Source organism: Dendropsophus ebraccatus, chromosome 14, assembly GCF_027789765.1.
Source record: "Dendropsophus ebraccatus isolate aDenEbr1 chromosome 14, aDenEbr1.pat, whole genome shotgun sequence".
Classification (NCBI taxonomy): Eukaryota; Metazoa; Chordata; class Amphibia; order Anura; family Hylidae; genus Dendropsophus; species Dendropsophus ebraccatus.
In genome coordinates, this window is record NC_091467.1 from 50826449 (window position 1) to 51925852 (window position 1099404).

At 44.0% G+C, this 1099404-nt stretch overlaps 3 protein-coding genes across 10 annotated transcripts; 2 read left to right on the forward strand and 1 right to left on the reverse strand.

Annotated features, from left to right (window-relative positions):
• The first annotated feature begins 352431 nt into the window (after nt 1-352431).
• Nucleotides 352432-909689, forward strand: CDH4 (cadherin 4). 4 transcript variants are annotated; one of them, XM_069952222.1, is made up of 16 exons: nt 352432-352653; nt 363463-363574; nt 782872-783092; nt 823762-823959; nt 849535-849690; nt 858099-858243; nt 865540-865712; nt 887659-887796; nt 892746-892931; nt 894287-894540; nt 901301-901443; nt 901875-902108; nt 902871-903104; nt 905993-906132; nt 906255-906419; nt 909161-909689. In XM_069952222.1, the coding sequence occupies exons 1-16, from the start codon at nt 352606-352608 to the stop codon at nt 909365-909367; spliced, it is 2754 nt and encodes a 917-aa protein (XP_069808323.1). In that variant the 5' UTR covers nt 352432-352605; the 3' UTR covers nt 909368-909689. The 4 variants fall into 4 exon arrangements, with proteins under 4 accessions (XP_069808323.1, XP_069808324.1, XP_069808325.1 ...); XM_069952223.1 differs by lacking the exons at nt 352432-352653; nt 363463-363574 and adding an exon at nt 747992-748043; XM_069952224.1 differs by lacking the exons at nt 352432-352653; nt 363463-363574 and adding an exon at nt 766672-766736 and having other exon boundaries at nt 909161-909688.
• A 43562-nt stretch (nt 909690-953251) lies between these two features.
• Nucleotides 953252-1003852, reverse strand: TAF4 (TATA-box binding protein associated factor 4). 3 transcript variants are annotated; one of them, XM_069952819.1, is made up of 16 exons: nt 1003712-1003852; nt 999109-1000041; nt 973982-974154; nt 973092-973211; nt 971490-971609; nt 965568-965690; nt 963646-963735; nt 963316-963549; nt 962489-962636; nt 962261-962375; nt 962002-962171; nt 960131-960261; nt 958267-958392; nt 958015-958071; nt 957802-957921; nt 953252-955072 (listed from the first exon to the last, which is right to left on the reverse strand). In XM_069952819.1, the coding sequence occupies exons 1-16, from the start codon at nt 1003815-1003817 to the stop codon at nt 954905-954907; spliced, it is 2934 nt and encodes a 977-aa protein (XP_069808920.1). In that variant the 5' UTR covers nt 1003818-1003852; the 3' UTR covers nt 953252-954904. The 3 variants fall into 3 exon arrangements, with proteins under 3 accessions (XP_069808920.1, XP_069808918.1, XP_069808919.1); XM_069952817.1 differs by lacking the exon at nt 1003712-1003852 and adding an exon at nt 1000796-1001679; XM_069952818.1 differs by lacking the exons at nt 971490-971609; nt 1003712-1003852 and adding an exon at nt 1000796-1001576.
• Nucleotides 1003853-1071390: 67538 nt separating this feature from the next.
• On the forward strand, nt 1071391-1087878 carry LSM14B (LSM family member 14B). Of its 3 annotated transcripts, XM_069951724.1 has the most exons (9): nt 1071391-1071677; nt 1074762-1074925; nt 1079681-1079816; nt 1081824-1081940; nt 1083813-1083983; nt 1084198-1084266; nt 1085648-1085809; nt 1085878-1086034; nt 1086694-1087878. In XM_069951724.1, the coding sequence occupies exons 1-9, from the start codon at nt 1071557-1071559 to the stop codon at nt 1086857-1086859; spliced, it is 1263 nt and encodes a 420-aa protein (XP_069807825.1). In that variant the 5' UTR covers nt 1071391-1071556; the 3' UTR covers nt 1086860-1087878. The 3 variants fall into 3 exon arrangements, with proteins under 3 accessions (XP_069807825.1, XP_069807827.1, XP_069807826.1); XM_069951726.1 differs by lacking the exon at nt 1081824-1081940 and having other exon boundaries at nt 1071392-1071677; XM_069951725.1 differs by lacking the exon at nt 1084198-1084266 and having other exon boundaries at nt 1071393-1071677.
• The last annotated feature ends 11526 nt before the right edge of the window (nt 1087879-1099404 follow it).

Here is a 1099404-nt window from a genome sequence, read left to right on the forward strand (position 1 = left end):
CCTCTGACCTCTGGCATCAACAAGGCATTTCCACCCACAGAACTGCCGCTCACTGGATGTTTTTTCTTTTTCGGACCATTCTCTGTAAACCCTAGAGATAGTTGTGCGTGAAAATCCCAGTAGATCAGCAGTTTCTGAAATACTCAGACCAGCCCTTCTGGCACCAACAACCATGCCAAGTTCAAAGGCACTCAAATCACCTTTCTTCCCCATACTGATGCTCGGTTTGAACTGCAGGAGATTGTCTTGACCATGTCTACATGCCTAAATGCACTGAGTTGCCGCCATGTGATTGGCTGATTAGAAATTAAGTGGTAACATGAAGTTGGACAGGTGTACCTAATAAAGTGGCCGGTGAGTGTATAACCTGTAATGTATTTATATATTTAAATAAGCGCTGCGGAATCTGTTAGCACTGTACAAATAAATATTTATTATTATTATTATTATTATTATTATTATTATTATTATTATTATTATTATTATTATTATATACGTATCCCTCTCCTGAGTGTGTATATATCTCCATTCAGTGTATACAGCAGTGTATTATATACTTATCCTCCTCCTGAGTGTGTATATATCTCCATTCAGTGTATACAGCAGTGTATTATATACTTATCCTCCTCCTGAGTGTGTGTATATCTCCATTCAGTGTATACAGCAGTGTATTATATACTTATCTTCCTCCTGAGTGTGTATATATGTCTCCATTCAGTGTATACAGCAGTGTATTATATACTTATATACACACTCATACAGGAGGAAGATAAGTATATAATACACTGCTGTATACACTGAATGGAGACATATATACACACTCAGGAGGAAGATAAGTATATAATACACTGCTGTATACCTACACAGAGGGGAGAGAGATATACACACTCATACAGGAGGAAGATATCTCTCCCCTCTGTGTAGGTATACAGCAGTGTATTATATACTTATCCTCCTCCTAAGTGTGTATATCTCTCCATTAAGTTTATACAGCAGTGTATTATATACTTATCTTCCTCCTGAGTGTGTATATAATCTCCATTCAGTGTATACAGCAGTGTATTATATTCTTATCTTCCTCCTGAGTGTGTATATATCTCTCCATTCAGTGTATACAGCAGTGTATTATATACTTATCTTCCTCCTGAGTATATATATATCTCTCTATTCAGTGTATACATCAGTGTATTATATACTTATCCTCCTCCTGAGTGTGTATATATCTCTCCATTCAGTGTATACAGCAGTGTATTATATACTTATCTTCCTCCTGAGTGTGTATATATGTCTCCATTTAGTGTATACAGCAGTGTATTATATACTTATCCTCCTCCTGAGTGTGTATATATCTCCATTCTGTGTATACAGCAGTGTATTATATACTTATCTTCCTTCTGAGTGTGTATATATGTCTCCATTCAGTGTATACAGCAGTGTATTATATACTTATCTTCCTCCTGTATAAGTGTATATATCTCTCCCCTCTGTGTAGGTATACAGCAGTGTATTATATACTTATCCTCCTCCTGAGTGTGTATATCTCTCCATTCAGTGTATACAGCAGTGTATTATATACTTATCTTCCTCCTGAGTGTGTATATAATCTCCATTCAGTGTATACAGCAGTGTATTATATACTTATCTTCCTCCTGAGTGTGTATATATCTCTCCATTCAGTGCATTATATACTTATCTTCCTCCTGAGTGTGTATATATCTCTCCATTCAGTGTATACAGCAGTGTATTATATACTTCTACTCCTCCTGAGTGTGTATATATCTCCATTCAGTGTATACAGCAGTGTATTATATACTTATCCTTCTCCTGAGTGTGTATATATCATTTCATTGTTGTCTCCCTGTATACTGTATAATACAATATACAGGGAAACAACACGGCTTATATATAGAGAAAGGCAAAACAACATGTCTCATATATACAGAGGGGCAACAACATGACTATTATATATGAACCATGTTGTTTTGCCCTTCTCTATATATGAACCATGTTGTTTCCCTGTATATTGTATTATACAGTATACATACAGGGAAACAACATGGTTCTCATATATAATAGTCATGTTGTTGCCCCTCTGCATATATGAGACATGTTGTTTTGCCCTTCTCTATATATAAGCCGTGTTGTTTCCCTGTATACTGTATAATACAGTATACACAGACTCCCTGTATTATACAGTATACAGGGAGACAACAAGGCGTATATGCAGAGGGACAGCAACATGTCTCATATATAGAGAGGGGCACCAATATATATTAATTAGGCTTTTACCCACCACCTGTATACCCCACATATACCTGTACCCCCCATATATATATAGTTGTACACATATATCACTATTGTAGGCTATATAACCACCTACCTACTGTTCCACCCTTATACCTGTATCTATATGGTAGATAAATAGGTGGTAAGGTATATTGCCTGTAATAGTGATATACTGTATGTGTGCAACATATATGACAATCACTATTATAGGCAATATACCTTACCAGATAAGAGGGGCGGCGGCCGCTGGGGGGGGGTTAATTTGCACCTCTGCCCAGGGGCCCATAATGCTGTTAAGACAGCCCTGGATGGAGGCGCTGTGTATCAGCCGCAGGTTAGCTGAGGGAAGACTGGCAGCTGCTTGGGAGAAGGAGCGCTCATCCAGCGGGCGGCAGGTGAGCGCTCCAGCAAAGGACCGGGCGACAGAGGGGATAGGTGCAGAGGGGGACAGACTTAGATGTGGGGCAGGTGCAGGAGCTCTCACCCTGCCGGGACCGAGCGGCGGGTAAGCGCTCCTCCATGGGACCGGGCAGCAGGAAACTATGGTGCAAAGTGTCCCACTCAAAGATGTGAAGCAGGGGGGAGGTGCAGGAGCGCTCACCCCGCCGGGACCGGGCGGCGGGGTAAGCGCTGATGCGCACAAGGGAGACAGGCTCACAGGACGGGAGGTGCAGGAGGGTCCTCCGCAGCGGTGTGAGTGTCAGATAAGGAGCGCTCACACAGCTGCCTGGAACCGGCCAGCAGGTGTAATAGGACCGGGGAGGGAGACAGGCAGTGGATGGGAGGGAGAAGACGTCTATTCTAATTCTATACTTCTTCATGCGTCCCCTGCCGGAAGCTACACTTGAGACGTGACATCACAAGTTTTTTAAGGAAGTTGTAATAACATATTAAAAAATACATTTTGCCCGGAGTACCCCATAAGGAGTGTGTGTGTGTATATATATATAATATATATATATATATATATATATATATATATATATATATATATACCAACAAAACACAACAATCACTGAACTCAGGGAGAACAGTGAAAAATTCCAATGGAGTACTCATTTACGAGTCTCCATTGATTGTCCCATACAAAATTTGAATATGCAAAAAAGGGGTCCGTGGAGCCTCAGTTACGAGTCTCAAAACACAGGAATAGCCAGATATCCCTCTCTCCAGAGAAGGAAGCCCATTGCCAAGGGGTGCCTCCTAGTGGGGAGAGCACCAAACCACCCTGATACATAGTCCCTCAGGTCCTCACTCTGTTGCGAGCTTTAGGACCCAAATAGGGAAACACCAGGGTGGCCCCTGTGAGTCAAAGTCTAGATCTGTGGCGAGTATAACGACATAAGACAAGGGTAACCAAGGCTAGGCATCCATCCACAGACTGCAGTTTCGGGGTATTTGCCCCTCATCAGTGTGGAGCAGGATTCTGGCTACTGGGGCAATGATAAATAGACCAACAAAACACAACAATCACTGAACTCAGGGAGAACAGTGAAAAATTCCAATGGAGTACTCATTTACAAGTCTCCATTGATTGTCCCATACAAAATTTGAATATGCAAAAAAGGGGTCCGTGGAGCCTCAGTTACGAGTCTCAAAACACGGGAATAGCCAGATATCCCTCTCTCCAGAGAAGGAAGCCCATTGCCAAGGGGTGCCTCCTAGTGGGGAGAGCACCAAACCACCCTGATACGTAGTCCCTCAGGTCCTCACTCTGTTGCGAGCTTTAGGACCCAAATAGGGAAACACCAGGGTATATATATGTGTGTGTGTGTGTGTGTGTGTGTGAGTGTGTCTGGGTGGTTGGGGCTGCTGGCTTACACAGAGCAGTGATTGTGTAAGCTCTAAAGAGGTTTTAATTCTACAGGAGCTGTGACAATGTGGGACTACAACTCCCAGCATGGTCTGGCTGCTGTCTGTGTGCCCCCTTTCCCCCGAAGACTCAGAGTTGAATGGGGCGAAGGCTGCATAGACAGACAGAGCACACTGGGAGTTGTAGTCCCACAGTGTACACAGTGTACACAGTTGTAGTCTGTGTACACCTGAGACTCTGCAGCTCCTCTAGGACTAAAATATAATAATTGCCTCATAGGGAAAAACTGCAGAAATAAATTAATGTGTGACGTGTGGTTAGATGCAGAAGCCAATGTAACCTAGTTATGTAGTACAGCTGAAAGAAGACACAACAAAGGGGTTCTCATAGTTACCCAGGTCAGGAGAAAAAAAGGGGGATGTAATCCGTAATATGTTTTATCACTTATTGCCAGCTACAGTCTTTAGAAATTACAAAGATTTTTTTGCAGAGGAAATGAGCCAAAGCCAAGAGTTAGCTCAGAGGGAATAGAGATATAAAGAAAAGCGCCATACTTGCCATCCTGGTCAATCCATTTTCTTCTGCAAGAAAACCAGTGTGGCACTACCCTATGATTGTGTGAAAAACAGTGGAAGACGTGATATGGGGTTTAGGGGCGTGTCTTAGGGGGGGTTGTTTAGGGGGCGTACCTTGGGGGTTTAGGGGAGTGTCTTTGGGTGGGGTTAGGGGCGTGTCTATGTCCCTCTTTCCTCTCAGCCAAAGTTGGGAGGTATGTAGTTCCGCCATTCTCCTTACCAGACCTGGGACCTCCTCTGCCATCTGCAGCTCAGGTGCTCTCTCTGGCTCCTTCTCTGCTGGTCTCTCTGGCTCCTTCTCTGCTGGTGCTGGTCTCTCTGGCTCCTTCTCTGCTGGTGCTGGTCTCTCTGGCTCCTTCTCTGCTGGTACTGGTTTCTGCAGTCTCTCTGGCTCCTTCTCCTCAGGTGCTGGTCTCTGTGGTCTCTCAGGCTGTTTGCAATCACCTGGTTCCAGCTTTGCTGCAGATCTGGTCTTGCCTTGACCCACCATCTTGGAGACCATCACCTGATGTTCTCCTGCAGGGTCTTTCTCTCCAGAGATGTCCTCTTCTGTCTGGGTGCAGGAGTGGGGGGCTGTGCACCTGCTGCTTGTCCTGTATATCTCACCATTTGCTCTCTCTTCTGGCTTGGCTTAGCGCTTGCTGCTGTTTCTTTAGCTTTCTCACTGACTTCCATCTTCATATCTTTAATTTTACTTGTGCCGCTTACTTTCTCTTCATTACTGGAAACTTTGGGATTTTTATCCACTTTAGAGTTTGGGAGTTGTCTCCCAGTGTAGGCCTTGGAGCCTGGGCCTCGCTTGGGGAGCTTCCCCACCCAGGGTAGCCCCACCCTGGACTTTCTCCAGGCATCAGTGCTATGCAGGTGAGCTACTGTACCAACACACGTCCTCACAGGTAAGAGGCAGTATTATTGTAGTTATATTCTTGTACATAGAGGGCAGTACTACAGTAGTTATAATCTTACATAGGAGCAGTATTATAGTAGTTATATACTTGTATATAGGAGGCAGTATTATAGTAGTTATATTCTTGTATATAGAAGTATTATAGCAGTTATATTCTTGTACATAGGAGACAGTATTATAGTAGTTTTATTCTTGTATATAGGAGCAGTATTATAGTAGTTATATTCTTGTACATAAGAGGCAGTATTATAGTAGTTATACTAGTAGCAAGTACCTCCTATTCTTCCCAAGCGGTCACTGACTGATACAGTGTTGAGTTAGTGTAGGGACTTATTTGAACCAGGGTACCTGTACGTGGTACATGAGGCAATATGTTTGAATCAAATTATTTACCAACATCCTGGTGTTGGTTTTTAAATGTAGCATAGAGGCATAAGTGTCAGCCATAGGTGTGAGGTGCAGCGGCTCCTTTCTATTTTTGTCCGTATTTTACGTTTTTCTCTCTTCTGAGTGCTAGCACTCCTCCTGGTAAGACCCATGTGACCCCAATCAGCAGGAAGCACCTGTGCACACATGGCAAGTACCTCCGTTTCTTCCCATTGTACCTGCAGGAGCAACGGTGAGTAGTAAGACCATGTTCACACTTTTGTTGCTTGGTGGCCTCTTTCTCCGCCGGCTGTGCCTGCTGGGTTTGGGGGGCCCTTGGGGTTTGGTTCTGTGACAGTGGGGTTGCAGGGCCATTCCGTGGCCTCCCTTGCCTATTTGCGCTCGCTTTGTGGGGTTAGCGGTTGCTAACTGACACAGTGTTGAGTTAATGTAGGGACTTATGTGGACAAGGGGACCTGCATGTGATAGATGAGGCAATACGGTTTGATCAAATTATATACCAACATCCTGGCATTGGTTTTTAAATGTAGCCGAGAGGCAGCCATAGGTGTTCAGCGGCTTCTTTTTTGTCTGTATTATAGTAGTTATATTCTTGTATATGGGGACATAATTATAGCAGTAATATTTTTGAACATTTGGAAAGAACTACAGTACTTATATTTGTTATTTATTAGGCAGTTATATTTTTGCACATTGGAGGCAGGTGTACAGTACTTATCTATATTTAACTCTTATTGCTGCCAAAGTTCAGTGGCTTTTTCATTAGACAGCCATTTTTCTACAGAACTTCTGACACTTCAGTCGTTGCCCATGAACTGAACACAAATCCTGGCATGGAGGCTGACAGCCCTTGCATACATTTCCTTTACATCACATCTCTTGTGATATTATGACTGCTGTGACTACTGTGTAGTGCAGGTTCTGGACTTCTTCTGCCAATCGACTGTCTAAATATTACTTTCCCAAAAGTCATAATTTTATAAATGTTAATTCCATACAGAGAGAATGGCCAAGAAACATGTCGGGGGAGAAGAAAGCCGAGTTTCAATGCAGATGATTGCTGGGGTCATCATCAATGTTCTAATTAGCTTCAAAGCATTGTTATTTTTTCACAATGATAAGGAAATTATTCTCTCTTCCTCCTCACAGAACACATGCAGCATTTTCCCCCTAATTGTAAAGCACTTGTTAAGGAACCGCACCATCACACCGCATCCTCCCCATGGAATGACCTCTCTGTACTTTTATAATGATAACAAGTATTACCGGAGAATTTCTACCTGTCGTTATAGCAACACCGCTATCTGGCCCTTTTCAAACTACTTTCGAAAGTTTTGAAGCAGAGACTATGGACTGTAGACATATAAGTTAGGGTAGTAGTAAAGTACAACCCCCAGCATGCCCTTTCAAGAGTGATGTATAAAGACAACCCCTGGCCAGATGCCTTGTTATACTATACGGATGTCATCAAGGGGGTCTTAAACTTGGCAGCTCTTGCAGACTTGCCCCATCTATGTCATGTCATGGTCAGGCTTTCATATCAATGGCTGGTATGTAATACTATAAGTTTTTTTGTTGTTGTTCTTTTTGGCTTCTTCCACTGTGCCTTGTACATCAATCATGTACATCAGTAACCCCTTCTCCACATGGCAGTTATAGTATTGTACTGTGTTAATCATACCCAAGCAAAACCTAACCAGTTGAGTGCTTGCTGCTGTTTACATCATGTCTATTCAAAATGTCAAGGTATAGCAAAGAGGAGTATGTGATGTGTTGTGATTGGCTACAGAAGTAAGGGAGGAGTAAGAGAATGAAATATCAGTGCTCCATAGATGGGGCCCTCAAGGGCTCAATAACAAGTGACCTAACTAACACCCTCTTGTCACCACTTTAAAGGGTTAATCTGATATAACAAGACAGTAAAGGTTTGCTACAGTCCTAAGATACGCCAGATAAACCATCAGCATGGTACACCGTAATAAATGTAGTGTGTTTGTCAACTATTTGGCACCATTTAATAATTAGCCATATTAATAAATGTGTCCCATGTGTCGTAGTCTGTGCTGCCATTACACATATCTAATCGCTAACACTCACTAATATAGTTATGTCTTCCAGGACTGAGAAGGAGTCGTAGTTGGGTGATACCAGAGGTGATACTGTGTGATATTCTTCAATTGCAGGAACCACACTCCCCACCATGAGTGTAAGAAGTTCCCTTCTAATGTTGCTATGTGTTAAAGACATAGCCGTATTAACAGTTGCTGCTGCCCTAGGCACTAAACCTGAAGGCACCCCATCTTCTCTCACCAATTAGCTTCACGATTTTCTAGTTTCTGAACATCATATTGATATCTGATCAGTCTTAGGCCGCATTCCCACATTTACTGTACGTCACCACATGCAGCCGAAACCAGGCCCTCATGTGGTAACTAATAGGTATATGGCCAATAATTCTGGTAACAGCACATGACTACTGGGAAAGAAATGGGAGCGTGGTGTCGGTCACATGCATTTCTCAACAAGTAGAAACATTGTCTTAATCGCGTTTTTCATGTATTTTAACGGCTTAAAACATTAACAAATTTTCACATTGAATCAGTGATTAGAGCCGTCTGAGTATTGTCTGAAGGAATTCTCACCACAGGATTGGTAGGTAATGGCTCCAGGCGTCACATTTCCCACTGCCACACCAGACCTGACCAATACCGCCAGACCTGAACAATACCACCATAACAACCCCCTGGAAAATACACAATATTTACTAGCTAGTCATAACAGGAGGTGGGAGACTAGAAAAAAATAAAAATAAAACAAAACTTGTTTTCTTCCCCATGTTCCCTGGTGCTGCCCCCTGCAAGGTGCTGACCTAGGCACCGGACAACGGGTACCTAGTGGTAAACACAGCCTTGGTTAAAGTGATGGTCCAGAATTAGCATCCATGCATTGTATCTAGTACTGCAGCTCATCTCTGTTATGGTGAAAGGAGCAGAACTGCATTTATATAGGCAACATGTTCACAGAAGCCATTTTCTTTCTTCTCAAGGTGGAACGACAACACGCAACAACTGGGATTATAGCATAGAGCAGTTTATCCAGCATCTGGATATTTGATATTACTCCACTAACCACACTACCCATAGTTACTGACACTGTGCCCATCAAATATGCTCAGTGGGCTATACTATATGCATTACCACTCACTCACTACATTAACTAGACTGACACTCTGGAAGACTTTGGAAGCATGCTGAAACCTTTATGTACAACTCTAAGGGCCCTTTTACACGGAAAGATTATCTGACAGATTATCTGCCAAAGATTTGAAGCCAAAGCCAAGAATGGACTATAAACAAAGATCAGGTAATAAAGGAAAGCCTGAGATTTCTCCTCTTTTCAAATCCATTCCTGGTTTTGGCTTCAAATCTTTGGCAGATAATCTGTCAGATAATCTTTCCGTGTAAAAGGGCTCTAACCAATGGATTACATTGGTTTGTATTAAAGACTGCATGCCAGTATATACAATCAACCAGTGGTGTAGTACATCTCTTGTAAGCAATACTTCATTTGGCTTTTTCAATTGCAAATTTGCAGTACCAGTTTTGTCCACTAGGATCATTCTTATTCTGAATGTGTTTATTTTGTACCCTGTAATTTTTACACTATACAGGTTAGGATGTATTTGTTACTAAGGAGATAGAATATCTTGTATTTAGCTATAAATAGGGATGTCCTCTTTCATATCAAGCTTTGTTTGGTATATATTTTCTAAAAGCATTGAGCCACAGAGTTGCATGCATCACACAGTCATATCAGAGAAGATTACAACGTAAAGTAACATGTCTATGATAAAGCTGGGGGAATATAATACTAGAAACAAAAATGACAGCATTGGATGTGGAGAGCTCAGCTCCTCTGCACAGATTACAGAGCATGCTCACTATACTTTCCCATACAAGTCAATGAGTAATTTTGCAACTAATTTGTAATGTAATGTTACTCCATCAAGCTACAGAACTTCCGTAACCATATAAGAAAATGAAACAAAAATAAACAATATAATTATAAAAGAAAAAAAAGTAAAGTGATGGATTCCTATACACTCAGGGTAAGCAATAGGAATGACCTTCTATTTAGCCTTGCTTTTTTCTATATAGACATATTTCCTGCTAATAAACATTTCTCCATCCAGACCATTTTTCATTTTGGGATGGTTCCAATCCCAGTCATTTATCTCCGCCATAATAAAGTAGGCAAGAATCTGTCCCCAGTAGCCGTCGTGACCCCCTCCCCTCGTCCTCCAGGTGATTTACAGGATCCAAAGTGCCTTTGTATAGACCCATAGCTCTCTTCTTTGGATAATTGGCCAAATGTTGTAAAAGTTTGAGTTATTCAGCAGGTCAGAGGTGATTTTTCTCCTCAAAAGATGCCGGATTGCAGTGCTAGCTGTATACAATATAAATCAAAAAGAGCCTGTATTATTAATATATACACCACTGGACGGAGAGAGTGCCAGGAAAAACCTTTTAAGGTTCCAGCCCGTCTTCTGAGCCTTCGGGAAAGTATAATTGGCTTTGAAGGGTTGTAACACAATAAACAGAACTTGCTCTTGTCTTTGCACTAAAATGTACAGTAAGCATGTGATCTTTATAGGAAAAATGCTTATTTTATATATGGGCATCTTCATAAAGGGTTATTTCCAACATATCCCCGGGTTATCCATCTTTTGTACCCACAACTATCAGAAGATTGAAGGCATCTAAGCCCTCTTCTGCCCGGCTTTAGGCAGAACACCAAAAACTGCTGAATAGATGTTTTACTTAGGTAATGTAATACCTGTAGAGGTTAATGGGACGTGTTTGAACGGTACAGCCCCAGCAGTTACACTGTAACTCACAGCTTATTGTAACAGTACAGTACATAGGCTGTATCCATGTTTTCCAGGACTCCCTAGTAGAGATGAGAAAGTACGGCTCAATCGAGTAGGTATTCGATCGAGCATTCGACCAAAAATGCAGTCTCCTTCTACCTTCCCTGTTTTTTTTAACCCTTTGAGGACCAGGCCCAAAATGACCCAGTGGACCGCGCAAATTTTGATCTTAGTGTTTTCGTTTTTCCCTCCCCCTCCCCTTCTAAGAGCTTTAGCACTTTCAGTTTTCTATCTACAGGGCCATGTAAGTGCTTGTTTTTTACAGGAATACTTGTACTTTGTAATGTCGTCTTTCATTTTACCATAACATGTATGATGGAATTCCAAATATATTATTTATGAAGATATAAATTGGTGAAATCGTAAAAAAGAATGCAATATGGTAAGGTTTGGGGGTTCCTGTGTCTACGTAATGCACTATATGGTAAAAGCGACATGATACCATTATTCTATAGGTCAGTCCGAACACAACCATATGCAGGTTTACACAGATTCTCTAATGTTATATATTTTTTTTAAATGAAATCCTTTTTTTGGGCAATTAATTATAAATAAAATGGGACTATTGTGACGCATATAACAGTTTTATTTTTTCACCTATGGGGCTGTATGGGGTGTCATACAGCCGCCATGATCTCTAGTTTTCATTAATACCATATTTGTCAAGATCGGACGTTTTGATCACTTTTTATAATTTTTTTTTATATATAATGTAACATTAAATCGGTAATCTGCGCATTTTTTTCCCTCTTTTAGTCTACGCCGTTCTCCGTTCACAATGACTCTTGTAATATTTTAAAAAATCGGACAATTACGGACGCTACGATATATTATATGTTTATTTGTTTATTTTTATATGTTTTATTTATATAATGGGAAAGGGGGTGATTTCAACTTTTATTGGGGGAGGGGTTTTGGGGTTGTGTGTTAGTGTTTTTAACTTTTTTTTTTTACACATTTGAAGTCCCTTTGGGGGACTTTTACATACACTAGTGTGATTACACACACTGATCATTGCTATGCCATAGGCATAGCATTGATCAGTGTTATCGGCGATCTGCTCATTGAGCCTGCCTGTGCAGGCTCAGTACAGCAGATCGCCGATCGGACCGCACAGAGGAAGGTGAGAGACCTCCGGCGGTCCGTTTTACTGATTGGGACCCCCGCAGTCACACTGCGGGGGTCCCCATCGGTAAGTGACAGGGGACTCCCCCTTTCACTTACACTTAAACGCCGTGATCGCGGTGTTTAAGGGGTTAATGACACGCGGCAGCGCGATCGCTGCAGCGTGTCATTACCGGTGAGGTCCCGGCTGCTGATTGCAGCCGGCCCCCACCTGCTATGAAGCGCGCTCTGCTCCGGAGCACGCTTCATAGCCGGAGAACCACCCAGGACGTACAGTTACGCCCTAGCTCGTCTGGGGACAGACTTCCATGGCGTAACTATACGCCGTGGGTCGTCTAAGGGTTAAACACCAAAAACCAATCGGGGGGGTGGGGGGGGCGGGGTAGGGATCAGGCACTAAGAGTACACAGGAAGTGAAAAAAAAGCATCTGCATTGGCTGGCCAAACCATGTGACCTTCACAGTACAAGAATAGGGGTTTTCAGATTCAGTTTCAAATGCTACTTGGAGCTAGAGAGGAAGACAGGGAGCAGGTGATTTTAGGCACTATTAGGTACTATTGTTTTGCGTTCTGTGCTTGGAACGCCTGTTGCCTTAAGGCATTTCTAAAAAATCCTATACAGTATATTGGGTAGTATACTGAGAGAGTTTGGAGTGTATAGTAGACAGGCTGTGATAGTGGCATAATGCTGCGACTTTGGCATGTTAGATGCACCCAGGCATGCTTCCCCCGCTGTCCCAGTTCCAAAGGTGTTTTCATCATTTTCTGAGTTACCATGGTGGACTTGGAAACCTAAATTCAACCATTCAAGCATTTTTTCCCTTAGACTTTAATGGGATTCGATGTCAGATCGAATAGTCGAGCATCGCGGTCTACTCAAATCGAATTTCGAACTTTCAATTATTTCACTACTCGCTCATCTCTACTCCCAACATCTTCAGCCAGCAATAATCAAATGCAGAGCGTCCAGGTTTGAGGTTCATTCATCTCTAATGATCTTCTAAACGTAGAAGATCTCATACATGACTTTTCAGGGCAATAAGGGCACTTCCATTCCATACTTTAATTTGGACTGAATCAAGTTTAACAACCAATCCTAAAAAAACAGACCTGAGACAATTTCATTCATATGTCCTTTCTGACTTGAGATGTTGCTTGAGATCGGTCATGGAGGTCAATGGGGATAAAAGTTGACCTTCCATCTCCTCAATGACCATAGTTGATCTATCATCATAAGGTCTATAAGTTATCCACACCTACCACCAAGGATGGAACCCCTCCACTTCCTCCAAAAAAAGAAGAAACTTGTTAGCGCTCTGCATTACTTAATCCCAAATTCTCGTCTAGCGTCACAGCGAAACAATGTTAGTTTAGCAGATGATGAACCAATATGTCAGGCCTGCAGCTACATCCACGATACAAAATGCGTTCAGCGGGGTGCCCTTGTGTTCGCTATCTCATCTTAAAAACACGAGACTGTTAGAATTATCATTTTCAAACTCTTTACATCCCCGCAGCCAAGCATAAAAATTAATTCAAGCAAAACCTAATTTAGAATAATAATAACATGCTTTCCTAATGCGTTCTGCATTAATCGAACTTAAGACAGTTACTATAGCAGCGCTTCAAGAATTTATTAGGATGGGGGGAAAAATAAACCGCCGAGTCCTCTACTTGTTAGCAAGGATTATAGTTTGTTTAAAAAATTCCACCTCCTGGCATCTTCTGACCTAATATCTGTCTTATTAACATGTTTATGCAAAAAAAAAAAAAAAACACGAAAACTTCAAGAAAACATTAGCTTAAGGGAAGCCATTATGGGCGAAACTATTTATCAGAAATAGTACAAATATTTGCATTAGAATTTCCAGGCCCCCAAGAAGACTACTGGGAAAATATCCAACTAACTGTACTATAAGTAATGGGTAGACGTAAAGATGTAGAAGAGGTGAATTTGTCTTTATCTTCTTCTATGCGCACCTTTATGGTTCAGTTAGGTAAGTTAGACAAACCCAGTTTGCCTACATTCAAATGTTACTTTTCATATGCCCTGTGGGGGTGCTGCAAGAAAAAGGGCTACCCCACAGATTACAGCCAGAGGACATGCTGCAATCAATGAATCATTTGGGGTGGGGAGGGGCTTCTATCTTATTGCATACCATGTTTAGAAGCTTAGAGGGGTGTGCTATTGGACTAGAAGATCGCGGGGAATAGTCATAGGGAATATAGAGGTAGCAGTCACATCTAAAATCTGGGGCTCAAAAGGCTCTGTCATATAGCAAAATACCAGTATTAAAATTGGCATATGGCAGGTGGGGGCACTGCTACAAATTTTCCATGGAGGTATAGAGCTTTCTACTTGCTGACAGAATGCTTATTCAGATAAACTGTTGTTGGTGCAATCCAGCTCAGTTATGTGTCTGCGTAGCTCTCTGCATTGGTTAAACATGGGGGCAGATATATTGCATGTGCCGCCACCACTTGCTTAGTTAACACCAGGGTCAGATTATCATGGAAATCCAGCTCCAGACCCAGTGCTCCTCCAAGTGAAATAAGGGGGACTAGCGCTGGCATATAACAGAAGGCAGCAAAGTCTCCTTCCTAAATTTCCTACAACTGCAATGTTGGGTCAGAGAGGAGGTGGGGGGCTACAGCACAGAAGCCTTCAGAGGTGAGACAATTTGTGATAAGTAGCTGTATCTGCAGAACTGTGTGTGCTGTGTCCCCTTCTGTACACCAAAATTTACTCCATTTCTATCTGTGGTCTTCCTGACCCCTCCACGGCTGTCCTGATTGAATGTAACCCCTCTACTGCTGTCCTAGTTTGATGTAATTTGTCCACTGCTGTCCTGGTTGAATATAACTTCTCCACTTGTGTCATGGATGGATGTACCCTCTCCACTGCTGTCCTAATTGAATGTAACTGCTCCACTGCTGTCCTGAATGAAAGTAACCCCTTCACTGCTGTCCTGGCTGGATGTAATCCCTCCATTGTTGTCCCCACTGGATGTTAGATATGTCAAGTATGGAGAATGACACAGGAGTAGAGATGATCAAATTGCTCATCTAAACGAAACAAAGCATTTAGTTTAATCTGCACTCCTCTCATCAAGCCTCCGGCCTTTCAGCACTGCTCTGCTCCCTGCCGTTCCACTCACTGTGCTTCTACCTGGGCTGCTTCTATGAAAATGTCTTTCAGACCTGAGCAATATTTTCATTGGGTTTCATTGGGTTTCATCAGGGGGTGTTTCCAGGTTTCTCAGGTTTCTCTGCTGGTTTCTGTACAAATTATATCTCCTTAACCCCTTGCCTCTAAAGCCTGTTTTGGCCTTAATGACCAGGCTCATTTTTCAAAATCTGACCTGTCTCACTTTATGCGCTTATAGCTCAGTGATGCTTTAATGTATGCTAGCGATTCTGAGATTGTTTTTTCGTCACATATGACACTTTATATTAGTAGCAAAATTTGGTCACTACTTTGTGTATTTTTTGTGAAAAACATCAAAATATCATGAAAAATTTGTAAATTTTGCATTTTATGAACTTCTGAAATTCTCTGCTTCTAAAAAAGGAAGTCATAGCACATAAATTAGTTACTAAATCACATTACTAATATGTCCTCTTTATTCTGGCATAATTTGGGAAACATATTTTACTTTTTTAGGGTGTTACGGGGCTTAGAAATTTATTAGCAAATTATCACATTTTGTGAAAATTTCCAAAACTGATTTTCTTTAGGGACCAGTTCTTTTTTTAAATGGATTTAGAAGGCTTGTATACTGGAAACCCCCATAAGTGACCCCATTTTGGAAACTAGACAGAACTTAAAGAATTAATCTAGGGGTATAATGAGCATTTTAACCCTACAGGGGCTGGAGGAAAGTATTCACAATTAGGCTGGGTTCACACTACGTATATTTCAGGCTGTATTTGGTCCTCAAGTCAGGTCCTCATAGCAACCAAAACCAGGAGTGGATTGAAAACACAGAAAGGCTCTGTTCACACAATGTTGTAATTGAGTGGATGGCCGTCATATAACGGTAAATAACTGCCATTATTTCAATATAACAGCCGTTGTTTTAAAATAACAGCAAAAATTTGCCATTAAATGACGGCCATCCACTCAATTACAACATTATGTGAACAGAGCCTTTCTGTGTTTTCAATCCACTCCTGGTTTTGGTTGCTATACAGCCTCACAAATACAGCCTCAAATATACATAGTGTGAACCCAGCCTAGGGCCGTAAAAAAATCTAAAATTTAAATTTTCAAATAATATATACGTTTAGATTAAAGTTTCTCATTTTCAAAAGGAACATGAGGAAAAAAAGCATGGCAAAATTTGTAACGCAGGTTCTCCTGAATACAACGGTACCCTATATGTGGGCGTAAACCACTGTATGGGCACACAGCCGGGCTCAGAAGGGAAGGAGTGCCAATTAGCTTTTTTAATGCAGATTTTGCTGAAGACGTTTCTGAGCGCCAGGTGCGTTTGCAGAGCCCCTGTAGTGTCCGCAGAATAGAATCCCCCCAAAAGTCACCCCATTTTCGAAAGTACACCCCTCAAAGAATTCATCTTTGGGTAGGATGAGCATTTTGACCCCACATGCATTAGAGGAAAGTATTCAAAATTAGACAGTAAAAATGAAAAACACGAATTTTTCCAATAATATGTTTGTTTAGTTTGAAATTTCTCAATTTAACGAGGAACAAGAGAAAAAAGTACCCCAAAATTTGTAATGCAGGTTCTCCTGAATACAACGGTACCCCATATGTGGGCATAAACCACTGTATGGGCACACAGCCGGGCTCAGAAGAAAAGGAGCGCCAATTAGCTTTTTCAATGCAGATTTTGCTGAAGAAGTTTCTGAGCGCCAGGTGCGTTTGCAGTGCCCCTGTAGTGTCCGCAGAAGAGAAACCCCCCAAAAGTCACCCCATTTTGGAAAGTACACCCCTCAAAGAATTCATCTTGGGGTGTAGTGACCATTTTGACCCCACAGGTATTAGAGGAAAGTATTTAAAATTAGACAGTAAAAATTAAAAACTTAAATTTTTCCAATAATATGTTTGTTTAGTTTTAAAGTTCTTAATTTCACAAGGAACATGAGAGAATCTGCACCCCAAAATTTGTAACGCAGGTTCTCCTGAGTACAAAGGTACCCCAAATGTGGGCATAAACCACTGTATGGGCACACAGGAGGGCTCAGAAGGAAGGGAGCGCCATTAGCATTTTCAGTTCAGATTTTGCTGAAGTAGTTTCTGAGCGCCAGGTGCGTTTGTAGTGCCCCTGTAGTGTCCGCAGAGGAGAACCCCCCCCCCAAAAGTCACCCCATTTTGGAAAGTACACCCCTCAAAGAATTCATCTTGGGGTGTGGTGACCATTTTGACCCCACAGGTATTAGAGGAAAGTATTCAAAATAAGACAGTAAAATTGAAAAACTAGAATTTTTCCATTAATAATGTTCGTTTAGTTTGAAATTTCTCAATTTCACTAGGAACAGGGGAGAAGCTGCATGCTAAAATCTGTAACGCAGGTTCTCCTGAGTAGAAGGTACCTCATATGTGGGCATAAACCACTGTATGGGCATCCAGCCGGGCTCAGAAGGGAAGGAGCGCCAATTAGCATTTTCAGTGCAGATTTTTCCGAGGAAGTTTCTGAGCGACAGGCGCATTTGCAGCGCCCCTGTAGTGTCAGCAGAATAGAACCCCACCAAAAGTCACCCTATTTAGGAAAGTGCACCCCTCAAAGAACTCATCTTGGGGTGCAGTGAGCGGTTTGACCCCACAGGTATTAGAGGAAAGTATTCAAAATAAGACAGTAAAAATGAAAAACTCATTTAGTTTAAAATTTCTTAATTTCACGAGGAATGGGAGAAAAAACGTACCCCAAAATCTGTAACGCAGCTTCTTCTGAGTAAAACGGTACCCCATATGTGGGCATAAACCACTGTATGGGCACACAGCAGGGCTCAGAAGGAAGGGAGCGCCAATTTGCTGGAGCAAAACCGCAGCTAGTAATAGTTATTAGAATAGCACAGTTACTAAAATACAATAAAAAATGAGGTTAAAGGTAATGTTGGGTGGTCACGGGCAACCTGGGGTGGTCACGGGCAACCTGGTGTGGTTATGGGCAACCTGGGGTGGTTATGGGCAATCTGGGGTGGTTACGAGCAACGTGGGGTGGTTACGGGCAATGCGGGGTGGTTATGGGCAACGTGGGGTGGTAACGGGCAACGTGGGGTGGTTACGGGCAACGTGGGGTGGTTACGGATAAACTGAAGTGCTTATAGGTAATCTGGGATGGGTACCTGTAATTTGGGGTCATTACAGGCAATCTGGCGTGGTTACGGGCAATCTGGTGAGGGTCACTGGCAACGTGCGGTGGTCAGTGGCAACGTGCGGTGGTAATAGGCAATGTGCGGTGGTTATAGGCAACGTGCGGTTGTCAGAGGCAACGTGCGGTGGTAAGAGGCAACGTGCTGTGGTCAGAGGCAATGTGCGGTGGTTAGAGGCAACGTGCGGTGGTCAGAGGCAACGTGCGGTGGTTAGAGGCAACGTGCGGTGGTTAGGGGCAACGTGCGGTGGTTAGGGGCAACGTGCGGTGGTTAGGGGCAACGTGCGTTGGTTAGAGGCAACGTGCGGTGGTCAGCGGCAACGTGCGGTGGTTACGTGCAATCTGGGGGGTTACAGGCAATCGGCAACGTGCAGTGGTTATGGGTAATGTGCGGTGGTTATGGGCAATGTGCGGTGGTTAGGGGCAACGTGCGGTGGTTAGGGGCAACGTGCGGTGGTTAGGGGCAACGTGCGGTGATTATGTGCAATCTGGCGTGATTACGGGCAACCTGGGGCGGATACGGGCAACCTGTGGCGGATATGGGCAACCTGCGGTGGTTACGGGTAATCTGGGGGGGTTAGGGGTAATTTGGGAGTAAAAGGCAATTATTACTATAATAAAAAGTGTGTGTTTTATTTTTTTGTATGTTTGTCACTTTTTGTACTTTATACATTCATTTTCACTGTATTACTATGATTACTGTGATATTTTCTATCACAGTAATCATAGTTCAGTGACAGAGACCAAATTGGTCTCTGTCACGTTAAATTTTCAGAGCTGGCTGGTTGTGGAGCGCATGCGCACTTCATAACCAGCCAGGACGTCGAGGAGGAAGGAGCTCCAGGATCACGTAACGTATATGGGGAAGGGGGGGTGACTGGGGGACGGGGGTGACAGGGGGGGTGGGGGGCGACTTCGGGGGCGACACACTGACACTTTTAATCCCCTGTCACCAATGATTTATGGTGACAGGGGATAAAAAGTGCTTCCCTGCACTGGGAACAGGCGATCAGCGGTATATAGTATATACCGCCGATCGCCTGCTCAGGGACCACACGGGGGGGGTCCCTGATCACTGCCCCATGCTCTCCGCTACCTCCGGTGTCGGAGAGCATGGGGCTTTGATCATTTATTCATTTCCATCCCAAACGATGTTTGTTCGCAGGGATGGGGGCGGCCATCTTGGATGTGATGGCCGCCCGGGGAGGGGAGGGTTAGTGAACGCCCACTAGGGGGGCTGATATGGGGTCTGAATTATACATTTTCATCTCCCCCCACCGTGGGGAGATGAAAGTGATTGGCGGCGCCGGTAATACCCGTTACTAGCGGATCGCCGCTATTACGGTAATAGCAGCGATCCGCCGGTATCGGGGGACGAGGGGGGGGGGCGGGGGACACATTAGAAGTGGCGGCGGGAGGAGGCAACGTTCTGCAGCCTCCTCCCGCCGCCCGATCGGCGGGAGGACATTGAATGTTGCGGGAACTACTTGTTTTACATGACGTTCCCCAAACGTCATTTTGCGGCAAGGGGTTAACCCCTTAACGACCATAGACATACATTTACGCCCCACTGCCTGTGCCTTAACGTAGGAGGGTGTAAATGTATGCCCTGGCGCGGTCCCGGGCTAACAAGCTGAGCTTGCTCCATACCCGGTAACGACCAGCTGCTATCTGCAGCCAGGCCCTCACCCTCAATGGTAGCACAGCCGCTGGTCATCAAGCCCTTAAACGCCGCGATCACACCGCGACCTCTGCGTTTAAGTATAAGTGACTGGAGCATCTCCGGTCACTTAGCGATTGGGACCCTGCAGCCTGTCTGCGGGGGTCCCGATCGCATTTCCTGACTGATGGAGGTATACAGCTTACCTCCGTGCAGTCTTCTGTTCAGTCTTCTGAACAGACAGGCAGGTTCTGCAATGTTATCTATGTATGTGATAGTTTCCTAAGGGGGACTATAAAAGTAAAAATAAATAAATAAATAATAATACAAAATGCCCCAAAGCCCCTCCCCCAATAAAAGTGAAAATCACCCCCCTTCCCATTTTATTCATAAAACACATAAACATAATAAAATTTATTAACATATAATATACCGTAGCATGCGTAATCGTCCGATCTTATAAAATAAAACAATACTATTTCCCCATGGTAAACGTCGTGAACAAAATGCCGTAAAAAACCCTGCAGAGATTGCTTTTTTTTAAATGACATTTTATGTATAAAAAATTATTAAAAAGCAATCAATATGTTTGATCTAGAAAAAAATGTTACTAATAAAAACTAGAGATCATGACGCAAAAAAATGACACCCCATACGACCCCGTAGGTAAAAAAATAAATGTGCTATAGGAGTTACAATAGGCCCATTTTAAATACACCTATTTGCCAAAAAAAAGTTTTACTGCTAATAAAAATAGTAAAATGTTACAAAAAACCTAGTAACCATGCATATTGCTGTGTTCAGACTGATCTATAGAATAAAGGAAAAATGTCAGTTTTACCGCAAAAAGCATTAGGTAAACATGGAAACCCCCCAAAATTTGAGGAGTCGCATTTTTTGACCCAAGTTCACCCCATAAATAATATTTTGGGGGTTCTGTTATTCATTTTATGGCAGATTGAAAGATGCCATTACAAAGTACACCTGCTCCTGAAAAAACAAGCCCTCACATGGCCCTGTAGGTGGAAAAATCAAAGAGTTATGAGTCTTAGAAGGCGAGGAGGAAAAAACAAAAACGCAAAAGTGACAATTGGCCCGGTCCATAAGGCTATTTTAGGCCTGGTCCTTAAGGGGTTAATTATTACACTGGGGGTGATGATTTCAGAACCGAAATGATTGACCCTTCCTGTGTTTTGAAGTCCATCAGGATACTGTATGTGAAGAGAAGCCACTATATTATACCCACAGGGCATACCGCTGTGTTGGTATTCTGTAGCATTTTTCACCCTTAGACTTTCGTTGCAAAAAAAAAAAAAAAAAAAAAAAAAAATATATATATATATATATATATATATATATATATATATATATATATATATATACACATATACCTACCTTACAATATACTTTTTATGGTATAGCAGTTTGCTGTATTTTTTCATACAGGGGGAAATATACTAACATATACTGGTCTAACGGAGGCCAAAAGGACTGTCATGGTCTCCAGCCTGACCTGTTGTTGGTCTCCCATTCTTCAAGAAATAAGCCAGTTCCTGCCTGAATGACTACACCTCTGCTCCATGCTCTCTAGTACCATGCTATATCAACACTCTTTGGCCTTGATCAGGTGAATGGGGGCCTAGGTATACCCTTGATATATATTTAAAGCTTTTCCTGTAAAGGTAGACCACACAAACATAGCGTACGCATAGCCTTAGATTTTACTTGGCCTTTGTTGTTTATCAGAAGATTCAGTTTTAAAGAATATCTTGCAAAAAAAGTTGGTGTCTTTAAATGTCATCTCCTACAAATACATTATTCTGTTATTACACGAGCCTTGGGTAAGGACCCCGAAGATCTGAAACAGACAAACGGTTTGGTTTAATACTATCTTTTTTTTTTTTTTTTTTTCAAAAGGTCTGACTATAGGGATTTTATGTTCAATGTCAAAAATGCCTTGAGTGCTGCTTTTGTCACAAAATACTGTTAAGACTTTAACCTGAGTGATCTCTACTGAAAATACATTTTGGTTCATGTGGTTCCTAAAGGTTTATGTCTTATAGTTAAATAATTCTACTTTACCGAATACTACTGCTCTGGTATTGATTTTAATGTTCAGTTTGTATGCGGTAGGCTTGTAAGCTCCCCCTGGTGGAGGCTGTGGGCTGACCGTATGTTGTCATTTAACTCTATGCTTATATGAGATATTAGGACTCTGAATAAGGAAAATGGTGCTCATGTGACTGTTTTTTTTTTCTAATCCTGGAAAACCCTGGAAACTGGAGCCATAAGCCACAATTCCTCAAAAAGATGTCTCAATTTCTAGTGTGGCCAATCTCATGAAAACTACAGGTTAGATAATTAAAACAAATCATATTGCTTTTTTAAGCATCTATACAGAACAATGTGCCTCTACTTTTTGTAGTTTTTTCTGTCTTCCATTTGTAAAGGAGGAGAGGGTCTGGAACAGAGATTCCTAAACATATGTTAGGATTCTGGAAACACATAGTTTTGCACAGGAGACGTATACAGAAAACGGAGTATGAAATTTAAACAGGACTATTGGAGTACTGATGGTGAGTCAAGGTCATGTGTAAAAGCCAAGAAGTGTGTGACTTGAAACGCATAGACCTGTATGGGCTTCATGGCTTTCAGGGCTGTGTTGGTTTTAGTGAAACATTTTCACAGACTACTTAAGGAGTTGAGAACGGACTTTGTGAGTAGCCATCTATTGGCCACCTATGCTTATCAGGGCCATAACAGCATAACTATACTCCATAAGTACGCGTCCACACCTAACTTTATCCCTTCCCGCTGTCTAAGATACAATAAAGTCGCTAAGCTGATACTTCAAGGGTGAGTGCATCTTCTTTTTCTATCTTCATACATAACTATACTCCATACCTTAGTGATTCTACCTGTTTACCATAAATTGCTGTTACTAATTAAGAGACCATGGTGGTCTATGTTTAACAGTGGCATGCCCTGGTTAGGTCATTATTCTAATGGTCATCTATTATCTGCCGTAAGTTTATCCCTGATGACATCATGTTATTGTGACAGAAACAAGTTGGGAGGCCTATGCTGAAGGTGTTCATATATCCAGGGCCGGCGTTAGGGGGGGGCAAAGTAGGCACTTGCCCAGGGCCCCCATCCCCCAGGGGCCCCCTAGCTCCTTCCTTCATTAGTGGAGCAGGAAGCAGAGCAGCACAAGCAGCTCCCCTGCTCCACTAATGAACGAAGGAGCTGAGCTGTAAAGACGGAGCGCCCCTCCTGCAGAGCTGCCTGTGCCCTACAGAAGAGGAGGAACGGCAAGCCCAGGTAAAGAAATAGAGGGGGGGGGGGTTAGAGGGTCACGGAGACTGGGGGCGGGACTTGCGGCCAGGGGGCGGTGCTTACGGCCGCGGGTGGGCGGAGCCTCGGGTGTCTTTATAAAACAGTAACCCCCTCCCCATATACTAGCCTAGCGAACAGTATACAGGAAGGGGGCAGGGGATCTTGTATGATGCAGTTCCCCCTTCCACCATATACTGTTCAGGGCCCTCCTCCCTCTGTATCTATGGCCACCAGGCCCTGAGCAGTACATGATGGAGGTGGGTGCTGAATCACACAGTATCCTGTATGATAAAGTACCCCCATATCTCTCCTCTGCTCTACTACTACTACCCCCAATACTACTCCTAATACTGCTCTACTATTACCCCCAATACTACTCCTAATACTGCTCTACTACTAACCCCTAATACTACTCCTAATACTGCCCTACTATTACCCCCAATAGTGCCCTACTACTACCCCCAATACTACTCCTAATACTGCCCTACTACTACCCCCAATACTACTCCTAATATTGCTCTACTATTACCCCCAATAGTGCCCTACTACTACCCCAATACTACTCCTAATACTGCCCTACTACTACCCCCAATACTACTCCTAATACTGCTCTACTACTACCCCCAATAGTGCCCTACTACTACCACCATCAATACTACTCCTAATACTGCCCTACTACTACCCCCAATACTACTCCTAATACTGCTCTACTACTACCCCCAATAGTGCCCTACTACTACCACCATCAATACTACTCCTAATACTGCTCTACTACTACCCCCAATAGTGCCTTACTACTACCCCAATACTACTCCTAATACTGCCCTACTACTACCCCCAGTAGTGCCCTACTACTACCCCCAATACTACTCCTAATATTGCTCTACTACTACCCCCAATAGTGCCCTACTATTACCCCCAATACTACTCCTAATACTGCCCTACTACTACCCCCAATAGTGCCCTACTATTACCCCCAATACTACTCCTAATACTGCTCTACTACTACCCTCAATACTACTCCTAATACTGCCCTACTACTACCCCCAATAGTGCCCTACTACTACCACCATCAATACTACTCCTAATACTGCTCTACTACTACCCCCAATAGTGCCCTACTATTACCCCCAATACTACTCCAAATACTGCTCTACTACCCCCAATACTACTCCCAATACTGCTCTACTACTACCACAAATACTGCCCTACTACTACCCCAATACTACTCCTAATACTGCTCTACTACTACTCCCAATACTGCCCTACTACTACTCCTAATACTGCTCTACTACTACCCCCAATACTGCTCTACTACTACCCCCATACTGCCCTACTACTACCCCCAATACTACTCCTAATACTGCTCTACTACTACCCCCAATACTGCTCTACTACTACCCCCAATACTGCTATACTACTACCCCCATACTGCTCTACTACTACCCCCAATACTACTCCTAATACTGCTCTACTACTACCCCAATACTGCTCTACTACTACCCCCAATACTGCTCTACTACTACTACTCCCAATACTACTCTACTACTACCCCTAATACTGCTCTACTACTACCCCCAATACTGCTCTACTACTACCCCCAATACTGCTCTACTACTACCCCCAATACTGCTCTACTACCATTGCTATTATTACCTCCACTCCTGATACTACTACTACTCCCAAAACTGCTACTCCCCTTATCTACTACTACACCCCTCATCTTATATGCTTCTACTATTGCTACACCCCTTATCCACTATGCCTATACTACTACACCCATCAAAAAATAAATAAAAAAAATCGAGAAAAGAAAAAACGAGATTTTATTTTTTGCCCACATCACCCCAGCCCTAGGAGATGCTATGTGCTGGGGGCGGGGGGGAACAGGGGAGATGCTATGTGCTGGGGGGGGGTAACTATCAGGGGAGCTGCTATCTGCTGAGGGGGCAACTATCAGGGGGCTAGCTAACAGGTGTAAAACCTACAGTGAGATGCCTCCTATATTGGTGGATACTACATACTGGGTGGTGGAGGTAACTACCAGAAGAATTACCTACAGAGGGATACCGACTATATGTACTATGGAGGCACAGAGGGACCTATCTACTATATAGGGCACAGAGGGGTCTTATTTAAGGTCACAGAAGATCACCCCACCTCGAGCAGCGCGCCAACCGCTGACAAAAAAGTATCGGGACCTTAAATTGCTGCTACAATGTTTTAGCATTTGGGGCCCCACCTTCAACTTTGCCCAGGGCCACATTTTGTCTAAAACCGGCCCTGCATATATCACTGACATTGTTACACTATTGCTTAATAGTAGTAACACTAGTACTTTGTATTTGTTACCTTGATATGGTACAAATACTAGTACTCTGAACTCAATACATTGTTATACAATATAGCTCGGGCATAGTTATTTTACAGTAGCTCTACATATGGGTAAAAGGTTCACATTTTTAATAGGCACAAATAAAAGTTTTAGGTCATTCCCACATCTTTTGCACAATCTTATACTAAAGTTACCCACATCCATTTACTTCATCCACATCTTCTTAACTCCTTTGGTTGATCTCAATGGCTGTGTCTTTTTTTTTCAACTATACTAGGCAATTTTATGCACAAAGATATAGACTTTGAAGTCAAGTCTAGTTGTAAAGTGTTTTTTTATTTTTCATTGCTGTATAGTTTTATTTTTTTACAAAATAAGATTGGTTACAACAATATGCATCCTTTTAAATAAATTGATGCAGCCCATCTCCGCAGCCCTTCGCTGTCAGCATCCATGTGTCCTCATTTGCCTTGCTCTTCAGTTTCAGCACCACAAACAGCTCCCCGCATTGTGCAGACCGGGATTACGGCTCTTGAGGACATAATAACCTAGCCATATCTGGGAAGCCTTAGGACAGCACTACATTTGGCACAGACTCCCAGATAAAGATCAGGTAATCACTCTGTGCATCTGAGCATCATTAAAAGGAGAGCAGGTGAGATTAGGATAAACGACTTGTTCATATTTATTCTTTTCCGACGTAATCCACCAGAAAAATATATTTGTTTAGAAGTTGCCGGAGATAGTAAATCACAGACATAATGTTATGTAAACCACTGCCCGGGAAAAAGAAATTAATGCAATTCAATAATACAAGCAAATGTCCTTGCTAATGGAAGAAGGATTCTGGCTGAGCACCAGCCAGGCATATGATAATGCTAATATACATAAATGCATAATTACCGTGAGCCCGGCTCCGGTGCTCCAGACTTAAGGCTATGCAGGATTATTGATTCCCTAAAACTGTTGCATTTTAAGTAGGAGATCTAAAGTACAGATTTACATGAAAAATTGTGAATACAAGCGGAGACAGGGACTCTTTTGTTACGGCCATGTAACGGAGATGTAGCATCTTTAAGCAATATTCTTTTGGTACTGGATAGACTGGGTGGCACAGTCTTTAACCCAAACCCCCATCAGAAAGGACAGTCTTGTTGCAGAAAGATCCCAAGAAGAGTCATAGATAAGCAGCAGTAGCACCAATGCTGTAGTAGATTAGTTAAGAACAAGCCCAAAGGTAGTCACCAGAGGAGTCAAGATGCAATAAGCTAGAAAATAAAACATGAGCATAGTCCGAAATGGAGCCAAGGGTCAAAACCAGGAATAGGACCAAACATGGATGAGCTAGAGGTGACGTCTAGGACAAGACCAAGGGTAAAAAACAGGAACATTAGCAAGAGGTATAGGGACAGTAGAGGAAGCACTATAGGCAGTTACAGTATAACTTGGTATTTCCCCTTTAAATAGGCCGCTGCTGTAGAGTGAGAGCCACAGCCTAAAGCAACAGGATTGTTGTAGAACACAGTACAATAAAGGGCATGGTTATGTAATTAGATACTATGGTAGGGTACTGTATACAGATGTGTCCATCCTTACCCTTCCTTTAGATAAGTTAAGGAAAGTGATTTTTCACTGCGGATTTTCACCACAATATCCTGACATGTTAAGGACTCATTTTGATAATATTTTCAGTGTCTCACATTATAGGCTTAGTGAGAAAAGATTGTCACCTCAAGTTACATGATGACAGTGGACACATATGAACTCCTTACAGGAATAGATACAAGTTTTACACGGGTGGTCAATGACATTCAGATATAGCAGCTGCCGTCTAGATTGCAATAGTACACTATGCTGCCAGCTCAGCACATCCTGCCTGGCAGCTCTGTACAATGTGGCACACTTGTAGTGGATGGCAGGCAGAATTCATAGTTCCATCATTAGAAGTTAACTAAGCAGGTTAGACAAACCTATGTCTCTTACCTTTATCCGCGGCACAGTTTCTGTACAATTTTAGGCTAAGTTCACACACCGCATAAATTCATTAAACAGCCTTATTTAATGAATTTGCTGTTTGCTTTTATTGCTATGGAATCCTGGCCAGAGTGTGTACACACTGTATACACTCCAGCCAGGATTCCATGTGGCTGCACAAAAAACTGACGTCAGTTTTGGTGGCTGCTATTCATTGAATAGCGGCAGCACAAAACTGACAGTGCAGACAATGCAAAGTGCGGCTCCGAACGCACTTTACATTGTCTGCTATGGGTAATTGGAATGCGGGCACACCTGAATGTGCGTGCTTTCCAATTAAAAAGAAATGAAAGTGTCAGGACTGTATCTTTGCGGAGCTTGATGCATCCCTCGGCTCATGCTGTGCATCCAAGAAGGCACTGATTTTCTTGTATTTGTTCTGTGTTTTGTTTTGCATTAGTCTAAACATTGGTTTCTTTTGTCTGCTCACTTGATTTCATGGGCACACCCAAATTTACCTGCGGAGTTCTGTCTGGCCATGTCATGGTTAATCTTTGTTTTGGTTCTTTCTGTGACTGGCAGGTCTTACCGCCAGTTGATTTGTTTTGTTGTCAGGTGCCTGTGGTTGGAGATCAGGGGAATAGTCCAATTGTGTTCTGGACCAGACCCATGACCTCCTATATAACACCCCCAGTCTGTATACTCCTTGCTGTTATTGAGCTTGTCTCTGCCTGCTTCTGGCTCTGCTATTCTGTGTTTGTTGACTTCTGCTTTGTATTTTCTGACCATCCCCGCTTGCTGCCTACCCCCGACCATATTGCCTGTTTTTTGACTACACCTATTGGATCCTGATTTTTTACTTTTGCTGCAAAACCGTTGTGACCTGGATTGCTGACTATTCTTATTGTGTTTGTTCGTCTTGTCTTGTTTTTTGTCTTCTTTTTGTTTCACGTATCCAGGCCAGGGACCGCCACCCAGTTGCCTGCTACCACTTTAGGGCAGTTAGTGGTGAGTAGTCAGGGACAGGGCGGGGATGAACTTAGGGTACACTGTCTGTGTCTCTCCTGCATCCCTCTGTGACCTGAGTCGTAACAGAAGGTTATCCAGCTGGTAACTCACAGACAGCGGCCATTCTGTGCCACAGAATGACCGCTGTCATACAGTGTGTGAACCCAGCCCTAATGAAATCCTGTGTCCAGTACGACCATTTGGAGCATTGTCTTTCCCACAGAGAGCCAATTCAGCCCACTCCAAATGGCCTTACCGGACACAGGTTTACACTTATAGCTGCTGCAGAACATTTCAGTACACAACAGTCAGTAAAAGTGCAGCAGTAAATGTGCAACACCTGCTGTGGTGATATCCTGTTGGCTCCTTTGCCCATGGCATACTCTCAGCACAAAGCAGCCTTTTGTAAACACAACTTATTCTTCCCTAAATGTCTCAATAAATATAACACTATATTACTTATATATCATGAGATGATAGAGGCCCTTAGTGGTAATATGTGAGTACAGTCTCTGATATTGTAATACCCCTCCATGGCCCAGCCCCAAATGGCCTAAATGACCAGGCCAATTTTCATTTTTGCATTTTCGTTTTTCCCTCCGTACCCTCTAAAAGCTATAGCGTTTTTATTTTTATTTTTTCAGGATCAACTGTACTTTGTAATGGCGCCTTTAAGTTGTGTGGGGTTTAAAGCAAGTTTCTTGTTAAACAAACCTTTTGTTCTGGCAGACCTAGCATGTCTAGTCATAACACAGACACTAGACAGTGCACTAATCTCAATTGTGTAATACTTCATTTTTCCTGTGGGGGCTCTGCAGAGGAATCAAACACTTCTAAACAGAACCTTCTACAGCTCACATCAGAAAAGTTGGTTTATTAACCACAAAATTGAATTGTAAAAAGGGGACAAACCTCTTTAAAGGGGTTGTCCAGTGAAAATATTTTTCTCTTAAATCAACTGGTGTCAGAAAGTTATATAGATTTGTAATTTACTTCTATTAAAAAATGTCAAGCGTTCCAAAGCTTATTAGCTACTATATGTCCTGCAGGAAATGTTGTTTTATTTTCAGTCTGACACAGTGCTCTCTGCTGACATCTCTGGCCGAGACAGGAACTCAGTCTCGGTTTTCTATGAAACCCCATAGGAAACCTCTGCTGCTCTGGACAGTTCCTGTCTCGGCCAGAGATGTCAGCAGAGAGCACTGTGTCAGACTGAAAATAAAACATTTCCTGCATGACATACAGCAGCTGATAAGTATGGGAAGACTTGAGATTTTTTTATAGAAATATATTACAAATCTATATAACTTTTTGACACCAGTTGATTTGAAAGAAAAAGATTTTCGCTGGATAACCCCTTTAAGTGTAGATAGCACTACTATAGACTCAGTTTATTGTATATCTGCATTGCAAGTGCATCATTTGTAGTAGGTTTTGCGGTATTGGATTGTCCTTCCCGTTGATGATTAGTATTCTATGGAGACGTCCACAGTCCCGATGATTAGTCACGTGCATAGACACATTATTATGCAAAGCTGACTGTGATGGTGGAGCTAAGCACAGGTCAGTCTTCTCATCTGTTCCCATAAGCAGCCCCACACTTTCTGCCTCACTGATCGAGCCTCCCTGTTAGCCATAAGCCATTATGTTTATTGAAGTTCTCATAAAACCTGTTAGGAAATGAAAAATACAAGATTATAATCCCATTTATGTGTGATTTTACAGTTGTTTTACAATTACGGCCACATCACATAGAATGGGAGGCCATTAGTCTCTCCTATTTACTGTTCTTTGGCTTTTATGATGCATTTCATGAACTTGTTTGCTGTATTTAATGTTTTTTGATCAAATCCTGTAGGTTCTGTATAGGTAAATTTACATTCTATGGACTGTAGGTAATATACTGGAAAGGAAAGGTAAGGCTCTAGTGACAAGATGGTGCTAAAGGACTGTCTAACTCTCCCACCTTACATACTGTTAATGCCTTCTTACACCAGCTTTCACCAGAGTCCATTTCCATTGCTATGATATCCAGATTGGTTAAATAGTAAAGACAGAAACAGAAAGCTGTCACCAGCTGTTCAATATCCTTGCAGCACCACCACAGGAACAGTAAAGCATTACACATTGTCCATTTATATGAATGGTCTGTCTGTGTTATGCAGGAGAGAACAGGTCCTCCAGAGTGAGAAACATTCTTTGCATAGCTGCCAACAGTCCCAGTTTTGCCGGGACTGTCCTGATTTTTAAGGGACAGTCCCAGCAAAATAATGTCCAGGGAAGTCTCGCCTCCTGGTCACCCCAGGAAAGCCCCGCCCCATATGTTTAACCATAAGAACTCCTAATGAATATTTATGGTTAAATACACTTACATAGGAAGAATGCAGGCATTCCGCCTCCAGCCACAAAAGGGTGCTCTCTCCTCCTGGTTCCCCGCGCATTGTTTTTTTTTTTTTTTAAATTACACATGGTGGGGAGGGTTAACTATTATGGGTCATGTGTAACCTGATTGGAGGGGGGTCAACAGGATGTCTAAAGTGGAGTCACAACTACATTATATATTAGGGAAGCTAAGTGTCAGGGGGTTTACCTTCAGGGGCTGCCTACCGGGGAGGAAAGGCTAACTACCAGGGAGGATTACCTTAAGGGAATGCTCACATGGGGCAAACTACATACTGGGGGATACCTACAGGAGGGTGACTACCTACCAGGGAGGCTACTTACATGGGGAAAGAGAAAACTACTGTATGGGAGGCACAGATGGGCCTTAAATCTTCATGGGAGCAAAAAATTATTGGGACCTGATACATGGGAGCTCGTGGAGCAATACAGATGGGGGATTTGTAGTATGCTCTGTAATAAGTAGTAGTAGGTCTGTAATATGCTGGAAGTCTGATACTGGGGTCAATAATATGCTGGGGGCCTGATACGGGGGTCTGTAATATGATGGGGGCCTCATACTGGGGTCTGTAATATGATGGGGTCCTGATTCTACTGTCCTAATATGCTAGGGGCCTGATACTGGGATGTGTAATATACTGAGCTTGATACTGGGGTCTGTAATATGCAGGAGGTCAGATACTAGGGTGTGTAATATGCTGGGGGCCTCATACTGGTGTCTATGGGTCTACATTATATAATACATAAAGTTTGAAACAGCAACATTGCAGACAACAACAGCAACAGGTCACATTATACATCAGAAAAAAAATTATGAGAATGGATTAAAAAAAAGCCTAAGATATAAACCAAAATGGTACAAAAAAAATTACAAAAATTACATGTAGAAAAATAGAAGAGTTATTGGTTTTTAAAAGGTGGAGAGGAAAAATGACAACTTGATCCAAAATACTGGTGTAAATATATGTCCAGTATGTTTTATATTTGAAAAATTAAAATGTCTAGCAAATATACTATGCAAATTTTATGCTCTTTATTTGCTCAAAAGGGTTTTCTGGCACCACCAAATTTTTCAGATGAGTCCCTACTATAGCCAATGCTTGACTGAGTGGGCGTTTTCTGAGTAGCGAGAGGAAAGTAGAAATTGCTGTTTTGTGGGGAACTGCCTTCATTGGGACAGATGTGGTGAAGTCTGGGCTGGTGAGTATTGTAACGCCTGGAGTCGTGGATCCACTGGACCGTCACTAGCGATGGTATTAACCGCACCAGGGAGCGGAGTCTAAGGGGCCGCTGTTTTTCACCAGAGCCCGCCACAAGGCGGGACGGACTTGCTGCGGCAGACGACCCCCAGGTTGCTACCCCTGGCTTGGTTGCTAGTGACAGCAGGTGAGGCATGGCTGAAGCAGTAGGCAGATGGTAATGCAGGCAGAGGTCTGTAGGCTTAACCGCAGGTGGCAGGCAGTGCTCAGGAACAATGGGTAAGCTGCGGACAGGGACTAGGGACCGGGACAGCGGACAGGGACTAGGAACAGGGACTGAGGTCAGGAACGACAGGGAGCTGGGCCAAACGCTATGTGAAGCATGTAGAGGCTCCAACACGAGGGACAGGGCATGCTGGGATTTATAGGGAGTGATTGTGTGCATACACCAATTAGGGGCGGACTGGCCCTTTAAATCTGAGACAGACGGCGTGCGCGCGCACTAGGAGGCAGGGACGCGCGCGCCGGCTGGCACAGACTGAGACAGGAGTGGGGCGAGGTAAGGCGCCCCCCGAGGCCAAACAGGCAGCAGCGCCGGGTCCCTGCGTGGACATGGACCCCGGCGGCTGCATGGGGAAGAGAGAGGTCGCGGCGGCGGCCCGGAGCACGGGACGCCGCCGCGGCCGTGACAAGTATCAGGCTATGCTCTCACAGTTTTTCAAGCCTTAAAAGGTAAAAAAATTTAGGTAAAAAATTGAAATCCTTTTTAACTTTTTTCTTTTTTTAACACTTTTTTGTAGATTTTTTTTTAGATTGTTTTCAGCTGTTTTTACTACAGCAAAAGCAGTTATGCAATTTACAGACCTTAGAAGAAGAAAAAAAAATGGACTTACTTTTCTTTATCCATAATGTTGCATATTATGACAGTAAAATTTACTTAGGTTCACTAAATCCCAATATTAGATTTTTGGTGACACATTGATCTAGGGATTATTCTGATTGCCATTGGAGTCAGAAAGGAATTTTTCCTCTGTGAGGAGGCAAATGTCATCTACCGCATAGGTTTTTTTTGCCTTCCTCTGGATCAACACAGTATGATTTCTCTAGGTTTAACCTGATGGACTCATGTCTTTCAACCTTATTAACTATGTTACTATGTGTATTCGACACATTTTAGATGATACTTAACATGGGGAAATGGGCGTGGCTTTAATGTGACATCATGGACAACCGTAAGACTCATTTCAACAGACTAACACTAAATATTAGGCAGTATAAGTATATTTTCCCCATTGTGTGTCAGTCTCTGCCATGGTCCCATGTTGGGCTCTAAGGTTCTCAACAGCATTAGAACAACATGGCTGCGCTCTTTCAAAAACAGAACCTGACTTGGCTACTAATGCCAAACACAACCTCTATACAGGGGTGGCACTGTTTTGTTTTGTTTTTTTTTTGAAGGGGGGGGGTCTTTTTTTTTTTTTTTTTACCTTTAAACCCCCCTTAATTCACCCTCATTCTACAATGTCAACCTGTCCCTATTTTCCATTATTTTAGCAGAAACCTTGTGCCCACCATGGGCTCATTCTATGCCATCCGCACAGATTGTGCACGCCTCTTGCCACTCCTGCCAGGTTCTCCTTTTAATTACCCTTCACTTCTTTATTTTGTAAACATTTAATGAGGTATTTGATGGCGATAAATTATTTATGGACAGAGACTAACGCCTCCTGAATAATTCTTTATGTTTATACAGCAAGGTGGTATTTCCAGATCCTGGAGCTTTTTACTAAACTCTCATCAATATTCAGGATCTACTAGAAAATATCAGGAAACAAGAAGGATTCCTATCTTAAGAAGGTTTTGTCTCACTTAATCAATGCCCCAGTGACGCCATGTGCTAATTTACCATCAAAGGAAGAATATACAAACTTGTCTTGTCTTATCCCAGATACTAAAAGCTTTCAAGAGAATGGGAGGTAAAGACCTAGAGGAGCCCATCCACCATTGGACAGGTAGTCTGCCAACTATGCATTTTATTGAATGCCTGGCATGTAATATCACATTTCTCCTGTGGAGGCCACTGCAGAGAAATTGTACAATCAGCTTCAGGATGACTTTAATTTTAAAGGAAGGTTGCCTTAATGCTAACCAGAGGATTGGAGATAACCAGCTGACTGCTGTGACCCCACTGATCAGGGCCGGTGTCGGCACAGGACTCACCCGGGTGAGTGCCGGGGCCCACAGTGCCGCTAGGGGCCCAGAGAGGGTGAGGGGCTCAGTGTTCTAATGTTCAGCCCGCTCACTGTAGTGCAGGGTGAGCAGGTTGAACATCAGAAGAGACAGGAGGCAGAGCAGGACTTGCATAGATAGAGTGAAAAGGTTAAAGGACCTGATCACATGACCTACAGGCCCTCAACCTTACAATATGGAGAGCAGCTCGACAGAGAGGAAGAGGGAGAAGACTGAGCTGTAAGTGCTGTGTGTTAATGTCTGAGTGTGTCAGTGAGTTAGTCAGTCAGTAATGTGTGTCAGTCATTCAGTCAGTAATGTGTCTGTCAGTCAGTCAGTCAGTGATGTTTGTCAGTAAATCAGTCAGTAAAGTGTGTAAGTAATGTCTGTGTCAGTAAGCGTGTGTGTCACTAAGTGTGTGTGTGTGTCAGTAATGTGTGTTTGTGTATGTTAGTCGTGTGCATGGAAGATTGATGAGGGGCCCGCTGAGGCTTTGTCACTCAAGGGCCTGCCACTGATTACAAACATGTAGATCAAATGTCCCCCAAATGAATGAAACAGCAGGATACCCACAGCTCATTAAGTTAAACTGTACCTGAAGTTTTAAAGGATTTAAAGAAAAAAAAAAACAGCATAGTTCAGTCTTGAAACTACCAAAAATCCATTTGCTTTGGGGTTTTTTTATTCTGTATTGTGTGGTTGTACTTCCTGTTTGAGCAGTTGTACATAGTACTACAGGTGCCAGAATGCAATGCTTTCCTTCAGCTGTTCATCACAGTCCTCCACCCTGCCCACTCCCCGCCCAAAGCTGTTGCAGAACATCTAGGCTGTGTTAAGGCATTGCAGTTTCATTATGTTACTGAATTATTTGCAGTACTTTATCATTTCATTGTGTTCCTAACCACACAGCACACAATTACTACCTGTAACACCACACAGCACTGTATTCTCTACCTGTAACACCACACAACACACTGTATTCTCTACCTGTAACACCACACACCACACTGTATTCTCTACCTGTAACACCACACAGCACGCTGTATTCTCTATCTGTAACACCACACAGCACGCTGTATTCTCTACCTGTAACACCACACAGCACGCTGTATCCTCTACCTGTAACACCACACAGCACGCTGTATTCTCTACCTGTAACACCTCACAGCATTGTATTCTCTACCTGTAACACCACACAGCACACTGTATTCTCTACCTGTAACACCACACAGCACACTGTATTCTCTACCTGTAAAACCACACAGCACGCTGTATTCTCTACCTGTAACACCACACAGCATTGTATTCTCTACCTGTAACACCACACAGCACGCTGTATTCTCTACCTGTAACACCACACAGCACACTTTATTCTCTACCTGTAACACCACACAGCACACTGTATTCTCTACCTGTAACACCACACAGCACACTGTATTCTCTACCTGTAACACCACACTGTATTCTCTACCTGTAACACCACACAGCACGCTGTATTTTCTACCTGTAACACCACACAGCACGCTGTATTCTCTACCTGTAATACCACACAGCACACTGTATTCTCTACCTGTAACACCACACAGCACGCTGTATTCTCTACCTGTAACACCACACAGCACGCTGTATTCTCTACCTGTAACACCACACAGCACGCTGTATTCTCTACCTGTAACACCACACAGCACGCTGTATTCTCTACCTGTAACACCACACAGTATTGTATTCTCTACCTTTTACACCACACAGCACACTGTATTCTCTACCTGTAACACCACACAGCATGCTGTATTCTCTACCTGTAACATCACATAGCACGCTGTATTCTCTACCTGTAACACTACACAGCACACTGCATTCTCTACCTGTAACACTACACAGCACACTGTATTATCTACCTGTAACACCACACAGCACACTGTATTCTCTACCTGTAACACCACATAGCACGCTGTATTCTCTACCTGTAACATCACATAGCACGCTGTATTCTCTACCTGTAACACCACACAGCACGCTGTATTCTCTACCTGTAACACCACACAGCACGCTGTATTCTCTACCTGTAACACCACACAGCACGCTGTATTCTCTACCTGTAACACCACACAGCACGCTGTATTCTCTACCTGTAACACCACACAGCACGCTGTATTCTCTACCTGTAACACCACACAGCACGCTGTATTCTCTACATGTAACACCACACAGCACACTGTATTCTCTACCTGTAACACCACAAAGCACACTGTATTCTCTACCTGTAACACCACAAAGCACACTGTATTCTCTACCTGTACCGCTGATATTGGAATAAAGTAAAGAACTTTTTAAATTTATTTCTCTTTTTATCTCCCCATATTATGATCAAGCATCTTTTATCTTTGAGGTTGAGCCCCAAAATAAGGACTTTATCCAATATTATCTTACATGGGATATACTGTTTATGCCTGTTTTTTTGTCCAGGTGGGATTTGCAGTGCCGGCTATGATCCTCTGTGATGTTTAGCATCATTTAATTGTGTTACTGCACCATTTTTGTGAAGACGCCGCAGTACTGCAATGAAACTCCATCATGTGTGAACATAACCCGAATTTCCCTGCAGAGTTTTGCACAGTTAGGTTGCTGCACCTGCTTCTGGCCGGTCAGAGATGGTAAATCACTCAGGGGATTGGGGGATCCAGCCAAGCCTCCTGTGACATCACACCCTGCCCCCTCTCTGCATCGTCATTCTCTGCTCAGCAAACACACACAATGTGAGACAGAGGCATGGAGTATTTGTCTCCTAAGGGGGGAGAGCAGTGGGAGCAGGAGACAATGTGGATTGGCACAGAGGCCATTTTTTTTTTCACTTCCTGGATTTCAATCAGCTACCAGTGTGGTAGAACCGCACATACAGGTCCTTCTAAAAAAATTAGCATATAGTGCTAAAGTTCATTATTTTCCATAATGTAATGATAAAAATTAAAGTTACATATAAATTAGAATCATTGCACACCAACTGAAATATTTTATTGTTTTTATACTGATGATTTTGGCATACAGCTCAAGAAAACTCAAAAATCCTATCTCAAAAAATTAGCATATTTCATCCGACCAATAAAAGAAAAGTGTTTTTAATAATAAAAAAGTCAACCTTCAAATAATTATGTTCAGTTATGCACTCAATACTTGGTCGGGAATCCTTTTGCAGAAATGACTGCTTCAATGTGGCATGGAGGCAATCAGCCTGTGGCACTGCTCAGGTGTTATGGAGGCCCAGGATGCTTTGATAGTGGCCTTAAGCTCATCCAGAGTGTTGGGTCTTGCGTCTCTCAACTTTCTCTTCACAATATCCCACAGATTCTCTATGGGGTTCAGGTCAGGAGAGTTGGCAGGCCAATTGAGCAGACTAACACCATGGTCAGTAAACCATTTACCAGTGGTTTTGGCACTGTGAGCAAGGTGCCAGGTCATGCTGAAAAATGAAATCTTCATCTCCATAAAGTTTTTCAGCCGATGGAAGCATGAAGTGCTCCACAATCTCCTGATAGCTAGCTGCATTGACCCTGCCCTTGATAAAACACAGTGGACCAACACCTGCAGCTGACATGGCACCCCAGACCATCACTGACTGTGGGTACTTGACACTGGACTTCAGGCATTTTGGCATTTTCTTCTCCCCAGTCTTCCTCCAGACTCTGGCACCTTGATTTCCGAATGACATGCAAAATTTGCTTTCATCAGAAAAAAGTACGTGGGACCACTGAGCAACAGTCCAGTGCTGCTTCTCTGTAGCCCAGGTCAGGCGCTTCTGCCGCTGTTTCTGGTTCAAAAGTGGCTTGACCTGGGGAATGCGGCACCTGTAGCCCATTTCCTGCACACGCCTGTGCACAGTGGCTCTGGATGTTTCTACTCCAGACTCAGTCCACTGCTTCTGCAGGTCCATCAAGGTCTGGAATCGGTCCTTCTCCACAATCTTCCTCAGGGTACGGTCACCTCTTCTCGTTGTGCAGCGTTTTCTGCCACATTTTTTCCTTCCCACAGACTTCCCATTGAGGTGCCTTGATACAGCACTCTGGGAACAGCCTATTTGTTCAGAAATTTCTTTCTGGGTCTTACCCTCTTGCTTGAGGGTGTCAATGATGGCCTTCTGGACAGCAGTCAGGTCGGCAGTCTTACCCATGATGGCTGTTTGGAGTAATGAACCAGGCTGGTAGTTTTTAAAAGCCTCAGGTATCTTTTGCAGGTGTTTAGAGTTAATTAGTTGATTCAGATGATTAGGTTAATAGCTCGTTTAGGGAACCTTTTCATGATATGCTAATTTTTTGAGATAGGATTTTTGGGTTTTCATGAGCTGAAATATTTCAGTTGGTGTGCAATGATTCTAAAATATATGAAAGTTTAATATTTATCATTACATTATGGAAAATAATGAACTTTAGCACTATATGCTAATTTTTTGAGAAGGACCTGTATGTGGTAATACATTATATATATATATATATATATATATATATATATATATATATATATATATATATATATATATATTATAACTTTTAATTTACTTTTAATAGAAAACAAGTTTTCCTTATGTGGAGTTCCCCTTTAACTTCTCTGTTCCTGACATACGGCAGTAGATACACTACTATTACACAAGAGACAACTTTCCTGAGCTTCATAGGTTGTGAAAGGTGAGAGGGAAGACTTGATTTACCTTTCTGGAACATTAAGGATCTTGTTCAGCAGGCAGATAGGCTCAGAGATTGTAGGTACACAGCCCAGACTTTCTTTCCACTTCCTTTGTACATAGCACATCATTCCCTTTGTCCTGATGTAGCTCTTAATGATGACAGGTCTCCCCTAGCAACACAGACTGGACAGAAGATTGTAGTGAAGGGAGAGATCTAGTGGCCAAAATTTTAGAGCTATTGTTTTATCTTATCTATCTATATCATAAAAATCAAAGTCTGTCTGTCTGTCCTTCTGTCTGTCTGTCCTCTATAGACTTCCAAGCGCCTGAACCATTTGACCCCAAATTTGGCACACAGATACATTGGGTGCCCGGGAAGGTTATTGCGAAGGTCCCGTCCCTGCCAGATGTACAGGAGGGGAGGGGGATGGGGAAGAGCGGCGCCCCATAGAGATGAATGGGAAAATCTCCTCACTGCAAACACAGGTGATATAATTAGCTGCAGCAGACACGGCAGTTGGAGCCTTAGCAACCAATAGGATTACTGCTTTCATTTTCACAGGGAGCAATGGTTGCTAGGGAAGCTGCCTCACAACATCCACAGTAATAACTGTTAGACCCCCTACTCCAACTATACAGTACATGTATACAGGACCCCCTACTCCATCTATACAGTACATGTATATACAGGACCCCCTACTCCATCTATACAGGACATGTATACAGGACCCCCTACTCCATCTATACAGTACATGTATATACAGGACCGCCTACTCCATCTATACAGTACATGTATATACAGGACCTCCTACTCCATCTATACAGTACATGTATATACAGGACCTCCTACTCCATCTATACAGTACATGTATATACAGGGCCCCCTACTCCATCTATACAGTACATGTATATACAGGGCCCACTACTCCATCTATACAGTACATGTATATACAGGACCCCTACTCCAACTATACATTACATGTATATACAGGGCAACCTACTCCATCTATACAGTACATGTATATACAGGGCACAACAGGTATACCAAACTGTGACTGGGTAACACTGCCACACCAGACCTGACCAATACCGCCATACTGTGACTGGATAACACCTCCATACCAGACCTGACCAATACCGCCATACTGTGACTGGATAACACCTCCATACCAGACCTGACCAATACCGCCATACTGTGACTGGGTAACACCGCCAGACCAGACCTGACCAATACTGCCATACTGTGACTGGATAACACTGCCACACCAGACCTGACCAATACCGCCATACTGTGACTGGATAACACTGCCACACCAGACCTGACCAATACCGCCATACTGTGACTGGATAACACTGTCATACCAGACCTGACCAATACCGCCATACTGTGACTGGATAACACTGTCATATAAGACCTGACCAATACCGCCATACTGTGACTGGATAACACTGCCATACCAGACCTGACCAATACTGCCATACTGTGACTGGATAACACCGCTATACCAGACCTGACCAATACCACCATACCGTGACTGGATAACACCACCACACCAGACCTGAACAATACCGCCATACTGTGACTGGATAACACCGCCATACCAGACATGACCAATACCGACACACTGTGACTGAATAACACTGCCATACGGGTAAATACAACCCTGCAGGTATACAGTACACTACAGGTATACAGGACCCCAAAACTATACACTACAGGTATACAGGACCTCCACCAACTATATATTTCAGGTATACAGGACCTCCACCAACTATATACTACAGGTATACAGGACCCCAAACTATACACTACAGGTATACAGGACCCCAAAACTATACACTACAGGTATACAGGAACTCCACCAACTATATACTACAGGTATATAGGACCCCAAACTATACACTACAGGTATACAGGACCTCAAAACTATACACTACAGGTATACAGGACCTACACCAACTCTATAATACAGGTATACAGCACCTTCACCAACTGTATACTACAAGTATACAGGACCCCAAATATACTACAGGTATACAGGAACTCTACCAGCTATATACTACAGGTATATAGGACCCCAAACTATACACTACAGGTATACAGGACCTCCACCAACTCTATACTATAGTTATACAGGACCCTCAAACTATTTACTACAGGTATACAGGACCCCCGAACTATATACTACAGGTATAGAAAACCTCCACCAATTATACACTACAGGTATCCAGGACCCTTAAACTATAAACTACAGGTATACAAGACCTCCACCAACTATACATTACAGGTATACAGCACCAACTATATACTACAGGTATACAGGACCCCCGAACTATACAGTACAGTTATACAGGACCTTCACCAACTGTACACTGCAGGTATACAGGACCTCCCTCAACTATACACTACAGGTATACAGCCCCCCCCCAAATACACAATACAGGTATACAGGACCCCCCCCCAACTATACACTATAGGTATACAGCCCCCCCAACTATGCACTACAGATATGCGAGACCCCTAAAAACTATACATTGTGGGTATACAGAACCCCTCCAACTATGCACTACAGGTATACACTAATTCCACTGATTAACTCAGATGAAACAATACCTTTAGCTTGGCCTCCTGGGCACCTTAGAACAAATCTAATTGCCACACTGACACTTTATACCCGGGCAGCGCCGGGTACATTTTCTAGTATGTCATATTGTTCATACTCTGTATACCAATTTAAATGACATATTTGCTTAAAAACACTGATGATTGATTTAAAAAAGATAATCAGAACTAAGCAGTTATGTTTTTAGTGCAGGGTGTAACATGGAAGCAGTGATCTCATTAGCTGTACTTGGCTAGCTAGTAGGAGGAAATTATTAGGCTGATTTATTGCTGCATTGGAACATGGTTTCAAGATTTAGCAAATTTATTAGAATATTAGGCAAACCAATCCTCCCAGATATTTTATGAATCACTGAATAAGGTAAAATATGGAGATGGACAATACACTGCTAGCCACATTTCATGCCTGAAACTGACTATGGTTTATGTATTCTTAGCAGTCAGTAACATGGACAAAAGCTTACATTTAAAGGGGTTGTCAAGTAATGCAGATAACAAGGCATAGCTCTCTCAGGAATGACAAGCATGCTAGGAGACCTAGTCTATTAGCCAGCGAAGGGTTAACAGACTGTAGATGTTATATAGCAAGTCAGGGGTCTGGTCCAGAATGTGATGGGACCAGATACTCAGAATCCAGGCTGACATGGTGAAGAATTTTCAATCAAAAGCAAAACAAAGGTTAACTGTTAAGTGGCCAAAGAGATCTATGCAGGGAAGAGATGGGTGTGGTGAGAAACTCAATTACTGAGGTAAAAGGAATAGGACAGTGTTCAGACAGAGCTCAGACAAATGCAAAAACATATGATACAAACACAAAACATGACTACATGCACAGTCTTGGCTGCATATAATAAGCCAAGGGCCACACCAAGATCATATCACACACAGGCATGACATTAATACTTAACAATGCAAGTGGTAAATATTCATGTGCAACCAATTCATTCGAAAAAAAAAGTTTGATGACCCGGACTTCTACCTGAAATTTCGCACAAACCCAAAGCCCATTGAAGTCAATGGGGATCAGAACTTTGGGCCACAAAAATGGCTGTAAAATGGGCGTAGATTGGGGTAGAAAGCTGCAAATGCAATCAAAATGTAGGTTAACAACTACAGTAGCTAATTGTAATTAAATTTTAATTTGAAACTAAAATTTTTATAATTTTTTTTAAGCAGTTGCTGATGGTAATCATAATCATAATGAGGGTCTACGCCACACCCTTAGAAAAATTAAAGTGATTTTCTTATTTAAGTTTTAATTTAAAGAAGAATATAGGTCTGAACCTAAGGATATTTTTCACCCCCTCCTTATGTCCCAGTGAGGTTCTGAGCTCCCAGCCCCTCAGTACAGATGACCCCACTGTTGTGCCGTGAACAGTGGGCAGTTATTAAAGTTTAGTGGCCTACCTAGCTCTCCCTGTCTGCAGCGCTGACCTCTCCTTACACTAACCAGCAGCAGAATGGCGGTGTTACTGCCCCAGGATGGGTGCGTTACTGTTCTTGTATCAATTCATGTGCACAAGCATGTGGGTTTGTGCATGAACATGGCGAGTTTGCTCATTCTAGTGGTGATGCAAGGAAATTGAATGCTTTGTGAAATATTTATTTAATGACCTTTCTAACAAGTAAGAATTATCCAAAGCAGAGAACCCCTGTCACTTAGTTTTTTTCAGTCGCAGTCAAGATCCCCCCTCCACAGATTGTTACATAGAGTTGGCAGAAGTGCTAGACTACACACATTCACACATTCAGGACCGTCATTTTAGTCTGCTAGCTAGTCCGCGATCTGTCGAGAAATAATCCATGATTACATCCGTGCCGTTTTTTTTTTTCACTTAAGAGCACCACACCATATCATCCACATTCAGGTTCCTAATGTTCCTTAAACTAAAGAATGCATTAAAAAGTCTCGAGCTCTTTTCTCTTTTCCATCATTTCAGTTTGAGCAAGTCTCCTTCCAGATGGAGAGAAGCATTTGTGCTGTCGGGTAAATCACCCAGAACAGTGGTAATAACATCAGCCCACCGCTCCTTGGCATTGGGTTAAAGACCTAAAGATTCAGCTCAATCATTCCTTCATCTCTGGTGTCAAAGGTAAAACTAAGATAGAGCAGTTAGCTCACCGCCGCTTCTAGCGCACCCCACGCCGAGCACATTAAATGCAATATCGACTTATTTCTCCAAGCCACATTGATAAATTGCTGCCATGTGAGAGGAAAGATCCTGACTAGTGATGAGTGAACATGCTCGTTCGAGTATTAGGGTACTCGATGGTACTCGTTACTCGGATGAGTATCTCATGATACTCGAGAAAATTATCATCCGTTTCCTGTAAGTTTCTGCGCTTTTTCTCAGCCAATAAACATGCAGTGCAGCTACCACGATATCAGCAGCACACTGTGGTGATCGGCTGCTGGCAGAAAGGGGACATAAGGTGTTGCATACAGACCCCTAAAACGTTCTCAGTACTATTTTATTGGGACCTCTACTATATTTTCTGATTTCTGTATTTCTTACACATGGCATATCTAAGTTCACTACTGCTTCCACAGTGTACAGGGGGTGTCACAGAGTGTGTATAGGTGCAGCCACCAACAGATTGTATCCCACAGCCCCCTAAAAACTAGTGGGCCCTCTACTATATTTCCTGATTTCTGTATTTCTTACGCAAGGCATATCTAAGTTCACTACTGCTAGCACAGTGTAAAGGGGTGTCACAGAGTGTATAGGTGCAGCCACCAACAGATTGTATCCCACGGCCCCCCAAAAACAAGTGGGACAACAAGTATATTTTCAGATTTCTCTATTTCTTATGCAAGGCATATCTAAGTTCACTACTGCTTGTTCAGTGTAAAGGGCGTGTCACAGAGGGTGTATAGGTGCAGCCACCAATAGATTGTATCCTACAGACCCCTAAAAACTAGTGCTCACTCACTTTTAATGGTTCTCTGTGTCCTCACTGCCATGCTGTGTCTGGCCTAATTTTTGGGAGGCTCACTTGCTTTCTCACCCACTTTTAGTGGTTGTCTGTGTCCTCACTGCCATGCTGTGTCTGGCCTAATTTTTGGGAGGCTCACTTGCTTGCTCACTCACTTGTAATGGTTCTCTGTGTCCTCACTGCCATGCTGTGTCTGGCCTAATTTTTGGGAGGCTCACTTGCTTCCTCACTCACTTTTAATGGTTCTGTGTGCTCACTGCCATGCTGTGTCTGGCCTAATTTTTGGGAGGCTCACTTGCTACCTCACTTACTTGTAATGGTTCTCTGTGTCCTCACTGCCATGCTGTGTCTGGCCTAATTTTTGGGAGGCTCACTTGCTTCCTCACTCACTTTTAATGGTTCTGTGTCCTCACTGCCATGCTGTCTCTGGCCTAATTTTTGGGAGGCTCACTTGCTACCTCACTCACTTTTAATCGTTCTCTGTGTCCTCACTGCCATGCTGTGTCTGGCCTAATTTTTGGGAGGCTCATTCCCAAAGTTCACTACTGCTTGCACAGTGTAAAGGGGGTGTCACAGAATGTGTATAGGTGCAGCCATCACCAGTATATTCCAAATTTTTGGGAGGCTAACTTGCTTGCTCACTCACTTTTAATGGTTCTCTGAGTCCTCACTGCCATGCTGTGTCAGGCAAAGTTTTTGGGTGGTTTATCATATGCTACCTCTGTTTTAATGGTTCCCTGTGTTCTCACTGCCATGCTTTGTCAGGCTGAGTTTTTGGGTGGTTCATATGCCTACCTCTGTTTTAACCAGAATTTGGCATAATGGCGCAATTAGGCAGCCTCAGAGGCATCAATACATGCTGCCCCTTCTGTTTCCTGTCCAATTCCATGGTTTTTCCATAATATTCTGAGGTTGAAAGGTTTTTACACAACCTTCCCTCTACCGAACTTTGGTCCCCTGCAAAAATGCTTGAGTTTCCCATTGACTTCAATGGGGTTCGTTACTCGAAACGAGCACTCAAGTATCCGGAGATATTTGTCTCCAGTAACGAGCACCTGAGCATTTTAGTACTCGCTCATCACTAATCCTGACATAAAAACTTTGGTGTTGCTGGATATCAAAATACCTTATGATGAAACGGCGGTAAAAGAAACAAAAATATCTCTGTGAAACAAATTCATGGACCAGAAAAGATCCCACTGACTCAGTTCCCCAGTGGTCCTCCTCCTCCCACTGGTGGTCTCGGAAGTGTACCTTCTGAGACGATAGGGGTGGATGTTGCCTGTGGAGAACAGTGGAAACTATGCTTGCACAAATGTCCAATAACTTCCCGATGCTGTCCAACATGCACCCGTATATCTTCTAGAGGGCCAGATGGTGAAAGAAGAGCAGCAGGAAATGGAAAAGTTAGGACCTTTTCTGATTCCCAGATAACGCCTTTAAAGGGTTTTCCCGAATCAGGGCACCCTCTCCAATCCGCTGATTGGCACCTGTAATATACAATAATGGAGGCCAGATGCAGTTGACTTCAATCACTGTGCAGTGTAACTGCAGCTCAGCTCCTATTCAAGTAAACCGCATCAAAGCTGCAAGGCTACCCTTTAAACTTGTTACAAATGAGCAGGTGCTTTTGAGAGTCCAATCTACTGATGACTTCTGCCTTTCACAGTATGTCCTAAACACTGGGCACATATAACATGTAACTGGGCCGTGATATTTACACAACATACATGTGCTGCAGTTAGAGGGAAACCTGGCCAGAGTGCATACACATAGTAAATGCCCCGGCTGGGATCGCTAGCGGCCGTACAAAAAACTGACATGTCAGTTTTGTGCGTCCGCCATTCATAGAATATGGGCTGTGCAAGCCTGACAGGGCACACAATAGAGAGTGCGGCTCCAGCCGCACTCTCCATTGTGTTTAATGGTGAATTGGGATGCGGGCGCACACGGATGCACCCGTGTCCCAATTTAGCACAAATGAAGATCATCCACCCGGTACCGCAGTACCAGCCGGTGTCAGTGAAGATCATCCCAGCGGGTACTGCAGTACCAAACGGATAATCTTCATTTGTGCAGGGTCACAGAATGGCCGGTGTAATACGCCGTGTGAACATGGCCTAAAATAAAATAAGTCTCAACACCCCTGTAGGCCAACATTTTTCAGGACCAAGTCAAAGTCATAGAATGTCAAACCTCAGGGTTATGGTACTCAAAGGTCACTTCCAGAATGACAGAGTGCAAAGTGTGGGAACTAGAATTAATAAAAATATTCCAGTCATCAACATTTGGACTAAACCTGACACCCGAATTTATGATATGGACACGCTCCACAGATAAAACCAAACTGACCAAGAATCTTGGACTTCTAAATAACCTTTCATTTACAAGACATTCGTTTGTAAACTTGTCTGATGAAGGGATCTTTTTATCCCTATAAGCTCACAATTATAACAATTATTTGTTGTCCAATAAAGGTATCCCTCCTAAAATACTTTGATGGAAGGTATTTACCACCACATGAAGAGTAAGAGAAAGTCAGAGTATAGTATGCAAAGGAAGCCCTTACCAACACCAGAAGATCAGACAGACTCCAAGCAGTTTCCCCTGATGGGATTTGAAACCCAGCCCTACAAGGCAACAGGGCTAACCACTATGCGAGAAGGGAACACTCCTCACTAAAGCTTAGTGATACCCCACTGTGCTCTAGTCTCTGGCCTTTTAAGCATTCTCCGGGGCTTAATGTGTAGGTGGTTTGGAACGTGATGTTCATACAAAAATGGCTGCAACTACAGAAATGCAAAATAAATAAAAAAAATCATTGTAGAAAATTAATAAAGCCACCAACCGGAGCTTTAGGGACCTGCAACCAGCGGGAAATTCAAATGCAGACAGACTCCAGAGTGATGGTAAATGTAAAAACTATTTGTGTTTGTGATTGTGTTTGTGATTGATTGATCGATTGTTTTTTTTTTTTGTTTATCAGTGCCGGCGTACCCCTTTTTTAAAATTCAAATCTTTATTTTTACAATTTTATAAAAAAGAAACAAAAATATTTTACAAAAGAAATTCAAATACAAATGCAAACTTGAACAGTGTGTACATTCCAAATACAAGAACCAATAACGGTTATGGCCCAAAAATTTATCAAACCCACAACAGTTTCGGTATCCAGATCCCTTGGCACAAGCATAGTTATATAGCAAAAACAAATACTTTATTTAGAACTTAAAGGGCAATCGCCCTAATCATTTTCACAGAAAAAATGTACACATTGTATACCTTCTCTTATCCCCAACCCCGTCCTCCCCATCCCTACCCCCCAACCCCAGGCATGGCTGCCCTTCCGAGAGGAGAGAGAGAAAAAAATAAATATAAATAAAATAAAAAAATTATCCTTCCCATCATTTTATTTTTCTTCAAAATAATTAAATAAATAAACAATGTTTATATATCAGGTGTCACTTGCCAATTTTTCCAAAGACGTTGGAACCTCCCCCTCCCTCTAGGTCCCTTTCCAGAATACCAAATCCTTTCATATTGATAAACTTGGTTTATCAGGTTTTCCCATTCAGTAGACGTTGGGGCCCTAGGGGTTATCCAGTTCCTTAGAATAACTAGTCTAGCGTAAAACAAACATTTAATAATCAGACCTCTTATAATATCATCTCTCACATTAGGTGAATTTCCTAATACTGCTATCTCTGGGGAACGAAAGATAGTACAGTTAATCCCCTCCCAGTATTTGCCTAGAGCACGACACCCCCAAAACATATGACCCAGGCCCGCACATTCCTTTCTGGCATCTCGGACAAGAGGAATAATTTCTTCCTCCCATACGAGTATTGGAACATAGACAGGGAAACAACAGGGTGGCCCCTTTTGTCAATGTCTAACTCAAGGTGCGAGTATTGCGATCATGACAAGGGCTTGCAAAGGCAGGCTTCCACCCACAGACAGCCATTTCAGGGTTTTTGCCCCTCGTCAGTGTGGGGTAGGATTCTGGCTAGTTGGGGCAATGAAAAATCAACCAACAAAACACAGTAATCACTGAACTCAAGGAGAACAGCGAAAAAAATTCCAATGAAGTACTCAATCAAGAGTCTCCACTGATGCCCCCAAAAATTTAAATATGCAAAACAAGAGTCCGTGGAGCCTCAGTTACGAGTCTCAAAACACGGGATAGCCAGATATCTCTAGCCTGTTGCCAACGGGGTGCCTCCATGATGGGGAGAGCACCACACCACCCTGATAAATAACCCCTTAAGTCCCACTCGGTTGCGAGTATTGGAACATAGACAGGGAAACAACAGGGTGGCCCCTTTTGTCAATGTCTAACTCAAGGTGCGAGTATTGCGATCATGACAAGGGCTTGCAAAGGCAGGCTTCCACCCACAGACAGCCGTTTCAGGGTTTTTGCCCCTCGTCAGTGTGGGGTAGGATTCTGGCTAGTTGGGGCAATGAAAAATCAACCAACAAAACACAGTAATCACTGAACTCAAGGAGAACAGCGAAAAAAATTCCAATGAAGTACTCAATCAAGTGTCTCCACTGATGCCCCCAAAAATTTAAAAACAAGAGTCCGTGGAGCCTCAGTTACGAGTCTCAAAACACGGGATAGCCAGATATCTCTAGCCTGTTGCCTCCCATACGAGAAAGCAGTAATGGGGAATAGTACGATGCATGCAAAATCCTAAATTGAACCAACCTGTGACCCTCTGAAAGTGAATCCTTTTGTACATTACTCATTATATTGGTCCAGGTGTCCTCACTCAGAGGGCCTAGCTCCATTTCCCATCTAGATTGGTAAGCAAATCTCTGCCCATGTTCATATTGTGAATTTAGTGTTATATACCTATAAATAAAAGATAAACTTTCTTGGTATTAGATCCCATACCTTGCAACATTAATAGTACCTTACTCTTAGTGGGCCTAAAAAATTCCTTAGTTAACGTGCAGCCAGCCGCGTGAGAGAGCTGAACATAAAAAAACATGTGTTTCCCTTCAGGAGTACCCCTTTAAATGCATAACTGCTTGCACACCTTTGAAGCAAAATGGGCCAGTGGTTCCAGGTGGCCACCAGCCCGCAACGTAAAGCGCATGGTGGACTATCATAGCTCCCTATGTAGACAAAGTAGCAGTGTATCTGTTGTATCTGTAATTCTTAGGTTGAATACATTTGCCGATACAGCTTATATGTAGGTATGGGACATGCTGGTCTTAGTATCTATCGGAAGTCAATTTCCTAAAGTAAGCAAGAACTGAACTTATTTTTTTACTTTTTTTTTTTTGCATTTCTTAATTTCTATTGTTGCTGTGTCGTTCCTGCATCATCCTAAACACTTGACACTGTCAATTATTTAAACTCATATGCAAATAACAAGCGAGGAGCTAATGGTTCCCCTCTAAGTTGTAGATGTGATAAGGAGAATGATGTGCACATATTTATTTTATGTCGTGTAATGACAAACGACAATGTTGGCTATGTGAGCGGGCGTTCCAGCCTGGCAGATGTTCACTTTTCCTAGATAGATTAGAAAGTCTTCACATTTCGCTCTAGTGTTTAATTAATTAAATGTTTCATACAAACAGTCATAAAAAAAGGCACAACGCGGAGCTCGATTTGGCAGCCAATAAATTTTGACCGCCGCGGAAGTTTCCAGAAGCATTTGTTATTGGAATATTGAGAAGCTGCTCACTTATTTAGCCATTAAAATAATGCATTTATTTGCTGGATATAATCAGGCTCATTGTTGACTTCCTGAGGTTACTGACAAGTTTTACAGTCCTTCCGACTCCATCAGCAATATTTTTTGTTGATGTTTATATGTGAGAAAACTACTGATGGCTGATGGTAATGTCCTTTTACCGATACCAAGGGCATATGCTCCATAAAGGTTGGCCATACAGCTGCTATGGAGACCCTGGTGGAGGGTCTAAACCAGGTTGGGAAAATTCACAGGCCCTAAGATATTAGGAAACTATAGTATACTACAGTGATGGGAAACCTAAATGGAATGCTGGCATGTCTGCCTAACTAACTATTATATTCTAATGGGAGTCTCAAAAATAATCTCCTATGGACAGAGGATAACTTTGTCAGATGTGAATATTCCTTTAACCTCTTTTCACCCCATGATGTACGTCAAACATCATGGCGGCGCTAGGGGGGGATCAGAGAGGGGTTATGTGGGGACCCAGCTCTGAACGGCTTCACTCTTGGCTGCTATCAGCCAGGAGCTGCCCCGGCTAATTAAAGGACAACTCCAGCCAAAATGTATTTTTTATTATGTTATTACTTAAGGAAAGTTAGACAAATTCCTAATGTACATTAATTATGGGAAATGCACAAACAGTGCTATTTCCCTTAAAGGGGTACTCCGGGGGGGGACTTTTTCGCTGGTCCCGCATCGCGGCGCTCCGGTGCCCAATTCCCGGACGCTTCCTGGTGTCTGACGCGGGCCCTAGACGTGACGTCTCAAGTCCGCTCAGCCAGTCAGTGAAGGAGGAGGGATCTGAGCAGACTGGAAACGGATCCCGCCTCCTTCACTGACTGGCTGAGTGGACCTAAGATGTCACGTCTCGGGCCCGCGTCAGACACCAGGAAGCGGCCGGGAACCGGGCACCGGAGCACCGCAATGGGGGACCCGCTGCTGGAACCGGGAAGGTGAGTGGACGTCTTTTCCCTCAGCCACCTCGTCCTCGATCCCAGCAAAAAAGTGCCCCCCCCCGCTGGAGTACCCCTTTAATTTACTAGATCAGGGAGGCTTCAATTTCTCTAAAAAAAAAAAAAACGTCAGGTGTAATTCGTATGGAGTGTCCAGCAGGGGGCACACTATATGTAGAAGTCTATGGCACTGTTTTGTCTATGGAAGTGTATGTAAACTAATGTAATGTCTGTAGTGTTTAATGTAGTGTAATGTAAACTACCCTTTATTGGTGGAATATGTTTATGAAATAATTTGGGGATCTGGTGCATCTAACTACCTCCCCCCCTCCCTCACTGCTCGGTGCAGTGGGACAGATACACACTACTACTACTCCCTACTCCTACTACTCCTGAGGAGCACTCATAGTATGAGCAGATGATGGGGGAGCAGTACCAGGGAGATCCCCATCACCAAGCCCCCCCCAGCCGACATTCTACCCCCCCATGTCACTGCCCTACCGTTCACCTCCGCGCATAGTACCACAAATTTGTCTAACTTTCCTTAAAGGGAACCTGTCACCCCCCGTGCCGGGGTGGCAGGCTCCCGGCCCCCTGCTACAGCCCCCTATACTCACCTGATCCTGCCGGGTCCCGCTTCTGGATCCGGTCGGGTCACGGAGATATCAGCCGCTGCAGCCCAGCGCGCGCGCTGAGAGATGAGTCCAACGCTCATAGATAATGACAGGAGAGTCCAGCGCTCTGTCATTCTCTATGAGCGTTGGACTCATCTCTGCAGCGGCTGATATCTCCGTGACCCGACCGGATCCAGAAGCGGGACCTGGCGGGATCAGGTGAGTATAGGGGGCTGTAGCGGGGGGTCGGGAGCCTGTCACCCCGGCTCGGGGGTGACAGGTTCCCTTTAAGTAATAACATATAAAAAATTTGTTTTGGATGGAGTTGTCCTTTAAGCATTTAAATGCATCTGTCAAACCTGACAGCTGCATTTAAATGCTGTGAATGGCGCATCCCTAGTGTCTAGTGGGTCGGATCTGTTCATCTTCCCGGGCTGTGCCTCAGCGTCACACTAACGCTGATCCTGGCTCGGCAATACATTGCTCTGGGCTGCATCAGCCCAAAGCAATGTATGTATGATTTCATTGATGAGTGCTGTGTATAAAAAAATTAAATAAAAATGTTTTTCTTTTTTTGTTAAAAAAATCCCCTACCTTAATAAAAGTCCAAATCACCCCCCTTTTTCCCATTTTATAATAAAAAATAAATAAATAAACACACACATTTGGTATCGCCACATGCTTAATCGCATGAACTATTAAATGATCACATTCCTGATGATCCTGATCAGACCGCGCAAAAAAAAAAAAAAAAGCCAAAGTGTAAAATTGAGGTCACATCACATCCAGAAAAACTGTAATGAAAATTTTCAAAAAGTTGCTTATGCGCAAGCAAGGTACCAATAGAAAGTAAAAATCATGGTGCAAAAAAATAACCTTTTACATAGCTCCATAGACCAAAAAATAAAAGCGTTATAAGGATGGTAATAGAGCACATTTAGTTTAAAAAAAAAAAAAAAAGTTACCAAATAAAATAAAAGTTATACAAGTTACATATCGTTGTAATCGTACTAACAGGAGGAACATAGAGAACATGTCAGTTTTACCATGGGGAACAATGGAAACATGTGACTCTCTGAAATGTAAACAGATTACTTTTTTTTAGGGCTTATGCTGGTCTGCGTGTGAAAAAATTCAAGCACTATAGCCTTTAAAACATAAAGAGGTAAAAGCAAAACTGCAAAAAGGAAAATTGGCTTTGTCCTTAAGGGGTAAAAGGGTTACCAATTATGAATCATGTCTATCTTGGACAGCAAAGGGTGTGGTTGTGTCTTTAATTATCAGAATTTTTTACTCCTATATATTCAGACTTTAGGAATATGCCATAAATGTCTAGTAGATGCAGATCCCACCCCAAACCACAAGTTACACTTGTCTTTAACTCCCATATTCTTGTTATCTTAAAGGGATTATCCCAAGGTTAAACGTTTTCGCTCAAAGAATAGGTGATAACTAACTAATCAGTGGGGGTTTGACCACTGTGGCCAACAGTGATCGCGTGTTGGCTTGCTTGAATAGATGTAACGATTTGATTACATTTTATTCACATTTTTCTGGATTTTTTTGCATTTACAATGTTTACCGTGCAAGGTCAGGAATGTGATAATTTAATGGTTCTGACGATTCCGCATGGGGCGATACCAAATATATTTAATTATTGCTTAAAGCTTAATACTGCCAGTGGCCTAGAAGATTATAATATGATCAGTCCGGGCAGGCATCTGGATCGACCATACTAAATTCTGCTGCAACGCCTTGTGGGCCAGTTTAAAGAAATCAATTGATTTCTTCAGCAGGCCAACAATCCTGGCATGGGCCAGAGTTTGACATGAGGTCCCGAGCTACCCCTGTACAAAGTTGACAGCATCAGGATGAGCATGCTATCAATTTTAAAGCGGTTATCCAGTGCTAAAAAAAACATGGCCACTTTTTCTCCTACTGTTGTCTCCAGTTCAGGAGTGGTTTGCAATTAAGCTCCATTTACTTCAGTGGAAATGAGTTTCAAAACCTCACCCAAACTGGAGACAAGAATGGTGCAAAAGTGGCCATGTTTTTGTAGCACTGGATAATCCTTTTAACATTTTCCCTCCACCCCTTCTTGAAGCCTCCAGAAAGAACCTTCACCTCCCTCCTTTATATTTGAGCAGGCACAGAAATGTTTAATGCTGTCTGGTAGAAAATGTGGATCCTCAACCCCCAACAAGTACATGTCACTCTATGACATTGTTGTTCTATGAAGAGAAAAAAAACAAACGTAGTTGCACAAATTGTGAACTTACCTGATGTTACCTGATGTTAGCATTGACTGTACTGAGAAGCGCAGGATCAGTGTTTAGCATTTGGATGTGCAGCCATGTCTGTTTTTTTTTTTCTCTACATAGAAGTTGTAGTTCTAGTTCCTAGTTATTCCAGTTCGTAGTTATTTCTAGTTTTGAGTTCTAAACCATCCAATAGACCCTTCCCAATGAAACAAGTAAAAGAAACATTAGACTAAGGGCCCTATTCTGTGTAATATGGTGGGAACAATTTCAGGTTACCAATAAACAACCTCATTTGTGACCATTTATCGTTATTTGTCGTTAATTGATAAAAATCGTGAGGGAGGGAGAACAATAGACCCTTGAATGTCTAGAAACTAACTAGTAAGAGCAACATAAGAACACCCTTTCATATAAATTCCATTTGCGTTTCCTGTACCATATAATTTAAACAAAACCATCTGATTTTAGTCTTCTTTACAGGGACCACTAACCTCCATGATTGCTGGGGCTTCCAGTATTCAGACCACAACTGTGCAGCTAGTTATCAACTATTCTGTAGAAATGGGATAGCGTTTACGCCTTTATTCCTTAGATGCTGCACTCAAATGTGGCCATGGCCATTGATTTCTTGGGGTGCTCTTCTTATTACCCCTCCAGTCCTGTCATGTCCATCAGGCCTTGAACAGCCAGAGCTGGATGGTGACCATATCTATTAACCTAGTGTATCGTACCTTTTTTTCATAGATGCAAAATACTATATAATTTTTAAAGAAGTAAAGAAATATAACACTAACTACAAGATTTATTGTTATAGACAACTTTGTTTGTTTGTTTTCTCATCTTCTTCATGTAAATGTGTACTTTCCCGACACATCAATGAACAAGCGTTAAAAAAATGGGTCATTGTGACAGCTTAGACATTGAAATCTTTGGTAATCGGAGGCCTGGAGGCTTTATTGATTAGCTGAGGAAGGATCAAGGCCTATAAGCAGCATTAAATGGCCACCGCATTGTAAAAGATTTGATACCTTCTGGCAGGCCCTAAACTGGGAAATTTCAAAGCAGATGTTCATGTCATTGCCGTACATCGGAGAATAACCTCAATTAAAAATTTACCAGTCCAATCTTCCATCCTCTGCATCATTTAGTAACCGAACGCTGCAAATAGCACCAGCAACAGCTGTCTCTGACCCACAACAGCATATTAGACCTAAAATCATATACGACATGACTTATATACAGATATAACGTAAGGTCACTCATAAAAAGAGGCAGTAGAGGGAAATAGCGTTAAATGTAACGCTTATGGGGTTTTTCAATATTATGTACTGTATTAAACCTAAGGTTGGGGTTGTAAATTTTCCCCTTTTGTTAGAATGGCTCCCTGAAAATAATCGGATAATGGGGAATTCATGTGCTGAGACATCAGTATTAAAGTAAATCGGACAATTGACTCAACACAGTAAAAAACAAGTATATAAACATGCCCAATAAAAAAAGAAATTCTAATCTCTTCTTTTTTTCACTTTTCAATTAAAGAATTCTAAAAAAAAAAATCTAATGCCTTAACTAATATATGCCATAAACATAAAACAAATCCTAATGTATGCCATAATTGCTTTTTTGGTCACTTTGTCCGCAAACAAATATGGAATAAAAACAAAAACTATTATAAAGTCACATTTGACTTTGAACTCAAATTTGAATGTGGCTGGGATAGAGCATACACACTACTGATCTGTTTAAAGACTATGGGATTGATGGTAATACCATATTAGAGAGTTCTTTATCTATGGTGCATGCCTGACTGCAATGCCATCAGAAACAGAATCCCCTGTTCAAGAGATGGGTGGGGGTCAAAGTGGTTGGAACATCACCAATCTAGCATGTACTGTATAACCTTTTTAATGGATAAATGATAGAAAATTGTGGGAAAATCCTATAAGTTACCTAGCAATAATTTGACTTCCAATATGGACGGCCACCAGTTCTTTCCATGCAGCTAGATGTAAGAAATTAGTCACAAGAAGTGGGGTCTTTATACTGGATATTAGGCTTGGAGTATGTCCACCTCAGTAAGCAGGACAAAATCATCTTCTGGTTAAGACCATAAGCCTGACGGCAAAGGTTTCACATCGGCCAGTGGGCCATGTGGGCTTTTCATGGTACAGTGTTTAATGTTCATCAGTAGAGATGAGCGAACCGGGTTTGGGTTCAAGTCCATCCAAACCTGAACGATCGGCATTTGATTATCAGGGGCTGCTGAACTTGGATAAAGCTCTAAGGTTGTCTGGAAAACATGGATACAGCTAATGACTATATCCACGTATTCCACATAGCCTTAGGGCTTTATCCAACTTCAGCAGCCACCGCTAATCAAATGCCGAACGTTCGGGTTCAGATGGTCTCGAGCATGCTCGAGGATCGCTCATCTCTATTCATAGTATTATATACAGTATGACACATGGAAGGTTGGGGGCTCTGTTACTGAGTTAGCATTGGGGTCCAAAAGCATTAATTTACTAGGGCAACATTACCCAATCATACAATAGACAATAGGTCTCTGACCACAACATGGAGCCAAGCACACCGGCCATACATGTAATAGCAGTAACTTTCCACACTAATGGAAAAAAGCCAATTAAATCAAATGGCAGCCGGAAATGAGAACAATGAGAGATAAGTAACACTTAAGAATTACTGACATCCACTTTACAAGTAAATAACTCTTTTATTCGGGGGAAAAAACACAAGTATAATAAAGATACATTAGGCGGGAGCTCAGCCATTACAAGGTAATTACAAAAACAATTTAGGGGATTTAATTTCCTCTTAAGTTCATAGGATTTTTTCTAAACTTTCACAATCCTGCCCCTTGCTTGGTAACTACTGTGGCAGAAAATGATTAACCAAGGACAATGGAGTATGGCTCTAGTTAAGGAGGAAGACAGGAAAATGATGTCCATATGCAGTAACCCAGGATAGCCAGGCGATATGTAGCTGGGGCAAGATGATGGTGTACCTCTGAGGTACTTGTCACTGTGGCCAGGAGTGGTATGCGCCCACCCCTGGATGTACTAACACATAGCCTTTTAATGGTTAGAACACGTGCATGTGTGGTGTACTGTAGGTGTAGAAGAACCACAAAGTCCAGCAATTAACTTAACCAGGAACAGGTTTTCTGAAATCTTCAAAGGTGCAGTCCACACTATGCAGTTCTACCTCCAATACAAGTGCAAACGATACAGTAAACGATACAGTTTGGTAGGAAATACTTCACAGCTTGTCACTGGTAAATATATAGAGGTACTTTACACAGCCTCTTGATACTTTATACTTGACTTTAGTAGGCTGGGAATACATTGACTTGTTACTTTAGGGCCAGGTTCAGACTATGTAACTGTGCGGCTGTATTTGCGGCTGTAATTGTGCGGCGGTATTTTTGGTGGTTCATGCGTACGCTGTAAAGTATTGGATATACGGCTGCACAGTGCACACTATGTCTGAATCTACGGCCCGATCGTAAACAGACCCGTAAAAAATGAACAAGACCATTGTTTGCGGCTGGAAATGCGGCCGAGGATTGACAGGCGGTCCGTACGGAGTACTTCAAAAATAGCCGGCAATGATGCCGAATGCCGATGCCTCTAATAGTTAATATATTAAATTAATAAAACACATTTTCTTTGTAATAAAGTCCCTTTCGTTGGTCAATAATTTAATTCTAACGAATCCATCATTTGGCAATTAAATATACTGTTAAAATAAATAGATATATAAATAAATGTATATTTATATATATATTTATTTTTTGACAGTATATTTAATTGCACAATGATGGATTCGTTAGAATTAAATTATTGACCAACGAAACTGAATTTATTTCATCGAAAATGTGTTTTATTAATTAAATATTAATTAGTACAGGAAGCTCCATAAGCCGTTAATTCATATGCCGGCAATAGAGCTTTCTGTACTAATCATCACTTTACTTTAATGAAAACATCAAATGTTTTTTCTAATTATGTTATCACAATAGCATTATTAGAAGAAACATTTAGAATTATATGTGCGCTCAGCTGATTGGCTGATCGGCTCAGCGCACATATAATGAGCCAGTCCGCAGTACAGTCACTTCATTGTGCTGCGAACCAGCAAAGAGGACACATCGGGGTGAGTATAAAGCTCTCCCCACCCCCTCCCCAGCACTGCACCCCTCCCAGCAAGGAAGGGGGGTTCAGTTAACCCCTTCCTTGCTGGGATGGGTGCAGTCTGACATCAGTCTGGCCCCCAAGGGGTTAAGGGGGATGCAATACATCCTCCCTTAACCCCTTGGGGGCCAGACTGTAAGCAGCGATCTGTAAAGATGCTGCATACTGTAAGGTGCACAACACCGCTCACAATGATGGGTGTTGTGCTCCTGTTTGTGTGTTTTTTGTGTGTTTCTCCCTTTTTGTTTTTCAGATATCGGTATCCTGTGGATTACGTCGGATTCCGTGGACTACGTCGATGACCAGCGTTTTTTTAATGTTTTTTTTTAAAATGGTCAATGAGGGGTGTGGTGGTGTTTTTTTTTGAATAAAAAATTTTTTTAACTTGTGTCTTGTCTTTATTTCTTTACTTTATCGACTTAGTAGTGGAAGCCGTCTAATAGATGGAATCCATTACTAAGTTGGGGCCTAGTGTTAGCCGGTATAAAATGGCTAACACTAACCCCCTATTATTACCCCAGTACCCAATGCCACCAGGGGTACTGGGAAGAGCCGGGTGCCAGTGGTCCCGGAGCGTCAAAATTGGCGCTCCTGGACCGGGCGGCAGCAGGCTGGTAAGATTTAGGCTGGGGAGGGCCTAAACCAATGGCTCTTCCCACCCTGGTGTTACCAGGCTGCTGTTGTTTGGTTTTTAACCCGGCTGGTTATAAAAATAGGGGGGACCTTATGCGTTTTTTTTAATTATTTATTTATTTAAAAAAAACGCATAATGTCCCCCCTATTTTAAAACCAGCCGGGTTAAAAACCAAACGACAGCAGCCTGGTAACACCAGGGTGGGAAGAGCCATTGGTTTAGGCCCTCCCCAGCCTAAATCTTACCAGCCTGCTGCCGCCCGGTCCAGGAGCGCCAATTTTGACGCTCCGGGACCACTGGCACCCGGCTTTTCCCAGTACCCCTGGTGGCATTGGGTACTGGGGTAATAATAGGGGGTTAGTGTTAGCCATTTTATACCGGCTAACACTAGGCCCCAACTTAGTAATGGATTCCGTCTATTAGACGGCTTCCACTACTAAGTCTATAAAGTAAAGAAATAAAGACAAGACACAAGTTAAACATTTTTTTTATTCAAATAAAAACACCCCCACACCCCTCATTGACCATTTTATTAAAAAAAAACATTAAAAAAAACGCTGGTCATCGACGTAGTCCACGTAATCCGACGTAATCCACAGGATACCGATATCTGAAAAACAAAAAGGGAGAAACACACAAAAAACACACAAACAGGAGCACAACACCCATCATTGTGAGCGGTGTTGTGCACCTTACAGTATGCAGCATCTTTACAGATCGCTGCTTACAGTCTGGCCCCCAAGGGGTTAAGGGAGCATGTATTGCATTGCATCCCCTTAACCCCTTGGGGGCCAGACTGATGTCAGACTGCACCCATCCCAGCAAGGAAGGGGTTAACTGACCCCCCCCTTCCTTGCTGGGAGGGGTGCAGTGCTGGGGAGGGGGTGGGGAGAGCTCTATACTCACCCCGATGTGTCTTCTTCGCTGGTCCGCAGCACAATGAAGTCACTGTGCTGCGGACCCGCTAATTATACGTGCGCTGAGCCGATCAGCCAATCAGCTGAGCGCACATATAATTCTAAATGTTTCTTCTAATAATGCTATTGTGATAACATAATTAGAAGAAACATTTGATGTTTTAATTCAAGTAAAGTGATGATTAGTACAGAAAGCTCTTTTGCCGGCAATATGAATTAACGGCTTATGGAGCTTCCTGTACTAATTAATATTTAATTAATAAAACACATTTTCGATGAAATAAATTCAGTTTCGTTGGTCAATAATTTAATTCTAACGAATCCATCATTGTGCAATTAAATATACTGTCAAAAAATAAATATATATATAAATATACATTTATTTATATATCTATTTATTTTAACAGTATATTTAATTGCAAAATGATGGATTAGTTTAAATTTAATTATTGAACAACGAAAGGCACATTTTTACAACGAAAATGTGTTTTATTATTTTAATAGATTAACCATGAGAGACATCGGCATTAGTGCAGAGGATCGCAAACCCCGGTAATAGCAATTCATGTAAACTGTGTTCCCTGCTTTCCCAGATGCATCCAGAGGTGTTTGCATCACTTTCTTAAGATTTTATTTGTTATTTTTAGTTGAACCAGATTTCCAAGTAAATGACCGTATGTTTTGAGCTGCATGTCTATTTTTTCCCACGGCCGGAGTTTCATCCGCACATTTACAGCCGCATAAAAAATACAGCCGCACAGTTACATAGTGTGAACCTAGCCTTAATCTGCGGTAGTGACAGTGGACTGCTGGTGAGAGGTTAGGGGCCATATCCAGACCCTAAGGTACTCAGCTGTGGTGGCTTAGAATATGAGTAACTACATTCACAGGAATTACTATCCACCTAACACTGTCTTGTGTGCACCAAGTGACACTAGACCAAGAACGTAGGCTCACCTACTGGGAGAAGCTAGCCATCAGGGTCACCTGTAAGAAATCCTAGCAGCATGCAATGGAGTTTTTCGCTATAGGCGCTTACATAGCCACTAACTTTGATTCTGGAGTGACCTTTAGAAATGGAAAAGAGAATGCCGCCCAGCGTGGATAGGGGTGTCTTGTGTCTCTACCACACCCTCACCATGTGGTGCTCTAACCTTACATGGCTAGGATAGTTGCTGGACTTTGGTACTTTGGTTACGAATGGACTAAATAAACAGCGCGGGTTCTCTGCTTTCTATTGATTTCTGGTTATCAGTTTTTATGATCAGTTTTTAATGTGTCTTTTTTTGTCTGCTTTTTATAGTTTTTAATTATTACATACCTATGCTGGAAAATGATGTCCGGGACGGAAATATGGAGAAGGGGATGACCAACTGACAGGAGTGAGATCAAGATCGGAGCGGATGCTTAAGAGATAATATAATATAGAAATATGGACTTTATGCAACGGCCAAAATGAATCATCATTTATATTATATGGCACTTTTTTGATTTTTTGTGGTGTTGTGTGTTTTTGCACTTTTGCACATAATTGCCTTTGTGGCAACTTTCACCTTCATATATAATGATTTTGATTATAAGTGTTTTTCACTGAATGTGGTTTAGATATTATTAACTATATATTTTTTAGGGATGGATGGTCGGCACCTTTATGCATTTGCACTTTAGTAATAGAGCTGTGTACTAGATATTTATATGTTATTGTTAGCTGCAATGCTGCTAATTTGCACGGTCACTTTATGCATTGTATTGCATTCATGCACTTATTTATATATTTTGGTTTTTTATCCTGATAATAGAGCACAGTAACTTTTTGGAATACTGTAATTCATGCTATTGCACTTTTCACTATATATATACATATTTGGTTGTTTTTGCTTTAAAGTATTTGGCTTAGTACCAAGGAAGGGTTAAATTCAAGTCCATTAATTTAGTATAGGAGAGGTGGGTCACAAGCCTGAACTCCGGTTTTGCCCAAGTCGGTCATGTATTGGCAGAATATTCTTCCAGTCCGGTTACATGGAGCGATGTGCGCATGTCCGCCTGCGGTTCACACGGCGGATATGCGTTCCACCGCTGTCTGCCGGAACAGGAAGATATTTACATCTCTGCCGTTCTTTCCTGACATGCGCCGTTTCCCCCGGAAATGATGTCCCACACCTCAGCAAATTTAAATGGCATATGACAGCTCTTAGACACGCCCCCTGAGGAAGCAAGAAACGTGAAACATACATGGGTGAGTGGTGAATCGTTTACTGGCTTGCAGGGTTTATGGTTCTTGTGGGGGGTAGTTAGTCAGGTTTATATTCTCCATTGTGGGAAGCTTGGACTTGGACTTAAACCTCCCTGTGGTATATTTGATGTTACTACACTGACTACTAGTGGTGTAGTTGCCTGCTGTAGCCCATGTTACTTACCCCACCATGTCAGTTTATCTGGAATGCCATATAACATCATGTTATGTAATTTTAAATTTTTGATTATGAGTTTGGTGATTTATTAATAAAGATATTGGTATTATATTTAGTCCTCTTTTTTGTATACTAGGATAGTTGCTGGTAGAGAAGTATAGCTAAAGTCTCCCATAAAGGGCCATAAATGAGTACTGGCCTCCAGGCCAGGCCCTGGAAGACTCTCCTCAACAGACGCTCTCTTTCTCCTATATCACTCTGACTGATCTCCAATCAGAATCCCAAAATTACTGTTACTTAAGAACTTATATTCCCAAGGGCTAACCTGTTTGGGCAGGGAAGACCAGGAAAGTCACTTACAATAGGTTGCAGGCAGACTGGAAAGTATCCAGCTCAAAGATTGGTGCATATCACTAACATCATACCGTGGCATAGAAAAGTTCACAGTTAAACCTTACTATCTCACTCCTTCAGCCATGCTAGATAAGACATACATCTAGTGGTGGGAGCAGCATACTACAGGCTTCAGCCCCAGAGCATATTAACACACAAAGCACCAACCTATACGTGGTATACCAAAGCAGTGGACACTGCACATAGACTAAGATCAAAAGTGCCATTTTCCCTCTATCAAGCTATCTATGCCACCCAGGAATGGCTTTAAACCATCATAAATACCAATTTTATACAAACTGGCATAAATGCCTCCCATTTTGTGACCCAGTAACAGGAGAGACTGATATACACTTAACCCATTTTATGACCCAGTAAAGGGAAAGTCTGGTTTATAAACTCCACCTATTTTGTGACTCAGTAATGAAAGAGTCTGATATAAACTCCATTCATTTTGTGATCCAGTAAAGGGATGTTTCACCATTTTGTGGTCCAAAAAATTAGGCCTGTTGGCAGCTATGCTTTATTTAGTTCTATAATGCTAGCTATCTGGCTCACTGATTTTGTTGGGGCTCCATACATTGTTTTTGGCCAGCCATTGTCTACTATTGACTACATTCTGCCTATTTCCTAAACATATACTTGGAGGGACTAAAAAGCAAATCAGATCACACTTCTAGTCAGTACAATGCACACACTGCCCTGTTGGAAGGGACAGGAAATTCTACAAAGTCAGTAGTTTCCTGGAACCACTTGAAGAATTGATCACAGAAGCATTGTTACTTTGTTTTTATTGTGTTTTGTGTGAAGTTATAGGTATAGGTATAATCTTCTCTGCACAAACTTAAATAAATAAAAATGTTAAAGAAAATATGTCTTGTCCTCAATTCAGGTGTGTGGAGTTTAATTATAATACCCAACATAACAGTCAATTTTACAGAAATAGAATGGGTGACATGGGCACTGCCTTACTCTTTTGATAAAACTCCTCCTTTTCATTCAAAAGGTGACGGTTCATTTAAGGCTATTTCCCTATTTATTGCCCATGGCCCAGAAATGGCCATTATACATCTCAATAAATACCACACCTAATTTTTTCCCCCAAACTGATATCAAGCGAAAAAAAGGCTCACAAAGTTCAATTTTACATCTGTAATTGTAAAATCCCTACATATCTATTTTGGGAAGTATATATCTCATTTACAAAAACCTTAGTTGGGCATATTATAAGCTTCAAGGACAACTCAGTTGATTTCCCCCCCATCCTCCCCCCAGTAATTTAAACGAATTACAAAGTTATATAACTTTTTAATGTTCTTTTATTACCATTCTGCCTCCCTTCCCTATCACCCCCCCCCCCCCCAAGCCCCCCTTCCCCCCGTCCGGCACCATCTTATGTCAATAATGTCTTCACAGTGGGCTGGCCCTACTGTGAGACATCAGCATTTAAAGAGAACCAATCACGGAAGAAATGTAAAAAAAATGTATTTCCTAATTCAATGTAATTATTTATTTAATTAACATTTGTAAATACCTTTATTTATTTTTTTGGCCGCGTTTTTGTTTTATTCACTTTCCAATTCACTGTCTCGCGCCGGCTCTTTTCAAAAGAGCCGGCTCGAGACAGGAAGCTCCCGTCATCCACAGCGGCAGCAAGGCCGTCCGCCGCCATCTTGATTACGTCATTAGCGTTCCAGTGGTGGAACGCAAGTAACGTAATCAAGATGGCGGCGGCCGGGCCGAAGAAGAGGAACAGGTATAGTATAAGATACAGACTGCAACAGCAGTCTGTATCTTCATTTTGTCTATTTATGAAGATACAGATTGCCTTTGCAGTCTGTATCTTATACTTTACCTGATCCTCTTGTCCGTTGCAGTCCGATGCCGGGCGCCGCCATCTTGATTACGTCGCTTGCGCTCCAGCGGTGGAACGCAAGCGACGTAATCAAGATGGCGGCGCCGGCCTTGCTGCAGCAAACTAGAGGAACAGGTAAAGTATAAGATACAGACTGCAAAGGCAGTCTGTATCTTCATAAATAGACTGCCTTTACAGTCTGTAGCTTATACTTTACCTGATCCTCTTGTTCGGTGCTGGAAGGTCGGGCGACGCCATCTTGAATACGTCACTTGCGTTCCAGCGGTGAAACGCAAAGTGACGTCATCAAGATGGCGGCGCCCGGCCTTCGTTCAGCAATCAGGAGAATTGGGTAAAGGGATAAGATACAGACTGCACAGGCAGTCTGTATCTTCATAGATAGACTTAGGGAGAGATTTCCTTTTATAATAGGGACAGTGATTTTTAGGTGATTGGTTCTCTTTAACGCTCTCCAGCCCCCCTGGCAGATGTCAGGATATGACTCACAGCTTGCTCAGTTCCGATTGGCTGAGCAAGCTGTAAGTCATCTGACGCTATCGACCGAAGAAGGAGGAAGTGCTGGGGAGAAGACTATGGGAATTCCAATGGGAGCTCCAGGGACCTGCAATCCGAAATTCGAATGGAGACTGACCCAGGAGGGAAGGTGAGTTTTTTCCCACACCAAAGTTGTCCTTTCAATACAATGCCCAACCTTGGCAGTTACCAATCTTTAGAGTGTGCCCATAAGTGCCAGCCTTTTTTTAAGGTTGGGGTTACCCATAGACTAAAGACCCGTTATCCAAGTACCAATCCTGTCCATCGTCTCTTTTTCCTAGTGCACAAATCCCCATCTATCATGGCTTAATAAATCTCTCTCCGTCTGCAGTGAGCACGTCCTTAGAAATAAATCCCCCCAAATACATCTAATTAGCAGGAAATATGTTACATGCTCCTAGTAGCATATGGATAAACATTAAACCCCAAAATGTAACATTTAACTTAATTTCCTTCCTTGCAAAACCCATTTTAGTTTTTATCTCGCTGCTTGTGTGAAGGCATTACAGGATGCCAATGGCTTAATGCATAAGCAAGCAAAAGAATATTAAGCAGAATATTATGCCAGTGTTTACCAACAGATCTATAATTACAAAGTAAATTAGCCGTGAAATGAAACGCTTGTGATTCTTCGCAACGCTGTTAGGAACAAATGGCTGATTATTTTAAAGTAACTGTGCAAAGGGTTCAGACCTAGCAATATAGTAGTTCAGCATGCGGCGCCTTCCGTAAAGGGAGACTTGACACCGCAGAAAGTTAATGTAGAGTTTTGCGGACTGGAAATAAAAGCTGCAATATATAGCAATATGAAGTGCTTGTCCTGAAGGGAGGGGATGAAAAACAACAGATGAGAACCGAGACAGCAGGTTTCTATGCAGATGCCAATGCGTTTCTCTTCCTTTTTTGGTCTACAGGAAACTAATAGAAGAGCAGACATGGTAGCAGCGGTGGCATCCAGCACTGCCCAATGACTAGAACTAGACCTGCTGTTCATTAATACTATTTACTTCCACAGTATTTCATAATAAACTGACGGGGGTTAATTGTCGAACAGCTTACAAGTGCTCCAGATCGCTCGCTCCGTAATGAACGGGCTTAATTGCATTAAAAATGAGTCCAATATATGATATTATTAAGGGAACATAAAAAAAAAAAAAAGAAACGGATGAATTTCCAGCTATTACCGAAATCTGTTCTCAAAGATGCAAAATAAAATATAATTCGGTTTAATCATTTATTTCATTATGAAAATGCCAGGCCTGGGCGCCCACTAGGGGGTCATTTCACACTAAATGATGAATGGACAATTAGCGCTCACAATCAGCCGCTGCCAGGGTTTTGCACACAGATTTTGTTGTTCTATGGAGAAGGAAGGTTTTGATGTATTATACTTTTCCAATAGAGAAACGGTGGGGTCCACTTTTAAAATACTTTACTGTAATAAAAAAAATTTCTGTTACAGTCTCACTTTTGGACACCTCCATTGTTATGGCCTTTTTCTTTTTACCCACCTTTTTTTTTACGCTCTAAATTCTCTTTCCTTTCTTCTCACAATTTATAAAATGTTCCTAGCTTTCTGCTTCTCCATCTCTTTACCGTTCTCTTTCCAATGGTTGTTTAGCAATAGAAATACGTGGCTACTTTCTTTAAGAAACAGCTCCACTCTTGTCCTTAGGTTATCTTTACCATTCCCCACTGTTAATCACATTTCATTCGACTCACTTTCCATCTCCTTTCCTTTCTACTCTTTCCATCCACCATTATTTTCCTTGTTACATATCTCCTTTTTTCCTCTTCTTCTCTTATCCTTTCCTTTCTAGTTTTCTTTATCTTTTCCAATACTTAACTTTCCCTTTCCTTTCCTTCTTTCCCCTATTGTATATGATTCCAACCGACAGGCAATTTACTTGCATTTCTTCTTCTCTTAGACTTATAATACAAGATTTTGGGAAATGTTATCAACAATGTGAAAATATAACAATTTTTTTTTTTCACTTCCCCATAACTATTGTTTATATAACCCAAATGACTAGCTACTTATTGTACAGTAATTTCCCTGAAGGTGGCCATACACTTTCAATCACGGTCAGCTGGATAATCATTTTGCTGCTAGTTATGTCTCCCGTCCTAACCATAAACATGAATATTTAGCACCGCCAAGCATTTTTGTGTTGTGTATGGAGGAGGGGTAAGCCTTGTCCAGACTGCTCTGGCACTGGCTTCTCTCTCTCAGAACAAGGTCAGGCTCGGAAATCCATTACGCCCGGCCCCTGTTTCCCCTGACATCAGTGGAAGGTTTGCCTAACTTTTTATACAGCACATTAGCACTGCAATCTCCATGAACTACTGGCAAATGGTCTCCACTAACTAAAGTGTGTCAAAGTGTGTGCATTGTTGCATTGTAACAGCCAAGTCACAGTTCAGAGGGGAACCAGGAAGTGATTAGTTCCATCGGAAATACTCTACAGGGATGTACATTACGTTATAAAAACTGCACATTTGTTCTCCTTTTTATGTATGTTTCACTTTGCTTCGTGCATTTGAGTTTCCTCAGCCACACAACAACTTTAGATTTTTAGTAGCTGGGATACGGGTACCAGGACACTGCATATACTTTCTTGAACCAGGTTGAAAATCTAAACATTCAATAGCATTTCATTTCAATATCTTTCATTTCCTGATGCTGAGATATGGGATGCTGTTTGATAGGACCCTCAAAATCTTTCCTTATGGCTGCCTATGCCACAGAGTGAATGCTGGGTTCTCTGGAAAAATTAGCTAAGAAAATGGTGGCTCTGTAGGATCAAAAATGGTTTCACTACACTTTTTACTATTCTGCAGAGACATTTTTACTATTCTTCAGAGACAAAGGACTCTCTATCGCCAAAGGACTGTCTACATTGTTTACTGTACTGTTATCTCCGTCTACATATTTGGAACAATCTGAATTCTTATTCTTCTTCTTATCACATGTATATAATGTGAACATGATATTGATTTACTCTCCTAGTTCACTCCAGTGTTGCCAAAGAAAATTCTATCATGTCACCTCGGCAGTCTAAAATTACAGAGACTAAAAATAATAGTTGGGAAAAGTGACACAAAACTAAGAGCTTGGGAGAAGAAGGTAATAAATAAAACAAAAATGAAGTATTTTTAATATCAGATGGAGTGCACTTGGTGAGATGTTTCTGCAGATGACACTTATCCCCCCTCTCTGAGATTCTGCACCTTACGTCCTTAATAAGACACGACAGCAGATGGAGGTTGGAGAATTTCTGATGAGGACCGGGCCCTCTGAGAGGCTCGAATGAAACTCTGGCATGTGCAGGGCTGACCTGTTACAACTTTTCAATTCCCTGGTACCAATGCTAGAGCTAAGGGATCAGACTTCCAAATTATTTGACATATTTCCTAAGCCCTCTTCTGCCAGGGGGCTCCCTCCAGTCCTGGAAGCCATTCGACATCTAATTCAATTCTATATACGGTTTCAAGAGCCAATGTCACAATAATAGACCAGTTTGTAAACTCGAACAGATAAAGTTGGACCAGTAATCTTACTTAGTTGGCAAAAGGTTTTGTTTTCAGACTACACACAAACTTTTGTTACCAACCAGTGGGCAACTTGTATGCAACTTTTTTCACTCTTTGTATTTCTGCTTTGTGTTTTGTTGTTTATTCTGCCACCATATAGTCTATGTATTACCCTCAACTCCAGTTTGTACATGGGAATAACCCATATAGGTAACCCATTAATTACATACGTTCAAGATTGAAGTGGGAATCACAAAGTTGTGATTCAAGTATTATGGTTATACTGTAGCTAAAAGACAAAACAAAGGCAGAAGGGGGACAAGAACCAAGCCAAGTAACATAATTGGAACACAAAAAGCTGCTGTATGAGACACAAGAATCCACATTATTGTAACATTTGGTTAATATAGGCCAAGGACTAAAGCAAGAAACTGACCACAAACATTGACACTCTTGAAGGCCCTCTCATTGACATCTCCTGTCACTTATTGGTCAGGTACCCAACAATCATCCTGACGGAGGTATTCTCCTTACCTCCATGCAGTCTGATCTTCGGTCTTCTCATAGAGTCTGACTTTGTCAGGCTCTATGAGAAGATCTCGGATTACGCTGATCAATGCTATGCTATAGATTGCATGTAAAAGTGGGGGGAAAAATGTAAAAATGTTTTTAAAAACATGACAGACCCTCCCCCAATAAATGTTCAAATCACCCGCCCTTTTCCATTAAATAAATAAAATATGTAAAAATAATGAAATAAATAGAAATGTTATATACCGTAGCATGTGTAATTGTTAAAATATAACAATAGTGTTCTTGTACAGTAAACGGTGTAAACGAAAAGAGGGGGGGGGGAAATGACCGGATTGCATTTTTTTTAACAATATATATATAGAAAAAAATTTTAATTAATAAAAAGTAATTATAACGTTCTATCTACACAAAAATGATGCTTAAAAGTTTTAGAGATCATGGTGCAAAAAATGATGCCCCACACAGCCCCATAGGTAAAAAAAAAACAAAAAACGGTTATAAGAGTCACAGTAGGGCCATTTGGGTAAAGATAATTATTTGCCACTCCGCTCCCCCCCCCCCCCCCAAAAAAAAAACAATGAAAACATGCATATTGTTGTGTTTGGACTGACGTATAAAATAAAGATATCAAGTTTTGCCATGCAGTGCATTAGGTAAATACTTATAGTAAGATGTGTCTAATGTGCGAGAAATACCTTAAGGCTGGGTTCACACTACGTATATTTGAGGCTGTATGTTTGAGGCTGTATAGCAACCAAAACCAGGAGTGGATTAAAAACACAGAAAGGCTATGTTCACATAATGTTGTAATTGAGTGGATGGCCGTCATTTAATTGCAAATATTTGCTGTTATTTTAAAACAACGGCTGTTATATTGAAATAATGGAAGTTATTTACCGTTATATGGCGGCCATCCACTCAATTTCAACATTGTGTGAACATATCCTTTCTGGGTTTTCAATCCACTCCTGGTTTTGGTTGCTATGAGGACCTGACATGAGGACCAAATACAGCCTGAAATATACATAGTGTGAACCCAGCCTAAAGTTGCAGCTTTTCAGTGTTCACTCCACGAGATCAAGGAGAATACTCACACAGATGCGAACTTTTGCGTAAATTTATTTTTCATTACACCGGTATCTCGTACAGGACTAAATCCAATGCTCACAGGCTGGCGTGAGCATTGGACGTGACGTGAGAAAACAGAGGAAGAAGGAAAACAGGATGGAGAATAGGCTATTATTTAGCTCGACATATGACAGACATGCAAATTTGATTAAAAGTTCCATATTGAAATACTGGGGCTTGCTGGCTAGCGACCCCCAGTATGGTAAAATTTTTAAAGAACGTCCCATTTTTGGGTACAAGAAGAATACGGCAATAGGGAATTTATTGGTCAAAAGTGACATACAGAAAAAGAAACAAAATAGACAGACCTTTTTGGCATCCAGCAGAAAAGGCACGTTTGCCTGCATGAATTGCCAGCACTGTCACAATATAATTAAAGGAGACACGATTTATCACCCCAGCAAGGGGACAAAAATAGATGTAAGAGGATTTTTCACATGCAATGATAGAAATTTAATTTACCTGCTGAAATGCCCATGTGGGCTTGGCTATGTTGGCCAAACAAGCAGACAAATTAAAGTTCGCTTGAATGAGCACAAGTCAGCGATTAGGAAGTTCAGTGACAATAAGGATAAAAAGGATACTAAGGAATTCGGAGAAACCACAGTGGCACGTCATTTTTTTGAAAATCGCCACAATGTATGTGATCTTAGATGGCAAATATTGGAACAACTTGAGTTATGTAGCGATGTGGAGGAGAATCGTAAGCGATTGCTCCGGAGGGAAACATGGTGGATTCTGAAGCTGGAGACTCTCAGTCCTATTGGACTGAATGAAGTATGCAGCTTCAGAGCATTTCTTTAATATGCATGCGTATATCTAACTAACTTCAGCATTCTCTTCCATTATGCATCATGCGTCTTTACTATGTGCATTATTATAAGCTTGTATATAGATATAGGGTATTTCACCAGTAATGATCCAGGCAATGTTGGATCACATGATCTTTGTTCAAGTTTTAAGGCGTTCCTCACCTGTACGTCCTCGCGCATGAGGAAGGAGGAGCCTGTCCTCCGAAACGTCCGCCGCGAGGTTGGATGGTTTGGACTGAGAGTGGAACACGCCAGCCTGTGAGCATTGGATTTAGTCCTGTACGAGATACCGGTGTAATGAAAAATAAATTTACGCAAAAGTTCGCATCTGTGTGAGTATTCTCCTTGATCTCGTGGAGTGAACACTGAAAAGCTGCAACTTTAAGGTATTTCTCGCACATTAGACACATCTTACTATAAGTATTGCTGTTGTATATCGGATTTAGTGGAATCCGCTGGATGTGCATGGACTGATATACTACTCTAGTAGTGCGGTGTTGGTTATTTATTGTCAGGTGCATTAGGTAAACACATTTTCTCCCCAATTTCACCGCATAAATCTTTTTGGTAGATTAAAAGGCGCCATTACAAAGTACACTTGTTCCTGGAAAAAACAAGCCCTTAAATGGCCCTGTAGACGGAGAAATAAAAGTTCAATAGCTCTTTGAAGGTGAGGAGAAAAAAAATGAAACCGCAAAGAAGAAATTCCGGGTCATTTACACCATTTTGGGTTGGGTCTTGAAAGGGTTAAAACAATAATATTTATTTGTATAGCTCCAATAGATTCCACACAAAAAGTGAATTTACAGTATTAACAAAGCAAAGAGCTTTGGTAGCTCGGCAGTCAGCTTATCAGCTGCCTGCCTTTGAACTCCATGCCGCTCCCCTCCAGGTGCCTGGAAAAGCTGGATCTAGTTTTGGGAAACTTCTCCAAGTTTTTAGTGTAATCCTGTGTCCGTTAAGGCCATGTGGAACACTGGGGGCGGTGCTACCACCCCCCAGAGCATGGATCTGGCCAACCACTGGCCAGAAGCGGATCAGCAGATGCAAGATTACACTACAAAATGCATGGGAATGATGCCGAGGATGAAGATAAGGGACATACCTTCATCCTCAGCATCCTGTGCCCTATAGGGGGATTTCAGTAGGTTAGATTTATCTAACTTTATGATAGTTTGCCTTTCTTAAATGCAAAAGTACAATTTGTCCCCCAAAAAATCAAGCCCTCGTATAGTTATGCTGATTTAAAAAAAAAAAAAAAAAGTTTGGTTTTTGGAAGGCATCAGTGAAAGAAAATTATTTGTCCACTAAAGAGTTTAAGTACTTACCAGGGAACTGAAAACCATCTAGTCCTAAAGCTTTGTGTGGAAACTCCCGATATACTGTATTTTGCTTCCCGCACATTACCCTTGTTACTTTCCAGAATCGGCACGTGACTTTATAAATGCTTATCTAATGTCAAAATAAACTAGAACTATTATGACACATCTTTTCATTCTGTCACTGTACAGACACATCTCTTCTTCATAAACAAGGCTGTGACTGTATCCTGTTTTCTTTTCTGCCTTTTGTCTTTTTTACAGTTCTACGGAAGACGTTCTACTTGAGTTGGGTTTCGACCCAATGAATGACATTGCATCTGTCTGATTTTCTAGGGGAGAGTCCATCATCACTAATTATGAAGCCTTTATACTAGCTGAACATATCCTGTAGAACGGCCTCAACCTACACTACACATAAGTGTCCCCCAGAGAGGGAGATGAGGATGATGATGCACTCATATGTCCAACATCCAGAACATTGTAGCTAATAGTCACCATAGTCTACGTGGTCACTGATGATGAGTAACACATTAGTTGTATGTTATCGGATGAACCCAATAGTCTTCTAATTCATACAATAAAAAGTTGCATCTAAGGTGTATTGGCGGTGGCTGTAATAGTCCATTTAACCTGATTGCTGAGCACCAAAGTCCTCCAGAGTTATTTTCTTTGTTTGGACTAATAGCGCTGTTTTCAGGACAAGCTTTGGAGAGATCTCTCCCCGTCATATCAGGCAGGGGAACCATGACAACTGGATGACGTTAAAGGACAATCAAGTGAATCAAGAAAATATCCAGTACAAACTTTTTTTTTATTTTTCGTTCAGTCTCTAGAAGCAATAAAGAGACAGTAAATTTCACACAGACAACTCACATTGACTAAGTTTCCTCCGTTCTCCAGGCTCCAAGTTATTATTTGCCTCATTGGCACAATTATTTCATCTTCCTCTCTATCATACTGGAGCTTTAGGGGTCTGTCGATCAGTTCTTGATATCACAGAAAATAGCATGTTCTGTGTTCCGTGCATATGTTCCGTGCACATGCAGTGGACTAGTGATTATACACAGGAGCCAATCAGAACACACAGAGCTATAGTGAAGAGCAGGAAACCAATGAGGAGAAAAGGGGGATGTCTTACATTACCTCAGATCACTGCTTACTCAGTCACAGATCACAGTTTTTTTAGTTTTTTTTTTGCTTTTTTTGAAGCCAAGCAGCAAGACCTAAGGCAAATAAAGAGTAGGGATGTGTAGATTTTAGACATAATATTTTAGGATTATGACTGGCACTTAAAAAACTTTTAATATGTCATAAAGGCAAGACATTTTTTGATTGGTCAAAGTCCGGATGTTCAGCCTCGAACTAGAAGGAGAAGTGTGCACTAGGCGGGGTTTCCCCCCACTCTATGCATGAGACTAAAAGGGAGTTCTAATATAAGTCTATAGGACCATCCCAGTCACATGCTTATTCTAGTGTTCAATCTGGTTCTGACGACCCAGACCCTGACCAATAAAATGTATCAAAAGTTTTTTTTTTTTTTTTAAGTGAGTATATTTTAAAGGAGTTCTCCTGTGAAAACACTTATCCCCTATCTGAAGGTCTGTTCTTATGATCCGTGGAGGACTTCCACCGAGTAGCTTGTTATCCTTTATCCTGTGGAGATGGGAATACCATATAAATTCTATTCAAAGTGTTCCTCTAAATCTAGCAGGGTCTACTTTAGTTGGTATAGGGAATGTAAAGGAATCTGGCCAAAGGTGAAGCAGTTCTTGCTAGTGGAAACCATACTGCAATGAGGACTGCAGATACATAAAAACATTGTACTATTATACTGTCAGTGGGTAGAATTTGCCGCCTACTGGACGTAGTTTGCCTACAATCAAGATCCAACCCTTAAAAGGGTTTTCCAGGATTATAGAAAACATAGCTATTTTTTTCCAGAAGCCACTCTTTTCCTCAGTTTGTGTATGGTATTGCACCTCAGTTCTATTAAAGGGGTTATCCAGCGCTACAAAAAAATGGCTTGACAATATACTTTGGACTTGACTAACAAGGCTTGTGCTGAGAGCTTGAGAAGTAGTATAGCCGTGCTGGCTCTGCAAGATACAGTACATAGGCTTCTAGCCACTTTGCTCTATTTAGATCAGTTCCTCTTGCTTCAGGATACTGTCCTGCACCTTTAGATATGTTCACGGCGTGGGCTGGGATGATCTCTGACTTTGTCCCCTCTGTGAGCATTTAGCACTTCATAGTGAGTAGATGTGCTGCTTTCAAGAAAAGAGTGTCCGTACTTCCCATGTGTGTCTTTCCACTATCACACTCCAGACTAGACTGTACTGGACTCATCTTCTCACAAGGGACCTGGCATAAGCCAAGGCCCAACTTGGCTGCTGTAGGGACCGTTCTGGCTTGTGTCCTCTCTGTACAGGAACCAGACTAAGAGTGAGACTACACTTTCTCTCCCCATGTGACAACTTCCTACAGGGTATGTTATACCTGCTGTGAGTGGGTGAGAAGAGAGTGCAAAACAAGAAAGAGAACAGAGATAGGTGGAGAAGAGAAATCACAAAGAACAATAACCCCTTGAGTACTACAGCTGTGCAATACTTAGATATAAGACATACATACTAGCATCATCTAGTGGCAAAACTTAGGTACTACTTCACTACCCCTTTTACGTAGAGTACAGGCTTTTGTGAGGGGTGTATAAACTAGAAACTAGGGACACCACATATCTGTGACTGGAGCGGCGTCCCGTCCCAGTCACTGACTGGCTGAGTGGTCAGTCCACCAGCGAAAAACCAAGGAACCATGCTGAGACAGTGGGTTCTTCTTTAATAAGTGTAAATATTCACTTTTCTGTGTTTCCTGTGTGGTCCCTTTAAGAAATTAGAACTGTGGTAGGAACTGAAGCGGAGCAAGCTAGGAATCCATGGGTTTTGTCAGACACCTAAATGTTTTCAATAAACATTTATTCAATTTAGAGGGATTCAATCCCTCGTTTTCCGCAGTCATGAAAGTATTGAGCTAAATCATTTTAAAGTTGATTGTAAGGAGCCGGAGATATGGGTTGTTTCTCTAATGAATACATGAACATCTCTATCGCTATGATTGAAACAAGGATGTGACTTGAATTATAGCACAAAGCGCCTTAACTTCCTAGCACCTCAGGCCTTATTACATTCTAATGTGGTCCTGATTGAAGCTTAAAATGGCATTTCATGTTCAAGAAAATAGGAAATAGACATCCCCTTGAATATGAGCGTTCCTATAATGAGATGGAACATTGTGGACCCCTCCCCTCCTACTGCCGCACTGCTTCCGTTAATCTGAACATCCACTGCCGGTAATGACTATTATCATTGATAGAGGAGTTAAAGGAAAACTCTGCTTACAAATAGAGGATTCATTTACAGGAATGGAATCATTTGTCAGCGGAAAATTAATTGGACAGTCTATCGATCAGTACCTATTTACTGAACAGAGTGAGAGAGTGCCCCCATAAATAGCACCCCTATAAACAGTGCACCAATAAGAGAGTCCTTACAAAGAAGGTACCAGTCAGTCTACACCCATGAACAAAAATCCTGCCGCAGAGTTTCATCATAATCAATACCTCAATAAGAGAGTGCTCAGGGAGAACCGCATAAATCAACACCCCATAGAGGTTCCCCATTAACACCACCAAATAGTGCCTCTATAAGTCCTTATAAAGAATCCCCCAATGAACAGTAATTTTGGTAGAGAATATTTCAGAGACAGGGATAGTCTCAAAATCAACACCCTAAGACATAACTAAAATCACAAAGTCCTCATAAAGGTTGTCACAAGGAAGAAGACTAGAGTAAGAAAGGGCCCCAAGCCCCAGTATCTATCTAAGGCTGTGTTCACACTACGTACACTCACCGGCCACTTTATTAGGTACACCTGTCCAACTGCACGCTACCACTTAATTTCTAATCAGCCAATCACATGGCGGCATGTAGACATGGTCAAGACAATCTCCTGCAGTTCAAACCGAGCATCAGTATGGGGAAGAAAGGTGATTTGAGTGCCTTTGAACGTGGCATGGTTGGACATGGTCAAGACAATCTCCTGCAGTTCAAACCGAGCATCAGTATGGGGAAGAAAGGTGATTTGAGTGCCTTTGAACGTGGCATGGTTGTTGGTGCCAGAAGGGCTGGTCTGAGTATTTCAGAAACTGCTGATCTACTGGGATTTTCACGCACAACCATCTCTAGGGTTTACAGAGAATGATCCGAAAAAGAAAAAACATCCAGTGAGCGGCAGTTCTGTGGGCGGAAATGCCTTGTTGATGCCAGAGGTCAGAGGAGAATGGGCAGACTGGTTCGAGCTGATAGAAAGGCAACAGTGACTCAAATAGCCAACCGTTACAACCAAGGTAGGCAGAAGAGCATCTCTGAACGCACAGTACGTCGAACTTTGAGGCAGATGGGCTATAGCAGCAGAAGACCACCCGTTACTAGCATGGTGTACCTAATAAAGTGGCCGGTGAGTGTATATTTCAGTCAGTATATGTATATTTCAGTCAGTATTGCAACCAAAACCAGGAGTGGATTAAAAACACAGAAAGGATCTGTTCACACAATGTTGAAATTGAGTGGATGGCTGCCATTTAATGGCAAATTTTTTGCTGTTATTTTAGAACAACAGCTGTTATATTGAAATAATGGCAGTTATTTACTGTTATATGGCGGCCATCCACTCAATTTCAACATTGTGTGAACAGATCCTTTCTGTGTTTTTAATCCACTCCTGGTTTTGGTTGCAATACTGACTGAAATATACTGACTGAAATATATGTAGTGTGAACGCAGCCCAAAGGTGCACAGAGAACTGTATGCTAAGCAGTGGCATAGCTACCATGGAGGCAGACCACGCAACTGCTATGGGGCCCCTACTTTCAAAGCATGGACTGTCTCCATGGTGCTAATGCACTAACTGTCTTTGAGTGATCTGCCTGCATCTTGCCCCTACCCCCCCTCCTTCAGAAAACAGCAACTTGGAGCCGGAGGTCCACAATACCTTCCCCTGAAGCACAGTGCCTTCATTTAGCTGCCTATATTCACCTCCTGCACATTCTGCTATCCATTCTTTACTCCCCTATCTCCTAGCCCATGTTATGTGCACTCTGCTGTCTTGCATAGCATAGATGAGATGGTGCATGTGCACAGCTGCAGCTCTTGGCTCTCATATATACAATACAGTTCCCAGGGTTCGATGGTGGCAAACGTTTTGTGCTCCGTGGTTGGGGGACGAGGGCCTGTACAGCTTTTTGCTATCCTAGTTACACCCCTGATGCTAGTTGCACAGAGGACAACTGAAAACTGGTCCCACTTTTTTACAGCCATTCCACAAAAATTATAGGAAAGGTCCATCAGGCATTTTCCCTATCCCTAGCTCAATATCTGACAGTGCCCCCACAAAAAACTATGAGTATTCCATACACCAGTATCACGCAGGAGCTCTTCAGGCATTAGCAAAATTTGCCATTTCTTATATGACTGCCATGACATTGTACCATAAAGCTGATATCATGTGAAGTGACGTGATAGCCGGGTCCAGTCACTCAATGTCATCTCCCAGATCCTCACCAGGAAGCCAGTAATGTGAACAGACACCTGTATATACAATGTGCGAGTGGCTGTCAGCTGCAGTGGAGCTGAAGACTTTCTCTATAGATATAGGAATATGCAGAAGATACGCATCAGGCCAGGGATCCCAAATGAGGAGCAACAGAGGGAGATGGAAATATAGATGAGGGTTCATTTATACAGAATATGTGCTGTATAGTATATCTATGGCAGCAGAGGAGGAGAAGAAGATAGAAAAATAGTGATAGGAGAGGGATCTATGTTTCTCCTATCTATCTTTTTATCTATCTATCTATCTATCTCCTATCTATCTATCTATCTATCTATCTATCTATCTATCTATCTATCTAGAAACCGGCAAGAGTCTGCAGCACACCAAAGTAAAGGTGAAAAGTGTTTATTCCATCATCAAGGTACATACAACGTTTCGATTCAATCCAGAATCATTATCAAGCATGCTTGATAATGATTCTGGATTGAATCGAAACGTTGTATATACCTTGATGATGGAATAAACACTTTTCACCTTTATTTCGGTGTGCTGAAGACTCTTGCTGTTTTCTACATTGGGGATCCTATGCCAAAGGACTTTAACTGCACAGCACCCATTGCTTTGGATTTGGATGTGCGGCTGCTACCTTGCTCTATCTATCTATCTATCTATCTATCTATCTATCTATCTATCTATCTATCTATCTATCTATCTATCTATCTATCTATCTTTCTATCTATCTATCTCTATCCATCCCTTCCAGTGGTATCATGCTGTTAGTCTGTTCTGCCATCTCACATCCCTAATATCTATCTCACACATCAAGCTGTTCCTCTGGACGCAACTACCTTTTACACAGAGTGCAAGCAGGAAAAATGATCCAGCACCACAGACTTGAAACATGATGATGCAGGGAAAATGTAGGAAATCTAGATAGTTTTACCCCTCCAGCTTCTATACTACACAGACAAAATTAAAGATGAGAAGGTAAAGCAGCAGCTGGGAGGGATTGAGTGAGGATGGGGCTGCGGCTCTGGACAGCTGGGAGATATGATTTTATCTATCTTCTTGTTTCCAGTGATTCATTTAAAGTTGAGTTAGGAAATCTGTGAATTTGTTGTATTCAGCTCATTGCTTACTCCTGGGGAATCGCTGGCTGTAATGCTTAGTGCTAGAGATAAAACAAGCTCCTGTGGTGATGCTCATTGGGCCATTCGCTAAATTCAACCAGTAGTTACATTTACAGTAAATGAATAGAAGTCAGTGCAGTGGGGAGCAGAGCGCTACATAATGGTAACCAGTTCTTAGTCTTCTGAAAGTGACTTTTCCCCCACCTCCCTACAGACCGCCATTTGCTTCCCATAAGTAGGGATGAGCGGACTGTCTGACTTTTGGTCCGGCGGCATCAGCGCTCTATTATCATGCATAGTTGCGATCCTGCAAATATGCGGCCAGAATATTCCAGTGAATTCAACAGCGACTCCCTGGAATATCCTGGCCGCATATTCCCGTGAGCGCAACTATGCGGCCGGGATCAAAGAAATGATGAGAGAGGGAACTGCTTTCGGACCAAAAGGCCGAGCAGTTTGCTCATCTCTACCCATAAGGGGTCTTTAAAATAACATAAAAAAATATAGGTAATGTGAAATGGGAAGATGCAGCTGCAGAATCTCTCCTTCAGTGTGTGAAAATCATTATGTAAGGGGGAGATTCTGCTGGTGTATCTCTCCGTCAGTGTGTATATGAAACTCATCATGTAAGGGGAAGGAGGGAGATGCAGCTGCAGTATCTCTCTTTCAGTGTGTATATGAGACTAACGATGTGAGTAGAGATAAGCGAACTTTTCAAAAGTTCGGTCCGACCGAATTTCGGATTTCTTCGGATTTCATAGTTTAAAGCATCTATATGATACGGGGGTAGTGTATTTGATTGAATTTAGGGCTCTACGTGTCAGTAACATCGTTATATTTTCGATATCTCAAAGTCATTTTTTTTTAGACTTCAATATTCACCATTACAGGGTCTATGCAGGAAATTTACCATTACAGGGTCTATGCAGGAAAAAGGTCACAAATGCAGTGAAGGAGCAGCAGTAGTCATTGGAGGCCAGTGGAGGTCCAGCAATAGTCATTTGAGGCCAGTACAGGAGCAGCAGTAGTCAACATGGAGGAGCAGCGGTAGCCAACATGGAGGCCAGGCAGGATCAGTAGTAGCCAACATGGAGGGCAGGCATGATCAGCAGTAGCCAACGTGGAGGGCAGGCAGGATCAGCAGTAGCCAACATGGAGGGCAGGCAGGATCAGCAGTAGCCAACATGGAGGCCAGGCAGGAGAAACAGTAGCCAACATGGAGGGCAGGCAGGAGCAACAGTAGCCAACATGGAGGCCACGCAGGGGCAACAGTAGCCAACATGGTGGGCAGGCAGGATTAGCAGTAGCTAACAGGGAGGCCAGGCAGGAGCAACAGTAGCCAACATGGAGGCCAGGCAGGAGCAACAGTAGTCAACATGGAGGCCAGGCAGGATCAGCAGTAGCCAATATGGAGGCCAGGCAGGAGCAGCAGTAGCCAACATGGAGGGCAGGCAGGATCAGCAGTAGCCAACATGGAGGCCAAGCAGGATCAGCAGTAGCCAACATGGAGGGCAGGCAGGAGAAACAGTAGTCAACATGGAGGGCAGGCAGGATCAGCAGTAGCCAACATGAAGGCCAGGCAGGAGCAACAGTAGTAAACATGGAGGGCAGGCAGGATCAGCAGTAGTCAACATGGATGCCAGTTAAGTCCCAGCAGTAGTCAACATGGAGGCCAATTATGGCCCAGCAGTAGCCAACGAGGAGGCAAGGGCAGGCACACCAGTAGTCATCAGTAAAGAAAAGGGTGGCTCCCAGCTCCGTAAAAAATGTATATAACTTTATTGAACGTGCATCTTAAAATAACAAACAAGCTAAAAACATCAGCGCCGACGCGTTGCAAGGTTAAACCTCTGAATCATGGCCATGATTAAGAGGTGTAACCTCGCAACGCGTCGGCGCTGATGTTTTTAGCTTGTTTGTTATTTTAAGATGCACGTTCAATAAAGTTATATACATTTTTTACGGAGCTGGGAGCCACCCTTTTCTTTACTGAAGTCTATATACAGGAGACGGCCCGCAATATTGCTCCACGCGCTCCAGACCTGGGGAATTACAGCGGCACACGTATACTGCACTTTGGTGAGCTGACTTTCCTTTTGCTCATTTGTACACCAGTAGTCAACCTAGATGCCAGTTAAGCCCCAGCAGTAGCCAACAAGGAGGCAAGGGCAGGAACACAAGTAGTCAACCTAGATGCCAGTTAAGGCCTAGCAGTAGCCAACATAGAGGCAAGGGCAGGCACACCAGTAGTCAACCTAGATACCAGTTAAGGCCCAGCAGTATCAACAAGGAGGCAAGGGCAGGCACACCAGTAGTCATCCTAGATGCCAGTTAAGGCCCAACAGTAGCCAACATAGAGGCAAGAGCAGGCACACCAGTAGTCAACCTAGATGCCAGTTAAGGCCCAGCAGTAGCCAACATGGAGGCAAGGGCAGGCACACCAGTAGTCCACCTAGATGCCAGTTAAGGCCCAGCAGTAGCCAACATGGAGGCAAGGGCAGGCACACCAGCAGTCAACTTGGATGCCAGTTAAGGCCCAGCAATAGCCAACATGGAGGCAAGGGCAGGCACAGCAGTAGTCATTATTGAGGCAAGGGCAGGCACAGCAGTAGTGAACATGGATGCCAGTTAACGCCCAGCAGTAGTCAACATGGATCCCAGTTAAAGGAGAAGTCCGGCAAAAATTAATTTTTGATATGTTGTTACTTATGAAAAGTTATACAAATTTCTAATGTACATTAATTATGGGAAATGCACATATAGGGCTATTTCCCTTAATTTAGCAGATCAGGAAGTGTTAGAATTCTCTCAGATCCAGTGACGTCATGACGAAAGGTGTAATTCCTATGGAGTGTCCAGCAGGGGGCACTCTCTATATAGAAGTCTATGAGACTTCATGTTTCTATGGATTTCTATGTAATGTAATGTAATGTAGTGTAGTGTACAGTGTTTTATTGAATGAATACATCTATGAAATACTTTGGGGAGCAAGTGTCCTTGCTCCCCAAAGTATTGCATAAATGTATTCACTCAATACATTAGGATATCACAGTAAGCCCGCCGATCCGCCGCATTCCCGCCGCACTCCCGCCGATCCGCTGCATATACACTGAACTACAGCTCCCATCATCTGCTTATAGTATGAGCAGGTGATGGGAGCTGTAGCTGGGTTATGGCTGACTTGCCTGCCGCCGCTGATGCCACTGCTTATGCTGCAGGGGGGAGCTGCTCAGTACATAGGAGCGCTCCCCCCTCCTCTTCCTTCCGGGATCCTTCCCCCTATAGCACTGCCGACTCCCCGCCTGGCCGCCGCTCTCATATACCGGCTCCCGATGCTTCCTGGTGTCCGCGCTGATGCATCGGGAGCCGGTATATGAGAGCGGAGAGCGGCGGCCAGGCGGGGAGTCAGCAGTGCTATAGGGAGAAGGTATCCCGGAAGAAGGAGGAGGAAGGGAGAGCGCTCCTGTGTACTGAGCGGCTCCTCCCCTGCGGCGGGCGGCATAAGCAGTGGCATCGCAGTGGCATCGCAGGCAAGTGATATCCATTACCCAGCTACAGCTCCCATCACCTGTTCATACTATAAGCAGATGATGGGAGCTGTAGCTCAGTGTATATGCGGCGGATCGGCAGGAGTGCGGCGGGAATGCGGCGGATCGGCGTGCAGCGGGAATGCGGCGGATCGGCGGGCTTACTGTGATATCCTAATGTATTGAAGGAATACATTTATGCAATACTTTGGGGAGCAAGGACACTTGCTCCCCAAAGTATTCCATAGATGTATTCATTCAATAAAGCATACTGTACACTACACTACATTACATTACATAGAAATCCATAGAAACAATAAAGTCCCATAGACTTCTATATAGAGAGTGCCCCCTGCTGGACACTCCTTAGGAATTACACCTTTGGTCGTGACGTCACTGGATCTGAGAGAATTCTAACACTTCCTGATCTACTAAATTAAGGGAAATAGCTCTATATGTGCATTTCCCATAATTAATGTACATTAGAAATTTGTATAACTTTTCATAAGTAACAGCATATCAAAAATTTATTTTGGACGGACTTCTCCTTTAAGGCCCAGCAGTAGCCAACATGGAGGAAAGGGCAGGCACACCCGTAGTCAACCTAGATGCAGTTAAGGCCCAGCAGTAGTCAACATGGATGCCAGTTAAGGCCCAGCAGTAGCCAACATGGAGGCAAGGGCAGGCACACCAGTAGTCAACCTAGATGCCAGTTAAGGCACAGCAGTAGTCAACATGGAGGCAAGGGTAGGCACAGCAGTAGGCAACATGGATGCCAGTTAAGGCACAGCAGTAGCCAACATTGAGGCCAGTACAGGAGCAGCAGTAGTCAACATGGATGCCAGTTATGGCCCAGCAGTAGTCAACATGGATGCCAGGTAAGGCCCAGCAATAGCCAATCATGAGGCCAGTGAAGGCACAGCAGTAGTCAACCTAGATGCCAGTTAAGGCCCAGCAGTAGCCAATATGGAGGCCAGTGAAGGCACAGCAGTAGTCATCATGGATGCCAGTTAAGGCACAGCGGTAGCCAACATGGAGGCCAGTGAAGGCCCAGCAGTAGCCAATATGGAGGCCAATGAAGTCCCAGCAGTAGCCAATATGGAGGCCAGTGAAGGCCCAGCAGTAGCCAAGATGAAGGCCAGTGAAGGCCCAGCAGTAGCCAAGATGGAGACCAGGGCAGGAGTAGCATTTTTAATGGGTTGACATGAGCAGCAGAAGCAGAATAATGAGGTCCATGGACAGGCGAGAGGTAGCAGGGCAGCAGGAATGGTGGAATGACCAGTAAGGTCTAGTTCCCATATAGGCCATAATAGATGCAGAAAAGGTCCTACATATTGGGGACAACAGGACCAAATCCTACTCTGTGGAATCAGGAGCAGGTGTCACAAAGTCCTTATCTATCCATGTGACGTTCATTTTGATGAAAGTCAGACGTTCCACACTATCACAGGACAATCTGGTTCTCCTGGGACTGACAATATGACCTGCTGCGCTGAAAACTCGCTCGGATGACACACTGCTGGCCGCACAGGAGAGTATGTCCAAAGCAAATTCAGCGAGTTGTGGCCAGACATCTAATTTTTCCACCCAGTAGTCCAGGGGTTCTGGCACGTTAGGTGGCAACGTAGAGTCCAAAAACACCTGGACTTGCTGTTTGAGGTGTGCCGCCATATCCTGCTGCTGTGCGCATGCTCCTGTTACCCCGGCCTGTGGCTGCATGAAAGCGTGCATCATGGACATCAGGCTCAGACTGGTGCCGCTGCTCATGCCACCCAAGCTGCTAGAGGAGGATGTGGAGGAGGCAGCGCTGCTGGTGTGGCCCTGGTAAGAATGGTGTGAATAAGAGCGCCGTGTTCCAAAGGCTGCCACTAACTGTGCACCCAGCTCCTCTCTATATTAATTCATTTTTTCCTCCCGTTGGGAAGGGTGAATGAATTCACACAGCTTGCTCCAATACCATGAGTCCAGTAGTGTGGTCAGCCAGAACTTATCCCGTTGACGAATCCTTTGCAAGCGTGGGTCAGCCCAAAAGCATATCAACATGCGCTTAGCCATTTCCACCAGGGAGTAGGAAGGACTCCCTGCCTTTGTCTCCACAGCATACTGCCAATGGGTACTGCCTCCATCCTCCTCATCGTCCTCATAGCCCTGCATATCCTCCTCTAGCCCCCCTCTGGTCTGGTAGGAAGGCTCATCTCCTTCTCCTCCTCCCGTCTCCCCTAAGAGTTCCTGTGCGTTCAGGTCCTCCTCCTCCTCAACTTCCTCTCCCTCCTCTTACGCCAAGCCTTCCTCCAGCGACCCAGGCTTTGACAGTGGCAAGACCTCTTCCCCCTCGCCACTGAGTCACATCAGCATCAGCTCCAGTACATGAAGCATAGGTATGATGGTGCTCAGTCCTGTGTCTTGCCCACTGACCAGAAAGGTGGCCTCCTCAAAGGGTCAAAGCAAGCGGCAGGTGTCACGCATGAGCTGCCACTGGCCAAACTCCAGGTTACACAGGGGAGCCGTGTCCGCCTGCATCAAGAGGAAATCAGTCAAGGCCTTCCTCTGCTCATAGAGCCGGTCCAGCATGTGGAGGGTGGAGTTCCACTGAGTGGTTACATCGCAAATGAGACGATGGTTGGGAAGACCATTCCTCCGCTGCAGGTCGAGGAGGATGTGGTGAGAGCGACTTGAATGGCTGAAATGGTTACACAGCTTTCAAGCCATTGACATCACAGTCTGTAAATGGGATGAAGACTTTAGAAAGTGTGTAACTATTAGGTTTAAAACATGTTCCATACACGGGGCTTGCCTTATACCTCCTCGACGCAGCACGGAGAGAATGTTGTTCCCATTGTCACTCACCACCGTCCCAACTTTAAGATGGCATGGAGTCAGCCACGAGAGGATTTCCGTCTCGAGTAGGCTGTGCAGCTCTTCCCCTGTGTGTCTCCTTTCATCCAGGCAGGCTAGATGCAGCACAGCGTGACACCTCCGTGCTACACCCAAGTGGTACAAGGGAGGAACACTGGCGGTTGAGGAGGTTTTGGACCTACTGGAGTAAGTGAAGGAGGACCGCGAGCCAGGAACCCTGCTGTGACAATGGGGTGGTGTCATCACCTTTCCCTGGCCAAGTTGCTGGGGGTCCGCCGGCCATATTACATTTACCCACTGAGCAGTAATGGACATATACTGCCCTTGCCCGTAATTACAGCTCCAGATGTCTGTGGTTAAATGTACATGTCTGCTCACTGAATGGCTCAGCGAGTCAGCAACCTTTTCGCGAACATAGCTACACATGGCCAGGATAGCTGTGTTGGAAAAGTAGTGTCGACTCGGCACCTTCCACCGTGACTCCGCCGAGTTGACAACTTTAAACGGCAGAGCCTGGAGCACCAGCAACTTGGCCAGGTGGGCATTCAGCTTGACTGCTGCGGGATTTTTGGGTGCATATGTCTGCCTCTGGTATAGGGACTCCATGATGCCAGGCTGCCTACTGCTAGAAACACAGGGGCCACCAGCCAAAGAAGGGAGTAAAGCCACACTCCCTTCCACAGAGGAGGTCTGACTCTGAAAGGCCCCCCTGACTACTACTGCTTCCTGCTGCTGTTGACCGCGGCTCTGCCTGGGCCTGCTGTGACCCACTATGACCCTGTTTCTCCCAGGCGGAAAGGTGGTGGCGCTTCACATGGCTCTGGTGCCAGGATGGCAACTCTTGCCTCTTTTAATGCGCCTGTCGCACAGGTGACAGATGACCACATAGGTATCCTCCGGGCACTTTTTAAAAAACTGCCACACAGGTGAGGTGTAGAGTCTAGTACCGACAGGCTGCGAGGATGGGCTAGCGCTGCCGATACTAGGACCTGCAGTGGAGGAGGTTTCCCCAGTGGTCATCTGCTTTTCCCCGCTACGCTTCCGACTTGTTAGTTGACTTCTGCTGCCTGTCTGCTTTTTAGTTGTGGCAGGCCTGCCAGCGGACGAATTCCCGGTTGACGAATCCGTCGAATAAGCCAAATCCTGCCGTGGATCCCATGTAACATCCGATGTAGCATCATCCTGTTCCAGAATGATGCTATCATCCTCATCAGGCTCCTGCCCAGCCCTCTCTTGTCTACTGCCTACTGCTCTCCTGCCAGGCCTAACATGGGCCTGCTCTGATATCGCCTCCGACACAGCTATGCCCTGCACTTGATTGTCCCCTGTCTCTTCCTCCACATGCTCATCGTCATCAAAGAGCAGTTCACTGCTCATAGATGCGAACAGTTCCCTTGCAGGCGGCGGGTCAAAAGTTAGCGGAGAAAGGAGAGAGGGATATCTGGCTATTCCCGTGTTTTGAGACTCGTAACTGAGGCTCCACTGACCCCTTTTTTGCATATTCAAATTTTGTGTGGGACAATCAATGGAGACTCGTAAATGAGTACTCCATTGGAATTTTTCACTGTTCTCCCTGAGTTCAGTGATTGTTGTGTTTTGTTGGTCTATTTATCATTGCCCCAGTAGCCAGAATCCTGCTCCACACTGACGAGGGGCAAATACCCCGAAACTGCAGTCTGTGGATGGATGCCTAACCTTGGTAAACCTTGTCTTATGTCATTATACTCGCCACAGAGTTAGACTTTGACTAACATGGGCCACCCTGGTGTTTCCCTATGTAGGTCCCAAAGCTAGCAACAGAGTGAGGACCTGAGGGACTATGTATCAGGGTGGTTTGGTGCTCTCCCCACTAGGAGGCACCCCTTGGCAATGGGCTTCCTTCTCTGGAGAGAGGGATATCTGGCTATTCCCGTGTTTTGAGACTCGTAACTGAGGCTCCACTGACCCCTTATTTTCATATTCAAATTTTGTATGGGACAATCAATGGAGACTCGTAAATGGGATAAGACGGATGTGATATACACACTATCAGAAGTATAGGACTTGTATATCTGCACAGCACGTTTTGGTTCCATGCACCCTTTGCTGTCCTATGCCTAATCTATCTATCTTTTGCCCTCTCTATATTTCTCTCTCAATCACTAGATGTTTCTCCTCTCCGCTTTCCTAATCTTTCCTTTACCACAATATCTTCTCAGTAGTCTGTAGTACACAATAGCAGCAGCACCAGCAGCTTGCTTCCTCTCTCTCTCTCTCTACACACTGCGTGGTGCGGTCATGTGACCGCTCCTCTTAAAGCAATACCGATGTCACCCAGGGGGTGGGCTATTGCAAGATCTTTGCTGATTGGATGTGTTTCGGGCATCATGGGAAAGCACTTTTCCCGCCCGAAACACTTCTTGCTTTCTAGAATGGCAGCTGCCATTTTAGAAAGCAAGAAAAAAAACATAAGAGCGGATTTCCAAAAATCCGAATCCGATCGGACTCGGATTTTTGGAAAAATCCGAACCGGATCACATACCGGCCGAACCAGTTCACTCATCTCTAGATGTGAGTGTTTTGTCCGACCACTGGTGCAGTCCAATGTCGTAAGTCGTTCTCTCAGGTTATCACAGTGTAGTACCTTTTTTCCCACACTAGGTGTCACCACTGTTTTATGTCTCATATGCACAGCTGAAGAGTTAGAGGGGTTGTCCAGCGAAAATTATTTTCTTTTAAATCAACTGGTGTCAGAAACTTAGATAGATTTGTAATTTACTTCTGTTTAAAAATCTCAAGTTTCCTATACTTATAAGCTACTATATATCCTGCAGGAAGTGTTGTTAATTTTTCATTTAGACACAGTTCTATCTGCTGACAAATTTGGCTGAGTCAGGAACTATCCAGAGCAGGTGAGGTTTCCTATGGGAATTTGCTACTGCTCTAAACAGTTCCTGACTCGGACAGAGATGTCAGCAGAGAGCACTGTTTCTGAATGTAAATAAACAACATTTCCTGCATGACATACAGCAGCTGATAAGTATGGGAAAACTTTTTTAAATAGAAGTAAATAACAAATCTATATAACTTTCTGACACCAGTGGATTTGAAAGAAAATATTTTTTGTTGGACAACCCCTTTAAAGGGGTATTCCCCCCAAGAGCTAAAAAAATGAAATGCCTCCAACCTTAGCTGGCTTTACTCACCAAGTCCTCTTGAGTATTTTTAGCCGTCTCCCATCTTTCTAGCTGCTGCAGTTCCCGAATTACAAGTTTTTCTAAAAGATGGTCTATATTCAAGATAGGAAACTACATTTCCCATCATGCAATGCTTATGCCTGATGATGGTGGTGATGCTGATAGGGATGTGGCAGAGCTGAGATGGTGATGTAGCAGAGCTGAGATGGTGATGAGAATGTAGCAGTGCTGAGATGGTGATGGGGATGTGGAAGAGCTCAGATGGTCATGTAGCAGAGCTAAGATGGTGATGGGGATGTAGCAGAGATGGTGATGATGATGCAGCAGAGGACCACTGTGGGCGTATAGGGATGAGGGGGTTGCGGGCGGCTGCAGGTGAGTTCGCAAAGGGGGGGTGGGACTGGGGGGCAGGACACACAGCGAGCGGCCACCGGGTGAGCTGGGGGGCACACAGAGTGTGGGGGAGATACATGGTGTGGGTGAGTTTGCTCGGGGGGGGGGGGCGATGTTACCCAGTTGGGGCCTGAGGCTACATGCACAGGAGTGCCGTGGGCTGCGGGCGGCCACCAGGTGAGCTGGGGGGGGGGTGCACGCAGGGAGTGTGTGGGGAGATACACGATGTGGGTGAGCTTGGTCCGGGAGGGGGGGGGGGCGCGATGTTACACAGTTGGGGCTGCGGGGCCTGGGGCAGCATGCACAGGAGTGCTGTGGGCTGGCCACTGGGTGACCTGGGTGGGGGATGACTGAAGAGGTTGTGCACGGAGTGTGAAGGGAGATACATGGTGTGGGTGAGCTTCGTGGGGCTGCAGGCAGCAACCAGGAGACCTGGGTGGCTGCACTGAAAGGAGCGCCGGATGGCCACCGGGTGAGCTGCAGGAGGGGGGCACAAACTGTGGGTACGTTCTGCAGCTGTCAGCGTCTCACTGTCCTCCCTCACTTCAGTGGACTGGGTTAGAAGCTCCAACCCAGCCCATTGAGGAGGCGGAGGACACGTGATCCCAACACGGAGGGTAGGGGCCAGGAGCAGGGAGTGGTGTCAGGTTGGATTGAGATTTGATGGTTTTATGCATTTGGTGGGGGTGAATGCATCTAGATAACAGCAAAACTGTGCAGAATCCATAATAAATTAATATTGAAAAGATGGAAAGCTATGGGTGGGCAACATATTAATGCAAAAATAATTTTGGGGGGAATACCCCTTTAGAGGGGAACTACGGGTAGAGGTAAAAAAATTTTAACCTTCTGCAGAAGCATAACGCTTTACTTACCTGTCTATCCTAGTTTTGAAACTACCAAAAGTCCATTTATTTGAGTTTTTTCTTTTGTTCTATATTGTGTGGTTGCACTTCCTGGTAAAGCAGTTGTTCACAGTACTACAGATTCCAAAATGCAATGCTTTCCCTCAGCTGTTCATCACAGTCCTCCACCCTGCCTATTTCCCGCCCAAAGCTGTTGCAGAACATCTAGGCTGTTTCATTGTGTTACTGAATTATTTGCAGTACTTTATCATTTCATTGTAGTCCCGCCCACACAGCACACTGTATTTTCTACCTGTAACACCACACAGCACACTGTATCCTCTACCTGTAACACCACACAGCACACTGTATTTTCTACCTGTAACACCACACAGCACACTGTATTCTCTACCTGTAACACCACACAGCACTCTGTATTCTCTACCTGTAACACCACACAGCACACTGTATTCTCTACCTGTAACACCACACAGCACACTGTATCCTCTACCTGTAACTCCACACAGCACACTGTATCCTCTACCTGTAACACCACACAGCATGCTGTATTCTCTACCTGTAACACCACACAGTGCTGTATTCTCTACCTGTAACACCACACAGCACGCTGTATTCTCTACCTGTAACACCACACAGGGCACTGTATTCTCTACCTGTAACACCACACAGCACACTGTATTCTCTACCTGTAACACCACACAGCACGCTGTATCCTCTACCTGTAACACCACACAGCAGGCTGTATTCTCTACCTGTAACACTGATAATGGAATAAAGTAAAGAACTTTTTGAATTTAATTTAAATTTTTTTACTTTTTATCTCCACGCACATATTATGGTCAAGCATCTTTTATCATTGAAGTTGAGCCCCACAATAAGGACTTTATCCGATATAATTTTACATGAGATATACTGTTTATGTCTAATTTTTGTGTGCGGGTGGGATTGGCAGTGCCGGCTCTGATGCCGTTTAGCATCATTTAATTGTGTTACTGCATCATTTTTGTGAAGATTCTGCAGTACTGCAATGAAACTCCAACATGTGTGAACATAGCCCTAATTTCACTGCAGAGTTTTGCAGTGAGGTTGCAGCACCTGCTTCTGGCCGGTCAGAGATGGTAAATAACTCAGGGGATTTGGGAATCCAGCCAAGCCTCCTTTGACATCACGCCCTGCCCCCTGTCTGCATCATCAGCCTGTGTTCAGCAAACACACACAATGTGAGACAGAGGCAAAGAATCCTTGTCTCCTAAGGTGGGAGAGCAGTGGGAGCAGGAGAAAATGTGGATTGGAACAAAGGCCATTTTTCTTAACTTCCTGGATTTCAATCAGCTACCAGTGTGGCAGAACCGCACAGATATTGTAATACATAGTATAGACACGTCTATATAACTTTTAATGTACTTAATAGAAAACAAGTTTTCCTTATCTGGAGTTCCCCTTTAAAGGTTAACTTTTTTATACCATGTGTTTCTATGCTGACCAGTCACAGGTGCTCTTTCTTTCTAACCTATCCTATCTTTCTTCTCTCTCTCTCTCACCCATACTCAGTTCCACCACTCAGAGGAGGATTTAGATTTTCCCCTGAAGGAGGATTTAGTTCCGTGTGGGAGGAAGATAGTTGGTGTTTTGACACCCAAGCGGAAAGACATGAGAGACACTAGCTCATACAAAGCTATCCTACGATAGACTACGTTCACTATGCAGTGATAAGTGACCTTAGGGGAGAGAAGCAACCTAGGATAACCCTAGCCCACGCCAGGAACCCTTCTAAAATGTGCAGGGCAGTCTCCTGATACTAGAGGAACTGACCCCAGTAGGACAAAGTTACTAGAGTAAAGGTCTACGTATACTACTGCGCAGCGCTGGATGATTGGGTAAACTTGGGAACCTCCTAGACCCAGATAGCCGAGGACTGGGGCTTGTGCTACCCATCTAGGATGGGTTCTACGCAACTAGGGGACAGAAGGCGGTCAGACGATATATATGTGAGTACAAGTATCACATTTCTTCGTATTTACCCTCCAGTACCGGCAGAGTACATATTCTACATTGGGCAGGGCTTCTCTTGCAACTCCTCTCCTCTTACTTCTCTTCTACAAAGCACTTACTGCTATAAATCACCTATTTCTATAAAGCACTGGTTCTACTCTACTGTCAGAAGCTACGTTTCAGTGTCAAGATTTACACTAACTATATAAAGTGTACTGTTAACCTCAAGCCTTGTTCAGTAAATTGTTCTATTTTTCTACTAAACGCACAGGACTCTGTCTCATCTATCTGCACCTGCACCTACGCACACCATTGTTTACTTTGGGTTATTTTTCCCCTTTCTGTGGGTGGTGGTACCGGTGGGTCTACTACCACTTCAGGTTGCCGTGACAAGTGCCCAAGGGACCTTCAACAATCCTGGCGGTTACCAACCATTTGGGGACAGCAAACCGGCCAAACAGGTATCAACATCTTACCTATATAACACCACAGAACTGGTCATGAGTAACATCACAAAATTGGCCAAGGCCACCACATAAAGGGGAGGAGGTAGATGCAGCCAGTGTACCTCTCCTTCAGGTCTGCATGTGACAAGGCAATGTCATACAACGATGACGATCTAGAAGACATAGAAAGGCATCTATTCTGTCTGCAGCGCAGAGTATTTCAGGACAGGACAATGTGCTCACTTTGTAGGTTGTACAGTAGTAACATGTATTCAGGACAGTGTCACACAACATTTATCTAAAAGCGTGTAGGCACCCCATCCACAATGATTTGAAGACGATCAAACAATCAGGGAACAATCAGTTGCCCTCCTGTGGGCGAGCAGATTACATGGCGCTCTATGGTGCTGCAGATCCCTTCCCTGTGACACTAAGTGACTTGTAATTAATACTGAAGAGCGTCTGACCTGTGGGGGTTAAGCGAGACAGTGCTTTATCATCATTGATTTTTAATGAAAACTATCCTTCTCTGCTACATCTACCAAGAGAGAGATTTATTAAAGGGACCCGACGCATGTTCATATCTCCACATTTATTGTTACAGCTGATTTTATGTCTCTACCTCTGGTGGTGGAGTATGACGTGTGGAAACTCACATTTGTATCACCCCTTTAGGTGCTTAGATTTAAGGTGTCGGTTGCATCTCCACCCCTCCTTCCCTCTATGCAAAGGGATTGCAGGATTCAGTGCTTCTGAGATGTTGGTCAGTACAGAATAAAGATCTCTATACCTGCTGCCATCGTAATGCTAGTACAGCAGTCAGATTGCAATACATTAGTAAATAATATGAAATAATGAGAACCTCTAATATGTGTGTGTGTGTGGGGGGGGGGGGCTTAGAAATCTAGTAATCAATATGAAAGCAATACATGTGGGGATATTGGTCCTACGCATATTGCTGTCCCTCACACAGCTTCATCAGCGATCTGACTTAACTTTGTAATAACACCCATTGCTTTACCATAAGCAGATGAGAGAGGTTGTTTTTTTTATTTCCCCTGCGGTAAAACTGATGTGATATCCTTATTCTGCAGGTCAGTATGATTACAGTAACACCCACTTTATATAGTTTTTGTTATGCCTCTTTATACTCTTGTTTTTATCATTTACAGCTCCTTTCCTCTATCTTTTCTATTGGTCTTATGTCACCCTGTTTCCTATGTACCTCTTACTCTTCATACCTTCATACATCTTCAATTTCTTTCCCATTTTTATCTATAAAATACCCATATCTCCATCTTCTATCTCTCTCCAACGTCCCCGGACATTTTCTTCTCTCTATAATACCCTTCTTTCTTTCTTTGCTAAGGTGTACATTACTTTTTATTATATATTTTTTATATTCTTTAGTCTAAAATCTTCAGTAACTCTCCCTCCAATATCCATCTAAAGTGAATCTGTCAGCTGTAATTCACATTTCACACTGCTGTTTTATAGCTATGAGGTCAGGGAGACACATGGTACCTTTTACATATCTGTCTGTGCCTTCAGAACATAGAAAAATACCTTTATTCTCTATTAGAAAGAGTCAGAGGCTTTCCTGAGCTCCTGATATGCAGCAAGCTGTAACACCTCCTCTCCCCCCTCTCTCTGCTTGATTGACACCTGTAAGTTAATTCCCAAGCAGGGTCAGGTATGGGAGAGGGGAGAGGAGGTGTTACAGCTTGCTGCACTTCAGGAGCTCAGGAAAGCCATCAATCCATCCATCCATCCATCCATCCATCCATACATACCCTATCTATCTATCTATCTATCTATCTATCTATCTATCTATCTATCTATCTATCTCCTATCTATCTATCTATCTATCTATCTATCTATCTATCTCCTATCTATCTATCTATCTATCTATCTATCTATCTATCTATCCATCTATCACATTATTATCTGTCTGTCTATCTATTTCATAACAAACTCTCTCTCTCTCTCTCTCTCTCTCTCTCTCTCTCTCTCTCTCTCTCTCTCTCTCTCTCTCCATGTCTTTGTCTTTTTCGATATTACTATCTACAGATCCCTCGGAATATTACTGCCGCGGCTCTTGTCTTGTAGTCTGTCAATAATGGGAATCTCAAAATAAAAAGGTATAATTTTCAGAACTCAGGATCCGTAATTTCAATAGGTAAATATCCACTTGTTCTTTACTCTTCTGTCTATTCATGTAAAGAGTCTATAAATTCTTTTAAGGGAAGAAATATAATAGAATCACATGGCAATTATAGAGGAACGAGTGACAGGATTATACCAGAAAGAGGAAAATGTATTCACATTATTACCACAGACAATTCTTATATTGAGTCAAACAGATACAGCTCTCTTCTACTACCTATTCCATATCTATCTATCTATCTATCTATCTATCTATCTATCTATCTATCTCCTATCTATCTATCTATCTATCTCCTATCTATCTATCTATCTATCTATCTATCTATCTATCTATCTATCTAAGTCCACAAAAAGTAGCGGCACTCCGTAATTTGAAGAAAAAAAGTGAAGGTTTATTCACATCCAAGTACACGTAGCAGACTTGCACTTGCACTTGGATGTGAATAAGCCTTCACTTTTTGTCTTCGAATTACGGAGTGCCGCTACTTCTTGTGGACTTAGTTAGTTTAGCCTGGTGAATCCCAGTGCGGGACTGCGGGCACCCGCTTCTCTATTTTCCAAGAGTTCTGCAAGCTTTGTTTTTGCTTATCTATCTATCTATCTATCTATGTACAAATCTATTAGAGATGAGCGAACCGGGTTCGGGTTCGAGTCGATCCGAACCCGAACGTTCGGCATTTGATTAGCTGGGGCTGCTGAACTTGGATAAAGCTCTAAGGTTGTCTGGAAAACATGGATGCAGCCAATGACTATATCCATGTTTTCCACATAGCCTTAGGGCTTTATCCAACTTCAGCAGCCACTGCTAATCAAATGGAACAAACGTTCGAGTTCGGATCGACTCGAGCATGCTCGAGGTTTGCTCATCTCTAAAATCTATCTATCTACATATCTATCTATCTATCTATCTATCTATCTATCTATCTATCTATCTCCTATCTATCTATCAATCTATCTGCCTATCTATCTATCTATCTATCTATCTATCTATCTATCTCCTATCTATCTATCAATCTATCTGCCTATCTATCTGCCTATCTGTTATCTATCTATCTATCTATCTATCTATCTATCTATCTATGGGTCCATTTACACAGAAAGATTATCTGACAGATTATGTGCCAAAGATTTGAAGCCAAAGCCAGAAACAGACTATAAGCAGAGATCAGGTCATAAGGATAGACTGAGATTTTTCCTCTTTTCAAATCCATTCTGGGCTTTGGCTTCAAATCTTGGGCAGATAATCTGTCAGATAATCTTTCTGTGTAAATAGACACTATGTTCTATCTATTTATCTATCTATCTATCTATCTATCTATCTATCTATCTATCTATCTATCTATCTATCCCAAAACTATCGATCATTTGAGCTTAAATGCCCTTAGAGCTGCTGTCCATAGGGTTAATCCAATACTAAACTAATTGAACATAAGGATCAGCGACCTCTCGAATCTTTCTGCCTATAGATAAATAGATAGCTGCATATGTTTGATGCTGAATGTTGAGTCGTTTTGCAGCACAGACACAAGCAGGAGTAAAGCCAATAAGCCATGTGACTATCCCCTGTATGAATATAAGTATCAAGAGAATAACAAGAGTGATCAATGTCCACATATATAACACAGGTGTATATTGTACTGGAAGTCTATGCGGAATTCCTGCACGTTTCCTGGGTCGTATTTGTTACTGCACCTTGAGGGAAGCCACTCCAGCTCAGTATTGATTTCTATAACAGTGGAGGAAGTGGAGGGAGTTCGGCATATAGTGGATATATAGCGGCTTATCTAGAGTGCAGAGCTTTTCTTTTATCACGGAGATCTAAGACGACAGGAGTCACTTTGAGCAAGACGTCTTAGAGCTGCGACTTCATTCTCATTCCAGTATTCTTCTACCTTCCCGAAGCTACAGCGAGTGCCCGCGCCGCAGTATAACTCTCCATAATACACACATTATTTTCTATACAGTCGCTGCAGTCAAACACAAAAGGCTATGCAGCAACACAGCCGGGAGGCAGCCGCAGCTCTGGTGGGGGCTTCAAAGACACCTGGCCTGCTTTTAAGGTGGTGCTGAATAATTACAACTATATATATATATATATATATATATATATATATGTATTTGACCAACTTTTATGAGCGAACCTCGAGCATGCTTGAGTCGATCCGAACCCGAACTTTCGGCATTTGATTAGCGGTGGCTGCTAAAGTTGGATAAAGCCCTATGGCTATGTGGAAAACATGGATATAGTCATTGGCTGTATCCATGTTTTCCAGACAACCTCAGAGCTTTATCCAACTTAAGCAGCCCCAGCTAATCAAATACTGAACGTTCGAGTTCGGATCGACTCGAACCCGAACCCGGTTCGCTCATCTCTAATCTTTAACCATGAGGGATCAGGGAGGTGATAATTTATTAGTTAAGTGTTATAACTGTGCATGTTCAATCAGAAGACCTCAGCGCAGTCCTCTGTATAGCCGAGTTTGTGCTTTTGCCCATGATTTTGTGTCGGAATTGTTTGTTTCCCTTGCACCAGTCTGAACTGTGTGTTATTCCAGCACTTGCTGTGTGGTGATTGAAAGGTTCCACCACACCTATCTGGTTTCTTCTGCTAGCCTAGTGCTGGGCTGCAGAAAGTTTAGACTGAGTAAAGATGGACAGATGCCTTTGCCACTCATTTCCATTCCCTGACATTCTGTGTTCTGTGTAGTGTGGATGTCAAAGGGCTTGTCCCATGATGCTCTGGACTGGGATTCGGACATCTCATAAGTCCACTTGCTTGCAATAGTCTCTTCTAGCTTAAGCTAGCGTTTCATATTGAATTGGATTGCTTGATATTCTTTGCCTGTGTTTCTTACCTCAGTTTTTGTACTGTTCTGCTATCTTCAGTTTGACCTGTATCCACTGACTATTCTTGGTTGTGTTTGTGTGTCTGGTCTAGTCCTGTGTAACAACCAGCATAGGGACAGTCTTGGGAGGCCTAGTGCTAGGGCTCCCACTGTCTATCTGTCCCTGTATTCCATCCAGGTCCTGGGTTCCCTTACATTAAGAGAATTCTACATGCAGCTATAGCAAATATGTTTTCTCTTTGTTTGTTTTTTTAATGGGAAAAGGGGTGTGACTTGAATTTTTACTATGGGAGGGATTTAATTATATTAAAAAAAACAAAAAAAACCTCTAGGTACATTTTTTTTAACTGTGTAAAACAGATGCGCATGTAACCGCCCATAGTAGCCAATCACAGCTCAGCTTTCAGCTCTGATAGAATGAACGCTGAACTGTGATTGGTTGCTATGGGCAGTTGATACCAGTGTCTATTTTTCAGTCCCTCTAAAGGACATCTATGAACAATCATTCGATAAAAATCATTAACAATACATTATTATTATTAATGGCAGCCTTGGAGGCCCAATATGAGACACGCTTTGAAATCACTTTGCACTTAGATGATGATTTATTAGCCCAGAATTTCCTGATAGGGTGTATGAAAATTTAGCAAAATTACAACACACCTTTAACAGGGCTATCCCAAGATCAATTGCTATCCCCAATCCACAGTATAGGGAATAACTAGCTGATCAACGAGGAGCAAGCACTTACATACCATAGTGATAGACCATGCAGCTGCTATGGGGCCCTTAGAGAGAACCCTACATGGCCCTGTCCCCATTCTACCGGGTGGTGACAATCTGTGCAGAACACTGCATTGTTACCAAACAAAGGTTTAGAGCAGTAAACTCTCAAAGACTATCCAAAGGGAACCAAAACCCTTACACCACAATGGGGGCCCATTGTAATCTTTGCCATAGAGTCCTCTCTTCTCTTTGGTAAGGGATCCATATGCTGGGATCCCAGTGATTCCAAGAGTGAAAGATAATTATCCCATGAATCAATGGAGCACAGCAGCATTTTCTGTGTGGCTTTTGAACATTGATGAGCACATGAGGATGGGTGGAGGTACCAGCTCTAGGATCCCCAACAGTCAGCTAGTTAACACCTATTTTACGGGTAGGAGGTTACTTTTGATCTCAGGATAACTCTTTTAAGCGGTTTCCCAATGGCTTGGATACAGATCCTTAAATAACATTGTTTCTCCAGACAAAATAGGGTAGTTCACCAGGGCTATAATTGCGGAATACTACATAAGTTGGCCATGAATAATCACAAAAGGCAATGAGAAGGAGAGGTCTACGTCCAGGCCAGGTCTGTTCTTCTTCATTACTTCTCCCAGTAATGCCACAATTATGATGTGAACTGGATGCCGTATTTTCCGGGGCTGATGTTATTGAAAAAATTCATCATGCATCGAAATCATTTTCTACTTTGCTTCAGGCGAAACGCTGCACACTGGATTTCTGAAATGGAGCATTCCGCCTGCCTTTCTGCTCACTTACCCCAAGACTAATGATGAAAGGCATGAGATTGGATGGGAAGAGGGGTTTAATGTCAACATCAGCACCAGCCGGATAAGGCGACTTGGAGATTTATCATCTGATTTCCCTATAAGAAAACTAAAACTCTTTGCCCGTAAGATAATGGAACCAATTTAAAATGGAGGAACTTATGAAAAATACTGCGCCATAGCAAAGCCCTGCATTTAAATGGCGATCTGGCCCTATTATCTCTATGGTAATGTCATAAATAGAACTTGTATCTATCTCTTAAAATAATGCCACTTCTCAGCGCTACTAAATTATTCTGCTCATTGGCAAATAAAAAAAAATATTCTCCTTCTCGCTTCTCCACCATTTTCGAGCCCTGGGGCTTAACTGAAATAAATCCCTTTGCTATTTTTTAATGCGCTAATAAATTGTGTTACTTTTATAATATTTGTGCTGTATAATGGAATCGCTTTCTCTACACCTGTCTCCGCTCTGTAGTATATTTCATCGTTATCATCCTGACGCACTGAGCAGAACACAATAAAGGTATAAAGACGTCTTCCATGTATCCATCTACTGGAATATATCATCTAATTAAAAGAAGTGTATATTTACATTAGGCGGCTTCTAAAGATGGCTGGGGGGATGTGGCGATGCATTAGTCACAGTATTAGGCGGACTATGTCTGTGCTAGTTGTAGGTGTAACTTTCTTACTTTAGCTTGACATGCTCAACTTGACCCAATGTGATTCGACCTCCCCAATAAATCTTGGATTTCCCACTGCACCACATGCCAATGCTACTTGACCTCCATGACTCAACCCGATCATGCTTCTGTCTGTTCTAATCCCGATTCTACCTGAACTCTGTTAGTCATTAGGACTACACTCTCTTCCACAATACTGTATACCCAATTCTGTCTGACCTGCATTATTGACCACTGGCTTGTTTGACTATGCTTCCATTGGTTTCCACTCCGATAGATGGATAATAGAATGGGGTTCCTCTAGATGAATTTTGCGTCAGATAAAAACCTAGTTCTATCTGACCTCCATTAATGACTACTGGTTGACTTTATTATGCTCCCGTTGGTTATTCCCACGGTATCAAATTCAATTTAGACATTTGTAGAAGGGGGACTACTATAGATGAATTTTACTACAAGATAATGCCCAGTTCTATCTGACCTCTATTACTGATGACTGGCTTTCTTTATTATGATTCTATGGGGGAGATTTATTAAACTGGTGTAAAGTAGAATTGTCTTAGGCTGGGTTCACACTGCGTTTTTGCAATCCGTTAACATCTTAAACACAGTGCAGGACAGTATCCTAAAAGTAGAGGAACTGATCTGGATAGAGCAAAGCAGCTAAGAGCCTACATACTCTTTCTCGCAACACAGGTGTCACCGGGACACTCTCGCACACTTCGCTCAACTCAGGTAAAAAAAAAAAGAATGGAAATTTGTATTTTTTATTTTTTGGGGTCTGAGTGTCCAGACCCAGGCTAATCACTAAAACCAGTATATGGCTGAGCGCCTTTCTCTCCACAACCGCAATGGTCACAGAGATTTTCATTGGGAGTCTATCTTGGTGACATAGCATACCGTGACATTCTACCATTTGGAGGGGATCTGAATACCCAGATCATGACCAATCAAAACTTTTTACATCTCTACAGCAAGTCAAAAGTTTTTGAAAGTAAAACTGTTTAATAGAAGGGACCCTCAATAATAACTTAATCAGAGACGCAAATCAAACCAACTACAATCAGTGCAGGAATGTTGCAGCTAGAATTCGCTTTCCCTGCAGCACTCCCGCAGGAGAAATTAAGTACTACACACTTGCTACAGAAATCAATGAACTATGCGTGTAATGCACTGACATGCCAAGTCCTCCAGAGGGAAAAATACTCTTTAAAAGTATTCTGCACTCTAATAGGTCAAGGTCTTGAACAGCAGACTCCATTCTGATACTTTCTAAATAGGGTTTATGAAAATAAGGTTTACTAAACCATCTCAGAGTTCTTTGCTATAAATTGGATTGTCTTGTACAATAGAATAGCACTTTCAGCAGTTCTCCTTCTAAGTTGTGATTTGCATAGCTTTAATTGGGCCGACGTATTTTCGTATATAGAACTGGAGGTTACAAGCATTGATAGAGACATTTGTTTAATTATCTCTTACGGGCCATAGGGCATAAAAGACCAAATTTGAGTTGGAATGGAGCAATTACATAATAGAATGTGCCCTGTTTTCTGCCATCATGTGTAATTGGCAAGCATGTTATAGCCTCAAATGTGGAAAAAAATAATTGGGCAGGTGAACGTTGTGCTTCAGATAATTACTCCGCCACCCGCATCTCCTCTAACAATATCAAGGCAAGTTGGGTTTGTAGATCTTTTTATTCTTTTCATGTAAAACAATATAACATATCATCTCGTATCCCTGTCAGGAATGTACAGTAAAAATAGCTCTCGCTGATATGCCTCCTAATTGGCACTTGCAAATCTGTGGTGACACTGCCTCAGCCATGGAAAACAAGGCAGCAATCCTACACATGCCATAAGTCTCGAAAATGCATTGTTGTTTCTGAAGAACGTTAAGTAATCGGGAGGCCTGTTTCCATGGTAACCCAAAATCCTTTAGGGTCCACCCCTTCTGCTTGGTACCACCTCCTCAATGATGTCACAAGACCAAAACTGCTAAGAATAGTATAATTTCTCAGAAATATTTTTGCATTTTGCATTCAGTCCCGCAGTGCAGTACCCTAGATTTTACTAGTTTAGTGCCATTTCCCAATAAAATAATGCTCCATTACTTTAGATATAAAAGTTTAGTGCTCAAGTTCAATGATCACTGATTTAAAGGGGTTTCCCAATAATGAAACCTATTTTCAACGGTCTAATAAACATATCTTCATAAATAAAGATATTTTGCTACCTTTCCATGATATTTTTTATATAATTATTTTTTTTGCTCTTTTTTTCATCTTCCTGTTTTAAAAATTCATTAATATATGGCCCCAGATAGGAGACGTATCAGATATTAAACTGATAAGAACAGATTTTTTGATTGAAAATACCTTTATTACAATCAGGCGTCATTAAACATACATACATGTACTGCGACGCAAAACAGGCCAAGAAGCACTTAACGTGACAGTACAACATACAGCACAGGTTCCTTACGCTATACATCATACCACACGCTACACTTACATTCCTGCACACCTTATTGATCCTAGCCAAAAGCAAAGAAGTGATAAAACTGTGAGGTTTCCCGATAAACTTCCTTCTCTTACACCCAGGGCTACTTAAAAAAGCAGTTCTGGAATACCCAGTTCTGGAATACCCAATGGAGCATGAATGGGCTTTAACTCTCCATACGTCTTCATGACTGTCTCCTTATGGAGAAACTTCATTCCTTTAGTTCTTCTAAGTAGGCAATCAAGTGCTATGCACTGGCATACACAGTAAGACTCCATATATTGTTTAGTAGCAGTTCTAGCTTTCTGCAGCATTGAAGTGAATGAGATCTGAGCTCCAATAACCAAAAATGTCCACTATGCGGTGTTTGGAGCTGTCTGCTCCCTGCTCAGTTTCTTTCTGTTTGGTGGTACCAAAACTCTGGCAGAACAGCAATCTAAAGGAGACCTCAGAAATCTATTAATTGATAAACTAAGTTCAGAATATCTTGGAAAACCCTTTCAGTTGTGAACTGCTCTGGCCAGTTGGTGCGACCTCCACCATACCACGCACCTGTCCCTCTAGCCGCTCAATAACTTTGCTTTTCCATTGCCCTATAATTCAGTGTTTAGTATCTGTTCACCAGTTATTGTTCATGTTGCCCAGTAAGAAGTTACCTCCATAGGCCGTTACATGATATTGTAAGAGTATCTGCTATAGGTGCTGAAGTATGGTTCTGTCCAAGGCAAAGCCATGATATGGTCTTGTGCATGACCTCTAAGGTATATATGCAAACACCTTGGTGGAAATTGTTCAAAAGTTTGTGAAAAGAGATAGTCCTGGGTCTGAGTAGGAAGACCCAGGACCATAATTGTGGGCCGATTTTGATTTTTGCAATCAGGCCCCTTCTATATACAACAATACTAAACACTAGTCCTGAATTTCTAAAGTAAAAAGAATGAGATATAAGACTTGCATTACAAAAAGCTTTAGCACAAAAACTATAGGAATGAGTCATGTGAGGTACCGACATGGGGTTAAGCGCTTTCTTTTCTGTATTGTTCTGCAGCTTCCCTCGGAATTGATCAGGATACAATTTATTACTCCCCATGATTTCTACAACCTGCACCCTCCTCAGATGTCTCCTCAGACGGCTCTATGGTGTGCAACTTATGAGCAAGCAATGTGATCATTCCTCCACTCTACTTTCAGGGGCCACAGGGCCCTCTGATGGTGCACAGTCATTGTATAGCTTCAGTGCTATTAAGGGAAACAGACAATTTTCAATGGGAATGTATGCTGTGTCAGTATTGATCAAACCCTTCCTATACAGCCCACAAATGAAGCTTTCGCTTATCCTAAGGCTTCATTGCTTATTGTCTAGAGAGTGACAATCAATAGCTTATTTTTTATTGACTGACTGTTTCAGTGGCCGTTGAATAATGAGTGGATGAGATCTTCTTCCAATATCATATCTATTTAGCAACCAGGGGCCTTCAATAGTCTCTGCTACCGTAATTGGGAGGAGAGGATTTGTTCACCAGCCCAGAACTTCAGGTACAAACATAGGGATTGTATTGAAGCCTTTACTTATAAAAACACAACGAACATATATAACTACTTAGAAGAAAGGACAAGAAACTAAGTAATAGTAAATTATGACTATGGCACAGGGTAAGGCAATTCAGCATTGGTAATGGGTGATAGGGTTCTCTGCTTTGGATATTTGGTACATGATATCACAACTGCTTATCATAAACTGTCTTCCTGCTGGGACACCTGGCGATCAAGTGTAATTTTAGGGAAAAATAGTAGTAAGTTCTCGATTTCTCTGCAGCACCACCAATGGGAGGATAACCTTTCAGATTAGTTTGATGTTTGTGTAACGTAGGACAGGACAGGTCCTCCCAGGAGTGAGAGATACCCTGAGTAACCATTCTACACTTAGGGCCCGTTAACACTACGGAATCGGCGCAGAAATTCCAATCAGAACCCCCGCCCGTGGACTGAATCCCGCCCGTGGACTGAATCTCGTCTGCTATCTCTTTCAATGGGAGGGCTCGTGCGCCTCCGCTCTCCATGCCTTTCCGCTCAAACAATTGACATGTGTGAGACATCCCTTTGAAAGAGATAGCAGGCGGAATTCAGCACGGAGTCAGAGGGCGGGGGTTCAGAGTGGAATCTCTGCACCGATTCTGTAGTGTGAAGAGATAAGGGAGAAAGATTCTTTTGTTTGATTTACCTTTTTGCCCACATAACACACGGTCACCACCATCACTATTAATGCTGTGCTATCTGTTTCATTCCAGCTCTGCTGGATCCATACATTTGATTACTGTAGCTGGTCACGTGATAAAAGTACACAGGTTTATGTCTCTCAGTGGTCTGTCCCAGGTCAGGTGACGTCCTGTGAAATACAGGATGACACCATCAGTTAACAGGTCCCTCCCACCTTTGTATGCTGTATAGTAGAGGCTGTGCAACATATAGTATATATGTTGCAGTGAAATGATAGAATCAGGGATTTGATCAAATCCCAGTAAATGATGGAATGACCGCGCCGTTCCATCATTTCCCTAGGGAATTCATCAAATCACTGAGCCCTTTTAGGAAAATGATGGAATGAACTCTTTCGTTTCCCCCTGCGACATAAAATTTGCTTACCATATCACCTCTCTGCTCCCCCAGTCTGTCTGCTCTGCTTCCCGTCCACCTCCGCCACCCTTCTGCTCCCCGTTTCGCTTGTTTACCCTGCTATGCGCCTCCTGCTCTTCAGGCCTGTCCGCTCTGCTCGGCTCCCCGTCCACCCCCGCCACCGTATGCCTGCCAGGAGGTGTGCCGCTCTGCTCCCCGTCTGCCCCCCACCCTGCGACATGCCTCCTGCTCCCCCGTCTGCCCTGACACCATACACCTGCCGGGAGGTGTGCCGCTCTGCTCCCTGTCTGCCCCCCACCCTGCGACATGCCTCCTGCTCCCCCGGCCCGTCCACTCTGCTCCCCAGTCTGCCCCGCCACCATATGCCTGCCGGGAGGCGTGCCGCTGTGCTCCCCCGTCCGCTGCCAAACATAGAGCCGGGTTACTCCTCGATCGTTTATTCCATCATTTCCCTGAAAGGGGTCAGGCATTTGATCAAATCCCTAGGGAAATGATGCAATGGCGTGTTCATTCCATCATTTCCTGGGATTTGATAAAATCCCTAGTGATTTTATCAAATCCCTGGATTTTATCATATCACTGCAACATATATAACATATAGTAGTGGCAACATATTGCAAAAACAGAAATGTTTATCCGCAATTGAGATCTAAGGCTGGTCATTGTATACCCTAATATTTAAAGAAATTTGCTTTTTTTTTAACCATATGATCAGTTTCTTGAAGCAGACTATAGTAAATGGCTCCTGACTTAATGTCCTTTACTCAAGCAACTTTCCATCTGAACCTTATTGCAGCCAATGATGGATGATTGATCGCCTTCCAACTCCGCATAGAACAGAATTGCATTTTTGTCCCTGTTCTGTCTCCTCCGCCTGCCACAGATGCTGCTGGAACTTGAGTTAACTTAAGAGCCATTTTGCTTCCTTATTTGTAACCATATTGGCAACAATTACTGTTATAGATTTTTCTTTGCAAGATCCATGTTCATGTAATCACCCAGTAAAATCACCTGTGAGTGTAGAAAGCCATATAATATGCAATGAAATCTCCGTTAGCAGTGAGAAATCTCAGCTTAAAAGGAAGCACTCCGGAGACCATGTTGTTCCTCACAAAAAGATGGGGAATCTGCCAAGTTTTCTACATTTCATATCTAGAGACGTGTACTTCCCGCAAAGCTTTAATTTGTCCTTTATCTTATATGACAGAGACAAACTTGTATCCTATATAAATGCTAAGTAATATATATATATATATATATATATATTAAATTTAAAGGGACTTCCCAAAATTGTACGCCAGGCCTCCACAGATCGGTGCACTGGGGGGCAGTAGTCCTCCTCCCAGTGTACCAAAACACCTCATTACTATAGAAAATAAACTGGCAATATCACTGTCAGGACAGGGAGGTACAGACAGGACAAGACAGTGGGCCCTAGGTCTCAACCCACCCACTGTCCCTACCTACTTGCCTCAGTCGGCCCTAGGCGGCCGTGGACAACCACAAAGGCGTTCCCTATGCTGCATATGTGGAACACAAAACAAGAACGACAGACAAAGACAATATAAAATAGTAAAAAAGCCAAATCAGAACCAAATGGGAAATGCAGTACAAAATGAGCAAACCAATCGGATAGTCTAAGGTCAGGCAGGAGGTCAGATAAGTCGAGCAGTCAGAGGGAATTAGGAAGGGAATCACAGGAGTAGACACAGGGGAGCTAGAATCAAGGTATGGACCGAAATAGCCAGCAGAGAAGTGAGCAGCTAGCTGTTATTTTACCAGGATCAGAGGCTAGGTCCAGCAGCTGATTGGACCAGCCCTGATCCCAGCACCAAGTTCAGCTGAAGTATTCAAAGCTCCTGCAGAGCTTTGATTAACTCCTGCATTGCTGGATGTAAAAGCAATCGGGTGTGTCACAAAAAAACAGGCCCAGTTCACACCAGGCTACTGCACATTCCTGACAATCCCATCACAAAAATGGTGCCAAGGATGAAAGTAAAAAAACGTACCTTCATTCTCAGCACCTCGTGCAATATAGGGATATATCAGCAGGTTAGATATTTGTAACCTGCTGATAGTTTCCCTTTGACGGGGTTATCCAGTGCCCCAATTTTTTAACATGTTGCTGCCATATTAGTAAACATAACAAACATGTGATTACCTCTCCGCGCTCTCCAGATATGGTCCAGATATGGTCGCCAGTGTCTGCCGCTGTATTAAGCCATCATTGCTTAGCCAAACACTGACTGAGGCAGGACAGTGCCGCAGCCAGTGATTGACTGAGCGGGCTGTTCTTCCTTAGACTAACTTATCTCAGAAGTAACGCAGCTACAGACAGCGGGGGACACCGGGGGAGTGTGAAGAGGTAAGCATAACATGTTTGTTATGTTTACTAATATGGTAGCAACATATCAAACATTTTGGAGTGCTGGGTAACCCCTTTAAGTAGTAAGTACTCTAACTAACCAATGGGTTGTGGGCCCCCTCCAGCCATAGGCCCTGGATCATTGCCAAATGGTCAGTCATCTTATGCCCTCTTAGAAACTTTTGCACTCTGCAAATACCCTGCTGTGACAAAATCAATGGCTTTCTGTGTTTATCTGCTGATGGAGTTCCAGCTTCTAGAGCCCTTCCATAACCACTATGTAACATGCCTAAGTGGGATGATTGATAATGACGATGAATTAGTTGTACTAATTCCACTGGGAATGTAAGCCGAATCAGACAGCTTTCCAGAAGGAGAGATTACACCTCTGTGCAGAGGGCTGTTTCTGGGTGTTGTCCCTCATCAGTACAGAGAGGTTTTGGCTGACTGACAATGAGAGGTCTGTGTCTTTTTCCTTGAAAATAGGGCTGCTTTCAAAAATTCCCATTGGATAATGAATGCCTCCACATGTCTTTATGATGTTCTTCCCCCAAGACAAATATTGCACCTACAGCCCCCAGGTACGGGTCCCTCTGTAACTAGCCAGCACCATGCTCTGTACTGATGAAAGGAATTATCCCCGAAACAGCTGTCTACAGATAGGTAAATTTTCACTCTGAATAGCCATCCAGCTTGGCATCCATTGCCAGCCATGTCCTTAGGTTTCTAAATCAGAATCAGACACTGACTTAAATGGAAAGCTACCTCTAAAGGTGTCATCAGAGACGGGCTTTGCATATTCTTATTTCTGTGAGCCACTTCTAGCATTGGACACATTTTGCTCTCTATGATCAATCACTGTTTTTGCCTCCAGTATCTCTCTGGTCTTTAAGGCGTACAGCTTACAGTCTAAAGAGCTTAGTAAAGTAAATGCAAATGAAACAATAGAGGTCAACACTTAAGAAAAAAAACCCTGAAGTGTGAACAGTCATACATCGCAGCCATTAGCCGAATTTCTCCGTGGATAATATAACTGCATTACTTGATACAATGTATCTTTATATCTCTGCCCTGGATACAATATTGATTTCCGGCAATACATACTAGCTGTACAAGGCTATGAATTTATGATTGGAGATTCATCTTCCATTGTTCTCACAGCTCACAATTGACACATTAATACATAGACCGAATTCAATGAACAGGGGAACCGGAGGGATTATTGGTAAAATAGATGTTGTGTTTGTTCTTGCCCAATCAGCACATTGAGCATAATACCATCATATTGATCAGCAAATTTACTAGTGCCGAGCCGGCTGCATTAAATTGGAGTAAAAGACCTGGGCTGGTTTCTCTGCAGGAAAATGATATTTAAGACGCCTGACATGCATTCTTTTATTCATGGCTGTGAAATGCCTGTAAACTGAATTACTGATGTAATGTAGCAGAGATAGGAGAAGGACAACATCAAGCTATTTACTAAGGAACGCCTTGACATCAATTAAAAAAATTACTTAATCTTTCTTTAGACAGTCCCTCTCCCTGGGTGGGTGCCCTAAAGTAAATCTGAAACTCCTGGTGATATGTTGGTATCTGGCGAACCTGAACATAGCCTATGGCTATGGCTGTATCCCAGTTTTCCAGGCGGTCCTCCCGCTGGATCCGCCCGCTCCACGGAGCAGGCAGACAGCGGGAATCATTACCAAGGGTTCGGGTTCGTACGAACCCGAACCGAACTCGGTTCGGACCATCCCTACTCTTGACCATGCAGCCCAGCTCTCAGATACCATTTGTAGCACTGTCATTCTTGTATGACAGGTTACTGGACCCCTTTGGCACCTCTATATTCCCCTTAGTTACAGTGATGATAGTATGTCTTGTGACCTTGATGGCTTTCATTCATAGCTATTATATACATAGCTGAGAAAATTACTGTATATTATTCACAATAGAAGAAAATCTCCAGTAGTGAGCATTGTCTATAGATGATAAATGAAGTGCCTATAGAAATGCATCCGAGACGTCAGGTAACACATAACATCTTTTCACATTATAGGAGCTAAAGTTTTATTTGCTGACTGACGGCAGATTCATTGTGAGATCACCGAACCTCCGCTGTATGGAAAAGCTATTTTCTTAAGTGACAAAAGAACATGATTTGAGAACAGATTCAATTGTTTTATATGCAATAACATAATTGAAAATTCAGGTTCATTCATGCACAGGATGCAATGAATTTCCTCTTACGTGGGAAGCAAGCTTTTCTTTATTATCACCTGTCTAAACAAGCAAAATAACCCAAATAAGTGTTAAATTCATGCAGAGAAGGACTAGCAGGGGTTAATTGGCAATCACTAATATGGTAGACAACAGGGGCGGGGGGCATATTTTACCTAAGTATAAATCCTGTCCTGTGAAACAATGGTCATTACTTCTAAAAAGCAACTATTAAGGAAAGAGTTATAGGGTATGTTGACTTTGCAAATAGTTTTAATTGAAAACCGTTTTGCTTATACAGTACCTATGCAGAATTATGTGTTTTCTTGGGTACAGATAAAAACAGTGTATAATCTGATCCCACAGCCATGTGTTACTCCTGTTATTCTAGTTAATCTATTGTGAGGAGGCTGATGGGTCACTAGATTGCAGTGCCAGGCTATACCTCTACCAGTCACCTTTCTTGGGTCCTAACTCAGGACTTACGGTAGGGCAAAATAGAGGAACCATATAGCAGTCAAGCAGGAACTTTATTCATTGAAGATAATGGAGCTGAAATGTAATACCACACAAACTGAGGACAGGGGTGGTGCTGTTTTTGCAAGAAAGAGGTTGTGTTTCCTCTAATCCTGAATAAGCCTCTTTAAGGCTAGTAGCGGGATCCTTCAGGTACATTCGCTTTAACATTAACATGACCCATGGATAGATCGGTGCCGATCAGTAACGATCAATGGTGCCGCGTCATAGAGGGGCAGGGGATTCCTTCAGCCCTGGCCCTATACCCGTGGATAGAACGGCGCCTTACACGGGAACCAGACCGCGGTTCAAAAAAATGGATTGCGACACCGGCTTCCCTGCGCCAGCGCCGACCTATCCGTGGGTCATGTTAAAGCAAAGGTACCTAATGGTACATTCGCTTTAAATAGACTGAGGTATTAGGTAAACCAGGCACCATAAAGATCCAGCATGGACCATACCACAATAAACAGACTCTACTGCCAGCATCTCAATAGTAAAAGACAGTTGGAGATAACATGATAGTCCTCCCATGTATAACATCAGTGTATAACTGAAGTAGGGCACATCAGGTCCACAGAATCATATTATAGGTACTGTAAGGTGTTTTCATAGTAATGGGCCTGTAAAGGAGTTGTGTACACAAAGAGAGAATTTTTTTTAAATAACACTATTTGCCTTGCTTAGATACATTAGAGCAGTGCTCTTCCACAGCCATAGGCTGTCAGAGAATGCTAGGCGTGCCATAGCTTGGGGAACATTGCATCAGAGCAATACCATTCCCATTAATCAGTTGATTGTGCCCGATGCAGTCACAGCCAGCATGAGATGTTTTCCTGCAGTGGCCACTAGAGGTGACATGTAGAATTACGCTGCAGAATTCACATGATGCATTTCAACAGTTCAAATTTCACAGAACTTGCGAAGTTTACCTAAACATAGCTTTTATTTAAACATTTATAGATTTTTTTTTTTGTCCCTAGTAGTATCAGCCCTGCTAAACCAGAAGGCAAGGAAATCTATACCCTTAAGTCACATTTGACTGAACAATATGGATTCTAATAATACTTGATGATTTTAAACATGAGAGATGTGCGCTTCATTAGACCAACACATTTTACAGTCAATTTATCAACCACAAATTCAATTATACTGTACTGCAGAGTGAACAACTGCCTGTCGGATGATCATGGCAGGAATTCCCTCAGACAGGTCCATTGACCTCATGTCCCAGGCACCTCATGGATCTTACACCTTTGCCATCTACCATTGAATTATTTATTCTACAGCTAAATTGTCTGGATTAGTAGGCGTTTCATCTCATAATTGGCAGATCAGGCAGTTGCTTTGAGGCTAATGGAAAAGAGGGCCCCAAACTCTACAAAAAAACAAAGAGGCATACCTTTAATTTTTTCATTTACATATTTGGCGGTTTGTATTTTGCAGTGTGTGTGAAGGTTGTTTTTTGCGGGGGGGGGGGGGGGGTCTGTAATTTTTAATTCCATTTTTTGCGGATACATTTTTTTTAATTCATGTTTTTATAGGAGGCGCGACGACCAAGCAAGGAACAGCAATTGTTTATTTTTTCTCTTAAATGTTCATGCATGCTAAATGAGCTAGATGAGCGAACTCTTGAAAAGTTTGGTTTGTTTGGTTCGCAAAACTTCATTGCAAAGTTCGAAGTTTGTCCACTGATGTCCTGTCTCAGGACGTTGGTGGATCAACGATGTACAATTACGTTTTATCCCTGGGCAGCAGTGGACGATGGTGGATCAGCAGTTTGAAATTACATTGCAATTGTTGCAAAACCACAATTCTTATCATGCCAGAACAGCTAAGGCTTTGGATTTGGCTGTTCAGGCATGATGGGAAATGTAGTATTGCATCAAATGGAGGGCCACAGTTTGGAGACCCATGGACTAGCAGCATAAAATTATACTTTTTTCCAGGAAAGCAGTGGACACACTGAGCGACAGCTCCTACTCTGAAGCAGTTCTGCCTCACTTTCTATCTGCAAGTTGAACTGCTAGAACCCATAATCTCTCTCTCTCTCCCTCACTACTACTAGAGATGAGCAAACCTGCCGTATATCTGGTTCGTACGAGCCAGAAATCTCGGCATCTGACTCCCGCTGTCTGCCGGCTCGGTGCAGCGGGTGGATACAGCGTAAGGAACGCCTAGAAAACTGGGATACAGCCTGAAAAACACCCAAAAACATTTTACACCACCATTTTGTTAAAGGTTCTATCAAAAGTTTCTTAAGTTTAAGAAACAAATTTTTTGGAAAGTTTGAAACAAACTCAGGTTTGATGGGTTTGGTTCGCTCATCTGTATACACTGTCCATATGACATGTCACAGTGATATGGAATGCAAAGATTTTATCAGAGGAGGGTTCTGAGTGTTCAGATGAGTTAGTGTGTTGTCTCCCAACTCCATGTCACGTTAAGGCCGTCTTGCCTCTATAGACATAGGGGAATATTTATCAAGACTGGCGTAGAGCAAGTTTACATTTGTGCCTTGATTTACGCCTACAAGGGGGTGTAAATAATGATAAAACAGGCACTCACCTTACCGCTTACCCCCCTCCCGCCCTCTCATCAGGCGAGCTGGGGATACGGTTGGCATACACCACGGAAAAGAGACAAATCTGTGCCCTTCCAATGGCGTGTGCCTGGGGTGCATTTTGACAAATGTCTCTCAAAGAGAGTACATCACTTGTTTGTTTTTTAATGACAACTACACTTGGCTTTATTTTTTTTTAGATATTTCCAGACATGGCAATACCAATTTATTTTTCTGTTTTAAATAGGAAAAAAGTTATTTCTCTTTTTTCATACTTTGATTTTTTTATTTTTTTAACCTTTTTTTTAACTATTCTTTGACCATTTGTATAATACACTGCACTACTTTTTTATTGGGATCTGGTGCCAAGATTAGTATGCCTTGCCTTCATTAGGTCCCTGACTGCCATCTTAAAGGGAACTTGCCACCAATACAATGCTCTCTATTTTATCTAGGATAGGATCACCCACTACCATAGAAAGATTAGAGATTTTAATGAATAAACTACTACTAGATATTTATGCCAAGACTCCCTAGGGTTGCATCCATCTTCAGTAGCCACCACTAATCAAATGCCCCAAGCTTGGGTACAGACGAATCTAAGTGTGCTTGAATGTTTGCTTAAAGGGGTTATCCAATGCTACAAAAACATGGCCACTTTTGCCTCACTCTAGTCTCCAGTTCAGGTGTGGCTTGCAATTAAGCTCCATTAACTTCAATAGAACTGAGTTTCAAACCACACCCAATCTGGAGACAAGAGTGGTGCAAAAGTGACCATGTTTTTGTAGCACTTGATAACCCCTTTAACTCTAATTCAGATCTCTGGGCCTTATGCTGATGGGTCAAAATTTAGTTCAGGCAGCATTTATTGATGAACCTGTCTTGTCTGTTGTGAACAGCTCAGGCTGGTGGAGTTGTAATTTGGGGACAATGTTTTCTTGGTGCACCTTGGCTCCTACGATGCCTGTAGATAGACATTAGGGCAGTAGAACTTATGTAAGAATTGTGTTCTGGCAAATTTTTTCCTCCATGGCGGCTGTTTCCCCAGGGCAGAAGGACAGTGAAACAAGGTTCATATATATTCTTTGATTGGTTGCTCTTGTCCTTAGGTGTGTATTTTTCAGCTCTGTTCTATTGAAGTGAATGGAGCTGAATTACATATCACACACAATCCATGGACAGTGATGGTGTTGGTTTTAAAAGAAAGTAGCTCAATGCCAAATCTGTGCCACATATTTCATTGGTGTCTTCTTAGGTAGCAGGGAGGACATTGGGCTCTATCAAGCAATAGGGCTTTGGAGCAACTGCTACCTCCATACCACTTTATATACAGGGTTGAGGGTCTGCAGCAGCTGGAAGTTAGATCACGAGGGACTGTATAGCAGCCAGTAAAATATTTTATAATATGCACTGCAGCTGCTGCAAAAGCTCTTTGTGAAAATCAATCAGCTAAACTAGAAAATCAAATATCAGAAGTAAGTGGAGGGGCTTCCTATTCATTGAGGGGGTAGTAATAATTTTGAAAGGGGAAATCTGTCAGTTTCGAGAATGTAGAATGTATTCTTCCATTGAAATGCATGACGTGTTTAGTTGTTCTCTACATGTGCCATGTCCACAGCGTGCAATGAAGTGCCGCGCTCTGGAGCCCACTGTAACACTTTAATAATAGCCCCCAAAGTCCTTGAGGTCTTTAAGCTAATAACAAGAATTAAGATGCAACTGTCTCACAGCAGGATCCCTGATGGATGACATTGACCACGAGTGTCCATCTCGCAAACAAATTCATCAGTATCACCATTTCATTTATTGGCCATCTGTCTGAACCTCCCACCCCCCTGTGCAGGCTACATAACTAAATGAAGCGGCAATTAACCCCGTATAATTTTATTCCTAGATTTATAGCCAGACACAGATATTGGTCTGGTATCCAGACAGCAGATGTTTTGGAGCATTGGATCAGGAACACTCATGTCGGTCTGAAATGTCACAAAACTTTCTCCTCATTTCTGTTTCTTTTCCATTGCTTCTTCAAAGATCTTGTAATTTAGCTGTGATTTCCATCCTTTAGCTGTTGTGCAACTACAACTCCCAGCATGTGCTTACAGCTGAGATAGGTAATCGTCAATTGATTTGATCAGTAGTAACAACTTGATGACATTCCAGTTGTCCTAAGCTGTTATGCCCATCATGTCGGCCAGGAGGTTCAAACCCTGGGGATCAAGGCATGCTAGGTCAAATGTGTGGCATTCCAGTGAAGTGGCGTGAAGCTATGCCCAGCAGCCAGGAGGGCCAAAAGCTGGGGCCATTGATGTTTCAGATCTTGCATGTGACTGACTTTTCTGAAACTGCTACTCTCAGCTTGTCAGCCATTGGGGAATTCTGGAAGAGTCAAAGGTTGGGGATCTTGGATCAGCCTCATGAACATTTCCTCCATCCCCTCCCCCATGTTGGTCGTGTACACTGTGTAGTGGGGGCCCACAGAAAAATTAACAGGCTCCCATTCTTCCCTTTCTCCAGTAAACACCCATTCCCTCAAGATAGATAACATTGCACCATAGTGCCCTCATGCGTCATGGCCTAGTGTGCCGTGGATTTCATCAAGTCCTTGGTACTGGATCATCTAGATTTATGTGTATCTATGTATATGTCCTCTATCGATCTACAGTATTTTTATATGTACTGTATGTGCGTCTACCTGAAAGTAGTTGGAGAGTTGCCAACCTACCCCTAAGTTTTCTCTGGCCAGCAAGGTGTGGCCATTCCCCCAGTCAGGCCCTCAACATGATGCCTTTGAATCACAAAGACACTAAAATTACCGAGGTTATCCTCAACTCTCATCGGTCACATCCTGCATGTTCAGACCAGCAACCAGGGACCACTCACAGGGGCACTACTCGCTTCTAAAAGGTTTCTTAGGAGTAATTTTCATAGTAAGGAGGTTTATCTTCTACTGGCTAAGAGATAAGAAACATCTGTTATGGTGCATTTACACAGAGAGAGAGAGAGAAAGAAGCCAAAGCCAGGAACAGACTATAAACAGGGAACAGTTCATAAAGGAAAGACTTGGATTTCTCCTCTTTTCAAATCCATTCCTGGATTTGGCTTAAAAAATCTGTCAGATAAATATCTCTATGTAAACGCATCATTAGAGTTCTTTCTGTGTGTGTGAATTCGTCTGGAAGAATCAGCCGACGTCTGATTTCTCTCTGACCTATTCACACTTCATACTCTGCTGCCAGGGAGCCAACACACAGTGTCATGCCTTCTCCGGATTCCTCTAATCTGGTGCTTTTGGCATTAAAGGGGTTGTCGAGTGAAAATCTTTTTGTTTTAAATCAATTGATTTCAAAAAGTTATATAGATTTGTAATTTCCTTCTATTATCAGCTGCTGCAATTTGTTGGTTTTTGTTTGTCAACCCGTCTCTTGATGATTGACCACAAGTTCTCAATGGGATTAAGATCTGGGGAGTTTCCAGGCCATGGACCCAAAATCTCTATGTTTTGTTCCCTGAGCCATTTAGTTATCACCTTTGCTTTATGGCAAGGTGCTCCATCATGCTGGAAAAGGCATTGTTGGTCGCCAAACTGCACTTAGACGGTTGGGAGAAGTTGCTCTTGGAGGACATTCTGGTACCATTCTTTATTCATGGCTGTGTTTTTAGGCAAGACTGTGAGAGAGCCAAGTCCCTTGGCTGAGAAGCAACCTCACACATGAATGTTTTCAGGATGCTTTACAGTTGGCATGAGACAAGACTGGTGGTAGCGCTCACTTCGTCTTCTCCGAAGAAGCTGTTTTCCAGATGTCCCAAACAATCGGAAAGTGGATTCATCAGAGAAAATGATCTCACCCCAGTCCTTAGCAGTCCACTCCCTGTACCTTTTGCAGAATATCAGTCTGTCCCTGAGTTTTTTTCTGGAGAGAAGTGGCTTCTTTGCTGCCCTCCTTGAGACCAGGCCTTGCTCCAAGAGTCTCCGCCTCACAGTGCGTGCAAATGCACTCACACCTGCCTGCTGCCATTCCTGAGCAAGCTCTGCACTGCTGGTAGCCCGATCCCGCAGCTGAAACACTTTTAAGAGACGGTCCTGGCGCTTGCTGGTCTTTCTTGGGCGCCCTGGAGCCTTTTTGGCAACAATGGAACCTCTCTCCTTGAAGTTCTTGATGATGTGATAGATTGTTGACTAAGGTGCAATCTTTCTAGCTGCAATACTCTTCCCTGTTAGGCCATTTTTGTGCAGTGCAATGATGACTGCACATGTTTCTTTAGAGATAACCATGGTTAACAGAAGAGAAACAATGATGCCAAGCACCAGCCCCCTTTTAAAGTGTCCAGTGGTGTCATTATTACTTAATCATGACAGATTGATCTCCAGCCCTGTCCTCATCAACACCCACACCTGTGTTAATGGAGCAATCACTGAAACAATGTTAGCTGGTCCTTTTAAGGCAGGGCTGCAATGATGTTGAAATGTGTTTTGGGGGATAAAGTTCATTTTGTAGGCAAATATTGACTTTGCAAGTAATTGCTGTTAAGCTCATCACTCTTTGTAACATTCTGGAGTATATGCAAATTGCCATTTTAAAAACTGAAGCAGTAGACTTTGTAAAAATTAATATTTGTATCATTCTCAAAACTTTTGGCCATGACTGTACAGGCTATCACTACTTGGCTGCTTGGTGTCTGCTGACTCTATCCACATGTAACAATGGAGAAGACATGGCAACTCATCACATGGCAAAAGGAATCCTTATTTTGCCGACTATCCATGAACAGTGTAATACTTTATTTCTCCACTGGTGGCACTGCAGGAAAATTAAACACTTGCTCACAGATTTTAACAGATCACAGCTGATCACTGGGGTCATGGCAATTGATCCATATGGTTAGATCCATATAGTAATTCAGGTAAATGATATTGCCTCCGGCGTATTAAATATTAAAATTAGTTTAAGATTCCGCTCGGATTCCTATGCAGCGCTGGGTAATTTACTGTGTGCGCAATGTCTTCTGGAGAAGGAAATTTAGTGTTCTGGATTAATAATGGAATGGCTATCATTATCGCCTTGATTGTTGTAGAATGGTTCCTGTTCAACTTGTAATTTCTGCTGCTAAGAAATGGATCTTCCTGCAAATTTTACTTATTTATTATTCTTTTTTGGTTTGCCGCTTTGTTTCAAGTGATTTCATTCGAGAAAATTTGTCTCTTCTATCAAGTTGTAAGATATTGTTGGTACCATCTGCTGTCTGTAGTTGTACAGTTACTCTACTTAGGATACGTGCACACTATGGTATCCTGACAGAAAACCCGTCCTGGATTGCGCAGCTCGCACCTGCTCGTGGACTCTGTCAGCCGCATGCGTTTCCACCCGTGCCAAAGACTCCATTCTTTGCATAGGTGGATTCCATTGTCCATCTAAAAAATGGACCTGGACAGAGGACAGAGTTCGTGATTTAGGAGAACTAGATTGCTATGTTTGGAAACTGATCGGTTTTGTACTGTATCTCAGTGGTTGGGAGATCAGCGATGAACTGGAGAACCTGAGAATCACTGCACAGACGCATCATGACATGAGAAAAATGGCGCCTAGTGATCCATTCTGTACTGTGAGGGACATTGGATGTCACACACCAATCCTAGAACATAACACAGTGTCTCTACCTCCCCACAAACAGTTTGAGGAATTTGGCTCCTTAAGTAATTACAAAGTCAATGCTCACAAATCTGAACTTCTGAACGTCTCCCTACCTGCAGGAGAGTTCGACTGGATAGCTACACAGTTCCCTTTTAAGGTCCAGTCCAGGCAATTAAGGTATCTTGGGATTAATATTACAAGTGATTTGAATGACTTATTTGGAGCCAACTTCCCCCCCACTTCTGAAGTCTATTGAGGCAGACCTGAGAACTTGGTCCTCCCTCACCTTGTCATGGTTTGGTAAGATGGCAGCCCTAAAAATGGACATATTGCCTAAAATTCTCTATCTGATGCAGGCCTTGCCATGTTCCATTCCGGGGACATACTTATCTAAACTTAGAACCCTGACTTCCCGTTTTCTAAGGCACCCTGGTAATCCGCGCATCTCCCACAAAATCCTTATTAGGTCTAGGGAGGGAAGAGGGGTGTGCCTACCGGACTTTAATTTTATTACCGGGCGGCTGTCTGCACTCGGATCTTGGACTTATGCCATCATGGAACCACCAAAAGATGGGTGGCCTTTGAGACGGCGCTTTTCCGGGCCCACCCCTCTGCCCTCCCGTGGCTTCCACCTTCTGACCGCCCGGTAGCTACCTCTGTTCCTTATGTGATGAGAGTGATCCTCCCGATCTGGGATAGTTTCTTTCAAAAGACAGGCCTTTCCTCTAGAACGGGGCCCCTTACTCCCTTACTTAGCAACCCCCAGTTCCCTATAGACTCAGATACACATTTCATTTTGGATATACCACTTCATAGCAGACCACGCTTACGACAGGTAGTCTCGGGTGGACGGGTGCACTCTCTCCCCGGGGATCCACCGCCTCATTCTGGGGCCTGGCTTCTCTGGGGCCGCTTGGTTCACTATCTGAATTCTCTTTCACCTCAAACCCAAATACATAGGGATCCCACCTTCTTTGAATCGTTATACACACAATCTGACCCCCCTACTCACACGATTTCCTCAGTCTACGTCGCTCACAGAGGCACAGTCTAAGAGGAGGATGCTAAACCTGGGTTTATTCTTTCCTGGGAACGGGACCTTAACTGCTCTTTTACAGAGGAGGAGCTGGCCAAGATTTTCATGTTGACCCATAAGGCCTCCATTTCCTCTAGGATCCAGGAAAGGAATTACAAATTGCTCAGTAGATGGTATAGATGTCCGGACCGGTTGCACTCCATATTCCCTTCTGTGCCTTCTACATGCTGGAGGTGTGGGGGAGCGGTGGGAACCTACCTCCACATTTGGTGGAGTTGCCCTAAGATTGCTCCGTTCTGGGCCGCAATATTCCAGTTGTTTAATGAGGTCAGCTCCTTCTCTGTGATACCGAGCCCTAAAATAGCACTCCTTTCCTTACTACCTGGGCCTTCTCACCTGGCAAAGAAGGGACTGCTCCGACACTTCATGGGCGCTGCCAGAGCTGTCATCCCACGCCTTTGGAGGCAAACTCGCTCACCCTCTAGGGTGGAATTTGTAGAAACCCTGAATAATGTTCGTAGAATGGAGGAGATGGTTTCTGATGACACTGATAAACAGGTTCCATTCAAGCGGACCTGGCTGCAATGGGATATGTACAGGGACACAGTGGCACCTGGGGCATGGCTTCAACAGTAGTTTGGATATTATTACCTAATCTCTCTTTCTGTTCTCTTCCATAGGAGGTCATTTTTCCACTACACCCGACCCCTTCTCCTCTTCTCGCCCTTGCCCTTTCTTCCCATCCTTACCCTCCATTCTCTCCTTCTCAGTCTTTTTTCTTTCTTTCTTTTTCTTTCTCTCTCTTTTCCTTCTTCTTTCTTTATGTTCATTGACCTTTATATTTTCTCTTTTGGACATCTTTGTTATTTAAACCAGATGTACTTCCTGTTTATGGCAAATTTTAATTGTTTTCCCACCAAGTCGTGGTGACAAGGACACCGATAGTTCAGGCTATCTTATCCTGGGACTCCCTTATGTTTCCTGGAACTGCAGTAACTTGGTTGTTGGACATTTTTATCATTTTGTCAGCCTTATACTAATCCACGGCCTACTGTTTTATTCTACATTTCTATACGCTGATCTAAGTATTCCTGTTACTTTCTTGGCTCCTTGTTATCCGAAAGTGCCTTTATGTAAATGCCATTTGTATTGAATATTTTGTCTTTGATACCTGGTTCAATAAATAAGATTTAACCATAACACAGTGTCTAAACAACCATCAGAAGGGGCCGTCATCACACTGGGCTATGAGCCACACTTCCGGCTACAGGTGACCCACTCACCTCACCCTACCACTGGTGGTCTGTCTTCCTCAGTAATGAGTCACGCATGCAGGGCCGATTCTAGCTTTTGTGCTGCCTGAGGCGAAAATTTAAATGCCCCCCCCCCAATCCTAGAATCAATTGTTTATCAACTATTCCCATGTGAATACCGCAGCTATCAGTAAACTTATTATTTTTTCAATGTGTATTATGATGTTATGCTGGACCTCATAACACACCTCAGCTGCTGCAGAACCTCATAAGACTCTTACTTTATACCAGGCATAATATTTAAGCTGAAATTGTTGTACTACAAGTTCCAGCACAGAGAGGCTGAGGGCTGGATCCAGACAAGCTGTGCGCTTCACTACTAACTAGTCTGCACAGCATGGCAGCCTGCCACTCCACACTATTTAACAGTATAGTGTGGTATAGGGCAGTGTAGTGTATAGAGTATATATTGCAGCACATGTGGATGCATATGTACATTGTAGTATATTAGTGGAGGGGGTGGTAAATAGTAACACATGTGGATATATATGTACACTGGGGGCAATAGATAGATAGATAGATAGGAGATAGATAGATAGATAGATAGATAGATAGATAGGAGATAGATAGATAGATAGATAGATAGATAGATAGATAGATAGATAGATAGATAGATAGATAGAATAAAAGAGGTGATAGAGATATGAATACAGACAGACAGTGAGCACAAGTTTTCTTACTCAAAAGCCAGGAGTAGACATGGAGGGAGACAGAAGGTCCTGGAGGCTGCCCAGGGAGGTTGAAGAGGTAGGAGGAGGCACACAGGCCGTGCACAGGTCACAGGTCCTCCACCACAGGGAAGCACCTCTTGTGAAGATTAACCCTAAAGCTGCCTCACACATACAGACTTCCCAGCAGAAAGTTTAGCAGCAGCAGGGTAACCTCATCTCCTTCTCCTCCACCTACACTGGGACACGGGCCTGACAGTGACAGGAGGAGAAAGCACCCCCCTCCCCCTACTCACACAACGGGACTCTTCTATCCACTGCTCTCTTCCCCTATACTGTAAGCCAGCACAGGGCTAAGGCCCCTCTCCCAGGCCAAGTGACAACAGAGCCATACAGCAGACAGGTAAAGATCAGACTGGGGGTTTTATCTTGGCTGGGGGAGGGGTCTCGAGCCTGTGAGTGCCTGCTTACAGTACAGGGCAAGTCCGACACTGTATGGGGCCGGACAGGGACTGAGCAATGTTAGGGGGCCGGGGCTGCTGTCATTTCAGTGAAGTTAAACTTCACTAAAATGACAGTGGCAGAGAAGATTCTGCCGCCCCCTGCAGGATGACAGGAGCTGCCGCCTGAGGCAGAAGCCTCAGTCTGCCTCATGGCAGAAGCGGGCCTGCACGCATGGCAATACCATGAAGATGCTTCACAGGGGAACGTCACACCAGTCCTACGCCTTATGGCGTAGAATAGTATAATGTACAGTAGCCGGACCCCTCCTGGTACATCGTCAGCTCAGTATTACATTGATTTAGTCGTGGAACCAGAGGTGCAGTCATTTCTCCAGAGTGTCCTAGGAACAGTTTGCCAGGTCCCATGTTACTCACACTACTGTGAATAGCTACATGTGCTACCATGTCCGGCAGCATCTCTTCTTCCCTCAAGCACATCTGGAGTGTCATTGGTCAGCATTCAGCATAGCAAAACATTCCTCAGACAATCATTAACCCTTTAAGGACGGTGCCAATTTCCATTTTTGAGCTTTAGTTTTTTCCTCCTTGTGCTTAAAAGGCCATAGCACTTGCATTTTTTCACCTAGAGACCCACATGAGTCCTTATATTTTGCGCCAATAATTGTACTTTGCAATCACAGGCTGAATTTTTGCATAAAATATGCTGAGAAACCAGGAAAAAATGAAATGTGTGGTGAAATTGAAAAACAAAACGCATTTTCTAGGGTAAAACTGACTTGTTATGCATGTTACTCAAGTTGTTACGATTACAACGATATGTAACATGTATAACTTCTATTTTATCTGATGGCTTTTGAAAAATTTAAACCTTTTTTAAAAAATATGTTTCTTGAGTGTGAAACCCTTAAGGAGAAGAGCACGGTTAAATTTTTTAAGAAATGGAGACGTTTTATCGAGCTCTTTTATACAGATGGGGAAATTAAGGATCTGATGAGGTTGTTTAGGGGGACCAAATGGTACCTGACTTCTGATATTGCTGAAACATTAGGTCGTTTGAAAATGTAGTAGTCTGATACCCGATTGTGCGCAATACCTACCGTAAAACATTTGTTTTCGTCTTTTTGTTTTAGGTACCTGCATCTGTGATAGGGGGGGTGGGGGGGGTTTGGGGGGAGGGGTTATATTGTTTTCATAGAAGCATAGTTGGAGCATATGACTATAGTGCCTTATATTTTGTAAGCTGAATACAGTGTCCTTACTCACTACCATACTGATTTATGTAGGGCATCTATGTGATTCTTTTCTGTACGGACACGAAATGTGATTTGATGTGGTGTGATTTACTATATGTGGAAAAATAATAAAACAGTTTGAAAAAAAAAATATATATGTTTCTTAAAATCGCTCTATTACCATGCTCATATCTCTTTTGTTCTTTGGTCTATGGGGCTGATTGAGGTGTCGTTTTTTGCGCCATGATCCGTACTATTGGTACCTTGATTGCGCATATGTGACTTTTTGATCACTTTTTATTAAGATTTTTCTGGATTCGATGCGACCAAAAATGCGCAATTTTGCACTTTGGATTTTTTAGGAATTAGGAATTAAATAAATTTATAGTTTGGGTAATTACGCATGTGGCGATACCAAATATGTTTGTTTATTTATTTATTTTTATTTATTAAATGGGGAAAGGGGGGGTGATTCAAACTTTTATTAGGGGAGGGGATTTTTGTTAATAAAAAAACATTTTTATTTTTATTTACACACTAAATAAACTTCTAGTCTAACTACACTGATCTCTCATAGAGATCTATGCAGTATAGATATACTGCATAGATCGATGAGATCTATGTTCTATTGCTTTGGGCTCCTGCAGCCGAAAGCAATAGAATGGCTAGCCGGGATCAGCGCCATTACAGCGCAGACCCTGTCCAGGACCTAATGCGGAGTTCGCTCCTCAACGATCATGTCGCGGGGGGGGGGGGGTCGATCCCCCCCACTAGACCACCAGGGACCATAAAAGAAGCTTTTTAAATGAAGCTGTCAACTTTCGATTACGATTGGACCGTGCCCGCTAATTGCCGCGGTCCCGGGCTGCAGATAGCACCGGGGATCGTGGTGGTTCAGAGCGGGTCGCCGCGCGCCCCCTCTCTGTACGCTCTTAACGACGCCAGGGCGTACATTTACGCCCTGTGTCATTAGGGGTTAATAGCCTCACAATTTATTTCATATCTATCTATTATATAAAACATGTCACTAATAGAGACCATAATCGCCCCAGTTAGAGGTGACTGGCTTCTGACTGCCTGATCCCGGATTATTTCTTCTATGAAACCTTCATACAATATTAATGTACTTGTGATGAGCCCCCGCACTTTGCTGAAAACTTATTAGCCAGACAAATGCTGGCGATGTTCCTGTGATGGTCTCGGGGGGCTGCATTTAAGAAGAGGTTTAATCACAGTTTTAGTTACCGCCGGGCTGGTTCAGAGGGTCAGCCATGATTTAAACCTCTCCTCCGACCACGTAGCACCAAAAGCCTCATCGATAAATCTCAGCCAGCCTCCCTAGCACATCTCCTCTAATGTCTATACTGGGGCCAGAGTGTATGAAAGTTATTATATAATCATCGTTCCTCATTTATCTCCCGGCAATGAATACACAGAGCACAAGATAGAAAGATCCAAGAAGTCACAGAATGAATTGCAGAGTAATTATATTAAATGTTGGAATTTGATATTGCAAACTCGGTTTAGAAGGAAAAAAAAAATCGATGCTAGTTGGAGATTAGACGTCTAATGGACGGCGCTGTGATCGACGCGAGGACAGAGCAGGTCACAGCCCAGCATTCATTTCCATAGCCTCTTTTTAGACTAAGGATTGTGCATAAATCTTAGAGGGTTCAGCTCCTCTGGTCACAGCCGTCTGATCTCACAGACATTGAAAGATACAGCCTCTAATTCTTATTTGCAATCTCCAGAATATACTTGTCTTCATTTCACATTGCCACTTTAGAAAAATGAGACTTTAATGGGGTTTTAATAACGTTTCTTAATATTCCCTGAGCATCTATCACTCTATTACACAAGTCAGGCCCATCCTCTCCTGATGCCAGTGACTGACTTGCTTCTATCTTCCTTTTGTCATAAGATATGATTAGAGTAGCTCACTGGCAGAGGTGTATAGATGCAGTGCCTGGCAACTTCTTCTAAGTGGCGCTATATCTTGTGAGGACAGTGCACCAGTGGCAGGGTGCGATACAGACTCTTTCCAGGCGACTCATTTCAAAGAAAAAAAGGACACATGACAACCTCCTGCCCGAAGAGAGGCGATGCACACATTACTGTATGTATTTTGCAGTTATGCATACGGTACTACATGTATTATATAGTAAAGTGAGCAGCGATGCATACAGTACTGCATCTATTGTAAAGTTTGGTGAACGGTGATGCATACAGTACTACATGTATTGTATTATATAGTGAGATAAGCAGTGATGCATACGGTACTGCATGTATTGTATAGTAGGGTGAGTGGCAATGCATACGGTACTACATGTATTGTATTATATAGTGAGGTGAGCGGCGATGCATACAGTACTGCATGTATTGTATAGTAATGTGAGTGGTGATGCATACAGTACTACATGTATTGTATTATATAGTAAGGTAAGCGGCAATGCATACTGCATGTATTGTAAAGTTTGGTGAACGGAGATGCACACAGTACTGTATGTATTGTAAAGTACTGTATGGTGAGCGGCAATGCATACAGTACTACATGTATTGTATTATATAATAAGGGGAGCAGCGATGCATACAGTACTGCATGTTTTGTAAAGTATGGTGAGCGGCAATGCTTGCAGTACTGTATGCATTGTATAGTAAAGTGAGGGGTGATGCATATGCTGTATCCCAGAGTGGGTGTGCCACTGCAGTGTCCTTATATATGTAGTTCGGTATTATTCTGTGTAGATGCTCTGGGCTAAAGGTCACATTTTGGACTCCCAACACTAGATATCACTTTGTATTCTATGCACTACATGGCACACCTGAAGAGAAGTGTAACAAGAGTTAACTGTGGATGTGAATTATGTCATGTACTTTTCTGTGTAAGCCATTGTTCTGTGAGACTGAGTGCCAATGCTTGAGCTGGGTACCTCACAGTAATACAACCCCCCCCGCCCCCCCCGATCAGACTGTGATATATATAGTGAGATAGAGCAGGTCTGGGCAGATTTGTCTTGATAGGAGTAGTAAGTAGAGTGCAGTCTACAGAGGCTCCAGTAGATGGGAGAGAAAACATATTCACGCTGAGGGGCTATTGTTTCGTTTCAACTGAAAGAATCCTGATAACTGATAACAGGAGCCAAACAGTCAGCAGCAAGATAAGTGCAAGTTAAGTCAAGAACATACTAGGTTTCCTAAGGGGTCACCCGACAGCTAGCTTTACCCACAAGGTGTGGTCTGTGTTCCCGGATTCATGTCACTCGATGCCCACAGACAACAAAGGGCGGATTGCTGTGGATGCAGGTCACCAATTTGTCAAGGTGGTTGGAGCCCATTCAGCTGAGAGCCATAAGGGTCTAGAAAGCCCCCTCCCTGCAAGTAGCTCACTGTTACCCAATTCATGTCTCAACACCAAGTAAAGTAAACAGAGACTGTACCTAAACTTTTCCAGTATTATTCTCCAGCATACTGTACCTGCATTAAGCATTGATCCAAGAGTCTCAAGTATTCCAAGCACCCAGCTAACTACAAGGTATCTCAGTCAGTAACCTCAAACTTCTGTATTGCTGCACCTTATTGGAAAGGACTGTGTGATATTGTAAACTGTTCCTTTAAGAAGTTTACAAGTAAAAGTTGCGTCTGGTTAAGTCTATTCTGACCTCCATAGCTCCTTGCACAACACCTTCACTAAACAACTTTATCGGCATGTGTTCTGGGCTCGGAAAGGGCAGATACCACTAAGGCTCTGTGATGAAGAGCTGAAAAGGTACACTTACACCACCACCTGCCCTAGCTAACACCACCTGGCTACCCTGGGTAACTACACATACAGTACTACATGCATCGCCAATAACTTTATATTTACTTGACCATGTGCAAACCCCCCCCCCTGCCTAGTGAATGTATTATACAGTAAAGAAATCAGTAATGCAAACAGTACTGCACTCTCCTGGCCAGGTGTGAGAATCCTCTGAATGATTAATGTATTGTACAATAAAGAGGCCAAAAATGCAGACAGTACAGTATGCGTCAGTGCTCACCTCACATTTTTCTGTCCATGTGCAAGAACCCCCTGCCCAGTGAATGTATTATACCGTAATGTTAGTGGTGATGCATACAGTACAATATACATTCCAACTAACCAAGCTTAGAAGTGTAGTGATGGTTCTTTAGACCTGCCAGCTCACAGTACAGTAATGTGGTGTTCAATGTCAATTGTGTAACTCTCACACTTAGGTGGGCGAATGTAAGGTGAGCTTTAATGCATGTAGTACTGTAAGCATCATCACATACTTTACTGTACAGCAGATATGATGGGCTGGGGACTTTCAATCCTAGCCTGGCAACTGTATTCATTATTCCTCATGCATCTTGGTAGTGCATTAAACTGCAGTTTCACATCACAATAATTGTTATGCACTATGCCAATAGCACTGCTCTTGTACCCAGCCTGTGTGAGCTGCAATCCATGCAGTGCACTGAAAAAGCACATTGGCAGCCATGTTGGCATCTGTAATTACATGCTTAATTTTTTCATAAAATATGCTGTAAAACCGAAAAAAATAATATTTGTGCTGTGAAATTGAAAAACCAAGTCTTTTTTTTTTTTTTTTTAATTTCGGGGTTACAGTGATACCCAATGTATATAACTTTTATTTTATTTTTTAACTTTTAAGAAATTCAAACATTTTAATAATTCATAACTGTGCTTACAAGTGCTCTATTCTGATCCCTACAACGTTCTTATTTTTTGGTCTATGTGGCTATAATCTGTACTTTTTATCACTTGCGCATATCTGACCTTTTGATTACTTTTTATTACTTTTTTTCTGGATGTGATGTAACTAAAGCTGCAATTTTGCACTTTGGCATTTTTTTTTGCATTTACACTATGGGATTACCACAGAGATTACCACTCGATTACCACAGAGTCCACATCCTGTGGTCGCATCGCATCGAGTCGATCCCCCCCATAGGACCCTCACTAAAGCCATTGTATATAAATGGTTAAATAGCCTGCATGGAGGATCGGCTATAAGCCAAGGATAGCCAGAAGCAGCACAGTACAGAAAGAGGTCATGACTCCTCTCTGTACCCCCTTAGGGACACCATGACATACCAGGAGATGTAAGGGCTTTTATTTGTTGTTTTATATAAATAGGTGATATTACATGTTATTCTGTTTACTTGGCTTCACAAAGGTGGTCGCTATGCCACTGAAACGCGTTGCCTAAATTACCTTTCCTGCTTGGGACGGAGTGTGGTCTGTTGTTAGGACTTCCTGGAGGGGGATAAGGTACTGGTTATCTATCCCCCATGTGAAGTAAGTGCATATTATTTTGGCTGCAATACTAAAGTTGTCACTTGAGCGCTGAATACTATTTTTCTCTTTACACTTTCATTATGCTGCACCGGTGTGGATTCTCTACATTCGGGTTGTGACTTCTGCGCTCTCCTTTATCGGATGTCCAGGTGGATGAGTGACACATACATGATCGTAGCTTTGTGTGATGTGGGTATTCATTGAATGTCCACCATCACAGGCAGGGGCAGACACAGACTGCAAAGGGCCCCTGTGCCAAAAATGTGTTTCGGCCCCGATAACCTATTCATATCTCCACCTTTCCGCCTTTAAGCTGCACACATATGTACACCCAGGTATCCGGCACATGTGTCCTGGTTTCTCGCCAGGGCCCTACAGTGCAGCACAGATGCCAGGGCCAACTATAGGACTGTAATGCAGTCTGTGCAGGCCCCAGTGTGGGACTGGGGTACCTGTGGCCCACCAATAGAACTGACCATGGGGGGCACCCAAATAAAGAACCTGTCAGAATCGACATGCTGACCTTGTCCCATCCTGTACTGATGTATCTGTGACCACAACTCCCAGAATAACAATAACTACAACTCTCAGAATGCCTTACACTTATGAAGCTCTCACAGAATGCTGGGAGTTGTAGTTTCAGAGGGGACAACCCCTTGAGTTTCCTGCTCATTTGTACTTCAAATCCTAGCACATCCTGAGGGCTGCAGACTGCACCCTCAGTCCACCCTCTATCCTACAACTTCCAGCAGCCTGACAGACACACTGACAATAATCACTCACTGTCACAGCGGCTGCTGCTGCTTCTCCTCACAGTCCCGTCCCTGGCAGCCATAACCCTGCAGGATCCTTCCAGACCCGGTCACCACATGCTCTCTTTCTTCTACTCCTAACACAAGGTATGCCGGACAGTGGAGTAAAGGAGGGGGAGGGTCTGTCAGCAGCAGCGTGCAGGAGGAGAAAAGGAGAGAGGAGAACCATCCCCAACCGGGCACAGCATCCAGTCACTAAGTGGGCCCCGCAGGAGCAGGGGGCCTGCACTTGTCAGGTGCTGATGCCACCTGGGGGGCCCACTACAAAGATTTGCCATGCTGAACTGACACTTTAGAGTTTGAGCCTGGCAGGCCCCTCTATTGGCCTGGGCCCTTGTGCAGATGAACAGGCTGGTAAAGTATTATTTCCACCTATGATCACCGGGTGAGTCGGCTTTTTTATTTAATTTGATGAGTGCTGCTCCATTTCTTTTTTCCTAATAGGCACAGTAATGGCATTTATGAGACAACCAGAACAATCCCATTGAAGTCTATGGTAGGATATATGCCACAATTTGACAAAAAAGCCACACCCTCAGCATATTGCATTTTGGAAAAGCTGTATGATAGAGATATTATCACCATACATATTACCATCATAATGTTACTGACCACATCCAGTAAACAGAGACCAATATTACCATCTATACCAGTATACAATGGACAAATATTACTGCCACACAATGACCCCTACTATTACCACTATACTCTTACTGACCAAATCCAGTATACTAAGACCAATAATACCAAAGGCATGGGACATATACATGAGATAAATAATACCACTATATACTGGCTAATGCCACCACTGCTACTTAAAAAATCTACTGTGAATAAAGACCCCCTATAGCAGTAGTTAAGATAAAAATAAAAATTAATTATTAAAAAAAGACACTCTCTCATTGGTGCTGCTCCTCTCTTGGACAGCCATGGGCCCCCAGGAGCCTCAGACCCTGAGCAGCTGCCCAAACTTTAAAAACATAAAACATTAACATAAAAGAGACATACACATATACATAAGGTTGCATACATTTGTCTACACTCGTGAATACATTTCTATATACAGTTATACATTTAAGGGGATATCGAGAATTATAAAAAACATAGTTGGTTTCATCCAGAAACTACAAAAGACTTTGGTATAATAAGAGGATGCTCAAAGACTGAAGACTCATGATAAGATGCTTTAATCTATATATGGATCATAATGTATTTAAGAAATGAGCCATAAAAACAAAGCAGTAGCACGGTACAGCATCCTATAAACCGACCTTATCATCTGGGCCATACAAGCGTTGGATCATAAGGTCAGTTAACAGGATGCACTACCATGTTATAATTGTTTTTTATGGCCGTTTATAAATCAATTATATATATATATATAGATTAAGGCATCTTATGATGCGTCATTGGCCTTTGAGTGTCCTACTATTATAATGAAGACATATTGATGCATAATAGCACACAGATGCTTTGATGTATATATGTGAGCGGGTGTCTTGCACAGACTAGCTATTATGGCAGTAATGCAATATTAAAGCTCTATTATTGGAAGACACCCCCCTTGGTATTCTATCACGTTTACATGATCCATCATTGATGCAGTTGATTCCATTTGTGCCTGATGTAGAGTGAGGGACTTTTTGTCTGGTTGAATCCAGTGGCCCATAGAGCTGTGAAGCTGCCAGACTCTTCATTACATTTCTAAAGACTGACTAGCAAGTTCTTGTTCTCTAGTGAGAGACAGTTGGATGTAGCTTTGGATTGATTGGTTCTATTCTGGTAGGAGATACTTCAAGATAAATGTTGTCTGTGAGAAGGTCATGTGACCAAACTGTATACATCCTTGACATGTGGCTACTGGGTGTGGCAAATACAAGGCAATTTTAACTCTTTTACTTCAATAATACGACAGTGTATGCAATTGTAACAATGTATAGTAGTGTATACAAGTGAACTTATGATATTCAGTTTAAGGCACTGTGCACTGTCTGTCAGCTGTAATTCACGTTCCAAACTGCTGACACTGTTAGATAGGTCAAGGAGATGTATAGTACCTTTCATATATCTGTCTGTACTTCCTTAACATAGAGAAATGCTATTATTATAGAGTCAAAAAGGCATTCCCAAGCTTCTGAAATGCTGAAAGCTTAAATGTCTCTTTGCTTCCCCTCCCATCCCTGTCCCAGCTTGTTTGACAGTTGAAAGCTTAGACACAAGGAGAATTAGGGAAGAAGAGCTTGGTAACCTCAAGAGCTTGGTAACATCTTTTGTTACTATGCTAGGAGAATAAAAGCATTTTTCTTCTGTATGGAAGTACAGATGTTTCCAATTGTCCCCTCAGCAGCACAGCAGAGGGTTAAATCACTTTCTCTTTCCCTACTAAGGGTAGGTTCATACTACGGAATCCACGTGGATAAGTTCCGGTGGATTCCGTCGCTAGTACCAGTTTGTGGTGGCGCGCCTCTCTGCCCGTGCCATAGACACCTTTCTATGGCCGGGCCTATTCCACATTCCGCCGAAAAAATTTACTTGTCAGTTCTCTCGGCGGAACATGCAATCGACCACGCCATAGAATGGTGTCTATGGCACGCGCGGATATGCGCGCTGCTGCGAACGGGTACGAGCAACGGAATCCCCTGGAACTTATCCACGCGGATTCCATAGAGTGAACCTTCCCTAACAGAAGACCCAGCATGATAGTAAACAGCAATAATTAACAATAAAGACAATTAACCAGGCACCGCCCTTATGGTCTACATTAAATACCAAAAAAGTATAAAGAAAGTATGTGATCCCTGAAGATAGGGTATATATGATTGCGGTGTCCCCACTTATGTATGTAAAACAGGAAAAAACTATATCAAAGGCTCATAAGTGGTAGACGGGACACTAGATTATATAATGCAATTCAAATTTTATTGGATAGACAAAAAACAACAGTGCTTCATATGTACAGTGAATGGATTTCTTTAGAAGGCAAGATAGCATCCGTATTGGATAGATGAACAGTACATGGATTAATAGGTAGGTGTCTGTCCACGGTAGTGGTGGCTAATGCATCCTACCTCACTCTAGGAGACCGCTGGGACTTAAGCAACCTTAGTACCCAGCGGAAAATGTCCCTATTCTTTTGATAGGTGCAAAGATCCGTCTAGGAGTGGTAGTGTTGTCACCTCCTATCAGTTGGTAACGGTCATACGTCTGTATAGTATATGTGAATACAGGGCTGTACAGTGTCAGTTCAGCGTAGATTATGATAGATACTGAGATCTAAAACAGCAGTTTGAATTATTCCACAGGTCATCCGACGCGTTTCCCCTTAGGTAGGGATAATAAGGTTCATCAGGGATGTTTAGTATGTGGATGGTCAGCCGTGTAGCAGATCTCTCACGCCTGTCAGCTCCATGTAGTAGTTGTTGCACGGGGATCCAATAGCATTAGTATAGATGATGAAAAGAATGATTAATTGTGTCATCAGGCCACTGATAATAGATGCCGGTATGGGGTAGCAGGATATTCCCCCCAGACCAGTATAGATGAGGGTGCCTGAGACGTGGGTATGTCAATATCCCTCCAAAATGATTGAGAGATGAGCAGCCCGGGCAGGTGGAAATCCTCGTTTTGATGCAGAGGGGAGTGCCGCTGTGGTGCTTCTGACAGCCAATGTGCGTCTCAGATCTCAGTATCTATCATAATCTACGCTGAACTGACACTGTACAGCCCTGTATTCACATATACTATACAGACGTATGACCGTTACCAACTGATAGGAGGTGACAACACTACCACTCCTAGACGGATCTTTGCACCTATCAAAAGAATAGGGACATTTTCCACTGGGTACTAAGGTTGCTTAAGCCACCACTACCGTGGACAGACACCTACCTACTAATCCATGTACTGTTCATCTATCCAATATGGATGCTATCTTGCCTTCTAAAGAAATCCATTCACTGTACATATGAAGCACTGTTGTTTTTTGTCTATCCAATAAAATTTGTATTGCACTATATAATCTAGTGTCCCGTCTACCACTTATGAGCCTTTGATATAGTTTTTTCCTACATTAAATACCCACACAGAGTCTCGGCTTGCTCATCATACCTTGTGGCCGGTGTCAGCTGGGCAGGGTGAACTCCCCCCTGCTGTGTCTGCATTGGGATGTTACTGCCCCATCAGCCTGGTAAGTGCTTCCCCAGGAGGCGGGAGTACCATGCGTGTAATATCAGCAAGTGTGGGACTTAGCCTTTCCTGGGGATTGTGGCTGATGTCAGCTTCTTGTTTAAACTTAAACCGTCTCCCTGGCAGCTTTGGGGGAGCTCAGCTTGCAGCGTTGTGGCTTGTGCAGGTGGCTCCTCCCCTTGGTGTCTCCGACATTCTCTGAGAGGGAATCCCTCGCCTTGGATCCCGATGCAGCGTCACTTTTGGTTCCACTGGCATCCGGGGTGTGTAGTCATCGGCATCTCTGGATCAGAGGCCATGGTGATTCCAGCTCATTCCTTATGGCAGGTGCTTTTATTTATTGTGCTGGCTGGCTGTGCAGACTTCCCAGCACTCTACCAAGAGCACCTACTTTGTGTGTAATAGGTATGTGGTTCCAAAGGCCCCCAGGCTGGTGTGTCCCTTGTATTCTTCCCTCTTATGTGCTGTGTGTATGCTTATACTTACCTGCTTGTTTCAGGATGGATAGACAGCAGGTAGCCACTCTATCATCGGGAAAGAGGATGGTTTAAAGCTCAATTGTCTGATGCTTTCAGGGAAGTGAAGAGCTGTCAGCAATCAGATCTGCCTGCGCAACCTTTTGCTTCAGTGTTAATTCCTTCTTCCCCATGCCAGTCAACATCTGCTGAAGATGACTCACAATCGGGTGCATCATTGGCTAAAGGTTATCCGGACTATTACTATTTGTTGCATCAGGATCATGTTCAGTCCCTCATAAGGGCTGTTAAAAAGATGGTCGAAGGTGAACCAAGTCCATCCAAAGTGCCTAAAAAGGAAGCTTTGTTCTATTTTTCTGAGGGCTCCAATTTCTGATGTTATTCATCAGTGGGAGCCAGACTGGCTCAGTATGCTGCAGTCTGGTGTCACACATCATCAGACTCTTGGGTCAAATCTGTGGTCACCAAGGGCTACTCTTTGGAGCTAGCCAGTATTCACCCACACACCTTTTCCCACAATCACTCAGGTTCTCAATCTCATTCAGGAGTTTTGGTTAAAAAAAAAACCTTAAAGGAAGTCCCTCGCCGTCAAAGAGGGTTTAACGTGTACTCTCGGGTATTGGCTGTTCCAAAAAAAAGGAGGTTGTTGGTCATAGACCTCACCTTCTTAAACACCTTTCTTGTAAAATAAAAATAAAGGCTTCAAGATGGAGTCCTTCAGGTCCATCATCTCATCCTGCATCAAGGAGACTATATGGATAACCTAGACCCCAAGGATGACTATCTGCATATACCCATCCTTAGAAGCAATGCAGGTTCCATAGGGTTGCAGTGTTGTCATTACCAGTTTACGTGCCTCCCTTTTGTCCTTTTGGTCCTGCCATCTGCTTCGGGGACCAGAGGTGACATTCTATTCTGCTATAAGCATTCTGGATGCTGTTACCTGGGCCAGGGCTCACCTCAGGTCCTTGCAGCACAACATTCTTGCCCAGTGGAACAAGAAGCCTTGAGGTCTTGACAGGAACATGAGGTTGTCTCCTGCCATGATGTCAGACCTCAATTGGTGACTCCAGCCAAACAAAGTCTCATCAGGGAAATCCTTGTCCAGTGCCCCTTGTCTGGTTCTGACCACAGATGCGTCAGCCGATGGTTGGGGTGCCCACTTAGGGAGCAAGTGAGTACAGAGAAGGTGGTACAGTCCAGAATGTTCATTTTCATCCAATCGCAGAGACCTGTGAGCGATATGCCTAGCCCTATGTCGTTTTCTCCCTCTGGTCCGTCACCAAGATGTTCTAGTCCTGTCAGACAATCTACCGGCAGTGTTCTATGTGAACAAGGGGGGAGGGACTAGGTCCCCACAGTTTATGGAGGAATACAGACTCCTGATGGCATGGGTAGAGAAGAATCTTCTGGACCTGCATGTGGTTACATTAGAGGATCTCTTAACATTCGGGACGATCTCCTGAGCAGAGAGCAGTTTAATCCTGCAGAATTAGGATATATTCACTCAGTTGTTTTCCAGATTCGGAACCCCTCAAATGGATGTGATAACAACAATATAGATCGCAAGCTCAGATCCTTCTACTTGATTTACAGTGGGATCAGCCCGACTAAGATGGCCTAATAATCCCCTAGAGTCACAGGTTCATGTACGTGTTTCCTCCGCTCCCTCTGATCATTAGTGTCTTGGTCAAGATGAAAGAGGAAAGTGCCTTGCTGCTTGTGGTTCTTCCTTACTGGCCAGGGAGAGCTTGGTTCCCATTAGCCTTGTCCCTGGCCAAGGGCAGGGTATGTGATATTCCGGTCAGGCTGGACATTTTACTTCAGAAGGAGCTATTCCATCCATGCCTAGAAAGATTGAGATTGAGAGCTTGGCTGTTGACAGGTTAGCTCTTTTAGATGTTTGATCTTCCTGTGGTCCGGGAAGGCCTGTTGCTGCCTCCATTTAAGACTTTGTGTTCTGCCGACATCAGGACTGTCTCATGGAAAATATTGTTTCTGGTGGCCATCACCTTGGCCAAAAGGGTGGGAGAGATTCAGGCTTACTCCGCCGGCCATCTCTTCCTGAGGATCTTGCAAGATTGTTTTGTTCTACGTATAAGACCCTTTTTTTGTGCCTAAGGTTGTCTCATCGTCCAACATCAACTAAGAAGTGTTTCTTCTAGTTTTCTACCCGGATCCACAAGACGAGTTGCAAGCCAAGCTGCAGACGCATGATGTTAAACAAAGTGTCCTCTGTTACTTGGAAAAATTCAAGGACTTTAGAATTTTGGTCTCTCTGTTTCTCCAGTACGTAGGCCCCAACAAAGGGAAGCCTGCTTCAAAAAGCTACCATATCTAGGTGGATCAAATGTACCATCAGTCAGTACCATTCCTCCTCTGGTCTCACTTCCCTGAAGGGATCAGAGCCCTTTCTACAAGATCAACATCCACTTCATGGACAGAGTTGGCCCAGGTCTCTCTCAAGCAGATATGCAGAGCAGCCTACTGGTCATCTCCGGTTACTTTAATCAAGCACTACAGATAGGATGTTCCTCTCTTGTGAGGGACAATTGAAAAGTTCATATTTTCTTACTTAAATCTCTTCTTTCCATAAGTCCTAAGGCAGCACTCATTAAATGTTATTGCTGCATATTTCCTGTCTCTGTGTGGTCTTTGGGGGTTTTATGTAGCCCATGGGGGTGGTGCCTGGTTAATTGTCTTTACTGTTAATTATTGCCGTTTACTATCATGTTGGATCTTCTGTTAGTAGGGAAAGAGAAAGGGATTTAACCTTCAGTTGTGCTGCCTTGGGACTTATGGAAAGTAGAGATTTTGGTAAAAAAAATCTGAACTATATATGAAAGGTACCAATATCTTTGATGATTGGAGTACTTCCACCTGAACCTCAATCTGAATCCTAGGAACATAGTGGCATGTCTATTACAACCAGCTGACAGATGAGAATTTTACTCTATTAACTGTGTGTAATGTGGTTCTTGTGCTACATTCAGCAAGTCATCACGATAATTCGGTTCATTTTGTGAGCTGCTCTCTGATCTTTGTATAACTCATACTGCTGATAGCTCATTTTTCTTAAAACCGTGAGAAGGCTCATTTATCTTTTGTTTGGCTATGAACTTAACACTCGTACATTCTCAAAAATTTTCCAGCTTGTTCTCTTAGCTGATTCTACACAGACACCTAATATATGAAGTGACACATGGAGTGGGATAAGATAAACACTTCATCAGATCTTTTAAGACTTGGCAGCCTCAGAAGACACATTTTACTATCCTCAACACCAAAGAATAGCTCAGAGTCTCAAAGAGTGAAAGAATTCTTATTGTGAATGGCGTATAATACACGTTCATGAGGTCCTCCATGGAGATCCTAAATTAGAAGTGATTACAGGAGTTTATAAAAGGAAACCTTCCCTTCCCCCATTATCTTCCATATTCCTTTAAGAAGCAGTTTCACGCTCTATAGTATAGTACAGTAAGCTTTCCTAAGTTCAGTGGGGTGGACTTGCTTTGCATTAGGCAACAGAATAGAGAATTTTCTAGCCCCTTGTAGGAGCCTTTCCCTATGCTCATAGCAGCCCCTACTGAAGGAAGAGGTTTATGTGAATTCCTAAGAGTAGTTAGATGAGAAAGAAAGGAATTATTACTCCACCCCCCACCCCACCCCATCACACACACACACACACCCTCTCCTCAGTACTATAACTACTTTAACACTACTTTCAATATAGGAAACAAAAATATTATAAAATTGCTCCTGTGTACAATAATATAATTAACTACTATAATACTGTCCTCTATGTATAAGATTATAACTACTATAATACTGCCCCTATATAGAAGAATATAACTAGGATAAAACTGCCCATATGTAGAAGAATGTAACTACTATCATGCTGCCTTCTATGTACAAGAATATAACAACTATAATACTGCCCCCTATGTACAAGAATATAACAACTATAATACTGTCTGCATCAATGCCGGAATAAATCCACCTTGGTTGCATGAAAATGTTGAGTGCCAGGCTTTTTTCTACCTTGGAATATATGGCTTCTTATCTCAGAATCCACACACCCCATCACCTAGCCGTATATGATTAGCTCCGGAGCTCACCCCTCACTCTCCTATTACTCAGTGACTTGGACAGCTGTGCTAGCTTGTTGTTTCTTCAACTAGCTTATAATCACTATAATACTACACCTATGTAGAAGACTATAACAACTATAATACTGCTCCTATGTACAAGAATATAACAACTATAATACTGCTCCTATGTACAAGAATATAACTGTTATAATACTGGCTCCTATGTACAAGAAGATAACTACTTTAATGCAGTAGTAAAGAGCAGAGACTGGGGAACTCACCAATGGTTCCAAGCTAAAAGTCCTTTATTTCATCCGACTTCAACCCATAGGTGAGGGAGGACAGATGGACTGGCGGGCGCTTACACCCCCGGAACGACGTTTCACACCCACTCGGCGCTTCTTCCTGCCGGGAAGTCACCTGACGTCAGGGAAGGGTGTGTTTAAATACCGTCACCAAAATAAACAAGGTACACCGGTAACAAAAACATAAATAAAAAACACACTATCACAGGCAGTTGTTGTAATCATTGCGCTCGTTGAGTCCAAGCGGTTCAACCGCATTTAACTTAGAGATCCAATATACCTCTCTGGACAACAAGCGTCTATGACAGTCGCTACTGTCTATAGGGGCTTTAACCCTTTCCAGGCCTATATACTTAACGCAGCTAGTGTCTCCGGCCGTCCGAAGATTACTTCAATAACTGAAGATCGGAGACAAGTCGGCACGTGACAGGTATGTATAGCGCACCACACTTCCGGGTACACGGGTGGGGGTGGTGGGACACGGGGAAGAGGGCCATTCACAGACATAACATACATTACAAAGTTGTATAACTTTGTAATGTGTGTTATTCTGTGAATAATTCTTTACCGCCGCACTACCCCTTTAATACTTCTGAGCCTGGTCATCTAGCCGAACGGGATAGCATCACGTACTGTGGCTGGGTGTGAACTGTGGTAATGTAGTAGTGAATTGCTGGAGGTAGGCTTACGGTAAACTGAGGTGTGTAGTGCACCTTCTCTGGCTTATATCCAGACATCAAGGAATTCTATGCTGTGCCCTCCAAATTTATGTATGAAAAACATGTTGGAGCCATTTGATTCGTTAAGATAGCAGACAAAATCTTGAAACAATGTTTCAGAACCCTCCCATATAATGAAGGTCATCTATGTACCTCAATAGGAGTTTGATGTAAATAATGAAGGGATTATTAACAGAAAAGATGACTCTATTATCTACTTTGGTTAAAAATAAATTAGCGTACGTGCAGGAGACCGGCGTACCCATAGCCGTCCGGATCCTCTGCACGTACCACTGGCAGTTGAAAATGAAGGCGGTGTTAGACAATATAAATAAAGGGCTTTCTTGACAAAGTTACGAAAGGCTGGACGCTTGTCAGTACGACTGAGGACGTGATCCACCGCCTCCACACCCGCATCATGTGGGATGCGGGTGTAGAGTCTCTCCATGTCCACAGTCGCTAGGGAGAAAGAGTCGCTCTAATTAAACTCAGCTAGTGCTTTCAAAAAATCTGTGGTATCCTTGAGGTATGTGGAGGCGCTATTAAGCAGGGGGCGGAGAGACCAATCTAAAAAATTGTGACAAGCCCTCAGTCACTGAGCCGACCGCCGAGACAATGGGGCGCCCCGGTGGTCGGCTCAGTGACTTATGAATTTTGGGCAACAAGTACCACTTAGGTTTATGGAGGTTAACCGGGAACAGCTTATCTGCGAGTGCAACATCGATGGCCCCTGTAGCTGTGTGTTTGTTAAGCAATGTGCGTAACGACTCACTAATTTTGCTGGTGGGGTCTTTGGTAAGTTTAGTGTAAACAGAACTGTTACCTAGCTGTCTCTTTGCCTCGTCATTATACTGTTTAGTGGATAAAACCACGGTAGCTCCGCCTTTATCGGCTCAGCACACTGTGAGGTCGGGGCGACCTTTTAACCAAGCCAATGCTCTTTTCTCTTTGAATGTCAGGTTGGGTATAGCTTTTGGATAGGATAATGCTTTGACGTCAGCAATGACTGCTTTGTGGAATTGATCGATTGCACCGTCTAAGGTTACCTGGGGAGAGAAGGAGGATTTATTCCCCCCTGTGAACCTTTCAGTCTCTCCCTCATCTTGCACCCCACCAGGCTCATCCACACAGTCAAGTTCTGCCAGCATTCTAACAACTTCACTTTCACTAGGGCTAAAATCATAACCTACTTGAAAACCTAATCTGCCAATGGTACATCTAGAAGGTAATAAAGATTTGCAGCTAGGGAGGTTTTTATTTACAGAAGAGAATTTTTTTAGATTAATTTTACAGATCACTTTGTGCAGCTCAAGTTCAAATTGGGGAGGAGAGAAATCCTCAGTCAGAGCAGTTAAGTTAACTTAACTTAAGTTATGGCCCTTACTGAGTAGGGAAACGCAGTCCTCATGAAGCACCACCCCAGCAATATTCACCACATTTGGGGTCTCATCTTCTATCACCACGAAACCTGCTTCTGCTTCCATCCTCTTGCCTTTCTGCCCCTTCCTCTTTCCACCTCTCCTGATTCTTCTCCTAAAGGGACACTCTGGCCTTGTGGTTGATAGGAGCGTTGCTTGCGAGGGTGGTTGCAGGGAGGGGTGGTTCATCAGATTTACTTGAATCTTAATCTGTTGTCCAGTGTTCAGACCTTCTTTGTCTCACTTTCACTACGCCTCTTTTTCTAGGGTTCCAATCGAATATGCGACCGGAGTCATAGTCGCCCTTACCACGGATGAATTTGTCTTGCTTTTGAGACTTGATTTCGGCTTGTAAGGAAGAAAGTTTTTTATCCAATTTATTGAAGAAAACAGTGGCTTGTTCATCAGACAGCCGCGTACGGAGTTCAATCTTTGCACGGCATAGCTCTGTGGTTAGTTTCTCATATTCTTTTTGGTTCTGAGACAAAAACAGGGACAAAAGGTTTTTGGCGTGGGTAAGGTGTGCCTCATGCCAGGACTTCAAGAAGTCTTCAGTGTCAACAAATTGCGCTGGGGCTTTATATTACCTTAGTCCTCTAGGGACTCGATCACTGTCTTGGTAGGACTGTAGCAAGCTTATTGTCCAGAATGAACGTATCTCGTTCTGCCAGGTGCTGGACTCTACACTCAAGCCCTTTTGTGCCTAAAACCTGCACCTCTTCCTTGAGATTACAAGCAGTGAAGTAAGCGCCCGCGTCCTCCCTACCTTGTAGGATAGTCTGGTTGGCATCAGGTCTTTCTGAATCCATGTAAATGTCCATGCTGTAAGCCGGCGTGCTCAGACCGGGAAAAACAGGTGAAAGCAATGGAGTAGTAGAGTGCAGTCGGCACTGATGGCACCACTGACAATACGGGACATATAATCAGAATACAGACCTGCACTTGCTTGTACTTGGGGTGCTCCCAGACAAAAGAAAGACAGCGTATGCAATGCAGTAGCAGAAAGCAGAGACTAGGGCACTCACTGATGGTTCCAAGCTAAAAGTCCTTTATTTCATCCGGCTTCAATGCATAGGTGAGGGAGGACAGATGGACTAGCGGGCGCTTACACCCCCGAAAAGACGTTTCACACCCACTCGGCGCTTCTTCCTGACGGGAAGTCACCTGACCTCAGGGAAGGGTGTGTTTAAATACCATCACCAAAATAAACAAGGTACACCGGTAACAAAAACATAAATAAAAAACACACTATCACAGGCAGTTCAAGTGGTCCAACCACATTAAGGCTGCTTTCACACTACGTATATTTCAGTCAGTATTGCAACCAAAACCAGGAGTGGATTAAAAACACAGAAAGGCTCTGTTCACACAATGTTGAAATTGAGTGGATGGCCGTCATTTAATGGCAAAAATTTTGCTGTTATTTTAGAACAACGGCTGTTGTATTGAAATAATGGCAGTTATTTACTGTTATATGGCGGCCATCCACTCAATTTCACCATTGTGTGAACAGATCATTTCTGTGTTTTTAATCCACTCCTGGTTTTGGTTGCAATACTGACTGAAATATACTGACTGAAATATACGTAGTGTGAACCCAGCCTTAAAGCGTAACTGTCATTTCAGGGCCATTTTTTGAAAACAGTAAATATCAACAGTTCAAGCGATTTTAAGAAACTCTGTAATAGGTTTTATAAACCAAAAGAGTTTCCTATAATACTGCTCCTATATATAAGAATATAACTACTATAATACTGCTCCTATATACAAGAATATAACTACTATAATACTGCTCCTATATACAAGAATATACCTACTATAATACTGCCCCCTATGTACAAGAATATAACTAATATAATACTGCCCCCATGTACAACAATATAACTACTATAATACTGCTCCTATATACAAGAATATAACTACTATAATGCTTCAGGAAGATACAGGTGCCGGCACTGTCTGAACACTGCTCAATCAGTAGCTGTGCGCTGGAGTCGGATAAAGGGCTAATAAACTGCACTGGTGAGTAGCCGTGGTGCTCGAACAGAGACAAGGGCAGTACGGTGTATAAAATAGAAAATAAGTCCAAGCTCTCACCAAATGAAGTGATCTCTTTGTGCGTTTATTCAGACATCACAGGGAGGGAGCGGTGGCCAGGGTGTCCCTGTGATGTCTGAATAAACGCACAAAGAGATCACGTCATCCGGTGAGTGCTTGGACTTATTTTCTATTTTATACACCATAACTACTATAATACTGCTCCTATATACAAGAATATAACTACTATAATACTGCCTCCTACAGTGTATGTACAAGAATATAACTACTATAATACTGCCCCCAATATACAAGAATATAACTATTATACTACTGTTCCTTATGTACAAGAATATAACTACTATAATGATGTGAACCGCACCATACCACACAATGAACCACTATAATACGAACTCAGCGGATCCTGCTAGCAGGAACCTTCCCGTGGACTGTGGGTTGCTGTACGGGGGTGCAGACAACAGAACAAAGATATACTTTTGTGTAGCAGAAAAAGCATGAAGTAGCATTAACCTCAGCTTAGCATCTTTATTGTTTCCACGAGGAGCGGAGAGGGAGAAGGCGTCCTGGGACGGCCGTTTCGGGGAAGGCTGACGGCTCCGATAGACATCAAGTCCTCTTAAAAAGGGAGTCAGTATGGATTTCTCGCTTGAATGCAGTCGGCCCGCTCGGATTAAGCGAGCGCAACAATTTAAGTGTTTTTGTTTGATACCTAGTTATTGTTTTTATGATAGTGTGTTATTTTGTCACGTGCACATACCTGTGTGTATATAACACCCTCCCTTTCATCTTGACGTATACACCTGGTCAACAAAGGGGTGGTCCCCGAAACAGCAGTTCCAGGACGCGTCTGCACCTAGTCTTCTCCCGCTTCTCGTGGAAACAATAAAGACGCTAAGCTGATCACTGCGGGTGAGTGCTACTTCATGCTTCTTCTGCTACACATAACTACTATAATACTGCTCCCTATATACAAGAATATAACTACTATAATACTGCTCCTATGTACAAGAATATAACTACTATAATACTGCTCCTATGTACAAGAATATAACTACTATAATTCAAGGTCAAGAAACAGAGTCTCGCACTCACCGGACTGAAGCTGCAAGTGGTTTATTTCCGATTCATCAGAATAGGCTTGGCGGGGAGAGGGGAGATGGCAAAGCAGGTGTGTTCAGCAGGAGCAACAAATGTTTCACGCCTTCAGTTGGCGCTTCGTCGGGCTAGGAACACCATGTACGTGCAGGGGAGGTGCTTAAGTAACAATGCAGTTAACAATAAAGTTGTTGAAAGACAAACAATAAAGTTGTTACAAAGGACAAAAATAAAAAATAGAAAACTAAACCAAGTAGACACGGACCTCAGTTATAGCAAAGTATTTAGATCGTTCCTCTCATTAAGGCCGCTTGGCCCGGTAGCATCTAAGCGTAGAATCCATCGGGTTTCTCGCTTGAGGAGAAGTTTTAATCTATCTTCCCCATTGTTGGGGGGATCCACTCGTTCTAAACCAATGAACCTTAGCGACTTTATGTCGCCATCGTGGGCGGTGCGAATATGATCAATTAGCCTAGGGACACCCTTACCCGTGCGGACAGAGTACTGATGCTCCTTAAAACGTGTCCACAACGGACGTTTAGTTTTACCAACGTAGTACCTGCCGCACGGGCAAAGGATGGCATAAACGACGTGAGTCGTTCTACAAGTTATAAAGTCACGGACGTAACATTCACTGCCCCCAAGGTTGACATATGCTTTGTTCAACATTTGGGGGCAGTAGTGACAAGTGCCACATCGCTTGTTGCCTTCCGGCAAGTTGCGATCAAGCCAGCTCCTATTCTGGGTGGCCCTACTCTCGGTCAGAGAGTCATCAATAGTGGTACTTTTTTTGAAGGTGATCAGGGGCTTACGATCAACATTTTTTATTTTTTATTTTTGTCCTTTGTAACAACTTTATTGTTTGTCTTTCAACAACTTTATTGTTAACTGCATTGTTACTTAAGCACCTCCCCTGCACGTACATGGCGTTCCTAGCCCGACAAAGCGCCAACTGAAGGCGTGAAACATTTGTTGCTCCTGCTGAACACACCTGCTTTGCCATCTCCCCTCTCCCCGCCAAGCCTATTCTGATGTATCGGAAATAAACCACTTGCAGCTTCAGTCCGGTGAGTGCGAGACTCTGTTTCTTGACCTTGAATTATATATCCTGCTTTATTTTGCCTCTGCACCGCCGCTCTACGGTTCGGATACAGTTTGCTTGCCCTAGATCCTAGTCCCGGGTTTCCTACATTGGGTGTACCTCACAGTTAGTGCCGGCCGGAGCTCTCACCACGCCAATAACTACTATAATACTGCTCCTATGTACAAGAATATAACTACTATAATACTGCTCCTATGTACAAGAATATAACTACTATAATACTGCTCCTATATACAAGAATATAACTACTATAATAGTGCTCCCTATATACAAGAATATAACTACTATAATACTGCCTCCTATGTACAAGAATATAACTACTATAATACTGCTCCTATGTACAAGAATAGAACTTCTATGATACTGCCTCCTACCTGTGAGGACGTGTGTTGGTAGCTCTCCTGCATTGCTCTGATGCTTGGAGAAAGCCCAGGGCGGGGCCACCCTGGGTGGGGAAGCTCCCCAAGCGAGGCCCAGGCTCCAAGGCCTACACTGGGAGACAACTCCCATCATTCTAAAGAGGATGAAAATCCCAAAGTTTCCAGCATGAAAAGTAGTAATGATAATGTAAGCCACTCAAGTACAAAGAAAGGAGATATGAAGATGGAAGTCAGTAAGACTAAAGACAAAACAGCAGCAGCAGCAAGCCCAAGGCAAAGCCAGCAAGGTGAATGCATGGTGAGACAAGCAGCAGGTGCACAGCCCCCCACTCCTGCACCCAGACAGAAGAGGACATCTCTGGAGAGACAGACCCTGCAGGAGAACATCAGGCAGCAGGTGATGGTCTCCAGGATGGTGAGTCAAGGCAAGACCAGATCTGCAGCAAAGCTGGAACCAGGTGATTGCAAACAGCCGGAGAGACCACAGAGACCAACACCAGCAGAGAAGGAGCCAGAGAGACCAGCAGCAGCAGAGAAGGAGCCAGAGAGAGCACCTGAGCTGCAGATGGCCGAGGAGATCCCAGGTCTGGTAAGGAGAATGGGGGAACTTAAGCATCATAAACAAATTCTGCAAATACAGATTGACTGTATTTACAACCTAAAACCTGTGCAACCAGAGAGTAACACCTTGTATGATGCTAAGCTGCACTCCCTGAGCATTGAGCTGGCTGATGTGGTGAGGGAGATGGACTGTGTCCTGGAGAGGATGGGATCTCTGGCTGAGACTTACCATAACCAGGAACGCTTTGCTAAACAAGCACAGACTGTATCATCCCAGTCCAGACCCTCAGATGCTGTGTCTATGTCCCAGTGAGGGCCACGTGTCATCCTGCAGGCCCCGAGCTTTGTGTTCGAGGAGAGCAAAAAATACCAGCAGGGACAGAAGCCAAAAACATCTCTGGCTGTCCCTGAGCAACAAACTATCCCTCAGACTTCACATGCACTACAAGTCCCAGACAACACTGCACAGCAGCAGGACGGTGGAGTGTCATCTGTGTGTGAGACTGTGGACAGTAATAATGATCATGGTGTGTCTGACCCTCAGGCAGCAACACATAGGGGGACATTTATTAAGTCCGGCATTTTTACGCCGGACTTATAAATGTCCCTGCATCTCCGGCGCTAAGGAGATTTATGTAGAGGCGGACTGCCTCTACATAAATTCCGTGCGCGTCGGTGCGCACAGCCGAAAACCTACGCCACCTGAAAAGTGGAGTAGGTTTTTGGCGTATCTTTTAGTGTGAAAAATGATGAATCCAGTGGACTCTGGGTCCGCGCGCCCCGTTCCGCCCCCTAGACACCAGGGGTTGGAGGAGATACGCAGTCTGTGTGGGAGATGGAACCATCTGATGATGCCATTATTGTAGGGGTGGAGGAGGTTAAAAAAAATGTTGCATGTAATTTTCCCCCATTACCCAGACACCCACAGGTTGAGGCTGCCCCCTCTAGTACAGATCATCACCCTAAACCCCCTGAGAGTGCTCCCCTCTCAGGAACCCCCCAGAAACGCCTGGAGTCAGGGTGCTCCATCATTCATCCCCAGTGCCCATTACACTGGTCAGTCGTTTAAGAGGAGGAACGTGGTGAGGTTCAAGCATAAGGGCAACAAGGAAGACCTCCCTGCCAGGAGGCTGGTGATCCGAGAGCTCCTGTGCCACCAGATGGGGTTTACACCAGCAGACATCCTGGCACTAATAAACCTACCAGACGGACAGGGCTATGATGTCAGCTTTAAGATCATGTCCAGTCTTGATAGGTTTTGGGCGCAGTTTCCCAGGTTTAGGGACACAGACAGCTGCAATAAGTTAATACTCATTCCCATTTCTAAGCCCGATATGGCCACTGTAAATATCATATTCTGGAATGAGGCTGTTCCCCCCCAGGATATAGTGGTATGGCTCAGACGACACTGTGACCTCATGTCTGACCTCACCAAAGCCCGTGACAATGATGGGATCTGGACTGGAGGGTGGCAGACACTGGTGAAACTGCGCCAGCACAATAATATCATGCTGCATCTCCCCAATTCTTTCTTTATTGGGAGAGAGAAGGGGGTATGTTTCTATCCTTGGCAGCCTAGGAAATGCTTCAAGTGTGGTAAACTTCATGTCATGTGGCGAGTGTGTGCATGGTGCTGAGGTGCAACCTGTGTGGGGAGTTCGGCCATCCCAGTTCCATCTGCAAGAACATCCGCTGTAACCTTTGTGGTAGGATTGGCCACCCGCACAGGGAATGCCCAGATGCTTGGCACAATATATGTGGAAACCTCCCTGACCAAGACTTGCTGGCAGCGACAGATGTCTTAGAGGAGGAGGCTCTAATGTCAGGGACAATACTGACCAGACAGGAGGTCCAGCAGGGGTCAGACAATGCACAACCAGGTCCATTATCAGAGGGGGTGCAAGCACACAGAGCACCTTAGACCAGCAGCAGACACAGTCTCCTCTATTTCACCATCTGTTTTTGAGGAAATAAAAAGTAATAAGAGAAAGAAAAAAGACCCGTCCTCCCGCAAACCTGAGGAGAGTCCCAGCGCAGGCCAGAGGGCCAAAAAACAGTCACTAACAGTGATTGAGTCATGGTCTTGTCTAACAGATATGATGTCCTCTCAGAATCAGATGGTGACTATGAGGAAGAACTAGAAAGGATTGACAAAGAGTGTGAAGAGGACACAGGGCTCCCCCGCACAAAAAAGAAACCCCCCACTATAGAAACTCAGACACAGTCAGATATGGAGACTGGAGGTAGAGACAGCGACTCTGACATGTGATGATGACAGTCACAAATATGGTCTTTCTCTATTGTCTTCTCATGGCTGGGTTCTCATTAAACATAATCTCCAGTAATGCCAACAGCATAAAAGTAAGAAGGACGAGACATGCGGTATATGACCATCTGAGACACCTTAACGCTGATGTCATTTTCTTACAAGAGACACGTCTAACATCATCAGGACTGTTGTCTGAGGCCCAGAGAGTTTGGACATCTGGTCCGTCCTTTTGGTCTCTGGCTGTAGAGCCTTATGCTGGAGTAGCCATATTGTTTAACACCAATGATGTGACTGTGCATAGGATGACAGAGGTTGTTATGGGGAGGTGTCTAGTCTTTGAGGTCACTGTCCTCAGCAGACGGCTCAGGTTTATAAACTTCTATGGCCCACAGACAGTGACTGAAAGGATCCGTGTCTTTAATGAGGTGAAGCCATACCTATTCACTTCTATTCCTGTAGTAATGGCTGGAGACTTTAATGTTGCCTGGTCATCAGGTGATAGGTCCTCCAGCAGAGCTGTGGCCAGGGACTCTACAGTGCGTAATAATATCATTTTGCAGGCTGGTTTGAGTGATGTCTTTACACAGGGTGGGAGGAAGCCAAAATTCACATACTGCTGTGGTGACAGGAGGTGTAGAATAGATTTGGCGTTTGTGAATCCTACAGAAACTGTTAACGGGATGAGTGAGAAAGCCGTCCCATACTCCGATCACCTGGCCTTGTGTTTCTGTCTGGGAGTTGCTAAACGTCCAGATCTTGGTAGGGGGTTATGGAAACTTAATTCCAGCCTCCTAGATTATGTTTATGTCCAGAATTGTGTTCACTCCCTCCTCCACAACCAACTTGATAGAGTGCATTTTTATGACAGTATGGCTGACTGGTGGGAGGATGTCAAGGAGGACATCCGCTCCCTCTTGAGTAAACTGTCTATTAAGAAAGGAAAGAGTAAGTATGGCCAGTATCTAAGACTGCGTAAATAATTGGAGTCACTCTATTCGGCGGGTGGAGATGACCAACGAAGGATTGACCGGCTGAAATCTGAGATGAGGCAGTATCAGTATAGCAGGTATACCTCCCTGGTGGTTGAACGGGATTATGGGTCCTTAGGGTCTCCTGTAAAAGGGCGGAACATCTCTGGAGCGGTGCTCTCCCTCAGGGAGATGTTTGAGAGATGTAAAGCCCTTGGGTGTGGGAGATATGTTGTAGGTCTTGACCAGGCTAAAGCTTTTGACAGAGTAGATCATGCGTATCTATGGGCTACTTTATTGGTATTCTGGGACAATTCATAGATTGGCTGAGAACTTTGTATTGTGAGGCTGAAAGCTTTCCTCTGATCAATGGTTGGCAGGGTGGCATGTTCAGGGTTGAGGCAGGGGTGCGGCAGGGTTGCCCTCTGAGTTCGCTGCTGTATGTGTTTGCTATCAGTCCGTTCCTGAGATTACTGCAGTGGTGAGGTTTTCAGGGGGTACCGGTCCCCCATTGCTTGTCCCTGGATGTTGTTGCCTACGCCGATGATGTGACTATAGTGATATCTGAGCCTCGTGAGGTGGAGATGTTGTCTGCAGCCATCAGAAGCTACTCGGAGGCCTCAGGGTCTATGGTCAACCTTGAGAAGAGTCAAGCTTTCTGGATATTGAGTACAGACCCAGATTTTGATCTGCCGCAGTTTGCCAAGGCCTCCACCCATATTAAGATCCTTGGGGTTAATTTCGGGAGGGACGATAATGCCAGGTTAAATTGGGAAGAGAAGTTGGAAGCCGGAAATGTAAAGGTTAGAGCGGGTCACAATGTTGAAGACTTACCTGGTCCCCATCTTCTTGTACGTCTCTGTCGTCTTTCCTTTGCCAGAATCTTTCTCGGCTAGGCTCTTTAGTCTGTTCTTCCAGCTCTTATGCGGGAACAGGTTGAACCCAGTAAAAAGAGGGATAACCTGCCTGCAGAGGAGAGAGAGGGGGCTAGATATGTTAAATGCAAGGGTGTTCTTTGACTCCTTGTTTCTTTAAGTCAATTTTGGTTGCGGGGATTTAAACAACAGTCCTCTGTGGGTAAATAGTACCAGAGACTGGATATTGCCTTTTGCAGAATCTTTGATGCGAGGTAGCAGTCTCAAGAGGGGGAGATTGACTCCTGGCCACCTTCCCCAGTATCTGGAGTATGGAATACGATGTTTGAAGAAATGGGGTATTGATAAGTGTTTCATTGAGAGTAAAACCAGGAAAGATTTATTCTCCAGAGTGTGTAAAGCTTTCTACTGTATACAAACTGCACTTAGAGAGTCCAACCACAACTCTACAGGACAGTCTGAGGTTGCTGAATGGTCCGAGGTTCCCCCCTAAGGTCTGGGATTTTGCTTGGCTGTCCTTACAGGGCAAACTTTTTGTCAGGGGAAATCTAAAGTTCCTTAGTGTGTCAGCCCGCATGTGTCCCTTAGGTTGTCAGCAGGAGGAGACTATAGTTCACTTCATCTCAGAGTGTTGGGGTGGACGGAAAATCTGACATGACATATCCACCAAGCTAAAAGTCCCCACATTACAGTCCCTGAAATACCCGGAAATCCTGTATAGTGTCACATCTAATGGGTATAACATCCACCGGGGGACCCTGTATCTGATCATCTCTGTGATAAAGTATTACCACTGGCAAACAAGAACAAGATTCTCGGTCCATAGCGAGCCATTTAATCATAGCAAAGCCATATCCCTCATTATGTCAGAGCTCAGGTGGATCCAAGCATTAGAGGTCAGGAAAAAAGGGGAGAACATCAAATTATGGAGGAACGTCCATTTGGACTAATGTATTATATTGTATATAGTGACCGAGGCTATTATTTACTTCTTTTTCTTTTCCCCTTTAGTTAAAATGGACTTAAGTTACAATTAGTATAATTTATTTTCCTTTGCACAAGTATAAGTTATACTGTATGATCATTTATTTTATTTATTTGTTCTAATGGAAAAGTATTTATATATCAATAAAAATTGCCTCCTATGTACAAGAATATAACTACTATAATACTGCCTCCTATATACAGGAATATAACTACTATAATACTGCCTCCTATATACAAAAATATAACTACTATAATACTACCTCCTATGTACAAAAATATAACTACTGTAATACTGCCTCCTATATACAAGAATATAACTACTATAATACTGCCTCCTATATACAAAAATATAACTACTATAATACTACCTCCTATGTACAAAAATATAACTACTGTAATACTGCTCCTATATACAAAAATATAACTACTATAATACCGCAGTTAGTTTATGTACAATAATAATAATATTAGTACTAGTCTAGGTTTGCTCACCAGAAGACCTTGAATCTTTGGCGATAGTTCAAAAAGTTCCCAAACAAGGTTAATTAAAAAATAGAATATAAAGGCAAATACTTAATAGCCATGTGCTGCGCTCCGTGAAGGGATCATTACTCACAAAATGGCTTGTATTTCAATGATAAGCAGAGTGCCGGCTGAGTCTACTTCTCTGTTGTTGAATGTGATATTTCTCCTGAGGGTTGGAACCTGCCTTCTCTTTCACTGATAATTTCTTCTGTTCTTCCTAGCCTCGTCACAGAAGGACAAAGGTGGGGAAGGAGTAGTTTTATATTAATCTCCACACCGACCTCATGCATTTAGTTTCTTATCAGGAATTTACACCTCGCCTCCGGTAAGGAACGATCTGTTAAATTCAGTTTTATTTTATTTCACACATGGAATACCTGCCTTGGGGTCACAGTGAGTCTCTCTGCCACGGCTGAGAACACAACCGGAGAATTTTTTCCATTGTCAATCTCGTCTCTCTCGCTCACTTTTATTTCCTTTAATATCGAGCTTTACAGGTTATGGGTTTTCCTCCTGACTGCTGATCATTTTGCATTAAGAAAAAAAGCCAAGACCAGTGACAGCCTCAGAATACTATTTTATTCTAATTCGTGGTGTCAAAGTGACCCTGCTGTGCCCGGAAGCTTATTGTGCTCTTCTTCTTCCAAACAAAAACATGGAGAGAGAGGGAACAGGGTTGAACCATGGAGAAAATAACAAGAACACCCCCATTTGGTCAAGTTGACCTCCCATGTAACAGCTGCCATCATGGTTGGCACCAACTTTTTTTTTAATCACTTAGCTTATGTCACTGCTTTTAAACTTAATAACTTTGAAGGATGTATTCACACCATGATTGTGCCTTCTGAGACACAAATATGTCTGCCCCCTTTACAAATGCAGTGCCTATGTATCTGCGCATGGACCTCTTTTACTCATATGGCTCAAACATAGTCATCTAGTCAACTATGTCCAGGTAATTTCCTCTAATTATATTAGTTTCCATTCAGACTCAAAAGTTGCGCAAACCACGCTTGTAAATCCAAGTGAAAACTCTTGGCAAATGATCCAAATGTAGTCACTAGCTGACTCATTGGGCTGACTCATTGAGAATTTGGTCCTGCCCGTGGTATGGCAGTTCGGTATAACTGAAGTAAATTGCAATACCACAAGCAACCTAAGGACAGGGGTGATGCTTCTGAACTGGATCCCCCCCCCCCCCCCCCCGACTTATTCTCCGCATTCTCCAATAGGGTATAAAGCTACAGCAGCTGGAGTTCATCAGAGTACTATCAATGTCAAGCAGACAGCGATCCCGAGACCTCATACCCTATTTGTTTCATAAGCGAGACGGCTGAACAAGGACAGTCCTAAATCAGTCTAGGGAATCAACAGACGAGGAGTTCAACCAAGTTTTTCCAGAAATCAGACAGATGTAAAGAATAATTTAGGAAATCTATAGACACAAATTTTACTCTCCCAAGAAAGAAAAATTATCCATTACTAACCAATCCACAGTCTCCTGCCTCTTGGTTTCCTGCCTCTTATTAGTTCAGAGCAAATGGGTATTTAGAGAGATGGCTTAAGGTGCCTTCACATGTATAGGATAGGATCCACAGCGAATTTCACAATGTGTGTTGTGCAGGCAAATCCGCTGCGATTCCCGGGACTGTCATTTTCTATGTGCTTTTCCACTCTGCTGTATGTAAAGCCCCTTCTCACTTAACCACTAATACGTTACCTGGCCGCGCTCCTGCTTGCCTCTTACTGATTGGCTGAGCTCCCCATCAGAGAATGGGGAGCCGGAGAAGCAGGCAGGAGAGTGGCTAGGTAATGTATTAGCTGGGCAGCGCTGGGTTAAGTGGGATGGGGCTTTACATACTCACAGCATAATAAAAATTCCTCTGCGAGTATGTACACCCATAGAAAATGACAGTACATAGGATTGCAGCGGATTTCTCTGCGCAACACTCAGCATGAAATCCGGTGCGGATTTCACATTCACAATCCACATTCTAGAATTAAGAGTCTTGCAAAAGGGAGGTGGTGGTTGTGTATCCCAATCATCGTGTGTGCAATATTCGCCACTATTGGACATTGTGTGCAAGGGAAACCATGCTCCCTCCATGTCTTGGAAGGCCTCGGAGCAGAAAGGAGTTTCAGCCATCTGGACAACCACTTCAAACACATGATGGAAAGGAAGTATTGATTGTCATTGAAGAGACCCAGTGGTACAGCCTTGCAATCATATAAGTTTGCTTTCTATTAGAGTCTCCTTCCAATGGAAGAGATTTGGTTATCCCACCCCCTAATAAGTACAAAAAGGGAGTAGGTTGGCTAGAATGAAGCCTTAGATACCGCCCCTGGGGTAGAATAACGATTTTTATTGAGGATTCCCAGTGTTACAGGAAGACATATTTTTTTTTTAGGAATTGCTCCATGGGGAAAAATGCCAATAAGCTCTACCCGGGAAGAAAGAAAGACATTTCATACTAGCCAAGCCAATAGAAAAGAGAATTTTTAAACTGTTGTAGAAAATAATATCACTTTTTCTTTGGGAGAAGAGTAGAGTAAATATCTCTCTATTTAAACAGGTATTTCCAAAAGGTTATTCACAGGATAGAGGATAATAAGCAAATCAGTGGGGTTCCAACAGCCGGGTCCCTGATGGAGAAATGTGTCCGCTGAATGAAGGGAATGCACACAGATGCTCCATTGTTTTGGTAGACCATCAATCAGCTTGTTATCCTGTTAATAGGGGATAACTTTTGGAGTTATAAATACTTCTTCAACCCCTTAACGTCCATAGTACGTATATATAGATTCCTACTGCACATGCCCTGTGCAGTAGGAACGTATATATACATTTCTAGACCGAAGGGGCTTTAAATGTGTGCGGGACTGCTCCAATGTGGGCGGTCCCGCACACATCAGCGTGGCCAGCTCCAGAGCTAATGACAGGCAGCCACAGTCCCACAGCTGCCTGTCATTAACCCCCTTAAATGCCATGATGCACAGCAATTGCAGTGTTTAAGGTATTCAGTGGCAGGACAAGGACCTGTCACTGACTAACCGAGACCGCCACAGCATGGCCGGGATAACAGGGCGGGAATAAGCCACTTACTTCCGTCCTGTCGGAATTTCGATCTGTTTATAGGGTCTGCTCTCAGGCTCCCTGAGGAACTTATATATGCAATATCAAATGTGTGGGGGGAAAAAAGTAAAAAGGAAAAAAATAAAAATTTTATGTTTTAAAAAAATAAAATTCCCTAATAGACATGTATTACCCCCTTTCCCATTATACAATAAAAATATTTTAAAAATATGAAAAATAAACTTATATTATAAAAAAATGTATTTAAAAAAAATCAAATTTTTTCTGTTACACCAATATGATATCAATAAAAACAAGCAATCATGGCGCAAAAAATTACACCCAAACCAGCCCTATAAGTGGAAAAATAAAAGCGTTCTGGTTCTTAAAAGACCAGGAGGGACATTGCACCAATGAACTCATGAAACGGTTAATAAGGTTATTCAGGGTGGGAAAAAATTGTGTTTTTCTTCTAGAAATCACACCACTCTTGTTCTCAGTTTGGGTGTGGTTTTACAGATTAGCAGGAAATGGAACTGAATTGTAATACCACACACAATTTGAGGACAGAAGTGGCCCTGTTTTTGCAAGAAATTACTTTTTTTTCTAATTCTTAACTAATTTTTCCATAGATTGGAATTGAGAAACATGGACACATACAGCCACCCCGATCAATCTTCATCTGGGATGGCTTTATGATGCAGAAAGTAGTCAGAGGACCTCTTCATTCCAATAGGTAGTCATCTTAGAGGTTAAATCCCCACCTATTCCACATATGTCTGTGAGAGGACAGCCCCTTTAAGGATTCTCTAACCTCTAGCTTTGACCTATTAATCATTGTCATAAATAGAGGTCCCAGCTGCCATACCTAAACTAATTCTAATATCAAGCCATTACAGCCCATTATGGCAAAACCTTCTTTGAATAAAACAAAGTCCCATTATAGCTTAGACATGTGTTTTATGTTACCAATAAAAATCAATTTGTGCTAAGAAAATAAACAAAATGGTAAAATCCATATTCCAGCAAATAGAGAAGTTATGTTTAACCAGTGCATGGGGAAATAAGAAATTTCCTAACAAAACCTGCAAACTAACCCTGCCATAAACCCTTAAAAAGGAATAAAATATTGAAAATGCAATAAAACCTCAGCAGAACTCGAAATTGACTTTAACCCTTGTAGCAACACAATTTTGCATCCTTACAATCTACGTTTCCATGGCAGGAAAGTGTTAATAATTGATTGTGGTGCAGATATTTACTTGCATTATTATTCTGTGGGGTGCTCAATATGAAAGCCTTGCTGTATTATTAGACGCGGCTGGACACCTACTATTATTCACAGCTACACATCATTCCGCACAAGGCAGACAGTACTCAGGAACCCGACGGCATTTTATTGGCAGTGCCACCCATGGCTTCTCAACAGTCCCAGTGTAAAGTCACAGTGTTCTACGGCTGAAGTAAAGGGAACATGTACATGCTTGTATCTTAACGCTGTGATGTATGCTGACTACTGATCTCTGTATGTAGAGAGGAGAGAGCAGCATCTACTTTTCTCAGTAAAGTCATTGTCCGTCCTGGCAAAAGATATGGGAATGTTCTGATGCATGCAAGCTCAATGTTTAGTAACTTGTAGAGAAGGGTTATCAAAAGATCCTTAACTTAAAGGACAACTCCCACAAAAAATTTTCTTAGCTTATTTAACACAAATTACAAAGGTATATAACTTTGTAATGTGGTTAAATACCCGGTCTGGCCCCCTTCCCCCACTCCCCCCCCCCCCGGAAGTTAAAGAATGTATACATTACCTATTACGGTCGTCACGGTCCTCTTCTCCCGGGCAGCATCTGGTGACGACGATGTCAGAGCCGGGGGGTGGTCCGGGTCTTCTTCCTCCTCGGCGTCTTCATAGAAAGTGAATGGGATGGAAAAGGCTGCTGGTGCACATGCGCACCAGCAGCCTTTTCATTGGCTGGAGCGCATCACATGGCTTCCAGCTTGCTCAGCCCTGATTGGCTGAGCTTGCTGGAAGCCATGTGATGCGCTCCAGCCAATGAAAAGGCTGCTTTTTCCATCCCCTGGACCCGGAAGTCAGAGACATCGCTGGACGGCGGACGGCGGCGACGGAGAGGTGGACGGCAGGCGAATCGAGTGGGGATCGTCACCGGAGGGATGGTGAGTATGGTGTCTGTGTGTGTCTGTGTTTTAGTTTTTTTTTGGAGGGGGGGAGGGTCCCGTGGGAGTTGTACTTTAAAGTATCAAAAGTATCCAAATATAAAGTTGTGACATGGTTGAAGAACCTCTAAATGTGTATCTGGGTGAATACTTGGCTTTTTACCACTGGTAGATTGTATGTGTTAAGGATGTATGGAACATTGGTCACATGACCTTTCCTCAGACTGCTTCTGCTAGAAGATGCTAACCATTATAAATCAGCTTGTTGTGTGGCCCTGGCTAGAAAAGTATAAGCATCTAGTCAGGGCTTTATCTGCTAGGCCATGTGAGGAGAAAAGGTTTAGGGGTAGTTGAGTTTTCAGTCTAAGTTAAGTATTAGATATCAGTGTTTAATTTGTTGCAAGCTTGGTGTTGCCTAGCAATTGAAGTAAAACTATATATTGACTACTGACAATTCAAAGAACAGATATCACACATCATTTTATCAGGTCAGGTGTAAATAGTTAGTTTTCAAGTATCAGTAGTCTGGTGTCAGTAGTCAAGTGTCAATAGTCAGTTATCAGATGTCAGTATTCAATTATCAGAAGTCAGTAGTTAGAAGTCTGTTGTCAGTAGTCAGTAGTTAGAAGTCAGTAGCTGGTTGTCAGTAGTCAGCTTACAGTTGTTAATGGTCAGTTGTCAGAAGTCGGTAGTCAGTTGTCAGTAGTCAGTGGTCAGTGGTCATAAGTCAGGGATCAGTCAGTTGTCAATACTCAGGTATCAGAGTCAGATGTGAGACTTCTGTAAAAAATTATGCTTGACTTCGACTTCCCAAACTCCCTACATCAAATGATGGAAAAATCTAAAACAAAACACAGTGCACCTCCCACTTGCTCCCCCGTTCTTCACAGCTCTACTGCGCTCTTCTGTCCTCTGGGACATAATGTTAGATAATGCTATTATTTGAACACTGTATTGCACTTTGATATAGGCATAGTACACTCCAAGAGGCCCTTGAAATCACAGGAGATGACCATGGGTCCCATTTCATCGTTTCATGTCCTATAAGGGGGACCGTTCCCTTTCAGTAATGCAAGGTGGCTCATGGCCGCACACACACCGTCTACGTCAGGACACAATCTTTGCCAGAACTTCTGCTGGCTATGCTCTTTCTAGTTCATAAACCCTACTTACTCCACACCCTGGAGAGGCTGAGAAAACAACACCGCGTCATGCTCCAATGTTTAGGTAAAGAGAAGACAGATGTTGTTCAGGCTTCAGCTAAATGAGAGCTGATTCCTCTCTCTTGCCGCTTACAATGACCATCTGGGTAGTCACGATCAATTACTTACTGGTTCGGTCAGCTCGCTCAACTCGCTTTACTACACTGGGTTTTTGTTTCACCAGAATATTTTAATTCTTGTTTTTATCGCCATCAATCTTCTAATATTCAGTATTATTTTTTGATGAATTATGTATGACCCGCTACATTGTAACAGATGTGCCAGAACATAAGGAAATGAGAAGTAATGTATTAAAATGTAATATTATGAACTAGACAGGCAAATCTACATTTCCCTGTACGATAATCTGGCAATACTATGTATATGAAGCAGAGACCCTACAAGATGATATTACACAGCGATAGAGGAATACCGGGAGTCTTATTTAAGCCTTACTAATTGTATGCCCTGCACTGAGATCCTATACATCCTATGGGAAATAAAGATTATATCAACCTCACAGTCTTGTAAATTTTATTGGATAACTAGTACCAACTCCTGGGATTTAGACCTAATTGCCCAACATAAGGACAATGAAGAAAAGCAACACAATATGCTAGCTAACTATAGGGCTCAGTGTACTATATAGGGAACTACGTGATATACTGTGTTTTCGAGTGTAGTTACAATTCAGACCCAATACTGAAAACCAATGTGTTTCAGGTCTACCTAAGACCTTGTTCATATCGTGTTTTGTCCCTATGTTTAGTGTGTTCACTGGGAGAGGTCCTAAGATATCTAATAAATGTGTCCATAAATGTCCCAACAACGACTCTTGAAGGGAGATCCACCCATTGACTTCCACCCATTGACATCTACCCATTAATGTGCCCTGTAATTGGAGTGCCTGAGTGGCTTCCTAATGTCAATCAGTTCTCATTTACTCTTTTATGTGTCCTATCCCCATTTGTCTCCAGAGATAAGTGTTCCTAGTTACTACAATATAGTTAAAGGGAATCAATCACTATTATATTGCATGTATAACGCTGTCAGCAGCTCCTAATAGTGCTGCTTAAGCATACTTGGTGTGCCATTCTTCTACGGGATATGAGAAGACGCTGTGTTATTCTGGGCCACGCTGCAGGGGATAAGGCTGGAACTAGTCATCTGGGTGTTATCCGGGCTGTGACAGCATTATATGCATTATGATAGTGATTGGTTCCCTTTAAAGCAAATGTATCACTTTGCTTACTCTCCATTCTTCTGCAACCTGTGCAAGTTTCTTAAAGTGCATTTTGGCCTGCTCTATGCACTGGAGGTGTGCCCCCTGCCTCCAGTGTACAGATATTCCCTCCCCTTGGTGACGTTGCCAGACTGGATTCTGATGGAGACGCCTCACCGAGGGGAGGGGATATCGGTACACTGGGGGTGACGGGCCAATCTCTAGTGCATAGAGCAGGCCCAAGTGCACATAAACAAACTTACCTTCTTTCTCTGCCCCGTTCCTTGCTGTTAGCAGTGTCATTCTCTGCCTGGGGCATCATTAGGAGCACTACCCCGTCCTCATTATACAAGCAGGACCATCGGATCCATATCATTAAAAGGAACGTGATTGAGACGTGGCAGTGCTAACAGCACGGGAACAGTGTCTAGAAGGAAGGTAAGAGACATACCATCCTCCTTGGCGCCCCATGCGATATAGGGGGCTATCAGTAGGTTAGATTCTTCTAACCTGCTAAGAGTTCCCCTTTAAGTCTGGATCTGCAGCCATTTTCCTGTTTGCCATTATAATGCTAAACCTACTGTTGCCAATGTGACTGGTTTGATAAAGATGTATTTGGCACATTGGGCATGGACTCTTAAGTATTTATCTGTTACTGTTATTCATGCCCCATACACCTACTTCTTTTTTTGTGAATCTTGTTGGCGGTAGATGGCTACTATTGCTCCACTTTTGTTCTGTTTGGTATTCCACTGGATATACAGTACATATGACTTGTTTTCTGATGTCTATGTACCTCAGGGTGCTAAACCTTATATGTTGGACTTGGTTTTTGTTTTGTACACTAAAAACCTTAAAAAAAAAAAGTGCCCAGGGTGGAAGTATGTAAAAAAATTATAATAATCATGTACTAACCTGCCACTGATACCCCATCTTTGCTATGTCCATGCTGCCCCCTTTTCACTGCTTGGGCCTCAAATTCTCTATACTGACAAATAGAAAATGTCCTTTAAGCCAATTTTGGCCACAGTGATGACCCGCCTTAGCTAGTTATTGGCTGAACAGGATTACGCTGAAATAGAGACTAGGAAGAGCCATCGAGCTCCACTGGAACAATGGCAGCTGGTGGTAGGATCAGGGGAGGTGACTATGGTTTTTTTTTAACCGCCTGAGTACATTTCCATATACAACTAAGCCTCCAGAAAACCCTTTCAATGTTTTTTCTTGTCTCTACATATAAAGACTGGATCCCTATGGTCACATTCCATTTCTAATGACAAGTTCAATCGTCCTGAAAGCTGGGCTGAGAATTTGAACCAAAGTTTAAGGTTGTTTCATTGTCGTGGCACACATATTGTTTACTGAGGTATAATGTAATTTTCAAACCTTTTTTTTCTTACTGGTGGTTTTCTTCCTTTTCATTGCCTTCTATTGTTCAGCTCACACACAAAAACCCATTTTACGGTAGAGATGAATCTAGAAAGTGTAAAATGCATCTAACAGCTTATTATTTGCTCCTTTCCTTAAGTCGAAGTTTTAATTTTCAGAATACTCTCTGGCTTTGTTTCAGAAGCGTCAGAGTGTAAAGTATGACAGCAGCCATTTTCACAATCAGATTTTCACATAGCCGAATCACGGCTGAGGAAGGACATCCTTAGCTCCCGACAAAAAACTTAAAAATCTTTTGTTTCAGTCTCTTTTTAAAGACTACATGTTAAATGCAGAGGAATAATAACTAAAAAAAAATTTCCGTGTGATGAAGAACAACAAAGAATCACTCACATCCCTCACTCTTCTTACCAGTCTTGATGGCTGCCTTCTACTCATCTCCCATCATTGGCATCCATTGCAGAGATAAACATGGGCCCTGATTATGGTGCCAGTGTTTGCCATCCAAGACTGAAGGGTCAGGTGCTTTCTCCCCTTCAGAACCTTTTCCATAAGCATTAGAAAAAAATCTCACCACACTGTTTGCTAACAAAATAGCTCTCTGCACAGCTGTCCTGCACAGATTCTCAGCTCCTCTGAGGAGGAGTCCTGCACAGATACGTAGCTCCTCTGAGGAGGAGTCCTGCACAAATTCTCAGCTCCTCTAGGGATGAGTCCTGCACAGATACTCAGCTCCTCTGAGAAGTCCTGCAAAGTTTCTCAGCTCCTCTAGGGAGGATTCCTGCACTGATTTTAAGCTCCTCTGGGAAGGACTCCTGCACAGATTCTCAGCTCTTCTGGTGAGGATTTCCGCACAGATTCTTAGCTCCTCTGAGGAGAAGTCTTGCATGAATTCTCAGCTCCTCTGGGAAGGACTCCTGCATGAATTCTCAGCTCCTCTATGGAGAACTCCAGCACAGATTCCCAGCTCCTCTGGGGAGGAGTCCTGCACAGATTCTCAGCTTCTCTGGGAAGGGCTCCTGCACAGATTCCCAGCTCCTCTGGGGAGGAGTCCTGCACAGATTCTCAGCTCCTCTGGGGAGGAGTCCTGCAAAGATTTTCAGCTCCTCTAGGGGAAAGTCCTGCACAGATTCTCAGTTCCTCTGGGAAGAAGTCCTGCACAGATTCTCAGCTCCTCTGGGAAGGAGTCCTGCACAGATTCTCAGCTCCTCTGGGGAGAATTCCTGCACAGATTCTCAGATCCTCTTGGAAGGACTCCTGCACAGATACTTAGCTCTTCTAGGTAAGATTGCCGCACAGATTCTCAGCTCCTCTAAGGAGAAGCCCTGTATGAATTTTCAGCTCCTCTATGGAGGACTCCTGCACAGATTCCCAGCTCCTTTGGGGAGAAGTTCTGCACAGATTCCCAGCTCCTTTGAGGAGAAGTTCTGCACAGATTCTCAGCTCCTTTGGGGAGGAGTCATGCCCAGATTTTCAGCTCCTCTGGGGAGGATTCCTGTAAAGATTCTCAGGTCATCTGGGAGGGATTCCTGAAAAGATTCTCAGCTCATCTGGAGAGAATTCCTGCACTGATTGTCAGTTCCTCTGGAATGGAGTCCTGCACAGATTCTCAGTTCTTCTGGGGAGGAGTCATGTATGAGTTCTAAGACCCTCTGGGAGGAGGACTGTACAGATTCTCACCTTCTCTGACGAGGAGTTCTCTGGGAGGGGATAACGAGGTACAGTACCTGAAAAGAACGCACTAACCCAAATGCAAATATTTAAGGATAATGATAAAGATAGCGACCAGCCCTATAGGTATTTCCAACATGTATTACGGTATGCAATAAAGATGGATTAATAATTTAATAATTTAATAGGTTCAAGACTGCATAAAGCAATAAAACAATAATTTACATATAATTAGAAGACCATACCACATGGTCCCTGTGAAAGTACTACAAAAATGTTAGAAACACTGGGGAGGGAAATAAGTTAAAAAAGAAAAAAAAAATTCAAAACATGACACAAGCAAATAGCAGCAAATCATATTACAATTGAAACTAAGATGAAGTCCAAAACCTTTTGTTAATTCATAAATGGCTGTCCTGGTTTTAATTCAGAGTGCTTGTATGTCTGAAGAGTGTTGTTACAGTTCCAGCTGCATTGTGTAATACAATGCAATAATGTCTAGGACAAAGATATTAAGAACAAGTGGCTTCAGTAAGCATGGATTCTTGTGCAGTATTATTGGCAAATCTGTCGGCATGGTTACACGCTACACTTTTTTTGCCCGTGTTTCAAACTTTTTTGCAGTATTTTCAAAAGGGCCCTGTGACATGGTCTTTTAAGTATATGAATTTTATTGTTTTATTGCTTTCTGCAGTCTTGAAACTAATAACTTATTAAGCCATCTTTTATACCATACTGTAGTACATGTTGGAGATACCTAGAGGGCTGGTCCCTATTTTATCTTTTTTTTTTTTTTTTAATCATCTGGTTTAAGAAAGGTTTACAAATTTGAAAATTACTTCTATTTAAAAATCTCATATCTGTGTTCAATAAGACTTTCCAATTGCTTTCATGCAAACAAGGGGGAATTTACTAAATCAGTCTGATCCCTAAGATCAGAAGAGTTAGGCTGCATTCCCACGTTCAGTGATCCTAACGGATCACGGACGTGGAATGCATGTACCGGAGTCCCCCCGCGCCCGGACAGCATCTGTAGTTAGATGCTGGGAGAAGGGGAAACTGTATTCATAAGCGCCGCGCTGTAATGAATCAGCCGCGCGGTGCTGTTACTACAGCGCGGCGCTTATGAATACAGTCTCCCCCGCTCCCAGCATCTAACTACAGATGCTGTCCGGGCGCGGGGGGACTCCGGTACCGGCATTCCACGTCCGTGATCCGTCAGGATCACGGAACGTGGGAATGCAGCCTTATCTGTGAATATGCACTGCTGCTAAATTCAACTCTATGGGCCCAAGAACCCTAAACATTCTAGTAAAGGGGGGTTAGTCAAATATATTTTCAAGGCTTAGAGCCATTCACTGCAAGACTTAAAATAAAAGTTTATAACTATCCAGTTTTTCCTAATATGTTGGTCACAAAGGGTGTTAAATTTTTAAAGTTGGATCTGCAACTGCTAAAAGCTAACTAGGGTCAAACGTACCACTACAGGTTACAGAGCAGAAGATTTTCACATCCAATGTACAGAGTTAAACCTTTTTCAGAAAGGGTCAGGCCTAGAAAAGAGAAGTTTTTGTCTCTTCAGAGCCTCTGAAGCAAACATAAGTCAAGCTTAAGAACTAACAAAAATTAACTCATTTGGTGCCTTTTACCACCTGCCATCATTTACCTAAGGTTCTGTTAAGAGAACCATTTAAGATCTGTGCCTTCACTGTATTCTATGGTTATCGTCTTCTACAGCGACACGAAGATCTCAGAGAGCTAGACAGCGATGGCACAGCCTAGTGCTTCTCTTGGCTTCCCCTCTAGTGATAAGTCTAACTACCAAAACCTTACATGTGTCCTGGTCATGTGAAAGGTTTTTCTTTTTAAAGTAAAAGGGACACTTTAAGCTGGTTCAAACTCAAAACATGTTGTTATGTGTATGATACTTTTGAAAAACAAGTGAAATAATTCCAAGGAAATTCCATCACTGTGAGTGGTGGCAACTGAAGGATCCAACTTTAGCATCATTATATCATATGACAAGGTCCATGGCCTAGTTCATTACCTACACCAGCCTCTTACTCCAACATGATGCTTGCTGCTCACAATTATAGGATTTCAAAAATACATTAAGTGTATCAGCAAGTTCTATATTTTCAGTTTTAAAAAACATCTAAACAACTACTTATGCTCTTTGATAACTCACTCTAATAAAAGAATGGGAATAGGTCACCCACATATTGGCTGTCTATTGTCTGTTCATGAAATCTGTTCAAAAAATCCATTTAACTCGCACCACTTACTCCGACAAACAGCTGATAGAAGAAAAGATTCAACGGAAAACAAAATACCTTTATACATCCCTTCAATAGAATATCCCTGACCCCCTCCACTTGACCCCATAAATGAGAAGAAATAGAACACACACGTAAAGTGAAAGGCATTAAAATCCTCCAAAAGCGAGAAATGAAGATGCCGTGACTCCTAAGATACAGTAATTTTCCACCGTCTGCTTTTATATGTGATATGAGATCCAAAATGTTTTGTATAGGTATAGAATATATGAACCAATACACATGTACAATGTTATGTACAATGCCTAATACTATGTAACTCATGGCTTATACAGCGGAGACACTGATCCATTTTTTCTTTTATAATGGAAGTCAATGGAAAAATGGATCAAAACGGATGCACACAAATGCAAAAACGGATGAAAAAAATGGATTTCAAAAACATAGCGTGAACCCAGCCTAACCTGCTGATATGCTAATGAGGCAGTTTGGTGCACTGGGGGAAAGAAAAGTATACCTTACATAACATAGACAATGATATAGAAAAGACAGGATTAGGAAGTTAAAAAGATAGGAAGCTGGAAGATAGGCACAAAAAAGGGGGAAGTTTTTGCCTCTTCAGAGCCTCTGAACCCAACAAAAAGTCACTCGTGCTGCAACCATCTTTAGTCCTAGTGCCTTTGTTTACATTGCACACACAAGACAACAGTCAACCAACAACCACCAGCTAGGACATGGTTATTAAGGGAGCTTTCCAGGGTCAAAGACTTTCTACCTCATGCAGACCTACAGGAGACTGTAAGGTTACTGGAATCACTCTGCCAGGTAACACAAAACTACTACTTAAAGCTAACCTTCCGGAAAATTACCCCTTGGTTATAACATGAGCGCAAAACTTATTTCGATTTTTCAGGGCCCTAGAGTTCATGCAGGCATGTCGGAATGCTGCTTTAGGCAGGTGGCATGGAATTCCTTTGCTTGTGATTGGTGATAATCCTAGTGTTCAGACCCCTAACCAAGCAGACACTCGTTACCTTTCCTGCTGATAGGTAATTAGTATCATAGGCTGTTCAGTGCCCACAATACAGTAAGAATGGAGTCAGAAACAGATGGCTCTGTTCCCTGTGTAATGGCGGAGATGGAGTACTGCAGCATTGGCGCCTCTTCATTTTAATAGTTGAGTTGAGGCTGTAGTACTGTGGTGCTGCATTTACACAAGGAGTGGCATACAGGGGAGTGAGGTGTCGGCACATGGTTGGTCAACTATTAATAGCCTATCAATGCAATCAATGCCAATGCAAGTTCAACACATGAGTGACATCCATTCTCATCCCATACATGAGATCAGCCGCGTAGACCAGGCAATAATTATTTTGTCATCTCACATTTCAGTCTGTTAATCAGTTATCAAAAAATAAGTAAGAATGAACTCCACACTACTGGGACCAATCCTGGGTGGCTGGAAGATCTTGAATATGTTTCAGTGCTCAAGGCTACGGAGCCTATTAATTAGTATGAGATCAGTAATTAGTCGTCTGCCCAAATAATTAATGAGAAGAAAGACAATTCATTGCTCTAGTTACACTTTTATGATTGCCGCAAGATGAAACGGAGAAATAGTTGCAACACATTAAACAACTATACTGTGCTTATCTAGAAGTCTCTCTCCGAACTAGTAGAGCAATATGAATTTGTATAATCTGGCATGCCAGCTCCCTACATCCTGCAGAAAAAAAAATGCATGTAAGCATAGTCCTTTAGAGTCTGGTTGTTAGAACACTCCAGGTAAATCCGATACAATCAGGGAGACATATTAAAATTACATGCACTACTTGCATGCTAATTTTTGTGCAAGCCTGATTTGCCCCCTTTTTCCCCTCCCTTTGAAAAGGTTAGGAGAGTCATGTGTGGCATCTAGTGAGAGGAACATGGGGCAACAGATCTATTACAATTTGTGCCAAACTCTGAATACTATCTGTAGGAGGGTGAAGCTTTTTGTGTTATGTTTCTCTTGCCAAGAAAGACTATTCTATGGCTGCTACTGGATTTGCACTAGTAATACTGGGGTGTAGAGTGTAGAAGATGTCTGGATTTTAAACTTAAACCCCCCAAAAAGAGGTATTGACCTTAATGAAGGAGGATTGTTAGATCGCCAACCCTAGATTGGTCCCCGGTTGACAGACACGGTAGTAAGTATAAGAAAAGAAACAAGACTAGAAGTGAAACAGGGGTATAAAGATAAGATACTGTATGAAGTTTAAAGCAGGACCAGCAAGACCAGTCATAAAGAATGGAACAGGATCATGAGGACCAGATGTGAAGTGTGGAGCAGGACAAGGTAGACAGGATGTGAAGTATGGCGTAGAACCAGGAAGACTAGATGTGAAGCGTGGAGCAAAAATAAGAAGACCAGATGTGAAGTGTAGAGCAGAACCCGGAAGTCCAGATGTGGTGTGGAGCAGAACCAGGAAGACCAGATGGGAAGTGTAGAACAGAACCAGGAAGTCCAGATGTGGTGTGGAGCAGAACCAGGAAGACCAGATGGGAAGTGTAGAACAGAACCAGGAAGTCCAGATGTGGTGTGGAGCAGAACCAGGAAGACCAGATGTGAAGTGTAAAACAGAACCAGAAAGACCAGATGTGAAGTGTAGAACAGAACCAGGAAGTCCAGATGTGAAGTATGGAACAGAACTAGGAAGTCCATATGTGAAGTGTAGAGCAGAACTAAGAAGACCAGATGTGAAGTGTGGAGCAGGACCAGGAGAACCAGATGCCATCCATGTAGCAGAACTAGAAATACTAGGAGTAAAATTTAAAGCAGGATCAGGAATACGAAACATGAAGAATAGAGCAAGACCATGAAGACCGTACACAAAGGGGAACAGTCACATATAGCTGATATTGTGCTGGTGATGGATCTGATGTAAACCTAGAAGCCTACACACCATGCACACATATCTACCCTATACACAGCTCCAGAGTGTATGGGGTATGGGCTATACTCCATCACTTCCCTGATAATAATCCATTACCTCCTATTAATTGTAGCTGGCATAAAATCTACTTACTATACTGACTATACAGGAAATACAGGAATGAATTGGGTGTCCTAAATATGGTCACTTCCATTTTCAATAGAAAAATAGACCCCTGCTTAGAATATATATAATAAAATTAAAATTAAGTACTCATCATATTTCCTTCACAACAAAAAAAAACTTTAAGGTACTCCAAGCACTCATGCGTATAAGCATCGGAATATTCTGCAATGGCCAAGAAATTAACATGGATTGGATCACATCGGGCTGGTTCACCCTTTGATTTATTTTACATAAATCTAAACAAAATATACGGCTCCTCATTGTCATAAATCCTGAACTTGCTAGCAAAAGAGCACAGCCGCTACAGCTACAAAAATATATGATCCTTAAATTGCAGCATAATGGATATATTTGCCATGCCAAGGAAAGATGGCAGCTATATAATTTACAGAGACATTTAGAGAATACATACAGGAGTAGCAAGTGGGCTTATGCAGTTTGATCAAAATCTGTGCCGAGAACCTTATGTTCACTGTTATACATTTTGCTCAGCACTGTTTGATCAGCAAATACAATGTGAATGTACAAAACATATAGAGAAAATAAGAAATATTAGCAACTGGGGAGGGGGGGGGTCAAAGGATTGCAATTGTTGACCAATTAATACACCACGTAATAGACAGAGAAGTACGGACCTGTTAGTTCTTGGTCCCATAACTGCCCACATTTTGGGGCTGCCACTACCTAAGTCACATTTAGGCCGTTGTTTAACATACTATGGTGGCCATCATTACAATGACGGCCACTGGTACATTATTCTAGGTTAGGTGCGACATGGCCGCTTTTTCGCAACCTTTTGGGTGAGGCTATTTTAAAGTTCCAATTACAATTGTGCAAATTATGGTGAAAGGACAATGGAAAAAAAAATCTATGTGTGAATAGCGCAAAATAAATTACACTGTTTTCTCAATAACGGCTGAGAATTAATGACACGAACATTAATTTGACGTCCGCTGTTCGTTATTTTACATTGTGTGAACCAAAGGCTGTTGTTTTTATAGACTTCTATGAAAATCATTGAAGACTGAAAACAACAGCCATTATTTTAAATTAAAATGGCGGACGTTATTTTACAGTGTGCGAATGCTGTAAAATAATGGGTTTAACATAGGTTTAAGGGGTTGTCCAGGATTTTTCAATAAACTAGCATTGTATCAACTTCTGTGGGTGTTTTATATTCTACACTCTACATATTTAGAGCGTTTATTGTGTTTTCAGATCTGTTTCCGGGTCCAGCCAGTGAGGGAGCAGTGAGTCATCAGGTGGGTGGGGCATGCATCCACATTGATTTAGCCCCACCCTTGTAGGAGGAGCTAACATCTGAGCTCAGTAGAAACTGCAGCCGTAGAGGAGATCAAGAGCCATGTTGTGGGGGCACAGAGGTCAGCCATGTTGCTTTGTAGTGTTGGGGTCCTGGGATAACAGCTGCACGTATGTCCCCCAATGTTTGCACGGATTTTATCACTCTTTTCAAAACATTGTGAGCCCCATTGGGGACAGGGACCAAGATGAATGACTACAATCTCTGTAAATAAAGGAAATATGAGAGTATATGCTATTATCCCATAGGCTGAGGTCCTAAAATGACCTGTGTATTGAGGCATCAATAACCAATGGTCTTGAAAGGGTTAATCAGGTTGCAAGCAAAAAGAAAAACATAGCAGCACAGCCACACAGTGCTGCCGACAGTATCTGCACTATGAGGTAAGGAGTAGTTGTCAAAAGACCCTGTATAGGGTCGAAACGTAGTATTTACGTAAGCTGATTCCTATAATAAGGCATTAAATATTCCTTGTTGATGCTGTTGGACCTCTTCTATACAGCATCTGCACTATGTCACTGCGTGAGATCTGTAGTGTGTTGCAGTGCAACTTTAGACCAGCTTCAAGACTGGGTGCCAAAAATGTGGTTGTCCAATGGAGCGGGCGGGCCGGATGATGTGGCAGTGCTCCTAACAGTGCTCCCGACCAAAGATAACGCCAGCGCAGGACCGGTGCCAAGAAGGAAGGTAAGACTCCTACCTTCCTCCTCATCCTTCCGGGTGTTATAAGGGGCTATCAGCAGGTTAGATTAGTCTAACCTGCAGATAGTTTCCCTTTAATAGAATCCTAATACAAAGTTATTAAACTTTAAAGAAATCTAAAAAAATATATATATATAATTTTTATTTGCGGGAATACCGCTTTAATCTTAGCATAATTCAGGAAAAGTCTGCTGTGGATAAAGAAGGTAACTTGAAAAAGGATTTTTCTCCTCCACATTTCCGAAGGTAGAATATCTTTTCTCATCTGGTCCCCATTCACGCTTCACATTCCTATCTCGGCATTAAATGTATTTGTAAAGCACTGTTGAGAGATAGCAAAAAAATAAACTAATCCCAAGTATTAAATCCCTCTCTGTGGTATTGGAACGATGAACACCAGTCACCTGCTTACGCTTCGTTTAGCAGAGATTTAAATCGCTGTGTTTTCCTGCGAATGTCCCGCGCTGGGAGATGTCATATCAAGTTTGATTAAATGACGAAGGAGAACATGTTACACTTCATTACACAGCGCCATTTCTTCCGGGGGCTCATGGACTGAAATTAAAACTAGCTAGCAGAAAAAGAACAACTCATTCTGAGCTTGTGTTGGGGAATTCTTATACAGACAACAATAGGGGGCAGTATTGAGCAGTATTTAACAATGAATGGGATCTAGGGGAGTACATGGCGTCTGATCAGGAAACTGCTAGAGCTGTCAATCAGAACTGAGGGGAGGGGTCAGAGAAGTGCTCAATTTAATGAACTCTGGACAGTGCACAAAAAGTCTGCCTACTGGGCACTTGCAGTGGCATAACCCAGGGGATATTTTAATTATCATACAATCTATAGGGTTGTCAAGCATAAAACTATTGATAGCCTATCCACAGTATAGGCTATTAATAGAGATGTCAATACCCCTTCCATTGCCAATCAACAGTTCGGTGCCCACAGTACAGTAAGAGCATGGACAGAAGCAGTTGTCTGTTTTTCCTGTACAGTGGTGGTGCCAGTGTGCTGCAGCCTTGATGCCCCCCTTAATAGGAGCTGATGCGGCAGTACTCCTGTGTCGCCACTACACTGAGTACTGAGCTAACATACAAAAACACAAAAAACGCACCAGCCCACCACTAATGGCAAGACACAGACCCAATACAGATATGAAAAATCAGTAATAGCAGCCCCCAACTGCTAAAAAAAATCTCGAGAAAAATAACGAGGCTCTTGGCATACCATTTGCAAGTATTGAGAAGCATCCCACCAATATAAGGTGGCCTCATGCCCGGAATGAGCCAACATATTCTGGCTCTACTCCAAACAGCTGATCAACAGAGGATTCAGATGTCGGCAATCTGCCAATCAACTATTGATAGCCTATCCTGTGAACGTCAATATGTGACGGCCACAGATCACATGTGACTGCAAGAGACCCTCTCAGGGAGCACACCCAGAACACTGTGTAGTGTCCCAGCACAGGTGTGGCACTAAGTTTTTGTACACCTGGGCAAAGTACCTCTCTCAAGTTCACACAGAAGGGGATAAAGGAGAGTGTGTTAAGTGTTTTCCCCTCCGAGTGTCGCTGTCGTATTTATTCTGTGTTTTATGCCAAGCACAGCTAAAGGTCTCATGAGTTAACTGTTTTATGTACCATGTTGTACTTTATCCTATTACAGGTATCTTCCCTCACTTTTACTCATATCCTGCCTCTTCTTTCTTCTCCACACACAGCCCCACCAATCACACACTAGCTAAGGTTTCCCTATAAATAGAAGCCAGTTCCTGATGGTAGTAGAAGTTGAGAAACACAGGCTTTTTGGTGTCAGTACAAGTTGAGAAACACAGAGAGCACAGTTCCTGCTGCAGTGAAGCCAGAGCCTGGCTTAGGCCAGGACTCTTGTCAGGGACCAAAAGAGAGATTTCTTTAATGTTGGAGACTAGAGTCACTATGCAGTTATAGAAACCTTAGGAGGGAGTCACGTCCTCTGAGGAAAACCTTGTCCATGCCAGGGTTACCTTCAACAAGACACAGGGCAATAACCCTGAAGCTAGGTACTGATCCCAGTAGGACAAATAGCATTCTTCAAGGTGAAGTATCCTACTGTAACGCACGGCTACTCTGGGAAGGCTTGGAAAGTCTGCTCAGAGTACAGTATCTTTATGTGAGTATGACTATCTTCTTCTTCTTCTGTTCTCTACTACGCTGTCCTGACAGAGTACACTACTACCTGGCAGGGTCCTCAAAACGTTCTTCTACTCTACCCTGCTTGTACAACTCTTTACTACTACCTCTTGTCTGCACCTGCTTACAAAGTGTTCTTAACTTGTATAGCACTGAAGTTTTTACAAGTAAGCCACACTTGGGTTATCCTCAAACCTTTCAGTGCCTGTTTGTCCGGAGTTGGGTTCCAACACCACTACTGGCCACTGTGACAAGTGCCCAAGTGACCCTACACCCACAGAGCAACCACAACACCACATAGCTACCCCGGCATATGGCAACTGTCCAATAAAAGCCAATAGGTGATGGCAAAAGATAATCTTATTTCTTCCCCTGCAAGAGACACCTTAGAGAGCATGTCCACAACGCTGTCAATTAGAAGCCAATAGGTGATAGTAACACATCGTCTTATCTTCGTCCCTGTACAGAGACTCCTCAGAGAGCAACCAGCCTGAAGGTTGGAAAGATATGACATTCACTGCTGCTTGAATTTGCTCTTGTGCTTTTATTCCATTTACATAGGTGTGTTGTAGAGACACTTGGGCGACGTCTGTTTCCTGAACCAACTGTTGTCCTCCTCATCTATGCCTTCAGAGAGCATGCCCACAATACTCTCCCATAGCAGTCAATAAGTCCTTTTCAGACTGCACATTCCTGTTGTCCATATGGCTGCAGTAACATATCTCTAAATGCCATTAACAGCAGCCCAGGCAAGATGGTCGCCCACATAGTAATATACAGAAAACAGAATTTAAAAAAAAAATCTACAATCAGAAGGAAAGGAAACATGTCAGCATCTGCTTCTAATTAGTAAAAAAAAAAAATCTATATGACATTTCCCTTTAGAAGACCTGTCAGCTTTCCTGATATGTCTGTAAAAACTTGTATTCCCCTGGTGTATCGTTTCTTGGAACTCCACATTTTGTCATTCTTCTGGCTTACCTACTGGGAATATATGAACATATGTTTGAAGCATGTTAGTGGGTGGGTGTAGTTTGTAGATGTGGAGGCTCGTCTGTCACTGCCCCTCACAATGGCCGCACATTCCTGCTCCTTAACAACGTGCTCTGCTCTACAGCGCTGTGTTCGGCTACCGTTGCCATGTTTAAAGTGTAAATAAGTGCCAACACTGTGTCTCAACACTGCAAATGTGTCTTAAAGATCCAACACATGTTCACTGTTCAGACAAGTGATGATTAGGAGAAATCCTGCCCGGGGCATTCCCAATGTTGAAAAGGGCATGGAGAGGGGACAGAGAGGCGTCACAGACCTAGGGCACAGATACTCTAGGCCAGGGCAATTTGACACAGGGCTGCAAGTTTAAAAGTAGTTTTTTTAGGACAATAACTGCATCACCTGCCGAACGGACCCCAGGACAGATCTTGGATTAAAAGCAGCTCTCCGAAGGTACAAGCGGTTTGAAGGAGGCAGATTGTGGGTACAGAGTCACTTTAAATCAGAAGCACAGAATAAGGTATAATAAACACACTAGTTAAAAGGAACCTATCACTTTCATTGTGATTAATCCATGAGTGATTGGGGAGGACTCTCGAAGTTTATCCCCTTCTTACCTTCTCTATGGCATATGCCAGCCATAACCCCCACTCCCCTAATGGGCAGGCAAGAAGGGGTGCACCAAGGCGGGGAGTAAACGTGGCCTCCTCCCATGCCAGATTTACTATGATTTACACCTTTTAGCAGGCGGAAATCATGGCTAGAGAGCAGGTGTAGATTTTTGTGCCCACTGTGCGGCAGGCGCAGGTCCCGCCTAATTCACTAAGAGGCGTGCATGGGGTGAATGGGGGTGGTACCTAAAATAAGATGTACGAGTACACCAGTCTAATAAATGTCGCCCGAAGCAGTGTCGGACTGGGCCACCGGAGGATCCTCCGGTGGGCCCCTCCCCCACTCCCACTGCCTGTCCAGCAGCTGGGGTCCCCAGACAGCCATAGGATGATGCTGCCTGTCCTCATGGGCCCCAGCTGCAGAAGGATAAATACATGGTTTTGTCGGGTCTACCTGACTCTGAGGAGACAGCCCCGGCAAAACCATGTCCTGGGTAGTCCGGGAAAGCCCCGCCCCCTCCGGCGTTCGTTCTCACTCAAGCACAGCGGGGAGAGGAGTCGCTGGGGCACAAGAGGAACCTTACAGGTGAGGTAAGTATATCTGTTTGTTGTTTTAAATACAGATGGAGTGGCTGGAGAATGATGAGGGAGGTACTGGTATGCTGATGAGGGGCAAAAGGATGAGGAGGTACTACTATGATGATGGAAGGGCAGGACGATAAAGGGGTTAGTAGTATGATGGGGTAGGAGGATGATGGATGGGTAGTAATATGATAGAGGAGCAGGAGGATGAGAGGGGTACTACTATGATGATGGAAGGGCAAAAGGATGAGGGGGTACTTCTATGATGATGGAAGGGCAGGAGGGTGATGGGGTATTACTATGATGATGGAGGGGCAGGAGGATGAAGGGGGTAGTAGTATGATGGGGTAGGAGGAGGATGGATGGGTAGTAATATGATGGAGGAGCAGGAGGATGAGAGGGGTACTACTATGATGATGGAAGGGCAGGAGGATGAGGGGGGTACTACTATGATGATGGAAGGGCAGGAGGATAAAGGGGGTAGTAGTATGATGGGGTAGGAGGATGATGGATGGGTAGTAATATGATGGAGGGGCAGGAGGAAGAAGGGGGTAGTAGTATGATGATAAAGGGCGTAGTATGATGAAGGAAGGGCACAAAGATGAATGGGTAGTAGTATGATCTTGGAGGTGCAGGAGGATGATGAAGGAGGTAGTAGTATGATGATGGAGGAGCAGGAGGATGAAAGAGGTAGTAGTATGATGATGGAGGTGCAGGAGGATGAAGGGGGTAGTAGTATAATGATGGATGATTTGGTCAGTAACAGTGTGATGGTATGTTGAGATACAGTATGGTGATAATATATATATTAGTGATGTTCTGGGGTCACTTCCACACACTGAGCCCCCACATAACTCTGTATTCTGATCTCCCACAAAGCCTCCAGTATACAATACACCAAGAATCCCCCAGGTACAACAGCTGCAAGCACTACAACTCCCAGCATTTACTGATAGTCTGCATCCCTCAAGATATACTTGCAGTTGTAGTACATATGAGCTGCCACTGTAGAGACATATAGTGCTGGACCATGAGGGCTGATGGTTGTAACAGATTACGGCCACCAGAAGCTTCTGCACAACACAACTACAACTCCCAACATACCCTTCATTAAAGCTTCATAATTGTAGGGTATTCTGAGAGTTATAGTTCGACTGAAAACATGTCATTTACAAGAGAGTTATCACAGATCCAGATGAATCCAGAAAAGGGCCGGGTCAGTATATCACTTTTTACTGATTCTTGTTTGGTGGGCCCCAATGATCATTTCCTCTGGTGGGCCCCAGGTATCCCAGTCCGACACTGGCCGAAGTGTTGAAATTCTACATGTTTTAGCCCTTTCTTCCCTGACATAAGATGGGGACAGGTGCCTCCATACAAAGTAGACAGTCTGCAAGTTACTTTTCTATAATGTTTATGGGACACTCCCAGTACTGAATGGACAGATTGTTTAGGACTTCACCATTTTATTCATTTTTTAAAAAAATATGAAATAAATATTCTAATGTAGAATTCTATAAAAGAAAGAAAACGTACTGTTTAAATGTAATTTTATGGAGAAGACAAGTATTTATTTGGGTGGATATGTTAAGAGAAGTGACAGCTTCCCTGTATATGTGGAATTTATCGTATAGCGTAGAAAATTCCTGAAGGCAGATGACATACATAAAGCCAATAAACACCCATATAAGTGGCACAGCTTACATCCCGCTCAACTGCGGTACCAGATACAATATCACCATAGATACAGTTATAATTAATGAACCAGGTGCTCTCCTTTGCTCTGCCCTGCCTAAAAACATGGACATTGCAAACCTTCCTTATGTGTCAAGCTCTCAGTCACCGTGCTTGTTCCTCATTAAATCCTGACATCAAGCAGTAATAGGCTGTAACAGGCCTAAAAGGGCAATAAATAGAGACATGGCTGGCTATCTAATAAGGATGACTACAGAGGAAATCATTATTGATGTTCACATTTCTCATCTCACTACGCCTCTCCCAGAATCACAGAAGTTTGACAATTAAAGGAGATCTCTACTACTGGAGCCTATTTGTGTGTGAATATATTCTGAATGGCCACATTATTAGACATGGAGTAGCATGTTGGACCTCCTTTGGACTTCAGAACTGCAGCAAATGACTATTGCAAAAAGTCTGCTAGGTGATGACATTGTTCTGCACTTTAAATTGTGGTCCGCTCTAACTAGGTGTCTAGAAGATTAAGATCTAGAGACTTGAATATCAGCGAAACAAGGGAAACCCACTGTAATGTCCCTGGAGCCCATCCATAACTATATGACCTTTTGCATGGCATATTGTCTTGCTGTCAATATAGGGGAAACAGCGGTATGAAGGAATTAACCTTACCAGGGTATTGACAAGGCCATAAACCGGTTACCAATACCTGCATAACCCCATCTCCCACCTTCCTGAATCCCCACTTCCCTTAAGAAAACACGGACATCAACATCTGGATTTTAATGGCCACGACAGCCTTTTATTAATGAATACCACAGGAATATCACAGGTATATTTAAAGCGAGTCTGTACCACAATCTGCCCACCCAAACCGCTTGTACATTCAGATAGCTGCTTTTAATCCAAGATCTATCCTGGAGTTGTTCAGTGGTGATGCAGTTATTGTCCAAAAGAGCAACTTTTGAATGTGCAGCCCTGTGTCAAACTGGCGTGGCCTAGAGTGTCTGTGCATTAGGCTGGCACAACCTCTCTGTCCCTCCTCCCCACCCTCTCCATCATTAGGAATGCTCTATGCAGGTATTCTCCTATTCATCAATTGTGTGAATACTGCAGATGGGCTGGATCAAGGCACCTGTGCAGTGTGCAGAGGAATAGGAAAAATCCTGCCAGTGCCATTCCTAATGATGAAGAGGGTGGGGAGGAGAGAAAGAGGGGTGGTGCAAGGTTAGGGCACAGATACTCTAGGCAACGGAAGGTTGACACAGGGCTGCAAGTTTAAAAGTTGTTTTTTAGGACAATAACTGCATCCCTTGCCGAACGGACCCCAGGACAGATCTTGGATTAAAAACAGCTATCCGAAGGGTTTGGGGGAGACAGATTGTGGGTACAGAGTGGCTTTAGGATGGGGCAGTCCTCGAAGCCTAAAAACCCAGGCAGCTTTTCCAGTCCTATCTTACCCCCACACAGAATTTGCCTCTAGTCGAAGAGCCACTTAACTCCAAACTAAACACCTGTGAAAAACAACCCCACGTACGAGACCGTGCCAGGGAAGTCCAGAGACACTAATTCTAAACATACCAGTCCACAGTGACGGCTCCCTCCCTCCCACTCATCCAAGTCCATTCTACTGACAGCAACAGGTGGGCGGGAGATTGCTCCAGGACTCAGAACCAAAATGGCTGAAGACCCCCTAGGGTGGGACCCTCTTATAACATAGACTCCCACGCCAAACTACTCCACCCTCTCCTGATCCAATTACCTCCTTTATTTTGGTTCACTTAGCTACCTTCTCAGCACCACTACCCCCTCCCAAACCAACCACTCTAAACTGACCCTCCCCCCAGACGAAACCCTTCATCTCTGTGCCCCTCTCCCTTGTTTCTGGCCTGTCAAATCCCTGTCATTAGGGGCCCCCCTTACTTGATCACTGCAATGATTGCTTAAGCCCTACTGTCCAAGTATTCATCCACAAGCATCAGAGTAGTCAGACTTTGACAAGAAAACATTGCCTGCACTATTATACCTCCTCCACCAGCCTGGACACCTGAATAGGAAGCTTCCTTGATTCATACTGCTTGTGCCAAATTCTGACCCTTTCATATGTAAGGTGGCTCAGAGATCTAGATCTATCTGACCTGACCATGGTTCTCCATAACGATCTGGATCCATCTGACCAGGCCATGTTTCTCCACAGAGATCTGGATCCATCTGGCCGGCCATGTTTCTCCACAGAGATCTGGAGCCATTTGACCATGCATGTTTTTCTGGTAATCAATAGTGACCACAGCAAGTAGTCAGTTAGAAAGAAGGATGAGGGTCCCTCTGTCATCCTACTTTTCCCCTGTAATACGATTAAGGAATGCCATTGGATTGTTTTTATAGCCAAAGGCCTAGTAAAGACCCATTCAAAGATCCTGCCAGAGTGAAATAAAAGGTTGCTGCCCACATTGGCAGAAGGGCTGCAGATCCATTTTCTTTGTTTTGAACTCTGATGCCTTACTGCCTGATGAGCTTACTACCCTGAGGAATGGTGGAGCATAAAAAGTGAGTTGGACATAAGCATCCATTAAATTCTTTTGATCTATGTATCTCTGAGATGAACGGACAATTCAGTGTGTATGTAATACCTATTTTCTTTTGCCCCATACACTAAACTGTTAATGGATCCTGTCCTGCCATGTGTCACATTATAAGTAGTACCGCCATCCTAGAGGCTCATAAAGAAAACATTAAAGTGTACCTGTCGTTATAACTTTTAAAGTCTACCACATTCATACATTCATTATTTTTTTTATTTATTTTTTATCATGCTGTAAAACAAAGCTATACTTACCAGAAATCCAGGTTCAGTCTCCTAAAGGCAGTTTTTTTAGTCTTGTGAGGGCGAAAAAAAAAAAGAAAATAAACACATGGGGGGATATTTATCAAAGGGTGTAAAATATACACTGGTATAAACTGCCCACAGCAACCAATCATAGCTCAGCTTTAAGCTCTGGTAAAATGAAAGAGAAGCTGTGATTGGTTGCTGTGGGCAGTTTATGCCAGTGTATATTTTACACCCTTTGATAAATATCCCCCCATGTGTTTATTTTCTTTTTTATTTTCACCCTCACAAGACTAAAAAAACTATCACATGACTGCCTTCTCTGTGAGCGTGCAGATGACCTGGGAAATATGGGATTTCCTGTGTTTAGACTCTGAAAAAAAACAGAAGACAGGAAGTGCTGTGTTTTCCATGAGAACTAAAAATAATAATAATGAATATAAATTGCAAACTTGCTTTATATTACATCTACTGTTGATTTAGATTTTGAAAGTTATAACGACAGGGACACTTTAACCCCTTCCCTCATGGGCATATTTTTGCGTTTTCATTTTTTCCTCCTCAGGTGTAAAAGGCCATAGCCCTTATTTTTTGTGCAAATAATTGTACTTTGAAATGGCAGACTTATTTTTACATAAAATATATTGCGAAACCAGAAAAAAATTGTATGCACAGTGAAATTGAAAATAAAACTCAATATTTTTTATTTGGGGTGGTTTTGTGTTTACACCATGCGCCATATGGTAAAACTGACTTGTTATATACTGTATGTTCCTCAAATTGTTACAATTACAACAATATGTAACATGTATAACTTTTGTATATGTAAAACCTTTCAAAAAAACTAAATGTTCTTTAAAAATCGCTCTATTCCCATGCTTATAGCCCTTTTATTCTTTGGTCTATGGGGCTGTGTGAGGTGTCATTTTTTGCGCCATGATGTGTACTTTCTATTGGTACCTTATTTGCGTATATGCGACTTTTTATCGCTTTTTATCACAACTTTTCAAAATTTGATGCGACCAAAAATGCACAATTTTGCACTTTGGGAATTTTTTGCGCTTACACAGTTTACTGTGCGAGATCAGGAATATGATAATTTAATATTTCAGGCGATTACACATGCGGCGATGTCAAATATGTTTGTTTGTTTATTTATTAATTTTTATTTATAAAATGGGAAAAGGAGGTGAATTAAACTTTTATTAGGGATGGGGATTATTTATTATTAAAAACACTTTTTTTTAATTTTCACTCACAGTAATTAGAAGCCCCTTGGGGGACTTCTATATACACAGCACTGATCTCCCATTAAGATCAATGCTGTGTATATAATAGAGCACCGATCCACCAGATCGGTGCTCTATTTTAATAGTCTGCTGCAGACCATCTAAATGGATTGCCGAGCCGGGATCAGCGTCATTCCGCTGCTGAGCCCCGGCTGGCTCAGTTCACCGGATCTCCCCCCGGCGATCGCATCGCGGGGGGGGGGGAGATCCAGCCACTAGACACTAGGGACAGGGGGACACAAGACAGTAAGAGGCAGCTGTCATGTTTGACAGCTGCATCTAACTGGCCTAATTAGCGGGCGCGGCTGATCGGCGGCACCCGCTAATAGCCGCAGTCCAGTGCTGCAGTAAGCAGCCGGGATCGTGGTGGTTCAGAGCGGGGCCATGGCGCGGTCCCTCTCTGAACCTCCCCCTTCCCCCCGCAGGACGTACCAGCACGATCAGGAAGGGGTTAAGGGACCTTTTACACACAGATATTTGACAGTTTTTTGAAACCATAGCCAGGAATACACTATAAACAGAGAACATGTCATAAGAAAAGACTGAAATTTTTCCTCGTTTCAAATCCGTTCCTGGCATTGGCTTCAAACATCTATCAGATTATCTGTGTGTGTAAAAGGACCCTAAAACTTTCCAGAAAACATTTGATGATGTAAATGTACCACATTTGGTAACTAGCCATATACAGTATGTACAGTTGTGGTACTCGACCGGTGACATACCTAGTTCAGCACACAGGTGTGATGGGGGTACCTGCTTTATGTTGTGGCTGGCTGTAATCCGCAATTGTCGGTGACCTGCTGGGTTGTGATGGGTTCCTTGGTCTCTTGTCACATTAATCCTGAGTGGCAATTAACCCATCGGTACCGCCACCCACATTTTTCCCACATGGGGCTAACTAACCCCTCCTATTGGATCTAGTGTGTGGAGAGCAGGCATAGGCAGAGAAAAGAAAGCACCTCCTATAGGCCAGCACTGAACACATGGTACAACAGTAACAGTAACCCTTTTTCTAACTTCAGCTGTGCAAACAAGAACAGAGGTACGTATAGAATACTGACATCTAGTGGTGAAACGGTAGAACACCTTCATCACCACTTAACCTGAAGTGAGAACTTTGCAAGCAGTGCATAAGGCACATAATAGTGGGACACCACACAGTAACATCATCATAGTTTTCCCAAAGCTTCCTTCTGGTAGTCCGCACCATCTATTAGTCATATGTTGAAAGTATGCTTCAGGAGTACTCTTGATATATACCCCTCACAGAACGCTGGAAACATGGCGCTACATTGCTACATTGTATATATTGTTTTGTATTATTTTCATGCATCTTTTTAAGGGTCGGCTGCCTACATTGTTACAATGAAAGCTAAAACAAAATGGTCGATTTTACCAACACATTGCATCCATTGTATTCCTGGACCTTCTGTTTTAGACTTAAAAATAAATCCTATCTAGAAATGTAATGACATTTCTATCAAATGTCTGATCATTTTTTCCCCTGGGCTGTCCATTCAAAGTGCTGATTTTATCCCAATATCCATAGATAACTACCCGGTATACTGTTTATTATAAATGCGTCCCGCTACCTACAAACACTTTATACTGGGAGCTATAAACACGGCGGAGTGCGTCCTCTGTTCTGCAAATTGTTCAGTAGATGGTTGTCTTTTATTCTCGGCTCTGTGAGAGGTACAGGCTGGACGGAGAGGCACTTAGCCGTACATGAAGTTGACTTTGGCGTCATTTGATTTTTAAGTGGTTCTAAACATTGTGAGCTCCAGATGTTCGGATGAAAGGAAATAAATGGGTGAGTCAAATGAGCTATTTTCTGCACGCCCGATCCCTAGGATGGGGACAATATTATTTTGAAAAGCTCTTAGAAAATGTGGGTACTATTACATGGTTTTGCCTTAAGTTTAATAAAGAATTTTTTTTTGTTTTTAGATTTTGTGCGATTTTTAACCCCTTAAGGGCATAAGCTATTTTTAACTTCAGCACAGAGCACTGGATAGAATCACAACTTACCTCCAGTGAACGGTGATGCTGTGAAAATGATCTATCCCTACACCTCTATGGAAAAAAGAACCTGTGGAGCCTCAGTTAAGAGTCTCAAAACACAGGGCTAGCCAGATATCCCTCCGGAAAGGCCCCAACCAAGGGTTGGCTTCTGTAGTGAAACCCCCAAAACCACCATATTAAGCGCCCTATAAGTCATGTAATGACAAGGGAAAACCAAGGCCAGGTATCCATCCACAGACAGCTGTTTTGGGGTGTTGCTCCTCATCAGTGTGGAGCAGAATTCTGGCTAGGTGGGAGCAATGCCTGGTAGAGCCATAAGAGAAACAGATCACTGATTTCAGGGAGACCAACCAAAGATAACACTGTTGGCTGCTGGCTAAAGCGATCAATACAGTGAAATCCTGGGTGCATTGCTCCCTGGGAAGCATGAATATGGAACAAAAAAAAATAGCTTGTGGAGCCTCATTTAAGAGTCTCAAAACACAGGACTAGCCAGATATCAGTGATCTATCTCTCTTATAGTCACCTGTGAACAGCACATAGTCAATATCAGCTAAATATAAATCAATTCACAATGAAGCAGATTAATTAAAAATAACTCAGATTTGTGTGAATTAAAATTTATTTTGTAATTCGCTTTACGTTTCGCTGAGTGGAGTTTTGTTTACCATAACAGGCATTATTTGTTGGTAAATGACAGGGCCATTCAAAACACTGATTGGCTGAGCGGGATGTCAGGGAGTCGGGAGTTTGAGAAGCAAGCAGGAGGACAGCCAGGTAACATATTAGCCCGACAGCGGTGAGTTAAGTGGGAAGGGGCTTTACATACTGTACTCACAGCAGAATAAAAAATCTGATGTGAGTACGTAAAGCCATAGAAAAGGAAACGACACAGGATTCCAGCGAATTTTGCTGCACAACTCATAGCGTGAAATCCGCTACGGATCCTTTACGTTTGAAACTGTCCTTAATATGTACTAGAGTATTCAGACCCCTACTGATAGTTAGAACTAGTGGGGAGATGTGTGCAGCTGTGCACATGCCCAAGACACCCAGGAGAAAAGGAATAGAACACACTTGCCATAATCTTGTCTTGACTTGATTGTCTTGACTGTTCTAGTAATCAGCAAAGATCTAAAGACCCAGACCCCATCAAAACTTTAGACATGTCCCAATCATGTATCAAAAGTTTTTGGAAAACTCAGTGACCCTAAATAATCTAGTCCAAACAACTAAATGTAATTCTGAAAACTCATTTTTCTTTACCCATTTTCTTTGTTTCCTTTCCTTACTAAACAATTTCTTTTTGTTAGGAAAACGTTTCCTTCTGCCACAAAAAGCCGTAATTGGGCCCCAAGGATTTAGCTTGCTATACGGAGGCCATGTTGCATTGTTCTTTAGATTTCAGCAAAATTGAACTTAAATAATAAATAGGCTTTCAACCTGAGAATTTCTACCCCGAACGTCAAACAGATAATCATCATGAGGCCTGGCATAGAGAGAAGCCCCTTTGTTCCACATATCCATGCCCTGTGCTTTTCAATGACCACTCTTCTTCCTCAATCAGCTCCGAGTCTTCCCTGTATCTCTTCCCTTGTCCCCCTCCCGTGTGGGTTTCTTCTAGTAAATCAGAATATTACGACGCCAGTAAATTTAGAGGTGAAAACCAGAAGGCATCACTTAAAAATTCACGACAGCAAATCAAATAGAATATGTGGAATAGAATTTCCCAGACAGTTGTACTTGGGCGGCTATTTCTACACTTGTATCATAATTTCAGATGAGTTTTATGGCAAGACACATGTATATGAGCTTTGTGTGGGAATGATGAGGTGACAAGAAAGATGATATAATGATAGACAGAGGCTTCAGGAGAGAAAAAAAACAACACAAAAAAAATTGACACCATGTTTCAGAAATACACAATATCTTACAATAGTTCAAAGAAAGTAGGTTTAAGAGAGCTTACAGGACAATTGGGGTAACATGCTCTCAGGTCACCATAGTTGTAGCTATAGGTGGAGCTATAGGTATACCTGGGCCCAGTGGACTGCCACAGTTTATTAATTTCCTATAATGGGTTTGTAGCCTTCTCATAGCAATAAGCATCAAATTATTTTATTTATTAGTTCATTACCGGTAGCAGATCAACCTATAGAGGGAACTACAACAGTGTCTAACATCTGCTAGAGACATTTATAGGTTTAGTTGCTATGGTTTCTGGGCCTTAGGAGAAATACACTCTTTGATATGTATTGGGAATGAAGGCTAGTCCATCTGGTCCGATCCCACTGAAGAGCTGCTGTAGAGCCAGTCACTTATTGACGTCGGAATCCGGAAAATGGACAAGGGTAAGGATGTTGTGGAGCTATTCTTGTGTAGGTAGTGGTTAGTACTTACCAAGGAAGTTAGTTGTCCGGGGAAAGACAACTGGTCACCAGGGACAGGGTCATCGGGGCCCAAGGCTCATTGATGTGTAATAGGCTGAAGGCTAGCCCATTCGATCCGATTCCACAGAGTAGCTGCTGTCAAGGTGGTGTCTTGGCCTCCAGATTTGTGGGATCCATGAAGCCACACCTCACAGTTTACAGGATGACAGGACTCCTTCAGACACCTCAACAGTGACCCTCAGAAGGAGCTATTCTGGTCTACCTAAGTAGCTTCATAGATTATTAATCCTTAGTATATAAAGATTCCATCCCATCCACAACAATTTCAGATATTTCAGAAATTTTTTGAATTTCATCTTTTAAAATGAATAGTTGGTGATTAAAATGAACATCTCCATCACATAGCGGGCATCAGATCTTCTCCCTTCCTCCGAGACTTAAATATCCCCATATATTGATGCGTGGATTGGCTATATATGGATCAGGGAACTGCTTTGCCGTAGATTGTAATGTTCTTCAGAAATCAGTAATCCGCTGGTGTAAAAATAGACCGGACCTTCCCGTAATGAGCTCATAATGATTTCTAAATGTAAATTCACAGAACTCAAAGAAACAGCTTCACAGAATATTAAACAGAATATTAAAGGAAATTGATCCATTAGTGCAGACCATCTGTACAGCCCACCTTACTGATCTCTAATCAATGGCCTATTATATAGAGAGATACACAGCGGCTAATGTCAGGCCCATGAGCTTAGTGGAACATCACTCAAAGGTAAACTGAAAGAAAAAAGGAAATACAATGGGAGGATTTGATTAAAATAAATTATTCAATGTGGTTTTACATACAACAGTCTTTTAACCAAAGTCAGATGAAGCAAGACACATACATAGAAAGTACATAGGACTACAAAAAAAAAGAGAAACACAACAAAGGGCGCTACTGGAGTAGTATTTCCAATTGCTAAATAGAAGAGTGGACCCATTCAGTTTGGTTCAGTGCAGAAAATAAATAATGTCCTGAATGTTATGTAGAGCATTTAAAAATGGACGTTCTACATGACATTCTACATGACATTCTGGTCATTATGCATTTCCTGCACCAAAACAAATTGGACCTGTCCACATGATAATCTTTGGACATTGCATATATAGGAAAGTTTGATACATTTTCTTTCTGTCAGATCCACATCTGGCTTTGGCCCATAAATGCAAACTGAAATGATAGCAAAGCTTTTAAAAAAAAAAGAAAACTGCATGGTATAGAGCTATGTTCACTTTTTTCTAATCTACTATCTGTACTTTTTGCCTCAGAAATGGCAGGGTTTTTTTATTTAAAAAAAAACAAAAACTGTTAAAATAACAGCTGTTTTTTCAGACAATTCTTTTGCTTTTAGGTCATTTGAGGTTAGTTTTTTCCCAACACTTTTTTGTTATTTATTTGGTCATATTTTTAGATATTAATGTACTGTAGCAAATGGCCATACAAAGGCTAGGTTCACACCAGAGTTCTTATTTCTGTCTTTATGCTCAGAATAATAAAATTTAACATAGAGAGTGGATCCATTTCACATTGCAAATTGATCAGCAATACTTTCCAATAGTCCAATGGGGTCCATTGGGTTTCTGGTAAATGCTGTGTTATTTGGATGATATTTTTGACAATACTTGAGGCACAGATCTAAACCTAATTGAAGAATAATAATGTAGGGATTTGCACCAATTTATATATTAAAAAAAGAATGCTTCTTTGCTGTCAAATTGTCAAAAAATTTAATCTATTAAAAAAAATCCATGGTCATAGATTTGCAAATAATAGCATTTTCTGAAATGTATATTAAATTAACACCTGTTCTCTGCTGACAACCCCCCCAACTCCCATTTAAAAGCTTAGAAGCAAAACCTGCTGGCTCAGCCAATCCCCTCCTTGGTTGAACTTGATGGACATGTGTCTTTTTTTTATTAACTATGTAACTATGTAACTAAATGACCAAGGTGGGTTCTAAGTGCTAGAAAGAAAAGCTTACTTTTTTGCACTAAATTTGCCACCTGCCATGATTTTGTAACACATGGTTGGGGAGATCCTGCCATGTCATCTTCACCTTCTTTTTAAGTTGCTGGTAGCAATCTTCGCCTATGGATCCATGCTCACTTTTTGCTTTGGTCTGACTCCTCCCCCTTAGGCTTATATGTTGTTCTCTATTCTGTATAGTTTGCACTCCATTTGAGCCGTCATACAGACTACTCATCCATCAGTTACTATCTAATGATAATTTGTAATAATTGCTTCTGAAATTGATACAACGTCCTTGCGTGATTATTGCCCTACCATAAGTCCTGGGGGCAGCTGAGCACTAGGAGTTATTGCTAGGACCCAGGAAAGTCGACTAGTAAAAGTGAAGCCTGGTTCTGCCATCTAGTGACCCATCAATGTTGCCTAAAGAATAATACAGTTCAGGGATTTTGAAAAGCATGAAGTATGTTGGACAACTACAAGACTTTTCTTTATAAAAATAACAACATTTTATTTATATAAAACCACACAAATCCATTAAAAGTTGAGTATGCTTTTGCAAAGAATGTGCTCCATTGAGCTTAACATCCTTTGCTAACTAAAGCCAATCCACTCGCTATATGACACATCTGGACCGGCGCACAATACATTTGAGGTTAGATCTATTTATAGTCTATGTACTTCACCTGCAACTTGTATCCACCACCTCCTCATGTCTCCAAAAAAATCATCCGTCTACGTGATAAAGACCCCATGACACGTACTGATCTTGCAGAGAGCAAGATGTGACTGAAAGACGTATCTTCTCATTTTCCGCTCCGTCTCTCGTCTGAGATGATATGTTGAGAGCCGGCGTCTCCGCAGACCGCTATATCACAGGCTGCTGATAAGCCGCACATAGGTAAAAGAGCCATTGATCAGGGGGTTTTAAGTAAAGTTATTTGAAGGGAGATGTAATACTTCCCATACCGCTCAGAAAGTATGGTTAATAGTCTATCTCTGCTACCTCAGCTCCCCCGTGCTTCACACTAATCTCACTTCACTTATGTTCTTTTTCAATTAATTACAGTCATTTACAAGATGAACATATCCTCTCTCCGGGGGAAATCGAGGTAGAATCATTTGCAAATCGGAACAGCAAAAATCCTCTAAATAAGGTTTAGGTATAGAAAGGCAATTCATTTATTGATCATCTATCAGGCATTTGGCCTATTAACTCAGTTTACATTAGAGGAGAGGGAGGAAGAACACTGGGCAGGTCTGCAGGTTATGATGCTTTCTAGTGCATGTATGTTAGCAGGCCCAGACTGACAACCTGCTCGCCCGGGCCTCAGACTTATACGCAAATCCTTTGAATTACATAGGAAGCACCACCCCTGTTTCACACAGGAGCACCCCTAAAACTGACATGGAACACCCATTTTCCAAATGGGATTTGTATGGCAGAAAATAGACAGCATACATGATGGAGTTCTTTCATGGGGGTCCACTATCCTGGTACAGCTTCAGTTTCCAGAAATATCTTAATTGTTGTATATACACAAGCCAAAAAGACAGAAATGGCTGCACATCGCACCCATGGTTGACACGAAAGCTTATTCAGCTACATTTAAAACCAACATCAGAAGTTAGTATATAATTTGGCCAAACCATATTGCCTCATGTACCACGTGCAGGTTTTCTGATACAAATGAGTCCCTAACCAAAGAACATCACTGTGCCGGTCAGCGACCACAATCCCCGCAAAACGTGCGCAAGCACTGTATGCCTGCAGTGCTGTTTATACGTTCCATTATGTTTGTTTTTTCCGTTATTTCCTATGTTTTTTGCCATTTGCTGGCCATATGTGAGTATACTGTGGACTGAAATCAGAGATCATTAACCAACATAGCCACATATACCTTGCTTTGTTGAACATGCTGGAGTGTGTGGATGGATCCTCCCTCGTCCAGCCTCAATGACACTGGAGAACAGAAATCTAGACTAGACTAGTAAATCTCATGGAGAGTGGTGTAAGGTAAGGAGGTGTGAGGAGTGCTTTGTTCCCTTTCCTACATAGTAAGGATTCAACCTTTGGGCTATGTTCACACTACATAAAAGTACATCCGTTGTTGCCATCAGCAACAACGGCCGTACTTTGTATGGTGTGGAACACTGCCTTATCTGCTATGGGATCCCGGAAGGTGTGCTATGTGGAGTTCTGATGCGGGCTCTAACTGCTGTAATTCCTAAAGAATTCATGGTTACTAAAAACCTGCCTAGTTTCTTACAAAACAGCTCCACATCTGCCCACAGGTTGTATCTGGTATTGCAAGTCAGCTATATTATTAAAGTGAAGGGGGCTGTGTTGTAATACCACACTTGACCTGTGGAAAGGTCTGGTGCTGTTTCATAATCCTGGATAATCGCTTTAAACTGTTCTCTTTGCAGATGCCAGGGTGACTGGTGCAGTGCATGCTGGGACGGCAATTACAACCTTATGCCATAATAACTTAATCCCGTGTCTAGAAGTGTTGTCCTATGTGACTGTATTGTGAAATAACTCAGGGAGGGGCGTGAGCAGCGTCTGGCGGCGAGGACGCTCTTGTTTGTGATATTACGTTGCCCAATAATATGTCAAGTTTCTGAAATGTCAATAAGCGGAAGATGATTTAATTAAAGAGAAAATACATGTAGGTTTAGCATCGGTCGTCTGCCATGTTTTAGCCAATTAGAGTGACGAGCGCTGTGGGATAACAGCTTTAAGTGACCCAATTTACCAGCTCGATATGACATCTCCATAACCGGCGCAGTGTTAATTGCTCACAGATATTGTGATGATTTGTTGTCTTATGATTAAAAAGTGATGAGAACCCGTCCAAGACTTGATGTGCGCATCTCAGAAGGATCAAAGGGAAGAGGCACCAAAATAGAATCTCCTTATTTTACGCGAGACAAAAGCAAATATTATGTTAACGCGTCTTTAAGGCGTATTCCATCTTATGCACGAATGGTCTAGAGATGCGAGTAATGAGCAAATCAGTGGGGAGAAATGGCCGCAGACTGGGCACTATGGAATAATCCTATCTGAAATGGCCTTGAGAAAGCTGTGAATTCCTAAACAGACGTTGGCCTGTGCATCTGTTAACCTGCCATAAGTATATCTCACAAGATTCGGTGAGCGCTGCAGATTCTTCTTTATGGTTATTCCTAGAAAGTTATTTCTGGTTCAGCGAAAGCTGTGTGATATGGATATTATATTTCCTATAGGCATACGACCCAGCTTTACCATACTACTGACTGGCCATCCTATTCTAGAGTCCATATCAGTATTGATTCCGAAATAAATTTGAAGGGCTGAGTTTACAAAAAAAACTCTTAAAATGAATCTTGGAAGGTTCTTTTTTCTTTAACTACTATCATACAGCGTTTACACCAGTAATACCATACAGCTCTCATATAGTACCACATACAGTGCTGACATAATACCACTATACATCACTCACATAATACCACCATACAGGGCTCAGATAGAACTACTACATATTGCTCACATAATACCACCATAAGGCACTCACATAATACCACCATACAGCGCTCGCATAAAAACACCATACAGTGCTCACATAATACCACCATACAGCGCTCACATATTATCACTATACAGTGCTTACAAATTACTACAGTACAGCACTCACATACCACCATACAGTGCTCACATAATAACAACATACAGCGCTCACATAATAACATCAGACAGCGATTACATAGTACAACCATAAAGTGTTACATAATAACACCATATAGTGCTTACAAAGAGCTACCATGCAGCACTCACATAATATAACCACACAGCACTCACACAATGCCACCATACAGAGGTCACATAATACCACCATACAGCGCTTACATATTATCACCATACAGTGCTCACAAATTACTACAGTACAGCACTCACATAATACCACCATACAGTGCTCACATAATAACAACATACAGCGCTCACATAATAACATCAGACAGCGATTACATAGTACAACCATAAAGTGTTACATAATAACACCATATAGTGCTTACAAAGAGCTACCATGCAGCACTCACATAATATAACCACACAGCACTCACACAATGCCACCATACAGAGGTCACATAATACCACCATACAGCGCTTACATATTATCACCATACAGTGCTCACAAATTACTACAGTACAGCACTCACATACCACCATACAGTGCTCACATAATAACAACATACAGCGCTCACATAATAACATCAGACAGCGATTACATAGTACAACCATAAAGTGTTACATAATAACACCATATAGTGCTTACAAAGAGCTACCATGCAGCACTCACATAATATAACCACACAGCACTCACACAATGCCACCATACAGAGGTCACATAATACCGCCATACAGCGCTTACATAAAACCAACATACAGTAATCAGCAGTAGGTTTTGTTTATTTTTGAAGTTTCAGACTCTTTGCTGGTCTAGAACATTGAATTGGAAAGTTGGAAGTGGATAATTTTTACCCTCTATAATAAATTCAGGAGGCTTTTGGGGACCCCTAAGCCCAGTTTACCCATTGCAAAAAGTCTATCCCTTTATGTGTAATGAAGAATTATGGGATTCCCTATTTCCTTTTAATTGTTGTCAACCCCTTGCACTTGGTACATTGGCTTGATGAGTCTACGAGTCCTTCCTTTAAAATTTAAACAGGATGGGTCTGGCCATGTCACACACACGCATGGACAGTTACCAGTGGGTGTAGTTGGAGTTCCCCCTTGTCTATGGCATATATGGTTGTCAGAGATGGCGGGAATTAAGGGGAGGGATAGGCGAGCTTTAAAGGGATGTTGGAGAATTATTTTTTTCCTTTTTGGTTTGGTTTGGAGTCTTTAATGTACCATGTGTGCTCCCTCTGCTATGCCAGTTCCATTTTCATGGTGTTTTCATCATTTTCTGAGGTTTTCGGGTTTACAAGACACCCTCCCCTCTGCCGAATAGGAGGCCGCTGAAAAAATGCTTTTGTCTCCTATTGAGTTTAATAGGGTCGGAAAATACTCAACTTGAGTAACCAGCATTGAAGCATTTTGGTTCTCACTCATCTCTAGTGATATCCCTTTAAGAACTGAATACATCTTGAATGCAGATCCTTCCTATTGTGCCGATTTCTATCTCTTAAATGTTTTAGTTACCGTCTCCTTATTTCAGACCAGACAGGGTATAATTATAATTAGATCTATTTTCTGTTTTTTTAATGTTCCCGAGACAATGAGAAGTATATGAGTGTAAGACAATGATCGTGCGAATTGCTGTCAGTTCGTGTGAAAAGTGTCAATTCTGAATTGCAGATAAACTTGTCAACTAGGAGCGGCCATGTTCTAGTCTGAACAGAGTCAGATTAGGTTATGGGGTTAATATACCCTTACTAGAGATGAGCACAACTGTGTTCCAGGACTCTCTAGGGCTGCATCCAACTTTATTAGACACCGGTATCTGTGCCGGTATCTGTAACCTAATCTGATTCTGTTCAGATTAGAACATGGCCACTCCTAGTTGATAAGTTTATCTTCAGAACTGATACTTGAATGGATTCTGTCAGGCAGTAATTAACGATTATTGTCAAATACTTCTCATTGTCTTGGGTACATTACCAATCTCACAAAAAATGAGGTTGGGTGGAGGAGAAAAAAACGTACCTCTTAAGGTCCTATTCCACGGGCTAAGCAGGGCCTGATCAATAATGTAAACAAGCGCCGATCTGCTAGATCGTCACTCGTTTACTGAGCCTATTACATGGACCGATAATAGTTTAGCGAGGGCTGCAGGGACATTGTTACTGATGTCCCTGCACCCCTTGGTAAACAACATACTTTACCTAAACATGTTGCAGGGCTCCTCCTGCGCTCCTTCTTCCTCCCGATCCCACGCGCAGCAGCAGCAGCTTCGGTGCAGCCTGTCTGAGCTGACTACCGCTTAGCCAATCACTGGCCACAGCTGTCCTGGCCAGTGGTTGGCTGAGCGGTCTGTCAGCTAAGACAAGCCGCACCTAGGTAAAGTATGGTGCTTGTGAAATCGTCGGTCCCCCGCCGCGCATCGCTGTTCCTCGCAACGATGCACGGTTAGTGCCTGATTATTTTAGGTTTGAACCTAAATAAGTGATCAGCCGATGACACGATCATTGGCTCATCATTGTCTCTATTCCACGGAGCGGCTGAATCAGGGTGATTTGGCCGATTATCGCTCTGTGGAATAGGACCCTTACTCTTCACTCCCACAAAATTCCTTCACTCCCCCAATCCTTCCTCCCCCCCCCCCATATCTCTCCTGCGGTTTACAGTAAAGCCGTAATCTTCACAGAGAGTCAATCCATGTTCATACAACCAGTTTCCTTCTTTAGCCCTATGTACCTTGAGTTATCTGCTCCATAAATGTAACCAGTTGCTCCTCCGGATTGGATTTTGTGCTTGGGTGGACCGGACCACCTGTGATCTGGTGAGTAAAGAGATAATAAATTTCTCCAGTCTTGATGTAGAGTCTGTGGTTTTAATATTATTGTAATGAATATTCTAATACATTCTAGGCCGTGGCAGAAGAACCCATGCATTGGGCCCAGACAAGGGAGAGGAAAATCCACCATAGCTGGGCCATTCACTATTACCTGAGAGATCCTCAGGAATTTACCAACCATGGCCCATCGAGTATCCCTCCATCTTGCTCCTTGTGTGAGACACTCCAGCTCTGTCCGTGCAAGGGGAGAAACTGCCAGACAGACACAAGGGAGGATTCCGGTGATGAAGAGAGAAGAGCATCAAGGAGAAGAGCATCCAAAAGCCAATCAGGAAGATCAGGAAGAGGGTCCAAAAGCCAAGCCTAGAAGATCAGGAAGATCAGGAAGAGGGTCCAAAAGCCAAGCCTAGAAGATCAGGAAGATCAGCAAGAGGATCCAAAAGCCAAGCCTAGAAGATCAGGAAGATCAGGAAGAGGGTCCAAAAGCCAAGCCTAGAAGATCAGTAATGAAGTACACCTTTTTTTTTTCTCTTCGTTACACACAAATACACTAACATAAACTTTCACACACATCCAAAATTTCTTAGTGCTACCTCCCTTAGTATGCCAGTGGAAGGGTAATACAGTGGCTATGGCTTCCCTGCAGGTTCACGCACCCGAGGTTTTTTTCTGTCCTGAGTGTCACTAAGCGCTCTTCGTGAGTGATGGAAGGTGACAACAACATACAAATACATATACAGTTAGGGCCAGATATATTTGGACAGTGACACAAGTTTTGTTATTTTAGCAGTTTACAAAAACATGTTCAGAAATACAATTATATATATAATATGGGCTGAAAGTGCACACTCCTAGCTGCAATATGAGAGTTTCCACATCCAAATCAGAGAAAGTGTTTAGGAATCATAGCTCTGTAATGCATAGCCTCATCTTTTTCAAGGGACCAAAAGTAATTGGACAATGGACTCTAAGGGCTGCAATTAACTCTGAAGGCGTCTCCCTCGTTAACTTGTAATTAATGAAGTAGTTAAAAGGTCTGGGGTTGATTCCAGGTGTGTGGTTTTGCATTTGGAAGCTGTTGCTGTGACCAGACAACATGCGGTCAAAGGAACTCTCAATTGAGGTGAAGCAGAACATCCTGAGGCTGAAAAAAAGAAAAAATCCATCAGAGACATAGCAGATATGCTTGGAGTAGCAAAATCAACAGTCGGTTACATTCTGAGAAAAAAGGAATTGACTGGTGAGCTTGGGAACTCAAAAAGGCCTGGGCGTCCACGGAAGACAACAGTGGTGGATGATCGCCGCATACTTTCTTTGGTGAAGAAGAACCCATTCACAACATCAACTAAAGTCCAGAACACTCTCAGGGAAGTAGGTGTATCTGTCTCTAAGTCAACAGTAAAGAGAAGACTCCATGAAAGTAAATACAAAGGGTTCACATCTAGATGCAAGCCATTCATCAATTCCAAAAATAGACAGGCCAGAGATAAATTTGCCGAAAATCACCTCAAGAAGCCAGCTCAGTTCTGGAAAAGTATTCTATGGACAGATGAGACAAAGATCAACCTGTACCAGAATGATGGGAAGAAAAAAGTTTGGAGAAGAAAGGGAACGGCACATGATCCAAGGCACACCACATCCTCTGTAAAACATGGTGGAGGCAACGTGATGGCATGGGAATGCGTGGTTTTCAATGGCACTGGGTCACTTGTGTTTATTGATGACATAACAGCAGACGAATAGCCGGATGAATTCTGAAGTGTACCGGGACATACTTTCAGCCCAGATTAAGCCAAATGCTGCAAAGTTGATCGGACAGCGCTTTATAGTACAGATGGACAATGACCCCAAGCATACAGCCAAAGTTACCCAGGAGTTCATGAGTGCAAAAAAGTGGAACATTCTGCAATGGCCAAGTCAATCACCAGATCTTAACCCAATTGAGCATGCATTTCACTTGCTCAAATCCAGACTTAAGACGGAAAGACCCACAAACAAGCAAGACCTGTAGGCTGAGGCTGTAAAGGCTTGGCAAAGCATTAAGAAGGAGGAAACCCAGCGTTTGGTGATGTCCATGGGTTCCAGACTTAAGGCAGTGATTGCCTCCAAAGGATTCGCAACAAAATATTGAAAAAAAATATATTTTGTTTGGGTTATGTTTATTTGTCCAATTACTTTTGAGCTTCTAAAATGTGGAGTGTTTGTAAAGAAATGTGTACAATTTCTACATTTTCTATCAGATATTTTTGTTCAACCCTTCAAATTAAACATTACAATCTGCACTTGAATTCTGTTGTAGAGGTTTCATTTCAAATCCAATGCGGTGGCATGCAGAGCCCAAATCGCGAAAATTGTGTCACTGTCCAAATATTTCTGGCCCTAACTGTACAATAAACACATAATTTTACATTTATTACAGTGTCTGAGTCATTTCTTCCATTTTTTTGTGTATACTTAAAGGGATTGTCTCACCATAGGTAATCTTGCTGAGAGAATCCTTGGCCAGTCAGGCCTTTCTTGTGTACTGAATACTAAATACTAATGTCATCTCATCTCTAGTACAGTACTGGCTTGTAGTATTATATAGCAGCCATTCAGATGAAAGGTTATTCATATAATATAAGTAAAGCTGAAGCCCACCTGAGGGGAGGATAGCACATAATGTATACATTATTACTAATGAAGGATTGGTTTACTTGCTCTGTGAGAGAGTGGAAAAGGTTCATTACAGCTCTGGCCCTTAGAGGGGTTCCAAACAAGGGACCCCCATGGTGACATCCATATGCCTACAGATAGAACATATGGAACCCCCCTTAAAAACTTTTTATTGATTTTCCACTATAGCTGAAAAAAGTTATTGACGTTCCGGTGCAAGGCTGTAATAAAGAAGACTAAATGTCCTTATTTCTACCCCAGAAGCTCACAATATGTAATCAGACACAATTTTGATTTTAGAAATCCTGTGCAGCTCTAGAAGATGAAGACTACGCCGGAAAATCTGTTTTGCTGTGAAATAATGTTCAATATACACTCCCAGCATCTTGGCTTCAGTTCTTTAAATTACAGGTATGAAATAAAAGATCATTTAACTTCCAGCGATACAAGTAAAAAGTTCTGGTGATGGATGCTCATCCCTGAGAAGCTGGAAACTTACAAGTAGAAAAGATACATCAGTCCAGGGAAATATTAACCCTGTAGCTGCCCAACTCTTTGGATGGGCTCATAGCAAACGTCATATAGATATTGTTTTATAATCACAACTTAGTTGTGTCCACAATTTCCAGAAAAGGTTAAATTGAAGCTTTTTATATAAAATATCTTTGCAGAAATCAATACTACAAGCGATTATAAGAAACTGTGTAATAGGTTTATTTAGGCAAAAGAGACTCCTTCTGTACTCATAAAGCTGTTTTCCTTCCTCCCCTCTCACTTCTTATCTATTCATTATGAAGGCAAAGGTTGTCTACATCACAGAGAGGCAGATTGAAGATGGGTTTGCTGCGTCCATTATAACCTATGGAGGGGGGGAGGGGCTGAGGGGGCATGAGTGAGGAGGAAGAGGAGTCAAACAGCATGTGTAATTTGTAGTCTTTGTGGCCACAGAAAACACTGGATTCACATGTTAGACTGCATAGGTGGGCAGGCAGGGGCGTAACTAATGTCTCTTGGGCAATGGTGCAAGAGGTCAATATATATATATATATATATATATATATATATATATATATATCGCTCCCTATGGCCCCTTGTCTCATGTAATGTTTTCATTGTACAGCCCCTTTTGTTTCCCCTGTACTGTGTCACCATAGTAATAATGCCCCCTGTGCTGTCTCCCCTGCTGTGACCCATAGTAATAATGCTCCTTACGTTGTGCCTACATGGTAATAATGTCCCCTATGCAGTGCCCCCATAGTAATAATGCCACTGTGCTCTGTCCTCATAGTAATAATGCCACCTGTGCTGTGCCCACATAGTAATAATGTCCCTTGTGCTGTGCCCCATAGTAATTATGTCGCCTGCTGTGCCCTCATAGTAATAATGCCCCGTGCTGTGTCCCCATAGTAATAATGCCACTGTGCTCTGTCCCCATAGTAATAATGTCCCCTGTGCTGTGCCCACATAGTAATAATGTCCCTTGTGCTGTGCTTCATAGTAATAATGTCCTGTGCTGTGCTTCATAGTAATAATGTCCTGTGCTGTGCCCCTTAGTAATAATGCCCCCTGTGCTGTGCCCCCATAGTAATTATGTCGCCTGCTGTGCCCTCATAGTAATAATATCCATTGTTCTGTGCCCTCACAGTAAAACTACCCCCCTGTGATGTTCCCTATAGTAATAATGGCCCCTGTGCTGTTCCCTATAGTAATAATGTCCACTGCTGTGCCCCCATATTAATAATGCCCCCTGTGCCCCATAGAAATAATGCACGCTGTGCTGTGTCACCATAGTAACAATGCCTCCTGTGCTGTGCCCCATATAGAAATAATGCCCCCTGTGCTGTGCCCCCATAGTAATAATGCCCCCTGTGCTGTGTCTCCATAGTAATAAAGGGCAGCGGCGCAGCGCTGAACAAGGCCTTGGGGGAGGTGATAAGGGGCAAGGGGCAGTTAGATGGCAAAGCTGATGGGCCGAGTTGCATGTGCCGTTCTCCATACCATCCACAAGCTTAGATGCTGCACATTCAACGTATTCCAGTATAACACTTGGCAGGGCTTCACGACAGTTAGTGACTCTACTAACCCCAAAGATGGAGCCCAACTGCCATGAAGCCTCTCCCAGAAGACACTGTCCAATATATATTGAATGGGCAGCTTCACGGGGGGCCACCGGACCCCCGCTACCTCTTCAGCCCTGCAGGGAGTCTCATGTGTCTGCACTCCTTCTTCTTCTCCTTGGCAGCCCCTCTGTTGGCTTGCCCGCCCCTGCCCCCTGGGGTGTGTGTGCGATGTCTCAGTTTGATTTAAAGAGGCTGTGTGCCTCTAATTGGTTGATGCATCAAAACACCTCCCGATAAATTTTTGCCTCACCCTAACCCTAGTATTGGAACCTCTACATGCTTCCTTAGTGTGTGGTTGCAGCTCTCCCGTGATTCCTGCCTTCTTGCCCGTGATTCCTGCTCATGGTTCCTGCCTTTTGCCTGTGGTTCCAGCCTCTTACTGGTGTCCGGGTACCAGCCGTGAGTCCTGCTGTGTCCCAGCCTACTTGCCTGCGCCTCTAGCAAGCCAAGCCAGGGGTAAGGACCCGAGGGTCAGCTGTTGCAGCAAGTCCATCCCACCTTGCGGTAGGCGCTGGTGAAGACCACCACTGTCCACTCTGAGAGAAGTGGCCGGGCTGTGATGTTCTTAGAAGGCCGGGACCTTGGGGAGTGGTAAGCATACTTTTTCCCCCTCTATGTCTTCCAATGAGCCTACACATGCCTCAAGGGCTCGCTAAATGCAATTCTGGTGTAGATTACTCAGCTTTTCTAATGACTAGGCCTGGCCAGAAGCCTTGTAGGTCCTAGATAAGTAAAAGGTCCTAGATGAGTTGCCTACTTCTCTTCTCACAAGCTTGTAGAAGATGAAGTCTTCTTGACAATTGGCATTCTTGAGGCAATCCCCCTCCCATCGCCCTCATCCCACCTCAATAGAATTGCACAGGACTGAGTAGATGGCGGCTTAACGGGCAGAGGAGGATGATAGGATAGATATGCTTGATAACAGGAAGCATTTTTGTCTGATAACATATATTATAAAGTTTCTTATATTCACTTGTACTATTGATCTATTCAAAGTTACAAAACTATACAACAGGGACTATTTAACTTACGGCCAAGGTTTGGTCCCTGCCTCTCCCTCTCTTGTGCTCATTGCTCAGAGGGATTTCTTTTGGAGGCTCCATACAAGAACATATCATTCATTTTGATTTCCTTAAGCAGCAATTTTTCAATGTTGTAAAATAGATCTTAAGATAGAATAATTCTGTGTGATGATAAATCAGTCAATAGAGCAGCAGGCGAGTAATGGTCCTGGCACGGCCACGTATGTAGACGTCTTGCTGGAGTCCTCTGAAAGCCGTTCCCAACGTCTACAGCAGAACAGAAGAAGAATTATTTATTCCGAGTCTGAATGAATAGTAAACATCACAATAGAATGAAAGAGGCAGATCTGAGAAGTAAAGCAGGAGCTAGTACCGCTGTGGCAACCTTAAAACAGAGATTGGATCAGCCTTTGTGTTGAGCTATAAAATACCACTGAAGCCCAGCTCTGGGAGGCTTAAATTGCAGAGGCTTGTACTTTTGAAAAATATTTTATTATATAGGATACATGTGAATGATTTACCTTCGGGGGAGGCCTGGGGTGGCCAATTATTAGGGTCAACACATAAACCATCAGACATTTTTAGGTCGTGAGCCACAAACCAGTGGAATGGGAGTCCTTTAAGAGTATCTGGGCTGAGCCGTAAGCTACAACCTTTCTGTTCCCAGAATATACTAAGGGTATGTCGAGGAATTTGCCCCTTAGTGTGTATACCTTAATGAGTAAGTAGATCAGGCTTGCTTTCTTGGCAAATGAATCTGTAAAATAAGCTCCTTGGCTCAACAACTCCCATAGATCACACTATCTTATTTAGTTGTGGTGCTGATTCCAATAAATCTCCTCACATGCTGTAGTCCCCTCAGTGGACGTTACTCTTGCTACAGCTGCTCTCAACTACTCAGAAACTCCCTGTGCCAACTGCCTCTTGAGGGAAACTCATTATAATAGCTCCGCCTCTGAACCTTTTTCCTAGCTAGTGTAGGACACTCCCTGATATTGATGTGTGTGAATAATAAAGATGACCCATCTCAAACATGTCTATATTACAATAAAGAATAAGCAATACATTAATAAATCTATATCAATATAATATAGGGTCCATTCTCTGCCCAACCTTAGGAAGACCTCAACTCCTGTATACCGCAAGTTCCCCCTCTTTAAACAAGCCGCCCTTGGCGATTGGTTGGGTGGAGAAAGGATCGAGAAATAATATTTAAACAACAACATATGTACAGCAAAACATATAACTATAGCATTTTAAATACCATAGATAAGACCAATAATAGAAGAGAATAGAATTTCACGCAGACATTTCATTCAATACAATATAAAGGGGTTTCTTATCTGCATGGGGATACTCTTTAGAGATCATCATGCATCACCATACATTATGGTTCTGAATACCCTTAAAGACCTTAATAGTCACTTCACTTAGCGTCCATATTAAGAGAACTCACTTAAATGTTTAAGATAAACTTTTAATAGTCACTTCACACGGCGTCCATTGAAGAAAATGATCCCTTAATGGATGGTATAGTGGAGAATCTGTCGTAAACTAGAGTTATTAAAAATGGCCTTGATGGAGCAGAATTACTCTGGTACTTATTTCCACCAGTGTCCATAGAGTTACTGCCAATAAAAGTAGTCATCAAATAACATTTTACCCCCTTCAGGACTGGGCTATTTTTCGTCTTTGCATTTTTGTTTTTTCTTCCTCGTGTTTAAAAGGCCATAGTGCTTGCATTTTTGGTGGATTTCTGGTCCGGCACTTGTAGGGCGTTGCAGGATGTGCTATCAGTGGTAAAACACTCTAGGTGGTGCTCAGCCTGATAAGACAGTCCAACAAGTAGTAAGAAGTAACGAAGAGGCGGTCACTCACCATTTAAGTGCTGTGTTTATTGTAGCATCACCATACTAGGTTACAGGCAGACATGCAATGTACATCCCACTATGTCTTACTATTTATAGTAAAATTTACATTTAATATATGTTCCTCAAGTCGGTACGATTACAACGATATGTAATTTATGTGACTTTTATTTTATCTGACAGCTTTTAAAACCTAAAATCTTTAAAAAAAACTAAGCTTTTGTTTTAAAATTGCTCTATTCCCAGCCGGTGTCCTTTTTTGTGCCATGATGTGCACTTTCTATCGGTACCTTACTTGCATATATGCGACTTTTTAATCCCTTTTCACTACAATTTTTTCTGAATTTGATGTGATGCACAAAATGCACAATTTAGCACTTTGGCGGGGTTTTGCACTTACGCAGTATACCGTGTGAGATACGGAATGTAATCATTTAATAGTTCTGGCGATTACACATGCGGCAATAACAAACATGTTTGTTTATTTATTTAATTTTATTTATAAAATGGGAAAAGGGGGTTGATTCGAACTTTTATTAGGGGAGGGGATTTTTTATTAATGAAAACATTTTTTTTTTACAGTTTACATTAACTTTTAATCCCCCTGGGGGACTTTCAGTATTATTAGTTCACCGTAGTTCACTGCAATATACTTAATACAGCAATGATCGATCACATAATTGCTGTTTTACTCTTGTCTGCAGCAGACCAGATACATCGATTGCCATGCCGGGATCAGCGTGAGTGTGATGCTGAGTCCCGGCTCGGTAAGGAGAAAGAGATTCCCCCACTAGATACCAGGGATAGGGGGAAACAATACATTTAAATGCAGCTGTCAGTTCTGACAGCTGCATTTAAATGTATAATTAGCGGGCGTGGCGATTGGACTGTGCCCGCTAATAGCCACAGTCACAGGCTACATACACATAGCACCCAAAATTGCGGCAGTACAGAGCAGGGTCGCCGTGCGACCCTTCTCTAAAGCCGCCCCTCCAGCATCAGGACACAAATGTACTGACTGATGTGGGAAGGGGTTAAAGAACAGCATGGACCAGTTTAGACCACTAGGACTATGTTCACACTACGTAAGTCTCCAGACGTAGCGCGTTCCGTGAATAAGCGGACTTACATAGTTTGCGTACAATGGAAAGTATACGACGTACGGCTGCACAGTTCACACTACGTACGAAGTTACGCCCGGATCGTATGCGGCGCTGTAAAAATGAACCAGACCATTGTTTGAGGACAAAAATGCCGTAACTTACGCCCGTAGCGTAACATGCGGTCCCGTACGGAGTGGTGATTTCTTCATTTTGCAAGCTTTTTGTGCCGATCCAAAAGGTTTTGTGGGGTGTCCGGGGCTAGGCGAAGATTTCCAAGTAAAAGACCGCTGTCAGATCACTACGTAGGGCGCTCGGGAAGCGTAAGTAGACTACGGGCGTAAATTCGCGGTCCGTACGTAGCCGGCCGCAACTTGCGTAAATTCCCGGACGGAGTTTAACACGTATACGTATATTTTCGCGGCCGGACATTTACGTAGTGTGAACATAGCCTAAAAGTGTAAGTTAACGCACTTAACACAAAAAAAATTAACCTTCCTCCCAGACAATAGACAGTAAATGTGTTGCATACTTATTCTAAAAAATTAGGCTTTTTCTCTTGAACATTATATTTATACCTATAAAACTTACACTAAAACTTGCTGCAACAATACACAAACTAATTGTGGTCCATAGACCAGGCACATACTTAAACATTGTATTTTGGGGAGGAGGTGAACGTTTCATAGGAGAGAGATGGTGGGTCTCCTGTAGTCGCTGCAGCCTTGGTCATCGGGCTCTGCATGTTAGGAGTGGTGGGAGCACTGTCTGTGTACTGCTCTCTGCTCGACATGCTTACTGTAACTGTACACTCTCCTCTTCTGAATAACACAATATCTCCCCCCTGGGTCAGGGCCGCAATCTCCTATTGGAGCAACAGGCTAACCAAACATTAACTCCTTGGGCTCCAGAAGTTTCACCAGTAATGCTTCAGCCCCAGTGGACAGTTGGCAATGCATTTTAGTTCCTTTGAGGTTGAACTTTGGTTCCCTTGGGGGGAGGTAGGTCCATTTTGGTGCCACCCTTTGCTGGCGAGCTGACTGTTGTGATGCAGTTGTAAATTCCTCGAGAACAGTTAGAAAAGTTTTTCCAATAACTATTTTGTGGGTCTTTAGACTCCATTTTCTTTCTTGTTAAAAAAATATTTTTGTACAATAATTTTTCACACTAGGTTTAAATATATACATCCAGATGGCTGCTTGTTCCCTCTCTCTTACTTTTAGTACTCTTTTTAGAGGGCAGTCTTTCTCACATCTGAAGTTTTGTTACTGTGTGTAAGGCACGCAGCCGATCCTTTTGGTCAGTTCATCTCCTTGGCTTAATTCCCATAGGTCTCGCTAACTTCTTTAGTTGTGGGGCTGACTTCAATAAATCTCCTCACTGAAACCTCCTCACAGGCTGTAGTCCTCTCAGTGGATGTTACTTCTGCTACAGCTGCGGTCAACTAATAAACAGCTCCCAGCACCTCCCTGAGATGCCCATCAACTTGTAGAATCCCCCAATGTCTCTGCAAGATCTTTTTAACCACCAGAGCATTAACATCAAAAGTGCCAATACACCTAATGGTTTTATTGATGTTCATTTGTCTATTTGCAGGGTCCGCTAGTAACCTCGCTTGGTCACTGGAGTAGGCTCTGTGAAAGGCCTTTCTTGAGGGGCTTCTTAGGATACCCCCTTTGTGTAAACCATGTGTAAAGTTTATTACACTCTCGCTGAAAATCCTGCATGTTCGAACAACGTTTAGCCCGAAGGTAGTGACCTGCCAGTATACCTTTTTACAGGGAAAATGGTGCCAGCTATGTCAATGTAATTATTAGACTATTAGCCACTGTGGGTTTGCGAAAATGTGAAAAAACTCCCACCACCTCAAAAATAAATTTGCATAGGTGGGTGCACAAGTGCTCCTCATGTCTGAAAATAATAAGTGCCCTAAAAAAGAAAATAATTGTGTGTTAAAGGAGAAGTCCGGTGAAATTACCAATATACACCTATTACGGGAAATGATTATAAAGTGCTATTTTCCCTGCACTTACTACTGCATCAAGGCTTCACTTCCTGGATAAAAATGGTGATGTCACGACCCGACTCCCAGAGCTGTGCGGGCTGTGACTGCTGGAGAAGATGATGGCAGAGGGATGCTCAGTATCCCTCCAGTGCCCTGTGTCCCTCAGTGTCCCCCTGCCATCATCCTCTCCAGCAGCCACAGCCAGCACAGCTCTGTGAGTTGGGTCGTGACATCACCATTTTATCCAGGAAGTGAAGCCTTGATGCATAGTAAGTGCAGGGGAAAAAAAGCACTTTATAAGCATTTCCCATAATAAGTGTATATAGGTGATTTGTATAACTTTTGGGGGGCTATACAATACTTTAATAAAAATTTTCGCTGGTGCTTCCAAGTGTCGACTCCTAGTGCTGAGAAAATGTGATACCGCCTCTAACCCCAAATTTTGCGGAATAGTCGTATATACTTTAAGTGTAAAGCGATTCTACATCAAGGCTAGCAAGAAAATAAGTATCAGAGACTGTGAGATTGGTAATTTTAATAACTGCGTCCTTAGTGACATGCAAGCACAAATTACCAACTGCATGAGGACCTTGTTGACATATAGTGTATGTGTAAGGCAATCCTTGCCCGATACAATTATGCAACCGTGAATAGGTGTGACATTTTTGTGCACTTTTGGTGGTGCATAGAATATCACAATAGTAGGATGAGGGTTGTAAATATATTTGTATTCATCATTAGAGATAAACTTAGACTCATTTTCTTCTTCCAACAGTAATATAAGATCCTGTAAAAATGTTTCAGTGGGGTCAGTGCTCAAAATGGAAAATCTATTGGTATCATCCAGCAAGGTCTTAACCATCCAGACATATTAATATCTGTCCATTGTTACAATGTTTGCCCCCTTGTCGGAGGCCTTAAAGAGGTTGTCCAAGAAAAAAGAACTTTTTGCCTATACAAAGGATAGGGGAACAGTAAGAGTCCTTTGTTTTTTTCTCAAAAAACAGCAAACTGAAAACAGGAATGGCTGTGTATCCCAGGCCATCTGAGCGCTCACAGAGAGAAGGCAGTCATGTGACTGATGGACATATTAACCCGTGACTCTGTACCTGCCGGAATTTCTGTGTTTGGTCTGTTTTTTCCCTGCCTTCAGGAGACTGGACCTGAATTTATGATGAGTTTGGCTTTGTTTTACAGCTAGAGATGAGCGAACCTGGAGCATGCTCGAGTCCATCCGAACCCGAACTTTCGGCATTTGATTAGCGGTGGCTGCTGAAGTTGGATAAAGCCCTAAGGCTATGTGGAAAACATGGGTATAGTCATTGGCTGTATCCATGTTTTCCAGACAACCTTAGAGCTTTATCCAAGTTCAGCAGCCCCAGCTAATCAAATACCGAACGTTCGCATTCGGATCGACTCGAACCCGAACCCAGTTCGCTCATCTCTTTTTACAGCATGACAACAACAAAAAAAATAATAAATGCAGATTGCAAACTTGCTTTATATCACATCTACTGTTGATTTAGATTTTGAAAGTTATAATGACAGTGACACTTTAAATATAAGTTCTGAAATCTTTCTTTCCTTACAGGAAGTTTTTTTAGATCCTCCGTGGCTAAGGACAAATACTGGATAAAAAATACACCACTGAACTGCACTGGAAAAAAAATCAGGGCAGCAGAGCATCGCAGGCTCCTCAGTGTTAGAAGTAGACATAGCGGACACCACTTGTGTGCTCATGCATTGCCAATTGTGGGTATCAGGTGCATTTCACAATTGAAAGTTGACACAGTTGACACCACTGGGGTGGTAATACATTATCTATTGGATGTATCAGGAGCTTCTTCCTTACTGTTAGTGGTGGACATAGTAGAGATCTTTAAAGAATGAGGAATTGAAACACAAATTATATAAGAAATTTAATTTTTTTTTTATAATACAGTAATTTTTATAGATGCAGATTTAACTGTAGGCCCAAGAAGGAGGTGTTGCCACTATTAACCTGCAATTATATGGGCTCCATTTAGGTAACATGGGCCACGCTTCACTTCTATGCTAAAGCTTTTATATTTCAATCAGCCATTTCCTAAGTCAGCTGTGCGTCAATTTTACATGCTGGATCCGAGCGGATAGATTGCCCGCTTTTAGGCATATTAGAATAGCCAGGTCTCCCCGGGGAATAGGTTTTGGTATTCATTTAAAACACTTCTCATGCTACTTTCAAAACACCCGAGGCAAAGTGTAATGGGCCCGTCCTTATGTCAGGGCTGAACTGTTCCTGGGCGTAGAATCCAGGCTCCGCCGGCTGCTAGTTCCGATACTGGGAACTGTATTTTGCAGGGTTTGCATTAACAGAGCTTAGCACAGATCGAGATAACTGAAACCTAGCCAACCGTGTTACCGGCTCAACAAAATCCCCGAACAGCTCACAGCAGTCTTCTGAAGTTTGGTATCTGCAATAAGAAAAAAAAAATACAAGACGGCAGGTAGGTTTTCTTTTTTTAGTTTTTTTCCGTTTTACTTTGTGTGGAATTTATTTCTTTATAAAATAGGGGTGCATGGAAAAGTTTGGGACCCAATGATGGTCATAAGCTGACATTAAAGGACAACTCCGGGCAAAATGTATTTTTTTATATGTTATTACATAAGGAAAGTTAGACAAATTTCTACCATACACTAATTATGGGAAATGCACATAAAGTGCTATTTCCCTCAATTTAGTAGCTCAGGCAGGATTCAATTCTCCTAAAAAAAATGTGATGTCACGAATCAGTTGTAATTCCTATCCAGCAGGGGGTGCAGTGTATGGAGAAATTACATTGTAAGAATAACTATATCACAAGTGCACGTAGTGGCACATTGTGGTGCAGCTGCCTCCCCCCGCGCCAGCAGCCCCCAGTGAACACCCCCACCCCCTAAAGACCCCCAAACAACTCCCATCACAAGTGTTAGCAGCCCCATCCACGGCACATAGGACGGGGCTGCTGGCACTTGTAGTGACTAGTCATTATGATGTCTCCATACACTGCACACACAGAAGAAGAGGTCATGCTCCCTTATATCTCTATGGCACATCCTCGTAAGCAGGAGACTGGCTGCTATGAAGTCTCTCATACATTGAACATCCCTTACTTACAGCACACATAAAGAACAGGGGATCTTATCTATATTTTCATAGGACTTTCTCCAAAGCAGCAGCTGCATTGGGGACATTATAAAGCAATACTAAGTAGTGTAAGCTATTAACCCAGAACTGGGGTGAGATGAAAATTGTCTACCGCTTTTTTTTTTTATCTCTTTCTGCCTTTAGTCTCCACTTTTGTGACTTTTTGAGACTTTTTTGAGCAACATGTAACCTGATTCCCAAGTTTGATGATCTATCTTGAAAAGAAGTTTGTGAATGGTGAGTTTAGGAGGGAGTGGGGAGCAAGAATAGAGCCTTCTTGTATGTTTTAGGTTGGCTACAACCCCTGTTCCTTGGAAATAATGAATCCCTGGCATGCCTTCAAGCTTATTTTCGACAGCAATGGGAGCAGAGGACGTTATATTCAGCAGAGGACATAACGTGGGCAATACTTCCAAATTTGACATAATCAGCTCTGCTACAACTGTATATTAAACGTTCTAGGGAGATACTGTTGAGCTCCATAATAAGTAGTAGTGTTTCACAGCCGAGTAATGATCCAACCCGCGACTGTTTCTCCAATAACACCATCCACTCCAGCCATCATACATCTTACTTTTAAGAGGACAAGCGTGCCTAACTTGTACAATGTAAAGCGCGGCGCTTCCAGCCTGGGTAAACACATTACATTCCCTGTGACAACTGAATTTAAAGTTTTAATGAAAAACAATCTCAGTTGAGTAATTACACAATATTACCTTTCTTTAGTTTGCAAACCTTGCAAACCACCAGAGCACTAAATTAAATGCAGCTTCTGCGGATCGCTCCCAAATGACTTACCCCACAAAATTAAAAATAACACATTATTGCTCCCTGCCTGTTCCAGAAATGTAGTTTTTTTTTTTCTTCCTTCTTCATTACATTGTATTTCTCGGAGGAAAATTAGTTGTGTGATAAGATTTGATGAATGCATAGCTAATTCAATCCGCCGGCCCCTCACCTCCCTCATTATGACACCCGGTAAAAGTTACATTTTTTATCCTGCTTACTGATATTCATTAAGACGCTTACTGTATGAGGATAACAAGGGCCGCATTAGAAAAATAGTCCAGAGAAACCAATCCAAGTCCAGATTTCACTTTGCTAGTATAATTGCTATAGACATTAGCCTTTTTTTTACTTTTTGGCTTATAAATGTAGTTTAGAGAATTGACACTCCTTCCATCATGCAACTTTGAAAAACTTATGTGACAGAAATAGGGGTAGATGAAATTGCCAAATTCGTCGAAGTTGGGACACCACTGCAGCCGCTCAATGGCTGAGCGGAGAGACAGGACAACAGGGAGACAGTTTTTGTTTTCAGGTGAGCCAGGTTCCTTCCCCTCTGAAGAGCAGGGGGAACTGTATTAAATGCTTAAATCTCCCATTGATTTCATTAGGGTTCATTATTAATTCAAGCACTTGTATTTTAGTGCTCACTAAACATTAGAAGGAATGAATCACCAGAAAGTCGTTCTGACCAAGCTGCTAGTAGATGGGTGGAGTAGTCGTTATGTGGTGACAGGCACCTAAACCTTTATTGCACCTGAGTAACTCCCTAGGGTTCACACAAGTGGGATTAGGCATCCACTGCAGTTAGTGTTTTTTCCCACTAGGTGTCACTACTGTGTTTGTAACTTACTTATTCTATGCACAGCTAAAATAAGCCAATGGTTAACTATTGTATGCCACATGATGTTCTTCAACCATTCACAGGTGCAGGTGCTTTCCATCCTTTCTCAACCCTATCTTCTGTTCTCTATTTGCACACAGCCCCACCAATCACAGGCAGGTTCAGTTAGACCCCTGTAGGAAGGACTTAGTTCCTAGTGGGAGGAGTTACTTATTATGTACTCAGTGTGAGAGGGAGCAACAAAGACAAGTCTCTGCTGAAACCAAGCCAGGGCAACTAAGACACAACTAAGCAACCCCAGTTTTTTCCGATGAACAACAGAACCACTATGCAGTGCCAGAACTCCACAAAGGGATCACCTTGTCCCCTCCAGGAACCTCTGTACAAAGTGCAGGGCAGTTAACTCAGGAGTCATAGGAACTGACCACAGTGGAACAAAGGAACGGAAGGTCTACGTATTCCACTGCGCAGTGGAACCGGGAAGTCTTGGAAGGCTGCTTAGCCCACATAACAAGGCCTGTGGCTCATACTACCCACCTAGGATGGGAAGCCTGCAACTAGGGGGCAAAAGGCGGTCAGACTATAGATCATCCAAGAGTACGAGTATTCTCTGTTTCTCTTCTATACACCTACTACTGCTCCAGGCAGAGTACACTTCTACAATGGAAAAGGCCCCTCTGGCAACGCCTCTCCTCTGTCTACTGCAAAGCTCTTTCTTCTCCAAAGCACCTTACCTCTACCTCAACTAGGAGGACCTGAGTGACTTGCAAGATTGTATTGTATTTTTGTATTGCACTGGACTGTGTTCCTAATAAAGTACCTTCCTTGTATTGCACTATGTTTCTTCTAAGTAAAGCATTCTATTCTACTAAAGCATTGGACTCTGTCCTATCCTTATGCACCCGCACCCACACACACACACACACCTGAATACTTGGGTTAATTTTTCTGACAGTGCTGCTGTGGAGCCAAACTGTCCGAGGTGGGTCCTACACCACTCCAGGCTACCATGACAATTGCCCAAGTGACTCTAGATCCACTCAGCTACCACAGCACTGTACCAGCTGACCTGGCAGGGGGACTAAGAAAAATATCTTCCCAACTGCACCACCACCACAGTTACATGAGGGGATACATGGTGAACAGGCCCAGACAGAAGTCGCCAGTAGAGGATTGTTTGATCCACCGACAAGTACAAGCAGCAACCACAGTTTCCTTGTCCACCATCCAGACACAGGCATTTTCCAGCCAGATTATCTGTAGTCTCCAATAAGGGGATTGTGATGATGATGTATGGTTTGGCTTTTGGTTGATGCCGTAGTACCTTCTCCTAATGAACAGGTCTTAATGTTAGCAAAGTTGGAGCTGATCTTTGTAACTCGGTGACTCAAAAACAGAACATTTCATGATTCATGCAAACACTTTACCGAATGTTTCTATGAGGAGAAGGTGCTACATCAATATGAATTAAATAATGTGAGCTTTGTGGTGGTGACCTGCAAGGGTCTCTGGGAACACCTTAATGGTGGTGTGGGCTCTATGGACCCTCCAGAAGCTGTAGGATACAGTCAGTATGGCTCCTGATACCTATGACACCTACCAGGACCTTGTGGACCCATCTAGCTGCGCTGCCGTCCCTACTGCCCATGGCTGAATATTAGCTGCTGGTCACAATAGCATCACTTAAGTATGTATATATATATATATATATATATATATATATATTTATTTTATTATTATTATTATTGTTTTTATTTATATTTTTCCCCCCATTATAAAATACATTTATAGATCAGCACCCCTTGTCTGGACAATAACATTTTCTAAGTGATAAACTCCATTGTCTGATTACTTGTCTGACCAACAATTTGCTGGAAATGTCAAAGTCCTTTCCATTTACTGTGTACAGTTTCCAGGAGAATGTTCTTTGTGCGAGAGACACAAACCTTTGTCTTTGTTGAAGTTCATTCTTTTTTTCCCTTGTTAATACTCTCAAGGCATTTAACTCTGTGACTGCTGTGATACTAGATACCGTGCTACATTGTAACTTGGTCTACATCATATTATTGCTAGAAGTAGATATGAGGATGGGATAAGCTTCTGTTCACTATAACAGTTACATTGATGTGTTTAATAGTGATGAGCGAATACTGTTCGATCAAATAGCTATTCGACCGAATAGTAAGGTATTCGATCTATCGAATATTATCGAATAGTTCGCCGAATATTCGATAAATATTCGATAAGCGTTCAAATCCCCCAGCTTCCGGTTTTTACCTCCAAGTGGTCGAATAGATGTTTTTCAATAATCGAATACTTGTTCCCATAGACTTTAATGGGATCGAATATTTGAATAGTCGGGAGATATTCGTACGAATATCGAATAATCGAATATTTCACTATTCGCTTATCACTAGTGTTTAATATTTGGGTATTGTGGAGGTCCTAAAGTCTGTGTACACCTGGACGGTGCCTCATAGTATAGAGATAGTGTGCCATCCATACAGATGGTGCTTTCTACACTTTGATGGCTATAAATACTATATGGATGCAGGCACATTATGTGGGTGCTCCACTTTCAAATGGTCTACTCCTATACATTTTACATGTAACCATACTGTACCAACCCATTGTGCTGCTTGTGAGGGCCATAGTGATCGGGGTGCTAATCCAACCTCTAGTAATAGGGTACTCTCTACCCTTGAGTACTTTTTTTAGTTCTGACCAGAAACATGTCAGACCACCACTGCCTCCCAAACAAAATGAACCTTATTTACCTCAGCTTTGGTTACTTCCCCAGTTAGAGACAGCATTTACATTGACATTGCGGCACCCCCTCCCACCCAACCAGAGTGCAGGAAGAAACAGCATTGTGACTGTAAACACAGTTGTGGCTATTAAAAAAAGCCAAAGCTGCAGCGAATAGAGTGAGTTGATTTACATTAGAGGAAGGGTGTGGATCATGTTCAGCACGTAGAGGAGGCACCTATCCAGTTAGTACTGTGCTCTGCTGTAGTGGATGTCAGTGGCAATATACTTGAAGACAACCTGTACTCATGGCTATGATGGTTTGTCCATTGCTGGTGAGGGCACAGAGTGACACGACCAGTAGTTCAGGCCCCAGTTAACCCCTTAATGACAAGGGATCTGTGACTGTGGGGGTCCCGATCATTTTAACTGCATGCCGGAAGTATAACACTTACCTCCATGCAGTCAGCTTGGCGATCTTCACATATGGGGGAGATTTATCCTGCAAAAAAAGTTGTATTTTGTGGCATAAAATGGCCTAGTGCAAATATATTTATTCGCAAAGACCTGTTTTGCTAAAAAATTTTCACATCGGGCCATTTTATGCCCGTTGCACCTGGGGGGTGGGGGTGGGGGTGGGGGCGTAATGGGGTTGGGGACTTTGGGTCCCCTGAATGTATCATTTTTCCAACAGAGGAATGTTAAGGAAACCTAGGTTTTCCTCCGTGTGCACACTGGTGTGCACAGGATTTATGTAGAGGCAGTGCGAGAACCTGCGAACTATCTGGGACGGGGACATTTTTAAAGTGATTCTGTTCCCACAATCTGCCCACCCCATACCTTCAGATAGCTGCTTTTAAAGGGAACGTGTCGCCAAGTAGAAAAAAAAATTGAAAGTGTTAAAACTGAATTTGTTATTTTTTTTATTAATTTATATGTGTTTTTCATTTATTTTACATGTAAGGAAATATGAAAAATTAACGATCTAATTTTTCATATTTCCCAGTGATGGCCACCAGGGGGAGCTCCAGCAGGAAACTGCTGGTAAAAGCAGCCTGAAATAGAGATGCTGAAAAAAAAAGAGGCTGTCCCTACTCAGCTGCTGTGACATCATCACCTCCCCCCTCTTTTCACAAAAGAACAAAGAGGGGAAAGGTGATATTATGTGTACTGTTGGGCAGCGCCATTTTGTTGTTGTCTGCACAGCAGTACAGCTAGAAGAAGCATGTGACACTGCGGACACCAGAGAACAATAGCCTGTACTCTCCTGTGTGTATATCTATCTATCTATCCCGCCTACCTGTGCAATGTGTGACACAGCGGACACCAGCGAACACTAGCCTGTACATATATATATATATATATATGTACAGGCTAGTGTTCGCTGGTGTCCGCTGTGTCGCACATTGCACAGGTAGGCGGGATATATATATATATATATATATATACACATACATACATACACACACAGGAGAGTACAGGCTAGTGTTCGCTGGTGTCCGCTGTGTCACACATTGCACAGGTAGGGTAGGGGGAGCGGCTGGGGTGACAGGGGGTAGAGGCTGGGGTGATGGGAGGGAGAGGCTGGGGTGACGGGGCAGAGGGAGGCTGGAGAGACGGGGGGGAGGGAGGCTGGGGTGACAGGGGGGAAAGAGGCTGATGTGACAGGGGGGAGACAGGCTGGGGTGACGGGGGGAGAGAGGCTGATGTGACAGGGGGGAGACAGGCTGGGGTGACGGGGGGAGAGAGGCTGGGGTCACAGGGGGCAGAGAGGCTGGGGTGACAGGGGGAAAGAGGCTGATGTGACAGGGGGGAGACAGGCTGGGGTGACAGGGGGGGGGAAGCTGATATGGCAGAAGGAGCAACTGGGGGGGGCACGGGGAAAAGGGGGGGCACGGTAGAGGCAGGCTGGTTCCCCCCAGAACAGTTACAGGAAGTGGTGGGGGTGAGAGGAGGTGAAGGGGAGAGAGGAGAAGATGATGGGGGTGACAGAGGAGGGGATGATGGGGGTGACAGAGGAGGGGATGATGGGGGTGACAGAGGAGGTGAGGGGATCATGGGGGGTGACAGAGGAGGTAAGGGGATGATGGGGGGTGACAGAGGAGGTGAGGGGATGATGGGGGTGACAGAGGAGGGGATGATGGGGTGACAGAGGAGGTGAGGGGATGATGGGGGTGACAGAGGAGGGGATGATGGGGGTGATAGAGCAGGTGAGGGGATGATGGGGGTGACAGAGCAGGTGAGGGGATGATGGGGGTGACAGAGGAGGTGAGGGGATGATGGGGGTGACAGAGGAGGGGATGATGGGGGTGACAGAGGAGGTGAGGGGATGATGGGGGTGACAGAGGAGGTGAGGGGATGATGGGGGTGACAGAGGAGGGGATGATGGGGTGACAGAGGAGGGGCAGAGAGGCTGGGGTGACAGGGGGAAAGAGGCTGATGTGACAGGGGGGAGACAGGCTGGGGTGACAGGGGGGGGGGAAGCTGATATGGCAGAAGGAGCAACTGGGGGGGGCACGGGGAAAAGGGGGGGCACGGTAGAGGCAGGCTGGTTCCCCCCAGAACAGTTACAGGAAGTGGTGGGGGTGAGAGGAGGTGAAGGGGAGAGAGGAGAAGATGATGGGGGTGACAGAGGAGGGGATGATGGGGGTGACAGAGGAGGGGATGATGGGGGTGACAGAGGAGGTGAGGGGATCATGGGGGGTGACAGAGGAGGTAAGAGGATGATGGGGGGTGACAGAGGAGGTGAGGGGATGATGGGGGTGACAGAGGAGGGGATGATGGGGTGACAGAGGAGGTGAGGGGATGATGGGGGTGACAGAGGAGGGGATGATGGGGGCGATAGAGCAGGTGAGGGGATGATGGGGGTGACAGAGCAGGTGAGGGGATGATGGGGGTGACAGAGGAGGTGAGGGGATGATGGGGGTGACAGAGGAGGGGATGATGGGGGTGACAGAGGAGGTGAGGGGATGATGGGGGTGACAGAGGAGGTGAGGGGATGATGGGGGTGACAGAGGAGGTGAGGGGATGATGGGGGTGACAGAGGAGGGGATGATGGGGGTGACAGAGCAGGTGAGGGGATGATGGGGGTGACAGAGGAGGTGAGGGGATGATGGGGTGACAGAGGAGGTGAGGGGATGATGGGGGTGACAGAGGAGGGGATGATGGGGGTGACAGAGGAGGTGAGGGGATGATGGGGGTGACAGAGGAGGGGATGATGGGGGTGACAGAGGAGGTGAGGGGATGATGGGGGTGACAGAGGAGGTGAGGGGATGATGGGGGTGACAGAGGAGGTGAGGGGATGATGGAGGTGACAGAGGAGGTGAGGGGATGATGGGGGTGACAGAGGAGGTGAGGGGATGATGGGGGTGATAGAGGAGGTGAGGGGATGATGGGGGTGATAGAGGAGGTGAGGGGATGATGGGGGTGATAGAGGAGGGGATGATGGAGGTGACAGAGGAGGTGAGGGGATGATGGGGGTGACAGAGGAGGTGAGGGGATCATGGGGGTGATAGAGGTGGGGATAAGGGGATTTGACAGAGAAGGTGAGGAGATGAGGGGGTGGATTTAGCATCGGGGGTCTAATCGGCGCAGAATAATCCTACTCAGACCTGAGAGGGATCCGGGCAGCTGTCAGAGAAGGGGGCCGGCGAGGAGTCAGGGTGCGCGGGGCTCCCCCGCTCCGGCCTGTAACAGGAGTGGAATGCAAACCGGAAGATGGGGCAGCCCCGACATCCACCGGCCGCCGCCAACGCTGTTTCCACCTGGTGGCCCTGGACGCCGGGGCTGCCCCATCTCCCAGTCTGCATTCTGTTACAGCCCGGAGCGCGCACCCCGACTCCTCGCCGGCCCGGTTCTCTGACAGCTACCCGGATCCCTCTCAGGTCTGAATAGGATTATTCTGTGCCGATTAGACCCCCGATGTTAAATCCACCCCCTCGTCTCCTCACCTCCTCTGTCACCCCATCATCATTGTAATGCTGCCGCTCCCGGGTCCGGCAGCCGCAGGGGGGACAGCATGCAGCAGACGCTGCTGTGCCCTGCTCCCCCAGCGATCAGCCTGACTGTCTCCATCCTCCCCCCCGCAGCATCTTCAAGCCTGTTCCCCCACAGAACGCTGCTGAGCTGCTGCTGGGGGAAAGGAGAGAGCTGCGGTGACTGGTGCCGGGACATTGCTGGGTGATAGCAGTATCCCGGCACCCAAAGCAAAAGTTTATTCAGTTTCTCCCACTCCGGCAGGGGGGGTGGGGGGGTGGAGAGAGAGCGCTGCACACACAGTTCTCCTGTCTCTCTCTCCTCCCTGGTTCCCGTGCCGAGACTTCAAGAAAATGGCGCCGCCACCCACCCCATGTACTTCAGCTGTGTACTGCGCATGTCTATGCACATGCACAGTACACAGCGACGGAATCTCAATGTAAGTGAACCAGACGGACTCCGTCGGTTCACTCTAATGATCTGGAGGTGCCGTATAGCGTCTGTGTGTGTGCCGTGAAATGACGTCACACACAGACACTATAAACATGGCAGCCCCCTGTGCAGGAGTAAATTTTATTAAAAATAATCTAACACTAAGTTAAAAAAAAAAAAAATCCAACACACTTATTTGATCTTATTACTTTTCATTAAAAAATTTCCAAAAATGTGACACTGTCCCTTTAATCCAAGATCTGTCCTGGGGTCCGTTCGGCAGGTCATGCAGTTAAACTTGCAGCCCTGTGTCAAGAGTGACATAGAGTAAATATGCATTAGGCTGGCACAATCTCACTGTCCCTCCTCCCCTCCCTCCTCATCATTAGGAATGCTCCAGGCAGATTGTCTCCTATTCATCAGGTGTGTGAACACTGCACATGGGCTGAATTGTTAAGGCAACTGTGCAGTTTTCACTGCAGAGTAATAGGAAAAATCCTGCCAGTGGCCTTCCTAATGATGAAGAGGGTGGGGAGGAGGGACGGAGGGGTGGTGCAAGGTTAGGGCACAGATACTTTAGTTAAATATACCTATATATGATCCAATAGATGTATATCCTAGGGTCCTTATGCACACTAAAATACCAAAACCAAAAAAGAAGAAGAGGGGGAAAAAACCACCCCACTAGCAAAACATGCAGGACCAAAAATCACAAAATATGTATATGTTATTTATCTTTATTTGCATATATAGAAAAATGTATTTACAAAGCAAAAATTTAAAACAGTAAAGGAACTGACACATAAACAGATCCCCAGAACAATGGTGGTGGTAAATTGTACAAAACAGTATGTATACAAAGTGCAGAGGTAATAAATTAATTTACACAAACGAAGCACTGGGCATTGGGCATGTAATTAGCCAAATTTATGCATAGTGCTATATACGGTGCATACAAGTCCATAAAGTGCATATTTAGATACTACCCATACGTCCTTAGTGCAACGACCACCATACCACTCACCCGACGCGCGTTTCGCGTACTTGCTTTATCGAGGGTGATGTCACAAGTGGTAGGCTTTCCTCATTTATATCATGGTCAACCAATCCATGACTTACCCCACATTTGTTGTGTATAATCAATTCTAGCCCGGAAAACCGGAAGTGATATCACTTCCGGAAACGATGTCACCAAGTCATATGATAACACATCGTTGGGGGGAAAAAAAGGAAAAAGAAAAATATCCATCGATTCATGTATTGTATAAATCCCTCGCATCGCTCAGGCATCTCATATGCTACCATGTGTAATGAACTCACACAACTCACATACCCATTGTCTATAACAAACGCCGGACCGGAAGTGACGACGTATCACATGGACGCTGAGACTCGTCATCTGATCATAGTAAGCGCTGGACCGGAAGTGTCCGCATGTCACATGGACCTGTCACCTGATCCCAAAATGGCGCCCTAAACCGGAAATATCACGAATCACATGTGTTGTCAGGTGAACATAACATGTCACATGACCGCATGTACGGGGATAAGCATATATAATATAAATATAGTTGCGGTATTTTTACTACAGGGTTAGGGCTAGGGCTAATATCTGCTAATATCGGCACATAAAGAAATTAATAAATAAATTTTAACCATAAACTAAAAGGTTAAATTATGGATCAGTTCGTCCCCGAGATCATGTGTCCACCAGGTCACATGACCGCAGCATCGCGCCGATACATCAAAAAGGTGTAACCTCCACGTCTTTAAAGTGGCAGTGCGCATAAAACGAGTGAAATAAATGGACAAAGTGCTCGGTGCAAGTGAAGAAGTGCCATGCAAAACCGTGACGTGATAATTAAATACTTACATATGAACCTATATATAATATAATAATAAATCTGGAATACTGAAATTTCACAGATACTTTAGGCCACGGCAGGTTGACACAGGGCTGCAAGTTTAAAAGTTGTTTTTTTTAGGACAATAACTGCATTACCTGCCAAAGGGACCCCTGGACAGATCTTGGATTAAAAGCAGCAATCCGAAGGTACAAGTGGTTTGGGGGGTTAGATTGTGGGTACAGAGTCACTTTAAGCCCAGTGCAAAAACCACCAGACTCAATAAATGTCCCCCATAGAGTCTGCTCTGGGAGATTCTATGTGAAGATCACTAATAATACTGGAGAAACACTGTATATGTAAAGGAGAGCAAATGGGATACTTTTTCTGTAAATTGCTAATATCCGTGTACTGTTTTTGTCCCCCACACATCTGATCACTTTCTCGTTTAGGGCCCTATTACACAGGACGATTATTGTGCAAAAACTCGTTATAACGTTCAAATTTAAACGATAATCTTTTTGTGTGTCGTTAATGTGTCGTTGGGTCGAGCCTAAAATCGGTAATCATTTGGTATTTGTTCGATAAATGCTAGGGATAGATGGGAACTTGCAGCTGAACTGAGCATGTGCGACCTTTCTTAGTAGATACTCAAAAGTGGGTCGTCACCAGGGGCAACAGGTTATCAAAACAATAGGAGCATTTGAAATCTGTTTCATCTTACATTTTGCATTTAGCGGGGCATCCTACACTAACATTTGTGGTTGACTACAGGTTAATTCTATACCTTTCAAGATGAAAGGGAGCTGGTGTAAGTGTATTGTTATCATGTTATTGTACAGGTGTGTAAAAGAAGGATTTTTTTTTGAGTAATTAGAATGTAATTGTATATGGAATAAAAAATAAATGAATAAAAAGTGCAAGGGAAGTTTTCTGCTCCCCGCGCACCTTTAAGATTCTCATACAATTGAATTCCATTCTTATTGTGGATGGGCAAATGTCACACGAACAGAAATATTATATTAGCAATGGAGTGATCCTAATTTTTTATAACAACATTTTCTTTGTTAATGAACAGTTTATCTTTGGGCGACCTCATATACAAGAGATGGGAGGGAAAAAAATGACAGTAACCTCTCTTCATGTTCCTTGTTACGGTTTTGCTCAATATTATATTTTGACCTGGGTCACTAATTACAGACAATTAGCAGGAAAAAATGCTCAATTTGTTAATAATTATTCATATTACTATAGAAACTAGGGCCAAAACAAACAGATCACCTGCAATTTCCCATACCTACAAAATCTTTCGGCCTGTATTATGCCATCAGTGAAAATTCATAGCAATTACCGGACTAGTTATTATTATTTTTTTAATTGCATATAAACTATGCATTTGCATCATCAAATAACACTATTTACCTTGCAATCGAACAAAACATCAGTGTGAACAATGACCAGCACCGGAGGGTAATTGCTGTCATTTTATATTGCAGGATCATATTCTGCGCAAATTTAATGCCACTTAAATAAAGTAACATCAGGAATTACGGCATGGGGAATAATAGGAGAAATTGGAACAAGTCGGAGAGATATGGTTTTCTGATTGAAATAAAAAGAGATGGATATTTGCTCCATGCTAGGACGAAACATTGAATGGAAGCCTGCAGTTGCCATAGAAGCCATTATTGGCTTTATTGATAACAGCGGCATCGATGAGAGGGTACGCCATGTGGTTGTGCTAGCTTTGAGATTCCGAGAACACATCTGAGGTCGCTCGCTCTTAGGTTGTGGCTTTTTTGACGTGTTCTGTCCATATACTTTGGGTAAATCCATGCCGATCAATCTAACCCCAAAACACATTACAGTCTCCAGGAAGGGTTGATTCCATCATTTTGTTCACCAAGATTAACATTCCTGGTCAAGTAAGCCACCCTCAGCTAGCCAACGCCCATGTATGCCAATTGTTGACCTTGCCTAGGTAGAGCATGTTTTCTACATTTCTCTAGCTTAGGGCAACAAATGAGACATAATGTCTGATCATATATAAACAGTTATAATAAGTGGGGTTCCATGTTTTCCAATCAGGCCCTATGGTTACTTACAGGGCAGCAGTATTAGCCACTGGGTCTTAATGTTTTTCCATCTTCTTTACAGTCACTCTCCCGCTCCTTCCTACTAACTGCGGTGGCCACAAATGCTCATTTTAACACTGATCGCTGCTCCCCACCAGGGCCCTTCTGTGTTCTTCCTTCTGTTGTCCTTGTCCCCCTTGGCTATCCTGACTAGAGATGAGCGAAGCAACCAGAAATTCGTTTCGCGAGCTTTGTGAATTTTGGGTCAAATTTGTTAATATTCGTGAATTGAATCTTAACGAATTTCAGTAAAACAGCTAAACTATAGTAGCTACAGTACTGGGACTATAACAGAAGGACGAAATTGATAACATATGTTCTCGTAAAAGTGTCAAAAATCAAAAAATCACAATTTAACAAAAATGTCAATCAGACAGTCAATCATCCAATCTAATGAAACCCAACTTGTAAAACACAGTGGGAGTAGGGTGCGAGGACTGATTATCTAAGGCACACGCTCCATTCACTGATCCCAATAGGATCCCAACTGAATAGGAGTGCCCAATGAGTGAATTATATGGATTGTATCTGCACTAGTCTCAGTGAGTTCCTATAGGCACCCAGTTAGTTGGTAAACTGGACACTTGGTTGGCCGCTACAACAAATAATCACCCACAATCAGCCCTCCTATTTTATCCTCTTATCTCTGTCCCTAAATCGCTCTGTTAGTGTCTCCCTGCTCTGCTGTAACTAACTGCTGCGATCCTGCTCTCTCCTCCACACACAGCCGACTGGCCGCCTCCGTAAACGAACCGCCTTATATAGAGTGGGAGGTGCTGACATCACAGAGGGGCCTGCAGCTGACTGGACAGGCACTAGGGATTATGGTTAATCCCTTTCCCCCACTCAGTGATGCTGCAGACACCATATGTAGCTGGCGTTTTTTGTTTGTTTGTTTGTATGTATGTGTTTTGCGAATTTCCTTAGTTGGCGAGAATTCGCCCGATTTGAAGCAAATATTGATTTATCAGATTCGCTTTACACATCTCTAATCCTGACCATTCTCATCACTGCTGCCTGGAAGGCACCTGACTGGATATGGAGGGTGCCCACTGACTGCACATGCACTCTCCTCTATTTCCTCCTAAAACCTGATCGTTAGCAGCTGCCAGGAAAGGGTTAACAGTTACTGTGAGGCTGTAACTCCTCCCCACACCCCTCTCAGACACAGCTCCTGTATGTTTCCTATGAGCTCTGTGGCCAATAGGCTGGATTCCCTCCTTGCTCTAACCCCTCCCTATTCCTTTAGGAACCTAAACTTCCTCTTCCTGCCCTCAGTCTCCACAGGCAGCCGGTTTGCCCACCCGCTCTCCCTTTTGATCTTGGTTTGTCATGGTGTTTTGTTTCTTTTTGTGCTTTCTTTTTGTAATTATACATAAGTCACAGCTGGGGGAAATTACCTGCTAAGCAGGCGTGTTGGGTTAGTAAGGCGGACTTGCACGGCAGGAGTCTGTCATCCGGAATACCCCTTTACACCCCTCGGTCTAAGAGTTCGGCACTACGTGCCCGGTTATTGGTTTGGTTTGAGAAATAATTAAAAGCTGTGGCCGATCACCACCCAGCAAAAGTTATATCGGTGTCTGTGTCTTTATTCCTGGCAGCTATGTTTATTAATTATGGTTGCTCTTTGCTTTGGGTCTATGTGCAGTCTGCCCGCACCTACTGCTTATTACCAATCATGACCCAGTTCTGCCTGCCCTGACCTACTGCCTGTTACTCGCCATGGTGGGGAGGATGAAAAATAAACCTGGAGTTTGGAGCTTAATCTTGGGGAAAAAATATGAATATATTAAGCACTTGGAAATCAGATGGATATTATAAGGTTATCAAGATTTATTTAAAAAAATATATGTAAACATGAATTTTAAAAACTGTTTACAATACCTTGATGATGATTGTTCTTTGCCTGTTGCCCAAGATAACCAGACTCTTTCTGCCCTGACCTCTGCCTGTTAAGCCCCTATTACACTGGGCGACTAGGGGAGCAAACAAGCGATGTCAGTGATCGTTTGCTCCTCGTTCCCTGCTCGCTGCCACCGCATGCAATACACGTAAATGCAGGGGAGGCCGCGGTGAGCTGCGTGGGGTGGGGTGGGGGGCTGCCCGGGTGATTGCTAGATCGGCCAGGCATTCTGCGTTATGACTACCTGTGGCAATCAAATTCTGCCTGCCCTGACCTTTGCCTTTTGCTCCTGATGAGCAAACTCTGCCTGCCCTGACCTACTGCCAACATGCTAACCATTTATTTCAGGAATTAAACTATGGATAGCGACCTTGTAGCTCCCTGAACCGATTTCCAAATCCCTGGTACAAACATTACTAGGTTAAAACCAAATTCGAAGTGAGGTTTAATGCAACCCAATGGTTTTACTACTACTGCCAGGCAGGCCTTGTGATAGTACCCCATAAAAAGATGAAGTACGTCCTACTCTCTGATGTAGCAATTCACTAAACAAGCCCTTTAGCAATGTCCTGGTCTATTATAAATGGTTCCCAGTGACCTCGTTGTATGAACTAAATTGCACATTTCCAATATTAGAAACCTTAAGATGCATTTAAAGTGCTAAGTATATGAAAGCTTCTACAGAGAATCTCAGCGCAGGGCCAGCTCTGCTGAATTCCATGCACTTGAGTCAGTTCTGTTCCTTTCTGCGGCTCTATGAATAAATTTGATCGATTGTGTGTTAATTGATATTTGCTACAATGCATCTCACAGTATGACTCCGGGCTCAGATGTGAGAAGCCATTACAGACATCTTAAGCTGGGAGATAATTGGTCACAGTGGTGCGGTGTGGGTTAGTTAAACATACAGCCGCCTACACGTTCTTACTCTGGTAAACAAAGTGAGTTTAATCCCTGCAAAGAAAACTCTGAGGATCTGAGCTGTATATTATACTGGAAGTTCGCCGGCAGCAGTCAAGAGCCCTGCATATTGTTGGAGGGGCTGTCCGACATTGAAACACATTTTTGTCCACAGTAAAATTGGCAATCACTAGAGATGAGCGAATACGATTCGATCAAGTAGGTATTCGATCGAATATTGTGAATACAAAGATTCAAATACAATCGAGTAGCGTGTCGAATACGCGGCAAACATTCGAAAGCCCTCCCATCGCACGTGGCGCTTTTTCAATCCAATCACCATGCAGGGAGGCCTCGAGGGACCCCGGGAGTACGCACGCATCGTGAAAACGGCATCTACCCTCATTAGATGGCTGAACCACATGACCTCGAATATTTAAGACTTGACTTCTGCCTCTCGACCGCAGATGAGCTTTCAACCTAGCCAGGGAGAGTTCTTCGAGCAGGGAGAGATAGGTTTTAATAGCGCTTTGGTTAGGCAGGATTACTACAGAACCCAAAAGGCTAAGATCCAGCAAAAAAGTCATCTCTGAAGTCTGCATCCAAAGTAGCCCACAAAAAGGCACGTCATACATACTGTTCCAGTAACGTTCGTACAGCATGATGCGTGATATGCGCGAATAACATGACGCTCTACTGACGCACATTGGAATCATGTATGTAACGCTGCCCAAGAAATACGAACGAAATGTGTGAACATTGCCGCAAAGGGTTCACAAATAATTTTCCTTCGCAACTGCGGAGAGTGGCACTATACTGTGGTTTTGGGGTGTTGGGTGCACCCAGGCATGCTCCCCCTGATGTCACAGTGTCATTTCGGAGGTGTTTGCATCGTTTAGGGAGGTTTCATGGGGGACTTGGTGACCTCCAAGTGGTCGAATTTTGATTTCCAATTGCCGAGAATTTTTTTCCCATAGACTATAATGGGATTGAATATTCGTTCGAATAGTCGAATTTCGGTGCCTATTCGATTTGAATTCTCGAAAGTCGAATATTTCACTACTCGCTCATCTCTAGCAATCACTAAATATGTTACTTTAATGCAATTTTCTTCAACCTGAGGCTCCTCAGCCGTTGCAAAACTACAACTCCCATTATTCCTGGACAGCCAATTGCTAGGACTTGTAGTTTTGCATCAGATGGGCGGCCACAGATTGGAAGCCTCTCTAGTTTTTAAGAAAAATTAATAGGGTAGTGTTATTCATTTATATAGCACCAACATATACCATAGAACTGTACAGTGTCATCATCCCTCACTCATTGGTCCCTGTGCCAACTGGGGTTCATGGTCTAAATTTCAGATTAACCTGTTTTGGAGTATATTAAGAAACCAGAATACCAGGGGAAAGCAATGCAATTTTATGGAGAAGATATAAACTCCACTGAGCTACCATAATAACAGCACATAAAACCTAAAACATAACATATAATGTATAACAATATAAGCAACAATAAAAAGCACAATATTAACATACTTATTTACATACTAGTATAACTGTGCACTCATAATAGTAATAACACGATTACATAACAGTACTAGCACTAAGTATACATGTGTAACAATAATAGTAGTAATAAGAATAATATAATAATAAATGTGTGTACATAATGGTAATAACATAATAGTAAATAACAAAAATATTGCCAATATTAAAAGTAGAAGTAGTAAGGTAACACAAATACATAACCAGACCAGCAATATTAACTATTCAATGACCGCTGATATGCCTTCTTACAGAGGTAGTCAAGGGTACCTATTCTAACCTAATGTTTTTACAGCAGAGCTAGACTAAGACGGTCTTTAATGCAGGTATCGGGGGACTCTGATGTGAGTAAAATAGTTGGACTCCTGCTGTAACTGCCAGGAATTCTATCCCTGGTGGATTAACCCCTTACATGCCGCAGTCAGATCATGACTCTGGCATATAAGGAATCTGTGAGCGTTGTTTTACCTATTGGCTTCCTAAAAACATGGTGCCAATTGTTTTTTTTTCTTGTGAAGGTCCCCAGGCTTGCCATGGGTGTCTGAGTACCTAGCGGTGCTAACTGCAGTGTATTATAGCAACAATCTGCTTCTCCCTGTCAAAGTTCCCTTGTGGGACTAGTAAAAAGTTAAAAAAAATGTACATAAAATAGACAAATACATTTTGCTTTTACATTTATATTTTTGCAAAATCTTCACTTTAAATAATATGTAAATTAGGCGGTTTTGTGCACTAGGGGTGGAGCTACCATCCTCAATGCACCAATCCGCCCTGCCTGCCCCTCCTGAATATTAATCCGGTGCTCTGTGGTGACATCACATCACTGCGCACTACCACAGATGAATATTCACAAGGAGAGGGAGTCTGTGTACTGTAGCTTCTTTTTTTTATGCTGCCTATTTTATATTATTATTATTATTATTTCTTGTAACTTGTATGATTTCATAAACTTTTACACTTTTTTTTCTTGAAGCTTATTATTGTTTTTTACTTTTTTTTACGTTTTTGTTTTTTTTCCTTATTTTTTTTTTTCTTGAAGCTTTTTTTGTATTATACTTTTTTATAGTTTTTGAACCATATTTATTTTCCTTCATTTTATTTATTTTTTAATCACTTTTTGTTTGCCATATTCCTTAAAACTTAACAATGTATGACCCACTGGGCCCATGTTTCATATACTTGATTGTCTACGGTTACCAAAATGGCGCTGACTGATTAATTGTTGTCATTCAGAAAGGGCTCAATCTATAGTTCACAGCCTTTTTTTCTAAACAAGCCAACAGTCGGAGGTAAAAGTTTCTATTTCAAATCTTTCCTTTCTTTTTTTTTTTTTATCTTGGGATGTGCAGAGCAATACAATGTCTGACACCCACACCGCAGAGTTAGTCAGTGTCTTTTCCTCATGTGATCTTCTCATCCAGCCGAGTGAGTTTTATTTCACTTGAATTGTCCATCTGGTAAAAAGAAAGACAAAGAAGCCGATTTCTTTGTGAAAAGAAAAAAAAATCCTCTTTGACATTTGTGTGGTAAGTGAAAAATGAAGTGCTGTCCTTCCATTGTATCCAGGACTTAGACGGATAAGTTATAAAGTGGAGAAATTCCTGGAAAGGACTCTGCACTGGTACCATACAATATAAGTCATGGCTCTTCCTATTTATGTTACTGGATGAAGCAGAGCCAAGCTCATTGGATGCTATGACCTGGGTTTATTATATGGTACATCTCGTAACATCACAATATGTTGACTGAAATTTTACATGAAACCAAAGGTACAACTTTTCTCCTATGTGAATTCAGAGAGTTCTTATAATACACTAACAGTCATTTCCTACCAACATTCATTATCTATACTGAAGTGTCTGATCTCTGGGTGCCCCACCTCTGAGGCTCCTACTGAGTCCAATGTCCACCATTTAAATGGAGAGATAGTCATGCATGTGTGCTGAAGGACATAGCCAAGTTCTGTACTTTGCCATTTGTGCCTATTCAAAAAATAATTTCTGGACAATTCTTAAAGGGATACTCCGGCCAAGCTTACTTTGTGTGCAGCTCTGCCGCCGGAAGTGGGATGTCAAGCTGCGGCTTCAGGAGGGGATCCTGCTCCTCTATATCTCTATAGCACATCCTCAGAAGCAGGAGACTAGCTGCTATCATGTCTCCATACACTTCACACACAGAAGAGAGGATCCTGCTCCCCTATATCTCTATAGCACATCCTCAGAAGCAGGAGACTAGCTGCTATGATGTCTCCATACACTGCACATACACAGAAGACGAGATCCTGCCCCTCTATATCTCTATAGCACATCCTCAGAAGCAGGAGACTAGCTGCTACCATGTCTCCATATGCTGCGCACACAGAAGAGAGGATCCTGCTCCCCTATATCACTATAGCACATCCTTAGAAGCAGAAAACTAGTTACTATGATGTCTCCATACACTGAGGGCATGCTGTTCCCCTATATCACTATATTACACCCACAAAAGCAGGGGATTGCCTAAATGAGGATATTTAGCTGAAGGTATGAAATAATACATGTAATGTTCCATTGAAAAATAAAGACATGTATATTGGCTGTCCTCCAGAAGAATGGAACTTGTATGACTTATAGCTTGGCTTACCTACCGCATATGTCAATGTACAACCCTGAAACAGCTTTAAAACATGATTAGGCTCAAAACAGACTTTTTAAAATTGAAATCACTGACTGCCACTGCCCATCCCTCTGCTTTTGTTGCCCCATGTGGCATTCTTGCAGGGTCCACAACCATAATTGCCCATGGCCATGCGCCACCCCAACCCCAACCACTTCAGCTGCCTGTCTATCTCATACATATAAAACCATGTGATTGACCATCTCCAGAAAGCAGGAAAGCTCTGACCCTGTTCATCACAGTAAACTTTATTAACATCAGTATAACCATGTGGCAATACATACATGTGCTCACAGAGCACAGGTACAACTTTAAAGAAGACAACAAAGAAAAATGATTATACAAAGTTATACAGTATAGTAAAATCCTACCTGCAGTCTAGACAATGATATCACAGAAAAATAGATCAGAGGAACAATGACTAATAATGCAGCATCTAGACCTCCTGGAATTATCAAAAAATCTGCAAAAAAAGAAAACTCATGCATGTATACAAAACTATGAAAGGCAAATGAAAGCAGGGCAGCTTCTGGATTGGGGGTGTAAAAGAGGTCTTACATGTATTGCTGCCTCCGCCTGTGGCTTCCTCAGGGGTAAAAGAATAGGTCTATGGTATATTTATATAATAGTGTAACAATACAATTCCGATTCATTAGTAGTATGAAAAATCCTTGTACCTGGCAGTGTAATGTCCGGTAGCATACAGCCGCGCAGAGAACTAAAGTATTTCAGTCTGTGTAACACCAGGGGTCGGCTCCTACCAGGGTGTACCAACCATTGTTGCTGGATTACTTTTGGCCCAGTGCTACAGTCCGGGCTCTTCTTCAGTGCCGTCCATGTGGGCTGACTACTGTTCCTGGCTCTGGCCCTAGGGACAAGTAGTCACTATAAAACCACGCACAATAGGTCTACATCTCTGTATTGGCCGGTAATCCAGGTATATGTCCAAAATACGGTCTTTATTGAAAGTTTACATACAAAAATAGCAAACTCAGCGACAGAAGCTGACGTGTTTCGGTCTCTAGACCTTACTCATAACTATAAGTAAGGTCGAGAGACAGAAACGCATCAGCTTGTGCCACTGAGTTTGTTAATTTTGGAAATAAAGTTTCAATAAAGAACAAATTTTGGACGTATCCCAGGATTGTGTAACGCCTGGAGTAGTGGATCCACTGGACCGTCACCAGCGATGGCACTAACCTCACCAGGGAGCGGAGTCTAAGGGGCCGCTGGTTTTCACCAGAGCCCGCCGCAAGGCGGGATGGACTTGCTGCGGCAGGCGACCCCCAGGTCGCTACCCCTGGCTTGGTTGCTAGTGACGGCAGGCGAGGCGTGGCAGGAGCAGTAGGCAGGAGATAGTGCAGGCAGAGGATAGTAGACGTGCTCGCAGGTGGCGGACAGGACTCAGGAACAATGGGAAGGCAGCGGGCAAGGACTAGGGACAAGGACTGAAGACAGGAACAAGGAACAGGGACTAAGGTCAGGAACAACAGGGGGCTGGGCCAAACGCTATGGGAAGCATGTAGAGGCTCCAACCCCTGTAGTGGGGCAGGGCTGGAATATATAGGGAGTGATTGGTGCAACTAACCAATTAGGGGCGGACTGGCCCTTTAAATCTGAGACAGCCGGCGCACGCGCGCCCTAGGAGGCGGGGACGCGCGCGCCGGCCGGCACAGACGGAGACAGGAGCGGAGGAGAGGTGAGGCGCCCCCAGGGGCCGAACTAGCAGCAGCGCCGGGTCCCTGCACAAGGACCCCGGCGGCTGCATGGGGCAGGAGGAGGTCGCGGCGGCGGCCCGGAACACGGGACGCCGCCGCGGCCGTGACAGTACCCCCCCCCCTTTGGCCTCCCCCTCTTTCTTGCCTGCAGATGGAGGCATCAGGCAAGTCTTGGTATTCCGCCGGTAGGCCGGACAAAGGCTTGGCGGGCTCGGGTGACAACATAGAGCACTTGGGCTGAGGTGACCTCAGACACTGGTTGGAACAGTCCTGACCCCAACTGAGAATCTTCCCGGTTCTCCAGTCCAGCTTAGGGGCATGTAATTGCAGCCAAGGGAGTCCCAGGAGGATGGTGGAAGAAGAATGGGGCAGGACGTAGAAGGAGATCTTTTCCAGATGTGAAGTGCCCACCTGGAGGACTAGAGGTGCGGTCTGGTAGTGCACATGGTCGGTAAGAATCTCGCCCGTGACCGAGGAGATAGTCAGGGGTCTGGCTAGTGGGGTCACGGGTAGCCGCCATCTCTGGACCAATGTAGCTGCAATAAAATTGCCTGCTGACCCATAATCGAGAAAGGCAGTAGTCTGGAGAGTTTGTCCTGAGGGTGTCTGGATGGAGACTGGCACAGACAACTTTGGAGAGGTGGCATTCACACTCAGGGGGACCTCTCCCACCGGACCTAGGTGCTGGCGTTTCCCGGACGCTTGGGGACGTTGGGGACATCTCAGCCGAAAGTGATCCGAACCACCGCAGTAGAGGCAGAGATTCAGCTCCAGACGACGAATTCTTTCATCAGGCGTCAGGTGAGCCCGTTCCACCTGCATAGGAATCTCAGGAGTCGGCTGGGACACCGGAACGTCAGGATTCTGGAAGACCGGCGCCAGCTGGTGATGGCGACGGGACAGGCTTAGTCGCCGTTCATGCCAGACCTCCTCCTCTCTCTCAGAAAAACGAGTATCGACCCTGGTGGCCAGTAGGATGAGTTCGTTCAGGGAGGTAGGTAGGTCTCGTGCGGAAAGCACGTCTCTCACCCGACTGGACAGGCCCCTCTTGAAGGTGGCTATTAGAGCGGCCTCATTCCAGTCTAATTCTGCCGCCAGGGTGCGGAACTGGATGGCGTAGTCACCAACAGAGGAGCTCCCTTGAGAGAGGTTGAGGAGAGCAGTTTCAGCTGAAGAGGCACGGGCAGGTTCCTCAAAGACGGAGCGAAACTCGACTAGGAAGGTTCGGAGATTGGCAGCAACAGGATCATCTCGGTCCCACAGCGGCGTGGCCCAGGCCAGAGCTCTACCCTCCAATAGGCTGATGATGAAAGCCACTTTAGAGCGCTCGGTGGGAAACTGACTACTTAAAAGTTCAATATGCATGGTGCACTGAGTCAGGAATCCTCTGCACAACTTGGAGTCACCAGAGTATTTGCTTGGGAGAGCCAGTCGAAGTGTAGAAAAAGCAGCAGGAGGTGGTGTGCGCTGGGCTGTAGTATGCTGCTGTAAGGCGGCAGTGAGTTGCTGGATCTGCTGCGACTGTTTCTGGATTTGTTGCGCCTGTAGGGCGACCACTCTTTGCGGGATATCAGGCACCTCGCCGGGATCCATGGTTGGAGCCTACTGTAACGCCTGGAGTAGTGGATCCACTGGACTGTCACCAGCGATGGCACTGACCTCACCAGGGAGCGGAGTCTAAGGGGCCGCTGGTTTTCACCAGAGCCCGCCGCAAGGCGGGATGGACTTGCTGCGGCAGGCGACCCCCAGGTCGCTACCCCTGGCTTGGTTGCTAGTGACAGCAGGCGAGGCATGTAGGAGCAGTAGGCAGGAGATAGTGCAGGCAGAGGATAGTAGACGTGCTCGCAGGTGGCGGACAGGACTCAGGAACAATGGGAAGGCAGCGGGCAAGGACTAGGGACAAGGACTGAAGACAGGAACAAGGAACAGGGACTAAGGTCAGGAACAACAGGGGGCTGGGCCAAACGCTATGGGAAGCATGTAGAGGCTCCAACCCCTGTAGTGGGGCAGGGCTGGAATATATAGGGAGTGATTGGTGCAACTAACCAATTAGGGGCGGACTGGCCCTTTAAATCTGAGACAGCCGGCGCACGCGCGCCCTAGGAGGCGGGGACGCGCGCGCCGGCCGGCACAGACGGAGACAGGAGCGGAGGAGAGGTGAGGCGCCCCCAGGGGCCGAACTAGCAGCAGCGCCGGGTCCCTGCACAAGGACCCCGGCGGCTGCATGGGGCAAGAGGAGGTCGCGGCGGCGGCCCGGAACACGGGACGCCGCCGCAGCCGTGACAGATTGCCGGCTTTTATCCTATTGTTCATTGGTGATGCTTGCACTGCCGTGCTTCGGGCGGGTGGACTGCGGATGGGTGGACTGCTGTGGGTGTGGTGAGCTGAATAATCCTTCACTTTCTATACATCTTTGTATTGTTACAGTCTAACTTGTATCCTCCACTTGTGGCCATGGTTTCCAATAAGAAGACGGTGGCTAATTCTATACAAAACTCTATTATGGATTTTGAATCCCAGAGTTCATGTCACCCGACCTCTTGTAAATGAACTTTAGTCTGTGTTTTCACCTTCTCTTTCTTTGTGGCCCAAACTTCCAGTCTTTACACCCAGATGCCATGTTTACCCAAGTCATCCATTACTTTGAAGACCACCAACCTGTCACAGTCCATGGATCCCTTATATCAGTTAATGCCATAAGACCAGGCTGGATCTCAGTCAGCTGTAGGCTAGTCTTTGCAGCTTACCCTTCTCTTCCTTATCCCCTGAAGAATAAATGTTGGCAAAAAATGTTCTTAATTTATTTTATACTATTATTATTGATCATGACGGACAATTCATCCTATTATTTCTTAGAAATAAATTCTTTTTCGTCAGGATTTTTCCTTCAGAGTCTTTTCCTGACAGTTTTTGGTATCTGACCCAGGCAGTCAGTCGCTCCTGGTAAAGGGCACGCCTCATTTTCTAATGAAATCTTATTACTTCTGGTGTCGCTCTCAGGCACATACGCTATGAATAACGTTGTAGACAAATACATGAATAATGCAATAATGCCCGCGGTTCTGATGATCGCCCCATACATCAATCCCTTGTTATTGAAGGAATCCAGAACTTTAAGTTACTCTTTGTTTATCTGCCTGAATGTTCCATAGAGGGGACTTATCTCTCTGTTCTTGCCCATAGCAAGGTTTGCTCGTACGCTTTTGAAGTAAAACTATAATAAGCTTCTGAGCCAAAACCTAGAATACCTCTGAGGTAGAGAGAAATCATGTTACGATATAATCAGAACTCATCCTCTTCCTCGGGGAGTTGAAGGGTAGAAGGTCGACATTGGGTCACTTCATAAAAGTTTTGCACAAAGTCCCATAAAGCTTTGTTTACTCAATTATTCAAAAATTGGTAAAAAAAAAAAAAAAAAAAATATATATATATATATATATATATATATATATATATATATATTCTTATAAACATATTACAATGAAAGTTCATTTGGGATCATTACAGTTTTTAAGTTTTTAGAAATAGGAATTTATGGAAAGTCTTTTTTTTTTTTTTTTTTTTTTTCGCTTTGCGCAGAGACAGTTTGTTTCAGGATATTCTTGGGGATTCATATATCAAAGGTAGTCTAGGCTTGTGTTCCTAATATAAATCTTAGCTGGATATATGACATGGGATACTTATCATTTGTACACTTCTACAGAGAAAGAACAGAAACAAACACACTGGGCTCTAATAGAAGTCATGCCGACCAGGAATTAAATGACAATTTGCACCCTAAGATGTATACCATGTATACACCACCAATTCAGTTACATGGGAGCAGATGCCCTGGTGCAGACCCAACGCGTATCGTCACACACAGTGACTTCATCAGGGTCATAGTTAACCACCAGTGACATGTCACTTCTTTCGGCGGATAGCGGAATACGCCGGCCCATAGAATGGTGTCTATGGAGCCGGCGGAAAGGCGCACGAACATACTGCGGAATTCTGCGGAGTTTATCCGCGAGAATTCCTAAGTATGAACCCACCCTAAAAGAGGAATTTCAAGCAGAAATCTTCAAGCAGAAAATTCCTCGTCTCTTGCTAAGTGTGCATGAGCCCTTCCAGTACTTATCAGCTGCTGTATGTACTGCAGGAAGTGGTGTTTTCTTTCCAGTCTGACACAGTGATCTCTGCTGATATTGCTGGCCGAGACAGGAACTGTCCAGAGCAGGAGAGATTTCCTATGGGGATTTGCAACTGCTCTGGACAGAGGTGGCAGAAGAGAGCACTGTGTCAGGCTGAAAATAAAACATTTCCTGTAGGACATACAGCAACTGATAAGTACTTGAAGACTAGAGATTTTTAAATAGAAGTAAATTTCAAATCTAAATAACTTTCTGAAACCAGTTAATTTGAAAGAAAAATATTTTTTCCGGAGTACCCCTTTAAGCCCAACCGTTTTTATTAAAGTCTGCCCCCACTGACCTTACAGCTAAATATGGATAAATACACAGGGGGCAAAAGTTCTTTAGGGGCAAGTGTAGCTGACATATAATCTGGAGCCAAAATTTGGGCCAAATTTTAGCACAATGCACATTGTCTCATGTTAGTCCAGGATTACCAGAAGGTCCATGGTTAGGAAAACATAGCTGCTTTCTTCCAAAAACAGCGCCACACTTGTTCACAGGTTATATGTGCAGCAAACTCCGCTCTATTTTCCATAGAGTATGTTAAAAAAAATTGTATAGGCACAAACCAATCGATCTGAATACAACAATATGAGATAAAGTGTCTACATCAAATCTTTACACTTTACCATATCTCTGCTTACATAGTCTGCTTACATTTATAGCTGACTTACTGTCGCCTAAACGCTCTGATCATGAGATGGACACCCAGGTACTGTAACAGGCCATACACCTGTGTATCACAAAGACAGATTCTGATTCCCTATACATAAACAGTGAAGATTCCCATTCAATTACAGCAAGTAGAGCTCTTGAAATCTATGATAAATTGATTCAGAAATTATATTAGTAAATGGTAAAGGCACAAGCCAAACAACCTGGAGAAAATACCTCTGCTTGCAGTCATTTATGGTAAACTTGATTTTTTTCTTCTTTCCTGGCCAAGCGATGGACAGCCAGAGGCTCTGACTGTGACAAGCTTATACACACATGTCGATCATAGGACACAAGACACATGTAATCAATGGATGACAGCAAGCAGAGATCTTACTTTATACTTCTTTTTTCTTTTTTGCCAAATAATTACATTTAGAAAATCTAAAATAAAAAGAAGGCTACAAAAAAAAAAAAAAAAAAAAATATCAGATCACCTGACCGTGAAATTGGCGCAGTTGTGCCACTCTCCTCATTACAGTGGGCTCCCCCATACATGCTGGCTCTTTCATTCATTGCTATTCAGCCATGCAGCTGTTATTAAAATGAAAGTTTATGCAGCTTGGTAACAGTGGGGTGTAATAAGGGGTCCCGCTGTAATGATGGGAGCTCTGCATCCGCCACCGACTTTCCCTGCTCAGCACTTTCAGGATTGATCTGTCCGGGATTATTCTGGATACTTGGCAGTTTTATTGCTCCGCGTTCTTCTTGTAAAGTTGCCGGCGAGGCTGAAATCATTAAAGAAACAGCTGTTTATTAACCTGCCATTGGGAATGATTGATGCCTATTCGCTTCCATGGCATCTGTTAATGGCATTGAGAAGAGGGAAAGGGGGCGCCGTTGAGACAACACAGGATCTGACAAGGAAAATCCAGTGGCCGTCGCTAGAGACTAAGTGGAAAGATGTAAAGAGCCTCAGAGCCTGGTGCTGAAAGTGGGGATTGATTTATGGCATCTCCAGTTGAATGGACTGTGAAGAGCAGAGAGACAACATCTGTCATGATAGGAATGAATGGGACATCTGACACCGGCAATCAATGGATTGGTAGCTGATGTATGGACAAAAACAAGTGGAAGGACAGGGGAAAGGATAAAACCTTCCACTATGGAGGTACAGAGTATGGGTCTATCATTGGTGAACTGGCACCCCCATGGCTGTAGGGGGCGCTTGCCTCCTGCTATGGCTTTACTGATACAGGCCGCTTCCCAAGTGTAATGTCTATATAATGCATATTATTATTGGAATAGACATCAGAGGAGGCTCAGTATCTGCATGCAACAGCAGTAGAAATGTGTACTTGTGATGGAGCGGGGCTTGTGCAGCCCTGCATCTCCTAACATAGCTTGATAAAGGCGACAGAATGCCGCCGAAACGCGTTGCTCATAATAAAGAAGTGTTTTCACAAGAATTGGAGACTAATTCCAACGTCCAGCGCCGAGGCCATCTCAGTTTTTTCTGAGTCTCTTTCCTAACATAGCCATGGAGTGCAGCACAGGGACTGTGTCACTTCTTACTGCTGCCTATTAATTTAAAATAATAATAATTTTCTTTAAAAAAAAAGTTATGTTACCATGATATATATATATATATATATATATATATATATATATATAACTTTAACTAATGTTATATTTAAAAAATATATATGTCTGGCATGTGAAGCCACGGGAAGACACAGAATCGAAATTGACAAGAATTGACAGAACTTAAAGGGAACCTGTCACACCCCGTGCCGGGGTGACAGGTTCCCGACCCCCCGTTAGAGACCCCTATACTTACCTAATCCCGCCAGGTCCCGCTTCTGAAGATGGTCGGGTCCCGGAGATCTCAGCCGCCGCAGCCCGGCGCGCGCGCTGAGAGATGAGTCCAACACCCATAGAGAATGACGGGAGAGTCCAGCGCTCTGTCATTCTCTATGAGCGTTGGACTCATCTCTCAGCGCGCGCGCCGGGCTGCGGCGGCTGAGATCTCCGGGACCCGACCATCTTCAGAAGCGGGACCTGGCGGGATTAGGTAAGTATAGGGGTCTCTAACGGGGTGTCTGGAACCTGTCACCCCGGCACGGGGGGTGACAGGTTCCCTTTAATGCACATGTGACATGACACAAAATCAAAAAGTTTGCATAGATGTGAGCTACAATTTATGAAAAATTACATTATATTAAGGCTGCTAACCCCACAACCACCACCATCTCTGGGGTCCCTGTGAAAAGCAGATGCAACAAGCCATAGTTTCTATACAATGTTGCCCTATAAGATAACATGGGGCTTGGCACCAGACCCGTGGAGAGTCTGGCATAGTTGCTTTCTTGTGAGTTTTTTCTGAAGGAAAGAAAACACATTTTTGTCATCCAATACCCAAATGTCAGATGGCAACTGGACCAGATTTATGGGGCAAGTACTTTTTGCAAAAAATAGTTGTGAAAAAGTTGCCGGACTGGGACATAAATTTGCTGCCATTCAGCTAATGACATTCTCACTCCCACTAATGTCTGTAGGGGGCGCTCACAGTGTACTCGTGGCCTTGAAGTTATTTTATTGGGAGAAACAGTAGTACGGTAGTAGTTATAGTAGAAGGTCCTTGGCCTTAAGCACAGTGAGTTGAAATGTTTGTAGTTTCAGAGGGATTGTCTCAAGAAGATGACCCCTACCCATGGCACCATAGTGGAAGATTCCCTTGTAGGCAGGATACCCTCTTTTAGGGTACAAACCCACTTGACGTATTTGCTGCCTGAATCAGTCTTAAAAATAAGCAGGCAAAACGCAGGTTGGCTTTATACAATTGTTCTGCGTTAAAATACGCAATTGCGTATTTTTGAAGCGTGAAGCTACATGCCTTTTTCGCACAGGTTGTTAACAACTGATGCTTTGCTAACAACAAGCTTCACGCTTCAAAAATACGCAATTGCGTATTTTAACGCAGAACAATCGTATAAAGCCAACCTCCGTTTTGCCTGCTTATTTTTAAGACTGATTCACGCAGCAAATACGTCAAGTGGGTTTGTACCCTTAGGGTGCGTTCACACGTACAGGATCCGCAGCAGATCCGCAGCAGATTTGATGGTGCAGATTTGATGCTGTGTTCAGTTATTTAGATGAAATCTGCTGCGGATCTGCAGCAGAAGATCCGCTGCGGATCCGGTACGTGTGAACGTACCCTTAGAAAGAATTGAGAGAGTTGGGCAGTTGTTTCTTCGTAAGATCCATTCTTAGTAAGACAAACATCACAGATATCCCTCTGCAATAAAACTTTTGTTATAAATTAGCTTCTGAGACTTTTTCGCCCAGCCGTTCTATGACTTGTCTTCAGGCGGACTGAGCCATGTTCTTCAAAATTAACCTTCTCCTTATCTCGGCCATTCGCTGTGGATTTCATATGGATTTTTCCATATAAACTTCAGGGTTATGTAGACTGAGGGAGAGAAAAAAAATATATGCCATTAAATGAAATATTTGCCGGTCATCCTGTTCTTCTCATTGTGTTTCCTCAAGTTCATTGTGACTGCAGTAGAATGGCTGACAACTCCCCTGTCTCGTCTTCCTTACATTTAGCGGGTTTGAAGCTGACAGCTCTGTACAGCGCTCTGTGCTATGGAAAAAAAAATATATAAAATTCAAGAAGTTGGAATAGAATTATGATTTCTTCTAGTAAAGATAGCAAAGAAGTGAGGGTCCTTGTAAGCTCATCTCTTATAAGCATGTAGGACTTCTCCTTCCTACTCCTATTGCTAATTTTTATAGATCTAAGAAGATTAACTTAAAGGGACATTCCATTATCAATAACTTAGTAATATAGTGTTATCACTGTTTGTATTCAATTTACCACTTACAGGAAGTTGTGTAGTCCTTTAATTTCGAATGTGGTATTGTCTCTAGCTTTTCCCTCTTTCCTGAGACAACACATCATCCTCTGGCATCATCATCCTTAGCTGGATCTCCAGCCACCAGCCCCTACAGCCTACATTATCATCTCCTTGTCATTTTATAGATATCTTTATTTGGACACTTAGAGAGAATGAAGTGACTTTACAGGATACTAACATATATTGAACAATGCCACAGGCAGAGGGGAAGACAATAAATAAGCAGCTTTTCCAGACTTCTATGAAGAGCAATGATCTGCAGCAGCTCTGAGCAGGGATGTGGCTAAGCAGGGTGGGAGGACTGTGATGAGCAGCTGAGGGAAAACAATGTCTTCTGGGAATTATACTACTGAGCAAATGCTCAACCAGGAAGTAGTGAGGGGACTTGGTAGGGGAGAGCAAGTGGTGATTTCAGACAGGTAAGCCATGCTATATGCTTATGCGATAATTTTTACCTGACAAGTTGTTTACCTGACTAACCTTAATAGAACTAATGTTCCCAGAGGGTGATGGAATATGTAGTAGGGTAGCAGGGTGCAGGTGTTATGGAGAAGTGATGTGGCACACAGGAGAACTAGTCCCAGCTTAAAGCCCTTGTGATGCTCTCTATGCTTATCCTATGCATATTTAGGCTATGTTCACACTACATAAAAGTACGGCCGTTGTTGTCATTGGCAAGAACGGCTGTATTTTATGCGCCTGTGAACACTGCCTTTACTTCAAAGGGATCCCGGCCGGAGCGTATGCACATCGTATACGCTCCGGCCGGGATCCCATGTGGACCCTCAAATAACTGACGTGAGTTTTCTGCGGCCACAACTCAGGGAATTGCGGCCATAGAAACCCATGTCAGTTTAAACGATGAAGCGAGCGGCTCCGTCCGCTTGCTTCATTGTGTGCAGAAGCAAGTCCTGATGCGGGCGCGCGTTGATGCGCCCGCATCAGAACACTACAGTCAGAAAGATCATCCGGTCGGGATGATCCAGGCAGAGACCGACTGTTCAGTGACCCGGCCGGGTCATGGAACGGCCGTTCTCATACGTTGTGTGAACATAGCCTTACTTTGCAGGGGTTAGTGACTGTCACTTTTCTATTTTTACCATGCATAGACTGGCGCCGGCACGGGGATGCCAGAGCAGCGGCACCTTTTTGTTTGAACCGTGGCCTGGTTCCTGTACACGGTGCCGGACTATTACCGAGCACCATTAGAATCAGTCGAGCCGCGTCATAGTAGGCAGGGGGTTTCCTCCCACTGGGGTGGCCTGGTTCGCCTCCAGTGCTTCAGGCCGGGCAGGTGCTTAGCAATGGACCAGCGCCGTGTGCGGGAACCCGGGTCGCAGTTCAAAAAAGGACTGTGACACTGGCATCCCCGAAAAGAAAAAGAAAAACTATGTACTGCTGGTTCATTCGCTTTAACCCAATGTTATCTGCAAGAGGGTCTGAGGCAGACTTAGCTAGGCAACAGCCGGGCAGCCTGTTTGGGAGGCAGGTTATGGTTCTACAGGTCTAAAGCAGGCAGGGCTGAGCAGACTCCAATCATTGGCTCTAGCAATTTCTACATGTTGGATGCATGCATGTACCTGTTTGTGTAGGTTCATTTTCAAATGAACCTCTAGAGGTCTTACAATAGATGTCAGCAAAGTAGTGGTTTTACAATACACGCTTTTAATGTTAGGTCACATGGAGATAACACTGCTTCCAATACCGCTTTGTTAGCAGGAGCTGTACTGGGACACTGCAGTGGGACAAGTAATAGGCGGGTTAGGCAACTGCCTGGGGCACCACCTCATATTTGGTAGGAATTGTGCAACTTTTGGTGGCCATTAGCACCAGGAAGTTACAGCTTTCTGTGTCCCTAAGTAGTCACATTATGGGCTGCACTTCCCCTTTAAAGTGGTTGACATGCTAGCCTTTCCACCATTTTTAAAAACCAAGGTGCTGATATTATCTTACTATTCTGTAAGTAATGATGTGCCAGCTGCATCACTACCATCCAAGGGACAGTTTGTGTCAAGCAGCAGGAGCTTTAGAGGTGAACTTGGGGGATAGTGAGAGAGCGCAACATCACTTGCTTCCTTTCTTCTCCCATCACATTACATGGCCTTCACCTTATCTGCCTTATTTATATCTGTAAGAGAAACAGATCGCTGATCTCAGGGAGACCAGCCAAAAATGACAACACTGCCGGCTGCTAATGAAAGCGCTCAGTGCAGTGAAGTCCTAGGTGCATTGCCCCCTGGGAAACATGAATATGCAAAAGCCTCATCAAAGAGTCTCAAAACACAGGACTAGCCAGGTATCCCTCCGGGAAGGACCCAGCCAAGGGGTGACTGCTGTAAGGATACTACCAAAACCACCATATTAAGTGGCCCTATAAGTCAATGTAATGACAAGGGAAAAACCATGACCAGGTTCCATCCACATACAGCTGTTTCAGGGTGTTGCCCCTCATCAGTGTGGAGCAGGATTCTGGCTAGGTGGGAGCAATGCCTAGTAAAGCCATAAGAGAAACAGAACAGTGATCTCAGGGCCAGAGACCAGCCAAAAACGACAACACTGGCGGCTGCTAATGAAAGTGCTTAGTGCAGTGAAGTCCTAGGTGCATTGCCCCCTGGGAAACACCTTCCCGGAGGGATATCTGGCTAGTTCTGTGTTTTGAGACTCTTTGATGAGGCTCCACAGGCTCTTCTTTTGCTTATTTATATATGTGTCTTGGGGGGCACACAGTTCTCAGGGACCTACTAGGCAGCAGCACCAGGTGTGCCAGGTTTCCTTTGCTCCTCCTCAAGTTACAGCCATCCTCCCAGGTAACCAATCACGGTTGGCCATACTGGTTAAATAAATTAATTTTGGATGTTCCCCTAAGGTACTTAATATGGGGGCGTCCTGACATTCACCACTTGGCAGATATCAGAGGAAACAAGGATCGGGCTCTTGGAGGTCTACATGCTTGATGATCCAGTAGAATCTTACCCCCATCTCCCCTTTTTAATCGAGGCTCTAAAGCAGGGATGGGAAACCTTCAGCTGCGCTTTGGCTGTCCAGGCATGATGGGAATTGTAATTTTGCAACAGCTGGAGGGCTGAAGGTTCCCCATCACTGGTCTAAAGTGTACAAAGTATTCAGAGGCACCGGTCGCCCTCAGTCCTGGTGCCTGAAAGGGGACAAAAGCCTTTCCGCCTCTTAGGAGATGGTAGGTGTGTGCTGGGGGGAGCACCATCACAGCTTTTGCACTAGAGACCAGAAGATAATAATAAAAGACAAAGCCAAACAGCACAAGCTAGGCGCCAGAAAAGAAACCTATTTGATCCTTTAACTATTGCAATTCAAAACAAAAGCGTGTGTGAATGAGGTCTCAACCAACGCTAGTGGCAGTAACCAGGCAATGAATGCTTTGTGAGAATACACTGATTGTACATAGCAGCTCATAAATAAATACACCTTTTCTCAGTAATTCTCCTCTCAAAGCCTGTCCTATATCCTTTTATTCCAGGCAACAATCCCAGCTTTACGCAATTCGTAAGCACGACATTTTTCCACCCTTTGTATGTTATATTACCACTTATTGGCTAATTGAAAGCAATGTGTCCATTATAAGTCCTGAATAAAAGGACTAATAATAATGGCGAGAGGCCTAATTCAATTCGCACTTACTATGGATCTCCCGAAAGACAAAGCCTGCACGTTGGCTGCATACTGAAAACGACCGATGCTAAAAGATGAAGATGAAAGTTTTAAGTGGCCTTCTACCCGCCATCCCTATTTTGGGCGATTTTCTAAAAATCTAAGTACTTTTGGTGAAACAAGCTGTGCTGATTAATTATATAATATAACTTAATAGCAGCAGTCGCTCCATAGTCCCGGCATAGAGAGAAATTGAATCCATTAATGACCAGCCTGTTTTCGACCTCAATGACAAGCAATTGTTCTAATTTTTTTCATTGTCACTCTCCAAGAGACGTAACTTTTTTATTTTTTCCATCTATGTAAATGATTGGCAGCTTTTTTTTTTTTTTTTTTTTTGCAACACCATTATAGGCCTGTAGAACTTTATATTCCCCTTCATTACATAGACCTTTTAGAGGGCAGGATGAAAACAGCAATTCTAGTTCTAGTGTGGATAGATAAGTGTTAAAGGGGCTATTCAGAATAAGAAAAAAAATGTTCCTTTGTTGCAAAAACAGCACCATCCCTGTCTTTAGGTTGTGTGTGGTATTACAGTTCAGCTTCCTTCTCTTCACTTTAACTAAGGAAAAAACTCCTTTAACTGTGTAGCTCCAACTATGGATGTGGCAATGCCAATTATGTGTACCGGTAATGGCAACCAATTGACCCCTCCCCCCGCTATTCCCCCAGTGGTCTTATTGAGAAACTCCTTTCTGCCTATAAACCGCCTAGGTTCCATGGTTGCTATTGACTGTGGCATCTAAGGTGTTAAGCAGCCAGGATGAGCTATTTCTCCAAAAATATTTTTCTTTCAAATGAACTGGAGGCAGAAAGTGCCAAAGATTTGTAATTTGCTTCTATTAATAAATCTCAAGTTTTCCAGTACTTATAGGTTGCTGTGTGTCCTGCAGAAAGTGGTGTATTCTTTCAAGTCTGACACAGTGCTCTTTGCTGACACAACTGTCTGTGACAGCGCCAGACTGGGAAGAATACACCACTTCCTGAAGGACATACAGCAGCTGATAAGTACTGCAAGACTTGAGATTTTTTTTTAAATAGAAGTAAATTACAAATCTCTGGCACTTTTTGGTACCAGATGACTCGAAAGTTGTTGTTGTTTTTTTTCACTGAACTAAACCTTTAAGACACTTAGCTAGTTAGTTAATTAGATAGCCAATCACCCACTACCAATTAAGAACATACTGCTCTACTGCTTATTTCATTAAGCCGGTGCGTGCGCACCCCAGGAGGCGTTGACACATGCGCCGCCATCGGGAATGAAGAGCAGGAGCTTGGTCGGGTAAGAGACAGTGCGGGAGGGCCAAGGTGCATACGGACCCACAGAGAAAGACAGGAGCAGCGGGGACGGCCGCGTCCATGACAGAGATGAGCACGACTCAAGCAAGTTCTAGTCCGACGTTTAGCATATGAGTGCCGGTGGCTGAAGAAGTTGGATGCAGCCCCAGGAAAACATTGATACAGCCTATGTCCATACACTACAGCCTATGGCTATACACTAGAGATGAGCGCAACTCAGGCATGCTCTAGTCTGATCGTTCAGCATTTGAATACCAGTGGCTGAAGAAGTTGGATGCAGTCCTTAGGAGTCTGCGAAAACATGCATACAGACATAGGTATTCCAGTGCCAAATGTTCAGAGCATGCTTTAGTTGTGCTCATCTCTACCTTCCACACAGGGCTGTCTGCTCTCCCCTGTCCTCTTTTCCTGCACAGGCAAACGCTGCCTGCTTTGGAATAGAAAATAGAATAGGAGTCAGGAGACCTGCAGCTATGGGGAACCATGCGGGGGTGAAGTGTTTCTTTTGTTTTTAATCCGCCAATCGGGGATGGTGGGGGGGGGATGATTGAGAATGAAGGTGGTGATGCTAAGGGAGGTGACCCAGCAGGAAGGGCCGCCTCAGCCAATCAGTGACTGCAGCAGTGTCCCGCCCCAGTCACTTACTGGCTGAGTGGGCACTCCCGAGCTGAGCTGAGTTGTGATGTTGCAATCACCCCCAATGATAAGCTGAATATTGGTGTTCCTCAGCAATCAGCTATACTCTATGGGGGAAATTGCAAGTGTTCAATTTCCCTGCAGTGCCACCACAGGAGAAATTGAGTATTACATGGTGTCCTTAGAAATAAATGGCAAGTTGATGTAGTGAATGGATGTGCTGCCTGCTACCACTCCAGAGAGACACATGCACTTTCTGGACTTCCCTCTGTTCACATGGGTATTGGACAATAGGTTTGCAACACTAGAAACTACTTTAAGTAGCAGATGAATATTAAGATGGTTTCTTTGCCCAAGCTATATGCTTTACTATGCTTTTTCAATGGCATAGAATCTTCTTGCTGCATCTTTTGGTCCCCAGATACTTTATAATTGTCCTAAATCCTGAGCGTGCAGCAGAACCGGCCATCGCTATGTTCGTTCAGTACCAATAGACATTGTTTAGCTTTCACTTTGCATCGTATCTTTTTTCCCTGGAGGTCCCAGATCACTCAACAAAGACATGTCAGCCTCTTCCAGTGAAATTATTGACACTCCCCGGGGTCTCAACATTCACAGATTGCCGCTGGTAAACCTGGTGCCGTTCAGCTCCATTGGATAAACTCATTCTTGCTGAGCTCGCTCTGTCCAGGCAGGTGAACACTGCTCTCTATATAATTGGAAAGCCTCTGTTTAGGAATGCATTATTCACATCCACGGACCTGGTTAGCCCCGACGTTCTCCACACTGCATAGCCCCTGCTTCTCAGACATGGATTAAACAATGAAATATCCCACAATTAGAAAAGAAAAGAACTTGGATGGATGAACTTTGTGTCAATCAATAGACATCTTGTCACATACAACTTACAGGAGCAGCACGGTGTGAACTTGCCATTTCCTCTATCCTCTAGACATTGGGCCCCAGGCAGCTCCTTTAAGTGTCTAACATCCTCCATCTAGCTCCTGATGGTTTATATTTGGTGAGCACCTGGAATAGAATTGTGAGATGAATAGTAGGATAAGGAGTGTGGGTCCCTTTGGTAGGCCTAAACGCAAGGTAAAGGAGTACCAGGGGGTCCTGGAGGAGATGGCGTAACAAGAGATGAATGCAGAACTCTCATAGTCTGCAAGATATATATATATATATATATATATATATATATATATATATATATCTTGCAGACTATGGGGGAGATTTATCAAACATGGTGAAACAGGCTCAGTTGCCCCTAGCAACCAATCAGATTCCACCTTTCATTTTCCAAAGAGTCTGTGAGGGATGAAAGGGGGAATCTGATTGGTTGCTAGGGGCAACTGAGCCAGTTTCACTTTGCACCAGGTTTGATAAATCTCTCTCTCTCTCTCTCTCTCTCTCTCGAATGTCTGGTAGTTATCACAAAGAGGCACAGTAACATGGCTGTCTTGTAAAGTATCGGACTCTGTTCTACACTTCTGCTCTTTATACTTTATCACTCTTAGGCTCACCGAAGCTGTCACCATAGTCTCTGGCCCATAGTGCAATTGACTTGCTGGAGCTCTTTGCTCTCTTTTATAGTCTCTTACTCTGTCTCTCTGCTACTCATTGTCAATTCCAGGATAGGCAGCCATCTTTATCCGCCAGTGCACTGCCCGTCACACACTGGTCCCTGCTGCAGAGGTCTGCTGCACTCTTGGCAGGAATCACTTGGGTTCTCTGCATTGCATGGCCCATTTTGCAAGGCCAGAATTCCCCTGTGCCATAATATCACAGAAACTACAGCCCATACATACAACATAAATTGAACAATGCAACAGCCAAATTCTGCAAATCGGCGGAGATTTATCAAACATGGTGTAAAGTAGAAACTGGCTCAGTTGCCCCTAGCAACCAATCAGATTCCACCTTTCATTTTCAAAAGAATCTGTGAGGAATGAAAGGTGGAATCTGATTGGTTGCTAGGGGCAACAAAGCCAATTCTACTTTACACCATCTCCCCCGTCATCTTTATATTTTTTGTATAATTATATTTTTGGTGACAAATATTTGTATGAAATCCAAGTCCAGCCATGAGAACACTTCAGCTATATATTACGACTTCATAAAGCGGCTTGACGAGTCTATGATATGGCACCCATACATGTCTATGCTCCATTTTCCATCCCCGTATGTCTCGATTTTTTTTCTTTTATGTTGTGTTTTATACCTTTTTGTCATGCACCATTGGGGTTTTTGAGCTTAAAAGTGGAAATTCCCTTTTAAATCTTTTTTTCCTCAGTAATAAACATAAGAAAACTATAATGCCACATTTGAAGATAGGATTTTTGGCATTATCAATTTAGTCAGCCGCCTCGGAAAGCATTAGATAGTTCCTCATGCTTTATTAAAACATCTCTCCTTCTGCTGGTTAACTAAAATGATATATGATCGTCTATAGAAAACGTACTGAGCTGTTTCTAGGAAACAACGAGGAGGAGGAAAAAAAAAATCCCCATATCTGCCAGGGTGAAGTCAGAAGTTACTTCCTAAAGCCCTGAACGTTTCACAAATCTGCTTAGAAGATATGAAATCTCCTCTATTAATGCGGGTAAATTATTTTTATAGAGAAGCATTGAGGGAGGCAGTGGTGGAGTTTTAGCCTAATTAAACATTACAAGATTCTCTCTATTACCTGTATGGTGATTACGCTAAATATTTAATGCCGTAAAAGATTATCTGCCGCATTTTCTACGTAACCCACAATCTGTTCTCTCTCTGGAGTTTATAAGCGCGTGTTCAGGTAGAAATATGTGTCAGAATAGCGCTAAAGATGGCCACATACATTACAAATCCTTGAACAGTTTTGTTGAACCACCCATACCCCAGAATCTCCCACTGGGAGGGAACAGGTTAGATCTGATTATTACCATGAATTGGTTTCATTCCAAATTACCCCAAAAAATTTAAATTTCATATTACAAACCAAAACTTTTGAGATGTGTTTCAAATTAATCTCTCGAAATTGCCACTGCAACCTAATCCCAACCAAATCTTCTGCAATGCTTGTTATGCCCCATACTATACTACCACTACTATGCACAACTCCTGCCTGCTATACCCACACAGCCGCACATCATCTGCCTTTTCCATCATGTTCTATACTGTTCTACTACAGGCTCTACACAGTCTTCCTAGTGTAAATCAATGCATGAAAGACAGAAAAGAGGAGAGGGATGTAGCTGCAGTATCTGGCTTTGTTCACACAGCATACTTTTTCGTTTTTCCGATTGCAACAACGGCCATAGTTAATAGAAGAAAATACGTTGGCCGGGTGTCTATGGGATCCCGGCCGGAGCGTATACACATAGCATAGGCTCCAGCCGGGACCCCTAGCGGCGGCCAGGTCACGGAACGGCTGGTCTCTTACGCCGTGTGAACATAGCCTCTCACTGTAAGTTGTAGCAAAAGGGTCTGGGGGATTAACAGGTACTAGGGATGAGCGAACCGAACCGTAACGAACCAGATTCGTTACGAACTTCGCAAAAAGTTCGGTTAGTCACTGAACCGAACTTTGAGAAAGTTCGTAACGAATCTGGAATATTCGATATTCGTACGCATATCTCCTGATATTCGAATATTCGATAAGCGTACGCATATCTCCTGATATTCGAATATTCGATCCCATTAAAGTCTATGGGAACAAGTATTCGATTATTGAAAAACATCTATTTGTCCACATGGAGGTTCACCAAGTCCACAATGTCACCTCCGGAAATGATGCCAACACCACTGGAATGCAACTGGGACAGCAGGGGAAGCATCTAGCACCCCAAAATCGCAGGTAATAAAGTCACAAGTCGATGTTATACAGGTGAATTACCTGGTTATTAAAGGGTGTATGAATATTTTATAGGTACAGCTAGTCGCCTGTATTATGTAGCACATAGCACTTGCTAAACAGAGTGCCTTATAGTAGCACAGCAGCTTGTACCACCCGGTGTATTTATGTATGACATAGCAGCACGTAGCACTGGATGAACACACGTACTACTCTTTTTTTTTTTAGATCGAGACGTCTAGCATGTATCAGCAGCACAAAGCACTTGGTCAGCAGAGTGCTTGCACTACCATTTGTAGATTTGCTACTACATATTTGAATGGAAACACCCAGTAGCCTTGTTTGCTGTCACTGAATGGAAACACCCAGTAACCTTGTTTGATGTTAAAGAATGGGAACAGCCAGTACTCTTGTTTGCTGTCAATGAATGGAAACACCCAGTGTCCTTGTTTGCTGCAATAAATGGAAACACCAAGTACTCTTGTTTACTTTCAATGAATGAAAACACCCAGTAGCCTTGTTTGCTGTCAATAAATGGAAACACCCAGCGACCTTGTAGGCTGTCACTGAGCGGAAACACCCAGCGACCTTGTTTGCTGTCACTGATTGAAAACACCCAGTAGCTTTGTTTGCTGTCACTGAATGGAAACACCCAGTAACCTTGTTTGTTGTCAATGAATGGAAACACCCAGTAACCTAGTTTGCTGTCACTGAATGGAAACACCCAGTAACCTAGTTTGCTGTCACTGAATGGAAAAACCCAGTTCTCTTGTTTGCTGTCAATGAATGGAAAAACCCAGTTCTCTTGTTTGCTGTCACTGAATGCAAACACCCACTAACCTAGTTTGCTGTCACTGAATGCAAACACCCACTAACCTAGTTTGCTGTCACTCACTCGCTCATCACTAGGTGTGAACTTAGGCGAAATGTCCCTCTTTGACCATGCAGAAAGTTGTGAGGTATGCAGTCAAATTACTCACCGCGACGTATCTCTCTTCGAAGCTCGGTCAGGATATCAGGGCTTTTTCATTTTAAATCCGTCCATTTTCGCTGGATTTGCCCTCTGGTCTTCTGGACATTTAGCTGTCTCTGAAGGGCACGCAGAACTTTTGTATAATTTTTAACTTATGTTGGTTAGGGTTTTTCACACATCCCTGTCTTAAATCATAGTCCCTGTCATCAAAGAACTGGACCATGATCTTTAATTCGGGCCTGGTGAATGGAGCAGCTCTCTCTGCCATGTTTCCTGTCTTCTGCTGTGCACACTGCAATGGTCGCATGAATGTCATGTATGCGTCGCACGAACTTCGTACGCATCGCTAGACGTACACATATCGTACGTATATACGCACGCGTAACTAACTGTTAATAGCTGGTTTATACTGCGATTTTGTGGTGTTAGATGCTTCTCCCTGCTGTCCCAGTTGCATTCCAGTGGTGTTGGCATCATCTCCTGAAGTGTCATTGTGGACTTGGTGACCTCTAAATGGTCGAATACATGTTTTTCAATAATCGAATGCTTGTTCCCATAGACTTTAATGGGATTGAATATTCAAATATCAGGAGATATGCGTACGCTTATCGAATATTCGAATATTTCACTTAGCAAGATTCGTTTTAGGTTTGGTTCGTACGAATCCGAACTTCACGAAAGTTCGCCAAATCGAACCGAACCAAACTTTTCAAAAGATCGCTCATCCCTACCAGGTACATGTAACAAGCAGAGGAGAAGATGCCTAATGGGGGATGCTTTCTACTAGCCCTGGCTAACTAACAGGGGGATTACCCTCAGGAGGTGCCTAATTTAGGACATACAGTCTACTGGGGCTGGGGGGAAAGGAGTTGCTAATTACTAGAGAGATACCTACATGGGAGATTCTACCTACGGGGGGGGGGGGGGGGCTACCTGCGCAGAGAGGCAAAAAATACTACATAAATGCACAGAGGGGGGCTAACTGAAATATAGAGACACAGAGTGGCCTAACTGCTATATAGAAACAGAAGGGAAAACTACTATATTGGGGTTATTACGGGGCCTTACTATTATATGAGGGCACAGGGTGGGACCTAACTACTTTTTGAGGGCACAGAGAGTGTATTTATATACTGTTCCCCGGCCGAATTTTCTAAGAGGCACATGCCTCTTAGTACAGTTGGCTGGCCCTGCACCGGATGCAGGCATTGCGCAAAAATTTACGCCTGTTTCCTGGTGTAAACCTTGATAAATTAGATGTGGGAGTGTGGTGCGTGCACCAGTTTGTGTGGTACCCAACCGCCAGGATGATGTTATGTCGGTGGTTGGAATACAGCTAAGCCAATGGGGGTATAGTCGTGACACCAGTGCTAACTCAGCACACAGTCATGGTGTTGTACCTGCTTTTAGTTTATGTGGCTGGCCATATTGACCCCCAATGGTCGGTGACCTGCCAGGTTGTGATGGGTCCCTTGGGCTCTTACCACGGTGGTCCGGAGTGGAGAGATGACCCACCTGGACTGTCGGTACCGCCACCCACAGAAAGGGGAAAATGACCCAAGGAAGGTGTAGCCGGTGTGTGTAGGTGCTGGTGCAATGATCACTGAGTCCCAGTAGAATAAATAAAGTGGTTTTACTGAAAATCTATTGCAATACAGAGTAATAGGGTGACGAGGCACAAACTTGAGTTCACTGAATCTGTGCTGAGAGATACTGGAGTGCTGAGTAAAAGTAGCAGTACTGGTTCAGTTGAGGGGAGAGGAGTTTGTCGGGAGAGCCCCAACTCAGTTTAGTAATGTACTCTGCCAGAAAATGTGAGAAGAAATACTTGAAGAAGAAATACTTGAGAGAAGAAGAATACTTGTGCCCGTGTGTTGACCTGAGTGTCGCTTAACCACCTTCTGCCCTGCAGTGTCAGGTTACCCATCCTACAAGGGTGACACAAGCCCCAGCCTTGGTTACCGGAGTTGAGCTAAGTGTCCGAGCGTGTCCCGGTGTCACCTGTGCTGCAAGATAGAGTACGTAGGCCTTGGATAAGGCTGCTTTGGTCTATCCGGGTCAGTTTCTCTGCTTTAGGATACCACCCTGCACTGTCTTGAGAGGTTCACTGCGTGGGCTGGAGTGATCTCTGACTTGTCCTCCCTTAGCTGTTAAGCACTGCTTAGTGTCTATAAGTGTAGCTTTTAGAAAGAAAGTCTCTGCGTTCTCCATACGTGTCTGTTCACTATCACAGCTGGTCTGTCCCGGACATGGAACCTGGCAGAGCCAGGCCCTGGCTAAGTTCAGCAAGGATGCCTGATCTGTGTGTGTCCTACTCCACAGAGAATCAGAGAGGAACTAACTAACTAGAGAATGCTACACTTCCTCTCCCCATGTGACTACTTCCTACAGGGTGTGTAACAGTCCGTGTGAGTGGTAGAGAAGAAAGTGTGCAAAAAGAAAAGAACAGAGATAGGTAGGAAGAAAAGAATATCTCTCATTGGTTGGCACAGACCATGTGGTACAAAAAACAGTAACCCTCTAGTGAATACAGCTGTGCAACATGTAACAGAACCCGAACATAACAGTGACACCTTGTGGTAAAACTAGAGAATGCACCTTTATTACCACTGAAGGGATAGCTTTGCGACAATTGCCTAAAGCACTCAACCGTGGGACACCACAGGAGGAGGCCACACTTCTTTCCCTGCCTAGCTGGAGTCAAGAGCCTAAAATGTTTGTCTGACTGATTCTGCTGAGACAAGGCATCACAAGGAAAAGTCTTCATGATAGCCAAGCCAGATAGAAAAGAAAAAGGAAAGTAACTCCAATCAAAGAAAATCCCTGGTGAGTCACTCAATATAACTGCACTGCAATCACTTAAAGGGGTTATTCAGGACTACCAAAGCATAGCCACTTTCTTCCCAAAACAGCACCACACTGGTTGCGTGCGGTTTTAAAACTTTACTCCATTGAACACCAAACAGAAACCCCAGAGGACAGGAGTGGTGCTATTTCTGAAAATGGGGAACCATATTTTTTCTAATCCTAGATAACCCCTTATATTTTTGAAATGTAGAAAGCCTTTTATGCTGCTCTAGGCCCTTATTCAATATGAGTAATAGAGCAGAATATAAGCATTGTCATCTGCTAAGGTTCCCCATGGGTAACATAATCAGTTGGGGGCCAACTCAGACTCACTCGCCCCTCTAGGCTGAATCCCTAGCTATTACGCCTCTGGTAATAACATGTACCTGGAGATAGAAATATCCTCTGCTTGTGTCGTTGTCCATGCACCATAAGGTTAAGTAAACAGAAGGAAATATTGGTATAAGTCATTATGTCTGTGTTCTCATATCATCTGTTCAATAACTAGAGGTGGCATGAGTCACAGGAGAACGTAATGAGAGGAAGAAAAAACAGGTCTCCACTCCAGATCCATCCTCTCCAGATCCAACCTCTCTATGCTCCCTCCATTAGTTAATTGCTTAATTAATATCCAAGATGACATGAAAGGACGAGGAGCATGTTTCTGTAATCGCTCATTCAGCCTGGATACGCATGTTCTCTGCTGAATATCCCCACACAACATACATGCAAACCAAAGCAACACTGATCTCTGTATCATCATTCAATCTTGACAGATTGAATCCAGGTACTTCAATCCCAAGTTATGTTAAATGAAAGATGCGGTTTAGTTTCCCCAAAATTATAATACTGTCTCCCATGTACAAGAATATAAGTACTATAATACTTCTCCTATATACAAGAATATAACTACTTTAATACTTCTCCTATATACAAGAATATAACTACTATAATACTGCTCCTATGTACAAGAATATAACTACTATAATACACGGAAACTGGACAGAAAGCAACGGCTGCACATCCCATCTATGGCTGATACTAATGCCGTTTGGCCTATATTAAAAATCAACACCAGAGTGTCTGTATATGATTTGATCAAGCCATAATAGACCCGTGTACCAACGTGCAGGTCCTCTGGGTTGCAGGACCATTCCATGGCCTCCCTTTCCTGCATGTGCACGCTTTGCGGGGGTGGCGGTCACTGACCGACACGTTGTGGAGTTAGCGTAGGGACCCGTGTGGCGATATGGCTTGATCAATTCATATTCCAAAACCTTGAAGTTAGTTTTTTAAAATAGGCTTAGCAGCATTAGTATCAGCCATAGGTGTGATGTGCAGCCGTTCCTCTCTTCATGTCGGATTTTGTATTTTTCTCCCCTTTCTGGGCAGCTGGCACTCCCCTTTAAAAGACCCACGTGACCTAAGTCAGCAGAGCATATACCTGTGCTCACACGACAGTACCTTCATGTTTTTCCCATTCTGTCTGCAGCAGGTTTTGGTGAGTGTAAAACCATATCCATACTTGTGTTGTTTGGGGGCAGCTTTCCTTGCCGGTGGTGCTGGCTTGGACTTTTTTGGGGGGCGCTCTGGGTCTGTTCCTGTGACATGGGGGTTGCATGTGCATGCTTTGCGGGGGTGGCGGTCACTGACCGACACGGTGTGGAGTTAGCGTAGGGACCAGTGTGAACCAGGACACCTGCACGTTGGTACACGGGGCGATATGGCTTGATCAATTCATATTCCGACATCCTGAAGTTGTTTTTTTTAAAAAGGCTTAGCAGCATTAGTATCAGCCATAGGTGTGATGTGCAGCCGCTCCTCTATCTCCATGTCGGATAACTACTATAATACTGCTCCTATATACAAGACTATAACTACTATAATACTGCTCCCTATGTACAAGAATTTGAACTACTATAATAGCGAATCCAATAGAAACTAGAGCAAGCTCTGTACTTGGCAGTTAAACACTCATAGGCTAGGACAATCCAAATGAGGGCATATCGGCAAAAACGCAGACGGGTGGTGCATATAGCCAGTGCAAGACAACGTAATTTCATCCATTAGAAAAAAGAGCTAGCACTAACCATTTACTGCACAATGGGCCTGACGAAATGTGCCATACGCATGTGAAACAGCTGTCGCCTAGATGCACCTGCCTCTATCTCCCTCCCCCGTATACATGCTGAAATGAACTCCGAATAAAATGGACTATATTTTGCAGTAAATGGTGAGTGCTAGCTCTTTTTTCTATTGGATGAAATAACTACTATAATACTGCTCCCATGTACAAGAATATAACTACTATAATACTGCTCCTATATACAAGCATATAACTACTATAATACTGCTCCTATGTACAGGAATATAACTACTATTATACTGCTCCTATATACAAGAATATAGCTATAATACTGCTCCTATGTACACAAATATAATTATAATACTGCTCCTATATACAAGAATATAACTACTATAATACTGCTCCTATGTACAAGAATATAACTACTATAATACTGCCCCTATATACAAGAATATAACTACTATAATACTCAGTGGCGGTCTTCGGCACCAAGCACCCCAAGCGATCGCTTGGGGCCCCCAACATCCAGGGGGGCCCCCACACCCCGCTCTTGTGCTCAAGACCGCTGGACAGGGCCGCTGCCCCGCTCGCTGCTGCCATCTGGCGGTAGCGCACAAGAGGTATATACTACTGGGGGCAACACACAACGGTCTATTGTTTTGGAACGCATATTGAGGGGGGCCCCAGACATAACTTCGCTTGGGGCCCCAGAAATGCCAAGACCGCCCCTGATAATACTGCTCCCTATATACAAGAATATAACTACTATAATACTGCTCCTATATACAAGAATATAACTACTATAATACTGCTCCTATGTACAAGAATATAACTACTATAATCCAAGGAGGGAGACAAAGAAGCTTGCACTCACCAAAAACCGCTGCGGTATAAGTCCGTTTATTTCGTCTAGATAGACCGAAGTGGGGAGGGGAAGTGGAAGCAGGGGCGTCCGATGGCTACAGCCGTTTCACGTGACTGATCACGCCTCTTCTGGCCTGGGGACGTCACTGCTATGGGGGAGGGTGCTTAAATAGGTAAACAACCAACCATTTAGACACCTAAAGAAAAGGACCAAAGTCGTTTCTTTCGTTCAGACCTGCAGGCCCTACGGCGTTCAGCCGACTAATCCAAATAGTCTCTCTTTGCAAAAGTCTTTGGTGCCGATCTCCTCCTTCTTTCAGTGGGTGTACTCTTTCTAAGCCCATGTAATGGAGGACTTTAGTATCGCCTCCATGCATCTCCTTTACATGGGCAATAAGTCTAGGGACACCCTTCCCCGACCTCACAGAATAACAGTGCTCTTTATATCTAATGCACATTGCCCGTTTTGTCTTGCCGACATAAAACCGTCCACATTGACATACTATTGCATAAATAACGAAGTGCTTTTACATGTAATTAATTATCGGACGTGCTTTTACATGTAATTAATTACTTACATGTAAGTAGCCATCGGACTCCCCTGCTTCCACTTCCCCTCCCCACTTCGGTCTATCTAGACGAAATAAACGGACTTATACCGCAGCGGTTTTTGGTGAGTGCAAGCTTCTTTGTCTCCCTCGTTGGATTACCTATACTCTTGTTACAGCTTTGCACCCCTATGCTGCATACCGTAAGCCTACTATCCTTTATATACATGTCCTAGCTCACGGGTGTACATGATACAACATTAGACTCTGGTGCTAACTCAGACCTTCTTCCCTTGTTGGATATAACTACTATAATACTGCCCCTATATACAAGAATATAACTACTATAATACTGCTCCCTATATACAAGAATATAACTACTATAATACTGCTCCCTATATACAAGAATATAACTACTATAATACTGCTCCTATATATAAGAATATAACTACTATAATACTGCTCCCTATATATAAGAATATAACTACTATAATACTGCTCCTATGTACAAGAATATAACCACTAATTGTCACCATAAACTTTGCAGTACATACTAACACTTCTGATTATTGGATATTTTCCTGTATCCTGTGAGTGGGTTATGTACCTTCTCTGTAGGATTGCACTGTAATAACACTATTCCTCCAGCAATCACCAGAACAAGGTGAACAAGGTGGTCATGCCCGATCCAGAGACCCCCGCTCGCTCCTTTTTATCCTTCTGTATCTAATACTTCCTCTGATCTCTTTGTGACCTTGAAGGATATTTGATTTATCTCTTTACGTTTTACCTGCCGCAAAGCGATTACCAGTTCTTGAGAATAAACGGTCGGTTATTACAGTATAAGAATGAATCCCATCTCCATTGGGGAAATAAGACAAGGTACAGAATGGCTGCCAGCCAGCGCTCCTGGCACAATGCATCACAAGGAACGTGCAATAAAGGAAGTTTGTGCTCTCTTCTTTCCACCTGATAGACTTGAACGCAGCAATAAGAATATCCATGCCTCGCACCCGCCACAAATGATAGGTTTAGGAGATGCCATAGAGGAGTCTCATTACCAACAATGTCCAGTGGAGCAGACAGCTGCCTTCTCCTCTGTGTCGGGGATTAATGGGGCCACTTCAGCCTCTCGCACAGGCCCTGCTATTGCTTTTTATTTTGTTAAACAAGTGCTCCAGTGTTCGCTCGCCTGGTTCACTTTTCAGAGGAGCCCAATGTTCTTTTCTTCCCCTATGACAAGGAAATTAAACTGTGAGGATTCTCTGTCCACCTTGTGCAATTTCAACAAAATTAGGTTTAACTGAGGATAGGGAATATTAAGGGGTTGCCTCACATACAGTTTTCTACCAGATTTACATTGGCTTAAAGGATTAATCCCTACCGACAGAATAGGTGATAAGTATCTGGTCAAGATCTGACTATTAAGTTCAACACCAATCAGAAGAAAATGAGTCCTTTGCCCCCTTGAGTGGAGCAATTGCAGTAGGACCGTCAAAGATAACTTTCCAGTACAACACTTTACTGTCTTCAACAGTCCTATAGCAAGTGAAATGAGCAGCTATCGATCATGCTTACTGTTGTTCCATTCACTTGGATAGCAATGGACCAACATTCCCAAGATCAGTGGTCACACCGCCCATCGATCAGATACGGTGCAATATAAGCCAGGGGGATGGGTTCGCTTTAAGGTGACTTATGCAGGCGTGACAGGGCAGACTACTAAGAAGGGAGACTGTCCATACAGTACAGAACTGTCTTGACAATTTTGCAATGACTTGAAAGCTTATTTAGCCAGAGAGACAACCAGTAATCATTGGTAGGAGTTGACCTTTGACTAGACTTGACTCACTGCAGAATGCAGAATGTAGAACTAGAACACTGAAGACTGTGGTGGTGACCCTCTCAGTACAGCAGCTCAGGTGATGACCCTCTCAGTACAGCAGCTCAGGTGATGACCCTCTCAGTACAGCAACTCAGGTGTGACCCTCTCAGTACAGCAGGAACAGGCACTGAAATACAACTCTGGCTCTGGATACAGCTGGACAGAGTAACAACTGGAAACCGGTACAGAGAAACAACTAAGAACCAACAGGCCTACACCAACCACCTTACTTATAGTTTAGGGAGAACTTCCCATTGGTAGAGGTCACCTGAAGTAGCTTGGTCTGTAATTGCACAGGAGACATGGGGAGACATAAGCTAGGGAAAATACACTTTCAGCCTAATTGTTAAGCTGTAATAGGCTGATCTTAGAATAACCTTTGGCAGACTGGCTCCTCAAGCAGGTGGCAGACAGACTACATGCTGAAAATAATGTACACAGTTAACCCTTTAGAGGCCAGCAGCCTATGTTTGTGCAGTGTCCCAGAGCGGGTGTCCACTTCTATTGTAGCAGCACATATGGGTCGGTACTATGTGTTATAGGCTCTGAGGCTGAAGCCCTCCCGCCACCAGGTGTCACTGTACTGTTTGTACAGCTGAAGAAGAAACGATGCTAAGGAAAAACTGATTTCTTGTATTGATTATGTGTATTTTATACCACTGTCTTCTGATTTGTTTGGCCAATCCCTGAGCTAGCTACCTCAGAGGTCACTACCTTATCACAAAGGGTAATCTTAGTTCTTTTGTCCAATCATAATTCCCTGTGAGTACAATTTTCTTCTATTCTCAGCGAGCCAAACTGCTTGGGCAGAATCAAATTCTGCTTGAACTGAATACTCCTTATGTAGTCGCCCACATCTTCGCTCAAATCTCACCTCTCAAAACTACAAAAAACTTTCCCAACCTAAACTTTCCAAAACTAAAAGTGTCCTTTAACTCTGTAATAGGTTTTCTGTACTCCAAAAAGCAGTTTCCCAGCCCCCTCCCCCCTCACTTCCTATCTGTGCATTATCAGGCAAAGCCGTCTTCATTACAGAGAAGCAAAGTGAAGAAGGATTTTCCGAGTCCATTATAACTTGAGAAGAAGGGAGGGGCCGAAAGGGATAAGTATGCAGGAAGAAGAGACAAGCAGCTGTACAGTTTAGAGTTTGGATTCACAGGTCAGAAAGGTCAGTGCTTATCTGGAAACTTGATAATATAAGTTTGCAGGTTGTAGTGTTTTGCAGGGCTGTCTTTTCTTCTCTCTGTTCTCACTCATCCCCCTTGATCCCTCCCCCTCCATAGACCATAATATACACAGAAATTCTTCTTCTTCTAAAGTGGGTGTGTGAGGGGGGGGGGGGGGGGTGCAAAACTGCTTTTTGAGTATAGTAGAAAACTCTTTTGTTTAATAAAACATGTTACAGAGTTTTTTAACCTCGTCTAGACGACCCAGCGTGTACCTGTACGCCCTTTTGCCACTAGGGAAAAAAAGAGAGATTTTATTTATAAAAATCCCCTAATAAAAATTTGAATCACCTCCAATAAATAAATAAATGAACATATTTGGTATCGCCGCATGCGTATGAACTCTAAGTATTAATTTATCACATTCCTGATCTCTCACGGTAAACGGTGTAAGCACTAACAAGTTCCAAAGTGAAAAATTGCGCATTTTTGGTCGCATCAAATCCAGAAAAATTGTAATAAAAAGTGATCAAAAAATCGCATATACGCAAACAAGGGACCTAAAGAAAGAACAGATTATGTTGCAAAAAATGACACCTCATACAGCCCTATAGACCAAAGGATAAAAGCGTTATAAGGATGGTCATTAAGCTATTTTAAGGAACATTTAGCTTTTTAATTTTTCAAAAGCTGTCACCACACATATAATTTTTGGCAAAAGGCAAAAATGGCAAAAATTTAATTTGGCCTGGTCTTCAAAGGGTTAAAATCGCTTTTACTATTGATATTTATTGATTTCTGAAAAGTGACATTTACACTCAGGGGCATAGCTAGGATTTATGGGGCCCCATAGCAAAAAACTGTACGCCCCCCCCCCCCCCCCCTCCCTTATGCACAACATAAAGCACTGCATATATATAGGCTGGATGATGTTGCCAAAAGCTAAAATCTCTTTTGACCAGAGGCAGAATCCTGGCTGCAGTTACAAGAGTGACTGGCAGAGCAGACATCCTCTGTATTTAACTATAGAGGCCCATTAGGAGCCCTTATGGTTAAATACATAGGTGCAGGAGCAGACTACCTTCTGCTTTACCCCTTATGTACTGCTGTGTGTAAGTGACCCAAAGTTCACTAACATGCTGCAGAACAAAAAAAGGTTAAAAAGCACAAGACAAGGAGATCTGTGCTTCACTGCTCATGCACTGATAACCCCTGACCTCTGGCACATTGATTGCAGCAGCCCAGTGGTCAGGGGTTATCAGAGCAGTGGAGCACAGATATTCTTGTCTTTTGCATTTTAACTCTTTTTTATGTTGCAGCATGTAAGAGAACACTGCGTCACTTACACACTACAGTACATAAGGGGTTAAGCAGAAGGACACAGGAGACTCTTATCTTCCCTGTGCATCCCCGGGCCCTCCCCCACGGGCCCCATAGCAGCAGCCTACCCTGCCTCTATGGTAGCTATGCCATTGGTTACACTTAAAGTCTTCAGTGCACCTGCTAGCAGAAGAAGTACTATTTAAAGAGAAAGTGACAGCTTACTCACTCTTGGGCTGACAAGCTTTTCTGCACCTTGTAAATCATATTGCATTGTATTTCAAAGACTGTTCAGACTGTTCACCAAAGAAGGACAGTTACTTTTTTGAATAAAGAGCAAGGACCACAATGAAGACTGACACTCACACATCATATGGCAGCCAGTGATGGCTGGAGGCTGGGTGTCTGTAGGTTGTGGCTGCCATTGTTATCTATAACTTGAGTAAAAGTGAATACAAATAATTTTTTACCTTTTTTATTAAAATAATTTCCTTTGTATTTTGTTATGAAGAGCATCACCATTGTTCATACCCCCTGCGCGGCATGAAACGCCTATAGTGGCGGCAATTGATGTCGCAGATTTGGGCTGTTAATGAGATCTCCACATTGACTTTGTACATAGGACTCCAGAGTAAGGAAATAAAACAAGGTTAGTCTGCTCCTGGTCAGGAGGACGGCTATTAATGTAAGCACTGGTGGCTAATATACCCATTTAGGTGACATGATTTATGAGCTGGCCGGCTGCGGGGCATAGTCGCAGTAGGAAATTGTTTGCCACTTGAAAATTCCAGCTGTTTTCGCTTTCATCCGACAAGCAACCTTACAGCGAGCAGCAGAAGTCATGGATCTCTGCTGGAAGTTGTAGAGTCTGAAAGAAAAACTACATAGAAAAAGCTGCAAGCTCTGCAGAAAAGGCGCAATATGGTCCCAGAGGAAGCCGAGCGGAGAAGAGCGTACGAGGAATACAGAAGATGAACGATCGCAAGGAGACTCTGCCCTCAGCAGCAGGTTTGTTGTTGGTTTTTGCAAGACTAACTTTTTGATAGCTAGATGTATAGGACAATTAAGTTAGCTGGAAACTTTAAGAAACAGCGCCACTCCTCTTAATGTCGAGGTCTGGTATTGCAGCTCAAGTGGTTATATAGAACTTATACTTTATATAGAGTGGAAAAAGGCAGGCTCTTTTTCTAGTCTGTAATTATATTATAAAAATGTGTTGTGAATTTATTAGCTAGTGGAGGATGTTCATGCATTGATTTCTATTGGAATTATTTATTGCCAGTAGTGGATAAGAGGTAGAGGGGACTAAAACTGATTGTCACTCCCTTACAATAATACACTCACTCCTGCTGGTGGGACCCTTAGGGATCAGCTATGATCTGTAGGAGCGCCTATCATCAAATATTTGATTTCCCTACAGAGCCACAACGGGGGAGATAAAACATTACACAGTGTCCATTGAAAACAATAAGTTGCTTATGTAATGTACAGACATGCGAGGCCCTGTATGTCTAATAGTTAAGGGTTAAGAATAAGTCACCCCAAACTCAAAATATCCTTATGGACTTAATTTTTTTTTCTATTTTTTTATTTTTTTAACCAGACAGCCCCTTTAAGGCTGTGTCCTTAATGGTGAGTTCACACCTACAGGATCTGCAGCAGATTTTCTGCAGCAGATTTCATTTAAATAACTGAACACAGCATCAAATCTGCTGCAGATCTGCTGCAGATCCTGTAGGTGTGAACGCACCCTTAGAAATTAAATTCAATACCTCTTATTAAAATAATATAATTACGCCATAGTTTCCATACAAATTACCCTCTGTCACTTCTACAGTATGTTACTTATAACTCCTGGTGGTAGATGTGGTTGCACTACGAACTTTAGGTTAGGTAACTTTTTTTCTCATGATACATTTTGCATGTTTGGTCTAGATGACTATATCTAATAATAACGTGGCATTATTCCTACTCCCAGACAATAGATTTCCACATAAGGGAGTTTTTTTTTAAATCACATATGTACTGTATGACATGTCAAGTTTATCAAAGGCAGGGTCTGAAAAGAGCAGGGGTTAAGTAAGCTTGAAATGGTGCAGTGGTTGGGCATGCACTTAAAGGAGAAGTCCGGCCAAATCTATTTTTTTTTATAAGTTATTACTTATGGAAAGTTAGACAAATTTCTAATGTACATTAATTATGGGAAATGCACATATAGGGCTATTTCTCTTAATTTAGTAGATCAGGGAGACTTCAGGTTCTCTAAAAAAACGTGGCGTCAAGGACCGGGGGTGTAATTACAATGGAGTGTCCAGCAGGTGCGCACTATATATAAAAGTCAATGAGTACCATTGACTTCTATATATAGTGCGCCCCTGCTGGACACTCCATTGGAATTACAATAGATGTGTATGGGAATGTACTATACAGTATGTTTTTGATTCAATACATTTATGGAATACTTTGGGGAGCAAGTGTCCTTGCTCCCCAAAGTAATCCATAAATGTATTTAACCAGTACGTTTGGAGGGCACCGAGCAGGGAGGGAGAGAGGTGCATCTAGCTCCCCCTCCCTCCCTGCTCGGTGCTGCTGCTGCTGCCACATATGCACAGTACTACTCCCCCATTATCTGTTCATAGTATGAACAGATAATGGGGGAGTAGTACCTGTGCTATTCCAATAACGAACGCCGCCGCCGCCGCACAGCTGCTTGTCCCAGCACTTCAGCATGCCCCCTCTGCCGCTCCCCCTCCTCCTCCCAGCTAACAAGTTGTAACTATAGCACCGATCATCGCCACCTCTCTCCGCTGCCGCTTACTGCTTCTATCCTCTGCTGCTCTCTCCGCCGCCTCTCACGATGCACCACTGCTCTATTTAGAGCATGTGCGACCATTGCTCAATTCAGTGAATGCTTGACTTCTTTTTCATTCAGACTATTTTGGACCACTGCTCTGTTCAGAGCATGTGCGACCTCTACTCCATTCAAATATGGGAACACACGATGCCTGTTCTCATGGTCAATGTGTGATGACCTCATCAATCAATATAACACCTGTGCATGAGTTATATATTCTTATCAAAGGAGTTTTCTGGGCTAATATGAATTAATGGGAGCTGAGCTGCAGTAACCAGGCCTGGCCACTATGCGGCGAGCAGAGCCAACTGCTGTCAGCCCTGTTCACTGTGTAGTGCCAAATAGACCCCCACCAACCAGCAATTGATGGCCCTTCCTGAGGCCATCAGTCATATTGGTTGGGCAAACCCCTTGAAGGATTAAAAGAAAAGCTGATTCCTTGTATCATGATCTTTATTCAGCTTTCCAAGAAATAGATTTAAGTAACAAAAATGGCTGAATAAGGTGAACATAGGTGCTTATAATTCTTGTTATGGGGATGGGGGGTATTATAGAAGACAGCAAGAATCATGAGCTTAGTCTTAACCCTTTCATGCACTGACAGAGGGAAGAAGAAGATCAAATAGCAAGAAAACAATAAGCTCCTCTATTCGGTCTGCTGGCGATGCCCCCATAGTGCCCCCCTGTGTATTCTTGCAGGGAGGGGATCCAAGTAACAGGATGTGTGAGCTCCTTTGCCCCAGGTGGACACTTTATTATGAGAACCATTATGAAGTGTGAGACATTGTGCAGTCCAAGGGCACATCTTGTCCCGGATCTCCTCGGGGGTAACATTATCTAGATGTAATGCTCTCTTACACTTCTTATTTGATGCCTTATTCTGGCAGCTTCTGGAATGCTAGAAACATTTATCAAAAGTTTTACCTTGGGCAAAAAAAAAAAAAAAATCTGACATATTTATCAATAATAATACTATCCAACTTTTTTCCAGGAAAAAAAATATGTTTTATTTTTTAGACCAAAGCAAAGTTAAATGTATTGTTTCCAATGCTTGTAGATTGGAGACACCAAATATTTGCACAGACGTAGACTTTTGGAGACCTCAGAGGGAAGGGTGAGTGTGGAAAAACTGAGTAAATCTGCATAAGATGTAAATGATCCGCTCATTCATTCCTGCATTTGAAATGGTCAATGTAGTCCCAGACATCAGTTTACCCTATTATTTGACCAATGGGGTGATGTTAATCCTTAAAGGGGTTGTCCAGTGAAAATCTTTTTCTTTAAAATCAACTGGTGCCAGAAAGTTATATAGATTTGTAATCTCAAGTCTCCCCATACTTATTAGCTTCTATATGTCATGCGGTAAATGTTGTTTTATTTTCAGTCTGACACAGTGCTCTCTGCTGACATCTCTGGCCGAGACAGGAACTGTCCAGAGCAGGAGAGCTTTTCTATGGGGATTTATAGAAAACCGAGACAAGAGTTCCTGTCTCAGCCAGAGATGTCAGCAGTGTGTGAGTCTGAAAATAAAACAACATTTCCTGCAGGACATACAGCAGCTGATAAGTATAGGAAGACTTAAGGTTTTTTTAATAGAAGTAAATTACAAATATATATAACTTTTGATACCAGTTGATTTGAAAGAAAAAGTTTTTCGCTGGACAAACCCTTTAAAGTGATCCTGTCACCTCATTACTCTATGTGCAGTTCTTCACACCATCCACAGGCTTAGATGGTGCACATTTGATATATACCTGCATAAAACTTGTCTGTGTCTGGGGAAAAGGGACATGAAAAGTAGCTCTCTGGTACCAACATTTAGAGGTAGCCTTTCCTCTTAAGTTATTATTTATGTTCCTTTAAGAAACTTTAGAACAAGACCAGAAATAAGCCAAGCCAGAGCTTCCCCAAACAAAGAATTGACCCATCTGTAGATGGTTGTTTTACAGTTCTTGCCCCGTCTTGGCCTATTCCTAGTCATTGAAGCATAAACATCACCAGAGAGCTGCTTTGCATATCCATCTTCCTGGGATTCTGAGTGGAGCATAAAAGGCCTGTAAGTCTCCACACACCTATATGGTTCATGACACACATTGCCTCTTTGGTGCCCAAACATAGACCTCTCAGCTCTGTACTGACAAGGGGCAAGAACTCTATAACAGCTACAGATGGGTCCCTTTTCCTTTTGGGAATGTTCCCAGTAGTTTCCCAGTACGGGTGGTCCAATAAGTCTCGTGTCATCTAGTTAAAAGGTAACTCTGTCAGGTGTCACACAAAGAGGATGAAGCTGCTGTTAGCATTTTCACCACTAGGTGTCTCACATTCTCTAAAATGTTTGTAGGAGCACAACTGCAGTATGAAGGGTTAACTGTTTCACTGTTTGTCTACTGTTTTGACCAATCACATATGCAGGTGCAACACACAGCTCTCAACCAACTACACTTCTTCCTTTCGCTCTCTCCACACACAGCCCAGCCAATAAGATGTTAGACTCAGTTATCCCTATATAAGCTTTGCTAGTTCCTCGTGGGAGGTCTTTTTTTTTGTTTAGTTGGTTAGTAGATGGTGAGAAGAGACACAAACAGAGAGAATTCCTGCTGCAGTAGGAGCCGGGCCTGGCCCAGGCTAAAGCCCTTGTTGGGGACTAAAGACACAGAGAAGGGGTAAACCACGCAAGGGATATAGTAAAGAAGCTCATCCGCATTTAGACAAAGTGCGGGAAAGCCGAAATTTCAGATTTTGCCATCCTATCCTGGGAAGTCTTCTACACCCAGTTGTAAAGGCCTGGGGCTCAAATTACCCAACCTGGCACTGTCTCATCTGGTTGAGCAGAAGGCGGTCAGATACCTAGATATGCAGTTTCCCAGAACAGAGTATTTATTTGTTACTTTGTCTCTGCACCTTTATTATAGCCAGTTCTGTTTTGGAAAGCTATGGTCCACTGCAAACTGTGTGTATTGTGTCACCCCTCTCAGTATTTAGGTCTGCTATTCCATTCATTTCTTGTATGCATGTTCAGTTATCAGTGCCTAAGGGTATTATGTCGCCCCCCAGTGTTCAGGTATGGTACTTCTCATGTATATTTAGTCCTATATGCCTAATGGTGTGATGATGCAATGGCTGGATGTCACGTGACTGCCCCTGCTTCCATGGTAACTCCAATGGCCATCAAGCTTTGGCTGGGGAATACCATGTGACTTCCTCTCTGCCTGGGCTCTTGTCTCCCACCTTCAGGGGGATAGGTTGTGTGTTGCTGCTGCTCCTGTGTCACAAGGCCGCAACCCTGCGTTATCTGCTGCAGCATTACCAGAAGTATTCCTGGCTGTGTTCTATTCTCAAGTTCTTAAGATTCTCATCTATTCTCAAGATCTGGGTGCCGTTCTTCAGTCCTTCCTCTCATCATCTTCTCTAATCATCAACAGCAAGTATTCATCTCTGTTCCATTCCGCCCAGCATCTTATCCTCAGTATCACTACTACCCCCATCATTCAGTACGCTATCATCACAGCCTATTGCAGCATAACCCATTACTCTGCCTTATCCAAGTGTGCCTTATACCCGGTTGCATCCGGAGAGACTGTTGCTACTAGTTACCACCGTTTCAATAAATACACAACTACCGTTGTTTCTGAACCTTGGCATTGGTGTAATTATTGGTGCCCTGACTAAGGACAACGAAGAATCGCATGCCTAGTCTCCGTTCGGTCAGGAGCCTGGTTTCCAGCTGTGATCCTTCGTGCCTAAACCGTGACAACCCTCTAGCTAGCAGCTGCCCCGGTTCCTGCCTGCAACAACACCTCTCAGTGGATTGGCCCCTAGGGGCCCGGGCATCGCAGATATATCTATACGTGGGTACAGGTATTTTTCTTCACTATTCTCCTCTAAACCAATCCCGGCAGATAACCCTACTACATTGGACAAGGCCTCCATTCTCACCTCCAACACAAGTCGCACCACTATCTTTTCCCTGCTACCTCATGCACTTCTGTCACCTGCACCTGTCAGGTTTGAGATTTTTTCACCAGCATTACCCTAAAGTCTTTCAAGTAAAAGTCACCTTTGGTTAAGTGCTGGACTCTGTGTTGTTTTTGCTGCTGCACCGGCAACTACATCTACTGTTCACCCTTTTCCAAGTACAGTGCCCGTGTGTCCGGGGGTGGGTAACGCCACTCCCCATTATGACAAATGTTCCAGCTACCAAACACCAGAGTCCACCTGCTGCATAACATCCTCAGCACCCGTCCACGGCACAAGCACTAAATCTTTTTAAGGGTAGCTTCACACGTACCAGATCCGCAGCGGATTTCACCCTGCGAGTTTGCAGTGAAATCCGCAGTGGATCCTGTACTGTGAAGCTGAATGGGTCCCATACACGCAGCGGGCAGGCAGCCGGCGGCGGGCAGGGTTAAAGGGGCCGGGTCCCATACACGCAGTTGTTCCGCTGCGTGTATGGGACCCATTCAGCTTCACAGTACAGGACCCGCAGCCAATTTCATTGCAAACTCACACCGTGAAATCCGCTGCGGAGCCGGTACGTGTGAAGCTACCCTGGATCATGAACATTGACTTAAAGGGAAAACTATTGTACCTTTAAATGGTGCCACCAGAGAGCTGATTTACATTTCGCACATCTGTTAGGGTTGCCTCCATTAGGACCAGATGCCTACATTTATGGCTGATGTGTCTGACTTTTGTCTCAGAGGGCAATCAATCCCATATTTTAATTTTTTAAGTAAGCCCCCCCCCCCCCCCCCCACACACACACAAAAAAAAAAATAGTGCTTTGCATCGCCATATGCCAACTCTCACAATTTATTTTTGTAGATATGGAGCTGCTTGGGGACTTGTTTTTTTAAGAGGTGAGCTGCATTTTCATCAATTATCAAAACTATTCATTTCATCATGTCCTGACAGCCCTGAGGACCCTCTATTGCAGAATTTTTTATCATGCAACTAAATAGCTGTTGTCAAACGACTCACATCATATCGAAAGTCAAAGGTCAGGGCATGATGGGAATTGTAGTTTTATAACAGCTGTACAGCCACAGGGTGGAGAACACTGATGCACATGAATGTTAGGAATTCCCAATAAGGATTCCCCAGTGAATAATTACAATGGGAAGGGGTAACATTTTTGGGAAATGCTCATTGTCTAATACACAGTCTGGCCAATTACAATTGAAATCTTAATCCAGGCAAATCCATTACATAGTGAATGTCAATAGGATGACTCCGCTGTGTCTCCAACCATGGAACAATTCCTAGACACAAAGCTGTCTATGGCATTAGATGTTTTACTGGATATTTCTTCATCTACCTGTCGGGCAGTAGCGCTAACACACCTATTACTAAACACATTACTCACATTTTCCAGATTTCAATTGATTTACAATAGAACTTTTCCTACTTCTTGTTAAATTATGACAAAGAAATACTGAAAGTAGAACTTAAGATAACTAGACTATATTACAGGTTATTCTGGGGTGTTCTCTAAGTCCCTGAGCCAATATAGTAGGAGGGAATTAGTTTTGTAGAAGAAATTAATTTGCTTCTTGATACAATTTACTTGCATATTGGGACTTACTATTTATGAGTTTCCATAGGACTGCAGGTAAATCTTCAGCACTAGCCCACCCTATAGAATATAACACATTCTGGTGGGGCTTTTTGGGTCTGGTCCTGTGACATGGGGGTTGCAGGGCCGTTCCATGGCCCCCCTTCCCTGCACGTGTATGCTTTGCGGGGGTGGCGGTCACTGAGCGACACAGTGTTGAGTTAGCCTAGGGACCACCTGCATGTTGGTACACGGGGCTATTATGGCTTGATCAAATCATATACAGACACTCTGGTGTTGATTTTTAATATAGGCCTAGCAGCATTAGTATCAGCCATAGATGGGATGTGCAACTGTTCCTTTCTCTCCAGTCCGTATAACACATTCTATGGTGTCACAATCACTTATAGTCACTTAACATTGGTCCTTTAGGTTGGTATTACATCTCTGTAAGTATTCAGAAACAATCCATCCAGACCAAGGGCCTTATTACACACCGCAATAATTTACCGAATCAGCCCGATTATCGCTCTGTGTAATAGATACAACGATTAGCCGATGACAATGATCATCAGCTGATCGTGTCTTTTGGTCCTGACCTTAAATCATCGTCCGCCGGGCGTGCATTACTACGTGTAATAGTGATGCACGGCTAATGGCTGACGATTGAGAAAAAAGTAATAAACCCCATACATTGCCTGTCCATGGTCCTGGTGTCCTTCTGCCTTCTGCTTGCTTCCTGGAGCTGCTGCTGTAGCTTCAGGGCTGGTCTCTGAACTGACAGACTGTTCAGCTAAACACTGGCTGGGACCACCGCAGCCAGTGATCGGCTGAGTGGACTGTCAGTTCAGAGACCAGCTCTGAAGCCTCAGTGGTGGCTCTGGGAAGAGAGCAGAGGGCAAAAGAACACCAGGACCATGGACAGGTAATGTATACAATTTAAGGGCAAGGGCTGCACGGACATCGCTAATGAAGTCCGTGCAGCCTTATCGAGAGGGAGAGTAGATATGAGATAGGAAGATAGATGATAAATAGATAGCTTGATAATAGATAGGAAATAGATAGATAGATAGATAGATAGATAGACTTTAAATACTACATTGTTTCACCCGCCTGTCCCCAGGAGCTTACAGTCATCACATTCATCACATTGTCTTGCGCTCAGCTCTGTGTTACTTCAGCAATGATGAGATCACATAGACTGCTAGAAGCTTAGAGAGAGAAGCAGCTTTCTAGGAGAAAAGAAATAAAGAAGTCCGTGAATCAGCCTTAATACTTCTACAGAACACAATGGCAAGCATGTCTCCCCATCCAAGTCACTCAAGGCCTGGTGATGACATCATTGTGCTCCTGCATAGTGATATACTCAGTGTCTGTATAGGAGGTGCAGAATAGAAAGCATTAACCATGAATGTGATTCACAGCGGCCACAGCTTCCCTGGCTGTCAGATCTCATCACACATGGCTTCTCGTACGCTCGCACAGGAGGAGTGGCAGCCCTTATGCTGGGGTTTGATGCCCTCTAGTGAGATGGGTCAGTGTACTGCACACAGTGCCAGACACCAGGCACATTACAATGCACTGCAATGATCTGTCAGTGAGTCTGTCTGCCCCCCCCATGTGAGTGTGTGCGCCTGTGAGATAATTCTCTCTGGGATGTACCACGTGGCCCCAGGCAGGGGTGGTGGGGGGAGGGCTTGTACTTAATTAAAGTGTCACAAAACAATTAATTTTTAAAATCGATTACAAATGAGGCTTCGTTCGATGTGACATAACCCATACAGGTTCGCCAAAAGTTAAAAGCAAAAGATGCCTCCCGCTGCTTGCTGGAGATGAAACGCGGCTAATTGGCTTTTATGGAAAACAAAACAGCCACATTCTCTTGGAAAGTTAAAGGAGAAGTCCGGTGGGGAAGTAAAAAATGATTTCGGGCTGGGGATGGGGGGAAAATAAAGAACAAGTTATAGTCACCTGCACCCATGCAAAGCCGCACCCTGCTCCTGGACCCTGCCGGCTGTCCACAGAGCTCCCTACTGGCTATGTCATGACTCGGCTGACAGATGACCCGCTTAGGCAGTCAGTGACTGGGGCGGGACACCACTGCAGTCACTGATTAGCTTAGCGAGCTAAATCCCACTAGTCTGTGATGTGGAACCTGGGTTGTGATGTACCCGGAACCCAGGGAGAAGATGACAGCTGACGGGATCCTGGATGCGGTACACCGCGGGCACTGGGAGCTGTAAGTATAGTGTCTTTTTTTTATTTTCCCTTCACTCCCTGCCGTGATGATTGTTTACCACCTAACCCCCGCCGGACTTCTCCTTTAATGACTCGGTGGAAGATTTTAGGTCTGTTTCCCATAATTCCTTTTTGTAAAGGAAGGACCTCTTATTAACAGACTATCCCCATCTGGATCTTCTTCTATGGAAGGGTTAACAGGTTAAAGATAACCCATTACACTGAAAATGCAGTAAAACCTACCACCATTGTGTTGTACAGCTGGAGATGCTGAGCACATTGAACTTGTGATTTATTCCTGTAAATCTCTGCTCGTTCTGGACTAAGTAGTCAGGTGGGCGATCCTACTTGGTGACTGACAGCTCTCTATATGCACACCTATAACTTAAGGCACTTTAGGACTTCCCATCTGACCAAAGTGAGCAGAGATTTCCATGACTAAATCACAAGTCCTCTTAAATCTGCTCTGTATCTGTTTATTTTTCTGTACATGACCTCCCCCAAGCAGCAATACAGCTGCTGAAAGAGGCGCTGAGTATCAGGACCAGTGGTCCTACGCTCTGTGGTCCTCATCCCTTCCTAAACAACAGCTCTGGGAAGCAAAGACCGGAGCTGCAGCCAATGGACCTCCAATGGGTCCTCAGCCCAGAACCTGCAGCATGGGCAGCCTGGGCAGCCATCCAAGCAGCTCCCGGGCGGCCCATGGTCCGTACCGCCCATATTCACTGTGGTTCCCGATCTGACATCCAGGGGCCCCTCCACCGCTCCAGGTCCTGTGCACTAAGCCTTTTAACAGTGAGCGCTCCTGATGAGTTACACAGTTAAAGGGGTTAGCCACTTTATGGTAAAACTGTTAAGTGTATAGTATAAGTAAGTACTCAGTACTGACTGTATATACTGACAGCAGTTCCCTCTATACCTCATAAAGCTAAATTTAGACTCCCCTCCTCCAGGCTGTGCTGCCCTGCTCTGTGGTGAGTCTGTCCATAAGATGGCCGACATGGAGGAGTGTGAGACTGTGCCCTGCCTCCAGTGTCCTGCATAGGCATATAAAGGCTCAGTGGTGGAGGTAGACACAGAGGGTGGGGCATGGTCACATGCTCCTCCATGTGGCCATCTTATGGACAGACTCATCACAGAGCAGGGCAGCCCAGCCTGGAGGAGGGGAGTCTGATTTAAGCTCTATGAGGTACACAGGGAGCTGCTGTCAGTATATACAGTGGTTACACTTACTAATACTGTACTCTGTACAATTGTACTGTAAAGTAGCCAACCCCTTTAAAAATGGTGCCGGTGGTCTTCATTTAGTAGATTTTATTTTAGCAATGGTATGGGGGTGGTAAGGGCGGTAGTTACGGTGTGATGATATTCGTTACCTGTACGGTTTTGTTGCTGGTAATATTGGTCTTGGTATACTAAATTTAGTAATGGTATGGTGGTATTAGTTACTATGTGGTGGTAATAGTAGTGGTCATGGTGTGATGACAATATATGTTTCTTATATTGTGGTGTTATTGGTAATGGTCTTGATTGATTGGATTTGGTCAGTGGAAAAGTGATACATATGGTGAGAATATGTTAAAAGGGTTTTCCAAGATTATAAAAACATGGCGGCTTTCTTCCAAAAACAGCGCCACTCTTTTCCTCAGTTTGGGTCTGGTTTTACAGGTCAGTTCCATTAGCATAAATTGAGCTGAATTGCAATATTACACACAACCTGAGAGGGGTGGTGCTTTTTTTTGGCATGAAAGTAATTGTGTTATTTCTAATCCTGGATAACCCCTTTAACATTACATACATGTGTGTTTTTTGGTTCTATCCCCTATTAGTGCTGCTCTGGGGTCACTTCAACACACTCAGCCTCCACAGAACTTTTTATTCTGATCTCCCACAAAGCACCTAGGACCCACCAACTACAATTACTACAAATACTACAACTCCCAGCATTTACTTACAGTCTGCAGACCCCAAGATATGTTGGGATATAGTGCATATAAACAGATAATTCTCTGGTACTGTAGAAAAGTTTATTGACAGACCTTCTGGGCTGATGATAGTTACCCACAGATTGCAGCCACTAGAAGCCTCTACACAACTAGGTCAATCTCCTAGAAACTACAACTCCCAGCATACCTACCCATCATCCCTTCACATTATGTAACTATGTAACGCTGAGAATTTCCTAAGTATAGAGCATTCTGAGAGTTGTAGACAGAAACACCTCAATCTGGGAGAGAGTTAGGTCAGCATGTCTCTTCTCACTGGTACTTCTGTACTGCCCCACTAAGTGTTTTCTCTTCTTACACCCTTGTAAAACCATATCACTCTTGTGTCACAGGTTAGGACAGGTTGGCCGCTGTTCCTTACTCCAACCACTAGATGTCACTTTCACACAGCACGGCTGCAGATAACACTAGGTTTTAGCTGCACACACCCTGTGGTCTCTGTCTAGTTTTAGGTCTAGTTCCAGACAGAGAGGAAAGCAGACCTGTTTTACACTAAGGTTGGGTAGCTCAACCTTCATGGGTTGCTAGACCAGACCCCTAGGGAAACAGGAGACAAGGGAGCTTCAACTCTTGCCTATGCCGAGGATCAGACTGGCAAATAGGACAGTCAATCACCTTAGATAAGACAAGTTCAAGACTGAACCTACAGTAGAGCACAGTGCACGTTCAGCCATTGTCTACTGATAAGACGCTCAGCCTCCTAGGAAGGTTCTTTCAAGCCAGCTCCACCCAGTGCAGAGACCTGGAACTTGTACTACCCCAATGGGACGGAAACCTGACACTGTGTGGCAGAAGGTGGTCAGATGAGATAACTAGACTATCAATACGTGAGTACGAGGATTTCTTCAAACACTCTCAAGACACTTCACCATATCCCGACAGAGTACTTAGTACACTAGGCAAGGGCCCTCCTATCCGGTCTCTATCACCTGTTACAGTTTCTTGTACCCGAGCACTGTTTTAACTGTTTGCACTAGAATACCTTTTTCAAGTAAAGTTTACAAGTTGTTTAAAGTGGGACTCACCGCACCTCACACCTGTCCTAACCAAGGTCTGGTTGCCGTGTGTCTGGGGGTGGGTGTTAACGCTCCTGGTCACCGGGACAAGTAGTCTCCAAAACATCAGAACCCACCAGCAGGGCCCAACATCAGCACCAGCAACCCAGTGGTGCAGGATCATTTGCTCTGGTGGGCCCTAGGTACCCCAGTCCAAAATTGGCTTTAGATTATTCAGACAGCACAGAAACAGAAAAAGGTAAGTATCTAATACTGCTCAGGGGTACAGTGTACCTGCAGACAATGGCAGGAGGGACATAAGGCTTGTCTGCCTGCAGGGGGGCATACCTGGCTGTGTGTGTGTGTGGGGGGGGGGCATACCCAACTGCAAGGAGCATATATGGCTGCAGGGGAGGGGGGGAATACCTGACTACAAAGGCGATATATATAAGGCTGCAGGAGGGGGGGCATATCTGACTACAAGGAGCATACAAGGGGCATATCTGGCTATAAGGGAAATGCCTGGCCACAAGAATACCCAGCTACATGGGGTATACCCAGATGCAGGGGCGGGGGAATATTTTACATATATGACTACAAGGGGCAAATCTGACTGCAGTAGGCATACCTGACTACAGAGGGCATTATATCTGACTGAGGACACAATTGGCTGCATGGGACATTAATGTCTACAGGAGGCATATCTGGATACAGGAAGCAATTCTAGCTACAAGGGGCATTATTATTGTAGAAGGGGCATCATTAATGGATACAGGGGATGTTGGTTCAGGCTACAGAGGGCACTATATCTGACCACAGGTGGCAATAATACTGGCTACAGGGGGCATTCTTATTTTACATTACTTGAGTGTTATTACTGGGACTTACAGATCAGTCACATTCTCATGCAGTGATCGGATCTGGGAATAAACCATTCACACTTTATATGTAGCCTATGGCTGCAGAGTGATCTTGGCCGCATTTAGTGAATGTTTATAACCGATCGCATCCTTAGGGGTTCCCGACTGGAACATCTCATCATATGGGGGTACTTGGCTTGAAAAGTTTTAGAAACACTGACATACTGTACTGTATTGACAGATAGATATGATCCTAAACCTTTACAGACTGAACACCCACAGCCTGCTCATTGAATCTGGATGGCACTGGCAGAGGTACAAGCCCGGGAGAGCAGATTCTGCCAGCAGTGCGACCAGGAGGCCATAGAGGATGAGGCCTACTTCCTGCTACACTGATTCAAATACTCAGCAGTGAGGGACACTCAGTTCAGGAGACTGATCTCCTAGACTTCACTTCCATAGAGGAGAAGGAAAAACTGCCTATCCTGCTTGGGGAAGAAGAGAACATGTAGTATACCAGAGCGCTATTCCTGTGGCTGGGCTTAGGATGGCACCTGTTTACCAAGTGGTATTGTATATATGTTATGTCATAGGATTTACTAATGTAAACTGTTTTATGTATTTCCCTGTACCAGTGTAAGTGGCAGGCAGAGAATGGGTTACATGCCTTGCACTAAGGTCTGAAGCAGATCATCTCTCCACAAAGCACAGTAACCCATTCAAGGCCGTCAGTATTAACAACTGTAAGCAACTGGACTGTAGAGGCTCCAAGGTTATCGGTAAAGGAGTTATTGTTACACTGCCTACCTTTGTCTCCCTGTTGTCTGGTCCACCTGCACCACACCATCATCAAGGGCCATATTACTGGACAGCAGTATTTGGAGTTGGCCACAGGTCCACACCACCGACCACCTTACACACAGGTGCAGCCCCCTACAAAAACCTCTGTAGCAGCCCACAGAAGAGAGAGAGAGATCACAGGGAAGCGTCAGAGAGTAACCTGTTCCTATGGAAGCCCTCGTGCCCACCTGAGACCGTGACAACTCAGTGCCTTAGGCTGAGGTGCACCACAAGACCCAGCCATCCTGCAAGTAACAGCACACTCTCACTCTGCAGCCCTCAGTGTATCCCCTCACTCAGGAGCTCAGTGCTACACACAGGAGAGGCATAGCCACCTACCAGTTCACAACCACCATCACCCTTCCTCACCTTCTCACTCTCTTCCACACCATGGCACGCTGCAAACTCAGTGGCACCAGAAAGCCTGATATGCCATGGACTTCTATCCCACCCTGCGTCCCCATTCCCTATCACTAACCGATAATTGCCTACTTGCTTAGGCAATGTTAATATACATTTAATCCTGCCAATAAAGCTTATTTGAATAGAATTGATATGGGATAGATAGATAGATAGATAGATATGAGATAGATAGATGGATAGATAGATAGATAGATAGATAGATAGAGTCAGTATTTTTTATATACCCAGATATGAGCTAGTAGTGTCCTTTGCTATATTGTCATTTCTAGCGGCAATGATACTTTGGAATCATGTCTGTAAGAGACCACAAAGCAAAGGATCTTCTCAGGTCACACATGATGAGACGTTGGCTCAGCTCTTATGATAACCACTCTCATGTCAGTCAGCACGTCTGTTCCCATTTACTGACTGGTAAATAAGAGTGAAATCGCAGGGTTGGTGGCCGAGAGAAAGGAGCTGTCCCTCCCCGGCTGTTACCAGAGCCGACGCCTGATGTAACACTGTGCATTTTATAGTCCTTTTATTCTCTTGCCTTTGTTGCTTTCTTTTTTACATTCTCCATCCGTCTAGATTCCTGTCAGCTGCCTCTGCCTCTCCAGCATTGTGCAGCATTGTCCTATGTCCTATCATTTCCACCTTTCTCATTCCTACAGTCTGGCTTTCCTCTCTGTGTACTTATTGCTGCCTGCCTGGTATTACCCTGGGGACTGGACCGATTCCTTGCTGAAGACTTTCCATTTATCCTCTATGTCCTTCCCTATTTGATTCTGAGAGTCAACGCGCTCTGCGCTCCCCGGGCAAAGCCTGTAAGAGAAGCATTTAATAGGAGTCCCAGGCAGAGTACTGGAGCTATATGGAGGATTTACTAAGCAAAATGCACCAGAATGTTCTCACAAATTGTCCCAAATAGGGTACACAACAAATATTGGATGTATACAAGGCCCCAAATTTATTAAAGATGTATATTGTTACAGCATACAGCCCAAATATTCCTTTTTATCCCCCTTTTTTTTTTACTTCTCTGCAGCTCTGGTGTCTTCACTTTCTGTGGGTGGGCCCCAGTGTAATCATGTGATCAGGAAGTCGCTGTATTTCCCAGAATGCATTACAGTCTGGCCCATGGTAACTCCCTAGTTACCACAGCTCATTTCTCCTGTATCCTACCAATTGCCTATATAGAAAGTACTTCCTCACACACAACCCGAGAGATATACCTAATACATAAACACTGCAATCTTTTTGCCATGCTCTCAAAAGAAATGTGTATTGCTATGAATTTCTCTATCTTTACATATGCAGGCTTATGGAAATGCTTGAAAGAAGTTACATTAAAAACCAACATCAGAAGTTAGTATATAATTTGATCAAACCATATTGCCTCATGTACCAAGTGCAGGTCTTCTGATACACGAGTCCCTACTCTAACAATGGTGCAGTGTCAGTTGGCAACCACCACTACCACAAAGCCAGTGCCCACAGGGGGAGCAGCCCAGGGGTCCAGCAACCCCAATGTTGCAGGCCCATTCCCTCAGGGCCAGGGCCGCGCCAATCCGCAGACACAGCAAGCAGAGGCAATAGCCACCAACCAACACAGTATATGATATGCTACTGTACACAGGTATCAATGCACCAGGAGAGAAGGCCATTGATAAAACATGTGAGTGCACCAGAGGAATTTATCTTGGGTCATGGTTATGGCAATTTGAGGGCCACAATGTCACCCCATTCACCTACCTAAATGGCACTTCAACATAATCCCTGCAGTGCAAGATGCAATCTTTGCCTGCATGTGACTGTACAACAATAGCCTTAAAGTGATATTGTCACCCCCCTCTTTTCTCTATGTGCAGTTTTCCACACCATCCACAAGCTTATATGCTGCACATCCAATATAAGGCTATGTTCACACTATGTAAAACTACGGCCGTAGTTCTTGCTGCAGAACTACGGCCGTAGTTTTGAGGGGTGGAACATAGCCTTATTTTCAATGGGATCCCGGACGGAGCGTATACACATCATACACGCTCCGGCCGGAATCCCATGCGGCGCTGGAAATAACTGACAGGTCAGTTTTCTGCGGCCGGAATTCAGTGAATTCCGGCCGCAGAAAGACCTGTCAGCCGCTTGCTGTCGGCCGCTTGCTTCACTGTGGGCTATGGGAAGTTTTGATGCGGGTGCGCGCTGATGCGCCCGCATCAGAGCTCTGCGACTGGAAAGATCACCCGGAATGATCCGGGCTGAGACCGGCCATTCCGTGATCCGTCCGGGGTCACGGAACGGCCGGATGTTCACAGCGTGTGAACATAGCCTAAACATGTATAACACTTGTCTGTGTCTTCTTTATGCTCTAAAATTGCTTCATTTTATCTATGGACGGCAGTACCTAAGCGGAGCTTCATGGCAGTTTGACTTTCTCTCTTAGGCCCCCGTTCCCACTGAGCAAAACTAGCGCGCTCCTGCCCTGTCCGTGCTGAAGAATCAACATGTTCATTCTTCAGCACGGACAGGGCAGGAGCGCGCGCCTGCCATAGACTCCCATTATGAGCGGGAGGCTAACGGCATTCCGCGGCGGACAATTCCGCTGCGGAATTCCGCTAGTTTTGCTCAGTGGGAACGGGGCCTTATATGGACAGTTGCAGTTAGGGTCGATCTCCCGAGTGGGTAGATTGCCTAACTGCTATGAAGCTCCACCTAAGTGCCACAGTCCACCAATAAAGCGATTTTAGAGCAGAAAGAAGACAGACAAGTGTTTTACAGGTATATATTGAAACTTCTAAGCTTGTGGATGGTGTGGAGAACAGCACATAGAATAAGGGGGTGAAAATATCACTTTAAGGTGTTGAATGCTTGCCTACTAGGTCAGCAGATAGGAGAGTCCTTCACCACCCCCTGCACTATGTAAAATTACTTTGTGCTGGAGTGTTCCTTTAAATAACGGATCCTATCTTACTTGGTCACTACATGAGTGTCTAGGAAGTGATTTGCAGCCAATGAGAGCAAATAACAGAGGGAACTGGGAGTGTCAGGACTGTGCAGTAGCCTGGTGTGAACTGTTTTGCTCCAGCAATGCAGGAGTTACTGAGAGCTATGCAAGACTTGATTGCTGCAGCTGAGCAAGGCTTTTGATTGACTTTTTCCCCTGCCTGTGCGGAACCTTGAGGATCAGAGCATTGGTCCTATGTGGATCCGGAACGGGCTCTTGATCCTTATAAAAGAAAGCTGAGCCAGTCTCTCATCGCTGGCTATTAAGGTTCATACTCGGATCCCAGCTCGCCCTGTCTATTCCTGTGTTCCCCGTACTTAATTCCTCTGCTCGATTTACCTGTTACCTGACCTTTGACTATCCGATTGTTTACTGATTTTGTACTGCGTTGCCTGTTTGGTTTTGACTTTGGCTTATTGATTCTCCTTTGTGTTTGTTTGTCTGTCTCGTTCTGTGTTACACTTACACCAGAGCAGGGACCATCTTCGTGGTTGTCTAGGGTCGTTTGAGGCTAGTAGGTAGGGACAGTGGGTAGTTTCAAGCCTAGACCACTATTTCCCTAATGTGCCTAAAAGAAACCCATTCTGATGGATACTAATGCATACACCCAAGGAAGGGCCAAAAGCCCATAACACATCAGCATGGGTTCCCACTGGATAAAATGTAACTTTTATTGGCTCACAATAAAATAAAAATGGTGTGGTTAAAAATTACACACTCATCGTGTCCTCAATAGTACATGAAACCCTACATGGGGCACATATCTCAGTCGCTGCAGACTAATATCTAACTTGTATCTCAGTCAGACTAACTGTTTATCTCAGGACAACAGAACGTGTTATTATAATGAATCACATAGCCCCTCAACTAGTTTCACCCTGGCTCGGGCGTCATCAGGAGGAGGACTTATCCCTACCTCCCCGTCCTGATAGAAAGAGAGCGGGATAGAAAAACATGGCTGCTTTCTTCAAAACGTTTAGATTGTCTATGGCATTGCAGTTTAGCCCCATTTATCATAAATAGGCTGGGCTGCCTTTTTTGTTTTCAATGCCGTACAACTCCTTTAAGAAAAACTTTCTTCACTGCTTGTGCATTGAACATATTATGTGTGACAGCCATAGGATATGCTATACCAACAATCCATAGGTAAAATTGCCAACAAAACAGCTGCATCCTCCACCCTTGCTGCACACAAGCTCCTTCGAGGGACAGGCCTGTGTGTTTGTAGATAGGCTGGATAAGGAATATTAAGACCTAGACACATGGGAATCCTATCCCCGGTCCTTTGTATAGTGTTTTCATTCAGTGCTGTCAGCAGTGTTTGAGCTTTCGGGCCTCATAACAGTGAAAGCTGTCATTGTACGTCAGGGAGGATTTGATCAGCAGCCTACGAGAGGCTCAAGCCTGCTAGTGCCGATCACAATGGGTTTCGGCATATTGCCACATTCAGCTCCTGACAGGATTGGGGCCCAGGAGAGACGTCAGCCTTTGTCTGTAGCCCTCCTTTCCAGCGTTTGAGTACGTCCCTGCAGGAGGCGATGCAATCCCTACTGACTGTAGTTAAAGCGAAGCCTCTGTGCCATATTTCACAAGTGACAATCTTGTGCTAATGCGAAAGAAAAGCTGGAACAAACCTCCGCTAAATGGCATTTGAAAATCAGCAAGTCTGCAGTGAGTTATAGCGAATACAATTCTCCTCTGCTGAGAGTGCAACACTGGGAATACCAGGCCTGGGCTTGGAAAATACATTACAGCGGGAAATGTCGACCTCTACCGAAGCCCTGGGGCTCCTACGAAACCACCATGCAAGGCTTCTGGGACCACAGTGCAGGGTTCAACTTTACAGAAATCTCAATTACTGGATTATCTTAGCCTAAATAGCATCCATTGATGTCCATGAGAGCTTTTCAGGCTTTGAAAGTCTGTTTGCATTATAACTACCCTGTTCTCTTGGCTCATACTGTATTGGTTTGCTTGAGTGTCAGTTTTGCCATTCTGTTCATGGATTAGAATGAGCACTGTTTTAGGTTTCCGGAAGGTAGAAGAGAGCAGCCTGACATTGCGAGTTGTCATGACAAAAAATTATAGGTCATATCTAAGCACTGAGATCCCTCTAAATCTCCCTCCAAATGTGTATTGATCCTTGATCTAGTGATGGGGAGGAGGGCACTGAATTCTAAATTATGACATCACATCATGTGTTTCCATAAACTAGTTGATGTCATTGTTCTGCAGCTCTACATACCCTAAATACAATAGATACAAAGCAACAACTAAGGGCATAAAGTCTGAATAATCACAATGGGGGAGATTTATCAAACATGGTATAAAGTGAAACTGGCTCAGTTGCCCCTAGCAACCAATCAGATTCCACCTTTTATTCCTCACAAACTCTTTGGAAAATGAAAGGTGGAATCTGATTGGTTGCTAGGGGCAACTGAGCCAGTTTCACTTTACACCATGTTTGATAAATCTCCCCCAATATCTTTATTTACCATGGTAAGCTTACATGATATAATTTGTTGTTTTTTTTTGCATTAAAATATAAAAAGAATTTTTTATTTAAAAACAACCACACACACGTAAAATTACCTATAGTTAAAAAAAAGACCACATAGAAAAAATGATAGGTGCTAGGAAGTGTCTAATAAAGTGCCCAATCAATATGTAAACATAGCCCCAATATGGTAAACGATGTCTAGGCAATATTAAATACAGACAAAAACCTCAGTAACGTTGACACTCACTCATTTTACTATGTGGGTCACAGCTGTCCCTACGTACATTTCGCCAACACAGGCTTCTTCAGTGAGTTTCCTGAAGAAGCCTGTGTTGGCGAAACGTACGTAGGGACAAAAGACAGGACAAAATAAACTTAATTTCTCAGGGTCAATAAAGGGTCACATTCAAAGAAGCTTTATCTCAGGCAAGGAAACATGATGGGACTGGTAGTTAAAAGTAGGCGTGATTGGGGCAGAAACTCCAGCTCCCAGGACACACAATGAAGCTGAGTGGCAGTGCCAGCCGCCAGTCAGCAGGCCAATACATAAAAAACATAAGCCGATCGTCAGGGGGTGGTGAAGCCATGGCAACAGCAGAAAGATGCTTAGCCGACGTGTTCCTAGCAAACTGCCAAGCCAGTCATCAGAGATGGTGGCGGCACACTCCCTGCAACCGGCCAGGTCAGAGGCCAAGGATGCCAGTGGCGTTTGTAGGAGGCCGGCTCCTCCGGCCAGCTCCTGACAATGGTTTAAATTGAAACAGAAAATGCAGCTGTATCCCCCTCCTACTGCTTTACTATTTGTATTTACTTTATGTTGGAGGGGCAAGGGGAACTACAGTCTGCTAGAGGTTGAAGAAGATAATACTTCTATCTAGTAAGATATATTACAATAGACAGTCATTTCACCAATCATTAAATGGTTGGCATGTTTGTTGTACATAAGCCAACAGTTTAATGTACGTACCTTGCCACGCTCAAGTACTGAGCACCACGTCTACCGCTCTTTAATGCCTTCAACACTGTAAGATTTGAGGTTTGCATTTTATGAGGTTACCCTTTGTATTCATTGGATCAGTTTACTTTACATTCATTTAAAGAATAAGTTCCAGAAAATGGAAAAATAGGAAAAATAATAAACAAGCAAATTCACCAGTCCCTCTGCATCCGTTGCACAGCTTCCTTGACCCGTTGATGGCCACCAGATGTCATCTTTGGCTAAAAAAACGGGTACCCCGCTCTACCAGCTGCAATGCCATGGCCCGGCTGAGCAATTGCTTGCTCAGCCAGTCAGCGACTGGGAAGGTGTTCCCTCCCAGTCACTGATTGGCTGAGCAGGCAATTACTCAGCCAGGCATATGACATTGTAGCTGGAAGAGCTGCAGGACACAGGCGTCTGTTAACGGGACGGGGAAAGTGGATAGGTAAGTTCACGTTGTTTATTATTTTCCAGCACCCCCTGCCTGTCTGCCTCTTTTTAAAATTTGGTAGGACTTCTTCTTTAAATTTCAATTTTGGAATAAATCTTAACTTCAATTTTAAACCATCAGAAATTCATTACACGTATTCCATATATTTTAATGATGCAGAAAAGATATAAGAAAAATCACCAGTATCACCTTCCTAATACATCACATTGGTACACCCTGTGTCACATTCACACCAATCCTGTGGGAATTTCTGCTGACGTCTTCCATTTTAAGCACATTCCTTACCAAGGAGTCCTTTCCCTTCATCACATGTGCCTCCTTTCCCCTCCAGGGTCCCACCAGAAAGGTCTCATTTACATTGGTTACTCCACCATGTCTCCACGGTATGTCCCATAGGATAAAGAGTAAATAGCCCAGATGCAGTGATATTGTCCGCAGGATAGGGAAGGACACATGTTCTAGTGATGACTTGAGATGTATTACATTGACTCAGAGAAGGAAGGGGTCACTAAATTATGTGATTCTGTCTCTCTGGATCTGTGAGCCATGCTTCCATTTAAAGATTCACTGATAGGAAATGTTATTTCTTGTTACAAGTAAAGCACTTTCAGAATGAGTGCATAAGGCTTTGTTCACACATTGTTTTTTGAGTTATAACTTTATGTAATGTGGCATGATTAAAATGAATAACCCATGTAATACACAAGTGCATAGGAACAGGTCCACCAGACCATCAGGCCTCTAGTCATGATTATAGATGAGCGAATTGTCTGTCTAAATGAAGCCAAGTGCTTCGTTTGATCAACAAGCGACTCTATTCCGCTCCCTGCCGCTCCTCCCAGGGTGTTTGGAAAAGTTGGATCCAGTCCTGGAAAACTTCTCCCAGTTTCCTAGGACTGGATCCAGTTTTTCTCGAAATCCGGGGAGGAGCAGAATACAGTTGAAAGGCAGACAGGTAATAAGTCGCTTGCCGGTCAAACAAAGCGCTTCACTTTGTTTAGACGGGCGATTCGCTCATCTCTAGTCATGATTACATTAGTCTTGTGTCATGACGGAGAGGTAGGGACAAGACGAGACAGTGGGCCCTAAGCCTGAACCCACCTACTGTCCCTACCTACTTGCTTCAATCGTCCCTAGGCAGCTGCAGACAACCACAAAGACGTTCCCTATACTGAATAAGTGAAACACAGAAAAAGACGGACAGACAAACCCAGTAAAGGTGAGTAAACAAGCCAAGTCAGAACCAAACGGGTAACGCAGTACAAAATCATGGAACAATCGGAAGTCAAAGGTCAGACGGGAGGTCAGGTAACAAGTTGAGCAAGCAGAGGGATTGGGAACGGGGATCGCAGGAATAGACAGGGGGAGCTGGGATCAGGGTATGAACCTTAATAGCCAGCCGGGAAAGACTGGTTCTGCTTTCATTTATGAGGATCAAGAGCTCGGTCCGGATCCCCATTGGACCGGCGCTCTGCTCCTTAAGGTTCTGGATCTGCTCAGCTCATCTGCAGCAATCAAGGCTAGCAGTGAGTAGTGTAACTCCTGCATTGCCAGGAAGCTGAAAAGCAAGCGGGTGTGTCACACAAAAAATAAAAACAAGCCCAGTTCACACCAGGCTTACTGCACATTTCTGACACTTTGCTTGTGTTTTTGGGCCTTAGTGCCTTCTTCCTGTTATTGCAAGGTATAGTTTATATTCTAGGTCAACCACTGGAATATTTCAGGGGCTCTGGGGTTTAGTGGAGTCTGGTGTTAATTTAGAGAAGGTCTACTGTGCAGCCATTGTGGATGTTTTGCCAACCCTTTGCCCTTCTTCCCCATCTCGTTTTGCTAATATACTGAAAGACCTTCACTGGTTCTTCCACAGTGGATGGGACCACCAGGAATGGGCCATTTCTCCAGGATCTGGACTCTATCCGCATTAACTTAACTTATGGTATGTACGTCCTTGAGTCTGACCTAACCCAACAACACTTTTAGGAATGTTTATACTTATACTACTTAGCCAGAAACCTACTCCACACTGATGAGGGGCAAAACCACGAAACAGCTGTCTGTGGATGGATACCTTGCTTAGGTGGTTTCCTTAATTGGAGACATTCCTTGGCTTGGTTGTTCGTTCCCGGAGAAGGTCTGGCTAGTTCACTGACGTCGAGACATGTGATGGTGTCTCTGCAGTGTTCTTTTGCATATACTTATACTACTGTCCATGTGATTTGCTTCGATTGTCCCACTTTATGCTAATTGGAGACAAATGTTTGGACTTTCTAGGGTACACCAACGAATATAAAACAAAGAGGTTACAAAAGAGGTTAGAAAATAATAGGACCATATATCACACTTTGGCCAGTTTGCTGCATTCCTCCTAACTTTTATTTACCTTCATTTGTATTATTTACTTCAACGACTGTAATATTTTACTTTAAATAATAATTGGCAAAAATCCACATGTCTACTTAAAGAGCCTGAATAGATGTGCATCGGGCCGAGAAAGGGAGGAAGAAATGTGCAAAAAGTTTTCTGAGATAAAAGCAAGTAAAGCACAAGCGTACAGACTTGGTGACCTTGTCTAGCGTTCTTTTACATGATTCCTCTCATTTGCCTCATGTCATCTCATATAAATAAAGTTACTTAAAGGGGCTTTGTTTTAAAAATAGCATGCCCAATTTCGTTGCAGTGCTGCCCAATGCACTTCATTTTAGCTGAGGTGCAATACCAAAAATGCAGACATGGAGATTTTTTTCAGAGGAAAGCAGCCATTGTGTTTTTCTATTTCCACACAATCCCTTAAAGGCACAATATATTGAAACTTGATATTAAATTCAGAGAGACACCTAGTGGCCAAGACTTAAGAAATTTTTTTCTGTTTTATTTAGGGATTTACAAACGTTATGAATCACATAGGTTATTTAGCATATCCCTTATATAAACAGGGATGCCGGGGTAGCTATGAGTTGTTGTGGCTGCTACGTGGGTGTAGGGTCACTTGGGCACTTGTCACTGTGGCCAGGAGTGGTATTGGAACCCACCCCTGGACAAATAGACACTGCACTTGAGGTTTGAGGATGACCTAAGTTTGAACAGGTGTATAGGTGCATGTGTGACAATAATAGACTAGAGTCCTGTATCTTACCTGGATAACTTAGTTTACTTGTAAGAACTTCAGTGCAATACACGTTATGAACACTTTGGCAAGCAGGTGCAAGTAAGAGGTAGTATTAAAGAGTTGTACAAGCAGGGTAGAGTAGAGGAATGTCTGGAGGGCCCTGTCCAAGTAAAAGTGTAGATAGCATAGTGGAGAATAGAAGAAGAAGGTATTCACACTCATGTACAGATACTCTCATTTGACCGCCTTTTGCCCTATAGTGTTGGATTCCCGACCTAGTAGTTCAGTTGTGTTTTTGTTGGTTTGGATTCCCGTCCTAGTAGGGTAGTACGAGGCCCTAAGACTTTGAATTGGGTTAAGCAGAATTTCCGAGACTTCTCAGAATAGCCATTCGTTTCAGTAGCATACTTCAGTTTAAAGAATGCTATTTGTCCTACTGGGGTCAGTACCTAGCTTCAGGGTTACTGCCCTGTGTCTTGTTGAAGGTATCCCTGGCGTGGGCAAGGTTTCCTCAGAGGACGTTACTCCCTCCTAAAGATTCTAGCACTGCCTGCTAGCTGTAGTCACTGACATTAAAGAAATCTCTCTTGCTCTGTAATGTCTGTCTCCACCTCCACTGACTCAACGAGAAGACCCTCCGACCAGGAACTTGCTCCTTTTTATAGGGAAACCCTAGCTAGTGTTTAAATGTGGGGCTGCGTGTGGAGAAGAAAGAAGAGGCAGGATAGGAGGAAAAGTGAGGGAAGAGAACCTGTACCTGTAATAGGATGAAGTACAACAAGTGACATAAAACAGATAACCCATGAGGCCTTCAACTGTGCTTGGCATAATACACAGGATAAATACTACAGCGACACCTAGAGGGGAAAACACTTAACACACTCTCCTTCATCCCCTTCTGTGTGAACCTGAGAGAGTTACTTTGCCCAGGTGTATAAAAATTTAGTGGCACACCTGTGCTGGGACGCTACACTATATGAAACCAGGGTATAGAGACTGTATAGATATCAGTGCGGCTGCAATGCACACTATGCGGTCAGTGCAGTGCAGCAGCCGCTCACATCCCAGGCGAAGCACAGAAGACATTAGCTGATTAGACAGTTAATATTTCCAAGTGCAGATATTTGCAAAATGAAATAAGGACCATTTGGGGCAGAATTTCCTTTAAAAACACACACACAATAATAGAGCCGAGCTATTGATTCGATAAAGTCAAACAATATCAACATCAAGCTGACAGTTATTAAATCAAACAAACCGTGGAAAAAGTTCTCTCCTGGAATATTAGCATTTGTTCAGTAAATTTGCCATTTATATCAATAGGGACAGTCTGGAGCCGGAGATTCATGGTCAAAATGAATTGCTTTCTGCTACAAAGGAGTGCATTTATAAGGCAGCTACCAAGCTGATAGAAAGACAGTGAGACAGAGACAGAAAGAGAGAGCAAAAGAGAGAGAGAGAGAGAGAGAACATAAAACCACTGACAAGTAAATTGAATAAAATGGATGATCTGGTGACAATGGCATCTGTTGGGGGGACGGGACATAATAGGGGATGTGACTGGTCAGTAGATGTTAGAAACAGGAAAAACAAGCAAATGTAATGATCTGACAAAGGACGGATAATGATATAATGATGTGTTGACACTAGGGTCAGATCATCTCTAGAGAGGACGGTATTGTGGGGTGTTCTGGGTATTTAGTTGTTAGTACCAATCAAAAGTGTCCAAGGAAGGATAACCAGTGATCAGGAACACGGACATGGGGACCCAAATCTCATTCATGTGTGTGTAGGGGTGTATGCTAGCCCATTTGGTCCGATCCCACACAAGCCATAGAGCAAGCTACTTAAGAACTTCATGCTGGCTGCAATACAAAGGAGTCAAATTGCAGTGGTGGACTGGATTACCCTGGGCCCACCAGAGGAAATCATTCTTGCGGCCCTCCTTTAAGCAACTGCACTTATTTATATTAAAATTGGCAATTCCCCATGCAAGATAACACTGTATACTTAGATACAAAAGTCATCCAACTACCAAATAACACCAGTATATAAAGAGAAATATCATTATCATACATATTACCACCATACTGTTACTGACCAAATCCTGTATTACCAATAATACCAGTATACAAGGAGCAAATGTTACTGCTATACCATGACCACCACTATTACCACCACAGTGTTAGTATTAGTATTCAGTATACTAAGAAGAATATTGCCAACTGTACCTGTTTACAAGGGACACATATTACCACCACATTGTTACTATTACTATCATATACTGACTAATGCCACCTCTCTGCTACTGAATGAAATACACTGTACAAAGACCAAAATACCCCCATACAGTGATCATATAGAGATAGATCCAGCTTTTCACAGGGTCTGTACACCATATAAGTGATAACAGTGCAGTTACATTCACTGACTCACAGGGGGCATCTTTTCTAAAGGAATCATAGGGAGTAAATCATAAAGGGTGTGTTCTCTTTTCGGAGTCACTCACTTTTCCTTTTCTTCTCCATCTGGCCTGAGCTACTATAAGGACATCTTAAAGCCACGACTTGTTATCGCAGAATCTGTCAGACAAACATTTTAGGCTCGTTTCTCTCTACCATCCTCATCTCTTTACAAACTCCACATCTGTATTGCCCCCTCTGTGCCTCCATAAAATGGGTAGCCCCCTTTATGCCCCATACAGTATTAGGCGCCTCTGTGCAGTCCTTTAATAGTATTAGGGCCCTCTGTGCAGCTCCAATATAGTATTCGGCCCCTCTGTGCAACCCGTATACAGTATATTGTCCCCGTATAGTTGATGGCCCTCTTTGGCAGGTCCCATAATAAAAACAATATTTGTTTGAATAGGATGGACTCCCTCTGCGCTGCTTTCATATAGTAGATGAGCCCCTCTGTGCAGGTTCTATATAGTAGATGGCTTCCCATCAGCAGCTCATATACAGTAGATAAATACAATATGCAGTCTATTTATAGTAGATGGCCCCCATATGCAGCCTTCATACAGTAGATGGCCTCCCTCTGTGCAGTCTATATATAGTGGATGGCCATAGCCATGGATGTTCTGCATACATCCCTCTGGGTATTAACTTAGTAAACCATACACCATGTGCCTTAGAGACTTTCTATCTAGTGTCAGTGTATCCTGACATGACCAAAATGGTCCATCTTGTTAGTTACACCACCCTGCCTCTTGGCATATTTGAGGGACTACTACTTTTCTCTAGCCCAGCGCTTCTCAAACTTTTTCTACTGGAGCCACACCCAACAGACCAAGGCAATGCCTGGGCCTCACCAGACTGACCAAGGGGAAGCCTGGGCCTCACTATCTGTGGTGAAAGTCCATTTAAAAGCTGAAAATAATGCTAGGGCTACCTTTCACCCATCTCCCAAGCTCTATATACAAATAATGCAAGTACAAAATAAATTAATAAAATAGAGATCTTTGCAAACAGCAAAAGGACTGTGCAGATCAGTTACCTTTTTAAAAACTAGCTCTCCAGCTGGGCCTCACCAACAACTAGGGGGCGCCTCACTGGTGAGGCCCGCCTCACAGTTTGAGAAGCACTGCTCTAGCCTATACTCCTGTGAGCTACAATACCACTGGACACATTGCTGATCTATGGAGCCCAGGCCTTGACAACGAATCAGGTACTTTGTCGTCACACGCGCAGCCTACATGATATACACTCACCGGCCACTTTATTAGGTACACCTGTCCAACTGCACGTTACCACTTAATTTCTAATCAGCCAATCACATGGCGGCAACTCAGTGCATTAAGGCATGTAGACACGGTCAAGACAATCTCCTGCAGTTCAAACCGAGCATCAGTATGGGGAAGAAAGGTGATTTGAGTGCCTTTGAACGTGGCATGGTTGTTGGTGCCAGAAGGGCTGGTCTGAGTATTTCAGAAACTGCTGATCTACTGGGATTTTCACGCACAACCATCTCTAGGGTTTACAGAAAATGGTCCGAAAAAGAAAAAACATCCAGTGAGCGGCAGTTCTGTGGGCGGAAATGCCTTGTTGATGCCAGAGGTCAGAGGAGAATGGGCAGACTGGTTCGAGCTGATAGAAAGGCAACAGTGACTCAAATAGCCAACCGTTACAACCAAGGTAGGCAGAAGAGCATCTCTGAACGCACAGTACGTTGAACTTTGAGGCAGATGGGCTACAGCAGCAGAAGACCACCCGTTACTAGCATGGTGTACCTAATAAAGTGGCCGGTGAGTGTATATACAGTATATTTTCATTCCTGAACTGCATTTGCCATAGTATACAATATAATTTTCTGGAGAGAAAACCTGGCAAAGGGCAATTTTTGGTTTGCAATGGGTAGGGCTATTTGTCTCAGTATGAATACCCAAATATCTGGCAGAAGCTACAATAACATAGTATATTACACTGAGGTAGAAATCTACAGGACATCACAACACATTGCTGCCTTGGCTTAGTCTTCCACCATGTAGCTGATGCCAGGATCACACTTAGAACCTGGCACCATCTACTGTATGTAGGATTGTATTCCAGGTTGTGGCAAGAAGGTAGTAATTGAAAATCAATATATTTTGGACTTAAATGTATTGGCATCACGTATGAGGTAAGTGCAGACAAGTGGAGCCAGGCAAATGGAAGCCAATATTAATGTTTCTACAGCAAATCATCTCAGTGGTTGTGGTTGGAAAATTCTCAATATTTTGTTTGCATCTGTTTTTAGATCCAGATTTACATTCTACAATGTTTGGTGTCTACAAAGAGAATAGACGTAGTAGTTCTATTGCGGTCTGGCTGAATCCTGTATGTGATCCTGCACCTTATTGTATCTTGGGGTTACAGGGTACACAGAGCACCTTACGGTATGCCGTTGTCTGTATGCTGGTGTATCCGTGATAGGATGTGCGAGTAACTTGATTCGGACATGAATGTAAACCTGGAACCAGGAGCAGTCTTTACTAAAGATCCATTATGCATGCCAATACAATGCAAACTTCTTACAGAACAGGCTAGAAAGAAGATGACATAAATGTTAGCTTAAGTGTGTAAAAATTGGACATAATTCCCTTGGTTCCTTTGGTAGCAAAATAGTATTGGAAAAGTCTCTAATAACTAGTACTTTTAGTGCTGCTATGGGAGGTACGCAGTCTATGTAAGATATACTTTACAGAGGAGGGTTTTTCAAGCTTAGCTTACTGTGGAATCTATCGATGTAAATATGGTACATCAAACCATCTATTGCAACAACCACCTTCACAACAATTAGAAAAAACTTTTAGGGAGAAGGATGCACTTAAAATATAACTTTTAATTAGTATACATCAATAAATATTCACACCGTGTCGTGTATATACAAAATCATTAGAAAAAATATATAAATCCAGTCTTTTAATGTCAGTCTGCTTACTAGAGTATGTTAAGATGTCAGTGGTGATTAGCACAGTGGTGTCAAAGTTATAGGTCCACCCTGAATCTACCAGTAGACAACACATGTACCACAATTCTTATAAGCAGACAAAAAGACTATAGCACCTGAAATGACCAACTTCCCCGGATGCAACCCACTGTTAGGCAAATGTCGCTAATTGCACAGAATTGGGAGGCCAGGTAAGTGTAACGTCAGTCAAAATCACCAGATATTGTACCAAGTAACCACGCCCAACGCGTTTCAAAGACCTATGTCAGTCTTCTCATCAGGGGCCAAACGGTCGCAAAAGTCTGGTACAGTAGAAAACCTTCAGCCAGGGGAGGTGACCTAGACAGAGCTCTCTTGCAAAAAGAGAGCAGATGGACTTATACCCTGCAGACAATATCCCCAAAGGGTTTAAATGAAACCATGAATTTTGCCTGTTTCATCTAACTACTCGACCTTATAGACTTAACTGGCTTGGCAAGGTAGTTAGGGACAGTTCTAGTGGACTGGAACCGAGATAGATAAGCCAGTTTGTCCTTGAGTGTAGGGTACATCAGGGGACATTAGGGTAGGTTCCTGAGTGGGACCGTCCTTATTAGGACGGCCACCCCACCTAGGCTTAGGGCCTTAGTGTTGGGCATTCTAGGATCAAATAGGCCTAAATCTAGACTGTCTCTACCAAATTTGGCCATCCTCCCTCTCCCTAGACTTGTAACCCTACTCATCTAATGACCAGACTACACTGTCCTCCCTATATGAATGCCTGCCCTATGGTTCACAACTAAATTACTATGTGTGTCTAGGAAGCCCCCCTACATAAAGCGCCCTGATAGAAGAGTATAGGGTTAATTCATAAAGCTAAAACATACCCTATATTAATCCCACAGTATTTTGACACATCGCTAAACCAGTATCTAAAACTTCTCCTGAAGCCTGACTTTTACTTGCAGCGCCGATGGTGACAATGTACCGAGTGTCTGCCTGCCATCACCATCTCCGTAGCGCACATCACGCTGTCAAATCACTCTGTTTACTATGCAGGGTGGGCCACTCCCACAGTGGGCGGAAGGTGGGAGGGGAAATCTGTTCGTCGCGCTCCGGAGCTTGCTGGTGACGTCACACACACGCCCGAACGTGGGCCCGCACATGCTATTTAGCAGGGCCGCAACCAGCGCTCCTGACATTCTGCCACTGCAGGATGCAGGGATGCTTTCCCCGTGGTGGAGGACTACTAAGTAAGTAGCTTTTATGTCTGGGTCATCTCCCCTGAACTGAGCATTATGACTGGGCTAATACACTATAACTTTACTTATAGGTAAGCTTTGACACGGTCGGTTAAACTCACGCTACAGTGAACTGACATAGCGGGTATAGTAAGTATCACAAATTGTACTTACACTGTTAGACTATTTAATGCTACTACATATACATGGCTTTGTTCACAAACCGATTATTCGTGGTACTTATATTACCCTCCTCATTCTCTCACTCAGTGTCCAGTACCAGCCACTGCAAGTATCTGGACACATCACCTGCAAGTCTTTGCGGTCTTTTGGGATAGTGAGTATAAAAGCTGCACCTGGTCCCCACTGGAAGCACCATCCCTAGTGCCATATGTTCTTTGATGTTATTATCTAGATATGTTCACTCTGATTGTTTCTAATTCTACTGTACCAGACTTTTGCGACCGTTTGGCCCCTGATGAGAAGACTGACATAGGTCTTTGAAACGCGTTGGGCGTGGTTACTTGGTACAATATCTGGTGATTTTGACTGACGTTACACTTACCTGGCCTCCCAATTCTGTGCAATTAGCGACATTTGCCTAACAGTGGGTTGCATCCGGAGAAGTTGGTCATTTCAGGTGCTATAGTCTTTTTGTCTGCTTATAAGAATTGTGGTACATGTGTTGTCTACTGGTAGATTCAGGGTGGACCTATAACTTTGACACCACTGTGCTAATCACCACTGACATCTTAACATACTCTAGTAAGCAGACTGACATTAAAAGACTGGATTTATATATTTTTTCTAATGATTTTGTATATACACGACACGGTGTGAATATTTATTGATGTATACTAATTAAAAGTTATATTTTAAGTGCATCCTTCTCCCTAAAAGTTTTAGCTTACTGTGGTAAATATGTTGTAGAGTTTTTCTGTGCTATGATACCCTATTGCAGGGTGTAAGGCGACAAAGTTTGCAATGTGTGAGCCATGTAGCCCTGACTCCTTTCAAATGGCTGCGAAGAGTCCAATGGTTGCAGAAGGGCACGTGTACAGCTCCTCTCTTTTCTGGTTTAAAGACTATTGCCATTATTATAGTGGGAACACGAATTGTGGAACATAGACCCCCCTTAGCAGGAACTGGAAGTTCTTGGATAATACACCTACTCATATTACCTGATGAGCTGTTCCAGGATGGAAGTAGCACACTTCTCTGTCCAGGGCCAGACTCATACTTGTGTTTTCCAACCCCTTTGGGAGAGAGGATTGAAGTCTGGAAGACGTCTCCCACAGATGTCTGTTTGAGGGAAGGTCATGTGACCTAAACTTCATACACTCTTCAAACATTAACCTTAGTATACATCAGTGTATCTCAGTGGAGCAGTGCACAAGCATTTAAATCAAAAGCATTTAAAGTTTAACTCATGAGATTTAAACAGATTATCCAGTGCTACAAAAACATTGCCACTTTCTTCCAGAGACAGTCCCACATCTTCAACTTAGGCAGGGTTTTGCTGCTCAGTTCCATTGAAGTGAATGGAAATTAATTGCAAACCACATCTGAACTGGAGACAAGAGTCGTGTTGTCTTTAAAAGAAAGTGGCCATGTTTTTGTAGCACTGGATAATCCCTTTAAACATGATTTGATTGACAGGGTCCATTCTACAACAGCACTACAACCTCTCTTCTACAGTAGATGGCACCAGTGGTGGAATAAAAAAAAAAAAAAGTTAACAATGATAGAGAATAGATCAATCACCTCCAATATTTCTTCCTTCTTGTGGGACAGAAGGGAAAAGCTTCAAGCCAAAGAGGCAGGTATAATTCTTGCTTGCTCTTCTCTGTTGCAACCAGAACAGTGGGGAGCTTGCTGTTAGTGAGACACACTTCTTGCTGGTTGACCCAGTTTTGAGGAAGTTGTTTACCATTTTGTCCATGCTCAGACTCACATAATAAGAGGGAAAAAAAGTGTAACTTATCTGCCCTGTCCTTCACGACTGCAATCCATATGGCGCCTGGTCAACAGCACTTCCTGTTGATGTCATAAAATACAGGAAATGCCCACTCAGCGAATGACTGGCCGGAGCTGTGAGCCACCACAGCCAGTGATTGGTGAAGGGGTATTGCCTGTGCATAATATAAAAGCAGGAAGTGGAGATCAGCGGGAACTGGGCAATAGTAGGAAGTGGGGCAAGTGAGTATAACTTTTGTTGTTTTTATGCCCCTTGTATATATATATATATCTGACGGGGGCTACGTTCACACTGCGTATGTTTCCGTCCGTAGTGTGAACCGCGAATATACGCACGTAGTTTTGAGGTTGATGCGTTCGCTGGGAAGTATACGATATATGCCCGCACAATGCACACTACGTATGAGCTTACGGCCGGATCGTATACGGCGCCGTGAAAAATGAACAAGACCATTGTTTGAGGACGGAAATGTTGAAACTCACGGCCGTGGATTTCAGTGCGGTCCTGTACTTATTCCAGACAAATTGAACTTGATTTTTCGATCAAAAAGGTTCTGTGTGTTTTATTGGGCTGGGCGAAGATTTCCAAGTAAATGACATGTTTCAGATCGCTACGAAACAAGCTAGGGAGGCATAACTGTACTACAGGTGTAAGTTCGCGGTTCGTACGCATCCGGCTGCATGTCGCTTATTCCCACGCCCGTAGTTTCAGCCGCACATGTACAGAGGTGTACAAACTACGACCGGACTCATACGCAGTGTGAACATAGCCTATGAGTTTTTAAAGTTGACCACTCCTATTATAACTTAAATGTTTTATTAAAAGAAAAACAACACCTAAAGTAACATAATATATCATAACTTGTTACATATACCATTTCTGCCATATAAAACAACTCTACCAGGTCACGGACAAGTGTCTTCTGTGTAAGTAATAACTAGAAGAAAAGCCAGGATACATAGTATCTTCTGCATGTGAAGCAAGAGTAATGTAACCTCCAAGTGATATTGTGCATAATTCAGAACCTGTGAATATTAAAGTAAAAACAATAGAGGACAGCAGAGAAATACTTAAGATGTCTTTCTTGTTTAGAAGCCATTCCTAGCGGAGCTCATACAGGTTATTTGTCCCTTTCAAACAAAGCAGAGACAGAACTCTCAGTGATGCCTACAACAAAATGCACTTAAAGGATCTGACATCCTGCGCCTCTGCTATACTGAGAACAATGGGGCTAATTTGCATCCGACAATCTCTGACTATCTCAAGCGAGATTCATTAAAGTTATATAAACAGATAATTTAGAAGGGCTAAGTCCCAGTGGATGGCGACGAGTGCTACGTGTGTACACCGGGGGGATGTGAGGTCCTACAGTCTGCTATATTATTACATTTACATGTGATATAGAATCTAAGACCTGAAAATCTAGATAGATAAATAGATAATAGATAGATAGATAGATAGATAGATAGAAGATAGATAGACAGATAGATAGATAGATAGATAGATAGATAGATAGATAGATAGATAGATAGATAGGAGATAGATAGAAGATAGATAAACAGATACCGTGTTTCCCCGAAAATAAGACGCCCTCCTAAAATAAGCCACCCCACCTACTCCACCCTCTAATCTAAAGGCATCCGCCCTAAAGTAAGGCACCCCGTACTCTAAACTAGGGTACCCCCCAATAGTAAGGCACCCCCCCAAAGTAAGGCCATCCATTGCCACCCCCGCCGCTACCCAGGACTCACCTGACCCCCTTGTGGACCTCCGAAACCGTCCAGACCCAACACTGATCCGATGCATGCAGGACTCGACGCTGACTCGACACATGCCAGACCTGGCACACCCGACTCTGTTGGTGAGTATTCTGGGAGGATGTCTTATTTCTCTCCCCCTGCAAAACACCACCCCCACGTTCTAGGCCTGGGGGAGAGAAAAAAGACATCCCCTGAAAATAAGACATAGTGCCTGTTTTTTTGGGGAAAAAATATAAGGCACTTTCTTTTTTTCGGGGAAACACAGTAGATAAGAAACAGATACATTGATAGATGTAGAACATAAACCATAGATGCATTCAGCTCTGCTATATTGGTGTAGTCTATGCGCTTCTCTGTCTTCTCCATCTTTAGCTAAACCCAAATTGTATAATCTGCAGGAAGATAAAGAAAAGCATCAGTGAGAAAAGCCAGCGATGGCGATAAGAGGAGAGAAAAGCTTTGGCGCCTGCAGCAAATATTTCGGAAGGCCCAGCAGCCCTTGTATATGGTGTATATCAGACAATCCCTGTAATGTGGACAATACATTTAGGAAGACAGCGTGTGGGCACGGCTCTCCCTGCTTCCTCATTGTCTTCTGCTCTCTGTAATTCCGAACGCTCTTGAGCGCAATGGGGGATATTGAAAGGAAAGAGGAAAATGCAAAATTGCTTGAAATGTTTATGATGATTCTGCTTTACAACAGCTCAATAGCCACTGCCGCCACTGGAATGTGAACAAAGAGTCTTTCCAGTCTGACGATATAGAGAAATGGCTGGAGCACTGGTCACAGATATTACACATTACACATCATCTCAGAAATGGCAGCAGAAACTATGGTATAATGTGGATTATGATGTGGACCCCCTGGGTCTATGTCTAAGGCCTCATTCACACGCACATAGAGCTGTCCACAGCCGCAGGCAGCACTATGCTTGTGCGGCCGTGTTCTTCTGTTCAATTTCTTCCCTACTGAACCTTATTTAGCCTAACACATATTAAAATGGTTCCTACAGGGTGTATATATTTAGTTCCTGGTGTTATCCAGGCTTAGAAAAACATGGCTACTTCCTTCAGGTATCAGCTTAGGTGTGGGTTTTGCAGCTCAGTTGCAATGAAGTGAATGGAGCTGAATTGCAATACCACACACAACCTGATGATGGAAGTGGCGCTATTTATACAAGATACTAGCTATCTTTTTCTAAACCTGGCTGGAGTTGGCTGAATTCCCAGCTAAAGTGTCCAACAGAAAGAGGACAGAACAGACATTTGGCATCAGGAGCAGAAAGCTATTAAAATAACTTTATTTATCAATATATTGCTCTCACAAGAGGAAAGAACTCGGCACTACTGTTATTGTGTAACCCACTATCGTTGCTCACACTAGACACGTATAAAACATCCTGTATGGGGGTGCTCTATTATGAAAACATCCAAGTCCAACTCAGTCTGTAAGAGATAAAGGAATAGGCACTCACCCCAGTATGTAAACTCTTCTTTACTTCAGATAATCTTTATTTAAAACCGCAGGGAGAGGGAGCATGGCAATCAGGTCACAGCGACGCACGTTTTGTGTTTAGCTGAACACTTCCTCTAGCTGGTGATTGACCCTGACCCTGATGTGACATGATTGCCATGCTCCCTCTCCGTGCGGTTTTTAATGAAGATTATCTGAAGTAAAGAAGAGTTTACATTCTGGGGTGAGTGCCTATTCCTTTATCTCTTACAGACTGAATTTATCAATATATGTTTATGTATTAGATGGCTGAAAATAGGTTTTATCATCAAAAAAACCTTTCAAAGGCCAGGTTCACACTAAGTATGACACTTAGTCACAGTGTCAGTGAAGTTTATCCTGGGCGGTACTGCAGTACCGTCCGGATTAACTTTAATTCTATTGAATTGGGATGCAGGCACATCCATGTGCGCCCACATCCCAATTCACCATTGAACACAATGGAAAGTGCGTCCGGAGCCACACTCTCCATTGTGTGCACTGTCAGGGTTATGCAGCCACTATTCAATGAGTAGCGGCCGCACAAAACTGAAATGTCAGTATTTTGCGCTGCAGATGCCAGGGATCCTGGCCGGAGCGTATACTATGGCCATGATTAATACAAAACTTAGGTTGTGTGAACAAAGCCAAACAGTGTAAGCAACATCTATAAGTTTCAGGACTGTACTGGGTCCTTCTTAAGGATATTAAACACCATATGACATGATGGGTAGAAGTATAGTTTAACACAAAAATGGCACTAAAAGCGATCAGAATAAAACTTAACTAAAATACTATAAAACCAACCATATACGGGATAGGGAGGGGACAAGGAAAGGCACACTACAATAGAAAATAAACCAATGTACAAATAAAATGATGTATTTGATATGAAAGACCCTATTCCTGTTCGGAAGGAAGCTGAAATAATTCCAATGTCAGTGTTAGGGAACTGGACGACAAAGGACAGGTGCCTAATGCTAAATTCCCCAACTGCCCTAGGCAGCAGCGGACAACTGGTCAACAGTCCCTGACCTGTATAAGTGAACACTGAATGAAGACAAGACAGACAAAAACACAATAAATCAAGGTCAGGGGTCCGGGTCAGTAACTAAGGAGCAGCGCAGCACAATTACGTGATCCAAAAGAAGTCAAAGCCAGAAAGTCAAGATACCAGTAACACAATGCAGGAACAAATGCTAGGTCAAGAGGGTACTCAGAGCATGAGGCTCTATCGCAGGCAAGGAACAGGGGCATGGGGAGGATACTTATGAGGCGAAGCCTGGAGTCCCAGCCCCTGGAGTGTTCTGACGGCCGCGGAGACGTGGAGCGAGCTGGTTCCTGACATCCAAATTGTATTGGTATGATGGTTTAAAGGGATTACACTGGAAAGAATCATGTTGCGATGAGGCTGGAAAGAACAGACCCTATCCATTTTAGGGTCTATTGATATAAAACAGGATGGCTCAATAGTAAAAATAAATAAATAGAAGCCAAAAAGAGGAAAAAGACTGGGAAAGGAGGATGGGTATTGGCTACATGAAAAACTTGTCAGACATGGGGCTATAAAAGGATATTAAAGGGGTTGGCTACTCTATAGTAAAATAGTTCATTGTACAGTATTAGTAAGTGTACTCGCTGTGCTGTCCTGCTCTGTGGTAAATCTGTCCATAAGATGGCCGACATGGAGGAGCATGTGACCATACCCTGCCCAGGGAGCATTGCACCTAGGAAATCAATGCATTGAGAGCTAAAACTAGCAGCTGGCAGTGTTATCTTTGTTTGGTCTCCCTAAGATCAGTGATTTGTTTCTCTTATGGTTCTACTAGGCATTGCTCCCACCTAGCCAGAATCCTGCTCCACACTGATGAGGGGCAACACCCCGAAACAGCTGTCTGTGGATGGATACCCTTGTCATTACATTGAATTATAGGGCTACTTAATATGGTGGTTTTGGTGGTTTCGCTACAGCAGCCACCCCTTGACTGAGTCCTTCCCAAAGGGATATCTGGCTTGTCCTGTGTTTCAATACTCTTAAATGAGGCTCCACAGGCTCTTTTTTTGAATATTCATGTTTTCCAGGGAGCAATGCACCTAGGATTTCACTGCATTGAGCGCTATAACTAGCAAATGGCAGTGTTATCTTTGGCTGGTCTCTCTGTGATCAGTGATCTGTTTCTCAGTCTTTCACTGTAATATGAAATGTAGGATTTTTCAAGTGAGCATCAAGCTGTCATGTCTAATGTCCTATCCCCATTCTACCAAGAAATTTGCTCATTGGGAATCCAGAAAATGCTATTTTCACTAGACAGACCTTTATCTAAATATATAAGCGTAGAGATGAGCCAATTGGTTCTGAAAAAAATCTAAATCTTTCAGAATCTTTAAAGAAAGTCAAAATGGCAGACATCATGTTCCTTAGCAACACATTACTATTCCCGCATATTGCGTTATGCTGTTAAAGAAACGTGCTGGGCATATCACGTTGAGGAGCTGGAACTCCTGCCTGGATGATGAATACATCATCTCTCCTTTCCTCTGGGCCACCATATACATTCAGGTCAGCCCAGCAAATGCATAGTAGCTTAATTACTTCAGCAGACAATGATGTTGTCAAAGAGAGCAATGAAAATACGTGCAGGAACAGGGACTCCTGTCAAAGACAAGACTCCCTGCTCAGACAGAACTTCTCAGAATCCAAGTTTTAAATATTTTCTCCTCCACATTTTTTAAGTTCACTCCTAGCCCTGCTCATTGACTAACTGCAGTGTCCTCGAACCCAGGTGCCCCTGCTACGTTCCTATTTCTGTGAGTCAGCACATTGAGGGTATCAGAGGTTTATTTGTTCTTTATATGTTGTTGCACTCTAAGTGCGAGAGAACGATTGCCAACAACTTCCCACTCTCTCAGACACTGTTTCCAGAAGGTCCCAACTTATGAAGTACAGTACCAAGTTACCACAGTCTGCACTCCTCCAATGGAAGACTAGCCCTAGCTTCTCTAATAGCACTCTAGATCATGGGTCTCCAAACTGCGGCCCTCCAGCTGTTGTAAAACCACAACTCCCATTATACCTGGACAGCTAAAGCTTTGGATTTGGCTGTCCAGGCATGATTAGAAATGTAGCTTTACAACAGCTGGAGGGCCGCAGTTTGGAGACCTATGCTCTAGATAGTTCCTGGTTAGGTGTAGTGTGTAGCCTATTAGCTAAACTAGCCCCCTTTACAAGTTTCGTAACTAAAACCTAACTTGAAGACTGGGCAAGTCAAGAAAAAACATACTGCAATTTACATACTGCAGCACTTCAACTTAAAAGTTTCATCTTTATTGTATCTAAAAACATATAACAGGATGTAGAGGAACGCACACTCCTTGCCGACTGTTTCACGCTAGCAAGCGCTTTCTCATGCCATGTTTTTGCATGTGGAACTGTGAAGATATAAATTGCCCACGTTCGCAATAGTGTAAATGCGCAAGGGAATAAGATGGTAATGATAGGCTATATGCCTGCTCAACTGGGTGGTCGTGCCCGACACCGCCAGTCACTTTATCCCTGCAGTGATTATAATGCTGTCTGCTGCCAAGCCTCGGGTGTGGGTAAGACCCTGATCGTAGATACTGTAGAGAATTAGCCTGCAGGAGGTCCAGTGAAGATATCCCAGGTATCGCTGATATCGCATTTCAAGGTGGCCCTCTTATTCAGATGTATCAATGAATCAATACAGATCTGAAGAAGAGGGCCACCTCGAAACATGTTATCCTTTAATTAAAGTTTGCTTTTTATAATAAACTACTAGTCCCATCATTGCTGATGCAGTAACTTCCATCTAGGTGATCCCTGCCTGTTACCGGGGATATTTGCTTCACTGGGCCTCTAGGGGGCTAATTCTCTACAATGTTTTTGCATGTGGCAATACCAATTTTGTTATTTTTATTGTAGTCTAGATTTTTTTTTATTTATGAAAGGAACATCATGATTTCAGTTTTTATTAGGGTTTATATATATATAATTTTTTTTTTAAATCACTCTTGTTTTTAGTCCCCCTAAGGGACATGTTTTATTGCTTCCAAAGTACATGGTAATGCTAATGTATTGTAGTATACTCTTCTGTTTGTTTTTTTTAACAATAATTTTTATAGATTTTTTAAGAATAGCACAGTCATGGCAGTTACAGAAGTCTTTAGAAGACCCAGTGATTGTGATGCTTGAGCAGTCAGATGACATAAGTGGCTAGTATGCAGATTCCAAACATCCAGATGCTACAACATGAACTGACTATGGCATGTAGGTGTATGAATGGCTATGGCAGTTATCCCCAGGGGATCGGAACCCCATCCATTGGCTTGTTATCTCCCATCCTATGAATAGGGAATAATTCTCGGAGATGAGATTACCTCTTTAAGTCACATCTGATTATATTTTTTATCTCTACATCTTTAATTACAAAATATGAATCCGATTTTTCGGCGTAAACATACAAGCGTTGTTAGACCTGACCTAATGCTCCGCTAATGAAGTCGGTGGAGTTAGCCTTTTTTCAGAACACTCCAGTGATTAAATTATTGAATGTCTCCTATTTGCTGTTAATTGTAGAATCCTTACTTCATTCCATCAGCCTGGTGAGATTGTAATCGAAAACAGTAACCCCCGATGTGCCTGGGTGCTGCCGAACACTCCGTTTAAGGAGACTACGGTGGCCTTCTTGGGCACGGAAAGGGTTAAGGTAGTGTAATAATTTTTTGTGCTCCTACTGTCATTTGTAATTGACTCATTTTAGCATAATATTGCTCCCGCTTCATATGTTTCCAGTCTCGAAATTCCCCCCTGGAGCTTTTTACGGAATAATGTTTTGTCTTTGGAAACAAGAGTAATGCCTTGGATTGTTTTTAATAGAGCCGGAGTTATGTCATCAAAAATTAATTTAATTGAACTTGAGGTTATTTGTTTCCTTCAAGCTTTTTTTTATCTCATTATCTTTTTTTTTTTTTTTGTGTTTTGTTTTTTCTCTTTGCTAGGTGGAATGTTGCAGAGAGAAGTTTCCGAGCTGGCGTGACTTTCATGTACAGTTCATGAAATCTGTCTCCTGGAGAGATCTGACGATGTTGTTTTTCATTATTTAAAGAATCTGTGGAAAGTTTAAAGTTTCTCGGTATAAATTAGACCTCCGAGATGCACTCATTTCGCTTTCAGGTCTTCTAAGAACGGTTCACTGGTTACGTCTCCCCCCCCTCCACCCTTCCTGTATAGACAGATATTTATTTTTTATTCTTTTATTTTTTTTTTTACTTTCTCTGGCGGTGGAATGTGACCCAGAAACTTCTGTTTGAAAAAGAAACCTTTCCTCCACTACAAGATCGTCTCATTGTAAATATTAATGCTTCATAGATAAAGGAAGATGGTGTTACCTGCCAAGATTAAGACACGGGTATGTTGATTATTGTATCCTAAGAAAGAGAACATGTATATTATTGTCTATGGGAATGTTGCTCAGACTGTCAAAGGTGACATGGATTCCACAAAACCAACATGCAAAACCATGTATTGATGGATGAATAATAAATTAACTCCTGAGGAACACTGCTACAACAATGCATTGAGTGTGTATGGACTTCTTTCCTACTCACCAGGTAAACGCAACCAGGAAGGATGCACAGTACATCTTATCCACTCTTATTCTTATTCCCTTTCTCAGGTAATGCTTCGATAGCAAGAGAACCCATTCACTGGTCATCAGTCATGACCCACTTCTCATCTACAAGGGTTGGAAGGGAAGAAAAACAAACTCTGGTCAACCTATCTTGGCTTGGTGGGATAATCCAAAAAAATAAAATAAGGCACAAAGGAATTTGCTTAGGTAATAGATATTTTGGCAAACATAATACACAGTGGCTCTGCTGAAATTTAGGCTCTGTTTGATTTAGGCAGATTCCGCTGTTTGCCCAAAAAATAACTGACAAGTCAATTCTTTGGACAGATGGCAGAATCTGACTAACCATAGAATGGAGCCTATGGGATGGCCACATGTTCAAGTGGGAGCGCACATGGAATCCGCTGGAGCTTCTATGTGTGGATTCCGTTATGTGACCAGGCCCTAATAAATACTGTGCCCCTTGATATGTATTAGGATACATACCATGCCACCTGAAATTAATTATAATATTCACTTGCACACACTTTATTTTTTTAGTTAAGTGGATACATAACTAAGGTCAGGTCAGGGGTAGGTGACCCACTAGGTAGGTAGGTTGCATAGATAGAGGAGCTTCTAGTAAGGGCATCTCTGATGGCACGCATTCCCCTGGCATCCCCTACAACATAAATGTGGTTGGTGTTGGTGCTAGAAATGGCCCTGGTTTAAAATAAAGCCATGGACGGATTTACTGCAGAGCAGGTGTAGATTTCTGACATGATTTACACCTGCCACACCAATCCTGCCCACTTATCAGGTGAGGCGGGGTTTATGGCTGGCATACGCCATAAAAAAGGTAAAAATCTTTTCCGTGGCATATGCCAGGGGTGCATTTTTGATAAATGTGCCCAGTCAAGGCCGCTTCTGCCATGAGGCAGAATGAGTATTCAGCCTCAGGTGGCAGATTCTGTGCCCCTGCAGGGGGCGGCAAGATCTTCACTGCTGTCATTTTAGTTAAGTTTAACTTAGCTAAAATGACTGCAGGAGTCACAGCCTCGCCACACATCTTGCTGCCTGCGCTCCCCGGCATCTCCACGTACTGCTGGGTTCCCTGTCCGACGTCACCCGGCAGCCTTGTCCTGTTGCGTGCACCACAGCCGTCCACCACGGTGCTACGCAGCTGTGGTCACCAGGATGAAGTGATGCCCTGAGCTCTGGTAAGTTCCCAGGGGGTGGAATCATGGGCCTTCGGGGTGGCGCTCAGGTTTGCCTCAGGCGGCAAAAAGCCTGGAAACAGCCCAGTGCCCCTAAAACTTTTGGAATTTATTTCACCCATATCGTACATGTTAGTGGCTACCACTATTGGATCTACACAGCCGCACATCTCCTGCCCTGCCCATCATGTTCTGTACTGTTCTACAACTGGACATGAACCCCTAACTCCCCATGCCTGTTCTAAAGACTTAGGGTCCATTTACACAGAAAGATTATCTGACAGATTGATTATCTGCCAAAGATTTAAAGCCAAAGCCAGAAACAGACAATAAACAGAGATTAGGTCATAAAGGAAAACCTGAGATTTCTCCTGTTTTCAAATCCATTTCTTTGGCTTCAAATCTTTGGCAGATAATCTGTCAGATAATCTTTCTGTGTAAATGGACCCTTAAAGTGACTGTACCACCAGGCCCAGGCTGAAGCACTGGAGGCGGGCCGACCCACCCCTAGTGGGAAGAAACCCCAGCCCCTCCATGACGTGACTCTATTAGAATCAATGGAACCCTATCATAGAGGGTCGGGGGTTTCCTCCCACTAAGGGTGGGTCGGCCGCCTCCAGTGCTTCAGCCTGGGCCTGGTGGTACAGTCACTTTAACCACTCTGCTGCTTGATGTTTCTAGCTTTGTGTCAGTCATGTGTTTTTTGCACCTGGAGATTACTTTATTGCTTGCACTTGTTTTAATAACCAACAAGGCAGATTAACCCACACCCTGTGCCTGAATATTGTGGCTTGTCTTTTATTCAGCTTCCCTGAGCACCCCTATACTTTAACAGACTTAAGTCCTCTGTCTTGAATTCTGTGCCCGAAAACCTCAGCAAGTGCAATGTCCCAGAACAAATGTGCCATTGCTGTTCGGTTGTCCCATGTAGGTCGGTACTAACAAGTATGTTTTCTGGACTGAAGGTGTAGTATTGCACCCCCACCACTAGATGACTGATAGTATGTTCTACTATTGTTGCCTAGCACAGCTGAAGGAAAAGTGCTAAGGGTTAAATGTATATGTGACCAACGTTATGTGCTGTATTATGTTTTGCTACTAGCTGAGAGGTGGCTGAGATCAACTCCCTGTGACAGGTACCTCACAGTTATACCCCCTTTTTTTTAGTCAATCACAAATCAGGCTCACAGTTTTCCAATGCCCTCTCCACCTATCAGTAAGCTCCCTATAGTAGTCTATAGATACATGTGACAGGGGCGGATTAACTTTACCATAGGCCCCAGGCTGTTCACCAAGCCTGGGCCCCCCCACCCCACTGTAACTATGGCAGCACTAGCCTGGCGTTCATAGTACAGGACAGATAATGTCATGATGTCCTGATTTGTGCAAAATTGCCATTAAAAAACCTTTGATTTTTGCAAATCATGGCAGAAGTGTAGCCAGGAGACAATACAGCACTGAAAGTATAAGTCTTTTTGGGTGGTCATGGGCCCCCCAGGAGCTCAGGGCCCTGGGCTGCCGCCCAAAACGCCTCATTATAATCCACTACTGCATGTGAAGCAGGCCATATGCTAGTGTGGGTTCCAGTCAGTGACTTAGTGGATGCTGATTTCAGATTCATATTCCAGTTTTTTCTGCTAGCCATGCTAGGCTAATTTTTTTGGGGGAAAAAAAACGGATTGCAAAAACGCAATGTGAGCTCAGCCTAAATTACTGCTGGACTCTGGTTTGTTTTCACTACACCTCTGGTACTCAGACAGTTTTAAAGATGTCTTTTGTTGTGACACCAGTGCTGTTGGTACCTGTTTTGTATATAGCTGGTTTATGTTCCCAAATGGTCGGTAACCTCCAGGTTGTGGGTCCCTTGGGCTCTTGTCAGGGCACCGCCACACACAGAAAAGGGGAAAAAATAACCCAAGGTGTACAGTGGTTACTGGATAACGTTGCAGGTGAACAGTACATGCTTTGTAAATAGTGCAACTCTTGAAACAGACTCAAGTCCTGACTTAATGCGGTAGATAAATGAAATAGCGGCACTCACCCGATCTTTTCTTCACTCTTTATTGTAGTCAAATATGCATAAAAGTCCACTCGGACACTCAACAGGTGAGGGAGGAGAAACAAAGGTGCACAGAGCGACGGTCGTTTCGTGTGCAGGTGCCCTTTTTCACGGCTAACACTTAAGTGCAGAGTTTTCCCAGTCTATCTGCACTGCGCAGTAGGATACGTCGATTCCTCTGTTAACAGGATATCGCCCTGCATATTTTTTGTGGGCTAGGGTAATCCCAATAGGCTGCTCTCCCCATAGAGGAAATCTCTAACTGAGCTGGTCTCTCACACATCTGTCCTCCAGTTGGTGTGTCCTCTCTCACTAGAAACTAAGACTAGACTAAACTCACTTCATCCACCTCCTCCTACCCTTTTGTGTACCCTCCTGTGAGTGGTGGGGCTGAGTGTGGAAGAGGAGGAAGAAGACAGGACAGAAAAGAAATAGCACCTCCTAGTGGTTAGCACAAAATAATATATATATATATATATATATATATATATATATATATATATATATATATATAGTAGCGACACCTAGTGGGGAAACTGGAGTACTAGAGGTACTGGGGCACTAGAGAACTGTATTGTCTTCTAATCTTGGTGGATTCCAGATCTGAAAACCAACATCATTACATTAACTAATTTGAGCCGGCAAGAAATTTGGCTTTATTTCTCAGCCCATAGAGATATGTTGCTTTCTTCTGGGTCCACACTAGAAAAGAGGTTGGGTAGATGACCAGGTCTTATTCCCAAGTTTACTATCTTTACAAGGATATTCCGGGGAAAAATATAAATGAACTGGTGTCAGAAAGGTAAACAGATTTGTAATTTACTTCTATCTAAAAATCTTAAGTCAGCTGCTGTATGTCCTGCAGGAAATTGAGTTTTCTTTCCAGTCTGACACAGTGCTCTCTGCTGCCACCTCTGTCCATGCCAGGAACTTTCCAGAGCAGCAGCAAATGGCCATAGAAAACCGTTTCTTCTTTGGATAGTTCCTTTCATGGACAGAGGTGGCAGCAGAGAGCACTGTGTCAGACTGGTAAAATAAAAATAAAAAAACTCAATTTCCTGCAGGACATACAGCAGCTGATAAGTACTGGGAGATATTTTTAGATAGAAGTAAATTTCATATCTGTATAACTTTCTGACACTAGTTGATTTAAAAACAAGTTTTTTTTCTCCGATGTACCCCTTTAACTATGCCGAACTCTGTATGAATTAGCAGTACCATTGGTTGTTTGCTGTTTTTGCTGGAGAAGCCCTAGGGTGGCATCCAAGTTCTCTAGATGCTGAGCTTTCACATTCAGAGAACGTTTCCGAACCTGAACAGTTGGGCAAGTCTGCTCAGCACTTAACCTGTTATATGAGTAACCCAGTGGTCACTTAAGAGGACACTAGTTTTGGGGGTCCTGTTTGACATTTCACACAAGGGTCCAGTTAAACCTCTGCAACTTTTTACCATAAAAAAGCTAAAATAAATCAAAAAGGAATGTGTGTCAGGCAGATGAGTACACAAACCGCCAAACAGTTACACAGATTAATAGAAGTGCATAGAGAGGGGTAGGGAAATGGATGGAAAGGAAATTCTAATATCCTGGCAGAATCTCAGTCCGTACCCCGAGGCTCCTGTGTGTTGCATTTCTCATACACTTCATTAGACAGGTATCTGCCAAATGTCTTCTGATGTCATGTGACAAATGAGTAATGCCGAGCTCCTCCATCCAAAGAAGACAAGGAACGAACTTCTGATTTTTGTCATGGCTAATAATACTCCTCATTGTTTCTCCCAAAAGGAGGAGGGATAGGCTACAAATGAGCTTCAAGAATCTTTTCTTCTTCTTTTTTTTCCAACATTCGCGGATATTATTAAGAGTTTATCCAAAGGACACATGTAAGCAGCCAGACTGCAGAAACCAATGGAACAGAAGCTATTATGCAACATAGCCGTGGGAAAAAGGGATTCCACTAAATTCAGTCCAAAAAATAATCCAAAAACATCCGCATTTCTACTGAGTAAGATGTTGCACTTTTTAGATACATGCTATAGAATGTATGTGACCCTTGGAAGCTTTATGCATGAGGGGGGCCCTATGCTGATGTAGCAGACGATGGTTCTCATAATAACTAGTATTAAACTAAGGCCTCATTCACACATTCACATACTGTGCCCGTGATTGCAGATCTGCAATTATGGACAAATTCAGGACCCATAGGTTTCGATGTGGCTGTTCACACATGTGCACTTTTTGCGGATTCGTGAATAGGCTGTGATAATAATGTAGTGGTCCGCAGATCACTACGGATGCAGAAAGTACTGTCTGCAAGTGTGGGTTCATGAATATAGCCCAAGGCCTCATACACACAATACGTGCCACGATCCGTGCCGCGATGACCGGAGGAGGATGACGGCACAGATCCTCCAGCCTGTCACCCGGCAGCAGAGATGACAGGAGTGCAGAAGACAGGAGCGCAGAAGACAACTACCTACCAATTCCCCCCATTCCGGCCGGCCGGCTCACATGTTCACCGACATGGGGGGAGTAGGCAAGTAGTAGTCTTCTGCGCTCCTGTTGTCTCTGCTACCGGGTGGCGGGGGAATCCATGCCGACCTGTCCCCAGTGGGAGGACACCCCTGCCCCTCTACGATGTGGCTCCATTGATTCTAAAGGAGCCACGTCATAGAGAGGCAGGGGTTTCCTTCCACTGGGGGCAGGCGAGCCTGCCTCCAGTGCTTCACCCCCGGCCTGGTCCCCGTGCCGGCACCATTTTACACATGGGCAAAGCTTAAAGCAAATGTACCTGATGAGACATTTGCTTTAAAGGATAGGTCACTAATAGAAGAATCACGTGATCATCCTTGGTTATAGGAATGGCACCGCTGTGTCGCAGCGCACTGCACAATATTACCGCATTTCATATTTTAGTTTTCTACTTCTAAAAAGAACTCATTGCACCAAAAAATGTTTATCTCTGTGTGCTTGGATTTAGTGTATTTTTTATGGCATAGTCGGGGCATTATTCAACCGTACTCAACGTCCCTGGGTGAACCGAGCTTAGTGCAGGTTTTATAATGAAGTTTGCAAGTATTATTACAGTAATCTCATTGTCAGATGGAGGGTAAACGGGGAGTTATTGAAACGGAGAAGCAAAAATATAAACTTTCCACAGGAGAGAGAAGCGCTGGCACCGTCATTCATTACCGCTTCCTCCATATGAGTTAAACAAGGCGTCTTGCAGAGATTACGGCTGTTTTAATTGTTGTTTGAAAAATCATTGCCATTTTCGTCTCTTTTATAATCATGGTGACACAGCAAACTCGGGAGAGAGGGAGAGACGCGTCGGCTATAGATTTTGCTGATATACGTAATTGATCTAGCTATTGCTGAGCTTAGAATTACACCGTATGGGGGGTACGTAAGACAGACGAGTAGCATATAGCTTCCCGCTGGGTTTTTTAAGTATTGTTCCACCTTAAATGGCGTAATGCTGTGTTAAAGCAGAAATATCATTATGATCTCGAGATGCATGCGTGTGAAGGAAGCCCTGGCAAGGCTCATAAAATCCTATGAGATCCAGGGAAGCTTTGCTTATTCACATATGAGAAACATAGACTTATCTACTGTACATCAGCATGTGATGGAGCTGTTGTAGAAGCTTATGCAAGGTAACTGGCTAAGCAGAACCAATGCCAGAATGCCCACACAAGCAGGGCTGGCAGCAATATCAGGCACACTTGGACTGATGCCTGGGCATCCTAGGCTTGGGGAATCACCGACTATCTGGCAAATAGTGTATGTTCTGCATATATTTACCCAGCAGACCCACTGTGACTCTTTCACCCTTACTGATGCCAGCAGCTGGCCCCAGAGACTCTCAATTGAAGATGATAGGGGGTACATAGATGGCAACCATAAATAAGAGGAAGCTGTACATGAGGTAGTCATCCAGTCCCTGGGGGTAAACTGACCGCAATCTGTATGTCCATTCTGCTTCCTTTCTGACTGGCGGATTCTCCCAGTTAGGCTGCATTCGCACGTTCTGTAAAACTGTCAATGATCATGGATTGGGCTATTCACACATTACTTTTTTTTGCCGGATCACGGAAGTAGATCCAATTAGAGGCCGAATTAGAGGTCGAACACTAGTGACATTTAGCCGTTCATTTAGCCACTATTAGCAATTATCCTTTATTACGATAAGAGATATGTGTATTATTGCAGGCGTGTCTGACCACTAGGAAAGCATTGACAAGAAGGGGCATCCTAAATCTGCTGAAGAGAGCACTTCTTCCAGCACTCCCATAGACAATAAATGGGACAGCAATACTGACCTACTGCAGAGAGCCCCAGTGCTCAGACTGTAAGTGTCAGTGCAGGGACAACTACTTTTTAGCTGGGTTCACACTCAGTATATTTCAGGCAGTATTTGGTCCTCATGTCAGGTCCTCATAGCAACCAAAACCAGGAGTGGATTAAAAACACAGAAAGGCTATGATCACATAATGTTGTAATTGAGTGGATGGCCGTCATTTAATGGCAAAAATTTGCTGTTATTTTAAAACAACGGCCGTTGTATTGAAATAATGGCAGTTTTTTACTGTTATATGGCGGCCATCGACTCAATTTCAACATTGTGTGAACAGAGCCTTTCTGTGTTTTCAATCCACTCCTGGTTTTGGTTGCCATGAGGACCTGACATGAGGACCAAATACTGACTGAAATATACGTAGTGTGAACGCAGCCTTAAAGAGTACTTCAATATACAAACATACTACAGAATAGCATTGCTTACCTTTCTGTCCCCCTTCTGAAACAACCAAAAATCCATTGGTTTTGGAGGTCTTAGTTCTGTACTGCCTGGTTGAGCAGCTGCTCCATAATGTAATGCCCGCAATGCATTGCTTTCTCTTAGCTTTCAGTCAGTCCTTCCAACTTGCCTACGCCCCCCTACAGTACTCCGGCCAGTTCTCCACCCAGAACATTTCATTTTACAGCAGACTATGGCACTATTGAAATAAATGAGGTTGCAGCACCTGCTGTATTCGTTCCCTGTCTGATCCTCTGGTTAAGCCATCATTCATAACAAAGCAGCATGCTGTAATAATGCTTAATTCTTCTCCAAATGTCCCAATAAAGATATATACTGTGTGGGAGATTTATGAAACATGGTGTAAAGAGAAACTGCCTCAGTTGCCCCTAGCAACCAATCAGATTCCACACAGACTTTTTGGAAAATGAAAGGTGGAATCTGATTGATTGGTTGCTAGGGGCAACTGATCCAGTTTCACTTTATACCATGTTTAATAAATCTCCCCCTGTATGTATACAGTATACGACAGGGAGATTGTGATGTTGACTGTTCAGGGGTAATGACATCACTGGGGAGGAGGGGGGTAGAGCTCGGAGACAAGATTCAGCTGAGCCTCCTGAGACATCAGAGCATAATGTGTTGTCTTTGGACTGAATAGGGAGTCGGGGAGCTGAAGACAACACCACATTGTGTAGTTCTATTTCTAACAGATTTCTACAAATTGTCATTCTTGCAGGAGAGCTGACAGGTCATCTTTTCATCTGTACTCTTCAGGACTCTAGGAAAGTTGAGTAAGCAGGAATTTCCTTTTATTAGTATCTCTAATGTGTAGAGCGTTAATTTGCTGTACGCTGTAGTTTGGATTGGCTTCCATGCAGCGCACACAGAGACTTGTGCCCAGGAATTAAATAAACTGTGCAATCACCGAGCGGCGTGCCAGCTCCTGGCTCCAGGAAGAAGCAGACGTGAAGAGGCCACAAGGTGCATTTAGTCGCTGGGAGCTGCCTTGGAGCATAAGGCTCAGTTACTACGGAAGGCTGTGTTTGGATGCTGAGTCTTGTTCTTGCTGTAACTGAGCTTCACACTATGAGAAGTCATACAGAGTTCAGATATAGGTATGAGAACATATGATATCTCATACTGCGGCAACAGAACAAATCTACAAGGATGCCCCATCAAGATGAAAATGGGAAAAGATACAGACGCATGGGCTTGGAGAAGTGTCTGGACAACTCCCGCAAATACTGTGAGATCATGGTTTACGCAAACGGCAATGTTAATAATAGTCATCATCCATTTTCTATCAGAACTTGTCACCACGTACAGTATGCATCTGCGGATCTCTATGCCATGTATAACACACAATTGCCTTGTTACCCTTCCCAGAATGAAGGCCACTTATTTAACCCTTTAAGGACAGAGCCCAAAATGGCCTTAGGGACCGCGCCAATTTTTATTTTTACGTTTTCATTTTTTCCTTCTCACCTTCTAAGAGCTATAACTCTTATTTTTCCATCTACAGGGCCATGTGAGGGCTTGTTTTTTTCAGGAACAGGTGTACTTTGTAATGGCTTCTTTCAATCTACCATAAAATGAATGACGTGACCCCCAAAATACCATTTGGGGACAACAAACTTTTGGGGGGGGTTTCCATGATAACATTATTCTATTGGTCAGTCTGAGTACAGCGATATGCATGTTTATATAGATTTTCTAATGTTTTACTGTTTTTATTGCTAGTAAAACTATTTTTTGCAAATAGGTATATTTAAAATGGCCCTTTTGTTACTCTTACAGCGCATGGGTTGTCATCAGAAGACTGAAGATCTGACCACATGGAGGTAAGCAGAATACCTCCAGCAGTTAGGCAGTGTGATCGGGACCCCACAGACACACTACAGGGGTCCCAATTGGTAAGTGACAGGACTTTCACATTTAAACGCCCCGCCACCTGTACACCCGTTTGCATTAAGGCCCAGGCGGCGGTGGCGTACATGTATTTCTGCCATTGTTAAGCGGTTAAAGAGGCATTATAGGTTCACTGTGAAATATCATAACATGTGAGTGGGAACCTTCTTTGTTTTAAGTGTCGTTTTCCTAAAAACCTTTGACACATCAATAGAAACGTAAAAAAAATGTCATCAGTTAGGGTCTGGGTGTTTAAAACCCCATTGATTATTTAGCTAATCGCTTCTTTTCCCACCCTGCTGCTTACTGCATAAGATGGATTCTGATTCAATTCCTGCAAAACAGGGTTCATGCGTTTCACCTCTGTAACTGGGTCATGTGATCACCAGCCTGACCCACAGAAAGTCACAGTGTTTAACGTGTCAGAGAGAATGGTCTGTCCTGGGTCAGCTGACTTCCTGTGTCTGGTGTCCTGGAGGATGTCATCACCAGATCCCTCCCTTACCCCCCAGCTCTATCTCTATGCTGCTGTTGCTATCTCTATGGAATTGTGATATATAACAGTCATGCAGCTCCCCTGAGGATATGTTCACACGTCGGCTTTTTGCTACATTTTATCTATATTTTTGCAGTGATTTTCCCCAAATCAAAGAAAAATAGAACAATTTTACTGCAATTTCACAAATTGCTGTTTAAACGCTTCATTTTTATTTTGGAAAATCACAGCCAAAACTCAGTGAAAATGCTATAAAAATGCAGAAAAAAACACAGCCGAAAGACTTCAATTCTTCATTGAAATGTCTTTTTAAAATTACAGCTCATATTACTTTCTCTTTACGGCACTATTACTCTAAAAAACCGACACCAACTTAGTGATAAGTCTCAGCAGGTGATTAGATCACTATCAGCAGATCACTAAATCAGCAGGTGATGAGACTCCGCCTCCTCTCTCTACAAAGCAAGGGGATTCATGGGAAATGTAGACGGCATTAGAACATTATTTTAGTAGCATGAGACACCACCTTCATTGCAGTAAAATGATGTCTTCACCATGAACAAGCGTTCTAGATGCTATGTTTACTCAATGGAAATGATTAGGAAAACTTTATTGGTTTCAACAGAAGAATGGCTGTTGTTGTGCACACTATGTAGCACACAACGGCTGTTATTCTATAACGCTATATTAATAAATGCCATGTCAAAAAATATAGTAAAATTATAATCCAAAAAATACAAAATAATATGTTAAATAATAAATATAATAAGAAACAGGACAGTCATAGACTGGGAGCGGCTGCTGTCACATACTGATACTGATAATAAATGGGAAATCTTCAAATCCACATTAAATAACTGTACTGCCAAATATATTCCTAACGGTAACAAATATAAACAAAGTTAAAATCAAATCCCACATGGCTTACAACCGAGGTAAGAAGGGCTATGAATGACAAAAAAGGGGCATTCAAAAAATACAAATCAGAGGGGTTAGCTGTAGCAAAAAATATATATATATCAAATATATTAATGCCAAAAAAACAAAACAAGGTCAGAGCATGTAGGACCCCTAAATAATGGTGATGGGGAGGTAATAACTGAGGATCAGGAGAAAGCTGAGTTACTTAATGGCTTCTTCAGTTCTGTATATACAAAAGAAGAGGATGGAGCTGTGGTGGGTGGGGCCAGTACTGAGGTGGGTGGGGCCAGTGCTGCAAACACATGTAATGTACTGAACTGGTTTACTATATATATGGTCCAAGATAAATTAAATAAACTCAATGTAACCAAATCTCCAGGGCCTGATGGATTACACCCCAGAGTTCTTAGGGAACTTAGTTCTGTAATTTCTCTACCCTTGTATGAAATATTCAGTGATTCTTTGGTGACTGGTATTGTGCCGAGGGACTGGCGTAAGGCAAATGTAGTGCCGATCTTCAAAAAGGGCTCTCGAACTTCCCCAGGTAACTATAGACCCGTAAGCTTAAGGTCCATTGTGGGGAAACTACTTGAGGGGCTTAAAAGGGACTACATCCAGGAATATGTAGTGGCTAATAGTATTATAAGTGATAACCAGCATGCATCATATGTCCTAGGGGGAGTTACTCTGGGAGAGTCGCTTATGGAGAAGGATCTGGGTGTACTTGTAGATAATAGACTACAGAACAGCACACAATGTCAGTCAGCTGCTTCTAAGGCCAGCAGGATATTGTCATGTATATAACAGGCATGGACTCTCGGGACAGGGATATAATATTACCGCTTTATAAAGCTTTGGTGCGGCCTCATCTGGAGTATGCCGTCCAGTTTTGGAATCCGATTCATAAAAAGGATGTTCTAGAGCTGGAGAGGGTACAAAGACGGGCAACTAAACTAATAAAGGGAATGGAGCATCTTAAGGCCCTATTCCACCAACAGATCTGACGACAGATTATCTGCCAAAGATTTGAGGCCAAACCCAGAAGTGGATTTAAAAAGAGGAGAAATCCAGTCTTTCCTTTATGACCTGTTCTCTGTTTATAGTCTGTTCCTGGGTTTGGCTTCAAATCTTTGGCAGATAATCTGTCGTCAGATCTACTGGTGGAATAGGGCCTTTAGTTATGAGGAGAGATTAAAAGAATTACATTTGTTTAGTCTGGAGAAGAGACGTTTAAGGGGAGATATGATTAACTTATTTAAATATATAAATGGCCACTACAAGAAATATGGGGAAAAGATGTTCCAGGTAAAACCCCCTCAAAGGACAAGGGGGCACTGCCTCCGCCTGGAGAAAAAAAAGGTTCAATCTCCGGAGGCGACAAGCCTTGTTTACCATGAGAACTGTGAATCTGTGGAACAGTCTACCACAGGATCTGGTCACAGCAACAACAGTAGAGGGCTTCAAAACAGGGCTAGACAAGTTCTTAGACCAAAATAATATAAATGCATATGTATAGAACCCATCACCCCTCCCCCTTCCCTGTATCCATCCCCTCCTTGGTTGAACTTGATGGACGTGTGTTTTTTCAATGTCACGGCCGCAGCGGCGTCCCGCGTTCCGGGCCGCCGCCGCGACCGCCTCCTGCCCCATGCAGCAGCCGGTGTCCATAGTCAGGGACCCGGCGCTGCTATTACTTCGGCCCCGGGGGGCGCCTCACCTCTCCACGCTCCTGTCTCTCGCTGTGCCGGACGGCGCGCGCGTCCCCGCCTCCTAGGGCGCGCGCGTGCCGGCTGTCTCAGATTTAAAGGGGCAGTGCGCTCCTAATTGGTAGTTGCACCCAATCACTCCCCTATAAATCCCAGCATGCCCTGTCCCTTGTGTTGGAGCCTCTACATGCTTCCCATAGCGTTGGCCCAGCCCCTGTTGTTCCTGTTTCCTATCTGCCACCTGGTCCCAAGTCCTTGTTCCTGATTCCTTCCCGCTACCTGGTCCCTAGTCCTTGTTCCTGGTTCCTATCCGTTACCTGGTCCCTAGTCTGTGTTCCTGGTTCCTGTTCCCCTGTGTCACCGTGGCTCCTGAGTTCAGCCTGTCACCTGCGGACACGCCTACTGCTCCTGCCACGCCTCGCCTGCCGTCACCAGCAACCAAGCCAGGGGTAGCGACCTGGGGGTCGCCTGCCGCAGCAAGTCCATCCCGCCTTGCGGCGGGCTCTGGTGAAAACCAGCGGCCCCTTAGACTCCGCTCCCTGGTGAGGTTAGTGCCATCGCTGGTGCCGGTCCAGTGGATCCACTACTCCAGGCGTTACAGTAGGCTCCAACCATGGATCCCGGCGAGGTGCCTGATCTCCGTGACGTCGCCAGAGTGGTCGCTCAACAGGCGCAACAAATCCAGAAACAGTCGCAGCAGATCCAGCAACTCACTGCCGCCTTACAGCGCACACCACCTCCTGACGCTGTTTCTACACTCCGACTTGCTCTCCCAAGCAAATACTCTGGTGACTCTAAGTTGTGCAGAGGATTCCTGTGCCATCTGCAGGCAAGAAAGAGGGGGAGGCCAAAGGGGGGGGGGTACTGTCACGGCCGCAGCGGCGTCCCGCGTTCCGGGCCGCCGCCGCCGCGACCGCCTACTGCCCCATGCAGCAGCCGGTGTCCATAGTCAGGGACCCGGCGCTGCTATTACTTCGGCCCCGGGGGGCGCCTCACCTCTCCACGCTCCTGTCTCTCGCTGTGCCGGCCGGCGCGCGCGTCCCCGCCTCCTAGGGCGCGCGCGCGCCGGCTGTCTCAGATTTAAAGGGGCAGTGCGCTCCTAATTGGTAGTTGCACCCAATCACTCCCCTATAAATCCCAGCATGCCCTGTCCCTTGTGTTGGAGCCTCTACATGCTTCCCATAGCGTTGGCCCAGCCCCTGTTGTTCCTGTTTCCTATCTGCCACCTGGTCCCAAGTCCTTGTTCCTGATTCCTTCCCGCTACCTGGTCCCTAGTCCTTGTTCCTGGTTCCTATCCGTTACCTGGTCCCTAGTCTGTGTTCCTGGCTCCTGTTCCCCTGTGTCACCGTGGCTCCTGAGTTCAGCCTGTCACCTGCGGACACGCCTACTGCTCCTGCCACGCCTCGCCTGCCGTCACCAGCAACCAAGCCAGGGGTAGCGACCTGGGGGTCGCCTGCCGCAGCAAGTCCATCCCGCCTTGCGGCGGGCTCTGGTGAAAACCAGCGGCCCCTTAGACTCCGCTCCCTGGTGAGGTTAGTGCCATCGCTGGTGCCGGTCCAGTGGATCCACTACTCCAGGCGTTACATTCAACCGTATTAACTATGTAACTATGTTTAATGTTCCCAAGCCAAGAATAAGTACCCCAAAGACAATGATCATACTATGTTCTTCTAATAAAAAGCATGACATCAGCACAGTACAAGTACCCCCTAGCTACATGTCATGTATCTTCTGTAATACACATACCCCGGACTGAGAACCCTATTGTGTTCCGGTGTTCCCATTCCTTGCTATGAGGTTAAGTATCATTCCAGACTTCTCCAAGGAACATTAGAAAGGCAGAAAAACAAGGCTAAACCTATCAACGGCTGATTAATTTAATTTGGTTTTGACAAATCTCAACGCAGATTTGTGTAACCCATAAAGGTAATAAAGAACATAAAAACTTTAAAGGGAATGTACCATCAGGCCTGGGCTGAAGCACTGGAGGCGGGCTGATCTACCCCCATTGATTCTAATGGAGCAGTGTCATAGAGGGGCAGAGGTTTCCTCCCACTGGGGGGTGGATCAGCCCGCCTCCAGTGCTCCAGCCCCGGCCTGATGGTACAGGCCCTTTAAAGTAAATGTAGACATTATTCAGCTGATTGACACTATTTCTCTTCTCTTTAGCCTTGACAATGATGAGAAGAAAGCAACATAGGTCAATGAGGTCTCCACATAGAAGCACAAGGAGCAAAGGTGTAATAGAGGTGGGTGCAGCGGGCTACCGGCAAGTGCGGTGAAATGTCATAACCCGGCTCCAGCTGTCTTTAACGTCGTCCTTAGGAGCTGACAAATTGCTAACTTGTTACATGGGTTTTCTTTCTTATTTCATAAATGCAAATTAAAAAATGCCTATCTGCTCCATAAAGACTTCGCATGTTTAAATAACTATTATCCTTTAAATATATTCCAGTGATGTAGGGAATCATTATTCTAACAGATAGAATAGGCATTAAATCCACAGGGGAGTCATTAAAAGATGGCTATTTCTCTCTGTTTGACCGAAGCCGCCAATGTAATGTATTTATTCAGGATTTAGCAAATGGAATTCAATTAGACCTGAAATGGTGTTAAATTGAGTAATTCCTATTGTACTTTGTCTGACAGACAGGAGTGGCATGGCCCGAAAAATTATAAGAAGTGTTATTAATAAGGATGGCATCCCACAATCCTTAGCTCATACCTTATTTTGATCTTCAAGCTTTGTAAGTCCGTCACCTTAAAGAAGTATAATCCCTTTTATTCTAAATAGCCAAACTTTATCAAGTTTGCTATGCAAACCCCAAAAACTCAAGGCTTAGTAAAAATGTTTTTTTCTAGACCGGTTTCATGAGTGACCATGTTGGACAGGCTTTCGTTACAAGGGTCCCTAGCTGTAAGATGGTAACAGATTGTCTGGATTTTGTGACCTGCAGCTGTAATTTCCATAGAAAACAAGAAAGAAGTGTTACATATCCCTGCAGCACTTCCGCAGGAGAAAAGAAGAATTACAGGGTTTTCAATTAAGTCAATGAGTCGCCTGTGTAATGCATGGGCTTGCCAGAGAGATGGACTATCATTGTATACACTAAGGGCACGTTTACATGTACCACTGCGAGTTTCGCCGTGTGAAATCCGCTCCAATATTGATTTCAATTAAAGTCTATGGCACTCTGTTCCTGCAATAGATTTAAATTCCTCTATCAGACTGTATCACGCTAAAGACTTGTAAAAATTAACTACTTCGCTCCTGACACAATGCTTACCTGTCCAGGTTCCACCAGCACGCTCCTGTCAATCACTGGCTGTGGCAGGACGGCGTAGGAGTGAGCTGTCACTGAGCAGGGACCCAGAGAAGCACGTGGGAGTGCGCTGGTGGAACGTGGGCAAGTAAGCATGGTGTCGGGAGCTCATTTTTACAAGTCTATGGCTTGATACAATCTCACAAATAATAAGCTGGTCTCAACTTGCCTGGATTTTGTGATTCCCAGTAATTTTGATAGAATTCAGGTGGGAAGTGTTACTGTACGTTTCCATGCATCACCCCCACAGGAGATAACAAGAATTACAGAGTTCTCAATTATTTCAATGGGTTACTTGTGGAATGAACTGACCTGCCAGAGAGGGGGACTACCTTTGTAGTCAAGGGCCCCAATACATGAGGTGATTATTGGCTAGTGATCAGCCAGTAAATCATCATCCTTCAGGCAAACATCTTCTATGTAATAGAGGATGTGTGGCCAATGGCTAGTTGACAAGGGCTGCACATACGATCCAGTGATTGTTTGTGTGGCATGGCCATACAACTGATCAAGCCTTGCTATGGTTCTATAAACAAGCACCAATCACTGACATTGACGCTCGTTTACAGGCCGCCTCAGCTGTCCGATAGGCCCCTTAGCTTCCTCTGAGGCAAAGAAGGGGTGCTTCGCGGAATTTAAGGCTGTGGTGCCCTTCAGCATCCGGCAGACAATGGTCTTGATGCCTGGGGCTATAAATAACACATATTATAAATTGGTTCTGTGGTGGTACAGAGTCCTCCCCCGTGTTTTTGTGATTTTTTATTAGGTGTCAACGAGATAAGGAACATAATAATGTGAATGTTAACTTTTTACTGTTTACCTTTTGTGGAGAGAAAATGTTTTATGTACTGTTCATGTTAAATGGGAAATATCAAGGATTTGCAATATTTGTCAAACCTGACACATTGAAAACCGTAACAGCCCCATTGTTTCCAACTTGGTTGGATGATCATAAATCACATGGAGCTCTGGGTCTCGTATTTTATGTTTTATAGGAAGTGCGATGGAGATTCCATTATCCCGGCTTCCTCTGTTCCCTGAACCCTTGATCTGCCTTCCCCATCTTCTACGTTATTCCTTTATTCCTTTATTGATATATAGTAGATGAAACTCCTGAAACGCAAAAAAAAAAAAAAACCTCTTATACATACAATTTTTTCTTTCCTCTTCTATAAAATGACTTTGAATTCGATGTGTAACATTAGTCATTTTTAAGCTACTGTAAAATACTCCGCCGCTGCTACTTCTTCAAGGATAAGCGTCCTGCTGCAGAATAGTGTGTAAACCTGCCAGATACACCAGTAAGTCAGAGCCAGTCCAAAAATTCAATCTACAAGGCAAATAGTATTTATTCAAATTTTTGAATGTAGTCATTTTGAAGCATCTAAAGCATTTTATTTTATTTTACGTTTTTTAGGTTAGATGAGACTTTTATCGATTTTCATATAATGTAATAAAAGAACACAGATACGGAATGAAGATATAGCACATAGAGGCACAGAAGGAAACCATGTTAGTAAGGAAACAGCTATCGGAGTACAGCTATATTCACAGCTGACAGCTATCTCTCCCGAACCCCCCTATATAGATGGATGCTTGTACTGTATTCTGAATAGGGAAAGAGGAGAAAACCTGGCAAATACCTTCGGCAACATAGGAACAAAAGGATTAGTTAGAGACCAGCATACATGTACAGGGCGTCGAGGAGGACGGCATGTCTGTTGCCTTCCTCCTCGTCGCTGTTCCCATGCAGTAAGCAGTGTAATCCTCAGTCCGGAGCACTGTTAGGAGAATTGCCCCACCCCCCTGAGAGGCACCCCACTCAGGGGGCGGGGTATTGCTCCTAACAGTGCTCCGGACCGAGAATTACCGTTTACTGCACGTGAACAGCGACAAGGAGGAAGGTAAGAGACACACCATCCTCCTTGATGCCTTGTGCGCAAAAGGGGGGAATCAGCAGGTTACATTCGTCTAACCTGCTGATAGTTCCCTATTAAAGGGTTTGTCCAGGGAGCATAAAAAAAGCCTTCTGCACCTCAACACTAAGTAAGTCTTTAGAAGTAAGGTGTGGGCAGAGGCAGTGAGATAACATTCTATTAAGTCTCCTTGCCAGGATTTAAGTTTGTTATTTTAAAAATGCAAACGCTGATATATACTTTGCAAATGGGAGCCAAAATGCTACACTTTTTGCCCCCAATCCGGTATGTGGGGTCTATTGATCCATTTAATGCATGTACCCGGACCTATAATAAAAAGAGACCCAACACATGGATGACACCCCTCCCCCTTCAATCTATGGCTGATGATGGTTCTTCATATAAGGTCATAATGGTTAGTTTGGTTACCTGGGGAAGAAAAATATTCTTCCGCGTAATAACTCTTTCACAATGGCTCTTTCTAACGCACATGAGAAAGATGATTCTTTTCTTCATAAAACAATATATATGCTGAATCTCTTTACATAACACTCACCGTTTGTGGAGTATGTAATGTTTCAGTATAACATTCCCTTAAATTACACACCTATCATGACTTTAAAGCAAACACATTGGAATGAATATTCATTGCCGGCTCCTTCTCGGCACGTTGTTACCTGAGATGCCGAATGGAGCTAGCATCTAAGTTACATTAACCTCCTTAATTCTGGAGATGACTGCAATATGTTATAACAATATATTGGATAATGAGTACCCTTAATGGGAGCTGGGTGGTTAAGAATGAGAAAGAGGGGGATAGGAAGACAAGAGACTGTACAAATCTTGCTGGAAACAGCTGGGCTGGGATGCTGGATTAGCATTCGCAATGTGCCCCGTGGCTCCGAGCGAGCGGTCTGCCCTGGAAGAGATCTGCATCAAAACCACTAAAAGAGTTTCTCAGACACATAGCATATGTCAGTGTACATTCCTGACTTCACAATAATGCATGGCTCTAGTCAGCCAGAAGCTCCCACAACCATGCACTTTAATGGATCTTTTACAACCTTGTAACCAACCTACCATCCCCCCAACTTGAAGCTCGTAGATCCATCATAAACCTGCTCCATAGCTTCACCGCTGATCAGAGCAGATTGCAGAGGAGATATGTCCAAAGTATGAGGGTTGGTTATATATGGTAGTACAGTGAGATCTAGCATATGACTAGTACTTTACGGTTACATTTGTTGCATCAGTGCAACTTTATTTATTAGAGATGAGCAATTCTCGAGGACGCTTGGGTTTGTTGAACGCTCTGCATACCAATGGCTGGAAAATATGGATACAGCCTTAGGGCTGTATCCAACTTCTTTAGCCATCTAACATACAGCAAGTGTGGACCTGCTGTGCTATTCAACTGGTTTGGCTTTAGGCCACACCAGGGAGCAGGGTCTAAGTGCCCTCTAGGAGGTCCTAGTGTGATCCTGGTGTGGTCCTGGTGTGAGCAGCAGCTGGTTCTATAGAGTCAGTCAGGAGGAGAGTCAGAGTAATATCAAGGATAAGACATTATAGTAGTCGGGCAAAGGATCATAGTCGGGCAAGGGGCAAGACAGACAGCTTTAGAGGAAAGTGAGACAATCTGAGTTAGCAACAAGAGAGACACACAGTACAGACAGAAGTCAGGCAGTAAGTCTGATCCACAGAACAGCCTCAGGCAGAATTCACAGACAGTCAGCAGAATAGCCAAAACACACATTTGTTTGGAATGCAACAATACAACAATGCTCAGGCAGGAAGGGCAGGCAGAGTCAGTTGAAATAGGTACAGGTGGCTCTTGATTGGCAAACAGCAGTAGCAAGTGGAAACAAGCTGCCTCTATAAATCCAGAGAGGTGTCATTGCAGCAGAAAGAGGTAGAAGAGTGTGGAAGACACAAACAGGAGGAGCATTGAGCACAGTAGAGGAGCGGCCAGGACAGCGCTGTTGCAGCCTTTAGTATTAAAAGCCACCAGTTATCAAATTCTGCACACTCGGGTTCATACGAACCCAAGTGTGTTTGAAATTTGCTCATCTCTTATAGTTATGATTTAGCTGTAAAGTGGTAAACAGGTCAAAGTCACACGTGACTTGTACTGAGGTGTAGGTGGAGGCTACATGGCAATTTCTGAGTTACACTGCAGTGATTGTGTTGGAGGTGCGGTAACTAAATGGGGACATACTGACAGCAAAGATAGCCATGTTGTTCTGCATAGATTGTGCTGTGTCATGTAAGTAAATTGGGTCAAATTACGACTCACAAGTGGCCAAGCAATAGCTGCAACATTTAGCTGTCAAGTCATGGTCATGGGCACTTTACTTTACTTAGCATAGTACCATAGTATAGCATTCAGCAATAAAGGAAATTGGTGGATCTTAATAGCGCAAGTCCCCTTGGGCCGGACCAGATGGATAACTCTCGGGCTGGTATAGTGGAGATTACCAGGCATGGACAATGATGTTGAAAAACAAGGATTGTCTATTGATGTAACGCATTTTGAAGGCTCACTGCCTGATGAAGAAGACAGCTATCTAACAGTGTCAGCAATTTGGAATGTAAATTGCAGCTGACAGATTTTAAATCTCACCCAGTTTGCTGATTCTGCAAATGATGTGGGTTTCTACACAGAAATTCTGCTATAGGAAATCCAATATGTGTGACCCTATCCTTACAGAAAGATATACTAACTACTATGTATACTGTAGGTATATGTGTAAAAAATACAGGAACACCATAAAATTATATTTTCTAAATGTCCTTAAAAATTTTTCATTATCTTGCATAGGGTCATGAAAACTTCCAAATCCTTTGTATAATCATAGGAATAAATTGTAACAGCATACAGTTTTCCCATCAAGTTGTGCAGATGACCTGTATGCAGGAAGCTCCCTCTGGTGGTAACTGCAAGGAGTAAGTTATTTATCATTCTATCATAATAACAAAGCTGTGACTTATATAAAGATATATAAACCCTATAAAGATAAGGCCCAGAAATTGGTGGAAATTGGTTTTATAATGGCAGCCATAAATAACGATTATTAACATATTATCAAACAATGTCTGGTTTTTTTACCTAAAAAAGATGTTGTGGAAACAAAGCTGCGAAGTTAACAGGATCAACAACAATTAGAAGTCCATTAAAGTCATGGCCACTTGTTAGTCACAATGAGACCCTGGTCACTTTTACTAGTTGTGTAATTTCATTGATATTGCCCATTTTGTTATAGTTGTGAGCATAGATGGATTATAATGAGGGCAATCTGGACTACTGCCTGGGTCCCAGGGGGGGCAAAATGAGATTGCCCCATTATAATAATGCCGTCACTGCTGCCTGACGGACTGCCAAGTGGGTCACCATCTGATGAGTGAAAATGAACTACTTCTCAATGGCGCCCCCGGCTCCTCCGTCATTTTTTACTATTTCGGGGCACTAGAGGCTCCTAATGGCCTCAGCGCACCGAAAACTCCCCTGTCCGCTGATATGCCGTGTTCCTGAATCCAGAGAGACAATCCAGGGGAACAACAGGGCTCATTGAGGGGGATATGTGGAAAACATCAGTAGTCAGAGGGACAATATGAGGAAATGCTGGAGTTTAGACTGAAGATCTGAGAAGGCATCTATATAACAGGGGCGGGGAAGTGGGTCAGGAGTGGTCGTGGTTAGTTGGGGCAAGGTTAGTTGGTTGGGGGTGGGACTAGAGGGGGCATGGTTAGCAGGGGGGCCACAATTCCTGAACAGCCCGGGGCCCATGGTTGTGAGTGGCTGTTGAAAGTAACCATATTTCAGAGAAGTTGATCAAAAATGTATCGTGTTGCAGTAGCATCATGCCAACAATTTGATGCAATGTCGTCTGTCATGTAGCCCTAGTCTATGTCCATTGTACTGTTCAGCCAATAGTCTTCATTCCAGTTAAAGACTTGATGCCTTCAATTCTATAAATGTTTTTCTCACCTTTAGTTCTTGCCATCTAATAGAATATGGTTTATTTTAATGTGCTTGCCGCCCCATGCCCGAGTAATCCTATCTTCCCTCTCCAGCTCCGGAATCAAATGCGTTCTCCGACGCCAACAATTCCTATCAACATAAATAGCTATACGGCTCTTAATCTAAAGCCGAGTAAATTAGAAAAGAAAAACATAAACAAACCATATCTCAATGAAATGAATTTGTCTGTGACATGTTTCCCAAATCGCTATTTTCTTTCTCTTAACACTGTGACATTTAGATATTTTTTTTCCTTCGCTGTTTTATGTTTTATGCCCGAGGCTCTTACCTTCCAGAGAAACAGCAAAGGAAAGCTTTGCCGTCTCCACAATTTGCAATAAACCTTAAATAGACATAATTAGTGTATTATCCCGAGAACAGGAGAATTATTTATGAATATTTGATGATCACCTGCATTCTGCAGTGGAGGATGAGGAGAGACGTCAGAGGGAAACTTCACTGCTCAGTAAATGTTGACATTTAGGAAATAACAGGCAAACCGAACAGAGAAAAACAGCCCGGAAAAAAGTGACAGCGACGGCTTGTGAGTTTTTTTAGTTTTAAACTGTCAGTATGAAGAAGCCCTCAAATTGGTAATGTTTGCAGCTGGGAAACGCGCTGATAAGGACGTTCTCTGGCTAATAGGAAATAATTCATTCCCTATGAAGAACACAAATGTGCTCAGTATCTCTACCCGGGATCTGTCAGAATAAAAAGGAGAACAGGTTTCTGGTGTAATAATTGGTGATAGTGATAGGTAATAAGCCCAGGGGTACAGCCGTGATTTATAATACAAAGGGTCAAGGCTGCTCCGTCATTGACACTGCAGAATCAACATATATATAGTCCGTATTGTAATCCAATATATACCTGCCGGCCATAACCAGAATATGCGGATAGCAGTTAAAATAACTTGTAAATCCAGGGAAACACGTCATAGTAACGTATTTCAAACATTATGTTTTTTCTAAAGCCAAATTTGGCTTGAGAAAGAATTTTACATTTGATTAATGTCTCCATGATGTGTTTTATGAATATACGTGTTGTTATCTGAAATTGTACCTGCTATTTGTGTGGTGTCCTACCACGGGTGTTGCTATTTGTTACACCCTTCGTAAAAGCCTGCACTTATTTTGAGTAAGTGGTGATGAAGGTAGTGACAAAGCTTCGCCACTAGATTTTGCTATTGCAGATATATGTACATAGATGTTGCACGGCTGAAGTATGGAAAGGGCTATTGTTTATTTGTATGTCACATGGATCTGTGAACCTATGGGAGTCTTTTCTTCTATCCTATCATCTCTCACTTTACTTTTTCTTACGCACTGTTCACCCACTCACAGCGCCCCTTAGTTACGCTGGAGATAGGAAGTCACATGGGTAGAGGAAGTGTATGGGTCTTTTGTGTTGGACGTTGTAGAGGAAGGACGCAAGCTAGAAGCTCCCTACAGATGTTCCTTTGGGCCCTGGCCCTTTGCCAGGTCCCCTACCCTCAAGAGTCAGTCTTAGTCAGATCCCTGTTTGGGTAGGAGGAAAGACAAGACACAGCTAACAGTTTCTTCTCAGCTTACTCTTCACAACACTATGCAGTGTTAAACTCCCACAGGAGAGGACAAGTCAGAGATCATCTCAACCCAGGCCGTGGGCTAAGAGAGTCACAGTGCAGGACAGTATCCACAGAAAGCAATAAGCTAGGAACTGTTTCGGATAGAGCAAAGTTGCTAAGAGCCTAGGAATTCTATCTCGCAGCGTGGTTGTCAGCAGGAAATTCTCAGCATTCCGCTCATCCCAGGTAACAGGGTCTGGGGCTTGTGTCACCCTCATAGGACGGGTCACCCGAAACTGGTGGGCATAAGGTGGTGCGAAGACCCAAAGGTCAAAATACAGGCACAAGTATTCTCTTCTTCTTCTAAAGTATTCTTCTACCTCATCCTCCAACATCCCGGTAGAGCACAGTACTACTTGGGTTGGGACTCTCACGACATCCTCCTCTATGCTCCTCTGATTCTTTGTATCTCTCAACACACAACCTAGTCAGCACGACTATACCCTTCACTATACTTCTATCACAGAACTGGATCCTGTATTATTAAGTGTACTACTGAGTGTATTATCAAGTGCTTTTTCAAGAGAAACATATCCTTTCAAAGGAAAGTTGTATTACCTGCTGCACACAAGTACTTTCCAAGTATACAAGAGATTATTTATAATAAAGAGACTTTGTGATTCTTCGCCTCACACCAACACAGTGTACACTAGGTCCTTGGGACATTTTCTCTTTCTGTAGGTGGCGGTACCGATAGTCTGGGAGGGTTACTACACCACTCTTGCCCACTGTGATCACATCCCAAGGGACCCCGTAGCAACCCGACAGGTCACTGACTACAGGGGAACAAGGTCTAATCGGCCCTTTAAAATAAAAGCAGGTGTGCCACCACTGGTGTCACGACTCAACATCTCAGGGACCGGCTACATCTCTGCCAACCACCACAGAAGTGGCGTCACACCTCACTATCTAGAAAGTTCCTCCACTATAGCACCGCTTGGGCTCACATTTGGCTTTATATCTGCTGGGTACCCCTGGAAGGTAGAGGTTGGATTACTTACCAGAGCATCGGCAGCAGAGTCTTCATCCTCGCAATGGGGCTACCTTGTTGGATATAGTGTAAACTTATGGCTAGAGATGAGTGAATCACTTGGAAATTCGTATCGCAAATATTCACAAATCGCAAACAAACTTTTTTATTAAAACTATAGGCAAACTACAGTAGCTACAATAGCGGGACTTACAGAGTAGAGATTTTTTTCAACAGCTGTTGCTGTGACAGTGTTAAAATGGGAAAATGTCAATTGAATAAAAAAAAAAAAACTTGTCAATCAGCCTGTCAATTATTCAATTTCCACCATGGGCAGTAGTGGACGTTGGTCGATCAGCAGCGTAATATAATTTTCTCCCAGGACAGCAGCGGACATTGGTAAATGAGCACCTAGTGAGGTATTAAGATGGACACTGTGTTCCCTGTGACTTCCTATAATGCACACCCAGCACCCAGTGACTTGGTATACTGGACAATGGCTTCACTGCTGTCACAGAAAACCACCCACAATCCACCGAAAAAAAGTCATGTTTGGTCAGCTCTCCTAGAACACCATTCACACTAGGCAGGAGTGCGTTGCTATGGCTGAAATTGTAAACACAAAAACACAGAAAAATGCAACAGCTCACCGCAGTGGAAAGACACAGACCCACTACAGACATAAAAATAGTTAAAAGCAGCCCCCCCAACTGCTAAAAAAAATTTCCGCAAAAATAATGAGTGCACGACCAAGTAGAGGCAGCCCATCTGGAACACAGAAAAAAAGACAAGTTTGGTCAGCTCTCCTAGAACACCATTCACACTAGGCAGGAGCATGTTGCTATGGCTGAATAGTACCTTATCGTGGTAGGGTGGTTTACACTGTTTGCAAATGGTAACCAAGAGCCTCATTATTTTTGTGGGGATTTTTTAGCAGTTGGGGGGGGCTGCTTTTAACTATTTTTATGTCTGTAGTGGGTCTGTATCTTGCGGTGAGCTGTTGAATTTTTCTGTGTTTTTGTACCCACAATCCACCCTCTTCTCTGTCCCTATCTCTCTGTATTTCTCTCCCTGCTCTAACTGCCTGCTGCAACCTACTCTCCACTATACACAGCCGACTGGCCGCCTCCAGGAAGCCAATCACCTTATATAGAGCGTGAAGGGTGTTGCTGACATCACAGGGGGCTTACAGGTGATTGGACGGGTGCTAGGGATTATGGGCAATACCTTGCTCTCACCACAAGAGAGTTCTGTAAGCTAAAATGTGTTTAGTGAATTTGCGAAGGGAATCTGGCGAATTTGTGAATAGATGCAAAAGCTAATTCAATGCCCAATTTGCTGCGAATCAGAATTAGTCAGATTTGCTTCGCTCATCTCTAATCATGGTCCTTTTCAAGCCACATTTAGCTTGAAAAAGAACACTCCAAGAACACTTGAAACATGTTGTCATGAAGTGTTTCCTGGATGTTGTTATCTGGAGTTTTTACTGCTATCTGGCTCCCCATTTGCTGGATATCCCTGGAAGGTATATGTTACATTACTTACCCGAGCATCGACAGCAGAGTCTTCATCCCTGCAATAAAGTGTATAGCAAGGTCCGGCAGCACAGACGAAAATATATACAAAGGAGATGTGCAAAATAAAATAATTTTTGCGATAGTTGCAGGCCTCACCAACCAGAGCCAGGAAGGTATGTGCTCCAGACAAATATGCAAAGAGCCAAAACAATGCACTGGTGTGAATTAAAACTCTGAATTATTTTTGGGAAGTGCTGTCTCTTTGCATCCTTGTAATGGAGCTATGTTGTTAGAATTGTTAAAATATGGACTCATATACAATGTGGTGACAGGCATGTTTTGCAACTCTAATCATGCTTCACAATAGCAAGCCATGCCTCCTATACCATCTGTCACCATACCAGTGGCGAGACTCCAGCCCACAGGCTTCAATACACTTGACATATGACAATATAATAATGCCAGGGAGGGGGTATGGAACCAGTATAGCCCACATCATAAATGGTGACTGCTGGTTATGTACTCCAGCTGACATGTATTGGCAACAGCAAGCATTAGAGCCCCCTCAGTTGTACAATTTCACAGTTTTGGGATGCCAGAAGGTTAGAATTGCATCCAATGGCCTAGAAAAAGTCCCTACACCTACAATGATTTATGATCCAAACATAGTCACATGGGACCTCTGCTGATCTGAGCAGGTATAGGTCGGCATGTCAGGTATAGGTCACGGAACAGCCGGTCTCTGCCCGGATCATCCCGGTCGGTACCTAAGTACCAGCCCGATGATCTTTCCGGCCGCAGGGTTCTGATGCGGGCGGCCAAAGCCGCTCGCTTCATTGTGTAAACTGACAGGGCTTCCTACGCCCGCAATTCATTGAATTGTGGCCGCAGAAAACTGACATGTCAGTTATTTGCAGGGCCGCACAGGATCCCGGCCGGAGCGTATATGATGTGTATACGCTCCGGTCGGGATCCCATAGAAATGTAGGCAATGTTCCACACTGCATAAAGTACAAACAACGGCCGTACTTTTACGTAGTGTGAACATAGCCTTACAGTTTCCCAACATATCCATGGCTCAGAAGCATAAATTGTAATGTGAACAAGCCCTTACAGAGCAGGAGGAGCTGAGAGGAGTGATATATATATTTTTTTGTAAAAAAAATAAAGTGTAACTTATTGTAAGCATGCTGTACTTAGGACTAGTGATGATTGAACATGTTCATAAATGTCCGTATGTTCGTACGAACATGACGCTAATTGTTTGTCAATCGCAATTAATTTGATGATCAGAATGGTTATAATGGTCATTTTCAAACATATTCAAACTTTCAAACGTACGCAACTGTGTAATTTACGCTTTGCACCTCATAATCTGGTGCGTAGACCGAAATGTATGCTTCTACTGTACGTTCGTTATTTGTTCGTGAATGTTCATCAAACACGAACCAATCAGGATAATTTTTTTCATGTTCATGTTCGGGACCCGAACCAAACATCAGGATCATCACTTCACTACATAGGAGTCCAGTGGGCATTCTCACTCAGTGACTGACAGCTGACTGGGACCACCCACTGTGGATTCCAAAGTAGAGCTTTAAATGAATAAAATATAACTTTTACTGAACTTCTTCTCACAAACCAATACTGTATATCATTCTGCCCAGCTCTTCCTGCTCTATAACATGATGCAAGAAGATCAGAAAGCTAGTTTAGTTTACATTTTTACCATGAAAATGCTGTCCATTCTATCATCCTAGTCTTACAGAGAGAAGAAGCCGAGCAGTTTGATATACATATTTGTGCAGAAAGATTCTGTAACATATTGATTGAAACCCTGCTTGGTCTGTGCTTAGAAGTCCAGTAGGTGGTCTCATTTAATTATTGACAGTTGATTAGGACCGCCCACTGGACTCCAAAGCAGAGATTTATATAAATACAAATTATACAGATTTTTTTTTCCACACAAATCTATACAGCATCTATACTGCTGGGCTGTAAAGCGTTTACACACATATATAACAACTAACATTATATCTGTCTTTCTATCTATTCAGATTTCTTTCCCTTTGATTTAAAAAAAAAATATATATTATATATATATATATATATATATATTTATATATATATATCAAGTCTTATTTTCTGACTGCAGTATTTTATTATTTTATAGCGCCTGTGGGTCTTTCTTTCCACTGTGCATTCCCCATCATGGAGCAGAACGTACCCCACCTTCCTTCTCCATAGCAGTCTCGGTACACTTTACAGCAGTAATGTTTGCCCTAAGGAAACAGCCCTGCTAAGATGCCGGCGATATTTGTGCCGAGTAGTTAGAATGAGTTCTTCTCCCACACATTGCTTTGTCTCCACTCACTGTTCACATCTGCTTCCTCCTCATAGCTGCTATGGATGAGGGGGACGGGGGGATGTGCTGATGTGCTCACGGAAGAAGCAGGAGACCCTTTTAAATGCACCTGATATGATATTTAAAAACCATTTGGCTCATTGCGACACAGCGTCATTAGCGCGGTAATAAAATTCACCCTGTAGATGCAGGAAAGACATAATGGACTGTGATTACATTATTTTTCTACTATGTAACAACTAAATGACATGGAAGGAGATGAGATTGCACGGAGCATCGGAGCAATGGTTACAAGCCATTTGGCCTTTACCTTACCATACCTCATTTTACTTACATTTAACCAAATGTTATTCCTTGCAGTAGGGTGTCAGATGTGCGCCCCACACACTGTTTGTGACTGTAGACCTTTTTTGTTAAATAGGTTGTCTAGAGTTTTTATTTTAAGTGGTCAGAATAGGTTAAAAAAAATTACCTGCCCGATCCACTGCCGTTCCTGGACTAGACACATTCTGGCCTAGATACACATGCCTGCTTAGCCAATCAATAATCTAAGCAGTCATCCTCTCAGCCAATCACTGATTGCCGCAGGGATCCACACATCTAATCAACAATCACATCATTGATTCACACAGGCAACCACTGATCACAACAATGATCTACTCAATTACTGATCACATTGATCCTCTCACAGGCAATCCACTTAACAAAACAATTATCATGAGTCGTGATCCCCTTATAATCCCCAATAATCACAGTAGCAGTAATGCTGATCCTACTGTTGATCCTACTGTTGATCCTCTCAGCTAGTCACTGATAGGAGTGATCCTATCAGCCAATCACTGATCACAGTGACCCTCTCAGCCAATCACTGATTGCAGTACTGATCCAAACATCTAATCAACAATCACAGCATTGATTCACACAGGCAACCACTGATCACAACAGTGATCTTGTCAATCACTGATCACATTGATCCTCTCACAGAGGCAATCCACTTAACAAAACAATGATCATAAGTTGTGATCTCCTTATAATTCCTAATAATCACAACAGCAGTAAGTGTTCACACATGGCCTTTATTTTATGTTAATTATGCCTTTTTGCCGCAATTGTCCCAATATTTTGCTAAGGATTGGGCAATCATAGTAGTATAGCGATCTTACAGTGGTGATCCACTCAACCCTTGACTTGCTGAGTGGGTATTTTCTAGTGTGTAGATGGATTAGTAAACAGAGTAAGAGCAGAGTGGTGGTCGGTAGCCTAGACAATCAGCTGTCAAAAATGGGAGGGGAAGGACAGCATATTAGAACGAGGCAAGTTTTCTAAATGAATATATTTGCAACAATATTTAACTCAACAAGTCCTACAATTATAACTATGTTTGTTGAGATGAGAATACCCTTTTAAGGATAGCTTCACACGTATTTCCCGCTGTGATTTGCAGCGAAATCCGCTGCGGATCCTGTACTGTGAAGCTGAATGGGTCCCATACACCCAGCGCATCCGCTGCCTGTATGGGACCCGGCCCCTTTAAGCCCCCCCGTTGCCCGCAGCCCTGGCCTCGAGCATACATTACCTGCTCGGCACGCTGTGTGAGGCTCCTGGTTCCCCTCGCTCCCCATCAGCCGATCGTTGTCTCTATTACATGGCTGATTATCGCTCCGTGTAATAGGGCCCTAAGAATAAAACAGACTTATCAAATAGCCTGATACACTGATTTATTTATTTATTTTTACTAGTTTTTACAGTGTGAGAAATGAACATATGGTATGACAGAAAAAAAAGACATTTAGCTAACTTGTAACCCAGCTTTCCTAGATCCTAAATGGATGATGTCTCTTTATCTGCAGCTCTTCATACTAGACATACCTGCTATGTAGTGGTCTAGGAAACCTGTATGTTGGAGCTTCAGTGGCTCCAATAAGCAGATATCATGGCCAAATACTATCCCTCCCAGATGTGTCATCTGACCCTCTAATACACTGTTTCCTAACGTATAGCAAAACTGTGACTCTTATGGCCTCCTAGGATCTATATTAACATTGCCGGATCACCATACAGTGATCACTTAAGAAGTCGTTTTATTTAAAGTTCATGCAATTATGTTTTAATTCTCCGACGGATGGGCGAAGAAGTGAAATTACAGCCGTCCGCAGCAGGACAGAGGCACGCATCAGTGGAAACGCTGTTAATTTATGAGGCAGGCCGCGCTCGGCATTAACATTCTGTGTGGTAATGAGGAACCGCATCAGACCAGACCCGAGAAATTTTATGATTAAATAATTCCAAATGCCATAAAAAGTTTGCGCGGCTCTTCAGATTTCTCAATGCAGAGTTATTCCGTTTTGTAGGCCTCTATTAATCAAATGAGGGGTATTATGGCTGTATCATATTCCTCTGTAGAGTTTTATGGCCGTCCGTGGTTAAGCAGTTTATTCAGAGCATAATGGCAGCGAACAGGTCAGAGCTCATCGCTAGCACATGGTTCTAAACAATGGCTGGGAACTGTAAGGGAGGGAAAGAATCCACTGCCATAATGCAATTCTACACTGGAGAGTATTTTTTTTTTTTTTTTAAATCATTGTTTTTAAAATTTGTATTACTTTATTTTTAGGGGGCAACATGGGGCCCTCTGCTGCGACCAACATGGCCGCACAACTGTGTCTTGGGATTGGGTGTTGGAACCATGCTCTGTAACATTATCTCTCCCACAGCGCTTGATCAGAGCAGGGGATTAGGACTTATTCGGCCTCTCACTTCCCAATGTTGGTGGCAGCAAACAGGCCTATTTTGACCCTTACGGCGACCACTTAATGGAAGTGTACCACTCAATCAAAGTATACGTTTATTTAATAAAGTTATGTATTGCAAAGAAGTTTTATTTTATTAAAGCTATATAGTAAAAAGAATAACTCACCAGAGTACCCCTTTAAAATCTATAAATAGAACACTACAACCCCCAATATGACTGATCACTAAGCGCAGCCATAATACATTTCTATTACATTCTATGTATATCATCACGGACAGCCCCACTGCTAGTGTTTTCTCCGGTGCACCTGTCGTAAAGCTTTTCTCTCAGGTTAAGTGGTGGATAAGGTATTAAGTTTCCCCACTAGGTGTCAGTATTTCTTATATACTTATTTCTATGTATAGCTGAAGGAAGTAATGGGTTAATGTTTATCTGTGTACCATGTGTTATGTGCTGACCACTAGGAGGTGTTCTTTTCTACTGTCCTATCCTCTTTGTTCTTTCTCCTGCACATGCTCAGCCCCACTACTCACAGGCAGGTACACACTCACCCCCTGTAGGAGGAGTTAGCTCCGTGTGGGAGGAAGTCAGTTCAGTTCAGTCTAGTGTTTAGAGTGAACAGATGCAGCTAGAGAGAGAGTAATTTTAGTCAAACTAATAAATTCACTATGCAGTGCTAAGCACTAACAAGGGAGAGTAGTCACCAAGGAATACACTAGCCCACACCAGGAACTGATCTCAGTAGGACAAAGCAACCAATATATAAATGTCTACGTATCCTACTGCGCAGTGCAGGTAACTGGGAAGACTCGGACACCTAGCTAAACCCAGATAACCACGGCTGGGGCTCGTACTACTCTACAGGCACAGGTTCTATGCTACCAGAGGTCAAAAGGCTGTCAAATAGTGAGTGTAAACGTGAAAACGAGTAACACTTCACTAAAAGATATCTACTAAAGATTCCTGCAGAGTACAAGGCTACACTGGGTTGGGGCTCCTCTGGCAAACTCCTCTCCTCTACTCATTATTCTAAAAGCACTACTACAACTTCTTATTCTACTCTTCTCAAGCACCTACCTCAAGCACTAAGTTCAGCACTAAAGTCTAGGTAAAGATTATTCTCTGTGAAAACATGTTCTGAGAAACTGCAGAACTTCCAGTGAAGTTGTTATATTTTTATACTAATGTACGGTACTCTGCTCATCTCTGTTCGCACCCACACCTGTACACAAACCACCGCACACCTTGGGCTATTTTTCCCCCTTCTCTGGGTGGCGGCACCAACAGTCCTGGTGGGTCAGTTGCCACTTAGGACTGCCGTGACAAGAGTCCAAGGGACCGACAAAAACCCGGCAGGTTACTGACCATTTGGGGAATACAGCCGGTCATACAAAAAAAAGCATGTATCAACATCACACCTATGTGCTGGACTATCCCTGGTGTCACAACAATCACCATTACTGGCTGAGCTGACACAACAGACTGGACATCATGCTTGTGTCAGACAGCCTACCCCCACCCCTGCCCACCCCCTGTGTATTGTATATACAGTACACAGGGGAACGGGATTCTGCTCTGTACAGTGCTGTTCGGTAGTGCTATAACAGAGTATATGTATAACAACTCACTCACACACTTGATAAAGTTTTGTAGTAGATACAGACCACTAATCCAGTAATGGATCTCTGCTAAACCTTTCCAACCCCATCAGAGCTCCCAAACAATCAATGCAATGCAAAGATTTCTCTAGCCAAACCGAGGATGGAGAAGGGAGATACTGAACTCTGGAACATAAGAGTCCGCTCTATTAACTAAACATACGAGCAAATACATGAATGACAAAACCTACAGTGAGGACAGATGTCAGGTCTGTGAGCCTGCGTGTGTGATCCGTGTGCTGAAAATAGAAGGAATCCAGCCATACAACCATCTCAGTAGTGCCGCTCAGTGATGCCACCTAATGGCACCCCATTTCATGAAGGCACAGGGAGGCAGTTCAGAATAAGTTTAGTGCTGGGCTTCAGACTATTGGGATCCTATGAGGATTATTATAGGGGGGCTTCCATTGCATTGATCCAAAGCACAGATGAGGGAATGTCCCCGTCATAGTCATTTTATATCAGAACAGAAAATGAAAAACAAACAAACAAACAAGAAAAGCAGAAGCCCACCACAAGTTCAATGTGCTAAGAGGTGATACAGAGGCAAATGAGCCTCAATATTTGTGGACAATCACCTTAAAGGGGCTATCCAGCCTGATAACACTAATGGTCTATCTTCATAATAGACAATCAATATGAAATCACCCCTGCCGATTATCTGTATTAAGATCTGTAAATGAAATTTTAAACTCTGTAACATGTGGAGCGGTGTCAATGGTATAAAAGATCAAATATACTGTACTTTTTTTTTTCAGCCACACGAAACCTTATAAGTGGATCAGGTCAGGTCAGTTATGGTGCGATCTCTCCTGGTCACTGACCTGCCAGTTATAACACACCGAGGGGGGCAGAGTCCAGTTTTGTGTCCCAGTGGTTGGGAGATCAGCAATGAACTGGAGAACCAGAGAATCACTGCACGGACGCATCATCACATGAGAAGAACGGCGTCTAGTGATCCATTTTCTATTGTGAGGAACATCGGATGAACATTGGTTCACGCAGTGTCTACACAACCATAAGAAGGGGCCAGCACACTGGGCTATGAGCCACACGTACAGCTACAGGTGACCCACTGACCTCACACCACCGCTGTCATGGCTATCATGGTGCAGAGCAATGGAAGTTGGAATGGAGGTCTGTCCTCTTAAAGGGGTATTCCCCCAAAAAGTATTATTTTTTTTATTAATACGTTGCCCACCCATAGCTTTCCATCTTATCAATATCAATTTATTATGGATTCTGCACAGTTTTGCTGTTATCTAGATGCATTCACCCCCCTTGAACGCATAAAATCATCAAATCTCAGTCCAACCTGACACTAGAGATGATCGAACAGCGGAAAATCTTAGGTTCTATAGAACTTGAACCTTGTCGAACCTTCCGCATTTGATTGCTGATGCCTTCCCGGGCCATGGGGAAGGAGGAGACAGCCCGGGTACCACCTGGAATTCCGAGATTCAGTCTAGGCTCACCCTGCGGACCACGGAAGAAGCTATTGTAGCGAATCGTGCGTCTGGTTGTAGACCCGAGACCCTTCATTGATGATTTACAGGTTTGTGGCAGGGGATGTGTGATAGGCATACTGGTGCCTTACTGTCAGCCCCCCCTGTCCTTGTGATGCTGCATACCTTATGTGTATTTTTTCCCTCTCATGTTACTGCCTATTGGTTGTATTAACCATTTGAGCCCTGTTACATGGTTTGAGCACTTGCACTTTGACTGTATATATATATATACTTGATTTTTATTCCATGTGTAGGGGGGGACATTGTATGATGGCAACATCATTATACTAGATATATTCATTTGGGGGTGTCCTGGGATCCCATTTTTTGCATTTGTGTGGTCATTTTTGTAACATTCTTTTCATGTGACATCACACAGACCCCAGTGTTGGTGTCTGTGTCAATGTGTTTTTTATATTTTTTAAAACAGTAAATAAAGAATATTTTTTGTTTGTTTTGTTTGTATGTATTGAATTGTGCGTTGGGATTTTTTTTATTGTGTTAGAGACTTTTTTCTTTGTTAATTAACCCTTTAAGATATAGGCCAATATGGCTGTGTATATGAAAACAACAGCTGCTAAACGATACATATTAATAAACTGCATAGGGCAATATTTATACATATATGCTTATGTATTTCTATGGTATACGGTATTATACTGCTTCTCTTCAGATGGCCGGCATTCACAGACCCCCCTCACTGGCCTCACCAGGTCACACCAGTAAATATAATTGACATTTTGGTATTTTTCCTTTAATGAAATAAGTTACAAAGTTTAATTATATTTCCTCTGGTTCCACTTTATACCGGCAAACAGCAAAACAGCAGAGAAATTGATGCTTTAAAGACAGGTCTGGATTTCCATTAGTATCTATGACATGGGATGCGACTTGGTGAGGTTGTACCCATTTTTAATACATACACCAGGATAAATAATCTGCGTAAAAATTATGGAAAAAGGTTTAAAGAGAAATTCCGGGTATTCATTGTTGATGATTCACTGTGTAGATTGATTTTTTTTTTTACATTGTATAATAAGCAGCAGTCCAAATATGTTTAGGCTCTTGGTCTTAGGGGGTGACGCTATGGGATCTCCATGTTCTTGAAGTGTACCTATCACAAAAATAGAGAGACATGTCAAAAGTTTTTATTGGTCTGGTGTTCAGACCCAGACCAATCAGAGCAATGATCCTGAGTGATTAAAACTTTTAACATAGGCCCGGGGCGGTGCAGGAGTCCGCCAGACTCGAACCCCAGTGGGCCCTGAGCTAAAGTGGGCCTTAATCCGACATTAGGGCCCGCTCAGACTGCAGTTCAGCATGGACATCAGGGCCCATCATAGAATCCTTTGGTGGGCCCTGACATCTGTGCTTTGCTCTTTCTGGGAATCCAGGAAACATGTCCCAGATACCCGGGCGAACATATGATTCAACTGTGTGTGCGCCTTTAATTCAAGTCAAGATACGATTTTCCTATATTGGCTGTAAAATGGTGTTGAAGCAGACAAAATACTTTCTTTTCTTTTACACACACATACTACTGTGGTAACCCGGCGGGTGTCGGTTATTGTTAGCGAGAAAAGATTGTCACGGGGCTCTGTGGTATATGTTTCTCCTGGATCCCAACACACGCCCATTAAAGAAAAATGTAGGTGCAGGTGTAGTAGGAATCACAGAGTAAAGGAGAAACTTGAACAGGTTAACAGTTTACTGAAGTTTCTTAAAGGTGCAGTACAATATAAACAGTTCCTTTTGTTAGCAAGGTGCAATACAGTTAGTTTAACAGTTGTCTGGCTGATATCCTTTTTATATATTATCTCATTCAAGAGTGAGCTAGCTATCACCTAGCGAGTTACAGCAGAGTTACTCGGCTTTAGTTGCTCTTTCCAAACTGCTGGCTTGTGAAGATCCTGAAGACGTCTGTAGGGCTTATAGAAGAGAAGAAGAAATAGCCACTTAGTGTGGATAAGTTCTTGGTCCCTGTTGACAGTAGCCTCATAGACCCAACATGGCTAGGTTACAGGAGTGCGGGGAAATAAAGAACTGCCACACACTCTCAAAGTAGGGCCCCACAGGTGGGTTCTGGCCAGTAGGCCAGGGCCTGGAAAGTCTTCCAATAGGGATCACTTAGTGGCTCTGGCTAGACAGAATCTGATGAAAAGACCCATTGGCCTATTCTACCACTATATAAAGGCCTCAGCGAGTTAGCTGACTGGTGGAGAAAATATCTGAAGTCTGTGATTTTGACCTTTGATAGGTTTGGTTTGGAGAGGAGAGACAACTCTGAAGTACCCTTGATAGGGATTGGTTACTCAGCCAACTCTCAGGTGGTGGTAGAACAAGCAAAATTATCTAGGTCAGTTTTCTCAAACTATGTATTGCAAAATAGACTGTTTTTGTACTTTAAGTTTTTTTTTAAAAAGTTCACAAATAAAGTTATACCTGTTTAAGTCTAAGCTGGAACCTGTAGTTCCTTGCACTACACCTACCACCAAACGGGAGTGTGTCTGGGGTCCAGGGAGGGCACATACCACTCAGGCCCAGGGACAAGAGCTGAAGAGGACACCACCTACCCTGGGTTACAACAAATTAACCCTTTAATACTTTTCCTTTCAGCAGTGCCTGGCAGGAGACATCTAGTGGCGGGAGGGCAGAATACACCTAAATCCACAGAACACATTTAATTCAGAGCCGGACTACACATGCTAAACAGTAATGGCACATTGGGTCTGGGACATTACACTACTACATGGGGGCAAACATATCAAAGTGACAGTGGGACATCATTTCAGTGTTTTATTCCAGGATATGTGTATGCAGCATACTGTGCACTGTCATCTTTTTCTTAATGGAATGTCCTGTCCCTCGTACAAATTACCATGCCCACCCAGAGGAATCCTACATACATGCAAACCTCTGTCACAACGGAGAATCGCGGCCACCATAGCAACTAATTTCTAGCACTGTTTGAACCAACACACATCTATTAGGCCCAGCTGCACCAATTATCAGCGCTATTCATATGCTTATTATGATGTATGTGTCTGGAGGTATTTTGCTTTGTGGTTATGTGTTGCTTCTCGCCAAGCTTTTACACTCTGGTAGTACAGAGGCTTCATTGCATCCTATGTTGACACAAGCCCGTTGGGTTCTGTTCACATTTGCCCCATGGTTCCGTTGTCAGATTGGTAACTTTTATAGTTTTCCATCCATGTATCTGTATGTGACATATTTTTTATGGGATGAGTTTTAAGTGACACCATTTGGGGGTTTATATTTTATATTGATTAGCGTTAATTACTATATATTTGGGATTGGAAATGCAAATAACAACAATCCCACCAGCATTTTATGTGTTTTCTGTTTGTTTTTTTATTTCTTACACTTTGCCATCATGTAAAATTAAAACGTCAACTTTATTTTAGGTGTCCCTAAAATTACGTCAGCACTAAATGTAGATGTTTTAATTGTAAGCTATTTTCTAGCAATAAAGCAAGAAGAATATGTTTTTATTAAACTTGTCTGTCTTGGATGTCTTTTTTGTTGAAGGACCAATCGTTGATCAGGAGGATCTTCATGGTTGACCTGGGGACGCCGATGCGTTAACATAAGAAGCACTCACCATCTGTGAAAAACTTTAGACGATTGACTGTGTTATCTAAGGGTCCATATACACAGAAAGATTATATGACAGATGATCTGCCAAAGATTTAAAGCCAAAGCCAGGAATGGATTTGAAAGGAGGAGAAATCTCAGGCTTTTCTTTATGACCTGTTCTCTGTTTATAGTCTGTTCCTGGCTTTGGCAGATAATTTTTTTGTGTAAATGGACCCAAAAGCTGCCTTTAGGGTGGGTTCAGACTACGGAATTCTCAAGAATAAGTTCAGCGGAATTCCGTCGCCTGTACGCGCGCACAACCGTGCACCTTTCCGCCGGTTCCATAGACACTATTCTACGGGCCGGCTGATTCCACATTGCGCCGAAAGAATTGAAACATCAATTCTTTTCTGAGGATAGCGGAATCAGCCGGCCCATAGAATGGTGTCTGCGAGCGCGTACAGGTGACAGAATTCTGCTGAACTTATCTGCAAGAATTCCGTAGTCTGAACCCGCCCTTCCACAGAGAGATTTATCTGACAGATTTTTAAAGCCAAAGCCAGGCATGGATCTAAAAAGTTGTGGCAAAGAAGTCGCTCACCTGGGGTAGTTGTGCTACGACAGCGACACCGCCAATCGCTTGATCAATAAATACGCCACTTGCAGCCAGTCCACAGAGTAGGGGGAACGCGCTGTAGTATCAAATGCAGAAGATGCAAACTGGAGGCACAGTATTGCAGAGATCCGGGAATTTTTAGGCGCTGTACGGCATCAGTGAAAATACACTACTTGGACTGATGAGAGTCGTAGTAAAAATCTATATTTTTATTGCAGTGATTACGCGTTTTGAGGCTTCGCCTCTTCATCAGATATGATAGACACGGAGGTCGGACCACCCCCAGCAATCTATTACTCCACAGGAAAGGGGACAAGTAAGAAAACCCCTTTACATAAATGTACCTAAACTACTAAAAAATAACATATTTGCTATTGGAGCGTATATTAAAATACAACATTGATATTGCACAGTGAACGTGGAGGGGGGGGATGGGGGGGGAGTTTCATTGGTCTCTGGTTGGTGCCCTGATGCCCACAACTGTTTTACAATCATGGCATTAGGATTTTGCAACATTGCAGTGAAGTGGCCCCACTAATGGCTGCAGTAAAAGCACTACACGGTAGTTGGGTTAATGGTGGCCAATCCACTCTTTAACAAGCTCTGTCAACAAGCAGACTTACAACCAAAACCACGCCATGACCATCAATGGCCATGTGATCTGCATGCATCTGTCTGTCAGGGAACACGGCCATATTGAAGACCAGGTTGCAGATAGCAACAAATCATATCTCATCTATCACTTCTCATATTGCAACAGACAGCATCATAACTAGGTTTAAAGGGATATTCTGGGAAAAATTAAAATTTCACCTATCCACAGCATAAGAGAAAAGTAGGAGACCCCTGAACCCCTGACGATCTCTGTATCAGACCCGCCGCCTCTGTTATGAATAGAGCCCCGGGTCGTCACGTGACCCGCAGCTCTATTTATTCCTATGGAGTGACAGAAACAACTGCGGGTCGTGTGCCAACCCGGGGCTCTATTCATAACAGAGCCGGCAGGGTCCGATATGGAGATTGCCGGGGGTTTCATGGGTCGGACCCCCTGTGATCTCCTACTTTTCCCCTATCCTGTGGAATACCTCTTTAATGTAGGTAATCTTTATAATACTTGTATTGCTTTTACGGCTCCCAGAGCATGGCATAGACTAAGTTAAAATTTAACAAAGCTTCAGCTATAAGAAGTACATATTAAGACTTACATTGAAGGTGTAGTGAGGATTTTGTTCACCAATTTGCCATCTGGTTTGTAAAGTATCTTGTCAGAGCTCCCCATGACACCACCCCTACCAGCTGTACCCTGCTGTGTACTGACCCATATACAGACAACAAGCAGAGATCTTATAGTGAAGAAAGGAAACTAAGTATATTAGAAAGTTAGACTATACATACAATAAGTGAGTTCGTATTAGATAAGAGTATATTAGAAAGTTACACTTTACATACAGTACAGGTGAGCTTGTATTATATAAACCATTGATTCGACAGATATTCAATCTACACGTCACATTATACCGCTGACATGTCTGCAGAGCGACCCCCTATCTGTCACACTGGCACGCTAAGAGCTCCATTCATTGTGGGGCAATTGTGTCCTCATTCTCGAGATTGTGATGTAGTGAGCTGGGGGGTCTGCAGAGTTGTAGTGCAGGGTAAGCTGAAAGTTGTATAGTCACTCCTTTTGTCCCAGGCTAGCAAGGTGGTAACGCTAGCAATTCCCCAGTCCCACAAGCACTTTTACCCATTGGGCAGTGTGTAGACGAAAGACTTCTATCACCCAGTTTCTTGAAATAACTGAAACTTTACTGAACAGTTTGTTAAAGAAACACATCAATGTGGGAGCCGTTCTGTTACGGAAGGCTTGAAGGAAGATGATGGAGCCAGGGGGCCCGTAAGCAAGAATGCAATTCTCTAGCCCTAGTGGGAGACATGAAGGTGATAAGATGATGGTCCTTGTAGTATGGACCAGCAACTGCAGAGATAGTCACACTCTGGTTAATTACAGCTGCATAGCTGGCAGGAGCACAGGAATACACTGACTAATCTCAACGTCTCAAACTGGCAGGGCCGTCATCAAGAATTTTATGTCATAAACCCTCCTCCTGATGATGCTCCTCGTGGAGTGGTTATCCAGAAGAAAAAAGTTTGCTTTCTCCCAAAAACAGCGCCATATTTGTCTTTAGCTTGGGTGTGGTACTGCAACTTAGTTTCAGGGAAGTGATTGGAGCCAAGTTGTAATACCACAGCTTTGCCAAGGAATTGCTCAGCGTGAACGAGGCCATAGAAATGCTTCCCTTGCTGCCCTGTAAAGGGCTCTCAGAGGCTACTTCTGGGTAGTGTACACCTAGGTGAGTGGTCAGTGACTAGTAGACATGACTCTAAAATGTTTAGAGTGTGGGCATTTGTAGTGTGCTTCTTGCTGCTGTGCTTTGCTATATCACTTCTATTAGATGTGCTGACCAATTTTCTGTGTGTGTGTATGTGTGTGTGTGTGTGTGTGTTTTCCAATTATCAAAAATAAAGAAAAGAAAAAATACATTAGTAAGACCTCATCATGTGTGCTGTGAAAAAAATGCATAGAAACAATAGAAACTGTAAAATTACCATGTTACCTTCCTGATTACAGCTTATCATTGGGGGTCCCTGCAGGGGGTCCGATGGGTAAACTATAGTCTGTTCGTTTTAGTATGGGCAGCAGATAGTGTGTATATTATTCTGTGATATAACAATGCACCATCTGTGGTGATAAACGCAGCTCTGCTACATCTGCTTTGACAGTACTCCGTTTGGTACTTAGGATAGATATGTCTCGCGTATCGGCTCTGCTACATCTGCTTTGTGTACGTGCACACGCTGTACATGCACCCTTGATGAACATTCTGTTTGATACTTAGGAAAGATATGAATAATAAATTCAGCTCTGCTACATCTGCTGCATACATGTGCACCTCTGGTATGCTGTTTGTGCTTGGGATACATAAGATTCATATGCCCCTTTAAAAGTCCATCCTTTTCTCCACCTTCTAACAAGCAGGGATTGTCCGCGGCAGATAACCGTGAGATCCTTTAAAGAGAAGAACAAAAAGATCAGCCCATTTATCAACGAAAAATGACCTATTTTATCCCACTGTCTGATATATTGTATCTCCAGTATACATTCTGCCTCACACACTGTATTTCTCCATGTATCATCCTGTATTGCCACCTTACATTTCTCCACTAACCATTTATTCACCACTGCAACATATTTAAAATTTTATTTTTCTTTATAATTCATTGCATTCCTCCTATACATTATCACTCATTGCCCCATACATTATCACCCATACCCAATACCCATACCTCCCATACATTATATTTCTCCAGCATTATCACCCATTACCCAATACATTGTAATCCTCCTATACATTACCACTTATTACCCCATATTACAGATGGGCAAAGTTCCCAGACCGAGATTCTTTACAAATTCTGCAAAAAGTTTGGTTTGCGACAGAACCAACATTTTTGACAGAACCGAAAACTTGAGCCAACACGGTCCAAGATGGCAGCCTTGGGGAGAGCTGTCCACAGCTCTCCTCAGTGAATTTAACCCTGTAAAGAGCCTGTCAGGTTTAATCAGGTAGCTTGTCCTAAAGCAGTGTCTGGCAGCAATGTACGCTAGCGATCCACTGCTCTCCTTGGTGAAGGTAACCCCGTGAAGTACCTGCCAGGTTATGCCAGGTGGCCTGTCCTAAAACCGTGTCTGGCAGCAAAATATCTTTGCACGCCAGTGATCCACCGCTGTCCACAGCTCTCCTGGGTGAAGTTAACCTTGTGAAGCACCCGTCAGGTTTCATTGGGTGGCCTGCCCTAAAACAATGTCTGGCAGCAGAATAAATGTTACTGTACGCTAGAGATCCCCCGCTGTCCACAGCTCTCATTGGTGACATTAACCCTGTTAATAAGAAGATAGATGTTCAAGCAATAATAAAGTCTCGTCACAGGCCAGTTCCTAAAAACTCTCTCTCTCTCTCCTGTGGAGTTGTACCAGTGAGGTTGAAGTGGGACTGCACCTAGGTGGATCTTGTAGTTTACCTTAGGGCTAACACCCATGTTGGTAAGGTGCAGAAGAAATCAGGCAAGAAGGACTTGAGGTATTATGGTTCTGTCAGGACTGCACCTTTGTGGAGCTTGATGCGCCCCTCGGCTTGTGCTGTGTGGCCAAGAAGGTGCTGATTTTCTTGTCTTTGAGTTCACTGTGCAGTGTTCATAGCCGACCCTGCTGTGTTTCTTGGACCTTTCCTGTTTGCTGCCTGCCTTGACCTTTTGGTTTTCTCTTTGAGGGTAGCTTCACACACACCGTATTGCAGTGGATTTTCTGCTGCGGATCCATTGTGTGTGAAGGCACCCTGACTCTGATTTTGCGATTCAGTGCCTCCACTACCTGTCAGTGTATGACCCGGACCGTTGGACTGCTTTATTGTGTTTTGTCTTTCTTGTAGTGTCTTGTGTATTACCTACTCAGTGTAGGGACCAGACCAAGTTACCCGCTTCTATCTAGGGCAGTCTGAGGTAAGCAGGCAGGGACACGGGTGGGGCGCCAGTCAGGGCTCACTTGTCCGTGTTTCTGTTTGTCCTGATGGTTCAAAACAGGTTCACTTTACTTGAACAACAGATACAATGGGTTACAGCCTTTTATCTGTGGAGTAACTTCCACCTGACAGAAATGGGTCACTTCTCTAAATTGGCCCTTCTCTCTTGTATACAAGTTACCCTAATGACCAGGCACATGCAGTACACTTAACTTAGCTACTATAAAATGTTGCACCACACAAAAACTCAAGCATTACCTTTCTTGGTCCGAAAACCAGGCACATTTCTTTAACGTTACATGTTGCTAACAGGGCAAAACTCAAACTTTTGCCAAATGGGCCAACAAAACATTAAGCTAAATCTGTCCAAAGGGTGCATGGGCAGTGATATAAGCTCCAGCATTGGCCCCTAAAATATCTCATCATCCTCTCACTCCTGACAGCACACACTGTTGGGAGCCTGTAAATTCAGAAGGGGAAGCCAATATGGTGGAAGATACCCCCTCTGGTTCCGGGGGTATGGCTGCTACCAATATAGGAGAAGGTGAGATGGTGTCTGCTGACTTGGGGACTCCCTTGGAAGTAGGAGGGACTGACAAGGTAAATTCGTCTGCTGTAGAGATGGCTTCTGACCCTGGCTATGATTTCAGACTCTCTTCAAAACTCCACATCTGGGTCAGCAACTGGGTGATGAAATGAACTCCTGCCACTAAGGGTATTTGGAGGGGGCTCAGGCAAGCGTGACATCACACTGGAAATATTACACCCCAGTGGCATTTGAACATCACTTACTCAAGCGTCCATATCTGATGTTGCTTCCCAGCACGATGCTTGATTGTCTGGAACTGGCTCCTCAACCCAGCCGGACTTGATAGCCACTATTTAGCTGGACGGTGGTGACGAGGGCACCGCTTGCCATGACTCCATATCCTCCTCAGTTCCTGCCAAAAGCATTGGTAGATGGCCTGACTTAGGGCAGCCAGCTCGCTCAGGAGCACCTGCACCATGCTGCCCACCGCTCCCCTCTTGTTTACTTTCACTTTCATACAGGGGCGGAAACACAGGGGCAAAGACGCAGCACCATAGGGGCAAAGATGCAGCTCCCTATCGGTGTTCCAAAGTGTAAGCAGAAATGGTCCGAAAAACCACTTCTCCCATTAAAATCAATGATACATTAAAGAGATACAGTACTCTATTTAAGAAAGATTTAACCCTGTTCAAGCCCCACCCGAAATCTAAGCTTGTTTGCAATAGGTTTCTATTACATTTGTATTACATTAATTGGGCAGTTTGTCTGCCGCACATCTTGACTCACACCCAGAAGCTGCAGAAAATGTTCACTTCCTGGTCCACTCTGTCTCTACTCCTCTCTTCTAAGAGAGAGGTCACATGATCTCTGTCTCTTTTGCTGCCAAGCTTTAACACCTCATCTGTAGCCCCCCACCACTGACATCACACACATCACTACCCCATACATTGCATTCCTCTTATACAATATCACTCATTCCCCCTCTTATACCGCATTTACCGTATACAATATCACCCATTACCCCCATACATTGCATTTACTGTATACAATATTACCCATTACCCCCATACATTGCATTTACTGTATACAATATTACCCATTACCCCCATACATTGCATTTACCTTATACAATATCACCCATTATCCCCATACATTGCATTTACTGTATACAATATTACCCATTACCCCCATACATTGCTTTACCTTATACAATATCACCAATTACCCCCATACATTGTATTTACCTTCTACATTATCACTCATTACCCCCATACATTGCATTTACCCTATACATTGTATTACTCCTACACATTATGTCTCACACCCCCATATATTGCATGTCTATCATACATTCTCCCCATACATTGCCTTTCACTCCTCCATACATTGCCTATCACTCCTCCATACATTACCATATACTGCATATCCCCCATACTTCCCCACACACTGCATATCCCCCATACATTACCACACACTGCATATCCCCCACACAGCGCATATCCCCCATACATTACCACACACTGCATATCCCCCCATACATTACCACACACTGCATATCCCCCATACATTACCACACACTGCATATCCCCCATACACTGCATATCCCCCATACACTGCATATCCCCCATACTTCCCCATACACTGCATATCCCCCATACATTCCTATGCACTGCATATCCCCCATACATTACCACACACTGCATATCCCCCATACATTCCCATACACGGCATATCCCCCATACATTACCACACACTGCATATCCCCCATACACTGCATATCCCCCATACATTACCATACACTGCATATCCCCCATACTTCCCTACACACTGCATATCCCCCATACATTACCACACACTGCATATCCCCCATACACTGCATATCCCCCATACATTCCCATACACTGCATATCCCCCATACTTCCCTACACACTGCATATCCCCCATACACTGCATATCCCCCATACACTGCATATCCCCCATACATTCCCATACACTGCATATCCCCCATACTTCCCTACACACTGCATATCCCCCATACTCTGCATATCCCCCATACAGTAGTGGACTATAATAGGGGCCTTTTGGGCGGCAGCCCGGGGCCCTGAGCTTCTGGGGGGCCCATGACCACCCAAAAAGACTTATACTTTCAGTGGTGTACTGTCTCCTGGCTACACTTCCGCCATGATTTGCAAAAAAATCACTGTTTTTTTATGGCAATTTTGCACAACTCAGGACATCATGACATTATCTATCCTGTACTATGAACGCCAGGCTAGTGCTGCCATAGTTAGTGGGGTGGGGGGGCCCAGGCTTGGTGAACAGCCCGGGGCCTATGGTAAAGTTAATCCGCCCCTGCCCCCATACATTCCTATACACTGCATATCCCCCATACACTGCATATCCCCCATACATTCCCACACACTGCATATCCCCCATACATTACCACACTGCATATCCCCCATACATTCCCACACACTGCATATCCCCCATACATTCCCATACACCGCATATCCCCCATACTTCCCCACACACCGCATATCCCCCATACTTCCCCACACACCGCATAACCCCCATACATTACTACACACTGCATATCTCCCATACATTACCATACACTGCATATCCCCCATACACTGCATATCCCCCATACTTCCCCATACACTGCATATCCCCCATACTTCCCCATACACTGCATATCCCCCATACATTACCATACACTGCATACCCCCATACTTCCCCACACACTGCATACCCCCCATACATCCCCATACACTGCATATCCCCCATACATTACCATACACTGCATATCCCCCATACATTCCCACACACTGCATATCCCCCATACATTCCCACACACTGCATATCCCCCATACATTCCCATACACCGCATATCCCCCATACTTCCCCACACCACATATCCCCCATACTTCCCCATACACCACATAACCCCCATACATTACCACACACTGCATATCTCCCATACATTACCATACTCTGCATATCCCCCATACTTCCCCATACACTGCATATCCCACATACATTACCATACACTGCATATCCCACATACATTACCATACACTGCATACCCCCATACTTCCCCACACACTGCATACCCCCCATACACTGCATATCCCCCATACATTACCATACACTGCATATCCCCCATACATTACCATACACTGCATATACCCCATACACTGCATATCCCCCATACTTCCCCATACACTGCATATCCCCCATACACCACATATCCCCCATACATTACCACACACTGCATATCCCCCATACATCCCCACACACTGCATATCCCCCATACTTCCCCATACACTGCATATCCCCCATACTTCCCCACACACTGCATATCCCCCATACATTACCATACACTGCATATCCTCCATACATAACCATACACTGCATATCCCCCACACACTGCTTATCCCCCATACACTGCTTATCCCCCATACATTCCCATACACCACATAACCCCCATACATTCCCACACACTGCATATCCCCCATACAGTACCACACACTGCATATCCCCCATACACTGCATATCCCCCATACATCCCCACACACTGCATATCCCCCATACTTCCCCATACACTGCATATCCCCCATACTTCCCCACACACTGCATATCCCCCATACATTGCATATCCCCCATACATTACCATACACTGCTTATCCTCCATACATTACCATACACTGCATATCCCCCACACACTGCTTATCCCCCATACACTGCTTATCCCCCATACACTGCTTATCCCCCATACACCACATATCCCCCATACATTCCCACACACTGCATATCCCCCATACATTACCACACACTGCATATCCCCCACACACTGCATATCCCCCACACATTACCACACACTGCATATCCCCCACACACTGCATATCCCCCATACATTACCACACACTGCATATCCCCCACACACTGCATATCCCCCATACATTCACATACACTGCATATCCCCCATACACTGCATATCCCCCATACATTCCCACACACTGCATATCCCCATACACTGCATATCCCCCATACATTCCCACACACTGCATATCCCCCATACATTCCCATACACCGCATATCCCCCATACACCGCATATCCCCCATACTTCCCCATACACCGCATATCCCCCATACATTACCACACACTGCATATCCCCCACACACTGCATATCCCCCATACATTACCACACACTGCATATCCCCCACACACTGCATATCCCCCATACATTCCCATACACTGCATATCCCCCATACACTGCATATCCCCCATACATTCCCACACACTGCATATCCCCATACACTGCATATCCCCCATACATTCCCACACACTGCATATCCCCCATACATTCCCATACACCGCATATCCCCCATACTTCCCCATACACCGCATATCCCCCATACTTCCCCATACACCGCATATCCCCCATACACTGCATATCCCCCATACACTGCATATCCCCCATACATTACCACACACTGCATATCTCCCATACATTACCATACACTGCATATCCCCCATACTTCCCCATACACTGCATATCCCCCATACATCCCCACACACTGCATATCCCCATACTTCCCCATACACTGCATATCCCCCATACACTGCATATCCCCCATACATTGTCATACACTGCATATCCCCCATACTTCCCCATACACTGCATATCCCCCCATACACCTTATATCCCCTATACATCCCCACACACTGCATATCCCCCATACATCCCCACACACTGCATATCCCCCATACTTCCCCATACACTGCATATCCTCCATACATTACCATACACTGCTTATACCCCATACACTGCTTATCCCCCATACATTCCTACACACTGCATATCCCCCATACATTACCACACACTGCATATTCCGTATACATTCCTATACACTGCATATCCCCCATACATTACCTATCACTCCCCCATACATTCCCACACACTGCATATCCCCCATACATTACCTATCACTCCCCCATACATTCCCACACACTGCATATCCTCCATACATTACCATACACTGCATATCCCCCATACTTCCACATACACTGCATATCCCCCATACATCCCCACACTCTGCATATTCCGTATACATTCCTATACACTGCATATCCCCCATACATTACCTATCACTCCCCCATACATCCCCATACACCGCATATCCCCCATACATTCCCACACACTGCATATCCCCCATACATCCCCACACACTGCATATCCCCCATACATCCCCACACACTGCATATCCCCCATACATTGCATATCCCCCATACATCCCCACACACTGCATATCCCCCATACATCCCCACACTGCATATCCCTCATACATTGCATATCCCCCATACATTCCCATAGACTGCATATCCCCCATACATTACCATACACTGCATATCCCCCATACACTGCATATCCCCCATACATCACCATACACTGCATATCCCCCATACTTCCCCATACACTGCATATGCCCCATACACCGCATATCCCCCATACTTCCCCATACACTGCATATGCCCCATACACCGCATATCCCCCATACTTCCCCACACACTGCATATCCCCCATACATCCCCACACTGCATATCCCTCATACATTCCCATACACTGCATATCCCCCATACTTCGCCATACACTGCATATCCCCCATACTTCCCCATACACTGCATATCCCCCATACTTCCCCATACACCGCATATCCCCCATACACCGCATATCCCCCATACTTCCCCATACACTGCATATCCCCCATACTTCCCCATACACTGCATATCCCCCATACACCGCATATCCCCCATACATCCCCACACACTGCATATCCCCCATACATCCCCATACACTGCATATCCCCCATACACCGCATATCCCCCATACATCCCCACACACTGCATATCCCCCATACACTGCATATCCCCCATACACCACATATCCCCCATACACTGCATATCCCCCATACACCGCATATCCCCCATACACTGCATATCCCCCATACACCGCATATCCCCCATACACCGCATATCCCCCATACTTCCCCATACACTGCATATCCCCCATACACCACATATCCCCCATACTTCCTCATACACCGCATATCCCCCATACATTAGCACACACTGCATATCCCCCATACACTGCATATCCCCCATACATCCCCATACACTGCATATCCCCCATACACTGCATATCCCCCATACACCGCATATCCCCCATACTTCCCCATACACTGCATATCCCCCATACTTCCCCATACACTGCATATCCCCCATACACTGCATATCCCCCATACACCGCATATCCCCCATACATCCCCATACACTGCATATCCCCCATACACTGCATATCCCCCATACACCGCATATCCCCCATACATCCCCACACACTGCATATCCCCCATACACCCCATATCCCCCATACACTGCATATCCCCCATACACTGCATATCCCCCATACACTGCATATCCCCCATACACTGCATATCCCCCATACTTCCCCATACACTGCATATCCCCCATACTTCCCCATACACTGCATATCCCCCATACTTCCCCATACACTGCATATCCCCCATACACTGCATATCCCCCATACTTCCCCATACACTGCATATCCCCCATACACTGCATATCCCCCATACTTCCCCATACACCACATATCCCCCATACTTCCTCATACACCGCATATCCCCCATACATTAGCACACACCGCATATCCCCCATACATTAGCACACACTGCATATCCCCCATACATTAGCACACACTGCATATCCCCCATACACTGCATATCCCCCATACATCCCCATACACTGCATATCCCCCATACACTGCATATCCCCCATACTTCCCCATACACCGCATATCCCCCATACTTCCCCATACACCGCATATCCCCCATACTTCCCCATACACCGCATATCCCCCATACTTCCCCATACACCGCATATCCCCCATACTTCCCCATACACTGCTCCCTCCATGGATTCTCCGGCAGTCTTTCCTATGCAGAGTCATGTGTCCGCCCCTCCCGCCGTCCCTGTCACCCTGCAGCCGGCCCCGGTCTCGCACGCTCCGTACACCGCCGCTTCTCTCTATACGATGCGCAGCCTCTTCACTATCACCGTCTCGCCCTCTCCTCTGCAGTATTTCTCATCTCCATTAGAGGCGCTGTTTAGCAGTATCCGCGCGTTCTGTCAATTCACAGTTATCACGGTGGGCGGGGCCGGCTTGTCAATCAGGATCGTTTGTATGGGCGTGGCTTCTTGTCACGCTGCGAACTCTGTGGGGGCGTGGCTGAGTTGACAGTCCCGCCGCGGTGGGCGTGGTTTGGATGTCTGTCGGCCGGGGGAGGCGGGGCTAGCGCTGCGCTCAGCTGGTGCAGCCCGTTCACCTGCAGCTCAGAGCGGGGGAGAGACGGGGCGGCAAGCGGCAGCGCCCGGGGGCAGCGGAGCCTCCACACCGGCATCGGGACGTGTGTAGGACTGAAGGGAGAGGACTGACAAGCCGAGACTAGGGACACGCTGGACACTTGGCTGCTGGGATCAAGAGTCCTGTCTGGGTGCAAGATGCCAGGGGTTCTGCTGCTGCTGTTGGCTCTGCCAGGGGCACTGTGGGTAAGTGGGCACCTTCCTCCTACCATGCAGCCATGTTACCCTTACATGTGTGCATCACCCCTCTGCACCTGACACATTCTGTGCACTGGAAATGTAGGATGAGTTCACCTGCATGAATGGAAGGGGTTAACCAGCCTAAGATCGGAGGAGCCAACCTGACCATGGAAGAGACCAGGACGCGGAGCTGCAATGGTTAACTACCTTAACTACCCATCATCATCGGCGGATAGTGAGGGGGGGGGGGAATAGTGACTGGAAAGGGTTAATTTGAAATGCCTACTTTGGAAGTGTCTACGATCAAGCGAGCGGGGTCCCTCCAGCCCTTCGCAGAACTACAACCCCCATTGTGCAGGATGGGAGTTATAGTTTTGCACCCAGAAGCGCCCGTCCTGTGACTGAAATGGTTAACGTTGTGCTCAGTGGGTATACGGCGAAAGGGTTAAGTCTCCATACGGTATATATTGTGTGTGGATGGATTGTTCCCAGTGATCCATGGGCGCCTTAGGGGAGCGGAAAGAGTTACTGTGTGGTGGTGAGGGTGGCATCCCTTGTGTGAATGGAGGAGTAGTCTGGGCATGTGCCTGTTCTCTGTGGAGGCTGCTGATCTGTATGATGGCGGGTCACTTGGGGTGGAAGTTCAGGGGGTGAAGCCTTCACATCTGTCACTGTAGACCCCTACGCTCCAGCTGTTGCAGAACTACAACACCCAGCAGGCAGCTGTAGTTTTACAACAACTATATTAGAGGGCACTGGTGTAGATGGACGCTGTGACCCCCTAGATGTGATGTCCCCTTTCCTTCACCTGCTGGTTATAGTAACATGTTGGCACTGATGAATCAATCCTGAGCCCTGAGACGTGTGGGTAGTGGTGCCAGACTCCGCACACACATCTCTCCCATCCCTCCTCTCCAAGCTGGAGCAACATACAGCTTCTATATCCTCTGCATTACCCTGCTTTCCCCCAATCCATAATCAATAGGAGTTTATATTATCAGACCCCCTGTTTAACCCCTTCTTCTCTGCACCCCCCTTCCTGCTTCTACAAGTACCCAGGAAGTCATTGCAGAATAGGATCCGAGATAACTATCCCACCGCTTGATTTATCTCTGCACATTGCCGGCTAGAAAATCCCTACACAAGTTCCCAGATTAACCAGTTGCACCAGAAAATGCGCTAAAGATTTTCTGCTTTCACCAAGATTGAATGCAGAAAAAAGGAAAGAAAAAAAAAAAAAAAAGCAAACCCAGAAGCCAGTGGATTGGAATGGTCTGCAGATTCCTCAGCCGGCTGAATGGGATGGCAGTGATAAAGATGCCGCTGTGTTACCACTGACACAAACATTTTCTGTGCTTGGCAAAAAAAAAAGTGTCAGCGGCGCCTCCACGCTTCTCTATAGAGCACACATGTCCTGTGACCTGCGGTGATGCCTGCCAAGAACGTAACCCCATGAGAATCGGCCGCACACAATTGTGTCCTGTCACCCAGGCACAAAGATGTCTGGTGTCTAAGGATTAAACCCCCCATAGATGTATATAGTATTATGTGCCTGAGCGATAACTGGTAAGCGAGGTGTCCCTCTTCGTAAGCTGCACTCATTCCTCCTCATTGGAATTGTAAATGACACTTCTCCTCTTTGCTTTCTGCTGAAATCCTTTGCTTCTCTGGTTCAGTGACCTGAGCCGGCTGAGCTGTGGCTACTACACGGAGAGCAGATAGCCGGCCCGGCCAGTGCCCACATGATCAGGAGAATGCACGCATTGTCAGTCCCCGGCAGGATATTGGCATCTGGATTACAGGCGCCCAACATCTGGGTGAACTCCTGTGACCTGGGTTCATGTTTAGCATGCGTTTTAGGCTTTGCTTGGTGAACTGGTTGTGCCAATCGGTCACCCATAGGGATGCAGAATAAGGCTATATGTGGTACCAAATAGCAGTATGGAAATTAGTACTAGGGTAATATGGCCGCCAATATGGGGTCAATAGTGTTTTGTACTGTTGCGTTGGATCATTGGCAGGAAACAAGGAGTGTTGGTTATTGACTATCTCACGGCCATAAAGGAAAGTTTTTTAAGTGTAATCCAATGGGTCACTACATGCCTTCCAATACTAGGGAGGGGAGGATGTGTGTCGGGGGAATCAAGAAGGGTATTTAGATAAAGGACTAGTGAATCCTTGCTCTTGGGCAATTCTTCAGTTGTTGCAGCATGATGGGAGTTGTACTACTGCAACAACTGGAGGACAACAGGCTGCTCCATCCATGGTTAAAGTTGTAGCTTGGCAAAGAGGGAGAGCCACGGTTTATTGGGAACTGTAATTCTGCAACAGCTAAAGAGATGCGGGTGGGTTGGTGGGAGCATAATGGGAGTTGTAGTCTTGCAACAGATGGAGAGCCACGGTTTTTTGGGAAATGTAATTCTGCAACAGCTAAAGAGATGCGGGTTGGTGGGAGCATAATGGGAGTTGTAGTCTTGCAACAGATGGAGAGCCACGGTTTATTGGGAACTGTAATTCTGCAACAGCTAAAGAGATGCGGGTTGGTGGGAGCATAATGGGAGTTGTAGTCTTGCAACAGATGGAGAGCCACGGTTTATTGGGAACTGTAATTTTGCAACAGCTAAAGAGATGCGGGTTGGTGGGAGCATAATGGGAGTTGTAGTCTTGCAACAGATGGAGAGCCACGGTTTATTGGGAACTGTAATTTTGCAACAGCTAAAGAGATGTGGGTTGGTAGAAGCATGATGGGAGTTGTAGTCTTGCAACAGATGGAGAGACACAGTTTACATAGAGCATGCTGAGAATTGTAGTCTTATAACAGCTACAGGCTACCGAACACTGCTAGAGACAGTGATCCCCAATGGGCGGCTTTCCAGCTGTTAAAACAACTACAACTCCAATTATTCCCTCGCAGCCTTTAGCCTGGGAATTGTAGTTTATCCACAACTTGGTGGAAGCAGGATGGGAGTTGTAGTTTTCCAACTACTGGAGTGGTAGTAGGAGAGCCATGTTAATAGCATGTTTGCTTTGTATACCATCACAGAATTATACAGCTGGAGGGCCACAGCTTATTCCAAACTTGCTGGGAATTGTAGTCTTGCAACAGCTGGAATGCCCAGCCCGAGCCTATGGCTTCCTCCAGTCTTCTTCCCTTGTAATTTTGATCTGGTTCTAATATAGGGACAACACGGTCCCTAATATAATATAGAGACATTGTTGACATACATGCCACTACAGGGTTGTAGTTAGAGGGACACAGAGGCACTCCAACTTGGTAGTGGTAGCAGCCTAAATCCTAAATCCTATTACCTTGCAATGCTAGTAGCAGTGCCATCCACTATGCCCTGGCAGCTTGGTGCCATCAATCTGCATATAGGTGATGGCACCGGTGGTGTTCCTGTAGTTGGTTACTGAGGTGTAATTACTTAGCAGAGGCGCAGTGCAACTCTACCCCGCACTTTATAGTCCCTTTCAGCCTGAGACCTTTATGTTTAGTGATATCTGTTGCCTTATGATAGAGTAGCGCTGTCTGATTTTATTACCAGCTGACAAAATAGCCGGTGTTAGCAATACAATGACGGGCTGCAGACTGCCAGCTTTGCATTGAATAGCAGAGCCTGAATGCAGAGAGTAATAAACAGCCCTTCCTTGTAGCATTGGGCTCTTCTGCACTTAGCCGCTGCGAGATGGACTTTTCATGAGGTGATGGAGACAACTAATATATTAAGTACACTAAGTGTTACCGGCCGCGATTGTAGGGGTGCAGTGTGGGAGGCTGCTTTTATGTAGTAACAGTTTGGGCCCCAGGTTTAACTCCTTATTGTGCTCCTTGCTTTCTGTAACATTCAGCACTGGACAGCTACCTGTCAGCTATGTATGAGCACACATCACTCTGCCAGGGCCCAGCCAAGGCCTTACATGTCATACAGTCCCATATGAGGTCCCAGTACCCCCTCATTTCCCTTTACCACCATGTTCTTCAACCAGTAATTGTTATTTGTAGAATTTTACGTATTCCATATCTATATTATTATACTGATGCCTTATATATAGTATTATTACTGATGGCTTATCTGTAGTATTATACTGATGACTTATCTGTAGTATTATACTGATGACTTATCTATAATATTATAATGATGACTTCTCTATAGTACTAAACTGATGACTTATCTAGAGTATTATACTGATGGCTTATCTGTAGTATTATACTGAACCCTTAACCAAAAGGTCAATACTAATGACTTATCTATAGTGTTATAATGATGACTTATCTATAGTATTATACTGATGGCTTATCTGTTGTATTATACTGATGACTTATCTATAGTAATATACTGATAACTTATTTCTAATATTATACTGATCCCTTACCTATAGTATTATACTGCTGCCTTATCTATAGTATTATACTGATGCCTTCTCTATAGTATTATAATGACACCTTCTCTATAGTATTATAATGATGACTTATCTAGAGTATTATACTGATGTCTTATCTATAGTACTAAACTGATGCTTTATGTATAGTATTACAGTATACTAATGTCTTATCTATAGTATTATACTGATGACTTATCTATAGTATTATACTAATGACTTACTATAGTATTATACTGATGACTTACTATAGTATTATACTAATGACTTACTATAGTATTATACTAAACACTTAGTATAGTATTATACTGATGACTTATCTATAGTATTATACAGTACATATTACTTATCTCTAGTATTACTCTAATGCCCTACCTTTACAGTAGTATTATACTAATGATTTATCGATAGGTTTATACTGATGCTTTATGTATAGTATGACAGTGGTGAGGTGTCTATAGTATTATACTGATGATGTATCTATAGTATTATACTGATGACGTATATATAGGTTTATACTGAAGCCTTAGGTAAAGTATTACACAGTTGGCTTATTCTATAGTATTATACTGATGACATATCTATTGTATTATACTGATGTCTTATCTATAGTATTATATATATTACTTATCTCTAGCATTACACTGATGCCCTACCTTTATAGTAGTTTTATACTGATGACGTGTCTATAGTATTATACTGATGCCTTATGTATAGTATGATACTGATGACTTGTCTATAGTATTATACTGATGACTTATATATAGGTCTATACTGATGCCTTATGTATAGCAATATACTGATGACTTATTCTATAGTATTATACTGATGACGTATGTACAGTACATTATACTGATGACTTATCTACAGTGTACTATACTGATGACTTATATTTAGTATTATACTGATGACTTATCTACAGTGTATTATTCTGATGACTTATATTTAGTATTATACTGATGCCTTATGTATAGTATTATACTGATGACGTGTCTATAGTATTATACTGATGACTTATATATAGGTCTATACTGATGCCTTATGTATAGCAATATACTGATGACTTATTCTATAGTTATTATACTGATGACGTATGTACAGTACATTATACGGATGACGTATCTACAGTGTATTATACTCATGACGTATCTACAGTGTATTATACTGATGACGTATCTACAATGTATTATACTGATGACTTATCTACAGTGTATTATACTCATGACTTATTCTTTAGTATTATACTGATGCCTTACCTACAGGTCTATACTGATGACTTATCCACAATATTATACTGATGCCTTATGTATAGTATTATACCGATGACGTATTTATAGGTCTTTGTTAATGATCTATCTATGATTCATCTACTGTATATTATTATGCTTTTTACTTGTGTATAGTATTGTACTTGCCTATAATGGTATATGTATTCTTAGTCTGTAATGTCATGCATATAACCTAACTGGTTTTATACTAGTGACTTATCTATATTGTTTACTTATGAGTTATTGTTTTTTTATACTTATTACTCATCCATTGTACTATACACACACACATATGGTATTTTACCTATATTACCTATAGTTATGACATACTTATGGCTTGTCTGCTCTGTTGTTCTTTTGACTCATCTATAGTACTATACTTATCTGTAGAGTTATCCTTATGACTTGTCTATAGTATTATACATATTATTTATCTGTAGTGTTATCCTTATGACTAGTCTATAGTATTATACATATTATTTATCTGTAGTGTTATCCTTATGAATAGTCTATAGTATTATATTTATGACCCATCTTTAGTATTGTCTATATTGTCTAAGCTGTAGACATGTGACATGCCTATAGTGTTTTACATTTGTCTTGTCTCTGGTATTATACTTATATTTTGTTTGTAGTATTATACCTATGACTTGCCTAGAATGTTATGACTTTTCTGTAGTTTGATACTTTTGTCTTCTCTCTGGTATTATACCTATGACCTGCCCATAGTATTACACCATATTTATGACTTATCTTTTGCATTATCCTTTTGACACATCTGTTTTATAGTTTTGTGCTTCTTCCTTTTACATGTATCTCCTATGTCAGGGATATCAGATCCCTATGGCTTCTTGGTTTTGTACATGGAGCATTGCTGAAGTTGTCAATTACTGTAGCTCTTTCTGGGTGTCTTGCTAGTTCATTGCGATGAGTTATTACAGCATTCTACATTTACCTGCAGTGTCTTATGCAAAGCTGACAAACATCACTCTCGCCAATGACAGATTTAGCTTTCCTACATCTGTCAATCTTGGCTCTGCTACATCTGCACAGGGCAGCCATTGCAGTGTTGATGACATCAATCTGATCTGTAAATTCTATCTCAATGAATACACAGTCAGCGCACCTAGCCTTTCTGAATCGCAGTATCGTAGTTTTTGTCACTATAATAGCACAAGTGTGTGTACGTGTGTGTGTGTGGGGGGGGTGTATATATTTTTTCCTATTGCAGGATATTTTTCCTTCCAAATAGGAGAGCGGAGGCTGATAGCGCTAATCAGGGTCATTATGCTCTTCACTGTCTGCCACTACATATTCCATCCCCAAAGGCAGATTGAGAACCGCTACCAAGGAGATAGGCTCTGAACAAATACTTCAGGTCTTCAGATAAAATTTGGTGAAATCAAATCTCTGATTCTTCACTGAGAAGGTCTCATGAATTTAACTCTGCTGTTCCTGAAAGCAGCATGTAATACAAGACTGCTGCTCTGCAGCCGTAAAGGTGTTATATTGCATGATCATGACCGATAAATATGATTCTATGGGGTACTATGCATTGAAGGGCGGCTTATATGTACTGATGTAACGGAGATGAGTTTGTCACCTATATTCTTTTTCCCTGGCTCACTAGTCCAAATGCAGTCCTCCTATAACACATTTTGATAGCAGCAGATCATACATTGGCTCACTTAGCTCTGCTGTGTCTGTATATAAGGTTATACAAGTTTGTTGGCCATAGAAATATAAAATCATACGGTGCATTCACAATGACACTGCTACATATATATAGTTATAGACAGTCTAACATACATTTGTTACTTAACATAATTTATCACTTTATCATATAGTACAGTAACATACTCAGCTCTACTTCATCAGTATATAAAGTTATACAAGTTTGTTGGCCTTACACTATAAAATATCATATGGTACAGTCACACTGACATATAGATAGTCTAATACACATTCATGTTAAGCAAAACATTGTAATATCACAATATAATACAGTCCATTGACATACTCGCCTCATCTATACATAAAATTATACACGTTTGATGGCTTAGCAGTATATTATACATTGTGATATTACCATATCATGAACTGACATTGACAAGTTCATCACTGCTACATCTATATGTAAAGTTATACAAGTTTGTTGGCCATAGACCCGGGGTGTGAAGCACACAGGCCTACAGCTATTGCAAAACTACAATTCCCATCATGCCTGGACAACCAAAGCTTTAGTTGCCCAGGCTTGATGGGATTTTTAACACCTGGAAGGACGCAGTTTAACACCTGTGCCATAGACAATCGGATATACATTTGTAGTAAGTAACACATTGCGATATACAGTAATTAAGACTGACAACCTCATCACTGCTACATCTATACTCAAAGCTATACAACTTTGTTGGCCTTAGTCTGTTGTGATATCACCATATTATGCACTGGATAACCCCTTTAAGGCCTTGACTTAGCCCCACTTCCCATGTGCTCCTTGCCATACTTCATGATGGCTGCTATTATTATATAGCATTGTGTCATGTTGTTTGGTGATGTCTGGGAGCTTTGGTGTATGGAGGTTAGAGGAACGGTTTTCATTATTTTTGCTACAATAAACAGTGTCTTGTTTGTATGTATAGATTGATGGATCCCATGCTGTGGTTCCCCAGCTGCTTATGATGGGAGCCATAGGTAGGTAGTTCAGTGTTCTGTGTCTCATGTGGCGCTAAGTATTGATGTATAAGATCACTAGACATATTATTAATTATTGATCTATTTAATGTTCATCAGTATGAATAGACACACCGAAGCTTATTTATTATCACATATGCACCAAATGAACTCTCCTCTACGATACCACTTGTGTTTTAGACACTTTTTGGATGTTTTTGTGACAAGGGGGTGTGGCCTAGTGGGACAGGGGTGTGGCTAGAGTGATATATCACATGTCAAAAATGAAACAAAACTTTGTTTTTTTTGACAGCCTACAGATGGACCAAATACATTTAATACAACTGGTGCTCTCTTTAAGCCTTTTTTTAGACCATTTTTATGTTTTTTAAGTTGCAACAAATGGTACGCTCGGTTTATAGTGCAGTGTTACAGCAACCAATCACAGCTCAGCTTTATCTTACCAGAGCAATGTGAGAAATGAAAGCTGAGCTGTGATTGGTTGCTATGGGCAACAGATAGAATCTTACTATATTTATAACAATTTATAACCTAGAAAAACATCAGTATTTTGGGTCAGTGTTTCCAGCCTTTAAAGAAAATTATGGGGGAGATTCATCAAACATGGTGTAAAGTAAAACTGACTCAGTTGCCCCTAGCAACCAATCAGATTTCACCTTTCATTCCTCACAGACTCTTTGGAAAATGAAAGGTGGAATCTGATTGGTTGCTAGGGGCAACTGAGCCACTTTCACTTTATACCATGTTTGATAAATCTCCCCCTATGTTTTTATTTTTTGCATGAAAAACCGCCTTTTTGAAATGAGGTATCTAGGATTAGAAAAACATGGCCACTTTCTTTCAGAAATACTTGTTATACCTCATAACTTGAATATTTTACCACATGTTTCTAATATTTGTATAAACAATTTCTAATGTTTGTAATATCTTTATATTACTTTAAAAAATGTCAATAAAAATTATCGAACAGTGCCAGTTTTGTCCTCAGTTTGTGTGTGGTGTTGTGCTCAGTTCCACTGAAGTGAATATAGATAAGGCACCCATGATAGTAGAATGATCCCCACGGTTGATGGAACCCCCTGAGAATTGGATGCATTAATCCCCAGAGATAAGCTATATTTAATGGGATTATCCAGGATTAGAAAAAGCACAGCTACTTTCTTGCAATAACAGCACCACCCCTGTCCTCAGGTTGTGTGCGGTATTACAGTTCAGCTCCATTCACTTCAATTGAACTGAGCTGCAAACCACACCCAATCTGAGGACTACATGGCGCTGTTTCTAAAAGAAAGCAGTCATGTTTTTCTAAGCCTGGATAACCCCTTTTAACCAGTAAAAATTCTGTAGTTTAAACAGGCACCTACTTCAGTTTTGGGTATGGCGGACACACTTTTGTTTCCAGAGGAGCAAATCTGGCCTACAATGTCTATTTATTCTGTTTATTCTGGCAAACAAAAGGAGTCCTGTCATGGTGTCTGATCTGTAGGTACCATGTAATAGAGCAGGAGGAGCTGAGCAGAATGATATATAGCTTAATGGGGAAAAAAAATCATATATATATATATATATATATATATATACATATACACTGTATCTATATATATGTATATATATATATATATATATATATATATATATGCTTTTTCTATGCTTCAAAGTCCGGTGGGTGGTCCCAATCAGTGATTGACATCCATCATTATATAAATATGCATACACTATATGCTTTGGAGTCAAGTGGGTGGTCCTAATCCGTGATTGACAGCCATCACTATATACATGTGCATACACTATATGCTTCAGAGTCTGGTGGGTCGTCCCAATCAGTGATTGACAGCCATCACTATATAAATGTGCATACGCTATGCTTTGGAGTCCAGTGGGTGGTCCTAATCCATGATTGGCATAAATACACAACTAGCTGTTAGTCACTGATTAGGACTGCCCGCTTTTCCTATAAAACTATATATATCAATCTGTCCAGCGCCTCCTGCTCTATAACATAGATAACTCATAAGATTGGCAAAACTACAGACAACGCCTTCACATAATAAAGTCAGCTCTGCCGCATACAGTACACACTCCTATATATTGCTTTTCGGTGCCCCTGAATAAGCTAACAATACATCAATACTCTTTATGCTGCTAGTTATAATTCTGTGAACACTTATTATATAGTATGGCGCATATATTGTACACAGTCAGTGCTGCACAGTCCCTATCTAGTAAATGCAATTCTCAGAACGGCAACTTTTCCCATTTCCTATGCATTTATATCCAGTGATTATTCAGAATACAGTATACTATTGTTATGGCTGTTAGCGGTAACGTTTGCTGCTGGCTCAGTGCTCCTCGCTTGCCTGTATTGTAATATGTAAACTGATGGACAGTAACTTTCCTAGAAATCTTATTTTAATATCAAGATGTGCCTTTTTTTGCCCCGTTCACTAATCTTCTGTGCTTTTTCTGTCTGTAGGCACATATTGGGAATGTAACCGCACAACACAGCTGTATACCAGGCTTCTCTGAAGAAGGCTACACGGCTCTTGTATCACCCAGCATCAAAGAGGGACAGAAACTACTAAAAGGTAAGGGATAGACAGACAGGCCTTGTTACCCCCAGGACTGTCTGGTATACTTGTATTTTTGGATTGTATATGTTGTAAGTATATATTGTTTGCCATTTAAATACTAGTGGCCGAACTATTGGACTCAAGCATACTTGAGTCATGTTCATATCAACAATGATTTACACTGCCCGGGCAGAATGGATTTCTTATGGGAGCAAAACATTGCTCTATATAAATGTTCTCTTCTTTCAGCTTGGTTATTGCAGAGGGGAAAGATGCCTTACACATTTCTACAATATGCTTGTCTATATTTTAAGGTGTACCTGTCATCAAAAATAAATCTTTTGACCATTTATAGATTGGTCGGGGTCTTTGCTTACACCGCGACCAATTAGGAGAATGAACAGGGAGGGACATGTGCTAACTTGTACCTCTCTCCCCACTCTGTGTCTATGTGAGTGATATAGTTCAATAGACTTACATTATATGACTGTCCTGGTCACGTGACACAAAGGCAGGTTCTCCTAGCTCGCACTCAGGTTGTGATCTGAGCACCCAGACCCGACCAATAAAAACTTTTCTTGTTTCTTTATGACATATTTAAAGTTTTTCTTTTTTGTCACCTTGCTCATTTACATAAAGGAACTTTAAAGCGAATGTACCATCAGGTACATTGCTTTTTTTTTTTTTTTTACATTCGCAGATTGGCACCAGCGTGGCAATCGCAGTGACCCGATCCTTTTTTTGAAGCGCTGCCCCATTTCCCCCGCTCCGAGCCGTTTTGGAATCATATTTCCTCCCCTCTGTGATGCGGCTCGTTTACAATCAAAGGAACTGCATCATAGAGTTGAGGGGATATTGTCACATTGGGGGGCATCACCAGTGCAAAGAACCAGGACAGTGCATGGCAAAAGAACGGCGGCAACTGTGGGAAACCAGGCAGCGTTTAAAAAAAAAAGGACTGGGCTACCGGGATCTCAATGACGATCTGCTAATGTACCTGATGGTACATTGGCTTTAAACTTTGAAATAAACAGGAGCTAAACTCGTCCACATTGTTTTCAGTCTGTAAAATTTTTAACAACTCTTGCAGTGAACACCTTCATCGGATCTCTTTAGGAAATGCAGTCTTAGAGTTCACCTACAGGTTGTGCCTAACCGAGAAGTGGGGTGTCACAGTCTTTATCTCCTATTGCAGACAGTAATGGGGGGAGGCTCCTGCTGCAGCCATTTACCACTAGACACAAGATTTTGAGGAGGATCTGCTAAGAAATAGCTGGTTTCCTGGCATACAAGGAAATATGTAATGTTTTTCATACATTTTCTTAGTGTTCCTTCATTCGGGTACGTTTACACACATCTTCTGCACGTTTCTGTTTGGCATCACAGTTAAAGAAAATTTTAAATATTAACTGATTTGGATAAATGTTGAAAATTTCCATTCTATCTGGTTTGTGAAAGGAATGAATATGGAATCTTCAGGTCGTAGCACGCAGAGGGGGTCGACCATATGTTGACCCATTATTCCGATGTATATTTCACACTTCAGAGAGTCATCCGTGCTCATTCTATGTAAGTCAGGGTGGCGTGCATTATTCATCTGGGTATCAGTCAGCCACACTCAGCGCAGCGGTGTGATGTCACTGCGTAAAGTACAAGGATCAGCTCCGAGGATTAATGGGATGGAGTTTTTTTATATTTTATTGTTTGTCTACAGAGACAGAGAGACTGAACATATGTTTCAGCAAATGGACTATTTCTCGGAGGACCTGCGTGCTGAGTTCAGTTTTTTTAATACACTAATCTGCAAGCATTATTTTTCTTTCTGCAAAACTCCTGGGCAGATCTGAGGTGTAAATGGAAAGCCATTATGTGCTCACAGAGCACGGAGCAGAGATCGTATCCACACATTGCGGTTATATGGGGCGGTGACACCTCTGAGGCATGTGGTGCGATTACACTCTGCATTGGGGTTTCTAGATTTGTTTAAAATTACTACAGGCTGGAATTAGCATAAAAAAGAAATAAACTTTATTCACCTCTAAATTCACCACTTGTCCGTGTTTTGGACGTGTTTCCCATGTGGTCCCTGTCCCAAGCTACCAATATGTGATATCCTTGCCACAGGACTGGTGGGGGTCACCAGCAAATGTAGTTTATTTTTCTCTATGCCATTCCAGTTTCAGCCTGTGCTCAATACAAATCTATCTATCTATTTATCTATCTATCTATCTATCTATCTATCTATCTATCTATCTATCTATTTACATATCTCATATATACTGCCTATCTATCTATCTATCTATCTATCTATCTATCTATCTATCTATCTATCTATCCATCTCATATATACAGTATCTTTATCTATCTCTTACCACTCTATTATCTAACTTTATATCTTCTTGCATCGATCCCCACAACGCCTCTATCGCCTCCATACTGATTCAGTGGCATAGAGCGGCAGATGGGACGGAGATGCAAAAGTCATTTTCCCATGATGCTCTGCTCGTGGCCGGAGTCCTGAGATACGGCTCATCTATGATTTAGAGGGAACACTTAGATTATTGCAGACTTGCAGATTCTCTCGGCGGCTGGTGTTCCAGTTCACTGCGGTGCTTCTACCTCGAAGGACTTAAAATTAAAGTGTCATATGTACAAGACAAAATTCTGCGAGAGATGACATTGTAATTATTGCCCATAAGTTGTTTTTCCTCGGCTGGAATGAAGACTTGAAGCGGGGGGCTGCGCTCAGGACTAATAGTATTGTAATAAAGCTTTTCTCTTACATTCCCGGTGAGATTTGTCTGCCATGTATTGCCGGCCTGTTGATACGTGATCTTCTATGACAGACGCTTAGCTGCTTTCTCGTCCTTTCTCGCGGAACATTACCTTGTTAATTTTGATTTTTCTGCACTTTAATAAGCGTGATGGAATCATCTCCTCGTCTGGGTCAGACTGCATGCTAGATTCCTATTCCTGCCAACACTTTGAGTTATTTGGATTATTTTTTCTGTTCCTTATCGCTTTGTAATGCTTATGTTCACCTATCCCACATACTATTGATAAAACTTCACATATCGTTTTTCTGTGCATAGTCAGGAGTCCCGATCTCTTGGACCTTCGTTGATTCCTAGATCGAAGTGGTCGACATTGACCTGCCCATTCATGTTCTCGTATGGTAGCTGTAGATACACAAAATGGTGACAAGCTTTTCATGAAACGTGAAATTAGTAAGTGATGAATAAGTAAAGTAAGTGGTGGAATAGATTAAAAAAAAGATGTACTAAAAGAGGGAGAACAAAAACACCTTCTCCTCCAGCTGTAGTAATAACACTTGTACTTACTAAACTATACAGAGTAGTAATTATCTATTGTGTATATATTAGACTACACTAGGGGCACTGTTGTCCTGGAGTCAGTAGCTTACATATGTTCATCTACCTTATATTGCATAGAAGTCTGCTGTATATCTATTTGCCCAAGTGTAAAAATCTATCTATCTATCTATCTATCTATCTATCTATCTATCTATCATTCAGTTCATATCTATGTACCTAGGTCAGTGCATGTGAGAAATACTGCACACACTGAATCCCATAGACAGAGGAGACTGCCTGGTGTCTGGCCCATTTCCCCTCATACGCTGTACAGTATGACTGGCCTTACCTGAGGGAGCCATACTGCCGACAATCCCTGACACAGCACACAGTGACCAGATCTCTACTGCTGTATTTGCCTTCATTAGAGGCTGCGCTCCTCTCTGGAGGACGGCTGAGGACAGCCACAATGTAACCTCCAACATAACAACCATTAATTCAAAGTGAGTTTTATAGGAGTGGGCCAGTGTGTAATACCTAGTGTACATGTACTTGTGTGTCTAATTTATGCGCATTAAGTAGTTTACATGCATTCATGTGTGTGATGTGTATGTATTATCTGCTGTATATGGATTTATGAGTATTGTGTCTGATGTATGTGTATTACCAGGTGTATGTGCATTCATGTGTATTGTGTCTCATGTATGTATATTACCAGGTGCACATGTGTTTATGTGTATTGTGTCTGGTTTATGTGTGTTACAAGGTATACATACAATTGTGTGTATGGTGTCTGATGTATAATGTGTAATTAGTATAATTTGTGTATTACCAGGTAACCATGCGTTCATTACTATTTTGTTTATGTCTAAACGGGTGTACATTCATTCATATGCATGAACATGATGTGTATGTATTACCAAGTGTACATGCATTCATGTGTATGGTATCTGATGTATTTGTATTACCAAGTGTACATGCATTCATGTGTATGGTATCTGATGTATGTGTATTACCAAGTGTACATGCATTCATGTGTATGGTATCTGATGTGTATGTGTTACCAAGTGTACATGCATTCATGTGTATAGTGTCTGATGTATGTGTATTACCAAGTGTACATGCATTCATGTGTATGGTGTCTGATGTATGTGTGTTACCAGCAAAAAGTGCTAAAGGGGCAGTGAGAAGCCGCTTGGTAGTTACTGCCCTGATGACTTGTGGTTCAGGCAGCATAAAAGTGATCACAGGTTCCATTTAAAGGATCATTCTAGGCAAAACTTAAACTGTATGATGCCTTGTACTAGAACCTAGGGGGTGGAGCCTGACACAGGGCTTCAGGGAGTACACCAATGGAGGAATCTCTGTCTCATGCTCCGCCCCCTGGGGGCCATACACAATACACAGTTTATAACTTTGGCCTTAAATGTTCCTTGAATGTTGAACACAAGGATAAAATCTTCACATCTCCACATAGCTTCACACGGATAGGAAACAACTGATCTGTACGACAAGAAGCAATATGTCGAACTTCCAGTTCCAGCGCGCACAGGATGGCAGCACTGTGAAGGAGCTCCCACAGTAGCTCGCTATAGACTCGGCTCCCAGCTGTTACCCGTTACCACGGTAAATACCAGAGCACCTGACATACTCCTCTACCCGTTAGGGACATGGAGAAACAACAGCAGCGCGCTGGGAAGCAACACAGAGCCCCCTCTTCCTCTATACCTCTCCCACAGAGGGAGAAAACAAAATCCAAGATGGCTGTGTCTCCTCACACAGCAGCGCAGTACATCATTACAAGAGACACAAATATAAATCATTCACCTCCTGCTTCTTCTGAAATGGTCACAAATGACCCCAACACTGAATCTTTTATTCCTGGACTGTCTATTTCCTGTAAATCACTAGCCATAGAAGTGGCCAAAATAATAATACCAGACATTACTGCTTCCTTGGAAGCCACTATAATGACCTCACTATCTGCTATACAGGGAGACATTTCTCATCATACCTCCCAAATACATGAATTAGAAGAGCGCCTAGGGTTAGTGGAGGATGAACTAGCCATGACTAAATCTAAGCTACAAACAACTATGAAACTTACAGCAACATTAAGGGACAAGACAGATGATCTAGAAAATAGATCAAGACGGAGTAACCTTCGCATAATAGGTCTGCCTGAAAGCATACCACTGTCACAATTATCCATCATCTGTACCTCAGAATTACCACAGACCCTAGGTTTCAAGGCTCTTGTCAAGTAGAAAGGGCACATCGTATAGGCCCTCCAGCAAACACTTTAACCCCTTCCAAAAAGGCGACTACTAACAAACCGAGACAAGTGATAGTCAAATATCTTAATTATGCAGATAAAGCTGCTATTTTACAGGCGTTTAGGAAAATGAAAACTGAAGTTCTTATAAGAGGTCACAAAATTCTGATATTCAATGACCATTCTGCTACAGTAGTCCAAAAAACGAAAAGCATTTGCCCCAATATGTACGGCTCTAGTACAGCAGCAAATAAGATTTGCACTCCTCTTCCCTGCTATTCTAAAAGTCTTCAAATCAGACGGATCTACCAGTGTATACCAGACCCCTGAAGAAGCTTCGTCTCTCCTAGAGAATTTGAGAGACCCGACTTCTGCTACTCCTCCTGGGGATAAGAACAAGAGACGACGTCTTGATAGTCCTACATCTCCTTCAGCAGATATGGAGTGATGAACTATACTGACTAACATGTCTAACAAGAGTCATCATCTTACTTCAGATATTTATTTATATCTTCTATTCCTTTATATTCCATCATTTTCTCCCTTTACTTATGCTCCTCCTATTCTACTATGACTTCCTAAGGTTTCACCTTAAAGAAAGAGTTTTCCTTTACCAAATTAGTCATGGCATTTGTTTACTTGTACAAATCCTGCCTGAATAGGAAAATGTATAGGAAGAGATATTGCTATGTAGTATTATTGATATTAGCGAGTTACGTTTTCTCGCCATGTTTCTATTTGTTTTCTATTTCTTCTTTTTCTTGTATCTTTCTATTTTCTCACCAGGCTATATGCCCGCTCGGAGTCAGCGAATACTCCGTATGTTTCTGTGAGAAAAAAGTGAAGTCTTATACCAACTTTCTTTCGCTTATTTAGTTGTAAGATTTAGATATATTGCAATATTATTGCTATACTGCTCTCTGTATATATTATGTAAGGTTTTTTTCAGTTTTTATGCTCTCAGGTGTAATTGTAACATGAATCTCTCATCTATATTTTTCTTATCCCTACTACTGCTGTGTGCTCTTGGGGTGCCTGCCTCTTATCACTTCATCCGCTCCTGGCTTTTATGAAAATCGTTTCTTGGAATGTAAAGGTTTGCGCTCTCCTTCCAAAAGAGCGCTCATCCTTAAACACCTTAGAAGACTGGGAGTGGATGTAGCGTTATTACAGGAATCTCATTTGTCTGAATCAGATTATGTTAGAATGAAAAGGTTTTGGGTGGGTGAAGTCTTTGGATCTCCTGCTCAAAATAGGAAGCGTGGTGTGGTAACTCTTATTCATAGAAATTTTGTCCACTCTATTGTTTCTCAAACCTCAGACTCAGAAGGGAGATTTCACCACATGGTTTTGGATACTCCATCTGGACATATAAGCTTATATAATGTTTATGGCTCTAATAACAGACGAGCATTATTTTTCCAACACTTAGAATCGTCCCTTCTTCAAGATGGTGAATCCAAAATAATAGTAGGAGGTGACCTCAATACAGTTTTACACCCGCATGAAGATAGGAAACGTTCCACTCCTCTGACAAGGAATTCTCCTCTTCCTGAATTATTTTTAACAAATTTGTTATCTAGTACTCATCTAGTGGATTCCTGGCGTCATCTTCATCCTGAAGAAAGAGAATTTTCTTTTTTCTCACATTCTCAGATGGCTTGGTCCAGACTTGACTATATGTTAGTCTCACAGGGAGCCTTGAGCCTACTAGATGACTCTGTCATAAATGATATAGTTATATCTGACCATTCTCCGATTACTTTAACCCTACGTGATTCTTACCCTAAAGGAACAGACATTATTTGGAGATTCCCAGCAGTTTTAGCTTCAGATGAAGTCTTCAAAAATCTTCTTAAAAAATGGTGGTCACAGTTTTGCGACACTAATTCGCAACATACCACAACTCCTATACTGTTATGGGAAACTGCCAAAGCTGTACTAAGAGGCAATATAATCTCTTATCTCTCTGCACGTAAAAAAGAAGCGACCACCTCTTACAATACTCTTACTACTAAACTTCGTAATGCATACACTACCTTCTTATCTTTACCTTCTGAACAAAATAAATCCCTTTGGTGTATAGCAAAAAAGGAATTTGAATTAGCTCAAGAAAAACTATTTTTCTCGTCTTTATAAATATGGTAATAAAACAGGAAAATTATTAGCTAACTTGGCAAAGAGTAAACGCCCTATTTCCCATATCAAAAAAATGAGAGATCATAATGGTTTATTAAATTCTGATCCAAAAACTATTTCTCATATTCTTCAAAAATTTTACCGATCCCTTTACTCTTCTGATCTTATAGATCCTTTAGCGGGTCAACAGTTTCTCCAGTCTCTGAATCTTCCCAAATTGGATGAATCTTCTCTGGCATCATTAAATGCCCCCATCTCTCCTGAGGATATCTCTAAAACAATATCTTCCCTTCATAATAATAAAACCCCAGGGCCAGATGGATTTAGTGGAGAATTTTATAAAGTTCTAAATACTGATCTGGTTCCAACTCTCCAAAAAGTATATCAACATATGATAGATAATAAATGCATGTTACCTTCAGGGGAAATGGCCTATATTAGTTTACTCCATAAACAAGGGAAAGACCCACAACTTCCATCCTCATATCGGCCTATTTCTCTTATAAATCAAGATTTAAAAATTCTTACGAAAATTATGGCTGACCGGCTTGCTTTATTTCTCCCTAAGTTGATTAGTAGCCACCAAGTTGGCTTTATAAAGGGCCGCTCAGCGATAACTCATATTAGGACAGTTCTAATTGTACAGGAAGTATTACGACAAAGGGAAAATCCAAACCATTCACCAGGACTGCTTGCCTTAGACGCCGAAAAGGCATTTGATAATCTTAACTGGGAATGGATGGATATGACCCTCTCTCGTTATGGCATTACAGGCCCTTTTAAAGATCTTATCTCTACCATATACAATAACCCAATAGCTCGCATTCATACACCTGGATTCTTGTCTGACACTTTCCCAATCCTTAAAGGAACCAGACAAGGTTGTCCAATGCCCCCCCTTCTTTTTGATTTAGCATTAGAGCCCTTAATTAGATTTCTTCTCCTCACACCTGAATTTAAAGGCATTCAAGTAGGCAATGAAGAAGTACGTATAGCTTGCTTCGCTGATGACACCTTATTATTCCTAGAAAATCCCACATCACACATCCCTGGTGTTTTAAAAATCTTGAAAAACTTTGGCTCATTTTCTGGTTTTAAAAATTAATATTACTAAAAGCCAATTGTTACCCTTAATACCACACTTGGCTCTCCATATTTACCCTGAAGGTATAGGTATAGCAAAACAACACCTTTTATATTTAGGAATTAAAATTGGACATACCCCTTCTTCTCTCTACTCATTAAATTATATCCCAATCTTCCAAAAAATAGAACAAGAACTTGATAGGTGGAAAAATTTACCCCTTTCAATCTTAGGCCGTATTCATCTTATTAAGATGATGTCATTTGCTAAATTATTGTATCCCTTACAAATGATCCCCTTACTACTAAAACATAAGGATATTTCTCGACTCAGATCAGCCTTTACCAAATTTATTTGGAGGTCAAAACGACCAAGAATAGCATATGATACTCTCAGCCTCCCCAAACATAAAGGTGGTGCTCAATTACCTAATATTAGATTCTATAATTTGGCCTCCATCTTCAGACACATCAGAGACTGGATTAACGGTACTTCTTTCTTTTCTAATTATTCCTTGGAGTCTGCTCTTTCTTCTCCTTGGCCTTTGGCTTCGCTTCTTCACTTCTCTATTTCAGAACTACCCTCACATTTAAAACACAATGTTATTATCGCTGATACCGTTGCCACATGGAAAGCTTTAAGAAAATTGTATAAACTCCCATTTAGTCTTTCTAAGTTTTTCCCATTATGGGACAATCCCCTCTTTCTACATGGTAACATCAATCCTGACTATATGGTATGGAAACAAAAACAAATCACTCACTTAAGTAACTTACTGGACTCAGATAAGGGAGAGTTGTTATCTTGGGAAAAATTTAGAGACATGTATGATATCCCTCCCCATCACCAGGTTTTATTTGAACAACTGTGTTCTTTTGCTATTAATAGAGTTAAATCTTGTGCGAAGGCAGAAAAAACTAATGATTTTGATTTTCTATGCTCCAATTCTTCTCCCACCTTATCTCTTTCACAAATATACCGTAGGATATGTGTTGATTCCTTAAACACATCTCCTCCCCCTTTTCTTTGGAAATGGGCTGCAGAAATACAAACAGATAATTTGGAACAAAAATTGCTAAATAGCATCCGATATGTTACTGCAGCCACTCCCAGTGTGAAATTGAGGGAAATCCACTTCCGGCTACTCCATAAGGCAATTCACGCTTTTAACTTTTCTTACTCCACCATGCCAGATGATTTCTTGACATATTGTCCAAAATGTAAAGAACCTAGCGCAGATTTATCACACTGTGTTTGGTCTTGTTCTCAAATTCAGACATACTGGCAATTAGTACAAACCTTTATTCAGAATACATGGAATGAATCCATACCTCTAACTCTAATCAGTTATGTTTTTCATGTTGTGGTGGCCGGGGATGGAGATCCCTCTGAAAAACCTATAGCCTCAAAATGTATTCATCTTACTCTGTTATTGGCCTTAAAAGGCTTACTAAACCACTGGATCTCTGACACACTTCCCACTATTTCTGAGCTAACAACCTCGCTTAAAGAAACTCTTCATTGGGAAATGCTGGATGCAATCCGCAACAAAGATGTTTCCACAAAAAATTTCATAAAAAAATGGAAATTTTTTCTCATAAAGGTTATGTCGCAGGAGGAGAGGGAAGTTGTTATGAAACACTTTTGTAATACTGTTTGGTATCAGACGGCGGAGGCAAGGGGCACCCTAGGAGTACTCAGAGTTCCTTAATTATATTAAAGATAGAGATTCTTTATCTACATTTCTTTCGATCCTGTAGAGCATTAATTTTTGTTCTTTAGATTCTATTGTTTTTTTATAGCAAAATTTTTTTCAAAATTACTATATTGTATCCTACTTATATCTTCCTTTGATATGTAACTGTATTGTTATAGATAAAATTTGAAAAATCTAATAAAAATATTTGGAAAAAAAAATAAAAAAAAAGAAGCAATATGTCTCCACGTTATAAATGACCTTGGCTCATTGTATTTACATGTATGTATAGAGAGATGCAGCCTCATAGCTGGGAAATGTGGTGAGCAAATCCCTTTGTTATGTATGGGGGAAAAATGTATTGTGGGCAGAGAATGGCGGTGTCATGTAGCGGCACAGTCCATCTCTGTATTGTCATTGTGGCGCCAGTCTTCATACTCTTCTGTGTTTTCTGCCAAGTCTTGGGAGCTGCAGTACAGGATGCTAAATTGTAGTCACTTCACTGAAGCCAATCTTATAAATCTGCGGCCTGTCTCTTCAATGCTCCATCTTGGAGCGAGCATATTTCATGGTATGGTGCCGCAAGTATATCACAGAGAGTGATGTGTATCTAGCTGTGTCATATCGCCCGTTTTAGTGCGTTTGGCTCAATATATAATGAACTGTGTAATCTGATGTATTCCCGTGTGCAGATAAGCTATTTTATCCCATGACACAGTCCAGCGGAGGCTTTATTCTCCTGCGTCTGACTGACACAAATTGCAGCTAATAAGGATGGAAACCTGCATCGGTTACAGTGCAGAAGGCTAATCCATCTGTGGGGGAAGGACCCAACGTTATCCCAGATGACATAGAGGGTTGTGGTATTGCCAAGACTGAAGACGTGGACAGGGTCGTGTCCTAGGGTGAGCCAAAAGTAGCTTATAGCGTACCATACGTTTAAACGTTCCTGGTTTTGTTAGATTAACCCTTTAGAGTGGTGATAAGGAGCGGTTATTGAGCCCCTAAGATCCCCCTTCCATGGTTCTATTTCTAATTTCAGGAAACAGGATTGGTAGTTTGCCATCACTATTAACAACTCTTCTTTCTTTCTGTCAGTCACATCACATTGTGGGGCAGTGTAGTAGAGTGATCGGTCATTTACAGTTATCCCAACTCTCTCTGCTACACTGTGCCGTGGCCGCAGCGCTACTGACACGGACAGCTTCCCTATTTCTAGAATTGACACCAGGGGAGGCTTACTATCTGCATGCTATGTAAATGCACTGCTACCAGGGCTTTTGCAGTCTTGCAGTTCTGGTCATGGCCATTGGTGGCAGCAGAGAGGCTGCATCATCTCTTATTGCTGCCTGTCTTCTGTCAATGTAAGGCTCCATGCACACAGAGCAAAGCGGCAGAATTCCGCAACAGAATTGTCCACCGCAGAATGCCTCCAGCCTCCGTGTCATAATGACACTCTAAGGGAGGCTTGCACGCCTTACTCTCGGCGCTGACGAATGAACACGTTCATTCTTCAGCGTGGAGAGAGGAGCCACGCGAGTCTCCCATAGAGTGTCATAATGACACAGAGACTGGCGAACAATTCCGCCGCTTTTGCTCTGTATGTATGGAGCCTAAAAGTGGGGAAAAAAAACATTTTTGTTATAATGTTAAAATACTGATAGATTTCTATGACAGAACTACATTTAAAAAAAAAAAGAAAAAAATATTCCCAGTAATATCCCTTTAAATGCTTGTTGCATTTATGTTGATAGGAGTTTAGGACAGCTTAGAAATGATTATATATTATGTTTTATAAGGCCGCTGTCGCCCACCATCCCTCCATACAGATGCACACTGTTTTAGTTGATCATGCATATTTTCTGAATAACAAGACGAGAGAAGGCAGCTCTGGTAACAACTTATTTCCCTCAAGAACAAAAGACTGGACAGCTAAAATCCAGCAGGCCTGATCCTTCTCTCTTATCACATTAGATTGTTGGCCGATCCCTCTGAAATTGGGGGATTTTGTTGACTTTAAAGTTTTTAGATTACTTTTTGCACGGTAAAGTTATGTTTTCTATATGTGTTATGTTGTACACTTCTATGTCACCATATGCTGCTTTGTGGTTTAATTTATAACCTGTTAATTCAGTCCCATTCAACACTGGTTTATTACAGGTGAGAAAATTCATGAGCAAGTTCAATAAGCGACACGGTGTGTTACCTTGTTGTGTTACCTTGCACAGGTTTTCATAAATGAGCTGTAGATGTTACTTTAGAGAAGGGACAGGAACCTTCCGCCCTCCAGCTGTTGTAGAACTACAAATTCCATCATGCCTGGAGAGCCGAAGCTTTATCCGTCCAGCCATGATGGGAATTGTTTTTCAACAGGGTGGGAGGTTCCTCTTCTCTACTTTACAGCGGTGTTCCCTAACCTTTGGTTCTCCAGCTGTTGCAAAACTAAACCTCCCACCATTTTATTTCCAAGTCAAGTAAGTTGACACAATTAAATCTTGGCTTAAAAAGATCCGGAGATGCCGCTGCATCAGTGCAAAGTGTTTGTCGCCGGCAGTGGTGAAAAGGGAAGCTGCAAGTGCCAGGTGTGACTGTCAATTGCAAGTATTAACTCTTAAAACTTTTTCCTGTTTTATAATGTAATGGGCTACAACAACCATACATTTGTAAATGGAGTCCAGGGATACTGTAGCTTCTCGGCTCACTTTTCCATTGATCCCTTTGGCCTATTCTCTCTGCACATTTTGTAACTCGAAATGTGGATCTGGGAGACAAAACCACTAAAGGGGATCTTTTTTGTGTAAAGGGAATCTGTAGAATAATTGCTGACAGATCTACACAGAGGTTGGGGAGACTTGATGTTTCGCCTATATAATGGGTACCTGGTTTAGGTTAGGGGCACTGAGCTCCTTCCCCCTCCACTCAGTTATTATTGGCAGTTTTAAAGAGAACCAATCACAGTGTGTTTATTTTATTTTATTTTTTTTATGTATATATATATATATATATATATATATTTAATTATTTAATATTATATAATATAATATAATATTATGTGTTTGTGTGTGTATATATATATATATATATATATATATATATATATATATATATATATATTATATATCTGCATTTAGTATTACTATTTTTCTTTATAGCCTTGTGACAACAAAAGAGTGGGTGCGAGCCCGCAACTCCCCAGCACATAGAGTGATAGAGTGGTGGGATGGGATCCCATGATTTTTTGCCCACTGCTCTGTCAATACACAGTGATCTTGCTCTATACAGCTATGTAGCTGTGAGGTGGTGCGTCCCCAATCCTGGGCAGTCAGTGCAGTATTCGCCTCTCCAGGGAGTTCGGCAGTCCCCCTCTTTCCTCTTCGGCAGTAAGCAGCAATTAGCTGGTGGGCGGGTGAACGCGCCCCCCTTTTCTCTCCCCTCTCTTCACCTAATCTCTGTCCTGATGCTGTAATCTGGTGGTGCCGCCATCTTGGGGACGTTACTGTGTACCCGGACAGGAATGCACCACTGGAACGCAGTGACAGCACCAAGATGGCGGTGCCCTGACATTACAGGACAAAGATTAGGTGAAGTATTAGATACAGACTGCAAAGGCAATCTTTATTAATACACTAAATGACCAATACACTTTCTAACAGGGGCCCCTAATATTACATTATAGGTTCTCTTTAAGTTTTATGTCAGGAGAATGCTAGAGCTGTCAATCATAGCTTGGAGGATGGGCTGGCTAAATGTTCACCTCCAGGACATTTGTGGTAATAGCAGCCTAGGCATCATTGTTTTTTTTTCTATTATGCAACTTGCATGACTGAAACAGCAGATACAGCACTGTATCATTGCAGTCTCTTCCCCATTCCTTTGTATTGGGATTGGAGTAGACTGCCTTATGTATGCTGTTGGTCTTGATGGGGCGTGTACAGGGGGCGTGTAAAGGGGGCATGTACGGCCACTGGCCAATCAGCATTCATCATCATTGGGCCAGTCTGTGCAGAGCAGAGGGACAACTGACATCACTTCCTGCATTTGGCCTCTTTTTTTTTACTGTTAATAAAGAACAAATGGCCTTAAAGGGGTTATCCAGCGCTACAAAAACATGGCCACTTTTCCCCCTCTCTTGTCTCCAGATTGGGTGGGGTTTTAAACTCAAATCCATTGAAGTAAATGGAGCTTAATTGCAAGCCACACCTGAACTGGAGACAAAAGACAAAAGAGGGGGGAAGTGGCCATATTTTTGTAGCACTGGATAACCCCTTTAAGGGCCTTTTACACAGTCTAGAAATGTTCCTATGGCCGATAATCGGTCCGTATAAAAGTGTCAGTGATCAGCTGACGGGGAAAATGTCCGATCCCAGCCTCCCAGCCTCCTCCAGAATGGTTTACAGCGGGGCCTGAAAATACAGCTGGCGGCCAGACTGAAGTAGACGTGCCAAATCACAGACAGCGCAGATGTAAGTATACACTGCTGCCTGTGATCTTTAAACTGACAGCACAGATATATACATACATACTGTTTCCCGGGCTGCACAAACGATAAAAGGATAATTCATGAACCAGGGCCCCTCGATTTGTCGTGCCGTGCTTGCTGCCCCCACAGCCCACAAATCGCCGCATGTAAAAGGACCCTTATTGATGGAGCCTTGAGTGCAGTTTTCTAGTAAGAAAGACACCTAGTGGACAAATGTATAGCATTGCATTTCATATAGAAAACAGTGCAAAGATGTAGTACAGTATATCACATTCCCTTATAATGTAACATTAATTATTTATTCGTAGTAACAGTGGCCATTTAAGGCTATAAGCCTGTGTTTCAGCTGATTTTAGTGCCATTTAGTTTACTTTTTGAGCTATTTTTGCATTTTATAAAATATTTTTTTTTAAATCTTTTAAATTTTTTTTGTGTGTGTGCTACAGCAGCAGATTTGCTATTTGCAAGGTAGGAAAAAAACATTCCTAACTAACATTGAATGGCCAAAATGCTCTCTGTTCTACCTGTCTCTTCCAGTGTTGGTCAGCTTGGCCGTCCTTATCACGGTACACAGAAGGATTATCTCCGATACTATGATTCTCACACAGTCTACAGAGTGACCCCATTCACGTTGACAACAATTCTGCTCCTGATCTCTTTTTTTTCCCTCTCTCGCCGTGACTTTTCCAGGAACCAGAAGTTCTGCGCTCTCAGCAGAAAGATTTCACACACTAGAAAATCTCAGTTAAAACACAAGACAGCGAGAGACTTGAAACAGAATTGATGAAGGGGAGTGCGGTGTCTGTGTAAGCAAAACCTTGAGGTTTGGCAGCTAGTCTCAGAACATGCACATCCTGTGGGGCTCCGGGCTTGGCCTTGCTGTGTGTATATCGGACTAATCGCACATTCATATTTAAAGAGTATGATGGCTACTCCATGTTTTTCCTGTATGATACAGGTCTTAAATTCTAACCATAAAAATAATTTAGTTACAGTATATAACTGTTAGTTACAGCATTGAAAGTTCCGTGGAGATGACATTCTGTTATCTTTTTTCAGAGGATAAATGGATTCTCTAAACTTGACCATCCTAGACTACCTACCCAGACTAGTAATCTTTTTATATCTATAGCTACAGTATATACCTTAGTAACAAGATGCATTACACAGTATATTAAAGAGAACACACCACTGGCTTTGTTTTTTTGTATTCCCTATCAAATAATAATTCTGGAACATCTTTTTATAGAATTTAGTGTAGTGCCATTATTTTTTTTGTTTCTACTAAATATTTATAGATCAATTGACAACTGGGTGTTACCATTCCCTCTTGTCAAAGGGGTGTGTCCATGACTGTGTGAACAAACTAATGTGTTTTTGAGAGTCCAAAAGATTTTTTAATTTTTTTTTTTGAGCCTTCTTTTTGTGTCCACTCAGCACTCCCTTAGGAAGGGCAACAGCCCAACAATTTTTTTTTGCGAGCCCTGCCCAGTGCACATCTGTTTCCCAGTCTGTGAACTGCAGGTGCCAGAGCATAAGCACAATCACAGACCAGAAGAAACAGGTTTGGGTGTGTGTGGGAGAAGGCAGGGGAACTTTTACCAATGGGTTGGGAATTACCGGCAGTTAAGGTGTACATGAGGGGGTGGGGCTTAACGACAGGTAGCAAGGTGTACTGCCGGTGGGTGGGGCCTACCGACGGCAGGGCTTGTCGGCAGTAGGGGGTTACCATTATTATTAAATCCCAAGCTGTTTTGTCGTCCTCTCTGCAGTAAAAAAAGCTTCTGCACACAGAGGAGACGACTGCGACGATGGAGCTCATTGGCCCTTGCCATGTGTAGTGGTGAATAGTGAGAGATGTAGCCTAACAGACTACATCATTTGATGAGTACACGACTCCCATGTGTGAGTGAGCGCCAAATAGCTGAGCAGGGAGGGGTGGGAAATATCTGGGCACCGAAGCTGTGGAATGCGGCAAAAATCACCAGTCAGCAGCCAAAGAGATAGCCCTAACTGTATGTGAACTTTTTTTTTTTTTTTTAACATGAAATGACAGGTACACAAGCATGTAAACTTGGTTCATGTCTCATAATAAGGTCCAAAAATATTTGTGTGAACATAGTCGGTTGCTGTCCATTTATTGCTGATGGTGTCATTGTGTGTAGGATACGCCTACTGGGAACACCCATTTGCCAATTTCCAAGGGTTATAAGAGTTCTACGCAAGGACATTTTAGGGAAGCCTTAAAGTGACGCTGTCACCCAATTTTTGCATTTTGACTTCTCTACACAGGTGTAAAGGGCAAATTTAGCAGCCTTTATACTGTATCTTATTTTATATCATATGTCATGGGGATTGTTCCAGTAAAAAGTGATCTTTTATCATCTGAGGATTGTGCTTCACGGCTGCGGCGCCACTTAGCCCCGCCACTGTAGGCCCCGCCCTTCATGACATCATCGACGCATAGGCCTTGCCCCCTCAGCCAGAGAGCCATAGTTTAGGGAACACTGCTTGACACATTTTTATATCTAAGGTATATAGCTGTAAAGAAGTGGATATTGGTGTTGGTAAGATTCTTTAGCTACAGTACTGTAGGATGCAATTAGCCTATATATATATATATGTGCTAGTTATTTATTGATGAGCGATGACAATGGGACCCGGCCTAAATTGATCAGGTGATTAGACACCGGCGCTCTGTCTATATACCTTGTGGTTTCTCCTATTTTCCTGACTCAGCTTTCTAACATCCTAAAAACATAGAGCGCTCCAGGAGGAACCATTTACTACCCGGTAATTAACTTCTGTATGATAAATGAGGATACGGCATCTCATGGCATTCAGCTGAGAAGAAGAAGAGGGACCGCACTAACAAGAATACACAGAGGGCTGGAACAATGCCGGTGTATGGAAATAACTTACAGCCAAGAAGAATACTAATACCTCTCTGCCGTTGTTGGTGATTATAAATGTCGACATGCTGCTCTGCACCTTCCCTCCTGGCCCGCTAAGAACTGTCAATCCGATAACCATTGTAATGTTCCCAAGAATATTTTTTCTTTTTTTTTTTCAAACATATTTAATATATTTCGGGTTTGATGTTTAAACTTGCAGCAATACCCGTCATCTGGAATAATTGTAAATCATTACGTACTGCATAATGGATCCCATATCTGATGGCACTGATGTGAAAAATTGTGGTGGAGTTGATGAGGCAGAATTTCTAGTTTGTATGCTAAAAAGTAGAAAACAGGAGAAATTGTAACTTTATCTCACTAATCTGTTGTTATAGGAGCTGAAGCATCATGTAACCTGTTCTTAAGCAGGTGGGAAAGATCTTGCTGTCTTGTGCCACGTATCGTGGTAGCACCCCTGGCAATGTTCAGCTGAGCCAGAGGTACAACCACCAATAGATGGCGCCAGAGAGTAAACTCTTTCCCTTCTGGGAAAGAGCTACTTTGCATATTCCTTTTCCCAGTGAAGCTTGCATGGCCTAAAAGCCATCACACATCTTTTAGCACCCTCCTTAAGGAGAAACATGTCCATAATGTTCGAAAGGTTTTATCCTGGTTACTGTAGGATAAAATTCTGAAATTTTAGTAGGCACCACAAGGTGGAGAGGCCACATGGCACTTACTTGCGACACAAGCCAAAACTTATACTATGTGTTTTATGTTTCAGCTACATATTTACCCTATTGGACTGGTATTTATCACGGTTTTCCTTCACTACATTCACTGGGCCAGTATACAGTATATCACAGCTACCTCTCGCTACATACACTGGACCAGTATACATCAGTGTCCACTCACTACATACACTGGACCAGTATACATCACAGGGTTTACTCTCTACATACACTGGGCCAATATGCATCAGCGTCCACTCACTACATACACTGGACCAGTATACATCACAGGGTTTACTCTCTACATACACTGGGCCAATATGCATCAGCGTCCATTCACTACATTTACTGGACCAATATACATCACAGCTACCACTCCCTACATACACTGGACCAGTATACATCTCAGCTAACACTCCCTACATACACTGGGCCAGTATACATCTCAGCTACCACTCCCTACATACACTGGACAAGTATACATCACAGCTACCACTCACTACATACATTGGACCAGTATAAATCACAGCTACCACTCAGTACATTTACTGGACCGGTATATATTACAGCTACCACTCCCTACATTTACTGGACCAGTATATATTACAGCTACCACTCCCTACATTTACTGGACCAATATACATCACAGCTACCACTCACTACATACATTGGACCAGTATACATCACAGCTACCACTCCCTACATACACTGAAAAAGTATACATCTCAGCTACCACTCCCTACATACACTGGACCAGTATACATCACAGCTACCACTCCCTACATACACTGGACCAGTATACATCTCAGCTAACACTCCCTACATACACTGGGCCAGTATACATCTCAGCTACCACTCCCTACATACACTGGACCAGTATATATCACAGCTACCACTCCCTACATACACTGGGCCAGTATACATCTCAGCTACCACTCCCTACATACACTGGACCAGTATATATCACAGCTACCACTCACTACATACACTGGACCAGTATACATCACAGCTACCACTCACTACATACATTGGACCAGTATAAATCACAGCTACCACTCAGTACATTTACTGGACCGGTATATATTACAGCTACCACTCCCTACATTTACTGGACCAGTATATATTACAGCTACCACTCCCTACATTTACTGGACCAATATACATCACAGCTACCACTCACTACATACACTGGACAAGTATACATCACAGCTACCACTCACTACATACATTGGACCAGTATACATCACAGCTTCCACTCAGTACATTTACTGGACCGGTATATACCATATCACAGCTTCCACACATTACATATACTGGACCAGTATGCATCACCATTTCCACTGAAGACACTCACTAGGGGCGGCTCCCTGCAACTTGCCCAGATGCTCAGTGTACGGCGTATCTTTGAAGAAGTCCCTGCTCCTGTAAATACTGTGCATGTGTAATCGCAAGGCAGTCCTGAATCAAGATAGAAATCTGTCTTATTCAGATCCAAAACGAATGTCAGGAGATTTGCTTATGTCTAGTCCTGAGCTTAAAACTGGCCAAGAGCAACACCTGCATGGATTGTGCATGTTCTGCCAGTGTTTGCATCAGGGTGCACCATATTCCTCATAATTTAAGTTGGAATTTTAATAGTCAACAATGTGAGTGATCACAAGCTCTGTACTGCGCTGCAGCATATGATGCTGCTACATAAAATCTATAAGCAATGAATGTGTTAGAAATAGGTGGGGCTTAAGTAGCCAAACCCACCCCCATTGCCGGGAGCCACTTACTCCTGGTCGTGCAATGTATCCGAAATCCATGAACGCAGACAATACAGAATCAGAGGCTAAGGGTACGGCGGAAGAAAAGGTTGTAACCCCGTTATTACCAGCTCATAAATGCTTCATGAACATTACAAAAGGATATCATATGCAATGAATAAACTGCGCTATTTTCACGACCCGCAGGATGGAAGCGGTGTCACATTTCAAAGGACTCTTCCTTCCTGCTGGGTCCCCAGGCCATAAACCCCGTGCTTGGCCGGGCCCTGATTAATTACGTTTTATAACTTGCAATTGTGCCAATCAGTCCATCACAGGAGAGCGGAGATAAAAGCCTTCTGCGAGCTGTGAAAGGTAACACGTTATTTTTGGATCTGAGGATCATCCGTCAAGGTTAGTTTTAAAGGCACAGCTGTCAGCCAAGTTCATATCACCTGCTGATTGCCGGGATTAGCGGCAAAGCTATTACCTCTCTTCTCTCCGGTTCACAAGAGTGCCCAGACCTGCACTGGTATTATATTTTTCCTGCACTTTTACATCTTTGAAAAATTTCATTGCAGAAATGCATGTATGCATGTATGTTGTTTCTGTAGTGCACATTGTGTGAACCTTGTGGATGGTGCTTGCAGTTTACTTGTAAGTGACTGGAACCTAGACATGCAGGACACAACAATTGAAGGAGTTGATGTCTAGTCACCAAGATATCTTCATGCTTTTAAAGTCACTTAAAGGGAATGTGTCATCAGAAAATGACTTATTGTTTAAATAATGTTCTTATGTTAAACATATTTATTAAGAATTTTGTTTTTCTAATTTTCCATTTTCAATCTATAGTTTAAAGTAATCCTGAAATGTTGCTGTTTTTATTCTCACCACTGGGGTTAAAACTAAGCTGAAACTTCCTGTTGTGTCTGTGGTGATAAGAGGAGGCTGCTGCAAAGTGATCTGTACAGCATTACAGTGACATGTGACACCAAGAGATAGAGAAGACAATAGCAGCTCCCAGTGGAATGACCTCTTCACAGGTCACATAGTGTGCTCAGTAATGTTTTACAGTCATCTCAAGGGGACAGACTCTGTTTTTTTTCCGTCTATGTCCATGAGTCTTGCTGTAACGCGCCTCACTAAATGCTGTAGAAACAGCCCAGGCAAGATGGAAACCTTCATAACAATGTACAAAGAGTGAAATAAAAAAAATGGTCAGAAAATAGAAACAGATTGGATTAAAAGAACATGTGTAATTACTAATCAGTAAAAGAAAATTAAGGTGACACATGTCCTTTAAAGGGAACCTGTCAGCCCCCGTGCTGGGGCAGAGCCCGGTTGACCTCCCGCTAGTGACCCTTATACTTACCTTGTCCACAAAGTCCCGCTCCTGGACCCACTCCCGTTGCCGAGATATCGCCGTCGGAAGCCCAGCGTGCGCTCATTAGAGATGAGTCCGACGCTCATAGAGAATGACGGCTCCATTCATTCTCCATGAGCGTCGGACTCATCTCTGATGCGTGTGCGCCGGGCTTCAGTTGGTGATATCTTGGCAACTGAATCAGACCCTAAACTATCCAAAATTGATGCTGTAAGTGTCCATTTACACAGAAAGATTATCTGACAGATTATCTGCCAAAGATTTTAAGCCAAAACCAGGAATAGATTTGAGAAGAGGAAAAATCTCAGGCTTTCCTTTATGACCTGATCTCTGTTTTTATAGTCTGTTTCTGGCCTTGGCTTCAAATCTTTGGCAGATAATCTGTCAGATAATCTTTCTGTGTAAATGGACCCTAATGCTGGGTTTACACAGACAGATTTATCTGACAGATCTTTGAAGCCAAAACCAGTAACAGACTATAAACAAGGATCAGGTCATAAAGGAAAGACTGGGATCTATCGTCTTTTCAAATCCATTCCTGGCTTTGGCTTCCAAAATCTATCAGATAAATCATTCTGTGTAAACGCACCCTGAATGCCCTATTCCACCAACAGATCTGATGACAGATTATCTGCCAAAGATTTGAAGCCAAACCCAGGAGTGGATTCGAAAAGCGGAGAAATCCAGTCTTTCCTTTATGACCTGTTCTCTCATTATAGCCTGTTCCTGGGTTTGGCTTCAAATCTTTGGCAGATAATCTGTTGTCAGATCTGTTGGTGGAATGGATAACCCCTTTAAGGCAAAGGTTACTGGAGCAAAATGCACCAAATTGGTTAAAGGGGTTTTCCTGGCAAAATAGACTGATGTGCCTTCTAATGGACATGTGTGAGATGATCCCTGAATGCGAGTGGTATCATCAACATTGGTAATTTGGCATCAGACCATGTAAAGAGAGGAGATTGGGTATCCTATACCATCTAGCAAAATTTGGATAAGTTCTACTAAATCCAAACATTGGGAAAAAAACATAATAAAGCAAAACTCCTCAGGATTGAGGGATATGTCAAACTGCCAAACCTAAGAAATGGGAAAAATAAAGCAAGAAGTTATTCTTCTGCTTCCCAATGGATCCACTTCAGTGTTTTTTTTTTGCCATGCATCCAGAGAGATTTGTAGAGTCTATAGAGTAATAAATGGGAAAGACCAGAGTCTTAAAGGGGTTGTTCGCAGAGCAGATGACAATTGAAACCTTCTGCTCCCTGGTGCTCACTTTCAGCTTTTCCATGTCTCAAACATATGTCCCCACCATGTCCTGGTCATAAGGTGACGTTGTAAAGCTATTGGACATCGCATGCAGGTGTAGTTTGACCCACACATGATAAACGGAATATGTGCCCGCCACTTCTGACAAGTGGAAAAGCAAGAAGTGAGCGCTGGGGAGCAGAAGGCTTCAGCCGTCTTCTTCTCCAAGCCCAACCCCTTCACGTAGTCATTCTAGCCTGTGTAGAGATCTACTGTGAAGGTCCATACGAAAAAAAATCTGCCAATGCCAATTCTACTGTTTTAATGCAAAAAATTTGCGGTATTTGCCCCTGATCCAATGAATGTGTATGGCTGAATCTGAATCTACTCAAAAGTCAGATTCATTCTTCTCCTGGAAAAAAAAAGTCTGAGCTGATTTACAGCCTTATCAAAGGTTGAATTTGCTCATAGATCAGAAGATCGATCAGTAGATGCAAGAGACAGGCTGAAGACCGAACAGTCAGATATCTCTCTGAATGAGAGAGAGCATCCTCTACTACATGTGGAACATGCAGGCTACAGATGAGAAACCTTTTTAATGGACACCCATGGGGGGGGGGGGATCTTTGGACCATAAATACAATGCAATAATTTTAAAAAAATGCCTTCAGAGGTGTCCATAACCTTTATGGTTATTTATACAGCAGCTTACACAATCACAGAGTTAATTCTCCAGCCCCGTTTCCCCATGGACTCAGCCCTTCTCCTGGAAGTGATTTGATTTGTACGATATGGGAGAAGGATTAATGCGTTTGGACTTAGATAAGCGCAGTCATCGGGTGTATGTGCGGTTTATTGTGTAACGTCCTCAGCAGGAAAAATTAAGAAGGAGCGTGTAAGATAAGAGGTAGTTACAGCGGCATCCTAATCCGTACAGTGCGGGTAACTACGCATCCTAGCCCAAGGGATCCTGGGTAATTAATTAACCTGTAAGGTAGAAGTCACTTAGAGATCCCAGGGTTTCAGCAACTTCACAGGAAAATCACATTTTACACCTCCCATGTGCTCTTAATAACAGAGCGGCGACACAGAAAATGAGTTTGTTTCTATTGAGGAGCATCCGTCACTGTTTTATGAGCCAAAATCAATGTTGCCTTATAACAGGACTTGACAGTTCCCAGGAGCCATTGTTCCTAAACAATAGTTGTTGGAACCAACATTTTTGGGTTGATTTTATTTAGACAAAGGGGGAGATTTATCAATCATGGTGTAAAGTGAAACTGGCTCTGTTGCCCCTAGCAACCAATCAGATTCAACTTTTCAATCCTCACAGACTTTATAAAATGAAAGGTGGAATCTGATTGGTTGCTACGGGCAACTGAGCCAGTTTGAATTTACATCATGTTTGATAAATCTCCCCCAAAGTTTTATTCGTGATGACAAAAAAAAAGTCTTTCAATTTCCCTATAGCACCCCCACAGCAGATATGAGGTATTACACATAGGGGGATATTTATCAAACATGGTGTAAAGTGATACTGGCTCAGTTGCCCCTAGCAACCAATCAGATTCCACCTTTCATTTTCCAAAGAGTCTGTGAGGAATGAAAGGTGGAATCTGATTGGTTGCTAGGGGCAACTGAGCCAGTTTTACTTTACACCATGTTTAATAAATCTCCCCCATATTCTTTAAATATAAGTAGGCTCTCTAATAAAAGAAACAAAAACCTAATAAATGGGTTCATGGTTGTGCTGAGTTCTCTAGTGCAGAAAGCAACCTTTATAGTCATTCCCTAGATCAGAGTCCCACATTGGGAAGACCCCCGCTTCATGGCTTGTCTATGGCACTAAGCCTGCCTGGCAGTGGTGGTATACTGAACAGCTGAGCTGAATAGGGAAAAGAAAAGAGAAAAACAGAAAGGCGCAGTCAGTAGTAACAGATTGACACCCTATATCCAAAACAACATGAAGGAGCATGTGACCATGCAGCACTTCAGTGCCCTCCATAGGCATATACAGGCTCAGTGGTGGACACTGGAGGCGGGGCATGGTCACATGCTCTTCCATGCCGGCCATCTTGTTTACACACTCACCACAGAGCAGGGCAGCACAGCCTGGAGGAGGGGAGTCTCATTTTATTTCTATGAGGTACACAGGGAGTTGCTGTCAGTATATACAGTCAGTACACTTACTAATATTGTACACTGACCAATTTTACTATAACGTGGCCAACCCCTTTAAAGGAGTTATCAAGGATTAGAAAAACATAACAGCTTTCTTACAAAAACAGCGCCACACTTGTCCACATGTTGTGTGTAGTATTACAACTCAGCTCCATCTACTTCAATAGAACTAAGCTGTAATATCACACACAAACTGAGATTAGGAGGGATGCTGTTTCTGAAAGAAAGCGGCTCTGTTTTTATAATCCTGGCCAACCATTTAAATCAATCCATTTCCCTCAGCCTGCAACTAAAATAGAGAAATCAAGACATTCTTTTTTTTTTCTTTTCCCTACAACATCATGGTGTTTTATCGCTGTATCCTGAGGGATATCTCCACGTGGTGTTTACAAGAAAACTTGGAGATTTGCTCTGAATAAGACATTGCCTAAAAAATGTATGCGATTGATCTGAAGGTAGCTCACTCCAGAGAGCTCTGTGAACCACCGACGTTGGAAAGGATATGCCAAGCCGCGACTATCCCCTTATGGGAATAACTCTTTGCCCTTTAGAAGACAGCCGTACGCTATAAATCAGCCAGCCTTGATCCCGTAGCAACAATTATTACTTTTTTTGCAGAAGGTTAATAAATAAAATGGGTTTGTATTAGATTAATGAATTTACGGCGTTGTTCTGCCGGAGAATGGATTATGTGAATCTCCTCGGAATAATATTTATTCCTAGAGGTTTGCATTTGGTGAATGAATTAACACTGATCAGCTGGCTGCGGATAGATTAATAGCTGTTTGTATTCGGCGAGCATCATAGGAGTGAATGCCAATGACTTGGTAAGAAATATAGTTTATTTCTATAGATGGATATATAGATATTCATTCAGCCAGGGAAGGAATTACCGCTTTTGCTCATGAGCGAAATTCATTTAAGCTTATATAGATTAAAAATTAATAAGATAACTTGTTGGGCTAAGAGATAAATATTCATTATTTGAGGCTTTTAGATGGATTTCTGCGAAGCAAAATGATGATTGAATGAACTGAGAAATCCGGGATGTTATGTGTTGGTTATACATGATGAGACTTGATGCTCTTTTATGGTGGAAGATTCAGGTATCTCCTATAACAGGCATTGATCTATTTATTTGCTGCATTTCTATAGCACCAACGTAGTCCGCAGCGCTGTACAGATATGTTCATCCTCCACAGGGGCACGCAATCTAAATTCTATGTAAACTATTTCACCAAATCCAAATGTAACAAATTTTTTGCACAATTTGTTCTGTTCAGCCTACCACTGAGCCACTCCATGCCTAGTCTACTGTTTGCCCCATGCCATATTTAAAGCGACTAAAGCATACCCACAGTCTGCCCCCCATCCCCAAACCGCTTTTACTGTCAGATAGCTGCTTCTAATCCAAGATCTGTCCTGGGGTCCGTTCAGCAGGTGATGCAGTTATTGTCCTAAAAACTACTTCTAAACTTGCAGCCCTGTGTCAAATTGGTATGGACTAGAGTACCCGTGCCCTAGGCTGGCACTGCCTCCCCATTCCTCCTCCCCGTCCTCTTCACCATTAGGAATACCCCTTGGCAGGATTGCTCCTATTCATCACCTGTCTGAACACTGCACATGTGTTGGATCGTTAAGGCACCTGTGCAGTGTTCAGACAGGTGATGAATAGGAGAAATCCTGCCTGGGGCATTCCTAATGATAAGGAAGGGCATCGCAAGCCTAGGGCACAGACACTCTAGGCCACTCCAATTTGACACATGGCTGCAAGTTTTAAAAGTTTTTTAGACCCAGGACACAGCATGGATTAAAAGCAGCTATCTAACTGTACAAGCTGTTGGGGGGGGGGGGGGGGGCAGATTTTGGGTACAGAGTCGCTTTAACGCATTATTGCCTATAAATATGTCCCCACTTTTGACCCAACTGTCTCTGTCCCTCTCTTCTCAAAACGCTACTCTTTACATCATCACACATGGCAAACAATATTGATTGCAGTAGGTCTTACTGCTGAGACCCCCTGCAATCCAGAGATACAGTTTTAGAGACAGAGAGCAGAAGCATATATATCTTGACGGTTGTCGAACAAATCAGACTGCTATGAAACGGTCAGATCTGCAGCCGGCCAGAGAATGAAAAGCAATGCCGATCCCTCCCGCTGACTGTATCTCCAGATTACAGGGAGAAAATCTTCAAACTTTTTATTAGGTACCCAAACACATGAGAGCAACGTTTCAACCCACATTAAATAAGAGTATATTTTGTTTGTGATTGTTTATTATTGTTTGTAATTGAACAAAGTTACTGTATGTACCATATAAGAGATGCTGAATGCAGGCGTCATGTGTTTGGATACCAAATAAGAAGCTTGAAGATTTGCACCTTCCCGGATGCTGCTGGAGTTCTTCACTTTCATGGGCACCATCGAATTAAAAAACCTTGAAAAATGTTTTGATCGGTCGGGGTCTAGCTTCCCACCAGTCGCTAGCTATAACCTGGAAAGTATGCGGCTGCGCACTTCACTCCACAACTCACTGCTCAATCTGATGGAGATAGGCCTCATTGACTTACAATGGAGTATGTCTAATCACTGAGAAGAGAGCCGGGAAGTTGCTTACTTCCCCCAGCAGTATGTAGAGATTGTGGGGGTATGAACACCCACAACTTTTGGCATACCAATTTTTTCCTTAAGGGGTACTCCAGAGAATTTTTTTAATTTTAAATCAACAGGTTTCAGAAAGTTTTATATAGATTTGTAATTTATTTCTATTTTAAAATCTCAAGTCTTCCAGTATTTATCAGCTGCTATATGCCCTGCAGGAAGTGGTGTATTCTTTTCAGTCTGACACCTCTGTCTGTGGCAGGAACTATCCAAAGAAGGAAGGGTTTTCTATGGGGATTTTTTAGTGCTTTGAACAGTTCCTGTCACGGACAGAGTTGGCAGTGGAGAGTATTGTGTCAGACTGGAAAGAATACACCACTTCCTGCAGGACATACAAAAGCTGAAAGACTTGAGATTTTTAAATAGAAGTAAATTACATATCTATATAACTTTCTGACACCTGTTGACTTGAAACAAAGAATAATAACTCTCTGGAGTACCCCTTTAAGTGGTTGTAACACTTAAAAGTCACATAATGGCTTAAAATGCTGGCCCAAGGCCAAGGCGTTCATGTTCAGCCCTGTGCACATTTTACGGAAAGGGATCGCATTCACTTTTCTCGTGTTTCCTACACGTGTCTGAATATTTCCATACAATTTAATCATGTTTTTTATTTTAAATGGGAGTTAGACACAAAGTTTGCGTGACATAGATCCGGATCCAGTCCCCGCCCCAGGACACCATTCTGTCTTCTTTTACATTGTGCATGTCAACACATCGACAGGTTTTTGATGTAATGATTTTGTTGTAGTAAATGTATATGGACGTAAGAGTTTCATACTCAGGGGTTTCTGTCATGTATAATACTTTGGGACATTACATCCTCAGACTACAGAATAGGAATCAGAAGAACCAGACTTTGAAGAAAATCATGGACATATTTTCTCCCAGCAGTGATCAGATTGACAAGAAGGTAAAGGCGCTGTGTCCAGATCCGTAGAGGGGGCACAAAGCTTGATGTAATAGTTCTCCTCCGCAAACATCTCCGGCTCGACAGGCAGGTCGGGAGCGAAACCTGCTGTAAAGATGTTGCCAAAACTTTTTTTTTTTTTCAGGCAATTTCAAACAATTTAAAAAACAAGGAAAACATTTTGCAAACAGTTTTATAAAGGTTTCCGAGGCTTTACAAGCAGTGTGCAAACTCCACAGCAGACAGAGGCAGAAATCATTGATAGACAATAGCGTTATACTGTCCATAGGAGACAGCTAGCTGCCTGGAGGGGAGTCAGTGACACAGGGCTGGATAGGCTGGGCAGTGGTTGCTATGCAATGCAACAGTCCAATACTTCTCACCAAAGCATTCAGGTTGCTGGAGAACTATCATATATCCTCTATCCATAATATCCACGTTTTTCAACGTGGCCTTATTCACACGTCAGTATTTTTCATCAGTATTTGCTGATCAGAAAATACGGAACCTTTTGCAATCCATTAATTTGTATGGTGCCATTCAGACATCCTGTAAATTTGCAAGTCCCCACCCACAAGGCAAAAAAAAAAATCTTAAAGATTGTAATGCGGTCCACAATTGTGATACGGACGTCCCAATAGAAGTCTATGGGAAAGTGCAAAACTTGCAGAGTGCACGTTGCAATCCACAAAACGATCAGCAGTTGCGGATCCACTTTTTTGTGACATCACCAAGCTCATTTTTGCCTCTCATTTGCTGATCCGCAAAATACGGAGCACACTATGGATGATCTTTTGCAGATTGTGGATAAACATTTAAGGATCACAAATTTCATCCTTGAAAATATACTGACTTAGTGGCTTTAGTTATTGCATTTGCTTTATTCTTTTCTACAGCGCTCAGCTACATTCTGTCACCTAGGGGACACAATTTCAACACTGAAAATGGAGGGATTAAGTCACAGCACTCACTATCTGAGTAGGTTTCTAACCCACCCACATACATATATGTCGTAAGTACCTTCCATGTGCCAAATATTGACAATACATGCTCCATTACAGACATATATACAGTCACAGTTCCTTTGCATATGTCACTCAGGCTGCATGGAACAGTAGTTTGCAGTTATCCACCCAGTCAAGATGTTGCCACCTGCTGGAGAAGGTTAGCTTTACAGCATTTCATATAACAATGGCGTCCTTGCTTGAACAAGGTTAGATAAAGTACCCCCCCCCCCCCTTTGGCTCTTTCTCTGGCTTTTCCTGTACAGTAATATACTTAAAGGTGTTATCCAGGATTATATAGATTACATAGATGATTTCTTCCAAAAACAGACTGCACCTGTCCTTACAGCTATGCTCCATTCACTTCAGTGGAACTGAGCAGACATCACTCATGCATAGGTGTGGTGAAAGGAGCTAATAATCTCAAAACAGCCAAAATATAGTAGCCAGAATAGACTATTGCAGAGTAATGTTTTGTTCAACAGCTGTCGCTGTGACAGTGTCAAAAATTGTCAATAATTCAGTTTTAGCCCTGGACAGCAGTGGACAGGGTGGACCAGCAGCGTAATATAAGTTTTCTCCCAGCACGGCACTGGACATTGGTAAACGAGCGTCTTAAAATTACGCTTTCTCCCAGGAGAGCAGTGGACATTTGCGGACCAACAACATCAAATCAGACTGGTTGAAATAGACACTGGTTTTACAGCACCCATGCACTAGGATACAATGGGTTAACTTTACCCACAGCACCTACAGACTAGTTGAATTGAACACTGGCTTTACAGCACCCACACACTAGGATACCACTGGATTAACTTCACCCACAGCCTGGATTCAATGGGCACTAACCACTTCTTCCACACACTGGGTTAACTTGACCCACGGCACCCACAGACACCCACTCACAATGGACTCTCCTATTCTCTCTTCTCTCTCTATCTCTCTCAATTTCTATCCCTACCTAGCCCCAAATGATTGCTGCGATCCTTCTCTCCCCCAGGAAGTGGCTTACACTGTATGCAGGGTGAGAGGAAGGAGCGGACATGGCAGTGGGGCTTGCAGGTGATTGGACAGCCTCAAGGGATTATGGGTAATCCCTTGCTCCCACCAAGTGACAGTACTGTAAGCAAACATGTGGCTGCTATGTTTAATGAATTTTGGAACGGATCGCGCTAAAATTGCTTTGCAAAACGAATTGATTCGCATCGAATCTGAATTCACCAGATTTACTTCGCTCATCTCTAACTATTTTAGTATAGCTATATTAACTTCAAATTTTCTCTATTAACTTCAAACTAGCTACACTGCAATACCAGACACAACCAAAGCATTGGTGTGGCGCTGTTACTGGTAGAAAGCAGCTATGTTTTGCCAATCCTCTACCACTCCTTAATTTTTTTTCCAGTTATTCCTTTCTTTGAAAACAGCGTAGTTTAAGAAACCATTGCCAAAACTTGTGAGACCTAGCCGACAACCATCATTGTATATGAATGAATTACCGCGTGACCATCACTTTCAATGATGAATAAGGCTCATGAATGTTTAATGCTTGTTGTGTAGATGGTTATAATGAGTCTTCTCTTGGTTAAACATAGACACAGTAGACCGCTAACTAAGTAGTGGATTAATGGGCATAAACACTCGGTCAATTAGCAGGGTTTTGCTCGGCAGAGTATACAGTATTCTAGAACCTGTATAAGCAGATGAATTTATAGGATTATGTGCGGTAAGTAATGGGATTATGCACTGGATGTATTTAGAGAGGAATTAACGGGATTACACACTGAGCTAATGAGATGATTAATAGCATTATACACTGCACTGACTGGTGAGAGAGATTCTCCACTGGATTAATTAGTGGCCACGTCCACTGGATTAATGAGTGGATTAATTAGTGAGGCCGATTTAACGGATTAATCAGCGATCGTAAATACAATGTATCCATTTTACCAGTTAATGAAAGGATCGACCAAGCAAATGGATAATTAATGAGAATGAAGTGGACAGACGGATAATGAGGGTGAATTCATTAAAATATGAATGGCTGTGTGCACATGGCGAGGGAACGTATGACAGTCTGCATCGGGGTAAATGGCTGGTCTTACAGCTTTTTAGGAGTAAAGGTAAGGCAATGATTTAAAGGGATTCTGTCATGTTAAACATGAAGTTTTATCTGCCAGTGTCATGTTATAGAGCAGGAAGCACTGAGCAGATTGATATATTGTTTTGTGGGAAAAGATTCAGCGCAACTTTTAATTTATTCATTTAATTGTTTCTCATTTTGGGCTTGGGAGTCCAGTAGGCGGTCCTAATTAGTCACTTACATAAGACTACCTTTTGGACTCCTATGTCTAGAATGAGCAGGAATTTCAATTAATAAATGACTAGTTCTAGCCAATTTTATTATTTTCATTGAACTATATAGCAGTTTGCCCAGCAACTCCTGCTCTGTAACGTAATGCCCTCAGGTGAGACAACATGTTCAACATGGTTCCCTTCAGTTTGTATATTTACCTCCTGCACTGGATAAATGTCTGATCTGCTGACATCTTTTTATAGAGCAGAAGGAGTTACTGTTTTACAGGAAAAGTTTCACAGAAACTTGTTAATTGTTTAAACCTCAGCTCCTCCTGGGTTTAGGAGTCCAGTGGGTGGTCCTACTCAGTGACTGACAAAGGACCATCACCAGGACTCCCAAGTCCAGAATAAGCAGGAATTTAAATGAATAAATGACAAGTTCCCATATTACTTTGTATCAATCTGCACAACGTCTTTTGCTCTATAACATGATCAACATGTTCAACATGATGGGCTGTCTTCAGTGGCTATATTTATTTGCAGTGGTTACATTTCTGATCTGCCAGCATTATTTTCTATAGCAGGATAGGCTGAGAAAAATGTTTTGTGGGAAATTAAATGTTTCGATAGCCCATGTCATTTAAGTTCCTGCTCATTTGAGCTTAGAAGTCCAGTGGGCGGTCCTAATTGACTTGTATAAGACCACCCACTGGACTAGTAAACCCAGAATGCTATACATTTAAAATGAAATAAACCTATATATTCGTCTCTATAAGATGATGCCTACAGCGGAGACAGTTTGTTCAGTATGGTTCCCTTCGATATGTATATTTATTTGCTCTGGTTTTTCTCTAATATGATAGTAATTTGCATTTCCCTGGTTGGGAGGAGACTGGCTTATAGTAAAAAACCTAGATTAATACATAATGGGAAGAATATACAGCCTTCACTAAGATTAGAAAAATATCAAAGCTCAGGACATTGAAATTAGCTGTGTCCATCCTTACCTTGTCTCTAATCTGAATATCATTTGTGATGCCTGACATGAGATTGTTAGTGTAAACACTCTGTAAATCTAAAAGAGGAGACACAGAGATTATTATCCTAATGAGACATTTTGACTCCTTTGATAGCATATTGAGATATTGTGGGAAAAGTCATCATATCATGATTTTTTTCCCCCTTTATCTAATGAAAAGATAAGGCGGGACACATCTGTTCCCTCCAGTCTTTAAAGCAGTTAGGATGATAATTAAGAACCCCTTGGGGAAACAGCGCTGGTAGTCTTGTAGCCCATATTTTTCCATAAATTGTGAATGGAGTGGAGGCTAGGCAAGCAGCTAGTGCTGCTTAAAGGCATAGTCTAATCTCCATAACTATATCTAAAACATTATGTAAATAAAAGTTAATAAACTTTGCAATTTGTTCTTATTACCCTTTTAGCCCTGGTTCCCTGCTAGGCCCTTTGATGTGTCTGCTGTGTTAACAGCTGTTGTCTAGGTTCCTGACCCCCTCTGTGTTATCAGCAGTGACTGGGCTAATGACTCCCTGGCCAGGGTGTGCATCAGTGTGTGTACAGGCTTCCTTGCCAGCCGCCTCATCACACTGACAGATCCTAGCTGTCAGGAGTTGGTGTAGCTGAGCTGAGCATAGAATAGCAGAGCTCAGCACAGAACAGCAGAGCCAGGCCAGCAGCCAGTGCTGCTAGTAAAGAGAACCGTACGCAATGAAGGAGCCCACCCACCAAGGAAACAGGAAGTGGAGCAATCTTCAAACAATGTGCAAGGTAAAAAGGGGAGATGGGAGTAACCCTTTAATTCATTTGGAGACAAGAGATTGCCACTCTTATGATAGGTGGTGGTCCCCACCAATCAAATACTTACAACTATCTTTTGGAAAGGTAAATGATATGAATCTTTGGATAACCCCTTAAAGGATTTGTAGAACATGAATCCATAATATGGTAAAGTGCCTAATGTTCATCAACTCACCAACCAACATTTTCGAGCCCAAAGAATATTGTTTGTAAGCCACTTATACTGAAGCCAATGAATACACAACACCTGGCCATGTTATATTGGCTCCAAAGCTCCACTGAGTGGCTAAGGAATCTCTATTCCTCATAGACTTTTTCACGGTCTGGCGTATATAGCAGAAGAACAAATCAGTTTATTAACTGTGTTATGATTTGGGTGAGTGGATTAGTTTCAGCGGCGGTGTGATGTGGATGAATGAATTAATAATGGCCACCGTATGCATGGTATGTACGAATGAATTAACGTATTGATGGCATTCCGCGCTGCCTGAACGCTTTGATTTATGATGAGACATTTGTGCTGGCTGGACAAACTTTTCTATATTCATGAGAACATGGGCCAGAAATAAACGCATTAATTGGAATATTAATTGAAATAAGCACATGGTTATTTCTACAAATTCTCAAATATTCGCCGGGCCGGTGATCGGTTTAGTGACAGGAACCTGCATTGGGCAAGTTAATGGGTTATTAATGGGAAAATGGACGGGGTCAACTAATAGATTTATTAATAGCGTCATGCACTTAGCAAATTTAATTTATCCAATCACGCATGCATCGGATGAATGGAGTCATTGATTTTGCATTTAGTTAAATTAGCTGAATGAGTAAATAAATGCATATATTTGCATTTTCTGTAAATGTTGCAGAATTTCAGAGCATTCTCTATGCTAATGATGTGGTTAGTCCAGGAGAGAAAGGGTAAAGAAAGCAATCTTCACGAACATCATCTATGTGCCTACTACTGGATTTATTTTTTTTTAGTGTTTAAAGGATTTGCAAATGCAAGTTGTAGGGGGTAAATATTTTTCTTTCCCGGGGGTAAACAAAACAGGTGGGGGCAAAGAGAGATCGTCACAGAAGCCTGGATTGCAATCATTATACCATTGAGAGTCAGATAACTGTGTAAAAATGATTCTGACCTAAGGGAATAGAGATGTAGAAGTGGACTCATGTTTAACTGTGCTGGGATCAAACTGCTTTACTGATAACCTTTTATTGATCCGCGGCGTCTCTGCATTACACACCGCCTGGAGCCCCACCAAATGAGCTGGTGATGTTTTCTTAAAACGGATACTACATCACTCGAGGTTATCAAAGTTTAATATATGAGCTGAGAGGGAATGGAATTATTGTGATTTGTAAAGATGGAAATTAGAAATATGGTTCCCTCGGGTTGTAATATTTTTTTTTTCCTTTTTGGGGTATTGCCAGTAAAGAGTTTTTTTTTTCCTATTATTTCTCTCTGATATATCTCTCTTTTTCTGGAATTTAAATAGGTAACGGGCTGCCGGTGGAACTGTGTGGGAATTGTTTAATTTACAGAGCGTCCTGTGAAAGAGACTTGGGAATTCAGCATTTTAATATAGTACGTTTCGTTTTGCGAAAAAGTCTTTTACAATTGTAGAAGCTATTTCAGGATTCTAATTTGGTAAAAGCTTGGGAAGGACGCAGGAAGGAGATGCGTAATCCAAAGTGAAGGAAAGTGGATAGTGTTGTGACTCAGAGGCGGAGGAAACCGTCAGCTGGGGTTAACGCGGTTCTCAAAGGGCGCGGTATATAGACGATCATTTTAATTCAGGTTCATGTGCATTAAGAAGCACCACAAACCTGCTTCCCATTTAAAATCTATAGCAAGAATGATATTGCATCTTAATATACAGTAGTATAATATGCCGGCCACAGCAGGCTTTAGGACCATGTGAATCCCGGCTTGTATAGGGCGCTGGTGTCCAGTAGGCCACAGATTGAAGTGGTTATCTCATAAAAGGGTTTTATTAAAATGCAACAACGCGTTTCGGCCGCCGAATGTAAGGTGGCCTTTCTCAAGTTTACCGGGATTCATATGGTCCTAAAGCCTGCTGTGGCCGGCATATTATACTACTCATCGCACGACTCTCTTGGACGTACCCCGGCAGGAGCTGCGGTGTTCATTCTACTATGCTCGATATAGAGTTGTGCCTATAATCTAGCACAACTCTACTAGGTGAGTGCTACACATTCCCCTCTGTGTTAGATACTCTTGCCATCTTTTATTGCACCAGGAGGCGCCCCCGCTCTCTTTCTTCTCTCTTTTATCTTAATATACAGAGGATGCTTAAAGGCGTTGTCTGGCATTTTACAAAAAGATTTATACTGCAAGGTCCTGTAAAAAATACGAAAAAGAACCTGTACTTACCTATCCCTTCTTTCTGCCTCCAAGATGGGCAGGACCTATCCTCTAAGACAATCACTGAGTGCAGTGGTGTTCTGTCTTGGCTAGTGTAGGTGTAGATTTTTTTTTCCCCTATTTTCAAAGGCCCCAACAGTATATGAATTTTTATAAAATGCTGGGAAATCCCTTTAAGTTTTGTCTCTTATTTAAGTGGTTCTCTGCCTTGAACACCCTGTTCTTTTTCGAATGGTCCCTTGAACAGATCACAAAGTGACCCCACCAATCAGCTGTAAGCCGGTTGGGAAACTTGGCAGTAAATGTCCACCCATATGAGTAAGTTGTGTATGTAATGAAGGACGGGACAGGTCCTCCAGAGCGAGAGACTCTCTTTAAAACCAGTTCTCACTGGGGCTTGGAGATGGCCCTCTGTTAATTTTTATTCTGGATAAACCCTGAAGATACTGTAATTGTGACCTCGGAGTGAGGAGTGTTGTGAGTCTTATAAGCCTTATAATGCTTCTTTGGGGGGAAAAAAACCTAAAGTCACTTATGCATGAGGGCGAAGGGGCTGCCGTAAAAATTGCCAAAAATTGTATCTGAGGGGCTATGTGCTTGTTTGTCTACAATATCCTTGTCCTTCAGGCCCCCTTTTTTTCCAACTTTTTCCTAGGATTGAAGTGCTTTGGTATAGTCCTGTGTCTTATGATAAGGAAAATACATGAGAAGGTTTCCCCCTGCTCATCATGTTTTGTCTATTACCCACCTCTAATAACATGCATTCAACTGTCTAGATTTGGTTTCCCATTGGATTATATTAAACTAATTTTGTTATGCATGTAGATGGTTAAAAAAAATCAGGAAAATCGTATGACATGAGGATGAAAATGGTGCTCTCCCATTGTTAACTTCTGGTTTAAAACACTAGAATGTTAGCTTGGGCAAATATAGAAAGAAAACAGGTCTATGAGAGCTATCGGCACTGTTTTTATATGGGTGTGAATTGTGCTGTTAATTTTGGCTACAATCTCACAGGAACATTGGGAGCAGGTGTCGTCTCTGGATGTGGGCCAGGATTGCAGAATAGCTTTATTACTATATGGTAATACATGGTCAAAAGAAATATGGCCATCCTTGTGGCTCTGCCAATAACTCTAGAAACCTTTGGCAAATCAGATCATCTATAACCGTAAAAATGATCATATGACCTCCAGATTGAGTTTTTTGGTCGAGCCCTCCATACAGGCATCTTGAGCATTGCTGGTAGCATGTAAATTATTCTTACGATGTGAGCACAGAAGTCGGATACCTGAGGGTGCCTGATGCTACGTGCGGGTAGCGGTTTTTCTGCGTTAGAAATGCTGATAATGTTTAAGAAACTCATTTACATTCAGGCTAATGAGCTGTAAAGCTGTTTTTCTCTTATAATATACATACAATGCGCTCAGGGGGAAGTGCTGTACCCTCGGCAGCCGGAGAAGAAAGACTTGTGTTTAATAAAATCTTCTTCGCCATCTGATTCAAGAATGCTTGACTACTTTTCAGAATCTTAAAAAGCTATTATAGATATTAAAACATCCCCAATTCCGCTAATCCATTGTGTTGTTATCTAGGCAACCAGATTTATAGGATGTATTAATGTTACTAAGTACCATGTGCATAGGGGATAACTTTTTATATCGACATTGTTTTGATTGTGACCTTCCAATCTGAAGTGTGAAGTGACCAACATTTTGGTTTTCTAATTTCTTAACCCATTATACAGGTCGGGGCTCATTTTTACTTCTACCGGGCACTGTATTAATTTAAATGATGAAATTCTGATTGCTTGCAGTCACCACTAGGGGGAGCTTGTTGTGTACTGTTGTAACACTTAATTGAAGAGACAGTAGATCAGATTCACTATTGCAGTATTTCCAGATTTCTGGTTGTTTGTACCATATAATTGGCCTATGATGTATATACTAGTATATACTAGTCAACAGTGTAAATCCTGATTATAACTTTACTGAAGATTTAGAGCTATGTATCAGGAAAACAGGGTTGTGTCCATTGATAAGATGTACTGTATTAAATCGACAAAAATTTGTTAAGGAAACAAGCAATAAAATGGATATAAATTCCTTAGCACTTTATTCTTGTTGTAAACACAAATTTTTATTGGGAAAGTTAATAGAAAATCTCTTTGTAATCTCTATGCTATGGAGAAAGTTAGCTAAAAAATCGGCATCTTATAGGCTCTTTCATCAATGAAATTTTGAGCCATTATTGGTTAAGGAATTGCTGAGTTTTAGCTATTTCCTGACTGTGTACACCAGACACATAAAGTGAATTGTAAAGGTTCCCATAGCTATTCCACGCTGTACATATCATAGGGACATGTTAAAAGTTTTGATTGGTTGGGTTCTCACTGCTGAGACCCCCACCAGTCAGAAGAACACATCGATAAAGCCACCTAGATGGAGGTTTCTATGTTCTGAGGTGAGAGAAATGCACTACCATGCATTTCTCCTGGCTTGTTCTTCCGACCTGTGGGGGTCCCTAACTAATCAAAACTTTTGACATGACATGTTTCCAAAGATGATGTTCAACAACAACGTGAACCATAGAAAGCAATAGTCTGGGGTTGACTTATTGGCTTGGGGACCTGTGCAGAGATCACTGTACAGTGAGGGAGAGGAGGTAATCTGTGTCTTATGTTACCTATATGTAGGTGTCACTTTATATTGTAATCCTGCCCATTATCACTTGCTGCCTGAACCATCATGGCTTCTCCTCACTCACCAGCCTTAATTGAAAGATCTGGTCTTGTTTAAGGCTATGGTCACACGCTGTATAAGAGCAGCAGGTCTCAGAAAAGATCATCCTGACCGGTACTGCAGTACCGTCCAGATGATCTTTAGCGCCCCAGAGTTCTGATGAGGGCGCATCCGTGTGCGCCTGCATCAGAACTCCCCACAGCACACAATGGAGCTTGCGGCCGAAGCCGCGCGCTCCATTGTGTGAACTGACTGGGTTTTGTGTGGCCGCTATTCACTGAATAGCGGCCACAGAAAACCGACATGTCAGTTTTCTACTGCGCTGCTAGGGATGTGTATACACTCTGGCTGGGATTCCCTCAGCCTGCAGGTGAGCAGAATGCAGATAGGAGCAAAGCGCTTTGCTTCGTTACTACTGTAAATGTGCTTATCTCTAGTTGCCTGCATACACACATAAAGATTATTGCTTAAATTCAAACAATTTACCCATTTTTGCACAATAATCTTTCGGTGTAATAGGGCCTTTAGTAATTCTTTTACAAAAATTTGTTTAAAATTAAAACATATTTAAAGAGTAGGCCATTTTCTCCTGACTCACGCCCTTTAATAACTTTCATGCATCGTACTCCAGCAGACTTCTTCCCCATAGTGTTTCCTAAAGTTATCTAGCGGGAACATGTAGTGGAAGAGTTCAGCGTTAGGAGTTAGAATACTTTATTCAGGCACATCCATCACCGGTCCACTGGAGCATACAAGCTTATTTTCTTACAATGGGCACACAGGGCCAATTTAGTCAGAAATGAATTAACCTAGCAGTATGGTGCTGGACTATGAGAAAGGGGGGAATTAGACTAAATGGAAGAAAACCACCTATATTGTAGATTAAGAGGACATATAGGCGCCACAAAAATAGCACTTAGGTTTTAATTGAATCCAAGGCCGCAGTCCAGGTCTGTTAATTCTAGCCTTGGTTGTCAGAGTTGTTCTACATAAGCAATATGAGAGTGTGGTATAATAAGTATATTATGCAAGATTTATGCTAATGCACTTTTAGGAACCAGAAAAGCATTAAAGCGACTCTGTACCCACAATCTGACCCCCCCAAACCACTTGTACATTCAGCTGCTTTTAATCCAAGATTTGTCCTGGGGTCCATTTGGCAGGTGATGCAGTTATTGTCCTAAAAAAACAATTTTTAAACTGGCAGCACCGTGCCCAATGGCCAGGGCTTAGATTGTGTATGTATTAGGCTGGCACAACCTCTCTGTCCCTCCTCCCCACTCTCCTCATCATTAGGAATGCTCCAGGCAGATTGTCTTCTATTCATCAGCTGTGTGAATACTGAACATGGGCTGGATCATTAGGGCACCTGTGCAATGTTCAGCAGGGAGAAAATGTTCCAGTGGCATTCCTAATGATGAAGAGGGTGGGGAGGAGAGATGGAGGGGTGGTTGGTTCACAGATATTCTAAGCCCCGGACGTTGGGCAAGGGGCTGCAAGTTTAAAAGTTGTTTTTTAGGACAATAACTGCATCACCAGCCTAACGGACCCCAGGACAGATCTTGGATTAAAAGCAGCTATCCGAAGGTACAAGTGGTTTGGGGGGGGGGGGGGGGCAGATTATGGGTACAAAGTCCCTTTAAAGTTATTGTCCACTTTGAACAATTGTTCCCTTTTGGAAGATCTCCTTGAAAATAAGGTTTTCACTGTTGAGACCCCTAGCGATCAAGTATAATGTGCCAAGACAGTTAGTGTTTAATTCTTCATCAGTGCCCCCACAGGTGAGATGAAGCATTTCACAGTTCCTGTTAAAACCAGTAGATTGCTTCAAAGTGTTGGGTACTCCAGAGACCGATACTCTGTGTAGCTGCTCTCCACCCTGATACATTGATGGTGGTTGTTGTGACTGTCTTAGGACTTACCCCCCTATCAACCCATTCTGAATCTGCCCTAGATGTGGTCCACCTGTCTTGAAATCTGGAGAGTATTTTTCAGTACTGTTGGTTGGGAAGCCAAGAATAGCTAAGCTGGTGGACTTACACGTCTTGTGAGTAGAGCAGAGGTATAGCGTGAACAACTGCGGCTTAATTCACTCAGAGATCAGTGGAGGTCCCAGTGGTCAGACCCACGCGGGTCAGCCAGGGGAATACTTTTTAATCTTGAGATATCCCCTTCAGTGTTTTAGATTATACTCCGTAACAGAGGCATAGAAGCAGAACATAGGAGTAGAGGATGGAAAGTGGGCCTGTCACTCCAGACGAAAGACATAAGTATCAGCCAGCTTTCATTCTGTGTCATAGGGAAATTGCCGTCTTGTCATGCTGAAATAATATTTGCGGTTGGGGAAAGATCTCTGTCGCTTTAATATCGCTGGAGTAGAGAACATGTAGAGAACAGTAAAACAGCATATAATGGTTTGCACTACAAGACTTACAGCACTTTACAAGAGCGAGCTTCATCGAAGGACAAATTTCCCATTACGGAAGGAAGGCCGCTGCCCTGGGGGTGCCCCGGAGTTAGAGACATCTGGCTTCAAGCTGTAAAGAGTAAATGGAAGCGTTTAAGCCTGTTCTTCACTACATTGCTCTACTGCTGTGGATAAACCTGTTCAAGATCGTTTTTAAGACTAATAATGTGACATCACTGTGACCTCAATCTGCCGAAGTGGAGACGCCAATCACTTTCTGGATTCTTATTTCTGCTCCTCTATATAACATTCATCTTGTTAGTTGATCTTGGGCTCTTTTTTATTTCAATTTAGCAGTGCCCCTCTGGACTGGTATTGCTCCTCTATGAGCTATAAGATGAGCAACTGTACAACCACTGACAGGTGAAGGAATCACATGGGTTATCTGGTGACTATAGCTCCTGTTGGGGGGTAATATAAGGTGCAAGTCACCAGTCAGTACCTGAAATTGATACCGGGAAACATATAGGCTGCGTTCACACTACGTATATTTTAGTCAGTATATTTCAGTCAGTATTGCAACCAAAACCAGGAGTGGATTAAAAACACAGAAAGGCTCTGTTCACACAATGTTGAAATTGAGTGGATGGCCGCCATATAACAGTAAATAACTGCCATTATTTCAATATAACAGCCGTTGTTTTAAAATAACAGCAAATATTTGCCATTAAATGGCGGCCATCCACTCAATTTCAACATTGTGTGAACAGATCCTTTCTGTGTTTTCAATCCACTCCTGGTTTTGGTTGCTATACTGACTGAAATATACGTAGTGTGAACGCAGCCATAAAGTGTAAAGCTCTAAGTGACTGTGACCTGATAGTAATGTGTAGACACCGGGGTCAGATCATTTCCAGAGCAGCCAGTCTTATGGGGTGTCCCTGGTATGTAGTGGTTAATACCAACCAAAAGTGTCCAATTAAAGGGGATGTCCGAAGAGCAGGTCCTACCATTTCTGCTCTCCAAAGCTCCACTTCCTCCATCTGCCTATCTGTGCTGATACTTCCGCAGACGAGAGGGGGGAAGAGCATGTTGCGGGCAGAGATCAATAGCTGCCCAATGTTACTGATGTCATGTCGACATAGGGCAGTTATTGGATATTGTCCACAGACGTGGTTTTGCCCACACTATGCTCCCGCCCACCTCTCATCTGTGGAAGTTATCAGCACGGACGGGCAGAAGGAGGAAGTGGAGCTCCGGAAAGCAGAAAAGGTAGGACCTTTCTTGCTCTTCCAATATCCCCTTTAAGGACACCAGTAACCAGGGATAGGATCATGGGGGCCCAAGGCTTATTGATGTGTGGGGTAAAAAGACTAGCCTGTCTGGTCTGATTTCTCAGAAAAGCTGATGTAGAGCAAACTGCGGAAAGCCACCCTACTGGCTATTATAAAAGAAGTCAGATCACACAGGACATGACAGCTTGCTGGGTATAGAGCCCCACAGATGTGTCAAAGCCCATATGTCCCCTGTCCACCACTAAAAGTGTTTACAAGGATGCACTGTGGGAAGATAACAAAATGTTGAGGGCAGTGTGATGGGCAATGGTCTGCTGCTAACCTTGTTCTGGCTTCATGTGGATGTTACTATGACACAAACCACCTACCAAACCATTGTACACACCAAGTCCTTCCCTTGATGGCAACAGGAGCCCATAATGGTAGCGGATAATGTCTCAGGGGCCACACTACAGAAAGGGGAACATAACAAAGAGATCAAGGTGGTGACTTGTGGTCCGCTCCTTGGGGCCAGAGCGTGAGTTGGATGTCACAGGATCAGGCAAATATTGAGTTGTAATGCAGTTTATTTGGTTGCTGTAAACTAACATTGGGCTTGGTAGTCAGAAAGATGTTGGGTAAATGCTGTTTTTGTCCAACCCTTTAAAATCAAGTAACCTAACACAATAATGACAGTGTTTTGTTGTCTGGGTGTGGATACCATATGTGACAATCCATGACACTAATGCGACCAGTGCTGTGGCTCTTTGTAATTGTCATTGAGCTCCCAGAACATAGTGCAGCTGTGGAGGATTAGAAGACATAAGATAACTTATAGTCAGTGTATACATGAAACTATCTACAAAGCTTCTAATGTTTTATATTTATTATTTCTATATATATTGCATTGTTGAGACCTACAAATTTAGTTTAAAGCCTGGATGGATGGCAAATTCAGCCACATCAATGTGCATGTGTTACCATCTGTAGTATGGTACCTACTATCTACCTTTCTATTAAATGTATATATCTAATAGTCAAGCGCACACCCTGGGGGCGGCTCATCCAGCTCCCTCCCGTCTGATCACAATAGATAGCGCATCTTCCTCCAATTATCGGAGAATTAATGATTTTACAGCCACAGCCTCTGCAGCGCGGACACAACTGTTTTCTCACTGTTGTTTCCAGATACGGAAATGAAAGGAAGACTTCACGGGATGGTAATACAAATGTCAATGCCGCAGCTCATTAGAGGCGAGCCCGGTGCTAGGGAACGTCCCTCTCCTGTCTGCCACTGTTGTTACACCTTCTGCTTTACAGATCTCCAGAACTCAGAAAAGGCTGTAATATCTATAAACATGGCAGTAAAAGGGCAAACTACTTTGTGAGCCTAAGTCTATGAGTCAGAAATGCTGTAATGATAGAGTATAAAAATAGTAAAAAAGTATAAAAAGTAAGCCTCCTGGCTTGAAGGGCGCAATGATTGACACTACAAGGGCTCAGTGGAATTTGTTTATATTGTTGTTTATTTATTTATTTATCTTTTTCTGGGTATAGTTCACAAAATATTTTCTGAGTATAGACTTTGCCACTATGCTAGGTGAGCCCAGCAGTGTCATATCCAGGATACCCCCTTCAATAGCCTGCCCATGTACTAGGTTGTTTTCCATGCAGAGTATATTTGGATAATGCACCAAGTGCATCATAGAGATGGAAATTGGTGCATTGGGAGGCAGGTCCTCCTCTGGGATTTGTACCTGGGGGTGGACTATATTGGTTCTCTTTTTTTGAACTGCGGCCCTATTCCCACTCACGATGTCAGACTATTACCAAGCACCGGCCTGGGCTGAAGCACTGGAGGCTGGACCAGGGACAGCTCCAGTTTTTTGTGGACCTTTGGGCGACAGAGCCTCAGTGGGCCCCTGATCCATTCATACACTATGCACAATCTTTAAGACACCACTAACATACACAAACACACATTACTGATACAGACATTGACACACACACGCGCTGACTGACACACACACTACTGCTCACTCGGTCTTCGGATGTTCAGCCTACTCACCCTACACTACAGTGATTGGGCTAAACAGTGCACCAGGCCCCTCTCCCTCTCTGGGCCCTTAGAGGTGCTGTGGGCCCTGGCACTTGCCCAGGTAAGCCCTGGGCTGCACAACCTGTCCGCAGTGGGAGGGAACCCCCGCCCCTCTATGACACAGCTCCATTGGTTCTAATGGAGCTGCGTCACAGAGGGGAGGGGATTTCCTACCACTGGGGGCGTGCTATCCTGCCCCCAGTGCTTCAGCCGGGCAGTTGCTCGGTAATAGGCCAACGTTGTGCGTGGAAACCGGGCCGCAGTTTAAAAAAAAAAAAAAGGACTGTGGCACCAGCTTCCCCATGCCGTAGCTGTTCTGTTCATGTGCATCACTTGAAGCGAATGTTCTTGATGGTACATTTGCCTTAGGATGGTTACAATAGGTCCTGATTTTCCGCTATACATGCATGCTCATCTTGGGTGAGCCGGCATGTAGTCAGAATGAGAAAAGGGAAGAAGACATTTCTGGATGTAGCTTTCTGAAATCAAAATGTAGGTGTTTAGATTTTTATTCACAACCCATACATTACAGCCTTTTCCCTGCATTTTTTTTTACAGCCATTAATATTATAATAGGCCCATAGCACTGAGAACAGACAGATAGGCCCCTGACTTGATTTGTGGATTTAATCTAAAACCAGATCAAAAAAGGTGAGAAGTCATTGGAACTTCTGAGAATAAACTTAAGAACAGCTTTCTTTCTTTTCTCCAGCATTAGTTTTAGTGCAGATATATGTATAGAGTCAAAGGTCTATCTGTGGATCATTTAACTTGTACGGATTGCAGGATTTTTTATTCAGAAGGTTAGAGTTGAGGTTTGAGGAGTATCAAAAGGGAAGACGGCTTCAGAGGCTCCGAATGATGAGAGGGAAAGGATTGAGATAAAAGGTTCAGGTACCAGGGATCTGTGTGCAGAAGTCACCTTCAGGTTGTACACAGCTATAACAATAAAACCTACTATTGTGTCATTCCCCCTGAGACCCCTTAGACCTGGGATGTCTCTTGTAGGATCAGCAGCAGATCCTGTGCGACCTTCATGAATCAGACTTGTTTCTCCAGCAGATTCCACAGTTGAGAGATCTGGAGAATCTGGAGGCCGTGTCATCATCTTGATCTCTTTGTCACATTCCTCATTCCTGAACAATGTCTGCATTGTGGCCCCTGGGGCATTATCTGCTGCCATGAAGTAGGGCACTTGGTGTGTACAATGGTTAGGTAGGTGGTACATGTCACAATAACATCCACGTGATGCCATAACACAGGGTTTCTAGCAGACAATTGCCCATCATACTGCCCCCCTTCCCCGCCATCTTGTCTTCTTCTGGTGCCATCTCTTCCCCTGGGAAGTGACCCACATAAACCAAGTCGTTCACACAATGGACATTATGATCCATCACACCAGGTTCCTTCTTCCTTTGCTCCATGCCCATTGTAGACTCTTTCTATGGTGGACAGGGGTCACATGGGCTCTGACCAGTCTGCAGGGCCCCATACACAGCAAGCTGCCATGACCTGTGTAATTTCACTCCTTTCTATCATAACCAGCGAGAGATTTTTTTGCTTGATTCTTTGTTCATAGAGAGCAAACTTTTTCCATTCAAAGTATGTGCACACTTGGTCATGCCGAGCACACATGCATGGGGGGATTGGCATCATTCTGATTGTGTCACAGCTTGGGCCCCAGGTGGGCCAATTCGGCCCTGGATATCAGCCTTACCATCTTATGTGTACTTCTAGCTTTAGGGTTTGATTTCTTTTTTGCCTTTATCTCCAGCAATGCATTGGTTAACATTTGCAGCCTTTATATTTCAGTCGCTCACATAGCGGTGGGGGAGCGTGGCAGTGTCAGCGTTCCCTGGACTTGGTAGCAGTAGATTTACTACTATAATTGCTCCATTCATTCAATAGTATTGGAATACCTGTGAGCTGTGTATAGCTGCAGGGGATCGGCGCTCTAAACTACAATGTAATTAATGGACCTGAGCGTTCAGGAGCCCAGCACTGCTCGCCGGCCTCCGTACACATCACATCGCTCCTCTGCTGCCTGCCATTCACTCTGGCCATTGTGTCTTCCCCAAACAAGACATCAGACAGGATCACGCTGGGCATTTCCTCTCATCATCACATTATGTTATTATTAGCTAGCGCAGCCCCCTGGGGGTCATTTATAGAGAATACAGCAGTACCTGCTTTATCAATATTCGGCTTGTTATATGATCTGTCACACATGGATTAGTGAGGGCTAGCTGAGCGGAAGATAAAGGAAAGAACGTGGTAGTAAAAAAATCAATAAATAATAGAAAAACAACAATCTTAGCATTTTTGTTGCTTGTTGGTAAACTCCGTGTTCCTGCCTTCCTTCCTTCCCGCCTGACTACCTTCCTATTACCAAGTGCCAGCAATTACCTTCCCGGCTGAAAGCCTCATAGTCATTGGCGCAGTTACCTGTTTAAACTGCTGCAAGGACAGCCATGAATCCTACAGCCGATGCCCAGCAAGAGGCGAGCAATCTATTACCACCTCCCGGAGATGTCTACAAGTTCTGGGCAGGCTAAGATTATCTATGGGGTACCAGGATACAAAGATGGCTGCAGGGTAACCCAAAAACATTCAGAGATGAACACTGATTTATGTCCTCCATAAAAGTGTATGGCTAGCAGGAGCATAGCTAAGGGGTTGCAGCAGTAGTACTTGCACCTGGTCCCTGATGCCTGAGGGGGCCCAAACAAGACACCGCACATGGTACGTAGAAAGCCTGTTGCGCATTTTGCATTGGGTCCCAAGATCTTCTAAATGCACCTGTGACCACGTCCTATAGAGACTTGCTTTTTATTTGGCGCTTTTATGATGGGGGTTTCTTTATAATAAATAGCATTTCCTCTACTTGTTGACTGCCATCATACCCTGTATAATGGACTCTTTCAGATGGGCTCTTTGCCTAAACAGTATAATCCCAAAGTTCCTGTGAGCTGCCGAGGGTTATTTCCATTAAAGGGGTTATCCAGCGCTACAAAAACATGGCCACTTTTCCCCCTACTCTTGTCTCCAGTTCAGGTGCGGTTTGCAATTAAGCTCCATTTACTTTAATGGAACTGAGTTTCAAAACTCCACCCAATCTGGAGACAACAGTAGGGGGGAAGTGGCCATGTTTCTGTAGCGCTGGATCCAGGCCTGTTCTTCAGGACTCTCTAGGGCTGCATCCAGGTAGCCGGAGTCAGATGCCGATTGTTTAAATAAGCCTAAACACTTCACCATTCTCTTTATTGGTATCTGCCCTGACCTTTTGCCAGCTACTGGTGTTGACCAAGCATGCTACTGTCCTGTGCTGACCATCCCCACCTGCCCTGACCTTTCTGCCACCCACATTGACCAAACGCCACCAACCTTAACCTTCTGCCTGTTTCCAGTTTTGGGTATACCCTGCTTACCCTAACCTTTTGCCTATTGCTTAGAATAAACTGTGATTTCCCTGATTTTGTACAGTACCTTATACCCACATGGACTAAACTCCTCCTGCACTGACTAATGCCTGTTACCTGTTTTGACAGTCTCTGCTTTTCCTGGCTTTCTGTCTGTTCTTCCGTTAACTTGTTTAGTGAACCCTCCTTACCCTGACCACCTGTTTAGACTGAATTCAATCTTGTGCCTTATACCTGCATAGACCAAACTACACCTGCCATGACTATATGTCTGTTACTGTACCTGTACTGACAGACTCTGCCTGCCCTGCTCTTCTGCTTGTTACCCATGTTGTCTCAACCCCACCCGCCTTGATCTTTCCCTGTTTGACTTTTTGTCTGCTCCTACCACATACACGGTACAGTAGCAACCTTAGGGTCCTATTCCACTGGCCGTTGGGGGCCCGATCAATAATGTAAACGAGTGCTGATCTGCTAGATCGGCGCTCATTTACTGGGCCTATTCAACGGCCCGATAATCGTTTAGCGAGGGCTGCAGGGACATCAATGCCGATGTCCTGGAACCCCGTGTTTATGCACCATACATTATGTAGCATGTTGCAGGGCTTCTCCTGAGCTCCTTCTTCCTCCTGGTCCTGCGCGCAGCAGCAGCTTCACTACGGACTGTCTGAGCTGACAGACCGCTCAGCCAATCACTGGCCGCGGCAGCCCTAGACAGTGATTGGCTGAGCGATCTGTCAGCTAAGACAGGCCGCACTGAAGTTGCTGCTGCGCGTGGGACCAGGAGGAAGAAGGAGCGCAGGAAAAGACATGCAACGTGTAGGTAATGTATAGTGTTTGTGAGATCGTCGGTCGCCGGCCGCACACCACTATTCCATGCAGCAATGCGCGGTCGGTGCCCGATGATTTTAGGTTTGCACCTAAATAAACAATCAGCCGATGACAAGATCATCGGCTGATCGCTGTCTCCATTCCATGGAGCGGTAATCAGACGATTCGGCCGATTATCGGTCCATGGAATAGGCCCCTTAGGGGTTCCTGCAGCAAAGCTGTGATCTTCATATATGGTAAAGCCAGGGACTCTTTACGCTCCTCAGTTTAACCCAAAGCTAGCTAGATTCACTGGGTTACAGCTCATGACTGCGTGGTGTGGTGCATCAAATATATGACGTATCCATTAGGAATGTAAAGCTTTTTCCAGTCCTGTCTTGGCCAGTCCACATATAAGTCACGTCATAGGCAAGGTCCAGTATCCGCTGCAGATAAGGGCTCTCTGCCTGTGCGGCTTATGAGATCAGTCTATCCTGTGGAAGGAATCCCCCCGCTTAATTATTTTATGGGATTACAGAAGCTGTAAGTGGATTTGGAAATATTGATCATACAATTCATTAGGCGCTCGGTATAATTGGGAGAGTCGGAGATATTACGGTTTAAATGTAATTACCGGTGCCGGTTTTTTTTCCCGCCCCGGAATAAGTATTTTCTATCCCCCGGGCTTGTTTGTATATTAAATCTCCCTTTTCATTCATTTTAAGTTGAAAGCTAAACTCATTTGTGAAGTAAAGTCTCCGATAGACTGTTTACATTTTATTTAGATTAAATCCTTTTTCAAACATGCGCTAAATGATTTTAAAGCGTCGGCTTTGCTTTCCGCAGTCGGAAATAATTTCCTCTGTTGTTTTGCATCGTAAAGTCGCCTCCAGCCCTGGTAACAATGTTTTTTTGTCATTTTTTTTTTGCACAGTGATCTTGATTCCAGCTATTGTTGGAATATTATTGCTCAGCTAGTGCGAATAAAGTTAATTCATCCTTTCTTCCACTCTGTACACTAATGCAGGTGGAGTCATTGTGTTTTATTCATTTATTCTGCTCCGAGCTGATGTTACAATGTTGCTTGTTAGTGTGGGTGGAGCCATTGTTATGCGTTCTACAATGTAGCATTGTGCAGCGTGAAAATGTGCCGACACAGATGGGAAAGAGATGAGATTGTTGCGGGCAGCAGAACCGAGTTTGTTATCTTGTGTGTTAAAAATGTGCATGAAGTGTTGTCTAGAGGACTGTGTTAAGAATCATACTATATATTATAGAAAAATGGGATTGAATCTTGGTTTTCTGTGATGGGATTAGCTCATATGTCAAGAAATTGGTGCTCACACAGACCATGAAGAACAATGCACACGGGGCAAAGATTCACAGTAAGCACAGGGGGGCCCATGTGTGTGTGTGTGTATATATATATATATATATATATATATATATATATATAATTTTTTTTTTTTTATGAAGTGTTTAGGTGAGCGATAGTTTAGATGAGCAATTCAGTCATCTCTACCGGCAGCACTAGTGTGGTGTTCACAATATGGGATACATAATGTCATATTTATTGTGTACCTGGAATGTTCCCATTTAAAATTTGGTCCCTAAGTACCTCAACGTGGGCGCTGATGTCTCCGCTCCATGCTGTCTGTACCTGAGGAGGCGCCATTGTCTCCGTTCCCTGCTGTCTGTACCTGTGAATTAGGAGGCGGCATTGTGTCCCCTCCCTGCTGTCTGTACCTGAGGAGGCACCGTTGTCTCCGCTCCCTGCTGTATGTACCTGTGGAGGTGCTGTTGTGTCCGCTCCCTGCTGTCTGTACCTGAGGAGGCGCCATTGTCTCCGCTCCCTGCTGTCTGTACCTGTGAATTAGGAGGTGATGTTGTCTGCGCTCCCTGCTGTATGTATCTGTGGAGGCGCTGTTGTGTCCGCTCCCTGCTGTCTGTACCTGAGGAGGCGCCATTGTCTCCGCTCCCTGCTGTCTGTACCTGAGGAGGCGCCGTTGTCTCCGCTCCCTGCTGTCTGTACCTGAGGAGGCGCCATTGTCTCTGCTCCCTGCTGTCTGTACCTGAGGAGGCGCCATTGTCTGCGCTCCCTGCTGTCTGTACCTGAGGAGGTGCCGTTGTCTCCGCTCCCTGCTGTCTGTACCTGAGGAGGCGCCATTGTCTCTGCACCCTGCTGTCTGTACCTGTGAATTAGGAGGCAAAGCTTCCTGATCTATCTCCAGTGTGACACCCAGTGTAATGTGATTCTATGGTGCCGTCTCCTAATGCACAGATACGCTTTAGCAGTAGAGTTGATCAAACTTCGGGAAATCCTAGTTTCGATTGAACTCGAACATTCACGAACCTGCCGCATTAGATTGCTGATGCCTTCCCGGTCCATGGGTAAGGAGGAGAGTACCCAGCTATTACAAAGGCTGAATCCCGGAATTCCAGGCGGTACTCGGACTGTCTCCTCCTTCCCCACGGATCGGGAAGGCATCAGCAATCTAGTGCGGCAGGTTCGTGAATGTTCGAGTTCTATAGAACCTAGGATTTCCTGAGGTTTCATCAACTCTACTCAGCAACGGAGACCGCAGCAGTAACACCTCAAGTAAGGTATAACCTCACCAAATTCAAAATAGAAATAATTTAGAAAAATGACAGGTACAGGTGCTTTATAGATTGGCATAGGGAACCTTGCCTCTCCAGCTGTTGCAAATCTACAACTCCCATCATACATAGACAGTCAAAGCTAAAGCTTTTGGCTGTCCAGACATGATGGGAGTTGTAGTTCTGCAACAGCTGGAGGGCCAAGCTTCCCTACCCCTGCAGATACTAGGTGAGGTTTATATAAATTTGATATATATTTGGATAGGGCAGTTATTAAGGTATTAAGTATGGAATAATGTACAGCCAGACCCCTAAATAGACATTGGACCCCAACTCTCTTGTGTGCCCCCCTCAATCCCAGACAAGTGTCACCCTGAACCCCCCTGTCCCTCTCCCCAGACTGTACACCCCTGATTGTCCTCCCCTTCCCACACACCTGTATCTTCTCTCTTCCTCCTCCATAGTGCAGTGTACATACAGGACCTGCGGTGACCTCATAGTCACATGTCAAGGTCCTTCACCATCTCTTTACTGTACTGTCTCCTGGCTGCTGTTTAGCCCTAATTTGCGCAAATTACTGTGTCCACTGTGATCCTTCTCTCTCTGATCCCTGTGATGCCCCCCCCCCCTGGTCTCTGCGCCCGGGGCAGCTGCCCCCCTGCTCCCCCCCTAGCTACGGCCCTGCCCCGGACCATAGAATCAGACCCACTACACAATGCAGACTCCAGAATCTGACCTCCTGCACAACACAGACTCCAGAATCTGACCTCCTGCACAACACAGACCCCATATTCAGAGCCCCCGCACAATACAGACTCCATATTCAGAGCCCCCACACAATACAGACTCCATATTCAGAGCCCCCGCACAATACAGACTCCATATTCAGAGCCCCTGCACAAAACAGACTGCATATTCAGAGCCCCCGCACAATACAGACTCCATATTCAGAGCCCCCGCACAATACAGACTCCGTATTCAGAGCCCCCGCACAATACAGACTCCATATTCAGAGCCCCCGCACAATACAGACTCCATATTCAGAGCCCCCGCACAATACAGACTCCATATTCAGAGCCCCCGCACAATACAGACTCCATAATCAAAACCCACGCACAATACAGGCTCCATATTCAGAGCCCCCGCACAATACAGACTCCATATTCAGAGCCCCCGCACAATACAGACTCCATATTCAGAGCCCCCGCACAATACATACTCCATATTCAGAGCCCTTGCAGACCAGATGCCAGAATCAGACCCCCTGCACAATGCAGACCCTACAAACAGCCCAATGATACAATATAATAAAGATACAACTGCCACCTTCCTCTTTAGTATGTGTAGGGGGCCCGCCAACCCCGCAATCCAAGTCCAATATGTAAAGCGCACACAATTTTTTTTTTTAATGCGATTTGTATTTAACTTGCAATCATACAGCAACAAGGCATTTCACCACAGTGCATCAAAGCATGAACGAAGATCATAGTCCAAGGCTCATGCCGAGCTCATACAGTCCTCCGTATAGGTGACTTGACGGAACGTCCACGTTCACTTGCCGGCGACGTTTCAAGAGCAATCTCTCTTTCTCAAGTTCCAAAAATTAGACCCGCTATCCAATACAGACTTCAGTATCGGACCCCCTGCAAAATAAAGACCCCAAATGTAGCTGAGTTGAGCGATGACCAAAGGCATGTCAGGCTATTGGGCCATATATTGTGCAGGCCTGATTAAGCGTATGTTCACATGGGGCAAATATAATGCAGTGTATAACCCACCTCCAACAGATACCATTGTCATCAGATCATCCATGTTACTCATGTTAGCTGTCAGCAGTGTTAATGCTATGGGTGATGGGTATACAGAATGGACAGCAGATGTATTTCTTACCTTGTATATCTCCGTTATAATTTGTGTTAACATTTTGCATCAAAGCTTGCTACCTAATATTAAAAACGATAATAATAATAATGATCATTGCTCGGTTATAGCCTTGGACATACTGTTTGGTAATTGCTGGTAGATTATAGTCCTCGTGTTCCAGTCATTGTGTACTACTGCTTTGTAAGTACGGATAATATAATGCCCCATCAGTAAGTTACCTTGACAAAAGACGATGCCTCCAAGTTCTCCCGCTCGGTTATTCCAGGGCAAGATAATGTCACATTGTTTTATTAGACGGTTACTGTAGGTGGAGATAGAGTTATAAAGTTTTATTGTGCAGTTAACAAGGCCGGAGATAGCGTTTCAGCAATGTATCGTCAGAGACGAGATACCGTGTCATGAGGTCACATACTCGTAATGCTAAAGTTAAAAGAATCTCAAAATTGTTTGAGCCTAAAAATCCTCTCCACCCAAATAATAAAATGTAAATTATAGTCATAAATATCATCTTATCCTTATGTGCATCATATATCACAGGTTCGAGGAGCAGTAAAGATGAGCACATTTACAGAAGTTTATCAGGTCTCTCAAACTGGCTGCAGGATTAGATTTAAATTTATTCAGAGTTGCCCCAATTGCCCTGAAAAGTTATGTATGACACTCTGAGGTCTCCTAGGAAAAGGGGTTACTGGCGCTAGCAAATTTATAACCTGTTGCTGCCATATAAGAAAACATGTTATACTCACCTCTCTGTGCTCCCCCAGTGTCCTGTTGTGATGTAGCCGGTGTCCCACACTGATTGTAGCCGCCACTACTTCCAAATCATTGACTGAGAGGGGACAGCACCCTGGCAAGTCATTGACTGAGCTCATCTTGGAAGTAGAGGTGGCGACAGTCAGCGGGGGACACCGGCAACACCACAACAGGACACCGGAGGAGCATGGAGAGGTAAGCATTATATGTTTCTTTTCTTATATGGCAGCAACATATTAAAGATTTCCTAGCGCCAGATAACCCTTTGGATTTATACCATAAAGTATGTTTTTTAAACTCCCATGTTGTGTATAAAACAGACATGTTGGAAGCTATGATTACAGATTTGTATAACTCAAAATGCGTCTCAGTTTGTATACAACTGGTGTTTTTGATTTGTTCTGAATCAATTCCTCTTGGAGATTATGGAGATCTGTCTGTGGTCACTCAGTCACTCACCTTCATACCAGGTCCTGTAGACATCTACCCTCTCCGTGTCTGGCAGTGTGTAAGCAAAGTCAAGCTGATCATCGAGTATGTATGGCGGCCTCCCGACGTTGGGTGAAAGTAAGATCAGACATGTTGGATTTTGACTGCCTCATGCTTTTGTTCTTGGGTTAATAAGCTGCAACTAGAGGAGTCTAATGCCAGAGGAGTCCTATGTATGCATGGCTGAGCCGTGTGTGTGTATGTATATCAGGAGAATGTTTAGTCAACAGCTATGTTATGGGCCAGTGCCAACCAGGCAGCGGTTCAAAAAAGGACCGCAGCACTGGCATCCCCACGCAAAAAACAAAATCCCTATGTAAAAAACAAAAAAGTGATGTAGCTAGTGGTACATTTGCTTTAATGAATAAATAAATGAATAAGGTCTGTTATTAGGTTTTATAGCAGGGTATAACCATAGGGGGGCAGAGTGCATCTGGGCTGTAACACACTGGGGTCCAGAAGCCACAGCTTACCCCTTTATACTGAGTGTTTTTTAAAACCTTTTACTTTTCTCGTGAAAACTTAATGCAAGAATGCTGTGAAGGTGTGTGTATATTGTGTACATTGGGCCTAGATGCTTTTGGGTTGAAGATTCACATTAGCGGGGCTGTTTCACAGGCCTAATGCTGTGTGTGTACCTGTGACATGAATAACAAGTGCAATTTATCAGCCCGTGACTGCAAATGTCGTAGCAATTTTAACACTTCATTGGCTTGCATTAGCTTAGTTTGCCAGTCGGGGGAATAGTGCGGATTAGGTTTTTTTGGCGCTAGCACCGCGTGTATGTGAAACACAGAGCCTCTCTTGTCTGCGACCTGCGAGACCCGTACTTTGCGAGTTAGCATCTCGGGTCTGTGAAGCAGGAGATAATAGGATCCCTCAGCAAGTTCTCCCCTCTAAGTGAGAGCTGCAGAGCCAGCCATGTCCGCAGCCATTATTACCGAGAGAGATATCAATTAGGAGCCCTGTGTATCTTGCAAGCGTCGGATTGAAGAACACAAACTTTATTGACTATTTGTCTCAAATCATCAGCATCTCCCCTAGAGATATGGCGTCCGCATAACAACAGAGATGAATTCTGTGTTTCGCTCCTCTTCAGACGGCTTATGTATATCTAGGAATTAGGATATTGTTTCATGGCACGATCTATACACCAGAGACATGGAGACCGGCAGAAGGAATTCATTACAACGAGCCAATTGCTTCCCTGGAATTCTAAGCAGCTTGCACATGGCAATGGTGTCGTCGGCTGCAAAAATTATTTTTCCTTTAGGTTTATGCTCGGTTTTTGGGTCCTACACCTGGGCCTGAAATACCAGAAGGCTTTCTGGTAACCACTGGGAATTATCCTCCCATAATGCTCTCCAGTGCCACCTATCCAAGGTACAGTAGCTTCCTTATACATCAGTGCTCTATCCTTCAAAGCAATGTTCCCCAACCAGTTGCTCCCAGACCCTCATCCAAAAGGAAGAGCCATCCATCTATACACAGCTATTTTAAGGTTTTTGCCCTTTAACGCAGGGTACTGGTTGGTTGGGTGAGAGGCCATTGATGTTGGTCTGAGAAGTTATATGTCTCTTTAGGCAAATTGCCAAACTGGCATAAAAGTCAGATAGGCCAAGCAATGCTTCCTGGGAGATGTAAACTAAGTAGCCGCTCTCCAGAAGGAAGAGATCTTGCTGTCCACCCTTATCTATCTATCTATCTATCTATCTATCTATCTATCTATCTACTATCTATCTTCTGTTTCAGTTCTTCAGATACCTGTGCTCTGTATGTGAGTGTAACAAATAGTTCTTGCTCCTCTTTTGATGCGGACTAAACATTGTCCATATAAAAGAGATTTATAGGTTTTAACCTTTCGAGACCCCCATACTTGGTTCGTCATACATCTTACAGTAGTAGGGAACAAATAGCTGTCATTACCACATCCAGATAGAGAATTAGCAGCAATGCCAGAGCCCTGCAGACTGACATACATGATACATGAGTATTGGATAGGAGTGTAAGCTCTTGAGACCACCAGGGGGGGTGTTAGAAGTGAAGTATCATATGTTGTTTCTGAAATCCGCAGCCTGACAGTCCTCACACAAACACATCTTCTGGCTGCTAAAAGAGAGCGAGGATCCATCTGCGACCCATGCAAGCTGGAGGCGCGCAGCTATCAGACGGCTGGGGGTGGCTGGCTGCCATGGCTGTGTAGTGGTGCGCACTGCTGTTGGGAACAGCTGGCAAAGTTGGTGCAGTAGCATTTATTGTATTTGGAGTCAGAGCAAATAAACACATGCAAATGGTATAGGGTGTGTGGGCAGTGAAGCCGATAGTACAAAAGGTTCCCGATTCCAATTAACTTCTTCGGCTCGAAGAGCGGACTGAAATGGGGCCGGTGCCGTATTCAGATACACAAGATTTGGCATTTGTATTTTTTTCGTGATTGTTTATTGCTTTCTTTTCCATCTGGATTGCTTCACGCTTTTGTTTCTCATTGCTCTATTTTTCTTAAAGGAGAACTTGGCTTAAAATATGCTGTAGAAAGTACAACAAGGTGGACTGTATGCAATGGCTGGAGAGTAGGTGTTCCTGGAGCAGGGCGGTGGTGGGCAATGGTGACCCATGTGTCCTTTGGCTACCCTAGCCCATATCTCTGATTGGTTGGCCACAACTGGACTATGGGCATTTTTTATAGAAACATTGAGGGAGATTTATTAAAGTGAAACTGGCTCAGTTGCCCCTAGCAATCAGTCAGATTCCACTTTTCATTCCTCACAGACTCTTTGGAAAATGGAAGGTGGAAGCTGATTGGTTACTAGAGGCAACTGAGCCAGTTTCACTTTACACCATGTTTGATAAATTTTCCCCATCGTCTATAGAGTCATGATATCAGGTAAGAGGAGATTTTCTTTTATATGTTTTTTATTTAGCAATTAAGGGACATTGTATTAAATAAGGTTTTTAATAAAAAAAATTTTTTAAGACTAACGCTAACCATACTTTTTAGATAACTGCTTTAGTATCTCTGTTGATCCCCCCTATACATATGTACACTAAGCTCAGTTAATCATCCATGTATTCTGAATGGGGATAGGGAACAAAGATAGAACCAGACTTCTCTTGTGGCTGCTTAATTCCATTCCAATGACTTCGAACTATTGCACCAGACATGACTCTTGTACATTGATGCCCATCCTTTGCACTCGACATTGACTCCTGTCTATTAACTCCCATCCATTTCACTTGACATTGACACCTGTCCATTGACTGCCTGAATCAGACATTGGCTCCCATCTATCGCACTTGATCTTGACTGCCATCCATTGAACTCGACATTGACTCCTGTCCATTGACTCCCATCCTTTGGACCAGACATTGACACTTGTACATTAATGCCCATCCATTTCACCCAACATTTATTCCTGTCCATCGACTCCCATTCATTGCACTTGACATTGACTCTTATGCAATGACTCCCATCCATTGCGCCTGACATTGATTCCCATTCATTGCACTTGATATTGACCCTCATCCATTGCACCAGGCATTGACCCCTGTCCATTCACTCTCATCCATTGCACCCAACATTGCATTGACTCCTGTCCGTTGACTCCTATTCGTTTCAGCCAATGTAAAGCCCTCCAAATGTAACAAGCAACACAGACAGGGCTTCATATGCAGCTAAAAACATTTATTGAAGTGAGTTGCACCAAATTTATTAAAATGTCCCACCTCTTATTGCCTTTGGTGTTTTTGGACTGTCCTAAAGTTAAAAAATGATCTACATTTTCTATGAGCAAACGTAGAGAAGCACCAAAATGTGCTCCTTTTTCTGGCATTAGTATAAGGGTAAATTCACACGGGCGAATCCGCAGGAGTTTTAAGCTGCGAGTATTCATACACAAGATTCAGCTGTGATAATGATTCCATTAGGTTTAGTGCGTTTTTTAGCAGCATGTTTGGTTAGTGCGTATTAGCTGCGGATTAGCTGCGAGTTAGCTGCGGATTAGCTGCGGATCCGCCCGTGTGAATTTACCCTAAATAAAAATCCCAAACAATCCAGCCAGAATGTGAGAACATAATAGAATGTGTGTAACACATCTGAAATACTGTATATTGGTCAGTGGAGAGGACTATAAAGGTGGGATTCGTACCATAGAGTGTGAGATTCTGTTACAGGTGGAGAGCTGGAGCTCTTCCCTATATACGTATGTGCACACTATGGAATCTGGACAGATAACCCGCCGCGGATTCCGCTGCTCGCCCCCGTGCGCATCTCCGCCCTATGCCATAAACTCTATTCTATGCACAGGTGGATTTCGCTGTCCACCAAAAGAATGAGCAGGTTAATTTTTTGAGTGGACAGCGGAATCTGCCTGTGCATAAAATGGAGTCTATAGCACGAGTGGTGGGTTATCCGCCTGAATAGTTTTTGTACAAAGATGGCGTGCAACATCATTTGTGACTTTTGACAACTTAGTTTGTGTCAAAAACTGGCGTAGACTGGTTTACCAATAGGGCCTGTGTCTATTACAACTACAACAACAACAAAAAATAAGAAAAACATACATTTTCCTCTACGGACTCCCATCTAGATAATGAAAGAAAATGACAGTATATGAAAGAAACCTACTATAAACCTATCCGTACATAGGCCCTGGCTGCACTCTGCTACGCTGAGCCGCCGCTTCCTGCCGTGCAGCGCCATTCCCAGCTATACTTGGCGTCCCTTTATAGTGCAGATAAATGACTGCACACATGGGTAGAGATTGCAGGGATAGTGACTACTTTGGCAAAATAAAGGACGATTTAGAAAGATGATAAAAGTAGTGATTTAAAGCAGCAGAAGAGGCAGCTGGTGCTACAGCTCCTTAATCTAGATCTTCTTCAATTAAAATCTCAGTGTCAGGGATTTTATTATCAATCAGGGACTCTGGATTGCATGGACTGTTTCATGCATTATTTCTCTTCCTAAGCACAGTAAGTAGCAGGAGTGAATTCTCCGTGCACAGTCCTCGGGAGGCTTTCCTTCATCAAACATTCAGTTTGCCTCCCTACTGTAGCCTTATATCATATTGCCCTGACCATAGCCATATCTGCTGACTGCTATCTCTCCTGGTCATCCCATACACATACATGCTTAGCAATTCATGTGTTCTGAATGGGCCAGACTCCATCTCCTAATATCTAATGTTGGGGAAGAGTCATTAGGACTCAATGTACATTAGACAAATGGACGGTAGGTCAGATGGGCATGTCTAATGTGTATGGAAGGTGTATGACTAATTGACTTGCAGCCCTCTCTGACACCAAGTGCACCTGCCTCACTAGCCCCTCCAAATAAACCTGCCTGGATATTAAATTTGGCTGTGGCTTATCTCCCCTAGATCCAAAGGGATTGTTCAGGTAAAATATAACATGCTGATTCTCACTCTGCAGTTGAGGGAATGTTACAAAGCCCTCCGGGTTTCTAGCTGCTGCCAAACTACTTAGGAACTACAGCTGGAGAGCCACAGGTTGAGGAAAGCACATTAGATGATCGGCTGGTCAAGCCAGAATTGACTATGGGTTTACTTTAATCAGTGTTTTTTGTTGTTTTTTGTTTTTTTTTTTGCATTTAATCTATGTAAAAAAGTTTATAACACAAAATTAATAAAATCCATTAAAATGTGTCTTGAAAGGGTTATTCTGATCTTGACCTTTATGGCATATCCCCATCTCTTGGGACAGATGGGGGTCCTAGAAGAGGAGCTGGCATCTATCTGTAAGTATCCACATGAGAATCCTCTTTCAAGACCTATGAAATGTATTCCATGGATCCATTAAACATTGTCTGTAGTCTGCCATAGGCTAAACTCTCTGTGTGTCCTGGACGTTATATGGAGACACACTGAGGGTTTCTCTCAAGGACTTCAGTGGATTGCAGCATCGAATCACAAATCTGCCCTTGTGTTGCTCTCACCGTATCACAGGCCAGGCGTGGAAAATTCTTTGATTTTCCTCTATAAATTTTCATAGCTTGAATGGTTGGCCTCGTTCATGGAGCACATGTGACATTTTCTGCTACAGTAAACTATGGGCCAGCTGACAGACGGTCAGAGCCGGAGTACACTGGGTATACTCTAGCACACTGACATTGTAAAATGCAACATTTGCTATTGGGTTTATTGTCTTGTCTACACCTAATATAGATAATATTAAAAGCTTTATGTTACTGCTGCCCTTTATTACGATGCACAAGATCTTCAGGGCAGATATATATATATATATATATATATATATATACACACAGTGGTACCTTGGTTTCAGAGTAACTTGGCTTAAGAGTGTTTTGGTTTAAGAACTCCCTGTACTGGGAGGAGGGGCATGGTCTGCTTAGCGGGGTCTACAGCACTGTACTCTGACCCAGGAAGTCTCCATCATCTTCCAAATCATTGCAGATCCACTTCAGGCTGGGGCTTGCATCAGGGGACAGGACGGTGGAGGTAATCTCTCCATAACTGTAACCCCTCTCTCCCCGGACAGAGAGTGCTGCATTATGTGCCCACATCTGCCCTGCTCATTCCTTCCTGCTCCCTGCAGTCTCTGTCAGCCCTTGTGTTTCCCATCCTCTCCATTACTGTACAGTAACTTATAATATCACATATTCTGCTGTTTCTCATTGTTTGTTTCATCTGTGTTACATGTTATTCAGAATAATAAATCATTATTTTTGGTGTGTGAAACCAATTGTCTGCATTTCTATGATTTCTTATGAGAAAATTCGCTTTGGTTTAAGAGTGGATTTGGATTACAATCACAGTCCTGGAACGGATTATGCTCGTTATCCAAGGCACCACTGTATGTATGTATATATATGTATATATATATATATATATATATATATATATAAATCCAAGAATTTTGCGGCACATCCGTATAGTGAAAAAAAGTTGTGGTATTTATTGGTACATCAAAAAGCAAGTGCAACGTTTCAGTCTCATCTCGAGACCTTTCTCGAGACCTTTTGCTTGAGAAAGGTCTCGAGATGAGACTGAAACGTTGCACTTGCTTTTTGATGTACCAATAAATACCACAACTTTTTTTCACTATACGGATGTGCCGCAAAATTCTCCGTTGCTTGGCACTCCAGCACTGGAACTGGGAGTGCGCTCTATTGTGGACATTATATATATATATATATATATATATATATATATATATATAGTGGTTTTCCTCCTATAGACTTTTATAGGAGGGGAAAACATCTATATATGCATATTGCCCTTTTTCTGGTAATTTTTTCCCCCAATTCTTCAGAACAAAACCTGGAATCGTATGATGTAAGATTCATGTGACATGTAATTTAAAAAGAAAACAAAAACAAATGTTCGGAATAAAATACCAGGAATACAATACCTATGCTGATATGCAATTAAATGAAAAATCGACAGAAAAAAAAACACACCAAAAAGCTGGAAAAACTGCTGGTCGGACGTAATAGGAAGGCAGCAGATCAGCTACAGCGATATTTCGAATCATAATGCCACATATCCCGACAGGCTTCACATTTGCTGCACATTTCCCACTCTGAATTTCTATGCTGTAATGTACTGTAATGGAGGAGATTAAAAAACAAACAAAAAAAAAACAAAAAACAGAAAGCATAAAAACTGTGTTTAAAATCTGCAGCATGTCCTTTTTTGCCGTGGATATAATACAAATTTATCACATATTTATCCAATTGATTGAAGTTAATCTTCATCATGTGCGTGTACTTAAGCAAAAACTACACTTACAGATTTTCAAACACAGTGATTTATTTCTTCCCTTAGGTTGGGTTCACGTTTTGGATCGCAGAGGATTTCACGCTGCGAGCTCCGCAATGAAATCCGCTGCGATTCTCGGTACTTTCATTTTGAAGCGCAGTTTTTATTCAAGTATGAAAGCACCGCCCTCTTAACCCGCTGCAGCCTGGTGAATGCTTTACCCATCCGCTCCAGCCTGCTTCTGTGGCTCCCTGATGTCCCGCTCAGCCAATCAGTTGCTGCAGCGGGTCAGTGCCCTGATTGGCTAAATAGGATACCAGGGAGCCGGGAGCCACAGAAGCAGGCCAGAGCGGATGGGTAGGGAGCCGGGAGCCACAGAAGCAGGCCAGAGCGGATGGGTAAAGTATTCACCAGGCCACAGAGGGTTAAGGGGGCGGGGCTTTACATACAGCGAAATGAAAATTGTATGTAAACCTATTCAAAATGAAAGTACCGGGAAACTCGTCGGATTTCACTGTGGAACTCCCAGCGTAAAATCCGCTGCGATAGTACCTGTAAAGCTACCCTTAATTTCCAAAATCAGCATAAATCCCTCACCAAATTGCATGCAATTACAAATTGATGCGTATTCTCTGCTGTGAAATGTGGCTTGACTCCTTTCTCTAGTGGAAAGTCCACAGCACGTGACCCTACAGCAACAGTAAGGCTGCGTTCACGCGACATATATTTCAGTCAGTATATGTATATTTCAGTCAGTATATTTCAGTCAGTATTGCAACCAAAACGAGGAGTGGATTAAAAACACAGAAATATTTGCTGTTATTTTAGAACAACGGCTGTTATACTGAAATAATGGCCGTTATTTACTGTTATATGGCGGCCATCCACTCAATTTCAACATTGTGTGAACAGAGCCTTTCTGTGTTTTTAATCCACTCCTGGTTTTGGTTGCAATACTGACTGAAATATACTGACTGAAATATACATAGTGTGAACGCAGCCTAAAGGTGATGACATTTGAAAACACTCAGCCGCACACAATACTGAATCAAATCCGTGCAGAATTTTATTTTGCACAGTGCAGATTTTAATTGTGGTGTTGGAAATGTGATGGATTAATTGCAGATTTTGCTACAGAATGTGATTCCCCCCCCCCCCCCATTATTTACTGCAGAAATTTTGATACAAATTTTAAATTGAAGGAGATCCGGCATTAAAGAGACATCCGAGATATTAAAGTATTGTATTGCCCCCAAAAGTTATACAAATCCCCAATATACACTTATTACGGGAAATGCTTATAAAGTGCTTTTTTCCCTGCACTTACTACTGCATCAAGGCTTCACTTCCTGGATAACATGGTGATGTCACTTCCTGGATAACATGGTGATGTCACTTCCTAGATAACATGGTGATGTCACTTCCTGGATAACATGGTGACGTCACGACCCGACTCCCAGAGCTGTGCGGGCTGTGGCTGCTGGAGAGGATGATGGCAGGGGGACACTAAGGGACACAGGGCACTGGCATACCTCCCAAGTTTGGCTGAGAGGAAAGAGGGACATGGACACGCCCCTAACCCCCAAGACACTCCCATAACCCCCAAGACACGCCCCTAACCCCCATATCACGTCTTCCACTGTTTTTCACACAATGATAGGGTAGTGCCCTGGTAGTACACTGGTTTTCTTGCAGATGAAAATGGATTGACCAGGATGGCAAGTATGGCACTTTTCTTTATATATCTATTCCTTCTGAGCTAACTCTTGGCTTTGGCTCATTTCCTCTGCAAAAAAATCTTTTTAATTTCTGAAGACTGTAGCTGGCAATAAGTGATAAAACATATTACGGATTACATCGCCCTTTTTCTTCTCCTGACCGGGTAACTATGAGAACCCCTTTGTTGTGTCTTCTTTCAGCTGTACTACATAACTAGGTTACATTGGATTCTGCATCTAACCACACGTCACACATTCATTTATTTCTGCAGTTTTTCCCTATGAGGCAATTATTATATTTTAGTCCTAGAGGAGCTGCAGAGTCTCAGGTGTACACAGACAGTGTGGGACTACAACTCCCAGTGTGCTCTGTCTGTCTATGCAGCCTTCGCCCCATTCAACTCTGAGTCTTGGGGAAAAGGGGGCACACAGACAGCAGCCAGACCATGCTGGGAGTTGTAGTCCTACATTGTCACAGCTCCTGTAGAACTAAATCCCCTTTAGAGCTTACACAATCACTGCTCTGTGTAAGCCAGCAGCCCCAACCACCCAGACACACTCACACACACACATATATATATATATATATATATATATATATATATATATATATACATACACACACACACACACACACTCCTTATTAGTGACAGTGTTATCAGTGTTGTATATACCTACAAAAGGAGCGGTCACTGAGGTCCGGGCAGGAGAGGGTTAAGGGGTCACAGGTCATCATGCACAGCGGGCAGGCAGCTGAAAGACAGGGCGGCCTCTAGCTGTAGAAGCAGAGAGTCTCCTGTCCAATCACTGCTGAGGAGAGAGGGAGGGGGAGCGCAGGTGCCTTATCTCCCGACTCTCTCTCTCTCTCTCTCTCTCTCTACATACTCTTAACCGGCGTCTGTGACCCCCCCCCCTGTAAAGATGTCAGATTGACCGGCATGTCTGAGAGGGAGGTGGAGGGGTGAAAAAAATAAAGAGGTTTTTGCTCCCCTGCCCCCTGGTGCCGCCCCCCCCAAAAGGTGCCACCCTAGGCCCTGCTAATCACTCTACAGTCTGACTGCACCGCCTCCCCCCTCCGACCCCAGCCGAAATGCAAAGCAGTCAGACAGCAGAGTGATGAAGACCCCTCTCCCCCAGTGGTGTCAGAATGAATAAGCACATATACTCACTCTCTTCTGTTCTGTGCTTCAGCCCTCCAGCAGCGTCTCCTTCCTCTCGGCTCTGCCGGTGACGTCACTCTCCTGCTTCGCGCCGGAACGCAGGGGATGAGTGAGACCTCTTGTGACCGGAGGCAGAATGCAGCTTCCGGCCACAAGAGGGAGCAGTGCTCAGCCCCTCATCTGCGAGCGCTCATCAGGAGCACTCGCAATTAAAGAGCCAGGTATGTTTTGGGAAGCGGGACACATAGGGCCCGTCCCGGGACAGCGGGACATGACCCCGAAATCAGGACTGTCCCGCTGGATCTGGGACTGTTGGGAGGTATGGGCACTGGAGGGGCATTGAGCATCCCCTGCCATCATCCTCTCCAGCAGCCACAGCCCGCACAGCTCTGGGAGTCGGGTCGTGACATCACCATGTTATCCAGGAAGTGACATCACCATTTTATCCAGGAAGTGAAGCCTTGATGCAGTAGTAAGTGCAGGGTAAAAAGCACTTTATGTACATTTCCCGTAATAAGTGTATATTGGTAATTTGAATAACTTTTGGGGGGCAATACAATACTTATATAAAAATTTTCACCAGACTTCTTTAAAATCCGCATGATCCTGCAGTAGAATTTTGATGCAATATTTTTTTAACTAAATTATGAGAATCTCAAGATGCCTCTGCTTCTTTCTTACCAAACCAGGGGTTGAAAACATGAGGCTGTTTGTCTTCTTGGCTCCAAAAGTCGGCGCATAAATCGCTGCTATCTTGCCATCAAGGAGTTGGTGGTCCTTGGCAGGTTCACAAGTGGCTCCTTGCATTAGAAAACGTATGCAGTAACAGGGAATGACCCTCTTAGTGCACCGCAGCCGGCCAGCCTGATCCTCCAGCACCTGAGCTGTACCCATCCAGACCCTGCTCCGTCTTACTAACCATAATAGCGTGGAGCAGACACTACCTGCCTGCCTAATGGGTAATTCTCTATAATTAATGCGGCTTTTATTCCTCTGAATTCTTCTCCAGGCGTAATTATGTAATAAAAGCCATTGTTCTCAGCTGTGAGCTTGTTACCTGCCCGAATCCATTGTATCACGCGTGAGTCGGAGAGGATTGTTTAGACTTGTGTACAGATATTGAGCTGAATTTTTCTGATACTTCTTTTGTTCCTATGTCTTGATCAATTATGCATGGCAAGCTATGGTTTTCAGCAAACCCACCAGTTGCAAGTGGGGTTTCAGAAATTACCATACTTATTACTAGAGACATCTGTTTCGATAGTTACCAGAGGACAGGGATGCTGCCAGGTTCAGAGCAAGTACTATTTTTTGCCTTCTGTTATTATGTATGTGCTGAACTGTGCCGGCCCCTATTGGCTCATAGACATGTATATAACGTCATCGCTTCCTAAAGGCATGTATCACCTTTTTTTGTTTTTATAATTATAACCTGGTACATTTACTTATTTTTATCCTTTTTTCAGAATTTAGAAATTTTTACTTTCTGCACATGGTTTTGGGGCAGTCATCATACCTAAGTGGCAATTATTAGCATTTAGCTTTATAGAACATGTAGTCAGGGAGTGATATATTGACTTCTATAGAAAGTGTTGTGGGAATGCTCCGTCATCTGTGCAAGAGGAGAGCTGTGACCACCTATGGACTTCCCTTGGAGAGTGTTATGGGCATGCTTTGTGATCTAAGGAGGGAAGCTGTGATCATCAAATATCGACATCTGTGGGAGAGTATTGTGGGCATGCTCTGTGATCTGAGCGGGCAGGGAGAGGTGAGCTGGAACCATAACCTTTTGACTTCTATAGGAGAGTTTTGCAGGCATGCTCTGTAATCTGTTAAAAATTCATTGTGCATGGAGAGGAATATGGACTCGTACCACCACCTATTGTAAATCCTGCATTTTCAATAGAAACAAGATTGTCAGCAGAAAAAGACTGCTTGGTCCATCTAGTCTGCCCTTCCAGTAATTCCTTTCTTAATATCTTTGGATCGATATAATGTTTATCCCGGGCATGTTTACATTATGTTATTTTAAATTTGCCTACCACATCTGCTGGAAGTTTGTTCCGTGCATCTACTACTCTTTCAGTAAAGTAATATTTTCAAGTAAAGTAATATTTTTGTTTCTTTCCCGCTAGCCTTAAAGGTATTATCCAGTATTAGAAAAAACATTGCATTCTTCCAGAAACAGCACCCTTCTTGCCCTCAGTTTGTATGTGGTATTGCAGCTCAATTCCATTGAAGTAAAAAAAAAAAAAAAAAAAAAGGATGATTTGTAATACCACAAACAACCTGAGGATAGGCTCTGATCCTAGATAAACTCTTTATTTGCTAGATTATTCTACTACTTTCTATGGCTAACACTATACTAACAATATTCTACTTTAACTTTCATTGTAATCCTTATTAGTCTCAGTGACCAGAATGAAAATCACAAGATTGTTACAATTGACATATTGTAGTTCTTCATTTCCCCTCTAGTGGCGCCATAGGGAACAATCAATGCCAATTACTCCACAGATCACAGGTGATCGCTGGGATCACAGCAAAAGGAAACTTTGTGATTTGCTTATTGTCAAGGGAAATGTATTTAGCCCAATGCTGTATATATACTGTATATATATATATATATATATATATATATATATATATATATATATATACACAACATTGCTCTGCGGCAGTTCCCCTTAAATACACACATTGTCCTCTGTGCCGATAACACAGATTACCAGGTAGCGTCTCCCGCTGTAATCCTCCGTACGCCACAATCCTCCACCTCTCTGCTCTCCAGCTGATCTCCCCATTACCCTGTGGATGATGCCGGGAAGGTGACTGCAGTGTTTGCTCAGCCTCTTATAAACTGGCTGCGTTCAGAAAAACAAATGTTTGCCATTTATTCCTCTGTAGATTTTATGAATGCAGTGACCCCTGACCTCCCAGGGACAACATAAAATATCAAAGTGATTTGTGGAAGAGCACTACGACTTCTGAGACCTTGTAGATGTAGGGATGTGTGCGGTGCCAGCGCAGGATTATATCACATTGATAGGACCATGTCAGGTTACTGATACCTGTGATATATTGTCACTGCGACCTCTGCACCCTGTCTGGGGAGATGGAACATAAATAAGGAGAGAAAGACGTCTGAAGAGGAACCAACCTGAAGGAAATGAATGGTTAATAGATATACTCTGGTCCGGGAGTATTTGGCCGCACACAATTTTCATCGTTACGCCTCTTTAGACCCCCACAATGGACGTGACACAAAGTCATCAATATCTGATAGACCTGCAGACGCTATGGAATAATGTATTAACCCTTTAGGAATCCATCTGTCCATTATCACTGTAACTACCAGGAGTATTGGTAGTACCTGGATGCAGATACATTGTCACTAGATGGGGGATTCTTCCCTGACACGTTGCCACTTGTTGCCTGTTTTCTGCTCCGTCAGGTTGAGGTCAGATAATGGACACGGCCATTGAAGAATATTCTATTGCTTTCCTTATAAAGTTCTTGCAATATGTTTTGGCCCATTCCCCAATCTATACTCTTTTAAAGTGTCACTGTCATTTAAATTAGTATTATAATTTTTTTTTTTTTTTTTTGCAGAAATCAATAGTACAGGCGATTTTAAAAAACTTTGTATTTGGATTTATTAACCGAAAAATGCATTTTTATCATGAAAAAGCAGTTTGAAGCTCTCCCCCCTGTCTTCATGGTTCTCTTATGGAGAGGGGAGGAGTTGAGGACAGGACAACATAGAGTTAATTTACAGCTACATCACCGGGCTATCTCCTCTGAAGTAAGCACTGACCTCTCTGACCTCTGAATAGCGGCTTTCACACAGGTTCGCTGTGTAATCCTTTGTTAGCTGCTCTCTGCTGCAGACTAATCTCCCTCCTCCCCCCCTCCCCTCTCCATAGAGAGAGAGACGGGAGGGGGGGACCTGGGGAAAGTCTTTTTGAATGCAGATAATGAAATATTTGCCCAATAAATCCAATTACAACGTTTCTTAAAATCGCCTGTACTATTGATTTCTGCAAAAAAAAGAAAAAGACGTCAGTGACACTTTAAGAACCTTCCCATGACTTTCTTACTGAATTGATCTATACGTTTTGGGATTTTCAGAGCTATACTTCTAAGATGGGACCTGGGAGGAAGTGAAGTGTCAGAAGTAGGGAAAAATATTACCCCTTTAGGGGACGTTCACACATACCGGATCCGCAGCGGATTTCTGGCTACGAATTCGCAGGGAGACCCGCTGCAGATCCTGTACTGTTAAGGTGAATGGGTCCCATACACGCAGCAGATCCGCTGCGTGTATGGGACCCAGCCCCGGCGGCAGGGGGGTTAAAGGAGCCGGGTCCCATACACGCAGCGGATCTGCTGCGTGTATGGGACCCATTCACCTTCACAGTACAGGATTCGCAGCGGGTCTCGCTGCAAATCCGCTGCAGATCCGGTACGTGTGAACGTACCCTTAAGATGTATTCTTTTGGATGTAGTCATGGCCATTTAAATCTTTCTTTTTTATTTTATACCAAATATTTACATAAAAATCATCCAAATTTCCCTCTAACCCCCCTCTCCCTCCTCTACCTTCCTCTCTACTGTCTTTCATTCAAATTCTTAAAGTTTTTTTCCATATTTCCAGAAGTAAATATCCATATAACTCCGTTCCTACCTGAGAAGGGATCCGCCGCAGCCCCAGCCATCTCCTTTCTCTTATGTTATTACTCTACCCCCTGATAAAAAATAAATAAATAAAAGTAAAAATAAGGACACACCAGGAGAATTATTAAATTATGTATTTTATTATTTTTTTTTCTCCCTATTTATTTATTTTATTTTATTCTGGTGGCCACTTAATTAACTATGATGCAGCAGGGTGACCTGGCGATTTGCGGCCACACGACCTAAAGTCACCTTGTATCTCCAGCCGTAATCTCATAGAAGCAGTTTACTAGTCATCTCTAATGTATGCACAATTACCCATAATGTTTCCCAACAATTGAAGTAACGGTGTCCTTTTTGCTGACTAAATGCGTTTTACGGCCAATTTTTATGCAGTTAAATGGTTACACGGCTCTTGGTTAGTTGATGTTTTAGTGTCTGCTAATAACTGGGCTTTATGTAGAGCGATGTGCAGCAGACCAGATAGCCCACGCGGTTTCTGTGCAGGACCTCTGGCGCAAAAGGGTTGAGCCTGTGAATATTTAGCATGTGCTCCTGATAGATAGACACGTTCTTCATATTTATTCATTGCATGATAATTGCTGAAAACTAGAAGGGGGGGCTTTGTCCTTTCCTAACATTTCCTCTCCCCCGGCGCGTTTTACACAGTCTCCCCCCATGGACTGTCTCTGTTTTTCTGCTCTTTTGTATGTCGATTCGTTCCGCACCTTTGCACACATTTTGATCTGTCTGTGATTAAGAACGGGGAACATCTGTTTTATAATAAGTGTGGATGGGGAGCAAGAGAAAAAGAGGCTGCAGATGGAGCCCCTTCCGAGACACCGTGAATGTCACTGATGAGAGGAGGGGAACATCTGTCTGCCGTAACACCTGACACAAGGAACTTCTGAAGACACATCATAAAACACCACAGGCGAAGCTCTGCCATCTGACTGGGTAGAGCCCAGGTCTTGGTGAACTGCACTCTCCATGTAGACGGGCACAATAAATATTCTTCCACTGTGGCATAGGGATCAGGAGTCTCTGCCTGAAAATTAACTTTTTATCATCTGTAATCAATACATAGAATACAAATCATAGGCACCAAGTCTGCATAGGAAAATGATACTGTGGTTCAGATTGGTAGCTGACCACACCGGTTTATCCAGGGGATGACTAGTAAACTCTGCTATTGTAACCTCAGAAGGTCCTCAAAAAAAAACAAAAAAAAAACAAACAGGCAAAACTGATACAGTGTGTCATCCTGCGGCTTCCCCTGGTACTGTGCCCACTTTTCTGCCCAGTACCCCTACTGTACTGCTGAAATATTATAAATACTAGTACCATTCAGATAGTGCCCCCAATAGTAAGTAGTGCCGCACATAGTGCTCCTAGTAATAATTCTGCTCACCAAGTAGTCCTCTTCTCCCTAGCGCACGCCTGCTATCTCCCCAGCTCACCGGATGGACGGACAGGGGGAGTGCAGCAAGGTGGGGAGGAGCTGTGGCCTTCTTTTGCGCCTGATTTATTATAATTTACAAGCCTGGAGAGACAGAATTGGCTGCACATCGCACTCATGGTTGATACGAAAGCCTATCAGCTACATTAAAAACCAACATCCGGCGTTAGTATATCATTTGATCAAACCATATTGCCTCATGTACCAACGTGCAGGCCCCTGCACATGAGTCCCTAACCAAAAAACACTGTGCCGGTCAGGAAAAGCCAACCCTGCAAAGCGTCCGCAAGCAGAGAAGGGAGGCCACGGAATGGCCCTGCAACCCCAATGTCACAGGACCAAACCCCAAGGGCCCCCCAAAACCCTGCAGGGGCCGCCGGCAGAGAAAGTGGCCACAAAGCAAGTGTGAACAAGCTGTCACCATTGCACCAGCAGGTAGAATGGGAGGAAGAGGAGGTACTTACCATATGTACACAGGTGGTTCATGCTAATTTGGATCACATGGGTCTTACAAAGGAGGAGTGCCAGCCACAAAGAAAGGGGACAGAATACATAAAATGCACAAGCCCGTAGAAACAGAAATGGCTGCACATCGCACCCATGGTTGATACGAAAGCTTGTTCAGCTACATTAAAAACCAACATCAGAAGTTAGTATATAATTTGATCAAACCATATTGCCTCATGTACCACGTGCAGGTCTCTGATACACATGAGTCCCTAACCAAACAATATAATTTACACCTGCTCGCAGGCCTAAATCATGATGCAAATCTACACCTGCTGGAAGATGGTGTAGATTTGTGGCTCAGAGCCTGCGCAGGGCCGGCCGGGTTTACTAAGGGGTGTACGCCTCTTAATAAATCTGGCTGGGAAAAAGGGGCTGGGGCTTTATTTAAGAGCGCCATACTCGTACGCTGGTCTTCATATATGTCCCCCATAGTGTCTCCCCAAAAGATAGTTGTACCCCTCACTGTGAAAACATCCAGTAAAAATTGTGCCGAAACAGTACTTATGTAAGGCAGCATGGTAGTGCTCTCCTGCAGTGCCTCAAAAAGGAACTGGGCAACTAGTAAATAAAATGCTGTCCTATAGTGACCCCAAGATAACTAACCCAGAGCCTGAAGAACTCACTACTAAGTATTCACCATACACAAAGAAAAACTGCTAACAATGCCAGTTACCTGTGATATGGAGGTCAGACATAGTGAAATAGGGGTCAGCCATAGGCCCAGATTTATCCGCTCTCTGTCAGTGTCTGCGCTCCTGAATCATTGCAGCTCCACAGGAACTATCCGCTCAGCCAGTCAGTGACTGCAGCTGTGTCCCGCCTCACTCACTGATTGGCTGAGTGGACATTTCTGAGTGGGGCCATTATATAACAGGACCACCCCTGTCCCCCATGGATTTTTTTACTGTTACCCAGAATACCCCTTTAAAGGACAACTCTGGCCAAAATGTATTTTTTAATATGTTATCACTAGAGATGAGCGAACCTGGAGCATGCTCGAGTCCATCCGAACCCGAACTTTCGGCATTTGATTAGCGGTGGCTGCTGAAGTTGGATAATACCCTAAGGCTATGTGGAAAACATGGATATAGTCATTGGCTGTATCCATGTTTTCCAGACAACCTTAGAGCTTTATCCAAGTTCAGCAGCCCCCGCTAATCAAATACCGAATGATCGGGTTCAGATGGACTCCAGCATGCTCAAGGTTCGCTCATCTCTAGTTATTACATAAGGAAAGTTAGACAAATTCCTAATATAAGGAAAATAAGGACAAATCCCTAATATAAGGAAAATAAGGAAGTTAGACAAATTCCTAATAAACACTATATTACGGAAGCCTGTGCGGGATGGATGGGTGCCGGCGAGCCTCTTCCTGCCACCCGGTGAGTGCACAAGCTGCTATGGATAGCTGCAACCCGTGCCGAAATTACAATGTGATTTCTCCATATACTGCGCCCCCTGCTGAACGCTTCATAGGAATTACACCCAGCCCTTCTCTGATTCGTGACGTCACGTTTTTTTAGAGTATTGAAATCTGCTGGATCTATTAAATTGAGGAAAATAGCAGTATATGTGCATTTCCCATAATAAGTGTATATTAGAAATTTGTCTAATTTTACTTATGTAATAACATATTAAAAAATACTTTTGGTCGAGCTTCTCCTTTAATTTCCACCTCTCTCTCTCTCTCTCTCAAACACACACACACACCCTGCTGCAGCCATACCACACTGAAGAAAAACTCTTCTTCCACAGAGAAAACACCACATTAAGAACAGAGGTTACTGCTACACTATATATGTCTTCTCCTCCTCCTTCTCTATATTACACGGGATATCTTCATATTACACTGCTGCTCATATACAATCAACCAGCATCCAGGAAGAGAACGGCACAGATCTCCCCGCACACAATGGACTCTTCCAGCTAGCTCCGACTCCACAGCCCTGGTTACTAGCAATGCTCGCCTTGAAATCCCTTTTAGTAATAGTTTTCCTCTATAGTGTCCCAATAGTAATAAAAATCTCCATTAGTAATTGTACCCCAACAATTATTACATACTACATACTAGGGACTCCGCACAAGACCGGCCACTCTGGACATGATCTGATGCTGACGTTTACACGTCACTATCCGGCATTTGTCACAGTCATCTCGCAGTCATCAAGAAATGACCGGTCACTTCCAGCCCTGACAGGCACCATTGTGACCAAATAATCCGTGTTATTCCTTCACTTGTCACTTGTTATGGCTGATCGGTGTGTTACTGCATATTTCTGTGTCCCAGTATATAGCAGGTGTATGACTGACATTGGCGGTGCCCGGCGGTGCGCTGGCTGGGCACAGATAGGGAATATTAGCGGAGTAATTAATGCAGCACAGTTACTGATTATCCGTTCACGCCACACATCTCCTTGTTCCATCCGTTGCATTGTGCCAGGAGAGACACTGCCTCCATTCACTGGTTCCCTGATCACAGCCGGCCTCGGTGGGCTCAGCTTCTATCACTGATAAAATTCCAATTATTTGTCTGCCTACCCCTCCCTCCATAATCTGCTCTGCAGGCCAATAAGGTGTGTGGCACTGTGGGTAGTCTGCTGGCATTGATACTGAAGCCTGAGGTCTGTGCCATGGAGAGCGAATGAAGATGTTCAACCTAACAGGGTAGCGTGTTATACCGCAGTAGGAGCTGAATGTAGCTCATACATATTAAAAGTGGCCGTATATGCTGTTCATCTTAATCCAGCCCCATACACATGGATGCTCAGCTCAGCTGTGTGTGTTTGTTCTCACAACTTTCACAACGCTCTTAAAGGGGTTATCCAGCGAAAATATTTTTCTTTCAAATCAACTGATATCAGAAAGTTATATAGATTTGTAATTTACTTCTATGAAAAAAATCTCAAGTCTTCCCATACTTATCAGCTGCTGTATGTCCTGCAGGAAATGTTGTTTTATTTTCCAGTCTGACACAGTGATCTCTGCTAACATCTCTGCTGACAACTCTGTCTCGGTTTTCTATGAATCCTCATAGAAAACCTCTCCTGCTTTGGACAGTTCCTGTCTCGGCCAGAGATGTCAGCAGAGAGCACTGTGTCAGACTGAAAATAAAACAATATTTCCTGCAGGACATACAGCAGCTGATAAGTATGGGAAGACTTGAGATTTTTTTAATTGAAATAAATTACGAATGTATATAACTTTCTGATACCAGTTGGTTTGAAATAAAAAGATTTTTGCTGGACAACCCCTTTAAGGACCACTAGTCTGCTTTGTTTTTGGCAGTGCGAGCATTGTGCTGGGCGCTCTCTATGAGGTCAGTGGTTGGTCAGTCCATGGGGCTATAATACAGATATGCATTTCTGAAGCCAGCCAGGGGTGTTCCAATCAAACATAACTTTTGATATGTTGCTACCCATGGTGAGACTAACAATTCCTTCCATACTTGTTATTATCTATTCAGTCTCCTACCCCAGTTCTGAGCTGTTGTTTTCAGGTGAACACACAAAAGTCTGCGTGCTAGCCTTTCTCTCTGTATCCACCTCCTCTCTTCTCAGACAGCTGATGTAAACAAGTCCCTGGCAGGCTTAACTGCAAAATTGTAGCTTCTTTGTAATGCTGGGAGCGTTAATCTGAGGTCAATTTGCCAATAAACTTGCTGTGGCTAACCCTCCTTGTTGCAGATAAAGCTAGTCAGGGACTTGTTTATATCAGCTGTCTCAGAAGGGAGGGGGAGACAGAGATAGAGGCTCACACACAGATATTTGTGTCTTCAGCAGAAAGCAGCAGCTTAGAATGGGGGAAGAAGACTGAATACATAATAACAAGTATGGAATGAACTGTTAGTTTCACTATGGGCAGCAACATATCAAAGGTTATGTTTGAGTGGTATTCCCCTTTAAGAATAGTTCCTTACTATTATATATTATGTTATATATGCAGCCTGTGTCTCTATGTGTTTTTAGCTATCAGGGCATGCTGGGAGTTGTAGTTAGGCAGCAGCTGGGTAGCTGCAGATTGTAGACCGCTCCATAGCGACCAGGGTTGTGGCGACCTTTCATTCTTGATTAACTAAGAAAGCAAAGAGAATGATCTAAACTATTTGTTCTGATGCTTCCGCCAATGCAGTGCCCTTGTCTTGCTACTACCCTCACCACCGTCATCCACAGTGACATTCTGTAGTAAGAGACCTTGTTCATGATTTGATAACTTTTCATGCCGAGAACAAGGTTACCTTAGCTTTGGCACCAGGTGTTATGTCATTCTACAGCGTGCTGATCTAGATTCATGATAACTATTGTGTTCAGTATTCATAGGTGGTTACATAAGAAAAAAGAGCAGGCACGGAGAAAACAACCATAAACACAACTATCTTGTTTGCAGAAACAGCTCCCCCTTTCACTCATGGGATTTGGCTGGTATTGCAGCTTAGCTACATTTACTTTAATAGGACTGAGTTGCCACTCCATACATAGCCAATAGGCAAGGGTGGCGCTGTTATTGCATGCAAACCAGACCCTTTTACTGATCTCAGACCCTTAAAGAACTCCGTCCAAAATGTATTTTTTAATATGTTATTACATAAGGAAAGTTAGCCAAGTTCCTAATGTACACTAATTATGTGAAATGCACATATAGTGCTATTTCCCTCAATTTAGTAGAGCAGGCAGGTTTCACTTTCTCTAAAAAAAAAAAATGTGACGACCTGATCTATACCTGAAGGGTCCAGCAGGGGGCGCAGTATTTGTAGAAATGAAAAAAAATTTAAAGTTATCTTTTTTACATGTAATTTCTACATAGACTGAGCCCCCTGTTGGACCCTTCAGGTACAGAAAGGGGTGAGACGTTACATTTTTTTTTTTTTTTTTTTAGAGAAATTGAATCCTGCCTGATCTACTAAATTGAGGGAAATAGCACTATATGTGCATGTCCCATAATTAGTGTAAATTATCAATTTGCCTAACTTTGCTTATGCATTACATATTAAAAAGTACATTTTGGCTGGAGTTTTCCTTTAAGAACATATTCGCACATGGCAGATTTGTTGCACTGTCCCATTCTAGACACTATCACCACCACTATCACCTTAGACTGCATTCACACGTCCCGTAAAATTGGGAAGACTTGAGATTTATTAATAGAAGTAAATCTATTTAACTTTCTGATACCAGTTGATCTGAAAGAAAAAGATTTTGCTTGACAACCCAAGTGCCCCCTTAGTAATAATCTGCACCATAGTGCCTCAATAATAATATTTCTCCCTCAGAGAGCCCCCCATCAGTACTAGTGCCCCAATAGTAATAATACCTTCCCACAGTGCCCCAATTAGTAATAGTGCCCCCAATAATGGTACTTCCTGCAGAAGACAAAGAACATGGTGCAGAAACATCTCCATCCTTCCAGTGTATGGAACTACTGCATGTGAACATACCCTAAAAGCAGTTGTCTATCATCAGTATTTAGTATGGATGTAGAGTGGTGTTTCTACTGCGAGATCTGACGTGCGTTGCAGCAAGAGTACTTTGCCAGATAAAAAAAAAAAACTTGTTTCCTTTTTCCTTTTTAAATAACGCTCATAAGTAATTGAACTTCGCTTGTATCATCTTGTCAATCACACTGTAGCAAACACTGCGGGTTCAGCGTGCCAATGTGAAGACGAAAGGTGTTGCCAAACTAATGAATAGATGTGTGCAAGTGATACAATGTCTGTGTCTAATGTCAACAGCTAATAATGTGCAGATTTATGGGTAGGGCAGCGAGCAAGGAGAAGAGCACAAAACTAAATGCTAGCAGTGCCACAAGCAGATGTGTCCATAAATACACATTATTATTCTGCTTGGTGAACCAAACCTAGAATCCCCAATCAGTAGGACTTACTGTGATGGCCAAGTACAGTGCTCGGCCATCTAAGGAGGTCCCATAAAGAATTAACAAAATGGTGACTTCCTACGATGACCAAGTACAGTGCTCAGCTATCGGCGAATTCTCATAGAGAGTGAATGGAGTGGTGACTTACTACGATGGCCAAGTACAGTGCTCGGCTATCTGCAGAAGTCCCATAGAGAGTGAATAAAGTGGTGACTTCCTACGATGGCCAAGTACAGTGCTCGGCTATCTACGGAAGATTCATCAAGAGAGAATAGAGTGGTGATTTCCTATGATGGCAAAGTACAGTGCTCGGCTATCTGCGGAAGTCCTATCATGAGATAATAGAGTGGTGATTCTCTATGATGGCCAAGCACAGTGCTCGGCTATCTGCGGAAGTCCCATAGAGAGAGAATAGAGTGGTGACTTCCTACAAGCGCTGTGGACAGCGCTGACCGTGAGTACCTTTAATTTTTTTTTTTTTATTCACTTATTCTCTCCACGGGCCCCATTATTTTGGGAGTATCCTGTGTTTTTGGTACAGTCAGCTCAGCAGTCCCTAGAGGTAGTAGGCCCTTATACAGTGGACTGTCACCAAACAAGACCCTGGATTTGGAGTTGTACCCTGTTGAGGGGTGATATACACAAAGCCCAAGTGGCATCCAGGTGAGCACCTTCTCACATAATCCTTATCCTTGGTGTATTGAGGTATCACACGAGGCGCCGGTGCCCGCTTTCTTCTTTTTCTCTCCCTTGACTTCCTACAATGTCCTTGTACATTGCTCGGCTATCTACGGAAGTCCCGTAAATAACAGAAGACAGTACAGTGCTTGGCTATCTGCAAATGTCCAGTAGAGAGTGAATTGAGCAGTGGTTGAGCATGTGCACTGCAACTCCATGCACCTGAGGAATAGGGACCTCCAGTTTCATAATTGGGGTTGGGCGGGGCATTGGTCTGACCCCCACCAATTGGGAAAACGCTTTAAGGCTGGGTTCACACTATGTATATTTCAGTCAGTGTTGTGGTCCTCATATTGCAACCAAAACCAGGAGTGGATTAAAAACACAGAAAGGATCTGTTCACACAATGTTGAAATTGAGTGGATGGCCGCCATTTAATGGCTAATATTTGCTGTTATTTTAAAACAACGGCTGTTATATTGAAATAATGGCCGTTATTTACTGTTATATGGTGGCCATCCACTCAATTTCAACATTGTGTGAACAGATCCTTTCTGTGTTTTTAATCCACTCCTGGTTTTGGTTGCAATATGAGGACCACAATACTGACTGAAATATACGTAGTGTGAACCCAGCCTAAATTTACTGGGACTAAACCCTACATGTAACAACCAACAAGGGTACATTTTGCAGGTTTTATGGAATCCTCTGATGCATTAGTCTTTTTTTTCTCAGATATTACCTAACATCTGTACATATGTAGTTACATAGTGAGTTCATGTCCATGAAGTTCAACCAAAGGATGAGACAAGGGTGGCGCTTTTCTTAATAGAAAGCAGCCATGTTTTGAAGCCAGATAAAAAGTGGCAGACCTCACGATATAAACACTACTCTACATGCCGACAGCATTCGACTAGCTTTGCATTCAGCCGTGACAGCAGTGCGGCAGCTCATCCGTCCCAAATCTTCTCAAGTCAGAGACGTTGTCACTACTAGTTCGGTGTCCTTCCCTCACAAAGTCACTTCTTCCGAGTGAAAGTAACCTTATAATTTAGAAACAAGCTTTCAGTGTTTAAGAACTCACAAAAAGTAACAGGTCCAATAGAGCCCCCGCACGACACCCTGCACCTGGTTATAAGGAGCAAACAGATGTTGGCGAGAAATGTTTAATTTTAATAATTACGGAGAAGTCTGGATGCTAATGCTTTCAAACATTTCTTTCCGTGTGGATAATTCAAAGTCACAGATGCAAACCAAGTCTAAAAGCCTGTCCCTCTCCTGCTCGGAAAAAGTGGCATTTCAGCATATTCAACTTGTATTCTTCTCTCAAACTGCAGAGGCCATTAGCCGTAATAGCATTTCATGCTACGCTTAAGCATTACAAAGAGGGATTGAAAGGTAGTCCATATGATCATTTGCTTTTAATATACTTTAAATGCAGTGAACTTCGTAGAAGGAAGAAAAAAAAAAGATCCCAAGGTTCCACTATTTGATTCTGAAGAGAACTCTCTGTGGCGTGCCGTTCAGACGGTGGGGGAATATTTTTCAGACAAACATAGTTTTCAACTCCTTATTTCTTCCACAGACAATGGTTCGTAGCATTTCCAGCTGTGAAAATATTCCAGATATTCCAAGAGAAGAAAGCGATATGACAATTATCAAAGTGTAGAATTTGGATAATTTCGGGACAATAGGCGGCAGCTTTTCTGTCAGCGCTTTCAGTGTTACACTTTGAAAGGGAACATGTCACTCACCATGAATATGCTCTCCAATATAGCAGCAGCAGAGCAAGAAGAGTTAAGTAGACTGATATATAACTTTGGTGGAAAAGTTTTAGTAGAACTTGTAACCTATTGATCGTACGGAGGAGTCAATTGGGCGGTCCCACTGGATGATTGATAGCTGATTACGACCAACCACTTGACTCCTAAACAGTTAAACAAATAACATTGCAAGTTAATCTTGCCCTTAGTATTTCCTTGCATATCTGTTGACTGCTCTCCATGGTCGGACCATTCGGATATCCAACATCTTCACTTTGCAGAATGCAGTCACTCCACCCAAAGGCAAGTCAATGTCAGGTTTGCTGTTCCAGCTGTGTTCTAATGCAGCTCCCCCTGGTGACTAGAAGCAACCACAATGCTTGATCCCATGAGTGGAGCGCTGCCAGTGGGTTTATGGTACCCTGATCTGCGTGTGAGAGTCTGACACTAGCCAACCCATATGGTCACCATACGCCTTTAGCAACTGTCAATAAATCCACTGGCATCATCGGTCATGTTGTTTTGGGACCTTTACTTGTGAACTGTAACTAGTGCTTATTTAATGAGTAGGGCTTATATTATGTTTAGAAGGGCTTATAGCGAATGTACCATCAGGTGCATTCGCTATAATATGACCCATGCATAGAACAGCGCTGGTGCAGGAAAGCTGGTTCCGCAGTCCGTTTTTTGAGCCACGGCCCAGTTCACGTGTACGACGCCGTTCTATTGATTCTAATGAGTGGCAGGGGTTTCCTCCCACTGGAGATGGGCCTCCAGTGCTTCAGCCCCGGCCCGGTAACCCTGGATAAAACGGCGCCGTACACGGGAACCATGGCTCAAAGAACAGACCGCGGCACTGGCTTTCTCGCGTTGCCGTTCTATCCGTGGGTCTTATTAAAGCGAATGAACCTGATGGTACATTCGCTTTATATTTCAAGTATACTCCAAAAACCTTCAAAAATCATGCTAGGTCTTATTTTTTGGGAAACACGGTACATCCTTAGTCGTAGCTTCTGTGTCCAAAACCTTTATTTATGGCACCACTTATGGATTTTCTGTCCATTCTAGAATGTTCCCAGCAGCAGAAATCAGTGACTGGGCCCACTTTCGTGGGCAACGGGAGTATCATCTCTAAGCAGGTCTGCATTAGGAAGAAGGGTGGTCCTGATGGGACAACCCCATTACCATCAAAAAATAATAAGAGACTTGGAGTTTTTACTTTTTGGCCCCAACCACCATGCATGGCTATATGTTATTTTCTATAAAACTAGCTGCTCTTACACATTAGTTTTTTCCTGGAACATCCCAACTCATGTTGGAATCTTCCAGTACAACTGGGCCGACAATGTATGTAAACACACTATATATATATATATATATATATATATATATATATATATATCTTGTTGTAAAATGTTATGTAGTGTTAATGTGTCTATTTCATTTCACCTTTGTTGGTGAGAAAGCATAAAAACAATGTATAGGTGATCACTGCCACAGATTCCAATATTGAAGACGCTTTAGTACCTGTGAGCTACTGTGTATTATCTATTATTTCCCTTCCATTATAATGACAGTGTTTGTCATGTACTTTTATAGCCCATGGACAGAGAAAACCTTATTGCACCCAGTGGTGCGTGTAAAGGGGATCTGTGGTGCCCTCTGGCATTTGCATTAATTGTGCACCAGAGCCTTGGGTGGCCGCTATAAACAATATGTTATGGCTGCAAAGAAAGTAAAGGATCCCACTATGGAGTTAATAGGGGGGATATACTAAGCAAAATGTGCCCGGAAACATATACACACACATACAAACAGAAATGGAAAAATATGCCTTTTATATCATTCTTAAAATGAAACTGTCAGGTCTCCTATCCGAAAACAGCCGAGTGTATAGAGCAAGATGCAGAGCTCGGGGATATACAGTGTACACAGTCATCTATGATATTAGTAGCTTCATAAGAAAAGCTGATTAAATACTGCCTGCAAGACCTGCATCCCCCAGTCATAGAGTAAGCCTGTGACTGTGCTTCACTCTCCTCCTCATAGAGGTAGTCTGTGCATCCTGCTCCGTCACCCTAATAGAGGAAATCTGTGCGTCCTGCTCCGCCACCCTAATAGAGGTAGTCTGTGCGTCCTGCTCCGCCACTCTACTAATATTATGTTTATTGTGTTTAGTGCTGCAGAGTAGCGATGGGTGAGATACTGTAGCTTGCTATGGAAGCAGAACAAATTAAGTTCATACTTAATCTACTAGAGGTGAGGCTGGCTGGTAACGCTTCTCCAATCGCTACTAAGTCTGCGAAAGGTGAGGCTGGCTGGTAACGCTTCTCCAATCGGTACTAAGTCTGTGAGAGGTGAGGCTGGCTGGTAACGCTTCTCCAATCAGTACTAAGTCTGTGAGAGGTGAGGCTGGCTGGTAACGCTTCTCCAATCGGTACTAAGTCTGTGAGAGGTGAGGCTGGCTGGTAACGCTTCTCCAATCAGTACTAAGTCTGTGAGAGGTGAGGCTGGCTGGTAACGCTTCTCCAATCAGTACTAAGTCTGCGAGAGGTGAGGCTGGCTGGTAACGCTTCTCCAATCGGTACTAAGTCTGTGAGAGGTGAGGCTGGCTGGTAACGCTTCTCCAATCAGTACTAAGTCTGGGAGAGAGGTGAGACTGGCAACGCTTCTCCAATCAGCAGTAAGGGGGGGGGGGGGGGGGGATTATTTAAGCAAAAAAAGTTCTATTTTGTGGCATTAAATGGCCTGATGCGAATATATGTATTCGCAAAGACCTGTTTTGCGAATAAATGTTCGCATTGGGCCACTTTACGCCTGTTGTGCTGAGAGGGTTTGGGAAACGAGGGGCGTGGACTCCAAGTTTGACGAATGTATCATTATTCCGGTGGAGAAATTACTAGAAAACCTATAGCGTAGGTTTCCCTCCTTGTGCATGGTGATTTATGTAGTGGCAGTGCACCTCCAAATAAATCTGCAAACCGTCGGCGCTGTGGGGACATTTTTATGCCCGGCGCAAAAAACACTGGACCTAGTAAGTGTCCTCCTAAGGGCGGGTTCACACTACGGAATTCTCGCGGACAAGGTCCGCGGAATTCCGTCAGCTGTCCGCCCGCACGGGCACGCGCTTTTCCGCCGCCTCCATAGACACCATTCTATGGGCCGGCGTATTCCGCGATCCGCTAAAAGAAGTGACATGACACTTCTTTCAGCGTATAGTGGAATACGCCGGCCCATAGAATGGTGTCTATGGGGCCGGCGGAAAGGCGCCCAGATGTGCGGGCGGACAGCTGACGGAATTCCGCGAGAATTCCGTAGTGTGAACCCGCCCTAAGTCTGCGAGAGGTGAGATTGGCTGGTAATGCTTCTGCAGTCTGCACTAAGGCGAGGCTGGCTGCTAACACTTCTCCAGTTAGAGCCTAACGTGTAAACCGTATAAAAGCCCAGGAAGTATGATCAGCCAGTGTGAACCAGAGGTAATGACAATAATGACTAGGTTCACACTGAGCTCTCAACCACTGTATAACGTCTTGTCACCCATACACTAATATAGGTTTCATTTAACAGATACATCATACAAAAGCTCCCAATGTAATCAGCTTATATGTACCATAACCTATGTGCGACATGTTCCACATGTAGACTTCCATCACCCCTAGGCCATAGTGCTATGAAAGATGACGTATCTGGATGCCACTGTTCAGCATCCCTTAGAATAATAATGGATATGCTTTTACAGGATCCCAGATATGTTCAGCCTTTTTGCCGTGTAGCAGCCAACTGGTCACCTCCTTGGCCTCCGTGTGACTAATGGACCCTATGGTGATATTTAGTGTGTACATCAGGAGCCAACATACAATACCTGCTAAATGTAGGGGAAAAACACAGCATGAGCCTAGCCCGGGGTGGAGAAATATGTTGTTGTCTCATGCAGCAGAGCCGGTAAAGTGAACTCCAGCAGTGTGTTACTTTCCTGCATGTATTTTTAATGTGGACATTTTCCAGACATTTGTTGCTCCCCCTGATAGAGAGGACTTATCCGGTCGGATAGAGAAGAGATACAGAAGCAGCAAAGGGCATGGGATTTTAGCAAATCTCATCCATGTATGGCAGAAATTTTCCTATGTTGCGGATTTTGAAATCTGTAACATGTCAATCATCCGGTAGATTTACCCAGTGACTTTGGTGTTGCACTAAGAAGATTGCAATGTTGCAGTGCGACCTTACATCTAATGCGATCACATTAGGACTTAAGATGGGGCAGATACAAAAAATCCATCAGGCCGCATGTAACTTGTGTGATTGGCTGTAATATAGTCACACAAAGTATTCTGATCGCATGTAGTTTCCTGTGGCACGACGTGTCACATGACAGTAAATTGCAATTTAGGCTGGGGTCACACTACGTTTTTTTCATCCTTTTTAAAAAAAAAATATGAAAAAAACAGGCATTTGTGCGTATCTGTTTTTCTATTGACTTCAATCATAAAAAAAAAGATCAAAACAGACCCATCTTTTTTAACAGTTAAACGAATCTGTTTTGATCCCTTTTGTAATGGAAGCCAATAGAAAAACGGATGCACATAAATGCATAAGTTTTTACCATCTGTTTTTTTTTTGTTTTTTTTTTGCAAAAAACTGATGAAAAACAAAACAAAACGGATTGCAAAAAACGCAGTGTGAACCCAGAAGTCCTGCATATAAAATATGTGTGCAATTTGTGACTCACTGTAGCATTACTTATGGTCACGATTGGCAGTAAGAATATATCCACATTGCAGACACATGGCAGACATTGCAGCTTTTAGTCGCACAGCACTTACCGTTGTGACCTGCAAACCCAGCAAAGGATTTTAAGTGAATGTTGTCTTGGTCTCATCTTGTCATATGTCACATTGCTACCACATTGATTAGATTAGATGCAGCATTGTGAAAGTTACCATGTAGCCCTAACCTAATTGCAGATTTCCCTATTAGAGTAGCTTTACATGTACCGTATCACAGCGGATTTTCTGCTGCGAATTCACACCTACCGGATCCGCAGCAGATTTGACTAAATGAATGAACACAGCATCAAATTCGCACTGTCAAATCCGTTGCGGATCCGTTGCAGATTTGATGGTGCAGGTTTGATGCTGTGTCCATTCATTTAGTCAAATCCGCTGCGATTCGGTATGTGCGAAGCTATCCTTAAAGGGGACAGAGTCAGTTAGACATCACAGGAGACAAAGTGCATCATGAGAAAGCCCAAACCAGGAAGTGAAGAAAAAATTAGGACACCAACTGGAGCTTCAGGGGCCTGCAAACAGCGGAGTTGTCCTTTAAGAAAAGTGGTCAGGTGTGCTAGTGATGGCAGATGCCCTATTGACAGGTGGTCTATGAATATTCCCTGTGTCCATCTGTGTCAGGAGATATTCTCCATATTCCATTGTAAATCCCAACCTAGATCAATGCATCTTTCTATAAGAGCGGATTATACAGTAAGTGACAATTTATCTCCATCCCCGGCTCCATATAGTCACTGTATTAGTAATTGTACTTGGCTGGTGGATGAGCTCAGATGGATTATTGAGACAATAGTGGAGGTTTAGCCGAAGCGCAGGTAGAATCTGGCATTGGGCGAGGGCGGCTTTTAATGAATACAATTGCTTTTAGGATGGCAGAGAAATGTCTGTCTTCAGGGTGCAGTCCGGGAGTGAGGGGGGACATGTATTCTTCTTCTTGTTACATGGTTATAATATTGATACTGAACCTTTTACAGTGCATAAAATAAACATAGATTTGTACTATATTTTTTATTGTTGGTTTAAAATAAAATTTTTGCAAGTGTGAATTTTACACATTACCGTTTGGCAGTTCTCGCAACATTTTTTTTTTCTGTCCGTTCTTTAAAAGAAAAAATGATGCCCGTCACACAAGGTCACAACGACGTCCACTATTTTTTGGGTTGGCCACCCATCAGTGCAATGACGACTGTTGGTACATTATTGTAGGTCAGGCGGACTGATTGCCTCTTTGGGTTTTTCTTTAATTGAAAAGTCCATTGAATTTAATAGTAAAAACGGTGAAAGGAAGGTGAAAAAAGAAAAACTGCGTGTGAACAAAAACTAAAAGAAAATAATTGTAATGCTCGTTATGTTGACGTCTGTGAAGACAACATCTGCCATTTCATACACTGTGTGCATTGGGCGGCTGTCATTTTATTGAATTTAATGCATTTGATTGAGGTTGGTTAAAATGCTTTAAAAACAGGTGTCATTTTAAAAAGAAAAAGGGGACACCTATTCTCTTTTTTTTTATGCATAGTGTGAACATTCGGAGAAAGTTTACATCTATGTTTTTTCTTTTTTAATTGTATTGTTTCTGCTCTATATTTTATTTGTTTTTAGTGTTTCTGCTATATACTATATTGGTTTCTTATTTTTTCTTCTCTATACTGTATTTGTGTGGTGTCTGCTCTATACTGTATTGGTTTGTATTGTTTCTGCTCTATACTGTATTGGTTTGCATTGTTTCTGCTCTGTACTGTATTTGTATGGTTTCTGCTCTACACTGTGTTGGTTTGTATTGTTTCTTCTCTTTGCTGTATTTGTATAGTTTCTGCTCTATACTGTATTGGTTTGTATTGTTTCTGCTCTATATAGTATTGGTTTGTATGGTTTCTTCTCTTTACTGTATTGGTTTGTATTGTTTCTGCTCTGTACTGTATTTGTATAGTTTCTGCTCTATACTGTATTGGTTTGTATTGTTTCTGCTCTATACTGTATTGGTTTGTATAGTTTCTGCTCTATACTGTATTGGTTTGTATTGTTTCTGCTCTATACTGTATTGGTTTGCATGGTTTCTGCTCTATACTGTATTGGTTTGTATGGTTTCTGCTCTATACTGTATTGGTTTGTATGGTTTCTGCTCTATACTGTATTGGTTTGTATGGTTTCTGCTCTATATAGTATTGGTTTCTATGGTTTCTGCTCTATATAGTATTGGTTTCTATGGTTTCTGCTCTATATAGTATTGGTTTCTATGGTTTCTGCTCTATACTGTATTGGTTTGCATTGTTTCTGCTCTGTACTGTATTTGTATGGTTTCTGCTCTACACTGTGTTGGTTTGTATTGTTTCTTCTCTTTGCTGTATTTGTATAGTTTCTGCTCTATACTGTATTGGTTTGTATTGTTTCTGCTCTATATAGTATTGGTTTGTATGGTTTCTTCTCTTTACTGTATTGGTTTGTATTGTTTCTGCTCTGTACTGTATTTGTATAGTTTCTGCTCTATACTGTATTGGTTTGTATTGTTTCTGCTCTATACTGTATTGGTTTGTATAGTTTCTGCTCTATACTGTATTGGTTTGTATTGTTTCTGCTCTATACTGTATTGGTTTGCATGGTTTCTGCTCTATACTGTATTGGTTTGTATGGTTTCTGCTCTATACTGTATTGGTTTGTATGGTTTCTGCTCTATACTGTATTGGTTTGTATGGTTTCTGCTCTATATAGTATTGGTTTCTATGGTTTCTGCTCTATATAGTATTGGTTTCTATGGTTTCTGCTCTATATAGTATTGGTTTCTATGGTTTCTGCTCTATACTGTATTGGTTTGTATGGTTTCTGCTCTATACTGTATTGGTTTGTATTGTTTCTGCTCTGTACTGTATTTGTATAGTTTCTGCTCTATACTGTATTGGTTTGTATGGTTTCTGCTCTATACTGTATTGGTTTGTATTGTTTCTGCTCTGTACTGTATTGTTTTGTATTGTTTCTGCTCTATACTGTATTGGTTTGTATGGTTTCTGCTCTATACTGTATTGGTTTGTATGGTTTCTGCTCTATATAGTATTGGTTTCTATGGTTTCTGCTCTATATAGTATTGGTTTGTATAGTTTCTGCTCTATACTGTATTGGTTTGTATTGTTTCTGCTCTATACTGTATTGGTTTGTATGGTTTCTGCTCTATATAGTATTGGTTTCTATGGTTTCTGCTCTATACTGTATTGGTTTCTATGGTTTCTGCTCTATACTGTATTTGTTTGTATGGTTTCTGCTCTATATAGTATTGGTTTCTATGGTTTCTGCTCTATACTGTATTGGTTTCTATGGTTTCTGCTCTATATAGTATTGGTTTCTATGGTTTCTGCTCTATACTGTATTGGTTTCTATGGTTTCTGCTCTATACTGTATTGGTTTCTATGGTTTCTGCTCTATACTGTATTGGTTTCTATGGTTTCTGCTCTATATAGTATTGGTTTCTATGGTTTCTGCTCTATACTGTATTGGTTTCTATGGTTTCTGCTCTATACTGTATTGGTTTCTATGGTTTCTGCTCTATACTGTATTGGTTTCTATGGTTTCTGCTCTATACTGTATTGGTTTGTATGATTTCTGCTCTATATAGTATTGGTTTGTATGGTTTCTGCTCTATACTGTATTGGTTTGTATGGTTTCTGCTCTATACTGTATTGGTTTGTATGATTTCTGCTCTATATAGTATTGGTTTGTATAGTTTCTGCTCTATACTGTATTGGTTTGTATGGTTTCTGCTCTATACTGTATTGGTTTGTATGGTTTCTGCTCTATACTGTATTGGTTTGTATGGTTTCTGCTCTGTACTGTATTGGTTTGTATGGTTTCTGCTCTGTACTGTATTTGTATAGTTTCTGCTCTATACTGTATTCCTTTGTATTGTTTCTGCTGTAGGCTATGTTCACACTGCGTATGAATCCGTCCGTAGTGCGAACCGCGAATATACGCACGTAGTTTTGAGGTTGATGCGTTCACTTGAAAGTATACGATATACACCCGCACAATGCACACTACGTTTGAGCTTACGGCCGGATCGTATGCGGCGCCGTGATAAATGAACAAGACCATTATTTGAGGACGGAAATGTTGAAACTCACGGCCGTGGATTTCCATGCGGTCCCGTACAAAGTACTTATTTCAGCCAAATTAAACTTGTTTTTTCGATCCAAAAGGTTCTGTGTGGTTTACGGGGCTGGGCGAAGATTTCCAAGTAAATGACCTGCCTCAGATCGCTTCGAAACAAGCTAGGGAAGCATAACTGTACTACGGGCGTATGTTCGCGGTGCGTACGCATCCGGCGCATGTTGATTTTTCGCACGCCCGTAGTTTCAGCCGCACATGTACGGCAGCGTAAGACCTGCGTACGGATTCGTACGCAGTGTGAACATAGCCTTATACTGTATTGGTTTGTATGGTTCCTGCTCTATACTGTATAGGTTTGTATGGTTTCTGCTCTATACTGTATTTGTATGGTTTCTGTTCTATAAGGTATTGGTTTATATTGTTTTTTCTTTGTACCATATTTGTATGGTTTCTTCTCTATACTGTATTTGTTTTTCAAAATTTTACTACATTTTTGCAGATTTTGCAACATCATTATTTACAGAACCAAGGGGATGGGGGAACTGCCTATATGAACATACCTTGAGGCTAACATGTGACATAAAAACTATCCTGCGAAATCTGCCTGAGTGAAATCTACTGTAACACTATAGGGGGGGATTTATCAAAGGGTGTAAAATATCCACTGGTGTAAACTGCCCACCGCAACCAATCACAGCTCAGCTTCTATCTCTGGTAGAATGAAAGCTGAGCTGTGATTGGTTACTGTGGGCAGTTTACACCCTTTGATAAATCTGGGCCTATGTGTTTTTTCCAAAACCAGCCAATAAAACTAGTCTATGGTGGGTTCTTTGGCTCAAAAATGCCACAGCCACATGTAAGCTGAGAGACGGCGATGAAATATGATATGCCATACCCATATGGTGTTTTTGTGTCCTGCCTTTTTCAGGGCATTCTGGAGTTTTTCTGCTCTTTGTCAGTTTTACTAGATTGCAGCAGGCCTTTTTTTCAAGAATTAGTGGCATTTTATTCTCCTTTAGGTTTCTATTAGGGGGGCGGGCTCAGAAAACAATGCTACACCTTGGCATTGTTTGTTGCGGCCTAAAAATACTAAAAGTGACAGATGACTGCACCGCATTGTTTGCTATTATAGTAAATAAGTATAATTTCAACCTCTTTATACCTTGGCCTTTATATTAAATTATAGACCCTGAAAAGTCAGATGTAAATTCTGGAGGGAGGAGAAGCTATAATGGCGGGCCGTCCTGTTTATTCTAAATACTAACTTGGTTTTTTAATGTAGTAGAAATTGATGTCCTACTGTTTCTTTCTTTGCTCCCTCCCAAATGTTCACCACCATGCAGGGAGGCTTCTCTGCGGACTCCATAGGAAACGTAATATTATATAGCAGTAGTGACCAGGCGCCCGCTAATTCACTGGATGGAAGGTAAAAGCAGTGTCGTATATGGAATAGATGGGGTGGGGATGAATAAGTGCAAACAAGAAACCAGCGTCTGTGGGGGAGCGGAGGGGCAGGGGCTGCACTAAACATTTATCAGTCCTAAACGCAGGCACAAAACAACTCAAGAATTGTGCTGTAGCTAATACTGGAAATGTATTAGGCGGCTTGTACATGTCTGTGATATATGCTCCGCAGGCTGACTGTATAGCACAGACTCAACTCTTGTCTTCTTATGGAACTCTCAGCATCATAATTTTTTATGATACCGGGAGCTTCATAACAGCTAAAGTTCTATGCCGCTGAACTGACACAGCTGTGTTAATACAGGAACAGCCTTAGGCTGGGTTCACACTACGTATATTTCAGTCAGTATTCTGGTCCTCATATTGCAACCAAAACCAGGAGTGGATTAAAAATACAGAAAGGCTCTGTTCACACAATGTTGAAATTTAGTGGATGGCCGCCATATAACAGTAAATAACGGCCATTTTTTCAATATAACAGCCGTTGTTTTAAAATAACAGCAAATATTTGCCATTAAATGGCGGCCATCCACTCAATTTCAACATTGTGTGAACAGATCCTTTCTGTGTTTTTAATCCACTCCTGGTTTTGGTTGCAATACTGATTGAAATATACTGACTGAAATATACGTATTGTAAACGCAGCCTAGGCTGCATTCACACGTTCCATGTTTCACACGGAACACGGATTTGGAGTGCCTGTAACGGAGTCCCACCACCACCACCGCACAGGCAGAATCTCTGGGAGTGGGGAAACTGTATGAATATGTGCGGCGCTGAAATGAAGCAGCCGCGCAGTGCATATTTATACAGTTTCCCTACTCCCAGCATCTTATCACAGATGCTGCCCGAGTGGGGGGAGGCTTCGTTACAGGCATTCCACATCCATGCTCCATGTGCAACACAGAACGTGTGAATGGGGGCTAATAATAACTGCTATATGCCCAATTTGGATCAGAACCAGTAAAACCCAAAGTCCTGACCTTCCTGGAGTTATTTTTGCCCTGTGTATAAGGAAACCATAACCTGAGGCCAGTTTCTGCTCAGCATAATATGGATGCATTTTTGCATCTGTATTACAGCTGCAATTCCCTTCCCAACCCCAAGTCTGGTGACTTAAACTGAAGGCTAATGGATCCTTATGATGCTCTCAGTTCAGGCCATCAGACTCCCAGTAGGGGCTGGGACTTGTATCTGTAATATGGACAATAAATTATGTCCATGGAATGCTTGGACAAAGTTTTGGTTGTCCAAGCATAATAGTTTCCATAGTTTCTTTGCATTTCCGGCAAAAAATTTAAGGTTAACAATGAACAAAAATGCAGCAGTAATTCAGGGCAGTTTTACACGGAGCAATAATCGGCCACATTGGGCCGACTATCGCTCTGTGTAATAGAGACAACAATCAGCCAATCGGCTGATCTTGGGTTTAGGTTTGGACCTAAAATCGTCAGGCTCCGACCGATGGCTGATGATTCCCCAAACACCTGACACCTTACCTCCCCCCACGCCCGGTCTGCTTACCTGTGCTCCGCAGCTTCCCGGTCCGGGCGACTGCAGCGTCTGAGTGACCTGTCAAACTTGCTCATAAGAAGTGTATGTATCTGTTAAGTAGTAATTGGTTATGATGTTCCCATATACAATAGGAGGACAGATCTATTACATACATGCACACAATGAACAGCTTGGCTCAGTTTCACAGTAAATATCAATTGACTATGGCCGAACCTGTAATGTCAGAGTAACTTAAACTTTTTCAGTCTCCATGTTTTTACAGACAGTGTCGGGATAATGTGCGGAGAGTGTCATCTATGAATAATTAAGTGCAGAATAATATTGTATCCGCGGTGGATGAAACCCTCACAGCGTGCTTTACTTTCATAGCTAGGATTGAAAATATCAATGTTGCCGTTTTTTCGATGCTTTAACCTCCTAACACCATGAAGTAACCTGCCGTCCGTAAGCAGTCAGTATACACCATGTCCCAATGCCTTCATTCCTCCGCAGACTGCCAGAAATACAGATCGCTACTAGAGAGCACAAAATGTGATGTCAGCGTTATAATTTATTTGTTGACAACCTGCAGCTAACCTGGCCATTTGTTATATTTAGCCAAGTATATAGTTCTATAACTGGAGCACATTTGTCCGATTGTGCGCTAATCTGTCACTAAGACAGATGGGAGGATGAGGTTTACTTAGAGAGGCAGCTCTGACCTTCTGGGCACAATGCAGACATTGAGGAGAGATAGAACTACTCTCAAGGTGACACGTTGGCTCATGACCGTAATTGATTGCTGCAATGTAGTTGGGTGGGTTAAGGGGGACATGTGCCCACTCCATCTTGTATTTAGTTTTTTTCCTCCCTTCCCTTTGTATATAAAGGTTTCCATTATGTCCCCCTTTCCCTTTTTTTTTCCTTCCTGTAACATATATACAGGTTTCCATCATGCCCCCCTTGTCTCTTCTGTCCATAAGTAACATATATACAGGTTTTCATCGTGTCTCCCCTTTCACCTCTTACCTTCTATAACATATATAAAGGTTTCCATCATGCCCCCTTGTCTCTTCTGTCCATAAGTAACATATATAAAGATTTTCATCATGTCTTCCCTTTCCCATCTTCCTTCTGTAACATACTGTATTTAAAAGATTTCCATCATGTCCTCCCTTTTCCTTGTTCCCTCCTGTAACATATAAATGATTTCATCAGGTGCCCCCTTTCCCATCCTTCTCCTGGAGCATACTGCATATAAGGTTTCCATCATGTCCCCCTTTCCCATCTTCCTCCTGTAACATATATAAGGTTTCCATCGTGTCCCCCTTTCTCATCTTCCTCCTGTAACATATACTGTATAAGGTTTCCATCGTGTCCCCCTTTCCCATCTTCCTCCTGTAACATATATACAGGTTCCCATCATGTCTGCCTTTCCCATCTTTTTCCTATAACATATATAAGGTTCCCATCATGTCTGCCTTTCCCGTCTTCCTCCTGTAACATATATACAGGTTTCCATCATGTCCCCCTTTCCCATCTTCCTCCTGTAACACATATAAAGGTTTCCATCTTTGAACACTGATGTATTACTGTACGTCAAGGCTTGGTGCAGAAAAAGAGTTTGGGAACTGAAGCAAATTTTCCTTGACAATCTTTAGATTGCCCAGTAAGCCCATAGGAGATTGCAGTGGTCTGCTGCTGCTCCGATTGCACTGAGCAATGGCAGCAGATCAATGCTTTCCAAGTTGTTTGCCTTTCAACATGTTGAAAGACAATGAAACACAAAGCGATTATCGGCCGTAATGGCCGATAAGCCGTCAAATACACCCAATAATCGCTTTGTGTAATAGGTCCTTAAAGCGACTCTGTACCCACAATCTGACCCCCCCCCCCCCCCCCAAACCACTGTTACCTTCAGATAGCTGCTTTTAATCCAAGATCTGTCCTGGGGTCCGTTCGGCAGGAGATGCAGTTATTGTCCTATAACAATATATAAACGTGAAGCCCCGTGACAAACGGGAGTATCTGTGCCCTAACTTTGCACCACCCTTCCGTCTCTCGTCCCCACCCTCTTCATCATTAGGAATGCTTCAGGCAGATTGCCTCCTATTCCCCACCTGTGGCAGCCCGGCACATGGGCTGGATCATTAAGGACCTGTACAATGTTTAGCATGGAGAAAAAATTTCAGTGGCATTCCTAATGTTGAAGAGGGTGGGGAGGAGGGACGGCGGGGTGGTGCAAAGTTAGGGCACAGATACTCCCGTTTGGCACGGGCTTCAAATTCAAAAGTATTTTTTTAGGACAATAACTGCATCACCTGCCCAACGGACCCCAGGACAGATCTTGGATTAAAAGCGGCTATCCGAAGGTACAAATATTTTGGGGGGGGTCAGATTGTGGGTACAGAGTCGCTTTAAAGGGGTTATATAGCGCTACAAAAACAAGGCTACTTTTCCCCCTCTTTTTTTCTCCAGGTCAGGTGTGGTTTGCAATTAAGCTCCATTTACTTCAATGAAACAGAGTTCCAAACCCCACCCAATCTGGAGACAAGAGAGGGAAAAAAGTGGCCATGTTTTTGTAGCGCTGGATAACCCCTTTAAGAAATAGTTGTGTGTCGCCTGCCTCAATGTACCTGAAGAGGAAATGAATTTGTCCAAATGGCTATAATGATTAAACAAACAATCGTCTTTTTGTAAGTGGCTATTCAATCCATTTTCTGCTCTCGTTTTATTCCGTCTTGAGATTACATACTTGCTGTTTTGCATTTTAAGGATGCATTTTTTTTCCTCCTTCAAAATATGTATCTAAGCATCTTTCCGAGTCTTTCTTGTGTCTTTGAGAACAGAGGGGGGGCCCTGACGAGTTTTCTTTTCCTCCCTTTCTAATCTGTGGGGGCTTAATTACTTTGGCAAGTTGAGAGTATAATGAATACGGGGCCTCTTAGCTGGGCACCCTCCCAGGGACGGCGTCTTTGGGCGACACGGCCTGCATGGTGAGAGTTGCCACTTCCTGCAGAGAATAGAAAGTGCTTTATCATAAGACGAGGAATAATATGAGCAGTGAGCAATCTGGCTGCTTTTAGTCCACTTTGGATCTTGTGGGATAAGGAATATTATGGTGTGCAACTTAGTGAAGATGCAAGGGACTCTCCAGCCACTCGAAAGAAGAATCCTCTTGCCAAGCCGGATAGGATTTATTTTACTGCAAAGTGTGGACAAATACATGAGAGACAGCTATCTGCCTGGATCATGTTTGTCTTCATTTGTGCTAGCAAATATTCATAGTGAGCCAGATGTATTTAACTAAAAAATTGTGAGAGTTTTCCCGTGTAAATTCGAGGCATTGGGGGAGATTTATAAAACATGGTGTAAAGTGAAACTGGCTAAGTTGCCCCTAGCAACCAATCAGATTCCACTTTTCATTTCCCAAAGAGTCTGTGAGGAATGAAAGGTGGAATCTGATTGGTTGCTAGGGGCAACTGAGCCAGTTTCAATTTATACCATATTTGATAAATCTCCCCCAAAAAGTCTGTATGTGTCTTTTGTGGATTTTGATGCACATTCACCATAGATTTCACCAGCGGCATTGAAAGGTGAAAATCCACAAAAGAAATTGACAAGAGTTGCCAGAGTTGCCAAGTGGAAAATTGTACAACAAGAGGATGAGATTTGTAACAAAACAAAAATAATAATAATAATAAAAAATTTCCACGTGGATTTTACCTGCACAAATCCACAGATTAACATATATTCATGAGCAGCTGAATTTGCAGAGGAATTTGATTTAAAGGACAACTCCGGCGGGACCCCCCCCCCAAAAAAAAACAGACACACACAGACACCATACTCACCATCCCTCCGGTGACGATCGCCACTCCATTTGCCCGCCGTCCGCCTCACCGTCACCTGCGTCCGCCGTCCAGCGATGTCTCTTGCTTCCGGGTCCATGAGAGAGAAAAGGCTGCCAGTGCGCTTGCGCACCGGCAGCCTTTTCATTGGCTGGAGCGCATCACATGGCTTCCAGCAAGCTCAGCCAATCAGGGCTGAGCAAGCTGGAAGCCATGTGATGCGCTCCAGCCAATGAAAAGGCTGCTGGTGAGCATGCGCACCAGCAGCCTTTTCTCTCCCATTCACTCTCAATGAAGACGCCGAAGAGGAAGAAGACCCGGACCGCCCCCCAGCTCTGACGTCACCCGACACCAGAGAAGAGGACCGTGACGACCGTAATAGGTAATGTATACATTCTTTAACTTCCGGGGTGGGGGGTCGGGGGTCGGAAAGTGGGGGAAGGGGGCCAGACCGGGTATTTAACCACATTACAAAGTTATATAACTTTGTAATGTGTGTTAAATAAGCCAAAAAAAATTTTCGCCGGAGTTGTCCTTTAAAGAAATGCATTTAGGGATTGGGAACTTTTGGCTGTCTAGCTGTTGCAAAACTACATCATGCCTGAAAAGCCAAAGCATGATGGGAGTTATAGTTTTGCAATAGCTGGAGAGCTTAAGGTTTGTCATGGGGACACAGTGTAGGAAGAATGTCAGGTCTATAGTTTTAACCTTTTTAGTGAACGTTTTATGTAAATCCACGTTTTATGTAAATCATGATAACCTCTGATCAATGCTTCTCTTCCCATTGGGAAAATCCATAGTCTCCAACATGTGTTATTACAAAAGAATGATCTGTGACATTCGGAGTGTTAAGTCACACATTAAAGACCACTGGTTAACAAGAATATTTGTATCCAGGTCCGGAGCTGGGACCCACCTGGAACGATCTGTAAAATGTCTACAGTAGAAGCTCATCTGGGGTTGTACTTGTGCATTCTCTCCAATTCATTACTAATGAAATTCTCCACTTGAGAGAAAAGTACAGGCTGGGTTCCCAGAAATGCAGATGCAAACTCCAAGTTGGGGAATGACATATGTATCGCACTCTTCTGTAATTAATAATGTGTCACTTGTCATCTTAATTTGCATAAAAAATAACACAATGTTAAAAAAGTAAAATTAAAAAAATATAAGTTAGCACTTATCCATATAGTATAATGACATCCTGCCGTAGAAGAGCTTATAAACAGCTCTGCACAGTGCCTGCATTGTAGGGGTAGCAACTAGTGGACTCTCAGTGATGTCCAACCTGATGGCTCTTCAGCAGTTTAAAAACAGCTCCCAACATGTAGCTTAAAGGGGTTATCCAGTGCTACAAAAACATGGACACTTTCTTTCAGAGACAACACAATTCTTGTCTCCAGTTCAGGTATGGTTTGCAATTAAGCTCCATTCACTTCAATGGAACTGAGCAGCAAAACCACGCCCAAGCTGGAGACAAGAGTAGGGCTGTCTCTGAAAGAAAGTGGCCATGTTTTTGTAGCGCTGGATAACCCCTTTAATAGTAGACTCTCTAAGAAGCCTGTAGACTCTCCCTATACTTGTAGATTCTCTTAGTAAGCTTGTAGGTCCTCCTAATAGCGTGTGGATGCTTATAGATCCTCTCAGAAGCCTGTAGACACTATTAATTTCTCTCTAGACCAGGTATGGGGAACCTTCAGCTGTTGCAAAAGTACAATTTCTATCATGCCTGGACAACAAAAGCCAAAGCTTAATGGAAATTTCACAGAAAGCTTGATGGAAATTTTGCAACAGTTGGAGTGCTCCAGGCTCCCCTGAAGACTCTTGTTATTCTTGTAGACTCTTCCGGTATGCCTCTAGAGTAGACTCTGAATGTTTGTAGACTGTATCTCTCTGAACGCCAGTAGACTTTGTCAGTCTAATTGTAGTCTCTCTCACTATGCCCGTGGACCTTTTTACTGAAGTCTCGCTCAGTATTTCTGTAGACTCTCAGTAACCTCTGGGAGTCTCTCTCGGAGTGCCTTTTGACTGTCTGAATGGATGTAGTCTCTCTGTTATCCAATCTGTGGCTCTCCAGCCATTGCAAAACCACAACTCTCCAAGCATGGCGTTGGAGGAAGCTTGTGGACTCTATAAGTGATTTCCAGGCATGCTGGCAGTTGTAGTTTTGCAGAAGTCTTGCCTTGTCTCTCGTAACGAAAACCTTCCAAGTACAGTAGGATATTTCTTACCCTTAATATCTGGGTTATATGGAGCGCATTGAGAGGGCACCAAGTTCTATGTATTTCTTATGACTCATTACATAATTGGGTTTATAACAACCTGAAGAACAATCCAGATCACAGGGTCACATCCCCTTGTCTGTGGATTTTGATCTGTTCTCAGGACTCGCCTGGTGATGTCTGGAAATGTGCTCCGATAATGAGCAAAAATGGCAGATTTCTGGCTTCTTTATGAGTGCTGATTTTCCCATGGCCGGCGCTTTCCTGGCTTTCAGCTCGTACAGTGGCCTCATTATGCCGCCAGACGGAGAAGGCAACAGAACAGCGTTTACACATTAAGCCAGAGATGCTCCTTTATTTTGTCTGACTTCTTATGACAGGCTTAAGCTCAGAACGTCTCCGCGGCTGTGATGAGAGGACGGACGAGTCGGAACGGCGTTTCAGACAGAAAGCTCTGAGGTTTTAACACTTCAGGTCCTTGAGCTGAAGGATTTCCAGATAAATCCACATAAGGAGATGCTGCGGCGCTCTTCCTTCTTTTTTCCTGATATTTTTTTCTACATTCCGGTTCCATGTCTAGTTCCGTCTAGAAGGATAGCACATACAGCCAACCGCGTATAATCCCTCACACCCGGCTTGATAAAACATTTAAAAAATGCAAAGTCAGCGGTCGGCAAAGACGCGCTGACAGCTGGGATTTACTTTGTGTGAGGATTATGGATTACTGCCACTCATTGCTTTCTTGTGAGTTTGGAATTCGTTACAGTACATGAGATGCCAGAAGATTAGGGCACGGGCGCTGTGAGCGTTCACGGTGACATCGTATATGGCAATCCCAGTATTCAGAGCAGAACTGACGCAATGGGCAGGTTCTCCCAAGGCTAGGGTTATGGGAACAATTTTCGCGGTCTCAGTCATGGTTTCCGCATATTTGCTTGATATAATAGCGCAAATGTCTTGATCAAATAAACAAACAGTATACATTTTTTTCTTTTAACATGGCAGTCCAGGTTTGACAGATACCATAAGATATATGTGAAAAGAGCCCAATATTTAGTCGTTAACTGAAAAGGTAATTATCATCTTGAAGTGGCAGCAACATAAAGCAAGTCTGTAGCCTACAGCTAAAATGAATGGTATACCGAATTGTTGAAAGTCCCATAAACTTGTATTGCAGTAGACTTGTATTTCAAGCCTATGGGACTTCTGGCAATTCTGTACACCACCTGCTTTAGCTGCGGGCTAAGGACTTGCTGGGTCATAAAGAGGTCAATGTAAAAAAAAAGTCAGACCTAGGCTGAAAGTAGCATAGGAAGGCCAGCATGACTCCGGCTATAGGGAGGGAAGATGGGGGTGAAGTTGTCAGGGTGGTGTGATTGAGAGTGGGGGGTCCTTCCTGTGCTTGTTGTTCAGCTGGTGCAGCATGGCAGCAGATAATAATCATGGAAATAAATGGGCACTATTAACAAAATCGCCTAAAAATGAGAACCAAAAAAACTGGTTCATATGACTTGTGCCTTGATTCTAAATTCTTTTGCCAAACGCTAAGCAAGGGACACGACTTACTGTACAATTGATATGGCTTTGGTGAAAGGACCTAATGGCACCAACAAAGCCACTTTTTGGTGCCCATTTTGGCATAAAACTAAGCCAACTAATAGAAGGTGTTAACTTAGACTAGAGAGTCTTAAGATGCCATAGGCGGTCTGGTCTAACTTTACACAATGTAAGAATTGTGCTGTTTTTCATTAGATCCCTCAATAACCTTATTAGCTGTGGTTGACAGAAGTAAATATGCGATGCCATGGCAGTAAATCGATGAGCTGAGGGTCCTTGGAATTGGTGAGGAATTGGTGGGGAGGATTCCTTATGGACACAGCTTACAGAATTAAAGGGGTTATCAGTAACAGAAAAACAGTGCTACATTCTTCTAAAAACAGCACCACCCTTGTGCTCAGGCTATATACGCAATTAAAGCTTTAATAGAAGAGTTGTTATACCACAGACAACCAGATTATAGCTCTGTTTAGCTTATCCTGGATAACCCCTTTGAAATTTTCCAGACATTTATTGATCACCTATTGATGGGTAATCTATATCAGATCAGTAAGGTTTCACCATCTAGCACCCTCAGCAGAGCCTCACAGTGAAACAAAGCAGGAAGCAGACAGCGCCATACATTGTCTAGTGCCCATGATGGGTTACTGCAACTCAGCTCCTATTCATTTTAATGAGATTTAGACTGCAGTAACTCAGCATGGCCACTACACCGAAAATGGAGCTGTTGTGTTTTACTGTGTACTGCCAAACTGCTATTTAGGGTACAAACACACACAGCAGATACGCAGCAGATATGCAGCAGATTTGATACTGTGTTCAGTTATTTAGATCTAGTCTGCTGCGTATCTGCTGCGTATCGCAGCAGTAAATACGCAGCGTATATGCCGTGTGTGTTTGTACCCTTAGAGGGGTTGCTAGGTGTTGGCACCCCACCAATCCGATATTGATGACCTGTCATGGTGTCTCTGAGCTTTGGCATGTGGCTGCAGTGGGTATGTGGAAATAATGCTATTAAGAAGGCTTTCTATTTTACTGTTTTACGTTGTTGTGTGGTTGTGAGTATGCTAGATAATGTGACCCAGGCTAAACCCTACAGTACCATGAACCCTTTCCTATGAAGCCCATGTGCCCGGATGGAGAATAGATAGGAATAGATGAGATGGCCCTTTAAGTCATACCTAAAACTTTTTTTTTTTTTAATATGATATTTGGAGTGTTTGATATACTGTAATTTTATAGAACGCACCTTTCAAAGAGATAGACTGTCATTAAAAAGAAATATGTAGAGCGCTAGAGGCTTTCATTGTAACCCGGCGAATCCATCTGCATGATAATTGTCAAACCGTAGACGGCGTTCATCCATTGGTATAAATGGCGGAAAGAGACACTTGTAATGGTCTAGAATCTGCGAGAAGACATGAATAAAATAGAAGACGTTCTGCGGAGGGCGGCAAAACTAACCGCATAACAAAACTTATTAGGAAGATTTCAGGGGTATAATGAGCGAGCAAATCTTTCATCTGCATTAATAGACATCAAAGGCTTTGTGTGACTGAAGTAAAACTATACCCTAATTGTTCATACTTACTTATCACTTACGTATTACTTATTTAGAGGGGAGGTTCACTTTCCACATCGCACCCAATACATATACAGAAATAGTTCTTTATTGTCATAGGTTTGTTGCATTGTACAGCACAGGCCCCACTCATATTATATGATTGCTGTACGCTTAGTGTATATGTTTGTGTACCCAAAAACACAATGCAAGTGTATAGCCCGGTGTATCTATAAACTCATTGAGCGAACATATGGAAAATGGCAGACATATTGATTTCTGTTTCCTCACTGAAATTTTTTTATTGCGAGTCTGTTGACCCAGAACAGGCCACTTCTTGTGATACACAAAGCCATGTATATTCTATAAGTGCTGATCACATGACCCAGCTACAATACTAAAATGTATGAATGCAGCAGAGCTGGAATGAAACAGGTGGCACTGCAGGAATAGTGGTGGTAAGTGTGCGTAATATGGGGAGAAAAAAACAACTTCTTTTGAGGGTGCGTTCACATGTAGAGGATCTACAGCAGATCCGCAGCATCAGATCTGCTGTGGATCCTGTACGTGTGAACGTACCCTAAGGCCTTGTTCACACGCTGTATAACAACAGCTGTTCTGTGTCACAGAACGGCCGTTGTCTGTGAAGTTCAACCCAGCTGGTACTGCAGTATCGGCAGGATGAGCTTCATTTCTTTGAACTTGGAATGCGGGAGCATTTGGGTGTGCCTATGCTCCAATTAACCATTGCAGACAATGTAAAGTGCCTCCGGAGCCGCACTTTGCATTGTCTGCACTGTCAATTTTGTGCAGCCGCTATTCATTGAATTGCGGCCGCACAAAATTGACATGTCAGGTTTTTTTGTGCGGCCGCAAGGAATCCTGGCTGGAGTGTATAAGTTTGTATACACTCTGGCCGGGATTCCATAGAGTTTAATGCAATCGGCCGCTGTGATTAAATAACGGCCGTTGTTGCAAACCTTCAACAACAGCCGTTGCTTAATGGAAATTCACATTGTGTGAACGTGGCCTAGAAGGGTATTTGCATCTCAGTTTCTTATCCATAGGATAAAGGATAATAAATAATGTGACTGCTGGGGTTCCATCTAAAGTGGCTGGATTTTTTTTATTTTCCGTGGTCCCTCTTCTGCGTTGTGGTAGACAGCTCTAGCAGCCTCTATGTGAACAACATTTCCATTCACTGACAGCAAACGTGGATTTTCATGAAGTTTCATAAATCACTATATAAACTGCATATATATACAAGCTATTTAATATATATTACACTGGGATGGAGGTAAAAATTACCATCCCATTAGTGACATCACGCCGGGTGTATATACCAATGGTTTCCAGTGTACAAAGGCATTGTCAGAGTGGAGGAGCCTATTCATCTTGTATGGTAATTGCGCGGTGTGGCTAAGCGCTCACGTGTGGGTATTTGTGGCTCTAGAACACATTCATCTCCTTCTCTGCAGCTATTAATATCTCGCACCCCTGGGTTTAGTCTCTAGTGCCTGGTGTTTTGCTGCATCTGCAACTTTCTCGGCTTCTTTTCTGTGCTATTTTTTCTCCCTTTATTTTGGTAGTTTCATACGCATAAATCTGCTTGAAATATGTGCACGGTCTAGATGCCCTTGTTTTCACACTGTATGGAGGATGTGACTGTGGAGCCGTTTCCACCTGAAAAACAATGACCATGCTTCTTATTTTGCAGGAGCAATATTTTAGTTATCTTTTCTCGGCTAATTCTTCTAATGTATTGTCTACACTAAACTGGTCTCAGGCAGGGATGGGAACCTTTGGCCCTCCAGCTGTTGCAAAACCACAGTTCCCATCATGCCTGGACAGCCGAAGCTTTAACTTTGGTTGTCCAGGCATGATGGGAATTGTAGTTTTGGAGGGCCAAAGGTTCCCCATCCCTGGTCTAAAGTATGGGTCTCCAAACTGCGGCCCTCCAGCTGTTGCAAAACCACAATTCCCATCATGCCTGGACAGCTACAGCTTTGGATTTGGCTGTCCAGGCATGATCGGATATGTAGTAGTAGTAGTTTTACTGCAGCCCCCACTTAAGGGAAAATACAGTGTTACTCCTGTTAAAAGGGCTTATGCAGCTCTACAAAAACATGGCCACTTTCTTTCAGAGACAGCACTACTCTTGTCTCCAGTTTAAGTGCAGGTTTTGTAACTTAGTTCCATTGAAGTGAATAGAGCTTAATTGCAAACCACAACTGACCTGGAGACAAGAGTGGTGCTGTCTCTGGAAGAAAGTGGCCATGTTTTTGTAGCACTGGATAACCCCTTTAAAATCAATCGACTGTCCATGTTATCCATAGACATGTTGGGTCACTGTATGATCCCACTCTCTACTCTGTTTAAAAGTTGATAATCCAGTATGGGGGGGGGGCTACTGTACCTCTATTATTTGATAATGTAGTAGGAAAATTGGCTTTTCTAAAATGTCCCCTTTATTATTAATACCCAACGTTGTAGCCACTTCAACTATATCATAACAGTTAGGAAACGTCCATGCACTGCACATACACAGAGAGAAGACAAGATCCTGTTCCACTATATCTTTATAGCACAACCTCAGAAGGAGGAGACTAGCTGCTATGATGTCTCCATACACTGTACGTACAGAAAAGAGGATCCTACTCCCCTATATCTCTATAGTGCATCCTCGGAAGCAGGAGACCAACTGCTATAATGTCTCCATACACTGCACACACAGAAGAGGGATCCTGCTCCCCTATATCTCTATAGCACATCCTCAGAAGCAGAAGACTAGCTGCTATGATGTCTTAAGAGAAACAGATTGCTGATCTCAGGGAGACCAGCCAAACGACAACACTGCCGGCTGCTAGTGAAAGCGCTCAATGCAGTAAAATCCTAGGTTCATTGCCCCCTGGGAAACATGAGTATGCAAAAGAAGAGCCCGTGGAGCCTCATTGAAGAGTCTCAAAACACAGGACTAGCCAGATATCCCTCCGGGAAGGACCCAGCCAAGGGGTGGCTCCTGTAAGGAAACCACCAAAACCACCATATTAAATGTCCCTATAAGTCAATGTAATGACTTTCCCTTGTAAGGGAAAAATCAAGGCAGTGTTATTGTTTGGCTGGTCTCCCTGAGATCAGCAATCTGTTTCTCTTATGGCTCTACTAGGCATTGCTCCCACCTAGCCAGAATCCTGCTCCACACTGATGAGGGGCAACACCCCGAAACAGGTGTATGTGGATGGATACCTGGCCTTGGTTTTTCCCTTGTCATTACATTAACTTATAGGGCCACTTAATATGGTGGTTTTGGTGGTTTCCTTACAGGAGCCACCCCTTAGCTGGGTCCTTCCCGGCAGGTTATCTGGCTAGTCCTGTGTTTTGAGACTCTTCAATGAGGCTCCACAGGATCTTCTTTTGCATAGCTATGATGTCTTCATACACTGGGAACAAGGAGAAGGGTATCCTTATAGCTCTGTAGCACACTCTCAGAAGTAATTCCAACATTACTATTATATGTTAGCCCCTATTATGCCATTGACCACATTCCTAGTTACTTATTTAGTGGCTGCCAATTAGAATTGTTCTGGCATGACAAGGTACCGCTAAACTCTACGGCCCCTCTGACAATATTCCATCAGATTGTGACCATCCGCCTCATTCCTTCCCTGCTATCAGGGTATTTGTTTAGCAGACGTATCATGCATGTTCTTGCTGTGCCGATACTGAATCTCTGTCCTGATGACATCATTAGATAGTAAAAGTCTTTAACCACCTGTCGTCGGCAGTAATCTGCTCTTTTCACAGTGTAATTGCACTGGCCGTACCCTGCAGTAATAATGTGAAGAGTCCGCAGACAATGCAAATTCAACATATTTTCAGTGCTGCTTATAGACCTAGCAGGAAAAGGCGAGTTGTGCCAGATCTAATAGGAAGCATGAACAGAGATGTTCCCGGTAATGCAGATCCAGCAGGGCAGTATCACACATGCAGAATAATTCTCATCAAACAGGTTGCAGACGCAATGCTTCTCTTATCTTACAGCCTTTTAGACTGTACTTAAACTAAATGTACAAATGTATAGTAATTGTGCAAAATAATTGGGGAATTTTACAACCTTTGTAGTAATGCAAAACGCATGAAGACTCCTGTCAGCTTAACACCTTTATAGCAACTGGCCCAGAAATTGTTTCTCCCTATATGTTTTCTATTTGTTATTTGCGTGTATATATAGATCTCACCCATATAGATGTAGCCAAATATGTTCCTGCATTGTCCACACCCAAGCCCTGTCTAACTAGATAGGACCACCCCTGCCCCATTATGTTTGGACAGTTTACTTGTTTTCTTCATCTAAAAAAAAAAACAAAAAAAACCTGCAAAATGCAAAATCCACTGCAAGTATGTAAACCCATACAAAATGACAGTACCGGAAATCGCAGTGGATTTCACTGCAGAACTTGCAGCGTGAAATCAGCTGTCATCCGGTACGTCTATGTCACTCCTTTCCTGCAGCTGATTTAAATTCCACAGCTAGAATATTATGCTATAAAAATTCACTACTTAGCTTCTGACACCATGCTTACCTGTCTGTGTTCTTGCATGGTTTTCCGGGTCCCCACACGCTGAAACCTAGAGAAGCATGCAGGAACGCGGACAGATAAGCATGGTGTTAGGAGCTAAGTAGTTAACTTTTACAATTCTGTAGAACAATAAATTCTCGCAGTGGAATTTAAATCCGCTGTGGGAATCGAGTGCCATAGACTTTAATAGAAATCATTATCGTAGAGGTTTTCACTGCGGAACCCGCAGCGTGAAACCCGCTGTCATACGGTATGTGTGAATCCTCCCTTAAGGAGAGATCTTTAGCTGTGACAGGTTCACACTTCCTGTTGTTTTTCTTAGGAATGGTAAAATTTGCAAGTTTCCTTTCAATTGTCTCTATCTCTACACTCCCTCTCCCATCTTCGTGAATATGCAAAAGAAGAGCCCGTGGAGCCTCATTGAAGAGTCTCAAAACACAGGACTAGCCAGATATCCCTCCGGGAAGGACCCAGACAAGGGGTGGCTCCTGTAGGGAAACCACCAAAGCCACCATATTAAGCGGCCCTTTAAGTCAATCTAATGTCAAGGGAAAAACCAAGGTCGGGTAACCATCCTCATACAACTGTTTCGGGGTGTTGCCCCTCATCAGTGTGGAGCAGGTTTCTGGCTAGGTGGGAGCAATGCCTAGTAGAGCCATAAGAGAAACACATTGCTGATATCAGGGAGACCAGACAAACGATAACACCGCCTGCTAGTGAAAGCGCTTAATGTAGTGAAATCCTAAGTGCATTGCCCTCTGGGAAACATCAATATGCAAAAGAAGAGCCAGTGGAGCCTCATTGAAGAGTCTAGAAACACCTAGCCAGAATCCTGCTCCTTGGTTTTTCCCTTGTCATTACATTGACTTATAGGGCCACTTAATATGGTGGTTTTTGTGGTTTCCCTACAGCAGTCAACCCTTGGCTGGGTCCTTCCTGGAGGGATATCTGGCTCTCCTGTTCTCCTGCTTGGTCAAATCCATTCCTCACTGTCATATACCGTCCCATTTACTGAAGTGAAGCATATTATGGGGGGGGGCACATGAATGCCCAGGAGCCTCTTATGATGTGTTATTCAGACCCTTCAAGGTATTTGCTTTTCTCCTTTCTGGTTTTATTCTTTACTTTAAGCAGCAAACTAATGAAATCTAAAAAAAAACGAACCACCACAGAAGTGATCTTAAAGTCATTACATTCCATCTCTGACGTTCCGAGAGAAGAAGAAGAAGCCGCCAAATAAGAATCCTTGTATTTTCTTTGCATATTCAAACATAAGATTTTTTTTTTTTTTTAAGCAAGAAAAATACCAGGATAAAGTAATGCTCTCCTAAATTGGCTTCTGAGCCAGGCGTACGAAGAGATTCACAGCTGGGCGCGAAACCTGATTACACTTGTGCTTTTAGTGAAGAGAAGACAATTTCTTTCCATTCTGCCTCTCTGAAGCCCCACAGCACAAGGTGCGGATATACAGCTGGTATCTTTAAAGAGCTCGCTAGTGGACATTATAGTCTATCATAGGCTATTGTACGGGTGATGGAGCAAACAGCGAAGCGCCACGGTTGCCAAAAGACGGAATACAAAATTCAATCTATTATGTACTATAGACATTTAGCATTTCATTCTCTTTTTCTTTTTTTTTCAACATCCAAGTATCCAGGTGGACAACATTTCTAACATCCCATGGCAATAAGAGGAAGGAGAAGAGACTAAATGCTTCTCTCTTGAGCTGGTCATATACATGATATAGCTATAGATTTAGAATAGTCAAGGAAAGGGAATAGTGTTTTGCTAGAGACTTGGGGCATTGGTATATCTACTAGAGTTAAAGCATTAAAGGGGTACTCCAGCGATTTTTTTTTTCTTTTAAATAAACTGGTTTCAGAAAGTTTTATAGATTTGTAATTTACTTCTGTTTAAAAATCTCAAGTCTTCCCATACTTATCAGCTGCTGTATGTCCTGCAGGAAATGTTGTTTTATTTTCAGTGCTCTTTGCTGACACCTCTGGCCAAGACAGAAACTGTCCAGAGCAGCAGCTAATGCCCATAGAAAACCTCTCCTGCTCTGGACAGAGATGTCAGCAGAGAGCACTGTGTCAGACTGAAAAGAAAACATTTTCTGCAGGCCATACAGCTGCTGATAAGTATGGGAAGACTTGAGATATTTTTACAAATTAAAAATTTATATAACTTTTAGAAACCAGTTGATTTGAAAGAAAAAGATTTTTGCTGGATAATCCCTTTAAATCATCTGCCATGTGGGATAACTGCTGTTGTGTTAAAAATGTTATCCAATCTGCAGACAGCTTGTATAAAGCAGAAGGAGCTGAGCAGATTGATATATAGTAATGTGGGTAAATATTCAGTAGAACTTCATATTAATTGAAACATCTTCTTATTCTGGGCTTAGGAGTCGAGTGGGAGGTCCTGGCGGAAAGAGTGGCACTGCCCACTGGACTAAGCTCAGAAGGAGCAAAGGTTTGAAGAAATAAATTACTTCTAAATATTTTCCCACAAAATGATATATCATTCTGCTCGGCTCATCCTTTTCTATAACATGACTCATGTCAGTTTTACAATTAACAATTTAAAAATGTAAAAATTGCATGAAATGTGCTGAGAGCAGTTATTAATTTCCTTCAGAGAGGGCCATGCCTCCTACTGAAGAGATATAAAGTGTAGAGATTTATTTTTCAGGCAGTGCTACGTGGGGGAAAAAAGTATGCATATTTGCTCTTCTTGTGAAGGAAGAAACCTGTAGTTCTCTTCCTTGTGGAGGAGCACCTATAAGAGATGAAATACTGGTCTCCCATGCTGACCTCCTAAGGCCAAGAGAAGTGTCAGTGTGGCTTATTGGAACATGGTCCAAAACATGAACATACATTTAGGGGATTTTTTTTTTTTTAAGGTGGTTGTCCAGGCATAAAAAACATGGCTGACTATAAAAAGATTTCCCCTCTACCCCCTAACTCTCCCATGTCATCTCCCCCACCCCCACCCCTACTCAGGTACAATCTCCTACTTCCTTTATCTTAGCTTCCTCTTGTTTTTATTTGTTTTTATTGGGGCACTGACAACTTAGACTCTTCCAGGACTCCTTTTAGCGTCCTAGAACTGACAACTGTCTGCTGGAATCCTGATGACGGTGGTGCGGGGGCAGTGATCCTACACTACTAAGGCTTTGGTGGAGCCTCAGGATACACAAACCGAGTTGTCTACCCTACTGAGACTCTTCCAGGACTCCTTCTGGCGTCCTAGAACTGACAACTGTCTGCTGAAATCCTGATGATGGTGGTGCGGGGGCAGTGATCCTACACTACTAAGGCTTTGGTGGAGCCTCAGGATACACAAACCGAGTTGTCTACTCTACTGAGACTCTTCCAGGACTCCTTCTGGCGTCCTAGAACTGACAACTGTCTGCTGAAATCCTGATGATGGTGGTGCGCGCCAAGTGATCCTACACTACTAAGGCTTTGGTGGAGCCTCAGGATACACAAATTAAGTTGTCTACTCTACTGAGACTCTTCCAGGACTCCTTCTAGCGTCCTAGAACTGACAACTGTCTGCTGGAATCCTGATGACGGTGGTGCGGGGGCAGTGATCCTACACTACTAAGGCTTTGGTGGAGCCTCAGGATACACAAACCAAGTTGTCTATCCTCTTCTTCTTGCTCTCTGCTAATATAAGATAGTCCTCAGGTTGGGTGTGGTTTTGCAGCTTGGTTCCGTCGAAGTGAATGGAGCTGAACTGTAATACTAAAGACAACTTGAGGACAGGGTTGATGCTGTTTTTGCAAGAAAGTAGCTGTGCTTTGTCTAATCCCATAGAACCGCTTAAAGAAACCAAAGTGCATGTCCTAAAGCAACTGGAGAACTTATAGAGGGTCAGAGTGTCTGCATGCCTAGATGGTCAAAACCTTTACTGATCTTTATGATAATCTGGGATAAGAAAATCCCTTAGTTGAGAATAGGCAGAAATTAAAAGTAATGATTTGCTCGGTTGTGCACCCTCCTCATATACAGAATTCACAGTTGATCTTCCTGTATATTTCTTAAGGGATCTCGGCCGGCTGAAGAATCTGAGTAGAAAATCTCCGTCACCTTCTTCCATAGATCATCTTGACTTTTAAGGGGTTAGAAAGTATTTTATGAGGAAGGTAAAATACGTCTAGAAGATCTCCATTAATTCAGTTTGGAGCCACTTTCGCCGGCCGACTCTAACCTGTTAATAAACCATTGAGACGTCACTGTGAGAAGGGGGCTTAACGAAATTCAGGTTTGATCCCTTATTCATAACATGCCTCATAAAATGACATAAAGGAGATCAGAATTTACCCGTCTGGCATCGAGACTTATTGCACTCGGTATCTTTGTTTTAAATGGAAGTAATACCTTGTCTCATATTAAAAAAAAAAAATGCTGCTTGTTCACCGCCTCACCGGGGGGAAAAATGACATGTAAAGAAACCAATATCGTATATACCTAGAAATCTACAGTTCAGTTCAGATGATGGGGGGCATCTCTCCTCATTCAGGTTTTGTTAGATTAACCCTTCAGGGTGACAAGATGATTTTAGTGCTCTAACTGCTGTTATTGAGCACCTGAGACTATCCTCCATGGGGCACAATAATTACTTTTTCAGGGGGCAGGACCAGAGCTGGGCTGTTTTCCAGTAATACACACAAGAATTTCTTTTCCCTACTTCTCTGGCCAAGACAGCACATTATCCATTTTGTTGCGCTGGAGTAAACAGAGTGGCACTTGGTCAGGCTGATGATTTACACAGGTATATGGAGGGAGAAGGGGTTACTGATGCACTAGGTTTGCAAGGTGTTATATGAACACAAATAAAAAGAAGCAACAGCAGCATCAAAGCAAAGAAACACTAAGCACTGAGTTGCTACTGTACAAGCGATCACATAGCAGAACTGTGGACATACAGCAGTAGATACAATAGTATTTACACAAGGGACAGCTGCCTTGAGTTATAAGGGTGATAAAAGTTGGAAGAGAAGAGCCTTGATTTACCTTTGAGTAACTGTGGATCATCCTCAGCAGGCAGATTGACTCAGCTTTTAAGTACACAGCCATGACTTTCTCCTCTGCACATAGAACACAGTGTTCTTTTTTTCATCAAAATATTTTTTATTAAGATTTTTTAGTTTTGCAAAAAAAGAAAAAATACAACAACAGGGACAGACAACCAAAAGTCCTATCCCCGTAAAAAGAAAAACAGCACAGAAACTGTAGGCAATATCCTGCACATAATATAATGAGTTAAACATGAACAGTAGAAAGAGATCCACAGTAAAGTGTCCACACAAAAGAGGAAAAGAAGTCCCAATGTCCACCGACCCAGCACATCAGTAGAACTCAGCGAGCAGGCCAACAATAGAACAATAGGGAACCCAGTACCCAACCAAGCTCCCACCACAATAACATACAGATATCTAAGAGGGAGGAGTCCTGTCCCTAGTAAGTGACGAAGGCGCCATGTCCGGTACATCAAGCCATTGGGCCCAAATCTTTAGTACATGGCGTTCTTTAATTTTGTCCTGATGTAGTTGTTACTAGAGACAGATTTCCCTGGACAACAAGCTGTGGACAGCAGTTTCGAGTTGTTTTTCTGGAGTAAGGACTTTTGGTAAATAAAGCAAATTACAAATATGTTAGTATTCACATAGGCTATGACATGGAGGGGAGGGGTTTGAAAATATATTGAACATTTAAGAAACCATTGTGGTGGTATACATCTGGGAATACTCCCACTGTATACCTCTGATGTTACCTAAAGGCAGCTGTGCCCACACACAAATGTGCCCTAGTGTTATCCGTATTATCCAGCCACTATTCCAGATTCTAGAAATGTTACCTTTTTTGTGTATTATATTCATTTTCTACCATCAGTCCCTGTTACTTCTGCTTCCAAAAAAACGGATTATGTAAAATGCCTTGTACAATGTAGCTCAGCACTATTTTATGATGGCGAGAACACGGCTGCACGGTTCAAAGCAACAAAGTGTTCCCAGGAAATGATTTCAAGTGGCTACTAGGTCAGAACACATCCCCTCATGATAGTAATGACGGTGATATCAATGAGATTGAAGCCGGCTGCAAAATAAAAAGTGAACAATGATCCTGTAATAGGACAGGAGATGGGATTCTGCGGCGACGCTTATTCTTTCACATTTACATCCATATCCTCGGTCAGCAGCAGCCTGATTCTACCATGTCAGTATTATAGAGGCGCCTCTCTGTATATGCACAAGCTAGCAAATCACTGCTTTCATGCCTAACCCACCGGCCATTTGTCATCTAACCGGAATGAATTTTACTCCATTTTATAGCGTCCATCTAAAGATTTTTCTATTTGTGTATTGCAAAAACCATCTCAATGTGTGGATTATATAGGAAGGGAAAATGGGGTTAATGCCTGGGGTCTCCATTACCCCCCACCCCCCAGTAAAGTGTAAATGTAAATTGAAATTACTTTGCAGAAATCAATAGTGCAAGCAAATATAAGAAAGTCTGTAAAAGGTTTTATTAAGAGAAAGAGCTTATTTCTGTTTTTTATTAAGCTGTTTTCCTACCTCCCCCCTGACGTCTTATTTGATCACTGTCAAGAAAAAGCCGTCTAGGTCACAGAGAAAAAGAGTGAAGACAGGTTTACACTACCCATCATAACCTATGGAGAGGGAGGGGCTGAGAAGGGTGAGAGTGCTGGAAGAGGAGGGAAGCAGCCTGTGCCCTGTGCAGACTTTGTGGCCACAGAAAACGCTGGATTCACATGTTAGACTGCTCAGTGCTGGGATGGGAACTTTTGAAGGTTTGCTAGTAAGGTAGGATTGCAGGATGTTTTTAGTGTCTATATAGTGTATAGAAAGCAGCAGAGAGACTAGTCTGCATCCACACTGCAATTCAGCATAGGGAAATCAGACAGAGAGGTGGAGCTTACGCAGTGTTGCAAACTTTTGTTCTTCTGGGGAACGCCCCCTGGACTTTTGAGCCTTATTTGCGTGTTACCTAAAAGTCTTATATCCCAGTGCTGGAAAAGACTGTGAGATAATAAAGGTATGTCCAGAATCCTAATGATCAGCCCTATCAAGCCACTAGCTTATTTCCACCACGCTTTCCTTCTCAAGAGCGAAAAAATGAAACTAGCTGGTCTTCTCCTCCCCCCCCCCCCCCACGTTTTTCTAAAATCCAATCTATAACCAAGATTTCCCATCATGCATTTCCCTGATTGGTCCATTAGCGTACATGCCCCCTTAGCTTTTTTCCTACCCACTGCTGTCATTACTATTGCCCAGTAAATATAGGACTGTTTTTTTCACAGATTTAGCATATCAGCATCTGTTTACTTCCATCCAGACTCTAAAAGCATCCATAAAACTTACAATATACAGAGCTGGATAACCCCTGTAAGTCAAAACCTTCTAATACATATACATAGAGAAGAGTCAAGAGTTTTGATCTGTAGCCCTAAAGTGTTCAGAAGATGTACTGCGTGTGAATATACTCTTACCAGCATAGAATCTTCAGCATATTTAGTACAAGTGAACGTACCCTCTATTTGAAATAACGTTACATATGTTTGTCTAGATTCACAGCTAAATCGGCAACTGCAAATTTCAAAATGATTAAATTCTTTCTTTTTTTTTTTTTTTATTAATTTTTATTTTATTTAACTTTTTTGCATAATTCAAAGGAGCAAATCCTTCACTAAAATCCATATGTTTTTGTGCGGATTTGCTTCAGATATCCGTCCAATGTGCATTCACCCTTAAGCCCTGTTCACATTTGCATCGCCGGCTTCTCCGTCTACGTTGAATCTTCAAGTAACTTCAAAAATTCTATAAATCCCATTGATTCTGCACACATAATAGGGTTGATATCACAGCAATATGATGGCGTCCCCCGGGATGAGATTAGATTAGATGATATAGAGCGACAGATTGTATCACACGTGTCAATTTTCCTGATGGATCCGGAGAAGACGTCCCAGCGGGAAGGTTATTGGGGCAAGAAAAATAAAAATAAAAAAAAATAAAAAAACAGAATAGGTTTAGAATTTCCTTTCTGTCTCATGAGCGGGATTGTGCCATGCTTAGAAAGGAACCTACTGGGATTTCGGTTAAGAATTGAATGATTTACCGGCCAGAAAGCTGCAGAAAATTCAATTAATCCCGTTTGCAATTTCAGCAAATTAGGAGTTCATTGGACGGATGAGGCGGCTCCATCAGACATATGTTTTAATATTTCCATGGAGTGTCTGTGCATTCAATCTGTATGTAAAAAGAATAAAACGGGCAAAAAAAAAAATTGCATCTGCTTCCTGCAGGAGCGGAGCCGTTGCCTCACAAGATGGATTTGACAAATCTTGCCGGATTCATCCACTGCCTCCTCTTGCTTGAATTAGTGCATGTAATATTAGTTTGTAGCTGAGCTTATGTCTTTTATGTCCACATTGCTTGTCATCTTGAAGACTGTTATGTTGAGCGATTGCTGCTGGGAGACGCTTTCCTTAAACACAAGAAATTTATTCCCTGCAGTTTGGGCTGCGGAAATGTCCCATTTCGCCCCATCCGTCTTTCTCCCCCTATAGAACAGAATTACGCCGCGTCCCGTTCTTTCCAGATTTTCGCCGTTTCGAATCTTATTTCTCAAGGCGCAAAAAAAAATGCAAGTGGGTAAATGGGAAGAATAATTGGCGAGGAAATACGTGACAAGACGAGCGTCCTGCTGGGACTCGGATTCCGACGCCGTGAATCAAAGGAACTATATCGGCTCTGTGTTCATCACTTATGCAGAATGATATCTGATCTAATGCATTATATCTGGCCGGGATTAATAGGTCACTCTGGCACTTTATTGTAGTCGTAAATTTTGGGTTATTTCTTACCTTCAGGTGGGTTTCAGACAAGCGTAAAGTAAACGAATGTGTACATTTGCATTCTAGCTTCAAGGAATGACAAAACTGTGGGTCTAATGTTATGTATTACATATTTCCTAGGCTGGGGCCACATCAGCGTTGGAGGCTCCGTCCAAATTCACCTGCTGTCCTTAATTGTCTGGTGAAAGGCTGATAACCGAAAGGACCATATTAAAGGGGGTATCAAGGATTTTTTGCTACTTTCTTGCAAAAACAACACCACCCCTGTCCTCAGGTTGTGTATGGTTTCACAATGTGCATAAGAATACTGCAGAGACACCATCACGAGTCTCGACGTCAGTGAACTAGCCAGACCTTCCTCCGGGAAGGAACAACCAAGCCAAGTAATGTCTCCAATCAAGGAAACCACCCAAGCAAGGTATCCATCCACAGACAGCTGTTTCAGGGTATTTGCCCCTCATCAGTGTGGAGTAGGATTCTGGCTAGTGGGAGCAATGCCTAGTAAGTGCAAGCAAAAGGACAGAAGGCAATGTTCTAGACACGTCGAGACACGTAATGATGTCTCTGCGGTGTTTTGGTTGATCTCCCAGCATCCTTTTCCATGCACTTACTAGGCATTGATCCCACTAGCCAGAATCCTACTCCACACTGATGAGGGGCGAATACCCCAAAACAGCTGTCTGTAGATGGATACCTTGCTTGAGTGGTTTCCTTGATTGGAGACATTCCTTGGCTTGGTTATTCCTTCCCGGAGGAAGGTCTGGCTAGTTCACTGATGTCAAGACACGTAATGGTGTCTCTGCAGTGTTTTTTTGCATATTTGTTTTCCCAGGGGGCAATGTTCTAGAAAACACTGGCGTCGAGACAAGTAATGGTGTCTCTGCAGTGTTTTGGTTGATCAACCAGTGTCCTTGAGTATGGTATTACAACTTGCCTCCATTAATTTTTATGGAACTGAACTGCAAAGCCACACCCAATCTGAGAACAAAGGTGGTGCTGTTTCTGGAAGGAATCAGCCATGTTTTTCTAAGCCTGGATAGCCCATTTAAAGTCTTTGGGGTCTTTCCAGTATGCTATGTATCCACTGGTACAGTTTTTCAGTGAATGAGCAGAACAATGGAAGGAACAATTCTGGTGTCATCCCAGCCATAGACCCATATGATGCTGTAAGTTTAGGTGACTAGACCCATGGTGAGCCTGAAATACAGACACAATGGAGGACATTTATCAAACATGGTGTAAAGTGAAAGTGGCTCAGTTGCCCCTAGCAACCAATCAGATTCCACCTGTCATTTTCCAAAGAATCTGTGAGGAATGAAAGGTGCAATCTGATTGGTTGCTAGGGGCAACTGAGCCAGTTTCACTTTAAACCATGTTTAATAAATCTCCCCCAAAATTCTTAAACATTATATTAATTGTACTACTAAGTCTGTAATCTGATGTTTTAATTTGTGGAGCAGCACAGAGGATTTCAGAGGTATGGTATGATCTGCCTTTAGATAGCTTGTGCCACATCTCTATCTCATATTAATGTAAGTGAAATGAAGGAGCAGGTTTGTCCACAGCACAGAGGATTTCAGGAGTGGTGTGCCTTCTTTTTTGGAGGTAGTGTCCTGTCCCTAGTATTATGTTAGCAGGAGTAAGGTTACATTTACAAGTTCATGAATTTTTCAGGACTGTGTATTATGTCTACAATTTTTAGTCCACAACCCACCAAAATGCACAGTTAGGCTGGGTTCACACTACTGTATGTATATTTCAGTCAGTATTGTGGTCCTCATATTGCAACCAAAACCAGGAGTGGATTGAAAACACAGAAAGGCTATGTTCACATAATGTTGTAATTGAGTGGATGGCCGCCATTTAATGGCAAATATTTGCTGTTATTTTAAAACAACGGCTGTTGTATTGAAATAATGGCCGTTATTTACCGTTATATGGCGGCCATCCACTCAATTTCACCATTGTGTGAACAGAGCCTTTCTGTGTTTTTAATCCACTCCTGGTTTTGGTTGCAATATGAGGACCACAATACTGACTGAAATATAGGTAGTGTGAACCCAGCCTTAGGTTGGGTTCACACTACGTAAAAAACACGGCCGTATTTCATAACAGCGTCCGTATTTGCTCAAACAACGGCCGTTATATTGCAAGTAACGGCCGTTGTTTGCGCAAACACAGCCGTTGTTATGAAATACCGCTGTGTTTTTTACGTAGTGTGAACATAGCCTTAATGTGTCCGTATTCCTCTGTATTTTTTGCGGATCCGTAAAAGTGGAAATTACTTGACTAAAATGTAGAATTACGGATTTTATAGACTTCTCTTGGTGTGTCTGTTTACCATGTGGTATCTATAAATGCAGGAGCAGATTTCTCAGCAGCACAGAGTTTTTTAGGAGTGCTATGTGCCTTGGAGAGATAGTGATATAATCAGAAGTGGGTTTCTCAGCAGACCAGAGTATTTCAGGAATTAAGGGTGCCCTCTTGTGGGAGATCCTGTCCTTGGATGGGGTTATGTTTGGAGGGGTAGGGCTGTGCAACATGGTCAGTCTTGTGAATTTCTCAGCAGCACAGAGCGTTTCAGGAGAGGTGATGTTAGTGAGTGCTATGGAGTGTCAGGGTGATAATGTGAGGACGGGAAGGTTTGCAGGTCACGGATGGTGATCATGGAGGGAAGCTGGAGCTGGTGATGTTACGGAGCGGAGAGACCTGATTACTCATCTCAGTGACTCTCTGGTGTCTGATGTGTCAGTCTCCTCGCCTGCCGCTGTAACAATGCACAGTACGTGATCACCACTGCTCCCTAATCCTCTTCCATGGCCGTGTAATCCAATTACGTGTGTAATTTGCGTTAATAATCACAATCTACTGTGAGCCTCATCTTTATTCACCAAAGGGCTGAGCACACGGCCATACTATGAATCTATAGGGCACTAAACCAGATGACAGCGCCCCCTACAATTCTGTATGCTCATACCGTGCTTCCTTACTTACATGGTAGCATGAAAAAGACCTTTTTTTCCTTTATACTTTCTATAAAGCTCTTATCCAGTGAAAAATTTTATCTTTCAAACCATCCAGTTTTAGAAAGTTATATAGATTTGTAATTTGTAAGACTCTAGTCTTCCAATACTTATTGTCTGCGGTATGTCCTGTTCCTGTCACAGACAGAGGTGGCAGCAGAGAGCACTGTGTCAGACTGGAAAGAATACACCATTTTCTGCATGACATACAGCAGCTTATAAGTACTGGAAGACTTGAGATTTTTAAATAAAAGTAAAATACAAATCTATATAACTTTCTGATACCAGTTGATTTTTTTTTTAAGGAGTACCCCTTTAAGGGGAAAACTTTTATGTTCCAATGTATTGATCACTACCCCTTCCAGGACTTTTCACCCTAAGGGTATATCCCAATATGCACGAAAATTTCAAGCAGAGGCAAGCTCAATCCACGGTTAACCTATTCTTTGGACAGAGGGTGGATTGAGCTTTATAATATCCAGGCATATTCCATAGTGGAAACATACCCTAATAAAGATGTTTTCTAGGACTAGAAATGAGCACCACTCCAGCCTACAGGTTGAGCAGGAGATGCTGAGCAGGCTGCTATGTAGCTTTGTTGGAAACAATTCAGTAGAACTTTTAATTTATTACTGAAATTACCTCTGATTCTGTGCTTAGGAGTCCAGTGGGCGGTCCTACTCTGTGATTTCTCTGCACAGTACAAATTCAGCCAATCACTGGTATTAGCAATCATAAGCATGAAAGCATGTGACCACTGAGGCCAGAGATTGGCAGCAGTATCCCATTCAAAGCCATAGCAACAGTAGTTGGGAGAACAGATATTTAAGTGATCGAGGCTGAACTGCCATACCAGACACAGGCTATGATCAAGGGCCCGTTCACACTATGGAATTGGCGCCTAAATTCAGTGCGGAACCCCCCCACAGGGACTTGGAGACGATTCCAGCCTTCTATCTATTTGAATAGGAGGGCTCATGCACCCCTGCTCTGCACGCCTCTCCTCTCAAAGAATTGACATGTCAATTCTTTGAGCGGAGAGTGGAGGCAATCGAGCCCTTCCATTCAAACAGATGGGGGGGGGGGGGGTTTCCGCAAGGAATTTCGGCGCCAATTTCGTACTGTGAACGGGCCCCAAGAGTGAAACTTTTCTACAGTTTGACAGTATTTTACGTCCATTAGGATGGTGTTTGCTTGCCCCAAGGCTACTATCTCGTTTTTTGGTCTCTGGCTAAGAAGCAGTGCCGTGTTGGTGTGGTCTTATGTAGTGGCATCTGCGTGCCAGAGAAGCAGTGCCGTGTTGGTGTGGTCTTATGTAGTGGCATCTGCGTGCCAGAGAAGCAGTGCCGTGTTGGTGTGGTCTTATGTAGTGGCATCTGCGTGCCAGAGAAGCAGTGCCGTGTTGGTGTGGTCTTATGTAGTGGCATCTGCGTGCCAGAGAAGCAGTGCCGTGTTGGTGTGGTCTTATGTAGTGGCATCTGCGTGCCAGAGAAGCAGTGCCGTGTTGGTGTGGTCTTATGTAGTGGCATCTGCTTGCCTGAAAAGCAGCGCCCTATAGTGGTCTTCACTTGGCTGAAAAGCAGCAGTTTTTTGCAGTGGATGATGTTAGTGGCTGTATGGTTTTGGGAACGGTTTACCTGCAAGGTGGTGTGGCCATAGGGGGTCCATCTTTACTCCAAAATGATGCAGCCATTAACCATCAGATAGTAAACCGCGCATGAGTTTTGGCTGCCACCATTAGGTCAATGGCACTATTATTTCCTTTGCTGAATACATATAACAGTATTATTCCTATAGGGTTGTTGGGGGGCTGCCAGACTTTGATAGTAAAATGTAAAATCCTCCACCAAACAATGACTTTAAGTGTTTCTATTTTGTAAGTGTTTTTTTCCCATAAGCTATAAAGACATTTGACCAACTTTGTAAATCGGAATTTTAATTTTGTCTTCCTAAATGAATCCCTTAAAGTAGAACAAGGACGGGGGGAGGGAGAGCGGGCTTTGAGAGTGTCTCTCTGAGATGTCAAAGCTTTTCTCTTGCTTTATCCTCAAATCTGGATGTCTTTTGTCGTTCCGGACGTATATTTCCGCCTATCGTTTGCTTTCAAGCGACTTTGTTTGATCTTCCTCCTGATCTTGGACTGTCTTGATAATTACGCAACAGGTGCCTTCATAAAGAATTGCCTCATAAGAATTAAGGATCTTTTATGTCTTCGGTGGGTTTGATCTTACATCCGCATTCACAACCGACTTTTATTTCAGACATAAAAAGTTTATATATTAGCGGAGCCGTTTAAAAAAAGTGTCATCCATGCCTTCAGTCCCGGTTTTCGGAGCACTGTCCCTCGAACCAGGGGTTTTGCAAACAATCCATAAAAATTGGCTTTTCTGCTGAAACAGGAAGAATTTTTAAATTTGATAAAAGAAAATTTTAATTCAAGTCACAAAATAGATACTACCATTTCTACTAGAACGTAGGATTGAGTAGTTTAGTCAAAAACCTATTGCTATTTCAGCTACTCTTCCATTCACTTTCTTCTCTGTCATACTATTGTTTTTGTTTTGTTTTTTATATTACAAAAACTTTGTGGATGTCGCTTTCAGTAAAAATGTAAAATTATTTTTTTGTTCTGGTGGTTATCATTGTATCATTGGTATTGTTCTGGTTGTTTTTTTTTTCTTGGGGGGGGGAGGGGTAATTGTTGGTGTTGCTTCTTTGGGGGTTATTAGTGGTGTTTTTCTGGTGTTAGTTGTTGTTTTGTTTTAGTTGTTCTGGTTGTTAATATTATTATTATTATTATTATTATTATTATCAATATTAATTTTTTACTTTTTATTTTTAGTCTTTTATAACTTTTGAAGGCACTCATGTTCGGGTTATATTCACACATGGCGGATTTGTTGCAGGAATTTCTATGACGGTCCCGTTCATTTGAATAGAATATGTAAAAATCACACTATTTCACATGCTGAATGGTAGAATACCCTTAGTTACACAGTTCATACAGCTGGACAAGGACAGGTCTGTCAAGTTCAACTAAGGGCAGAAAGAAGTGGCTGAAGGGAGGGGTATAGTTAACTTTAGAATCTTGTTCCTCCATATTGATCCAGAGTAAGGTACATCACTCATCGTGCTGTGATCAGACAGCTCTCGAGAGCCGCCAGTACACAGCGCTTCTGGTGATGCATACGGTACAGTATGCTTTGCCTGTCACCTCAGCTGTGTTAACGTGTACCGAAAACTTTTAAACAAACTTCCGACATGTCATAAAAGTAATTTTGTATTTGGACAGACGAGCTTGTGATGTATGAATTTGGCAGAGTTCGCTGGGTGATATCATTGAGTCTATGGGACAGGCAGAACTTCAGGCGGAGGCCGCGCCACGGAATCTGCTTGAAGTTTCCTCGTGTATTCCGTAGTGTGCACACATCCTTAAAAAGGAAAAAATTCCCTCCTGATCCCATGTAACGATCAGATTGAATCAACATTCAAAGGTTAGAGTTATGACCGTGGTCACATGTCTACATTCTCTGGAAAAAGCTAGGGCCCAAAAATTCATTAGATTATATTCATAATGCAACCTTGGGATCTACACGTCACATGACTAAAGGCGCTCTGTAGCCCTTAAAAGTTGTATACATAGATGAGGTGGCCGCACCATTAAGTAGTTGTAATAATGCTTTTATTTGTATAGCACACACAGATTCTCCAGCCCTTCACCTATCTGTATGTTTTTGGGTGCGGGAAGAAACCCACGCAAACACAGAGAGAACATACTAACACTTTTTGGATGTTGCCCTTGGTGGGATTTGAATCCAGCGCTGCAAGGCTACAGTGCTGCCCTATAGTTGTCCCAGTAGTTGTCCCAGTATAACAAGTTTGTGATGTACATATGACCAGTATATTATATCACCCATGTTCATCTACCACCTTTGACCCTAAGATCACATAGTAGTAGCAGTAGTATGAGACTATTACTGATGTACTTTACCTTTGCCCCATGTAGGATCATCAATATCAACATCAATATCTCCACGCCATCAGACAAAATACATTTTTAATAGTAATTGTTTTTAGATATTTTTTACACCATTAAAGGGGTCCATCAACGAGTTAAAAATGATAGCTGGTCTTACTCACCAAGTCCCCCTGAGTATTTTGAGCCATCTCCTGTATTTCTAGCTGCTGCCATTCCACAGTTACAAGTTTTTCTAAAAGCCGATCTATAACCAAGATAGTAAACTACATTTCCCATCATGCATCTCCCTGTTTGTGTACTCACCCCCTTAGCTTTCTTTCCTGCCCACTGCTGTCATTACTATTGCACACTAAATACAGGGCTGTTTTATTCACTGATTTTGCATCACATCACCCCAATATGTATTCCATACTAGCTGATGGTGTAGCTGAGCTAATGCACTGATGGTGTAGCTGAGCTGATAAACACATAGGGGGACATGCATCATCCGGCGTACTGATGATTTTCGGCGTAAAGTGCCGATATGCGAATGATTTTATTCGCAAATGGCCGATTTGCGAATAAAATATTCGCATATCGGCACTTTCCGCTGCGTACGCCAGGGTGAGGCGGGGAGGGGGTGTGGAGGGGGCGGAACGGGTAGCGCGGACTCAGAGTCCGCGATTTATCATTTTTTTAACTCAAAGATACGCCAGAAATCCCGTGCACCTTTCGGCTGTGCGCACCGACGTGCACGGGATTTATGCAGAGGCAGTCCGCCTCTACATAAATCTCCGTAGCGCCAGAGATGTGGGGACATTTATAAGTCTGGCGTAAAAAACGCCGGGCTTTATAAATGTCCCCCATAGTGTAGCTATGTGCTGCATAACAGGCATCTGTTTACTGTGGGGGTGGCGGTGTAGTGTAGTTTAGGTCTCTGCTTGCTGACTGTGAATAAAAACATTCTATTTCCATCCAGACTCTAAGAACATCTATAACACTTAAAATATACAGACCTGTGACACAAAGACAGGTACATATGCCTGCATTCACTGACAGCAAGCAGAGATAGAACTATAACTTTTCATATTACAGAAGCCTAGGCTCAGAGACACATGTAAGTCTATGGAAGCAGCACTTACACTAGCAGTGATCAGGTGCATGGAGATGATGCAGATGATGTCTCCATGTCAATAGACAGCTAACACCCCCCCCCCCCCCCCCAGAGAGGAGATCACATGTCCTATGTCTACAAAGAGGGAGCAGCCTGTTGTCAGAGTGGACATAGAGAAAATGTTTTTTAGATGTCCAGAGCAGGTAAGTATGAGAAAAAAAAACAGGGAAAGGGTGCAAGATAAGTTATACATGTATATTAGACATAGAATATTGTTTTTATTACCCAGATAACTCCTTAAAGTACAAGTAAAATGGAAAGCAAACCGCTGTGACAATGGACAGATAAACATCCATGCGGTATGAATGCGCAGAGTTCTTTGGTCTTTTTTTCCCCGGTTGATCCGTGATTGCTTTGGATTGGAGAGAGACACACTTGTGGTGCTTTTGCCTTAAAGCCATATTGCAATATTGGAAAAATGTCAGCACCAGACCCCCTCATCTCTCCCCAGCAGCGCTCATACCTCCTAATAGCCCTGCGTTCAGTGCGTGTGGATCAGCTCTGAATGAAACCCTGACAATAGTTGCTTAGGGTTATAATCAGGGTTTTGTGCTGTGGGCTTATAACTCAATTTTCCGCTGTGCAATCCAGCCATGATTGGCTCTGGTTCCTGTGTTTTTTCGCTCTGCTTTTCCAAGATATCGGCAATAAAATATATTAGTGCAAGACAGCAAAGGCAACCAAGTAAAAAAGAGCGGCTAATCTGGTTTATTACATCAACCCTATACCTGCCCTGCAGGATTTTCTGCTCTGTTTTTCAAATTACAGACAATCAATGGATGAAAGGGGTGGGGGGTGGCGGGGGAAAGCAAGGCAGAAAAAAAAAAAAATGGCACCCCGTTTTGTCCCACTTAACACGCTGAATTCCCAGACAAGTGGTCTTGATCCTGTAGCAATTCTGAAATCCAGTCTCCGCAAATGGAAATAATTGATCGAGCAATAACCTTTCCATGTGCCTCCCGTATCACTGGTCGAGAAATATTCATTCACAAACCGCATGAAAATCTGTAAAACAGCCTGGGAAAAAAATGTCCCTGTGATCCGTGAGAGAGCGACATTCATACCTATAGGCTTTGTTAGGGTATATTCACACGAACGGACTCGCAGCGAGATTGTGGCTGCGAGTCCGGCAGGTCCTGGCAGTTCCCACACACTATATACTCGCTGCGGAGTATGTAATTCTACCGCCCTTAACCCCTTCTGCTCCCGCCTGGCTTCCCCGCTGTAAGCATACATTACCTCTCCTCGCTGCACGGGTCCGGCGTCCTGCTCTCCCGTCCGGCCAATCAGTGTGTTGCCCAGCCGCAGCCACTGATTGGCCGGACGGGAGAGCAGGATGCCAGACCCGTGCAGCGAGGAGAGGTAATGTATGCTTACAGCGGGGGAGCCAGGCGGGAGCAGAAGGGGTTAAGGGCGGTAGAATTACATACTCCGCAGCGAGTATATAGTGTGTGGGAACTGCCAGGACCTGCCGGACTCGCAGCGAGAATCTCGCTGCGAGTCCGTTCGTGTGAATATAGAGGATTTAAAAGGGGCCTGCTACTTTCAACAACTGGTTTGATCTGCAGGCATCATGATATAGAGCAGATTAATATATAGTTTTATTCATTTAAATCTCTGCTTAGGTCTCCAAGGGTTAGTGGTAATCGGCTGTCAATCATGGAGACTGCCCCTGGCTCCTGAGCAGAGATTCAGTCAATAACTGATAAGTTCTACAAAAATTGTTTCCTATAAAACCATATATCAATTTGATCAATTTATCCTTCTGGTACCTTATTTTCCTAAAAACAAAAGAACCAAGTAGTGCTGTATTAAATAAGTTTTTCCTAACATTAAAGGGGTATTCCAACCCTTATGTAAAACAAGAAGAATTGCTCTTCCAGGAGGGTAGGGAATTGCATATGCCCCATCTGGTTGGGGTTATTGCACCTTAGTTGCTATCACGCCCTTTACAGAATCCTAGTGTAGCTGGTATAGCTGCTGTTATGTAGAGTGTTGGAACCTTAGTGGTAATTACTGTGGATATACAGAACATAGACAGAGTTATCTCATAAAATGAAGCAATCTGCTGGTCACAAAACTTTAGAACATAGATATTCTAGAAATTTGGAACCATAAAGGATTCCGGATTTTTATTTGCTTGTGTTTAGCTGCAGGTAGCTTGCAGTAGGCTTCCTGCCCGATGCAGAGGTGCGGGACATGCTCCAGTCTTTCAGCTGATCTGTGGAAATGTAATTTGTACATGCGGCGGAAGTAAAAAATAATGTGATTTTTATTGATGCTACATGTCAGCAATCTGTTATTGGCCATTTAAGAGCAACAAGACCTGACGTAGAGGTCACCCCCCTGGGAGACCTAGTGCCTTCAGTGTGGCTACACATGGAGTGTAAAACCTGAATTACGGAGGGAGGGAAGAAAAAAAAACGCCAATTCGGGTAATCAATTTTCACTGTGTTCTGGAACATCTCTGTAACCTATTTTAAAGAGATTGTGTTACCAATCTACTGGCACCATGTTATAGAGCAGGAGAAGCTGAGCAGATCGATATATTCGGTAGTTGTGTGGGGGAAAAGTTCAGTAGAAGTAGTAATTTATTCACTTCAGGGGTTAAACATAGAGGATTGTGGGCAGAAAAAGACCACTGGGTCCATCTAGTCGGCCCTTTTAGTATTTCCCTTCTTATTATCTTAGGACAGATAGATGTTTATTCCAGGCAGGTTTACATTCTGTTATTGTAGATTTACCAACCACCTCTGCTGGAAGTTTGTTTCGAACATCTACTATTCTTTCAGTAAAGTAATATTTTCTCACGTTGCTTCTGATTTTTCCCCCAACTAACCTCTCACTTTGTCCTCTTGTTCAGTTTTTTTTTCTAAAAACACTTCCCTCCTGAACCTTATTCAGTCCTTTAACATACTTATAGGTTTCGACCATGTCCCCCCTCTCTCTTCTTTCCTCCAGACTATACCGATTCAAATCCCTAAGCTTTTCTTGAAATGTTTTATGCCTGACACCCTCCACCATTTTTGAAGCCCGTCTTTGTTTTCTCAATAGGCTTAGAAAAACAGCGCCACACTTGTCCTCCGTTTGGGAGTGGATTTGCGGCTCAACTCCATTAAGTGGAGCTGATTGTAATAAAACACACAACTTGGGGCCAGGGATGGTGTAGTTTTTGCAAGAAAGTAGCTGTGCTGTGTTCTAAACCTGGACAACCTCTTGAAATCTTAGCTTTTTCTCGGATTAGGGGCGGTCACGATCAGTAAATGACAGCCTGAGTTTAGGGGCGGTCACGATCAGTAAATGACAGCCTGTATGAGTATATGATGACCCACTGGATGTCTAAATGAAGAAATTATTAATTTGACTTTTATCCCATACTTTTTATGCTACTAACACATGGATTTATCAAAGATGGTGTAAAGTGAAACTGGCTCAGTTGCCCCTAGCAACCAATCAGATTCCACCTTTCATTCGCCAAAGAGTCTTTGAGGAATGAAAGGTGGAATCTGATTGGTTGTTAGGGTCAATGGAGCCAGTTTCACTTTACACCATGTTTGATAAATCTCCCCCCTGGTGTTTTAAGCAGAAATTGTAGCAACTTCCACATAAAAAACTCTTCCACATTTGTACGTGCACCTGTTTGAGCGGTGAGACCTCACATTCTGCAGCAAACGTCTTGTTTCGGCGGCTGTATGTACTGGAACGCTGAATGAAAATAGTTAAAAGACGATCAGTCTAATTCCGCTATTAATTATTACCTTGTTAGCCTTGGCAGACCCACTTTGTGTAATTTTTCTAGTCAAATCTCTTGACAGCAGCAAAATTAGATGTAAAGCAGGGCCGGGAACTTTACAGGAAGTAATGGAATTTATAGAAATATGGAAAAAATTGAGCAGCATACAGGTGAAAGCTACTGGACTCCCACAGAGGACGTCATCTGGACTGCGTTCAAGCTGGATGATTTCAGACTGTCTTTACCAACCCACTATGGCTGACTCTAATGGAGAGGTGTATCAAAACTGACGCAAAGGAAAAAAGCATTGTTGCCTATAGGAACCATTATGAAAGCACTAATACAAATGGAAGATACTGTAATTTAATGACTATGAAATATATTTTCTAAATTAATGAACATAGGTGGTAAATAAACTTATGTTACTACCCTTCTAAGGTCTTTGTGGGACATTTACTAAGGAGTCTAATAAGTGCAACTATTCTAATGGGGATTGGTGTGTATTTTGTTCTAATATCTTGTGACTGATTCATTAACATGTACCACTGCCATAGTAACTGCATCTAAATAAGAAGGCGCAACTATGAAAAAATTGCCCAGTTTTATTCACCTGGTTCTGACCAGACGTAAGCTTGCGCCTATTTATGCGACTTTTTAAAAAGTCGCAAATGTTAAATTGGGTGCTAGTTCCGGATTATGCAAACTTTTTGGTGAATACTTAAAACAGGCAGATTAAAAAAAAAAAAAGTCGCATCTAAAAAGATTCACCTGTCGAATACTGGTTCATAAATAGAACTTAGACCAAAAATGAGTGAAAAATGCAATTATTCACCAAAAATTAGGCGCAAACCCCTTGATAAATGCCCCCCATTAACTTTTTTTTTTCTTTATTGCTTCACTTCCTGTCTATTGTACATCTCGCAATGAATGCTCCTGCTGTTGAATCTATTTAACCAGTACAATCTACAGTATCTTGACTACAACCTCAGCAGCTTCACCATTACAGTTGGCTAAGTTCCCGACTAGAGTGTTTTTTTTATAGGATGTGCACCAAACAAAGAGTTGAGCTAATTAAGACAATAGCTTTGCATCAGAACCAGAAGGAAAACATGAAAGACAATTGAACGGTAGTAAAATAATTTTATTTCCATATATATATATATATATATATATATATATATATATATTGTCCATCACTTAAAAACTCCTTTATGATCTGTGATGAAAGGATTTTGCCCCTATAATTGAAACCAACACACTGTAAATAGTTAGGCGGATGTGCAATGTGTGATCTTCGGTGTAGATGCAGGCGGGATTATATATGGGATTACATGGATGGTAATACATTTATATCAAACTTCTGTTCAACCCAGAATAACATCTGACCAATGCAGATATTAACTGCAGCAGCTAAACTGCAACAAAGGCAGCATGTGTGAATGTACCCTTAAAGCTAGGGCAACACTAGGACTTTGGCCACAACATTGGTCGCTAAGTCACGCTTCCCAAATCACACAGCATGCAGCTCATGAAGTAAATAGGGTCATGTTGGAACCCTCAAGTGGTTGCAAGAGATTCTTCCAAGCTAGACTTCTGATCCTAGACACTTGCAGGTCAGAGTGCGCTCCCGCCCCCCATTCATTTTTATTAGTTGCAATGCAAGTGCAACAAGACAGTCTAGCAGAGAGTTCATGACCAGGTCACATTAGCAGTCTACTTAGGGTCTTGTTACATGCGGTGATGATTGCCCGATCAATATTGTTAGATCGGCGCTTGTTTACTGAGCCTACTATACGGCTTGATAATCATTTAGCAAGGGCTACACAGACATTGTTAGCGATGTCCATGCAGCCCTTGGCATGAACTTTTCCACATTACCTCTCCACACTCCTGGTCTTCTCCTGCCCTTTGCTTTCACTCTGGCCTGCCTGAGCTGCCAATCACTGTCCGTGACCACTGCGGCCAGTGATTGGCTGAGTGGCCTGTCACCTCAGTGATGCTTTGAAGCTACGGCCGCAATGCTGGGAGTGAAAGCAGAGGGCAGGAGAAGACCAGGAGCGTGGAGGGGTGAAGTGTTACATTTTTTCAATCATCAGCCGTTGTCAGCGCATCGCTATTCAGGAGCCAATGGTTTTAGGTCCAGACCTAAAGACACAATTAGCTGCTATTCATTGTCATCCGCTGTGTCTACACAGAGCGATAATAAGACAAATTGTCCTGATTCGGCCGATTATCACTCCGTGTTATAGAGCCCTTACATTGTGGTCATTGCTAGCAAAGACGAGCAGTCTATAGTAAAAATGGGGCTAAGGGCCCTATTACACGGAAGATTTATCGTGCGAAAAATTGTTATATCGTTCGTATTTAAACGACAATTGTCCTGTGTAATTGCAGGAAACGATAGAAAAATCGTTTGGTATGTCGTTGATCGTTGATTTAGATCTGAACTTAAAATTATCGTTAATCGTTCGATAATCGTTGGCTGTAATTCCACATTCGTTCGCTCAAGTTCCACATTTTTTCACTAATCGTTCGGTGTAATTGCACCTTGTTCATTGTTTTGCTGGGATTAGAACGAGTAAATGATCATAGGAACTATCGCAATAACGATCGTAACTAACGACCACCGTTCTGTCTGATATGGTGAACGGTTTCAGGTTAACGACAAACAATCTCGTTTGCGATCGTTAGTCATTAGTCGTTAATCGTAAAAAAAACGCTCCGTGTAATAGTCCCCATTGGGTCACATAGACAGTCATTAGATCCAACACTGTTATAAGCCACCTGAATACTGTAGTACTGTACATTGCTTGTGGACTGGTGCTGTTTTTTTTTTTTTTTTTTTCAAATTCTCAAGCACCCATTTAATCTGTATTTCAAATCTACTACTAAGCCCCTGCAAACCCAGCTCTGAACAGTAAGGAAAACGATTGTGAATGTAATTATTGGCATACACCGTGTCCTGATGAGAGTTTATTGGTGGTTAACAACCCATGCCCTTTATCTTCTCCTACCGTGGTGCAACATGTGGCAGCCTCACCCCTCCCCCACCCCGTGTCTTTAGGCTCCATCCTGCGATATTTAATGAATGAAAGAAATGAAATCCCCTCTGAAAGGCACTTTAAATGTTTGTTTATTTCTTCCCTTTCTTCCCGTGCTCTTGGAGTGAGCACAAATTGCCACTTTACCGGTGTCACCTGCAGTTAATACGCGGCTGGCTCCCTCTGTTTTCCAATTACATATGGTAGAATCCGTAGGGTGATGTTTGATTAATTGACGGTTACCTGTAGCTGGAATAGCACGGTGTGCTTAGATGTAAATAACCAGTGTGCGCAAGCACTTACCCAGGAAAAGCGCTTTTTTATTCGAAGCGTCTTGCAGAGGTAAAGAGTTCTGGTAATAAACACGGCGAGCACCCATTCATCTGACCTTCCAGCCTGTCCGCCAGATCATTTCACTGACACTTATCTATGGGCCAGCAAAGAAAACACCAAAGATTCACTTTAGCTCCACGAAATCACTCAGATCAGTATGGTCTTCATTTACCCCGTAGATTCGTCAAGTCTTCTTGTTCTTTCTAGCTTTCCTACCTCTCTCTCTCATCGCGGTTCTTTCTATTTCTTATGTTTCTCCATTGTTTCTTTCTTTGGGCCCATTCGCCCAAAGAATTGCCATGTCGGTTCGTCGGGTGGAGAGAGGAGGCGCACGAGACATCCCATTGAATCAATGGGACAGGCTTTAATTTCAAGCTGTATCTGTGGTGCGGGCTCCGCTTGAAATTCTGCCTCTTTCTCACTTTGGGCCTTTTCTCTCTCTTTTTCTCCCTGTTCCCTCTTTTCTCTTTGGGTATGTGCACACTGCTTAAAAGAGACGGAAACTCTGTTGCGTAATCCGTCGCTCGCTTGCGCTCTCGCACTCCGGCGGCCGCGCGCGTCTCCGTCCGCGTCATAGACTCCATTCTATGCACGGGCGGATTTCTTCCTCCGTCCAAAGAATAAACTTGATCATTGATCGTAGTATCCATCTCTTTTAAACAGTATGCACATACCCTCTCTCTTCCCCCCTCTCTTTCTTCCTTTTCTGTTTCTATCTCTTCCTCTTCTCCCTCTTTCTCTTCCCTCTCTTTCTCTTACTTTCATTCCCTCTGTTTCTTCTTTTCTTCTGTGCTTTTCTTTTCTTCTCTTTCAATTTGCAATCAAAGTAAGCAGGGCACCGTACCGTGCCCCGTGATCCATCTTGCATCATCTGTAGCATTACCTATTTTTTTTCAGGCATAACTGTTTTTTTATGTTCCCTTTTTCTTACCTTCTTAAGAGTCACAAAGACCAGGCTGAGCTGCTGCATGCACCCCTCCTTCTCTGCATGATTGATGTACAATAAGGCTAAACCCTGTACATTAATCATGCAGAGCAAGGAGGGGGCAGAAAAAGGAGAGGTACAGCTGGCCTCTATGATTCTTGCGCTTAGAAGGAAAACATGATTTTATAACTCTGAAAACAGCCATCAGCAAGGGACAGATATCATTTGTTTATCTCCCTATCAGCCCATTCCTACAGCTCTTTGCATGATTTAGAAAACAATTGAGACATGAATGAGATGTGAACAGTCCCTTATACTCAATAAAATGGGGCTATGCTGCAATACCAGACACAACCGGTGGGCAAGAGTGGCATTTTTCTGGCAAAAAAAAAGCAGACACTTTATTCTGGACAATTCTCAGTGTTGACATCTATGGATTTTCTCGACCTATTTGTTCTTGTGGTTGTGGATAAAAATGACAGATCAGTACTAGTTCCCGTATACCACGCTATAACAACTCCCATAGCATACGCATCGCCTACAGGAACACATAAGGGACAATCCTCCTGAGCCGAGGCATTCCTATTGTTCTATCATACTTTGCTTTGTTTTTGCTTTGTGTCCTTTGGGTGTAAACTGCGCTTTGAAAGTTTTTGTCACTTTGCCCGTGAATTTGTTTAGTCAGTCGTCACACAGGAGCAGCGAGGCTCGGGCTGGAACAAAGTGGAATTGTCACATGTCAAATGTAGTGTGTCATCGGGTGCCAGGAAAATGCCCCCAAACGGATGTATCCATCCATTTGGTTTATTGTTACTTATTCCCTGTGTTGTTCTAGGGGGTATTTTATGTTGTTATTCATTATCTCTGTGTTTGATGGAGAACACTTACTATAGATGGTACCAGAGGAACGAGCCTGTCAGATGAGACCAACGCAGCTTTCTTACAGTGCAGCTTTTTTAGATTGTATTGACTTTTTTTTATTGATGCACAGTGGGAGTCACTGTGTAGCCTATAATAGATGTGTTCTGTAAGAATAAGCTACAATTACAGCCTGGATCTTGCACTACACAAAGTAGCAGATTGAACATGCGCCAGGTTTTGGATGCAATTTGTGCTTTAAAAAAAACAAAAAAACAATGTAAGGTACAACAACATTGTGACAAATCTGGCACATTTATCTAGGGTTAAGAAGTTAGGGTCGTGCAAATACGGAAAATCCACCGCATAGACAATTGCAGTGTAGTGGATGAAAATGAAGCAGTGTCGATTTTACATGCTGCGAAAACAAATCCGAAATTGACCCACAGTGCAAATTCAAAATGTTATATGAAATTGTATATACAGTGGTACTTTGGTTTAAGAGTAACTTGGATTAAGAGGGTTTTGCAAGAACAGCTCACAGTTTTTCAAAATTGTGACTTGGTTTAAAAGCATTGCTTTGGTTTAAGAGCTCCCTGTACTGGGTGGGGGCGGGAGTGGGGGAGGGGCATGGTCTGTATGGAGTTCTGCAGGATCTCTCCCTCGCCTTCCAAATCATGGCAGATCCACTTCAGGCTGGGGCTTGCATCAGGGGACAGGACTTCATAATCTCTTCATAGCTGTAATCCCTCTCTCCTCGCATGTATATGCCTACATATGGCCTTCTCATTCCTTCATTTTCCCTGCATTCTCTGTCAGCTCTTGTATTCCCCATCCTTTCCATTCCTGCTATAATGTGCCTGCTCTTACTCTCAGCTATACACACTGCTGCTATAATGTGCCTGCACTTACACTCAGCCATTTACACTGCTGAATAGAGAGGTTTCTGTCACTGTCCTGCTGCACAGATTTGTGATCCTCACTTCCTGATTGGTCCATGCTGAACACCCGCCCCTTCCTCACTGCTGTCATGTGACCACACAGACCTCTGACAGCAGCCCTGCTTCTCTATTGTAGCCTGTTGTACTACACTACTGCATTATGAGGATTTTCAGCTCCATCCTGTATCTACAGACTGCTGCTGTTTTTTCTGGTTTATGCCGTTACTATACATTATACTCCACATGCTGATTGCTATATTGTACAGTAACTTATAATATGACATATCCAGCTGTTTCTAAATGTTTGTTTTATCTGTTCTACATGTTATTCAGAATAAAAAATGATTTTTGGGGTGTGGAACCAATTGTCTACATTTCAATGATTTCTTATGGGAAAAATCGATCATGCACTTAGTAAATCTGCCCTATAATCCCCATGGTGGACCTGAAGCCTGATGAGTACAATGGTTCGTATAGGAAGGATGCAATTCCTCTGCTAATCTGGAGAAAAGGAACGAAAAATTCACTGAAAATCTAGCTATTACTTTTCTTCATTGTTACCTATTGTACGCATTACTGTTCAGGGGCTGGCCAAACATGGCATTAGCCTACAGATCACAATGCCAGAGGGGGCACAGATGTTAGGCCCAGACTTTCCATGGTTTTAGTACCTTCCCATATTCATAAACTTTTATTGAAGCTGAAATCTTCTGAAGCAGAATCTGGCGTCGCAGTGTCGATGCCACGGGCCTCTCGCGCTTCGCTTCCCGTCCCTTGATTGAAAGTCATTTTAGAGATCCGATCCGTCGGAAGGAAATTAAAACACAACACTTCACATTATCTCGGTTAAACCAATAATTCCATTTTTCCCCCCTTCCATGTCACAAAGCCGCTTCTTAAAAAATATATTAAAGTGCCAAATTGTCAGCGTCTTCATCCGCTTTAAAATTCATTAGGTGGCTGCGGGCACAATAAATATTTATATGCACATATGTACCGTAAACATCCCCATTTATAGAGACGAGGCGTTGCAAATCATTTTCCCTTCTCTCTTTGGGAGGTTGGCAGCAGCCGACAGATTGTTTCAGACTCTGGTACGTCTGGATTAACCCCTGTGCTGCCAACAAGTCCTGGTAGTGCATGGCAGGGAAAGGGTTACTAACTCGATGCTGTTGTCAGGAGTGTTGATTGACAGCTGTATATTCAATAAGATGGGCCCATTATTTACTGGATCCATAGACTGTAATGACTTCATCCCATAATGCACAGTCAGTGAGGAAAAGGATGATGTCATGGATTGTTAATTGAAGAGGTTTCCCTGTATACCACTGGTCAGAACAGATACCCATCACTGTGTAGTGACAGCTTCAATGCAGCCTTACCCTGAACTCCTTGATTACCTTACAAAATCTGCAATAAGTTTGGTCCCTACCCGGTGTTTCGATTGGTGTCTACTAATGGGGCTGGTTGGCTTTCAGCTATCTTGGCATCCTCCACTGTCAAGCTGCCATTATTCATTTCAACCTTTTCCATGGCTGGCCTTTGGCTACTTTGGAAGCTTTTCCACTATGCTTCATTTCAACCTTTTCCATGGCTGGCCTTTGGCTACTTTTGCAGCCCCTCATTTATGCTTCATTTTAACCTTTTCCATGGCTGGCCTTTGGCTACTTTGGCAGCCCCTCAACTATGCTTCATTTTAACCTTTTCCATGGTTGGCCTTTGGCTACTTTGGCAGCCTCTCCAGTATACTTCATTACAGCCTTTTCCATGGCTGGCCTTTGGCTACTTTGGCAGCTCCTCCACTATGCTTATTTCGCCCTTTTCCATGGCTGTCCTTTGCTACCACAGCAACCACTCCAGTATGCTTCAATGCCGCCCTTTCTATGGTTGGCCTTGAGCTACCTTTGCACCCCATCTACCATGCTACATTGCCACATTCATTTCTCATAGATATTGGTGCATTAATCTAGGCATATATATGCCAACTTCTTTGTTTTTGCTCTACGGGTCCCTTACTGGTACCACCAACTTTGGCATTGCATGAACAATTACATATGTATCCGGAGCAGAAGGCGTGCACGAGTAAGGGGGCCTGTCCCCAAAATATTGTGTCAGCTCACCTCTGAATGGAAAACTGTTAATGCCCTGTTCAGTATATGTGACATTAGATTCAATAAATGAAGACTTCAGAACCGTGAGTCATCTTGTAACGCCTGGAGTAGTGGATCCACTGGACCGGCACCAGCGATGGCACAAACCTCACCAGGGAGCGGAGTCTAAGGGGCCGCTGGTTTTCACCAGAGCCCGCCGCAAGGCGGGATGGACTTGCTGCGGCAGGCGACCCCCAGGTCGCTACCCCTGGCTTGGTTGCTGGTGACGGCAGGCGAGGCGTGGCAGGAGCAGTAGGCAGGAGATGGCACTGGCAAAGGTCTGCAGGTGAGAGCGCACGTGACAGGCTGAACGCAGGAACAGATGGAGTGACAGGGAAACAGGAACCAGGAACAGGGACTAGGGACCGGGTAACGGATAGGACTCAGGAACAGGGACTGGGACCAGGTAACAGATAGGACTCAGGAACAACAGGGGGCTGGGCCAAACGCTATGGGAAGCATGTAGAGGCTCCAACACTAAGGACAGGGCATGCTGGGATTTATAGGGGAGTGATTGGGTGCAACTGCCAATTAGGAGCGCACTGCCCCTTTAAATCTGAGACAGCCGGCGCGCGCGCGCCCTAGGAGGCGGGGACGCGCGCGCCGGCCGGCACAGCGGGAGACAGGAGCGTGGAGAGGTGAGGCGCCCCCCGGGGCCGAGGTGACAGCAGCGCCGGGTCCCCGACTATGGACACCGGCTGCTGCATAGGGCAGGTAGCGGTCGCGGCGGCGGCCCGGAACGCGGGACGCCGCCGCGGCCGTAACAGTACCCCCCCCCTTTGGCCTCCCCCTCTTTCTTGCCTGCAAATGGCACAGGAAGCCACAAAGTCTTTGACATCTTGGGATAGGCTGGGCCACCAGTAGTGGCGAGAGATCCGTTGGCCGGTCTTACGGACTCCCGGGTGCCCGGCCTCCAACGAGGAATGTCCCCAGTTCAAAATACCTCTTCGAAGCGCAGGGTGAACATGAGTCTTTCCGGGGGGTACTCTCTGAAGAGTGGAGGTGACGACTGGTACTAGGCGATCAGGCGGTATAACGTGGCAAGGGACCTTCTGTAAGTTCTTCCGGTGGTGAGAGGACACGACCTTAGTCTTGGGTACGGGGAGAGGGTACACCTCGGCAGAGAAGGCATCCGCCGAGTCTTGGTCCTCTGCCGGTAGGCCGGATAGAGGCTTGGCCGGGACAGGAAATGACATAATACACTTGGTCTGAGGTGACTTGAGACACTGGTGGGAACAGTCCTGACCCCAACTGAGAATCTCCCCGGTTCTCCAGTCCAGCTGAGGGGCATGTTCTTGTAGCCACGGGAGTCCCAGGAGGACCGCGGGGGAAGAATGGGGCAGGACGTAGAAGGATATCTCTTCTTGATGTGAAGGACCCACCTGGAGGACTAAAGATGCGGTCTGGTAGTACACACGGTCGGTAAGAATTTCGCCCGTGACCGAGGAGATAGTCAGGGGCCTGGCTAGTCGGGTCACGGGTAGCCGCCAACTTTGGACCAATGTTGCCGCAATAAAACTGCCTGCTGAGCCAGAATCGAGGAAGGCAGTAGTCTGATGATTTTGTCCTGAGGGAGTCCGGATGGAAACAGGCATAGACAGACTTGGAATGGTGGCATTCGCACCTAGGGACACCTGTCCCACCGGACCTAGGTGCGAGCGTCCTCCGGATGTTTGGGGACGTAGGGAACATCCCAGCCGGAAGTGATCGGAACCACCGCAATAGAGACAGAGATTCTGCTCCAGGCGCCGGATTCTTTCATCAGGCGTCAGGTGAGCCCGTTCCACCTGCATAGGAATCTCAGGAGAGGGCTGGGACATCGAAAGGTCAGGATTCTGGAAAACCGGCGCCAGCTGGGGGTGGCGACGGGAATGGGTTAGTAAATGTTCATGCCGAACCTCCTCCTCCCTCTCCGAAAAACGAGTATCAACTCGGGTGGCCAGTAGAATGAGTTCGTTCAGGGAGGTAGGCAGGTCTCGGGCAGCGAGCACGTCTCTCACTCGACTAGACAGGACCTTCTTGAAGGTGGCCAACAGGGCGGCCGTGAGTTGCTGGATCTGCTGTGACTGTTTCTGGATTTGTTGAGCCTGTTGCGCGACCACTCTGGCGACGTCACGGAGATCTGGCACCTCGCCGGGATCCATGGTTGGAGCCTACTGTAACGCCTGGAGTAGTGGATCCACTGGACCGGCACCAGCGATGGCACAAACCTCACCAGGGAGCGGAGTCTAAGGGGCCGCTGGTTTTCACCAGAGCCCGCCGCAAGGCGGGATGGACTTGCTGCGGCAGGCGACCCCCAGGTCGCTACCCCTGGCTTGGTTGCTGGTGACGGCAGGCGAGGCGTGGCAGGAGCAGTAGGCAGGAGATGGCACTGGCAAAGGTCTGCAGGTGAGAGCGCACGTGACAGGCTGAACGCAGGAACAGATGGAGTGACAGGGAAACAGGAACCAGGAACAGGGACTAGGGACCGGGTAACGGATAGGACTCAGGAACAGGGACTGGGACCAGGTAACAGATAGGACTCAGGAACAACAGGGGGCTGGGCCAAACGCTATGGGAAGCATGTAGAGGCTCCAACACTAAGGACAGGGCATGCTGGGATTTATAGGGGAGTGATTGGGTGCAACTGCCAATTAGGAGCGCACTGCCCCTTTAAATCTGAGACAGCCGGCGCGCGCGCGCCCTAGGAGGCGGGGACGCGCGCGCCGGCCGGCACAGCGGGAGACAGGAGCGTGGAGAGGTGAGGCGCCCCCCGGGGCCGAGGTGACAGCAGCGCCGGGTCCCCGACTATGGACACCGGCTGCTGCATAGGGCAGGTAGCGGTCGCGGCGGCGGCCCGGAACGCGGGACGCCGCCGCGGCCGTAACACATCTCTAGTTTATTGGATACATTATCATGATGTTATAAAGTCTTCTCTGGGTACATTTGTAATGGTTCATGCATCGCCACATTCTCCATTGTTGGCTTTTTGCTTCTTCGGCACCCGCTCCTGTATACTTTGTTGTGGCATTCTCCATTGTTGTCCTTTGACTACTTCGGCACCACCTCCTGTATACTTTGTTGTAGCATTCTCTATGGTTGGCTTTTGACTACTTCAGCGCCCCCTCCTATATACTTTGTTGCAGCCTTCTCCATTGTTGTCCTTTGACTACTTCGGCACCCCCTCCTATATACTTTGTTGCAGCCTTCTCCATTGTTGTCCTTTGACTACTTCGGCACTCCCTCCTGTATACTTTGTTGCAGCCTTCTCTATGGTTGCTTATTGGCTACCTTGACACTCTCCACAATCACGCTTTATTGTAACTTTTTCCATGACTGGCCTTTGGCTACCCAGGCACCTCCTCCACCATTTATATGAAAAATCGGCAGGGAATACCAGAATTTTTAATGCAAATTTAGCAGTTTAAACATTTTGTAGCAGTTTTGGACTCTCCCCATACAATAAGGCTAAATCACATCCTGGTTCTCCAGAGCATCTTCTGGGCGCACTGTTTCTGTATGAAACGCATGGGTGTCATCTCACTTATTTCTTCTCTGCATGCAGCTTTTTAAGTCCACATTAGAAAAATCTGCAGCATATAAACTACAGTGCACATTCCCATTGAGAGTAATGGAAATTTTGCAACATTCAGATAGCCACCTCCCTTTGGACAGTGGTCTTTATGGGGCACATTTGTCACATTTTCCTGGTGTATGCCACAGAAAAGGGGCAGAGTCCACGTTTTCCGTAGCTTTCCCCAGCCATATACCCACTCACCTGATGGGCAGTTGGGGGAGGGGGAAACAGCAAGGCGGGAGGACACGTGGCCCCTTCCCAACAAGTGGGTGAAAATAATAATACTAATCTAGATTTGTGGCAGGTGAAGTCTTGATAAATGTCCCCCTATGGAGAGGATATAGGGGAACGGTTATTACTGCATTTGCAGCCTTTTTGGTTACTTCCAATGCTTTGATTCTACTGCTTAAGTTATATTGTATGTTAGCTGCACAAATTAGTATTCTGCAACACATGTTGTGGCCCATTCCCTTGGTACAGGCTATGGAGTGTAGTTATGGAGATGGAGCACACGTCTGATAACAAGAATGAATGAGGCGCATAAATCGACATCTTGATCTACATAATTTCTATCCTTTGGTACTTGGTATAGTCTCCTTTTGGTGAGAAGGGTTTCAAGCAGGGTCTTTTATGACAGCCGTCTAGCCTTGTGTCTTAAATATGCAAACATCCTGGTACCAGATAGAAGGGAAGATGGTAAGATAGTGTGTATGTGGGGGGCATTTGTTAAAGAACTTAAAGCCCTATTTCACGGGTTGTTTAGAGGAGCAAACGAGCGGTCTCAGCGCTCGTTTGCTCCCCGCTTGCTGCTGCCGCTATTTAACGAGGCAGCAGCGAGCGGGTGAGTGCGGGAGGGGCGGCGGGGACCTGCGGGGGGGGGCTGCCCGGGTGATCGCTGATCGTCCGGGCAGCCCATAGGATACAGCAGGGTCTGCTGCCAACGCTCCTATTCAACGGAGCAACGGCAGCAGATCGCTGCTATATCAGTCGCTTGTTTTTCAACATGTTGAAAAACAAGCGACTGCAACGATCAGCCGACATGAACGATGTCGGCTGATCGTTGCACTCTATTCCACGGGACGATTATCGTCTGTAGCGTCCGATGTCGGCCGAATACGGACGATAATCGTTCCGTGGAATAGGGCCTTTAGACCATAAGGCCTTCAGGAAGAGACATCAATGCTCATCAAAGGTTGCAGTTGCACCCTGGCCTTGGTGTCCGAAGGCCCCGACATAAGAAGATACCAGTATAAGGATTGATACTGGACACAGGGTTAGATCTTGCTTTATGGTGGGTTCTATGATATGAGAATAAATAGGCTCTCATGCAGGGATAAAGCTGAATACAAGCAAGAACAAAGAACAAAAAGATGCAGATCATAACCAGCTATACTGTGTTATAATATCTTATAACAATGTGGGGGAGCCCTCTGCTGGATATCCATTGCACACCTTGACTTAGAGTAGTGTCACAATTGAATATCTGCAGAATTTTATAGCAATCCTTCAAGGAGCCCCCAGACTCATGGTATCTCTTGCTTTTTATATCCTTATGAGTATCATGCATCTCTATAGGCTAAGGAGGAGCCAAACTTCCAGACAGACTTTACTCCTCTGTAATGGCTCAGACCAAGGAAAACATATAATAAAGAGGTATTGCAGACTAAAGAATAAGTTGCCGCTCTGTTCATGAAAATAATTTGTGGACCTCTTCTGGAAATCGCAGGGGGTCCCAGCAGTCACACCCGCCCTGTGGGTAGGGGATTGGTTATTTTAACTAACCCATTTAACCAGTGTTGGACTGGCCCACTGGAGGACTGGAGGATCCTCTGGTGGGCCCCCAGCTTTAGAACCTGCACTAACATTGACTGTCATGTTGTTTCTTACTGGTTCTTTATTGGCGGGCCCCCAGGATCATTTCCTCTGGTGGGCCCTAGATATCCCAGTCTGACACTGCCTTTAACTCGCACACTATTCTCTCCAGTAGACTATACATTACCCTATACCATTTCTATACTGGGGAGGGACGGCATGGCTGGAGTGTAAGATGCATGAGTTATGGGGTGCCGTTCCGCCAGTGTGAACACAGTCTTACAGCATTTTATTAGGCATTCCTCTGACTAATCTTACAGAATGAACCCTACAAATCACACCCGACGCGTTTCCTCATTCCCGGTAAATATTTAAATATCAGCTTAAATATAGCTTAAATATCAGCCTACAAAGTCACCATATGAGAACATTCTAAAAGGGCGGACTGGCTCTTAATTTATATGCAATGGTGGCGATCGTGCACGGGTCAATTCATCAGCCGCTTACTGGGCGCCTTCTAGATGTTTCCAATCTCATTACACTATTTATTCATTGTAATAAATGAGTTTAATGCCCCGCGTTAGGGTTATTCTACACTGCACTGTTCTCAGATCCATCTTACTGTACAGAATTTAATGTTTGCTGCTAAATTAATACCTTTATTACTGCATCAACGCTCGAGTGGCTGCTGCCGGGACATTAATCATACTTGCCCATGGTTCATCCCACCCAACTTGGCGTGCCCAGCGGCAACTCCAGCTCTGATAGAGATATCCTGGTCTAGCCTCATGCCAACTCCCCATGTCTGGCAGCCTGGAACGACGTTACAAGGAAACCTCAGTGTGTTTCTCCCCGGGATGTTGGGGGTTAACACATGTAAGAATACCCCAGCCGTCCTAGAAATAGACTAATTACCGTCAAGAATACCGAATCCTTCATAGATTGGAAGATTGAAGATGTAAGTGTTTACAGGAAAACAGCTGGGTGGGGATTCGGCTCCTCTGTCACATACCACATTGATGTGAATGGAATGGAGAATGAGCGACCGAATGGTTTCCTCCTCTGTAGTACACAAGATTTGTGGCTCATATTTCTTTCTTTTTTTTTTTGTTCTCTTGTCTGTAGTTTTGGGCTGCAGAAAAGCCAGCGGGGTATTGATTCACCTCTGCTATCCCTGCGCTATTATTGGATCGCTCCTGCTTATAAAGGAAGCAGTGGTGATTATGGAGCTGTATTTAGTGATCTCTGTATGTACTGTATGTCGTTCCCTAAGAAGCATCACTTGTAATGCCAGATAGAGCCTGGAGACAAGGGGGGCGCTGTGTCTGAAAATAAAATTGGAACCTGTGTAATCCTGTGCACTACAGCCGCAATTGGAATTGTGTGTTCAGCCCTTATATACAGTATATGTGTGTAGAGCCTTCCTCTGTATATAGTATACAGTATATGTGTGCAGTGCCTTCCTCTGTATACAGTATAAAGTATATATGTACAGCATCTTTCTTTGCAGATAGTGTGTGTGTGTGTGTGTGCCATGTCCTCTCTATACGGTATATATGGGCAGTGTAGGGGTATATATGTTCATTGTCTTCATCTGTATATGGTATATGTGTACAGCTGTATGCCTCTCTCTTTATACAGTCTATGTGTGCTGTATGTCTCTCTTTATACAGTCTATGTGTGCTGTATGTCTCTCTTTATACAGTGTATGTGTGCAGTATGTCTCTATACAGTGTATATGTGCTGTATGTCTCTCTTTATACAGTGTATGTGTGCTGTATGTCTCTCTTTATACAGTGTATGTGTGCTGTATGTCTCTCTTTATACAGCGTATGTGTGCAGTATGTCTCTCTCTCTCTCTTTATACAGTGTATGTGTGCTGTATGTCTCTCTTTATACAACGTATGTGTGCTGTATGTCTCTCTCTTTATACAGTGTATGTGTGCTGTATGCCTCTCTTTATACAGTCTATGTGTGCTGTATGTCACTCTCTCTCTATACAGCGTATGTGTGCAGTATGTCTCTCTCTCTCTTTATACAGTCTATGTGTGCTGTATGTCTCTCTCTCTTTACACATTGTATATGTGCTGTATGTCTCTCTCTCTTTACACATTGTATATGTGCTGTATGCCTCTCTTTATACAGTGTATGTGTGCTGTATGCCTCTCTATTTATACAGTGTATGTGTGCTGTTTGTCTCTCTTTATACAGTGTATGTGTGCAGTATGTCTCTCTCTCTCTCTCTCTCGATACAGTGTATGTGTGCTGTATGCCTCTCTATTTATACAGTGTATGTGTGCTGTATGCCTCTCTATTTATACAGTGTATGTGTGCTGTATACCTCTCTATTTATACAGTGTATGTGTGCAGTATGTCTCTCTCTCTCTTTATACAGTGTATGTGTGCTGTATGCCTCTCTCTTTATACAGTGTATGTGTGCAGTATGTCTCTCTCTCTCTTTATACAGTGTATGTGTGCTGTATGTCTCTCTCTCTCTCTCTTTATACAGTGTATGTGTGCTGTTTGTCTCTCTTTATACAGCGTATGTGTGCAGTATGTCTCTCTCTCTTGATACAGTGTATGTGTGCTGTATGCCTCTCTATTTATACAGTGTATGTGTGCTGTATGCCTCTCTATTTATACAGTGTATGTGTGCTGTATGCCTCTCTATATATATAGTGTATGTGTGCTGTATGCCTCTCTATTCAAAGTGTATGTGTGCTGTATGCCTCTCTATTTAAAGTGTATGTGTGCAGTATGCCTCTCTATTTATAGTGTATGTGTGCTGTATGCCTCTCTATTTATACAGTGTATGTGTGCTGTTTGTCTCTCTTTATACAGTGTATGTGTGCAGTATGTCTCTCTCTCTCTCTCTCTCTTGATACAGTGTATGTGTGCTGTATGCCTCTCTATTTATACAGTGTATGTGTGCTGTATGCCTCTCTATTTATACAGTGTATGTGTGCTGTATGCCTTTCTATTTATACAGTGTATGTGTGCTGTATGCCTCTCTATTTATACAGTGTATGTGTGCTGTATGCCTCTCTATTTATACAGTGTATGTGTGCTGTATGCCTCTCTATTTATACAGTGTATGTGTGCAGTATGCCTCTCTATTTATACAGTGTATGTGTGCTGTATGCCTCTCTCTTTATACAGCCTATGTGTGCAGTATGCCTCTCTATTTATACAGCCTATGTGTGCAGTATGTCTCTCTTTATACAGTGTATGTGTGCAGTGTGCCTCTCTATTTATACAGTGTATGTGTGCTGTTTGTCTCTCTTTATACAGCGTATGTGTGCAGTATGTCTCTCTCTCTCTCTCTCTCTCGATACAGTGTATGTGTGCTGTATGCCTCTCTATTTATACAGTGTATGTGTGCAGTATGTCTCTCTCTCTATTTATACAGTGTATGTGTGCAGTATGTCTCTCTCTCTCTCTCTCGATACAGTGTATGTGTGCAGTATGTCTCTCTCTCTATTTATACAGTGTATGTGTGCAGTATGTCTCTCTCTCTATTTATACAGTGTATGTGTGCAGTATGTCTCTCTCTCTCGATACAGTGTATGTGTGCTGTTTGTCTCTCTTTATACAGCGTATGTGTGCAGTATGTCTCTCTCTCTCTCTTTATACAGTGTATGTGTGCTGTATGCCTCTCTATTTATACAGTGTATGTGTGCAGTATGTCTCTCTCTCTCTTTATACAGTGTATGTGTGCTGTATGTCTCTCTCTCTCTCTTTATGCAGTGTATGTGTGCTGTTTGTCTCTCTTTATACAGCGTATGTGTGCAGTATGTCTCTCTCTCTTGATACAGTGTATGTGTGCTGTATGCCTCTCTATTTATACAGTGTATGTGTGCTGTATGCCTCTATATATATATATAGTGTATGTGTGCTGTATGCCTCTCTATTTATACAGTGTATGTGTGCTGTATGCCTCTCTATTTATACAATGTATGTGTGCTGTATGCCTCTCTATTTATACAGTGTATGTGTGCTGTATGCCTCTCTATTCAAAGTGTATGTGTGCTGTATGCCTCTCTATTCAAAGTGTATGTGTGCTGTATGCCTCTCTATTTAAAGTGTATGTGTGCAGTATGCCTCTCTATTTATACAGTGTATGTGTGCTGTATGCCTCTCTATTTATACAGTGTATGTGTGCTGTATGCCTCTCTATTTATACAGTGTATGTGTGCTGTATGCCTCTCTATTTATACAGTGTATGTGTGCTGTATGCCTCTCTATATATATAGTGTATGTGTGCTGTTTGTCTCTCTTTATACAGTGTATGTTTGCAGTATGTCTCTCTCTCTCTCTCTTGATACAGTGTATGTGTGCTGTATGCCTCTCTATTTATACAGTGTATGTGTGCTGTATGCCTCTCTATTTATACAGTGTATGTGTGCTGTATGCCTCTCTATTTATACAGTGTATGTGTGCTGTATGCCTCTCTATTTATACAGTGTATGTGTGCTGTATGCCTCTCTATTTATACAGTGTATGTGTGCTGTATGCCTCTCTATTTATACAGTGTATGTGTGCTGTATGCCTCTCTATTTATACAGTGTATGTGTGCTGTATGCCTCTCTATTTATACAGTGTATGTGTGCTGTATGCCTCTCTATTTATACAGTGTATGTGTGCTGTATGCCTCTCTATTTATACAGTGTATGTGTGCTGTATGCCTCTCTTTCTTACCAGGAGATAAGGATCCTAAACCAGGCATGATTGGAGTTGTAGTTTAGCAACAGGTTGGGGAACCCTGATACAACCCCCTGATCTATGGGAAATCTCATACTATAAGATTTGTTTTCCCGTTGAGTTGGTAACTGTGTAAGTCTATCCCAGTGCATAATGTAAATGGGATGTAATGATGCCTGATTGATTTTACAGTGTTTATAAACATAGACAAGCCGGATTATATTACCACTCATCTCCCTTTCTGCTTGTAAAACCTCAGACCCATCTCCGTACACCAAATAGCGATTTATATTACCCCGGTTCTGTGGCCTCAGCAGTCCAGAATGTTCTCGTAATGCTGACTGCTGACAAGATCTTCCTGATGGTTGTAATGGCGCAGTTAATAAAAGCCGCCATCCATAATTTCATCCAGCGCCGCGTCTCCCACCTCTCTTAAAGCTGCAAACACTGATGATTTATTAGTAAATAATTCAGGAAGCTGTTAGACGAAACATCAGCGTCGATATGACTCCTGTTGTATCTCATTTCAACTTTATATCCTTGGCGACATAAGTCACTTGTAAAACAAATGTATTCAGGCGAGAATTGAGCGTGGCTGCGGCACCGTGCCGACCGCGTTGGATTGTGGGCCTAAAACCATTCTGGGGTGTGGGGGGGTAGTTATTTTAATAGAAACATAATTATTTTATACTGATTGATCTCATAATTTTCAAAGAAGGTTATTAGCGAGATATTGTAATGAAGACTTCTCATTTGCAGTAAAATATTTCCCATCAGCCTGAGAACTTGTCAGTTCGTTGTCTGGGTTACCGACAACTGCTCTGCTCTAAAGGCAGTGGTCTGGCTGTGGTCAACACTCTATTGTAAAAAGAGTGATGGGTCTTGAGATGATAACGGTCTAACCCTGTTCATAGGGGAAAGCTTTGTCGTATGGTATATGTTTTTGGTACCCTATGTATAATGGATACCACTAAGTGGTATCCATCATAGGTACACATAGGGGGGTCCCCTAACTTGGATGTTAAAAGAGCAACACTATGGCTCTTTGTACAAAAACTAATTTTGTTAGACATATTTATAAGTTGGAATAGGTTAGGGTGGCATGAAATGGTTGGCAAGTTAGATTTAAAGTGTACTGCACCTGTCACTTTATCTTTCTTTGACATGTCAAAAGTTTCTTAAACAATGGCGCCCAACAACATCCAGTAGAGTTCAAAATATTCCAAGCTTAAATTACATAACTGAATATGCAGAAGCAACGTTTCAAACTACACAGTTTTTTTCAAGCATGCGTGACAAAAACAGTCTAGGTCGAAAAGTTGCTGCTGTATACTCAGTTATGCAATAAAAGCTTGGAACTTTTTGAACTCTACTGGATGCTATTGGACTCCATTGTTGTTCTATATTGACAAGTCATTTGATTTCAGGCAGTAGAGCATGCATCCATGTCTCCTCCAGCTTATGGGTATACTTCTGTATGTGGTTCTTTTGGACTTTTTTTTTGGCATGTCAGAGATGTCAAAGGTTTTGATTAGTTGGGGATTGAGTATCGAAACCCTAACTGACTATCAGAATGAGAGGGGAGAGAAGCACACGGCAAAGCAATTCTTTCTGCACTCCCAGTGTGCGGTGGTTCCACTAATTTATATTGGATGGTCTTGGTCACATTGCACAGGGCATAGAGAGTGTACTTGGCACACACTTGTCCCAGCTTGTTCTACCGATTAGTCTGACTTTAAAGTGATGATCCCTATTTAAGGAGAAAAGAGGTACAGAGAAAGTTGGATCAAAAGTGGAAGACTGTGCAGTGCAAACTCAGCCTAAGGATGTGTTCACACACTACAGAATCTGGATGGATAATCCACCGCGGATTGTGTTGCTTGTCTCTGCTCGCATCTCCGCCCGTGCCATAGACTCCATTCTATGGTTGGCCGGATTCCACCATCCTCCCAAAGAATTGACATATTAATTCTTTGGGCGGACGGCGGAATCTGCCCGTCCATAGAATGGAATCTATGCGCGGACGGAGATGTGCGCGAGTGGGGGCGAGCAACGGAATTCCCGGTGGGTAATCTGCCTGCATTTTGTACTATGAACGCACCCTTATATATAAAAGTGTAAACAGACGTCACTTCCCAATTCTGCCAGTATATGGACCATGCTGACTGACTGTCTCAGTGTAGCTTCATGTCAGCTCCTTTACATTCCCTGCTCGATGCCTGATCAGCCTAGCTGAGTAGATATGGCCCTGTAATTGTTGTCGCCCCCACGAACCCCCCGCACAAATTGTCTGGACGCTTATTTGGGCTTTAAACCCTTAAAGTTGGCTGCATCCCCAGATAAAACCAGATACGGCTCTCTGGTAATTAACCTAGAGAAAGCTATCGCAGGAAGCACACGTAGGAGGGAGGCCGGCCGCCGTTTGTGGATCGCTGTCGACTCTCAGATGGCTGGCGCAGAAATAATTGGCCTACTACGGGCGACATCTTTTCAATAATTGGAAAAAAAATCCCCATTTTTATCATCTTGTGTTGCCCTGCGCCGGGGCTGACGGTCTGGCCTATACAGATCGCCGCAGTATCTCGCCATAATACCCGTCTGCCTGTATGAATGAATGTACTTGTTTAGGTAAACGTTTTCTGTGGATCATAAAGCCCCCTGATTGCCTTCCCACTACCTCTCTTCCGCAGGAGAGATAATCTCATCCCCCTAGGGCTGCATATGTAATTTTTTCTTCTTTTGCGCCGCACTATTTTAAATACGTGATTAAATCCTATTTATAAAAGAGTAATAGAATCTTTACCATGCTTCAGAATAGGTATTGAAAGATTCACCTTTAATCAGCTTCATTCTGTGTATTTTAATACGATGCCGGCGGCGGCGGCGTACGACCGTATAGCAGCGTCTGATTAACCGACGGGTTTTAGTGGTAGATTTCATATCTCCCTTGAAAAAAAAAATTGCCTTTAATACACAATGTGCATGGAGGCTGCTGCAGTCCTATCACGTCAGGTGGAGATGCCGCCGCCGCTGCTTAGCAAGACGAGACGCCTAGAACAATCCGGCTTTTTCCCAAACTCAAGCAAAAACAGGACGGCCAATTAGACGGGGAAAATAAGCAAAAATCGTGTTTTGATTGCGAGTCTGTCTCCTCTGCTTCACTTTCTAATCACGTTATTTAGTGAAATCCCTGTGTCGCAGAGCGCTGGCAAAATGCATTAAAACGCACAGTTGGGATGAAAATATAAGACTGTAAATTGCAGTGGATGGAGAGAATAGAGGGTTAGACTGCCGCAATAACTCACAAAGCTTGTTCTCCGGGTTATTAAGTGGAGCACATATACAAATACATTCATCATTGGCTGATTCAGCGATGGGGGTTCTAACGTGAGATTGAGGGGAGGTGACAGACCAGAATTACATCCGGGTCCGTCTGGTTTGTCCTTTGCAAAGTGGCAGCATTTATCATGTTGAAAGTAGAGAGCTTCAAATCCCTTGTCTATGGGCAGGCTGGGGATTGTAGTGTTGCTACATAGGCCTAAAATGTTCTATCTGTAAAAGCACAAACCCTTGATCAGATGCATATACTCTAGTGTAGTGTTCCCAAGCTGTATCTCTTCAATGATAAGTGTTGCAGTATACTGCTTTAGAGGCTGTATGGATTGTGAAGGCCGCGGTTTTGTATTTGGAAAACCACTTGTATACACGGGTGGATGTTCTTTATAGAAGCAAGGCATACTAGATGTGCAACCATTGTAGCTCCACAAGGACCCGGTAGAAAAGTCTGCCCACAGCAAGATGGATCTCTTCTCAGATGGTACTTCTTTATGCAGTTTATCTGCCTTACATGCTACCATCTTGCTGTAGCATGTAAGGCAGATAAACTGCATAAAGAAGTACCATCTGAGAAGAGATCCATGTAATGAAGAACATGGTCCCGTAACTACGGCCTCTTGAGGGAAGGGGGGGGGGGGGGCAAGGGGGGTGAATGAGCAGAGAGGAGAAAAGGCATCCCGGTAAAACTCCTCATCCTGCAAACTTATCTCATCAAAATTCCAGATAAGCAGTGACCTTTCTGACCTGTAAATCCAGCGTTTTATGTACCCAGACAGGCTCCAAACATCAGAGGTGGTTCTCTCCTCTTCCTGCTCACGCATCCCCCTTGGCCCCTCCCCCCTCCATAGGGTATAATGGACTCAGCAAACCCGTCTTCACTTTGCTCCTCTGTAATGAAGACAGCTTTGCCAGATAATGCACAGATAGGAAAGAGGGGGGGAGGGGGGGGGGGGGACAGCTTTTTGAGTACAGAAAGAGGCTTTTTTGCTTAGTAAAACATATTACAGAGTTTCTTTTGATTTCTGCAACAACAACAACAAAAAAAAAGAAAAAAAGAAATAACAGTTACACTTTAACAATGGCTAGTGTGAACATAGCCTTACTGGTTAACAAGGCCATTTTCTGTACTTCCATAGACACATTGTAAGTACAACACAGGGCGCACCATGTCATTTCTTTAGCAATGAGCAGGATAACATATGCAGTTCTTCTAATGAACAAAGGAAAATGCCTATAGCCGTATATTTCCTCCGCAATAATAATCCGTACAGTGCAATGTTACATTAAACTATACCGCCATCCTCCCTGCAGATAGCAGGTTAATGGTGTTCACTGTAAACTTTTAATGTGACTGAGACTTGCATTCATAATTCGGGTTCTCTCCCTGCATTATATTGTGATGAGTTCTGCAGATAAAAGCTTTTCTTCTTAAGGCGCTAGGTAATATTAATGATACAGTTAGCAGTGAGGAGGCGCGTGCATAAGTAATTCTATCAGAAGTATCATTGTTTTAATTAAACATGAAATTAAAATTAATTACACAAGTCCCCTCCAGCGAGAGGAGTCGCCCCTCACTCACAGACTCTTGGGACAAGACCGTACACTCAGAATTGTAATGGCGTATACCTCGGGCCGCCTCATTGCAATGCACAGAGAGGTAACAGCAAATTAGTATTCATCGGGATGTCTGCTCTCACAGCAATCCAGCCACAGTCTATACCCATGTTCTATGTGTGTTACACAGTTACTAACAGTGCCCTGCCACTACATACCATAGTGCAGAATAAAGCCCACACCAGTAGTGTCAGAAAACTATTGAATTGTCCCCCTATTACTGGTTCATGGATACCCTATGTACTTCTTCCTTCATGATGCCACTTTGTGACTTCCTTGCTGAAGCTGGATTCCTGTACCAGCAGCACAAACTACATCCACCTGTCAGCAGCACAATACTACATCTGGCAGCCAGCAGAGAAGATTCACATCCCCCAGTCAGCAGCAAACACTATAGGGGAGATTTATAAAAGGGTGTAAAATTTAGACTGGTGCAAACTGCCCACAGCAACCAATTACAGCTCAGCTTTAGGCAGTGCTAAAAGGAAAGCTGAGCTGTGATTGGTTGCTGTGGGCAGTTTGCACCAGTATAAATTTTACACCCTTTGATAAATCTCCCCCTATGTTCACCTGTCAGAAGCACAAAACTACATCCTCCTGTCAGAAGCACCAAACTACATCCTCCTGTCAGCAGCACAAAACTACATCCACTGTCAGAAGCACCAAACTACATCCTCCTGTCAGCAGCACAAAACTACATTCTCCTGTAAGCAGCACAAAACTACATCCTCCTGTCAGCAGCACAAAACTACATCCTCCTGTCAGCAGCACAAAACTACATTCTCCTGTCAGCAGCACAAAACTACATCCTCCTGTCAGCAGCACAAAACTACATCCTCCTGTAAGCAGCACAATACTACATTCTCCTGTCAGAAGCACAAACCTTCATCCCCTGGTCAGCAGAACCAAACTACATCCACCTGTCAGCAGCACCAAAGTACATCCTTCTGTTAGCAGCACCCAAATACATCCACCTGTCAGCAGCACAGTACTATATCCTCCTGTTAGCAGCACAATACGACATCTGGCAGCCAGCAGAGAAGATTCACATCCCCCAGTCAGCAGCAAACACTATGTTCTCCTGTCAGAAGCACAAAACTACATCCTCCTGTCAGCAGCACAAAACTACATCCTCCTGTAAGCAGCACAAAACTACATCCTCCTGTCAGCAGCACAAAACTACATCCCCAGTCATAAGCACAAAACTACATCCTCCTGTCAGCAGCACAAAACTACATCCCCAGTCATAAGCACCAAACTACATCCTCTGTCAGCAGCACAATACTACATTCTCCTGTCAGCAGCACAAACCTTCATCCTCTTGTCAGCAGCACCAAAGTACATCCACCTGTCAGCAGCACCAAAGTACATCCACCTGTCACCAGCACAATACTATATCCTCCTGTTAGCAGCACCAAACTACATCCTCTTTTCATCAGCACAAACTTCCATCCTCCTGTCAGCAGGACAAACTTCCATCCTCCTGTCAGCAGGACAAACTTCCATCCTCCTGTCAGCAGGACAAACTTCCATCCTCCTGTCAGCAGGACAAACTTCCATCCTCCTGTCAGCAGTACAAACTTCCATCCTCCTGTCAGCAGCACAAACTTCCATCCTCCTGTCAGCAGCACAAACCTTCATTCTCCTGTCAGCAGCACCAAACTACATCCTCCTGTCAGCAGCACAAACCATTCTACTGTCAGCAGCACAAACTTTCATCCTCCTGTCAGCAGCACCAAACTACTTCCCCCTGTCAGCAGCACCAAACTACTTCCTTCTGTCAGTAGCACCAAACTACTTCCTCCTATCAGTATCACAAAACTACATCCTCATGTCAGCAGCACCAAACCAAATCAGCTTCACAAAACATTCACCTGTCAGCAGCACAAACGAACATCCTCCTGTCAGCAGCACCAAACTACATCCCCTGTCAGCAGAAAAATACTACATCCTTCTGTCAGCAGCACCAAACTACATTACCTGTCAGCAGCACAATGCTACATTCTCCTGTCAGAAGCACAAAATTACATCCCCTGTCAAATAGTAGTAGACTTACTATAATTGTTCACATAATAAATCAGTGTGTAGGTCTCCATTTATTGAAAAACTACGAGTCTCAGCATACCCTGGCAGCCAGAGCCTGGATACAATAGATGTGCATCCTTGTTGTTAGTGGTGCCGCCATTCTGGCTTTTCCCTTTATTCGTCCTTCCTATGCGTTCTGCAAAGCCTTATCTAACCAGTTTCTCCCCAACAGAGGAGTAAAGAGCCCACAGCCCATCAGATAGTTAAATGTGCGCCGGACTTGTCACAGCCCTGAATATTTATTGACTCCCTTTAAAAGTTCATTAAACCAGAGAGATTAAATATTGCCGTGAGCTATGCTCTATAAAAGGGGAAATATGGTTCTATTACTTGGTGAAATGTTGTGCTGCGCTGTTAATTTAGCTCCCTCGAGTTCTCATCTTTTCAGTTAAAAGACATTTTTTCCTGCTGTTAAATTTGACATTTTCAAAGACTCTCGGACTGTTTTCTCCACTTGCTTGATAATACACTTTCATTTTAGTAAAAAAAAAGGGGGTGGGTGGAGGGGGGGGGGGAGACACTCGCGGCCGGCTGTTTTACCAAAATGTCATCGGCTACATCATGCGTCGCTATGAAATAATCATTGAGAGGCCGAGATTAGTCTGGCCCAGATCTGCAAGGATAATATTACACAAGAAGTGTCATGGCCAGCCCTGCGTCCCTGCGCTACTCCCCTCCAAAGGCTGCTCTTATGTTATTAGTCGGAGTTGTTCATCACATGTAGCAGTGACATTTGCGACTACTTCAATTCCAATATGTGAGAGGTAGTAACTTTTCTGGCATACAGTAGTCTCAGATTTTTGGGAATTCTCACAATTTTTTTTTTACGTGGGTGAAGATAAGCAAAAAGGGGAGTGGCCTGAAATATTTACTATAATTTGTGTAACTGTAAACTATAGTAGAAATATCTTGTTTTTGCATGTTTTTACACACTTCCAATGCATTGCTACTTCAAAACACTTGAAAATTGCAAAGGTCTAATTTGCATAAAACTACCTAAAAAATCAAACAAGTAATAGGACAAGTGTGCATAAGAATTCTCAGAAAAAAATATAAATATATATATATATATATATATGTGTGTGTGTGTGTGTGTGTGTGTATATATATATATATACAAATATTTACAAATGTACTGAGTAGAGATGAGCGAATCACTCATCTAAACAAAGCAAAGCGATTTGTCTGATCTGCGCTCCGCTCTTCATGCTGCCAGCCTTTTAGCACTGCTCCGCTCCCTGCCGCTCCACCCCGGGTGACAGGATAAGCTGGATCCAATCTTGAGAAACTGGGAGAAATTTCACAGGATTGGATCCAGCTTTCCCGTGGCAAGACTAATAAGCTGCCTTCAGGAGACTGGACCTGGATATAAGTAAGTATAGCTGTTATATAGCAGCCTTCAGGAGATTGGACTTGGATACAAGTAAGTATAGCTGTTATATATCGGACTTCAGGAGACTGGACCTGGATAGAAGAAAGTATAGATGTTATATAGGTGCCTTCAGGAGACTGGACCTGGATATAAGTAAGTATAGCTGTTATATAGCTGCCTTCAGGAGATTGGACTTGGATACAAGTAAGTATAGCTGTTATATAGCTGCCTTCAGGAGACTGGACCTGGATAGAAGAAAGTATAGCTGTTATATAGCTGCCTTCAGGAGACTGGACCTGGATACAAGTAAGTATAGCTCTTATATAGGTGGCTTCAGGAGACTGGACCTGGATATAAGTAAGTATAGCTGTTATATAGCGGCCTTCAGGAGACTGGACCTGGATAGAAGAAAGTATAGCTGTTATATAGCTGCCTTCAGGAGACTGGACCTGGATACAAGTAAGTATAGCTGTTATATAGGTGGCTTCAGGAGACTGGACCTGGATATAAGTAAGTATAGCTGTTATATAGCTGACTTCAGGAGATTGTTTTACTGCATGACAACAACAGAAAATAAAATAATGAATGTAAATTGCAAACTTGCTTTATATCACATTGACACTTTAAAACATACCTATAGTTTTTTTTTTTAATTAAAAACCTTATTAATTTTATTAGTATACCACTTTTGAATTGTGACACTTTGATTTTAATGCTCTTCCTCTGACTCTGAAATTCCCCGAATTAATATTCCCATCTCTTTATATTAGAATGGTACCTTAACAATAAACTGATCACAGGGCATTCCCCTCTGCTCTGAAGCAGGTGTAGATTCTGCACCTGCCGTTCTTAATAAATTTCCCCCTATATGTTCAGTTTCCCTGCAGCACCACCACAGGAGTAATAAAGTAATAAAGAATGTGATGCAGAAGTGTTATTTACAGACGTAGAACTGGAGACTGTATCTACCTTTTATATTGTGGAAGCTTTTTGGATGTGTTTATACAGTATATAGCTGTACCTGTGGTGCTTGTTCTTATAGGATCAGTTTATAATCTTAGGCGTATCCCTGTTAGATTAGTTTATCAGAGATGAAATCAGATTTTGTGTCTCTGTCCGGGATCTTGTTCTCATGGCGGAGATTGTCTGGCGGTACAATTTACAACATTAACACGTGGACGTGCCCAGGGACTTAGACGGTGGGAAGCTGAGAATCCAGGCCCTCATTCACCATGATACAACTAAAGAAATTAGAGATTAAATGGGAACATGATAGACGGTGTACCGGCAACAAGTGGACTCTGCTAAATCTAATACAAATTAGATTTATAATGTTGGATTATCCTATTAGTTATGACAGTGATAGAGTCCTGTGACCGAACCATGTCTGCATTGCTGCCGGAGCTGAGGAAGCACTGTGCAGAGACTGGAATATCGATACCATGAAAACCTGAGCTTATGGATTCAAGATGAATACAATGAAGGGCTCGGAACAAGCATTATAGTCCTCAGTCTACTATATGCCATAGCCAACACACCACCCCAAAGAAGTCTACCAAAGAGTTCTATGATTATATTGATTTCTGCAAAAAAAAAAAAATTGACCGACAGTGACACTTTAAAGGGGTATTCCGGTATACAAATCTTAACCCCATTCAAAATATATGCTGTAATCGTGTTAGAAATACAAATCACTTGAAGGAGTTATCCAGGGTTAGAAAAAGCGCAGCTACTATCTTGCAATAACAGCACCACCCCTGTCCTCAGGTTGTGGGTGGTACTACAATTCAACCCCATCTACTTTAACAGAACGGAGCTGTAAAACCCTAACCCAAACTGAGGACAGGAGAGGGGCTGTTTCTTTTAAAAGCAGCCATGTTTTTGAAGCCTGGATAACCCCTTTAAACCGCACTATTAACAGTCCCTGATTATTGCTATATCTCCCGTTTCACTAAGCAGTGAGGTTTAAATAGTTTATCAATATTAATTGTCTACTCAGAGATCTAATAACTCATTTATAGACCTTCCTCCAGGAGTGTACACTTCCTAGACCAGACTATGTGAATGCTATGGGGCCCTTCAGGATCCAGCTCCTTAGGGCCACTTGGCTCTGTCACTACAGTGTGGGGGAGATTTGAACTTTTTCCCCGCTCCCAACATCATATTGATACATCCTGCTGGACAGGGAAACACTCCACTACAGGGCTTCCCTGTCCCGTAGCATCCACAAAATACGGGACTTAGCCCTTAGTTTTATCTCTTACTGTAATGCTGGGGCAGATCCCACCAGCTGATGGCCTTTAAGCAAGAGCAGTATGTGGGTTCCTTGATTTCCTGCTGCCTTTTTGAGGTATATATGGGGTATCCACCATGAGTTGTGATGTCACAGCAGCTAACACTACCTGATTGACATCAGGACATATATGACATCACAGAGCTTACCTTAATATAATAAGTTGTGATGTCATTGGCTACTTGTCTGAAACTCTTGTGATGTCACAGAAACAAAGTTATGCTGTCACAGAACCTGACCTAAACCCACTTGTAAAGTCACAGTTAGTGTGGAGCAGACCTGTCAAACTGTTCGGGTTGGCAACGTTCTCCAAACTCAAAAGCTCAGCGTTGGATGCAGACCGACAGACATTTATCTCATGTGGAAACAATCTGAACGGGCCAGGAAATATCCGACTGACCCTATGTTTTCCCCAGTGAACAGATGTTCTCTAACAACCTCCATAGACACGGATTGTTAACAGGTCCAAACCAAAAGCTGTAGACGCCACCAAGAATAATCTAATGTCTGGTGACATCTTAAAGTGACCCCAGTTCTAACAATCCCCTGATGTGCCAAATAGACTTGACAGAAAATTGCAGCATTGTCAACAATAGCTCGGAGCAGAAAGGTTAGTGACCCCGCAATGCAATCTTCTGACTTGTCTCTGTGACATATTAGAAGATGGTGGGGGTCACGTTAAAGTTCAGCTAGACATCCGACATATATATATTCAGCGGTGCTGGGAAGTTCTCTCCTCAACCTGCCGTATATATATAAACATGTCCCTGGAACAAACTTAGAAGCCGAGCCCATGCCATCTGCAGTGTCAGTCATAACATACAGGTGACACAGCAGCCAGGAGCCGAGATCACTCTGATACCACTTGTTTAACCCTTTAGATGGCAGAATTGCTAGTTAATGCTAGTTATACAGGTATCCCTGTACATCGGTGTGTGTAGTGCGGTATCCCTGTACATCGGTGTGTGTAGTGCGGTATCCCTGTACATCGGTGTGTGTAGTGCGGTATCCCTGTACATCGGTGTGTGTAGTGCGGTATCCCTGTACATCAGTTTGTAGTGTGGTATCCCTGTACATCGGTGTGTGTAGTGAGGTATCCCTGTACATCGGTGTGTGTAGTGCGGTATCCCTGTACATCGGTGTGTGTAGTGCGGTATCCCTGTACATCGGTGTGTGTAGTGCGGTATCCCTGTACATTGGTGTGTATAGTGCGGTATCCCTGTACATCGGTGTGTGTAGTGTAGTATCGTTGTACATCGGTGTGTGTAGTGCGGTATCCCTGTACATCGGTGTGTGTAGTGCGGTATCCCTGTACATCGGTGTGTGTAGTGCAGTCCCCCTGTACATCGGTGTGTGTAGTGCAGTCCCCCTGTACATCGGTGTGTGTAGTGCAGTCCCCCTGTACATCGGTGTGTGTAGTGCAGTCCCCCTGTACATCGGTGTGTGTAATGCGGTATCCCTGTACATCGGTGTGTGTAGTGCGGTATCCCTGTACATCGGTGTGTGTAGTGCGGTATCCCTGTACATCAGTTTGTAGTGTGGTATCCCTGTACATCGGTGTGTGTAGTGAGGTATCCCTGTACATCGGTGTGTGTAGTGCGGTATCCCTGTACATCGGTGTGTGTAGTGCGGTATCCCTGTACATCGGTGTGTGTAGTGCGGTATCCCTGTACATTGGTGTGTATAGTGCGGTATCCCTGTACATCGGTGTGTGTAGTGTAGTATCGTTGTACATCGGTGTGTGTAGTGCGGTATCCCTGTACATCGGTGTGTGTAGTGCGGTATCCCTGTACATCGGTGTGTGTAGTGCAGTCCCCCTGTACATCGGTGTGTGTAGTGCAGTCCCCCTGTACATCGGTGTGTGTAGTGCAGTCCCCCTGTACATCGGTGTGTGTAGTGCAGTCCCCCTGTACATCGGTGTGTGTAGTGCGGTATCCCTGTACATCGGTGTGTGTAGTGCGGTATCCCTGTACATCGGTGTGTGTAGTGCGGTATCCCTGTACATCGGTGTGTGTAGTGCGGTATCCCTGTACATCGGTGTGTGTAGTGTAGTATCGTTGTACATCGGTGTGTGTAGTGCGGTATCCCTGTACATCGGTGTGTGTAGTGCGGTATCCCTGTACATCGGTGTGTGTAGTGCAGTCCCCCTGTACATCGGTGTGTGTAGTGCAGTCCCCCTGTACATCGGTGTGTGTAGTGCAGTCCCCCTGTACATCGGTGTGTGTAGTGCAGTCCCCCTGTACATAGGTGTGTGTAGTGCAGTCCCCCTGTACATCGGTGTGTGTAGTGCAGTCCCCCTGTACATCGGTGTGTGTAGTGCGGTATCCCTGTACATCGGTGTGTGTAGTGCAGTCCCCCTGTACATCGGTGTGTGTAGTGCAGTCCCCCTGTACATCGGTGTGTGTGTAGTGCGGTATCCCTGTACATCCGTGTGTGTACTGCGGTATCCCTGTACATCGGTTTGTGTAGTGCAGTACCCCTGTACACTGCTGTGTACGTTCTCAGACGTCCTGTATTACATGCACCTGCCCATTCACTAGAAATATTTTTCATATGGTCAGTGAGGAATCTGATAAATGGCGTTTTCTCCCTTATAATAGACGGCTTGTAGCTCGGCTCCTGTATAATGTGGCCCTGGAGATCGTCATCACTTTGCCGCCATAATGCTCCACTTTTCGCAGCTCTGTGCGGGCCTCCGCTGGCACATGACCAAGTGCTTGAGTATAATGTCTGCCTGTATATGGGCTGCTTCACAGCATTGATGGCGGAATTAAACTAACACTTTGCACATTCGCAGTCAGGGGTGCACAGTTTATGTTATTATACTTTTTTCTACGCCGGTATATATAGCCATTATAGCTGGAGCACGGGAGCCTTAAAAGCTTGTCGGAGTGTTTGACGGCCCCCCTGGCATCGGAGAGGGTTACCGCAAAACCGTTTAAACAGAGTTACTAACCAAACACTAACAAAACGGCAACTGCACATTGGTATTACCTGCAATTATCTCTCCCAGGGCTCTCATAACCGCGCTGAGCGCCATCTGTTTGGAGGGAGGGAGATCTGACCTTTTCAGGGGTGGAACGGGAGCAGTTTTTAAAATAATGAGCGCTCTGAAAAACTGCTCCTTATCCAAATTGAAATGTGGAACATGAGTGGAAAGAATATTCATGTGTCGAGCTGAAGCAAGACATCTGCGGGGATGGGCTGAGGAGATTTCAGAATTAGCTGTAATGTGATCCGATGGACACTACAGGCAGCAACGAGTTAGAGTAGAATGTAATAAATTCCATTAGCAGCATCAAAATGGCTTTTTATAAAATGAATATTCTTTCATACACAATAAGAAGTAGTTTCTTTTTACCCTGAATCACATTTGCATGTGCTGGCATGATACTGGCTGATCCTTTTACACCTATAGTTACTGTCCATGCACCAGCAGCATTAAAAAACTTTTTAAAAGGGTAATCCAGACATAGAAAAAGATGTCCGCTCTTCAGAAACAGCACCAACCTTGTCTTCAGTTTGCATGCAGTTTTGCAGCTTAGTTTCATTGAAGTGAATAGGGATGAATTATATGAATTAGGTGCACTGTGTTTGATGTCTACATTGTGTTTTCAGCCATTACCGGGACGGGATCCTCTTGGCACCAATCCTATGTTTTACAACGCAGCGCACCATGCTGAGTGAGAACCCGGCCTAACAATGCATAAAATCCAACCACAGAGTGATGAAATCATTGTACAATACACCCACCTAAAATAATCTCCGCCATTCTGAATGAACAAAGAGTTTTCTTGCAGCTTTTGCTCCTCGCAGTATGCTCAGCGCAGTCTGTATACATACTTGTGTGTGTCGTATCGCGGTGACGCTTTGAGGCATATGGCGTGTTAGATTAAAGGACCGATCCTTTGTATATTGTGCTCTGTTGGCTTCCAGCTCTCGTATTTGCAGGTTTCGAAGTGCCAGACATGAGGATGGAGTGATAACAGCTGCTTTAGTAATGAAGGCAGATAAGTAGTGAGAATGGAAGCCACACAGCCAGTGTACAGGTCCGCAGTCACATCCGTAACCTTATGATCACTCATGACCTGAACACACATACAGGTTGGGTTTGATGCAAAAGTGGATTCTGGAAAACTGCACGTGTTTCCCTTATTTTCAGCCTATGGCTTCCCACTAGATGTCCATGTTATGGCCACAAGTCGTGTTCTGACTGCCATCCTTGTAACTCACACCATCAGCCGTCAGCTTTCAGCTAATTAGAAATGAGCAAACCTTGAGCATGCTCGAACACGATCGTTCGCCATTTGATTAGTGGTGGCTGCTGAACTTGGATAAAGCCCTAAGGCTATGTGGAAATCATGGATATAGTCATTGGTTGTATCCATGTTTTCCACATAGCCTTAGGGCTTTATCCAACTTAAGCAGCCACCGCTAATCAAATGCCGAACGATCGTGTTCTGATAAACTCGAGCATGCTCAAGGTTTGCTCATCTCAAGTGGTAATGCTTCATGGGAAAAAAATACAAATTCTCTCTCCTGAAGGAAGGAAACATGCTCTCTAGTGCCACCTATAGGCATCTACCCTGTATGTCAGTGATCATCTCTTGTTTCAAGGTTGAGCACTGAGAAACAGTGTCGCTGCCTATAGGTGGCACCATTGAGCTTGTCTTTAGAAGGAGATATAATTTGCATACTTTTCCCATGAAGCATTGCCACTCCATTAACATGGCTGTTATTTCTTGTCAAGTTTCAAGGCATAAGAGCCATGTGAATAGCGTATCAATGCTCTATGGTAAAAATATGGAAATATGTTCAAGCCCACAAGCAAGAAAACCTTTGCTAGTGCCATCTATGGGTTGGTACCCTGTAAACCGGTGTAAACCTCTGCCACATTGCTGGTACTGTAATATGTAGTTTCACCATGGACCATGCACAGTTTATCCGCCATCTTCAGAGGAATCCTTATAGTAGTTGACTGACTTTATATTGCCAGTCTCTTTGGCAACGACCAGACTTTGCACTCGAGGTTCCCTCAGTCAATACGGCCATCTTTCTAGCCTAATACAGCTTTTAGCCTTTTTCCTGGGCCCGTAAGCTGAATCCTGGAATTTAAGCAGCACGTCTTTTTTCTTATCTATGGCTTTACGCTTGTTACGGCATTGTGTTCTCATCTCCTAGCGCATTTTCTATAGTGCGGTATTAACTCCGTCATGCTCTCTAGACCGTCAGAGCTTTGACTGAAAGAATCATATGCTGCCTGTCTAGATATACCATACAGCGTCTCCCAATTCTCTTCCATCCACTCGGAGGTTAAAACATTTCATGTGTTGTCAGATCCTCTGTTGCGCCGCGCGATTCATTCCGAGTTAGACAACATTTTGATTAATTTCGCTATGTGCAGCTGCAATAATGAAGTGATATCTTGTACAAAGGGCAGTGAGCTGTAGGATTGAAGTAAATATTTCATTACTGGCTGCTCGGCCTATTTGCGGCTTCTTCGTATAGTTTTTTCTTCTCATTTAACGTGCATATTTTAAGGTCAAGCTGTGGCCCGACCTGCTTATTCACTTATTAGAGCCACAATGATATTATATTCCGCAGAGGATTAATACAGCATACTGGTCCCGGGGTAATCGTTCCCTTAATGTTACATTGGTATGATAAATCGATACATAATTTACTGCTTATGTATCTGCTGGAATTATTATATATCCTACCCAGAGCGGAAGATTTTTGTAGATTTTATGATTAGTCAGTAGCAAAAACTGAGGATTTCATATGATGCCTTCAAGACATAGCGGTAGCTTATTCTGAGTCTATCTAGTTTGCAGCCAGATCCTATTACTGCATCATATACAGTACTACTGTGTCATTTATCATATATATATATATATAATACAGTAGTATATATTAGACCTCATTCACACATTCAGTGATTTTTCTGAGCCACAAAACCTCTCGCTATTTTTTCTCTGGGGAAAATTATCCGTATTTGCACCCGTTTCCCTATCCGTTTCCGCAAAATGTGAAAAATAGATTTGATCCGTGTTTTTAACGGACGTCATGGATAAAAAAATATAGATCCCATAGCCTTCTATTGGAAATCCTTACCGCAATCACAATCCACACTAGGACGTTGTTTTTTTTACGGTTTGGATTACGGATCAAAATAAACTTTGACTGTGTGAATAGCCGATATAAATCAATACGCTCTAAGTTGAACCGTGATTACAGATCCGCAATTACGGACAACTTTACGGGAGGTGTGAATAAGGCCTTACTGTATCATATACCATACAAGTTAAAAACCACTGTTTAAAGGAGTGCTGGTATGTCTAGGCCTGCTGAGAGTTGTAGTTTTGCAGTCATCAGGTTACAAATCACTGTTATAAGGAATGATGGCATGCCCAGGTATGCTGGGATTTGTAATAATGCAACAACTAGAGAGCAACAGGTTAAAAACCACTGTTATAAGGATCCCTGTATATGCTGGGATTTGTAGTTATGCTGTAACTTGGAAGCTTCATGTTGAAAACTACTGTTATAAGGAATGCCAGCATGGAGGGAGTTGTAGTTTTGCAACAGCTGGAGAACCACTGGTTACAGACTACTACCATAGAGATCACCAATTCTCATTGAGGAGATGTAGCAATGCTCCGTGGGAGAAGTATGCAAATGATATCCCCTCCAGAAGGAAACTTGTTCTCTAGTGCCACCTATAGACAGCTACACTGTAAGTCGGTACTTAACCCATAAAAGAACATTGAAACAAAATGACAAGAGATGACATAGATATCTGAATGGAGTGACAATGCTTTATGGGAAAAAAAATATGTAGATATGCTCACTTATTTGTTTGTCCTCCATCATCTCACCTGTCTGACCTCACTTAAAGTGAATGTACCATCAAGTACATTCGGTTTAAGTGTTACAAATGAATAGAACACGGCACCAGTCTATTACCAAGCACCAGCCCGGGCTGAAGCACTGGAGGTGGGCCGCCCCCAATGGCATAATAGACCGGCTTTGTACGTGGGAGCCAGGTCATGGTTCAAAAAAAGGATTGCTGCATTGGCTTCCCTGCGTCGGCACCATTCTATTCATATGCAACACTTAAAACAGATATGCCTGATGGTACATTCGCTTTAAATGGGATGAAACTCTTCATAAGTGCAATGTGAACAGAACCTTGAAGTGCTGACCCCATTACCCCAAACAGTCAGTAGAATATCCTGTCGTTCAGTATACTTTCATATACCTGCATGCATTGCACATAGGCTCCTGTGGGGTATATTATTTTGCAGGGTGCTAATTTTTTATTTTATTCTATTACCCCAAAGGAGACTGTTTTTTGCTTCATTGGGTAACAGTGAGCCCATAAATTTGATTGACATATATGGTGGGAGCTGTCCGAGCACAAGCAGTAAATAAACACTATGGGCCACATGTATCATCCGGCGAACGGATGATTTTCGGCGGAAAGTGCCGATTTGCGTCTTTTTTTATACGCAAATGGCCGATTTGCGAATAAAATATTCGCAAATCGGCACTTTCCGCCGAGTACGCCAGGGGGCGGAAAGGGGGCGGAAAAGGGGCGGAAAGTGGGCGGAACGGAGGGCGCGGACTCAGAGTCCGCGCGATTTACCATCCGTTCCGCCGAAATGTAAGCCGAAAACCTACTCCAGTCCTCAGCTGGCGTAGGTTTTCGGCGGTGCACAACGGCGCGTACGGGATTTATGTAGAGGCAGTCCGCCTCTACATAAATCTCCGTAGCGCCGGAGCTGCGGGGGCATTTTTACGTCCGGCGTAAAAAACGCCGGACTTAATAAATGCCTCCCTATGAGCGCAGTGTGAATTCAGGTGTTATTCAAGGTGTTATGACAACTAGCACTGAGGACCTGATTGCACATGTTGGCCCCCAAAAGTTTACAATTGCAATATTTTTAGTGATCCATCAGATCCATTATAACTTTTTTCCACTTTCAACAAAAAGTATTGAACTTCACAAACCTCATGTTCCTCGCAGTATATTTTCCCTCCAGCGTGAAAAAAAAAAAACTGGAAAAGAGCATTCCTAGCTGTTTTGTTTCTGTGTGAAAATCTGTCTCTCGTGACACCAAGCCAAGAGCAAGACTAGAGAAGAGAGCGGGCTATAAAATGTCACAAGTTACAGTGTATCCCTTGTGAGTATACAAAGTGTTGATAGACATAAGGGAAACTCGTACATAACATGCTCCGTGTTCGAGCTTCTGTCTTGTGGTAGATTCTAGGATTTGCTTGAATACATAGGACCACACACACACACATTTCTCCTGTGGTGGTGCTCTAGGGAAATTGAACTCTACTTTTTGACACTTACTTTGACCACATCTGAACCATGAGGTTGGCTTTGGGATCAGTCTATTGTTGGGGGAACCCTTCTGCTAAAAATAAATTTTCCATGGTGGGCAAACCCTTTTAATATAACAAAATATTCATAGTACAAGACCTTCAGGTACATTCGCTTTAAGTGTTGCACATGAATAGAACGGCACCGTGGCCCGCTTCCTGCACATGGTTTATTACCAAGCACCAGCCCAGGCTGAACCACTTGAGGTGGGCTGGCCTGCACCCAGTGGGAGGAACAAAGGAGCCGCGTCACAAAGAGGAGAAGGTTTCCTCCCACTGGGGGCGGGACGGCCTGCCTCCAGTGCTTCAGCCTGGGCCGGTGGCCGGTAATAGTTCAAAAAGAGGAACGTGGAACTGGCGCCATTCTATTCATGTGCAACACTTAAAGCAAATGTACCTGATGGTACATTCGCTTTAAAGTGAATCTGTCCCCTTCTGGACACCTACCAAGCTGGGGAAACCATTGGATAGACATCAATAAAAGCATTCAGAACATACCTTTGGTTTCTTCATTTTTATTTCCATTAAAAAAAAATATTTGTGCTTTGAATGGAGTCAGAGTGGCGGGGCTTGTGGTCCTCTGGGCGGTAGCACCACTACTCTTCACCCTGCTGTATGCACTACCCTTACATACTCAGCGACATCCACTGTGTATACAGCACAGGGAAGCATAGCTGTGTTAGGACCCAGGGAACTATAGGCCCTGCCTCTTTTCAGATGAAAAAAAAGGTGTTTTTTAAGTAGAATAAAAATAATGATACAGACAACAAAGGTATGTTCTAAATGCTTTTATCGATATCTATCCATCAGTAGCTTGATAAGCGGTCAAGAAGTGATCGATTCGCTTCAAGAGAAGACTAGGAAAAAGATTTCATTTGCAAGGTATAAGAGAAACAGATCACTTAACTCAGGGAGACCAGCCAAACGATAACACTGCCGGCTGCTAGTGAAAGCGGTCAATGCAGTGAAGTCCTAGGTGCATTGCCCCCTGGAAAACATGAGGAGCCCGTGGAGCCTCATTGAAGAGTCTCAAAACACAGGACTAGCCAGATATCCCTCCGGGAAGGACCCAGCCAAGGGGCGGCTCCTGTTAGGAAACCACCAATACCACCATTTGCAAAGTATTACACAGCAAGCACCATTGATAGTCTTCAGTGTCCCCCATTGGATTCCTTTACTGGCCATTTTTTACAAGTGTAATACAGACACATTTCTGCATCCATATTATTGGCACAAGTCCTGATCTGACAGTATTATACATCTCTGTGATGATGTTGGCTTGAATTATTAGACTTGGGGTCGGACAGGACTTGCAGCCCTAATTTGTATATATTCTCCCATCTGAAGCTAACTTTATGCACATAGCAGAGCTGGGAGTACAGAGGCGGCACAGCAGCGCACCAAGGTCATGCAGAGTATGGAGCTCCTCTGTGTCTGTGTGCTGCCATACAGGCTTGTGCTGGGTGTCGTATATTGCCTTACATACACATGCGATGGAACATGCCATATTATTTTTTCTTCCAAATTAAGAAAAGATCCTGGCTGTCACCCTGTCATCTGAGAGGCTGTAAACGCTCATGCAGTAGAATAAGTGCCCCCGTAATACAGTCACATGCACCAGGCCCGATACTGTATGTGTTTAATCGCCTTTTGTTAGCCCATAAAAACGACATAGTAAATCCGCAGCATCATGACAAATGTAAATCAGATTGCCTCTGTAATAACCCAATAATGGCAGAACCCATATTACCGCAGTTATATGCTTTTTTTGCCCGGCAAATTTTCCATGTACGTCTGATTGTCAGTTTATAGTGTGTTTCATAGTGATCGTAACAAATGATTAGGTGATAAATAGTCTCAATAGAGTGTTATTTTTATGGGATCAGAGATGGTTAGCTTGCACATTTCTGGTCTCGGTGCAGAACATTAAAGTATTTTATAGCAAACATTATCCCTATCCCCCTCCCCGCCACATTATTTTCTTTCGATTGGGAATCGGAAGGACGGAAGAATAATTATTTTCATTAAACCTTTTGGGTGAAATTGTGGATACAAATGCCAAGCCATACAGACATGAATGGCGTCCACCCCAGGCAAAGCGGAGAACGTGATGGAGCCCATGCCAATCTATATGCTTACCAAGCTTGGGGTAGACTGGGGGCCTCACATCAGCAATAGAGGCACCGTCTGTGGCATATACACTATTGTTGCTAACATGGGGTGCATAACAGAGACTAGTATTAAATACTATGTATGTCAAATATTATGTGGCATCTCCCCAGATAACACCGAGACATCTCTGACCTCTAAAGAAGATGGCATGACCGCTACAGTTCTCATGCCCATTGTAGACACTTGGGTCACATGGGCGATCTGACCATTTGTGAGGCTCCGTACACAGCAAACTGCCATGTCCTGTGCGATCTGACTCCTTTCTATCATATTCAGCAGGAATTTATTCAGCGTTTTGCACTAAAGCCGCTCTTTTACGGGATCAGACCATATGGGCTATCTTTCACACCCACACACACACACATCAATGAGACTTGAGCACCTATGATCCTGTCCCCAGTCACTGGTTGTCCTTCCTTTGAGCACTGTTGGTAGGTACGTCCATGTTTGCTCCAAATTTTACAAATGAATCAGATTTGCCAAATCAGTACAGGAGCAGGGACTCCTGTCAAAGATGGATGCCCCTGCCCCTGTGAAGTAAATAGCAGTGCTGTATTTCCCTGGCCAAAATGGCCGACAGGCACCATTAACACTAGATGATCCCCATTGTTCACTTCACCTCCCACTGGTTTTAATGTTATGGTCCACCAGCGTACATACTTTACCTTGTCTAATAAGTAAAACCCTGGCGAGTCATAGATGGTCATTTACAATGGTGAATTGATGTTTTGTGTATTGTTAATATTTACGGAGATGCCGCCGGTTACAGATGAGAACATGAATGCATCAATTCCGGAGGATTTCGCTTTCTTTAAACCCAAGATGACATAATCTGTCTCCCAGGATTACCTAATTACATTTCACAATAATTAAATGTAAATTTATCTTCAGGATTGTTATAATTGCATGGTAATGAACTAATATTGTCCCATTATAAATTCAGGTCATATGTTAATAAGTGGAGATCACAGGAGATAACTTCACCTCTCGGGCTCTTCTCATCCGCTGTCACATGCCGTGGTTGTCATACCAGTGATCTTAGGAGAGCCGGATTATTCCTGTGTATTCTTTGTTCACATGTAGTTTCTGTGTTCTGTAAAGACTACAAATAGTTCATCTAAAGCTGGTCATACACATGACCAAGCCCACTTATTTCAGCAACCATGTTATATGTATGGGGGCCTGCCAACTTCCTCTATTAAAAACACATGCACACTCCAGTCAAGTGAGCATGCGTAGTATGGAGTGTTTGTGTCGATAGCTTTTAAAGTGTATGGCCAGCATGAGATTTGCCCAAACCTTTACATACTAATCCACACTTATCCCTCTTTAGCCAGTCATACATCCCTGAACCTATATGACAGGATTTGTTAGGTTAAAGGGGTTATCCAGCGCTACAAAAACATGGCCACTTTTCCCCCTACTGTTGTCTCCAGTTCAGATGCGGTTTGCAAATAAGCTCCATTTACTTCAATGGAACTGAGTTTCAAAACCCCACCCAAACTGGAGACAACAGTAGGGGAAAAGTGGCCATGTTTTTGTAGCACTGGATAACCCCTTTAAGACCAGCCATTGCCCAATACCCTATTATCAAACATAGTGTAAAGTGAAACTGGCTCAGTTGCCCCTAGCAACCAATCAGATTCCACCTCTCATTCCTCACAGACTCTTCGGAAAATGAAAGGTGGAATCTGATTGGTTGCTAGGGGCAACTGAGCCAGTTTCACTTTACATCATGTTTGATAAATCTCCCCCATAGCGTGATCTATATTACACTGGGTAATTTTTTTTTTTTTACGATAAACGATCTCAAACGACCGCTATGACGAACGATCTTAAATCGTTCATCCAATTACACAGGACGATGATCGTTACTTACGGTCGTTCTTGTGCTCCTTCTTACCTGGCTGATAGACCAGGGAACAACCGAACAACGTGTTATTACACCGAATGACTGGTGAAACATTTGTAAACGATTAATGATGAAAATAGGCCCAGATTCTCGTTGATCATTTAATCGTTGCCTGCTATTACACGAAACAGTTATTGTTTAAATCTAATCTAAAGATTTTTCGAACAATAATCGTCCCATGTAATACGGTCCTAAGCATTCTATTACGCAGGATGACTATTAGCAGAACGGGTTAGTCAGGTGCGACTGAGCACCTATTCCTTGGCTGATCAGGTCATTTTGACCCATCAACTTGTCGGCCTCACGTAGAATAGGGGACATGTTTCTCTCAGCATGTCCACACATTATACAGTCACCCCATTCATTTAAACTTAAACCATGTAATACTTTGCTACCCCTGAGGTGGCGCTGCAGTGGATTTGAGCACTTCCTGAAGAAGAACAAGTCACTAACCAATGAACAAAGGACTTCCAGCATGACACCATTTTTATCTTACATGTCTCATCACAAGATGCGGAAAGGCAGAATGTCCCTTGACATCATCCACCCCAAATTAAAGGCGCTGTCTAGTCTAGAAACCGATTTTCATTTACCTTATACCCATATACCCCAAAGTGGAGAATGGTGACAAATAACATCTCTGGAGGACCTGGACTGACTTGCATTACTCCATGTATTCATATGATGTGTAATGCATCATTTCTCCTGTGATGGTGTCGCATTATGATTGAACATTTTTAGCTTATTTTTTTCCCCACAGATTACAGGTTCCCAGCAAGGATAAAGCTTATTTACAAAGGACACTATTACCCGTAGAGATTGTCCAAGGCAGAGACCCCTTCTAAGCTGGATTTATGCAGTAACAAACCACTCTTATTGTGCTTTATACTATGTATTCACCAGTGTTATTCTGTGTAGTACTTGGCACATCTTAAATCCTTTGGTCAGTCTTCTTGGGGTTCACATATATTAAGCTAGGAAATTTAATACCCACAAACTCTTTATTTTCTCACAATTCCGTTTTTTTGTGTTCCCGTTTTTTTTTTTTACTTGTAAAGCCAGGACCCCCATCGAGTCTTTCCAGTGCAATGTTATAGTCTTAGCCGAGAGGTGACTTATTTATATTTAAATCCCTCACCTTAAAATGCATGCACGCCTTCATTGTTAAATCTCCTCCCGAGTTGATGGGCTATGTGGGTTGCGGTAAAATGGAATTTAGTTTTGCTGCCAAAATTCTTACACTGGCAAAGCCGCTGCGCTGGTTGCCAAGTGCCATTATGGTACAGTATGTAAGGGAACTGTAAGCAAAATAAGCTGCGTAGTCCTAGTGTTCTCTACGTACAAAGTCAAACATGTTATATCTAGGCAGATATGGGGCCATGCAAGGATGCAAGTGAGCACTTGTTTCCTATGCCCTCAAAAGACATGAATAATCACACTGCCAGGCCACATGAACAATCACTGCATTGTTCGTGCAGCCATTTAAATATATTGCCATTGGTCGCACATTGGTTTTGTTTATATAGCGAGATGTGCCCCCATTAGCCATATATTTTAGCAGGGCACGAAAGATGCGATTACTGACACTTTTGCACAAGCTGATTATCGGCCAAAGGAGTGTTTCTAGCTACGCTCCTTATCAATTATCGTCCCGTGTAAAAGGTCCTTTAGACAGGCATCATACGGATGAATTTCTGCATCGGTATCACATCTATATGACCTAACCCAATCATGGATGGCTCATGGTAGGTGCCTGCCAATGGCAAATATCAGGGGAGAAAAGGGTCTACCAGTTGATTTTTATAATCAGACAGCTGTTAAGGTGCACAAGCATCAGAGTCAGCATCCAGTCCTGAGCCCTCCATGGGCCTAATAGGGATCTATGGTGCCTGCAGTTCACTTGATTAGATCTGTGGTTGTGTCAGGAATTGCAGGCTTAGGTTATTTTCCAACCATTATCGATAGGAGGTAGTCATTTTGTGCTAAGATCCCTTAATGGGAACATAGCCTTAAAATACATCTGTGTTACACTACGACTTGGCATGTTGTGGGCACAGAGTATGGTTGACTATATGGGCAAGTTGTCTGGAGGCATTTAGGGTGCTCTCACATGTTGTAGGCCCTCTTCACGGTCACGGCTAGAACTTGTGATGTATGACTAATTGGAGGCTCTATGTGGACCTGCCGGATCTTATAGTTCAGCAGTATCTGGCGAGCTACAGACATCTCATCCTATTGCACAGTGCGTTGAATACATAATAGACGTCAGCACATCCGTCTTTTCTTCGTAGATGTCTCTACTGATAGCTGTGTATTTGTGTACTGGGTACACAGTGATAGACAACCCTTAAAGAGGATGACTCACAAATTACCTGCAAATTGCATCTTATTTGGAAGCCTGCATACAATTTTAATCCTCTCCTGCCACACTCCTGTATTCCGCAGCCTTGTTAGAGCACATTATTTTTTTTCCTCTTATTTTTTTGTACTGTTGGCAACAAAATGACGAATTCGATGAAAAAGACTCATGCAGAGAGATGAGTGCAGGACCTCATCTGAAAGATTCTCCGGAGAAGACATGATGTACACGTCGGCCAAGGTCTCTTCTCCTAGTAATTAACTACAGAACTGCAGACAAGTCTCTGCTACCATTACTATGGGCTTTATACCTTTTCTATGTATATGCAGTCACAGCAGCAACATATGGCTATATTATAGTAACCGTGCCAGGACAGGACAACCATAGATCAATGTGTATCCCTAGTCTGTTATGAAGAAAAGGAATCATGCTGTTATCTTCTATTAGTAGTTTGGGGCGACTGTCTCAAAGCTGAACTATTACTCTGGATCCGCCTGTCATGACTGATAGCCAGAGCCAGTTTAGAGTGGTGGTTTTGATTGGTCTTGAATCTGCGCCATCAAATCTGCTGCACATGTGAACGCACCCTTAGAGTAGCTTCACACACACCGTATCGCAGCGGATTTCCTGCTGTGGATTTGCAGCGGATCTGCAGCAGATCCGCAACAGATTTGATCTAAATAACTGAACACAGCATCAAATTTGCACCATTAAATCTGCTGCAGATCCTGTACGTGTGAATGCACCCTATGTCTATATTTTTCCTAATATCTCCCATTGCTTCTTCTTTCTTCCTTGGGTGGTCCTTTTTGTCCTTTTTGATGCCGCTTTTATCTCGGAGTCACCTGTTAGGGTTAAATTGCAGCGTTGCCAAAGGGTTATTTGCAGGGAAAATGAGGCTTATTGGTGTTAGGTAGAGATGAGTGAAACAAACTCCACAAACAGAGTTACAAACTGTCCAAAAAGTTAGATTCAGTACAGAACCAAACTTTTTGCAAAGTTTTTAACAAAACCAATCCAAGACACAGGCCATACTATTTAATACACAAAAAAGGGTATGCTCACCCGTCCTCCTATGGGTCTTTGGTGTCCCCCACTGATCTTCTCAGCGGGGGACACTGGGGGAGCACACACAGGTAAGTATTGATGAGCGCATTTGATGCTGAACCATACTTTTAGAAGTTGGCCCATCTCTAGTTTCAGGTGGTATGTTTTGAGTTCAGAAAATAAATTTAGATTGGGGAAAGCTTGGTCTCTTTTTGTAGTTATTCCTGTTTGCTTGAATTCTGGACCATCATCATCACTCTTTTTATCATTTCCAGACTCTGTCACCTATGAGTTAGTTGCTGTGCTTGTTATTGTAAGTTGTGAATATTGAAACATGCTTTGTATGTTTGTATCCTATGACTGCTTTCCATACTGTTTGGCTTCAAGTTTGGGGTGTATCTGATCCAAAGCTAAGACCCAGGAAAGGCGACTGGTATAGGCAAAGCCCAGATCTGCCATCTTGTGACCAGCTGGCATTGTTACTGTTTCTTAAGCTGAGCCACTATCTACCTAAAAAAAAAAAAATCAAATGCTTCTTACCTATTGAACCTAATAAAAAAGACCATCATCTTCAGACATGCGTGTGGTCATATAAAAAGTAGTTGTATAAATGGTAAATTAGAAAAGTGTCACTCGGAGGCATGTAAAAAAAAAGTGGAGTGAGGGACGGTGATAAGAATTTGGGAGCAGTATGTCATCAGTTCAATACCGTAAGCTTTCAATTCGATCCCCACAGTTCCTGCGTTCCTCCTAGGAATACATTATGGGAGCTTTGAATTTTCTGTTGATGTTTGGTTCTATGTCCGCAGGGTGATTCATTGGAGTCCTCAAATGAGATTTACTGTGTTTATAAAATATGTGTGCTTAAATGAAACGGAGAGAATTATGTACCGCCAGAGAGGATTAACTATGGGAGCATAATACACCATGCTTCCTGTTCTCATAGCCAGCAATTACTGCTAGATAATTGTCAGCCGCGGATCGATTGTGTCATGTTGTACACTTATTGGAATCTCATCAATACCAGGAAGTATATATATTATTAGCCATAAAACAGAGGTACCTCTTCGAATGGGAAATGATTCCCTTTAAGACCGTCTTCTAGACTGCAGTAACATAGACAGCGTTTGCTAGTTGTCATCACTGTACAGAGTGTCCAGCTATCGCTCTTCTCATGCTGGCACGTTATTGGATTCTTTGACAGATTTAACTAATGTAAATAAGCTTAAAGTTGGCCATACACTTTAAACATGTGCCAAGCGAACCTGCAGATTTCAGCAGCTTATATGGTCACCTCCTGACTCTCCCTCAAGGACAGATGTTGGCAAGCGTAGTGTTCATGTACATCGAGCGATCGGGAAGATGGCTCTTGGCCAAACGATTATTTGTCCAACAACTATCTTTAGTTCTTTGGAAAGCATTGGATCTGCCTAACAATAATAATTACATAGCTTGTCATCACTCACACCTCCTCAGATTCTCATATCTGTATGTTTTGGAGTAGGGGAGAATAGCAGAGTACCAGGAGGAAACACAAACACAGGGAGAACGTACATACTCCTTGCAGATCTTGACCTTGGTGGACCCCAGACCGGTGGTCCAGACTTTGAACGGTGTGCCATGCTCAACTGAAATGCCATTCAGACTCCTTCTATCCACAATTTTGCAACTAAAGGAAACTGGGATCCCCATATCTAGTGATTGGTGGAGGTTCCGGCAATGAAACTCCTACCTATCGAACGCGTTATTTTCATTAGATTAGTGAAGGAAAATAATTTTTCATGATGGTGTTTCACCAAAATATCTTAATGTACATCATTTTTGACTCCTCTCATAAATTTATGGAGTGTTTATACCTAAAGGGAAGCTCCTCGGGTCCCTATGAAAAGCTGGCAATCTCATGGCAGATTTAAGAGGAGGTAAAGATGGTCACATCTGTAGGTATAAAATAATTTAGACAGTAACGTCACTTTAACCCTCTGGCCATAAGGGTAACATTCCCTCCCTGCTATCTTTGACCAATGTGTTCAACACCACTAGGTAGGCATTATGTTGTTCTGCCAGTGTGTGTGCCACGTCTGTTGGGTGCCAGGGTGGGCAATAAGTCACTCTTTCTGTGCCAGGGTTATTAGAAATATTGCCGGCAGGACAGGTACCCAGGAGGGTTCTAGTACTCTATCTGGCACCTGTCATAGGCTTTCTTAAAGATGTAGTCTTCTTCCTTTGTCCTGTATCTATATATTCTGACCAACAAAACTCTGTAATTCAGATGTTATGTACAGTACTATAATCCATATCCAATTTATTAGTTCAGCCCTTAGATGTTTGCCGTATCAGTACCTTTATGTTCCATTTGGCCCATTGTCATGTGCCATTTGTATAATAGTCTAGAGCGGTGTTCCCCAACCTGTGGGTTCCCAGGTGTTTCAAAGCTTTAACTCCGCTATGCCTGGATAGCCAAAGGTGGGAGAAGTTTCAGAAATTAAGCAAGTAGAATTAGTATCCGCAAGTCTGTGGCCCCATGCAAAATAAGAGTAGGCCCTCCATGATGGTGTCAGGATTTTCAGAGTTGGGAAGCCACAAGTTGGGGAACGATTATCTTGAGGTAAAACCTAGGAACTTTGCAGAAACATTCAACGAGACACACTTAATGCCCTCAACCTTGATTTGAAGACCAAGCAACATACTAAAAATGCTCCTTTAGTATAAAGGCTCATATCTAACAGACTAAAGAGGGTTAAGATTAGACCGCCAGCTGCTAATCACCACATTTTAGGAGAATGATTGACATTTGGCTTCGGTAGTTTTTGTGCCTTTTTTTCCAAGATTAGAAGCAGAGACATGAAGAAGAACATTGCCTCCATCAGTAACTTCTTGCCTGTCAAGGCCCCCATGGTGACGCTCAGCAGGCCGTGGGGCAAGCTGCCTTTAAGCAACAAGCTGCTCGGCCCATGGATGTGCTTAACAAGACATTCATCAAGGCCTGCCATATCTCTACTGAAATTGTCAGCTGCAAAAGAGATAAAAAAAATTCCATCTATCCCATCTTATTCTGAGCGGAGCATTTTCCATCAATAATTGAAGATTAAATAGAATCAGTGTACACTGAAATATTACTACTTTTAAATGTTGTTCTAGGAGGCACAAAGCACTCATCTCCTCGGGAGCGTCAGGCTTCTGACATCAGCTCTTTCCTCTCAAGAATGCAGAAAGCTTTCAGCAAAATGGCTCCAATAATTCCAGTCTGATTAGAGCCCAGACGTCGGCCGGCTAGTGTGACCTTCACAGACTCTCGACATGACAGAGGTTCAATGGCGTCTGATGTTTTTTTGCATTTTTACTTTTTTACCATTCATGGGTCTTCTATATGCAGTCATTTTCTTTTATAAGTATAAAGGAACAGAACTCCTTGCAAGGGATCTTGACGTTTTTACAGGGTACGATAATACAACATGGATTTACGGTATTGGGATCTGTAACCGGACTGTTCTCAACACAAGTTTGGCCTCGTAAATGTATTTTATACAGATCTATAAATAGTGCAAGCGGAGATGGGAGAATGACGTGCAGAGATGCTACCTGGATGCCTTAGCTTGTCAACATAGTGCTGTTTGAGCTGAACAATAGGAATGGCTTCTCGCTGGGGCCGACTGCCATCTGCGCTAGAGAACCTCAATCTAAAATGGATTCTCACTTTTATAGCTCAAGAACTGGATGCAATTTTGGCCACTGAATGGTGCCAAGCTGTGATCAGGAGACCCAATGAGAATTCTGTATCAAAAGACTGACAATGCTGGTTTATTATCTTCCATGACTTGATACATACCACGACATTCAATACAACTGTATCTCATAATGTTGGTTAAAGACTATGGAGCAGGTTCAGAAGTTGAGTGCTGGCTGTGTAAGGCTGCATTCACATGTCCGCAAATTTGCGGAACTACAGACTGTGAATGCCTGTCGTGGATGGTTTTCCTGCCTGGCATGATGTATCAACATCATGCCAGCAGCGGGGAAAATGTTTGAATCTCTGCGGGACTGTAATGACAGAGACGCGCGGCTCGTGTGCCTCCACTCTCCACCCAAAGAATTGATATGTCGATTCTTTGGGTGGAGAGCAGAGTCACATGAAAAATCTTATTGAAACAATGGGGCAGGTGGTATTTCAAGCAGCATCCGCAGCGTGGGCTCCACTTGAAATTCCACCACTTTTGCCCAGTGTGAACAGGCCCCAAAAATAAGCCCTGTTTAAAGTCTGCTGACCAGATCCCTTACATTGGGTGCTGAGCATCAACCAATCAGTGCGCCACCCCCACCTGCTCAAGACAAGCTGCAAGGGAGGCAGCAGGGGTAAGAAGAAGCATTGTAGGGGACCATAAATATGTGGAACGGAGGGTATGTGGAACAAATACAGAGGGGGGAGGGAGGTATAAAATATGGGAACTACCTGCAGAGGGGATGTATAAAGTATGGGGGAACCACTACAGAGGTATACAGTATAGGGGGCCTTACTACAGAAGAGAGATATATACAGTATGGGGGGACAACTAGAGAGAAGGGAGGAATAAAATTTGGAGGGGGGCTTACTGCAGATGGGGGATGTATATAGTATTGGGAAACAACTTCAGAGGGGGAGGGAGGTATACAGCACGGAGGGATCTTACAGCGGGGGGGGGGGGGGGTGTATAAAGTATGGGGGAACAACTAAAGAGGGGAGTGGGAGATATACAGTACAGGGGCCTTACAACAGAGAGGGGTGTATACAGTATGAGGGAACAACTACAGAGGGAAGTGGGAGGTATACAGTACAGAGACTTAACTACAAGGGGACTTACGGTGGCTATCTACCATATAGAGTGGGGCTACAGTGAAGGGGCAGTATTTATCATGAAATACTCATCATGAAATTTTTTAGCTAAAAAATAAGACCATTTTGAATTTGTTCAGACACTAGACTTGACTGTCCGGGTCCGCCTGTGCTTTCTTTATTCACCCTCCACTCATATTTACATTCTCATCCTCGGGTCACTCCCCCCATGTTTTTCTTAATAAATCAGCATGTTTGCTGAGTCTCAGCCATGGCCTAGAAAAATCGATCCCATGCAGATTGGGACGGACATTGGATTTTACGTTTTATGGAATTTCAATTAGAATTTATGGAAATCTGCCTCCTCGTAAGTAATACTTCTAAAAGAAGCCAGTCAGCTTTTTTTTCCCCCAGCTAAACTTTATCTTTATGGCTTTCGAATTGTTCTCCTTGAAGGTAGACAATAAATCAATGGGACCCACTTTGCCTTAGAAGGAATATTTCTGGTGTCTTGTGCTGGCTCATGGAATTGGTTGGTTTTATGGCAATGTGCTCGAGAGATTCATAATAGAATCATCTTTTTTTTTTTTCTTACATTTAATCTCATACAGACTGCGGGAAGCTAAATGCCCGGGTTCCACAACAAATTATAGAAGTGCATAAGAGGCACAGCAAGACTGTGCACAGTCAGAGAAGAAAAGCCAGCTAAATACTCAGGCCTGTTATCTCATAAGTGATGCGTATCAGAACCCAGGATTGGTTTTAGTTCTTCACTTATCATAGAACTACAAATACAAGAAAACCAGAGGCCTACAGGACTGCTAAAATTTCATGAGTTACATTTATAATTGTGTCAAATTGCATTTATATGTCACTTCATTGTGGCCGAATTTGCATTTATAAAATCAGCATTTAGGCCTTGGTTCCTGTAGGAGGATTATTATTCAGGTTTTATTGGAACTGATACCAGAAGTAAGTATTTAAATGTAGAAAATATATGAAACAGACAATACTCTTTGCAAAACAAACAAAGACACAAACTTTGCACAAATCAATAGTACAAGCAAACGTAAGAAGCTTTGTAATATACCTTATCAAAGAAAAATGCCTATTTTTCCACTGGATTCATACTTGCTGTTTTTCTGACATAAGCTATATTGGCTTTTTTGGCTTAAAAAATACTTGCAGCATATCCTCATAGGGATATTAATAGGTGTAAACAAACATTGTGTGCATTGTGTGCATGTTCGCGTTTTTCCCCAATTCTTTAACAGGCTACTTTCCTCCTCCCCACTACACTTCCAAAGCTTTATTGTCTTGTAAACAGCTCACTAAGGGAGTAGTTTACAGCTGCTCCTAAAAATGTATGGAGAAGAGGGGATGGAAAAGGAAGAGTAAGCTGCAGAAAAAGACACACAAAATATCTGCTAAAAGTTTTGATAACTGTTGTATCTCATGACATTATTGGATTGACCGATTACCCTGCTCTATAATGTCCTCCATGCTGATTCTACTTCTTAGGATGTGCTATATAGAAAAGGGATCCCCTCTTCTGTGCATCCAGTGTATGGAGACAAAAGCAGCTAGTCTCCTGCTTTTGAAAGTGTGCTATATAGATATAGGGGAGATGAGTTGCAAATGATAAGGTATACTCTGCTACCCTTCCATTCAGTTACATGAGACTTAGGGCTGTATTACTCAGCCCGATATTAAGGTGAAAGCAAGCGCCGACCTTGTCAAGTCAGTGCTCGCTTGCTCCTCACTCTGTGCTATTACACACACAGACATCGAACGGGAAGGATTGGGGGAGGGAGGTATGTGGTTGTCAGCTGCTGCGGCTCCTATTGCATGTAGCGACGTCCATCAGACCGCCACTATCATTGTCATTTATGCTGAAAGACAACGCTCAGCCGACATCAGGCATGACAGCTTACCGTTGAAGCGATTATCAGCCAGTAATTGGCCCCAAGTACGGACAATAAACGTTTTCTGTAATAGGACCCTTACCCCAATTCATCCTACTTGACTGAGCCAATTTTCTGATTTCCCGCCAATTTTCTGATTTCCTGGATGTTCAGGTAACAGCTGGACAGATCCTTGTAGTTATAAGGATTTTACTTTTCTATCTAGATTGACCCATCATAGTTTTACTGACTTGTTCCTTTATTTCCCTCCTCCTCCGGTTGCTGCGTCTCTTGAATTGATGCCATTACTTTATTACCTTCCCTGGAAGTGTGAAATATTTGTTTAAAGAGTCGGAGGGGGACCTGTCAGGAATGGAGGCTTTATCACTATGTAAAACCATGAAAGTGTCTTAGTGAGGAGTTTGTACTGCTGAGCTTGGCAATCTGCTAAAACTGCAGGTCACCGGCTGCCTGATTAATCAAATGGAAGAGTCACCGATTCTCGACTCGACATAGACGTCCAGTAGAAAAGTCCTCGGCATGGAGACAGCAACACAGGCTCAGACGGTGAGACGGTTCTGGAGGCCAAATATTGTTAAAGGGAACCTGTCAGCTACCCTGATGAAAGGAAACATTGACAGGCTCCATCATTACAATGGACATTGCCACCCAACATACCCTTCTCCCTATGCCTGCAAAGCATTTCATAGTAAAATATAGTAAACATAGCTTATCAGTGTTCCATCGTGTGCATAGTTAGGGCAACATTGGTCTGCTGATGCTTTAATTAAAAAGAAACAACTTTTCATATGTCCAAAATTTGATCTGTTGGGGTCTAGGTGTACAGACGGCCATGTTCTTTAGGAGGGTTGATGGGAGAAGCGCGCTACATAGTAGTAATGGATCTGTTATATAATGGAATTCACTGGAAAAACGGATGAAAAAAAAACTGATTGCAAAAACGTAGTGTGAACCTAGCCTAATTGGTTCGGATTGAAGCGTTCACTGGTTCGGATTGAAGTGTTAGTGAAGCGCTCAACTGTGCCCTTCTTCTGGCTCTGTTTAAAGCGACTCTGTACCCACAATATGGCCCCCCAAAACCGCTTGTACCTTCGGATAGCTGCTTTTAATCCAAGATCTGTGTTACCACAGCACATGGGCTGGATCATTAAGACACCTGTGCAATGTTCAAACAGAAGTAAATGTTCCAGTGGCATTCCTAATGATGAAGAGGGTGGGGAGGAAGAATCGAGGGGGTGGTGCAAAGTTAGGGCACAGATACACCAGTAGGAGACAGGGCAGCAATTTTAAAATTAATTTTTAAGACAATAACTGCATCACCTGCCAAATGGACCCCAGGGCATATCTGGATCAAAAGCAGCTATCTGAAGGTACAAGTGGTTTGGGGGGGGGGGGGGGGGGGTCAGATTGTGGGTACAGACTCAGAGTCGCTTTAAATGATCAGTGAGAGTCTGTATACCCAGACAATGGCTGATCCAAATGTCTCACTAACAGCAATGGGGGTCATCCGGTCCTCCAATTGTTGAAAAACCACAATTCCTATCAGGCCAAAGCTTTGTGACTTGGTTGCCCTTTCTGCAAAAAAAAAAAAAAAAAAAATGTTGCCAGTATAACACATGAATGCAGGATCAGACTACAGAGGAATTTTTTGTAGTCTGTAACCATGGAAATGTGTTGCTTTGTATAAAATATTTATACTCAAAACAGTAGATTTTTTTTAAAGGTTACCTATGATTTTGACATGTTATAGCAACATGATAGAAGTTTTGATCAGTGGAAATCTAGGTGCTGAGACCCCCACCAATTTTCAAAAAATAAGAGCCGGAATCGATCAGATGATCAATGTGCCCTTTTATTTTTGTGGTGTACAGATTCATAGACAGTCTAAAAGACTACTTCTCCTTCCTTGGAAAGCTGAACATAGTCAGAAGGGCATAGCCATCAGCAGAGTGATTCCGCTTCTCGGTTTTAGCAATTGATGGGGGTCTGCGTTCCAAGGCGAGTGTAGAAAGTCGTATACTTGAGACTCTCTATGTTTCCATCCACTTAATACTCTGATTTCTGTGCAGAAATTAATGTAAATCACATGCTCAGCTCAGAAAACTAATGGGCACAACAATCAATGGTTTTATCGATTAGTGGGGGTCCCCCTATAAATCAAAATGTCTATCACGTCACTATTTGTCAAAATGATAGCCACCCCTTAAGACTATTTACAATCTGCTTGGTTCATTTCCAACACAATGAGCAATTTAAAAAAACAGGTTTCAGCAAAGTACATACTGAGGGGTTGTCAAGGATTTGGAGAACATAGCTGCATATTTCCTTAAACAGCACTACCCTTCACCTCCGTTTGTCAGATCCATAGACGTGAATAGAGACAAGTTGTAATGCCAAACTCAACCTGAAGACAGGGGTGGCACTGTTTTTGGAAGAAAGCATCTTGTTTCTGGCACACAACAAAAATCTAAAGGAAACCTATACCAGTTGCCCATTCATACTGCATATATTTGTGTTACAAAATTGTATATATATATATATATATATATATATATATATATATATACACACAGATAAAATACACCGTCATCCTTATGATATATAGTATTAATTTATTCTAGCACCAGATACCTCACTGCCATTAATTGGCTCGACGTTACCTGGTTGCCCTTAAATATTTAGCGAATGGTGACGTTTTTATAACCCCTTTCAAATAGTAGAAGTAAATTGGTATATTCTTTTCCCCTAACCAGTCCCCCTGGGACCACCCGTCTCCGTGTCAAGAAAATGACAGGAGCGCAGGAGAAAGATAATTTGTGCAACATAGCTGTCATAAATCAATGAGGAGAGAATACCTATATTGTGGATTTTTTACAATTTGGGGAGCTTTGCGGGCTCGGATAGCAAATGCTGACAAAGGGGAAAACGGCAACAATTAAGCCTGACGCAAATGGTTACATGCATTCGTGTTAATGAACGTTTCTGTCACCCGTAGACAAATTACACTATACAAGGTACGGTATGGCTGCCGCTACAGCTACCAGCACTATGTGTATAACTACGCCCTCCTAAGCATCCTGCAAACCTGTAATTTTTTGCGATACAATTTTGAAGATGCAGTGAAAGCATTTATTCTGCCAGATCCTAGTACACAGATACTAAACGCATATCTGCTCATTGATACTGATTATTTATGTGTAATGGATGCAATAGTTCTTGTGCTTAAAAACATTGACAACCTGTAGGCGTAGGTCTCTGGAATAATAGCACGACCAATGATGTCACCTTGTAAAGAAGTATACATGGACATGCTCCCAGTAAGGGACCTGTAGGGGGTGTTCCTCTAATGAAATGATGTATTTTTGTGGATGAAGAAACTGGTTTAAAGGGTTTATCTAGCGCTACAAAAACATGGCTACTTTTCCCCTCTCTTGTCTCTAGTTCAGGTGTGGTTTGCAATTAAGCTCCATTTACTTCAATGGAACTGAGTTTGAAACCCCACCCAATCTGGAGACAAGAGAGGGGAAAAAGTGGCCATGTTTTTGTAGCGCTGGATAACCCCTTTAAATTCTACTTTACTTCCATGGCACAATTCTGTTTGTAGAACCTACAGTAGAGTCCCCTGGCGCTTCAGGTGGTTACACCACATTCCTGTCTTGTACTAAACTCTCTCTTTTGAGGAATCTAGTTGGGTCGTACAAAAAGGGGGGGGGGAGCAGACCTAAGGGGAGGGCTCCCTAACTGGGGTTTGGTGGGAGGGTCCCTGGCAGTTGGGTCAGAATGGTAGAGGTTAATATGTAGAAGGGGTGGTGAAAGACAGGGCTTAGTGTAAGGTAAGGGGACAATTGATTGGTGGGGGTGAGGGTAAGGGTATATAGTCTGTGGCAAGGGGAGGGGAGGTTGGTACCTTTTTACTAGTGACAAGCAGAGGAATCTACTGCCCTCCCTCCCTTATGTTATGGCCTTGGAGGTTCAGCTAGGGTGGATTGTCTGTCGTGGGTTGTGATTTTGTCATCACGGAATTTACTCGAAGTCGGGTTGCATTTAACGGTTATTGCAGAGGCAGGGAGGGGACCAACTAAAAGGCTCTGGACTCCCTTACTGGTTTAATGGTGGCTCAATGGTAGATTATGTTTGGTGGACTGGTGCCAGTACTACTATTTCACTCTTTTAAGGATCATCCATGGGGCTTTAAAGTAATGTTTATGACAATTGTATGTTTTGATGTTTTAAACGGCTGCTGCGGCCATTTTATCCGATTCATGTGACACGTCTTTTCTGGGATCAGTGGGTGTTATGAGGGTTTGGAGCTATTCGAGATCTGTGCTAATGTTGGCACCTACTCCTGCAGGCTGAAAACCAGATATAACATTCATGCCCGCTGACTCTGCCAGGGTATGTCTTCATTGCTGCATACAGTGACCCATCGACCCTTAGCACCAAAGGGCTAAAAAGTGCATAACAAAAGTGGAAGAACAGTATAACATTGTGTGGTCACTTCTAAACGCAGCAGTAAGCACAGCTCTATAGTGTACTTATAGCAGAGATGTGCCCCATTCATTAGATTTTCCAGCTCAGGCTGCTCTATTGATAGACTTGTATTTATCCTACGTCTTTATAATATTAAAGTCGTAAAGCTCTCCCGCACTCTTACACATTGCTTTAGTCCGCCCATGTTTTCTTTATTGTGTGTATTCTGTCTTGCTGTATTGTCTTAGTAGAAAGGTCTTAATGAAGAGTTGATTCCTCTCCCAGGATGGCGGACAACGTTTGCAGCTACTTTGGTTAAGAATTAAAGCCTTCTGCTCAGTAGTGGAGGACGCCTGGTGGTTCCCCCTGCGGATTAAGGCATTAACCTGCTATAGAAGGGTCTTCAGATCAAATCAAGGAGATATTATGCCAAATCGAGAAATTAATCAGTCGCTTTTGTAAGATGGAGAAGAAGCTGCTACTCTGGCTGTGCCGCTGTTCTAAGTCATCCAGACAAACCTAGTGCAAGCCCACCTACTGGCCCGATGATGCGCCTGACCTATATGGAGCGAGTATCTCCAGAACTAACAGTAATGAGTGTATATAAAATCTTCTGGAGGGCGGAGGGGGTCTGCTATGGCCCAAGGTGACCTGTATAATTTTATAGCTGGTTTCTATGACTATCGATAGGTCGTATGCAATATTGTATATACAATCGTCTTTGCCTTATATTCTTTATATTGCCTTTTTATTTTTGATGTTGGGGGACTGGTGGGCATGTTGCCACATCACCTCCCTATTTCAAGTAAATAAAGAATTTAAAAAACTAAACAGTAATCAGTCTATAAAATGAATAGCCGCAACTTTTTCTAAGTCTTTGTGGTGATCAAAACTGGGATAGGAATAAGCGCTGAATACTCAAAATTTTACGAATTGGCGCAGAATAGGCCTCCTTCACTCAAAGGGGCAGATTATCTACTGCACCAAACAGAGGGTTTCCAGTATAAGGCTATGTGCACACACAGTAAGAGACTGGCCGTTCCGTGACCCATCCAGGTCCATGGAACTTTTTACCGCAAATACATCCCTTATAAGTGCACATCCTTTTTTTTTTTTTTTTTTGCATTGTGGAATCCATGGTAATGTGCATTGGCCCAAAGACTGGAAGGGGTCTGCATATGGTCCGCAATTGCAAACAGAAATAACGTACACAAGGCACATCTGAACGTGTATAAGTCAAAAACAATTGTTCTATTCAATTAGAACAAGATAAGTTCTTGACAAAGTTGAACGGGTATTTTGGGAAAACATAATCCTGTGGACAGGGGAAAAGTAGGAGATCGCAGGGAAAAGTAGGAGACCCCCGAACCTCCCCGGCAATCTCCGTATCGGACCCGGCCAGCTATGTTATGAATAGTGCCTCAGGTCGGCACGCGACCTGCAGCTCTATTTATTCCTATGGAGCGATGAGTACAGCGTACTTGGCTCTTTCTGTCGCTCAATAGGAGTAAATAGAGCTGCGGGTCGAATGCTGACCAGAGGCACTAATTATAACAGAGCTGGCGGGGTCCGATACGGAGATTGTTGGTTGGTTCAGGGGTTGGATCCCTGCTATCTCCTGTTAATTTTTCCCAGAGTACCCCTTTAGGAATTGAAACAAAGTCCTATGAGAATGCTGCAGAATTGTCCATCATAGTAATGAAACCAGGTATAAAAGTAAAGCAGAATTCAGTGTTTTGCATACACCTCGGCACTGACTGTGATCCCAGTGATCGCCATCCAGTTCCCCCAAGCATGTGTGAATATTAATTCATGAAATTTGTTTGCATGAAACGTGTGGAGTAAATGACAGTGGGAGTAATAGCACTTCTGCAGCTGCAATCTTCTCACCCACAAGGTGTAACGTGAAAACATGCACCAGGTTTGTACCAGTCACACTCGGCTTAAAGCAGTCTGGGGTGCGAGTAAATATGATTTCATTATGTGCTTCCACTTCATTAAGCTTAGTCTTGATTATTAGTTTGCTATACAACAAGGAAAGGCTGTGATCGCCAGGATGTGGAGTCTTTGCTCCAATTCATGTTGGCCAATCTAAATGGGGCTGGCATTTTTGCTGCATGGTTTTGGTATTATGACAACTGGGAAATGTGGTAACTTCTATACTTCTTGTATAACTGGAAGCAAATCTTTAGCAAGCCACCACCTACTCTGTGCAGTCTTCTTTTGGCTCCCTTTGGGTGTTAGGGCGCATTCACACTACAGAATCTGTGTGGATAACATCCTGCAGATTCCGTCGCTTCCCCCCATGCGCTCCCACTTGACTCTCCGCCTGTGCCATAGACTCCATTCTATGCTCAGGCAGATTCTGCCATTCGCCCAAAGAATTGCGGCGGAGTCTGCCCCTGCATAGAAAGGAGTCTATGGCACAGGTGGAGAGTCGAGCCGGGGCAAGCGGCGGAATCCACAGGATGTTATTCGTGCGGATTCCGTAGTGTGAACGCGCCCTTACAGCTATCTTGTAAAAAGGAACCAAGGGATAACAGACGGCTCCCACTTAGGAGGTTGTGCAGCAGCAGGTAACTTGTAGACATAGTCGTTGCATTTGAACTGAAGCAAGCTTAACTTAGTAAGTAAGTTAGCTTGTTGGTTATGGCAAGGAAGTTAGCTTGTTGGTTATGGTTACAAATATACAGGTTCACAATTCTTAGTGATTCTTAAGGAAAGGGACCATTCTTATGTAAGTTTTTAGCTGGCGGTTCTGAAGTGGTAACACACCGTGAATTCCGTTTCTGTCCTATGAGCTAGAGGAATAATGCACGCAATCTCTACACTTCGGATATGTGCCCACTATGGAAATCACATGAATAACTTGCTGCATATCCCATCGATATCCCCCACACACACACTTAAAGTTCCACCCGTCACATGTCAATTCTTTGGGTGGACAGCAGAATCCGCCCGAGCATAGAATGGAATCTATGGGACGGGCAGAGAGTCAAGCAGGAGCCCGCATGGTACAGTATCTGCAGCAAGCACTCCACTTATTTTGAGGGGGGGACATAGATCTAATTATTTTCGCATTAAGTTGTCAGAGAAATGTCTGTACGTCAGTCTAGAGAAATGACACAAGAAGTAGGTATTGTATCCACCTGTACTATACAATCACATCAGTCCGACTACGCCTCTGTGCAGTTTCGGTCCACCTCTCACCGCATGCTAAAATCTAAGTCCTTTTTTTAGAGCAAAAAAATAAAGACTTTCTGAAGGTAGTAGATCGTTTTCAAGTGACATTCCCGGCCCATCAGACAAAGGCTGCTTCAAGCCTGTGTGGCCTCCCATCGCCTTTTGTACGTTTTCTAATGCGGAGCTGAGACTAATCAAGCCCCCTTTGATTAGCTCCTACCTTTTTATAGTCTCCTAATCAAGGAGAGTAAATATAACTTCTATCAGAAATGAAATGCACATTATTTCCTCCATATTCATCCATTGTAATTTTGGCTCGGGATGGCTGAAAGGCAAAGGTTATACCAGAAGTGGGACCGCGATAAAGTAGGTGCCCAGCTGCGCACAGCTCACCAAAGTTGCAATGAAATCAATGTAATCACCTACGCAAATTCTCCGGTGTTTTGTAACAGTTTCTACTCCAGTCTGTAAACAGCTCTTTATCGGGGGAACAGAGCACCAAATGCTTAATTCAATTAATAATACAAAAAAAAACTAAGATAAAAAGTGCAAAGTCTGCATAGTGTAGACTGGCAATAACAAGCAAAATTTTCTAAAGAGGGATGGGATGCATTTAGTTGTGATAATGTTGCTGCTGTAGACTACAAGGAATACGGGGGTAATGTGTCGTCTTAGAGAGACTGCAAAACTGGAAGGCAGTCTTTTTCTTCTGCCCAAACCAGGAGTCATTGGGTTGGTCCTGGATGGCTTCTCCACTTCACTAGGCTTAAAGGAGAAGTCTGGCGAAAATTTTTATTCAAGTATTATATTGCCCTCCAAAAGTTATACAAATCACCAATATACACTTATTACGGGAAATGCACATAAAGTTCTTTTTCCTTGCACTTACTACTACATCAAGGCTTCACTTCCTGGATAACATGGTGATGTCACTTCCTGGATAACATGGTGATGTCACTTCCTGGATAAAATGGTGATGTCATGACCCAACTCCCAGAGCTGTGCGGGCTGTGGCTGCAGGAGAGGATGATGGCAGGGGGACACTGAGGGACAAAGGGCACTGGAGGGACACTGAGCATCCCCCTACCATCATCCTCTCCAGCAGCCACAGCCTTCACAGCTCTGGGAGTCGGGTCGTGACATCACCATTTTATCCAGGAAGTGACATCACCATTTTATCCAGGAAGTGAAGCCTTGATGCAGTAGTAAGTGCAGGGAAAAAGCACTTTATAAGCATTTCCCATAATAAGTGTATATTGGGGATTTGTATAACTTTTAGACTGGGTTCACACTACGTATATTTCAGTCAGTATTGTGGTCCTCATATTGCAACCAAAACCAGGAGTGGATTAAAAACACAGAAAGGCTCTGTTCACACAATGTTGAAATTGAGTGGATGGTCGCCATTTAATGGCAAATATTTGCTGTTATTTTAAAACAACGGCTGTTATATTGAAATAATGGCCGTTATTTACTGTTATATGACGGCCATCCACTCAGTTACAACATTGTGTGAACAGATCCTTTCTGTGTTTTTAATCCACTCCTGGTTTTGGTTGCAATATGAGGACCACAATACTGACTGAAATATACGTAGTGTGAACCCAGCCTTAGGGGGCAATACAATATTTTAATAAAAATTTTCACCGGACTTCTCCTTTAATGGATAGATGGAAGCGACCAAGGACCACCTGTTGATTTCAACATGAAAGAGATTTTGGGTTCAGGGATGGCACTAGGGAGTCACCGTTCCTTCTCGAAGAGAACTAGTTTACCTGTTTTTCCCAGGGAGCATTGTGTGTCCTGTAAGACTTCATAAGCCAGCATGGTTGTGCCCTCAAGAGACTTATTACCTCTCAGACCCACATCAGAGGCCTCTTGTCTGTCCAGCTACCACCCTCTTCTCTGTACTGACAATAGACAGTAGTCTACAGCTGGGTATCTCTACCTTTTGAACAAGATTTTAGTTTAGCTGATACTCCCCAGTCATTTTTCAAGTATTGATCATGTGGTTGATCATAGCTGTACATGGAAGCTACCTCCAATAGGTGCCACTATAGAGCGATCTGAAAACAAGTGTTCAGCTTCCCTACAGCCCCCCACAGGGTAAATAAAGCTTTACACATTTCCCATTGAAATCTGCTGTCTATGTAATTGAAGAAGTGTTGGGTCCTCAGAGTGGCAGATGCACTTTGAAGTTGCTCTTTTGTTTAGCTAACAGATGATCGAAGGCCAGCTCTGTAAAAGGGGCTGTTCACTCAAAAATGTTTCTTTTAAATCAACTGGGGCCAGAGATTTGTAATTCTTCTAAAAAGTCTTCCAATACTTATCAGCTGCTGTATGTCCTGCAGGAAGTGGTGTATTCTTTCCAGTCTGACACAGTGCTCTCTGCTGCCCCCTCTGTCCATGTCAGGAACTGTCCAGAGCAGCAGCAAATTTCCATAGAAAACCTCTGCTTCTCTCTAGATTGGTGAACTTCCCCTTTAACCCAGAATCCTTAATAGGATACTGAAAATTATTTTTACATGACATATTATAAATTTTTGTTTCGGTTTTAGCTGCTTACACTGCATAAGACAGTTCTTTAAAAGATGAGTATTGTCAGTCAGCAAAAAGGGGGCTACAACCCTTGCGGCCACCATATTGAAATACATATAGTATATTACAATCTGATTAGGACATGCTTCTCTGCCTCCCTCCATTATTTATGGTGCAGTGCAGAGAATCAGTCCTCCATAAATACATCTCCAACAATTACGCCGCATATTTAATGCACCATTAAATGACAAGACGACGATGCTTTTGGAAGACATAGAAATAATTGGATTTGGCATCGCTCAAGCCATAACGGTAATGAAAGGGTCACAGCCGCTTCCAAAATATAATGATCGGGGCCCCAGCAGGTAGCAGGGCGAGGAGGGGGAGGTGCTCACCGCCATTACATTCTGCTCCCTACACGAGCTGCAGCTAAAGATTGAGCATTTGGTATATTGTGTTATTTCTGTGTTTGTGAGGTTGTTCACTTAACCTGCCCAACGACCCGTTAATACTCCGCGCCCGTGAGACAGAGATGGGAAACTGAAGCTTGTGATTCTGATTGAACAAGGTCCACTGCAAAATCTATTTACACGTTACCAGCTAGAGGACAGCCACACTCCTGTCCCTGGTGAGCTGTGTGAGAAACAGGTGCCAGACTAGGAAATAAGATATTCCTGTGCAATATAGCGGAGAGAGGCACCGACGCATCAATATGGTGACAGCAAGAAAACACCTTCTATTTCTGTTCACTTCTTCTATGTTTCTGCAACTGGCTGTCTGTCAATAGGATTCATTGGAAGGGAAGCAAATATTGGACAGAATTCCAGCAAATATGGTGGTTTGGTTTCACCAACAGTGCATCATCTCTACCGGCCCCATTCACTTCAATAGGGCTGAGGTGCAATACAACATATAGACAGGTTTGGCGCTGTTAATTGAGGAAATCAGCCAAGTTTGTCAGTGGACATAAACGTCGTAGGGGAAACAACTTCCTATTACTTTGATGGGATTTTTGAACATTATACTTATGGACTATGACTTATGGTAGCAGTCAGTTTTTTTTTAGCCAATAGCTACTCCACCCTATCCCCTCCCCAATAAACATGGCAACGGGGGGCCTTACTTTTGGGGGGCACCTTACTTTCAGGGGGTACCCTAGTTTAGAGTAAGGGTTGCCTTATTTTCAGGGGATGCCTTACTTTAGGTTAGAGGGTAGAGTAGTTGGGGTGTCTTATTTTAGGAGGGTGTTTTATTTTCAGGGAAACACAATATATGTAGGCATATATTAGGTTGCCACCTTAACTTAGCGTAATACTGCTCTTTACTTTTGGTAGTTAGAAAAAAAAACAGCTAAAGGATTACGTACAGTACTCAATATATAATATCGTTAATAATAATTGGGGAACCAATTTTCACCATCCAAGGCCAACATTTTATATTTTTATCAAAGCAAAAAAATAACAGAGAGGCTTGTTTTTTGCTGGATGGTTTGTAGTTTTTATTGGAAGGTATAACATTTAGTGGTATACATGACATTTTGATTGCTTTCTTTTCCAATGTTTAGTCTCTTTTATTTCCCAGTGTTCATCTGATAATTTTATAATTCTATAAATGTATAATTTTCTAAAGTTGTTACAGATGGGGGCAATACAAATTATGTATAGATTGTTTTAGGTTTTGTTTAACATTTTTTTTCCTCTCTAAAAAAAATTATTTTCTACAGGAAAAATTGGCCTTATAGGAGTAGCCACTTTGAGTCATGGTAGCCTCGTGGTCATTCTTGCTTATGGTAATAGAACAAGAGCTTGACTCCTTCCATACCCAGCATGGGACACACTTCCTAAACTGTTCCTCTCCTGCTGTAAAAAGGCATAAGGACCCAATGACATTAAGGCTATGTTCACACTACGTAAAAGTACGTGGCAACAACGGCTGTACTTTTTGCGGAGCGCAACATAACCTTATCTGATATGGGATCCCGGCCAGAGCGTATACACATCGTATACGCTTTGGCCGGGATCCCATACGGGGCCGCAAATAACTGACGGCAGTTTTCTGCGGCCGGAATTAAGTGAACTCCGGCCGCAGAAAGACCTGTCAGTTCACACAGTGAAGCGAGGGGCTCCAGCCGCTCGCTTCACTGTGCGTTTTGGGAAGCTCTGATGCGGGCGCGCGCTGATGCGTCCGGCTCTGCGGCCAGACGGATAATCCAGCCGGTACTTAAGTACCGGCCGCAATGATCCGGGCACAGACCGGCCGTGATACATTGTGTGAACATAGCCTAAAAGGAGTATTGGTAATCACTAAGGAATAAATATAATAACTTTTTTTTTGTCGTTTAGACAATTGCAACAATGCCCATCTCCTGATATTAGCAGCCCAATGCTACATGCTTAGAATCTTCATACATCTCCACAAATCCCATTGTTAACATTGACAAACTGCTACAGTGCCCCCGCCTTGGGTTACCCTGCGTGACCTATCACCCTAGTCCCAATTATCGGCCCAGAGGGCACGGTGTGTGTGCATGTGAGTGGCACCCGGCTTGTTGATTGCTTGTGAGAGCAGTCATTAGCGGCAAGGAAATAACTCCTACCTCTGAATCTCTGATCTTTTCCTTGTTATAATGAGTACATGGCGATCTTGCTCCAGCAGAGCTCTCCCCGTCTTCTGCTGTCTTCTGGCCTTGCATTACTAATGATAGCTTGGTTTCCATGAGATATTTTCACCGATAACAAATAGCGGTCTCACTATGCAAGTGCTCCCACACTTACAATCCACTTTCTAAAGTTTGTCCGTAGCCTCCCCCTCCCTTCTCCTCTCTGAGACACAGTAATTGCCTGAAATTCCTCAACAAGCGGCCATGGATGTCTCTCTGCAGCACTCTTTTATTTTTTTTATTTTTTTTTTGCATAAAGCAGAAAACTAGTTATTCTAGACTTTTGGATGAAACTTATAGAGGTTAATTCTAAGTGTGGGTCCAGCTGTTCCTATTAAAAATCAAGATTATTGCTTGAATCTAATTGGTTGCTTAAAGGGGTTTCCAGGGTAAGAAACTGCATTAAAAACCCAAAGAAAAGATAACCTTCACCATGCCTTAAGGTAGTCCATTGCTGCCCTCAGTGGTCATGTGCCATCAATGCAGGAAGAGGTCAGAGATTGGCTGCAGTGTCATGTGAGCAAGAGGAGTTGTTTTTTTTTATTTTTTATCTCCAGTAAAATTTTAGAAAATCCTATCTTCACATATAGTATTAGGTTATTGGTAAGCTAAGAGAGGGAAGCCCTTATTCGTGATCCCTACTGTGTCACTTAGGGTCCTATTAGATGAAGCAATTTTTTTTACGATTAGCGATTAACAATAAGCGATCGCAAGCGAGATTTGTCTATCGTTAACCTGAAACCGTTCACCATATTACATAAACGTTAGTCGTTGGTTACAATCGTTACAATGACCTTTCAACTCCATCTGATCCCAGCAAAAGAAGGAACGATTTGGAAGTGTACTAAACGATTAGTGAACTAATGTGGAATTACAGTGAACGATTAATGATGATTTAAGGGTCAGATCTAAATGAACACTCAAGGACACATGAACAATTTTTCTATCATTGACTGCGTCTACAAAAATGTCTCACTTTCTCTGAAGCGCTTGGCATTCATCAGAGAGCCCTTTCACTTCTTTCTTGTAATACCTCATTTCTCCTCTGGAGGCACTACAGGGAAATGGAACACATGCTGCCAGACTCCCCTCTCAGCTGGTTTGCAGTGGGAAAAGCCTATGACTCCCTGTTTGTCTCATGGAATCCCGGCAACACAAAAGGGATTGTGAAATGTTGACGACTGCAAATCTACCACTATTTAGATTGCAGGATGCAGACATTTGTAAAAGTGACTATAGTCATTGATGGGTGACATGTCATAATGCCTAGATTGTCCGGGGTCTGGATTCTTTGAGCCCTAACTGATTGCTAGAACTAGTGTGTGTGTGTGTGTGGGGGGGGCATGCTGCTAAGTGTACACAACCCAACATGGTCCTATAGGCTTGCATTATGAGACCATATCAGACACGTGGAAGGAGCCAATAGAGAACATGCTTAGTGCAGACCTCTCCTGACTCTTTCTAGTGATCAATTGATGTCTGAACACCCAGACCCTGACGTGTCAAAAGTTTATTGAAAACTCAGTGACCCTTCAAAGGGGTTATCCAGGATTAGAAAAAAAGCACAGCTACTTTCAAAAACAGCTCCATTCTTGTCCTCAGGTGGAGTGTGGTATTGCAATAAAGCTTCATTCACTTCAGTCCAGCTAAGTTGCAAGCTGAGGACAAGAGCAGTGGTGTTCCTGTAAGAGTGCAACCATGTTTTTATAACCCCTTTAATTCCACCATTTATTACTATATATGTATTACTATAGGATAGTTACAAATGTGGTTATGAATGAAAATGCATCTTAAATCCCAAGATTAAAAGTTATCCCCTAACCATAGGATAGGTGATAACCGTGGGTTAGACCCCCACCATTAGGAAGAACAGAGGTCACAAGTGAACGGGGCAGCAGCGAGCTTATTTGATTGTTCTGTTCAGTGTCTATGGGACTTTGGAACAATGTCGATTTCTGTGCTTGTCAATGTTAGGAAGTTTTCAAAGAGATTTATAGAGGGTGATTGAACTCCATTCACTCAGAGGACAGTTAACCATCATTCTTGTGGAAATTTAGGGTCCCAACTATCCCATCTTTCAAAGTTTTCTGAACTCGAATGACCAGTTCTCTGGGGCTCATCTATATCCTGTAGTATCCAAATATAGGCAAGAGGACGGCACTCAAATAGTGTTCAACAAGTGATGATTTATTCACCCATACACATACAACGACGTTTCGACTCAAGCTTGAGTCTTTCTCAAGCCTCTCTCTCAAGCCTTTCTCAATGCTTCAGTCGAAACGTCGCTGTATGTGAATGGGTGAATAAATCATCACTTGTTGAACACTATTGGAGTGCTGTCCTCTTGCCTATATTTGGATATCCAGTGGAGTTGGGGTTCGACTACCGTTGGGACGTGCACCCACCAGCTTAAAGCTATCTGACTTGAAGCCAGCACAGTGGCGTCCATTCCTATTTTCCTTTATCCTGTAGTACATTTTTTAGATGTTTTTTGAAGCTTCCATAGAGAATGGGTCGCGCTGTAGCGCTCATGTTTGACTAAGCACTCCATTCTAATGGATGACTGGGGTCCCCACTATCGAGATCCAGTGGTTGGACCCCCTGTGATCATCTGTGGATATGGGATAACTTTGTCAGGTTGGAATATTCCTTTAAGCCCTTTATATATAGATTAGCCAAAATACTATTCCAAAAAAGTAAGAAGAGAATTAATGAAAAACATAAGATAATGAATGGTGGGGTCGACATCCAAATTTTTTAATTTGTGCCATAGGAAATGTTCTCCTATATGAGATGATAAATCATTTGTAATAATGTAACAATAGATCACAGCTCGGGAACGTGGAGGAATAATGCTGATTCCAGTGGAGTGTAATGAGAGCGTCGATTGGTGAAGGACAGATGACTTTCTAATAGCTCATTAGTGATCATTTACATAATCAGCGCACAGAATAATAATCGCCATCTTACTGATTTTGCCTCTAATTGTTTTATTAAAAAACTCCAGCAGTTTCTTTTGAACAGCCCTTGCTTGCCGATCACAGAGGAGAGAGAAAGAGGTGATGTTTGTCCGAGACATGAGAGTCTAAGAACAATTGTATATGGAAACCTTGTATATCAGTGTTCTCCAACCTGTGGCTCTTCGGCTGGTGCAGACTACAACACCCATCATGACCTGACAGCAGAAAAACCTACAATTGCCATGCCCATCATTCCCTGACTTGAGAGACTTTCTCAGTAGCGTTTAAAGGGAATGTGTCAGTTCCCGGGCCCTACCTGAGGCGATGACAGTGTGCTTTAGTTTGCAGTCCCCTAGTAAGCATGGTAACTGTTAATAATTTTTCCATGAAAAGGATTATGTACAATCTCTGGTCTCCTACTGTAATGAAGAGTCAATGAGGAGTTGTGGCTTAGCATTTGTGCCACACTCTCAACATTCACTCCTTCTCCCTCTTTTTCATACACTACCGTTCAAAAGTTTGGGGTCACATTGAAATGTCCTTATTTTTTAAGTAAAAGCACTGTACTTTTCAATGAAGATAACTTAAAACTAGTCCTAACTTTAAAGAATTTCACTCTATACATTGCTAATGTGGTAAATGACTATTCTAGCTGTAAATGTCTGGTTTTTGGTGCAATATCTACATAGGTGTATAGAGGCCCATTTCCAGCAACTATCACTCCAGTGTTCTAATGGTACAATGTGTTTGCTCATTGGCTCAGAAGGCTAATTGATGATTAGAAAACCCTTGTGCAATCATGTTCACACATCTGAAAACAGTCTAGCTCGTTACAGAAGCTACAAAACTGACCTTCCTTTGAGCAGATTGAGTTTCTGGAGCATCACATTTGTGGGGTCAATTAAACGCTCAAAATGACCAGAAAAAGACAACTTTCATCTAAAACTCGACAGTCTGTTCTTGTTCTTAGAAATAAAGGCTATTCCATGCGCGAAATTGCTAAGAAATTGAAGATTTCCTACAACGGTGTGTACTACTCCCTTCAGAGGACAGCACAAACAGGCTCTAACCAGAGTAGAAAAAGAAGTGGGAGGCTGCGTTGCACCACTAAGCAAGAAGATAAGCATATTAGAGTCTCTAGTTTGAGAAACAGACGCCTCACAGGTCCCCAACTGGCATCTTCATTAAATAGTACCCGCAAAACACCAGTGTCATCATCTACAGTGAAGAGGCGGCTGCAGGATTTTGGGCTTCAGGGCAGAGTGACAAAGAAAAAGCCATATGTGAGACTGGCAATAAAAGAAAAAGATTAAGATGGACAAAAGAACACAGACATTGGACAGAGGAAGACTGGAAAAAAGTGTTGTGGACAGATGAATCCAAGTTTGAGGTGTTTGGATCACAAAGAAGAACATTTGTGAGACGCAGAACAAATGAAAAGATGCTGGAAGAATGCCTGACGCCATCTGTTAAGCATGGTGGAGGTAATGTGATGGTCTGGGGTTGCTTTGGTGCTGGTAAGGTGGGAGATTTGTACAGGGTAAAAGGGATTCTGAATAAGGAAGGCTATCACTCAATTTTGCAACGCCATGCCATACCCAGTGGACAGCGCTTGATTGGAGCCAATTTCATCCTACAACAGGACAATGACCCTAAACACACCTCCAAATTGTGCAAGAACTATTTACAGCAGAAGCAGGCAGCTGGTATTCTATCATAGGTAATGGAGTGGCCAGCGCAGTCACCAGATCTGAACCTCATTGAGCTGTTGTGGGAGCAGCTTGACCGTATGGTACGCCAAAAGAGCCCATCCAACCAATCCAACTTGTGGGAGCTGCTTCTAGAAGCATGGGGGGCAATTTCTCCAGCTTACCTCAACAGATTAATAGCTAGAATGCCAAAGGTGTGCAATGCTGGAATTGCTGCAAAAGGAGGATTCTTTGACGAAAGCAAAGTTTGATGTAAAAACAATGTTATTTCAAATACAAATCATTATTTCTAACCTTGTCAATGTCTTGACTCTATTTTCTATTCATTTCACAATGTATGGTGGTGAAGAAGTGTGACTTTTCATGGAAAACACAAAATTGTTTGTGATTGAAAACTTTTGAACGGTAGTGTAAGTAATCACTGTTTCCCAGCCTCCTGCCAACAGAGGAGTGATCTGCAATCAGATATAGTTGAATCTCCTAGCCTGTGTTGGAACTGTGGTCTAGGGGGTAACTTGCTTGTCTAGTGACCAGCATCAGTTTGTTTTATTTGGTTCGACTCCCCTAATGGAAATGAAATATAGTTATTTATTTTTCTTTTTTCTCATTTCTCATTTTTAAAAGTGCGAAGAATTCCCAATCAGGTTCAAACTAGCTTTTTTTTATTACAATGATAAGAAAAAAATAATAATTATACTTTGTTTCCATCAGGGGATTTGAACTAAAGAAAAAAAAACTAGTGCTGGTCTCTAGACAGGTGAGTTACCCCCAGACCATAGCTCCTACACTGGTTAGAAGTTTCAACTATATCTGATTGCAGATCACTCCTCTGTTGGCAGCTACTGACTGACAGATTGAGTGAGCAGGAGTCAGCATTGATTATTCATGAAGAAGAGGGAGGAGTGGTGAGGTGTGCTAGAGGGTGGCACAAACAGTGAGCCACAACTCCTCATTGACACTTCATTACAGTAGGAGATGTGAGATTGTACATAACCCACTGCAAAGACAATTTATCAAAATGTAATATGCTCACTAGGGGACTGCTAACTACAGCACAATGTCAGCACTTCAGGTACTGCCTGGCTGCTGACAGATTCCCTTTAAAGGATTTATACAGGATTAGAAAAGGCACAGATACTAAGTTGCAAACACAGCACCACCCCTATCCTCAGGTTGTGTTTGATGCAGTGCAGTTGAGCCCAATTCACTTCAATGGAACACCCAAACTAAGGACAAGTGTGTAGCTGTTTCTGGAAAAAAGCGGACTTGTTTTTCTAAGCTTGGACAAACCCCTAAGGGTGAGTTCACACGTACAGGATCCGCAGCAGATTTGAAGTTGCAGATTCAAAGTAAATCAACTCTGAACCATCAAATCTGTGCGGATCTGCTGCAGATCCTGTACATGTGAATGTACCTTTAAGCAAAAATTGCTATGGCGGGAGGGGGTTAAGGCTTTTACTAAAGGCTAGTAATTGCACTGTAAGACGGTGCGCTGGTGTTTTCAGTTGCGGCATCTCCAGTTGGTTTGCCGGTTTAGTCTTAATATGGAAGTGTGATATAGTAAGCACATTATTACAGGCGATCCAGGAGACAAGGTGCCATCTTTCTTATCAATGTAACACTCTCCACAACGTAATTGCTTTCTCTCTTTTTTTTTTTTTCTTCAGCGTACAATCTCATCTTAAGATATAATGATGTTTCTTTGTGATTGCTAAATGCAGTTGCAAAAAAAATTTTTCTCATGTATAAATATAGACACCAAAAAACTCTAATAACATTCACTTAGCTGATAAATGTCGCCTTCTATTCTTCTTTAAGCTGCAGTGCGAATAGGGACATCTGTGCAGCGTCTGACATTCTAGAGTCCAGAAAAGGGGGTTTGATGTCGGGACAAACAAATATTTTTCACCCCCACCCCCACCCGTTTTCGGGCCTTATCACTGATGGAGAACATTGCTTAGAAATTGTGTTGGCTTTATTGTTTCTGGCACCATTGATCTGTGTGCTAAACATGTCTACGTGTTCTCTCTCCACAAAACTTTAGATAAGCTTTATAAGAGAATTTTATGTATTTATAGCCGTGTTCCCCAACCTGTGGCTCTCCATCTGTTACAAAACTACAACTGCTATCATGCTCTGACAGCCGAGCGTGCTGTACGCAGTCGTCCGTGATTCAGTATAGAAAGCAACATACTGTATTTCAACTTCCCCAACCAAAACTCCCAGCATAGCCTGAAAAAGCACAATAAGTCATGACCCGTCTCTGCCGCTCATTTGAAATACTGAATACAAGATTGTCTTGAGTATTATGAACAGGCTCAGCGATCGACATCACTGTTTGATACATAGACCACCTACAATAATTTTCAGGGCCATTTTCTGTTCTTTCTGTATAAACCCGCCTCATTGTAGAATAATAATACCGTTAATAATAATGGTCCTTCATTATAGGAGACGTATCGCTCCGGGCAAGGTATAGGGAGGTCTAAACAATGTGACAGATGTGAGTCCATTGTTCCCCTTGTCCCATGAATGTCACTCCTGTACGCTTCTGCCGCCGCAGTATTGTTTTGAAGACGCCGCACTGGAGAATACTTGGAATTGTGAGAATTGTATTCATTTCTTACTAGTAACAGCAATTATCCTTGAGATTGTAATGAGACACAAGCATCTACATATGTATATTGCTTATGGAGTGGCGGCTGATGACAGTGGGCGGACTCCTTCACAAGTCATCCACTTTTCTCTTAGGAAAAGGAAATTAAATTACCTTGTAGTCATAAAACAAGCAGAGGAATGATGTAGACTTTTCACTGTGTCAGTGCCGCTCACCATCAGAGATACGGGCATCGGCGGAGACATTTTGGACATATTCTAGTGAATTTATCGATATCTCATTCTGCAATTTCGGGTACTCCGTTCATTGTTCCCTCCATATACATTGTTAAGACATGTAATAGAGCTTGGAAACCGTATTCTGCTCTGAACCCCATTCCACTATCTAACACAAGGTTTGGAGGAATTCACCCATTCACATTTTTTATTTCAGAAGACATACTGGTAAATTTTTCCATGTCTTCCTTGGGAATTTCAGATTCTTTGGCCATTCTTCCCTCCCTTAACATTGTTTAGAAAAACCTCTCTGGAGAACGTTCTATTTGTTGGTATCTAATTTTGTAATACTTTTTTTTATTATTTTTTTTAATTTTGTAATTTTTGTAATACTTTTTTTCCCCCTATGGGGGGCACTGTAGGGAAATAGAGTTCCAATGCTGATGGTAGGAGCTCTAAATATGAGGACACCCTGCGATCACCTCATTGTTGTCAAACCTTTCTAACAAAATTGGATGGGCTAAAGCATATCACCCTATTGCACTACTTTTATTATTGTACAAATTACAATAATTTCATAGGCAATTTCTATGAACTGGAATGTGAATATGTTGAGACAGCCACATAATAGCAAAGGTTGCATCCAGTATGTGCTTCTATTAGTTTTTTTTTGTTTGACCTGGGCACATGAGGACACAGAGAGGGAAGGTCTCTTTTTTTGGAAACCCACTCCACTAGCTATAAAGAAGAGGCCTGGCGGATATGACCTGTAATGTTGTTTATTTAAATGGCCGGTATGTGGTCATATATTGCTGGGAATGTATTTTTTAAAAAATACAAAAAAGCTTTATTTACCCACAGTCCCCTGCTTTTCCTGTTTCTCTCCTTCTGGTCCTCTGTTTCTCCTGTCTTCTGCCTACTTCCAAGATCTCTAAGCAATAGGCTGAGCAAGCAGTTCCTGCTCTAAGCCCTGGTCTCAGAAGCAGGCAGACCTGAGGAGGAGCGGAGGAGCCAAACAGCACCTTGGGTAGGTAAGTATAGCTTTCTTTTTTTATTGCTCAGTATTATGTGTTTTGTTTTTTTATTCATTTATTTTTTCTAGAATACTAGATGCTAGAATACCCCTTTTTGGAATAACTAATTTTTTTAAAACTTTATCTAGAAACTGAAATAGACATCTTCCTCAGTAGTCCTCGAGATTAAGTGTCATCCAGTTAAGAAATGTACTTTATTTTACAAGTATAATAAATAAAAGGAACTCTGCTGTAGTCAGTCCATCCACCTTTTCTATAAACCTGTTTGGTATATTTCACAGTCTATCCAATAGATGTACACAATTGCCATGCTAGAGGATATAAACTTTCCATATCTATAATGCATTCATGATTTAATCTACATCTTCCTCGCAGCAGGGAGCATCATTTTAAGATTCCAGTTTAGGCAGGAAAAAAAGTGGCCTGTAGTTATGGGATTATCAGTGCCTCAAAAATACCTATCAGCCTGTGAGATTATTCTTCTGATTAATACAGCTCTGATTTAACATCCTGATAGAGATTCTAGTGTCGCTACAGAAAGTTTACAGTCTACTGGTAGCTTGCTGCAGATGAGCTTGGATGACACAGTGTTGCCCATAGCCAAGGACCAAAGCAGGTTTCCTTGGGACTATTGGTTGGTCCTATTCCCTTTGTTACCGGTAAAAAATACTCATAGGACTTCTTTAGGGGTGGACACAAACAGCACAGGGCCCCTGTGCAAAAAATTTATTTGGGGACCCCCATAACCTATTTGTATCTCCACCCTCCTGCCTTAAAGGCGCAAACATAGATTAATGATATGTCCACTCTGATATTTGATACAAGTGTGGGACTGGGGTACGTGTGGCCCACCAGTAGAACTGAGCCTGTTAGGGTGCGTGTATCCATTCACACGTACAGGATCTGCAGCAGATTTCTGCAATGTTCCCTTTACCTTTATATCTGCAGCAGATCCTGTATATGTCAATGGACCCTTAGGGTACTATTACACGGAACGATAATCGGCCGAATTGCCTCGATTCGGCCGATTATCGCTCTTTGTAATAAATGCAACGATCAGCCGATGACAACGATCATCAGCTGATCGTTGATATCAGTTAGAACCTATTTTTGTCAGGCGCCGACCATGCACCGCTACATGTAATAGCGGTGCACGGGTGGCGACTAACGATATACATTACCTATCCACGTTCCAGGGCTGCTCCTGCCGTCCGGGACCGCCGCGGCCTGTGATTGGCTGAGCGGCCTATCAGCTGACAGGCTGCTGTGAAGCTAGAGCGTGCGCGGGACCCGGGGAGAAGCGGACGGCAGGAGCAGCCCTGGAACGTGGATGGGTAATGTATGCCAGTTTAGCAGGGGCTACAAGGACATCGGTAACAATGTCCTTGCAGCTCTTGTTAAATGATTATCGGGCTGTGTAATAGGCCCAGTAAACGAGCAACGATCTAGCAGATCGGCGCTCGTTTACAGGTATTATCGGGCCCTGCTCGGCCCATGTAATACCACCCTTAGTCACTAAATCCAATAAAGCAAAACCAATTTTGCCAATAATACCAGTATATAAAAATAGATACCAGCTGTACACAGGCTCTGCTTAAAATGTAAGGGGAAAGTCTTCTCTGAGTGAATCCCAGGGGGCGTCTTCTCTGATCAGAAATGCTTATTTTTCCTTTCCTTCTCCATTCGGCCTGGGTCATCAGGAGGACTTCTCCCAGCCACCATTCATCTACCAGAGATACTGTACATATTAGACTCCTCACTCTAACGCCATCCTCATCTCTTTACAAAATCCACACCTGAATCCACATTTGCCTGTCTGTGCCCTCATATAGCAGATTCGTAGTAGATTTTTTTTCTTTTCATCTAGTCATCTAGACATATCTGTGCAACAGGGCCCAGGGCAGCCGAGGTGCCCTCCAGCCTCAGACTCCAGTGGCCCCGACGGGCCCAAGGGATCCGGAGCCTGGTGGGCCCCCTCGCTGCCATGAGCCCCGTGCAGCTGAACCGGCTGCACAAGCAATATGCCTGCCACTGGATTTCTTTCCCCAAGGGACTGAGGGTTAGGTTTTAGTCCTGTGTCATATGCCACAAGGTGACTCAATTGCAATGGCGCCCCTTCTGTTTTACACATATGTTTTTTCTATAGTGCATTGTTTATAATAGGCCCAGTTCACGTTTGTTACATTAGAGCCTCTCTTTTAGATTCCATCGACACTACTGTACCATGATGGAATCCGAAGAACTCCAGTGTCATTGTGGTCAAGTAGACACCATCAGTATTCGTTATACTATGGATCCACCACAGCCTTATAGTTACCATTGTGAAAGAAAACCACAGTGCATGTGTGCATAGAGCCCTGGGGGGGAATTTATCAATGCTTTTAGCAGAAAACTGGTATAGAACAGTTGAAAATTTTTGTGCAAAGAAGAAAGAATGCTTAAAAATTTGCAATAATGTTTTGCTAAAACTTACACAAAAACCATTGATAATTTCCTGGTGCTGAATTTTTGTGGATTTCAAAATGTTCTTTTCATTTCTAGGGCCCGTTCACACTGAGTAAATCAGGCGGAATACTGCAGCGGAGCTCCCGCCTGCCTCATTGTCACACAGTGTTTCTATGGGAGGGCTCGCATGCCGCGCTTCACTCGCTCTCCGGTTCAGGGGAGAGCGGTGGGAGCGGAGGCGCGCGAGCCATCCTATAGAGACACTGAGGCAGGCAGAAATTCCACAGCTTTTACTCAGTGTGAACACACTGTTATGTGGAAATCATGTGCATTTTAATTCCCGTTCTTTTCTATGGGGATCTATGCCATAGCTCAACATGTCTGAAATCCATGCAGATTCTATGACAGGTAGCCCAGTTGTTGGTGGTCCCAATTGCTGCATCCATGGGTATGCTGATGGCTTTTTCCAACAGAGCTTACCCTTAAAGGGGTAGCGCAGCCATTTACTTTTTCTGTTTAATTAACACACATTACAAAGTTATATAGCAGCCTTTTCATTGGTTGGAGCACATCACATGGCTTACAGCTTGCTCAGCCCTGATTGGCTGAGCTTGCTGGAAGCCATGTGATGTGCTCCAGCCAATGAAAAGGCTGCCAGTGCACATGCGCACCCCCAGCCTTTTCTCTCCCATTTACTGCACCCAGACCCGGAAGTGCAGCGACGGAAGATGGCGAGGACGCGGCCAGCGGGAAATTCGAACGGCAATCGTCACGTAAGTATGTATTCTGTGTGTCTCTGTAATTTTATTTGGGGGGGAGGGGGGCGGCGGAGTACTCCTTTAAATATTTGTTTTTGGAATAATTTATAGAGGTTTGATATGGAACAATTAGAATTTAGGAATCTAGATATCGGCCTGTTTAGACTTGACATGTTTTCCCCATATGCCCCTTTCGAAATGTTTAGATCTCTGATTACTCAGCGCTTATGCGAGGCCACGCATAAGAATGCACACAGAGAGAGATCCATCAATAAACCGATAATTTACACACGGCAACTTAATGGTTTCTCGGTTTCGTCTGCATAGAGCAATGCTCCATGGTAACCAGTTATATTCAGTACCCTGGGTCGCACTGAGCATTGATCTGGATAGGAGGACACTGTTATAAAGTATACTGCGGAAAGTTCTCTGTGATACAGGTTAAGAGCAGGTTTCTTGGTTTAAAGCATAAAACGTCCGGTGGCCGCCTAGTAATTTCTGGACGTTGCCAGGTCAATAGATTACACAGTGTGAGATCTTGGGAGATTAACAATTTTGGGGGAAAGATTAATGCTATATTCCACTTTTGATATTCACCGATTAAATGAATCAGCCGTCACCTGCCGTCAGCCATTCTCCGGAACACAATGACTTGGCTGATAGAGAGATAGCAGCCGCCAATTACAGGGGATTGGGCCTGGCAGAAGCTATTCAGATAGGTTTTTTTTTTTACCACCTTTGACTTTATCAGATGTAATTGTCAGCTCTTCAGTACGGACAGAACGCAATTTTCTCTTATTACAATTACTTCCCGCTCGCTTCTGTGTGACATGGCTGAAGATTTTTAATTAAGCTGCTCACATTTGACACACCATTAAGCAGGGCCGCTTCCGCCTCCATGGGTTGAGACGGGAATGTTAAGGAAATAAAATCAAGTTACTTGAATTGAATATTGCAGAGTTAACCCATGGTAGAACTGTTTATATTGTATATACTTGTAAGAGGGGTTCCCAGAATGATACAGACGTTGTCGTCAGGGGGATTTTTTAAGGAGGGGTCAAAGACATTGATTATCTATCACCCAGCCCTGTGTCCGTCCCACTGTGCTACTACTATGGATCACTAAGATGCTACTCTTTGCCATGGCCTTCCCCACATTCACATAACGCGCAGGTTTATACTAGTCACTTAGGGTGGGTTTACACTGAGGAACTCAAGTGGATCACCTACCACGGATTCCGCAGCCCACGTGCATCTCCGCCCTTGCCATAGACTCCATTCTATGTCGGGCAAATTCCGCCGTCCGCCCAAAGAATTGACTTGTCAATTCTTTGGGCGGACTGTGGAATTTGCCCGACCATAGAATAACGTCTATGGCAAGGGCGGAGATGCATGCCGGAGAGGAGCAGCGGAATCCACAGTGGGTGATCAACCTGGATTCCTCAGTGTGAGCCCACCCTTAGTATGTAAATTCTCTGCAGATCCTTATGGCACAAACACCACTACACTTAGCTGTAAGCGAGCAAAATGCACCTTTTATAATACCAAGCAGTAAGACCCCAAGGCACAGGATGACAAACAATGTCTGAGTACTTCAGAAGAAACCACAGATCGGGGCTAGGTTCACACTACGTATATTTGAGGCTGTATGTTTGAGGCTGTATAGCAACCAAAACCAGGAGTGGATTGAAAACACAGAAAGGATCTGTTCACACAATGTTGTAATTGAGTGGATGGCCGCCATATAATGGCAAATATGTGCTGTTATTTTAAAACAACGGCTGTTATATTGAAATAATGGCCGTTATTTACCGTTATATGGCGGCCATCCACTCAATTACAACATTATGTGAACAGATCCTTTCTGTGTTTTCAATCCACTCCTGGTTTTGGTTGCTATGAGGACCTGACATGATGACCAAATACAGCCTCAAATATACATAGTGTGATCCCAGTGGACTTTACGGGCCGCAAAGACAATAAAACAACAAACTTGTTGCACACCTCTCCGATCCCACAGTGATCTACTGTATTGGCTTCGGTCGGTGCCCTGACTAGCGGCCAATTGCTCAGTTTCCCTCCAGTGCCCTGTGTCCCTCAGTGTCCCCCTGCCATCATCCTCTCCAGCAGCCACAGCCCGCACGGCTCTGGGCGTCGGGTCGTGACATCATCAGGAAGTGAAGCCTTGATGCAGTAGTAAGTGCAGGGAAAAAAGCACTTTATAGGCATTTCCTGTAATAAGTGTATATTGGTGATTTGTATAACTTTTGGTGAGCAATACAATACTTTAATAAACATTTTCGCTGGACTGCTCCTTTAAGTAATGTTGACAACTCTTGTCCCAGCCCAGGGCCATAAGGTCCTGAATCCGACTTTTCTTATAGCACAGTATATTCTATCTAAGGTAAAATTATGTCTGTGTCCTATAATAATGGCCCGCGTCAGGGGTCTTTTCATGATACAATGACAAGTGAGTATAATCACGTACGTCGCCGGAAAGGATATGATGCTTTTAAAATTGCTTTGCTTCCTATGATGTCTCACGGTTTAGTCCGGCTTTGTCAAGCGCATTAAAATAATTGTGGCGGCTCTTAAAACCCTACCTGTTTGGTCGTCTGTGATTGAAATCTGGAGTCCTGACGCTGATTACAGTAAATATACATCTCACTCGCTCCATTCATCTCTGCCGAAAATTGTTTGGAGAAAAATGCCGGCCTGAATAATGTGCATTGTGCTGAATTTCATCAGCCTGAACGCGGAAAGCGATTGTGACGGCGCATCCAGCAGAGAGCGGCTGAACTTACTACAACAGAACCAGCTGCCAGTCAGCGACTTCCATTCATATTCAGATAGATTCTCCCGTCCCAAGTGTCCTCCAGTAAAATCATGAAAAATCATCTTCTAAGTGACTATTCTCACATGTCTTTGATGTCCCAGTTAATAGCCGGTTATTAGCTTTTGATTCCTTGCACAATGTGTGTGTTCCACCGGGGGATAATTATCAAGCAACAGAGTTAAAACAAATGACAGAGGGGGTGTGCCGTGCATGCTAAGCGCGCCATTTAATGTCGCCATTAAACCGGTGGAAAAATAGTCCTTTCCTTAATGTTGATATTAAAATAGCTTAACCTTTGCGCCTCTGGATGATTGCTGGAGCTTAATCATGGCACTACAGGATTTTACGGCTTTGTATTGGGCCCTATCCAGCCCAGGCTCCCTGTATATATAGGACTGTGGTTATTGAATACACTATACACTATATATACACTACAATACGTTCTTACACATCATTTTACATTAGCTCCTTTACAGCCAGGCTTAATTTTCCATTTCTGCAGCTAAAACATTAATATTTTTCCATGGATTTTACTGTTTTAGGCTATGTTCACACTACGTAAAAGTATGGCCGTTGTTGCCATCGTGCCTGTGAAGGCTGCCTCTACTTCAATAGGATCCCGGCCGGAGCGTATACACATCGTATACGCTCCGGCCAGGATCCCATGCGGACCCGCAAAAAACTGACATGTCAGTTTTCTGCGGCCGCAATTCAGTGAATTGCGGCCGTAGGAAACCCTGTCAGTTCACACAATGAAGCGAGCGGCTCCGGCCGCTTGCTTCGTTGTGTGCAGTGGCAAGTTCTGATGCTGGTGCGCGCTGATGCGTCCGCATCAGAACACTACGGCCAGAAACATCATCCGACCGGTCTCATACGTAGTGTAAACATAGGCTTATCTTGCAAAATTGTATTTTTTTTTTACTTATATCATATTTAATATTTTTATGTATTATAGAATAATTATTAAGGTGATGTATATGTGTATAAATAATGTGGAGAATTTTATGTGTGTATAGTTTTTATTGCAATGTCTTATAGTTGTACCAATCAGTGGGGGTCCTATACATATACTCACCCCCACTTCTATCTTCACCAGAGCCTGGTACACTAAGATACAAGTATGCCAGACTCTGTTCCAGGCTGTTCCAGGCTGTGCCAGGCTGCTGCAGCCTCTGATTGGTTGAGCTAACGATGCTCAGACAATCAGCGGCTAAAGCAGTGTTCCTTCAGAAGAAGATGGGGAAAAGACAGGAGGGTAAGTCAACTATCTCCCCCCTGAACAAAGCACAGTCTGTGGATCAGACACCCCCTGTGGATCAGACTATGCCATTCTGGACCGAACCAACCCCCCCCCCCCCCCCCCCCCCCTCATTCCCGGGACATAGAAAACTCTATGTGGCATGCCTGTCACCCGCTCTGGCAAGGAAGGGGTCACTTAACCCCTTTCTTTCTGGAGCGGGTGCACTCAGATCAGCATTTTGACCCTAAGATGTTTGGGGGAGACCAACTCCCAAAGTCTTATAGGGACTTTCACACATAAAGCCAGACGGGTTTTTGTGATTTTTTTTTTTTTTTTTTTGGGGGGGGGGGGGGGGGGGCATTAAAAAACACCACAAAAAACCTGTGTGTGAGGGCACCCTGAGGCACAAATCTTATCCTGCTAAGACTCATAGCATGAATAGAATAGAATTCCTTAAATGCTGTGAAGACTGACAGAGTGGAAGCTTCATATAATTCGTACAAAATTGAAATATATAGCTTTAAATTCTTTGTATATGCAGAGGATTTATAGATCAGTTTTCGAAAAAGGTATTTACTATTAGTACAGAATTTGGGAACAAAACTTTATGTAAAGATTAACAATCAATACAAGCTACCAATCCCCACCCCACCTTATATATTACTTGGAGCCTGGACTGTCCTCTTGGAAACCTCAGGCTTCCTATGGTGGTGACTGCCCACTTGACTATGTAGGAGCTTATTAGCATATCTGACGCTGCAGCCAATAAATACGGGGTCAAGCACAACCACCTGGTCCTGTAAAGCAGCAGCCCTATGTAGATGATGGCAATGCACATTGCATGTTACAGGTCCTCTGTAAGGTGAATGCTTAAAGGCATAAAGAAAACTCCTCTCAGCAACAACCAACTAGGACATGACCATGTTATTAAGCCATATTTTATTTCATATTATTACAGCTTCCAAGGTAATTGCTAAGCTGCAGGCCCCATGGCATCTCCTGGCAAATTATTGTCCCTAAAACGACATTTATTGTCCTAGAAGTGACATCCTTGTGAGTAAGGTGCCTCCATCTCCTGGTATACTATACTTATACCATTATTAATGGGATTATGAAGTTAAGCCGTTCAGCCCCATCATTGATTTGCGGTTTGTGTTCTGTTCCAAGGTGAGCGGCCTAGTCTTTCGATGATAAAAGTAAAAAAGGAGACTCATTAAATGAGAATAGTCCACCTTTAAGTGAGTTACCTAACCCAGGGGGCTTCTCCCTCTTCCTTATAAACTGATCCATTAGGGCACATATACTGATCACCGAGGGGGGAAAGACACCCCAATTTTTAAGGTGTATTAGACACTTTTTAAAAACTTTTGTGCCTCGACCCACATGGTTCTGTACAACATCTACAATACAGCCAGGTGAGATGCTTGATATGAGTAATCTCCAACTTGTGGCCATCCTGCTGTTGCAAGAGTACAACTCCTAACCATAAGTAAACTCTCTCAGTATAGCCTGTAGACACAGTAGCCTGAAGCAATCTCATAAAATTACAGTCTGTCTTAGTGGCCAGAAGACTCCCTCAGTAGAATATAGACCCTTAGTCGCCATTAAACTCTTACTAGTCAGTATACTCTCTCAGTAGCCTGTAGATCCATTTATTGGCCAAAAGACTCACTCAATAGCCAATTCTCTTAAAGGGATTATCCAGCGCTACAAAAACATGGCCGCTTTTTTTTTCTTCCAGAGACAGCACCACTCTTGTCTCCAGTTTGGGTGGGTTTATGTAACGTAGTTCCATTGAAGTAAATGGGGCTTAAAGTGTCACTGTCGCTTAAATTTGCATTTGTATTTGCATTTTTATCATGAAAAAGCAGTTTGAAGCTCTCCCCCCTGTCTTTATGGTTCTCTTATGTAGAGGGGAGGGTTAAGGGAGATAAGGCACCAAACCAGGACAACAAAGAGTTAATTTACAGCTACATCACCGGGCTATCTCCTCTCAAGTCAGCACTGACCTCTCTGACCTCTGAATACTGGCTTTTACACAGGTCCCACTGTATAATCCTTTGTTCTCTGCTGGTGATTAATCTCCCTCCTCGCTCCTCCCCCCTCCCCTCTCCATAGGTTACACAGGGCTCCACTGATGTAAAAGAGTCGAGATTTCCTGATAATGAGTGTGGGGGGGGGGGGGGGCCTGGGGAAAGTCTTTTTGAATGCAGATAAAGGCATATTTGCCTAATAAACCCAATTACAAAGTTTCTTAGGGTATAAACCCACACACCGTATACGCAGCAAATACGCAGCAGATGTGATGGTGAAGATTTGATGCTGTGTTCAGTTATTTAGATCTAATCTGTTGCCTATTTGCTGCCTATCGCAGTAGTAAATACGCTGCATATACGGTGTGTGGGTTTGTACCCTTAAAATCGCCTGGGCTACTGATTTCTGTAAAAAAAAAGTTGTGCTATCTGTGGAAGAAAGTGGCCATGTTTTTGTAGCGCTGGATAACCCCTTTAATAATATTGGTAGCATGTAGACTCTTTTGCTGATCGCTATATTCTTTCATTAACCAGTAGACTCTCTTAGTGGCCTGAATTTTCTCAGCAGCCTTAGTAGCCTGTAGACTTTCTTAGTAGCGTTTAAAGGGATTGTCCAGGATTAGATAAAGCCCCACTCCTGTCCTCAGGCTGTGTGTGGGTCCATTCACTTCAATGGAACTGAGCTGCAAAACCCACACCCAAACTGAGGACAGGAAAGGTGCTGTTTCTTGGAAAAAGCAGACATGTCTGAATAACCCCTTTAAACTCTCTCAGTAGCCTGTAGGCTTCCTCAGTAGCCTGTGACTGTAAGGGAATGCTAGGAGTTGTAGTTTTATCAGTAACTTACATTCAGTCACAAACACACAGGCTCGACAAGAAGAGTATTTCATCAGAAAACGAGAAGAAAATGAAGTTCAGTCCTGCAGCTGAAACATTCCACGGAGAAAGTCAAAGGTTGAAGCAATTTCTCATCAGCCATTTTGAGCTAAAAGGTGCGGATTAATTGTAGAGCCGGCACATTTATCCTGCAAGTGGAGATCTCCATATGTCATCTTCCCTTGTAATATCATTGCGTCTGTTATGTCCACAAAGTCTAATGACTATTTATTGCCGACGTGCTCTGCAGTAATGAGATGAGGGACAGGACGCGGCGAGGAGGACGTAGATTTCATTACCGAATGCCGAGAGTTGATTTTAGCTTTACTTTGCATTGTGATGCATTTGGAGCACTGTTTAACTGAGTACAGAAAATTTAGCAGCCATTAAGAGCACTTAGCAGCCACTTTATTAGAGCCTATGAATGGCCGCTCCCTGTATGAACATTAGACTAGTGACCCAATAAAATCTAGTGACCGGCTTTTTGTGGATCAGTTTCAGTAATAATCTATATTAGATTGAGAAAATCCAGTGATCATAGCGACTTGGAACAAGGCCTGGTCACCCCAGTCAAGAGCACAGTCAAGAAATGGCAGAGGTGAGCTAGTAACTGTGTATAACTATATCGAGAGATCCCCCACATGATCTATTTATGCCTAGGACTTTATCTATAATAATAGAGAATGCTCTATATTTGAAGGAAAGAAAGTTTCTAAACCAACATGAAAAGGATTCATAACTTTAAGGGTATGTCCACACTATGGAATCCCAGCGGATCACCCGCCACAGATTCCGCAGTTTGCCCCCGCTCGTAGATGCTGGCGTATGCGCACATCTCCGCTGGTCCTATAGGCTTCATTATATGGTTTGCCAGATTCTGACGTCTGTCCGAAGAATGAGCGGGTTCATTCTTCAGGCAGATAGCAGAATATTAGGGTGATCCGCCAGGATTCCTTAGTTTGCACATACCCTTATAGGCGTAAGGCTGTGTCATGGTGAACGCACTACAAGAGATCTGAAGGGATCTGGATACTTTTCTGGACTCTAGATTCTTAAAAGAGAATGGTAATCGATGGGTTTATTCTGATACCAGATTTGAAGTCAGAAAGGAATTTTTTCTTATGGTGAGAAAAATGGGTTTGTACGTTTTTTATTTTTTTTGCTTTAGGCTATGTTCACACAATGTATGTTTTACATAAATCACAGGAACAACAGCCGTGATTTATGCAAAACATATGTTGTAATTGAATAAATAGAATCCCGTCCGGAGCGTATACACATAGGGGGGATTTACGAAGCATAGGCCAAAGGGGTACGCCAGGGAAAGGATGCAGATTCGCCCCTTCTCCCTGGCATAGCCTCCCATACGCCCCACTTGCCCGATGGCGTGGCCGCCTCCCGCACCTCATTTATTATGATTTACACCTGCTCGCTTGATTTTGTACGCCGGCCGGCCAAATTCACTAAGAGTCCTGCGCCTCTTAGTGTATCCTGCCGGGGAAAAGGGGGCGTGGACTAATATAAGACCAGCGTACTTGTACACCGGTCTTCGTTAATCCCCCCAAGTATATTCTATCTGGCCGCATGAAAAACTGACACGTCAGTTTTCTGCGGCCACTATTCATTGAATAGCGGCTGCGCAGACATGTCCATTCACACAATGGAGAGTGCGGCTCTGGCCACACTCTCCATTGTGTGCAATATGAATTGGGATGCGGGCGTACACGGATGTGCCCGCATCTGAATTCAACAGAAATGAAGATCATGGGATGATCTTCATTAACTCTAGCCATTCTGTGACTCGGCCAGGACACAGAACGGCTGGTGTTTCACAGTGTGTGAACATGGCCTTACTCTGTATCAACAATAGGTTGCAAAAAGACATACCCCTCCATCCAACCATAAGGATCTATAATACTTTTTAGATCAGGTTATTAAAACTGCAGTCGAGTTGAGACTTGCTACTTGTTGTGTTTTTTTAAGGATGCAAAAAAGCAATCCTATTACGCTGATGTCATTGTGTTCCCAAGAAGCAAAGTATATGTAATTGGAGGCAAAAGAAAGGGTATCGCCACCGACCTGCGCCACATGTACCAGTCTGAACTGGACATCAAGACAATGAGGAGTAGAGGAAATTGTAGAGAACAACGTTCCATTATATAAACACCAGGGGCTTTTGCAGACATTTAAAAAGCATTTTTGAGCTTTTTGTGGTGTTTGTCTTAACGAGTGTTTTTTTTTTTTTCTTTTTTAAAAATTTTCTTTGTCTCCATGCTGAGATGAGAAGATATGTTCTGAAGAGAGATGCAGCGGGCTGAACGCACCGTTCTGTTCACGCTGTTAGGAAAGCTCCCTATTTGTTTACTGGCGCTAAAAAAAATGTAAAAGGAACATAATTACTCCTCCTCGGGAATGAGACGGAGACTGGTTTTCCAGAGCTTCGCGCAACACAGAGAAGTCTTAGACTGTATTGATCCCAATTTACTGTTCAGATATGGTGGCTTTTATGTTCTTAACACAAAGCTTTGCCACAGCTCTATGTATGATGTGGTTATACATGGGTCGGCCCGGCACTTAAAAGCTGTTGTACACTAAAGAATAGATCCCTCTGCTGTTCTTTACTTCACAGGCCGGAATAAAGACACCATACATATACTGTGACAGTGTAATCGATACCAGGTGTGCCAGCCCTGTAATGCCAGGCGCCCGCTAGCATGCTACAAAGATGGAAAATTGGATGTCTCTTTCAAATGACTTTTACAAAAGTGTAATGAAGAACAAGTGTTGGAAGTCACAGACTCGCTCAGCAATCCGTCAATAGAGTTTTACTGCTGCAGTATAACAAATGTTACACCTCAATGTACCCAGGAGCGACAGGTTTGTCCTTGATGGTGCTGCCGATTCTTTAGTTTTTATAACTTTTCTAAAGATTAGTGTCTGTATTTTACAAGTTTAACATCACTGGTGGCGTGTGCCAATCTGGTGATAACTACTAAGGTCATTGAGGCGTGAAAGAGGGGTCAAGTGAAATACAAAGGTGAGGGGCCCGGTGGTGACTGAATCACTGGAGGAGATTGCGCCGCATGGATTGCACACACAGTCTATTGTAACTACTTGCAAGAGGCACGTACGCTTGGCAGTTATGCTTGGTTCTCACAAGGAGACATAAGGCTTAAGCCCCTATTACATGGGGCGATTCTGAGGAACAAACGAGCACCGACCTGTCAGGTGAGTGCTGGCTTCCTCCTCGTCCCCCGCTCGCTGCAGCTGCTATTACAGCAAGCGGGTATGATCAGGGTGGTTGCGGGGGGCTGCCGAGGTGAAAGCTAGATCGTCCGGGCAGCCCATAGAAGATAGCAGCGGTCTCCGTGCATTAGGAGCGGCGGCACGTACTGTATCTCTGCTATCGGTATCGTTGCCATTTCAACATGTTAAAAGGCAACGATCAGCCGACATTGTGCATATCGGCTGATCGTTGTCCTCTATTACACTCCGTCCGTAACAGCCAATAATCGCTTTGTGAAATAGGGCCTTTAGTTATAGCAATTGAAGTGTGGTGGCTGGTTTTATCAAGCTTCAGGGCCTTTGCCTCAAGAGCATACACATGTTTGGCACATCTAAGGGTCCTATTACACGGCACAATTTTTAATGATTAACGACTAACGATCGCAAACGACATTGTTTATCATTAACCTGAAATCTTTCACCATATTTGGGTCCATTTACACAGATTATCTGCCAAAGATTTGAAGCCAAAGCCAGGAATGGATTTGAAAAGAGGAGAAATCTCAGGCTTTCCTTTATGACCTGATCTCTGTTTATAGTCTGTTGTTGGCTTTGGCTTCAAATCTTTGGCAGATAATCTGTCAGATAATCTTTCTGTGTAAATGGACCCTAAAGGCCCTATTCCACCAACAGATCTGACAGATTATCTGCCAAAGATTTGAAGCCAAACCCAGGGACAGACTATAAACAGAGATCAGGTCATTAAGGAAAGACTGGATTTCTTCTCTATTCAAATCCACTCCTGGGTTTGGCTTCAAATCTTTGGCAGATAATCTGTCGTCAGATCTGTTGGTGTAATAGGGCCTTTACACAGAATGATGGTCATTAGTTACAATCGTTACTATGGTCGTTATTGCGATTGTTACTATGATTGTTTATACCTTCTGATCCCAGCAAAAACAATGAACAATGTGCAATTACACTGAACGAATAAATGCGGAACTTGAGCGAACGAATGTGGAATTACAGCGACTGATTACCGATAATTTTAGGTTTAGATCTAAATCAACGATCAACGACATACGAAAGATTTTTCGATCGTTGCCTGCAATTGCACAAGACGATTATCGTCTAAATTCGAATAATATACCGTTTTTTGCACAATAATTGTCCCCTGTAATAGGGCCCTAAGAACCACTTCCTCCCTCTCTCGGCTCTTGCTCCTGGAGCTCCTCAGTTTTGTTCCCCTAACCTTGGAGCGTTCTCTCTCCGACTGCTCTGCCACTCCAGTGGACACAAGCTTCTAACCATTCTCACTCTGCCCTTACTTACCGCTCCCTGTCTAAATACCATGGCAAACAATGTGCTCACACCTCAATCCAGTCAGTAGTATTAACAGATTAATAACCAGTCGTCTCCAGGCCTAATATTCCTAGATGGGACTGGTGGGCAGTGGTCCCTGTGGCTTATCGATCTTTTATGAAGTAGTGGCATCACAGAGCTTGATGACCTTTTGTCATCTATTGCCTTGTCAGTTAGTGACCTCTCATAGACATGGGAAACTTTATCTATTCCTAATGTCCTAGTGAAATCACAGAGGCATGCAAAAACTTTGGGGGTTGTTTATCAAGACTGGCGCACATGTACGGCCGTCTTAGCTTAAGCCCCTACCCCATTTATCCCGCAGGTTTCACTAAGAGGGGCACACCTCTTAGTGAATCTAGTGGGACCTGGCACACCTATCTACTCCCATATTGCCTTTTTAGTAGCCTATGCCCAGGGGCACTTCAGTAATAATCTCCCCCTTTACCTTTTCTTTCTGACTGAGTGGCTTTGTTATACTGTATTTTTTCTTCCCTATGACCTAGTTACATCACAGAGGCAAGATGACATTTGTTATATTTACTCCTCCCTATGATCTAGAGAGTTTTGTAGTATTATCTGTAACCTGTGATCTGATGACATCACAGAAGCATAACGAACCGTGTGATGAATCTTCATTGTACTATCCGTTCCCTGTGCTCTGATGACATCACAGGTGTTATTAGGAACTATGGATGTTTTATCAATACCCTATGATCTGGTGACATCACAGGGGCATGATTGGCATCACCAATGCTTTACCATAGACTCACCATGAACTAGTGACATTACGGAGGCTTGAGGCACTTTGTTGAATTATCAATTTGCCTTCAACTTTTGTAGAAGCATCCCTTTTTAGTGAAATGTTTGCTACAATACCGAGGGCATGAGAACACGAAAAGAAACAACTGTAGAAAAATTGTGCATAGAAAGAAAACTTTGTGAAGTCTGCATCAACTTTGGGGTTGTGAACTTTAGAACGTAACAAAAAATGTTTAAAACATTTCCAGTATGTACCTGGTATGCCCCCAACTCCATTAACTGATGCACTGTCACAGTAAGTGCTGTTATGTGACCTTCACTACAGTAGATGTGAGAGTAGGTCACATGACAGGAAGTGCTACTATGGCAACCCCAAAGCAAGTAGAGTATTGACATTATTGTGGAATTTGAAAAATTTAAGCAAAAATAGGCAAGATGTATAAGTAAAGGTAACTTATTGTCTATATCAGCCACAACATTGAAAAGGTACTCCGGGCAAGGAACATTTTTTTAACATATGTTCAGGAATGGGTTGTTATAAAATAATAATACACTTACATCCTGGGCTACAGCTCCACTGTCGCTATCCTACTGCTCCATTGGCTCCATCACTAGTCAGGCCACATATGGAATACTGTGTACTGTGTACTGTTTACTCCTAGGTCTGTAACCATGACAAGGGGGCATCCTCTACGTCTAGAGGAAAGAAGATTTCACCATCAGCACAGATGCGGATTCTTTACTGTAAGAGCAGTGAGACTGTGGAACTCTCTGCCACATGATGTCATGGCTGATTCATTCAATAAGTTCAAGGGAGACCAGGATGATTTTCTTGAAAAATATAATATCACAAGTTATGGGCATTAGATTTCCGGTGAAACGTAGGTCCAGGGAATATTCTGATTGCCATTGGAGTCAGGAAGGAATTTTTTTCCCTGTGATGGGGCAATTGTCATCTGCCTCATAGGGGGTTTTGCCTTCCTCTGCATCAACACAGTAGGGTTTCCCTAGGTTGAACCTGATGGACTCTTGTCTTCTTTCAACCTTATTAAAGCGACTCTGTACCCACAATCTGCCCACCCCAAACCACTTGTACCTTTGGATAGCTGCAGGTGTTGCAATTATTGTCCTAAAAAACAACTTTTAAACTTGCAGCCCTGTGCCAAACTAGCGTGGCCTAGAGTGTGTGTGCATTAGGCTGGCACAACATCTCTGTCCCTCCTCACCACCCTCTCCAGCATTAGGAATGCTCCAGGCAGATTTTCTCCTGTTCATCAGCTGTGAGAACACGGCAAATCGGCTGGATCGTTCAGGGACCTGTGCAGTGTTCACTGCAGAGGAATAGGAAATATCCTGCCAGTGGCATTTCTAATGATGAAGATGGTGGGGGGGATTGACAGAGGGGTGGTGCAAGGTTCGCACAGGGCTGCAAGTTTAAAAGTTGTTTTTTAGGACAATAACTGCATCACCTGCCGAAAAGACCCCAAGACAGATCTTGGAGTAAAAGCAGCTCTCCGAAGGTACAAGTGGTTTGGGGGGGGGCGACAGATTGTGGGTACAGAGTCGCTTTAATTATGTTACTTTGGAGCCAAGAGGGTAAGTGTGATTTATTATTGTGAAATAACCTATCTGTTGAAGATGTCATAATATTTTGGGAAGCCTTTACAATACAGTGCTGACCTTTTTAAATGTCTAAATGGATGACAAAAAAACGGATTACTAAAATGTAGTGTGAACTCAGCCTTAAGCTGCATTTGTAAAAAAGGGTCAGCTCTCTATGTAAGGCTGGGTTTACACTACCTTTCTGTAATGCGTTTTTTCCCCCCCAAAAAAAACTGATCCGTTTTGATCATTTTTTTTATAATGAAAGTCAAAGAAAAAATGGTTCAAAACGGATGCACACAAAGGCATCAATTTTTTGATAAAAAAAACGGATTGCAAAAACATATTGTGAGCCCAGCTTAACAGTGGTGATGAATAGTGTTGAGCAGACCTGTCAAACTGTTTGGGTTCAGCATAGTCCTCCGAACCTGAATGCTTGGCATTTGATTACCGACGTCTGAAGAAGGTGGATGCCTCCCTAGGGAGTATTGGATAACATACATACAGCTATAGGCTATAGGCTGTATCCATGTTTTCCTGGCAGCTCTAGGGCTGCATCCAACTACTGCAGCCACGGGGAATCAAATGCTGAGCGTTCGGTTTCGGAGGATATTGGGGAACCCCATCAGTTTTACAGGTCCGCTCAACACTACTGAAGAACACATTTACCTATTTAATAAACTATTCCTTATCAATTCTTTCCTCCATTACGGATGTCTAACTTTCAATCATATGTTATAGTTTTCTTATTTCTTTTGAAAAAAAAGTAGTTTCCCAATTAACAAACTTGCTGGACACAGCCTTGAAGCAGAAAAATGAAATCCCATAGCATAGAATATGCAATAGTCAGAAGTATTGACTGGTTGTGGAAAATGCTTACTGCAAACACTGCTGTCATTATGATCTATGGGAGCCGGCAAACAGTATACACTATGTACTATGTTACATTGGGTCCCCCAGTATCTCTTAATCCATCTACTTTCTTGCCTATGTCTAGAGGGAGTATAGAAGATTCATTCTCCAACCTAACCCTTGTTTATGAGGATAGAAAATATATTTGTAAGAACTTATAAATGTGGTGACCACACAAAGACATATATCACAGAGTCACAAAGAAAAAGTAGTGCATATATCTGGGAGACAACCCTAAACCCCGTCCAATGGTGGGTGATAGAAAGCCTGCTTAATATTACACAGCCCACATAGTGTCTTGAAGGAGGCAGAAGCCAAACACCTACTGTACCACCCAAATGGTGTGTGCACTAATAGGAATACATAGATGACTGATGCTCTTCCATAGGTTTTTGTAAGATGGCGCATGCAATGGCCAAAACCAATCAGACCAGGCAGGTGAATGCTGCTTTTACCACCACCAACCGGAATATGGTTGATTTTGCCTTCAACCACCCTTGGTCAACATTGCCTTCAAATACTTAGAGTCCTAAGCAAATGATAGATCAGCTACCATGTTTACTTACCCAAATTGACCTAGTTTGTCCAATATTGGGACCCCTAAAAGAACAGAAAGTTATATAGATATGTAATTTTCTTCTATTTAAAAAATCTCAAGTCTTTTAGTGCTTATCAGCTGCTGTATGTCCTGCTGGAAGTCTGACACCGTGCTCTCTGCTGACATCACTGGCCGAGACAGGAACTGTCCAGGGCAGAAGGGATTTTCTATGGGGATTTGCTACTGTTATGCACAGCTCCTGACATGGACAGAGGTGGCAGCAGAGAGCAATGTGTCCGACTAGAGAGAATACACTGCTTCCTGCAGGACAGACAGCAGCTGATAAGTATGGGGAGATTTGAGATTTTTAAATAGAAGCAAATTACAAATCTATAAAACTTTCTGAAACCAGTTCATTTGAAAAAAAAAAAAAAAAAAAAAGAGATTTTCACCGGAGTACCCCTTTAAGGCTATTGAGCACCCATATAACTAGGTTCTTCTTTTAAAAGATGAAGGATGCAGATGTTTTTGACTACTATAAAAGTCAGAATCTGAGGCACCACTGGTTAAGACTCACCCCCCTCCCCCTCAGTGACACCAGAGGGGTTACTTAGTAAGTTGGAGTCAAGACCGATCAATACCCAGTCAATAAAACCAACAAGGTTACTCAGTAAGAAGGAATCAAGTTCAATAAAAACCCCTCCAAATAAACCAGCAGGACTATTCGTCATGTAAGGTTCAAGATTAATGAAGACCCCGTGAATGAAACCAGCAGGGTTACTCAGGGTGGTAAAGAAAAAATCTTTGAAGAGGTGTCCACGCTCCAGTAAAAAAAACGATTGTCCTTAATGGAGAAATTCAGTTATATGATGTGCATTGTTCTTGTGTGTGCCAGTATTGTATCCCAGTGTGAGGAAGGTGGGTTCAGAGGGGTTGTAGGCCATCAGACAGAGCTAGAAGCATGACATCCCTGCTCCTATCAGAATAGTTAAAGTTAAGGGCTAGTAGCTACCTTATGAAAGGTTACAGCACCAGCTGTTAGCACGATTGTATGGAATCAGAGCTCGCCTGGAACCAGACTGTGGGACAGGAATAAATGCAGCACTTCAAGCGGAAAATTAAATGGGCAGAATTAATGGGACAATTGGTGTTTATCTCAAGGTACAAAAAAAAAGAGAAACACTTCAAATCCTCTCAAACATAGCATCCAAAATTAGGAATAAAACAAGCTCATTGTGCCATCAAGTCAGAAGGTAAAAAAAATTGCTGAAAAAGGCCAATAATTGCCGGCCTCCCAGCATTATGATGGTAGTTATACACTGTATAGCCGCACCCTCCCTGTCCATGTATTATACCGTTCTGGAGTCTTGATGTGTGTGCACATACTCTGACTAGGATTTTACTAAGTAATGTGTACATAAACACAATGTTGAGGGTTATACAACTATAAAGACTAAAATTCAATGCCGATTTGTTGCAGTCAGGAGTGATTTCTGTTTCGACTGGCTATTTTCTGCAATTTCTGTTTTTTAAATTGTTTACCAGCAGTGGGTGCAGATATTTGAACCCTTTGTTTTGATCATTTAGATGCCATGATTCCCTTTGTTTTGACCACCTAGATGCTGTGGTTCCCTTTTTTGGTCATTTCGATGTCATGATTCCCTTTGTTTTGACCACTTAGATGCTGTGGTTCCCTTTGTTTTTGTCACTTAGATGCCATGATTCCCTTTGTTTTTGACACTTAAATGTCATCATTCTCTTTGATTGGGTCACTTAGATGCCATGGTTCTCTTTGCTTGGTCACTTAGATGCCATGGTTCCTTTTTTGATCACTTAGATGCCATGGTTACTTTTTTGATCACTTACATGCTATGATTCCCTTTGTTTTGATCACTTAGATGCCATGGTTCCTTTTTCTTGATCACTTAGATGCCATGGTTCCAAGACATAGGTAAGCAAAACAACATTTTCCAAGCATCTAAAATCTACATATTTTTATGGTATATCTATGTAGAAAGAATGCAACGTTATGACCGACAAGGCCTTTTTCAAGCATGCTTCACAAAGACCTTCTTGGTTGAAACATTGCATTAGACTGCATTAGATTGTTGAACTTTTTATTTTGCTGGCCTGGGTCCTAGAAACGTTAAAAGTTTTGTTAAGTTGGGGTCTGGGTGTTTAGAACCCCACCTGTTGTTAGAACCGCTTGGATAAGCGTTTCTCTTGTTGACTCCAATCTCCATCTTCCTGCAGGAGACAAGCTCCATAAATCTACAGTGAAGGCTGTCTACTGCAAAGAGACTAAAAAGCCAGCAATCCGGAGAGTGAAGTGCTCAACTGCGTGCTTCTCCTGATCTAAAGATCAATGGGGTTTCAACACCCAGACTCTGACCAATCAAAACATTTGACTGGCTGCTCTCCAACAAATTAGCAGTTTTTCCTAAAGTTGACAGTGCTCAACTAAGTCATCGATTGGGGGGGGGGATGTTTCACCGTGGCATCCTATGGGGGACATTTATTAAGTCTGGCGTTTTTTGCACCTGGCTTAAAAATGTCCCTGCAGCACTGAGGCTCTAAGGATTTATGTAGAGAAGCACTGCCTCTACATAAATTCCTTGTGCAAACAAAGTGAAACCTACGCCAGCTCATGGAAAGAATACACCACTTCCTGCAGGACATACAGCAGCCAATAAGTACTAGAAAACTTGGGATTTTTAAATAGAAATAAATTACAAATCTGTATAACTATCTGAAATCAGTTGATCTTGAAGAAAAATATTTTTGGTGGAGTACCCCTTTAAAAAGAAAAGAGGTGGAACTTGACTTAAGAGCTTTCCCTTAGGTGATTATTTTTGCTCACAATAGTTGCAGTTTTCCTTGCGGTGTGCAGCAGTTAGCTATATACTGATATATATATTTTTTTTACACCCAGTTAGTCACTTACTTTGACACTTTAGCCTTTGGAATACCTGATCAGTTTCTGCGTATTTGTGACTATTTCTGACTTCTGGTGTGATCCATCAGGCGCTGACTGTTTAAGCCTCTTAATCCTGACTCTAACTACCCTTGTTAGAAAATAGCAGCTTTTTTTTCCATTCTCCCCGAAACATGAGAGCGTCTTGCGCTGTGCCCCCTGGACATATGAGAATTTTTAGAAGAGTGCGGTGCCCATTGGGTCCTCACGCTGACAGTCCCCGGTGTTAATTAGACACTTGTTACAATGAGAACAAGATGACATCTCTGAGGATTTCATTACCGCCCCGGGGTGAAGATGCCCAGCATAGCACTTTTGTGTCGGGATGTGCTGAGGGTGCAGTGTGAGCTGCGGTGGTATTTAAGCATCTGCTGAGCGATGGCGTTGTCTCTGATGTGTCCTACCTGCTCTGTGTGCCATTTAATATAACAAATCACCTGCCTAGTCACCGAGGAAAGCGTTGTCATGTTCTGGGCAGGTGCATAATCAGGTTTTTCATCAGTACCGATGCTATTCACTGCAATGTAAAGGTAGTGCAGAGCCGGGGATATGTTTACAGCCACCAGTCGGGAGCCAAGCTGCTTTGTCTGAAAAGCAATTCCATCTATTTATTCCAATGATAATGTGAAGCCTGCAAACGGTTTCTGGAGCAAGAACACGGCGTATTCACAGCAGCAGCAGGAGCAAAGATTGGGCCTGTAAGTAAGGTCAGGCCAGCCTTAGGGATGTGTTGATTATGCTTTATCCCTGATGGACCGACACTAGACACTCATGACCACCACACATGTTCAGATCAGTAGTATATCACTTTTATTCAGATTTTGTATAGCTCTGTTGTTAGATCACTTTGTGTACGTAATTTGGTCAAATTAGGGGCCGTATTTGCCATAAGCGATCGCTGATCTGCTAAATTGGCTCTTGCTTACCAAGCCTATCACACAGCTGCATGATGATGCAGCAAGGGCTGTATATGTATCATTAGCAATCTCCGTATATAGAAAATAAAGTTTTACTTACTTGGCCACATTACCCAGTGTCCGCCTGGATTTTTCCCACTCACCTCAGCCATACCTCCCAACCGTCCCGGATTTCGCGGGACAGTCCCGTTTTCGGGGTTCTGTCCCGCGGTCCCGGAACGGCACCCAGTGTCCCGCATTATATGTGGCTCCAGCGGAAAAAAACAATAAACCAGTAACTCACCTGTCCTCCGGTCCCAGCAGCTCCTCTCCCGGCAGAGCGCGCACTCCCGTCATCCTCCGGGGCGGGCAGCGGGGTACAGAGACACTGACTGTGCCGGAAGTGACCTGCAGCCTCTGTCATGAATCACTTCCGGTACAGTCAGTGACTCTGTACCCCGCTGCCCGCCCCGGAGGATGACGGGAGTGCGCGCTCTGCCGGGAAAGAAGCTGCTGGGACCGGAGGACAGGTGAGTTACTGGTTTATTGTTTTTTCCGCTGGGGCCACACAAATGGGAGGATTGGCTACTATATGGGGGGATTGGCTACTATGTGGGGCATATTTGGGGGCATTGGCTACTATGTGGGGCATATATGGGGGATTGGCTACTATGTGGGGCATATATGGGGATTGGCTACTATGTGGGGCATATATGGGGGCATTGGCTACTATGTGGGCACTCTATGGAGGTTTGGCTACTACCCGGTATGTGGGGCACTCTATGGGGGATTGGCTACTATGTGGGGCACTATATGGAGGGATTGGCTACTATGTGGGGCACTATATGGGGATTGGCTACTATGCGGGGCACTATATGGGGATTGGCTACTATGTGGGGCACTATATAGGGGGACTGGCTACTATGTGGGGCACTATATGGGGGCATTGGCTACTATGTGGGGCATATATGGGGGATTGGCTACTATGTGGGGCACTATATGGGGGCATTGGCTACTATGTGGGGCACTATATGGGGGATTGGATAATATGTGGGGCACTATATGGGGGCATTGGCTACTTTGTGGGGCATATATGGGGGCATTGGCTACTATGTGGGGCACTATATGGGGATTGGCTACTATGTGGGGCACTATATGAGGGGGTTGGATACTATGTGGGGCACTATATGGGGGGATTGGCTACTATGTGGGGCACTATATGGGGATTGGCTACTATGTGGGCACTATATGGGGGGATTGGCTACTATGTGGGGCACTATATGGGGGGATTGGCTACTATGTGGGGTACTATATGGGGATTGGCTACTATGTGGGGCACTATATGGGGCATTGGCTACTATGTGGGGCACTATATGGGGCATTGGCTACTATGTGGGGTACTATATGGGGATTGGCTACTATGTGGGGCACTATATGGGGCATTGGCTACTATGTGGGGCACTATATGGGGGGGATTGGCTACTATGTGGGGCACTATATGGGGGCATAGGCTACTATGTGGGGCACTATATGGGGGCATTGGATACTATGCGGGGCACTATGTGGGGGATTGGACACTATGTGGGGCACTATGTGGGGGATTGGACACTGTGGGGCACAATGTGGGGGATTGGATTCTATGTGGGGCACTATTGGGGGAATTGGATTCTATGTGGGGCACTATATGGGGATTGGCTACTATGTGGGGCACTATGTGGGGGATTGGACACTATGTTGGTCACTATATGGGGGCATTGGATACTATGTGGGGCACTATAATGGGGGATTGGATACTATATAGGGCATTTTTGGCGGGATTGGATACTATATAGGGCATTTTTGGCGGGATTGGATACTGTATAGGGCATTATTCAGTCAGCAGCATGTGGTGACTGTAGGGGAGTGGCTATGGAGGGTTGCTATGGGGGCGTGGCTACGGAGGGTTGCTATGGGGGCGTGGCTATGGGGACCGCGGCGCACATGTCCCTCTTTGCTCTTTGCAAAAGTTGGGAGGTATGCCTCAGCCACTGCTGAGGCTTCTAAACCCGTCTGCCCAGTGAGGCAGGTGGGATTCCACAGCGGAGAGTTCCGCCGCTAAATTCTGCTTGATTTATTCAGTGTGAACTTACCCTGACCAAGGCTTGGTAAGCGAGAGCCAATTTAGCAGATCAGCGATTGGCCGCTCAGCCAATCTCTGGCCAAAACAAGACAGCACAGTGGCCTGTCACCTTAGAGACAGACTTAGCGGCGGCTGCAGTCAGTGTGGAAAAGTACGAATATGGGTGGGGTTTGCAGGACTCCAACTGTTTCTCCAAGGAGTCCTGTGAGGATTTACTCCACTTTTTACACAAAATTCTTGCCCCAAACTGTATAGACTTCAGCTTCTCTCCTTTGCCTGTGTTTTGGCCAACAGGTGGCGCTATTTTTTGATTGCAATACTGCGTTAGTTATACATTGCCTGTGCAGTCAGTTTATAGGGTTGGGAATTGCCATATAGCTAGGGCCAAACAATCCTATTGGCTGCTTTTTAAGATTGCATGATGGAGCTGTGCCAATGGATGACCACTATAAAATGACCACACGAAGTCACGTGGAAAGCTACTGGCTCCAGATGACCTCCTAAACACAGTAATACAAAGCCAAAAAGATATAAATTCTAAGTCAATTAACCCAAGTATATATCTATTTCCTATCACCTGTTGTTCTCACCAGTGCTCAGCCACAGATCAAGGCGCCTTATACTTAGCACTTGTATCCCACTTGTGAATAACACTTGTCATAATGTGTGCTGTTTAGTATCGCATTTTCTAGCTTAATTCCACATCACGCTGACTTTGTGTTAATTGCATTGTTGCAGGAAATATTTTTTCATCTTTTTATTTATATCCCTTTGTGCAACATGCTTCACATTTAATAAAAGCAAAGTGGGTTCATAAGCGAGGACGTTCTGTACAGATACAATAACAGTGGAATTACATGGTAGATTGGATCCATTCACTTGGGTAGGTTGTGTGCCATGCGGACTGGCATGGACAGGAGAAACATGTCAAACTGTGCAGCTAAACAATGCAGACTGCTCCATACAGTGAGTAGTGGCCGTGCTGGGTTACTGCAACTGCAAGTTTTTATTAAAGTTTTGTATCCAGGAAGTGAAGCCTTGATGCAGTAGTAAGTGCAGTGGAAAAAAGCACTTTATAAGCATTTCCCGTAATAAGTGTATATTGGTGATTTGTATAACTTTTGGGGGGGCAATACAATACTTTAATAAAAATTTTTGCCGGACTTCTCCTTTAATAGGCACTAAGCTGCAGTAACCCAGCATGGCCACTACACAATGTACAGCTGTGTTTGCCATTCGCTGAGGATGCTGGGAGTTGGACGACTACCAATCAGGTAAAAGATAGACCATCTATAAAAAATTTTTTTTTTCAAAAAAAGACCTATTCAAAGCTTTTAGATGTGCAACAAAGTGTAACAAAAGCAGGGAGTGCATTGTAATTACAATATCTGGGTATTAACATAAATAGATGCATTGACAATATTACGGGCAACATCGTGCTGCCATTGGTCATCACGTTTGGGGGTGATTTGCAATACCTGCCCCCTTCTATCTCGGGTTATGCTTCCGATACAGGACTGTGGTGGAAGCGAGGAATAGTACTACTTTTTATTCTCCCAGATAACAACTTTAATGGGTTAACTAGAGCTTTACTGCTGTAAAGTACACCTTATAATTCAGTCCCACTATCCCTAGAAATAGTCCAGGCTGTTATATTGTCACAGGTACGGCTGAGAAAGATAGCGCTCTCAGTCTTTTTTACTGCAGGGGGTTCACTATACTGTAGCGTATGCCTTATAAAACTGACTACGAGACCCAGTTAATCGCACGTTTTTGAAGTGATAGATCGGGTCCGTTTCCCTGTTATATCAAGTGAGATCGGCAATGAAATGTAATGAGCACCACTGAGATCAGGTCGGCAGGCTTGTGCCGTCATCCCTTATAATAAAACCATAGACACTTTTCTCTAGGAATAGCGTCTTACACCATACATCACTGTATACAATTAATTGACCCAAAGAGAGACAATTGTGCAAAACACGGCCTGTCAACAGTACATCACGGTATTTTGGCACTCGATGATGCCAGTGAGCGCCTTAGCGAGTTATTGCACACAGTTACTGAAGAGTGACTGTATTTATGTATGCCATGTCAGCGCTCATGTCCCACACATCTGCCTGTCACCGCTCTCTTCCATCTTATGTGTCTGATTGCTCTCTCTTCTCTCGATATGTTTTCAGTCAAGTGTCATATAACTGCCTATTAAAGGTGTGTGCTAGAAGTGCCGCGTGCATGATGATGCTCTTACAAGTCTGCCTTAGTTTAGACGCATTTGTATCCCTGCTATTCTGTCTTCCCCTGTTAGTCTGTTTGGGGCAGCAGTCTTGCAGCTGATCCATTGCTCCAGATGAGCTATCTTGCCTGTTGAGCGTGGAGTTCCCTACCACTAAAGTCCCTGGGCCCTACCACGTGTGTTGTAGTTGGCAGTGCCCTAGTGAACTTGTTGCCTTTTGGTAATTTGCCTGTGGAGTGGATTATGCACAATCTCTGGTCTCCTACTGTAATGAAGAATGTTTGTATGTTTGTATCGCGCTCACCACTGCTTCCTCCTCCCTCTCCTTCATGAATAATCAATGCTGACCAGCCTCCTGCTCACTCACGCTGTCAGTCAGTAGCTGCCAACAGAGGACTGATCTGAAATCATATAGAGTTGAAACTTCTAACCAGTGTTAGAGCTGTGGTCAAGGGTTAAATCACCTGTCTAGAGACCTGCAGCAGGTCTTTCTTTGGCTCAAATCCCCTGATGGAAATTAAATATAATTATGTAATTTTTTTCATTATTGTGTCATTTTTAAAAGTGCAAAGAATGCCCAGTCAGGTCAAAATTATTTAAGTTCCTTTAATACAATGATATAACTATTTATTTTTCATTTTTTGTATCATTGTATTAAAAAATACATTTTAAAACTAATTTGGACCTGATTGGGAATTCTTTGCACTTTTAAAAATGATACAATAATGAGGGAAAAAAAAGAAAAAATAAAGATCTATATTTCCATCAGGGAATTCGAACCAAAGAAAGAACTGCTGTTGGCCTCTAGACAGGTGATTTACCCCTACTTCACAGCACCAACACATTTGGGTTCAGAGATTCAGCTATATCTGAGTGTTTCTTTCTGACGTAACCTGCCTACAGAGGACTGATCTGCAATCAGAGACACTGGCTGACAGCTGAGTGAGCAGGAGGCTGGGCAGCATTGATTATTCATTTAGAAGAGGGAAGAGGAAGGAGAGGTGAGTGTGGCACAATCAAATTACCAAAAGGTACCATGCTCACCAGAGGACTGCCAGCTTCAGCACACTGTCAGCACCTTAGGTAGGGCCCATGAGCTGACAGATTCCTGCCTTGTGCAGTTTGAGGACAGTATTTCTTGCATCCCTATAGCACATTGTTTTTGGCTTGTTCCTCATTCTTCCAGTTGTTCTTCCTGCTTTTTTAATTTGTGTTTGTTTTCTGCCCCGCATTGCTTCTCTGCTCCCTCCAAGCCTTTTTGTTGTTTTTGCACGGTAGAGTTAGTTCAGGGTTTCCATAGGGACATTGCAGGGACATTGAGTTAAGGTAGTCTTTTGTTCTGTTACAGTTAGGGAAATATCTAGGGAAAGATTAGGGCAATCCTTGTATTTGGTCTTGTTTGTCGTATTCTGCCTTATTCTTGATTACCATCATCCATATTTATTTGTGCCATCACCTTTGGTTCCAGTCATCAATTGTTTAGTTGCTACTCTTGCTCATATGACCTGCCAGTATTTATGTGTGCTTTGTAGGTTTTTCTTGTGACGGTCTGTTTGCTTTCCCTTTGAACCCACAAAGGGTAACTGCTATAGAAAGCCCCATCTAGTGGCCAGTCATTGTAATTACAGCTCTCAGATGTAATAACCGGAGGAAGCATGGCAGAAAGATTGAAAGGTGGTGTAGCAAGGTGCCACCCAGGGGCCTCAGGGGTACCTCTTGCATTACCATATTCATTAATACAAATTCTGTTGGTCTGTTGGTACCCCTGGTTATGGTTCCAGTGGACACCTCTCTCCTGTATCTGTTGGTTGGACAATTACTCATTCAACTGCCTCTTATTGCTAATTTCCCCACCATTCCCTAGTGTTCTTATTTATACAAGGAAATGCCAATTGGACATATTTTTCTGCTTTCATATAAGACCTGACTCTGATCCTTCAAGGCTCCGGGGATCAGAGGGATATAACAAGTTTCTGTATGATGATTATGATTGATGGAATGAATCCAAGGACAGGTCGATAACTTAGAATTGCTTGCTAAGTGTGGCTATTTTTCTCATTCATTTCCATGTGCATATGTTACGTCCAGCATTTCTATGGAACAGACGACCTCTTGTTGTAGAACCCCCTCCCCACCCCCACCCCGCCTTATAATTATTTTATAGATTTGTTTTTATGGCTACACAGCCAGAATATTGTAAATATCTGACTCATTTACACATATATTACCAAATATATGTGTATATGTGTATATCGCCAATTTATATATTGCCAAACCAGACGCTGGAGAATATCCTCTTTCAGCCTATACCAGGTATACACTAAACCCTCACAGTATCATATAATGAACATGCAATGGTGTTCCTGGGACAAGTAATAGGTGCAGCATTATCTATGTATTTTTAGATGAATTACAATGAAAGACTTGATCGGTGTCACGACTGCCATTTCGATTCCCACCAGAACTTTGGGAGCATTTCAGTCTACGTGACAAAGTGAAACCCGTCATTAGGAGATTGTTGCTTCAGATTTCTTGCCCTGTCACTCAAATAAAATGTCTCCTTCCAAATCCAGTACAATGTAAGGTGTTTTTATCTTTTGTGCTTAAAAGTAAAGGGCCTATTTGTAGGGACCTGCTGTACCGTGACCTAGATTCATCACACAGCTCAGAGAACCTGATGACCAAGACACCTTCAAAGTCCTATGTGGTATCAAATGGCTCAACCACAGGTCCCGGAGAGAGACTAGTAGGACAGGACTTATTTTTATGTCTTCGATGTAGAAGAACTAGGATTCTAAGCATGCTACTATGGGCATACTGAAACTACTCGGATAGCAGCTGTGAGGGAGTCCAACATCTAGGGGGCCCAGCTAGCAAAGACTTTGGAAGGCTGGGTGGAAGGTTTTATGCGGCCTCACGATAAGTTATGTCTTTAAGGTCCAGTTGGTATGACTTCTGTATGTACTGTACTACCTCTTCTCTGTAGCATTAAAGTGTCTGTCGTATTTATAGATAGATAGATAGATAGATAGATAGATAGATAGGCAGAAATCAATAGTCCAGGCGATTTTAGGAAACTTTGTAATTGGGTTTATTAGGCAAATATGCCATTAACTGCATTCAAAAAACCTTTCCCCAGGTTACCCCCCCCCCCCATCCCTTCTCTCTCTCATTCACTGCTCATAATCAGGAAATTTCGACTCTTTTACATCAATGGAAGAGCCCTGTGTAACCTATAGAGAGGGGAGGAGGGAGATTAGTCGCCAGCAGAGAACAAAGGATTACACAGCAGGACCTGTGTGAAAGTCAGTATTCAAAGGTCAGAGAGGTCAGTGCTGACTTTAGAGGAGATAGCCCGGTGATGTAACTGTAAATTAATTCTTTGTTGTCCTGTTTTGGTGCCTCATCTCCCTCAACCTCTTCATAGGCAATCATGAAGACAGGGGGGAGAGATTCAAACTGCTTTTTCATGATTAAAATGCATTTTTCAGCTAATAAACCCAATTACAAAGTTTCTTAAAATCACCTGTACTATTGATTTCTGCAAAAAAAAATTTTAAATGACAGTGACACTTTAAGTTTTGCGTTATTCCTGTGCTGGGATATTAGGTGCATCTTACATACCTATGACTTAATTTTATGTTTTCTTCCTATGCCTTCCTATGGCATTTTTGTGTGTTATTTCTGTGCTTATGATAGCATGGCATGCAGTATCTCTGTAGTATGACATCACTCTTCCATAATAATATCACAGGGTACTGTGACAAACGGATGGAAAAACGTATGCATTTATGTTTCGATCCGTTTTTTTTTTTTATTGACTTCCATTATAAAAAAAAGGATTAAAACAGATCTGCTTTTTGGTTTTTTTAACGTACACTAAAAAACGCAGTCTACCTCATTTTTTGTGTGATCCATTTTGATTTTTTTTTTTATAAAGGAAGTCAATGAAAAAAGGGATCAAAACGGATGCACACAAACTCATACGTTTTTTCATACTTTTTTATCCTTTTTTTTTTTCTTCAAAAAATGGAATATAAAAAAACGTAGTGTGAACCCAACCTTATCAGTGTACATATTTTTTAACTATTTATACATCATTGTGCAATAGCCATGTACTGTAATATCACTCTCGGCCTTCACTACTTTGACACTACCTTGTGCCTGTTTCCACTGTTGTAACAATACATTGTTGTGTGCATTACCCCTAATGGTGACATCACTATGAGCATTATTTATGTGCATTACAAAGACCAATATAAGAATAAGCTTTTCTGAACTTATTGCCAAGGATGACCATAGTAAAATGGGGCCCCAATCTAACTTTTAGCCCTTGCATATTGCTACAGCAATCCGCCCAAGGGTTGAGAAGAGCTCTGATGAGCCATAATGTCTATGTTCACCAGCCACTTTTCTCTGTGACACTTGATCTATTCTAGAATGATAGCCATCTATAAGGTGACTGTAGGCAAGCCGCACCAGAGAGCAATGCGCAGTCTTCAGTAGGGGATTGTCTGTTTTTATTAAGCTTTGCAGAAGAAATAAAATGGTTCTCTTCAGTCGCAGACAAGACAATGTCTCTCCTGGGGCACACAGCCTATCATATATAGATCTTATTGATACCGCCAACTGCAGGATAAGAGCCGTCAGAGGGAACTACTTGTATAATACTAAGAAGATATATAATACAGGTAATCTGGGAGTTCCCAGTGGGATGGATGCTGGTCCAAAGGTTTTCATTTAGGGAACGACTGATGAAAAAAAATAAGAGTGCGGTAGGAATTTATATACTTTTAGGTCTCATTCTTATAGATATTATGGCTCCATAAGGCACCATCTATAGGCTGCTTTGGGGCCATATTGTACAAAACAGTGCTTTATTTTTATCATGTTTTATTACAGGAGTTCTATATGACAGTATGTAATGTCATCTCCCTAACACAACCCCTATACATATAACCTGTTAAGGCTAAGGTGTCACAGAGGGCTGTTTCCACTCCTAGGAACATATTCCAAGAGCCAGAGAAGAGAGGCACTAAGTTCCAATGGCTGCCAGGTAATACTAGTATTATTAAAGTACACTAGCATTCGATATCATATTCACAATTGATAAAGCATTGAAAATGAGCAAACTCATAACAAATTGTGATTGGTAAGACTAGTTAGGCTGGTTACAAGAGCAGGGACACTTGTCAAATATTGGAGTCCCTGCTCCTGTATGTTTGGAGCAGTGAGGCATACATTATATTTCTTGCTGCTCGGTGAACATTCCTTGTGTCAGGTGCAGCCCAGAAAATGTGCAGTGTGAAGGTTTTCCCTTTAAAACAACATAATTTTTTTTCACCCACAGAAAAAGCTGCTCTTGCCCTTTGCTGATGTCATATTTCCAATCATGTGACTGTCCTGGAGATCTCATGTTCTTCTGACCACATACCTGAAGTGTAAAAATGCTCCCCACTGTTTTCTGTTTCTTAAAAGAAATCCGCTTGATACAAATTGTCATCTTATCAGCCGGGAAGCGTACTTATTCTTCTCAGTACTGTCATCTTCCACAAGAATAGTTTCTGAATAGAAGCTTTTCTAGCAGGATTATGGGAAGGGAAATTTATAATATGTTCTGATATACTGTGAATCAAGGTCATGACACAGATGTAGTACCCCCCAACTTCATGTCGGTGGCGCTACATTTCCCGACCACATTGTGGCTCTCACATCCGGCATTCTGTGGTCTGCTACGCCAATAATGTTGTTCACGGTGGACGTAGCGTAGTACACATAGGGTGCACTGTGTCTAAGGTCCGTAATACATGGGATTAGTATCGTTAGAAAATTCGTTAGATTGTTCAGATTTAAACGATAATCATTTTGTGTAATAGCAGGCAACGATGAAAAGACTAACGAGAAATCGTGTAATAGCAGGCAACGATGAAAAGACTAACGAGAAATCGTTAATTGATAGAATCTGGACCTATTTTCACATAGTTCACATTGTTCGGTCGTTGCCTGGTCCATCAGCCAGGAAAGGACGAGTGCAAGAACGTAAGTAATGATCATCGTCCTGTGTAATAGGGTGAACGATTTAAGATTGTTCGTCGGCTTATCTTTAATCGTTAATTGCCGAAAAATCGTCCAAAGTAGTAGGACGATAGTGGGTAGGGATGGCCTCCCAGGGAGTCACCAACTTGTATATGTGCTATTTATAATAGTGGTGTCGTCTTACATTGCAGATGGACATTTAGTCTCCCCGAGGTCCTAGGGTCCAGCTGCAGCTGGTACCTCTCTAACTACATCCCTGGCACCCAGCTGCCAAGCAATGCCCCGGTGACCAGCTGCCTTGTGTTTTTACTTATCTGTTTTGTTTAATTAGCTTAAATTCATTTTTGTTTCCATGACAACACTGCACTTATTGTGAAGATTCTGCTCCTGTCTGTATCCGACCACCTTGTGTTTGAGGGAGCGGCTGAAGAAGTTACAAGTGGAGATGAGCGAACCTGGAGCATGCTCGAGTCCATCAGAACCCGAACTTTCGGCATTTGATTAGCGTTGGCTGCTGAACTTGGATAAAGCCCTAAGGCTATGTGGAAATCTTGGATATAGTCATTGGCTGTATCCATGTTTTCCAGACAACCTTAGAGCTTTATCCCAGTTCAGCAGCCCCCGCTAATCAAATGCTGATCGTTCAGGTTCAGATGGACTCAAACCTGAACCCGGTTCGCTCATCTCTATTTACAAGTATAACTAGGCTGCCCTGCTATATACTGTAAGCTAGGGAAAAGGGGGGTGAAACTCAGATGCATGGCAACAATACAGAATATCAGACATTGGTCTCCAGCAAACATATGTTAATGTAGGCAAAACAGTCTCATAAACATTTGTATGATATGTTGTTATATCTTAATGAAGTTACTATTGCTTAGCTGTCTGGTTAGGGCTCCGTTCGTAGTTAGTTTTATGCAAATTTTTGGTGTATGCTCTTAGGGAGCTTCTGGTATACATGTCCATAGGCCACCATATGCTAAAAGAGTGTCCTTTTGGCATACTCTGGGATTTTAAGCATTGGTATAACCTAAAGGGAACCAATCAGCTCCCTGAAGGAGTGTGTCCTGGCTCTGGTACGCAGATATCGTAACCAGCCGGTTACACGACCAAAACAGGAACCCCGTACAACTTGGGTCAGCGCAGAAGTACTGTGGCATATACGTGGTGGTATAAGTTGTGGTATATACCAACCACACTGGATATAGTAGAACAGTTACTTTTATTGCAACGCGTTTCGGCCTTCACAAGTAAAATAAAGGCCTTTTTCAAGCATCTGGCTCCGGTACATTATAACTGCCATACACAGGTATTGGGGCGACAATAAAAAAAAAAGTTTAAAGCGATTCTGTACCACAAGCTGCCACCCCCCCCCAAACCGCTTGTACCTTCGGATAGCTGCATTTAATCCAAGATCTGTCCTGAGGTCCGTTCGGCAGGAGATGCAGTTATTGTCCTAAAAAACAACTTTTAAACTTGCAGCCCTGTGTCATACTAGCGTCGCCTAGAGTGTCTGTGGCCTAGGTCTGCACTGCCTCTCTGTCCCTCCTCCCCGCCCTCTTCATCATTAGGAATGTCCCAGGCAGGTATTCTCCTATTCATCACTTGTCTGAAGACTGCACATGTGTTGGATCAGAAAGGCACACATGCAGTGTTCAGACAAGTTATGATTAGGACAAATCCTGCCTGAGGCATTCCTAATGGTGAAGGAGAGAAGCAGGGATGGAGGGGGGGGTCGCAAGCCTAAGGCACGGGTACTCTAGGCCACGCCAATTTATGGGGGCTGCAAATTTAAAAGTTGTTTTTTAGGACAATAACCTGCCGAACGGACCCCAGGACAGATCTTGGATTGAAAGCAGTTGTCTGATGGCACAAGCCATTTTTCTTTTTTTTTTGGCGGGGGGGCAGATTGGGGGTACAGAGTTATTTTAATGCTCGGCCCCAGCGACATAAAGTCACACTGCTTCCACTTTCTTCCCAACCACTTACACTTGATTGGCACACTTAGCACTGGCCTTTGCATTAAGTTTCCAGTGCTCAGACTGTCAATCAATTTGGAGTGCCACTGCGGCTCAGCTCACATGGCCAGGTCACACTCCTTGAGTGATTGGTTTCATTTAGGAGAAGAGAAGACAAAAGCTAGCTGTATTGACATCCTGCTGCGTGTATGTAAGTTAACCCCCCAGCAGCCAGAGCATCCATCACCTCCTCCCCACTCCAGCTTGCTTCTGGGGTTCCAGACGTCTGCACATCCCGCTCAGCCAATCAGTGTGCTGTCCCGCCGCAGCCACTGATTGGCTGAGCGGGACGTCCTACCGAGAACCCCCAAAGCAAGCCGGAGTGGGGAGGAGGTGATGTATGCTCTGGCTGCCAAGGGGGTTAACTTACATACACGCAGCAGGATGTCAATCCCGCTGCAAGTATGCATTCTCATAGGGATTCACTGACACTGGATCCGCAGCGACTTTCGCTAGGAATCCGCAGAGTGAAATCCGCTGCGGATCGGGTGTGTGTGAAGGCACCCTAAGATTGGTTGCTAGGAGGGATTTGCCCGACAAACTTATTTTAAAATTGCAATGTCCATAGCAACCATTCTGTCTCAGTTGACCATTGGAATCTCCGAACTGGAAAGCAACGTGGCAGTAATCATACCGTGTTATTCCCCATCTCTGTTTGCATTATAAATCACATTTTTACAGCATTAAATTGGGGTTGAGAACCTCTTTACTTTCCGACAAGCCTCAAATACATTAACATACAATCCTTTATGCCACATACGTATCTTTCTTTCGTTTGCCTAAAGCTCGGGGGATTCGTCATCTAATTCTCTTCTCATTCTAGAAAAAGGTTACTTTAAAAGTTGAAGCCAACGTCGTTTCAAAGACCTTGTTTGGCAACTTTTTTTTTAATACGTGAACTTAATGTCACACAAATTTGTTATCTACGGTCTCCTCTCCCTGTCATTTTGTTCTTCATTTTCCAAGTGCGTGCGGCGAGGTCTTCTAACTCTTTATCTTAATGAAATGTTACCGCTTTACACATCGATAAACAGAAGGAAACAAGATACAAGTCTGAACTTTTCTTCTGGGGATTGTCTGATGATCTGTGAAGAGCAACGATTGTTGGCACTGAACTTGCTGAGACTAACACAATATCAAAACAGCCTAACGCTCGAGAACTGCTTGTTCTTTGTGTGCTTTCTGGTTTTCAGAGGGAGATCCTTTGTGTGTTTTAAGCTCCCTCCAGCTTCAAACAGCTTTCCAGTGACAAACAGGGACTCGGGTATCGAGCTTCAAAGCTGCCCGTTGTACGGCTAGCATTCAGCGGTGATAAAATATTCCATAATTAAAGGCTGCCAGCTGAAATGTTGGCATAACAGATGTAGGAAACAGCACCAGGATTAGTCTGTCCATGTTCTTCGTGGCTTGATCTAAAGAAGAAAATCTCAATCCACCGAGCCACATTCTTAAATCTACTAAAAGGTGGTTGTCGATTCATAGAGAGAGCAGCGTATAGTCATTTTACAATGCTCTCTGCTGCTTTCACCCAGAGTGTAATAGGAGCCATGGTGTGACGGAGCAGCAGGCTAAATTATAGGAGAAAGGCACTTAATACCTAGTAGCTCTGTCTATGTCGCCACCTGTACTGACAAACCTATTGTTAGAAGCGCTGCAAGCTGACTGGAATACTAACTGAGGTTAAATACAGCTATGAAGCAACTTTTCTGAGAGGGAGGGGTGGCTGCAAAGTTAATTCTTAACAAGCATACACATAAAAGTATAATGTGCCTCTTGAGGTATGGCCAAATAACCATATGTTTATACATGTATGGCCAAATTACCATATGCCTATAGATGTATGGCCGTATAACCATATTCCTATAGATGTATGGCCAAATAACCATATTCCTATAGATGTATGGCCAAATAACCATATGCCTACTGTGTTATGCATACTGTAAGACATTAACCGTATTGTACTCCCCATACATACTGTACAATACCTTTAAGGCTATGCTCCCAAAGTTTCTTTTCGCTTCTATTTGCAACCTCAAAAACTGTCTACTTTATAGGCAAGAAAACATTTTAAAGTGTTAGATTTTTTTTATGTGAAATGTTTTTTGCAAATTGCAGATTTTTCTTGCTACAGCAAATTCTCCATATAACTTTTTTTTGGATCTTTCACTTATTAGTAAGTCCACCAAAATCATGTGTGAACATAGCCTTAAAGTGTCTCCCTGAATGATTGATAGATCCTCACCAATCAGACACACATTACCTATCTGCTGGGTCCCCCACCAGTCACAAGAATGTCATCCTGGTGAGTTGTTTATCTCAGTAGACCTGGTGAAGATAGCCTGGTATCTCCATCATGGCTAACCACTGCTGTGTCTGCCATTCAACCATCGGGACACAAGACCCATTCTCTTGATCATTTTTGTTGGCGGCAAAATCCTCTCGATAGTTTTCAGTTCTACTGAACCAAACATGGCTCATCCTAGGGCCCAGTTTGTATGTTATACGTCTTTATGAAAACCCTACTAATCAAAATTGGCAAAAATGAATATTAACAGAAATTACACCTGGCCATTATTATCATTTAAAATGGTACCAAAGCGAAGAGATCCAAGTTGGCCCATTGTGTGGTCTTATCTCTGTCAACCAGGACAAGTACAACACCGGCCAATGTTTGTTGAGTGGAATATAATGACAGGAGACAAAATATATGTTTGATCACTCTTAAAACAGTAGGTTCCCGAATAAGCCATTAAACAGGCGCCATGCCAGACATTGAACACGTTGGTATGGCTCCTGCTCCTCTTAACCTTCATCAACCTGACGGCGTCTCATGTTCCTTTCCGAGCCATAATCAGATAGGCGGTGGTTGGGGCTCCTTCTACATCCTTATTTTCTTTTCATGCAAATCATTCCACACTTGGCAGTAGCTACAAAGCAAAAATTGCAGATAAATGAGGAACAAAAGAATCACAACAAACACCCAGCCGGAAATTGCTTCTGTCTGGAGAAATGTGAATAATCCCACAAGATTGTTTTTGATGAGAGACCCGAGAGAATAAAAGGGTTCTGTTTGCTGAGTCTCATAGGTGAATGTATCGCCTTGTAGTACTGTAACATTTATTATGCTACCTCATAGCAATTCGTATCGCAGAAATAGATGCTTGATGTTGTTTGTGTCATAGTGGGAAACTTCTAATAGCCGTAATCTTGTAATGAAGCGAGACCCCAGTGGTAAGCAACCTGCAGAAAACATTAAGGACCATTATTAACAAAAGTAGAAGCCAGTAAAACCCTCAGAAAATAGTTACCCATTTTTTTGTGGATGTTAATTTTTAATAAGATTGCCCTTAGGTTTTCCATCAGCTGAGCCTTCTCTATCAGGATTACTGTCAACTACATGAATTGTACATGCCGTGTCCTGTGTTCTAGGCTTGGACCCCTGTTTGCATCCCTCATTTTTAATTATTGGCCATTCTCTTGGCTCACACTGCTGGAGCATTGTTTCTGATTTGTTGGATTTTACTCAGATCATGTTCATGGTTGTACTTTGTTCTTAGTCTTTGTCATACATATCTGCTATTCCTGACATTGAGCTGGTTCTTTTTGCCCTGGTTTTGACTTACTGACTCTATTCCTCTAAATCACACCTTCAGAGGCAGGAGACTAGCTGCAATGATGTCTCCCACACACTGCACTCACACAGAAGAGGGATCCTGCTTCCCTAAGTTTCTATAGCACACCCTCAGAAGTAGGAGGCTAGCTGTGATGATGTTTCCATACACTGCACACACAGAAGAGGGGATCCTGCTCCCTTATATCTCAATAGCACATACTCAGATGCAGGAAACTATCTGCTATGATGTCTCCATACACTGCACATACACACAGAAGGGGGTTCCTGTTCCCCTATATCTCTTTAGCACATCCTCAGAAGCAGGAGACTGGCTGCTATGATGTCTCCATACACTGTACACACAGAAGGGGGATCCTGATCCCCTATAGCTCTATAGCACATCCTCAGAAGCAGGAGACTAGCTGCTATGATGTCTCCATACACTGCACACACAGAAGATGGGATTCTGCTCCCTTATATCTATATAGCAGATCCTCAAGCAGGAGACTAGCTGCTATGATGTTTCCATACACTGCACACACAGAAGACGAGATCCTGTTTCCCTATATGTCTATAGCAGATCCTCAGAAGCAGGAGACTAGCTGCTATGATGTCTCCATATACTGCACATACAGAGAAGGAGATCCTGCTTCCTCTCCCCTGTGATTATACCCATTGGTATACAGTCCAGCATACAGTTGGCTTTCCCTACTGCCTGGTTGCCCTAGTGACTCATTTTAAAGGGGTGGTTCATCAGAAAATGTTTTCTCTCAAATCAACTGGTGCCACAGAGTGACAGAGATTTGTAATTTACTTCTATTAAAAAAAAATCTTAAGTCTTCCAGTACTTATCAGCATCTTTATGTCCTGTAGGAAGTGGTGTATTGTTTCCAGTGTGGAGAGCAAGATAAGTTTTCTCTTGGGATTTTCTACTGCTCTGGACATCACGACCCCTAAATCCTTCTCTTCTGAAGTCTTTGCTAGCACAAAACTGCCAATATGATACTCAGCTCCAGGATTTCTCCTTACAAAGTGCATTTTTTTACATTTAGAAACATTGAACTGCAGTTTCTATTGTTTTGACCACTTATCTAGTAACCCACCTAGTTAAAAATGGCATAAAGCCGCAGTTTTCAATCCTTAATCTGCTGTGTCAGAAATCACTACTCTTAAATCCTTCTCTTCTGAAGTTGTTGCTAGCAAAAAACTGCCAATATGATACTCAGCTAGAGGATTTCTGCTCCCAAAATGCATTTTTTTACATTTGGAATCACTGAACTGCAGTTTCTATTGCTTTGATCACTTACATAGTAACTTATCTAGGTAATAATGCTATAAAGCCGCAGTCTTCAATCCTTCTCCTCCTTCTTGGAGTCCAGAATTGTGAAAATCTGCTGTACCAAAATAAGATTTTCCTGGAATTGATGGATTCCCTCTAAAAGCTTTTAAAACCCAATGTCTTTCCTAATGTATATTTACCTAACACTGATAATAAACTGTAATAGCCATGCGATGGCGAGCCGCGCCGTGTCAGAGCCGCAGCTAATCTCATTGTTTCATTATTGTGACCTTCTATATTAGCCGCTCGTTCCTCATATCCCCGGCCGTGCAGAGTTCAGCTAAAAAAAGGAACAATTCAGATAGCCGTCTGGCTGTCCCTGCAATAAATGTCTCCGGGAGGTCGGGGGTGAATAACAATGTGCCATGGATCCCCTGTACATGGAGCCAAGGATACCAGACCTCAAGGTTCAATCTGGGGATTTCTTTTAATTTTCTTTTTCGAGAGTCTTCAGGGGTCATTCTCTAAAAAATGGCAGTGTCAGAAATGTTTAAAGTGAGATTTATACCGTATATTAAAGCAATGGTCTCCGACCTGTGGCTAACAATTGTTGCAAAGCTACAATTCTTAAAGAGGATTTGGGAGATTGTTTTGCAAAAGCTTGAGAGCGAAGGGTTGGAATTTATTGCTGTGCACTATGGGGGAGATTTATCAAACATGGTGTAAAGTGAAACTGGCTCAGTTGCCCCTAGCAACCAATCAGATTCCACTTTTCATTTTCCAAAGAGTCTGTAAGGAATGAAAATTGGAATCTGATTGGTTGCTAGGGGCAACTGAGCCAGTTTCAAGTTACACCTTGTTTTATAAATCTCCCCCGATATGTATATACTATATCCGAATATGTATGGTGTGAGATGGCCTGATTCTTACATCCACAGGATGCATGGCACCACAAAATTTATAAACTATATTTGTCTATGGGTAGATGCCCAGAGATTCTGTACTGATCCTTCTGGAGTTACATTCAGTATTATACCCCAGATCTTCACTCACTATTCTCTTGGTGGAGTCACTGTGTACAGTACATACATTACATTACTTATGCTGTACTGACCCTGGGTTACATTCTGTATTATACTCTAGAGCTGTATTCACTATTCTGCTGGTGGGGTCACTTCCTATCCTGTACTGATCCTGAGTTACATCCTGTATTATACTCCAGAGCTGTACTCACTATTCTGCTGGTGGGGTCACTGTGTACATACATTACTTTACTTATACGGTACTGACCCTGGGTTACATCCTGTATTATACTCTAGAGCTGTATTCACTATTCTGCTGGTGGGGTCACTGTGTACATACTGTACATTACATTACTTATCCTGTACTGATCCTGAGTTACATCCTGTATTGTACTCCAGAGCTGCACTCACTATTCTGCTGGTGAGGTCAATTTGTCGATACATTACATTACTTATCCTGTACTGCTCCTAAGTTACATCTTGTATTATACTCCAGAGCTGCGCTCACTATTCTGCCATTTTGTGCGATTTGCACTTTATACTTCAGGAGGGCCAGTATAAAGTACAGATAGCATATACTGGCTGATTCCCATGCTGTGTTTCTAAGCTGATGGAATAAGGGAAGCATTTTAAGGATCTTTTGGTGAGTAACGCAACTTCTCCCCTCTTGCTGGATTGAATTGACAGATTACATCTATTTGCTGCTGAGCATCTCCTGCTGTTCTCTGGGATTGAGACACTTAAACTTCAGAGTGCCGGTGTATCTCTACTTGTTTCTGAAATGAATTAGTGAGAGTATATAAGGTCTATGTGTGCGCTACAGTCTCTATAAATGAATAGTCCTGATAGTGTATTGTGCTGGTGAGGAATGGCACTAAAGCTTTCCATACACATTAGATTCATCTTTATGTGCACAATTGTTCATCAGGCAGAATGTAACCACAAGAGATGAGTGAACCTCCAGCATACTCAGGCTCATCTGAACCCAAACGCTCTGCATTGGATTACCGATGGCTGAAGAAGTTGGATGCAGCCCTAGGGAGTCCTAGAAAACATGGATACAGCTTATGGCTGGATTCACACTATGTATATTTCAGTCAGAGTGGATTAAAAACACAGAAAGGATCTGTTCACACAATGTTGAAATTGAGTGGATGGCCGCCATTTAATGGCAAATATTTGCTGTTATTTTAAAACAATGGCTGTTATATTGAAATAATGGCCGTTATTTACTGTTATATGACGGCCATCCACTCAATTTCAACATTGTGTGAACAGATCCTTTCTGTGTATTCAATCCACTCCTGGTTTTGGTTGCAATATGAGGACCACAATACTGACTGAAATATACCTAGCCATACATAACAGTATCCATAGAGCTGCATCCAACTTCCTCAGCCAACAGATCAAAATGCAGAGCGTTCGGGTTCAGACGTTTGCTAGAAGTTCACTAATCTGTAGTAATTACAATTTTTTTTTTAAAGAAAAAAAATTTCCATCCAAAAAGATTATTTCATCTGGGTCTACGAAATAATCGCTCATTCGCCTGCTGTTCAGCCATCAACCCACTTCTATCTTAAAGGGAACCAGTCACCTCCTGTTCACCATAATTCTTCCCTAGTATTTCACAGCTGTGTTTAAAGTATTTTCAAGTGATGTCCAATGGGATGCCACAAAAATGTGATGTGCCAGAAAAAAAAACAACCTAAATTGGTGGTTGTATTGTATGTGTTATGTATTAGGGCTATGCAGTCAAGGAGGAGGAGAAACTCCTTGGATAGGTGTTACAGGAGAGGCAGACAGAGAGCTCACACATAGATTTTTGTCTTTAGCAGAAAGCAGCAGCTCAGAACTGGTGGAAGGAGACTGAATAGATAATAGCATGGAATGAATTGCTGGTCTCACCATGGGCAACAACATATCAAAAGTTATTCTTGAGTGAAATACTCCTTTAACCATTTATTTTGTTGTTTTAAAATACTTAAGCCATTCCTGTGCAGAGGCAGCCATTTGTCTGATTGACTCCCACACAGTGCTACCCTTCCAGCATATGCCTGGCTTGATGTGACTTCCCCCCCAGAGGTGGGGCCTAGGGTGATTTTTCATTATTATTTTGTTCTACCCAGTTGACCTGGCAGTCCATACCTAATAGACGATGCTAGAAACCCAACGTGACGTTACCAGGTCTGGTCTGTCAATCTTAAGACACCCACTAAATCTCTACGTCTGTCAAGCGTTTCAAGCGTTTTCTCCTGCCACTTTCTGCTGCCTGATGAGTGGGAATTATGTTTTTGTCAACAGATTTAGCAGAGACGCCTCACACCTGCTTCTTTTTTTACTTTATTTTGGTCTCGCTGTTTTTATTTTTCCGATGAAAGCTTAAAATAAGGTATATTTGTGGTGCGTCAATTATCATTACCAGGCAGACGAACCAGTGGTAGAATGACGAGACTGTCGAGAGTTGTTTAATTAGAAGCGGTTTAATGAATTTCTAATTGTTATACACTCTGTATTTCATTAGGCTTTGTATATGGCTTTAGAACTACTGGGTAAGTGATGTAGCAGAGGAAGAGTACTAGAAGTGTGACAGAGCTGCACAAACTGTGAGGTGGGCCTCACCAGTGTGGCGCCCTCTAGTTGTTGGTGAGGCACAGCTGGAGAAGCAGTTTTCACAAAAGTAACTATGACTCATAACTATAACCAAGATAAAATAACTTGCCCTCTATCCTGTGGATAGGGGACAAGTAAGAGATTGCGGGGGTCCAACCTTCATATCCACCAGCAATCTCCATATCGGCCCACGGCTCCTCTATTTTAAATAGAGTCGTAGGTACAGCACATAACCCGAGGCTCTATTTATTCCTGTACTTGTCTCTCTCCGGGGGCTCCATTCATTCTCTATTGAGGCGCTGGAAAGTACGGAGGTCAGATTTCCCGCAATTTCTTGTCCCCTATGCTGTGGTATTATCTTAGAAAACCCCTTTAAGTTATTTTGTACCTGCTTTATTGGTTAGAGCTAAGGAGACAGGTCCTTTAAAGGGGATCTTTTTCTTTCAAATCAACTTATATCAGAAAGTTATATAGATTTGTAATTTACTTCTATTAAAAAATCTCAATCACAGTGCTCTGCTGACATCTCTGGCCGTGTCAGGAACTCTGTCTCGGTTTTCTATCCCCATAGAAAACCTCTCCTGCTCTGGACAGTTCCTGTCTCGGCCAGAGATGTCAGCAGAGAGCAGTGTGTCAGACTGAAAATAAAACAACATTTCCTGCAGGACATACAGCAGCTAATAAGTATGGAAAGACTTGAGATTTTTTAATAGAAGTAAATTACAAATCTATATAACTTTCTGATACCAGTTGATTTAAAAGAAAAAGATTTGCGCTGGACAACCCCTTTTAAAGGGGATTTTCCTTTTGAGAAAGCTATCCCCTATCCACATGATAACTCACTAACTTCAGGAGGTCTGACTGCTGAAGCCCTTCGTGTCACCCCATATGTGTCACAGTTCTATAAATTTTTTATAGGATCTCCTAGAAACATGGGGACCCCAGCAGTAAGACTCCCCCTGCAATCAGTTAACCCCCATCCTATGGATAGAGAACAACTTTCAGGTGGGAATACCTCTTTAACCTGTTATTATTGGCATACATGAGATAGAGGAGTCAGATGTTGAGATCCAGGGGAAACAGAGTGATGGATGTGATTACATGGTGCACATCGCTACAGAATATGTCGGTGCAGTCTATAATAGTCACCGGGATATATAAAATTTATTGTATATTACACAATCAAAAGATGTTATCTAGATTTCTTTGTTACTGACCTCTGTTCTTTTTTTTTTATAGGTAAGTGGAGTTCAAAAATTCCTGATGTTTCTTCCTGTAGGGGACGCTCTATTCCAGTCACACAAGATAAGTAAAGGAATATACTATATTATATATTCTAGAAATACAATATACACATAATAATGTCCTAATGCCAACGTTTGGATTGTATAAAGAAGTAAAGCAGACATTGTCAAAGAGGATCTGAAAGAATTTGATAAAAGTGGGTCTATTAATTGAGGTAAAGTTTAATTACATTGGCCCATCCTTACTTTTCTAGGTTTCTTCTATTGTTAACTTGGCCATGAAGTGAGAGGGTAATCGACTTTTTGGCACCCCCTGATACGAATTGGAGAGATCCTGTTTAATAACTGTCCAGGCCATGGACAGAATCTGTAAGATGCGAGGATACAGGATTGGCCATCCAAACCATCTCCAAGTGTCCATATTCATCAGGCATTTCCTGTCCGCTTCCTGTCCCTCCATTCTTATGATGGCATAGACATCTGGAAGCCAATTCCCAATATAGTGCAGATGTCTTCCACTCTTCGGGGAACCCTCCAGTGTAGTTAGAGGACAGCTATTTATCTCCCCCAAAGCGTGCAAGTATGACAAATTTCCTTGGGTGCCAGAAATCTTATGGTACCACAGGTTCCATCTAGGAGCAATTAGCGAGAGATGTGAATGATGGTGAATTTCCAAATATCTCTCTAGCAACATAGCAATCCCCCCACCCCGAAACTAAAGTCAAGGGAGTTGTAAGTGCTTAGCAAAATTAATGTTCTTACCATGCCCCCAAGAAATCAAATGAAGAAATGTGTAAAATGAATAATGTATGAACCTCCTCCTCACTGGTAAAACTTATGCCGATTACATCTTTCTTCCTTTTTAAAATATAGTTTTTTTGGATGCAAAATTTGTGCGCTTGAATTTGTAAGAATAAATGATTCCATCATTATCATCAACCTTTCCTCACTAATCTATGGGTTCAGACCCTAACTGATCGTGAGAATGAGTTGGGACAAGTTCGCTCTCAACCAAACCCTCAAACGGCTCTGGGTCACGTGATGGGTCAGGCTCCCAATGTAAGATGGAGCCCAGCTCTATCACTGACACAGAGCGGGGAGCGCACCGCACTGCAGCATGGTCCTCTCCCCGTTCATTCTCACAATCAGTACAGAGAATGTTTACGGTTATGAAATAAAGCTTTTTTGAAGATAACTTGCTCTACTGGATGCTGTGAAATCGTTTCTCCATCTTGATGTCTCTCTGACATGTCAAAAGTTATTTTATACAAACAGCGACATTTTAATGCCAGATTCACACTATTGTTCTGTTGCAGAAACATAAAATACTCACTGTGACCAAATTTATATGTATCTTAATAAGACCCAAAATCTACAGGTTTGGTTAAAATGAAACATGCCTGATCTTTCTCCTCCCAGTATCTCCTCCCGGCATCCTGATATCCATAAGATGAATTCTGGTCCAGCACTGGGTCCATTCCAGTAGTAGAATATAATAGGCTTGTTTTGGGTGGTAGCCTGGGGCCCATGGCCACCCAAAAAGGCTTATACTTTCAGTGGTGTATTGTTTCTACAGTTGTTGCTACAGTTCTGCCATGATTTGCAAAAAATGTATGCTTTTTTACCACAACTTTGAACAAACCAGGGCATCATGACTTTATCTATCCCGTATAGAGATGAGCGAACCGGGTTCGGGTTCGAGTCGATCCGAACCCAAACGTTCGGTATTTGATTAGCTGGGGCTGCTGAACTTGGATAAAGCTCTAAGGTTGTCTGGAAAACATGGATACAGCCAATGACTATATCCATGATTTCCACATAGCCTTAGGGCTTTATCCAACTTCAGCAGCCACCGCTAATCAAATGGCGAACGTTTGGGTTCGGATCGACTCGAGCATGCTCCAGGTTCGCTCATCTCTAATCCTGTACTATGAACACCACGCTAGTGCTGTCATCGTTACAGTGGGGTGGGGGGCCCAGGCTTGGTGAACAGCCCGGGGCCTATGGTAAAGTTAATCTGACCCTGCTACACACTTGTCTTTATTTCTCCAAATTATTAAAACATGTCTCAGATGCAAGCTACCAATGTATTTCAGACTGATTCACTCTACAGACAAGTTATCTCCATGTTTGTGATTGTTGTGGGTCCTAGCAGTGGGACCCTAATCCTGGGAATAGATGATCGGTTATAATGGTGGGATAATCCCTTTCACTCAATTCACTATCTGTAGCCTGCTGGTAGACGCTGCACAGTCAAGGTGTTAACTGGGTCATAGGAAAAGCAATTATTTTAATCAATACTATTATAGAATTGCTGAGACTAAAATTCCTTTATCTGAGGTTGAACATGGCTGAAAAGCAGAGTGTCCGTGAATAACAACTGTAATGACAGGGCCACGCCCGCCAGTGTGCTCTATTTCTCTGATACCTCTAAAATCCGAAACTAAAGCAACTGCGCACGGCGTCGTGATGTAGATGGATTCAAAGGTGTAGGATTATGAAAACATGGCTGCTTTCTTCCTCAGGTTACAACTTGTATTGTAGCTCTGTGCTATTCACTTTCATAGAACTGAGCTGTAATATTAGACACAACCTGTGGACTGTTTGTAGAAGAAGAGGCCATGGGGGAGATTTATTAAACATGGTGTAAAGTGAAACTGACTCAGTTGCCCCTAGCAACCAATCAGATTCCACCTTTCATTCCTCACAGACGTTTTAGAAAATGAAAGGTGGAATCTGATTGGTTGCTAGGGGCAACTGAGCCAGTTTTACTTTACACCATGTTTTCTAAATCTCCCGCCATTTCTTTTTTTTTTTTACTAGTCACTTAAATCATTGCATTAAACCAGTGTATCCTATGTAGTCTCACCCCTCAAGTGCGCCCCCCAGAGCTGTGCACATAATAGGAATAGGAATTATAGTGTACAGCTGCAGGTTAGGGAATACTGCTCTGTGGTGTGCAATTTTAACTGCATGATGGGAGTTGTTGTCTTGTAACAGCTAGAGAGTCACTGGTTGGGTAACACTGCTCCATACAGATGTGGCCTGCATGCTCATCCTTTTTGTGTATTAGATCTGATGAACACAGACTGTTACTATGAGTCCTGGGGCATACTAGGCCTCTGAGTATGAGACTGTTCATATATGAGGCTATAACATGCGGAGTTTAGCAGGAAGGCCAGAATCCCTGATGCATGCTTTCTGCAGCCGATCAGAATATACTGTATGATCAATATGCACTTTTATTAGATATTGCAGGATAGTGGCAATGTGTTGGTTAAGAGACTCACACTTCCATCGTGACCCTGGAGCCATAAGCAGGGACGGGGGGACTGTTAATCCCCCCTTGCTCTGGCTTAGCTGGAACAGTCAGACGGATTGACTGGCGTTCCTTTAGCTGCTGGCACTCTGCGCGTGACATAAGTCGTGCCCTGAGTGCAGAAAGACAATTCCGTCAATGCTGCCAATCGCAGGAGCGAGGCCCCGCTACAAGTGACTGTCACCCCGGATTACTCTAAAGTGTGAGCTTGATTTAGAGCTGTCACAGCGTATAAGACTCCACATAGACAAAATGCAGAGCGAGGGCCCAGGCACCAAGTGCACTTTAGTAGCAAGACCTCGTCTATATGAATAGATTTCAACAAGCCCCATGTTGCCTTCTCCTTCCCACTTCTTCCCAGCTGGAAAGATTTTTATAAGATTTTGATGTTTAGAAGAAAAAAAAATGCTGACGCTGAACCATTACACAACGCTACCGGATAAGAAAGTGGGACTTTGACATGTATGGTTAATATGGCCGACCAAGGGCTTGGAATAAGCGACCAATGAGAGGCCTCTATAGATTACACATCTAATACTGATGCAGGGATCACATGTGGTGGATTTTCTGCACAGAATTTGCAATATTTAGTAGCGAAACGGATGAGAGGAAAAAAGATTGCAACAAGATTAATGCGGAAATTAGCAGATTTGAGATATCCAGCGTGTCACTTTATGTTGGCGGTTTATTGGGGCTTGACTTCTCCTATTGACTTCATTGGGTTAGTTAAAATCTACAAGAAATTCACATCTGCTGAAAAAGTCGTAATATTGTTAATGCTTTCTGTATTCTGTAGATTTGGTTGAAGATCCGGTGAGGGCCAACAGGGCGGCAATATTTTGCTGATTTTCACATTTGCATTAGGAAAACCTGCAGAGTAAAGCTGCCACAGCTACAGCGCTCCTGGCAGACAGCTTCCCCGAGTGTAATGTCTGTTCTAATGAAATAGATTTAAATAAATGTAAAAAAAAATTTCAACCCTCAGGTTTCCATAACACCAATTACAATAGACTGCAGTATCACAATGTACTGGTGTGGTGTTCTTGTATGTGCTCTACACTTGATTTATGGCTGTCTATAAGGAAATAATCCCTGGTACGGACTAGCTGGTACAGCAGTGGTATACTGTGATATACGGAGACACATGGCGCTGGCCCGGGCGGGACGCCTGCACTCTTATTCTATAGCTCTCATGGCTTCCTGAAGTACAGATTGTAATTGCAGTCCTTGAGTTGTATGCATTAGAATAATGACCTTAACTGGTGCTACAGACGTAATTACGTTGATACATTCCTGATGGCTATAAGCACTGACACTTCCCTTGATCTCGGAATAGTTTTACTTTGCAAACACATGCTCCACTTTTCCCGTTCACACGCGCTATTCTCATCACTTTTCCCAGAAGGTTTGATTTAGAACAAGTGTCTGATTTAATGGGGAGAGGAGCAGATGAAACAACAAGGCTGGAGCGCCAGCGCTTCTCTCTTGAAGGTGCTCCTCTTCTGATTGCACATTGTGTTACATTTTAATATTTTGCTCGAGATCCGTCACCCTGGGCTATTTCCAAGGCTTAAATTATTTTCACATTTTCATGTCTGCTGTGTCTCCGCCGCTGATCCCCGTGAACGATGGTGACACATGGCAGATTGGGGGTGATTGCGTCTGATTTATCGCACTGATAAGGTGTCATTTTTAATCTCTAGTTGACGGAGCGTGCAAGCAGCGGAGTAGAGAAGAGCTACCTTGGTTGTATCCAGCGCCTCTCCGCGATACATTAACCTAATGTGAGGAGATCAGGAGGTTTGTGCGCGGCGGAATAGAATTTATACAAATTGGCATCAAGAAGTTCTGTCTTCTGCAGGGGGAGTTGTGGAGGCACTAAGGATTCAAGCATCTTCGAGAACACTTCCCATCAGGCCTGGACAGCCAAAGCTTGATGGCACAGGTGGAGGGCCACACTGCTCTAGAACAATGTTCTCTGACATGCTTTTATCTAATGCAAACGTTCAGCACAAAACCTTATAGCTAGCATGATGAGAGTTGTAGTTTGCAACAGTTCAAGATCACAGGTTGGGGAGAGCACAAGCATTTAAGTTCAACTAATGCAGGACGTTGTAGGGCATGCTGGGAGCTGTCGTTTTACAACAGCTGCAGTGCCAAAAGTTAGGGTTTAATGCTTTATAGAGTGCAAATTACTGCAAGCTGAAAGGCATGCTGGGAGCTGTAGTACTGCAACAGTTGGTGAGCCAATAGTTAAGACCACCAGGTAATGGAGTGCAACTATTCATGCAAGCTGAAAGGCATGGTGGGAGTTGTAGTATTGCAGCAGTTAGGGTATTTGCACACTACAGAATCCCCGGCGGATCACCTGTCGTGGATTCCGCAGCTCACCCCGCTTGCGTACTCTGGTGGCTGCAGGCATCTCCCCTGGTCCCATAGGCTTCATTCTATGGTTTGTCGGATTCCGACATCCACCCGAAGAATGAATCTGCTCGTTCTTCGGGCAGACGGCGGAATCTGACAAAACATAGAATGAAGCCTATGCGAGCGGGTGCGAGCTTCAGAATCCGGGACGGGTAATCCGCTGGGTTTCCATAGTGTGAGCCTCCACATAATGGAGTGCATGCTGAGAGCTGTAGTTTCATAGATTGCAGACCCCCTTAACACAGTATAACTATTAGGCTATGGCTGCACAGCCACTTTCGTTGTGCAGTGTCACACATGTTGTGAGTGATTCTCATTGCGACTGAGACCTCCTTGTGATTCTGCATTTTCTTTTTTAAGCCAAATCGCAGTTGTAATAAAGTTACACAAATATCTAGTGATGCAACTTCAATGCAGTTTGCCGTTGCCCAACACATAGCGCCCTGTAGCCTTAGCTTTACTGGAGAGTCAAAGCTTGGAGACTACCACTCCATGGACTGTAACTTATGCGATAAGCTGTAAGGCATGCTGGGAGTTGTAATCTTGCAACAGCTGGAGAGCCACATGTTAAGGAGACAGCGGTTCTTACATGTTCCTGACATTAACAAATACATATATGTTTTTCTCTGTAAAAAAATTGCTATTCCCAGCTTGTATAGCATATGGTTGCAGCCTTTGAGCCTCAGGTTGGCTAATGATGGAAGAGGATCTTGCAGGAGATTCCAGTTGTCAGATGCTTGTGATGATGTCTTTTCCCTCCTTTCTTCTCCACGCTCAACCATCATGCGTCAGGCTTAACCCCGTCTTATCACGCGTCCTTTTGCCGGCTGCCAGACTTGTTGCAGGTCTTCTAAACAGGCCCACAGAATCTGACAAGTGCCCACTGCCTGAGCGCCTGTCTTGCTTTGTGACTCCTTAATCTCCTTGTTACTAGCGACACCGAAAGAAAACTAAGATTTCTGTCTGGAAAAAATAAGGGGCTTTGTGTTCCTTGTGTAAGTGAGACCCCTATTAAGTCCGACCTTTTGTTCCTTGGGAATGTGCAGTCTACCTGTCAGAATGATCCGGCACCGAGCGGCGTTGGGAGAATTGCGCTCGGCTGGTCAGAGAAATCTTTTCGGATTGTCTGTCAGATCTACCTCTTTTTAGTGCACACATCACTTACCGCAAAATACTGATCCCCTAAATAATATATCACACCAATAAGATCAAGCCAGGGGGCCCCCGTGGAGTGTCCCACAGATACAGCTCTCCTGTGGATCCTAGCATGCTTTGTTAACAAAACTCTATTCATCTGATGGTTTATATTCATTTTCCACAACTCCATGCATTGCCGTACAGTATAGCCTTGGGAATGCAGAAGTACTAACAGCGTTGAATGGGTTGTATTTTAACTCTTTCCCTTTGTATTTAGTATTTTGTACATAGCAGCAGTGTTATAGGGCTCTGGGTGTTACGGTAGATTAATAGTTAAAATCATTCATTAATGTTACAAAAAGTCTCAGGCCTTGTTTCAGGTGCCTTACCTTTTCTAAATGGCAAATATCTAACTTGTATATGGTATTTATCACCAGTTGTACCCTTTGCAGGCTCCTGAGCAAGTGGGTGTATACTAGCAGCTATGATGTCTCCTGTATACCACATAAACATTGAGAAGTGGATCCTGCCCCCTAGTATCTCTATAGTGCACTGCCTGAAAGAGGAAACTAGCTGCTATGATACCTCCACACACAGAAGAGGAATCTTGCTCCCCCATATATCTATATCACCCCATTAGAAGCAGAAGACTAGCTGCTATGATGTCTCCATACACTACACACTCAGATGAGGAATCTTGCTCCCCCATATCTCTATAGCACCCCCATTAGAAGCAGGAGACTATAGCTCCTATGATGCCTCTATACATTGCACACACACAGAAGAGAGGATCCTGCTCCCCTATATCACTATAGCACATCCTCAGAAGCAGGAGACTAGCTGCTATGATGTCTCCATACACTGTACACACACAGAAGAGGTGATCCTGCTCTCCTTTATCTCTATAGTACATCCTCCACAAAGACTATGTGCTATGATGTCTCCCATACACTGTATACACAGAAGAGAAGATCCTGCTCCCCTTTAACTTTTTATCACCCCATTAGAAGCAGGAGACTAACTAATGACACAGGGATCCTGCTCCCATATATATCAGCAGCCGCAGCAACAACAACATTTAGAGAGGGATTTAGAGAGCAGCATATTTATCCTACTCCGAACATGCACTTCACATACTCTACATGTCTGCTACATGTAATTTCTGGTGGTAACCACACAGCAATATACAGTATAATAAATTCTATTAACACACATTTTGTACATAGTTGTTTTTCTTACTATCCCCAGATTGTTGCACCTCTTAAAAATATCTATATTTAAATGCTAAAAAACATAACATTTTAGGAACCAGACAAAAACTGAATCTATTTCCCAAGGTTTCTTCTTAAACATCTGCACAGTAAGGTAAATGTATTCCTGCAAATGTTTTCTTATGTAAAATCTGTTGCTGCTAAAGTTAAGCTTGAACACAATCTGGGCTTCCATGGGTTAACCGTGTACAGTGAATACAGGGCAGTTATCTATCCTGCCAATGTCACATAGCGCCTGTCATTCCTGCCACTGGCAGCTATAGGCCGGTGACTTTTAATCCCTGTCTTGTTAATGTGACCATTCATTAGTTTGATGGGAGGCGGCGTGTACCCGACCAGAATGCATTGCGCTCTTTGAGCTTGCTGTAATACAAGATGTGGCTCGAGGGCTAGCCACTGGCTCAGATAGCTACCAAATTGCTGGCTGAATGATGCATGAGTTGTGTTTTCAGCATCCATAATACAGCAAAGGATTAGCTTTAGCAAAATATTTGCAAACCACAGTGCCCAAATGCTCCATATAATAGGAGGATGGCACTATAGACGGCAAGCAGACGGGCATCATAATAAGACATCAATGCAAGTCCTTTGACTTTATTAGTATGTATGTACAGTACAATCCCATCCCCAGTCCCTGATCCCTCCAGCCCTTTGCATTAATTGTTCTGCATTGGGCCTACTGGGGGGTCTTCGCACCACACAACACATGACCCTGGGGCAGTGGCCCGGAAGGGAGCTCTTCACCCATCACCTCTGCATTTATGATATGATGAGTGTGGGCAATGTATTCTTACTGCAGATAAGATGCCCGCAGCCAAGTGGAAACGCTTCTTTCTTCAATGCTGAAGCTTTCCTACTGGGATGGCCAAACGTAACTAGAAAATCAAATAACTTTCCTCCACATCTACTTCCCAAATTATTCATGAGAGTGGCATAGAGCAGAAAACAAGACAAGGTCTGCTGGAGGTTACAGCTATCACAGTCCTGCCTTCTTCAGCAGGTCTCTCTCTCTCTCTCTCGCCATAGTATGAAGGGCCTACACTATGACACAATAATGGGTCCAAAGGCCAACCATGTTTGGATCTATGAAGCCAATCCATCATAGCTGGCTATATACACGTTGTGTGTAAAACATTAGATATTAGCGGAGCTAGCCGACTATTTAATGTGCATGGGGTCCTTCTGACTCTCCACTGTAAGTATTTGGTCTTATGTTAAGTCTTATGCATATGGGAAGCTTTATTTGATTAATTCAAAAAACATTACTATCGTACTGATATTGAATCCTGTGTGTACAGTAATAATATGTTTACAATATTCAACTACAAATCAACTACAAATGTAGTCATTGAAAAGTACTGTCAGTTACCCTATGCTGCTGAGAGTACAAACATGTAGTAATTGAAATCAGTGTCAGTTACCCTATGCTGCTGAGAGTACAAACATATAATAATTAAAAAGCAGTGTCAGTTACCCTATGCTGCTGAGACTACAAACATGTAATAATGGAATGCCAGTCTGATGCAGAGAGTACCAAACATGACAATCACTGAAAGCCATTGTCGAAGTCAGTTAAAGGAGAAGTCCTGCGGCGAGGGTGGAACATATTAAGAAAGGTATATTTACCTGTCCCGTTGCCTGCACAGCACTTTGTCCCACTCCTGGACCCCAGCCAGCAGTCTTCATCGCTTCCTGTAGCCACATCACGACCCGGCTGAAACAAAAATCACGACCGGTGTTGCAAAAAATACCTTAGACTGCAAAGGCAGTCAGTATCATTATATATACACTGAGGGGATCATGTATCTTTATAATAGTGAGTGACGCTTAGTAATACACAGCAATATTTTTGAAAAGAGTCGTCATGAGCCCACAAAGGAAAATTGATATAGCCATTGAATGTGCGCACACAAAAATTAATCATATTTAGAAAAAATAAATAAATAACATAGCTAGTAATTAAAGATGCACTCCAGATTTTTTTAAATTTGTCCCCCTGCTGCGCGCCGGCACATATACTCACCAGCGATGATGGGTGTCCCGGGGCTTCTTTTGTACCAGCGCCACTGTTTAATTCCCATGTGAGTTCATGTTACCGCCCTTCTGACCCTACTTCTGTCTCCATGTCGTTTGAAAAACAGAAGTCACGCTCTGGCCTTTATTCGACATGGAGACAGAAGAGGGGACAGAAGAGTGGTGATGTGAACACATGCAGGATTTAAATGGCGCCACAGGACCAAAACGAAGCCGCGCCGCAGTACACTGATTTTGGCTGGCACCAGGGGGGGGCCAAATAAAGAAAAAATTCCGGAGTGCTTCTTTAAATAAAAGAATAAAAAATAAAACCCAGTGATTGGTTCGATTCAAGTTTAGTTAAATGGAGTAGTTTTTATATTTCCCCGTAGCGAAACAGAACATTCTGTGTTACAAGACCTGGCAGCAAACGTCTCTAAGATATATCCATTTCCTGCGCTGTTTCATCTCGGCCCATGTGTTTTTCCTTCAGCTGTGGCTAAGGACACCTGAGCTCCGAGCATCAATGTTTATATACTCCTAATCCTCTTAGCAATCACTTAGCGCACAGATATACAATTCCCCAAATACATTCATTCTAATTATGCATTTAGAAAGCCATTAACGTTCTGTACATTATGGTCCTTCTGTGTAATCGCTGGTCACAATGTGTCAGACCGTCTCTACCATGGCTGAATCTGTACAGTAAAGCACTAATAGATCCTGTAAGGACATACTTTATTGTAGGTAATAGCGATATGTCAACTAATATACTGTGTGCTATATAAAAGCAACGGTCCTCACAGAGGTCTAACCTACGTTTTACATTAATGTTAACGTTTATTTTTTAGGCGTTTATGTCCAGACTTCTTTGCTGATTAATTTGTTAATATAATTCTATCATGCTTTTATATAGAGAGCTCTAACTTAAGGTAAACCAACATTTTTAGGTTACATTTCAGTATAAGCTGTGGTTAAATAAGTGTTTTTTGTGTATATAATCTATAATGTATATAGCGTTTTTACAGTTTTTTTTTACTATGCAGGCACCATCTCTTATTTTCAGTTATCCCTGACTAGAAGTTGTGGACTACCTACTATGATGTCTACATACATTGTGCAGACATAAAATGTGATCCTGTTCCGTATATCTCTGTAGCACATCCTCAAAGGCAGGAGACTAGCTGCTATGATGTCTGCAATACACTGTATATGCACAGAAGAAGGGACCCTGCTCCCCTATATCTCTATATCACATCCTCATATACTGCATATACACAGAAAATCTGCTCTTCTGTATCTCTATAGTAGATTATCAGAAGCAGGAGACTAGCTGCTCTGATGTCTTTATAAACTGTACACAAAAGTGGGGACCCTGCTCTCTTATATCTCTATAAGAGACTCTTAGAAGCAAGATACAAGCTGCCATTATGTTTCCATACAGTTTATACACACACAGAAGAGGGGATCATGCTCCCCTGTTTCTCTATAGCACATCCTCAGAAGCAGGAGACTAGCTGCTATGATGTCTCCATACACTGCACACACAGAAAAGTAATGCTTGTATGTCCATAGTACACTATCAGAAATTAGAGAAAGCAACAGCAGCATGGAGGACATTGTAGATCAGTACTGAACAGTGTAAACTGGGACTGCAACACTCGAGTGAGATATAACACCTGTTTCCGTAGATTCTTTGTTTAACCTTTCAGCTACAATTTATTATATCGGTTTGTACTCATTGTAACTCACTTAAAGAAGCAGTTCATAAAAAATATATTATTCCCCCCCCCCCCTTCCCCGGTAGGCGCTGGCACGTATACCTGATATGGGGCAAACAAGCATTGACAGGCACTCGTTTGCAGTGCCTTTACATGGCACAACAAATTGAGCGTCCGGGCTGCATGAACGACCGCTGTATCGATTGTGCGGTCATTAACATTCATTGTTATTGGCCGCACATCTCCTCTTTACACAGAGAGATGTGCGCCCGATAACGATAAATATATACAATCCGCACACGAACGGGTGTTTTCCTGTGTTTTCATTGACACTTTTACACTGACTTATTATTGACCGAATGCTCCTTGCGAATAAATGGCTCTAAGCCTGTGTGTGGCCCATCAAACCTTGTGACGTGGCCTGGAATATCAGCCGCTCTAGAAGCCTGAATATACAGTATGTTTCCCTTTGCAGTTCAGACATTGACTTGCAGAGTAGCTACCTATAGGTGGCACTAGAGAGACAGCTTCTTCCTTCCGGCATACAGCTAATTTGTATCTTTTCCCCATTGAGCATTGCATAAAGCTGCATACATAAAGGGTTCTCTTCAATAAGAAACAGTAGTACCCCCAGAGAAGTAATTACAAGCATGATAGCAGTCTTCTCCGCGGCTCTTTATCATCAGCTGCCCTCAGATATGGGCAAAATGAAAGCTGCAAGAGATCCATACATAGAGGTCAGACCCAAACCCTACATGTGAATTACAAATAGAAAAGGAAGCCTAAAGGCAAATTTTATACTGTCCTTTATTCTTATGCCAGTTGATGCATCCATAGTCTCTGGACACTGCTTATGATGCCTAATTGGAAACAATGGTGGCACCTTTCCACTTTGCCTTGTAAATGTGGCGTCCATATATTGCATGAGATCCCTGTGCAAATTTTCTGCCCATTGAAGAGTAACATGGTTCCATTAGTTTATGGTGAATTATTATCCATTGTTGTTAACGGTTCAGCATTGCTTACCCTTGGTGATGCAATTCATTTCTAATAGTATGATGGACTGTAATGGATACCTTCTATTCCCGGTAAACTCATAGACTTACGTAGGTAGGACCAGCAAAATGGAGTAGAGAATATCTAATTCTACCCCCAGCTTGCCGGCTGTAATTGTATTGCTGCATGTGCAAAGCCCGAAGAACGTCCATTCCCACAGTGTCACCCTGCCCCATTCTGGAGCCCATGCAAGGTCTATAGGGGCAGTGGAAGGCCAGATCAATTAAATTGACCGACTTGTCATGATTTTCCAGAGCCCAATTCACGTAATAGCCTTGATTGTGTGCATGGTGTTCTACTATGAAAGGTTAAGTAAAACAGAGTCCATTAAAAGACATTATCACAGAGCAGCTCGCAGGGTGACCCAGATCTGCCACCGCCTGTCTTTCAAGAGAAGGAAAGTAGGACGTAAGATGGAGATAAATGGACTAAATAGGAGAGACAAGCGTGTTTTGTAATCTTCTGATTGCTTAATATATACCACAGAAGATTCATTAAAGACGCTAAAGTCCCCTTTCAAGAGGAGCCGTGTAAGAAGCGAGAGAGGGGAGAGGCGGCCGCCTGTTTCCAGCTTATTAAGGACACTGGATGCTCTTTACTATATGAAAGATGAAAGGGGTTATTAGCAACAAAGCACAAGAGGTGCCCGGGGAGATTGATCCTAATTGTGGATCCCTCTTTAGAGGTTGGGAGGTTGAAAAGCAGAGTGGGCTGCAAGACTTCTGCTTCTAACACTCCGCTCACTCCCAAGATATATCAAGGCTGCATTAGACTAAAAGCTCTCGCCTAATAAACACCTTCCCAATCGCAGTTCAAAGGACTAATCAGCAAAGCGACATCAAGAGGAGGGGTGCCGGCCTTAACCCTTACACGCCCCTCAGGCTCACTGACGTTTGCTGTTGTGGTACTTGTTTTCAGGAGACCGCCAGAGAGATGCTAGGCTACGTTACCACCTGCAAAAAAGAATGTATACACTACAGTTCAGTGTACAGTATTAGTAACTGTACTCACTGTATATACTGACAGCAGCGCCCTGTGTACCTTATAGAGCTAAAATCAGACTCCGCTCCTCCAGGCTGGGCTGCCCTGCTCTGTGGTGAGTCTGTCCATAAGATGGCCGACATGAAGGAGTATGTGACTATGCCCCACCTCCAGTGTCCACCAGTGAGCCTGTATATGCCTATATAGGATGCGGGTGGGGGGGGGGCATGGTCACATGCTCTTCCATGTTGGCCATCCTATGGACAGCTTCACCACAGAGCAGGACAGCACAGCCTGCATTAGCGGAGTCTGATTTTAGCTCTATGAGGTACACAGGGAGCTGCTGTCAGTAAGTAATGTGAGTACACATACTTATACTACACACAAAATTATTTTACTTTAAAGTCGCCAACCCCTTTAACTATGTTAAGCCCATTAAAGTTTTTGGGTACACCCATATATCTATTATGTTTACTTTTTGCTGACATCACAATGTACTGTATACCCACAAAGTATCCCAAATCCATAATAGGCTCTAGTAGAATATCATTCCTCATGAGTGCCTTACTTCTATCATACACGTCATAGGGGAATAGGGTTCACATTTAATTAATAAATTTACTAAACCAAACATGTCAGCAGAGCTAAAGGGTCCTTTTTAAGTGTGAAGAAAGAAAAGAAGAAAAGAAAAGATAATGTGTATTCATGAGGAGCCAGCCATGCTGAAGCAGGGAGCCTTGTAGGCCATGCAATGCTCCATGGGAAAAAAATATGCAAAGTAGCTCTCGCCAAGAAGGAAAGGAGCTGGGTCTCTGGTGCCTTCTATTGGGGGTAATGTTTTTGTAAATCAATACTCAACTCTTTACAGAGCCTTTAAACATGCCTGGGGATGATTACTTTGTTCATATAACACCAACAAATTCCACAACAGTGTTCAAAGCTTGTCAGTACTCACATTGATCCCTTTTCCCCATTGGGATGCACAATCTGAATTCCAAATTAGAGGGGTTTTCCAGCACATTATGATTGACTGGTCAATTCACAGGATAGGCCATAATCGTCGCCCTGTACTATATTGTGAATGGTACCGGAAGCCCAGGGTCATTCATTGTGTAGTGGTGTTACTGGGCAACTGCTCCTATCTTAGCTCCTATTCACTTCAGTGGGAGAAGAGCTGCACTTAAGGTAGGTGCCCACTACGGAATACGCATGGATCACCCGCTGCAGATTCCACAGCTCACCCTGCCCCCGCTTTTGTGCATTCCACCAGTGCCATAGAATCTATTCTGTGCACGGGCAGATTCCACCCGACCATAGAATGAAGTCTATGGCACAGGCGGAAATGCGCGCGAGCAGGGGCGAGCTGCGAAATCCGGTGCAGGTAAATTTGCATGGATTCCGTTGTGTGCACATACCCTTACTCAGTACCACTACTATACAATGAACAGTGCACGGCTTCCAGTACAGTTTACTGTATAGGGCAGGATGGTGAACTGTGAGTTGCTGGGTGTCATCAATGCTAAAGTCCTGACCCCTCTCATCAGTATGTCTTAGGCATATAACAGGAAACCCACACAAATACCCATCTGTAGACAGCTGTGATGGGGGTCTTTCCCCCTTGTCAGTACATAGAAGGTTGCATCCGGACACCAGCTAGGCACTGCCTGCTGCTTGTTTCTACTCATCTATATGCATCTATAAAAACATTGACACCATTATTTGCTCTTTTGCTATGGGACTTGACACATGCATAATCTCAGCTGTACATAGGTGAGGACCCCCACCTTCTGGAATATCTGTGCAAACATATCTGAAACAATTGATTTGATTGCAAGCCAAGGTGCAGACCCGGTCTGCCACAGGTCACTGAGCTTCCGTTCTCTGTCACCACAGAGAGAAAAAAATCATTACAAGCAATTACTAGTAAATGGGACGTAATTGGATTTGACTTTTTGCTGGAAAGCAACTCATGTAATGACCTATTTTTTAACTGCAATGTCTTCAAAATACCTTATCCTCTAGTATCGAAAATGTGCAATTCAGATGCCTCACAGCTTCAGGTTAGCCCCCCATTATTGCAGTGAGTAGGCTGCACTGGTAGGGGTGCAGGATCCTGAGTGCTAGGATGTGCCACTAGTTTGATTGGTGAGGGTCTTAGCTTTGGGGACCCCAAAGGGCAGTACTAGAATGTGCCATTAGTTTATGATTGGTGGGGGTCTGACCTCTAGGACCTCTGCCGATACTGGGAATAAAGGGGTGGCAGCGCAAGGATATGTAAATACTTGATGATGGGTGGCGGTTCGACCTCTCAGACCCCCACTAATCCTGAAAATGAATTGAAAGCAGTGCTTGAACATGTCATCAGCAGGGGAATGTTTTCTGGATTCCACTAATCCTGAGTGTGGCAGCTCCAGGGTATGCCATCACTGTATGATCAGTGGGGTTTGATGTATAGGACCCTCACTAATACTGAGAATGAAGGATGGCAGCATTAGGTTGTGCCATTACTTTATGATTAATGGGGGTATAACCCCCAGGACCCCCACTGATTCCAAGAAATAAGGCTCTGCGCCCCTAGGATATGCCATAATTATACGATGGCTTAGGTTATTCCTTCTGAGATCCCATGATCTTAAGAATAAGGGCACTAGAGAGCTAGGATAGGCCATTGCTTTACAGCCATGTGGGCTATGACCTCTGGGACCCCCATGCTTCATGACAATGAATAGGCTACAAAGTTGGTATAGTATTTCCTCATAGAAGTGCCTTGACCACCCCATTTGCAGGGTAATACTGGACACATGCATGAGGTCAGATTAAGCTCTTTACACATCCAGTGCCTGGGATAGTTCACACTTGCTTAGTGCTGCAGTTTTCTCTTTTTATTGTATTGCATCCTGTAGATGGAACAGGAAAGTACTATAGATAGATGAATAGATGTATAGTGATGTAATATGAGTGTCCATGTACTGGTGTCATAGAGATAAGCAGCTATAGATGAACCAGCCCTGCAGACCAGGGTCACAGCTGATGTCCTAGACGCAAGGAGGGAGAGAAATGCATGGATTGTACAGCACTGTAATTGACAACAATAGGAAGATGCTTAGCCTCCCACATAGCGGCAATGGTCTCATCCCTCACATCCTACGTGCTTCAGGATCATACCACTGCCCTGGGTTATCAGTAATTTATTAGTAATCAGGTTAGAGATGAATCGTCCGTCCCTGGCCGGCACCCACACGGCCTATCCGTCACTATATTCACCGCTCATTAAACCCTCATTTCATCCATTTTTTAATATGACATTAAAGTCTTCCATCCCACATGAGATGCCGCTATTTAACATAAATCTGCAAGGCACTGACCGTCTCCCTCTTATTAGCTTTTATTTAACTTCAGGAAAAGGTAATTTATTTGCATGAATTGAAATGTTTCCCCTTCAGTAAAAGAGTGAGTGTCATGGGTGCTTAGAAGTCACCGTCTACAAAACAGGTAGCCTCTATAGATACTCAGTCCTGCAGATATGCATCTGGATCTTAAAGGGGGTTTCCAGTCTCTAGGATAAGCCATCAATATCCTATCCATGGGGCTATGTTATTACAGGAAAATAAAAGTCCATATTTTTATTGTAAGAATATGTTGTATTGAAATGTGTGGGGAATTGACCATCAGTTCAGTAACAGTAAGAGGAAAAATGGCTGTAATTGAACACAATGATCATAATAAAATAATAGACATACTCAATATTTACAACCTGTCTGTTACAAGTCTAACCCCCCCCCCCCCCTTACATTACTTTATTTTTTACTCAGAATTACGGTTGTATTTTAGTGTTATTTCACGGTGTGTGTGAACATAACAACGCTATCCTGTATATAGAAGATCGGTCAGCTCTCCTGACATGGATGTATTAGTAATTACTATTATTCTCCATTTTTCTAGAACTCTGCACTGTGCTGTTGTTCTGTTACTCCGCCTGAATAAATTGACAGCTGGGTGTTGCCAGTTAGGGGTGTGTCCCTACACACTGACCAATCATTTCTGAGAGTGCTTGGCTATAGAAGGACAAACCCCCTTTGACAAGGTGAAAGGTAACATTCACATTCAGGAGGAATAATAGGAGAACGGCACAAAAAAGTATTTAAAAAAAAAATGCAAGTTGCTGAGATGGTGTTACTAATCATCCTATACCTAGCAACAAGTTTCTCTTAAATTACTCAGAATCATGGGAATTTATAGGTTAGTACTGAAGACCTTGTGCTTAAACATTGTCCATAAACATGAAGGCCATGTGCAGATGCAGTATTAACCCGGTCGCTCCGTGTCCCGGCCGGGTCACGGAACGCCCAGTCTCTGAAAAGACCGACTGATCTTTTCAGCCGCAGGGTTCTGATGCGGCCGCATCCGTCCGCCCCCGCATCAGAACTCTCCTTAGCAAACTATGGAGCAAACGGCCAGATCCGCTCGCTCCACACTGTGGACTGACATGGTTTTCTACGGCCGATATTCAGTGAATAGCGGCCTCAGAAAAGTGATAAGTCAGTTGTTTGCGGCGCCGCAAGAGATCCCGGCCACAATCAGACTGAAAGGTAAGGTATATTTTCGTAATAATCACGGGCGTTTTACTAAAATATACGTTGTGCGAACATAGCCTAAATACATTAGCCAAGCCTGTCAGATTCAGTGGCCATCCTTCTGATGTGTACAAGGCAAGGACATCATGCGGATAACTTGCCGCGGATTCTGTTGCTTGCAACCCCCTCCCTTGTGCTACCTTGAAGTTCTGCCGGTCCCATAGGCTCCATTCTGTGGTCAGGCGGATTCCGTGGTCCGCTCAAAGAGTTGACGTGTCAATTCTTTGGACGGACAGCTGCATCCACCCAAGCGGCCAGGCTTGAGTGTGATGGGGGATATCGGAGCACTGGGGGCACTGGGCCCACCTCCAGTGCATAGAGTGGGCCAAATGGCATGTTAGACATGGGTGAATATGGCGGGAACTGGGCGCCGGTATAAAAAAAAAAAAAAAACATTTATACTAAGCAAAGTGGTGCATTGACTTTAATAGCTTATGGTCCCCACTTGGAGAGTCTGATGTAAACGCTTTAGTTCTTCTGTATAACCACATGTGCTTTCTGAAATCTATATTTCGCTTACCATTAAGCCGCAGAATCCCAAGTTCCTTCATTGAGCCTCCATTGGTAAACTTTCAGTTAATAGAACGTTTTCCTGACATTTTGCCGCGACCCATTCACCATTAAGAAGAGCGCGCTCTTTTCCCCTTTTCTCTCCTCAAATCGCGCTTTTTAATGTCTTTGCAATAATTTCCTAAAAATCGCAGACATAAAATGAGAACCTGGAATATTTTACATATCCCATGTCGTCCTCCAAACGTGGTTCTGTCGACTCTGGTCTTCATGTGTAGACTGTTTTTTTTGTTTTTTTTTCACAGCTAAAAAAATATTACTATTTCACGGCTTTCATCCGACTTTCCCTCTTGTGTTTAGACAGAAGCAGCTGTTTGTTAACTAAATACCGTCTGTATTCCAAAAGGCAGCGGGAGCCGCTCCGGCTGCCTGTGAAATTCAAATGAATCCTCACCTTAGAAACTGCAACATTAGCCATTGACGAGTTTTTAGCCCAATTACTCATCTCGGGAAGCAGAACCGATCTCGCGCCCAGAGAGTACATACGCTTTTGCTTTGGTTGCTGGGTATGAATTTTTTATGGAAAAATGCTGCGGCTTTCAAAGAGCTGTCAGTCTGTGCATCGCTTACTGTACAGGTTATTCTTGACAGCCGGCCCTGAAGCCCTCATTAGTAGAAAATACTCCATTTTTTTTCTCCTTGTATTTTTGGGGGGATGTATGGCATGAAGGCAAATAACACTTTATGTCCCAGACATAGATTTTATAGTCGTGTCAGATCAGAGGGAAAATTTTAATCGTCGGAGATCATCTGGTAGGTAGAACAATAAGAACAATTACGGATTGCGTGGTGAAAGTTAAAGTTAATGAGTTTGGGGGATTTCGGAATGTCAGAAACTTCTGCTGGAGTAGCCTTAATAATGGTATATGGAAATTTACTAGAATAATAAAAAAAAATGCCTATTAGGGAATTCTGAGTTCGTCGATGGTCTCCCGTGTTTAGGAGACTCATTTAAGTAATAGATTGGAGTGTCTCGCTCCCACTGGAGGTCTGAACACCGACAGATAGTCCATTTCAATCAGAACTGTGTAATACTCTATTTCCCCTGTGGAGGTGCTGTGTGGAAATTAAATGACATACTCTTATTACAGTATTACAATAAGTTATTATGCTATGTACATCGGTATCCATCTTGGTATCATTTATTATTAGGTAAAAAAAAAAAGTAGAAAACACTAACTTGTACTTAAAGGGAATCTGTCATTACTTTCTATCATGCTGCCTGAAATACAAGCCATTAAGGAAGTTTCTGGTGGTTTCTCCCTGCCCCACCAGTCTTTATTTCTTCCTGTTTGGGTGTAGGAAGAGATCTGTCAATTAAAGGGGACTCCGACGAAAATCTTTTTCTTTCAAATCAACTGGCTTCAGAATAGATTTGTAATTTACTTCTATTTAAAAATCTGGTCTTCCCATACTTTTCAGCTGCTGTATGTCCTGAAGGAAATGTTCTTTTCATTCTGACACAGTGCTCTCTGCTGACATCTCTGGCTGAGACAGTAATTGTCCAGAACAGCAGCAAATCCCGACAGAAAACCTCTTCTGCTCTGGACAGTTCCTGTCTTGGTCAGTAATGTCATCATAGGAGCGGTGATTGAGCAAGCACGTCCTCTCCGTTATCTCCTTGTCAGTGCTATTGAATGTGAGTGGAGCAGCAGTGCACATGCCTGACCATTGTTTCAGTCCCACAGGGGACCTGGAAGCTTAATTTGGAGATAGGTGGGAGTCCCAGCGATCAAACCATTGATCAGCTACCTATCCCCCATCCTTTGGCCAGGTGGTAAGTTATCTTGGCAGAATACTCTATAGATCGCTTCATCTATAGACTTTACCAATGAGGTTTTAAATTTTGAGTATTTCCTTTAGGGTAGCTTCACACGTACCAACTTGCAGCATTAATAACGCTGCGAGTCGGCTAGGTCCTGGCAGATCACTTTTCACTACATACATGCAGCGGTCTGAACGACCGCTGCGTGTATGTAATTCTGCCGGCCACTTAACCCCTTCTGTTGCCGCCCCGCTCCCGCTCTGTATACATTACCTGTCCTCGCTGCACGGGGTCCCGGTGTACTGCTCTCCCGCCCTGCCAATCAGTGTGTTGCCCTGCCACAGCCACTGATTGGCCAGGCGGGAGAGCAGTACTCCGGGACCCCGTGCAGCGAGGAGAGGTAATGTATACAGAGCAGGAGTTGGGAGGCAGCAGAAGGGGTTAAGCGGCCGGCAGAATTACATACACGCATCGGTTCAGACCGCTGTGTGTATGTAGTGAAAGTGATCTGCCAGGACCTAGCCGACTCGGAGCGTTATTCGGTACGTGTGAAGCTACCTTTAAAGCGTAATTTCAATGTAATTTTTCTGAAAACAATAAATATCTATAGTACAAGTGATTTTAAGAAACTCTGTGATATGTTTTATTTAGCAAAAGAGTTCCCTTCTGTACTGAAAAAGCTATTTTCCTAGCTCCCCCCTGACATCAGAAGAAGTGGGATTTCTGTGTCCATTATGCTCTATGGAGAAGGGAGGGGTCCAGAGGAGTGAGTGAGCACAGAGGAGAGAAATATCAGTCCTGCACAGCACAACACCCTGCAATCTTCTCTCACCAAGTTCCTAGATAAGCACTGACTTTTCTGACCTCTGAATCCAGCGTTTTAGGTGCCCAAACAGCTGACCTTCCTGTCTCTTCTTCCTGCTCACTCATCTCCCTCGGCCCCTCCCCCTCCATAAGATATAATGGACACAGCAGAACCCGTCTTCACTTTGCTTCTCTGTAATGAAGACGGATTTGCCTGATAAGATAAGATAAGTGAGAGGAGGGGGAGGCTGGAAAATTGCTCTGAGTGAAGAAAGAGGCTTTTTTTTCCCTAATAAACCATATTATAGAGTTGTTTAAAATCGCTTATACTACTGATTTCTGCAAAAAAAATAAAAAAATGACAGTTTCACTTTAAGTAGTGTAGTTACTACCCCCTCTTTATCTGGGTCGCAAACAACACAGACCGTATTATCCTCCGTCTGTTCCTCAAACATTCCTCTTATTTTTAATATTCTACAAAAATGTTGTGTTGGTATAAAGTCCGGTCCCGGCTGAATAGGCTTTTCTTAATGTTACTCGGGCCGTATCCTAACATTCCACGGGTCTGAGCTCAGCTGGAGGCATTGACCCTTAAACTTGTTATTTGCTCTCAAGAATAAAACAATGTAACCCGCGAGGAGCGATTCTTCTACTTTTGCCAGTCACAAGAGAAGCCCTTGTGTATTCAGTGCTGAACGGATTGCGGGAACCTCAGATGTCCTTTCTAATTTGGGTTTGTGTCAGGCTGCCGAGGTGCTGATTGACTTTTACTGTGTTAATCTCTAGCCAAGCAGGAAGTCATTTTGGCTTGTTATCCTGTCCCAGAGGTTCAAGCCTTGCTCCTGCGTTGTCCTACATTGTTATAATTTCCCAGCATCCTCATTGTGCAGCGTCTGTGACACTATGCAGAACACTGCGGCACATGTGTTAGGCAGAACACGGCCACACGGGACAGAAGACTTTGAGTCAACGCCAAGAAGATCTCCTACCCCTCTCCGAAGGTCTGAGTCTCCTAACATCCTCACTCATTAAGCTTCCTCCATAGACTTCATGACTTCATCCAGGCTTTGTCAGCCTGCACTGCGTTACCTTTTTTTAAAGAGATAGTTAACTTCAAGAAAATGACTCTGTTCAGTGCAGAATGTGGTTCGATTTATGGCGACACCATGTCTGCAGTGACTCTTTTCAAACCCTGTGAATCCTGATATATATTCCTTTTATTATATATATAATACGTTCTACTAGATTCTTAAGAAATCCATCTTTCTTCTTAATAGTAAACATAGGGAAATACAGTTGTGAAGTACTTAAAGTGACACTGTCCCCCCCCCTTTTTGCATTATGACTTCTGTACACAAGTGTAAATAGTAAATTTTGCCGTTTTCATACCTTATTTTACATCATACATCATAGTGATTGTTCAAGTAAAAAGTGATCTTTTATCTGCGGATTGTGCTACCAGGGTGGGGCTTCAGAGTGGCAGCGCTAGTTAGCCCCACCCAAAATGACGCTGTAGACCATGCCCCCCTGTGATGTCAAAGCTGTCTAAGCACCACACCTTCTAGGCGCAACCCCTTCTAGGTCGACCCATACCAATGGCCGCCGAGGGGGGCAACGCTTATGAGCTGATGATGTCATGGAAGATGGGGCCTATGGTGGCCATGTGGGTGGGGCTAAGTGGCACTTTGGCCGAGAAGCGCCGTCTAAATAGCACAATCCGCAGATGATAAAAGACGACTTTTTACGTATGATATAAAATAGGTATGATATAAAATAAGGTATGAAAACTGCAAAATGTACCCTTTACACCTGTGTAGAGAAGTCATAATGCAAAAATGAGGTCACTTTAAAAGGGTTGTCTACTTTACTAGATTACAGGATTTCTCAGTGCGTGGACAACCAGAGATCAGCTGTACTTTTAAGGAAACCTCAGCAGCAGTCCTTCAGTTTCCCTACAGTGCCTCCACAGGCACTATGGAGTACTACGCAGTGCTTATTATTAAAATGATGGGCGTATTGACCTGTCTGTAACATATTGACCTGCTAGGTCCTCCCACGTGTAAAGAAAAACATTCTTTGTGGCCATTCTTCTCTTTAGCCAGTAGTTCAAAGTGCATATTGACTCGTCTCTAGCACCACCACAGGAGATACGGAGCATTACACAATGTTAATTGAAATCAATGGAATGTCCTTGTTATGTATTGACCTGCCAGGTCCTCCTGAGAGACAGAGATAATCTTTGTGTCTCTTTTACTCTTTGGCTAATAAGTGAGTGTCCCTAATGGTCAGTCTCTAACATTTAGTATTACACAGTGTTTATTATTGACCTACTGGCTTCTCCAAAGAGACATTTATAGCCATGCTTCTCTTTGGTTAATAGATGAAGGTCCTTAATGGCTGGCCTCTAGCGCCACCACAGGCAACATGGAGCACTACAAAGTGTTTATTGAAATCAGTGGGCTGTTGTTGTAATAGTTCTAGTAATTGTAGTAGTTCTTAGTTATAAAATAGAGAAATATGATTGTGAAGTACTTGGGGTTGTCCAGTCTGGTTTTCTTAGAAGGATCGACAAACAGTAAGTAGATAACAAGATGGCTCAATGTTAGGACCTCCAGGGATCAATCTAATCCGATGGGGAACTTCAGAAATTGTCGGTTCTGTGTGCAGCGCCCCCACAGGAGATATGGAACATTACTCATTACTGCTTATTAATATCAGTTAGACGGAATGTGTCATCAGAAAATAACTTATTGGTGACATCAAGTTTTTATGGTTTATAAAAAACCATAAAACTGGTATCTATACAGTATTTTAAAATAATCCTGATATCTTGTTGTTTCCATTATAAACACTAAACTAAGCTGAGACTTCCTGATCTGTCTATGATGTGTGGAGGCTGCTGGAAAGTGATCTGTACAGATTTAGTGACACCAGTGGATAGAGAAGACAATAGATGAAGCTCACAGCTCAGCCGCAATAATATTCATGTAAATGGGACAGCTCTTGTCAATTGTTGTCTATGTCAATGGGGCTTACTGTAAAGCATACGACTAAATTCTGTTAAAAACAGATCAGGCAAGATGGCAGCCCCCATATTAATGTACAAGAAATGACAATAAATAAAAAAAATGTTTCTGGTTCTAATCAGTATAAAAAAATGTAGGTGAACAAATCCCTTCTAGAGAAGCTTTACTTAAATACTAGTATTTTTTATTGGCTTTGTGCCAAAAGTATTTAAAAAACAAACAAACAAAAAACATGAATCTATGCACTAAAACGTGCAACTTTTTACTCTCGCCACTGGTGGCATGAAAAGTGGGAGATGTTTAAATTGAGTGGGCATGGCCAGATCAAATTGTAAGCTAAAAAAAAGTAGGAATTAGCACAATTTAGGTTTTTCTTTTATGGCTTAAAAACAGACCAGGATGCTCCAAATTAGCTGTGGCTGGGTCAAAAGTGCCCTCCTCCCCTGCCCTGATCCCTTGCTGCACCCATCTCACAGTACCAGATCCTAGCCCAGCGATTTCTTTGTGACTCACAGGAAGTGCCCACTCAGTTGCCACTACCTTGGTGTTGAGTACCATATGCTATCATCCCTGACAGACGTGCTCAGTTTTGGTTAGCACAGTAAATGGTGTGATTGTGTAGTACCACTCTGTGCCAGTCTCTGTAAATAATATCCAAATTTTCTGTAATTTCTTCTCTCATTATCCCTCCCAGGATATGGATTGTTCTCCGCGTATGTCAGTCTCTTGGATTTATTAGGTACTTTAGATTTAAAAAAAAGTACAATATGTGTATTTAATCTGTTTTTACCTTCTAGTAAAAACCTAGCAGTTTGGCCCGGGTTCTATAACCTCTCTTCATAGTGATCTATCAGGCTGCAAAGAGAAGCCATAGGTCTGAGAGACAGAATGGGCGAGGAAATTCCCGCTTGTGTTCTACGTAGATGGCTCCTGCAGCGTTCTCCAGCATGGACCATCAAACAGGTTTTCTGACAGTCGCGGGTTGAAGGCCGGTGACCAGCAGGTAAAAATAGAGATCAATGCTCCGGGACCTAAGAGCAGCGTGACCTATGTAGATGGGGGCACTGAGATACAGTAGCTTAAGGCTGGAACACTGGATGACCCTCCGATTTCCTGCAATTCTCTTCTCTAGAATTTATGATTACTCTTGGGGTGCAGATCTCTTAAAGGAACAGGAGCATTTTGCAATCAGGAATCATTATGGACTTTTCTTGGGAGATTACATCCTCATATTTTGACACCGGAGTACCCCTTTAAATTCTGTGCAGATTTTTGCAGGTTTGTTTTTATATCTACTGTAATTACAGGAAAAATGCATGTGTGAATCTATCCTAGGCAGTCCTGGCTCACAGTCAATGAAGTCGTCTTAGGGGCTTTGTTATATAAGGAAAATAATCCGAGGTAGAAGACAGAAGAAGCGGCATTAGACAACATATCGGGACAGGAGAGCATTGAGGATATGCAGAAATCCATAAATGGCGGCGGCTGTCAGGTCTTGCAGGGCAAGGGCAGGGAAGTTATAATTCTTCTCGCCTCTAAATTTTATTACTGATTCACTCCAGCTCGGAAATTATAAGGCAATTTAATATGATCATTTAAAGTGGAGTTAACCTTTAAGCATCTGTTACATGGATCCGGAGCTGCATACATTTGGCTGTTCATGTAGCTCTGCTGCCCACCTGTTCTATTAGTGTCTATGAGGTGAATGTCCATCGGTCATCATCATTCCTCATCCTAAATGGCTTCGGCGCCCCGTGCTGATTAATTTCTTCCTCCATCCTTTTAGCTGGAGCCTTATTTTTCCTCTAAATCCTCAACAAAAGAGTTAAATTATAACAGTCTGGTTTCCTGCAGCTATCACTAAAGGAGCTTAAAGGGGTTGTCCAGGGAGGGCATTATTAAGTTATATGCTGGAAAGGGGGTGATTAAAAACAATAGCCTGCCCTAACCTTTCCTGGCTAGTGCTGGTGTGTGGCTGCTTCTGGACTTTGGGGGATGTGGTGTTGCAGGCAGTGGATGCACCGACTGGCTGAGGGGCAACCCCCAAGTCTGAAAGCAGCCATATAGCAGCACTGGCCTGGGAGCCAGGGAGGTGAGTACAGGTTATTGTTTTAGATCACCCCCTCCCTGTAATTTAACACCTTAAAGGGAATTTATCACTGTTTCTATTTCCATATATACATATTCATATATATATATATATATATATATATATATATATATATATATATTAATACATTATTAGGCTATGTTCACTCTATGTATTTTTTCGTAAAACTATGACCGTTGTTGCCGATTACAACAACGGCCATGATTATTACGAAAATATACGTTACATACCCCTAGACGTTCCGCGAGAAACTGACATGTCAGTTTTCTGCGGACGCTATTCAATGATTAGCGGCCACAGAAAACCCTGTCAGTGCGAACTATGGAGCGAGTAGCTCCGGCCGCACGATTCATAGTGTGCAGTGGGGAATTCTGATGCGGGCGCACATGGCCGGGTCACGAATGGCCGGTCTCATACAGCGTATGAACATGGCCTTACACAGGCAGCCATCTTGCCTGAACTGTTTTAACACAAAGCAGTTCTGGCATTGTTTTGTTTACTGTTTACCCCTTTTTTTCCATGTGTTAATCAAAAATATGTATTTTAATAGTTTTTTTTATATAGAAAAAATATTTTTTTTGCCCCATTAGGGGACTCGAACACATGTTCACTTGTATAGTCCTCTACATTACTAATGAAAAGTGTTTCAATACATTGTGATTTTACCATTCTCTTCTTCCATTATGGCCTCTGGTAGGGTGTAATAGGAATACTAAGATGACCCCTGGCTTCTACAATCAGGTGATGGAGCATTCCCCTTTGTCTAACCCCTCTAGATGCTGGGGTTATCATTGACCATGACCTCTAAGAGGTTAAATGATGCTGGGATAGGAGTTATCGCCACTCCTGGATGCCATTTTCTGGTGTTAGTTGTAATACACAGCAGCACACTGCATATGGAGCAGGCATGGTTGGTACGGCTAGGTTCACATAACGTTTTTGCAATCCGTTTTTGCAATCCGTTTTTGCAATCCGTTGTTTGAAGAAAAAATTAGAATAAAAAACAGATTGCAAAAAACGGATGCAACTATGTGCATCCGTTTTTTTCCATTGACTTTCATTATAAAAAAAAAGAAACGGATCAAAACGGAATCGTTTTTTTTACGGACACAAAACGTGGTCGACCTTCTTTTTATGTCCGTAAAAAAAAAACGGATCCGTTAAACGGATTGCAAAAACGTAGTGTGAACCCAGCCTACCATTGTATTTTTGGCTATAGGTTTTTTTTTTCCCCTGCATACATCTATAGCTTTTATACCATATTGTGTCTTCAGATGATGCGTCCCCATAGTTAGAATAGTTTCCACAAGATCTAAATCTGACTGCATTGTCCGATCCGACATAGACATACTATTGGTGGATGCCTACATTCCTATGTGACAGAAACTTATAAGCAAACATTTTGAATTAGAATTCATTAGAGGCTTTAATAAAAAGTGGGCCCACCCCCTGCTACCTGTCCTTGAAGCACTGACAAGTTGGCAGGGCCAGCAATGGAGACCCCCGCCTTGACTTGATGTGACATGCGTAGCTAAGACTCCTCATCATTCCCGTAATTGTTTATGATCTGTCTAATCACATTAATTTCCCTGTTAATTGATCATTTCACGGCGCTCTCATTAACCCATTTAATGTTATCATCTCTAATAAACCGCCCGGGACACCCCAATTTCTCAGCTTAATTCATCTATCGGTTATTAATGAAAGCTGACAGATTGAATCCATGTAAAAACCATCACAGCCCTCTCTTCCTTGAGACAGCAGAACAGAGCAGGAGTTTAGATAGCGGTCCCAACATTGCCGGATTATGGGGAGGGTAAATGCCCCCAGGACTCCAAATCTAGAAGCCTCAGGGTAATTCATGAACTAGCAGTCTCTGATGCTCACCCAAGTATTAAGTATAAGTATTATATTGCAGTATTATTTATAGTATATTGCGGTATTATTTCTGGCACTGTTTGGTCATTTCTTTTTGTATGATGTAGTCCTATCATTTTCAGCCATTTTGCCAGTATCTGATGTTATCTGTTATCTGGACATTTTATGCTTATAGTTTATAGGTAAAGGTGTAGTTTAGTTGTAGAATCAATACTGTTGTATAGCTGTACTATTTCTAGCACCATATGAAACTGTTTTGGTATTATATGTTCTATCATTTTTAGTTATTTTGAATGGAACTAGTTTTGGTTATCAGGGCATTGTATAGCAATGTTATAGAGTCAAAAGAAGGCAACGATCAGCCGACATTGTTCATGTCGGCTGATCGTTGCGTCGTTTGTCTTTCAAACATGTTGAAAAATTAACAACTCATACAGCAATGATCTGCTGCCATCGCTTTGTGGGATAGGAGGGGCCAAAGCAGACCTCTGCTGTATGCTATGGGCTGCCCGGACGATCTAGCGATCACCCGGGAAGCTCCGGCACAGCTCCCCGTGCCCCCCAGACTCACCCGCGTAGATTAAGAGACGTGTGAATAAGGCCTTAAGCCCCTATTGCACAGGCCGACTGAGAGGAGCAAACTAGCGCTATTAGCTCTCGTTCCCCACTCGCTGCCGCCACTAATCCACGCGGCAGCAGCGAGTGGGGAACGAGGAGGAAACGAGCGCTAATAGCGCTAGTTTGCTCCTCTCAGTCGGCCCGTGGAATAGGGGCTTAAGGCCTTATTCACACGTCTCTTAATCTACAGATCCGTATTTCCATATTTGACTTATTGAACATTGTCGTCTATTGGGCTATTCACACGATCAGTAGATTACAAGGACATAAACCAATGCTGAGAAAAAAAAGGACATGTCCTAGTGCGGACCCAGAATTTTTTTTTTACGGATTTAGAAATCAATGGGGTTTGCTATTTTTTTTTTTACAGATTCTAACCTGTTTGGCATCCTGAACGTGTGCATAAGGCCTAAAGGTAGCCATATATGTTAGATAGCAACTCACCTGACATGCATGCCCAGTACCATTGAGTGTGCCTGTGCTTTGAAAGGAGAGATGGGGTAAGTCACTCCTAGACTTCTTTGGGTTATGTTCACACACGTTGCTTTAGCGCAATGTAGGGCAGCTGGACGGCAATTAGATGATTAACCCCTTCCCTTCAGCAATCTGTACATATACGTTCCTACTGCACATACCCTGTGCAGTAGGAATGTATATATACATTCCTGACTTCAGGGGTTTCTGATGTGTGCCCGGGGCCGGGGGTAATGAGAGGCAGCTGCGTCTCATTAACCCCTTAAATGCCGCAATCTATAGCGATCGCAGCGTTTAAGGTATTCAGTGACAGAACAAGCTTATGTCACTGAGTGATCGGGACCACTTGCCTCCGTCCTGTCGGATCGGCCATCTATGGATAGAGTCGATAACACTGATGCTATGGCATAGCATAGATAAGTACATGCAATGTATTGATTGCATGTTTTACAGTGATAAAAATTGTTAAAAAAAAAGTTTTTAAAAGTATTAAAAAAAAACCCTTATAAACCCTCTCCTAATAAAAGTTTAAAATACCCCCTTACCAATTATAAAAATATTAAAAAATAATCATATATAACATATCATAGAGTGCAGAATTGTCTGATCTTTTAAAATATAACATTATTGTTCCTGCACGGTGAAGAGCGTAAACGGAAAAAGAAAAAAAAAAACACACCAAGATTGCTGATTTTAATAAATTATATATCAGAAAAAAATGAATAAAAATCGATCAAAATTTTTCTGTTACACCAATATAATATTTATAAAAACTAGAGATCATGGCACAAAAAAATGACACCTCAACCTGCCCTGTAGGTGGAAAAGTAAAAGCGCTATGGCTCTTAGAAGGCGGTGAGGAACATTGCATTAATTTGACCCAGACTTTTGTGCATCAAAGGGCTCTGTCTTGAGGGGGTTAATTACTTGAATGAAGTGATGTAGTAAGGTAATAAAACGATGCAGCATTGGGTTATAGTGATCATATACTGCAATTACCATAAGTGATGCATTCACGTGGCATTTTCTTTGCGTTACTGCATGTAAGAACGCAGGCTCAATTGCTACAAACAGGTTCTAATAACTGGGAATGTTGCTTTGCTTCTAAAGAGGTGAAACCCTGGCAGATTCGCAACCCATAGAAAACTCACCCTATGGAGGGGCTCTATAGTGGGAGTTATATTGTGCATAAGTGCCCAGTCATACTGTACTTCTGTCCCTAGTTACAGTGCAGCAAAAATTAAAAAGAGAGACATTTATAAAATACAAAGGAAACACTTAGCTCTGCCACTTCATTCTTCATATCTAGTCAAACACCTTATTAAATTAGAAGTAAAGTACCTCGATGATGAAGAGCGGCCATTTTATTACAGTCAATGTCCCATTCACTACAAGGAGCCAAATGTCCATTTTTGTGCCAAAGAAAACTTTTTATCTCCCAGGCTGACTGGAAAGTCGGAGTTACTTCCAGGAGATAACCTGACACGGTCACTGTAAAAAGGAAGATCACTTTTCAGTTCGCTGACTCTGATTTATAGGGACTGAACTGTGCAAAAAAAGGTATAAAATTTAGGGGTGGGTCAAATACTGCCGAAGATCCGGCGAGAGGGAGCAAAAATAAAATCAGAGTCCCATAAATCGTAGGAAGAAAGACTGCATTCTAAATCATGCTGCAATTTTACAAGCAATATCCATCGTGTACTCTGACCTTTTTAAATATTCATTTCAACAACGCTCCACCGAGACACATTTCTGGGCTAAATCTCACATTCTCACTCTATCCGCGAAGAATTCACAAGGAATGGAGCTGGGAAGTGAACAGTAATGTAAAATGTCTGAAGAGAAAACTTAGTGGGTCACATGACAGGGGTGGAGGAAGGCTGACGCTCAACATCCATACGTAAACCAGGAATAACTGCATTGATTTGCTATTAGTGATTGCCAAATGCTGCAAAATTGTCTAAGGCTTTAAGGGGATACTCTGATGTCAGGTTAAAAGGTGGTTCTGAAACCACTAACAATCTTAGTTATGTTCTTTCTGGTTGAGCAGTTGCTCAGTTCTGTCCCCCCTAGCTGTTCATCACAGCTGCTCCCTCCCCTCCCACAGCACTCCGCACAGAATTATTGCAGAACAGTTCAGTACACTCTGTAGTCAATAATTCTGCAGCACCTGCTGTGGTCATTCCCTGTCTGCTCCTCTGCCTGTGTCCTCATGATGGCAAACTACCACCTGTGATTTACTCAAAGAAGATGCCCCCTGTGAGTTACTGGCTGTAACTGCACTGTAATCACTTATGGCGTGCAGTCCCTGTGTAGAGCTGATATCTACTGCTATATTGTGACTGTATGAGGGGATTTGTACAGTGGATGTTATTCAGTAGCAGTGGTGGTATTAGTTAGTATGTGATAGTCATATTTGTCCCATGTAAACTGGTACTGTTGGTATTTTTGTTCTTAGTACACTGGAATTGGTCAATTACAGTAGGGTGATAATTTTAGTGGTCATGGTGTGGCGGTAATATATACACACACATACACATTATTCATTACCATGTAACGAAAGCTTTGGACTTAACTTGATGGCTTACTGGTCTATTGGGGTTGGGGAGGGGGGGACCCTAGACCCTAATCAACAGTGTGCTATGAGACCCAGCCATTTCTAGTTACACCCCTGGATATAGCCCATGACCTATCAAGTGGTGCTCGTCTCTAGTCATCAGTATTAGAGTGGCAGGGGCCCAGTTCCTGGCATCCCCTACTTATCAGTAGTTAAGGATCTATGGCACATGGCAAGTGTATAGGATAGTAGTCCATGTATAGAATATTAGTCTATATAAATAATATATTAATCCCTTTTAGTATACGTGTATAGTATGCACATGGAAAGCATATTGTATATTTGTCAATATGTATAGAATATGTATACTGTATTGGTCTATAGTAGCCTATATGTATAATATATAAGTATATATAGTATAATATAGTATATAGGTGTATATGTATAGTATGTTATGGTAAATGATAACAATGTTAGGTTGCAGATAGCATGCTAAATGTGATACTTTTACCTATTAGTCTTGCAGCGTTTCATTCCTTTGCTGTACATTTTCACGTTTGCATTGCTTCTTTCTGTCATATCCAGTATTTTCTACCAATCCCTATGATGGATTTTGCAGCTGTCCTCATGCAGGGTCCAGCCTCATGCATACATTGGCTTACATACTGCAGTTGTGCCTCATCACTGTTCTGTACATTAGCATATATAAAGGCTGACTGTGTGGCGGTTCTGACACCGTCCTACGGGAGGCTCCGGAGCCGCCGCTGATTAATTGGGTTTTAATGCAGACAATGGAGGGATTTAGCAGCAATAATCACCCAGCAGCAACTCTTATCTTCCCAGCAAGGCACCTGAATACAGCAGAATGCAATAGTCGCCAGCGTGTGACCACGTCGGGGTGACATAGAGGGAGGCTGTTGTAATAGGGTCAGTAAGAGATCACAGTGTGTGCAGTTATGTGAGAACGTCCTTAAACACAAAGCCTCCTTTATCCCACGAGGAACATGCTGCATAGTAGTACATTGGCGTCTTTTCAGACATTCCTTGAGGACAAGACTAATCACAGCTAGGTGCCCCAGATCTTCCTCCAGTATCTGGAGAAGGGAAATTTATTAGGCTGACCCATCCAGTTACTCCTCCAGCACAAGCTGGGACGCCATGATTGATTTTCTATGTATGCTTTCCCTTGGCACAAAACACACATCCTCCAAAACTGGAAACATTAAGTAATGAGGCAGTGTAATGTGATGTATATTTTGAGGGGTTTATTTGTGTGTCGCCCACCATACGAAGAGTACTGGTGCAGTGGGATGGCACTCTATGACACTACTATTCTGCATGGGACAGAGATATGGTAGTTTCTCAGGTTGGCAGCATTAGCATAGGCCCAGGAAGAGCCTGAAGCTGGCATTGGTGTAGGGGTTGTGGTACTGCATCACTGGAAGGAGTAAGTTTTGGCACCAGTAGAGGAGCATGCGGTAAAGCCACATGAAGTGCCAGGAGAACCTACTGTGGCCTGTTAGAGGGGGATGACTGAACTAGTCATTTGCTTCGGCCTCCAGCCCAGTACCATCTCCTGATTGAGTAGTGGTTGTGCATGGTTAGTCCTAGAGTCTTTCAAGAGTCTTGTTTTTAAGAAGTACCATTATAGCAAGACTTTGATAGTTATTTTGGAGGGGGTCTCCTTCCTGTGAATTGCTCTGCTTCGGGAGGTCCAATCCTGAGAATAGATTTGCTCTTGGACGGATTGTGTATAGTAAGTGTATCCATGGAAGACTGGACTCTGAGAGGGCACGTGTGAGGATAAGAAAGATGGCGGCCCTTGCAGCCTATATAGTGACCTAAGCATATAGGGATTAGACAAAAGGGGAGTCCCTAGTTGGAAAATGTGTTTAGAGAAGAATCCCTCCTCCTGTGTGACACCTGGGGCAAGTGAAGTAGTTTGGTATGGACCTGACCTGAAGTCATGTTCTATATTGTTGGAGTGAGTGGTCAAGGATGCTAAGTTGTAATCCTGTGGAATGTTATAACTATGGGGTAATAAGGGCACAAGTCCTTATGGAGTAGCTGGTGCAACCCATCAAGTAACTTCTTGGCAAGGTAGATTTAGGGTAGGCGGCAGCAAAGGATTCAGATTATAGATTAGTGGGATATACTGTAGCATGGTCCTTGGCCCTAGTGAAGAAGCACTGGAGAACTGTAAAGTAGAGTTTGGCAATGTTCAAATACCCCAACTTTAGATGTGTGCTGCAACCATTAAGCTTCCTGTGCTACCTTGAGTGTTTGCAGCTACTAAGCATAATGTGACTGTAAATATCAGGCTTATTGTGCCACTTTTGTGTCAAGAATTGTTGCCACTTGCGAGACATACAGTATGAGGAATAGATAAGATGGCTTAGGACCTATGGTCATTCCTGACCTGTTTAAACACACATATTCTCAATAATAACAATTGTGGAACATCTATTCTTATAGCTCTGTGATGTGCCGTTCCTCTGCTGTTCCTGCTGGAAATGTATGATTAAAAAGCTAGAAGGCATGTCTCTACACTGTCTGGCATTGTCAGCTCTGATTGGATAGTCTCAAAAAGTATAGGGACACGCCTCCAATTGGTAACACCCAGTTGGCTATTTAGTCCTATATTTCTTACCACAATAACAGAGCTGTTGTTATTTCATGGGAAATACAAGTATTTACTAGAACAGTCAGGTCAGAAGAGGCCATAGGTCTAAACTAACCTGTATAACTAACATTAGTTTACATTCACTGTGGGATTTGTAGGTTTTAAAAACATTGAACATAAATGGGGTTGTGCCAAGACAGGTAACTTCCATATACCCCATTGCGGCGCGCGGATATCAGGAAGGTCATGTGACACCCGCTATATACCATCCAGATATCCTTGGGACTATGGCAATGATATCCACCATAGAATTTGATCCTGTGTTATAAATAGCCTTCCTATAGTCCAGTTGTTACTGCAAACCTTTTTTTCTCCCTTATTAAAAACCATCTCGCCTCGGAGAGGGGTGAGTGCTGCGACGATGTCAGGAAGGCTGGAGAATTTGCTGGGTCTGCGTCTGAATGTCATTTGCCATTGTCTGGAGACTTGGGGGATTGACAGTTGCATCAGGTGCCTGACACGGCTTTTGTGACTCTGGCATGTCTCGGGATCTGCACACAAAAGCTCTGACACATCCCCCGAATGAAGCTTCCATTTTATTTATTTATTTTTTTTGCAGGAAGGCGTGACTGACACAGTAATCTCTCCTTCCCAGTCTTGATTACCTGCCCATATCTGCCTTCCCCTACTGTTACATTATAGTGTCTCTTCCTCCCATCACATTTCACACTCTTGTTCTGGGAAATTAGAAACTGTCCTCTCCAGTGTTATCAGCTCAGACCAGAGCTGAGCCGGCAGTGCCGTGCCACCCAGCCGCCTGGCAGGGAAGGGGTTAAGAGCGAGCGCAGTCCAGCCGAGCTCACCCCCTTTGATTGGAGCCTTTTACAGCTAATTGAACATTTTCGCTGTGCTATGACTGAGAAAAGAAAAGTTATTACGTGTATGGGATGTGATCTGGGAAGCTGATTTACTCCCCGCTGGCTGCCAAGCCTTGAATATGATAAGTTGCCCTGTCTGAAATATCGAGCTGAAGGAGAGCTGCAGAGCAGGGCAGAGGACTGGAGATATATCTGTACGTGCCGCGTTCACACAGGGCCTTATAGCGCATATTCCCTGTGTGATATCATTAAACAAGACAAAGAGAAGCAGCGTCTGAGAATTCCTGCCGGATAGACTTCTTGTGACCGAATCCCCGGGAATCTGCTCGATGCTGCGAAGATCAATAAGCATAGCAGCATTAGGTGTCCATTACTGATCCGAGCAGGCCTCTGCGCTCCTATGTGCCCGGTCGTCAAAGAACAAATGCAACATTTTCCATCAAGTCACCATTTTGCTGTCACTCACCTGGTTATTAATGAAATCCACCCACCTGGATATGGGGTCTCAGCAGGATGCAGCACTTCGGTGCCGCACAGAGCCTCCCGGTAGACTCCTCTAACCGTATATGAGTGTGACATAACATAGCGGGGTGCCAATATATATCTCCCAGAGCTTGACTAAGGAATCAGAATGGTAGAAGTCGGGTTACCTGAAGTTTCCATGTCTCTAACGTCATGATTAGAAGTCAGAGAAGCTGCGTACAGCAGGATGTGGTGCGTGATCAGAATTTATGGCTTCAAGACGCACATCAAAGATTTCCAGTCATTACTGTTACTGTATTATACTGTATATTACAACACCTACTGGACAGCTACTTCTCTGTGGTACAAACCATTTGTTAGCTGTAAAATTGTGCAGGGCCCTTCTATTGCCCATAATGCCAGTGTCTGGCCCTATTGTGGCATTGTAAACTTAAGCAGAGACATTTTACAAAACTTACAGCCGGGGCGTACGCCAGGGAGAAGACGCTGAATCGCCCCTTCTCCATGGTGTACTGGTGTACGCCTGCTGTATCCCCCCCCCCCCCCCCCCCCGCTCACCCTATTGGTATCTTGGTTCTATGGCCCATTATGGCACCTTATTGGCAAGGTATGGACCCTAATGAACATTACGGCAATGTTGTACATCCTCCCGATGTTGCAATTATGTGGGTTGTCGCTCCTTATGGTAATGTAAAATTGTGTAAAAACACCTAATGCCAATATTGTCAAGGTACTGACCCAGTGGAGCATTACATCAGTGTCAGCTTGTGCTCTCCTTCCCCATTGCCACAACGTTAGTATTACTGGTTGGCATTGTAAACTTGTATAGCAGCTGTCTAATACCCATAATACCAAGTTATGGTCCCTACCGAGCATGATGGTAATGGCACCCCGCTGAGCGTTCTGTCACAGCTCTGTCATTGCATAATGGCAATGTATGAGCCTCATGGCATATAATAACGGGAGCTCCTGTTCTCCATAGCAGCATGGGAGGGATAATGGGAAGTGATAGGAAGGGGAAGTCGATATTTTAGTGTTCTACACTAAGGAAATTGAACTCACATTTTGCAAAAACAAAACAAAACCTACACATGGACCATGTTCCCTTCCACCAAACCACTTCTGATGCTTCATAAACAGCAATAATGACTTGGAAGGATTACGATCTACCTTGGCCATCCTTAGCTTTTATCCTGTGATGAGAGCCACTAGATGTCCAGCACATGATTATTTGATACTTTGCAGCTTCCCGCAGCGATGATAGAAATTGCAGCCTGTCAAGTGCTTTGCATGTGGCAATAATATGTTTGGTATAGTAAAAAACTGGGAGACCTTCCTGAAGTTTGTAACAAGGGTGGGATTCGTCAAAAGTTTAGATCACAGTGCTAGTCAGTCTGGAGATCCTCTGTGATCATAAATTATAGCTGGGTAAACCACATGCTTCACCGACTGGCCGCCCTCCCGATCCGGCTGATTACAGGAGGTTGGTCCATTATAAGTAATGAGTCAGATCGGGCAACCAGCTGGGAAGTGAAGTGTGTGCCCGCCGCACGCTCCCCCCTGGCTATAACATATGATTGCAAAGGGTTTTTGTTTTCTTTTACAAAATAACACTAATACTTTCGGGCTGTCGGACCTGTCATGTACAAGATGACTGAGAAGTTATTGTGTCTTGTTAGTCCTGACGTTTGTTCTTGGGTTATAGTGTCCACATGTGCCAACTACTCACCATGCATATAGATTTATTTTGGTGTTGCATAAAGCCTGATGTGCAATTTTCAATCTGTGTCAGTGCTTAAAGGAACACTCCAAGCAAACACCTTTTTGTTTCTTGTGTAGGGCCTAAAAGGGCCTCTCTCTCTCTGTACATTTTCTTTTCGCTGTGAAAAGACTTAGGCTTCACACAACATATATTTTTCTAAAAGTATGGCCGTTGTTGCCAATTGCAACAACGGCCGTGCTTAATATGAAAATATACGTTACCTTGACTTCTATGGAATCCCGGCCGGAGTGTATACACATAGTATACGCTCCGGCCAGGATCCCAGCGGCGCCGTAGAAAAATGACGTGTCATTGCACACTATGGAGCGAGTGGCTCTGTCCGCACGCTCCATAGCGTGCAGTGGAGTGTTCTGACGGATGCGCCCGCATCAGAACTCTGCGGCCCAAAAGAACATCCGGCCAATACTGCAGTACCGGCCAGGATGATCTTTTCAGAGACGGGCCGTTCTGTGACTGGGTCACGGAACAGCCGGTCTCTTATGCTGTGGGAACATAGTCTCATACTCTTTTTGGGGGGAATGGTCATAAACAGCACAAAAAGTATTACTTTATTGAAAGAGTAGTAGATGCTTGGAACAAACTTCCAGCAGGAAGTTTCCAGCAAAAAAAAGAAAAAAAGAAAAAAATATATATATATATGGTTCAGGGAAGAAAAAGAGCGCTGCACCTCACACCTATGGCTGACACTTGTGCCTCTCGGCTGCATAAAAAACATCAGAATTTTGTGTATGAATTGATCAAGCCACACTGCCCAATATAAATATATATAATATATATTCCTAAGATAACAGGAAAAGAAATACTAATAGGGCACATTAGATGGACCAAGTGATGTTTTTTCTGTGTGTGTTCCTGCTGTTCAGGACCTTGGACAGTTCCCTGCAATGTATTAATACAGTACAGTGACGGATTAGTGCTGAGAGACCTGACATCATTGCTGACTATGGTACAATACATATAAGCAGCGGCCTTATACTTGCAGCAAATATCACAATTGATGAATCGACCCGGACTCTGTGATGTTCGTCATTATGGCATCTCAGATATCTGAGTGTATCTCAGCAGCCATCACTTCTGTAATGTGCGCGTCAGAGTCCTTGTTCCCCGCACATTGGGGCTTTAGTCCATTGGCTGCTTCTATGGCATTTTGTGCACCATTAAATATACTTAGATGTATTTGTGGGTTTACTAGCCAACTAATGATGCCTCCACCTATAGAGCCAGGTGTCACACTAGAATAAAGTCACATCATCGAGGAAGGTTTCAGGTCATTTCCACCTGCCGGATGAATAATAAGGCACTAGACTATTTCCCGGCATCTGTATAAGAAACATCTCCAGGTCTGTTCTTGGCATAGCAAAGACATAGTATATGACTTGTGTTCATGTAGTAGGAATGGATGGGTTTATAGATCATGCTTCATTTGGCTAATTGGCTCGGTTCTAGATGCCATTGCAACAGTATTGGGAGTGTTCTAGATATTCTTCAGTATATATGTATTTGGTCTGTTCTAGATGCATCAACAAGACAATGGATTGTATCAGTTCATGATATGGCTTCAGTATCAATGTTCTAGGTTGGTTCTATTTTTTATATATTTTTTTTCAATAGCACTGAATGTTTTACAGTGGCCCATAATCTGATCTAGAATGTTATTACAGTGGCCCAGGGGGCTGTGGCCAATTAGCTTTTATTATGCTGGCGCACACCATAATCCTGGGAGTAGGACCAGTGTGACATTCACTCCTTAATATTAAGAAGGACAAGCCATAAGGTTATCTATGGCTATCTTCTAAGCCATAAGGTTATAAGGTTATCTTGTATAGCTGTGCTTATGTCCATTGGAAAATAAGTATTTTTACATGAGGCAATATAAGTGAAGTTTCAATTGGAAGGGTCACTGTCTGTACTGTGATACTTTCTATTCACCAGGGGAGAGCCGGCATTGCTTTACGTTTTGTAAGCTGTAAGGTCACAATGCAGACCAGGGGGACAGTGGAGGCTGGAATGGAGGTCTATCCTCTTCAGTGATGAGTGTTTCTTTTGTCTCGGACACAATGGTAGCCAGAGATCATTCTGGAGACTATGTGGGAAACACTATAAAGATGCTTTATGAAGGAACGTCACCTCAGCCCTACTCATAGGATTATGGTGCAAGGTGGTATGATGTACAGTAGCCGGACCCCCCCTGGTACATTGATAGCTCAGTGATTTGGTTGTGGAACTAGAGGTGCAGCCATTTATCAAAGAAGCCATTTCTAACACGATAGTGCCACGGTGCATATTGATTGACCATGAGTAAGATCTTATAGCGAAATGCATCAGACACCTGTTTCCACTTGTATGTGTTATTCCTTACCACTTTTAACTGGATTAATAAAGTATTTTTGATACATTTGCAAGAACTGTGGTGCTGGACATTGTTTCTTCACTGCATGTTGATTGTACTACTGATGGCTGCACTGGGTCTGTGGCTGCAAGGCAGTAAGTCAGTCCTGATTGGTGCTGCGTTCCTAGCTAGCCAAGGATTGCCGCTCCGGATCGACTTACTGCCTTGCAGCCACCTGCCCATAGCAGCCATCAGTGTCTGAGGAAGGTCCATACTGGCATACAAGGTCCTGGCATACATGTCAATTCTTTGCACAGAGAGCGACAGAAGCAGAGGCGCAGGAGCCATCCCATAGAGACACTGTCGGACACTGAGGCAAGTAGGATTCTACTGCGAACTCTTTGCCACAGAATTCCGACACTTTGACTCGGTGTACATACCCAGTGAATTTTTTTCTCAGTGAACTTACCCTTACTGCCAGCAGAGGATCCTGATGATATGTGTCCCCTGGTACATTCAGGGTGGCAGAACATTCCTCTGACAACCATTAATAACCTCACTGATAGTGTGTGTAAGTGAGTGTATATCTGCGTGTGGTGCGTATACACCATAGTGAATAAATGCAGATGTTTGCAATATTTGGTTTCCTTTTTTTTTATGTTTATCTCATTAACATCTACCCACCCTTCCCCAACTTCCCTGTTTCAGTGTTGAGGAGTGTATAGAGGGCTCATATATATGATGTCAATTGCATAATATAGTGAGTGTTTCATAGGGTGAATAGGATCTGTTCATGATATATATTGGTGCCTCATTGTATCCTAAACTTCTATCAGTATTATGTTGCTGCTTAAATAGCATAATACATTGAAGTGTTGGAGTATCAACCCCCAAACCTCATTGCCTCATTTCTTCCGGCACTTGCTACCATGCGACATATGCAATGCTATTATATGTAATGGAAATTGGAAGGTCGTCAGTGGGTGCGCAATAAAAAGAGACACGCGGCTTATTCAGAGCAAAACCTTGTTACTTTACATTTCAATAGAGCCACAAAACAAAGCTCCGGCAATTAGAGTTAAAACTTTCCTACAAACAGTAAGCAAGAGATTCTCTATTAATTCACAGACGTTCTCACCAACCTTGAAAACACGAAAAACCGTATTAATTCCCCAGAGCGGATTTTTACATAACAAGCCAAAACTTTTTTTTTTTATTCTTAAAAAGTTTCTATAGAATCGCACAGCAAAAATCTGTGCTGTTACAGGACTTCTGTTTCCAGCATATGTGTTTCACGTGGATTGAGAATGAGCTGCTGCGGTAATGGGCGCCGTCGCCCCCAGCCCGGTTTAAGTATGCTGTCACTCTCACCATGGCCAGGAAGGCTGGTAAAGGACTGGAGGGCTACAAGTAGCCTGTGGCTGCAGATTGGATGCCAGGGAATTGGACTCTATGCATTCCGCTCTCATTGCTTCTTATTATTATTAGGCGTTCTGTGAACTTGCAGGGAGGAAAGTGATTTTGACAGCACCTGCTCTCTTTTCAGAAGTGAATGTCAAAAACTTATCATGAAGCTGGACAGATCAAGATTCACAGCGAGACAAGCCTGAATGGATTTCCATGATTAGAAAAACATGGCTGCTGTCTGCCAAAAACAGCGCCCAATCTGTCTATGGGTTGTGTCTGGTATTGCAGCTTATCTCTATTGCAGTGAATGATGATAAGCTGCAATCCTGCACACAACCTGTGGATAGGGGTTGAAAGGAAGCAGCCATGTTTTTCTAACTCGAGACATCCCCTTTACAGTGTCACTATCATTTAGACAATGTTTTCACATGTCAAACAGACATAGCAAAAGTTTTCATTGCTCAGAGTCACGTGCATATGCGCGAACCAGCTGTTACCTAACTTCTCAATAGGTGCTTGGCGTTCTCCAACAAAGCCCAGTATGTCCTGTGCATTTTAATACAGCACGAATAAAGAAGATCATGACTAAGGGTGAGTGCCCTCATTGTTTCTATCTCCTTGGACCACTTACTTCAATGATATCAAGTATAAATGTTGGTTGCTAGAGAATAGATCGCTCCCCATTTTTTCGTTTTTTATGCCTTTCCATGTTGGACCAGTGACTTGGATCCTCCGGAGGGTGTAGCGATCCCGACAGAATTGTGTTGTTAATCTTTTAGCTGTTGGTCTACAGTAAGTGGTGAAGCTTCACCACTCACCAATTGTGAGTGATTTATTTCCTAGAGTCCTGTTCCCTCCATAGGAACGTTACCGTTCCTAAAGTGCGTTTTTTTCTTTCTGTTTTTATATAGGTGTAAGTCTATATGTCACTGTCAGATTGCAGCTGTCAAGTTTCTATCAATTAAAATTTACAAATAACACCAATCAGTGAAACTTTTACATTTTAGCGGGCCATGGGCTTCACTCCTCAACTGGCCACTTAATCCAATTGATCTACAGGAGTGGGTTCCATAGATAGCGTTACACCTGTTATCAGAACAGGCTGCCAGCCATGGAGCGAAGCATAAAGCCGTGCACTTCACCCACCTTTAACTAAACTAAACTTCTGACATGTCCGGATGTTTTGATAAAAGCTTTTATAAATGAAATTAACACTTTAAGAATATTTTCATCAGGGTAAGCGCAGATACATTTACAATGAGGGACACAGGCATCTTAGTCCTCAGCTGTGTACCCTTGTAGACATGGGGTCCTGAATTCAGATTCATCCAAAGGCAACATCTGCACAAGGCTTCTATGTTTTCCCCATGTTGGTGTATGTGTTTCCTCTGGGTTCTCCACACTAACTCATTGACAGGTTAATAAGCTTCATATAAAAATGTCCCCATTGTGTGAGATAGGGGACCTAAGTATAAAGGGTTCCTAATATCACTGAAGAATATGTTGCTGTGTAAAGTGGATGGAGTATGGACTTGTTTTTTGAAGCTTTAGCACCTTTCTCGAAAGCTCTATTTGTATTTGCTTTTAACCATATTTTCAGAACCACAAAAAGCCCATGTAATGGCAGCAATCTTCTGAAGTTGTGTTCTGAGTGAAAGCAGAAGCGAATTGTTCCCATCCTCAGCGTATGTTCTCGTATAAGTCAGTGGACAGGAAGGCTCCAGTGCCCCTTTACATTACCATTTAGCATCCACTCTCTTATGAATGAGCCTCTCTATATTCTTAGTAATAGTGGCTATCACTGGTGAAGGAGAGGCGGCTGGCGCAGAGGTAGAGATCACAGACTCTTCTTTGTCTTTCTTGTGCTTATGCACTTTTTTGGGGTTTTAGCGTTGACTTTGTGAGTGATCTGCAGATACAGTATAACTTGCACATATAGGTACGGAATAATGCAGGATTACGCTCTTCTCTCTGGTATGTATCCCCCAAAATTTTTTTTACTCAACACAGAGTTGGTTCTTTGAAGAGTACTTATCAATTCAAAACATTTTAAAAACATCCACCTTTTTTTATTAACCCTTTAGAGTGGTGATGTTAGGGCTCTTACTGCTTTTATTTAGCCAATAAGAGCTCTTTCACTCATTCTCTTTATTTTAGGCGGCAAGACCAGAGCAGAGCTTTTTGCTAGTAGTACAAACACAGGTAGTTCCTAATACTTTGTTATAGTTGCCTGGCCAATCATGGCATAATCTTTACTGCTATGCCATGACATAGTGGCGCCAAAAGTGCAGTATACTAAATAGGCTGGGGCATGAGTTATAGAGTTAGATGGTATATGGAGAAAGAAGGGGCTACTGATGCACTGGGTTTGCAAGGTTCTAAGTGAGCAGAAATCCAAGAAACACCAGCAGCACAGCTAGAGGGTACACTAAGCTCTGAACAACAACTGCTGACACGTTAAAGGCAAAGGGTTATTATTTTCAGGAGGCAGCACTGTGTACATGCAGTTGTAATAATACTGATATTTACTCTATGGGACAACTGCCCAGAATTTCATTACACTGTGAATGTTTTGGGATTGGTAGAAAGGCTAAGCTTGTATCCACAGTCCATGCTCAATGCCTCTCTATCCATAAAGTGCACAAAATATAGGCCATACCTCAGCAATGGTGGCACATTAATGCTACTGTAAATCCGCAAGTAGAAGAGACATTCAAAAGGAAATTCAAGGTACTCAAAGTATCATCACTGTAAGAGGCCTCTCCACCAATACTCTGTTTCCTATTGATCGGTAGCAGAAGAGGTTCATACTTGTCTCTGGTTCTAACAAGTGCCTGTGGTGCCCATAGAAACTGGTAATAGCATGGTGTCCCTACATACAGTCTCTGAACCCTTCTGATACATGAGGTTAGTTTCAGACATGTAGCTGGATTGTTATTTAGTTTATTACATCCAACTGAAACAGCCAAGGTTACATGTGCTGCATCATAGTATGTATTGTTCGCTACCTCTGTAAAGTTTATTGTCTCATGTTTCTTGGTAAGTATAATGCCATTGTATTCTCACAGAATAACAGTATTACAGCAGTGGGAATCAGATTAATGGTGGGAGTAATAATACATCTTTGCACATCTGACTACCATTACCTTTATGCAAATGTTGTTGAGGTCTCCATTTCTCACAATACAATTTCAATAGAATATAGCAACATGCTAGCGAAACTCTCAACTGGTTATATTTCACAGCCACATACTATAAAGACTAGTATAAACATCTCCAGACATCACCCCCAGTGCCTTGATGTAGAGGGCTCAGTGCTGGAAGCCAAGTCCTGGGCATCAATTAAGCAGGCAGGGAGAGGTAGAGGAGGGAGAAGGTATGCATGCTGCAGCATGCAGCTGCATCTTAATCATAGAACAGTCTACTAATAATTGTAGCACCTTCTTGATGATTCCTATGCTTTTCACCCTTATTGTGTTATATCAAGATAAAAGCAGAACCAGCCATGTCTATTCTAATTTACCTCCACAAATAAAATTTTCTACTGGTTCTTATTAATCAACATATCTTCTATACAGTATGTGTCTACTGTAGCCTCTGTGTGAGTGCTAGAAGGGCATAAAGTAGATGGTAAGCCTCTTGTCCCAGCCATGCTTGCTTCGCTTCTGCCGTTCCCAGTGCTAGATGATTCTCCTACCATTGTACTGAAAGCCTGGGGACACTCGAGCTTGGCAGTCACATTAACCAGTCACAGACACCCGCTCTAATTGCAGATCAACATCCATCTGCTCCTCGCAACTCCGCCGACAGTCAGTACTTTTCAGTGTCCCAGGGGTGTCCTGGTGAAATCCGGTAGGGAGATGAAAACCCATCAGCCACTGATTGGAATGCTGATAGGAGGCAAGGTACGGCAAGACAGCCAAATTATCCTCATAGTCTCCCAGCGCCCAGAGACGGTCAATTTCATGTAAAATTGCCCTTGCCATTATGCAGAGTGGCTCCAGGTAATCAGAGGAACTAATTGTGTTTATAAGGAACTATTGGATGGGGAAATGCTCGGCCGCATTTATGATGTATTGTAACATTTTCGCCTTATAAAGTTTTCTTTTAGACTTGCACATGGGGAGCGAGCTGATAAATTGTTTTACTTTTGTCTCTTTTTTTTTTTTTTTTCCAATAGACTTTTTTTAAAGAGACGATCAAGCCTATATTTGGTTTATTGTAGATGTATGTTATTAGACTTAAAGGGGATGTCTCATTATGGACAATTATTTTCTTGAAGACCGGAAGCAACTGGTTTCACTGGTGACATCTGCGTCAGACTTTAATGTGTCTAAATGACTTTCCATCTACACTGATCAGTCTAATGTTGTGTTTTTCTCCCTTATGCTGTGACCCAACAAGGTGTGAACCCCATAGACCTGTGATGTCCCCTGTGATAGCAGCAGCAGCAGATCCTGTAAGGTGTGAGGTGCAGCCTCCATGGATCCCACAGATCACTGATTGGATTGAGATCTGGTGAATCTGGAGGCCAAGTCATCACCTTGATCAATTTTTCATGTTCCTTATTCCTCAACAATGTCTGCAGTGTGGCCCCAGGGGCATTATCTTCTGCCATCAGGGGGTCCCACTACCCAAAGTGGGGACTTGGTGTGTACAATGGTTAGGTACGTGTCACAGTAACATCCACATGATGCCTTAACACAAGGTTTCCAGCAGAACATTGCACGTCACACTGCCCCCCGCCATCTTTTCTTCTTTTCTATAGTGCAGGGGTAAGGAACCTTTTTGGCTGAGAGAGCCATAAACACCAAATTTATAAAAATGTAATTCCATGAGAGCCATACACACTACAACCCCCCCCCACCACCACACACACACTACTCCACCTGACCCCCCCCCCCCCAAACACACAATACCCCACCTAACCAAACACACCACCCCATCTGACCACCCCACTACACACACACTACCCCACCTGACCTTTCCCCACACACTTTACCCCACCTAACCCCCCCCCCACACACACACACACTACCCCACCTGACCCCCACACACACACTTCCTCACCTGAGAGATGGGAGGATGGGGGATGTAAATGATCCGTGGCAGGGGTCACAATACATGCACAATAATACCAATATAGCCGACATTTCAAGTTGTCACTTAGCTTGTAGAAGCGGAGAAGGAGCATAGTGGGATGCCGCGGCCGGCCATGGCGCATGCGTCTATTGTATGCACATTGCAGGAGCACATAAGTAAACCTCACGCCTGGCCACCCACATGATGGAGAATGCAATCTATCAGACCAGGTTCCTTCTTCCATTGCTCCATGCTGCAGGTCTGTTGCCCATTGTAGACACTTTCTGTGGTGAACAGGGTCTTATGGGCTCTGACCAGTCTGCAGGGCCCCATACATAGCAAGATGTCATGTCCTGTGTGATCTGACTCGTTTCTTTCAAAGCTAGTAGATTTTTCAGCAGATTACGGCAGCTCTTCTATGGAATTGGACCAGATGTGCTAGCCTTTATTTACAATATGTTATATGAAAGAAGCTCAATGAGAACATACATAAATGTACCTAACAATATCTAGCGACCATGGAATTTCTACCTAGATACTTAGCTATAGATATAAGTGAGGTGAAGGCCATATATATGTGAGAATTTATCATGGGATGATTGACCAGAGAGATAGACTTGTCATATTAATAATGTCTTAAGCGGGGGGAGTTCTGAGCTGTACAATGTAGAGGTCATTTCCAGAACGTCAAGCTCGGAATTAAGATTTTCATCCTTTTCCATAGTTAAGTTTATGCTTCCTCATAGGAGCCATGTGTGAATCCAGGAGAGGATTGCACAGCGTCTGTTTCATCCTCCAATCCTATAGAATGTGATCTCTCTATTATTTATAGGATTGTTTGTACGTCTCACATCCCAGGTAACTCAATTAGCGATACATGTAGACTCCAGATCCATGCACATAAATAATACACGTCCTGCTGGGGTCTCTACACAGATCGCTAATTCAACTCTTATAAGGATGCAGACTTTCACTTCCGCGCCTTCAACATCACCATAGACTTTTTACCATGGAAGCAATCCTAGCACTCACTACATTGGATGAAAACTTTCAGTTACGATATTCATATTAAATGGTAATTGCACCCACCAATGCTTTTTTGCCTTTGTCATCATGCACGGCTGGCTGGTGACGATTACCCAAGCATCTGATACCTTACCTCGGTCCCGGCCTGTGATTGGCTGAGCAGCCAGTCAGCTGACAGGCTACTCAGATGCTGCTGCCACCAGGACCGAGAATCTGCAGAGTACAGGAGAGAAGACCGGGAGTGGGAAGAGGTAAGGTATCAGGTATTTGGGCAAGGAATGCATGGACTTTACAAACTATGTCCTTGCAGCCCTTACTGCCCGATTATCGGGCTAATAGGTCCAGTAAACAAGCGCCGATCTAGCACATTGGTGCTCATTTACTAAAATAATCGGGCTGTAGTCAGCCCGTGTAATAGGACCCTTAGTTTTAAAGATGTAAAATGTATCACCTACTCTGGAGGAATCAGAGCTACTATGTTCCACATGCATGCCCATTCATTTGCATAGACACCAAGCAATACCACATTTCTCCAATAGTGGCCACTGCAACTTTTGTCCAATGGTTCTAGCTGCTTGGCTTGCAACGATCCCCTGATCAGTAGACCAGTGGCTCCTTATTATGGGAAGGGGTTTGTAATATGGAACACATCTGTAAAGGGTCTGATTTTTGTGAAAATAGCACCCCCTCTGTTCAGGGGTCTTAGTTCCATTCATGTAAACAGTGACTAGCTACAATACCAGACACGGATAAGAGTGACGCTGTTACTAGAAAAAGAGGGGTTGTACATTTAAAAAAAAAATGCCTTTAACGCCACCACTGGAGAAATGAAGTATTACACAACTTTGATAAGTTGTTTAAACCAGACACAGTTCATGGATAAACTTGGCATGGTTTTTGTAAAACAAAAACAAAAAAAGGGGGATGGGGTTGCCTTTTTTATTTATTTATTTTTATTTTTTTTACAGCTGTAGCAGGTGCTCAAGTTCCCTGCAGTGCCACCTCTGGAGAAATAAAGTATTACACAATTTATATAGGCTGTTTATACAATGCAGAGACATATGAGGTCCTCCAGAGTAAGCAGCTCCCTTTATAGTTTTTGGTGCCATAATACACAAGGGACCTGAATTTGGAGACCCCATTTATTAATTCTGAACGCCCTAATAGAGTATATACAAATGTGTTTTGTAATCCCTTATGTCCTAGTCGTTCTGGATAGTGTTGCCAAACCAGTGGCTCTCTAGCTGTTGCAAAACTACATGGGCATGATGGGCATTGTAGTTTTGCAGCAGCTGGAAAGCTATGGGTTGGGCAATAGCATTTATTGGTATAGCATCTTCTAATGCTACGTTTACACGGAACAATAATTCGCCCGATCGTACGATAAACGATGTCAGAGTAACTATTTTTTTTTTCATAACAATCAGCATTTAGATGGTACGATATATCGTACGGAAATTCATTTTGCGATCGTTTTGCGATCATTTAAGCCTATCTCACACATTGGTTAAATTGGCGGACGACTGTTCACACGGAACGATCTGCGATGAACGATCATCGACGATTTGAGAACTTGTTGAAAGATCAAAATGAACGATTTCTCGCTCGCCGTTTGATCGTTCGCTGCGTTTACACATACGATTATTGTTCGAATTCGATCATTATCGGGCGAATTTGCACGATAATCGTTCCGTGTAAACGCAGCATTAGGCTTTATCATTAAATCAACCAAGTCAATGCAGAATAAGATATTACAGTGCTTAGCTGCAAGCAATGACAAGGTTAATTTCTTAGCAGTAATCCTGCAGAGGTGGAGGGGTGAGCCCTCGGTTGCATTCCGTTCTATTGCTACATGAGAATATGCAATTTTCATTATTTATCCTCAGTGGTGTTTCACTTTAATCTGTAATTTTTCCTGTCTCACTTCTCTCAAATACAAGAGGGAAAAACTGTGCGGGAAACAATTATATTAGATCCTATTTTTTTGCTATTTCTCATATATTAGAGATATTGATGTATCTTTTTAACTTGCATGTTATGAAAACAGGAGACAATATAACTGTGACCACTGGGGGGTGCTGTGTAATTGCCCTGTGGGTTATTCAGTTTTACCTTGGGTTTGAAAACTCATAATCTATAAGTGGATATATAGTTATATATATGCAGTATATAGATGATTTCTTTGTACTCTACTCATCCCAGGGCTGCTAATGCATCCGAGACGCTCAGAGACACTCTGTGTGAGATTTACAGTAGGTGTCTGTGACAAACCCCGTCTTGGAGATTGAAGCCCTGAAGGACATTTCTGAGATGTTAGCACTGGCCTTCGGAAGTGTTTTGTCCTACTCACAATTGCTTTCTAGTGAGAAAAAACAGCAGATCTTTACCCGGCTTTGGCAGATTGATAAGAATATGATTCCTGAAAACAGTTTGTAGATTAAAGCTTACAGTGTTCTGCAATGCACTGTCAATGAATGAACACCAAGCAAGTGATGGAGGAAAAAGCCATGCCGATACTCATAGTAAGATACACAATAATGCTGGGTTCACACACTGTATACTTCAGGCAGTATTTGGTCCTCAAGTCAGGTCCTCATAGCAACCAAAACCAGGAGTGGATTGAAAACACAGAAAGGCTCTGTTCACACAATGTTGAAATTGAGTGGATGGCCGTCATATAACGGTAAATAACTGCCATTATTTCAATATAACAGCCGTTGTTTTAAAATAACAGCAAAAATTTGCCATTAAATGACGGCCATCCACTCAATTACAACATTATGTGAACAGAGCCTTTCTGTGTTTTCAATCCACTCCTGGTTTTGGTTGCTATACAGCCTCACAAATACAGCCTCAAATATACATAGTGTGAACCCAGCCATAAAATGTATTGTTTGCTGATTCTTCTCAAGGCTTCAAATAGCAAGAGGGGAAAGCGGCCAAGTGTGTCTGCTGCTCTGCAGAGCAACTATGGTGTACATGGCTGCTCCCTTATTTGTATGGGAGCCATGCAGTACCACATTTCTCCACAAGTGGCCACTACAAGAAAAATGTGCAGATAAGGGTTTAAATTGCCTTAGACAGCTCTGTATATGGCAAGTGACAGGTGTTTTATACAGCGACACCTGCAGGCAGCAGCCGGGATCTGAGATAACTCTGATTTGGCTGTTTAACGTTTCGGAAGCTTTGATCATTTCATTGGTAAATTGACTATGTGGAAATACATAAGTTTAAAAAGAAGGTGTTACTGTTACATAAGACATGTCAAATTTTTTTGGATAGTTGCATCCTACCACTACGAACCCCACCAATGACTAGATAAAGCTGGGAGAAACATGCAGCAGTGTGCTTTACTCCATGCAGGATTTTTGCAGACTTTACTGTCAGTCTTAGTTCTCCTGGCTATATCTAGTGACTTGTGAGGCTCTATACCCCCAAACCCCTAACCGTTAAAAACATTTAATGCTGTATGACGTCAAAAGTAACATTTTAAAAGGATTATCTGGGACCAGAAATAGGGTCTGCTTTATTTATTTATTTAATTTGCTGTGGGTAATACCACCTATCGTGTTTCCCCAAAAATAAAACACCCTCCTAAAATAAGACACCCCAGCTACCCTACCCTCTAGCCCAGTGTTTCTCAACTCCATTTTTCAAGACCCACCAACAGGTCATGTTTTGTGGATATCCCATACAATGAACAGCTGTGACAGTTACTGGTGCACTGACTGTAATTATATCACCTGTGAAATCCTCAAAACATGACCTGTTGGTGGGTTTTGGTGGTTGGTGGACTTGAGTTAAGAAACACTGCTCTAGCCTAAAGTAAGGCACCCCCTACTCTACATAGGGCACTCCCCGAAAGTAAGGTACCCCTGAAAGTAAGGCTGCCTATTGCCACCCACTGCCATCCAGGAGTCCCCTAATCCCCTCATGGACCTCTGAAGCTGGTGCCGCAGGCATACTGGTCCATGGCCCCCACCTCCTCCGCACATCTCGACGCATGCCTAACCCATGTCCCGCTGCTGCTGTGCTCATGGTCCCGCAAAGGCTGTGAGTATTCTGTCAGTCAGGGGAAGGGAAATAAGACATCTCCCAATCTCCCCAAAATATAGTGCCTGTTTTTGAAGGGGAAAAAATATAAGGCACTGTTTTATTTTTGGGGAAACCCAGTATGTCCATTGGCTGTACATTTCTGCTCATTCTATTAATTAAAAAGGGTATATTCTCTGTAATACCAGACTCAGCCAATGAATAAGAGTTTTTTTTGTGTGTGTGGTGGGATTATTTGGCAGCTCCTTAAAATAGTTTTTGTCTTGTTCTTAACGGGTATAGAGCTTCAGTCAATCCATCTGGGTTCTACATATTGCTATATTATATAAAATAGAAGAGAAATATTAAATTTGTTTATAGAGACATAGAAAGTTTGTCAGTTTAAAGCTCCAAAAGCAAGCGGCGCCGTTCATTTGCTGCTAATCTTGGTCACCAGCGAGAGGTGACATCTTTCACCATATTGTTGCCCTACTCCCCACTGGCATCACTGCTGTTTTTCCATTATGCTGGCGCTCGCTGTCATCCTCCCCGGAGGGCTGGGATATAGCGTCTAGGAGGTGGGGGGGATTTCTCTCCAAAGACTGGATGCCAACTCTCCCATGTGCTGCATATGTTCTATTGCTAAGTGCCACTTTGCAATATGCATCTCCCCATCTGCTGCCGCTCCCTGGCTCCCTCCATGTGCACTTTACCATTTTGAAGTGTGGCAACGAGTGACATTGCTTTATCTATATTTCTTATGCCAAGAACATCAGAGTTGATTATTGGAGACAGTGCAAACGAGGGACGGAAGCAAAGATGACGCCTAAAATCCCCATTACACTCTCAAGCGTTGGGGGTTTGCGTGATTTGCTGCTGAATGTCAGCCGTACGTAAGCTCCTTGAAAGAGCATTAGATTGAAGTCTGGTGCTAATTACTGAAGGGACGCTGTCAGACGCTTTGCCAGTAAACCAATAAAGCGTTTGAGAATTATGGCTCAAAGCCTGGTGCATGATGGGAAAGCTGAAGGAGCAAAACTTTTTTGTCTTTCTTTTTTTTTTTAACCCTTTTGCTACTGTTGCTTTTACAATGATCCTGGAACAGTAAGCAACAGCTCATAACCCGCTTCAACTCTGAGTATTGTCAGATTTTCTCTTTATTGAGATAGCTTCCCAGATATCAATCAGCCATTGGCACTGTATAAAAGCCAGGATAAGACAAATAAATTCCGGGTTTGGACACAGACAGTAGAATAACATATCTGTTCTCTGAAGCTCACTTTATAGCTTTTCCGTATAAACTGGGACTGAGCCAACAGCAGTGACTTGGACCTGTTGACTAGCTAGCTATCACCCAACTTTCTACAATATCCTGATCCCCCATTTTGTAGCATTGAGTGCTGTTAATTTTGTTGCCTAACATGGCGGTCACCACCACTCAGCTCTAAACAGGGGAGCACTTAGGCTTGTGCCCTGTTGACATATTAGCCCCTTGACAGCCCATAGGTTGGGTTCTCATTAACATATTTTGGGTCTGGGTGCTCATTAACATATTGATAAATAGAGGTGGGTCTGAATTAAAAGAAAAAAGATTGTAGAATTGGTGAAGAAGCTTCCAGATATAGATTTTTACAGATCCTTTTTAAAGGTATTTTTCCAGGAGGAGGGGACATAATAATCTTCATTGCTCCCGGGGCTCCACTGCCATCTCGATCCTATCTCGGAAGTATATTTTCCAGACAGTTGCCAGGGTACCACATTGCAATCATTGCATAACCATTGGTACCCACATGTGGGAGTGTCCCTCCCCCGCCCCCATCCCTTGTCTCTGAGGCCATACTTTCAAGACAGGAGCAGGATGGAAGTAGAGGTGGTGGGAGGAGGATATTATTTTTTTCTCCTCCCAGAAGAACCTCTTTAGAGCTTTACCCTCTGTTGACTCAGTCTACACAGCAAAGCTAACAGGAGGACAGTACACTTATTCTATTGTCTGTGCTCCGATGTAATGTAAAAACTGGAAACATTGTGGGATTTTATATGTAAAGTTTAAGTACATTCTTTTGACCAGGTCAAAGGTTGTATTTAAAGTGGTATAGCAACCTTTTTGTCCTGAGATAAAGCAATACCAACTCTATACATTATCGCTTCTCTGCCACTCTATGGCCTCTGAGCATGGTGCTGAGCTGTATCTATTCCTGGAGCCCGTATTTGTCTACGGACAGTGTTCTGGCCATTAACGCCTATCCTCTTCTATACAGCAGCAACAAAGCCCACAATTCCCGAAGCCAACATTTCTATTAAGCTGTATGTATGCTTCTTTAAGACATATGTATAATACATTATGACTGAATGAATCAAATCTACCTGTGATCGTAAATGTACCCGTCTTCAGCCTGTTATCCTTGAGCGTATGATTCTGTATAAGCCATCATCCATGCACATAATGCAGTGTAAAATCTTTTGCCGTACAATGTTTCCTAAGCGTTGCACTATAGTTGGGAGAGCAGTAATGTAATGTGCATTGTATGATACAAATATGACATCCCAACCATTGAAATACAAGTGTTCACTCACAATCCGATTGAATTGTAACACAAGAAAGGTATAAAGCCAGGAATTTTAATGTACTGTGTCACAGAATTTCACTTTTTTTTTTGTAAGGAATCACTTAACTAAAAGCAGAGTGGCTCTGAAGGCTTCTATCCCGCATCTTTGTCTCCATTGTAGTAGTTCAGTAGCGTTCTCCATTCTGCTCCACATAGTATAACACACTCCCTAGTCAAATGTAACTCTATCAGCATGAGTGCACAGGTTACTGCATTCTGTAATATATCAATAATCCTCTCCTGAAATACTCTGTACTCCTGTTATGTGCTTCTCATCTGTCTCCATGCCGCTTCTCATCATGTAGATGTGTCCAGCCTCACCTTTTAAACGTTGTGGCAGCCTTTCAACACACTATAGAGAACTGCTAAACGGCGTAATTTAGATGGTAATCTGTGTCTCGTCCCTTAGACTTACACAGTGAGAAGGTCACGACCTCCAGTAGCTCTGAGACACTGGTAATCTCATCCACTGTCTATAAGTAGTCTTTTCTTGTCCCATCACAGATCAATAGAAAGTATGGACAGACTATAATAACTTGCTCAGACCTTAGCCAAGCGCACCATAACTCTGTAACAAGAAGTCCTGCAAATAATTCCCCAACCTTAAATGAGGATGCTGAAGCCTTGTCTAAGCTCCTCTTCTCACCTGTCAGCCAGATAGGATACAGCGGCCTATGACTTGATGTACATCAGCATAGTCTGCTCATTCTGCCGCGCTCCATTCGCTTTTACTTTTCCAAACTTCTTTTCCTCGGTGTGCAAGCTCTGAATGGATCGGCCCCATCTTATTCTGCAACTAATGTACATGCTAATAGGATTCCTTTATCTGCAGCGGCTTTGGAGAAGGAAGAGTTGAAGTTTATCTTGTCAGGGCTCTGAACTGAAGCTAAGGCTTCTAGAGGGCTGTCAGTCTGCCCTTTAATGGCTGGATGGGATCTTCATGGATGGCAGGACAAAGCAGTTTGCAGGGGCAAATGAACCAATGAAAAAAATGGAAGGTTTCATTGCAAGTGTTTTCTTTCTGAGGCTTCTTCTTCTGTCTTCTTCTTTTCTTATATTGGCTGATCACAAGGAGAAGAGGAACGTATATAGCGGGTCATTCTCAGAACTAGTGTAGGGTGGAGTGGGAAGCTTGTTGCCTTCCAGCACCAGGGTCCTGGGTTCAAATCCAAATCAACTACAATATCAGGGGTGTCATTAGGGGTTAACTATAATACTATGGGCTATGGGGGGGGGGCACAATACTTTGACCTGCCCTGGGTTCTGCTAACCCACGCTATGTCACTGCCGTGCACAGTATAACATTGTAGTGTATGTCCTACAAATGGTATTATAAATGCCGAAATGCACTTGTAGAGCTTTCTCATCCCAGTCAAGATTTTTACTGCACTAATCCCATAATCCAATGGCTATGGCCACATTCTCATTATTTTTTTTTTTTTTTTTTGTTTCATTTTACTTGAATTTTGGTGAACTGAGAAACCACATGGATATCCATTTGTCTGTACAACAATGTGACATGTCTGACGTGTTTTTGGACAATACAGTCTTCTTCATCAGATACCTGATGAAGGGGCATGTGTTGCTCAGAAAAATCTTGTTTCATTGTTCTTTATGAAACCCAAATAAAATTTTTGCACATCTATATTCGACCTGCTTTATGTACCTCTCTTGGTATCCAACCAGAGGGTTACACAGATAATATTGGCCCACCTCGCTGCTGTATTGACAATGATGGCTACACCTACTGTAGATCTGACAAATCACGGATACCAGCTGCTAAGGCCAAGGCTGGTGGAGTGGGGAGAAGCCAGTGGGGACCGATGTAATGACTTGTGGTTGAGGTGGCTTGAAAGCAAAGATCAGATCCCTTTAAGAGAAAATAAATAGTCTTTATAATCTAATAATTAAAATGAATTGATTTTACCCAAATCACAGACATTTGGGAAATTTATCAAACATGGTGTAAAGTGAAACTGGCTGTGTTGCCCCTAGCAACCAATCAGATTCCTGTCACAGCCGCGGCGGCGTCCCGCGTTCCGGGCCGCCGCCGCGACCGCTTCCTGCCCCATGCAGCAGCCGGTGTCCATAGTCGGGGACCCGGCGCTGCTATCACCTCGGCCCCGGGGGGCGCCTCACCTCTCCACGCTCCTGTCTCCCGCTGTGCCGGCCGGCGCGCGCGTCCCCGCCTCCTAGGGCGCGCGCGCGCCGGCTGTCTCAGATTTAAAGGGGCAGTGCGCTCCTAATTGGTAGTTGCACCTAATCACTCCCCTATAAATCCCAGCATGCCCTGTCCCCTGTGTTGGAGCCTCTACATGCTTCCATAGCGTTTGGCCCAGCTCCCTGTTGTTCCTGTGTCCTATTCCGCTACCTGGTCCCAAGTCCCTGTTCCTGTGTCCTGTCCGTTACCTGGTCCCAAGTCCCTGTTCCTGGTTCCTGTTCCCCTGTCACTCCACCTGTTTCCGTGTCCAGCCTGTCACGTGCTCTCTCATCTGCAGACCATTGCCTGTGCCATCTCCTGCCATGCCTCGCCTGCCGACACCAGCAACCAAGCCAGGGGTAGCGACCTGGGGGTCGCCTGCCGCAGCAAGTCCATCCCGCCTTGCGGCGGGCTCTGGTGAAAACCAGCGGCCCCTTAGACTCCGCCCCCTGGTGAGGTTAGTGCCATCGCTGGTGTCGGTCCAGTGGATCCACTACTCCAGGCGTTACAATTCCACTTTTCATTCCACACAGTCTCTTTGGAAAATTAAAGGTGGAATCTGATTGGTTGCTAGGGGTAACTGAGCCAGTTTCACTTTACACCATGTTTGATAAATCTTCCCCATTGTGTGTATTTTATACCTCATGGTTTAACAAGAGACAAAACACGGTAGGTAATTTGCAACTTGCACACTTCATATATGGTACTAGTCTCCTACGGGACAGCGGGACCTTTTCAGACCCCGGCTGCAATTATTGCCAAAGGCTTTTCTATGGGTCACTTACTTATATAACGGCTTTGATCAGTTCTCTATATTGGTTTCCTTGCCCATAGAGTGGATTATTGTGTATTCCAGGCAGGCAGGCCGCAGACTGAAGTCTATGCACTGTGACATTTCCCTCCACCGTTCCACCCTAGTAAATAAAACCAAGTAAGATCTCTCCCCTTAATTTGTCCTCTGCTGCGGCTGGAGCTCTGTTAATTGCTGCTGCCCCGTGGGTCGCCTGCCTCGTGGGCTATTGATTGATCGAGCCCTGAAGCCAGTGCCAGAATGAACACACGAGAGTCAGCGGGACTAAACTCCGGCCAATTAGTTTCCGGCTGCTATCGACATTGTTATAAGTCACACCATGGTCTGCACACATGGCCGGCATATTACCCACACTGGTTATAAGTCACACCGTAGTCTGCATACAGCCCTATTAACCACATTGGTTATTTAGAATTAATAATTCATTTAATAGTTAACAGCATCAAATGCATTGGTGGCCCCATGATGACGACTGTGGTTATAGGCCCTGAATTATTCATGGTATTAGTCATACCTGCATTGCATTGCCAATAGTTCACTTTGCGCCTGTGGTGTATCTGTTGTACGCAGTCCAGGCCGATGTCATTTTACTGTATACTGTATATAGTATCATATATAGCAGCTGAAAAAATATTGCAACGTAAGTGTGCCATTGCTTCTTTATAGGAAACCAAGAGCAAAGTTTAAGCAGTAAGGAAATGCAATGTCCATAGTTCAGTAGGTACAGTAAGTCTGTATGCTGTTTTTTTGCTATTACATCAAATTGCAGTTAGTATTATATGTTATTGCATGCAGATCTATGACCGCGAGGAGGTCCTTTGAACTTTAACACAACTTTAGATGCAGTTTGTGATGTATAACATGCACTAGTAGTTATAGAAATTCAACCCCGATACAGAAAGCATCTTTATGTATTTTTATGATAAGCTAATCTGTTCACATCCTTTGGTACACTTCATTGTAAAGACAACCCAATAACTTTCATATAATTGATTTTTTTAAAGTCCTAATCCTATTTCCTTACCCTAGGCTAAAACCTGATTGGCGCAGGATTTTTCATATGTTCATCTTCTATACATTTACTTACATTTTCTCTATCATTTCAGACATCATCCATGTGATCTTTATGACGTAAGCACTTTATTTACCAAAATGACTCCTTGGCCTTGGCCTAAGGGTGTCTCTAATCCCTGCTGTCCATTATTTGTTGTTAGGTTCAGAACATCTCTATTAACAGCCTCAGCCAGAATGATGACAGGAAGAGGGGGGTAGGGCTTTGCGTGTGCTCTTTTTTATAATGAGAAGAAAACCTTTTACCTGTTTCTGTCCATACAAGGTAAATCAAGGTATCCTTCTCATCTCAGCATTGCATATAACATTTCCTTGCTTTGTTACTGCGGTTTCTTTACCTTCTGCTCCTAGCGCTTTCCAAAGCCAGTGCTTCTGTAACCTCTTCTCCCCCACATGCCATCTATACTACACAGTAAAAATCAATCTTTAGTACTACACTGTATAAATTAGTCCACAGCACAGTGCCTGATAAGTGCGTAGGGCATCCCATTTTTTGAAGTTTCTTACATGTCTGCTAGGAGGAGAAGGAGTAACAGAAGGAGTAACTCCTTCTCCTTTGACTTTCCCCCTATAGCAGCGTTTTATGTAAATCTTCAGGCCAAAGCAGTGCAAGTTTGTTCAGTGCACTTTCCCCAGCACTGTGTCCTGGCATTGCAGAGAGAAAGATGTGATGTGTTGTGCTGTGCTATGATTGCCTGTGCAACTAAGGGAGGAAGGAACTATGTGTGTACAGCTCTGATCTTATTCCCCTGAAATAGAGAGAATGAGGAGTTCTGAGCTTAATAAAAGCAGTGAGAGCACTAAAATCAAACAATATTAAGGTTTAAAGTGTCACTGTCATAGTAGTAGTAGTAGTAGTACAGGCGATTTAAAGAAACATTGTAATTGCTGAAAAATGCATTTTTATCATGAAAAAGCAGTTTGAAGCTCTCCCCCTTATCTTCATGGTTCCCTTATGCAGAGGGAAGGGGTTGAGTGAGATGAGGCACCAAAACAGGACAACAAAGAGTTAATTTACAGCTACATCACCAGGCTATCTCCTCTAAAGTCAGCACTGACCACTCTGACCTCTAAATACTGCTTTCACACAGGTCCCGCTGTGTAATCCTTTGTTCTCTGCTCTCTGCTGGCGACTCTCCTCTCCATAGAACAGACAGGGCTTGACTGATGTAAAAGAATCGAGATTTCCTGATAATGAGCAGTGAATGAGAGAGAGGAGGAGGGGGGGGGGACCTGGGGAAAGTCTTTTTGAATGCAGATAATGGCATATTTGCCTAATAAACCCAAATACAAAGTTTCTAAAAAAAAAAAAACGTCTGTACTATTGATTTCTGCAAAAAAAAAAAATAAAAAAATACAACAGTGACACTTTAAGCTAATAAAACCATGCATTTTAATTATTAGTATACTCATCATTCAGAAGCAACATTAGGATCACTGTGACGCCCTCAGGGCTCTTTGAGCCAGGACATTCCTATGTTTTGAGCGGCTTATGAGCAGAGATCTCAATAGAAATGGGAGCCCAGTTGACTGGGCAGCAAGTGTGTCCAGCACTGTGCAGGTTTTGCTATAAGAAAACTAAGTGAACGTAATCTATAGCAATGCATGATTCCAATAGAACCGCAGTTACTTGAAGCCTCGCACGCAGCGGGCCGGCTTATTCACAGAGGCAGCCGTCTTCTGATTAAAAGGTTCTTAGAAATGTAGTGTTCTGTCTGAGATCCCATGTTTGACTTGTCAATAGCGGCTTATCTCGTGAATATTTATCATCGTGATAGCAGTCCTCATGCTAAACATAGCTGTAGATCAAGAATGCTTGACAGGCGGCGGTTTATTCACCGTGCAATTTGCTTGCAAAGCTGAAATTATGTGTTTTTTTACAGTACGGTGTATTCATTGGTTATAGAAAAAGCTATTAAAGTTGCTTTTATAAACTACTACTTGTATGAACTTGCCCAGAATCCTTCACTCTGTGAATTTTCTTTAAAAAAAAAATTATTATTATAGGTGTAGTCATTTTTGTCAGGTTGGATCTTTATTTGCTTTTCAGATTACAGGAGCAGAAAAAAAGTGATGAGAGAATAAAAGGTGAAAAGAAAAGAGGGGGAAGAAAATGGTCGCAGGGGTGTATAGACTGGGCAAGGGTCTCATAGCAGACTATCAAATACTGATACTTATATCAAACACTATGTGCAATCTGTATTGATAACATTTAAGTATAAACAGGGGTGTAACTAGAAATGACTGGGCCCCAAACTTTTGATTGCCCCCCCCTTCCAGAAGCAGAAATTATCAACATACATATCACCGTCACACTGTTACTGACCAAGTCCTGTATACCAGTTAATACCTATAATATCAGTATAGAAGGGGCAACTTTTACCGCCACACCATGACCTTACTAGTATTACCACCATACTGTTACTGACCAAATCCAGTATACTAAAATGAATAGTACAAACAGTACCAGTTTACAAGGGACAAATATTACCAGCACATACTGACTAATGTCACAACTGCTACGAAATAAAATTAAATTTCCCCTCATACAGTCACTATAAAGCAGCAGATATCAGCTCTACACATGCTCTGCTCACCGTAAGTGAGGCTTCTTTGAGTGAATGACAAATCGGAGTTGCTCACTCTTCCTCCTCTTCTCCATCCGGCCCAGCCATGATGAAAACTTCTAGAATCTGCTAGACAAACATTTTATGCTCTTCACATGCACCATTGTCTTCCTCCACATCTATATTGCACCATCTGTGTCCTCATATAGTAGTTAGTACCCTCTGTGATTAGACTTCTGTGACCCCCCCATATAGTAGTTAGGTCTGTCTATGCCCCTATATAGAAGTAAGGCCCCCACATCTGTATAGTAGTTAGGCCTCCTCATGCAAGTAGCCCCCAGTAGGTAGTGAATTAGCTATTTCCTCCATAGGTGGTATCCCTGGTAGGTAGGCATCCTCCCTGGTAAGTAACTCCCCAGTAGTATGTCCACTAGTATGTATTACCCCCTGGTAGTTTAGTCCCTCCCATGTAGACACCCCTTTGTAAATTAACCCTCTCCCCTCATACAGGCATTCCACTGTAAGTTAACCTCCTGACCCCATACAGTCAATCCTCTGAATGTCAAACCCGCCCCCCATGCAGGCAATCATTTGTAAGGTAACATCCCCCTCCCCTTCATGTAGGCAATCCCCTGTAAGTTAACCCTATGCAGACAATCCTCTGTATGTTAACGCCTTTCCCTTTACTAAGTTAACCCCCTGTTAGTAACATACCTCTTGCCTATGTAGGCATCCTCGTGAAAAAACAAACAAAAAACAAACAATACTCACCTGTCTGCAGCCAGTAGAAGTCCAGCATCCCCTTTCTCTCCCTGCCCTGACGTCACTAATACATAATAATACATTGTGATGCCAGAAATTCCGCAGCACATCTACCGTTCATAGAACAGAAACACTGAACATGTGAATGCCCCCTTACTGTATCGGTAGTTTTCCTTAAGAAGCAAATATGCAAATTAGTTTTGTTACAGTGCTTGGTTGGCTCAGATCAGGTCTACTGGTTCTCAGTGAGGACACCCAGCTGGTGTATGGAGTCTTAAATCTTATTGGGTAAAAAATTTTTTTTACATTGGCTCTCCTCCAGAAGACAGAAACTGTTTCTTTAATCCCACATTTAGGGAGCTACCCTATAAGTCTTAGTCAAACCCATACTGGTTGACAAGATGAAACTGATCTCCTGGGAGTACTGGAGGAGATCCAGCTGATATATGGTGCCATAAAGCAAATACAAACTTCATGTAGAAGTGACCCCAGGTGGCGCACAAGCCAATAATCCAAATAGAGTCACGACAGAGAAGAAAATATTTATAAAATTATGTTGTTTTTTTTTAAGTTTTATCAAAACTACTCAATAGTACAAAGCCTGGGGCTATAAAACCCGATCTGTTATAGCCATTTGGGCTCGGTGTGGCTGCAGAGATGTGTGACAATAACCAGCGCCTTCATTTACACATCCACCCACAGCATTCTGCTACCATAATCTCACTTCATGGCTCTCCTGCATTCATTATACAACTGCTATTATTGTTAATATTAATGCGCAGAGTTTAGAGAACTTCAAACTTTTCCCAGGCCCATTCATGTTATAGATTCTATGAGATTTTATAAATGAGATGACAAAGCTATAGACGTGCCCTTCCTCCCAGATGTACAGTATGCATCGCTTTACATTTAGGCTGCATTCACACGTTCCATGCAGTTATCTTTGCGCACAGAAAAAATTATAGCCCATTGCTTTGTATCAGGCTATTCACATGTTGAGTGTTTTCACAAATCTACATCCATTCCATTAAAAAATAGGAACGGAAGCATGGAAAAATTCCCCCATAGAAATCAATGAGATCCGTGTTTTTCACGGATGTGACATCCGTGTTCGTCCATGAAAAACACAGATGTAATGTAATCACTGTAATTTAAAATGCTTTAAACGGATCCGTGAAAAAGACGGCCACAAAATGGAAGCAAAATAGAAGACAACATAGATGGTTTTGCACAGATCACGGAGTTACTGTAGCTAGCAGACCACAAAACACTGAACATGTTAATGCAGCCTGAGGGTGGGTTCACACTGAGGAATCCACGTGGAAAAGTTCCAGCGGATTCCGTCGCTCGCCTCCGCTCACACCCGTGTACAATTATGCCTGTCAGGTGGATTCCTCCGTCCGCCAAAAGAATTGACCTGTCAATTCTTTTGTCGGACGGCAGAATTCGCTGAACCCTAGAATGGAGTCCATGGGATGAGCAGAAACGTATGCGAGCGGGGGTGGGGGTGGGGGGGCGAGACAGAAAATGCACTCCACGTGGATTCCTCATTGTGAATCCACCCTTAAGGGTCCTATTCCACAGGGCCCAATCAATAATGTAAACGAGCTCCAATCTGCTGGATTGGTGCTCGTTTATTGAAGCTCTTGTTTAAACACCATACTTTACCTAAGCATGTTGCAGGACGTCTCCTGCGCTCCTTCTTCCTCCCGGTCCCGCGTGCAGCAGCAGCTTCGGAACGGCCTGTTTGAGCTAACAGACTGCTCAGCCAATCACTGGCCGCGGAGGTCCCGGCCAGTGATTGGCTGAGCTCTCTGTCAGCTCAGACAGGCCGCACCGAAGCTGCTGCTGCGCGCGGGACCGGGAGGAAGAAGGAGCGCAGGAGGAGCCCTGCAGCATGGTTAGTTAATGTATGTTGTTTGTGGAATCGTCGGTCGCCCGCCGCGCATTGCTATTCCACATAGAAATGTGCGGTGGGTGCCCGATGATTTTAGGTTTGCACCTAAATATATGATCAGCCTATGACACGATTATTGGCTAATTGTTGTCTCTATTCCACGGAGCGATAATTGGCCGAATCGGGCCGATAATCGCTCCGTGGAATAGGCCCCTTAGTACCGAGTCTAGATACTGGGCGCTGCAGAACTGGGGTATTGTTTAGTTCATATGGGGGTCGCTAATAGGAATCTATTTATGGTTGCCTAGGCATGATGAGAGTTATAATTTTACAACTGCCGGAGAGCCTCACACCAGGTTTTGTATCAGCAATAATTCCAGGTGCTCTATTATTTCTTACATATTCTGTTCAGAAGGCAATTTGGGAGAAGGCGCAGGTGGTGTTTTCTGCATAACATGAATGGAAGCTATCGATATGTATCCTACCCTTCATATTTAATGAAGAGTCAGTTAGGAACAAATCAATTGGTGTCAGAAGTGGGCTATAGTCAAACATTTACCCTTCTGTTCAATACTAACGTTGTTTACTTGACTCACAGCGAGATCACAGAAAGCCCACTGGTTATTGCCGTGTTGATTTGTGTACACATCAATGTCAATCATGCATCGGCCTCAGCCCTTGTGTACTGCGTGGAGAAGAGAGTGATGAGGCAGGCTACGTTCTGACCCCAAGGCTGACATACAGACAACCCTACATTCAGAAAAGAAGTGCGAGAGTTACACAAGATCCAGGAGCTCTCTCTGCTATTTAAGCAATGGAAGTTTTTTTTTTTTTTACCTAAGTTTAAAGATAAATCTGTGTTTTTTCTACGAAGAGTTGATTTGTCGGACTGCATTATGTTACTCTACAGCCAGAAAGTTGTTAAGAACCATAATTGGGTATTCATATAAATCTATACAGGGCACTTCAAGGGCACCTCCATATGTCTCCAATTTCATATGAGGGCACACTGATCTGGTTTACCCTGATGGCATGTTCTACTGGATGCATTATTATAGAAGTATTCTATCATTAGCATTACTTCTAGGAAAGAATATAGTATGTAATATGATCCCCAACAGAGCCACCACATGCCCCATGGCCTCTGTGTGCCTCTCTGCAGCACTTTCCATCCCTTACCCTAAATAGTGTAACTAATGAGTTAATCAATTCTGAATAACTGAATTTCCTTCAAACACCACTCCATTAAATAATGGATATGTCCATGCGAAGGGTCCCAGAGATGTGGCTGCATTGCCTCTCCCCGCTACTTGGCACCTCCCACTCCACCCCTCCATCTATTGTTTAGGACTGTCTGTGCCTTGCAGAAATCCTGTGCAGGTGCCGTCAATCAGGGTTGCAGCAGGGCAGTAAATCAGTGAAGTCAGTGCTGGAGATGTGCTGCAATCCAGATAAAAGGTGAAGGTAGATGTGGCTAAGAGGAGCAGGGAGAGGTGACACAGAGAAGCAAGGAGAGGAAGGCAGAGGAGCAGGGAGAGAGTAAACAGGGGAGCAGGAAGAGGTGAAGCAGAAGAGTGAGGAGAGGTGGTGCAGGGGAGCAGGGAGAGGTGATAGAGAGGAGCAAGGAGAGGTGAGACAGGGAAGCAGGGAGAGGTGGTACAGAGGAGCAGGGAGAGGTGGTACAGAGGAGTAGAAAGAGGTGGTGTAGAGAGGAGAGGCAGAGGAGCAGGCAGAGGAGCAAGCAGAAGTGGTAGAGAGGAGCAAGGAGAAATGAGATGGTGGAGCAGGATGAACTGGTGCAGAGGAGTAGGGAGAGTTGAGGCAGAGGAGCAGGGAGAGGTAAGGCAAGGGAGCACTGAAATGTGATACAGGTAAGCAGGGGAAGGTTATACAGGTAAGCAGGGAGAAGTGGTACAGGGGAGCAGGGAGAGGCAGTGCTGCCTAGGTCCTCTATAACTCTTCACATGGCTGGACAAAATGCTTTCAAACATTTCTATACTCTCTGTGCCATTATTGTTAACGTGGCGATGTTCCAATTGACAGTTTTCCTACTCAATGGATGCCCTACTTTTCACCTAAACATTTTTGACCCTAAAGTTCTTATTTACAAGCAATTTTATGTTTTGGGGCAAATTTTAGACTCCAGTCACACCACATTTTGTTTCTACATTAGGATTCTGGCAGTTTACTCTTTACCCATGTGAAATTAAAGTGTTTCTATCATTATAGAAGAAAAATTTTTGACATTTTACAGAAACCTGCCAAAAGTTTTGAATGGTCGGGGCCTGAATGCAGATCTCTACTGATCTCTAGATTTAGCAGGGAGTAGAAGGTGGCTGAGTACTTCTCCCCTCGGCTCTTGGCAATCTCTGTCTCTGTTCTGTAAGTAGGGTTTTATAGGTTTTAGGGCAGGGATGAGGAACATTCACCCCTTCAGGTGTATCTGTGTGCCATAGCTCATAAAGTCAATGCACCTACTACTCCATAATGGTGAACTATAAGGATTCCTTCCTTAAGCATAGCCTTTTGAGAACTATACATTTGTTATTATGGGGACATGTACAGTATGTAATTTTTCTTCACATCTGCTGAAGAATATTAGGCCGTCTGCTCTGAAAATCCCCTTTTTTTTTGCATCTTTCTTACATGAACCGCTCAGACAGTAGGCTGCAATTTGTATTCTCGCCAAGCGCTAGATCCTCCTTTTATTTCCACTTAGACGTGTTAATAGCAAGGAAGGCATTGGAAATAGGATTTGTTATATGGAGACACAGCGTCTGCACTGACCTCACACCAATCTCTGTCCCTGTCAGGGAACGAGATACCGAAATAATTAGGGTTTACGAGCGTTCTACAATATTATTCTATTAATACAGGTCACTTGTCTATATAAAGGAGGCTATAAAACACCAACAAGGAAAATAAATAACTGGCTGATCCCTTTAAATGAACGCCTTGCAATGGAGTCCATTAAACCTCCCCGTCTATCCGCAAACATAAAGAGCCCTGGAGCATTAAACCAATTAGATTGCCGGATTGCCTTAATGTCCTGAAATGAGCGTATTAAGAGCGCACAAGTTGATATTCATGAACAAAAGAGATAAAACCAATGAATGATGTTCCGTCTGGAGGACACCAGTTCAGTGATATCTGTCCCATGGGAAGGATTGATCTGACAGTATGGGAAATGAGAGGCATGGTGCACCTGGAAAACCTTCTGTATACAGATGCAAGTATCATGGTTAATACATGTTCATCCAACTATGCAACCAAACACTCAAAATTTACGAGAGGTTATTCCATTATGATGATTATTGATTAAAATCAGCATCTAAAAGCTATGCAGATTATTATGTGGATTTACATGTGAATGCTATAGTTGAGTGCTGGAGAACATAACAAGCATGTTATACTTACCTCTCTACGTGTCCTGTTATGGCTTCTCCGGTGTCCCCTGTCCACTGCAGCCGCGGCCACTTCTGAGACAAACTTGTCTTCAATGTGACAGCCTGCTTATGCAATCCCTGGGTGCGGTGCTGTCCTTTCTTAGTCAGTGATTGGCTGAGCGGGCTGTCACTCCTGAGATGAGGGGGACACCGAAGATGCAGCAACAGGAAACTAGGGAGAGGTAAACATAACGGGGAACATATATCAAAGGGTGTAAAATATACACTGGTGTAAACTGTCTATAGCAACCAATCACAGCTCAGCTTTCAACTCTAGTAAAATGAAAAAGGAGCCGTGATTGGTTGCTGTGGGCACTTTACACCATATTTTATATTTTACATCCTTTAATATATCTCTTTAATATAACATTTTAATTATGTTCTCCAGCAGGGCAGCTTTATATAAAAAAAATTCTTAACGCCACATAACCGCTTTTAATGTATTAATAGTATGCACTGAACTCATAAGCTCCCCCTGGTGGTAAATAAAAGCCAGCCGAATGTTATCATTTAAAGAAGTCCTTTTTAATTTCAGCACTCAATGGCCCACAAACAGGTTTAGAGGATTTCATTAGTATAATATATTATATATTATTATTATATTATTTTCTTTCAAGTATACTCCGTGCATCAGGTATTATCACAGGTGTTCTTTGTATTGGATGACCTACTGGTGGGCCATGAGCCCTGGAATTCTCAAGTACTGATTTAAAGGGTATCTGTCACAAAGCTGATATTTCCCAAATGGTTTAAAGACATAGCTGGACAATTCTATGCACGAGTCCTATTTTAATTAATAGGACTTGTGCATGGAATAGCTGGGATCAGGAGATATCAGCTTTGTGACAGGTGCCCTTTAATTCTGTGTATGCAGGGGATATGGCGACTCTGTATCAGAAAAAAAAAAAAAACACTGTTGTGAAGAGATATTAAGAAATTATTCAGGGAGTTGTGTGTAAGCGTGATGAGGCAATGATCTGTAAAATAGAAGTGATTGTAGTCATTGGCTTCTATCTATTGTTTGCAGAGGTTGAGGTTGTACTAAGGCCGGAGTGCTCCTCTGCTATACAGGAGAACAGCAGTAGGCAATGCAATGGCAATGGTTTATTATGACTGTGATATTATACAGTATATTATGTTATTCATAGCTTACTATACCAGTGTCAGACATGCAATGACCAACAAGTGTGTAAGTGGACAGATGAGTGTCAGGACATAGAAGGCAGCCTAAATAACTTGAGAAGGTTATCTTTGCCAATATTTCCCAGTGGAAAGAATAAAAGGCTTGAGCACTTAAGATCCAACATGGCTGATCCTTCTCTCTTCTGACATCTTCTGTTAGAGGAGAGATGGGAGGCCCCATAAACTGATGGTTAGCCATTCCTGCCGAAATTGATGGTTTCAACACATTCCTAATGGGTTTGGTCAGCTTGACGATACACGTTTAAATTAAAGGGGTTATCCAGGCTTAGAAAACTTTCTTCCAGGAACAGCGCCACTCTTGTCCTTAGTTTGGGTGTGGTTTTGCAGCTAAGTTTCATTGAAGTGAATGGAGGTGAATTGTAATACAACACATATAGGGCCCTTGCTGGATAACTTGCTGAGCATTCCATGTGTGCTCCTGCTTGAGCATCTGGCCGTTCCTGAAGCTTCATTCTAGGCTTAGGCGAGCTCAGCCTTCAACCCATAGAATTGACTCATCACCTCTTTGGGTGGACAACGGAATCCGCAGAACCTTAAGCGGGAGCTGGGGGGGGGGGAGATGGAGGTCGAGAGATTGAATCCGTGTGGTTTCCTTAGTGTGCGAGGGCCCATAAGGTGGACAAGGGTGGTGCTGTTTTTACAAGAAAGTAGCTGTATTTTTACCTAATTCTGGGTAGCTCTTTTAAAGGAGTTATCTGGCACTTTTTATATGTTGCTGCCCTTATATAAACCATAACAAATATCTTATCCTTACCTCTCTACACTCCCCTGGTGTCTCCTGCTGACTGCAGCCACCATCATTTTTTAAACTAACTTTTCTCGACAGTGGGAGCCTACTCAGCCAATCATTGACAGTACCACAGGCAGTGATTGGTTGAACGGGCTGTCACTCTGGAGATGAGTTCATATTGAAAGTGGCTGCAGTCACCCAAAGAGTGTAAAGAGGTAAGGATAAGATGCTTGTTATGTTTTATATAAGGGCAGCAACATAAAAAAAAAAATTAAGTGCCAGATAATCCCTTTAATGTTGGATAAACATTTAGGCCATGTTCACACTATGTAAGACAGCGGACGTTCTGTGACAAGGCCGTGTCATAGAACGAACACTGTCTGTGCTGCAGTATCGGCCGGATGAACTTCATATTTTTAAATTGGAATGCAGGCACATTCGAGTATACCCACGTTCCAATTAACCATGGCAGACAATTTAAAGTGAGGCCGGAGCCACACTTTACATTGTCTGCACTGTCAATTTTGTGCAGCTGCTATTTAATGAATAGCGGAAGCACAAAATTAACATACCAGTTTTTTTGTGTGGCCAGATGGAATCCCGGACGGAGTGTATAAAGTGTGTGTACACACTCCAGCCGAGATTCCATAGAGTTCAATGCAATCGGCCGCTGTCATTAAATAACGTCCGGTGTTGCAAACCTTAGGTTTAATGAAAACTTAAGTTGTGTGATTGTGACCCTAATGTGTAGGGGGGGGGGCGCTTATGTCCCCAAGAAAGAACAACATACCTGATCCGTCTCTCCCTCAACATTATCTCTTGTTTGGGAGGCCCCAAAACATTTTAAATGATCAGTCAGTCCTGTTGAAAACAGGACTACTTTAGACAGTATGGGGACCTTAAGCTGCTGGCAGTGGCTACTTTGCTCTCCCTGTCCACAACACATGCACATTTGGTCAAGCTGATCATGCAGATGTATAGGCGGAGATCATTTATCTTTTTTAAGTAATTTTATGTCAACATATAAAATAGTATTCTGCTTCATGAAAAGATAGACACATCACAAAACAAGAAGAGGAGAAAATCTGGAGGTTTGTGCCTGTATAGAAGTGAAGTCTGCGCCCTCCGTAGTTGCACATAATCTGAATGTGACTGATTCGAAAGGATGGCACCCGATCAACATGAAGAGAGGATGACACGGATACAGACAGTCCTGAGTGAGGGGTACATGTCAGCGAAAAGTGTTCTAAAGGGAAGGATTGAGAAGCGTTAGTCCGAGCATGTCAGCCTGAGTGACAGCGACAAGTGACACTGACAAATAGAAGAGGAGAGGCAGAAAGTGATCTCCCACACATCAGGGGTCCGCCATGTCTGAGCTCTTGCCTGCTGTTCTGACTAGATTGTGGGTTAAGTCGCAGAAGCTGAAAAATTATTGTAGTTCCAGAGGCGAAACCCAACATTATAAATGACGGTAGTAGATGTGAGCCTGGGCATCTTCCTGCTGCAGGAACCGGTGAGAACATCCGACGTCTTCATCCCACACTCGTTTTACTCCAGTTCTTCTTTCTAATTCCAGTTTTTAATGTGATTTGGAGTCTGAAGTCGTCACTGGAAGTGCGGTACGTCATGAATAATGGATAGTACAGAAAACACACAGCGCTCAGAAGTGTTTACTTAAGAAGCTGCTTCCCTGCATCTCAAACACAAGTCTCCGAGGTCCCAAAGGACATAGGAATAGCAGGCGAATGGGGGGGGGGGGCACAGGGAGAGATTGTAGATGAGGCATTAGGTCTATACTAATATATTGATCAGATCAGGTTTGTACAGAGACATCATCGTCTTTCACTCTACAGTCATGACGATGAAGCCAGGCCTCCCGATGGCGGCCCACAGTAATAATGCTTCCATTGGACAAGTGACAAGAGACGCATCTGCTTCGTTTTCCCATTAATACTCCTTGGACGAGCTAAATGTTACCAGATCCTCCTGTTAGATTTCCTTGCTTTCACGGATTAGATATTCGGTTATTATAGCTGACTGGGGAATACGGCTCTGCAATTTTTTCGGTAGCTTCCAGTTCCTAGATTGGGTGGTATTTGTTCAGTGGGAATAGTGTCTGTCTATAAAAGCCAACACAGGGTTAAAGTATTACAGTCGTCTTTCTTTCTGTAATGCAAAATGACAAAACTTGTACCCCCATAGTATTGATCATATACAAGAAGGAGAGGGATGTCATGGCATGGCCAAATGGTTCCCATGTAGTGCTGGTTCGTGATATGACACACTAATGGTGCGTTTACACAGACGGATTTATCTGACAGATATTTTAAGCCAAAGTCAGGAATGGATTTGAAAAGGGGAGAAATCTCAGTCTTTCCTTTATGACCTGTTCTCTATTATAGTCTGTTCCTGGCTTTGGCTTCAAAGATGTGTCAGATAAATCTCTCAGTGTAAATGCACCATTAGAGGGCAATGAATCAATGGCACCTGGTTCTTATCGACCCCTAACTGGTCCTTCTATTTGTTCTTGTTTAATATGGCATTTCCTGTCCCATCCAGGCATCCAGGCTGAACTTAAATGTAGGAAGAGTAGCATTTGGCTTATTTCTGAGGTGAACCTGTCACTTTAAAAAAGTTTCTGCATGGTATAAAGACACGTTAAAAGTTTTGAGCAGTAAGGATCTAGCTGTAAAAAATGGGTAGGAGCACACTGCTGAGCACTTTCAGACTGAGCAGCAAAATGGTTCCATAGACTTACATTAGACGTTAATCTTGGTCATATGCAAAGAGCTGAGAGAGAACATGTTTAGCTTGGGCTTCTCCTCACTTGCTCTAGCAGTTGGTTGTGGTCTGATCACTTGGGGGACATTTACAAAGGTCATGCCAGGGAAAAAGTGCAGATTTGCCCCTTCTCCCCGATGGGCGGGCAGGTGAGCTGGGGGGGGGGGGTAAGTAAGGTGGGAAGAAGGCATGCCCTCCTCTAGCGCCACATTTATCATGATTTACACCGGCTCGCTGGCATAAATCATGATCCAAATCAACACCTGCTTGAAGCAGGTGTAGATTTGTGGCAATGGACGCAGGTTCTGGTGTCTGGCCGGCCAGATTTACTAAGAGGTGCACATCTCTTAGGGAATCCAGATGGGGAAAAGGAGCCTGGGCCTAATTTAAGATGCCGGTCTTCATAAATCCCTCCCATAGACCCAATCAAGAGGAAAACAAGAGCCAGCACCAGGTTCCTCTGTTCCATATCTGAACAGTATGGGGATCCACCGCCTTATCCAGACATAAAGAAAAAAAAAGGTCACAGCTAGGAATGAGCGAATTTACAGTAATAGCAAAGTGAAGCTCCTGTCAGCCGGCTGCCTTTGAACTCTGTGCTGCTCCATTCCACTCTATTCCGGGTGCCTGGAAAAGCTGGATCCAATCCTGGGAAGCTGGGAGAATAGGCTATACTTTTTATTTTAAACTGCTACTCCTTATGCTGATATTAATAATACAAATCACCAATGAAGCTATCTAGTGTATTAAGAAATATTATATCCGTTACAGAGGCACATGAGTATGTGTTTTTAATAATTTTTGTTGGATTTGTTATATTTTAGGTCAAAAATAATAAAAAGTGAAGTCTTAATCAGGCTCTTAAGGGGGCTTTACTCCCCAGGTCTTTTTACCTGCAGGATTGCTGTATAAATGGTCATTATTGATCCAAGTGTTTAGTATATACACACACAGGAGGTTGAAATTTCTGCGACTGAAAATCCTTTCCATTCATGGCAAGCACATAGAATCTTACAAGCCCCCTATAGATGAACAGAGCAGCCACAAATCTGCTGTGTGTGAATTCCCCCCGGTTGTATATGCAGCACCTACAGTATAGACGTTCCATTGCCCTTCTTCATGTCATGTTCATCAGGTCGGATTTATAGCTGCGCAGAACAATGTTTTAGGAACTGTTTGGAAGTTTTTATAATTGTGTCTTGTTTTTGATCATTAATTTCCTGTTTCAGTTTTCTCCCCATATACATTTACCTTCATCCACCTCACCAAATGAGAACACATTCTGGTCGTGTTAGATGGAAGCAAGACAAGTTTCGACTGTCATTAAAAGTATAACTAGGACATTCTTAAGGCTAAAATAAAAGCGCGTTTGATATCCTGGGTCAGTGCCAGGGGCAGACAGAGATTGTATATATGTATATTGGTAGACGCGGCTGTATCCTAACTCAGTGTGAAATAATTGAGATCCCGTCTGTCCTTGCTTAGACGATGAGATGCTAACATTAATGGGGAGATGGCCTGCCATGAAGTCCTATACGGATTCCAGAAATCTCTCTGTATATTCTTGTCAGCCTTGTTTGTAGCGCTTTCAAGTCAAGCGTCTTGTATTTTTAGTCTTCCTTTAATCTATCATTTTCCATTAGTAAGTTGTCTGTCTCGAAAAGAAGAAAAAAAAAGATTCATCCCTTGAAAGTAAGGATTCTGTATTTAGACGACGTTCTCCCACCTTCCGCCTTTCCTCATCTTAAAGGGAGTCGCACGGCTGCTTCATTTTACCCTCGGCGTGAGACGTAATTATCATTACCCAAGCAGCTAATTGATAAATACATATTAACAATTTGTTCAGCTCCGTCGCAACTTAAAAATGGGATTTTTCCCAGCGAGATTTTAAAGAAACTAAAAATTGTAAAATGGAAAGATATAATTTGTGTCTACGCCAATGATCCCCAACCTGTGGCTCCCCAGCTGATGAAAAATTACAACTCTCAGCATGCTGTAACAGCCACAGGAATTGTGGGAGGGGAGGTTTTGCTACAGCTGGGAACCCACAGGTTGGGAACTTTTGAAGTGACACAAGTTGGGGACCACCTCTCATTATCATACTATGTACAGTAGGTCATGTTGGGAGCTGCAAGAACTGATGAACCACAGATTGGAGACCCTCAGTCTGTATGTATTTTCATTGCTGCTGTTTATCCAGTCACCATAAAGTATGCAATTCTGGTGGGTAAAACCCCCCTGGATTTATCTTGTGTTTGCTGACGTCTTGCGGCTCCATAGCTGACACCATTTTGGTTTGGCCTCTGCCATTCTGCTGGACTCCCATAATGGCTTTACCCAATGGAGCTAACCAACTTTGCCAGCTGTCAGTCTTCTGCTTCAGCCTGGTTGCATGATGTGGGTCCATTCTCCAAAGTTTCCTGCCATCTTGCCTGGAGTTATGCCAAGCAGCCTGTGCCACACTTGCAGGTTGTAGTGGTTCTTTCTTACCCCTGAGTTGCAGATCTACAGTGTTCCTGTAGAGTTGGTTTTGGCAGGAGGAGAAGTCCCAGCACCTGGCCGCCATTCCACAGCTTGTACTAGATGTCAGTGATCCTGGCAGGGTTGTAGCTATTGAGGATCTTACCTAACTAGGGGCTATGATTCAGTTTGTATAACTAGCCCTTTATCACAATACCCTGGCCAAGTCATGGTGGCTTGTTGGTGCCATCCCCCCTGCACTTAGCACACATGCTCCACCAGTAGTTGTTGTTGTTGTTATAATTATTATTGCTTCAGTAAAGAAAACATTCACTACAACAAGAACCCAGCCATTTCTTGTGGAAACTTGCCGGACTACATGTTTGCGACATTTACTGTCCTGCCGTACATGTCGGAAATATAAAGCTCTATGTATATGTCTTTCTGAAGGAGCAGGAATAGGGAAACTTCTGCCCTCCATCTGTTGCAAAACTACAATTTCCATCATACCTGGAAATTCAACTATTCAGCTATCCAGACATAATTGGAATTGTAGTTTTGCAACAGCTGGCAGAGAATAACGTTAAAAGACTCTTAGGCCAAGCATTGCCCTCCAGACCAAGCCATACTCCAACCTAGATGTTCACTGTGGACCTTCATTTGGTTGCGGACCCTTAGGTTGGGTCGACAGTAGTTATATGGGACATGTAAATGTAAAACGGATGGAAAATGCAGCCATATTATGCTTGGGTGAAACCAGCCTTATTAAAGGTAGCAGAAGATCTCCACAGTATAATAAAACAAACATAAGCAAAATAAGAACAGTATAACAACTTAAAGATTGAATAAAGTATTCTTAAAGTTCAATATACTTTGCTCTCTCCTGACTTTGTTCTGACATCAAAGAATCGAAAAACCATGAAAAAATTCCAAAGATCTCAGACAAACAACGTAATTGTGAGACTTGACCGGGGGAACATCAATTGATATTGTGTGGCAGACGTTCCTTCCCAAAAGATGACATGGAGGATCAGAGCAGGCGTCCCTTGCTGTCCCCTGCGCAGATCGCTGTGGGGGACACGTGATGTGTGCGCACCCCTGTCATACGAGTGTGCAGCCTGCCTGTCACTGCATACACAGGGCCTAGTGGAACAGAGAGCCGGTTCTGTCATCGATTTTTCTCTTTTGCAGCCGGATGTCAGCGGCAGACAGTTCTTTCCATATTGTGGAGATTTTAGTAGACGGATCGGGGACTGAGACTCATTTATATGCTTGGCACATCCCCGGTCTGTGTAACCAGCTTGTTATTATTGTACTCTGTAGAATTGTTCAGCGTGGATTAATTTCGCCGGCTAAACTCGGAGAGAACGCATTTGGCGGAAAAGATTGAACTTTGGCGGGTCTGTCCCCTTTTTGTAGGGAGAAAAAAAAATAGGATAAAAAAATGCAATAAATTATGGATAGTGGCGGCGAATGTTGCACTTTAAGAACACCACATCTTTTGGCTGAGGGCAGAGAGAGGGCAATCGCTTGCTAAGTCTACCATTCCTGGGTGCCACAGCGAACATCTGTCCTGCTTAGATAACGAAGGACGACCATCCTCTTAACACAGGGCTCATTGTAAGGCGGAATACTCTGCGGCGACTTTCAGAGGCCCACAAAAACTTTGCTGTGCTCCTTCATACAGAACGGCAGAACCTGGCTGCTTATTGAGTTCAGTGATGTAAGTGGAACGCCAAAAACACCTCGAGAAAGTTTTTAGACTCTATGAATGTTTTTTGTGTATGTTTTTTAGTAGAGTCTTCATATAATCAGCTGTAGTTACAATGCGTATAGTATATAGCAGGGATGGGGAACCTTTGGCCCTCCAGCTGTTGCAAAACTACAATTTCCATCATGCCTGGGCAGCCGAAGCTAAAGCTTCGGTTGCCCAGGCATGATGGGAATTGTATTTTTGCAACAGCTGGAGGGCCAAAGGTTCCCAATCCCTGGTATATAGAGTGGTGGTCCCCCACCTGTGCATTCTAGCTATTGTAGTACTACAACTCCCAGCATTCCCAATATAGCAGTCTCCTGTTCTTGCACAACTGCAGCTCCCAGCATAGCCTAGTACATGCATTAATAGTTGTACTCCATGGATTAGTGATCCCTAACCTGTGGCTCTCCAGATATTGGAAAACTACAGCTCCCAGCATGTCCTACAATGTACAGTAATAGTTGCAATGGTTGTCTCCATCCTGTTGTTTTGCGGCTATTAAAAAACGACTTCTCCCTTCATGCATTGACAGCCTGCAGCTGTAAGGACAGGATGAGAGTTGTAGTTTTGCAGCAGGTTGGGAGTACTATTAGATGTAGTATCTGGAATAGGCTCCAGTCGTTGCACATTGAAGTTGCAGACAGCAGGGTCCGAGGCAGGCATCTTGCCTTTGCTCAATGAGCCATGCCGCTATGATAGGGAACCAGTGAATAACCTGTCTCCGCCATAAGACAGAGGCGGCATTTATGGTAAGAGAGATGTATGTCAATAACCTGTCAGCATAATTGACTCGCTTACTGCGACTCTATCTCCTTACAGTAAATATGGTCCCTGGTGAGACTGACAGATATGAGTAACGCAGAGCACTCTGTCATCTCTCCTAATGTATACTGTAATGGAACATATCTACCAGGGATTTCCCTTTGTATTATACAGCTTAGCGTTCTCCTATTAGACTACTCCTCTTAGGATACCCTTCAGCATGCTGGGAGTTGTAGTGTCACCATCAGAGAAGCATTGCAAATTGGTGTGCACGGCTTTAGCTCCCATCCAATACACATACATTGCAGAAATGTGATCCCCTAATATACGTCAGCGACTGACATGGCTCCATATATAATCTGGTATTATCTAATATCCCATGTTCACTTTGGCAGATACATCAAACCTTGCACAGAGAAGCAGTTACCCATAGCAACCAATCAGATTCCAATTTTTTTTTACTTAGGAATCCGGTTGCTATGGGCAACAGATTTGATGAATCTGTCCCATAGTGTCATTAAAATAAAAAAAAATGTATATGTTTCTTTGGGCTAAAGGCTATGGGACTATTAAAGATGGCTGAATTCCATTGAGCAGAGCAGCAGTTCACATACTGTACAGAACGCCATTCAGATGGGGGCATGGGGCCACATTTCTAGAGAAGGATGGGAGCTCCACCAACCTAGCAAGTATCACCTATCTTGTGGATAGGTGATAACTGGAATACCCCTTTACATTAGCCCCAATACACAGTGGTATGGACGTATGCCGCATGAAGGTGCAGGTGCGGAGCAAATAAGGTGACATGTAAGGAATCCAGCCCTTAGCCAGTAGTTAATAGTTTACTTGTAAAAGTATAAAAGATTTACAGTAGGGAAAACTGCTCACATGTGCTAGTGCAAAAATATTACAGCTCTTGAGGTAGACTTTAGGTAGCGGTGAAGAAGTAGAGAAAGACTTGGTGTAGCGAGGATAGTGTAGCGACCCTTGTCTTATTATTGCAGGACTCTTCCAGGATTGTAGCGTAGATACTTGAAACTTCTCATACGGACGTATATATACATAAATGATCGCCTTCTGCCCCACCTGCTCGGAGACCACCAGGTAGGGTAGTACGTGTCCTAGGTCTCTGTCTCTAGGTCGAGCTCTCACTGAAGATTCCCCCAAGTGGACGGGCATTGTCAGTAAGATATGTCGGCACGTAGCAGCTTTGTCTTACTGGGGATCAGTCCCTCTTCCTTTACTTTAGGGGGTGAAACAGGTCCTCTCTCTCGCCTGACTAGAACTCAACTCCCTGTTAAGGACTGGCCTAGACACTGCAGCAGGAACCTGTCTCTTGTATCTGTCTTTCATAAACAGTGACTAGAAATTTGAGGACGTTACTTTGACCTATATAATATCACGTGGAAGGAAGAAGAAGTGCAACTGTGTATGGGGGGGGGTTAGTGAGACATCTAGTGTCTGGAGTGGTAATTGCAGCTCCCAGCCCTTGGTGTGGCACCTGAAAGAGGTACTTTCACAAAGGCGATGTATAAAACTTTGTAAAAAAAACATGTACTGGGACACTACACATACTGTACACTGCATTCATTCAGGAGACGATACCACCATTGTTGTAGTCGGACCCCCATCAATCAGCTAGTTATCACCTTACCTTGGCATAACCCTTTCAGGCCATATACTTTCACAGGATCTCTAATATGGCTCCCATAATATGCTGCATGAAAGCTACAGTATGCATCAGTTCACCCATGCAATTACTAGGAACCAGCCAATTTCACTACAAAATAACTCGATTTTTGTGGGGGCTTCATATATATTCTGCAGCCTTGGTCGTATGTGTGCGTTCTAAGAAAAAGCAAACCTTGTTGGGTGCACAGAACAGGCCCCAGGCTATCGCTCCTTTATCGCTTTACTGATTCATATATTGATGTTTCTTGTAACCTCAGCGGCCAGCATGAGATTCCCAGGCAGTTGGAGAGCTTGGTATGTAAGTATTGTGTAATCAGGTTATCTCTTCCCACAATGCTATTTCTCTGCCTCTCTACAGAGACTCTGGACTCTTCTTGTGCATATGAGATTTGCCGCTTTATCTCTGGAAGGCCTCGTCCCCCCCATCTCGCTTACTTTGCTCCCGGGCCTGTAATTAGATAAGTTAGTCCGGAGCACAGAGGTGATTAGCGCGCCTAAAATTAGACACAGTGAAGAAGCATTGTTCTACAAGGATCCATTGGTAACTATAGTCTGCCACCTCGCCCTAATAGCAAAATTTATAGAATTAATAAAATTAGTGCAAGATAGAATCCATTAACATCCTTGTATTGGGTGGTAGCCAATCATCCTTGACCAAATTAAAAAAAAAATCTTGTAGACGCCTTCCCCTACTTGACATTGTCTTCTATTATATAAAAAGAACTACTGTATTCATATTAAGAAGGAGGTTGACATTTCCTGAAAGACTTCTGTGCTGACTGCTTAACATAATTTTTGTTTAAAGTTTGTACATTTTGTGCCGATTTATTTTATCTGTTTTTATAGGGGTCTGTGTTTTTTTAGTTTTTCTAACACAGTTCCGAATCAACTTAAAGTAAACCTGTCACCCCCCGTGCCGGGGCAGAGCCCGGCCACCTCCCGCCTGAGACCCTTATACTTACCCCGATTTCGGAAATTTAAGATTCAAAGCCCCAATGACTTCTGTGGGAGTTCTCTAAATTCCGCCGTGTGGACAACAGAGCAGAAACCCTATTGAACACAATGGGACTTTGCTCTGTGCATATTTTAGGCGCAGAAATTCAAGCAGGATACGCATAAAATTAGGTGCGGATTCGGCTTGAAATTCCTCACCTATTCCTCAGTGTGCACATACCCTTAGAGGTAAATAATATAATTATTTTTCTGCTTTTTCCCAACTGGTCGCCTTTATTTAGATCATTTAGAACATTGGGAATGTACGTGGTCTCTGTAATTTTTCTTTAAGTTCATGTATCATAACTTTTTATAGCAGAAAATTTTCAAAAAATGAGGTCACTCTATATATCAAACTGATTGTATTTCTAAGCAAGGACCTGCGTATTGCTCAATGCTTGTTTATGTTTAACTGACCTTTTCAACGAAATAAGTTTGGATAAAAAAAATAATAATATAATTATGGCTTCCACTAATGGAAGTTTATGCCATACCATTTAACATACAGAATTTAAAGAAGTCCCATGAAAATAAAAAAAAAACACAGGCAGGATGGATGTAATTTTTGGCTGGCTTCAGGGCCCTTGCTCGCTCAGCCACTCAGTGATGGCAGCGGTGTGCCATCCCAGTCACTGATTGGCTGAGCATGCAGTCCATCAGCCAGGTACAGTACATGATGTTGCAGCAGCATGGGGCCAGCAGCTGTCAGAGATCGATAAGACATCACTGCAGGGGTACAGGGATGGGTAAGTATAATTTCTTTATTATGCTTCCACACACACCCTGGCTGTGATTTATTTATTTTTTTTCATGGGACTTTTCTTTTAAAAAAAAAACCATATACAGCTCCATATATTGGTGGCAAATAGACTCAAAATTAAGTTGCTTACTATGTCAGAGGCATATCAAACAAGATGGAGATCTCAATAAGGTGAGAGAAGTGCTCCTCAGAGCGCTTGTCCTGGCTCTATGTAATGATCAGTGTCTTGAAATATCCAACTGGTGCACATATGACTCTTCAAGAATAGGAGAGAGGAAAACTGGTTGTTGCAGACAGACAGGCTCTCTAGAGAGAACACAGAGATGATCATGATCATTATAGACTGTCATTAGCAAGTATTGGACGACTTTTTGACGGCCGTTTGCAATGACAGACAAAATATTCCATAGTGTGAACTTAGGCTATGTTCACACACCGTCTTCTTTTGGATGTTTCGCATCTGTTTTTTTTACGGCCCTTGGTGCCAAATGATGGCTGTCCAAAAGAAAAACACTCACATAATGGCCAAATAAAGACGGCGTGTGAACATAGTCTTAAGGTGTTTTCCAAAAGCTTTATCTCCTATTTGCAGGCTAGGGGATAAGTGTCTGATTGGTGCGGGCCCCCATTGGGAGGGAGGTCCAGTGTTCCGGCTTTCAAATGTGGGGAGTGGTAGTCACATGCACTCGGAGTCCAACCATGATAGCGGGACACTACATTCGGCTATCCGACTCAGCTTAAGTATTAAAGTAGTACCAAGTAGTAGTAGTACCAGAGTAGTAAAGCAGTACCATCTCCAAGAGCATAGTAATAGATTGCTACAACAAAAAAGATTTAAACATTTCTCTCTAATAGTAATATTATTCCTACTCTTCACTCTCCTGTTCTTCTCATAAAGCAGAGCTCGCAGTAGACTGACTTGCAAGTCTGATCTGATCTTTATTGGGTGTGACAAAAAGAAAAAAAAATTTAGAAAATATAATTTTTTTTTTATCATTTTAAACTCTAATCAGGAGAGGAATGTGCAAATTATCCCCAATGCAAACAAAGCTCCACAGCCATCTGAAGAGCGGAGCGCCGGTAGATATGTACTTAGCCAGAGATCCAACTTCAAAATATCAAACCGGTTTGCTTCACTTAAGAACTTTACAGTCCAATAAATGCCAGACATCAAATGCTGAACACTTCACACATGTTCTCCGCTCGCTGGGCACCGCAAGTCGTGTTTCATTACTATAACCCTTGGATAAAACCATGTCTTTAATTCAACACACAGGACTGCTAAACAAAGGGACATCAAATGTTTGTCACCGTCTTTTATGTCTGCGACCAAAGGATGATGGGAAGAAAACATCGGAGGGAGACAAGTATTTGCATAGGCTGGTATTTCATGAAGATAATACATTAATTCTGTCACTCTGTGAAAAATATATCAGCCGGAGAGACGCTACTGCCGCAATGAATCTACCGCTTTGTGTTGTGTACCATTAGACATATGATGCAGTCTCACGTTCCTTTGTCCATTTTATGGGTTTTACTGGTTGAATTGGATGTGTTTTACATCAATGTGCAAATTAGGTAAACCAGTGTTCCCCAACCAGCTGCTCTAAAACTACAACTCCCAGCATTCCCTGACAGCATAAAGCTTTAAAACAGCAACAGCTGGAGAGAAACATGTTGGAGGAACAATGTGGTACAGTCTTCCTACAATGGATGTCATAGTGGTTGAGGAACACTGGTATAAGATATTACCACATGGATCAATTCATTTAACCATTGTGGATACATGTTCGAATGACAGTAACGCTGTAAGCCGTAGTCTTGGAGATCAGCACCTGGGGACTGTTGATCATAACAGGAAGCTGTGTCACTAGTGCCCCCTATGGCTACTTTTTAAATTAAACTTCAGCCCATTAAAGAGCCTTGAAATGTCTATTACAAGCCCACTATTGAAAGAAATAAGCCTTGCAAGGGTATGGTAGTGATACGCCCCTCTCTCTTGTAGGGAAGAGACGGTAGGGAAGAGTGGCCTCCAAGGAAAACAATAGTCTTATTGACCTTCCAATACAGAGAGGTGAGGTTGCAAGGAGTTGATGGCCACATATTTATCTCTAGACTTTCCAAAAGGGCATCCCACCCTGTTATGATCCTAAGGGAATTCTAAAAATTACACATGTTGGAGAAGCCCAATTATATAAAGCTGAGTTTGCTTTCAGAAATAGTGGGATAAAGGAAGAATCACCCATATGTCTACAACTGTTTTGGGGTTCTTGCCCCAGGTCAATAAAGAGCAGGGTGCTGTCCATCTGTTGGTGCTGTTTCCCCTTATGATGCTCCAGCTGGTATAGAAAGTCTTATAGGCAATACTGCTTGGGAAAACGTATGGAAATCAGATTTTTCCTAGAAAGGCGGCTAACTCCATATCTGCTATGTTTAGCATTATTTACAAGAACATTAAAGAACCCCCTTTAAATATTCATAAGGATTTAATGATTTAAGGATTAGAACTAAGAGCAAGTGACATCACCCTGCAGGATAGCCCTTGGGGACGTGAAGACCGTATCCTCGTCCAAGCCAATCACCAGCGCCCGCACTGCTGAGGCATGAATACTTTTTATTGCTGGTGTATGGAGCTGACTGTACGCTTTGTTTCGCATACATTTTTCCTGTTAGGTCTTGTACGAGGCAGGAAGGAGTTATTGATGTGCGGCAAGTTAAAGGAACATGTCATAATGATGTTCACAGTGTGATACAAGTGGCATCTGTCATTGTAAATACCTCAATTTACCATGAAAATCCTTCTCTCCCGAGAACTTCCACAGAGACGGAGGAGATTTTGCTGTAAATCAGAAGGATTTAATTCATGCACAGCGCTGGGATGGTAGCCCACACTCTTATATGGGATTGACGGCCTCCGTTATTAAACACCTCCATGAGAAGACGTGCGGAAGGCTGCTATTAAACCCAAGGCTTCTCATTGGCATTGTTTCTTAGGTTAATCTTGGGTTTATTTCTGCCGTTCTCACATTGTAGACAGGATTTTTCTCGCACAGTCTTGGCCCGTCCTGCTGGTAGTTTCTTGTGCTCATTAAGAGAAATTTGGGAGAATATCAAGAACACATTGAGAACAGATACAGTACAGAACATGCAGCATACCAGCTAGGAATACGCTGTCTCCTTAAGGAGAGTTATCATTTCTCAAGAATGAGCTACTTTATTCCCAAGGAACAATGTATACAGTACAGTGTTCCGATTCCCTCCCTCGCTGGATGGGTTTAAAGCAAATGGCCATCTTAGGGCAACATTTTATTGTCTAAATACATCCAAAATATGTAGACCAGAGCCTATATACATAGACAAGATGTAAATGACAAAATATAGCTGCCCGCGTCTGTGTTTATCTGGTTGGCAGAGCTTTCAGTAAAATTCAACATTTTTCAAAAGAAGACCCTTCCAGTTCGACCCTAGAATTGTGTCTGTTCCCTGCCCTATCAAGACCTCCCCATCCCTGAAATTTGTACCTACATACTCCTTTCCCCCACCACAATATATGCTCATGCTGCATCAATACACCCCCCAACCCTTGGGAATATGTCTGCTCTTTGGCCCGTGATGTCCTTGTCCTCACACCCCAGGGACTATGCCTACATTGTAGCCTGTGGTGTAGTTCCTTCCATAGCTCCTCAAGAGTATGGATTTACTGCGGCTTGCATTGCCCTTCTCATATACCTTTGTTCTAGCCTTCCATGCCCCCCCCCCCCAAATAAATATATACCCATGCTGGGGTCTTGCCTAACCGCACCCTAGACACTTGCTAGACTGGATCACCTAGGTGCCAGTCTGTGCAGGTTACATGTTAACATGGACACCAGTGGTGCTGTGTACTAAAACTCCTTTTTGCACAATCACAAAGTAGTCAGTATGTTCAGCCACATTCAACATCCTTGTTGGTGGAGCAGCACACAGACGCTATCGCTCCACCTATCAGACTTCACTTTACACTGCAGAGGAGAGGTGGAAGCATCTGGTTATCCTCTTCTCCCCTGCAGTATGTGTACTATGTGTGGGCTCTGTATATGACCCCAGTGCTGCTAGTGCTCTGCCTGGTATTGGGGGGGGGGGGGGGACAAAATAATTTATTATGCTGGTTTCACACATGGCAGTTTATAAATAATGTTTATTTTCCCACCTTTTTATATAGAACATAGTCTTGCCACAAAGCACCACGCTACTGAATTCCATCATGTCCCTAGTGATGTATTGAAGATACCAGCTTAGGCGAAACCAATTTTCTGATCTGCATTGCAGTGCGGTATTTCTGACAGTAACATTGTGCCTTATATTGTTCTTCCAGAATGCAGGCAGCTGTAAACCTCTCAGGAAGAACATATGCACATGTTACCAGGCCAAAGTGAAGAGAAAGACTTTTCTTTGAAGTAGAGATGTTTATTTGCATTATGGCAATGTATCAAACCTGTCTGTGTATAACAGCTGGTATTCTGACATTTCGGGCTTGACTATAGCGTGATCGTCTATCTTCACAGTACAGCAAATATTTTCATATTTCTCCAAGATGTTATTTCCTTGTGTTTTCTGTGTTGGAGTAGTGATGGCGTCTTGTAAATCTGGCGCATGTTTGGCTGTCCATGTGTCACAAGCCTCTTCAGTAAACCACCCACGTAATACCTCACGAGACTGGACCCCCCCCCCCTTTCCTCCATGGTTTTTGTAGGAGATCAGGAATTACTTCCCTACTTAGGAGACCCCCCTTTAGAAGGCCCACATGACTTCCTTAGAGGACTGGAATTGCCCAAAGGACTCCTAAGCCCAGGACTGCCAAGATGACTCCTCATAACACCAACATGGCTCCTCAATAGTATCACCTACACAATTCCTCAGGAGACTAGGACTTCCCCCATAGCTCCTCAGGGCAATGGTACCACCTACATTTTTCCCAATGCACAGTGCCCACACGATTCTTAAGGACTGTCCATATGACTCATGTAACTTACGTACATGACCAGAATGATAGGTTCTTATACTACTACAGCAGACACTTTAGACAGGGACATGTTTAGAAACCTGCATGGTTTAGTGTCCTAAAATCCACAGGTCCCCTTTAAGCTGACTATACACCAGAGACTTGGATCTTTTTCTGTGTAGTTGGTGCCATAGAGTGTATTATAGACCAAAGACCGATATATGTGGGAAACTCCATCTGCCATGTTGAATATTTTTCTGGTTGTCAGATGCAGTTGTCAACGCTGACTGGAAAGTAGAAAGTAGTGTCAGAAGTGCACCATGGAGCATGCTCATATAGAGGTGGGATCAGCTTGTCACCTCACCTAGAGAGGCCTACAGAGAAAGTCATAGATTGATCGGGCCTCATCCAGCAGCATCTGGTGGTCACTCCTCCTATCTTTCCTTTGCACTAGATTGCATAAGGGCCCTATTCCACGGGATGATTATCGTTCACATAATCGTTAAGGATACACAATACAAACGACCGCTATTGCGAAAGACCTGAAATCGTTCACCCATTTTCATGGAAAGGTAATCGTTACTTATGATCGTTCTTGCGGTTGTCTTGTTGTCGCTATTGCGTTCGTCACTACTGCGAACGACCGAACGACGTCTTATTCAATGCGAAGGATTTTAAAATGAGCAACGCTAAAAATAGGTCCAGGTCTTATTAAACGATTAACGATTTCTCGTTCGGTCGTTAGTCGTTAACTTCTATTCAACCGAACGATTATCGTTTAGATTCGAACAATTTTACGATAATCTGAAAGATAATTGTCCCATGGAATAGGGCCCTTAGTCTCTGTAAGAAAAAAACAATGTTATACTGTACTGTAAGATTTTGTGATCCATTTTTTCTAAGAGATTAAGTATTTCCAGAACAGTCCCCAGCTGCTTGCACGATTCCCAGCACTGTCCTCACCTGTTCCCCAGGGGGCTGCTCTCATGGTAGGGAGAGTGCTCGAAGTGGACGACCCCTTTAATTTTTTCCCTCTCAATTACCGCTCGCTGGGTGGACTTATAATAAAAGCATTTGTCATCTTTTTCAGCATTTTCCGCAGTAAATGGCGTCATGCGATCTTTAGAGGAACATTTCTCAGTTGGGCCTTTTCCTCGCTGCTTTTTTCCCTCTACTTCTGTGGATCTTCCCACAAATTATCCCAGCAATAAGTAACTGAATCACGCTGGGACCAGAGCTTTAAATATTTAATGCCGCTCTTCAGAGCTTCGACACTATTGTGGGCTATGGAGTAAGTTCTAATCTCCTAATGATATGGCGCGGCTGAGTAATGCGCAGATGTGACACCACCACGTTCAGGCTCCTCGTGTACAAATGTTGGATTTGCAGTGATGGAAATGTAATGTATAATGTTCACCCCATTGCTGGATAGCTCTAGCTCTGGCTCCCACCTACCTATCTTATGTAGTGTTCCATAGCATGATTAAATATGTTCTCCTCAAAGAGGAAGAAAACTGTCCCTCTAGTGCCCCCTAAAGGTAGTCACCCAGTAAATCAGTGTCTGACTCCTATAACAGCCTTGAAACATGACGAGTGATTAACCCCACCAGAGTCTTAGGGCCTGTTCACACTACGAAATCGGTCTCAAAATCCCATGCGGAACCCGTCTGTGCGGACTCGGTGCCGAATCCAGCCTTCTATCTGTTTGAATGTCAATTCTTTGAGTGGAGAGCAAGCAAGCCCTCCCATTTAAATAGATAGAAGGCTGGATTTGGCGCCGAGTCTGCACAGACGGGTTCCGCACAAAATTTCAGCGCAGATTCTGTAGTGTGAATAAGCCCTTAGTTGTCTGTACAAAGTGAAGTTTCGGTTGGCTGCAGAGATGTTTCTTATATGGGTTGCCAGTTGAATAGGTTTAGTTAGCTGGTGTATGGTGTATAGGCTATGCTATAAGCAAATATGCAAATTAGCTCTCCTCCAGAAGAAAGAAACTGGTCTGGCTAGTACAATTGATTGGTGGATGGCAGCAACAGCTTACGACAAAATAGTCCACTTGGTCTTCCTGACAGCTCCACATGCTGTCTATGGCACTAGTTATTAGCCAGGAGGAGGCTCTTTGGCACCCCTTCACAGCCATGGCACTCTTGCACACTTTGGCTATGTTCACACATGATTGAACAACTGTGTGTGAACAACAAAAAAATAACGTCCGCAGTTTGCAATAGACGTCCAAAAATAATTAACATGATCATTATTTTCATGTCCGTGCAGACAACGTCCGTTACTTTATACATTGTGTGCATTGTATGCCCGTCATCCCATTGACAATACATTGCATTTAGGTCAATTAAATGACATCAATAAGAGACGTCTTTTCTTTTTTTTTGACATTGTGTGAACAAAGCCTTAGGCTGCTTACACACAGTCGTGTTTAGTCCATGAAACACTGTTCTTGTGCTGGCTGCATTTCACCGTTGTCCCTGTAAATGGAAGATGTCATTAAGTTCCTGGTCTGCCAGAGCTTTACCGTACGGAAATGACAGCTTTGTCAGCTTTATCGGTAGGGCAATGCTCGGGACATTATGAAGCTTGTTGCATTATAATTCAGTATTATGCTTGGGTTTTCCATTCAGTAGTGGTTCTCCGACTGGTGGTTCCGCCAACGTTTGGAGGAATCAGACTAGTTTATTACACTGCTGTCTCCAGCTGTTGCAAAACTACAATTTCCATCATGCCTGGATCACAGCTTTGGGTGTCCAGGCATGATGGGAATTGTAGTTTTGCAACAGCTGTAGGACGGCATGTTTTGCATCTGTGCGTTAGATAATTGGCAGGTTCAGCTGGTGTTCATATGTACTGTATGTATGACATTTTAGCAGATACATCGGCCACACCTGCACCTCCTATATCCAGTATGGCTGTTCCATTTCACTCTTCATCTTAGGCACAAACAGCTGGAAACTAACAAAGACAAAAAATCGACAAGATTCAGCCGGGAGCTTCCTGCCGTGTTAGTGTTTTTGCTCTGTAGGGTTTAAGATATTACTCTGCATTTACATATTAAGATCTCTATGCAAATGCAGATGGCGCCTGATGGTTTATATACTTTGGATGAGTTTTTTGTTGTTTTTTTTGCCATAAATTATGCACAAGTTAAAAAGACTTAAATAGAAAAACTGTTGATAATAATAAGACAATTATGGGATCACCTGCAGAGTGTTTGGCGATGGTCTAATACTAATAAAAGTACTGGAAGACTTGAGATTTTTAAATAGAAGTACATTACAAATCTGTATAACTTTCTGACACCAGTGGATTTGAAAGTAAAAAAAAAAAAACACATTTCACTGGAGAACCCCTTTAATACACTTTCAGTGGCACAAAGGTTTAGCCAGCAGCTAATACACATGAACACATCCCTGATTATGACTGAATTCTCAATGGAGAGGAGAGGTCCCAGAAAGTAATAAAAATCTAACCACCCGATGATTGGAGAGAGAAGGGTTGGGTGTATCTGCAGTCATTTGGCCAGATTTTGACTAAACCATTATTTGTTAAAGGGGTTATCCAGCGCTACAAAAACATGGCCACTTTTGCCCCACTCTTTTCTCCAGATCAGTTGTGGTTTGCAATTAGGCTCCATTTACTTCAATGGAACTAAGTTTCAAACCCGACCCAATCTGGAGACAAGAGTGGAGCAAAAGTGGCCATATTTTTGTAGCGCTGGATAACCCCTTTAAGTTTGCTGTGATTGTTTAGTAGGGTCCCCACATAGGTTGCATCTTCTATACATGCCCCAATGTCCCTTTATACCACTTATTTATCATCATGCAGCAATAAGGTTACAACCCCAGTACTCGGCTGTCAGGGTTCTCCGCTCATGGCTCCACTGATGGCTTTTTTCCATTACATGTTTAAGTGCATGATTGGACTCTGAACACATTGCCTACGTCTACCAGGTCAGAGCGAGGGGCTTCAGAGCAATGCTGTAAACATCCATTAGAGTCTAATGTTTACCAGGAACTACAAAGTTTCTCAATTCTGCACCGTCCAAGGCGACCCGATGTCTTTCTTTTTGATGATTCCTATCCCCTTTAATGCATGTTATCTGCGTCGGACCCTATTTGCTTGTTAGACACGCTTGGAGCAATGTGTGTCTTGATGTTACAAGATAACAAGTGCAGCATTAGCTGTTAATATTTCATTACAGGCGCATCAAGCTGCTTAGAGATCGGGGGTAGGATCAGCGTAAGGGCTTTTTATTGTCACTGCATTTATTCATTCTCAGCTGGGAGCCCGGTGCACATACGTGTCATGTGGCTAAAGCCTCTGTATCTACCCATAAGACATAAGCATGCAATGTAGGTTATAAATGGTCCCAATCCGGGACCTTTTATACTACCCTCAGATAGGACACGGTGTCAGATTCCTTTAACCTTTTCATACGTTTCTATAAGAAACAGCACAATGTAGCAGCAGAGTCATTGCACTTGAGGTACATGTATCCACTAGTTTCTGGTCCTTTCTTGCAGCTTTTCTGTAGTGTTAGGAAATGGACAATGTAATGAAGTTTTGTTTTCTCTTTGCTATATGTACATGCTGTTTTGAGTCTACTTTATATCATGCTGAGTTTTTAAAACCATAATGTGCATTAGGTTGTTTGTATTTGTTTTGTTTTTTTATGTCTTCGCTGCCACTTTTATACTGTAGTCCCCCATTGTTTCTAAATGTACCCTAATGTACAGCAGTCACAGAGCACCACACGCTGCAAACGTCTGCCCTTTAGAACACAGATTTTATTGGAGTCTATGGAGGAAACATTGCTTAGTTCTGATATGTGCCTAAGGCCTGGGGATGGGTTTCATAAATAAAGCCAGAACAACTACAGATAATGTACTAAGACTGTTTATTTTATTAGTATGCTAGAAGCATTGCACCACCCAAAACACCCATAATACGAGAACACCGTGCCACCCAGAATGCAGCATCACCTAGAGCACCGCACCATTCAGAACACATCACCTAGAGCAATGCACCACTCAGAATACATCACATAGACCTAGAGCACTGCACCACTCAGAACACATCACATAGACCTAGAGCACTGCACCACTCAGAACACATCACATAGACCTAGAGCACTGCACCACTCAGAACACATCACATAGACCTAGAGCACTGCACCACTCAGAACACATCACCTAGAGCAATGCACCACTCAGAATACATCACATAGACCTAGAGCACTGCACCATTCAGAACACCGCACCATCCAGAGCTCTGCTACTCACAAAACACCCCACGACACCTCACAAAACACTGTACCACCCAGAACACCACACCACCCAAAACACCCCACGATACAAGAACACTGTGACACCCAGAACACAACATCGCATCGAGCACTGCACCACCCAGAACACCACACCATTTTGAACATACACCACCCGGAACGCCACACCACCCAGAACATCCCATCATACAAGAACACCTTACCACACAGAACACCGTACCACCCAAAACACCCTACAATATGAGAACATTGTGCCACCCAAAACACCCCATAATACAAGAACACCGCACCACCCAGAACACAACATCACCTTAAGTACTGCACCACCCAGAACACTGCACCACTCAGGCCACCACACCATTTAGAACACACACCACCCGGAACACTGCACCACTCAGAACGTCCCATGATACAAGAACTCCACGATACGAGAACACTTTGCCACCCAAAGCACCCCATAATACGAGAACACCAGGCCACCCAGAATGCAGCATCACCTAGAGCACCTCAACATTCAGAACACATCACATAGACCTAGAGCACTGCACCACTCAGAACACTGCACCATCCAGAACTCTGCTACTCACAAAACACCCCACGATACGAGAACACTGTACCACCCAGAACACCATACCACCCAAAACACACCACAATACAAGAACACTGTGACACCCAGAACACCACACCACCCAAAACACCCCACGATACAAGAACACTGTGACACCCAGAACACATCACGTCGAGCACTGCACCACCCAGAACGCACACCACCCAGAACACCACACCATTTAGAACATGCACCACCCGGAACACCGCACCACCCAGAACATCCCATGATACAAGAACACCTTACTACACAGAACACCGTACCACCCAAAACACCCTACCATATGAGAACATTGTGCCACCCAAAACACCCCATAATATGAGAACACCGCACCACCTAAAGCACAACATCACCTTGAGTACCGCACCACCCAGAACACTGCACCACTCAGACCACCACACCATTTAGAACACACACCACCCGGAACACCGCACCACGCAGAACATGCCATGATACAAGAACACCATACCACCCAAAACACCCCATGATACGAGAACACTTTGCTACCCAAAGCACCCCATAATACGAGAACACAGTGCCAACCAGACCACAACATCACCTACAGCACCGCACCATTCAGAACAGCACACTACTTACACTACCTAGAACACCCCATGTTACAAGAACACTGTGCTATCCAGAACACCACACCTCCCAGAACACGCACCACATTTCTTTTGTGTTTTAGACACTCTGTCCTCCAATTGGAAAAAGACATAATGTATTACGAAAAAGTGTTGCTTTGCGGGAAGAGTAAAACAGTGAAAGTAAGCCAATAAATAGTATGAAAAGTTAGACCAGTAAATGTATCACACAGGGTAAGGTTGTGTATTAAACTTGGGCATCATCAGACTGCCAGGTCTATGTGTTATTACACACGATCACTAAATCTATCCCAGGGGGTTCACAAAAGTTACAGTGCTGTAGGATTTCTCTTTTGTCTCTATTGTGGTGGTGAATAAACGGTTAAAGGGAACTGGATGGCGTTAATGGATGTGACCTGTGATTTCCAATATACATCTGCATACATTATCAGACAAAGAGGCCCTGTGTGTGAGCAGCACAGTCATACACTGTCCAAGCCGCGGGGTGAGACGCCGGTCACAGACTCTGTGGACATACCTGATGCTGCCTCCTGTTCGGCCCCAATCTAAGCCATAACAATAAGGCCAGGTCCACACATAGCCCCATATTCTCCAGAGGGAGAACCACAGAGAAAAACTATACTGGAAAGGTATGCACCCACCCTGGTGTTGACTACAAATCTTGACTCTATGATCCCGGCCTGTAGGGAAGGATGAGTAAGATCTGTTTATCTCTAGTCAGATGGACAATTTGTAAAAGCAAAAAACCCTCGACATTCCTCCCGCCGCACTCTCCATACACTCTGCCGCTCAGTAATACCAATACTCAAGGCTGCTATTTATGGTACTCACTCATATTTACAGGCTTTCTGCACTATATGCCATTTACACCAGCATTGCCAGGGTTAGACCTTTATATGTACTTTATATTTAGACTTAAATTGTTTATATAGAGATTTCTCCCGAGCCTGAGAGTGCTACATAGATATTACTAGAGCCCTGTGTTTATTTCCTGTTTTTGAGGTAGATAGATAGATAGATAGATAGATAGGAGATAGATAGATAGATAGATAGATAGATATGAGATAGATAGATAGATAGATAGATATGAGATAGAGAGATAGATAGATAGAGAGATAGATAGATAGATAGATAGATATGAGATAGATAGATAGATAGATAGATAAACATGCATGAAAATGATCCTGGGAGAGAATTGAAACGTTGTATCCTGTACCTTATTGATGGAATAAACCACCATTCACTTTATGCCGGTGTGCATAAAGTAATAGACGGACAGAGAGATAGGTATGAGATAGATGTTGTGTTGGACATTATGTACGGTACAGTATATGCAGCTATTGTTAGGGGGCTGCTCCTTATAAGTAAAGTGTTGTTTTTTTCAGCCGGAGTTATGACTTGTTGGGGTTATATCAGATATGTCTGTAGCATGTAACTGACTACATCTCTCACTTGATGGAATTTTACATATTATGTGCTTTAATTGTCCAAACATGATGGGATGGGATGGGATTTGCAACAGCTGGAGGGCCGCCGGTAGGTTCCCCACCCCTGCTTTAGACCCCATGGTGAGGATGGAACTTGCAGTCATAATATAAATGAAAAAAACATGGCTTCTTAAACCAGCCATAGTCTGGCTGGATTTATTCACTAATAGAGAATCAGATTCCCTTTTGTTGTTTAGACAGTGCCCGAACACTTTTGGTTTTTCAACAAGTGGCGCCTCCCGGTGGTGAAAGTGCTTTATGTCTATGCTATTGTAGAGATCAGTGGGTCACTTGGTATAAAACAGACTTGTCAAACTCAGGCCCTCCAGCTGTTACAAAACTACAATTCCCATCATGCCTGGACAGCCAAAGCTTTAGCTTTGACACTCCTGGTATAGAACACAGGTATCAAGCCTGTAGCCCATGCCTGTATAGACAAAGCTAATGATGGGAATTGTAGTTTTGCAGTAGCTACAGGACCACGAGTTTGACAGCACTGGTATAGAACAAAAGGGTGAATGGCTTATATGGCAACCTACTGCCCCCTGTAGGCTTCAAGGAGAACATGACCTCCAGTCCCATAGCTGGAGTGTGGATTCTGAGACGTTGGAACAGATTTACAAAAACAGCATTTTACAAGCCAATTTTTAATCAATGTATGCTCGCATAGATGTGTATCTTGGACTTTCTTAAAAGGGGTTATCCGGAAAAGCAAAGCTGTGAAATCTAAGCTCTGGGAGTACTGGTTTTCATTAAGGAGATCCAACAGAAGTTTTACAGGCAATGCTCTGTGGGAACAAAAATGCAAATTAGCTCTCCTTAAAAGGAAGCAGCACAGATATGCATACATCACACCGGCAGTGCATACATATCTTCTAGGCTGCTCTGTTGTCACACCTTTGTGGCACTGTCAGCCCAGGATTAAGATTGTTTTTCTTTAAAAGAAGAACTCCATTAAAAATCTTTTTCTTTCAAATGAACTGGTTTCAGCAAGTTATATAGATTTGTAATTTACATCTATTTAAAAATCTCAAGTCTTCCAGTACTTATCGGCTTCTGTATGTCCTACAGGAAGTGGTGTATTCTCTCCAGTCTGACACAGTGCTCTCTGCTGCCATCTCTGTCCAAGACAGGAACTCTCCACAGCAGTAGCAAATGCCCATAGAAAACCTCTCCTGCTCTGGACAGTTCCTGTCATGGACAGAGGTGGCAGCAGAGAGTCAGACTGTAGAGAATACACCACTTCCTGCAGAAGCATACAGAAGCGAATAAGTACTGGAAGACTTGAGATTTTTAAATACAAGTAAAATACAAATCTATATAACTTTCTGAAACCAGTCGATTTGAAAGATTTTCAACAGAGTACCCCTTTAATTCATATCTAATAAAATGATATAATTTAAAATTGTTATATGCTGCAGTGATACTTATTTCTCTTTACATGCAATAACTTTGTTAATCTACTTGACCAGTAATATTTGAATCAGCATCCAACTTCTCCAGACACCAGAAGTCAAATGCCCAAACTTTTAGCAAGCTTACTTAAAGTAGAATTCTGGCATTTGCTAAAAGCCGGCAGCCTTCAGGGGGAGGGGGAAACTGATTTTAAATAACAACAAACCTCTCCTTGTGCCTGCGGTGAGCGACAGGAGTGGCTGGGTGACCCCCGCCGGGCTCCGGGATCTCAAAGGTGTCCACCTCACGACCCAGCTGATGGACTGGCCGCTCAGCCAGTCAATGACAAGGGTGGGTGGCCGCTCTAGTCACTGATTGGCTGAGCGGCCAATCCATCAGCCAGGATAGTCACAACTTTGGGGAAAATGACTTACGGCGAGGGTCCTGTGGCTACTCCAGCCGCTCACTGCAGGCGCGGGAAGAGGTAAGTGCGTACCTGAAATCAATTTCCGTCCTCCCCTTACAGGCTGTCAGCTTTTAGCAAACGCCGAACTTCTCCTTTAAGGGGCACCTGTCACAATGGAGGGCAGTATAATAGGCCTATTTTTTTTGATTACACAAAATTTTCCATCCTGGATCCAACACAAGACTCTTTCCACACCATCCGGCACTCGGCTCTCCACAGGGTTAACCGTCATTCTGGCAGACAGACGTACCTCCAAAATGTAATTAAAACCGCCTCACAATACGCAGGACGGATGAGATTTTTAAGAACCATTAACATTCAGCTGTTTTCCTTTGTTTTTCCTCTTTGTGCTTTTTTATTTTGCTGGAGTTTTTTTTTTCTGCCGACTTACAGTTTGCATTATTAAAACATGCATAATTTATAATTAGCCGAGTGTCTTGGACAAACAATTAAAGGCGGAAAATGAAAGCGATCTGTTTGAGGAGCGGCTCACTTCCCACAGCTTGACAATTTTTTTTTTTTTTAACCAATGGAGTAATGAGCCTGCGAGGCAAACAGGAGCGCTGACAATATATAATATTTCACCAGAAACTGACAAGTAGGATAAATCTTCCATGGCTTGAAAGGTGATCCGAGAAAAAAATAATACATAAAAAAACAAATAATTTTATTGCCAGCGTAAATATTATTTTTTTTTTAACTCTCTGTCCCCACTAGAAAATTAGCAGCGATGTAACCAGGAGGGCATAACTATTATGCGTTTGTTTTGAAGCCTTAAGTTTTAGGATAGAAAGGGTTAAAGACATCTCTAGTTCACATGTCTATATTGTGAATTCAATTTCTATTTTTATTCCTCTTATTTTATTATTTTCCCAGTGGATCTAAGTTGTTACCTTTTTGAGACCCTAGAAGTCAAAGTTTTTACATAGATGAACTCCTCCACTCCAAACAACTGGATACCGGGCGCAGGTCCAGGTAGATCCCCCCCCCCCCCCCCCCAACTCCCTGTGGCCCCCATAGCTCTTACCAACTCGCTGCATGTTATAGCGCTGGCAGTGAGCGGAGAACGATGAGCTCTGATCTGACAAGTCGGCACTCGCTTGCTCCCTCTCATCGCCCCGTGTAATAGGGGCTTTGCACTTGCACAACTTAAGAAGGTGAGAGTTCCATATACATCTTCACCTCATTTCCATTTTCTGGATAACACTATGGAGCGAAGTCTCTCCTTTTATTTAAAGTTTTTACATAGGTCATGTGTTCACATCCTAGTTTCCAAAAAAATTAGCAAAAATATTTATAAAAATGTAAAACTTAGATACAGAACAAAATGGATACAATATAGAACCAAAAATGGAATGAATTGTCAAGGAGTAAATCTGTGTTATCAGTAGTTGAACCACGTGTCCATAGAATAGTGAGTGGTGCCAGACATAGCGTTTTCTGTAAAACACTCTATTTTTTTTTCTTCCCCCCCCCCCCAGTAACTATAAATCAATAGAGAAATATTGACCAAACATTTGTTTTGTAGACAGTTAATCTCCCCATATATGTGCATGCTCAGTTCAGCAGAGAGTACATGTGTTCTGTATAGGAAGAAGCCATTCCTAGATGCCTCTGTTGGCATCGTATCTTTCTGGGGAGAGCTGACATGTGCATTATGAGGTTCTATGTGTATTATGATGTCTGTGTAGCTGGACTTAACTGTATAAGCAACAGCCTCTTCATTTATAAAGAACCAGGCATCATATTTTAGCTGTAATTGTTCTAAGTTCCAGCATGTAGCACAGCTCCTGCAGAACATCACAATACACACCTCAGCTGCTGCAGAACATCATAATACACACCTCAGCTGCTGCAGAACATCATAATACACACCTCACCTGCTGCAGAACCTCATAATACACACCTCACCTGCTGCAGAACATCATAATACACACCTCAGCTGCTGCAGAACATCATAATACACACCTCACCTGCTGCAGAACCTCATAATACACTTCAGCTGCTGCAGAACCTCATAATACACATTTACTTATAGCTCGGTAATGTAGGAATAGTTGCTATACAATTGATTCTGACATCACAAGTCCAGGGGGTCTGCCTCAGGCAGCAGTAAACCTAAAATCAGCCCTGCTTACATTCAGTACTTAGTAAACCAAACCTAGGTTGCAATGAGATCCTATGGCGAGTTTAAGTCTCCATTCATTTTCTTATGACAATTAACCATTACGATGATTTGAGAACATGTTAAAAGATCAAAATCAACGATTTCTCGCTTGTCGCTTGATCGTTCGCAGCGTTTACAAGGAACGATTATCGCTCAAAGGCGATCGTTATCGTGCAAAAACGAAGGATAATCGTTCCGTGTAAAAGGACCATTAGAGGATTGTGCAATAAGGGATTCTGGTTTTTTTAAGAGTTTTTAAGAGTCCATTTACACAGAAAGATAATCTGCCAAAGATTTGAAGCCAAAGCCAGGAATGGATTTGAAAGGAGTAGAAATCTCAGGCTTTCCTTTATGACCTGATCTCTGTTTATAGTCTGCTTCTGGTTTTGGCTTCAAATCTTTGGCAGATAATCTGTCAGATAACCTTTCTGTGTAAATGGACCCTAAGGTGTTTCTATACAATTTACAAGTGATCATTTAGCTCTTTTGTTAACTATATCAGGTCACTATGCAGATTTCGCTCATACATCGATTCCTGGCCGGCGCTGTTACTATGTTTCAGTGACCCTGGCAACCGGCAGTCAGCGTCTCTCCTGTTTAGCATTGGCTGCCAGGGTTGGTGAAGCATGGCGGCAGATCCACAGGAACGTGGCAGGTGAGGGAAATCAGCAGAACACTTGTCATACTTGAGGAACCGCAACAAACTAATAAACAGATTAATTTACAGAACATCACCGGATGCTGAGGACGGCCTCAAAATGGGAGATTAAGAAAAGGAAATCACTTGATGACAATCCCTGAAATTTCTTCCATGCTCACGGTAAAATAAATGTGGGTTCCTTGTTGAATAGTATAATCACTAGGGATTCACTTTGATGTAGGCTGGACATTTTTTTTTTTTCTTCAAAACAGCTCCACTCCTTATACATGGTTGTGTCTGTTATTGCAGCTCAGTCAAATTGAATACAGACTCAGTAGTAGCACTTTTCTCCAAACCTGCACAAGCCATTTAAGGGGGTATTCCGACCATTCATTTCCTATGGAGTACAACACCCCATTCACACAAAGGGTGGGTTCACATTGAGGAATTCTCACGGATAAACTCCGCGGAATACCGCCGGCTGTACGCGTTCACGGACGCACGCCTTTCCGCCGGCTCCATAGACACCATTCTATGGGACGGCTGATTCCGCATTCCGCCGAAAGAAGTGACATGTCAATTCTTTCGCTGGAAGGCAGAATCAGCCGGCCCCTAGAATGGTGTCTATGGAGCCGGCGGAAAGGTGCGCATACAGGTGGCGGAATTCCGCAGACTTTATCCGCGAGAATTCCTCAATGTGAACCCACCCAAAGGAAATTTGGCCTGAATTTCTCCACCTCAAAACATATTTTGGAAATCCTGTGTCAGGCTTCTATTGAGCAATCTGAGATGGGGAAGCAAAGGATTCCCTGACAGATACATCTGATGTCTGTGGGTTTTTTCAGTAGTATACATCCTTTAGGGCATATTCACACAACGTATGTTTTGTATAAATCACGGTCGTTGTTGCAATTTGCAACAACCACCGTGATTTATACAAAACATACGTTGTATGTGCATGAATGGAATCCTGGTGTGAGCGTATACACATAGTATACGATCCGGCCGGGAGTCAAACCGGCCGCGCGAAAAACTGACATGTCAGTTTTGTGCGGCCGCTATTAATTGAATAATGGTCGCAGAGAACCTACCAGTGCACACAATGGAGCGTGCGGCTCTGGCTGTATGCTCCATTGTGTGCAGCGCTGAATTGGGATCTGTCCGCATCACAATTTATCTGGGATGATCTTTAGTAACACCAGCCTTTCTGTGACCCAGAACGGCAGTTTTTTCACAATGTGTGAACATGGCCTAAAGATGCTGAGGTAGTAGTACTCATTGAATAGACCCAGTGGGTGTCTAAAGACTTATCTTCAGGCAATGCTCCATGGGGAAAATATGCAAATTATCCTGAATAAAGAAAACTTATATTAACCGAACCCGAGGGAGTTAAAATCCTCCACTGATGCAGCATTTACTGTAGAAGTGCTACACTGCAGACATGTTGCTTATGAGCTGCTGATCAGTGGGGGTCCTGGGGTTGAGCCCCCAACAATTACCCATAGGTGGCCTACAGTAAGGACAGGTCGTCGCTGTGTAATACTGCTCATTTCTCTCTATTAAACGGCATTAACCCTACTGTACAGGAGTCCTAATAAGTTTAATAAGAACCCATCACCTCCCAATTTCTCGTAATCATTTGCTAACATCGACCTTATATTTATTAACTCTGGTTTTATCCTTAAAGCGTAACTGTCAGGTTTTATGTACTAAAAGAGTTTCCTTCTGGACTGAAAAAGCAATCTCCCAGCCTCCCCCCTCACATCAAATGAAGCAGGATTTCTGTCTCCATTATGTGGCTATGGAGAGGGGAGGGGCTGTTAGGAGTGAGTGAGCACGGAGCAGTCCTGCACAGCACAACACCCTGCAATCTTCTCTCAGTAAGTTCATAGATAAGCACTGACCTTTCTGACCCCAGAATCCTGCAGTTTAGGTGCCCAGACAGTCTACAAACAGCTGACCTTCATGTCACCTCTTCCTGCTCCCTCATCTCCCTCAGCCCCTCCCCCCTTCATAGGCTTACAATGGAGAGAGCAGAACCCGTCTTCGCTGGCTTCTCTGTAATGAAGACGTGTTTGCCTGATAATGCACAGATAAGAAGTCAGGGGGGGGGAGGCTGGGAGATTGCTTCTTGAGTACAGAAGGAGGCTTTTTTGGCTGATGAAACCTATTACAGAGTTTCTTAAAATCGCTTATACTACGGATTTCTGCAATAAAAAAAAAACATGACAGTTACGCTTTAAATAAAACGTTCTGTGGACTTTCCAGGATAAATTTTACACATACAGTGGATCTAGATAGAATATGCAAAAGCCCAGCCTGCCTTTTCTCAAGCGTTATCTCTATTAAAGGGGTTAGCAAAACATATCCACTTTCTTTCAGAAACAGCACCACTCCTGTGCTCAGTTTGGGTGTGCGTTTTGCAGCTCAGTTCCATTAAAGTGAATAAAGCTTTAATGTAATACCTCATACAACCTGATGACAGGGGTGGCGCTGTTTTTGCAAGAAAGTAGTTGTGCTTTTTTCTAATCCTTGATAACCCTTTTAATGGAGGCAGAGAAATAAAGCCCCCCATAGACAGTAGAGAAAAGGTGTCCAAATCCACTGATATGTTTTATGGGTCCCCCCCCCCCCAACTCTCCCGGACAGAGGAAGTCAGGCATTTTAAAATTCAACTGCTCAATCCTTTAATTCCCAGGGAGTCTAGCAGTGTATTACCACCTATTATCATTCAGGGTACATATATGTATAGGGTGATCAGGAAAGATGGCTGCCAGTCAAACACACATTCGTCCAACAGTTTTGACAGTGTATGGAACCCTCTGTTCTGCCAACAGATATATCTCCTGGTTGCACGCTCTGCTTGACTGAGCATACATGTTTTTAATAGTAGAAATCTGCTGCGAGACTCCCTTGAACATAAGGATCAGGCAGTAGAGATGAGCGAACCTGGAGCATGCTCGAGTCCATCCGAACCCAAACTTTCGGCATTTGATTAGCGGCGGCTGCTGAAGTTGGATAAAGCCCTAAGGCTATGTGGAAAACATGGATATAGTCATTGGCTGTATCCATGTTTTCCAGAAAACCTCAGAGCTTTATCCAAGTTCATCAGCCCCCGCTAATCAAATACTGAACGTTCAGGTTCGGATCGACTCAAGCATGCTCGAGGTTCGCTCATCTCTATCAGGCAGCTGAAACCCAACATGCCTTATCCCATTGGGAGCCACTATATGCGGTTATTGTCAGATTGATGGGTTGGGCCACCACTTATATGTTTCTATGCGCATAGAAACATATAAATGGAGGCGTTACGCCTGATCTGTTGAGCCTTCGAGCCCATTCTTCTTTGCAGATAAGTTTGTCCTCATGTAAATTGTGTTGTGCACAACATAAGAGAGAGATGACAGGCGCCCTTTAATAATCCATTGCCCCTCTGGAGCAGCGCAGAACAGATAACTGCACAGGCATAATTCCCCTTGCAGGATTTTGCAGACGTCTGCAGTTATTTTCCATGCGGGTTCAGGCGTCGTACGTTGGCACTCTGGGCGCCATACATCACTTTGGTGAGCGCCATTCTGTATAAATGCAGCACATTATGGGCCTGGGGACGCCTTGTACTTCACAGCTCTAATTACTGGAGGTTTTCAGCTCTAATGAGACTCACCTGTTCTGTTCTTCATCCTCCTCAAGGCTGCGGTTTGGTGCATCGTAAGACATAACTAGCTGAGATTTATTCTGCAGTTCTATTTAGTGTTACACCACATCCCCCATACGTCCTCAGTTGACCCTGTCACCACAGCAGCCGCCTTAGTGTCATCTCACGAACTTCCTACAAATCCCCACCGAAAATGCTAATTTAACACTGTCTAGATTCCTTAGAGTGTAAATGGAAGAGCCAGGTGTATAGCAGATGGTGTCTTAGTATGAGGTAGAGCTTGATTCTTCCTGCTACCTGACAATTGGACTAAAAAACTACAACTCCCAGCAGCTGGGGAGCCACCAGTGTATATGATCAGTATACACTGTAATATAGAGTTATATAGAACCTGTGGCTGTGGTTTCAGCACTGGCAGTGGTGGACAGCATCCACTTCATCTGGACTACAGCAGTGGTCTCCAACCTGCCGCTCTCCAGCTGTTGCAGACTATAAGGCTGGGTTCACACTGCGTTTGAACATACGTTTAACGGATCCGTTTTTTTTAACGGACAAAAATAATAGTGTCAGCAACGTTTTTGTGTCTGTCAAAAAAAACGGATCCGTTTCGATCTGGGTTTTTTTTTTAATGGAAGTCAATGAAAAACAGATCAAAACGGATGCACACAAATGCATCCACAACTCCCAGCATGCCCTCTGCAGCAGTGTTCTCCAACCTTCTTTAGCTGTTGTACAACTACAGATTGGAGATATAATTCCCAGGATGCGCTGGATGCAGCTATCTATTTATGTTGGGAGTTGTAGTTTTGAAACAGTTGGAGAGATGGCCACATTTTGGGAAACATTTCCCTATGCCAGTGATGGGGAACCTTCGGCCCTCCAGCTGTTGCAAAACTACAATTCCCATCATGCCTGGACAGCCGAAGCTTTAGCTTCGGCTGTCCAGGCATGATGGGAATTGTAGTTTTGCAACAGCTGGAGGGCCGAAGGTTCCCCATCCCTGCCCTATGCAGTCACTATGCATCATGCCTCTAGTACATCAGATATGTTAGCCTATTAATGCACTATGGTTACTTGTAGTACTTTCTTATGCTAATAAGAAATAGCCCTAATTGTAAATCCATTGTGTTGCGCGGTACTGGCGATGTCTGCATACAGATCAATACCATCTTCAATGCTAATTTCCAATGATAATTCATGCTATATTTATACACATCAAGACAGCAGACGTAGTAGCTTCGGCAGCTGAGAGGACCCAGGGTGTTCACTTATACAGCAGGAATAATGTGACTTTGATGACATGATATTCATTGTGTACATCATCTTTAATGAACAATTTACACATTGGTAAAAAAGATCTAGTGAAGTTAAGAAATCTACTAACAAAGTAGGACGCCACCTAGTGTCCAGAGTGTATAGCAGTGTGTACGTCCACTGATTGAGCTGAGTGCAGGAGGACATACATATTCACTGATGGCAGCCCTGCAGGGAATAGAGGGTCCCTATGCAGAGACCTGGCTGGGGGGATTGTGACAATACTGTGTGGAATAATAAGTCCTCTTTAACTCTTGCACTGCTCTTTACTGTACAGTCAGTAATATCTGTGTCATCTTGTGTAATACATTTCATTGTCAGGCTGATAACCTTTAGTTACAGCATTTACTTGCTTCGAGGACATATATGCACACACAGCAAATTACTGTATTCACTTATATAAATGTCAAGTCTGGGCTGTTACTCTGCTCCCTGTGTTCTTAAAGCATACTCATCCTCACCATCTGGTGTCTATGAGTGGTGGGAAATAGCTATATTATTATACACGACGATCTATTATTAGTCATCAATACCGATCAACGTCTGCAAATAACTGAGTGAAATTTTATAAAGCAAATGCAATAATAAAGAAGCTGTAAAGAATGCCATGTATATGTGATAGTTGCAAATGTATATAAAGGGCTAGCCGGGATTAGAAGAACAACTGCACTCTTATCTACACGCTGTTTGGTGTGGTGGTTACTACAACTACACAGCCGCACATCTCCTGCCTTGTCCACCATGTCCCATACTGTACTACTACTACTATTACTACTACTATTACCCCTACTCAGCCGCACATCTCCTGCCTTGTCCACCATGTTTCATACTGTACTACAACTATTACTACTACTACTACCCTACACAGCCGCACATCTCCTGCCTTATCCATCATGTTCCATACTGTACTACAACTATTACTACTACTATTACCCCTACTCAGCTGCACATCTCCTGCCTTGTCCCTCATGTCCCATACTGTACTACAACTATTACTACTACTACTACCCTACACAATCGCACATCTCCTGCCTTATCCATCATGTTCCATACTGTACTACAACTATTACTACTACTACCCTACACAGCTGCACATCTCCTGCCTTATCCATCATATCTCACACTGTACTACTACTACTACTACCACCACCCCTACACAGCCGCACATCTCCTGCCTTATCCATCATGTTCCATACTGTACTACAACTATTACTACTACTACCCTACACAGCCGCACATCTCTTGCCTTATCCATCATGTCTCACACTGTACTACAACTATTACTACTACTACCCTACACAGCCGCACATCTCCTGCCATATCCATCATGTTCCATACTGTACTACAACTATTACTACTACTACCCTACACAGCTGCACATCTCCTGCCTTATCCATCATATCTCACACTGTACTACTACTACTACAACCACCACCCCTACACAGCCGCACATCTCCTGCCTTATCCATCATGTTCCATACTGTACTACAACTATTACTACTACTACCCTACACAGCCGCACATCTCTTGCCTTATCCATCATGTCTCACACTGTACTACTACTACTACTACTACTACCCTACACAGCCGCACATCTCCTGCCTTGTCCACCATGTCCCATACTGTACTACAACTATTACTACTACTACCCTTCACAGCCGCACATCTCCTGCCATATCCATCATGTCTCACACTGTACTACTACTACTACTACTACTACCCTACATAGCCACACATCTCCTGCCTTGTCCACCATGTTCCATACTGTACTACAACTATTACTACAACTACTACTACCCTACACAGCCGCACATTTCCTGCCTTATCCATCATGTCCTACACTGTACTACTACTACTACTACCCTACACAGCCGCACATCTTCTGCCTTGTCCATCATGTTCCATACTGTACTACAACTATTACTACAACTACTACTACCCTACACAGCCGCACATTTCCTGCCTTATCCATCATATCCTACACTGTACTACTACTACTACTACTACTACTACCCTACACAGCCACACATCTTCTGCCTTGTCCATCATGTCCCACACTGTACTACAACTATTACTACTACTACTACCCTACACAGCCGCACATCTCCTGCCATATCCATCATGTCTCACACTGTACTACTACTACTACTACTACTACCCTACACAGCCGCACATCTCCTGCCTTGTCTACCATGTTCCATACTGTACTACAACTATTACTACAACTACTACTACCCTACACAGCCACACATCTCCTGCCTTATCCATCATGTTCCATACTGTACTACAACTATTACTACAACTACTACTACCCTACACAGCCGCACATTTCCTGCCTTATCCATCATGTCCTACACTGTACTACTACTACTACTACTACCCTACACAGCCACACATCTTCTGCCTTTTCCATCATGTCCCACACTGTACTACTACAACTACTACTACCCTACACAGCCGCACATCTCCTGCCTTGTCTACCATGTCCCATACTGTACTACAACTATTACTACTACTACTATCTTACACAGCCGCACATCTCCTGCCTTATCCATCATGTCTCACACTGTACTACTACTACTACTACTACCCTACACAGCCGCACATCTCCTGCCTTGTCCACCATGTTCCATACTGTACTACAACTATTACTACAACTACTACCCTACACAGCCGCACATCTCCTGCCTTATCCATCATGTCCCACACTGTACTATTACTACTATTACCCTACACAGCCACACATCTCCTGCCTTGTCCATCATGTCCCATACTGTCCTACTACTACTACTACTCTACACAGCTGCACAAATTTCTTCCTTGTCCATCATGTCCCATACTGTCCTACTACTACTACTACCCTACACAGCTGCACATCTCCTGCCTTGTCGATCATGTTTCATTCCTGACCATTTCCTGATTTGGAAAACTGGCTCTGATTTTGGGCCCACAGGATGACTTTCTCCTGGGTGGACCTCACCATCTATGAAAGCCCTGGTCTACTGTGCTACTGACACCTTCATAGTTTCCTCCTGTTTGACTATCCTGGGACATGGAAGTCTACTGTACCATTGCGTTCATCCTTTGTTGCTTGTATTAGTTGCTATTACTTTGAGCCAGTTCCAGTCCCATTTCCCCTTTGGTTTCTTGAAGCTATCCACATCTACACTGGTTTTATTTTTTCATATGCATCTCTACAGCTTATTCCAAATATCTTCCGTCTCATGATCTCCATTCCCTTCCTGACCATGGTTGCCGCTGTAGACTCCATTAGGCACACAAAAAGTTTTGCCTCTAATGTGCACTTTAATGGGCTCAGATATCAAGTTCCATCTGCGTGTGAGAACAGCAATAATAGTGATGGTGTTGGACAAGTTTTGGTGCCCAGAAAATAGCCTGCCAGCCAGGGTAGCAAAGTTCTTGATGGGAGCATCTGCCACGCTCTCTCCATCCCTTTCTAAAAGACGGCGGGCCTTGGCAGACTTCGACTGGCAGAAAGACCGCAAACCGTGGAAGCAGCTGGCCTAATGTAATGCTGCCTGGTGATTAGCTGCAAACAGCTGGGAGTTCCTTTGGCAACGGAGGGCGGCCAGTTCATTCTTTACTCATGAAAATCACATTCGGTAATCTGGACAAGATGTTATGTTGTGAAACAATAAATGACTGAGTCCGTTTCAGTGTTTGGAGCGTTGGCTTGAGAATCGCAAATTGGAGGCCATGAATCGCGACCAGTTGGATTCTTACATGGTTTACTGGCTTTTTAATAGTGACTCTGGGCAAGTAATAAAAACTAAATGTCTATATTGGAAACCATTCAATGGAAAGATCCTCATCTTACAGCACCTGCAATAATGGTGGCCCATGCACACAGACAGATGACTGATCCAAGACGTATATGTACCTCAGTATCAAGGTCATTGGATGGCATAGAAATCTATGGGGCAAAGTGGCTGTTGTTCGTACTGGGGGCACTCTAGTGGCCTGTAGAATTGTGCATGCAGCTGTGAAGGCAGAAGGGATATAAGCAATGGTTTGGTTAAACTTTTAATTCCAATTCATAATTAGGTTTGGCACTCCGTTTAAGGTGGTGCATGCAGCAGGGAATGAATACAACATAGAATATCCAATGAATATCTCGGCACTCACCATTCCAATTCGCTTGTAGTATTTACAATATTATACAATAAATACTACAAGCAAAGTTGAATGGCGAGTGACCAGATTTTCATTGAATAAACTTTTAATTTTGTCTTGCAAATGGTGTTAAACAACAGTGAGCGTCCACTTTTAATAAAGTTACAACCTGCCAGTGAGTACAATCTTACTTGCGGACAGTTTGGCACATCTATCAAGATGTCATTGATTCGCTGGAGAAGCGCTCTCCTTCCCCTTTGTCAGATAGCAGCCTTTCCTTGTTGGAAAACAATTCATCACTTCATTACTATTAGAGACTATAGATCAATATCACATTTGCCACATTAACATTTTGGAGCTTGACCTGACCCATTTATATCCAGCATGTAAGTTGTAGGGTGCGAGTTGTCATTGTGGCTACAAATGGTGGAAGACAACATAATTTGACCTCAGATGATCTTGGGAGTTTTATTCTGTCCAGATCAATAAAGTACAGCTCAGTCTGAGTTGACAGGACACGTGTCATTACATGAATGTAAAGCACATTGCAAAGCCATGGGAAACTATGTTCTCTAGTGATGTTTAGACGCTGGGGTCAGATCATCTCCAGAGCGACCGGTCTTGTTGGGTGTCCCCAATATGTAGTGATTAGTACCAACCTAAAGTGTACAAGAAAGGACAGCCGGAGACAAGGTCATGGGGGCTTAAGGCTCATGTGTGTGGGGGTGAAGGCTAGCCTGTCTGGTCCAATCATACAGAACAGCTGCTGTAGAGTAAACTGCTGAAAAACTTCCTGCTGGCTATGATAGGAAGAAGTCAGATCACACAGGACATGTTGTGTATGGGGCCCTGCAGACTAGCCAGAGCCTATGTGACCTCTGTCTACCACCAAGGTGTCCACAATCGGAACTGGAGCATGGAGCAATAGAAGGATGGGTCATGTTCTCCAACATGTGGACAGCCTGGGGAATGTGTGTCACTTACCTGGGGAACAAATGGCACCAGGATTCACTATGACAATAAGACAAGATGGCGGGGCAGTGTGATGGGAAATCTTCTCTTGGAGGCCACACTGCACACTACTGGAGGCCATAATGCCCCAGGGGCCACACTGCAGACATTGGAATGAGTAATATGACAAAGAGATCAAGGTGGTGGCTCGGCCTCCAAGTTCACCAGATCCTAATCCTGATCGACCATTTGTGGGATCTTCGGCTGATATCACAAGGCTATGGAGTTCAGGCCTTGGGGGTCACACCATGCTTAATCTATCATTTCACATTGTCTACTTTGTCTTATAAAAGTTCTCATACAGCCACATGAATGTGAATGGGGTGACCCAGCCTCCTTTACATACCAGTAAAATATCACATTCTCCAGCTTTTACAGCCATTATCCAGAGTGCACCCTATGTCAGCTGAACTGGGGCCATGTTCTGGATGGATGGAAGCAATTTTGTCCTTCATTATGATCAAGTTAATGTTCTGCTCTTTTTCATCCGATTTGCCCTAGAAGCGCCATGCTCCGCAGAACAACCTCAATTTAAATTATTTTGCCTGAATAATAAAAATAATATTCCAGATAAATGGCCTGAAAGAACAAAGGAGCCCGAATCTCCGGCTTATAGAAAGTGTTAATTAAATTTTGCATGAGACAAGTACGACGGGCCTGACAGGTGCAGAAACCCCAATGAGGACTGTGTATTTCTAGGGGTTTTATATTGTAGATAATTACTATGCAGGGTATTGAGGTGTCATACACCGGATCCGTGACCTGATAGGGTTTTTTTTTCTTTTGTAGAATTTCTGCTTGTGTTTTGAGGTGTAAGAAAATTAATAGGAAGGGTGAAGTAACCACATGCTTTTATACATTACACCGTGTAGATTGAACGCCATTAGTTATCGAACTGTTACAGTGTCTTACAGATTAGGACGCAGCTTTATGTGTCATGACCTCCTATGTAGCCACTCAGTTCTAGAAGAAGGCCCCTTGCTTGTATCTGAACTGTGTGTATGGCGGCACATTGAGACCCTATGGTTCCATGCTTCTGAGTCTAAAGGCCCCTATATCCATTAGACATGGGTTGGTTGAACATAGCAATTTCGGGATGTCAGGGATGTTAAACTTGAATGTACCTTGTCCTTTTATCCTCCAGGGTATACGCCTCAACCATAGCAGTCTTGCAGCAGCTTACCCCCCTTCTCCCCATACCTTACACAAGAACTCTCAGCCTAGTGGATCGGGAGGTATAGCTACTGGCCTAATGTATGTGGCTGCCATTAGTCTCCATACAACACTTAACAAATAGAAATGGGTGCGATGTGCAGCTATTTCTGTCTTTTTGGCTTGTGCATATTTTATGTATTCTGTCCCTTTTTTCATTGTGGCTAGCACTCGTGCTGTGTAAGACCCATGTGATCCAAATTAGCAGGAAGCACCTGTGTACATAAGGGGAGGATCTCCTAGTATTCTCCCATTCTACCTGCAGAGGAATGGAGAGAGGTAAGAGCTTGTTCACACTTGTGTTGCTTGGCGTCCACTTTTTCCACCGGTGGCGCCTGCAGGGACCGGGGGGGCCCTTAGGGGTTTGGTCCTGTGACAATAAGGTTGCAGGGCCATTCCGTGGCCCCCCTTCTCTGCTTGCGCAGGTTTTGCGGGGATTGTGGTCACTGACCGGCACAGTGATGTTTTTTGGTTAGGGACTCATGTGTATCAGAAGACCTGCACGTGGTACATGAGGCAATATGGTTTGTCCAAATTATACACTAACTTCTGATGTTAGTTTTAAATGTAGCTGAATAAGCTTTCGTGTCAGCCATGGGTGCGATGTGCAGCCATTTCTGTCTTTTTGGCTTGCACATAACAAATAGTAAGGCTAGGTTCACACTGCGTTTTTTTTTCATCCGTTTTTTTTCTGCAAAAATTGGATGAAAAAATTGATGCATTTGTGTGCATCTGTTTTGATCCGTTTTTCCATTGACTTCCATTGTAAAAAAAAAAAAAAACGTATCAAAATGGATCCTTTTTTTTTTAAGGACACAAAAACGTAGCTGAAACTACTTTTGTGTCCGTTAAAAAAACGGATACATTTTGATCCGTTGGAAGTCAATGGAAAAACGGATCAAAACGGATGCACACAATGTGCCCACAGTTGCCTGGATTCCTCCTGTTTCCAGGTGTAAACCCAAAAAAACCAGGCGCAGTAAGAGGCCATGCCTCCTCCCCACCTTGCCGCACCCCTGATGGCCAGGTGAGGATATGGCAAGCGTACGCCAGGGGTGCAGCCATAGTGAATGTTTTACATTGTGTGCTGTTGATGTCCATCTTGCAACAGATCCTGCACTCCATCACTTTTTACTACCACTTAAGACGTCTATCATGCTGTCTTATGGGGAGAGTAAAGTTGTACACTTAGCTGTTCTTGCTCTCAAACTGGACACAATCTGAGTCTTCATTACGTGGAGGAAAGCAGAGAACTGAGCAGCTTTATGGTTTGAGGTTCCTAATACTAAGAATAGCACAATATGGAGGTAATGACTGTTTCATTGGTGTAATGTCTTCTATAACTGATATAGTGAGTAGTAAATAACTATGGAATTAAGTAATGAGCTGAGGCAGAGCTGCACTTTACTATATTAATGGTCGCCATAATCTTTCTGGCAAGAAGAACGATCCATTTGCTTTCACTATGAACATAATGTTCTGGGATTTTTACTAGCTTTTGATAAAGTGCCACAGAGCTCACATCCTACCCCAGTGTCTCTACCCTGTGGAAGCTGCAAAACTACTACTACTGCACTGACAGCTTGAAGTTATAGTTGTGCCACAAACAGCAGTGATTCCAGTATCGTGCCTCACTAACTGTTGCAAAACTACAACTCCCACCATGCCCTGGCAGCTCGCAGTGTTCCACAACCAAATTTTGCAAAACTACAGCTAAAGGCTGTCAGGGCACGCTGGGGATTGTAGTTTTTGAAAAGCTGGAGAGCCACAGGTTGAGGATCTCTGCTCTGCATTGAAACATTACTGCCAACTGTCAGTGTATGCTTGGATTTGTAGTTCTACAACAGCTACAGTGACGCAATTTGGAGATCATTACTCTATGGAGTGCAACTAGTAATGCAAGCTGTCAGTGGATGCTGTCACAGTGCTCAACCATCTTGGTGACCTTGGTTTAGGCCATGTTCACACAACGTATATTTTGAATTAATCACGGCCATTGTTGCGATTTGCAACAATGGCTGTGATTAAATCAAAATATGCATTGCACTAAAATTAATGGAATCCCTAGCGGCCGCAAGAAAAACTGACATGTCAGTTTTGTGCGGCTGCTATTCATTAAATAGCGGCCACACAACACTGACAGGTCCACAATGGAGAGTGTTCCTGTTCATTGAACGCAGGCAGAGATCTTGAAATCAATGAGAACTCATAGTGCAACATTCTGTTTCACATAAAGCTTAATGACACACAGGCAGGGTATGTTCAGAAAGCGGAGGTATACAGTCATGGCCAAAAGTTTTGAGAATGGCACAAATATTATATTATAACATTATCTGATGCCCTCTGGTTTTTATGTGTGTTTGTCAGCTGTTTTTATCACATACAGAAATATAATTGCAATCATATTATGAGTAACAAAAGCTCATATTGACAGAATGAGTTAATGCAGCAAGTCAATATTTGCAGTGTTGACCCTTCTTCTTCAGGACCTCTGCAATTCTCCCTTTCATGCTCTTAATCAACTTCTGGACCAAATCCTGACTGATAGCAGTCCATTCTTGCACAATCAATGCTTGCATTTTGTCAGAATTTGTTTTTGTTTGTCCATCCGTCTCTTGATGATTGACCACAAGTTCTCAATGGGATTAAGATCTGGGGAGTTACCAGGCCATGGACCCAAAATCTCTATGTTTTTTTTCCTGAGCCATTTAGTTATCACCTTTGCTTTATGGCAAGGTGCTCCATCATGCTGGAAAAGGCATTGTTGATCGCCAAACTGCTCTTGGACGGTTGGGAGAAGTTGCTCTTGAAGGACATTCTGGTACCTTTCTTTATTCATGGCCGTGTTTTTAGGCAAGACTGTGAGAGAGCCGATTCCCTTGGCTGAGAAGCAACCCCACACATGAATGGTTTCAGAATGCTTTACAGTTGTCATGAGACAAGACTGGTGGTAGCGATCACCTCGTCTTCTCCGAATAAGCTGTTTTCCAGATGTCCCAAACAATCGGACAGGGGATTCATCAAAGAAAAGGACTTTTCCCCAGTCCTCAGCAGTCCACTCCCTGTACCTTTTGCAGAATAATCAGTCTGTCTCTGAGTTTTTTTCTGGAGAGAAGTGGCTTCTTTGCTGCCCTCCTTGAGACCAGGCCTTGCTCCAAGAGTCTCCGCCTTACAGTGCGTGCAGATGCACTCACACCTGCCTGCTGCCATTCCTGAGCAAGCTCTGCACTGCTGGTAGCACGATCCCGCAGCTGAAACACTTTTAAGAGACGGTCCTGGTGCTTGCTGGTCTTTCTTAGGCGCCCTGGAGCCTTTTTGGCAACAATGGAACCTCTCTCCTTGAAGTTCTTAATGATGCGATAGATTGTTGACTTGATAGAAGCGCCAGCTAGGCGCGAAGCAGCTGTCACGTCTTCAGTGATTTTCAGTGTTTGGCGTTCTACCACCCGATGAATACATGGATGGTTTTTAACCTTTGATGAAAGAATAAAGAAGTTTCATTTTACGGGGTGAGTGCGCTCCTTTTCTTCTCTTTTATGGTTGTTATAGATTGTTGACTTAGGTGCAATCTTTCTAGTTGCAATACTCTTCCCTGTTTTAGGCCATTTTTGTGCAGTGCAATGATGACTGCACGTGTTTCTTTAGAGATAACCATGGTTAACAGAAGAGAAACAATGATACCAAGCACCAGCCTGCTTTTAAAGTGTCCAGTGTTGTCATTCTTACTTAATCATGACAGATTGATCTCCAGCCCTGTCCTCATCAACACCCACACCTGTGTTAATGGAGCAATCACTGAAACAATGTTAGCTGGTCCTTTTAAGGCAGGGCTGCAATGATGTTGAAATGTTCATTTTCTAGGCAAATATTGACTTTGCAAGTAATTGCTGTTAAGCTAATCACTCTTTATAAGATTCTGGAGTATTATGCAAATTGCTATTTTAAAAACTGAAGCAGTAGACTTTGTAAAAGTCTACTGCTGTAAAAGAATTGTATAATTCTTAAAACTTTTGGCCATGACTGTACAGAGTCTGGAGCTGTATTACAGGGTTAGGTGACACATTACCTTCCTATATGAGGTGCTGTAGAGGTATACAGAGTCTGGAGCTGTATTACAGGGTTAGGTGACATGGTACCTTATTATATAAGGTGATATAGAGGTATACAGAGTCTGGAGCTGTATTACAGGGTTAGGTGACACATTACCTTCCTATATGAGGTGCTGTAGAGGTATACAGAGTCTGGAGCTGTATTACAGGGTAAGGTGAGGCATTACCTTCCTATATGAGGTGATATAGAGGTATACAGAGTCTGGAGCTGTATTACAGGGTTAGGTGACATATTACCTTCCTATATGAGGTGATATTGAGGTACAGTATACAGAGTCATACCACGAGGCTGTAAGAAATGCCCTCAGACCCTGTTACTTTTAATTCACTACCAGGTCCCTGAGCTCCTGTTATATAGAGGTACATGCGGACAGATAGATGATTTATCTCCAAGTAGCGCCGAAAAAAATAACCGCACAGTCACAGAGTGTCATTGTTTTGTTAAAATTTATCTCTCCAGGTATGTGTGTTCCCAGCCCGGACGTTTTACCGATGTCCTGAATCTCTGCTATTACTGATTGACTGCACCGTGTAGAGGACAGAAAGCATAATTCACGTCCTCCTCATCCTTATCTGCCGCTTACCCCAAGCAAAACGCGCTCCAGCCGCTAACTTATTTAAGCGTTTTGCTCAAAAGTGTTCTGCTGGAAGTCGGATGATAATGCTGGATTTATGTTTAAGCCTCGTATTATCAAAACTATACGTAGGCAACGCTGCAAGCGGAGGTGAGAAGAAGCATATTTCATCTTTTTAATGCCCTCTGCTCTTTTTTGGTCTTTTATCCATAATCTTTGTCTCCGGTTTAGATCAGACATTAACCTTGTCAGTGCCTTCTGTCTCCTCTGTGCAGACGCTCCATCATGGCCAGGACAAATTGTACTCGTTTGAAGAAGAACAAAGCTAATCTTTACATGATGATGGGGCTGAGTGCAGTAGGGCATGTATTGAGTATGCTGTACAAGTATACTTCCAATTCATACTCATAACTAAAATTTGGCTGTAAGGGCATGATGGGATTTGTAGTGTTGCGCAAGAACTGGAGGGCCACTGGTTGAAGAACTCTGGTGTAGGCGATCGGATGAGTGCCATGTATTGTATTCACAGAGAACTTCTGAAGAAAGTACGACCAGTTTTTCAACCATTAGAGCAGAATTTATAATAATACCATTCCCAGTCTGAGGTAGCCCACAGTCTGAGGTAGCCCAGCTTTCCTAGTCTCAGCAACAGTCTTCAAATGTGTTATTGTTAAGCTCTAACCCAACTTTTCCAGTCTCGGCTGCAGTCTCATAACATATCGTTACTGAGCTGTAACCGAGCTTTCCCAATCTTGGCAGCAGTCTCTGAACATATCACTGAGCTGTACTCCAGTTTTCCAAGTCTCAGCTGGAGTCTCATTAAGTATCATCACTGACCTATAACCCGGCTTTCCCAATCTTAACAGAACTATTTCCCTACTCCTCAGGGGCCTGGTCTCTTTCATGTACAGTAGCCCTCCTCCAAGGTACAGAACATATGAATCATCAAGACTTCTTACTACAAGTTGTACAGGTATGGTGCAGGACTCTAGTCCCTCACTCCACCCTGGCCTTTCAGATAAAAGTAAAGATTACCCATTATGAAGCTGATACCTCTCGATTGACCATGCAGACGCAGCTGCCGCTAGAAGATTGGGTTACCATGGATATATCCTACATGTATATCAGCCTTGCAACAGATACCCTTTAGGCAAATATTCTCTGCTGTTTTTCAGTTCCCCTTGATTTTTCATACAATATATTGCAGTGGTTTGCACTCTCCTGTTACATCGTATTTTAAATATTTACCATGTCAGAACTGGAGACCTTCAACATCCGAAGAGGAGGGTGGGCACCTAAGTTAAGTTAAACTCAATAACTAAAACAGGAGAAGGCATTAGCAGTCAACCATCATGTAGAGCAGTGCTGTCAAACTTGCGACCCTATAGCTGTTGCAGAATTCCAATTCTCAATAATACAAAGCATTGACTGCCCAGTCATGATGGGAGTTGTAGTTTAACACCTACAGCAAGGAACATTATTGCCTTAAATTGAAACACTCTGTGATGGTACAATTAGACCCATGTGTCCTCAATATAAAATAGGATGGCACAGAAATAAAAGAACCTAAGGGTAGATGCATCTTCGATGAGTAAAGATGGTCGAATTGACATTACAACTCTCTAAATCCGTTTAGTCTAGAAAACATAGTTATGCTTTACAAGATCTCCCGATTCAATGATGGAGTCTAGTCGGACATATCCAGGGTATCGAATTCTGAAAGCAGAATTAATCTTTCAAGACAAAACCAGTCAACAGCCATTGCTTTAGACTTAGATTTGGTCATTTGTATGTAAATTCGCTCATCCCTATTGGTAAAATGATTTACCTTTATTGTGTTTTCTGATGGCAGAACCAGTGGTGCCAATATACTGATTTGCTCCTGATAAATCCCAATGTTTTTTAAGTAAAGGGAATGAACTTCTAATACTTCCTCTCCTGCTCATCTTTGAACAATGATCGATTCTTTATTAATCACCCAGAGCTGCATAGATTACATTGAGGAAGGCCTAGCCTGTCGGTGAGGAGTTAATGATGGCTGGGACTCTGTACAGCACTGGGTAGAAGAGTACTCAGGGTTATTGACTGCGCTCTGTGGACGTTTTAAGCCCCCGACAGTTTAATTGATGCCCAAACAGGGGATAAAAAAAAGTAGAATAAGCAAAAATTGATTTTTCGATGAGAACATTAAATGTCTTGTCCATAATTTCTAATAAAGAACCTGGCCAGATAATTGTATAAAAAGTTTCTAAAAGTCTGCGGCTCAGATAACAATGAGCACTTAGTATAAATTTCAGGTTAATCGTGGATCGCGACTTTATTAGAATGCACTTTACATGCCGTTATTTTTTGCGGTTTATTATTTATCTGTCATTTATATAGCACCTATATATTTCATAGCGCAATAGAGAATGCAGTCAGGATAATTTCCCTGTATATTATAGGACCGTGTACTCCTCAGTGTAGGGAATAAAGATGATACAATTACAACTGGACCCTGTGGCCTGTAGGCCATGCATCAGGATTTAGAGGCTTGAAGCTTGGCACAAGCCCTACCTAGCAGTGGTAGTGAATTGGTAGGGTTGTTTCGGATTTGGCACAGGGCTATATCATAGTTTTAAGGTGTCCTTTGTACAAAAAGAGGTCAGGGCAGGTGGAATTCAGTTGTCATGGATAAAAGACAGTAGGTCAGCATACAGTACCTTGTTGGAGTGACTTGATCCCTTCCTATTTGGTACCCAGTATGCATCTTTCCCCGCTCGCTGCCGACGCTATTACACGTTGGCAGGGAGCGGGTGAGTACAGCGAGGGCCGCAGGGAGCTGCAGTGGGTCTGCGCAGATGATCGCTAGATCGTCCAGGCAGCCCATAGCAGATAGCAGCGGTCTTCTGTCGCTGCTCCTATTCCACGGGGCGGTGGCAGCAGATCGCTACTATTATAGTCGTTTGTCTTTCAACATGTAAATAAAACAAACTACAGCAACGATCAGCCGACATCGTATATGTCAGCTGACCGTTGCCCTCTATTACACAAGACGATTATCGTCCGCTATGGCTGATATCGGCTGATAATTGTTTCTTGTAATAGGGCCTTGAGGCACTGGTGTTCAACAGATAATGGTGTGATTTGTCCAAAATCTCTTTTGCGTAGCCAGCTTATGGCTACTCCGATATATTGCTGTGCCAAGGTAGCTTTGTTCCTTTCGTAATCTCTAGCACTGGCTTATCTGCTAGAAGCTTTTGGGATTGCACATCTGATGACGATTCAGACAGATGAAATCCAACATACCCCATCTTTTCTCTTCAAGCATTTTACCACAAGGCGGAATTGAGATGGACACCTTAGATGGTTGGCTGGTCCCGACAGCACTGGCAAGAGTGGCTGATGCGAATCTGATGGGTATGACTACTAGCTTTAGCGTACTTCCACGTGCAAATGATTTGTTGCTATTTTTTTTTTTTACAATAGGAAATCCATTCCATTTATCAAATGTCATTATTTCTGTAACAAACAAGCACCTGAATTTAGGCCGAAATTTTAGCAGCACATCTACAGACTTAGATTGCAGATTACAGATGGAGGGGAATTTTGTGTGCCGAAATGCAATGCAGCCTCTATCTGTACCAAATATGTATATATATATATATATATATATATATATATATATATATCCCGCCCCCCCAAAAAATTGCTGTGTTCTGACTTGATTTTTTTTTTTTTTTTTTTTTGGGGGGGGGGGGGGGGTGGGTAGATGGTTGCAGATTTTAAAGGCCTGATTTGCAGATTTTTTTATCCTGTTGTTCAAAGCAAAACACTCAGGGTAATTGTCTCTTAGTAAAAATAATGGGACTTGTCCGAGTGGAGGCACATAAGCCAATTATATGGTGTAGAAAAATAGGACGCCAAAACAAATTAGTTTTAACTGGATACATGAGTCAATATCACCTTGCAGAAGATCCGTATCTGCGACAAACACCAGGGTTGCTTAACAGTTTTAATTTGCGCCGGGGAATATCGAGGCTGCACTCAGCCCCTGTTCCTATTACAGAGCGGAAAAGCTTATTTTCTGGGGATAGGTGGACTGCAAATCTGCCATACATGTTAATAAAAGTCACCGTGACTGTGCCAGAGTTTAAGAAGACAACACATTAAGCTGAAGAGGGGTCCGTGGTGAGAACGTGTTTAGTCAATTTCCAAAAATTCAGCTTCTGAGTATTAAGCTTACGGCTATGAAATGGCTCATATTAGGAGCCATCAGGCCGGCAAAGGTCACGACAAGAGGAGAAAACTTCCAGAGCGCACATTTGGCTGTGCGCCTTTTTTCTGTGAACTCAACTTTCCTCCATTCAGGAGGCCTTAAATTGTCTGGTAAGACAGTGCTGATGTCCGCTCCGTCTTTGCAGCAATTAAAGTGATAAATTAAACTAAACTCCGACATATTTCAGGAGGAAAGTGAAAGGTTTAAATGTCTGAAATCATTCATGAGAGCGGGCGGAAAGACTGGAATGTCAAATTTCACTTCTGCATGAAAAATGAAAGAAAAACATAAATGTTTCAATGAGTCAAGTGCCGAGAGATTCAACTTAGGTGGAATTTTTTGTTTTTCCCCATCCTAAGGCCATGTGCTTGCGGCATGTAATGTGGAGCCATTGGCGCTCTGTGCACCGCCATATGGCGCTCCATAAAACGCTTTATTGTAAACTTATTCTCAATGCTTCTAAGGGAGACTAGTCCTGTAGAATAGAAAGCAATGGAGCATGCCACAGTTTTTTTTTCTGTCTTACTTTTGGAAACATACAGAGGTACAGTAAGGCCCCACTTGGTATTTGCTTGTCCCTAATTCCCCAAATACATATTTGCTAACATGGTACAGCCTTGTAGCTGGAGCTTCCCCCCTCTCTTCTGGTCCTCCATAACAGGTACATATCATGTCTTTATGGAAGGAAACTGTCCTTCTGGACAGTTCCTGTCACGGACAGAAGTGTCAGCAGAGAGCAATGTGTCAGACTGAAAAGAATACACCACTTCCTGCAGGAATACACCACTTCCTGCAGGACATACAGCAGCTGATAAGTACTGGAAGACTTGACATTTTAAAATAGAAGTAATATACAAACCTGTATAACTTTCTAATACCAGTTGATTGGAAATAAATATATTTTCCACCATTTTTTATTTTGAATGTGAATTGTTACCTTTAAGATCAATGCATGAGGACGCCTTTACTTTAAAGATAATTAATAGATATTTTTTGTGCCCTTAAGCAGCTTATTTTTTAAAGGGAATGTGTCATCAGAAAATTACTTATTGTTTAAATAATATTTTTATGTTTTTTAATAATTTTGGTGACTTTTTTTTCTCATTTTCCATTTTTCTATCTATGTTAAAAAATAATCCTGAGATCTTGCAGTTTTCATTCTCACCACTGGGGCTAAAACTAAGATGAGACTTCCAGGTCTGTCTGTGGTGATAAGATGAGACTGCTGTAAAGTGATCTGTACAGCATTACAGCATCATGTGACACCAGTAGGTAGATAGCATCAATACAAGACAATAGCAGCTCCCTGTGGAATGACCTTTTCAAAGGTCACAGAGACAGCCTCTGTCTATTGTCCTCTATGTCCATGAGTCTTGCTTTAAAGCATGTCACTAAATGCTGTTAAGAACAGCCTAGAAAAGATTGCAGCCCCATAACAAAATTTAGGTGGCACATTGCCTTAAAGCTTTTTCCAGTATGGGAGGACATTGCTGACTATCGGGAATACTTTTAACTTTGTTACAACAGGCCGAAAGTAATTGGTGAAGGTTTAACTAGCGATCAGTAAAGAGATTGTGGTAAACATGGCTGAATATAAGGGGCCCTCTCCTAAAACCACAGAGGGCGGCGGGACAGTTTGATAAACAGAGCTGCATTCACCGTCTACCTTTGGGATATCGATGACCTGATGAGGATGGATAGAATGAGAAGATCCAAGGTTAATCACAAGTTCTTATTGATCTGCGAGAATAAAACACTTCGTCCATCTTCCCTATGGTAATTTTCACCTTTGGAAAACTAGATCTGATTCATTGAGCATCTGTATGTATGAATAGCAAGGAGACATAGGCCATTGTTGGAGACAGAATCATCCTTCTTCCCTCTAGACTCCATGAAAAACATTTTGTATTGCGGCTGCCCCCATGTCATCATAGCCGGTATCAACAAACCATTTGTAAACGGATGTGTCTGCCTACAGGATGCATGCTCGCCTGTAGACCACACTATAGCTGCAAGTTAGGGTTGTAACAGTCTCTTCCCAAACATTCTTAGGAACAGTGACATCATCATGATGACATCACTAAGCCTCAGATTAGTGGACATTGTAGGTTACTTTTTTAGGGCAGATTTTCTTGCATTCAACAAAATGAGGCAAAAGATGCTGACTACAAAAGAGCCCCAGATGAAACTGCGCTAATTCCAGGTTGGTGTTGCCCCCAATTTAATGGGTGATGACAACCTGCACAGGCTAGTAGTCTCAATGGGTGCTGAAATATCTGCAACCAAATAAGCTGTGAATATACCGATGTTATTAAGGTGGGGTGACGGCACTGTGAGCTCCTGTTGAGGTTGGTTAGGACTGGGGAGATGTAATACAGAACCAGTATTTTTTCCTTGTCCTCCGTCTTCTGTGTACCCCACTGCTAATGCTACTCACATAGGAAAGTTAGCATGAGAGTACAAATTCAAAGCATACTAACATTTTAAGGGGATTGAGCACTATCAGTGTAGCAACAATAGCAGTTCCTTTTGGGCCCAGCGATCAACCCATCTACTCCTATGGATGGTCCTATGGATGATGAAAGAAGAGAAAAAATGGATCTATGTGATACTTAACTCAATTTTCAGGGACACCAAAAAAAGAAGGGAAAGGCATAGTAAAGAACCAAGAAAAGGGGGCTAGGGCGGAGTGGAAATCCAAGGAAAGCAGTGGAGAGTAAATGAAAGTCAGGAAAAGCCAGTGAAGTAACAAGAAAAAAAAGGTGAGGCATATAAATGAGCGTAGGGCACAGTAAAAAAAAAAATGGAAAAAGAGAATCAAGGAAAGGAGGGTAAGGCCCAATGGAGAACGAAGGACAGAGGGTAAGGCCCAATGGAGAATGAAGGACAGAGCGTAAGGCCCAATGGAGAATCAAGAAAATAAGAGCAAGGCCCAATGGAGAATGAAGGAAAGAGGGTAAGGCCCAATGTATAACCAAGGAAAGGAGGGTAAGGCCCAATGGAGAATCAAGGAAAGGAGAATAAAGCTCAATGGAGAACCAAGCAAAGGAGAGTAAGGCCCAATGAAAAATCAAGGAAAGGAGGGTAAGGCCCAATGGAGAATCAAGGAAAGGAGGGTAAGGCCCAGTGGAGAATCAAGGAAAGGAGGGTAAGGCCCAGTGGAGAATCAAGGAAAGGAGGGTAAGGCCCAATGGAAAACAAAGGAAAGGAGGGTAAGGCCCAATAGAAAACCAAGCAAAGAAGATTAAGGCCCAATGAAGAACCAAGAAAAGGAGGATAAGGCACATATGTTGGGGACCAAAATAAATGCCCTGCTCTTTGGAAAACTGTTTCAGTCTTTTCTTTACATGGATGAACACCTGAGGAATTTTCTTTCTTTCCCTTAGCTTTTCCAATATAACAGCAGGTTAAGGCTATGACTTCCAAAATCCATGTAATTACAACCCTGAGCTCACCCGTGTAATTTACTGTAATAGCCATTAAAAAAACATGGAGATTACAGAATGGCGCAGTTTACTCTTAATGTCTGTGGTATAATCTATACGCGGTAGTTCCAGCATTGTGATATATGGGCGGGTGACACATCTTCGTGCCATGCTGTGACCTATGTGAGGATTTATTTATTGAAAATTGACCTTTCTGGTTAATTAAATCTCACTTTTTCCATATTTCTCAGGAGCCCGGAGGAATATGGAAATAAGTTTAATTCTAGTCTTTGGTAGGTCATAAATCACGTCCTATCCCTCATTACTGGAATGTGGAACATAATATGAGAGTTTATAATGAGAACGATCGGTCACATGGACAGTGATATCGTTTCGGAGGCCTCTTATTTTTCCATTGCAACATTCTGTTTGTATTGTCTGTTTTCTTGATATTTAAAAAAAAAAATCCTGAAAACACTCACAATAATTATATTATAATGGATTGTAAATCTTGTGGATTTACAGCTACAAGTGCATCTCGCTTATGACTTTGTGGGGACAGAGATAATGTAGGTTATGTAAATGCAAAGAGGCCGCCCTGCTACAGAAACTAAAGAGAGGGACAGACTCCCATCCTTCTGCCATTAATTGGATTTTTACTTTTGCTACATCTGTGCGGCGCTGCGGAAAAACTATTCGATATATATGATAGGTCATTGGGGCAACATTGTACTAGTATTACAGAATGATGGAAACTAATCACTAGCGATCTGGGCATCACTGGGCTGTAATAGATAGCTATGATGGAGAAATAGAAAGATAGATCGTAGATGGGTATGAGATAGATAGATAGATAGATAGTAGATTGATAGATAGATAGATAGATAGATAGATAGATAGATAGATAGGAGATAGATAGATAGATAGATAGATAGTAGATTGATATGAGATAGATAGATAGATAGATAGATAGATAGATAGATAGATAGATAGTAGATTGATATGAGATAGATAGATAGATAGATAGATAGATAGATAGATAGATAGATAGTAGATGTATACAAGATATATAGTAGATGGATATAAGATAGATAGATAGTACATGGATACGAGATGTCTAGTAGGTGGATATGAGATAGATATTTAAATAGGTAGAGGTATATGTATAGGTCATTGGGGGCAACATTGTACTAATATTACAGAATGATGGAAACTAATCACTAAAGATCTGGGCATCACTGGGCTGTAATAGATAGCTATGATGGATAGATAGATAGATAGATAGATAGTAGATGGATATTAGATAGATAGATAGATAGGAGATAGATAGATAGATAGATAGATAGATAGATAGATAGATAGTAGATGGATATTAGATAGAATAGATAGATAGATAGATAGCAGATAGATAGATAGTAAATAGATAGGAGATAGATAGATAGATAGATAGATATGAGATATATAGTAGATGGATATTAGATAGATAGATAGATAGTAGATGGATAATAGATAGATAGATAGATAGATAGATAGATAGTAGATGGATATTAGATAGATAGATAGATAGATAGATAGATAGATAGATAGATAGATAGATAGATAGTAGATAGGTAGGTAGAGGTATATGTATAGAGTATAGATATACTATTGTATATTTATGCTGTCCTGCCGACCATACCTGATGTATAATACAATGTAGAGGCAATCCCGCCCTCCAGTAATACACTAAATCAGGTTACTCTGTATTGTAATTACTTTACCATATGTCAGTTTGTATTTTAAGAAAACTCGGCTCTGGTAATTGGCTTCTAAATAAATTCCTCTTCGTGTTTGCGCACCTGTAATTGGTAAATTAGATGGTTGGATCCACTGGGACACAGGCGGCTGCAAAAGGATGGAAATTGCTGCACCGAGCCGCATATTGTGCTAGTGTGTTAAATTAAAAGTGATAATAAAGTCAACCACTGTAATAAGTGAACAAGTGATCTATAAATAACAGCCCCTTACCATATACTCTGTGTGTAGAGGGCTTCTCTCGCTTTCTCTCTGAGGGATCTGGCATATCTATACATTACTATTACAAACTGTTGATTTAAAGGGGTATTCCTATCCTTAAGATATGCTGTAATTGTCAGTAGGTTTGGTCCCCACCTCCGGGATAAACATCCATCCAGGCAAGTACTGTCAGGAATACGGAAAGGAGTTATCACTGTCTTCATACCTTCTTTATATGTGGCCTTCTCATCAGGCAGGATGGGGTCAAGGGGCTCATTCTCAGGCCTCAGAGGTACATAGGAGACCCACATCTATCAGACATTGATGGCCATAAATGTCTAAGATTGGATCAGATTTTAGTGGACTCCTTGTAAGGCCTCATTTGCCCTGCGGAGGCACTGTGAGAAAACCAAGCAATTGCTTCTATGTTACTCCATGAATTACAGCTGATCACTGCTGATTTCTGCTTGCTTACTGAGAACTCAATGTTTATTGAGAGATTTTCAAAAGTGGAGAACACCTTTTAAAGAGGAGCATGAATTGACAACACCTGTAGATATTTATCCAGGTAAGAGCACTAACACAATCCGTTCACCTATGGGAAGAGAAGGAAGCCCACACGAGAACCAAAATACTCTTACCGTAGAGATCCCTTCCCAGAGTTTACAATTTCTTTTCTTGATGTTTTATTATGGAACAGATTGTATCAAGGCGTCTTTTGTTCAGAGAGAATCACATTAGACGTGTGTACTGTAAACTTGTGATGCTTATTTCATGTGCTCGTCTCTCCAGATGTTGATTTGTGTTACCTATGAAGTCCTAATGAGGCGGCTTTTATTTTTCTCTTTTTTTTTTTTTTGGGAGGAAAAAAAAATCTAGTAGGGAAGCGACGGCAATCTGTAATTGTGACTAATCTTTTAAATGCTGGTATCAAACGAAGCAGCGGGATGGACTGTTCTCTTATTACCTCGAACAAAGGAAATTAGAGGCGAGGAAAATGAAAGATCAGATGTCAGGAACCTAACAATTTATTTTCACTTGCCGCACATGCTGTTTCTCGGGTTCAACGTTTGTAAGTAATATCTGTAAATTGTAGAGGTGGTTTGCAGGCTAAAATTAAAGTCACGAGTAGCAGATGACTTGTGGTCGGCGGTGTTCGCGCATTGAAAAATTGTGAATTCCACAGCAGCTTCCAAATCTGTGAAGTGGTGGTAATAAATCCCTTGCAGCGTGCCCTTTGTGCACACCCACCCATGTGCGGACCATACTTATGCAGATCTGTATAGAAAGGGTCATTTGTTGGATAGCACCCTGTATGTTCTGGCAGCTGCTTGGATGGGTGACCAAACTGTATGATCAGGTAATCGGAAAAACATTTCGTGTTGCTGGTAGTTACTGCTGACAATGGACCGACATACTGTAAGCCAAGGGGGGTTCTAAGTAAGTCTGTAAGTATGGAAGTGCTTAATTTGGCCGATTGTTCATGTGTTTTCAATGGAGGAAGGAGTAAGCCGCTGCCAGACACCTCCAGTGATGATATCACCATGATATCACCATAAGGGAAAATCTAACATTCTGATCCTTGTTCTTCCGATAACTGCCATTGAGGGCAATGGACAGGCCTTATACATATTAAATGGTCACTGTTCCCATTGAATCTAAGTCCACATCCTCTGTCGGTCTTGCTTCATAAATCTAGAAAATCAGTAAAATAAGTCATTTCATTTTGTGCATTATTGTGGGAACAGTCAAATTGGCTGAACAGCATTTAGAAATATGCTTTACAGCATGGGTCTCCAAACTGCGGCCCTCCAGCTGTTGCAAAACCATAATTCCCGTGATGCCTGGACAGCTAAAGCTTTGGATTTGGCTGTCCCTGCATGGTGGGAAATGTAGCATTGCAACAGCTGGAGGGCCACAGTTTGGAGACCCATGCTTTACAGCAATCCTCATGAACATAGAAACAATAGACCAAAGGGAACCTCTTGACTTTTTATGGGAATGGTTTCTAGGCATGTGCTGTGACCTGCGCAGAGGTCATTATACAAAGAGAGGGAGAAGGACCTGATCCCATCTTATCTGTACACTGTGTCACCTCTCACTGTAATCCTGTCTGTGATGATAAGGAGGAGGCTACTGTAGTTTTCTCTACATCACAGGAATAAAAAGTAAGGCTTAGCTTTTTATTAAAAATTATTTTATAATAAAGATAGTGAATATAAAATTAGGGGGAAAAAAACACTAAAAATTCTTAAAACGTTAATTTAAACAATAAGCCATTTTCTGATGAAAAAAATCCATCGCACTGGGAAGACGTGAGCGCCGTCTTCCAGACATAGAAAAGTCAATTTGCAAATAGCCAGGAAATTCTTAAAGCTAATAATACAGAGATACGGCTTTATGGTATAATATCCATTAAAAATCCAGAAATTAATAGTATTCTCTTAAGGACATTAACATCCCGATCCTCTGCAGTGAATAGAGGAGGCCGAACGTCTACACGGAGTTAATAGTCTATAATGAGAAAGGTAATCATTCAATGTAGGTCTGTTTCTGCCATAGGGGCCGTCATCTATGCGTTTGTATAGCGGATACAACTTAAGAATAGTTGCCATTGTTTTATTTCGGGTGCGTTTCCTTATCAAGAACCCAATGACGATCTGCATTTCTGATTGGGAGGGGTCCTGCGGGACCAGGCGCTCTATGGCTATGCCGAGGGCAGTAACATAATTATTTCAGATAGAACCCGCTCTCTATGTAAAACACAATTTGTTAATGGTAAACCTCATCGGCGGTGCAGCCCTGATACGTTTATTAGAGTAATGAAGGACATTAGTTGTGAGTTTTCTGCAGCGTCTCACCAACTTCCTCAGGCTATTCGGGGGAAGTGGAGGATTCATTAGCTGCAAAAAGTTCTACTTTTCTACCTATTCTTTCTAATATTCTTTTATAGTTTTCCTTCAGCAAAGTGCAATGGAAAACCGAGCCCGGGCCCTTAAATCATGTCATGCTATTTTTATCTTTTGAATATTCACACAATTACTTTATTGCCAACCTGAGACCTCTAAGCTTAGAAGTTTTGGCCGGAAGGGGCTATACAGTATAATAATATCCATTGACTCCACATGGTGGTCACATGGGGAATGGAGAAATGGCAATTTTGTGAAGAAATGACGTGAAAACATGGGGGCGTGACATTGGCAGAGGTGCAAGAGGATGGACCATCATGTTACAGTGGAGAAGCTCCCCACCAGAACCCAAGAGGCCTAAGAGACGTGTAACACAACAGATTAGTCACCTTTACAGTGTATGACTTGTCAAAGTATACGGACAGTCACTACAGTAAGCTATATCGGCAGGAAAGGCTTTCGTTTTCACAGCAGTATCGGGATCTGACTCCACTTATTGGTGAAACGTTGTCTTCTCCGATGAGCCACATTTTCTGCTTCATGGAATAGATGGATGTTGGCGGGTCACGGGAGAAACATCAAAGAACAAACACCCTACAGCCATTACTGGATAAACCCAAGCTGGGGTGGCAGCGTTATAGTCTAGGGCAGGGATGGGGAACCTTCGACCCTCCAGTGGTTAAAAAACTACAATTCTTATCATGCCTGGACAGCCGAAGCTTTAGCTTCGGCTGTCCAGGCATGATGGGAATTGTAGTTTTGCAACAGCTGGAGGGCCGAAGGTTCCCCATGCATGGTCTAGGGGATGTTCTCGGGGTCATTAATCCATGTGGAGGCGTTCTCATCCAGTCTGGGTATGAATCCATCCTTACAGATCACATACACTCCTTCATGTTTACTGTCTCCCCTGGGGAGATGGGATCTTTCAGGAAGACAATGCAACATATGCATGACCAAGACTTCCAAGTACTACCCTGCCCCCTAATAACCCAAAATTTAACCAAATTCTGTATTGGTTAGACCCCCTGGATGGTCCTCCACAATGTTCACTTTGTACCATGGCTATTTCTTAGAAGGGTCCCATGGGGAAAAAGTGGATTATAGGGTGACCTTCTGCAATGACCTCACCTATTACCTGGATAGAAACATAATAGGTGTAAACATGTTATAAGTGATGGTTCAGTGCTGGATCCTTACTGATCACAAGATCCACACACTCTCTTTCTCTCTTTGGGATGATGGTGATGATAGCCAACCTCAGATGTCTGTGCCAGTCCAATATAGAATGCACAGTGCCCTTCAGAACGTAAGAGACACAGAATGGGGTTAGGTTCATTTCAGGGCTGGGGACATGTGCTAGGATGTATAAGAATACATTGGTATTGGGCTGCAGGATACTGAAACTTTGTAACGTTTTACATCTCATATGTATTCATCCCCATAGAGTGCCAAGTGAACCCTGAACTGCCGCGGCAGCCGCCTCTCCGGCTCCTCGGGGGCCCACAGCCCATCAGATTTATCATCAACCTCTCCCTTTGTAATGTGAACACTGGGCTAATTCAGTTTGCAAAGGTTAAACAAGCTACTGTCAGTCACAGTCTGCAGAGCAGCAGTCACGAGCAGAGGGCGAGCTGCCGAAGAGCGCTCCCAAGGCTGGGAATAGGCTTCATAAGGAATATTCCTGGCGGTATGCATGCCAGGGATTTTTTGTGGATTTTTTTAACTTTATTCAGATGCTCCGACACAGACGAGATGCATTGGATCGACAAACAAAGCAAATATATATTTACAGTATTTAGTTTTATCTGAAGTACACTGTGTGTGTGTGTGTGTGTGTGTGTGTGTGTGTGCTTTTTAGATAGGTTGATCCATGATTGCGGGATGTATGAATAAAGTTGATCTAAGTCTAAGTTGATCCATGATTGCGGGATGCATGAATAAAGTTGTTCTAAGTCTAAGTTGATCCATGATTGCGGGATGCATGAATAAAGTTGATCTAAGTCTAAGTTGATCCATGATTGCGGGATGCATGAATAAAGTTGATCTAAGTCTAAGTTGATCCATGATTGCGGGATGCATGAATAAAGTTGATCTAAGTCTAAGTTGATCCATGATTGCGGGATGCATGAATAAAGTTGATCTAAGTCTAAGTTGATCCATGATTGCGGGATGCATGAATAAAGTTGATCTACTTCTAAGTTCATCCATGATTGCGGGATGCATGAATAAAGTTGATCTAAGTCTAAGTTGATCCATGATTGCGGGATGCATGAATAAAGTTGATCTAAGTCTAAGTTGATCCATGATTGCGGGATGCATGAATAAAGTTGATCTAAGTCTAAGTTGATCCATGATTGCGGGATGCATGAATAAAGTTGATCTAAGTCTAAGTTGATCCATGATTGCGGGATGCATGAATAAAGTTTATCTAAGTCTAAGTTGATCCATGATTGCGGGATGCATGAATAAAGCCTTAAGGCCAAGTACAGTGGTACCTTGGTTTAAGAGAAATTTGAATTGAGAGCGTTTTGCAAGAAGAGGTCACAGTTCAAAATTGTAACTTGGTTTAAGAGCTTTGCTTTGGTTTAAGAGCTCCATATACTGGGTATAAGTGGGAATGGTCTGCATGGAGAATGTGGAGAGTTCACAGACGGCCATTAAAGGGGTTATCCAGCGCTACAAAAACATGGACTCTCCCCCTACTGTTGTCTCCAGTTTGGGTGGGGTTTTGAAACTCTGTTCCATTGAAGTAAATGGAGCTTAATTGAAAACTGCACCTGACCTGGAGACAACAGTAGGGGGAAAAGTGGCCATGTTTTTGTAGCGCTGGATAACCCCTTTAAAGGTCTGGACATTGACTTCTATGGTAGCGACCTATAGGTGACACTGAAGAGGGAGTTTTCTGCCTTCTGGTGAAGAGCTAATTTGCATAATTATTGCAGGGGTGGATAACCCATGATTCCAACTTACCCTCTGTCCACAACAAACAATAAATCACCGTTTTCCTGATTATTGATGGTCTTTCCAGTGTTCCCACAATCAAACAGGTGAGCAGTATTTGGTCTGTGTAGACCCGACTTCTTAAACCCCCAGAAATCATAAAATGATGCATCCTTTGCCCGCCCATGTGAATGGAGCGATGGTGGAGCATGCCCACACTTGCTCAATACACTCTTTATGGGCCTGATGGAGGTGACCAATACTCTGCTATTTTCAGTAATCCTTCAGTATGGAGTGGGAGCCATGCATGTGTACTGGAGCATAAGGGCCCCCTGTTCTTATGATTGGTGCCAGCAGTCAGACCCCTAACCCCAAGATCAGACACTTATCACTAATCCAGTGTATAGTTAATAAATTGTAATTTTGGGAAAAAACCTTTAAATGTAGTTTTTTTTAATCTCACAAACATCTCGGCATGAACCTTACCATAATATACCTTACGGAATTAAGTGTATTAGGACACTGTACTGTGGTAATAAACTGATGCCAAACTAAAACTCCCATCATGCCGCTGTCAAGCCATGCTGGGAGTTGTAGTTTTGCAACAGCTGGAGAGCCTCTAATTGGGGGCCATCACTGTGAAGAACAATTCTTACTGCAAGCTGTTGGTGCATGCTGGGAGTTGTAGTTTTGCAAGAGCTAGGGGGACACAAGTTAGTGCAAGCTCTCAGTATATGATGGGCTGATTGCACACATATCAAGTACAGTTATCACTGAAGTTGTCAGTGCATGATGGAAGTTGTAGTTGTGCAGCAGCTGCAGAGCCATACATTAAGGATAACCCTTCTGCAAAATGCAACTATTACTGAAAGCTGATGGTGCATGCTGGGAGTTGTAGTTTTGCAAGAGCTAGGGGGGCACAAGTTAGTGCAAGCTGTCTGTAAATGATTGGCTTACCATAGCGAGGGCTGCTGCTTATTACTTTATTGAGTACAGTTATTACTGAGGTTGTCAGTGCATGATGGTAGTTGTGCAGCAGCTGCAGAGCCATAAATTAAGGATAACCTTTCTGTAAAGTGCAACTATTACTGTAAGCCGACAACAGATGGTGAGTGTTGTAGTTGTGCAACAGTTGCAGAGCCACCAGTCCTATACTAGGAACGGCAAGGAATGAAAGATCAGTAGATTGCACATATTCCCTAGTTATTATGTCCTTGCATGTCCTCTGATTTATGTATTAACCAGAAGACAGAAGTAGAGGCATACGGTGAATCAATGTAAATCCACTCAAGAGAAGGGAAGACAAGTATTTGGGGAACAAAATGAAGCTGTACCCTAAAAAAAAACGAGAAAATTCAATGTTATTTCATAGAAGAGGCGGCATGCTGCGGAGCACAGCTTTATTAAATCCAGAAGAGTCTAATGCTTTACTTGGCAGGGTCTGCCTCTGCTGTCTCCCGCTTTATTTCAATCTGTTTACAATAGTCACGCTCTGACAGCGAGTCTCTTTATAAACACTACTAACGAGTCTTGTCTAATTATTTCCAAAATTGGCAGTTACACATTGTATGGTATAATTAGCGTTCATTAGAACCGGAGCGGGGAGTTGGTACTTAGTAGTGACTGGTTCCTTACAGTACAACCGCCTGGTTATGTGCAGTGTAATGTGTCATTCATGCCGCTTGTTTTACTTACACTTATGCATGAAAAAATTGCAGCCGCAAGCAACATTTGAACAGTTACAGGTGCAAATAGGTAAGGGGGAAGCACTTCTTGTATTGTTTCTACGGTCATTCGTGAAAAGTTATTTCTGCACACTTTGCATAGAGCACAAGCCAATATAATATATCTTATTAGAGAAAGCTGTCTACTGCAGTTAAAAGACTTCCTCTCCCTCCTAAACTCATTAAATAATCTTAAAAAACGCTTTAGGGTGCGTTCACACATACAGGATCTGCAGCAGATTTGATGGCGCAGATTTGAAGCTGCAGATTCAAAGCAAATCAATTCTGGGCCATCATATCTGCTGCTGATCTGTTGCAGATCTGCTGCATATCTGCTGCCGATTCAAATCTGCACCATCAAATCTGCTGCAGATCTGCTGCAGATCCTGTTTCACACGTACAGGATCAGCAGCAGATATAATATCAATGTAACTAAATAACTGAACACAGCATTAAATCTTCTGCGGATGAGCTGCGGATCCTGTACTTGTAAACGCACTTTTAGGCTAAGTTCACACTATGTATAATTTCATTAAACAATGGCCATAGTTGCAGTTTTGCAACCACGGCCGTTATTTAATGAAATTGCCAATCACATTGATTTGAATGTGATGCCAGCCGGAGTGTATACACTCTGTATACACTCTGTCCAGGTTTCCTTGCGGCCGCACAAAAAACTGACATGTCAGTTTTTCGTGTGGCTGCAAGGAATCCCAGCAGACGAGAGCAGAACAGAACAGACAAGGTAAAGTAAGGCTCCGGCCACACTTTACATTGTCGGCTATGGTAATTTAGAATGTGGGCACACACAAACGTGCCCGCATTCCAAATCAAAAGAAATTAAGTTTATCCGGGTGGTACTGCAGTACCGGCAAGTATGAACTTCACTGACACTGGCCGTTCTGTCTAAGACAAAAACAGGCAGAGCGCCTGATTGGGTAGTACGCTAAGGCAATAATGTGGCCCCAATTGAAGGATCACCTGATCAGGTTGTATATAGCTTGTGTCACAGAAAGGCCGGTGTCATACGCTGTGTGAACCCGGCCTTAACAAGTTTGTCCTTTGGATATGGTTTTGCAGCACAGTTCTATTGAAGTTAATGAGCTGAGTTGTAATACCGCACACAGCCTAAGGACAAGTGTGGTGCTGTTTTAGAAGACACTAGCTTTGTTAGATAACCCCTTTACCCCCCCTTACCTCCATTATCACATGTGCGATAGAGAGACACAAAGTAAAGTAAATGCTTTAAACCAAAATTTTCATTCGGACTGGCCAAATGCTAAATGTATAATAATATAACACAAAATACAATGCTTTTGTTCTGCTAATCCTGATGCTCAGTCCTTCTAGATTTCATAAAAGCAGCAAATATTTGTAGCGTATTAAAATGTCATTTGCGCTCAGGACCCCCCAAGGATCATTAATTTACTTGTTTAGAAATTATCCCTGCGCTAATGGACTGTTACCGCATGTCGGCCGTTCTTAGAGGCACATTAGAGCCTTAGTAAACTGAAACTACTTCACCGTTGCAGCTATTAAAAGTAATGGTAAAAATGTGTAATGTATATATCAAGTGTCTTCAGCTCTACATTTCTGCACCCTGTGTGTGCTGGATAAATCTTAAAATCTACCGACAGGGGGATCCTCAGGGACAGGGATCAATACAGATTATTTTTATTATCTAATATTCCATGGTTATAAGGTTCTGAAAGAGTTAAAGCAAGTATCCTTGAACAGTGAAGTGGCTATTGTTAACATTCATGGTGGTCTTGGGCAGTAAAGGGTCAATGTCATCGTCACAGTATTCTAGTTAAATGTGTGGTTATTGTCAACCTCCTCTACGTTTTGGGGCAGTAAGGTTTCTATGTCAGCTTCCATTGTGTTCCAGTGTAGTTGAGGAATAGTATCATCATCCCTGGTGGTCTAGTTTTGAGAGGAGATATTTATTGCCAGGTATTTATTAGGTTACTAACCTCCTAGTGCTCCAGGTTTGTTTCCTTTCTTATAGGGAGCTGAACGCTTATGTTGCTCTAGAGCATGGGAATGATTTTTGTTCGCACCCCAGGTGGTCTAGGGCAGTAAGGGGTCAATGTCGGCTTCACAGTATTCTAGTTCACTGTGGGGTTAATGTCACCCTTATTTGTATTCTAAGGGTCCTATTAGACAAAGCAGTTTTTCATTTTCTCCGATTAACGATAAACAATTGCAAACAAGTGTTTTTGTGAATGACCCTAAACCATTCACCATAAGACATGGAACAATAGTTAAATAAGACTGAAATGTGTTGGTTTTTGGCCCAGTTGAGGATCCATACCTAAAGTGACGTCACTGAAACCCCCTCCCCATTGTGAGGCGGCTCCATTAGAATCAATGGAGCCACGTCATAGAGGGGCAAGGGGTTTCCTCCCACCAGAGGCGGGCCAGCCCTCTTCCAGTGCGTCAGCCCAGGCCGGTGCTTGTTAATAGACCAGCGCCGTGCACGGGAATGGGGCTGCGGCTCAGAAAAAGAACCTCGGCACTGGCTTCCCTGCGCCAGGGCCGTTCTATTTATGTGCGAATGTACCTGATGGTAACGTCCGCATTCCAGATGGTCTTGGGAGGTAAAGGGTTAACTTTAGCTTCCCTTGTTCTAATGCAATAAAGAAAATTTACTGTTAGCAGCCTTGGTCTTCTAGGACAGTAAGGAGTCAGTGATTCAATGGTGTTGTAGTGCAACAAGGGGTTAGTGTTATCAAACCCAGTGGTTCAATTGTAGCTTATGTGGTGTTCCAGTGCAGTACAGAATTAATGTCAGAAACCCTGGTGGTCTTTGGTAGTGAAAGGTCAACTATAGGTTCCCTGGTGATCTAGTGCAGCACAATGTCAGTTTACCTGGTGTTCTAGTGCTGTAAGAATGGTGACAGCATCCCTGGTGGTCTAGTGTTGTGAAGAAGTTAGTCATGCCGGTGTCTACTAGGTTACTTATCTTCCAGAGTTGCAATTTTGTCTCTTGTCTATACAGATCAAAAATGTCAAATTTGCAGCCCTTCAGCCGTTCCAAAACTACAACTCCAATCATCCCTGGACAGCTGTGGGGGTGCCCATTTGACACTACTGACTTAGTTTGTTACTTCCCAGTGTTAAATTGAGAAATCCCATGTGGGTGGGTTGGACATAAGGGAGCGTATGAACTGAAGGTCACACCTTTGTCCCCTCCTCCAGGCAATGACGTAGGGTTGCTAGGCCCTCCCGTCCCATAATCTAAACAGGCAATCAATGAGGGCCTAATATTGACCTCTGCTATGGGACCCCTCCACTGACCCTGATGCAGGCAGGTTAGTGGCTTTTTTGGCAGGCTAGAACTTTGCAAAGGAAAAATACCATCCGGCTTGTACTGGTAAATTAATAATAAATATTAAAAAATTAATTACTATTTGATTTAAGTGGAAGTTGTTCTGATTTCTTATTTATGAATATGGTAATTCTAAACATGCTGAGGAGGATTGGACCATGACAGCCGGCGCTCAAGGACAGGGGAATGAAAGCAAATGCCTTTGGTGGGTCTAGACGAGTGAGAGGTGTGGGGAGCCACAGCTGCCCTCATAGAAGACCTCCTGCAAGGAGATATCTTCTCTTCCATCACTTCTGTACATGTTCCCATTACTAATTACCAGTATGGCACATGTTCCCTTTGCTAATAACCAGTATGGCACATGTTCCCATTACTAATAACAGGTATGACACATGTTCCCATTACTAATAACCGGTATGACACATGTTCCCATTACTAATTACCAATATGGCACATGTTCCCTTTGCTAATAACCAGTATGGCACATGTTCCCATTACTAATAACAGGTATGACACATGTTCCCATTACTAATAACCGGTATGACACATGTTCCCATTACTAATAACCGGTATGACCCATGTTCCCATTACTAATAACCAGTATGGCACATGTTCCCTTTGCTAATAACCAGTATGACCCATGTTCCCATTACTAATAACCAGTATGATACATGTTCCCATTACTAATAACCGATATGACCCATGTTCCCATTACTAATAACCAGTATGGCACATGTTTCCATTACTAATAACCAGTATGGCACATGTTCCCATTACTAATAACCAGTATGGCACATGTTCCCATTACTAATAACCAGTATGGCACATGTTCCCATTACTAATAACCAGTATGGCACATGTTTCCATTACTAATAACCGGTATGGCACATGTTTCCATTACTAATAACCAGTATGGCACATGTTTCCATTACTAATAACCAGTATGGCACATGTTTCCATTACTAATAACCAGTATGGCACATGTTCCCATTACTAATAACCAGTATGGCACATGTTTCCATTACTAATAACCAGTATGGCACATGTTTCCATTACTAATAACCAGTATGGCACATGTTCCCATTACTAATAACCAGTATGGCACATGTTCCCATTACTAATAACCGGTATGGCACATGTTCCCATTACTAATAACCAGTATGACACATGTTCCCAATATTAATAACCGGTATGGCACATGCTCTCATTACTAATAACCGGTATGGCACATATTTCAATTACTAATAACCAGTAATAAAAAGGAGGATTTTTAATATTCCCAACTAGGGTGCCTATTCAGCTGCTGAGTAGTAGGTGGTCACACTGGATTACACAGGAGTGTGGTCTGCTCTCACTCAGGGTATGTGCACACTACGGAATCCCAATTGAACACACAGCCGAATCTGGCAAACTATAAAATGGAGTCTATGGGAGCAGCTGAGACGCACGCTGCCACCAGAGTCAGCAAGCAGGTGCGAACTGCGGAATCCCAGACGGGTGTTCCGTCAGGATTCCATAGTGTGCACATACCCTAAGGATCACGGTGCTGCTGTCTATGAAGTCTATAAAGGGAAAGCTACTGAAAGCTCTAGTGAGTGTAGTATCCAACTTCAGTACTCGATCCTCACGTGTGTACAATGTATGGCAATATCATAGCAGCTAGTAATGGAGAGACCCATGCCATGGCCTCTTTATTAGTTGTGATAGTAGTCCAGGTCTTCCTTATCTCAAGAAAGGTGCAAGTTCTGAACCCTTTTTTATGTACAGTATACTAGCAAATACACATAATACCAATAGAAAGCTATATATCCCCATAGAAACGTTACATGTTGTAGGCCATTGGCTGCTGAGATGTTTAAATGTTATACTATTCTATTCCTTTACATGAATTTACAAGCCGTATGGTCAATGACTGATGGTGTGGACCAGACAATAAATTTAATTTACATTTTCACAGTGGCATTTATGTATTATTAATACCCAGCACTTACTATATAAAACATACATGCATGCTTTCTAAAGTGCATTTAATGCAGGTTATATATGTTGACATCCTTGATGTATTCTAGGTTTGCCTTTTATTCTAGAGCAATGAAGCATGATCAATATGACAGCCCAACCCCCCACATTGGGAATCAGCAGCTGGAGATGCCATAGCATCATGTATAGACTGCCTCCACTTCCTTCCATAGGATTACTGTGCCCAGCTCCCTTGGGATCAATTTTGCAGTATTTGGTTATCCATGCATTTATATTTTGTGGAATTCCTTAGATTTTGTTATTCTTATTGATAATAAAAGGTTTACAAGAGACCCCTGAGGAAAGTATCTGTCCTTAATGTCATTCTGCAAGATATTTAAATAATACCACCAAATAGTGCCAAGATGAGTGTTATACAGTCCTATAGTGCCATATGTCTACCATAGAGCAAAACAATCTTCACTCCTCAGTCAGCTTCAAAGTGTGCCACCACTGCCCATCAAGAGTCTTTCTCACAGGCAAGTGACATAGTAGGGATAAGGTGTCGAAGACCCCTTTCTTTAATCTGGATTAAGTTTTGGTGCCAGAACCAAAAGAGGATCCAACAAGAAAGAGAAGTACAAATCTTCCCTTTATATTTTCCTTCCCGAATCCACTTCTGGTTTTTGCAAAAAAAACTGCAGTGACTGTTTTCCCAAAAAAATGTGTGTTTCCAGGCTCAGGAGAGTAGGTTAGGCAAAACCAGTGCATGCCAAATCCTATTTTTTTTTTAAAAATCATCATCCACTTTGGGTGCCATGAGGCTTTAATTTTTTTTTAAGATTTTCACATAGATAGAACGGAAATAGTGGTGCCGGCTGGTTGGAGGCAAGCACTGGAAACCCCCGTCCCTCTATGACACGGCTCCATTAGAATAAATGGAACCGTGTCAAAGAGGGAGCTTCCCCCCACAGGGGTGGGACAGCCCGCCTCCAGTGCTTCACCCCCGGTCTGTGCTGGGCAATAGAACGGCGCCGTATGTGGGAACCGGGCCACAGTTCAAAAGCAGGACCACAGCAGCGGCTTCCCCACGCCGACTCCGTTCTATCCATGTACTGATGATACATTCACTTTAAGATGTCGGATGGTATTCTGATTAAAGAGAGTCTGTTAGCATGTAAATGCTCTCCTCTCCTATCAGTAGCATATTATAGAGCAGGATTGATATATAGTTGGAGAACCTGTAAGTTATTAATAACATTTCTACTCTTTCTATGTTTAGGAGTCCGGTGGGCGGTCTCACTTAATGGTTGGCGGTTACGTTACAAGTTCTCCTAAATCTTTTCCTATAAAACTATATATGAATGTGCTCAGCTCCTCTTGCTCCATAACATGGTGCTGACACATCAGACTAAATGTTCAATGTGACAGGTTATCTTTAAGTGGAGATGTATAAATACTGACACATTGCATGGTTAATCATTACCCCATCTGTTCTCCTCTATATATTTGAACATATTTTACTCCTGCCATGAAAGCCGCCTTATCCTATTGCTATTTGGCTACGACTAGCGACATCTTACAGTGCCTCCTTGCCCGATCCTTTATATAGAAGACTTTCCTTGTCTTCACTCTGTTCCCTTCTCAGTCTGGATTTCACAGCTTTTTCATAATGATGCAGATACCTCCATAACTCCTGTAGCTTTCCAGACTATTATCGGATAGTGCGACAGTCCGAACCCCTGCTGGAATTTCTGCATATCTGCTGTTTTCTTCAGCCTCCACTGCATCTGCTTTCCGAGAAGTACGATACATCCTCACACTGACAGAAGGATCTCACTGTCTTCTGCGTCTTTCATTCCTTTAAGCCTCGGATAAAACCTAACAAATAATCAGATATCTATTTTCGGCTTCATAGTCTTAAAGGACACAGATGCATTCCTAGATTCTGGCTCAGTTAAAACTCTTGATAAACTTTTTTAGACGTATGAGATGTCTGTTCCTAATGTATTTATAGGGAGACAACTGTGGAGACTATAATGTACGGATGAGATGAATTAATATCGTAATATGGTGCACGAGACCTGCTAAACCTTGCATATCTTATCTCCAAATACAATGCTGTTGAATGCAATCTATTGTTGTCTGTTATCAGCCATGTTAAGCTGGATATAAGCTGACTGTAGTGTTTCTCATTGAGATTACTAAAAAGCTTGTGTCCTGTGATCATTCCTATCTCACATCTCTCCTGTACCTTCACGATTACATGGATTCCATTAACAGTTTGCGGTATTTGCAGTATTTTTTTTCCAATTTATGACCTCTAGGTGTCACCCTCCTTAAATAGTAGTGATCTCGAACCTAGGGCTCTCCAGAGGCTACATAACTACAACTCCCAGCATGCCCTAGCTGTATAGTCAAAAGGTGGTGATTAACCCTAGATTGGAGACCACTGCTTTAGCATTTAAATGACTTTGTATTATTTTTATGGCTTGATAAATTTACTTTACATGACTTTACATATTATGCTAGAGGAGAAGGTACGGTATACAACTCCAGTCTCTAGGATGGGCATGGCAGAGGATACCACATGAGTCCCTTGCTCCTCAATAGTTCATCACAGATCACCTGTAACAGTCTCCCAGCAGTTATTATGACACATAACATTAATTAGCTTAGTCACTTACATAGAATCTAATAATAGGAATCTGCTACAAGATTATACCTACTATAATTTTGCCCCCTATATACAAGAATATAACTACTATAATACTACCTCCTATGTACAAGAATATAACTACTATAATACTGCCTGCTATGTACAAGAATATAACTACTATAATACTGCCCCCTATATACAAGAATATAACTACTATAATACTGCCCCCTATATACAAGAATATAACTACTATAATACTGCCTCCTATGTACAAGAATATAACTACTATAATACTGCCCCCTATATACAAGAATATAACTACTATAATACTGCTCCTATATACAAGAATATAACTACTATAATACTGCCTCCTATGTACAAGAGTATAACTACTATAATACTGCCCCCTATATACAAGAATATAACTACTATAATACTGCTCCTATGTACAAGAATATAACTACTGTAATAGATAAGATGTGGTACAGCTGGTTAGCACTCTCCTGCGATAGGTGTGATGGTAATGGTGTCAGACACTCTATGAGACTACGGCAAGGCAATGTGAGGTGCTAGGAACAAAGAAAATCCAGGAATTTACATGTGCAACAAAGAAACAAGTTCTAGCACTAACCAGTTCAGTAGAAGTTCATTGCCTTTATTCTGAGTCATAAAAAATAGCAAGGAGAGTAGTGAGTGCGGGAGCGTCTTCAACAGCTATAGTCTCAGTTTCAGGCTACATAGCCCATTCTGAAGCTAGGAGCACTCCTAGCTTGAAAAAAAAGCCTCAAGTCTGCAGATTCGGTGAGTGCCCTGTGGTCTTTGTTCTCGTCATAACTACTATATTACTGCACCTATGTACAGGAATATAACTACTATAATGTCTCCTATGTACAAGAATATAACTACTATAATATTGTCTCCTATGTACAAGAATATAACTACTATAATACTGCCCCCTATGTACAAGGCTATAACTACTATAATACTGCCCCTATATACAAGAATATAACTACTATAATACTGCCCCCTATGTATAAGGCTATAACTACTATAATACTGCTCCTATATACAAGAATATAAGTACCATAATACTGCTCCTATATACAAGAATATAACTACTATAATACTACTCCTATATACAAGAATATAACTACTATAATACTGCTCCTATATACAAGAATATAACTACTATAATACTGCTCCTATATACAAGAATATAACTACTATAATACTGCCCCTTATTTGAAATTGTCTGTGCCTTTTTATAAAGTTGACACCATTGTGAGACTTATCATTCAGCTTTGATTTCTATTGATATTTTATTTCCTGCGCTGCGGCTTCTGTGAACGTCAGCATAATAATCCTATTTCCAAATACCTACAGATTATGTTGTTGTCGTCGCTATCAAACCTGATTGCCGACCTCTCGTATGAGTCTGTTTTACATTATAATCCTGTCCTGCAGCATTTTCATGGCTGTTAGTGTTTTCATTACTTGTTTGTGTAAATATACAGCGCCATTTCCATCTAATACCCGCTGTCAGGATTTCCAATCTAACCGACTGCAACGGGGTGATTACAGGGAGAACTTACAAGAACAGTAGGATGGCGGGCAGGGCGACGAAACTAGAAATCTTCTTCTCTAATATGTCGTTCCTGTGCAGCCTATAGATATCTTCCCAGGGGTGTACGTTCAAGCAGGGAAGGATTAGGCCTGAACCTGTAGGTGGTCGTGGTCCTGGAGGAAAGGACTCTAGGATATAGTGTTATATCAGGTGATGACATTGATGTGGGGATGAGAGGAGGACGTTCAGCGAGGAACAAGGAAAAGGCTGTAGAAGGCGCTAGATCTTTTCTTTATTATTCTGCTTTGTTTTCCCAAGAGCACCAAGCATTGTATTGTGCAGCCATTGACCACACCGAGAAGGTTTACCTGTGTCCTCTTTGTTGGCGACATTTAAGACACCAGTCTGTCTCCAGGTTCTTAAATGGGATATCCGGGTAACAAAAACAATATTCTAAACAATCCCCCGGTGGTGCCTGCAGGGTTTGGGGGGGGGGGGGGGCTTTGGGTTTGATCCTGTTACATTGGGGTTGCAGGGCCTCCCTTCCCTGCTTGCGCATGCTTTGCGGGGACACGTGGTACATGAGGCAATATGGTTTGATTAAATTATATACTAACTTCTGATGTTGGTTTTTAATGTAGCTGAACAAGCTTTAGTTTCAATCATGCGATGTGCAGCCATTTCTGTCTCTCCAGGCTTGTGCCTATTTTGAACCCTTTCCTTGTTTTTTTTTTTTCATTCTTATCCACTCTGGGTGTCTAAAATCCTCTACTCTGGGTCCACTCTGACTACGCTCAGCAGGCATATGTACCTGTCTTTGTGTCACAGCTCTGTGTATTGTAAGAGTTATAGATGCTCTTAGAGTCTGGATGGAACTATAATGTTTTCATTCACAGTCAGCAAGCAGAGATTTAAACCTATACTACACCCCCAGGTAAACAGATACTCATTATGCAGCACGTATGTACGCCATGTGCGCGTCAGCTCTGCTACATCATCAGCTAGTATGGAATCAATGAAAAACAGTCCTGTGTTTACTGTGCAATAGTAATGACAGCAGTGGGCAGGAAAGAAAGCTAAGGGGCGAGTACACAAATGAACCAATCAGGGAGATGCATGATGGGAATTGTAGTTTCCTGGCCAGTGCCATCTTTCTTATACAGTAAATAAGATTTAAGAAAAACTTGTAACTGAGGAATGGCAGCAGCTAGAAAGACAGGAGACGGCTAAAAATACTTAGAGGGAGACCATCTAGCGTTTTATTTTTTTGCTTTTAGGTGGATAACCCCTTTAATATGTAAATCTAGTGCCACTAAGTAGTAGTAATCAGCTCCTATTTGGTTTGCGGGCTTCTCACTATTAGTCATTTCTACTGCAGAGAAAAGGAGGCTCCACTGTAATTGTATCCCTAACAGGGTGCCATGGTGCACTACAGTAAAACTTGCATTTGACATCTTTGCAGCCCTGCAGACTTCTTATGCGACCTATTCTGATAATAATGTTAAAGGGGTACTGCAGAAAAAAAAATTATAATAACTTTGTATGTAATGTATGTAAATTAAAAATGTTAGACATTGCATGTTAATGTTGCCCCCTCTGGCCATATTTGGGATCACTAGTAAGCTATAGCGGATTACTGTCTGTAGCAGATGCCTGCTAGATTTTAGGGGTTCATGTCTTAACTGGAGGGGTGGCATAGAATGTGATATGGAACATGGTGCTAAGACCCCCTCCTCTGCGTGTAGTGGGAGCCATCACTAAAGATAGGATTGCTGTCTGTAACATAGAAGTACAGTAGTAATTTCTGACATGGCCAGAGAGGGCAGCAGAGAACCTGAAGCGGGGGGTCTCTGCGCTAATTTTTTTTTTTATAGAGATGGAGACATTTGGTTGAATATTAGGTGACAGACCTTTTTTTTTTTTAATTCTCCAGCCATCGGTAATGATACGCCTTGCGTCAAAATACTCAAAACTCCACCGAACTTCTGGGTCTATCTCCCATTTCTGATATTTGAAGGGAGGGTGTCTCTGGTCGTAGGAAGTGAATGGTTAATGTTAAAAAGATTAACAAGTGCTTTCTAAACGGATCCCTTTGACAATGAATTTCCATATATCCATCTCCAGAACTGTACGATTCATCTTGCAGTTGTCATCGCTGCCGTCTGTAAGCAGAATTGCCAGGGGGTTAATAAGCTTCTGTCAGTCACATCTCACCCTAATAAATGGCGCGGTACTTTGCTCTCAGCGTGCTAGGAACCCATATACAATTGGAATCCAGCAAAAGACAGGTTAACGGGGCTCGTATCCAAATCACAGCAGCTGCAAGCTTTCCACGCAGGCGGGTGGAGAAAAAATAGAAACTTGGACGCTTTTTATCGGCACCTTTCCGAACAAAATTTATCTTTCACACCCTGCTTGATGCCATATGCCCAGGATTTGTAAGAAAGAAATATTTCACTGTCAGTCGCAGATCCTAGCACCAACAGAGCCTGTGCCAGCAGGATGGAGTGCAGGATCACGAGAAGTGGCAAATGGCTTTGACCAGGGACATGCTTGGCTGTGTGTAATTCTACCCCTGAGAATTCACAATGAATACATATGGTTTGCAAAGGACGTTGCTTAAAGGGGACTCGTCATCAGGAAAATGCTGTTCAATCTTTTCACAGCATGTTGTAGAGCAGGAGGAGCTGAGTAGATTAATATATGTTTTATTTCAATAGTCCACTCCATCATTGCAATAAAGGGCTTAGGATTATTATGCAAATTAGGTCGGGGGGTGTTCCTCAGCGTGGCAAGGGGTCATGTAAGTCCAGCCCGTATCCTGTTTGCACCTGCCTACCCTGTTTGCTAGATGGGCTGAATTTACCTAGGCTTATACTGTGCTGGCAAACTCATTTGAAATATAACAGAAAGGTTTCTACCCTGCTGGAGGTTTGTCTGTAATCCTGATGTAGCTATGGGTTAATTTGCTAACAGGTCCGCTTCAATTGACACCACCCACTGGTCTTGTAAGCATAGAATTGGCACGGATTCCATCAATAATTTAAGTGTCAAGGACCGGGCCGCTCGCTCGGCTCCTGGCTCTACCAGAGTGCACAGCCAGCCTAGCAGCCGGCCTGATTGCTGGGGGCCGTTGGCATCTATTCATTATGCCGCAGCCAGGGCTGCCTGCCCCCTGCTGAGTGGCACAGCTGATGTGGGTCTGGTTGGAGTTATGGGCGGCCAGGACCGCCAATGAATCTATAGTGTGTGTCCTGGGGCTGGAGTCTCAGCCCCAATCACACTTGGGGCTGGGACTCCAAGCACCGTACTGTAAGTATCCTCCCCAGTCATGTATCCTTTGCCTGCGATAGTACCTAGTTTACTAGTGTATCTTGACATAGCATTTTTCTGCATTGGTGTTACGGTTACCTGACTTCTGCTATTGACCCTCTGACTACCCCTCGGACACGATTTTGTACTTCGCTGCTCAGTTGTTTTTTGACTGGGACTTCGGAATCTCCCTTTATTGTGTTATTTATTGTCTTATTTTGTTCTGTGTTGTACTTTGGTAAGTTCAGGGACTGACACCCAGTTGTCCGTTGCTGCTTAGAGCATCTGAGGCAAGTAGGTAGGGACAGAGTGTCAGGGCTCACCTGTCCTTGTGTCTTTCTGTCCCTATCCTAACATTGTGATACTACATTTTTGCCTGTAAACCTATATATCAATCTGCTCAGCTCCTCCTGCTTTTCAGGAAACAGCGCCCCTCTGGTAGCACAAGGCATTGTTGGCATACAGAGTCTGCACAGAGTCATAGGGCATCTCTGTATGAAATCAGAGGCCTACAGAGTTACCGCAAGGCGTATTTAGAGCTGCTGTGACGTATTACATTACAGCCATGTGCATGAGGCCGTACACAAACCTCTACTACTTCTGATAAATCAAATATCTCTGCATCCTCCCCCAGACTGTGATACGTCAGTGGTCCACTATGCAGAACATGCATCTTTTATGGCTGAATACACTTGCTTGCCTGATGGAGACCACCTCACCATCACCCACCCATATCACTTTCCATAGTCAAAAGTGTCTGATTTTTTGCACCATTGTGACACGTGCCATAACTATTCCGCCATGTGTGTGCAAATCTCTTAATAAATTCCTCCCATTGTGTTTTTCTTCCTTTCACACCCTAGCCCAGCAATCGCTCTGGATCACTAAGATCAATGCGACTTCTTCTGCCTAATAATTATGCATTACGGCGAAGTCATTCGGTGAGCACTGACTGTAGCGTCGACACTCGCTTTGCATTTCTGTGGCCTGAATGTAAATGTCCATCTGGTCACTTCAGGTGGAATCATCTGCGGCTACGAGAAATCCTTGCTTTCCTCAAATGCCTCTTTCTTACAATCGCCTTAGGCAATCTCTCCTGCATACTGGCCGCCTGGTAACCTTTATTTTTTGCTGAAGAAAGTTGTTTTTTTTTTTCTTTTTTGCTTTTTATGTAATTTATGCAAACCTGAATAGCAGCCAGGAAACTGGAACATAAGCAAGCCAATTATATTGTGTAAAAGAAATGGGTTTTTAGAAGACGTCTTAGTAGCCCGGTAGCTTTGTACTTATGAAAGAGAACATGCATTAGTGATAGAGGATAGAAATTAGCAGATTTCTCTATTCAATGAAAGTCTTTTTTACTCCTTTTATGCTTTTTTTTTTTTTCCGTCCAACATGTTTGTTGCCCCAGTACCGGTTCCTGCCGCTGTAGCCATGCAATTGGTCCAGGGATAGGTTGCTGGGGCGACAAGAAGATGCCGAAGTCTGAGGACGACAGATAGCAAAGTGCAATTTGTTTAATGGACGCCAGATAAGATGCTTATTGTCCTGAGCTGCACCCTGTGGTTGTGTAGACATTCCACTTGTAATGCTGCATGTCACCCTTTTTAGATTTGTGAGTCTCTGTCCCGGAGAGATACGAGCTCTCAGTGATAGCTAGAACGCGAACATGCTGCATTCAGAGTCATTCCATGCTGCAGGAGAAGATAGAGGGAGGAAGGGAATGGCTGTATTATGCAAGAACAAAGCACACACATCAGTTAACCTGGAGGAAAAAGCAATTGTGCCTCTAATAGAAGTAAGGCAAATATTGAACGAGCAATTTTGACGTTTGTAAATTAAGTTATTTTATCGGCGAGAAATATGGGGAATTCACACTGGAAATAGCAGCAATGACTTTTGAAGCATCCTGCAATAAACTATTGGGGACAGATGAAAATCATTGCTACTAGCAAGTAGTCGGGAAGTCCCGTCATGTCTGAGCTGCACCACTTTTACAGCTGATATCTAGCTGATTGTGGGGTCTGACCATTAGGACCCCTAACAGTCCCAAGAACACATGCTTGACTGTCACTCAGGTCACTGTCTGCGTCACTTGCTGAATTCGGAGAGAATGAATGGAGCTGAGCATATGAGGACAGTTGATCTCAATTCTCTTGTTCGATTGAAAGCCCTGCATATAGCTAAGTATCCACTAACTGCAAGGAATCCGTATCCCAGAATGTCAAACGTAACAGCAGACGCCACTAAACTTCACTGTCCCTACAAATATCCCTATGATAACCCTGATTTACAACTTACCCTAGCAAAGCCTGTGGATATTCTTTTTATAGGGGATAACCTGAAATCTTGGTACAACCCCTTTAAAGAGTTTATTTGGTGTAATAGTTTTTAAATAGTCAATTAAAACAGGTAATAGACAGAAACCCATTTCACCAACATCATCTATTAGCCGGTGTCCTCCTCTGTAGGACTCAGAATGTCCATGCAATGCACATCATTTGATTTCTATGTAAGCTGTGCAGTTCTTCATTTCCCCTGTTGTGGCGCTGCAGAGAAATTGAACTCTTGCAGATGGATTCACGGACAGATCAATGCTGGCGATCAGAGTTCCAACAAACAACACTCTTTGATCAGATTATAATCTGTAAAACCTGCTAAAAAAGTGAACAATTTCTTAATAGGAGTTTTAACGCTGTAATAATAATGGCCGCCCACAAGATGGCAGAAGTAGATTTAACCCATAATAGTCAATTTTCCAGTTTCCTTACTGTGGTTCTCAGTCTTCAGATACCCTTAGGACTTACAGTAGGACCAAATTGTGTGATCAGCAAGCAATCACAAGAAAAATGCTGATAGGTATATGTAACAAGAATAGAAACTCACCAATAGATGACAGGAAACATATCATAAGCAATGGGTGATTAAGATGGAGGTCAGGACTTAAAGCAGAAGATGACTAACATAAATTGCTACCAAACAGCCCTTTGCTAGCTGTCCCTAATCTTTCCCTAGATCCCTAATATTTTGCTAGATCCCTGAACACTAAACCTAACACAAGATTACACTAGGACTGGTAGTCTATTACACTTACATTTCATGGAGCAAGGGCTGCACGGCCATTGTAAGCCCTTGCCCTAGTGTAATAAACAAAGTTTATACATGCCTCTCCTTGCTCCCCAGTGTCCCTTATACTTCTGCCCTCAGCTGCCGGTGGAACTTCTGAGCCGGTCTCTGTAGTGACAGGCCGCTCAACCAATCACTGGCCAAGATGGGACAGTGCCAAGGCCAGTGATTGGCTGAGTGAGCTGTCACTTTAGAGACCGGCTCAGAAGTTCCAGTGGCAGCTGCGGGTAGAGAACAGAAGTGAGGAGGAAACCATGGAGCAATAATCTGCCGAATCGGCATGATTTGGCAGATTATCGCTCTGTGTAATAGGGCCCTAATCCTGTCCATAGTTTTGGGTCCGCAATTATGGATAGGATTACTGATGTGTGAATCGGGCCTAAGACAAGGATACAAACAAATGCATGGAATGCTGTAAACACATGCACAGAGCATACATTGTCAGTGATCTGAGGCTAACCAATCGGAAACTCCATTCCCTGAGCTGAACAGTCACGATCAGCTGATCCAGAGTTATAGATCACCTGTAAGACATTTGCATAGCAATTGACCCAAAGAAACTAGTATTCAGGAGAAGACAGGATAACAGTAATAGCATATAAGGCATATCCTAGTATGATTACAGGAGGAAGCAGTTAAAGTGTCGCTGTCGTTTTTTTTTTGTTTTTTTTTCAGAAATGAATAGTACAGGCGAGGAATGTACCATCAGTCGTGGGTTGAAGCACTGGAGGCGGGCCAACCCACCCCCAGTGGGAGGAAACCCCCGCCCCTCTATCACACTGCTCCATTAGAATCAATGGAGCGGTATCATAAAGGCGCGTAGGGTTCCTCCCACTGGGGGTGGGTTGGCCCGCCTCCAGTGCTTCAACCCACGATTGATGGTACATTCACTTTAGGAAACTTTGTAATTGGCATTATTAGGCAAATAGGCCATTATCTTCATTCAAAAAGACTTTCCCCAGGTCTTCCCCCCCCCCCTCACTCTCATTCACTGCTCATTATCAGTAAATCATGTCTTGTTGCATCAGACATGCCCCTGTCTGTTCTATGGAGAGGGGAGGGGAGAGGAGGAAGGAGAGAGATTAGTCGTCAGCAGAGAGCAGAGAACAAAGGATTATACATCGGTAGCTATGTGAAAGCCTCTATTTAGAGGTCAGAGAGGTCAGTGCTGACTTTAGAGGAGATAGCCCGCTGATGTAGCTGTAAATTAACTCTTTATTGTCCTGTTTTGGTGCCTCATCTCCCTCCACCCCTCCCCTCTCCATAGAGAACAATGAAGACAGGGGGGAGAGCTTCAAACTGCTTTGTCATGATAAAAATGCATTTTTCGGCTAATAACCCAATTACAAAGTTTCTTAAAATCACCTGTACTATTGATTTCTGGAAGAAAAAAAAAATACCTACAGGTACACTTTAAGTAAATTCAGTTGTTTTTGTGCATTTTACCTTATTGTAGACTGCCAACAAGATTTTTTAAGAGATCCGGCTGTTTTGTAACATTACATTTTGGGTGGAAATCCTTTTAGTGAAGGATGAGATCAGAATGCGATTCGCTATCTCTGACCTTTTCAGAAGCAGAATCACCACTGGAAACAATGAACGATCCAGGCCCCAAATAGTTAAGGTGGCGCAGGCTTCCTTCCAGAATCCGGATATCCTTATACTGAATTCGTCTTGTACAGAAGCCAAATTGTGAAAAATGCCCAAAATTGGGCAACCGTAATGTGTCCGGTAACAAGGCAGGTGTCGAGCAAATGGCCGTATATCTTTCTTTATGGTGCCTGGAAGCCCATCAGTCCTGTATGAGGATTGTTCTTGCTGCCATCACGATGATGTATCTAGATTTTAATGGAAATTAATGCAGAAAAGGTCTGTCCATTAACCAGGCTACGATTTTATGTGTTAACCCTTTACACGGCCGCTTCACGCTGCTTTATCCCATACGCAAAAAAGCAATGAATACAGGCAACTCAGGGTGAAGAATATGAAAGGGAGGAGGGGGGTTAATGTGACCCTAAATGGGTGGTTTTCAAAGCATGTGGGGTAGCATCCATAGATGTAAGTATGCCTTCAGGATGTCCTGAATAGGAGCTGGTTGGGTGCATGCGAGGTCTGTCAGATGGAAGACATGGCTCTTGAACTCCTCATATGAATTTTAATGAAGTCATGGACCACAAAGGGTTACTTCCAAATTTAAGGATTCTTAATTACAGCGCGTGTACCCTTCCCTGTATCAATAGCAAATCCTTAGTGAATGCGTCTCAGTACGGGTGTCACCGCTTCACGTCTCCAAACATCTCCTTGTTGCAATTAATTATTTTGCTGCAAATGAAAGTCGTGGCCGGCATTGATTTAGCAATGTAGCAATTAACCAGTGGGGGAAAACAACACTTTGTAATTACACAGCTCGGATGTCTCTGCGTCCGCGTCACCGGGACCGCAAGAAACTTTCGTCCTGTTCGCTGGGGGAATTTCTGATCGTGCCCAAGAAAGGCTAATTGCAGATTGGAAAGGTCTGTAGATATCTGTTACTTTTGATGTATTATGAAAATCTTATTTTTTTGAATGTTTTCTGGTTAGTGGGGTCAAAAAATAAAAGTTTTGGCAACTAGCAGCAATCTGACCTGCTGTTGATAATCACCTTGGTGTTATAGGGTGCGATGATCGCTCTATACCATGATGCTGGCAGATTGGATAGTATTTATGTGACTGCAAGCTGGCCATATACTTTACAGTTGTCTGAAGCTGCGGCTTCTGTCTTTTGTATATAAGGATCTTCTGACTCTTCCCTTGCACACTACGGAAATCATGCAATTAACTTGCAGATTCTGTTGCTTGCCAATCCAATCCAACCCCCCCCACACACACACACACACAGACACAGATTCCCATGATCCATCAATATCCAGACCTGCTCTTTTCTAGTAAGTGGGGTCCTGGGCCGCAAGCATGTCCTCTCCTTCAGGCCGATAGGGCCACAGTGTGCTAAGATAATACTGCCATATGCAAGCTACATAATACTACCATATAGTTCCCAGAGCGGTCTCTGCATAATAATCCCTTAATATATCAGAATATGTCTGCATAATACTGTAATTCAGTTCTCCATCCATAGCGCCATATAGCGCCTAATAATACTGCCTGTATATAGATGGTGTTGCCAACTCATTTACCAGACTATGTACCTTTGTGATTATGAAACAAGGAACAAATCTTTCATACTACTGTAATCCTTTCTTTTTCTCCACAAATACACCCCCCCGCACCTTCCCCGATGCCGCATGTTACACCAATACTGAGAAGGGTCTGCAATCTGATTGTCACCACTTATTAAACATTGCAGTGACTCATTCGTATCTGGGGTGTGATAATGCTTTATGGAACGGATACCTATGCCGGTGATCAGTATTCCTATACGTCGCCGGCCCATGTGATATATACCGCTGTAAATAGCTGATGGAAATCACATATTTCTATTAGCATATTTATGGGCTCCATACATTCAGGACGTGGAGGCTCTTATCATATGGTCGCCATCCATTGCTTCTGCTGGGATGCCAGGTAATTGCCTGACATTGATCCATATGGAGCATTATATCTTCTTGCGGTTTATTTATAGACTTCTTGAAGCTTCTGGGCCCCAGTACAAAACCTGCAATGGGGCCCCCACCTACCTCTATGTTGCAGGGGAAATGCTAACTTTGCATCCCGCATTGTTACGCCACTTTTAAGACCCTATAAAAACCTCCTTTAAACCTCTATGGGACCTCTAGGCACCAGGACCCCTGTGCTACCCGCTGCACCACCTTTAGTTTCATGAGGGGATCTGATGTATAGAATTGTTTGGCAATGTCATTATTTTTATTAAAATTCATAGTGCTGTCCAACCTACATACAGATGCAGCAGAGGGCAGCTTATTTTGAGATGACAGTGTATTATTTGTTGCTTACATGTGACTGAAGGTAAAGCTGGTCATACACAATTAAAGGGGACCCTCCTTTTTCATAGACCCTATTAATTCTGGGTTAACTGGGGCAGCTTCTGTGTTTCGAGTAGTTACAAAGAGTGTCTCTTGCTCTTGGAGGACTTGGCCTGTCCTGCAATACACGAACACCCGATTGATATGATTGGTCAGAGTGTAATTCTTTATTTCCCCTGTGGTGGTGCTGCAGCAAATCTCCATACAGGTGATCACTGGAGGTCTCAGCAGGAGGACGCAGTGTTATCAGCTTATTGTCACCTGACCCTTTTAACAAGTTGGGTTTGTCCAAAGCGGAGAATACCTTTTAATGCCACAGCAGGATTGGGTAGAGGGCATATAAGCTGTTGTCAGAGGTGTCTGGCAGCGGCTTACTTACCCTCTTCCTGATTACATGCATGGTTTACTGAGCATGTAAGCGTATAGGGGTGTCAGGAGAGAGAGCACTTGGCGTACAGCTACTATCTATGAAATGTATGGCCAGGTTAAACTTGAAGTCGTTTCTCACTACAGAGGAGCCCCTTGGTAATAAATCGATCACAAAGTGTCCTCCTGCCTGGGTCACCATCGATCTGCTTTATCTGACAGCAAGTGAGTAGGACATATAAAGCATTGCACAGTGCTGATTCATATCAAAGGGTTCAGGAAAGGGTCCTCCAGAATGAGAATATGCAAAAAAGAGCCTGTAGAGCCTCGTTTAAGAGTCTCAAGGCACACGATTAGCCAGATATCCCTCCTGAAAGGACCCAGCCAAGGGGTGGCTACTGTAGAGAAACCACCAAAACCACCATATTAAGTAAGTTGCCCTAAAAGTCACTGTAATGAGAAAAACCAAGGCTAGGTATCCATCCACATACAGCTGTTTCGGGTTGTTGCCCTTCATCAGTGTGGTACAGGAGCCACCACTTGGCCAGGCCCTTCCCAGAGGGATATCTGTCTAGTCCTGTATTTTGCGACTCTTAATGAGGCTCCACAGGCTATTTATTGCATATTTATATATCCCAGGGAGCAATGCACCTAGGATTCCACTGTATTGAGCGCTTCAGCAGGCAGCCGACAGTGTTATCTTTGGCTGGTGTCCCTGAGATCAGTGATCTGTCTTCAGAATGAGAGGAAGATTCAACAGACAACCCTCCTCCATTAACTCCAATAAAGGTTATATTAGAATGGATCTTGTACCCTAGACAACCCCTTTAAGGGTTAAAATGAGTATATTAAAAGTCATTCTATTAACTACTAAAAGTCAAGACAAACTTTAAGCATGGTACACAGATTCAAAAAGAGCTATAAAGAGCATTGTTGTGTTATGCAACGCCCCTGTCAGAGATGTGCACCAAGCTTTGCTGTGTCCGTTTAATCTGGACCGTTCCCCTATGTCCTTGAGCCCCATACATTTGAGCTTCAATGACCTCCTATGACATGCTGTAATTGAAGTAATGGATACAGTGAATATGTGATGGGCTGGAGCTATATACAATACAGCAAGGTATTCTGGGTAATTACTCGCTAGAATATGCAGTAGGCAGTATAGGCGACCATAGAGACTCTTTATGAATCCCGCTTGTTTATAAATGGGGGGATAAACATATAATTAAGAGACAATTAAAAACCGGGGAGGACAATAATACTTTCCATTATCTCGTTTTCGACCAGAATTACAGCTGTCACAGAGAGCGGCCGTCCTGGGGACATTGTTATACACGTGTCAGTCATTCCCGCCCTTCCCGCAGCCCGCAGTGTTCTGCTCTATACACAGGAGCCCCCGCTGTGTGAGCTGACAGCCGCCATGATTGTCACTATAATGGAGTTGCTCGTTCCCCCCATTTATGACTTCCTGTTTTTGTATGTACATGTTAGAGAACATAAAGCTGGCAGAATTATATAGCATTAGAGGGAATATTACCGCCTCCTTGTTCCCCAGATAGCAGACACAGTGAATGCCATAAGTGAGCTTAAGTTATAATCAAGAAGCGGTACTTTCAATTTGCCACCATGCAATAATAGCAGCCAGGCTTGTACGCAGTGATTTTAATAGTTATTTTCTGTTTTGTTGTTTTGTCTGGTTAATGTGGGTTTTCTTGTTAATAGATTGCATTATGCCAGTGATCCTGCTATCATTGTGTTAACACACAGAGCACTGCATACTCTGGAAAGACAGGTGGAGCTCCTACTCTTACCATTCATGGCCATGGAGTCTAAAGTTTGGTCAGAGCAGGGTGCCCGATGTACAAATCACTGACTCAATGGAACTGAGCTGAAATACCATAACATATCTACTGCACATGAACTGCTCCTACCTTACCAACAATAACCCCATCTACTTCACCAACTACTCCATCTACTGTGCCAACCATTACATCTACTGTACCAACCACTACATCTACCAGCAACAACCGCATTAACCACTCCATCCACTGCACCAACCATTACATCTACTGCCAACCACTGCATCTACTGCCCCAACCACTGCGTCTACTGCCCCAACCACTCCATCTACTGCCCCAATCACTCCATCCACTGCACCAACCAGTTCATCTACTGCCCCAACCACTACATGTACCCAACCAACAACAACCTCATCAACCACTCCATCTCTTGCCCCAACAACTACATCTACTGCCAACCACTGCATCTACTGCCACAACCACTGCATCTACTGCCCCAACCACTGCATCTACTGCCCTAACCACTGCATCTACTGCCCCAACCACTGCATCTACTGCCCCAACCACTCCATCTACTACCAACCACTGCATCTACTGCCCAAACCACTGCATCTACTGCCCCAACCACTCCATCTACTGCCCCAGTCACTGCATTTACTGCCCCAACCTCTACATCTCTTGCCCCAACCACTGCCCCAACCATTGCATCTATTGCCCCAACCACTGCATCTACTGCACAACCACTCCATCTACTGCCCCAATCACTGCATCTACTGCCCCAACCTCTACATCTCTTTCCCCAACCACTGCATTTACTGCCCCAACGACTGCATCTACTGCCCCAATGACTGCATCTACTGCCCCAACCACTCCATCTACTGCCCCAAACACTGCACTTTTTATAAATCTCAAAACACTAATTTGTTTTAACTGGTGGAGGACAGAAATCCCCCTCTCCCCCATCAATTATATTTCTGTCCCCTTTATCTAGTTTCAATGCCTTTCCCCCAAAAAATCTGAATTCCTCACCAAGTACCTGTGTAACTATATGTGATGGGAGCAAACCATCCCTTCTTGTACACATACTTATTGGACCACCTGCAAAAATTATGACTAACAAACCCAAAACTCCCGAGCCTTACACTGTTGACTTAACCATGTATTAAACTCTGTTATTCTGATTACAGACCAACAAAACCTTGAAAAATGTCACAGATTCTGCTATTCTTCCCAGCTCCAAGCTTAGACTTTGAAAGTCTTTTTTTTTTTACCAAATTCATATGTTTCTGGCTAAAGTTATTTGTTCCTATATAAACCACCAGATCAATTTTACTATCTATACTAGCAGCCTCTACTATCTGTGTACTACGTACTATGTCTCTGATCCACTACTCTCAATCTCTCTGTACCAACTTTTTGGTCGCCCTTCTTCTCTGAGGTCTTTAAGGAAGTGGTGGCTCTTTATAGGACTGCTTAGCAATACCCGGCTGGGATAGTCCCATCACATCAGATTAAAGTGTACAGTCTAAGGACTGCAGCCTAGAAATTTCACAACGTAAACTAGACATCTGCTTGCAAACTAGACAGCTCCCCAAGTTCCCAAACAGCAGCCAAACAAGTATTACATTGCACCAAGCCCAAGTCCTGTATGAAGACTTCTCTGCACAGCTGTGAACCCTAAATTCTGCAGTTCCATACCTTACTTTATTATAGATTTCTTGGTGCTTGGTCCAGTAAAAAATGTTTTTTATCGTTAGTGGATTCTGCCACCTGTGACGTAATCATCGTCTTGGCCTCAGCGCCCATTGGAATGGGCCGACCATTGCCAATGTTCTGTTAGGTTATGTTCACACTGAGGAATTGAAGAGGAAAGTTTTCCACTTCAAATTGGTTGCCTATTCAGTTTGAGCAGAATTTAAGCCCCATTGACTTTCTCTAGCAGAATCCGCCAAAAGAATTGACAATTCTTTGGGCAGAAAGTGGATCCGTGGCGGAAAATTCTGCAGTGGCAACAACAGTGAGGAAATCCCATTAAACACAATGGAACATTGCTCTGTTCCTATTTTACAGGAGGAATTTCAAGCAGAATCCACTGGAAATTAACCACCAAACCTTCTCCTATGTCACTTACAAACATATTAAAAAGAATAGGAGCCAGAACAGACCCTTGTGGCACACCACTTGTAACCATTCTTTGCTAAGAATATACACCATTAACAACAACCCTCTGATATCTATCCTTCAGCCAGCAACATATCCACTGAACTATTCAGGGACTAAAGCCCCTATTACATGTGCTGATCAGTCCCCCCGATCCCTGCCAGCACTATTACCTGCACCAACAGCGGGTGGGTAAGTCGGGGGGGGGGGGGGGGGATGATCTCCAATTATTTATTTATTTTTTCATTGCTGTGGGACTGATGCAGATCGTGCTTGGCTCATGCTGTCAATCCCATAGCTATGTCTTTAGTGGTGGCAAGACACTACTGCACCATTCAAAGGGAGCGTTCAGGGTCTGTCATCCTCTTGATTCGTGGGAGTCCTTAAAGACCTCCAGCAATGACATCACCTATCCTGTACAGAACCAGGATCAGTAAAGCTGGGTGTGAATGTAATGGGTGGTCAGGAAGATAGCAGAACAAAGCTCACAGCTCTCTTATATGTATGGCCAACTTAATACATGCCGCCTTATCCCTTTCTTTACTCCTTTATACCAGTATATAGGACAAATCGAATGTGTATATTAATACACTTCCAAAGGCAACATGTATAGTATACGGTTACAGCACAATAAACCGTACAGTATAATGTATAATTTAACCATCATAAAGTTTCTTAATGTTTTTTGTGTTGCTGTATACCACTCCGCAGACTACTTGTGTTTCTGTTTGTAGTGCCACATTATGTATGAGGGCAGGTCAGACACATTACCCAGAATTCCCACTAATGACTCCCCCATACACGTGGGGCTGAACTGTTCTGTGGCGTTCGGCATTGTATAGAGCCAGAGAATGTGTCGGTGCGGTATAAATAATTAATTTTAATTCTAGTCACTGGAGGGAGATATTTTTATTATTCAGCTCCCAGCTGCAAAATCAGCATTATCGCCATCAAACTAGAAGCAGCGGGAGAGGAAAAAATAGATGGGAGAAAAGTGGGATTTTTCAACTATAAAGCAGGGACTTTTCACACTTTTTGTGGGGATAAAAATAATTGGGGCGGGTTATGAAAAATTAATAGGACTTTAGTTACACGTTACGGTGCAACGCGTCGTATATCCGCCCAAGCTCGGCGTTTTTAATACATATTTTAAACGCTGGATTAATTGAGCAAAAAAAAAAAAAAGTAATTAAATCCATAATAATAATAGACTTTATTTTTATATACTCCAAGTAGGGAGTATTAATTCACAAGTGTGACATTGATAAATGGCTGCTTTTCCCTGGACTAAGGCTGTTTTCTTGTCTCCGTCCCCTGGAATAAGTAGACAGCAGAGACATAGCTTTAAGCTTATGGGTCCCAATGCAAAGTTGGTACCAGGACCCCCATACAATGTATAGTATTGTTGTAGTCCTGTTGTGTAGCAGAGGGGTCTTTGGGATATGACTGCAATCCACCAATTAGCGCTACTAAACCCACATTAGCGCTACTAAAAATACGAGTTTCGGGAGACCCTCATCAATGTAAGTGCCCAGGTCGGGACCCCCACCAATTTCATAGTGATCACCTATTTTGAGGAAAGGCTATAAACTTTATAAGGCTGGAGAACCTCTTTTCAAGGGGTATTCCCATCCAGACAAGTTATGACCTATCTACAGGATAGAGCATAACTAAGAGATTGCAAGGGGGTCTGACCACTGGGGTCCCATGTGATATCAAGTATAGGGACCCCATAATCCTCGCTGAATGGAGCTGCGGGCTCCATTCTTTCTCTAAGGAGCCACCAGAGATAGAGACACACAGCTTTAGGCTCTCTTTGGTGGCTCTGTAGAGAAGGAATGGAGTGATGGCACTCATGTGCAGCCCGCTGTTTGGATTTCAGGGTCCCCATTTCTCAAGATCTCTTAGTTATTCCCTATCCCGTTGATAGGGCATAACTTTTCTTGATGGAAATACCCCTTTAACAATTCGATCAGAATTGAAGAATGTCCCAATAGGACAGAATATCTAGACAGGTGACACTTTGAGGTAGATTTACTTTGAGACCAAAAACAGCAGCGTACATGCCTTGCCCGACATTCCTTGTCTTTTAGACATCTTTGCATCAACAATACCAATACACTTTATATGGCTGTCACTATGTAGTATACAGGGCTCTCCCGACACTCGACTGACAGAGGATGTTGGTGGTGATAGGGTCGGGTGGAAAATCACTGCCCGAACTCTTTGTTCTCTGAGAGAAAACCGCAACCAGACAGGAGTGTTCAGCACAGCCAACTGTCCATGGGCTCTATTACACGGGATGGTTATTGTGCGAAAAATCGTTAAATCGTTCATATTTAAGCGATAATCGTTCTGTGTAATTGCAGGCAACGATAGAAAAATCGTTCGTATGCCGTTGATTGTTGATTTAGATCTGATGATCTTGTTTGCGATCATTTATCGTTAGTCGTTAATCATTAAAAATCGCTCCGTGTAATAGGACCCAATGTGTATGCGGAGAACAGGAGAGATAATTGCAGTTATTGAAGATGTATGGCCACCTTTAGGCAAAAGTTCATAAATCTGTGATAAACCTGGTGCAAGTTACTAGTCCAAAATTACATGGGGAGATTTATGGGGCTGGCTTATAGTAAGATCCTCTCTGTTGCCCCTAGCAACCAAGCTCAGCTTCATTTTACCAGTTTAATGTGAGAAATGAAAGGTGAGCTGTGATTGGTTGTTATGGGCAGCAAAGAGAATCTCTCCTATACACATCAGACATGTATAAGCCAAAGTTTATCGTGAAAAGATGATCATCTAATGCAGAGGCTTCAAACTGGTGATCTTCCAGCTACTAAAAAACTACAAAGCTTTGGCTGTCCAAGCATGATGGAAACTATGGTTGTAAAACAGCTTGGGGGGCCCACAGTTTGACTCCCGTAATCTAAGGTGTATGGTGCCCCCCTCCCAACTTCTCGAAGAGGAGTCTATAAGCAGTTTACCTCATTAATGTTCAGCCAAGATGTATGGGGGGGGGGGGGAGTATTGGGAGATATGGCTGCTGGTTGAACTAACATTGAAGAGGTTATCCAGGACTATCCAAAAAGTCATCAGCTGCACATCCCGTGTAATAGGAGATGTGTGGCTGATTTCTGGAAAGGACCACATCCCAGGACCGATCCCGATCATGTCTTGTAAAGGCTCAGTAAGTGAGAGTGAATTGCAGAGAATGGTGCTTGTATACAGACCAGATCAGGCCTTAGTGTATCAACGCCTTAGTGTATGTTTGCCTATAGGTTATGTTAAGTATGAGAACCAGAAGTGTGTCACCACGACTTATAACTTTTTAATAAGATGTTTTATTACTTGGTAATTATCTGGTGAGATACAGTACAACCATCACCCGACCGACGGCGTCAGAAGTAAACGAGGAGAGCAGGTCATCGTAAATTAAAGAGAATTATTAACACCGCACCCGGCTATAGCGGGAGTGCAGCATTTAATAGGACGCAGTGCAGGGACGGAGCAGAGGTTTTCATTCCCACAGATGGTCTACGCGGCTAATGATTCTGAAGGCTTCAATCACCTTTAACCTCTGCTCCTTCCTGGACCAGACTTCTGAAAACACAAACTGTAAAAAAATTCTCCTTTTATTGGTTTTTCTCTCAATTATTGGGGCTTACAGCAAGTGATTTAGAATCCGCTTGTTTATCCCGAATCTGATGTCAAAGCACTTAGGCTTCGGAAAAATATAATCACACCTTTTTTTTTCTGGTAAAAGCCAGTAGCAGCTTAAAGTACCATTGACCACCTCTTGACCTGCTTTGCACCTTGTTCAGATTTGTGATTTGTGCCCCTTCAGTCTCAAGCATCCATCAACGCTTATACAACACTTTGTATTGTGCACAGAAATCAAAACAAAAAGTCTTTCTTAGCTCTTTGGACTTTTACATGGACTGGCACACACTAGAGCAACTCCACAACTCTTCTGTGTATATGGAGCAGTATTCCCATGACTAGGCCGCTACCTCAGGGAGAATAACAATAAGGGCTGCAGAGGATGCACTCTGTGGTTCTTATAGAAACAGAAGATTGACAGCAGAAAAAGACCACTGGGTCCATCTAATCTGCCCTTTTAAAATTTCCCTTCTTATTATCTTAGGATAGATATATGTTTTTCCCAGGCAGGTTTACATTTAGTTATTGTAGATTTACCAACCACATCTACTGGAACTACTACTCTTTCGGTAAAGTAATATTTTTTCACGTTACTTCTGATCTTTCCCCCAACTAACCTCTCACTGTGTCCTCTTGTCCTTGAGTTCAGTTTTTTTCTAAAAACACTTCCCTCCTGAACCTTATTTAGTCCTTTAACATATTTAAAGGTTATGTTCATGTCCCCTCTTTCTCTTCCGAGGAATACAGTTTCAAATCCTTAAGTCTTTCCTGATATGTCTTATTGTTATTTAAGAAGCTAAAACCTATTTCTGTCTGTTTTCAGAATTTGTGATCTATTGAAAAAAATTATATAAAAACAGGCCTCCCATCTTTACAGTTCTGCTGTATCTGCTAAGTGGGAAGACAGTGTTTGCATATTGCCATTCTGCCATTCTGCAGTCTTGATCACTAAGCCTGCCGATGTCGAAAGTGACAGAGGAAGAGGGAAAAGAGCGCCCATTGACTGTGGGTTCAAGAAAGCAGATGCTAGGGGTTGTAGTTCAACCAATATGGATCCTGCTGATTATAGTTTTGTGCCGTACTTAATCTGCTCCACCACCGCGCCTCCTTTTCCCATTAGCCCTTGCTTCTCTCTTTCCTCTCTTCCTCCAGCACTACTACTTCTTCAGACTCTCTCTGTGAAACCTCTTGTGCCCCTTATATTTTTCCTCCCGTGATCCCGCAAAATGTTGTTTTCTGGCAAATCATTTCTGAAAGCTTAAGGAAGAATGTGAATGTTTCCTCTTAATTATACGTATGCCATTTGTCGGGAGCAGTTTTGGCTCGGAGCGGTTTGAAGGCGGGAGAGGAACGTTGAGGTTCTGCAATTAGTAGTGCCTCCCGGCAGACCGGGCCTTGAGTACCGGAGGCCGCCTATTAGACCAGATGGGGGATCTTAACCCTTCTTTGGAGTGAATGACTAAGCAATGTAGCACATTTTAGCTTGAGTAGCCTAATCTCCCATACTTTTCAGTAAACAGACTTTTTTATGTACTTTTTTTTCCCCAGTTCCGCAGTTCTCTGTGTGATTTTTCACTTGTATAGAAACACAAGTCCAGCTGTACCGCGAGGTGGCAGGGGGGAGATTAGCTGAGGAAAAGGCAGACACTGTAGCTACAGGGTACCATTGAGTTCTTGGATGGTGAATTTGCAAGATAACTTGTGCAGGGTAATGTACCGAGAAAAATTACATGGAATTTGTAAAATTATCATTATTTGTAAAAAGAAAGCAAAAAAAACACTACAACTGGCAAAATTCTACAACTTTATATGTGAGGAAATAACTCTCCTAAATTTAGCTCTGAATGTAGAGATTAGAAAAGAAAAGGTTGGAGGAGGTTGTGTGCAGACTATAGGGCCCACCAGGGACATAGCTATGGGGGATGTAGAGGATCTGGGGTCCCCATTGCTCCTCTGTTGATTAAAGGGGTTATCCAGCACTACAAAAACATGGCCACTTTTCCCCTTACTGTTGTCTCCAGGTGTGGTTTACTTCAATGGAACTGAGTTTCAAAACCCCATCCAAACTGGAGACAAGAGAGGGGGAAAAGTGGCCATGTTTTTGTAGCGCCGGTTAACCCCTTTAAGAAGACACCAGTATTCTAAATTATTCCCCTTGGGTCACAACCCAGATCACCTCTTGCCAAGATGAAAAAACAGTATATTGCAACTAATATAGTAGCTGTTATAAAGGGTTTGGTAATGCTTGGAAACATGGTCGCTTACATCAATAGAGGCTAAAAACTGTTCTGATTACAATATGGTTCACAAACAGTATATGTCAGCCAATGGCCTGAATGTAGTCAGCACATACATTTGGTTATACAGCCTAGTGGGCAGCACTAGGGTTCAAGCTGAAACAAAAATACACCTGGAAGGATGACCTGATCATAATCACTATCTAACCAGGTCCAAGTCAGTAGGCCCATGCCTGTTCAAGGATGTATGACAGTTCCCAATATATATAGGACATGTACCAAAAACTGTCATCTGAACCCAGTCTTACATTATTGTTTAGACTGGAAAAGAGACATGAAGTTTAATCTCTGTTGTATCATATGTCAATCAATTATTTACAACACTAAAGTCAAAATGAGGGGTTTGGTAAGTACAGTGTTTGGTCTGGGTAGGGCTTGGTAAGTACAGTGTTTGGTCTGGGTAGGGCTTGGTAAGTACAGTGTTTGGTCTGGGTAGGGCTTGGTAAGTACAGTGTTTGGTCTGGGAAGGGCTTGGTAAGTACAGTTATTGGTCTGGGTAGGGCTTGGTAAGTACAGTGTTTGGTCTGGGTAGGGCTTGGTAAGTACAGTGTTTGGTCTGGTTAGGACTTGGTTAGTACAGTGTTTGATTAGAGCAGGACTTAGTGAGTATAATGTTTGATTAGAACACGACTGGAATAGTAGAGAGTTTAGATGTGTGCAGTGTGTTGTTAGGGCAGAGCTTGGTTAGTCTACAGTATATGTCGTCTTATAGCAAACCCTGCAATTGTGTTAGCTGAACTTGCTAAGGGGTCACTTATTTAGAGCATATTGTGGCAATGGTGATCTGCCCAATCGAATGGAGCTAATCTGCTACCATTGACAATGCCTGGATTCCACCATTTGACTGCAACCTCCCCCCCCCCATGCACTACCGCTTGAGATTCCATCCGTCCCATAGGCTCCATTCTATGCTCAGGCAGATTCCGCTGTCAACCCAAAGAATTGTCATGTCAATTCTTTGGGCGAACAGCGGAATATGCCTGAGCATAGAATGGAGCCCATAAGACAGGTGGACGCAATCTACTGAAAGTTATCAGCTCAGGTTAGTGTACACATACCGCAATGCATGGTGAATTCTTCCTGTCTAAATAATATGCAACATGAACTTACCCCCACCGTAACTAGTTGGCCACCTGTATATTGATCACATGACCAAGATTTTTTACCACTTAATTGGGGTTTCAGGCTCCTGTCAGTCAATTGTTTGAAGGGACAAAATGTTAATAAAATACCAGACCCCCTTTGTGAGCTCTGCAGCTTCTTCAGTGATTCCTGTGCTCATACCTGCAATGCCATACTTTAAGTCCAAGTTCTGATTCTGTGGGGAAAAAGTTCTGCCTCTACTAGAATAAAGGCTGTCTAACCCCCTTTAAGGCTTTCATTATAGGACAGCAAGCAGAGCTTTTGAAAATGAGGAATGGCTGCAAAAAATTTATTTGAAGACTCTGGAACCTTTGATTCCACACTGAATATGCATAATTTGCCAAAATTCTGTGTTGCCGCCTCTTCCCCCGGCTATTATCTTCCCCTTTGGTGAATGAATAATTCTACTATCTACCTTTGTAACAATAACTGTTCAATACCATGTAATGACCTTTATTATTCGGCACTGCATAGAGCGATCACGATTTTTCCTTGTGTTGTTCTTGGTCTTATTGGTGCACAGCCAGCGACTCCTATTCATACCGAACAGACACAACAAGAGGCTGTCAACACACAACAAAAGCCGATCACTTATTACCCACAATGCCTCGCTGGTGCTGTTGATAATCCGAGATCTCAACATGCTGCTCATTTTTACGAATTTTAATTTTATGTAAATGTCCATAATGGGTCCATTTGGAAATTATTCCCCTGTTGCAGAAGCAATTTGCAGTAAATTGGTTGCTGTTTTACATGGTAACGTCTTGATTCGAGGATCTGTCGCCGCAAGCTCGTAAATAACTCACTAAAAAGGCACTCGTTTTTCTTCTTTTTCTTGTGGTTCCCTCTTCAGCACGTTAAGAGTTAATACTTCACCTTGACCATTGGCATAGAGTTGTCTCAGGTTGTAGTTGCTGGAGGCTAGAGAGGGTGGACGGTAACTGCAGCACTGCACTGTGCTATCTGGGGAGGGGGGTGGGATATGATGTGACCTATAAAGATCGTATAGTCTTTATAGGGGATATCATATCTATGCCCAGAACTATTATATTCTGGTAGCACAGGCTGTGGCTCTGTCATGTCATGGGGCACATTGTGCAGCAATATTATAGCCTAATGGCACAGTGTGCCACTAGTGTCGCTGGCACTATTACATCCTGGAGGTGCAGCGTGTAGCAGTAATATGCCCTGGAGGCGCAACGTGTTGCAGTAATATGTCCTGGAGACGCAGGGTGTAGCAGTAATATGCCCTGAAGGCGCAGCGTGTAGCCGTATTACATTCTGGAGGTGCAGCGTATAGTAGTGTTATGTCCTGGAGGCACAGCATATAGTAGTATTACATCCTGGAGGCACAGCGTGTAGCAGTATTACTTCCTGGAGGCGCAGCGTGTAGCCGTATTACATCCTGGAGGTGCAGCGTGTAGCCGTATTACATCCTGGAGGTGCAGCGTGTAGCAGTAATATGTCCTGGAGACGCAGGGTATAGCAGTATTACATCCTGGAGGCACAGCATATAGTAGTATTATGTCCTGGAGGAGCAGCATATAGCAGTGTTACGTCCTTGAGGCACAGCGTGTAGCAGTATTACATCCTGGAGGTGCAGCGTATAGCAGTATTATGTCCTGGAGGTGCAGCTTGTAGCAGTATTACATCCTGGAGGTGCAGCGTGTAGCAGTAATATGTCCTGGAGGGGCAGCATGTTGCAGTAATATGTCCTGGAGACGCAGGGTATAGCAGTATTACATCCTGGAGGCGCAGCATATAGCAGTGTTACGTCCTTGAGGGGCAGCGTGTAGCAGTATTACATCCTGGAGGCGCAGCGTGTAGTATAAATATGTTCTGGAGGCGCAGCGTGTAGTAGTAATATGTTGTGGAGGTGCAGGGTGTAGCAGTATTACATTCTGGAGGCGCAGCGTGCAGCAGTAATATGTCCTGGAGGCGCAGCGTGTAGCAGTAATATGTCCTGGATGCACAGTGTGTAGCAGTATTATGTCCTGGGAGTATGGGGTAGTATGTCCTGGGAGAACAGCGTATGGTGGTATTATCTTCTGAGAGGACAATTGTGATCAGAGAAGATGTCATCTGAAAGTTACTGCATTTATAGTGAAGCCATTACCTCTCCTGGCGTTGGTATAGTAACAACCAATGAGATAACAGATGTAACCCTAGATGTAAATGAATAAGGAATGTTTAATATTTCACATTTTTCACATTTTCCTTTTTTTTTGTTAAAAAAGTGGTTTATTTAAAAGCACAGCATCAGGGGTTTGGGGTGTTCAGATGGGGCAGAGCCGAGAGGGCTTAATATTGTATGTGGGCTGGTGGAGTTGGTATGCCAGGGCTGCTTTAAAGTCTTACTCCGGCCCTGTCTCTTCCTATTTGTTCTCTTCAGGTAATCGCAGGGACCCTCTATGTTTTCTGACCTTTTCGGAGAAGTAAAATCTTTACACGCAAAGTAATATCCACTCAAAACATTATGGCATTTGATAAATGGTGAACTTTATCACCACTCGGCACCAGCTGGTGGCCGTGACTTCTGAGAAGTTAATTAGTCGTCCCCCCCCCCTTCCTTACGAAAAAATGGGTTTGACCAGGAGGCCCCAGCAATTCATCTTGCTTCATGAACAAATAGGTGTCGGAGGTAAATATTGTGGCTGCTAATTCACGTAGCAGTCGAGATTATTCGCCAGCTCCTGTGATATTTATGTTCCAAGATGAGAGCATCTTTAATGCGCCTGTATTTCATGGTTAAAAATAACTAGTTATTAAAAATGCAATTGCTCTCACCACAAAAGTACATTTTCCACTTTATTATCTTATTTATAAGCACTGTGTGGTACAGCCAAGTCTAAGAGCAAGGAAAAATCCTGACGCTGAGCTTCTGGGATAGCAGTGGTGTCATCTGAGGAGCTTGCAGTCAGTCTGTAGTGATGTGCATAGCACAATAATACCTCCATATTGAAACTGATTTTCATGCATTCTTGGCACCTGGACATCCAATAAGGTGTAGGACTTATATCCAAGGTGTGACCTGGCAATTGAGGCTATACTCTCAATGGCCCTTTCATAATTGGATCTTCTCTGTATGGACATTACACCATTAACCCTGGAGCATAACCTACAATCCAGTGATCTGTCTTCTCTAGATCAGTTTCAGGGTGAATTCGCAGTATATGGGGAAAAATCCAGCGATCAAAGCAACCTAGAGTGAGGCCTGGTCATCTAGGCTAGATGTGCCAGGATTCAACAGCCAACTTTGTAGGGTTTTTTTTTTTGTGTGGAGCGTGTACAGTGAATAATGTGATTGAGGAAAAACATCCAGAGAAAAGGGTTCCTGTGGACAGAAACAACCTGTTAAGAGGAGGAATCATTGGTTTCAATGATTCCTTGTGTCCACCAAATATGTCTGTACCCACAACTTACTGCTGAGATAGGAAGTAACAGCAGATGACCAGGTCCAAATGAGACTCCAATGGGCAAAAGTGCTAAAATTGTATTAGTGTACAGTGGAGATAGATGGTCCGGTCAGATGGATCCAGATCTCTGTGGAGAAACATGACCCAGTCAGATGAAGCCAATCTCTGTGGAAAAACATGGCCTGGTCAGATGGATCCAGATCTCTGTGGAGAAACATGGCCCAGTCCGATTGATCCGATCTCTGTAGAGAAACATGGCCCTTTCAAATGGATCCAGATCTCTGTGGGAAAAACATGGCCTGGTCAGATTGATCCAGATCTTTGTGGAAAAACATGGTCTGATCAGATGGATCCAGATCTCTGTGAAGAAACATGGCCTGGTCAGATGGATCCAGATCTTTGTGGAAAAACATGGCCTGGTCAGATGGATCCAGAACTCTGTGGGAAAAACATGGTCTGATCAGATGGATCCAGATCTCTGTGAAGAAACATGGCCTGGTCAGATGGATCCAGATCTTTGTGGAAAAACATGGCCTGGTCAGATGGATCCAGAACTCTGTGGGAAAAACATGGCCTGGTCAGATGGATCCAGATCTCTGTGGAAAAACATGGCCTGGTCAGATGGATCCAGATCGCTGTAGAGAAACATGGCCTGGTAAGATGGATGCAGATCTCTGTAGAGAAACATGGTCTGGTAAGATGGATGCAGATCTCTGTAGAGAAACATTGCCAGTCAGATGGATCCAGATCTCTGTGGACAAACATTGCCATTTAGATGGATCCAGATCTCTGTGGAGAAACATTGCCATTTAGATGGATCCAGATCTCTGTGGAGAAACATTGCCATTTAGATGGATCCAGATCTCTGTGGAGAAACATTGCCATTTAGATGGATCCAGATCTCTGTGGAGAAACATTGCCATTTAGATGGATCCAGATCTCTGTGGAGAAACATTGCCATTTAGATGGATCCAGATCTCTGTGGAGAAACATGGCCTGGTCGGATGGATGCAGAAATCGGTAGAAAAATATGTCCAGCATCAGCACCAGGCTTCAGGGCCAGCATCAACACCAGGCTTATCCAAGCAGATGTCAAGACCCACTTGGCTTGGTGGGCCCTTAGCAATCAGGATAAACATTAATAATGATCAAATAATGATATAGACAATGAGCCTAATATGGGCAACAAATAACTGGAGCATGTCCAGTTTATAAAACACATTTTATATACCCTATTGGTGAATTCTACGCTAATCCTTTGTTCAGGATGTTTTTCTTTGACCAGAGTGGAGAGTGGATACAAAGAGTGTCTCTCCTTGTAGAGGACCTCCCCTGCCCTGTATGAATGGGCACTGTGTAGTGATCCATTTCTCCTTTGGGAGTGCTGAAAGGAAAATCAAATACATGTTGACAGGTTTTGGCTGAGAGACTACAGGTGTTTGCGAGGGTTCTAGTAGTGATCAGATTATTGACAGTAGAGCCTTCCAAGAGGGAGAGATTGAGCAAAGCAAAGAAGCCTTTGATTAAATATATATATATATATATATATATATATATATCCTCTAAGCCAACGCTCTACACATTTATTGTTTCCAGGAGGATACATAAATTATTATCAACAGTAGGAATTGTTTCCATTCCTTCCCTAGACATCCACACAGCCACACGGAGAATGGTAATAATTCCTTCGCTCACATCCTGACCTTCTATCACCTTCATACATGGCTCTTGAAAGCTCATAAAATACAAATCATTGAGCCATAGATTACCTCTTAACTATAACTATGAACCCTCTTATCATGGTATCGCCTCCATTTTCGTACTTCACATGAAGATGTCTCCCTCACATGAGGGCTTCTTTACTCTTCCATTTTACAGCCTATAACAAAATTCCACGAGGCTCTTGTCGTTCACTTCACACCTGACAGCCGGCTACATGAAGCTCTCTGTCTCCCTTCCGTCTTCTTCTATAATGCAGTGAAGCTGTTTTTATAGGTAATTAGAAAGAGAAGGTTAAGGGTTTTGGCCCGATTGCCTGATAATGATGTCTTCAGCAGCTTCGTCATCTGATCTTCTCCAGTCCTCCGCACCTTGCCAGATCTGTTTACTTACATATGAAAGCCTTTTACTAAAATAAATGTAGATCTGGGGTGTGGCCGAGTATGTGGCGGTCTAATTACCGTATCGCTTGAGTCGAATGCAGATTTCACCTGGGATTTGGTGCAGTTTAACTACGTCTCAGAGGTGTTTCTCTAAGGAGATCTGACAGGGCGCTACAGACGGAAAATGTTTATTTTAACGCTTCCATGTTTCTCAGAATTCAGTTTGCAGAGCGCGGATAAAAAGAAGTAATGGATGAATGGAATATATATGAAAAGAATATTAGATCAGTAGGCGAGACTCCCTCCAAGGCGCCAATATAGATGTCCGCCAATGTCAAGGACAATGATGCTGTAAATCAACTCATTTTTATTCTCCGTAAACAAAAAAGCTTCATGGGATTGGACACGGATTGTGAAGAAAGTTACATGGTGGTGTCTCACCTCTAGGTGACTTTATGGTGGTGTGTCATCAATGTTACTAAATACAAGGCTTCGTGTTTTGTTTAGTCACGTCTTTTAGGCGGTCAGAATCGTTTTTGTCTTCCCCTGGATACCTCATGATTCTCTGAACCAAAAAAAAAAAAAGAATTTTAGGAATGCGATAGACATTGGTGCATGAACATTGTAGATGGAGAAGAAGCATGGTAGATCAGATTGTGCAGGAAATTCTGTGCGTAGTGTGTAATGAATATATGGAGGGGAAAGAAAAAACTTTTTACTGACAACATACAATGAAAGTCCTTTAATCCAGCATCTGGAAATCCAGAACAGAACTAAAATATCTACCAGTCCTCTATAACATTAAATATTGTCAGGACTCCATAGAGCTGTGGTTGTCCACCCACAAGGCTCTGACCCCATATCCCCATGATGCCTTCTGTGGTATCAACAGCAAAGCCTGTAAGGGGTGAGGCCTCCATGGATCCCACAGGGGATCGACCCGATTGAGATCTGGGAATTTGAAGGCTGGGGCACTATCCATAGCCATTGTGTGATCCCGCTGCTATGAAAGGGGGGGGGGGACTTGGTGTGTACAATGGTTAGGTAGTTGGTATGTGTCACAGTAACATCCACATGATGCCAGGACACAAGGTTTCCAGCAGAATATTACCATTACACGGGCCCTGCCATCTTGTCTTCTTCCCATTGTGCATCCTCTTCCCCAGGTAGGTGAAGCACACGCACCCGGCCATTTACATCATGGAGAACTTGATCCATCAGACCAGACGCCTACTTCCATTGTTCAATACTTCAGTTTTGATGCCCATTGTAGACACTTTTTACTGTGGACAAAGGTCACAGGGACGCTCTGACCAGTCTGCAGAGCCCCATACACAAGTTGCCTTGTCCTAACTCTTTTCTATCATATGTAGGCAGGCTAGCCTTCAACCACACACACATCAGTGGACCTTGGGTCCCCATGACACAGGCCCCGGTCAAACTTCTTTGGACACTTTTGGTTAGTACTGACCAATACATATCGGGGACACCCCACCAGACTGGCTGCTTGGGAGGTGCTCCGACCTCGGTGTCTACACATCACTGTCTGGCCCTTGTCACTCAATTCCTTATGCTTGTCTATCTTTCTTTCAGCATCAAATCCAAGAACTGATCACTTGCTGCCCTTGATAGGTGCCATTGTCACCATATTATTCCTTCATATGTCAGGGATTTTATTCTTATGGCTAATCAGTGTACTTTAATGCAGAAAAGCAGATGATTGAGCTTTATTGCTGTGGGTTCAAATGTAATAAATAGATTATCAGGATGTTTGCAGAACAGCACCTCTCTTGTCCGTAGGTCGTGTGTGGTATTGCTGTATTAATTTAACTGTGACTACAGAGACAGCCATGAAGAAGAGAATAGCGAGAGGGACAGATTTCTATTTCTGATTCCATATATACCCTCTCTCATGTTCATAGGTCTTATAACTGGTTATTATGCAACTCTTCAGTCATCACTTTACACCACTCATCTTCAACCTAGGTCTCTCCAGTTTTTGCAAAACTACAACTCCCAGCATGCACAGACAGCTGGAAAGCCACAGGTTGTAGACAGTGATTTACACAATCAGAAGAAAGTGTCATGCAGGCGCCGAGCGCTCCTCTGAGCTCTGGAAGTGTCTCTTTAATATTGTCAGCGGGTGGCACTGATACCAGGGCACAGCTGCAATGTGCAGGCAGCCTCCTTCTTCCCCTCGGGAGCTGGCAGCTTAATTGCAGAGGTGAAAATGGTCCAGACCTAGGGGAAGATGCCTGGGGAGCAGTATATTACAAAGCTAACCAGAAATAAAGGTGATGGTGGAGGATCAGAGGCACCGCCACAAAGCCGCCTGCTTTTTTTGGGGTTGGCTTTCCGCTGAATAAATAGCAATTAAATCATAGCCGCCTTGACAGAGCAATTGCTGAGAGATGAATCCTCCGAACATAATTGCTTCAATTCCCCTGTTTTTTTCCTAAATGCTGTGTAACTTTCCCCACTGCTTCCTGCAGCAGAAGATGTCACTCGTTCTCACCGGTGGGTGATTTAGTGCCGCAATGGCTGACACTTCTATCCGCACATGCAGATCGTGTCCTAATGTGCATGTAATAAATATTCATCCCCCACCACCCCTGAACGTCGCTCCCACTACCGCCAGCTAATTGCAAATGCTAGATCGGCTTGTCAAGGTTTAGGCTGCAGAGCATCTCGCCGCGGTGACAAGCCGATTGCAGAGGACGTTGTGTGGTGATGCCAAAGTCCATATTTATTTAGAATATTATGGGGGAGAATCTAATTGTTATAATATAATGTCATCAGTAATTACTCATCAATTTGGGAGTAGTCCGCCATGTCTCATGTCATTGCCAATGTCTCTAGCCCATCACTCAGCCACTAAGAGCCATCGACCAATGTTAGAACATCTTTGTGTGCCTCGTGGTTTCTGTGCCGAGAGGTTTCAAAACTCATCTAATATGTCAGACAACAGCATATTGTAGAGAGATCTAGACACCCCCCACCCTCCACCCCATGACAATAAAATACAGAGTTAACAAAATTAGACTTCCCTCAGAGGAACCTGGTACCACTGCTCCAACGAGATGAACATTGAACAACAGGCACGTTACATAATGTGCTCGCCATTTATTAAATAAAAATAAAAAAAGTAGCAGTAACCGTTTGGTATTAAGAGTTGAGGCTTTCTTATTAATCAGGTGCATGAGAGATTGGCATAGTATATACTACAGTTAAATGGAATATGTGATGATAAAAAGTCTGTTCTGCTGCCATCATGTTATAGAGCAGGGGTAGCTGAGTGGATTGATATATTGTGGGAAAAGATTTAGTAGTAGTTTATTCATTGATTTCTCTGATCATTCTGGGCCTAAAAGTCTAGTGGGTGGCACTAACCAGTGATTGGCTACTATCTGTAAATAACTGATTAGTACCGCTATGTGGAAAACATGGATTTAGTCATTGGCTATATCCATGTTTTCCAGACAACCTTAAGGCTTTATCCAACTTCAGCAGCCCCCGCTAATCAAATGCCGAACGCTCAGGTTCAGACGGACTCCAGCATGCTCGAGGTTCGCTCATCTCTAATCATAATTGATGTCACAAAACAATTGTGGAGCATGGTGCATTGTACTGTTCCTCTGTCTTACTTCTTGGAAACGTAAGGATAATCTGGACACTAGGGGAGGCATTTATTAAGTCCGGCGTTTTTTACGCCGGACGTAAAAATGCCCCCGCAGCTCCGGCGCTACGGAGATTTATGTAGAGGCGGACTGCCTCTACATAAATCCCGTGCGCGACGTTGCGCACCGCCGAAAACCTACGCCAGCTGAGGACTGGAGTAGGTTTTCGGCGTACATTTTGGCGGAACGGATGATAAATCGCGCGGACTCTGAGTCCGCGCCCTCCGTTCCGCCCACTCTCCGCCCCTTTTCCGCCCCCTTTCCGCCCCCTGGCGTACTCGGCGGAAAGTGCCGATTTGCGAATATTTTATTCGCAAATCCGCCATTTTTGCTTAAAAAAAGACGCAAATCGGCACTTTCCGCCGAAAAACAGCCAGTCGCCGGATGATACATGTGGCCCTAGATGTTACACACTTTGTCATTGAAGCACTTTTTCATTGTGCTATCAATGGGACACTCCCTGTTGATAACACTATTTTGGAGATCCCCCCCCCCTATATTTCCAGGAGGCATAACTGAGGCACAGTTCTAGGTTCTATGGTTTTTGTGTTAGGTGCCAGAACTTTCCTAATTCCATAATAGAGCTGTAAATCATCTGAGAGCAGAGGCTGTAGAAGTAGGAAGCAGATTGATTTAGGCACATAACCTGAAGAGCCCGCCTCCTGGACTCTTGCCCCAGCAGCCAAATAGTTTATATATATATATATATATATATATATATATATATATATATATACATATAATTTATATATATATATGTATTTATTTTCCTGTCTTATGTTACTTGTCGAAGAAACAAACACCTGGTGGTGGTGACTTTAGTAATATTGTAGAGTTACAATCCCATTTTGTGAACTCAAATGCCAGTGCATGTTGGATATGTTGGCCCATGACATCCTAGGTACAGTACATGTCTAGCAGTGGTGAGGGTAGATCATTTCCTCTGGATGCTCAGTGGGTAACTTACTCTCCTTCAGCCGGCCTGTGGGTTTCCTCACTGTCTACCTTTCAGCTTGATCCCATAGACCAGAGTAGGCTTATTTTGTCCCCAGAGGTGTCTCACACATCCCATGTGCTATGTATAATACTGGGGCAATACATTGCTGTAAAGTGTAACCCCTGCCTCCAATGTGCTGTGTATCATGCTGGGATAAATCATTGTTGTAAAGGGTAACCCCTGCCTCCAGGGTGCTATGTATAATACTGGGGTAAAGCCTTGCTGTGATGGGAAACCCCTGCCTCTAATATGCTATGTATAATACAGAAGTAAATCATTATTGTAGAGGGAAACCCCTTCCTCCAACATGCTATGTATAAAACTAGGGTAAAGCCTTTGCTGTAAAGGGAAACCCCTGCCTCTAGTGTGCTATGTATAATACTAGGGTAAAGCCTTGCTGTAATGGGAAACCCCTGCCTCCAGTATGCTATGTATAATACTGAGGTAAAGAGTAACCCCTGCCTCCAGTATGCTATGTATAATACTGGGGTAAAGGGTAACCCCTGCCTCCAGTGTGCTATGTATAATACTGGGGTAAAGGGTAACCCCTGCCTCCAGTGTGCTATGTATAATACTGGGGTAAAGGGTAACCCCTGCCTCCAGTGTGCTATGTATAATACTGAGGTAAAGGGTAACCCCTGCCTCCAGTGTGCTATGTATAATACTGGGGTAAAGGGAAACCCCTGCCTCCAGTGTGCTATGTATAATACTGAGGTAAAGGGTAACCCCTGCCTCCAGTATGCTATGTATAATACTGGGGTAAAGGGTAACCCCTGCCTCCAGTGTGCTATGTATAATACTGGAGTAAAGGGTAACCCCTGCCTCCAGTGTGCTATGTATAATACTGGAGTAAAGGGTAACCCCTGCCTCCAGTGTGCTATGTATAATACTGGGGTAAAGGGAAACCCCTGCCTCCAGTGTGCTATGTATAATACTGAGGTAAAGGGTAACCCCTGCCTCCAGTGTGCTATGTATAATACTGGGGTAAAGGGAAACCCCTGCCTCCAGTGTGCTATGTATAATACTGAGGTAAAGGGTAACCCCTGCCTCCAGTATGCTATGTATAATACTGGGGTAAAGGGTAACCCCTGCCTCCAGTATGCTATGTATAATACTGGGGTAAAGGGTAACCCCTGCCTCCAGTGTGCTATGTATAATACTGGAGTAAAGGGTAACCCCTGCCTCCAGTGTGCTATGTGTAATACTGGGGTAAAGGGTAACCCCTGCCTCCAGTGTGCTATGTATAATACTGGGGTAAAGGGTAACCCCTGCCTCCAGTGTGCTATGTATAATACTGGGGTAAAGGGAAACCCCTGCCTCCAGTGTGCTATGTATAATACTGGGGTAAAGGGTAACCCCTGCCTCCAGTGTGCTATGTATAATACTGGGGTAAAGGGTAACCCCTGCCTCCAGTGTGCTATGTATAATACTGGGGTAAAGGGTAACCCCTGCCTCCAGTGTGCTATGTATAATACTGGGGTAAAGGGAAACCCCTGCCTCCAGTGTGCTATGTATAATACTGGGGTAAAGGGAAACCCCTGCCTCCAGTGTGCTATGTATAATACTGAGGTAAAGGGTAACCCCTGCCTCCAGTGTGCTATGTATAATACTGGGGTAAAGGGAAACCCCTGCCTCCAGTGTGCTGTGTATAATGCTGGGGTAAAGGGTAACCCTTGCCTCCAGTGTGCTGTGTATAATACTGGGGTAAAGGGTAACCCCTGCCTCCAGTGTGCTATGTATAATACTGAGGTAAAGGGTAACCCCTGCCTCCAGTGTGCTATGTATAATACTGGGGTAAAGGGTAACCCCTGCCTCCAGTGTGCTGTGTATAATACTGGGGTAAAGGGTAACCCCTGCCTCCAGTGTGCTGTGTATAATACTGGGGTAAAGGGTAACCCCTGCCTCCAGTGTGCTGTGTATAATATTGTAGTACTGGTGTATAGCATTGCTGTAATGTATCTGAATTCTCTAGGAAACCCTGGTCTCCCATGTTCCAACACTGATCTCCCTCTCTTTTTCTTTTCTTACAGTAAAATTTAATGGGTGCAGTACAGGAACACAGGGAATCTGGTACGAAACCAGCAATCCAGACTTCAGAGTGGGGACAGATGGCGAGGTGTACACCGCCCGCAAGGTGCAGATCCCCTCCAAACAAGCCATGTTTGTAGTGGCCGCCTGGGACCACCAGACTCCAGAGAAATGGGAAGCTGCCGTCCACCTGCTAGTAGACAACAAGACGCTTAACCACCAGGTACTGGGATACGCTGTACACCATGTCATATTACTGATGTATTCTAGCTGAAAATATCTGAGGGTGGATAAAGATAGATAGATAGATAGATAGATAGATAGATAGGTAGGTAGGTAGGAGATAGATAGATAGATAGATAGATAGATAGATAGATAGATAGATAATAGATAGATAGATAGATAGGAGATAGATAGATAGATAGATAGATAGATAGATAGATAGATAGATAGATAGATAGGAGATAGAGAGATAGATATGAGACAGATAGATATGAGATAGATAGATAGATAGATAGATAGATAGATAGATAGATAGATAGATACATACATACATAGATAAGAAATTCAGAATGAATGCAGCACTCGTGTAGCGATGAATGTGGTGCCAGGCGGTATATACCAGTGACCACCTAGTATAAGTAATATAAATCAGAAGAATACCGCAGCACTCATGGGATAGAATTCAACACAACGTGTTTATTTCCCCAAACCGCGACGTTTCGCTCTCCACACTTGAAAAAGCTCTCAGTGTGGAGAGCGAAACGTCGCGGTTTGGGGAAATAAACACGTTGTGTTGAATTCTATCCCATGAGTGTTGCGGTATTCTTCTGATTTACATACATAGATAGATAGATTTGAGATAGATATGATCTATATCTAGATATCTATCTATCTATCTCCTATCTATCTATCTCCTATCTATCTATCTCCTATCTATCTATCTATCTATCTATCTATCTATCTCCTATCTATCTATCTACCTATCTCCTATCTATCTATCTCCTATCTATCTATCTATCTATCTATCTATCTATCTATCTATCTATCTATCTCCTATCTATCTATCTATCTATCTATCTATCTATCTATCTATCTATCTCCTATCTATCTATCTTCTATCTATCTATCTCCTATCTATCTATCTATCTATCTCCTATCTATCTATCTATCTATCTATCTATCTATCTATCTATCTATCTATCTATCTCCTATCTATCTATCTATCTATCTATCTATCTATCTCCTATCTATCTATCTCCTATCTATCTATCTCCTATCTATCTATCTATCTATCTATCTATCTATCTATCTATCTATCTATCTATCTATCTCCTATCTATCTATCCCCTATTATCTATCTATCTATCTATCTATCTATCTATCTATCTATCTAACTATCTACCTATCATGTATGTTCTATGTGTCCACAACCCATCACGTGTAGTCCCCAGTTCTCTCTTTGGTAATAGTGCTATCCTCTATTCCCTGTGGTGTGACATAGAGATGGCTGCCATTGTGTTCAGCTATTTACCCGCTCATCTTATAATTATTCTCGTAGCTTTTCCTGTAGTTATATGCGGTGGTGACTTTCTCCTCCAGGCACAATTATATGTTTGCAGGTCTCACAGATTTCATTTTAATTGAGAAATGACAATTCTTTTGAATACAGGACGGTATTATTATTACAGTATAGGAGATCCTGAGTGTAGATCTCATCTGTATAGTGCTGGTTATTATATTATGGATAGTGAATGATTCCACCAGATATCAGTTGAGACAGGCAATATGGCTTTATGGAGTGATTACGGGGGTGTCTGGTTATTATGCAGTATCTCACTACAGGTGTGACTAAACATAACCTAAAAAAATATCATCTATGGATGATGTTTATTTGCACTTTTATATAATGCTACTTGCATGGTAAAATCAATATTACACATTAATGCCCTCCGCCGCCACCTACTGGTGAACAGCATTCTCTCTGACTTACATTTTAGTACTTTCTAGTGAAATGGGAGAGGTTAGTATAATAACCTGGGTATAAATATCCAGCTATTTCATGACCACATGGTTCTCAGGTTGAAAGTCTAGAGTTTTAAACGAGAAGTCCGGCTAAAATTTTTAAGTGTTAAAGTATTGTATTGCCACCCAAAGTTATACAAATCACCAATATACACTTATTACAGGGAATGCACATAAAGTGCTTTTTCACTGCACTTACTACTGCATCAAGGCTTCACTGCCTGGATAACATGGTGATGTCACTTCCTGGATAACATGGTGATGTCACTTCCCGGATAACATGGTGATGTCACTTCCCAGGTAACATGGTGATGTCACTTCCTGGATAAAATGGTGATGTCACTTCCTGGATAACATGATGATGTCACGACCCGACTCCCAGAGCTGTGCAGGCTGTGGCTGCTGGAGAGGACACAGGGCACTGGAGCGACACTGAGCATCCCTGTGCCATCATCCTCTCCAGCAGCCACAGCCCGCACAGCTCTGGGAGTCGGGTCGTGACATCACCATGTTATCCAGGAAGTGACATCACCATGTTATCCAGGAAGTGACATCACCATGTTATCCAGGAAGTGAAGCCTTGATGCAGTAGTAAGTGCAGGAAAAAAGCATTTTATAAGCATTTCCTGTAATAGGTGTATATTAAGGATTTGTATAACTTTTGGGGGGCAATACAATACTTTCATAAAAATTTTCCTTCTCCTTTAGGGTAGCTTCACACACACCGTATTGCAGCAGATTTTCTGCAGCAGATCCGCAGCAGCTTTGATCTAAATAACTGAACACAGTATCAAATCTGCACCATCACCATCTGCTGTGGATCTGCTGCGGATCCGGTGTGTGTGAAGGCACCCTTTGCCCTAGCATGATGGACATTTCCTTTTTGCCGCTATTATATCTAACAGTGGACGAGCATCTTCTCCTCTCTAGTCTGAGAGAATAACTATTTTAAGGGCCCCTTATCTGCCTGTTACCTCTGTGGACAGTCAGGTATTGATCACCCCTCTACCTCTGGGAGCCATATGTGATTTCTCCATTACCTTAAGGACTTAACCATTTTAGGAACTAACTGCAGTACATTATTGACACTCTACAGGTTAACTCTTCACTGGGGGCAAACCCCTGTCATCACCTGATTAGGGGTATGGCATACCATACTACGGGGTGTAAGTAACCTTTACCTAAGCCCCTCCCCCCTTTCCTATATATCTGACCCCCCAAAACACGCCTACCCAAGCCTCAAACTGTCCCTTGATTGGCCCAGCCTGGCGTCCCTAGCTACCTGCTACCTGCCCCGTGCTCTCCACATGGATCTCCTCAGCCCAACACCTTTAACCCCCTGCTGCCCACCCCTTCATGTACGGGCTGCCGCTATGCTATGCCCGCTTTCGCCCTCCCTTTTTTAAAGGCCCCTTAGCTGTCTGTTACTTTTGGGGTCGCCCAGTCGGGTAAGCCACCCTTCTACCTCTGGAAGCCAACCAATGGGATTTTTTTGTCACATCAGGGACTTAAAACGGTACTCCAGCCAAAATCTTTTCCTTTCAAATCAACTTGTATCAGAAAGTTATATAGATTTGTAATGAACTTCTATTTAAAAATCTCCAGAGCAGTAGCAAATTCCCAAAGAAAACCTCTGCTGCTCTGGACAGTTCCTATCTCGGCCAGAGATGTCAGCAGTGAGTACTGTGTCAGACTGGAAAGAAAACAACATTTCCTGCAGGACAGCAGCTGATAAGTATGGGAAGACTTGGGATTTTTAAATAAAAGTAAATTACAAATCTATATAACTTTCTGACACCAGTTGAGTTGAAAGAAAAAGATTTTCGCTGAACAACCCCTTTAACCATCTCAGGAACTAACCACAGCACTTTAACGGTTAACTCTTTATTGCCAGCCAGTACCTGTCATCACTTGTAGTAACTTTTAGAACTGTTCAAGCTTCCAGCAACCAGATAACTGTTAACCAAGGTGTTCCTCAAGCAGTACATAAGTGCTGCCCCTATTCCTTTCAGTTGTGGGTTGATTCTCAGGGTGGCGCCCTGAGCTGGGAAAATCTACTGTATAATGATGAAGCCGGTGGCATAACTACCATGATACAGTCCTGCCACCAACTACCATGATACAGTCCTGCCACCAACTACCATGATACAGTCCTGCCACCAACTACCATGATACAGTCCTGCCACCAACTACCATGATACAGTCCTGCCACCAACTACCATGATACAGTCCTGCCACCAACTACCATAATACAGTCCTGCCACCAACTACCATGATACAGTCCTGCCACCAACTACCATGATACAGTCCTGCCACCAACTACCATGATACAGTCCTGCCACCAACTACCATGATACAGTCCTGCTACCAACTACCATAATACAGTCCTGCTACCAACTACCATGATACAGTCCTGCCACCAACTACCATGATACAGTCCTGCCACCAACTACCATAATACAGTCTTGCCACCAACTACCATGATACAGTCCTGCCACCAACTACCATGATACAGTCCTGCTACCAACTACCATGATACAGTCCTGCTACCAACTACCATGATACAGTCCTGCCACCAACTACCATGATACAGTCCTGCCACCAACTACCATGATACAGTCCTGCTACCAACTACCATGATACAGTCCTGCCACCAACTACCATGATACAGTCCTGCCACCAACTACCATAATACAGTCCTGCCACCAACTACCATGATACAGTCCTGCCACCAACTACCATGATACAGTCCTGCCACCAACTACCATGATACAGTCCTGCCACCAACTACCATGATACAGTCCTGCTACCAACTACCATAATACAGTCCTGCTACCAACTACCATGATACAGTCCTGCCACCAACTACCATGATACAGTCCTGCTACCAACTACCATGATACAGTCCTGCCACCAACTACCATGATACAGTCCTGCCACCAACTACCATGATACAGTCCTGCTACCAACTACCATGATACAGTCCTGCTACCAACTACCATGATACAGTCCTGCCACCAACTACCATGATACAGTCCTGCCACCAACTACCATAATACCGCTTAAGTGAAAGTGATTAAAGTGACTTTGTACCCACAATGTAACCCCCCACCCTCCCCCAAACCACTTGTACCTTCAGATAGCTGCTTTTAATCCAATATCTTTCCTGGGGTCCGTTCGGCAGGTGATGCAGTTATTGTCCTAAAGAAAAAATTTTAAACTTTCAGCCCCGCGCCCAATGTCTGGGGCTTAGGGTATCTGTGCCCTAACTTTGCATCACCCCTCTGTCCCTCCTCCCCACCCTCATCATCATTAGGAATGTCACTGGAACATTTTCTTCTGTCTGAACATTGCACAGGTGCTTAACGATCCAGCCCATGTTCAGTATTCACACAGCTGATGAATAGTAGGCAATCTGCCTGGAGCATTCCTAATGATGAGGAGGGCGGGGAGGAGGGACAGAGAGGTTGTGCCAGCCTAATGCATACACAATCTAAGCCCCGGACGATTGGCACAGGGCTGCCAGTTTAAAAGTTGTTTTTTTAGGACAAAAACTGCATCTCCTGCCGAATGGACCCCAGGACAGATCTTGGATTAAAAGCAGCTATCCGAAGGTACAAGTGGTTTGGGGGGGTCAAATTTGTGGGTACAGAGTCACTTTAAAGGGGTCACTATTTTTGCCCAAGTTAATCAATAGGGTACACAGCTGCTCTATTAGGGGTACCTTGATGTAGGATTGAATAGGGTTCCCGGTTTATGAATAGACATCCAACTTACTTGAAGGGGTCCCCATCTGCTGCCCCCCCCCCTCCTCCCAGCAAATCTCTTGTTCTTTATATCACCAATTTACTGTGTTCAGAACTTTAGGTTTATACTCCCAAGATATTAAATCATTTTGGGATTTTCCTATTTTCCATTTTTTGCTTTGTGGCCTTCAGAAATAATCCTGTTTTACATAAAAATATCAATGAATAAGTTTAGGTAGAGCTGCAGAATGGCTTATTTAAGGTTTATCGTCACGCAGTAGATAGGCAAATGGTAGCGGTAATTACAGCCCAGCATGTAAAAGACATTATAAAGCAATGTGATACATCAGCTGTTACTGTTTGCTACTTATGTAACAATGAATCACTTCTACAGGTCTATTATGTAGGGATGACACACCGGTGCTCGGAAACATTCAGCAACTAAACACCTAATTTAGGTTGGAGATCCCTTTGGGTTAGTAGCAGTGTCACTAACAAGTGTTGGTGCCCAAACACCGAGGGTATCATGTTATTAAAGGGGTTGTCTGGTTTAGTAACCCATTTTTACTTGCGTCACATCTTTTTTAATTTTTGTTGCACTGTTTAGAGACAACCTCCTTTAGAATGAAGCCTACAGGGTACAGTGCAGCTCAAGTCTGCTAGAGCGGAAGCCACAGGTACAAAGTGGCTCTGTGTTTGGCCTATGGAGGGGGGGGGATGGGCAGGGGGGAACTGTCTATGGGATGCCCCTGTGCATTAGTAAAGAATTTGGATATTGGTTGACTGCAGGGGGAAAGTGGTATTACATGACTCAGATTCAGATAAACAGTTGCTCTTGTTATATAACAATAGGTAAAGTTCTAAATAGAAATGGAGCCATGTAGAGCACCTCTCCTTTCTAAAGCCCCTATTACATGGGGCGACGGAGAGGAGCAGACGAGAGCTGTCAGTGCTCGTTTGCTCTTCGTTCTGTGCTTGCTGCCGCCGCCATTACACGCAGCGGCAGCGGGTGGGTGAGTATAGGGGGGGCGCGGGGGCTGCCCAGTTGATCGCTAGATCATCCAGGCAGCCCATAGCAGATAGCAGCGGTCTGCTGCCGCCACTCTTATTCCACGAGACGGTGGCAGCATATCACTGCCATCTAAGTTGTTTGTCTTTCAACATGTTTAAAGACAAACGACTGAAGCAATCAGCCGATATTGTTCATGTCGGCTTATCGTTGCCTTCTATTACACAAAATTATTTTTGCCCGTAACGGCCAATATTGGCCAAATAAGGCTGATAATCATTTCGTGTAATAGGACCTTTACTCATATGGTTCCTCTCATACATATACCATATACCCAAACAGAGCATATGAACAGGGATTGACTTCATGAGAGAGCTGAAAGGCTGAACATATCATGTTATTAAAGGGGTGACCTGGTATAGGAACCCATTTTCACATTCCTCACATTGCTGTTTGTTTTTTCAGCTTTAGATGATAAGCTCCTTTAGAATGATCAGCCGATCTGCTCAGGTCCTGCTAAATAGTGGCCACTACAGGGGAAAGGTGATATTACAATGAGGCCAGTCAGCTACAGTATATGGTTGTCCTTGTTATCCATAGACAGCTCAGGTCTGCTGTAATGGGAGCTGCTCATAGATGTGGAGCGGTGTCTTGTGATGTCCATATACCCTGATAAGACAAGTAGACCGGGTTGACTTCAATAGAAAACCTTTTAAATTTGCTACACTGGCTAGATACGCAGTTTCTTATCATTTAAAAAAGAATAATACTATAACATTTGCTTGGGCGACCATGCATGTTTTTTCATGGTCACCTTGCGGCTAGAAATCCAATGACTACAATACAATTTTTTGCAGGGTTTGTCCTGAACATCAGGGTGGCACATTGTAATGACATACTGTTGTCATCCGAATGTACACGGTAGCGATATCTTTCACAGCATTTTCCACACCTATTGAGATCACTCATGTATCATAGATTTGTTACAGAGATCACGTCTCTGTGGAATAGAAGCGTCTACACCCACAGCTAATGCCGACAGTGTTTTTACTCACTGGAAAAAAATATCTTGCTTCACGCGTTTCAGAAATGAAAGTGAGAAACTTGCCGAGATATTGAGAGCCAAATTGTAAACTGGGTTAGGTTTTGATTGTGTATTCATCAGTGTTACATGGCTGAGCGCTTTCCATTTAGTGCGGCCTGGGGATATTCTGCACACCTCCTCCTCTCGCCGAGTAAACTTTGCCCACTGCACACACTTTTGCCTTTGAATCAGCAGAAACTTTGCCGGCGTTGTTCATTCTTGCGGTAAACCTGAAAGCATTTCAATTAGAATATGCAGATGAGGCTGAATGTTCCCCACAGGAGCACATTATATCCCCAGAGGCATCTCGGATCCGTCTTGTCGAGAACAGACCCCCCTACTTTATCTTCATTCATGATACGCTCGTCTTCCCTCCCTCCCTATACATTCAGTAAATGGTTGATTATGGGGGCCACATATGCAGTATATAAAATTAACTACAGTTGGTATGAGCGAGGGAAAAATATACACAAACATGTTTAAAGCTATAATTTATGCTGCATAAATCAGATTAAGGGGATACTTGTTCTCATTGGAGTGGATCCAGCTAGTACATGGAGTCTTAAAGGCAATGCTCCTAGCTTGTGTTTAATATATTGCATGCAGTGCTTCATGGGAAAAAATATGCAGATTTGCATACCTCCAGAAGGAAGAAATCCTTCTAGTGTCTAGCACCACCTAGTGCCACTTATAGCTAGCTACAATCTAGGTTCATATCCAACCCATGAAAGAGCCTTGTAACATGACTCGGGACACTAGCTAAACAAAGATTGACAGCTATATCTGCAAGTAAAAGGAACCTTGAAACATGACTAAGAATTATCAGGTAAAACCAAAGTCTCCTTCAAATAGGATGAGACACCCATCTGCGGATAGCAGTTTTAGGGTTCCTTCCTAATCTGTACAGAGTAGGGAGGTGGTTTGCTCGGGAGATGTCTTGGATGTAGTTCACAGTGTTCTAGATTGCACTAAAGAGACCCAGCTGGTGGATGGTGTCTTATATGCAATGCTTCATGGGAAAAACATGCAAATTAGCTCACCTCCAGAAGGAAAAGAAGTGTCTCTTTAGCGCCATCTATAGGCAAGTATACTGTAAGTTAATGTCTATTCTATAAAATACTGTTAGGTGTTAGCAAACAAATAAATAGGAGTGATGATGTTGACGGGTGAGATGGTGGACAGTGGTTGGCTAACCCAGTACCAGCAGGGTGTCCACTCATTGCTGCATGGACCCCTTCACTTTATGTATGCCCCCACACTGTGGGGGAGATTTATCAAACATGGTGTAAAGTGAAACTGGCTCAGTTGCCCCTAGTAACCAATCAGATTCCAGCATTCATTACTCACAGAGTCTTTGAAAAATGAAAGGTGGAATCCGATTGGTTGCTAGGGGCAACTGAGCCAGCTTCACTTTACACCATGTTTGATAAATCTCCCCCTGTATGTCTGGTCACTAAATATTTATTCTTTCCCAGTGGTTTAGTTAAAGGGGCCATTGGTTTTAGTAGTACAATATATCTGCCTTAGGCCTCATTCACACGTTCAGTAATTTTTCCGGACCGCAAAACCTCCCGCTATTTATACTCTGTGAGTTGTATAAATTCATCTGTATTTGCATTGATAATTGCATCTGTTCCCGTATCCGTTTCTGTAAAATGGGAATAGTACTAGTTTGCATAGATTTGATCCGGTTTTTTTTTGGTTTTTTTTGCAGACGTCACAGATGTGACATCCGTGACTTCCATTAAAAACACGGATCCCATAGACTTCTATTGGTAATATGTATTGCAATCACAATCCCCACTAGAGCATGTCCCCACTAGAGCAAAATTAAAACGGACTGTGTGAATAGCCCAATATAAATCAATGTGCTCTAAGTTGAACTGTGATGACGGATACACAGTTACGGACAAGTTTACTGACCGTGTGAATAAGGCCTAAGGCCTTCGGGTGTCCAGGCATGATGGGAATTGTAGTTTTGCAACAGCTGGAGGGCCGAAGGTTCCCCATCCCTGGCCTAAGGGAACATCTAAAGATGCAGACAGGCCCCTATTTGCCCCTATCGGAAGAGTGATCACTCTCTGTAGCCAACTTTGTTTCCTTTCTGCTTTATGTACTTTTTTGGAATGTCCTTCAAAAACCTTCAACCATAAGCCATGTCCTATATCAACAGACTGTGAGGGATGAATTTAGAATGTAAAATACTACACACATAAGGCTAAAGCTAGATACCCGCTCAGTGCTGCATCCCATAGGAATGCACAGAGTTGCACAAAGGTCGTAAATCAATACTCGCTCAATGCCGCAGCCACAGAGGAGTCCATAAGGTCACAGATGCGACTTGGGTCACTCAGAAGTCACATTATGCAAATCAGGTTGCACAACATTATCTTAATCTGAGCTCTGTCCTGATCGCCCTATCTTCTGAAGCAGATCTGAGTGGGAGGAAGTTTGCCCCACAACTGATCGAAACTCCATAAATTGAATTTACTTTTCTCCTTTGTGTATCTCACTGACCTTCATAATAAAAAAAAAAACAAAGGAAATTAATAGGACCCATCATAATCGGTTCCATGGTCACATGTGCATGTGCTGTTTCTCTCACAAAGTCTTAGAATATCACCGCTATAGCTGTGCGCTATAGGATCTCGGACACACTTGGGACTGCACAAATCGCACCGGTGGTGCACCTCTTAAATAGACCTATTGTGCGTACAACAAGTTCAGTAAAAAGCTGAGGGCACTCACCAGATCGTAGCGATACTTCTTTATTTTTAGCATATGTTAAAACCTTCAGTGGCACATGTCATTATTCACATGCGCGCTTCATCAGATCGCGCTGAAGAAGGCTGTCATGTTTGTGTTACGCATGTGAAGAGCTTTGGCGTCTGCTAAATAATAACGGGAGTAGAGATGAGCGAACCTCGAGCATGCTCGAGTCAAACCGAACCCGAACTTTCGGCATTTGATTGGCGGTGGCTGCTGAACTTGGATAAAGCCCTAAGGGTCCTATTCCACGAGCCGAGGAGGGCCCGATCAACGATGTTTACTGGGCCTATTCCACGGCCCGATGATCGTTGAGCGAGGGCTGCAGGGACATCGTTACCAATGTCCTTGCAGCCCTTGCAGCATCATACATTACCTGTCAGGTCTTCTCCACGCTGTCTTCATCCACGGGTCCCGCGCGCTCTATCTTTAGAATGGCCGGTCAGCTGACAGGCCACACTCATCCGATCACAGGCCGCGGCGGTCAGCGCTCCCTCAGCTGACCGGCCATTCTGAAGATAGAGAGCGCGGGACTCGGGGATGAAGACAGCGCAGAGAAGACCTGACAGGTAATGTATGATGATGATGATGCTTGTAATCGCCCGCCGCGCACCGCTATTCAACCGTAGCAATGCGAGGTGGGGGAACGACGATTTTAGGTCTGGCCCTAAATGAACCATCAGCCGATGACACGATCATCGGCTGATCGTTCTCTCTATTTCACCGAACGATAATCGGCCGAATGGGGCCGATCCGCAGCATTTTTGCATGGAGGATAACTAGACGACCACTGGGACCCCCACTGATTGAGAATGGAGATTAATTTTTCCCCGGATAAGGGGCAACATGCATGATCAGCCAGACAGCCATCATTCTCTTTGGGATCATATAACACTGCAAGGGCAGAACTCCATGTTTGGATATCCCATAGACAGTGAAAGGAACAGTGACAGCGCATGTGCACTGATGCTCTATTCACTTGGAGAACAACTGATCTCTGTTCTTGTACTTTGTCCCACCGATTGGACCCCTCAACATATAGCTAGTTATCACCTATCCTGCAGAAGGGATTAAAACTTGGGGTAACTTTATAGATTGTAAGCCCTCTCAGGCAGGGTCCTCTTCCCCCATGTATCAGTCTGCCATTTGCCTTTGTGTTTGTAGTGCCATTTTTTTTATCTGCACTCATTATATGCTAGAGGATAGTAGTGATTTTGATCCATCATTTATCCTACCAGTACATAATTCATTATACGGATGTATATAATTTACGTTATCTGCCTCCAGCCGAAGAGTTATGTAAAACTTTTATATTACGGATCCATGCCGAGAGATGCAGAGAATACTAACATCGTAAAGAAAGACATTTCCTGATTCTGATCAGTCACAATTCATGCCCGTCTCATTTCAAAGGGCGGCTCAGGATGTGAAGCTTTCATTCTTTATAATTAAGGCCACATCTGAAATGAAAGGAAATCGCCATGTTCTAGCACTTTCCTTTACGGACATTTTGACATCCCGCAGTCCTGTCTAGCAGCCCATCTCTGCGATGACACTGCATTCACATCCAGGAGGTTATGACTCTGCAGGCGCCATTCATCTCTGCAGTATTCTTGTACATTCCTAACAGAAAGACAATGTAGAAACGAAAATGCTTCGTTTTCTAAAGGTCTGTAAAGGCAATTTCCCAAGAGATGAAGATTTCCCTTAAAGAAACTACTTATGTCCCTGTGCTATTATAACGCCCAAGTAAAGCTAAAAGGTAAACCAACCCCAATGTATTAAAGAGTGATAGCCTCTTCCCCTGAAAAATCTAAGCTTTAGTCTTGTAAGAACTTCTGGCTAGTCACTAGATGGGAGAATGGACCTTTACCTATAACACTTGCCTTTCCTGGGACCTAATTGTGGCTCCAGATACTCAGAAACCCCTAGGACTTAAAGTAAAAATAATTAGTATGACATGCAGATAGTTGCAAGAAAAAAAATACAAACCACCTAACATCACTGGCAAGTAAAAAGAACAAGAATTCTGTCCTCGCGGCTCCCTGGTTGCCTTCTTCCTAATGACACGCAGGTCTGCACCCCACTATAGTCCCTACTTAGATAATCTGCCACAAACACTGCACATTGTGGTGCCTTGCCCTGAATCCTTCTGCACTTCCTGTACTGCATAACCCGGCCTTTCCCCTGGACTAGACAATCCTACGTTCCATTGCTGGTCCAAGGTGGGTGACTTAAGGGCAAGCCCTTTTCTAAGAGGCTCCTCCTGCCTTTCCCAACTGTTCTCCATGATCTTGCGGATCCTTGTCCCTTGGGACCTTGAAGGTCAATCCAACTCCATCATTTTCTTCTCTCTATCCCCTTTCCCTCCTTCTTTGCCAGGTCCTCTACAATGTTTGAGCCTCTTTGTCTCAGCTCTGGCCCTCTTCATTTTCTTTTCCTTGTCTATACCATGTTGATTTCCCTACCGCAGCAGCCTAGCCCTCCATACCTGTCCGCCTGAGAAAACTCTCTGGGCCGTCCGCTATTGGCTGCTCAGATCTTCCCCGTCTTCTGGAGGGAGGTGTGGCGTCTAGCTTCTACCTTTGCAGACTTACAGCTGCCCTTCTCCCCTCATGTTTTTCCTCATCTTCCTAATCTCTGAGATTCAAGTTAAGACATACTGTCATTCTATCCTACGTCACTTGGTCAATGCAGCCAAAGCATGTATCCCAGCCCTCTCTTAGCTCACTGATAGAGCTACATATTCCTCCTGACTCTGCCCCCCCCCCCCCCCCCCCCTCGCGCATTTTTTTTTTTTTTCTCTTCTTTGCCACTTTTCTTATCCCTCTCTCTCTTCTCTCTCTCTTTTTCTTCCCCTCTTCCCTACTTCTTTCCTTCTTGCTCTGGGATTTATGATGGGCCAATTTTTTTCCTCTGTAACTGCATTATACCTTGTTTAATGATAAATGCAATATTGTAGATCCCTTTACAGGTGGCCTTTGTTAGTTTGTTTGTTCAAAATTTATTTGAAAACATTAATCAAATCAGAATTTACATTTTTTTTTAAAGTATATAACTGGTTATGTAGAAGTGGGCCATTGGGTCCTATCAATGCACCTTATTGTGACTAAGAGTTACCATATCATCCTAAATGCGAGCAAAACCAATAGTCCTTGTATCAATGGAGAAATATGACCATAATGGGATCTGGGGGCTGTAGGACTCAGTTATAGCTCCAGGCTTCTGCTGATAGATGTATGTGACGCCCCAGTCAGTGACCAGTGTTTTGTTGTGCTGGGAATGATCCATGTATACATAGTATAGGATGACGTGCGGCACACTGTGTTCTTATGACAAGAGATATTTCCTGGTGAGGACCGGAGCGGAGGATGTATGAGGCTGATTGTGTTTACTGACATTTAATAAAGTAGCAATCTATCGCTCCTTAATTCTCCAGCTACATCTGGCACATCCTGTACGCTCATAACCCACTAAACTAAGAGGAATGTACAGTATTTTACCTCGATTTGCTGATTTAATTACACAATTGCTCCATTGTGTAATTGTATTGTTTCTGTAAAGGGAGCAGTAATTTTACTTAATGGCCTGTTAATCAAAGCCTGCGTTTCTGGATGTGGAGAGCCAGATAAAGGTCACGCAGCCCCCTCCATACTCTGCAGATTCAGCGAATGTTCAAGACATGACGGGAAGAAACAGTGCAATGACTGGGGCCAACAGTCAACCCTAGCTTAAAGGGTTTGTCCAGTTTTGAAAACCTATTTAGATATTTAGACCTGTTGGGAAATTCTGAGTAGGTGGGGTCCTTGGAGTTAAGAGTGTCCACAAAGAGCGTCTTCTGCCCTGTTCTACATTACACAGATAAATTATTGATATAAATGTGTGTAATGCTTCATTCTGCCTGTGGTGGTGCTGCAGGGAAATTAAAGATGTTTTCAAATTTCTAATTTAAAAGCATAAAACTTTATGGAAATTAGTATTTAAATTGTATCATATGCCACATCATTAAAATCAATTTATTATATTATTATTATACGTGTCCTATCAAGAGGAAACAACTCCCGGCACCACTCAATCCTTAATTTGGCAACCAGTGTCCACATCAACCGCTATAGGATGACCTCCGTACTGCTGGGGGTGTTGCTCAACAACCAGTAAAAGTGTCCGTAATATATGCAAAAAAAAATTGTGGCACTCACCCCAAAAAGCAGTTTAAAAAGCCTTTATTGCAGAGCAAAAGAGGAGCCCGTGAAGCCTTATTGAAGAGTCTCAAAACACAGGACTAGCCAGATATCCCTCCAGGAAGGACCCAGCCAAGGGGCAGATCCTGTTTGGAAACCACCAAATCCACCATATTAAGTGGCCCTATAAGTCAGTGTAATGACAAGGGATAAACCAAGGCTAGGTAACCATCCACATACAGCTGTTTCGGGGTGTTGCCCCTCATCAGTGTGGAGCGGGATTCTGGCTAGGTGGGAGCAATGCCTAGTAGAGCCATAAGAGAAACAGATTGCTGAACTCAGGGAGACCAGCCAAATGACAACACTGCCGGCTGCTAGTGAAAGCGCTTAATGCAGTAAAGTCCTAGGTGCATTGCCCCCTGGGAAACATGAATATGCAAAAGAGGAGCCCGTGGAGCCTCATTAAAGAGTCTCAAAACACAGGACTAGCCAGATATCCCTCCAGGAAGGACCCAGCCAAGGGGCAGCTCCTGTTAGGAAACCACCAAATCCACCATATTAAGTGGCCCTATAAGTCAGTGTAATGACAAGGGATAAACCAAGGCTAGGTAACCATCCACATTTATTGCAGAGCGGCTCGGTGAAGACGCTGACAAGTGACTGGGCTACAGCCGTTTCACGTGCATGCGCAGCTCGCTTCCTCAAGGCCCTTAAGGAAGCGCGCTGCGCATGCGCGTGAAACGGCTGTAGCCCAGTCACTTGTCAGCGTCTTCACCGAGCCGCTCTGCAATAAAGGCTTTTTAAACTGCTTTTTGGGGTGAGTGCCACAATTTCTTTTTTGCATATATTATTATTATAACCACCATGTGCAGCGCTGACATGTTTTTCTGCCTACATCACTTACCTTACTAGTTCCCCTTCCAGGCCTCTCTTTCTATCAGATACAGCATGCAGAGTGCTTGCTTATTGGCCCAGCAACCCCCATACCCCTGGGAGTATGCTCCACGCAGTCCACCTGCCTGTGCCAACCCTAGACTCCCCTATTTTTCCAAATGGGATGCCAAGTTATACATGCATATACAGGTACAGGCCCCATTGGTCTGAATGTAGTCAGCTAATGACTACAGGTCCAAAACTCACTAACTAGCTAAGGCTAGGTTCACACTGCATTTTCCGCATACGTTTAACGGATCAGTTTTTTTAACGGTCAAAAAAGTAGTGTCAACAGTACTTTATTGTGCATCAAAAAAACGCATCCGTTTTCATCCGTTTTTTTTTTATAATGGAAGTCAATGGAAAAAACGGATCAAAAATGGATGCACACAAATGCATCCGTTTTTTGCAAAAAAACTGATCCGTTAAACGGATGCTGAAAACGCAGTGTGAACCTAGGCTATGGAGGTAGGTCCAAAACATGTATACATATGGAACATGACTTGAATGTAGTCACTAGCTGACTTTATTTGGGCCATTAAAGTTAACAGTGCCTGTGCCTGTATACATCAGAGTGCAGACATAAACATGCAACCTGTCGGCAAATCTTAATTAACTGCATAGCATAGCCCAGCCCCATTGATAGCTGCAGCTAGCTGCATGGTCACAAGTGGTTGCTCCACCTATGAGTAAGAAGCGGGTCCACCATAACTTAGCCACTGAGAATGTCGTCTATATACCCGAATAATATTGGGTTCACTAGTGCACAATTCTGTGCAAATCTACAGCTGAGGATTGCTGTGCATTTTATCCTCCAGAGAATGTGTTTAGTGTTTATTCTCTTATAGCTGAATCACATGCCATGTCCTCGCCGCGCTGCCATGGTAACCAGGGAGCATCGCCGCCGACAGAATCCTCATTAACTAGTTTAAATATACATGACGCTGGCAGGCACTACACTAAACCATTTTTCAAAGGTGCCCTGATGAGGTCTGAGAAAGCACTTTGCTTCGCGCTATTGTTTAAAGACACAATGTAATTATTCTCCATAAGAGAGGAGATCAGGACTGACACCTGGGAGGCAAAGGACATTATTTGTTTCTTAAACGATTATTTAACCCAGAGCTATATGTAGCCAAACAGCCGCGCAAATAGGGGAAGCCTGCATTCCGCTAGCAGCTGACACATCACATGCTATGTGTGCCACCTAGTCAAGCCGAGGCGGCAATCCTAGACTTACATGTGAATTGCCTCTAAGAGGTGACACTAACTGGCTTATTTCTTCCATCACTTTCCATGGTCTATAAGACCTGCTATATCCCCCTCAGATTCCCATCAGAGGCATCTCTACCAGCCAGCTCTTTACCCTGCTCTGCATTCATGAGAGGCAAGTATGGATTGTGGTTGATCACCATAACCGTATCAGTACCAACATAATGGTTCTTAAATCCTATTTATTTTATATTAGGTAAAGTTGGATGTGGAAACAAAGGGATCTCTTGGTCTTTAGCCCTAGAAGGCAGGGATGTTGCTGCGGGAAAATCCATGGATATTAGCAGGAGCACCAATAGAGTACGAGCATGGTCAGAAATGGAACTTAGGGTCATAACCAGAAGAGTAGTGGGCCAATATCAGAGCATGGTCAGACAAGGAGCCAAGAGCCAGAGTAAGGACAGGGACAACAAGTACCAGACAAGCCAGGCCAATGCAGACTAGTTATGATTGTAGGAAGCCAGGGACTAACTCAGCATGGCTACAACAGAAAACAGAAACCACAGTTGCAGGAGAGGAAGAAGCATCCAGTTGCTTAGCAACCAGGGGCTGTGGTTGGGGCATTGGCTGGGGTTGGGGCATTGGCTGGGGTTGGGGCACTGGCTGGGGTTGGGGCATCGGCCGGGGTTGGGGCACCGGCTGGGGTTGGGGCACTGGCTGGGGTTGGGGCACCTGCTGGGGTTGGGGCCAATTGGATGAGAAGCCAGTCAATCAACCAGTACGTTTGTTGGAAAAAGCCATAGAACCCAAAGGAACCCAGTGCTATTAAACAATGAGCATACGGACTGACTCAGTAGGACTACAACAGAAAACAGAAGCCACATCCAGTTGCTTAGCAACCGGGGGCTGTGGTTGGGACCAGTTGGATAAGAAACCAATCAATTTACCAATACGTTTGTCAGGAAAAAGCCATAGAACCTAAATGAACCCAGTGCTATTAAACAATGCATATTGCATGGCCTCAGCATCTCATCCCCAAAATGGCGGCCTCCACCTAGTTGCACACTGGGTTACATCTATTGACACCGCTGTGGGGCTAGGACAAGTACATCCAGCAAAGAGTTAATCTTCTCGGCTTCTTGTAGCGAAATGCTGACCACAGACATTGCTTTAAGTTGGAATAAACCTTGTGCGCAGCCGGGGGGTCCTCCTCATTAAATCAGCTGACATTATTTTATTGCTTCTGTTTAGCAGCATTTTCTCTTACTGCGGCGTGATAAAAATCTCTGCATGTTCTGAAGTTTGCTTTGGATTTGTTTATCCCCTGATAATTAGAATCGGGCTCCGAGTTTAGACATCAATTATTTTTCCCCAGATACAAGCGACCGGCCATAATTTACATTTTATGGAGCCAAGTAAAACCCATTAGGGGTCAGAACTAAGAGAAACAAGAGAAACAACAAAGCAAAAAAATAGTACAGCAAATACCAATGTGAGAGGATTCCTTCCAAGACTTAGGGTGAGACAGAGAGGTGTCTTCAGGTCATCTACACGTCTTAGAGGCACAAGTCCAGCACAATGGGTTTTTCTTTTACAAATATGTCAGTAAGATAGGTTTTGTCTTCCCCATTCAGACATCACATACAAGCCTTCAGCAGCACGGAGCTCTTAAAGGGGTTATCCAGCGCTACAAAAACATGGCCACTTTCCCCCTACTGTTGTCTCCAGTTTGGGTGCGGTTTTGAAACTCAGTTCCATTGAAGTAAATGGAGCTTAATTGCAAACCGCACCTGAACTGGAGACAACACTAGGGGGAAAAGTGGCCATGTTTTTGTAGCGCTGGATAAGGGTATGTTCATATCGCGTTTTTGTCCACACGTCGGGCTGCACGTCGGGAATCAGTGAGAAAAGGATGCTGCCGTGCAGCCCGACGTGCGGCCAATGGCCACATTGACTTAAATGAGCAGGATGGAGTCATTATGTGACTGTGTTCTGCTGATTTGCCGGACGTACACGGCTTTTGTGCAGGACTCAAAAGCGTAGTCGACTACGTTTTTGAGTCCTGCACAAAAGCCGTGTACGTCCGGCAAATGAGCAGAACGTTGTCACATAATGACTCCGTCCTGCTCATTTAAGTCAATGTGGCCGTCGGCCGCACGTCGGGCTGCACGGCAGCATCCTTTTCTCACTGATTCCCGACGTGCAGACGTGTGGACAAAAACGTGATATGAACATACCCTAACCCCTTTAATACAGTATGTTCTTCCAAGCTGAAACATGAAGAACAGTACAGAGCAGTATATGATGTCAGAGAGGACAGTACAGAGCAGTATATGATGTCAGAGAGGACAGTGCAGAGCAGTATATGATGTCAGAGAGGACAGGACAGTATATGATGTCAGAGAGGACAGTACAGGACAGTATATGATGTCAGAGAGGACAGGACAGAACAGTATATGATGTCAGAGAGGACAGTACAGAGCAGTATATGATGTCAGAGAGGACAGTACAGGACAGAGCAGTATATGATGTCAGAGAGGACAGGACAGTATATGATGTCAGAGAGGACAGTACAGAGCAGTATATGATGTCAGAGGACAGTACAGAGCAGTATATGATGTCAGAGAGGACAGTACAGAGCAGTATATGATGTCAGAGAGGACAGTGCAGAGCAGTATATGATGTCAGAGAGGACAGGACAGTATATGATGTCAGAGAGGACAGGACAGAACAGTATATGATGTCAGAGAGGACAGTACAGGACAGTATATGATGTCAGAGAGGACAGTACAGAGCAGTATATAATGTCAGAGAGGACAGTACAGGACAGTATATGATGTCAGAGAGGACAGGACAGAACAGTATATGATGTCAGAGAGGACAGTACAGGACAGAGCAGTATATGATGTCAGAGAGGACAGGACAGTATATGATGTCAGAGAGGACAGGACAGAACAGTATATGATGTCAGAGAGGACAGTACAGAGCAGTATATGATGTCAGAGAGGACAGTACAGAGCAGTATATGATGTCAGAGAGGACAGTGCAGAGCAGTATATGATGTCAGAGAGGACAGGACAGTATATGATGTCAGAGAGGACACGACAGTATATGATGTCAGAGAGGACACGACAGAACAGTATATGATGTCAGAGAGGACAGTACAGGACAGTATATGATGTCAGAGAGGACAGTACAGAGCAGTATATGATGTCAGAGAGGACAGTACAGGACAGTATATGATGTCAGAGAGGACAGTATAGAGCAGTATATGATGTCAGAGAGGACAGTACAGGACAGTATATGATGTCAGAGAGGACAGGACAGAACAGTATATGATGTCAGAGAGGACAGTACAGAGCAGTATATGATGTCAGAGAGGACAGTATAGAGCAGTAAAGGATGTCAGCAAGGACAGTACAGAGCAGTATATGATGTCAGAGAGAACAGTAGAGAGCAGTATATGATGTCAGAGAGGACATACAGAGCAGTATATGATGTTAGAGAGAACAGTACAGGACAGTATATGTGAGAGAGGATAGTACAGAGCAGTATATCATGTCAGAGAGGACAGTACAGGACAGAGCAGTATATGATGTCAGAGAGGACAGGACAGTATATGATGTCAGAGAGGACAGAACAGTATATGATGTCAGAGAGGACAGTACAGAGCAGTATATGATGTCAGAGAGGACAGTACAGGACAGTATATGATGTCAGAGAGGACAGTACAGAGCAGTATATGATGTCAGAGAGGACAGTACAGGACAGTATATGATGTCAGAGAGGACAGGACAGTATATGATGTCAGAGAGGACAGGACAGAACAGTATATGATGTCAGAGAGGACAGTACAGAGCAGTATATGATGTCAGAGAGGACAGTACAGGACAGTATATGATGTCAGAGAGGACAGTATAGAGCAGTATATGATGTCAGAGAGGACAGTACAGGACAGTATATGATGTCAGAGAGGACAGGACAGAACAGTATATGATGTCAGAGAGGACAGTACAGAGCAGTATATGATGTCAGAGAGGACAGTACAGAGCAGTATATGATGTCAGAGAGGACAGTATAGAGCAGTAAAGGATGTCAGCAAGGACAGTACAGAGCAGTATATGATGTCAGAGAGAACAGTAGAGAGCAGTATATGATGTCAGAGAGGACATACAGAGCAGTATATGATGTTAGAGAGAACAGTACAGGACAGTATATGTGAGAGAGGATAGTACAGAGCAGTATATCATGTCAGAGAGGACAGTACAGGACAGTATATGATTAAAGATGAGTTAACTTTTCAAACGTTTTTTGAAAAGTTCGGTCCGACTGAATTTCGGATTTCATTATTTAAAGGGAACCTGTCACCCCCCGTGCCGGGGTGACAGGCTCCCGACCCCCCGTTAGACCCCCTTATACTCACCTAATCCTGCTGGGTCCCGCTTCTGGAGGTGGTCGGGTGACGGAGATCTCAGCCGCTGCAGCCCGGCGCGCGCGCTGAGAGATGAGTCCAACGCTCATAGAGAATGGCGGAGTGCTGGACTCTCCTGTCATTCTCTATGGGTGTTGGACTCATCTCTCAGCGCACGCGCCGGGCTGCAGCGGCTGAGATCTTCATCACCCGACCACCTCCAGAAGTGGGACCCGGCGGGATTAGGTGAGTATAGGGGGCTCTAACGGGGCGGGAGCCTGTCACCCCGGCACGGGGGGTGGCGGGTTCCCTTTAAAGTATCTATATGATACGGGGGTAGTGTATTTGGTTGAATTTAGGGCTCTAAATGTCAGTAACATCGTTATCTTTTCAATATCTTAAAGTCAATTTTTAGACTTCAATATTCACCATTACAGGGTCTATGCAGGAAATTCACCATTACAGGGTCTATGCAGGAAATTCACCATTACAGGGTCTATGCAGGAAATTCACCATTACAGGGTCTATGCAGGAAAAAGGTCACAAATGCAGTGAAGGAGCAGTCTCTCCACTACACTCTCGCAAGGGTCCAACTATAGCACTTGTATATCTGTATAGCACTTTTTTTTAGAGTTTTATTCTACACACATGCATGAGGTATATATTTGTGCCTCAGGAAAACACCTATGTCATATACACTCTCGTAAGGGTGACAGTATGGTACTTGGATATCTGTATAGCACGTTTTTGTTCTGTGCACCCTTTGCTCTCCTATGCCTAATCTATCTACCTACCTATCTTTTGCCCTGTCTATTTTTCTCTCTCAATCATAATATGTGTTTCTCCTCTCCGCTTTTCTAATAATCTTTTTGTCTTTGCTTTTGTAATATATCTTCTCAGTACAGCAGCGTGCAGCAGCAGCGTTTTGTCACTGACGAGCTCTGTGCACTGCTAACAGTCTCCTTCCTCTCATGTGACCGCTCCTCTTAAAGCAATACCGACGTCACACAAAGGGTGGGCTTGTGCAACATCCCTGCTGATTGGATGTGTTCCGGGCATCATGGGAAAGCGCTTTTCCCGCTCGGAACACTTCCTGCTTTCTAAAATAGCAACTGCCATTGGAGACTTTTGGAAATATCCAAACCGGATCCCATACCGGCCGAACCAGTTCGTTTATCTCTATATATGATGTCAGAGAGCACAGTACAGAGCAGTATATCATGTCAGAGAGCATAGTACAGGACAGTATATGATGTCAGAGAGGACAGTATGTGTCAGTATATGATGTCAGAGGACAGTACAGGGCAATATATGATGTCAGAGAGGACAGTACAGGGCAGTATATGATGTTAGAGAGAACAGTATGTGTCAGTATATGATGTCAGAGAGGACAGTACAGGAAAGTTTATGATGTCAGAGGACAGTACAGGGCAGTATATGATGTCATAGAGGACAGTACATGGCAGTATATGATGTCAGAGAGGACAGTACAGGAAAGTTTATGATGTCAGAGAGAACAGTATGTGTCAGTATATGATGTCAGAGGACAGTACAGGGCAGTTTATGATGTCAGAGAGGACAGTAGATGGCAGTATATGATGTCAGGGAGAACTGAACAGAGCAGTATATGATGTCAGAGAGGACAGTATATGATGTCAGAGAGGACAGTATATGATGTCAGAGAGGACAGTATATGATGTCAGAGAGGGCTGAACAGAGCAGTATATGGACACAACTTTTAGCTGTTGGCTGTCAGGATTCTCAGGTGTATGGGATATGAATATAGAAGCTTTAAGAATTATTTGTTTTTCAGTGGATATATCTCAGATGTGAGCAGTCACCCTGCGGAATAAATACATATAATTATTGGGGATCTGTCATCTCTTCTGCTGTGAAGCTTTAGTTAAAAAGGACTCGCAGATGAAAAGCCGGGGATACATTTGTAGCGATTATTTGCAGCAGGTATTTTAATGACATTAAGGATAAGAACACTTCCCGGCTGAGGGATGCGGAGCTGTGTACCCATATTCTGATGACTTTAATGGTCGCCCCCCGCATCTTCTGCTGTTATTATGGAGCCTTGTTTACTTCTTGTAATGGAATTGAACACATTGCGTGTAACACAGGAGACATTTTACGGGAAAGCAGGTTTTGTTATATAATTGGTTTGCACAGGGATAAACATAGGAAAAAAATATTTGCATAGGAATAAACATATGGGAAAAATGGAGGTAGAAACTGATCGTAGCGGAAAGTGGGAATACTTAAAGGGTACCCTTAATAATTCTATTATGCTGGCCTAAATTTTAATTTGATGATGGTGCCCAAAGGCCATGTTCAAAGAAAGTATTATTCCCAATCAGAAGTGTTTGAAAAACATGTGTAATGGTCTCATTGTCTTCAATGGGGGTATAATTTACACAGTGACATCATTTTTTTCCAACATCCATTTGTTCTTCACAGAATATGGACTAACGCCGATGAATATAGTCAACCCGCATAGCAAACCACATATAAACAGCAAAAACAAAGAATATGTCTCAGATTTTGCAGAGTATTTAACAGAAACGTACCCAATCAGAACATACTTTAAAGGGGCTATTTGTAGTGTCCCGGAACCAATGTGCCACTACTGTCTCTGATTCTCTTCCAGTCGCCACTGAAAGTATTGTCCGAAAGGTTCCTCGCCTTCCTTTACACTCTTGCACCTGTATTTTCTCTGTAAACTTATCCAGGTTGTTGTACTCTCTTTTGACCACAAGATGCCACCACTGATTATTATTGTTTTGTATTGCCAGAACATTGCAGTTGACAGGGGTTAAAGGGGGTTGTCCAGCGAAAATATTTTTCTTTCAAATCAACTGGTTTCAGAAACTTATAAAGATTTGTAATTTACTTCTATTTAAAAATCTCAAGTCTTCCAGTACTTATCAGGTGCTGTATGTCCTGCAGGAGATGTTTTCTTGTGTAGTGCTCTCTGCTGACATCTCTGTCTAAGATTGGAGTTCCAGAGTAGGAAAGGTTTTTGGCAGCAGAGAGCACTGTCCTATTCACAAGTTACAGGCACCGGCACTACAACCTAATCATGCGGCTAGGATACTGAGTATCCAACAAGAGATAAAGAGTAATGCAAGGGCACTCACCGATGTGTGCAGTAAGCTTTGTTTTAAATTTTCTTTAAAACATTGTATAGCAGGCGGCAAGGACGCCGAACACCTCAGAGGGCACTTTGTCAGACTGAAAAGAAAACACCACTTCCTGCAGGACATACAGCTGCTGAAAAGTGCTGGAAGACTTGCGATTTTTAAATAGAAGTAAATTACAAATCTATTTAATTTTTTTTTTGTTCCGTATGACCATCTTCACATTTTAATTTTTTACTAGAAAGATCTGACGCTCCTGCCTTGCTGACTAATCACATACAGGTGTTCCTGTAGCCCCAGCCAGGGGAGAAGACAGGCTGGTGAGATGCAAGAGTGCATGCCAGCTGGGCAGCCTTGGCGCTGTCAATGCAGAGCAAGAGGTGATATGCAGCGTGTCATTTCCTACTGGCTTCCTTTACTGGCTGAGCAATAGATGAAAGGCAAGCCGCTGACCTGGCGCTTCATGCCTTGGAAATAGTGCTTGTTGCTTTATTTGAGGCTATTACCTGCTAATTGCTTTATGGGACATGAGTGAGACCTTCACAGAATGGGACTGTGCCCCGGACCAAGCTAATTTGATGGATCACAGAGCAACAATAGCTGAGCAGCGCGCTGGCAGTGAATAGCCCCAGGCTGACTGGTGTTGTCCAAGAGGACATTGAGCATCCTCAAGGGCAAGTGTAGGGCAGAGAGATGATCACTTGTATGAGGAGTCACGGATAGGAGTATTGCTTGTCTCTAGGAATTTCATCTGATTGAAGGACAGACGGGAGAAAGTGAGAAAGCTGGCACTGGAGGATGACATAACTAATCCTCCATATATCTTTATGTTTTTATTCTATCATTATTATTTCTAGTGCACTACACAGTGCTCGGATCCTGCATTTAGTCAGGGACACCTTAATCCAATCATTCAGCATCTTAGAAGATGCGGACATGTCTTGCCGGCCTATTTCAATAATCCTGGTTTGCAAAATTAAATTTTCCATTTCAACACTAAAACTAAATGCTCCCGGTCTGCCTAATCCACTTGTGTCAAAGCCGCTCACCTCAGACTTCAGAGGTTTTACCTTGCCGATATGCGAATCCGGGGATGTGACTATTCACGTGCCGCTACGACATGGCATATGCCACACAGGTCTGCCTAGTCCGAAACTTTGATCAGCCAATCTGCTAGGCACGTTTCCCAGAAAAAGGGCTCGACTGGCTGCGGCGGGCTATATCTGATGGAGAGCTGTTTATTACATGGAGCTGGCATGTACTCTAAGCTGTTTAACCGTTCTTACTAATAGATGATTACGCCAATTATCTGTAGTGTCCACCCTCGAAAGAGCCGTCAGTGGGAATTACTAAAAGTTCTAGCCTGTGTATGGAGCCAGAAGGCTTGTTATATGGCGACCTAAGTCGTTTTTCCATCAGATCTGATCTGGATGCTATAGGAAGAACCATAAGGCTTAGGCTATGGAGTGTACATTGTAGTCCCTACAGCTCTGTACTCTGTACTACTATTAGCTGCTGCCTGCCCTGCCTCTCTCCTACAACTGAACTTTGCCCGTCCTAACCCTTACCCTCCTGACCTGGTTTTCTGCCCACTTCCTTGGACCCATGAATTGGTACCTTCAGTTTGTTCACAAGAAGCTACATTGGGTGCATCAACTGTCCTGGGGGGGTGTAAGGGACTTCCTTATACTTTGAGCCAAGATTAAGCACCACATTAAATTCATTATCACAGTCAACATCGTCTCCAATAGCACACATCCCCGCTGTACAGGGAGGAAGGAAGTCTGTCTCCAACATGGCTGCCCCTAGGAAAGTTTTTGAAAAATGTATCTGAAAAAAAAGCTAAACACAATAACACATTTAATTAATGAAGCTAAAATGAAATGCATGAGGCACGACAGCAGGTATTTGCCCCTGGTGCGCACCTAAGGATCCAGACAGTGGTTGTGATACGAGATGATGTGCAATCACGCCGCTTTCCAATATGCATTCTATTCCCTCCTCCCCCGTCGCTCCTCTCCCAGATTATCTGGAAATGTGGATGTGAAAAGAAAATAAGCAGCGTCTCGGGGGTTTCATTTTCTCCATGAAATCCTTTATTTATCTCTTTTGTGTCTGTAGCTGTAGAATTTCCTTTTCCCAGAGAGCAGCGGCGTCCCAGAGAGATTGTGTGATTCACTGACATGCATTGTGAATGATCATCAAACCTTCCGTGTATAAACAGTGACCTTGCCGGGAGTCCATTAAACAATAATTACCGATTTGCAGATCATTAGCGCTACGTGAGTGACCCGATAAACAGTTATTTAAAGGAGCTTTTGTAACGGCTGGCGCCCAACCAGCGCCTTTACCTGGCTAGTAAACTTCCACAAACAGATCATTAACACCGCTTCAGACCTGTTAATTACGGCGGCAAAAGGACGGATTTGCAGTTAAACGCTATTACACAGGTTAGCGCGCATGTAACAAATGGCGCCGTCGCTGTCACCACAGTTATCTCTGCATTAATGTGTGCGACAGCTCATCTGGTGTGCAGGCATGTAACACACCACACGTCTGTGCACAGAAATCCACATACAGAGCAAACCCGGTCAATTACTATGGCAGTCATCGGTCTGGTAAGAATTACGCTATTTTCTCATCACCGCTGGACGCATACATCTCATGTAACATGCGCTTTTATGGATACATAGGCTTCTGTACCAAGCCCTTATTTTCTTCAAGGAGATCATTATGTATGCAAGCATTGAAAAACAGGTAGGATGGATATACGCTGGATATATGCTAAAAAACTGCAACTTTTGCACATGTTTTTTGATCAAACAAATACAAGGACTTATATCTTGCTGGATACTTAAAAGTGTGGCATAAAGACGAAATTTGGTGTCATCCTGTGCCAACCTATCACCATACACTTTGCATGGAAATTCAAGACGGATAAAGACATAATAAAGAGGCCAATAACAATAAAAAGAAACTGACAGCACAGCCAAGAAATTTTTAGGTCTTAAAGGACCTTTACAAATAGATCATCACAAGGGTCTCTTTTGTCTTAGGCCATATACATCCTCGGGGAAATGGAAAATATAGTGTAAAAAAGGGCCTTCCATAACCCCTTCATCACTGTTCTCACTGCATAGCATGTCTAGGATCAGGGTCGGCACCATTCTCACTGCATAGCATGTCCAGGATCAGGGTCGGCACCATTCTCACTGCATAGCATGTCCAGGATCAGGGTCGGCACCATTCTCACTGCATAGCATGTCCAGGATCAGGGTCGGCACCATTCTCACTGCATAGCATGTCCAGGATCAGGGTCGGCACCATTCTCACTGCATAGCATGTCTAGGATCAGGGTCGGCACCATTCTCACTGCATAGCATGTCTAGGATCAGGGTCGGCACCATTCTCACTGCATAGCATTTCTAGGATCAGGGTCGGCACCATTCTCACTGCATAGCATGTCTAGGATCAGGGTCGGCACCATTCTCACTGCATAGCAGGTCCGGGATCAGGGTCGGCACCATTCTCACGGCATAGCATGTCTAGGATCAGGGTCGGCACCATTCTCACTGCATAGCATGTCTAGGATCAGGTTCGGCACCATTCTCACTGCATAGCAGGTCCGGGATCAGGTTCGGCACCATTCTCACTGCATAGCATGTCTAGGATCAGGGTCGGCACCATTCTCACTGCATAGCATGTCCAGGATCAGGGTCGGCACCATTCTCACTGCATAGCATGTCTAGGATCAGGGTCGGCACCATTCTCACTGCATAGCATGTCTAGGATCAGGGTCGGCACCATTCTCACTGCATAGCATTTCTAGGATCAGGGTCGGCACCATTCTCACTGCATAGCAGGTCCGGGATCAGGGTCGGCACCATTCTCACTGCATAGCATGTCTAGGATCAGGGTCGGCACCATTCTCACTGCATAGCATGTCCAGGATCAGGGTCGGCACCATTCTCACTGCATAGCATGTCCAGGATCAGGGTCGGCACCATTCTCACTGCATAGCATGTCCAGGATCAGGGTCGGCACCATTCTCACTGCATAGCATGTCCAGGATCAGGGTCGGCACCATTCTCACTGCATAGCATGTCTAGGATCAGGGTCGGCACCATTCTCACTGCATAGCATGTCTAGGATCAGGGTCGGCACCATTCTCACTGCATAGCATTTCTAGGATCAGGGTCGGCACCATTCTCACTGCATAGCATGTCTAGGATCAGGGTCGGCACCATTCTCACTGCATAGCAGGTCCGGGATCAGGGTCGGCACCATTCTCACGGCATAGCATGTCTAGGATCAGGGTCGGCACCATTCTCACTGCATAGCATGTCTAGGATCAGGTTCGGCACCATTCTCACTGCATAGCAGGTCCGGGATCAGGTTCGGCACCATTCTCACTGCATAGCATGTCTAGGATCAGGGTCGGCACCATTCTCACTGCATAGCAGGTCCGGGATCAGGGTCGGCACCATTCTCACTGCATAGCATGTCTAGGATCAGGGTCGGCACCATTCTCACTGCATAGCATGTCTAGGATCAGAGTCGGCACCATTCTCACTGCATAGCATGTCTAGGATCAGGGTCGGCACCATTCTCACTGCATAGCAGGTCCGGGATCAGGGTCGGCACCATTCTCACTGCATAGCAGGTCCGGGATCAGGGTCGGCACCATTCTCACTGGATAGCACTTGAAATTGGAATTGGCTACAGGCTGAGCAGAAGAGTCCTCATGCCGCACCCGATTCAAGATGTTCTGTTCAGCGGCAACAAGGCTCCATTAGAACAGAGACAGCAGCATATGGAAGTATATCAGCATTCGCATCTGATTTAGTCTTGAGAATGGTGGTTATATGAGACATGAGTGACTTCCAATCTATACACTCTTTATGGCAGTGTTTATCAACTTTTTCCACCATGGGGCACCTCTTGAGGAAAAAAGTTACCTTGGGGCACCCCTATCCAATAATGCTCAAGGAAATAGCTATGTAGATCACAGTGCTGTCATTCAGTGACTCACAAGCAAAGTCTTCTTTGACGTGAGTTGCTCACTTTCCCTTCTCTTATCCATCCTATCTGAAATTCATCTCTTCAGAACCTGTCAGACAAACATTTTAGGCTCCGCACTTCTCCAGAAACCTCCTTTCTTTTTTCTAAGTTAAATAGGTTGCCCCAGTAGGTAGTTTTTTTTCCGTTAGGTAGGTCCCCCCCAGCATGTAGTTTCCCTTAGAAGGATGACACCCCCAGTAGGTAGTTTCCCCCAGTATGCTGGAGTCCCTTGTATGTTGTTTCCTCCAGTAGATGGTTTGCCCTATATGTTGGATCCCCTGCAGTGTCCTCCATAGAGTAATAATGACCTCTGCTATGCCCCTCCCCCAAGTATAGTAATAATGCCCCTTTCTGTACCCCAAAAGGCATGATGACGTCATATTACTGCACCTGCTAAAGGGATCATGTCCTTGCATCTCTTAGGCTGCGGGCCTGAAATGACTGCTGCCTATGAGAATGAATGGAGGAGCGGGACACTGAAAGCTCTTTCCTCTTCACTTTGATGTTCAGCCACTCAGCTTTCACTGCATCTGCATTGTATTAAAGGGTGAGTAGGCTCAACATTATAGTGAGCGGGACATCCCTAGAAGTTGCGCAACCGTAGCTCCTAGAGATGCTTAAAGTGAGCATGTCATCATGCCCCCTATAATGCCATTGCACCCCAGCTGGGAACCACTGCTTTATGGGACTGCCAGGGATATACAACCTTGCAAGCTTGTCTACCAATGACAGTCCCACAAAGAGTGAACAGAGTGGCTGCACCCTTGCTTGAACATCATGGTCATGTTGTTGGTCTGAAAGTGTCGAAACAAAAGCAAAAAGGGTCGTGCACCATCAGAATGGCAGTAATGTTCATCAGGCCTGTTAAATATAACGCACAGGATTGATGGGGGGTTTTTTAAACTAAAATTTTTAGCGCTGTATTAGATACAAGCTGAGTTGTTTCCATGCAGAGGAGAGCTCATCTCTACCCAGGGTGCCAGCAGCTTCTGCCACCGACTAGCTGAAGTTTTTGGAAGTTTTTTTGGGATCCGGTTTGTAATTATGGTTTACCCTTTACCAGCTGTTGTGTGCTATAAGATCGACTCAAAAAATGAAACTAGAAAACGAGGGACTAGCAGTCTCCCCACCTATCCGAGCTGATAAAGAACAAGTGTTTTCCAATGCAGAGTTAAGGCAAAGCCCTTCCAGGATGTGGCACAGTACAGACCTGTCATGCTTAATATCACTGTCTGACTGGGAAGCAGAGAAACCCGTCTCATCACCAGTGACAAGTGAGCAGGACGAGATCCAGCCACCTGCCAGCCGCTATTTCTCAACCACCGAGAGCAAGATCTGCCTGTTCTTAGCTGACATTAATTATGCCCATGTGCAGAAAGCTGGGGGCCACAATTTTTCCTTCCTCCCGCAGGTCACGCATGCTGCACTCTGTAAACTCAATCGGAACGGAAGGCTCTGACCACTCCAAACTATTGCCCCATCTCCTCATTTCCACTTAACTAGACTTGACCTAAATAAGAAGCCTCTGACAACCCTTCCAGCCCCTGAGAACCAGAGCACAAATCACATTACCATAATTAAGTTGACTTTTTCTTAACAACCTGTACCTGCAGCGTAGCACCCACGTAGGATTAGACCCCCCATCAGCTTGTCTAAACAGTGGGGGGTATTGGAGTCTTATTATGCCACCTGAAATCTCATCTCTCAAAAGAATCGTATTTTATTTATCACCCTTAATGGGATTTTAGGACGTTCACGTGAATTATCAATGCACCTTGTTAGCGTGAAACATATCAGAGTCCAGGATGTTCTTTGTTCGTAGATTGATGGGTGTTGGTATGCAGGTGTAGTGCTCTATTTATTACGACCATATGCACAAATTTAGTTCTGAGAGGAGCGAGATTGTGCAGATGGAGTGGCACTGCTATGTGCAGATGGAGTGGTACTGCTATGTGCAGATGGAGTGGCACTGCTATGTGCAGATGGAGTGGCACTGCTATGTGCAGATGGAGTGACACTGCTATGTGCAGATGGAGTGACACTGCTATGTGCATAAGGTGATAATACTGGTTGACTAATTCATCCTTAACGATCCAGCTCCTGTGCGGTGTTCACACACGTGGTGAATAGGAGAAATTGTTCTAATGATGAAGAGAGCTGGGAGGAGGGGCGGAGAGGTGTCACAATCCTAGGGCATAGACACTCTAGGCCACGCCAATTTGACACAGCAAGTTTAAAAGTAGTTTTTAGGACCATAACTGCATCGCATGCTGAATGGACCCCAGTTCAGATCTTGGATTAAAAGCAGTTATCCAAGGGTACACATGGTTTGAGGGGGGGGGGGCAGATTGTGGGTACAGAGTTAAGAAGTCTTTATTACAAATTTCTAACCATTTTTTTAATAAAGGTCTATAAAGTGTTTATTGCACCATGGAAAGTAAAAAGCAAGAATGAAAAGAGATGTCAAAGGTTTTTGATACATTCATACAGGGTGTGTATGGCTTAGACAAGTTCTTAGACCAAAATAACATGAATGCATTTGTTTAGAATCCCCCTTCCCTTCATCTATCCCTACCTTGCTTGAACTTGATGGACTGTTTTTTTCAACTGTACCAACTATGTAACTATTTGGAATCACCTGCACAATTGTACAGGCAATCTCTCATCCTCATCCACAAATTTGCAGCACAGAATTTGTTGTGGATTGTGCTCAGATGTGTCGCAGATTTTCCCGGTCATGCCTATTGGGGAAGGTCAAATCCATAATGAAAATCACTGTAGTTTTGGTGTGGCAGATTTTGCTGCAGACCCACATCCAATTCCCAGCTGTGGACCATCTTATAAAATAAAAAAATCACTTTACCCACCTAACTAATCCCCTTACCAACACTTTTCTGTTACCTGCTGGTCTTTCCTTTTCCGACAATGACTTGTCATGTTGGCATGTGATCTACTGATCAAAGGCTGCAACAGTCACGGGACACCATCAGTGGGCCCCCCATTTGAAAGAGAGGTATCATGATGTGGAACTAGTGAGCTGGTGCCAAGTTCTGGGGAGGAAAGCGAAAAGTGCTGCACAACAGCCTGATGCAGTGATCTGTGAGGATCCCCAGATCTTGATGCAAGAATGAGGAGTAGGGATGAGCGAACCGAACTGTAACGAACCAGATTCGTTACGAACTTTGCAAAAAGTTCGTAAGAAATCTGGTTAAAATAACAATAACAAATAAAATCACATAATAGACCAGGATACAAGGGATTATTACTCCTATAATCCCTGGTATCCTGGTTTTCTGTGAATATCAAGATGTGTGCCGTCACCCCTGTTAGGGTGAGACCTTAAATTAGGCTCCTCAGGTATACCTGGGTGCTGCCTAATCAAAAATGTATTTGACAGTTCATATCTTTACAAAAAAGGTTGAAAAAATAGGAGAACCCCGTTTAGCCGCAAAAAAAAAAAAAAAACTGTCCAAAAAAAGTCCCATCACTGTCCCAGAAAAAAAAAAAGTCCCATCGGCTGTCCCATCATTGCACAGTTGTGTAGAAAAATGGGATTCTTGGCGTCCGTGCACCCCAGTGCTGATGTCTGGTCCTTTAATTATGGGCAAGGGCAGTACATGTTTATTACTGCCCATTGGGTCAACATTCCCCCAGAAGACCATCAGAAAGTTAGCCCATTCTTGCCACTGTCACCTCTGCGGTGCTTTAGGGGGCCAGTTATGCACAGGTTCTGTCTCCACCAGCTTGCAACCATCCACCGCTTTGACTGCAGTCCAACCTGCCCCGGTGTCTTACCAACGATGTCAGGCCCGGCACTCTCAGGCTGTCCTCCATTTTGTGAGCCTGGGTGAACGGAGCCACAGTGGGCAGGAGCTCCTCTGGACCATTAGGTAGGAGATATATGAAGTGTTGTAGCCCACAAAGGGAGGAACCTTTTCTCTGCAATGCAGCAGGGAGAGCAGGGAGTCATATACCTTGTATGGCACATGTGATAAACCTCATAGTGCACAGGTTTCTGCGAACATGTCCTGCCAATTGTTGATCCCTTTTGAGGACGTGACTCTGTTTGTGAGCAGGCATGACTATGGGATTAACAACATCATCCAACTCATCGTGTTCTGGAAAGTGCGCTGAACAACATCATCAGCGAGGTATCCCAGGCCACCACTCCAAGGCTGAACATCCTCCTTCTTCGTCAATTGTCTGTTCTCAGCCATACTGGCCTGGGTACAATCAGGAACTGCCTCCTCCTTCTCCTCAAATAGTCTGTTCTCAACCATACTGGGCTGGGTGCAATCAAGTGGTGCCACCTCCTCCAATAGTCTCTTTTAAACCATACTGGGCTGGGTGCAATCAAGTGGTGCCACCTCCTCCAATAGTCTCTTTTCAACCATACTGGGCTGGGTGCAATCAAGTACTACTGCCTCCTCCTCCGTCAATTGTCTGTTCTCAACCATACTGGGTCCAATACAGTACTATTACTGCTGCTGGTTCCACTGTCAAATGTCTGTTTTCCACCCTACTGGGCCCAAGGAACTTTGTGTCCTATGTCCCGTGTGATCACTTACACCTTGGCTAATTTTTTTTTACTATTTTTGCACTTAGATTTTTTCCACTTTTTTCATTGTAATAGCAACTGCAACTAAATGAAACTATACCCTATCAGACTCCCACTATTGTAGCTGCAATTATTCAGGCATTATAGCAAGGTTTGTTTTAGGTTCAGTTTGTACAAATCCGAACTTCACGAAAGTTCGCCGGATCGAACCAAACCGAACTTTTCAAAAGTTCGATCACTCCTAATGAGGAGCAATGAATAACAACATGTCTGGGCCTTGTTGGCCCATCCAACCCTGCATGGGGTGTGGTGGCATCACACGTTTGAGGGTAATGTTGTTTGTTGGACCAGACTATTCTAGCTCACAGTACAAAATAATAATGTGAAACCCACAAAGAAAGTGGATTAGTCATTTGTGCCTGTCATTACATCAGTGACCCTGAGAGCGTACAGGATGGTTATGTATAGTATGGGGCCTCTCCGTTACCTGGAGACCGCCAGGTCGCATTCATCTTCTCCAAAGAGATTGAATTAGAGAGACGCCAACTCACAAGACTATTTTTGTTTTTCAGATGGCCAACCTCCTCGCCTTAGAGACAGGATTTATTTCGGTAGGGTCTTTGTTAGGCCGGTAGTTAATTTACAAGCCCTGTCAATGGCGTAAACAACATAAAGTGGTGGTGCTGGCCTGCTCAAAAAGAAAATCAATGAAGAAATAAGACAAGTCATAGGCTGCGGCCGGGAAAGGCTCGTTCCAGGATTGGCGATTGATTGCCATCTGCGGGACTTTATAGGTCCTTTAGAAAAATGTTCCCATCTACAGCACCGCGCCCAGACGGTAATGGTTTATTCCTGCTCTATCTGCACACAAGGGAAAGAAATCTCCTCTACCTGAAATGATTTTTTTAAAATAAAGAAAAGCCAAATTATAGGATAGGAACAATGGCAGATACGATTGTGCGCCGGCTTTATGTTTCTTATTGACAAGTCGAAAAAAGGACGAGGTGTTCCTTCTATGGGCCTGTGAGGTTAACCCTTTTTAACCTGCGAGAAGAGATGATTCACCTTAAAGCACTCTAGATTGGTCAGACACGAGAAGCTGTAGGCCGCCTTTATAACGGGGGGGGGGGGGGGGGGAACCTAGTGGTCTGCAACTCGCGACTTTCCAGCCTTATTGAAACTACAACACACATCATGCTGAATATTCCAATGGGCCAGAATTTTTCTGCACCTGAATTTGCAAAAATAAAAGTAACCAAAAAATCTAGCCCTCTATATGAAGGGACAGCACCACCACAGGGCACACAAAGCATTACATGGTGACCATGAAAAACATAGGCTCTAGGTGTAATACATAAACAGCTTACTTTGGTGATAAATGCTGGTATTTACACAAAAGACAGCTGCCCTGAGCTTTATGAATGATCATGGGGGCCTTGATTTACCTTTGAGGAACAGTGTGTATCATTTGCAGCAGGCAGGTTGGCTTAGCATGCAGGTACACCGCCCAGGTTCTCTCAGGCTATCTTCCTTTCTCTCACACATAGCTCCTGCTAAACCCCACCCCCACACTACCTGTGCTTTGTCCCGATCTAGTTGTTACTACAGAAAGATTTTACCTGGCAACTGGCAAAGAACAGCAGATTACAAAAAAGGGACATACCTAGTGGCCCAGAGTTTAGAGCTGCTTTCTTTGTAAAGAGTTATTTTTGGTAAATTACATTATTTACAAATTTGTTAGAAGTTGCATAAGTGATCAAATGCAGGGAAAGTGTTTAATGTGACAGCTGCTATTTAAGGAGAGGATTGTGCCAATAAAGTAAGTGACAGTGATTTGTCCATTCACATGACTATGGCATTAAAAGGGGAACACCAATCTTCTAAACAGTCCTACCACTTCTAGGTCCAGCCATTAAGACATTATTGTCCTCAGTGGGCAACAGATTCATGACTGAACTTCACAACGGATCCATAAATGGCTGGAATACTTTGGTTCTCATGATGCCATACTGTCTACAGCATGGGTCTCCCAACTGCGGCCCTCCAGCTGTTGCAAAACCACAATTCCTATCATGCCCCGACAGCTAAAGCTTTGGATTTGGCTGTCCAGGCATGATGGGAAATTTGGTATTGCAACAGCTGGAGGGCCGCAGTTTGAAGACCCATGATATATTAGAGCAGATGTCAGATATATGTATCAAAACCATGAATAAGGATCAGTTAGTGTTTTTTTTTACAAAAATATAAATGAAAAAATGAAATTATTTTAAAGGCCCTGGAGAGTTCTTTGTTGTCTTCTGTGTATGCTTCAGCACCATTGCTTCCAGGGTCTTCATCCACATGCTCTGATATTGGGGTAAGAAAGAACAGCCGATTAGTGCTGACCTTGTGTGGTTGTTTGTTGGACTATAACTGCTAGGCGTGGGATTCCCAAGGCAAGTTCTAAAATCGCCACCTACAGGAGGAATGATTCCTCCCTGGGCATTGCAAATAGGCAGTAGGGGCAGTTAGTATGGCTGACCAGACTGAGATGTGCCAGAGGAATAGATGGAGGTAGAGGGTTGTAGTAATGATGTGTGCCATGGCCTAGATTGTTAAAATGTGTAACTAAATGGGTGCTTGGTGTTACTTGCAAGGGCTAGGTGTTGCAGTACCACTGTGGCACTTGTCACAGGGCTTGGAGTAGTATAAGCCCTCCCTGGGTTCCAACCAGGGCCGGCCTTAGGGTAGATGGCGCCCTGTGCAAAACTTTCTTTCGGCGCCCCCCCCCCCCCCCCCCCCCCCCCCCCCCCCGATACCCCATAATAGTGACATAGACTAAATCCCACAGCCTCCCACCCCTCCAGACAACCCCCACAATCAAACCACAAATGTAGTGGGAGGCTGAAGGATTTAGATATGGTAGACTAAATCCTACTACAATGAGCGCCACCTCTAAAGCAAAGCCCTCTAAACCACCCGACCCCCGATAAAGGTACTTACCAGCACACAGGAGGACAGGTGCCTCCGCGGCCGTCCATGGCTTTCCTGATTGGCGCTCCTGCAGACAATTGTACACAGGGGCGTAGCTAGTTTTTCAGTCTAGGGAGGGGCGAGCGAGTCTGAGTGGGCCCCCAACCGATTATGTTACCCATAGGGAACATAAGCAGGTTACCATGCCTATCTATCTATCTATCTATCTATCTAGTTGGGTGACCTCCATCATACTGACTACAAGATGCTGTGAAATCTGGGTGACCTCCATTATACTGAGTACAAGATGCTGGGAAAGCTGGGTAACCTCCATCATACTGAGTACAAAATGCCAGGAAAGCTGGGTGACCACCATCATACTGACTACTATACAAGATGCTGGAAAGCTGGGTGACCGCCATTATACTGACTACTATACAAGATGCTGGAAAGCTGGGTGACCGCCATTATACTGACTACTATACAAGATGCTGGGAAAGCTGGGTAACCCCATCATACTGACTTCTATACAGGATGCTGGGAAAGCTGGGAGACCCCCCATATACTGACTACTATACAAGATGCTAGGAAAGCTGGGTGACCGCCGTTATACTGACTACTATACATGATGCTAGGAAAGCTGGGTGACCTCCATTATACTGACTACAAGATGCTGGGAAAGCTGTGTGACCTCCATTATACTGACATACAGGATGCTAGGAAAGCTGGGTGACCTCCATTACACTGACATACAGGATGCTAGGAAAGCTGGTTGACGTCCATTACACTGACATACAGGATGCTGGGAAAGCTGTGTGACCTCCATTATACTGACATACAGGATGCTGGGAAAGCTGGGTGACCTCCATTACACTGACATACAGGATGCTGGGAAAGCTGGGTGACTGCCATAATACTGACTACGATAAATCATTGCCAATCACAAATGCTATATAATTTTACTAGCCCAGGAAAGACTCCTTCCAGCCAGCAGCATATGGCAGTAGTATCAGTGCTGAGCACAGGCTCTGGTTCATAGCATGGACATTGATCTGTCCCAGCACACTGAGGGATGTGGCTGCTGCTATGTCCCTATGTTATTCTCACTTTAGGCCCACTCTCTCCTTTATCTCCCTCTCCTAACCTGATGCTTCTCAGCAGGATAATGAAGATTCTGCACCCAGTGTCCCACTCACGGTCGGCGCCAGGGGCGGAGCTTACCGGACATACTAGGAACAGTAATTTACCGGGTCCCCAGTAAACTCGGTGGGCGGGAGCGCGTCCCTACTGGCTGCACATCTAACTGAGACATAGGAATCTCTAAGCTAGATGTGCTGAGTGCCTGCAGGAGAGCCCCAAAGCAACCAGCATGGGAGGAGGGGAGGCGGCCAGCTAGAGGGGGCGCTTCCGCAGACAGCACATGTAACTTAGAGATTCCCATGTCTAAGTTATATGTGCAGCTCTCTGTCTGCCAGAGCGCCCCCTAGCTGGCCAGGAGTGATGCGCCCTGTGCAATTGCACAGGTCGCACACCCCAAAGGCCGGCCCTGGTTCCAACACACCCCTTTAAGGAGTAATCCCTGCGTGTGATGGTGCAAGACAAGGAATTTAAGGAGTCTAGAATACTTAAACACTTTACTGGTGGTTCTCTTAAAGGTGCAGTACAATAAATACACAGTTCTTTTGTATGCAAGGTGCAGAAATAGTAGCTTGAGAGTTGGCCTGTCAGTATTCTATTAACCCTAAGGGACACTGCTCTCAGAGAGAATGCTGGAGGTAGAGTTTTAGCAAAGTCTCTTGATATAGTGGTGACATGTCCAGTAGTACAGGCCCCACTTGAGGGTGAGCCAGCCATTGGGGTTCCCTTTAAGGTCCTGGCAATTTGCAGCAGGGTAAGTCAGCATAGGAGGTCTTTTCCAATCCACTGTCTTGACTGAAGCTAATGGAGACTGCAAGACTTGAAGAAGAGAATAGCCCCTCAGTGTGGATGTGTTTCAGATTCCCCCATGTATAGTAGTCGCACCCAAGGTATACTAGCCCGACATATCTAGCATGCAGCAATAGTTGTAACAGAATATCAGCAGGATGCTGTAGTGGAACCCAGCATGGGGCTCTTGCCAGCTGGCTAGGGCCAAGAAAGTTACACAGCAGGAACCACCATGTGCTTTCTCTGACAACACTGAATAAAACAAAAAAAATGCACATGGCCCACTCCACCTCTACTTATAGACTCCCTAGAGGTGTCTTATTGGTGGAGAAGACATGGGGAGACAGGGAAGTAACACTTTAGGTGACTTTTGCAGGGATTGGTTGACAAGACAACTCTCAGCTGGTGTCAAACTGGAGAAATGTGTGCCTAGGCATGTCCACCATTAACCTTTCTTACATATACCTTTAGCTGTGCTTTACAGAGAATAGCAAATATACAGTGACATCTAGTGACCAAAATGCAGTACTACCTGTACCATCCACAAAATACCCAATAACATATATATATATGTTCAGTGCCAACCTGCACATACACAGGACCAGCAGTGGCACATGGGTCTATGCATTCTCTGAGCAAGAAATTATCATAGAAGTTGTCTGGTTTAAGCTTTAGACAATTGTTTTGCAACCTGTAACTCTCTAGCTGTTGCAAAACTACAGCACCCAGGAAATGCTATCCAGGCATGCTGGGTATTGTTGCTTTGCAACAGCTGGAGATCCTGAGGTTGGACACAGTGGCGTAGCTACCATTGAGGCAGGGTAGGCAGTTGCTATGGGGCCCGTGCAAGCAAAAGCATATATATATATGCGCAGTGCTTTGTGTTGTGCGTAGGGGAGGGGGGGCCCCTTAAAAATTTTTGCTACGGGGCCCCGTGAATCCTAACTACGCTCCTGGTTGGAAACCACTAGTTTTGATAAAGCATCATGCCAATATGTGATACCAGCATCTATTAGTAGACAGCATCTAACTGAAGTAGAGAGCAGCTACAAAGCGTGTCCAGCTCAGTGGAGGACCCATCACATCTGTGCAATAATATGCAGCTTATCATTTTTAATGGTAAGGCTGCTTTCACACGACCTGTAAAATTGTCCGTGACCACCGACGGCTTTAGGGGCAATTGAAGTGAATGCAGCCATTCACATTATCCATCCGCAAAAAATAGGATATTGTCCTAGTGCGGATAACGACACGGATCTCCCCAACCCCCCCCCCCCTCCCCTGCCGCCGCCCGGCTGCAGAGATGACAGGAGAGCACAATGTAGTAGAGCATTGCATCTACTACTCACCTACTCCCCCAGACCGGCCGGCTTCATGTTCACCAGAAGTGGCCTTGACTTGGACTATGCTGCCCGGCCACTTCCAGTGAGCGTGTGTAGCCGGTCTGCACAGGGGAATAGGTGAGTATTAGATCCTCTGTAGCTCTCCTGTCATCTCTGCAGCCAACGGTGGGTGTAGGGGATCCATACCAGGCAGCAACGGGGCTCCGGCTAGGTGATCCGTGGCACAATCCTCCTCCGGATCGCGGCATGGATCATGTGAATAAGGCCTAAGAGTGTAATTCTGCCTGTTGAGGCACTACAGGGACAATGAACACTTATTGCGGAGTAACCCTGCCGATTACATTGGATTAGCCTATTGCCAGGGGACCCTTCTAATAAAAAGTATTATTTGGTGGGGGACAGAGAAGTGTTGGGGTGTCTTATCTGGATTCTTTCTTATTGTGCTTATCCTCTGCTTACTTTACATTGATTTGATATATATATATTGAGCTCTAATTCTCTTCTTTCCCTCTTTTCTTTCCAAATCTACACTAAATCCCCAGTCCCATCAGCATCAGCAGCAGCAACGAGGCAAACAGGACCGTCCATCCGAGCATCCTCCAACGCAGAGCGGTACTCTGTTGCCATGGCGACAACATCGTGATGCTAATGGTCTGAGAAGACAGAAGAGAGACTGGGTGATTCCTCCAGTCAATGTACCAGAGAATTCAAGGGGGCCATTTCCCGAACAGCTGGTGCGAGTAAGTGTCACCAAACTGCCAGCGATCGCTGGATCATTGCACGTCGCCATGTAGCAGAACACAAGCCAGGAGCGTTATCCCACATATCCCCTGTAACCGATACAAATAGCTGAATGAGCACAAAGCTCTGGTCACTAAACTGCCCTAAAAAGTTGGAGGAAAAGTTTGTTTAGATTTATCAAACTTTTAAAAATATCAGAGATTTTTGAATTTTCTGTGACTGAATGGGGTCTGCAGGAATCCAGGTGTTTGTCACCTAAAGGTGCCGATTCAGGAAAGGGGGCACCGTATGCCAGCTAAAAATGGTCTAAAACTTAAAGGGGTTATCCAGGATTTTTGCAAGAACAGCGCCACTCCTGTCCTCAGGTTGTGTGTGGTAATACAATTTAGCTCCATTTACTTCACTCACACTCAAACAGTGGTGCTGTTTCTTTAAGAAAGCGGCAATGTTTTTGTAAGCCTGGACTTCCCCTTGAAGGCACTATGACACGGGGTGAATATCAGTCAAATAGACATCATCCTGTGTAATAGGGCTAGTGTTCCGTCATCATCTCATTGGACCATTCTGACCTGTCATTGGCTGTCTGCCGATTTGCCATGTGAGTTAAAAGGTCAATTTCCGCAGAGCGCGGGTGAGTTTTGGAGTTTATGTCACATCATTACAGTATTTTAGTAATTTATGCTTTTTTTCCATTAAATAACCAGACAATATAATTATTTAAAACTTTCAGTAAGAAAACTCTGTATTATGTGCACATATCTCTGGATGTCACCAGATGCCTTTACTGCTATCCCACAGCTGCGGATAGTCCGCTTTGCTCCCAGCAGTATTTCTCAAGAGGGTGTAATGTTCCGCCCTCTAGTGGCAGTAAGTGAATATAGCAGCACAGCTTGCGAGATCTTTTTCTTCCTATGAAACTCTAAAGTGGTATTCAAATCCCATAAAATAATGACATATCAGTAAGATGTCGCATCACTTTACGATCAGTGGAGATCCAACTTATGGAGCCCCCATGATCCTTCGAGATAAGGGCAAGCTGAGCTGGTATAGAGCTTCATCAAGTGGCACCTTGGGTATTCAGCTTTGCCAGGTCTAGAACTGTAGCAAGGTCTCATTCACTTGAAAAGGGCCAACACAGGTGGGAGGTGCATGGGCCAGTATAGGCAAATATGATATGGAGTTGCACCAAAGCTTCATCCCTTTCATTCTTACAGTCAGGGGACTCCCCACCAATCCTAACAATATCTCATTATGAGATTGGATTACACTGCATATAACTCACATTTGCTGAGCTCTTAAAGGGGGGTTCTGTTTTCTTCCACAAACAGGGTCATTCTTCTCCTCAGGTGTAAAGGTGTGTAAGGTATTGCAACTCAGTTCAATTGCAGTGAATGAAGCTAAGCTGCAATACCACACACAACCTGAGGACAGATGTGGTGCTGTTTTTGAAAGAAATCATCATGGATAACACCTTTAAAGCTTGAAGCGCAGCAGAGACACATTATGGACTCACTTCTCTATTGTCCCTTCTTATAAATGGGCATTCTAGGGCCTTGTCTCAAGAAGGTGTAATGTTCTGCCCTCTAGTGGCAGTAAGTGAATATAGCAGCACAGCTTGCAAGATCTTTTTCTTCTTATCAAACCATAAAGTGATATTCAAATCCCATAAAATGGTGACATATCAGTGAGCTGGTCTGATGGCCCAAACTGACCATCTTGCCATCACTTTGGGTGACCTGCCAGTAAGATAGCGTCTGTCTCATTGAAGATGAAAAGGAAATGATGAAGGAAAGGACAGCTGGATTCACTCCTCTATTGTCCATTCTTTTAAAGGGGTACACTCACCTCCAAAACTTTAAATATTTTGTAGATAATACGAAGGTAAGCAATCATGCCAATGCTTTTCATTAGCGAGATTGCTAACTTTACTGACCACCTATGTCCACTTTGTGAGAGGTGGCCGGGCTGCTGACATCCTCAGGTGGTCGGCACATCAGAAGCTGGTAAGTATGCTTTCCCAGCTTCAGTGTCTCCCTATGAGATCACACACATCACCAGGGCTTGTGGATTGTGCCTGGAGGCGTGTGTAATCTCAGTGGGAGACACAGAGATGCAGGTCTGATCCAGCTTAGCAACATGGTGTCCTGTTCTCGCTCCCGCTGCGCCCACCCCCAAAGCACAGAATCAGAACTTCCCACCCCCAATAACCCGAAATAACACAAAGGGAAAGATTTATGAAATGGGTGTGAATATACACCTGGTGTAAACTGCCCACAGCAACCAATCCCAGCTCCTCTTATATTTTACCAGAGCTGAAAGCTGAGCTGTGATTGGTTGCTGTGGGCAGTTTACACCAGGTGTATATTTACACCCTTTCATAAATCTCCCCCCAAGAGTGTCTGTATTTTTTAATAAGGGTATAAAAAATAAGTACAGTTAATAAAATAATTATTTTAATTTAACTAATTAAAATCTCCATAACTAATATTCTCAAACGGTAAAGACCACGTCCACCCAGTAAGGGAAAATACTCCCCTCTATTAAAACACCATGACATCTTCAACCCAGCCGACTGACTGAGGCACAGCACTGCGACCAGGTTCTCAAAGGGGTTGGCCACTTAATAGTAAAATTGTTCAGTTTACAGTATAAGTAAGTGTACTCACTGTATTTACTAACAGCAGCTCCCTGTATTCCTCCTCCAGGCTGTGCTGTCCTGCTCTGTGGCGAGTCTGTCCATAAGATGGCTGATATAGAGTAGCAAGTGACCATGACCCGCCCCCAGGTGTCCACCACTGAGCCTGTATATTCCTATGGAGACCACTGGGGGGGGAGCATGGTCACATGCTCCTCCATGTCAGCCATCTTATGGACAGACTCACCACAGAGCAGGGCAGCACAGCCTGGAGGAGAGGAGTATGATATTTGCTCTATGAGGTACACAGGGAGCTGCTGTCAGTATATACAGTGAATACACTTACTAATACTGTACACTGAACTATTTTACTATATAGAGGCCAACTCCCTAAAAGAGAGCAGAACATAGCGATGACAAGCTGAATCTGGGGGGAGGTGATAATAACCCTTTAAAGGGAACCTGACACACAGAACAAGCCGCCCTATCTGTCTCCATCATGAAATACAGTAGGAGGAGCTGAGTTAGTTGTGTAATTTACACACCTAGTCCTTGCTCAGTTAGGAAGTCTTATGTAAATCACAGAGTAGGACAGCCCACTGGTCTCCTAAAATAAGCATATGAGCAGAGTTATACCAAATGTTTTCCTATAAAACTATACATCAATCTGCTCAGCTCCCCTGGCTCTATAACATGGCGCTGACACGGCGGAGGAGAAAGTTCTGAAGTTAACTTGGTAAAATGAACAGGCGGATGTGTAGGAGCAGACGTAAATGGAAGCAAACACAAGGAAAGTGTTTTTCATGCTTGATAAGTGGACACGATGTGACAGAATCACACCCTAGACATAGCGTAAGTGACTCTGTTCATTACATGCAATAAGCGCTTTAATAAACCCACACAGACCATGCCGGAGGCCTGATTTTCTGTCATTATCCGCCGGCACTTTCTTGCATCAACAACAAGACCATGACAAAGGCACAAAGAGCTGCTGATCCGTCCCTGCCACCCCCCGGCACTGCCTACCTGTTATGTCTGGAGACCCCACTGCTAAAGGCGCAGATTAAGCAGCCAGCTATGGGGACCACCCACTGCGTCTTAACTCTGATGTTTTCTTGGTCCTGGCTTATTTGTCACCAATGCCGTCAGGTCTCTGACCCACATGTGGTCCCCTGCCGCCAGGTCAGGAAGAAGAGCTCTGTGTGAGCCCAGATATAATCAGTTCACGGCTGCTCTTTAATGGTCTGGAAAGGGAAGGAAGACAAGAAAATCTGTCTGTTCCCCTAATCTCCAGCCCAGATTCCAGCAAGTGACAGGAGGAGGGGAGGACCTGACATGGCAGGCGGCTGACAGCTGGGTGCTAAATGCATAAGTATAGCTAGAATATGAGATCACAAGCTGCAGTATAAAGGGGTTCACAGAATCCGCCCTAAAAGATGGCGTTATTCACCTGCTGCTCATCAGTGGCCTAACAAGCGTATTGCAGGATACACAATATTGATAGGAAATCCCACAGTTCCTGCAAGAAGCTTAGATCAGCGTTTCATGAGTGCAATAATACTCCCCCCCCCCCCCAGATTAAAGTCCCCTCACCCACCTCCTGCAGGTCTCTGTTATCCATGATATAATACTAACCCCCCCCCCCCCAGATTACAATCCCTCACCCACCTCCTGCAGGTCTCTGTTATCCATAATATAATAGTACCCCCCCCCCCCCCCTCCAGATTACGGTCCCCTCACCCACCCCCTGCAGGTCTCTGTTATCCATAATATAATACTACCCCTCCCAGATTACAGTCCCCTCACCCACCCCCTGCAGGTCTCTGTTATCCATGATATAATACTACCCCTCCCAGGTTACAGTCCCCTCACCCACCCCCTGCAGGTCTCTGTTATCCATGATATAATACTACCCCTCCCAGATTACAGTCCCCTCACCCACCTTCTGCAGGTCTCTGTTATCCATGATATAATACTACCTCTCCCAGGTTACAGTCCCCTCACCCACCCCCTGCAGGTCTCTGTTATCCATGATATAATACTACCCCCCCCCTCCAGATTACAGTCCCCTCACCCACCCCCTGCAGGTCTCTGTTATCCATGATATAATACTAACCCCCCCCCCAGATTACAGTCCCCTCACCCACCCCCTGCAGGTCTCTGTTATCCATGATATAATACTACCCCCCCCCCCTCCAGATTACAATCCCCCATCCACCTCCTCCTGCAGGTCTCTGTTATCCATTAAATAATAGTTCCCCCCCCCCCAGATTACAGTCCCCCATCCACCTCCTCCTGCAGGTCTCTATTATCCATAATATAATACCCCCCCCCCTTCCAGATTACAGTCCCCTCACCCACCTTACCTGCAGGTCTCTATTATCCATAATATAATACTACCACCCCCCCCCCCCCTCCAGATTACAGTCCCCTTACCCACCTCCTGCAAGTCTCTATTATCAATAATATAAAACTACCCCCCCCCAGATTACAGTCCCCTCACCCACCTCCTGCAAGTCTCTATTATCAATAATATAAAACTACCCCCCCCCCCTCCAGATTACAGTCCCCTCACCCACCTCCTGCAGGTCTCTGTTATCCATGATATAATACTACCTCTCCCAGGTTACAGTCCTCTCACCCACCCCCTGCAGGTCTCTGTTATCCATAATATAATACTACCCCCCACCGCCAGATTACAGTCCCCTAACCCACCTCCTGCAGGTCTCTATTACCAATAATATAATACTAACACCCCCCCCCCCCCAGATTACAGTCCTCTCACCCACCTCCTGCAGGTCTCTGTTATCAATAATATAATACTACCTCCCCCTCCCCCAGATTACCATCCCCTCACCCACCTCCTCCTGCAGGTCTCTGTTATCCATAATATAATACTAACCCCCCCCCCCAGATTACAGTCCTCTCACCCACCTCCTGCAGGTCTCTGTTATCCATAATATAATACTAACCCCCCCCCCCCAGATTACAGTCCTCTCACCCACCTCCTGCAGGTCTCTGTTATCCATAATATAATACTAACCCCCCCCCCAGATTACAGTCCTCTCACCCACCTCCTGCAGGTCTCTGTTATCAATAATATAATACTACCTCCCCCTCCCCCAGATTACCATCCCCTCACCCACCTCCTCCTGCAGGTCTCTGTTATCCATAGTATAATACTACCCCTCACCCCCCTTCGCCCCCAGATTCCCATCCCCTCACCCACCTTCTCTTGCAGGCCTCTATTCTCCATAATATAATACTACCCCTCACCCCCCTTCGCCCCCAGATTACAGTCCCCTCACCCACTTACCTGCAGGTCTCTATTATCCATAATATAATACTACCCCTCACCCCCCCCCCCCCTTCGCCCCCAGATTCCCATCCCCTCCCCCACCTCCTCCCGCAGGCCTGGCCTGGCCTGAGGCTGACATGTCTGATGCCGGCTCAGTAGCGCACAATGTAAATTGCAGTCACAGCATAATTCTGATTCCTTCCCAGTAATTATACATATTGTATTGATACCTGCCCTGGGGGATATACAGTATATACTGCCCTTACCGGTGCCTGGGGGATTGGAAGATATGAGTCCCATCACGTCCCATCCCGGCTGTCTACTACAATACGATTAAATCAGTCAGAGGAAATGTGGAAACTTTTATTGCTAAGATGGGCTATTTCCTCTCCCCCTCTTCATCTCGGTCATACTTATAGGGATTATTTTATTCTAATGTCAGGGCTGATTTTGCTGCTGCTGCGGCCGCTCCCTCCGGCAGCTCCCCCCCCCAGCTCCTCATCTATGTATTAATGCAGCAGGGCAGTTCTCGGAGACTGGCTGCAGAATATCTGGATAATTTGCTGGAGAACATTCAATTAGAATATATTAATATTTTAGATTTTCCTCATTAATTTGATATCTGGAGATTTCATTTATCGCTGGGGTATGCAGCCGGGGGGGTGCGGGCAGTGTGTTGTTTGATGTGCCTACCTGTCATTTACCCGTCAGCTGCATGCCATATGTGGGGATGGCATTAACTCTTTCATTGCTGGTTCACCTGTATGATCCTTAGACAGAGCAGACATTCATTGCATATACAGTATAACCATAGAGCCTGCTGAAAAATGATCATTTTCTCTAGTTTTACAATTTATGGGTTTGGTTAAAAATTTTTATTTTATTTTTTTGCTAACAACATTTTACCAATTTCCGATAAAAATGCTTTCCACAAGTCTGTCACTTTGCCGTTGGGTAACTTTATGCCACGCCTGTTACAAAACTTCTGGCTTAGCTCAGTTTCGTGCCCATTTATCTTCCTGTTGATCACATTAGAAAAGTTTTCAATGGGTTTCAGGCAGGGCCGTTTTAATACATTGGCGGGCGCGGTGCATAGCCCTGGAGAGTGGGCCCCTTACCTTTTTGGCACCCCCCCCCCAACCCAGAATATCAGAAAGAATCAGTGCTGGTGCTGGTCACTACTCACTTATAAGACGTGGCCTTTATAAGGTTGGCCTGGCTTCTCTCATTTTACTCCTTAATGCAAACTCACGTGCATGTACATTCTGGTTGCTGCAGGTTAGCACAATCCCATGTACACGTGAATTCGATAAACCAACGCTGTGCAAAATCATACACCGTTTAACTTTAATCGGAAACAGGTCTTGGCAGCCAGACAGGGACCTATCACTACTCGCCAGAGATCGCTGTGATTGGTCAGTCTTTACTAACAGACCAATTGCAAAACAATCTATTTACAGACAGACCAATTGCAATGTGAAATGACAGGAGGGGCGGGCTTCTGGCAGCGTTGTGTATGGGAATTCAGAGCCGGGAGAGAAAAACATCCCTGACACAGTACAGAATAAAATATACACAGACACAAATTAACACCTTCCTATCTTCATTGTTGCTCCTGTCCCTTTTTGCTACATCTAATAGTCTCCCCTGCCCTTTGTTGCTGTATCAAATAGTCTCCCCTGTCCCCTGTTGCTGTATCTAATAGCCTCCCCTGTCCCCTGTTGCTGTATCTAATAGCCTCCCCTGTCCCCTGTTGCTGTATCTAATAGCCTCCCCTGTCCCCTGTTGCTGTATCTAATAGCCTCCCCTGTCCCCTGTTGCTGTATGTAATAGTCTCCTTTGTCCCCTGTTGCTGTATCTAATAGTCTCTCCTGTCCTTTGTTGCTGTATCTAATAGTCTTCCCTGTTCCCTGTTGCTGTATCTAATAGTCTACCCTGTCCTCTGTTGCTGCATCTAATAGTCTCCTTCGTCTCCTGTTGCTGTATCTGATAGTCTTCCCTGTCCACCTTTAGTCATCCCGGTGACTGTACCCTGTTGCTGTCCCTAATTTTTGCTAAGCCCTATCACATCCTAAGGCTATGTTCACACTACGTAAGAGACCGGCCGTTCCGTGACCCAGCCGGGTCACGGAACGGCCGGTCTCTGGCCGGATCATCCCGGCTGGTACTTAGGTACCGGCCGGATGATCTTTCCAGCCGCAGAGCTCTGATGCGGGTGCATCAGTACGCGCCCGCATCAGAGCTTCCCATAGCACACAGTGAAGTAAGCAGCCGGAGCCGCTCGCTTCACTGTGTGAACTGACAGGTCTTTCTGCGGCCGCAATTCACTGAATTCCGGCCGCAGAAAACTGACATGTCAGTTATTTGCGGCCTCGTATGGGATCCCGGCCGGAGCGTATACGATGTGTATATGCTCCGGCTGGGATCCCATTGAAAGTAAGGCATTGTTCCACCGCGCCAAAAGTATGGCTGTTGTTGCCATCCTTACCAAATAATGCTGCCATAAAGTAGACATATTGTAAATGTGACTTCTTATCTCCTTTTTTTGATACACGAAGAGAAAACAATCTCTAAATCACTTGGATAAGTTTAAGTTTCATAAGTTATTAGCTCATTAAAAAAAAATATGGCTCGGTCCTCATGTTTACAAGTACTACAGCAGTGGTCTTCAACCTGTGGCTCTCAAACTGTTGCGAAACAACAACTCCCAGCATGCCTATGCTGAGAGTTGTTGTTTAGCCACAGCTGGAGAGCCGCAGGTTGGAGATCTCTGTTCTAAAGGGTTAATGTTGATTGTTGCAAAGTTCTTCATATGATCACCAGGGGGCGCTGTGTTTGTAATTGATCACAAATGTGCCAATAACAACAACAGAACTCTTTGTCATTAGGTCAGATGTGAATGATGGAAGCGTCAGTGCGGTTGCTCTCCAGCATTGGCTTGGCTAATTGCACATCTCCCCAGCGCTCGGGAGCCGCAGATAACTGCTACAAATCCAATTCTTTCTGTATTAGCTCCCGTTGGGTGTCTGTGCATTTAATTTCCTGCTTAGCTCGGAGTTGATTGGACGGCGTGCAGATAAAGTCGCTCTCCTCCGGCCGCCGGGAGACAACAGGATGTGCTTGCACATCTCTCTCTCATTTTATTACTGCATTTAACGTTTTAAGGACGCCTCTCGCATCTGCCCCCGTGTTTAATCGTCCTGTCAGCTCACTTTGCTGATGAGCGATTTTCCAGATCTGGGATTTGATACTACGCGGGTTGTGCGATTTATTTACAGACGGAAGCTGTTTCGCCCCTTCGCCAAATGTTTGTGTTAACGGCATCTGGTGGTGTCATTTTTTTTAACTTGTTTTTTTAGGCTGAAAATTTGCTCATTTGGAAAAACACTTAAGGGTTTGTGTAGCTGTCAACTGGTAGAAATTGGGTATGTGTTATGGCGGGGGGCTCCCAGTCTGCACCCTGAGACCACTTGTGCAGGGAGATAGGACTCACTCAGCTCCACTTCAAGAAGTAACTCTAACTATCAGAACAAATAGGAAATATAATGTATTGTGTTACCAATAGATTAGGAAAGTGTGCACTACCTGCGGCCCTCCAGCTGTCGCACAACTACAATTCCCATCATGCCTGGATACTTTGGCTGGCCAGGCAACTTGGGAATTGTAGAATTGCAACAGCTAGAGGTCCACAAGTCGTGCACAACTGGATTAAGACATACAGTAACTGAGAAAATGCTGTGTTTGTAGGCACCTGTGCAAACTGTACATTCATATGTAGGTATATAGCAACAGATGTATACGGACATGGCCGCCACTGTAACACTGCACCTTCATATGAAGGTATATAGTAACAGATGTATACGGACATGGCTGCCATTGTAACACTGCACCTTCATATGAAGGTATATAGCAACAGATGTATACGGACATGGCTGCCATTGTAACACTGCACCTTCATATGAAGGTATATAGCAACAGATGTATACGGACATGGCCGCCATTGTAACACTGTACTTTTGCAGTAGCTAAATCTAGCTTTACACTACTCCCTTCTCTTTTTAACCCATTATGGGACCCCAATGATTCCAAGAAGCAGAGAGGAGGGCTAGTGAGGTCACTTCTAGTTCCCATTCATTTCAAGAGAGTCAAAAACTAGCTGATCGGTGGGCTGCCAGTGGTTGAACTAGGCTGGGTCCACACTACGTTTTTGCAATCAGTTTTTCTTATCGTTTTTTGCAACAAAAAAAAAAAACGGATGGAAAAAATGGATGCAATTGTGTGCATCTGTTTTGATCTGTTTTTCCTTTGACTTCCATTATGAAAAAAAAATATCAAAACGGATCAGTTTTTTTTCTAACGGACACAAAAATGAGGTCGACTTTTTTTTGTGTACGTGATCAAAAACGGATTCGTTTTGATCTGTTTTTTTTTATAATGGAGGTCAATGGAAAAAACGGATCATCAGTTTTTCATCCTTTTTTAGCATCAGTTTTTCATCCTTTTTCTTGCAAAAACGGATGAAAAAAACGGATTGCAAAAAAGTGTGAACTCAGCCTAACAAGAACTGAAGTCGATTCTGTCCCCAGGTGAATGGAGCAGGAGCATGCATACTGGGCCACCATTTTGTTCACTATAGTCTATAGGACTCGACCGTCGAGCAATCTCAGTAGTACAAATCTGGCTGGCAGGGCAGCTGGAGAACCACAGGCATCATGTATGAAGCTCGGGCTAACCTCATAAGCCTGTAACCCATCCTTTATACATTGTGCTTGTTGCATGAAGAATAATGGAGTCATGGTTTCCTATGCCGCTGCCTCTATCACTATTAATACCATCTCTGTGAGAACATTCCAGTCAAAGTGTACTTATACAGAGAAGTATTCAGCGTTCTTGCATGTGTTAGAGGCGAGTGCATTCTCCATGGTCCAGGATTAGCTTCTAATCCCATCATGAAATCGAGCATCTAGCCTGCCGTGTCTTCTGTCAGGAGAGTGCTTTCATCTGTGTGGGAGATGGGACGTGACAATGCTCTAAATGGTACAAATATGGCGGCCAGAAGCGGTATCTTGTAGCATCCTTAAGCATCACCTGAGGACGCTGTACCCATGATGTGTTTACATACACCTGATCTTATAGCATGACTGTCTTCATACAGTATCTCATTGCTTATTTAGCAAAGGGGTTGTCCAATTTAGGAAACCCATTGTCACAGACCCTAATAGGAAATTTTAGGAACAACTTCTATTTGTCAGCATGTAAAGCAGCTAGAAAGAGGGTCTCTCAGGGTCCTTTTATTAGACAGGTCGATGAAGGCCTGATCAATATTGTAAACGAGCGCCAATCTGTTTACTGGTCCTATTATAGCAAGGGCCCGATAATTGTTTACCAAGGGCAGCATGGACATCATTAGCGATGTCCATGCATTCCTTGCCCAAACAGCTAATACATTACCTGTCCACACATTCCCAATATTCTGCACTCTGCTTCCCTGTCCCGTGGCTACAGCTTCAGAGCGGCCTGTCTGAGCTGACAGTCCGCTCGGCCAATCACTGGCCGGACCACCATGACCAGTGATTGCTGAACGGCCTGTCAGCTTAGATAGGCCGCTCTGAAGCGGCAGGAGAACACCAGGAAAGTGCACAGGTTTGTATCCCTTGCAGTCTTGACTGCACGATTATTGAGCTGTGTAATAGGCTCAGTGGCCAATCGCCAATCTTGCAGATTTCATTGGGACTGGAGTGTATAGTAGCCCTCCGATTGTCCCCTGATGGAAGTTGTTGGGTCATAAGGACAACTCTTTGTTCTAGGGGACATAAGGCACTCCAGAGGTGGCCAGGTGAGAAAACACAAAGAACATGCAGACTGCATCCATATGTGGCCCTAGGTTGGACGTCCTAACCCAGGACCCCAGCATCACAATGCTAACCACCAAGACGTTTGGGTTTCATTATTCGTCTTCTTGGTGATGATCTTACGACTCCCCAATTGTCTGTGCTATACAGAATAATTTGCAGATGCATCTAGCCAGGAGATACGGCATCGCCATTAACCCTTTATCCTGCAATGTGCGGATCTGTTGCTCCCTTCCCGCTCATGCTGACAGCGAGGATACAGAGAGATTACTGTAGTCTGCTGAGGAGGAGAGAAGCAGCAGACAGAATCCCAGACAGTCAGCCTCAAACCGCAAGATCTGTAACTTCACACACATCACTGGCATCTCCTGCAGCTTCCCACATGATGACTAGCAAGACAAGTTGTTCTGGCAGAATGCTCCAGCACCATATGCTGCTACTTCAACAAACTCCGAGCAGACACGAGATGGATTTAGACACAAGTAGTGTTTATTTATGTAATGTATAATGCCAGCGCTAACAATGGTGGGGACGATCACCCAGCTATGCGCGGTCAGGGCAGGACATATGGTGATCTAGTACTGTGCTACGTCCTGGACTGATCAACTGGTGTCAGAAAGTGCCAGAGATTTGTTATTTACTTTTATTAAAAAATTTCAAGTCTTCCAGTACTTATCAGCTGCTTTATGTCCTCCGTATCTTTGTCTATGGAGAGGTTTTCTATGGCAATTTGCTTCTGCTCTGGACAGTTCCTGACATGGACAGAGGGGGCAGCAGAGAGCACTGTGTCAGACTGATGAGAATATACCACTTCCTACAGGACATATACAGCAGGTCATATGTGCTGGAAGACTTGAGATTTTTTAATAGAAGTAAATTACAAATCTATATAACTTTCTGAAACCAGTTGATTTGAAAGAAAAATATTTTCGCTGGAGTTGCCTTTTAAGGACAGTCATGATGTAATACAGCCAAAAAGAAATGTGGACCCATTGGGTCACTAATGGATTGCGGGTATGTTCACACAACGTGAACATCCGGCCATTCCATGACCCCGGCCGGGTCACGGAATGGCCGGTCTCATGTACTTAAGTACTGAATAGAGGCCATTGATCTTTCTGGTATAAAAACACCCTCCAAGGGGGTAAGATTTTTACTAGAGATGAGCGAACCTCGAGCATGCTCGAGTCAATCCGAACTTTCAGCATTTGATTAGCCGTGGCTGCTGAACTTAGATAAAGCCCTAAGGCTATGTGGAAAACATGGATATAGTCATTGGCTGTATCCATGTTTTCCAGACAACCTTAGAGCTTTATCCAAGTTCAGCAGCCCCAGCTAATCAAATACCGAACGTTCGGGTTCGGATCGACTCAAACCCGTACCCGGTTCGCTCATCTCTAATTTTTACCAAAGGGATTCCTCAGGTTGCTATCCCTATAATAGCCATAGCAATGTCTGGCTCATAAATAAAGAAGTGACAAGTCATGTTACCAGGGCAGTGACTGAAATAGACATAAGTTGCACAGGTCAAGGCAAGCAGAACTCAGGGATTAAAAGGCAGAGGTGAAGTTGGGGGCTAAATAACAACATACAGTTAAAGGGGGTATCCAGCGCTACAAAAACATGGCCACTTTTCCCCCTACTGTTGTCTCCAGTTCAGGTGCGGTTTGCAATTAAGCTCCATTTACTTTAATGGAACTGAGTTTCAAAACCCCACCCAAACTGGAGACAACAGTAGGGGGAAAGTGGCCATGTTTTTGTAGCACTGGATAACCCCTTTAAGAACAAACGCCAGGCTGATACAGTACTAAAATGGAACCGAACAATTGGAGAAGTGATGGGGGACGGTCTTAAAGAAGCCCGGGGCACATGGGCTGTGGCTGGAGTCTGGGGTAGGCATTGGACCTTCAACAGAACGTAAGCCTGCAAGATGCAGAAGAAGATTGGCATCCGGAAGGAGAGTGCAGGATAAGTAATAAATGTTAGACATTTACATTCACGTTCCCTGACAATTCGCCTGGACTGGAATTGTGATCCCTAAGTCTACATTATTGTTACTGTGCTTGGAAGAACATACACTTTCCATTTGTCTCTTGGTTGTTTTTTTTATGGACTCCGCTGCATTGTTCTGGAAATCTCCGTATGCTTTGAATTATCCCCTTTATGATAACAGGTTGTGGAGAATTGTATCTATATGGAAATAAAGAAGAACACTCAGCACTCAATCACCAAGGCTTCTTGTCTTTAGAACAATTTGGGCTGCAGATTTTTTTTTCTATTTTTCCATTAAAGGAGCCTTTAATTTTGAGGTAATTGCCTATTTGAACAGACAAAAGGTGTTGTGAATGCGAGTCATCCCGGCTTGTGATTAGCATGTCTGCAGCTGGCGGGATGTCTGCAAGGGAGAGAGAAAAGATTTGGAGGATTTCATTAAAACTGCATCGCCACTCCATGAACATACTACTGGTGAGGAGTGGGTACATCTGCAAGGAAGGAAGGAACACCATACAAGTGCAATGGGAAAAGAGGAAAACAGAGGGGAAGGGGAGGGAGTATGGATCATGCCTGTACTGAGGAAGGAAAAATGGATTCCAACTATAGACGGAGGAAGTGGAACTATATCTGCACAGATTGTATAGAAGAAATCACGCCTATAGAGGAGAAAAGGAGAGGTAGCACACCTGTACAGAGAAGTAAGCCGAGGAATCATACAGAAGAGGGAGGAAGAAGAATCATATCTATACAAAGGGGATCATATTATACTCTTCACCTATACAGAGGAGGGAGGAAGAGGAGCACATGTACAGAGGAGGGAGGAAGAGGAGCACATGTACAGAGGAGGGAGGAAGAGGAGCACACATGTATAGAGGAGGGAGGAAGAGGAGCACACATGTATAGAGGAGGGAGGAAGAGGAGCACATGTACAGAGGAGGGAGGAAGAGGAGCACACATGTATAGAGGAGGGAGGAAGAGGAGCACACATGTATAGAGGAGGGAGGAAGAGGAGCACACATGTATAGAGGAGGGAGGAAGAGGAGCACATGTACAGAGGAGGGAGGAAGAGGAGCACATGTACAGAGGAGGGAGGAAGAGGAGCACACATGTATAGAGGAGGAAGGAAGAGGAGCACACATGTATAGAGGAGGGAGGAAGAGGAGCACATATGTACAGAGGAGGGAGGAAGAGGAGCACACATGTACAGACGGGGGAGGAAGAGGAGCACACATGTACAGAGGAGGGAGGAAGAGGAGCACATGTACAGAGGAGGGAGGAAGAGGAGCACACATGTACAAAGGAGGGAGGAAGAGGAGCACACGTACAAAGGGGGGAGGAAGAGGAGCACACATGTACAGAGGAGGGAGGAAGAGGAGCACACATGTACAGAGGGGGGAGGAAGAGGAGCACACATGTATAGAGGAAAGAGGAAGAGGAGCACACCTTTACAGAGGAGGGAGGAAGAGAACCACATGTACAGAGGAGGGAGGAAGAGGAGCACACATGTACAGAGGAGGGGGGAAGAGGAGCACACATGTACAGAGGAGGGAGGAAGAGGAGCACACATGTACAGAGGAGCACATCTATACAGAGGAGGGAGGGAGAGGAGCACACCTGTACAGAGGAGGAAGGAAGAGGAGCACACATGTACAGAGGAGGGACAAGGAATCTTATCTTTTAAGACGAGGGAGGAAGAAGAGTTTTACCTATACAAATGAGAGAGGAATGGATTTTGCCTGACCAGATGACATAGGAGAGATGATGTGGCTTATTTCTGACCATAGAAAAAGTAGGAATAAACTGCACAGATGGAGGCTCAAGGATCCTATGCACAGATGGAGGAGTAGGAATGACACTTGTGCAGTGGGAGGAAGAAGGATCTCACCTGCAGAGTTAAGAGGAGTACTGGAGAGAAATAATAGTCCTGTAGAGTATAATAATAATATTACAGTATGGAGCTAGATTAGATGCCCCCGTTGCTTATGAAATAAGTAGCTTGTCACTGTGCTGCACCAGATGGTTGGGAGCTCCCACCTATGATGTACAGAAGCTGTGAATGTTTTGGTCTTCAGCCGCCGATCCCTCTGTCCACTGTGAGCCTGTATCATGTTACTAGCCCCTATGGCTTTCTGACTCATGTTCGATTTGACACTGTAATCACCTAAGGACCATTCTTTATAATGGGAGAGGCAGAATTATTGCTGGCCAGATACAATGTAAATTATCCCATCATTCCCCTCTGAAAGGTAAAACTCTGAGGTGCTGACAAAGCGATGGAGCGCTGTGCCCTCACCCACTGTGCCTGCTGCTGCCATGCTGACAGTCTCATCCAGGCGGCTCCGCACTGTGTACACACTTCACTTAGACTAAATGACATTAGCGGACTCTTCAGGGCCCTTGTGCTACTGCAGTCACTTATTCGGATCTTCCAGGTTTGTAGTAATAAGCAGCCGACATATCTAGGCGACACGTGAATCTGCTGAGATTACAGGATTTTTGTGATGTATCTTTAAGGATAAAATTCCATCTACAAGTATCATCAGTCAGAAGACGAATATAGCATGTGCCTGTATAAAGCCACTGTTGTTTTCACTTATTATTATAGCCCGGGAATTGGTTTTTAAAGCTTCTTTAACACTAAGTAGGGGATTTCTGGCCTTGTGTCTTGTCAAATAGCTGTTCTGGCAGGAAAATGACAATGAAGACATAAATCTATGTGGCTATTGTGGGTATAGAACAACGAGTCGCTTTACATAGGATACAATGCTGGTAAAACTAACAGTAGATAAAGCCCCCCTTTAAAGAAGTGTCTAAAGTGTAAGGGAATAAAGGCAGTGTAGCAGCTGCTCAGTGTAACAGATAGCGGGAATAGTCCTGCTATTTCATCTTCCTGATAGTTGGACCTGATCTGTGAGGGTCCATTTACACCGAAAGATTGTCTGACAGATTATCTGCCAAAGATTTGAAGCCAAAGCCAGGAACAGACTATAAACAGAGATCAGGTCATAAAGGAAAGCCTGAGATTTCTCCTCTTTTCACATCCATTCCTGGCTTTGGCTTCAAATCTTTGGCAGATAATCTGTCAGATAATCCTTCTGTGTAAATGAACCCTTACTCTGGATCAGTTGGTCATGACTCCTCAGGGCTGGTTTTACTGTTTATCCCTGGCCTTTGCGATATGGTGTGGATTATAGCTTATTCCCTTTCGTCCCATTGGCATCACAACATATGGGGTATTATCGCCCCTGAGACGAAGGAATATTTAATGAAGCAATCAAATAAATTTTATTCCCCTCCTCCAGGAAGTATAAATAGGCCCCCCCTCCCTGGATCATCAGTCTTTTTTTCTTCATTTCTGTGTAGCCCTAGGGGACTTTGTCCCTCCTCCTTAAAACCCGTGTGTTTTTTTAGTACCTGTAAGGTTCCGGCTAACTTGATATCCTTCGCAGGATCCAGGTTTTCAGGCTGTGTATATTACATTTTCTTCATTCAGGTCAGTCACTGCTTTCAGCAGTAAATTGCATCCTTGGGCCGAAGTGGAACGCACTCTGCGTTCCAACGACGTACTTCCGCCAGGGCGGTGGCTTCCAGCTGGGCTGAAAGATCATCTGTGCCTCTTGAGGATATTTGTCAGGCCGCTACCTGGTCTTCTCTGTCTACATTTGTAAAACACTATAGATTGGAGTCCATTTGTTCTACGAGAACAACGTTTGCAAAATCTGTGCTTAATGTTGCTGTGATCAGTAACCCACCCGATGGGGACAGTACTTGCTAATTCCCCATATGTTGTGATGCCAATGGGACGAAAGGGAAGTGGAAATTATTATGTTAATTTGTTTTCCCTAAGACCCATTGGCATCACAAGACTCCCTCCCTGCTGCTACTATTCTTTATAATTGACTGATGATCCAGGGAGGCGGGGCCTATTTATACTTCCTGGAGGAGGGGAATAAAATTTGATTGCTTCATTAAATATTCCTTCATCCCAGGGGCTCGCAGGGGCGATAATACCCCATATGTTGTGATGCCAATGGGTCTTGGGGAAAACAAATTAACATAATTTCCACTTCTCTGTGCTTTTGTTTCCAGCATTCTTTATGTGTTGTTCTAGTCTAGTTACCTCTTGCGTCGGACTTGCTTTTGATTCTCTGTACTAGTTGCTTAGCTACTTGTATTCATTTCTGTTCACTTTTTCTCTTGTCATAGTTCCTGCTTGCTGTTCTACTAGGGGTGGTTTTTATATCAGAGTTATCATAGGGATTTCTGTAGGGACAGTGAAACTTTTTGGTTTTTGGTGTGATGGTCATTGTTTAGGAATATGTATAGGCAAAGCTTAGGGATAGCATCCAAAGTAAGTTATCATCATTCACTTTTCCCATCATTTTTTCATCATTTACTTTGTCACCTACTGGTGAGTTTCTATTCTTGTTTTTGTTATCTGTGAGTATCAATACTTTCTTTGTATGCTTATTTTTATGGATGCTTGTCATACAATCTGTCTCCATTATAAGTCTTGAAAGTATCTAAGTACCGGTAGCCACCTTTAAGACCCAGAAAGGGCAATTGCTTTTGGGTAAAGCTCAATTCTGCCATCTAGTGCCCAACCAGTTTTGTTACACTGAGCATCGAGTGACATCAATAGACACAGTGGTTTCCATTCTTGGGGGATATATTATTTTACTCCTAGTTTTGGCTTATACTCATATAAATAGTGATCCAAATACCGGCATGTGAGAGAGAACAGTGGACCAAGGTAGTCCAGCCTTGATTATGTCATTGTTATTATTTATAATGGATTCCCAAATGTTCTCATGTTAGCATGTTGCGTCTAGAATGCAGAGCAGAATATGCAAAAAAGGGACTACGAAAGCTACTAAACCTATACGCTTTCCATTGTTGCTATGGGTGAAACTTAGTTGTGAGCGACTTCAGTGCAGGAAATTTAGGGATAGTTACAATGGAACGGCCCAGGTTGGGTTCTTACCGTGACTCATCAACGCTGCAAAGGAAAAACTTTAGAATGTCTGTCCCTGTAAGTGGATTGGCATACCGCCTGTACTCCACAATGTTAGGAGAGGTGAGCGAAGAATGCTTTTGGAAATGCTATTTGAGTCTGCAATTGGTCTCCGCGTTCCCCAAGTGCAATCAAATGAGCGCAATTAAGGAAATTCATTATATGGCTTACATTTTTCAAGGTGTCAATTTCCACCGCTGAGGCCTCCCTCAGGGCAATTCTTTTTGAAATGATGAAAAATAGAAGTAATTAATTAATCTTTTTAATTGCGCTGACCCACCGCTGTTCTGTCACTTCTCCTCCTCTGGAGCCGCCGGATCGGGGGTGTCCTGTTTTCTTTCCTCTACGCTCTTGACACTTAGTTACGTTTAATAAATGAATGTTCTTTCCGGCGGTGCGGCGGTAGTGGCAGCATGTGCTGGGCCTTATGTTGTCTCGTGTCATATGTGACCTCAGCATGGGGGCTGGGGACTTCCACAGCGCCGTTGTACAAATGTTAATAAATCAGTGGCGGAAGCGTTTCCAATTGTTAGGATTGCCGTATGTTAAACATGAAGGAGAGTTGATAAGAATAATCCTTATGTGTCTAAAAAGGCTAAAGGGAATCTTATCATGTCCTGTCATAATCATTAAGGGGGCCATAACAAGGATATAACATCTGGGGACACAGTAATAAATATGTAACACCTGGGGGCACACTAACAAGTATTGAACATCTGGGGACGAAGTTATGAGGATATATACTATGGTAATACATATGTAACATCAGGGGAGATGTAACTTGTATGTAACACCAGGGGGCTTTATAACAAGTTTGCAACAGCAGAGGGCGCCATATTAAGTATTTAACACCAATAGGTGGGATAACAACTATAAAACACCAGGGGGTGTCATAAAAATATGTAATACAAAAGGGCACCGTAGCATGTATAAAAAAAAACAGGGGTCGTTGAAACAAGTATGTATCTCCAGTGGTGACGTAACAAGTATGTAACAGTAGGGGGTGCCATAAAAAATATGGAACAGGAAGGGGACGCTGTCACAAGTGCATAGGGCAATATAGCAATTATATAACAGCAATAGCTCAACACTCGGGGTATTTCAAACACTGTTGTAATGTAACTGTTGCCAAACCCCTTAAAGGGGACCAGTCAGCAGGAAAGCAGGGGTGTAAATAGGCCCACGGCTTCTTTCAAATCAACTGGTGCCAGAAAGTGCTAGAGATTTGTAATTTACTTCTATTAAAATTTTTTAAGTCTTCTAGTACTTATCAGCTGCTGTATGTCCTGCAGATAGTGGTATATTCTCTCCAGTCTGACACAGCGCTCTCTGATGCCCAAATTCCCATAGAAAACCTCTCCTGCTCTCCAAACTGGAAAGAATACACCACTACCTGCAGGACATACAGCAGCTGATAAGTACTAGAAGACTTGAGATTTTCTTAATAGAAGTAAATTACAAATCTCTTCTCTTTAATACAAGCTTTTAAAAGCCGGTAAATGAGGCTTCCGAAGCACAGTAAGAGTCCAGGTTTAGTAAAACCTTTGTCCTCTTATTCATCGCCCCTGTACCTGCTTATCCCGTTTGCCCAAAAGTCACTAGATCTGGAATCTTTGACTGTAAGCATAGGACATATTGCTATATCTTATTCCTGCTTAGCATAGCAGGCCATGTATATCCAGTGTTCAGAGTGACTGACTACAGGCTACATGGTCATTGACAAGGTTCATGGATATGGATGCCAGGGTCACAGGCGGTTCCTGGGAGACTTGTGCTCAGACAGCTGTAAAGTTTGAGCTCAGAACAAGCCCTGTACAAGGTACATTCATGGCCTGGCAGCGGGGCACCATCTGGGGAGATGGAATAGCAGCTTTGTGTTTTCTGCTTAAGGTGGAATAGCATTAATATTAGACACAGAGTATGTGCTCACCGTGGGAGATGTCAGGCAGTGCACATACACCATGTCAGCCAGGAATCTTTATATCAGTCATGTCAAACAGCAAACTCGGCGGATTACGAATTACTTAATCTGTTTAAAGCCCAATGATAAAGCGTGCTCTGTTGTAAACTTTTATCATTTCGATGTATGTAAAATAAGCAATGAAGCATCTCTGACGTTATCTTGATTAAATACCACTTACTATTTTGTGTATGCAGCTCCAATGCAGGTCTATATGTCTCCGTGGTAACAGACTACAGACCAGCGTTGTGTAGTCTGATCCTGCAGTCATGTCAGTCACCTTACATCCAGTCAATACAAGTAGAGACAGAGGGGAGGACGAGACTACACAGGATTTGTTTGTAGCCTGTTACCATGAAGGTAGATAGTTCTGTGATTGAGCTGTATACACGAAACAGTAAGAGATTCGTATTTGGGCCTATAGGCAGAGCGGCATCAGTGATTATTTTAGTTGTATTGGAGATAAGCAAAGATGCACATACGCTTTAACCCCTTAATAACTGATAAGTCTTCCTAGCTACAGTGTTATGGGTGGAGGGAAGAAGGGACCAGGCTTCCCCTTTCTGGTGCAGGCCAAAATAGGCTCAGACTGAAGGGAGTATTGCTAGTATTTAGCACAGTGCTAGGGATGGACAGGCTCACAGCATGAGGGGATTTGCAGTATTAATATGTTACGTGTTAATGTGTAGCCATTCTGACTGCATCATCTGCCGTTTGGTTCGGTCTGACTAGCCTGCTGGACCTCCTTGGCCTACTCCGTCCTATCACATGGTCATCAGCCACCAATACATCCACGTGGTTCTAGACTCTATGTAGGCGACGACTTCTCAGACAATCTGGACTCCCTGCAGCCTGTTTCCCCGTCTCAGCTCATAAATAAGGATTAGTGGTCAGCCATTCGGCAGCTGCCTGATGAATATTTATGTGGCTGCCTGATGCGCGCGGCGCAGTACATCTTACACTTGAGGAATCCATTTAGGGAACAATAGATAAAGGGAGAAACTTCAAACCACATATAAGCCATGAAAATACACAGTCCCTACCACAAGTCTTGGAGAAACACGTTCCCGAGGTCTGTACACATGCCGAATCGATGCAATAGACAACCACATTCTTGGCGACACCCCAAACTGGAAACCTGTTTGCTGTTATGGCCTATAGAAAAACAATAAAAAGTTATTCCCAGAGCACAAAGTGCAATGTGCATCTAAAAACCATGAGACACTATACAAACCTGATTTAAAAGCTTACTGTTGTGCATACAGCCTCCATGGTTACAGACTACAAATAAGTCCTGCTTTAGAAAGAAGTAGGGGACTGATTGGACAGAGTAGTATATCACTGCTGGATCAGACTACACAAGGCTTGTTTGTAGTCTGTTACCATGGCAGCTTACCATACAACTTTAACACATAACAGTGCTATATACAGCACCTCTACTATCAATAAAGCTCCAAGGATTTGGCTGTATGGGCACCTTTACAGCCAATGTATATAGCTGCTTTTTTCCGTAGCCAATACATTATATGGGAACCATTACCCCATTTGGAATTAAGTATTGCATTATGTCTATTCAGATCAGTAAACTGGCTATGTAATGCATGAGGGACTCTCTTTGTCTCCACTTTGATCAGTAGATGTAGGTCCTGAGTTTAAGACCCCGTTCTTTTGACTGATAATTAAAGTGCATTTGTACACAGAAGACATAGCGCCATCTAGCTGTCACCAACGATATCCCAACACGTGAGGGGTTCCTCATTCTGAATCCACCAGGCGGTCCTTAAATGTCCCTAAACTTCCCTTACTTCAGAACAAGACTTTGAACAACGTGAGCGCAGAAGAGAGAAAACTTCTTTCATCCATTTTAATTAGGAATTATAAATATAAAATGAATTCACATTAAAACTAAATGAAACCTATTTGAATAAGTTCCTGCTGTTTTGAAGCTGCAAATCCTTGATTTGGGCTTTTTCTACATCGTACAAAACTCAAAGAGGCGCAACTCCTACATCAGACGGGTAAATGTTTCTCCCCGTACATTCTCCTGCTCTGTGAAGTGTCATTTTCACACGTGCGGGCTGCAGCGCGGCTTCCTTGTCTCAGAGCGTGCCAGCTTACAGATGCCAGGGAACACCGCTATTTAAATACACTGGCAGAATATAATAAGCCAGAGTTTATACTTTGCTTAGAGCACCTGAAAACCTCCAAAAAGTAAAGACTACTTTTTTTCTTAAAGAGGTAGTTCAGCAAAATAATAATAATAATAATAATAATCTTTCAGATCAGAATACACCACTTCCTGCAGGACTCACAGCAGCTGATAAGTACTGGAAGACTGGAGATTTTTTTTTTTAATAGAAGTAAATCACAAATCTCTGCCACTTTCTGATACCAGTTGATTTGAAAACAAAAAATGTTTCGCTGAACTACATCTTTAAAGTTTTTTTGATAAAGGAAGTGACTGGACTTACAAAAACATAGCACAAATCAGAAGGCTATTGCTTATTATATAACTTGTTTTGTGTAAGATAAGTTGCATCTTTCTGGGGCACCATTTTGGAGTGCATATGCAACTCAATGTTAACTCTGCTGCACCTGTACCTCAAATCTGTGCAAATACAAATGCAGCACAGTTAACCGTCAGATATATCTAGTTAACTTCCTATGATTAAGATCCCTTGAAACACTTTTTGGCACTTAAAATATTTTAGACCTGAAATATTTACATCACTTGACAATCACTTTTACTGCTTCCTAGCAGGTATATTGAAGGATAATACTTGAGACTTAAATAGACTGTAGGTATACTTGAGAGTAAGTGTTTTATTACTTACAATATACTTAACTGACTTGATAGACAGTGGGCTACCTTAAGGGGGGCCTTTACAGATGCTCAGGTTCTCAGTGTCAGTGGCAATAAACTTGTATCTGTATTCACAGCTATGAACATCCACCTATTGCTGTTGGTGGGCACAGAGTGACACAAATCCAGGAACACAGCCCCACCTTATGGGTAAAGCTAGCTAGCTAGTGACCCCTATAGAAACCTAGCAGGTTTTGCAACAGAGTTCTCTGCTTTAAGTGCTTTTACCTAACTGCTGACTGTTTAGCTCCTTTCTCAGTTATAAGGGCTTGAAGAAGTAGAAGAAGATGATAGAGCCCAGCGTGGATTAGTCCTTACTCACCATCTACAGTTGCCTCAATGCAGGTGTTACTAGCCCAACATGGCTAGTACTGGAACTCTTTCCAATCGGCTTGGAAGCCCACAGATGGGTCCTAGCCTCCAGGCTCCGGAAAGTCATTCAGCTGTGCCATTTAGTGCATAAAGTATAGGGAGACATCTAGTGGTGGGAGTGCAGATAGACACCTTCACTCCAGAGCATATACACTGAATAATACCGACCTACACACATGCTATACAGCAGTGGAACCCCTGCTTTTGGACACTGCAAGAAGAACTACAGAGGGGGAGGGAGGTATACAGTATGGGGACTACTTGCAGACCAAGGGTAGACAAGTAAGCAATGCTATATTCTTCTGCCACATTTTTTTTTTTACCTTTGTCAGTCATTACCCTTCATAGAGACTTTGCAGAAGTTTGGGATCAGTTTCATGCAGGAATACTTAGTATTATAAATGCCACAAAGTGCAGAAGACAAGAAGACGATCCAAGGTCAGCGGCAAATCAGATAAGCTTCATGGGCTCTCCACCATATAAAACCTTTATCTTGTGACTGTAAGACAGTCTTAATGTGTATCAGCCCAATGCCTGCCATATATAGGCTTCCCTAATGGGGACGTGTCTGCTAAGCCAATGACTAATGTTCTTATTACTCTGTGCGCCAGGTATGGAACTTTTTTTTATATGGTTTTAATGAGAACCCTTCATTAATCTCTGTTGCGGTGGAGAGATAACACTGGGAGCGGGCTCTTACTTAAGGTTGTCACACATGTGTTCTTTGCATTATGGGTTCAATTATCTCTCTTCTTCAATAATGACCTGTGCTCGCTGAGTCTGTCCATTGCCGAGACAGATGGTTGCCTCCGTGCTGTGACCTTCAGGTCTGAGAGCGAGAGGTCCGGCAGGAATCGATGAGAGAGTGTAGAAGTGATAGCAAGGATCACCAGAGAGCGAGACTATTATGGAAGAAGAGCGGAGGACTGGCGCGGATTAACCGTTGTATGTGCTCATTATCTTCTGGGAAATGTCGGCAGATGCAATCTACATCTGACAAAGTGACCTTCATGTACTGTATATATATATATATATATATATATATATATATATATATATATATATATATCCGTATCTGTAATTGTTTTCTATCTCCTCTGTGTCACATACCTGAGGAAACAATCTACATGTTACTCTCATCAATCCTTGAAGCAGCAATGACATGCAGTGCTTTAATAAGGGTGAGAGCTCGCTTTATGGCATGTATGCACTATAATGATGATGCATCTCACACCACTGGTCGTCATTAGATAAGTAACTGTCTAAGATGGGAAAACCCCATTTAAAGGGGTACTTCAGAGAAAAAAGAATGTTTTTTAATCAACTGGTGTCAAGCTCTGTGCAGGCTTCAAGTTGTATGTCACCTCCCTGGATCCGATTGCAAGCTTTTGCATCTATTAGTATTCTGTTAGTATCCCCAGTCCATGGCTCTACACATGGACATTCTAATACGGTAAGGCCACCATAGTCACTACTGCCAAACTGCACCCAACCCAGTGTTCGACCGCAATTAAGTATACATGATTGCATAGGAAGCCATGTAAAATACAATATTTCTAAGTATGCTGTTATACTTCTGTTTCAGATCCGCTCAGATAAGGACAGAGAGAGTATGATCCGATACAGCATTACTGGTGTCGGGGCTGATCAGCCGCCTATGGAGATCTTTAGCATTGACCCCATCTCTGGTCGCATGTACGTTACGAGACCGCTGGACAGAGAAGAGAGATCTTCATATCATGTGAGTATATGCAGAGTGGAGTCATCCTGTGCGACAATAGTTTACAAAAATTGTTGCAAAACTACAGCTCCCAGCATATCGACTGTCAGGGCTTGCTGGGAGTTATAGTGTTGCAATGGCTGGACAACAATAGGTTGGTCACTGACTGCCAATTCTAAAATTACTTAAAGTGTCTCTGTCGTTTAAATTTTTTTTTTTTTTTTGCAGAAATCAATAGTACATGCGATTTTAAGAAACTTTGGAATTGGGTTTATTAGCTGAAAAATGCATTTTTATCATGAGAAAGCAATTTGAAGCTCTCCCCCCCCTGTCCTCATGGTTTTCTATGGAGAGGGGTGGAGGCAGAGAGGCACCAAAACAGAACAACAAAGAGTTAATTTACAGCTACATCCCCAGGCTATCTCCTCTGAAGTCAGCACTGACCTCTCTGACCTCTGAATACCGGCTTTCGCACAGCTCTCACTGTGTAATCCTTTGATCTCTGCTCTCTGCTGGCGACTAATCACCCTCCTCCCCCCTCCCCTCTCCATAGGTTACACAGGGCTCGACTGATGTAAAAGAGTCAAGATTTCCTGATAATGAGCAGTGAATGAGAGAGAGGAGAGGGTGGGGGACCTGGGGAAAGTCTTTTTAAATGCAGATAATGCCATATTTGCCTAATAAACCCAAATACAAAGTTTCTTAAAATCACCTGTACTATTGATTTCTGGAAGAAAAAGAAAAAAAAACACGACAGTGATACTTTAAAGTGGACCTGTCAGCATTAAAACATTATTATGGTTAATACTTATGACCAGCTTTACTGAATTCTCCCCTGTGAAAACGCCCACTTGGGAAGTTGAGGGAAGAATAGCTGCCTGTCAGCTATGAGGGCAGCCATGTTGCTTTAGCTGCTTTTAACATCAGTTAGGTATATGCCTTGTAGCAGTCACATGGATCAGCCCGTTACCTGCTAGCTTAATATGGATGCATTTTTGCGTCTGTATTATGGCTGCAGGCCATGGCTTGGCCATGGATCTCATGTCCCAGTTCAGGGTGGGTTTGGTTGGGTTATGCAGCTGTAAAACAAATGCAAACACACATCTTTATGTAACTGGACACAGGTAGAGACAGGTGTAAGATACTGGCCAGGAGCCTGGGCAGGTCACTTATTTATGGAGGATGCATAAATTATATCAGCTGCAAACTCGACCTCAGACTTTGCTGGATTGGGGGATGTGGGAGACATAGCTGGGGATGTGACGCTCTCACAGAGGATCAGCCATTTACACTTTCCGAAGATGATTGTAAGGAATATTCATAACGCGGTGGAAGCTACAGAGGCCCATTACAAAGCCTGGGAATTGTGTGATAAGCACGCCCTGAGGGAAAGATAAATATGCTGCCTCTTAGAAGCGAGCCGCCAGCTCAGAAATTACCTCATTCACAAACAATAGTTTTTCATTTGGAATCTGCAGCTGTAGAGCTTGTGTCTGGACAAGAATCAAACAGGCGTCTGTCTGTGGAAACTGCGGCCGAGCGCATCGTATACACAAATCACCGAAATTACATTGTATTGTTACACAATTAGGAGCAAGGACGGCAGAGGCTGATGAGGCCTACCCCGCGCATCAGAGCAGTGAGCTGACGATGGCGCCACCAAGAGGATGTGCTGAGGCCTACATGAGCGTTTCCATCACATCTGCACACACGAGGAGGCCACTCTTCAGTGAGGGGCAGGGGAGGATAAAGTACCATAGCGTATGGGTGGAGACGCATAAATTAAAAATTGTGGCCTCATCTGAACAGCAGGGGGCAGCAGCTCTTCACTCTGGCTTACGCATGGGGCCCTGAGTGAGGGTCTCACTGCTCTGGATTTCTGCCACATATCCCCCTGATGAAATCCGCAAATAAAATCTATAACAGAAATCTGCAGGTCCCAAAATCCATTTGTTGCTTTGCTGCTACGGTATATCAGATGACTAGCTAAATAGATAGAGAAAAATATACTCCGCAGCACTCCAGTGTTGAAAAAAACGTGCATAACGTGAATTTATTCCAACAAACGATATACAGCAACAGCATAAGTGATACACGGCGTTTCGGCGTCTCCTACGCCATTTTCAAGTGGTCTGGGATTAGTCCGCTGGCACCTACATACGGCTTTTTCGAGGAGTGCCGCCCACCTTTATTACATATAGCTAAATAGATAGATAGACATTAATTGATTAATTGATAGCTAATAGATATATAGATATTTAATTGATAGATATCAGACAGATATTAGATAGATATGAGAGAGAGATGAGATAGATATAGAAGATAGATAGGAGATAGATAGATAGATAGATAGATAGATAGATAGATAGACAGATAGATATGAGACAGATAGATAGATAGATAGATAGATAGATAGATAGATAGATAGATAGATAGATTGACCCTAGATTGTTCCTGTTTGCCCATTTTTTCTTCCTAAGTGATTATTTTAATCCCTCTCCTTACCGGCTTCTCATCTTTCTATAGACTATACACTATAATATATTAGTGTATTGTAGCTGTCTTTACTTCCAAGCAGTAGACCCACATCCAGCTCCCTTTGCAGTCCCATAAATCAGGCCCACATTAATGGGCTTCACCTCGGAGAGGCACCACAGGCTTGTACGTGGACCCGGGCTCCGCTCCTCTTGACAAGCTTCCTGTGTTCTGTGGATTCCCCTCCATGAGAATTGTCTCTGCATTGCGGTAATGACTTTCAATCGCTCCTTAATTTTTCTTTATCTGTCTTCCCGACGCAAGGACTAGGTGCTACAACATCTGTCTCTCAGCCAGAGGTGAGGAACGCGCCATCTTTTGGAGGCTGTCAATCATTTGGAGTCAGCAGAACATATGTTCCTCCAGCTCCCAGTTCTGCGCCTGTCTGCAGAGAATAAACACAAATAGTCATATAAAAGAAGAAGATGGAAAATACTAGCAGGTTTCCCTTCCTCCTGGCCTCTCGGTGTTGGCACACACATCCTGAAGTCGTATTAATATCAATATAAACATCTACAAATAAAAGCTGCTGTACAGGTGGCGACTCTCTATCGTGTACAATATATAGCCTATAACCCATCCCGAGGTCACATCTCGGCTTCACTGTTTTACTTTACCCAATGTTATTTTGTCTACCTATAGAACAAAATTTTTCGCCAAAAAAAAAAGTAAAAAAAATCTAAAGTGCTTATCTGTCATTGCCCATGTGGCTACAAAGAGCGTCTCTCACCCTAGACCCTGGAGGAACTAGTATGTCAGTGCAATACATTGATCAGTAGGAGTAGGTACACTGTAATACTTCATCTATCCTGTGGTGGCACTGCAGGGATATTTAACACTTACTGACAGGTCTTCCTGAAGATGATTGCTGGGATCCAATGAGTGAGCAGGTAGCTTATCTATTGAAAAGGGACTGTCTACCGCATTTAAAATCTATATACCACATAAAATCTGAACACCTTTGTATTTCCCATTGGTAGTAAACAAATGAAGGGTGGGGACCTATGGGAAACGGTGGTGGGGGAAACTGGCAACATGGGATGGGGGTCCGACACCTGGCACCCCTGGCAATTAGCTATTTGTCAAAACCACGGCACCCACAGTGAATGGAGCCTATAGCGGAGAGCCTCACCCATAGGGGCAGATTTATCACACCTCCTTTGTGCTGAGGAGCAGTCACCATAGTAACCAGAGTCCAGCTTTCATTTCTCAGAGGCCTTTTTTTTTAAATAAAATCTATATTATATATATATATATATATATATATATATATATATATATAATCTGATGGGTTTCTATGGGCAACTTCACTGCTCTTCTGCAAGGGATGATAAAACTCCTTATTGTGATCAGTGGCCTATGCTGAGCAGAGACCATTAATGAAAAACTCCTAGAAACCCCTTTAAACATACCTCCTAAGTGTCCCTCTTTTGTAGAGACTGTCCCTACTTTCCTCTGTCCCTATTTGCCCCTACATGTCCCACTTTTTGACCTAGAAATTAGATTGGCATTAATAAACGTTAATACACTATGTTGCTCTAGAAAATGTCTGGTTTCTTACTGTATAATAGACCCAAACTTGCATATTATTCCATCATGTGGTGCAAGTTGTTATAATTCGGTGCAGGTGTTACCGATCTGCTGCCACCTCTGTCCATGTCAGGGACCGCCCAGAGCAAGAATAAATTCCTATATAAAACCTCTCCTGCTATAGACAGTTCCTGACATGGACAGAGGTGGCAGCAGAGAGCACTGTGTCTGAATAAAGTTTTTTTGTTTTTTAAAGTGTCTTTCTGCTGCAGGTTTTTACTATATTGCAGATTTTGGTGCTTTTTAAGCTCCATTCAATGTCAGTCCAACATGGTTGTTTTGTGTAACCTCTATTAATAAGTGACTTTATTTTTATACATTTTTTTCATACAACATGGATTAACCAAGCAATACAGTAAAATGACAATCTACACCAGTGATGGCTAACCTTGACACTCCAGCTGTTGCAAAACTACAATTCCCATGATACCTGGGCAGCTAAAGCCATATCTTTGGTTGTCAAGGCATGATAAGAATTGTAGTTTTGCAACAACTGGAGTGTCAAGGTAAGTTATCACTGATCTACACCGTGTGAAATAGATTCCTATTAAGAATAATCTGAGTTTCCTTCCCAAAGCAATTGGATATCCGAAAGGTAAAGCTCCCAGTAGTGCTAGGACTTGGGTATGGTACCAGTTACCGTTATGCGGCATACTCGTCCTTATTTACATAGCGCTCTGTAGTAAGTCCCCAGCGGGCGCTCTGTGTAATATGACGGCATCATCTCAGTGTCAGATCAGTGATCCCCTACAATCGTCACATCTGGAGACCAGCCAGCCGCTCATTTCCCGACAGCCGAACAGCTGCCAGACGGATTGATTTGTTAAAGACAACTTGGAAATTGAAAGTAGAATTGTGTAATTTGGCTGAAAATTTAACTACTTAGTGGCCGCCAATACCTGTTATTTATCAGCTATTGCTGCGTTTACACGAAACGATAATTGGCCCGATCGTACGATTAACGATGTCGGAGTAACAAATTTTTTTTCATAACGGTCAGCGTTTAGACGGTACGATATATCGTACGGAAATTCGTTTTGCGATCGCTTAAGCCTATCTCACACATTGGTTAAATCGGCAAACGACTGTTTACACGGAACGATCTGCAAATTTTTTGCGAACGCCGATTTTAGAACATGTTGTGAGATCAAAATGAACGATTTCTCGCTCGTCTTTAATCGTTCGCAGCGTTTACACATACGATTATCGTTCAAATTCGATCGTTATTGTGCGGATTCGCACGATAATTGTTCCGTGTAAACGCAGCATTATTCTGCTACATCTGCCTTTTATTGCACAGCAGAATAGGCCCCACATAAGAGGCCCATTCCAAGTGTAGCGGTTGCTCCTGATGTTACAGCTGTGATATGAGGAACCGCCATCTCAGCTGTTTAACCCCTTAGATGCCATAGTCAGTAGTAACCACAGCACCTGAGAGGTTTAAAAAGTGAGAGACACCCTGTGTCACCTCATTGACACCCCCTCAAAGCGATCATAAGTGCCAATGGGTTGTAAAGGGAACCTAATGAATGCCCCTAGATTTGCCATCTTTGTAGAATGCGTTTATATATAGTATTTGAGGCCATGGTACACTTCAAAATATGTCTTTATTACGTACATTTTTCCCCCTTAAAAATGTAGTTTTACTTTACAGCCATGCTGAAGTGGGTTTCACATGAGTATGTTACTTGCGTATTTTTGTGTTTTATCACATGGCCGTGTTTCTGATGACAGCTATTAGTTTGGACCATCAGCCCCACAGGCTTTAGTCCATAATAGCAAAGCTGTGCAAGGCCTAGTATTAGTAGTTCAGGGCTTTTGGGTATTATATTTTGGATATAATACTGATATTTAATCATATTTTAATGTGTTTGTTTCACTTTACCAAATTTTTTATTGCATGTTACAACACTAAAAATTGCTAACAAAGACCTGACATGTATACAATGCTCATAAAATATTCCAACAAACACTTAAACATGCAGGACACCCTATGGCTATGTTCCTACAACATTTTCTTAGGTAAAATAATGGCCGGTATTTTATTACGTTGGCCGTAATAACAGGATTTTTCTGGAGAAAAAATATTTTTTTCAAATCAACAAATTCTTCTTTTTAAAAAAACTGAAGTATTCCAGTACTTATCAGCTGCTGTATGTCCTGCAGGAAGTGGTGTATTCTTTTCACTCTGACACAATGTTTGCTGCTGCCAAAGCAATAGCAAATCCCTATAGAAAATCTCTCTGGAATACCCCATATAGATATAAATAGCAGAAATCCGTAGCAGGATGAGAATGTAACTTAAGATGGACTCTTGGATGCAATTGCAGACACAGGATCGCAGCAGATTTTGCTGTGGAAATCACAGCGTGAAATCCACGGTGGATATTGTACGAATGAAAGCACCGTCAATGGACACTGTCACTAGAAATAACTTTTGACATGTCCTTAGACATGTCAAAGTTATTGATCACAGCGGGACTCACTGCAGAGACCCGCTCTAATCAGAGGATATAGCCGAGGAACTGGCAGCTCATTTCGTCAATATTTTCTCATAGACTAATGGTACTTTTACACGGAGCGATAATTCGCAGATCGCACGATTAACGATTTTGAATGAACCATGTTTTTTTTTATAACGATCAGCGTTTAGACGGAACGATACATCGTGCAGAAAAATCGTTATGCGATCGTTTTGCGATAGCTTAAGCCTATCTCACACATAGGTGAAATCATTGAAAGAATGTTTACACGGAACGATCTGCGAATTTTTTGCGAACGGCCAACGATAATTTGAGAACATTTGACAACATGAAAGATCAAAATGAACGATTTCTCGCTCGTCGTTTGATCATTCGCTGCGTTTACACATACGATTATCGTTCGAATTCGATCGTTATCGTGCAAAAAAGAACGATAAATCGTTCCATGTAAAAGTACCATTACACTGAGAATTTTGTCGGACTTTGCAGCAGGTGAGGGAGGTCATTGTTATTCCATGATCTCTCCCCGGCTATATCTTCTGATAATCGTGGGCCTCAGTAATGAGACCTGCTGTGATCTATAACTTCTGACATGTCTGATGAGATGTCAAAAAATATTTTTAGTGACACGTACGCGTTAACAAAAATTTAATAAAAAAACGCAGGATCAAAAACAGAACAAAACAGCTCAGTGTAATGCATCCGTACATGATCCATATTTTTTTACAGAAGGGTGAATGAGGCCTAAGAATGTGCTGCCATCCTGGGTGGGGATCTATGGCTTCACATCTTATAAGACTCCACGTGAACTCGCAGATTACAGCCGCTCAGGGTTTGGGACTGTTTCAGCCTCAGCCAGATTGAAGGAGCAGTATACATGTGTTATGTGTTATAATGGATATGAAGAATATGGAGGCGCCGATAATGTGAAAATGAATGTAATTATTCTTCTATTAACAATCCTAGTGATGGACACAACACTAACTGGACTCCTCAGATTTGGCAGTGTTTCAGCAGATAGCTGGCTGTACACTCTACAATGTTGCAGCTGAATGTGCTGCGCCATAGTGATTATGTGCTCAGAACGGCTTCGTGTCTGATCATAATCCTCTCCAAATCTGGAGGATCAGTCTCAGATGTGATGGGACCACCACCAACCACCTGGGGTACGTTGAAGTCTGCGATAGCTCGTGCAACTTGGCTGCGCAGGTGCGGCCAGATGTTTGCATTGATGGTTATACCCCCCAATGAACAGCCTGTGCAACAGGAGATCTAAAGGACTAAGCAAAACTACACTTTCTGCATACACAACTTCCCTACACCTGCCCAGGTTGAGTTAACATTGGCTCATCCACACCAGTTGGACATGACTCTTAGGGGAGCATTTATTAAGTCTGGCGTTTTTTACGCCGGACTTATAAATGCCCCCGCAGCTCCGGCGCTACGGAGATTTATGTAGAGGCGGACTGCCTCTACATAAATCCCGTGCGCGCCAGTGCGCACCGCCGAAAACCTACGCCAGCTGAGGACTGGAGTAGGTTTTCGGCGTACATTTGGGCGGAACGGATGGTAAATCGTGCGGACTCTGAGTCCACGCCCTCCGTTCCGCCCACTACACGCCCCCTTTCCGCCCCCCTGGCGTACTCGGCGGAAAGTGCCGATTTGCGAATATTTTATTTGCAAATCGGCCATTTGCGAATAAAAAAATACGCAAATCGGCACTTTCCGCCGAAAGTCATCCGTTCGCCGGATGATACATGTGGCCCATAGAGTTGTACAGATGATATACAGTATAACCAGCAATGCTCTTTTTGTTTCCAGCTCAGGGCTCATGCTGTGGATATGAATGGGAACAAGGTAGAGAACCCCATCGACTTGTCTATCTACGTCATTGACATGAATGACAACAGACCAGAATTCTCCAGCCCAGTATTCAATGGCTCGGTGGATGAAGCATCAAAACCAGGTACAGATTTAAGCCTCATTTTTCCTTGGTTATGCGCGCGTATGATGAGGACAGGAGAGATAGCGGTTAGCAGTATGATCATTTGGCCAATAGTTGTCTCTCCCATCCTCCCCATACACAAGAAACTTTGGCACAGCTGAGCATTTCTGTGTTCACTGAGTATAATTTAAGAACATCAGATTGTTTTAGCAAACCTATGGAAGACTGTGTTAGGGTGGTCCTCAGGTATTGGGGGTTTTCCTCACTTGCCAGCCCACCCAGGGATACAAAATATGTTAGGGTGGTCCTCAAGGGGACCACTTTAGTATATTGGATGGTAGCCAGATCAGATAGAGCAGACAGGGTGAATCTGAGTAGAAGCATAATGTATTGATTTAATAATCTTCTATACCCATTGCAGTGGGCAAATATACCTGAATAGGTTTTTTTTCACAAGAATCAGGGAAGTTTCCATCATGTGACAGCTACATTCATCTAGTGTGTGATATATCAAAGTCTAATGTTGATTATGTCCCTGATTTTATTATATAACTTGTTTAATTTGGCTTTCTTATTTTATTATCAGTCCAAACTCCTCAGAAACTCAGATGTTAATTACTTATTAAACAAATGCCTTCTTGATGTGATACTTGGTCAAGATGACATTTACTTCATCTGAACTGATTAACCATTTCCATCTCTCATATCTGTTATCTTCCGAATAGAAGTCAGCCATGTTGGAAATGTTCATAAGGGCCAGTTCACACTGAGTAAACACAGCGTCATTCCACGGCGGACCTCTCCGCCACGGAATCCCGCTGTGCTCAGTGTGCTGCTGTAAGTGAATGAGAGGGGGCGCGCGCTCATCCGCTGCTGCCGCTCTCCGCTCATAGAAGTAACATGTTACTTCATTGAGCGGAGAGAGGCGACAGCGGACGAGCGCGCGCCCTCTCATTCACTTACAGCAGCACACTGAGCACGCCGGGAATTACGCCGTGTTTACTCAGTGTGAACTGGCCCTTAAAGGAGAAGTCCGGCAGAAATGTTTATTAAAGTATTGTATTCCCCACCAAAAGTTATACAAATCACCAATATACACTTATTACGGGGAATGCACATAAAGTGCTTTTTTCCCTGCACTTACTACTGCATCAAGGCTTCACTTCCTGAATAACATGGTGATGTCACTTCCTGAATAACATGGTGATGTCACTTCCTGGATAACATGGTGATGTCACTCCCTGGATAACATGGTGATGTCACAACCCGACTCCCAGAGCTGTGCAGGCTATGGCTGCTGGAGAGGATGATGGCAGAGGGATGCTCAGTGTCCCTCCAGTGCCCTGTGTGCCTCAGTGTTCCCCTGCCATCATCCTCTCCAGCAGCCACAACCCGCACAGCTCTGGGAGTCAGGTCGTGACATCACCATGAGAGTGCAGGGAAAAAAGCTCTTTATGTACATTTCCCGTAATAAGTGTATATTGGTGATTTGTATAACTTTGGGGGGAGGGGGGGGGGGGGAATACAATACTTTAATAAAAAAATTTCGCCGGACTTCTCCTTTAAGGAATAATCTTTCTGGAAAGAATATTCTCCAAGCAGATCATACGGTCTTCTCCCACTGTTTTGATTATGTTTGAACTACATTAATGGCCAATATCTGCGTTCATCGGACAATCTTTTGTTCGACCTACTTTTATCTAATATGTATGAACACCTTTAGATCAGACGGGAGATAGAAGTAATCCAACAAAGGAATGAGTCCAGCTTCCAGCGGAGTGGTTGCAAATGGATTTATTTAAGACCTCCGTCCCTGTACACACATTGCAGCATGCCCTCAACAAGACGTGATGAAATCCCACGTTATTGGGTCAGTCTTTTGCAGCGTTGGAGCTGTGTTGCCAGTTGAATCTTGTCTATCCGAGTTCAGCAACCTGTCTACATATTCCTCATGCACATTAACAATACTGTCATGGTAATAAATGCGCGGGAGCCCCTCTCTCTTCCCATACAACATTTTCTGCTGACACATCATTACTGCACACCACGCCATATAGTGCTAAAGGAGGAGACAATGAGGGGAGTCCCTCTGGATTTGCCGGGTGTTTAGCGCCCCTTACTCTTCTCTCCAACCCTGAATGTACATTGTTCTTTAATAAGAGTCTGCTCTTTTTCTCACTGCAATGAATAATGTTCGGGAGCTTTGAAGCCAATCTCTCTGGGAATATTGCTGGTTTAAGGAGCCGGCTCACACTTGATATCACTATTCCCCTGGCTGGCCGGGCTGCCTTAATCAGCAGAGCTGTGTGTCACATGGTGCGGCTCGGGAGCCCGGCTCAGACGCACATGCACAATTTCATTCACAGGCCGGCTGCAAGCGGCTCTAGTGTCAGCTCCGGAGCTAATGAATTGATTAACTAATGAATGGTTTCTATGGCGTCACTCTCTGGAGTGAATAAATATGGAACAATTAAAGCTTTAGGATCCTACCCCCTACATCACCCCGCAACATGTAATAGTATCCAAGCACTGCTACACTATACCACTATCTATCACTACTACAGCCCATCCTCTGTGACATCACCATCTGGACAGGCCGGAAGGATCCTGGCAGCAGAATAACCTGCGATCATGTGTACGTTTTATGTTATAACTTTTTATATTACAGAAAATGCAATTTATCTTGCAGGAGTCTTATGTTTTAGATTTAGGGTTCCTGACATCAGAGTGATGGACACTATGACAGTTGTGCAGTATATAAAGCCAGAAAGGGCATTATGCATGCCGACACTAGAGGTCACTCTTATCCCTGGCACTCCATCACACATGGGGGAAGGAAAGGAGACTCCTTTGGACTGTCTAGCTACATGGAGAAAGATAATGCCTACTGGACTACTATATGAATGCACAGAAGGGGCATAACTACTTTATGGGGGCACAGGAGTAGGGCTATTACTGTAAGGGTGTACAGAGGGGCTTAACTACTATATGGAGGTTTATGGGAGGTAAAGCTATTATTTGGAAATCTAGCTATTCTATTGGGGCACAGAAGGGGCCTAACCACTTTATGGGGGTACAAAGGAGGGCTTACACCATAAGGGTGCACATAGGGTCCTAACTACTATCTGGGGATAAAGAGAGACCTAGTTTCTATATGAGGGCAAAAAAGGGGGTACAAGTCTTAAAGGACAAGTGTCATGAAAAACTTTTTCCCAGTAATTGAAGCACATTACAAAGTTATATAACTCTGTAATGTGCTTCAATCACCTATCTGCCTCCCTTCCCTGTCTTTTCCCCCCTCCACCACCCACCAGAAAGTGTCCTAACTCACGCAGACCTAATTACTGTCGTCACCGTCACCAGGCAGCTCCTTCTTGTGAGGATGAGTCATCAGCAGGTCTAGGTCCCGTTACACCAGCCACCCCCTCCTTGTCAGGTGACTCAGCTTGCTCAGCTCCGATTGTCACTTGCTTATCTTCTCTAGTGACATGACTCATTCACTCACTGAGTCCACGGCTGCAGGAGAGAGGGTATGGGGGGGGGGGCTGCCTATGTGCCGGAGTCAGTCGGAGGGAAGATAAGCAAGTGACATGTGACAAGTGATGGCTTGCAGTTGTTCAGCCAATGGAAGCTGAGCAAGCTGAGTCACCTGACAAGGCAGGGGAGGAGGGAGGCTAGTGTAACAGGAGAAGGAGCTGAAGAGAAGAGCTTGGTGACAACAGTCATTAGGTCTGTGTGAGTTAGGACACTTCCTGGTGGGGGGTGGAGGGGGGAAAAGACAGGGAAGGGAGGCAGATAGTCGATTGAAGCACATTACAGAGTTATATAACTTTGTAATGTGCTTCAATTACTGGGAAAAAGTTTTTCATGGCACTTGTCCTTTAAGTTGACGAGCTAGGTGGCCCAATTACTTGCCCAAGTTCATCTGTTGCGTGAACCAGACGATTTTTTGCTGCAGGTTCTGACAGAATTATCTGTTGTGTGATCACACCTTAAAGCTAGCCAAACCCCACCATGTAACTAAATGCTTAGTTCATCTGAGCGTGCATGTGTTTTCACATCAGAGGAAAGTCAGGAGTCCACCATACACATTAGATGGTTGGCTCATCCCATTGAAGTCAGCAATGTCACCCAGCTGTTATGTTGTGAGCATAGCCAGTTATATGAAGTACCTAGTAAAGGACTGGTTGGTGGCTTAGATGGCACATAGAAGATAAAAAGCAAAACATCTATGTATTATAACAATTCCTAAAGGTTTTGTAGAAGATTAGAAAACATGGCTACTTTCTTTCAGATGTGCAAAACAAGAGCCTGTGGAGCCTCATTTAAGAGTCACAAAACACAGGAATAGCCAGATATACCTCCGGGAAGGATCCAGCCACGGGGTGGCTCCTGTAGGGAAACCACCATATTAGGAGGCCCTATATGTCAATGTAATGATAAGGGAAAAATCAAGGCCAGGTATCCACAGACAGCTGTTTCTGGGTGTTGCCCCTCATCAGTGTGGAGCAGGATTCTGGCTAGTGGGAGCAATGACTAGTAAAGCCATAAGAGTGTTATCTTTTTCTGGTCTCCCTGAGATCAGTGATCTGTTTTTCTTTCAGATGTGACACTATTTCTAGAAGTACGCAGCCATGTCTTTATAAGCCTGGACAACCCCTTTAACCTCTTTAGGCCTGCCTATTTGGGCCTCCAGGATGAAATTTCCCCCTCTCTTTTACTCCTTAGATGCTGCAGCCACTTTTGATAATAAAATCTAAGGGACTAAAAGACTAGGATCAGCTCCTGTGCAAATCTATCACCGTAACCTATAGTTACGGTGGGGCGATGGAAGGTATTAATCTTAAGCAGGGAAGGGAAGCTCTCCAGTTATTGTGAAACTATAATTCCCATCATGTTGGACAGCCAAAGCTTTGGTTGTCCAGGCATGATGGGAATTGTGAACCTGCAACAGCTGGAGGGTTGCAGGTTCCCCATTCCTGATCTATAGTCTAAATTAGGAGGCCACTTTTCTGCCTGGTTTCCACAAGAGTGATTGACAGGGCAGGGAGCCAATGGCCATATACCTCGTAGATAATACCTGCCATTGCTTGTTTCTCTCCTACAGTAAATATACATAGCATAAAACTAAATAGCCACTGTAGTTATCATAGCTGTATGTTGCTTTTAACTGAAAACTGGAGTCTGTAGGACTATAATCATCAGCATGCCCTAGCTGTCTCTGGCTGGTACCATACCTGTAGCTGGAGTCATGTGTCACTTTCAGCAGCCCTGTGACTGACAGCGTGCCCGGCTGCGCCTGTGTTCCAGGACCAGCTCTTTCTGCTTCACTTGACTCTCCCCCTGGGAGATGAATGCCAGCGCGCGCGGCACAGATGGGGCCCGATACTTGAAAGTCATCTGCATATGAAGAATTTAAATCTTTAGCCTTGGTGATTTGAACAGAAAGCCAATTATGGGGCTGAGCTCGCTCGGAGATGAAGCTGTAATTTGAGGCTTGTGAAATTAATCCTTTAAAGCGCACAGTGGCAAACACGCCGCGGCTTGTATCAAGTGCCGCCATCCTGAGTCCCTTCATTTGCTCCTTCGCTCTTAATACAATTAATGAAGAGGTGTTGAACCGGCTCACCCCATGAGAAGGGTTTAGAGTTGATGTGTGATTACATGACCGGACTCCCAGGGGCCGCAGGTGGACAACGTGACTAACTGCTCCCGGCCTGAGACTAAATCATCTGCCACGTGGCCATTACAGCCGCTATGTTGTAGGCATGCATATGCTAAAAATGGGCAATCTCATTTTTTTATCTTTAAAATGTTGTTACAAAGAATTTTATAAACCTGCATGTTTTTGTTATATTAGCCCGTCAGAGTGGTGATATTATGATGTTAGTACTCTCGCTGTGGTTATACATACAGAACTTCCTTTCCCTTACTTCTCTAGCTTATGCCAGCACAGTACATACTCCTCCCTGCTATGCCATGCCATAGTGCTGGAGAAAGTGCACTGGACTGAACAGGCTGAGCTAATGGTATACATAGTACAGTATTAGGCCATGTTCACACAATGTAAGTTCAGTAATAATCATAGCCGTTGTTGCCGATTTGCAACATGGCCGTGATTAATACTGAACTTACGTTGTGCTGCAGCTAGAGGGAATCCCGGCCACCAACCAATCACACCTCCTCTTATATTTTACCCAAGCTGAAAGCTGAGCTAAGATTGGTTGCCGTGGGCATTTTACACCAGGTGTATATTTACACCCTTTCATAAATCTCCTTCATAGTATACACTCCGGTCGGGATCCCAAGCTGCCACGCAAAAAACTGACATGTCAGTTTTCTGTGGCCACTGTTCGTTGAATAGCGGCCGCAGAAGACATGTTGGTGCACACAATGGAGAGTGCGACTCCAGCCGCACACTCCATTGTGAGTAGTGGTGAATTAGGATGCAGACGCACACTGGTGCGCCCGCATCCGAATTCAGCAGAAGTGAAGACTGCAGTACCGGCCGGGATGATCTTCTCTGACACCGACAATTCTGCGACCAAGCCAGGTCACAGAACGGCCGGTGTCTTACGCCATATGAAAATGGCCTAAGATGGTATGTGGAGGGAGAAGATGTTACTGGAGATAACATTGCAGTAGTAGGTACACTTGTGTTACACAAAGGACAGCTATGGGATAGTCAGAGACATAAGGAAAGCTTTGATTTATCTTTAAGGAACAGCGAGGATCTTATTTAGCAAGCAGACAGGCTAACAATTTTCAATTTAACATATTTAAAGGGAACCTGTAAAATTGGACATGTAGTCTGATTTACCATCATCATGTTATGGAGCAGAATTTTCTAAGCAAATCGATATATTGTTTCATAGGAAAATCAGGAGTCCAGGGGACAGACATTCCTGATCAATAACTGATGATTATCCCTGCACACTCATACAGGGAAGGCTGTCAGTCAATGATTTGGATCGCTATTTAGCACAGTGATGCTTTTGCTTTATAATCTCTTTGATTTGGAGATCACATGAATGATGGTTCACGTCTTAGGTTGACTTGTTGTTGCAGGTTTACAGTTCACAATAGGATATGAGCACCCACACTCACATAGAGCTGCTGAGTATGGTGCTGTTACTTACCATAGCAGCTTGGTGGATTTGCATATGCCCCTCCATCCTCTGGAAGCAAATATTGGAAGTTTATATTCGCTGACAACCAGCAGAGATTACGAAAACTAAAGAATTAATATACAAAATCTATAAGAACATGGCACAATTGCATTGGTGAGGTATAAAATCCCTGTTTTTTCCCCTTCAGGTACCTATGTAATGACAGTGACCGCCCACGATGCAGACGACATCAACACGTCAAATGGAATAGTGATGTATCGGATCATGACGCAGAGTCCTCAGAGCCCGTCCCAGGACATGTTTGTGATTCACAGTGAGACAGGAGCCATCAATACGGTGGCCGCAGGCCTGGACCGAGAGGTGAGTGCATTTATTCCAGGCATGAGGGGCTCTCAGTATTCTCCTGGTATACACTCCATCAGTCACAGATTGCAACACATATTCCTTTAAGGAGCTGCGGGTTTGCTAAAGGTGATCATGTGACAGCCATGTGACAGAATGGGAAAGTGTTTTTTTTCCAGCCCTTGGTTACCATTTCGGCTGGGTTTCTAGTGTGTTCTTATATCAAGGTTACATTTTTATGTTCACATTGTCGGGGTCTAATCTGATGACAAAGGAGGCCACCACCCACTGTCCAGCCACCTAGATGCCGCAATAAGCTTTAAACTGCAGCATCTAGGAGGTCAGATCTGCGTTAGATCTGTGTTATCTACAATCCCAACCACTTCCAGAGGGTGTCAGTTGTAATATACAGCTAGCACCTGGCCTAGCTCCTAGGAAGGAGTAAGTCTAACACCACCCTATAATACCATTTCTTTTTTACACCCACAAATTTCTTCATATAAATTTCTTTATTTTTTATAATGGTCAGCGGTCTATTTTTATTTTATTGTTATTTTTTGCTTGCATATAGGTTTTTTTTTAATTATAAACTCTAGGCCAGGGTTGTCAAACTCAGGCTTTCCCACTGTTGCAAAACTACAATTCCCATCATGTCTGGACAGCCAAAGCTTTAGCTTTCCCAGACATGATGGGAATTGTAGTTTTGCAACAGCTGGAGGGCCTGAGTTTGACAGCTGAAGCTATTTGAGGCCTCCACTAGAGGGCACTTACTATATACTGTTATATTATTGGGTTACGTATTCACACAGTCAGCTCCTCAGCTTTCCCTAAAAGAACTTTGCCATTTTACTTTGCCTCTGCATAGGATGTGGAGCTTTGTACAAGAAAAATTGTGCTTCCACTACTAAAAAGATATGTGAAAAAAACTGCCTAGACATAGTGTGAAAGGTTGGAGAGCAGTCTTGAGCAGACCTGTCGAACGTCTTTAGCCACCGGGAGTCATATGCCGAGTGTATTAATATTATTATTATTATTATTATTTATTTATAAAGCGCCCTTAGTTCCAGAGCGCTATACAATAGATAGGCAACAGGCAGGAACAATACAAGATCAGAAAACATTACATGAAGGCAAAAGACAGACTGGTACATGGGGGAAGAGGACCCTGCCCGTGAGGGCTCACAATCTATGGTTCGGAGAACATTGCTGAACCCAAACAGTTCAGCAAGTCTGCTCAATGCTATTGGAGAGTCAAATACAGATTGGTCTCCTCTGCTGAGCCACTTTAACTATGTTTCAGTGTAACAGACAGATAGATAGATAGACTGTACATATATATAGTAGTTTGAAAAATGATAGATAGACTGTACATATATATAGATAGATAGATAGACTGTACATATATATAGTAGTTTGAAAAATGAAATAAAAAGTAAATAACCTTACTCACCTTTGAATTTGCCGCTGCCCTAGTTTTACCTGCACTGATAATGTCCATACATTCAAAAAAGCTAATTTTAAGGTGTGCAATATGCATATTTGATGTAAATATATTTTATGCATTTATACTTAAAAAAAAAAAAATAGTTTTACACTTTAGTTTCTTCTTATGTTTTAGTGGCCCATGTATGTAAAGAAAGGAGAATTAGAGAAAACCGCTTCTCACCTGTCTACAGTCGCTCAGGCAGCCAGCTTACATGCTGTAAACAGGTTGATCAGCGATATATCTAGAATGTATTCATGAACTGTGCGTGTGGATGAGATTCATTATCGGGGAATCTTGATATTATGTAAGGTGGTAAATCTGCGCAGATAGTGTCGGTAGTCTTACAGCTTCCTGACAGACCTGCCTTTTGTGATGCGATGCTAGGATTGTCACAAAACCAAACAGAACAATAAAGTTTTATCTATAGCGCTGTGTTTAATGCCTGCCGGAATGATCCCCCGTGAAATCCCTGCCTCCAAGCCCAGATAATGTTCATCTTGCATAAATGAATAAAAAAGATTTTCTTTTTATCTCCTGAAGTGTGATACAAGCGATATCCTCTGTATCTGGTGCAGTAGGATTTTCCTCTATTTCTAATGCCTCACGCCATCTCCCCAGAAATCTACCCCGATATCGTACCCGCGCCCGCTGGTAATCAGCATTTACAAATTACCTGTGTAATGTATGCAAAGCTCATTAGCTTATAAGCCGTGTGGCAAATCTGGGGGGAATGTGTGCAGTGGGCCGGGATTGATAAATCCAAGCCAAGTGCAAATCCAACCGCTGCCACCACCGCGACAATTGGCGTCAACAAAACCGTAAATTACAGAAAAAGGCAAATAAAAAACAAAAGCCGCTCTCTGGCTGGTGCTGATATTATTGGTCGCTGAACAAGAAAACTCTCACGATGTAACAATCTGCGTTACCGCTAGTAAGGGGTTAACCACTGGGGTTAATGGTGTCTCTATAAAGAGTTGTTAAACGGAGACTATGGTCATTAGGTGCACAATAAGAGTGGAGGTTCTGTCTCCATGTGCATTGCCTATACCTTGTACCTGTAAAGTGACCGCCACTGTACAGGTGAATCCTGTAATCTGATTGGGTGTAATAAGATTGGGTATAATTTGATTGGATGTAATGTGATTAGGTGATATTTAGTCATATGCTTTACAGCGAGCCTCATGGAAATAGACAACAATGGACAGGACATGTTTTGAGAGAATATTCTATAGAGAGGGGGAGGTTGAGGTATGAGCTTTATTCATTGTCTTCTTTATCTACTGCTGTCTTCTCTTATTGTCATTCTGTACAGATCACTTTTTCCAAAAATATGTGTAACATAAAAACTTTATTTAAACAATAGGTGACTTTCTGTTGACATGGACTACAATATACAGATGCAATTTTCCAGTATCTGTTAAAGCTGTTGTCCAGGAAAGCCTGGTTGCTGTCTTCCAAAAACAGCACCACTCTTTTTTAGTATTACAGTTTAGTTATTTCCATGGAGCTTAAAGTGTACCTGTCAATAAAAAAAAAACTTCTGACAAGTCTAAAGTTTTTAAAGTGGTTGAAGTCTGAGATGCATGATGGATGGCATGCACTTCTGTCTCTCTGTTATGTATCTGTAAGACCAGGATTAAGTCAATAAGGTAGAAAACAGCACTCGGCACTACTGAAGCTGTGTATGGGTGAAGCAGTCTATGTGCAGGTTCGGCTCTGTGTGAAGCTAAGTGGTGCTCAGCAAACTCAAAGCAGCAAGTCCATATACAATGTATCAATGAAAGAAGATATAGATAACGTGGCACTCACCGAAAAGCTTCTCTTCTTTCTTTATTGAAGTTCAGGCATTACGTGTGCAGGCGAAGGAGGACGAACCCAAACATGCATTACAGCACGACTGTTTCATGTGCAGGCATGCACGTCTTCTTCCTCCCTCACCTGCACATGTTATGCTTGAACTACAATAAAGAAAGAAGGAAAGCTTTTCGGTGAGTGTTGCATCTCCCTATATCTTCTTTCATTGACACAAAGACCAGGATTTAGACTTACATTCAGAGTCCTTACAGGTCATGTGACTGGGAGAGAACATGCTTAGCATAGACATCTCCCTACCTGACCTTTAGCTGGGTCACCCAGACCCTGACCCATCAAAACTTTTGGTCTCTGTGAAATTTCAAAATATTTTCTTTTTCTTTTTTTCATGTCACTGGTAAACTTTAACTGCAATACCAGACACAGCCTGTATGTATGGTTGGTGCTGTTTCAGGAGAAAGGCAGCCATTTTTTTTCACTTTCTCTCCCTGTAGCAGCCTTTATAGGAGAACATTAGCAGATATAACAGCTTCTTACCGCTCTGCACTAATACAGTAACTCCTCATATTGTGTTTTTCTTCCTGTTCTCCCATTGGGCGACCATCTCCATTTTTTGCGCATTTCATCTTCTTACACTCTTATCTTGTGCTCTGATGCATATTTTAAGACACTCATAAAATCTATGGAAAGTAAATGAATACACAGCGGTAACCAGATGCCGGGCGCTCACCTAGCAGAACAAATCAGCACCAACAATAAATAGTTTTGCTCTTACTATTGAGCAAAGAAAGGCGTCGGCCCCTGATAATTGTCTCAGGGTGGATCGATACGTGCTTATTAGGATCGGGACTATTGCTCTGTGCTGCCGTAGGATGAAACGCGTGGCTGTTCTGAAGGAAAAGGCTTCTGAATAAGGATGAGGCTTTCCTCCAGGATGTCTCTCTGATCAGATCTTGGATGTTCTTGTCAGAGACTTCAGCGAGGTGACAGCGACAGGGGAGACCAATAGGGCGCCGGATCGCACATCCCAATCTCTAAATTACATCATGCACAGGAGACCGCAAGAGGGAAGGGGGCTGAAGAGCGGAGAGGATTGCAGACTGTCACTCTGAACAAAGGATGGTGCTCATTCAGCTGGGAACATGGTGCGTGTGAGATAGAAGGCCTATTATTGTCTGTGCCCCCAGCTGATAAGCTCCGCTGCCGGATGTAGCCATCTACCTTATTGATCAGAGCACCTCTTTTCCTTGCTCAGATACAGCCTGCCACTCACGACACCCGTCTGACCGCCACTTCGTGTCACCCAAGGTCGCCCTGCAACATCAAGGTCACAGCAAACTTGTGTATCAGAATATCCCAACAGCAAAGATCCAATGAACAGTCTTTCTTGTTGCATTTATTAGTTACTTTTATATTGTGTTACACTCTTTACTGTTACTATAGTGCTGGAGCTGACCAAGGTGCTGACGCCCTCATCCTCAAGATGAAAGAAAAGTCAAGTCAATAGTCAAGTCCAGCCTATAATCCTATTGCAGAGCATTGTTCAAAGAAAAAAAAAGCTATATGCCAAATTACACCGCCCTCAACACTTTTTAGTAAATGGGTGGAGCTTAGCTTAAAGAGATTGTGGCCTCCTCACATACTGAGTTTACTACAACTTGCAGAGATTTCAGAGCACAGCCTGCCAGCTGCTAGGGCTGAAGTGGCACATTTATTAAGAATTCTGTGCCACTTAATAACACTGCAGAATGTAACACCAGCAGGATTTTACAGAAATGGTGCTCTTTGTAAATTCCCCCCCATTGTGTTGATCAATGCCCCATACTAGGTAAAAGCACATGGTGACTGTGACCATGCAATGTGTCGTGCTGCTGCTGCATTGCAGTTAAAGTGACTCTGTACCCACAATCTGACCCCCCCAAACCACTTGTACCTTCGGATAGCTGCTTTTAATCCAAGATCTTTCCTGGGGTCCGTTCGGCAGGGGATGCAGTTATTGTCATAAAAACAACTTGTAAACTTACCGCCACGTGCCCTACAGGCATGGCTTAGAATATCTGTGCCCTAACTTTGCACCACCCCTCCGTCCCTCCTCCCCACCCTCTTCATCATTAGGAATGCCACTGGAACATTTTCTCCATGCTGAACATTTGCACAGGTGCCTTAACGATCCAGCCCATGTGCAGTGTAAACACAGCTGATGAATAGGAGGCAATCTGCCTGGAGCATTCCTAATGATGAGGAGGGTGGGGAGGAGGGACAGAGAGGTTGTGCCAGCCTAATGCATACACAATCTAGACCACTCCCGTAGGGCACGGGGCTGCCAGTTTAAAAGTTGTTTTTTAGGACAATAGCTGCATCACCTGCCGAACGGACCCCAGGACAGATCTTGGATTAAAAGCAGCTATCTGACGGTACAAGTGGTTTGGGGGGGGGTCAGATTGTGGTTACAGAGTCGCTTTAAAGAATGTGATTGTGATCATGTTGTAAGTGAATTTCTGTCGGCTTTTAGGTCACAGCAGGCTGTGGGTGTCACCCTGCTGCATTAGGGTTACAGTAGTTTGTGGGTGTCACCCTGCTGCATTGAGGTGACAGAGGCTTGTGGGTGTCACCCTGCTGAATTGGGGTGACAGAGGCTTGTGGCTGTCACCCTGCTGCATTGGGGTGACCGCGGCTTGTGGGTTTCACACTATTGCCATGCTGCAACTTGCAGGTTGCAGTGCAACCACATTGCTAAAGCTTTGGCTGTCCAGGGATGATGGTAATTTTAGTTTTGCAGCAGCTGGACCTGCTCCCGTTGCCGAGATATCGCCGTCAGAAGCCCAGCGCACACTCATCAGAGATGAGTCCTACACTCATAGAGAATGAATGGAGCCGTTATTCTCTATGAGCATCGGACTCATCTCTGATGAATGTGCGCTGGGCTTCTGACGGCGATATCTCGGCAACGGGAGCGGGTCCAGGAGCGGGACTTCGTGCACAGGGTAAGTATAAGGGTCTCCACCGGGGGGGTCAACCGGGCTCTGCCCCAGCATGGGGGGGTGACAGGAGGAGATTTTTCAAACATGGTGTAAAGTGAAACTGGCTGAGTTGCCCCTAGCAATCAGATTCCACCTTTCATTCCTCACAGACTCTTTGGAAAATGAAAGGTGGGATCTGATTGGTTGCTAGGGGCAACTGAGCCGGTTTCACTTTACACCAGTTTGATAAATCTCCCCCAAAGTGAATGTACTGATAGTGTAACTGTCATTTTCAAACATCTTTGCAGAAATCAATAGTACACGCAAATGTCAGAAGACGAAACGCATTATTCTATGGATGTTTACACTTCCCTGATGTTTACGTCTGCATTAGCCATGTTATCTGCTAGCTTTATACATGTATACTGTTGAGCAGGATAGCTGATTTCTTGGTGATTCATTGTGTCAGGGGATCATTGGCTCTGTTACTGGGTGACTATGGGTGCTTGTGTGTAACACATTATATTAATCTTACGCTGTGTAGCCTGGGGTGCTGTTCTTCCAAGTGTGGCCTTCTGCATTTTATACTGCTTTTTTAATATTTTTAATCAATAAAATTGTATTCTGGACGTCATAGACCATTATTGAGTAGGAAGTTGAGGCACACAAGTCTTTCTTGCATTTATGAGACAGTGTCTTGTGGCGTTGGGTTTATTTAGATTTGCTGCCATTGAGAGAAGAGGCAGCACTTGTGTCTCTATAATCGTAGATTTATTTAATGCAATAGAAGTGGTGGCAGAGAGGCCGATATTGATTAATAAATCATTGAAATGCGCAATGTACCTTTATTGTGCTGCTGGTGAACATTTGGCCTTATGTACAGAACACAATGATCTTGTGGGTATGGCGAATAAGGAGTTCATAGCCGGCAGGGACCACATTAGGAACAGGATGCCAGCGGCAGGGACATGCGGTTTTCTTGAATCTTTCAGCATTTCTTGCCTTTAGTTTTGCCTAAAGTTTCCGTATTTCTGCATAATTTATAGATCCTCTGATTAAGTGATCACAACAAATTAGCATTTTCTGATGACGGGCTATATGATATATCCACCCCACTCATGGATTCCAGAAATGTCTATTTTTCGTTATCACCTTCCCCTCTGCTGCTGACAGGTAGGTAGCAATGTATACAAGGCTCATAGAGCAGCATAATCTGCAGCTTATAATTAACATATATGGTCCCGTCATCCTCGGATGACATTCAGTAAGTGAAATATGGCGGCTTCCTGACTCTCCAATCGATGGTCTTAGTAAAGAGGAGGCCTGGGCATGCTTATCTGTCTGATATTTCTGTACTAGTCATTTAGAAAACATGCATTCTCGAGCTAACTGAGCATGCATGTGTATGGGGAAATCGGGAGAGAGACAACAGCTGTCTTATGTATGGCTCTGTTCACATTTCTATATTCCCAAACATCTCATGTGTTCATAAGCTGCTTACATGGTATGTATCACTGCATAGGAAAATAGAGTCTACTACACATTCCTACACAGTAAATCAGCATATTCTTTATAGCCGCTTTCCCATCGGTGTACATACAGACCCATCCAGATTACAGATGCTGATCCGTCTGCAGGTCCAGAGACTGTAGTAATACTGTCAGTCTGGATTATTGGACTCATGATAGATATCCTCACTTCTGTGTACTGGATCCTTATTAGTATTTTTACATTATGCACATGTCAAATAAAGTTTTGCAGGAGAATAGCGCCTCTGGTGGCCACACATAATAACATAGAATCTGTAGTGACCAAAACTAGCCAGACCTGGCAGAAAATAGGTTATCATGTGGCAAGTTACTAGTCATGCATATCGTATCATCCTTATGGTCCTTTTATGGTCCTTGTAGACGGGACGATTATCGTTCGAATTTGCACGATAACGATCGCATCTGAGCGATCATCGTTCCGTGTAAACGCAGCGAACGATCAAGCGACGAGCGAGAAATCGTTCATTTTGATCTTTCAACATGTTCTCAAATCGTCGTTAATCGTTTGCAAAAAATTCGCAGATCGTTCAGTGTAAACAGTCTTTCAACGATTTCACCTATGTGTGAGATAGGCTTAAGCGATCGCGAAACGATTTTTCCTGTACGATGTATCGTTCCGTCTAAACGCTGATCGTTATAAAAAACACATCGTTCATTCAAAATCGTGCAATCGGGCGAATTATCGCTCCGTCTAAAAGGACCATAAGATTCCCTCTTGCGCTCCCTTTTATCTGATTAGGATAGAAATAAAAGGAACAATAATCATTAAAAAAAAAAAAGAGAAAACTCTCGAAAACTAATTGTTAGACACCTAATTACGCAGCGCGACGGAAATGTCACATTTGTGCTTAATTGTAAATGTCAGGAGACTCTTCCATCAGTGGTGCGGGTCCTGAGCGCCTCTTCTGGCCGTCCTTCCCTCGGCCTCATTCATCTCAGGATCTTTACTAATTGGGTTATTTATGCACTAATTGTCAGGAGAAAAAAAACCATGCTGAGTGTATATCCTCCAGGTGTATGCTGCGGTTACCACTGTAATGTAGGATATTACCAGATTAGGTATTAAAGGAGTCACAATTAGAAAAAAATGAATTTTTTGCTGAAACAGCGCCACTTATGCATGGTATGACAATTCAGTTCCATTTACTTTAATGAAACTGAGCTATAAAACCAAACCCAAACTAAGGACAAGAGTGGCAGTGTTTCTGGAAGGAATCAGCCATGTTTTTCAAAGCCTGGATAATCCCTTTAAAAGGTGACCATTTGCCGTAACCTGGAGTTGCTAGGTGTTGTCAGCAGTGGTCTAGTGTGGTGGTATCACTTAGGCACGGTGTCCGGGAATAGTGATGCCCACCCCTGAGTATACAACCACTGGGCATTGAAAAGGGTAGAACCAGGTGTGTGTAGATGCAGCAGAGTAATAAGCACAGAGTCCAACACTTAACCAATAGAGGTTAACATGTAATGGTAGAAAAATAACTGCAGAGGTATACAATCCTTTTTATTTATTTATTTTTGCACCAAAACAAGGGCTGCACAGATATCACTAACAATACACAGTGGTGCCTTGGATTACGAGCATAATTCGTCCCGGGTCCGTGCTTGTAATCCAGATCACTCTTAAACCAAAGCAAATTTTCCCATAAGAAATCATTGAAATGCAGACAATTGGTTCCACACCTCAAAAATAATGATTTTTTATTCTGAATAACAGGTAAAACAGATGAAACAAACATTTAGAAACAGCAGAATATGTGATATTATAAGTTACTGTACAGGAATGGAGAGGATGGGAAACACAAGGGCTGAGAGAGACTGCAGGGAGCATGAGGGAATGAGCAGGACAGATGTGGGCACATACATGCAGCACTCTCTGTCCAGGGAAAGAGGGGTTACAGCTATGGAGAGATTACCTCCACAGTCCTGTCCCCTGATGCAAGCCCCAGCCTGAAGTGGATCTGCTATGATTTAAAGGGTGGGGGAGACTTCCTGGGTCAGAGTACAGTGCTGTAGACCCCACTATGCAGACCATGCCCCTCCCCTACTTCCCCAGTACAGGGAGCTCTTAAACCAAGTTACAATTTTGAAAAAATTGTGAGCTCTGCTTGCAAACCGCTCTCAATCTAAGTTACTCTTAAACCAAGGTACCACTGTATATATTTGGGGAATAGTTGAGTTATATGAGTTAGAAAAGGTGTAGTTGAGTTGAGCAGGTTTAGGGACTGTCTTGGGGACCATGCCTTGGGGAAGCTGTCTGTGTCTGGAGCGCTGCAGCCGTAGCACAGTGTAGATTCACACCTCCCAATTGTCCTCTTTTGGAGGGACGGTCCCTGCTTTGGGCCTGTGTCCCTCTGTCCCTCTTTGCCCCTTACATGTCCCTCTTTTTGACCTAGAAATGAGATGGGCATTAATGTTGCTCTAGAAAGTGTCTGGTTTCTTACCTTATAATAGACCCATGTGCTGCAAGTTGGATCCTAAAAATTGTTATATTGGCATGTGTCGTTATGGCCCTTTCACACAACATTTCACACATGCAGACTGGGGCCATTGATTTCTATGGCCCCATACACACATAAGGTGTTACGGATCTGTTTTGGGGACATGATCCATGCCACCAAACAATTATTATTAAACCTTTGTGCGTTCGTATCACCTATTTGAATCAGTGGGTCCTTGCAAATTTGGACAGTTACAGGGTGTTACTGATGTGTGATTGAGACCTAAGGATGCATACACACATACAGGATCTGCTGCAGATTTGCGGATATCAATGTAACTAAATGCATCAATCTGCAGCAGATCCTGGATGTGTGGTTGCATCATTGAATTAAAAAGTATAAAAATGTCTGTAAAATTTTCCTAGTGTGAACCATAGGTGTCCTTTTTTGGCCGTCCAAAAAGTTGGGAGGTATGAAGATTGACAGTTATCTCCGCTCAGTCTGCTACACTGTGCCAAGACTGCAGTACTAGTGACACAGACAGCTTCCCCAGGTGTATTAAATTGACATCAAGGGAGGCTCGCTAGGCCTTGAATCCATTCACACGTATGGGATGCAGCACATCATTGGACTTGACAATGACTGTTGCACAGAATCTGCCCCAAAATCTAGGTCTGATCTGACACATGTGAACAGAAACTTGTTAAAATTTGTATCTATACACTCGACATGTCCTCGGCAGATTTTTATTAAAGTGGCCAAACCACAGTATTGTAAAAAAAAAAAAAAATAATAATAATAATCACAGCCTATTGCTAAGTAGGAGCTGAAAAAAGTGACTGACACAGAGCTGAACCCAGCAAGACTGAACCCCTGCAGTAAGACCCCAGAGCCAGATGTTTATAGCACATCAGACGGCGTGTCATGGCTAAATCCTGCTATTAAAACCTGTCAAAAGAAGGAAAAACTTTTTGTCTCCGGCTCGAGGACTTAAAATATCTTCTGTCAGCTGTCAGGATGGCGGCTAATGGAGTTTTTTAACATTTTTTTTTTTTTTTTGCTGTAATTTTCCACAGATCTGGTCTAGAAATGTTGCTTCTTTCCCCAGAAACTGCAAATGAATATTTTATTTTATATGATTTGAAGTTAAAAGGGTAGAAGAAAAGAGCAAAGAGCGGAACTGTGGCCAGACTCAGTGTTATAAGTAATAATATGAGTAATACACAAAGTCACTACGGTTTTTAGGTTTTAGTGCAGTGATAGCAGAAGGAGAAGGAGGTCGCTGTAACAAAAACACACACAGCCAAAGGGTCGTATTACATGGCTCGATATTCCGGATAAGCAAGGGCTGTATATACAGGGTGGTCCGAAAGTAGGTGGACAGTATGTGTAAAAGGGTTATGAAGGGGGAGATTTATCAAACATGGTGTAAAGTGAAACTGGCTCAGTTGCCCCTAGCAACCAATCACATTCCACCTTTCATTCCTCACAGACTCTTTAGAAAATGAAAGGTGGAATCTGATTGGTTGTTAGGGGCAACTGACCCAGTAAGGGGTGACATGGCCCCTCTATTGCCACCAATGGCTTTGTCGGGAACCGCAGGGCTGCACAAGTCCTGGTCCCGGCAGTTACATATACATGTAAGATGTACCCTTGCTTCATTTCATCAGTTAACAGTGTCAATTGGGCGGGGCTTCACATCAGGTGGGCCCCATCACCGGGCTTGGAAGAGGGCCCAACTGTCATAAAGCCCTGCCTAGGTGACACTTAACTGATGAAGTGAAGCACTTATAGAGCAGAAAGAAGCAGACCTAAGTTTTATATAGGTATATAAGAAATGGGCAGCATCTAAGCTTGTGGATGGTGCGAAGAACATAGAGTAAGGGGGTAACAGTGTCACTTTAACTATTTGTCTTAGTATGGTGGGAGTTGTAGTTGTGCCAGAGGCTGGGGAGCACTGTCGTTCTGGCTGCATTACAATCTCTTTTTGCCCTATTTTATTCATCATGACAGGTGTAAAAATCCCAAATCCTCTTTGCCTGACACATGACAAACCATTAGGATGTAGAGGCGCCCCCTGTCCCCCCATGCTCTGCCTTACCTGCTGGTTTCATCTCTCAGCCGGCGTCTTGATCTTCTTCACTTTGATAGATTTTCACATAAAAGACGCATCTTCTGTCACCGAGTCCCCAAATGAGATGGAAGAGTCTGGCGGATGTGTCTGTCGCTGACATTAAAGGTGTGGAGAAGCCCAGGAGGGGCGTCCATTTGCACAGGAAGGTGGCGGGTTCAGCACGGACTGTGATCTAATTTAATGAATTACCATACTGGGTGAGAGGAGAAGAGCAGACACGTATTACATTGTACAAGCCGGACAATGGCCGATCGTCTTATACAGGGCTGTCGGCTAACTCGCATACAGATGTCCCTGCAAAGTTTTTACATTGCTGTTTTTTTTTCTCCTCTTTGCCCCTAATACTCCCATGGATGACACTTGTACTCAGCGGTGGCACGCTGTGCCTGATCCTAATCATCACCAAGGTGCGGAGGACCAGGACTAATGAAAATCATTATCGACCATTATCTGCTTTAATTAATTTATTCATCAGATTCTGATTTGGGTGGCGGCATTCATGCTGTGAACACCACGAAGGCACGGCTTTGTTTTTGTAGCTGCCGAGCGGGTATTTAGCCTGATTGGATCCGCATACAATTATTAGCCGGAGTAACCTTTCACAGGGCTCAGACGGCACGTCAAGTAAATAGGTGGAAATTGGAAATGTTACATGTACCTCAAACTTTATTTACCCTCTCCTGTCATGTCCGGTAGATGGGGGCCATCCAACTTGTGCTACAGCAATGGGAATATGCATTAGTTTCCATCTGCAGTGCAGAACTACAGATCTTTTCTTTGTGATCGCATAGAGTTTACTAATATGTCATCAATAAGAGACAGGGATACAATTGATAGATCAGGTGATCGGTATTTCACACATAGGGAGTAAAGTTAAGATTAAAGGGGTAGTTCACACACAAAAAAAATTCTTTCAAATCAACTGGTGCCAGAAAGTGCCAGAGATTTGTAATTTACTTCTACTTAAAGGACAACTCCCGCGGCCCCCCCCCCCAAAAAAAAAAAACACAGACACACACAGACACCATACTCACCCATTCGCCCGCCGTCCGCCTCACCGTCACCGCCGTCCGCCGTCCAGCGATGTCTCTGATTTCCGGGTCCTGGGGATGGAAAAGGCTGCCAGTGCGCTTGCGCACCGGCAGCCTTTTCATTGGCTGGAGCGCATCACATGGCTTCCAGCAACCTCAGCCAATCAGGGCTGACGAAGCTGGAAGCCATGTGATGCGCTCCAGCCAATGAAAAGGCTGCTGGTGCGCATGTGCACCAGCAGCCTTTTCCGTCCCATTCACTCTCTATGAAGACGCCGAGGAGGAAGAAGACCCAGACCGCCCCCGGCTCTGACGTCGTCGTCACCAGATGCCGCCCGGGAGAAGAGGACCGTGACGATCGTAATAGGTAATGTATATATTCTTTAACTTCCGGGCGGGGGGGGGCGGGGGTCCGAAAGTGGGGGAAGGGGGCCAGACCGGGTATTTAACCACATTACAAAGTTATATAACTTTGTAATGTGTGTTAAATAAGCTAAAAAAAAAATTTCGTGGGAGTTGTCCTTTAAAAATCTCAAGTCTTCCAGTATTTATTAGCTGCTGTATGTCATGCAGGAAGTGGTGTATTCTTTCCAGTCTGGAGAGACTTTATTTTATAGGGATTTACTACTGCTCTGGACAGTTCCACTCCTTGATAAAGGTCTACGAAACGCGTTGGAGGGTGAGGTGCAGGGGATGTAATATGGGGGATGGTGTTTCTTGTAGGTGAAATGGTCTAAATGCATGAATTTTCTTGGCAATTTAGCCACTTGATTTATCCTTGGCATTTAGCCTCAAGACCATTTGTTTACAAATAGGCACGTTGCACTTTATGGTATATGAATTGAACCTTTTTTTGAAACCCGATGTACTCATCATTTGTTTGTTTCCCCCGGTTCGGACATAATATATTTGGTTAAGGATTTTGTCATGATCCCCTGCACCCGTTGTTTTTAAATTGTCTATTGTGTTCTTGTTGATTTTATTGGGATTATTTTGGGACTTATGAATTAATAAAGAATTTATTTTGTGGCATACAACTTTGGTTTGGTATCAACTTTTTGAGTTTAATAATTGAGGGGTTTTTTGTTTGGTAGTGTATATATGAGTTGAACCCTCATATGGTCATTTTGTGTCAGTGGACCTAATATAGGTTTTTGTCTTGGACAGAGGTGGCAGCCGAGAGCACTGTGTCAGACTGAAGGGAGAACAACACTTCCATTTAGGGCATACAGCCGCTGATAAGTACTGGAAGACTTGAGATTTTTGAATAGAAGAAAATTACAAATCTCTAGCACTTTCTGGCATCAGTTGGTTCGAAAGAAAAAAAAATTGGTGAACAACCCCTTTAAGAACCTCAAAGGGCCCTATTCCACGGGACAATTATCGTTTGCATAATCATTAACGGTAAACAATCTTAAACGACCGCTATTGCGAACTACCTGAAATCGTTCACCCATTTACACGGAACGATGAACGTTACTTATGATCGCTACTGCGAAAGACCAAACAACGTCTTATTCCATGCGAACGATTTGCGAATGAGCAAAGATAAAAATAGGTCCAGGTCTTATTAAGCGATCCACGATTTCTTGTTCGTCTTTTAATCGTTAACTGCTATTCAACCGACAATTATCGATTCGTTCTCAACAATTTAACGATTATCCGAACCATAATAGTCCCGTGGAATAGGACCCAAAGTGTGAAAATACATTAGTGTTATCTTGTTATGGAATGAGCGCTGTCATCGGGAGCTGTCAATTATTAATGGGACAGGACATCTAAGTGCTCCTATCCCTGTGTTCTACCGTGTAAATATATTTGGTATGAATCCTAATGCTAGATATTACTCTTTACCATGGGTCTCCAAACTGCGGCCCTCCAGCTGTTGCAAAACTACATTTCGCATCATGCCTGGACAGCCAAATCCAAAGCTTTAGCTGCCCAGGCATGATGGGAGTTGTAGTTTCGCTACAGCTGGAGGGCCACAGTTTGGAGACCCATGCTCTTTACTATAACATAATAGGGGGTATCCAGGACTAGAAAAAGCACAGCTACTTTCTTGCAAGGAGCTGAGCAGCAAAACCACATCCAAACTGAGGACAGGAGTGATACTATTCCTGGAAGAAAGCGGCCATGTTTTTCTAAGCCTGGACAACCCCTTTAAGTGTGCATTTGATAATTAACCATTAGGTATCATTTTTCAAGGTAACAAACATGAACTTATTCCTAAAACTTGTAAGGATACATCCATTTAAGTGTTACTTGCTGGGAATAATTCTGCCGTACGTTCTGGCTCTGTGCAGAAATATGCCAGAATATCCATGCCAAATTGTGCACATTTTATTGCCGTTTTTTGCAGCGGATTTTGACGGCAAATGTGAAAAAAAAATTCAGCATCTTCATCTTTTCCCGTGCCGAGTCTTTCATGTTTTCCTGGCTGGTTGCTGTACCTCTGGCTCCCAAAATGACTTAACAGCATGCAACCGCTGCCACTTGTGATGACATGGCTTGTCATTGCAAGGGGATAGTAAGTAGAGACTGGATGGGGGACCGGAGGGGAAGTGTCACCGCAAGATCAGCGGAAGACTGGAAAGACATCATACAGGTTTCCGCATCTTCAGATGACCGTTTGCAAAGTTATAAAATCATGTTTTCCGTCTTAGAATCACAGAGGCTGGGCTGATCTGCAGCATGCATGCCCCCTCCCTCTCTGCATTATTGATAGTAGTGGAAGCCAAATATAGAGCAGGAGGGGGTAATGGATGGAGTTTATGTGACTCTTGAGCTTCGAAAGAATACGTGATTTATACCTTTGCAAACAGCTGTCAGCTAAAAGACAGGTATCACTGTGTGATATAGAGCTGAATGCAGTTTCTGCAACGTGCATGGATTCCAGCAAGCCGCATACATTTTTTGCTACAGTCTGCCAGTTGTGAATACCGCCTCAGTCTTTACTGAACATCTGATTGTGTTACTATGCGGATTTTGGAGGTTTTCCCATCAGATAGTCCTAAGCATTGCAGATATAAATCAGATGTATTATACATGTGCTTTCTCTTCATAGCAATAAGACTACAAAGTGATGTGAAGGAACAGTCTGAAGCCAACAAATTTCTTGCCGCCTCCATCCTCAGACTGAACTCTGGTCTGTGCACGGAGGCATCACGCAGTTCACTCGCAGTTCATCCATGCAGACGGCACAGGAAAGTCAGCTCGGATTAGGAACATTGATTTAAACTGGATTCCGCCCAGCTATGGATTTTTTCCCGCCGCTTCCTTAAATCTGTTCTGATATAGAAGGTTGGCATTTCAGGCGTTGTCACCACGCGGGATGTCGCTGCTTTGTCCTCTGATGGCTTGTCACATGGAAACGTCACTCGTGAAGAATAGGGACAAGAGGAGAACAGGAGATTCTCTTGGCTCTGCAAGTGTTTTACACTTTGGGGTGAACAGGGCATTTTAGTGATCCATATCCCCATATTCATTGCACAGAGTGTGTCCACTTACACCAATGTGCCATCCCTGCACCCAGGCTCGGACTGGCCCACCCATTGGTGGGCCCCTGAGCAGGAGGTCTGCATCCCTGTTTAGCAGCTTCAGGACGACATATAATCCCCCAGTTAGTTTCATGGGACTTCACCTTTCAAGAAACTCAAGTGGACGGCTGTGCTGTTTGCATAGGGCAGGGATGGGGAACCTTCGACCCTCCAACAGTTGCAAAACTACAACTCCCATCATACCTGGACAGCTCCTATACACTAGAACAGGGATGGGGAACCTTCGGCCTTCCAACTGTTGCAAAACTACAACTCCCATCATGCCTGGACAGCCTTCGGCTGTCCAGACATGATAGGAATTGAAGTTTTGCAACAGCTGAAAGGCCAAAGGTTCCCCATCCCGGCATAGAGTGTCTGACCAGTTACTAAGAGTGAGCGAGCATTGCCGGTCATATGCACAGCACTGTGCAAAGTCGCTATAGTAATGTGAAAGGTTTAGCGCTAGATATATCTGGTGTATGTAGGGTGGGCCCCTAGAATAAAATATTCCCTGGTGGGCCCAAGGTACCCCAGTCTGGCACTGCCTGCACCACTACCACCAGTCTGCACAAGGTGCTAGCTGGGGTAATAGTCTAAACTTACCCAATTTGTCAGGCTCTGAAAGGTGCACCCCCCTCCATCAATGGCAACCATGAAGATGGAGGAGAGGGATGAGAGGAGATCCACCAGAGGATTTTGTTGACTTATTTACTGCACATGCAAAAAAAAATTTGAAAAATCTAGTCCTCAGCTGCTTCTCCATGCTTTATTTCCTTACTTTGTAGACCTCTTGCTCCTCCTTCTAAGCGTAATGCAGGAGTCGAGGACCTTCGTGCTATGGACTATCTGTCGGTTCATGTCTGCAACATTATGCACAAATACCTGGATATGTGGCCCCTCTGGGACTTCTGTTGCCTCAGGACTCACCTTTGATGTCTCTCGCTGTGTATGTTGTTTTTCATGGTTGTTGTTTTTGGGGGATTGATGTGTGAGATGCTTTCATTACCGCTTTCCTCATTTCCATATTTGCACAAAATTGATTAGTCTATCCCTCCCCCGGTGTATCAGCGCTGAGCACACGGTGCACTGCCGACTCCTGGTTTCTGTACGTTATCAGAACATTTACTAAACACATTGGCCCAGATTTACTATGGCTGCTGCGCTGAAAGTTTGGCTCCAACTGCGCTAGAATTCAGCCGTGACATATTGTACACATGAACGGGAGTGGCTTATCAGAAAAGGGGTTTGCATAGCACTTGGCATGTAGGTTTAATGCACTAACGTTCCAATTGTGGTAAGATGTTAGAAAAAAGTAAGACAACTAATTGGTCGGTTGACCTTAGACTAGATAGGATAGCAGCATGAGTCACTGTGAGAAATCTGGACATACTGTCTTGTGTCTACTAAATATTATACAGATTTAGCAAATTTGCCCCATTGTCTGTGGGTAACTACAGACAAGGAGAGATGGATTTTGGGGAAGACTTATCAAGACTGATGTACTCATCATACTGGTCTTAGGGTATGTTCACACTATGGAATCCCGGCGGATCACCCACCGCAGATTCCGCAGCTCGCACCCGCTAGCAGGCGCAGGCAGCCGTGCGCATCTCCACTGGTCCAATAGGCTTTATTCTATGGTTTGCCAGATTCCACTGTCCACCCGAAGATGGCGGAATGTGGCAAACCATAGAATGAAGCCTATGGGACCAGTGGAGATGCCAAGTCGCTGCCAGCGGGTGCGAGCTGCGGAATCTACGGTGTGTGATTCCGTAGTGTGCACATATCCTCAAATGGGTTAGTCAGGATTAGAAAAAGCACAGCTACTTGGTTACAAAAACAGCATCCCCCAGCCCCCCGCCACCATATCCCCCCCCCCTTTCCTAAGGTTATGTGTGGTATTGCAATTCAGCTCCATTCACTTCAATAGAACTGAGCTGGCAAATAATGCACAAACTGAGGGCAAAAGTGGCACTGTTTCTGAAAGAAAGTGGCCATTTTTTTCTAAAGCTGGATAACCCCTTTAATTAAATAAAGCTCCGCCCCCATGCAGTCTACCGGATTTATGGAGATGCATGCACAGAACGGGTGTATATTTCTTCTGCCATGTTTAACGCCTTTTTCCCAGCATAAAACAATAAATCAGTGGCATAGGCTGTATCCATATTCCCAGGACTTCCTAGGGCTGCATCCCACTTCTCCAGGCCCCGGGAGTCAAATTCTGAGCGTTCGAATAGTTTACTTATCACTATTCAGTAGTCCTCACCCTTTCCTATAGCTCTTGGTCCCTGGCAGCTTCTACTCTTGCCACCATGGTATATACACCTAGAAGCATATAGTACACCTGTCGCTGAGTACAAATAGAGCTGAATTTCTGTATATGTTCCTACAGCATGTATGTATATGTATGTATATATGCTTACAAATTGGTCTAGTAGTGTACTGGAGACTGTATTAGCCTTAAGAATTTCCAATAAGAAGTGATTCCTTAGCTAGATGCAGCAGACTGGTGTATGCAATGGTTAAAATACAAGTTATCCCAATTGTTACGTATGATTTCCTTAGTGCACTACAGGGTAGTATGGGGATGGGGGGCAGTGATCGCCAGCTCTTTGGCTCAGTAACCTTCCTTCCTAGTGGGTTCCTCTGACACGCGTGCTGTTCGCTGATTATGAAATGCAATTAGCAATGTTCTCGCCGGCAGTCAAGGGGCTGAGACCTCCCCCGAGTGACACCCGTTCTGCCATTTCAAACATCTTAACTTGGTAATGTCATCAGCTCGTCCCAAATCTCTCCCTTCAGTAAACAGCAATTGAAGATTCATTTGCAGCCAGTGCAATCCTGCAATAAGCGCTATTATCGGCTAATGCCGGGCCCTGGAGATCCCCTCTCCTGGTAATCCAAGTGCAGACTAATTATTTAGAGTCTTCTGTCTGTTTCCTCCGACTGCTCCAGCATAAATATCCATCCGCAGCCACTTTCCCATCTAATCCTTAATTACATTATTGAAGGAATTCTACAGAGGATGATGTACGTCTTCACCGGACAATTATACGCATGGTGTGGATGTAGCGGTGATTAAGAACTCGCCTTCCCTGGGCCCATCCTTCACGTTACAGCTGAGACGCTCATTACTTCTTTTAACAGATGTTATGCAGCTGCAAAACTTATCGGCAAAAACAGATCTATGTGTATGGAACGCCGTCCCGGCTATTTTCAGCAGAAATTAATACGTGTCATTGTTTGGCGCATATATTTGTCTTGGAAGATTCCAGCAATTTTATTAAGCTAATGATCCTGGTGGACGGTGTGGGATGCAGATATGTTATGAATAGAGGGAGTAATTTATTATAACAATATTCATCCTACAAAAAAATTGCAAAAGTAACAGCTTCAAGGCGGAATTTAAAGTGCAAAAAAGTGCTATTTATTACCTCATGGTACAAACAATACAGCGACGTTTCGACCTATGCGGTCTTTTTCAAGCTGACATAACATGGTTCACATCAGAGTATATATATCATAAACAGCCAATCATGATAGTAAGTACAATTCTAAGGTATCCACCCCTTACATCTTTATTAACCCTCTCTTACACCAAGACAGTGAAACAGGTGTCCCATAACATATACAAAATATCGTAATCCGTTACCAGATATTGCGTCCTCTCGGCTCGGAGCGAGGCGTTCGCGCCACCGCATCGGCGTCTTCCCGACGCCAGTGCGCACGCGCAGGGTCCAACCAATCAACTAGCGCACAGCTGACACGGCGGCGGTCACATGACCGCCGCCCTGGCAACCAGGACGCTAACTCACGGCAAAAGGGGGAGGCGGGAGCAATACCACACACACGAAAAATAAAAAAAGAAAAAGAAAAATATTATCCTACACCTGGAAACTCGTCTGGTGGAATAAGGGTCAGGGGAGCCCTGCTGCTCCAATAGGTGACAGTGATCCCATTGTAGATTGGAGCAGGCCCATCGAATCGATCACCTGATCACCTGGGGTCTGATTTCAGAAACGCGCAATATTCAGCACAAGAGATACAACCGGTCAAAGAGAAATATAGTATTACATTACATGTAATACGTGGATTGGACAGGTTAAAGGGGTTGTCTAGTGAAAATATTTTTTTTTCAAATCAACTATTGTTAGAAAGTTATATAGATTTGTAATTTACTTCTATTTAAAAATCTCAAGTCTTCCTATACTTATCAGCTGCTGTATGTCATGCAGGAAATGTTGTTTTATTTTCAGTCTGACACAGTGCTCTCTGCTGACATCTCTGGCCGACACAGGAACTGTCCAGAGCAGGAGAGGTTTTCTATGGGAATTCCCATAGAAAGCTTCTCCTTCACTACAGAGTTCCTGTCTCGGCCAGAGATGTCAGCAGAGAGCACTGTGTCAGACTGAAAATAAAACAACATTTCCTGCAGGACATACAACAGCTGATAAGTATAGGAAGACTTGAGATTTTTTAATAGAAGTAAATTACAAATCTATATAATTTTCTGACAATAGTTGATTTGAAAGAAAAATATTTTCACTAGACAACCCCTTTAAGGGTGCACACACATTTAAGAGCGAAGTTTGCTGGAATTACTGATTATGGTGGGATCAGCTGATTACATGTATGTCGTGTGTATTGGGTGTGCTGACTCCTCCACCACAGATGTCGGGGTAAAGAAGGATCAGACTTGTTGAGCCCCCAATGATCGTCTGGTATCGCCAAGGAAGCTGCAGCTAGTCATATAGAAATGTAATGTTACATGCAAGCCCTTCAGGTGAGAAGACCATGTAATAAATGGATAGGCTTTGTGCTCCATGATGTGTTTGTCTCCTATACCACTGAATGTCTGACAACAGCTTCCTCCTCAATGAGAACACATGTACACTCAGTTGAGATGAGTATGTATGTGCATGGACAGGACAAGAGGTTTAGCTCTAGGCCAAATGAGTGGATCATAAGGTTTGTTGAGTATTGCCTATAACCTATATTCCTGCATCTGTTTCTCCAGAAAGTCCAGCAGTACACCGTTGTCATCCAAGCCACAGACATGGAGGGGAACCTAAACCACGGATTATCAAACACGGCCACCGCCATCATCACCGTTGCCGATGTGAACGACAATCCGCCTGAATTTACCTCCAAAATGGTGAGTTATATGAGTATCTGTCATATTGGTTATCATACATATAAAGTACTGGGGGGCGAGGGAGTAAAAGCAGCCAGTAAAGTGACACTCCTAATACTGACAGCATTGCTTACCGCCGTGACATCACACTGGTTAGAATATACAGAAAAATGTAATATACAATAACTACAACAACAGACGAAAGAGGAAGAATCCGCATTAATAGAGCAACAGATTTCCAGGTCTTTGGATGGAATCTCGTTTCCTGCAAAGTATATTCCCTCCGCGGCTCTCAATCTGTTTCCTATATGTCCTCATTAGTCGCTGACTGACAGGTCTTAGCTGGTATACATGGCACGGGCCCAGCCAGAGACTAAAGAGGAGCCACACAGCACCCGGGCAATCCTTGGCGTTTGGTTCTGTAGTCATTCCCACATGCAAATATTGGAGCCTAGCAATGACAAATATGTACTGAGCCTAACTAGATCTGGGGGGATAAAATATTGCTGTAAACGTCAGCTGCATAAGAAATGGCTGACTTAGGTGAGATGACGGAGCAACAAGCGCTAAAAACCCTGTTATGTCTATTGGAAAAGGCAATAGGTCATATCTGATAAACCTGCTCATAAAATTTAAAAAAATTATAAAAAATTAAAAAAAACACCTCTAAACATATGTTACTATTCAACAATATATAGGGCTAAAGGTAATCCTAGTAGTGTACTTTTACAGGGTCGGCCTGGGTACCTGTGGGTCCTCAGTAAGGGCCGTATTACACGGAGCGATAATCGGCCAGATCAGGCAGATTTGGCAGATTATAGGTCCGTGTGATAAAGACAACGATCATCAGCTGATCATGTCTTTAGGTCTGGACCTAAAATCATCGGCTGCCAATCGTGCATTGCTACGTGCATTAGCGATGCGCGCCCAACAGCTAACAATTGAATAAACTATTATATTAGCTTCCCATGCTCCCTGCGCTCCCGATCTTTTCCTGCCCTCTGCCTTCACTCCCGGCACTACGCCTGTAGCTTCCTAGCGGTCTCTAAGCTGACAGGCCAATCGGCCAATCACTGGCTGTGGCAGTCCTGGCCAGCAATTGGCTGAGAGGCCTGTCATCTCAAACAGAACGCTGTGAAGCTGCAGCCGTGGTGCCGGGAGTGAAAGTTTAGGGCAGGGTCTGCACGGACAGCCAAGGGTGCATTTACACAGACAGATTATCTGACAGGTTTTTTAAGCCAAAGCCAAGAACAGACTATAAAGAGTCTCCTCTTTTAAAATCCATTCCTGCCTTGGGCTTAAAAAATCTGTCAGATAAATCCCTCTGTGTAAACGCACCATAACAATGTCCGTTCACCCCTCAGTGTCTGGCAGCAGCTTTCTCCCCCTTCCTTTCCCCTTCTCTAAACACATGCACACTCACTAGAGCTGGGTGTGCATATGTATGGGGGGGCAGATCGGTAAATATAACGGTTTCCAAACCGTCATTCTACCAACAACTGTCTCCTGTAAGCTCATTGTTAGGGAAATATTTTGAAATAATAACCCATTATTATAAACAATACAAAATCTACCAAAAAAATGCATAAAACCAGATTTATACAATAATTAATTTCTGATGACGCGTTTGACTTTAAGAAAAGTTTTTTGAAGAAAATCAAACTTTGCGGTTAGACACACTGAGAAAGCATGGAATCCACAAATCTGGAGGGTACACGTGTGTGATCTGTCGTGTCACCCATCACACTCAGCAGCTGTCACCCTGACATGATGGTAACACATTGATAATGTTTCATTAACACAATCTCCTGTTGCTAATTATTCCCCGGGATGATAATGAAGCGATGAAGCGACACTCAAAGTTAGAACTGGGTCGATTCCACGGCGGCGGGGACTTTATTACTGTCTGCTTATTGATTTGACATTTCTTCCTTATACATTCAGATACTTCACTAAATGAGCATTCACAATACTCTGGGAGATATGATTTATGATATGATTTATTAGTTTTTCAGACAATCTGTAGTATTTTGGTGTTTAAAGGAAAACTCCAGCCGAAAACATACAGGCAAGTACCCACCGAGGTATATTAGTGATATACGGCCATCTTGGCCCTGTCCATAGAACTCTGCATTGTCATGATGTTCGGAGTGGCTGGATATACTGGATAGGCCATAGCTGAACAAGTGTAAGCCTTGGTAACAACTTTATGAAGTCCCTAAAGAAAAATCACCATAGGGATCTCAAGTTTCTGTTTAATTCCAAAGTAGCGCCGCTACAGGAGAGATGAGGTATTGCACAGTTTGCTGTCCATGTAGGGATCCTCATTGGAGGGGGGGGCTCTCAAACTGTGAGGAAGGTCTGATTGGACAAGTATGCCCACTATTGTTCATGAGGTGCAGATGAAGAGGATATTATGTCAAACCATCCCTGACCAATGTCTGCAGTGTGGCCCCCAGTGTGGCGTTATCCTGCTGGCTATCTCTTCCCCAGATAAGTGACACTCACAGCCGTGCACAGGATGAAGAACATGATCCATCACGCCAGGTTCCTTTTTCCATTACTCCATGGTCCAGTTCTGATGCCCATTGTAGACACATTTGAGGGTGGACAGGGGGTCACATGAGCTCTGGGCAGTCCGTAGGGCCACATACACAACAGGATGCCATGTTCTGTGTGATATCTTTTCTGTCATATTCAGCAGGAAGGTTTTCAGCAGTTTGCTCTACAGCAGCTCTTCTGAGGAATCGGACCATATGGGCTAGCCCTTACCCCCTTACACACACATATTAATGAGCCTTGGCCCCCATGACCCAGTCCCCAGTTCTCCTTCCTTGGACACTTGTTCATTACTAACTACTACATGCTAGGACACCCTACAAGACCGGCCACTCTGAAGATGATCTGACCCCAGCGTCCACACATCACTATCCGGCCCTTGTCAGATCCTCACGTCTCCAATTTTGTTCCTGTTTCCAACATTAACTTTAAGAACTGACCGGTCACTTATTCTGATATATCCCACCACTGACGCCATTGACACCAGATCGTCCACGTAATTGACTTTGATTTTGGCTATATTTTTTATAAAATAAAAAACCTTGTTCAGTAAAGTCAGAAGCTCCTACATCTCCAAAGAGCTTGTACTCCAGCCCTTTTCTTCTAGCCCTTTCCGCCTAGGTTGCTGATCACTCATTCTCAGGTTGCTGATCTCTGCAGAGCTTACACTACTAATCCACTCCTGCTGCGGCGCAGGGAACGCTGAGAGTGGAGTGCAGAACCAAGAGAATAATCACACCCCCCGGGCAGAACACAACCACTTCTCCTCTCTTCTTATCGCTGACGGCTTCTTCCTGATACCATCAGGTATTGTGAAGCACAACAGATGTTAAAGGTCAGGACGACGCCGGCTACATCAGTCACAGGGGAGCTTGGCAGATCCAATTCTGGATAAATTCCCAATTTGTCTTCCTAACAAGATGATGGTATCAAGGATTTCAGTGTACGAGAGGAGCAGGGAACCGATTAAAGATTTTCGTGCTGTCAGGGCTGGAGTCTGCAGTCGCTCAGCCGGCTTTCAACTTTCCAAGTTGAAAGTCAAGTTCAATTCTTGTTGTTTTTTTTATTTTATTTACATCTGATCTTATAATCTATAACTTTTTGGGGTGATATCCTATTACTATAAGTAGAGTAAGATTGCCGCTATATACCTGGCTGTTTTTTAAGGCCCTATTCCACGGAACGATTCTCGGCCGTATTCGGCCGATATCGGCCGTTACGGAGCATAATCGTCCCCTGGAATTGAAGGCAACGATCAGCCGACATCGTTCATGTCGGCTGATCGTTGCGTCGACCGCTGCTGTTTGCTATGGGCTGCCCAGACGATCTAGCGATCACCCGGGAAACCCCCCCCCCCCCCCCCCCCCCCGCATATTCCCCTGGCTCTCCCCGGACTCATAGCAATAACTCATAGCGTGGAATAGCGATAACGATGTCCATGCAGCCCTTGTTAAACGATTATCTGGCCGTGTAATAGGCCCAGGAAATGAGAGCCGATCTAGCAGATCGGCGCTCGTTTACTGTTATTATCGGGCCCCCATCGGCCCGTGGAGTTAGTACCCTTAGTTCCATACTTCCATATATATTTTGCAGTGCAGCGCGGCCTCTATGGCGGAAGCAAATATTTCAATAGGATATGGGAAACATTCATCCGCAAAATATTACACTATGTATGTTCATAGTACATTAGGGACTACTAGGGTTAATTCATATGTGATGGATTTACTGTAGATTTTACCTGCAGATTATAGTAGAAAGCCGATTTTTATTTTCTTTTTCTTGCATGAAAACCGAGCTGGGGTGTGGATCTGGGCTGCTTCCTTCCAGCAACAACACCTCCCCTGTCTTCAGTCTGGGCGTGGTATTGCAACTCAATTCTATTGAAGTGAATGGAGTGAATACTACACACAACCTAAGGACAGGGATGGGGCGTTTTTTTGCAAGAAAGTAGCTGTGATTTTGCTAATCCTGAATAATCCCTTTAAAGTGTCACTAGTCAACTTTCCTCCACTCCAGCCCAGGTAAACGGGCGCAGATCCAGAAGTAATAATATATGGTAAGAATGTATGATAAAAATATATAATTCTTTAAGATATAATTCTATAAGATACAACATGTTTCGTGGTCGCCCCCCACACACACACACACACCTCTCCTCCCAGATGGTCACTACCCACATTTATAAATATGGTGGGTGCAGTATGAAAAAGTGACCAATTTTTACACAAAAGAGGCTTGTGCAAAAATTGGCAAGAAAACGGAATATGAGCTAAATGATTATACTTGCATTGTCATGCCTTATTAGTTAGGGTTGCCTGGATGAGAAACACTGGTCTACTCCATGTATTATACACCCCCAGACTTTCATATGTTATTTATCGATAAATCTTGATGTTTTTTATTTTTCACAGTTCACTGGTGAGGTGCCAGAGAACCGAATCGATGCCATTGTGGCCAATCTCACGGTGGTGGACAGAGATCAACCCTACACTCCCAACTGGAATGCCATCTATAAGATCATCAGCGGCGATCCAGCCGGTCACTTCACTGTGAAGACGGATCCGGTGACCAACGAGGGTGTGGTGACTGTGGTAAAGGTGAGGATGTTTTATATGCATCTGCTGCAGAACTGATCCATTTTGCCCATTGAGCTCCCTTGGAAATAAATGAAGATTTATCGATAGCTTCAGGGAGGACTGTGTCCTGTATCCGTAATCCTATTACCGGCATCCAGAGCCGTCATTAGCAAGATGATGCTAGTCAATAAGGCCTGTGTGTCAATATGGCGTCTGCTGTGTGCATTTTGCACGGCTCCGCTATAGGAATGGCTGATGGAGCCGTGAGGTCAGGTTTTCCTGGTAGCTTCATTCTATCCTGTGCAGAGATGCTGCTGTAATTCATTGGAGGCCGCTGTCAGATGAGCAGCAGGAGCACCAGGCAGCTATTACAGCCCTGTCTGCAGCATCTGCGGAGCCAGAAAATACGCTCATGTGAAAATCCGCTGTATAGTGTTCTGCTAGAACCATCATACTGCACACCTTTATCCCAGAATACATGGGAAATACACTGAACACCACCGAAGCTGCGTCCGATCTGCTGCAGACAGAATGACATCAAGGTCCAACTGACCCTAACAATCCATACAGGTCATGTAGTTATACTAGACACTCTTAGACTTTCTTTATAGAAACCAGGATTAGAAAAATAAGAAAAAAAAACAGGATTTGCAAAAATAGCGCCACCTCTGTCCTCTGGTTGTGTGTGGCATTACAATTTAGCTCCGTTCACTTTAATAGAACTGAGCTGCAAACCCACACCCTGAGGTGCTGTTTCTGGATAAAAGTGGCCATATTTTTTTTTTTAATTAGGCTGAATCACCTTTATGAGTGATAAATTCCAAAGGCAATGAGGTCACCATATTAGGAAGCAATGGAGCATTGCATCTGGGTATGCACTAGAAACAAGAGTGAAACGTGCTGGTGAGGCCTCATGTACAGTGTTAAGGCTCTATTACATGGGCCGATGCTGAGGCGCAGCTCGCTATAACATGTGCTGAAAGTGAGCGGCGAGACTGCAGGGGGTGTGGGAGGGGCTCCTATTACACAGAGCAACGGCCAACAGACCGTCCTTATTGTTAATAAAACAAGAATCTGATCCTTGCCTTTAACACTAGCTATTACACCAAGCGATACGGCTAATAATCGCTTGGTGTAATAGGGCTTTTACTTCATGTCATTAATAATAGGTGGTCCGAGCTGCAACTACAAACCACACAATGGCTTTCTGTTTTTTTGTGGCACGGATCACGGCCCCAACATGGATCTGTAGCACCTATGGATGGATGGGTTAGTTAGCTAACACCTAAGAATACCCATAGTAACCCATAGTACTCCTTTTCTTATAAGATGTGTGCACCCCAATCGGCTGGTAACAGGTCTCTCTTCCCTTTCAGCCAGTGGACTATGAAATGAACAAGGCCTTTTTACTAAATGTTATGGTGACAAATCAAGCCCCTCTGGCCAGCGGCATTCAGATGTCCCTCCTGTCCACCTCCGCGGTGACCATTTCCATCATGGATGTCAATGAAGCACCATACTTCCCCAACAGAAATGACCCCATCAGGCAGCTGGAGGGGGAGCCGGCGGGCAGACTGCTGACTACATTCTCAGCTATGGATCCAGACCGCTCTATGCAGCAAGCTCTGAGGTGAGTGACACATGACATGTGCATTGCATTCCTGAATGTGAGAAATATCTAACTCCATATCAAGTTTCAGGGGCAAATCAATCATCTAGAACACAAGAAATTTGGAAATTCTCCCCCATACTTTAACCAGGTGTGGGAGAGAAGGCCCTGACTTTCAAGACAATTTCTACAATAGAAACAAATGTTGAGTGGTGTCCATTGTATCTCATTGGTGTCCAAACTGCGGCCCTCCAGCTGTTGCGAAACCACAACTCCCATCATGCCTGGACAGCTAAAGCTTTGGATTTGGCTGTCCAGGCATGATGGGAAATGTAGTTTTACAACAGCTGAAAGGCCGCAGTTTGGAGACCCATGCAATAGAGCAGGGGTCTCAAACTCAATTTACTCGGGGGCCGCTGGAGGTAGAGTCTGGGTGAGGCTGGGCCGCATCAGGGTTTCCACAAGAAAAGCTCTTACAAAAACATTCCAATGTCATCAAATGTAATTATTATTATTCAGATTCAAATGTCTGTATTGACAGTTCCTTAACATTTAACTTTCTGAACATGAAAGTTACATCAGGTGAATCACAGGGGACGTCTTCATTGATCCCTTTTCATGATCTTCTCCTTCTCTCCTGGGCCATTGTGAGAACTTCTTCGAGCCACGAATCCACAAAATCTACCAGAGAAACATATTAGGCTCCTCACTCTGACACCATCCTCATCTCTCTATTAACTGCACATCTGTATTGGCCCCTTTACAGCCCCATTTAGTAGGTAGGCTGACTCTATCTGATCCACCTTATAGAATATGCCCCCCTCTGTGTAGAGATGGCCCCTTGCTCAGTCTTCCATATAGATGGCCCCCCTTATCTCCCCCCATATAGATGCCTCCTTCATGTTGCCCCCTTATCTCTCCCCCATATAGATGCCTCCTTTATGTTGCCCCCTTATCTCCCCCCATATAGATGCCTCCTTTATGTTGCCCCCTTATCTCCCCCCCATATAGATGCCTCCATTATGTTGCCCCCCTTATCTCCCCCCATATAGATGCCTCCTTTATGTTGCCCCCCTTATCTCCCCTCCATATAGATGCCTCCTTTATGTTGCCCCCTTATCTCCCCCCCCATATAGATGCCTCCTTTATGTTGCCTCTCTTATCTCCCCCCATATAGATGCCTCTTTTATGTTGTCCCCTTCTTAACTTTTCCCCAATATAGATGCCTCCCTTATCTTTCCCCCCAAATAGATGCCTCCCTTATAAATGCCCTCCCCCCCTCTTTGTAGATGTTGTCCCCATATCTTGTACCCCGCCAAGTAGATAAAGAACAAAACAAAAAAACAACTCACCTAACACATCGATCCCCCGTTGCAGCTCCCTTCTTACGGACGGACCCCCGGCTGATGCTGCCTCCCTGGGGGTGTCCCCGGGATTCCCGGGCAGCACGCGCACCAGGGAGCTGTGTGCGCCAGGCTGTTACTTCCGGGTCAGCGCTCCCTGACCCGGAAGCAACAGCCGATGCGCACGCAGCTCCCTGGTGCGCGTGCTGCCCGGGAATCCCGGGGACATCCCCAGGGAGGCAGCATCAGCCGGGGGCCGTCCAACACAGACTCTTGTGACCGCAAGCAAAACACTGCTTGCGGTCACAAGAGTGATCGATCAATGGGCCGGGCGGCGGAGGGGGGCCGCCGGGCAGTAAAGTGGTGGGGGCCGCAAACTTGTGTCGCGAATTTGAGACCCCTGCAATAGAGTATACATGTATATGGGGCAATCAGGAGAGAACTTTCAGCCAGACAAGCGTTGAGCTTATGGATATATGTATGGGCAGCGTTATTGATCTCCAAGTCTTCACCCTTAACCTTCGCCAGATGGTATGGAGTGTGTTACAGGAGAATCCCTAGTTGCAGTCCATAGAATAGTCATCAGTAGGACTGATGTAGTAGCAGCTTTGTCAAAGTTCATCACTAGGAGGGCAGCCAGGATGTGACAGGCTGGAGGATGAAACTGGAGGGTACTCAGGAATGTAGGGTAAGGATTCCTAGGTTACGGAATAGAACAGTGGTTACCAAATGAAGCAGAGGCAATATGGGGGCCCAAGGCCGAGGTCCAGAGAAGGGTCAGTGAGGAGCCATGACAGAGACAGTCGTATGAGGACAGGGTATGAAGCTCATCTTTGGGCACAGGTTGCCTTATTGAGTCATGAAGCAAGAGCAGGAGGGTTGTGGTGCAGTCAAGTTAGGGGTGAAGCGTCCAGTCACCTAGCAACAGGACACAGCCATTGACAGGGTCTGCAGCTGCCCACGAGGACACGGCGCAGAAATCGGACAAAGTGAATAACTTGTTGGATCTCCAATTCCTCCAGTGATAGCTGTGACAAGTCACCTGAGCGATGGCTGCATTATTACATCCATTACAGTACACTGTCCCAGCGTCTCTTTCTTCTAATGATATCCTCTGGGCCTTCAGAGCACTGACCTTTCTGTCATACCGACAAGCTGGCATCTTAGATTCCTGAGCGTCGTTGAATTGTGTCAGGGTGCAGACGCGACCATCGAGCTTCCCATACACCCCCGCTGCTGTAATACAGTCCCCAGGGGGTGTTGGAGATAAAAGGGGGTCAACTGCAGGAAGACGGGAGGGGGGAGCAGCTGCTATCCCACAATCCTGCACCGCAATGACTTTTTAGCTCTTTTCTTTCTTCTGGTGATGGCGGTGAGAGTCCGGCCGGTGTGAGCCCAATTACCCGCACTTCACCGGTGACATTTTTATAATCATTATGTGGTTCAGACACTTCACTCGGGGGCCCGGCCGACTGACAGAGAAAATGATTATATTGACTCATGGAGGCTCCTTCCTATCGCTCCTGGACATATAATGAAGCCTTTAGAAAGACATTCCCAGTTAACAAGGCAATTTCTTCTTATTTGTTCCAGGTTGTATCGCCGGCGCTGTCACGCGGTGTTTCGTTCTCTTTGTGGTTATTTTTTTGTTAAGGTTTGAAATACTCGGCCCCCATTCCTTATTGTTGTTTTTGTGAAAATGATAGCTGGAAATTGTTTTCGGGGGAAAAGAAAAGAGTTATCTAACTTTGAGAAGTATTTTGGGAGTAAAGCAATGCGGCAAGTGAGGCCGTTGATCTACCACATCCGTGCCAATAATGTATCCTCGTGTAGCCAGGTGGCAATGAGGAGTGATAGCACCACGTTTTTTCCAACAATTTCCAAGCGCCAAAAACATCTTTCAAATTGTCTGAATTATGTCAAATTTTAATGCCGCAGCAAGTGTTTAATTTTTTTGTCTTTATTTTTCTATAGGACGAGCCATATGAGGAATTGTATTTTTTGCAGGACTTGCTATATTTTTATCCCGTGCTGATTAAAATTTTTCACTGAAAAAAAACATTTGTGATGAATTACAAACAAATTTTGTAGTTACAATGATTTTGTAGGGCATTTTATGCAGCGTTTACCATACAATAAAACTGACACCCCAGGTCAGTACAAATACAATACCAAATGGGGCTAATTCTTCGCTTCATGATGGAGTTTTATTGGTACCATGGGGGGGGTACTTTTTGATCACTGTTTGAGTTTTTCTGGCATCTGATGGAGCCCATATTTTTTTTTACATTCAATGATGGAAAAAAATCTAAAAAGGGTGGCAGTACAGATCTGTTGGAACATGCAATGCTATGAGAAAACAAAAATGCTGACTGCACAAAAAAAAGCTGTGAATAGAAACAGTTCAGTTGTTAGTATAAGTGTATATGCCTATGCAGGACACTGGGGGGCGGGGCATGGTCACATGCTCCTCCATGTCGGCCATCTTATAAACAGACTCACCACAAAGCAGGGCAGCCCAGCCTGGAGGAGGGAGTCTGATGTTAGCTCTATGAGGTACACAGGGAGCTGCTGTCAGTATATACAGTGAGTACACTTACTAATATTTTACACTTACTATAAAGTGGCCAACCTCAAAATATTGGCAACGATCAAAAATTTAATGAGCCCCTCTATATTTAGAATCCCTATTGTTCCATTCCCATTTGTTTAAAAAATCGTGACAATGCATAAACAATCTACTGCAATGCTATTTCAGTTTTTTTATTTTACTCAGGTGGGGGCTGTTATAGATATATATATATATATATATATATATATATATATATATATATATACAGGGGCGTAGCTTATGTCCATTGGGCCCTGGTGCAAGAGTTCAACTTGGGCCCCCCCCCCCTTCCTCGACCAAGCGATGTGATAGATAGATAGATAGATAGATAGATAAAAGATTATTTAGGAGTATATAGTTAATATTATCACCATACATATTACCGCTATACTGTTACTGACCAAATCCTGTATACTGAGACCAATATTACCAATAGTACCAGTATACAAGGGGGAAATATTACCACTGCACCACAGCCACTACCATCACCACCATATTGTTACTGTCCAAATCCTGTATACTAAGACCAATAAAACACAGTACCAGATAGCAAGTAACAAATATTACCACCACATACTGACTAACACCACCGCTGCTACTGAATATTCCACTGTACACAGATCACTATCACCTTATCCAGTCATATATTGCCAGATCCAGCTCTACACAGGTTCTTTACTCCATATACAATACAGTGCAGTTATATCAGGTGACTCACAGGGGACATCTTCTCAGAGTTCAGAGATCAGAGATTTACCCTTTTCATGTTCTTCTCCATCTGCCCTGGGCCATTATGAGAACTTCTCTGAGCCACAAATCCACAGAATCTGCCAGACAGACATATTAGGCTCCTCACTCTGGCACCATCCTCTCTCTACAAACTGCACATCTGCATTGGCCCCTTTACACCCTCATTTAGTGGGTAGCCCTGACACTATATTATCCTCTAATAGTATATGCCACCCCTGTGTTGATGGCCCCTTGTTCAGTCTTCCATATAGATGGCCCCATGTGCATCTCCTTGTCTCTGTGTAGTCCCCCTATGGTAGATGCCCCCCCCCCCCCCATGTAGTCCACCTTACAGATGGCCGCTTTGATGGTCCCCTCTGTGTATTCCCTATAGTATACAGCCCCTCCTCTCTGTAGTCCCCCTTATAGATACCCCCCTCTGTGTATTGTCCCTTACAGATTGCCCATCTGTGTATCCCCTCTTTATATATGGCTCCCTCTGTGCAGTCCCCCTTACAGATGCCCCCTGTGTTGTCCCCCTCTGCCCCCCTTTTAGATGGTCCTGTGTTGTCCCCCATATAGATGGTCCCCCTGTGTTTTCCCCCCTTATAGATGGCCCCTCTGTGTTGTCCCTTATACATGCCCCCTTATAAATTGCCAATCTGTGTTGTCCCCCTTATATTGCCCCCCCTTGTAGATGCCCCCCATGTTGTCCTCTTATACAGGCCCTCCCTTGTAGATGGCCCCTATGTTAGCTTCTTATACATGCCCCCCTTATGTTGCACCCCCTTCTAGATGCCCCCTTATACATGCCCCCTGTGTTGTCCCCGTATGTTGCCCTCCCCCTTATAGATGGCCCCCTCGGTGTCGCCCCCATTGTTGTCCCCCTATACATGCCCACCTTATGTTGCCCCCCCTTGTAGATGCCCCCTTATACATGCCCCCTGTGTTGTTCCCCTTATCTTGCCCCCCCATAGACCCCTCTGTGTTTCCCCCCTTTATAGATGGACCCCTCTGTGTTGCCCCCCCTTTATAGATGGACCCCTCTGTGTTGCCCACCCTTGTTGTCCCCTTATACAAGCCCCCTTATGTTGCTCCCCCCTTGTAGAGGTCCCCCGTGTTGTCCTCTTATATTTGCCCCCCTCATCTCGTTCCCCGCAAAGCAAATAAAAAGAAAGAAAAGAAAAAAAAACAACTCACCTAACACCTTGCTCCCCCTCGCAGCTCCCTTCTTCTCTCTTCCTATGCGATGTTGGACGGGCCCCGGGCTAATCCTGGCTCCCTGGGGGTGTCCGCGGGATTCCTGGGCAGCACACTCACCAGGCAGCTGTGTGCGCCGCGGCTGTTACTTCCGGGTCAGAAAGCGGTCTCCCTGACCTGGAAGTAACAGCCCGGGGGCGCACACAGCTCCCTGTTGCGAGCGGCAGCGGCGGGCGGGTGACGGAAAATGGGTTGCCAGGCAGTGCGGTGGCAAGGAGGGGGGCCGCGGGCCCCCCTCGCTGGCGGGCCGGGTTGCAACGGCGACCGTTACAACTGCCATAGCTACGTCACTGTATAAATATATATATATATATATATATATATATATATATATATATATATAGTAATATGTCTTTGTGCCCAATCACTACACGTTTTCTGCAGCAGATCTGAGCATACCCTTGTGGAGACCATGTATGAGGCTCCAGCCATCCTCCCTCCTCCATGGCAGTGAGTGAATGCTGCATATAGTGTCCTGGGTCTATTGAGGCTGAATCTACCTGTTGGGGTCAGTCTTATAAGAAAATTGGTTCCATCTGTAACCACTGTTGTTTTAATGAGCTTGGGAGACGGCGATAGTGAAATTGTCTGAAGTTCTAAAAGCCGAGGAGTTTTGGCTGGCTCCATCTCAATATAAAGTCTTGGGCACCATCCAACCTCGTTCAGATTCAATTGTAGCTGGAGAAAAACCACTTTGTATTGACCAATGTCTTTCCCCAGAGCAGAGCGCCCGCTCACGACTGGCAACCGGAGCTGTTGTTAATGGAGCCTGCTGGATTGATGCCAGGATTGATCTGTATTCTCTTCTTTATGGTGCTATATCATGTCTCCTCTCCAGGTACACCAAACTGTATGACCCTGCAAACTGGCTGGCCATCAACACGACAAACGGCCAAGTGTTCACCACTGCCGTGCTGGATCGAGAATCTCCTTTTGTGAAAGACGATATCTACGAGGCCAAGTTTCTGGCCACTGACAATGGTGAGATCCTTCAGATCAGTAATCGCCTTCATGCAGTATGTTTATCCAAATAGGTCTTTCAGGGATTTGCAGGCAGTCTCCTATCCAATCTGACATGGGATATGGAGAGATGCAACTGCAGGCTTGACAGTAGGGATGCTGAAGCAACTGTATTAATATCATGCATAGTACCTGCCTGTGACACCCAGAATGCAGTCTATGCAACAGTTTCTGCAATGGTGAAGTGCTCTATGCAAATTAGTTCACCTCCAAAAGAAAGAAAACTATCTCACACTAGCCAAATTGGTGACTCTTCCATTTGGAGGAGATCTAATTTGCATAGTGCATACATTAAGGGTTTATCCCGCATAGAATTGTATGAAGAAAGTTCCATTACTGTGAGCTATCAGGACACAAGTAAGGGAAGTCACTCATGTTGTTGTTACTCACAGGCGTTCCTCCCGCTAGCGGCACCGGCACACTGCAGATACAGCTTATTGATATCAATGACAATGCCCCTGAACTGCACCCGAAAGAAGCGCAGATCTGCGAGAGGCTGAACTCCAACCGGATAAACATCACTGCCACCGACGTGGACCGCAAGCCAAGCGGGGACCCCTTTGTTTTTGAACTTCCGACTGTTCCCTCCAACATAAGAAGAAACTGGACCATCACCAGGATAAACGGTGAGTGATAAAGGATGGCAGGTTCACTTTAAAAAATAGTTGTAGGGTCGGGATGTCAGCCTGCTCCATACATCAGCAGCCAGAATCAGAGATAACTCTGATCCCAGCTTTTTAGACTCCTAAATACACAGCACTAGGTGGTTGGGTGCTGAGTGGCAGTCCTGACATCTCTCTAGTTGAGCCCCTGCAATGCAGTTTGACCATTATGGCAACTGGGGGCCCAATGAAGACATGCTGCCATGATCATTAACCTAGTAAACCTTGCAATGGGTAGGTTGTAATACTTTAGTTATAGGTAGTGCAGTGTACTGAAGAAGTTATCGAGCAAGGTCCCCAGATGGACCTAAAAAAAAGTAAATAGAAAAAAATTCTTAAAAATGTAAAAGAAAAAAGCCCAATGATAAATTTTATTTTGTAAACATTAATATTAATAATAAAAAGAGTATTTAAAAATTCTAGTCACCCCCTTTTTCCATTTTTTTGTATATTATAAAAGTGAACATAATAGATATCACCACGTGATAAGCTGTCTCAACACTGAAAATAGCACAAAAAGTACCCAATATTGGAATTGCCGTTTTCTGGTCACCTCGGATCCCAAAAAACGTGGATGAAAAAGCGATTCAGAATTTGTATGTGCCCAGAAGAGAATCAATAAAAGCTACGGCTTGTCACGCAAAAAATAAAAAAAAGTTCTTGTAACACCAGTTTCATTTCTAATCTGTTCTGTGTTCTCCTGCTGCCACCTTGTGTTCATTTTAGGTAACTACGCCAGACTCAGCTTGCAGATTGGTTACTTGGAATCTGGAGTCTATGAAGTCCCTGTCATTGTGACCGACTCAGGGAACCCTCCGCTATACAACACGTCCATCATCAGGGTGAAGGTCTGTCCCTGCGATGAAAATGGAGACTGCACAACCATTGGGGCGGTGGCTGCCACCAAGCTGGGCACAGGAGCCATTATTGCCATACTCATCTGTATTATTATCCTACTATGTAAGTGAAGATAACACTGTTCTCCAGCCTGTGAGTCTCCAGCTGGGTACATTTCTCTGTGAAATCACTGTCCTGGTCTGTCATATCAAGTCAATGTAGATGATGATTGTATGTATTAAACTGTAACAGTCAGCAGAATAGTGAGTGCAGCTCTGGAGTATAATACAGGATGTAACTCAGGATCAGTACAGGATAAATAATGTAATGTATGTACACATGGACCCCACCAGCAGAATAGTGAGTGCAGCTCTGGGGTATAATAAAGGATGTAACTCAGGATCAGTACAAGATCAGTAATGTAATGTATGTACACAGTGACCCCACCAGCAGAATAGTGATTGCAGCTCTGCAGTATAATACAGGATGTAACTCAGGATCAGTACAGGATAAATAATGTAATGTATGTACACATGGACCCCACCAGCAGAATAGTGAGTGCAGCTCTGGGGTATAATACAGGATGTAACTCAGGATCAGTACAAGATCAGTAATGTAATGTATGTACACAGTGACCCCACCAGCAGAATAGTGATTGCAGCTCTGGAGTATAATACAGGATGTAACTCAGATCAGTACAGGATAAGTAATGTAATGTATGTACACAGTGACCCCACCAGCAAATAAAGTGAGTGCAGCTCTGGAGTATCTGTTTACATACATTACAGTGACTCCACCAGCAGAATGCAGCTAACTCTTCAATCAGCTGGTGGGTTGCTACAAGTCAGGCCTTAAATTTTGGGTTTTTGATTCATTTCACTTTAGGAAACACACAGGTCTCCTCTGATCCGCTTCCCCATAACACTTAGCTCCATGACTGCATTAGTTGTGATGGCCGCTCTTTGGCACATACCTCTGCAGACACCTGCCCTGAGAGCACATGTGTCCTTGTGAGAGCGCACAATGTCACCGCACCGCTGTTTACACCCAGAATTATTCCAATCACTCAGCCCTGGGAGCAAGGTGACCATAATCAAGGGGGATCATTAGCATGGAGCGCACCGGAGAACAATCACACCGCCGCCGCCGCCGCATTCTGTTATTCCTGCATCCGCTTAACTTTTATGTTTGTTTAAAATACGTCGGCCCATCGTCACACGAAGTTAATTCTCTTTGAAGGGTAATAGGGATGGGGGCTTTCATTAGCCGCTCAGGTTTTGTTCCTTTGAAAGCTTTTAGTGATTCGCTCTTTTTTTCTGCTTTAGGGATTTTTTTTTTGTTTGTTTTATTAAAAAAAGAAGTAATTTTCTGATGTAACAGAATAAACAGCTCTTTATTAGCTGGATTATCCTGATGAATATTCAGGCATATACAGCAGACTTTGTGTTTGTTGTAGTTGGGTATTACTGCGGTGTTTGTGCTGCTTTTACATTCCCAGATCCAATCGTTGCTGTGAGAAACAAAACGACTGTAGCTAAAGTGCTGCGCTCCGTATAGCTTATCTTCTCCTCCCGTACACTTGGTGAAATTAGGTGATCACTTACTGCTCATAGCCGTCTGCTCAGCCGTGTCTATCTGACTGTAAGGTTTCTTCTGTTTGAGGTGGGTTTTGTGCTGATGCAGTCCTTGTTTCCTATGTATGTTAATGGAAACAATCATCAAGCTTGTCACCTGTAACAGCTTAGCTCAGCTCCTATAATACTGGGGGAGAGCTGGCGTATTCCTGCATCAGATGACTGCAGAGTATCAGGAAGAAAGATGTCACTTCACAGAGAGTTGGTACTGTACAGATGCTGAAAAAGCAGGAAATAATTTCGGTTCTGATGTCAGCAGAATAGTGATTGCAGCTCTGGAGTATAATACAGGATGTAACTCACATCAGTACAGGATCAATAATGTAATGTATGTACACAGTGACCCCACCAGCAGAATAGTGAGTGCAGCTCTGGAGTATAATACAGGATGTTACTCAGGATCAGTACAGGATAAGTAATGTAATGTATGTACACAGTGACCCCACCAGCAGAATAGTGAGTGCAGCTCTGGGGTATAATACAGGATGTAACTCAGGATCAGTACAGGATAAGTAATTTAATGTAATGTATGTACACAGTGACTCCACCAGCAGAATAGTGAGTGCAGCTCTGGAGTATAATACAGGATGTAACTCAGGATCAGTACAGGATAAGTAATGTAATGTATGTACACAGTGACTCTACCAGCAGAATGAGTACAGCTCTGGGGTACAATACAGGATAAATAATGTAATGTATGTACACAGTAACCCCACCAGCAGAATAGTGAGTGCAGCTCTGGGGTTTAATACAGGATGTAACTCAGGATCAGTACAGGATAAGTTATGTACGTACACACTGGGGGACATTTATGAAGGCTATGGCCGGGGTGTACGCCAGGAAGGAGGCGCAGATTTACCCCTTCTCCCTGGTGTACGCATGCCGTATCCCCGGCTCGCCTGATGAGCAGGCAGGGGGGAAGGGATCGGAAAGGCGTATCATGGGGTACACCTGCTCGCAGGCCGAAATAATGATACAAATCTATGCCTGCTGGAAGCAGGTGTAGACTTGGTGCTCTGAGATTCTGCCGGGCGCAGGGCCGTCTGGGTTTACTAAGAGGCGTGTGCCTCTTCGTAAATCCAGCTGTGAAAAAGGAAGCAGGGCTTTATTTAACAATGGTGTACTTGTACACCGGTCTTCATATATGTCCCCCCAATGACTTTACTAGCAGAATAGTTAGTACAGCTCTGGAGTATAATATAGGATGTAACTCAGGATCACCAATGTAATGTAATGTGGTATACACATATACTCACCAGTACTAGTCAAAGACAGTGGAATAATTACTCTTAAGTACTTGCAATGAATGAGATGTCTCAGAATATGGTCTTGTTCTGAATAGGGAAGGTAATAGAACCACTTCTCTTTTTCTCTTAGCTATGGTCCTCCTGTTTGTCATGTGGATGAAGCGCAGAGAAAAGGAGCGACATACAAAGCAGCTGCTGATTGATCCGGAGGATGACGTTAGAGACAACATTCTGAAGTATGATGAGGAGGGAGGCGGTGAGGAGGACCAGGTAATGCCCACATGGATGAATACACGTACTGGTCCAGCCATGATCAGTCTCCCGTCACCTAGCAGCCATAGGGATAGAGTCAGATATCTGTTGCCAAACTAAACCTTTTGTCTTCCCACCAGGACTATGACCTAAGTCAGCTGCAGCAGCCTGAAACGCTTGATCACGTGTTGAACAAGGTGGCAGGAGTCAGACGGGTGGACGAGAGGCCTGTGGGTGCGGAGCCACAATACCCCATAAGACCTGTAATTCCACACCCAGGGGATATTGGAGACTTTATCACTGAGGTATCTTTTTTATTTGGTCATACCCCTTGGTAGCATTGCCTTATTATGAGTAAGCCTCGAATGGGTGCCCTCTGATGGGCAGCGGTCCTCGACACCCCATCTCTAAGTTCAGTCTGTTTGATCACTTGGATGGCATTGTCAATGTGGCAGCCACGGAGTCAAATGATCATACACTTATCTCCAATCCTGTGTGTAGGTGATTTTCTCTGTTAAAAATTCCTCTAAAATAAAAAATTGGCTGGGTACTAAGGGGTTAAACCTCCCATTGTTCGGCCCAATACATTGTGCACCTCAGTAGGGTTTGGAGGCGTATTATTAGGATGTGAATGGCAGCCGTACAGAACCTCTTCCCCCCTCTGCGGACACCATTGTTATCTCAGGTATAACGTGACATCTGACTATTGGAGGTGAGCGATTTTCTTCGGTCCAGTCCATACAATACGCACTAGAAGAATGACAGCAACAAAGAGCTCGGTCTCCTGTAATCACACAGGAGTCTGTGCGTTTTTTTTGTGAGTACCGTCTCTTTTATTAAAGAAAGTGCTCTCCTATTTTCTAATCAAATCGAGATTTTATTTCCTCGGAGACGGCTGGCAGATATCAGGAATATTAAATGCGGCCATGTTTTAATTAGAATAACATATTGTTCCGGCTTTTATCTGTCAGTGTTTTGCACTTCGGGCCCACACAGCTTTGTGGAGTCAGTAAATGACTCTATATGAGAATGTGGGGTCTGCGCCCCTGGGCTTCATGCTGTCTGATGGTATTACCATCAGCGTCCTCATGAAATGACCGCTAATCCAAAGTTCATTGTCTCACATTAAATCAGGCAATCCACCGAACAAGGAACCTCAAGACCTAAGTGTTCAGTTATTTGTTATATAGTCATACATATATTACCATCTTACTGAGAGGTGTGTGATACATATTACTGATATAATGTTATTACTGAGCTGGGGGAGACTATCTCTTATAGTGGCCGTTAGCTGTCCTGGCTTCCCCATACATATGCATGCTGAGCGTGTGTGTGTTCATATGCACGCCCCCCTGAGCTGAGTGTGCAGATGTATAGAGGCTGCGATTGGCAGCAGCCTATCTCTAGGGAAAATAAAAGGACTATGCCACAGACAGAGGTGTCGGACATCAGCTTGAGCTGGCCATGTATTTTGGAACAAGTCATTTGCTGATGTCTTAAAAAGCCAACATTAGAGATGAGCAAACCTTGAGCATGCTCGAGTCCATCAGAACCCGAACTTTCGGCATTTGATTAGTGGTGGCTGCTGAAGTTGGATAAAGCCCTAAGGCTATGTGGAAAACATGGATATAGTCATTGGCTGTATCCATGTTTTCCAGACAACCTTAGAGCTTTATCCAAGTTCAGCAGCCCCAGCTAATCAAATGCCGAAAGTTCGAGTCGGATGGACCCGGTTCGCTCATCTCTAGCCAACATCCATTAAAGGTGTATGGGCCTGTTTAGTTGCTCATCAAGTTAAAGGAGTTATCTAGGACTATATAAAGCACAGATACTTTCTTGCAATAACAGCACCACCCCTGTCCTCAAGTTGTAGGTGGTATTACAATTCAGCTCCGTTCACTTCAATCGAACGGAGCTGCAAAACCAGGGGTGCTGTTTCTGGAAGAAAGTGGCCATGTTTTTCTAAGCCTGGATAACCCCTTTAAGTAAAATCTCATAGTGAAAGAGATTGTAAGCTTTAGGCGCAAGTGAGCAGTGTGTGGCCCCCTTCCGATTTTGGGCCCTAAGGAACTGCCAATTTCTCCTCCTCACTTGTACGCTTAGCCTTGCCACATAGTTCTGGTTTGCAGATTATGGTCTGTATCTGCACAGTAAAATATAATATATCTTTAACCTCACAGCAATTGAGGCCTTCAGCCACTAAACTTAAAAGGACATACAGTATAAGGCTATGTTCACACAACGTATATTTTCTTTAAACCACGGCCGTTGTTGCACATTGCAACACATTGGGATTATTACGAAAGTATATGTTACCTTGCCGTCTATAGGATCCCGGCCGGAGTGTATACACATAGGGGGAGATTTATCAAAGGGTGTAAAATTTAGACTGGTGCAAACTGCCCACAGCAACCAATCACAGTTCCTCTTTCCTTTCAGCACTGCCTAAAGCTGAGCTGTGATTGGTTGCTGTGGGCAGTTTGCACCAGTCTAAATTTTACACCCTTTGATAAATCTCCACCATAGTATACACTCCGGCCGGGATCCCTAGTGGCGCCGCAAACAACTGATATGTCCGTTTCTGCGGCCACTATTCATTGAATAGCGGCCGCAGAAAACCTTGTCAGTGCACACTATGGAGCGAGCGGCTTCGGCGGCACGCTCCATTGTGTGATGTTGGGAGTTCTGATGCGGATGCGCACGCATCAGAACTCTGCGGCCCTAAAGTTCATCCGTCCGGTACTGCAGTACCAGCCGGGATGATCTTTTCTGAGACCGGCCGTTCCATGAACCGGACAGGTCCCGGAACGGCCGGTCTCATACTATGTATGGTCATAGCCTAAAGATGATACCGATTTTTGGCCAGGCACCTTACCGGAGGTAGCTGCTAACACTAGCAGTTGCCTTTATCATTGCTGCCTCCTGGTTGTGATAGATCGTGTGTTTGATTTGGGTGAGAAAATGTCCAGTTTCGGTACTGACCCCAGTTATCTGCCCCCTCTTTCTCCAGCCTCTAATGCTTCCCTTCTCTCTTTTCCCCCCACAGGGCCTGCGAGCAGCAGACAATGATCCTACAGCGCCACCTTATGACTCCCTCTTGGTTTTCGACTATGAAGGCAGCGGGTCCACCGCCGGCTCTGTTAGTTCTCTCAATTCCTCCAGCTCCGAGGATCAGGACTTTGAGTACTTGAATGACTGGGGCCCCCGCTTTAAAAAACTGGCGGATTTGTATGGCGGTGGAGAGGAGGATTGATGGGACATCTGCATCTGACCAGATCATAACCTCCTCAGTTGTACAGTGGCAGCTTTCATTTTTTTATTATTAAACTCCCAACTCCCACCCCCCTCCGTCCTGACTGCGTTCTTTCTAGTGCTAAACTAGGCAAACTTTCTGAGCTTCATTCCAGTTTCACTTGGCAGAGGCGTCAGGCTTGGACACCCTTTATCTCCATTATATACTTCACTCTGCACCAGGTAAAGACGATTGTGTTGTCTTTGTGGTATACTCTACATAGCAGTCATTGCGGAGTCCTAGTTTAAAGGGGCACCTCCATCCAATTTCTTTATAGTATTATTATTATTATTAGAATTTTTGGCAGTATTATTACTTCAGCAGGACCTTGCACTTAGAAAATAAATGGAAAATATTGTATTTGTCTAGCAGTTGGACTAATCTTGGTTTACTGCTAATCCTAATATACTGGTGGGTGGAGGGTTGTAGGGACAGAATGACAGCGTTGTTCTCCTGGTAGTCCTAGATAAATATGGCTTAGGCACAGGCAATGAAAAGTAAAAAATATGAAAGAGAAGAAAAAGATGACAGCACAAAATCCACTGCCCCTCTGGGGAGGAGGCTTTGTCTAATAGTAGAGTCCTCCCCCGAAGTATAGAGCATTTCATCAGTAATGTAAGGTGTCTTCCAGGATTCTTCCATTATGCTAGAAGCTGTAACACTGCTTACTCCTTTCTGGTCACAGAATGTTAAGGGTACATTCACACGTACCGGATCCGCAGCTGATCTCATTTAAATAACTGAACACAGCATCAAATCTGCACCATCAAATCTGAACGGGTACTTCTCATTTTATTACTCCCAGCAACTTTGCAGTCCACTGATATAGCGAGTGGTTTACCGGAAGTCCTATAAAGTTGCAGTTACACTTACATTGCTAATCTATGGGACTTTTGGCAATTCTGTATACCTCTCTCTTTGGCAGAGGAATTCAGAACTGCCAGTGCAATAAAACAAGAAGTACCCTTTAAAAGTGGTTATCAAAATTAGAAAAAAACATAGCTGCTTCTTCCAAAGACAGCGCTACCCCGGTTCTTAGGTTGTGTGTAATGTTGCAACTCATCTCAAGTCTCTTCAATAGATCCAAGCTGCAATACCACACACAAGCTAAGTACAAGACTGGCACTTCTAGAAGAAAGACGCTATGGTTCTTCTAATTGTGGATAACCCCTTGAACTGCCGTGCTAATAGTGTGCACAGACAGGAAGTTGGAGGCTCAAAACAGGAAGTAGTTTGCATTGTGTGACAGTAAAAAAAATTATAGTGTGGAAATTAGACACCCTTTTTTTTCTTTTCTTAAAATCTGGGGGGGGGGAATAAAAATTGTTGGAAGTGTCCCTTTAACAAAGAAGATGCAAGGAGTCAGGACTTTACTGTCAAAAGTATGATTATGACTTAAAAAATTGGATTTAGAGTGTTATTATAAGTATTATTATTTGTGATAGGTCTTATCATTATTATCTCATGTATTACATCCTGGTCAGATCTGAACTCTATAAGTGACGGTAAAGGGCGGATAGTTACTATAGCTTACCTGCTGGCTGAACAGTAATCCAGGGGCGTCTTGCCAGCGGGGAAGAAGCGAACCCCCAACTGGAACGAAGCATTAGTCACTTTTTTTGTCTTGAACTTACTAGGAATCCGGCATGTCTGTGTTTCCATTACTGCTGCTTCCCGCCCTTTATTTTCTCTGTGTGCGCGTGTATATAATATATATCTCTAGGCGTATATTATATCCACCCTCACACACGCATCTGTACATAGGTGAGCAGGGAGGTTTCCTGAAGACTTGAGTGATACGCCACTCGACCGTCTTAACTTGAAAAAAAAACTTTTTTTAAGAAGCACTGTTTTTACAAAGGAAAACAAAACAACCAAAAAAAATAAAAAATATGTAAAAAAATAAAAATAAAAAAAAATAATGTTTTTGAAAAGTGCCTTTTCGGTACATTATGTGAGGTGATATAAGTCTCAGGAGAAGTCGGAGGAGGGAAGAGGGATTGAGAGGTGCCGGAAGGGATGTCGCTGTGGGAATCTATCCTGGTCGTGAAGAGGTTATGCTGGTTTATTGGGGATTTTTAGTGCTTTGCTGTTAGTACCTCCACTGGTTTCTCTGGCAGTGAAGGGGTTAAGAAAGCAGATTTTTCTTATGTGCTCCATTGTGTGTAAGGAGCTTCACCTATCACAAATACATCAGAAACACATGGACTTATTACATTACACCAGAACTATGCATACTGTATATATATCGGAAGGGGTCGTCTGGGATTAGTCAAAAAAGGACGACTGATTTCTAAAAACAGCGCCACCCTTGTCCACAGGACGTGCCTGGCATTGTAGTTTAGCTCAATTCAAGTGCTGTTGGACAAGAGGGGCACAATTTCTCAAAATACAAGCCCCTGCCTATCCCTAATATTGCTGATAGTCTCATTTATGCTGCTCTAGACGGTCATAAGCATTAGCCTATTTGCATCATATGTAGACAGTTGGAGTATGTGAATTTTCTGGGACTGAACCCTGTTGATTTCTATAAAAAAAGGAGCAGAGGAGCCAGGTGATCAGCCCCCCTCGCCCATAGACATACAATGGACTTCTGACTAAGATGAGGGGTTAGGATGTGTGCTATTGATAGGCTACATCAGTGTGCCCCATTCTATGACACTCCAGTTGTTGCAAAAGTACAACTTTCATCGTGTCCTTACACGGCTGATGAGAATTGTAGTTCAAGTCACAGGCTTTCAGGACATATTAGCTCTGTAAGATGAAAACTGTCAGGGAATGACTGGAATTGTAGTTTTACAAGCTGTCAGGGCATAAGCGATGGGGTTTGCAAACTAAAGGCTCTAAAAGCCTAATGGGTAGAGATTAGAAATGAGTGAACCTCCAGCATGCTCGAGTCGATCCGAACCCGAACTTTCAGCATTTGATTAGCGGTGGCTGCTGAAGTTGGATAAAGCCCTAAGGCTATGTGGAAATCATGGATATAGTCATTGGCTGTATCCATTTTTTGCAGACAACCTTAGAGCCTTATCCAAGTTCAGCAGCCCCCGCTAATCAAATACCGAACGTTCGGGTTCGGATCGACTCGAACCCGAACCCGGTTGACTCATCTCTAGTAGAGATGAGCGAACCTCGAGCATGCTTGAGTCCATCCGAACCTGAACTTTCGGCATTTGATTAGCGGTGGCTGCTGAACTTGGATAAAGCCTTAAGGCTATGTGGAAATCATGAATATAGTCATTGGCTGTATCCATGTTTTCCAGACAACCTTAGAGCTTTATCCAAGTTCAGCAGCCGCAGCTAATCAAATACTGAACGTTCGGGTTCGGATGGACTCGAACCCGTACCTGGTTCGCTCATCTCTACTAATGGGTCTTGTAGTTTTTCAGGCCATGATCAAAGAGTTTTAGTTTTGCAAGAAGAAGGTTGTCAGGATATCATAGGAGTGGTAATTTTGCAAGTTGGCATAATGGAAGTCATTGGGAGTCTCGGGTCTGGGAACACTGGGCTATATCATCATGAATATAGTCTCTGACATTCTGTTATGATGGCTTAGTTTTAATAAAAGTGTTCCACAACCTGTAGCTAGCCGTCTGTCAGGGCACGTTGGGAGTTGTAGTTTTACAACAGCTGGAGACCCACAGGTTGGGGAACGCTGACTACATTAGAATGGTGCATTGGCAACAGTAAATCTGCCCCTTTGTATTTAGTTTGTTGTCACCTCCCCCCACCCGCTGCTATACAGGGGGCAGGGGCAACAAGTAGCACAGAGGACAAAGAATATGAAAGTCGGTGCTCCTTCTTGAATCGGGATGTAACTTGTGTTTTTGTAAAGATCTTTTTAAAAATAATATTCATATGAATCATTACATTAAAAGCAACATCAACCACTTACCTATATGTTAGTGAATATATAACATATATTTGAGCTGCACAATTCCCTCTATCTTTACCCTAAATGTCTAGGACCCTTGTCCCGTGTTAGCAATGCCCTCCGGTCATTATGATAAGTTTATATCATGCCTTTACCCCAATTCCCTATCATGTATCCATCGTACACATACTGTCTATTATGCCGCCATGCATGAACAAGTTCGGTCAAACAGGATATGTAATAAAACTATGCATCCAGAACCATATAATAGACAACTCCAGTTTTCTGCCTTTTCACATACAAACCATCAGATTTATGCGAGAGATTCTGAGTGCTGCATTCTGCGTAGTCAAAGTTTCAAAAACATCAAGAAGTGTCTTGCTGCAAAGAGGTCATAGTAAGACCCCTTATGGCTCCTGGCCCTGTCAAGCACAGCACCACATTTAACCATATGCACTCCCGATAAGGGCCAAGACATTGACCTGGTAGGCCTGGCAACACATCTCGAAATCCAGACAGTTTCCAGATGTGTGTCCGGAGCTGTCTGGAATTCTATGGGGCATCCATACTGGGATTCCAAATGATAATAAGAGCGGTTCTATATTTTCTGGCCCTATTTTCTAAAAAAGACACCCTTTAGGAAAAAAAACTGATGGGATTCTGTGCCTAATAAAAATCTATGGGTCTGGAAATTTATCCAGATTTCCTGAAAAATCTGGATAAATTTTAAGGCCGTGTGCATGTGGCCTGAGGAATAAGTGATCCCAAGCATCAAGAGAATGATGGTTCCCGTAAGCACCTTGTAAATGGAGCGATAGTTTGCCTGCTTGACCACCCCTTAATTCATTGTCTACGGGATTGACATCAACAGCTGAAAGCTATGCTAAGCTATACCTGACCATCTCAGTGACAGAGCCCAATCACTCATACATTTTTCACCTGTCCAATGAATGAACAAATTACTGTTCGTTCTCTATCACTGCCCAGTGTAAACATGCCAGCAATCTGTCGTCTGATAGCATCTTTTATGCAAACATCGTTGGCAGCACATGTCCCTGCACAAACCAGCAATGTATAATGTATGACAGTGAGAAGCTTGACTGAATAAAAATGCAAGAATGATCATTCATTCTAACCACTCCTGATGACTGGCAAGTGTGAGGGTAGAAACCACAAATGCATGCACTGACCAATGGAGGCACAAAGTTATGTGGCCGTCAGTCAACGCGTGCAATGTCCGCCTAATGGGACCCTAAACTAAATGAAAATGAAGAAGAGTATCAAAAGAAAAAAATATAAGCACAGTATAATATATATAAAAAGTGTATAGAAAGTATAACCTCTATTAAATCAGAGATCTAACGCTATGGAGAGCAGGATGTGATCTAGAATGAGACTTTTGTAGGACTAGAAAGTAAAGGTGTCTCAGAAGAGAAGGAGGGAAGGTAATTCTCCAACTGAAAGGACTATAAATGACTGAGAGGGTTGTATGAAATTAGAAGAAAAACTGTATATATTCTTCTAGAAATGGTCATAGGTTGTTTCTGGGATTCCAATTCAGCCCTTCCACTTGAATATTCCAATAGAATATTAGACATAATGCGGATATAAGATTGTCACGACTCAATTTTTCTAATTTAAAGGGAATCTGTCCACACCTGAGGTGCTGACAGTGTACTGTATTTGGAGTCCCCTAGTGAGCAAGGTAGTTTTCGGTAATTTGTCCGTGCAGTAAATTATGCACAATCTCCGGTCTCCTACTGTATTGAGGTGTCAAAGAGGAGTTGTTTCTCAGTGTTTGGGACACCTCACCACTCCTTCCTCCTCCCTCTTCTTCATAAATAATCACTGCTGCCCGGCATCCTGCTCACTTAGCTGTTAGCCAGTATCTGCCAACAGAGAAGTGATCTGCAATCAGATATAGTTAAATCACCTAGCCTGTATAGGAGCTTAGGTCTAGGGGTAAAAAAAAATGATGAGGAAAAAAAAAACACTATATATTTATTTTTCTTATCATTGTATTTAAAAAAAAACTAATTTGGACCTGATTAGGAATTTTTTTGCATTTATAAAAATGATCTAATAATGATAAAAAATAAAAATATATATTTCATTTCCATCAGGGAAATGCTGGGGGTCTCTAGATAGGTGAGTTTCCGCTAGACCACAACTCCAATGCATTTGGAGTGTTTCTTTCAGACATAAACTGCCTATAGAGGACTGAACTGCAATCAGAGACACTGGCTGAAAGCTGGGCGAGCAGGAGGCTGGGCAGCATTGATTATTCATGAAAATGACTTCCGGTTACAACACACTGTCAGCACCTTAGGTACAGACAGATTCCCTTTAATACAACCCTAAAGGCCCCCCATATATATTAGAATAAAGTTGTCTGCCCCAGAGGAGTCAAGTCTCTGCTTTCTCCCCACTCCCCACTATCTTTTTAAAATACATGAACTCTAGTATATATATATATATATATATATATATATATATATATATAATTGGGGAAGATGGGATACCAGGCCCTAGTACCCAGTTTGTCAGACATATGAAGAGGGTAGACTATTTCTTAGCTGGGGAATCTCTTTAACCATTTCCGTATATCTATAGTGGAGTAGGCTATGTTCACACTATGTAAAAGTACGGCGGTTGTTGCCATCGGCAACAACGGCTGTACTTTGTACGCGTGGAGTAGTCTCATGTTCTTCTATGAAATCCCGGCCGGAGCGTATACACATAGTATATGCCCCGGCCAGGATCCCATGCAGCGCCGCAAAGAACTGACATGTCAGTTTTCTGCAGCCGCAATTCAGTGAATTGCGGCTGTAGGAAACCCTTTCAGTTCACACAATGAAGCATGCGGCTCATTGTGCCCTATGGGGAGTTCTGATGCGGGCGCGCGCTGATGTGCCCACATCAGAACTCTGCTGCCGGAATGATCATCTGGCCGGTACTGCAGAGACTGGCCGTTCCGTGACCCGGCCGGTCTGTTCCGGCGTGTGAACATAGCCATAGTGGGAAATTGAGAAGGTCGTAGCTTAAATATGCAGAACATCATTGTGTGTATGTATAATTCCAGCTATGATTTACCATCAGCCTGGGTGGAAAAGTTGGATATCCAGAACCACAGAGGTTTGTCAGTCTTACATTCCCTATACATCTGATTGAATAAACATGGGCATAATCCCCCCCACACACCCACACGATATTGTGAAAAGGTATGTATGTCCTATAGACTGTACATTACAACAATGACATCACCAAGGGCAGTGCCTTACTGGATCAAAGCTTATGTGTTGTAGATCCATTGCTTTCACCAAGGTTTCCAAGCTTGTTTCAGCTGCAAGGACACACAGGGTCTCAAGATTACTCCACACTTTGTACCATCTATCAGACCATCCATACGCTCAGTACCAGAGTAGTAAAGAGTAGCTCGATCATTGCTGGACGTTCTGCATGCAATCAATATGGTAGATCTTGTTTTTCTGTATAACTATTATGCAATATCTCGGCAGATGTGCTTTACGAGTGGACTTCCTGAGCGATCCAGTGCTTGGCCAGAGCTGGGAGAATAGAGACATAGATAGCCCTCTCCTACAGGTCAGCTGGGTCCTCGGTGTACTATGCAATCCAAGGAAGGATAGACACTGGGATAAAATTCAGTCTTTGTGTTCTCAGAATATATATATATATTTAGCCATCTCCTGGCAAATTGCATTTCCAAAGGAAGCATGACATTAAAGCAATTTCCAGGCTTTTGATTCAGTTCATCCAATGTAAATGCCATTGACTATAACACTACAGAAACAGGTAAAACAAAGCAGGCTGAATATGTATAACCTGTACTGACTTCTAGACATTCAGCTCATTCCACCATACACACCCCAAGCTGCATTGTAATGGTATCTGTTACCCCCTTCACTGCCACAGAGTGACTTCACCGTGTTAGCCATGACCTGCAGAGAGACAAGGCCTCTAACACCGATCACTGCACCATATGTATATACCCTATACATGTGTAAATATATATATGTGCACTGCTAGACAAAAGCTGCTTGTTGTATTTCGGGTGCGTGATCCAGGACTCCACAAATCAGCCTTTTAAACCCATGTATGGTTTCCGAAATCTGTCCTGAGGAACCTAAGGGATGTGTATATCACATGGCAAATATTCCGCCACTGTATTTCAATTCCTGTGATGGCTGGAAAAGGTGAGCGCCAACTTCACTCCGACTGACATCATTTTACTTACCGCCTTCCTGCATGACTTTGATTTGACGATGCTACACCCCCCGCCTTCACCCTTCTCTCCTCGCATGTAAAGTTTTGCAGCCCCCCCCCCACTCCCTAAATAATATACGCGCTCCCGCCCATATGTGCGACCCAGGCACACGACCACGGCAACAAACTAATAAATGAGGACGGCAAAATCTGTCTGAAAACAAACAAATCTTCTTTTGTAAAAAAACTGTCAACAGCACAAAACTTTTTTATATATTGTTGTTTGTAGTTTTTTTTGTACTGAAAGAAAACAAAAAACAAAAAAAATAAGAAAAAAAAACAGGGGTGAAGAGGACCATAAACCCGTACATGTGTCTGTGTGTTTGCCTAATATTACAATTTCTTAAATGACTCTGGTTACTTGTGTGTTTATGCTGAAATGGATCCATGCCATCTTGCTCTGGTGTAAGAAAAACAAAAAAATAAAAAGATAATTTAAAAAATAAAGAAGTGAAATAAACTTTCCGGATGCTCCCATGTGGAGGTGTCTTTGTTCCACCTTGTTCTGTGACTTCTGATTTATTACGTTTGGTACCTGATGAATGGATTTGCGTTCAATGTTCAGCCCTGAAACCAGAAATACAGAAACTTTAGGCCGTGTTCACACAGTTTGCTTTCATGTACACGTTTCTTTCTGTACACTTCTGGCTCAAAAAGTTGCAGTTTTTGATCTATGGCTGGGAGTGGTGTAAACAGTAAAAAAAAAAAAAAAAAAAAGGAGGATTGCACTTGATCCTTCACCTCTCCCCTTCCCCTTTCCCCTTCCAGTTCTTCGGCTCAGTGTGGGTGAGTGCTGCTTCTTTGTTGCTCCATATTCACAAAAAAAGGAGCAATACCCCAGTTCCCTGAAGCTGCTGCACCTGGTTCTTGTGACACTTCATCCCAGCAGGAACGGCCCCTGCTCAATCGATTACTGGCTGGGGTTCCGCCACAGTCATTGCATCACTGTCACCAGGAAGAAGCGGTGATGAGCAGGAACCAGGAGAAATCGCTTCAGGGGATAGGGGAAGGTGAGCATCACTCACAACTTACCACACAACCCCATTTAGGTTTATGCCTTTAGGCATACAGGATCTGCAGCAGATTTGATGGTGCAGATTTGAATCCGGCCGGGATCCCATTGAAAATAAGGCTATGTTCCACCCCTCAAAACTCCAGCCGTAGTTCTGCAGCAAGAACTACGGACATAGATTTATGTGGTGTACACATAGCCTTAGGGTGCGTTCACACCTACAGGATCTGCAGCAGATTTGATGGTGCAGATTTGATGCTGTGTTCAGTTATTTTAATGAAATCTGCTGCGGATCCACAGCAGAAAATAAGTTGCAGATCCAGTAAGTGTGAACGTGCCCTTAAAGGGATTATCCAGCGCTGCAAAAACATGGCCACTTTCTTCCAGAGACAGCCCCACTGTTGTCTCCAGCTTGGACAGGGTTTTGCTGCTCAGTTCTATTGAAGCGAATGGAGCTTAATTGCAAACCACATCTGAACTGGAGACAAGAGTCGTGTTGTCTCTGAGAGAAAGTGGCCATGTTTTTGTAGCACTGGATAACCCCTTTAACAATTATGACCCTAAAATAATATCCTCCTTGGATTCACAAGGAAAATGGGTAAAAAAAAAAATGTGGAAACGAGGCAGTGTGAATTCTGCTTTCCATAGTTTTTAATAGGAATCCACAACGTAGTTAACACTGCAATCTACTGCGTATATTGTTACAGATTGCAGAAAGGTGATGTCACCTGTTATGTAGCCTGGATGTGGAGCTGAGTGGGGCTAACTCGCATCCAGGAATGTTATCATTTAAAACTTCTTGTATGTCATAAAGTCAAAAGTTTTGGCTTGTTGGGGGGCTGAAACACTTCTTCCCACTTCTCCTTACTCTCTTTCCTTACTGTAGGAGGTGGGCTCTATAGACTTTCTATAGAATCCATCACCCGCAGGAAGACAGGGAGAGAAGTGATTAGCTGAGCACTTCTCCCTGCTTGTTCTTATGATCAGTGGGGGTCTCAGCCCCCAGGCCCTGACTAATCAAATCTTTCTCTGATGTATCAAAAGTGTACCTAAACAAATAGCTTCTTATGTGTCTCAGAAAATGGGAAGGGCGGGGGTTAGGCTTCTGTGTCTCTGCCGGACCTCCACCATTCACAACTTCTAAAGTTATGTGAATGTTTAGGTACACTTTAAATGATACTTTAAAGGGTTTGTCTCTACCAGACTTATTGTCCCTGGTTCAGGGATGGGGAACCTTCGACCTTCTAGCTGTTGCAAAACTACAATTCCCATCATGCCTGGGCAGCTAAAGCTTTGGCTGTCCAGTTATGTAGTTTTGCAGCAGCTGGAGGGTGAAAGTTCTGCATCCATGTTCTAGAACATGGCCACGCTGATCTTACCAGCTGGACATTTTCCTGTAGAGAAGCATAATGTTAAAGGGGTTATCCAGTGCTACAAAAACATGGCCACTTTCCCCCCCTCTCTTGTCACCAGTTTGGGTGGGGTTTTGAAACTCAGTTTCTTTGAAGTAAATGGAGGTTAATTGCAAACCGCACCTGAACTAGAGACAAGAGAGGGGGAAAAGTGGCCATATTTTTGTAGCGCTGGATAACCCCTTTAAATGGTGGCCATTCCGTGGGCGTCAATGTAAGGCTCTGTTCTGTTCATATAACCTTTTTTAATTAAAGGGGTTATCCACCGCTACAAAAACATGGCCACTTTCCCCCTACTCTTGTCTCCAGTTTGGGTGGGGTTTTGAAACTCAGTTCCATTGAAGTAAATGGAGCTTAATTGCAAACAGCACCTGAACTGGAGACAACAGTAGGGGGAAAAGTGGCCATGTTTTTGTAGTGCTGGATAACCCCTTTAATGTTCAGAAACACGCACACTAAACATCTCCATAGGGTTACATTGGCCTCATTGGAGCTCACCCTGTTGTATAGTAAGATACAGTAGCTGTAATCCAGTTTGGGGCGTCATACGCACTTCTCTCTTTTTGTTTGAAAATGTAAAGCTTTATTCGTAGTCTTGCCTGTGTATATACATCACAGGTTCCCTATACATTACAATAGCATTCCGTAACCTGGGGCTCTCTAGGCGTTGCACAACTACAGCTCCCATCATTTGTAGTTTTGCAACAGCTGGAGAGTCACAGGCCCAGGAACACTGCTGAAGGACTCACAGAGAGTATGGCTGGTGAATGGTGAGAGCGCTCAACCCATCCACATTGTTGGAGAATACATATGGATTACAGAAGATCACAGATCACCTGGAGAGCTGAAAATCACAAAAAGTAACTTTATGACAATAAAAATCTGCCCAATAGGGTTGTCTCTAATCAATGATGTGGTCGATGGATTTAGCAGACTTAGCAGACTATGTGAAATGTAGAACAAAGGGGCAACATCCACAGTGACTGTGATCCGTGTTTCTGAAGTTGCCGTCCACGCTGCGCCCCTAGTATTGGCTGAGTTGCAGTACCAGGTAAGGCCACTCTATGACTCTCCAGCTGTTAAAAACTACCACTCCCATTATGCCCCAACAGCCTTTGGCATGGGTGGATATACCCTTAAACAAATTTCTAGTGACAATCTCTCATAAGACTATGATTTTGGAAAAGTGAGTGTGACATTAAAGGGGTATTCCAGGTAAAAATAACTTTTCCCCTATCAACAGGATAGGGGAAAAGTAGGCTCCATACGAATGAATAAAGCCGTGGGTCATGTGCCGTACCCATGGCTCTATTCATTACACACTATCCTGTTGATAGGGGAAAAGTTGTTTTTCCCTGGAATACCTCTTTAAATATAGGTACGGATGTGCAGTGTAACAATTGTCATGGAGGAGGGCATATCTGACAGACCACCCGGAAGGATGGCGTATTCAACAGACCACCAGGGAGCAGGGAGTATCTGACAGACCACCAGGGAGCAGGGACTATCTGACAGACCACTCAGGAGCTCAGAGTATCTGACAGACCACCCGGGAGGATGGTGTATCCAACAAACCACCCGGGAGCAGGGAGTATCTGACAGACCACCCAGGAGGAGGGCGTATCCGACAGACCACCCGGGAGGAGGGCGTATCCAACAGACCACCCGGGAGCAGGGAGTATCTGACAGACCACCAGGGAGCAAGGAGTATCTGACAGACCACCAGGGAGCAAGGAGTATCTGACAGACCACCCGGTAGAAGGGCGTATCCGACAGACCACCCGGTAGGAGGGCGTATCCGACAGACCACCCGGGAGCAGGGAGTATCTGACAGACCACCAGGGAGCAGGGAGAATCTAAAAAAAACACCTGGGAGCAGGGCATATCCGACAGCCCACCAGGGAGTATCTGACAGACCACTCGGGAGCACAGAGTATCTGACAGACCACCAGAGAGCAGGGAGTATCTGACAGACCACCCCGGAGGAGGGCGTATCCGACAGACCACCAGGGAGCAGGGAATATCTGACAGACCACCAGGGAGGAGGGCGTATCCGACAGACCACCCCAGAGGAGGGCGTATCCGACAGACCACCTGGGAGGAGGGCATATCCGACAGACCACCCAGGAGCAGGGAGTATCTGACAGACCACCAGGGAGCACAGAGTATCTGACAGACCACCCGGGAGGATGGCATATCCAACAGACCACCCGGGAGCAGGGAGTATCTGACAGACCACCCAGGAGGAGGGCGTATCCGGCAGACCACCAGGGAGGAGGGCGTATCCAACAGACCACCCGGGAGGAGGGCGTATCCAACAGACCACCCGGGAGCAGGGAGTATCTGACAGACCACCAGGGAGCAAGGAGTATCTGACAGACCACCCGGTAGGAGGGCGTATCCGACAGACCACCCGGGAGGAGGGTGTATCCGACAGACCACCAGGGAGCAGGGAGTATCTGATAGACCACCAGGGAGCAGGGAGTATCTGACAGACCACCCGGTAGGAGGGCGTATTCGACAGACTACCCGGTAGGAGGGTGTATCCGACAGACCACCCGGGAGCAGGGAGTATCTGACAGACCACCAGGGAGCAGGGAGAATCTAAAAAAAACACCCGGGAGCAGAGCATATCCAACAGCCCACCAGGGAGCAGGGAGTATCTGACAGACCACTCGGGAGCACAGAGTATCTGACAGACCACCAGGGAGCAGGGAGTATCTGACAGACCACCCCGGAGGAGGGCGTATCCGACAGACCACCAGGGAGCAGGGAGTATCTGACAGACCACCAGGGAGGAGGGCGTATCCGATAGACCACCCCAGAGGAGGGCGTATCCGACATACCACCAGGGAGCACAGAGTATCTGACAGACCACCCCAGAGGAGGGCGTATCCAACAGACCACCTGGGAGGAGGGCATATCCGACAGACCACCCAGGAGCAGGGAGTATCTGACAGACCACCAGGGAGCAAGGAGTATCTGACAGACCAACCTGGTAGGACGGAGTATCCGACAGACCACCCAGGAGGAGGGCGTATCCGACAGACCACCAGGGAGCAGGGAGTATCTGACAGACCACCAGGGAGCAGGGAGTATCTGACAGACCACCAGGGAGCAAGGAGTATCTGACAGACCACCCGGTAGGAGGGCGTATCCGACAGACCACCCGGTAGGAGGGCGGATCCGACAGACCATCCAGGAGCAGGGAGTATCTGACAGACCACCAGGGAGCAGGAAGTATCTGACAGACCATCAGGGAGCAGGGAGTATCTGACAAGACCACCCGGGAGAAGGGAGTATATGACAGACCACTCGGGACCAGGGAGTATCTGACAGACAACCCGGGAGGAGGGAGTATCTGACAGACCATCAGGGAGCAGGGAGTATCTGACAAGACAACCTGGGAGGAGGGCGTATCTGACAGATTACAAGGGAGTATCTGACAGACCACCCAGGAGCAGGGAGTATATGACAGACCACCAGGGAGCAGGGAGTATCTGACAGACCACCCGGGAGGAGGGCGTATCCAACAGACCACCCAGGAGCAGGGAGTATATGACAGACCACCAGGGAGCAGGGAGCATTTGACAGACCACCCGGGAGCAGGGAGTATCTGACAGACCACCAGAGAGGAGGGCGTATCTGACAGACCACCGAGGAGGAGGGCGTATCTGACAGACCACCAGGGAGGAGGACGTATCTGACAGACCACCCGGGAGCAGGGAGTATCTGACAGACCACCCGGGAGCAGGGAGTATCTGACAGACCACCAGGGAGGAGGGCGTATCTGACAGACCACCGAGGAGGAGGGCGTATCTGACAGACCACCGGGGAGGAGGACGTATCTGACAGACCATCAGGGAGGGTCCAAGTGACACAGTCTCCTGTCTCCTATCCTGTTGGAGAACATTATTTTGGGAAGCTTCACCCAGGACGGATCGCAGTGGAAATCTCGCTGCAATACCTGGATCTGTTACGATGCAAGGTCCTGGCAGTACCTTGTGTATACATACTTGCGGATCTTTCAGACCGCAGCGACTATGTGAATCACCCTCCCCCTTAACCAGCTGCCGGCGTATACATCACCTATCTTCTTTTTTTTTTTTTTTTTATGATTTATAGTTTTATTACAGATTTTTTTATAATTTTTTTACATCACCTGTCTTCAATCCAACTTGCTGCAGAGGGGCCCGGATTCCTGCTCTCCCGCCCTGCCAATCAGTGGCTGCAGCAGGACAATGCATTGATTGGTGGGGCGGGGCAGGGGATCAGGAAGCCGGGACCCTGTGCAGCAAGTTGGATTGAAGATAGGTGATGTAAAAAAATTATAAAAAAATCTGTAATAAAACTATAAATCATAAAAAAAAAAAAAAAAAAAGAAGATAGGTGATGTATACGCCGGCAGCTGGTTAAGGGGGAGGGTGATTCACATAGTCGCAGCGGTCTGAAAGATCTGCTACAAGTACGTATTTACAAGGAACTGCCAGGACCTTAGATCGTAACGGATCCAAGTTTTGCAGCGAGATTTCCAATGCGATCCGTCCTGGGTGAAGCTGCCCTTGGACAGATCCTGTTTTTTGTACAGTAGAAATCAATAGCAATAAAAATGGTCCAGTAAAAGCAAAAACACAGTGAAGGCAAAAACTGCAGGAACAGGCTGAAAAATCCTGGTGTAAACACAGCCCTGGGGCTTAAAGGGAAACTTCTTATCTGCTGTTATGTCCCTATAGCGAACAGGGCGCTGAAGATGGAGGAGCATTTCTTACCCTCATCCTCTGCTTTGTTTTTGGGAAAATTGTAATATATTCCCTATGCAACTAAGGCGTTTTGCATACATCTGCCTGAGCCTGTCCGCTCCTCCTAATGAATATTGGGGAGGGGCTAAGCAATGACATCACTCAGAGAGCACTAGATGAAAAGTCACTCAGAGTGGCAGTGCAGCAAACCGCCTCCGTTGCATAGGGAATATATTACAATTTTCCCGAAAACAGCACAGAGGATGAGGGTAAGACATGTGCCCTGTGCGCTATAGGGACATGGCAGCCGGTTAGATACTTATAAGGGTGATAGTTTCCCTTTAATTCATAGGGGGAAGTAATTTTTATACAAATGAATGGTTACAATTCCCCCTCATTCTCGTCAGTCTCCACTCACCTTCACTCTCACATTCCCCTCAGCTGCACTCACCTCTTCTTACCGGACCCCCCCCCCCCCCCCCATGACGTCATACACCTCCCCTGCGCAAGGAACCCTCAGCTCTCCAAAGCGCGGGAATCCGGGCTCTACATTGGGCGGAGCCTGTACAGCATAATGGAGGAAGGACACTACAAAGTGGAGACAGGTAACTGTGGCGATGAATGGCTTCACCTCATGTCCTGTCTGTACTGCACGCCCCCTCAGGCGGTGGGCGGGAGATATATTTAGGCCCCCTACCCCCCTCAGTATAGCGCAGTGTATCAGCCTGTAGTCCAGATTTTACCTGTTTACCTCACAGAGGATTGTCCTGACTCCTGACAGGATGCATCGGTAGCAAACCCTCAGCTGTGAGAAGTATCTAGGTCTGTACAGGGAGGTTCCCAAGTGCTGATAGAAAGGAGAGGTCCTGAAGATGGTGAGAGGTGTGCACCCGCTTTTCCTGTAAGGGTCTTCCGTCCTATGAGGGTCTTCCGTCCTATAAGGGACTTCTGTCCTATAAGGGTCTTCTGTCCTATAAGGGTCTTCCGTCCTATGAGGGTCTTCCGTCCTATAAGGGACTTCTGTCCTATAACGGTCTTCCGTCCTATAAGGGACTTCCGTCCTATAAGGGTCTTCCGTGTCCTATAAGGGACTTCCGTCCTATAACGGTCTTCCGTCCTATAAGGGTCTTCCATCCTATAAGGGACTAATGTCCTATAACGGTCTTCCGTCCTATAAGGGTCTTCCATCCTATAAGGGTCTTCCGTCCTATAACGGTCTTCCGTCCTATAAGGGTCTTCCATCCTATAAGGGTCTTCTGTCCTATAAGGGACTAACGTCCTATAACGGTCTTCCGTCCTATAAGGGTCTTCCATCCTATAAGGGACTTCCGTCCTATAACGGTCTTCCATCCTATAAGGATCTTCCATCCTATAAGGGGATGGTTTTTGGCCTGTATATCCAGTCCCCAGAGTGAAGGGGCCACAGCGACAATCCTGCAGTCATAGCCGCCGTTGTGGAAAATCGTGCTCTTTCTGCGTCCAAATCAACATGTTTAATGCCTATAGGATACTTAAAGGGGTAATCCAACCTCGACAGGAAACGCCATACATATCCTATAGACCCCTCACCTATTAAGATAAAGGGCCCCGCTACCCCTTGTGTTTTTCTTGTGACTGGCGGGGTTGGTCAGGAAGCCATGTTGTATCTTTAATGGTGGCTCCTAATATATCTGCTCAAGTGCGGTGTTTGGTATCTTTATATGCAGGAAAACGGTCTTTTCCCTTACGTCCTAAGCAGCAGCACATAATGGGGAAGATTCTATCTTCCTGCAATGATAGGACAGATGGTAACAAGCAATAAAGAGTTAATTGCCCCGCCTATAAGGCCCTATGCTGACCCAGCCTCCTTGTGTTTTTTTCTGTCTTTCTGTGGGACAGGTGGTAGGAGGAGAGCGGGGAGCAGGCCTATGTGTGTTTCTCTGCTCTCCTTCCAACAATTCTTCTTTTCCACATGGTCGTGTGGAGAGGGAGAGTTTTTTTGTATATGTATTTGGTTTTCTATCCTGCTCTGTTGTGTACAGAGCAAAGATTTTATTTTTCTTATGGAAGCAGCCGCCATCTCCGTGATTGCTCAGCTTCTATGCTCTGGTCAGTAAGTATTATGGCGCCATCCGCTGCCGGGCTGCACGTGGCTGCTAACCATGGCGCTGCTCAGACAAGACGCTGGTCACCTAGTGTCTGTCCTCACTCTTCAGAGAGGTAAGTCATACGGCCTTTTCTTGTGAGGAATTGTATGGTGCCTGTGCAGGCTCTCTGCCTGGAAGCCTGACCTGTATTGCAGGAGGCCTGTGTGCAGGCAAATGGATATAAATTTCATGAGATTTATAATAGTTTATAATTTTATTTTTATTTTTTTGCCTGTGCGAGCTCTGTGAGACAGTTCCGCTATGTGATCATGTGGTATGGGTCCTGCTATGTAATAATACAGTAAAAACTATGGATCTGCTGTATATGTATGCTGCCTTAGATAAGAGCTGTTAGTTGTGCGGTCACTGAGCTGTTTGTGCACCAGAGTTGCTAGGATTGATTCCTTGCTCCAGTTTTGCTGTGGAAGGATGCATTGTGTGAACACAAGCCTAGAGTTTCTATTTATTGCACCTGATGTCTGATTCCTTGCTCTAGCTCTGCTGTGGAAAGATGCATTGTGTGAACACAAACCTAAAGTTGCTATTTTTTTATTACACCTGATGTTTTATTCAGTACTGCTATTGAATGAGGCAGTAAAGTTATGAAACTGCGTTGTGTGAACACAACCCTAGGATTGCTAGTGGTGTATTGATTGTGCCTTAATGTCATCTATAGCTCTGCTTTTTGTTTGATGCAGTGCAGTTATGAGACTGCATTGTATGAACACTACCCTAAAGTTCCTGGTTATGTATTGAGTGCATCTGGGGTCTTTTCTAGCACAGTTACCGATATTTTAATGTTGCATTGAAGCTATGAAACAGCATTGTGTGTACACACGCCTAGAGTTGCTACATAACAGGAATCTAATGTCCAAAGTTTCAGGGTGAGGAAACCTTTGGGAAAGCTCAGTCACTTATGTATGTGTATCCTGCAAGATTCCACATCCAGATGGCAGTGGAATTTATTTTTGTTTGTAGATTGTATCTTCATTGTAACCCATTACAGAAGATGCTATGTCTTAAGCAGATGGTGCTTACTTCTGAGTATGCGTGTCACTCCACATTTGGCTTCCCGATCCATGGCCCCTCCACGCTTGGAGAGGAGCATTAGACTTTGCCAGAGATGGATGTTCTTTCTAATAATACTCTATGTACCATGAGAATCCACCTGAATGGATTGGGGACACTCTGAGGAAGGACTCTTCCTTACAGAAAGGTACAATCTCTGCCCCAGTCTGAAAAGGAGAAGGAAATCCTCCCTTGTTCCCCATTCTATAGAAGTTTCCAGCATTGAAGGTACTGGAAGAAATGATAGATCAGTCACTAAAAGGGATCATCCATCTCAGAGGTCTTGTGGATGTGGACAAAGAAGCTTGTGACAAAAGCTTCTCTGGCAGCAACCGTGGGTTTACCTTATGATGCCAAATTCTCGACAGTTTCCGATCCAAAGAAAGTAAGTTGTTGGTGAACGTCCATAGATCTACAGTTCTAAGCAAAGAAGGTTCCATATGGAGAACATATGCTCTGTGCTCCCCCTCCTAAAGGAGACTAACCATGCTATTTGTGAGAGACACAGATCTACATGTACCTGGCTACAGAGAAGACTGTATACACCTGCATGTACCTGGCTACAGAGAAGACTGTATACACCTGCATGTACCTGGCTACAGAGAAGACTGTATACACCTGCATGTACCTGGCTACAGAGAAGACTGTATACACCTGCATGTACCTGGCTACAGAGAAGACTGCATATTCCTTTGCATCTTTCTGAAATAACCTCAGCTCCCTTTACATTCACTAAGGTTACCTGCCGGGCCTGGGATGACATATATCTATCCTAAGATAAGAAGGTAAGTAGATGGGACACTCTTCTATGTTATGTCAGCTGTAGTCACCATCTGGAGAGAATCCAAGATCACCATTGTCTCCTTCCTGCACGAGTGATTGTTAATTGTCAAAAACTTACAGTACTATATTTTCACCTACCCGTAACCATTCCTGGGTCAGGATTCCTAGAACTCCCCAATTGGTGTCCCTTCACCCAATGATGTGAAGGTCTCATGACGTCTTCAAGCAACGAATTGAATTGGCAGGTTGGCATATGTATCCCCTTGCAGCAGATGCTGTCAGTATGGGACCAAAGAATAAACAGCCTACATTGGGTTATGGTTTATACCCACAGATACAAGGGCCTCAACATTTTCTTCAGTCAGTGGCAGACCAATCTCGCCCTCAAAGTGGGTGGAGGCAACCACCGATCTATCTAAGAAAGGGTGATACAGGCGAAGAAGACTTTGTTCCTAACAGAAGTGGCTGTGATCCAACATGTGAGAGATGAGAGCGGTAAGTAAGCTCCAGTCCACTTCAGCACATCAATCTATGGGGAAGCTATCGGAGTAAGCTCAAGAAAGCATCTACAGTGGTGCATATCGATCTTCAGAGCTGCATGTGATCAGTAGCATTACTGTTAAAAGTAGAAGCTGTTTTTGCATGGACCAAGAGATCTATCCAGCAACAAGGGAAGTCACAATGTCTTAATGTAAAAGGCTAAAGCCATTATATTACCCTGACAGAAGAATGGTCTCTGGACCAGGAGATGTTCTGGTGAATCGCCAGATATTACAGCGACCCATTGGTCCCATGGCCATTTCAGGTAAAACCAGGATGCGTGGTTTTAACTCCTAAAAACTACTGTGGACAACAATAAGTAGAAGTCTTGTAAAAAGACAATACAGGATCAAGTCTCATTAATCCTGATAGCCACAGATTGGCCCAAGAGGTCATTGTGGTAATTGTTGTCCTCTCCTGATGAATATGTCCAAAAGGGCATTTTGGATACTTCCCCAGATTCCTCACCTACTGCCCCATGAGGACGGATTATGTCTGGCAAATCACCAGATATTATGGCGACCCTTACGTGGACCTAATGGCCATTTCGGATAACGCCAGAATACGTGGTTTTTACTCCCTAAAACTGCTAGGGATGACAACCCGTAGTAGTCTTGTAAGGACAAGACAGAATCATGCCTCATTACTCCTAATAGCTCAAGAAGGCATGGTGGTTCTCTCCTGATGCATGTGTCCAAAAGGACATTTTGGAGACTTCCCCAGATTCCTCACCTACTGCCCCATGAGGACGGATTTTGTCTGGCAAATCACCAGATATTATGGCGACCCTTACGTGGACCTAATGGCCATTTCGGATAACGCCAGAATACGTGGTTTTTACTCCCTAAAACTGCTAGGGACAACAACCCGTAGTAGTCTTGTAAGGACAAGACAGAATCAGGCCTCATTACTCCTAATAGCTCAAGAAGGCATGGTTGTTCTCTCCTGATGCATGTGTCCAAAAGGACATTTTGGAGACTTCCCCAGAATCCTCACTTACTGTCACAGAAGGGCAGATTGTGTCTGGGTCTGGACCACCTATGATTGACGGCCTGAAGATTGACAGGCCTGATGAGCTGAGGCTTTTTAGGATTGGTGGTAAACATGATTCTGCTATTAAGAGCAGAACCCACAAAGAGAACGTCCCTGAGGGTTAAGGACATTGTCTATCCTGGTATGAAGAATTGGACTTCTCCCATATCACTGTCTATCAAGGCGATCCTTCGATTTCTCCAGGATGGGTTTGAGAATGGGCTGAAGCTGCGACCGTCAAAGTACATGTCTCTGCTCTTCCAGGCAGCTGACTGTCCCATTGTAGTATACCAGAGCATGGTTCCTGTGGCTGGGCTGAGGATGGCACCTGTCAACAAGTGTTATTATATATTTTAGGAGTTAACATGTCTTATGTGCAACTGTTCTGTGTATTTCTCTGTACCCTGTAACTGGCAGGCAGAGATGGGTTACATGCTTTTCACTGCACAAAACACACTACAGCGACATCTACTGTCCCTAGTGGGAACTGCTCTAGGTAGGGTGGTAAGCTTAGGAAGTTGCTAGAAGGGGGTGTGGTTATGCAGATAGGCCCCCTATATAAGGCTGGCTGTTGCAGAGCTTAGCTGAGACAAGTGAGACAAGAGACAGGAGACAAGAGACCAGTGAGACAAGTGACCAGCTGTAGAGGGAATAACATCACCTCAGGAGATCACCACAGAGAGAGAAGCTGCTGAGGGGAACAAGGAGAAAGATCTTACACAGAGCAGCAAGAGAACAGACAGCTGGAGGTGAGAGAAAGAGAGACCTTGAGAGACAGTTTGTCAGGTGCCCCCTCAGGAAAGGGCCAGCACATATACAGTCAGTGGGAATCCTAAAGACAGACACCCAGTGGAGAGACTTGGCTATAGGAGGGAGCCGAGTTAACGTAGGCCTCGGCACCCATCTTCCTGACATTTGGGGGGTAGGATTGACTAGGACCCCTGGATACCTCTGGGACCCGAAAGTTGTGGCCTAAGCCCCGGCCCAGTAACCTAAGCAGGAAGCTCCCTAGCAGACAGGGAGGGAAAAGCAGACTCAAGCGCCATTGGGGAGAAGTCCACAGGATCACCGTGCTCACCAGCGTCCCACACGTACTGGCAGACCAGGACCTAAGGCAGGTTGTCTCTCTACACACCACCAGGCTCTCACAAGTACAGTAACCCAGTCAAAGCCGCCAGTAGTCACCGCTGTGTACCAAGGGACTGTATAACATCTGCAAGACCAACAGTAAAGGAGTTGTTGTTGTTGTTGTTGTTGTTGTTGTTACACTGCCTCCCTCCTTGTCTCCCTGTTGTCTGGTCCACCTGCACCACACCACCATCAAGGGCCATATTACCAGGCAGCAGTATTTTGGTGTTGGCCCCGGGGGAACTACAGGTCCACACCACCGACCACCTTACACACGGGTGCAGCCCCCCTACAGAAACCGCTGCAGCAGCCACAGAAGAGAGAGAGAGATACCCTGGAAGCGCCAGAGAGTCCCCCTGTACCTGCAGAAGCCCTCGTGCCCACCTGTGACCGTGACAAAGTTCCAGCCATCCTGCAGGTATAGTACACTCTCCCCCTGCAGCCCTCAGTGCATCCCCTCACAGAGGAGCTCAGCGCCACTACCAGTAGAGACTACCATCACCATCATCCTCTCCTCATCCCCCTCACTCTCTTCCCATTACCCCGGCTCGCTGCACCATGAATCCCTAATACAGAGATTTATTAAAGCTACGCAAAGGATTAAAGCAACTGTAATGGATCCAACTCCCAGGTGGGATCCGGGACTCGTCCTTCATCACCTTGCATGGCTCCGTTTCGAGTATGCTTCCTAGTAGCTATTACATCTGCTAAACGCAGGAGTATGTTTAGACATTAGGAGCCACTGAACCATATCTTGTTATCCTTCAGGACTTTGTCTTTTACCCTTAAAGGAGAAGTCCGGCGAAAATTATTTTTTTATATGTTATTACTTATGGAAAGTTATACAATTTTCTAATGTACATTAATTATGGGAAATGCTCATATACTGCTATTTCCCTTAATTTAGTGTATCAGGAAGTGTTAGAATTATCTCTGAAGCAGTGACGTCACGACCAACGGTGTAATTCCTATGGAGTGTCCAGCAGGGGGCGCTCTCTATATAGAAGTCAATGAATACCATTGACTTCTATATATAGTGCGCCCCTGCAGGACACTCCATAGGAATTACAGTGTATGTAATGTAATGTAATGTAATGTAATGCACTGTACTGTTGTGACTTTATGAATACATTTATGGAATACTTTGGGGAGCAAGTGTCCTTGCTCCCCAAAGTATCCCATAAATGTATTCAATGAATACATTTGCAGGGCACCGAGCAGGGAGGGAGAGAGGTGCCATCTACCTCCCCCCCCTTGCTCGGTGCTGGGAACATATACAAAGCACTACTCCCCCATTATCTGCAGATAATGGGGGAGTAGTACCTGTGCTATCCCTATCACCGCCCGCGCCGCCGCCGCCGCTCACACAGGGGCTGCTTTTCATCGCGCCGCTGATTCCCCGCCGCCCGCGCCGCTCCTAACTACCCGCCCGCTCCGTTCCTGGCCGCCGCTCTCTGCTCATGCCGGCCGCGTCAGCCCACCCCCACCCCGGCCGCGAGCACTGCGCTTCCTGGTGTCCCCGGCCGGGGTGGGGGTGGGCTGACGAGGCCGGCATGAGCAGAGAGCGGCGGCCAGGAACGGAGCGGGCGAGCGAGCGGGCGGGTAGTTGGGAGCGGGCGGCGGGGAATCAGCGGTGCGATCGTAAGTTTGATGCCGGGAGAAGGAGGAGGGGGAGCGGCGGGGGTCATGAAATGCAGCCCCTGTGTGAGCGGCGGTGGCGCGGGCGGTGATAGGGATAGCAAAAGGTACTACTCCCCCATTATCTGCAGATAATGGGGGAGTAGTGCTTTGTATATGTTCCCAGCACCGAGCAAGGGGGGGGGAGGTAGATGGCACTTCTCTCCCTCCCTGCTCGGTGCCCTGCAAATCTATTCATTGAATACATTTATGGGATACTTTGGGGAGCAAGGACACTTGCTCCCCAAAGTATTCCATAAATGTATTCATAAAGTCACAACAGTACAGTGCATTACATTACATTACATACACTGTAATTCCTATGGAGTGTCCAGCAGGGGCGCACTATATATAGAAGTCAATGGTACCCATTGACTTCTATATGTAGAGTGCCCCCTGCTGGACACTCCATAGGAATTACACCGTTGGTCGTGACGTCACTGCTTCAGAGATAATTCTAACACTTCCTGATACACTAAATTAAGGGAAATAGCAGTATATGAGCATTTCCCATAATTAATGTACATTAGAAAATTGTATAACTTTCAATAAGTAATAACATATAAAAAAATAATTTTCGCCGGACTTCTCCTTTAAGGTTCCTTCCTTATCCAACATTGAGTTACCTGTTTTTGCCTAAATTCCTCCAATGAGGAAGCATTCCAACCGCGCTCTGGTTGTGGGCGGAGCCTTGAGCCTGCACTCTCTGGTTGTGGGCGGAGCCTTGAGCCTGCGCTCTCTGGTTGTGGGCGGAGCCTTAAGAGTTTATTTAGTGAGAACCAGAGAAGTCAGAAGATTTTTTTCAGGAAGGAACAAGGATTGGAAGTCCTCAAAAGCCACTTTATCCAGATGGATACGGCAGACTCTGTGTGTTACTAAGAGGTGAGAGTCCAAGTACCTGAATCCATTAAGGCCCTTACCAGAAGGGCAATGTCTACATCCTGGGTGGAGGAGATGTGCATTCTCATTGATCAGTTATGCAGAACTGCATTGTGGTTTTCTTATACTTTTGGACATTAGAACCTCTGGGCAGCCAATCTTGGTAAACCTGTTCTCATGGCTGCTGTATGATTCTCCCACCCTTTTATGTGATCTTGCTATATCCCCATTATGTGCTGCTGCTAAGGACGTAAGGGAAAGTGGAATTTTATACTCACCGTAAATTCTCTTTCCTGTAGTCCGCAGCAGCAGCACAAACTAACCCTCCCTATAAAAGTTTATGCATCATACCTTGAGTGTTTTGGGTTATGTTTTCCTAGATCGTTAGAAGTACACAAGGAGGCTGGGTCAGCATAGGGCCTTATAGGCGGGGCAATTAACTCTTTATTGCTTGTTACCATCTGTCCTATCATTGCAGGAAGATAGAATCTTCCCCATTATGTGCTGCTGCTTCGGACTACAGGAAAGAGAATTTACGGTGAGTATAAAATTCCACTTTAATCCGCCGCACACTGCAGGGACAGAGGTGGGAACTAGTCGTATGGGCGGAGACCAGACTGTAATTACACAGACAGAAAGCCGTGACTAGTTACGGTCTGGTCTCCGCCCAGATGACTAGTTCCTGCCACTGTTCCTGCAGTGCGTGCTGGATTAAAAGACCATTTTCCTGCATATAAAGATACTGAACACTGCACACAAACTATGGTAAGGGAGCGCTTTAGCAGATATATTAGGAGCTGCTGTTATAGGCAAAATACTGATGATTGGCTCCCTTTAGTGTACGGGCCCCATTGCAGTGGCGTGGTCTTGCTTTATGGTAGCTGTGCCACTGTCTGGATCACAGGCAATGAAGTGAGTCAAGCCCTCCCGTAAGAATCGGCGCACTGAAAGCAGCTTCTTATCGCCACTGCACACAACGTGCATATTCTCAGGGAATCAGAAGAACACCAGGGGGTGCCATAACCAGGGGGGCATATAACAGATATATCTAAGGATGGTCCGAACCTGCCGAGGTTCGGGTTCCTATGAACCCGAACGCTCGGCATCAGATTCCCGCTGTCTGGCCGCTCCGTGCAGCGGGTGGATACAGCGGGAGGACCGCCTGGAAAACATAGCCTATGGCTATGGCTGTATCCCAGTTTTCCAGGCGGTCCTCCCGCTGTATCCACCCTCTCCACAGAGCGGGCAGACAGCGGGAATCATTGCCGAGAGTTCAGGTTCTTACGAACCCGAACCTCGGCAGGTTCGGACCATCCCTAGTTATATCACAGCTACAATTCCCATCATGCCTTGGCTGTGTACCAGGACCTAAGGAAAGGGGCTCTCCTGATGAGACAGGATACAGAATAGTTTGTTAAAGGGGTTATCCAGCGCTACAAAAACATGGCCACTTTTCCCCCTAGTGTTGTCTCCAGTTCAGGTGCGGTTTGCAATTACGCTCCATTTACTTCAATGGAACTGAGTTTCAAAACCCCACCCAAACTGGAGACAACAGTAGGGGGAAAGTGGCCATGTTTTTGTAGCGCTGGATAACCCCTTTAATTCTTCCAGCACACCCTTCTTTCTCGACTTTTATCCCTTCTTAGAATTTTTTCTAACACTAGTGGGTACTTTTTTTCCTAGTAACATGTTCCCATCATCATAATGAATAGCCGTAATAAAAGCTAACCTGTCAGCCATCGCTGGATGATAGCGGGCACTTGTCACCTAGCTGCCAAGCCTCAGGTAAGCCTCTCCCAAAAAGAAAAGGGTTAATAAATCGGCAGGATGTCTGATTATCTGTGCGGGATTAAGAACTCCTTGTCTCTCCAGAAAGTGCTCCTAAGTGCGGTATAATGACGGCCTAATCCTTTGTAATTACTAGAGAACAAACGAGTTTTGTTTAATTATGTGTAATTCATGTAGCTAAAAGGGGTTAGTGTTCCTACTTACTCCTGTCTGGGCCCCTCTGACCAATTACATGCTTTGCTGTTTAGTTCATCAAATGAGCTACTATTAAGTGCAATTATCGCTTCCTTCAGAAGTAATTACACAGCCTGCGCCCGACCACCGCACCGCCATTACCACTCATGTTAGGGACTCTACACCGGTCTGCCATTGGCTGCACAAGTTCTTCTTGTCTTGTTTGCTTACTTTTTGGGGGTTTAGTTTGTTTTCTAAACATGTAAAGACCACTGCAGCAGTGTCTACACAGACAGCAGACTGACGGGGGGGGGGGGGGGGGGAGGCAACGTTTATACAGACGTGGACTGACTGGGGGGCAGCGTTTACACTAGACTGCGGACTGACTGGGGGGCAGCGTTTACACTAGACTGCGGACTGACTGGGGGGCAGTGTTTACACTAGACTGCGGACTGACTGGAGGGCAGTGTTTACAATAGACTGCAGACTGACTGGAGGGCAGTGTTTACAATAGACTGCAGACTGACTGGGGGCAGTGTTTACACTAGACTGCAGACTGACTGGGGGCAGTGTTTACACTAGACTGCAGACTGACTGGGGGCAGTGTTTAAACTAGACAGCAGACTGACTGGGGCAGTGTTTACACTAGACTGCGGACTGACTGGTGGGCAGTGTTTACACTAGACTGCGGACTGACTTGGGGGCAGTGTTTAAACTAGACAGCAGACTGACTGGGGCAGTGTTTACACTAGACTGCGGACTGACTGGTGGGCAGTGTTTACACTAGACTGCGGACTGACTTGGGGGCAGTGTTTAAACTAGACAGCAGACTGACTGGTGGGCAGTGTTTACACTAGACTGCGGACTGACTGGTAGGCAGTGTTTACAATAGACTGGGGACTAACTGGAGGGCAGTGTTTACAATAGACTGCGGACTAACTGGAGGGCAGTGTTTACATTAGATTGTGCTCTGACTGGGGAAAATGTATAAACTAGAATGCAGACCCACTGGGGGCAGTGTTTTCACTAGACTGCTCTGACTGGCGGCAGATGAAACAGTATGAGTTGGCACAGCTGTAGCCAGTAGATATCTGTAGGGGGTGTGATAAGCAAACTGAATACCGTCATGGTGCTTTGCTAGAATTTACAGTTCCATAAACAATTATCAAGTACAGAAGTAGAAAAGATGCATAGTGGCACTCACCACAAACCAGATTCTTTTATTTAACCTGATAAAAGCACTGGCACGTTCCTTGTGACTTTGGCTTCCCTTATCTTCTCACTTGGCATGTGTGGTGGAGCAGGGGGGCCTGTCTGAGTTGCCGTTGTCCGGGGTAGCTTGGCGGTGTTGTGGCTTATGGGTGGGTGTGGTTCACTTGGGCACTCACAGTAGCCTGGAGTGGCGTTGGTATCCACCCCCAGTTAGACAGGTATTGGTTCCGCAGGTTAGGATAAACCAAGTGTAACATGGTGTGTAGGTGCAGAGTGATAGAGACCAATAACTTAACCAAAATAATGTCCGTTTACTGAGGTACTTTTTCAGTGAAATACAAAACTGCAACTACAGGTGCAGGCAAGAGATAGGAAAGGTTGTAACAACAGAAGTGAGAGTAGAGGAGCCTCTTGAGGGCCCTGTCCAATTTAGCAGTGTACTCTGCCAGGATAACGTAGGAAATAGAGGAAGAAAAAGAAAGTCATATGCACGTATCTGACCGCCTAATGCCCTACAGTGTCTGGATACACATCCTGTAAGGGTAGTACAAGACTCCAGGTCCCTGCGCTGGGTTAAGCAGACTTCCTGAAACCTTTCAGAAGAGCCATGTTTAACAGCAGGATACGTAGGCACAGGGCAGCTTTGTCCTGCTGGGGTCAGTACCATTCTCAGGTATACTGCCCTGTGTAGGGTTGATGGTATCCCTGGACCATCAACCTCCAGGTGATCCTCAAAGGATGTCCTTTTCTTCTGAGGGGAGAAATAAAGTCTCCTCAGGGAAAGTTACGGGAGAATGTGAGCACAGCATGGGTTACTCAAATAGGCAGTTGCAATACATACACATACAGAATATGAAAGTGTAAAACAATGTAAACTTTTAACGTGCAAGAGGCAATAATTAAATCATCCATAGTGCATAAACTTTTTGGTACTGGAACACAGGATCCTTCACGGCAGAGCACAGGATCTTGAAGAGGTTACAGCACAAAAACTGGATGGCCAACGGGGCCCAGTCTATGGGGTGAGTCCATCTTACCTTACAGCCATACAGGGCCGCTTACTCCATCTTCTTGGTGTCCAGGGCCTCAGCCTGACGAAAATACGCCCAGAAGGCCTGTCCCTGTTGGCACCATGTTGCCATGTTAAACTCAGTCTATATCCCAGTGTGAAAACCTGAATACGAGTTACTTTTCCCAGGTGCAATAAAAGCTTAGTGGCACACTACACGTGTTATTGTCATTGTGCACTGTAGATTTCAATGTCTTAGTGAACCAGCAAGATCTGGATGAATGATTTGTAAGTCTCCCATGTGCAGAAGACTTACAAAACATTCATCCAGATCTTCCTGGTATACCTGTGTCGTAGGATCAGAAAGTAGCAGCATATCAGTGGCAACAATCCATGCGGTCTCCCTGTATACATGTATACTGGTGATTCATGCCTTTCTCCTTACCACTTGCTTAAATAGGAAGGTGTTTAGTAAGGGTTTTAGGGGGACAGCCCATATGAATATATGTAATAACGAAGCAGTCCATCTCCATACATAACGGGTAAAAATGTACATATGTTGTTATTATTATTACTATTATTATACCTTTTTTAAGCACCATCCCTGGGTACTGTACGCATGAATAGGGGGTAAGTACATAGCATGGGACAAAAACAAATACAATAACCATAAACTAAGGGCTGATTATCGCTTTTCTGGAAACACATGTAAAAGTGATAGCGATCAGATGATGAGTGAGAAAAAGGACAACTTGTCAGCTTATCACATCTTTTGTGCGTCGCAAAAATGTATTATTATCAGCTGCACATCTCCCTGTGTAAACAAGAGACTTGCGGACAATAACAAAGAGTGTTAACGGCTGCATGAACAATGTAGCGATTGTTCGTGTGGCCTGGACACATGATTTATTGTGCCTTATAAAGGCAAGCTAACACCAACCCCGCTGAGCGGCACTCGTTTGTGGACAACCAAAGATACTTTTTTGTGATATTGAGGGTATGGAGTAGCACTTCAAAAATCCAATATAAAGAGTCACCCGGTGATGGTGGATGACAATAAATTAACCACACCACAATAGGCCACATCAACAGAAACCAATATTTAACAGGTCCTCATCCCCAAAGTGAGATATCCATCAGCAGAGCACTGAATAGACCCAGGAACCAAAGTGGGTGGTAATAACATAAATAGAAGTAAAAACAAAAAGGCAACCAGCACTCAAGGGCCACGCAATCAGTAATAGCAGATAAGGCTTGATAAAGGTGGAGATGCCCCCGAAACGCGTTATCTGAATAAACTGATGTGAAGGACTCCTGACATCCATATCTGATTATCTGTTTGGTACATGGTAGTTACCTACCCCCAGGTGGAGTAAGGGTCCTATTACACGGGACAATTATCATGTGAAAAATCGTTATAGTGTTCCAATTTAAACAATAATCGTTCTGTGTAATTGCAGGCAACGATCGAAAAATTGTTCGTATGTCGTTAATTGTTGATTTAAATCTGAACCTAAAACTATCGTTAATTGTTTGATAATCGTTCGCTGTAATTCCACATTCGTTCTCTTAAGTTCCGCATTTTTTCACTAATCGTTCAGTGTAATTGCACATTGTTCGTTGTTTTTCTGGGATCAGAAGGAGTAAACGATTGCAATAACAATCGTAGTAAGGATCGTAACTAACGACCATCATTCTGTGTAATATGGTGAACGATTTTAGGTTAACGATAAACAATGTCGTTTGTGATCGTTCATCGTTAGTCGTTAGTCTTAAAAATCACTCTGTGTAATAGTACCCCAAGTCCAATGGTTTTTATTCCAATATCTACTATTACTGATTGCTTGGCCCTTCAGCTCTGGTTGCATTTTTGTTTTTACTTCTATGTGGCTTGTCTCCAGGTAAAATTCCCTGCAATGCTGATGGAACTCCTAAGCCCGAGGTATTGTGACTATCCTTGTCAGGCATAATTATGGTATTCGCTGTGGAAAAACGTTGTTTGACTTTCAGACAAGGAAGTGTTGCAATCTCGAGGAGACGTTTCTGGAAACCCTTGTGTGTGCATTATTTTGTAGCTGGAAACCATGAGGGCCAACGCATGTGGCCGCAGGATGTCCTGTGCATATCACTGAGCTGTTAGTGCCCTGGTATCACTACTAGGGGCAACCACTGTCCTTCACATCATCACACCAGCATGGGCTGTGGTTCTCCCCACATCATCATACCAGCAAAGGGCAGTGTGTCTTCCACATCATCACACCAGCAGGGGGCAGTGTGTCCTCCACATCATCACATCGGCAGGAGCAGTGGTCCTCCCCACATCATCACACCGGCAAAGGGCAGTGTGTCTTTCACATCATCACGCCGGCAGGGGGCAGTGTGTCCTCCCCACATTATCAGACCAGCAGGGGGCAGTGTGTGCAACACATCACAGCAGCAGGGGGAAGTGTGTCCTCCCCATATCATCACACCAGCAGAGGCAGTGTGTCCTCCCCATATCATCACACCAGCAGGGGGCAGTGTGTCCACCCCACATCATCACACCAGCAGGGGGCAGTGTGTCCTCCACATCACAGGCAGGATTGTAGCATCCCCCATGAGACTCCATACTCTAGTCATTGAATTAAAAGGAAACTTTTATTTATCACTAAAGATGAAACAGTCCCAGTTCTCAGCAACAGGACATGTAATGGGCAAAATGACACCACATTTCCTTCTGATAAGTTCCTGCAGATGGTGCAGACGGAGGGGGGGGGGGGTGCAATAGAGGGGCCGTGTATGTGGTGGACAAGGAAACTATGGGAACTGCTTGTACATGTCAGAAGTATACCCAGGAACTTGTCAGAAGTATCCTCCAGCTTTTATATAGGGCAGCAGGGGAAGCACTTTTCTGTCCCCCGGTGGCAGGACCCGGTGTCTACACCTGTATTCATTACTTATCTGCTTTAGATGCCATCCATATCCTGTCCCCTCCATACACGTCTGTTGTGATACTTCCCTCTCTTATTTCTATCAGGCTGTTACTTAGTAAACTTTTAAATTATGTGTGAAATAATTCTATTGACATATAGCGCAATGTTTAGGCAATCCTATGTATACTACTGTTAGTATTAGTAGATGAACGGTTGTTTTTGCCTGGTTGTCGACTGCTTTGCCGTGATTCTCGATATGCGTTAATTGTAGATCTTTTGCAGATGCTTGGTAACGTTAGTTAGCAACAAGATGGTTACTGTAACCCTGCTGGAGGCGCCCCGGCCGGCGGCACTTCTCCGCAGTGGGTAACGCTGACGTTGCGGTTCAAAAAATTTTCCCGGGAAGTCTGAGTGACGTCACTGCTTGTACGGGAGCTCGGTGAGACCAAAAAAGTAATCCCGTAGATTAAAAGAGCTCCCGTACAAGCAGTGACGTCACTCAGACTTCCCGGGAAAATTTTTTGAACCGCAACGTCAGCGTAACCCACTGCGGAGAAGTGCCGCCGGCCGGGGCGCCTCCAGCAGGGTTACAGTAACCATCTTGTTGCTAACTAACGTTACCAAGCATCTGCAAAAGATCTACAATTAACGCATATCGAGAATCACGGCAAAGCAGTCGACAACCAGGTAAAAACAACCATTCATCTACTAATACTAACAGTAGTATACATAGGATTGCCTAAACATTGCGCTATATGTCAATAGAATTATTTCACACATATATTACCCCCCAGTGAACCTACAGGTGTTTACTTTTTGACAGTCAGCAGCATTACAGTGCAGCGCTAGTGAGGGGTTATTTTAACCTCATTACTTAAACTTTTAAATTACTTATTTTTATTTTTTTATATTTATATTTTATCTTGTTTTTATTGTTGAAAGTTTCCATGTATATATAATATTTATTGTCCTGGCTGGTGGGCGTCAGTCCTAGCTGGAGATGCATACATATTGCTGTTGGCCTTAGGGCATCCTTCATCCTATATTTAGGAATGTATCTGTCTGTGTAGGTGTTGGGGCTTGTCAGGATAAATATAGTATGCAGCCGCCTGGCTGGTTTCATGCAAGGTACACAGCAGGGCCGGACTGGGACTTAAAATCAGCCCTGGCAATCAAACCCCAGCAGCCCACATACCATATCCTTCCCTATATATCATGGATAGCCGTGTAAAATACGAGCTGTAGCAAATTCTGCTTCATTTATCCATGTCCCCACTACTCCCTTAAACATGTGAACCCCACCATCAGCACCTAAAAACAATGCTATAACATGATCTGCTGTGGATTTGATGTGGCATATATATGCACTCATTCAACTGATTAAATCAGAAGCATCAAATCCGCATTGGATTAGGTATGAACGTGCCCTTAAAGGAAACCTGTGGGGTCTATACCAGGTACACAGCTGTAGATCCCAGCGTACAGATCAGGGACTGGATCTTTAGTCCAGTGTAAACCTCTATAATCGTTCTTTTCATTACCAGCTGAAGTGTCACAGAGGTGGAGCCACAGCAGCACCTTCTGCCCCGCCCCTTCCTGCTCTGACTGATGGACGTATAGGGTGCTGCTGCTGCTGTTGTGAAACTTTAGTTGGAAATGAAAAGGACAATTATATAAGTTTACACTGGACTAAAGGTCCTGTATGTGATATCTCGCTCACATCTGTCTGCTGAGATCTAAAGCCCTAGACCTGGTACGGACCTCACAGATTCCCTTTATAGGAGAAAAACATGGCCACCTTCTTCCAGAAATAGCGCCACACTCTTCTTCAGTTTGTGTGAGGTATTGCAGCTCAGTTCCATTGAAGTGAATGGAGCCAAGTTGTAATAACCATACACTGAGGACAGGATGGTGCTGTTTTTGGACAAAAGTTACTATATTTTTTAAATCCCTTTTATCCTGACTATGTTTGCACACCATATAATGGCAGTCAAAGCTACATAATAAGCTGCTAGATAGCCATTTCCTACTGGATATCTATCTATCCATCTATCTATCAGTAGGGCCCCATGAAAAATTGAAGGATATATAATGGTAACATAGGTAAGAATTTTATGTGGATGATAACAGTGTCATAGTTAATAACACCAGTAAGCAAATATCACCATAGTGTACCCGTTACTGCCATACTGTTATTAAGCAAACCCACCAATACTGCCAATACTACCAGTATATAAGTAACAAATAATATCACCACACCATGAGCACTGCCATTATCACCACATAATGACTAATACCGCTACACTGTGACTGAATACAATCCACTATATACAACACTAATATTACCAATAATACGAGTAATACCATCACACCATGCCCACTACTCTCACCATACAGTGACTGGATAATACCACTATACCATCACACCATGCCCACTACCCTCACCATACGGTGACTGGATAATACCACTATACCACCACACCATGCCCACTACCCTCACCATACAGTGACTGGATAATACCACTATACCACCACACCATGCCCACTACCCTCACCATACAGTGACTGGATAATACCACTATTACCATGAGAACTGTGAATCTGTGGAACAGTCTACCACAGGATCTGGTCACAGCAAAAACAGTAGAAGGCTTCAAAACAGGGCTAGACAAGTTCTTAGACCAAAATTATATAGATGCATATGTATAGAACATATCACCCCTCCCCCTTCCCTGTATCCATCCCCTCCTTGGTTGATGGACATGTGTCTTTTTTCAACCGTATTAACTATGTAACTATGTAACCATCACACCATGCCCACTACCCTCACCATACAGTGACTGGATAATACCCCTATACCATCACACCATGCCCACTACCCTCACCATACAGTGACTGGATAATACCATTATACCATCACACCATGCCCACTACCCTCAGCATACGGTGACTGGATAATACCACTATACCATCACACCATACCAACACTAATATTACCAATAATACGAGTAATACCATCACACCATGCCCACTACTCTCACCATACAGTGACTGGATAATACCACTATACCATCACACCATGCCCACTACCCTCAGCATACGGTGACTGGATAATACCCTCACCATACCATCACACCATGCCCACTGCCTGCAGCATACAGTGACTGGATAATACCACTATACTGGCACCAAATAACAGCCACTATATAAAGACCAATATTCTCCCAGAACAGTGACAATAGAACACAGATGTCACACTCCGGCCCTCCAGCTGTTACAGAACTACAAATCCCATCATGCCTGTTCAGCTAAAGCATGGTGGGAATTGTAGTTTTGCAACACCTGGAGGGCCGGAGTTTGACACCCCTGATACTGAGGTAGATCCCAGCTGTATAAAGGTTCTGCAGACCTGATAAGTGATTATAGTGCAATTACATCCTGTCACTCACAGTAGGCGTCTTCTCTGCATGACCAGACGTCCACTTTTCCTTTTCTTCTCCATCTGGCTCCGGCCATCATGAAGGCTTCTCTGGCCAGGACTCCTCTCCACGGGATCTGCCAGACAGACATTTTAGGCTTCATGCTCCAGCAACATCCTCATCTATACATCCCCCCCCCATATAGAATAGCCCCCCTGCTGTACATCCCCCCCATATAGAATAGCCCCCCTGCTGTACATCCCCCATATAGAATAGACCCCCTGCTGTACATCCCCCCATATAGAATAGCCCCCCTGCATCCCCCTCCCATATAGAATAGCCCCCTGCATCCCCCTCCATATAGAATAGCCCCCTGCATCCCCCCAATATAGAATAGCCCCCCTGCATCCCCCTCCATATAGAATAGCCCCCTGCATCCCCCTCCATATAGAATAGCCCCCTGCATCCCTCCATATAGAATAGCCCCCTGCATCCCCCTCCCATATAGAATAGTCCCCTGCATCCCCCTCCCATATAGAATAGCCCCCTGCATCCCCTCCTGTATAGAATAGCCCCCCTGCATCCCCCTCCCATACAGAATAGCCCCCCTGCATCCCCCTCCCATATAGAATAGTCCCCCCTGCATCCCCCTCCAATATAGAATAGCCCCCTGCATCCCCCTCCCATATAGAATAGCCCCCTGCATCCCCCTCCCATATAGAATAGCCCCCTGCATCCCCCTCCCATATAGAATAGCCCCCTGCATCCCCCTCCCATATAGAATAGCCCCCTGCATCCCCCTCCCATATAGAATAGCCCCCTGCATCCCCCTCCCATATAGAATAGCCCCCTGCACCCCCTCCTGTATAGAATAGCCCCCTGCACCCCCTCCTGTATAGAATAGCCCCCTGCACCCCCTCCTGTATAGAATAGCCCCCTGCACCCCCTCCTCTATAGAATAGCCCCCTGCATCCCCCTCCTCTATAGAAAAGCCCCCTGCATCCCCCTCCTGTATAGAATAGCCCCCCTGCATCCCCCTCCCATATAGAATAGCCCCCCCTGCACCCCCTCCTATATAGAATAGCCCCCTGCATCCCCCTCCCATATAGAATAGCCCCCTGCATCCCCCTCCTCTATAGAATAGCCCCCTGCATCCCCCTCCATATAGAATAGCCCCCCTGCATCCCCCTCCTGTATAGAATAGCCCCCTGCATCCCCCTCCCATATAGAATAGCCCCCTGCACCCCCTCCTATATAGAATAGCCCCCTGCATCCCCCTCCCATATAGAATAGCCCCCTGCATCCCCCTCCCATATAGAATAGCCCCCCCTGCACCCCCTCCTATATAGAATAGCCCCCTGCATCCCCCTCCCATATAGAATAGCCCCCTGCATCCCCCTCCTCTATAGAATAGCCCCCTGCATCCCCCTCCATATAGAATAGCCCCCCTGCACCCCCTCCTGTATAGAATAGCCCCCTGCATCCCCCTCCCATATAGAATAGCCCCCTGCACCCCCTCCTATATAGAATAGCCCCCTGCATCCCCCTCCCATATAGAATAGCCCCCCCTGCACTCCCTCCTATATAGAATAGCCCCCTGCATCCCCCTCCCATATAGAATAGCCCCCTGCATCCCCCTCCTCTATAGAATAGCCCCCTGCATCCCCCTCCATATAGAATAGCCCCCCTGCATCCCCCTCCTGTATAGAATAGCCCCCTGCATCCCCCTCCCATATAGAATAGCCCCCTGCACCCCCTCCTGTATAGAATAGACCCCCTGCATCCTCCTCCAATATGGAATAGCCCCCCCTGCACCCCCCTCCTATATAGAATAGCCCCCCTGCATGGCCACATGTGAAGGGGTTAAAAAAAAAACAAAAAAAATTCTCACCTCACCTCGCTCCCAGCAGCTTCTTCCTCGGCTGCATCTTCGGTCCACGGCGGCGGCGGCTCGTCCTCTCTCTCCTCCAGGTCCTCAGCGGCGCGTCAGGGAAGTGACGTCACCGCTGGGGGCCTGGTGGAGGTGGCTGCAGACGTGCCTGCGCGCGGCACGTCTGCGGCCCTCGGCACTTGGGGGGGGGATAACAGGGCAGAGACATGCCACCGCAGCCCCCTCCCGCCACCACAGCCCGCTCACCTCGCCTCGGCTGGCCCGCTCCTGACGTGCTCCGCCAATCAACGAGGGGCCGCATCGGCCCCACGTTGATTGGATTGGAGCGGAGGAGCATGTCAGGAGCGGGCCGCAGCGGTGGTAAGCGGTGATAAGACAGCCGGGCGGCCCACGGACTGGTAATCTGGCCAGCCCAGCGGGCATTTGCCCGCCTTGCCAGATTACCAGTCCGGGCCTGGTACACAGTATACAGAGCCAAATGCATAAATTATATTCTATACATACAAGATAAACAGTTATATAATAAGGGGCGCAGCGCAGAGCAATGACCCTCAAGCTGTGCTCTAACCTATCTTTCCTGAGCGTATACCTCCATCTAGTGGAACAAGAACAGATCTGCAGGATGAGAGGCATTGCAGGTGCCCAGTACAATGCAGCAAATATAAAGCTCATGATGTGGAATAGACTACAACTCTCGGGATACTACTGCTCTGTGCACATAAATAATTCCCTATACAGCAACCCCAGGTGTACCTACAGTACCAAGTGTTCCCATGTAAGATAATATCGAATAAAGCCCTTATTGTGGGGCTAAACTTCAAAGATAAAAGATGATTGATCATAATACATGTGTGTTGATGAAAAACAAATGTAAAATTAAATATAAAAAGTTATTTACTTTATTCCAATATCAGAGTTACAGGTAGAGAATACTATGTGCTGTGTGGTGTTATAGGTAGAGAATACAGCGTACTGTGTGGTGTTACAGGTAGAGAATACAGCACTGTGTGGTGTTATAGGTAGAGGATACAGCGTACTGTGTGGTGTTACAGGTAGAGAATACAGCGTGCTGTGTGGTGTTACAGGTAGAGAATACAGCACTGTGTGGTGTTATAGGTAGAGGATACAGCGTACTGTGTGGTGTTACAGGTAGAGAATACAGCGTGCTGTGTGGTGTTACAGGTAGAGAATACAGTGTGCTGTGTGGTGTTATAGGTAGAGAATACAGCATGCTGTGTGGTGTTACAGGTAGAGAATACAGCGTGCTGTGTGGTGTTATAGGTAGAGAATACAGCGTACTGTGTGGTGTTACAGGTAGAGAATACAGCACTGTGTGGTGTTATAGGTAGAGGATACAGCGTACTGTGTGGTGTTACAGGTAGAGAATACAGCGTGCTGTGTGGTGTTACAGGTAGAGAATACAGCACTGTGTGGTGTTATAGGTAGAGGATACAGCGTACTGTGTGGTGTTACAGGTAGAGAATACAGCGTGCTGTGTGGTGTTACAGGTAGAGAATACAGTGTGCTGTGTGGTGTTATAGGTAGAGAATACAGCATGCTGTGTGGTGTTACAGGTAGAGAATACAGTGTGCTGTGTGGTGTTACAGGTAGAGAATACAGTGTGCTGTGTGGTGTTACAGGTAGAGAATACAGCGTGCTCTGTGATGTTACAGGTAGAGAATACAGTGTGGTGTGCGGTGTTACAGGTAGAGAATACATTGTGCTGTGTGGTGTTACAGGTAGAGAATACATTGTGCTGTGTGGTGTTACAGGTAGAGAATACATTGTGCTGTGTGGTGTTACAGGTAGAGAATACAGTGTGCTGTGTGGTTTTACAGGTAGAGAATACAGCGTGCTGTGTGGTGTTACAGGTAGAGGATACAGTGTGCTGTGTGGTGTTACAGGTAGAAAATACAGCGTGCTGTGTGGTGTTACAGGTAGAGAATACAGTGTGCTGTGTGGTATTACAGGTAGAGGATACAGCGTGCTGTGTGGTGTTACAGGTAGAGGATACAGCGTGCTGTGTGGTGTTACAGGTAGAGAATACAGTTCTGTGTGGTGTTACAGGTAGAGAATACAGTGTGCTGTGTGGTGTTACAGGTAGAGAATACAGTGTGCTGTGTGGTGTTACAGGTAGAGGATACAGTGTGCTGTGTGGTGTTACAGGTAGAGAATACAGTGTGCTGTGTGGTGTTACAGGTAGAGAATACATTGTGCTGTGTGGTGTTACAGGTAGAGAATACATTGTGTTGTGTGGTGTTACAGGTAGAGAATACAGTGTGCTGTGTGGTGTTACAGGTAGAGAATACAGTGTGCTGTGTGGTGTTACAGGTAGAGAATACAGTGTGCTGTGTGGTGTTACAGGTAGAGAATACAGTGTGCTGTGTGGTGTTACAGGTAGAGAATACAGAGTGCTGTGTGGTGTTACAGGTAGAGAATACAGTGTGCTGTGTGGTGTTACAGGTAGAGAATACAGTGTGCTGTGTGGTGTTACAGGTAGAGAATACAGTGTGCTGTGTGGTTTTACAGGTAGAGAATACAGCGTGCTGTGTGGTGTTACAGGTAGAGAATACAGCGTGCTGTGTGGTGTTACAGGTAGAGAATACAGCGTGCTGTGTGGTGTTACAGGTAGAGAATACAGTGTGCTGTGTGGTGTTACAGGTAGAGAATACAGTGTGCTGTGTGGTGTTACAGGTAGAGAATACATTGTGCTGTGTGGTGTTACAGGTAGAGAATACAGTGTGCTGTGTGGTTTTACAGGTAGAGAATACAGCGTGCTGTGTGGTGTTACAGGTAGAGAATACAGTGTGCTGTGTGGTATTACAGGTAGAGGATACAGCGTGCTGTGTGGTGTTACAGGTAGAGGATACAGCGTGCTGTGTGGTGTTACAGGTAGAGGATACAGTGTGGTGTTACAGGTAGAGGATACAGTGTGCTGTGTGGTGTTACAGGTAGAGAATACAGCGTGCAGTGTGGGTGGGACCACAATGAAATAATAAAGTACTGCAATTAATTCAGTAACACAATGAAACTGCAATGTGTGAACACAGCCTAGATGTTCTGCAACAGCTTTGGGCGGGGAGTGGGCAGGGTGGAGGACTGAGATGAACAGCTGAGGGAAAGCATTGTATTCTGGAACCTGTAGTACTATGTACAACTGCTCAACCAGGAAATACAGAAACAATACAGAACAAAAACCTCAAAGCAAATGGATTTTTGGTAATTTTAAAACTGGGTTAGACAGGTAAGTAATGCTATTGGCTTCTGCAGCAGGTTCATTTTTTTACCTCTACCTGGAGTTCCCCTTTAAGCTAACTTCAGGGTACATGGTGGCTTTGTCTGAATGGTCAGAGTCACATGCGCGTATCACAGCTTGCCGTACACCATGATCATTAGCTTCACGACTTGCTGTCAAAGTTGGCATGTATACCTTGTCGTACTGTGGGGCAGATTGGCAGACACTGGTTGTTTTCTAAGGATATAATCCTGTGAGTATATGATGGGGCTACATGTGTGCATGAGAGTAGGCTGTTAGTACTGTATTAGAGGGTATGTCCCGGCTACATGCATAATACAAACCTTTCATGATAGTTCAGTCTAGATTTTCTATCTACAGAACAAAGCTAAATCCAGAGTCCTGGAGATGGAGATCTATAACCACATCAGAAAGGGTAAGTGACCATCAGGGCCCAGCATGCCCTCCGCTGATCTATTGTGTACTGTGTATTAAAAGTGTCTCTGCTTATTATCTGCCACATAGTATTGAGTCGTCTTACTGTAAAGAGCCGCATGCTTCTGAGCTCTCCTGCATGTGGCTGTGTTACAGCTCTGTATAACCTCAGGGTTGTGCAGTTATTATAGGATACCCATAGACTTTACAAGTCATACAGAGGTTTGTTCCATCGGAGCTGTTCTCTACTAGATGTGTTTCTGCAGGGTTATTCTGTGTTTACAGCAGGCAAGCGTATTCAGTGTATAATGAGAAGGACTGTAGCATTCAGATACTTGGAGTTTAAGTCATTGCTGGTCGTCAGGGAATAAAATCATATTTTTTTTTGCTCCATTTAAAGGGGTTATCCTGTGAGCTGCCCCTTGTGATTGGTGGGGGTCTTAGTGGTCAGACTATCACCCACCTCACCAATAACTTTAAAGTGTACCTGTCGTCATAACCTTTAAAAAGGCGGGGGGGGGGGGGGAGGTGGGGGGGGGGCTGAGGGAAACGACGTCCAGTAGTAAGTGCAGGGGAAAAAGCACTTTATATGCATTTCCCGTTATAAGTCTATGTTGTTGATTTGTATAACTTTTGGGGGGCAATACAATACTTTAATCAAATTTTTAGCTGGACTTCTCCTTTAAATATGATGATGATGTATTACAATATTAAAGAGAAATTTATCAGCAGGTCAGAAGACTCTTCCCTGCTCTTATGTCCCCATAGAGCCAGGAACGCTGAAAACAACGATAATTTTCTTACCTTCATCCTCATCACTACTTTCATTAAAGTGAATCTGTACCGAACGCCACCCACTGCAACCCACCAATACTGTTCTCTAGTCGTGACCATGCCATGTCCGGTCCTGGGGATCAGCCTTCCTCCTGGGGCCAGTATTATGGTTAAAAAGATGTTTTATTCTGGTCTGCAGCATCTCACTCTGCATCTCTCCTTTATCAGCTCTAGGCCCCACCCAATTGACTCCCCGCATAATCAGAATAAAACTTGTGTTTAATCATAATACTGGCCCCAGGAGGAAAGCCAACCCCGAAACCAGACATGGTGACTAGAGATGATCGTAGATTCCATAGAACTTGAACCTTGCAGGTAATAGGCTGAATTCTGGAATTCCAGGCGGTACCCGGGCTGTCTCCTCCTTCCCAACAGACCAGATAGGCATCGGGAATCAAATGCGGAAGGTTCAACAAGGTTCGAGTTCTATAGAACCTAAGATTTTCAGATGTTCGATCATCTCTTCTGGTGACGACTAGAGAACGGTGCAGTGATGAGCATCAGTTTATTATTTATTATTTCAGTTTTCTAACCTGCTTTTGGTTTTCCATTAACAACTGGTCCTCTGGTGGGGACTGCTTATAATACAATTTACTACTATTTAGCCACATAAGTTTTACTATCTGTAACAGATACTAATGGTGTCTCCCCTACATCAGAAAGCCATCTGTATCTGCACCCCAGTGTCAACTAACCTGTGACTTTACGACAATTGCAAAACATACTCTCAAAGCTTTTGCCTTGCAACACTACAATCACGCACCAATGGCTTTAGGGTCCTTTTACACACACACACATATCGTACCGATTTTTGAAGCCAAAAGCCAGGAACAGACTTTAAACAGAGAACAAGTCATAAAGGAAAGACTAATCTGTGTGTAAAAAGGACCCTTAGACATGATGCAAATTGTAATTTTTCAAGACTGTCATGCAAGATGATAGGCGTTTCAGCCAGATATAGTTCAGCTTGTAAATAGTTGAGTGAACCTGTCAAAACGTTCGGATTTGACAACAATCTCTGAACCTAAGCACTCTGCGCTGGATTCTTCTCGTTACAGAAGTTGGATGTCACCCTAAGAAGTTCTGAAAAATATGGATACAGCCATAGGTTATGTTTACACAACGTAAGTTTTATATTAATCATGGCTGCTGTTGCCGATTTGCAACAGCGGCCATGATTAATACAAAACTTACGTTGCAATGCAGTCAATGGGATCCCGGCCGGAGCGTATACACATGGGGGGGGGGGGTGTATGAAGACTGGTGTACAAGTATGCCGGTCTTATATTAGGTCCCGCCCCCTTTTCCCTGGCAGGCTTTCTCCCCACCTTGTCACGCCCCCCGAAGCTCCCCCAGCACGCCCATCAGGTGAGCGGGGTGTATGGCAGGCGTACGCCAGGGAGTAGGGGAGAATCTGCACCTTCTCCCTGGCGTACGCCTCGGGCGGATATTTCATAAATGTCCCCCATAGTATGACCTCCAGAGGGGATCCTTAGCAGCCGCAGCGAAAACTGACATATCAGTTTTGTGCGGCCGCTATTCATTGAATAGAGGCCGCACAATACTGACAGGTATCACAATGGAGAGTGAGGCGCCCGCATCCCAATTCAACAGTAATGAAGATCATCTGGCCGGTACTGCAGTTCCGGCCGGGATGATCTTCACTGACAAGGCGTCATCCAACTTCTGCAGCCACAGGGAATCAAATTTCATTTTTTTTTGTATTCAGAGTGTGTTGGCAAACCCGAACAGTTTGACAGGTCTGCTCAACAATACTACGACTCCCTCTATGCCCCGACAGACTTGTAGTCTCGCAAGCCAAAGTCCAAGTCCCATCATACCTGTCTGTGCATGGTATGAGCCATGGGCTTGCAGGCTGATGGCTACTTGTATTTCAAAACCACAACGTCCATCATCTTGCCCAAAGTGGTTGGACTGCAGAAGTAAAATCTGCATTGTGCGTATGGCTGTCAGTGCACAATGTGAGCTGTCGTTTTGCAAGCCAAAGACCGCCGGGCAAGCCGATAATGATAGTTGCCATTTTGCAAGATGAAGGCTGTCTGGCTTGGTGGGGCGTTAACACTGTGTCCAGACAGTCTGTAAATTGCAAATCCCATCATGCCCAGTTAGCCTTCAGCTTCCCTGACAGCATTAGGCATGATGTGAATTGTAGTTTTGTAAGCAAAAGGCTATCTGGCTTGCAGAACTACAACTCCCATGATGCAACCTGCTGGTGAGCCAAAGCCGTAAACCTTTCAGGTATATGAATACTAGCGCAAAAGCAAACTCTGGACTCCGATGACTCCCCAGTACCTAGAAAGTGGTGTTAAAAATGCACACAAGAGACGTGGGTACAGATAAATTCGTTTTTAATAAAGGAGTTAATTTTTCTTTCAATCCTATATAAAACAATAGCAATTAAAAACTTCATTTTGAAAGTAATATATTTACATATGAACAAGTAACTGTGCAAAATGTACAAGAAAACAAAATGGAAAGACAAGATCGGCAGGCGGGGAGAGAGAGAGACGACGAGGTGATGTAACAGCGGTCAGATACAAATACTGATCAGAGTTCTGTGAACAAGGCAGAGAGTTCTGGAGGAAGGGGACACACACAAAGCCAGACTATGTACACTCAGAAAAGTATTACCAATCCATAGTTTAATACAGTAACCTCCGAAAATAGAAAGAACCAATTAGTATATTTTATTTTTTTTTACTTTTCCGTAATAAAAAAATAGGTACAAAGACGGGGCTATTGCCATGGCGACAGAAAGCTTGTCTCCAGAGCTTGCATACTGTTATTAACAAAATAATTATGTTTTTTTATTTTTTATTATTATTTTTTTAACATAGTAATTTGTGGTAGAATGGGAGAAATTGTGTTATAGTACCCCCTCCCCCACTATCATGTGCCAAAAAATTATCTACAGTAACTACTCAAAAAATACAGCAAGCCATGTATAGACTTCACCACGTGTGTCACAGAAGTAAAAAAAAAAAAAAAAAAAATGATTTAACCCTTTCCGTTGCAATAAGCACAGATGTTGCAGCGTAAAGCGCTAAAAAAAAAAATAATTAAACAGTGCAAGTAAAATATATATATTTATATATTTGTCATAAAACGTTACCTTCCTTTGTCATATAATCTTTGCAACTGCCCACAGGGTACATTTCTATTTTTTGTACAAACAAAGAAAAAAAAAAAAAAAAAAAAACAGCATTGCATTGGTTATTTTTTTTTTTTCCAAAAAGTTTAATAATTTTTTTTCCTACAGATAAAAACACTTTTTAAAGTTTTATTGTGGAAAATTATTTTAAAAAAACTGAGGTTGTTTTAAACAGAAGGGTGATAAAATACACACAAAAAGAAAAAAAAACAAAAACAGGAAAAGAACACAAACTGTAGATTGTTAAAATTTCAGAGGCGAAGAGGATTCTGGTCTGTGCATCCCACGGCAGTAGAGGTGTCCAAAGCAGATAAGAAAAAAACAATAAATATGGAAGGGAGGGAAGCGATGAGGAAGGAGGGGAGGGGGTGTCTCTGCCATCTGCAAAAAATGGTTTAAAATAATAGCAATGCATAATTATAACTCCTCACCTGTAAAAGATGGGGCAAACAAGGGGTAAAAGATGAAATTCCAATTCACTATGGAAAAAGTTTTTTTAAAAAAAGTTTTAAAAAGTTGAATCCATTCATTAAAAAGGAGCAGGTTTCTTTATGCATATGGCTTGTTTTGCAGAAGGCAGCTTTCCTCCTCGTGGGGTCATCCGTCCAAGAATTCTCATTCCTTGCAGCTCTCTGTGCCGTTTCATTTACAAAAAAAAAAAAAAGGAAGGATTTTGTGGTTTTACTGATTTCCATTTTATAAAACAGGTTGGAGGCAGGGGGCAAAAAAAAAAAAAAATTAGCAAAATATAAAATAGTCCCAGCAGAGGGGCGGAGGTGGGTGTCGTCTGCAAAAACAAAACAAAAATACCTTGATCTTTTCCATTTTTGTTTAGTTTTTTTTTTTTTTTTTCTGTTTTGTTTTCACTTAAGGAATGCTTTATATAGCAATAGTGAATGGCTTGTCTCTCGTTCATTTTCCAAACAAAATATAAGGTCCCTGAGATTGACTCGTGTTATCCTTTGTCTTGTAAACTGTCTGCTGCCACCTGCCCCGGAGCTGCTGGTGGGCGTTGTACTTGTGCTCGATGCCTGCGGAGAGAGGTGGACAGAGCCGGTTAGTCTTAGTTAACCAATAATTTACTTGTCACACTGCAGTGATCGGGCTCTGTTGCCCCCAAAGTCAGTGGATGGGGGTCATAAGTTGTGGCAACCCAGTAATCTCTATCACTGTTAAATTTACAGCAGCTGCCAGGTTGTGTCCGGTGACAACTTTGGGTCACAATACCTAGGCATGTATAATTAATTTGGGAACAGCAGAGGTTCTACAGCCAAAGATCACACTCTGCAGCCCCAGGCTTGTTGGCAACTTAAAGTGATTTGCCATCCTCGCAAACCAGTGTTCCCCAACCTATTGCCACTACCGCTGCCATCATGCCCTGACAGCCTAAACCACAGCAACACATAGGTAGAAATAATCATTTGTATCTTACACAAAAAAAAAAAAAATATATAAAAAGAGCGCAAAGATAAAGCCCCAACTAAATCCGGCCTAGTCATTAACATGCACCAGGGCCTGTCCCTGCACTGGTTAAGCTTAGTGGATGCTAAATTCTTGGGCGGGCGTGAGGCGGGGAAGCTGCATGGAGCATAAGTGAATCCGCACACAGCCGTGTCAGATCTTGAAAGAGGCGGAGCTTGCTCAGGCATATTAAATTGTAGTGTTTTCCCAGAGTACCCCTTTAAAGAGGGGCAAGTCCAGGGCAGCCCACAGTTATAGGTCAGGAACAAGAGCTTGCCTTAGCCACTAGTGCTTTGTGTGTAAATTGTACAAAATAAATAAAAACATACACATAATTGGTATCACCGTATCCATGACAACCCACCGCTATAAATAAAGAACAAAGCCACAATGCCTGCTTATTATGTTTTATTTGAGCAGGGTTCACCAAAAAAAGGTTATATGTACACCATAACAGTACCAGTAGAGGCCCTACCCAGCCCTGCTGACTTCAAAATAATGTTTTTTATGGATAACAAACTAAACCAATAAAAAAAATAATATTGCGCAAAATTAACAAAACAAACCACTTTGGGGAAGGTACAGCCGCACTGTTTTACAGTAACATTCACTTTGCTGCCCATAGTAACCAATCACAGCTCTGCTTGCTCAAGTAATGAAAGCTGAGCTGTGATTGGTTGCTATGAACAAAAAGAGTTCATTAAATGGATAGTTCACCAAAAATGTTTTCTTTTAAATCAACCGGTGGCAGAAATGCCAGAGATTTGTAATTTTCTTCTATTAAAAAATTTCAGGTATTCCACTACTCATCAGCTGCTGCATGTCCTGCAGGAAGTGGTTTTCTTTCCAGTCTGGAGAGCAGGAGATTTGGGGATTTGCTGCCACTCTTGACAGTTCCTGACATGGACAGAGGTGGCAGCAGAGAGCACTGGGTCAGACTGGAGAGAATACACCACTTTCTGCAGGACATACAGCAGCCGGTAAGTACTGGAAGACTTGAGATTTTTTAATAGAAGTAAATCTCTGGCACCCAGTTGATTTGAAAGAAAACATTTTTGGTGAACAACCCCTTTAAGAAATCTTTTATGTTTTCCCTGAGAATAATAAAATTAGAAGCTGAAAGGAGCCCATCGACTGCGATTAGACAATTTACAAGAGTAAAGCTCACTGCTGTGCTTCTCCCAGTTATATTTGGAGTGTAGTTGGGGGTCTTAGCACTGAGACCCCATCCAATCAAAACATTTGCCCCATCTGCATGTTCAATAACTATAATAATCAAAAAGTAGTTGGAGGGTGGGTTCACACGTACCAACTTGCAGAGGAAATCTCGATCGCGATTATGTAATGCAGCCGCCCCCTTAACCCCTTCGGCTCCCGCGCTGTCTTTATATACATTACCTGTCTCCTTGCTGCACGGGGTCACGGCGTCCTGCTCTGCCGCCCAGCTAATCAGTGGCTGTGGCTGGGCAACACACTAATTGGCTGGGCGGCAGAGCAGGACGCCGGGACCCCGTGCAGCAAGGAGAGAGGTAATGTATACACAGACAGCGCGGGAGCCGAGCGGCAGCCAAAGGGGATAAGGGGGCAGCTGCATTACATACTCGTATGTAGTCCCAGGGGCCTGCCAGGACCTCCAAAGACCGCCAGGACCTACTAAACTTCCAGTGAGATTTCCGTTGCGAATCGGTATGTATGAACCCACCCTAAAAGATGATTTTAACCCGCATTCTCCTGCTATAAGCCAGCTGATGCGTAGCGATATGATGGGAAGGAGTATGTAGACTCCTGTGTTTATGGCTTATAGCAGGGGATACAAGCAAATACAAGCAGAAGATGGAAATGACAGATTTGGCATCAGGGTCTTTTTAACAGGAAACTAACTGCAGGCTAGAAGACACTGACCTACTGTTATGCGCAGTGTGAAGCGCATAACAGGGTGGAGAGTATCTCTTCAGCAGCTAAGGGAATACAGGGAGAGAAGAGCCCAGATTAGATGCAATCAACCACTGCTCACATGGGATACTACTAAAACTAAACCCACTCTTGCTGCAACAAATTTTTAGGATCAGTAGTGGTGCTTTGTGTGTAATGACTCTGCAGCCTTCCAAATTCAGGAGTACCCCTTAAGTATATGGTTACATAGCAAAGTGGACCACTCTTAAAAAGACTGATCGTTGCAAGAGAAAACTAGTCTCCGCAGCAGAAATGCAGTATTGCATGGCATGTATGGATCAAGAACACCCAGAAAGGGTTCATCTTTCTTGGCTAGATAACTCCCTTTTAGAACTTTTACACTTACCTCCGACCCTGAACCAGGACCCGGTGATTCAACTTTCCTCTTTTTTCGAGGACCAATAGCTGCTAACGCCGTTAAGTTTGCATCCCGCTGCCTCATCTGTGCCAGTTCCTGTTGCTGCATCTATAAAAGGACAGAAATACAGAGAATTAATACAACTGACCTTTAGCACCCACCATGAGCAGGCTACAGATGTTACTATAATACTTCACATACCTCCTTGGCTTTCTGTTTTAGCCGCAACTGTTCAGGATCTTCCTGCCGTGATCGAGACTGTGAAGCCAAAAAAGGGCAAAAGTGAGATCTCACTTAATACACAAATACGTAAAACCATCAATTATCAGCTCCACTCATGCTGTGTCAGCTGAATCCACTATAGTCTATCCAATAAAGGGCATGTTTAGGGGTCTACAGTATATAACACTAAGGCCACTGCACCATTCCCCAACCCTCTCTGCACACACTGACCTTCGCTGCTCGCATGAGAATCTCCCGCTCTTGCTCGTCCTTCCTTTGCTTCTCTATTTGGTCGAGCTGCTCAAAGAACTTGAGTTGTGTCCGAACGTCACTTGACTGCTCGTACCGATCGTCGTCCTGCAGACAGATCGAAGATTGTGTAAATAAAACGCTGTCATACAGAGCTAGCGAACCGTGGACAAGAGCATTATTCTCAATATGTACCTCTCCAAAAAAAACTACAACTCGTGATGCCAGCATGGTGGGAGTTGTTGCTTTTTCATAAAAGGCCCGGCACACTAAAAAATCCAGAGCTGCAAACTACCGTACATACCTGTGTGGTTGCAGAATGGGGAGCTTAAAGCATACTGTCCCCACTCTAATGCCACATAGTAACCCGCTGTTCTCCAGACAATAGTGGCCACACTGTAATAACATCCGCAGGCAATGCCTGCTATACTGAATTACAGTAGTTTGAACAGTGCCAACCACAGCAACACTCATAGTAACGTGCCAGTCAGTATATACATGGGCCAGGCACAGTGCCCCTATAATTCAACACACTTATCTGCTCCACAGTCCTGCATTCTGCAGCCGCTTAATGTTGCTACCACTTTCTGTGCCAATTTCATCGGACAAGATGGGCAGAATTCATCCAGGGCATTAGTAAGTCATGGACCATGCAAAAAGAGCCTTATGAAGCCTCTAGCATCACAATATATTTTTTACATACATCAGCCTAGGGAAATGATGGTGATTCGATTCTGTGCACTTTGTCCACATTAGAAAGCACGGCTGTGGAGTCTTTAACATTTTTATAATTGAATTTTCATATGAATTGTATAAATGTTCCTTATTAATATATTTGATGTTCTATCGATCTAAGGCCCTTATTTATCAAAACAAAAAAAAAAACACTTTCATATATTTAGTGACATAGGGTGAAGTATTTCCTCCATATATCAGTAATACAGCACTGGCCCTATTAGATAAGGGTGGTCGGGGAGAAGTTGTCGGTCACTATTTGAGGTGGTGAATGAGGCGGGACAAAGCTGCAGTCACTAACTGGCTGAGCAGGTAGTTCCTGTAGAACAGCGATGATTCAGGAGCTTGGACACTGACAGAGTCTTACCTATGTCTTACCTCTTTACCACAGGTATCTGGCATTGTTAGCAGCGTTTATGTGTATGGTGAATATTTAGTTAGAAACATAAAAGCAATGTTTCAACAAATGTCTTTATCAAGCTTAATAAAGACATATTTGTCAAAACATTGCTGCTGAGTCGCACATTTTTATTATCGAAGAATAAAATTAAGTTTTACCCTGGATTTATGCTGTCACCCTTCCTTCATCTGTGGGATTCTCATCTCTTGATTTAAAAGAGTTACTATGGAGGGGACCTGTCCTATCCTACATCACACAGGCAGCCCACTGATATGAATGGACATTGTGTAACACTTGATTTCCCCCGTAGTGCTGCTGCAGGGAAACTGAATACATAGTGCCAGGTTTCCACACAGCTGATCACTGGGGGGGTCTCCACATATCTAGGGAAAGTAGGAGCTGTCAAAAGTGGAGCCCCCCTTTAAGTAGTGACTCTAACCCAGTTCCCTACACACTTACAATAGCCTTACATCGTCCTCTGTCAGCAAATTAGAAAAAAAATAATTAAATCATTGTGTTGCGGAGAATGCTTGACGCTTTCATGCCCAATTCACTTTATAGTTTCCAAGTCAGTCAGTGAGGATACAAACATGTGAATAAACTCATGAGCACGACTTATTGATGTATTATAAAGCCTGGCCTGTGGAGAAGCGTCTCCTGCACATCCATAGGCGGCAGGCTTTACATTTCAGCCTTTACTATAGAATTCACCTTATGAGAAATGTTCTTCTGTTGAGCCGTTTCGGAGATTTTCTCTACAATGTTCTGAAGTCGCTGCTGTGTAGCGTGAGACACGTAACTGACCACGTCTGGGTGGATGTCTGTAATGCCGTGTTTTTTACCTAGGGCAAAAAGACAAGACATTGAAGGAAAAGTGCATTTTAACCCCTTAAGCTGGGTTAACATTAGCATGATGCAGACACATGTATGTGAATTACAGCCTCAGGTTGGATGATCTCAACTGAGAGCTGTTAGTTTGGTCTTCAGACTTGCAGTCGGGCTTGTGCCAGTAATACACATGGAAAATGAATCCATAATATGTAATCAAAAGATAAAGTAGTGGCACTCACCAGTTTTTCGTTGTGTAGATATCTTTATTTCAGTGGTGCATGGACATGTACAGGGTGGACGCCAGGTTGGTGCAGGTTACAAGCTTGTTTCGCGCTTCTGCACTTCAACAGACCCTTCCTGTTGGGGTCTGTTGAAGCGCAGAAGTGCGGAACAAGCTTGTAACCTGCACCAGCCTGGCGTCCGCCCTGTACATGTCCATGCGCCACTGAAATAAAGATATCTACACAACGAAAAACACTGGTGAGTGCCACTACTTTATCTTTTGATTACATTGTTGCCAGACGGGACTAAATTTTTAGTGAGCACCCCAGGATGCATCATTCATTATGGGAGCTGATGTCTTAGCCCTTATTCACACCTGTAGTGCCGATTGCTTCCACTACTACTGAATCCATATTATGTTACCATTAGCCCAGCCTTAGTGACAACCAACACACATTTTTACAGCATCAACTAGGTTCCTTAGGCTAGGCCACAGCCTCTTTACAGATGCTTAATGTAAACTCTGCACAGGTGTCTCATATTGGATGGAACAGGTGGTCAGGTATGTGATGAGAGTCAATCTACTCTGACAGGCTCCTTCATTCCTGGCCCTTTTAGCTCCCTACATGCTGCAGGCAATAGCACCCACAGCATCTAAGTGGTTTCACTACAGTCAGGAGTAGAAATGAGCGAATCACTGATCGGTAAGCAGCTTATCAGCTCTCTGCCCTTCAACTTCATTCTTCTCCCTGCCGCTCCTCCCCGTGTGTCTGGAAAAGCTGGATCCCGTCCTGAGAAACTTCTCCCAGTTTCCCAGGACGGGATCCAGCCTTTCCCCTAGAAATGGCACATTGAGGTTAATGGGAACTACAATGTGTTTACATGTACTGTTCAGCTATTTATATTGATTTAGGGTGTGTTCACACGGACAGGAACTGCAGCAGATTTGAAGCTGTAGATTTTATGCAGTGTTCAGTCATTAAATCACAATATCTGCAGCATCAAATCTGCTGCAGATCATGTACGTGTGAACGCATCCTTACACAATATAAAATCTGCAGTGTATACAGTACATATGAACATACTCTTGGTAAAAGTCACCAGGGAATTGTGCAGCATTAACGGTTTCACTTTATTTACTAGTTGCTCTATGGCACAAAAATCCCAGAAACCCGACCCAATTGTGTTTTTTGTTAACAAAAAAACTGAAAAGTAAGTGTGTTTTGGAAGCGTCCCTTTAAGCCCACCATAACCGACATATTTATTAAACAAACTGTCATTTTTTTTTTGATGGGTTTTCAATTCTAAAAATCAGCCACTTCTAGCGTGGTGGGAAGATCAGATTCTAGTTTTGTCATGTGAAATCCCGCCAAATTTACTAAGAGACACATCAATAAATCTGGTGGATTGTGAAACTAAAACCTTTATGTGTCGAGTTGTTAAAAACCAGACAATCTTAGTAAATGGGGCCCAATGCGCTAGACTGATACCCTTGTAGGTGCTGGAAGAAGTGACAAAGTTTGATTTACCGATCTCTAATATCCTTCGTTGTAGAATTGCAGGTAAAAGGAACGTTTCGTCTTTACAAGATCGCGTTAGCGTGCCCACCAGCTCAGAATTTGTGGCCAATATCCGTGCGCTTTCCTCAGACAGGTTAACGCCGGCCATGGACGCTACGTCATTAATATCATCGTCATCTCTGAGAAAAGAATAGAAAAGTTATTAAATACCTGGGAAGGTTAGGAGAGTGATCAGTAAACAGCATACCGCCATTTTATCACTGCTCACCTGAATGACCCTCCCCCCGGTTCTTTTAATTTATTTTTCTGTGCCGCAGCCGCCTGCGCCGATGTTGTGGGAAATGCTTTGTTTCCTGTTACAATTGTTGGTTTTACTACTGGGACTGTGAAGAGAGACATGAACAGGGCGTTAAAATCATGTGAACTACATCCAGTATACTAATGCTTAGAATCCTAGAATCACTAGCCCTTCTAGTGCCAATGTGTCAAAACTTACCCGTCTGTAGCTGGTTTAACTGGATCTGTTGTTGTGTAGTGACCATTAACCGGCTTTGAGGTGGTCTAAGTGCTACCATGGGCGTCTGGGTCAATGTGACCTGTGGGGGCCGTACCACCGCTCCTGCTTTATGTGCCTGCTGGATTACCTAAAAGAAACAATACAGAGATGGTCATAGGCCACAGATTCCTATCCAAACATATATGTATTACACTAAAGTGAACCCAGTTTAAGAGGTCAAAAATACACATTTGTTGTAAGAATATTTATGGTTTATTGGGATTTCTCCATTGAAGTCAATAGGAAAGTGTACTAACATTCTGCATTTGGACCCAACAGTGTCTGGTCTAATGGCACCCAGGATCCAGGGAGCCAATACAATTTCTCACAGCAAATGCTTAAAGGGATATTCCTATCTGGAGTAGTTATGACTTATCCCCAGATAGGGCATAGCTAAGAGACTACAGAGGGTCCAGTCGGTGGGGCTCTTTCCAATCTCAGGAAGGGGACTCTGAAATTCCCACTGGATGGAGCTGGGGGCCACACAAGTGCATTACAGCTCCATTAACTGTCTGTGAAGCCGCTGTAGGGCTTGGCATCAGACCCACAGTAAGGCTGGGACTTGCTGCTGTAATACAATTGCAGATTGATGCTATAGCCTGCAAGTAGCCCTATTCTTGTAAATCTTTAGGGACTCTGCTGGTCCTACCCAAAGTTATATTTCTAGCTCCTTTAGTGGTATAACTGGCTACTTTGCACCCAGAGTCTCTAATGGGTGTTTAGAGCTATCAGACTTTACAGGGTTAATGTCCATGTGGACTACGTACCAGTGGGGTTGGCTGTCCAGGTTTGGCCTGTGCAGTTTGTGCCAGGCTAATGACTGGCTGCTGTAACGTGTTGGTGACGGTGGCAGTGGTTTTGCCCGCTGTGCGTTGCACAGAGCTGTTTAACATGACTGCGGTGAGGGCGGTGGTGGCCTGCGTGGCGGGCTGCTGCTGCTGACTCTGTTGAATGAAGGCTGCAGAGTCGGGCGTCAGCTGGCGCAAGGCAGGGAGGCTCCTCTGTAGAGATGAAAAACATAGTGATATATATTATATCATAGTCATCTACTTTATAGTCTGTGTGCAGCCTGTAAGAATACAGTGATCAATACTCACCTTCAGAAAAGGCACAAGGTAAGGTTGAGGTGAAGAATTTAGCTCTCTGTATAACCTACTGGTGAAATCCTCAGCTTCGATTTTCCCGTCCTGTAAAAGAATAAAATACACTTAGGTGTTAAAATCACGGAGGTCCCATATGGTTTGTGCAGCCTCCAAGGTATCTCTGTACAGAAAGAAAAAGCTACATGTCTCTGGCTGAATACAATGGGGCAGATTTACTATTGGAAAGGCTTTAAAAAAAAAAAACTTTCCTACATGACCTCCGCACCTTTATTATGCGTTTTTGCAGGGCGGCATGTGTGACTTGTTTTGCACGCTGATGTTGCAGAGTTTGTGCTATGTCCATTGAAAGGGAAATGAAAACTTGCTGATATGCACTGCTGCTTTCCTCGTGTGATATTTCATACATATACTCTATTCAGTGTGAACATTCTCCTAGCTTGTCAAAGAATTAGACAATGTGGGTAAATATGATCCAGCATTCTATAGAGAGCTTTTATTTTCATTCAATTGTGCAAGGGAAAAACAGGGCTGCAGGGCTGAATCACTGATGTGGCCCTTTCCCAGGATCTGTGGGGGACCCTGAGGTTGGATTACACTCCCCCCCCCCACCCCCACTTTATTCTAAGGCCACGTTCACACAAAGTAAATTTTCTAATAATTGCAGCCGTTGTTGCCGATTTGCAACAACGTCTGTGTTTCATCCAAAATTTACATTGTGCTGCAGTCAGAGGGAATCCCGTCCGGAGTGTATACACATAGTATACGCTCCGGACGAGATTGCAAGAGGCCGCAACAAAAACTGACATGTCAGTTTTGTGCGGGCACTATTCATTAAATAGCGGCCGCACAACCCTGACAGCTCACACAATGGAGAGTGCGGCTCCGGATGCACTTTCCATTGCTTGCAATGACGAATTGGGATGCGGGTGCACACAAATACGCCCGCATCCCAATTCAATAGAAATGAAGTTTATCCTGCCAGTACTGCAGCACCAGCTGGGATAAACTTCACTGACACCGGCTGTTCTGTGACAAGGCCGGGTCACAGAACGGCCGGTGTCATACGTTGTGTGAACGTGGCCTAAGAATGAAGGATCTGAAGCATGCAGATTTGGAGAGTGAGTTTATAACAACATATAGAACCTGCAGCAATATGGCTGTGATGTAATCTGTATGCAGGAGGCAACTACAACCATAAACCACACCTGCTACCTGGCATCAAGGGTAAGGGTCCTTTTACACAAACAGTTTTCTCTGACAGATTTTTGAAGCCAAAGCCAGGAACAGACTATAAACCGAACAGGTCAGAAAAGGAAGACTGATATTTCTCCTCTTTTTAAATCCATTCCTAGCTTTGGCTTCAAAAATCTGTCAGATAAATCTGTCTGTGTAAAAGAAACCTAAAGGCTACTTTTATGACTCTTCCCATGTACTTGTAGGTTAAAGGGGTTATCACAAGTTGGTAAAATATAATGTGTACCATATACGTAATGGAGTGCAAACTTTCTATATATAAGGAGAAGTTATTTCACTGTACTGGTTTTCCCCACTATGGATCTGATCACTTCCTGATTTTCTTCCTGAACCATAACCTTGTAGTTCATGTGCAACAGGTCACACACTTTCCCACATCCCCCCTTGCTTATATGTGCAGTGGAGACTACTAACAGGACAACAGGAGACTGCAGTTGAACGGAGCATGAGTGACCACCTTAATGGTTGCCCAAAGGTGGATCGTAACCAAGGATCTCTTAAAGAGGACATTTGCAGAAACTTTTGTTATATATTTTATTTCATATAATGCATCAGTTTATAGCTATCATATTGGGTTCCGTAACTATATGTAGTCTGGATATACACTGATCACTATACCCACACATGAGCCATAGAGGGAAGACCGAGGCATGACATCTTACCAGCAGATTCTGCACTAACTCCTTTACATTAGCTGCCGTCTCTGAGGACTGTTTACCCGATGAAGCCAGCTTTATTAACGTAGATAAAAAATTCTTACATTTCTTCACATTTTCCATGGTTTCCTAGGGAGAGAGATGCATGTGTTCATGAGATTCTATACAATGTATAAAGACAACAGTAAATGCTCTGGATTATTAGAGAAAACTTACGAGATTTCCATAATTTGTAACAATTACCAGGACTACTGACAAGAACATAAAATGCTGAAAATACAGTCCTTTCTATAAGGGATCATATAATAGAACAGGTGGAGTGGAGCAGATTCATATATACTTCTGCCCGTCAGTGTACTCCAGAGAAAAATATGGTTTTCCAATACATTGCTTCAATAAAGTTATATTACTTTGTAATATAAACTTTATTAAAATAAATGTATAGTTTACTTACATATTCACTTTAGTGAAGTGGCAGCAGTAAGGTGCGACAGGGCCCCTCTGATGTCACCGACATTTGGGTCAGGAACTGCAGGGCTATCTAAGCAATGATTGCTACTTTTGGCCCAGTTCACATGAGCAAAAACGGCGGAACTCCGCCATGGAATCCCACCGTGCACAGTGTCCAGAGTGAATGAGAGGGCGCGCGCATTTCCTCTCAAAGAAGTGACATCACTTTTTTTGAGCGGAGAGGGAAGGAAGCGGACATGCGCGCGAGCCCTCTCATTCACTCACTGCAGGACACTGAGCACGGCGGGATTCCGACGTTTTTGCTCAGTGTGAACTGGGCCTGTAATAGTGATTCTAGCACAGTGAGAGCGGATAGCAATCCCCACTCGCTGTTGAGAGGCTGTCGCACACAGTGTCTGGTTGGGCAGTCTGTATAAGAATATACAGTACATAGGAGGGGAGCACTGCTCTGTGTAGCAGCACATGACTATAGCAGGAGATTGAAAACTGCAAGGCTTATGGTGCGTTTACAAAGGCAGATTTATCTGACAGATTTTTTAAGCCAAAGCCAGAAACAGACCTAAACTAGGAACGGGTCATAAAGAAAATACTGAGATCTCTTCTCTTTTCTAATCCATTACAGGTTTTGTCTTCCAAAATCTGTCAGATAAATCTGCCTGTGTAAACGCACCATTAAAGTCCCCATACACTTTACACTTTATGTCCGTACATACCCCCACCCCCTCTTTGTTGCAGCCAGTTTACCCCTTCCCTATGAATACAGGAAAGTCCGTCCTGTGTATGGGGAGGACGGGGGCCAGTCAGGAGAGATAAGTTGTTGAAGGTGTACGGCCCTTAGATAGCCCTGAAGTTCCCGATACTAGCTGGTCATTTAGCTCTACCCCAGCCCTTAGCTGTTTAGTTCCCCCCCAGTCAGACAGTCATGTATCATCAGTAATTATCATCTGACCTCCCACAATGCATTGCTGTTGGTGATCGAGAAACCACACCAGAGTGTACCCTTTACACAAAAATGTGAGGTTCTACTGGGGGTCGCACTATGACACCACACTCCCCTGACTTTGGGAATCCTCCAATGCCAATGGGATGCAGTAGTTCCAAAGTTACACAAGTTGCAGGATGGAGTTATAAAGTAGGAGACATGTAGGAGGACTCTCTCTGTATGTTACCATATCTTATTGTTCACATTTCCCCTCTCAGCATCGCCATGCTCTGCACAATCACGGTTACTGGAACCATTTACATGTGTCCAGGATCCACAACTACCAGAAGAACTAAAACCTACATATCTGTGCAATCCCCTAAATCAATTTACAAGTATATTAAGTAATCTTCCTAGCTACAATGACCCAACAATATAGAGGAATTACTTTGCTCTTACATCGACAAGAAGATGGTATAGTTACGGATTTATGCTAGGGCTTGGTAAATATATGATTTTTATGTGTATTTATTATGGGAAGGGGTTTGAGGCAAGACGGATCTTTCTTTACAATCTGCAGATGAATGGGCAGCAGGGCAATACAAGTATCTTGTTATAAGCTTCCATGTGGTGAAGAGGGCGGCCACATCTATACGTGTGCTGTCATCTTGTGGCCAAAAGGGAAATAGAAGGTAAAATCAGAGGGGAGATTTTGGAGAGAACCGTTTTGGATTTTAATTTTACCCCTTAATCCCCTCTTTTCCTTTTTTATGGTTTGCACATATACTTGGGTAATTATGATGGCTTACCAATATTCTATTACTGAATGGCCAAGAGATGATTCATTGGTTTAGTCAATGGTATCTAGGATATTACACATCTAAATCTAGAAAAGGCACTTTAATGTGTAATAAATCGGAGATCACTTCTTCTATGAAGAGATCTCATCACATACATTTACAAGCCTAAAACCTGAGGCTGCACTACTGAGGCACAACATCCCAGCATCTTCCCATCTACCCCTGTGTTTACATCCTATAGTTATCTAGTTGACAAAATGGAAACATGGAAGATATATTCCTATGGGTAACAAATATAAACGGTTAAAATCAAATCTTACATGGCTTACAACCAAGGTTAGAAGGGCTATAAATGAGAAAAAAGGGGCATTCAAAAAATACAAATCAGAGGGGTCAGCTGTAGCCTTTAAACATTACAAAGAAGTCAACAAAACCTGTAAAAATGTAATAAAAGCAGCAAAAATTCACAATGAAAGGAAGGTAGCTATATATAGAAACCCCCAAAAATGCTTCAAATATATTAATGCAAAAAAAAACAAGGTCAGAGCATGTAGGACCCCTAAATAATGGCGACGGGGGAATTAATAACTGGGGATCAGGAACTTAGTGGGTTCTTCAGTTCTGTATATACAAAAGAGGATGGACCTGTTGTGGGTGGGGCCAGTACTGAGGTGGGTGGGGCCAGTGCTGAGGTGGGCAGGGCCAGTGCTGCTAACACATGTAATGTACTGAACTGGTTTACTATAGATATGATCCAAGATAAATTAAATAAACTCAATGTAACCAAAGCTCCAGGGCCTGATGGATTACACCCCAGAGTTCTTAGGGAACTCCTTTCTGTAATTTCTCTACCCTTGTATGAAATATTCAGTGATTCTTTGCTTACTGGCATTGTGCCGAGGGACTGGCGTAAGGCAAATGTAGTGCCGATCTTCAAAAAGGGCTCTCGAACTTCCCCAGGTAACTATAGACCTGTAAGCTTAACGTCCATTGTGGGGAAACTATTTGAGGGGCTTATAAGGGACTACATCCAGGAATATGTAGTGGCTAATAGTATTATAAGTGATAACCAGCATGGTTTTACTAAGGACAGAAGCTGTCAAACCAACCTAATATGTTTCTATGAAGAGGTAAGTAGAAGCCTGGATTGCGGCACGGCTGTGGATATCGTGTACCTGGATTTTGCAAAAGCGTTTGACACAGTTCCTCATGGACGTCTGATGGGTAAGTTAAAGTCTATCGGTTTGGAAAATTTAATGTGTAACTGGATTGAAAACTCGCTTAAAAATCTTACCCAGAGAGTGGTGGTCAATGATTCCTACTCTGAATGGTCCCCGGTAATAAGTGGTGTACCTCAAGGGTCAGTACTGGGCCCTCTTCTGTTTAACTTGTTTATTAATGATATTGAGAATGGAATTAACAGCAATGTTTCTATCTTTGCAGATGACACCAAGCTTTGTAGTACAGTACAGTCTATGGAGGATGTGCAGGATGACTTAGACACACTGAGTGTTTGGGCGTCCACTTGGCAAATGAGGTTCAATGTGGATAAATGTAAAGATATGCACCTGGGTACTAATAACCCGCATGCATCATATGTCCTGGGGGGAGTTACACTGGGAGAGTCACTGATGGAGAAGGATCTGGGTGTACTTGTAGATAATAGACTACAGAACAGCACACAATGTCAGTCAGTGGCTTCTAAGGCCAGCAGGATATTGTCATGCATTAAAACAGGCATGGACTCACGGGACAGGGATATAATATTACCGCTTTATAAAGCTTTGGTGCGGCCTCATCTGGAGTATGCTGTCCAGTTTTGGAACCAGATTCATAAAAAGGACGTTCTAGAGCTGGAGAGGGTACAAAGACGGGCAACTAAACTAATAAGGGGAATGGAGCATCTTAGTTATGAGGAGAGATTAAAAGAATTAAATTTGTTAAGTCTGGAGAAGAGACGTTTAAGGGGAGATATGATTAACTTATTTAAATATATAAATGGCCTCTACAAGAAATATGGGGAAAAGATGTTTCAGGTTAAACCCCCTCAAAGGACAAGAGGGCACTGCCTCCGCCTGAGAAAAAAAGGTTCCATCTCCGGAGGCGACAAGTCTTCTTTACCATGAGAACTGTGAATCTGTGGAACAGTCTACCACAGGATCTGGTCACAGCAAAAACAGTAGAGGGCTTCAAAACCGGCCTAGAGAAGTTCTTAGACCAAAATAATATAAATGCATATGTATAGAACCCATCACCCCTCCCCCTTCCCTGTATCCATCCCCTCCTTGGTTGAACTTGATGGACATGTGTCTTTTTTCAACCGTATTAACTATGTAACTACTATGTAACTATGTAAGATCTTCATGAATGCATCTGACTATTTAGAAGTAGTGCAGCCTTTGCCTTTGGGCCTGGAAAAAGTTGCTAACCTTTCAACTGTTATGTGTGTACACGAGGAGCAGCACACTCTCTGGCCACTATATTACTTGTATATGGCACTTTTCACCACACTCTTCATACTCTAGTACTAGTACTCTGAGCTACTGGCAGGAGACTCCCATACAATACACACAGGTAGAGGAAGGGAATCCTGTTCCCCTCTCTCTCTGTCTGTTGATGTCTTGTTGACATCTCCATACACTGCACACACACAAAGGAGAGGGTATCCTGCACCCTTGTATCCCTGTGAATCCAGCACTTCTCTCTTTTTCTGCAGCTAAAGGTGCCCATACACCTTGGGCTGTACATGCTGCTCCCCAAACAACCTCTGACAGATGACGTCAGTGGTGATAGGGGTCAAGTGTTATGGAAAATCACTGCCCAACGCCTATGTTTTAGGAGAGATCAGCTGCAGCGAGAGCTCTCTCGTTGCAACTTACCACTTCCCTCCCCAGAGAACACAAGAACACGCGGCAGTGCTAAACATTCCTGTGTGAGAGGAGGATGGGTTGCTGGCAAGATAACCGCCATCTGGCACGTTGCAGGCCGTCCAGCCAATGAGCGGCTGCAGTATAGTCGCTGACTGGTTGAGCAGGCCTGCAACGTCACTGGACCAAGAACCGGAAACGGAAGAACAGCAGATTGGAGCAGCAGAATATCAGCGGCGTTGGACTCAGGGAGCAAAGTTTGATTATTTTAAAACCACCCATGCCCGTGCATAGGTTAAAAAAAAATGTCCCTTCCCTTTCCCTGCTCCTTCACCATCTGTAGACGTCACTGGGTGTCTGTAACCTGATGCCTCAGTACACTGATAGTCCTCTTTAAAGTTGTAATACATTTTAAACTAGCCAAATAAGTGGCTACTACAGAGTTTCTTTTATTTATTTATACCATTGGTTTATACAAAGTTTGATGAACCGTTAGCATCTATAATATATTAGACTATGTCTATATAATACCAACAATGTACAGTGAGGCGCCGTTCATCAGCTACTTTTCTTGTAGACCCATCCTTCTACACAATATTGTAAAGTATAGTAAACTGGTTTGGTGATATATGGAATGTTATCCAGATTTTCTACCATCTGACCATCACACTTGGCCACAAGGATATAGGTGGAAGCTTCTGACATCCCCACCAGTTCATTAGACTGGAATTGAGAATCAGGATTTGTTAGATTTATTTTCATAACCCCTAAGTGCGATCTGGGATGTTATACAGAGCACCATCACTGCAGATGGTGCAGATCTCCAATGAATGATGGCCGAGTTGGGATGTGGCATTGGGCGCTGTACCGTGGTGGCTGTCGTAGGGGTAGCGGCTCCTTGCACCGGTCTCTGAGGAGTTCCAGTCTGTACGGCCGTTGCTGTCCCCAATGTGGCAGTTTGTGCCGTGCTGCCGAGTACTATCTGATTCTGTGCAGAAGAAACAACACGCACATTATACCTGGCAAATAGGCCCTATGTCGCCACTCAGCCGTCACACATGAAAACTAGTTACAGAAAGAAAGGGCCACACTGGCAGAAGACTACAGCGCTAACACTATTATACACACACTGGCTGATGTAAGACGGATGTAATCCCTGTATATGATGCTGTACCCCAACATAAGCTAGCGCCTTCCTTTTTACCAAATACAGCTCTGTATATGGATGTTCTTTAAATGCTGCAGTGACACATGGAGACCTCTAGGTGGCAGACACAAAACACACAATTCTATAAAGGCAACCTGTGGCTTCTCCGGCAGCTACAAAACAAATGCTATCGTGACCAGACAGCCTTTGGCTTAAAAAACTACAACCCCTATCATGCCCCGACAGCTGGAGGTTGTCACGGTATGATGGAAGTTAGTTATGCAACCACTGGAGGGTCACAGGTTGGGAACAGTGCTCTCGGGTGATAGCCCCTTTTTTTATAGTTCTGCCTATAAAAGACTCATCACATTCAATTCTAAATGATTTATGTTATTGATGATCATGCAGAGCAATCCATGCCAAGAATCATGGGGAAATGGTCCAATAGATATAAAACAGCTCCAAGTACGGCCAGCAGTATTGTGATGTCATCGACAGGAAAATGGAAATCCGATTTTCCACGAGTCAAGTATTGGAGGCTTATCCTTACGTGCCAACCAGGCCCTGCCTATCATAGTGGCGGGCTAACAATATTTTACTGCCCTTTATATCTATAGAAGAATTTGAGTAACTTTGTAGCTACTGTAAGTGTTTTCTCTTATACTTAGAAGCTTTAAAAATTCTGGTTGTTACTTTTGGAAACAGCATTTTAGCTCAATCCCAGTTGACTTGTAATTGACGCATAAGCTCCCACAATGCACTGCTCTCTGGTAACAGGACAGCAACAGAAGTACACTTAGAAACTGGTAAGGAAGGAACATTGGGGCGGATTTACTAAGATTCTCTGGTTTTTGAGAACATGTCACCTCAGGGTTTTAGTTTGCAAACGGACAGGTGTGATGGTTATCAGAGACTTTTGTGGGACGTTACTAAATATAGTGAATATAGTGAAACTAAACACCGTCAGGGAAAAAGTAGCAAAAACACATTAGTAAATCAGGGCCAATGTACTGCTTAGGATCAGTAAGGCTTAGTGGACTCTCAATGAGGTTTTCCTTTACGTATCACAAAGCTCGGTGACTGGTATTGCAGTATGGACTTGTAAGGCCGGGGTCAGACATGGATTACTGCAGAGTATGCCTAGCCTGAACCTGGCCTAAACAACAGTGGGGTAAAATTTCATAATACCAAGAACGGTGATGACATCATAATGCTGTGCCCTGGATATGCAGACTTATGAATGAGCAAAGCGTGACCCAAATGTACAATGTAAAACTTCCATGGAGTGATGAGGCAGCATTAGAAAGGGAGAAGAGGACTCACCTGTACAACAGGGGGCCGCTGTAGTGTGGTGGTGGGCTGCACGGTGGTGGGTGTCTGAGACACTTGCTTGATGATGGTAGTTGGCGTTACCTGCCTTGCTAGAAGGGGGGCTCCAGGCGACTGTAAGCAAGTAAAGTGAAATATCAGACACCGGTTATCACTGGCTGCAGATGTGCCATAGAAAGAAAATAGATTTCTTATGTCGCTCAGCCGTCATGGCAGTGATGAACTGCACACCTGACAAGACCAGAAGACTGAGGGGAGTGATCCTCCAGATGCTGCCTGACTACAGCTCACAGCAGGGGTAGTCAAAGCATGCTGGGAGTTGTAGTTTTCTTACAGCTGCAGACTACAAATGTATGTTAGTAAGCAGTATGGGAAGTATAGAGGAGTGTATGACTGCAGGATCAGGAGAAGAGCGCAGCTCATGTGTCTGTGTCAATGGGGGCCATCTTGGTTGTGGACAGAGAGCACAGCCACAAGCTTCTCTCCTCACCTGTTCTAGTAGTCACTTGGTGTCGGAACACACAGACCCTGACCCATACAAAGCTTTGACATGTCTCTAGGACATGTCAACCTTATTTAAAGTCACAGCTACACCTTAACATAATTAGTGGAGTTAATGGGCTATTTTAGTAGTTGTTTTTCCCCTTTCTTTGTATACCATATGACATGACATCCGCTCCTTTGTGTAACGTAAATGATAAGGGGTTATCTTTATCATATATATATAAATTTTCTTTTAAAATTAGTCTGTCGGCAGTTCTGAGCTACCAGATCTGTGGACAGCCCCATAAAGTACAAAGAAAAGGGATTCAACCCATTATCATCACACACACTTCTTCCATGTATTTCCTTATGAGGATTAGATGTTGCACTAGTGAACATACCTGCACCGTGGAGATCTGCACTGGCGGGGCAGTGGTAGGAGTAGCAGGACGAGGGGCCATTGCATTCTGGGCTTGTGACTGGGCCTGTGCTTGAACCTGAGCCTGCATCTGAGCCAGAGCCTGCTGGGGGATCATCAACAGCTGACCGTTCTCACTGCGGACAAGGACCATCCCTGAAAGAGAAGATAGGCTATATAATACACAGGGCAACCAAGATCAGTATCATGAAACATATATATGTGACCACAGCACCAATACACCAAGGACGTCCACCCGAATCACCAGTCTTACTGCCCTGAAATAGTACCCCTCAGTGAAGAACAATCTGCAGACATAACTGGCCAAGGTTTTCCTATACAAAGCATTGCCAGGTCTGTACTATACTATAGCTCCCTGATCCCCTGCATGGCTCACACTTTTCTGCAGTGTCATGGAGCAAGCTGTACACATAGGAGTGCATTGGCCCCTTACCAAACTTATATACAGTGCATTTTATTCGCTCTTCACAACCCTAACTAGACGATAGGTCTATGTTTTATCCTTTGGTCCTGGACATTATATGTGTATGTATTATCCTCTGGTCCTGGATATAACATGTCTATGTATTATCCTCTAGTCCTGGATGTTATAGGTCTATGTATTATCCTCTGGTCCTGGATATAACATGTCTATGTATTATGCTCTGGTCCTGGATATAACATGTCTATGTATTATCCTTTGGTCCTGGACATTATATGTGTATGTATTATCCTCTGGTCCTGGATATAACATGTCTATGTATTATGCTCTGGTCCTGGAAGATGATGCACTAGTGTAATATCACAACAGCTTCACAGCAGACCAAGGGAGCATATATAATAGTAATACTGGAATGTTTATCAGGGCGAGTGACATTTATAAAGTGCCTACTGTACGTGTTTCTAGGATTTCCTTCTGGGGGTATTTAGAAAAATGAAGGCAAAGCAGAACATAAGTGGCGGTCACCAACATGTGGCAGTTTTTGACGTTAGCAAAACTACAACTTCCAGCCAAAGGCTGACAAGGCATGCTGGGAGCTGTAGTTCTGCAACCATTCTGAGAGGCAGAGGTTAGAGACAATGCTGTATAGCCTGCAGTTCCCAGGCTGTGTAGGGAGGGTGCAGTGTGACAGTGCCCTTACTCTGCAGTTTGCTCCAGAGAGGGTAGAAATGTGCCCTGTTGTGTAACAGGATTATTGCAGCTGCATTGCTTTTAGCATGGCCCTTCCATCTGACAATCACTACAATATGAGGAGAGAGCCGCCTGGTGTTTTGGGTAATGATCTGATCCCGTCAGTCCTGGAGAATATTGTATTTAGCCGGCACTTAGTCTGCAGGGTTGAGCTGAGGACAGTCGCTGTCTGCCGTCACATTCGTGTGTATGAGAGTCTGGGGCTGGCTGCTTACTCTACTGTTTACAACTCAGGCAGATAGAAGCCAAGTTTCCTCCGGTCCATCCTAATAGGTCTCTAGCTGGTTAGTGATGAATGCAGGCAGCCCTGGGGGGAGCTACCCCCAGGCCACCGTACCCTTATTCAACACACACACACACACACACACACATCAGCCTAGGCATATCACTAGCCTTGTAGTCTAACAGCAGGTCCGGAGGCAAATCCTCGAGTTCTCTCATGTGTTTGTGTCTGGCGGTTCTCATCCATCCTTAAAGGGGTTGTCCAGGCTGAGGAAAAAATGGCAACTTTCCTCCAAAAACAGCACCACCCTTGTCTGCCGGTTGCATGTGGTATTTCAGGTCAGGAGCCTACTATAATACCACACACAACCTGTGGACAGGGCTGATGCTGTTTATTTGTAAGAGAGTAGCCATTTTTTTCTAATCCTGATTAACTTTTAAAGGGGTAGTTCACCATTTCAATCAAATCAACTGGTGTCAGAAAAAGGGCCAGAAACTTTTAATTTACTGCTTTAAAAAAATCTCAAGTACTTACAGTACTTATCAGCTGCTGTATGTCCTGCAGAATGTGGTATTCTTTTCCGTCTGGAGAGCAGTTCCTGACATGGACAGAGGTGGCAGCAGAGAGCACTGTGTCAGACTGGAGAGAATACACCATGTCCTGCAGGACCTACAGCAGCTCATAAGTACAGGAAGACTGGAGATTTTTAAATAGAAGTAAATGACAAATCTTTGGCACTTCCTAGTACCAGTTGATTTGAAAGATTCTTTTTAAGAACAGTGCCTGATGGGATTTGTAGTTTTGTAAGAGCTGGGGAGCCAAAGCTTAGGGATGGAGCAGGAATAATTCATATATACAGCAATGGAAAAGTTTGGATAACTGACTTTTATCACACTACCTGACCATATATGTTTATGGTGATAAAACCTAGTACTATACCATTATACACGTAACAGTGACCCAGACGTACCTATACATTTACTATACTGCTCATCCTGCGCCATCCCTACACCCATCACCATGACAACGGGAATTCTCAGACTGGCTCCCTGCGCCGAGCATACCATATTCCCACCAAGTCTGCTCTCATTCTGTCACTGAGCAGAGGAGGCCGTGCACAAGGGCAGCCATGTTTACTGCAGCTCTGCCGGCATACAGGATGAGCAGACACTTCCTATAGACCTGCCGAAATGCAGCGTCAAATGATAATAGTCCATGTGTTGTGTAACTACAACTCCCAGCATGCCCTGGCAGCCACATGTGTAGTAGCGTATACGTCGTTTGCAGGGACAGCTGGTAGTCACGTCTAGATAAGTATTCAGAGTAAACAGATCCCGTATAGGTTATTAGGTATTGTGCCCAAACTTGTGATTTCCAACTGGTGCAAAACTACAACTCCCATCATGCTTTGTCCTGATGGGAGTTGTAATTTTACTTCAGCTGGGGGACACTGCAATAGAGGATACCCAAAGCTGTCAAGGCATTCTGGGAGTTGTAGTTTTACTTCAGCTGAAGATCCTAAGGTGGGGGACACTGCAATAGAGAATGGGCAAAGCTGTCAAGGCATTCTGGGAGTTGTAGTTTTAAAACAGAGGGTTACAGAAAAGTGCAAGAGAGGATCCTTATGGTTATCAGGGCATCATGGGACTTGTAGTTTACCAACAGTAACACGGCCCTTTATTAACCAGAGCGTACACATATACTGCAGAGAGCAACCTCCCCAACTTGAGACCTAGCCACCAACTTGCCATAGGATATACAGTCAGCTTGGACGGCTTGAGGGCCGTCATAGTATAATAGGGCTGTCTGAACATGAACATGAGGACTTACAGTGCAGCGGATTACAGTACCATACATGTGGATGAGTATTAAGCTCCTACACTCCCGGCTGGTTATGCGGTAATGCAATCTCCCATACTTCTCACATCTGACCTATATCTACTTAGTGATAGGCAGAATCAAGAGGAGACTGGGAATAAGAGAAAAGCTAAAGTGAATCAGCAGATTTCAGGCAGGAAATCTCTCATGTTGAGCTGGATGATCCACAAGGCTTCCTGGTGAATGGACGCCCATGACAATTGTTCTTGCTTCTTTATGGGACAAATTATGAGGCGCGATGGGGACAGATTAAATTAGCCGCAAGCTCTGGATTTATTTTAAGAATGACAATTAGGAAAAAGCTTTTCTCACTGGATGTGAATGGGATCACTGGTTATCACCTAGAGGAGAAAGACTTGTCCTCACGTAGTCCCTAGGCAGGTCTCTGACTCTTAAAGGGATTGTTCTACCAATGACACACATACACTTATACTCTATACACAGCATAAAGTGTATGATTGTGGGGGAAGAGGGGGGGGGGGTAGGACCATTGAAACTTATTTGAGAATAGAGGTCCCAAGTCACTATCTATTGCACTATAATAAATATACCAACAAAGTGGATGCTATAAACACTCAAAAAAACAGACATGATTTGCAAAGGAAAGTAAGGTTAAGTGTATACAAGACTGTGCACACCAAGGTGTCAGGAAAATAAAACAAAAAAATTTTTATTAATCCACCTCAACAATTAACAACACTAAAAACAGAACATTTAACAACACCGCTCAGAACATGAATCAAATACATTCAAATGGAGAATGGCCGGGGAGAAAAGGATCAGTAAACAGACGGTAATACGAAAGTAAAGGCTAGTGATAGAAAGCCAGCGCATCAAGGACTGACAGTGAGGGTCCATTTACACACAAAGATTATCGGACAGATTATCTACGAAAGATCTGAAGCCAAAGCCAGGAATGGATTTGAAAATAGGAGAAAACTCAGTGTTTCCTATATGACCTGATCCCTGTTTATAGTCTGTTCCTGGCTTTGGCTTCAAATCTTTGGCAGATAATCTGTCGGATAATCTTTCTGTGTAAATGGACCCTGAGATAAACATATCATATCTACTGGACTATGAAAGACGGTCCTGGCTGTCCTCAATAGCGCTGCATTGTACATGTATGGCCACTTCTCCATTCTGACGGGACACTTGGGACCCCCTTCCCTCCTGCTCCAGCAGTTGGACCCCTTGCATTTATAAACTTATCCCCTGTCGATAGAGGAGTTTTAAAAGTGGGACAAACCCTTTCAGCCTATGTTCACACACTGTTTTAATGTATTTTTTTTTTTTTTTTTATTTGTCTTACATCTCAGAATTCATGCCCGGTACATGTAAATGGGGGCTGTTATTTCACAACCTTTGACGTGTGGTACAAATGAGTGAAAAGTCCTGATCAGTCAGGTGCTGAGATTACTGATATCCAGATATAACTGGGCAGTAGTGTGTTGTTTCCCTGCTCTGTCCACATAACCAGGTCAGACTTCCATAGAAAGTCTGTGGGATCTATCGGACTGTATCCTGTCATGGACACAAAGCAGGAAAGCACCCTTAGTTCTGATGATTTGTGGCCGGGTCTCAACACCCAGACGCCCAACAATCAAAATGTTTGACAGGTTCAATGGGAACCCAAACACTATGTGCAGGGCTCCAGACTAAAAAATTTACCTAGGAGCCATTGGCTCCTAACCTGAAAAATTTAGGCGCCAAATAGAATATTTGGTCGCCAACATTTTAAACCATGTAAAATTAATGTTATGTTACATGGGACTTACTGTGTGCAGAGGCCACGGCAGCATCCTCCTCCTTTAGATCCTTTCTTTTCTTAGTTTGAAAACGTTCAACATGGAAACTTGCAACTTGACAACCATATACAGTCTGACAACCATATACAGTCTGACTCAGTACTTCAGCTTCACTTGGCTAGCCTTTTAATGAGGCTTACTCTTCTGAACTTGAACTTAAAGGGAACCTGTCGACCCCCGTGCCGGGGTGACAGGCTCCCAACCCCCCGTTAGAGCCCCCTATATTCACCTCATCGCGCCGGGTCCCGCTTCTGAAGATGGTCGGGTCACGGAGATCTCAGCCGCTGCAACCCGGCGTGCGCTGAGAGATGAGTCCAACGCTCATAGAGAATGATGGGAGAGTCCAGCGCTCCGTCATTCTCTGAGCGTTGGACTCATCTCTCAGTGTGCGCGCCGGGCTGCAGCGGCTGAGATCTCCGTGACCCGACCATCTTCAGAAGCGGGACCCGGCGCGATGAGGTGAGTATAGGGGGTTCTAATGGGGGGTTGGGAGCCTGTCACCCCGTCACGGGGGGTGACAGGTTCCCTTTAAAAGCTTGCAACAGTCTATACATACTGAGCTAGACTTATGACTGCAGCCATAGTGACCCCCCCCACAAGATGAGTATATAGATAGATATATCTCTCACCTAGTGACTAATGCAAGTGACCCCCTACAATACAGACACCTGAGGGGCCCTGATAATAATAATTGTGCATATATCTATCTCCCAGTGTCTGCAGCCAGTTTGCCCTACACTTATAGATGGCCCCCTCCCCTTATAGATGACCCCCTCTACCCCCATTATAGATGCCCCCTCCTCCCCCCCATTATAGATGCCCCCTCCTCCCCCCCATTATAGATGCCCCCTCTTCTCCCCCCCATTATAGATACCCCCTCTTCTCCCCCCCATTATAGATACCCCCTCTTCTCCCCCCCATTATAGATACCCCCTCTTCTCCCCCCCATTATAGATACCCCCTCTTCTCCCCCCCTTATAGATACCCCCTCTTCTCCCCCCCTTATAGATGCCCCCTCTTCTCCCCCCATTATAGATACCCGCTCTCCCCCCCCCCATTATAGATACCCCCTCTTCTCCCCCCCATTATAGATACCCCCTCTTCTCCCCCCCATTATAGATACCCCCTCTTCTCCCCCCATTATAGATGCCCCCTCTTCTCCCCCCATTATAGATACCCCCTCTTCTCCCCCCCATTATAGATGCCCCCTCTTCTCCCCCCCTTATAGATACCCCCTCACCTTATAGATGCCCCCTCTCCCCCCCCCCCATTATAGATGCCCCCTCTTCTCCCCCCCATTATAGATGCCCCCTCTTCTCCCCCCCTTATAGATACCCCCTCACCTTATAGATGCCCCCTCTCCCCCCCCCATTATAGATGCCCCCTCTTCTCCCCCCATTATAGATACCCCCTCTCCCCCCCCATTATAGATGCCCCCTCTTCTCCCCCCCATTATAGATGCCCCCTCTTCTCCCCCCCTTATTATAGATGCCCCCTCTTCTCCCCCCCTTATAGATGGCCCCCTCTCCCCCCCTTGAAGATGGCCCCTCTTCTCCCCCCATTATAGATGCCCCCCCCCCCTTTCCTCTATGCTAAGCAATATTTAAAAAAAAACAAACACACAAACTCACCTGACAACCCGCTCCCCCGGCGATCCTCTTCTTCTTCGGACGCTGTTCCCGGCTGATGCGCGGCTGCCGGGGGTGTCCCGTCCTATCCCCGGCAGCGCGGCGCATCAGTGAGCTCCTGTACGCCGGGGCTGTGACTTCTGACACAGGAAGCGTCTCTGACGTGCGCTTCCTGTGCCGGAAGTCAGGGCCCCAGGCAGCTCACTGATGCGCCGCGCTGCCGGGGATAGGACGGGACACCCCCGGCAGCCGCGCATCAGCCGCGCATCTTAAAGAGACAGCGCGCCGCCGCCGGGGCCAGTCGCAAATGGCGCCCAGATTAATAAATCTGGGCGCCATTTGCAAAAAGTCAGTCGCATTGGCGACCATTTTGGTCGCCATCTGGAGCCCTGATGTGGTTCTCTATTTTTTTGTACACAACCTTTGCAGAAGACTAGAAAACTGCCAACACCTAATCTAGATAAAACATGCTGAAAATAATAAAACTACTCAAAAGAATGTGGATAAAAATGCCTCAAACAAAACATGACGCTTATTTTGCTTGTAGTATACCTTCGAGCCTCAAAATACACTTTGTGTGAACATAACCTAAGCCGCGGAGCTGCGTCCACTAAAGCAAAGCTTTTAGATTTTGTCCGCATCTCAGAATCTATTGTTTAGAAAGGGGTTGTTCACAGAAAAAAAAAATAATTCTTTCAAATCAACTGGTGCCAGAAGGTGCAAAAGATTTGTAATTTACTTCTATAAAAAAATCTTTACTCTTCCAGTACTTAGCAGCTGCAGTATATCCTGCAGGAAGTGGTATTCTTTCCAGTCTGGAGAGCAGGAGAGATTTTCTATGGCCATTTGTTACTGCTCTGGATAGTTCCAGACATGGACAGAGGTGGCAGCAGAAAGCACTGTGTCAGACTGGAGAGAATACACTACTTCCTTCATGACATACAGCAGCTGATAAATATGGGATGACTTGAAATTTTTTTTTTTTTAAAGTAAATTACAAGTCTGGCACTAGCTGATTTGAAAAAAAAAAAATTTTTTTATGAACTACCCCTTAAAAAGCGGCAAACTTTTCATTATACAATGATAATGCTTATGTGAGAAAGTAGAAAAAAAAAATCTCCTCTACATAATAAATACAAAAAAAAGCATACGGCCGGGCCCCCCAGATATCACTGGTGTCCTTTGTGTTACTTGCAGACTCCAGAATGATGCATTAGCTAATCCCAATGACATAAGTAGACGATAGTACCAGAAGCACACCCTATATACATACAGCCATTGGAGTCTCTCACCTTGAGGTGGTCGGCGTATACCCCTCCATGGCCAGTCCAATTCAGAGACACAAACACCTAGCGGTGCGGCCAAGAGCCGCCTGGGGGTCCACATAGGAAACTTTCCTTCAGATTGCGAATACATCACCTAGCAGAGGTGCGATTTCCTAGGGAGCGATGGTGGTAAATGGACAGGACTGGGATGCAGTAAAATTTAGTTCCTTTACGATGGCTTTTTTATATATAGGTTAGGAGTTTAAGATAGTTGAAAAAGAATAATTTTTTTTAAATCCAAAAACTGGAAGGCAATGCGGATGCAGCAGCGTCAGAGCTCAGGATCCCACTGAGGGAAAAGCTGCACCATCTTCCTTATATAAAGTCATTTGACGCAGGCCATTCCAGCATTAGATCTAAAAACACAGGACGTCTCATTTTGCATGGAAAGATCTGGCAATACGATACAGGGTGCATGTGACAATCCACAAGAGTTTTTCATAAAAACCCAATACAGATCCATTTCTCATGCAAAGCAGCAGAAAAGTGGCGAGGCGGCCTGGAGAGGGGACTCGGCGTTCTTCCTTCACCCTGAGGTTTCCATGTCTCACCACCTGCGTGTTTATTTTGTATTTGTATGCAGCCATCATCTCACATCAGGGTGACTGCCTACAGAATAGACTGATACCAGGACCTATTGTTATGCTGAAAAAGGAGCACCCTACTGCCAACAAGTGCACTGGCAGTGCAACGTTATGCCAACTTTCTATGGAATAAAACTATAGATATTCATAGACTAGGTCTATACTATGTGAAACTGCCCAGGGCATTGAGTCACTATAGTCCAGGGTTATAGAACAGTGTTCCTGTGACTTTCTAGCTGCAAAACTACAACTCCCACTATGACTTCACCAACTACTGACTATCCCGCTGTTCCAAAACCACACTTTCGATCATGACTAGAGATGAGCAAGTATACATTACATATGAAGAGAAGCGATTTTTTTGCTCGGCAGTCGGGCTTATACGCTGGTTGCCTTTGATCTCTGTGCCGCTCCTCCCCGGGTGCCTGAAAAAGCTGGATCCAGTCCTGGGAAACGGGGGAGGGGCGGCACGGAGATCAAAGGCAGCCGACTGCCGAGATAACTAAGCATTTCACTAGTAATGTAAATTTTCTCATCTCTAATCACGACTAACCTAGCCTATGGCTATCCAGCTGTAGCAAAACTGCATCTCCTATCATGATTTGCATGGGTGACACCACTGCACTGACCCAGTCAACGCTTCTGTATATCCTGAGTCTATAATCTATAGAAGCTACTGACCCCTCCCCTGAAGCCATACATCATGTTCACACAAGGAGGATTCGGTCAGGCTTCTTGACATAAAGCACCAAGGGTCCATTCAGATGTGGACAGTATTTTTCAGTGTGGACCATGACAAATGCGAGGCAAAACCATGTGTATATTTCGCAGTGGATTTACTATCAATTCCACCGTTATGTGTTGAAGGGATGAAAACCATGGGGAAAAATATGCAAACCAATCCCCCCCCCCCACATGTGAATGTGTATTGTACTGCAGATCTGCAGCATAGGGACTATGGGCACAGGTGTTGGCGCTAATTCCTCCCATGATCTTATTCTGATTGTTCCAATTCTACTTGAGTATAGGCACAAGGTCCGGGCAGGATCCTGGCTGTATCCAGTCACACTGACGGATGTCCTGTAAAGACTGGACCAATATGAGATAATACCTCAACTATTCAGGTGGTACTGTGCAATGGGATAAGATACATGGTATACCCTGCCCCCCCCCACAAGCAGTGCTATAACACTTCTGTACAATAGTGCCCTAAGGTGTGCAGCAGTGCCAGATCCATCACACACACTATGCACCATTATTCTTCCTATCAATACTACAGAATCTGTAACAGACATGTGAACAGCATCTAATACACAAGTTATGTGATGCTTCATGCCTCAGTTCTGCATGTGCCTTTGTATTACATCACAGAATGAAGAGTGTTGTGGGCGCGCACACACACACACACACACACACACACACACACACACACACACACACACACACACACACACACACACACACACACACTAGACATCTGATTCCAATTCTGCAAAAAAAAAAAAAAAGTCAGCAACACATGGCATAGGAAGGGGATAGTTTTCATAGAGATATCTACTGAACTTTACCACTGTTGTGTATACTATAGCTGAGGTGACAGGTAAGGGTGCGTTTACACAGAGATTTGTCTGACAGATTTTGGAAGCCAAAGCCAGGAATGGATTTGAAAAGAGGATAGATCCCAATCTTTCCTTTATGACCTGATTTCTGTGTATAGTCTGTTCCTGGCTTTGGCTTCAAAGATCTGTCAGATAAATCTGTCTGTGTAAACGCACCATTAGGGTTACCTCTCTTGATTATTTGTCCCAGATCACATGGGATAAATATTTCCAGTGTCAGCTATGAGAGTCAGGCCTGTATCACACAGCGCTGATCTGGTCCTGCTTTAGTTTAGGGAAAGAGAATAAAAAAGCAAAAAAAATGGGGTTCAGATATCCGTCCGTAATGTAGTAATGCTTTGGGTAACCTACACTGTGTAAAAAATAAGTCATTGATACGCTGCCAATTTTGCGCGTTTTCCCACGTAGAAAGAATAGAGAGGTCTGTAATAGTTATCAAAAGGTACACTTCAACTGTGAGACAGAATCTATAAAAAAAAATCACATATGATTTTTAAATAATTATTTTGCTTTTTATGACATGAATTAACCCCTTAAGGACAGAGCCTGAAATGGCCTTAATGACAGAGACAAATTTTATGAATATGACCAGTGTCACTTTATTCATTAATAACTTCGGGATGCTTTTACCTATCCGGCTGATTCTGAGATTGTTTTCTCATGACATATTGTACTTTACATTTCTGGTAAATTGGAGTCGATACTCATAACGAATCTTTATGAAAAAAAAAACCAAATAATGTGAAAAAATGTGAAAAACTGCATTTTTCCAACTTTGAAACTTTTTTGTGTATACAGAAAGTGGTTATACCACAGAAATTATATATTAAATAGCATTAGCAACATGTCTACTTTATGTTGGCGGCATCTATTAAACGATCTTTCATTTTTTTTAGACAATAGGAAGCTTAAAACATTAGCAGCAAATTTCCAAATTTTCAGTAAAATTTCAAAATCAGATATTCTTAGGGACCTGTTCAGGTTTAAAGTGTATTTGAGGGGCCTGTATGTTAGAAAGCCCCACAAAGCACCCCATTTCAGAAACTGCACCCCCCACACTCTGCAAAAGCATGTCCAGAAAGTGTTTTAACCCTTTAGGGGGGTCACAGAAATAAAAGCTAAGTGTGTAAGAAATTTGAAAATTAAAATTTTCTGTGCAGAGATTTTATTGTAATCCAATATTTTTCATAATTATACACCTATTACCAGAGAAATGCACCCCAATAATTATTGCCCCGTTTCTGCAGTTTATAGAAATACCCCATATGTGGCCCTATTGCGCTATTTGACGCAACCACAAGCCTCAGATATAAAGGAGCGCCTAGTGAATTTCAACGCCTCCGTTATATTTGGTCATTTTTGACTGTACCACTTCAGGTTGGCAGAGGCTCTGGGGTGCCAAAACCTAAAAAACACCCCTAAAGGGACACCATTTAGAAAACTACACCCCTCAAGGAATGTAACAAGGGGTGCGGTGAGCATTTGGACCCCACAGGTGCTTCACAGATTTTCCGAACAATATGGCGTGAAAAAAGAAAAATTTATTTTTTACACTAAAACGTTGTTCTAGCCTTCAATTTTTCATTTTCTTAAAGGGATAAGAGGGGAAAAAAAAAGAGACACAAAATGTGCAGCGCAGTTTCTCCCGAGTACGGAAATACCCCACATGTGACAATAAAGCGCCAAGGGGGCGCAGGACGAACCTCCAAAGGGAAGGAGCGCCAATTGGCTTTTGGAAGCTGAATTTCACTGGAAAGGATTTCAAGGGCCATGTCGCATTTACAGAGCCCTCGTGCTGCCAAGACACTGGAAACCCCCCACAAGTGACCCCATTCTGGAAACTACACCCCTCAAGGAATCTAACAAGGGGTGCAGTGAGCATATGGACCCCACTGGTGATGGGCACAAATGTGGAACAATGTGACGCAAAAGTAAAAAATTTCATTTTTTCACTTTCATGGCACAAATGTGCCCGTCATCAAGGGGTCCATATCCTCGGTGCACCCCTTGTTAGATTCCTTGAGGGGTGCAGTTTCCAGAATGGGGTCACTTGTGGGGGGTTTCCAGTGTTTTGGCAGCACGAGGGCTCTGTAAATGCGACATGGCGTTCATCATCCATTCTAGCCAAATCCAACCTCCAAAATCCAAATGGCGCTCCTTCCCTTCGGAGGCTTGCCCTGCGCCCACATGGCGCTTTATGTCCACATGTGGGGTATTTTCGGACTCAAGGGAAATTGCTCTACACATTTTGTTTTTTCCCCCTCTTTTAACCCCTTGTGAAAATGATAAATTCAAGGCTAAACCAACATTATAGTGTAAAAAATGTAATATTTCATTTTCACGCCACATTGTTCCACATTTGTGCCCGTCACCAGTGGGGTCCATATGCTCACTACACCCCTTGTTACATTCCTTGAGGGGTGTAGTTTCCATAATGGGGTCACTTGTGGGGGGTTTCAACTGTCTTGGCAACACAGAGGCCTTTTGAATGCAACATGGCCCCTCGAAATCCATTCCATCCAAATCCAGCCTTCAAAAACCAAATGGCGCTCCTTCCCTTCGGAGGCTTACCCTGCACCCGCACGGCGCTTTATGTCCACATGTGGGGTATTTCCGTACTCCGCTACACATTTAGTGTTTTTTTTTATCTTTTAGCCCCTTGTGAAAATGAAAAAATCATGACAAGATTAATGATTTAGATTAAAAATTTTACAAAAATTACACTAAATGTTGGTCTTGATTTTTTCCATTTCCACAAGGGGTTAAAAAAGAAAATGAACACAAAACGTGTAGAGTAATTTCCCCTGAGTACGAAAATACCCCACATGTGGGCATAATGTGCCATATGGGCACAGGGCAAGCCACCAAAGGGACAGAGTGCCATTTAGAGGCTGGAATGGAGGATGGAGGCCATGTCGCAATTACAAAGCTCCTGTGCTGCCAGGTCAGTAGAAACCCCCGACAAGTGACCCCATTCTGGAAACTACACCCCATAAGGAATCTAACAAGGGGTGCAGTGAGGATATGGACCCCACCGGTGACGGGCACTTACGTAGAACATGTGCCGAGAAAATAAAAAATACAATTTTTTTCATTTTCACGTCCCAAATGTGGCCGTCACCAGGGGGCCATATCCCCGCTGCCCCCCTTGTTAGATTCCTTATGGGGTGTAGTTTCCAGAATGGGATCACTTGTGGGGGGTTTCTACTGTCCAGGCCGCACAGAGGCTTTGTAATTGCATCATGGCAAGTCTCTAATGGGAATGGCGGCCATACCTATTTAGCTGGGGAAAAGGGACAATTCTAATTTATTTGGGGGTATTAGGCCAATTATTAGTTTATAAGGTTGGAAATGACAGGTGTCCATCAAACTCAACCTGTGTTGATCCAGAGGAAGGCAAAAACCCCTTGTGAGGCAGACGACAGTAGCCTCATCACTGGGGAAAAATTCCTTCCCGACTCCATATTGGCGATCAGAATAATCCCTGGATCAACGTGACCCCTGAAATAGGAATAAGGGACAGAATTTAGATAATGTGGAACCCCAATGACGTGTGGTACGCCTTGAAGCGATCCTGTATGCAGAGGCCGGGGTGATCAGGACAGGTGTCACACTGGAAAATGGTGTCCTTCCTGATCCCCCTGTTACGCCACACACTGCACTTCTTCTGGGGTCTCCCTTTCTCCAGTGTGGGGGACGTCACCTGGAAAATGTTGTCCTGGTGCGATACGGGGTCCTTCATATCCAGAAGCACTGGGTCCGCTCCATGGCTGCTAAATATTAGGGCGCTATTACTACTTCTGATTTGTTCGGATCGTGCCGCAAGCTACAGGGCAGCGAGGGACCGGAAGAGGGGGTGCTGGTATAAAAGTTATCCCCGTACAGGTGGTGACCTTTATCCAGCAGTAGGAAGATCAGTTCCCGGACGATCTTCCCACTTGTTCCGAGGATGGGGGGGTAGGGGGCATCTGGGTGCTGGATTCGGGTGTCCCTTCCTACATACACTCTAAGGGTACGTGCACACTGCGGAATCGCGACAGATAACCCTTCGTGCATTCCGCAGTTGGCACCCGCCGGCTGACTGATGCAGGCGCACGTCTCCACACGTGTCATAGACTCCATTCTATGCACGGGCGGATTCCGCTCTCCGTCCAACGTATTCATTCTTTGGATGGACGACGGAATCCACCCGTGCATAGAATGGAGTCTATGACACGAATAGAGACATGCGCCCGCATCAGTCCGCCGGCGGGTGCCAGCTGCAGAATGCACGAAGAGTTATCCTTTGCCATTCCGCAGTGTGCACGTACCCTAAATCTGTAAGAGTACCCAGAGGTACGCTCACAGAGTTTGTAGAATTTCACGCCATACCGCCATCTCTTATTGGGACGGTACTGGCGGAAAAGACGTGTCTGGGGGGCAGCGTACGCTACGCTACCCCCCAGACACGTCACTGGATGATGAGGATGAATGGAGGAAAGAAGGATTCCCCCATTCATCCTCACTGGCTGTTTTGGTGTCGGAGGCAATAACGTATCCCTCTGACGCCGAAAACACCCTGGGGGCCATCTTTATACGGGGATTGGTATATGGGGTATGTAGTGGTGTAGTGTCAAACTTTATTCAATGTAGTGTGGTGTAATGTAGTGTTTTTTACGTGTTTTTTTACAGTAAGAATAAAAAAAAAAAACTACGCCAACAAAGGAGTTGCTGATAAATGCCGCACTTATGTGCGGCACTTATCAGCAGACCGTGGCAGTAGAATATAGAAAAAAAAACACCCTACGCCAAAAAGGAGGAGTTGCTGATTAGCAGCGCACTTTCGTGCGATGCTGATCAACACTCAGCGGCGATAGGGTGCAGAAAATAGAAGAAAAAAAATTTGGAAAAAAAAAAAAACTTTTTCTACATTCTGAACATCCCTGTAGCTGCTGATAAGTATTACACATATCAGCCGCTAGAGGGCAGCAGAGCGCAAAATCCGGAAAATCACGAGGCTGGAGCCGAAAATAGCCGAAAGAAGCCGATGGGGACCGCCGGAAAGACCCGAAGACGCGCCGGAAAGACGGAGGACGCCGCAAACCCGGAAGACGCCGATCAGGACCCCGGGACAGGTGAGTAATGTACAAATACCTGCTCTGGACCTCTCAGCTACCTAGCTGAGGGGTCCAGGGCAGGTATTTATTATTTTGCTGGACTCTGATCGCCGTGCCACCGGCCCGATCGCCGTGAACGGCCGGCCGTCCGTTCACGGCGATCGGGCCGGTGGCACAGTGACCACCATTACTTTTTACAGTAATGGCGGTCGGTGCCGTCCTCGGACAGCACCGACCGCCATTTTTTTCCGGGTCATCGGGTCAGCGATGACCCGGAAAGGTTCCGATCGCCGCTATTGGCTGATCTGAATTGATCAGCCTATAGCGGCGATCGTAAGCACGGGGGTGTTAACCACACCCCCCGTGCAGAGAAGCTATGATGGCCTGCTATGATTTATAGCAGGCCATCTTCCCCGATCGCTGTGTGCGAACACGCAGCGATCGGGGAAACATCGGGCGTAAATTTACGCCCTGATGCGCTAAGTACCAGGGCGCGAGGGCGTAAGTTTACGCCCGATGTCGTTAAGGGGTTAAGACAATAGAAAAACAGAACTTAACGGGAACATGTCATCTAAATTTTCTTTAGCTCAGAGTCAGATACTAATACTAAAAGTTGTTATTTTACTCTGATCTGTTTCTATTTTCTGACTGTAATTTATTTTATTTTACTTTGTTATGGGGGCTGCCATCTTGCATGGGCTGTTCTTCTTAACAGCATTTATTGACATTTTTACAGCACGACTCATGGACATAGACCACAATAGACAGATGAATGTGAAACATTACTGAGCACGCTCTGTGACCTGTGAAGAGGTTACTCCACAGGGAGCTGCAATTGTCACCGCTTTTTACTAGTGTCACATCTCGCTGCAATGCTGTACACATCTCTTTACAGCAGCCTCCTCTTATCAACACAGACACAACAAGTCTCAGTTTAGTTTTAGCCCCAGTGGTGAGAATGAAAACTGCAAGATCTCAGGATTATTTTATATTATAGATAGAAAAATGGAAAATTAGAAAAAAAATGTCACCAAAATTCTTTAAAAAATATGTTTAACATTATTAAATGTTAAAAACATTTAAACAATGGTTTTCTGATGACTCATTCCTTTTAAAACAAATGTACTACTTTGCTTACTCAATAACTTTTTTTTATACTACCTGTTGCCCTTTAACACTGCCAGATTCCCACAATATGTGCCGTTTCTTTACGTGCACTTCAGCCCGCACTATGCACTGGACGTAGAGATATCCCCGTCCCTCGGTGAGGCGCCTCAATCAGCATCACGTCTGGCCACGTCACCGAGGGGAGGGGACTGTACACTGCAGGGCCTGGGCCCACCTCCAGTGCATACAGCAGGTCAAAATGGACATAAAGAAAACAGCGCTGATCACAGGAACCAGGCAGCATTTTCAAAAATGGACTGCACCACCATGATTTTCTAAAAAAAAAAAAAAAAAACTTTAGAGTGTGTTTACAACATTTATGGGGGTGGATGAATCTGAAAGTTCACATGTTCTCAATGATGATGATTCCTTTAATGCAGTGCTTCTCTCCACAGGCATAAAGATGCCTGGGCCTCACCAGACTGACCAAGAGGATGCTGGGGCCTCACCATCTGTGGTAGAAGTCCAAGCAAAAACTATTGCTCAGTCTACCCTTCATGTGTCTCCTAACCTCTATATAACATTAAGTAAGTACAAAATGAGTCAATGTTCCTAAACCAGAGACTGTTGCAGTCAGGGAAAGGACTGTGCAGCTTATAGTAACTTTTGTAAAAACTTCCTCCCTACCTGCCCCTCACCAGCACCTAGGGGGCGCCTCACAGTTTGAGAAGCACTGCTTTAATGTATAGGCCATAAGCTTTCCTGGCTAATACAGTAAATGGGCACTGTGAGCACAATACGGGAAGCACCTTACCTGTGTAATACCAGGTATCAAATGCAAACACCAAGTCAAGTGTGAACCTCTGGCCAGTGTTCCCCAACATATTGATCCCTCCCCCCCTCAATGCTGTTATAAAACTACAACTCCCAGTCTGCAGTCACTCCATGGAGCCCTGGACCTGAGCTTGTGGCTCTCCAGCTGTTAATACAGGATTCCCTGACAGTCTCCGGCCCAGAGCTGTAACAGCTGAAGAGCCACAGGATGGGGACCGCTGCTCTATTCTAGCATTTCAGGGTCTCTATATACTAACATCAGCTTGGATTACATTTACTGTTGTGTTACAGACAGATCTCACACATGGTATCACTTACTAGTAGTACAGTGTAATACCCATCACCTGACTTTATAATCTGTATATAGTAAATAGCCAGCGGGGAGCTACAGGTGATAAATAGAGAGGCCCGATAGAAATGTTAATACACAACACCCGGAGTGTAGGCATACTATGATGGATTAGCATTTGTTCTTTCCATCCTAAACACACACACATTATATAATATATATATTATATACATACACACACACGCACACCATGAAGTCAGTGTTAAAGGGGTAGTACACAAAAAAAAACGTTTTTGTAATTTACTTCTATTAAAAAAATCTAGTGTAACTATCATTTGTAGTAAATGGGATGCACGCTGGTTGGTCCACAATCCCACGTGGTCAGAGTAATGCTACGTTTACACGTAACGATTATCGGGCGAATTTTCGCGATAACGATCGCATTGAGTGATAATTGTTCCGTGTAAATGCAGCGAACGATCAAGCAATTAGCTAAAAATAGTTCATTTTGATCTTTGAACATGTTAATAAATCGTCGTTGATCATTCGCAAAGAAAATCGCAGATCGTTCCGCGTAAACAGTCGTTCACTGATTTTACCTATGTGCGACATAGGCTTAATCGATCGCAAAACGATTTTTCTGTACAATATATCGTTCCATCTAAATGCTGATCATTATAAAAAAAAAAAATCATTACTTCAAAATCCATACCTGGCTTTGGCTTAACAAAATCGGTGAGATTAATCTGTTGGTGTAATAGGACCCTTAGGGTGCCTTTTACACAGAGAGATTTATCTGACAGATCTTTGAAGCCAAAATCAGGAACAGACTAGAAACAGAGAACAGGTCAAAGGAAAGACTACCCTCTTTTCAAATCCATTTCTGGCTTTGGCTTCAAAAATCTGTCAGATAAATCTCTCTGTGTAAAGGCACCCTAAGGGTCCTATTACACCAACAGATTAATCTCACAAATTCTGTTAAGCCAAAGCCAGGAACGGATTTTAAAAGAGGAGAAATCTCATTCTTTCCTTTATGACCTGTTCTCTGTTTATAGTCTGTTCCTGGCTTTGGCTTCAAAAATCTGTCAGCTAAATTGGTCAGACATCTGTTGGTGTAATAGGGCCCTTACTATCAAATACTTGACAAAGGCTCAATGTGAGCCGAAACTACGGATTGTATCCTTGATCTTTAAATATAGTTTGAAAAGTATTCCACTTGGATGCTGTTGGACTCTTGATATCATAGTGACATGTCGTAAGTGTGTATCAGTGGGGGTCTGGGTGCTGAGAAGCTAGAATGATTGCAGATTGCTAGAATGAAGGGGCAGAAGCGCTCAGCAGAGCACAATCTGCCCCATTTATCTCTGCTATACAGAGTTGAATTCTGTAGACTGCGAGTATGAGCAGTCTACAGAATTATAATGGGAGCCTATGGAACTTCTGGCCGGAAGTTCCTTACGCTCCATTATAATTCAGTTATACTGCAGTTACAGTGGACATGAAGGTGCTGAGCGCTTCTGCCCCTTTATTCTAGCAATCAGCTGGGGTCTTAGCACCCGCACCTCTACCGATACGCACTTCTGACATGTTGCTATGTTACGCTTTAAGGGTTCCAGTAGTTATCAGCTGCTGTATGTCCTGCAGGAAGTGGTATTCTTTCCAGTCTGGAGAGCAGGAGAGGTTTTCTATGGGTATTTGGTACTGCTCTGGACAGTTCCTGGCATAGACAAAGGTGGCAGCAGAGAGCACTGTGTCAGAGTGGAGTAAATACACCACTTCCGGCAGGACATATCTGAAAGATTTGAAATAGAAAAAAACTTTTGATTAATTACCCTTAAACATATCCATTTCTTTCTGTTCCAAAAGGATAAATATTTGCATGTTGCACATAAACATTGTGTAAAGTAGCACAAAGATTTACACCGTTTAGCTCCCAGCATCACAAAGATACATAATGCCGCGAGTTCCGCATTACGGTCCGTAGTACATCTTCCATGCACGGACCATGCAAATGCCCACTTTGCCAACTCAGCCTATACACGACTTGTATAGAAAGTCTATGGGACTAACTCCTGGTACAGCACAAAAACGCCGGGAGCAGCACCTATGAAGCCCCGTCATCCAAAGTTTTGATGTGTCTGCCACATGTTAATATCATTCACATACAAATGTTATGTGTATATTTAGTATTGAAAAATTGGATTGAAAATGATGAAAATGCAGAAATTTTTTCTTATAATACTAAGAAAAATTTCCCAAGAATCCCCTGGTAGGGTTCAACTAAGTTGAGCATTCTCTATTAGGCCTGAAATAGTCCATAGAGGGGTTCTTCTGAACTCTTACACTGAGGTCCTATCCTTAGAATATACCATTAATGTCTGATTAGTGAGGTCCGACTCCTAGAACTGGCGGTGATCAGGCCGCAGTGCTTTTGTGAGTGCTGTGGCCCCTCTGTACACCCAATCACCTCAATGGAATGACTCACATTCAGTAGCACGTTGACTTCAATGGAATGAGCTGATATACAAGGTACAGCTGCTGCAGTTGTATGAAGCTGGGCCTGGTAAGTGATGGCAATGCCACAGAGTTTACACAGCAAACTGTGGCCGTAGAAAACTGACACGGCCGCAGTGAACAATGGTTGTAGTGCACCTGTGTGTGAGCATTATGGCCGTTGTTGCATTGAAAGCTTTGTCCAATGCAGCACCAAAAACTACGGCGATAGATTTCCGTATTTTTTACGCTGTGTGAACACAGCCTTAAAGCGAGGGCTGAATGGACATCGCTAACGATTATCGAGCAGTGTAATAGACTAAGTATAGGCCCTTATGGTCCTTAAGGCCCTATTCCACGGAACGATTATCGTTCATAAACTCGCTCCAACGACCGCTAGTTAACGATCACTAAACGATTTTTTTTTAGCAAACGATAATACATAACATACGTGGGAATGTGAACGATATATGCAGTGTAACGATTATTTTGTGGTCGTTACATGGTCGTTTAAAACGTTCGCCGGGCCGATCATGACCACACGACACACCTACTTATTTTAAACCTTTTTACAAACGACTGAAAGATTTCTAATTTTACGAACCGATTAGCGAATTATCTTTCAAAGACCAACAATTTTTTTTCGCCATGCTGAAAAACAATTTCGAACGACCCACCAACGATTTCGCCTTTGTCGTTCGCTCGTTTACAGCTATTCCACGGAACGTTCCGTGGAATAGGGCCTTTATGCGGAGCGATTATCAATCAAATCTGCAGGATAACAATAGCATTTGAGCGATTATCTGCTTGTTCAAATACAGATAACAATCAGCGACAAGCAAGAAGTCGTTAATCGCGGTCTTTCAACGTGTTCTCAAATTATAGCTGGCCATTGTTTTTTCCAAACAGTCTTTCACAGATTCAGCCTGCCGTGTTAGATGGCCTTAAGCGATCCTAAAAATGATGTTTTAGAACGGTTTGGTTTGAAAACCAAATCGTCACTTCAAGATCGTTAAACGACCAATTGAGCGATTTATCGCTCAATGTATAAGGGCCATGGTCTATGGTCTCCAAACAAACCTACAATTCCCAGATGATATGTAGGCCTGCAGCAGGGGGAGATCACAGGCTACAAGTCTCACAGTCACTCAAGAATATACAGAACAAATTTGGGGTCTGTACAGGTGCCTTGAGGCAGGTAGCTAAGGCTCTAATGTGATGCTGGTGAGGAGCTTTTTGGGGTGATGTCTATGGCATGTTTATATGCTCAGACCGGTTGGCATCTGGAGTCATCAGACTGGCTCACCACCCTCATATAATGGGTAGAAGCTATATTAGTCAGGATATGTAATCAAACACTATGAGGCTGAACAGGTTTGGATGTCATGGAGGGTTCAAAATACAATGTTGTTTTTTATATGCAGGATGGATGTAGCAGAGCTGAATATATGACTGGAGGGCCTTCCTTTGTAAGGCTATGTTCATACAATGTAAGAGACCAGCCGTTCCGTGATCCGGCCAGGTCACAGAACAGTCGGTCGCAGAAAAGATCATCCCGGCCGGTACGGCAGTGCGCATCCATGCGCGCCCGCATTAGAACTCCCCACTGCACACAATGGAGCGTGCGGCCAGAGCCGCTCGCTCCACAGTGCGCACTGACAGGGTTTTCTGCAGATGCTATTCAATGAATAGCGGCCACAGAAAACTGACATGTCAGTTGTTTGCGGCACCTCTAGGAATCCCGGCCAGAGCGTATACCAAGTGTAAACACTCTGGCAAGGATCCCATAGACAGCAAGGTAAGGTATATTTCCGTAATATCACGGTCGTTGTTCCAATGTGCAACAACGGCCCTAGTTTTACAAAAATATACGTAGTGTGAACATAGCCTAACACTGTAAAAACCAAGTCCCCTTTTACCCATCAGTATAATGCAGTTTGTAATTATGGATCAGTAATTGTGGACAGTATAGAACCCATTCATTACTATGGTCCGCTCCCTGTACTCACATCCTTATTGGTCACTGATCCATGCCACAAAAAACACTGACAAGCCATTGTATGACCCATATTTGAGGCAGACTCACTTATAGACATTAGTGGCTCTGTGCATATCATAGACAGCTTATGGGTTGATGTCCATAACATCCACAATCTACAGATCCATTGCCTGCCCTTCCCTTTCTTTTCACATGTATGCATGTGTATGACAGACTAAAAACCAAAACTGATGTGTGCAATAGACCCCTATGTTGCGAAGCCAAAGCCAGGAATGGAAATGAAAAGAGAATTAATCTCAGTCTTTCCTTTATGACCTGCTCTGTCCTGTTTACAGTCTTTTTCCTGGCTTTGCCTTCAAAAATCTGTCAGATCTCTCTGTGTAAATCACCATAAGTCCTTGCTGCTTGTGGGATAAAACCACTATAAGGGTTCGTGCACACTACGGAATATGCGCAAAGACTTCAAGCAGATTCTGCTTGAAGTTCTGTCTGTCCCATAGACTCAATGATATTTGCTGGCGAATTCCGCCACCCGTCCAAAGAATTGACATGACAATTCTTTTGATGGACTGCAGAATTCATTTTTTTTAGGTTCCTGCAGTATCCACTTGATTCAGTGTAGTAGTAGTGAAGACCCCTGTCTGCAGGTGTATAAAGCCCCATAGACACTGAATAGAGCAGTGGCTGGACATACACACTGCCGCTCCATTCAGTTGGGGGGGCTTTCTGTGGTTACCCCCTATCCAAGAGAACCTCAGGCTCTGCAGCTGTTGTAAAGCTACAATTCCCATCATGCCTACACAGCTGCCCAGGCATGATGTAGTTCTGTAAACAGGTTGAAGGTTCCCCATCCCTGCCTAATCCTAGGGATAACTTTTAATCAGATGCCTTAGAACACCATTAACCACAATGGGACCTAATGCCTTTGGGCCACAGATAAGCACCTAGGCTGGAACTATACTCTCTCCGTTATTGGGTAAAGCCCATTTACTGTGTCAGGGAAAGGTCCGGCAACTTTCTAATACATTTGGAGTTACTCACTATTTTATTTCTGCTTGTTGTCAGTTAAGGGGAAGATGCTGAGAACCTGGACAGACTGAATGCTTCTCCATGCGTAATAAGTCTGGACATCTCATTTCTATTAGACTGGATGCACAATGACCTTATACAAGTCACACTTTGTGCTGGAAGTTTATCTATAGTATATTGTGAGTGGTTTTTCAACTCCAGGGCTCACCAAATGTTGCAGAACTACAGCTTCCAGGATGTTCGCACAGCTGCATGCTTGCTGGTAGTTGTAGTTTTGCAACAGCCTGAGAGCAGCAGGTTGGAGACCACTGGGGTGTGTGACTGCACCATGTCTACATAACACAGCACAAGGCTTGTGAGGCAGATGCATCCTCTTAATGGCACAGATCTATCAATGACCCAGAAAAGAAGTAAATGACAACCTTACAGTCACAACATCATTTTAGGGCAGGGATGGGGAACCTTCCACCCTCCACCTACAAAACTACAATCCCATCATGTCTGAACCAAAGCTACAGTATTGGTTGTCAAGGCATGATGGGAATAGTAGTTTTGCAACAGCTGGAGGGTGGAAGGTTCTCCATCGTTTATATATTATATATATTGGCTAGATACTGCAACAACATGATGTTAGTGGGACCCAATAAAAAGATGTGTATTTAGACAAACCTAATCTGTACATAACCCCCCTATACAACTCCGCCTCTTCTATGCTTTAAAAAAAAATAATAATAGTCTCCTAACAAAAAAACAAAAAAATCTAACTTTCAATTACACCTTGTCTGAAAGCTTCTCTCCCATTTACAGTTCTGTTTGCTGGCAGTGAATAGCAACTTTGTTGTCCGCATGCAGAGAGGTGAAACCTTATCCTAGCTTCCAATCACAGCCAAGTACACTACAAACTAGGCCAACATTCCCCAACCTGTTGCTGTCAGGGCATGATGGGAGCTGTAGTTTGCTGGAGAGCCACAGGTTGGGAAACAATAGCCTATAGGCTCTCTGGACATCACACACCTGTTTTGGAGGATCTGATATGAGCCTCAGTCACAGATTCTGCCAAAAATATAGTCTAACAAAAATTAAGTGTGTACTGTAAAATACTGTATACCACGATGTGATCCCATCAGAGAGTTCATTTGGGCACATCACTGCCTTGTGTAAACTATGACGGAGAAGATATATATATATATATATATATATATATATATATATATATATAAAAATAAACACACAGTATACAGTTGTATCCAAGAATGATACATTGTGGACAGGAAAGAGCTGTGTTTACAGCGCAGGGGATAGCGTACGATTGTAGCAAACTCTTATGAGGAGTTTAATAAGAATGATGCCAATCACTTACAGCAAGCACAGAATATAGTATATATTAGAGAAGTGCAAAACCTTTCATGTATACTACTTATGACAATATAACTAGAGCACCACAATACATATTGCAGATACTTGTATACAGCTCAGGACTACAGATACTACTACAGATACTACAACAGGTCCTATACTGTACATCAGACATAACGTTACAACTTGCAACAAACTATATAGCACCCAAGTGACATTTGAAGTCTGCAGCTTTATTCGTTCCTGCACTAAAGAAGCAACAATGCCTGACGCTTACATGATCACAATATAACCCCGACAATCCATGGATCAAGCTGGAACGCGTTCACAGGGAGGAGAAAGGGTTAACCAAGGAGCAGGGTGTAGAAGGGGGGAGGTTAGATGACCTCGTACACAGGGGGCACACAGGGTCACTAGACGGGACTCAGGGCACACCAGGTAACCCGCACTACAATGCATCCACACAGTGTGACTTTCTCAGCCCTGATCCCCGTGCACAGAGGGACGTACCGCTGCTCTGCCAAGCTGACAGGAGTGATTGGTCCCAGACACAGCATCACATGCAGCAACATCAACACAACTCAAAGAGGAGAGAAAGCCGGGGACCAGGGAAACTTCTGCCAGGCAAACACACACACACAGCTTGCTCTTACCTGGGGGTAGCTGAAAGTTTTGGATGTTGGTTGGGTTTGGAGGCTGTGGCACCCGTGGCGCCAACATTGGAGGTGCGATAGTTGCCCTGATGCCACCAGCTGGTGCTGCTGTAGGAGTCCTTGGCAAGCTTGGAGGCACAGTGCTGACTGTCGCTTTGCCCATCGCCACAGGAGTGCCAGGTGCTGAAGCTGCCCCTCCAGGAACCGGGTGCCCCGCTTGCATAGTCTGTCCTATAACCATGTTTCCAGGGTTAGGCTGGCTCTGCTGAGGAGTCTGAATAATGGTTTTGGGGGACTCCGACTTGATCACCTGGCTCGAGGCCGGGCTGGGCTGGCTATTGATTTGCAAAGGAACCCCGCCACCAGGGGTCGGCAAAGGGGAATTGATCACAGTATTGCTTCCATTCTGGGTGGCTGGAACTCCCTGATGCACCAGAGGTCTGACCAGCGCTACAGTAGTGGGAACACCTGCCATGCCCGTGGGCTGCGCAGCTGCCCCAGCAGTCGATGCAGAGGAGGAGGAGATGACAGAAGCCGCCACATTAGTAGTGGCAAGATATGAAGTCTGAATCACTGTGTTGGCCCCTGCTGCGTTGACACCACCCTTGGTGACGGGAGCGGGGCCGTTATTCACCAGATTTACGCCTGGCGCAGGATTACTGTTCCCCTGAAATGCGGTAGGGTGTCCGCCAGGTCCATGAGAGTTTATTACCACATTACTCCCGTTCATGGTCTGCAGGGCCGCAGTCTTGCCGTTCCCCGAGCCGTGGTTTGGCAGAGCAGTCGCTATGGTGCCAAGGACTCCAGCTTTGGCCTGACTCAGCGCTCCCGGGGCTTCAGATCCAGCGGATTGGACTCCGTCCGGTTGCTGCGGCACGCTCTGGGGTCGGCTGTTGTTAATGACACCTCCTTGGACTCCTGGTACTGTGGCTCCTATGGGGAAGGAAGAGAAAAAGGTGACACATTGAAGCAAAGCAGGAGGCATCACCTGGTGGCATGCAACCTATCATATACTCTTATCCCCGTTTAACCTGCAGACTCACAGGTTGGGTCACTCTACAGAAGAGAATGCTAAAGACTTTCAAGGCATGCTGGGAGTTGTAGTTTTGCAATAGAGTGCCTAGGGTTAGTAAACACTGATCTATTTCAGCCTACAGCTGGCACCTAGGTATCAAGATACTGGTGCTGCGCCCAACCATATGGCCGACCCAAGGACAACGCAAAAACATGGCGGCAACTGGCAAAGCGCTTAAGAGGTAACGAGCGTCACATGACCCTGACCGTTGCAGTCACATGACCCTGGCTGACACATAACCTTTTTAGGAATCACGATTGGAATAAACCATTGCGATGCTGCTATTGCGCGGGTCAGACCATGTGACCCATTGCATCTGTGTAGTTTTGAGCACAGCTGCCCCCCTCAGAAGCCACTGGGGTCATCTACAGCCCTGAATGTCCCCAGATCACCCCCCCCAGGGTGACTGTACACACACCCAGTGCCCCCCAGACAACCCAAGTACTTCACTGACCCCTTAAAGGCTGCCAGACACCCCAGAGAGTCACGTGGGTAACAGGTGACCCCATCGCCAGACTTTGCCCCCCAGCAGTGACAGCAGGCAGGTCCCAGGCACCCCCTGCCTGCCCTCTGCTGCCCCCAGCCCTCCAACACACTGCCCCCCTGGCTCACCCGTCTTGGGCATCTCGGGGGAGATTCCTAGCTTCGTCTCTGGCTGCACCCCGGCACTGGCTGCTGCCCCTACCCCAGGGCTGGCAACATGGTTGGCTAGGGCCTGGCTGCGGACCTCGGGGGGGCCCGGGTGCGGCTGCTGCGGGTGGTGGTGGTGATGGTGGTGGTGGGTTGCGGCTGCCAGCTGGGACTCCAATGAGCCCACCAGATCACTGACCACTTTCTCGTCCACGTCCGTGTTGAAGAAATCATCCAGCAGATCCGAACCCGCCGCCATCTTTACTCCGCCGCTCAACTCCAGGAGGGCAGCGGCGCTTTGCGCCTGCGCGGCTGGCCGACCACGTCACGACAAGCGAACGCCCTCATTGGCCGGCGCCACCCTATATAAAGCGTGGGCAAATGGCTGCAAGCAGTATTTGGTGTTCCAAGAGGGAAAGAAGCGGAGCTCCCGGGGTGACATCGGGCGCACTACACGGCGGCGGCCCGGGCTAACACAACCATGTACAAGCCGAGGCTGGGGGCCAGGGGTACGGCACCCGGAGAGCTCGGGGGGAGGGGGCGCTCGGCTCTTTGTCTCTGCTAATTCAAAATGGCTGCGGGTGAGCGCCCGGCTGAAGGGCGTTACACCGGCGGGAGACTGCGGGTCTCCCCGGCAGACCGTGCTACGGACTAGGGACAGAAGCCCGCTCTCCTGTCATACACACCCAGCCTCCGGGGGCGGAGATAGGGGGGCGGTGTGTACAGACGCGGGACACCGGGGGCGGGCGGGAGGCCGGGAGGGGGGGCGCAGGGCTGCCGGGGCCGTCACTCTATTTCCGGGTATTGAGGTAACAGCGTCCGACAGCAGGTGCGGGGTCAGCGCGGGAGGCGCCCGCTCACCATAGGGAGCCCCCCCGCTGTGCCCGCTCACCATAGGGAGCCCCCCCGCTGTGCCCGCTCACCATAGGGAGCCCCCCCGCTGTGCCCGCTCACCATAGGGAGCCCCCCCTGCTGTGCCCGCTCACCATAGGGAGGGCCCCCTGCTGTGCCCGCTCACCATAGGGAGGGGGCCCCCCCCTGCTGTGCCCGCTCACCATAGGGAGGGGGCCCCCCCGCTGTGCCCGCTCACCATAGGGAGCCCCCCCGCTGTGCCCGCTCACCATAGGGAGCCCCCCCTGCTGTGCCCGCTCACCATAGGGAGGGCCCCCTGCTGTGCCCGCTCACCATAGGGAGGGGGCCCCCCCCTGCTGTGCCCGCTCACCATAGGGAGGGGGCCCCCCTGCTGTGCCCGCTCACCATAGGGAGGGGGCCCCCCTGCTGTGCCCGCTCACCATAGGGAGGGGGCCCCCCTGCTGTGCCCGCTCACCATAGGGAGGGGGCCCCCCTGCTGTGCCCGCTCACCATAGGGAGGGAGCCCCCCCTGCTGTGCCCGCTCACCATAGGGAGGCCCCCCTGCTGTGCCCGCTCACCATAGGGAGGCCCCCCCCTGCTGTGCCCGCTCACCATAGGGAGCCCCCCCTGCTGTGCCCGCTCACCATAGGGAGGCCCCCCTGCTGTGCCCGCTCACCATAGGGAGGCCCCCCTGCTGTGCCCGCTCACCATAGGGAGGCCCCCCTGCTGTGCCCGCTCACCATAGGGAGGCCCCCCCTGCTGTGCCCGCTCACCATAGGGAGGCCCCCCTGCTGTGCCCGCTCACCATAGGGAGGCCCCCCTGCTGTGCCCGCTCACCATAGGGAGGGGGCCCCCCTGCTGTACCCGCTCACCATAGGGAGGGGGCCCCCCTGCTGTACCCGCTCACCATAGGGAGGGGGCCCCCCTGCTGTACCCGCTCACCATAGGGAGGGGGCCCCCCTGCTGTACCCGCTCACCATAGGGAGGGGGCCCCCCCCCCCTGCTGTGCCCGCTCACCATAGGGAGGGGGCCCCCCTGCTGTACCCGCTCACCATAGGGAGGGGGCCCCCCTGCTGTACCCGCTCACCATAGGGAGGGGGCCCCCCTGCTGTACCCGCTCACCATAGGGAGGGGGCCCCCCCCCTGCTGTACCCGCTCACCATAGGGAGGGGGCCCCCCCCCTGCTGTGCCCGCTCACCATAGGGAGCCCCCCCTGCTGTGCCCACTCACCATAGGGAGCCCCCCCTGCTGTGCCCGCTCACCATAGGGAGGGGGCCCCCCCTGCTGTGCCCGCTCACCATAGGGAGGGGGCCCCCCCTGCTGTGCCCGCTCACCATAGGGAGGGGGCCCCCCCTGCTGTGCCCGCTCACCATAGGGAGGGGGCCCCCCTGCTGTGCCCGCTCACTATAGGGAGCCCCCCCTGCTGTGCCCGCTCACCATAGGGAGGGGGCCCCCCTGCTGTGCCCGCTCACCATAGGTGGGGCTCCCCCTGCTGTGCCCGCTCACCGTGGTGGGGGGCTCCCCCTGCTGTGCCTGCTCACCGTGGTGGGGGGCTCCCCCTGCTGTGCCTGCTCACCGTGGTGGGGGGCTCCCCCTGCTGTGCCCGCTCACTGTGGTGGGGGGCTCCCCCTGCTGTGCCCGCTCACTGTGGTGGGGGGCTCCCCCTGCTGTGCCCGCTCACCATCTGTGGGGCTCCCCCTGCTGTGCCCGCTCACCATAGGTGGTGGGGGGCTCCCCCTGCTGTGCCCGCTCAACAGGAGGGGTGCCTGCTCACTCCAAGGGGGATGCCAACTGCTGTGCACGCTCACTCCAATAGGGGCGCCAACTGCTCTGACTCTGGGGGGAGGGGGGGGACATGATGCCTACTATGTCCACTCAACCCAAGAGGGAGCGCCATCCGCTCTGCCCACTCACCCCAGGGGGTGGAGCCACCTGCTCTATCCCATCACCTCAATTGGGCACAAACTGCGCTGCCTGCTCACCGCAGGGGGAGGTGCCACCTGCTCTGCCCACTGCCCTCGGGGCATGCCGCCTCTGCCCACTCACCGCGGGCACTTGGTCCCAGACTAGAGTAAAAGTTAAAGTTTTTGTAGTCTGTTTGTGTACTGTATGATTTTTCATCTGTGGTCGGTGAATGGGCTCTGGTGAACATCTGACCCTGTACTAGTGATGCCCGACCTGGCTCCACGGCACATGCACAACTGTAATAACTACGTTTAACTGCCCTGGTGCCCAGACTGCTGTCATTCCCATCATGCCCTGACAACCTCTGGTGTGCAAAGTTCTTCTTCCTGTCATCCTTGGACTACATCTGGCTTAAAAACTTCAACTACTATCCAGCACGAACAGTCTGACAGTCCCTTTATACGGTGATAGCCTTCAGTTTGCAAAACTAGAACTCTAAAAGCCCTATTACGTGGGCTGATCAGGAGGAGCAAGCGAGCACCAAGCTGCTGCCTCTCCTATTACACAATTTTTCAACATGTTGGAAGACAAGGTTCAGCCGACATCGTCCATGTCTGGTGATTGTTCTTTTAACTAGAGATGAGCGAATTTACAGTAATAACGAAGCAAATTGCTTTGTTAGCTCAGTAATTGGCTTATCAGCTGGCTGTCTTTGAAGTCCGTGCTGCTTTGCCCCAGGGGCCTGAAAAAGCTGGATCCAGTCCTTGGAGAAGGTTCCTAGGACTGGAGTCAACTTTTCCTAAGAACCTCGGAGTGGAGCAGTACCGACTTTTTACAGGGAGCAGGCTGATAAGCCAACTGCTGAGCTAACAAAATGATTTGCTTTGTTACTGTAAATTTGCTCATGTGTACTTTTGACCCCAGCTATAACCAAGCAGTTATTGGCTGTAAGTGACGATGGTCGCTTGGTGTGTAATAGGGCATTAATTGTAAGGGCATTAATTGTAATGCCTCATTCTTAAGTCTGTAGCCTATAATTGTGGACTGTATTATGAAAGTGTGTCAGTACTGCTCTGTACTTCACAGACCATTACATAGAAAATAGCGATTCGTGTTGCAAATTCAGGTCCACTGTAGGACCTGACCTCTTTTTTTTTTGTGGCACCGGTCACAGCCCTGTACACACCTATGGAAATGGAAATGTGGCCATTGTAAATCTTTTGGGCCCATGTTCTGGCCACAGTTGCGGACAGAACTAGGGATGTGTGACTAGGACCTTAGTATGAAAGAGAAGCTTTTAGCCTTGTGTGAGTTGTAGTTTTGTAACTGGTTGGGAGTCTCAGCAGGGCCGTTTCTAGGGCCAGGTGAGCAAGGGCACCGCTAGGGGGCGTCCTTCAAAAAGGGAGGAAGCAGGGAGAATTAAAAAAAAAAAAAGTAAAAGTTACCTGTTCTTGTGCCCTGTAGCGCCAATACTGGGTCCAGCTGACAGCCGCCAGAGTTCTGCAGCTTCACCAGCTGCTATGTCATGTACCTGAGTGATTGCCCACCCAGCCTATCCCTGGCTACAACAATCTCTGGTTTATGAACATTATTGACTCACGGGTGGGTTTGGCCAACTCCTTTACCTCAATCCCTCCTCTCACCTTTGAAGTACGTTCCATCCGTATCTATTCCCCCTCTAACCTCCAAGTGACCATCATCTACCGACCCCAAAGCTCCGCAACAATCTTCAATGACCAATTCAGCACTTGGCTGTTGCAATTCTTTACAGATATTACCATCATCATGGGTGACTTCAACATCCACATCAACACTTCCCAAACAGCTTCCTCCAAACTCCTATCACTAACCTCCTCCTTTGGCCTCACACAGTGGTCTTCTATGGCCAGTCACAAAAAGGGTCCTCACACTGGACCTCATCTTATTCCACGTCTGACCTCACTATTACACCTCTCCACATCTCTGACCATAACCTCCTAATATTCTCATATCTCTCTTACTCAACTGCCGCACCCAGTCCAGAACTTTGCCCACCTTCCCAGAAACCATAGACACCTTTAAAGGGGAACTCCGGGTAGAGGTAGAAGAAAATGAAACTTCTGCAGAAGCATAAAGCATTACTTAACTATCTATCCCAGTTTTGAAACTACCAAAATCCATTTGTTTTGGGGGTTTTGTTCTGTTTTGTGTTTCTGTACTTCCTGGTTTATCAGTTGTGCACAGTACTACAGGTTCCAGAATGCAATGCTTTCCCTCAGCTGTTCCATCACAGTCCCCCACCCTGCCTAGTCCCCGCCCAAAGATGTTGCAGAACATCTAGGCTGTGTACACACATTGCACTTTCATTGTGTTACTGAATTATTTGCAGTACTTTATCATTTCATTGTGTTCCCACACAGCACGCTGTATTCTCTACCTCCGGGAAGGCAACAATCAGCAGACATCGTTCATGTCAGCTGATCGTTCATGTCGTTTGTTTTTCAAACATGTGGAATAGGAGCGGTGGCAGCAGACTGCCGCTATCCTCTATGGGCTGCCCAGACGATCTAGCAATCACCCGGGCAGCTCCCCGCAACCCACTTGCAATTACATGCTGCGGCAGCGAGCGGGGAACAAGAAGTTCTGGAACAAAACTTTCAAAACAAGACTTTCAGACATATAGGGAAGCACTCCTCATCTCTGAAGAGGACTTTGCCACCTACTTTAAAGAAAATATTGATTACATCAGATAAATTTTCACCTTACAGTGCCCTCAGCTCTCCCTCATACCTATTCAGTACTTTTCCCCACCAAAGGCCGTATTCCACACGGCTGCAGCGAACGGGGGGGAAGGACTGCTCGGGTGATTGCTGATAGTCTGGGCAGCCCATAGGATATAGTCGTTTGTCTTTCAACATGCTGAAAGAAAAAACGACTTCAACGATCAACCGACATGAACGATGTTGGCTGATCCTTGCGTCCTATTCCACAGGATGATTATCGGCCAAAATCATTCCGTGGAATAGGGCCTTAAGCCACCTCTTCCCCACCACTGAAGAACGCCTCTCCAAACTACACATGACACCTCGGCACCTGCGCACTTGACCCAATACCAGCCCACCTTGTCTCCAACCTTTTCTTAGCATTTGTCCCTAAACTAACTCATCTTTTCAATCTATTACTAACTACTGACACCTTCACATCTCCATATAAACATGCAACCATCACACTTATCATTAAAAAGTCGTCCCTTGACCCTACCTCCTTATCCACCTACCGGCCCATCTCACTTCTCCCCTTTGCCTCAAAACTCTTGGAACAACATGTCCAATTTGCTCCACAGAAACTGCCCTCAGCAAAGTGTCCAATGACCTGCTAACCACCAAGCCTCATGCCAATACTCTGTGCTTTTTCTCCTTGATCTATCTTCTGGCTTCAACACAGTTGACCATTCCCTCCTCCTACAATTCTTTCATCCCTTGGTGTCAATAGCTCAGCCCTCTCCTGGATCTCCTCTTATCTCTCCAACGGCACTTTCAGTTTCTCCCACACTACCTCCTCCCCTCGCCCCCTCACTGTTGGTGTCCACCAAGGCTCTGTCCTCGGGCCTCTTCTCTTCTCTATACCTTTGGCCTAGGACACATCATAGAATCTCACGGCTTCAAGTACCACCTCTATGCCGATGACACACAGATCTACCTCTCTGGTCTGGGTGTCACCTCTCTGCTATCCAGGATTCCACAGTGTCTTATCAGCTGTATATTCTCCTCCCGCTTTCTAAAGCTCAACATGAAAAAAAAAACAGAACTAATCATCTTTCCCCCATCTCGCTCCACCCCTCCATTTAATCTCCCAATCACAATGGCTGCACTCTGTCCCCTGCCCCCCAAGTCTGCTGTCTTGGGGTCAACTTTGACCTTTGACTCTGCCCTGTCTTTTAAACTGCACATTCAGGCCCTGACCACCTCCTGTCGCCTTCAACTCAAACATTTCCAAAATCCGCTCTTTTCCACAAAACTGCTGGTACATGCTCTCATCATCTCTCACTTGGACTACTGTAACATCCTCCTCTCTGGCCTTCCATCAAACACCCTTGCTCCCCTCCAGTCGATCCTTAAAGTGACTGTACCACCAGGCCCAGGCTGAAGCACTGGAGGCGGAAGAAACCCCAGCCCCTCCATGATGTGACTCCATTAGAATCAATGGAACCCTATCATAGAGGGGCTAGAGTTTTCTCACACTAAGGGTGGGTCGGTCCGCCTCCAGTGCTTCAGCCTGGGCCTGGTGGTACAGTCACTTTAACTCTGCTGCCTGACTAATCCACCTTTCCCCTCGCTTTGCCTCTGCCTCTCCCCTCTGCCAATCCCTTCCCTGGCTCCCCATTGCCTAACAAATTAATTTTAAAGGGGTAGTGCAGCGTTCAACATTTATTTACTAAATAACACACATTACAAAGTTATACAACTTTGTAATGTCTTATTTAAGTGAATAGCCCCCTTCCCCGTGTTCCCCCCACCCCGGAAGTGTGGTGCATTATACTCACTGACCCCGGCCGCCATCTTGGGTCGACAGAGTAATCTTCGGAAGGCCGGCCGGACCGCTCCAGCCATCCCTTATGCTGTCCCCCCTCTGCTGTGTCATCAGCCGCGCAGTTGATGGCACGGCAGAGGGAGGGCGGCTGGTGCGGTTCGGCCGGCCTCCCAAAGATGACGTCAACCCAAGATGGCGGCTGGGGTTGACAGCAATTGAGTCAGTATAATGCACCACACTTCCGGGGTGGGGGGAACACGGGGAAGGGGACCATTCACTTAAATAACACCCATTAAAAAGTTGTATTCCTTTGTAATGTATGTTAATTAGTGAATAAATTTTAAACGCTGCACTACCCCTTTAAATTATTAACCGTGACATCACAATCTGTCCCTTCTGTATATCTCTGACCTGATATCCCGCTACAGTCCCTCACGCAACCTTCAATCTCTCAACGACCTCCATTTGTGTTTCCCCTTGTTTGTCTTTATCTCACACAGCCACCTCCAAGATATTGCCCGAGCCTTTCCCACATTCCGGAACTCACTACCCTGACACATCTGGCTTTCATCCACCATCAAGACCTTCAACAGTAACCCGAAAACCCATCAAAGGAACCAATCACCTAAAAAACACCTGTTATGCTATGGGAATGTACTGTAGCAGCACCCGGCATACTTCCTAAACATGCTTTTACACCCCCTCCCCCCTCCCTGTAATAAACAACCCAAAAACTTACTTTATAAACATGGCACCCTGTATGTAAGTTGCCCCCAAGTAATCATCTGGGCGGTGAGCCGCCGGCAAGTAGTCACTGTCCCCTGGGTGTTCCGGAGTGGTAATCACACCCTTCTGGGCCTGATTAGACTGCATAATTGTGGTGACGTCTCTGAAAGGGACACCACCCCTCACATCGACGCGTCTATGTTCTTGCTGCGCTGCACTTGCGCAGTACAGCGGGTCCACTCTGGGCCGTGCACAGGTGCAGAATAGCCTAGTCACAGGCAGGGTCCTCTCTCCTCATGTACCAGTCTGCCACGTACCTTCATGTAATGTGTTTTGATCTTGTAATGTTCCTGTTTGTTAACCCCTATAGCTTGTACGAGGGGGTGCTGATAAGCCTTCGGCTTCACCCAGAAAGAAACGAGATAGGAAGATAAAACTTTACATTTATTCCACATACTCTCCACTGATGTCACACACTTCTTACATCGGAATTCCAAGTTCTGTAAACCCTGCAAAAAGAAGGATTTTGGTTGTGCCCCAAACCAGTCATCTGTAGCAGCCATGTCATCTGAAATGGTGTGAGATTTGGTACCATTGAGGTGTTCCTTCAGGTTTGGAAACAGATGATAGTTGGGGGGAGCTAGATCTGGTGAATGAGGCAGGTGGTCATCCAGCTGGAAGCCTAGCGCCACCAGTTTTGCCTCGGTCGCTTGTGCAGTGTGCGTGGAGTCATTGTTTTGCAAGAACAAGATTCCTTTGGAGAACTTGTTGCACCTTTTGGACCTCAGAGCTGCCTTCAATTGGTCCTAAAGTTCAAAATACCTTGCATTGATGGTGAAATCATTTTGAAGGTAGTCCACTATCAACATACCCTCCGTATCCCAGAACACAGACGCCATCACCTTAATGACTGACTTTTACACCCTGAACTTCTTTGGACCAGGAGAACCACTGTGCCTCCACTCTTTTGACTGCTCCTTAAGGCCCTATTCCACGGAACGATTATCGTCCGTATTCGGCTGATATCGGCCGCTACGGACGATAATCGTCCCGTGGAATAGAGTGCAACGATCAGCCAACATCGTTCATGTCGGCTGATCGTTGTAGTCGCTTGTTTTTCAACATGTTGAAAAACAAGCGACTGATATAGCAGCTATCTGCTGCCGTCGCTCCGTTGAATAGGAGTGTCGGCAGTAGACGCTGCTGTATCCTATGGGCTGCCCGGACGATCAGCGATCACCCGGGCAGCCTCCCCGCCGCCCCCTCCCGCACTCAACTGCTCGCTGCAGCCGCGTTGAATAGCGGGGGCAGCGAGCGTGGAACGAGGAGCAAACAAGCGCTGAGAGCGCTCGTTTGCTCCTCTTAACGACCCGTGTAATAGGCCCTTTAGTTTCAGGGTCATAGAAATAAATCCAGGTCTCATCCATAGCGACCAGTTGATCCATGAAGTCCTTATCAGTCCGGAAACGCTGACAAATGGACTGGGAAGTTTTCACTGACATGCTTTTCTGATCTGTTGTCAGACATTTGGTGACCCACTTTGCAGATCGCTTCTTCATGTTCAAATGTTCATGGATAATGACACAAACACGTTCACGAGAAATCCTCATGACGTCTGCTATTCCTTTAGCTGAAATTCGCTGATTCTCCAGTATGAGGTTGTGCACAGCATCGACGATCTCCCGAACAACCACTCTCTGTCATCTAGGACCTTCCTCATCAATGGTGCTGATGCGGCCCATTTTAAATTTGGCAACCCAGTTTTTACCTGTAGAATATGAAGGGCATTGATCCCCAAATGTCTTGAGAATTGGTTCCACACCCCAAAAATAATGATTTATTATTCTGAACAACATGTAAAACTATTGAAACAAACATTCAGAAACAGCAGAATCTGTAATATTATAGGTTACTGTACAGTAATGGAGAGGATGGGAAACACAAGGGCTGACAGACACTGCAGGGAGCATTAAGGAATGAGCAGGGAAAATGTGGGCACAGTATAGCAGCACTCTCTGTCTGTCGGAGAGAGGGGTTACAGCTATGAATAGATTACCTCCTGAAGTGGATCTGCTATGATTTGGAAGGTTAGGGAGACTACCTGGGTCAGAGTACAGAGCTGTAGACCACCCTGTGCAGACCATGCCCCTCCTCCACTTGCGCTCCCACCCAGTACAGGGAGCTCTTAAACCAAAGCAATGCTCTTAAACCAAGTCACAATTTTGAAAAAACTTAAACCAAAACAACCAAGTTACTCTTAATCCAAGGTACCACTGTATATGATATCCTCTTTGCTTTGGTCCCCCCTCCCATTTTTTACCAGTTTTCCCCCCTTTTTTCCTTTTGTTTTGTTTTCCCCCTCCCCTGTTTTCCTGTTTATTTTTCCTTTTTTTTCCCCCCATTTCCTCATTTTTCCCCCTTTTTTCTGCTTGGTGATAAATTTTAATGTTATAATTAAAGATGGTTGAATCACTAATCTAAGTGAAGGAAAGCACTTTGTCTGATCAACACTCCGCTCATCAAGCCGCCCGCCTTTCAGTGCTGCTCCACTCCCTGCCACTCCTCCCAAAATGCCTGGAAAAGCTGGATCTAATTTTGGGAAACTTCTCCCAGTTTCCCAGGATTGGATCCAGCTTTTCCCCAGCACCCAGTGTAGAGCGGCAGGTAGCGGAGCAGCGTTGAAGGGCCGGCAGCTTGATGAGCGGAGCGCTGATCAAACAAAGCTTTGCTTTGTTTAGATGAGCAATTCGCCCATCTCTAATTATATTGCACGAACATGTCTGATGCATTTTAACTTAAGATATTCTGTCTTTATTTATAGGAACTGTCACTTTAAGAGAACACTATCACTTTAAGGTTCGCTATTTGTGAAATCCTGACGCTACTGTACTGACACTACTGCATACTGCACCAGGCCTTGGCTCCAGCTATAAAGAAAGTGAGACTAAAGTTATTTGCACTCAAAACACCCAGTAAAGAGGATAACTTAAGGATAACAACATACACATTTAGGGCCCTATTACACAATTATCGAGACCATTATTGTGTGAAAAATCAATGTAGTACTTAAAACAAAACAATAATTGTTCCTTGTGTATGCAGGCAACGATCGAAAAATTGTTTGTGTTGTTGAACATTGAATTAGAGCTGATCCTAAAATCATTGTTAATCGTTCAGTGTAATTTCACATTGTTCTTTCTGTCGCTGGGATCAGATGGAGTAAACAATGGTAATGATGGTAACCAACGACTGTTCTGTATGTTATGCTAAACGATCTCAGGTTAACGATAAACAATCTAATTTGCGTTTATAGTTAAAAATCGCTTTGTCTAATAGGACCCTTACTCCACTATGGGGGACAGACATGTAATAATCAATGATGCCAAGTCCGCGGTTTTAATGTAAATATTTGAATGTATCCAAGGTAATGTCTTTTGGCTTAAGGAAGCCACCTTTATCAAGCAATACAAAGGATTTAACCAAGCCACGCATATATATATATATATATATATATATATATAATATAGTAGGGATCTTCCCGGGGGATGGTGTGTTTGGACACAGTTCACATCAGACTTGGACTAAAAGATTAGCTTGGCGTTTATTTACAGCATAAACAGTCCAGCAAACATAAATACATCCACACCGTGCTTTTAAAAACAAAACAAAAAGGTCCTGCCCGTCTGGGCACTTACTAACAAACAGGTCACCTATCTGACACTTCGATAAGCGGTATCGCAGGGTATGAATAAGCCCCAGCAGCGGCAGTATTCCTTGCTCCCAGCAAACACAGCATGCAGGCTGTTCACTCCTGGCTGAGAGCAATTCCCTGCTCACCTGATCGCAAAATCTGAACTGGATCGGGGGGAGGGAATGGCAGGTCCCACTACCAACCTACCCGCCATTCCAGTAAATCCTGGAATAATACTGCTAAGTAACAGATCTCTCCTGGATTTACCATCTCACACTATGCAGTAACCTAGGTGATATGTACCTCCCCTCGAACACTTTTCCAGTGACATGTCTACAATATATATATATGTATATAATAAAACAGGAATAAACATTTAGCTTGTAAAAGCAATACAAAGTATGTATATATAGATATAAATCATTATATAAAATTAGAAAAAAAATATAGAAAAGAACTATATATATTTCTAACCTTGATATTTCTATTTCTTACCTCGGTATACCAATATCCTACATGACATTAACATTCAAGCTGGTAAAGGGAACCAATCAGACCAATTGGGCTGATATGGTTCCCTGGAGCTCTGTATAAAGCTCCTGCAGCAGGTCCATATTGGCTGCGGCTGCTGCCGGAGCTTTATACTGGAAGAAAACAAGTTTAATAACCTGTGCGTGTGACAGGCAGCAGCGGAGAGGTAGTCATCTGGGCAGCTCCCTCCCTGTCACTGGTCACCGCTCTCTGCCTGTCAGTGCACTCGGAGGGGATGATTGACAGGCAGAGAGGTCCATTACTGGTCTCTCTGCCTGTCAATCATCCCGCTGGGCGTGCTGACAGCCGAGAGCGGTGACTAGTGACGGGCGGGGAGCCTCCCAGATGACTACCTCCCCGCCGCTGCCTGTCACACGTACCGGTTATTAAACTCATTTTTCTCAGGCATAAAGCTTCTGCAGCAGCTGCGGACGATACGTGCCACGGCCTGCTCAGAAGTTGTGTACAGCGCTCCAGAGAACCATGTAAGCCCAATTGGGCTGATTGGTTCCCTTGAATATGTTACCAGGAGAGGATACACTGAAGCCACTTTAAACAAAAGCACTTTATATCTAAAGCCATGGACACCAAAGTTGCCCTTTTTTACGCAAATATGTACATTGGGGCCTCTGAGCTGTCCTTCCATCACCCAAACCTAAAATTTTATAAATGTTTTATTGATGATATTATAGGAAGGAAAATGAAAAATCCCTAGCGGATTTTATTGACACTTTAAATACAATATAAATAATGAAAAAATATAAATAATAGAGAATTTTGATTTATGGTTCTTAAAATCTATATTGAAAATAGCAGAATAGAAACTATTTGAAACTTGAGACAAAAAAATTGGTACATTGTAGAAAATAATCCCTTTTCAGAAGGAAAATATCCCATAGATACGTAAATTTGTCTTCTGTAAAGGGAAGACAATTAAGAACAGTGTTCTCTATCCGTTCCCTGGCTTCAAAAGGATAAGTCAACTAAAAAACCTATGGCTTTAGGGCCCTAATAAATAAAGCGATTTTTAACAATCGCAAAAATCATATTACACAGAATGATAGTCGTTAGTTACGATTGTTACTACAATCATTTACTCCATCTGATCCTAGCAAAAGAGCTATTAACGAAGGACTAACACTGATTTTAGTGTCAACACAAAATCAACGGTCAACGACACATTAACGATTTCTCGTTGGTTAGTTGCCTGCAATTACACAAAGCGATTATCGTTTATGTTTAATCAATATAACGATTTTTTTGCACAATAATCGTCATGTGTAATAAGACCCTAACTTGTCCATTATCCACAGGATAGCAGACAAGTAAGAGGTCGTGGGGGTCTGACCTCCGTAACCCCGGGCAATCTCCATATCAGCCCCTGTATCCTTTGTTTTGAATAGAGAAGCGAGTATGGCACGTGACCCACAGCTTCGTTTATTCTCTATGAAGAGCCGAGTGCTGTACTTGGCTGTCTCTGGAGGTTGCATAGAGAATCAATAGAGCCGTAATCATAGAGCCAATAGGAACCAGCGGCCAATATGGAGATCGCCAGGGGGTACAGCGGTAGGACTCCCCCCAAATCTCTTAAGGCCCTATTACACAAAGCGATTATCAGCCGTATGCAGCCGATTATCAGCCATTACAGATGATAATCGCTTAGTATAATAAAAGGCAACAATCAGCCAACATGCACAATGTCGGCTGATCGTTGTCTTCTAACATGTTCAAAGACAAACAACATTGACGGCAATGATCTGCTGCTGTCGCTCCATGTAAAAGCAGACCGCCACTATCTCCTATGGGCTCCCCCTCCTGCAGCTTCCCGCAGCCCCACCGCACTTACCCGCTCGCTGTCGGTGAGTGTAATAGTGTGTAACGCCTGGAGTCGTGGATCCACTGAACCGTCACTAGCGATGGCACCAACCTCACCAGGGAGCGGAGTCTAAGGGGCCGCTGGTTTTCACCAGAGCCCGCCGCAAGGCGGGATGGACTTGCTGCGGCAGGCGACCCCCAGGTCGCTACCCCTGGCTCGGTTGCTAGTGACAGCAGGCAAAGCGTGGCAGGAGCAGTAGGCAGAAGATAGTAGGCGTAACCGCAGGTGGCAGACAGTACTCAGGAAACAACAGGTAAAGCTGCGGACAGGAGCTAGGGACAGTGGACAGGAACTGGGAACAAGGACTGAGGTCAGGAACAACAGGGAGCTGGGCCAAACGCTATGGGAAGCATGTAGAGGCTCCAACACGAGGGACAGGGCATGCTGGGATTATATAGGGAGTGATTGGTGCAACTTCCAATTAGAGGCGGACTGGCCCTTTAAATCTGAGACAGCCGGCGTGCGCGTGCCCTAGGAGGCGGGGACAGGAGCGGGGCGAGGTAAGGTGCCCCCCGGGGCCGAACAGGTAGCAGCGCCGGGTCCCTGCACATGGACCCCGGCGGCTGCATCGGACAGAGTGAGGTCGCGGCGGCCGTGACAGTACCCCCCCCTTTGGCCTCCCCCTCTTTCTTGCCTGCAGGAACCTCTTGATGAGATCTTGGTCCAGGATGTTAGGCTCGGGTTCCCAAGACCTCTCCTCAGGACCAAATCCTCTCCAGTCCACTAGGAAGAACTGTCTTCCTCTGACAGTTTTCATGGCCAGAATATCTTTAACAATGTAGACGTCGTCCGCGACGGCTTGAGGAGCAGTGAACAAAGACTTATTAGAGAATCGGTTGAGGACCACTGGCTTTAAGAGGGAAACATGGAAGGCGTTCGGGATCCGCATAGTAGGGGGTAGACAGAGTTTGTAGGTGACTGGGTTCATGCGCTTTAGCACCGAGAAAGGACCGAGGAATCGAGGACCCAACTTGTAGCTGGAAAGCTTGAGTCGGACATATTTGGCAGAGAGACAGACTTTGTCACCTGGGAGAAAATTTGTGGCAGGTCTTCTCTTATCCGCCTGGTCCTTCATGCGGTCCGATGCCTTGAGCAAAGATTGTCGAGTCTGCTCCCAGATCGACTGCAGGTCAGACAACAATTCCTCCACGGCTGGGACCTCGGAGGATGGAGAGAGAGGCAGAGGAGGATGAGGGTGACGCCCATAGACCACATAGAAGGGTGACTTCCCTGTGGAACTCGAGTCCAGATGGTTGTAGGAAAATTCTGCCCATGGAAGCAGACTGGACCAGTTGTCCTGGCGAGTAGAGACGAAGTGTCGTAGATAATTGCCAAGGACTTGATTGACCCTTTCCACTTGCCCGTTGGTCTGGGGATGATAGGCTGACGAGAAGTCCAGCTTCACTTGGAGTTGTGAACAGAGAGCACACCAGAATCTGGAGAGGAATTGTGAGCCTCTGTCTGACACAATATGAAGAGGAAGGCCATATAGGCAGAAGATATGCTAAAAGAACAACTGGGCCAGACGAGGAGCGGATGGTAGTCCAGGAAGAGCCACGAAGTGAGACATTTTGGAGAAGCGGTCTGTAACAACCCAAATAAAAGTGTTATCCGCAGATGGAGGCAAGTCTGTGACAAAGTCCATGCCTATATGGCACCAGGGACGGTCTGGAACTGGCAAGGGCTGTAGTAGGCCGGCAGGTCTTAGACGGGAGGACTTGTTCCTGGCACAGATGGTACAGGAAGCCACAAAGTCCTTGACATCTTGGAGTAGGCTGGGCCACCAGTAGTGGCGGGAGATCAGTTGCCCGGTCTTTTGAGCTCCCGGATGCCCGGCCACCAAAGAGGAATGACCCCACTTCAAAATTCGTCTTCGAAGTGCAGGGCGCACATAGGTCTTTCCGGGAGGCACTCTCTGAAGAGTAGAGGTGGCGACTGAGAGGATTCCTCTTGCCCCATAACATCAGAGGCTCGGGAAAGTGCAGCGGCTTTCACGTTCTTCTCAGCCGGACGGAAATGAATGACGAAGTTGAATCGTGAGAAGAAGAGCGACCACCTGGCCTGCCGGGGATTGAGGCGTTGGGCCGATTGGAGGTAGAGAAGGTTCTTGTGGTCCGTGTAGATGTTGACCAGATGCCTAGCCCCCTCTAGGAGATGACGCCACTCCTCCAGAGCCAACTTAATCGCCAAGAGTTCTCGATCACCAATAGTATAGTTCCTCTCGGCAGGGGAGAAAGTCTTTGAGAAGAACCCACAGGTTCTGGTCTTTCCTGATGCGTCCCTTTGCGAGAGGACGGCTCCAGCGCCCACTGAAGATGCGTCGACCTCAAGTGAAAACGGCTTGGTGGCATCCAGGCGGACTAGAGCAGGAGCAGAGGCAAAGGCAGACTTTAGGCTAGTGAAGGCTTGCTTGGCCTCAGGTGACAAATGCCTGGGATCCGCCTTCTTTTTAGTGAGAGCCACAATGGGTGCGACCAGGGTAGAGAAATGTGGGATGAACTGCCGGTAGTAGTTGGCAAATCCTAGGAGGCGTTGGATAGCTCTGAGTCCCACAGGACGTGGAGAACAGCTGAGAGTTTGGCTGGATCCATTTGTAGACCCCGGTCGGAGACAATATACCCAAGAAACGGAAGGCTGCGCTGATGGAAAACGCACTTCTCCAGCTTGGCGTACAAATGATTGGCCCGTAGTCTTTGTAGGACCTGACGTACCTGTGTCACATGAGTCTGTTGGTCAGGGGAGAAGACCAGAATGTCGTCAAGATAGACGATGACGCAGACATAGAGGAGGTCACGGAATATGTTGTTGACGAATTCCTGGAGGACCGCTGGGGCATTGCATAGGCCGAATGGCATGACCAGGTATTCGTAGTGCCCATCTCTGGTGTTAAAAGCGGTCTTCCATTCGTCTCCTTCACAAATACGGATTAAATTGTACGCTCCCCTGAGATCCAGCTTAGAGAAGATCTTGGCTCCACGTAGACTGTAGAATAGTTCGGGGATAAGCGGAAGAGGATATCGGTTCTTGACAGTCACCTTATTTAGGCCCCGGTAGTCTATGCATGGGCGGAGAGAACCGTCCTTCTGCACAAAGAAGAATCCTGCGCCAGCAGGGGACGTGGATTTGCGGATGAAACCCTTCTGTACGTTCTCCCGGATGTAGGAGGACATGGCCTCAGTCTCGGGTACAGAGAGAGAGGGTACACCCGACCTCGTGGAGGAGAAGTTCCAGGAAGGAGGTCTATGGGACAATCATACGTCCGGTAAGGGGGTAGAGAGTCCGCCTCCTTGGCAGAAAAGACATCAGCCAAGTCCTGGTATTCTGCCGGTAGGCCGGGTAGAGGCTTGACGGGGTCAGGTGACGTCATAGAGCACTTGGGCTGAGGAGGCTTCAGACATCGGTTAGCACAGTTCAGACCCCAACTGAGAAGCTCCCCGGTTCTCCAGTCTAGCTTAGGGGTATGTAATTGCAGCCAAGGGAGGCCCAGCAGGATGTCGGAAGAGGAATGGCGCAAGACGTAGAAGGAGATCCTCTCCTGATGTAAGGCGCCCACCTGGAGGACTAGAGGTGCAGTATGGTAATGTACAGCTTCAGTAAGAGTCTCGGGCTAGCTGGGTCATGGGTAGCCGCCATCTTTGGACCAATGTGGCTGCAATGAAACTGCCTGCAGACCTAGAGTCGATGAAGGCAGTAGTCTGGTGCGTTTGTCCTGAGGGTGTCTGGATGGACACTGGCATAGACAACCTTGGAGAGGTAGCATTGACACCTAGGGAGGCCTCTCCTACCGGACCTAGGTGCGAGCGTTTCCCAGACGCTGAGGACGTTGGGGACATCTCTGCAGGAAATGATCAGAGCCACCGCAATAGAGGCAGAGATTCAGCTCCAGTCGACGAGCTCTCTCATCTGACGTCAGACGAGCTTGTTCTACCTGCTCATGGAGTCGCCTGGGGTACTGGAGCGACGGGATTCTGGAAAACCGGCGCCAGCCGGTGATGGCGACGAGGCAGGCTTAGTCGCTGTTCTTGCCGGACCACCTCCTCTCTCTCGGAAAATCGGTTGTCGACTCTGGTAGCCAGTAGGATGAGGTCGTTCAAGGAGGTAGGAAGATCTCGGGCAGAGAGCATGTCTTTCACCCGACTGGACAGGCCCTTCTTGAAGGTGGCTATTAGAGCAGCCTCATTCCAGTCTAATTCTGCTGCCAGGGTGTGGAACTGGATGGCGCAGTCGCCAACGGTGGAACTCCCTTGAGAGAGATTGAGGAGAGCTGTCTCAGCCGAAGACGCACGGGCAGGTTCCTCAAAGGCGGAGCGAAACTCGGCCAGAAAGGTTTGGAGATTGGCAGCAGCAGGGTCATCTTGGTCCAAGAGAGGCGTGGCCCAAGCCAGAGCTCTACCCTCCAGTAGGCTGATGATGAAAGCCACTTTAGAGCGCTCGGTGGAAAACTGACTACTTAAAAGTTCAATGTGCATGGTGCATTAAGTTAGGAATCCTGTGCACAACTTGGGATCGCCTCCGTATTTTCTCGGGAGAGCCAGTCGAAGTCTCGAAGGGGCTGCAGGAGGTGGTGAGTGCTGGGCTGTAGTATGCTGCTGTAAGGCGGCAGTCAGTTGCTGAATCTGCTGCGACTGTTGCTGGATCTGTCGGGCTACGTCACAGATATCAGGCACCTTGCCGGGATCCATGGTTGGAGCCTACTGTAACGCCTGGAGTTGTGGATCCACTGAACCGTCACTAGCGATGGCACCAACCTCACCAGGGAGTGGAGTCTAAGGGGCCGCTGGTTTTCATAAGAGCCCGCTGTAAGGCGGGTGTTAGGGCCACGGCGGCGTCCCGTGCTCCGGACCGCCACCGCACCCTCTCTCCTGCACCTACAGCAGCCGGTGCCGTAGGCAGCGACCCGGCGCTGCTGTTGCTTCGGCCCCGGGGGGCGCCTCACCCCACCGCGCTCCTGTCCGTAGCTGTGCAGGCCGAAGCGCGCGTCCCTGCCTCCTAGGGCGCGCGCACGCCGGCTGTCTCAGATTTAAAGGGGCAGTGCGCTCCTAATTGGCTTGTATGTTAATCACTCCCCTATAAGTTCCAGCCCTGCCCCCTTCCAGGTGTTGGAGCCTCTACATGCTTCCCATAGCGTTTGTCCCAGCTCCCTGTTGTTCCTGATTCCTGTCCGCTACCTGGTCCCTAGTCCTTGTTCCTGATTCCTGTCCGCTACCTGGTCCCTAGTCCTCATTCCTGGTTCCTGCTCCTCTGTTACCGCATTGCTCCTGTGTGCAGCCTGTCACCTGCGGTTACGCCTACAGACCTCTGCCAGCACCTTCTCCTGCCTACTGCTCCTGCCACGCCTCGCCTGCCGTCACTAGCAACCAAGCCAGGGGTAGCGACCTGGGGGTCGCCTGCCGCAGCAAGTCCATTCCGCCTTCCGCGGGCTCTGGTAAAAACCAGCGGCCCCTTAGACTACGCTCCCTGGTGAGGTTAGTGCCATCGCTGGTTACTGTCCAGTGGATCCACTACTCCAGGCGTTACAGTAGGCTCCAACCATGGATCCCGGCGAGGTGCCTGATATCCGTGAAGTAGCCCGAGTGGTCGCCCTACAGGCTCAACAGATCCAGCAACAGTCACAGCTGATCCAACAACTGACTGCAGCCGTACAGCAGCATACCACAGCTCAGCAGTCATCACCTCCTGCAGCCTCTTCAAAACTCCGACTGGCTCTCCCAAGCAAATAAGGAGGTGACCCCAAGTTGTGCAGAGGATTCCTGACCCAATGCACTATGCATATTGAACTTCTAAGCAGTCAGTTTGCCACCGAGCGCTCTAAAGTGGCTTTCATCATCAGCCTATTGGAAGGTAGAGCTCTGGCCTGGGCCACACCGCTGTGGGACCGTGATGACCCTGTTGCTGCTAATCTCCGAACCTTCCTGGCCGAGTTCCGCTCTGTCTTTGAGGAACCTGCCCGTGCGTCTTCGGCTGAGACTGCTCTCCTCAATCTATCTCAAGGAACATCCTCCGTGGGTGATTACGCCATCCAGTTCCGCACCCTGGCCGCAGAACTAGACTGGAATGAGGCCGCCCTAATTGCCACCTTTAAAAAGGGCCTGTCCAGCCGAGTGAAAGATGTGCTCTCTGCCCGAGACCTTCCTACCTCCTTGAACGAACTCATTCTACTGGCTACCAGAGTCTACACCAGGTTTTCCGAGAGAGAGGAGGAGGTCCGGCAAGAACGGCGTCTGAGTCTGCCCCGTCGCCATCCCCGGCTGGCACCGGTGTTCCAGAATCCCGTTGCTCCTATGCCCCAGTCGTCTCCAGAAGTTCCTATGCAGGTGGAACGAGTCACTGTGTGTGACGACACGCGTTGGGTCTGTACCAGGGTCTCTGCTCCTATGTAGTCCATTTTTTGTGGCTTATATGGTTGGGCATTTTTTGTTACATTAGAGGTTCATATTGGTGTTTGTATTTATTATATAATATATTTATTTATTATTTATTCATTTATTTACACTATAGCACTTTGGATCCTTTATATGGTATATTGAATTGGATGTATAGATGTGTCTTCATTTTACACTGCCGGCCAGTCTTAAGCACTTTATGAATTTCATATTTAATCATGTGGAGTATTACTAATATGTTTGGTTCCTTGGTAAAGTAGGAGCGGATACTGTCCTCCTGCTCAGGTTTTCATATACCTTTGTGGTTTTTTAATTGATTTTACTGTTGCTCTTTGTGGTGTTTCTTTTGTGTTTGTCCCAATAAACTTTGTATATATTCTTTGGATTCAGTGGTGTGCGCTGTATTATAGTGTCCAGCTTTGTTTCTTCAATAGTTTACCTATGCAGGTGGAACGAGCTCGCCTGACGACTGATGAGAGGACCCGTCGACTGGAGCTGAATCTCTGCCTCTATTGCGGTGGCGCTGGTCACTATCGGCAGAGATGTCCCCAACGTCCTCAGCGTCCGGGAAACACTCGCACCTAGGTCCGGTGGGAGAGGCCTCCCTAGGTGTGAATGCCACCTCTCCAAGGTTGACTATGCCAGTCTCCATCCAGACACCCTCAGGGCAAGTTCTCCAGACTACTGCCCTCATTGACTCTGGCGCTGCTGGCAGTTTCATTTCTGCTTCGTTGGTCCAAAGATGGCGGCTACCCGTGATACAGCTAGCCCAACCCCGGTCTATCTCTTCGGTCACGGGCGAGATTCTTACCGAAGCTGTGCACTACCAGACTGCACCCCTAGTCCTCCAGGTGGGCGCCTTACATCAGGAGAGGATCTCCTTCTACGTCTTGCGCCATTCCTCTTCCAACATCCTGCTGGCTCTTCCTTAGCTGCAATTACATACCCATAAGCTGGACTGGAGAACTAGGGAGGTTCTCAGCTGGGGCCAGGACTGTCCTAATCGGTTTCTGAGGTCTCCTCAACCCAAGTGCTCTACGAGGTCACCTGCTTACGCCAAGCCTCTATCCGGACTACCGGAGGAATACCAATACTTTGTTGATGTCTCCTCGGCCAAGGAGGCGGACTCTCTACCACCTCATCGGCCCTATGATTGCCCTATAGACCTTCTTCCAGGAACTTCTCCTCCACGTGGTCGAGTATACCCCTCTCTCTGTGCCTGAGACTGAAGCCATGTCCTCCTACATCCGGGAGAACTTACAGAAGGGCTTCATCTGTAAATCCACGTCTCCCGCTGGCGCTGGATTTTTCTTTGTGCAGAAGAAGGACGGTTCCCTCAAACCATGCATAGACTACCGGGGCTTAAATAAGGTGACTGTCAAGAACCGTTATCCTCTTCCACTAATCCCTGAACTATTCGACCGTCTCCGTGGAGCTAGGATCTTCTCCAAGCTGGATCTCAGGGGAGCGTATAACTTGATCCGTATTCGTGAAGGAGACGAATGGAAGACCGCTTTCAACACCAGAGATGGGCACTATGAATATCTGGTCATGCCATTCAGCCTATGCAACGCCCCAGCGGTCTTCCAGGAATTCGTGAATGACATATTCCGCGATCTCCTCTATGTCTGCGTCATTGTCTATCTTGACGACATCCTGGTCTTCTCCCACGACCAGCAGGCCCACGTGTCCCATGTACGGCAGGTTCTACGAAGACTACGGGCCAACCATTTGTATGCCAAGCTGGAGAAGTGCGTTTTCCATCAGCGCAGCCTGCCGTTTCTTGGATACATTGTCTCTGACCAGGGCCTACAGATGGATCCAGCCAAGCTCTCAGCTGTTCTCCAGTGGCCACGTCCTGTGGGACTTAGAGCTATCCAACGTTTCCTTGGATTTGCCAACTACTATCGGCAGTTCATCCCTCACTTCTCTACCCTGGTCACACCCATAGTGGCTCTCACCAAGAAGAAGGCGGATCCCAGACGTTGGCCTCCAGAGGCCGAACAAGCCTTCAATAGCCTAAAGTCTGCCTTTGCCTCTGCTCCTGCTCTAGTCCATCCAGATGTCTCCAAGCCGTTTTCTCTTGAAGTCGATGCATCTTCTGTGGGCGCAGGAGCCATCCTCTCGCAAAGGGACACATCAGGCAAGACCTGAACCGGCGGGTTCTTTACTAAGACTTTCTCCCCTGCCGAGAGGAACTATACGATTGGAGACCGTGAACTCCTGGCTATTAAGTTGGCACTGGAGGAGTGACGTCATCTCCTAGAGGGGGCTAGACATCCCGTTAACATCTACACGGACCACAAGAACCTCCTCTACCTACAATCGGCTCAACGCCTCAATCCCCGGCAGGCCAGGTGGTCCCTCTTCTTCTCTCGGTTCAATTTTACCATTCATTTTCGTCCAGCCGAGAAGAATATAAAGGCCGATGCATTATCCCGAGCGTCCGATGTCATGGGGCAAGAGGAATCCCCTCGTCACATAATACCTCCCGATCGCCTAGTACCAGTTGCCACTTCTACTCTGCAGAGACTGCCTCCCGGTAAGACTTATGTGCGCTCCCACTCCGAAAACGCATCTTGAAGTGGGGTCATTCCTCTTTGGTGGCCGGGCATCCAGGAGCTCTAAAGACCGGGCAATTGATCTCCCGTCACTACTGGTGGCCCAATCTCCTTTAGGATGTCAAGGACTTTGTGGCTTCCTGTGCAGTCTGTGCCAGGAATAAGACACCCCGTCAAAGACCTGCCGGCCTACTTTTGCCCTTGCCAGTCCGGGACCGTCCCTGGCACCACATAGGGATGGACCTACCTCCATCCGCGGGCAATACAGTCATTTGGGTGGTGACTGACCGCTACTCTAAAATGGCTCACTTCGTGGCCCTTCCTGGACTACCCTCTGCTCCTCGTCTGGCTCAGTTGTTCTTCCGACACATCTTCCGCCTGCATGGACTTCCTCTTCACATTGTGTCCGACCGAGGCTCTCAATTTGTCTCCAAGTTTTGGCGTGCCCTCTGCTCGCAGCTCCAAGTGAAGCTGGACTTCTCATCTGCCTATCATCCCCAGACCAACGGGCAAGTGGAGAGAGTCAATCAGATCCTGGGTAACTACCTACGTCATTTTGTTTCCAGCCGCCAAGATAACTGGTCCGATCTACTTCCATGGGCAGAGTTTTCTTATAACCATCTGGACTCGAGTTCCACAGGCAAGTCTCCTTTCTATGTGGTCTACATGCATCACCCTCGTCCTCCTCTGCCTCTCGCTCCATCATCTGAGGTTCCTGCCATGGAGGAATTGATCTCTGACCTTCAGTCGGTCTGGGAACAGACTCGACAGTCCTTACTCAAAGCCTCTGAACGTATGAAGGACCACGCTGATAAGAAGAGAAGACCTGCCACAAATTTTCTCCCAGGTGACAAAGTCTGGCTCTCGGCCAAGTATGTCTGTGTCAAGATTCCCAGCTACAAGTTGGGTCCTCGATTTCTTGGCCCTTTCTCAGTGCTAAAACGCATTAACCCAGTCACCTACAAACTCCGTCTACCCCCTACTATGCGAATCCCGAACTCCTTCCATGTCTCCCTCTTGAAGCCAGTGGTCCTTAACCGATTCTCCAGTAAAGCTTCGTCCTCCACTCCACAAGCCGTCTCTGACGACGTATACATTGTTGAAGACATCCTAGCGATGAAAACTGTCAGAGGAAGACGTTTCTTCCTAGTGGACTGGAGAGGTTTTGGTCCTGAAGAGAGATCCTGGGAACCCGAATCTAATATCCTGGATCGGGATCTCATCAAGGAATTCTTGCAGACCAGAAAGAGGGGGAGGCCAAAGGGGGGGGGGGGTACTGTTAGGGCCACGGCGGCGTCCCGTGCTCCGGACCGCCGACGCACCCTCTCTCCTGCACCTACAGCAGCCGGTGTCCGTAGGCAGGGACCCGGCGCTGCTGTTGCTTCGGCCCCGGGGGGCGCCTCACCTCACCACGCTCCTGTCCGTCGCTGTGCCGGCCGGCGTGCGCGTCCCTGCCTCCTAGGGCCCGCGCGCGCCGGCTGTCTCAGATTTAAAGGGGCAGTGCGCTTCTAATTGGCTTGTATGTTAATCACTCCCATATAAGTTCCAGCCCTGCCCCCTTCCAGGTGTTGGAGCCTCTACATGCTTCCCATAGCGTTTGTCCCAGCTCCCTGTTGTTCCTGATTCCTGTCCGCTACCTGGTCCCTAGTCCTTGTTCCTGATTCCTGTCCGCTACCTGGTCCCTAGTCCTCGTTCCTGGTTCCTGCTCCTCTGTTACCCCATTGCTCCTGTGTGCAGCCTGTCACCTGCGGTAACACTTACAGACCTCTGCCAGCACCTTCTCCTGCCTACTGCTCCTGCCACGCCTCGCCTGCCGTCACTAGCAACCAAGCCAGGGGTAGTGACCTGGGGGTCGCCTGCCGCAGCAAGTCCATCCCGCCTTGCGGCGGGCTCAGGTGAAAACCAGCGGCCCCTTAGACTACGCTCCCTGGTGAGGTTAGTGCCATCGCTGGTGACGGTCCAGTGGATCCACTACTCCAGGCGTTACAGCGGGATGGACTTGCTGCGGCAGGCGACCCCCAGGTGGCTACCCCTGGCTCGGTTGCTAGTGACAGCAGGCGAGGCGTGGCAGGAGCAGTAGGCAGAAGATAGTGCAGGCAGAGGTCTGTAGGCGTAACCGCAGGTGGCAGACAGTACTCAGGAAACAACGGGTAAAACTGCGGACAGGAGCTAGGGACCGGGACAGTGGACAGAAACTGGGAACAAGGAAGCTGGGAGCTGGGCCAAACTCTATGGGAAGCATGTAGAGGCTCCAACATGAGGGACAGGGCATGCTGGGATTATATAGGGAGTGATTGGTGCAACTTCCAATTAGAGGCAGACTGGCCCTTTAACCCCTTAAGGATAGAGCCTGAAATGGCCTTAAGGACAGAGACAAATTTTATGAATATGACCTGTGTCATTTTAGTCATTAATAACTTCGGGATGCTTTTACCTATCCGGACGATTCTGAGATTGTTTTCTCATGACATATGGTACTTTACATTTCTGGTAAAATGGAGTCGATACTCATAACGAATCTTTATGAAAAACACCAAAATAACGTGAAAAATTGTGAAAAAATGCATTTTTACAACTTTGAAACCTTTCTGCTTATACAGAAAATGGTTATGCCACATAAATTATATATTAAATAGCATTAGCAACATGTCTACTTTATGTTGGTAGCTTTTATTAAACTATATTTCATTTTTTTTAGACAATAGGAAGCTTAAAACATTAGCAGCAATTTTCCAAATTTTCAGTAAAATTTCAAAATCAGATATTTTTAGGGACCTGTTCAGGTCCCAAGTGTATTTGAGGGGACTGTATGTTAGCCCCACAAAGCACCCCATTTCAGAAACTGCACCCCCCAAACTCTGCAAAAGCACATCCAGAAAGTTTTTTAACCCTTTAGGGGAGTCACAGAAATAAAAGCTAAGTGTGTAAGAAATTTGAAAATTTTTATTTTCTGTGCAGAGATTTTATTGTAATCCAATATCTTTCATAATGATAAACCTATTAGCAGAGAAATGCACCCCAATATTGATTGCTCCGTTTCTGCAGTTTATAGAAATACCCCATATGTGGCCCTATTGCGCTATTTGACGCAACCACAAGCCTCAGATATAAGGGAGCGCCTAGTGAATTTCAACGCCTCCGTTATATTTGGTCATTTTTGACTGTACCACTTCAGGTTGGCAGAGGCTCTGGGGTGCCAAAACCTAAAAAGCACCCCTAAAGGGACACCATTTAGAAAACTACACCCCTCAAGGAATGTAACAAGGGGAGCGGTGAGCATTTGGACCCCACAGGTGCTTCGCAGATTTTCAGAACAATGTGGTGTAAAAAAGGAAAAATTCTATTTTTTTACACTAAAATGTTGTTCTAGCATTCATTTTTCATTTTTACAAGGGGATAAAAGAAAAAAAAAACACCAAACGTGTAACGCAGTTTCTCCCGAGTACAAAAATACCCCACATGTGGACATAAAGTGCCAAGCGGGTGCAGGACGAGCCTCCAAAGGGAAGGAGCGCCAATTGGCCTTTGCAAGCTGAATTTTACTGGAATGGATTTAAAGGGCCATGTCGCATTTGCAGAGCCCTCGTGCTGCAAAAACACTGGAAACCCCCCACAAGTGACCCCTTTCTGGAAACTACACCCCTCAAGGAATCTAACAAGGGGTTCAGTGAGCATATGGACCCCACTGGTGGCGGGCACAAATGTGGAACAATGTGACGTGAAAGGGAAAATTTTCATTTTTTCACTTTCACGGCACAAATGTGGCCATCATCAAGGGGTCCATATCCTCACTGCACCCCTTGTTAGATTCCTTGAGGGGTGTAGTTTCCAGAATGGGGTCACTTGTGGGGGGTTTCCAGTGTTTTGGCAGCACGAGGGCTCTGTAAATGCGACATGGCGTTCATCATCCATTCTGGCCACATCCAGCCTCCAAAATCCAAATGGCGCTCCTTCCCTTTGGAGGCTTGCTCTGCGCCCACATGGCGCTTTATGTCCACATGTGGGGTATTTACGGACTCGGGGGAAATTGCTCTACACATTTTGTGTGTTTTTTTCTCTTTTAACCTCTTGTGAAAATGAAAAATTTAAGGCTAAGCTAAAATTATTATGTTAATTTGTTTTCCCTAAGACCCATTGGCATCACAACATATGGGGTAAATTCGCCCCTGCGAGCCCCTGGGACGAAGGAATATTTAATGAAAAAATAACAATTAAATTTTAATCCCCTCCTCCATGAGGTATAAATAGGCTCCACCTCCCCCTAGACCTCAGTCTAATTATAAAGAAACATAAAACACAGGGAGGGAGTCTTGTGATGCCAATGGGTCTTAGGGAAAACAAATTAACATAATAATTTTAGCTTCCCTTACGTCCCATTGGCATCACAACATATGGGGAATTAGCAAGCATTATCCCCAATGGGCGGGTTATTTATTACGTCCGCATTAAGAACAGATCTTGCAAAGGTTGTTCTTGACAAGAAAGAAGTATCCAGCCTGAAATATCTCACAAAGGTAGTCAAAGAAGACCAGGTAGCTGCCTGGCATATGTCCTCAAGTGGCACAGCGGCACGCTCTGCCCAAGTGGAGGCCACAGCTCTAGTAGAGTGAGCCCTGGTAAATTCTGGTGGATCCAGATCAGCAGAAGAGTAACATAAGGCAATGGAGTCACAGATCCATCTGAATATTGAAGGTTTTGAAGCCTTTCTCCCCTTGTTCTTTCCTGTGAAAGGGATAAAGAAATTCTCGTCTTTACGAAAATCACCTACTCTATGTAGATAGATCTTGATAGCTCTGGATACGTCCAATAAAGAAAGATCCAAGTCTTCTTTAGATGATCCAGTAGGAGAAAATACAGGCAATACTATTGGCTGGTTGATGTTGGCAAATGAAGCCACCATAGGCAGGAATCCTGGAAGGAACCTAAGGATAACTTTGTCTTGGGAAAAAATCACGTATGGAGGTGCGGAGCCAAGGGCTTGAAGTTCTCCAACTCTCTTAGCAGAGGTAATGGCTAGTAAAAGAGAAACTTTCAATGTTAACTTGAAGTCTACTTCCTCCCAAGGCTTAAAGGGAGGAAGACACAGGCGTCTCAACACAAAGGATAAGTCCCATGGGTCTACCTGCTTTACCAGGTTAGGCCTAGTCTAGCCTTAACAAAATTCTTTACCTCCAAGATCTGAAAGAAACGTGAGTTTAGGTGTGCAGAGAGGGCTGCTATCTGCACCTTGATGGAACTAGGTTTTAATCCTTTATAGAAGCCTTCCTGTAAAAACTTCAATGACTGTGGAGTAGAAGGTTTAAGTCCATCAATACTCCTGCTTGCACACCAATCTTGAAAATCTTCCAAATCCGTGCATAAGATTTATTTGTAGTGCAACTACGAGCGTGAGAAAGAGTATACTATACCTTCTCAGAAAAACTAGAGTCCAATACGGTCCTCTCAGTCTCCAAGCTGTCAAGCTGAGGCTGGAAAGATTCCTGCACAGATGTTGACCCTGGAATATTAGATCCGGATGCAGAGGTAATCTCCAAAATTCCCCTCTGCTCATATTCATGGGCAGGGTGAACCATGACCCCTTCGGCCAGAAGGGAGTTATTATTATTACTGACGACTGATCTAGACTGATCTTCGTCAAACTGTGGGAATCATGGCTATGGGAGGAAAGATATACGCCAGCTGGTATGTCCATGGTATTGTCATTGAGTCCACTACCGTGGGATTGTCTGCCCTGTAAAGGGAACAGAAATTCCTCAGTTTGGCATTGCTTGCTGATGCCATGAGGTCTCTCTGAGGAAGCCCCCACCTCTGGGTTAACTGAATAAACACTCTCCTTGAGAGAGACCATTCCCCCAGTAATGTCAGGCCTCGACTCAGTCAATCCGCCAATATATTGTCGACACCCCTGATATGAATCGCAGAGAGTCTGGTTATTCTGGTTTCTGCCCAACAGAAAAATCTTCTCTACTTCCCTGAGGAGAGAAGGGGATCTGGTACCTCCATGTTTAGGTACGCCACACAGGTCATGTCGTTCATCTGGATTCTGACTGCTCTCTGTAAAATAGGAGGAGAAAAATGAAGAAGAGCTAGGTAAATCGCTCTAAGCTCCCTCACGTTGGAGGGCAGAGCGGATTCCTGTTGACTCCAAGATCCTGCAGTCGTGATGACTGTCAGATGAGCTCCCCAACCTGTTCCTGAAGCATCTGTCGTGATGGTTATCCAGTGTGGTTCTGAAAATAAAACTCCATGTTTGACTTGTCTCCACCACATTAGAGAATGTCTTGTTTGAGTCGATAGAACATGCATCGCATCCAAGTCCTTCAGTCCTCGGTTCCATACTGTTAGTGCTTCTCTCTGAAGAAATCTCATGTGCCATAACGCCCATGGCACCGCGTCCGCAGCTGAGGCAAGGAGCCCTAGAAAGCGCATTTATGTTCTTATGGATACCTGACGAGGAGGAATTAGGAATTAAGTCTGATTTCTCTATGTTGATAAGCCAACCTAATTGTTGAAGTATGTCCTGGACATAGTTCAACTGAACTCTCAGAAGATCCTGAGTCTGAGTCATAATCAACCAATCATCCAGGTAAGGGATAACTTTATCCCCTGTAGACGGAAGCGAACCATCATGGTGACACTACCTTTGTGAAAACAAAGGGTGCGGAGGTATTCCGGATGGAAGGACTTTGAATTGTAAGTGTCTTACCTTCCCCTGGATTTGGATGGCGAAGGCTTTCCTGTGAGCCTTCAGAATCGGTACATGAAGATATGCATCCGGTAGATCTATGGTGACCATAAAATCTCCCTCCTGGAGGATAGATTTTACCGATCTTATGTTCTCCATGTGGAACGTCTTCTTTACGATGCACCTGTTGAGATATCGCAAATCTATAATAAGCCTCCAATTTCCGGATGGCTTCAGCACTAGTAACACTGGGGAGTAAACTCCCTGACCGATCTCTGATAGAGGAACATCCTCTAGAGCCTCAATGGAAAGGAGGTAAAGAATTTCTGTCTCTAGGACTAAGTGTCTTTCTGGCTTAAGATTTCTTGACAGAAGAAATCTTGGAGGAGGAAGAGATGATAAATGAAGGACATAACCATTTTGAATAATATTTAACACCCAGTGATCTTTTCTTAATTCTTCCCAGGCAGGGAGAAACAAACTCAGACGTGTTCCCACTGGACAGCTTCTGCGTCAGAAGTCTGGTTTCTTGTTGGTGTCCTTATTCTGCTGCTTCCCAGAACCTCTTCTGGAATAGTTTCTTCCTCGACCTCTGTACTGGTATCTCCCTTTGCCTCGCTGAGGAGATTTTGCTCTGCGAAAGGAATCACCGCTCTTATAGGACAATGGTAGGGACTTCCCCTCCTTGTCAGACAATTCCTCCATTAATTTATCCAGCTCAGAGCCAAACAGCCTACCTGGCTGGAACTCCATATTACAGAGCTGAATTTTGGAGTTAGCATCTCCAACCCAGGGTTTTAACCATAGCGCCCTTCGGCAGCGGTTGAGAGCGTACTAGTTTTTTTACGCTAACCTGGTTCCCTGAGATGCATCATCGCAGAGGAAGTCAATGGCCATAATGACCTTTTTTAAGGAGCGAAGGACCTTGTCCCTGCTAGCTCTACCTTCCAAATTTTCCTGGACCTTGGTCAGCCATCTTCTTAGGCTTCTAGAAACCTCAAAAGAAGAAATGGAGACTGCCCCTTGGGCTGCCGCTGCCGTATATGATCTCTTGAGGGCTACCTCCACCCTTCTATCCATCGGATCCTTAAGATTGGATCCGTCCTCCGCAGGCAGCACAGTACATTTTGACAGTTTGGCTATGGCCAGGTCCACCTTTGGAGGCTCAATCCAGTCCTTACATTGTTCTTCCTTGAGAACATATAAGGTCTTAAACCTCTTGCTCAAACCCGGAGCCTTTTCCGGTTCCTTCCATGCCGCCTGTAACATAGACAATGAAGTCTTACCCACAGAAAAAGCCCTAGGCTTTTTTGAGGAGGACCAATCCTATCCTCTTCTATTTCCTCAGGGTGTATTTCAGCTTGCACAGCTTAGCAGAGCTTGTGAATTCTATCAGCTGTGAAATACCCCCTGAATAATTCTTTCTCATCTTCAGAAGTAGAAGAGGTTTCAGAAGAAGATGATGAGTTAACTTCATCAATCACAGTAAAACTGAAAATGACCACAATCCTACAGTCATAAAGTAATATACTCACAGGCTGGGAGTAGAGCGAGAAATACTCTGTTTGGTCTTTAACTTAGGACACGGGCGGCGATTCTCATTAGCCGCTAAGTCTTTTGCACATAGTACTTGACCCATACAACTACATCCTGAACATCAGGCTCCTCATAGGTTTAGGTCTGCATGAAGGACAGCGTACTTAGGCATTATAAATATTTTTAGGCATTCATAAATATTTTTATGAAAGAAAGGATGAATCTTATCTGGAAAAAAATGATCCTCCTACGGTATCCATAGCCGTCAGATAGAGGAGTCTCACACTCGGCACATGAAGTGCTTCCTTAGAAGGTCTTTTACCAGCAGCAGGACTGGTCTCCATTTCAGACATCTGCAAATAATCAATGTATTACAATACATATAAACCACTAGCCTGGTTAGAGTGATATCGGAAAGAGACACTAGGTGGCAGCAACACTTACTTTTAAGTATATAGAAGAGAGATCACAGCACTTTGCACTCAGATGTTTTCTATTAGATCCAAATGAGCCACAGAAAATCCTTCCAGAGGAAGACAGCCAGACCTAGAGGTAGCAACAGCTTACCTTCTGCCTTGAACACACAGCTAATCCGGCATGCAGAGAGCGCGCGCCGCTGCCGGCCCCCGGAAGTGACATGACGCTGATGCCGCAGTGCTGAGACGCACGCAGCGCCGATGCGTTCCACAGTCGAATGCGACTGGAAGAAAAGCCAGCGGCTCGGGTGACACGCAGAGTGCGTTCCAAGACGCACTAGGTAAGAAAAACTTAAAAGCTAAGACCTGCAGAAGCAAATATCAGGATACTACCTGGACACCGGCTCCAGCGGCATCCCAGCAATCATTACCTGGAGAGAAAACCTGAATGCAACAGGTTAACAAAGCATAAAAACGGAGGAGAGACAAAGTCCCCTAGGGCTAACAGCAACGAAGTAAAAAAAGACTGAGGTCTAGGGGGAGGTGGAGCCTATTTATACCTCATGGAGGAGGGGATTAAAATTTAATTGTTATTTTTTCATTAAATATTCCTTCGTCCCAGGGGCTCGCAGGGGCGAATTTACCCCATATGTTGTGATGCCAATGGGACGTAAGGGAAACCAACATTATAGTGTAAAAAATATAATATTTCATTTTCACTCCATATTGTTCCACATTTGTGCCCGTCACCAGTGGGGTCCATATGCTCACTACACCCCTTGTTACAATCCCTGAGGGGTGTAGTTTCCATAATGGGGTCACTTGTGGGGGCTCAACTGTCTTGGCAACACGGGGGCCTTTTAAATGCAACCTGGCCCCTTGAAATTCATTCCAGCCAAATTCAGCCTCCAAAAGCCAAATGGCGCTCCTTCCCTTTGGAGGCTTACCCTGCACCCGCATTATGTCCACATGTGGGGTATTTCCGTACTCAGGGGAAATTGCTCTACACATTTAGTGTTTTTTTTTTATCTTTTAACCCCTTGTGAAAATGAAAAAATCAAGACAAGATCAATGATTTAGTGTAAAAATTAAACATTTTTTACACTAAATGTTGGTCTAGCCTTGATTTTTTTCCTTTTCCACAAGGGGTTAAAAAAGAAAGTGAACACAAAACGTGTAGGGTAATTTCCCCTGAGTACGAAAATACCCCACATGTGGATATAATGTGCCATATGGGCACAGGGCAAGCCACCAAAGGGACAGAGCGCCATTTAGAGGCTGGAATGAAGGATGGAGGCCATGTCGCAATTAAAAAGCTCCTGTGCTGCCAGGACAGTAGAAACCCCCCACAAGTAACCCCATTCTGGAAACTACACCCCATAAGAAATCTAACAAGGGGTGCAGTGAGTATATGGACTCCACTGGTGATGGGCATAAAATACAATTTTTTTCATTTTCACGGCCCAAATGTGGCCGTCACCAGGGCGCCATATCCCCACTGCTCCCCTCGTTAGATTCCTTATGGGGTGTAGTTTCCAGAATGGGGTCTTTTGTGGGGGCTTTCTACTGTCCTGGCAGCACAGAGGCTTTGTAATTGCATCATGGTATCCTCTAATGGGAATGGCGGCCATATCTATTTAGCTGGGGAAAAGGGACCATTCTAATTTATTTGGGGGTATTAGGCCAATTATTAGTTTATAAGGTTGAAAATGACAGGTGTCCATCAAATTCAACCTGTGTTGATCCAGAGGAAGGCAAAAACCCCTCGTGAGGCAGACGACAGTAGCCTCATCACAGGGGAAAAAATTCCTTCCTGACTCCATAATGGCAATCAGAATAATCCCCGGATCAACGTGACCCCTGAAATAGGAATAAGGGACAGAATTTAGAAAATGTAGAACTCTGATGACGTGTGGTACGCCTTGAAGCGATCCAGTATGCAGAGGCCGGGGTGATCAGGACAGGTGTCACACTGGAAAATGGTGTCCTTCCTGATCCCCCTGTTACGCCACACTCTGCACTTCTTCTGGGGTCTCCTGTTTTCCAGTGTGGGAGACGTCACCTGGAAAATGTTGCCCTGGTGCGATACAGGGTCCTTCATATCCAGAAGCGTAGGGTCCGCTCCATGGCTGCTAAATATTAGGGCTCTATTACTGCTTCTGATATGTTCGGATCATGCCGCAAGCTACAGTAGCTCAGGCAGCGAGGGACCGGAAGAGGGGGTGCTGGTATAAAAGTTATCCCCGTACAGGTGGTAACCTTTATCCAGCAGTGGGAAGAGCAGTTCCTGAATGATCTCCCCACTAACTCCGAGGATGGGGGGGGAGGGTTCATCTGGGGGTGGATTTGGGTGTCCCTTCCTTCATACACTGTAATGGTACCTGCACACTGCGGAATGGCGAAGGATAACCCTTTGTGCATTCCGCAGCTGGCACCTGCCGGCGGACTGATGGAGGCGTGCGTCTCCTCTCGTGTCACACTCCATTCTATGCACGGGCGGATTCTGCCCTCTGTCCAAAGAATGAACGTGTTCATTCTTAGGACAGACAGCAGAATCCGCCCGTGCATAGAATGGAGTCTATGACATGGGTGGAGACACGCGCCCGCATCAGTCCGCCGGCGGGTGCCAGCTGCGGAATGCACAAAGGGTTATCCTTCGCCATTCCGCAGTTTGCATGTACCCTAAGTCTGTAAGAGTACCCTGAGGTACTCTCACAGAGTTTGGAGTATTTCACGCCATACCGTCATCTCTAATTGGGACGGTAGTGGCGGGAAAGACGTGTCTGGGGGGCAGCGTACGCTACGCTACCCCCCAGACATGTCACTGGATGAATGGAGGAAAGGAGGATCCCCCCCATTCATCCTTACTGGCTGTTTCGGTGTCGGAGGCAAAAATAACGTATGCGTCTAAAGCCGAAAACACCCTGGGGGCCATCTTTATACGGGGAATGGTATATGGGGTATGTAAATGTGTAGTGGTTTAGTGTAAAACTTTATTTCATGTAGTGTAGTGTTTTTTACGTGTTTTTTTGACAGTAAGAAAAAATATCCCTACGCCAAGAAAGAAGCTGCTGATAAATGCCGCACTTATGTGCGGTACTTATCAGCAGACAGTGGCGGTAGGATATAGGGGGGGAAAATGCCCCTACGCCAAAAAGGAAGAGTTGCTGATCAGCGGCGCACTTACGGGCGATGCTGATCAGCACTCAGTGGCGTTAGGGCGCAAAGAAAGAAGGAAAAAAAAAATATCTTTTTAACCCAAAGCAACTGATCAGTGAATGATATTCACTGATCAGCCGCTAGGGGGCAGTAGAGCGACGCTGCCGGAGATTGCCGAGGCCCGCCGAACCCGAGGACCCGAGTGATTACGAAGATTTCCGACGCTGGACGTCCGAACCCGGAAGTGACCCGAAGAAGACGCGAGGACGGCACGGACCGCAGATCGTCGCTCCGGACACCCAGATCAGGTGAGTATGGTACACCTGCACCACACACACCTGTTCTGCACCCCTCAGCTACCTAGCTAAGGGGTGCATAACCCGGCAAAACAGTTTTTTTACAGTATGATCGCCGTGATGGGCCGGCCGTTACTGGCCCGGGCGGCTGCATAGGGCAGAGAGAGGTCGCAGCGGCGGCCCGGAGCAAGGGACGCCGCCGCGGCCGTGACATAGTGCCGGCAGCGAGCAGGGAATGAGGGGCAAGTGAGCGCTGACCTGACAGGTCGGCATTCACTTGGTCTCACTAATCGGCCTGTTTAATAGGGGCCTTACTTGTCCGCTATCCTGTGGATAGGGGACAAGTTACTTTTAAGTTGGAATGCCCCTTTAAAGATAAGAATAAAAATTTATTTCTTAAACACCACCTTACATATGGTTCTATCTATATTGTTTACTGGTTACAATGAGGCAGCGTTTAAATTAAAGTTTTCCAGCCATTTTATACAACACCATAAAAGTGATACTAGTTTACTTCAAGTAACTCCATCAGAACAAGCCTGCCAGGAATTTACAGATCTATGTAGGAAAGAAATGTACTGGATATTCTGTATGGATACTTTATGCCCAGAAGGGCTAAATGAATCTTTACATGTATATTTATTTGAACTTTTATCTTCTAAATCTTTTATTTGGCTTTGTATAGCTTGATAAAGGTGGCTCCATTACCACCAAAATGCATTGCCTGGGATACATTAAAATATCTATCTATCACATATTACTGGAGAGGGATGAGATAAACAAGCTATTTATCCCCCCCCCCCAATAGAATGTTTCCTGTTGGGGTATATTCACACTGAGAAATAGGCAAGGGATTTACTGTTAAATCTGCACTTAATTTAAAGTGTATTCTGCTGAAATTCTGCCTGTTAAATATGTACAAAGCAATGTCCCACTGTGTTCAATGAGATTTCCGCTCTGCTATTTAAACGGTGGAATATTCTGCTTTTCCAGATCTGATCCAGATCTGTTTTCCGCCTAAAGAATTCACATTCTTTGGATGGATTCCGCTAAAGAAATCCCACAGAAATTTATGGGGCTGTGAATTTCTGCTTTCCGCCTGTATGCCACGGAATACACACGGAACATGATAGGAATATGCGATGAATAAGCACGGAAATTTCATTTCAATTCCGCACCAACTCCAGAAGAGGAAATTTTCCTCAGGAAAATTTCCTCTTCAATTTCTTGCCTAGTCCTTAGTGTGAACATACCTTAATATTGAATAAGCACTGCCCTTCAGTGGTATATGTGTCTTTTCTTCACACTTCTCTCAGGGTCAGGTCATACACAGGCTGCCCCGTAGGGCATGACATGCTCATCTTTTCTTTTTGTTTTCTCATCTATATTTGGGTTATGTGGAGGAAAACCGTTTGCAGCAAATTACAGCTGTGTGGCTGCGTCCCAGTGTACATATCATTACAGAACACATTTCCTTTTACAAGATGATATCTTTGCTGCATTAACGCTTCTTGAGGTTACAGGCTACAAGGCTGATGCATCTTTATTACTGGAGTCCCCTCATAGGGACATTATTTTATTCCAAATCTACATCCATATCAGCCATAACACTAAGAAAACCTGCCTAATGTGTTGCTCCCCATCACGCTTGACATATGGTGGTCCAGACCCCATAGCTCTGTGATGGGTCCCCTACGAGGCCTGTACCCCATAGCCCAGTAATGTCCCCTATGGTATTAGCAGCAAATCCTACAAGGTGTGAGTTGCGGCCTCCATGGATTCCACTGATGATCAATCTGGAGGCCAAGTCACCCTATTGATCTTTTTGTCATGTTCCTCATTTCTGAACAATGTCTGCAGTGTGGCCCCCAGGCTATTATCCGCTGCCATTAGGAGATACCGCTGAAGGAGGAGACTTGGTGTGTACAATGGTTAGGTAGGTGGTACATGTCACAGTAACATCACCATGACACCAGGACACAGAGTGACAGCAGCAGATCGTTTCTATCCTAGTCATTAGTCTTTCATCATGTTGAAAGATGTTGAAAAGCAACGATCAGTCAACATCGTGCATGTTGACTGATCATTGCCTTTTATTACACAAAGCGATTATCGGACTTAAATATGGCCAATAATTGCTTTGTGTAATAGGGCCTATAGAAAGGGGTATAGCGATAGTGGATGATCTCTGAAGCTGCCTACTAGCAGTGATAATCAGTTATGTGGTCAGAGAAGATAAGATAAGCAATTACAGTGCAGTTAAATTCAGTGACTTACAGTTGATCACTTTTTCTTCTCTTTTCCATTTGACTGGCCATTATCACTTCTCCATGTGATGCTTCGTGTCCGCAGAATCTGTCAGACAAAAATTTTAGGTTCCCTATCTTTACTGCTCCACACTGTAACAGTGCTCACTTCCTGCTCTCATTAAGTATTTAGACCTAATTTGGGCCCTTTAATACTACTTAAGGCCCTATTCCACGGAACAATTATGGCTCATAAACCCGCTTCAACGACCACTCGTTAACGATAATCGCTTGGTGTAAACGATTGAACGACAAAGGCAAAATCGTTATATTGTCATTCAAAATAGTTTTTCAGCATGTCAAAAAAAAATCGTTGGTCTTTGAAAGATAATTTGGTAATTGGTTTGTAAAATTAGAAATCTTTCAGTCGTTCGTAAAAAGGTTTAAAAAAAGTAGGTGTGTCGTATGGTCATGATCGGCCCAGCGAACGTTTGTAAATGACCATGTAACGACCGCAAATCGTTACACTATATATATCGTTCACGTTCCCTTGTGTGTTATGTGTTATCGTTCGCTAAAAAAAATCATTTAGTGATCTTTAACGAGCGGTCGTTGGAGCGAGTTTATGAACGATAATAGTTCTGTGGAATAGGGCCTTTAGGCCCCCCCTATACGCTCACATAAGAGTAAGACCCCATCTGTACCGTCAGGTTATCCCCCTGGCAGTTAGCCACCCCCCTCCTTCCCCAGTATGTGGTATCCCCCAATGTAGTAGAGTAGTAGGGACCCCACTATGGGTAATCCCCCTGTTAGCTAGCCTCCCCTCCAAGGTAAACAGCACCCCCCATGTTAGGCATCTCCTTTGTGTACTTTAGAAAAAAAATCCAAACTCACCTGGCAGCAGCACTGCAGTAGTTTGATTCCTCTCCCTCTCATGCACCAGGGAGCTTGGAGTGCTGCCTCTTGTGGCTGGAGGCAGAGTGGCTGACAGAGCCGGGAGCCAATGGTTTCTTGTTCTTCCAGTGCTCTGCTTAACTATAAGAATTCCTAATGAGTGCTTATAGTTAAAATGTATCTATAAGTGGTTATTAGGAGTGCAAGTGTCTGGGGGGTGGAACTTCCCAGGACATTAATTTGCCACAACTGTCTCTTCAAAATTGTGTCAAACCGGGATTGTTGGCAACAATAGTATTGTTTCAGGCGCAGGGTCAGGGCAGGCGCCAATGAAGAGGCAAAGGGTACAGAGAGGGTCAGGCAGACAAGTAATCCAAGGAACAGGCACAGGTCAGGATACATGGGATAGCAGATACAGGGACACACCTTCACTAGGAAAACAAGAAAGCAATGACAATAAGGTAAGAAGGAAGGAGATGGAGCAATTTTAAACAGGTGCAGGTGGAACAGGATTGATGGAAGCACTTAAATCCCAGGAAAGTGACTGTGTGCACAGGACAGGAGTGGCATTGCAGCAGCAGCGGAAAGCAACCAGCATGAGTGAGTGAAGATGACACCAGCAGAGCTGGCACAAGAGCAGAGTGTAAAGGAGGAGAGGGCAGGACAAGGATGCAGCTGGTGGTATGTACTGTTACAGACATTTTACATTTTACATGCTAGACCAGTCCTGGGGCAAAGTGTGTTGATGGAGGTGGACACAGGAGTTTTGATGTATTTTTTGTAATTATATCTTAATTTATGTGTGTATAATTTTAAATTTAGAAATTACTTTCTTTTCATGTTGACGTCTAACATTTTGATTGGTTGGGGTCTCAGTGCTGTTTTGTCCTTCAAAAATACCACGAACATTGGGTTTACTTCAGTGTAAATGAAGAGAGGGACCCACACGAGCAGGGGACGTCTGGTCCATTTTCACAGGATCGGTGCCAGCTGCAAAACTTGGCAGTCGGGCTCATAAACAAATGTTATTGTGAGCCTGTGAAGCGTGTAAATGGCAGCTGATTAGTGTTAGTAAACAGGCAGCTCATTAGCTTCAGCATTGGCCATGTAATCCATAGCTGCCAATAGTCCCCCATGTATAGTGCATAATGCATCCTGCACCAATAATATATTTAGATTTGGCTGATCCTTAAAGGGAAACTCTAAACCTATATCTAACCTGCTGAAATGTCCTTGAGGTTGACGGTATTTTTGTTTACCTTGGTGCCGTTTTAGTGTACTTTGCAGTTTAATCTATATACTACCACCCCCATTCATTAGAAGGGTGGGCTGGTCAGGGCGGATCGGTGCACTGAGGGTGGTAGTCCCGCCCCCAGTGAAACAAACCACCTAATTAGCATGTGGATTAAACTGCAAAGGAACACGAAAGCGGCAAAGAGGATGAAGATAAGGAAATAACCTTCACCCTCAGTACCACATGCACTATAGGGACATATGAGGTTAGATACTTCCCTTAAAGCGACTCTGTACCCACAATCTGACCCCCCCCCCCCCCCCCCCAAAACCGCTTGTATCATCAGATAGCTGCTTTTAATCCAAGATCTGTCCAGGGGTCTGTTCAGCAGGTGATGCAGTTATTGTCCTAAAAAATAACTTGCAGCGCTGTTTCAAATTGGCGTGGCCTAGAGTGTGTGTCTGCCCTAGGGTTGCAACACCTCCCCGGCCTACTTATCACTAGGAATGCCCCCAGGCAGGATTTTTCCTACTTCTCACCTGAACACTGCACAGGTGCCTTAGCGATCCAGCTCGTGCAGTGTTCACACAAGTGATGAATAGGAGAAATTGTTCTTGGGGCATTCCTAATGATAAAGAGGGTGGGGAGGAGGGACTGAAAGGTGTTGCAAGTCTAGGGCATAGACACTCTAGGCTACGCCAATTTGGCACAGGGCTGCAAGATTAATAGTTGTTTTTTATGACAATAACTGCATTACCTGCCGAATGAACCCCAGGACAGATCTTGGATTAACAGCAGCTTTCTGAAGGTACAAGCGGTTTAGGGGGTCAGACTGTGGGTACAGAGTCGCTTTAAAGCGTCACTTAGAGAAACTTAGAAACATGTAAAAAGTTTTGAACGGTCCAAACCTGAGTGTTCAGACCCTTACCGATCAGGAGATAGAGCTGGGAGAAGATGCGCTGCACGAGTCACTTGATCAGTCGGGCTCCATAGAGCTTCATTGTAAATCTGACTGATCACGTGACTCAGAGCCGTGAGAGGACACACTGCAGCGCATCTTCTCCCAGCTCTATCTCCTGATCGGTACGGGTCTAAACACTCAGACTCGGACCGTTTAAAACTTTTGACATGTCTCTATTGTGGTGTGGCACTATACTGCTTATGTACAGTATAGCACTTGCCAATTGATGGTGGTCGTTGTGACGCCGGTGCTAGTCCAGCTAGTCCAGGTGTGATGTTGGTACCTGCTTTGTGTATGGCCCGTTTGCACTATTCACCAAATGGTCGGTGACCTGCCGGGTTGTGATGGGTCCCTTGGGCTCCTGTCACGGTAGTCCTGAGTGGCAATCGACCCACCCGGACTATTGCTACTCCCAGGGCCGCTTTAACCAGAGGGCACTGCCCACTGGTTAAAGGGGCCCCCCCAGCAGGCTGGCCGTTGCTATGTGCGACCAGTGCGGTCGCACAGGGCTCCGGCCACCAGCCTGTCAGGGGGGAGCGCCATGGATGGGTAATCTACTTACCCCTCCATGGCGCCCCCTGCAGGGCCCCCCGGTCCACCGCTGCCCCCACCCGTCCGCTGCTGCTGTGGCGGCCGCGCTTCAGCATCAGCGGTACTGACAGAGAGAGAGCCATTGGCTCCCTCCCTGTCAGTCACTCTTGTGGCCGCACTTCCTGCGGTCACAAGAGGCCGCACTCTCCCTCTAGCGCCCGACGTCACTGGAGCGTCGGCGCGAAGGTAAGGGGAGTGCAGCCTCTTGTGACCACAGGAAGTGCGGCCACAAGAGGGAAGAGAAGAGGAACGCGTGGATCCAGGTGAGTAAAAGTGTTTGTTTTTTTCAATGTTATATGGGAGGGGAAGCTATATACTATTGGGGAGCACAGGGGGCTATATACTATGGGGGAGCACAGGGGAGCTGTATACTACTGGGGAGCACAGGGGGCTATATACTACTGGGGAGCACAGGGGGCTATATACTATTGGGGAGCACAGGGGGCTATATACTATTGGGGAGCACAGGGGGCTATATACTATTGGGGAGCACAGGGGGCTATATACTATGGGGGAAAGCACAGGGGGGCTATATACTATGGGGGAGAGCACAGGAGGGCTATATACTACGGGGGAGCACAGGGGGCTATATACTACTGGGGAGCACAGGGGGCTATATACTATGGGGGAGCACAGGGGGCTATATACTATGGGGGAGCACAGGGGGCTATATACTATGGGGGAGCACAGGGGGCTATATACTATGGGGGAGCACAGGGGGCTATATACTATGGGGGAGCACAGGGGAGCTATATACTACTGGGGAGCACAGCGGGCTATATACTACTGGGGAGCACAGGGGGCTATATACTATTGGGGAGCACAGGGGGCTATATACTATTGGGGAGCACAGGGGGCTATATACTATGGGGAGCACAGAGGGCTATATACTATGGGGGAGCACAGGGGGTTATATACTATGGGGGAGCACAGGGGAGCTATATACTATTGGGGAGCACAGGGGGCTATATACTATTGGGGAGCACAGGGGTGCTATATACTATTGGGGAGCACAGGGGTCTATATACTATGGGAAGAGCACAGGGGGGGCTATATACTATTGGGGAGAGCACGGGGCTATATACTATTGGGGGAGAGCACAGGGGGGCTATATACTATTGTGGGAGAGCACAGGGGGGCTATATACTATGGGGGAGAGCACAGGGGGGGCTATATACTATTGTGGGAGAGCATAGGGGGCTATATACTATTGGAGAGCACAGGGGGGCTATATACTATTGTGGGAGAGCACAGGGGGGCTATATACTATTGTGGGAGAGCACAGGGGCTATATACTACTGGGGAGAGTGCACAGGGGGGCTATATACTAATGGGGGAGCGCACAGGAGGGCTGTCTATAACTGGAGGAGCACATGAGGGTCTATATACTACAGGGACACCTTAAAACTATGGAGGCACAGAGGGGTGTAACTATGTAGGGGTACAGAGGGGTGTAACTACTGTATAGGGGTACAAGGGACCTAACAACTGTATGTGTTGGAGCCTAAAATATTTGTCTGGCAGATTCTGGAGAGAAGATTCACAGCCAGGAGAAGACTTCAAGGTGGCCCACGGTGGATGGAGAGAAAAAGAAAAGGTGACAGACTCTGATCAGAGAAGACTCCCCGGTGAGTCACTGGATGTAACTGCACTCTGTTATAGGGTTAGGGGTAGTGTTAGGGGTCATGATGTGGCGGTATTATGTAATGGTATCATTGGTGATATCTTTCTGTTTTGTTTAGTGCAGTTTTTATGTAATATGTTATCACTGTATGGTGGAAATAGTGTTATAAGGCAACTACTGTATGTATTGGGGCTCTTGATACAGTGTGGGCGGAAATTCAGTACATTATACAATGTGCCGAAAGGGAAGGGGGGGCCCACTCTTGAGGGCTGTGCACTGGGCCCACCAATGTATTAAAACGGCCCTGGCTACTCCCACCCACAGAAAGGGGAAAAATGACCCAAGTTGTGTGGCAAAGGTGTGTAGGTGCTTGTGCGGAGGAAGAGATGAATTCCAGTGAAAAATAGAACAGCTTTATTGTGCAGTCTCTGAATAGCACAAAATACTTTGGCAGCAAATAGATAAACTTTGTACAGACATTAGTGCTTAACTTAGTCTGTGCTGCGGAGATGCCTGGAAGCGCAGAATATAGTAGAGGTAGTTGTAGCACTACTTGTAGAGTTGAAAGGAGAGTAGAGCAGAGTAGAAGACTTTGTTAAGGGAGTACCAACCCAATGTAGTACTTGTGCTCTGCCGGAACTTTAGAGAGATACTTGACAGATACTTTTACCCGTGTTTAGACTAATGTCTGTCCACCTTCTGCCCTATAGTGTCGAGCTACTCGTCCTGCTTGGGTGATACAAGCCCCAACCATGGTTACCTGGGTGAAGCTAAGTGTCCGAGACTTCCTTGGGGTAATTTGCACTGCGAGATAGGATATGTAGACCCTCTGGTAGCTTTGTCCTATCCAGGCCAGTTCCTCTGTGTATCAGGATACTGCCCTGCACTTTCTAGAGTGGTTCTCAGCGTGGAGTTTATCCCTGACTTTTTCCCTTTGTAATGTCTAGCACTGCATCGTAGATATAATAGGAATACTGGAGAAACTGAGTGTCTCTGGTTGCTTCATACACATCTGTCTTAACCAACTCACTAACTAGACCACACTGAAATTGTCACGGACAAGGGGCCTGGCAGAGCCAGGCCCTGACTCTGCTACTGCAGGGATGTCTGCACTGTGTGTCCTCCTCCCACGAGAATCTGAGTCAGACTGAAGCTACACTTCCTCTCAACAAGTGACTACTTCCTACAGGGATATGCAAGAAATCCTGTGAGTAGTGGAAAGGAATATGTGCAAAGAGAAAGAGGAAAAGTGATAGGCTTAGGAAGAAGGAGCATCTCCAAAGTTTTCTGAAGTTACAGTGATGCTTTGAAGCTGGCCATACACGTGGTACTTTGATTGCCCATAATCTTTTTCTGGGTTTTTTTGTATGAACGATCTGGCAAGCAAAATGTCAAACCAAGAGCTGTGAGTTTGTGCGATGTGGTAAATGGTCACCTAAACTTGGCTAATCATACCATACAAATGTAAGGAGGTGGGTTGTTTTTTTTTAACCCACACAACCCAGAGCATCATATAAAAATAATGTAATGGATAACCCCTTCAAAGAAGTTTTCCTAGATTTTTTTTCCTTACCAATATAACGCACACTCACCTTTATTCCAGTAGCTTCTTTTTCATCCCAGATCTGCTGCATACATATATTTCATTACTGTAGCTGGGTCATGTGACCTCTAATCAGCCACAATCTGTTATCCCGCTGTGAGTATGTAAGTGCCGGCCTCCTTAACCAGCCACCGTCCGGAACATACTTTACCTGTTCTCGCTCTGGCTGCATCTGAGGCTCCCAGTTCCCGTTGGTCCCACCCAGCAAATCAGTGACTGCAACAGGGTCGTGCACTAATTGGCTGAGTGGGACCTATGGGAATCTCAGATGCAGCCGGAGCGTGGAGTATGCTCTGGGCAGTGGTGGGTTAAGGGGGCCGGCGTTTACATACTGCAGTGCTTCTCAAACTGTGAGGCGCCCCCTAGCTGTTGGTGAGGCCCAGCTAGGGAGCCAGTTTTCACAAATTGACTATTATCTGCACAGTCCTTTTGCTTTTTGCAGAAATCTATATTTTAGCAACATTATTAATATATTTTGTACTTGCTTAATTAGTATATTGAGCTTGGGAGATGATTGAAAGGCAGCCCTAGAATTATTTTCAGCTTTTATGTGTAATCTGATTTTATTGACAACCAAACGCAAAACAGCATATACAAAATCAATGCAATCTCAGTACATGACGACCTGCAAGTCGCCTGGTGTCACATTTTAAACTATTTAAAGAGCAAGAAAAAGAGCAGTGCAATGTCAATATTTCCAAACAACGGCACTAATAACACGGCAGTGCACTATAATGCAAACCGCAAGCATAATAAAGGTCCTGCAGGTTGCAGGGGAGAGAAGGAAAAGAAAAGGGAAAGAAAAAAAAAAAAGAAAAAGGGGAGGGGGGGGGGGAGAAAAGGAGGCTGAGGAAGGAAACGGAAACTCAAGGAGAGGGGAGGGAAGGCGGGCAGGGGGCAGACCACTGAGCCAAGCGCCACAACAAGTACAGCGCTATAAGAGCATAAAGCACCCCCACCTAACAGGTGAGGGCAAGGAAAGCCTCTGAGTCCATGAACAGGCGCCAGGGGAACCACACCCTATCAAATTTAGTAGACTGCCCATGAGCCTCCGCAATCAGCTCCTCCATTCTACCCAGTTCCCTGAGTTCACTAAGCCACTCTATTAGTGTAGGCACCCTGGGTGTTTTCCAGTGTCGGGGGATAACCATGCGTGCCGCAGTCAAAAAATGTCGCAACATCCCTTTCTTAATGGTAGCAAGGGAACCCGGGATCTGTGACAGAAGAGTCAGCTGCGGGGAGTTGACGATGGTCCTTCCAAAATATGCGGTATAGATGGTCAAGATCTTATCCCAAAACTCTCGAATGCTCGGACATGCCCACCAAATATGTAACATGTCACCAGCTTCCGTGAGGCATCTCCAGCAGCAGTCAGAGACCTCAGGGAACATTGCATGTAAGGAGACTGGGCAAAAATACCACCGCGAAAGGATCTTGTAATTTTTCTCCTTTGCCTTAGCGGCCATAGAAGCACCATGAGTGAATTCGCAAATTTTCTGGAAGGACTGACCATCAAGAGACACATTCAAGTCGCGTTCCCACTTGTCAAAGAAGGAAGGTCTGTCAGGGTTTTCAATACCAACCAGAATCTGGTATAGTACAGATATGCAATGTGGGATAGCTGAGGTGGAAACGACTAGGTTGTCAAAGTCTGTGAGTGTAGCAACGTACGTGCCCCTTGGGAAGAGAGTTCGTAGGAATGAAGCCAACTGCCCGTATTCCAGCCAGGACAACCGACGGTCCGGGGACTGAGCCTGAAGTGTCGCCACAGATGAGATGGCGTCACCCGTCATGCAGTCCCTAACCCTAGGGCAGTCAGACCGTTCCCACAGAAGAAATCTGCGTGTCTGCAGGCCAGGCGGGAATGATGGGTTCTGGAGTATCGGGGAAAGCGGTCCCGGTACCACAGATAGCTTGTATTTAACAACGCTCCTATCCCATACGCATAGCGTATGTGGGACAAAGAAGGGAAGACCAGACAGAGAGTGGCGTATTTCAGGAGAGATCCATGGCAAGAGAGAGGGGGCAACCGAGCTCAACGAAAACTCCAGATCCACCCACCTCTTAGAGCCCCGATAGTGTACCCTGTCCAGAACTCCACGCAGGACAGCCGCCTCATGATAGAGACGCAGATCAGGGAGCCCCATACCCCCCATGGACCGAGATTGAGTCAGAGTGGAATATGCGATCCTGGGCTTGCAGTTTCCCCAGATGAATTTTGAGATAGCCCTGCGTAGAGTCCTGAAGAAGGCAACGGGGACCACAATGGGAATAGTTTGGAAAATGTATAATAGTTTAGGAAGAATGTCCATCTTTACAATGGCCATCCTACCAAACCATGAGGTCGGTTTCAGAAAATAAGAGGTCATGTCTGCGAGAACCCTGTTCAGCATGGGGGTATAATTCAGATCAAAAAGAGAGCTTAGCGCAGGCGGGAGCTTTAACCCCAGACAAACTATGAAGTCCGTTTGCCACTGGAAGGGAAAGGAAGCCCTGACCGCGTCGAATATTTTCAGCTTTTAAATGGACTTTCACCACAGATAGTGAGGCCCAGGCATCCTCTTGGTCAGTCTGGTGAGGCCCAGGCATTGCCTTGGTCTGTTGGGTGAGGCTCTAGTAGAAAAAGTTTGAGAAGCACTGACATACTGTATGTAATCTTATTGAAAATGACAGGGATCGTATCCACAGTGGATTTTACTGCAAACTTGCAACGTGAAATCCGCTGCAAATATGGTATATGTAGACCCCCCTTCAATCCCATGGTGTAATGCAGCTGGACGAGACTCACCAGCGGTGGCGCCGTCCTCCTCTGCTGTGCTTAATGCTGTCTTCCAGCATCTTCTTCCACCTTCTACTGCAGTGACACCTCTGGCCACTAGGGCGTGCTGCCAAAAGCTCAGGATTTATAGAGGCAGCTTCTCTCAACCTGCTACTGCCATCTGCCAATCCAGAGCAACCTGCACCTATTTAACCCCTACACGATCCTGGACCTATCGGTACACCAGGGCCGCTATGGCATAGCAATGATCAGTGTATGCAGTCTAAAGATTGCATGTAAAAATCCCCCAGGGGGACTTAAAAAATGTCAACAATACAAAGAAAAATGCTTTTAAAAATACCCCAAAGCCCCTCCCCCAATAAAAATTTAAATCACCCCCCTATTCCATAATAGAAATAAAACATGTAAAAATAATTAATTGAATAAATATATTTTTTACTATAGCGTGCGTAGTTGTCTGATCTATTAAAATATAACAATTGTGATCCCATATGGTGAAGTGCGGTAAAAAAAGAGGGACAAACACGCCAGAATTGTTTGTTACTATACATATATATATATATATATATATATACACACAAACACAGTGGAACCTTGGTTTAAGAGTAACTTGGATTTAGAGCGTTTTGCAAGAAGTGCTCACAGTTTTTCAAAATTGTAACTTGGTTTAAAAGCATTGCTTTGGTTTATGGGCTCCCTGTGCAGGGTGGGAGGGGGACAGCACTGTACTCTGACCCAGGAAGTCTCCCTCATCTTCCAAATCATAGCAGATCCACTTCAGGCTGGGGCTTGCATCAGGGGACAGGTATGTGGAGGTAATCTCTTCACAACTGTAACCTCTCTCTCCCCGAACAGAGAGTGCTGCATGTATTTGCCACATCTGCCCTGCTCATTCCTTCATGCTCCCTGCAGTCTCTGTCAGTCCTTGTGTTTGCCATCCTTTCCATTCCAGCTATAATGTGCCTGCACTCAAACTCAGCTATACACACTGTTGCCATAATGTGCTTGTACTCACACTCAGCTGTACACACTGCTGCCATAATGTGCCTGCACTCACACTCAGCCATTCACACTGATGTATAAAAAAGTTTGTCCTCTTGCACAGCTCTGTGATTCACACTTCCTGATTGGTCCATGCTGAGCACACACCCCTTCCCCATTGCTGTCATGTGACCACACAGACCTCTGACAGCAGCTTCTCTATTCTAGCCTGTTGTACTACACTACTGCATTATGGGGATTTGAATCTCCATCCTGTATCTACAAACTGCTGCTGTTTTTCAGGATTATGAACTTACCATACATTATACTCCACATGCTGATTGCTATACTGTACAGTAACTTATAATATCACATATTCAGCTGTTTCTCATTGTTTGTTTTCTTTGTTACACGTTATTCAGAATAAAAAAAATCATTATTTTTTGAGTATGGAACCAATTGTGTGCATTTCAGTGATTTCTTATTGGAAAATTTTGCTTTGGTTTAAAGCGACTCTGTACATTCAATCTGCCCACCCCAAACCACTTGTACCTTCGGATAGCATTTTTTAATCCAAGATCTGTCCTGGGGTCCGTTTAGCAGGTGATGCAGTTATTGTCCTAAAAAATAACTTTTAAACTTGCAGCCCTGTGCCAAACGGCCGGGGCTTAGATTGTGTATGCATTAGGCTGGCACACCCTCTCTGTCCCTCCTCCCCACCCTCCTCATCATTAGGAATGCTCCAGGGAGATTGTCTCCTATTCATCAGCTGTGTGAATACTGAACATGGGCTGGATCGTTAAGGCACCTGTGCATTGTTCATTGCAGAGGAATAGGAAAAATCCTGCCAGTGGCATTCCTAAAGATGGGGAGGAGGGAAGGAGGGGTGGTGCAAAGTTAGGGCACAGATACTCTAAGCTGCAAGTTTAAAAGTTGTTTTTTAGGACAATAACTGCATCACCTGCCTAACAGACCCCAGGACGGATCTTAGATTAAAAGCAGCTATCCGAAGGAACAAGTGGTTTAGGGGGGTTAGATTGTGGGTACAGAGTCGTGTTAACCCCTTAAAGGAGACCTGTCACCCCCCGTGCCGGGGTGACAGGCTCCCGATCCCCCGTTACAGCCCCCTATACTCTCCTATTCTAGGAGAGCTGACCAATTTTTTCCTTTTTTTTCACAGCCCCCTATACTCACCTGATCCCGCCAGGTCCCGCTTCCTGATCCAGTCGGGTCACGGAGATATGAGCGCCCGAAGCCCGGCGCGCGCGCTCACAGGAGACAGGAGAATGGATGGGGAGTCCGATGCTCTGACATTTTCTATGGGCATCGGACTCTCCCATGAGCGCGCGCGCCGGGCGCTGATATCTCCGTGACCCGACCGGATCAGGAAGCGGGATCAGGTGAGTATAGGGGGCTTTAACGGGGGGTCGGGAGCCTGTCACCCCGGCACGGGGGGTGACAGGTCCTCTTTAACGATGCATGGCGGGTATACCCATCATGCGGCAGTTACGGGGGATTAGAGAGAGCTCCCGGCATGAGCCCTCTCTGCAGCCCGCGGTCCCTGGGTGCTATGTGCAGCCAGGGACTGCAGGGACGGCCGATCGACGCGGCTGGCTAATAAACTATTACTGTGTGTGGCCCCTGTCCCTGGTGTCTAGTGGGGGATCTCCCCCCCGCAATGCGATCGCGGAGGGGAGATCCGTTCAAATGAGCCGGCCGGGGCTCAGCATCTGAATGGCGCTGATCCCGGCTCGGCAATCCATTCAGATGGTCTGCAGCACACCATTATAATAGAGCACCGATCTGATGGATCGGTGCCCTGTTATATACACAGCATTGATCTCAATGGGAGATCAGTGATGTGTATATAAGTCCCCCAGGGGGCTTCATATTACTGTATGTGAAAAAAGAATAAAGTGTTTTTATTAATAAATAATCCCCTCCCCTAATAAAAGTCCAAATCACCCCCCTTTTCCCATTTTACAAATAAAAATAAATAAATAAATAAACAAACATGTTTGGTATCACTGCGTGTGTAATCGCCCGAAATACAAATTTATTTGACTCATGATCCCTCACGGTAAATGGCTTGAGCGCAAAAAAAATCCTAAAGGGCAAAATTGCACATTTTTGGTTGCATCAAATCCAGAAAAATTGTAATAAAAAGCGATCAAAAAGCAATCAAGGTACCGATAGAAAGAACACATCATGGCGCAAAAAATGACACCTCACACAGCCCCATAGACCAAAGGATAAAAGGGCTATAAGCATGGGAATAGATAGATTTTAAGGAACGTTTATTTTCTGTAAAAGGTTTTAATTTTTTACGAGCCATCAATTAATATCAAAGTTATTCATGTTACATATCGTTTTAATCATACCGCATATAATTTTTTTCTGGTTTCGCAGCATATTTTATGCAAAAATTCTGCCTGCCATTGCAAAGTACAATTAGTGATGCACAAAATAAGGGCTCATGTTGGTCCGTAGGTGTAAAAATGCAACTGCTATGGCCTTATATACACAAGGAGGAAAAAACGAAAACGCAAAAACGAAAATTTGCCCAGTCCTTAAGGGGTTTAGAGTGGATTTGAATTACAAGCACAGTCCCGGAAAGAATTATGCTCGTAATCCAAGGCATCACTGTATATATATATATATATACTGGAGGATGAGAGCACCACTACTGCATTGATTAGTGGTGCCAGCAGGTGGGACCTTAGACTCGGGTCCTCAATAATACAAAGGGATACACCAGCAGCACTCGGTTCAATGAAGTTCAAAACGTGAATTTATTCCATAACAAAAAGGTGCCCTTTTTGTTATGGAATAAATTCACGTTTTGAACTTCATTGAACCGAGTGCTGCTGGTGTATCCCTTTCTATATATATCTACAGTGGTTTGCAATAAATTAGAATATCAACAAAAAGTTATTTTCTTTTCAGTAATTCAATTCAAAAAGTGACCTCATATATTCTATAGAGTCATTACATACATGCAAACTTTTTCTGCTGGTATAGGTTGACTGTGTTTCATAAACACCAAAGTCCACACTGCCGTCTACCAGGAAATTTTAGAGCACTTAATGCTTCCCTGTGCTGAAAAGATTTTTGGAGATGGAATTTTTATCTTCCAGCAGGATTTGGCACCTGTCCACACGGCCAAAAGTACCAATACCTGGTTTACTAACCACAGCATTACTGTGCTTGATTGGCCAGCAAACTCGCCAGACCTTAACCCCATAGAGAATTTATGGGATGTTGTCAAGAGGTAGATGAAAGACACCAGAGCCAACAATGCAGACGAGCTGAAGGCCGTGATCAAAGCAACCTGGGCTTCAATAACCCCTCTGCAGCGCCATCAGCTGATCGCCTCCATTCCACATTGCCGCATTGATGCCGTCATTCATACAAAAGGTGCACCGACCAAGTATTGAGGGCATTTACTGTACAGGCTTTTCATTTAGTCGACATTTCTGTGTTGAAAACATTTTTTTTCAGTTGGTTTTATATAATATTCTGATTTTCTGAAATACTGACTTTTGGGTTTTTCTTGGCTGTAACCCATAATCATTAACTTTAACAAAAAGTTCACTCTGTATGGGTGGGTTCACATTGAGGAATTCTAGCGGATAAACTCAGCGGAATTCCGCCGGCTGTACGCGTTCACGGATATGCGCCTTTCCGCCGGCTCCATAGACACCATTCTATGGGCCGGCTGATTCTGCATTCATGTGAATTCTTTCGGCGGAATGCGGAATCAGCCGGCCCAAAGAATGGTGTCTATGGAGCTGGCGGAAATACGCACATCCGTGAACGCGTACAGCCGGCGGAATTCCACAGAGTTTATCCGCGAGAATTCCTCAATGTGAACCCACCCTATGTAATGACTCTATAGAATATATGAGGTCACTTTTTGAATTGAATTACTGGAAAGAAAAATAAATTTAAAAAAACAACAACCTTATAAGCGCTTAGAAGGCAAGGAGGAAAAAACGAAAATGCAAAAATTTTAATTGGTGTGGTCCTTTAGGACATTTTGGGCTGGGTCATGAAAAGGTTAGTGAGACTCTGTCAATAGGTTTCTACTGTCCGATTTAAGGGTAGCATAAACTAGTGACAGAGAAGCTAAACAGAATCATGTATCACTTTCATTGTTCTGTGCAGCTGATTTGGAGATATCCTCCAGAATAACAAGGTCAATAACTAATCCTTTCCAATATCGGCATGTTCTCAGTACTGCAGGATATTCATGAGCACCAGCAAACTCTGCCCACCGTTCGCTGATTGGCAGTTATCTGTCTATATTGTCTATAGGCAGACAGCTTTCAATCAGCAGCTGGAGGGAAGAGGGAGAGGTGTGGCCCAAAGCCCATTCTCCTGCATATTAGGAGAAATATAATGTAAGTAATACACCAATTTGTTCAGCATTTCTGTCACTATTCTATGCTGCTCTCATTTAAAGGGAACCAATCAGGACAAGTGTCCTGATATGGTTCCCAGCTGCAAAGTATAGATCTATTGTGCAGCTCCCTAGGGTACCAGCCGTGTCAGTAGCGGTAGCTTTATACTTGGGAAAATAATTATTATTCTGGCGCATAAGGCTGGGAGAGGGGTGGCAACTAGTCATCTGGTGCGCCCATGACTATTTGCAGCTCTTCGTCTGTCAGGCGGGAATGACTGACAGGCAGAGAGACCCATTAGTGGCAGGCAGAGAGCTGTGAATAGTCACAGGGGGCACCCCGACCAAATGACAAGTTGCTGCCCCTCTTGTGCCAGAATAAAACTCTTTTTCCCCCATGTAAAGCTATCAATGCAGATGCGGCTGGTAGCCTTGAGGAGATGCACATTAGATCTATACTGTGCAGCTGGGAACCATATCAGCACAACTGTAATCGTAAACCTAGTGACAGATTCCCTTTAAAACAGCTCTTCCTGCTCCTTTCTGTCTGAGCATTGTTGCATTTGTGCATTACAAGCAAAGTTATCTGTCTGCTATTATTCTGTTCTGACCTGTGCCTGTTGTTTGGATTACACTTTCTCCCTGAGCTCTGTCTGTACCATTTGCCTCTCTGCTTGACTCAGATTGCTTGACCTGCCTCTGATGTTGCCTGCCCTGACCCCGTCTGACTACGATACCCGTATCATACCTTGTACTATGCTGAGTCTCCTGCTGATGACACAGCTTGTTGACCATGTATACTCAGCCTGTTCCACAATGCCTTGCGTCGCCTCTGTCTGGTTCTTGGTAACCAGCCGCTGCTCACACCAGTACCACACTTGTGGAGTGACCTGGTGCCCTCTGTCCGCGGAAGTCAGGCTTCTGCATCCTGGGGCGAGATAAAGGGTTAAGACCTCGAGGACACTGAGACTCTGCTCCCTGGTTTGGCCCAAAGCCAAACCGGTTGGGTAGCACATCGGTTCCACACTCGCTTTCAGTTACACATTAGCACTGCATTACATAGGCAGCTTCGCAGTACTGACACCAGGGCTGTGGAGTCGGTAAGCCATAGCTCCGACTCCAACTCAGACTCCTGAATTTTATCAGGACTGACTCCGACTCCTTCATAAATGGCCAGTCATGTACCAGGGGAGTTATTTATCACGCTGGCTCAGCAGCTTCTCCCTAATGTCCTACATGATCCTGGGTGCGACTTCTGAGGAAATGAGGAAAGATATAAAGCAGCTTCTCCTGTGTGTGGTGGATGCAGCCAGTCTCCAGCCTCCATGTCCTGAACAACACAGAACTAGACTAGATGGAGCAGGTGGCCTTTTCCTGCTGACAGTCTTCTATGTTTCTAACTAAATATTTACCATACTCAAAGAAACACTGCTAACAATGCCAGATACCCGTAATATAGAGGCCAGCCATAGTGATATACAGGGGGTCACACATAGTGATATAGAGAGAGGTCACACATAGTGATATATAGAGGGGTCACACATAGTGATATAGAGAGGGGTCACACATAGTGATATAGAGAGGGGTCAGCCATAGTGATATACAGGGGGTCACACATAGTAATATAGAGAGGGGTCACACATAGTGATATAGAGGTCACACAGTGATATAGAAGATCACTGTGGGGGCACGCAAATGTTCGCGCACACACACACACATACACACAGCCTGCTACAGCCATAGCATAAAAACACACACACACACACACAGCCTGCTGCAGCTATAGCACACACACACAGCCTGCTGCAGCAATAGCACACACACATCTTGCTGCAGCCATAGCGCACACCACACACACACATAGCCTGCTGCGGCCATAGCACACATACACACAGCCTGCTGCAGCCATAGTGTACACACACACACACAGCCTGCTGCAGCCATAGCACACATACACACAGCCTGCTGCGGCCATAGCACACACACAGCCTGCTGCGGCCATAGCACACACACAGCCTGCTGCAGCCATAGTGTGTACACACACACACACACACAGCCTGCTGCAGCCATAGCACACACACAGCCTGCTGCAGCCATAGCACACACACACAGCCTACTGCAGCCATAGCACGCACACACACACACACACACACAGCTGCAGCCATAGAACACTGAAGAAAAACACACATCCCAGAGAGAAAACACCACACTGAGGACAGAGGTTACAGCTACACTACTTATGTCTTCTCCTCCTCCTTCCCCTCCTCTATATTACACAGGATATCTTCATATTACACTGCTGCTCATATACAGTCATCCAGCATCCAGGAAGAGAACAGCACAGATCTCCCCCACACAATGGACTCTTCCAGCTCAGAAACAAACTGCCAAATAGTGACCGACAACTTTTCCATGACCACCCTTATGTAATAGGGCCAGTGTCCTATTAGAATGTTGCTCATAATATATATTCATGAGCAAAACTTGTAAAATTCATATTAAAATTCAATTCTACATTTTTAAAAGATTTCTTTAAAGCTGGAGTCGGAGTCGGTATTCCATGACTCCGACTCCGACTCCACAGCCTTGACTGACACTGCGCGCAGCTATATCAGTACAGTACCACAACGATAATTGTTAAAAATTATGCGATAACGATTGGATTGTAACGATTATCGTTCCATGTAAACACTTTTAGGGATCAAACAATGAGCGATAAATCGTTGACTGTTGTCAAATCATTGTTTGTCGTGCAGAGATCTTTCGTTGATCTGTTCGTTTAAACCAGGGGTCCCAAACTTGCGGCCCGCGGGCCAACTGCGGCCCTCGGGACACTAGTTTGCGGCCCCCACCTCACCCAGTGTCCCGCATTATATGTGGCCCGACCCAGTGACGTCACTAGGCATTAAGATTTGGGGCCAGTGCCCCAGACAGGAAAGTCACTGCCTCGAATCTTTTGCCTACCGACGTCAAACTACAGGAGGCAGTGCCAGCGCCCGACAGCGATCGCCCCCCAGAACATCCCCCCGCCCCGGCACTCACTGCGTCAGCACTGCCCTCTCTCCCCCTCTCTTCCCTGAGGCTGGATCCCACGATGGGGACGCGCTGCTCAGTGACGTCATCCGGCCCCTCATTTATTGGATGGACGGCCGTGGCGGCTCCACGCTCCTGCCTCTAGTCTACAAGGGCTGGAATGACGTCACCCGGCAGTTGTGCTCCACGACCGGCGATAGCGGATCCAAGCTGGTGAGTATTCTATTGTAACCCAGGGGATGGCGGCCGGGGGTGGGAAGGCTGGGGGGTTGGCAGTGTGTGTGTGTGGGGGGGGATCGTGGCCAGGTGGGGTAGTGTGTGTAGGGGGGTCAGGTGGGATAGTGTGGGCACTATATGAGGGCATTGGCTACTATGTGGGCACTATATGGGGGCATTGGCTACTATGTGGGCACTATATGGGCATTGGATACTATGTGGGCACTATATGAGGGCATTGGCTACTATGTGGGCACTATATGGGGGCATTGGATACTATGTGGGCACTATATGGGGGCATTGGATACTATGTGGGGCATATATGGGCGCATTGGCTACTATGTGAGCACTATATGAGGGCATTGGATATTATGTGGGCATTGGATACTATATAGTGCACTGTATGGGGGATTGGCTACTATGTGGGGCACTATATGGGGGCATTGGCTACTATGTGGGGCACTATATGGGGGCATTGGCTACTATGTGGGGCACTATATGGGGGCATTACTACTATGTGGGGCATTATATGGGGGCATTGGCTACTATGTGGGGCACTATATGGGGGGATTGGCTACTATGTGGGGCACTATATGGGGGCATTGGCTACTATGTGGGGCACTATATGGGGGCATTGGCTACTATGTGGGGCACTATATGGGGGCATTACTACTATGTGGGGCATTGTATGGGGGCATTGGCTACTATGTGGGCACTATATGGGGGCATTGGCTACTATGTGGGCACTATATGGGGCATTGGATACTATGTGGGCACTATATGAGGGCATTGGCTACTATGTGGGCACTATATGGGGGCATTGGATACTATGTGGGCACTATATGGGGGCATTGGATACTATGTGGGGCATATATGGGCGCATTGGCTACTATGTGAGCACTATGTGGGGGCATTGGATATTATGTAGGCATTGGATACTATATAGTGCACTGTATGGGGGATTGGCTACTATGTGGGGCACTATATGGGGGCATTGGCTACTATGTGGGGCACTATATGGGGGCATTGGCTACTATGTGGGGCACTATATGGGGGCATTACTACTATGTGGGGCATTATATGGGGGCATTGGCTACTGTGTGGGGCACTATATGGGGGATTGGCTACTATGTGGGGCACTATATGGGGGCATTGGCTATGTGGGGCACTATATGGGGGCATTGGCTACTATGTGGGGCACTATATGGGGGCATTACTACTATGTGGGGAATTGTATGGGGGCATTGGCTACTATGTGGGGCACTATATGGGGGGATTGGCTACTATGTGGGGCACTATATGGGGGGATTGGCTACTATGTGGGGCACTATATGGGGGGATTGGATACTATGTGGGGCACTATATGGGGGGATTGGATACTATATAGGGCACTATAATTGGGATTGGATACTATATGGGGTACTATTCAGTCAGCAGCATGTGGTGACTGTAGGGTGGCTATGGAGGGTTGCTACCCCGATGCGGCCCAGCCTCACCCAGACTCTACCTCCAGGGGCCCCCGGGTAAATTGAGTTTAAGACCCCTGGTGTAAACGGTCTTTACACACAGATCCAATGCCTACATGCATGTGTATGAAGGACGAAAAAACAATACTGATGTGTGCAATAGACCCCTATTGTGCGAAGCCAAAGCGAGGAATGGATTTGAGGAGAAATCTCAGTTTTTCCTTTATGACCTGTTCCCTGTTTATAGTCAGTTCCTGGCTTTGGCTTCAAAAATCTGACAGATAAATCTCTGTGTAAAGGCACCCTTAGTTCACTCAAAGTATATATTCATCAAACAACGGCCGTTATTTAATGAAGTGGCCAATCGCATTGAAGTCTATGAAATCCCATGCGGATTCCATACGGCCACACGGTAAATTGACATGTCAGACAATGCAGACTCTGGCCGCACTTTACATTGTCTGCTATAGTACTGCAGTACCGACCAGGGTGAACAGAATGGCCAATGTCATACATTGTGTGAACTTAGCCAAAAAATGCAACAGACTTCTGTCACACACAACTTTTTCACAAGGCTTTATTTACACGTAAAGGTGTTGTCTTGAAAGAATGTGTAATTAGCGATCCTGCAAGGGCTGTGGGGAATATGTCAGTAACCTATACTTACCTGTCCTGCTTTGCCGCTGTCAGTGTTCTGAAAACATCCGATGATGTCTCTATGCTGAGTGGAAATTTCCGGTGGGATCGGCACGTCTTTAGATATTTTCAAAACAATGACAGCGATGCAGAGCAGGCGGCCCGGGGGCTGGCAGCTGCGGAAGAAGGGAACAGGTGAGTATACATTACTGACATGCCCCCACAGTCCCGCCAGGATAATCATGCTAATCATACATTTTTCCCAGACAACCCAAATGGCGGCCGACTTTCTGGACGTCAATCATTTTAGCACCAAAAGACGGCCACAAATAATGTACATGATCATGATTTGTGGTCGTCATTTCCTGTGTTTCGAGACTCTTAAATGAGGCTCCACGGGCTCTTCTTTTAAATATTCATATTTCCAAAAGATGGCAGTCTTTTGGCCACAGAGCCACAAAAAACATCCCAAAAACTGCAGGCAGTTTTTCCAGTTTTTTTGGTGGGGATGTTTATCTCTTTAGTATAAATTCGTATAGCCGTTTTTATCTATGGAGTTTTTTGCCCTGCATTTTTTTATGATGTGATTCCAGTATTGGGTGAAAAAACGCCAGAAAAAAAAACACCAATACGCACGTAGACATGGAGAAACGCCAATGGACTTAACAAAGCTCCATAACAGCTAAAAACACCAAAATGCCCATGTATATTATTGGGTCTTTTCTTTTTTTTTTCTCTTATCTCTGGCAGTTTATCCCCTTTTTCTGCATGTTTCATTGTTACAGCGGCAGTGCTTACCTCTGGCTGCTCCTTGCAGTGTGTGTGTGTGTGTGGGGGGGGGGGGGTTTATTATGCATATAGACGTGACTTTATAATCTGGTGTTTCTTTCACCTATAGACGTTTAACTCAAAAATGACATGTGTTTATAGCATTTCATATTTCCCCATTGAATCCAGTTAACATCTAGTCTGGAGTCTGTATTACTGTAGGGTCTTGTCTGGGGTCTGTGTTATTGTAGGAAGTGTGGTCTGAAATCTGTATTACACACAGCCTGCTGCAGCCATTACACACACACAGCCTGCTGCCGCCATAGTGCACACACACACTTACACACAGCCTGCTGCAGCCATAGCGCACAAACACTTACACACAGCCTGCTGCAGCCAAAGCGCACACACACATACACACAGCCTGCTGCAGCCATGGTGCGCACACACACACACACAAACAGCCTGCTGCAGCCATAGCGCACACACACAGCCTGCTGCAGCCATGGTGCGCACACACACACACACACACACAGCCTGCTGCAGGCATAGCGCACACACACACGCACACACACACAGCCTGCTGCAGCCATAGCACATGTGCGCACACACAGCCTGTTGCGGCCAGAGCGCATGCACGCACACACAGCCTGCTGCAGCCATAGTGTGCACACACACACACACACCTGGTGCAGCCATAGCACATACATGCAGCCAGATGCAGCCATAGCGTGTGCACACATACACAGCCTGCTACAGCCATAGCACACACATACACAGCATGCTGCAGCTATAGCACACACACACAGCCTGCTGCAGCCATAGAACCCACAGACAATCTGCTGCAGCCATAAAGCACACACACACACACACACAGAGCCCGCTGCAGCACACACATCTCCTGCTGCAGTCATACCGCACACACACATGGAGCTGCAACCACAGCACACACACAGCCTGCTGCAGCCATAGCACACACACACACAGCCTGCTGCAGCCATAGCACACACACACACAGCCTGCTGCAGCCATGGTGCGCACGCACGCGCACACACACACACACACACACACACACACACAGCCTGCTGCAGCCATAGCGCACACACACACACAGCCTGCTGCAGCCATAGCGCATGTGCGCACACACAGCCTGTTGCAGCCAGAGCGCATGCACGCACACACAGCCTGCTGCAGCCATAGTGTGCACACACACACACACACACACACACACCTGGTGCAGCCATAGCACATACATGCAGCCAGCTGCAGCCATAGCGTGTGCACACATACACAGCCTGCTACAGCCATAGCACACACATACACAGCATGCTGCAGCTATAGCACACACACACAGCCTGCTGCAGCCATAGAACCCACAGACAGTCTGCTGCAGCCATAAAGCACACACACACACACACACACACACAGAGCCCGCTGCAGCACACACATCTCCTGCTGCAGTCATACCGCACACACACAAGGAGCTGCAACCACAGCACACACACAAAGCCTGCTGCAGCCATAGCATACACACACAGCCTGCTGCAGCCATAGCACACACACGCACACACAGAGCCTGCTGCAGCCATAGCGCGCGCGCGCACACACACACACACACACACAGAGCCTGCTGCAGCCATAGTGCGCGCACGCACACACACACACACACACACACACACACACACACAGACTGCTGCAGCCATAGCATACACACACACAGCCTGCTGCAGTCATAGCACACTGGAGAAAAACACAGAGTCTTCTCCCAGAGAGAAAACACCACTCTGAGGACCTTTATCTAATAGGGCCAGTGCAGTGCTTTATTACTGATATATAGAGGAAATGCTATGTTTTCTGGTTCTAATAAATAAGGTCCTTAGATTGATAGAAGATAAAATATATTAATGAGGAACATTTATAAACTTCATATGAAAGTCAGAGTCAGTCCATTTTTTCCTAGCTCGGACTCCACAGCCCTGGTAGGAGATCTGGTCTGGGGTCTGTATTAGTGTAGTCATCTGGTCTCGGGTCTGTATTATTGTCTGGGGTCTGTATTAGAGTAGTCATCTGGTCTCGGGTCTGTATTAGTGAAGTCATCTGATCTGGGGTCTGTATTATTGCAGGAGTCTGTTCTGGGGTCTGTATCAGTGCAGGAGGTCTGGTCTTGGGTCTATATTACTGTAATCATCTGGTATGAGGTCTGTATCAGTGTAGAAGGTCTGGTCTGGGGTCTGTATCAGTGTAGTCATCTGGTCTCGGGTCTGTATTAGTGTAGTCATCTGGTCAGGTATCTGTAGGTCTGAGGTCTGGTCTGGGGGTCTGTATTATTGTAGGAGGTCTGGGTGTGTATTAGTGTAGTCATCTGGTCTGAAGTCTGTATTAGTGTAGTCATCTTGTCTGGGGTCTGTATTACTGTAGTCATCTGGTTTGGGGTCTGTATTACTGTAGGAGGTCTGGTCTGGGTTCTGTATCAGTGTAGTCATCAGGTCTGGGGTCTGTATTGCAGGAGTCTGTTCTCGGGTCTGTATCAGTGCAGGAGGTCTGGTCTTGGGTCTGTATTACTGTAGTCATCTGGTATGAGGTCTGTATCAGTGCAGGACGTCGGTCTGAAGTCTGTATCAGTGTAGGAGGTCTGGTCTGGGGTCTGTATCAGTGTAGTCATCTGGTCTTGGTTCTGTATCAGTGTAGGAGTCAGGTCTGGGATCTGTATCAGTGTAGGAGTCTGGTCTGGGGTCTGCTTCAGTGTAGGAGTCTGGTCTGGGGTCTGTATCAGTGTAGTCATCTGGTCTGTATCAGTGTAGTCATCTGGTCTGGGGTCTGTATCAGTGTAGGAGTCTGGTCTGGGGTCTGTATCAGTGTAGGAGTCTGGTCTGGGGTCTGTATCAATGTAGTCGTCAGGTCTAGGCCTGTATCAGTGTAGTCATCTGGTCTGGGGTCTGTATCAGTGTAGGAGTCTGGTCTGTATCAGTTCAAGAGTCTGGGCTCTGTGTCAGTGTAGGAGTCTGGTCTGGGCTCTGTATTAGTTTAGTCGTCAGGTCTGGGGTCTGTATTATTGAAGGAGTCTGGTCTGGGGTCTGTATCAGTGCAGGAGTCTGGTCTGGGGTCTGTATCAGTGCAGGAGTCTGGTCTGTGGTCTGTATCAGTGCAGGAGTCTGGTCTGTATTATTGCAGGAGTCTGGTCTGGGGTCTGTATCAGTGTAGAAGTCTGGTCTGGGGTCTGTATCAGTGTAGGAGTCTGGTCTGGGGTCTGTATTATTGCAGGATTCTGGTCTGGGGTCTGTATCAGTGCAGGAGTCTGGTCTGGGGTCTGTATCAGAGCAGGAGTCTGCTCTGGGGTCTGTATTAGTGCAGGAGTCTGGTCTGGGGTCTGCATCAGTGTAGGAGGTCTGGTCTGGGGTCTGTATCAGTGCAGGAGTCTGGTCTGGGGTCTGTATTAGTGCAGGAGTCTGGTCTGGGGTCTGCATCACTGTAGAGGTCTGGTCTGGGGTCTGTATCAGTGCAGGAGTCTGGTCTGTGGTCTGTATTATTGCAGGAGTCTGGTCTGGGGTCTGTATCAGTGCAGGAGTCAGGTCTGGGGTCTGTATTACTGTAGTCATCTGGTCTGGGGTCTGCATTACTGTAGGACGTCTGGACTGGGTTCTCTATCAGTGTAGTCATCTGGTCTGGGGTCTGTATCAGTGCAGGAGTCTGGTCTGGGGTCTGTATCAGTGCAGGAGTCTGGTCTGGGGTCTGCATCACTGTAGGGGTCTGGTCTGGGGTCTGTATCAGTGCAGGATTCAGGTCTGGGGTCTGTATTACTGTAGTCATCTGGTCTGGGGTCTGCATTACTGTGGAAGGTCTGGTCTGGGTTCTCTATCAGTGTAGTCATCTGTTCTGGGGTCTGTATCAGTGCAGGAGTCTGCTTTGGGGTCTGTATCAGTGCAGGAGTCTGGTCTGGGGTCTGCATCAGTGTAGGAGGTCTGGTCTGGGGTCTGTATCAGTGCAGGAGTCTGGTCTGGGGTCTGTATCAGTGCAGGAATCTGGTCTGGGGTCTGCATCACTGTAGGGGTCTGGTCTGGGGTCTGTATCACTGTAGGGTTCTGGTCTGGGGTCTGTATCAATGTAGTCGTCAGGTCTAGGTCTGTATCAGTGTAGTCATCTGGTCTGGGGTCTGTATCAGTGTAGGAGTCTGGTCTGTATCAGTGCAGGAGTCTGGGCTCTGTATCAGTGTAGGAGTCTGGTCTGGGCTCTGTATTAGTTTAGTCGTCAGGTCTGGGGTCTGTATTATTGCAGGACGTAGTAAAATCCACGGCACTCAATATTATGCAGAAGTGTTACTCCACCAGACTCCAGACATACTGACTACTGTGAGATCCATTAGCCTGAGGAAGGTCCGGGAAGGGCCGAAAGCTTGCTTTATATTTATGGTCTCTACTACATAGTATTTCATATTGGTCGGAGTATACACTATTTGTCTATCACTGTAAAATAAACTATCACTTCTGCATAATATTGAGTGCCGTTGATTTTACTACGTTTTAATATGCATGGTTAAAGAACCACAACCCACTGAGCACCAACCAGCGAGAGGTGTGCAGCACTGACCTATTCTGTATTATTGCAGGAGTCTGGTCTGGGGTCTGTATCAGTGCAGGAGTCTGGTCTGGGGTCTGTATCTGTGTAGGAGTCTGGTCTGGGGTCTGTATTATTGCAGGAGTCTGGTCTGGGGTCTGTATCAGTGCAGGAGTCTGGTCTGGGGTCTGTATCAGTGCAGGAGTCTGGTCTGGGGTCTGTATCAGTGCAGGAGTCTGGTCTGTGGTCTGTATCAGTGCAGGAGTCTGGTCTGAAGTCTGTATCAGTGCAGGAGTCTGGTCTGGGGTCTGTATCAGTGCAGGAGTCAGGTCTGGGGTCTGTATTACTGTAGTCATCTGGTCTGGGGTCTGCAATACTGTGGGAGGTCTGGTCTGGGTTCTGTATCAGTGTAGTCATCTGGTCTGAGGTCTGTATCAGTGCAGGAGTCTGGTCTGGGGTCTGTATCAGAGCAGGAGTCTGCTCTGGGGTCTGCATCACTGTAGGGGTCTGGTCTGGGGTCTGTATCAGAGCAGGAGTCTGCTCTGGGGTCTGTATCAGAGCAGGAGTCTGGTCTGTGGTCTGTATCAGTGCAGGAGTCTGGTCTGAGGTCTGTATCAGTGCAGGAGTCTGGTCTGGGGTCTGTATCAGTGTAGGAGTCTGGTCTGGGGTCTGTATCAGTGTAGGATTCTGGTCTGGGGTCTGTATCAGTGTAGGATTCTGGTCTGAGGTCTGTATCAGTGCAGGAGTCTGGTGTGTGGTTTGTATCAGTGTAGGAGTCTGGTCTGGGGTCTGTATTATTGCAGGAGTTTGGTCTGGGGTCTGTATCAGTGTAGGAGTCTGGTCTGGGGTCTGTATCAGTGCAGGAGTCTGGTATGGGGTCTGTATCAGTGTAGGAGTCTGGTCTGGGGTCTGTATCAGTGTAGGCGTCAGTTCTGGGGTCTATATCAGTGTAGGAGTCTGGTCTGGGGTCTGTATTATTGCAGGAGTCTGGTCTGGGGTCTGTATCAGTTTAGGAGTCTGGTCTGGGGTCTGTATTATTGCAAGATTCTGGTCTGGGGTCTGTATCAGTGCAGGAGTCTGGTCTGGGGTCTGTATCAGTGTAGAAGTCTGGTCTGGGGTCTGTATCAGTGCAGGAGTCTGGTCTGGGGTCTGTATCAGTGTAGGATTTTGGTCTGGGGTCTGTATTAGTAAAGGGGTCTGGTCTGGGGTCTGTATCAGTGCAGGAGTCTGGTCTGGAGTCTGTATCAGTGTAGGGGTCTGGTCTGGGGTCTGTATCAGTGTAGGAGTCTGGTGTGGGGTCTGTATTATTGCAGGGGTCTGGTCTGGGGTCTGTATCAGTGTAGGAGTCTAGTCTGGGGTCTGTATTATTGCAGGATTCTGGTCTGGGGTCTGTATCAGTGCAGGAGTCTGGTCTGGGGTCTGTATTAGTGCAGGAGCCTGGTCTGGGGTCTGTATCAGTGCAGGAGTCTGGTCTGGGGTCTGTATCAGTGTAGGATTCTGGTCTGGGGTCTGTATCAGTGTAGGATTCTGGTTTGGGGTCTGTATCAGTGTAGGATTCTGGTCTGGGGTCTGTATCAGTGCAGGAGTCTGGTCTGGGGTCTGTATCAGTGTAGGGGTCTGGTCTGGGGTCTGTATCAGTGTAGGAGTCTGGTCTGGGATCTGTATGAGTGTAGGGGTCTGGGGTCTGTATCAGTGTAGGAGTCTAGTCTGGGGTCTGTATCAGTGTAGGGGTCTGGTCTGGGGTCTGTATCAGTGTAGGATTCTGGTCTGGGGTCTGTATCAGTGTAGGAATCTGGTCTGGGATCTGTATGAGTGTAGGGGTCTGGGGTCTGTATCAGTGTAGGAGTCTGGTCTGGGGTGTGTATCAGTGTAGGGGTCTGGTCTGGGGTCTGTATCAGTGCAGGAGTCTGGTCTGCGGTCTGTATCAGTCCAGGAGTCTGGTCTGGGGTCTGTATCAGTGTAGGAGTCTGGTCTGGGGTCTGTATCCGTGCAGGAGTCTGGTCTGGGGTCTGTATCAGTGTAGGATTCTGGTCTGGGGTCTGTATCAGTGTAGGAGGTCTGGTCTGGGGTCTGTATCAGTCCAGGAGTCTGGTTTGGGGTCTGTATCAGTGCAGGAGTCAGGTCTGGGGTCTGTATCAGTGCAGGAGTCTGGTCTGGGGTCTGTATCAGTGTAGGGGTCTGGTCTGGGGTCTGTATCAGTGTAGGGGTCTGGTCTGGGGTCTGTATCAGTGTGGGAGTCTGGTCTGGGGTCTGTATGAGTGTAGGGGTCTGGGGTCTGTATCAGTGCAGGAGTCTGGTCTGGGGTCTGTATCAGTGTAGGAGTCTGGTCTGGGGTCTGTATCAGTGCAGGAGTCTGGTCTGGGGTCTGTATCAGTGTAGGACTCTGGTCTGGGGTCTGTATCAGTGCAGGAGTCTGGTCTGCGGTCTGTATCAGTCCAGGAGTCTGGTCTGGGGTTTGTATCAGTGTAGGAGGTCTGGTCTGCGGTCTGTATCAGTCCAGGAGTCTGGTCTGGGGTCTGTATCAGTGTAGGATTATGGTCTGGGGTCTGTATCAGTGTAGGATTCTGGTCTGGGGTCTGTATCAGTGCTGGAGTCTGGTCTGGGGTCTGTATCAGTGTAGGGGTCTGGTCTGGGGTCTGTATCAGTGTAGGAGTCTAGTCTGGGGTCTGTATCAGTGTAAGTGTCTGGTCTGGGGTCTGTATCAGTGTAGGAGACTGGTCTGGGGTCTGTATGAGTGTAGGGGTCTGGGGTCTGTATCAGTGTAGGAGTCTGGTCTGGGGTGTGTATCAGTGTAGGGGTCTTGTCTGGGGTCTGTATCAGTGCAGGAGTCTGGTCTGCGGTCTGTATCAGTCCAGGAGTATGGTCTGGGGTCTGTATCAGTGTAGGAGTCTGTGCTGGGGTCTGTATCAGTGCAGGAGTCTGGTCTGGGGTCTGTATTAGTGCAGGAGTCTGGTCTGCGGTCTGTATCAGTGTAGGATTCTGATCTGGGGTCTGTATCAGTGTAGGAGTCTGGTCTGGGGTCTGTATCAGTGCAGGAGTCTGGTCTGGGGTCTGTATCAGTGCAAGAGTCTGGTCTGGGGTCTGTATCGGTGCAGGAGTCTGGTCCGGGGTCTGTATCGGTGCAGGAGTCTGGTCTGGGGTCTGTATCAGTGTAGGAGTCTGGTCTGGGGTCTGTATCAGTGCAGGAGTCTGGTCTGGGGTCTGTATCAGTGCAGGAGTCTGGTCTGGGGTCTGTATCAGTGCAGGAGTCTGGTCCGGGGTCTGTATCAGTGTAGGGGTCTGGTCCGGGGTCTGTATCAGTGCAGGAGTCTGGTCTGGGGTCTCTATCAGTGTAGGATTCTGGTCTGGGGTCTGTATCAGTGCAGGCATCTGGTCTGGGGTCTGTATCAGTGTAGGAGTCTGGTCTGGGGTCTATGTCAGTGTAGACGTCAGGTCTGTGGTCTGTATCAGTGCAGGAGTCTGGTCTGGGGTTTGTATCAGTGCAGGAGTCTGGTCTGGGGTCTGTATCAGTGCAGGAGTCTGGTCTGGGGTCTGTATCAGTGTAGGGGTCTGTATCAGTGTAGGAGGTCTGGTCTGGGGTCTGTATCAGTGCAGGAGTCTGGTCTGGGGTCTGTATCAGTGTAGACGTCAGGTCTGGGGTCTGTATCAGTGCAGGAGTCTGGTCCGGGGTCTGTATCAGTGCAGGAGTCTGGTCCGGGGTCTGTATCATTGCAGGAGTCTGGTCTGGGGTCTGTATCAGTGCAGGAGTCTGGTCTGGGGTCTGTATCAGTGTAGGATTCTGGTCTGGGGTCTGTATCAGTGCAGGAGTCTGGTCTGGGGTCTGTATCAGTGCAGGAGTCTGGTCTGGGGTCTGTATCAGTGCAGGAGTCTGGTCTGGGGTCTGTATCAGTGCAGGAGTCTGGTCTGGGGTCTGTATCAGTGCAGGAGTCTGGTCTGGGGTCTGTATCAGTGCAGGAGTCTGGTCTGGGGTCTGTATCAGTGTAGGGGTCTGGTCTGGGGTCTGTATCTGTGTAGGGGTCTGGTCTGGGGTCTGTATCTGTGGAGGGGTCTGGTCTGGGGTCTGTATCAGTGCAGGGGTCTGGTCTGGGGTCTGTATCAGTGCAGGAGTCTGGTCTGGGGTCTGTGTCAGTGTAGGAGTCTGGTCTGGGGTCTGTATCAGTGCAGGAGTCTGGTCTGGGGTCTGTATCAGTGCAGGAGTCTGGTCTGGGGTCTGTATCAGTGTAGGAGTCTGGTCTGGGGTCTGTATCAGTGCAGGAGTCTGGTCTGGGGTCTGTATCTGTGTAGGGGTCTGGTCTTGGGTTTGTATCAGTGCAGGAGTCTGGTCTGGGGTCTGTATCAGTGCAGGAGTCTGGTCTGGGGTCTGTATCAGTGTAGGGGTCTGTATCAGTGTAGGAGGTCTGGTCTGGGGTCTGTATCAGTGCAGGAGTCTGGTCTGGGGTCTTTATCAGTGTAGACGTCAGGTCTGGGGTCTGTATCAGTGCAGGAGTCTGGTCTGGGGTCTGTATCAGTGCAGGAGTCTGGTCCGGGGTCTGTATCAGTGCAGGAGTCTGGTCCGGGGTCTGTATCATTGCAGGAGTCTGGTCTGGGGTCTGTATCAGTGCAGGAGTCTGGTCTGGGGTCTGTGTCAGTGTAGGATTCTGGTCTGGGGTCTGTATCAGTGTAGGAGTCTGGTCTGGGGTCTGTATCAGTGCAGGAGTCTGGTCTGGGGTCTGTATCAGTGCAGGAGTCTGGTTTGGGGTCTGTATCAGTGCAGGGGTCTGGTCTGGGGTCTGTATCAGTGTAGGGGTCTGGTCTGGGGTCTGTATCTGTGTAGGGGTCTGGTCTGGGGTCTGTATCAGTGCAGGGGTCTGGTCTGGGGTCTGTATCAGTGCAGGAGTCTGGTCTGGGGTCTGTATCAGTGCAGGAGTCTGGTCTGGGGTCTGTATCAGTGCAGGAGTCTGGTCTGGGGTCTGTATCAGTGCAGGGGTCTGGTCTGGGGTCTGTATCAGTGTAGGAGTCTGGTCTGGGGTCTGTATCAGTGCAGGAGTCTGGTCTGGGGTCTGTATCAGTGCAGGAGTCTGGTCTGGGGTCTGTATCTGTGTAGGGGTCTGGGGTCTGTATCTGTGCAGGAGTCTGGTCTGGGGTCTGTATCAGTGCAGGAGTCTGGTCTGGGGTCTGTATCAGTGTAGGGGTCTGGTCCGGGGTCTGTATCAGTGCAGGGGTCTGGTCTGGGGTCTGTATCTGTGTAGGGGTCTGGTCTGGGGTCTGTATCAGTGCAGGGGTCTGGTCTGGGGTCTGTATCAGTGCAGGAGTCTGGTCTGGGGTCTGTATCAGTGTAGGAGTCTGGTCTGGGGTCTGTATCAGTGCAGGAGTCTGGTCTGGGGTCTGTATCAGTGCAGGAGTCTGGTCTGGGGTCTGTATCTGTGTAGGGGTCTGGTCTGGGGTCTGTATCAGTGCAGGAGTCTGGTCTGGGGTCTGTATCAGAGCAGGAGTGTGGTCTGGGGTCTGTATCAGTGTAGGATTCTGGTCTGGGGTCTGTATCAGTGTTGGATTCTGGTCTGGCGTCTGTATCAGTGCAGGAGTCTGGTCTGGGGTCTGTATCAGTGCAGGAGTCTGGTCTGGGGTCTGTATCAGTGTAGGATTCCGGTCTGGGGTCTGTATCAGTGTAGGATTCTGGTCTGGGGTCTGTATCAGTGCAGGAGTCTGGTCTGGGGTCTGTATCAGTGTAGGGGTCTGGTCCGGGGTCTGTATCAGTGCAGGAGTCTGGTCTGGGGTCTGTATCTGTGCAGGAGTCTGGTCTGGGGTCTGTATCAGTGTTGGATTCTGGTCTGGCGTCTGTATCAATGCAGGAGTCTGGTCTGGGGTCTGTATCAGTGCAGGAGTCTGGTTTGGGGTCTGTATCAGTGTAGGATTCCGGTCTGGGGTCTGTATCAGTGTAGGATTCTGGTCTGGGGTCTGTATCAGTGCAGGAGTCTGGTCTGGGGTCTGTATCAGTGCAGGAGTCTGGTCTGGGGTCTGTATCAGTGTAGGATTCCGGTCTGGGGTCTGTATCAGTGTAGGATTCTGGTCTGGGGTCTGTATCAGTGTAGGAGTCTGGTCTGGCGTCTGTATCAGTGCAGGAGTCTGGTCTGGGGTCTGTATCAGTGCAGGAGTCTGGTCTGGGGTCTGTATCAGTGTAGGATTCCGGTCTGGGGTCTGTATCAGTGTAGGATTCTGGTCTGGGGTCTGTATCAGTGCAGGAGTCTGGTCTGGGGTCTGTATCAGTGTAGGATTCTGGTCTGGGGTCTGTATCAGTGCAGGAGTCTGGTCTGGGGTCTGTATCAGTGCAGGAGTCTGGTCTGGGGTCTGTATCAGTGTAGGATTCTGGTCTGGGGTCTGTATCAGTGCAGGAGTCTGGTCTGGGGTCTGTATCAGTGTAGGATTCCGGTCTGGGGTCTGTATCAGTGTAGGATTCTGGTCTGGGGTCTGTATCAGTGCAGGAGTCTGGTCTGGGGTCTGTATCAGTGCAGGATTCCGGTCTGGGGTCTGTATCAGTGTAGGATTCTGGTCTGGGGTCTGTATCAGTGTAGGAGTCTGGTCTGGGGTCTGTATCAGTGTAGGGGTCTGGGGTCTGTATCAGTGCAGGAGTCTGGTCTGGGGTCTGTATCAGTGTAGGAGTCTGGTCTGGGGTCTGTATCAGTGTAGGGGTCTGGTCTGGGGTCTGTATCAGTGTAGGGGTCTGGTCCGGGGTCTGTATCAGTGCAGGAGTCTGGTCTGGGGTCTGTATCAGTGTAGGAGTCTGGTCTGGGGTCTGTATCAGTGTTGGATTCTGGTCTGGCGTCTGTATCAGTGCAGGAGTCTGGTCTGGGGTCTGTATCAGTGCAGGAGTCTGGTCTGGGGTCTGTATCAGTGTAGGATTCCGGTCTGGGGTCTGTATCAGTGTAGGATTCTGGTCTGGGGTCTGTATCAGTGCAGGAGTCTGGTCTGGGGTCTGTATCAGTGTAGGGGTCTGGTCCGGGGTCTGTATCAGTGTAGGGGTCTGGTCCGGGGTCTGTATCTGTGCAGGAGTCTGGTCTGGGGTCTGGTCTGGGGTCTGTATCAGTGCAGGAGTCTATATTATTGCAGTGGAGGATCTGCTCTGTACCGTTTAGCAGTATGATGACCTTCGCTATACAGACTAATGATGATCGGCTATGTGGGCAGTCACATTATATATTATGATTTCCAGGCGCTCAGCGCTTGGTGATGGAGCCCTCCCGTATGAGCGCTGCTGGGCTCCGCATCCTCTATACATGACATCAGCTCCCACCTAAACATAAACATTCCCCATCATCACCTATTCCCACCTACAACATGGCCGCCGCCTCCTCCCGCAGACGCCGTCACTGAGGAGCAGCAGCAGCTGCCGCTCTTGTCTCCCGGAGTCATTAGTTGCCGGGTCTAACGCCAATTCTGCCTCCCGCAGCCAATCACAGCGCGTGACGTCACCCGCCCGGAGAAACCTTCACAGAGTGCGCAGCAAGAAACGAGACTCGGCCCCGCCTCCGGCGTTCTAGTGGGCGGGGCCGCTTGTCGGCTATATTAGGGGAGACAGTGGGCGGCGCTTGGCAGTCCAGGGGGGTTCCTCAGGTGGAAAGGTGTGGACCCGAAGGGAGTTGTGGAGAAGCCGGAATCATGAGCTCGGGAACCCCGTACATTGGCAGCAAGATCAGCCTCATCTCTAAGGCTCAGATCCGCTATGAGGGAATCCTGTACACCATCGACACCGAGAACTCCACTGTGGCCCTAGCCAAAGGTGACGAGGGGAACCCCGGGCCTGGTGCTCGGGTGGGAGTGCGTGGGCTTCGGGCTCGGGAGATGCGTCACTGCCCTCTATGCCGCTTCTATGCATTGCGTCTGCACAGTAACCACTGACGTAATGCAAAGCAGAGAAACCCCAAACACACGGTGTACTGTAGGGGGCGCTACGGGAGCGGGGACAGCCCCCCGGGGGGTGATGGGAGTGGGTGGGGGTCCTCTCTGTATGGATCATTTATGGCCCTTTAAATAGGCTGATTAACCCTTTCATGACTGGCTGCCATGTACTCATGGGGGTAGGAGAGACCGGATTGGAGGCTGGTCTGGCACACAGTGGGGGGGGGGGGCTGGATTGGTGGCTGGCCTGGCACACAGTGGGGGCTGGATTGGTGGCTGGCCTGGCACAGTGGGGGGGGGGGGGGGGGGGCTGGATTGGTGGCTGGCCTGGCACAGTGGGGGGGGGGGGCTGGATTGGTGGCTGGCCTGGCACAGTGGGGGGGGGGGGCTGGATTGGTGGCTGGCCTGGCACAGTGGGGGGGGGGCTGGATTGGTGGCTGGCCTGGCACAGTGGGGGGGGGGGCTGGATTGGTGGCTGGCCTGGCACAGTGGGGGGGGGCTGGATTGGTGGCTGGCCTGGCACAGTGGGGGGGGGGCTGGATTGGTGGCTGGCCTGGCACAGTGGGGGGGGGGGGCTGGATTGGTGGCTGGCCTGGCACAGTGGGGGGGGGGGCTGGATTGGTGGCTGGCCTGGCAAAGTGGGGGGGGGCTGGATTGGTGGCTGGCCTGGCACAGTGGGGGGGGGGGGCTGGATTGGTGGCTGGCCTGGCACAGTGGGGGGGGGGCTGGATTGGTGGCTGGCCTGGCACAGTGGGGGGGGGGGCTGGATTGGTGGCTGGCCTGGCAAAGTGGGGGGGGGCTGGATTGGTGGCTGGCCTGGCACAGTGGGGGGGGGGGGTGGCTGGATTGGTGGCTGGCCTGGCACAGTGGGGGGGGGGGGGTGGCTGGATTGGTGGCTGGCCTGGCACAGTGGGGGGGGGTGGCTGGATTGGTGGCTGGCCTGGCACAGTGGGGGGGGGGGGCTGGATTGGTGGCTGGCCTGGCACAGTGGGGGGGGGGGGTGGCTGGATTGGTGGCTGGCCTGGCACAGTGGGGGGGGGGGTGGCTGGATTGGTGGCTGGCCTGGCACAGTGGGGGGGGGGTGGCTGGATTGGTGGCTGGCCTGGCACAGTGGGGGGGGGCTGGGTTGGTGGCTGGCCTGGCACAGTGGGGGGGGGGGCTGGATTGGTGGCTGGCCTGGCACAGTGGGGGGGGGGGCTGGATTGGTGGCTGGCCCGGCACAGTGGTGGGGGGGGGGGAGTGGACCCTATGGAGGCTTGTTATTAGGAGCATATGCTTGTGCTTCATATATATTGCTAGGGGTACCTCAAGAGCTTGCAATCAGTGAGAGCAGTGGCGCCCCCAGTTTGTCTACAGCATGTCTGTATAAGCGGGTGACCTTGCTGCCTTTTTGTAAGTGGATTAGTCCCGGCTGGTCCACCTGATGGGTGTGCATGACTTGCTGGTTTCCTTCCTTATATTGGTCGGCTGCAGTAAGATGTGGTGACTGCGTTTTCCCCAATTGTCCCCTTGTTGCAGAGGTGCAGGAAGCTTAGATATGGGAGGCTGTTTGTTTCAGCTGTTGCAAAACTGGAATTCCCTGCATGCTCTTCCTGTGGCTCTAAGATCAGGGATGGGGAACCTTCGGCCCTCCAGCTGTGGCGAAACTACAACTCCCATTGTGTCTGGACAGCTGCATGCTGGGAGTTGTGGTTCTGCACCAGTGGGATAACATGCTCTGTATAGTCCCAGCAGCTGTGCCCATGGTCACCAGTGACTTCTCTTCTTGGCGGTATGGGAAGGAAATAAATCTCTGGTGACTATGTTGCATCTGTGTCAGTCAGGAGCAGGCACAGCTGAAGCCACTTGCAGGTAAGTTTTAAAGGGTACCTGTCACCCCCCGTGACAGGCTCCCGACCCCCGTTAGAGCCCCCTATACTCGCCTAATCCCGCCGGGTCCCGCTTCTGGAGGTGGTCGGGTGATTAAGATCTCAGCCGCTGCAGCCCGGCGCGCGCGCGCTGAGATGAGTCCAACACCCATAGAGAATGACAGGAGAGTCCAGCGCTCCGTCATTCTCTATGGGTGTTGGACTCATCTCTCAGCGTGCGCGCCGGGCTGCGGCGGCTGAGATCTCCGTCACCCGACCACCTCCAGAAGCGGGATTAGGTGAGTATAAGCGGCTCTAACGGGGGATGGGAGCCTGTCACCCCGGCACGGGGGGGTGACAGGTTCCCTCTAAGATACTGCTTGCCAAAGATGGTGCCAGGGATTTGTATGTCTGCGGCAGAAGCTGCCATTGCAGTAGGTTTTCCCTACAGAAGATATGGGAACCTAATGGGGGACTCTGGCTTATAGGGAAAGCCTATAACAGTAAGGCAATCCACAAAGTCTTGCACTCTTAACTAGTCATCTGGGCGTTTCTTTTGCCAAGTAGTCACAATCCCTGGGGGTGTCAGCGCTGTAATCGGGCCCCCTTGAGTGTGGTTTTAGTACGTCACAAGAGGTGGGCCTTGGATTGCGTTAGCGCTGCAACATCTTCATTACTGCGCATGTGCAGTACAGTGGGGTGAGGGCGCTGGTGTACTGCACATGCGCAATGATGACATCGACATGGGGATGTACTGGACATAGAGCTGGAGCGCCTGGGGACTGTGACTACTTGGCAAAAGGGAAAGGCCCAGGTGGCTAGTTGGCGCTCATTATCCTAGCGTATGCAAGTTTGCAGGTTATACGGCACAGGCTATATACAGTATATATGTTTGGGAAGTGTGCTGGGTGAAGTAGCAGCAAGTTTCCTCAGCCTTTTGTAATGATTGGTTCCCTTTAAGTGGAGCCTACTTTGGTGCAGGGTGATGTCGCCCCCCCCCCCCTCCAATATGACAGTATTTGGTTCCTGATTGGTACTGCTGTATTCATTGTATATTCCCCCCACACACATATAAATGCTTCCTGTAGCCTCTAACCACTTTACTTACCTCTGCACAGTGCGATCCTTTGGGACTGAAGACCGTCCTACCGACCGCCCCGCGCCTCCCCGTGAAGAGGTGTACGAGTATATTATATTCCGGGGCAGTGACATCAAAGACATCACGGTGTGTGAGCCCCCAAAAGCCCAGCATGCCTTACCCCAGGATCCAGCCATCGTCCAGGTATGACAACACTGACGGGACCTGGGCTATGGGAGCGCTTACACCTAAATGAGGCCGTACTTGTTATAGACAGTGGTGGCAGCTGTTCAGCTCATCACCTTGGATACATGACCTAATGGAGTCTGGTTTCATCCCAAATCTGACGCGCTCATACTGTAATCCCTACCCTATACCTTATACTGCAGCTCTACTGATCCCTTTCCTACAATCCCTACCCTATACTTTATACTGCAGCTCTACTGATCCCTTTCCTACAATCCCTACCCTATGCTTTATACTGCAGCTCTACTGATCCCTTTACTACAATCTCTGCCCTATGCTTTATACTGCAGCGCTACTGATCCCTTCCTACAATCCCTACCCTATACTTTATACTGCAGCTCTACTGATCCCTATACTACAATCCCTACCCTATACCTTATACTGCAGCTCTACTGATCCCTATACTACAATCCCTACCCTATACCTTATACTGCAGCTCTACTGATCCCTATACTACAATCCCTACCCTATGCTTTATACTGCAGCTCTACTGATCCCTTTCCTACAATCCCTACCCTATGCTTTATACTGCAGCTCTACTGATCCCTTTACTACAATCCCTACCCTATGCTTTATACTGCAGCTCTACTGATCCCTTTCCTACAATCCCTACCCTATGCTTTATACTGCAGCTCTACTGATCCCTTTACTACAATCCCTACCCTATGCTTTATACTGCAGCTCTACTGATCCCTTTACTACAATCTCTGCCCTATGCTTTATACTGCAGCTCTACTGATCCCTTCCTACAATCCCTACCCTATACTTTATACTGCAGCTCTACTGATCCCTATCCTACAATCCCTACCCTATGCTTTATACTGCAGCTCTACTGATCCCTTTACTACAATCTCTGCCCTATGCTTTATACTGCAGCTCTACTGATCCCTTCCTACAATCCCTACCCTATACTTTATACTGCAGCTCTACTGATCCCTATCCTACAATCCCTACCCTATGCTTTAAACTGCAGCTCTACTGATTTCTATACTACAATCTCTGCCCTATGCTTTATACTGCAGCTCTACTGATCCCTACCCTATGATTTATACTGCAGCTCTACTGATCCCTATACTACAATCTCTGCCCTATACCTTATACTGCAGCTATACTGATCCCTATACTACAATCCCTACCCTATGCCTTATACTGTAGCTCTACTGATCTCTATACTACAATCTGTCCTATGCCTTATACCGCAGCTTCTCTGATCCCTATACTACAATCCCTACCCTATACCTTATACTGCAGCTCTACTGATCCCTATACTACAATCCCTACCCTATGCTTTATACTGCAGCTCTACTGATCCCTATACTACAATCCCTACCCTATGCTTTATACTGCAGCTATCCTTATCTCTACTCAATGCTTTATACTGCAGTTTTACTAATCCCTATAATCCCTATGCTGTCCCTACCCTATGCTTAATAGCCCTATCAGGCATGTTTGGTAGATGAATGCTCTGTGTAAAGACTGCGGTCAGTAACATGGCCCTAAGGCTAGTTTCACACTCCATAAATATGAAAATATTGCTGTAGATTTCAGGTAAGTATACAGCTGTTCTAGGGATAACTGCTGTGTGGGAAATTGGCCAGTGATGCCCATAGTATAGAATGAGTGTAATTGATGAACAAGCTCATTATTTACAATCTGTTTTGGCAAATACAACAAATGTAACTAAAAATTGTTGGTATTTAGCTTTTATTTTGTTTGGTCTTAGCCTTGTACTGCAGCTTAATCGGATGCATAATACAGATGGAAACTAGGTATTTATCACTGTATAACTCCTTGAGAACCCAGTGAAATGCCTAATGCTTTGTACCCCACACTCTGACTTCACAGCTGTAGCACAACTAAAACTCCCAGCATGCAGTGATGCAGAAAGGGTTGCACTCCATAGATTGGAGGCCCCTAACCTAATACATTGATTACATTTGCTATTGGGAGTACTGCTGTGCCCATGCACACTTGATCAATGCAGATTTGGCCAGTGTGATATGTATGGTAAGAGCATTCCCAGTGTAACTGGTTGCTGGGAGTGCTGTCCCCATGCCCTGTGCAGATGCAGCTAATGGCAAGAGGCCATAATGGGCTAAACCTGACAAAATAAGCTAAGTGACCCACAGCATATGACCTGATAGGGTTTGTTACAGAATCTCAAAATGTTGTCTTGCCTGCTCGTGGTGTCCAGGTGAGTAAAATCTGTCCATGGATTCTATATATGATAGTTTAAGATGGTGGCAGGCCCTGAACTGGTTAACTTTCTCCTGGATCATGTGTTATAAAACGTGCTGCTGGCGCGAGACGCTCTTAACACACTGCTGCCAGATTTAGTTGGGGTTTACGTAACTTGTCCCAATTATAAGTTAAATGGATAAAAGCAGTGAGCGCTGTGTCCTGATGCCACTACCCTCTGCTCCAGTGTATTGTCTGGCAGAAGAGGTTGTGTCTGGAGATTGGGGTGACAATTCGGGAAAACCTGTCCAGCAGGTAGAATTCTTAGAAATCAAAGTGTCCTTACAGTTGTCGTCTCATCCCAGGGTTTTAAAAACCCCTATTAAAGTTTCCTGCTAGAACTTTGCATGTTTTGCTGGTAGAGAATCAAAAGGCTCTTTATATCCAAAGACTAAATATCCCAATACACCCTAGACTTTGGCTGTGCTCAAGGCTTGGCCATCCTTCAGTCTAAGGTGTGTGTGGCTCTCTGTACCTGGGTTTACTTGAACATGCTAATTAATCCTGTGTGTGTGGAGGTCGAGGGGCAGGTGGTAGAGAACGGTTACTGGAGGTAAATGGCCAGCTTAAAGGTTTTCCACCAAATAAGTCAGGAGGCAAAGGGGAAAAATAATCAGCAAACTAGACTTGCCTCACCTTGTGCCCTGTAGTCACTCCCAGGTCCTGTTGACAGATGCGGGACCTGCAGCTTTTCCAGCTTCAACATCTCATACGAGCTAAGTGGCTGGCTGAGCGGGCATTGACTTTGCAGCTGGAAGAACCGGGTACCTGACATGCCTGGATTCCAGCCAAAGATTACTTCCAGGGGTGGTCAGCGGGATTTGGGAGCAGCACAACAGGCACGGGGATGGGTGAGTTAAGGTGGTTGGTTTTCCCACCAAATTGTTTCAGCTCAGCCGCACTCATTTCTGCTGGTCTCATAGGCTTCATTCTATGGTTTGGCAGATTCCAGTCTGCCAGAAGAGTGAACCCGCTCATTATTCAGGCGGACGGCGGAATCTGGCAAAACATAGAATAAAGTCTATGGGACCAGCGGAGATGGGGGCGAGCTGCGGGTGATCTGCCGGGATTCCATAATGTGGACATACCCTCAATGTGTTTTACCTGGCCTGATACATTGACATAAGACTGCCGCATGAGTCCTACAAGCTTTAAGGCTGGGTTCACTGTTTTTGCAATCCGTTTTTTTGCAACAAAAAAAATGGCAAAAACGGATAAGTGTGTGTGCATCTGTTTTTCCATTGAATTCCATTCTAAAAAGATCAAAAGGGATCCGTTTTTTTAACTGGCACAAAAATGAGGTAGACTTAGTTTTTGTGTACGTTAAAAAAAATCCTTTTTTTAAATAAAGGAATTCAATGAAAAAAGGATGCACACGTTTTTCCAACAGTTTATGAAAAAAACTGATTGCAAAAACGTAGTATGAACCCAGTCTAACTTGTCTAGCCTAGGTTCATAGTTATGTTTTACGCATGAGGACCCTTTAGCGTTTGCTATATGTCAAAATTCCTCACTACTTCAAATATCTCTGCTGGCTGTCGGTGAATAGTAGTTGTAACCCAGACTATAGGCTGTATGTACACCATGTCCTCCAGAAATTGCCTTGTGTAGGGCCTTAGACTGCTAAATTTCCTCCTTGCTGTTCATAAGACTGCGCCACCGGAATCACCGCGCCAGTGCCAACTGTCTCGTTACAAAAGCAATGTACCTGATGGTTCATTTGCTTTAAAGGGGCTGTCCAGGCTTGGCTGTTTTCTTCTGGAAACAGCAGCACTTTTGTCTTGAGGACAGTGGCCCCCTGGTAGGCTCTGGCACATATACTCCCCGCAGCTGATCGGTGTCCTGCTGTCCTGCTTCATTCCGGTCCCATGGTTCCGATCAAATCCAGTGCGTGCTCACCAGCTTCTGTCTCCTGTGAATATATGCCGGAACTCACGCGCTTCAATGCATTCTCTATGGAAGTGCATGACTTCCAGCGTTCAATCACAGGACAGATAAGGAGTCACTGCAGAGGCTACAGTGAGCCTGTGACTAATTTGAACAGCACCGGAATGAAGCCGCGCCATGGGACACTGATCTACTCCGGTGAGTATACGTGCCAGTGGGGCCAATAATTTTTGTGACCTGCTTCTTTAAAGAGGCTATCCAGTACTACAAAAACATGGCCACTTTCCCCCTACTGTTCTCTCCAGTTTGGGTGGGGTTTTGAAACTCAGTTCCATTGAAGTGAATGGAGCTTAATTGCAAACTGTACCTGAACTGGAGACAACAGTAGGGGGAAAAGTGGCCATGTGTTTGTAGCGCTGGATAACCCCTTAAACATTTGTGGTGTTGTACAGGTAGATGCTTGGATGTGGAAGCCCCAGATTGCCGGCCCCTACTATTAATCAATTGGGGGCCCACTGCTTACAAGGGATGTGTAGTATAGATCATTTCTTCATGATGTAAATTCTTGTTCTTCTCCTTTCCCTGCAGTCGTCCCTGGGCTCTGCCTCCTCCTCATCCTACCAGCCGTCTGTGCCTTACAGCCCGTTCCGAGGCATGCCGACATATGGCCAGCTTGCTGCCTCCTCTCTTCTCAGCCAGCAGTATGCCGCCTCCTTGGGTCTAGGTATGTAGTTTGCTGAGATGCTCTGAATTTCATGTGTATATTGTATTAGTGGGGAGGAACGACTAAATTACTGCCAGACAAATTATATCCTTTGAGAATGAGGGGAGATCAGGAGTTAAATTCATAATCTTAGTGGTTATCCAGCGCTACAAAAACATGGCCACTTTCTTCCAGAGACAGCCCCACTCTTGTCTCCATCTTGGGGCGGGGTTTTGCTGCTCAGTTCATTGAAGTGAATGGAGCTTAATTGCAAACCGCACCTGAACTGGAGACGAGTCATGTTGTCTCTGAAAGAAAGTGGCCATGTCTTTGCAGCGCTAGTTAACCCCTTTAATATCTCCCTGCCCCCTCCCCCGATCTGAGAATGTGTATAGACTTTCCCTGTTACATTTAATTAAAAAATAGCTTGACCTGTTTCTCAGACTTGGGTGCTAGGGTCCTATTAGTCAGGGTGCTAGGGTCCTATTAGTCAGGCCCATGACATCCTGATCAATAATGTAAACGAGCTGCTGATTGTTTAGCAAGGGCTGCGTAGACATTAGCCATGTCCATGTAGCCCTTGCCATAAACTGTTCATACATTACCTCTCCATGCTCCCAATCTTCTCCTGCCCTGGCATGGCATGCTGCAGCTTCTCTGAGCTGACAGGCTGCTCATCCAATCACTGGCGGGGACCGCCGTAGACAATGAATGGCTGAGCGGCCTGTCAGCTGAGAAGCTGCAGCATGCCATGCCGGGGCAGGAGAAGATTGGTAGCATGGAGAGGTAATGTGTGAACAGTTTATTCAATCATTTGCTGTCTGCCGCACATCCCTATTACATATCCAGACCTAAAGCCAATAATTGTCATGGGCTTATCACTGTTACAGGGTGATAATCTGCGTAATTCAGCTGACAATCGCTCCATGTATTAGGGCTCTTGGGGTCCATTTACACAGAAAAGATTATCTGCCCAAGATTTGAAGCCAAAGCCAGGATTTGAAGAGGAGAAATCTCAGACTTTCCTTTATGACCTGATCTGTTTTGTCTGCTTCTGGCTTTAGCTTCAAATCTTTGGCAGATAATTTTTCTGTGTAAATGGACCCTTAGGGCGCTATTCCACCGGATGATTATCGTTCAGATTATCATTAAATCATTCGAATCTAAACGATGATCGTTCGATTGGATAGCAGTTAACGACTGGACGAGAAAACGTTGATCGTTTAATAAGACCTGGACCTATTATCGTTGCTCGTTCGCAAGTCATTTGCATTGAATAAGTCGTTCGCAGTAGTGACAAACGCACTAGCGACCACAAGACGACCGCAAGAACGATCATAAGTAACGATTATCTTTCCATGTAAATGGGTGAACGATTTCAGGTCTTTCGCAATAGTGGTCGTTTGGATCGTTTATCGTTAACAATAGAGAACGATAATCGTCCTGTGGAATAGGGCCCTTAGACTGACTAATAGAAAGCATGACTAAGTGCTTCAGTCCCTGCCTCACTGCAGGTCTCTATAGACGTGCAGTCCATCTTTTGTATTGATCCAGCGAGTCAGGCTGAACACCCAGACCATCAAGACTTTGTAAGTTTATGTAACATGTCTAAAGTGTTAGCAGGGATATCTCTTAAACCTGTAGGAGACTATTCAGTAGCTCAGAAGTCTAGTGCCTGAGATTTTCAGGTTTAGTTTTTCTGTAACACAAGGATTAATGGAATAGATGAACAAGGATGGCTTTATTTTTTTGGGTAATGTTACATTGCTAACAAGGCTTGGGCTGTGCAATGACTTGTGGCCATGTGACCTTAGATGTGCAGAAATCCAGCAGTTTTGGACCATTTCTGTATGTCATGTTGTGGTAGAAGCAGCTGCACTGTGACCATTCACTTCCGATGTAGCAGGGTGACATAACATAGCGCTTACATGGCCACCAGTCGCTATGTAGCCCCAGCCTGTCTTGTCCTGAGATCTGCAGCTTGCAGTAATGGTGACCTGTTAATAACTCATTGAACTGTCCACACAGAGAAGCTGGTAAGCCCTTCGGCATCAGCCGCAGCATCCAGCTCCTCGTCCTCCCCATCTCCACAGCCTGTGGCACCGGATCCTGACTTACTGGCAGAGCCCCCACACCTCTCCAAGGGTAACCCGGCCAGCTTGTGTTGCATATTGATAGCATGCCGCTATAGAATAGTCGTTTTTTTGTTCTACATCCAGTAACGTTGTTGTCTTGTTCCGTGTCGCATCAGTCTGCAGGTTATAATGGCGCATCACATGACTAGGGGTGTCTGGGATAAGCAAGTTACCCTTTAAGTTGGGGGGGGTGTAATGTCTCCTTGGAAAAAGCCACCTAAAATAGTGAGCTGATAGTAATCCTTGAGGAAACACTAAAACACAATGTCAGAATATGGTGGAGGTTCCTTCAATAAGATCTGATGTCTGTGCAGTCTGGCTGCCTAGAACGCCAGCTGCAGGGGTATTTTAGTACTGATAAAGTAGCCTCTTGCATAGCCTTGGCTGCTGCTGTAGAGCATCAGTGACACTGGCTTACGGAAACTGGTGACCAGTATGAATTGCACTGGTTTCCATAGTCATTTAGCACCGCATGCTGAGTAAGAATCTGACCTTCTATGTGTTTGGACAGCAAGGCATGTTTCATGAAGTCTTCTTGGTTTCTTCACCAATAAATTGCACAAATCTTGGCGTTAATGCTTCCTAACCTGCGGAGCGCCAGTCATTGTGACCCTGTATCTCCTAGCATGCACTGACCACTTGTAGTGGTTGTTGCACTCCATATAGCAGCTATTAAAAAACTACAACTCCCATCATGCTCTTGTGGTTTGCCATAACACTTTAATGAACCAAGTGGCTAAGCCTATATTTTTTAATGAATGAAAGGCTAAAACACAATGTAACAGAGCCTGACTTGAAAGACAATGTGTCCCTCATCCATGCTGGTTATTCCCTATTTAACACTGAGGATCTAAAATTTGCTTGTTCACCAAAGCTTCTTTCTTAAACTTGCATTAGTTCATGGATGGATTTTGTTATTAACGGTTTGTAACATTTATTAAGTTACATAGAAGTATTCTTAACCTGTATACATTGAGCTCCCCCTACTGGTGGCCACAGGCAGTTACAGTTTTTGTTGTGAAATGCCGCCAAACCTGCAGCAGGCAGCATAAATCTTTAACTTGGAATAAAAAATACCCCTGTAGTTTAGAGCCCCTTCTAATGTGTTTTGCCGCTTTGTTTCTTGCTTTCAGCAATCTATCCGCTGTGTAGATGTTTGTTGCATGACTTGTTCATAGCTAGTATGTTATGTCTGCACAATATATCAGCATGTGTGTGATCATACAATCCTCTGTGGAAGCCAGCAATACTGTTGGGTGAACTAGCAGGGTGTCCAGCTACTAACACTATTAATGTGATGCGTGCTGGGCTGCCTGGCAAGTGAAGCTTGAGAATAAAAACTTACTGCTTTATCTCTGGGCAAAACCTGGTGACAACCATAAGACTAAATTAAAGGGATGCTGTTAAAAGGCATCAATGTTCCAATCCTGGATAAATTCTTAATACCCATCCCTTATCTGCAGAAGAGGTGATGGGGTTATGGTGCTCAGATCCCACAGTTCAGACACCTATGTTATGAGGACAGAGGTTCTGGGATGGTGGTCAGACATGGTTGTAGCACCATTAAACTCCTTTAGGCAGCCTTCTGCCATGTTAATCTCACCCACATGTTCAAGCATGGCTCCATGGGACACAGAACACCTGTTGTGATCAGGTTTGGTGGGAAGCTTTAGTACTGGGCAATGGTTTGTCACCTGGTCCTGCCCAGAAAACTATAATATCCTCCTATATAGAGGCTTGTATTACTGCTAGCTCCGCTTCATCTTCTGTTACCTTTATTAACCCTACTAGTTTGTGTCCATTGCATTGAGTGTTGCTGGGGGCTCCCATGACAGCTCTACCTGGGAATTTCCTACTGAAGTGTTCCCTTTTCTGCCTGCAGCTGGCTTCCCATCAATCCCAGCGAGGAAGAGTCCTATGGTGGAGCAAGCGGTTCAGACTGGTCCAATGGAGAATATGGCGCAAAAGAAGCTACAACCGGCAAAGGGCCCCCCTGTGAGCCAGCGAGGGAACAGACCGGCCCAGGCGGGAGGCCAGCCTGCGCCAATAAGTGGTAAATAGCCTGTACTGGGATTGGCTGTGTGCGGGCTCTGACTGTTCAGCTTTATGGTAAAATCTGTTCCTCACCATAAGTGACTTATAAAGTTCCCTCAATGATTCCAGAGACAACAGTAACCAGGGACTCTGTGTTCATAGTGGATAGCTCCACTATATAACCTGGTCTGTTCGTGTAGAAACCCCTTCAGTCTACTTCTGGTTTCTTTCAGCCCCACCTCAGACTGCACCGACACAGAATATCAATGATGAGAATAGACGACCCCAAAGACGGAGGTCAGGTAAAATAATGGGGCTTGGGGATCATTGTACTGCGGATGATCATTGGGCGGAGTTAGTAAACCACATATAGGGAGACTTTAGGTATGATGCCAACTCACATGCGTATACTTCCATATAGTACATAGCTGGGCTGAGTCTTCCAGAATGGGACATACTGATGTCTTACAGGGAGATCCTAGTTTGATGTCCTCCCCTCTCCAGAAATCTTCAGTTTGTAGAGTCTTTACTATAGATTATCTCAATTTTCATTTTAAAAGGGTCATCCAGTCCCATGTAAATGAAGCTATACTACTTGTCTAATGTCAGATAACATGTAAGTTATACAGGGGTTTGGTGCCACTTTTCCAAGGGTAATAGACTGATACCAGATATTGCAGCCAGTTTGCCATGAAATGTCAGTGTGAAGTCCTCTGTAAACTCATACTGTGTGAACACACCCTAAAACTGATTCAGAGACCCTGGCATTGTAATGAATCCTCATACTGGGAGTTATGTGATTCTAGTCCGTAGCAAATCTTTGTGCTTGGGCCATAATAGTGGAATGTGTGAATACCCCCTAACACTTATCAGAAGGGGTAATGGCTGATTGATGCATGACCTATGTGCCGCTTTAGAGCCCTGGTGATCTTGCATATCTTTGTCTAACCCATTAAGTTGAATTGCGATGCAGTACACATGAATGTCCCTTCCTTCAAATAGGGTAGACTGCATTATCATGATTGGTGAGGGGCAGACTGCTGGAACCCCCACCGATCAGCCATCACTTAGTGGGAAAACCCCTGAAGTGTACCTAAACTTGCAAACAGCTGATATGTCATAGAAATGTCTGGGGCTGTGATTTGGTGGGGTCCAGTTGCAACGTTGCGTTTGTCTATTCTATCATTGGGGGTCTCAGCAGATGGACTCCCACTGATCACCGCTTCTGATATGTCAGAAGGTAGCGATGAGCGAATCGTGACCACGCTCAGTTTGTCCAAACCTGAATGGTGTGCATTCAGTGGCTGAAGTTGGATGCAGCCCTAAACCTACTTGGAGAATATGGATACACCAATAGCCCCCCCCCCCCCAGTAATCAAATGCAAGCAGCGTTCAGGTTCAGACTAAGCGACGCACGCTCCAGGTTTACTCATCTGTAGTCAGAAATTTTTGGAAGTGCCTATACTGAGCTTTATTTACATCAGACTGGACAACTCCTTTAGGAATAAACCTTAGTAGGCTAGATGGTCTCTTTTGAGCCCCAGCTGACTTAGATTGTGAAAGATGTAAATCCCTAATACTGAAGCTTGACTCTAATGCCCCTCCCTCCCCCTACGTGCACAGACTGTAGAAGCCATGTAGGCTCTGCTTTATCTACCATGATGGTCTCCTGTGATTCTTCAGGTAACAGGCGAGCCAGGAATCGCTCTCGAGGGCAGAACCGGCCGACCACCGTCAAAGAGAACGCTATCAAATTTGACGGTGACTTTGATTTTGAAAGCGCAAACGCTCAATTCAACCGGGAGGAACTAGATAAAGAATTCAAGGATAAGCTCAACTTCAAAGGTAGCTATGAGTCCTGTGAGGTGTAGTGCTGGTGCCAGGCTGGATTACACATTGCTTCTCCCTCACAGATGACAAGCCTGAGAAGGAGGGTGACGAGAAGGGAGACTCTGGAGTGGAAACCCAGAATAGTGATGGCAATCCAGAGGAAGATCCCCTGGGGCCTAATATATACTATGACCGCACAAAGTCTTTCTTCGATAACATTTCTTCAGAGATGAAATCCAGGTAGGTGACAGGGTTTCTGAATAAGGTCTGCAAAAATAAGGTAAGGCTGGGTTCCTGCTACGTTTATGCAATACTTGTGTTTTTTTTTCTTTCTTTCAACAATTAGCAAAAATCGAATGCGTGTGTGCATCCAGTTTGATCTGTTTTTCCATTGAATTCCAGTATAAAAATGGATCAAAAATGTAGTCAACCTCCTTTGTGTCTGTTAAAAAAAACTTAACGGTCTTAATACTTTTTTATAATGGAATTCAATTGAAAAACTGATTAAAACAGGTGCATCCGTTTTTGCAAAAACGTAGTGTGAACCCAGCCTATTGGATGTTGTGTAGGGTCATTTACAGTTGGTAACAGTGTGTACAGATGATTCAGAGCTGCACTCACTGTTCTGCTGTGTAATACATTATATAATCCTCAGTTCTGTGCAGTATGTGTTGTATGCTGGCAAAATAGGGAGTGCAGTTCTTGATTATTATACAGGACCAGTACAGGGTAAGTAATGTATGTGCAGTGTCTCAACTAGCTGAATATTGAGTTTAGCTCTGGAGTGTGCTTTTAGCCTGCGAATGTATGTCGCTGCTTTATAGACCCTCATTTATACCCGGATTTAGTTATTGCATTATAATACTGTAATGAATATTTGGCGTCCCTTGTCTGCACAGGCGTACCACGTGGGCAGAGGAGAAAAAGCTGAACACAGAAACATTTGGGGTCTCTGGCAGATTCCGTCGAGGCCGCAGCTTCCGTGGTGGGTTTAGAGGAGGAAGGGGCGGTGCGGCTCCACGAAGGAACCAGACAACGCAGAGGGCCGGCACCGGGAGGGTGTGAAGACTTCTGTCATTAACATGGACAAAATCAGGGGTTTGTGTCCCTAACTGGACTAGTCTTCCATAACTTCTTACCCCAGACGCTCCCCCTTTACTCCTCCCCTCAAAACGCATTGTAGCAGCTCCGTATCCCTGCACTGGGCAGGACAAGAACCTGCATTGCTTTCATCCATAACACTGGTTTGTATAGGCTACAGATTGGACTTGGCACGGAAGTGCGTGTGCGTATAGGAGAGCATAGCGGTGCTTTATCATATAGGGGCAAGGTATGTGCTACTTTACATGAGGTGAGCAGTTATATTTTGGACCTCAGACAGAAGGATTTTTTTTTTTTTTTTTTACTTTTAATGTGTCCTTTTCTTTTGACGCAAATTGCCCTTTTTAGCGTGGGGGTTTTAATGCCTTTGTTTGGCGCTCGGACGAGCAATCTGCTCACCCCACCCCCCACCCCCATACGGGGTGTCACTTGAGTATTCGACAGTGTACCAAAGCGGGTTCAGTGGTGGGTGGCGGGTACAGCTTCACCCCTCACTTTTTATTTATTTCTTTAAATTTTGTTAAAGCACTTAGTTAATTGACGCCATGGTCGCCGGGTAGGAAGGCTATGTGTGCTTATCTGTGACCGCTATTCTCATAACACTAGCCCAGACTGCTAGCCGACTGCCATAATCGTGTAACCTGGAAAAGTCACCCTCCAAATGCAAAAGTTTCCTTTATCATATGGAGATCCAATTCAGAGTTGCAACCGCAGGTCATGCAACTCTTCGGTTCTGCCAACTCAGCATGACTCCTAAGCTATTGCCACAAGATGACAAAGTTGCATGAGATGGGTCTGCATTTTTTTTCTGACACTGCTACACTTACCCGGTATTGTAACATTTTCTGCAAATGACCATTTTTAAGTTATGAGAAGTTTAATTTAAGAAAGTGTCTTTATTTTTGTAGAATCCTGGTGCTGATAACCAGTAGCCCATGGGGATGTGATATGACTTGGAACCTACCAATAAATCTACAACCGTTTCACTTGTGCCATGTTTCTTCCACCTGCGTCTCCCTCGGTGCTCTCCAACATACTGATATCTTTCCCAATGTTGCAAAACTACAACTCCCAGTATACAATGTTAGCAGTTGGATGTCAGGGCACCATTTTGTTTTGTTCAACAGCTGAGAAACCATGGCTTCATGCCAGGAGTGTAGAGCCTGTGCCCCTCCAACTATTGAGAAATTACATTTCCCATCTTGATAGCTGAAGATTGTCCAGGCTTGATGGAAATTGTAGTTTTGTAACAGCTGGGGCGCTGCAGGTTGTGCACCCCTGCTCTAAGCAATAAGGAAATATAATTTGTGGGTAAGAGTTGTGTAACGAGTGGGGGGGGACTGTTGCAAAGTTGTACAGATCCACAGCAGCCATTTTCCTACCATACGTGTGCAAAAGCTGCTTTTGTTGACATCTCTGTACTTTGGGCTTCAGTAGGAACATATGGCTGAGGTCTGGCTGCAGCAGTCACATGTTGACATGCAGGCGGGGGTCCTTGGCACAAGAACAGCAGAATACTGGTATTAGATAAGGTGAGTATCTACACACACTTCTCCAGATATCCGACAGATCATTGATGCCAAAGCATCAGGAATATACTAAAAACAGTGAGCAGATGCTGTTTCTTGAAGACTTAAGAAAAAAAAAACTTCATCAGCTCTCTTCACTACCCTTTTAGAACCCAGTGCTGGGGTAAATGACATCACTGAGCATTAGTGATGTCATCTGTTGTGCCCACACCATGTTGACAGTAGATCCACCTATACTGCATAGCACATGGGCCTGGGTGTTGAGATAGGCAGATTGTGGATACTACCCGGCAGTGGTCACCAAGCTGTACTAAAACTACAACACTTTGCATGCATTGATGGCTTGTAGTATTGCACTTAGTAAAGCAGTGATGGGAACCTGTGGCCCTTCAGTGGTTGGAAAACTAAATTTCTCACCATGCCTGGGCGATCAAAGCTTTAGTAGCCCTGGCATAATAGGAATAGTAATTTGGCAACAGCTGGAAGGTCACAGGTTCCCTGTTCTGATTTAAAACAATGGTTTGCTAATGTAAAACTCCGTCCCTAAACAGCTGAATGGAATGCTGGGACTTGGTGTCTTATAACAGCTGAGCACATCTCCGGTTGCAGTCTATAGATGGAGGAATGATTGGTGTTAAATGATTTTTCCAGAATTAGAAAAAAAACAGCTACGGTTGCTCCTGTTCTCAGGTTATATATTACATCTCTCCTCCAATTCACTTCAATGAAACCAAGCTGCAATACCACACCCAAACAGAGCGGTGTTTCTGGATATCTATAGTGATTGGCCTATATGCACAGCTGATGGCCTGTGTTACATGGTGAATGAGGCAGGAAACGGCTTCACTCCCTTTCCAGTGGGCTTGCAATTCCTGTTAATGAGCCAGTCTTGGGATGTCCTTATACCAGTGGTCCCTCAACATACAATGGTCTGAACCAACATATGGTATGTGAAAAACCCTTAAAGGGGTAGTGCGGTGGTAAAAAAATTCACAGAATAACACACATTACAAAGTTATACAACTTTGTAATGTATGTTATGTCTGTGAATGGCTCCCTTCCCCGTGTCCCCCCACCCCCACCCGTGTACCCGGAAGTGTAGTGCATTATACATACCTGATTGTGCCGACACGCGTCCGCCATCTTGTGCCAAACGTCATCTCCGGCCGGCCCGAACACCTTCGATCTTCCCGAGTGCCGGCCGCGTCATCAGCTGTTCAGCCGCGATTGGCTGAGTATAACTGTGCTCGGCCAATCGCAGCTCAGCGGCTGATGACGTGGCCATTCACAGACATAACATACATTATAAAGTTGTATAACTTTGTAATGTGTGTTCTGTGAATAATTTTTTACCGCCGCACTACCCCTTTAAGCTATACAAAATGCACAAAAAGGGGGTTTTCACTAACAGGATAGGAAATGTTTGGTCCTAAAAAAAAGTGAACAGTGGTCTGAAAGAACAGTAGTTAGCCTGTTTGACCACCTTTCTATTCACCGCCAATTGCACTGAATGAGATGGCTAAGGTGCTTGGCTTTCTCTCTTATAGCCAGAAACCTGCTCCACACTGAGGGGCAAATACCCCGAAACAGCTGTCTGTGGATGGATGCCTGGCCTTGGTAACCCTTGTCTTTGTTGCGAGTGTAACGACATGAGTTAGACTTTGACTCATAGGGGCCATCCTGGTGTTTCCCTATTTAGGTCCCAATGCTCGCAACAGAGTGAGGACCTTAGGGCCTGCGTATCAGGGTGGTTTGGTGTTCTACCCACTGGGAGGCACCCCTTGGCAACAGGCGTCCTTTTCTGGAGAGAGGGATATCTGGCTATTGTGTTTTGAGACTCACCACTGAGGCTCCACGGACCCCTTCTTTGCATATTGAAATTTTGCAGGGGGCAATCAGTGGAGACTCTGAATACTCCATTGGATTTTTTTTTCCACTGATCTGTGATGTTTTCTTATGCTATTGGTGCAATACACAGTGAATGGAGAGGTGTATTTATGCTATTGGTGCAATACACAGTGAATGGAGAGGTGTATTATTTGCAGACCGCTGTGCATGTTATAACTGGTGGTTCTATACCCAGTGATGTGTTTACTGCCTCTTCTGTGGATAAGTGGTAAATGCTTTTAGTAGGCCACTAATGTACTTTTATTACAGTGCTCTGCCCAGGGTCTGTCACTAGCTTTCAGGTGTGGAGGTAGCAGGGCATGGGCTCTGACAGGCCGGCATAGTTACCCAGCAACTTTGGCACCTGATATATACAGCATCAACTTGCGCTGCTTCTGTATAACTTACAATAGGTTATGAGATCAATTTATTGTGATCAGAGATGAGCGAATTTACAGTCCCTGCTGCTCTACTCCAGGTGCCTGGAAAAGCTGGATCTAGTCCTGGGAAACTTTTCCCAGGACTGGAATCATCTTTTCCAGGCACCTGGAGGAGAGCCACATGGAGTTCAAAGGGAGCCAGCGTATAAGCTGACTACAGAGCTGTTTTACACTGTAGTGTATTGTGAGTTGAGCAACACTGTATCTGGACCAGTAAGGCAGCTTCTGACCTGCTCAAAGTGCTTTCAAATCAGCGGCAAAGTCTACTCTTAAGGCCCTATTCCATGGAACGATTATCGTCCGTATTCGGCCGATATTTGTCCCGTGGAATAGAGTGCAACGATCAGCCGACATCGTTCATGTCAGCTGATCGTTGCAGTCGCTTGTTTTTCAACATGTTGAAAAACAAGCGACTGATACAGCAACGATCTGCTGCCGTCGCTCCGCTGAATAGGAGCATCGGCAGCAGACGCTGCTGTATCCTATGGGCTGCCCGGACGATCAGCGATTTCCCCCGGGCAGCTCCCCGCCGCCCCTCCCGCACTCACCTGCTCGCTGCTGCCGAGTTGAATAGCGGCGGCAGCGAGCTGGGAACGAGGAGCAAACAAACGCTGAGAGCGCTCGTTTGCTCCTCTATACAACCCGTGAAATAGGCCCTTTACTCCAGCAGTTTGCATGAAAGGAAATGCGTGCGATCTCCGTTCTGATCCAATGTACTGTAGGTCAATTTGCCGCTGGTCCAGCAGTGGCTGTGCTGGCGGGTACTTTAAATATTTGTATCTAAAGTCTATTAAAGGGGGCTATATACTTTTAGAAAAACAGATTTGCTTTAAAAACAGCACTACTCTTCTCAGCTTGTGTGTGGTATTGCAGCTCACTTCTATTGAAATGAGCAGAGTCGTAGTACCCAATAGAACCAGAGGAAGGGGGTTGCTGTGTTCCTACAGCTTTTACAGTTCTTATAGTTCTCTAGCAGTGATTGTTCAAAAAGTCCTTTAAGAAGTTATCCCTAGGGTTATATTGGGTACCAAATGGCAAGATCTATAGCCGATCACATCAGTAACCAGGCCGGTTATTCACTGTACTGTAAAGGTCACAAAGTACAGCTGCAATAAGGTGATGTCATACACAATTCTCGACCCAGACTGTAACCAAAGTCAATTGTGATTGCATTAAGTTTAGTGGCTGGTGAGATGGTTCTGGACATCCCCAGCAGCAGTGGTCACCACCCTGAGGCATTCCAGCTGTTACTGAACTACAACTCCAAGATGATGGAAAATTTGATGCAATTAATAATGAATCCGGTTTCTCTGGATTGCCAGGATTTAGTGATGTTACCTTATTCCAGCTGGACTTGGTGACCTTTACTGGAGTGACTCACTGCCCCATGGTTCTGGTTACATTATTGATGTCATCTGTTGGCTTTGTTCCTGCTTCTTAAGGCCCTATTACACAAAGAAATTATCGGCCAATAATCATCTTGTGTAATAAAGGACAACGATCAGCCGACATGTATGATGTCGCTGATTGTTGAGCTTTCGACATGTTGAAAGACCACAATCTAGATAGCAGCAATATGCAGCCTTCGTTCCGTGTAATAGGAGTGGCAGCAGCAGACCGCCGCTATCTTCTATGGGCTGCCCAGACAATTAAGCAATCACCTGGCAGCTCCCTGTGGCCCCCATGGCTCTTACCCATTCAACAGGTCAGTGCTCGTTTGCTTCTCTGAATAATGGTGCATTTACACAGGCAGATTCATCTGACAGATTTTGGAAGCCAAAACCAGGAATGGATTTGAAAAAACTTTCCTTTTTATTTCGTCCTACGGCAGCACAGGTACATAATGGGTTAACTTAGTTTCCTCATCCTGCCAGGCAGAAGGAACAACATGTTTAAATGATTAGAGTAATTAACCATCCAGTGAGCCCTATAAAAGGCCCCAGAAACCACACAACCTCGTGTTTTGTTTCTTCTGCAGGCAGAAGGGAAAGGGCGCCCCTTTCCATGGTTTCTTTGGTTATAGCAGCGACAGTGCTGTTCAGGATCCTGAGAGCCTGTCATCCCCCGCTACCCTCGCTACCCTATCAGGTTTACCGGTAGACGTCCCAGCGGCTGCCAGTTGTACGGGGAGGCTCAGCGGCTCTGTTTGCGGGTGTCCGCCGACTTCCGCTGTGCGGTCCGCCGGTGGGAGATCATTTCAAGCTGACTCCCGGCGTTAGACCATGCTGCAAGGGATGATACGCCGCCATCTTCCCCGCGAGGTCTCTTCCGGTTTCGTGGAACGCAGAAGGGCGGTATCCCGGTACCATAGACTTCCGGATTGGTCAGCTACGTCATTTCAGGTACCGCGCATGCGCGAGCGGTCTCCGTTCTGCGTGTGCGCTAGAGTGTTTTTCCGGGCGGCAGCATTTTCTATTTAAACGTGCTGGCGGGCGGTCGCCTCTGCCAGCACTCTGCCGGGAGCACTCTCTGTTAGGAGTAAGGTATTGCTCTGCACTACAAAGATGGTTTGGCCCTGTGCATATTTGTATGCCACATTTCCCTTATGCTACCTTTCTTTGCAGATGTCTTCCCGGAGTCGCTCAGGAAAAAAGAGAAGCAAGTCCAGGCACAGAATGTGCTCTAACTGTGAACAGCCATTGCCGGATGAAGCCACCTCTAATGTATGTGGATCATGTGCTATGCCTGGAGGAGGTTCTAGCTTCCAAACTGAAGCCCAAAATTTCTTTGGTTGGTTCAGATCCAAGATTTCTGATGTCTTTAATGAAGCATCCACTTCTAAATCGGCAAAGAAACGTAAGACAGAGAGAAAACCATCCTCTTCATCTGATTCAGACGTGAGAGTTTTGTCAGAAGGGGAAGTGCTTTCCTCCTCAGATTCTGATGCTGGAGCTCCAGAAGATTATTTTCTCTTTAAGAAAGATGATGCCAGCTCTCTAATAAAGTCTGTAAAAAACACCATTGAGGGTGATCCCTCATCTAGTGGGTTACCAAAAAAAGAAGGTCTCTTCTATTTTCCTAGTACACCACACCGGGTCTTGCCATCACATAACCTATTAAAGGAATTTATGGAAATAGATTGGGCTAAACCGGATAAAAAATCTGAAGCTAGTGCTCGCTTCAAAGCCGTTTATAAACTGGATCCTAAGTGTTCGGCGGAATGGGAAAACCCGCCAAAAGTGGACTTAGCCGTGACGCGCCTAAGCAAAAAATCGGTGTTCCCCATGGAAGAGTCCTCTCTTCTGAAAGAACCACTAGACAGGAGGGTGGAGGCTTCTCTAAAACGCATTTATTCCACTGCAGTCTTAAATGCCAAAGCAGCTATGGCTACGGTACCTGTGGCAAGAGCTTTACGAGTCTGGATCAGCCAATTATCTAAAGACATTGCTTCAGGGGTACCAAGAGAAGATCTCTTGAAAGATATCCCTAACATTAAAAAAGCTTCGGATTTTCTGGCAGATTTTCCTCTGGACACTCTCAAGCTCAGCTCTAAGACAATGGCCATGTCTACAACTGCAAGGAGAGCTATCTGGATTAAAGAGTGGTCTGGGGACGTTTCATCGAAAAACCATTTTTGCTCATTACCCTTTCAGCCAGAAAGTATGTTCGGGCCTCAATTAGAAAAAATCCTGGACTCTATTAGCAAGAATAAAGGTTCAGACTTTCCTTACACCTACAAACCGTCTAAGCGATTTCGGCCCTTTCGGAGGCACACCCGCAGATCACCAGCGGGGAGGAGAACCTGGCCGCAAAGGAATCAAGGGAATTACAAACCGAGGAAAGACTCCAATACCACAAACTATAAGAAGAAGCACTTCTCAGACAATAAAGATCAGAAGGCATGACGCCAGGCCTTCAACTCACCCAGTAGGAGCCAGGCTCGCTGCGTTTGCCTAAATCTGGCACAATACCACCACAGACAACTGGGTCAGATCAGTCATTTCAAGGTGATACGCCATAGAGTTTGCCCGTCCCCCTCCAACCGCCTTTTTTCTCAATACAGGAAAACCTCATCTTCTGAACCTCTTGCAGGATTTCATAGACAAGGGAGCTTTGGAAGGAGTTCCTTTCCACCAACAGGGTACTGGCGTGTACTCAAGGATTTTTGCCGTTCCAAAGAAAGAAGGAAGCTGGCGTCTTGTGATAGATCTGTCTTTCCTAAACAAGTTCATACACTGCAGACATTTCAAGATGGAGAACATCAGGTCTGTCATAACTATCATCCAGAAAGACGACTTTGCTGCCACACTCGATTTAATGGATGCATATCTGCATGTCCCTATACTCAGATCTCACCGCAGGTTTCTCAGAGTAGCAATCGCTCAAGGGAAGAAGATTCGCCACCTGCAATTCACATGCCTACCCTTCGGTCTCTCCACTGCCCCAAGGGTATTTACCAAGATCATCGTGGTGCTAGCAGCAGCCCTAAGACTGCAAGGCATTTTTATAGTACCTTACCTGGACGATTGGTTCATCAAAGCGTCCTCCCAGGAGATGCTGCTTCGCCATATTCAGACCACAGTGGACATGCTTCGGAGTCATGGTTTCATCATCAACGAGGAAAAATCCAATCTAGTTCCATCGAACTCTTGCAAGTTCCTGGGGTTTGTCATCAACTCGACAGCGATGAAGCTATTTCTGACGGAGGACAGGGCGAAGAATTTGTCCTCAGAAGTCCAGTCTCTGTTATCCAGTCCTCAGAATTCCATCAGGAGGGGGATGAGAGTCCTAGGGTTGATGACTGCCTCTCTCGAAGCGGTGCCATGGGCCAGGTCTCACATCAGGTTACTTCAGTACGAAATTCTATCTCAATGGAATCACCTTCAGTCAGGACTAGACCATTCTCTGTCCCTTTCCAGTCAGTGCAGACAAGATCTTCTTTGGTGGTTACGGGAAGACAAAATCTGCTGCGGGAGGTCTCTGTCCAGTGCTCCCCAACTCGTTGTCACGACAGATGCGTCCAAATCAGGTTGGGGTGCTCATGTGGAGACCCAGTGGGTTCAGCGGAGATGGTCAGCCCAGGAGGGCCAGAGTTCTTCCAACCTGAGGGAGCTGAGGACAGTTCATCGGGCTCTTCGTCACTTCTCATCCCTGGTCCATCAGAAGAATGTCCTGATCCAGTCCGACAACCTGGCTACGGTATTCTATATAAACAAGATGGGGGGAACCAGGTCCCCGACTATGATGAAAGAATGCAGTCAACTTATGCTCTGGGCAGAAGATCATCTCCAAGAGATCAGAGCGATTCACATCAAGGGGGATCTGAATGTGACTGCGGACTGGTTGAGCAGGCATCAAGTGCTTCAAGCAGAAGCATTCGATTGGGTCACAAAGTGGTTCGGCATGCCCGAAATAGATGTTATGGCGACGAGGAAGAACAGGAGGATAGACAAGTTCTGCTCAATCTACAAGGCGGATGCCCCGGATTGGCTGGACGGCCTATCCTTCAGTTGGAGCAGTCACCTAATTTATGTTTTTCCTCCCCTTCCTCTCATACCCAGGGTGCTCAGGAAGATACAGGAAGACCGGGCCAGAGCTGTGGCGATAATTCCCTTTTGGCCCAGGAGGGCGTGGTTTCCGCTCGTGTTAGAGCTATCGAGGGGCTCTTACAGAGAGATTCCTCTTCGCCCGGACCTGTTAGCCCAGAACGGTCTAATCCATCCAGCCCCACAGCATTTGCATCTCACAGCCTGGAGTCTCACAGGACATCTTTGACGCAAAGGGGCTTTGCAAGTGATGTGATCGACATCTTGGAATCTTCCAGAAAACCCGCCACTATTAAAGTGTATGACAGAATCTCCAAAATTTTCAATTCTTGGTGTACCCAATATAATATCACAGACCCTGAGCTTCCAGATGTACTTAAATTTTTGCAACTAGGTTTTGCTAAAGGATTGAAGTTTAACACACTTAAAGTGCACTTCTCTGCTATCAACTACCTTTTTGAAGGCAAATTCTCTAATCAACCTTTGACGCGCAGGTTCTTTAAAGCCATCAAGAATCTTAGACCACCGGTCAAAAATCCTGTAGCCTCCTGGGATCTAGCCGTGGTCCTAGAAGCATTATCATCTGCTCCCTTTGAACCGTTGCAAGAAGTGTCAATAAAATATTTATCATTTAAGGCTGGTTTCCTGGTGGCGATTGTCTCAGCTAAAAGGGTTGGAGAGATTCAAGCCCTCTCTCACAAAGAGCCATATCTCCTGATCAACCAAGAAGGTCTTATCCTGCGCACCCGAGCAGGCTTCTTACCTAAAGTCACATCAGTGGATAATATTAATCAAGAGATCATCCTACCTTCACTATGTGAGAATCCTCAAACTTCAGAAGAAGAGAAGCTGCATTTATTAGATGTCAAAAGAGCGGTTCTGACTTACCTAGATCGTACCAAGGAATTTAGGTCTTCAGACTCTCTTTTCATCCAGTTTCAGGGCCCAAACAAGGGCCAAGCTGCCTCAAAGGCTTCGATATCCCGTTGGATTAAAGACACCATAGCTGAATGTTACCGTCATCAAGATCAGCCTCCACCAGCAGGTATTAAGGCACATTCTACCCGATCTACCTCAACATCATGGGCCGAGCTAGCCCAGGTGTCATTGGACCAGATATGTCAGGCCGCTACATGGTCTTCACCATCGACATTCGTGAGGCACTACAAGATGGATGTCATCTCTAACAGCAGAGTGTCCTTTGGCAGGAAAGTGCTGCAATTGGCATCCTCAAGTTAATTGCCCCCCCTTTCATTTCTATTGCTTTGCTTTCCCATTATGTACCTGTGCTGCCGTAGGACGAAATAAAAAGTCAAAATTTACTCACCGAAATTTGTTCTTTTTATGAGTCCATAGGCAGCACAGCATCCCACCCTAATAAATTTTGTTATTGCTGCAAACTAAACACGAGGTTGTGTGGTTTCTGGGGCCTTTTATAGGGCTCACTGGATGGTTAATTACTCTAATCATTTAAACATGTTGTTCCTTCTGCCTGGCAGGATGAGGAAACTAAGTTAACCCATTATGTACCTGTGCTGCCTATGGACTCATAAAAAGAACAAATTTCGGTGAGTAAATTTTGACTTTATGACCCGTTCCCTGTTTATGGTCTGTTCCTGGGTTTGGCTTCAAAAATCTGTCGGATAAATCTGCCTGTGTAAACGCACCATTACCCCGTGTAATAGGGGTTTAACCTAATTAACCCTTGTGGGTCTGTGATGGATTTTTGTGCAATCACTGCTGCACTGTGTGGTTTTAGGGTACAAACACAGGCAGCAGATACACAGCAGATTTGATACTGTGTTCAGTTATTTAGATCTTATCTGCTGCGTATCGCAGCAGTAAATACGCAGCGTATATGCCGTGTGTTTGTACCCTTAAAGATACTCAATAAAACAATAGCAATAGACATAAGATGTGTAGGGTGAATGACAGGACAGTTTTGTTTTCTAAATGGAGGCAGACAGTCTGTGTACATTAGGATAGAGTATGTTTGGCCCCTTCACTTTTGCAACACTACAATTGCCATTAAACATGGACAGCCATGCAAATTATGCCTACAGCTGGAGAGCTGCAGTTTCCCCTTCCATCCCTGCATTAGACAGTTGTCTTTACCTACTGAAAAAAAGGGGTTTGTTTTGTTCTCTTAAGAGTAGTCTCACACTACGGAACCCGAGCTGAAAATTTCCACCGGATTCTGTAGCTCGTACCCGTTCACAGCCGGGCGTTTTCGACAGCTCCATAGACACCATTCTATGCGCGGGTGGATTCTGCCGAACGAATTGACACATCAATTTAGGCGGAATCTGCCCGTGCATAGAATGGTGTCTACGGCACGGGCAGAGAGGTGCACGGCCATGAACGGGTACGAGCTACGGAATCCACCGGAAATTCTCCGCTCTGGTTCCGTAGTGTGAACCCACCCTCAGGCCGCATTCATATGTTCCGTCTTCTGCACGGAACACGGACATGGAATGCATGTAACAGACTTCTCCCCCGCCCAGGCAGCATCTGTGATAAGATGCTGGGAGCGGGAGAACTTCATATGCGCCGAGCTGTCATTACAGCTCCCAGCATCTTATCACAGATGCTGCCTGGGCGGGGAAGTCCGTTACATGCATTTCACGTCCATGTTCCATGCAGAACACGGAACATGTAAATGCAGCCTAACACGCAATGGGTTCCTAGACTGTAGCTGAGTGGCACTTCTAATTGTGTTCCTGAGCTACTGGGATGAGCAATAGTAAGAAGGAGAATACAAAGCTGCTTGCAGCTGGTCATCAGAAGATATAGGTCAGTGACAACCTCTAGGGGTAGTGAAGCATTGGTAATACAATGGGACATTCTCCTTCTGTATTCCTTGTCCATGTAGAGAGGAGATACTGTACTACTGCATGGTTCCTTGTTTTAAGATAGGGTCTTACCTGCTCTGACTAGTGGTGTCATGTGCAGCTATTGCAGACTATAATCGGCAAGAGCTTTGCGTCACATCCTTCTCTACCCAACCGACTGCTTTACACTGAACTTTTTGGTGTGTTTTTAGGTTTAATTTTGCTGCATAATGCAGCACACAGATGTGTACAGCAAAAACGTGTTGAAATTTTATTAACAATTGAATTTTATTAACAATGTGAGTCAATAGGTTTTTGCGCTCTGGTATAGAGTAG

Bases quoted from the DNA above. Each gene is read 5' to 3' on its own strand.
- CDH4 (XM_069952222.1), top strand. From the start codon at position 352,606: ATGCCAGGGGTTCTGCTGCTGCTGTTGGCTCTGCCAGGGGCACTGTGG. The intron at 363,575-782,871 runs GTAAGGGATAGA...CTTTTCTTACAG, and splicing joins GGGACAGAAACTACTAAAAG to TAAAATTTAATGGGTGCAGT. The intron at 903,105-905,992 runs GTAAGTGAAGAT...TTTTTCTCTTAG, and splicing joins CTGTATTATTATCCTACTAT to CTATGGTCCTCCTGTTTGTC.
- TAF4 (XM_069952817.1), bottom strand. From the start codon at position 1,001,072: ATGGCGGCGGGTTCGGATCTGCTGGATGATTTCTTCAACACGGACGTG. The intron at 963,736-965,567 runs GTAAGATGTCAT...ATTCTTTTACAG, and splicing joins AGTTAGTGCAGAATCTGCTG to GACGGGAAAATCGAAGCTGA. The intron at 963,550-963,645 runs GTGAGTATTGAT...TCATCTCTACAG, and splicing joins ACCTTGTGCCTTTTCTGAAG to AGGAGCCTCCCTGCCTTGCG.
- LSM14B (XM_069951724.1), top strand. From the start codon at position 1,071,557: ATGAGCTCGGGAACCCCGTACATTGGCAGCAAGATCAGCCTCATCTCT. The intron at 1,079,817-1,081,823 runs GTATGTAGTTTG...CTGTCCACACAG, and splicing joins TGCCGCCTCCTTGGGTCTAG to AGAAGCTGGTAAGCCCTTCG. The intron at 1,081,941-1,083,812 runs GTAACCCGGCCA...TTCTGCCTGCAG, and splicing joins GCCCCCACACCTCTCCAAGG to CTGGCTTCCCATCAATCCCA.